At 38.4% G+C, this 1,038,523-nt stretch overlaps 22 protein-coding genes, 3 long non-coding RNA genes and 1 other non-coding gene across 50 annotated transcripts; 12 read left to right on the top strand and 14 right to left on the bottom strand.

Moving 5' to 3' along the window:
- Positions 1 to 58,389: 58,389 nt before the first annotated feature.
- Positions 58,390 to 110,073, bottom strand: LOC124168966. 3 transcript variants are annotated; one of them, XM_046547388.1, is made up of 20 exons: positions 109,876 to 110,073; positions 109,651 to 109,703; positions 108,815 to 109,031; positions 107,103 to 108,122; positions 94,829 to 95,120; positions 89,211 to 89,522; positions 88,726 to 88,959; positions 87,503 to 87,813; positions 83,793 to 83,951; positions 83,602 to 83,672; positions 82,127 to 82,307; positions 79,361 to 79,585; positions 76,859 to 77,027; positions 75,399 to 75,549; positions 71,424 to 71,628; positions 64,774 to 64,896; positions 62,270 to 62,391; positions 61,464 to 61,593; positions 60,404 to 60,490; positions 58,390 to 58,762 (listed from the first exon to the last, which is right to left on the bottom strand). In XM_046547388.1, the coding sequence occupies exons 1-19, from the start codon at positions 109,918 to 109,920 to the stop codon at positions 60,443 to 60,445; spliced, it is 4,068 nt and encodes a 1,355-aa protein (XP_046403344.1). In that variant the 5' UTR covers positions 109,921 to 110,073; the 3' UTR covers positions 58,390 to 58,762; positions 60,404 to 60,442. The 3 variants fall into 3 exon arrangements, with proteins under 3 accessions (XP_046403344.1, XP_046403343.1, XP_046403345.1); XM_046547387.1 differs by having other exon boundaries at positions 61,446 to 61,593; positions 109,876 to 110,071; XM_046547389.1 differs by lacking the exons at positions 109,651 to 109,703; positions 109,876 to 110,073 and adding an exon at positions 109,141 to 109,241 and having other exon boundaries at positions 61,446 to 61,593.
- A 21,574-nt stretch (positions 110,074 to 131,647) lies between these two features.
- Positions 131,648 to 177,167, bottom strand: LOC124168880 (protein outspread). 3 transcript variants are annotated; one of them, XM_046547248.1, is made up of 26 exons: positions 176,634 to 177,135; positions 175,801 to 175,881; positions 173,302 to 173,367; positions 171,202 to 171,441; positions 170,676 to 170,748; positions 169,622 to 170,009; positions 165,310 to 165,499; positions 163,858 to 164,094; positions 163,386 to 163,547; positions 161,477 to 162,384; positions 157,994 to 158,165; positions 153,333 to 153,505; positions 152,128 to 152,206; positions 151,271 to 151,365; positions 150,993 to 151,125; positions 146,077 to 146,261; positions 145,427 to 145,661; positions 144,159 to 144,621; positions 142,535 to 142,962; positions 140,846 to 140,937; positions 139,443 to 139,512; positions 137,787 to 137,840; positions 136,789 to 136,936; positions 136,204 to 136,318; positions 135,541 to 135,726; positions 131,648 to 133,494 (listed from the first exon to the last, which is right to left on the bottom strand). In XM_046547248.1, exons 1-25 carry the CDS (start codon positions 176,754 to 176,756, stop codon positions 135,546 to 135,548), a joined length of 5,091 nt encoding a protein of 1,696 aa, XP_046403204.1. In that variant the 5' UTR covers positions 176,757 to 177,135; the 3' UTR covers positions 131,648 to 133,494; positions 135,541 to 135,545. The 3 variants fall into 3 exon arrangements, with proteins under 3 accessions (XP_046403204.1, XP_046403205.1, XP_046403206.1); XM_046547249.1 differs by having other exon boundaries at positions 169,622 to 170,000; XM_046547250.1 differs by lacking the exons at positions 131,648 to 133,494; positions 135,541 to 135,726; positions 136,204 to 136,318; positions 139,443 to 139,512 and having other exon boundaries at positions 136,849 to 136,936; positions 176,634 to 177,167.
- Positions 177,168 to 181,002: 3,835 nt separating this feature from the next.
- On the bottom strand, positions 181,003 to 191,930 carry LOC124169380 (E3 ubiquitin-protein ligase RNF113A). Its single transcript, XM_046547970.1, has 7 exons — positions 191,741 to 191,930; positions 191,533 to 191,606; positions 191,220 to 191,432; positions 189,519 to 189,623; positions 186,072 to 186,183; positions 182,561 to 182,747; positions 181,003 to 181,898 (listed from the first exon to the last, which is right to left on the bottom strand). The coding sequence occupies exons 1-7, from the start codon at positions 191,829 to 191,831 to the stop codon at positions 181,712 to 181,714; spliced, it is 969 nt and encodes a 322-aa protein (XP_046403926.1). The 5' UTR covers positions 191,832 to 191,930; the 3' UTR covers positions 181,003 to 181,711.
- A 121,988-nt stretch (positions 191,931 to 313,918) lies between these two features.
- Positions 313,919 to 431,559, top strand: LOC124168740. Its single transcript, XM_046547008.1, has 12 exons — positions 313,919 to 313,924; positions 314,292 to 314,477; positions 348,471 to 348,786; positions 363,621 to 363,704; positions 367,559 to 367,692; positions 415,692 to 415,828; positions 419,980 to 420,134; positions 423,168 to 423,246; positions 425,583 to 425,745; positions 427,963 to 428,284; positions 429,757 to 429,819; positions 430,496 to 431,559. Exons 1-12 carry the CDS (start codon positions 313,919 to 313,921, stop codon positions 430,612 to 430,614), a joined length of 1,764 nt encoding a protein of 587 aa, XP_046402964.1. The 3' UTR covers positions 430,615 to 431,559.
- A 3,632-nt stretch (positions 431,560 to 435,191) lies between these two features.
- Positions 435,192 to 437,065, top strand: LOC124169288. The gene is made up of 2 exons (XR_006867077.1): positions 435,192 to 435,272; positions 436,873 to 437,065. It is a non-coding gene; the product is annotated as an uncharacterized LOC124169288 (long non-coding RNA).
- A 7,311-nt stretch (positions 437,066 to 444,376) lies between these two features.
- Positions 444,377 to 641,084, bottom strand: LOC124169766 (protein daughterless). 10 transcript variants are annotated; one of them, XM_046548483.1, is made up of 17 exons: positions 640,954 to 641,084; positions 628,120 to 628,172; positions 626,942 to 627,101; positions 622,604 to 622,626; positions 622,353 to 622,400; positions 473,287 to 473,380; positions 470,415 to 470,596; positions 468,343 to 468,648; positions 466,557 to 466,796; positions 464,645 to 464,707; positions 462,041 to 462,424; positions 459,924 to 460,089; positions 458,592 to 458,826; positions 454,911 to 455,000; positions 453,592 to 453,737; positions 452,515 to 452,750; positions 444,377 to 448,566 (listed from the first exon to the last, which is right to left on the bottom strand). In XM_046548483.1, the coding sequence occupies exons 1-17, from the start codon at positions 641,033 to 641,035 to the stop codon at positions 448,561 to 448,563; spliced, it is 2,514 nt and encodes an 837-aa protein (XP_046404439.1). In that variant the 5' UTR covers positions 641,036 to 641,084; the 3' UTR covers positions 444,377 to 448,560. The 10 variants fall into 10 exon arrangements, with proteins under 10 accessions (XP_046404439.1, XP_046404433.1, XP_046404435.1 ...); XM_046548477.1 differs by having other exon boundaries at positions 444,377 to 448,560; XM_046548479.1 differs by having other exon boundaries at positions 444,377 to 448,560; positions 454,911 to 454,997.
- A 2,146-nt stretch (positions 641,085 to 643,230) lies between these two features.
- LOC124168904 (DNA (cytosine-5)-methyltransferase PliMCI-like) lies at positions 643,231 to 710,239 on the bottom strand. Of its 2 annotated transcripts, none has more exons than XM_046547283.1 (31): positions 710,079 to 710,239; positions 707,197 to 707,353; positions 706,754 to 707,048; positions 701,263 to 701,457; positions 700,965 to 701,156; positions 700,638 to 700,847; positions 697,432 to 697,696; positions 695,272 to 695,520; positions 694,857 to 694,975; positions 694,032 to 694,285; positions 685,151 to 685,359; positions 683,741 to 683,891; positions 682,869 to 682,999; positions 681,923 to 682,123; positions 680,559 to 680,714; positions 679,368 to 679,595; positions 676,188 to 676,262; positions 673,939 to 674,032; positions 665,343 to 665,483; positions 663,145 to 663,427; positions 661,488 to 661,699; positions 658,776 to 658,902; positions 658,328 to 658,479; positions 656,899 to 657,030; positions 656,051 to 656,253; positions 653,140 to 653,251; positions 650,940 to 651,089; positions 649,404 to 649,570; positions 648,915 to 649,158; positions 644,714 to 644,830; positions 643,231 to 643,763 (listed from the first exon to the last, which is right to left on the bottom strand). In XM_046547283.1, exons 1-31 carry the CDS (start codon positions 710,129 to 710,131, stop codon positions 643,647 to 643,649), a joined length of 5,391 nt encoding a protein of 1,796 aa, XP_046403239.1. In that variant the 5' UTR covers positions 710,132 to 710,239; the 3' UTR covers positions 643,231 to 643,646. The 2 variants fall into 2 exon arrangements, with proteins under 2 accessions (XP_046403239.1, XP_046403240.1); XM_046547284.1 differs by having other exon boundaries at positions 701,263 to 701,454.
- On the top strand, positions 646,651 to 647,963 carry LOC124168920 (DDB1- and CUL4-associated factor 7-like). Its single transcript, XM_046547312.1, has 2 exons — positions 646,651 to 647,269; positions 647,361 to 647,963. Exons 1-2 carry the CDS (start codon positions 647,021 to 647,023, stop codon positions 647,961 to 647,963), a joined length of 852 nt encoding a protein of 283 aa, XP_046403268.1. The 5' UTR covers positions 646,651 to 647,020.
- A 3,560-nt stretch (positions 710,240 to 713,799) lies between the features above and the next one.
- LOC124169294 (BRISC and BRCA1-A complex member 1-like) lies at positions 713,800 to 715,563 on the bottom strand. 4 transcript variants are annotated; one of them, XM_046547862.1, is made up of 3 exons: positions 715,342 to 715,563; positions 715,171 to 715,244; positions 713,800 to 715,085 (listed from the first exon to the last, which is right to left on the bottom strand). In XM_046547862.1, the coding sequence occupies exons 1-3, from the start codon at positions 715,428 to 715,430 to the stop codon at positions 714,058 to 714,060; spliced, it is 1,191 nt and encodes a 396-aa protein (XP_046403818.1). In that variant the 5' UTR covers positions 715,431 to 715,563; the 3' UTR covers positions 713,800 to 714,057. The 4 variants fall into 4 exon arrangements, with proteins under 4 accessions (XP_046403818.1, XP_046403819.1, XP_046403821.1 ...); XM_046547863.1 differs by having other exon boundaries at positions 715,171 to 715,260; positions 715,421 to 715,562; XM_046547865.1 differs by having other exon boundaries at positions 715,421 to 715,562.
- Positions 715,564 to 719,388: 3,825 nt separating this feature from the next.
- Positions 719,389 to 754,080, bottom strand: LOC124168943 (complex I assembly factor ACAD9, mitochondrial-like). Of its 2 annotated transcripts, XM_046547359.1 has the most exons (11): positions 753,987 to 754,080; positions 753,575 to 753,902; positions 753,265 to 753,473; positions 740,000 to 740,236; positions 739,150 to 739,275; positions 735,544 to 735,664; positions 735,037 to 735,248; positions 733,711 to 733,879; positions 731,579 to 731,745; positions 720,088 to 720,294; positions 719,389 to 719,654 (listed from the first exon to the last, which is right to left on the bottom strand). In XM_046547359.1, exons 1-11 carry the CDS (start codon positions 753,987 to 753,989, stop codon positions 719,481 to 719,483), a joined length of 1,953 nt encoding a protein of 650 aa, XP_046403315.1. In that variant the 5' UTR covers positions 753,990 to 754,080; the 3' UTR covers positions 719,389 to 719,480. The 2 variants fall into 2 exon arrangements, with proteins under 2 accessions (XP_046403315.1, XP_046403316.1); XM_046547360.1 differs by having other exon boundaries at positions 753,575 to 754,072.
- Positions 749,204 to 752,501, top strand: LOC124168944. The gene is made up of 5 exons (XM_046547361.1): positions 749,204 to 749,579; positions 750,130 to 750,212; positions 750,302 to 750,379; positions 750,579 to 750,816; positions 750,907 to 752,501. The coding sequence occupies exons 1-5, from the start codon at positions 749,204 to 749,206 to the stop codon at positions 751,038 to 751,040; spliced, it is 909 nt and encodes a 302-aa protein (XP_046403317.1). The 3' UTR covers positions 751,041 to 752,501.
- Positions 754,081 to 756,134: 2,054 nt separating the features above from the next.
- LOC124169588 lies at positions 756,135 to 762,009 on the bottom strand. The gene is made up of 3 exons (XR_006867158.1): positions 761,011 to 762,009; positions 759,869 to 759,963; positions 756,135 to 756,911 (listed from the first exon to the last, which is right to left on the bottom strand). It is a non-coding gene; the product is annotated as an uncharacterized LOC124169588 (long non-coding RNA).
- A 3,685-nt stretch (positions 762,010 to 765,694) lies between these two features.
- Positions 765,695 to 823,817, bottom strand: LOC124168834 (ras GTPase-activating-like protein IQGAP1). Its single transcript, XM_046547169.1, has 33 exons — positions 823,637 to 823,817; positions 822,517 to 822,619; positions 818,705 to 818,939; positions 818,483 to 818,627; positions 814,985 to 815,142; positions 814,004 to 814,138; positions 813,134 to 813,218; positions 812,957 to 813,051; positions 805,354 to 805,519; positions 805,105 to 805,265; positions 798,546 to 798,680; positions 798,286 to 798,442; positions 791,539 to 791,678; positions 791,357 to 791,462; positions 789,581 to 789,735; positions 788,695 to 788,841; positions 788,011 to 788,181; positions 787,809 to 787,898; positions 787,560 to 787,724; positions 787,250 to 787,363; positions 786,695 to 787,041; positions 781,997 to 782,126; positions 781,166 to 781,260; positions 776,900 to 777,125; positions 776,632 to 776,796; positions 776,349 to 776,528; positions 773,877 to 774,003; positions 773,075 to 773,177; positions 772,335 to 772,505; positions 771,423 to 771,579; positions 771,208 to 771,332; positions 769,445 to 769,685; positions 765,695 to 766,065 (listed from the first exon to the last, which is right to left on the bottom strand). Exons 1-33 carry the CDS (start codon positions 823,671 to 823,673, stop codon positions 765,949 to 765,951), a joined length of 4,884 nt encoding a protein of 1,627 aa, XP_046403125.1. The 5' UTR covers positions 823,674 to 823,817; the 3' UTR covers positions 765,695 to 765,948.
- Positions 792,779 to 794,170, top strand: LOC124168836. The gene is made up of 2 exons (XM_046547171.1): positions 792,779 to 793,567; positions 793,653 to 794,170. The coding sequence occupies exons 1-2, from the start codon at positions 793,390 to 793,392 to the stop codon at positions 793,997 to 793,999; spliced, it is 525 nt and encodes a 174-aa protein (XP_046403127.1). The 5' UTR covers positions 792,779 to 793,389; the 3' UTR covers positions 794,000 to 794,170.
- Positions 823,818 to 824,427: 610 nt separating the features above from the next.
- Positions 824,428 to 832,390, top strand: LOC124168835 (GPI ethanolamine phosphate transferase 3). Its single transcript, XM_046547170.1, has 5 exons — positions 824,428 to 825,546; positions 825,623 to 825,693; positions 825,803 to 827,539; positions 830,285 to 830,676; positions 831,139 to 832,390. Exons 1-5 carry the CDS (start codon positions 824,717 to 824,719, stop codon positions 831,322 to 831,324), a joined length of 3,216 nt encoding a protein of 1,071 aa, XP_046403126.1. The 5' UTR covers positions 824,428 to 824,716; the 3' UTR covers positions 831,325 to 832,390.
- Positions 832,391 to 842,006: 9,616 nt separating this feature from the next.
- LOC124169730 lies at positions 842,007 to 871,528 on the top strand. The gene is made up of 7 exons (XM_046548420.1): positions 842,007 to 842,237; positions 847,979 to 848,182; positions 851,510 to 851,622; positions 855,252 to 855,494; positions 855,967 to 856,212; positions 859,028 to 859,225; positions 870,757 to 871,528. The coding sequence occupies exons 1-7, from the start codon at positions 842,171 to 842,173 to the stop codon at positions 871,096 to 871,098; spliced, it is 1,413 nt and encodes a 470-aa protein (XP_046404376.1). The 5' UTR covers positions 842,007 to 842,170; the 3' UTR covers positions 871,099 to 871,528.
- On the top strand, positions 861,424 to 865,385 carry LOC124169731. Of its 3 annotated transcripts, XR_006867218.1 has the most exons (7): positions 861,424 to 861,672; positions 862,121 to 862,331; positions 862,595 to 862,795; positions 862,882 to 863,311; positions 863,566 to 863,772; positions 863,912 to 864,152; positions 865,241 to 865,385. It is a non-coding gene; the product is annotated as an uncharacterized LOC124169731 (long non-coding RNA). The 3 variants fall into 3 exon arrangements; XR_006867217.1 differs by lacking the exon at positions 865,241 to 865,385 and having other exon boundaries at positions 863,912 to 865,231; XR_006867219.1 differs by lacking the exons at positions 862,121 to 862,331; positions 865,241 to 865,385 and having other exon boundaries at positions 863,912 to 865,231.
- Positions 871,529 to 872,262: 734 nt separating the features above from the next.
- LOC124169729 lies at positions 872,263 to 905,157 on the top strand. The gene is made up of 6 exons (XM_046548419.1): positions 872,263 to 872,488; positions 897,667 to 897,983; positions 898,219 to 898,461; positions 898,939 to 899,184; positions 901,330 to 901,527; positions 904,386 to 905,157. The coding sequence occupies exons 1-6, from the start codon at positions 872,422 to 872,424 to the stop codon at positions 904,758 to 904,760; spliced, it is 1,446 nt and encodes a 481-aa protein (XP_046404375.1). The 5' UTR covers positions 872,263 to 872,421; the 3' UTR covers positions 904,761 to 905,157.
- LOC124169864 lies at positions 903,666 to 903,770 on the top strand. The gene has a single exon (XR_006867261.1). It is a non-coding gene; the product is annotated as a U6 spliceosomal RNA (small nuclear RNA).
- A 9,319-nt stretch (positions 905,158 to 914,476) lies between the features above and the next one.
- LOC124168972 (ATP-dependent RNA helicase vasa-like) lies at positions 914,477 to 929,129 on the bottom strand. The gene is made up of 13 exons (XM_046547394.1): positions 929,006 to 929,129; positions 928,717 to 928,769; positions 928,316 to 928,631; positions 928,071 to 928,193; positions 924,120 to 924,238; positions 923,829 to 924,014; positions 923,091 to 923,324; positions 922,358 to 922,534; positions 921,871 to 922,069; positions 920,502 to 920,699; positions 917,305 to 917,477; positions 916,470 to 916,574; positions 914,477 to 915,675 (listed from the first exon to the last, which is right to left on the bottom strand). The coding sequence occupies exons 2-13, from the start codon at positions 928,765 to 928,767 to the stop codon at positions 915,613 to 915,615; spliced, it is 1,944 nt and encodes a 647-aa protein (XP_046403350.1). The 5' UTR covers positions 928,768 to 928,769; positions 929,006 to 929,129; the 3' UTR covers positions 914,477 to 915,612.
- A 39,121-nt stretch (positions 929,130 to 968,250) lies between these two features.
- On the top strand, positions 968,251 to 969,397 carry LOC124169763. Its single transcript, XM_046548476.1, has 3 exons — positions 968,251 to 968,448; positions 968,532 to 968,712; positions 968,891 to 969,397. Exons 1-3 carry the CDS (start codon positions 968,272 to 968,274, stop codon positions 969,241 to 969,243), a joined length of 711 nt encoding a protein of 236 aa, XP_046404432.1. The 5' UTR covers positions 968,251 to 968,271; the 3' UTR covers positions 969,244 to 969,397.
- A 12,845-nt stretch (positions 969,398 to 982,242) lies between these two features.
- LOC124168855 (ATP synthase subunit alpha, mitochondrial) lies at positions 982,243 to 999,512 on the bottom strand. The gene is made up of 11 exons (XM_046547210.1): positions 999,399 to 999,512; positions 998,957 to 999,079; positions 998,748 to 998,861; positions 998,476 to 998,672; positions 998,221 to 998,364; positions 989,833 to 989,981; positions 987,382 to 987,551; positions 986,237 to 986,551; positions 984,906 to 985,050; positions 983,247 to 983,364; positions 982,243 to 982,641 (listed from the first exon to the last, which is right to left on the bottom strand). Exons 1-11 carry the CDS (start codon positions 999,462 to 999,464, stop codon positions 982,521 to 982,523), a joined length of 1,662 nt encoding a protein of 553 aa, XP_046403166.1. The 5' UTR covers positions 999,465 to 999,512; the 3' UTR covers positions 982,243 to 982,520.
- Positions 999,513 to 1,002,612: 3,100 nt separating this feature from the next.
- On the bottom strand, positions 1,002,613 to 1,009,251 carry LOC124169317 (ankyrin repeat family A protein 2-like). The gene is made up of 5 exons (XM_046547899.1): positions 1,008,745 to 1,009,251; positions 1,008,534 to 1,008,666; positions 1,007,721 to 1,007,950; positions 1,004,425 to 1,004,572; positions 1,002,613 to 1,003,389 (listed from the first exon to the last, which is right to left on the bottom strand). Exons 1-5 carry the CDS (start codon positions 1,008,958 to 1,008,960, stop codon positions 1,003,346 to 1,003,348), a joined length of 771 nt encoding a protein of 256 aa, XP_046403855.1. The 5' UTR covers positions 1,008,961 to 1,009,251; the 3' UTR covers positions 1,002,613 to 1,003,345.
- A 1,848-nt stretch (positions 1,009,252 to 1,011,099) lies between these two features.
- Positions 1,011,100 to 1,023,144, bottom strand: LOC124169811 (sequestosome-1). 5 transcript variants are annotated; one of them, XM_046548582.1, is made up of 9 exons: positions 1,022,995 to 1,023,144; positions 1,022,785 to 1,022,837; positions 1,022,514 to 1,022,698; positions 1,022,273 to 1,022,410; positions 1,022,019 to 1,022,185; positions 1,017,825 to 1,018,185; positions 1,014,765 to 1,015,178; positions 1,011,997 to 1,012,046; positions 1,011,100 to 1,011,516 (listed from the first exon to the last, which is right to left on the bottom strand). In XM_046548582.1, exons 1-9 carry the CDS (start codon positions 1,022,995 to 1,022,997, stop codon positions 1,011,505 to 1,011,507), a joined length of 1,383 nt encoding a protein of 460 aa, XP_046404538.1. In that variant the 5' UTR covers positions 1,022,998 to 1,023,144; the 3' UTR covers positions 1,011,100 to 1,011,504. The 5 variants fall into 5 exon arrangements, with proteins under 5 accessions (XP_046404538.1, XP_046404535.1, XP_046404534.1 ...); XM_046548579.1 differs by having other exon boundaries at positions 1,011,609 to 1,012,046; positions 1,022,785 to 1,022,916; positions 1,022,995 to 1,023,143; XM_046548578.1 differs by having other exon boundaries at positions 1,011,609 to 1,012,046; positions 1,022,995 to 1,023,143.
- Positions 1,023,145 to 1,023,415: 271 nt separating this feature from the next.
- LOC124169813 (elongation factor Tu) lies at positions 1,023,416 to 1,025,051 on the top strand. Its single transcript, XM_046548584.1, has one exon. The coding sequence runs from the start codon at positions 1,023,479 to 1,023,481 to the stop codon at positions 1,024,892 to 1,024,894; it is 1,416 nt and encodes a 471-aa protein (XP_046404540.1). The 5' UTR covers positions 1,023,416 to 1,023,478; the 3' UTR covers positions 1,024,895 to 1,025,051.
- A 3,407-nt stretch (positions 1,025,052 to 1,028,458) lies between these two features.
- LOC124169370 (proline-rich protein PRCC) lies at positions 1,028,459 to 1,034,183 on the bottom strand. The gene is made up of 5 exons (XM_046547960.1): positions 1,033,520 to 1,034,183; positions 1,033,347 to 1,033,400; positions 1,032,748 to 1,033,233; positions 1,030,699 to 1,030,911; positions 1,028,459 to 1,028,718 (listed from the first exon to the last, which is right to left on the bottom strand). The coding sequence occupies exons 1-5, from the start codon at positions 1,033,943 to 1,033,945 to the stop codon at positions 1,028,632 to 1,028,634; spliced, it is 1,266 nt and encodes a 421-aa protein (XP_046403916.1). The 5' UTR covers positions 1,033,946 to 1,034,183; the 3' UTR covers positions 1,028,459 to 1,028,631.
- Between the last annotated feature and the right edge of the window lie 4,340 nt (positions 1,034,184 to 1,038,523).

The following is a 1,038,523-nucleotide window of genomic DNA, read 5'->3' as shown; positions in this document are numbered from 1 at the left end:
GATATCGTCATTTTAAAAATCTAAAAGCGTGAAATACGTACTCCAGGAGTAATAATCTTTCGATTTAGGCAAAAAAAAAATAATAGGAAACCACCCTATTGGTGAACGGATTACAGATGGATTAAGAGATTACATAGATTTCAAATACAAATACACTCACACACACAACATAAAATCAAGATATTAATGGATTCGAGCCCCTTATGGGTAGATATTAGAATGGATTCCATATTTTCATTGACCGTAGAATCATATGAGTTTCAAAAATCTGATGGATACATGGTTTAAATAGTTTGTATATCCATATGAATTCGAGATAATATGGATTAATGATTCATTTGGGTAACATATACAGATGAATTTAGAGGTCACATGCATTTTAAAGACAATTACACTCACCACACAACCTGGAATGAAGATTATAATGGATTCGAGACCCTTATAGATGGATATTGGAATAGATTCCATATTCTCACTGATCTTAGATACATATGAATTCAAGATTCAGATGGATACAGGGTTGGATATATTTTATATATCCATATGTATTCGAGATAATTATGGATTAATGATTCATTTGGGTAACATATACAGATGAATTTAGAGGTCACATGCATTTTAAAGACAATTACACTCCCACACAACCTGGAATGAAAATATTAATGGATTCGAGCCCCTTATGGGTAGATATTAGAATGGATTCCATATTCTCACTGACCCTAGATTTCATATGAATTCAAGATTCAGATGGATACAGGGTTTGAATATTTTTTATATATCCATATGTATTCGAGATAATTATGGATTAATGATTCATTTGGGTAACATATACAGATGGATTGAGGGATCACATTGATTTCAAATACGAATGCACTCACCAACCAACCTAGAATCAAGATATTAATGGATTCGAGACCATTATGGGTAGATATTAGAATGGATTCCATATTCTCACCGAACCTAGATTCATATGAATTCAAGATTCAGATGGATACAGGGTTTGAATATTTTTTATATATCCATATGTATTCGAGATAATTATGGATTAATAATTCATTTGGGTAACATATACAGATGAATTTAGAGGTCACATGCATTTTAAAGACAATTACACTCACCACACAATCTGGAATGAAGATATTAATGGATTCGAGACCCTTATGGATGGATATTGGAATAGATTCCATATCCTCACTGATCTTAGATTCATATGTATTCAAGATCAGATGGATACATTGTATAAATCGATTGGTATATCCATATGAATTCCAGATAATTATGGATTAATGATCCACTTGGATTATGGATTCAGATGGTTTGAGGAATGACATGGATTTCTAATACATATTCTTTCACAACACAACCCGGAATTGAGATATAATGGATTCGAACCCTTTTTGATAAGATTAGAATGGTTCCCATATTCACAATTAGCCTAGATTCATATGAATTCAAGATTCAGATGGATACAGGGTTTTAAAAAGATTATATATCCATAGGTATTCCAGATAATTATGTGTTAAGGATTCAATAGGGTAGTTTCCTTCATCGAAGAAAACGAAACACATTGATTGCGATTCGTTACCCACCATTAGTGTATTCATAATACACAAATTATTTGGTTTTAGAAATACCGGTTTAGACGAATGGCAAGGGCCAAATTTTATCCTCATTGAAAAGAGGCCAGATTGGCGCCCATGCGATGCCACTCCAAGTGACGTCACAGGGGACCTAGTTTCTACACGAGAGAATGGGAGTTTTACATCGTCTGAGGTTACCAATGCATGCAAGAGGCACAGAGCTCAGGGGAACATGTCTTAATAATAACCTATTAAAACTGGCTTAGGTCGGAAAGTTTTCTTCATTTGATAAGGTATTAAGAAACCTTTTTTAAGCCAAGCGCTACCAGATAGCATGGCACTCAGCTAGCCACTAGCATCCTGCGTCGTATCAGCGCTCAGAGCCTCTCCAAGGTCACCTCACAAGGCGGGAGGGGGAACCAGAAATGCGTCACACGGACTTTTTTCCCATTATTCCTACTTACGTGTCGCGTTTTCGCACGCTTGAAAATTTTCAATTTTCATTTAATTGCGAAAAATAGATACCGTCATTTAAAATCTAAAAGCGTGAAATACGTACTCCAGGAGTAATAATCTTTTGATATAGGCAAAAAAAAATAATAGGAAACCACCCTATTGGTGAACGGATACAGATGGATTAAGAGATCACATAGATTTCAAATACAAATACACTCACCACACAACTTAAAATCAAGATATTAATGGATTCGAGACCATTATGGGTAGATATTAGAATGGATTCCATATTTTCATTGCCCGTAGATTCATATGAGTTCAAGATTCTGATGGATACATGGTTTAAATAGTTTGTATATCCATATGTATTCGAGATAATTATGGATTAATGATTCATTTGGGTAACGGATACAGATGAATTTAGAGGTCACAAGCATTTTAAAGACAATTACACTCACCACACAACCTGGAATGAAGATATTAATGGATTCGAGACCCTTATGGATGGATATTGGAATAGATTCCATATTCTCACTGATCTAAGATTCATATGAATTCAAGATTCAGATGGATACAGCGTATAAATCGATTGTATATCCATATGAATTCCAGATAATTATGGATTAATGATCCACTTGGATTATGGATTCAGTTGGTTTGAGGGATGACATGGATTTCTAATACATATTCTTTCACAACACAACCCGAAATTGAGATATTAATGGATTCGAACCCTTTTTGATAAAGATTAGAATGGTTCCCATATTCACAATTAGCCTAGATTCATATGAATTCGAGATTCAGATGGATACAGTGTATAAATCGATTGTATATCCATATGAATTCCAGATAATTATGGATTAATGATCCACTTGGATTATGGATTCAGATGGTTTGAGGGATGACATGGATTTCTAATACATATTCTTTCACAACACAACCCGGATTTGAGATATTAATGGATTCGAACCCTTTTTGATGAAGATTAGAATGGTTCCCATATTCACAATTAGCCTAGATTCATATGAATTCAAGATTCAGATGGATACAGGGTTTAAAAAGATTATATATCCATAGGTATTCCAGATAATTATGTGTTAAGGATTCAATAGGGTAGTTTCCTTCATCGAAGAAAACGAAACACATTGATTGCGATTCGTTACCCACCATTAGTGTATTCATAATACACGAATTATTTGGTTTTAGAAATACCGGTTTAGACGAATGGCAAGGGCCAAGTTTTATCCTCATTTGAAAAAGGCCAGATTGGCGCCCATGCGATGCCACTCCACGTGACGTCACAGGGACCTAGTTTCTACACGAGAGAATGGGAGTTATACATCGTCTGAGGTTACCAATGCATGCAAGAGGCACAGAGCTCAGGGGAACATGTCTTAATAATAACCTATTAAAACTGGCTAAGGTCGGAAAGTTTTCTTCATTTGATAAGGTAATAATAAACCTTTTTTAAGCCAAGCGCTACCAGATAGCATGGCACTCAGCTAGCCGCTAGCATCCTGCGTCGTATCAGCGCTCAGAGCCTCTCCAAGGTCACCTCACAAGGCGGGAGGGTGAACCAGAAAATCGTCACACGGACTTTTTTCCCATCATTCCTACTTACGTGTCGCGTTTTTGAGCGCTTGAAAATTTTCAATTTTCATTTAATTGCGGAAAATAGATATCGTCATTTAAAAATCTAAAAGTGTGAAATACGTACTCCAGGAGTAATAATCTTTCGATTTAGGCAAAAAAAAAATAATAGGAAACCACCCTATTGGTGAACGGATACAGATGGATTAAGAGATTACATAGATTTCAAATACAAATACACTCACCACACAACATAAAATCAAGATATTAATGGATTCGAGCCCCTTATGGGTAGATATTAGAATGGATTCCATATTTTCATTGACCGTAGAATCATATGAGTTCAAAATTCTGATGGATACATGGTTTAAATAGTTTGTATATCCATATGAATTCGAGATAATTATGGATTAATGATTCATTTGGGTAACATATACAGATGAATTTAGAGGTCACATGCATTTTAAAGACAATTACACTCACCACACAACCTGGAATGAAGAAATTAATGGATTCGAGACCCTTATAGATGGATATTGGAATAGATTCCATATTCTCACTGATCTTAGATTCATATGAATTCAAGATTCAGATGGATACAGGGTTGGATATATTTTATATATCCATATGTATTCGAGATAATTATGGATTAATGATTCATTTGGGTAACATATACAGATGAATTTAGAGGTCACATGCATTTTAAAGACAATTACACTCACCACACAACCTGGAATGAAAATATTAATGGATTCGAGCCCCTTATGGGTAGATATTAGAATGGATTCCATATTCTCACTGACCCTAGATTCATATGAATTCAAGATTCAGATGGATACAGGGTTTGAATATTTTTTATATATCCATATGTATTCGAGATAATTATGGATTAATGATTCATTTGGGTAACATATACAGATGGATTGAGGGATCACATTGATTTCAAATACGAATGCACTCACCAACCAACCTAGAATCAAGATATTAATGGATTCGAGACCATTATGGGTAGATATTAGAATGGATTCCATATTCTCACCGACCCTAGATTCATATGAATTCAAGATTCAGATGGATACAGGGTTTGAATATTTTTTATATATCCATATGTATTCGAGATAATTATGGATTAATGATTCATTTGGGTAACATATACAGATGAATTTAGAGGTCACATGCATTTTAAAGACAATTACACTCACCACACAACCTGGAATGAAGATATTAATGGATTCGAGACCCTTATAGATGGATATTGGAATAGATTCCATATTCTCACTGACCCTAGATTCATATGAATTCAAGATTCAGATGGATACAGGGTTTGAATATTTTTTATATATCCATATGTATTCGAGATAATTATGGATTAATGATTCATTTGGGTAACATATACAGATGAATTAAGAGGTCACATGCATTTTAAAGACAATTACACTCACCACACAACCTGGAATGAAGATATTAATGGATTCGAGACCCTTATAGATGGATATTGGAATAGATTCCATATTCTCACTGATCTTAGATTCATATGAATTCAAGATTCAGATGGATACAGTGTATAAATCGATTGTATATCCATATGAATTCCAGATAATTATGGATTAATGATCCACTTGGATTATGGATTAATTTGGTTTGAGGGATGACATGGATTTCTAATACATATTCTTTCACAACACAACCCGGAATTGAGATATTAATGGATTCGAACCCTTTTTGATAAAGATTAGAATGTTTCCCATATTCACAAATAGCCTAGATTCATATGAATTCAAGATTCAGATGGATACAGGGTTTAAAAAGATTATATATCCATTGGTATTCCAGATAATTATGTGTTAAGGATTCAATAGGGTAGATTCCTTCATCGAAGAAAACGAAAGGCATTGATAGCGATTCGTTACCCACCATTAGTGTATTCATAATACAAAAATTATTTGGTTTTAGAAATAACGGTTTAGACGAATGGCAAGGGCCAAATTTTATCCTCATTTGAAAAAGGCCAGATTGGCGCCCATGCGATGCCACTCCACGTGACGTCACAGGGACCTAGTTTCTACACGAGAGGATAGGAGTTATACATCGTCTGAGGTTACCAATGCATGCAAGAGGCACAGAGCTCAGGGGAACATGTCTTAATAATAACCTATTTAAAACTGGCTAAGGTCGGAAAATTTTCTTCATTTGATAAGGTATTAATAAACCTTTTTTAAGCCAAGCGCTACCAGATAGCATGGCACTCAGCTAGCCGCTAGTATCCTGCGTCGTATCAGCGCTCAGAGCCTCTCCAAGGTCACCTCACAAGGCGGGAGGGTGAACCAGAAAATCGTCACACGGACTTTTTTCCCATCATTCCTACTTACGTGTCGCGTTTTCGCGCGCTTGAAAATTTTCAATTTTCATTTAATTGCGAAAAATAGATATCGTCATTTAAAAATCTAAAAGTGTGAAATACGTACTCCAGGAGTAATAATCTTTCGATTTAGGCAAAAAAAAAATAATAGGAAACCACCCTATTGGTGAACGGATACAGATGGATTAAGAGATCACATAGATTTCAAATACAAATGCACTCACCACACATAATAAAATCAAGATATTAATGGATTCGAGCCCCTTATGGGTAGATATTAGAATGGATTCCAATATTTCATTGACCGTAGATTCATATGAGTTCAAGATTCTGATGGATACATGGTTTAAATAGTTTGTATATCCATATGTATTCGAGATAATTATGGATTAATGATTCATTTGGGTAACGGATACAGATGGATTGAGGGATCACATTGATTTCAAATACAAATGCACTCACCACACAACCTAGAATCAAGATATTAATGGATTCGAGACCATTATGGGTAGATATTAGAATGGATTCCATATTCTCACTGACCCTAGATTCATATAAATTCAAGATTCAGATGGATACAGGGTTTGAATATTTTTTATATATCCATATGTATTCGAGATAATTATGGATTAATGATTCATTTGGGTAACATATACAGATGAATTTAGAGGTCACAAGCATTTTAAAGACAATTACACTCACCACACAACCTGGAATGAAGATATTAATGGATTCGAGACCCTTATGGATGGATATTGGAATAGATTCCATATTCTCACTGATCTTAGATTCATATGAATTCAAGATTCAGATGGATACAGTGTATAAATCGATTGTATATCCATATGAATTCCAGATAATTATGGATTAATGATCCACTTGGATTATGGATTCAGTTGGTTTGAGGGATGACATGAATTTCTAATACATATTCTTTCACAACACAACCCGAAATTGAGATATTAATGGATTCGAACCCTTTTTGATAAAGATTAGAATGGTTCCCATATTCACAATTAGCCTAGATTCATATGAATTCGAGATTCAGATGGATACAGTGTATGAATCGATTGTATATCCATATGAATTCCAGATAATTATGGATTAATGATCCACTTGGATTATGGATTCAGTTGGTTTTAGGGATGACATGAATTTCTAATACATATTCTTTCACAACACAACCCGAAATTGAGATAATAATGGATTCGAACCCTTTTTGATAAAGATTAGAATGGTTCCCATATACACAATTAGCCTAGATTCATATGAATTCAAGATTCAGATGGATACAGGGTTTAAAAAGATTATATATCCATAGGTATTCCAGATAATTATGTGTTAAGGATTCAATAGGGTAGTTTCCTTCATCGAAGAAAACGAAAGGCATTGATGCGATTCGTTACCCACCATTAGTGTATTCATAATACACAAATTATTTGGTTTTAGAAATACCGGTATAGACGAATGGCAAGGGCCAAATTTTATCCTCATTTGAAAAAGGCCAGATTGGCGCCCATGCGATGCCACTCCACGTGACGTCACAGGGACCTAGTTTCTACACGAGAGGATAGGAGTTATACATCGTCTGAGGTTACCAATGCATGCAAGAGGCACAGAGCTCAGGGGAACACGTCTTAATAATAACCTATTAAAACTGGCTAAGGTCGGAAAGTTTTCTTCATTTGATAAGGTATTAATAAACCTATTTTAAGCCAAGCGCTACCAGATAGCATGGCACTCAGCTAGCCGCTAGCATCCTGCGTCGTATCAGCGCTCAGAGCCTCTCCAAGGTCACCTCACAAGGCGGGAGGGTGAACCAGAAAATCGTCACACGGACTTTTTTCCCATCATTCCTACTTACGTGTCGCGTTTTCGAGCGCTTGAAAATTTTCAATTTTCATTTGATTGCGAAAATAGATATCGTCATTTAAAAATCTAAAAGCGTGAAATACGTACTCCAGGAGTAATAATCTTTCGATTTAGGCAAAAAAAAAATAATAGGAAACCACCCTATTGGTGAACGGATATAGATGGATTAAGAGATCACATAGATTTCAAATACAAATGCACTCACCACACAACATAAAATCAAGATATTAATGGATTCGAGCCCCTTATGGGTATATATTAGAATGGATTCCATATTTTCATTGACTGTAGATTCATATGAGTTCAAGATTCTGATGGATACATGGTTTAAATAGTTTGTATATCCATATGTATTCGAGATAATTATGGATTAATGATTCATTTGGGTAACATATACAGATGAATTTAGAGGTCACATGTATTTTAAAGACAATTACACTCACCACACAACCTGGAATGAAGATATTAATGGATTCGAGACCCTTATAGATGGATATTGGAATAGATTCCATATTCTCACTGATCTTAGATTCATATGAATTCAAGATTCAGATGGATACAGGGTTGGATATTTTTTATATATCCATATGTAATTAGATAATTATGGATTAATGATTCATTTGGGTAACATATACAGATGAATTTAGAGGTCACATGCATTTTAAAGACAATTACACTCACCACACAACCTGGAATGAAAATATTAATGGATTCGAGCCCCTTATGGGTAGATATTAGAATGGATTCCATATTCTCACTGACCCTAGATTCATATGAATTCAAGATTCAGATGGATACAGGGTTTGAATATTTTTTATATATCCATATGTATTCGAGATAATTATGGATTAATGATTCATTTGGGTAACATATACAGATGAATTTAGAGGTCACATGCTTTTTAAAGACAATTACACTCACCACACAACCTGGAATGAAAATATTAATGGATTCGAGCCCCTTATGGGTAGATATTAGAATGGATTCCATATTCTCACTGACCCTAGATTCATATGAATTCAAGATTCAGATGGATACAGGGTTTGAATATTTTTTATATATCCATATGTATTCGAGATAATTATGGATTAATGATTCATTTGGGTAACATATACAGATGAATTTAGAGGTCACATGCATTTTAAAGACAATTACACTCACCACACAACCTGGAATGAAGATATTAATGGATTCGAGACCCTTATAGATGGATATTGGAATAGATTCCATATTCTCACTGATCTTAGATTCATATGAATTCAAGATTCAGATGGATACAGTGTATAAATCGATTGTATATCCATATGAATTCCAGATAATTATGGATTAATGATCCACTTGGATTATGGATTCAGATGGTTTGAGGGATGACATGGATTTCTAATACATATTCTTTCACAACACAACCCGGAATTGAGATATTAATGGATTCGAACCCTTTTTGATAAAGATTAGAATGTTTCCCATATTCACAAATAGCCTAGATTCATATGAATTCAAGATTCAGATGGATACAGGGTTTAAAATGATTATATATCCATAGGTATTCCAGATAATTATGTGTTAAGGATTCAATAGGGTAGTTTCCTTCATCGAAGAAAACGAAAGGCATTGATAGCGATTCGTTACCCACTATTAGTGTATTCATAATACAAAAATTATTTGGTTTTAGAAATAACGGTTTAGACGAATGGCAAGGGCCAAATTTTATCCTCATTTGAAAAAGGCCAGATTGGCGCCCATGCGATGCCACTCCACGTGACGTAACAGGGACCTAGTTTCTACACGAGAGAATGGGAGTTATACATCGTCTGAGGTTACCAATGCATGCAAGAGGCACAGAGCTCAGGGGAACATGTCTTAATAATAACCTATTAAAACTGGCTAAGGTCGGAAAGTTTTCTTCATTTGATAAGGTATTAATAAACCTTTTTTAAGCCAAGCGCTACCAGATAGCATGGCACTCAGCTAGCCGCTAGCATCCTGCGTCGTATCAGCGCTCAGAGCCTCTCCAAGGTCACCTCACACGGCGGGAGGGTGAACCAGAAAATCGTCACACGGACTTTTTTCCCATCATTCCTACTTACGTGTCGCGTTTTCGCGCGCTTGAAAATTTTCAATTTTCATTTAATTGCGAAAAATGGATATCGTCATTTAAAAATCTAAAAGCGTGAAATACGTACTCCAGGAGTAATAATCTTTCGATTTAGGCAAAAAAAAAATAATAGGAAACCACCCTATTGGTGAACGGATACAGATGGATTAAGAGATCACATAGATTTCAAATACAAATGCACTCACCACACAACATAAAATCAAGATATTAATGGATTCGAGCCCCTTATGGGTAGATATTAGAATGGATTCCATATTTTCATTGACCGTAGATTCATATGAGTTCAAGATTCTGATGGATACAGTGTAAAAATCGATTGTATATCCATATGAATTCCAGATAATTATGGATTAATGATCCACTTGTAATATGGATTCAGTTGGTTTGAGGGATGACATGGATTTCTAATACATATTCTTTCACAACACAACCCGGAATTGAGATATTAATGGATTCGAACCCTTTTTGATAAAGATTAGAATGTTTCCCATATTCACAAATAGCCTAGATTCATATGAATTCAAGATTCAGATGGATACAGGGTTTAAAAAGATTATATATCCATTGGTATTCCAGATAATTATGTGTTAAGGATTCAATAGGGTAGTTTCCTTCATCGAAGAAAACGAAAGGCATTGATAGCGATTCGTTACCCACTATTAGTGTATTCATAATACAAAAATTATTTGGTTTGAGAAATAACGGTTTAGACGAATGGCAAGGGCCAAATTTTATCCTCATTTGAAAAAGGCCAGATTGGCGCCCATGCGATGCCACTCCACGTGACGTAACAGGGACCTAGTTTCTACACGAGAGAATGGGAGTTATACATCGTCTGAGGTTACCAATGCATGCAAGAGGCACAGAGCTCAGGGGAACATGTCTTAATAATAACCTATTAAAACTGGCTAAGGTCGGAAAGTTTTCTTCATTTGATAAGGTATTAATAAACCTTTTTTAAGCCAAGCGCTACCAGATAGCATGGCACTCAGCTAGCCGCTAGCATCCTGCGTCGTATCAGCGCTCAGAGCCTCTCCAAGGTCACCTCACAAGGCGGGAGGGTGAACCAGAAAATCGTCACACGGACTTTTTTCCCATCATTCCTACTTACGTGTCGCGTTTTCGCGCGCTTGAAAATTTTCAATTTTCATTTAATTGCGAAAAATAGATATCGTCATTTAAAAATCTAAAAGTGTGAAATACGTACTCCAGGAGTAATAATCTTTAGATTTAGGCAAAAAAAAAATAATAGGAAACCACCCTATTGGTGAACGGATACAGATGGGTTAAGAGATCACATAGATTTCAAACACAAATGCACTCACCACACATCATAAAATCAAGATATTAATGGATTCGAGCCCCTTATGGGTAGATATTAGAATGGATTCCATATTTTCATTGACTGTAGATTCATATGAGTTCAAGATTCTGATGGATACATGGTTTAAATAGTTTGTATATCCATATGTATTCGAGATAATTATGGATTAATGATTCATTTGGGTAACGGATACAGATGGATTGAGGGATCACATTGAATTCAAATACAAATGCACTCACCACACAACCTAGAATCAAGATATTAATGGATTCGAGACCATTATGGGTAGATATTAGAATGGATTCCATATTCTCACTGACCCTAGATTCATATGAATTCAAGATTCAGATGGATACAGGGTTTGAATATTTTTTATATATCCATATGTATTCGAGATAATTATGGATTAATGATTCATTTGGGTAACATATACAGATGAATTTAGAGGTCACATGCATTTTAAAGACAATTACACTCACCACACAACCTGGAATGAAGATATTAATGGATTCGAGACCCTTATGGATGGATATTGGAATAGATTCCATATTCTCACTGATCTTAGATTCATATGAATTCAAGATTCAGATGGATACAGTGTATAAATCGATTGTATATCAATATGAATTCCAGATAATTATGGATTAATGATCCACTTGGATTATGGATTCAGTTGGTTTGAGGGATGACATGAATTTCTAATACATATTCTTTCACAACACAACCCGAAATTGAGATATTAATGGATTCGAACCCTTTTTGATAAAGATTAGAATGGTTCCCATATTCACAATTAGCCTAGATTCATATGAATTCGAGATTCAGATGGATACAGTGTATAAATCGATTGTATATCCATATGAATTCCAGATAATTATGGATTAATGATCCACTTGGATTATGGATTCAGATGGTTTTAGGGATGACATGAATTTCTAATACATATTCTTTCACAACACAACCCGAAATTGAGATAATAATGGATTCGAACCCTTTTTGATAAAGATTAGAATGGTTCCCATATTCACAATTAGCCTAGATTCATATGAATTCGAGATTCAGATGGATACAGTGTATAAATCGATTGTATATCCATATGAATTCCAGATAATTATGGATTAATGATCCACTTGGATTATGGATTCAGATGGTTTGAGGGATGACATGGATTTCTAATACATATTCTTTCACAACACAACCCGGAATTGAGATATTAATGGATTCGTACCCTTTTTGATAAAGATTAGAATGGTTCCCATATTCACAATTAGCCTAGATTCATATGAATTCAAGATTCAGATGGATACAGGGTTTAAAAAGATTATATATCCATAGGTATTCCAGATAATTATTTGTTAAGGATTCAATAGGGTAGTTTCCTTCATCGAAGAAAACGAAAGGCATTGATTGTGATTCGTTACCCACCATTAGTGTATTCATAATACACAAATTATTTGGTTTTAGAAATACCGGTTTAGACGAATGGCAAGGGCCAAATTTTATCCTCATTTGAAAAAGGCCAAATTGGTGCCCATGCGATGCCACTCTATGTGACGTCACAGGGACCTAGTTTCTACACGAGAGGATAGGAGTTATACATCGTCTGAGGTTACCAATGCATGCAAGAGGCACAGAGCTCAGGGGAACACGTCTTAATAATAACCTATTAAAACTGGCTAAGGTCGGAAAGTTTTCTTCATTTGATAAGGTATTAATAAACCTTTTTTAAGCCAAGCGCTACCAGATAGCATGGCACTCAGCTAGCCGCTAGCATCCTGCGTCGTATCAGCGCTCAGAGCCTCTCCAAGGTCACCTCACACGGCGGGAGGGTGAACCAGAAAATCGTCACACGGACTTTTTTCCCATCATTCCTACTTACGTGTCGCGTTTTCGCGCGCTTGAAAATTTTCAATTTTCATTTAATTGCGAAAAATGGATATCGTCATTTAAAAATCTAAAAGCGTGAAATACGTACTCCAGGAGTAATAATCTTTCGATTTAGGCAAAAAAAAAATAATAGGAAACCACCCTATTGGTGAACGGATACAGATGGATTAAGAGATCACATAGATTTCAAATACAAATGCACTCATCACACAACATAAAATCAAGATATTAATGGATTCGAGCCCCTTATGGGTAGATATTAGAATGGATTCCATATTTTCATTGACCGTAGATTCATATGAGTTCAAGATTCTGATGGATACAGTGTATAAATCGATTGTATATCCATATGAATTCCAGATAATTATGGATTAATGATCCACTTGGATTATGGATTCATTTGGTTTGAGGGATGACATGGATTTCTAATACATATTCTTTCACAACACAACCCGGAATTGAGATATTAATGGATTCGAACCCTTTTTGATAAAGATTAGAATGGTTCCCATATTCACAATTAGCCTAGATTCATATGACTTCAAGATTCAGATGGATACAGGGTTTAAAAAGATTATATATCCATAGGTATTCCAGATAATTATGTGTTAAGGATTCAATAGGGTAGTTTCCTTCATCGAAGAAAACGAAAGGCATTGATGCGATTCGTTACCCACCATTAGTGTATTCATTATACACAAATTATTTGGTTTTAGAAATACCGGTTTAGACGAATGGCAAGGGCCAAATTTTATCCTCATTTGAAAAAGGCCAGATTGGCGCCCATGCGATGCCACTCCACGTGACGTCTCAGGGACCTAGTTTCTACACGAGAGGATAGGAGTTATACATCGTCTGAGGTTACCAATGCATGCAAGAGGCACAGAGCTCAGGGGAACATGTCTTAATAATAACCTATTTAAAACTGGCTAAGGTCGGAAAGTTTTCTTCATTTGATAAGGTATTAATAAACCTTTTTTAAGCCAAGCGCTACCAGATAGCATGGCACTCAGCTAGCCGCTAGCATCCTGCGTCGTATCAGCGCTCAGAGCCTCTCCAAGGTCACCTCACAAGGCGGGAGGGTGAACCAGAAAATCGTCACACGGACTTTTTTCCCATCATTCCTACTTACGTGTCGCGTTTTCGCGCGCTTGAAAATTTTCAATTTTCATTTAATTGCGAAAAATAGATATCGTCATTTAAAAATCTAAAAGTGTGAAATACGTACTCCAGGAGTAATAATCTTTCGATTTAGGCAAAAAAAAAATAATAGGAAACCACCCTATTGGTGAACGGATACAGATGGATTAAGAGATCACATAGATTTCAAATACAAATGCACTCACCACACATAATAAAATCAAGATATTAATGGATTCGAGCCCCTTATGGGTAGATATTAGAATGGATTCCAATATTTCATTGACCGTAGATTCATATGAGTTCAAGATTCTGATGGATACATGGTTTAAATAGTTTGTATATCCATATGTATTCGAGATAATTATGGATTAATGATTCATTTGGGTAACGGATACAGATGGATTGAGGGATCACATTGATTTCAAATACAAATGCACTCACCACACAACCTAGAATCAAGATATTAATGGATTCGAGACCATTATGGGTAGATATTAGAATGGATTCCATATTCTCACTGACCCTAGATTCATATAAATTCAAGATTCAGATGGATACAGGGTTTGAATATTTTTTATATATCCATATGTATTCGAGATAATTATGGATTAATGATTCATTTGGGTAACATATACAGATGAATTTAGAGGTCACAAGCATTTTAAAGACAATTACACTCACCACACAACCTGGAATGAAGATATTAATGGATTCGAGACCCTTATGGATGGATATTGGAATAGATTCCATATTCTCACTGATCTTAGATTCATATGAATTCAAGATTCAGATGGATACAGTGTATAAATCGATTGTATATCCATATGAATTCCAGATAATTATGGATTAATGATCCATTTGGATTATGGATTCAGTTGGTTTGAGGGATGACATGAATTTCTAATACAAATTTTTCACAACACAACCCGAAATTGAGATATTAATGGATTCGAACCCTTTTTGATAAAGATAAGAATGGTTCCCATATTCACAATTAGCCTAGATTCATATGAATTCGAGATTCAGATGGATACAGTGTATAAATCGATTGTATATCCATATGAATTCCAGATAATTATGGATTAATGATCCACTTGGATTATGGATTCAGTTGGTTTTAGGGATGACATGAATTTCTAATACATATTCTTTCACAACACAACCCGAAATTGAGATAATAATGGATTCGAACCCTTTTTGATAAAGATTAGAATGGTTCCCATATACACAATTAGCCTAGATTCATATGAATTCAAGATTCAGATGGATACAGGGTTTAAAAAGATTATATATCCATAGGTATTCCAGATAATTATGTGTTAAGGATTCAATAGGGTAGTTTCCTTCATCGAAGAAAACGAAAGGCATTGATGCGATTCGTTACCCACCATTAGTGTATTCATAATACACAAATTATTTGGTTTTAGAAATACCGGTATAGACGAATGGCAAGGGCCAAATTTTATCCTCATTTGAAAAAGGCCAGATTGGCGCCCATGCGATGCCACTCCACGTGACGTCACAGGGACCTAGTTTCTACACGAGAGGATAGGAGTTATACATCGTCTGAGGTTACCAATGCATGCAAGAGGCACAGAGCTCAGGGGAACATGTCTTAATAATAACCTATTAAAACTGGTTAAGGTCGGAAAGTTTTCTTCATTTGATAAGGTATTAATAAACCTTATTTAAGCCAAGCGCTACCAGATAGCATGGCACTCAGCTAGCCGCTAGCATCCTGCGTCGTATCAGCGCTCAGAGCCTCTCCAAGGTCACCTCACAAGGCGGGAGGGTGAACCAGAAAATCGTCACACGGACTTTTTTCCCATCATTCCTACTTACGTGTCGCGTTTTCGCGCGCTTGAAAATTTTCAATTTTCATTTAATTGCGAAAAATAGATATCGTCATTTAAAAATCTAAAAGTGTGAAATACGTACTCCAGGAGTAATAATCTTTAGATTTAGGCAAAAAAAAAATAATAGGAAACCACCCTATTGGTGAACGGATACAGATGGATTAAGAGATCACATAGATTTCAAACACAAATGCACTCACCACACATCATAAAATCAAGATATTAATGGATTCGAGCCCCTTATGGGTAGATATTAGAATGGATTCCATATTTTCATTGACTGTAGATTCATATGAGTTCAAGATTCTGATGGATACATGGTTTAAATAGTTTGTATATCCATATGTATTCGAGATAATTATGGATTAATGATTCATTTGGGTAACGGATACAGATGGATTGAGGGATCACATTGAATTCAAATACAAATGCACTCACCACACAACCTAGAATCAAGATATTAATGGATTCGAGACCATTATGGGTAGATATTAGAATGGATTCCATATTCTCACTGACCCTAGATTCATATGAATTCAAGATTCAGATGGATACAGGGTTTGAATATTTTTTATATATCCATATGTATTCGAGATAATTATGGATTAATGATTCATTTGGGTAACATATACAGATGAATTTAGAGGTCACATGCATTTTAAAGACAATTACACTCACCACACAACCTGGAATGAAGATATTAATGGATTCGAGACCCTTATGGATGGATATTGGAATAGATTCCATATTCTCACTGATCTTAGATTCATATGAATTCAAGATTCAGATGGATACAGTGTATAAATCGATTGTATATCAATATGAATTCCAGATAATTATGGATTAATGATCCACTTGGATTATGGATTCAGTTGGTTTGAGGGATGACATGAATTTCTAATACATATTCTTTCACAACACAACCCGAAATTGAGATATTAATGGATTCGAACCCTTTTTGATAAAGATTAGAATGGTTCCCATTTTCACAATTAGCCTAGATTCATATGAATTCGAGATTCAGATGGATACAGTGTATAAATCGATTGTATATCCATATGAATTCCAGATAATTATGGATTAATGATCCACTTGGATTATGGATTCAGTTGGTTTTAGGGATGACATGAATTTCTAATACATATTCTTTCACAACACAACCCGAAATTGAGATAATAATGGATTCGAACCCTTTTTGATAAAGATTAGAATGGTTCCCATATTCACAATTAGCCTAGATTCATATGAATTCGAGATTCAGATGGATACAGTGTATAAATCGATTGTATATCCATATGAATTCCAGATAATTATGGATTAATGATCCACTTGGATTATGGATTCAGATGGTTTGAGGGATGACATGGATTTCTAATACATATTCTTTCACAACACAACCCGGAATTGAGATATTAATGGATTCGTACCCTTTTTGATAAAGATTAGAATGGTTCCCATATTCACAATTAGCCTAGATTCATATGAATTCAAGATTCAGATGGATACAGGGTTTAAAAAGATTATATATCCATAGGTATTCCAGATAATTATTTGTTAAGGATTCAATAGGGTAGTTTCCTTCATCGAAGAAAACGAAAGGCATTGATTGTGATTCGTTACCCACCATTAGTGTATTCATAATACACAAATTATTTGGTTTTAGAAATACCGGTTTAGACGAATGGCAAGGGCCAAATTTTATCCTCATTTGAAAAAGGCCAAATTGGTGCCCATGCGATGCCACTCTATGTGACGTCACAGGGACCTAGTTTCTACACGAGAGGATAGGAGTTATACATCGTCTGAGGTTACCAATGCATGCAAGAGGCACAGAGCTCAGGGGAACACGTCTTAATAATAACCTATTAAAACTGGCTAAGGTCGGAAAGTTTTCTTCATTTGATAAGGTATTAATAAACCTTTTTTAAGCCAAGCGCTACCAGATAGCATGGCACTCAGCTAGCCGCTAGCATCCTGCGTCGTATCAGCGCTCAGAGCCTCTCCAAGGTCACCTCACACGGCGGGAGGGTGAACCAGAAAATCGTCACACGGACTTTTTTCCCATCATTCCTACTTACGTGTCGCGTTTTCGCGCGCTTGAAAATTTTCAATTTTCATTTAATTGCGAAAAATGGATATCGTCATTTAAAAATCTAAAAGCGTGAAATACGTACTCCAGGAGTAATAATCTTTCGATTTAGGCAAAAAAAAAATAATAGGAAACCACCCTATTGGTGAACGGATACAGATGGATTAAGAGATCACATAGATTTCAAATACAAATGCACTCATCACACAACATAAAATCAAGATATTAATGGATTCGAGCCCCTTATGGGTAGATATTAGAATGGATTCCATATTTTCATTGACCGTAGATTCATATGAGTTCAAGATTCTGATGGATACAGTGTATAAATCGATTGTATATCCATATGAATTCCAGATAATTATGGATTAATGATCCACTTGGATTATGGATTCATTTGGTTTGAGGGATGACATGGATTTCTAATACATATTCTTTCACAACACAACCCGGAATTGAGATATTAATGGATTCGAACCCTTTTTGATAAAGATTAGAATGGTTCCCATATTCACAATTAGCCTAGATTCATATGACTTCAAGATTCAGATGGATACAGGGTTTAAAAAGATTATATATCCATAGGTATTCCAGATAATTATGTGTTAAGGATTCAATAGGGTAGTTTCCTTCATCGAAGAAAACGAAAGGCATTGATGCGATTCGTTACCCACCATTAGTGTATTCATTATACACAAATTATTTGGTTTTAGAAATACCGGTTTAGACGAATGGCAAGGGCCAAATTTTATCCTCATTTGAAAAAGGCCAGATTGGCGCCCATGCGATGCCACTCCACGTGACGTCTCAGGGACCTAGTTTCTACACGAGAGGATAGGAGTTATACATCGTCTGAGGTTACCAATGCATGCAAGAGGCACAGAGCTCAGGGGAACATGTCTTAATAATAACCTATTTAAAACTGGCTAAGGTCGGAAAGTTTTCTTCATTTGATAAGGTATTAATAAACCTTTTTTAAGCCAAGCGCTACCAGATAGCATGGCACTCAGCTAGCCGCTAGCATCCTGCGTCGTATCAGCGCTCAGAGCCTCTCCAAGGTCACCTCACAAGGCGGGAGGGTGAACCAGAAAATCGTCACACGGACTTTTTTCCCATCATTCCTACTTACGTGTCGCGTTTTCGCGCGCTTGAAAATTTTCAATTTTCATTTAATTGCGAAAAATAGATATCGTCATTTAAAAATCTAAAAGTGTGAAATACGTACTCCAGGAGTAATAATCTTTCGATTTAGGCAAAAAAAAAATAATAGGAAACCACCCTATTGGTGAACGGATACAGATGGATTAAGAGATCACATAGATTTCAAATACAAATGCACTCACCACACATAATAAAATCAAGATATTAATGGATTCGAGCCCCTTATGGGTAGATATTAGAATGGATTCCAATATTTCATTGACCGTAGATTCATATGAGTTCAAGATTCTGATGGATACATGGTTTAAATAGTTTGTATATCCATATGTATTCGAGATAATTATGGATTAATGATTCATTTGGGTAACGGATACAGATGGATTGAGGGATCACATTGATTTCAAATACAAATGCACTCACCACACAACCTAGAATCAAGATATTAATGGATTCGAGACCATTATGGGTAGATATTAGAATGGATTCCATATTCTCACTGACCCTAGATTCATATAAATTCAAGATTCAGATGGATACAGGGTTTGAATATTTTTTATATATCCATATGTATTCGAGATAATTATGGATTAATGATTCATTTGGGTAACATATACAGATGAATTTAGAGGTCACAAGCATTTTAAAGACAATTACACTCACCACACAACCTGGAATGAAGATATTAATGGATTCGAGACCCTTATGGATGGATATTGGAATAGATTCCATATTCTCACTGATCTTAGATTCATATGAATTCAAGATTCAGATGGATACAGTGTATAAATCGATTGTATATCCATATGAATTCCAGATAATTATGGATTAATGATCCATTTGGATTATGGATTCAGTTGGTTTGAGGGATGACATGAATTTCTAATACAAATTTTTCACAACACAACCCGAAATTGAGATATTAATGGATTCGAACCCTTTTTGATAAAGATAAGAATGGTTCCCATATTCACAATTAGCCTAGATTCATATGAATTCGAGATTCAGATGGATACAGTGTATAAATCGATTGTATATCCATATGAATTCCAGATAATTATGGATTAATGATCCACTTGGATTATGGATTCAGTTGGTTTTAGGGATGACATGAATTTCTAATACATATTCTTTCACAACACAACCCGAAATTGAGATAATAATGGATTCGAACCCTTTTTGATAAAGATTAGAATGGTTCCCATATACACAATTAGCCTAGATTCATATGAATTCAAGATTCAGATGGATACAGGGTTTAAAAAGATTATATATCCATAGGTATTCCAGATAATTATGTGTTAAGGATTCAATAGGGTAGTTTCCTTCATCGAAGAAAACGAAAGGCATTGATGCGATTCGTTACCCACCATTAGTGTATTCATAATACACAAATTATTTGGTTTTAGAAATACCGGTATAGACGAATGGCAAGGGCCAAATTTTATCCTCATTTGAAAAAGGCCAGATTGGCGCCCATGCGATGCCACTCCACGTGACGTCACAGGGACCTAGTTTCTACACGAGAGGATAGGAGTTATACATCGTCTGAGGTTACCAATGCATGCAAGAGGCACAGAGCTCAGGGGAACATGTCTTAATAATAACCTATTAAAACTGGTTAAGGTCGGAAAGTTTTCTTCATTTGATAAGGTATTAATAAACCTTATTTAAGCCAAGCGCTACCAGATAGCATGGCACTCAGCTAGCCGCTAGCATCCTGCGTCGTATCAGCGCTCAGAGCCTCTCCAAGGTCACCTCACAAGGCGGGAGGGTGAACCAGAAAATCGTCACACGGACTTTTTTCCCATCATTCCTACTTACGTGTCGCGTTTTCGCGCGCTTGAAAATTTTCAATTTTCATTTAATTGCGAAAAATAGATATCGTCATTTAAAAATCTAAAAGTGTGAAATACGTACTCCAGGAGTAATAATCTTTAGATTTAGGCAAAAAAAAAATAATAGGAAACCACCCTATTGGTGAACGGATACAGATGGATTAAGAGATCACATAGATTTCAAACACAAATGCACTCACCACACATCATAAAATCAAGATATTAATGGATTCGAGCCCCTTATGGGTAGATATTAGAATGGATTCCATATTTTCATTGACTGTAGATTCATATGAGTTCAAGATTCTGATGGATACATGGTTTAAATAGTTTGTATATCCATATGTATTCGAGATAATTATGGATTAATGATTCATTTGGGTAACGGATACAGATGGATTGAGGGATCACATTGAATTCAAATACAAATGCACTCACCACACAACCTAGAATCAAGATATTAATGGATTCGAGACCATTATGGGTAGATATTAGAATGGATTCCATATTCTCACTGACCCTAGATTCATATGAATTCAAGATTCAGATGGATACAGGGTTTGAATATTTTTTATATATCCATATGTATTCGAGATAATTATGGATTAATGATTCATTTGGGTAACATATACAGATGAATTTAGAGGTCACATGCATTTTAAAGACAATTACACTCACCACACAACCTGGAATGAAGATATTAATGGATTCGAGACCCTTATGGATGGATATTGGAATAGATTCCATATTCTCACTGATCTTAGATTCATATGAATTCAAGATTCAGATGGATACAGTGTATAAATCGATTGTATATCAATATGAATTCCAGATAATTATGGATTAATGATCCACTTGGATTATGGATTCAGTTGGTTTGAGGGATGACATGAATTTCTAATACATATTCTTTCACAACACAACCCGAAATTGAGATATTAATGGATTCGAACCCTTTTTGATAAAGATTAGAATGGTTCCCATTTTCACAATTAGCCTAGATTCATATGAATTCGAGATTCAGATGGATACAGTGTATAAATCGATTGTATATCCATATGAATTCCAGATAATTATGGATTAATGATCCACTTGGATTATGGATTCAGTTGGTTTTAGGGATGACATGAATTTCTAATACATATTCTTTCACAACACAACCCGAAATTGAGATAATAATGGATTCGAACCCTTTTTGATAAAGATTAGAATGGTTCCCATATTCACAATTAGCCTAGATTCATATGAATTCGAGATTCAGATGGATACAGTGTATAAATCGATTGTATATCCATATGAATTCCAGATAATTATGGATTAATGATCCACTTGGATTATGGATTCAGATGGTTTGAGGGATGACATGGATTTCTAATACATATTCTTTCACAACACAACCCGGAATTGAGATATTAATGGATTCGTACCCTTTTTGATAAAGATTAGAATGGTTCCCATATTCACAATTAGCCTAGATTCATATGAATTCAAGATTCAGATGGATACAGGGTTTAAAAAGATTATATATCCATAGGTATTCCAGATAATTATTTGTTAAGGATTCAATAGGGTAGTTTCCTTCATCGAAGAAAACGAAAGGCATTGATTGTGATTCGTTACCCACCATTAGTGTATTCATAATACACAAATTATTTGGTTTTAGAAATACCGGTTTAGACGAATGGCAAGGGCCAAATTTTATCCTCATTTGAAAAAGGCCAAATTGGTGCCCATGCGATGCCACTCTATGTGACGTCACAGGGACCTAGTTTCTACACGAGAGGATAGGAGTTATACATCGTCTGAGGTTACCAATGCATGCAAGAGGCACAGAGCTCAGGGGAACACGTCTTAATAATAACCTATTAAAACTGGCTAAGGTCGGAAAGTTTTCTTCATTTGATAAGGTATTAATAAACCTATTTTAAGCCAAGCGCTACCAGATAGCATGGCACTCAGCTAGCCGCTAGCATCCTGCGTCGTATCAGCGCTCAGAGCCTCTCCAAGGTCACCTCACAAGGCGGGAGGGTGAACCAGAAAATCGTCACACGGACTTTTTTCCCATCATTCCTACTTACGTGTCGCGTTTTCGAGCGCTTGAAAATTTTCAATTTTCATTTGATTGCGAAAATAGATATCGTCATTTAAAAATCTAAAAGCGTGAAATACGTACTCCAGGAGTAATAATCTTTCGATTTAGGCAAAAAAAAAATAATAGGAAACCACCCTATTGGTGAACGGATATAGATGGATTAAGAGATCACATAGATTTCAAATACAAATGCACTCACCACACAACATAAAATCAAGATATTAATGGATTCGAGCCCCTTATGGGTAGATATTAGAATGGATTCCATATTTTCATTGACTGTAGATTCATATGAGTTCAAGATTCTGATGGATACATGGTTTAAATAGTTTGTATATCCATATGTATTCGAGATAATTATGGATTAATGATTCATTTGGGTAACATATACAGATGAATTTAGAGGTCACATGCATTTTAAAGACAATTACACTCACCACACAACCTGGAATGAAGATATTAATGGATTCGAGACCCTTATAGATGGATATACGAATAGATTCCATATTCTCACTGATCTTAGATTCATATGAATTCAAGATTCAGATGGATACAGGGTTGGATATTTTTTATATATCCATATGTATTCGAGATAATTATGGATTAATGATTCATTTGGGTAACATATACAGATGAATTTAGAGGTCACATGCATTTTAAAGACAATTACACTCACCACACAACCTGGAATGAAGATATTAATGGATTCGAGCCCCTTATGGGTAGATATTAGAATGGATTCCATATTCTCACTGACCCTAGATTCATATGAATTCAAGATTCAGATGGATACAGGGTTTGAATATTTTTTATATATCCATATGTATTCGAGATAATTATGGATTAATGATTCATTTGGGTAACATATACAGATGAATTTGGAGGTCACATGCATTTTAAAGACAATTACACTCACCACACAACCTGGAATGAAAATATTAATGGATTCGAGCCCCTTATGGGTAGATATTAGAATGGATTCCATATTCTCACTGACCCTAGATTCATATGAATTCAAGATTCAGATGGATACAGGGTTTGAATATTTTTTATATATCCATATGTATTCGAGATAATTATGGATTAATGATTCATTTGGGTAACATATACAGATGAATTTAGAGGTCACATGCATTTTAAAGACAATTACACTCACCACACAACCTGGAATGAAGATATTAATGGATTCGAGACCCTTATAGATGGATATTGGAATAGATTCCATATTCTCACTGATCTTAGATTCATATGAATTCAAGATTCAGATGGATACAGTGTATAAATCGATTGTATATCCATATGAATTCCAGATAATTATGGATTAATGATCCACTTGGATTATGGATTCAGATGGTTTGAGGGATGACATGGATTTCTAATACATATTCTTTCACAACACAACCCGGAATTGAGATATTAATGGATTCGAACCCTTTTTGATAAAGATTAGAATGTTTCCCATATTCACAAATAGCCTAGATTCATATGAATTCAAGATTCAGATGGATACAGGGTTTAAAAAGATTATATATCCATTGGTATTCCAGATAATTATGTGTTAAGGATTCAATAGGGTAGTTTCCTTCATCGAAGAAAACGAAAGGCATTGATAGCGATTCGTTACCCACTATTAGTGTATTCATAATACAAAAATTATTTGGTTTTAGAAATAACGGTTTAGACGAATGGCAAGGGCCAAATTTTATCCTCATTTGAAAAAGGCCAGATTGGCGCCCATGCGATGCCACTCCACGTGACGTAACAGGGACCTAGTTTCTACACGAGAGAATGGGAGTTATACATCGTCTGAGGTTACCAATGCATGCAAGAGGCACAGAGCTCAGGGGAACATGTCTTAATAATAACCTATTAAAACTGGCTAAGGTCGGAAAGTTTTCTTCATTTGATAAGGTATTAATAAACCTTTTTTAAGCCAAGCGCTACCAGATAGCATGGCACTCAGCTAGCCGCTAGCATCCTGCGTCGTATCAGCGCTCAGAGCCTCTCCAAGGTCACCTCACACGGCGGGAGGGTGAACCAGAAAATCGTCGCACGGACTTTTTTCCCATCATTCCTACTTACGTGTCGCGTTTTCGCGCGCTTGAAAATTTTCAATTTTCATTTAATTGCGAAAAATGGATATCGTCATTTAAAAATCTAAAAGCGTGAAATACGTACTCCAGGAGTAATAATCTTTCGATTTAGGCAAAAAAAAAATAATAGGAAACCACCCTATTGGTGAACGGATACAGATGGATTAAGAGATCACATAGATTTCAAATACAAATGCACTCATCACACAACATAAAATCAAGATATTAATGGATTCGAGCCCCTTATGGGTAGATATTAGAATGGATTCCATATTTTCATTGACCGTAGATTCATATGAGTTCAAGATTCTGATGGATACAGTGTATAAATCGATTGTATATCCATATGAATTCCAGATAATTATGGATTAATGATCCACTTGGATTATGGATTCATTTGGTTTGAGGGATGACATGGATTTCTAATACATATTCTTTCACAACACAACCCGGAATTGAGATATTAATGGATTCGAACCCTTTTTGATAAAGATTAGAATGGTTCCCATATTCACAATTAGCCTAGATTCATATGACTTCAAGATTCAGATGGATATAGGGTTTAAAAAGATTATATATCCATAGGTATTCCAGATAATTATGTGTTAAGGATTCAATAGGGTAGTTTCCTTCATCGAAGAAAACGAAAGGCATTGATGCGATTAGTTACCCACCATTAGTGTATTCATTATACACAAATTATTTGGTTTTAGAAATACCGGTTTAGACGAATGGCAAGGGCCAAATTTTATCCTCATTTGAAAAAGGCCAGATTGGCGCCCATGCGATGCCACTCCACGTGACGTCACAGGGACCTAGTTTCTACACGAGAGGATAGGAGTTATACATCGTCTGAGGTTACCAATGCATGCAAGAGTCACAGAGCTCAGGGGAACATGTCTTAATAATAACCTATTTAAAACTGGCTAAGGTCGGAAAGTTTTCTTCATTTGATAAGGTATATATAAACCTTTTTTAAGCCAAGCGCTACCAGATAGCATGGCACTCAGCTAGCCGCTAGCATCCTGCGTCGTATCAGCGCTCAGAGCCTCTCCAAGGTCACCTCACAAGGCGGGAGGGTGAACCAAAAAATCGTCACACTGACTTTTTTCCCATCATTCCTACTTACGTGTCGCGTTTTCGCGCGCTTGAAAATTTTCAATTTTCATTTAATTGCGAAAAATGGATATCGTCATTTAAAAATCTAAAAGCGTGAAATACGTACTCCAGGAGTAATAATCTTTCGATTTAGGCAAAAAAAAAATAATAGGAAACCACCCTATTGGTGAACGGATACAGATGGATTAAGAGATCACATAGATTTCAAATACAAATGCACTCACCACACAACATAAAATCAAGATATTAATGGATTCGAGCCCCTTATGGGTAGATATTAGAATGGATTCCATATTTTCATTGACCGTAGATTCATATGAGTTCAAGATTCTGATGGATACAGTGTATAAATCGATTGTATATCCATATGAATTCCAGATAATTATGGATTAATGATCCACTTGGATTATGGATTCAGTTGGTTTGAGGGATGACATGAATTTCTAATACATATTCTTTCACAACACAACCCGAAATTGAGATATTAATGGATTCGAACCCTTTTTGATAAAGATTAGAATGGTTCCCATATTCACAATTAGCCTAGATTCATATGAATTCGAGATTCAGATGGATACAGTGTATAAATCGATTGTATATCCATATGAATTCCAGATAATTATGGATTAATGATCCACTTGGATTATGGATTCAGTTGGTTTGAGGGATGACATGAATTTCTAATACATATTCTTTCACAACACAACCCGAAATTGAGATATTAATGGATTCGAACCCTTTTTGATAAAGATTAGAATGGTTCCCATATTCACAATTAGCCTAGATTCATATGAATTCGAGATTCAGATGGATACAGTGTATAAAACGATTGTATATCCATATGAATTCCAGATAATTATGGATTAATGATCCACTTGGATTATGGATTCAGTTGGTTTTAGGGATGACATGAATTTCTAATACATATTCTTTCACAACACAACCCGAAATTGAGATAATAATGGATTCGAACCCTTTTTGATAAAGATTAGAATGGTTCCCATATACACAATTAGCCTAGATTCATATGAATTCAAGATTCAGATGGATACAGGGTTTAAAAAGATTATATATCCATAGGTATTCCAGATAATTATGTGTTAAGGATTCAATAGGGTAGTTTCCTTCATCGAAGAAAACGAAAGGCATTGATGCGATTCGTTACCCACCATTAGTGTATTCATAATACTTAAATTATTTGGTTTTAGAAATACCGGTTTAGACGAATGGCAAGGGCCAAATTTTATCCTCATTTGAAAAAGGCCAGATTGGCGCCCATGCGATGCCACTCCACGTGACGTCACAGGGACCTAGTTTCTACACGAGAGGATAGGAGTTATACATCGTCTGAGGTTACCAATGCATGCAAGAGGCACAGAGCTCAGGGGAACACGTCTTAATAATAACCTATTAAAACTGGCTAAGGTCGGAAAGTTTTCTTCATTTGATAAGGTATTAATAAACCTATTTTAAGCCAAGCGCTACCAGATAGCATGGCACTCAGCTAGCCGCTAGCATCCTGCGTCGTATCAGCGCTCAGAGCCTCTCCAAGGTCACCTCACAAGGCGGGAGGGTGAACCAGAAAATCGTCACACGGACGTTTTTCCCATCATTCCTACTTACGTGTCGCGTTTTCGAGCACTTGAAAATTTTCAATTTTCATTTGATTGCGAAAATAGATATCGTCATTTAAAAATCTAAAAGCGTGAAATACGTACTCCAGGAGTAATAATCTTTCGATTTAGGCAAAAAAAAAATAATACGAAACCACCCTATTGGTGAACGGATATAGATGGATTAAGAGATCACATAGATTTCAAATACAAATGCACTCACCACACAACATAAAATCAAGATATTAATGGATTCGAGCCCCTTATGGGTAGATATTAGAATGGATTCCATATTTTCATTGACTGTAGATTGATATGAGTTCAAGATTCTGATGGATACATGGTTTAAATAGTTTGTATATCCATATGTATTCGAGATAATTATGGATTAATGATTCATTTGGGTAACATATACAGATGAATTTAGAGGTCACATGCATTTTAAAGACAATTACACTCACCACACAACCTGGAATGAAGATATTAATGGATTCGAGACCCTTATAGATGGATATTGGAATAGATTCCATATTCTCACTGATCTTAGATTCATATGAATTCAAGATTCAGATGGATACAGGGTTGGATATTTTTTATATATCCATATGTATTCGAGATAATTATGGATTAATGATTCATTTGGGTAACATATACAGATGAATTTAGAGGTCACATGCATTTTAAAGACAATTACACTCACCACACAACCTGGAATGAAAATATTAATGGATTTGAGCCCCTTATGGGTAGATATTAGAATGGATTCCATATTCTCACTGACCCTAGATTCATATGAATTCAAGATTCAGATGGATACAGGGTTTGAATATTTTTTATATATCCATATGTATTCGAGATAATTATGAATTAATGATTCATTTGGGTAACATATACAGATGAATTTAGAGGTCACATGCATTTTAAAGACAATTACACTCACCACACAACCTGGAATGAAAATATTAATGGATTCGAGCCCCTTATGGGTAGATATTAGAATGGATTCCATATTCTCACTGACCCTAGATTCATATGAATTCAAGATTCAGATGGATACAGGGTTTGAATATTTTTTATATATCCATATGTATTCGAGATAATTATGGATTAATGATTCATTTGGGTAACATATACAGATGAATTTAGAGGTCACATGCATTTTAAAGACAATTACACTCACCACACAACCTGGAATGAAGATATTAATGGATTCGAGACCCTTATAGATGGATATTGGAATAGATTCCATATTCTCACTGATCTTAGATTCATATGAATTCAAGATTCAGATGGATACAGCGTATAAATCGATTGTATATCCATATGAATTCCAGATAATTATGGATTAATGATCCACTTGGATTATGGATTCAGATGGTTTGAGGGATGACATGGATTTCTAATACATATTCTTTCACAACACAACCCGGAATTGAGATATTAATGGATTCGAACCCTTTTTGATAAAGATTAGAATGTTTCCCATATTCACAAATAGCCTAGATTCATATGAATTCAAGATTCAGATGGATACAGGGTTTAAAAAGATTATATATCCATTGGTATTCCAGATAATTATGTGTTAAGGATTCAATAGGGTAGTTTCCTTCATCGAAGAAAACGAAAGGCATTGATAGCGATTCGTTACCCACTATTAGTGTATTCATAATACAAAAATTATTTGGTTTTAGAAATAACGGTTTAGACGAATGGCAAGGGCCAAATTTTATCCTCATTTGAAAAAGGCCAGATTGGCGCCCATGCGATGCCACTCCACGTGACGTAACAGGGACCTAGTTTCTACACGAGAGAATGGGAGTTATACATCGTCTGAGGTTACCAATGCATGCAAGAGGCACAGAGCTCAGGGGAACATGTCTTAATAATAACCTATTAAAACTGGCTAAGGTCGGAAAGTTTTCTTCATTTGATAAGGTATTAATAAACCTTTTTTAAGCCAAGCGCTACCAGATAGCATGGCACTCAGCTAGCCGCTAGCATCCTGCGTCGTATCAGCGCTCAGAGCCTCTCCAATGGATTATGGATTAATGATTCATTTGGGTAACGGATACAGATGGATTGAGGGATCACATTGATTTCAAATACAAATGCACTCACCATACAACCTAGAATCAAGATATTAATGGATTCGAGACCATTATGGGTAGATATTAGAATGGATTCCATATTCTCACTGACCCTAGATTCATATAAATTCAAGATTCAGATGGATACAGGGTTTGAATATTTTTTATATATCCATATGTATTCGAGATAATTATGGATTAATGATTCATTTGGGTAACATATACAGATGAATTTAGAGGTCACAAGCATTTTAAAGACAATTACACTCACCACACAACCTGGAATGAAGATATTAATGGATTCGAGACCCTTATGGATGGATATTGGAATAGATTCCATATTCTCACTGATCTTAGATTCATATGAATTCAAGATTCAGATGGATACAGTGTATAAATCGATTGTATATCCATATGAATTCCAGATAATTATGGATTAATGATCCACTTGGATTATGGATTCAGTTGGTTTGAGGGATGACATGAATTTCTAATACATATTCTTTCACAACACAACCCGAAATTGAGATATTAATGGATTCGAACCCTTTTTGATAAAGATTAGAATGGTTCCCATATTCACAATTAGCCTAGATTCATATGAATTCGAGATTCAGATGGATACAGTGTATAAATCGATTGTATATCCATATGAATTCCAGATAATTATGGATTAATGATCCACTTGGATTATGGATTCAGTTGGTTTGAGGGATGACATGAATTTCTAATACATATTCTTTCACAACACAACCCGAAATTGAGATATTAATGGATTCGAACCCTTTTTGATAAAGATTAGAATGGTTCCCATATTCACAATTAGCCTAGATTCATATGAATTCGAGATTCAGATGGATACAGTGTATAAATCGATTGTATATCCATATGAATTCCAGATAATTATGGATTAATGATCCACTTGGATTATGGATTCAGTTGGTTTTAGGGATGACATGAATTTCTAATACATATTCTTTCACAACACAACCCGAAATTGAGATAATAATGGATTCGAACCCTTTTTGATAAAGATTAGAATGGTTCCCATATACACAATTAGCCTAGATTCATATGAATTCAAGATTCAGATGGATACAGGGTTTAAAAAGATTATATATCCATAGGTATTCCAGATAATTATGTGTTAAGGATTCAATAGGGTAGTTTCCTTCATCGAAGAAAACGAAAGGCATTGATGCGATTCGTTACCCACCATTAGTGTATTCATAATACTTAAATTATTTGGTTTTAGAAATACCGGTTTAGACGAATGGCAAGGGCCAAATTTTATCCTCATTTGAAAAAGGCCAGATTGGCGCCCATGCGATGCCACTCCACGTGACGTCACAGGGACCTAGTTTCTACACGAGAGGATAGGAGTTATACATCGTCTGAGGTTACCAATGCATGCAAGAGGCACAGAGCTCAGGGGAACATGTCTTAATAATAACCTATTAAAACTGGCTAAGGTCGGAAAGTTTTCTTCATTTGATAAGGTATTAATAAACCTTTTTTAAGCCAAGCGCTACCAGGTAGCATGGCACTCAGCTAGCCGCTAGCATCCTGCGTCGTATCAGCGCTCAGAGCCTCTCCAAGGTCACCTCACAAGGCGGGAGGGTGAACCAGAAAATCGTCACACGGACTTTTTTCCCATCATTCCTACTTACGTGTCGCGTTTTCGCGCGCTTGAAAATTTTCAATTTTCATTTAATTGCGAAAAATAGATATCGTCATTTAAAAATCTAAAAGTGTGAAATACGTACTCCAGGAGTAATAATCTTTAGATTTAGGCAAAAAAAAATAATAGGAAACCACCCTATTGGTGAACGGATACAGATGGATTAAGAGATCACATAGATTTCAAATACAAATGCACTCACCACACATCATAAAATCAAAATATTAATGGATTCGAGCCCCTTATGGGTAGATATTAGAATGGATTCCATATTTTCATTGACTGTAGATTCATATGAGTTCAAGATTCTGATGGATACATGGTTTAAATAGTTTGTATATCCATATGTATTCGAGATAATTATGGATTAATGATTCATTTGGGTAACGGATACAGATGGATTGAGGGATCACATTGAATTCAAATACAAATGCACTCACCACACAAACTAGAATCAAGATATTAATGGATTCGAGACCATTATGGGTAGATATTAGAATGGATTCCATATTCTCACTGACCCTAGATTCATATGAATTCAAGATTCAGATGGATACAGGGTTTGAATATTTTTTATATATCCATATGTATTCGAGATAATTATGGATTAATGATTCATTTGGGTAACATATACAGATGAATTTAGAGGTCACATGCATTTTAAAGACAATTACACTCACCACACAACCTGGAATGAAGATATTAATGGATTCGAGACCCTTATGGATGGATATTGGAATAGATTCCATATTCTCACTGATCTTAGATTCATATGAATTCAAGATTCAAATGGATACAGTGTATAAATCGATTGTATATCAATATGAATTCCAGATAATTATGGATTAATGATCCACTTGGATTATGGATTCAGTTGGTTTGAGGGATGACATGAATTTCTAATACATATTCTTTCACAACACAACCCGAAATTGAGATATTAATGGATTCGAACCCTTTTTGATAAAGATTAGAATGGTTCCCATATTCACAATTAGCCTAGATTCATATGAATTCGAGATTCAGATGGATACAGTGTATAAATCGATTGTATATCCATATGAATTCCAGATAATTATGGATTAATGATCCACTTGGATTATGGATTCAGTTGGTTTTAGGGATGACATGAATTTCTAATACATATTCTTTCACAACACAACCCGAAATTGAGATAATAATGGATTCGAACCCTTTTTGATAAAGATTAGAATGGTTCCCATATTCACAATTAGCCTAGATTCATATGAATTCGAGATTCAGATGGATACAGTGTATAAATCGATTGTATATCCATATGAATTCCAGATAATTATGGATTAATGATCCACTTGGATTATGGATTCAGATGGTTTGAGGGATGACATGGATTTCTAATACATATTCTTTCACAACACAACCCGGAATTGAGATATTAATGGATTCGTACCCTTTTTGATAAAGATTAGAATGGTTCCCATATTCACAATTAGCCTAGATTCATATGAATTCAAGATTCAGATGGATACAGGGTTTAAAAAGATTATATATCCATAGGTATTCCAGATAATTATTTGTTAAGGATTCAATAGGGTAGTTTCCTTCATCGAAGAAAACGAAAGGCATTGATTGTGATTCGTTACCCACCATTAGTGTATTCATAATACACAAATTATTTGGTTTTAGAAATACCGGTTTAGACGAATGGCAAGGGCCAAATTTTATCCTCATTTGAAAAAGGCCAGATTGGTGCCCATGCGATGCCACTCTATGTGACGTCACAGGGACCTAGTTTCTACACGAGAGGATAGGAGTTATACATCGTCTGAGGTTACCAATGCATGCAAGAGGCACAGAGCTCAGGGGAACACGTCTTAATAATAACCTATTAAAACTGGCTAAGGTCGGAAAGTTTTCTTCATTTGATAAGGTATTAATAAACCTATTTTAAGCCAAGCGCTACCAGATAGCATGGCACTCAGCTAGCCGCTAGCATCCTGCGTCGTATCAGCGCTCAGAGCCTCTCCAAGGTCACCTCACAAGGCGGGAGGGTGAACCAGAAAATCGTCACACGGACTTTTTTCCCATCATTCCTACTTACGTGTCGCGTTTTCGAGCGCTTGAAAATTTTCAATTTTCATTTGATTGCGAAAATGGATATCGTCATTTAAAAATCTAAAAGCGTGAAATACGTACTCCAGGAGTAATAATCTTTCGATTTAGGCAAAAAAAAAATAATAGGAAACCACCCTATTGGTGAACGGATATAGATGGATTAAGAGATCACATAGATTTCAAATACAAATGCACTCACCACACAACATAAAATCAAGATATTAATGGATTCGAGCCCCTTATGGGTAGATATTAGAATGGATTCCATATTTTCATTGACTGTAGATTCATATGAGTTCAAGATTCTGATGGATACATGGTTTAAATAGTTTGTATATCCATATGTATTCGAGATAATTATGGATTAATGATTCATTTGGGTAACATATACAGATGAATTTAGAGGTCACATGCATTTTAAAGCAATTACACTCACCACACAACCTGGAATGAAGATATTAATGGATTCGAGACCCTTATAGATGGATATTGGAATAGATTCCATATTCTCACTGATCTTAGATTCATATGAATTCAAGATTCAGATGGATACAGGGTTGGATATTTTTTATATATCCATATGTATTCGAGATAATTATGGATTAATGATTCATTTGGGTAACATATACAGATGAATTTAGAGGTCACATGCATTTTAAAGACAATTACACTCACCACACAACCTGGAATGAAAATATTAATGGATTGGAGCCCCTTATGGGTAGATATTAGAATGGATTCCATATTCTCACTGACCCTAGATTCATATGAATTCAAGATTCAGATGGATACAGGGTTTGAATATTTTTTATATATCCATATGTATTCGAGATAATTATGGATTAATGATTCATTTGGGTAACATATACAGATGAATTTAGAGGTCACATGCATTTTAAAGACAATTACACTCACCACACAACCTGGAATGAAAATATTAATGGATTCGAGCCCCTTATGGGTAGATATTAGAATGGATTCCATATTCTCACTGACCCTAGATTCATATGAATTCAAGATTCAGATGGATACATGGTTTGAATATTTTTTATATATCCATATGTATTCGAGATAATTATGGATTAATGATTCATTTGGGTAACATATACAGATGAATTTAGAGGTCACATGCATTTTAAAGACAATTACACTCACCACACAACCTGGAATGAAGATATTAATGGATTCGAGACCCTTATAGATGGATATTGGAATAGATTCCATATTCTCACTGATCTTAGATTCATATGAATTCAAGATTCAGATGGATACAGTGTATAAATCGATTGTATATCCATATGAAATCCAGATAATTATGGATTAATGATCCACTTGGATTATGGATTCAGATGGTTTGAGGGATGACATGGATTTCTAATACATATTCTTTCACAACACAACCCGGAATTGAGATATTAATGGATTCGAACCCTTTTTGATAAAGATTAGAATGTTTCCCATATTCACAAATAGCCTAGATTCATATGAATTCAAGATTCAGATGGATACAGGGTTTAAAAAGATTATATATCCATTGGTATTCCAGATAATTATGTGTTAAGGATTCAATAGGGTAGTTTCCTTCATCGAAGAAAACGAAAGGCATTGATAGCGATTCGTTACCCACTATTAGTGTATTCATAATACAAAAATTATTTGGTTTTAGAAATAACGGTTTAGACGAATGGCAAGGGCCAAATTTTATCCTCATTTGAAAAAGGCCAGATTGGCGCCCATGCGATGCCACTCCACGTGACGTAACAGGGACCTAGTTTCTACACGAGAGAATGGGAGTTATACATCGTCTGAGGTTACCAATGCATGCAAGAGGCACAGAGCTCAGGGGAACATGTCTTAATAATAACCTATTAAAACTGGCTAAGGTCGGAAAGTTTTCTTCATTTGATAAGGTATTAATAAACCTTTTTTAAGCCAAGCGCTACCAGATAGCATGGCACTCAGCTAGCCGCTAGCATCCTGCGTCGTATCAGCGCTCAGAGCCTCTCCAAGGTCACCTCACACGGCGGGAGGGTGAACCAGAAAATCGTCACACGGACTTTTTTCCCATCATTCCTACTTACGTGTCGCGTTTTCGCGCGCTTGAAAATTTTCAATTTTCATTTAATTGCGAAAAATGGATATCGTCATTTAAAAATCTAAAAGCGTGAAATACGTACTCCAGGAGTAATAATCTTTCGATTTAGGCAAAAAAAAAATAATAGGAAACCACCCTATTGGTGAACGGATACAGATGGATTAAGAGATCACATAGATTTCAAATACAAATGCACTCACCACACAACATAAAATCAAGATATTAATGGATTCGAGCCCCTTATGGGTAGATATTAGAATGGATTCCATATTTTCATTGACCGTAGATTCATATGAGTTCAAGATTCTGATGGATACAGTGTATAAATCGATTGTATATCCATATGAATTCCAGATAATTATGGATTAATGATCCACTTGGATTATGGATTCAGTTGGTTTGAGGGATGACATGGATTTCTAATACATATTCTTTCACAACACAACACGGAATTGAGATATTAATGGATTCGAACCCTTTTTGATAAAGATTAGAATGGTTCCCATATTCACAATTAGCCTAGATTCATATGAATTCAAGATTCAGATGGATACAGGGTTTAAAAAGATTATATATCCATAGGTATTCCAGATAATTATGTGTTAAGGATTCAATAGGGTAGTTTCCTTCATCGAAGAAAACGAAAGGCATTGATAGCGATTCGTTACCCACTATTAGTGTATTCATAATACAAAAATTAGTTGGTTTTAGAAATAACGGTTTAGACGAATGGCAAGGGCCAAATTTTATCCTCATTTGAAAAAGGCCAGATTGGCGCCCATGCGATGCCACTCCACGTGACGTAACAGGGACCTAGTTTCTACACGAGAGAATGGGAGTTATACATCGTCTGAGGTTACCAATGCATGCAAGAGGCACAGAGCTCAGGGGAACATGTCTTAATAATAACCTATTAAAACTGGCTAAGGTCGGAAAGTTTTCTTCATTTGATAAGGTATTAATAAACCTTTTTTAAGCCAAGCGCTACCAGATAGCATGGCACTCAGCTAGCCGCTAGCATCCTGCGTCGTATCAGCGCTCAGAGCCTCTCCAAGGTCACCTCACACGGCGGGAGGGTGAACCAGAAAATCGTCCCACGGACTTTTTTCCCATCATTCCTACTTACGTGTCGCGTTTTCGCGCGCTTGAAAATTTTCAATTTTCATTTAATTGCGAAAAATGGATATCGTCATTTAAAAATCTAAAAGCGTGAAATACGTACTCCAGGAGTAATAATCTTTCGATTTAGGCAAAAAAAAAATAATAGGAAACCACCCTATTGGTGAACGGATACAGATGGATTAAGAGATCACATAGATTTCAAATACAAATGCACTCACCACACAACATAAAATCAAGATATTAATGGATTCGAGCCCCTTATGGGTAGATATTAGAATGGATTCCATATTTTCATTGACCGTAGATTCATATGAGTTCAAGATTCTGATGGATACAGTGTATAAATCGATTGTATATCCATATGAATTCCAGATAATTATGGATTAATGATCCACTTGGATTATGGATTCAGTTGGTTTGAGGGATGACATGGATTTCTAATACATATTCTTTCACAACACAACCCGGAATTGAGATATTAATGGATTCGAACCCTTTTTGATAAAGATTAGAATGGTTCCCATATTCACAATTAGCCTAGATTCATATGAATTCAAGATTCAGATGGATGCAGGGTTTAAAAAGATTATATATCCATAGGTATTCCAGATAATTATGTGTTAAGGATTCAATAGGGTAGTTTCCTTCATCGAAGAAAACGAAAGGCATTGATGCGATTCGTTACCCACCATTAGTGTATTCATGATACACAAATTATTTGGTTTTAGAAATACCGGTTTAGACGAATGGCAAGGGCCAAATTTTATCCTCATTTGAAAAAGGCCAGATTGGCGCCCATGCGATGCCACTCCACGTGACGTCACAGGGACCTAGTTTCTACACGAGAGGATAGGAGTTATACATCGTCTGAGGTTACCAATGCATGCAAGAGGCACAGAGCTCAGGGGAACATGTCTTAATAATAACCTATTAAAACTGGCTAAGGTCGGAAAGTTTTCTTCATTTGATAAGGTATTAATAAACCTTTTTTAAGCCAAGCGCTACCAGGTAGCATGGCACTCAGCTAGCCGCTAGCATCCTGCGTCGTATCAGCGCTCAGAGCCTCTCCAATGGATTATGGATTAATGATTCATTTGGGTAACGGATACAGATGGATTGAGGGATCACATTGATTTCAAATACAAATGCACTCACCACACAACCTAGAATCAAGATATTAATGGATTCGAGACCATTATGGGTAGATATTAGAATGGATTCCATATTCTCACTGACCCTAGATTCATATAAATTCAAGATTCAGATGGATACAGGGTTTGAATATTTTTTATATATCCATATGTATTCGAGATAATTATGGATTAATGATTCATTTGGGTAACATATACAGATGAATTTAGAGGTCACAAGCATTTTAAAGACAATTACACTCACCACACAACCTGGAATGAAGATATTAATGGATTCGAGACCCTTATGGATGGATATTGGAATAGATTCCATATTCTCACTGATCTTAGATTCATATGAATTCAAGATTCAGATGGATACAGTGTATAAATCGATTGTATATCCATATGAATTCCAGATAATTATGGATTAATGATCCACTTGGATTATGGATTCAGTTGGTTTGAAGGATGACATGAATTTCTAATACATATTCTTTCACAACACAACCCGAAATTGAGATATTAATGGATTCGAACCCTTTTTGATAAAGATTAGAATGGTTCCCATATTCACAATTAGCCTAGATTCATATGAATTCGAGATTCAGATGGATACAGTGTATAAATCGATTGTATATCCATATGAATTCCAGATAATTATGGATTAATGATCCACTTGGATTATGGATTCAGTTGGTTTGAGGGATGACATGAATTTCTAATACATATTCTTTCACAACACAACCCGAAATTGAGATATTAATGGATTCGAACCCTTTTTGATAAAGATTAGAATGGTTCCCATATTCACAATTAGCCTAGATTCATATGAATTCGAGATTCAGATGGATACAGTGTATAAATCGATTGTATATCCTTATGAATTCCAGATAATTATGGATTAATGATCCACTTGGATTATGGATTCAGTTGGTTTTAGGGATGACATGAATTTCTAATACATATTCTTTCACAACACAACCCGAAATTGAGATAATAATGGATTCGAACCCTTTTTGATAAAGATTAGAATGGTTCCCATATACACAATTAGCATAGATTCATATGAATTCAAGATTCAGATGGATACAGGGTTTAAAAAGATTATATATCCATAGGTATTCCAGATAATTATGTGTTAAGGATTCAATAGGGTAGTTTCCTTCATCGAAGAAAACGAAAGGCATTGATGCGATTCGTTACCCACCATTAGTGTATTCATAATACACAAATTATTTGGTTTTAGAAATACCGGTTTAGACGAATGGCAAGGGCCAAATTTTATCCTCATTTGAAAAAGGCCAGATTGGCGCCCATGCGATGCCACTCCACGTGACGTCACAGGGACCTAGTTTCTACACGAGAGGATAGGAGTTATACATAGTCTGAGGTTACCAATGCATGCAAGAGGCACAGAGCTCAGGGGAACATGTCTTAATAATAACCTATTAAAACTGGTTAAGGTCGGAAAGTTTTCTTCATTTGATAAGGTATTAATAAACCTTATATTAGCCAAGCGCTACCAGATAGCATGGCACTCAGCTAGCCGCTAGCATCCTGCGTCGTATCAGCGCTCAGAGCCTCTCCAAGGTCACCTCACAAGGCGGGAGGGTGAACCAGAAAATCGTCACACGGACTTTTTTCCCATCATTCCTACTTACGTGTCGCGTTTTCGAGCGCTTGAAAATTTTCAATTTTCATTTGATTGCGAAAATAGATATCGTCATTTAAAAATCTAAAAGCGTGAAATACGTACTCCAGGAGTAATAATCTTTCGATTTAGGCAAAAAAAAAATAATAGGAAACCACCCTATTGGTGAACGGATATAGATGGATTAAGAGATCACATAGATTTCAAATACAAATGCACTCACCACACAACATAAAATCAAGATATTAATGGATTCGAGCCCCTTATGGGTAGATATTAGAATGGATTCCATATTTTCATTGACTGTAGATTCATATGAGTTCAAGATTCTGATGGATACATGGTTTAAATAGTTTGTATATCCATATGTATTCGAGATAATTATGGATTAATGATTCATTTGGGTAAACATATACAGATGAATTTAGAGGTCACATGCATTTTAAAGACAATTACACTCACCACACAACCTGGAATGAAGATATTAATGGATTCGAGACCCTTATAGATGGATATTGGATTAGATTCCATATTCTCACTGATCTTAGATTCATATGAATTCAAGATTCAGATGGATACAGGGTTGGATATTTTTTATATATCCATATGTATTCGAGATAATTATGGATTAATGATTCATTTGGGTAACATATACAGATGAATTTAGAGGTCACATGCATTTTAAAGACAATTACACTCACCACACAACCTGGAATGAAAATATTAATGGATTTGAGCCCCTTATGGGTAGATATTAGAATGGATTCCATATTCTCACTGACCCTAGATTCATATGAATTCAAGATTCAGATGGATACAGGGTTTGAATATTTTTTATATATCCATATGTATTCGAGATAATTATGGATTAATGATTCATTTGGGTAACATATACAGATGAATTTAGAGGTCACATGCATTTTAAAGACAATTACACTCACCACACAACCTGGAATGAAAATATTAATGGATTCGAGCCCCTTATGGGTAGATATTAGAATGGATTCCATATTCTCACTGACCCTAGATTCATATGAATTCAAGATTCAGATGGATACAGGGTTTGAATATTTTTTATATATCCATATGTATTCGAGATAATTATGGATTAATGATTCATTTGGGTAACATATACAGATGAAATTTAGAGGTCACATGCATTTTAAAGACAATTACACTCACCACACAACCTGGAATGAAGATATTAATGGATTCGAGACCCTTATAGATGGATATTGGAATAGATTCCATATTCTCACTGATCTTAGATTCATATGAATTCAAGATTCAGATGGATACAGTGTATAAATCGATTGTATATCCATATGAATTCCAGATAATTATGGATTAATGATCCACTTGGATTATGGATTCAGATGGTTTCGAGGGATGACATGGATTTCTAATACATATTCTTTCACAACACAACCCGGAATTGAGATATTAATGGATTCGAACCCTTTTTGATAAAGATTAGAATGTTTCCCATATTCACAAATAGCCTAGATTCATATGAATTCAAGATTCAGATGGATACAGGGTTTAAATTGATTATATATCCATTGGTATTCCAGATAATTATGTGTTAAGGATTCAATAGGGTAGTTTCCTTCATCGAAGAAAACGAAAGGCATTGATAGCGATTCGTTACCCACTATTAGTGTATTCATAATACAAAAATTATTTGGTTTTAGAAATAACGGTTTAGACGAATGGCAAGGGCCAAATTTTATCCTCATTTGAAAAAGGCCAGATTGGCGCCCATGCGATGCCACTCCACGTGACGTAACAGGGACCTAGTTTCTACACGAGAGAATGGGAGTTATACATCGTCTGAGGTTACCAATGCATGCAAGAGGCACAGAGCTCAGGGGAACATGTCTTAATAATAACCTATTAAAACTGGCTAAGGTCGGAAAGTTTTCTTCATTTGATAAGGTATTAATAAACCTTTTTTAAGCCAAGCGCTACCAGATAGCATGGCACTCAGCTAGCCGCTAGCATCCTGCGTCGTATCAGCGCTCAGAGCCTCTCCAAGGTCAACTCACACGGCGGGAGGGTGAACCAGAAAATCGTCACACGGACTTTTTTCCCATCATTCCTACTTACGTGTCGCGTTTTCGCGCGCTTGAAAATTTTCAATTTTCATTTAATTGCGAAAAATGGATATCGTCATTTAAAAATCTAAAAGCGTGAAATACGTACTCCAGGAGTAATAATCTTTCGATTTAGGCAAAAAAAAAATAATAGGAAACCACCCTATTGGTGAACGGATACAGATGGATTAAGAGATCACATAGATTTCAAATACAAATGCACTCACCACACAACATAAAATCAAGATATTAATGGATTCGAGCCCCTTATGGGTAGATATTAGAATGGATTCCATATTTTCATTGACCGTAGATTCATATGAGTTCAAGGATTCTGATGGATACAGTGTATAAATCGATTGTATATCCCATATGAATTCCAGATAATTATGGATTAATGATCCACTTGGATTATGGATTCAGTTGGTTTGAGGGATGACATGGATTTCTAATACATATTCTTTCACAACACAACCCGGAATTGAGATATTAATGGATTCGAACCCTTTTGATAAAGATTAGAATGGTTCCCATATTCACAATTAGCCTAGATTCATATGAATTCAAGATTCAGATGGATACAGGGTTTAAAAAGATTATATATCCATAGGTATTCCAGATAATTATGTGTTAAGGATTCAATAGGGTAGTTTCCTTCATCGAAGAAAACGAAAGGCATTGATAGCGATTCGTTACCCACTATTAGTGTATTCATAATACAAAAATTATTTGGTTTTAGAAATAACGGTTTAGACGAATGGCAAGGGCCAAATTTTATCCTCATTTGAAAAAGGCCAGATTGGCGCCCATGCGATGCCACTCCACGTGACGTAACAGGGACCTAGTTTCTACACGAGAGAATGGGAGTTATACATCGTCTGAGGTTACCAATGCATGCAAGAGGCACAGAGCTCAGGGGAACATGTCTTAATAATAACCTATTAAAACTGGCTAAGGTCGGAAAGTTTTCTTCATTTGATAAGGTATTAATAAACCTTTTTTAAGCCAAGCGCTACCAGATAGCATGGCACTCAGCTAGCCGCTAGCATCCTGCGTCGTATCAGCGCTCAGAGCCTCTCCAAGGTCACCTCACACGGCGGGAGGGGTGAACCAGAAAATCGTCACACGGACTTTTTTCCCATCATTCCTACTTACGTGTCGCGTTTTCGCGCGCTTGAAAATTTTCAATTTTCATTTGATTGCGAAAATAGATATCGTCATTTAAAAATCTAAAAGCGTGAAATACGTACTCCAGGAGTAATAATCTTTCGATTTAGGCAAAAAAAAAATAATAGGAAACCACCCTATTGGTGAACGGGATATAGATGGATTAAGAGATCACATAGATTTCAAATACAAATGCACTCACCACACAACATAAAATCAAGATATTAATGGATTCGAGCCCCTTATGGGTAGATATTAGAATGGATTCCATATTTTCATTGACTCATATGAGTTCAAGATTCTGATGGATACAGTGTATAAATCGATTGTATATCCATATGAATTCCAGATAATTATGGATTAATGATCCACTTGGATTATGGATTCAGTTGGTTTGAGGGATGACATGGATTTCTAATACATATTCTTTCACAACACAACCCGGAATTGAGATATTAATGGATTCGAACCCTTTTTGATAAAGATTAGAATGGTTCCCATATTCACAATTAGCCTAGATTCATATGAATTCAAGATTCAGATGGATGCAGGGTTTAAAAAGATTATATATCCATAGGTATTCCAGATAATTATGTGTTAAGGATTCAATAGGGTAGTTTCCTTCATCGAAGAAAACGAAAGGCATTGATGCGATTCGTTACCCACCATTAGTGTATTCATGATACACAAATTATTTGGTTTTAGAAATACCGGTTTAGACGAATGGCAAGGGCCAAATTTTATCCTCATTTGAAAAAGGCCAGATTGGCGCCCATGCGATGCCACTCCACGTGACGTCACAGGGACCTATTTTCTACACGAGAGGATAGGAGTTATACATCGTCTGAGGTTACCAATGCATGCAAGAGGCACAGAGCTCAGGGGAACATGTCTTAATAATAACCTATTAAAACTGGCTAAGGTCGGAAAGTTTTCTTCATTTGATAAGGTATTAATAAACCTTTTTTAAGCCAAGCGCTACCAGATAGCATGGCACTCAGCTAGCCGCTAGCATCCTGCGTCGTATCAGCGCTCAGAGCCTCTCCAAGGTCACCTCACAAGGCGGGAGGGTGAACCAGAAAATCGTCACACGGACTTTTTTCCCATCATTCCTACTTACATGTCCCATTTTCGCGCGCTTGAAAATTTTCAATTTTCATTTAATTGCCAAAAATAGATATCGTCATTTAAAAATCTAAAAGCGTGAAATACGTACTCCAGGAGTAAAAATCTTTCGATTTAGGGAAAAAAAAAATTATAGGAAACCACCCTATTGGTGAACGGATACAAATGGATTAAGAGATCACATAGATTTCAAATACAAATGCACTCACCACACATAATAAAATCAAGATATTAATGGATTCGAGCCCCTTATGGGTAGATATTAGAATGGATTCCATATTTTCATTGACCGTAGAATCATATGAGTTCAAGATTCTGATGGATACATGGTTTAAATAGTTTGTATATCCATATGTATTCGAGATAATTATGGATTAATGATTCATTTGGGTAACGGATACAGATGGATTGAGGGATCACATTGATTTCAAATACAAATGCACTCACCTCACAACCTAGAATCAAGATATTAATGGATTCGAGACCATTATGGGCAGATATTAGAATGGATTCCATATTCTCACTGACCCTAGATTCATATGAATTCAAGATTCAGATGGATACAGGGTTTGAATATTTTTTATATATCCATATGTATTCGAGATAATTATGGATTAATGATTCATTTGGGTAACATATACAGATGAATTTAGAGGTCACATGCATTTTAAAGACAATTACACTCACCACACAACCTGGAATGAAGATATTAATGGATTCGAGACCCTTATGGATGGATATTGGAATAGATTCCATATTCTCACTGATCTTAGATTCATAGGAATTCAAGATTCAGATGGATACTGTGTATAAATCGATTGTATATCCATATGAATTCCAGATAATTATGGATTAATGATCCACTTGGATTATGGCTTCAGATGGTTTGAGGGATGACATGGATTTCTAATACATATTCTTTCACAACACAACCCGGAATAGAGATATTAATGGATTCGAACCCTTTTTGATAAAGATTAGAATGGTTCCCATATTCACAATTAGCCTAGATTCATATGAATTCAAGATTCAGATGGATACAGGGTTTAAAAAGATTATATATCCATAGGTATTCCAGATAATTATGTGTTAAGGATTCAATAGGGTAGTTTCCTTCATCGAAGAAAACGAAAGGCATTGATAGCGATTCGTTACCCACCATTAGTGTATTCATAATACACAAATTATTTGGTTTTAGAAATACCGGTTTAGACGAATGGCAAGGGCCAAATTTTATACTCATTTGAAAAAGGCCAGATTAGCGCCCATGTGATGCCATTCCACGTGACGTCACAGGGACCTATTTTCTACACGAGAGGATAGGAATTATACGTCGTCTGAGGTTACCAATGCATGCAAGAGGCACAGAGCTCAGGGGAACATGTCTTAATAATAACCTATTAAAACTGGCTAAGGTCGGAAAGTTTTCTTCATTTGATAAGGTATTAATAAACCTTTTTTAAGCCAAGCGCTACCAGATAGCATGGCACTCAGCTAGCCGCTAGCATCCTGCGTCGTATCAGCGCTCAGAGCCTCTCCAAGGTCACCTCACAAGGCGGGAGGGTGAACCAGAAAATCGTCACACGGACTTTTTTCCCATCATTCCTACTTACGTGTCGCGTTTTCGCACGCTTGAAAATTTTCAATTTTCATTTAATTGCGAAAAATAGATATCGTCATTTAAAAATCTAAAAGCGTGAAATACGTACTCCAGGAGTAATAATCTTTCGATTTAGGCAAAAAAAAATAATAGGAAACCACCCTATTGGTGAACGGATACAAATGGATTGAGTGATCACATGCATTTCAAATACATATTCTCTCTCAACACAACCTGGAATCGAGATATTAATGGATATGAACCCTTATGGATAGAGATTAGAATGGTTTCCATATTCACATTGAGCCTAGATTCATATGAATTCAAGATTCAGATGGATACATGGTGTATTATAATGGTTCACTTGGATTAATGATACAGATGTATTGTTAGATCACATGCATTTCAAATACATATACACTCACCACACAACCTGGAATTAAGATATTAATGGATTCGAGACCCTAATGGATGGATATAAGAATGGATTTCATATTCTCACTGACCTTAGATTCATATGAATTCAAGATTCAGATGGATACAGGGTTTAAATAGATTGTATATCCATAAGTGTTCCAGATAATTATGGATTAAGGATTCACTTGGATAACGGATACTGATGGATTGAGAGAATACATGGATTTCAAATACATATTCTTTCACAACACAACCTGGAATCCAGATATAATGGATTCAACCGCTTATGGATAGAGATTAGATTGGTTTCCATATTCACATTGAGCCTAGGTAGATTAATATGAATTCAGGATTCAGATGAATACAGGGTACAAATAGATTGTATATTTATATGTATTCCAGACAATTATGGATTAATGATTCAATTGGATAACTGATGCAGATGGATTGAGGGGTCACATGGATTTCAAATGCATATGTACTCGACACACTACCTGGAGTCGAGATATTAATGGATTCGATCTCTTACGGATTAAATTAGAATGGTTTCCATATTCCCATTGAGCCTAGATTCATATGAATTCAAGATTCAGATGGGTACATTGTGTAAATAGATTGTATATCCGTATCTATTCCAGATAATTATGGATAAAGGTAACACTTGGATTACGGATACAGATGGATTGAGAGATCACATGGATTTCAAATACATATGCCATCGCAACACAACCTGGAGTAAAGATTAATTAATCATTACAGATATTAATGGATTCAGGTCACTAATGTAAAAACATTAAAATGGATTCCATATTCACATTGAGCCTATAGATTCATTTGAAGTGAGGATTCAAATGGATACACAGTTTAAATAGATTGGACAACCATATGGATTCAAGATAATTATGGATTAATGACTCAATTGGATAACTAATTCAGATGGGTTGAGGGATCACATTGATTTCAAATACAAATGCACTCACCACACAACCTAGAATCAAGATATTAATGGATTCGAGACCCTTATGGATGGATGTTGGAATGGATTCCATATTCACATTGAGCCTAGATTCATATGAATTCAAGATTCAGGCGGATAGAGGGTTTTAATAGATTGTATATCCATATGTATACGAGATAATTATGGATTAATGATTCACTTGGGTTATGGATACAGATGGATTGACAGATCACATTGATTTCAAATACGAATGCACTCACCACACAACCTAGAATAAAGATATTAATGGATTCGAGACCCTTATGGGTAGATATTAGAATGGATTCCATATTCTCATTTTTCCTACATTCATATGAGTTCAAGATTCAGATTTATACAGGGTTTAAATAGATTGGATACCCATATGTATTAGATATAATTATGATTTAATGATTCAATTGGATTACAAACACAGATGAAATGAGATCTCACATGGATTTTAAAGACATATACACTCACCACACAACCTGGAATAAAGATATTAATGGATTGGAGACCCTTATAGATGGATATTGGAATGGATTCGATATTGTCACTGGCCCTAGATGCATATGAATTCAAGATTCAGATGGATACAGGGTTTAAATAGATTGTATATCCATATGTATTCCAGATAAATATGGACTAATGATTCACTTTTATTATCGATTCAGATAGATTGAGGGATCACTTGGATTTCAAATACATATGCAATCACAACACAAGCTGGAGTAAAGATAGTAATGGATTAGAGTCACTACGGTCTGTCACTTTATCTTTGCGGGTGAGCTGGTGTGGCTTAACCGAGTTGGGGTGAGAGGAGGGAAAGTTTATCTACACGTGACTTTCCCTCTGCCAATCAGCAGACAGTAGGCGTGGCCTAGCACTTCGGAATTTCAGTCGCTCTCAGACCTCCGTCGTGTCAACTTTGTGAATATGCTAGCTGTGTTGCCAAATCTCGCGCGTTCTCTTGGTGCTCTTTGATTCGAAATTTTTATTAACCTTTTGCATTCCAATCAGCACCGACTCCCTCCCTCCACCTATTCCCTCTCAGTACTTTTCCGATCCCTTTATTAACAAACCCTAACCCTTTTCCTCAACTCCGTATTTACTTTTGGGTATTACAACCTATATAGTTTTGTATACCTCTGATTTAAAAGATTAACATCCAAGCGTGTTTATTGAAGGCTCCGAAAGTGACTCCGAAAATTAAGACACTGACGGGAGGGTAGACGAGGAGGTTGATTTATTAGCCACACCACTCCAGCAATAAGTTCAAAATAAATTATGTAATAAAATACCCGTCGTGCTACTTTTCTCCATTCTTTTTGCATCCTCATCCTCAAGAATTCCCTTGCAATCCCCGTTTATCAGAATGTTACGCTTATGTATGCCTTTCACCAGCGGTCTCGCATTTAGCGGACAATATCCTGGCTTCTGAGATGGGATTATCCTCAATCCCCTCTAAATAAGTAGCTATACATTGTATGCATTGTTTCGCCGCCGGGCCCAAAATATCTGTGGCCACGTGTGAGTCACACCTTTTCAGTGGGACACTAGGGTGCCTGTGTACATTTGGCAACGTTAAGGTCGCTCATGCTCTCTCTCTCTCGGTACTACCCCTTCCCCTTCAGCGAGGCCCCTCCCCCTTCAGCGAGGCCCTCCGATAGTGTCCGGGATCTCACGAAAGCTGACCTGCAGAGATAAAATGAACAGATAACAATGTAAAGACATTAAAATGGATTCCATATTCACATTGAGCCTATAGATTCATTTGAAGTGAGGATTCAGATGGATACACGGTTTAAATAGATTGGACAACCATATGGATTCAAGATAATTATGGATTAATGATTCAATTGGACAACGGATTCAGATGGATTGAGGGATCACATTGATTTCAAATACAAATGCACTCACCACACAACCTAGAATCAAGATATTAATGGATTCGAGACCATTATGGGTAGATATTAGAATGGATTCCATATTCACATTGAGCCTAGATTCATATGAATTCAAGAATCAGGGGGATACAGGGTTTAAATAGATTGTATATCCATATGTATTTGAGATAATTATGGATTGCCTTTTCGAGGGTTTGGGGGACTCGCTAAGGCTGCTTCCAGTGAGTAATCACACACACACACACTTAACACTTACCTCGTGGGCTATAGTCTGGGAAAATTGCTCTAAGGCGAGAGATGAATGAAAATGCCACCTGGATGGGAGAAGTGCACCGGTTTCGGAATCCAAGATTCTCTTCTCAACGAAATTGACGATCTGATCTTCATTTTAGCCTAAAGTTGAGTGATGCAAAAAGAATAGACACCCCTGAAATATACAGACTGTCCCAATGGCCGTGTGTCAAGCCACTTATTCTAGTAACTTCCCCTTGAGCAATATTCTTGAAAGTTGGCATATTAATGAGGAAAGGTCCTAAGTTTTGTTGAGTGTGAGGAAAATTTCACAATTTTGACCATATGACCTTACCATGTGGGCCCAAACCAAAATTTTGAATTAGCCTTATGGGGTTTCAATGTTAAAAAATTCGATATGGAAGAAAAGTCTGCATTTCATTGACCATGATGTCGATTCTTTGGTTAGCGGACACGAGGAAACCGAAAATAACACTTTTATTGAAACATTAAAATGTTGGCAAGAGCGACAAACCGACAGACCCTGATATGGCACGTGTTCATGAGCAACTCTTAGAGAAAAAAATTGGAAACCGCGGGATCGGGAAGCAATGCATGCGTTTTTCGTTCTTTTAGTAACTGCTGGTCACGGCGAATCAAGTTATTGCGATTATGAATCACCATCGGAGAATTCATCTGGACCACCAATTTTAACGTATAATAGATCGAAATATATATTTTTTATTTTCGAATGATATTTGAAGCCTGATGATAATAAAAACGTGCAGAGAGCAAGTTTTCCTGTGAAAAAAAGTTTCTTATAAATATACACAGAGAGCGGGTTTTTTTAAATAGCTTTTTTCATAGACTAACACTCATCTGTGTCAATAATAAAAATTTAGACACATTAGCATTTGTACAGCTCAGTTTCATCAATGCAACCCTTGAGAAAGTTGGTACTTGCTTGGCATAAACAGCCGTGGCCTCCGGGAGGACTCAACAGGTTGCGTTCGGCCGCCACCGCGGACCCACCAGGCTGATCTGGTATGTATGGGTGCAATGAACGCTACATTATTGTTTAGCCACCGCGGCCAAACGACAATGTAGCCACCGCGGCTATAGTTATTTTATTTCATTCAATTCTTAAATTTTAATGACAGCAATGCTACAGATAAATCAACATCCCACCTGTTAGAAGGAATAAGAATCGCTGGAATCGGAATCGAGAATTGGGAATCGATTTGAAGGAATCGGAATTGGAATCGAAAAAAAGCGGAATCGACTCATCCCTAGTTAAAACCATGGTAGTGTTTTAATACAAATTCTAGAAAAACGAAGTTTAAATCAATTTTTTCATCCAAAATGCTACTAATCTGAGCTTTTCCCGGTGAATAGCATGGATGAAAGTTTCTCGGGTTTTCAACCAGGTCATAGTGTGCATGGTGTAGGGCGACGTTTCGTTGAGAGACTTTCCCAGCATCCTCAGGGATGATGATACTGATGTCGCTGCGTTCCGATATACAGCAGACTCCCGATTATCCGGCTGCGGTTTATCCGGGTTGAGGATTATGCGTGCGTGATTATCACTCTAGCTCATTTTTTTCCGTGATTTTCAGTTTTAAAAATAAAACGCACGCAAAATCATCGGCATTACTGCATTAATGATAGGATACACCGGGGGCTTATTATTTCCGTTAGAATCCCCTTCGTAAACGGAAGCAATGGCACGCTTGCTGCATTCTTGGGTGTACCGTGTTCATGTTTTCCATGCTTCACAGTGTGCGACCGTGCTCCGTGATCAGGCTGATGATGCCGATGTCACTGCGTTTCGATAGTTATACCCTCCTCCTTCACCTAGGTGGTCTCTATTTGCTTCGGGATTTTTCCTCCATTCTCGTCCTATTTATTACCGGGTTCCAAGCACTGCTTAGTTGTAGTCCCTGATCTCTGTTGATGTTATTTGGATGAAGACGGATCTCTACAGCTTCTTTAGTGATACGGTCCCAATGACGTCTAGTCCTACCGAGTTGGGTAGTTACTTCCCAGTGGATGTTGGGGTTTTCCTAGGCACAGTGTTCTGCAATGCCCGGTTTTCCAAATTGACGGAGTCAGAGGTGGCGTCGATGCGCTCTCACCCTCGTCTCAATGGTCCTCTCCGTCTCTCCAATACACACCTTACCACATGCACATGGAATGCGGTAAATACCGACTGTTTTGAGACCGATAGGGTCCTTGGCTTTGACTAACTTATCCTGGAGTTTACCAGGAGAAAGGCAAATGGTACGAATATGGTATTTAGAAAGAATCCTTGCTATCTTTCCTGAGACCGATGCTGTGTTAAGATATACACACCCTCCTCCCAAGACTTGGTCAATTTGAAAAATCGGGCATTGCAGAACAATGTGCCCAGGAAAACCAAAATATCCACTGGGAAGAAATTACCCAACTCGGTAGGAGTAGAGGTTGTAGGGACCGCATTACAAAAGAAGCCGTAGAGATCTGTCTTCACCCAAATAACTTAAGCAGAGATCGAGGACTAGGACTGCAGTTGACACATTAAGGACCGGATATTTTTTTTTAATCAAACTTACCCCAGTGGAGGAAAAGTTCCGGACCAATCAGAGACCACGTAGGTGAGGGAGGAGGAAATATATATCAAAAGATAAGATAATATTTATTTGCCTAGCGATCAAAAATACAAAATGAAAGCAGTATGAACAGTCACTTTCAAAAGTCGGTCCACATACCTGGCGCAGCCGTCTCCGTTATTCTCCGAAGTCGACCTTCGCGTATTGCTTACGCGTTCCTTGTCTACTGGGGATCGATTTGACTTGATCGGTTTGTGCAAATGGTGCAAATTGACTACTTTAACCCTCGCCAAGAGGCTCAAGCACGATTTCATAGGTAAGAAGGCCCCGTGAACCCTCCCTCCCCCACAGCCAAACACTTCCACCGTCGAAGAAAGAGGAGAAGAATTTAAGGTTTTTTTCCGGCCAGTGATCCATCGTGCGAGGAAGAGAGTGGATCATATGAGTCATTTGGTTAAACTTAAACTGTACATTTAGTTCAAATAAAATATTCGGAACATTTCGAGCATAATACTCTATTATTTTTTCTTCTTATCGTTTTCTGAGAGAAAAGTAAATGGTGTATATGCCAATTTTAATATTGTCGTTTGCGTCACCATGCTACCGTTCACCCGTGTCGGCGGCGAAGGACTTTCAGTAGTTTTTCAATATTTATAAGTGAAATAGCAATTACTCCCTAAGTTAAAGTCTATTCCAAATACAAGTGGTGCCTACATTTTGAATACCGTAACTTATTCCCATCCTATAAATAGAAAATAGGAAGTATTTTAATTTTTTACGTGGTAAAAACTACTAATAATGCAATTTTTTTATGAGGGAAGATTATTTTTGCATCATATTTTTCAGATGAGCAATCGGATTGCCTTGTATGCCTTTTAAGATAATGGTCGAAATATGATCGAAAGTCGGATATTTCGGCCTGTACATTAGTGATGGGCAAAGTCGATCATTTTAGTGATTCAATCATTTTGACTCGAGTCACATAAGTGATTCAATCAATTGATTCAATCACTATGATCGAAAAGACTCAAATCAAGATTCAATCACTATGATTGAAAAGACTCAAATCAATCAAGATCGAAAAGACTCAAAGGAGTCATGATTGAAAAGACTCAAAAGGAATCATGATCGAAAAGACTCAAAAGGAATCAAGATCGAAAAGACTCAATCAATGGATGTAATAAATCACTTTGAATATTCGAATAAATACTGCCTCATCTGCGAAGAGCATTGTTAACGCTGATTGCTATTCATATTATCATTTCATATACTATTTTAATTGTGAATTCCTAGATGAGTATATTAGATTGCAAAAATGTAGGAAGCAGTGTCATGAAAATATTTGGGAAGGCGAAACTGCCACAGTTTCTTAACACTAATAAAATAATTTCTCACTATAGTTGATCAAAATATAACACAAAATACACCACACACGTACTATGCATGAATCTGATCTGCAGGATAATTTTATGAACGGCACAATAAAATATGACCAGCTTTAACTTCTACTTCTTAACGTTCTCCTACAGGAGTCATCTTAATATTTTCCTTTTACGTGTATTGGTGTTATTAATACTGATAACTGCTGGAAAACATTTAAGAAAAAGATTACACAAGTATTCAGTTCTTCATAATATAGTATTTAATTTTCTCACAACTATTTCTGCCCTGACGAAAAGAGATTAAGCATCGGTCGTTCCAAATTTTGAATCAAACCGGAAACCGAGATGATTGATATGAAACCGGAAGTCGGAGTGATTGATGATCGACTTGTTTAACGAAATGAATCATGAGTCATTTGATTCACCTAGTGATTCAATCTTTTTGATCGAATCGTTCATGATCGACCCATCACTACTGTACATACATGTCGGAGGCCACGGTCGAAACATCACCAAAATCGCTACTTGTGATTGTAATTTGCCTCTTTGGTCCCAACACCTGTCAAATGCCGAACTCTCTTGGGTGGCTGCTATGTTCGAAATCGTGAATATATAAAGGATGAGAATATTTGTTCAATTAATTGCCTCTTCATCGTTCAATAATTTTAAGTTTCCTTTAATTAATGCTTTCCATGTTTCCTTAATTATGGAAAATATATTTATGATGACTATAAAGACATTCGAACTTTTGATGAACTTGAAGATGTGGGTTAATTACTTACTGATACCTGGAATATATTAAGCATTATTTAAATATTTGCTTGGGGAAATATTAGTAACGACTGGAATAAAAATCATACCGAAGTAAACATAATAATTTAGTGCTTATTAGGATTTTTGATTTCTCGTGTGATGAGACACGTAGAAAAATGTAGGATAATATATATCCCAAGAAAATGCTAATGAATTATGAATGTGCCAATCAGAGTGTCTAATTTACTTAAAAATAGAGCAATATGCATCGATGGTGTTTGGTAATAATATGTTAAAGCGATAATCTATAAGTTTATTTTGTAGGCAACTTTTAGAATACTCATTCAAAATTGAATCCCCATTTCTTTTCTTCTTTATAAGTGCATTGTGGTGCAGATACATCTCGGTATTTTTTAGTACAAGGCGGACTACTCAGACCATTTATCTCACAATACAATCAGGGTGAGAATTGTGTGACTGAGAACGTATGCTTCGCCTTGTGTTCTGGCATTGAGAGTCAGGGAAGTCGGGAAGAATTTCGGAATAGTGAAGAATGCCTCGGTAGGACTTATGCGGGCACTGAGTGTAAATCAAACTGGCCCTTTCAAGGCACAGAAGGCATAGGCAACACCCAAAGTTCGAGCTAGGCAGAAAACAAGGCTGCTCGCGCTGGCCGTGGGGACCGACTTTTGAAAGTGACTGTACAATGATACAAGGCATGTCAAAAACAGGAAAAAAAACAATAAAAATACCCGTGCAAAGATAAATTCAATTGAAAAAAATAAAAGCCATTAATTTAATTATGAGCGTACAAAAGGAGAAATTTAAGAAAAAAGGAGTCATCCAAGAATTCATTCACTGAGTAATACATTTAATTCAAAAGAAACGTTTTTAGGCTACTTTTGAATTTTATTATTGCTTACTGTTTGTTTAAGCTCACGAGGAAGTTTGTTAAACAGATGGAGACCCATGTTAGATGGCCCCATTGTCGATTTTTTAGTCCTTACATAGGGAACATGAATATCATGACATCTTCTAGTGGGGTAGCAGTGGATATCAGAGTTGAGAGTAAAATCTTTTAAGTAACCTTTGACATAGAGAGTGGCATACATAATATAAACACAGGGTAGGGGCAAAATGCAGCGACATCATCAGCTCTGAGGGAGAATTGCTATGGCCCTGGATGCATCGTTTAATTTAACTGTGTATTTCAAACAGGTCAATCCACAATAAAAGGTCCGTGATTAGTCTAAGTCTGTCATAAAAGCCTTCGAAGTACATAAGTCTAAAATACTGTACAGCAGGGGCGCAGCTAGGAATCAAGGCTAGGGGGGGGTTTTAGGCGCAACTAATACTTTGGGGTGTGGGGTATTGCATACCCGCCAGGGTAAGTGGGAGTTACGGGGGCCCTCCATCGGAAAAATTTTAAGATTAATTGTTCAAAATTACTAGTTTTCCCGCTTTATAAGAGATATTTGATTAATCCTAACACTATTCTATAAGTAATACTAATCCATTAAGTAAAATGGATTAAACTTAAAAATTTCTCTGAGCTCTGGGGGAGGTTTTATCCCCCTAACCCCCCCCCCCTCTCGCTGCACCTCTGTAGCAGGGACCAATGTTTCTTAAAAATCATTTGAAATGAAGCAGAGGTTTTGATCTAAAATTCATTAAAGAATCTGCACAAATAAAATTATGTTTAATTTATGAATTACATGTTATAATTTACACGGTTAGATGATTTCCAAAACTAAAGAAAAATACAAAATCCTAAAATATATTTCTGCTTTATAACGACGCGGAAATATTGAAACCGGTGGAGGTTGTACCAAAAAGAATGCGTGGAATAGAATAGAATATGCCCTCTCGCTGCACCACTGGTGTACAGACCAATGCAGCGTGTAAGTCCCTCAACGAAACGTCGGTCTACACCATGTTCCCTAGTAGCACCAAAAGGATTATACATATCTAGATTTAATATGTATCATAGTATACACTGCATACATATTATATCTGTATAAAATACATGCAAATGTCCTCCACCACGCAGATTATATCTAGATATTATACATATTATATCTGCTGCCATTATATAGATTTTATATAGATTAAATATGTATAACTCGTCGTAATTCTGTATATTATACACATGTTATACATTTCTGATGATCCCCGGTTACGCCGTAAGGATATTATTGTACATTTTAAAGATTCTGGTATGCATCAAGGACCATGGATCATCAGACATGTATAAAATATGTAAAATATACAGATTTTCAAATCTGATTACCGATGTATTTCGAAATTTTACAAATATACAGATATAATCCGTTTGGTGCTACTAGGGCTATCACCGCTAAAAAGGTCGCAAACTGGCGAAGAAAGTCTCAATGAGTCCGGGAATCACTCTAAAATAACAGAATACCTGCATAAATAATAATATATAGTTTGTTTTTGGTAAACTATCAACTCTGAACTATGTGAAAGTTTGGGTTATCCGTGTTTTCCCATTATTCGTGCCATCTCTCCCCTTCATTAGCCCCGATAATCAGGAGTGTACTGGACATAAGTCTAAAATAGTGCATGGACCAACGCAGCATATAGGTAAGTCCTGATGCATGTGTCCTTATGACCAATGTCACTTTTGCATATGTTTAGTTTATTTTCTGTTTTTAAGTTCATTTGTTGTTTGTTTTGTTTACTTGTGAGCATGTTTGTTTTTATTTTGATTTCTTTTTTTGAGGCGATGCTATGGTGATAAAAGATAAATAATGGATTGTTAAGGAGAGAGCCATCTTGAAGTGGAGGTAAAATAGGATTGAGAATAAAACAGTGTCAAGTGATATTTACATTGAATTTAATCGCTGTGACATGTTAGCCCCTCAACGAAACCTGGCCTACCCCATGCACACCCTAACCCAGTTGGAAACCCGTGAAGCTTTCATTCAAAATTTTAAATAACCAAATCAGGGTCACTTAAATCAATTAACAGTTGTAATAAAAAAAGAGACATAGAAAACCTTAGTAAAATTTATTTTATTTAATTAATCAAAATTAATGGTATCTAGGTTTTGTAATAGCTTAGTAACGTAATATCAATAAATACGTACAAAGCTAAGGTATGTCTAAATTTTTTGTGTATTCTGTTCTTATTTATTGTAAAAAAAACTCTCTATCGTAACATTAATTTATGTAAAATTATTGTATATCATTGTATTTTATATTGTTCTCATGTTTTCATTCTTAGCCCTGATGATAGTTTAAAATAAACTGAAACGTTGGCTAAAACATTTTTGCATCACGTACTTTGACCTATACTCCGAGAACTATTTTACCATGAATTAAACGAGGTCAAGATAAGGAAAGGGAAGAAAAGAAATCAGGGTGTTGAAAGAGAGAAACATGTCGGGAAGAAGAATGGATGGAATGGAAATACAAATTTACGAGCGTGATGCACCCGCTCCCAGCGGGCTTCCCCCGCTTTTTTAAATGCAGGTCCACAGAGGGATAGGCGCGTTTCTAATTTTAAAATGTAGACAAAAAAGGCAGGGTCTTATGTACAAATTTAATTGGAATGTTCATGTACAAATTGAGGTCAGAGGAACTCTTTAAACACAACATTGGAAGTAATTACACAATCCTCTGTCATTACTTGTTTCGCGTTTTCCTTAATATTTACAAAAATATTTTGAAAAGATCTTACCCTAGAGAATGCTACATAAAGTTGGCCTGAGAGAATACAGGGTCAGGCAGGAATAAGCCAGCTCTTTGCAAAGTCTGACCCTGAGCCTTGTTAATAGTCATCGCATAGGAAACCTTAATGGGAAATTGTCTGCGAGTCAAATTGAAAGGCATGGTGGGATCCGACGGCGTTAACTGTATTCTTGGGATGAGGACAATCTTGCCGGAATCGATTATTGTTTTTTTTTAATTTTTTTACAACCAATTTTAGGAAACAATTGCAATATTTAGGAACTAAGATATGCCATCGCATGTTCTCTGATAAATTCTGTGCATTTTGGTACCTCATTTGTAGAGTTTGGTTGCGTATAAGTTGAGAAAAAGGTATCTATACAGTAGAAATAATATAGAGGATAAGTACATTCCAGAGATTTATTACAGACAATCTTTCAAATGATGGCTATCAAATGCCAAAAGTTGTCACAAATATAAGAAGTTCAGAAATACTGTTACACTTATACCTCATATATACACCATATTGTAATAACGAGATTCAGAAATATTACACAGAACTATGAGGAGTCAACACATCAAAATATCATATTTTTGTTTCTCATTTTCCAGAAGGATTAAAGTTATATAAAAGTTAAAAATACAGCAGTTCATCAAGAAAAGAAAGTCAAAGAAGTAAATAATAACATTTCACCTCCATTGAAGATTTCCATGGTCCGAACAGCACATTCATGTTTTGCAAGTGTAAGGGGAACCATACAAGAAGCATTCACCAAAACCTAAACAACATAACCATACTCAGAATTATAATATCAAATTTGTGCACTTTGATTAGCAGATTTGAGGGTAATATAAGTATACATTTGAATTCGTGAAACTTTTGTTGAACTTTTGAAAAATGCTTATTTCCCTTAACCATAGAAGAAATGATTCAGTAAATTCATGTGTAACACTATTAGAAAAAATGTGGTTAGGAAAAAGATGGATATTGGAAAAAAGTAGAACTAGAAGAGATTTCACAAGTAAATACTGAACAGACAAGTAAGATCCTCTATGAATCTGTAATGAACAGCAATTGAAGAATCAAAAATGCTAGAGGAAAGAGAATCAGAGATACTGATGAACCTATGTATTTAACCCAATTTCACTTTCTATTTTAAGACCAGAGAATTCAGTATTCTTCATGAAATTTCCAATTCATTAAAATATACCTTTAATGGCAGTTAAATAAAATGGAATATGCCTTGTTAAACTAATAGCGGCTCACATGATTCATGCTTATGAACAAACATATGACTGAATTTAAACTTGTATTTGTAGATGCCATGTTCAAAGGACTACAAATACCATTGAAAGCTGGTAACCACAATTCCTCAAACAATTGCCTTTGGAATTCCAAGTCCTTGGTTGGTCTGCTTATTGGCCCTGGAAAGCTAAAAGTCCATGGTGCAATCCCTGATCCAGGAAACTCCTTTCCCATAAGCAATTTTCAGCTGGGGAAATTTGAGCGAGCACACCTTTCACCGGAGCTTTCACAAAGATGCCACATTAACAGCTAGGCACAAGTACAATAGGGAGTTTTAATTGACTGCTGAAAGACAGCTCATACCACTCGATATCATTATTTTATGAGAACAGTAATTTTCAAATTTTAATTACTGAAATAAAAAAGGGCACTCTTTTAATGTATATCAAATTATACCTAACTATTGATGTATTAATGGGTTATCTACTACAGGGGTGCAGCTAGGAATTAAGACTAGGGCGGTTTAAGGCACAACTAATACCGGGAGGTCTGGGGGGGTATGAAATACCCACCAAGGTAAGCGAGAGTTGCAGGGGCCCTCCCCCAGAAAACTTTTAAGATAAATGGTTTAAAATGATGAGTTTTACAGCAGTGTGAATAGCTTATGTTGTATGTTACTGAGTCATCCGTCCTCCAAATATTAGTTACAAAATTGTCACATTAAAATATTTTTCTAAAAAATGAGCTCTCGGGGGGGGAGGGGTTTCATCCCCCAAAACCCCCCACTTGCTGTGCCACTGATCTAGTAATTACTCTTAGTTTCTCACTTTCCTTCGAAATGCTACTTGCTGAAGAAAAAGAAATATGTATTGACCAACACACAAACTTCAGTACTTGCAAAAGCAGTTTTTTCAGATTTTTTTCTCTGTCATGTTTTATCTTAAACTCTTTTAACTATCCCAATTGGTTCCTACTGAAAAAATTCTAAAACAATAAAAATTTCCTCAGCCAAGCAAGGACCACACAAAATCCAAGAATGAATACTTAGTAGCCTTGTAAAATCAGGAGATAATTTGGCAAAAAAATATATACAAGTTAGAAAAGAGAGCATTACAAAATCAGAGGATACAACAAAAATTGAAATTATGAACAATTCCCTTCAGTACATACTTACATTTTATCCCAAAGAAACACTCAAGGCACTGCCATTCATTTATTCTCGACTGGAACCTTCTCTCCCTCTAGAGCTTTCTCCGATAGCCTGAAAACATAAAATTAGGGAGACGATAAAATTCAAATTGAAATTATGACCCTGCAATTAAATACTATACTCTGTTCATTTTATCTCTGCGGGTGAGCTGGTGTGGCCAAAGCAAGTGGGGGTGAGGGGAGGGAAAGTTTCTAGACATGTGACTTTGCCTTTGCCAATCAGCAAACAGTAGGCGTTGCATCAGTGAGTCGCTCTCCGACCTCCGCCGAGTGAAATTTGTGAATCTGCTCGTGGAGCAGTGTTGCTAAACCTCATGCGACCGCCTTATATGTGGCTAAGTATGCCTTCCACCAACGGTACCTCATTCAGCGCAGTAGCTGACAATGTCATGGGCTTCTGCGAAAGGATTATCCCCAATGCCTTCCAAATGAGTACGTATGTCTCGGCGCCGGGGCCAAAATACCTGTGGCCACCCATGACTTACACCTTTTCAGTGACAAAGTGAGGCGGCTATGTACATTTGGCAACGTTATGTTCGCTCCTCCTCTCTCTCTCTCTCTCTCTCTCGGTAATACCCCTTCCCTATCAGCGAAGCCATCCGAGAGTGTCCTGGCTCTCACGAAAGCTCACCCGCAAACATAAAGTGAATAGACTATAGAAAGACTAGAAAATTTCTATCTTGGATTTTATTTCTCAGCAGTGACGTCATGGCAAAATTAGCAGTGCCGGAACACACTTCAACTTCTTTTTAGAAGTGAAGTATTATTCTGTATAGTTTTTATTACAAATTATGATTTACAATTTATTAAAAAATGTTTTGTTCTGGTTTCTAAAGTACCTGTATGTTATAAATTTTGGGTCAACAAAATCGATTAAAGTGTTATTTCACTATTGTGTCGTTTGTCAACCAGTGCCGGAATGGCATTCTGGCACATTCCGGCACCATGACACCACTGTTTCTCAGGCAAAACCTTATTCATATTTAAAAAGAGCAACACCAACGCACATGATGTTCAGTACCCACAGCTGATTCTCCATGAGGAGTGTGCTCGTGCAATGGATTAGTGAAGCTTAGTCCCGATTTTCTTTCACAATCAGCATCATCATCCTCCTCTTCTGGTGTGGATAACAGCCATTCAGTTGTTTGGGATTTACTACATGGGAAAAAGAGAACCGTTCGACAATTAAATGATAATTTATGATAAAATTTGAGGAATCCAGATTAGAGGGCCGGCCAATGTGAATTATTTATCCTCTCATTAATTTTCACACCTCAATTGGCAGAGCAGCCACAGTTCTACACGGTGTTTCAAAAAGGTCTTGGCTACTTGCTTGCAAGTGTGCTTGAACGAACTGATGATGACTTTACTGAAGTTGCCGTTTCTACAAAACATTTATGCCACTCATAAATTGTAGACCTAGTGGGAGGATCTTTAGCGTACTTTATGCTTAAAAAATTACACTGAACTGTTGTTAGCAACTTTGATTCCTCAAACCAAAAACACACAGCTAGCACGCTTGGGTCCAGTGAAGGCAGTTATCTTTAACATTACTGTCGCTGGCGCTTGTTGCATAGCAATTCTGCAGTATTAAACTACACAAGTTAAAACTTGACATGTTCCCTTTTAAAACAGCACTAAAACCAGTACTGTAATTTAAAAAAAAATAAATTTATATGAATTTTCCAAGTTGTAAAGTCCTTTTCGAAACACCATGCATATACTCCTCATTCACACATTTGTACATACATATATATCTTCTAGAAAGGGACAATTCCAATTTTGCCAGAATAGTACATAAATTTAAGCGAATGAGTCTTTTTCAACCTACCGTGGTCTACTCCAAATAAGCCTGTCATAAACTTCAGATTGTAAGCTAGAGGGAAGTTCTTCAAACAGCTCAGACTCCACCACATCAGTTGGATTGCAAGAAATGTGCTGCAGACATGCACTCTGAAAAAATAAAAATCTTCAAGATAGTAAATTGTAATTCAGCTGATTTAAACTAATGGGAACATTTATCATTCCCAATGGGGTAGTTTCCTTCATTAAAGAAAACGAAATGCATTGATTGTGATTCGTTACCCACCAATAGTGTATTCATAATATACAAACTCGCTTTTGCCCCCTAAAAAGGCCAGAGGCCTGTTATTGTCACTATGTTAGGTCATATACTTTTTGTCTGCCATTTTTTACTTGAGGGTCGTTTACTTTTCAGTTGGCTAGATTAGATATAAGTAATATTTCCACTTTCAAGTAAACCGAGCGTATGGTATGTACGTTACCATATGAAAATAACTTTTTATATAATAGAAACATTTTTCTGAGGGACTTAAAAAATAAAATAAATTTCTACCTGTCAGACAGTCTCTCTTCGTTATTCCATTCAATTACAAAAAAACGCTGAGAGCATATTCCACTGCAATACTCAGTTGATACTTAATATCTTAACATAACGACTTTACGAAATACAATGAACAGCAATTAACTAGATTTTAGTTGATAAAGCACTACATAAAGCAAGGAAACGCTGCAAAAAGTATGTATTAAAACACCAGTTTCTGATCAAACTCATCACAATTTGGATTCATATGGAGAATAGCCTACCTTATCTTTATCATCCTTTTGTTTACTTATTTTATTTTATTCTCAAACCACTGGATACAGCTCTCATTGGCCATTTTACACCGGGGTGTTCAACAAATGTAACAAGTTAACGTACACAAACGACCATGCCCTGGACCGGGGAAACCTACCCAGGCGGGACTCGAACCCGCGACCTCTTGTTTGGCAGGCGAGAACGTTACCCCGCCGCCACCGAGGCCAGCATTCCTTAAATTAAATTGGGGTTTAAATTCCTTTATCTTCTTTTCCAATTTAGCTCCTCTTGTATGCATAAACAAATACATATGTTGCTATGATTGTTTGTTTGTATGATTGCTGAACTGCCATTGGATTTTGGTGGCCATTTTTTTAACTAAACCCCATACTTAATTTTAATTGAATAGACAGATAAATAATTGGAAATTTAGTGTTTTCATAATTTTTCCTGGGGTTTCAGACAATTTTAGAGGGGGTCTTCCCAAGACTTTTCGTTGTATCTCGTCTCGTTCACCCCAAACATTTGTATGAGTGAGTGAATGAATGAATGAGTGAGTGAGTGGTCGTTAAGGGGCTTTATAGTGTATAGATTATTTGGTTTTAGAAATCCCACTTTAGACGGGTATTAATGGTCATTTGAAAAAGGCCAGATTGGCGCCCATGCAATGACACTCCACGTGACATCACAGAAACCTAGATTCTATACAAGTAGTCAGGAGTTTTACATCATCTGAGATTACCAATGCATGCATGAGGCGCAGAGCTCAGGGAAACATTTCTTATTAATCACCTATTAAAATTGCCTAAGGTCGGAAAGTTTCTTTCGTTTGATGAGATATTAATAATCCTTATTTAGGCCAAGCACTTGCCAGCAGTCTGCATCGTATCGGCACTCATAGCCTCGTGCCAAGGTGGCCTCACATGGTGGCAGCCGGAACCAGAATGACGTCATACGGGCTTTTCCCAGCATTCATATATAGCCGTAGCATTTTCGCGCGCTTGGAAATTTTCACTTTTCACTTAATCGTGAAAAATAGATATCGTCATTTAAAATCTAAAAGCATGAAATACGTACTCTAGGAGTACTAATCTTTTGCTTAAGGCAATTAAAAAAAAAATAGGAAACCACCCTCTTAAAATAAAGCACCATACATCTGTTGTTCAATCGACCATTTCTTGGATTGTCTGCCGATCATTTCTCTAGGAAATTTACCAAAACACTCTACCTTTTCCCCTATTTCTCTCTTTCCCGCCTCCAAATAAAAAAATTACTGTCTCTGACACTTTTCACTCCTATGAAACCAGGAGGAACAGAGAAATTGATGTGGAATCAAGAAACCTAGCCTTTATATCTACAATTCCACGTTCAATGTGTAAGAAACTGTACAATAATTTACCTGCTACTATAAAGAGTGATGTCTCCATGCTTCTGGGTTTCACTGCGTGGATTTTCTAGATCACCGCAGTGAAACCCAGAAGCATGGAGACATCATCTAGACAATGCCGTGGAAAACTACGCATCTACTATGAAGAGTATCGAAAAATTAACAGATTTTAAAAGGGTGTCTCATAGTATTAAGTGCATAAGCGTTTTTCTTTTTCTTAAATTAAGCAAATCAGTTTAGACAATTTTTTCATCTGTCCCAAGGATCCATTTAAGCATTTACTCACAATTAAGAGAAAATAAAAGGGGAAGGAATTACTTTAGGAACTATCTCGATAGCTCTGACTTACCCTCATAGCTCTAGCATTGACTTGATCAGCCAGGGACAGGCATGCAAGGGTTGCTTCTGGATCTGCTAGGTGGCATCCTCCACTCAATAACATGTGCTCACAGGCATTTTTGAGATCATCCACCTACAATATGCCAACATCAATGAACCACAAGCAGTGTAACAACAATATAAGACTAAATACTTTCTTGGCAAATTATGCTTAATATGCAATCCACACAAAAGGTTAGCACTTCCACACTATCAGGGAATAAGTATGTTAATACATAATAAGGAAATGGTGTAATTAGATATTAAATAGAGAAGAAGTTGTATCATAAAGAACTTTCTTCATTATTCATAAAACAATTTCATAATAAACTCTCACCCTTATACATAACAATTTTATACCATTCACCCATGTACAGTCACTATGAGCATTTCACACTGTTTTCATTTTTTGTAGTCAGTTTCCATTGATAATAATACTTTCAACATGATATTTTTATTTATTCGTGATACACATTATCTTTTAAGTTGCTTTCTCACAATGCCTCTTTTAGAGAACGTTAAACATTCTTCATACTTTGTAGATTTTATTTTCAATACTTTTGCCTGCTTATTGTACGTTTCTTTGGTTTAGTTATGGATTTAACGGATTTTTAAACCTTTTCTTGAACTTCGTAATAAAAAAATGCGTGGAATCGACATACCTCGAGCGAGTACATAATCGACATTGGGAAAAACGTGACTTTTAAGTCATATTAATGGGTAAAGAGTGAAATTTGAGATTCAGATAATATTTTTCTGTCAGAAACCGTTGATTCAACGTTTAAAATGATACCTCATTTATCACTGTAGGTGCAGTAATAAAGAAGCATATCGATGGCTAAGTTCTAACAACACGTATCTCAAAAATAGCAACTTTTCAAGATAGCCAAAAAAACCGATTAATTTCCTTCACTTGCACACTGAAATTAAAAACCAAAAGTTCATAAAACTAAAAAAGAAGTATTCATTTCCAAATAAAGAGTTGTTCTTTGCTTGTATTTTAAATATTATTACACTTTGTTTAAGAAACCTGTCTCAAACCAGCCGAATTTCAGATATGTGTAGTTCGAACTTAGCCATTGATATACAGATTGACAGAAAAAGACCTTTCTGTAATAATATATGTGATAACCAACTCTAGGAATTCTAATAAAGAAAGAATTTACGGCCAACGCTCAGGTCCTGAGCATCATCTCCTTCGATGAGGCTTAAGTGGTTCAATGTGTGTATTAAGGTCATCTCCATGGGTTCCCAGACCTTTTTCGTAAGTTGAAAAACGTAAGCAAGTCATCGAAAAGTGTAGTTATCCTGAAGAATGCAATACAGAATTACAATTTACATTAAAATAAGTGTAATCATTCTTCGTTAAAACTTTCGCAGGTACTCGTCATGTTAAATATAAACTTTTGGGCTATGTCGCCAAGTCAAATTTTGGGTGGCCTGTATGTTTCCCAACTGATGCTGGTCGCTTTCTCAAGGGATTCTGATGAGGTGGGAAATTATATCCAAATATAAAGGAATCCATGTCAGGGCGTGGGGAAGGGGAGCGGGAGGTTGGAGGAGTAGATTGTTGATATTTTTCCGATTTATGGGTTGCCGAGGGTGACTTTAAGGCCGGTGTCTCGTGCTCCTCTTAAAAGAGCAATTTGACTGGGGCAGACAACAAAGTCTGCAGCAGCCGAACGCGCAGCGATGGGCCACACAATCGACCTTAAGGAAGTAAAAATTGTTGCCAAAGTGAAAGGTTTCAAATAGAGACTAGTCATAGAAGCCATAGAAATAACTTAAGAGGAGAAGAATAATTTCAACTGGGACACCGGCCTTAAAATAAGTCACCCTCGGCAACCCATAAATCGGAAAAAACTATCAACAATCTACTCCTCCAACGTCCCGCTCCCCTCCCCCACACCCTGACACAGATACCTCTATACTTGAATTTTAAATTCCCACCTCATCAGAATCCCTTGAGAAAGCAACCAACATCGGTCGCGAAATGTACGGGTCACCCAAAAATTGACGCAGTGACAGAGCCGAAAAGTTTTTATTTAACAGTGTAATCATTTTTCATCAAGCATTTTTTTTAATCATAAGTGTGTACAATATAAGTAATGATGTCAGTGTTATTAGACCGCTATAGTTTCTCTTGAGAATTGACTTGTCCTATACTTGTACCATACAAGTCTTAGGACCAATAAAAATTATTAAGTATACCTAATTATTATTTTGCAGTAACTCACAACAGTGACGAACTGATCTAGCTGAGCATTGATGCAGCTGGAGCCAAAACAATTTAGCTGCCCACGGGAAATAAGAATGGGCAAAATGGTCAACAGTTCCAGGCTTCATATGGGTATAATTAATACTTCGTTCAGGCTATGCCCAAAATGCCTCCTCTATGTTCCTCTACGTCATACCGCACTGCATCGGCCAACTCAAAGGCACCAAATTTAAAATTTCAGGCACACTTCAAATTTTGAAATGTTCCTATCTCTGAAAGTTTGTAAGCAGAGGACTTACTGTATATCCTCAGGAGCAAATGGAAATCATTGATTTAAAAATTAATACCGAAAAAAAGGAGAGAAAACTGGCCATTAGTCCCATTGATTACGTGGCTATATAAGTGAAGAAAGAAAGCTCTGAAAGTATTATTGCCCTGAGGACACTGGAAGAGTGTTCCATTTAAACATTAGCTGGAAATTTTTTTTGCTAGAATCAGAGAGGTATGTATTTGAGGCATGCATGGAAATAATGGATGCATTGAGAAAGTTTTTGAGGGGAAGGAGAGGGATTAGTGGGGCATTCAATATTTTTCCAAGAAGCACATTACAGTGGAACCTCGATCTATCGTTTTTCAGGGGGATTGACGATAAAAAGATGAATGCGGGAAAACGATCGATGCGGGAATGTTTGGCTAGGTTGCCTATGTCCCAGGAAAAGCAGGATTTTGGCGCATAATTATGATATTCATTAAAGGATTCAAATAAGGTTTTAGCCAATTACAGGAATACTAGCACTTTATCGAGACACTTAAGTCATATTGTTGATTCGAATAATTTCTCTTTCAAATATCCTAAAGGAACACGCCACCTCGCTAAAAAATGTTTGCTCTCCACTCGGCATTTACCCTGCTATTATGGATTTCTCTCTGATGTAAAAATCCATGAAACACCATTTCCAGTACATGTATTCACGAGAGCAATGTGCATGTTATGCCTAAAACAACCGCTTAGCTGGCGCAGTGATTGGTTGTGAGATGGATCAAATAGGCTAAAAATAGTCAATTATTTGTAATGTTCCTGTCTAATAAATATATTTTTCATGTAATTTAGGCATTGTGTACAATTTTGCGTTAATCGTCAGCGGCACGCCCGCCTGAGCCTTGGCTTCATCCCACTTCTTGTTTTCAAGAGGTAGCTCACTCTACCCCAACCCCTACCGTCATTTGCCAGCGGACAGCCTGAGGCATTCTCCAATATTCACGCGCTTCTATCCCGGATGCTTTTCTTCATATTCAATCATTTTCAGTCCATCTTTTAAAGTACTCACTTGTTTCTTCGGAAGGGCGATGGTACAAAGACGGATAAAAATAAAACTAAAAAAAATGAAACCTTACTTTATTAAACCCACACGGAAAACACTTGCTAGTTTGAAGTCAACCCACCCTGGAAAGTACGGAACCACTTGTACGAGGTGAAGTTCGGAAGTGATGCTATCCCGTGCGTATTATGCAGAACATACTGCAGAGGGTGAAGCATAAACATATGACTGCACCATGAAATTTTTGTCCCAAAGAGAAGGCAACTTACACATTCTTTTCTAATTAGCGTAGCGCCAGATGAGTAGATGAATTCGGATTGTTGGTAGGGAGAAACAAAATATCCTGAGAAGATATCCCTTCCTCAGTAATTCTTACAACTGAGAGTAATAGTGTAACTCATAAATTGATAATAACCTGATATCCTGTTTTAGGAAAAATGGGGATAGCAGATCTTGGAAAATGTGCTAATGTAACTATCCCACGGCACTCAGCTTCTCCCTATAGTAATTCAATCTCCTCGGGGTGACTGCCTTCATTAGCCACAAATAACACGTTGTAAACACTTCCTTTCATTTTCGTCAAATGATGGATGTGGGAAAATTATACGACGGGACCGCGATCTTCAAACGATCAATGTGGGAAAACGATACTTTGGGGAACGATGGATGCAGGAAAAAATTACATTGCCTTTATGGAACTTTATTTGGGAACAGGAACGGCGAACGATGAATGCACGAAAACAATAAATGAGGGGAATGATAGATCGGGGTTCCACTGTATATCGGCTGCATAGAAGCGATATTCCTAATCTGCGGCAGAATCTTGAGTTAATGGAAAAGATTTGCTATAATTTTGTCGTTGGGGTTGCATATACCTACAGGATTTTAGGGTAACACGTCGAAGTTCAGGTAAACAGACTTGTTTCCTTGGATTCCAGGCATTTACATAAAAAGCACATCAAACTTAGCACTAATCCCTGTATCCAAATAATTGATAAGGTTATGATTCTCCGACTACTCTAGATGTTAGAGACAGTTGACCACAGGCGTGGATGGAAAAACTGGAATTTTGAATTTTTTCTGGGGAAACGAACAATAAATCGGGCTTTTTGTAATACCCCAACAGATCATTTCTGGTTTATAACCTCGTGTAAAATTTCAGCACTCCAGCTCTTCTGGAAGAGGTCAGCATTTTACAACCACCAGGGAGTGAGAGATTCATTCACGCAAGGGGCTTTTTATATCGCGGACATGATTATTTCTAACTGTGGACAGAATCCCTCGCAACTACAACAAACGTCCCAACCAGAGTCCACTGTGGCAGTTTTATTTTTCCTATTTCTTCAACTTAAGTTGTCTTTGTTCATCCTGTGACAACGTGACCCCCATACCACCCCTGTATGTATGCCAATGAAGTCGCCATTTCCACATTTGTCGAATAGGTTACATGGAAGTTTCACTGTACTTGCTATAATCTTTCTGATTTACCCACATTACCTGCTGATTTTCAACTCCATTCACTTGGACTGTTTGAAATTTTGATATTCTGAATGAAGAGGGTTTCAATAAATGCTGCTATACCACATTGATATCTCAACATAAACCCATTCCACTACAATTTATTTTCTGAATATTCATTCTCCTATCCTCCATTTATTTTTTTGTTTTTTTTTTTAATTGAATGGCAGATAATGAAATTATATTTTTCAGTTTGCAATCAATGAAGAACAGTGAAATAAAAAGTGATTATTATTTCAAATTGTTCACGAACTCTCTTCCTGTAAGAACATTGAGAACACGGCAATCAATACTCTTAATAAATCATTTCATTCCTTCCAATGCATCATATTTCATGAAATATGAGTTCTTCATGTACATTATGGATGTGTTAACACTGTTAAGTTCTGTTTACACAATACATTAACATGTACGAGTTAATGTCTGTTTGCATGAACGATTTTTGCGGACCTGAATGGAACATGTACAAATGCATGAACCAAATTAGAACATGGTTCTATTTTCCGTGCATGCATTCAAGCAAGTTTGGAGGTTACGCGGTGCATTTTGGCGTTCATTCTCGCCTTCGTACATTTAGACATCAACTCGTACGTGTTAATGTACCGTGTAAACAGGCCTTTAAACTTTCCAAATATGTATTTTTAACGTTCCCCTGGACAATATAAATATTTGTCCCCAAAATTATGAAGATCTGATGACGAGCTACACTTGTCATTGTGCATACCAGGGGCGCAGCTAGGAATTAAGGCTGGGAGGGGATTTAGGCGCAACTAATACTGGGGTGTTTGGGGGTATGGCATACCCACTAGGGTAATTGGGAGGTGCGGGGGCCCTCCCCAGAAAAATTTTAGGATAAATAGTGAGTTTTACAGCTTTCTCAGGGATATTTTATAAATCCTTACACTATTCTATAAGTAATATTAATGGAATTAAGTAAAATAGATTTAACTTAAAAATTTTCTCCGAGCTCTGGGGGGGGTTTTATCCCCCAAAATCCCCCACCATCTCGCTGCGCCACTGGTGCATATTGGCATTGAAAGTTCATGACGAGTTAGACTCGTTATTTCAGTGCAAAGGGGTTAAGCCAACAAAATTTGTTAAGGGAATTCTTTTGCAGAAAATCCAAAAAGCTGAAGTATTGTTAGAGCGTAGGTTTCCGCGGCGATGGTCTGATCTCTGCATTTCTCCAGGGTTTTCTTCCGCGTCAGGTTGTTGGTTGATTGACAACAGTTTCGCTGGCTGTCCTGCCAGCGTCTTCAGGTCGAAGGTGTCGGCTGTTGGTTTCTGCCTCGCTTATATACTGTAGGCTGGATGGGAGCTGCACTGTGATTGGCTGTCAGAGAAGCTTGTGCAGAGAAGCACCCAGTCAGACAGCCAATCACAGTGCAGCTCCCATCCAGCCTACAGTATATAAGCGAGGCAGAAACCAACAGCCGACACCTTCGACCTGAAGACACTGGCAGGACAGCCAGCGAAACTGTTGTCAATCAACCAACAACCTGACGCGGAAGAAAACCCTGGAGAAATGCAGAGATCAAGCTGAAGTATTGTTCAAAATGTACATACCTCCAACTGATCAGCCAGTACAAGAAGAGCCCACAGTTGCTCTGCCCCGAGCACTCCATGGGGATACTGCCCACACTCTTTCCTCCCATCCGGCACCATGTTTCCATCTTGATAAATATTCCATTCCAATTTTAGTTGCCCACCATATATCCACTGTAGAAATAACAACAGCTGCTGTGGAGTAGTATCGTGCACAACAATTTGCCTGCAAGTATCCAAAACATTAAGAAGACTCTGTATTGTCCGTCATTATTAACAAAATTTGCTCTAAAAAAAATGTTGGCTCAACTCTTCCAGTTAAAATCATGTGTGACTGACATTTCTCCAGTTATCAATGAGTTTTTTTTCCGTCATTTTAACAGCCCTTAACTTTGATAATCAGAAAAAATTAGAAAGCTACACCTTACAGTGGTTGATTCACGGAAAAGAGAATCTTTTCTTTTTCCTGGCAAGAAAAGAGAAATTAGGGCACACAAAATCCAAGCATACATACAAATATATCGCCTAATTTTTAATTTTCTGTAATCAAACCATTCAACTATTGAACATACACTCGAAACTTAAATTTTTGAAGAGGGAATGAATGGAATGAGGGGAATGTATGAGAACCCATGTTAATGCTTCACCGAGACAAAACCAAGGTGTTGGTAAAAGTAAAATAGGAATTACGAAAATTTAATTTAATATTCAGCCTTGTTTTGGCAATACAGTAAAACCTCTTCACATCGTAATGGAGGGGACCAAAATTTGGGCAATTTGATGTATGGAGGTTCACTATAGAGAGGTTTCAGTGATAGGCACAATTTTTTCATATCCTTCGGAAATGAAAGACACTACTGTCTTTTAAACCATTATATTTATGTGTTTAAACACACATGCATATAATAGTGAACATATATTTATTATTTAATAATACCAAAATGAGCACAATTGCGAGATTTTTACCATGATTTGAGAGAAAACGATGTGAGCTCTCTTAATTCAACAGTCACTTAAAATTATTAGGATAGTTGGATGCCTTTTTTCTTATTTACTGTTAGGTATGCTTTCATTTGGAACAAAATGGCCACAACTAATGATAAATATGAAAATGACAGCATATTAGAGGTGCAATAAGAAAAAAAGGGTGAAACATTTATCGCTGAAAATGTCATTCCATGTACGTAATCGCGGCTGCATTAATGGTCTCTAGTTGTCTCGGTACGATTTGCGGAGGTAGTTAGGCTGTCTCGGGGGTATCTCCTAAGTGGAGGTTTAACGAGATAAAGAGGTTTGCCTATAAATTTACATGTAAATCTGACGGGGCCGTTGGGGCCCAGCCGGCACAAACCATCAAATTTCTTTTTGGCAGCTGGATGTCATCCAGATGCAAAGAGTATGAGTGCATCCTTTTATACAGATGCCATCCATATGCCGGTCCACCGCCGAGGGGATGAACCGCCGCACTTAGAGAGATGCCGTGAGGATGAGGATGCACGAAAGTGCTGCCATCTAACGGCGGAAAATTGAACTCGGTCATACTAGTATTCCTATATTGCTTGTCTGGTTCTCTTTATCTCGTGATTGTTTTACACTACTCGGGATAAATCAGAGCACGTTTTATTTCATGAATATAACTTTAATGACTCAGCATAAAACAAGAGGCAGGCGAACACAGGAATACAGGCGTACACAAGACAACATATGAGAACTTCAGTACAACATTGCTATCCATCGGAGTCCAAAACAAACGCAAGAGTTCAAATCCAGGAAAGTAGAGGCCAATGAGTGCGCGAGGGTCGATACCGGGAGATTAGACAAAATTGCTGCAATGGTCAGAATAAAAAAATATCACTATAAAACACGCCCAACACAACACTCAATCTACGAGGTACAACATCGCTATCCATCGCAGTACAAAACAAACGCAGATTTCAAATCCAGGAGAGTACAGGCCTATGAGTGAGCGAGGGTCGACACCGGGAGATTAGTCAAAATTGCTGCAATGGTCAGAATTAAAAAATATCACTATAAAACATACCCAACACAACACTCTATCTACGAGGCTCCAACACGTCGAGATAGGGATAGATGGCTACAAGACGACAAGTCCATACCTACTGCTGTAGTCATTGGTAGTTCCGTATGTCCGTGAAAATCTTGAATACAATGAATAATTATAATAATAATAGTTCTTGAAATTTTATAATAATTAATGCGAGGACTTGCAGATATTTTTAAGTATTAAACCACATCATGAAAAATATGGCATTCATAGGCGCAACTAGCAAAGGATGGCAGAAGGATATTTGGTACCTAGCGCATTCTGTCACGCATTGCATCCACTTCACATATAGATGCGGTATGGGCTGTGCCGGCTGGGGGGTGTATGAAGTATGGAGATTTATGATATAAAGAGGTTAAGTACATAGAGGTTTCACTGTATTTCTACTCTCAATACAAGAAAACTGTACACAGCAATTACCAAAGTCCCATAACAAAACACTAATTTATTTTTATCCATTTTCCCTAGTAGCACCAAAAGGATTATATCTAGATTTAATACATATCATAGTATACACTGTTTACATATTTTATCCGTATAAAATACATGCAAATGTCCTCTACCACGCAGATAATATCTTGATATTATATGTATTATATCTGCTGCCATAATATGGATTTTATATAGATTAAATACGTATAACTCGTCGTAAATCTGTATATTATACATATCTTATACACGTGTGATGATCCCTGGTTACGCCGTAAGGATATAATTTGTATATTTTAAAGATTCTAGTATACATCAAGGACCATGGATGATCAGACATGCATTAAATATGTACAATCCTTTTGGTGCTACTAGGGTTCTTACCCCTGCCTCAAGTCAATCTAAACACAGAACACCCTTTAACACTAGAATGTCCGACCAATCCTTACACCCTATTATGCCCGAGTGGGTCAATTTGACCCAATATGATCAGGTTTGCACATTTTACTCAAAATACTTAATTCTTCCCAGTTTCTTTGTTAATATTGCTTAGAAAGTATTTGGGAGGGTGGTAGAAAATTTAATTGGATGAAAATTATTAAAATAGTAGTTGTTCAACAATTTCTATGGTATTATAGGAAACTAGCTTCCACAAATTTGTGAATACCCATCACTTTTCCCCGGATGGGTTTGGAAAGTACAATGAATTTCAATGCTATCAGGTTAAAAAAAAGTACTGTAACATTTTGACGAAAAATCAGTATAAAACACACACCATTACATTGAATACAAAGGAACGGTAGAAAGACTTAAAATGGATTTGATAGTACTGGGTAAAAAGTGATCCATCCAGGCATGGCGGGTATAAGTGATGAGAAAAAATAATAATATCAGGCCTAACATTTGCGCAGTGGTAAACCAAACGGAATAAATAAATGTACTCTAATGTAGCTAGCTTTAACTGCATTTAATAATTTTAGGTGGTGCCAACAAATCATCAAAGTAGACAAAGTATTATTCTGAGTACTTTTGTAATTGTTTGACATATTACTTACCAAATATTTATACCTTGACATATCTTTGCTTCATCATATGGCTTCCACATATTAAATTATTTAACAATAAATTATCTGTATCGGGATGCAGTTATTAATTTTATCAAAGAGAAATGTGATTTTTAGTTTACTATACTTGAATTAAAATTTGTGCAGAGCACATTTGTGTGATAGCTGTAGACTTTTTTTCTAGTAGCCGAAAGCATTGAAGCTGTTTGAAAACCTTTAATATCGCTACGTCTGAGTTTACCAATCCAGATGAAAATCCATTCAGGCTAAAATCAAATTGAAATGAATCCACTGATAAGTAAGTGATGAAATATGAGTCAAATTGTTCTTCGTTTCAAAATAATCAACATAAATATTCTCTTTTGGGTCAAATTGGCCCAGCCGGGCATTCTAATGTTAAAAAATTTTCCAATTCATTACAAAAAACTAGCCCTTTACCTCTTTATTGCTTCCTTCATTCCAGAGAGAAGAGCTCTACGGAACCAATCACAACGGGCTGCAACTATGGCTCGATGGGCACCAATCCTCCACACCCAACGACCACCATTCACTGCATCACTATCCTCATCCCACTCCAAAAATCCTAACCCTGAAATCATAACATGATTACGTAAACAAAAGTCAAATGGAATCAAATATATGAATTCATTTCATCTAAACAGAAAAATGTAGTGAGAAACGTTGATGGTAACTGTGCCACAATTAGGAGATGAATGAAAATTTATGTGTCTTAAACAGTTCCATACGCACTATTGAAATAAATTCACCCCTAGTAATATGACATCAATTTAATTAATGTATGCATCCAAACTGCTTATAAGAGCCCTCCATACAGGCATTTTTACAATTGTAATAAAGATTATAAACGTAAATAAATCATGTAATATTTGATATTAATGTACGCCACCGGTTCGGAAGACTGTAGGCCACCACGGCTGGCGAAAAGGTATTAGGTGCCCATGTTGATTACTATAGTGCTTGACTGCTACGTATAAAAAAGCTGAAACTCCTAAGCCAAGGCATTAGAATGACTTATTGACTTTAAAAACGATAGTCTTAAATGAGTTTCATGATAGCGCCTCCTGTCGACAGATTTCTGAACTAACTGGCTGCGACAGCTCTGTAACCAAAACTACTCAACTTGACATTCAAATTACTACTCAAAGCACTCGACTCGAGTTTTTGAGTACTCGCACATCCCTAATCATTTCAAATGAAGAGTATACAGAAGAACATTTGAACTACAGAATAAAAGTGACAGCAATCAACTATGTAATAGCAAAAACTTGCCATACAAATTGTGTAATCGCATGACAGATGGAGTAAGTGTGCATACCATGATGAACAGTCAAGTTTATTTTATTTATTTATTATAGGTTTCCCCAATAACCCGAGGGAAAACGTTTTCAATAAACTTATCACAAAAATACTTCACAAAAGATATACCAAACAAACATAAAAATAAGTTATAAACACACTCTTATTTTCAACTATTACCATAGTCTTCCAAAGAAAATATTAAATAAAATTCAACAATGCATACATTGCATGTCACAATGACACATTCTTAATTATGATGCTCATCTGAGATATAAATACATTTTTATACCATGATAAATCTGTTTACATACAGTGGTATATTCCCAACGCATTCTTATGAGCGGTGAGTTGCAACGATATCATGATTTTGCAAGTGGAATGAAGTTTCTCCACTAGGGTCTGATATGAGAAACATATGAAAGTGTACTTATTTAATTACAAATCAAGTAAGACATCACTTAAATAAAAAATGGAACACAATACAGCCAGTCTGATATGAAATTTCACCCAAAGAAAATGTGAATAGACAGTGAAACATTGAGAAAAAAAACATTATGTGAATTACAATAAGAACTTACTAGTGTCAGCTATAGGTGGGTTGTTTACATCAGAACTCGAAATTGAAGTTAGAGCAACTTGGAAGACCATGTCTGCTTTATTGCCAGTTCTAAGGAGTTTCAGTGCTCTTCTACACAAATGACTCCGCCTTGCAGGAGGAGGTGTTATCAATGATCCCACCAAACTCAACTAGAGGGAAGAGATAAAAGCATTCATGCAAGCAATTCTAAATTAATTTTATGCTTCGTTTAATAATAATGTATACACCAGAATGAATAAGAAGTAAGTACAATACCCATACTAAATACCTCAACCGTCCTGTAACATTAAATGAACAAGCAAATATTTTTATTTATTTATTTCCATACCACCAAAAACAGCTCTATAGGACCTTTTACATTGGGGTTATTAACACAATAAACTAACTAATACAAACTACCATGCCCTGGATAGAGGCGGGACTCGAACCCGCGACCTCCTATTTGGCAGGCGAGGACTTTACCCCGCCGCCACCGAGGCCGGCAGCCTTTGTTGGCAGTTACAGGTACATATGCAAAAATATTAACTCCAAGATAGACTATTAACATTAAAAAGAGCGCCGCGAAAAAATCACTGGACTAGTTTTCAAATTCAGATATTTCAATTATCCAAGAGGAAATCTGCAATTGCATCACCAAGTCATCATTCTTTGAAGAAAATTCACTTCAAAGAATGAATTAATTGGGGATCTACCAAGAAAATTGAAGAGAGGAAGCATCACTCCGTCTTGACTGGTCATATTTTGCCATATTTTGCACTGAATCACTTGTTAAAAACTAAGGTTTAAAAAGATGCAACCCCAGGGAATCATTTAGGCCCTTATTCAAGGAAATAAAAATGTTAACATTACCTTCAGTATACATTTATGAAATAATAAAGTATGTTCTTGAACATCAAGATTCATTCATCATGAATGCAACTGAACAGCAGCATAACACTATGAGGAAACATTTGTAAGACATACCTATGTACCCTTTGAAAGTAGTGGCAAGCTCTGCATACCAATGGGAGTAAAAATATAAAACTGTTTGATGGTTCAGCAGAGAAGTTTATGGGATACGGACCATGTGTAGCCATTTTGTAAACGACAGTTTCTCTCGCATTTTTGTTGAAAACCACAAATGGTCACTATCAGTGCATATCCCGATAACCTCTCCCTTTGAATCTCCACCACGAAAGCCTACACTAGAACTGTTTGAGTGTTTAAATAAGTTTAAGTGATGATGCATTGAGTAAACAAAAATAGCCATTGGAAAAATGTTAATATTCAGTGGCTGAGTTTTTAAATGAGGGTTTATAACTTATGAAATATTTACATTTGCAATCAATGTTTTTGTAAGGAAACGTAATGAATGGCTCATTCTGTGATGTATGCAATTTTTTTCTTGACTAGACACCAACTTAAATAGCTGTAAGATGATGCTATGAGCTATAAATGCCTTGTGTCAATAAATTTTTATTGAATTAGAATCAAAAGTAATTTGACCCGTAACTAGATAAAATCAATGATTACAGCTCCTTGATTTTTGGATATGCATCTTTTCACAATCTCATCATTGCTAACAGTTTGCAAATGAGAAAGTAATGCCCGAAGACCATCCGAAATTGTACGAAAAATCATATTTATCGTGTAAAAATGCAAAAAAAATATGAAGCCACAATCATTCTTTTCACGAAAATCAAGGAGCCTTACTGATGTATCATATCTCTTTTCAAAGTATCCATTATCACGTTGGAAACCACATTAACTGATGCATTCCCCATCCATCTCAAATATACGAACATGCCCAAGGATGTTATTTTATCTCACGACAATTTTCCTCATCAATTCCAAGAATCCCAGAAACATTCTCAGCTGCGTCCCTAATATGGTGGCTGTCACCCTTGAGTCAGCAGCTTCCTTCCATTGTAAGCAATGTAAAAATTCTCTTAGACGACGGGAGAAAACAATGAGAATCAAAGAATGGTAAACAACAATTCTCTTTGACAACATGGAAATAAAGAGGAAAGGAGTCATATAATGGAAATAGAGGCGTTCGGCCTTCTACGTTGTTGCTCCGGACTTTTTGCCCTGAATACTAATCGATTGTGTAAGCAAATTGGGTTAATTTGATTTTTAGAGGTAATGGCACTTGTTGTCACCATTGAATTTTCTTTGTGATTAATTACCCGGGAAAATTGCATAAGTAATTTGAGTTAATTCCACCCGTGTAATGAGGATAAACTTTTCAGCTATCTTTTTAGTACTCAATTAGGGCCAATTTTTGACTCAAAACAACTCAAAGGAAGAAGAAGACTCAATAGAGTTTGGGAGACATGTAGTCCACCTTCGATTATGCTATTAGAGGAATGATTCTACACTCTTTAATTACATCAATTCATTTGAATATATACTCTCACACCCGTTCTCATTTCAAACCAAACACTTAAAAGAAATACAGAGAACAAATACAACATATATTTCCTTAAAAAAAAGTGTTGACCTTGTAAGATGAAGCGTCGCACTCAGGTGGAAATGTAGAAGGAGGCGGTGGGCCCTTGGTTGGTGAGTCAACACGGCAAGCATCGTCCTCATCAGATGAACAATTTAAAAGTTTCAGCCGCTGAAGAGACACCAAAAATGCCTCTCTCTGGACTAGCTCTGATATCATGAGAAGTAATGGCTGTAGGATGGACCGATGGGTGGAGAGCAGATTCAACAAACTGTTCTGAAATTAACAAAGGAAATCACAAACATTAGATACATCCAGATTCGAAATAATGACGGAACTAAGAGGTGAATGAAATGTCATTTGAATGCCATTTTAGGCATTTCTCAAATTCTATTGAGAACTTAACATTATTAAATTTGAGGAGCCCAAAAGGTTAAAAATGTGTTACAATGACTGAATTCAATGACTCCTACAATAGCAAGCACTTTTCAACAGTGATAGATATGATATCATAATCATAAATAACTTCCGCTATAAATCGTACCAAACTTATGTCAGAACTTTAAGGCATGCTGCAATAGGATCAAAAAATATAGGTCTTAAACTCCACAATTAACTGCCAATTGTAATAAATACTAAATAAGAATTGATCGATGAATGCAAATGTGAACTGGTTTGATATTTAAAAAGGAATGTTTTCTACTCTTTAGACAAATTATGCAGCTACAAGTACTTACATGTATAAACATAGTGTTGATGTGTCTTATACTCATATGTTAAACAAATGGCTGGACAAATAAATGATTATCATTATAAAAAGTTTGTTAGTATTGCTTTCAGTTAATTGATTCTTGAACTGCATTCAAATGCATCCAGACAGGTGGCAAAAAATGAATGGCTAGGAGGTAGGATTAGCCAAACATAAGACACCCTTGAGGAAGATTTGGCTGTTTCTATCTATCTGCGCCTTTTCCATATTCTTAACAAGATGATATTAGGAAATATAAGATACAGAATGTTGGGAGCAATTTTTAGTGTGGCATCAGACCAAAAAATTGTTTTGCCGTAGCAATATGTCTTAACATCTGGGCTATGCAACAAAATCTCACGAGGATTTTCTGAAGGACACATTCCCTTATGCGAATATACATAATATGTTTTTATTAAAAAAATCATACGCTCTATTGAATGCTATGATTGAGGCTGCATAATTATTTCTCTGTTCATTGGGTAAGACTACATTTTAGCATACATTGAGCTCAGAATTTCAACAAAGGTGTGATGATGACCACCAATGATGTAAAAACAAATAAGGTACTCATTGGTTATCGCTGAACATTTTAAAAAGATACTTTAGATAAGAAATTTCAGTAAAAAATTATTAAGCATAATATTTGGTCTCCATGGGAATGGTACTGAAAGTAAATCATGCTTGTAGCCACATTGGACATTGAAGCATGAACCTTTTTGACTTGCAGAGAAAATCAAATTGCTGCAGGAGAAAGGACTACTACCAGAGAAACGAAATTGTAAGAATGGCCATGAGAAGAAGATGTACATCGGACGTCGAGGTCAACCACTCATACAACTTCCTTAATCCCAATGACCTGGAAGTGCACACCAAAAGCATGGAGAGAACGTGCGACTCGGCAAAGTGGCACGACAAGAAGCAGTATGGAACAGAGCTCGAGTTCTTGGACTCATGCCTCGCGGAGTTTATGGTGCGCTAGGGATGGAAGGGTGACAATCCATTACCCCTTTCACTGCTGTGAACCCACCTAGTACGTTCGCAAGGCAGACTGCTGTGAACGTACTTTTTCTTCCTCCCTGCCATACACTTTTGCAAAAGCACTTTGAAGGGACCCACTAATCCAGGACCCTTTCCTCGACGAGTTCACCCACAGGACCGTCTCATCGACCCTACTAGCGGGGGGCCTCCCTCCCGAAAAGTGACCACTCTGACTGCTATTTGAAAATCAATCAATCAATCCGATCATCAAAAAATGATTGTTTTCATCGCACTCCTGCCAATCAAGCTATCAAGTATGTCTTTGAACCGTGTTTCTGCGATGAAAAATAACGATTTTGTTAACTTTGCTAAAATGGCCATTTTCTGGTGGTCCGCAGCTACGTTTTTACCAAATTTAACAAAATCGTTATTTTTCATCGTAGAAACACGGTTCAAAGACGCACTTGATTGCTTGATTGGCAGGAGTGCGATGCAAACAATCATTTTTTATGATCGGATTGATTGGTTGATTTTCAAATTGCAGTCAGAGTAGTCACTTTTCGGGATGGAGGCCCCCTCGCTTGGAGGGTCGAGGAGAGGGGTAGGGTCGTTTGCGACGGTCCTGCGTGAGTGAGCTCATCGAGGATAGGGTCCCGGATTAGCGGACCCTTTGGAGGGTGTACCACGCCCATTATTGAAGTACCTGCTCCACAAGATGTGGTCACTAGTTATGAATCTTTGAGTTTGAATTTGATAAATGAATTAATTTCCCTCATTTTTGAATTGTTTGATGGAAAATGAATTGAAAAAAATGTTGGCGAAAACAGACAAGTACCTAAAATACAAATATAATTTACTAGGAAGGACTAATACAAACATATTATGTCAATCAGTACAATTAAAAAAAAATTGTTTCTTAACAGAGCCAAAAAGGATTTATAATATTCAATATTTCCATTAAATTTGTATCCTTCCCATTCATTCTTGCATGGATTGCTCACATCTATGTCAAAGAGACAAGGAGGATGTAAGTATTTAACACCTAAAAAAACAAGCAGGGGCTCATAGAAATCTTTCTTTCCACTCACAACTTTCGAAGTCCACTCAGCAAGTGGCTGAGAGAGATGTTCGGGAGCCAGCTGCTCATCAATTGTGGCAAGAGCATCTCGCAAGCGTAACAGAAAAATTGGCAGTTCTTCCGATAGTTGCTCCAGAGTTTGACATATGACTCTAAAACGACCTCCATTTCCAAGGTCACTAAAACTTTCCCTGAAAAAAAAAACATAAACATATAATCACATACGATTGAAGAGAGAAATCACTAAACACAGCCATCAACCTTTAAATCATAACTCACAATGGTCAAGATTGAAAAAAAAATATTACAGAGTGCAGGCTATAAAACAACAATACGGTGGTTTTCTTCATCAAAGAAAAGGCATTGATTGCGATTCGTTACCCACCATTAGTGTATTCATAATATACAAATTATTTGGTTGTAGAAATCCCAGTTTAAATGAATGTTAATGGTCAATTTTAACCTCATTTGAAAAAGGCCAGATTGGCACCCATGCGATTCCACTTTACGTGATGTCACAGGGACCCAGTTTCTATATGAGTAGATAGGAGTTTTACATCATCTGAGATTACCAATGCACGCATGAGGCACATAGCTCAGGGAAACATCTCTTAATAATCACCCATTAACATTGCCTAAGGTCGGAAAGTTTCCTTCGTTTGATAGGCTAATAATAATCCTTATTTAAGCCAAGCGCTACCTGCTAACAGGGTACTCTGCTACCTGGTAGCAGCCTGCATCGTATCAGTGCTCAAAGACTCGCTCCAAGGTTACCTCACACGGCGACAGTTGGATCCAGAAATACGTCGCACGGGCTTTTCCCAGCATTCCTACTTAGCCATCACATTTTTGCATGCAAAATTTTCACTTTTCGTTTAATTGCGAAAAATAGATATCGTCATTTAAAAATCTAAGACGGTGAAATGCGTACTCCAGGAGTAATAATCTTTCGATTTAGCCAATAAAAAAATAATAGGAAGCCACCCTATTATCCATAAGTCTTAAGTAATCTTTATTTCATCTAACCATTATCATTTCATGGTCAAAATGATAGCAGTAAACATATCGAAAGCCAATTACTGTAAGACTTAGTAATATAAAGCTCCAAAATCATTAATGCTCAATATTCTGGAAAACTAAAATCAAATGCATAAATGTAAAAATGTATATGCTTAAAAAAGCAACCACCACCACCATATCCTAAGGCTAATGTACGTTTTGCCACATTTCTTCAGCTAAAGAAGCAAATCACTGAGACTAGAAATCAACACCAAGGTCTTCGACCAAATGATTTAAAATATGTACATGAAAATTGAAAATGTACAATTTGTGGAATCCACATAATCAAAAGCAAGGAGTAAAGATGTATTAATATACATGTAGATAACCAAAATACATGAAAAACACAAGTCAAAGGAATGCTTCTTAAAGAAAATAAGCGAGTACAAAAACAACTAACTTTCACAAGGCACCAGATCCACTTACTTCTTTTGCATCAAATGGAAGAGGTAAAAGGCAATTCTTTGGTGGATGCAGTTGAGCATTCCTTCGTCGTCCTGAAAGATGACAATCATAGATATGCGCGATGAAAATAATTGAGTAAAACATGAGAATACGGTCAATAAATTGTGCTCGAAATTATGGCAATAATGCATAAATATATGAAAAGCAATTACCAATTGGACTTGAGAGTCATCATTTTCAGAAGCAGATGAAGGAGATGACTTCCTTTCTTCTTTTGATGCCCCTTTTGATTTCATGGCTACCAGGATCTCTTCTATGTCCTCCTTTAGGCACATTGTCAAAGTAGAAAGAACCTCAAGGGCTGACTCCATCTTCAAAGGATTTGATAAAAACCAAAAATAAAAAGTAGAAAAATTCATGATTTCAACAATAAAATTATTTTTATCAGTTGAACGGATTATTTTTTAAATTCAAATACATACTAAAAGGAAAACAAAGGAATATGTGACGTGACAGTATCAGATAAGCTGATCGTATACACATCAAAACATTCATCACAATAATTAGAGATACGTGAAAATCGCACTTTCAACAACAGTTTATCGCATTTTGTAGCGTCTATTTTTTATTTTCATTATGAGGTAGATGACGATAAAATGCAGTGAAACAAAGTTAAACGACAAAATACAGAATATTTTAAATAATTATGTTGCAGAACAATAAAAATTAAGGAATAAGACATATAGTGGCGGAGGTGTAGCTTTCCCGCGCCCACTTGTAGTTCGCAGCCACGTAGAGTCCCAGCCAACTAGCAGCTGGCCAGTCCCTCACATTCCCAATGGTCATTTGAAAAATATGACCAAGTGGTCTTACCGCTAAGACACAATATTTTCCAAAAACATAGCAGGCAGTACAATAAAATTACCCTGGAGTCAATGACCCAAAGTACAGTGATGCTCTAAGCCTTCGCTAAATTCAATCCAAAAACTTGTTTAGGATAATTGAAGATAGAGCTCATCCCAAAATAAGCCAAAGATCAGAGAATTTGACACTTTCTAAGAATATAGTTACAACTTTAATTGAGAGAGAAATATATCCATTATGGCAGCACATTAAAGAAAATGGACATAGCAGTAAGAATCAACGCCACGCCACTGTAATGAACTGTTTCCTTAATTCTATGTAAAGCTGTTCTATACTGTTTCCTTACTCAGGGTTCCCACTCTACCTGAATAATGAAATTCACGGCTTTTTCCAGGTTTTCACGGTTATTTTTCAGGTTTTCACGGTTTTTTTCAGGTTTTCACGGTCTCAATTTCGCTAAATTCACGGTGCGTTAATAAGCCAATAATAAGAAAATCACTGGCCGTATATCAACAGAAAATTAACGTACGCGACAAACGCCGTGAATGTTAACGCCGCGATGAAACGTGATATCTGTTATGACGTGATCTATCGTTTGCAAAATTCAGGGCCGACTAAAGGACCAGCCCAACCGCGCTTTGGTATGGACGCCGAATACCCTTCGGACCTTCCTCCGTCCGGACACCCGAGGTCCTTTTTTAATTCCTCGCCGAGAGATTGTATTTTGTGCACGTTGTTATTACTGCACAGTAACCGAATTTCCCCCACCCCAATCTGTCTTACTTAACGGAAAATTTTATTTAAATTGTTTATAGAACATAATAAATCGAAAAACAATTTCATACACCGTATTAGCACGAATCTAAGACGAACACGATTCTAAAACTACCCTCCTTTTTTGGAACTCCACTAGGGGAAATTTTTTTTTTCCTAATAACGATACGATTATAAAATGAATGCAGAAAAACGATCAATGCTTTATTTTTTTGCTAGGTTGCCTATGTCCCAGGAAACGCAGGATTTTTGCGAGTAATTAAGATATTCATAAAAGGTTTCAAACAATATTTTAGATAATAACAGGAATATGTAGTAGTACTTTATCAAGACACATAGGTCATATTGTTGATTCGACCCATATCTCTTTCAAAATTCTGAAGGAAAACGCCACCTCACTAAAAAAATGTTTGCTCTCCACTCGGCATTTACACTGCTATTATGGATTTCAGTCTGATGTAAAAATTCTAATCCATCAAACACCATTTCCAGTACACGTATTCACGAGAGCAATGTGCATGTTGTGCCTAAAACAACCGCATTCGCCGGCGCAGTGACTGGTTGTGAGATGGATCACGAAGGCCAAAAATAGTCTATTATGTACTTGAATTATTCCTGTCTAATGAATATATTTTTGGTAGCTCACTCTACCCCCACCCCTACCGTCATGTGCTAGCGGACAACCCAAGGCGCTCTGCAATATTCAGGCGCATCTAGCCCGGATTCTTTTCTTCATGTTCAATTATTTTCAGTCCATCTCTCTAAGTTCCCAATGGTTTCTTCGGAGGGGCCATGGTCCGAAGACGAATAAAATTAAACTAGTGAAAATGAAACCTGACTTTATTAAACCCACATGGAAAACACTCGGTGGTTCGAAGTCCAGCCACCCTGGAAAGTAGGGAACCACTCGTAGGAGGTGAAGTTCGGAACTAATGCTATCGCGTACGGGGGTACGCAGAGCATACTGCAGAGGGCGAAGCGTGACTATATGACTGCGCCATGAAATTTTTTACCCTAAAGATACCCACTCTTTTCTAATTAGCGTAGCGCCAGATGAGCAGATGAATTCGGATTGTTAGTAGGGAGAAACAAAAATCCTTAGAAGATATCCCGTCGTCAGTAACTCTGACAAGTGAGACTTAAAGTACAGCTCGTAAATTGATAACTGATAACAACCTGATATCATGTTTTCCGAACAGAATGCCGAATTAACTGCCGAGAAGCTCAGTTACGAGGATATCGCGTTTCGCCAAAAATCACTATCATATTTTTCCATCTATTTCCTCGCTTAAAATACGTCGTGTTTGGTCTCGTTTTTTTAAATTACGTGCAAATTAGTAACATTTCAATCTAATAAAAGCATAATAGCAATTGCTGAATATCATTGTTAGATACTTTTTGGGCTAATAGGTGACTCATGCAGCAGTTGACCTCCAGGAACTGGGAACTTTGAAGGAGTTAGGCTGAAAAAGGTCAGTGGGTGAGAAGAGGGAGGAGAGCGAAACACGTTTCTATTGTTCTCGTGTAACTCGATATTTTTTTCGAAGCTAAGGTCTTTGTAATACGATCCCTGCGCGAGCTGGGACCTTTTTTTTTATTTTGAAGAAGAGGAAAGCGTCAGAAGGGGGGAGGCGAATGCTGAATGGAGGGGGATAACGGACCTTGGGAAATGGTTCAAACGCAGGGAGTGTAGTGTCCACAGCGCATAGCAGGTTGTTAAGGCTAGCGGTCTTCCAATCACAGGATTGAAGGTGTTGAATAAACGTTCAAATTTTTCGACACAAAGGCCATCTAGATTTGGTTTCGAAAGTGGTCGCTGCAGCCAGTGGGAAGCCTAATTGGGTGGAAGGGGGACTAAGCAGTGACCTAGGGAGGGGAAACCAAGGCAGTCGAGGAAAGTAAACAAGCTGATGAGAAGTGGTGTCATATTTCAGGAGGGGGAGAGAAAAGGCCTGCGCTGGGGAAAGATGTTTTTTTCCTTCAGGCAACATTCGTTCCCACGCTTTTCTGACTCATGCGACGATGCTCGCCACAATGAATAGAAGTACGCTCACTACGAACGAAGTTGAAAATTTCTGGGTAGGTATTATTACCAAGATTGAGAGATTTCTAAGGTTTTAGGACGAAATTCACGGCTTTTTCCAGGTTTTTTTCACGGTAGACGAAATTCACGGCTAATTCACGGTTTTAAGGTTTTCACGGTTGAGTGGGAACCCTGTTACTGTCGTTAAAAATACTTACACAAAAATAAACTAGAGGAGAAAGGAAATAGTAGTGGTCTCACCTCCGGCACCAAATGAGAAGCCAGCCTGTCCCGCAGCGTCGACCCATCGCCGTGAGGCAGCTGGTGATGGTGATCGTGTCCATTACGCCGTTGGTTGTCATTCAAGGGGGGGGAATGGCGAGCTCCCGCGACAACGGGGGATATAGCTGGAGGAATGGATCTAAGAACAGCAGACAGCACAGCATCCAGCTGAGATGCCAAAGGAGCTAAGCGTGACGCAGCAAACTGAGCTACTTCCCGAACTTCCCTCTTTCCCAGGTGACACTGATTTTTTGCATAAACTTGACAAAGCTCCAGTGCCAGTACCATTGCTATTAAATAGAAAAAAAAATAAGCATGAAATGTTTAAAATTAGTGTTCAAACAGATGTAACAGCTTTTTGTTTCCTAACAAGAACCAAGGACCTACAACATCATACCAGCCGATATGATGATAACTATTGAAATGCAATTGTAAAGTGTCTGTAAATGTATTGTGAATATTACGCTTAACTTCATATCTGTTGTACATTCTGCAATGTCATTCGTTTTAAAGTCACAACAGCTTTGATTTTTTTTACACACAAAATTCCTTCAATTTTTTTCTTTAGGTACCTAATGAGTATTATTGGTTTCATGTTTTTTTTTTTTTCTTTTCAGCATTTAAGAATTTTGAAGTTTGCCTCATTACAGGCTACCTTACTTTCCTGAATGGATATAATTACCTGTACGTACATATGTATGGGAGAAATATATATTATTATTATATTCAAGATGTTCCTCGATGAGGTGTATGTCTCGAAAATATCCCACGTTTGGTACACACAGTAAAATACATAATAAAGAAAAAAACTAACCGGACTAAATTTTCTGTGGAACCTTCCCCCTTCCTCAGAGTTAGGAAAAGGACTAAAACTAGAGTCCTTTTCCTAACTCTGAGGAAGGTGGAAGGTTCCACAGAAAATTTAGTCTTGTGAGTTTTTTTCTTTAATATGTATTTTATGGTGTGTACCCAACCTGGGACATTTCCGTGATATTTTATTGTATTATATCCTTGACTATACAACACAGATGAAAAACTGCCTACAACACTTCACAATTAAAAATTCCAGCAAAGTTTCAGCGGTGAGAAATCCCAACAAAAAAAATACAAGTTGCGCCTCCGACAGTGCTATATGGAACCTTACTCTGTTTGCTATGATAAGTTTTGAGAAACTTTTCAATTTAAATGGTCAAAATTCTCACCGAGTGAGGCCTCTCTTGCTGCCTGCTTCAGAGCAGAGCACAGCCTGCTGGGAGTGGGATGAGGGAGACCTTTGTCTCGACGTCTATGTGCCACCGTTCCATCGGCCCTTCTTCCAATGTCATCCTCTTCCTCATCTTCCTCTGAACTAACCATTCCAAAATAATCCCCCATTGTTAGGTGTTCCTCCATCTTAGACAGACATCCATGAATCCCAGCAGTCAGAGTCACTATATCTGGTCATTTGCAACACGAGAAAGAAATAGAAGTACACATAATAACAGATACACCAAATAATAAGTAAGTAACTTTGACATGAATTTTTTTAAAGCCATTAATAACTTCTCAGCTGAGGAATTTTTTTTTTTGCTTTTCTGTCAGCACTAGCAGAGCATATCCTATGATTGCCAAGGAATTCGGACCAGTATTTTCATTTTATTTTACAATTCAAAATATTTACATTTTTTTACACAGGGAAAAAACTCACCTTGCCTTAAAGCATTATTCCTTAAGTATGATGTACACATATTCCTGAATGCAACAGTGTCCACTGCAAGAGGACTCGGAGGAGAAAGGAGCTTGAGGCATTGCTCGGCAGTATCTGGAGAAAGGGATGGCGGAAGGCTCTCGGAATAAGCGTAATGCAACAGAGCCCCGAGAACATCTTCAGGAAGGATAGGGAGCTTCACTTTCGAGCTGTCCTCTCTTTGCTTCACTTTCGTTGGGGGAAAGCTATTTTCAGACGAATATCTCTTCTGAGACGAGAAGCTTTCTTTCCACCCCTTGTCCTTCTCATGACCTAAAATGATGGAAGAAAATTATCAATAATAAATATAATAATAATATTCTTTATTCTGTTAAAGAGTCAATAGAAAAACAAAATACAAACGTACATAGGCGGATTAAGGGAGGAGCACGTGCCCCCCCGAGATGCTTTAAAATAGACAAGATTTTTAATACGCTTATCATTACATTCAGGGGAGGATCCAGGATTCCTTTCTGGGGGGCGGGGCACAAGAAAGGCGTATACAAGATTTTGTTCTGGGGGGGCACAAGGATACCTCATAATACAAAACAAACACAATAATAATGGGACCGTATTAAAAATCTTGCATATTTTTTTAAAGGGTCTGGGGGAGCACATGCCCCTCCCCCCCCCTAGATCTGCCTATGATTACGTTCGTTTTATATTGTGTATTCCTGAGCCTCATCATTTAATTTAATACTAATAACTTTAATAACAAAATAAAAATATATTTTCTACCATAATTGTTGTATTTTGTTTTTAATCTCAAAAATTAGAAGAACTGTCAGAACCTAGTGCCCCCCCCCCCCCGCCAGAAAAAATCCTGGATCCGCCCCAGAGCAAACGTATAGCAAAAAATAAAATACACATAGTATTTCTTTTAAATGAATGAGAAATTAGTTCCCACTGTAATTAAAGCTATCTCCTACATTGCCTGTTTATTAAAGTTTTCTCCTAAAATGCATGTTTGAGTTCAAGCCTTGACAAGTTTCTTAAACTTACTACATAATTATAATAACCTCTTCTAATTCCTGGGGTAGGTGATCTTAAAACTTTGCACAAGCAAAGTGTAGGCCATTTTTAGTGGGACTTCAATTAAACTCAAACAAGTAGCAAGAGAGTGGAGGGAACTATTCAGTGGGAACACATCTGGATTTTCTTTCAAAAAAGGATGAGCACTGGAAAATATAAATACATACAAGAGAGTGTTAATATGTATATATTTTATATGATCTAAAATAGAGTTTAACACATTCTCTCATAGAAAATCCAGCAATTGCTTTGATAGCCTGTTTTTGCGAACTGAGGAAGCTCTTACAGCCGGAAAAAGACTATTTAATGCATATAATTCATTCCAAAAATCTGAACATTATAAACTCTTTTAAGGCCTGAGCAAACTAATTTTCCGATGTCTACCTGCTTCTGTAATTTTTCTAAGGATTATGCAAGCTACACCATTCTGCCCAATCATTTGCCACCAGACATTTACATACACACTAAGCTTTCTGCACAGGAGAATGCAGGTTAGAGGGAATTTTTTTTTAATTTTTATTTATTTCCATCGCCCCGAAAACAGCTCACAAGGCCTTTTACATCGGAGGGTATAACATGAAACAACAACTACCACACACAACCATGCCCTGGATAGGGGCAACCTACCCAGGCGGGACTCGAACCCGCGACCTTTGGTTTGGCAGGCGAGGACTTTACCCCGCCGCCACCGAGGCCGGCGAATCCCATAATTCAATGAGTTGATCAGTGCGGGGAGGTCTGGTCAATTTCATGAGGAGGTGCCGCAAGAAACAGCGTAAAATTGCCATAAAACAGATTTAATACAGATAAAACACATTTCTACACTAAAATATGGCAAAATATTACACAATAATACAGTAAAACCTCTATGCAGTGAACCTCTTTACATCATAAACCTCCATACTTCATACCACCCCTACGGTCCCGTCAGATTTACATGTACCTAAATTTATAGGGAAACCTCTTTGTAGTGAACCTCTTTATCTCATAAAACCTCCACTTATCATACCAACGAGACACCCCCAAGACTGCCCAACTACCTCTGCAAATCATACTGAGACAACTAGAGACCACTAATGCAGCTGCGATTACGTACATGGAATGACATTTTCAGCGATAAATGTTTCTCCTGTATTGTTTTTTTCTTATACACCTTTATTATGTTGTAATTTTCACATTAATCATTAGTTGTGGCCATTTTGTTCAATATGAGAGCATACCTAACAGTAAATAAGAAAAAAGGTACTCAAATATCATAATCATTTTAAGTGACTGTTGAATTAAGAGAGATCACATCATTTTCTCTCGAATCCTGGCAAAAATCATGTGATAGCGCTTGCTTTCTATAAGTATTAAATAATAAATACATGTTCACTAATGCATGCATGTTTGTCTAAACACATAAATATAATGGTTTAAAAGACAGTGGTGCCTTCATTTCCGAAGGATATGAAAAAATGGTGCCTATCACTGAAACCTCTATACATCAATTTGCCCAAATTTTGGTCCCCTTAATTACAATGTAAAGAGGTTTTACTGTATGTATGTCATGATTGAGCAAATGCCAGGGCGCATGAGCCCCTCAATTCATTATCACCTGAAAACTAAATAAAGCAGCATACAAACTGGGTAAATAAAAATAATTGAGTGAATATTTTTTGTTTAAAAATCCAATTCAATAAAGCACAAACAAACATATTTACATATAATATGTGCATTTTGAAAAACCTCACTTGAAATTTGGAGGGGTAAGAGGGTTGAGACAAAGCTCCCATCATCTTAGATGTGAGGTGTCGAAAAATTGCCAAAATCGCATCATCATCAGTTACACCACACTCCACTTACCTGCGTGTGCTTGCTATTCCACCACCAGAAAATACAGGGTGGAGGAAAATTGTGCCAACAAATTTTAAACCTGGATAGCTGATGCCAGTAGGAACCAAAATTACTTGTGATGTTTCGGTCGAAGCGCACCAGTTTGTAACAACATAAACTTTGAGCCAAGCGCTCCGATTGGCAGAGAGTTTGCCCTGTTGCCGGTTGCCTTGGATACGTCGCAATCCCCAGCAGGCAAAGCATTTCAATTCAAGAATTGTTCAGTGCATCCGGCAACAAGGCAAACTCATGGCCAATCAAGGTGCTTGGCTCAAAGTTTCTATAGTTTAAAAATCGTGCGTTTTCGACCGAAACATCATTGGTAATTTTGGTCCCATAGGAATCCCTATGGAATCGGCTATTGTGGGCCCTGGTCGCTTTCACCCTATCCCTAACCTGGAGGCATCATTGGGCTCCTTATCACGGCGGCGCCTCCATCCTTTTTCTTTCCCTTTCCACTCCCCTCCCCAGGTGCGAGGGCATATTAGTTGAAGTACGTACCTGAATGTGCTGGTTATTCTACCACCAGAAAATACAGGGTGGAGGAAAATTGTGCCAACAAATTTTAAACCTGGATAGCTGAAGCCAGTGGTCATCACGAGACTCCAGGGCGGGCTCACGTGGTTACAATCCTGGGGTCAGATTTTAAGCTTTCGCTTTTTACTCCTGCAGCACGGAAGGGGGAGGACAAGGAAGGAGAGAGGAAGAAGGCACCACCACGATAGGAGCCTGATGATGAGTGGATAGGAGTGGAAGGGATGAGGAATCCCGCACCATCACAGAGGCAGGCAGGTCCTACTGCTAACGAAACCATAACTTACTGTTTCTACAGATTAGAAAAATTCCCTATGAGGAAGGAAATTTCTACGATTTTCTGTCGATAATAGCTGATGCCAGTAAGAACCAAAATTACGGATAATATTTAGGTCGAAAACGCACCATTTTTAAACCACAGATACTTCACTACAGAAGAGCTCTAACTGGCCGTGAGTTTGCCCTGATGCTGGATAGTAGTTAACAGCAGTCCGCAACCAGTTGTAAACGGTATAGGTGACTAATCTTAACTATCCTTTGAATGCGGCAATCAAATTTTCCAAGACCCTTAAAGGTTCAGATTCAGGATGCCCATGTGTCCTTACTTGAAGAGTTAGTGTTTTGACAATTATTTCAAAACTAGTTCACCCTTAAACGTAATACACGAATCACTGATTAATTTTTACGAATTCAACTCATAGGTGCCCAAAAAATTGATTTCAATTTCCATTCAGACTTAAAATCTCTCTGATGAGGAAAATTTGTCGTTTAATATCTTCCTAAGTTGAACAGATACAAATATGTTACAAACGGCATAGGTGACTACTTTTAACTATCCCTCAAATTCCAAAACCAAGGTTAGTTACAATAACTATGCGAAGAATTTTACAAATCCCAGCTGCAGTGAAAATATATCAACATTGTTACGTACATGATACCCCTCATTCACGAGATGCCTCCAAATCAGTAATATGAAAAATAGATCTTCGGCTGGCAAAGCATTTGAAGTCATGAGCTGTCCTGAGTACATATTCGGCAAAAGGGAATACTCTCGGCCAATGGGAGCATTCGGCTCAAAGTTTCAGTAGTTTAAAAGTACATAGTGTGTTTTCGACCTAAACATCTTGAGTAGTATAAGTGGTTGAACAACCTACGGCCGTTAAACAGTTGAAAGAAAATTAATTCCCCAAGGCCGTACTCTTTGGTGGGCAGAGTGGGGGGTGAGAAGTTACAATGCCAACAAGGGGAGTAATACACGGAAACAAGATAAAACACTAAGAGATTAAACAAACGCACAGCTCACTCACGCACCTCGCGGATTTGCTCAAAGGAAAAAATGTCCGCGTAGGACACACGCACACAGGTTTGTGAAGCTCTCGCTTACGACAGTGACCCACTCACGCACAAGAATAGACAAAATTAACAAATTTAAGAAAAACACACTCTCACTCATACACCTTGCGGATTTGCTCCAAGGAACAAATGCCCGCACAGGACACACCCACACAGGTTAGTGAAGCTCTCGTTTACGACAGTGACCCACTCACACATTATTATTAGGGGAGTTAATTTTCTTTCAATCATGAGTAAGTTTGGATCTCACTGGCACCAGCTATACAGCATTAAAACTTCCTCACAGAATTTTTCTCCACCTTGCATATACCGAGCAGGTGGTAAAGAGAACACCATCTTCCAGAACATGCTGATCGATCGGCCACATATTCTCATAGGGTTAATGTACATTCAACTCTCTATTATCCATGCTAATGAACGCAAGGTGAGACCCGAGCAATCCAAAAATGCAGATAACCAATAAAATTATAAGTGTGGACAGAAATGGACGTGCTACATCTTAATGAGGAAAATACTAAAGTTATGTAAATTTACAAACGTATTCTATTGATATACATCAAACTTTTTTAAAGTTTCACTATTGTAGCCTTCAGAATATTCTTCAAAATTGTACCTGTAGAGAGAAAAAATATCCCAGATAATCCATAAACAAGATAATTGGGAGCTGGATAACCAAGAGTTGACCGTAGATGAAGGCAGGAATTGTGTGAGCCAGACTTTGGCCATGAAGTTGAAGGAAGCTCTGCTAAGGAGCTTGACTCAAGTTAGCATAACAGGTTGCTTACCAGAAGACAACACTGAGTTCTGAATTTTTGGACATTTCCGCTCCGTATGATGACTATTCTGTGAGCTGGAGCAAGTCTTTGTTTTCCTGGCTTGTGATCCAACTTCTCTGTTACTAGGGCATTTGCAAGTGTTGGACACAGTTTCCTTCAGGCTGTTGACAGAAGAACATTCAGAAGATTCACATTTCCTTTCACAGTTATTCAATGGACTCCTCAACCCATCTTCCTCAGCTGCAGCAGCCCAATCAATGTTTGGAAAACTTAGACCAAGAATAGTGGAATGGACTTCAAACTAACATGCAAAAAAAGTAAAAATATGACAAATTTGCATTAAAATCCATTTAAGACGTCCCAAAAATCTATTATTAAAATTAACATAAGTCCACCATAAACATTCTCTCCAAAATAATTATTTAGGACACTTAAAGAGAAAAACGCTGATGTTTCCAATTCTCACCACGCAGAAAACAAAAGGTATTACATATTGATGGCTAAGTTGTAACAACATGTATCTCAAAATTTGGCTGGTCTGAGTTAATACTGCTAATATGTACTGTTAATACAAGCAAATTCAAGCAAAAAAACAACTCTTTGTTTGCAAATGCATGCTTCTTTTTCAGATTTATGTATTTTTTGGTTTTAAATTTCAATTAAAATTATATAAATTAAAAATGTTTTTTTTTGCTCTCCCGAAAAGTTGCTATTTTTGAGATAGGTGTTGTTAGAACTTAGCCATCGATATATTTACGTAAACATGAGGTGGTGACACTAAGAGCATTGCTTTATGAAATATTATATTGCTGGGCCAAAATTAGAGTGAGAAAAACCGGTCATGTGAAACATAATCAATCATTCAAATTTTCAAACAAAAGCACAACCTTCAATGAAACTACTTTCAGTACTGGTACCATCAGAAAAACATTAAGGCAACACTAACTGCACCGAGAATTGAAAAATACCTAAGTTTTCATTTCTGTCAAAAGTAAGCCAATGGACTAGGTCTGTAAATGCAGCAGATAAACTTAATTCATTTCGTCCACCCTTGGACCATAAAACAGGCAGCAAAATAATTTTTTATAACTTTATTATGATACAAACAAAAACAAACCATAAATGGGTATCACACCAAAATTTAGAGGGTATAATTTCCATTATTTTCAGTATGAATCCTGAATACAATGACGGTCTTTCTTCGGAGAAAGGCTCCGATAACACAATCTGTTTGAATATCCATGAACGCTGACAATTTGTAGAAAAACAAAGAATCTTTCTGGTTGCTAGTTTATGACTCAAACATTGTCTGAAATGTTTATATTCATAAAGGATACATAAAGAAAAACTGGTCGCTTACATCAGTGGTTCCAAAACTTTTTTTTCCTACAGTACCCTTCTATAAGTCTACAGCTAATACTGTACCCCCAAAAACGTAATGTGCACATTTTATCACATAATTTCACAACAGGTAGGTGACACTTTTAGTTATAAATAATCGTATAAATATCTCATATAATATGTATACATATTTCCTGGTTAAGAGATACATAATTCCTGTAATCCGCCAGTACCAATTTTTTTCAGCGCACCCCCGACTAGTTCGTCGTGTACCCCTAAGGGGTACACATTCCACCGGTTGATAACTGTTGATTTACATAAAGAAATGAAATTAAAAGGCTTCTCCAAAAATATGGTGACGAGACCAGGGGCACAGCTAGAAATTAAGGCTGGGGGGGTTTAGGTGCAACTAATACCGGGGTGTGTGGTGGTATAGAATACCCACCAGGATAAGCGGTAGGTGCGAGATTAATAAATTGCGGAATTTTAAGATAAACTGTTTAAAATGGTGAGTTTTACGGCTTTCTGAGGGATGTTTTATTTATCCTTACACTATTATATTAGTAATATCAGTCCAATTGAGTAAAATGGATTTAACTTCAAAATTTCTCTGAGCTCAGGGGGGGGGGACGCATAGCATTGTCTTTTAAAAAAGTGGTTCTTAACCTTTGGCCTCCTCTACCTCTAGAAAGACAAGAGGTGTTCTCTGATTTTTTACATTTTATAACAGATCAGTAAGCATTCACTATCGATGACTCTGAATTCCAAAAGACAACCTTTTTATGGGTGGCACTCTATCTTTCTAGGGGATCAAACTCTGCACCCCCAGGGGGGGCACTCCTTCAGTTTGCATTATGAAGCCCAATCCTCAGGAATCAGAAGAATTCCTGCTGGTGTTATGGGGCCATTCTCTCAAACACAAAATTGCAGATAGAAGGGAAAGATAGGAGGAAAATGATTTTCCATTTTTCACTCATTCTTTCATAATTTTCTAATTAAAAAAATTCGAGATTTTCTGCCCCCTTTCCAATAGAATGTGACATCATTACATTTAAGTCTCATTTAATCATTCTGATAGAACCACTCATTGTCATAAATAATTCCTCCCAAGATTGCAAAAAAAACACGTGACTCCAAAATATTAGCCAGAGGAGTAACAGAGAAGCTGTGAGCCTCTCATCATAAGTTTCTGAAGCCACCAACTTTATCAGCGAAAGGATTAAGGCTGTCAATTTTTCCACCATGAATAGCTTGAGAAGTCAGTGCTGGATCAAGAAATGGAAAATTACAAGTCTCCTTATTTTTTCAACTCTACCACGATCGACAATAAAGATGAATGAGCCTTTTTGTACTTTGAGGTGAAACACTAAATTCTGCCACACATCTTGGAGACAATTTGATATGAAATTCGTTGGATGGAATTGTGCACCAAGCAACTGATTAAATACAAACCCAGATGTGAAGAAGCAAGAATAAATCAAGGAGTGAGACAAGGGTATGCACCAACCCTAAAAAAAAAACAGGACAACTTCACCTATCCTTCCAGCAATCATGCTTTTTCTCATGGATTCCACCATCATCATATGCTATTTTAGGAGGAAAACACTTTTCTCACCATTATACAGGGAAAAAGATAGTACGTACAGTATCCACCAGCATACAAATCAATAATGACCATTCCCCACTGGCAAGCAATCTTACCACTATGGGGCATAATGATCAAATTGATCAACCAAGTGCTGAAAAACTAAGTCTGCTATATACCTGCTGAAAATGGGACCTCATTAGCCACATCATAAGTAACATGTCTTGATGTGGACATTAGTCAAAGCAAGTGGATGGGAAGGACGCCATTCAACTAACTATGTAAGACTATTTAAGCAGGAGATTGAAGACAAGAAATAAGTAAATCGAAAAGACAAGCTGATAGGAAAACGACATCAAAACAACCTCAGGATTGTTCGACCCAAGACGATGATCATTTTATAATGAAGCATAACTAAGACTCCATTCATTCCCTATCACTGAGTCACCAATTACACCCTTGGTCATCATTACCAGCCTTTTTTCATTCCCATTGGACCCCTTCCTCTCCAAAAAATGTTCTCTCTTCTTCATAGAGTAAATAGCTATGTATAATTAATGTACATATTAAGTATCTTTCGAGGAAAAATCATATTATTCCATGGTTTATTAGAAAAATCTCATTGCAAGGATATTTAAAGCTTGGGAATATAGTACAGTAGATTCCGTTTAATGGGTCCACCGGTTACTTGGGGCAGACCTTGAAGAACAGAACCCAATAGAGGAATATCCCAGAGTATTCTCCGCTTCATTGGGACAGCAAGCAGCTTTATTAGGCCATGAGTCGGCAACATAGACTCTATACTCGCGGCAAAATTAAATTTTTTTGTTTTCAGAATACTATTTTTATATATTCCTGGTTTGATTTGCTCTTATTTTTCACAAATGTTCCTATTCTTGTCCTATTTTGAAAGCTCTTGTTGTTAAACTATCCGCAAGAAGATAGGACTTCTCTTTAATAGGACTTAGTAAAAGACATTCATTCAGCATCGCCAGAGGCTGTGAAAAATATTTTTAACCAAATTGCTATAATTCTTAAAAATGATAACAAATTAACTAAACTTGCTGATTTATTAATCAAATTAATAGTTCAATAAACTTATGTTGCATTGTAAACATTCTTTAGTTTTCTTTCTATCATTTCAACATTTGTTTATGGCCATATACAGGACAGTTCGCCTAATTAGGGCAAAGTGCACAAGTCCCGATATGTCCCAATTAACCGGAATCTACTGTATTATTAATACTATACATGATAAGGATTGGGCATGTTGCGATGAAGTAATAAAATGATTGACAGTAAAAATATTTTTAGCAATCTTAGTCACAAGCATCACCATTCCTTACATCATGTGAGATAAGCCTGTGCACCAAACCACTTGGCAAAAATACTCCTCAATAAATATGTACACTGCAAAGAATCATTTTGAATATGATCATAAGAAAATGTTTCTCTCAAAAACTAAGTAAGGGAAATAAGAGATAGCATTATACTTTCCATATTTCCTTTCTAATTTCCAGATATAACTGCCTCATTCAAATTTTTGGTGTTAAATATTAATCTTTCTATGCCTACCCACAAGAAAAATGTAGTATTTAGAGACTCCATAGCTTCATGTAAAAAATTATCTTTTCATAAGGATTAGTTAATACCATGGGCTAAGATGGATAAATAACAAGGGTAAGAACACCGATTGGACAAATTAGGTTTGAAAATATGGCTAGTAGAAATAGTAAACACAATGGAGGTGTGAGGGTAACAAAATTTCTGAGGCCCAAATCTACACCTGTTGCTATTTGATTGGTTTAAGGGAAGTAGCATACCAAGAAACTTACCCTCCACTTCTCCACTAGTTCTATCCTTGCCCCCTCACTCAGGAAAGATATTGGGAACCTATAATAGGTATTAGACCCTAATGTCATCCCCTATGATGAGTAACTGAAACTCTCAGTATAAATAAAATCATTCCCAACGTAACAATTTTAAGGGCTGAGGCTAAACTTATCCATATTATCCTCTCTGCTACAAATGAAATTTCATGCTCATGAAATCTAAGGGTGAAATGCACTTTAACTGTACCTCACCTTACAAATTCCTATTGTAACATTAGATTCCAACAGTCCACCTTACCTGCTATGAACCATAATTTTGGATAAGCACCATGATTAAATAAAAACAATTTTAAAGCAATTGCAAATGAGGATAAATATACTTTTAAAAATAGAAGTAATTTTGGAAAAAGCATCTTCAAGACTAAGGCAATGGTTTAGATGGTGAAATACTAAGATCTAAATCATACACAAATACAGGAAACGGAAATGCAGGTCAAAGGGTTTTTCTTTATTTCAACACAAAGATTACAGTAAGCTTTGATTCATGCTTTTTACAAATCAAAAGCTTAAAAATATAAAAATCATAATAAAAAATAAACAGTATGCCAAAACAATTCAAAAGGACCACATAAAAATAAAATAAAGATGAGTTACAAAAAAAATAAAAAAATATTATTCCTCAGAATCAAAACTGATATTTTGCTTTTCCTCCAACTTCAAATATGAATGAACTGTGTACTTCAAATTCTTGAACCATAGGCACACAGGTATTGGAGAAAAGCCTAACAGAGTACCTCATTTCTACAATAACTTCTCTGAAATATACTATGTAGCAGAGGTTGCAAGCTTAGCAATGCTAAAAAAGATATGATTTAAAAAAAATATATCTGTTGACATACTTTATGAGAATAACTCCCACAAAATACCAAAAAGTCATTCATATATTTTTCCCAGGTAAGCATATTATTTGGTGAAGAATGCCAATCATCACGAAATGTGGTAATAACACCCCAACAGTGGTAACTACAAGGCGAGATGTTGTGGAAAAAATTGTGATTACATGAAATAATGAAAAGGTTATTCCAAACATCCACTTTTTGTTAACTTTTCTAGTACAACTAGCTTCAGCCTCATGGTGTCATCTTCAGGTCTTTACAAAAGCTATTACAGTACACTGCCGATTATCCTAATGGTCTAATGATGGGGAGAGACGGCACGAATAATCAGAAAACACGGATAACCCAAACTTTCACTTAAATGTCTTGCAATGTTCTTAATTTACGTAAAACAAACAATATATTAATATTTATGCAGGTATTCTGTAGAGTGCTTCCCGGACTCATTGAGAGCTTTTCTTGCCAGTTCGCGATATTTTTAGTGGCGATAACAAGGTTGTACTCGTATTATTAATGCTCCATTTAAGGCCTGGTTTCAAAAACCACACATCTGTGGCTGTGCAATCACGGATACAGCAAAGTGGTTTGCACGAATGCTTCAAAATCATTGCTCGACGTCAGAAACTACACTGTCAGGCACCACGCCACGTAGTCGCGTCTCGCACAAGTTGCAACTGCTGCGGGGCGTGTATCCACAATCACGGAGAGCGGTTGTGCACTGCGAGGCTTGGAAAACAGGAACACGGTACTCCCGTGAATGCAGCTAGCGAGTGATCACTTCTGTTTTACGAAGGGGATTCTAACGGAAATAATAAGCCTGGTGTATCCTAGCATTAATGCAGTAATTCTGATGATTTTGCGACCGATTTTTTTTTTTTAAAGATGGCAGAAAAAAATGAGCAAGAGTGAAAATCATGCATGGATAATCCGCAACCTGGATAAACCGCAGTGGATAACTATGAGTCTGCTGCATTTGCATTGAAACTGGGAGTAGTATTGAAGTTAATGAAAGTAGATACCTAAATTGATCTTTTTATTATTATATGCAACAATCTCATCATCGATTAATTGATTCTTACCCCCCCCCCCTCATCTTTTCCATTAGTCCTTGAAATTTTTGGACCAGTCATAGCAAAATAAAATGACAGAAGTGATAAACAGGGACAAACATATGAAATCATGAGGTGAGTCCCTTTGGTCGCTCAAAATAAGCTGCCTTCCTTTGAAGATTGATTAGGCAGATGCTTAATTTCATTCTCAATATCCTGGGACAAAGCAAACAATGGGTGTTATAAATGTATAAAATCGTTTCTGGCTTGATTTTGTGGAAGTTCGATATATCCATGATAAATGGGTGTAAAGTTTCCACAAGGCTGTATCAATAAAAATCCAATGTACTGGTACATTTTGGTTCAATACTTCATATCCACCATAAGCAGCTAAAAAGTATGGTCTCTTGAAGTGTAATTTATTAAACAACAAGGCTGATAATAATGATAACTTCAGGCTTTACTTTGTGAAACCTCTCCATATTGGAAATGAAGAAATAAAAACTTTGGAAAACTCAATGTACCCCGCTAATCCTCTTCTTCTTCCCCAACACCGCTACCTTCCTTAGCTCTCGTCTCCTCACCCACTTTATCCCCGCCCTCCCCTCGCTGGTCAGATACCTATCCTCACCAGAAAAAACCCTCGTCCCAAATCAAGGCTGCTCCTTCCCCCCCCCAATTCCATTCCGTGCTTAACCCTCACCCCCGCCTTCTCAACCAGTCCTTTCCCTTTCTGATAGATGTCCTCACTGTCTGTAAGTGTATAAGATGCATGCAAGATCAGTCACCTGACGATGTAACCCAGGTCAAAGTTACGAAACCCGGGTCGTGCCCATAATTAAATAACAGTGAACCTTGCAAAAAGTCAGAAGGAGTATGATAAGAGAATTTCAGAAATTAAATCTGCTTGTCTCTGATTTTGAAGATTTTAAGACAAATAAGTCTCCCAGTCTCAATGCACAACAACTGGGTAATACACAATCATCACGGTTTCCCTGTGTGATGATTTCAATTGATTCTAACACCTCCAGTAAAATTATGTGGAAATGATTTAAAATTTGTTGAAAACCTCAATTTTCTTGGAGTAAACATTGAATCAACAATGAAATGGTCTATGCATATAGAAACCCTTACCTCTAAGCTAAATAAAACTCTTTTTCAATTAAGATATCTAAAAACAAGTACAGTGGAACCTCGTTAAAGCGAGTACGGGCTATAGCGAGACCCCCGCTATTACGATATATAGCCGATGCACCGTCAATTGACCCTATAATGAGCGTGTTAAAAAATTCGTTTTTACGAGACCCTTTCGGTGTTGGCTCTCGCCTTAGCGAGGGTTTCACCGCCGGAAGACTTTCATCAAGACTCCTTAACCTCTGTAATTGCTAGCGATCTGTTAGAAATGAAGTTACTGGAGTGCTCAGTCTCAAATTTATGTGGTAAACTGTCGTTCGATAAATATAATGATTGACGAAACAATGCTTTGCATGATTTTTATTCAGTGCGGCGCTTATAAATTGTTTGAATAGTTAGTCGTTATTTGAGTAAGGAAATTTAGTGATGCAAAAAAACATCACCTTTTGTCTGGATTTATGCTTATGTTTATCGGATAGATGTTTATCTGTCGCCGCACCACTCCTGTTCCTGTATATCTGTTCGCAACAGGTATATTGGCTATTATTTGCTCCACCTCCGGTAAAGCGACAATTCGCTTTAGCGAGTGTTTATTAGTGCACCGTGGGGTGTCGTTATATCGAGGTTTCACTGTACCAGTATCGATATTCGAAAATGCCTCTATTATGCAAATTTTCAGTCACATCTGTCACATGGAATTATTTTCTGGGGGGGCTCACATCAATCTCATAAAATCTTTAAATTACAAAAACAGGCAATCAGGGCTTCTGAAATACAAAAACAGGCAATTCTCAATCTACCCTATAGGGAGTCATGCAGGGCACATTTTCAATCCTTACAAATTATGCCTCTTACTGCCTTGTATGTATTTAATTTAATAATGTATGTCAAAAAAAATCTGAACTCAATTGATCTAAACTGTCAAATACACCAAATAAACACCCGACAAAAACATGATATACATATTGAACCGAGGTCATCTAAACTTGCTAGTGAAGGACCATATCATAAAGGGGCCAAACTTTTTAACTTACTACCACCAGATATTAAAGCAATCCAAAATAGCAACTCATTCAAGCACAAATTAAAAACGCTTATATATCAAAATTCAATTTATTCACTAGATGAGTACTATGACTTGTGTAAAAAATATGTTAACAAAAAAAACTCGAAACCTTGCAAGCCATAACATGTATACAAAAAATCACTGCGATCTATCATGTATATCTAATATGTTCTTATTCTGGAAGCTAAAATATGTACCACCGTCATCTGTCTTTTATGTTTTTATCTCATGTGTTGTTTGTCCACTATATGACGTTTTCTATGTTACATTGTAACCGAACAGAAATAAAATTATTATTATTCTATAGTGGCTTGAAATCCCATATTTTGTTTTTTTTATTTCTTTATTTCCAACAAGGCTGATGCTTAAGCCAAAAATTATCAAAATATAAAATTGATTTAAAAAAAGCATGTGTTATGCATATTATAAGATAGGATTTAGATGGGAAACTTTTCTTGAGAATACACTACTCTACGAGACATGAGGCATCCTATTTCCCGAGAGGTTTCCATTTAATTTGGTAGAGTGCTCTACACTCTCACAAATTGCATGCCATTATCAATCTAATCATCTGCTTTCTATCAGTAGATCGTTATTTATGTTGTAAAAACCTCCACTAAGGTGACCTTTATGACCCACTGTGATATCCTTGTAGGTACTTCTTTTAGCATTAAGTAAACTACATGAGTAGCAGTTGAAAGATGCAATTTGGGTCCCATTTCTCCTCATACAACATTACCAGCCACCCATCAGTAACTTCCTAGAACTGGAATTTGGGTTTTCTTGTTCATCATTATCATCCCCAGTCAATAATCATGAGATTGGTGTAATGCAGATCACCACTCAATACTTCCATTGGATAATCTTTTCATATCAAACAATAAATTTTCCTTCGCATCAATAATATCTGCCAAATGAGGTTTTCCTTTCTCATTCTTAGCTTTCACTTGTCCTTCAGTCATTGTTTTTCACAAGCCAATAAGAATCATGATGTGGCAGGTTAAGTTTTGCCATCTTCTCACTAGTTTTTCAGAAGAATTCTCTTCCCTCCAACTCTTCCCCATACTAGCTAGACTTATTTTTTTCATCTCATTCATTCTTTGGTAGCACTTCACATCTGAATGCTTTCCTCTTTGACTTCTCTACAAACATTCATGCCACAAAGGTAGGTACTCAAATCATATATAGATTGCATTCAGAGAAATATTTATATACATATGTATATTGATTGTGCTCCTAATCGGGATCTTCAGCATTATGGACTTCAAACGCTAGCAGGAAGGCTAACAATGTTGTGGTCTTTCGCACACCTATTTATACAGATTCAATATCAAAGAATCTCCACCATTACAGAAACATAAGACTATTTTTATCTTCAACAAATAATGATTGAAGACTACAAAATTGCATTAAACTGCGAACTATATACTAATTGCATTAGAGTTGAACAATGAAGTGGGTGAGACTACTCATTGATCGTTATTTAATGCGTTCAAGTGCAAAATTGCCCAGTACAGGAAAAATATTGGAAACTTGAACATTTTGCACAAACTAGGATTCATTGAACCTCATTGAAAAATAGACTTATAAGTGATATATTCACAAAAAATTGCAATTGTCATAATTCCCTTTGGCCGTGAATTGCCTGAACGCATGTGAAATTCATGAACACAAGGAGGCAAAATAGCCCCTGCTCTATTTTAAAATAAATGCAAGTCCAATGGAGAAAAACACACAGCTTGAAAATATACGACTTCAAAGCAAGAGTAATGATGGTTCATTTTCCGTGAAACCTACAATCCCCTGTCTACAATGAATTGCTTAGAGTTAAGTCTGACAGCATGTTCAATCTGAGAGCTGGTTTACCACATACCACTATTAGCATTATGACAGAAAAAAAATGTAGAACGGTTACAGTAGATTAAGTTAATAGTAAATGCCAGGGATACTAGACAATTCAATAAAGATGATAGCATACAATATACAGGGCGGAGAAAAATTATGTCACAAAATTTTAACCCTGGGATTCGGCGAGCAGGAACCAAAATTACTAATTATGTTTAGGTCGAAAACGCACCATTTTTAAACCAAAGAAACTTAGAGCTCAGCACTCTGATTGGCTGCGAGTTTGCCCTGTTTCCGGATGCTCTGGACAACTCCTGACATGGAATGCTTTTTCTGCCGGAGATTGCGACGTATAAAAGGCATCCGGTAACAGGGCAAACTCGCAGCCAATCGGAGCCCTTGACTCAAAGTTTCTGCAGTTTAAAAATGGTGCATTCTCAAGCTAAACATCATTGGCAATTTTGATTTCTATTTGTATCAGCTATCCAAGGCTAAAATTTCATGACATAATTTTTCTCCACTCTATAGATACACAGCTATAAATATACAGCTTCTAAATTTTACTCAAGAAAAGCTGACGATAAATTCTAGTCCAATATTGATATTACCCAACCCCTACCCTTGTCTCTTAATAGGGATGAACAAGTAGGTCACATTTCACATGGAATTCTTGGTAAAATAAATAGCATTCACTATGAAAACCAAACAATGCGTCAATGAAATTGAAGAATTAGATATAACTAAAAATTATCTACTTACAAAAGGATTTAAAAACCAAAAAAACTAGAAATTTTGGGAGGAGCAAGGTCATTACCAATAAGTATATTCAGGAAAAAGTAAAACAAATATATGTACTCAGAAATGAACTCTGAGTGGGGTAAGAATAAAACTAGACTTACAATTTCATCATCATCTATCAAAAGCATTAAATGCAAGGGTAATAATATTGCACAATGGTATATCCACATCCCCAAAATTAAGAAAGAAATAGCATTATCATATAACAATTACGTTCAGTCTTTTTGGAGTTTTGAAAGAATTTTTTTTATTCAGATAAAAGCTGACATAATGACACATATATTGTTTACGTATGTTTCAATAATTACATAGTTATCCTCACTTCATCTACAAGATTTTTAAAATGGTATGCAAAGCTAACTTCTTAAACAGATTCTCTGCATGGTCACAGCAAATCTATGATTTTACTAATAAGAGTAAAAGAGTATGGTAAGAAGAATTGAACACACTTTCAAGTTATGATTTCCAAATTGAGAGTATTTTTTATTATTTTAATCATCTTCATTTCTATTTGGGAATGAAATGGGTAATATTTTGTAAAATTATATTTCCTATGGTTTTATTTTGTTTAGTGTAGTTATCCTTGAGGATGACAAATTTGCCAAAATTTCAGCTTCGCTCTTCATAAAAACTATTTTTCCTACACCAAAACCCAAAAAAGACTCAACATAATAGTTAATAAAAAGTTTCTGATAAGAATACTGTAAATCTTATCATTTAAATCACCTGATACTAACTTTCACTCCATTTTCAGCAACTAGCACAAGGTCGGAGAAGTATCCCTCCTGAAGAGCACGTAGTAGTGAGAAAGCGGAATCCTGGCATTTGTGACTAGAAGAAGACATTGCCATGGATGAAGTAGAACTAGACGAAGACGTCGACGGAGTCTCTGGATCCTCTAACGAGCTTCTACTTTTATCAGCATCTTTACTCATATCGTGAGACTTATCAGCTATCGAACTGAAGTTTTGGAATGCATTTCTTCTCACCTCTGACTGAGAAGTTCCGTCGCACAAGTCTTGGGAATTTGTTGGGATACACTCGAATTGACTAGATTGGAAAGGATTAGGACTTAAATGTGGAGGGGACCGAATTGAACACGAGGCATGGGGATATGGTGGGGGAGGTGGGGGAGGGACAGGAGGGGTTGGTGCTAGGGACGACGATGGACAGGACTGAGGACTAGAAACAACGGAATGATCAGACATATCACCACACTTATGACTAATCCCCTCTTTCGCCACCTTCTTCGAACTAGATGCACCCGGAACGCTGACACTATGCGGACCAGTATTTGGCAAACCATGGACTGTGCTTCCATGCAAAGGAGGAATTTCCAATGCTGTGGCGTTTGGAATGGAATCACAGCGTGACACGTCTTTGGGTTTGATGTTTGCTGAAAAACTCGGTTGATTCTCAAGAGTTTCCGGGCATTCATCTGAATGATAACTTTCTAACTTTGCCTCAGACTTCCTCTCGGCAACTTTGAGGCACAGACCAGGTGTGTTGGCACTTGATACGCTGGCCTTATGTTTAATGTCACAAGGTACATTGGCACTATTTTGAGCACTGCTCTTAGTCTCAGAGCAACCAGTCTTCTCCTTAAATGGCAAAGAATAGGGGCCTAACTCAATATTTTCGGCAAAATCCATAGCTTGGGCTGTATCACTTCTAAAATCTTTAGACAACCTACTGAAGTGCATAAGGCACTGCCCTGGGAACTGAAGTACCATGGTGTTTCCAAAGTTTACAGTTACCTGCAATGAGAAAAAAATACTTAACTCTTCACTGCTACTAATAGAAAGGAAGAAAATTTCCCTGCTGACTAATAATAATAGTGAAGACAATAACTCAGTACAGGAATTAAAAACCTACCCAAGTACTGAAATTAACAAATATGACAAAATGGTGTTGATGAAATGTACACTGAAATCCTTACTGGAAACTTTTAAAGTAATGTACGTAAAGAAGTAAGAAAGCATGCATGTGGAAATGCTATATGGATTCATTCCAATGGCTAATACTTGGAATTTTTGCTGGACAATGGCCTGCAAATTAGGCTTAATTCCAATTTCTAAAACTACAAGAGAACTGAACAAGAGTCAGAAGGAGTATGACAAGAGAATTTCAGAAATTAAATCTGCTTATCTCTGATTTTGAAGATAAATAAGTCTCCCAGTCTCAATGCACAACAACTGGTTAATAGAATCATCACATTGTCCATGTGTGATGATTTCAATGGATTCTATATTGTGGATTGAAATCCCATATTGAAAGCATGGCTGGTTTGGAATATAAATCCAAGATTTGGAAATCTAGCAAATGATAGCCTCCACACGTGAGAATATAGGCCATTGCCCCAGCACATTCTTAAAGCAACCATGTCACAGACAAAATTCCTCAAAAGAAATATTTTAAGGAAATCAACCAGGTACATATATGGAATTACCTCACAGCATAATGGTTGGTTGTGGATTGATTCACGTCCACTTTCAAATAAGATGGATATGGATGGATGGCTGACATTGGTGCCACAAACTGCAGCAGGGTTGCTCATTGGTTTCCCAATGATCTTATAGGCACAAAATTTATTTAGCTCAAGGATATCTCCGGTTCGTGGTCCAAACCAACTAAAACTTCCATCAGGCCTAAGCACCAGCGACGCACTGTAAGCAAATATTTGCGATCAAAGGTACACACAATATGTGACATAGCTCAACAATCCAAAAAATCATAAAAATTAAAGTGAAGTTAGATTCTTTCGACATAAGGTACCATTCGAAATATTTAGATAAAAGCTTCATATGGTAAAATGATAATGACAGAAGGGGAACACATCATACGGGGACGATTATGATAGTGCGATCATCAATATAAGCACTTGCAATAAATATAACGATCACAAAAAAGCTGCCGAAAAATGTGAGACAAAAGTGGCGCAACAAACAAAACATTGCAGTACAAAACGTCATGAGAATAATAATTCATTTTTATTCTAAGCGAGTGCTATACTTGTACCACAAACAAATGTGAGAAAAGGCATCCAAATTGAACACATTTTCAAGGCAGAAATATCCCCAAACGACACAATTCATGGAACTGTTCGAAGATAATTACAAACAATATCTGTCATTTCCTGAACATTCTCTTCAATCTTCCAAATTCATTTAAACAGGTAAAACCCAATGTATATCCAATGTTTTAGCCATAAATTCCACGGTGAACTACGTGCACTGCCACTGACGAAAAGGGAACAATACAATTGAATAATTAAGTTTTACGTACCCATTGCAGTTGGTTACGTCTGAGTTTTTTCCCAGGACAACACAACCAATAACCTGAAACCCGTTAATTTATAAATGAAACAGAAACATTACGTGAGATAACACAAGAGAATAAATTAAACTAAGAACAACGGAAGCTACACCAATCTTATTATTTCAACACACTGGATCCTGACAACTATCGGACTACTTATCACGAAAACACTGAACAGCCGAAGAATAGTACCTTCCAAATCCCAATAAAATCAACTCCGTCCGTATTTACATCCATTTTAACATTAAACTCAATGAAATATACCAAAAAAAACCTGGAAAACCTCACGAAACATTAACCCCCCAACACAACCTTAATTTTTCTTGCTGCATGCAGCACCACCTATAATTGAGAAGCGCTGGACAGGATCGGGATGGGAGGGGATCGTAGGGTTTCTACTAGGAGGGGGGAGAGGGATTACGAGACGCAAGGAGGAGGGGGTTCAAGGTAGGAGACAGCAGATGACGGATATGACGTGAAGGTGCGAAGCGAAGCTCGCTCGATGAAAAATACTTTCTCACTCCCATATGATAAAACAAAATTAATCCGTAAACTATTAGAGCTGCCCGAAATTGCCTCAAAATACGCGACATGCACAAAACCCCCCCCGGACCTCAGAGAAATTTTAAAATTTAATCCATTTTATCTAATTGGATAAACATTACTTATATAATAGTGCAAGGATTAATAAAATATCCCTCAGAAAGCCATAACCCCTATGAAAAAATTGTATAAACCTGTGTAAAATTTGTATACATTCTTATACATTGTCATGACAATTGTATAAGAATATATACAAATTTTTTACATGTTTATAAATTTTTTTCATAAGGAAAAACTCACCATTTTAAACCATTTGACTCAAAAATTGTCTGGGGGAGGGCACTGCAACTCCCGTATTCTATATCCACCAGTGTTAGTTACTCCTAAAACCCCCCTAGCCCTAATTCCTAGCTGTGCCCCTGGACCCCAGTAAAAGTGAGACTTGGATTCTGTTGAAGAAGGTCACAGAAAACGTTTATAAAGAATCCTACAGAGAGATATGCAATCCATTTACGAGTGTAATAGGAAGGACAGTGAGCAGTAGGAGTCTGCTATTTCTAGCGCTGGTCCAACAACTGAAAGAGGATCAACATATTTTTTTAGTAATTGGAGTCTTTTCATTAGCACTTGAAAAATGTGTTTAAAAAATTCTCTTATGGTGAGGCTGTAGGTGATTTCACTATACTTTTTTATAATGAGGGCTATTGACTGTATTTGCTATTCGTCAAATAATCCATGACCGTTTAAGTATTGACCTGAGTTTTCCTTACTTCTGTACTGTCCTTATGCGTCACCCTGAGCAGAAGGATGCCTATAAACTCTCTCATTTTACAAGTACATTCAGTCAAGTCAGCTACTTGTATCAACACTTCTTTTGGAAGGGTCTCCAAATTTGAACAATATGGAAGGGTGGAACAGATACAAATATTTCAGGGAATTTGTAAATGAAGAGATGCTAACTTATGTCTGATTATTGAAGTTGGAGTAGTTCTGACTCCTTGGGATACAAATGTGGTGGTTTAACCTAGCCTTCCACATCCCAGTACCACAGTCGTTAATGGAAATGTTACCATACCTGCAGTGAAATGAGTGTCGCTGTTCTGACCACTATAGTCTCCACTTACACTCATATGAAGAGGAGCTGCTGCCCTCTCCTGCAGGTTGTGGCATTTTTTAGTGTCCCCCCCCCCCCAAAATTTCTGGTACCCCCCCCCCCAGAAATTCCTCGAACTTCCTCGAACTTCCTCCGAACTTATCCGCAGAACTTCTCCCGCCAAGAACTTTTCGCGCTAAGGTTTTTTCGCGCAAAGGATTTTTTGCGCAAAGGGTCCCTGTAGCAAAGTGCCCTGTCTCGCAAAATCCTGTCTCTGGAAAATCCTGTCTCTGGAAACAGTCTCTGAAACAGCCTCCGAAGCAGCCTCCGAACCAGCCTCCGAACCAGCCTACCTGCAATGCAAGACTTATATAGGACTACTGCGGAGAAATACTTCTCCTTGGCAAGCAAGGGGAAATCGGTGCTAAGGCCTTAGTATTGCACTTGGAGTGAGAAGTTTTACCATTGTCCTATCACAAACTCTCTCTCCCTCCAACACCTCACCCCAGTATCTCCTTCCCCTCCATGTGTTCCAATGAACGATTCCTCTGAGGTCTCCAACCCAGATGTTGAGGGGAAAATTCTGGGTGCTGGCTTTGTCTCAAAACCAGGGAATGGTGTTTTGCGGAGCGGCCGTTTCTGCAGGGGCAGTGACGCATCAGTGGGCGGTTGTTGAATTCGCCTGGCTACCCCTCCACTCCCTGGAAGAAGCCCTCCCCTCAAATGCTGTCTCGCCTTGCATAGGCAAGCCCTCTTTCTGGTCGAGACCTGCTGGGAGTCACATGTCTTGTGAGCCATGAGATTTTTAGAGCAATTTTCTGCTGGTAATGTTTCCTTTGGGATCATGAATTTACTATCATTGTTTTCTGTAATACTTCTGATTTTTTGAATACTCTACTTTGAATAGATATCGTACGGTAATAACTCGTAAATTGTTTTTGGCTACCTTTTTCTTGTGAGCTGTTTTTCTGTTTGTGGAGTCTTACCCTGATCCAGCATGTGACCGACGGTTGGAGTATTTCCCTTGTCTGGACTTACGTGAAAAATCAACCAGATTTTACGACGTAACGTCACATATTGGTAGCAGAGCGTGGTTCGATTTCCTGTCCTTTCGTCGAGGTCTCCGAGTACTGGACAATGGTGACAATTCTCCACTATTTCTCCACTTTTTGCAGTTTCTGGTTGTTTCTCCTCTTAAAAGTGAGTTATTTTATGTTCCATTAAGTGCTTTTTGGTTCGTGTGGGATTACGTGACTAGTGTTGCCGACTTTTCCTCGTGGTCCTATGCCATTTGACATTAATGTTCGTAATGCTCGTAATGTTCTTGATAATTTGGATAGCAGCTAGTTATTCTCGCACCCCTCTTTTCTTATTGGATTCTTCCAGTAATGAGAGATAGTTTTATTTCTCGCTTTTTCTCTCTCTTTTTCTCGTTGTCGTCACTTCACTTTTCAAAATGCCTGGAGGTACTGAAAACCCGTACGAGAAAACTTATTTAACCACGGGCGAGGATCGTAAGGCCAGGGGTACGGCTAATGTGTCCGTAGGAAGTGAAGTTTCTAATAATGAACGGGAATCTTCTTTAGAAGTGGTTCCACCTCGCCCAACGCACGAGGAAAGTAGTGATGTTCTCGTCTCTCACGAAATGTCTGCTTCTCAGACATTGCCAGTTTCTGAAGGGTTAGTAATTGTCAAACAATTACTCAGTGATTTTCCGCCATTTGAAGTGTCAAACAGTGAGAATTGGTTTAATTTCATGTTAAAAGTTAATGAAATCGTTTCTTTGTCTTTGGTTCCTCTGTCAACGTTATTGTACCTTGTAGTATCTAAACTTCCTGCCAGCTCTCGTCATTTTTGGTTGTCTATGTTAAACTTGAATCTCGCATGGTCTGAAATCACTGAAAAAGTTTGGGCTAGAATTGTTAGTGACAGAGAGTTTGATCGTTTGATCACTACGAAAGTTAAAAGATTTCAGTTCCCTCGCGAAACGCCCCACGATTTCGTGTGTTCTGTGCGTAATGCCACTCAGGTGCTGGGTTTGCAGTATTCCGAGTCTTCTATTGTGCGACTCATTATTCAAGGGTTAAATCCTTTAACAAAATCTGCAATTATGTTCTCAAATCAGCCTAACACATTTGTAGAATTGGACTCTGTTATCACGCAGGCTTCTAAACATTTAATGGACTGTGCTGAATATTCCAACACTTTCCATCGTATCTCTAGGAATCCGTCTTCTGTTGCCTCTTCCAGTGCGCCTAGGGAAGTTTCTTTTCCTATTAATTGTTCTTACTGTCATAAACCTGGGCACAAAGTGAACGAGTGTCGCAAAAGACGACGCTTTACTCAGCCTGCCGTGAGTTTGATGAGCGTCCGTGACAAGTGTTCGACTCGATTGCCAATATTATCTATTAATCTTCATTCTATGCCATGCCAGGCTTTAATTGACACTGGGTGTTCAGTTTCACTGTGTGATGAAGATTTCTTTGCTTCTCTGAAATGTTGCCGGAGAAAGGTTATTCGTAAGAATGTTGACGTCGATTTAATCACTGTGTCGGGGCAGCCTTTTCATATTAATTCCTCTGTCTCACTCAAGGTTCAAATAGGCAAGTTTTCTTGGAACCACGTGTTTTATCTAGCTAAAATCCCGTTTCCCGTGTTACTGGGTGTGGATTTCATTTGTAATTCAAAGATGATTATTCGTCCGGCGAACGTCAGTTTTGAAATTGCCCCGAATTCTCTTTTTTCTTTTGCGGACATTTGCGAAGCGTTTAAATCGGCGCCAGTTAGTAACTCATCCGAATCACATGTTCTGTCGTCCACTGAATTCACGCTGTGTGATAAGTTGAAGGGTTTATTGTCAAAGTATCCTGATGTGATTTCTCAAGAATTGGGGGTCACATCTGTTATGACCTACGAAATTGAACTGCTAGATTCTACTCCGATTCGATCCCATCCTTATTCATTGTCACCTCCAAAGGCAAATTTAATGAAGAAGCACATCCAATCTTTACTTGATAAGAAAGTGATTGAGGTTTCCAATTCAAACTGGTGTTCGCCAGCTTTTCTAGTGCCTAAAAAGGATGGATCTGAAAGATTAGTGGTTGATTACCGTAAGTTGAACAAAGTTGTTAAATCGGACGGTTATCCTACACCTTCTGTTGAACATGCATTCCAATATCTTGCTGATGCAAAATATTTTACTGTTCTTGATCTCAATTCTGCCTTTCATCAAATACCATTATCTGAGAATTCTAAGAAATTAACTGCTTTTGTGACGCCGTTCGGAGTGTACCAGTATAATAGATTGCCATTTGGTTTTGTAAATTCTCCTCAAATATTCACTCGTCTCATTAATGAAGTATTGGGCGATTTGAAATATTCATGTGTTTACCCATATATTGATGACTTGTGTATCTATTCCAAGTCTGCTGAAGACCATGTATCTCATGTTAATGCTGTCCTCAACAAACTACGCAGTGCCGGTTTGACGGTGTGCGAGGACAAGGTTAAGCTTGGTGTGGAATCACTCACTTTTCTGGGCCATCTCATCACAAATGGAACCTTGCAAGTTGATCCTGAGAGAGTGAGACCAATTGAACAATTCCCAGTTCCCAGAAATGTGAAGGAAGTGGCCAGATTCATTGGACTTTGTGGGTTTTACTGCAAGTTTATTCCAAGGTATTCTGAAATCTCTATGCCACTGAATCGCTTGAAACGTAAAAATGTTCCTTTTCAATGGACAGCCGTTGAAAATGAGGCTTTCTGCCAGTTGAAGAAAGCTCTCACCAATCCACCAGTGTTATCTTTCCCTCGATTTGACGAGGAATTTCATTTATTTGTCGATGCCAGTAATTTGGCGGTTGGTGCCGTTTTGAATCACAAAGTAAATGGTGATTTTGTCCCTGTGGCTTTCGCTAGTAAGGCACTCTTGGAACATGAACGTAAATTTTCTTCTTATGAATTGGAGTGTCACGCAATTCATTTTGGAATTCAAAAATTCAGTGTTTACTTACAAGTAAAACCATTTCACTTGTACACTGATAATGGTGCCTTGACATGGCTTTTCTCTCATCCTAAGCAGTTGGGCAAATTAGGCCGGATGGTTCTTAAATTATCCTCTTATAAATTCACTGTGCATCATGTTCGAGGATCAGCTAATTCTGTCGCAGATTGTCTTTCTCGCATTGAGCCATCCTCATCTACAAATAGTCATTTAGATGTGGAATCAATCACTCATAAGGAGTCAGCTGTTCCTTATTCTTGTGTGTTACATAAATTGCCTTTGTCATTCGTTGACATTCGAAAACACCAAGAAACTGATCTCGTTCTAAAGGATATTTTCAATCAGATTAATAATAATTCCTTGAACGACAAAAACTATTTTCTGAAGGGACAGCTATTATGTTATGGGAATTCTAAAATTAAGCGAGGAAGAGCTGTTCTGCCTACGGTCTTGAGGCCTATGATTTTTCAATATTTTCACTGCTCTAGTATGTCTGCTCACTTGGGCATGGCTAAAACTTATGATAAGATTAGCAGACACTTTTGGTGGAAGGATATGAAAAGAGAGGTTTATGACATGGTCAGAAAATGCCATCTGTGTCAAACTTGTAAACCCAGAAATGCTCCACCTCCTGGCATGCTATCATCGAAAAATCCTTCTGAGGTTTGGGAAAGACTTTATATTGACTTTGTGGGTCCTTTACCTTTGACTAAAGGTGGACACCAATATATACTTTCTCTTATTGATGGTTTTTCTAAATTCTGTTTTCTTGAGCCAGTTCGTAAGGCTACTGCTGGTTCAGTTGTTTCAATACTCACTCAAAGAGTATTCCCGAAATTCGGTTTTCCTAAATATTTGGTGTCTGATAATGCACAAGTTTTCAAATCTCATGCCGTTAAGGAGATGTGTTTGCAACTGGGGGTTAAGCAAATTTTTGTTTCTCCATACTATCCCTGTTCTAATCAGGTAGAGAGATTGCATAGAAATCTAAAATCTGCACTTGCTATTTTGTGCAATAATGCTCACCATATGTGGGACTCTATGCTTGCTGACTTAAATTTTGCCCTGAACACTGCCTCTCATGAGAGCAGTGGATTTTCTCCTGCCAAAATAATTTTCGGCAGAGAACTTAAGCATCCTTTAATTAATCAGTGGGACATTCCAAAATCTTTATTCGAGAATGATCTCAGCGATAATGACAGACAAGCCTGCCTGAATCATGTTATTGCTAATTTAAAAAAGGCCAGAAACAGGTATAAAGAATCCTATAATAAATCTCACTCCCAAATCACTTTCTGTGTGGGAGATCTTGTTCTCTGCAAAAACCATCCTGTCAGTTCTAAAGGTGAACAGAAAATGGCAAAACTGGAACCTCTGTGGAAAGGACCTTTCGTCCTTAAAAAGTATCTCTCTCCTGTAACAGTTATTCTGGAAGTTTCTCCTGGGAAAGAGAAAATTTGTCATGTTTCTCATTTAAAGGCATATCATGGTGGCATTGCTAATTCCAGTAATTAAAAGGAGAGAAATATCATTGATTTTTTTTTTATTTTTTTTTTAATGAATGCTAATGTTTGCTCTCTCAAATACTATTTGATGCTTGATTTCGGTGTTGTATTTCTATTGATTCCTATTAATATTGTTTTGATTAATGAATAATAAGTCTATTTCTATGCTTGTAATTGAAATTGTTCTGAAATATTGTATTGTACTTGCTTATTCTCATCTGCTTAATTCACTCATGTAATTTAGTGTTGGTCTACTGTGATTGTGAGATGGGGTAAGGTGGAGGAATTATGGGTGCTTGGAGGGAGAGGACGGGAGATTAACTTGGGGGGAAATCCCCGAGATGGCTCGTTTCCAGATAAGCTGTGGAGGTGGCCCCAGTTATTAAGATTCAATTGTGTTTTGTGTCACCTTTTCTCCACCAAGACTTTATGGACATTCTCACAATTCTGGACAGTGATAAGTGTCGTGATTTTGCAGTGTTCAATATTCTATCGATGGCTGAGTGATTGAATTGATCAGCTGATTTTAAGACTGCCTACTGTGTTTTAGTGTGGCTTTTGGCGTTGAGTTGCGACCTTCATCGCCCGACAAGTATGAACTTTCATCTTGTCGCAACCAGCATGTAGCTCTCATTTCTATTGTTAATTGAAGAGTGAAATTTAGAGTGATTTCTTTTGTTGATGCAATATGCAGTTCTCATTTTGTTAGCATCGCCTATGATTCTTTTTTGACTTGTTTAATTAATACTGAGAGATATATATACACATCTTGATTAAATTTAGTCAGTACTTGTTCAATAGCTGACATGAATACCATATGCCTTGTAAATATTAATAATTATTGGAAAATCGAGGAATTTAGTGCAATCTATTGTCATTTACGTAATCTTGTTGAATTTTGGAGGATTCTTTATTGATAATTAATTATGGACTGATAATATTTACAAACATGGAGGGTTTAAATGGGAGAAATACTAATGCCAATGTATATTAATTAAGTGAGACACATATTATGCTGAATATTTTTGCTGGTATTTTGATAACTAATAATTATTTAGTGAATAACCGTATTTTTGAATAAACTTGTACTTAATGATTATATAATATGGGGTATATATTTTGTTGGTCGACCCTAACTTTCTCTTGGGTTGCAATATGAATTTTGGGTAGAAGTTAAAACCCATTTTTGTGAATCGTTGTTTTTTGATAAGGTGGTTGAACCCAACTAATGGGACAACCCAGGGTTCCCATGAACCCAACTGCTTCACCAACCCAATCTTGCCCATTTACTAAGTGGTTGGTTATTGTATTGCTTTACTTGGTTTTAAAAAAAAAAAAAAACCCACAAAATATCTCTGATGAGAGAAGGAACATTTGAGTTTGGTAAAGATATCCTGGTGTTATACCAATAAAAATCTTCCCAGTTCCTTCTAGTTGCTGATGGTAATTATTTGTAATTTTGATTCACTGTTCACCGAAACAAGCATCACTTTATGACATATTGATTATTAATTTTATTTTCTTGCTATGTAATACTAAATAATTTACTCTATATCTATCAGCAATATTTCTTGTCTCACTCTTGTAATTATGTCATGTTACTCACTTAAGAATTCTGTTGAATTCCAAACATCACTCCTGAGGTTATTATTTACAGAGTGATAAAAATGTATGTTCTTGTCAAAACTATTTTTGAGTGATATTTCTTGAATACTATTGTCTCAATCAATAAACTTTTTATATTCAGTTCAATTCTAACCACTGAATAATGGTTTTTGTGAAATTCATGGGGGTTAAACAGTGGGGGTTCATCCAGTGAAAACCAGTGGACCTGTGATGCCTCGATAAGTTTTCTAGGCATTAATCAGTTCTTGGTGGACGTGTCTTGGTCCCCAAGTTCAAGCAATTTTTGTGGTCATTTTCCTACAGAGGATGTGGCATTTTTTAGTGTCCCCCCCCCCCCAAAATTTCTGGTACCCCCCCCCCCAGAAATTCCTCGAACTTCCTCGAACTTCCTCCGAACTTATCCGCAGAACTTCTCCCGCCAAGAACTTTTCGCGCTAAGGTTTTTTCGCGCAAAGGATTTTTTGCGCAAAGGGTCCCTGTAGCAAAGTGCCCTGTCTCGCAAAATCCTGTCTCTGGAAAATCCTGTCTCTGGAAACAGTCTCTGAAACAGCCTCCGAAGCAGCCTCCGAACCAGCCTCCGAACCAGCCTACCTGCAATGCAAGACTTATATAGGACTACTGCGGAGAAATACTTCTCCTTGGCAAGCAAGGGGAAATCGGTGCTAAGGCCTTAGTATTGCACTTGGAGTGAGAAGTTTTACCATTGTCCTATCACAAACTCTCTCTCCCTCCAACACCTCACCCCAGTATCTCCTTCCCCTCCATGTGTTCCAATGAACGATTCCTCTGAGGTCTCCAACCCAGATGTTGAGGGGAAAATTCTGGGTGCTGGCTTTGTCTCAAAACCAGGGAATGGTGTTTTGCGGAGCGGCCGTTTCTGCAGGGGCAGTGACGCATCAGTGGGCGGTTGTTGAATTCGCCTGGCTACCCCTCCACTCCCTGGAAGAAGCCCTCCCCTCAAATGCTGTCTCGCCTTGCATAGGCAAGCCCTCTTTCTGGTCGAGACCTGCTGGGAGTCACATGTCTTGTGAGCCATGAGATTTTTAGAGCAATTTTCTGCTGGTAATGTTTCCTTTGGGATCATGAATTTACTATCATTGTTTTCTGTAATACTTCTGATTTTTTGAATACTCTACTTTGAATAGATATCGTACGGTAATAACTCGTAAATTGTTTTTGGCTACCTTTTTCTTGTGAGCTGTTTTTCTGTTTGTGGAGTCTTACCCTGATCCAGCATGTGACCGACGGTTGGAGTATTTCCCTTGTCTGGACTTACGTGAAAAATCAACCAGATTTTACGACGTAACGTCACATATTGGTAGCAGAGCGTGGTTCGATTTCCTGTCCTTTCGTCGAGGTCTCCGAGTACTGGACAATGGTGACAATTCTCCACTATTTCTCCACTTTTTGCAGTTTCTGGTTGTTTCTCCTCTTAAAAGTGAGTTATTTTATGTTCCATTAAGTGCTTTTTGGTTCGTGTGGGATTACGTGACTAGTGTTGCCGACTTTTCCTCGTGGTCCTATGCCATTTGACATTAATGTTCGTAATGCTCGTAATGTTCTTGATAATTTGGATAGCAGCTAGTTATTCTCGCACCCCTCTTTTCTTATTGGATTCTTCCAGTAATGAGAGATAGTTTTATTTCTCGCTTTTTCTCTCTCTTTTTCTCGTTGTCGTCACTTCACTTTTCAAAATGCCTGGAGGTACTGAAAACCCGTACGAGAAAACTTATTTAACCACGGGCGAGGATCGTAAGGCCAGGGGTACGGCTAATGTGTCCGTAGGAAGTGAAGTTTCTAATAATGAACGGGAATCTTCTTTAGAAGTGGTTCCACCTCGCCCAACGCACGAGGAAAGTAGTGATGTTCTCGTCTCTCACGAAATGTCTGCTTCTCAGACATTGCCAGTTTCTGAAGGGTTAGTAATTGTCAAACAATTACTCAGTGATTTTCCGCCATTTGAAGTGTCAAACAGTGAGAATTGGTTTAATTTCATGTTAAAAGTTAATGAAATCGTTTCTTTGTCTTTGGTTCCTCTGTCAACGTTATTGTACCTTGTAGTATCTAAACTTCCTGCCAGCTCTCGTCATTTTTGGTTGTCTATGTTAAACTTGAATCTCGCATGGTCTGAAATCACTGAAAAAGTTTGGGCTAGAATTGTTAGTGACAGAGAGTTTGATCGTTTGATCACTACGAAAGTTAAAAGATTTCAGTTCCCTCGCGAAACGCCCCACGATTTCGTGTGTTCTGTGCGTAATGCCACTCAGGTGCTGGGTTTGCAGTATTCCGAGTCTTCTATTGTGCGACTCATTATTCAAGGGTTAAATCCTTTAACAAAATCTGCAATTATGTTCTCAAATCAGCCTAACACATTTGTAGAATTGGACTCTGTTATCACGCAGGCTTCTAAACATTTAATGGACTGTGCTGAATATTCCAACACTTTCCATCGTATCTCTAGGAATCCGTCTTCTGTTGCCTCTTCCAGTGCGCCTAGGGAAGTTTCTTTTCCTATTAATTGTTCTTACTGTCATAAACCTGGGCACAAAGTGAACGAGTGTCGCAAAAGACGACGCTTTACTCAGCCTGCCGTGAGTTTGATGAGCGTCCGTGACAAGTGTTCGACTCGATTGCCAATATTATCTATTAATCTTCATTCTATGCCATGCCAGGCTTTAATTGACACTGGGTGTTCAGTTTCACTGTGTGATGAAGATTTCTTTGCTTCTCTGAAATGTTGCCGGAGAAAGGTTATTCGTAAGAATGTTGACGTCGATTTAATCACTGTGTCGGGGCAGCCTTTTCATATTAATTCCTCTGTCTCACTCAAGGTTCAAATAGGCAAGTTTTCTTGGAACCACGTGTTTTATCTAGCTAAAATCCCGTTTCCCGTGTTACTGGGTGTGGATTTCATTTGTAATTCAAAGATGATTATTCGTCCGGCGAACGTCAGTTTTGAAATTGCCCCGAATTCTCTTTTTTCTTTTGCGGACATTTGCGAAGCGTTTAAATCGGCGCCAGTTAGTAACTCATCCGAATCACATGTTCTGTCGTCCACTGAATTCACGCTGTGTGATAAGTTGAAGGGTTTATTGTCAAAGTATCCTGATGTGATTTCTCAAGAATTGGGGGTCACATCTGTTATGACCTACGAAATTGAACTGCTAGATTCTACTCCGATTCGATCCCATCCTTATTCATTGTCACCTCCAAAGGCAAATTTAATGAAGAAGCACATCCAATCTTTACTTGATAAGAAAGTGATTGAGGTTTCCAATTCAAACTGGTGTTCGCCAGCTTTTCTAGTGCCTAAAAAGGATGGATCTGAAAGATTAGTGGTTGATTACCGTAAGTTGAACAAAGTTGTTAAATCGGACGGTTATCCTACACCTTCTGTTGAACATGCATTCCAATATCTTGCTGATGCAAAATATTTTACTGTTCTTGATCTCAATTCTGCCTTTCATCAAATACCATTATCTGAGAATTCTAAGAAATTAACTGCTTTTGTGACGCCGTTCGGAGTGTACCAGTATAATAGATTGCCATTTGGTTTTGTAAATTCTCCTCAAATATTCACTCGTCTCATTAATGAAGTATTGGGCGATTTGAAATATTCATGTGTTTACCCATATATTGATGACTTGTGTATCTATTCCAAGTCTGCTGAAGACCATGTATCTCATGTTAATGCTGTCCTCAACAAACTACGCAGTGCCGGTTTGACGGTGTGCGAGGACAAGGTTAAGCTTGGTGTGGAATCACTCACTTTTCTGGGCCATCTCATCACAAATGGAACCTTGCAAGTTGATCCTGAGAGAGTGAGACCAATTGAACAATTCCCAGTTCCCAGAAATGTGAAGGAAGTGGCCAGATTCATTGGACTTTGTGGGTTTTACTGCAAGTTTATTCCAAGGTATTCTGAAATCTCTATGCCACTGAATCGCTTGAAACGTAAAAATGTTCCTTTTCAATGGACAGCCGTTGAAAATGAGGCTTTCTGCCAGTTGAAGAAAGCTCTCACCAATCCACCAGTGTTATCTTTCCCTCGATTTGACGAGGAATTTCATTTATTTGTCGATGCCAGTAATTTGGCGGTTGGTGCCGTTTTGAATCACAAAGTAAATGGTGATTTTGTCCCTGTGGCTTTCGCTAGTAAGGCACTCTTGGAACATGAACGTAAATTTTCTTCTTATGAATTGGAGTGTCACGCAATTCATTTTGGAATTCAAAAATTCAGTGTTTACTTACAAGTAAAACCATTTCACTTGTACACTGATAATGGTGCCTTGACATGGCTTTTCTCTCATCCTAAGCAGTTGGGCAAATTAGGCCGGATGGTTCTTAAATTATCCTCTTATAAATTCACTGTGCATCATGTTCGAGGATCAGCTAATTCTGTCGCAGATTGTCTTTCTCGCATTGAGCCATCCTCATCTACAAATAGTCATTTAGATGTGGAATCAATCACTCATAAGGAGTCAGCTGTTCCTTATTCTTGTGTGTTACATAAATTGCCTTTGTCATTCGTTGACATTCGAAAACACCAAGAAACTGATCTCGTTCTAAAGGATATTTTCAATCAGATTAATAATAATTCCTTGAACGACAAAAACTATTTTCTGAAGGGACAGCTATTATGTTATGGGAATTCTAAAATTAAGCGAGGAAGAGCTGTTCTGCCTACGGTCTTGAGGCCTATGATTTTTCAATATTTTCACTGCTCTAGTATGTCTGCTCACTTGGGCATGGCTAAAACTTATGATAAGATTAGCAGACACTTTTGGTGGAAGGATATGAAAAGAGAGGTTTATGACATGGTCAGAAAATGCCATCTGTGTCAAACTTGTAAACCCAGAAATGCTCCACCTCCTGGCATGCTATCATCGAAAAATCCTTCTGAGGTTTGGGAAAGACTTTATATTGACTTTGTGGGTCCTTTACCTTTGACTAAAGGTGGACACCAATATATACTTTCTCTTATTGATGGTTTTTCTAAATTCTGTTTTCTTGAGCCAGTTCGTAAGGCTACTGCTGGTTCAGTTGTTTCAATACTCACTCAAAGAGTATTCCCGAAATTCGGTTTTCCTAAATATTTGGTGTCTGATAATGCACAAGTTTTCAAATCTCATGCCGTTAAGGAGATGTGTTTGCAACTGGGGGTTAAGCAAATTTTTGTTTCTCCATACTATCCCTGTTCTAATCAGGTAGAGAGATTGCATAGAAATCTAAAATCTGCACTTGCTATTTTGTGCAATAATGCTCACCATATGTGGGACTCTATGCTTGCTGACTTAAATTTTGCCTTGAACACTGCCTCTCATGAGAGCAGTGGTTATTCTCCTGCCAAAATAATTTTCGGCAGAGAACTTAAGCATCCTTTAATTAATCAGTGGGACATTCCAAAATCTTTATTCGAGAATGATCTCAGCGATAATGACAGACAAGCCTGCCTGAATCATGTTATTGCTAATTTAAAAAAGGCCAGAAACAGGTATAAAGAATCCTATAATAAATCTCACTCCCAAATCACTTTCTGTGTGGGAGATCTTGTTCTCTGCAAAAACCATCCTGTCAGTTCTAAAGGTGAACAGAAAATGGCAAAACTGGAACCTCTGTGGAAAGGACCTTTCGTCCTTAAAAAGTATCTCTCTCCTGTAACAGTTATTCTGGAAGTTTCTCCTGGGAAAGAGAAAATTTGTCATGTTTCTCATTTAAAGGCATATCATGGTGGCATTGCTAATTCCAGTAATTAAAAGGAGAGAAATATCATTGATTTTTTTTTTATTTTTTTTTTAATGAATGCTAATGTTTGCTCTCTCAAATACTATTTGATGCTTGATTTCGGTGTTGTATTTCTATTGATTCCTATTAATATTGTTTTGATTAATGAATAATAAGTCTATTTCTATGCTTGTAATTGAAATTGTTCTGAAATATTGTATTGTACTTGCTTATTCTCATCTGCTTAATTCACTCATGTAATTTAGTGTTGGTCTACTGTGATTGTGAGATGGGGTAAGGTGGAGGAATTATGGGTGCTTGGAGGGAGAGGACGGGAGATTAACTTGGGGGGAAATCCCCGAGATGGCTCGTTTCCAGATAAGCTGTGGAGGTGGCCCCAGTTATTAAGATTCAATTGTGTTTTGTGTCACCTTTTCTCCACCAAGACTTTATGGACATTCTCACAATTCTGGACAGTGATAAGTGTCGTGATTTTGCAGTGTTCAATATTCTATCGATGGCTGAGTGATTGAATTGATCAGCTGATTTTAAGACTGCCTACTGTGTTTTAGTGTGGCTTTTGGCGTTGAGTTGCGACCTTCATCGCCCGACAAGTATGAACTTTCATCTTGTCGCAACCAGCATGTAGCTCTCATTTCTATTGTTAATTGAAGAGTGAAATTTAGAGTGATTTCTTTTGTTGATGCAATATGCAGTTCTCATTTTGTTAGCATCGCCTATGATTCTTTTTTGACTTGTTTAATTAATACTGAGAGATATATATACACATCTTGATTAAATTTAGTCAGTACTTGTTCAATAGCTGACATGAATACCATATGCCTTGTAAATATTAATAATTATTGGAAAATCGAGGAATTTAGTGCAATCTATTGTCATTTACGTAATCTTGTTGAATTTTGGAGGATTCTTTATTGATAATTAATTATGGACTGATAATATTTACAAACATGGAGGGTTTAAATGGGAGAAATACTAATGCCAATGTATATTAATTAAGTGAGACACATATTATGCTGAATATTTTTGCTGGTATTTTGATAACTAATAATTATTTAGTGAATAACCGTATTTTTGAATAAACTTGTACTTAATGATTATATAATATGGGGTATATATTTTGTTGGTCGACCCTAACTTTCTCTTGGGTTGCAATATGAATTTTGGGTAGAAGTTAAAACCCATTTTTGTGAATCGTTGTTTTTTGATAAGGTGGTTGAACCCAACTAATGGGACAACCCAGGGTTCCCATGAACCCAACTGCTTCACCAACCCAATCTTGCCCATTTACTAAGTGGTTGGTTATTGTATTGCTTTACTTGGTTTTAAAAAAAAAAAAAAACCCACAAAATATCTCTGATGAGAGAAGGAACATTTGAGTTTGGTAAAGATATCCTGGTGTTATACCAATAAAAATCTTCCCAGTTCCTTCTAGTTGCTGATGGTAATTATTTGTAATTTTGATTCACTGTTCACCGAAACAAGCATCACTTTATGACATATTGATTATTAATTTTATTTTCTTGCTATGTAATACTAAATAATTTACTCTATATCTATCAGCAATATTTCTTGTCTCACTCTTGTAATTATGTCATGTTACTCACTTAAGAATTCTGTTGAATTCCAAACATCACTCCTGAGGTTATTATTTACAGAGTGATAAAAATGTATGTTCTTGTCAAAACTATTTTTGAGTGATATTTCTTGAATACTATTGTCTCAATCAATAAACTTTTTATATTCAGTTCAATTCTAACCACTGAATAATGGTTTTTGTGAAATTCATGGGGGTTAAACAGTGGGGGTTCATCCAGTGAAAACCAGTGGACCTGTGATGCCTCGATAAGTTTTCTAGGCATTAATCAGTTCTTGGTGGACGTGTCTTGGTCCCCAAGTTCAAGCAATTTTTGTGGTCATTTTCCTACAGAGGATGTGGCATTTTTTAGTGTCCCCCCCCCCCAAAATTTCTGGTACCCCCCCCCCCAGAAATTCCTCGAACTTCCTCGAACTTCCTCCGAACTTATCCGCAGAACTTCTCCCGCCAAGAACTTTTCGCGCTAAGGTTTTTTCGCGCAAAGGATTTTTTGCGCAAAGGGTCCCTGTAGCAAAGTGCCCTGTCTCGCAAAATCCTGTCTCTGGAAAATCCTGTCTCTGGAAACAGTCTCTGAAACAGCCTCCGAAGCAGCCTCCGAACCAGCCTCCGAACCAGCCTACCTGCAATGCAAGACTTATATAGGACTACTGCGGAGAAATACTTCTCCTTGGCAAGCAAGGGGAAATCGGTGCTAAGGCCTTAGTATTGCACTTGGAGTGAGAAGTTTTACCATTGTCCTATCACAAACTCTCTCTCCCTCCAACACCTCACCCCAGTATCTCCTTCCCCTCCATGTGTTCCAATGAACGATTCCTCTGAGGTCTCCAACCCAGATGTTGAGGGGAAAATTCTGGGTGCTGGCTTTGTCTCAAAACCAGGGAATGGTGTTTTGCGGAGCGGCCGTTTCTGCAGGGGCAGTGACGCATCAGTGGGCGGTTGTTGAATTCGCCTGGCTACCCCTCCACTCCCTGGAAGAAGCCCTCCCCTCAAATGCTGTCTCGCCTTGCATAGGCAAGCCCTCTTTCTGGTCGAGACCTGCTGGGAGTCACATGTCTTGTGAGCCATGAGATTTTTAGAGCAATTTTCTGCTGGTAATGTTTCCTTTGGGATCATGAATTTACTATCATTGTTTTCTGTAATACTTCTGATTTTTTGAATACTCTACTTTGAATAGATATCGTACGGTAATAACTCGTAAATTGTTTTTGGCTACCTTTTTCTTGTGAGCTGTTTTTCTGTTTGTGGAGTCTTACCCTGATCCAGCATGTGACCGACGGTTGGAGTATTTCCCTTGTCTGGACTTACGTGAAAAATCAACCAGATTTTACGACGTAACGTCACAAGGTGATGGAAGGCATGATTGTTGGCGGCCTCTCATCGCCATGTCACGGCATCTTCACAGGCTCGTTATATCATTTAGATGGCCTATCCGGTCTAGGGATAGACCCATACCACCTCGGAATGTTGTCACTCATAATCCACGACTGCTTATTCAACAAGTAAACTCTCTTACTTATAACGCAGCATTTTAAGGATGTATTCGTTCATAAAGGACTTATTTGACCTCACAAAATTAAGGAAACACCTCCCTAACCTTTGACAAGGTTGAGCATGAGAAATATCCAAGCCCTGGGTGGCAAAAAATCCACCCAAGTAGGATACATAGAGGCAACCTCTAGGGTGAAATAAGAGATCTTGACCCAGCCACCATTTAAACCAGCACCACTCAGCTGTTTCAGGAAACTGCCGAGATGTAATTATTTGGTAATCCTCGACTGCTTCCACCGTTGAAATAATGTTTCTTAATGGTGGTTTACTGCTCCTTTTTGAACATTTTATGATATCTCAAGATATGTCGAAGACATACTAGGTGGACAACTGTAACAAAGATGGCCTGAGCGAAAATGATGCCAAGTCATTCTATCCGGAGAAAGGATGACTAAAGCCCAACGAGGAATTTCTTTCCACTTGTATTAGACTTCGTGCCTAGCCTTCTTGTTTTTCTTCCAATTCACAATATTCACAATCTAGAGAAGTCTTATTGCTCATGCTTTCATGCACTTATATTCATATGCATAGAATTTCTTCTTCATCACCTTATCAGTAAATTAGATCTCCAGGAATTACCTACTAAACAAGGCTTCAAACATTTGTTTTTAGTAATTATCTTATGATCAATCTTCCTCATGGCCCATGACAATGACTTGTAGTGTGGAATGGATACTTTCATGCTTTCCTTACAATAAATAATAGCGAAAAAATAAAAGTCATTCTTGATGAACTTAACAATGAGTATATTTTGTTTATATACAAAACAAAGTTAGACAATAAAATACTTTTAAGCATCACATACATATTTGGTGAAGACTTGAAAATAACATTTCCATTTCCAATAAAATAAAAATGAGATTCACATCATACCTCCTAGATTGATATAACTTGCTTAAATGGTTTCTCCATAAAAACTATACAAAATTAAATACAAAGTAGTGAAAGATAAGTGCATATGGCTGAGACTGAAACATGAAAACAACAGCAGAAAATCAAAATATTTTCAGAATCCTATGGATCCCTTTCCATCACAACAATGATAATCCATAATGTAAATAATTTTCTAATACTCGATGCAAATGCAGGATATTTGTAAAATTTTAAATGAATTTGGAAACCAACAATGACAAGTCTAATACTGGCCAAAACATATCAAGTTCGGGTGTGATATTTAAGTTAAATAAAAAATTTATGAGAAACTTCATTTTATAAATGGACTATAAAAGTATCTTATAGATCATACAAAAGGTATTAGTATTTCAATAAACACATAACCAAGACTTAGACAAAACCTTCAATGTGACATAAATTAAAGTGTGAACCACCAAAAGAAATTCTACATAATTACTACACAGGTACTCTTGAATATATTCAATATATATCAATTGGATTTGAAAATGAACATTTATGGAAAAACAATGGTATCACCAATGAAAATATGAATGGTAAAAATATATTTATGAAAAATGGACTAAAAATGATTGTGTTCAGTTTGCACAAAATAAGAAGGTAAAGAGCATTCTAGGTCCAAATACCTTCAAACGTACACACCAATAAATGCACCTCAAATGTAATTGATAAATTTTCAGCTACAAAATTGAAAATAAAAATGCTTGCAATGGAGGCTGCATGCGTTACATCATGCCGTAACCTTTGCTTAAGACAGTTTTCACTGAGAGATACATGGGAGTGCACGGCTTAATAAAAATGCTTGAAGAGGGAATGAATCGTTGTGTGTACCATAAGACTAAACGAGAGACTAGCATTTAGCCTGTTCCTTAAAGATTTATTTCATGAAAATATGAACTGCTGGCCAAGCATTAATCTTTTACCCATTAAAAAAAATCTTTAATGGGAAGCTGCCTAGTAGGTTATCTTTAATTTTTTTCATGCAAAAGAGAAGAAATACGTAGCTATGAAAAGGCTAGAGGACAGGAGAGAGGAACGAAGAGCTGCATTAAACCTATCTTGGGATTGTTGACTCATGATGATGAATTTTTTTCAGCCAGGAAATTAGTTCCCGACGCATCTCTAAGCCTTCACTTTATACCCTTTTTCGCGACTCATGGTGGGTGACCCTGAACGTGCTTGTGTTCCTTTAACTCTTTTAGCAAATCACAGAAGCGTCACAAGTGAAAGTGTGGAGGAGGACTCAGCATATCTCGGAATTCCGAGCAGTAAGCGTAGCTCTCCAGCCAACAGTGTTGCCAAATGTACTTTGTGGAGATTTGTTTATTTGGTTTGATTTCGAGCGAGCATATATTAACTGACCTCCACAAGCCCTTTTGCTATGGGCTCAAAAGTGCAAAACCTACTCCCCCACAAACAAAGACGTATCACCTCAGTGAAAAGATTTACAGCCGACCTTGAAAGGTGTTCGTGGATAAATGTTTCTACAGACTAAAAGAGTACTAAAACAGTCCTTAACTTTGCATAAATATGTGAGTACACCCATGTCTCGTATAGCGCAATTTCGATTAGAGCAATTTCGATATAGCACAAATTCGTTCCTCGGGGAAACATTGCAACGCAGTGTAGCCTAATCAAAAATTTTAAACGCTCTCGTGATAAAACGTGAACTTGCGCTAAGTACACACGAAATTTCTATCAATTTACGCATACTAATGTTATTTCTTGCCTCAAATCATCTTTTTTGTTTACATGTTAATGGAAATCCATTGCTGTGCAATGGCCAAAAGTATTACTCGTCATTGGGTCCAGATAGCCGGCCTACCGAAGTAATTTATCTCGTCTCCTTAACAGAACGATAATAAATAATTTAGATCGTTAATTAAGCGTGGGGCTAGTGGAAATGAGTTTTTTTTCAGCAATACGGTTTGAGACGTATTTTTGCCGTCACAGGTTATCGGGCGATTGACTTCCAGGTAGAGGGTCGACGCTAAAGCCTTCAAGGTCATCGGTATTCACGGGGGAGAAATGGAGCGGTGGCCGAGTTGCGCATGAATAGCATCAACACATAAAAGGGTCCGCTATAGTGTCTCAAACACAATGGCTTCGTTCCCTCCCCACAGTCGTAGGCCTTCTGCGTCTCAGGAATACAGTTCAGCAGTAAAAGGTGATTTAGATAGAGCCATGCAGAGTAAAAACCAAGAGAATATGGCAAAAAATAGGAATGCGTGTGGAAAAATCAAGAATTTATCAAGGAAAACCATAAACCTAGAAGAGGATTTGAAAGAGATCAATTGCTTTGAAAATGGAGAGCGTCAAAGCGATATTGCGCGGAAGTTTAAACTCACGATGCCTTATTCTGAATAAAGACGAAGTCTTAATGTTGACGATGTTTTAATCAGTGACCTCAGCCGCACCAACTTCAACCAAGCGGTCTACACATACGGAAATTTCATGGTGAATCAGTACAAAAAGACGAGAGTGGTAATCACTCTGAGACATTTAGTGAAAGCTCCGGTTGGTTCCAGAATTTAAACGGCAAGCAGGTATTTTCAGTGCGGCGAAATAAGGTGAATCTGCAAGTGTTGATAGCGCAGCCACCACAACATTTTCTGATGAACTCCAAGATGTAATTGAAAGTGGCTCCTTTTCCCCTCAACTAGTTATTAGTGTTGACGAGACGATATTCTATTGGAAAAGAATGCATTCTCGTTCATTCATTTTCAGGGAAGGAAAACCTGGGTCAGGTTGCAAGGCATTTAAAGACTGTTTCACGTAGCTGCTAATGACTCGAAGGACTTCAAATTAAAATGATTTATCATTCATAAACTCCGCTAGCTATGAAATGGCATTCAAAGTAGCATTTTCCTGTCATTTCGATGGGCGACAAAAGGGCCCGAGTGACACAATAGTTGTTTTTAGACAAGTTTGAAAAATCGTCAACTGCCGGCAACGCATTAAGATGCCCTGAGATAGCAGATGTTAGCCCACCCGCACGACAGGAGGGAATTTCAAAAGCACGTAAGAATTTTTTTTAACATGATTAAAAGTCTTTGAATGCGTGCATACTATCTTTAAAGATGTTTTAAACTATAAACACTTATATAAATAATGTTTTCTAAGGCTTATTATGGGAATATAGATGTTTTAGAGGAAATTCAATACCCAAGACCTATGCTACCAGGAACGCATCCCTATCTTCCCAATGCTAAAACGCTCTCGTATAACGCAAATTCGTATAGCGCAAAGACCCCAAGGAACGCATCCCTTGCGCTATACGAGACATGGGTGTACATCACTTTGCTCTATTTGGTGTTAAGTTCATTGTTTGGTGTTGTGTTCATTGTTCATTATGGTACGTACATTGTTTGGAATTATACATTTTGCGTGCCTAACTTCTGTGACATGTCCTCTATGTTTTGTGCCACACTAACATATGATCTTCTGGACAAATAAAAATATTATAATTATTAACTTTCAAGGACTGGCAATGATGGTCGGCCGTATAAAGGGGAAAAAAATAAGATGGTGGGGAGAGTGCCTCTGATTGGCAACTAGCTTATCCTCCATCCAACAGCCAAGAGTTGGGAAAAAGGGTATAGTATCTATAAGTAGCACCAAAATAGGTAAACGAAGAGATTGAGAATTGAAATTTACTTTGAACTTTTACTGGCTTATTTACTGGTGCATTTCCATAAAATGGACAGTCTATTTCCATCCCTCGACTATCACCTGTTCGATGACTAATGCATGGAATTTTTCCACAAAGGCATGAAGGTGTATCATGATTTGAAGACAATGAATAGGGGAAAATTATAAATATGCCTGCCTTCGGTATGCATAGGGGATGGAATAACACTAAGTGCACTAAATTAATGATTCAATGGTGAAATAAGATGATGAACGTAGAGGAGCACATACTGGATTTACATAAATGCTACCAAAGCCAAAAATACTTCTGAAAACGCTACTGCTAGTTTTAACTTCATCTTTTCTATAATTTCCATAGAAAATTAAGTTGGCAGTGGCCATATTTTTCGGCTGTTAATCATTTGAAAAAAAAAGACTAACTGTGTGAGATTAACCCACATATGGTATAATTGGTTCCTGATTCACATAAGCCAACAGGTATGCATGCCCCATATAACGCAAGAGATAGATACATTTATTATGGCAGCTATTCATCAAAGAAACAAATATGTAGCTTTGAACCCATATGAAATTCTTTTTTGACTTCACCTATTTCATTGTATTATTTAAATACTGAATCGAAAATATTTTCACCTCACTAAGATCAATATTTTCTACAATGATTAAACCACAGAGGTATGTTGTAGAATAAAAATTACAACATGGAATCAACATTAATGTTGTTGTAATAAGCCCAGCAAGAAATTTCTGAGAAAAGTTAATTTCAGGTAAAAACATGAATTCAATTCAATGAATATAGAATCCAATCACCCATGATAAGTACTACTTTGTATAAAGCAGAAAAGTAAAGAGCTCCAAATCGTTTCCATGATAACTTGCAGAGAAATTATTACTAAAAAGCTGAGACTGAAACTCTAATAGGCCAGCAGTTTCACTCCATCCTAACCATGACTGAGCTCACAACAAACACGTACGAATGAATGCCATAATCTAAGTAGCAAAGAAGTACTTGCTTTCAGTGCTATCAATATTTTGACCTACATTGAACGCATGCAAGTATTGAGAATAATAAACTAAAGGTGGCAGCAGTCATATAAATATGAGATTAAAGCCATTAAGACCACTGAAACTTTCAACAAGCCAGTTTTAAGTGCTACAAAAAGACCTCTTCAATCTTGCATTACAACGCTTAGCAAATCATTCTATCCTACCAAAGATACAAAGGCATATTCAAACCAATCAGCATTGTTAATGATGAGAGACACACTTATGCTGAATAGACTACTGTACCCCTTACATTGGCAATACTGAGATATAAGGCGTTGTGAAGAATTTTTTCCTCTCATTCCGCTGATTTTGAGGATGATCAAATGTCCCTCAATGCCACCAATGAAATAACATTAATGTACGATGCTTCTAATAATGCATATGAGGCCATTCCTGCTAAGTAATACACTATCTTATATACAACCCGTCTTCATAGCCAAGCCATTTTTGGCTATGATTGCCTAACGTAGATGCCACCATTGACTATATATGTTTTCCAACTAGTGGATTATTTTACTCAGGCTCATCCTTTTTAAGGGCACTGGAAAAAGAGAAAATTAGGAAAATTAGCTTAACAAATAGGATGCTCAGAATGATTTTAGTAAACCATACAAAAAATGTTACATTGCATTAAAAATGCAAACTTCCATCCCACTGACCAACAAAATTCATTCCCTCATAAAAAAATTGTTTTTAACGATTCAAGCCATCATATAAAGTAATCGCTCATAAGTTACCCTCCTTATTGATACTTAATTTGAAGTAAGAATACACGGAAATTATAATTCCTAGATCAATCCAAGGTACACTACACCATTTTTCTGAACTGACGCCGGCTGACCTTGAGCGTGCTCGAAACCCACCCACTCTTCAAGCCAATCACAGAAGAGCGACAGGAGAAAGTGAGGAAGAGCCCGCAGTCTCTCTCCGAACTCCGAGCACTGCACATCGCTCTCCAGCTAGCAGTGTTGCCAAGCCGAATCTTTGGAGATCGCATAGCACTCGTTCTGCCGCCCCCGAAAGTACCGTTATTCCCAAGGATGGCAACGCCAGTCGGCCGGATGGAGGGGAGCGGAGGGGAAAAGGGAAGGGGATGGAGGGGAACGGAGACGTGGAAGGGGCAGCGCTTCTCATTGGCTAGTTTCTATTTTCCACCCAGCCGCCGTCAGTTCGGAAAAATGGTATAAATAGCTCCTTTCACTAAATATTGAATACAAGCCAAACCCTGTATTTTCCACAATTCCTCTCAACCACTTTCAATGTATTTGGGGTATAATAAAGAGATATCCTCTTATTAAAATAAAAGATGGTAGCACTTTCCCGCAACATTACTTACAAATGTTGTTAAAAAGTGCTACATACCATCTTTTATTTTAATATGTCGAACTTCCGCCATATAACGGCTGAATCTGTTGAACTTATTCAGATAACCTCATGATAATTTGCTAAAGAATTGAAACTGGTCAAGGTTAATAAGAAATGAGGGAAACTGTTCATTCAATACTCACACTTCAACGTTAAATCACCATTAAAGTCAATATCCACAAAGCAAAAAAGTTAATACTGTGGAGTCATGCTAATTCGATTAGCTCTTGAGAAGAAATGTTTTTACCCACTGTAACAAGAGATGACACTAATGGGAAGCGGAGGGTGCCCAAGGTGACAGACATGCTTATGAGTCAGCTTGAGTGTGGCGTATCAAAGAAGGGGTAGGGCAAGTATAGTCTTGCCCAGTTGCGCAGTTCTATGTTCCCTTGTTCCTATGTCCTATCGTTCCCTGTGTCCTATCGTCCCTTGTTCAAGAAACTGGACATATTACCACTACCATGTGTGAATATTTTTCATCTACTTGCTTACACAAAAAGAAATCTATTTCATTACATTAAGAACCGTGATGTCCACCATCATTCTACGAGGCAAATTGACCAGCTGCATGTTTCGTATGTGCGCACCAAGAATACCAGTGCTGGTCCAAATTGTATGGGCCTTCAATTCTACAATAAATTGCCACCTGAACTTAAGGCACCATTAAGTCTCACTACTTTTAAGACCAACCTACTTAAATATTTGAAATTAAGAATGTATTATTCTGTAGATGAATTCTTAAACAAAGTTTGACGTATCCTGCATCATTGTATATTTGTATTTATTGTATATATATATTTTTTTAACCTGACGTGTCCTATATCAGTGTACCCCTTGTACTTCTAGATCTCTGGACAAATAAACATTATTATTATTATTATGCACTACGTACACTTGTGTTTTGTTCTTGCGTTTCAAACCAGTTTTTTTAACCATTCTTTCCACTAATCCGAACAATCAAGTAATTTGATCAGGCTTTGGTCACAATTAGTTCAGATTAGCGCAACTGCACTGTATCTGTCCTCATTCTCCGGTTATTCAAGCTAAATTAAAATTTTCATGGTGAAGCAAAACCCAGTACTGTTCCACAAGCTTTTTATTATTAGCTGTCAACTAGTTTCGACGTCTATACCGTCATTATCAAGACTAACAGTTTTGTTTCACCATGAACATTTCATCGTTCCACCAAGTAACGTCCAAATCACTTGAAAATTTAAATTACCTCCACTACGACTGTCCAGGTCTCAACTCTCCAAAAGCTGCCAAGTTTCCTGCTAATGCCATATCTCCACTTTTCATACCACTAGCAATTCGAAGCTGCTCCCTTAGAGATGCACACTCTAGACACTTTGAAGAATACCTCTGGGAGAGAGAGAGAATCTCCTGGCGTATACCTTCCATCTCAGCCCTGCAAACAGGGTCGTAAAAAAATGGCATTAGATTACAAGAGCAAAAGTTGAAATTAGAGGTACAGAGGTCCGGTTAAAATAAAATTCAACAGCATCAGGGGTTTTGCAAGAAGGGATTAAATTAGTCAAGCAAGATTGAGCCAGAACTTGAAAAAAATGATTGAATCTCAAGCAAGATTCCACATTTTTTTTGTTCAAATTCTGGCTTCACCGAGATCCAAACTCCAGATCCAAAATTTTGCCATTTATTGGTGGTATTGACAGGGCATAGAAGTTTTACTATTTCAATTTGATGTCAAAGAAATAATATGGTACATTTTTAAGCATATAAAGGGTTAGAAATTTTTTCAGCTCAGGGCTGTGCATCTTATTTTTTACTGAAGAGGATATAAAAAACATTTGGACAACGAACATCTCAAGAATTCAAGAAATACCTCCACCGTCATTAAATTTCCGGCACATTTGCATAAACTTACTTATGTTGTGAACTTAACTCCTGCTTGGCAGACATCCTTCTAGTGAACTCTTCCTTGAATTTAGCCACTTCACGCTGCACTTCTGTCTCGTGTGCCTTCCGCATAGCATCAAGAGCTGAAAAGAATCAAAGGAAATTATTAAGAAATGAAATTAAAACTTAGCACACAAAAATGCTGAGAGCAACGTCTACTGAAAGTTACAGCTACATTACTCTGAATGATTGATTTAATGGAAAAAATGTTGAAATGCAAGTAAAAATTGTCATACATCATGAATTTTTACAATCAAAATAACTTCCCTCATGAGAAATACAAAAAGAAAACTGTGAGGAAAATTTTGTACAAAATGAACTTCTAAATCAAAATAATGCTGTACAAGACCAGTCTGACTCTATTATATAGAATTTGTATTTATTTTTGTTTTAACCATTCATCCTTTGATTGAATTTATAAGTTGGATGTACACTAAAAACAATAAATAAATAAATAAAAATCTATTTTTTATCCATCCACAAGAGTCTTAGTACCAAAACTATCCTGAAGATGTCATGGAAAAAGAAATTGAGCAAAACTGTCGCAACTAACCTGCAAGAGTAGCTTTTGTCTCCTCTCTCAGTGCTTGCTCCTTCTCACGATGCACTCTCAGCACCTCCTCCTTGTGTTTCTCCTCCATTTCACGAATCACTCGCTGGTGTGAAGCATCCATAGCTCTCATTCCCTTCTCACACAGGGCCTGCATGCCGAGATACAACAAATTAATGATTTGGAAACATTAAAACCAAAACAAGCATGGGTGGAGTATTGGGGGGGAAGAGAGGGTGAGCCTGGCCGACCCAACTTAAATGGTGATTTGTCCGAAAAATGTACGAAACCTGCACATTCAAGTACAATGAAAACAAAAACATCAAAATTTCAAATAAATTTTAGTCTAAGTTAATGGTTAAAATGCTGTTTTCAGAGGCTCGTTTAAACAAAGGGCATAGCCGGATAAAGAGGGTGAAAAGTCCCCCCTCTTGGATTTTTCCCGTACTTTGGGTATGCAATTTGGGATCAAATAGGACAAATCTCCCCACATTTCCAGCCCGCTAGAGGCCCACCAGGGCCGGCTAGATCGAAAATATGATTTTCACTCTTTTTTTAATATCTCGGTCAAGAAGGCATATTTTTTAATGCGGTTTGCGGCATTTGAAACCTTATTTACTGGAGCAGATTTCCAATTGTTTTCAAGAACTTTGAGCAAGACAAGAAGATATGGCGTTGATTTGAAAATTTCTAACGCATGTTTTTATAAAATATGTTTGAGAGGGCCAAAAAGAAAAAACGTTTTCTGGAGGTGTTTTTTAATACCTTTCGGCTGGCGTATTGAAAAAATAATTTTTAGGTGGTGGAAAATCGCGAAAAATTCTATTAAAAATATGCGATTTTGGCCATTTGGCTCTATGCTCTGGCCCTCCATAACACCCCTTTTTATTTATTATAGTATTCTAGCGATTAAGGTGCCCACCACAGGGACAGAATTCATCAAAACAGTCTTCTCCAAGAAAAAAGTAAGAGCCCATGTTACTATTAAAATTGAGACTCACCCTTAACTGCTCTATTTCCTCCCTGTACCTCTCAACCATGCCTGGGTCACCATCCTAAAACGGAAAGAATGAAATTATCTCAATGCTTTAAATGACAAATGATTGGATATCACAATTTTAAAATTGCACACAGATAAATGCTCCCGATAGCTTCTTCTCCCATGATAGCAGACAGTTTTTTCTGGCAAAACTTGAGATTTGGCAGTTTTAAATAGAAGAAAAAATTAAATATTGTAAGTCTCTAGATCAGCAGGGTCCGTCGAGGGGTCATCAGGGAACCATTAAGATGCCAACACAAGGTTCACAACTCTCGCTTTATTCAACCATTCAAATACACTCTCCGCACCTACAGTCCGGCCGCCGAGAGTTGTCCGATGACAGGCAAAAGGAGTAGGGGGCAAGGTTGCCAGGTAAGAAAGGGAAACGCCCACTTCACATGTAAACAAAAGGCTTCCCTTAAGAAAGGAACCAGATAGGACGACGAGCTTGAAGGACCCAATGGCAGAATCCTTTGTTTTGGCGATTCGAAGAAAGGGCTTGCTTTGGTGGTTCAGGCTTTTTTCGGTGCTTCATATGCACGTGACAACGTTGTATGACTAGGCGAGGGTGTGAGGTGCATTTGGGAGACAGCGATTGGCTGCAAACCGTGCAGGCGCAGGGTCCTCCGCCCCTCCTTTTGAACTGTCATCGGACAACTCTCGCCGGCTGGACTGTAGACTCTCCACTCGTTCCCGAGCGCGCTCTACAGCCGCTCGGCGTCACCACGTGACTCCTCATTGGCCATTCCCTATTCGTTGCCTCCTATTCACCTCATGCATAGGCGACCAGGAGACAATGTTGCGTTTCACTGCTGCGTATGCGTTCGCAATTCCTCGGCGGCTAGGTAGAAGGGTTGGGGGAAGAGCTGATACAGCAGTATGGGCAAGCAAGGAATGGGGTAGGCGGAATGTGGAGTGGGAGGAAAGGTGCCGAGTCATCGGGCGCACTTACAATATTTGAACATTTCATCAATTCAGAGACCACGTTCGGTACTTTTTCTACAGCATTATGTTTCAATAGGGTTTTATGCCATGGCCACTATTTCCTCTACAAACATTTGTGCAGGAACAAGAGCCATCCTCAGGACATAATGCCCACTAATTCAAGTTTTACACTAAGATCAATTAAGAAAGATTAATTATGGTGCAGCACTTTCACAAAACAAATTATGATCGTAGTGAGACTCAGAACCTAACTCAACTAGAGTTGACCCTTTTCTGAGTAATATATTAGAGGATGCAAATATAGCCCTGAAATAGTTTTAAGATAAAATCCTCAAATTCAGATTATGTGACACAAAAAACATAAAAAGAGAGAGAAAGTATGCTGACTAGGAACAGTGGAATGGAATGGAAGCATTCTCATTCTCTGGGATATAAAATCAAATCAAAGTGATTAAATCTGAAAGCATTCACAATCCTGTATCTTTATCATAATAAAAATCTACTGCTTAAAGCAAAATTAAAGTAAATCCATACTTTTAATAAACAAATAACAGGACACTACCCATTTGAAACTATGCTTCATGCTTTCTATGACAATCCTGGAAATAACACCTTAACCATCATATTAAGATATTAACATGCTATATCAATTCATAACACTACAGTCTATTACCTGAACAGAACTTATGCTGTCAACAGGAATACCAATAGCATGCTTTTCTAGTAAAAGTTCTTTCTTCATTCTGAAAGCAAATTAAAATACATTCCAAAATAAGACAAAATGGTTTACAACACAACAAAATTATATAAAATAATATGAATGAAAAAAATTAATTTATATATTTAATTTAAAATATACAAATATAAAAATAAAATCAAGTTTAACAAGAAAATACAGTAAATAATACACACAAAGTAATAGAAACAATTACTGCTCCATTACAGCAGCACTAATCATACAATATTTGCTTATCCTAACTTCAAGATACTATTTGAGCCTCAACTTTATCGGGAGACATTGATATATCCCCTTCCCAACTTCAGTTTCCGACCACTATTTCCGACTACCTCATAGTCTACATACAGTGACTGTAGAATAATCTTAAAACTCAGTCACAACCTCCATTGAGAAATTTCTCTTGGTTTAGTGGCAGAGTTTCTTCACGAAAATCGTCAAAATAAAGCTACAGGTATATGAGAAATAAAACTATCATGTCAGTTAAAAAAAAATGTTTTTATACGGTTTTAATCTGTTTTCCTCATATGAAAAGATAATATGATGCCTGCATAAAAAAGTCTGTCCTTGGCAAAATCTAGTTATATTGCCGACCCTTTGGAAGGTTTTTTAAGAATCTTTATTCAAGAGATCAGGAAAATCAACACCTATAATTCAGCCTCCATCACTAATTCACACATTCTAATTCTTCTAATAATTCTAAGTATGAGTCAAATACATCATAATCATGGAATAACTGTAATAACATAATAACCATGGCAGTCATTTTCTGGTTGGGTCGCATTCATCAAAATTTCATTAAACTGACAAACATCAAAGATGACAAGAAAAACATTAGATTATACATTCATAAGTTTATTTATTTGTTCTATTGAATAACTTGAGATCTTCAGCATACAATTGAACACTTAGTGAAGTAAAAAATGCTGTTTCTTATTCTTGCTTCACATTTTCATACATGATTATATTGCCCTTGACAACTGCATTTTTTAAAATATGAAACTACACATTTTCCTGAAATTCCTACCAGACCTTTCTTACTTAGAAACCACAGCCAGGATTTGAATATGGGGACCTGATATAATGAAATTATTCTTAGGAAAATTACATTATTTGTCTATATACTGAGTCAATAAAAATAATCAAACAAGAGAAGTTTCCAACCAATTAAGGTATCGAATCAAAGGCATCAACAGGTAAAATTTACTACAAATTATTTTGTTTTTTAAATGAGATGCACTTCATTGGCTGTAATGAATACTAAACATAAAAAATAATGATAAAAATGTAAAAAAGTAATGAATACACAATAAAAACTAAAAATGAAACCAGAATATTACCTTTCCATTGCAAGGTTCATTTTTTCACAGTTGGGACAAAGGTTTTTCATGGTTTCTGACGAGCTGCTACTGCTTACTGGGCAATTAACAACCTAGAAAACAAAAAAAATCTCTTGCAAAACCTTATTTTGAATTCATATCAACAATAAAAGATACACTGGGTGATTTTCAATACACACACAACATTTCCTGTGCTGTTCAAAGCAAGGTTTGACAGATTACAGAAGATAAGATTCCATTCAGAGTAGTAATTCATTGGTTAACTTAAATTACTTCTCAGATTACTACTCTACATCAAATCTCACCTCTGTCTGAAAACTCATTGAAGTTCAGCTTGAAAATCTTTTATAAACAGGGCTCTTTAACGTGACTAAAAGTTACAAGCTGAGTACAGATACTTTACCACATATGGATTAAAAAACTGATGGCAACTACTGTATTTAAATCAGAAAAAAAAATTATAAAGGAAATCACAGATGTAGCACAAGAAGAACATTGGATGTTTTTAGAGAGATGTGAATGCAAAATATTTTCATAGCACAGCATTTCACTTACATGGCTTACAGGCAAAACAAAAAAAAATCCTCAGATGTTACATATGGAACATGTTTCTCCATAGAAGCGAGGCTTGGACATTGACAGCAACGGATAAGTCAAGAGTGTAAGCATTATAAATGTGGTGCCACCAAAGAATGATGGAGATAAGATGGATTGACCGAGTAAGTATTCTAAAAAGCTTAATGAGAAGACGGGACAACTTAGGTGGCCACATTATGAGGCATTATGGCCTGTTCTGTTAACTCCTGTTCACTCTATTAATGTAGATATCTTACTTACTGTATACTATGATGCTTTTTATTCCCTGATGTCGTATAACCTAATGTTTTGGGGCTCATCACCTCACGCATCCATAATATTTACAATACAAAAAAGGGCAATTAGAGTTATAATAAAAAAACCTTATGATGTTCCCTCTAGCCTCATCTTTAAAACTTCGAAGATCCTCCCATTACCATGTCAATTTATTATCTCTGCTAATATTTACGCGTAAAAATCTGGACATGTTTGAAATGAACTCCAGTTTTCATAATTCTGAAACCAGAAATAGGCAAAGCCTTCACTGTAATACAGTGAGGACAAATAGAACTAAATTAGGTGCAAGAGAAATGGGACTCCGAACATATAATAAACTCACACTTCACTTTAAAAAATCAATGTGAGTCATTGGTATCTTTTAAAAGGAAGTTGAAGGCATTCCTGCTTGAAAAGAATTATTATTCTGTTATGGAATACCTGATGGACTCCACAATCTAGTGCTTCATTTTCATGTTTTGAAAATATATTATATGTGAAAATACATACTTGTACATAACATTTCAACTATATGTTTCTAATCTACTTAATTGTATGTATCTCCTACTCCCTTTTTTTGACGTGTCTCATATCTTCTTGTAGATCCTTGGACAAAATAAATTTCTATTATTATTATTATTATTGGCACAGTCATAGAAGGACAAGTGGAAGGAGAAAAAGGGCAAGGGACGGCCCCAAATAGAACAGGTTGTAGAGGATGTATAAGAGAAGAAATACGTCGCTATGAAAAGGACAGTAGATAGGAGAGAGGATGGAGAGCTGTATCAAACCAATCTTAGGATTGTTGACTAATGATGATGATAACGGTTTACTTACAGGAGATTTCTCTGATGGGACTTCTGTCTTCAAGTAGTCTGCAACATGCCCTTCCAGGGTACTGAGCCTCACAAGTATCCGTAGGGGATCACATCCTTTGGATGAATCATCCTCAACGCCAAGCACTTCTTCCACCTCTTCATCAACGCTAGGCTCACCATACTGCTTGTCCAAGTCTCCTTCTGATCCTCTCCTGATAAGCCTCGAACTGAGCCGCAGCTTTCTCCTTCCCTGTGCCCTGGCTCTCCTCTCCTCACTTGTACTTGTGCTGCTAGCTGCCTTGGTGCCACTCTCAGATTGTGAGGATACTACCAGTCCCTTTTTGCTGCCACTTTTGCCCACCTCAGCTGCTTTCGTTTGACTTTTACCACCTTCTGGTGATGAGAGTTGGGCTTTCGAATCCTGAGATTTTGTAGTTGGCACACCTCCTGATAAGAAACAAAAACTGGCTAAAAATAGTAGGATTGACCAAGCTAACAGATAACAAACTACGATTTCGATTGATTTAGAACAAATTTCAGGTTAGCAACAAATAACACCTCTTCAAATCCCCAACAAGTTAACCCTAATAGTGGCAGCAGGCTGACCTATTGCCCCACGGGTATGCGCAAAGCAGGCCAATCTACGGCCAGGATTTTTACACTTGCGCTATCATTTTTTGTACTTATGTAGCATTTGTTACTTTTCTATCTATCATGAATTAACACATTCAATGTGGGCCCGATTTTCATTAAAGTTGTCAAAATCGGTCGATAAAATAAGAAATAAAAATATAGAGGTTTTCGCACCATAACTTCTGTTCAAATACTGCTATTTACAAATGGTGCACACAGGTCAAAAGAGGGAAGCTTGCTGAAGGCACAGAGCACACGATCATCGCATGACTCGGAAGTGGATGTTAGTCACGTACGGAGGCGGAGAAAGGCCGACTGGTAGAGCACGTCAATTGACGTGCTCCGCACTGAATGTTTTAACATACCAGTAAGTACTAAGAGCACATGAAAAAAATAGCTTCAGAAAATGCTTATTACGCATTATATAAATTCTTAAGTGCAAGCCTACAAATTTTCCAAAAAAAAAAGTCCTAGCATTCTTCAGTAGACCAGGCAAAATAAGCTATTTATACTTCCTCATATGGCCTAAAATTGAAATCAATCTACAAAAATATTGAGCACAATTCATTTGATAACGAGAATACATAACAGAGGTTGATGCTACACATGATTTTCTGTTTTCTAGGGCCTATTCTCTTGGCCTTAGGAGGCATTTTCTTAGCTCAAGACATAATATCCTGTTCCACTGCTTTGACTCAAGATGGAGTGTTCCAAGGAAAGTAATGCACAAAATGATGCCATTACAATCATTTGCCAATACATGATATTTTTGTAAGATTGCCCTTTGACCATACTCCTGGCTTCAATACCACTGGCAATTTTCCGAATTCAAATGAGTTAATTTGCAATGTACACTTCTAAGGATCCCTTTCGTAATGACATAGTTCCCAAAACTCACGCGAATTCCCTATTCCTAGTAATCTCATTACATTTCATCATGGTATATCTTCAATAGCATTATGCAATCAAAACCATATATAAGAAATAATAGATGATAGAAAAATACTAACCACTTGAAGCTGGGCCTCCATTTCCTGAAGTAATGCCGACATTAGCTGCCGCATAATTTTTTGCATTATCCTTCTCCTTTGAGCTAGGGTGTGAGACTTTATGCCGAACATCTTCTTTATCATCTACCACTTCTGAGAGCACAATAATCTTCCCATCAGTAGGTACTTGATCTCGGACTTTGTGCCTTTCATCCTTATCTTTGGTAGCAGCCTGATTTTCAGCCACTGAAGACAAACTAGGAGACTTCACAAGGACAGGCTCCGTAGGAGCACTTCCCCTGATTGCCCCAAGCGTTGCTTCCAGGCGAGCCAACCGATCAGAGATCTCTTTAGGTAGCCTTCCAGCAGTTCCGAGAGATGGGTCAGTGCCACTTCTGCCACCATCCCTGGCACCTCGAAGAGAAAGAGATCTCCTCTTCTCCCTCGACTCCACTCGTGAAGTCTTCTGCTTCAGTTGACGCACCTACAAAGTACGCCACAAAACATTAAAAAGATAATATTTTACGCACCACTTAAACTAAAGCAATAAAATAATTAATAAATAGCAAAAGCTAACACTTATCAAAAAATTATCAACCGATAACATTACTTTAAAATCAGGCACAATAGCAATAGAGGGAAGCTGCAGCATTAAACATAAAAGTGAGAGGCCATTTGAATCAATCACAAGCTTATTTAACCCTTATACTGCCAGCCCATTTCACGTGGGATGTACGAAGACTGCCAAGGCTATTTTCCGGAATTAGCAACTTTTCAGATTTAAAAATTTTTCAGCTACTTAATTTTATTTAATACGTCTAAATTTTTTTCCCAATTCTTAAGATATACTTACATCTTATAACCATAGATAGATTATGGGGGTTTACATAAATTATAGCCGTTGAAAAGGCCACAATCATGAAAAAAAAAGTGAAATAATTCGGGCCAATAAATCGGCCCCTGGCAGTTTTCGCTCAACCAGCGAAGGCCGATATATCGGCCCGGTGGCAGTAAAAGGGTTAACATGAAAAAACTGTTGAAGCAATAAAAAAATGTAAACTCAAGAAACAGGAATCTCCACTGAAACTGCAAGGAACTTTTTTGGCAGTAAAATTTTGCTAGCACACATGCATTCAGAGAAGCCCTGCAAGGCTATGCTCAAAACAATAAATTGACGCAGAAAAAAATATTTATGAGCGAGAGAATAATTACATAGCCCTTCATTACCATTATTTTATAAGCAAATTAGGAACTTCGTTAAAAATGTCAGGCCCATTCTAATATTTTACCTGTTTTTCGGCAGCACTCAACTTCACTGTTAAGTCCTGGACACGATTAACCATAAGAGACATGTCCGCTTCTGCCCTCCTCCTTTCCCGCTCCAAGCACATAGAGGTAGCACTGCTTTCCAATTCAAGGGCATCGACTTTACCCTGGCAGGCACGAAGTTCTTTCTTCAGGGCATGGATCTCACGGACAGCCTTTTCAAAGCGAGCTCTGAGACTACACCATTCTTCGATCAACCTATAAAAGTTGTTTAGTACTCAAGGGCATGCTAAAAACCATTCAAAAAAAATACCTGTAAAATATCCACTGATATTAAACATAACAGCCCTCAAACTATCATCCACATTTCAAATTTACATTTACTTCAGATATTAATTAGCTATGGATCAACATTTAGATAAAATGTAAATGTCATAAAATAATTACTTCAGTAGTTATAATTATGCTAAAAAAAATATCCTTCACTCACATTCTCACACAAATAAAATTCTTCATTTTAAGTTTTAAATTATTAAAGTAAATTTACATCATGTAATGTATTATTTTTGCAAATACAGCTTTGAAACAGCATAAAAATTTAGCCAAACATTTCCTCAAACAAGTTACAAGCTGATTAGAAAATACATAATCCCTAAAAATGCTCTCAAAATACCTTTCTTGGTCCATTGAAGACACATCTAGGTCAAGATCTACATTGGTAAGATCCGAGAGTGAGCCCATCCTTGGTAATGCATGCGAAGTACTCCCAGCAGAGGATGACAGCCTTCTCATAGACACTGCCACTGGAGTCTGAGCCCCTTCTTCAAATTCACCAAACTTTGAGGAACTTTGAAGCCCCTGAAAAAAGAAAGTTCCTCATAAAACCCTGCTAGTAGTGATGGGCCAAATCTTTGAGTCAAAGATTCAATCAATACTACAAATTCCATCCCCATCTCTAAACATAGGGTTTAAGGACTAACAACATTTATATTGCTGTAGAGAAGGGAGGGAATGCCTTGATGAGGTAGTACAGCAGACTCCCGATTATTCGGCTGCGGTTTATCTGGGTTTCAAAGTATCCATGCATGATTTTCACTATCGCTCAATTTTTTCAGCGATCTTAATTTAAAAAATAAATTCTGACACATCGGAATTACCGTATAAGCTTGTGTAAGAGGCGCACACGTGTAAGAGGCGCACCCCTATTTTGAGGAAGGAAGCTATGAAGAAAAAAAATTTTACGGTATTTTTTTATCCTATCGTGCGGTGTTGCAGACGTATGCCTTGAATTTCGACAGTTATCGAAATTTCCTCTTTCAGTACTATTTGAAAGAGGAAATTTTGATAACTGCGGCGGTAATAGCGGCATAAGAGGGAGTAGAAAGAGTTCCGATCCTCTCTTCGCATACGTCATCGCTCTACGTTGCTTGTCCTACTCACGAACAATTTTGTTTAAAAGCTCTCGCAGGAGTACTGCAATAGAATTGCATCCGTGAAAAATTTTAAGGCAAAACACGACAGGCACATAGCATGAACCTTCCCAAGAGATAGGACAACAATCGGGGCAATCTCAGCGCCTTAGGATAATAACCACGTCGTAGATTTAAGGCCCCTTGCACACACACCGATTTTGGACGGCAGGTAAAATATCGGCCGTCCACATTCCAATAGTGAACAATGGGAGAGCATTGGAGCTTGCACACGTACCGAACACGCGCCGGCACCGGCTAAATGCCGGTTAGCTGCCGGCCATTGTCACTGTGGATCGCCGTCGCCGGCTCAAAAACATAGCAACTTATCGTTTGACCGGTAAAAATCCGGTGTGTGTGCAAGCATCGCTTCGCCGGTAAAATATCGGCCGATATTTTACTGGCCGTCCAAATTCGGTGTGTGTGCAAGGGGCCGTTTTTTTCCTTTCCGGGACTCCATAGGAAAATAGGAAATTATCAAGTTACAGGGGATCAATGGAAACGCGTTTCATCCCTACCCCATCTCACCAACTGACCTTTTTCGGTCTACCAGGTTCAATTCTCCGAGTTTCTGGAGGTCAAATGCTAGGTGAGTCACCTTCTGAGATATGTCAATATCTTTCAGCAATTGCAAGACACGCACGAGGTTCTAAAAAGAATTAGACCAAACGCGATGTATATCTTACAGCATTTAAGTTTTTTGAGCTCTAATTGATTGACACAAAGATTTATAGCTAAATCAAGGCTACTAATATTCAACATAGTCCAAACAGCACAATTTCGGAAGAAACAAGCGTAGCATAAGCGCATTCAAACAAGACGAGACGGACTGGAAACTTCAAGCAACGCAAACTGCGTATATCATATTGCTGTGCCTTCGCCTCTTCACTTTAAAGGCAACGACGTCACATGCAAGATCGGACGTGTTCTTCCCTTGCTCCTTCGCTCATAGCCTCGTAGCTTGAAATATGGAGCGCGCTCCTTCCCCTCGACCTCTCCTTCAGCGCTAGTCCAACAATGAACACACTCGTTCGAATTTTTTAAACCGCAGGTTTTGACACCAATATAATTTTCAGTTGAAAAAGCCTCATATTAGCGTCTGAAGATAACTTTTGAAAAATCAGGTGCTCAGCGTAATGGAAATTGCTCGGCAAGACAGATGTTGACGAATCAGGTATGTCCTTCAAAACTACGCGTTTCTATACGTTTGATAAGCGATTACTATATGCAGTATAAATGCCGCGGGATACCCACTCAGGCAGTAAATTTAGCGCGCGCTCAGGAGTGAATCACCCCGCGCGATCTTTTCAATGTTCACCTCTGGGGTACCGACGTGACGGCGCGATGCTTACAAGAAATTCAAACAGGAGCATTTTAAAAATACGTCACTAAGGGAGAAACTCCCCTACCTGCCGTTTGATTTTGACCCAGGGTTTCAGATGACTGACTCACGCTGTAAACCAAGGCCCCTCAGTTCCCCTTGGACTTGCGACCGGGTAGGGGAGGGGGGGAAGATAAGAAGTTTGTGTAAGAGGCGCACCCCCATTTTCGGCTGCAATGTTTGGGAAAAAAGGTGTGCCTCTTACACGCGCTTATACGGTACTGCATTAATGCTGGGATACACCAGGCTTATTATTTCCGTTAGAATCCCCTTCGTAAAAGGGAAGTGATCACTCGCTAGCTGCATTCACAGGAGTACCATGTTCCTGTTTTCCAAGCCTCGCAGTGCACAACCGTGCTCCTTGATCACAGATACACGTCCCGCAGCAGTTGCAACCCGGGCAACTTGTGCGAGACACGACTACATGGCGTGGTGCCTGACAGTGTAGTTTCCAACGTTGAGCAGTGGTTTTGAAGCATTCGTGAAAACCAATTTTCTGTATCCGTGATTACACAGCCACGGATGTGTGGTTTTTGAAACCAGGCCTTGCATGGAGCATTAATAGTACGAGTACAACCATGTTATCGCCGCTAAAAAGATCGCGAACTGATGAAGAAAGCTCTCATTGAGTCCGGGAAGCACTCTAAAGTAACAGAATAACTGCATAAATATTAATATATTGTTTGTTTTAGGTGAATTATGAACACTGCAAGACATTTAAGTGAAAGTTTGGGTTATCCGTATTTTCTGATTATTCGCGCCGTTTCTCCCCATCATTAGCCCATTAGGATAATCGGAAGTGTACTGTACGCGGGCAAATAAAATAACCTCTTTCACCACTAAGTACTTTCACCTGCAGGTTGACAATAGACAAGATAGAGACTGTGGTTCATTCCATAGTAAGTTAGGACTGAAAATTTCACGTACATTAAGTCTTCTAATTACTGACATTCGACTTACGAACTTTCGGAGATACGAATATTCAAAAAATTCTAATGTGCCCAAAATTTCAAATTTGATGCTTTTGCGGTTGGCCATTGCAACTCGGTGTGGCGTAGAGGGACTTGCACTTGGGGCAAAGTCCAATCAAAGTATCAATTAAACTGTTGTGAAGTCAGGAACTGTCCAGCGCTTCTCCTCATCTTCCTTACCATGAGCAGTGAAATTTTTTCGACTCCAGTACCGTCGCGGAAGCAGCTAGATCATTTCATCACAATCGTAAGTTAGAGCAAAAATGCACTGCAGTGTTGACTTCTGCAGGATAACTACACGCTTCATTGCGTTGCTTAGGCTTTTCAAGTTACAAACAAGGTCTCGGAACGATTCTGTTTTGTAAGGGCCACTTCCTTTCCTGAGGCCACTTCACACCAAAGGCCACTTCACACCAAATCCCTTCTCAGGGGGTGTCCAAAGGCTTCAAATGGGATATGAACCCGGACCCATTGATTATTACTCTAATGCCCCACCCACAGTGCCACTATGCTCTACTTGCTCTCTTAATGTAAACAGATCTACAAACACTCCCCTAAAAAATATTATTCTCTATTAGGGATGGACGGATCCAGGATCTTTTTCGGTATCCGAATTCTGATCGGATCCTTGATTTTCGGAGCCGGATCTTTTGGATCGGATATTTTCGGATCCAAATGCATTTTCAAATTCCTGACGCTGAGATTCCTCTGATGATTGTTCAATCTCTTGGGAAGAGTCACACTATGTGCCAGTCGTATTTTGCCATTTTTATTTTCCACGGCTGAAATTCTCCTACGTAACCTCTGTGAGAGCTTTCAAACAAAACAGTTTGTGAGTAGGACAAGATTTGCAATGCGACAGCGCATTCGGAGAGAGAATCGGAACTCTTTCCACCCTTATGGGGAGTTGCATTCACTGAATCTATTATTCAAAATTTCAGATCCAGATGCGATGTCTTCCGCGACTCTGGATCCGATGTATCCGATGAAGGGCAATATCCGCAGATATTTGGATCCGACCATCCCTATTCTTTAGTCAAATATAAAAAAGGACGGCTGAAAATAAGATACACAATAAGTGTTGCAGATTCTCATTTGTTAGAACACCAACAGAAAAAAATGGTTAAATGAAATTTTTGACCCCACAAAATTATGAAAAAGAAACACCTAATCCCATAAGTCCTAAAAATACACATTATGAAGTTTTAATGAGCGGAAAATGCAAATGAAAATGTCTGCTGTTCAAAAAAACCATTAAGCTCCACATCTTCAGTGCTGCCTAGGAAACAATGGATACTTCATGCATGCCAGGCAGAGGGTTCCCAATGGTTTAGCAAACCTAAAAGGCAACTGGAAATTTGTGAGGTCAGAGAAAGGCAAATTTCAAGAAAATAATTTACAGATCTTAACTGTTGCTGGTGTATTTGAGTGGCCTTAAAGCTGGGTAAGGGTGACATGGCAAAGGACACTTCTTTGATTATAGTAATCATCTCTTTCTCTCGATATGACTCAAACGCAGATGAATCTAACTTTTTCGGGAATGGTCTACAGGAATAATTTTTTCTTGAGGGTGAAGGATCATCCAATAAAACCTACCATGCCTACCTAACAAGAGTACAGTTATAATCAGAGAATCAGCAGTAATGTCATCAACCTGTTTAGAGATGGTATGACCTCACATTTTCTTAAATTGATAGTGCACAAGCATTACTTGGAATTAAGATAAAAAGACTGATATTTCCAGAAAATAGTCACTAATGAAAAATACCTGTGAGTTCATGGACAATGTTGTTATTTCTTCTTCAGAATTTTGCCTTAGTACAGAAACACATTCACACTTCCTGTCACCTGACGCCTGAGTGGAAGCTTCAGCTTTCAAAACACTCATTCCATTCATTGTTCTGGAACAAAGAGAGACAAGCATGAGGCAGAGACGAAAGAGAAAATACAAACAATGAAAACAACCAAAATATTTAACATAATCAAATGAAACAATTTTTTAAGAACAGATATTTCAAGAATGGCTTAATAGGGAGAAATTCAAACCTTTCTTTTGCAGCTAAGGCTAAAGATTCTTCTGACTTTTCCTTCAGCCTCAATTCTGCTTCCTTGGCAGCAAGGGCTGCCACTAGCTCTTTCACCTAGAGAGAAACGGTTGTTCAAAAATTAGAGCTACAGAATGTAGAAGCAGAATATTAGCAAACAACATCAGTGAACAATATAAAAGAGACACAAGAGTATTTTCAACATAAAGAGCAATTAAATTGAAAGAAATACTTGATTCGCAAGGTCAAATGATGTTGACTTTAGGAGTTATTTTTTCAAGATCTCCAAGTAAGCTTCTTTTGTGCAACAATTTTCCCAAATTAAATCCTAATTCTGGTGTTGCTTAAAATTCTAGAGGACATAAGTGGGGAATTTGAGTGCAATTCATTCTTGCATGCATCAACAATTCTGAATTAAATAACAAAAAAATTGGCATCTTTCTACCGATATAAATTTAATGACACTGATTTTGAAACATTGAAACCAATCGTATTAAATTTTTATTTGTGGGAAATTCCAAGTTTTATTATTATTTAATTATGTTATTTCTCCAAATTAAGTCTGAAATGACTGCCTTCAACAATTCTGAAGGCTAACCTTGATCACGTTTCCCTTACTGAACAATAAGGATAATGATGGCAGGAAAACTAATTTTTACAAAGGTCAAAGGCAACATTACAATAGTTTAAAATTTGACCAAATGTTTAAGGACTTCACAACTTGAAAACTGATAGCAATTAATACATGGGAATTTTAGGAATCTGGGAATAACTGTCACTTTATTCCGCTGGTAAAGATGAAAATGTAATCAGACCAAAGGATATTGTCAAAGCACAAAGAAGCCATTCTGAACTTACCTTTTTAGATAATGACTCGATCTTCATAGACTGGATATTTTCTTCAGGAGGTGTTTTGGATCTCCTTACTACTCGACATCTAAAATGAAAAAGGTAAGAGACCATTAATGGATCGAATTAACAAACAATACATTTCATTAACTTTAATAAAGATATAAAAACTGTATAAATTGACTAGTCCTAGATGAAGGATGGATCTTTGAAAGAAATAAACAAAATCCAAAATCAACTTTCATGAGAAAGAGAGCAAGAAAATGCAGATTTTTTATTTAAAAGCAGCAAATATTATTTATGCTCAAGCCATATAATAAAGAAAAAATAGAATAATTATTATGAAACTAGCAACTAGAAACTATAAGGCAGTAAAATAACAAAGAAAGAGAAGTAAAATTACAAAGGCCTCAACTAAATTACCATATAAAGATAATAATATTGATTTCTCTGAATTTACTCTCCCGACATCACGGGATACAGAGCACTTCATCCACCGTAACAAGAAAAAATAAACTTAAAACTATGATATTTTAGGCCCATTTGGCAGAATCTGTCAAGTTACAAACAACTAATTGACTGCATCTTTTCTAATGGGATTTTTCCGAAAATAAAGATGAAAGGTGCAAGTAAATCTGGACAATTATTAATGATACCCAAAATACAATATTCCATCTTATTAAAAAAGACATAATGAAAAAAATGAGGAAACAATATCTAAAAAAGAAAAAATATCCTTTTGCCAGACTGAAAAAGTTATCATTTTAGACTAAAAACAACATCTTAGGCCATAATCATATGAACTTATTTTGGACAGATGAAAATGTGGTATGCATACTTTAGGGAATTAAATTCTATTCTGGGTGCAGATATTCCAACACCAAAACAAAAAGAAGTCTTGCACAAGCAAGATTTTCATTAAATTATTTATTTTCATGGACTAATGCTTAGTGAGTAAAATACAAGAAAGAAAACAATGCACCACAGAATTGTAAACAGACTTACATCACCAACGAAACAAAAATGTGTTTCATTATCTCCAAATTATTCAAAATTAACAAATAATCAATTTGATGAATTGTTGGTAAAAACAAAAAAAAAGGAAAATCACTAGGGTAGTTATTGTTCCACGAAATATTCATGCATTTATTCTGAAGTTTGAAGATTCAGTGCACTGCAACGAAGTATACTAACTACAAGTGTGGTATCCTCACCTTGCTCTCTCTTTGACACGTGAGATTGGGGTCCTGTTTAGCGGTGGTGAAGGAGGAAGCATTGAACCCAGATCATTAGCAATGTCACCAGCCATCTGGGTACTAGATGTTTCTCCTTTTGTTTGATCACTCTTGGACCACGCGATGGAATTACAATTGTTGTCAACGATTAGCTGAAAAATGAAAGACCATCAAGTTGTACGACAATAATTTAGCATAATGATATTTTTGCACCATTTTTCGACAAAATAACACATGATGTATACAGTATTACTTTTTATTAACAGGTAAGCCGATAAATTATGATAGTTTTGATAAAATGGCTTTCAAAGTGGCTATTTAATTTTCTTTGCTCAAAAAATCATGCTTTTATATGCAAAGCTTTATTCAAACGTTTTAATGTATTGATCAAGTTTCAAAAATAGTTTTCACCAATATTTTAAATAACATTGGTTACACTAATCCTTTGATTAGTTATGACAAGGTTCTCCAAACAGTTTCATAAATGATAAGCCACCAAATGCTTTACAACAACAATCACTTCACTATCCTTTACTAGAAACCCCTATCTTCTAGCAGAGAAATAAGAGCACTGTAAGAATAAAATTCAAGAGTTACATGGCATAAAAGCATGTTAGAAAGATATTTATGAAATATTACCACAGAATGAACTTGAAACTCATCAAATGAATACCACACAAATGCAGACAATAATGAGAATCTAATGTGGTTCAACATCCTTAAAATGTAACAGAAGTTCCTCCCATACAATATAAAATATTAGCGATAACAAGGAAAGTACTATTTGACCTTATACAGTGCAACCTCGATATAACGACACCCCACGGTGCACTAATAAACACTCGCTATAGCGAATTGTCGCTTTACCGGAGGTGGAGCAAATAATAGCCAATATACCTGTTGCGGACAGATATACAGGAACAGGAGTGGTGCGGCGACAGATAAACATCTATCCGATAAACGTAATCATAAATCCAGACGAAAGGCGATGTTTTTTTGCATCACTAAATTTCCTTACTCAAATAACGACTAACTATTCAAACAATTTATAAGCGCCGCACTGAATAAAAATCATGCAAAGCATTGTTTCGTCAATCATTATATTTATCGAACGACAGTTTACCACATAAATTTGAGACTGAGCACTCCATTAACTTCATTTCTAACAGATCGCTAGCAATTACAGAGGTTAAGGAGTCTTGATGAAAGTCTTCCGGCGGTGAAACCCTCGCTAAGGCGAGAGCCAACACCGAAAGGGTCTCGTAAAAACGAATTTTTTAACACGCTTATTACAGTAAACTCTTGATTTTACGAAGCAGGATTTTACGAAGTTTTCGATTATACGAAGTGATATTGCGGTCCCGGTGAAAAGCCTATGCTAAATACATGGCGCTATTCGATTATACGAAGTTTCGATTATACGAAATTTTTTGAATTTAAGAACCTCGGCTCGGTCCCTAGGAGCAAATGGCATTCGTTTATACGAACTACGGCGAAAAATTTGTCAACAAAACTAGTTACGCCGGCGTAAGTAGCTAAAAAATCAGCGCTTCCAACTGTGGTCCATCAAAAGTGCGAAATCGTAAATGATAATGCAACTTTGGAGGGAAATGGGTCGCCAAAAACCTCACTGTGGGAATTTAGGGGGAGTAGGAGTTAAGTTAAAATATCGCGGCTGACATTATGCCCCTATTTACGTGCCTGTTCGTAAACATAGCATCGACAATAATTCGTAGTTTAACATGTCAGGAAGGTCGCGCGGAGTATTTCGTACACCCCTAATTAACCCTTTGCACTGCTGTGACTGTACTTTGAAGACTACTTGACTACTTTTCGCCGAAGCACTTCGAAGGGTCCCTAATCCGGGACCCTTTCCTCGACGAGCTCACCCTCGCTGGCCCCTGAAACTGGGCTATTTTTTAATGCATTACCTGACGCAACCCTGGGTTTCAAAGGGCAAAGGTGCTATGGGGGGAAAAAGAGTAAAGTGCGTGTTACTGTAGGGCTGTGCGTCAACCAAACGGGCACGGACAAAATAAGCCCGTTGTCATTGGGAAATTTGAAAGGCCACGGTGCTTAAAACATGTAAAATTGGAAGCCCTCCCCGTTTTATACCATGAAAATAAAAACAGCTGGATGACCCGAGAAATTTTCCAGCAAACGGTTATACGTCTACAGAGAAAAATTGCTTGAGAGAACAGCAAAATTGTTTTAATGATGGATAACGCCACCGTTCATAAATACGTGGAAGATCTAAAATTGGCTAATGTTCGAGTCCTCTTTATACCCCAGAACTCGACTAGCAAGTCCCAGCCCTTGGACCAAGGCATTAACCAGAATTTTAAAGTCCTATACCGGAAGAAGCTTGAGCGGTATTACTTACGATGGATCGATATGTATACATTCATCTATTTTGCTCATGTGCGTTTGGATATCAATTTAGATATTTTTATTCATGATTATCATTCTTTCAAATCTATTTGCTACTTTTATAAATGGGAACAGAAATTAATAACATCCCGAAATGGACGTTGATACATGCAATCCACGCCATAATATCTTTTCGTGTATATATTGGCCTTTGTGAATGAACAACTTAAATATCTTAAGTACTGGGCTCTATTTACCGCCAATTTATATTTCAGGCTTCTCGTAATGAAGACGCACTTCCAAGTCTAACTATGAACTTTCTTCTCAGGCGCTTCCCCGTTCTCCCATGCTAGGGTTCTGTCTTTTCAAAGCCGTCCCTTCCCTCCTGCCGCCTTTGGCTGATCTTGCTGACACCCACCTTACGCATCCCAAACCCCTCCTTCCCCAGCATTTCCCATTCACTCCCTCCCTAAGGAGACAGCTTGTGTGCGTCGCAAAAAAATACGGCCCCCAAAAGTAGACTGAGGCAGAGCTGAAGGCCATTTCCCCACCCTTCTTTGTCCTGCCCCCTTCACCAGTCCTTGTGCTGACCACACTACTTCCCTCAGGCAATCCCCATCCCACTCTTATTCACCCCACCCACTGGGAACGTTCCCCGATTGTGGAGAAGGGCATGGTTCATCTTTACCTGCAACAGGGGGAAGTTATTAACCGGAGAGAGGCGGAAGAAGTATCTTCCACTATCGGGAAAATGGTGCTGCGCTTATAATTGTCTCTCTTCTTCTCAGCTGACTTTTCAATTGAAATTAATTTCTTTGCTCTTTCCACACTATATTTATTTACGATTATGGCGCGACTATTTTTTAGTGCTAAAACTAAGAAAATCTTTTCTCTGTGTCAATGATACTTTGCCTAACTTTCAATACGGCGGAAAGGAACACGAAAACTAAATGAGGTGACGGTACAGATTTTGCGTGTCATTTTCTGGGAATTCACGCTAGCGAACCAATACTTAACCACGTTGAGAAATGATAAAACGTCTCTTGTGGGAAAACAATCAATGTGGATAATATCTATATTTCTCCGATACTGTAAGATGTTTCTCCTGTCGTTTTCCGGTTGGATCCTTGCTCCTGTCGGCATAAAAGGAGAGAAACATACTATATGAACAGGTCACCTCACACCCGGTATGAAAAATACAGTCCTGATGAAGAATTAAGTCTTTTATGGCAACGTCTGCGAAGATGATGGAACACAGTAGTCGGACGGAGAACTCAAACAGAATTTACTTCAAATATTCGCCAGAAGATAATCACATCCTACGTTATTTATGATCGTAATTGAATCTCAGTGAAAATAGAGCACATTCTGCTGAAAATACGAAGTAACTCGAAATATTAACTTACGAAGGTTATTTTGGAAACGGGCTAAGACCCTTGTTTTTCTTTTTTTCTCGTCACTGAGCGATAGAGGGCGACATAAATGGCGGTTAGGCCGGCTGCCGCTAAAATTCCGTGGGTGTCAGAAACAAATATCTATCTTTTGCATACTTAATAGTAGCTATTGGCTCCTAACCATGGTCGTATAATTATTTAACGATTTTTCACATCATAAATCGATAGCAAAAAGCCTTTTCTATGAATTATACCGAGAATAACCACCGAAAACATTTAAATAAGACCACTAAAGACAAAAAACGGCGGAAGAAACAAAAGCGAACATTTTTTTCGTGACTTATGAAAAAGGTTTGAATTTACGAAACTCGATTTTACGAAGTGCCAATTTTCCGGTCCCACTGACTTCGTAAAATCAAGAGTTTACTGTATAGGGTCAATTGACGGTGCATCGGCTATCTCTCGTAATAGCGGGGGTGTCGCTATAGCCCGTACTCGCTTTAACGAGGTTCCACTGTACTAATTAGGTCATTGTGATAATTAAGGTCTCTAAATAATTACTGGAGATATCTTCCTTGCCTCTGAAGAAAAATCTGTAATTTTTAGCAAAAGACCAAGGTAAAATTAGAGCCCATTTCAAACTGAAGCCACTTAAGTAGTTTCCATCATTTTCCTCCACTAAACAAAAATATTTTGAAGCTTAATAAGCATGAGATTCGACAGTCATTCATTTAAAAGCTAATGACGGATACATTGTCAAGAGATTGATGTGATTTCAGAATGGAACGACTAGATTTCAGGACATCAACAAATTAACACCTAAAAAACTTAAAGATTACTACAAAAAATCATTTTAAAAATTTGCAAATTCTTTACCTCAGACATAGGTGTTGAGTGCAGGGATGCCTCTGATGCTGTTCGGAAGTCCTCATCGGAAAGAGAACATGATGACGCAGACGACGATATGTAAGACACTGGTGCATAACCTGTGGACCCTCTAACCTTGGACTCGGAACTTGGTGGTGACTTGAGAGGCAAGAAATTTGGCCTGATACAAAGGAAAGGAAAGAAATTACAGAGATATACAACCGTAAAGGCATTTCAAAATTTATCAATGTTTAAATCTACTAAAAAGAATAATTACAGGTGAGCGGAACCCCATTAGATTGGGAATTAATAATAGCAGAGATTTTATTGCCATTAAGCCCAAGGGTGGATACAGGATTTTTTCTGGGGGGAGGGTACGACAGGCAAACGGTCTTCTCATATTTGAAATTAAAAACTACATGCAAAAATACTCAACAAAATATATAATTAATGTACACAATGAAAGTTATTAAAATTTAAATTTTTTTAACTTTTAAAATACCAAATTCATTAGTGACAAATAAACTAATAAATATTTGTATTAAAAATCTCTCCAATTTTTAAAGTGCCTATTTTTCAAGGTATAATTTTAATATATCAATATAAGTATGATTAGACTTCTTAGATATTAAAACTTGAGATAAGAAAGGAGTAGGCTCATAGTTTAGTGTGGCATTCTGGATACATGCATCTCCCCACCTTCCAGGTTTTCGCTGCATTGGCTGCCAGAGGTTGACGACAGTTTTGGCAGGATTGCACCAGGCATCTTCAGGGCAATGTGAAGATGCCTGATAGAATCCCTGTGAAACTGTTGCCAACATCTGGCAACCAACGCGGCAAAAACATGGATAATGGAGAGACCACCAATTGAGATAACAAAGTTTTATTCCTAATTTATTATGTCTCACAATAATTTTTATGATCCGACAACCAACCTGGAAATCTGAAGTAGAAATTCCAGATTCTTTTAATCTGAGATTACTAAGTTTTATGTATTTAGTTCTGTTTTGCTCCGTGAGCCTTACATATCCTTTGAACAAATGTCCTACATTCCCTTCACCTCAACACATTGGCACAAAAGTTTAAGGATGTTTTGTATTAACTTATCTCATTCATTTTACAAGATTAATTTCCGAAATATATCTCTGTTGCGTAGCAGCAGGAGAGTTCCAATTTCAGCTGATCACGAATGCACATATAATTTTTACCCATTATCTTATCCATGTATCTTCAATATGTAGTTGATGCACTGCTGCATATTACTACGTGGCTAAAATGAATAACTTCTATTCTAAACAATACATTTTTTAATGTGAAAATTTCACTTAGGTTTTTGCTTAAGTATCCTTTGATTTCATTTATTTGTGAATATGGTTTGAATAAACATATTTTCTATGCACTGCAAACATTTGGCTAGGTGTCAGTATTATCTCTTCCTCCACTCAGAATTACCATCCTCTAGGTCTTCAGGACATTTCCTTAAGCATAATAGCATCTTCACTGGCAAAAGTATCTGCTATGCGCAGTTTCATTATTGGCATACCTTTACTTATTGCATTTCAGAAAGTAAAAAATGAATACTCATCAGGTGTTAAACATATGATGAAAGACAGGACCAAGAGAAAAAGATACATAGACTTCATTCAAGTACTCCATCCAGACATTCATAGGTAAGTAATTCAAATGCAGTTGATGCTATGGATAGAGAATGTTCACCAATTATTAAGGCTAATGCATCACATTAGTCTTATTAATGACCAACAAGTTTTTATCACACTTATTGGTCACAATATACAACAATAACAACAAAACAATACAATAATTGGTCACAATATTTAACAATAAGTTTTTATCGAAAAAGAAACTCCAGCTAGATCTGAACTACTGACCTTGTTGAGAAACTTCAACATTTCAAGAATATTATTTGCTGGGAAAGAGTCCAATAATAATCCTGGTTAATTAAAAAGCATGGGAGATTCAGATCCATGATGTTTAGTAATTCAGAATATCACGATAGATGAAAAACAATGTAATTCCACGTGAATTTATTAACGCACAACCAAGGTTTCGACATGGCACATTAGAGGTCGTACTTCAATAAATTCATGTAGAATTACAAAGTTTCCACTTTTCACTATGCTTCGTCAATTTCACGAGACAACAAATTTAAAATATGTATCTATACAATTATTGCATTCATTACACAACAATTGCATAAATATGCATTCTCTTCATCATATCACTGACTCAAAAATTAGATATAATAATTGAACGTGACAGATGGCCAAATGAAATACAAGTTATTATGATTCATCCAAATAAAATGGCTTGGCAGGATGGATATAAATGAAGAGACTGCAAAACAGCAGCCTGATTAAGTGCATTTTCTCAAGAATAAATAAATACCAAGAAACTAGGGATGAGTCGATTCCAAATGTCAATTCTCGATTCCACCGATTCTCGGGCACCGAATTGGAATCGATCATCTTACGTCGATTCCGATTTCATCGTTTCCATGTTTTGAGCATATACTATAAGCTTGGGGCATAAAGGCTGCCACACACCTAAGCGGCCGCAGTGTCAGCCTTGCCCACCCAGAGGATACGCCCGGCACGCGGGAGCTGTGATGAACACACCTAAGTGGCCTCGGAAACATGAAAATGTCGGCAAGAGCGACAAACCGACGAACCCTGAAATGGCGCGTGTTCATGAGCAACTCTCAGACAAAAAAATGGAAACCACAGGATCGGGAAGCAATGCATGCGTTTTTCGTTCTTTTATTAACCGCTGGTCGCGGCAAATCAAATTATTGCGACTATGAATCACCATCAGAGAATTCATCTGGACCACCGATTTTAACGTAAAATAGATTGAAATATATATTTTTTATTTTTGAATGATATCTGAAGTCTGATGATAGTAAAAACGTGTAGAGAGCAAGTTTTCCTGTGAAAAAAGTTTCATATAAATATGCGAAGAGAGCGTGGAAAAATTATTTATATAACTTTTTTTCATAGACTAACACGCGTCTGCGTCAATAATAAAAATTTAGACACATTCGCATTTGTATAGCCCAGTTTCATCAATGCAACCCTTGAGAAAGTTGATACTTGCTTGGCATAAGCCGCCGCGGCCTCCGGGTGGACTCGACAGGTTGCGTTCGCCCGCAAGGCTGCTCTGGTATAGTATATGGACGCAATGAACGCTACATTATTGTTTAGCCACCGTGGCCAAATGACGATGTAGCCACCGTGGCTATTGTTATCTTATTCCATTCAATTCTTACATTTTAATGACAGCAATGCTACAGATAAATCAATATCCCACCTGTTAGAAGGAATAAGAATCGATGGAATCGGAATCGAGAATTGGGAATCTATTTGAAGGAATCGGAATCGAAAAAAAGTGGAATCGACTCATCCCTACAAGAAACCATAACTTTATTTTAAGGAAACCAACAGAGAGGACTTAAGAGCAAAAATGAAGACTTACCTTTCAGGCTTCGAAGAGTCAGATAAATTTCTCTCCAGTGTGATATGGTCCAAATTAACTCTGTCAGGAATGGCACTTCCAGACAGGCGAGCACAAAGAGATGTGGAATGTCTCCTGGCAGAACGAAATGACGTTGAACTGACAGCAGGGGAAACGGGAGGTTTGTGAGCATTTGTTCTTGAACTAGAGACAGGGGAAGACACATTTAAGGCAGATGGACTTGAAGGCACAAGGGTACTAAGGCTGGAATCAGCTGAGGAATTGACTGTGTTGTAGAGAGACCCAGACACATTTACAGCACCTTGATCTTCATACCCTCTATCTTCCGCTGAAAACTTTGGTGTACTCGCCAAACTAGTACTGGAGAAACTAGGCGACTTGATATCTTCCAATAAACTACTCCCAAGATCTGAAGTGTCTGATGGCGTAGCAGTCGCCGCTACCAGACTAATGTTCTCAGTGACTAACGGAGTATTAATTGCACTAGATTTAATTCCATCTACATTTGAAACTGCAGCTGAATCTCTGACAAGTCCCTTGTGATCATTGTTATTTGGTGATGAGATTAGTGATTGTTCCAAAGGACTTGTGTAACTAGATGAGATCTTATCCTTGATCCCGTGGTGATGAGTTGGAGAAAACATCAACTGGATTGGTGAAGACATTAAATTTAAAAGACTACTGGATCCGTGATGCGACTGGTCACTGGTTTTGGAATAAGAGTCCACATTGCTCTGGGATGATATCGAACCACTGCCACCGCCTTCGCTAGGGAGTCTTGACTGCTCAGATTGCACGTTTTTCAGTGGCAAAGAAGGCAAATTGGCTGCTCTTCTCAAGGCAGCAATCCACCCAGCTCTGATACCAGGAGTAACGGCAGACAACAGACACTGCTTCCCATCCCAAGTCTGTGAAGGGCAACAAAGAGAGAAGCATATTGACCAAATTCATATGAATCTTCATAAAAAGTGAATAACGTCTTCACTTGTACCTATTTCATAGTAATTGGAAACAATAACTACAGTCCAGCCGGCGAGAGTTGTTCGATGGCAATTTAAAAGGAGGGGCCGAGAACCCTGCGCCAACATGGTTTTCAGCCAATCGCTGTCCCCCAAATGCACCTCACACCCTTGCCTTCTCATACAACGTTGTCACATGTGCAAGAAGCACTGAAACAAGCCTGAGCCACCAAAACAAGCCCTTTCTGGGAATCGCCAAAACAAAGGATTCTTCACGCTCGTCGTCCCTTCTGGCTGCTTTCTTCACAAAACCCTTTAGTTTACATGTGATGCGGGCGTTTCCCTTTCTTACCTGGCAACCTTGCCCCCTACCCCTTCTAGCTGTCAACGGACAACTCTCAGCGGCCGGACTGTATGTGTCTCTCACTTTCAAAGTAAAAATAATAAATGAGAATATAACAATGCCCGTGTGAAAATACTTACTTCTATCAAAGTTCACCTTACGCTTAATAAATTAATGGACTAAGATGTGACTTGTGAAATGTAAAGACCATCACTACATTTACTGATTGAACTTGAATAGATATGACAACCTTTGTTCCCTTTGGCATAGACAACAGCCTAGTTAGACCAATCTGAAAAGTGTTGAGACAGACAACTTTCCCACACCAGCCTGAGATCTTATATAATTTTGATGTAGCCAGATTGTGGCAAGTTTAACCACACAAAATATTTAGCGCAAGAAGCTTCATTTTCTACAAATCATAATATATATTCTGAGGCATATGTCACAAGTGTTTCTAATAGAATTAAGGAAAATTGTCAAAAACTATAAAAAAATTATGTATCACCACCCATTTCTTAAGACCAAAAAAAGTCAGGAAATTAAACTAACACTTCTAAAATTACACACAAGTTCTAAACTTAAAACTAAGAATTAAGGCACTCACCATCAGCTGAATGCCATGATTGCGCTCAACTGTTGTTTCTCTGACATCACTTATAAGTCCCAGGTCAATAACACCATCCAATATACCCTTCCCTTCAGCACTGGAATCACGATAGTACAACAATCCACTGCCATTCAAAACGAACCAGTGTTTACTCCATTCCTTTAAAAGAGAATCAACAAAAATAATGTTAAAATGCTAACTTAACCCAATAGTAATCCCACAAGACCTACAAAACATTTTAGATGCATTACAATTAAAATAAGATGTAAAAAATGAAGTCATTGATATTAGAATTTAACATAGAATCTACAGAATCCTTCAGAGTACTGTTACAATCCTCAAAATCATTGCACAGTAGTATGCGCATTCATATTAAATAGAATACATGTTCTTTGACTCATCCCAAATGTTATTTCTTTTTTTAAGTGCTTGAAATCATCAAAACGTATACAATATACAAGAGAGCTACCTTGGAAGGGCCAAGTTTCATTAGCCAACCATGTTTGACCAACAGCTCATGAGGCACTTCTTTTGAATCATCTGCTGCCTCCACATTTCTTCCGTCAATTTCATCTTTCACACCACTCTGCCTGGAAATTGCTTGGTCAGCACTGGTCAAAACATCTGTGCGCTCTGCAGTTTCAACAGAACAGCATGACGATGAAGACATTGAATCTAGCACACAACCATCTGGATCACCTCTCACCTGAGAGAAAATCAATCAGTTCATTAGAATAAGTACTCCAAAGCAAAGCACTTTCAATATAATAAAATTCATTCACGAACATATTGTACTGTGGCCGAATTTGGTAAGCATTTAATCAACAGCCTGAAAAAAATTGCTTGTAAAGATTACTGCTAACGCCATTTATTTGACATGTGAACGGACAAAATAATCTATACGATACAACAGGATTTTGTGACATAAAATTATTTGTACCTGTGAACTAATTTAGCAACATATAGTTGATTTTATAAAGCATTCACCATCATATTTTCAACATTTTAAATTTGAAAATACACTTTAAGTTGCTAGTTTAATGCATAAGATGCCATTTGGTTGATGGTAAGTAGACTTTCTAATGGAGTTATTTAAAGTAGAGAAATTTCCCTATCATGAGAAGTGATTAGAAGAAATAAAAAAAAAAGAAATTAAGTCTTAACACGCTGCGTACCGGGGTATTTAAATTCCTAGAAATGCCGATTCTCGGTGGAGGTGTTGAGATTGGAAATATGTGCCTATTAGGGCGTAATGCCTTTGGTTTAAACATGGTTAAAAAGCTAATGTTTAGAATACAACTTTACCCAATCAAACGTTATGATGCATCAATTCATTATGAATAATGAACAACAACTGAAAACGTACTATCGAATATGTATTGTACGCTTTAAAATTGTTTAGATTTATGCGCCTAAATGACGAGAATCTTCGTCATCTGTCCGGAACGTTCGGGAAAAAAATGACGAGAATTCTCGCCATCTGTACGCAACGTGTTAAAAGAAGGTGAAGTTGCCACCCATTAGCCAACAAAAAGATGTACAGTGTAACACACAGTAGCTGTTAAAAACTTCATAGACTCCGAATGTTTGTTTACAATTCTTGCCAATTCATATTTTGGGCAATGGTCTGTCTCAGTAACTCATTTCATTTAAAGGTGGATTATTACAAGAAGAAATTTACTATGGATCATCATTGATACACCTTTCAAATTCTTAAAATTAAAATGTTTCCTACAGCACACCTTTTTACTAACAAAACACTTTTGATTATGATACATATTTATTTCATTTTACCCTAAAGCAACCTGAATGGATTCTCTTTTCAGTAAATGCATCATTTAGCCTCAATTATATTGTTACTAGTTCATAAAAATCTAATAGACACAGCACTTCAAAGTCCCTGCTTAATGACAATACTTACAGTTTTTTCAACTGGGGAGGTTGTCTTTACAGCAGTGCTTTTCTCTTCAGCAGCAGAATTATATTTCCTCCAAGACCCAGGAGAGGAAATCTTCGATGTTTCATATCCATAGCCAGATACGTCATTTCTGTAAGACCTAGATGATGACGATATTTTGACTTCTGGCTCAACACTGATTATTGATGACAACCTAAAGAGTGTAAGACATGGCATTATATTCTAAATCCATTCATACAGTCATAGCAGCATGAAAGAGATGAAATATCCTATGCATTAAGAAATCCACATAAAATCGTTAATATCCACACTGATATCACATTTTTCTGACTCGTAGACTAACTCAATGGCATATTAATACATAAAGCAATAGATAGCGTTCAGCTTCGTTGAAAAATGCCCCATGTTCAAAAGAAAATAGCGAATGCAAGCATATTAAAAGCATGTTAATAATGGTATTCAGTACTCTTAAATATGCATTTATAACTGGACAGTGCAAGAGCCAAGGACTTTGCCTTAAGTGACCGTACAAACCGACTTTTCCTTCACAGTCAAGAGGGGCATTAAATTTATCAAAAGTTCAATATTTAATGCATTAAAAAGATTACACACACAATGAAAAGGGAATGAGCACTAGCAACGGTAACCCTCAACACACATTTGATTTCGCCAAGGTCTAAACTTGAGACAATCTCACGAGGTTTGCGGCCTTATCACATTATTGCCGCAAGTAATCTCCTATCGCTCCAAAACCTTTCTCCCCCTATTGGGCCATCCTCTCGCCAGGTAAAGGCCTGGAATGTCCATAGGTCGACAGTTGTTTTCCAAATGTTAATTATTATAAAGAAGCTTGGCATGGCTACTTTGTAACATTGGTATCCACTCAAGACTCGATTCTAGACTTCAGGATGGTAAATGTTTTGGTAGAACTTTATTTTTAAGTAAGAAATTTTCAAAAAGTATCCCTCCCAAAGTAAAGAAACAGAATTTAAAAAACAGCTGTAGTATTTGAATATTAGTATTTTCTTCTCTTCCAAAAGTCAAACAAGCCAGAATTACTCTATACTTATTCTTAACCCTAAAGGGGTGGTGCCAATATTATCGGCTTCTGCATCTCCCACAAAAAGTGCAGAGGGCTTATATATGAGTATTCATCAACCTGCCACTGTACACATATGGTAAAATGTTTTGACACTGGAATACAGTGGAAGCTCAGTTCAACATGTGCAACATAAAAATACCCGGAAAATCCATCGATATGTTGAGCACTTGTTATATCCCCAGATGAAGAATGAAGCCCCTAAACTCCAATATTAACCTTACCTGTCTGCTTTTTTTAGTGTATAGGAACTATTTCAAAGATGAATAAGACTGATTTTGTCTAAAATTGAATATTTGTTGATAATTTTTCACATAAAATATCAAAAAACTAAGGATGAGTTGGTTCTAAAATTTTTTCGGTTCTCGGTACCAGTCTGGTTCTCCCCAATCGGTTCTCGATACTTCGTTCCAAGAATGAACTCTTATTATCTGAATTAATGGCAAATTTAAATGAACAACTGCAAGAAGTGAATGAAAATAATTTCACTAAAGATGTAAATTAGCAGGAAAGATCTGTACAAAAAACTTAAGATTGCCTCTATTATTTTATATGCCAAGTGAAATAGTTTGAATACCACATTGTTGAAGAATACATGATTGACCGATATGTCACATTACATCAGGCAGCTACTGGTTCTTTCTCCAGGTTTTGATTTTAAAAAATCTAGATTTTTACCCCATCGGTAGAGTTCCGTGAATTTCGCGAGACGCGATATCGCGAAATAACACGAAATAACGCGAAATCGGTAAGTTAAAACGAAATTTCGCGTTATTTGCAATTTTAGGTGGATTAGCGAAAAAATCATATCTAATGAGTCGTAATCTATTAAAACATAAGCCTTCATTGTTTAACGCTGCCGACGTTTATTTGCTCTATCTCATTACGATTTCCAGGTCAATAGGCTCGTTTAGTCTCGCGCATAACGCATCCGCGTAATATCACGCACTGTGGTGATTTATCCGCCAGAATTTGCCGTTAAATTTATCACTGCCTCTTTCTTATCTGAAGAATTAGATATTATGAATTAAAAATGCGCGGAAAGAAATTTAGCGCGGCCGCGGAGGAGCGGAAATACAAGCTCACGCGCCCGATACGCGTCAATGCCAAGCAGTAATTCCGGCGACTCACCGCGGTGCATTAGACTGCGTTGTTGGATAACTTGTTGCAGGAATACCTTGAGTATGGGACTAATGTAACAATTTCTTGACTTAAACACGGCCGCTGGCAAGCACGGCCCACAGCGTGGCAGAGAGTCGTCTCGTCTGAAAGCGGCCTGAATTTCACGGCGTCGTGACGTGAGCAGCGGCCGGCAAAAAGTCGTTTCGTCAGAAAGCGGCCTCAATGTAGCACTGCCTTATTTCACGGCGCACCGCCGGGCCGGATTGAAATGGGCGCCGTGGTGACCACGGCGGCCGTCAACGGCACCGTGCGTCAACTGCGCGATTTGATTCGTTTTAAGACATCCATAGACACGTAAGGTTATTTGAAAGCACGAAGCGCTAGCAGTTGGGAGAAGGTAAGGAAGGAACAGAAAGGATAAGAGGATAGAGGATTCTCCTTATTTGCAGATGGATCGTCGAATATTCAGCTCTCCACTGAGCTACAATGCAAAAACATCATTTGGACATTGGCCAAATCTAATACCTAATTCTTCAGGTGAGAAAGCATCTAATTCTAGATGCTTCAGGATCGATAAATGGGAAACAATTTCTCAAGTTTCTTTGAATCCGATTATGTTTTGTTATGTGCGCTTCTTTCCCTGCCTTTCCTGACCGATTGGCAACAGCTGTAATCAAAACTAAGCGACTTTGTTGTATCTAGCTGCTGTCCCACCTTCCCTCAGCACCTGGGTGAGGGGTATCGAAAGGGAACCCACGACATGAAACATTTCAGACAATTTGTAAGTTATACGGTACTGCAGCTACCCAGCACTCAGTTTGAAAACACCACCGTGATAGGTTGTGTTTTGGGGTTAGACTGTTTTTTTATCGTAGTTCTAGCTTTAAATATTGAACGAAGGATAGGAATTTTAAAATGCCAAAAGCTAGTGATACTCTTCACACCTTCTCAACTAAATTCACTGACCCTGCAGGGTTGAGAAGGATTTTATGTGAAAGACAGAGTATTACTGCGCAAAGTTTGTGATAAAACGATTTTAATTCAAAAGATGTGACACTTTGTTAAAGCACATCAGTAGCGATACACATAAACGTGCGAAAGAAAGGGGACCCACAAAACGACAGCTATCCTTTGAACACACAGTCAGTCACTCAAATAAAGGAAAGGAGGAGCTTGTTGTTACTACTACAGAAGCATTTTTAAAGGCTTTATTTAGTGTACAGACACATATAAGGTAGTGGGGATTTTGCCGTTTGCTGATCGTATTAGCCAAGACTACATACTTGAACCATTCATATACCTTGAACCAATATAAATTGAACCACTTCTTTCATGTTGTTTTATCAGAAATTTTGTGCTATCGAAATTGTGTTAAATGTTAAGTAAAATGCTTAATAAAAGTATAGGTATTAATGAAACGTGTACCATAAAATAAGAAAACGCCTATATACCGGGAAAAATGTAACATTATAATAACACCGCCAAGATTTTCTATAACACCGAAATCATATGGTTTTAAAACAAATTTTAGCAAAAAATAAAACCACTTTCACGGACCTCTACCCATCGGGTCTATTCTATTCCTTTTTTTGGCAGAATATTGCCATAAACAGGCGTTCACTAAAAACAGTTGTGGTCGATGTTGATTTAGAATGGCCATATAGAATATGCGTAGAGCAGAGTTTACATACTGCATATTATCAGCATCAATAGGGAAACTCCTGACAACATTATCCATTAATTTGTTGTAACTAGTGAGTCAGTTTAAAATATATTCCGTATTCTGCAATGTAGCTTAAATTGTCACTGAAATTGACAACTTATTCACATGCTTCACTGTCACAGTTCTTATAACCTCGACAATAAACTGCTCAACATGCCGGTAGAGCAACACCATGGATAAACTGGGTGGCCGTGAGTCAACGAAAAATTGTAATGCGGTGTTGCATTCTGCAGGATAAACATACTTTTTGATGCCTTGCATAAGTATATCAACTTACGAATAAGCTCATAATGGGGCGGAGATTGGGTGAGAGTGGGTCATGCCACTGGGTGCTTGTTCAAAGAGAGTAATTAATGATCATAAATACTAACCTCTCGGTAGGAGTGGTCGAGTAAACACTGGATCTTGAGTTCACCTCGATGCCATCATTACTCTTGCTGTTCAGAGGGGACAAGTCAGCCAAGTACGACCTTGAAGCCACCTCTCCACTGACTTGGATCCGAGGCATTGCATGACAATCAGTCGCAGTAGTTTCACTGGTTCCTTCCGTTACGAACACATCCGAGGACTCAGCAGGCAGGGACGCGGATGACAATGCATTTGACTGGCTGGAAACTGGACTGGAAGGATGGACTCCAATCCTGGATTCCTTATCACTTTCTGAAGGGTAAGCATGATGCAGAGGTGATATGCAGCTGTTGAAACGCTGCCGGAGGATAGGTGAAGCCTGCCTGCTGAATGATGTTGCCCCTGAAATGGCTTCGAGATAGAAAATTATGTTTGAAAAATTACATCATTAACACAATAATTACTTCAAAGACTCAATTAAAATGACCATGATATCAAACATAGGTAAGAGACTACGAAATTTCATGAATTAATGCAGATGTGAGCTACAGTAAGTACGTCAAAGGCATTCCAAAGATCAAACAACGACTGGAGTAGAAAAAGATTCAATTATAAGTATATTTAATATCCTTTAGATAAAAAATGCATGAATTAATCATACCTCAAAAGAAAATTTATAAAGGCCGCTACACACGGTGAATGATCATGCAAATGATCACGCTGACTGATCGCGTGATCTTTAACAGGATTATGCAAGCAAAATAGAACATGTTCTAATTTTCACTGAATGATCATGTGCATGACGGATCATTTGCGAATTTTTTCCGTTATACACGGAGAATGATTTCTTTTGCACGACCATTCAGCATGATCATTCACCGTGTATAGCGGCCTTAAGAGTGGATAGTTGAAAGCCACTTTAAAGTTCTACGTTCAAATACATTCTTTTAATTACACAGACAGCTTCCGCAGTCACTTTAGAAGTGCAGAACTGCTTGGGCAATAAAATCATAGCAGTATACACAATTTTCTAAGTGATATTCTTTTCAATAACAATACATCAAGAAATTAACATACCTCTCTGGGAGACTCCCATGGAAATTGAATTGGATCGACCACCAGGAAAGGTAGCATTCCGCTTGTGCCGTGCCTTAAGAAAAACATCAAGTATTCATTACAAAAACTTTTTATAATTGTTAACTGTGTTATATTCCTGAAATTACGAAATTGGCGAAAAATAGATATCGTCATTAAAAAATCTAAAAGGGTGAAATACATACTCCAGGAGTAATAATCTTTCGATTTAGGCAATAAAAAAATAATAGGAAACCACCCTATTATTGCTGCTGCCAAATCATATTTGATATGTTTAACTCAGGAAAAAAATGAAGCACTGAGATTGGGATAAGAGCTGATCTTACCCAGATGCAGAATATTTTAACCTATGAGATGATGATGACTACTTCCACAACAAGTGCAAAATTTAAACCTTCAGTACGATTTGGGCACCATTTCTACTGTTATAGATGACAAAGAAACGCAAACTGGTACCAGAACAGATCCGTCTCAAATCACTCGACATTTCTTCCATTCACTGACGTACCTGTCGGAGTCTTGAGCCTCCCTGAGAAGTGACAGGAGAGACAACGGCCAGAAGGGCAGCGAGCCATGCTTTTGTCTCCTCAGGGGTGTCACCTCGAACAAAGTGCACCCTGTCGGGGGCAGCAACGGCTAGGCTGTGAGGATGGCCAGTTTCTGACTCCGGCGCTTCCCATACTATGCTGCCTACTCCCTGGCCGGATGTGCCAATTAGGGAGATGGCCGCCTGAGGAACTGTTTCTGGCTGTAACAATAAAATAGATATTTAGCCAACAAGATCATCATGTGAGAGCATTGGATGTTTGAAGGCATATGGGGACATCCATTAATTACGTTAGGCATTTATGGGGTGGGGTGGGTCAAGCCGATTCTCAAGTAATCTCACGTCTGGGAATAATAATAATAAAATGCCAGACAAATGTTTACAATACCAGGGATATACAATATAGACTATTTGCGAAATGACAAAAATATGAACAACTGCATGTGAAAATTTTGTGAAAAAAAGATTTCTGTTTGTGGGGAAAAAAAACATGAGGATAAGGGTGTAGACCACGACATAAGTAATCTTAAATACTAGTCTTAATTAATCTTAAATGAAAATACATAAACAAAATATTTTCATTTACCACGTCCAGCTCCTGACTACCTGCTCCATCGCCCCAGAAAACGCATCTTAACGGTTCTAATTCCCCCCACCAAAACATTTGGTAGATACAGTCAAAGTTGTACCCTCTCCAAATAAACCCATCGCAATGCATAACCCCTCCTGTGATATGGAATCATCCACACGCAAACACCGAAAAAGATTGAAAGAAATAAATTCCCCAAGGCCATACTCTTTACTGGGGAAAGAAGGGGGACAGGAAGGGGAAGGATAAGGGGCTTTATGGTAAAGGGTCATCTATTAATTATATGAGGGATTTAGGGAAGATGGGGTCGAGCCGATTCTCACCCATTCTCACGCGAGGTCCTGGCAAGTATCACGTAATTAAAGAAAGAGCGTAAAATTGCGAGAAAACTGGGTGGAATTGAGCACGCAGTTAGTAATCTTAAATACTAGGCTTAACTTATCACCAATAAAAATAATTAAACAAAATATTTTTTAACAAATACAATTCATTGAAGCATAGATTAACCTATTTACACTGAAAATACGCATTACACGACTTACAGGAACAATATAAGTATTTAAACAGTTAAATGGAAAGTTTAACAGTGTATAAAATCTATAATGTACATGAAGAACTAATATTTCATGAAATATGATGCATTGGAAGGAATAAAATGATTTTATATGGGTAGCAATAGTTGTGTCCCCAATGTTCTTAAGGGAAGAGGGTTCGTTTGTGAACAATATGAAATAATAATCACTTTGTATTTCACTGTTCTTCAATGATTACGAACTACAAAATATCATGTCATTAATAGAGATGTGTGAAAATCGCAAATGCGATAAATGCGATGTGCACAAATAAATGCAACATAGATGCGATGACTAGACTTTTATGATATTTCTACGCAAATTTGCCTTTTCGATGGCAAAATTCGTACATTTTGAGCCGAGTGCAGTTCAAATGCTCTGCCGACACTCACCGCTTAAAGCTTGTGAGCGACTGGCCAGCTGCTAGTTGGCTGGGACTCTACGTGGCCACAAACTACAAGTGGGCGCGGGCAAGCTACACCTTCCCCACTATATGTCTTATTCCTTAATTTATTATTGTTCTACAACATTGTTATTTAAAATATTCTGTATTTTTTCATATAACTTTGTTTCACTATATTTTATCATCATCAACCTCATTATGAAAATAAAAAATAGACGCTACAAAATGTGATAAACTGTTATTGAAAGTGCGATAAAAATGAATGTGATTTTCACGTATCTCTAGTCATTAACTACCATTCTATTTAAAAAGAACCACAGAAGAAATAAATATTGGATAGGAGTATGATGTTCAGAAAATAAATTGAAAGAAAAGGGGTTCTACAAACTTCACAAAACATGGTTGAAATACATGTATCATCGCTCATCTGAAAAAAATGGCAATTACAACATATAATAGGATGATAAAAGGGGAAAAAATTATATAGAACTACTTACATGTTCATCAACTGAATATGTAAGCTCTCCATCATCGTAGAGCACAAACCATCGCCTTTGCCATCTCTGAAAAGAAATTCATAATTATTAGTGTTTCCTTCTAGTCCATAAATTTGTAAATAAAAAATTGGTCATTAGCAACCGAGGGAATTGCATGGATATTAGAAATTAAGGGGTGCCCACAATTTGGGAATAGACAACCTAGTCCCATGAAAGCTATTCACTGCAGCTGAAATTTTGTCAGAATCCTTTCACAGGGGTAGCTTTTTATTTAGCCCTTAAGATGCTCTAGGTGCCGATTCATCAGCCAAGTATACAATTCCACGTAAAAATATTTATTTAAAACATTTTCAGTTAGTTCCACTTTTATACTAAAGAGTATATAAATGTTCATCACTCATGATGGAATGGTACTATTTCTATACTAATTATTGCTCTATATAAACAAAATACAGTAAAACCTGTATGTAGTGAACCTCTTTACATCATAAACCTCCATACTTCATACCGCCCCTTCGGTCCCGTCAGTTTTACATGTAAATTTATAGGGAAATCTCTATGCAATGAACCTCTTTGTCTCATTAAACCTCCACTTATCATACCAAGGAGACACCCCCGTGACGGCCTAACTACCTCCGCAAATCGTACCGAGACAACTAGAGACCATTAACACAGCCACGATTACATACATGGGATGACATATTCAGCGATAAATGTTTCATGCTTATTTTTTTTCTTATACACCTTTAATATGCAGTAAATTTCACGTTAACCATTAGTTTTGGCCATTTTGTTCCATATGAGAGCATACCTAACAGTAAATAAGAAAAAAGGTATCCAACTATTCTAATCATTTTAAGTGACCGTTGAATTAAGAGAGCTCACATTGTTTTCTCTCGAATCATGGTAAAAATCACGCAACAGCGCTTGTTTTCTGTCATTATTAAATAATAAATATATATTCACTAATGCACGCATGTGTTTTTAAACACATAAATATAATGGTTTAAAAGACAGTAGTGTCTTTCATTTCCGAAGGATATGAAAAAATGGTGTCTATCACTGAAACCTCTCTTTAGTGAACCTCCATGCATCTAATTGCCCAAATTTTGGTCCCCTCCATTATGATGTAAAGAGGTTTTACTGTAATTTGCTTACGTGGAACACTAAATTGAACTAAACACACAGCATTCTTGAGTTGGGCTTGACCTTTCTGGGAATGACAATGGAAATTGCAGAGAGAGCAAAAGGGTTACGGAGTAGAATCATGTCACTTGGTGCCACGGCACTCCCTATGCATAGCTAGGATAACAAAGAGTAAACCACAGCGAATGCAGTAAACAAACTTTAACTCCAAAATTAAATATTTGGAAGACCAGAGGTCCAGGCCTTCAAACTCATCCACTACTGTTCAATGATTTATAGTGACTGCTGAAATCCAAAAAGTAACTCGTACATTTCAGATTTTAATGTCACTATTTTGGATTCATGCCAAAAATTGACAAATTAACAAAAAATTTCAAAAATTAATTAAATTATATTGATGCATAGCTAAGATTCAAATAAAATACTGAAAATTTATTCATTATCCCATGAATTTTATCAGTGCTTCAAAAATAAGTAAGCATAAGAAACTGATCATAAGACGAAAAACTATATCCCTGATATATTCTACGGTTTAATCAAAATTACTGATATAAAAAATACCTATTCTGATATTTCAGTGATTCCAATGATCAGAATATTGTCACCATAAATGCATAACATACTTGGAGATTATATGGTATGAACCAAGCAAACTAGCACAAATTTATTTTCACCTGTGAAAGGATATAGCACCTTCATTTACTGTCTGAAAAAAGTGCCAATTCGACCATGAGGAAAAATAAAGGATTGATGTTTGAAGGAATAATAAAAAGGATGAATTAATGTCTAAAGGCTTGTTTACACAATACATTAACACATTTGAGTTATTTTCTGTTTGTATGAATGATTTTTGTGGACTGGAATGGAAAATGTATGTATAAATGCACCAAATTAGAACAGGTTCTACTTTCCGTTCATGCATTCACACAAATTGGGTGGTTAGAGGTGCATTTTTGTGTTCATTAACACATTCATATATTTTGACATTAACTCGTACTGGTTGATGCACCATGTAAATAGGCCGTAAAATGCAATTAACATACACAATCACATGAACGACCCTTTTTGGGCACACAAATCTCATGAGCAGAATTGATGAAATTGATTAACAATGAATGACACTTCGATTGGCTGTCAGAAATGTGAATTCCATGAAGTGCCATTACCATTACTTGCGTTGTTACAACACTATTGATACATATGGTGAATGAAAATATACTAATTTCATACAAATAGAAGCTATTTTGGGAATACGGAAAAAATTACGCAATAAAAACATATAATAATGGCAATAACCGTTCTAGTTAGGAGACTTAACTCCGGTGTTTATAGTGTAAAAAGCATAATACACACCTTTGTCCTGTTAATTGGATTTGAGAAGTCCCAATCGGGTGCCACGAATAGATATCCACATTTGCAGGCCTTTCTGGTAGCCTAGGAAATGAACAGGAATTATTTTATTAATAAGTAAAATTGAACTCCAATCCACAAGATAACATAATAAAAGTGAAAACTACTGATCATATCATTGCGAGACGCGATGCGTTGGTAACATAACCGCAAGTTGTCATTTCTACTAAATCCTGCTAAGTGTCAAAGAAACGGCGCTAAATATAAATAATGAACTAATAAACCAAATACATCGTAACAAAAATACGCATTCATGTAAAGACACAAAATTATTCCGGTTAACTGCACCTTAACTGTTACTTAATTAGGAGGCAAATGTCGCAATCCTGATATAACCTACTTAACCCTAAAAGGGAAGTGAAAACATCTTGCCTTAATTTCAATGCAAAGTGATGAACTACGAATACCATCGACGACAAGAATAGTGGAGCACTGGAAAAAGTCGATGACTTTGACAAAAATTAACACTCATTTGGTCTACATTTAGAATATGCCCCACCCCTGATGAAAGGGGTAGGACGATTCTTTCTGTTTGTCCCCTTGTTATGACTCGAATAAAAACCTTCTTAGAATGACATCATCACGTTCAAATTCTTAAAAACAAAATTCAGGATGCTATAATACATTTGAAAACATCGACACAATCGGCATAAATTCATCTTGGTCATTGCTTCAATGATATTTAGTCAATTGTACACACCATATAATAATCAAACCATCATTAATGTGACACGGGAATATACTTATTTACGTTTAAAACACAATAATGAACTCACCCTATTACTTTCTAATGCTTCGGCACTATGTTCTTCTTTCTGGCGAAAGCAATTGGAACACTTGGTCTTATTGAAAATGTTGGGAGAAAATTTTCTACACTCCGACCTCATCAATGGAGACATTTTTTGCACTCAATAACACATTTTCATGAGCATGCAACAATTTTAAGGCAAAACACGAATTCAAACTATCAACAACAAGTTTTTCCAACAACATTTCTAACAGGTATGTGATTTTAGACACACACGGTGGGAGCTGACCGTCACATCCAGCAAGGTAAAACACAACGTGGCCATATATCTTTGATTCACAACAACAATTCTCAAATGCCACAAACACGGTTGTAATCACAACAGCAGTACGTCCTAAATCTCACAGTAATGTTCTAATCCACAGTAGCCATCGTAGCCATTATACATGCTACGTCAACTCATTTCATTAGTATCCCCCGAAGGAAAACAGTAAGCGCAAGATTTCTCTTTGGGAGACTTCCGCGAAAAAAAATAGGTCAAAATTATGGTTTATCAGAAGTTATCAACGATCGATGTTTATTATGTCCTTCATGTTACATAAAATTGAAGATGAAAATTTAATTATAGAGTTTTAAAGTAAATTAGACTTCATTTTGCTCAACTAGCACAATTAAATGTCTCATCGACACGAAATTGATGGAGTGGTAGGGAGAGGAGGTTCAATTCAAAGAAATATGGAAATATCATGGAATTGCCGGAACTTGACACACCTTGATAATCGGAAATGTAACCTGTTGCTTTGAAATAATTATTTGTAGCGAAAATTACCAGTGAATGCAAAGGTATATGTGCTTGTTGAGGTTGCGAATCCTATCAGGTTCATCGAAGTGAATGTGGGAGAGTATTCCTCCGTGAAGGCAAATGCTTGGGTAATGATTATTTATAAATTTCAAATTATCGATATTAAATATTTTTTGTGTATTGGTTTATTCTCTGCTATATTCAGTTAAGTTACTAGACTATTTTTTTTCCATCGTCCAATTAAATGTTTCTCAATTAAATGATCAATGAATCGCTTCCGTTTACCCACCATCGACAGGGCTCAAAGCAATTTTATTGGCAATAAATTAAGCTGGAGCCGTATTTTCGGAAGTGAACCACCAATTAACTGCCCTTGGAGATAATCGGCCGTCGCCCTCCAGCATCCCTAGGCTCTGCGGCATTTGGATTGACGGTAGTGATGAACAATAGTCATATAAAAACACCGCAGGCAACCAGCGATTGGAAAGATATAACTTAGAGTACTTATTAGAGTATAAGTTAGAGTACTTGTTCTCTTCGCTGCCTGCTGTTCAATGGTGTAAATGAGAGTACCGATACCAAATGCATTTTTTTAGGGGGGGCTTGGGAGAGGTTAAACCCCTTTAACCAGGAGAGGTGTTAAAGCTCTTAAGGGCCAATTCTGGCTACAGCCCCGGATGGCAGAGACTCATAGTACCATCCAACATAATTAGAGGCAATGCATGGCCAATCACTGTGAATTATTGGAGATTCCATGAAATTACCTGAGATTGTTGAAATGCTGCATATTTGGGGCAGATGGGAAGGGTCCCTAGGACAAGAGCGGAGTAGCATAAGAGGTGCTACTTTAATGATGACACAAGATCACTAATTGCCAAGCACCTCATAGAGGAAGGCCACCAGAGCGACTTTACCCCAAAGATCCTGGGATTCAAAGGGAAAAGGACACTGTCTTGATGCCCTGGAAAAATGGGAAGTCATAAAAAGAAGAAAATGGGGAGTTAAACTAATGAACGCCACTGAATATTTCAGTCACTCCCCATTCTCTCCCTCCAGACCTTAAAACACTGGACAACACAATCCCTCCTCCTCCATTCCCCACAAAGCTTATTCTGCAACTCCCTCTCAGACCCCTTCCTCGATCCACCTCACCTCACACCCACCTGATGACTACGCTGTTACATTGAAATATGTATGTAGTACTCAACTAAACGTCTAAGTGGACATTGCTAAATCATTTCTTTAATAATCCTCATAACATGTTCCACAACAGCTCGTCCGACACTGTTGAATTACTCCTTGACTAATTTAAAGGAGGGATTACTACTCCTATAACGGACAAGTTATCCATCAAATAAATACTGTAGCATTACAAAATACAAACATCCCTTACTTAACACAGGACTTATGCTCCAAAAAATTGTCTTGCTGATAAAATTTCATGTTAAGCGAGATGCATATCGCAGGTAGTATACTTACCAATTTCTGCCTTATCTGGGGAATTGTGATGCTGCCTGAATCACACGATCAGTTTATCATCACCTTTGCGACACGGAGCCTTTTTACATTTTCAATTTGTATAATTTTATGTCTATGCACTTCAATGCAGTTGGTACAGAATTCTGATAAATCAATCCAAAGATTGCAAACTATCCCTTATTGGTTGAGTCAATTCATTAATGAATATATTATTATAATTGATGTTTTATCTTTCATATTTTTTATATTGAGGTGATATTAGAGCTTTGACTGTTTCTGTAGTTGGGGTAATGCAGGAAGATTGCTTGTACTAAGTGAGAGTAACCTTAAAGACCCAGTCGTGCTATCAGAGAGAACCTCACTCTTTAGGACAATAGTCTTACTTAGATGATAATCAACAAAGGAATTACTATGAGCTGGAGTTTTTCAAAATAAACAAATCATACTCCCTCCATGATAACCAAAGATATTTTTGCAGATAAAATTGAAAATAAAACTATTTATTCCACTCTCATTATCAAAATTTCATATTTACTATAAGCCTCAAAAACAGAGGAATGCAAAAAATTAGTAAATACCTCCATATTATTTCCCCCATTAGCAGCTTATCTGAATCTCATAAGCCAGCAATGTATTTAATGAGGGAGAAACAAGTAGAACCATTGAAACAAAGATAAAGGTGCACCAGCAGCATGTCTGACTAGGTAAGCTCAATAAATCGGCACTCGCAGGGCATTTCATCAACCTTGACCATGGCATTCAATGGTAGGAAACGGCACTTTTGGATCATCTACAAAGGAAGCAATCTTAACCCTTTCCTGCCAGTGCCTATGATTGGAAAACGTTTTCCATGCTACAAGTAGCATGAGAATATTTTAAACCTCTCTGTATGAAGCTCTTTTTTAGGGTGGAGTTAGTTACCCTGGTATTTTCGTCCTTCAGCTTTGGGACCCAGCGCAACAGGAAGTGTAGCCAGGAAATTCGTTTGGGGGGGGGGGGGGGGGGAAAGGTCCAAAACCAGGGAAGAAAATTTTTTTAAAAAGAGGGTACTATGTAACTAATTTTAACACTTTTCATAATCAAAAAAACTTCATTTGTTAAAAAAAAATGTTCTGTAAATTCATGATTTTTCAATACTTTGTTTTCTTTCATGAAGGATAATAATTGTTTTCATATTTCGGGGGGGGGGGGGGGGGAGCGGACCCTCTTGAACCTCCCTGTGGCTATGCCACTATCGACGGGGCTGGGACCCGTCCCTTACTCTGGCCACAAGACTATATCCTCTAACCCCATCATGGCAGGAATCCACGGTCAACTTATTGCATTACCAGTGTTTTTTTCAACCAAACATTGTATTTGATTTTCAATAATTTACTCTTCTAAAAGAATTCATAACATTTTTTAATCATTGACGAATTTTAAACAGGTTTCTAGCGTTAATAACAACATAGTTAGTAAATACAAGGTAATAAGGCTCTAAGTCTGGAATTTAGTTATTTTTAATGCTAAAATTTCATTTAAAAATTGCCTACACACGGAACAAAATGAAGAATTCATTTCAAAGTATAACAAGATTGTAGTATGCAAAAAAATACATAATTGAAAAAACCATCGACAGTGAAACGACCTCGCAAGGGATTCCTGCGGTGAGGATGATCATAAATGAGAGGGAGGACCAGGCTTAATTGCCGAGGAGTGGCCCTAAGGTCTCGCTAAGCTGAGTCTCAGGCCAGGTCTGAATACATCCAACAATTGCTACATCAGCGTTCACTTCCCTTCCCTCATGTCAGCTAGAGACGTCAGGTCTTCTACTTATGAAAATGCCCGTCGGCTCGACCCAGCATCCGGTACTAAAGGGTTAAGTAGGACCTGGACCCCTACCCTAGTAATGATGGGAAAAAACAAAAATGCATCCACCAATAGGAGTTGACCTCACCTGAGAGGGAGACACTATATAAACCTGGCCACTCAAGAACCAATATCAATGGCCCTGATAATGATGGATGAGTCACTCGTCGAAACGTCACCAAGGATGGAGATAGAGGATATAATCTATTTGTGATGAAATTTGGGATCGAAAAAATTTCTTTCATTCATGCAAGAAAGCCAACGAGACTGAATGCATAGACTTTCTGATTTATTTCTCTTGGTGAATTAATCACAGCAAACAGTTCCACAGATACACACAAACTGAAAGCGACATCAGGGATAAAAAAATAACAGTATGTACGGTGAAATTAAAACAGTAACAATTGACAAATGACAACTATCTTAAAGTTGTGACTGTAAGGAGTATAAAAGAATATTTACTCATTTCAAAATAGTTCATTATAATCAGTAGAAATTATAAGGGGGAAAAATAAAGTTAAAGAGCTGTCCCTATTTTCATGTAGATCTGATTTTACATTGCTGCAGGCTGCCTAGCCAATCCAAAATTTTGAATGGATCAGCATTGCCAATGATGAAAAACCATTTGTCCATTTTCACTGCTAACCACATGCATAAGAAACCTAAAGGCATGGTTTTCAAAAGTCATTGGTCAATCACCAACAGTAATTCAATGGCACCAATATTTTCTGTTATCCTTCAGTACTGAGGACTTTTATAAAATGGCAGTATGAGTAAGTTATGGCAGAAGTACGGCAATGCAAAACTGGATACATAAAAAACTTTGATAAAGGTTTCGATATCAACCTTAAAATGACCAGCCAAAAATTCATACAAAAATAAGATAAACAGATGGTAAACATTTAACAATCTCCTCCAAAATAAATACTCCACCGCCACATTCAATGGTAGGGCTCCAGAAAACCAGAAACGCACTATTAATCTGACTCCTCTGAATCATCTCCACTATCACTTTCGACGGCAGTGGGCTTTGCACCACCGAGTTTATTGATGAGTTCTTTTGCAGGATTGAACACACCTCCTGTCTGCATGTTACATAAGAAACACCTGGTCGACTTCTTATATCTCTCCAAGGCACACTTCTCGCAAAAGTAATGCTTGCACCTGAAAAATTAAATTAGTATGAGGCAGAGAATTAAAAGTATTATCTCCAGGAACTACCCCAGCAGATCTAATCCTCTACGTCTTTCTGTCGTAACATTAATTAACCCTAGATGCACAGGCAGGGTAGTCACAATTGTTTGACTAAGATGAAGTTATTTAATGTGGTGGTTGTGCTTTGGTGCATAATTCAATGGCCAACTTAAAATATTAGGAATACACAGCATTTATAAAATATGTATAGTAAATTGCTGAAATAATTCAATAGATCAAACAAGCGACTTTGTATGCAGTCACGCACACAGGTATAAAGTTATATACACCAAGGATGAAGTTCGGCGTGAAAAAATATTTGGCCTAATCAAGATTCGGACCCTAATCTCCCAATTGCCGGTCAGACGTGTTAGCCAACTACATCATGAAGCCATCTTCTAAGAGCAAACTTCAGGATAGCGATTTTGCATATTATATTGAAATAATTTTAAATATGGAAAAAAGTAACAACATGGACTAAAATGGTAGTCCAAGCACCTCAATCAGCGTTGGTACCTAATGACACTGTATCCCAGGCAAGGGCACACACCAATTAAATTCAATGACAATAAAAAATGCTTTGAAAAAGTGTTTTGAAAACAGCCTTTAAGTGTGGAATAAATGCTACTCACTTGGTAATAATGGGATCCACAAAAGATGACCTACATATTGAACACTTAAATGGTAGGTTCGCTTCAGAGTCGGAGTCTATTTCATATTGGCCTTCACGCTCCTCTTCCTCCCCTGCGACTCTAGCCTCTCGCTCCAACTGCCAGCCAAACTTATAGTCTGACCGATCGTGAAGGAATTTACAGCTATCTGAAAGAAGCAAAATAAAATATGAAACCAAGTATTCCATCAACACATCATCACAAATAATTATAATAATAATGTGTACAGGCCCCGTTGGTTTGTGTTACAAACATAGGGCAAGTCAAACTATAAATAGCGATACATACTTCACATGTAATATATCAAACATATTCTTACATAAAACTACAGTAGAGCAAAAGAGATAAAATGGGTTATGTACAATGGCTAAAAAAGATGGTTCACTAACAATAAATATTCTTCTAATGAATAGTAGGGGTGTTGCAGACGGTATTTTTTACTCTTACTTTGAAGACATTTAAATTGTCAATATTTTTTAAATCAGACGGTAAATTATTGTAAATAGACATGATAGTATGGTATGGACTGTGATCAGTGAGACAAAGGTTATTTCTTTTGTTGTGTGTATAGATATGATGACGTGTGTAAAGATTATGTTCCTGATTGTTTAGGGTAAACAATTTGGGACGGGATTTGGCAAATGTGACAGATTCTAAGATTAGTATACAGGAAAAAGCCAATAGGTTAAATTTCTTAAAGTAGGGTTTGCAGGAAATTTTGTTTGAGATTCTGGCAATTCTTCTAACTGCCCTTTTCTGTAGTTCAAAAATTCTATCAATGGTCAACAATCCTAAAATTGGTTAGAGGCAGCTGATTTTTTCACACCTACGTATGTATTTCTCATCTGTCACATCTTTCTTCACCTGTTCCATATATTTCATTTGAGGTTTTCCTCGTCCATAATTGTCATCAATTTGCCCCTCAAGGTTTGTCTTCATCAGGCCATCATGTCTCAAAATATTGCCGATTACGTTGTTCCATCTTCTCATCAAGGTTTTCATGAGGCATCTCTTCTCCCCCACTCTTATTCTCATTTGTAACTCGGTCCATCCATTTGATCCTCATCATTATTCTGTGGCACCACATTTCAAAGGCCGCCACCCAGGGGTGCCGACTTGCAAAAAATATTGGGGGGGCCCAAATCGGGGACCTTGCCCTGGTAAATTTTATAAGTAGTGAATTTTAAGTTTTTTAAGCATTTTAGAAGAGTCATATGATCAACATGAGAACCCTGATCACTCGATTCTCGATATCTGGACATTCCGGGGAAAATTGACTAGCCTGACACATTTTTTCCTCACATCTGCAACGAATTTTTGGGGGGGCTCGGGCCCCCTCAGGCCCCATGGAGTCGGTGCCACTGCCGCCAACCTTTATTGCTCCGCAGCTGTCATTGTCCATGCCTCACTTCCGTAGAGAAGCATATTCCAGATGTAAGTTCCGATAAACTTTTTCCTTACTCCTGTTTAAATTTCAGATCTTTCTTTTGGTGGAATGCTCTCTTTGCCTCGGCTATTCTGATGATAATTCCTTTCTTGCTTCTCTTAACACTAGTTATCCTGCATCCCATATGACAGAATTTATCCACCTCTTCTCGTTTTTTACACATTTGCTCTTTATTGCCCTTTACAAATATGTACAGTATAGCCTCAATCATTCGTCGTCAGCTAAAAACCATTGGATTATCCAAACATCATTTCCCTTGAGCCTACAAAACAATATTAATTCCTTTGCTACCCTACTCTTTTATTCCTCTCCTAAAGGTTTTCACACCAAAAGAACTTGTTTTTTTTATGGAAATGGCACAAAGATGCAGGAAAAAGCACGAAACAAGTGCTTAACCCTTACGCACTCCCAGCAATTTCCATTGTCACGCCAAAAAAATTCAAGCCTGATTAGAGAATACCATTTAATCAGGAGTGATAAACATTTAAATAATCTCCTGTGTGAAAGTGAAACAAACTTGAATATAATGAAAAAAACATTTTCACAAGGGATTAAACACCGGGCCAGTAGATGGATAGACGGCACCTTGAGCATTTTAACGCTAAAACTGAAAGTCAATACATTGGCAGCTTGAGCAAGCAGGGATAAAACAAAAATTGCAAAATAATGATAATGAATGGATTACAAAACCCCTTTCAATTTAACTTTGTAAGCAATTTCTCCTCTAAGAGGGTGCACAATACACATTCTACGGTAACATGACTGGTGGGGTGTCAAGGCTGACTGGAATAACATTCATCCCCATGTAGCCTCGATGAAATCAGGCGATACAGAGCTTTCTTTTATTGCGACAAATGTCTATGTTTGGAGTATGAGACTAGTCCTTAGTCAGAAGAATTTTTCCAAGGAGGAGAGACGGTGCATTTTGAAATAGGTTCATTTTGAGGGGGTAACACTTAAAACCAAAGGATTTGGTTTGAGCTTTTGCCTCACCATTCTGGATATGACCATGACATAAGTACATATTTGGGTTATGCATAATCATGATGTAGTGTCATTACATATTTGACCACTGACGACTAGAAAAATGAGGAATGGACCCAAAAATAGAAAAATGATGATGAATAGATACATTGAAAAATGATTTTGTTTACTTTTAAACTCTAGTTCAATAATCCCCAGTCCAGCAATCCAAACAATTTAAAATGAATTTTAAATCTTAAGGGCTGAGATCAGCTTAGCAAGAACCATCTTTGTAACACACAAATTTAATAAGTAGCATGTACCAAATGTCTTGCACACAAGGAAGATTAATCAGAGACTGCACATCCGCAAACAGATTGAAAGAGTTAAACAGTTAACCCTCTTAGTGCTATCCTGGGGTACTGGCAAGAAATGTGGTGGGTATTTTCATAAAATGTAGCAACTAGGAAAAAAAACAATACAAAGCTACATATTTTATCAAATATCCATATGAGTTTTTTTTTGATTGATGAGGTTAAACTGACTAATACTGACAAAATATTTTGTTTACCGAAATAAGTTATAGCAATGTCATAAGTTATAACAAATTAAATGATGGACAATGTAAGAGCCGATATAACGGCCTGCCACACTTTTTGGCCGAGTGGCAAAAGCCGATATATTGGCCCGCTGCTCTAAATGGGTTAAGCAGAAGGCAAATGTACTTTCCTCAAAAATCTCACACGATTTTCAATTCATACTACTAAAAAAATAACAAGAGTACATACCATAAAGTTCAAATTAAATAAACAGTGATATTAATGAGTAAGCATGCTCATTAAACCTCAAATCTTCCATTTTACTGTGAAAAATCCCATGGAAACAATGTTTAATTTATCCTTCATGCATGAACAAAATATATGGTCAAAAGGAACTAGTTTACACCTGCAAGATGCTTCAAGAGCATTGGTTGAGAGGTATTATTTTTTCTGTTGTAATGAATTCCACACAGTAAAAGATAACGATGAACGCCAACAAAGGATGAACTACAAGTGAGCATACCTCCAAATCCACAAAATCCAGTTTCCTTGTAGTCCTTGCATAGATCTGGCTGGTAATCCCACCGCACAGTCGATCTCAAGTTAGAGGGAGCCCTTATTGGTCCTTTCCTCACCTGGCGAAGGATTTTTATATTGGTCCAAATAGTTTTTCATTCAAAGTCACTCACGTATGCAATGCATTGAGATAAGATTCAATAAAAATACATAATTGCATCATAAGGCTGAATAATTAAGAATTCAAGTAGTTAAATTCTATCAATAAAGTAATTCAGTTAGTTTAATAAAGATATTTTTTAGCAATCATAGCAAATGAGACTACATATATTTATGATTATTTTTCAAAGATGAAAATATAAATATAACATCCACTATGACCTATCAACTCACATTAGCATGAATACCATTTAATGCAGAATAAATTATTTTCCAATACAAGAATAAATAAAAATGTTGGAATTATCTGTGACCGAGGTACCCACTTGAACCCATTAAATATGGCATAGATTAGTGTAATGAAATTTATTAAAATGTTTTGAGGTCATTGTTAGTAATAATACACTCATAATATCACTTGATGGGAATATATCTACTAATGATTACTATCTCCAATCTCCCCTAGGCACTTAAATACAGTGAAATGTCTTTTTCAGTGGCGCCAACTCCATGGGGCCTGAGGGGGCCCGAGCCCCCTCAAAAATTCGTTATACCTGCGAGGAAAAAATGTGTCAGGCTTGTCGATTTTCCCCGGAGTGTCCACATATCGATATTCGAGTTATCAGAGTTCTAATGTTGATCATATGACTCTTCTAAAATGCTTAAAAAACTTAAAACTCACTACTTATAAAATTTCCCGTGGCTAGACCCCCGGTTTGGGCCCCCCAATATTTTTTTTAAGTCGGCATCCCTGGTCTTTTTAACAAACATCAGTGTAACGAATTATTCAGAATAATGAAATTATTTTCTGTCCCCTTGACATTTCCCACATTGTTTAATGTGAAAGGGTACCAGTTTAATGGAAAGATTGTTTTGAATGAAATTCAGTATAACGAAGCCATAAATTACAGTGATGAATGGAAAAATTCCAAATTTTGGTCATTCATTTCATATATGTAATAACCAGTATAGGCTTTATTCCCGTGCACTGAAAGCATGGCCTGTTCGTTATCTTCCTTGTGGAACCAACTCTGACTGCGAACAATAAACGCAGTGGTGATTGTTTGTTCTGTGAGCAGCAGGGAGAAAGCAGCCAATAAGCGGCTAGAATTCTAAGTTGCCAAAAAATAAGAGCCTCTCTTCGATTGGCCTGTTTATGCGAGACTCTGGCTGCAACAGTAATCACAGTGGTAATTGGTTGTTTTGTGAGCCGCAGGATGTGAGCAGCCAATAAGGGGCCACAATTGGCCAGTTTACGTGAGCGAAGGTGGTTTGACTTGGATAAGCAACGTTACGTGCCTCCATGATTCATATTGTGTTTGATAGTGAAGTGTGTTAGATGTGTTGCATATTTGGAAATGGATGGTTGCAGCGAAAACAGTTTTCTTTTGAAAGAACAATAAGAAATTTTTCAAGATGTGGATTAGGGGATAAAGAAAGGCCATGTGGCAAGGAAGTATGGGATAAGCACTTTAACGCTTTCAACTTTTTGAAGCAGCATCCGAGGATAGAAGACAGTGCTGGGGAAGATTCTACGGGACATCAGCAAAAGAAGATTCGAACAGCCAATTATGAAGAAGTGGAGAAAGCAGTTTACACTTGGTTCGTGACATGCCACAACAACAATATTCCCGGAAGTGGTCCACTGCTGAGCGAAGGTGCACGATCTGTTGCTTATTTGCTTGGTTACCAAGACTTTAAATGCAGCACTGGGTGGCTACAATGGTTCAAAGATCGGCATGGCATAAGGCATAAAATTATTTGTGGGGAATCGAAAGATTCTTCAAGAAAGTCTTCAAGAAAGTAAGAAATCAGGGATGGTTAGATCGGATACCTCCGATCCAAATATCCGTGGATATTGCCCTTCATCGGATACATCGGATCCAAAGTTGTGGAAGACATCGGATCTGGATCCGATATTTTAAATAATGGCTTCAGTGAATGCTACATAAGGGTGGAAAGAGTTCCGATTCCCTCTTCGAATGCGCTGTCGCATGCGATTCTTGTCCTACTCATGAACCGTTTTGTTTGAAATCTCTCGCAGAGGTTACGTAGGAGAATTTCAGCCGTGGAAAATAAAAAGGCAAATTACGACTGGCACATAGTGTGACTCTTACCAATAGATTGAGCAATCATCGGGGGAATCTCAGTGTCAAGAATTTGAAAATGCATTTGGATTCGAAAATATCCAATCCAAAAGATCCGGCTCCGAAAATCAAGGATCCGATCCGAATCAGAGAAAAATCCTGGATCCGTCCATCCCTAGAAGAAATAGGGTAGTTTCCTTCATCAAAGAAAACAAAAGGCAATAATTGCGATTCGTTACCCACCATTAGTGTATTCATAATATACAAATTATTTCGTTTTATAAATGCCGGTGTAGACGAATGGCAATGGTCCATTTTTATCCTCATTTGAAAAGGGCCAGATTGGCGCCCATGCGATGCCACTCCACGTGACGTCACAGGGACCTAGTTTCTATAGGAGAAGATAGGAGTTATACGTCGTCTGAGGTTACCAATGCATGCATGAGGCACAGAGCTCAGGGAAACATGTCTTAATAATCACTTATTAAAACTGGCTAAGGTCGGAAAGTTTTCCTCGTTTGATAAGGTATTAATAATCCTTATTTAAGCCAAGCGCTACCAGTCAGCAGGGCACTAGGCTACCCGCTGGCAGCCTGCGACGTATCAGCGCTAAGCCTCGCCTCAAGGTCACCTCACCGGGTGGAGGGGGAACCAGAAATACGACGTACGGAGAGATTTCCCATCATTCCTACTAACGCGTCGCGTTTTCGCGCGCTTGAAAATTTTCACTTTTCATTTAATCGCGAAAAATAGATATTATCATTTAAAAATCTAAAAGCGTGAAATACGTACTCCAGGAGTAATAATCTTTCGATTTAGGCAATAAAAAAATAATAGGAAACCACCCTATTGCATCTTCGTGGAGAGAAGAATGCTTGAAAGAAGCTCTTTGAGATATGATCCAGAGAACGTCTACCAACTGCATTATTTTACAAACTGCTTCCCAACAAAAGCCTGGCATTTAACAGGGAGCGCTGCTCTGGCAATATTTTTCCCACATTTCAAATGAAATTTCACTTTAACATACATATTTCAGCAGTCCATAGGATTATGTTATAAAGCCATTTCACTGTACTATATATGCCGATACCTTCTGTCAGGAACTTCTCTTCATGAGAAATAAAACTGAAAATATTTTCCTCATTCCATACTTCTGCACTGAGAGCAAAAGTAAAAATTGAACCCACAAAATGAAAAACATTGATTACCATTCCACTGGAGGCATTCCCTTGCGCAGTGTCTCTCTTCTCGTAGTACTGCATGTAATTATTCAAGCCTCGGTATATTTTGTCATCTTCCTTCCCTTTTAATTCCTATAAAAGAAACAATGATACCATGAAAACAAGCATTATACTAAAAGATTTATGGACATGAAATTGTAATGACAGAATAAGAGAATTCAAAAATCCACCACAACAAGGAGTATGGAAAATTTAATTTGACTTCAAAGGTCCGGTTACACAGTACCTTAACATGTACGAGTTAATGTCTGTTTGCATGAATGATTTTTGCGAACAGGAAAGGAACATGTACGAATGCATGAACCAAGTTAGATCAGGTTCTCTTTTCCAGGGGCGCAGCCAGGAATTAAGGCTGGGAGAGGTTTAGGTGCAACTAATACGGGGTGTGTGGGGGGTATGGAATACCCACCAGGATAAGCGGTAGGTGCGAGATTAATAAATTGTGGAATTTTAAGATGAATGGTTCAAAATAGTGGGTTTTATGGCTTTCTGAGGGATATTTTATTAATCCTTACGCTATTCTATTACTAATATCAATCCAATTAAGTAAAATGGATTAAACTTAAAAATATCTCTGAGCTCTGGGGGGGTTGTATCACCCAAAACCACCCCCCCCCAATCTGCGCCACTGCTATTCATGCATTTGCAGAAGTTGGGTGACTACACACTGAATTTTAGTGTTTATTCCTGTGTTCATACATTTAGACATTACCGTGTAAGTGTTAATGTATCGTTTAACCAGGACTTAGCATATTCATAATTTAAGAAAAATAGGTTCCATTTCAGCACCAAGGGAAATAAAATTGATCGTTAGCACTTTTGGCAATAACTGCTAAATATTTCAACATGGGGGTTTCGTGTTCCTTCTTTAGCCTTCGTCCTAAAAGATCAAGGTATTGAAAGGTAAGTGCCATGGCACCTTACAATCGACCAATATACTCAGCCTCCTTTCATTGCTTGATATCTAAGAAAATTTGTATGATTTAGAAGAAATGATGATGACTGGGGCGGAGCTACCCACATAGCAACAAAACTCTCAGAGACGTCTCACTATGGTCTCGAATATCGTGTAAGTCTCAGAGATGTAATCATGAGACGTTCCGGAATTTTTGAAAAAAAATGTATGTAAACGCCATCAATGCCTTCCATATATATTTTTCCTTACAATTCTGCAGTTTTGATTATTAAAATCACGACATTTAACATGGGTTTCTTATTTACAAAAGGTCATTCATCACAAAATTTGTCGCTAAAAATGATCGAGAAAAGTAGGCAATAGCTGTATAATTTACAATTAATTATTTTTTGCCTAAATTTAAAGCATACCATAGAACAAAGTCTCATGAGACATCTCAGAGACAATTTTTTTTGGACATATTGACATCTCAGAGAAGTCTCTGAAGTTCTCAGAATGTCTCTGAAGTTCTCAGAATGTCTCTGAGACGTAACATGTTATATTCGAGACGTCTCAGAGACGTATTGCTGCTATGTGGGTACGACCCTACGAGAGATGAGGGAAAGACATGTATCTACAACATACGTTACGAAATTTAAAAAGATATAACTTTTGTCTTAGAGGCTTTGTCAATTGGCAACATTTAATAATGATTGGTGCCCCTCAAGAACTCACGATGTAATTCAGCAGAATCAAATGAATAGAAGTGAAACCTTGTTTATCTTTTGAGCTTGCTCAAAAATAGCTTGTGCATCTCGATCGGCTTCAGTTTCTGTTTCCAGTATGGCTGTAGCTCCCATATCGCTCGGTCCCTCTCGAATCGCAGTCCTCTTGGATCGGTAAGACACCATGACTGAATCCGCATCATCTTCCTCTTCATCCTTGACTTCATCTTCCTTTTTGTTTTTCGTGGATTTCCCGGCCGTCTACAAAGAAAAAAGTATGCATAAAGAAAATCACGACAAATTTAGATTAAGAGAATTAAATCAGAGCAACACAAGACTTGTGACACAAGAGGCAACTTACACTCTGAAAAAGTGGATTATTCTCTTTGGATTTCTTCTCCTTTTTCACAACAGTTGTTTCATCTTCGCTGCTGTCTGAAAATTAAAACGTTCCTTAGTGTACTGCTGCAGCCCATGCAGCCAGATTTATCCCAAAAAGCATGGACTAACCAAGAAATAATATCAAATTCGATGAAGGAGATAATGGGAACAAAAAGATTTTCACTGACTTGAATCATCTTCCGTCCTTCTTTTTCGAGTAGCTTGATTTTTAATTGGGCGTCTCTTGAAGGTGAATACACACGTTTTCTTCTCAGACATATTCGGCTGAAATATTTTTTAAAAAGCTGTTTTCTGCTCTTGTTTACGTTTTCGAAATTTCCTTCTACTGTTTTTGCCGAATTACTTAGACCATATAAGAACTAGACCCGCCATTCCCCACCCCTACCCATGTCTCGCCGTGTGGCCAACATCTCCCCTCCGCTCCCTTCCTTCCCCACCCACTTTTAAAGCGGCGTGACGTCACGGTTGGGACGCTCATCGTCGTAGCGCATGGCTACGAATGGGGATTCACTGTATCACTGCGGTATTTTGACCATTTTCTTCGCGATTTTTCAATTAAAAGTACTAATATTTATTGCGTTATGTACGAGAAGTATTCTCTCAGCCATGGTTGGATTGGTGAACTTACAATTAATGAACATTGGCATTTTTCGGCATTGGCAGCGACGAAAAAATATTGTGGCAGTAAAATGAAGACAAAGCCCTTTGTAAACTTCCGCAGATTTTTTTCTTATCTCGTTAGCGATCTAGCATCATTCGGAACATCGTTATAAAAACATGAAATCTTGTACAAAAGTTGTAAACGGGGGGAATTTTAGAGAGGAAAAGGGTCATGGTGTAAAGAATTTGCCGGTCATCCACGAAGTAACGCGGCAACGCCTTCGCATATAGTAATTTTTAAACGGTCAATTATGCGATGCAAATTGAGCTGCGCGCTAGCGCTACTAAAAAGGGATGTAAACAATTCAGCATTCATATTATTTAGGTAAGTAATTTAGTTATTTCATAAATGCATAATTTTTTACTTAGCAGACAGCTCTCGTGTTATATATATTTTGCGATGGTGGAAAAAGGTCTAGCGCCGGCTTTGCAAGTGACACCTACGATTTACGTACGCTACGGAAAATTCTGGGAATAAATAATACCTATTAACATATTTATAATTAGAAAGAAAGAGAGGATTGGATTAAAATAAATTTGCTTTATAACAATCAATTATATTTAATATATTGAATAACTTATTAAATATTTTTATGTAATTTTGTACGTATGTACTTACAGAGTTTTCAATTAAATTTTTTTAAACAATTTACGACATAATTTAATTTTTTATATTCTTGTCACAATACGTAAGAAAAGAGAATGTGGATTCAAAGATCATCTAAGAAGTGAATCTCATTTTATTAAAAAAATCCAGACGCGATTACTCTGCCAAATGTGTGAAATGTAACGGATAAATTTCTATTTTTCACGGCAGTATGATATTTCGAAGCACTTGGAGACGCAAGACCATAAAAGATATTTAAATACTGCTCTATCTTCCTCCAAAATACAGAAATTTTAAGTAAAAACAATTTATGAAAACGAAGAAAAGAAACTAGCATTAGCAGAAGGATGTATTTCCATTCTATTTTTTATAGTCATTCCTTCAGATCTAAGCTCTGTACATCACAAGTTATCAAATCGGTTTTGCAGCGCACATGATACATAAGGCCGTTCAAACTGCTGCTGTTTTGTTGCCCGCAGATGTGGAAAATATTGTCATTAAAATATATTTCTATTTCTACATTACACTGTGCGTCTTCAAATGCTGAACGAATTTTGTGAAAATACGGAAGTCGCATGTATAAGAAAATACTTGGTTACAGTAAAACGCGCTAGTTACCTCTTTCGTCAGCTGTAGATAGAATTTTTAAATTATACCACACCATGAATTTTACCTTCTATAACAGGCTTAATGGCCTAGAATTGTAGAAGAGAGTTTTGAAAAAGAATCCTCAAATTTAGCTAGAGTAAAAACAAACAATCACCTTTTTTTAAATGCTATTGAAGTTATTGAGGGAGATAAAATTTTGGTAATCGAAGTAGCGAATGAAGTTTAAAATAACTGAATCAAAAGCGGTCAGAAAGTCAAAGCGGTCGACTAAAATCTCTATGACCTTTGACCCCCATTATGACTTTCGGAGGTCAAAATAAATTGTTGTACGGATGAATGAACTGCGTAACCGACTTTGGGACCCTCCAAAACCTATGGTTTGACACGTTGGTTGTCATGATGGCCAGACATTTAACTCTATGACCTTTGACCCCCATTGAGACCTCGGTGGTCAACAAATCAACAATACGGATCTATTAACTGAAAAATCGACTTTGGCACCCTTCAAAACATATGGTTCGAAACCTGGGTGTCACGATGACCGGACGTTTACCTCTACGGCCTTTGACCTCCGTATTAACCTTGGAGGTCAATTAGTGAATAATACGGGTATTTGGACAATATCAATGACTTGGGTGCCCTATAAAATCCATGGATCGACACCTTTGTTGGTATGCTATTCTTTTTGCCACCCTTATGACCTTGACGGTAACCTTACTGGGTCAACGGTTGAATTTTCGTAAATTAAAGTGTTTTTTTTTCGGGTTTCTTGTGTCCGAAAACCCAAGAATTGACATTTTTGGTCAATGAAATTAAGACATTTTTCAATCTCGATTTTTTACTTTAAAACCACATAAGGCAAATTAAAATTTTTGGTTTGGACCCACATTGCGAGGTCAAAAGGTCAAAATTGTAAAAATTTTCCTTAAACTCAACAAAACTTAGGACCTTTCCCCATAAGTGTACCAATTTTTATGAATATTGCTCGATGCAAAGTTACTAAAATTACGGGTCAAAAATGACACACGACCGTTGGGACAGTCTTAATATTCATTTTCTAGGAATGTCACCGTTAGGTTAATCTACTAGTAATAAGGAATATTTCTAAAATAATTTTGCCTTTTTATGGACCCCTCCCTTCATCCTTTGTGAGATATCGTGGGATTTTGCCTTCTTTCTAAACTCACGTAGGATTTTTCAAAATGCGTATTTTCAGTGTAAATACGTTAATCTAGGCTTCATTGTACTGGGCTAATAAATAAAACGATTTAATTATTTTTATTGAAGATTACCGAGATCGCAATAAACTGGTTTTTGCGGAAAAAATTACGAGATACTTGCCAGGACCCCTTCTTTTTACCTAGAGGGGGTGAAAAGGTATGGTCTAGGGGGAGGAAAGCCATGGTCTAGGGGGAGGAAAGCCATGGTCTAGGGGGGGAAGCCATGTTCTAGGAGGGGGGGGGGGCAAGCCAAGTTGAGACATTTTAGCATGGAAAAGATGAATGAAGAACATTATAACAGCGCTTTATTAGTTTATGAGATCATTTCCTTGAAAAAATAGTTTTATTTCAGTTACTTAACTTATACTAATACATATCATTTTTCGTTGGTTTGAAGAAAATTTGTTGAATACTTTCGTTCCAATTCAGTACTGATTTTGCTTAAAGAATTTTGCGATTTTTGCTTCTAGGGGGACAGCTGCTCCCCCTGGCCTTCGCTGGGTACGCCCATGTTTACATATGACATTCTTAATCAATTTATTTAATACGATCGCTTCTAGCTTTATCTTGATTTATTTAGCTTTTTGCGCACAGTCAAGGCTATAAAATGCCTTAGTTCATCGTAAAAATATATTTATTAAGTGTATAATCATTTTGCGTGCCCAATATCGTCACTTTTCGGCGACTTTGCAGCGAATGAGCGTTAAAATATCTCAAGCGCGCATACGGAATATCGTCTGCAGTCCCAACCGTGACGTCACGCTCCCTCATCCCACTCACTTCCCCGCCGTGCGATGTTGGCCACAGCGTTCCGCCCGAATGGCACGTCTACTTACTTAAATGGTCTAAGCCGAATTATTATTACTAGAGTCCTCTGCAGTGTCAAAAATTTACTACACGAAATGTTAAAGTTATTGGCTCATAGAGGACTCTGCCCCTCTTACGCTTAGAGTCCTCTATTTCCAACGTGACAACTGCGAAGACTTGCCAAAAAGGTCATGTGCTCAATGGCGGCAATTCAAAGAGCATCTTTAACCCTCCGTGAGTGGCGTCACATTTTGGAACAGTATTTGTAGCGCGGCGTCTCACATAAACCATTTTGGAATGGTTAAACAACATACATAAAAGTAGAAATAACTGTTTTAACTACAATAAATCATTCATTGATTACTAAATTTCATGAATGGACAGCAAATTCATGCATAACAATTACCTATGGAGATATTTGTATTAACAAAAGACTGAATACTACTTATTTTGATGTTTCTTACAGTTTCTTCACAATAATAGTTTTATTCAGGTGTTAAATTACTTACAAAAAAATCGTAGCCATAGGATGCATATCCAAAATTTAATGATTTCAATAATGTTTAGTTTAACATTAAAATTTAAATTATGAACGTATTTACAAAATTTGTGATGAATATCACGAAGATATATGTATGTAAGGTATTGTAACTCGAGTTGTTACGTGGCGTCTAGCAGACTCCGAAAACAACAAAATATCAGAATTTATTCCATAGATGTCACAAAATATAGATAAAAATTATATATGATGATGGTTTAAAATGAATCGAAACGTTGGCTATAACTTGTTTTCATAAAATACGTTGACCTAAACTCTAGGAAATATTATAACATGTATTAAACGAGGTCAAGATAAGAAGAGGAAAAAAATAAAAATATAGAACCACATTGCCGACTATTTCAGCATCATAAAATAATAAGATTCAAGGAATATAAATTTCCCAACTACGAAAATACGATGTGGGCAAAGAAAAGAAAATATCCTGGCTTCTGGTAGACGCCAAACGACCAACGGAAGGTTAATATACGGCTGATTCTTGATTGTTTTACAAAAAAAACATGTAATGGAATACATTACCAAAAACCTTAAAAAATGAAGCGAACGAAAGAAGGCTTTATTCCAGTTAAGCTACTGAGACTGTAGCAAGAGTGTTGATCCTATATAAAAATTTTCCTCATAACAACCGTGACGATGAGAAATCCATGCAACCCCCCGAAATAAAAAATACAACTAATTTCCTTCACAAAAGAAAACAACATATTGAAAAATCATAAACTTTCAAAAGATTTCATTGACAAATGAAGTTTTTCTCGGTAACGGAAATTTTTTAAATTATTTTAAACCCCTCCACTTCGTCCCCTGTTTTTAAAAAATTTTCTCCCTCGTTCTGGAATCCCCTTCGAACGAAATTCCTAGCTACCCCACTGATAGTTTAAAATGGAATGCAGATTTTATCATGCCCGAATTATTATCGAAAGGCTTCGAGCACTGCAGCAATAATGATATTGCACTTCTTACGTATGCGTTTAGCAATTAAAGAAAAGCGAAAATGATAGGAGGCGCTGACCGCATACTGTTCCCCTACTATAAACAGCAGTCCAAAATCATACATACACAACAGTCATTTCATAAAATTTCCGCCCCACTAATTAATTGAATGGCAACATGTCCAATTAAAACTATTCAAGTCGCAATCGTAAATATAAATGCCATCTGTGCCGATTTCAAGAATCTCTTCACGGTTCAAACCATGAATATAACATAAGAGTCCGGAGGGAATACCCGCGCGTGTCTTCAAGGAGTTAGCTCCACAGATCGCATCTTACTTAGAGATACTATTCAAGAAGTCACTATCAGAAGAAAAGTTACCGCTATACTGGAAAATTGCAAGCGTTACACCCATATTTAAAGAGGGAAACAGACATGACCCAGGCAACTACCGTCCAATTTCATTAACATCGATCATAGGCAAGATACTTGCGCATATCGTCGTTAGCAATATCATGACTTTCTTGGGCAGACTCCATGACTGTCAGAACGGATTCAGAAAAGGCGGATCATGCGAAACACAGCTCGCGCTCTTTCTTCACGAAGTTCTAAAATCTGGTGAATCGGAAATACAAGTTGACGCATTATTTCTAGATTTTAAGAAAGCTTTCGACACGGTACCTCACAACAAACTTTTATACAAATTACAGTCATGCGGATTAAACGAAACAGTTGTAAACTGGATACGCGACTTTCTGAGTGATCTTACACAAAAAGTAGTTCTTGACGGAATTAGCTCTGATGTTGTAAAAATTAAATCAGGTGTTCCACAAGGAAGCGTAACCGGCCCCCTGTTGTTCATTACATACATTAACGATCTCTGATCCTACATTAGCAGTAAAATACGTTTATTTGCTGAAGACGCTGTCATCTATCGCGAAATTACTGATCACTCTGACTATGAAATTCTATCATCGGACTTAAACAACGTTCATTTGTGGAGCCAAGAGTGGGGACTCGAACTTAATATGGGCAGATGCATGTCGGTACATTTATTGCGGAATTCGTCCAACTATAACCATGTTTATTCTTTGGGTGGTATTGACATAAAGACAACAGACGAAGTGAAGTACCTGGGAGTTACGATAACCTCGAACCTCTCGTGAGGAACACATATAAGGAATATATGTGGCATGGCCATGAAGAAATTAGGATTCGTCAAGCGTATTGTGGGAAGAAGAAGAAGTGAAAGAAAGGTGCTATTTCGCACTCGTCCGACGGCACCTTGAATATGCAGCGAGCGTATGGGATCCAGTATAGAAAGACTTAATCCGCGAATTGAATAAAATACAAAGGAAGGCTGCGTGTTTCGTCAAAAACTGCAACGGGCGCACAGACTGCATTACCCATATGTTAATCGAATTAGGCTGGGAGCCGCTGGAGACTCGGAGGCTGCGCGCTAGGCTTAGCTTGGTTGAACAATGGAGAATGGATATCTTAAAGAGCGACACAGAGAACATAATATTAGAGCCACACTATATATCCAGGTCGATACAAGCGATAAATTGGGAGAGATTTTTTGCCGAACGGATATATGTGGGAATTCGTTTTTCCCCCGAACCATAAAGGGCTTTAATAAATGCTAGTCCCAACTTCGTAGAGCACTTCATTTTTTATGCGTAGACGGCTGGTGTCCTAACACCCCCTGCCACACGCCTTTTAGGCGGCTTGCGGGGTAATGTGTAGATGTAGATGAAGAGGATTCTCAAGTCGGCCTCTAAATGTGTTGCAAACATCGCTCATTTAAATGGGTTTACTATAGTCGCCACTGGCGTAGCTGACGGACTAATTGATCCGAGTTTCACAGGGAAATAAGGTTAAGAAAGTTTAGAAAAATTAGGGATAAAGCCGAAATTTATATTCATAATGATTTGATCTATCAAATTCATGACTTTTCGATGCTATTCCTTGCATTTACTAACATTTTACTGCGAAATATTGGAAAAAGGTGGATCGATTTGCTCTCATCACCGCGCCGCGGACATTTTTAAAAGCCGATTGAAATGCGACCGAGGTGGCTGCAGAAAACGGCCTTACCTTGATGTACTCCACTGAAAATGGATGATTATGCGATAAAAAAATATCCTTCACGCTGAAAATTACAGTGAAAGCAGTTCTTCTCAAACCTGCGTATTATTCGTAAAATTCCAATTTGAAAATTGTCTTTGAATCTTGCGCTCAAAACATAATCTGTCAAAACATCGCCATGCTGGCTGAGCGTGACGTCAGAGTCCAGTAAACAATAGGTTTGCGTGGTGCCAGTAGACCATTTGTCCCAGTTTTAGAAAAACCTATGTATCTCTCTATACAATTAATCTTTTTATACGTTAATTCCATCATCAGTCATGTGAAATATTTATCCTCCCCCCCTCTGGGTACGCCACCGTACAACTTGAACAACCGTGGCTTTCTCCCCCTAGTTTTGACCCTGGGTACGCCCTCGCCTTAAAGAGTTAGCGATCGAACTAACTTACAGACTGATTTTTATTATTTTTTTGCACATCCTATTTATTTTAAAAATAATTAAGAGATATTGCGAAAGAAATCCCGAAAAAAATTTAAATGCGTTTTTAAGCATGTACCTGAACGGGAACACGCCACAAAAATTTGCTATTGCTTGGAAAATACATATACGTACATGACCAAAATAATAAGTTTAACAACGTAATACATACTAATCTTTTGAACAAATGAGCATCTGTTGCAGGAGAGTGAGTGTTGCAGTGCATTTCTCCTCTTAACTCAGGCAATAACAAATATTCTATATTTTCGTACGTATTCACTTTTATATCCTTGACTACTTGTCCTTAGGGTTGTTCCACTTCAATTCAACAAAGGTTAGTCCTTTTGGGTCTCAAATTTTCATGATAATTTGTGGATCGATTCATATTCACCTCAAACTAAATAATTCGATACCGTTAAAAAAATGTTGTGCGTTATATTTTAATTTTTGAGCATTTTTGCCTCGACTCATATAATTACTACTCATCATCTTCCTAACTGTCTCAAAGCCGTGATTAATGTCTTCTGCCAAAGCAAAGACTTAGCGTAAGATATTCACTGCGTGAAAATTGATAAAATGCCATTCTCTATTATTTTTATATTTAAAATTTCAAAAAATTGATGCCTGACTTTCCTCCTATTTTAAATCTCAGAATAGACCTTGAATGTAAAATTAATTTAACTATCCTTAAAAATAATTTAATAAACAACAAAAATTGTTAACGTAGTACCTAATCTTGCGTCGGTCTCTCCGAGTTAATACAGATCTTAATCCCAGATTACTGTACTGTGTGGCTCTCAGACTCGTAAAGACACTCAGAATAGTTAATATAAGTTTAATTTTCATTGCCGATATTTGATTTAAGAAATAAATAGTTTGATGACCGCCTCTATGATTACTCTAAAACATTTAATGGGTATCCTAATTTGAAATGAAAAAATAGGAGAAAATTGAAGACCGATGATTATTATATTCTTATTTCTATTTGAAATTAAGTATACATTATGCATTGAATACAATGTTGGTCAGGTTTGCCACTGAATTTTCGATGCACACAGAAAATTAAATAGCCAAAATTAGAAGTAACGAAAAGAAAAAAAACGCGTATTAATTGCTGAATTAATTAAGTAATACCTTCCCTCTTCACATAGAGCGAGCACTCCCCTCTAAAAGAGTGTAATTAATTTAAATTTTTTCATCGCAGATTACTGTATGCATGACTCTAAGACACTTTATTAAGAGGCGTTAAAAAATCGTTATAATCAGTTTACTTTTGATTTCCAATATTTGATTTAAGGAAAAAGCTTGATGGCCGCATCTAGGACTACTCTAACAGTTCTTTTTAATAACAGTTAATTTTATTATCTTTCACATCAAATTAATAAACAACAAAAATTGTTAATTTAAGTATACCATGACTAGCCACGGTGTTAACATAGTCATCTAATCCCCCTAATTAATGCAGTTATTCATCCCAGATGACTATACGCGTGATTCTCAGACACCTTGTTAAGAGAAATTATCAGTTAGAATCGTTATTATCAGTTTATTTTATTTATTTAAGGAGTTGCTCACATAGAGCATTTCTGCCAATTTATAGTGACGCAGTAACAAACATGAAATTTTAACATAAAAAAATCTGAACAAAGAGTACAGGCATAAGATAGTGAAGAACATAATAGAAGGCACGAGGAAAGGGAGGTGGAGAGGGAGGTTTATTTATTAGCCGAGGAATGGGACATGGCGAGATTGACAAATGAGTTTAAGGGCAGAAAAAAACGGATCAATATTGTCTTGTAATGAATTGAGCAGGGAGCAAAGGCGGTGCTGGAGTGAGCGCTTAACGAGGGATAGTCTAGGGATAGGCGTATGGAGTAAGGAATGTGTACGAGTGGGTCGGCAAGGCACTCTGAAATTAATGGATGAAAGCAAATCAGGACAATCAATGTGTGAATTTAGAATATTGTAAATAAGTTTTAAATCTGTTTTAATCCTTGGTTGGCAGAGGTCAGTGATTGATAGAGAAGATAGGAGTGACCTGGTGGACATGTCACGTAAGTGGGGAACTCTGTGTCTTACGATTCTGGCAAAGAAGCCGGTTATACTGTCAAGAGAGGTGAGGTTAGAGGGAGCTGCGATGGACCATATGGGAGAGCAATATCCAGTGACTGGAAGGATAAATGCCGAGAAATATGATTTTAGAGCTGTGGAATCGGTTATTTCTGTTTGATTTCCAATATTTGATTTGAGAAAAATATGTTTGATGACCACACCAAAATGCGTTGATGGCTATCCTGATTTGAAACTAAAAAAAAAGAATAAAATTAAAGACTGATTATTAATACCGGTGATTCCCACGGGATATTGGCGTTAAATAGACATGAAATTCTTCTGGATTCTCAAACTTGTGGACTGTTGGAGGATGCCGCGGCTGCTGACCGTGGGATTTCGCTCGCCCAATAGGTCCGTATAGGCGATCGTGTCGGAATGCGAACGGTACCATCGAAGCGAAAAGCACAGTAAGACCAATTGTCGTCTCTGCGCAAAAATAAGAAAAACACTTCACCCCTCGGTGAGCCGAAAAATCAGAATTTGTATTTTTTAATATTTATTTCTCCCCCAAAAAAATTGAGACAAAACATCATTTTGGAAACCGCTGGGAAATTTCGATATTTGAGAATGTTCAGTCATTCAGAACAGGTCGCTGAATCATTCAATACTGCAGTAAAGAAATATACATTTTTACTTTCCGTTATTTATAATTCTGACTTAATTCAATTTTTTGTTCGCCATAAAAATTCAGGAGCCCACTTGACTCACGTTCTCTCCAATACGAGTTGTAGATACTTTATTTCAAATCCGAAGCAAATTAAAAATTGCATCACAGAAAATATCAAATTCAGATCAGCTCTAAATATCATCAACCGGTAAAAAGTAGGAATGGTCGGATGGGATACCTCGGATCCAAATATCCGCGGATATTGCCCTTCTTCGGATACATCGGATCCAAAGTCGCGGAAGACATCGGATCTGGATCCGTCATTTTAATTAATATCTTCAGTGAATGCAACGCCCCATAAGGGTGGAAAGAGTTCCGATTCTATCTTCGAATGCGCCGTCGCATGCGATTCTTGTCCTTCTCATGAACCGCTTTGTTTGAAAGCTCTCGCAGAGGTTACGTTGGAGAATTTCAGCCGTGGAAAATAAAAAAGGCAAAATACGACTGGCACATAGTGCGAATCTTCGCAAGAGATTGAACAATCATCGGAGGAATCTCAGCGTCAGGAATTTGAAAATACATTTGGATCCGAAAATATCCGATCCGAAAGATCCGGCTCCGAAAATTAAGGATCCGATCCGAATCCGGATCCGAAAAAAATCCTGGATCCGTCCATCCCTAGGATAGAGGAAAAATATATTCCTATACTAGCGTTTCAAGTATAGATAGGTGCGAAAATGAAAGGATGAATATTCAGGGAAAATTTAAAAAAGTTAAAAGAGTTGCAAATAGTGAAATGGTACGCTTGAGAGTAATAATTGAGGACTTTTTATGCCCATCGTGAGTTTGTGAATAATAAAGATGAATTAATTAATGCATAAAATAGTTATTATCCCTATTCACTTCAAGGTAGCACTCTCGCGCGGAGGAGAGTAATTAATTCAGTTCTTCATCGCATATTACTGTGCTTAAGACTCTCAGACTCGTTTTTAGGAAAACAATCAGAATCGTTATTATAAGTTTAATCTTGACAAATTCCAATCGTATTTAGGCTTGAAATATATTTTCAACAACTTTTTTTCCCACAAAAAATGTTTGAATGAAGTCATATTACATTAAGAACATCACATAAGGAAAGGAACAGCAATGGCCAAATCAAGTACATTTAATCGAATTACAGATTTTGCCATTTCTTTTCCCGATACTATTACGTTTTAGGCAATTTTTTCATCGTAAAACTTAAATTTACTTGCCATTCATACTCCTCGACTAAGGGTTATTTCGAAAGCGTAATCTTGACTACTTTAAAAATAACTTATGAGGTTTTTCTGGAGATTTTTTTCAGCCTACACAAACAAAAAACACCCTCTGCTAACTTTTTCGCTCATTCGTTTCCGAAACCTCACGAATTCAGGGGAATTTAAAAATGATCAAATGAATATTAAAATATCGTAACGTAACAAATCAGTTATTGGACAACACAAGACTGTATTCGAGAAACCAACATGGCGAATAATCTTCAACTGTGGCAGATTGTGCCATCAAAATCAGCATTGAATATATTTTAAAAAATTCACTAACTCTTGATTTACTTTGTGGAATTCCATTATGTGTTTTCCTGGATATTACACAATTACTTTTACCACTTATTTTTTTTACAGAGCGCGACCCAAGTTTCAATAAATTATCATCATCTTATAATTTGCACCTGAAGCATAATTCATTGAAACCCGGGTCGCGCTCTGTAAAAAAAAGTGGTAAAAGTAACTGTGTAATATCCAGGAAAACATTGAATATATTGCTTTTTGTTAAGTGACTAACCAGAGGTGTTAATGACATTTTGCCCTAAGGAAATTATTCGTGTCCAATTACTTTCAAATAGTTGTCGAGTCATCACTAGCAAGAATATTCTTTTAAAATAATGCGTTGATTTGCAAAATCGAAATATATATGGCGACGCCATTGGTACTGTGTTGGTACTTTATTAAAGTGTGGGGAATTACCGGTGTAAAAACGAAGAGATAGACTTAACTGATGATAGTTCAACTGTATTCGGTGAGATGAAGTTTTTGTCCCACCCACTCTTTTAATTATCGTAGGGTATTGTTAAGCAATTTTACGCATAGCGCCATTATCAGGTCAAATTAAATTGACCGTTGTTGTGTAGCCTTCGACAATAGAAAGTGTGGACAGAAGAGAAAGTTTTACTTTAGTTCAACTCACTACGAGTATTGCGAAATTTGTTTTACGAAGGCATAGTTTTTTATATTTTTTCAGCCACCTAAAAAAGCAAAATATTGTCCTTCTAAATCGGAGTTTTTCACTACGGTAACGTAAACGAACAATTGGGGCAACCTACAAAGGCGGGACTCGAACCCACGACCTCTCGTTTGGTAGAGGAACGCTTAATACCGCCGCCACCGAGGCCGACATCATATTATAACATTAATAAATTTGAGTTAGATTAAGTATGATGCTTATTGCATAAATTATTATGTAAATACTTATACGCAACAATCAAACCGCCAGTAGGAAGAAATAAAATCGGCTAGTGAGTATTCTTCACAAAACTCCCAGATATGCTGATTTTAAAATGTTTTCTTCAATCTTATATTCCTCTGTCGGGTCTTAATTACTTCGCATCACTGTGGAGAATGGTTCCTGATGAAATTGAGTAGGAGAGGGGAGGGGGGGAGGTCAAAATCAGGGGTTTGATGAACAGGCCACGCGGAACAAACAACTGAATTGGGGGATTAAACGATATTTGTTCGTGGAAGATAACTGTGATGGCGTTCATTCCGCGAACGAAGGCATTATCGATGGTGTTGGCGTCAATATGGCGCGCTTCTGTGGACTCATCTGTTTCGGTCGGAGTCACGATGTGGGAAAAGTGTGGGAATATAAGCCTCCGGGGGGGTCAGTTTTTGGCGCTAACGCGATGTAATGCGACGCGAATCTTTCAATTCTCTCTCCTCCCCGCCTCCGGCGATAGACCGTTAAAATTTGAGGCAACTCCTCTGGGTATGAACGTGCTGCGGCCTGGAGGGGAAGGGTTGGAGGTGGAGGAATGGGGGGGGGGGGGGGAGGGAAGATGAGACAGGGGTCAGAAAGGCCGCTCAGAAAGGGGATGGGGTGTGGTTGCAGTGGAGGGGACAAGGACGTAAAGATATAGTGAATATCTGCGACGATGAAACGAAGTCATAAACGTCATAGCCGCGATTTTTTTAAATCATAAAATTAGCAGTGCTAACTAACCAATTCAGTGGCGTAGCCAGGGGGAGGGTCCGAACCCCCCCCCCCCCCCCCCCCCGAAATATAGAAACACAATAATTTTCCTTCATAAAAGAAAACAAAATATCGAAAATTCATGAATTTAAAAAATATTTCTTTAACGAATAAAGTTTTTTTTTTCGAGATTGAGAAGTGTTAAAATTAGTTTTAAATGCATTACTTAGTACCCTATTTTTCAAAAATTTCCCCCCTGGTTTTGGACCCCCCCCCCCCCCCGAACGAAATTTCTGGCTACAATACTGAACCCATTCAAGGAGGTTGTAAATTTCTGGGGGGGGGGTCACCACTGGTTTCGAGCGTGGAGCGAAGTGTGGCCGGAATGGGGGTGCTTGGCTAGGAAAAGCCACGCCCACTTTCACCAAAACATTGGCATTCCCATAAGGGTCAATGCTTACTATTTGGTGGAATTATTGGTCATAGCTCGTTAAAACATGGAGGCTATGAACATAAGCTATGGAACGCACAATGTAAACATTTTTTTCTTACTTCATGAGTAGGCTTCACGAAGTTATGACTCAAACATCTTTTACCAGGGAATAATAATTATCAATCACCATGGTTACGTTCCAAAACCAGCTCAGCTGAAAATAAAATTTGACGAGAGTAAACTAGTCATTTAACTGCACTTATACTGGAATTCAATATAATTGTAGCCAATGGAAATTAACAAATACATAAATAAAGTATATTTTCAAGGATATCCCCAGCAGATAAGTGGGTAACAGACGCGGAGTTTATACATTAACAGAAGTATCGCGAATGATGGGAAAAATCCTATGACAATCACCAACGAAATACTAATGATTATGGCAGCATTTTTCAAATAATGTAGTTCATTTTCAGAACAAAACTTAGCCACCTCAAAATATCAGTCGGACACTAAGACTAAAAATTGTCAAACTAAGATGGCGGAAGTTTGACCACGCCAAAAACTCGGAAACAGCGCCTTCAGATATTCACAACCTCCTTGGGGTAAATACATTATTTCAAATAGGAAATCTTGAGAGGTCATTTTTGAGCGCATATTTATTGAGTAAATCCGTATTTCAATCATCGCATCATCTCAATTTCCTAAAAAAAAGATAAGAGATTTTTTTATCAATCACGATAACATTTAAAAATTACTGAAGCAACTTGAGCCAAATATCTTACCCATATTGTTCGGCATGCACGAGATAGTTTGCAGAAAGGTTTCGTATCACATGGACATAATAATTTCATTCAAAAGACAATGATATTTCTCACTGGTAAAGCATAGTGTTGTATCACTTTAACTTACGCTATAGGGTAGAGCCGCCGGAGGCTCGGAGGCTGCGCGCTAAGTTTTGATTGCTTGAGCAATTGAGAATAAATATCTTTCATAACGACGCGGAGAACGTCATGTGAGAACCTCATTACATTTCCAGGACCAACAGAAGCGATAAATTAAAAGACACTACGCACGTTCCAATCCGATCACCCGACACGACCCAACTCCCGGGCCATTTCTGTAGGGGCCAGCTCGACAGACGTCGAAACCAATTCGGCCGACCAACTTACCAAATATGTCTCAGTACACAACGTGATCACATGGAGTGAATTTGGCACCGGCTTGTGTTGGCAATGGCTCAGCATTTTTCGAAAAAAAAAATGGCGATTGAAAATTGAACTTTGCTTTTCCACATCCATCCTCGGTGGCTGCGCGTTAAGTTTAGATAGCTTGGGCAATTGAGAATAAATGTTTTTCATAACGACGCGGAGAACGTCATATGAGAACCATCCTCAGGACCTGAGGATGACGCAGTGTGTCGAAACCGCGGTCGTGATCGAATAAATATTTATGTGGAAAAAAATGTGCAATTTTCTTTCATTATGAGTAAATTCCACAAAGTAACGCCTCAAACCATCAACTCGTCTGAAAAAAATGGGTTCTCATTGATGATATCAAAAAAGAGAATAGAATAGAATTCACAAACTCGTGATTAACTTTGTGGTATTCCATTACAAGTTCTCTTGGATTTTACACAATTACATATACCACTTATTATATTTTTACAGAGCGCGACCCGGGTTTCAATGAATTATCATCATCTTCAGGCGCAAATTATGATTTTATTATCTAATTATTGTTACCTAGTTACTTGATGAATTTTAAAAGGACGCCAGAATAGGAGAAAAGGATGGGTAAAGATCATAATTTGCGCCTGAAGGTGTCTGACTAAGTTTTCCTGGATATCAGACAATTACTTACACCACTTATTTTTTACAGAGCGCGACCCGGGTTTTGATGAATTATCATCATCTTCAGGCGCAAATTATGATTTTTTTACCTTACTACTGTTACCTAGTTACTACATGAATTTTAAAACGGACGCCAGAATAGGGGAAAAGGATGGGTACCAATTTCCCCTTTCTGGCGTCTGTTTTAAAATTCATCAAGTAACTAGGTAACAATTATAAGAATATCATATCATAATTTGCGTCTGAAGATAATGATAATTCATCGAAACCCGGGTCGCACTCTGTAAAAAATAAGTGGTGTAAGTAATTGTCTGATATCCAGAAAAACTTAGAATTGAATAAAAAATGAAATTTATTATTCCAGGACAAGTGAGTCCCTTAGGAACATACATGATTGTAAATATAATGGAGTCAGAGATATTTCAAAAACATGTAGATTTAAATTAAACATCGGTGTCACAGAATGCGACTTAATATATGACAAAATATAACAAAAAATACATAATATGTATGTATATAATAAGCATGACAAACGTATGAATACTCATAAATACATCTGATTTTCTTAACTTTAGCACAATGGAGAGTATAGACGAAAGTTTCATTCGCATGAATTTAAATCGAGAGTTGGATGGAAATGATTACTGAAATTATTTAACGATGGACGAAGTGTGTTTCATGGAGTTGGTTGGCAAGATAAAAGCTCAAATTGATTGAAAAAAAATAGCCCATAATGGTACACAGGTAGCGACACCACAGAAATCGGGGTAGGAACATAGATCTTTCATTCAAATACGTCTTTGAACCCTGTTTCTGCGATGAAAAATAACGATTAACGTTAACATAGCTAAAAATGTGGCTGCGGGCCACAGGAAAATGGCAACAATGGCACTTTATCGCACGGCTGGCAGGAGTACGATGCAAAAAATCAATTTTTGACGATTGAATTGATTGATTGATTTTAAAGTTGCAGTCAGAGCGGTCACTTTTCGGGAGGGAGGCCCCCCGCTAGGAGGGTCGAGGAGAGGGGTCAGGGAGGGTGAGCGAGTCGAGGAAAGGGTTGCGGATTAGCGACCCTTCGGAGGGTGTACCGCGCCCAACTCCAGACTATCTGCTCCATGGCTCCAAAAAAAGCATCTTAATCCAAAAATCATTTGAACCAAAGGTTGAGTTGCGTATCAGTCAAATCATTATAGCTTACTCAGAACTTACTTCCATACTACTATCAAGCTCCCTTTTTTGCGTGTTCTCAGTTTTAATAAAAGAACAAAATGGTATTAAGATGAAGCCACCGTCAGCTACGGTGAAACATCCCTTTCGGGGAAGGACATGTAGTAAATGTGTGCAGAAACTCAGTTTCTTTTTTTCTCTAAGCAAGTGGTGATAAGGGGATGACGGCTCAACGTCACATTCAACGGACCGATTTTATGTGCTTAGAATTCAGGGTGATTCCTTTGAAAATCACCGCCGCAGCTGGGATTTGAGCCCGAGCCTTTTCTGGCGGACTGCCTAATGCTCTCTAACTCAAGTAATATACTTATTATGACCCAATTTAGAACGTTTAACATTCTGTCCGCGAATAAAATAGGGTGCGAGACAAAGCTGCTTTCTCTTAAGCCGAAATATCATCTTACCCGCATTTTTAGTCTGAGGCACTTAAAGATGGTATTTATAATAGCAATATTTTTGGACTATATAGTCTCTTCTCGCTTGGCGGTGAGAAAAATTTATGGATGTGGGGAGAAAGAAAGATTTTCTTTTCAAAACTCTTCTTATCTTTTCAAAAAGTTTCCCTTCCAAACTGCTCTGTTGAAAAATATATCTACGATTATCGCATGCATGATATGTTTAAATACGAATACATTGCATGATTTACAATCTTTTACATTGCGTTTGAGTTTTTCGGCCAAATACTGTATGCATAGCCACAATCAAGGAGCGTGAAAAGGTTCGTTTTTATTTTTTACTGGCCCAAAATCTAGTCAGTGCTGATGAAAGTGGATAATTTGGCAGGTTAGTGAGAAGATACGGTGAAAAACTCAATTGTAACAAATCAGTGCGCGAAAGAAAAAATCCCGAGCGCGAATTTTCGACTCCGCATCCTGTGTGTGCGGCTCAGAACTCTCGTTTTCTTTGGAAATGGACAAAAAGCGAATGGAATGAACTTAGGAGTTGTGCAATTCATTTCACGGGTTCATGGGCCTTGCGTCCGACGAGAGAGCGACAAGCTGACAAGACTCTTGTGTTGTCAAGTAAACAGAACTCGCTCGGAGCTCCCTCCCCATCCTCTACTGAACCGTGCCCGCTCTTAAAAGAGGCATTTGCTAATCTTTAGTGGATACTATTCACCACAGTACCGTTTTTTCATTCCGGAGAGAGGAGCTGCCTTTCAAAAATGAGGGACGCTCACTTCCGCTGCTAACCGCAAGTGGCAGCACCGTTAAACTTAAAGTGGCGCCACCACTGCGCAACCAAGCTCCTTGCGCTTTCATTGCTTTTAGCGCAGGATTCTCAAATCCGCCGCTAGAATTGTTGTCGCTCGGCGCACATAAAATTAGATTTAAAAATCAAAGCACTGCAGGAACAAGTGACTTTGTGCGCAGTCACGCGCACGGGTGCAATGTTAAAGCTGTGTCCCAACTCGTTAGCCATTAGGCATCATGTATTTAGCCAGCCAGATTCTGGGCAGCCAACCACAAGGGAGCATGAATTGGGACATCCTTACGCAGGTGCTGCCATCTACTGGGCACTAGGCCAATACAAAACAAGAGATAATCGGATTGATTTGAACAAATGATGAACAAAACCCACCCTAAATTGTTAAAATGTGATGTGTCTAGTGATTTTGAGTATTAGATGTCGGAGAAGAGTATCTAATCATAATTTTAGTAAGTCAGACAAACTTTTTGTAATAGTAAAGTAGGGGTTTACTTTCAAATTCGTATTTTTAGTTCCGTATGGTTTTGTTAAAGAGGTTTTAGCAAAGTTTGTGGCGAAATGTTAGCGTATATTCCAATTAATTGGTTTGTAATATTTCAATCGTCTCTCAACCAAGTACTTTTTCGAATACCTTATATTTTAGCAATTTAATTTCTAGTTTTGTATTATTAAGAACAGGTCTATAATTTAGTCTATTGAAACGGTTACCGTCTGACTTTGGAATTATTTTCAAAATTTATTTTAAGTATGGTTTACGTACATAAATCAGGTTTCGGTATCATATCTTATAATCACTATAGATTTTAAATGTTGTTAATTATTCCGATTCCAATTTCGGAACTTTGTCCAATAACATATAATAATAATTGTTTATTCTTACGGGTGTTAACCTAATATACAAAAAGTGTTAAATAAGAATTTAGACATAGTGTTACATAATTTAGCATTATTTAACACGTTAAAAAAGTAAACGGTAGCAAAAGATAGCATGTGATCGGTATAAAAAGTTATAAAATAACATATACATATATATGAAGCATACAAACATTAATTATGGCATTAACATTAACGCCGCCTTCTTATTAACTAATTTCTCCGTAATTCTTACACTTCCATTAACGCAATTTCATTATTATAAAAAAAAATACAAATTAATAATTATTCGAACAAGTCTCAAAATATCAACACTACTTACAAACAAGTACTATCCCTTGTTGACAGCCATGATGCCCTTTCTCCTGAAGACGCTTTGCACGCTTTGAATCATGGGAAAAGTCGGGCGAAGGATGCACTCCTCGATGCCTAAATCTGGCGGCCGCGTTAGCTGCCTAAATTCCCTCCCTTATGCTGGCTAACGAGTTGGGACATCCTTCCAAGATGGCGTCATGGCTAAATCCTGGAATTGGCATAGCCAAATGGCCAATTGGGACACGGCTTAAATACACCAAAGGATGAAGTTCGCCATGAAAAAATATTTGACTTAGCCGGGATTCGAACCCGGATCTCCCAATTGCCGGTCTAGCGTGTTAACCAGTTCCACCACCAAGCCATTTTCTCAGAGGGAACTTCGGAATGGGTTTTACCGAACAAGATGTTGACGTCACAAAATCACGCTGTGGCACAGTGGCGAGGGTCGTGCTTACTAACCCACTGTCAGGGTGAAAAACCCTTATTTTATCGCTGGTCTGCGACGACGAATTTCAAAGCACTGCAGGAACAAGTACGCAGTGTAGTGACTTTGTACGCAATCACGCGCACGGGTGCAAAGTGAAATACACCAAAGGATGAAATTCGTCATGAAAAAATATTTGACTTAGCCGGGATTCGAACCCGGATCTCCCGATTGCCGGTCAGGCGTTGTTAACACGCCTGACCGGCATATTTAAGTGAAATAAGTGATACATCCTAAAATTGGTGGCCATCCGAGAAAAACTGGCGATTCGATAAAACCCTACGGTAACCCTGATTCAAGAGTGTACTTCCTTTGAGAAATATCCCGTTGATAAGGTAGATAAAACATTTAACTCCATTCTGCAGGTCATCAACCACTTTCTTCTCTTATTTTTGTCCATTGGGACACAAGCAAAAACCTTCTCCGGCGAGAAAATAGAGACACTTGAGCTACAGGGCACAGTACACGATTTTTATGGTTTTCTTACGCTTTTATATTGAGTATCCATGCTGCAATACACTTGTTGCATTTAAGAAAATGATGTAGGTGTGTAACGAGGACCACAATCTGCAATCAACTTATTTTCATTTTATTTTTCCAAATCTCCCCTAACAATCCCCTGTATTTATTTCAACAACGCCTTGGCAACCCAAAACATTCACAATTTGCCGTTAGACGTTAAAACAGCAATTATTTTCTCCAAATTTGCGTTTGAGCCCTTGCACAGACCGATTTTTCTATCCACTTCCTCAGTCTGTCATCAGTGGATACCGTCCCGTGACGTCACGGTCCGACGACGTCGTGTTTTCAAGCAGCCGATGAAGATTTATATTTGAAGGCTCATAACTCAGCTAAAAAACATTACACATCCGCGAAATTTTTGGCGAGTACACTTGAGGTAGGGACCTTTTTATTCTAAAGGCCGTTTTACACGGTACACGGAATTGCGCAGGTTAGAGCTGCATTAATTTCTAAAATGGCTTGGAATTGCGCGAATGCATGAACGAAATTATAACATGGGCTATTTTTCCGTCTCGCGTCCACGCATTCTCGCATGTGTTCTAGCAATTCACCGCTTTACACGACGCAATTTTGATTGCGCCTTCGCACGTACGTCAGATTGCGCAATTCCGTGTACCGTGTAAAACGGCCTTAATACTTTAAAAAATTGTGCATGTTCCCCATTGAATAAAATGAGCGCAATAATGAAGCGGTGTTACGGTTCGGCCCGAATGGAGTAGAGAGGGGTCGAATTATCTCTTTCTTAAAATCGAATTAATACATTGATGCGATCCACTCCATGTCGTTTCCACGTTTGTCAAACGTTGCGCTGCAATCGCTCCACACGGGCATGCGTTCCGATTGGCTAATATGGGGTTTTAGGGACGGTTTTAGCGACGGAAAAAGCGACAATACGAGTGATGAAAAAAGTGATGTGAATCCTCATCATTGGAGCGATCGCGAAAAACAATTGCCGACGGCGATCATTTGCGAGTGATCACTCTAGTGATCGCGATAGTGATCACTTTTCGCGACGAAAGAAATGATCGCGTGATTCAGGCTTTAAAGTCTTGTGGGTACGTACAATATCTTAGACATCATGTTTACGAAAATTTCTTCTCGGAACACAAAAAAAATTGAAAAACACACATCTTTACAAAGTTAGCGCATCCATCGAAATAAAAAACAAGGGTAGACGGAAGGGAAATGGCAAGTCACCGCGATTACGTCGTTGGCGGCTGGCGCACACGTGCAGTCGAACATAAGGTTCGAAGTGAGCGAAATCGGAATCGAATTCTCGGAAATTAAGGTCTCAAGGCGGAGTCTCTTGAAACCGGGCGATATATAGAGAGAGAAAAGGTTGAATTACACCCCGCGCATTGAATTTCGAGCGAGGATAAAGCATTGGTTGCATCCACGCGTCCGTCGTGGAGAGAAACAAAACACTCCCTGCGTCCGTGACGAGGGCGTTGACGTCTTTGTTAACCCTTTGACCAATTTATTTTACCACATTTTGGATAAGAGAAGGAAATAAAATATTTTGTCAAAAATGGTGCGGGGAGCCGATATAAAAAAATATATTTTTACGATTTGTAATTGGTAGATTTTTTCTCTCGACCGATCTATTTGGGTGATTTTTTTTCTCGCTGAAAACCTTTGCTTCTATCAAATATTTCCACCGATTAAGGTAGGATTACACGGAGTATTTTATATTATTCTGTGGGTATCCCCTATTTTCGTGGGATTCATTCTTCAATTCACAACGAGGCCTAAAAAAATGATGCCTCAAAGGTCAAATGTGGGATAGATCATTGTATGGACTCGTCCTCCCCGGAGAAAAATAACACAGGTCTTATCTCTGACTCGGGGGCCTTTGTTTACCATTGATAATTTTTTATTCTACTTAGCGTTATAAAATATATCACCCATTATCAGAGGCGGTCTGGCCAGAGCGACTGGTCGGCGATCGCCGAGGGTCCCGAGCTTAGGGGGCCCCCACAACGCTCGTATTTATCGTGAAGCGTACATGAAAGAAGTAGTATAATAAACTCTTCTTGAACAAAAGTTTTTTTGCCATTATAAAATTCTATGTTTTCCAAAGCTGCTTTATTTACAAAATACTCATTGCAAAAAGATCATTAAAAAATAAATAAAACAAAGCTGTGAGAATAAAAAAGAGAACCTGATGCTTTTTTGAAAGGGTTATTCGAAAAGGATATTTTAGAGGTTTCATAGATTTCAGTGCAGTTTCAAGGAACAAATTACCTAAATAGAGAATTGACCCATAGAACATAATTAAATTTGTAAAAGCTGTGATAATCTCACTTTACTTAGTATTTTTTCTTACCAAATTGCTATTTTTATTACCGTTTATCTAGCTTTTAAGAGCTAAAAGCGCGTCAAAATCCATTTCCGGACATGGAATTTCCTAATATTGTGGGGGAGCCCCCGGTTAGGCGAAATCGGAGGTGTTCCCCCCGGCTGAGGCCCCCAATCACCCTAGACCGCCCCTGCCCATCATTACTGTCAAAGAACTGGTGCAACAATTTTATTGCACTTGCTAGTAGCCAATTTAGGTAAATACTTAACTATCATTACCAACCTTAAAAGTGAGTGGGTAATAAGCCTTCAAAAATGTGTAGGCACAATAAGTCACTCAATAATATCATATTTCGCTCATATTTCATTACTAACTTCCATAAATTTTAGTAAAACTTTAATCGCGCGATTATTTTTTCCAATCCTTCAGAGTGATAGCTCTAGCGATATGTTTTCAGGGAGTTCCAAAAGAGCAATCGCTCGACCCATAATAGGGTAGTTTCCTTCATCAAAGAAAACGAAATGCATTGATTGCGATTACTTACCCACCATTAGTGTATTTATAATATATAAACTATTTGGTTTTAGAAATCCCAGTTTAGATGAATGGCAATGGTCAATTTTAACCTCATTTGAAAAAGGCCAGATTGGCGACCATGCGATGCTACTCCAAGTGACGTCACAGGGACCTAGTTTCTATACGAGTAGATAGGAGTTTTACATCGTCTGAGATTACGAAATCATGCATGAGGCACAGAGATCATGGAAACATCTCTTAATAATCACCCATTAAAATTTACCTAAGTTCGGAAAGTTTCCTTCATTTGATGGGGTAATAATAATCCTTATTTAAGCTAAGCGCGACCTGCTAGCAGGGTACTCTGCTACATGCTAGCAGCCTGCGTATCAGCGCTCAAAGCCTCGTCCCAAGGTCACCACACACGGCCACAGCTGGAACCAGAAATACGTCACACGGACTTTTCCCAGCATTCCCACTTAGCCGTCGCGTTTTCGCGCGCTTGAAAATTTTCACTTTTCGTTTAATCGCGAAAAATAGATTTCGTCATTCAAAAATTTAATAGCGTGAAATACGTACTCCAGGAGTAATACTCTTTCGATGTAGCGAATAAAAAAATTATATGAAACCACCCTATTCTCTGAATCACACGGTCTTTCCAACCGTCCCTATTGCCATCGCTTATTCCGTCATTTTTCGTATTTACAACTGTCGTTCAATTAAGAGCCAAGCGTGGCGTTACAACAGCTGCTAGCAATGGTTTCAAAGTGGAACTGAGGACGTTTCGAGTGATGTAAAAAAGGATGGGATTCCCATCCCTGGAGCCATCGTGGAATGATAGCGTGAAACGATCATTTTTCCGCTATCATTGGAGCGATCGCTGAAGCTAATGTTCGAAAGGGAAAGAAAAAAATTATTCCGTGATTCGGTCTTAAGACTGCTGTGTCGCCTATTTAATGATATAATGCCCTTCAGTTTTCAGAAGACCTTTCCCATTGAATTGAATCCCGATTTGACCCAATGCATTGGGCGACTTTTAATGACTTTTCTCCTTAGCCTTGCTTTAATTATCCTAAAAAATGGAAAATATGTACTCTTTGCACGCGTATATGTTCTTCAACCTAATCCCTGAACGAAATCCTTCCCAAGTTACATGTTTTACTAAATGCTAGATGCGCAGGGGATCGGGCAAAAATGTACACTTCTGTTTATTCTCCGAATTATCTCTTTGCTTACTCATTGTTAAATCGGAATTTCAGTAAAAATTCATGTGTTTGAGAGAGAAAATCATCAAGAATATAAATTTTGGTTAACATCCCTGACCACGCCTCATTCACCGTTAAATTCTAATTTCAAATTTCATCGATGCGAGTGGCGACTTTATGATACATACAAAAAAAATATTATTTATTCATAATTAAGTACAGCATTTCCGTATTTCATCGAGCTGCGATATTCAACGCTCCTAAATTAGCAAGGAATCATAATATTATAAATAAACTCAGTTTTCCTCTACGTAGAATACCAAAAAAATTCACACAGTCCTTCGTTGGAAATGTATGGATACACCATGAACAATGGGTAATAATAATAGCAGGGTTTTGTTGATTTACAAGAAAAATAAACTTTTTATATGGTTAATACTGCAGTAACACTCTCACATGACATCGAAAAGACAATAGCCGGAAAAATAAACAAGTACCAAGAATTGGTAACAGAAATGAACGAATATGGAACAGGTCTTTGCAGCATCCATCGTCATCTGACGTCCAGCTATCGTCCCATAACAAATATGTAACAGTTTTATACAATACTCAGTCTTCACCCAAATAAATATATTATCAAACTGCTATTATAATCTCAACTTATCGCATCACGAGAAAATTTCTCAATTAAGCTCAACGGTAGAGAGTTACTTTGGTTAAAACCCGTAGTATTTGTATGAAGCTCTATGAAAACCGAAGAAAATTTTTCGAAAAAGACAATGAAAATATTTATTTCTCTTTACAAATCAATTTAAAAGTACCAGATAGGAGCTTTAGTTGACCCCTGAGGCTTTTTCTTGTTTGCAATACATCAGTTGTCGTTATGAAACCCTATTTTACCTTCAGTAGAAAGTGATCCCTGAACGGTAAACCTTGAGAAACCGATCGAGATGAAGGTTTGAATTACACCCCGTGTACACTCGAGCGAGGATAAAGCATTGGTTGCATCCACTCGTCCTTCCCGCAGCAACGCAACACGCCAACCCTCCGTGACAAGGGGGCATCGACGCCTTTGTTTACCATGGGGTTATATCCCTCTCCACTTCCTTCTATTACCTTGTCCACGCCTTTCCTATGCTATCCACTCATCCCCTGCGCGGCTACTCCATCTTTCTCTCTCTCTCTCCCCGGTATTCAGCGGCGGTTTGATGGCCTAAACCGGTGCGGGGTCGTCCTTTTGAAAAGAAAAAAGAAAAAAAAATAGCATCGGACTCACGACAATTCCTCCGCAATCCGGAAGTCGAGCGAAAGGGGCAATAGAGTGTGGGAAGTTCTCAAAAAGCAAGGAAAATTTCGATCGCAAGGGATAAAGGATGGCTTGGGTTGGGTTGGCGGGAAGAGAGTGAAATTGGCGGGAAAGGTCGCGTGTCACGTGACGTGGGTGAGGCGTGTATGAAATATGGGGTTGGACATGGTCTATGGGTTGGAAGTCGGGGATGAAAGTGAACCTTAAGGGTATATATTAGCGTGGGGATCGGTACCACTTTATGATCATTGTTTGTCCGTCCCTTCGATAACAAAAGATGAATAGAACCGAGAGACAGTTATTTCCAGAGGTCACCGGCGCGGCGCCGCGGTCGCATTTCCAGCAGAGTCCTCTGGATAGCAGTTATCTACACTACTCCCTCATTGGATTGTTTGTAGTGTAACTATGTACTCTTTATTGACAATCCGAAGATTGATATCCAGTTGACTATAGCGATGAGTCACAATCAAAGGAACTACATAGTCGAGGCTCCAGGCAGGGGCGGATTTAGGGAGGTCACAGGGGTCGTAATCCCCCCAATTTTATAAATAAATTTGAATTTTTGTTATTTTAATGGTTTTTGAATATTTTTGAGGGAGTAAAGGGAGTTTACATGCAAATTCATGGATACAAGTCCCAAATGTGAGAGAAGTTTGAGTTGTATTCATAGTAGAGCGTAAATCACTCCCTACTGTAAAAGCGCCCTTTTCTTCCTGGGGGTCATTCATCCTCCTCGGACCCAGGTCATAACCCTCCCCCCCAAATTCGATGCTCAATCCGCCCCTTATCTGCATAAAGTCCTTCCTGTTTAAACTTGACTTATGCAGCCATTTTTAATCGCTATTCAAAAATGTCCGCAACGAGGCAATGAGCCAATCGCGGTCCAATTTTTTTCTAAATATTTGCAATAGAAAATTTGATCTTTGAGCTTTAAAAAATTATGTTTTTGTGTTAGATTATCATCAAAAATATAGGTAAATGTTGGTTAGTAGCACTGATTACCCCTCATTTTTCCGCGAAATATTGATCTCTGCGATCAGCATCGCGATTGGCGACTTTTTAAACTCATTTAATTGCGCAGTGGGAGACAACACATCCAGAGGCCAACTGCAGAATCCTCTGTTGCATTATTCGTGAAATTCAAGCATAGGGGTTAGGAAGCAATTTATCAGAACTTAAAATAGGAACCATCTTGGGTTTACATGGCCACAGGAGTGAAAACGTAAGTAATCAATATCGAAACTGTTAGCTCCTAGAAGTATTGAGTGGAGGTCTACTTCAAATCCATCTCTGGCTCGCTGGCCAATGATTACCTCGACTGTCACCGACGAATAATAAATACTGAGTGAAATCATAGAAGTCAGGAAACAGTTCATCAGAACTGTTTTCGGGATTCCCACCAAGAACAGTTTACCCACATAATTCGCCGGGAAAGCATGAAATCATATTTCAGTTCATAAAAACTTATACTTGGAGTATGCTACTTCTACATGGAAGTGAGGCATGGATAATGACTGTAGCGGATAAATAAAGGATTGAGGCCTTCAAAATGTGGTGCTACAGAAGAAAGATGAGGATCAAATGGATCGACCGAGTAAGTGATGAGGAAGAATGAATTGTTATCCGCATGGGTCTACATGAGAGTTTAATAACATTCACTATCTACATTGATGAGCGTAAACAAACGCACCGCAACAAGTCAAACAGTACCATCGAACGTAGCTTTACTTTCCTTGTTCAGCATAAATATGGTAGACGGTACGCAAGATTTGGATTAAATGCCTGAGCTGAGCTATACCATCAGTGGAGCACCGAATAATGTAATATTAAAACACTTCGTCCAGGTTCTCCGCTTTGTCTCTTAGTGCCAGTCAATTCTGGTCATATTCAGCGCAATTCACTAGAATTGCATATTTGTAGTTACTGTCATTGTTGACACTGACTGTTACACATTACTGTCATGAGTTTTCCAAATTCTTGTAATTAATCTGTTGAATCTAAGTACATTTTTTTTTTTTTAAATATTGTTTTGCTGAATTTTTTTCATGCTCTTGGCGATCTGCACTGGTTACATTTGTCTGTAATGCTATTTATTTACTTCTTTTCTTCTATTTATCTACCAACGCTAAAAATGTAGAAAGCTGTACATTTATTATCTCATGGGCCTTGGTCTCCACGAAAATAAACGAAATTATTATTATTATTTTAGTGAAATCTCAATCCATATCTCGTCCAGCTGAGACAAATTAATGCTCGACTTAGCCGGTCGAAAGAAATAAAACTTATAATACTTACCTGGTTAGATACATAAAGGTGATTTTTTGATTAAAATCCTCATTTCTTGAAGTGCTCCCACTTTTTTTATTTTACTATGAAGGTTACTTAAATACTAGGGATGGTAGGATCGGATACCTCGGATCCAAGTATCCGAGGATATTGCCCTTCATCGGATCCAAAGTCGCGCAAGACATCGGATCTGGATCCGAAGTTACGTAGCAGAATTTCAGCCGTGGAAAATAAAAAAAGGCAAAATACGACTGGCACATTGTGTGACTCTTCCCAAGAGATTGAACAATCATCGGGGAAATCTCAGCATCAGGAATTTGAAAATGCATTTGGATCCCAAAATATCCGATTCGAAAGATCCGGCTCCGAAAATAAAGGATCCGATCCGAATTCGGATCCGAAAAAATCCTGGATCCGTCTATCCCTATTAAATACCATAATTTAAGTCCTGATATCCTGAAATAAATGGAGATAGGCATCCTGCCGGACGAGGTTATATTCCACAGGCAATGAAGCGTATCCAGTCGGTTATGCAACCCACAAATCACACCGGCCTCTCGGTTATTTATTATCGCTGGAACGCTCAATTTTCCGTGCTCTGCGTCCAACGAGCTCCAGGAATTGGGGGCACGTGAATGGTCAATCATATTTATGTCAAATTAATGGAGACTCCTGGTCTTAAAAACCTAATAAGAATGGGTAATCACTGTAATTGCGCATCGTATGAAAGGCATACTTATCTCAAATTTATCCATAGTGGCTATTCATTCTTACCCTGCCATGCGTCCATACATAACCCATCCCATGTTTAGCATAAATGAAACGGCACGCAGGTTTTGATATACGATGCTTGCGCTGAGCTAGACCATTCTTGGGGCACCGAACAACGTAAAATTCGCAATTTTTTGCGTCAAAGCTGTTCTCTTTACGTAAAATCTTAATGAAACCATTTTCAGGGTTTGAGCGAGGTTTTCAATGTAAATTACAGGGACTGAGGTCAAAATGTGATTGCCAGTTTTACGTGTTGCTACTCAGGACACTATATTTCTTAATAAATTAACGAGGTATAATAACCTCATGTAAGAAAATTAGTGCATTCAACTGTAGCCTATTCATCTGTCTAGTACAAATATCTCGTAGATCCGTCTTGCATATATTAAAGTCGTTTATTGTTCGGGGATAAAAAACAAATTCCTATACATATCCGTTTGGCAAAATATTGGCAAGAAATCTAAGCCTAGCGCGCAGCCTCCGAGCGGCTCCTAGCGTGGTTAGCTTAACATCTGCGTAACGCTTTCTGTGCACTCGAAGCAGTTTTTAACGAATCGCGCGGCTTTCATTTGAATTTGATCAAGTTAACGAATTAAGTCTTTCTGTTGCGGATGCCATATGCTCGCTCGCCACATTCAAGGTGCAGCCGGATGAGTGCGAATCAGTACTTCTATTTCACACTTTACATTGTTTTTTCATGAACTCGCTTTGTTTCTCTTCTTGTTCGGGTCAAATCTTTCAAATCAATTTTTATCCACTTTCCGATTCGATCTATCGAGGTGAAATTTCAGAGTAGCTCAAAAACAGATGGCAATGCAATATTCTAACACTTATGTCATAATTGGAACTACATCTAGATTTTTAATTCAGAATTTAAAATTAAATAAGTAGATTAGTTCAAAACATGGCCATCAAAATCCGATGTCAGCGCTGCAATCATTAAAAAGAAGGAGAACGATAGCAATGTCATAAAATGTCATAGCAACAAATGGCATAAAATGTCATAGCAACAAATTTGTTTAAATCTAAGTTTATTAAAATATGGTGGCGATAAAAAAGTTTTTTTACAAAAATTTATTTTTATATTCTACTATAATTACATTTGCATCCGAAAATCTTCCCGCACCAATCTTGAAGAATCCATGCTCCTTTAGCCGTAGATATCAACTAAAGGATTAGAAGATTGGTAGGAACATTTTTTTTCAGGGAAAGTTTGTGGGGGCAACGAGGTGAGGATGAATATCCGCAGTCAGACAACGCGAAGGGGAGAGGCCGTTGAGAATACGGTGAATAACGGGACCCACAGCTCCATCACAGTCGCCGCCGGCAAGGCCCTTTCGTGCAACACGTGAACGCCCCATCCTGTTCGCTAATTTCAGATCAAGCCTCATCTGAAAACCAAGGTAGGAAACACGCGAATGCAAATCATAATCCGATGCATATGAAGGCAGGGGCGCAGCTAGGAATTAAGCCTAGGGGAGTTTTAGACGCAAGTAATACTGGAGGAAAAGGGGTACGGAATACCCGCCAGGATTAGCGGGAGGTGCTGGGGCCTTCTCCACAAAAAGTTTAGGATAAATGGTTCAAAATGGTGAGTTTTACGGATTTCTGAGGGATATTTCATTAATCCTTATACTAGTCTATAAGTAGTAACAATTCAATTAACTGAAATGGATTAAACAATGTATTCTATAATAATAGTAGTGACAATAATAATATAAAATCGGAAAGTTTAAAGAGGTTTGGCTCTGTGAATATTTTGATGCTTTATTTGTGAGTCATCCGTCCCCCTAATAATTAGTTACCAACAAAGTTCGCCAGATTAATATATATTTATAAAAAAAATCTCTGAGCTCTGGGGGGGGGGGGGGTGGGGGTTGTCCCCCAAAACCCCCACGCGGCGCCACTATATGAAGGAGATTGATATATTTAATTATTGCACAATATTTTACAAATTATTTTCGCTAACAACACTTAAAAAGACAGATAAATTTAAAAAATTCATTTATTACTGAGAAATTACCAGGAATTAAATTTAAGTGGTGATATTATTTTGCTTAAAAATGAATACTATTGTCGCTTGCATGATGCATTATTTGATAATATTTGATTAGACTTATTTGACTTCGAAGAAGGAGAGAAATGTGCATGCAATATTAATTTACCGTTTTCAAATGTCAGGAATATGAGCCATATTCATAACTTGACTTGAGTTGGATCAAATAAGGAGAAATTGAGCTCTCCAGTCTTTAAGCAATAAAAAACAAAATTCTCCAATGTCCGTAAAATTTGACACCACTTGACAAATCAAAGAACTACTCTACCCCAATAACCTCCAATGACTGTGAATCATATTGTGTATTAATTTTTTGTAATGTGTAAGACGAAATGTCAGATATTTTCAATGTGCATGGTATGTTTTTGTCCCAAGGTTGCGAGACGATCCTTTGAACACATTTCTGTCGTCTCGTATCATATTTTCGAAGGCAAATTCCCGCTTATAAATTTGGGTCATCGGTCGTCGAGGCATATGTAGTCAGCGTCTCCTCGACCAGTTATAAACGTCTAAATTTTCTGGACACATGGTCATTGTCTCGCTGACGAAGATGAGTTGCTCATTACCTAGGGTGGGTCGAGTCAAGCCACCCTTCCCCTGGTCTTGGAGGTGTTGACCTGTGCCCTGACGACACGAGCGCGGGAATTCGGGGCAGTCTGTGGGTAGACACGAGAGCGACGGGGTGTGCCTGCCTGTCGCAGTTACATTTGTAAAATCACCACCAACCTCAGTCATAAAACTTCTCTGAGATCTGATTCGCGTGGATTTCAATTCTTTGGTGCCCTAAACCTTATTCCGGGAGACGCACCCACTCGAGTCTCCCTCCTTGATCGTGTCGATCACGACAAACCCGCCTGTGGAAGTTTACGGGAGTTTTACTTCTTTGCCAGGGACTGCAACAGTCGCAGACACACCACCCGAATAAAACCTTTGCAAAGCTGTAGGGACCTCGCTAAGGTAACCTTGGATTGTAACCTAGGAGCCTTCGTGGGGCTAATGGGACCCCGCTAAGGATGCCGGATTAATAACCACAAAGACACTACCTGTGATCCTTCGCAGAGTTAATGGGACCCTGATAAAGATGTCAAGTATTCACACAATCACACTAACAAGCACTAAAAAAATTCACTCACACAAACAGTGGGGCACAAATTCCGGGCCAAAAAAACAGCGTAGTCAGAAAAGAACAAACACAAAGGAACGAGGGTGATCGTCGGATACGCGTATTTCGAGCACAAAGTGCCCCTCTTCGACGAGCTGAAGGGAGATATTCACTTGCAACACGAGGTTGTATGTGGAATAAGTCGAGGACATTTTGAAATAAATAGGGAAGAGGCAGTCGGGGGCGGAGGAGGAGGGGAACCAATGGGTGAATAAGATGAACGGGCATTGGTCGACCACCATGTTCTTTTCACCCTCGTTCCTTTATTGTTATCTACTAACTATAAGTGTTGGAGGATTCATCCCAACATGAAGTATCAATAATGTCGCAACAAAGTCTACTGTAATTATTGCCTTTAAAGTTGTATCCATTTTGTTAAATAAGCTCACGTGTACCCTAATATGATTCTCTCAATATGCCCTTAATTCATTAATTTCCGAAGAGTTTGCAGAGAGTGATTTTTAACAATCCATTGTGACAACATTCGCTAAATGTTTTGAAATTACCACGAAGACAAATGCCCTCAACGCCGGGAATGTTGATTTTACCCAGCACGAGTACGTTTACTCGGGACATCGAGATGTGAAGTCAATACTCAAGCCGCGAGCAACTTATCCGATCCACGTCTTCTCACATGGTTCTCCAGATCATGTGCGTGAATGAATGACATCGGCCATTATCGAATCATTCTTCCGCAAAAGAGAGGAGAGTGGAAACGCACCGTTTGGGGAAAGTTTCTAGCAGGCATTGGAGTGCGAATAAATATCCGCAGTCAGGCAACGCAAAGGAGGAAGGTGACACAGCATAACAAACACGAGGGCGCATAACGGATTCTTCTGAATGCATTGCGTGCAGAAAGTGAATGGCAGTATCATTTCGTGCCGCAATCACGGATCGAAGGGACATTTCACCTGAATTGCTTGAATACACAAATCACTATGAACGGTTAACTAGCCAAGAACTGAACGATTGCCCTCATCATCATCACTAGTCAACAATCCTCAGATTGTTTTTGACGCAGCTCTCCACTCAATTCTCCAATCAGCTAATATTTTCACACCCACGTATTTCTTCTCTTTCACATCCTTCTTTACCTGTTCCATGTATTTTGTTCGAGGTCTTCCTTTTCCGTTCTTGCCATCCACTTGTCCCTCGACAACTGTCTTTTTCAGTCCATCATATCTCAAGGCATGGCCTTTAAGGTCGTTCCCTCCCTTTTCTTACCAAGGTTTTCTTGAGCCTTCTCTTCTTACCCTCGCTACAAACTTGATCGATTCATTTCATCCTCATCATTCTTATGTAATACTAGATTTTGAAGGCCTCCATAATAGATTTCTCCCCGGATGTCATTGTCCACGCCTCACTTTCGTAGAGGATCATAATCCAAATATAAGTCCTGATAAACTATTTCGTTACTACTATGATTGCACCCAGTATTTATTCGACGATAATAGTCGAGTTCATCATTGGCCAGAGATCCTGAGATGGATTTGACGCAGACATTCAATCAATACTTCTATAAGCTAATCGCATCGATATTTATTACTTACCTTATCACTCTGATGGTCATGTAAACCCAAGATTATTTTTAGCCAAAGTCTCCGCTCTTTTACGTCTTCCGTCATTTCGTGCGAAAAATCCACAGGGAAAAAATCATTCGCCTTGACCGGGATTCGAACCCGAATCCCGCCGATTTACTGGCGTGTGCTTCAGAGATGTTGTAATACTCGATGCCCACTGTTGGACATCGCTTTTTTGGTGAATTCTTCTGATATTTGACAGATATCCATACGACGTTAAGTGGATGAACATGGACATTGCACGGATGTCATATTTTAACGCCAGCAATGTTGTCTGGATCTTGTTGGGATATTGATAACTTCTTGGGTACCGGTACGATCTTAAGCCTGAATCCCACGATCATTTTTTTCGTCGCTAAAAGTGACAACTCGAGCGATCGTTTTTCGCGATCGAAAAAGTGATCGCTCGAGTGATCATTTTTCTGAATCACACGGTCCCTCCCGCCGTCGCCTTTCGCATCATTTCCGATATCACAGCTCGTTGTCATGCGACCCGCTTCACGAAAATGAATAGCGTGTTAATATTTACCTATGTCGTTCCCGCGATAGTCAAACGTTGCGCTGCAATCGCTCCATACGGGCATGCGTTCCGATTGGCTGATATGGGGTTTCAGTGACGGTTTTAGCGACGGAAAAAGCGACCAGACGAGTGATGGGAATCCTCATCATTGGAGTGATCGCGAGAAGCAATTGCCGGCGACGTTCATTTGCGAGTGATCGCCGGAGTGATCACTCGAAAATGACGAAAAAAATGATCGTGTGATTCAGGCAATCCTTGCATGGGCAGTTAAGATTTGCATAGGGAATTATGACTATGAAACAGTACTGTATGGAAGAAAGTACTGGAAAAAAATGATGCCAGTTCCAATCTTATAGCGTGATGCAGTCCAGAGATAATCAATTTAACGCAAACGTCTTCAAAGGGGAAAAAAACGCTACGTGATTCAAAACAAAAATGGCCTCCACATGTAAACGGTGTAAGATATGTTTAAAAAAATCTGTTTCGAACTTCCCGTTTGTGTATTAAAAACATATTTAAAAAATAAAAAATCTTAAAAATAGTCCAACAACCAACTTATTTTTTTAAATCACTTCATATGGATTGACCCGCTTTTACTAGTGATTAGGGATGGTCGGATTGGATACCTCGGATCCAAATATCCGCGGATATTGCCCTTCATCGGAGACATCGGATCCAAAGTCGCGGAAGACAACGGATCTGGATCCGAAATTTTAAATAATAGCTTCAGTGAATGCAACGCCCCATAAGGGTGGAAAGAGTTCCGATTCTCTCTTCGAACGCTCCGTCGCATTGCGGTTCTTGTCCTACTCATGAACCGTTTTGTTTAAAATATCTCGCAGAGGTTACGGAGGAGAATTTCAGCCGTGGAAAATGAAAAAGTCAAAATACGACCGGCACATAGTGCGACTCTTCCTAAGAGATTGAACAATCATCGGGGGAATCTCAGCGTCAGTAATTTGAAAATGCATTTGGATCCGAAAATACGCGATCTGAATGATCCGGCTCCAAAAATCAAGGATCCGATCCGAATCCGGATCCCAAAAAAATCCTGGATCCGTCCATCCCTACTAGTGATGGTGATTTTAATACTCGCAATTATACCAGGGTAATCCAATACGCGCGTAAAGCGAGGGTAATAGGGTAGTTTCCTTCATGAAAGAAAACGAAACGCTTTGATTGCGATTCGTTACCCACCATTAGTGTATTCATAATACACAAATTATTTGGTTTTAGAAATCCCAGTTTAGACGAATGGGAATGGTCAATTTCAATCGCATTTGAAAAAGACCAGATTTGCGCCCATGCGATGTCACTCCACGTGACATCACAGGGACCTTATTTCTATAGAGTAGATAGAGTTTTACATCGTCTGAGATTACCAATGCATGCATGAGGCAAAGAGCTCAGGAAAACATGTCATAATAATCACCCCTTAAAATTACCTAAGTTCGGAAAGTTTCCTTCGTTTGATAGGGGAATAATAATCCTTATTTAAGTCAAGCGCTACCTGCTAGGAGGGTACTTTACTACCTGCTAACAGCCTGCGTCGTATCAGCGCTCAAAGCGTCGCCCCAAGGTCACCTCACACTGCGGCAGCTGGAACCAGAAATACGTCACACGGACCTTTCCCAGCATTCCTACTTAGCCGTCGCGTTTTCGCGCGCCTGAAAATTTTCACTTTTCCTTTAATCGCGAATAATAGATATCGCCATTCAAAAATCTAAAAGCATGAAATGCGTACTCCAGGAGGAGTAATCTTTCGATTTAGGCAATAAAAAATAATAGTAAACCACCCTATTACCAATACCCGGATATACTGCGTGAAATGTTCCGGATGGGATTCGAGTGGCGTGCGCCCGTTAAGAGGGACGGCATGGGTGCGCGTGCGGCGATGAAATTAAGTGACGGAAATGCGAATCGAATACACGCGCGGGGACGGGGAAGGACGTTGACTTTGCTCGCGTGGCGTGCTGTGCGGATAATGGGGGAAAGAAAGAGGAAGAGAAATGAAGAGAGGCGTGCGCTTAAATGGGGATGAAAAGGAAATTTGAGGAAAAGTGCAGGCAGGGGGAAGGTCGGAGATACCGTAAACCACTGGATGATACGATGCGACATTTCCTCTCCGACATTCCCAAGAGAAAGGGTGCTGGAGAGATATAAATTAAAAAGGCATATAAGGGTTCTTACGAGAGTTCTTAAGGTAAATACAGCAGAATCGGCTGAAGTCAAAAGATGCACTCGAGCTTACCTATTATTTACGCAAAAGTGTCGCAAAAAAAATAAACAAAAGAAAACTTAATTAAGAATGAAATTTGGGCGTAATTTTCCACCTCGCTACTATACAATCGTCAAAAATTATTTTTGAAGGTATTTGCATTTGTCAACTTGACTAGTTTCAACACTGCTTCGAACCTTTGCACACTGAAATCTTGACATTACTTTTGACTAAATATTCACAATCTAAGTAGTAAATCCTAAATAAATATATTTATTTATAAACAAAAGATATGAAAGACGTATTTAAAAGCCTGGAAACTAAATATATTTTCGTTATTTAGGCGAAGTCGGTGTAGTGGTTTTCTTTTTGCGATGTTGGTACCAGATACTCCCGGCCACATTGCTAGTTTCTAGCAGTTTTCGAAAAAATCTATTTTATTTTATCATGATCTTATACTTTCTCTTACTCATTTATATTTGTCACAAAAATTTTCTTGTAATTACAATGAACCCAATAGTTTCGAAGTTAGCAGAGGTTTGCGTTATTTACAACAAATCCATCAATTTTAGTGGTAAAAACACTTCGTTTCCAACACTTTGTTAATCCTATATTTAGCTTTCTTATATCAAAATTTAAAGTTATTTGAACGAAAAATACAGGAATACCAAGCACTCAAAGTTGGGCAATTTGATTTTACTCGCATAAAAACGGATACTCTTTTGAGAAAAAATTAAGTAAAGGAAGTACTGTGAATCCAAAGATTTTTAAAAAAGTGGATGATCCAACGTAAAAATAAACTCTTTTTCGTGTGCTTTTTGTTGCATTAAAATTGATTGCTGCATTTAGAGCAATAGAGTTCTTCAAATTCGGGTGTCCTGATTTTTACAGACAGGTGACGACGTCATGCAGACAGATCTTATTTAGTCTTCGCCTTCTCTTTACACATGAACCATTCCTCTTTCTGAACCATTTCTCTCTCGAGAAGAATTCTGAAGGAAACCTTGCGCACACTGTTTAAAAGTATCATTCGTGAAGATTAATTTACTGACTTCCAAAATATCTTACACTTTCATATTTAATAGTTAGGTGACACATCTTATTTGGTCTTCGACTTCTCTTTACACACGAACGACTCCTCATTTGCAAATCGGTATCACTGATGACTAGAGATACGTGAAAGTAGCACTTTCATTTTTATTTTATCGCACTTTCAATAACAGTTTATCGTATTTTTTAGCGTCTATTTTTTATTTTCATAATTTGGTAGATGACGATAAAATGTAGTGAAACACAGTTATATGACAAAATACAGAGTATTTTAAATATTTATGTTGTAATACAATAATAAATTAAGGAATAAGACATATAGTGGCGGAGGTGTAGCTTGCCCGCGCCCACTTGTAGTTCGCGGCCACGTGGAGTCCCAGCCAACTAGCAGCTGGCCAGCCGCTAAGATGCTTTAAGCGATGAGTGTCGGCGGAGCATATAAACTGCGCTCTGCACAAAATGTACGAATTTTGCCGTCGAAAAGGCAAATTTGCGTAAAAATATCACAAAAGTTCAGTCATCGCATCTATGTCGCATTTATTCGCGCACATCGCATCATTAACGCATTTATCGCATTTGCGATTTTCACGCATCTCTACTGATGACTAATGTATTGGCATGGACGATGAGAGAGTTGGTTACCTTGCACAAATACTGTTTTGGTGAGTCTTGAGTTACGAAATATTAAAGTGATAATTAGGTCAAGGCCGGTAACACGGATGAGGGAATCGTTGAAATGGGAACGAATGGGCTTTCCACATGCTTTCATGATATAATTAAGGCAAAATTAGAGCCACACACACATGCACGGTTTCATTAATGAGTTTTTCTCCCTGACGTTGAAGATAGTAAAGCAAGCTTCCGTGACGTGACTTATTCTATACTTCCGAGGAAAGTAAGCCTCGTACTTAATGGCAGCGTGGAACGTACATCATTGCAGAAATAAGATTTCTTCCGGGTACCGAACACGAGCTTTCATACATGCGATGGGAATTGTTTTACTATTCCTAAGCGCCTTGGAGTGTAGGTCTTTAAGAATTAAATCCAAAATTTCAAATCCAATGATTCAAAGCTCCTAAAACTTTTTGTGCCATGTTATTGTTTATTTTGTATATGAAGTTGTAACTTGCAATGTGATATAAATGCTATGCTTTCTATGTTTCCACTGTGTAGGATAAATGGAACCTTCCGACAAGCCATAACGCTTATAAGGACCAAGTTTGTATATGCTAATAAAGGCAATCTATAATTAAGTCATCCATTTAAAAAAATGACAATATGACATACCTCAGAAATGTTGTATATATTGTAAAATTTTAAATTTTGCGACAATTACTTTATTATATGTTACAAATGGCTATTTTTTACACTTATGTTAAACTATTTTTTGAAAATATAACTATCAAATGTATTATTAAAAAATTTGGCCAAAGCTTCGGCATATTTTTATAACTTCATCAGCGCTTATTTTCAATGAATATGATTTGTTTATGGATTCAAATGAAAATGAAAATGTTCCTCATGGAACAGCTATATGGATAGTGGTGGCATTAACAAATCATATTCAGCGAAAATTCCACAGAGAAAAAAATTATTCGCCTTAACCAGGCAGTCAAGGCGAATGATTTTTTTCTCTGTGGATTTTTATCACAATTAGTGCATTGCGGGTGACTCCGTTAAGTTTTCACCTTGGTTATTCCCGCTATACTTACATCATATTCATCGAAAAAAAGCCCGTTTTGATGTTACGAAAGGTTCGTAACACCAAAAATGTGTACATTTTCATCTCTATTCAGGAAAGAATTAAGCTACGTATTCGAATGCGGAAATATTTAGCTGCCACAATAATTATGATTGAGTGGACATTTTTTTTTGTTTGTTTACTTGGAGTTCCAGAACACGTGGACGCTCGAGCGAGTAAGGCTGGAATGCATTTGATATCTTTACATTTCGTGTTCATAGTCCCAATAACCCGCGTAACATTCGAATTGACATTTAAAAGTGGAGGTAAGAAATTAGCCATGATCTCATGTTTAGTATTACAACAAATCCAACAGCAATTTAATTAGTCAGCACACATTCAGATGATCATAGCGTCATCAATTTTCTTTTCCCGCAATTCCAATAGGATGGCATTCAAGGTGGGAAAAAGAGTACATGTAAGTATTAATGCACTTGGCTCCAACTTTGAGGACACAAGCAAGGCCAATACAATGAGTGACTTTCGATATTTTGGAATGAAATGGATATCTGCAGCAGACGATGAATGATTTCCAAAGTTAAACGTCGGTTAGAAGAATATTGAATCAGGTTTGTTCCCACGCAGTGTTCTGTGAGGAGAGGGAGATAAAACACTATACGTATATTTGAACACTTCATTAACCTATATCCAAGGATAAATTCAATGACGGAGTGTCGTAGAAACCAAGAAATACTCGAATGTAATATTGTTGCCCACAAGACAAATTGCAGTGTTTTAGTCCTAATTATTGTTAGACATAGCGGAACCAGTGAAAAAAGAAACACGCAAAATAATTACTTAGGCAACAAGTGCCTTTTAAGGAGAGAAAAATGAATGTTCTTCTAAAAAAATAGACCTTAGCACAAGGAAAATACTATTGAAGACGTATGTTTGGAGTGTGGCTTTTTGGGAAATTGAACCATGGACAATCAGGAAGATGAAAGAGGAAAAGTTAACGACCTTTCAGGTTTGATAGTGGAGGAAAATGCATTAAAACAGTTGGTTAGAACCTGTAACAAACTATTAAGTGTTCAGAAGAGCTGGTGAACAGAGAATTAATAAATCCTACTTTGTCGCCATTCCGTGACGGACGTTTTCCAAAGTACTGCATGATAAAAGTAACTTCATACGCATGGGTGCAAAGTTGTAAATACCAAACATTTTTTTGTCGTTTTAATGAAGTTTATTGACACTTGAAATTTCGCATAAAATAAAATCAAATAATTCGTGACCACTGCAGTATAAAATATTTCAAAGTTAATGTATAAACAAAAAACATTTCTCCCATTACACAATTATTATGACATTTATTGACATTTGACATTTAACATAAAATTATACATTATTATTGCAGTATAACATACTACAAAGTTAATGTGTAATCAAAAGATTTTCTTATATTGATTAATTATGTATCTTATACAAACAACCGTAAAAATTTTGGCCCCGCTAAGTCCGTTAGGACTTGTCAGAGGTAGCCAGTTTTTTCGAAGTGCATCTGCTTTGCTGAATTATCATTTTGAAGTCATCGATTAAATTGATAACGTTTATTATAATATTATTTTTAGACACATAATATCATTTTTTATGATAACAAAATGAAATTCAAGAATGAAAAAAGATGGGTTTATTTCTCCCTAAGTGAGCACGATTTCCGTGTCCTCTGCCACAGTGTGAACTGGTAGTATACCTGACAGGCATTCGGGAGTTCCGGATTCGAATTCCGGAGAAGCCAAAAGATATTTTCATGGTGAATGTTATCGTTAGTTTAAATAACTTTGCAGCCGCGCGCGTGACTGCGAATAAAGTTACTTGTTTCATGCTCTGATTGCTCTGATATTTCTTAATTCAAGAGGAGCTCTACCCTCATTTTTTTCAATACCATCTTCGAGTTGAATTTATTACGTCACCTACAATTGTTTCAAAGAATACAACTTCTCAGCGGACAAAACGAAGATCCTACCGATTGCCGCTCAGAAAACGTGCCCTGATAAGCCCAATGGAGCAATATGCAAAGGATTCGAAATCATCTGAGTTATATGAAGTCTGTAATAGAAAAATCAAGGACTAACGGAGAGAAAAACATTCCACATTGGTACCTCCAAACGTACTCCTAACGAAACAAAGGAATATCATCCAGTACTGCTTTTGATCTCATTATTAATTGGCCTTAAGCCAGAGCAAGATAAAAGTGGCCCATAAAAATATCGAAAGGCTGCTTTACGGCGCGGAAACGTGGACACTTGGGAAGGAAGACTGGAGACGTTCGAGATGTGGGTGTGGAGAAGAAAGGAGAAAGTGAACAGGACGGAAAGGATGAGGAAGAAATAAGTAGAGTACAGTGTTTATTTAAGTGCTGGACATGGTGGGTGAGGAGAGGCGGCTTCAAGATGAGATATCGAGGAGACAGAAGTTATGGGTAGAGGGAGTACTTAGCGGGGAGAGGATGTTGAAAACAGTGTTAGAGGGTAGAGTGCTTAAGCCTAAATCACTCGATCATTTTTTTTTCGTCGCGAATAATGATCACTCTAGCGATCGCTTTTCGCGACCGGAAAAGTGATCTCTCGAGTGATCATTTTTCTGAATCACACGCTCCCTCCCGCCGTCGCCTTTCGCATCATTTCCGATATCACAGCTCGTTGTCATAGGACCCGCATAACAAAAATGTATAGCGTGTTTATGTTTACCTATGTCGTTCCCACGATTGTCAAACGTGGCGCTGCAATCGCTCCATACGGACATGCGTTCTGATTGGCTGATATGGTGTTTCAGAGACGGTTTTAGCGACGGAAAAAGCGACCGGACGAGTGATGAAAAATAGTGATGGGAATCCTCATCATTGGAGTGATCGCGAGAAACAATTGCGCGCGACGATAGCGAGAAACAATTGCGAGTGATCACTCGAAAATAAATAAAAAAAAAATTATCGCGTGCTTCAGGCTTAAGTGAGTGGGGAAGAGAGGAAGAAGATAAAATGGTTTATAGACAGAATGAGAAATGGAGAGGTAGGTCTAATTTGAGGATGGGGAGTAAGCTGGAATGATGCGAATAAAATACATGCAAACTTATCTTCTACGGTAAACTAACTAAACTCTCGCCGGCGCAATACGATGCAAACTTTCTGCCGTGAACTGATTGGCTGTAAATGTTTTACGAACGTTTTCAGGAACAGAAAACGTTCAATAATGGGGAAAGAGAATATGATCATTATCATTGCCGTTATGGCTGAAAATGATGGCCTACAAAAGTCATTATTTGAGCTGTCATTGCCTATAGGAAAGGAAAAAAACTGAGTCTGATTCAGACTAAATCGTTAAAATACCTTGGATAATAACGAACTTTGTACCTTCTGAGCCCTTCAACTATTCGGGAAGCACAGGGGAAAAAGAATGCAGCAGTAACGGTATTTGGAAAAGAATTGCGTTAGTAAAGGTAGCGTTCATGAACAAGATAGCATTAATTAGAAAATCGTTATGTTAGAGCTTAAAGATAAGGATAGCCAAGAGTCTCATCTGGAGTGTAGCGCTTTACGGTGCAGAAACGTGGACACTTAGGAAGGAGGACGAGAGAAGACTCGAGGCATTCGTGATTTGGGTGTGGAGAAGGTGCAGTGGTCGGAGAGGAGGAGGAACGACGAAGTGCAGGACATAATAATAATAATAAGTTGTCTTTATTAGGGCGAGGTTGAGACTAAGAAATCCCCTCTTCCACCTAATCCCTCGATAGCGTCAATTCAAACATACTTAAAAACGGTAAATGAAAGTTTAAAATACTAAAAGTAAACAATATGCACTATTGGTGAAATGTCAAACAAGATAAACAAGTGTATCGATGTCAAGTGTTTTTCACGTGACACCATCACGTGGACTACCTTTCGTCTGGCTCCTACCCTTCGACCTATCTGGCATGGGTGGCCCTACCGGGAATAACTTAGAATTAATCCCGCCAGTGCAGCTCTAGGGGTCATGGGAACGCGCAAGCCTTTCCACCGCGACAAGGTTGTAGCCCAAGGAAAAGGCAATGTGTAATAACATTAAAAAATGAAACACAAACAAAAAACAACTATTTGTTTGCAAATGAATGGTTCTTTTTCAGTTTTATGAACTTTTGGCTTTTAATTTCAGTGCATAAGTAATACAAATGAATCATTTTTTGTTCTCCTGAAAAATTGCTATTTTTTTAGATACGTGTTGTTAGAACTTAGCCATCGATATGTGGAAATTTGTGAGTAAAAAAAGATTTCTGTTTGTGGGAAAAACATGAAAATATAAGGGAGTGGTGTCCTTGAGCGAAAAAGCCCACTGCAGGAAAATGCCCACACAACTAGGGGGCGTGAAAAACTAGCGAAAACTTAATAATTGTAAGTGAAAAATAATGTCATGTTACATCCAAAATACAACATAACTAATGAGGTACATAGTATACACAAATATTACACATGCAAGTAAGACAAAATATAACATAAAAATATATAAACATTCAGTGATACATATCACTTGGACGTAGGCGCTGCTCAGTGTGGTGTACATTATCAAGCTAGTTGTGTAGAGAGAAGTACTTCAACACATGGAGGGTGAGGAGAGGCAGCTTCTACACAAGATACGTCGGAGACAGAAGGTATGTATGGAGAGAGTACTGAGCGGGGAGGGGATGTTGAAAACAGTGTTCTACTCCTACATCTACACACTACCTCAAAAGCCGCCTAAAAAGGCGTGGAAGGGGGTTTTCGGACAACAGCCATTTACATATAAAAAGGAATTGTTGAAACGAAATAGCGCCTAGCATTTATAAAATTCATTTATGGTTCGGGGGAAAAACGATTTCCCACACCTATCCATTCGGTAAAATACCTTTCTCAATTTATCGCTTCTGTCGGACTAAAAATATAATGAGGCTCCAAAATTATTTTCTCCTCGTTGTACTTAAAGATATCTATTCTCAATTGCTAAATCAATCTAAGCTTAGCGCTGAGTCTCCGAGTCTCTAGTGGCCCCCGGCCTAATAAGCATACCATCTGAGTAACGCTGTCTGTACGCCCGTAGAAATTTTTGACGAATCGCAGAGCTTTCCTTTGTATTTCATTCAGTTCACGGATTAAGTCTTTCTGCACCGGATCCCATACGCCCGCTGCATATTCAAGGTGTGGCAGGACGAGTGCGAAGTAGCACCTTTCTTTTACCTTTTCAGCAGAAAATCTTCCCACAATTTGCAAGACGAATCCTAAGGTAGTTGGAGGGTAGAATGTAGGGTAAACGAGGAAGTGGAAGGAGAAAAATAGGATTTTTAATTAGAATAAAAGGGAGTGTGCCTTCTTGTGAAATGAAGAGTGAAGTCCATGAAGGGAGAGAGACTCTCAGAATACTTCGTAAATACACTATGGAAACGTACCTTTATCACTGCAGGAACAAGTGACTGCGTACAAAGTCACTTGCTCCTGCAGTGCTTTGAAATTCGTCGTCGCAGACCAGCGACAAAATAAGGGTTTTTCACCCCGACGCGACAGTGGATTAGTAAACACGACCATCGCCACATTTTCCACAGTGTGGACTTGTGACGTCAACATCTTTTTCGGTAAAGCCTATCCCGAAGTTCGCTCTGAGAAAATAAAATATTACTGATATCTTCAGGCTATACTTTGTGAAACCTCTTCATATTGGAAATAAAGAAATAAAAACTTTGTAAGGTTCACTCTTATTTAATTATGGACACGACCCGGGTTTCGTAACGTAGTTACATCGTCAGGTGACTGATCTCGCATGCATCTGTATAAATATAAGACGCATGAAAGATAAGTCAACTGGCGATGTTACCAAGTTACGAAACCCGGGTCGTGTCCATAATTAAATAACAGTGAACCTTAAAAAGTTTTTATTTCTTTATTTCCAAATAAAATATTTTTTCATGGCGAACTTCATTCGTAGGTGTATTTACCTTAATCGGTAGAATACTTCAATGATTGTACTTTCGAACAGTATTTTCGGGCCTTTCCCATCGTCCAGCGTCTCCTGTTCCGTGGGATTCTTGAATGAGGGGGTGGGGGTGGGGTGGCAAGATGGCGGCGGGGCGATAGAGCCCCGGGAGGCAGTGCAAACGAGCAGCCCTCCAACTCTAGAGGACGGGACCGTTGCGCGTCGCGGCTATGTAGAGCGTGGAGGCCGCTATCCAAATCTGTTGTTGGGGCGAAGGAGAAAGAAGTTCGCGGGAAAAGTGCTAAAAAGTGCATTCGCGGTGGCAAAAGGTTGCGAGGAGGAGGAAGAAAAAAAATGACTGGCGAGCAGAACGAGGAAGAAGGAGGGGGATGTTTGGAGAGAGACTGCCGAGGAGGAAGGAGAAGACTTTTTCTCGTTATTTTTTTTTCTGCGCTGCTTAAAGGTGTAGGAGGAGGTAGACAGCGGAAGCAAGGAAGACGAGGAAACGTCCGGTGGACGTAGATGCCCCTTGGAAGAGTTGGACGGAGCGTTTCTTTGCTGATCTTCGGGGCCTGATACGTGCGGGGCACTGTCGTAAAAAGAAAAGACATCCAAGCGGCGAATTCTTTCGGAGAACATGGGCTCCAATCAGTTACAAAGCTTAGGCAGTGGATGAGGGAATTTTATCATACTTAAAGAAGAGCGGGAGAAAAGAGAAGTACTGTAAAAACCTTAAGGAGAAGACACGACAACTTAGTCGGTCATATAATGAGACATGATGGTCTTATGAAAACAATCGTGGAAGGACAGGTGGAAGGGAAGAAGGGCAAGAGACGGCCACGAAAGAGTTACATTGGACAGGTAAAATAGTTTTTTTAATGACAACTGATGCAATATAAACGGGAAAAAGATTCTGGGGTTAACTAATCTAATCCAAACTGGTTTTGTATATATGCTATTTAAAAAAAAATTAAGGAGTAATAAATATTATTGTATTTCTCTATGGAAGCGAGGCTTGCACTTTCACAGGTTCAGAGAAGTCAAGAGTGGAAGCATTAAAAATGTGATGCTACCGAAGAATGATGAAGATAAAATGGATCGACCGATTAAGTAATGAGGAAGTGCTAAAAAGAGTGGGAGGAAGACGTCTTCTAAAGCCTTAAGAAAAAGAGGCGACAACTTAGTTGGCCACATTATGAGGCATGCAGGCTCAATGGAAACAATCGCGGAAGGACAGGTGGAAGGGAAGAAGGGCAAGAGACGGTCCCGAATGAGTTACGTAGGACAGGCTATAAAGGATGTGACAGAGAAGAAATATGTCACTATAAAAAGGGTAAAGGATAGGAGAGAGGAATGGAGAGCTGCGTCAAACCAATCTTAGGATTGTTGACTAATTGATGATTATGATGAGGTCCCTTGTCAACAAACCGCATACTCGGTGCTTAAAATACTTAAAATTCGGATGGAAATTATCAGAAAGCTGTTGAACAAAAGCTCTTGTATGGCCAAATGAATTTTCGCGCCCAAAACTTGAACTGTTGAAAGACTAATAGCTGTTTAAGCTTTTAAGTTTTAAATATACACTGCCTCAACAAATCATTCTTCTATAAGTTCATCCTATTGTGAAACCTCCTTATAATCTCAGGGATGTGAATATTTTTTTAATTTGGATAAAAGAGGAAAGAGAAAAAAAAATATTTACACGTAAATATCTTGACAGACGGAGGTAGACAGCTGAAGCAAGGAAAACGAGGAAACGTCCGGTGAAGGGATATGCCCTTTGGAAGAGTTGGACAGAGCGTTTCTTTGCTGATCTTCGGGGCCTGATACGTGCGGGGTACAGTCGTAATAAAAAAAAAGAGATTGAGGTGGCGAATTCTTTAGGAGAACATGGACTTCAATCAGAGACGAATCTAAGGCAGTGGAAAACGGTATTATTTTATCATTCATGCCCCTAGTCATCAAACCACATACTAAGAGCATAAAAAGCTTAAAATTATGAATGGGCATTAAAAGAAAGCACTACCACAACAAATCACTTTTCTATGAATTTATCCTATTTAGAAACCCTATTCTTTGTCTTCTTAACTTTCAATTTAATGTATGTGAATATATTGTTCATATTGGAAAAAAGTAGAAAAAGTATGAATAACGCATTTACGAATGCATCTAAAAAAAGGAAGAGAAAAATGAAAAACACCAGTTTTACATTAAAAATTATAATAAAGACATCGAAAAAAATTAATTAACGATTATAAATAAAAATGATCAATTGATTTAATTTTATAAAAATCATCAAACTGCAATTTACTAATTTCCCTACATTCAATGAAAATATGTAGTTAGGTATAAGGTTATATTTAAGTTTCCTTTTTCGTATGAATCGCATTTAAAAACCACAACTTAAACAAATGCGCTAAAAATCATTGTTTTATGTCAGATTGCTGGTTCAGGCGAATCACTGGACTCTCTTGTATGGCAATTACAAACGCGCCTTCGTTGGGACTATGAAATCATGAATGAATAGGATGGTTTCCTATTATTATCTTTATTGCGTAAATCGAAAGATTCCTGGAGTACGTATTCCACGCATTTAGATTTTTAAATGACGATATCTATTTTTCGCGATTAAATGAAAAGTGAAAATTTTCAAGCGCGCGAAAACGTGACGGCTAAGCATGAATGCTGGGAAAACCCCGTGTGACGACATTCTGGTTCCCGCTACCGCAAGTGAGGTGACCTTGGGGCGAGGCTTTGAGCGCTGATACGACGCAGGATGCTAGCATGTAGCAGAGTACCCTGCTAGCAAGTAGCGCTTGGCTTAAATAAGGATTATTAATACCTTATCAAACAAGGAAAACTTTCCGACCTTAAGGCAGTTTTAATAGGTGATTATTAAGACATGTTTCCCTGAGCTCTGTGCCTCATGCATGCATTGGTAACCTCAGACGATGTATAACTCCGATCCTCTCGTGTAGAAACTAGGTCCCTGTGACGTCACGTGGAGTGGAATCGCATGGGCGCCAATCTGGCCTTTTTCAAATGAGGATAAAATTGACCATTGTCATTCGTCTAAACTGGGATTTCTAAAACCAAATAATTTGTGTATTATGAATACAGTAATGGTGGGTAACGAATCGCAATCAATGCCTTTCGTTTTCTTTGATGAAGGAAACTACCCTATTACTCTTTAATCAGTTCATCTTCAGAGATTCATCCTTTATTCAACTTCCGCACTTCTTCTTACCCTATCCATCTATCGCATCCTATGTCTATCGCAGAGTCTGCAGAACTCCAAGTCTCTCGCCGGTAAAGGATCAAGCTGATGCGGATGTAAACTCGCAGGTGGCAGATAGACGTTTGCGCGCGAGCTATTCCATCATTTGAGAGACAACCAGTGGAAAAAGTTTCCTAAAAAAGCAACAAAAATGCTTCGTGGTTGGTTACACAAAATGTTGCTTTGCTCTGCTTTATGGAAACATAAAATGAATGAATTAAGTTTATATGCGCAATGCAATCGTTTTGGGAATAGGATAGTTTCCTTCATCAAAGAAAACGAAAGGCATTGATAGCGATTCGTTACCCACCATTAATGTATTCATAATATACAAATTATTTGGTTATAGAAATACCGGTTTAGACGAATGGCAAAGATCAATTTTAACCGCATTTGAAAAAGGCCAGATTGGCGCCCATGCGATGCCACTGCACGTGACGTCACAGGGACCTAGTTTCTATACGAGTGGATAGGAGTTTTACATCGTCTGAGATTACCAATGCATGCATGAGGCAGAGCTCAGGGAAACATCTCTTAATAATCACCTATTAAAACTCCCCATGGTCGGAAAGTTTCCTTCGTTTGATATGGTGTTAATAATCCTTATTTAAGCCAAGCAATACCAGCTAGCAGGGTACTCTGCTACCTGCTAGCATCCTGCGTCGTATCAGCGATCAAAGCCTCGTCCCAAGGTCACCTCACTAGCGGCAGCGGGAACCAGAACGGAGTTTTCCCGGCATTCATACTTAGCCGTCGCGTTTTCGCGCGCTTGAAAATTTTCATTTTTCGTTTAATCGCGAAAAATAGAAATCGTCATTAAAAAATCTGAAGGCGTGAAATACGTACTTCAGGAGTAATAATCTTTCGATTTAGGCAATAAAAAAATAATATGATACTACCCTATTAAGCCAAGCGCTACCTACTAGCAGGGTACTCTGCTACCTGCTAGCAGCCTGCATCAGCAGCCTGCGCCTAGCGGTGCACATGTCCAATAGGTCACCTCACTTGCGGCAGTGGGAACCAGAATGACGTCACACGGGATTTTATCGGCATTCATACTTAGTCGTCGCGTTTTCGCGCGCTTGAAAATTTTCACTTTTTATTTAATCGCGAAAAATAGATATCGTCATTTAAAAATCTAAAATTTTGAAATGCGTACACCAGGAGGAATAATCTTTTGATTTAGGCAATAAAAAAATAAAAGGAAACCACCCCTTTGTGGAATAGTTTTGGGGCTACCACCATACACTGTTTAGAACATGACTGGTGCTAACATACATTTAAAAAATCATTTATTTCGTTTAATTCATTGATTTGTTTTCTTAACAATTGCATTCGATTGTGAATTTACAGTAATTTACCCATGGATAACTAACCTTCTCGCATAACGCATAAGAATTACATACTCACAATATACCTTTATTTGAAAACGTTTTATACCAACTTTCTTAGCAGAAACTCTACTTCCTCATACTGCATAAGCCATTTTTTAACGGCGGATTAAAAACCCCATCTCTTCTCCTTTTTTGCCACATTTTTTGGCAACATACTATATAAATTTGGCCCCAAGTATTGATATGACTGTCTATATATTTCAATCTAACGATTTGATCGTTGGATTATTCTTCCTCATAGGATAATCCTCCAAAATTGTAAAAATAGCAATGGCTCTTGCCTGGTCTCGCTAGTGGTAGGACCCGCCTTTGTGACGGTGCGGGATTCCTCGTCCCATCCCTTCCTTCCCTATCCCGTCCCAGGAGGCGTCGTCGGGCTCCTATTGCGGCGGCGCCTCCTTCCTTTCTCCTTCCTGTCCTCACCCTTCTGGGTGCAGAGGTGAAAAGCTCGCGCTTACAGACGCTGCCCTAGGAGTGTATCCTTGCGAGCCCGCCCTAGGAGTCTCGTTCCAACTGTCTATATATTTCAGTCGTCGGCCTGGGTATATTAAAGTTTCTCCAAGATCTGATGTAATGTGTTTCACTTTGACCATATAAAGTTGTTTGACCAACCGCAGAATTTGTATGACGTCACTTAACACACGGTAATTAGAAAACGACGCAAAGGACGAGTCGGAAACAACAAGAAGTAGCGCTACGGGCTTTAGTAGCATGGTATTCACCTACGCACTAACTTTGGTTGCAATCCGTATAGCCGTATGAAAACGCATAGCGGACAAACAAACAGACATTCTCTATTATAAATATAGATGCATGAGTCTTATTTCTCAGTTTTTCTCCAACCGACAGAACAATCATAACATTGTTTATATATATGAAGTTTTCGCTGTTAACTGGCAAGTAACTGTTCGCCGGATATTATATTATAAGTAGATATTTTCGTATAAATAAATGAATTTGATACCTTCTATATATTGGTCACAGTAATGCATTACATGAATTGGAAAATACGCATATCAGTATTATTTCCAGTGAATTACGTAAGGGTAGAAATTATAAAAAAAATGACGAGCAGCAGGCTCATATTTATCGCTAAAATATAATTGCAATAATTTTTTCAATAAATTGGCTATTTTAAATTGACTCATACAAACACAGGAGAGTACTAGGAAACGATGACAGTATTTATATTTCCCAGATGACAGAGTAGAATATGTTGCCGGAAGGCACGAAGAGTTTGTGTTCGTTTATCGTAGTTGATAACGTACCAGTAACATGCCTTAAATTTGGGTCAATTTCTCACTCCTATCTGCCATACATTTTTCTATTGTCTAAGGTCCTCACTCATAAATAGTATACCGAGGCAATGAAAGTAATGCTCCATTATTATTAGCGGAGAACAAACTGAAAATGAGTAATTTTGGCCGTCTAAACGCGATAAGGAGGTAAGAAAAACACTGTGATCGATGAAAATAGAATTCTTGAATTAGATACATCATTCAGTCATTTATCTAGCTGTGAAACCTCATTTGTCTCAGTTCATTTACTTGGATATTTGATACTTTTCGATATATTTAAACATATCAGCAGAGTTGTCAATCCCAATCCCATTTATAAGAGTTAGTTTTCTCAAGTGTTAAGTCATAAAACTAATAGTGACGTAGCTTATACTTATGGCTTGCTCACACTCCGATCTTAAAATCCAACGCTTTAACTTGGAACTGTTTGAATAAGTATTTATGCGTATGCTTTTTGTATATCAAAGTAGACATTCGGTTTTACCTACCGCCATCCATCCTTCCCGTAAATACAACCCTTTTGATGAGTTAAAAATAAATTAAATTTTTGACAAAGCACCTAATTTTGTTGCATATCGTAGCCATCAATGAAATCAACCCTTATTATTATTACGCAATTTGATATATTATACATTTCACCTCCACATACAACCTAAGGGACATAAGGTTTAAAGTCATTGATGTCTCCATGCTTCTGGGTTTTACCATTTTTAAAGAAAATCCACGCGGTAAAACCAGAAGCATGGAGACATCACCTAGACAACGCCGTGGAACACTACGAATCAACTATAAAGAAATTATTACAATATTGGAAAAAAATAAATCTGACGAGTAGGCCATCAATTTAGCATCTAAATTATTGATAATAATATTCCGAATGGCTGCGTAACATCCAATATACGGGCGTCAGCACTTGAGATAAAGGATAAAAGTATTTTCTTTCAGTGGATGCCGGAGGAAAAAAAAGGCCGCAAGTGATGAGATGGTTGTGGAGGCAAGCTCCATGACGGAGAGCGTCAATACATGTGGCGAGGCCTATCCCATTGAATTAGGTCCCTCCCTCTGCTGGTATGCCATGCCTTCGGCCTGAGCGCCTGCCTCAAATATTCCCTGGACCGAAACGGAATCCTTGGTAAATTTGCATGACAACCTCTTTACCCCAAAATATACGGTTGTCTGAGGGAAAACATTCTACGCTAAACAAAGAAACCATGGAAACATGGAAATGGGTGTACCAAGTCTCTTCACATGCAAGCTTATTACCCAATTTAGGATCCAGAACTTTCACGGCGTTTGCTGACGGAATTTTTCCTCGGGTCCTCCAAAAGCCAAGTTACTCGCACTGAAAATTAAAAGCCACCAGTATATATGTACTGGGGGGAAAATGTAGCGCGGAAAATACCGATCAACAAACAGACATGGCATAGTGATGTTATAGGGAAGATTTAAATATTCATCCGATGCTATTAATATTAACTCGGATCCGACAATACGTATTTTCGTAGGTAAATGTACAAATTAAAAAATTATCTCTAAAATTGACAACGAATATAGTTTGATCACCGATTGTGATACAAAAAATACATTTAATTCATCACAAATTCTGATAATGTTTTAATATTTTTTTCAAATCTCTATTTAATTGTCCCATTCCAATTAGCCATCACACCAACTTTTTGGAATGCAGTAATGTTCCTAGTGTAACGCATTCCCAACAGACAGATATGGTACATATTAACATATGGTTTCTTTGTTTAGCGTAGAATGTTTTCCCTCAGACAGATATGGTACATATTAACGGAAAAGAAATAGATGTTATATCTCGCCCAGGAATAATCATCCACCAGGTTTGTTTTCCAATCATATCAACATTAGAATATGGATCTCCGGCAGTTATTTGAGACAAATAGGTGACAGTCGGTAGACATGAATCTTAATTAAAATGATTTATTTACATTTAAGTTAGGAAGTAAAAAATTTAGGAAATTGCGAAACAGAATACAAGAATTTGTCATTTCACCCTCAATTCCGATAATTGTATATTAATCGAATTAAATGAGAGAAATTTGTCAGCATACATTTGGCGGTATGGAAATACAAATGTCATCAAAAGAATGATTTCTAGTAATGGACTAAGGAACGATTGCGAGGCGTAAGAGACTTGTGGTAAATTAGGACTTAGCTCCTAATTGATCGATGCGGAGGCATATTGCAAGGTTGCTTAGATACACATATAGGCATTTTCCTTTTAAGAGTGAATAGCAGTACTTTTATACAGTGTGGACAGATTGTCTACGACTATTTTAATTATAAAAGAACCGTTTGATAACGTGGGGACAGAAACCAACCGATAGCAGAACCGCCAAGATAAATTTTGGATGGCTTTGTAAGCGCAATGCAAGGGCTATCCACTACCCACCACCAAAATCAAGGTATGCTTCAAATTTAAAATAAATTTTAATCAATTAGAAAATAGTCCTTCGTAATAATACGCTTTTTAACTTTAATTCTTTAAGAAAGCAAATCCTATCTATATACAGCCCTCGTGGTGACTGACTCACTGATGGATACAAATTCCCGACCACTTCCAGACGTGCTGGAGAGCTGAAATTTGGCACACGTGCGGGGAATCCGAAATGATCCGGAGGAAAAATCCGAAAACCGGAAGTTTCCGCCACGTGCCGTCGCTAGGACGACAAAATGGCCGAAATCGCGCTTTTTTCGGGGACGTTCTTCCGGTTTTTAATTTGCTGCGCGCGAATCGTGCATGATACACGGGTCGTTGTTGTACATTTAGAAAGCCAATAAATGCTGCCACGTACCTATGTATTTTTTAAAGTTATATTTTAAGTTCAACGCCACAAAAATGGCGTCCAAAAAATGATTTTTCGGAAATATCTACATACTTTCGGCTGCCATCGACCTCATTTTGAGTGTTGCACAACGAAAATGATTATTATATATGCTTACATGATTAGTCATTTAACCTAGGCAATAATTTGTTTTTGTCACCATTGGTTGCCGAGAAAAAAATTAAATAATGCCGAGAATCGCCAAAAAGTACAATTTCCAAAAGATTAACACAGGATTTCGTCCAGTTTAACACGACCGATTTCAATTAGACTTAGTATATACGTTTAAGTATTTCTTTTGTTTTAGAAAATATAAACGTTTTTAAAATTTTGCCATTGATAAACCAGCAAAAAATTAAAAATGGCGGGTACTTCCCATTTTTTCCCGGGAGTCCGTTTACTAGTTATCGTTATACAGGCGATACATTTCCGTCACACGGACCGTTGTTGTATATTATGAAAGCCAATAGATGTCGCCACTTACTTATGTAATTTTTAAAGTTAATTTCTGTGCTAAAATCTTTCAAAATGGCGTCCAAAAATTGATTTCTCGGAAAATATTTCATATTTTCAACTGCCGTCGGCCTAATTTTGTGAGTTTGACAACGAGAATGATTATTATATATGTTCATAACATTGTCTACGAAATGTAGGTAACAATTTTCTTTCATCGTGCTTGGATACTCAGAAAAATATTAAAGTATTCCGAAAATCACCGAAAATTACGAATTCCAAAAGATTAACACAAGGTTTTGTCAATTTTAACCCGACCGATTTCTTTCAAACTTTGTAGTTACATACAGCTATGCACTTTCTTTTAGAAAACATAAATATTTAATAAATGATGTAATCGATATAACCGCGAAAAAATAAAAATGGCGGGCACCACTAATTTTTTCCGGAGAGAGATTTACTTTTTATTGTATTACTCTCGAAATGTCATGGATGTCATAGGACTATGGATGTCATAGAGCCTCTTCTTTTAGATATGACAGTAAATGAATGTGACCATATAGTATCGTCATCTTTAAGCCCCCCGAAACCGAAAAAAAAATTAAAATTTGCATATAAGTAGCCTTTTCGGGTACTTTTCGTCAAAATTCCGCCGCTTTTCCAATCCTTACCACTCATCGCTACGGAATTGATGTGGACGATTGATGACCGCTGGCAGTAAAAATCTATAAACCCCCGGTAAACCCACATACACCCCCCCAAAATATAAAATTTTGCATATAAGTCTATTTTTGGGTACTTTTCGTGCCTATTCCACCGCCCCCAACGACGCATCCCCACGGAATTTATGTGAATGGATGATGACCGCCAGGAGTACACACATTTAAACCCCCGGTATACCCCTGAAATCCCCCCCAAATGTACAATGTGTCTCCTATTTGGGAACTTCTCGCAAACATTACGCCGCACTACCCGTGCCCTCTGAGCTCTACATCCGGAATATTTGGTGAGGGCGAGCCACCGTAAACCATACGGGAAAAAAAACCAGAAAACCCCCGATCACCTCCTGGAACATCGCCGAAAAAATAATTTTAAAGTTGCCTTTCCGAATAGTTTTCGTCACACTTAAACCGGTGCCCCTACCACTCATTAAAACCCCCGATAACCCTGTGAAACCTCCCAAAAACATTCTAATAAATCGTCACTCCAGGTAAAAGAATTGTCAGACCACTGTTCCGGACCCCTAGGACTTATCGGCACGGAATTTATGAGAACGATTTGTGACCACTGGTTTAACACAAGGATAAAACCCCCGGTATTCCGTTGGAACCCCCCGCAAAAAAATGAAAAACTTGCCATTAAGTCTTCTTTTATGGGTACTTGTCGCCACTATTACTCCGCATTGCACTACCCTTTACAATCATCGCTACGTTATCACTGTGGACGATTGGTGACAGCATGCGTAACACATTAAAAACCCCGAATCCCCCTGAGCATCCCTCTCGGTGAAGAAGAGCATTAATGAGGACTAAGTGGAGCAGCCGCGGGGGGGCTCCTCGACGAAGCCGTTCCGAGGAGTAGCTGGCGTAGGCGAGGGGGAGCAGCAGTAACCCTCGGGCGGCGAAGCCGCCCCGTTGTCCAAGCGGCGCAGCCGCTGTAGACTCCCCCATCTCAACTCACGCTCAACCCCTGGGCGGCGAAGCCGCCCTTCAGCGAGGAACGGCGAAGCCGTTTCGAGGAATGAGTGGGGCGCCCCCCTACCCCCTGGCCGGCGAAGCCGGCCCCTACCTGAGAACCCTTGGGTGGCGAAGCCGCCCACAGACGAGGAACGGCGAAGCCGTTCCGAGGAGACGACGGCTCGGGGGGACACAGTAAACCTTGGGCGGCGAAGCCGCCCTATCACGTGGAAGGGCGACGCCGTTCCCAGGAGTCGACGCCTCGGGGGAACACGGGTAAACCCTGGGCGGCAAACCCGCCCCATTACGAGGAAGCTTACGAGGGAGGGCGCCGATAACCCTTGGGCGGTGAAGGCGCCCTCACGCGAGGAACGGCGCAGCCGTTCCGAGGAGGCGATGGCTCGGGGAAATAGGTAAACCTTGGGAGGCGAAACCGCCCCATTACGACGAGATAACCCTTGGGCGGTGAAGCCGCCCACAGGCGAGGAACGGCGCAGCCGTTCCGAGTAGTCGAAGGCGCGGGGGAACACCGGTAAACCTTGGGCGACGAAGCCGCCTCGCCACGAGGAAGGGCGATGCCGTTCCCAGGAGTCCACGCCTCGGGGGGACTCGGGTAACCCTTGGGCGGCGAAGCCGCCCTAACACGATGAACGGCGAAGCCGTTCCGAGGTACTAGCTGCTGTCTGTTGGAGGGCTGCCTCAATATATGGGCGGCGAAGCCGACCCACAACGAGAAACGGCGAAGCCGTTCCGAGGAGTCCCGGGTGTGACGGCGAAGCCGTCCGGTGTGGGCGGCGAGGAATGGCGCTGCCGTTCCGAGTTGTCGCAGTCTCGGGGGAACACCGGTAAACCTTGGGCGGCGAAGCCGCCCCGGCACGAGGAAGGGCGATGCCGTTCCCAGGAGTCCACGCCTAGGGGGGACTCGGGTAACCCTTGTGCGGCGAAGCCGCCCTCACACGATGAACGGCGAACGGCTGCTGTCTGTCGGAGGGCTGCCCAAATATATGGGCGGCGAAGACGACCCCACGGCGAGGAACGGCGAAGCCGTTCCGAGTAGTCGCGGGGTGGACGGCGAAGCCGTCCGGCGGGGGCAGCCGGCGAAGCCGGATGCGGGGGGTTTTAGGGGGCGTAGCCCCCTAACGAGCGCGCGCAGCGCGGCGAGTTATATTACTAAACACACTTATCGAAAAATATAGCAATGACACTATGCCTGGGATGTAAGCCACGACTCCACAAAATACGGCGCTCAAGGAAACTTCTTCTCTTTATCCTCCATAATGGCAATAGTCAGTAACTTATGAGTGTCGTGGATTTATCGTGAAGAACTGAAACAGGACAACTATTCCTGCTAATTTCCGTGACATACTCAACTTTTTCTCGTTATTCAATATTATAGTTTTATGAGAGACTTAGAATACTAATATGAAATACATCAGATAATTTTCCGTAAGGACAAACATGAAAGTGTATATATTAAAACGTGGTAAAAATTGAACACCATATGACGCTCAAGGCTTCTATTTGACAGATTCCTTCACACTTCAACTGTGATAGGTGTAATCAATCAATTTATAAATGAGGTGAGTGCTCAATTTTACCTTCACAAAAAATTCAAGTAATTACTCTCTTCATCAAGAGCTCTCTTATTCTCTTATTTCCAAAAGAAATCGATAGATAACTTCGACGCAAATCAAATAATTGATCGATATACAGTCGATAATCCATCATCTCCTTCTCGTGATGTAATAAAGATAGTTTATCGATGAAAGTTGTTTCATTTGATCGCATAAATGATTAATATTTCGTTCAAAGATACGCAACAGTGTTTAAATTAGAAATTTTCGCTCAAAGTTTTTAAGGACGACAAGTAGAAAATATTTGCCTACCATAGTAACCTTGGAGTTGATAACTGGCTCGGTGAAAATCACGCATTGTTTTCAAGGACATCTCCGGGCACGCCACTAGGATATCCTGACTTAATTCCAAAAAACTTGATTTATTATGAGTTGCGTAACGTCAGTCCAATCGCAAGCCATAATTTTCACGCTTAACTTATCCTTGATGAGGTCATTGTGAGAAGAGGTATCGCCTTTGTCGGATTTATGTTTCAAAGCCTTGATACCGCTACAATCGACTCCTTTCACGGTCTTCCGATTTATGTATTTTCAAAGAAATTCCATTCCTAAATCAGCAGAAAGTGTAGGAGTTTGTATTCAGGCCATGGAGAAAAATTATCTCATTAGTGCAGAACAAATGTTTGTATAAACAAAATATTTCCTGCATTAATTTGGTGTTAGTCAAAGTCACCGGCATATTTTTTCATGAAAATACTTTCAAATATAATATTGACAAAAATATCGAGGGTTTTCATTAAGAAAATATCCATATATATCAAACTTGAGGCAATTTTACTACCATTAATGTAAAGAGTTCCGACCAACAGAATTACAAAATAATGAAACACTGACTTGCAATTTTCCACAAAAATAAAATTAAATTCGACTCGAGTTTCGATGTTACTACATCATTTTCAAGGTACAACTGTACCTTGGTACAACTGGTACAACTTGGAATAAGGTACAAGTTGTACCAAGGTACAACTGTAAGGTAACAAGGTACAACTCGAGTTTCGATGTTACTACATCATTTTCAAGGTACAGTTGTACCTTGTTCAAGGTACAGTTGTACCTTGAAAATGATGTAGTAACATCGAAACTCGAGTCGAATTAAATTTTATTTTTGTGGAAAATTGCAAGTCAGTGTTTCATTATCAATCAATTCCACTCCATCTCGCTTGATTCCTCGAATTTTATACTACAGAATTACCATCAGTTTCACAGCCTGTCTGCCCAAATTTTAATAAAGGAAATGAAATAAAAGTGCTTAAAGTGTTACGATTATTTGAAGTACTCTAGATACGCCAAAAAATATGGACGGTTTTTTAGAAATCGTTCATTCAATATCAAAAAACTGTATCATGAAGTAGTTCAAAGCCTGACGAGCAGGTTGGTCAGGAGCATTTTGCTGGGCTTTCAAAGACTTCGCGGTTGATTTCATCACATTTAAACATGGTATTATTCAATTTGAAATTTTATCGGGAACCATTTTTATTGGGTTTCATATTTGCTACAAGAGAAAACTTTTTTCAGATTGCCAAATTCAACCTCGATATGTATATATACAAAAATATCTAGGGTTTTCCTTAAGAAAATAGCCATACATATAAAACTTGAGGCAATTTTTTCTCCCATTAATGTAAAGAGTTCCAACCAACAGAGTTACCATCAGTCCCTCAGCCTGTCTGCCAAAATTTTAATAAAGAAAATGAAATAAAAGTGCTTAAAGTGTTACGATTATTTGAAGTACTCCAGATATGCCAAAATATATGGACGGTTGTTCAGAAATCATTCATTCAATGTCAAAAAAATGTATCATGAAGTAGTTCAAAGCTTGACGAGCAGGTTGATCAATAACATTTTGCTGGCCTTATAAAGATTTTACAGTTGATTGCATTACATTAAAAAAATGGTATCATTCGATTGGAAATTTCATCGGGAATCACTTTTGTTAGGAATCATATTTGCTGCAAGAGATATTTTTTTCAGGTTGCCAAATTTAACCTCGCTCTTACCCACTTCAATATCATATTTGCCGACCTTGGTGGCGGCTTGTCAAACAAGAGGTCGCGGGTTCGAGTCCCGCCATTGGTTGGTAGCCCCTATCCACGGTATGGTTGTTCGTACACGTGTAATTGTTAAATATGTTGAACACCCCGATGTAAAATGGCCAATATGTGCTGTATTCGGTGGTATGGGACTAAATAAAATAAACACAATTAAATGAAATTATTGTATAAGTCAGTTTGGGATAATTGACTCTCAAATTAATTATCCTCGGGAAAAGAATAAAGCAAGGGAAAGGTATCAAATGAAAGGGAAACGTATCGCACAATCTAGGTTTGTACACGCGATTCTGTGACAATGATGCAATATGAAGAGGTAACACAGGTGTATTTGGGCCCAACACATTGTTTAGCAGCCAAATGCTTCCTGGCGCCTTCCTCTTCGGTTTCCTTAGTGTTATTTGGCACGTAATAGACATAATTAATAACGTCTCTTTAAGGTGTCCAGGTGAATGTCGAGACAAAAGCGGTGGAAGTCATCCACGTCGAAGCCTTTTCACCCCTTGTCTTTTCGCTCAATGACAACAGTAATACATGCTCATTCCTTGTGCGGCGTGTGTGTGTGTGCGTATACATATATTCCGCTTCCCCTCCTTTGTGTCATTGTGTTGGCGACCTCACATTGACCTCCCCTCAGCACCCCACACCACACTACCGCAGCAATAGCGTTCCTTTCCCCACCCCCTCGCCTTTCCCCCTCCCGAAGGCACACCCCCATCTTGCCCCTCCTCGTCCTTCAGTATAAGAGAGCGCATCTTCACTCGCACGGAAACACTTTGTTCTCTACTTTCGCGCCGTGTGGTCCCAGCTCGCTCTCACTCTGAGTATATCCCTCCTCCCTCGCGATTCCCCTCCCTCCAGACCCCGTTCGCCGCCGCTACGGGTACACGGATACGATCCTGCACCGGGAGAACGACCTCGCCGCCGGGAGATTTCAACGGCCGAAGAGAAACACTCCCTCGCCCCGGAGACTTCAACGCGCGGGATCTCTCCCTCACCTCGGCGGCGAAGATTGCTGATTCACCCAGCAGTCATGACACCGGGACCTGTACGCTGGTAAGTCCAATTCACGTTGAACTGCTCCACCATGGGTGAAAATGTGACTCTTCCCGTATACTTAGAACGGAAGGATATCTATGAATTTTTGGTAGGATCTCTGTTTCGCATTCAATCCCGAAGAGACTACCAAAGATGGAGCCGTTTGTAAGCGCCTACTTCACGTTGAAATTCTCTTCATTTGCCACCAGGAGTGAAAAGTGACTGATCCCGTATAATTAGCACGGAAGACCATCCAGGTTTAGTAGGGCCCCCGTTCCGTATTCAATCACTAGGAGAACCTCAATAATGCAGCTGTTTATAACTTAAAAACAGATCTTATTATTTTTCCATTCTATAAACAGATCTGCCACTTTTAATAAAATCTCTGGTAGAATTATTCACCTTGCGATTATTTGAGGTGGTCCACAATTAGATAATGCATTTTTCAAATTTTGTTTAAACATTATTTTTTTCTACAGGTTAAAGTTCCGAAATTTCAGTCTTTAGAGAGGACATTTTGAAATATATTATCTCCCTGCCTTGGATCTATTTTTTAGGAAACGTAAGGAAATACATTAAGTACGAACCAAACAGGCGAGTTGCTTAAACGTACATCCTACAGATAGTTTAAACCACTTATAGCACCTATTTTACAATATTCGCGCAGTTTTTGTGAACGGATAAATTAAAGATTACTTTTCCCATTCAGATTGATGGGTACATTGGAGTGGGAAGGATAGGAACCGTTTTGCACCTTCAATATATCTTTTGAATATTACTTGAATTTTCAAATATCAAGTCTATTCAACTGTTTTTCGCTATAAATAATATCAAAACCGTTACTTTATCTCGTTATTAGTTTTATAGAAGGCGTGGGTTTATTTATTGCACCGTCAGAGGGTACTATCAATCTCGGACAAAAAAATATGACAAAGATGCGACAATTTTATGTAATACATGTAAATTTACGAAAAACAGCTTTCTTTATCCATAATGGTTTTGCATATTAAACCTAATACATCGCTTGAAGCTCGCTTTCAAGAAGAGAGGAAACTTTCCTGGTTCCTAATTATACAAAGTGATTACGCTAAGGAAGAATGAACTGGATTATCCTGAAGAAAATGAAGTTTCATGTGAAAAACTTAAACGGAAGTGAAAAAAACGTAAGCTGACAAACACATGTAACAACTCTGGATCCACTGGAGATTCTCTTGATAAGTGTGTACCACAGTGAGTATTCAACGATTGAGGAATACCATTTGAATGAGATATGAAACAGACTGCACATTGCATTATCAAAAAAGTGCTGCAACCCGAGAGGAATTGTGACGTGAAAAACATGAAAATGCTACTGGAAGAAAATGTGATTTGTACCGACGACTATAAGGAAAAGTGATCCTGAAACATGGAGTGACAAGTTTTATAACAAAATATTTTCCATTGTAGTGATGTGTAAACGATGACATGTGAAAAGTCAAGCAGGGAAATAGCAAAATCTAAAACGCTTTCAGTATATTCAGATTGTAACATATTATCGAAAGAAACATCTTTGAGGAGTCAAGGGCAGTTTAATAAGGAGGAAAAACTATGTCGAGGAAAATGTTTGAGGGAAGAACGCTGAAAAAATGACTGAGACAAGACTGAAATCGAACGTATAACAGTGGTGTCCAAAGAGCCAATGATCCGAGAAATGAGCGCGAAGTGTTGCATAGATTCACGGCGCGAAGCAAACTGCTACAACCAAGTGTCACTGTATCGCGCAAAGGAAACAAACGCGAGAAAAAATGAGTGAGTGAAAATAGTGATTGAAGCTAAGTCATTGATTTGCAATATTCCATTCGAAAACGGGGTATTTCAAGATAAAAATAATGATCGGGGAAGTGAATGACAACAATGTCTAGTTGCCTTTGGCAAGTTAGCTTTGCTAATAAGTTTTTCGTGTTAATGCCGCATTGAATCATATGGGTGGACGACAGATTCGGGTGCATTCCAGTTCCCGTCTTCGGGTCCTAATGAACTGCAGAGACTCACATTTTTTATATTATAGAGTTAGCCAAGGGCTCGCTGAGTTCATTCTTTCCTGGTGTAATCAGTTTATTAGTTCAGAATCAGGAAAGTTTTCTGCTCTTTCCGAAAGTAGTACCTAGTATCAAGCGTGATTTGATGGAATATACTAACCATTCTGAGGAGTCATTAGGACCCAAAGATAGGAGGTGTAATGCAGGAGAAACTGTCGCCCACCAATATGAGTCAACACGGCATTAAACCGAAAAACAATTTTACATTTAATCACCGCGGAAGAATCCGTACCATTATGTTTTCCTGTTTCCTGTCAAAGATTTTAATGCCGCGTAGATATTAATGAATAGATGTACTGCCATAGAAAACGTTATTGCCTAGTGGGTTGAGAGCTGATTTGCTGATAAAGGGGTTCAATCACGCGTGAACTCTTCGGATGGCTGAAAAAATTTTCTCAAAGTGCGATGCGTTCCAAAAAGAGGAATATCACATGATTGCTGCTTATTAGGTATGGGAAGAATTCTATCTTCACTCTAAAAACCAACCTAATCCATCACTGAACCGTTGATAATACCACAAAGGTGCATAATAATATATTGTGAAGGCTTTGAAAATTTTCCAGTAATCAAGCGTAAAATATTTGCCGGAGAAAATATATAAAGAAGTATGTGAACTTGTTTGATAACAACTAAAATGTGGAAACTGGTGAACCTAACATAGTTTATTCTTTAATTTTCCATAATTTTTTTTCCGATCAGTCAGCGGTTCAAAATATTATATGTCGCCGACATATCCAATAACCTAATTACTAAAACTACTTTTGCGTATATTATCTAGGTAAGTCACGACATAAATTTCGCAACACAGTAGTTCAGATCAACCGTAAACGTTCATTCAATACTGTATGAACTTTTAAGGGTATTTCCACACACAAAAACAACCTTAGAGTGGAGAAAAGAGTGAAAAATTGCCATAATATGTGAAGCATCCTATAATCTCAATACTAATTTTACAACTCGTGTATGTTTTATCTAAGTAATTCACGAAATAAATTTCACATCACAGTAGTTTAAACCAACCGTAAACGTTCATTCAATGTTGTAGGGACTGTAACGCGTGTTTCCACACACAAAAAACTAACCTTTGAATGGAGAGAAAAGGGTGGGAGAAATGAAACCAACGTAAAAAAGTTTTCATATCTTAACAGGACGATTGATTATTGGAACGGAATCCCTGCAGGACTGTTTCAGCTCTTTCCTAGTTGCATAAATATTTTTGAAAATACACAGCTGCAAAAAATAACCTTCGGAAAAATTCAATGCCAATTTTTAAATTTTCGATTTAACTGATCTAGTATTATTTCGGTTAGCCAATTTTTTTGCCAGAAATTTGTGTAAAATAATAAGAATATAATGCTAAATAATATGCCAAAAGCATATAACATTTAAACATAGTTTTAGGGACTTTTACGCGTGTTTCCACACACAAAAAAACTAACCTTTGAATGGAGAGAGAAGAGTGGGGGAAATGAAACCGATCGCAAGAAAAGGCAAGGTTATCGGACGGACGGGGAAGACAATGATTTGGGTGAACGTGAAGAATGAGAGGGTGCTTGGTGGCAATTAGATGGGGAGGCAAAGGATTGAAGGCAGGCTTGAATAGAAGAATAAAGGGAAGAATGGAAGGCTGGCTGGCGAGCAGGTGAGCGATGGCTGACAGCTGCTAAGGGGAGACTACGGCGGAGGAAGGAGTGGTGGTCAAGGAAGCAGTAGTACGATCCGGGTAAATACCCAGTAAACAGGATAATAACTATGATAAAATTAAAGATGAAAAGAGAATTAAAGATTAAGAATGAAAAACGTTTTTATCGCGAGCTGAAAAGATTGCAAGCAATTTTTGTTCAATAAATTTTTCGAAAAAGTTCAACAGATTCAAGCTTCAATTGGTGGAAGTTAGACATAATTAAATAAATAAAAGATCGTAGCACTTTTTCGCAAGATTTTTTAATGCGTAAAACGCGTTTCGGCTCACTGAGCCATCATCTGGTACAAGACCTTGTACCGACCTAGATCCGAAACGCGTTGTACACATTAAAAAATCTTGTGGAAAAGTGCTACGATCTTTTATTTAAATAAGTTCTTCAGTGAACTCTGGTGAAAAACAAATTTGTTGGCATGGGCCGAGTAAATACAAGTAAATAGGGTGCTAATAATAATACGAAATAAAAATAAGTTTTTATAAAAAACAACGTTTTTATCGCTACGACGAAAACATACAAGTAAATTTTTGCACAATCAATTCTTCAATGAGCTTTGATGAAAAATAAATTTTTTTGTGTAGACTCTCATCATTCTCGTTCTTGTAAATGATCGCAGCGCCGCCATCGAATATCGGTGGCAATTAAAAAAAAATAATTTTCACATTTAATGATCAATTCTGAATAAAAATCAAAATACAGTTAAAATATCAATAAAAGTGTTAGAAAATTGTATTGTAATCTAGTTCTAAGTTGTCCTGAAAATTAAAGCTTGATAGCTAATCAAAAACTGGGTTAAGTTGCAAGATTTGAATCGGACAATATGACAACCAATAGAGCGAGTTTATCAAAACGTTAGAAGAAATGAGAGGAATACAGAATGTGAGGAGTAATAGCTGCAGTAGAGAACTATTGATAACTAGTGATAATATTGTTGCTAATCTATACCAATAACACTTGTAACGTTCTTCTCGCCCGATGACCTTGCCTTGTCTTGCAATCGGGGTTTCATTTCCCAACCTCTCTCGTCCATTCAAAGGCTACTTCTTGGGTGGAAACTTGCTTAAAGTAATACCAAGCCGAAAGCATGCTTAAGAATTAGTATTTAGCCATGCCTTAGGAAAATACCAAAATAGAACGCTGCAATAAGTAAGTTACCTTCTGCGCTGATCAGTTTTTTAATTATTCATTAAGCCCAGTGACAATTATTACAGTCCTCTTAAAAGCATTCGTATTGATGGGCCATAGATGGACTTCTTAAGAACTCTATTAATACTTTTTTGAAGTGAAATAAGACAAAATCTCTGTCTTAAATATATACTTCATTAAAAGTGCTTCCGTTAATAATTTATCTAATAAACTAAAAAAAAACAAGTCAGGTTCAAAAATCATAAAATAAAGAAAACATTCTTTTGGGTAATTTCATACGGACAGCGGTAAATCACCGGTAAATGGATATTAATTGATACTTATCCGACAATTTCTTTACCCAGCCCAATTCACTAGTCGCGAGGTACATGGAATAAAAGAGTGGGATACCACATTACTTATTTACAAGCCTCTTTATACGTTTAGTTGTAAGGAGATTAATAATAATAAGGTTAATAATATTAACACTCCAAGAGTGAGAAAATTCGCTTTTGCAGAGCAGGAGTTGTTTAAAAAAACTGTGGTCAAGTAGCCAAGTTTTATTTCCAAATTTTTATTATTTATACATGGCATGAAACTAAAACCGTATGTTACTTAAGCTACGAAATTTTGGTTAGTAACATTTTTTTTTATCCAAAGATTCTTTAAGTTTACCTCATGAAAAAAATATTTGCAATAGAATGACAATAAGTTTCAAAAGTACATATATAAGATACATACATATTTGATTCAGAAGCAGAGTTAGGGGTCGGTTGTGAATTGAACATTATAAGTTGCTTAATAATTCAACATTATACGACCGAAAAAGAAGAAAATGCTTTCTCACCGATTACGATTATTCCCTGAAACGGATTTTTATAACATCCTGCTCCAAAGTTTCTTCAGGAAGGAAAAGGAAGCTGCAACGTTCTCATGATGTTACGTGTCATGAGAGTAGGGTCCTAAAAAGATTTCGGCACCAAATGAAGTAATAGCCATAAATGGATTCACCGTTGCATTGCTGACGAGACTGATAATTTTTGGGAAAACGGCTGACTAATAAATCTCCAAACAAAGCGAAGACCTTGAATAAAGCACATATATTGAGGTAACTCAATGAGTTGTAGTCTATGAATTCAGCATTAACCGGTTACAAAGGACCAACGCAAGCAAGTTTTCATATCTTAACATATTGACTATTGGAATGGAATGAATTGGAATCCCTACAGAACTGTCATTCCTAGTTGCATAAAGATTTTTAAGAATAGCTGAAAAAAATAAGTATCGGAAAACTAATGTCAATGCTAATTTTTAAATTTTAGATTTCGCTGATCTAGTTTTATTTCGGTTAGTCAACTTGTAACGTTTTATATGAATACTATGTAAAATTGTAAAAATATAATGCTAAAGAATCTGCCAAGAGCATATAACAATAAACCATAGATCCTAACCACGGATGAGAACTCCCTACGTGTAATTTAACCATGGTTAATGATTTTAAAACAAAGGATAAAATAAAAATACACAACTAGTGGCATTTTCTATATAGTAACCACTCAGTATTCAGCTTATTATTTTTAACCACTTCAAACACTACCAGGGATGCCCAAGTTTTCTATCTTAAGCCTTCTTCTATTTTCTCCCAATATACGCTATTTGTACTCCATAAATCTGTGAAAATTGATATGTGACACAGTGTGCATAAATATGTTGGTCCACGTAGCTAGGGACATTATTATCATGCACAGAAAACTAAATCAAATACTACCATATAAATGGATGAAAGTTAGATAAAGGTGACATTGTAAATAATAATGAAGTTCATTTTTATTTTTTGGGCAAAAGTTATGGGAAACAAAACTCCCCAAATAATGTTACTTCACACATATATATACACTTAGAGAAAAGAATTGCCTTATTTCAAAAGGATTTATAATGCTTTGAACCACGCCATAAAAATCGTTTGCATAAGGAGGAGTGATATAAAAATGTCGCAAGAAAGACGTTTATTGCCCGTAACCTTCATAAAGTTAAATGAAGCAACAGGAAGGTTATAAAAAAACGTTTTTCTTCCGCGGAATTCTCCGCCTGAAAAATGAAAACCTTTGCCAAGCCGGAAATTTTCTTCTGGCAGGCAGTCGGTCGTGTCCACCGGTTCGGGTTATGCGAATGGAATGGGGTCCGCATTGATTTATGTACAGTTAATAGGGATGAGAGGGGAAAAATATAGGAGGTATTCTCAAATATAGGAATTATATCCCTATTTCTACATAAGTGTTACTAGGTAAACCACCAGTTGATCCTATTCAGGATCTGAAAGCTTGATTACTAGTCATATAAGGAATACATCTTTTTTTAAGAAACCTAATTCATGAATTTCGCCAGTGATGTGGCATTTCAACTCAGTAAAAAACTCATGTTGAGCGAAAAATCCACAGAGAAAAAAATCATTCGCCTTGGCTGGAATTCAAACCCCGATCCCTCGATTTCCGGTCAAGGCGAATGACTTTTTCTCTGAGGATTTTTCGCAAAATTTGTGCATTGACTACCGTAAAGTTATCACCGTGGCTAGTCGCGGTATACTTCAATTTAGTTTAGGGTGTAAATTTTTAAAACAAGAAACTCCTCTTCAAGCAATACAATCTTTAACCACACCCTACGTATAGCATTCATTCTACAGAAAGCACAGAGAAACCTGAAGTGCACTTTCAAAATGGGGAATATACGTTTATATTTTATTTGAAACAAATGGACATACAAACACAACAAACGTACTTATGTCATTATTGGACATTTTCTCATGGATGCCGTAATCGCTAGAGTTACTTCGGCGATAATAATCTTCCGCGCAGTCAGTGTTTTGATTGTTGGCGGGGATTCTTTGAACGGGAAGATGTTTCCACTATTTTCTTCGCTTTGAGTCTCCTATCGCATTGTTTTAACACAATGCGGATTCATCCTTTTAAAGACACCTTTATCCCCCACCCTAACCTTCCACCTCGGACCCATCTGTGACCACGCGTCGTACCAAATTAACCAAAAAAATGGCTAAAAAAAGGTTGCAAATGAAATAAAATTACCAAAGTCAATTCGTATGCAAGGACAGTTTCCTCTTTAAATTTTCTGAATTTATATTAAAAAGGAGACTATTTTCCATCAAATTTATCTCGTATCAAATGCACTGTTAATATCAAATGCATTTAGATTTAATCTTAAGCTTAGTTCTAATTATGGTTGAGTAAAATGTTATTTCTATTACAATAAATGAATACGATCGAAATCCCGTAAGTTCAGAATAAAATGATCGAATTACAAAAAACATGTAAGTAATTAGCTCTCGAATCAGCAACGTTATTTCTATACTCCGTATTAAAAATTCACACCACAGCAGGAGTACATCTCTCCTGCATCGGATGCTTCATCAAAAGAAAGAAATAGCCATTATCTTTCGGACAGCGATGCAGTTCGCTTTCGTTTAGAATGCAAAATGAAGCGAAGACACAATGAAGGGTGGGCGGGTGTTGTTTCCTGGGAAAAACACGGAATGAAACGAATTTCACGGGCATAAAATGTTAACACCGCGGTTATTTGAGATGTAGGTCGCCAGACTAGCGGCCATTCTGGTCAAGAAGATCACAAGGACGCGCAGCGGCGATTTTATGTCGAAATAGAAAGCGTCACTTCCCATTCGAACCCTTCATATTTCCCCTCCTTCCCCAAACGCAAATCGCCCAAACATGGCCTCTGCTTTGACTCCGCTACACCCAAAACCAAGGGGACTGTGTAGAGAAGGCCCAATTGTGGCCAACGCTTCACTTACCCATAATTAGAACTTGGCGTGAGATTTACTCTAAATTCATTCAGTACATTTGTTTTGAAATACATTTGATGGTAACATTGAATTACGTAATGTAAATTCAGAGGCTAAAATACGAAATATCGGCTATATTTCACAAGTTCATGCGTCATTAATTTTATATTTCTCTCATTTACGTAAATATTCAATTCAAAACGTTCTCTCAACGCTTATATCATCGTGGTTACTAAGACGACCTTTATTATTATTACGGAGGCTTCCGCGGTGAGTTGATTGGCGATTGTTTTTCGGGTTCTTTCCGCGTTGACTCATATTTTGTCCGCAAAATGAGTCAACGCGGAATGAACCCGAAAAACAATCACCTTAAGTATTGTTGGAGGCGCATGAGCGTGTTGTCCGTCTATTCCGCCCATTTAAACGACATTGTGACTGTTTTTTTTTTCGCTTTATAAGCAACTTATGGACCCAATACTCGAACACGCGTGACACAAATATGTTCCCACCCCCCTCCCAAACCCGCCTGATGAATTCAAGCGACAATATACTCGTTTAATATAAATTCAGAGGACAACCACCGGAGGTTTACTTCTGTTGCCGCTCTGGTCGCATTTAATTCGGCTTTTAAAAATGTCCACGGCGCGCTGATGAGTGCAATACGATCCACTTTTTCCCATTATTTTGCAGCATAATGTTATTTATTCAAGGATTAGCATTGAAATGCCATATATTTGATGAATCACATAATCATGAACCGATTCTGCAGTGTACATTTTGTGCTAAGTTAGAGCCGCGGTATTCGATTGATTCAGAAAGAATCTACAAAAATAACAAGAAAAAAAAACGAGAAAAGCAGAATAATTTCCTCGGTAATAAAAGAAAGGGGAGGTCATACAGGAGGACCAATTATATCCCATAGTAGGCATATTACTGTTGTCACTTCGATTGCATTTTCATCGGTTTTTTTTTTAAATGTCCGCGGCGCGCTGATGAGTGGAATGCGATCCACTTTTTTCCAGTATTTTGCAGTATAACGTTTGTAATTGTAAGGAATAGCATTGAAAAGTCATGAATTTTATAGATCACATAAATTTCGGTTTTTACCCCCTAATTATACCTAATTTCCCCGTGAAACTCGGATCTAATTGTCCGTCAGCGATGCCAGTGGCGACTTTAGTAAGCCCATTTAAATGCGCGGTTGGTGACAACAAATGTAGAGGCCGACTTGAAGATCCTTTTTGTAAAATTCGTGGACACACCTTTGGCGTATGGGCGGTGAGGAATGATTGAAATCCCTCTGGCCTGGGGCTCACATTGAGGCCATTCTTACCGGGAGGTCATTCGAAATTGCATAAAAATTCCATGCCCAGAAATAGGTTTCAACGCTATTCTGGCTCTTAAAAACTAGAAAAAGTTAATAACAATTATTATTATTAAACATCGCTGCAAGTAGACTATTGCCTGGTGGCAGCATTAGATGCACATGAATAACAAATGTGTACATACAAAGTTTCTATCTATATTATACAAAGTTTAGAAACAGATTAGACACCCATGGTAAAAATAATACACTAATTCTAATCTCATACCACTAAGAATTTAACATTGTCCCAATAAACCAATTTCAAACAATCCATTAAACACATTAATTCTAATATAACACAACTAATAAATGAACATTAACCCAATTTCACACTCTCCCTTTTAAACCACTATGTAATTAATCAATAAGTGAATAACACTTCTTCTTAAAAATTTTTCGCATTTGCAGTGAAGATCTTAAAAATAACTTCAGGTAGGTCGTTTCACTCCTTTATTCCTCTATGTAGGAAGGATTTTTTCAAAATGTCTGTTTTCTGTGTTTTTTACTTAATTTTGAATTTATGATCTTTCCTTCCTATGTAGCACGAGCAGCTTTGAAAGAGAATATACTATTAAAAGTGGTATATTTTTCACCGCTTATATAATTTCATAATATATTATGGTTCTATTTTCTATTTAGAGAATATTTTCCTTGAAATTACACTGAAATCTTTAAAAAAATCTGAAATAACCTTTTCCAATTACCCTTTAAAAAAGTCATCAAGTTCTCTTTTACCTTTTGACATCTATATTTTATTTATTTTTTTCATATAATCTTCTTACATTGAGTATGTTTGCAAATAAATCAACTAAAGAAAACGTAGAATTTTATAATTGCAAAAATTGTTTGGTTCAAGTAATTTGAGCCTTTTTTATTACGCCTTACATATGCCTACGCTTCGCGATTGACACGCGTGTTGTGGGAGCCCCCTAAATTCGGGGCCCTCGCCGATTACGGAACAGCCCACCTGGCCAGATCGCCCCTGCTGAAGCGCCTTAAGTTTCACATAACATATGCAACAGGGTGGTTTCCTATTATTTTTTTATTGCCTAAATCGAAAGATTATTACTCCTGGAGTACGTAACTCACGCTTTTAGATTTTTAATTACGATATCTATTTTTCGCGATTAAATGAAAAGTGAAAATTTCAAGCGCGCGAAAACGCGACGGCTAAGTATGAATGCTGGGAAAAGCCCGTGTGACATCATTCTGGTTCCCGCTGTCGCCCTGTGAGGTGACCTTGGAGCGAGGCTTTGAGCGCTGATACGACGCAGGATTCTTGCAGGTAGCAGAGTACCCTGCTTGCAGGTAGCGCTTGGCTTAAATAAGGACTATTAATACCTTATCAAACAAGGAAAACTTTCCGACCTTAGCCAGTTTTTATAGGTGATTATTATGAGATGTTTCCCTGAGCTCTGTGCCTCATGCATGCATTGGTAACCTCAGACGATGTAAACCTCCTATCTACTCGTATAGAAACTAGGTCCCTGTGACGTCACGTTGAGTGGCATCGCATGGGCGCCAATCTGGCCTTTTTCAAATGAGGATAAAATTGACCCTTGCTATTCGTCTAAACCGGTATTTCTAAAACCAAATAATCTTTATATTATGAATACACTAATGGTGGGTAAAGAATCGCAATCAATACATTTCGTTTTATTTGATGAAGGAAACTACCCTATTACGTCTCCAGAATTGATGTCAACGACGTGTACTGCCTAAATGCTTATTTTGTCTCACCGATCACTTATTTCATTTCAAACTCTACAGAGCTTCGACACTTAAAATGCAAGAAAACGATTCTTTCTTAATTTATTCTCATCTTAAACCTGTAGCATACATAATTTTCACGAGTGCGAGAACTTAATAGACATTCATTTTCCTTATTTACTGCTGGTATTTCAAATGCAATGCGAGCATAATTAAAATGCAAAGTATATCACGAACCTGAATGCATCGGAAACAGGCGTACACTTTCACTCATACACATGAGTCTTCATTATTAAGATACGATCACGTAACTAATTACAACATTAGCTTTAGACCCACTGCGGTAACTTGTTTAAGCAATATGTAGGAAAAATATTACGTTAACTGTTACATTTGGAGTAAGAATGGCATATCATTCAAATTATACTAACTTGATATTCTCTGCTGCTCTAAAATATGAGGTGCCATTTACAAGTCATTCCCTACTTAGGCACCTTAAAATTTTCATTTTAAATTTAAGAAACGCTCTTTATTTTTGTCATTCGCACAGGTTTGTGATAATGCTAATATATTTTTAAATTAAACTTCAGCTCTTTACGTTCAGGACGAATTTATGCTGAAGGCAATAAACGTTGCCCAAAGGTCGAAATAATAAAAGTGAAGTGACATCTGTGAGCCAAAATACAAACTACCAATGATCTGGTTTTACCATCGTCCGCCTCGATTTTACTTCGAAGAGTATGCACTTGCAAGAAATAAAATAAATTCGATGGTGTCATAGGAAATATGACAGAACTCCTTATGATAGTGCAGAAAAATAAGACAATGGAAGGTTCAACAATTATTTATTTATGATAATAAGTGCCTGATGATTACACATACTACGTATTAACCCTGGAGCGGGCGCGCCAGATATTTTTACACGACCGGGCGCGTGGCGTACTTCGTCCACAATACATGCATTAAATGAAAACACTCGATTAAAAAAATGTATCTTTAATTATAGAAATTAGTTCAAGCTTGTAAATTTATAGGCGATACCGACATAAAGGCACACCGGTGGTACACGACCGTTCGCGCGGCGTAATTTATGCGCCACGGCTGTCGGGTTCCTCTTGCGGATTAAAAAAAAAAAATTCCTACAATGTTATGCTTTAAAAACTCACGCTATAAACAGTCAAAATGACATTGTAGATTACACAAGGTCATTCAAGAAAAGCTAAGCAGAGATACACGGCCGGTCGCACGGCGTACTTTGTACTCCACGGGTGTCGGTTCCTCTTGCCGAGCTAACAACAATTTGCTACAATACTTTGTGCTTTAAAAACTTTAAACAGTAAAGGTACATTGTAAGAATACACGAGGCTATTCTAGACCAAAATGTACGTAAAATGTTGAAATCCTTGGTTTTCGAAGATTAACGTACTTTATACCCAGCGCGCCCGCTCGAGGGTTAAAAGCGGTCGCAGCAATTGTGGAACCTTTCATTGCCTTACCTTTCTGCACTAGCCATAAAATATTTAAAAACATCACCCCAGCAATCTTACGGGTTCGGTCTTTAATGGGATGCATGGCTCCACCTTGACCGTTCGTATTTTCGTGACGTAGTACTCGTTTAAACGCCACGATGTCATGTAATGTTTTCAGGGTGTAGAGACCAAATCACAATTCGCCTTAATCTCAAATGCCCAAATTTTACCTCAGTGTAAATGGTGAGGTTAAGCCCCTTGATGATCCTTGACAGTTTCTCGATCGTGACATACTTATTTTGCATATTTATTACTCACCAAAACGTTATGTACTATGTTATATACTCATAATATTTAAATTTCGCGTTGAATGCCACTAACTCTTTAAAAGATTAAAAACTCCATTAATATATTTTGACCATTAATTTCCATTGATACGTTATTTTATAGTATTCGTAAGGTTTCGTTCTTAATATAGGGGCATATGTCAGTAAGAATTTTTTCTATACACCCTGAAAATTTATAGGTGATAGTGTAACTTTCAAACAACTATCGATTTTGGGGGAACTAGTTATGCACTCAACAGCAAGGCTTATTTAGATGGGTGTGGATAGAGCTCATCACGGACTAAGCCACAGGTATATTTAAAAAAAACGAATAAACGGTATAAAAAAACTGATTCGGCGTAGGTGGACCACTCCCTTTCCCTGAGTGCCTTCCTTTGGTAAAGGTTGCTTTGCTCCTAGGAGGTGTTTCGCGAACATAATTAGTAATTAGATAACACTTTTATTACCCTTAATTCTTTTTCTATTGCTGCCAGAGTCGAGTTGTATATTAAAGTATGTTTGTCCGGTTTTTCTATTAAAATATTATTATGTATAATGAAATATCCCCATATCAGGAGAGCAGTGCATGCTAAAACCTCTTTGTACCCTAACAGCTCGCCTTTTGCCTAGAAGGGGACCCAATTTCCAAATATGTTTATTAATATGGCGTGAAATCATTTGTTATTTTGGAAGGATAAATTATTATAATTTTTTCACAGAATTTTTTCTGGTTCTAGGCGAGGTACGGGTTCTGCAAAGCACTCTCATATTCTTATTTCCATTTTAAAAATTTTCCCACTATCCGACTTTTATTAAAAATTGCCGCTTTGTGTATGGTAAGAAACATGTTTTTCGGTATTCCGATATTGTTGAGACCCTGATGTATTGAGTGAGGTGCTACGCCTCTGTTAGGGATAATAATTGGTGTCATGTGTTCTTTCTTTGCTTTCCATAATCTCTTAATTTCCTCTTAAAATTTTTCATATTTTTCCATTTTGGTGGTGTCGGTTTTTGTGATGTTTTGCGTATTAGTTTCAGCAATATCTATCACGTATGTTGTATTGTGGTTTTTATCATGCATCACCAGATCAGGTGTATTGCTATGGATTTATTTAACGGTGATAATTCATCGGTCGTAATAAATCTTACATTAATTATTTTCAAGGATGGTGTGACTTTATGGCAGGGTACTGCATTTTCTATAACTTTATATTTTAGAGCTGATTTCTGGTGGATGATGTTACAGATTTGATTGCGTCTGTGCAAATGATCTTCCTGGGATAAGGTATTGCATCCTTGTACTTGGTGTAATCCGCATTATTCTAATTATTCGAGGATATAAGACAGGAAGACTTCACCCGCGATTTGAACCCAGAACCCTTAAGCCCGTATGACACTTTCCAATTTATTGACCTATAAATCGGCGCGTAATATTGTTTAAAATATTGGGCGTTACGTACCGTATGACACGTGTCAATAGTTACACGAATATAGGCCACAATAGTGTACTAATTTTCCGCTAGAGAACGCCATTTTATTTTGATGATTTTACTTTGTATAAGCATTCGTTTGATTTGCACACTTCAATAAATAGTGAAATAACTTCTTTCGTCCACGTTTCAGAATATTCAAGCGAATTCTCAGAGCAAAACCAATATTTTTTAGCCAAACCGGATGTTTTGCAAAGAGCTTCTCGTTTTGGCCACTGGGAGTCAACAAAACTGACTCCTGATTGGAGATTAGCCGCGAGAAAATAGAACTTGTTCTGAATTCCAGATTGGGTGAGAAATTGTGTCCAATATAGTGGAAAGAATATTGGACTAGAAATTGGTGTGTCAGTTGGACCACACAATCCAATATCCGATGGATTGGCCAATGAATTGGGAGATGTCATACGGGCTTTAGCACAGTTACCAAGCGTTTACCCAATATCTTCTATATTATTTCTACTGTATAGATACCTTTTTCTCAACTTATACGCAACCAAACTCTACAAATGAGAGATAAAAAGGTGAGCTCTACGGCCTCAAGGTCAACTTGGGAAAGAAATGAGGTAATAAATTCCCAGAATTTATCAGAGAACATGCGACGGCATATCTTACTTCCTAAATATTGCTATTGTTTCCTAAAATTGGTTTTTAAATAATTAAAAAAAAACAAAAATCGGTAAATATTCCTGACGTTAACGGCGCACAAACTGATACATTTGTTCATTTGCAACAATATCTCGCATTCTTTAAATAACTTTTATCAAAATGCGGCTGATTCCGCATTCAAGTCTCCTGTTGATACGTAAGTATGAGTCATCATGTGAGTTTAACAGAGGATAGTGTAATTACTTCCAATTGTTGTGTTTAAAGAGGTCCTCTGACCTTAATGTGTACACGAACATTCCAATTAAATTTGTACATAAGACCCTGCCTTTATTTCTACATTTTAAAATTAGAGACGCGCCCATCCCTCTGTGGACCTGCATTGAAAGGAGGGGGGAAGCCCGCCGGGAGCGGGCGCAGCACGCTCGTGCTACTATATTTCGCTCTTCCTTCATCAGTTTTCTCAGGCTTACAAGAGGCGTTGTTAGAGGAGCATCAAACCGCGAGTCTGCATGGTCAAGAACCTCCGTTGAGTTCTCCCTAGGTAACTAGTCCCCCTCCCCTCCCGTGCATCCTATTCCCATCCCCCTCCCCTCTCTTCCTTCCCCTCAAACCCCTTCCCTCAACACACACATGCACTGACGCGAACAGATAACGCTTTGTCGAGAGAGGAAACCTTGACCCAATAAAAATGGCCGCTGGAAAAAGTCTCGCGGAAGCGCTATTTTGCACCTAAATCATATTGGTTACCGCGCAGCGCTTCTGGTTATCAAAGAAACTGATCCTCTGGTTCAAAACATTGGGCATCTTCTTCTTCTGGTCGACCGCAGCCTCCTGTTATAGTGGGGACCGAGTGGTAATGACGCCATCACCGTGCAGTATGGAATATATCCTGGCAACGGCAGTGACCACGAAATCGATTTCAGATGGTTTATTCACCGTTCTCTTATTTTCAATTTTTTTGGGGGGTTTTAACAGGTCGAATGAATGCAGCCGCATAAGGCGAGGTGTAGTGATATAAAATATGTTAGGATAAAAATTAGCACCAACGCACTGCATGAAACAAGTGAACTAGTACGCCTTCGCGCGCACGAAAGCAAACTTATATACACCAAAGATGAACCAACTTAAGAGTGGATGGAGATATTAAGTGGGACTGTGTAACATGAAACATAATCACAGATACACTAATATCGTATGTTCCACAATTTTTTAAAAAAGATTTCTCCCTTGAGAATGAGATAGAATGTAAATTGTAGGTAATGTGCATGTAAACTGTCTAAACTTGGGTCAGAATATTTAAAAAATGTGGAACGTGCAATACTAGTGTATCTGTGATTATGTTTCAAACTAAAGATGAAATCCACCTTGAAAAATCATTTGGCTTAGCTGGTTCGAACCCAGACGTTCACATTGGCGGTTAGGTATGCTAACCAATTACACCACAAATCATAGGAGGATTTAGGGGGTGCAAGGGGACACGTGCCCCCCCCCCCAAACGCTTGAAATAAAGATTTTTGATACAGTTATCATCATTATGTTCGCATTATTTAATGTATAACGGAGCCTCAGCCATTTCAATTCATATTAATAACTTTCATATCAAAATTAAGAGAATATTTTCTACAGCAAATATTGCATTTTGTTTTTAATATTAAATATGGGAAGACCTGTCAGACCTTTGTGCCCCCCCCCCAGAAAAAATCCTGGATCCGCCCCTGCCACAAAGCCATCTTCTTCCGTCTGTGATTCGGTTCGGAAGAAGATAGCGTGGTTGTAACGTCAGGGATGCCGACTTACGAAAAATTTTGGGGGGCCCAAACCGGGGATCTTGCCCCGGGAAATTTTATAAGTAGTGAGTTTTAAGTTTTTTAAGCATTTAAGAAGAGACATATGATCAAAATTAGAACCCTGATAACTCGAATCTCGATATCTGGGCACTCCGGGGAAAATCGATAAGCCTGACACTTTTTTCCCTCGCACCCATAACGAATTTTTGAGGGGGCTCGGGCACCCTCAGGCCCCATGGAGTCGGTGCCACTGGGTAACGTACCTGACTTGCAATCGGATTAGAATGGTCTAGGTTAAAATTCCGGCTAAGACAGGTGATTTTATCGAGATGCATTTCATCCTTGGTGTATATAAACAATAGCTCGTTAAATAACCTTGTATTGGGATTATTATGATTTTGAGTCAAAGCTAGTAGTACGAAAATTATAATGGTGATCATCCTTCTATTACGACCAATATACATACACATAGATGGAGAAACCACTGGAGAAGAAACACAATTTTTGAATATACACAACCACCAGTGACACTTTTTCTAGTCTCCAAACATAAGAAGCGGCGGGATTAATTTTGCAAGCAAGGCACGACCCACCCCAAGATTGGTAGTAAGGAGTTTTTCCAAGGCCCCTTAAGCCTTATGAAAGGCGTGGGAAAAATTACACAGGTAAATCATGAAGAAAATTATAAAATGAAAAACCAAAAGCGCTTTTGAGACATCAATAAAAATTGAGATCATTCTAAGTAAACTCTCAGTTAGCAATAAATTTTTGACACATTCACCGATAGACGGAGTAGTAGATGGAGGCTCCTACAGCATTTTTGCTTACTGGGAGCAATTTTTCCAAAGTGTCATTCCCAAAAAACGACCATTAGAAAGTATAAGGGAAAAAAACAATGAAATTCCAATAGTAATATCCATTTCATCCACCAAGATCAATTTAGGTGCGCTAAAAGTTGAGAATAACGAATTAGATTTCAATGTAACCAATTGGTAAAAGGGGTGGGATTCCCATCCCTGGATTCATCGCAGAAAATGATTGCCTAAAACGTTAATTTTTCGCCTTAATTGAACCGCGATCGCTATAGTCATCACTCCGAAGAGACGGAAAGAAAGATCGTGTGATTCAGGCATAAGTAAATGTAAATTTTCCTAAGCTATATTCCTGGATAACGATCAACAGAAAAAAAGAAAGAAACTAAAAAACAACGAAATTCCCGCGGCAATAACTATTTTATTCAACAAAAGCGCTATTTAAAAGCACAAAATGTCGAGAATAATCAATTTCATTTAATCTGAAGTTGACTCCGAGAAAAAAAACTGAGAAAAGAAGACGTAAGCAAGCATTTAAAGTACCTTTCATCGGTGAACTCAATATCAATATAGCATTACCATACAGCCACAATAAACTGCAAATCCTATGTAACATTACCCATGCGACTTACAATAATGTCCAAAAAAATAGCTATTAAAAATCTTACGGGGCTTGTTTTTATCGTCTATTACGACCTATGAATTCATTATAACAAAATGAACAACAATCCAAATAAAGTTATAGTTGATTAAATTTTTCTTAGAAATATTTGAACGATAAGCATTAGCAAATTTGATTAAGGTTATATCTCTATGAAATAATTTTAACGGTCCTAAACATAATTAGTCACTCTCAAAACTATTAATTATTTAAAAAAATATAAATTGGCCTAAAGTTTCAATATAATAATGCTTTCAGTTATTAATTAATTTTTAGCGACTTATGCAGACTTAATATTCATTTATTGCAACTTAAACCAATGAAGTCTCAACGAACTACGGAAATTCATTGTTTAATGGGAACAGTTCCTTTTGATTTTACGTCCCAATGACACGTTATACGAAGTGACTTTATGAAGTACAATTATTCCGATTTCATACAAGGATATATTACGGCAGGAAAAATTTCTTTATTTCCTCGGAAATAAACTCTGAGAGAGAAATCTACGAGAAAAAATTATGAAAGCAATTAGCAGCGGTAATAGATGGTGCTTTGACGTGATTATGAGCCTTTCTGTACATTAATTAGGATTATTCTTGTTCCATATAGTGTAAGAACTATAATTAACTGATAAATCATTTAGTATGCTGACAAACACATTTCCTTGATCAGAGGTGATCACAATGAATATTTCGCAAATTCTTCGTAGAGAAATTATAAAAGGAGAAAATATCAACCGCCATACATTCATACAAAAAATTCCAAGTTTAAAAAAAGGCTTCAATGGCAACCCTTTTGTATGCGATGGGTAGAAGCGAAAGCAACGCTTGCGGCGGTGTTTGCAAGCATCAGCAAGTCACTGCTCGAAACTTCGGTAAACATGGGCGACATCAACCGGCGGAAAACCAGGGAAACTTTTCTGCACCTGATACGCTGGGAAAACCTAAGATCATGTGATTTTTCCGTGTTTTTTTTTAATTACGTATTTTAAATACATTTTTTCTTTGCACCGCCAATCATATTGGGAAAATAACTTCGTACCACAAAAGTATAGACATTTTATTATCATAAAATCTGAATATCAATTTCATGATGAAGTTAATGATTGCTGTAGGACGCAGCAACGTTTTTTTCCGTTTCTCACTTCACACACGGGTGACAGCAGCAACACTCCCGCGAGAAAAGATCTCGCCTACGTCAACGGTGGGCAGCGTATTGGCTCCATAGCAGTCCACCGACCTCCAATCTCGAAGCGACCTTCAATTTAGAGAACCACGAGCAGATGGATCCGCGGATAAGATTTGGTGGGGCCGCGATTATACGGCCACCACGTCCAACCTTTCTAAAATAACGGTTATTGCCTCATAACCTGGGAAATACCTTCATTCGTTTAATATTCCAAAAGCGGCAAACATCTCCCGACATTGTTCAGGGCCATGGAGTGAAATTGGCATCGATTCATCAACAAATTGGGAAAAGTGTTTTTTAAGGGAATTTAAACTTTCCACTGAAATCTTTAATAGTAGGCGTCTAAGAATTAATACTTTGTGAGGCAAGTATTTTAAACTATAAATGCGACAATTTCTGTCCAAATAAAACAACTCTAAATGAATTGTACTGTCTTAACATTTTGGGTGTCGGTCGCTAATTTTTAAGCCCTACTGAAAAATCCAGCCATTTTTACTAAATTCGCAATTTTTTTTAAATATTAGCATCAAAAATATATTTATATCGATGTGTATATCAATAAAAATGCATTTTTTCTCTTTTTTATGAATGAGTTGAGTAATATTCATTGCTAACTTTTAAATATATTTTTTAATAATGAAAACCTACTGTTTTTGAAAAATAAAAAAGTTGCAACAAATGATGTACCGCCATAAAATGCATAATATTTTATAACACGCTCAATTTGAGCTATTTAAACCATAGAAATCATACAAAATAATTGTTGCAAGCAAATCATTCAAAATCCTGGATGACAAAAAGGGTCACTGCACCCTCAACGAACGGTTCTTTCATCTAAAGAATTTTCTCACAAAGTAGGCTGAGATAAGGGTGCCGGTAGCTACAGAGGACTTTTCGTCTTCAAGACATTAAAAGAACTCGTTTTCCATCGAGCAGTGGATTTTTGAAATAACAGAACCACTAAGCAGTAAACTGAATAAGTACCACGGACGAATTATTACAGCTTCACGCAAACAAAGTCATATAATAGACGTAAAATTACGTCCATGGCAATCCTCACAAGGATTAGAAGGACGTAATATTACGCCCATGGCACGAAAAGTGTTAAAACGAGGCAAATATTCACTTAGAATTCAAAGCTAGAGAGTTTTTACCACGCGCGGTCGTTCGCGTGAAACTGGCCTCGATTTACCAAATAAATTAAAAATTGTTTTTAAGAAAAGACCAGCTCTTCATGAAAGTCTTGAAAATTGAAAAATATCTCGTTCCAGAATACCAAGACGGTTTTCCAAGGGCTCTTCCCGAGAAATAAACCCTCTACATAAAGAACTGACTGAAGTAGCTCGTTAGCACTCTTATTAACACTCTTAAGATGATAACTAAATTGCGATATATATGCCTCAATGGGCTACAGCGCCAATTATTGGCCTTATTTTTAAGTCTATAAATGATCTCAAAAGAACTTTAAATAGACCAGAGAATAAAATATTTTTTTCTTATTTTTAGGAAGTAAGATATAAGAAGTAATATAGGAATCACTTCCGCGCCTCGTTTAACCCCAACTTATTTAACCCATTATGGTTTATCTGTTGCCGCAACTTTTCAGAGATTAGTAAACTTCGGTGACGTGAATTTCGATCCCGAATCATCAGTAAATTACGTTTGTCTATACCTTATGTATGTACCTTGTCGTCTATCGCGAATATACTGATTCTTACGTCAAAGTTCTATCATCGGATTTAAACAACGTTCATGCGTGGAATAAAATGTTAAAACTTGACTCAGGTGTTCCACAAGGTAGCGAAATCGGCCACCTTTTGTTCATTACATACATTAATGACCTCTGCTCCCGAATTAGCAGGAAAATGTGTTTATTTGATGACGATGCTGTCATCGGTCGCGAATATACTGATCGCTCTTTGAAATTCTATCATCGGTTTTAAACAACGTTCATGTTTGGAGCCCATAGTGGGGACGCGAGCTTAATATGAGCAAATACACGGCGGTACATTTCTTGGGTGGGTCGTCCAGCTATCCCCATGTAGGTACGTGTTGTAGATGGCGTAAATATAAAGGCGACAGATGAAGTGAAGTTTCTGTGAGTTCCGATATCTTCGAACCTATCGTGGGGAACACATAAGAAATATCTGTGCCAGAGCCCTTAAGAAGCTAGGATTGAGGGAAGATTTTTGAATGAGACAGTAAAGGAAAGGTGCCATTTCGCACTCGTCCGACCACACCTAAAATATGAAGCGAGCAATTGAGATTCGATGCAGAAATACTTAATCCGTGAACTTAATAAAATACAAAGGAAGGCGGCGCGATTCGTCAGAAATGCTGCTAGCGCACACACAAAGCGTTACACAGACGCTAAACGAATTAGGCTGGGTGCCGCTGGAGTCTTGGAGGCTGCGCGCTAGGCTTAGATTGCTTGAGCAATTGATAATGGATATCTTTAAGGACGACACGGAGAACATAATATAAGAACCTCACTACATTTCCTGTTCCGACAGAATTGTCAAGTTAAGAGAGATATTTTCCCGAAAAGATAGGTATGGGAATCCGTTTTTTCCAATAAAGGACTTTAAAACTTCTAGCCGTAATTTCGTCAAGGCATTTCCTTTTTATTTGTTCCAGGCTGGCCTAACTCCCTTCCATAAGCTTATTGAGGCGGCTCTCGGGATAGAATTTAAATGTATATGTACATGTCACAATCACAATTTTATTAATAGTGTACCCATTAATAATATTTGGAATTGAAAACGAGTCATAACTTCCCTGTTTATTTAAGCCTGAATCACACGATCATTTTTCTGAATCACACGGTCCTTCCCGCCGTCGTTTTCCGCATCGCTTTTGTTATCACACCTCGTTGTCATAGGACCCGCATCACGAAAATGCATAGCTTGTTTATGTTTACCTAAGTCGTTCCCACGATTGTCAAACGTTGCGATGCAATCAGTCAATACGGGCATACGTTCCGATTGGCTGATATGGTGTTTTAGTGACGGTTTTAGCGACGGAAAAAGCGACCGAATGAGTGATGAAAAAAGTGATGGAAATCCTCATCATTGGGGCGATCGCGAAAAACAATTGCGCACGACGATCATGTCCAAGTGATCACTCGAGTGATCCCTCGGAAGTAGTATATACTTGAGGTTCATTCACATTTGGTGGTGAATACAAGGATAGGCTGGCAGTAACAATCATTCACACGATCATTTTTGAATGATCACTCTAGCGATCACTCGGAAATGATGGTGTGATTCATGATTAACATTGTTACTGCCAGCCTATCCTTGATTTCACCACCGAATGTGAATGAACCTCAAGTATATACTAGGATGCCACCAGGCAAGCAATTCTACTGAAGAATATATTTCAGGACGGCTTTGTTGTCGAAATATGGAAATCAAGTATATCGTCTCTTCACATCTATGGGGCGCTGAAATCCATGGTTAGGTTCAACTTTGGACTGAAAACATGACATCGACCTGATAAACCGACCCAAAAAATTGTCTCTTCTTTTCCGGATGGCCGTGAACTCAAGAATAGGGTGTCCTTCACCTGAATAGCGATTTTCGCTTGAACTCTACTTCGTTCAAATCAAAGGTTGTCCCTGTACCTCAAAATATCGCGATAATCGTGAAAAAATGTCACCTTTTCCGATACTTATCATTATCAGCTAAAAGCTCAGGACGAAAAGAGGAAAACTCGTTTCCATAAAAATCTCTGGAGCTAGGGGACATACCAGTACGTTGTCTACGGTACCGTCATGGGGTTCAAGAGCTCTAATCTGACTGATTGTGAGTAAAGTTACAATACCGAAGTGAACCCGATTTCAAAAATAGCGCAAACCTTCTTCTTCATACATATCCCTAAGCTTTCTCCGTAACACATTGAACATCCCATCCCAGAGCCGAAATGTGATTCCCATCGAGGCTATATTAAATTAAGACTGTATCTTCACTCAAATTGAATATTGTTATGCCAAAATATTGATTGTTATGTTGAAATTAATATGTCTCGAAGATTCATTTGATATTATTTATTTTTATTATATATATAGCAGTTTTCATATTACAAGTTTCCTTCAGTGTGCAGTTCACAAGATATCACTCTTTCAAACATTAAGAGCACGCGTAAGGTAGAGGAGCTATTTGGACGATTTATGTTGTGGAGTGGGTCATAAGCTGTAATATCCCGTAAGCAAGATATGGAAATCATTTTTCCATTCTTTGCTTTCATCATAGGGTTTAGGCCTTCATTATCATCACTGGTCAACAATCCTAGGATTGGTTTGACGCAGCTCTTGTCAGTTCTCCTATCAGCTAATCTTTTCACACCTACGTATTTCTTCTCTTTCAAATCCTTCTTTACTTGTTCCTTATATTTTGCTCGAGGTATTCCTTTTCCGTTCTTGCCTTCCACTTGTCCTTCGACGATTGTCTTCATCAGGCCATCATGTCTCAAGATACCTTCATCATACCTGCTTTTTTTCCTCTGCCTAACAATCCTGCCATGTGACAATGAAATCCAAGTTTCTCACTTCTCTGGTTTATTTAAGTATACCGGGACTAGCCGCGGTGATAACTTTTACGTAGCCACCCGCAATGCACAAATTGTGCGAAAAATCCACAGAGGAAAAAGGCATTCGCCTTGAACGGGATGGAGAAGGCGAATGATTTTTCCACTGTGGATTTTTCGCACAATTTGTGCATTGCGGGTGGCTACGTAAAAGTTATCACCGTGGCCAGTGCCGGAATACTTAAATAAGTCTAGATCGAACACCTCTTCGTGTTCAAAGTTCGGGCTTTGCTCTCCGGCTGTGGTGCCATACGCACGACCTGGACTGCTGGTCGCATAATATGCTTGGCAGTCCATACCACCTTGTCCGGTATAGTCCACAAATTTCCGCAGGGGAGAATGACGCCTCGGTAGCTTAACTGGCTGAAGCACTCGGCCGGAAATCGAGGGATCCGGGTTCGAATCCCGGTCAAGGCGAATGATTTTTTCCTCTGTGGATTTTTCGCACTTCTCTGGTTATTATCCTTACAGAGCAACGTCGGGTGACCTGCTAGTGATGGATAAACTTGTATCCACACACAAACCAAGTATAATGGTGCACTCATTAGATACAAGACCTTGAAAAAAGACCCAAATGCCAAAGGGAACGAAATGAGAGTGCCGACATCCGTGGCACAGTCTCTTTCAAATATCTAGCGTCACATTTCCTCGGTCTCATAACTCGAAAAATGTCGAATGCAGAATGGAATGAAACAGACGATTATTGTCTCCGCTCTCTCGCAAGGACGAGACGTCGAGGCTCAGCGGTCCATTTGATAAGGAAACGAGTTGAAAGTTGAAAGAGAAGTCGGGGCGAAATGGGTTCACTCTCAACTCGCCTCCAGTCTCCGTGTCGAATGTCGTGACCACGATCATTACAAAAGAGGATCATCAAGTCGGCCTCTAAATGTAGATACTGTCACACACTGCGCATTTTAATGGGTTTACAGAAGTCGCCACTCGCGTCGCTGACGAACGAATCGATCCGAGTTTCACGGGTAAATGACGTAGAATTAGCGGTTTCAACCGAAATTTATATAAATGCTGATTGCGTTCCCCCAATCCTCGAGTACTGCTCCGTTATTTACTCCACTTCCTGTCCCTCCGACCTTAAAATTCTTGAACGCCCAGTTAATTTCTTAATTTCAGTAGTCCGTCACCGTGTTCCTCACCTCCGTAATTCTTCTCAGTCTGAAGTAATGTCTGCCCTATCACTATCGAGGTCCCACTATCCTCCCGTAGGAATTTTCATGATATTTCCTTCATTTACAATGCCTTAAATGGCAAGTTCCGATTCTCAGAAATGCTACCTTTCTTTTCACTCCACATTCCCACCCGCTCCTTCCGTAATAACCACCTACTACACCAATCTAAACTCCGTCTTTCTCTCTCTCAGAGATCACTTTTTTACAGTCTCCCTACCTCTTTTAATATCATTTCGACTTCTCACCCTTCCCTGGATCTTTCAATGCACATAAGATTATTCAAGAGGCAGCTATGGAAAGCCATCTTCTGAATCCCTCTTTTTTATTTTTTATATCATTTTTATAGTTTCTATTCGTTAAAGCTGCTGATTATATGTTGCCTATTCAATGTAAATGCCATTTTGGCTGTTTTTGAATAATTCAATAAGTAAATAAATTCATAAAAGTGCAATGGTATTCCTCAGAAGTACAACCTTTGCACTGCAAAATATTGGAAAAAAGCGGATCGCATTGCACTCATCACCGTGCCGTGGACATTTTGGAAAACCGATTTAAACGCAACCAAAGGGGCAACAGAATTCAGCCATTTATGGACTGGAATTGGGCCTCCTCCGTGCAGTCCCCTTGGCCGTGACCTTTCCGTTCGTAGTTGGGATTTTCAGAAACACTTCGCATCGCTCTCAATTCCCTCAAGACGACGCCAATATGGAGGGTGCATTTATGCTGGCATTGAGAGGAGGTTGAGTCTATCACACAGGCCACGTAAAACTTCCGAAAATCATAACTCAAAGTAAGTGTTGCAATTCTTAATTGAATTCTTACTTATCAATTAATTTCTTGTGGAGCACAGCGTGAGAAAAGGAGCATATAATACGTTTATTTGTCACCGACTTTTATTAGACGCGAAAAATATAGTTACACTTGAATACATACTAGGGATTGACGGATCCAGGATTTTTTTTCGGATCCGGATTCGGATCGGATCCTTGATTTATGGAGCCGGATCTTTCGGATCGGATATTTTCGGATCCAAATGAATTTTCAAATTACTGCAATTAAACTTCGTAAACTGCAGGAATACAAGTTTACTCTGGGTACGTACAATCGAAGGAATGCTTTTTAGATTTTCATACACATTTAAATATTTTTATAAAATTAAAATAATTTTTTAGCCTTTCAAGTTGTGTTTTAAAGATCTTTACATGCTCAGGACCTTAACTATTACGCTTGGATTTGGAAATGAAGATACGAAAAATCTTCGGATAAACCCCTGACCAATGGCGTACGACAAGAATCGCATGCGATGACACATTCGAAGATAGAATCGGAACTCTTTCCACCCTTATGGGACGTTGCATTCACTGAAGCTATTATTTAAAATTTCCGATCCAGATCCGATGTCTTCCGCGACTTTGGATCCGATGTATCCGATGAAGGGCAATATTCGCGTCCGATATCCGATGTCAATATCCGATCCGACCATCCCTAATATATACATAACATAAACAACCAAATAAGCACACAAAGCGATGTGTATTGGCAACTTTACTTTTCAAACAATGGACGACGGTAATCCTAACAGACGACTTACGTGATATCAATACGAATTCAGCAACAATAAAAATCACAAACTCTAGCAGTAAGTACTTACAGAAATTTAATACTCGAGTAGATTCCCGTAACCCATTAACATCGTGCATAAGTAACTTACAACGTAACCATACCCAATAATGGATTACAATTTACCCTCCTCTTTTTTACTACCGGGTCGGTTACTATGAGATCGGTTGCTACCAGGTCGGTTGCTATGAGATGACAACAGTTTTGCTGACAGCAGTGCCAGCGCAACGGTTGTCATCTCATAGCAACCGACGCGGTAGTAAGCGTAAGATAGAGAAATTGCATTCTGAACACCGCGGAAACCTTCAGTAATGGATCCTTTTATATGTAATTGATATCTCCACTGCAAAAACGCTCAACAATCGCTCGCCGAATCAAATCCGCTCATCCAGTACTACTAGGGTTACTGAATGAGCAGATTTGATTCAATGGGCGATTGTTGAGCGTTTGTGCAGTGGAGGTACCGTAATGGTTAGGGGTTAAATTATTTTTCAGATGCATAAGAAGGGATTCAGAGTGGCGGAAGTCGTTCATGGATGATAGTTCTCATAATCAATAAAGCACAGAAACATTTTGAAGACAATATAACGCCATATAAACATCTACTATTCATTTTTATTAAAACGTGGAACTCCAGTTGCAAAAAAGTTTTTATTGCTCAAACTTATTTGGAAATCGACTCATAGAATCCGATATTTTGAAAACGACTGGTCGAGAACAATGTGTTCCAAAAAAACTTGGTTTTCTTTCAAAACAAATTAATATCAAAAACCACCATCGGCAAACGCTCAAATCAAGGAGAAAAACAAAAAAATAATCAAAACATTTAATGAATGACTAAATAAACAAATGACAAACAATATTTGCTCATTCCCACGCATTTTAACTAAAATATATCACTCAGTAATAAATTTATTTTTGCTATTTAATATGGATGGTGCTGTAAAGCCATTAGTAAATACCCTACCCGTGAATATACAACCACATGTAAAATACGTTTTCAACTGGGTATTTATGTAACCCAAATTACGACTCTTTTCTTACGTTCGAAACCCCGTGTCAAATGTCGTGACCATTTCATACGACGCAAGGATATGCATGAGATGGATGCCTTGCCCTCATTCTCCTCATACCACACAATGATGCTTTATTTTCCTCTTATATTTATCTTGATATTGAGAGCAGACAGTCTGAGCCCCTATTCCCAGATGCGTGTTGAACTATTCTCCATATCGAAACACAGGAGTTTGCAAAATAGACCTGAGATGGTCCAGCACACACGGTTCTTAATATAAAAGGCGGAGAATAATGGTGTCACGATATTTTAACCCTAGATAGCTGATACCTGTAGGAACCAAAACTATTGATGATTTTTGGACCGAAAACGCACCATTTTTAAACAACAAAAACTTTGAGTCAAGCGCTCCGATTTGCCACGAGTTTGCCCTGTTGCCGGATGTTCTGGACAACTAACGACTTCGAATGCTTTTCCTGCCGGTGATCGCGATGTAACCAAGGCATTTGGCAACAGGGCAAACTCGCGGCCAATCGGAGCGCTTGACTCAAAGTTTCTGAAGTTTAAAAAATGGTGCGTTTTCGAACGAAATATCATCAGTAATTTTGGTTCCTACCGGAATCAACCATCCATGGTTAAAATTTCGTGACAATATTTTTCTCTGCTCCGTATGTCTCACATTAAAAAAGTATGAATCGAGTACCAAAAAAGAGGTCAATATCTTCAAGTAGGACACAAATATTTTTTTATCGGGATAGCATTTCCAAATCAGCTCATCATTATCATAGGTCAACAATTCCAAGATTCAAAGGCAGTGTTACCAAGATGTTTAGCGAATTAGGCTGGGAGCCGCTGGAGATTCGGAGGCTTCGCGCTAGGCCTAGATTGCTTGAATAGTTGAGAATGGATATATTTAAGAGCGACACAGAGAACATAATATTAGAGCAACACTATATTTCCAGGTCCGACAGATGCGATCAATTAATAGAGATTTTTAGCCGACCGGATAGATATGTGAATTCGTTTTTCCTCTGAATCATTAAGGACTTTAATGAATGCTAGTCTTAACTTCGTTAGAGCACTTCATTTTTTTAATCTATAAACTGCTGGTGTCCTAACATCCCCTGCCACACGCCTTTTAGGCGACTTGTGGGGTATTATGTAGATGTAGAATAATATTGGTATTTGACATATCTCTACACTCCGCTCTCTTATTAGCCAACCTTTTCATATTTATAATTTCTTTGGGTGTAAAGGAAGACTTTTCATTTTTTTACGAATGTCTACTCTTTTACATCTCTTTTCAGTTCACATTCATATTAACATGTTCACCGAGGAATAACATTCGACACAAAAATTGAATTTCACAGAGATTACAGGAAATTCAAATGATACGTTCACGACATTAACACCTCTTCGATCGATATAACTTTATACATTTGCATGTGACCGCGTAAAAAGTCATTTTATGAAGTGATCCTTTAAAAATTCGTGCCTACGTGTAAAATACAATTTTTATCTGATGGAAGTGCCAGAATAGAGAAAACGAAAACGATAGATGCATGGGGATATCGAAGCGTTCACGTGCAATACTTTGAGAGCCCCGCGCGCTAAAATCAATTATAGTTTATAAAATACGAGACCGGATTCATAAATGCTAATGTGACGTCGTTCCAAGCATTCGGAAATGTGACTCGCAAATTATACTCATGTAGTATGATCTAAGTAAATTTTCATCTATCACTTCATCACCATTAGTTTTGTTTTTTAGCAGTTCGTTGGGTTGATAAATATCTCCTAACAGTAATGCTAATTGTTACAGTTTTTGTCTCACAAGATTTTCTTAGCCAAGTATAATTAAGAAAAGGACCTATTTCGTCTCCTAAATCAAATCCTTGGTCCTAAAAGCTTCAAAATTAAGTAATCACACCGCCTGTGACCTTCTTTCTCCACCCTCTCCCAAACACAACAGTCTGTACGGTCATTCTTCACCTCTTGATAATGACATTTACACTTTGAAACCGATCGATAGCCTATAAACCTGGAAAAGGCAGAGGTATTACTTCTTCATTATCGTTGCTACTACCTAGAATAAATATGAAATAGTCATTTATGAATAAGGCGTATAGGAGTTCCTAAATAGTTAAGGATATGAGAAATCTATTCGGATTAAACAGATAAGAAAATCGCTATATTTTTGCCTACTCCGAGTGCGCCTTAAACGAGACACACTGTTATGAGCCCCGCATGATCTCACAATAAACACTGTACGCAATTTTTCCTTCCAGGACCAGTAATGATGAATTGCGGGAAAAATACTAAGGGAGTTAGATACCCGTGGGAGGTTTGCGCCAGTATATACTTGGCATTAGTGATTTTAAGAGCTTCATCAAAATATGTATAGTATTTTTTAGACAATTGGATTAACTCGGAAAATTTGAAATAGGGTTTTGTGCCTGCTCTTAAGAAGAAAAAAACCGTTATTTAAATCCATCATGGTAACTATTGAAGCCTGTCATAGTAATTAACGAATGTTATAAATCAGTGGTGCAGCGAGGGGGGGTGTTGGGGGATAAAACCCCCCTCCCCAGAGCTGAGAGAAACTTTTAAGTTTAATCCATTTTACTTAATTTGATTGATACATTTGTAGAAGAGTGTAAGGATTAATAAAATATCCCACAGAAAACCATAAAACTCTCCATTTTGAATGACTTATCTTAAAATTTATCTTGGGAGGGCCCCCACACCTCCAGCTTATTCTGGCGGGTATACCACACATCCAAGATCTAGTTACGCCTAAAACCCCCCTAGCCTTGATTCCTAGCTGCGCCCCTGTTATAAATGACTGGATACTTAACCTTGAAACGCACAATTTTTTGTATCGGCCTTAGTAAATTGATCCCAAAAGGTTTTAAAACAGACAAAATATTGTCTATTTCATAAAGTAATTATGTAAAAAGTATTGTCATCAAAGACTTTTTTCCCTACATTTTTAAATAAAAATATCTTTCATGAATAACACCCAAAACTCGGATAAATCCCCTTAAACGTAACCCACATTGCTGTGACTTCAGACACTTCCTTGAATAATTAGGTCAATTACATGGGCGTGTAGTTCGCCAATGCCACAGTAATTACTGGATGGTATTTACCCTGGTAAGATTACTCTATTTTTATATCTATTATCACTTTTTAGGAGGTATTATTAACGTTAAATCAGTGTTTTGTGCTAAAATACTTCTGCTTTCTTCTTAAAACTCTTTTATAGTGTAAACCCAATTTTTCCATGGCATCTATTAATATTTCCCCTCGTTGAACCCAAAGCAATACATCGACATGTGTACGAATCTATCCGGGCTAACTAATATTGTAGGTGATAATAATTTTCTCCGAAAAACATAAATGGAGAAAAAAATACGAAAATAAGATATTTAGACATTTTGGTTACCTGTAATGCGGTCCTGTGAATATGTTACCACCTTCCTATCTGAAAAACTATCCGTGCACAACGGAATAAAAAGGAAGGAGTACAAAATAATTTTTTTCATTTTAGTATATAAACAGAAATAATTATTTTTAAATATATATCTATCTAGTTATGTCTCAGATTTTGTGCAAGCAAATTATCAATTTTTAATTTTTTAACGAAGCAAGTTGGAGAGCAACATTGTGCACAGAAGGTAATATGCAATGACTTAAGAGTCTGCACAGAGACAATTAGCACCTCAGTAAAGATGCCAAAACACTGCGAAAATTGAATTACCCTGGACCATTTGAAACAGGGTTTTTTGCACTGCTGTTCAGTTAAATTAAAGTTACCATGGTTACAATTTTTTCCTGTTATTGTAATTACCAAATGCCATAAATAGCTGTTTACTTTATATTGCAATGGAAAATCACGATATTTTTGTCTCGGTGTGTATCTCTAATATTTAATTTAATCTCGCTACAAATTCTAATCCCTTTATCATTGCTTATTTTAGGTAATTCAAAGGTTGCTATCACTTGATTCTTTTTTTCCTCACAACTAACATTCACATTAAGAACTAAAGTAAACAAGGTAACTAACAAAAGAGAAATGATAAACAAACCTACTAGAAAGGAAAAATAAAACAAAGATAATTTAGTTTTAAAATGAAAATTTTACATCTTTAATGTTTCAATGTTTCTGTCCGCAGGTTCAGGCGGAGTCCTCGTGGGGCGCTGGTGTTGCTGATCTTCGCGGTCATTCAGGTGAGCGAACATGATCTCCGTTATCGAAATCGCGTTGTTAAATGCGTGGGAATGCGCTGGACACAAAATAGTTGGCCTTTTTCTTGCTACTGCTATGAGACAACTCCCCGCAACCACAGCCGTTAAATTCGACGGCAACAGAAACCGTTCCGCTGAGCCGAAAAAAATATAAACGCGGGCAAGCAGAGGACGCGGCTATAGGAAGTGAAGCAGGCAGAAAAAAGTGAAGGCTGCGAGCGTGGCCAAAGGTGAAGAAAGGAAAGGGGACGGGGGAATGGATTGAGGCGGTGGAATGAGCTGGAAGAAGGAAGAAGTCTCTTCCTATTCGGATGTACACGCCGCTGGGGTCTTCCAAGTTCAACGCAAGGAAGACAACGCTTGAGGTAGTTAAAACAGCCGCGGTAAAAGTTACAAGAATTTGATGAAAATTTGGTCACATATTCTTTGAAAGCCGTTATTTCAATGATCCAAAGAAAAAGGGATTCACTTGTGCCGTTTTTGAGATATATGACGGTAAAATGAGGATAATTTACCTTGGGCTCTTGCGGAGAAATACAGTTTTTTCGAGCTAGCGAAGCCGTTTAGAACAAAAAATTGTTGAAATGGCACTCATTTTAAGCAAAATTTTGTGAAAAATCAAATTATGCACGGAAAAGTATACGTTCATGATGAAATAAGAAAGATGTTTGCGAAAAACTGCCAGAAACTGGCAAGATGGCCGCCAGTATCTACGGTACCAACATCGAAAAACGAAAGCCACTACACCGACCATGCTTTAATTACGTAAATATATTGTTTTTTGGCTTTTAAATCCGTCATTCCGGGTCTTGCATATCTTTTGTTCATAAATAAATAAATTTATTTAAGGATTTACCACTTAGATGATTGTGAGTAATAAGTCAAGGTGTGTCATCAACAGTTCAGTGTGCAAAGGTTGGCAGCAGTGTTGAGACTAGGCAAGTTGACTAATGTAAATACATTGTTTTAAATTTGTATTTAACAGAGCGGAAAATAAAATCATTGAATTTTTGGTGCAAAAATGTTAATGCACTGATTTCAGAGTTACGAGAAAGAAAGTTGCTATTCTGTGGAAAATAGACAGGCAAAAGATTTTGTTTGACACCAAAAATTTATTCATCAAAATAAATATTATACTTGGATCTAGAACTTTTTTTTATCTTCTATTTCAAAATGATGATTTTTCCGAAGTGTATCGACGTATTTCTTTGCTTAACCTTGTCTGCTTAGCATCCTCGACGCACATACATGTGAATAGGCTCTTTTAAAACATTAAGCATCAAATATGACTAGAGCTGCGGCCAATTAATTATCCATAATAAATAAATTTGTACCTGCTATCTAATCCAACTAACAAAATAAAATCAATTCGCCATGGTAATATCAACGAACTTTTTAATAGGATTGACAGTACGCCCAAACCCACGTCATGAAAGATTTTTTCTGAGATCATGGGGTCAGCTTACTCAATTTCGGCAAGTTTAAGAATTCCAATATGCATTATAACTTAAGAAAATGCTCGATTTTTCTGCATAGTTGCAAATTATCTATTGCTCCGCAGACTGGTATAGATCACCTACTTGAAGTGAATATGTGTATGGAAAACCAGTGAAAATCATGACTTTTCTGGGATTCGTTTTAGAATTCCGACCAATTTACTTTATACAACAATAAACTACGACAGTTTTTTTGTCATTCGCAATGTAAAGGCAGTATGACGATTTTCGAGATATGTTGCCGGAGGCTTGTCCACACACTTTCGTGGTAAGAAAAGTTTCCACGAGATGCTTTTCTCTTCGCATTCTCGAACGTCAAATGTTTATCACACTAAATTATGCCTAGGATAGACATACACATTTATTCCTCCGAAGATACCATCTAAAGCCATAAATCTGGTTGTTTAAATAAAAAATAATTTCATTACTGTCTAGTGCCTTGCAACATACTAATTGCATGCGAACTAAAACCATGCCATGGAAGTAATGAGACAAAGTGTCGCGGTAAAATATTTTTTCGAATGTAACTTATTACAGTTATCATTTTTTAATCCAGATTATGCAAGTTTACCGACAAGTAGTTGTCACAAAAAATGTATAACAATTGCCTATCATAATTTCCATGAGGAATCATTTTTTACACAAAAAAAAACACATAGGAAAATAATTACAGGATTATTACTTACTTAAATTATGACAGTGCGAAGAAAGCCCCTGAAGAAGATAGCGATCGAAACGTTGAAACCTATGACCCAAATCTACACCCGGTGGAAAACCCGGGAACTATTCCTGCAAATCATGACAGTGCTAATTTCGATCTAAAATATTATCATTTAAAATGCCAGTTTACCAATTTCAATCTACTAAAACTAAACTTAACTTAATCATGCAAGGAAACACGAATTCTTAACACATTTTAACACGGCTTACATTTTGTTTCGGAAATATCGCACAGAAGTCTCTTTAATTCCGGGCCGAGAGGCGTTGGAGTCGGTGGATGGCCCGAAAAGATATGCGAAAGGGATAGCGATCTCTAAAAGTCCACAGCATCGCCATCTCGTCCTAATCTATCTCCTGACTTCCCCCGCTGCCAGCCGTCCTCGTGCGACTGCCACAGCCGTCCACCCCTCCCACGCCTCCCCCCTAGCAACCCCCACGCCTCTTTTCAAAGGGGGGAGAGGAAAGGGAAGGTGAGATAGGATTCACAGAATCACCAACATCATCGCCCAGCGGGTGGCTCTAATCTCCGCCTTTCGGCTTCGCGGTGCGACGGCCTTGTGGTGCGCGCAGATGGTGGTAGGCCTGCTCAATGGTGCGACTAATCGAAATCACCATGCCATGGTGAATTTCGATGTCAATGTCAGACATCGACTCCGAAAGACAAGATACTTCTGTGTGGAAAATGTGCTGGTTTGGAAGACCGTGATAAAACGGAGACGGACAGAGCGCGATTAAAAGTTATATCGTTTTCACGGTAAACAAATCATATTCATTGCAAATAAGCCCTGGCGAAGGCATACCAATTCAAATCGCAATAGAGGGTAAAAGTGAGCGTTGGACGGTACATTAGTAATGACAAGTAATGAGTAAAGGCAAAATGTATTTCAATAAATTCCATTTATTTTATTTCAATGATCGCCAATTACTTCGAAAAGGTTTCAATTCAGAGTTTTAAGTCAAAATTTTTCTGAGATTCGGTTAGATTCGGAGAGTAAAAAACCGAAATGTTGTGCTACCGAGGAATGATCACGATAAAATAGATCGGCAGCGTAAGTAATGAGGAAGTACTAAGAAGAGTGCATGCAGGAAGAACATAGAAGTCACTAATAAAAGATTAAAATTTCCGTAGAGAGTAAAAAGTGGGCGTTGGACGGTAAATAAATAATTGGTAATTGCAAAATGTATTTCAATCAATTTCATTTATTTTACTTCAATGATCGCCAATTAATTCCAATAGGGCCTAATTCAGAGGTTGAAGCCAAAATTTTAGGTTCGGTTCGATTCGGAGAGAAAAAAACCAACCGTTCGAAATGAGGTGCTACTGAAGAATGATGAAGATAAAATACATCGGCAGTGTAAGTAATGAGGAAGTGTTAAGAAGAGTGGGAGAAAGGAGAAGTCTCCTAAAAATCTCAAGGAGAAAACGGGAAGACTTAGTTGTCCACATTAAGAGGCATGTGGCCTACATCAATATCTACATAATACCCCGCAAGCCGCCTAAAAGGCGTGTGCCAGGGGGTGTTAGGACACCAGCCGTCTACGCATAAAAAATGAAGTGCTCTACGAAGTTGGGACTAGCAGTTATTAAAGTCCTCTATGATTTGGGGGAAAAACGAATTCCCATATCTATCCGTTCGGCAAAGCATCTCTCTTAATTTATCGCTTCTATCGGACCTGGAAATATAGTGTACCTCTAATATTATGTTCTCCGTGTCGCTCTTAAATATATCCATTCTCAATTGTTGAAACAATCTAATGCCTAGCGCGCAGCCTCCGAGTCTCCAGCGGTTCCCAGCCTAATTCGCTTAACATCTGCGTAACGCTGTCTGTTCGCCCGTAGCAGTTTTTGGCCTGATGAAGACAATCGTAGAAGGACAGGTGGACGGGAAGAAGGGCAAGGGACGGCCCCGAATGAGTTACATTGGACAGGTTATAAAGGATGTGCAAGGGAAGAAATGCGTCGCTATGAAAAGGCTAGCGGATAGGTGAGCTCCAGCGATCGCCGCAATGATGGGCGAAATACGACCATTTCACGCTGCTGATATATGTACTAATATCTTCAAGACACTGTACTATCTTGTCACCAATATACATATCTGCGCAAATTGACGAATTTTTCGTATACTTCAACGTTTTCGCGAGTTTTTGCGAAAAACAATTTCTCATCACATAACCGTACAGCAATCATCAGCATTACTGAAAGGTTGATATCTAGATTTTATAAAAGTATGATGACTACAATATTACAGTGAGAAGCAAGTTTTCCAATATGCCATGCAAAGCCAATAATAAATCTAAAATACGTAACTTTCGAAAAAAACGGAACAATGGACGTTTCCGTTAGAAATAGCGCTACACTGACGCAATACATTTTGAGTACGAACTTCTTCATGGTTACTTTCCGTGGTACATGGTAGGTTTCATCAAGCCTTCAGAACTTGGTTCTCGGCCCTCGTGGTCGTAACCTCCAGGGTCCCTCCATGGGCGTCCATTCTACTACGTTAACAGTCGAATGTGCGGCGACCGTAAGTGGTGCCATCTGCATGTTTTGTATCGTTGCCAAGGAGGCCGGGATGTTTGTTTATGTTTCTAAGCCAGACGGCTGTGATTGTAAAGGGCATTTGCTTATGCCTCATTCAAATTACGATTGTTCCAGCGATTGTCGGAACTATCGTGCATTCACACGACGATGGTTAAAACCTGTGCTGCCCTCTAGTGCTGACATCTAAAGTGAACGGAATATTGACGGTTAGCAAAGCTGTTGAGGAATGGTGGGACAAGATATTACTGTGTCCAACGTGTATTTACCGAATAATTTTTCTTCCGCCCATATTCTTCCTTCTTAGGACAAATCCATGAAAAAATGGAGCTTCGCTTCCGTTTCCGGTCTCCCAGCGCCTGACCATCTTAAAGTGGCAACGTTCGGAACTATGTCAACTATTGTCAGGACATGCATTCACGCGGCCAACTATCGTTGGGACGATCGCTCGGAGAGTCACAATGTGAACGAGGCATAAATGAGCACCTATGAATTAATTGCATAAACGTGGATATATTCTGATGTACCCATCTCCGCAAGAGTGATGCATCGAAAAGTTGACGGCAAAAATCTCTCATCAAAGGATCCACAGGGGTGAACGACTGAAGAGGTGGGGGTTGGTGGTCCCTGCGGTTTAGGGTCTTCCGTGACCCGATCGGGGGGAGGGGCGCGCGTGCAGCAAAGAGGGGAAAAACCCCAAAGGGTATCGGATGCGCTCGCTGGTTGGTGCACACGAGTGGGCACGAGTGGCAGATGGAAGGGTCGTGTGAGGTGGGGAGGGTAGCTAATCAAGGGTGAACGGAAGCTGTTGCATCGAAAGGCTCCTGCGGTCGGAGAATTAACCTTCCGGATGACCTTTCCGGATCAAATACACTAGCAGTGTCAACTTGCCTGTTCCACAGCCAAGTTGAATCTACTGCCTAGAGTTTTTCTGCCTTAATCACATTGCCTGGAGTTTTTGTCTTGAAATTTTCTGAATTATGATGAAAAATTTCTCGGGATTCCCACCGGGTGTGGTATTGGGTTAATTCTCCCAACGTTTCAATGGGTGAGTCTGCCATCGTCTTCAGGGGTTTACTCTTAATGGTACTTTTTACGGTACTTATTTATTTATTTATTCTTATCCCTGGTTGCCGTTATTGTTGTGTGCGGATGTAGCGATTAATTATGGCATTCTAGCACACAACAATAACGGCAACCAAGGATATGAATAAATAAATAAACAAGTACCGTAGTCATTCCTGCGGTCCCTCAGAGGGATGACTCCATCGATAGGTTTTCAAGGACCAAAAAAATGATCGCTCAAGCCATAATTTTTTTTACTCACACGGTCATTCCCACCGTCTCTTTTCCCATCTTGATAGTTTCCCGCCTTTCAAGTAGATTTTGGCATCTGCGTTGGAACTATTCTAATGACAACAATTATTATTAAAGAATTCTACCGGTTATAACAGGTTTGATTGAATCATTAACAATCACTCCATCCAATAACCTTCAGATGTTGTACTTTTCTCTCCATTTAATAATAAGGCCAACTCCCATTTATTCCATCTAAAATATCCTATTCTATTCTCTTCCTTCCTCTCCCTCGTTACTTAACACACTACCCTCTAACATTGTTTTCAACATCCCCTCCCCGCTAAGTACTCGCTCCATCCATACCATCTGTCTCCTTCGTATCTTATCTAAAAGCTGCCTCTCCTCACCCACCATGTCCAGCATTTCGTCGTTCCTCCTCCTCTCCGTCCACTTCACCTTCTCCATTCTTCGCCACACCCACTTCTCGAATGCCTCCAGTCTTCTCTCATCCTCCTTCCTAAGTGTCCGCGATTCTGCACCGTAATGAGCTACACTCCATATCAGACTCTTGACTAGACTAATACTCTTGTAACTCTAACATAATAATCCCCTTATCAACGCTTTCTTGTTTGTGAGCTAACGCAATTCTCTTCCTTACTGCTATATTCGTTTTCCCTTAATAATCTTCGTAAATAGTTGAACCTATTAAAAAATTGGTTACCAGTGACCACCTACTTATACCTTAAGGCTCATATTGTTATCTCGTGATACTTAACAAAACTTAATACAGTTGATCTTCTTATGAATAATCTTCGTATCACATTCATCGCACCTCTTACCGTTTTTCTAACGAATCCACTAATGCCCGCAACCTATTCGCCGATGGGCAAATCAATTCATTATTATTCACAAACCTCGAAAAAATAAGTTTAATATGGGCATAAAATCGAGATAAAAATCCCAATACTTAATATCGCCAATAAAATAACATATAGGCACGTCAATACACGGTCAGCTAGAGTAAATTTGGCTCTTTCCAGGTGACTATGGACAAGAGATCGAAATAATTCATAGTTCTGTATATGGCCATTTGCATTGAGTTATCGACTTAGTTCTTGCATCAGTCGACTGGTGAATGTTATGATTCTTATTCTAATGATGGTTATTTATCATTCTTATGAAGATTTGAAAGGAATTTTGAGCATTAATTGTTTATATACACATTGATACATTGCAATATAATATGATTTACCCTAGCAGAATGTCGTTTTTTTTTTACTTTTCATTTTTACCCGAATAAAATAAATTTACAGGTTATAATCAAGGAACATTTGAAAATAGTATCTATACTCAGAGATATTTTGTGTGGGGTATACTTGCCCCAACTCATATTTTAGAATTATATTAGCATGTTTTTATGAGATTGGATCAAAGTTACCCCAATTCAAGGTAAATTTACCTCAATTTTTTTTAAATCCTGGTTGTTAGAATTGTTAGAAATTTAGAAACAGTCTAAATTGAAGGTGCATGATTTGTCAATAATTTGAACCTTTTATACATTGTTAAATAATTAAAAAAAAGGAAAGTGTGTTTGTTTCAAATATATAATGAAAAGTTGGGGCAAAGTTATCCCAGTTGACGGATTTTACGTATTTGAAAATTAATACCGAATCAAATATGTCAGTGAATATACACCTCGGCGGCGCTGAAGCTTGAAAAGTATTCTGATATGTGGTAGGGGATCAATTTTTCCGACGATTTTGCACCCTGACTGAAATAACGAGGAATAAATTCTTGAATAATTATTAGATCTGTATACTCACAGACAGCAACTACAAAATCTCCCGCAGTCCATAAGAATTCTAACAATCTTAAAATTCGCCAAAACTTTGAAAATTATCTCCTGACCACAGACTCAAAAGTGTTGGTATTTTATTGGAAAGCACTGGTAGTTGTAAATGAATTAAATGCAATAACTCTTCATATTTTAAAAGTTTTAGTAGTACCGTATTTTAACTTCACACACATAAGGATTGTTAACAAATACAGATCAATAAACAATCTTGGTAACCAACCAACAGAGACAAAACACAACTGAAAATTACAAATGTCAACACCCCCCCGTAATTGAAGATGTGCTGAAACAGCTCTTTAGCATTTCCATCAAATGAATTACAAATTTTTTTTTTTTAAATTATTTTTAAACCATGCCTAAACCTCTCATACATTTTTCATGTTTTATACGATTTAAGCCCTTGGTAAGTATGTCAGCTGTCATTTCCTCAGTGGAGAGAAAATCTACGTTTATATTACCGTTTTCTACTTGTTCTCTAACAAAATGGTATTTCACATCTACATGCTTCATTCTATCATGGAAAACAGGATTTTCTGCTAACTTGAGAGCGCTCTGATTGTCCTCAAAAATAGTAATAATTTCTTGTTCCTGAAATAATTCGGAAATAAGATGTTTTAGATGAATAGCCTCTCTAGTAGCCTCGGAAAGAGCAATATATTCTGCCTCACAAGACGATTGGGCAACACATTTTTGTTTTCTACTACTCCAGGAGACTGGTCCACCTGCACAAGTGAAAACATATCCAGAGTATGAATGCCTATCATTTAGATCATTTGCAAAATCTGCATCAGAAAAACCAAAAATAGGCTTCCCAGTGCATTTGTATGTGAGTCCCATTTCCATAGTACCTTTTAGATAACGAAGTACCCGCTTGGCCATCTTCCAGTGTATATCTGTATGCTTCTTATTAAACTGGGAGAGATAGCTAGTAATGAAGGAAATATCTGGCCGCGTGTTGACGGAGAGATACATGAGAGTTCCAATTAATGACTGGTACGGGACATCTATGATATCCTTACCCTTCTCTTTCATTTGACTAACGTCAACTGGGGTCGAAACAATCTTACAATCTTCCATGCCAAAACTCTTTAAAGCATCTTTAATGTATTGTTTCTGGTCTATCTTGAATACTCCCCTCTTCTCATCTCTTGTAAAATTCATTCCCAGGGCATGTTTGATCTTGCCAAGATCCTTAATGACAAATCTCTTCTTCAATTCTTCCTTCAATTTCTTCTTTTCTTTCTCATCATTGGAGAATATAAAGAAATCATCAACATATAATGTAATAATAACTATTTTAGTTCCAATATGTTTAAAGTAGACACAGGGTTCATGTTTTGATTTAATATACCCTATCTCATACAATAACTTGTGAACTGTTTTGTTCCAAGCACGACTAGCCTGCTTGAGTCCATAAATAGACTTCTGTAATAGACAAACCTTCTTCTCTTCACCTACAGCTATGAAACCTTCTGGTTGTGTCATATAGATGGTTTCATCTAAAGTGGCATTTAAAAAAGCAGTTTCGACATCCAGATGTTCAACATCAAGATTCAGTTCTGCTGCCATAGCCAACAGCAAACGGATAGTTGAACCTCTGACTACCGGAGAAAAAGTTTCTTCAAAGTCTATACCATGAGTTTGAGCAAAACCTTTAGCAACTAAACGAGCTTTGTACTTGATGATCTTACCACCATTGTCTCTTTTCAATTTGTAAACCCATTTACATGGTATTACACTTTTATTTGCAACTCGCACTAGCTTCCAAGTTTCATTTTTTCTAAGACACTCTAATTCCTCCATCATTGCTTTCATCCAATGCTCTTTGTCTTCACTTTGCATAGCCTCTTCAAATGTGGTAGGTTCTTTGTCAAAGAAATTTTTTGCTTGTAAAACAACATGATCAGGAAATTGTTTCTTGTTACGTACCCTTTGAGGATATCTAGGACTCTTAGCAGTTTCTTGAACATTAGTCCCAGCTTTATCTTCTGTTGAGTCTGCATTTTCACAAGGAGAATCCAAAAGAATTTTAACAGCAGCCGCAGCTTCATCATTTGTTGAATCTGCATTTTCATTGTAAGAATCCAAAGGAATTTGAGCATCAGTACTGCTCTCACCGGAAAAATTATTTTCTAAAAACACAACATCTCTAGCATGGACTACCTTCATATAATTAGAAAGATCCCTAAATTTGTAAGCTTTCTTATTCTCACTATATCCTACAAATATATGTTCCTTGCTTTTGCTATCCCACTTCTTGCGTTCCTCCTTTGGAATATGTACAAAAGCTCGGCAGCCAAATACTCTTAAGTGTGTCAAGTTGGGACGCTCACCTGTCCATTTTTCTTCTGGAGTCATTCCTGTAACGGATCTATGAGGTGATTTATTCTTGAGATACGTAGCAGTTCTCACAGCTTCTTCCCAAAATGACTTAGGTAGTCTGGCACTATGCAACATGGAACGAGCCTTCTCCACAATGCTTCTGTTTCCCCTTTCAGCAACACCATTTTGCTGAGGAGTACGGGGTATGGAAGTCTGGTGAATAATTCCTTCTGACTTAAGATAATCTGAGAATTCCCTATTAACATACTCAGAACCATTATCTGATCGTAAAATTTTAATTTTCTGGCCAGTTTGCTTTTCCATGAGGTTTTTAAACTCTTGAAACTTTACTCTAACTTGATCTTTTGTTTTAATGAAATAGGTAAATATCATTCTAGAGTAATCGTCTATAAATACAAGTAAATACTTATTTCCTTCTAATGATTTTACACTGAATGGTCCACAGAGATCAGAATGAATCAACTCTAGGCATTTAGTCGCCCTTTTACTTTTGATTTTAAGAAAAGGTTCTCGACTCTGTTTCCCTTCTAGACATGCAGTACATACAGTTCTATTTTCCTCAGGGGCGTAATCAACTCCATCAGCTAATCCATTTCTCAGTAGATTCATACCATAGCGGCAGAGATGTCCCAACCTCCAATGCCAAAGAGTTTGCTGAGAAGGGTTAGTTGTAGCAGCCAGGGACTTTTCTGATACCTGTGACTCTATCTTATATAACCCGTTACTGGGAAGAGCAGTCATTAAAACATTCCCTGAAATACTACAATCATTATCATGAAAAAATTTAGCACCTTCTTTCGTAAATACTACAACAAAACCTTTTGAAACACATTTTGACACAGATATAAGATTTGTAGCAAGATTAGGCACATGAACAACTTCAGAAATACTACTAATACTGTTGTTGTTATTACTTTTGTGAATCATGACATCACCTATACTGTCACTCTGCAACTTACGTTTATCAGCACACACAATCTCCAAACCAGAGTTACTTTTAACATTGAACAGAATATCTTTATGAGGAGTCATATGGGCAGTTGCCCCGGAATCCACAAACCAATCATTTTTATTGCTTTGAGCACAACCACCAACACCTAAATCCGAGAATAAAGTGTATTGTTTCTTGTGTAGCTGCTTGTGGGTTGAACTCGATGTCTGTGCCGTTTTCTTGGTCTTGTTTGGACAGTCTGGTTTTTTATGGCCGGGTTGGTTGCATCCATAGCAGACGATACCATCTTGAGAGTTGTTGCGTTTCGGGAACTTCTTTTTCTTCGGAATAGTTCGAGACGCATTGGATGCAAATGCAGTCTCAGTTGCACCATCATTTTTGGACATTTCATTTAAGAGTTTAGTTTTCACCATGTTCACCGTTACTTCAACTCCTGAATTCTCGAGTGCCATTACTAGGGGGTCGTAATGTGAAGGAAGACCTCCAAGCAAAATAGCAACTAAATCCTCATCAGGAATCTCCTTCCCAATATCAGCAAGCTTCTGAGCGGTATCCATTACGGCAGTTAGATACTCTTCAATGGACGTATAATCTCCGAGGGATAACCGGTACAAAGTCTTTTGAAGGTTAAGTCTCCGGGCAAAACCCTTATCTTCATATGCATCGGCAAGAACTTTCCATGCTTCAGCAGCTGTTTTGCATCTTCTTACATGTATGATAGCGGAATCGTCCACGCACAAACAAATCTTAGCTAGGGCACGCTCATCCTTCCTGGACTTTGAAGCAGCATCAGTATGATCATCATTTGGGTATCCATCAACAGCATGCCACAAGTTTTGATCTATTAAATACGCCTTCAGCTTAAATTTCCAAGTTGGATATCCTTCACGCCCACACAACGGCTTAATGTGAGACGATATACCGGATGCGTCAGACGACATTATGAAGACTTCACTTACTTCTTATAATTTACCAGTCCTGGGCCCATAACCTCTGTTGGTATTTTATTGGAAAGCACTGGTAGTTGTAAATGAATTAAATGCAATAACTCTTCATATTTTAAAAGTTTTAGTAGTACCGTATTTTAACTTCACACACATAAGGATTGTTAACAAATACAGATCAATAAACAATCTTGGTAACCAACCAACAGAGACAAAACACAACTGAAAATTACAAATGTCAACAAAAAGAAGACTTCTGGAAATATTGTGAAAGCAATTCATTCTGTTCGCAATTTTGTAATTGCAAGCATTAAATCCTCATAAAAAAATGCAAGTTTAAGAACAGATACAAAGTCGCGCAATCGCCGTTTTATTAAAAGGAATTTTAAAGCCAATTTTCAACAACGATTTTCGTAAAAGTATATCGAGTAAAAAGCGGTCGGCGCATTTTTCTCCAGACATTAAGAGGCTCGGGCACAATCTTTAAAACCTTCAGTTGAACATTTAAGAGCTTCAGTTAAGATAGATGGGAGACGCCGTAGTAAGCGAAGCAGTGAAAAAAAGTGTTCTGTCGATGGGGGGAATTCGATGGGTGTTATCTTAGATGGCTGGGTTGGGTAGAAATGGGCTTGGATGGAGGCTGAGCTCAGACCGTTGAGAGATAGACAATTACTGACGGGGAAAGACTTACAACCCCCTCTCCACTATGAGTGGTAATTGTTGGTTCGGCCACAGACCGAAGTCGGCGAGTCTTGAGACTCGTCAAATGGGCCTGCCCCGCGAGGGGAGCCATTTGACCGTGGCGGATTCCAACGAGGGGAGGGCGGCCAGACACCCCCACGCTTTCAACCCCAAAGAGGAAGATATCCTCCCCCGCAGAGAAAGACGGAGGCGAAGAACGCATTCCGCGAGGGAGTAAACGTGTAAAACGGAACCAAAAAAATATGAAGAGCGTTACCCACCCAGCACGCCGACTGTTTCAGAAATTAGCTTCATGACCTATCGACCGTGTCAAAGGAAAACGTCAATAGTTTGATGGATATGAGCGCTCGCGAAGATGAATACTCTTGGAAATGAGTAGCAGGAGATCTTATTGGGGTCCTTCGAGTCGGAAGTATCCTCAGCTCATGCCGTGGAGGAGCGGGAAAGCTTTTAAAATCGTTTTTCTCGTTTTAAAACGAATGAATTTAAGAACAACCGTGAAAGAGCTTGCGTCCTTCCCTGTATTTATGAAGGGAAGTTGCTTATGAGCGTTTCTTCTTCTTTTTAGAGGAGTTAAAGTTTTACGGTTTCTGCTTCAGAGATATCTGTCCACCCTGGACACGGTGACTTCTTTTCTCAATCTTTGGTGACTACAGATGGAGTACCGTCAAAGGAAATTGGAAAAAACTCATTTAGGACATAAAAACTGACGGAGGGTGTCTGAGAGAATAAATTGGTGAGATTCGACGGAAAAAATAAATTGAGATTTCCCAGAAAAATTCCCGAAGAGATTTTATGTTTCACAGAAGTGTTTCCGAAGTACCAAGATTAAACCGCTAATTAACAACAACGCAATCAATATTTACTCAACCATATTCACTCTCATTCCAGTCAAATTTGATCCAAATGTTCTCAACTGTACAAATACCTATATAACTGATAAGTAAAATACGAATAGGTACTAATTATATCAATATGGTAATGTATTTCGTCCCTCAAATACGGTAAACTATGCAAGTACTTTTCTTAGCTGAGAATTGAAGTGAAACATGGCCTACACGAGACATATTCAACTTTCAACCTATACATACAATAATTGATCAATTTTCTCGCATCACTGACACAAATAAAAATGTTCTAGGTTCTATCCCATACCGAATCATGTATTACGCTGAGTTTTGGTAATGTAAGTAAAACATAAAAGGGTTCATTTGTTTTTCATACATGAATAGTGTTATCAATAATATGCTATGATATTTACTTTACGTTAAAGAGATTACAGCATCACCTCAAAGAGCGTGTTTCCTGGCACAAATGTTTTGGTCACAAGCTATTTAGGGATTTTTCGCTGTTAGTATAATAGGAAAATCAAGTACTTTCAATCGTAAATGGTGCTTAGAATTGAATTCGCATGTATTTTTAAAATAATCAAGTTAGACCAAATCCACACAAAATTCATAATCACCTGTTTCATATTGCATGAAAAAAAAACTTAGTAAAAAACTTTGTATTTTCCAAACTTCCAAATTACTTGACCCTGTGTAATTTCAATGTCTTTGCGTCATTTGCGAGAGGTTGAAAATGATATAAAGGTGCCAAGTAATAAAACGTGTGCCTGAGTTTCTTTAATTATGAAATTAATTTGCAAAGCAACAACTTTTCAACAAATAAATACTCATATTTCGTACTTACAGTAAAAATCATTCTCGATATTGAGAACTTTAATTTACTAATAAAAAATGGCATTGAAACGAAAAATTCCTCTCACTTATATATACTACATGTATTTTCCGAGCTATTAAATAGAAAAATGAATTTATTTAACCAGTAATTAGGTGAAATTTTGATCTCTTCCGCTAAATGGGCACATAGTTAGGATAAGATACATATTTTAATTTGTGTCTGTGATAGAATTCGGAGGAGGCTCTTTCAGCGCACTCATGAGGAAACAAATGTCCATGAGTCACTCCCCACTCCTTGATATCCCATTTTCCAACTATCAATTTACACTACTCTTCCGTAACTTATGCTTCCATATCCAATTTTCCACTCCATACAATAATATATAAGGAAACCCACCTAAACATTATTGCATCACAGTGTACTTCATAATGGCCAAACGGCTGAAACGCGTCGTACGGATTAACAAGTTTGAGGAAACTTGTTTCATTGACATCGAGTTCTTTTCTCATTACAGTAAACTCCCGATTATCCGGGATATTGATATGGAGAGGCGACATGGATAATAAGAAAGCACTGATAATCAAAACTTGCACTTAATTTTTTTTAAATGTACGTAAATCAAACAATATACAATCATGTGTAATTGACATCGAGTTCTTTTCTCATTCAGTAAACTCCCGATTATCCGGGATATTGATATGGAGAGGCGACACGGATAATAGGAAAGCACGGATAATCCAAAATTGTACATATTTCTTTATAATGTACGTAAATCAAATAATATACCATAATATAAGTACCATTTCCGCTATAAATACAAAAGGACCAACGATTCATGATCTTAGGTTTTCCCGGCGTATCAGCTGCAGAAAAGTTTCTCGAGTTTTCCACCGGTTGATGTCTTCCATATCCCCCGAAGTTTCGAGCAGCGACTTGCTGTTTAAAGAAAAGTTTAGTTTCGTAAGATCTTCGTACGCCTTACGAAGGCCTGAGGATGAATAGCAAGTCGCTGCTCGAAACGTCGGGAGACATGGAAGACATCAACCGGTGGAAAACCCGAGAAACTTTTCTGCGGACCAACGATTCGTTTCCACTGAAATATATAGGTCTAAAAAGATCATCTTACTTTGGAAATATTATCATCGTGGAGGGTACCTCGAAAAAAACAACGCAACCACAAGTAGCTATCATCCGACTCTCGAGAAAACTCGAGGAGGAATGCTCTGATTCACGGAAACGAAATATATATACGATCAATGTGTACGTGCCGCTTTATTAATATCTCGTCCCCACCGTACATTTCGCAATATCGAACGTTTTCCTCGAATAATAAAAAAAAATCTTGATGGGAAACAATTTCGCTCAAGGGCCGTGAAGTGGAAATCCACAGGTGACGTTGGAAGAAAGAAAACAAAGAATAAATCGCGGCTCACGTCTACGGGTTAAAAGTGCTGACCGTGGACGTATCGGGCGATGAGGATGACAAAAGTGGCGGAGTGTGGAAGCGACGGATGATCTCACGAGCGCAATGGTATAGAAGGGGGAAGGAATGATTCACGCGTGGGAAAAGACAGGTGACGAGCGGTTTGCGAGTGATTTCGGACCGCTGGGGAGGAACGATCTCTTGGTCGCAAACCCTTTCGTGCACGGAGAAGTGAGGAGGAAAATGTGCACGACAAAGGAGTGGGAACCACAGCGACTCCTTAGAGAAAACTCAGAAATAAACTAATTACGAAATGAACTTTCAAAAAGTCCACTCGCCAACGAACAAATACTTCATTTTCGTACCTAAAGCAAAGATCGTGCTGCATATCCCAGCGAACGAAAAAAGGCACTATTTCCGAGATCTCTTGTACTTGCTAAGGGGACTAAATAAAAGAGGAAAAGGGGTTAAAGGTGGAATTTGTCTTTCGAAATTGATTTGTCGAACAACTAATATTTAAACGGAATAAAAAGCTTGTTTTTTCAACAAAAATCGAAATTCGAACAAAAAAATCCATTAATCGAAAAAACTGTTGACTGTTGTTTTCAGAAAAGGTTTATCTAAAAAATGTTTAGTTTTCGTTCGAAAAACACACAAAATATGCATTATAGTTTTCGATATAAATCTGCTTAAAATATATACTTACTAGAATCATTTGCAGTAGATAAAACTATATAAGTGCACGCACATTATATATTTGGGATCACCGCTTAGAACCATTCGGCTGCTCTAAAATTTTTAAGAAAGAACAACTAAATCCTAAATGAGATGCTTTTCTGTTGATTGAGGGCGTGCCTTTACAATTTTACCGACATCAGAGAAAAATATCTCACACGAATCGGATGACTTAATCGTAGGCGGTAGTGACACTGCAGAGATCAAACGAAATGGACAAGATCGAAGTTGAAAAATCGAGTTTGGATCGAAATTCGAAGATCATTCTCGATCTCGATTTCCTCGACGAATAATTGAAGAGGAATACGAGCATCACAAAGAAATGGGAACCACATTGACTCCTGAACGAGAACTCATGTCACAAACTCATTAATTACGAAATGAACTTCGAAATGTTCATCTTGTCAACGAATAACTACATTTATTTCGTACTCACAGCAGAGATCATGCCGTATATCGATGGCTACGTTTTAACAACACGATCTCAAAACTTGGCCAGTCTGAGTTGATATTGCTAATACTATTAATAAAAAATAAAATTCAAGCAGCAAACAACTCTTTGTTCGCAAATGTATGCTTTTTTCAGTTTTATGTAGTTTTGGTTTTTAATTTCAATTAAAATTATATAAAATTTAAAAAATTAATCGTTTTTTTTTTGCTCTCCTGAAAAGTTGCTATTTTTGAGGTGCGTGCTGTTAGAACTAAGCCATCGATATAGGGATCTATAATTTTGTGATAAGAAATAGTATTGAAACGAAAATTCCGCTAACTCTCAGCAACAGATCTACTACTACCCTCCCCCCCCACCACAATAGACGTGTGCCGAGGGGTGTTACGACACAAAGTGGTTAAAAAAAACTAAACGGCTTAAGTTATATATGCAATAGGTATTTTCCCAGTTGTTGAATAGAAAAATGATTTTACCTTTAACAAGTATTAAGATGAAATTATAATGTTGTCCGATAGAAAGTCGTAGCATTACCGCTACAAATCCTAACGGATTAATGATTCTTTTCAACAGAAATATCTGGAAAAAAAACAATCTTAACTTGGGAATATTTGAATCGCTAAGGGTAGCTCTAAAAAAATAATCCTAATATAATAATAATCGTCACGACATGTTTCGAGGTTTTCCTATCATTTATATCATCAAACATTTTCATTTTGTATTTTCATATCATCAAATAAATAAATAAATTTTCAAGGGCGTGAAAATGATGTGTCTTTTTCCATACGCGTCGTATCTACAGCCTTTTTACATTATACTTTAATGATGTTTTCATACAATTTTGATGCAAGTTTAATCTCAATTTCAAGTGAGTGAAAACTATGTAACTACTTAGATAAGCGGTATATTGTGTGGTTAGAGTTTTTTAATGTTATTCCAATACCACCGAAAACAGCTCTACGTTGACCCTTTACATCAATATTTTGCAACGAGTTAGCAATTAAATGTTTCCAAACATCCATGCCCAGGATAGGGTTAAGCTACCGAGGCGGGATTCGTACCCGCGATCTCAGATTTGGATAAAATTATTTAAACAATTTATCATAGATAATTATGACTATAATTTGTCTGCTCCTAAGGTGTGCCATTTGTGTAACTATTCCACTATTTTCCACAGACAAAACTTGAAATATTCGTTAAACTATAGTCCGTTAAAGGTTACATATATAATTTTATAAAAATGGCCCAAAATGAAACTTTAATTTCAAGTTCATTTTACGATTGAAACATATATCTAATTATAGCCACAGCCAGGAGATGATTTCGGTTTGCATGTGTGATTTCAGACTGTTGGGGAGGAAAGACATAGCGGCTGAGTTAATGCTAATTGATCACACTTATAAAAAAAACTTCCATAAAAGCCCTCTATAAAAGAGATAGGGAAACCAAGTGAAGCTAACGGATATTGGTCTCGAAAAGCGAGATCGACATCAGCTGTTTATTTCTTCGATATCTACCTCAAAAAAGTTGATCAAGACATAGTTTTTAGCCGCTATTGGATACACTATTTTTCTTCCACGAAAAGTTTTTCAAAGTCAAAATAATAATTGAAATTAACAACCAATAATGATTTTTTCCTTGGGGAAAGTTATTAAGCTAATACTTATCTTCAAAAATGATCACTACAAAATATTTCAATTTCTGAGGAACAACAGGTAGAAAATTATTTGCAAACACATATCTTTATGATTACAAAATGAGGATATTTCATCTTTCGTAAATTTAATTACTTAGATTCCATCCGTAAAATTCATAGCTTAGGATTACGCAGATATCAATAGAAGCGAATCGCTTTTGCAGTTTTCGCGAACTCCTGAAGGTCATACCGATAAGGGATTTGCAAGAATGTTGGGGTAGCAAATCCATATAGTTACTACTGGAACTTTTCCCTTAAGCATGGAATTGAATGACATTGTGCATTAATTACCCTCTTTTCATATAATATTTGTCGCTATGCTCAAAGGAGCAGTTGACTGACTGCTCATCGGCTGTCTGGGACTCCCCAAATGTATCCTCCTCGATAAAATACACGAGTTGAAATGTTTTCGATACGCATAATTCGTCGAGTTCGGACAGCACAGTTATCATTTACAAAGAGCTTTGATTACGCTTTGCAAAATTATGGAATTTTTGGTTAATAGTTTCAGATTCCAGAAAAATATGTCGTTATTTCAAACACATGAAACGAACTGAGCGAAAAATTATTTGCCTTGACCGGGATGATGGATGGAACGGTGGAGCGGCGAATAACTTTTTTCACTGTTGATTTTTCGCACAAAAATACAATCGAATGTCGGTAATCCCTAGTAGGCCATCCCTGGCAAAGCCGAACAACTCTGCAGATACGGCCTTCTAAGGAAGGACCTCCGATAATTACCCTCCAATTATATGATTTAAAACTTCCAGCAGCTCTGAAATGCACTTCAGCCCATATCATGCAATTTGGATGTTAGATTTTTGGGCAATACTGGAGTGTCTATAGGTAGTGGTGGCCCACATGTTAGAACTTTGGGCTGCAGATTGGACGGTCCTGAGATCACATTCCGGGAAAATATTTCGGGTACTCTCAAGCGAAAAATCACTGAGCGCGATGAGATCCAGGAAAAGGAACTGATTCCTATTGTGAAATGTGCGAAATTTTCTAAACAAACCATCTGGTTTAAGCGCTGAGGGAGTAAATGGTGGGAACCATCCCAATATGGTCCGAAGCGCAATGAAGTTCCGATCGGGGAAGGGGTATAATAATTCGATTGTGTTGAGTTCCCTGAATGGGCACACTGAACTCTAAACAGTGAAATACTGATAGTCCCTCCCCAATTAAAGCAAAAAATGCGCATTTCGCCATCTTGAGAAAGATCTTTAGAATTGCCCTCCATTTGAACACCCCTCGCCACCCGCCTATTAAAGGGGGCTTGCAGGGTTGTATGTAAGAGTAGTTGAATAGTTTTAGCACCTCAAAAAACACTATTTTTTAAATTAAATTTCTCGCGTTAAAAACACATTGGGGTCGGCCTGTGTTTGGAAGGCCTGAACGTGCTTCAACCGCTCCCGTTCGCAATGCATAGCAACCGTGATTCCATTGTTTTCAGTTATAAGGATAGACCACGGCTTCGATCGATCTATCCAAGGAGCCCGACCAATATCGATCGGTGTGATATATTACATCGGAGCGGGTTGAATAATATCCGTTCATGAATATGGATGGCCTTCTTGGGAGGCTTGCGGGAGGTTAGGTGGGGGTGAGGGGAGGCTCCTTTCCGGCCGATCGCCTTTTTCTTCGTCACCTGCGGAGACCTCGCATCCCTCGGAGGAACTCATGCGTGGAAGCGCGCGGTCAACCCCCTGCCCTCCCCCCCCCCCCCTACCTAATCGCCCGCATCCACTCAACCCAGACACTTCTGTCTTCTCGCCACTACCCCCCCACCCCCATCACTCACTCATTATCGCCACGCCCCAGCGTATATGAATCAAAACACCTTTGATCCCAAGCGACAACCGGGTAGAAGTTAAAAATTATATTCAGGTCGTTTCAAGAGGAATCTACAATACTTTAGGACGTGTTAGGGGAGACAATTTTAAGCATTTCTTGTCTTATAAACATGGGATCGCGATTCCTTAGTACCTGAGCTATGGCAACGCAAACATTTTTTGGATGAACTTTACAGTTAAAATGAAAACTGTTTTTATTGCGTGTTACATATCCATTACGACATATCATTTAATGCTCTACATTTTAGGGACATTAAATAATTGAGGTTGGGCGAAAAAGTGCGATTATAATTGTCTGAAGCAATTAATATTTTAGATTAATTAAACGAGAGCTTTGATCGAGTATCAACAATACGATTGTGCAAACTCACCCATTTTGAGATGACCCTCCTGTTCATGTGACCGACATATCTTATCTTCTCCTTTCTTAATTTGGGAAATTACCTCGGGAACTTGGTGTCTTTATGTCTCCGTTGGTCCGTATCCTTCATGTGCCTCGTCACACACTGGGCCAATAATAGAGCGGTGATATTTTGTTTTCAAATAATGCAAGCTTCTCCACTGATTATTATTTGCCTGGTGCCCAGATCCATAAAATATAATAGGTAATATCATACTCTTGTAGAGCCTTACTTTTGTGGTTTTTGAGAGAAATTTACACTCACATTTGTTTAGCTTATAAGCTATTATATATATATATACTTAGATGAATGATAATAATAATATCAGACTGGATTTCTCAGTAGAATGATTGCCTCTGGTTAGGAAGTCCGTTTTCAAGTTAGCACCCCACGGCAAACCCCACTGAATGAGGATAGCCACCGATCGGAGATCCCCTTGCTACTAAGAGGTGCCTTGCGCATCACATTTCAAAATGTACCAGTCACGATCATTGGCATCCGAAGGGCGGCTAATTCCAACGAAAGAATAGATAGCAGGTAACGCTCGATTTCAGTTAACCGTGGGGGCCAGGAGCAAATAAGGAAAATAACTGAATGTCATTGCCAGTGGCATAAATTGTACGTGGAACAATTGCATCTCCTAAACGCATTGGCCGCGGGGAGTATTGACTACACCATGATCTGAATCGGTGTCTCACTGCAGCGAGAGGAGCGGAACAAAGGAAGAACGATATGCGCCGTTCTTAATCGAAAGCGCACATGCCGAACAGGCACGTATCTCCCGGTGAAACCGAAGGCTTCGTTTGCGATCTTTCACGTGGGTTCAAGTTCATATCGATTGGTAAACGTGAGTGATCATCCCGGTATAATTTTCCGATTGTTAGAACTCGTAATTCCATGCGAGTGCGCAGGTGGTCCTGCGAAGGGTACCATCCACAGCCTTTCATTCCAGAGTGGCCGATGGTTTAACGAACACTGAGATCATCCCAGCCCCATCGAACAAACCACCGGTTAAAACACTGAAAGAGGGAGTTTGAAATCCTCTGAAACAAGGAAAATGTTTGCAGAGGGCATCATTTCGTCGCTCAAACGTTTTTTTTTCCTCTTTCCTAGGGATGGACGGATCCAGGATTTTCTTCGGATCCGGATTCGGATCGGATCCTTGATTTTCGGAGCCGGATCTTTCGGATCGGATATTTTCTGATCCAAATGCATTTTCAAATTCCTGACGCTGAGATTACCCCCGATGATTGTTCAATCTCTTGGGAAGAGTCACACTATGTGCCAGTCGTATTTTGCTATACTATTTTCCACAGCTGAAATTCTCCAACGTAACCTCTGCGAGAGCTTTCAAACAAAACGGTTCATGAGTAGGACAAGAATCGCATGCGACGGCGCATTCGAAGATAGAATCGGACCTCTTTCCACCCTTATCCGTTGCATTCACTGAAGCTATTATTTAAAATTTCGGATCCAGATCCGATGTCTTCCGCGGCTTTGGATCCGATGAAGGGCAATATCCGCGGATATTTGGATCAGAGGTATCCGATCCGACCATCCCTACTCTTTCGTGAACAATGCAGGCAAATTTTGCTGTGTTTATGATATCAGCTTGAGCCGGTCGAGTAATCAAACGACTGATAATATTATTAGCATATTATAACGAACCTTATTTCACTCATTTAGGCAATATAAGCATACAATAAGCATCAACTATAATAGAATGAAAGTATTACGAAGTTACCGCATTCCATATTAATTTAAACTTAGGATTTTAAGCATGGGATCATAAGAGAGCATTCCGAAGTTTTTTCCCTATAGTCACGAGAAAAAAGCTAATTTGATGTTTGTATCTTTTGAGTTGAGTCACAATCCCACTACCGTTATTCCTACCTACTGGTTATAGCTGATTTCAATAACGGATGACTAATTTCAATACGAATGAGGAAAAATGTAGCTGACACAATAAGAAAAACAGAATGCCATACCAAAGGATAAATCGTCGGAAAATTCTGCTTAATTGCATTGCAAGTGTTATAAATTTGCTAGCCAATTGCATCTTTCTTTAGAACTCCAACACTTTCGATACGACGTCGTTCACAGCCTGAATTAAGTCTTTCATCAAAACGAAATACCCGCCATGGTATTTAAGGGATTTATCGTGTTTAAGTTTTCGTGTTTTAATCGATTTATTTAAGTTCTTAGGTTTCACACGAGGCGGACTTTTTGATAAGTGAATGAAATAAGCAGATATGGTAAAATACACCATATACATACTATGTGAATAAAGCAAAGAACTTCATTCCAGAATAAAGACATTTCTTGATCGCGAATAAAACCAAACGAGGGACCAAAATCGTAATAAGGATAAATATCGATAAAAGTTAGATATTAGATTCCGACTACCGAAGTACTAAACCGATGAAGAATACATGTTTTTCATTCCCCTATAGGCCCTGATCATTTCACTTCCATTAAAATTTAGAGAACCGTCATGTTACCACGCAACAGTTATAATTTTGTGGGTAAATTACGTAAATGTTAAAAGCGTCAATGTTGTAAAGACGCGGTCGTCAAATAATTGACGATAGATCACAAAAATGTTACGGCCCCCTAATAACGATTGACGTCTACGACATTTATATTGTTGAAAAGCTGCCGTTTCATAATTCAGGTTGCATACATGTGAGTTCTTATTGCTGATTTCTAATTTGATGGGAAGAAGAATTAATTTTCCATCTCACTTTTAACAACCGCGAAAATTTGGGAGGGTTTAATGACACCAATAGAGCATCAGTTTTCCATTCTTGCCAAATTTCAACGACTATTCCTTAAAAAAATGTCTTGCTGCCTATATAACTTCGGCTTTTCTGGGCTAAGACTGGACTATAGCAGCATATAGCAGCGTTACACAAAAATTGATGTCATTGCGAAGCTCATATCATCACATACTCTCTCTTTTCGTTGCTCAACTTCTTGAACCGAAATTTCCTATCTATTTTATATTAACTGGCCCAAATCCCAGTTAGCATGTATATTGAGGGTGTGGGAAACTTCATGGGTCCCTCATTTTTTATTACCAGCCGAAGAGTAATTTTCAGTGAGATTTTGAGGCAAATTAGCTGACCTCCTTCCAGAGATATGCATGGCTTGGAATTACGCCAGAGATATAGGTAATTAATGAGGGCCCAATAGGAAAAGGAATAGCCTACCAAACATTCATTTAAAGAATAACCCACTAGACGCTTCCTAATAGTTATCATTTCTTAGTGCTGTAAAAACATGTATTAAATTTTACTTATCACTAAGTTTTATGGAAAATCATTTACTTTCGTCATTAGATTGTATACAATAGATGGCGATGGTCGATGTTATCAATTATATAAATTAGGGATGGTCGGATCGGATACTCGGATCCAAATATCCGCGGATATTGCCATTCATCGGATACATCGGATCCAAAGTCGCGGAAGACATCGGATCTGGATCCGAAATTTTAAATAATAACTTCAGTGAATGCAACGCCCCATAAGGGTGGAAAGAGTTCCGACCCTCTCTTCGAATGCGCCGTCGCATGCGATTCTTGTCCTACTCATGAACCGTTTTGTTTGAAATCTCTCGCAGAGGTTACGTAGGAGAATTTCAGCCGTGGAAAATAAAAAAGGCAAAACACGACTGGCAGATAGTGTGACTCTTCCCAAGAGATTGAACAATCATCGGGGGAATCTCAGCGTCAGGATGGATCCGAAAATATCCGATCCGAAAGATCCGGAAAAATCCGGATTTCGAAAATCAACGATCCGATCCGAATCCGGATCCGAAAAAAATCCTGGATCCGTCCATCCCTAATATAAATACAGTTAGGCAAATAACCACATACGCGTCCCATTTATCCAATAATTTCCGTTTTATGAATACTTATCGGAATTCCACGTTCAAATCATCCACAAATTACTATTAATTCGTTGCACTGACCGAAGAGCTCTCAGTCTGGGAGTTTGAGAAGTCTGTCGGCTTCTCAGCGGCGTCGCGCGAATAATTTTTTCGACTTTGGCTGTAAGGTAATCAGAGTACCGCGTAACCACACATCCGGTTGGCGGCCCCTTAAGAACTCTCCCCGCAATTACAAACTGTTGACTACGCCCACCGCAAATGCTTAATGCCCTGGCCCTTCACTTTCACTCTCGACACCTCACAGAAGACAGGGGAAATAAATAAGTCTCCTTACTCTACTCTCCTCCGGCCATTCATCTACCAGGCAATATCTCCGGTTTTGAAAGAAACACTTTCAATTTTCCACGATAGTTAACTTTTAAACTTTGGGCCCCCCAATACTTTTACAAAAAATATTGGGGGGCCCAAACCGGGGATCTTGCCCCGGGAAATTTTATAAGTAGTTAGTTCAAAGTTTTTTTAAAGCATTTTAGAAGAGTCATATGATCAAAATTAGAACCCTGATAACTCGAATCTCGATAACTGAACACTCCGCGGAAAATCGACAAGCCTGACACATTTTTTCCTCACAGCCATAAGGAATTTTTGAGGGGGCTCGGGCCCCCTCAAGCCCCATGGAGTCGGCGCCACTGGTTTTGATGTCACTACATCATCTTCAAGGTACAAAAAATATTGTAATAACATCGAAATCAAGGTCGGTAGCAGAAGTTTATAATCGTTAAAAATTGCAAGTGTTTCTTTAAATATGGAAAATTTTCACTCCACGCTTATTTCTTCTGATTTTAAACAATATCTAAGGCTTTACCTTCACTAAAAATACACTGCCTTCCTTTCCCTACATTTTATGAATATGCGACTCTGGTTTCGTATCTTGGTGCCATCCTGAAGACCAGAATTATTAGATTATACCTATATCTATAGCGTTGAAAAGAGTTGGCATCATTCAATTCATCTTCATAATACCCAGCAAGCAGCCTAAAAAAGGCACGTGGCAGGGGATGTTACTACACTAGCCTTCAACAAATAGAAAGGAAATGCTCCAACGAAGTACCACCTAGCAACTCCATTATTGTTGGGGGGGAAAATATATTCCCATACCTTTCCGTTCGTATAAATATAGATGGGTAGCAGGGGGTGTTAGCCGTTAACAAATAAAAAGGAAATTCTGCAATAAAGTTCCATCTAACATTTATTAAAGTACTATATTTTTCGGGGGAAAAACAGACTCCTATACCAATCCGTTCGAAAAATATCTCTTATTGTTCATAGTTTCTGTCGGACCTGGAATTTGATTAGGCCAAGAAGGGTCTGATAAGTTGTTCTCCGTGTCGCTCCGAAAGATCTATTCTCATTTGCTCAAACAATCTCAGTCTAGTGCGCATCCATCGAGTCTCTAGCGGCTCCCAGACTAATTCGTTCAAAAGCTAATTGGCACTTTTCCCTTCGTTTAACACTTTGAGTGCCGGCCGCTAAGTTCAAAGCCCTACTGAAAAATCCAGCCATTTTTACTAAATTCGCAATTTTTTAAAAAACATTAGCATCAAAAATATATTTATATCGATGTGTATTTCAATAAAAATGCATTTTTTCTCTTTTTTATGAATGAGTCGAGTCACATTTATTGCTAACTTTTAAATATATATTATACTAATGAAAACCTACTGATTTTGAAAAATAAAAAGGTTGCAACAAATGATATACCGCCATAAAATGCATAATATTTTTTATTACTCTCAATTTGAACTATTTAAAACATGGAAATCATGCAAAAGCTTTGTTCCAAGCAAATCATTCAAAATCCCGGATGACAAAAAGGGTCACTGCACCCTCAACGAACGGTTCTTTCCTCCAAAGAATTTTCACAGAAAGTAGGCTGAGAAAAGGGTGCCGGTAGCTACAGAGGACTTTTATTCCTCAAGACATCAAAAGAACTCTTTTTCCATCGAGCAGTTGATTTTTGAAATAACAGAACCACGAAGCAGTAAACTGGAAAAGTACCATGAGCGAAATATTACGGCTTCACGCAAACAAAGTCAATAAAATAGAAAGACGTAACATTACGTCCATGGCAATCCACAGAAGGATTAGCAGGACGTAATATTACGCCCATGGCACGCAAAGTGTTAACAACTGTGTAATTTAAAGAAAAACCTCGCGAAACATGAGACTTACATTGGCATACTATATTTAATATATATTTTTTCAACAACAGACACTAATATAAGGCGTACAGCGGAGTCTCACAGAAAACCTCACTTCACACATATAAGGCCCAGTTTTTCAGAAAAATTTAGCCCTTACTAACTAGCATAGGATAAACCGAATATATCCTATGATAGATATCTGTCTTAATGAAATCTTTTAGAAGAGTAAATACTCGAAAGTTTAAATATGATCCTTGAAAACAATTTCCTGCGTTTATGGATGAAAAAAGGAAAGACGTAGTAATCTGGAAGCGATGGGCAATTCAGAACGAATAAAGGGGGAATTGCCGATGCTCAAAGATAGATATCTGTCTTAATGAAAGCTTTTAGAAGAGTAAATACTCGAAAGTTTAAATATGATCCTTGAAAAATAAATTCCCGCATTTATAGATGAAAAAACTGAAGACGTAGCAAAGTGGTAGCGATGAGCGATTCAGAACGAATCAAGGGAGAATTACCGGTGCTCAATTCCGGCAGTTTTCCGCTCCTGCACCCCTGTCCCTAGAATTATTTGCGAAAAAGGGGTCAACATCCGTGAATTATGGTCGCCGAGATTACGTAAGTATCCATATTTCACGCGGCCCTCGTCACGTGATGGTGGGACATCCTCCGAAAGAGCGCTAATCGTGCAGAAAGAATGCGTCCATGGAAACGAGAAGACAATGACATCAACGTGCCAGCTTGCAGTCCGCTTCGGCGGAGCAGGGAACAGAGGTAGGACGCTCCATTAGCCGTCGGCAGACCATATAGACGGAGAAATTCAACAGATGATGGAACAGAAAGTGAGGATGAGACATCGAAAGTGACGCCAGGGGTCAAACTCACACCCCCCCATTACGAACACCTTTCTAATATCTCAAGGACGAGAGATGACAGAATAGGGTGGTTTCCAATTATATTTTATTGCCTAAATCGAGAGATTTTAGCATAGAGTTGTGCTATTTAAAATAGAGTGTGGAATAGAACCAAGTAATTTATTTTATTTTATGATGAAGCAGTTCCACAAAGTAACGCCTGAGACCGTGTCTGATAATTTTATTTATGTTCTCGGTAACAATACTTTCTTATGTGATGCACTTAGGCCCCCTTGCACACACATCGATTTTGGACGGCCGGTAAAATATCGTCCGTCCACATTCCAATAGTGAACAATGGGAGAGCATTGGAGCTTGCACACGTACCGACCTGGCGCCGGCACCGGCAAAATGCCGGTTAGCTGCCGTCCATTGCCACTGTGGATCGCCGGGCCGGTGCCGGATATACAGAGGCGTACGTGGCCAAATGGGAGCTTGCACACTCGCCGGATTGTTAGGACGTACGGTAAAATATCGGAGAAATTCGGACGATATTTTACCGTACGTCCAAAATCGGTGTGTGTGCAAGGGGCCTTATAATGAGGTGTTAATTGATCTCTGTTGAAGTCATATCATTCACTCACATCTATAACTAGTGTCTCCCAATGAAAACATAATTTGACGTCAAGGAACTAAGAATTTCCCCTATCTGTACCATATTTTCTCTTTCTGTGTATATTGAATTCTAGGGTCTAATTTCTCTTTCCTGTCTTTTTCGTTCCAGTGCACGGATGCCTCAGTGGATTTGCCCACAACGACATCGAGTCTAGATGTCGGAGAGACGAGCGTGGCGCCACCGCCCTCGGCGGGCGGTGTCGCAACCATCCTGGAGATGGAGTACGGCGAGGGCGATCGGTACAATGCCACGGGAGAGGAATCCCTCGCAAGCGACGGCAGTGAACACAATGCGGTGAGTACAAGAAGCGAAAAAGATCCTTCCTCCCTCCCCCCCCCCCCCATTGCAACGCCAACTCCTCTCAGGAAATTCTTACCCAAAGACCTCCGAAATGCCGAGTCAGATTTGCTACCTGATGTGGATTACAGTTCAGAAGCTGATAATTAGAGATGCGTGAAAATTGCAAATGCGACATAGATGCGATGACTAGACTTTTATGATATTTTACGCGAATTTACCTTTCCGACGGCAAAATTCGTACATTTTGTGCCGAGCGCAGTTTAAATGCTCCGCCGACACTAACCGCTTGAAGCATGTGAGCGACTGGCCAGCTGCTAGTTGGCTGGGACTCTACGTGGCCGCGAACTACAAGTGGGCGCGGACAAGCTACACCTCCGCCGCTATATGTCTTATTCCTTAATTTATTATTGTTCGACAACATAAGTATTTAAAATACTCTGTATTTTGTGTTATAACTGTGTTTCAATACATTTTATCGTCATCTACCTCATTATGAAAATAAAAAATAGACGCTAAAAAAATACGATTAACTGTTATTGAAAAGGCGATAAAATAAAAATGAAAGTGCGATTTTCACGTATCTCCATTGATAATGCGTCTCGTTATTTCCTCTAGTAATGGCAAACCAATATCATCTCTTTAGCCTAAATTATTATGATGTTCCTTTAACCACTCACTGCATTTTGAATCATATACGATACACTACACTCAGTGCGGGATATTTCTGAAGGGCTCAATTCTTCCTCTATAACGCACGGTGTGTCAGATATGATACACCCCGCCGCTGCAGTCACTACTACTACTACCACAAATTGAAAAGCGTTTTTATCATATTTATTTTTTATTTCGGGGTAAACTGTAGGACTAGATAATTTTGAAATATTCTCAATAATTAACGACAAAAAATGCGTTCTATAAATACGCAAAAGCCATTTTATTAATCTAAATTAATGTTTGCAACTAATCGTGGAAGATGAATGTTGTAGACGTAGTAGTTTTCCCAAGGTTGAGTTACAAAGTTCATGAAATTGACAAAACGCCTTATTTTACGGTGCGCGGTGTCACTTATTGCACTCGTATGTCTACATTTTTAATGTTTTCACTAAAAAATAGATTGGAATTAAAAATAAAACTTTACTTAAAGCGACGATTTATTCATTACTTTAGCATGCGCACAAGCCCAAATATGAATTTGAAAAGTACAGCGGCATATCATTTTGACGCAGACAGTACGTGGTTCTCGAAGCAGCCAGTAGTTGTTATAGGTGATCAGCTTCTCATTATGTCAAAGGGATTCCGATCTCCGCATGACAACCTGAAGACTTTTCAAATCCATCTCGAGAGTAATCAGCACAATTATTTAACCATTATAAGAAAGTAATTAGTAAAGGTAAGGGCGTCAATGAGAATTTTTCAATGAGTATTTGCACTATATGTGATACATATACATTTATTGTAAAATATGTCTATAACCATTATGTATTGTGCTTGACACGTACTCAAATTTTCCTTGAAAATTAAAAAATAGCAGAAAAAGTTAATAAGCTGTGGTGATTGAAGCGTTTCTGGATATACTTTATGAGGAACTTTTTTTGGTACGCATTTAGAAATTCATGTAGTTAAGGGCTGAATCACCATCGATGGATATGATGTAGTATCATTGTTAAATTTGTTGAACACCCCGATGTAACATGGCTAATATGCGCTCTATTCGGCGGTCTCGGAATGCATACATAAATAAATATCATCATCACGCGTCAACAATCCTAATATTAATATCATGGTGAAGATAAAATAGTTGTTTTATTTCCATTGATTTTAATGTTTAATTTAATGTTTTCAGCATTGCAAACAATTGCAATTTCGATAACATAAAATGCAAGCGAGAATTTTTTCTTGGGACCGTAACATTTAAATATCTCTCCACCTCCCGGGTTTCGTCGCGGTGTTTGTCATAGGTTGATGACGGTTTACATTTACAGAATCGTTACATTTAAAGCTGACGTTCACTGCCAAGGCATATCTGATTTTCTCTCCTTGAGCATGATATAGCAATGTCGTTCGAAGAACTAGGGACACCTACTACGCTATTCCAATCATTTCATCGGACAAACTGCTTGGCTAACGGACGTTGTCTTGGGGATTTTGCAAGTGACATTCCAGGTAATTGTATTAATAAAAACTTTATGACGTATATTTTTGCTGGTATTGCATTTTCTCAAGCTGAAATTTATTTCAATCGCTAAAACATAAAACGTAAGAGAGAATTTTTTCTTACAAAATTTACATGTAAATAAAAGGTCCACAACCACGGCATGCCTGTTTTTTTAACCTTGAACCTGGTCCAGCAATGTCGTTCGAAGAACTCGTCACGCAAATGAGAAAATAATGTAGGAAATAGGTTTCCGTGGAAACCTATTATGCTATCCAATCATTTCATCGTAGAAACTGCTTGGCTAACGGACCGTTGTCCCGAGGATTTTGCAAGTGCAAGATAATCCCGGAAGTAATGACGAATTGTTTTGACCCGTGGACCGACCGCAGGAGAAGATGGCGGCGGCTATTATCCACAGATCCACGCAATCCCCTCCGGCCGTCTCTTCAACCAGCCTTCGACGGAGGCTTTCTCTCCCTCTTTTGTTTCTCCCTCCCGCTGACCACACCCCACTCCATCCCTAACAACCAGTAAGGGTCACGCGTTTACGATCCCATAACATTCATATTAACACGCACGCCTACCCGTCATTATTCCCTTTTGTAATACGCTCAGAGGTGGAATACTGATATTCCACGATTAAGGTGTTAAGTCCTTTCCATAACAAGTTAGATTGGCGTAACTGGCTGAATCAATTATTTTTCTCCGTGTTGGGGCTCTTTCGGTAAGGAAAGGCAATGCTAGGTTCCACAATTACTTATGTTCCACGCTGTTAACATTTTTGGCCTGCCAAGAAAATACATTGTAGGGAGTGTCAAAGTATAATATCTAAAATTAAACATTTATAAAAAAATAAACGAACATAAATTAAGATTTCCATCACGGAAATAAGATAGGAATGATTTTTTCCCGTCTCTATTGAGTTAGAGGCTCCAGCGATAGGTTTTCACGGACCAAAACAGTAATCGCTCGACTTATTTCTATTTCATCTATTCTAAATTCACAGGAGTACATACTCAGTTTTCGTCGTTAAAGGGTGCTGTGTGTGAGCGGCTAATTCCGCAAACTCATGCCTCCTGTCTCCAAGGTCACCAAGCTCTCGTAGCCTAGAAAGGAAAAACAAAACATACATGAGGCGTAAGTTCGGCTGTCCAGAAGTTCATTCTAAAGTATTCATTCACCGTATTCAAATGTTAATTCAAACCCGAATCGCTCGATCATTTTTTTCCGTCTCTATTGAGTTAGAGGCTCCAGCGAAAGATTTTCATGGACCAAAACAGTAATCGCTCGACTTATATCATTTACGGAACCATTATTCCAACCGTATCTTCTTCCGTCGCTCATTGCATAAATTTTCGTATGTGCAACTCTCATTCAATTAAAAGCCAATGGTGACGTTAAAATCGTTATTATAGCAACCGTGCGTTACGATTGTCTGACCGAAGGTACCAGCGATGGTTTCAGCGGCGGAGAAATGGACTTGCAGAGTGATGGAATAAGGGATTGGGATTCCTATCCGTGAAGTCATAGCGGAAAGTGATCGCGTGAGACGGTTGTTTTCTGCCATCATTCCAGCGATCGCTGGAACTATCATTCTGAGGAACGGATAAAATGATCGTGTGATTCAGGCTTTACGATACGGCGTCTAGTTTTTGTAGATCCTCGAACCTCACAGTCAGTATGAACAGGAGCGATTTTCAAATTTTTTCTAATGAATTGGATACTTAAGAAGGATTATCGTGATTTTCATAAAATCTATTTCATCATTACCATCATTAGTCAACAATCCTAAGATTGGTTTGACGCAGCTCTCCATTCGTCTCTTCATTCCGCTAACCTTTTCATAGCGACGTATTTCTTCTCTTTTACATCCTTTATAACCCTTTGTCCTATGTAACTCATTCGGGGCCGTCCCTTGCCCTTCTTCCCTTCCACCTGTCCTTATACGATTGATTTCTTCAGGCCACCGTGTCTTATAATGCGGCCAAATACGTTTAATTTTTTAGAAGACTTCTCTTTTCTCCCACTTTTCTTAGCACTCCTTCGTTACTTACACGGTCGATTCATTTTATCTTCATCATCCTTCGGTAGCACCACATTTCGAATGCTTCCACTCTTGACTTCTCTGCTGCTGTCAACGTCCAAGCCTCGCTTAGAGAAACATATTTCATCTGATGATTTTTTTCCTTACTTCTATGCTTGTATTCTCAGCTGTAAGAAGATTCTTCGTTTTGTAGAAAGCTCTCTTCGTCTGCGTTATCCTACTAACTATTTCTTTCTTTCTTCGTCCATCGTCGGCAATTCGGCTTCCCAGGTAAGAGAACTTCACCTCTTCAAGCTTATTCTTTCCTAGGCCAATGTCTGCGCTAGACTCCTCTTTTCCGCCACATACTAATATCTTATTCTTCCTCTTTTTGATTTTCGGCTCACATCTAGCCATTGTCCTTTCCATATTTGTCAAATTCTTCTTTTAATCCTTCTCTGTCTCGGGTATGACTGCTGGCGTAGCGAGAAAGGGGGGGGGGGGGGTTTGGGGGATAAAACCCCCACAGAACTAAGAGAATATTTCAAATTTAATCCATTTTACATAATTGTATAAATTTTAATTATAGAATAGTGCAAGGATTAATAAAATATCCCTCAGAGAGCCGTAAAACTCACCATTTTGAACCATTTATCATAAAAACTTTCTGGGGGAAGGCACCCGCTCCTCCCGTATTCCCAACCATCCAGTATTAGTTACTCCTAAAACCCTCCCTAGCATTAATTCCTAGCTACGCGCCTGGCTGTATATACTTATTAAGCATACTTATTTTTTCTCTGTGGATATTGGCACCCGAAGCCTTCTCCTAAAAATATTTATCTTTTTATAATTATTTTATTTGGTAACAACTTCTAAGTCGATGAAGTCTTCACGGGAAATCAGCCGGGTCAAAATGACATTGCTGCCAACATTTCAATGGCCTTCTCTGCCATCGTCTTCAGGGCGAATGATGGACATAGTTCGTGGCGGGCTTATATACCCAATTGGGGTGGTCAAGTCGTCTGTGATTGGTCAGTTTTAGGTTGTTTCCTCCTCTTAGCTTTCTCATTCTTTTGATCATGGGATTTCATGTTTTGCTGAGGTTGAAACCCTCGTGAGGGTAAAAGCCAAATGGGTATATAAGCCCGCCACTAACCATGTCCATCAACAAGATACGCCGGGAAAGTACCAGATCCTTCTAAGTCCCACTAAATTACTGTAGCTTGGGTTTCAATATTTCCATTCTGTATTTCCCTTACTTCCACGGCGTTCTCGCTTCCAAACCGTGTCTCCTTATATTTCTCCGCAACAGTTTCCACCCCTTCACTTTCCTTTGCCCTTTATACTGGCATCTCTCTTACTCTGCCTCCCGCCAACCTCGACCCCTCCTTCCTTTTCCTACGCTCGTAAACCCAAAGTGGCCGTCATTTCCCAGCCCTTCGCCATTCTTCCTTCCCCGCGCTCCGTGCCGGACGGCTTGGCCCGCTGACTGGCTCGTCGTTCCTCCCCAGACCTCGAAATGTCAGTGATCGGACGGTCAAAGGGTTTCGCTTTGCCGTGCATCGTGCCCGCAACCCCTCGCTTTATTACAGCGACCTAATAATCGGGACGAAAGCAGCGGCGAGCGATCTTCGATTGGTTGGAATCGGTAAGAGATTTCCGCGAGGGAAAAATGTACGTACAGACAATTGAGGAATGCCTTTTGTGTGTGAGAGTTCTCCCTTCTCACTGTACATACCTGACCTTGGTGAACATTTCGCGGCGATTTACGGCGGGTGGAAATGCTGCTGGGCGATCTTTTTCGCATTGCAATGCGCATCGCAGAACGCCACGCCATAAATCATTTCATTTCACTCACTTCACATTCACTTACCCAAAACGTGACCCCAGACCCTCAAGCTCGACTTCTTGTGCCCCAAAACGTGGTGTCTCACTTTGATACAATGACGAACATCACTTTTGTATTTATATATTTCTATCTTACGTTTCCATTCCTTTTAAGTGTATCATTTTCTGAAGTTCATTTGTTGTTTGTTGAGTTTGCTTTTAGAATTTTTACTGTTTTGTGTTGAGTTGGCGCCTTGGTTACAGAGATAAACAGTGGATTGATGTGAGAGAAGCCAAATTGACATGATTGATAAAGAAAGATAAAATAGTGCCAAGTGATATTAAAGTTTTTCTTTTATATGATCGCTTTCATACATCACGTTCTCTCTGAACATATTCCGTGTGAAGATTCTGTAATTTGGCGCACTACTACATAGTATATGCGTCAAAAATAAATATAAACCTAATGTTAGTAAACACAACACAATTAAAAAATTGGAAAAATTGAATTATTTTTTCCAGTGAAAATAATAATACAAATTAAATATCACTATATTTAATTTGTACTGTTTTAACACATGTTCAATTTTTAATTTAAGTTGGTATTTTTTTCTTTGCAAAAAGCTGTTGCATAAATGATGCATTATGAGGTGCTTGCAGCGGTAAAATTGATTTATTATTATTATTTGCCTTGTCCTGGAAAATACGAGGGATTGGGACCCGACCTAGTGGACACAGAAGAAACTGTGGGACAGTCAAAGGTCAAATAATTCACATTTTAAGTGATTTGTTTTTAAAAAGAACAAACAAAAAGGATTCCGAAAGTTGCTCTAAGCATGACTTGACTGTAGGCCTTCTTAGTTATTTATAATATGGCGTTACGTGGACGTCCCCACCAAAGATCAGGCCTAAAGGAAAGAATTTAAGGTCCTGTGAAGATTAAGATTATCTTCGCTTCGTTTAGGTTATTAAAAAAAATACTTAAGTAATCTATTACATATAAAATAAGCAAAGAAATGTAATTAAGATTACTTACAGCCGAAATCAGTCATTTCTTTAACCACTATGACCAGTGGATTTTGCTAAGATTTTATTTATCGCAATCGGGATTTTACGTGTTTCTAAATCTTTGTGTCTAAACTTTCGCAATTAAAAACCAATACTCGCTGAAGTAATCGCAAACTTAAAAAGGCCGTTGAATTAGCCAAGACCCAGTTATATCAACATATCCAGGTTTAATGTAGTACATGATATCCATAAATAGAAATCTAGTAGCACTTGTAAAGGATATTTTAGAACAACACTAAAAGTTTCAATCCATATTGTGATAAACGTCTCTAAAGCTAGGTTTACACCTGCGAGAAAAGTTGCGACATAAGTTGCGCGAGTGGTGTCGCATAGTGTAAACTCACAGATGCAATTTTTCCCGAGAGTTGGACGCGAGTTGTTTTGCGAGCTCTCGCGCGAGCCAGTGTCACTGTTAGTTGCGACAGTTGGTATGAAATCCGTTTACATGTGACAGCATTCGGTGCAATTTCAACTCGCGGAAGTGGTCCCTCCCGTACCGTGGTCAGTAGCTTTTTACAATGCCACGAAGTAGACGTGCGCAAACTGCCGCTACAATAGTGTTACTTTATTACTGGCATAGAGTACATAAACAGAAAAAAAGGAAGAGGAGTATCTGGGTTAAGGAATGGATTGATAGAAGGCAACATTTGAGAGCTTTCACGACTTTAAGTAAATGAGTTACAAATAGACGACTCTCTAGGAATTTCATCAGGATGTCTGCTACAGAGCTGGAGAATCTGCTCTACTTTGTTGGGCCATAAGTCCAAAAACAGGACATAGTTTTGAGGGAATCGATATCAGCGAGTCAGCGGCTGATAGTTATAACCCCACGTTTTCTTGCCTCTGATAAGTATAATCGTTTTAATTCGTTATATTGGCCTGTTTACGTATGTGCAAATATCCACAGTAACCAAACGGATGGCACAGTGGTTCCAATTGCGAATCTAGCGGGACAAAATTATTTTTCTCAAAAAACTTAGATCTTTTGTCGTGAAAACATTCAGAAATGCCAAATTATAGACAAAAACACAAAATATCACTATCACAGGTCTTTAAAAGGTGGTTTTTATGAAAAAATTAATTTAATTTGCAAAATAATTTCATGTTACTTAACAATTGAGAAATATGAAGAAAATCATAAAAAAATTGTACAGTAATGCGCTTTTCTTAATTTAATGAACTAATTAAGTTAAAAATATGCTCTTAAACACAGGATTTAAACGTAAAAGCGTTTTTCACAGAAAGTGAACTGCGAAACGTTAGTCACCTTCATAATTATTATTCTCCCAACTCTCCTCATCTCCGACATTTACCGACTCCACGTCCTCCAACTCTTTAACATTACTCATTTCATTGGGCGTAGGTAATATTGGTTCCCTGAGAAGCTGCCTGGCATCCATCGAGAGGGAATAACAATGCCTTGGGTGCAACGAACTAATACTGAAAACATAAGGTCGGATGTGACTAATTGTAGGTTGAAAACATCTCTCATTGTGTCCTTTCTGGAGTATTTTAGCGCGTGATTTTCTTTGAATTTCCGAATATGCTTATTCCTTGCTTCTTGGGCCTCTTCGGAAAGCAATGCAATGGGGGCAATCAATCACTTTTGTCCCATGAATTATATTTTAAGTATCGTGAAAGGCATGTAATACCATGAGTATGACGCATGTACATTTCTTCTGTTTTTTAGCATACTTCTCATATTCACTTGTACTTATGGAGAAACCACAGGAAAGTGCGCTAAGAATTGTTCCAAACCAATGAAATAATTCCACCTCTACTCAACTAATGCCTGTTGAAATGTCAGTATTCTTTTAACGTCAAAATTGTGATACTTTGTACAATTTCTTCCCGTTTATTTCGATGACCAAGGGCATCAGTGGAGATATCTGTGCCTTTATCTTTTTCACTTCTTTCCCAGTTACCTCATAACTTTCATCTTCCAGAAATAATTTAATGGGTCTACAATACCTGATCGAAGACGGCCTGGTATTCTGCCATAAGATGTTGTTTTTATCATTTGATTTTAGCGGAAGAGGTAACATAGAAATGGAAAACATAGGAATCATCCACTGAACCTGATTTCTTCCGAAATACAAATCTCAGCTTATACTGCTTGTGGCCACTACTTCCATGTTAACTCCACTTAATTATCATCGTATATTTGAATTCATTACCAGACCGAAGGAAGTTATGAATGTTTAATTATAATTTTCTTCAAATTTTATAAGAATAGCTAATACTAGTAAAGTAGTAAAATTGTCCATCCCAATCTACTTGAGAGAAAATTTGTGCCACTGAAGTGATACCATGCATAGCTATATGTTTGGCGCTGTACTATCTATGCACTATCTTCGTCATACAATCTCTATTTTTAGGTGACTCTTATCATTCTCTGATGTATTCATTCTTCTTGCTAATGTCACGCAAAGATTCCTGATTTTTCACTCGGTTTCTGTAATCTTTCAGGGTCACATTCCACCATATTTCGCTTTCTTCATATCGTAATAAGTTTTTTTGTCTCCAAGTCCGACCATTTGTAACTACTTTGCAAAAGGGGATTTTCCATCCTTTTCCCTTCATCCATCAACAAAACAACATGACACAAAAAACAAACAAAAAACAACAAATTACAGGAGACTCGAGAGACAACACAACTGCACTTCAGCCCAACTTCCGCAAAAGTGTCGGGAAATATCTCCCGCGGTTTGATCAGGCGACAGTGCGAGCGCGAGAAATTGCTAGAGCTAAGTTTCATGTTTAGACCTGCGAGTCGAAGTGTCAGACACTCCGCCGCCCAGCTCGCGACACTGCTCGCGACAACTGTCGCGACACTGCTCGCCGACCCGTTTACACTTGCAATTTTGACTGTCAGACAGTAAACTCGCGCAATTTCTCGCAGGTGTAAACCTAGCTTAAAGCCACCAATTTCTGCTCTTGGGTAACGAATATCCCGGGTTACCTTAAACTTTATCTTTCTATTTTGAGAAGAAGATTTACCAATGTATTTTTCTATTCCTTGGAAACACTCTGAACTCAGCAAAGGATACCAATTGCATACAACCAAAAGGCTTGTTCCAGCACTGGCCGTATCGCAGCAAGTGCGAACAATCACCCCGTTTTGCACGAACTGCATAGTTGTTCTGGTATCATGCAATGGTGTAGTCCGCATTTTATGCTGAGAGGAGCATTTATTGAGTCAATGTGTGCTCGTAAAGAGATATGTGGAACATACAGGAAAGAGGATAGGCGGTAGAGTTGATTCGGCTACGGTAGCTGCGTAAGCTTTCCTCGGGACGTAATCCCTGTGATGTCAGCTCAAAATTAGTTCGGTAAATCACTGGTTTGGCGGATTCCTGAAATTCGCGACATAATCGGTAGCTTCCTCTCCTCAACCGCTACTTCCGCCGGTTCTACGCTTCTTCCCATTCCCACTATGCCAAAGACCCGACTCCTATCGAGTCCTTTATTTTCTATTTTTTTCCCAGAAGACAACTAAAACCTCCACAAGAAGGCGTTCAAACCTATCTCTTCCGTATTTCCCCAGATGTCAGTTGTACTCCGTCCGGTTTCTACAAATTCTAAAAACCTGTACTCAACTAATCGTTGAAACAACTCACGTTGCTTGAATGGCTAACGGAGGCCTCCTTATGACACCTATTTTGGTAGCTTCTATTCCTCTGGCAAGAGGCCATCGTTAAAATTTTACAGGCGCCAATTGAACAGGCCCATTTCGCGGAAGAATATTAATTTTCACGGTTCCCAGAAGCTCCCACGATAACGCGTAGTTTTTTCTTCTGCCCAACTTAGAGGTCGGGACATTGTCTTTCGAAGTGACCGAGGTCGAGAGCGAATGTTCCTGAACGGTTTAACTTCCACAGCGTGCGAAAAAGTTAATTAGGGAGACTTATAAATATTCCACTCTGCAAGGGCTCATGGTTTTTTAAAACGGAGTGTCGAACGCCTATTAGTAAATATTTTCCCGCAATATTTTAAGGGTGTTAGCACGAAGTTTCTTGACCTTCCGTTCTGCTAAGCCAGAGATCGGTGGAAGGAAAGTAAACCGCCATTGCGAATGAGAACCGAGGAATGTTGTGCGAAAAAGAGGTAATGTGGTAATTTTCGTGGTTTCCTGGCACCAGTGAGGCACTCCAGTCTTTTATGGTTGAATTATGGCGTTTTCATCGCCCAATCTCATTACGAGCTTCGTTGCATTGCAGGAATTAAAGTCTCCTTCGGTGGATTTGTGGCAGAATACGGCAGAAGCTATCTATAATGAAAATTCTATCCTTCATCCATGACCATCTTTGAATGTCTTGTATGGTATGTGTCACAATGTGGTAAAAGATAATAATATTAGATAAATAATAAGTTTTCCTGGATATACACAATTACTTATACCACTTATTTTTTATATCAGAGCGCGACCCAGGTTTCAATGAATTATCATCATCTTCAGGCGCAAATATTGATTTGTTTATCTTATTATTGTTACCTAGTTACTTGATGAATTTTAGAACGGACGCCAGAATATGGGAAAAGGATGGGAAGAGATATTCATTTATAAGAGTACTGTCCTGACTTAATAAATAAGTGGTATAAGTAATTGTGTATATCCAGGAAAACATATAATGGAATACCACGAAGTAAAGCAAAAGTTAGTGAAATTAAGCTAAATAATACATTGCACTGTACGAATCGCCTCGTACGAAATTAAATTCAATGGATGCATTTCAATACCTTATTTAGGTAATACCTTCAAATGGTATTCATTTCCACTAAAAGCTGCAGAAAGATAGTTGCGCTCGATAGGCAAAGCATCGAGTATCAATTGGGTCCCAAAAATACTTCATGTAACTTGATATCAGAACAATTTGGAAAGAACAATGAACGAAGTCCAAGATATTATTCCCAAATGTAATGTACTCGAAAATTCCTACGAAAAGTGTATCACTCTGGATTATGAGAAATTCGCCCATAGCTGAGACGGTAACAATTGAGTAAAATTATTATTTAGGCACACTAAAGAAGACATTTATTCACATGAAATGGAGTCATTTACTTTAAATTTTGAATCTCGATCGACAGAGAAGTCAAAACCTTGGGCAACCTTCGTCAAAAGTTTTTTTAATTATTTACAAATTATTTACATTTATTTAACCATTCAAAATAGAAACTATTACTTGACTTCAATGATATTGTCTTAATGACCTCAGATTTGCCGGGTCTACACTAGTAACTTAAGTGACTACTTAAGTTGGCTCTGTACTTAAGTTGATAGTGTAGGTGTCACCAGCTTCATTTAAGTACACCTCCACTTAAGTCATCTTAGAACCCAACTTAAATTGCGTTGGCAACTGTTTCCGCACGGTTGAAGCTCTTCAAGTGTTGTAAATGGCACATAATACCCATCTCACTTCTGAATCATCCCGTTGATTATGTTCTAAGTTGTGCTGTATTCTATGATGTGGTTATTGAGCGTTCTATTTCGTTAGTTAATTTCTAGTGTTGGGGTTATTAATTCGACGAATTTATTTTGTAGTGTTTTTCATCTTATTGTTGGTTTTATTTCCGTGAAAACTAATTGCTATGCCTGTTGTTCACGGTGAAACTCGATTTATAAAACTTAGAAACGTTTTAAGGAATTTTAAGACTGACAATGAGACGACGGCAGAGGATCCGGTAAAACAGTTTATTTTCCATGGTGTCATAATCGAAAATAACGTAAACGAATGCACTCAGTAACTTCCCACACACTGTTATTGAAACTATTGCATAGGGCTTTAATTTTAGTCCTAGGAATGCCGAGGGAGATAAGATGTGGCGATTTCATTGAACGTGGGAGGAATTAATGGTTGAAATTTAACATCAATGGTTTTAATCAGTTTTAATAAAGCAGAGGAATTTGACTAGCAACAAGTTTTTTGTTTACGTTATGAATATGTCATTCCACGAAATCACGCCAGTCATGCTTAGTAATTCTAAATTCCTCTGGCTCCATCACCTCTCGCCATTTAGCGTTCCCTTAGGAACTGAAATCGGTCTTTCCTTTTCACCTTCTAAATCCAAAATGGTTAATTCACGGAGTTTGGAAGTTTATTTCAAATAACAGTCGCTTTGGATCAAAGAATCACTAGTTGCTCTCCTAGACCTTCATCTGTCAACATAACTGTTTCCCGATATAGACAATCACGGTGCTGAAGTCGACTTAAAGCTCAAGTGTAGCTACCGCACCGCATTTAAGATTATATTTAAGTGAAGTCACTTAAGTTAAGTCTGTAGTGTAGACAAGGCAATTGAATCACGAGAAAAGCTGCTAAAAAAAGATACAATCAAAATGAAAAAGTTAACCAAACAGTAAGCATTACAATTAATGTCATTATTTATACATGTCATTGACCATTACTGAATTTTACCATACCTCGCCAAGAAAGTACCTTCTGTGTTACAGAACTTGATTCATTGTATAAAAATCATATCACGGCATTAAACTTCTAATTATTCAGTGCTTAAAACACGGAGTAATACCTTCACACGTATCCTTGAAATTCAACACGTCTTATTTCAGCCAATCTCGTAAAAGCGGTCACGAAAGAGTGAATGAAAAATAAATTTTTCTTTTATACTCTTTAACCTCTTTCCCTTACCTTTCTTGCTTAATGCAAGGAGTTTGATAGTCAAGGCAATTATAAAAAATTACAAGCTTATCGCTGAATATTGAGGAGTCATTTACGCAAGCTTATTCTTTATCCCGCTATAAATTTCATAAAATTTCTAATGAAACATTAAGTTCCAATTTTCAATATTTAAAGTATTAATAAATTGAGAGAGACATAGATTTCTCACGTCTCAGGTGTGTCTCAGCTATGGCTGCCTTTTGATACTCTTTCCACAATTGCTTTTGTCCAATAAACCGCTGTGGTTTTTAACAGCCTATGTTACAATTAATGGAGTTTGAAAATGCAATTAATGACGCAGATGAGAAAGACTCCACAAGAATCCGAATCCTCGAAAGAAAAATTTTGGAATAGATACAAGAGGATAAGAAAATGGAATCGTGGAAAAAGTGGAAAAAGAATATACTTCAGTAGCCCTAGGGCCAACGGAATAGGCAAAAAATCACGTTCACGGAGGTATTTTTTTTCAGCTATTGTGCCGTCACGGCTCCTGCACCATCTGGTAGAGGGCAGATCGATCAAGCACAAATTTCCTGAAGATGACGAGTGGGTGGCTTCAAAAATCACGGCCAAGGTTTACCGCCATGCAATTTTACCGATCTTTTTTCATTCAATTTATATAAGAAAGAATTTATGGCGCGGAGCGATGAAAGGGAACGAATCTTATTCTCTTTCGACCTTGGAAGATGGACAGCAGTGATCTCGCCAACTTTTTTTTTTACGGGACGACTTAAAGTGAAATTTATTGTTTCTGTTGCCTCAAGGGAAGATGTTGAACTGGCAACGGTTACGTGCTGAATTAGCAGGCGGCAAATAAAACGTCAATTTCGAGAGTATGCAATTACTGCATTTAGGAGACATTCATCACAAAAATCATTTCAGTTCTACAATCCGAAGATTCAAGCGAGATGGAATAGAATTTTTCCATAATGAAATAAGTAGTTACATCTTTCCGTGATAATAAAATTTATTACGGCTTAGGTTTCAATGTCACTACATCATATTCAAGGTGTTCACAACTACATCATCTTCACCTTGAAGATTATGTAGTAATATTGAAATCTAGGTCGTAAAAAAAATCATAATCGTGGAAAATAGCGAGTATTTATTTCAATGCAAGATTTTAGTTATGGCCACTTTTATTTATGAAATTTAATTAGCAGTTGCATTAAAGGTGGAATATCTGAATAATTATATGACAATTAAATGGAGGTTGTGGATTCACGAAAAGTCAATTATTTTCAGATCACAGTTCAGAAGCTTCCACAAAATTAAAGTTATTTATCAAAAATGTATTTAAAATAATAATAATGTAACTGGATAATGCAACAACATCCACCAGAAATTAGGTCTAAAGTATAAACTCATAGACAATGCAATTACTTATCATAAATACAAACCTAAAACCAACCTTGAAAACGATCACGGTAAGCCTTATTATGACCGATTAATTATCACCGATAAAACAGTCCATAGCAATAGACCTTATTTTGTTGTGTAAGATAAAATTCACCATGAAACGTACTTGATACACATCGCCGTACCTATAACAAAATGGAAAATTATGAAGAACTTAAAGATGAAATTAAGAGATTATGGAAATCAGATAAAGTACACATAATACCAATAATTATCTCTGCCACAGGAGTAGTGCCTCATTCAATCCATCAAGGTCTTAAAACTATTGGACTGCCGAAAAACTTGTTCATTACAATAAGAAAAGCAGCAATTTTAAACACATTTCAAATTGTCAGAAAATTTTTCAACTCAGAGTAAAAAGTCGAGAGTGCTGGGTGATACCCGTACCTCGCCTAAAATCAGCAAAAATGCTGTGAAAAAATTTAAAAAAATTAAATAATAATAATATCGCATATTTCATTAAATTACATCGTTCATAGTATACATTAGCATCAGATATAATAAAATGGGAATTGATACCCCAGGAGAGCACTCTTGGTTGGATTACCATCTAACACATATGGCAGCAGAGGCAAATGAAAATATCTGCGCATCAAGGCAAGTTTACACACAGAAAGGTGCTCATTATGAAAAAATACCAGAATTGGTGCACAGTAACAAAAATAAATTGAAACCAATATTGTGCGAAAAATCCACGGAGAAAAAAATCATTCACCTTGACCAAATTTGTGCATCGCGGGTGATTACGTAAAGATATCACCGTCGCAACTCCCGGTATTCTTAAATTAGAAAACTATTATCACAAAAATATCTCATGGATACTTAAATTTCTCATCAATAACGGAAATGAAACACATCATCAAAATTCTAAATATAAATCAAAAGGTCGATAAGGAATACACTGCATGATGCTTTAGTCAATCGGTATCGGAAATAAACTAAAATTTCATTATAAAAAAAAGATTTCGGAGTGTCACTCTTAAGACTTACATTTTCGTGGAAATTCTCAGGCTGGGCCCAAAACGGAAGAGCAAGTGGAAGACTGTAATTTGGCACGATCGGCGGGAACCAAAAAGAAAGAGGAAGTTCCGGCGGTAGAGGGGGGGGTATTACATCGAAGCTCCACCCTCACAAAAGAGAGACAGGAAAAGAAGGAAGAAAGAGAGGAAAAAAAAGACTGTGTGGAGTGGATACACGTAAGACGTTGCGTGCCAGTGTGCAAGACACGCAAGACACGCTGCGAGGGAAACGAAAACAGATGGCGCGCGGATCGCACGGGCTCACCAACGATTGGGTATAGAAGCGTCGGACACATTGGGTTCGAAATGAGAAAAAAGGCTGGGGAAGGACCGAAAAAAAACGTAATTATCTCAGTGCAAACGCTTGGACTAGTGAGTTCGATTTGGTATTCCTTGCTGTTACCAGACATCCGTCCTTCCGTACAATTCATTTCACGACTCCACGAATATCGAGAATCCAGACAAGCAATAGGCCAACTCTTGGCCGAATTCGGAAGTAGTGCTTCGAGGATAACAACCAATTCCTTAAGGAAACCACGTTGACAAATCATTGGTATTTCTGGGAATTAACTAATTTTCCTTATTATATTTTTGGTATTAAGCTATCATAACGTCGTAAGTAATATATTTTATGCATTTATATACATACAACATGCCTTGTAGTTGCCATTAATTGCTAAAATTCATAATTTACTGGGACGGTGGTTTTTTTGTTTAATGCACCTGGGGTAACCGACGTATTGCACTTTTCTTTTCTATTTTGCTAAGAATAATGTTTCTTTTTATCGTAGTCACGCATTAATTGTGATTAGGAACCCTTTGAGTAATCGCCGTGAGATAGTAGAGGATATTTCAGCTAAAATTTATTAATGCCTTAATCTTAAATGCTATATGTCGTTGCCCCAAGGAATCGAAATACCTCCTCAAAGCCAAGAAAAATCTTTCTTGATATTTTCTACTTTTTCTAATTTTCGCAGTGGCACGACGATTCATCCTATTACACCTATGTTATCATCACAACGCTATCATCGATGCGTCGGCCATGTTGGTATTACGTCATTGCCTTCAGTGCCGCCATCGGTGATTTGAGTCGCGGAATTCGACTTTCGAGGGCTAAACTTTTCGCGACATTAGAGAGATTTCATCAGAATTCAAGGATAAAAGTACCCCGTGTTCGCGAGTTCATCAAGACTGAAGCTGTGAGCCTCCAAGAGTCCCTTCAACACAACACACTATCAGAGAAATTAAGGGATTACTTACCCAGTTCATCATTAACGCTCTGTAAGCTATAGATATCCAAAAGAAATATAAATTCGGCAATGCCTCATTTTTCCTTATGTCTTTCATATCAAAATTATTATTAATATTTTTCAGATTGAATTTCATTTCTTTTTTTATATTTTTCACACTGGATATTGTGATGTTTCATTTCCTTGGCGGCTGGCCCTTAGCTTAAACTGACAATCATTAGAAAAAATATTACAACAAAAGAGATACAATTGCCAAAAGAAAGGCAAAAATAATTAAAAACAAAAATATATGCAAAATATAAAAAAAACTGAGCAAAACATGTAAAATAAAGTAATTCAAAACTCAAAAATATCACAAAAAACTGGAAGAAAACAATGAAATATAAAATAGAATATGTTTTTAATTTACTGTTTGCTGTTCGTTTTACGACGACGTATTTCACGCACTCATTAGAAGCCTGTCTTTCATTTTATCCCTCCATCACAAAGGCAAGGTAACACTCGTATCTTAACACTTGTTTAAGCCATTTGTTCCCCTGCGTGAATTTTATTCTACAATCTGAAGATGTGGAAACTTATCACCAGCAGCTGAACCATTGCCCGCTATTTAAGCGGAGAGATTAGGAGAACTAGTCTGGACTAGAATTCAAAGATAAATGGTGATTCTATTAACATGGAAGTTAATTCAGGGCGTTCTAGTTAGCGGGAACGGTCAGAGAAGAGATTAGCCAATCTCGCTTTGGATGTTATATTATCCTTTTGTGGATAGTTAATGATATTTTACTGCAAGAACAGGGTATAAATGCTCAAGTCAGCTCAAGAAAAAAATCCGTCTCCGTCGAATGATGGCATCGAATACTTATGTGTCCATCTTAATTAAACAAAAATTGAAATCAACTGGTTATGGCGTGACTTGGTGAAACGAGGAGATATTCAAGGTACAACAAAATATATGGAACAAGTAAAGAGAGATGTGAAAGAGAAGAAATACGTAGGTGTGAAAAGATTAGCTGATAGGAGAACTGAGTGGAGAGCTGCGTCAAACCAATCCTAGGATTGTTGACCAGTGATGAACAAAAAAAAAACAGTACAGTACCGCAAACGTTACGGTTCCATACCATAAACATTACCGTACGTTTGTGGAACTGTACTGTTTTATTGTTCTACCATGAACAAAAATTAATGCAACAATGAGGATGAGTGGCAGCCTGGTGGGTAGAGCGATTGGCTGATTGTCATGGAGGGGTACAGGGTTCAAATTCCGGGAGAATCCTTTTGATCATCCCCAAACAAGATCCTGGAAGAGCGTGAGGGCCGATGGAAAGGAACTAAGCCCATTACCTTGAATGTCTGAGCTGAAGTCTGTGTCGTAGTTCGGTGTGAGCTCTACCCCCACCGCTCTAAACCAACCTTCGGGTCGAATCACTGGGAGAATGAATATAGTATACGATACGTTAGTATAGTAAAGAAGAGTGCCAAAAACTCTTTGTGTGAGCTTAAATCTAGTATGAGAGCCCATTATAATGAATTTATTTTATACTAACCAGGTTTCTCGCGTAATATTAATAAAATATTTCCCAAGCCTTTAAAATTAATGCTAATATTTTAATGCAACTGAATAATGTTTTCTGGTGACCATCATTGATGTTAAAGCTCACTGTTAATCTTTAAACATGAACATAATTCTTCCGTCTTACGCCTTTCATTAGCTGATACATACATCGTATCCTCACTTTCTCTTCTTCCCTTCCTTTTGTCCTTTAACAATTGTTTCATTATGCCATCGCGTCTCATAATGTAGCCAATCGAGGTCATTTAAAATATATTTATTTACGGAGCATCCTCTTGGCTACGCTATTTTTAGGATCGTCAGTGCTCGTCGAGGATTGGAGATAAGCGCTTGACACCTTTAGATCCGAAGTAAGAAAAGGGAGGGAGTGATTTAAGGGTCGAAAGGTCATTACGCCCGTGCGGACGGTTAGACCTCCGAGATAAAACGGCCATTTGGAAGGAAGATCGATTTGGAAGAGAGGAACGGCTCACGCTATTACCCTTCAACCAATTCCCCACCAATCTCAGTTCACGAAATTTTAGATGAGAGTTTTCACGGTGCATGTTACCCCGCAAGTCGCGTGGCGTAGGCGTGTGGCAGGGGATGTTAGGACTTCAGCCGTGAAGAATAAAAAGGAAATTCTACAACGAAGTTTCACTTAGCATTTATTAAACTCCTTTATCGTTCGGCGGAAAAAGGAATTCCCATACCTATCCCTTCGGCACAATATCTCTCTTTAATTTATCGCTTCTGTCCGACCTGGAAATAGTGTGGGGCTCTAATATTATGTCCTCCGTGTCGCTCTGAAAGATATCCATTCTCAATTATTCAACAACTATAAGCCTAGTGCGTAGGCTCCAAGAATCTAGCAGCTCCTAGCTTAATTCGTTCAGCATCTGTGTAACGCTTTCCGTTTGCCAATAGCCGTTTGTGACGAATCCTTTGTATTCCATTTAATTTACGGATTAACCATTCCGTGACTGTGCGGGGTAACTCAGTTACCCCAAACTATGTTAATGTAATATAGTTGTTTTATTTTTTATTTTGTCCCTTTGATATTTTTTGTATATGAGCTAAACGCTGTTTGTCATTATTTAGGTGACGAATGATTTTTTTACATTGAAATTGTTTTAGAAAGTTTCAACTTTTATTGGTGGGGTGACTGAGATACCTTGCACAGCTGTTTGTTACAAATATGTTTGTTATAAACTTGTTTGTTATATGAGTGCAGGAATAAAAGTTGAATTCAATAAATTTTATTACATTATAACTTCAATAATGGCAGGATTCTACATGATGGCACCTTTTTTACTTGTTTTTTACAGCAGTTTAGTCAATGCACAGTTACAATAGCAAAATATGAAAGATTCATGTCATTTCGCGTGTAATCAATGTACACACCTAAATGTGGCCTAAAATATATCTATAAATTATATAAAACAACATATTGTAACAATGAAAAAAGAGCCATCGTGTTGAATTACAGGAAGGACTAAAATGCAACATATAGTTGATGATTTATAAATTGGGTACCTCCCATGCAGTTAAGTGAACATACCTTCCAATTAAACCTTTCTGAGCTCTCCCCTGTTGAAAATTATACAGGCGTACTCCGAGGAAACCATCTTTTTTCAGAAAGGTAATGACGTAGAGTATATATTTACTTAATCTGCGACTATAATGTTTGACTTATTTCTAATCTGGAGCAAAATGAACTCATTTTCAAGATGACCGCCATGCGAAATACTCATGATTAATATAACAATGGTGTAATATTATAGTGTCCTCTCTGTATATCCTTACTCTGTGGTACTACTTTGGAAGTGAAATTTGCAGCTACATTACTTAAAATCCCCATTAATGGATTACAAAGGTGTATTGCCATAGTGTCCTTTCTTCATACACTCACTTACATTAGTGGTACTGTTTTGGATGTCAAGTTTGCAGCTACGTGTGTATCCAAATTACTCAGAAGGAACACAAAATAAACATTTTCCAAGTTTCGCAGGAGTCCTTGCGTGGAAATAAAATCACCACTTTAATAGTTGGGACGGGAGGAATGGGAGGTGGGGGACTGGGGAGGTTTTTTGGAGAAAAACAAAGGAAAGGCGAACCACGTCTCGCTCCATAGAGACGCTCACAATAAACCGTTTTGGCGGAGGGATACGTAACGGGTGTTCCCAACGCTAACACGTCTCTTTCTCTCTCCTCTCGGGTTGGGAGAAGAAGATTTTGTTGGTGCCCTTCCCAGCGTTCGGGGTCTTTAGGGTCTTGGGCTCGCTCGCGTGTGTAATGAGCCACTCTTCTCTCTCTCTCTGTGCGAGGATAGTCCTCAAACGGATCTGCAAGGTGGGGAGTGACTTCCACGGCGGAAGCGATTCTTGGGAAACTTGTAACGGCGACCCGAGATCTGGAAATCAAGAGGGCGCCCACTCGTGGAGACAAGTGCCATTCCAAAGCGAGCGGCGGAAATAATAAAAAATTCTTCTTGCACAAAAAGAAATTCACAGTTTCGGCACAAGCGGATCGCGACAGGATTTTATTCGAATGATTCGTAAATCACCCAGGGATGAACTGAAGGGATGTCATAAGGCCGCTATGACTTTCTTTTGCATGACCATTCACCGTGCATTAAGACCGTTTCACACGGGGCACGGAATTGCGCAGGTTAGAGCTGCATTAATTTCTAAAATGGCGCGGAATTGCGCGAATGCATGACCGAAATTAGAACAGGGGCTATTTTGCCGTTTCACTTCCACGCATTCTCGCATTTGTTCTAGCAATTCACCGCTTTACACGATGCAGTTTTGATCGCGCCTTCGCACGTACGTCAGATTGCGCAATTCCGTGTACCGTGTAAAACGGCCTTTACGGAAACATTCGCGAATGAACCGTCACGAGCATGACGGTACAGTGAAAATTTGAACGCGTTATATTTTTGCTCACGTGATCCCGTGAATGATGGCAGTGGGAATGATTTCATTCGCATGATCAGTCAGCATGATCGTTCACCGTGTTTAGAGGCCTTTATATGCCGACAGCATCGTATCCACCTCAACATCATGGGTGGATGAAATGTTAAATCATCATCATAAGTAAAAACTCCTAAAATTAGTTTGATGCAATCATGCCTTCCTCTCTCCTATCCACTAGCCTTTTCATAATGATGTATCTCTTCTCTTTTACATCCTTTATAACCTGACATATGTAACTCATTGATGGCCATTCCATGCCCTTCTTCCCTTCCACCTGTCCTTCAACGATTGTCTTCATTAGGAACCACATTTCGAATGCTTCCACTCTTGACTTCTCTGCTGCTGTCAACGTCCAAGCCTTGCTTTCATTGAGAATCATACACCATATGTTGCATCTGACTAATTTTTTCCTCTCTTCTATTCCAGTATTTTCAGCTGTAAGTAGATTATTCTTCTTATAGATAGCCTTCTTCGCCTGTTATATTCTGCTATACCATTTTTGCTGCGTCCATTCGGCTTACTAGTTAGCAAAGTTCTTAAGGCAATTTTACACTTTGCAAAAACGTTAAATAGCTGGCGGAATGAATCTGACGCCATGAAAAGAATTAATATAAGCCACGTTAATGGCACCGGCATCATTCCCTGATGACGAGGAACGTGTCGGACTTCGAAAATTTAGAGAAAATAGACACTCTCACATGGTTGGAAACCCAAGAAACCCTTCTATTCATTCTATTTTCCGGAAAAGCACCAGATCTTTCTTTATAGTAAAGTGCTTATTGCAGTAACAAGTGTAGCTTTACATGATGGTTTCGAAAATAAGGAAACACGTCCGACGGGAAAGTTTTAGCACTGAGTGAGTTATATAAGAGCCATCCATTTTAGAGCATCAGTAGATCCCAGGACAGTAATCAAATTATTTGGATTTATTCCTATTTGGGATGGTCGGATCGGATACCTCGGATCCAAATATCCGCGGATATTGCCCTTCATCGGATACTTCGGATCCAAACTCGCGGAAGATATCGGATCTGGTTCCGAAATTTTAAATGATAGCTTCATTGAATGCAACGCTCCATAAGGGATGACGGAGTTCCGATTCCCTCTCAGAATTCACCGTCGCATGCGATTCTTGTCCTACTCATGAACCGTTTTGTTAGAAAGCTCTCGCAGAGGTTACTTAGGAGAATTTCAGCCGAGGAAAATAAAAAAGGCAAAATACGACTGGAACATAGTGTGACTTTTCCCAAGAGATTGAACAATCATCGGGGGAATCTCAGCGTCAGGAATTTGAAAATTCATTTGGATCCGAAAATATACGATCCGAAAGATCTGGCTCCGAAAATCAAGGATCCGATCCGAATCCGGATCTAAAAAAAATCCTGGATCTGTCCAACCCTAAAATTACCTGGATAATAAGAGTAATAAGAGTAATAATCGGATACCTCGAATCCAAATATCCGCGGATATTGCCCTTCATCGGATACATCGGATTCAGAGTCGCGGAAGACATCGGATCTGGAAGAGAAATTTTCAATAATAGCTTCAGTGAATGCATTGCCCCATAAGGGTGGAAAGTGTTCCGATTCTATCTCCGAATGCGCCGTCGCATGCGATTCTTGTCCTACTCATGAACTGTTTTGTTTGAAAGCTCTCGCAGAGATTACGTAGGAGAATTTCAGCCGTGGAAAATAAAAATGGCAAAATACGACTGGCACATAGTGCGACTCTTCCCAAGAGATTGAACAATCATCGGGGGAATCTCATCGTCAGGAATTGGAAAATGCATTTGGATCCGAAAATATCCGATCCGAGAAATCCGGCTCCGAAAATCAAGGATCCGATCCGAATCCGGACCCGAGAAAAATCCTGGATCCGTCCATCCCTAATTCCTATTATTATTAATTCCTATTGTTATTTATTCCTATTATTTTTTTCCAGCGGCTGGAAACCAAAAAAACCTAAGTCAGCATCTTACTATGTTGAGCGCGGAATGTCCAAACTTGCATCGTGCAATATCAACCTTGCGGCGTCTGCACCCAAAATGATCGCGTAAAATAATCCAAAGTATGCTATCAAGTGCTCGAACAGAACTGAAAATTTTAGAAAAAAAATGATATTTCTGAGGATAGTTGGGATAATAAAGTTAGCACTCACCCTGTACTAAATCAAATGAGGGTGAAATCTCACGTTCAGGTTGGAGGCGTCAGCTCCTTCCCTGGGGTAAACCCTTTCCCTCACCGCGAGGGTAATCCCACTTTCATTTTTCCAAAGTATTTTCGGCGAATCCAGAACTCATTTGATTAAGACTGGAAACAGTATTTTAAAGTGACTGCGTCTTATTTACGGCACGACGGTGACACTAAACAGAATGATTCCCTGGTAAAGGTGAGCTGACGTTGAAATCTCTTGGGGTATTTCAGTGGGATTGAAACAGGTATTTGTTTGTTCATTCGAGTAAATTTTAACATACAGCCGTGACGCCAATTTCCAGCGAAAATTATTAACAATAATAATTGATTTCAATAATTGACAGCGAGTTCTAACTTCTGAGAAACATATTGTAGCGCAATTTCACGACCATTTAAGATAACGAGAAGAAGTGTTAAATGTTTTACAGGTGCTCAAATCTGTAAATTATATTGCAATTTACATTTCAAGAACAAAGTCGAAAGCTTATTTATTTGTGTGACGCCAAGAGTGGATGCTATTTTAGAAATCACTAGAAGCAAGGAACTCGTCGAAATCGAGCGATTTTGTAAAAACTTGCATGCAAAAACATCAATAGGTTTGGAATAGCGACAGTTGTTCCGCCTCATTAAATAAGCTGAATTTTTTCACTAGAGATTTATGATGCCTCAGCAAACCTTGTTCCTTTCGTCTCAACTATTTAAAGCCATATAAATACAAGTGTTTAATGCAAAGCAAAGGAGGTTACAAGTACCCTTAAGAATACTCGATACAACTTACTTTTAATTATTTTCAAGATAGATAAAAAAAACTATTTCCTCAAAACTCCATGAAAAAATTAATCCAGGATTAAATTTTTCCCATTAAATTCATGCATTGATATTAATCCAGCATAATCTAATACTTATACGGAGTTTTTCAAGGGGAATCTGCAATATTTCAGTAGGGGGCCAATCTAAGCACTTTTTGTTCATTCATTCAAGGGTCGCAATTCTTTAGTTGCTGGGCTATGGCATCGCAAACATTTTTTTGGATGTACCATCAAAACGGGTTTTCTTGGGTATCCAACCTTTTCGACATTGTATCTAATACTATGGATTTTTGATACATTAAATAGCCAAGTTTGGACGAAAATGTGCGATAATAATTGATTTAAACAATTTATCCTACATGACACAAAAGCCGTTAAAATGAAAAGTAAATGCTCCATCCAAGTTCCACCTACCATGTATTAAAGTATTTTATTGATCGATTAAAGGAAAGACGAATTCTCATTTCTATCCGTTCGGCAAAATATCCCTCTTAATTTATTGTATCTGTTGGACCTAGAAATATAGAGGGGTTCTGATATAATTACACTATGTGATATCAAAACACGTCGTGCCTTTTTTCAAAATATTAAACGGAAACTGTAAAGGAGTCGGAAACTTATTCCACAATAATAAATTTTCCTCCGTGTAACGTTCAGGCGTAAATGTCGCTTTTACTTCATTCACATAACAGCAGAGGAAAGTTGAGAAACGTGAGACAAAATACGAATTCTCCCTTTCTGAACTAAAGACATGAACAATTATGGCAACATGTCCTAGATACGACGTAAACGATCACAAGTCGCAGGAGGGGAATCTTGTCGGCAGGAAATAAACGTTTTGTGATGCTCCGCTATTCTTTTTCAAGGAAGCCCGAGAAAGTCGTACAAGGCCAGAGATAAAGAATCGCTTTCGGATTAATAACAACTTAAGTGCAACCCTTACTGCAACAGAAGCATAATTTTCCAACGCTGGATAAAACGTCGAATAATTGGGGGGGAATATTAAAATGACTCAGAAAGTAAGAATTCAAGCGGTTATCTTCAGCAGCCCGCGAGGCAGACGATGGAGAAAAGGAAAGACGACGAAAGGCGCTAACCGGAAGAGGGTCATTCACCACATTGCTCAATCGAAATCTGACGACACTTTCGATTAATATATCGGAGATATGGTAAAGCCCGGTTTACACGTGGTACGGACTGTTATTCCGCTAACAGTACCTCGAATCTCATCGCGACTTTCAGAACTAGAACTGCTCACGCGGTATTTCCGGCTTATTTGTAAACAAATGAGGAGCGGAATAAAGGATTCGTATTCCTATCGATTTCTCCACGCATAAATAATATGTTTATTGCATATTTTATCGTTGGATTTTACCTTGAAGGGCTCTGGTAACAGAGATAATCTTTTATTATGAATAATATTTGTCTCAGAAGGCTACGTTTACGATTTTTTACAATACAGTAAGCATAATGCAAAAACGCTGCAAAGTTGTATGGGTTTCCATTTATTATAATCAATTCTAGTGTCTTCATTCGATGAATTTCATAAATTATTCCAATAGTTTTGAACACTTCATTAAAATGCTTTTCTCTATTTACGCTATCATCGCACCAATTTCACAATATTAGACAAAGACTCACGTATCGGTAGAATTTACTCTTATGCCTGCTGCTCACGGGAAAAATTACATGAAAAGGTTCCGTTAAAGATATTCATTTTATAAATATGGGATGGATTACCACCGTTAATGGTATCTTATGTACCGGAGCGCCACGTTAGCATTATCTTGGAAAGAGTGCAGTATTATTTTTAAAATCATTAATAGTGTGCATCCTAATACGTGAAAAAGAGAATTCAATGCTTACGCTGGAAGACCCAAAATCTACAAATAAACGAGGAGTATTATAAATTAAAAATAAATTAAATTAGAAAGCTTAGCGAGGTAATGTTTTACCGTGTGTCATTTTGTGATTAAAAGAGAAAGATCGATAGAATTTGAAAACTGTATCGCTTTTAAACGCTTTAAAATAATTTACCAGTGAATAACGGAAATTGAAGTAAAAAGTCACTCGTATAGACATGGTTCATGTGGCACCGTTGTGCGTAATCCCTTTACAATTCCTGAACTCATATACTGTTACAATTTTGACCATGAATTCACTAGTGGAAAACGTGAAAAGATTATATCCACGTCGCCTTAAAATAGGCCGGTAAATTCATAAAACGGGACCTATAAAAGCGTACTCACGCAGAAAGTTATTTCAATGGAAAACTGAACACCATAACGCATGAATATTTAACATTATCTGTAGTGGAAAGAATATTTATCTCTCTAAAAGAGTATAATGAGATCGGGTAATGAATTTAGATTATAAGAGGAATAAATAATTTATCGATAGGCCTACACAGAGATGACGGATGATAGAGGTATAAAATTGTATTAATAATAAAATAAGAAAGCAAAATTAAATAATCTATTTGAATAAAATGACTAAATGATATTTTGAAAAGACGAACACATCGCACTTATATAGTAAAGCCTCGAGCCGCAACATTCAGGAGAATATTAGCAATTGAAGACACTTTGTTACTTCCACAATATATATTTTTTTTATTCATCCACCACGTTCAAGCTTCAAGTTTAAATTTAATTCAGGAGCATGGTTGGACTGGTTTCTTATCTCTTTCGACCAATGGTAAAAAAATATCACAGCCTGAATATATAATGAATATTAGCACGAATAAAACTGTAATAGAGTGTTTCCCATTTTTTTATTGCCTAATTCGAAAGATTATTACTCCTGGAGTACGTATTTCACGCTTTTAGATTTTTAAATGGCAATATCAATTTTTCGCGATTTAATGAAAAGTGAAAATTTTCAAGCGCGCGAAAACGCGACGGCTAAGTATGAATGCTGGTAAAAGCCCGTGTGACGTCAGGCATGAGGTTAAAATAGACCATTAACATTCGTCTAAACTGGGATTTCTAAAACCAAATAATTTGTATATTATGAATACACTAATGTTGGGAAACGAATCGCAATCAATGCTTTTGTTTTCTTAGAAGAAGGAAACTACCCTAATATGATTCGTCCATTTTTCCTAGGGTTTTGGAACATTCTAGAGGGGACCAATTCAATAACTTTTTGTCGTACCTCGTCTCGTTTACCCCAAACATTCGTATGGATCAGTCAGTCAGTGTTTGGCCGTAGGTTTTATAGGATATAGGTACTATAAGTGGATGCTCTTTATATTTCCAATATTCTAAGTAATTCTATGGATACTTTTGTGAAGCTGGTGACTTTCACGGTCAAAAGCGGACAGGTCGTCATGGCATCCCTAGTAGCACCAAAAGATATCTAGATTTAATACGTATCATAGTATACACTGTATACATATTATATCTGTATTAAATACATGCAAATGTCCTCTGACATGCAGATAATATCTAGATATTATACGTATTATATTTGCTGCCATAATATGGATTTTACATAGATTAAATACGTATAACTCGTCGTAAATCTGTTTATTATACATATCTTATGCATGTCTGATGATCCCTGGTTACGCCGTAAGAATATTATTTGCATATTTTAAAGATTCTGGTATACATCAAGGACCATGGATCATCAGACATGTATAAAATATGTATAAAATACAGATTTGCAAATCTGTATACCGATGTATTTCGAAATCTTACAAATATACTGTTATAATCCGTTTGGTGCTACTAAGGAATTCGACTTGGAAAACGCTGAGGTGCACTAGAATCTATCCCGTTACCATGAGAAAAACCAAGTAGCTTTATAGAAATTGGAAAAAAATGAATTTTCTCAAGACACAATCGCAATTTCTTCACAATTATCGTGATTCATTCTCAAATTTTCACGCACCACGATTTGAACGCGCAAAATGCATTTCAGCAAAGGTCAAGAGAAAGTTCCCTTGCATATAGCAGCATCATGATATAACGGACGGCGATGACACTCTCTCAGATGTTATCGAAACGACTTCGCATGCAACTTTATGCGACACGTAACTCACCGAGCTTAACTTCCGTTGATAATTAAATAGTAAACTGCCGAATAATGAGATCAGTATCAAGCCAAAGGGTCTCTGGCTCTAGGAAAAAGAGTCGTTTAAGTACCTATTATATAACAATTCTGTTGTCTAGGACGAGACTTCGAATAATTTACTTATCATTTTAAACTAATAAGAATACGTAGTCACATGATAAGAATAACTATTTTTTTACCGAATAGAATATTTTAATAATAGTAATAATAATTTCGTTTATTTTCGTGGGCACTTGGGCCCATGAGAAAATAAATGTACAGCTTTCTACATTTTCAGCATTGGCAGATAAATAGAAGAAAAGAAGTAAACAAATAGAATTACAGATAAATTCAACCATTGCAGATCACCAAGAGCATGAAAACAATTCAGCAAAACAATATTTTCAAATAAATAAATAATCACACTTAGATATAACAGACTATTTACAAGAATTTAAGGTGATAATTCGTTATGATTATGTTATAATTATGTCAAACAAACATTTTTTTAAAGAAACCATAACATTAGGAGAACACTGTGATTTAGCTCAATTCTAAATTTAGTTAACCTTTTGTTCACATGTAAATTCACAATGATGAAGTAAACTGCCGAATAATGAGATCAGTATAAAGCCAAAGGGTCTCTGGCTCTAGGAAAAGACTCGTTTAAGTATTATATAAAAATTCTGTTGTCTAGGGCGAGACTTCGAATAATTTACTTATCATTTTAAAATACTAAGAATACGAAGTCACATAATGAGAATAACTATGTTTTTATCGAATAGAATATTTCACAACACCCTTGGTTACAAAGAGGGTCGTGAAATTATCTACCTAAGAATAAAAGTGCAGTGATTAAAAAAAGAAACAGTTTCAATGAAAGCATTATCATAAAATATTAAACAAATTGGATAATCTATTGCAACGGTGAGGCCATTAATGAAGCTAGGGTTCAGGTTACCTTTGCAACAATAAGCTATGAGGTTGATATCAGCCTCAGTCATTTAACCAGCCGGAAACTAATGAATTATTGAATGATTTACTTACAAGCAACATACCAAAACACCGATACTTCTTTTGGTTACCTTCTATAAATGATTCCATTTTATGTGTGCATATATATAATTAGGGAATGTGACAGAGAATTTATGAGTAGCTCGTACTTAAGGCTTGGGTCATAAAATCATGCAGTACAATAATTAAGATTAACTTAAATATGAAAACTGAGTTAATATATCTCTTTCAATCTTTAGCATGAGTTCCAAAAATGCTGTAACCATAATGAGGTAGTCGTAAAGTAAAGTAAGTAGTAATAGGTAGTAATAAACGTAATTAGGAGTTGTCACAGGAGTCATTTGATAAATAGTTCTGACGGATACATCAAGAAATATTTTAACGATAAAGATTCGTAATTATTGCGATTATTAGTGTTTTAATCGTGGAAATATATCGTTTCTCCACATCCTCTAAAACTGCCGTTGCAGTCTAGCACTTAATACGGCGTGATATGCCTTGAAAGCCAAAGAGGCTTTGATACCGCTATATAATTAGTCAACACATTAGCATGCTTGAATGAAAGATGGTCCACTGAAAACACTTTCGACCTCATCGGAAGGAAAATTATGGCTATTATGAAAGGCGATGAACGTCCTTCGCCGAAGGCCATTGGCGTAATAATCCAGCCACGAATAACCTTGCCTTTTCCACTTTTTTCCTAAACAGTATACGGCTAGACTTGAGCAGTCTCACTTAACGAATACGAGAAAACAGAAATTAACCCTTAACCGGTGACGTTCGGTCTGAGAGACCGCTGCGTTTCTAAAATTAAGAATATTTTCTAAATCGCCATTTCAAAATATCTATTATCCTCGTGAGCGTCATAATTTTGTATAACAAGGACAAGGTACTCTTAAAATTTAACGTTCTTATTATTTATTTCTGAAAATTTACAGCTGAATTTGAGTAGCGGTCTGTGAGACCTCACTACATTGCAAATCCAACAACCGTAATGCTGATGGAAATGATTCAATAAGTTGTTAAAACAATTCCTAGTGATTTTTCAAGAATAATTATAATAATTAACAATTTACAAGGAAGCATTTCTAGTTGCATAACGTGGATAATTAAGTACTTAATTTAAAAAAGTACCATAATTAAAATATTAACTTAAGTGCTTTTGATATCAGGTTTTTGATCCTGTTTTAAAAACAATTTTTACTGAAAAAGTTGGTTCGTATTTAGAATGCATAATATTAAACATAAGTTTTATAATAGTTGAGAAGCCAAATAAACAGTAAACTAAGCAATAAAAATGAGTTTGCAACGTTTTAAGGATTTTTGTTTTATTGCGGTCTCCCAGACCATCAAATATTTCACGTCTCTGGTTAAGGGTTAATAAATGAGATTACGACATGCCTGAAATATTATAGAAAACCACAGAATGTACATAATTCTGTCATAGTCTGACCAAGATATTTATTCATACGGGTTTTGGCAACATGTAATGACTACGGCTCTCATGATTCAAGTTGGCCCTGCGTTGAAAAAAATGTAGTAATATCATGCAAACTTCGATGATTTCTTGCCTGTCGCGTAGACATCGATAAATTTAAATGAATTGTCGCAAAAATAAAATTAAGTGATCCAAAATGCTGTCATGTTCAACGGATTTACGCTAGGGGTGTGCAGTACTCGAAAATTCGAGTCGAGTCGACTAGTTGGTGCTTCGAGTAGTAATACGAATGTCGAGTGAAGTCGAGTAGTTTAAGTTATATCGCTGTCGACGTCAGTAGGTTCAGAAATCTGGCGACAGGGGGCGCTATCTGCATCTAGATAATACCCTGCAAGCCACCTCTATGGTGTTTGGCAGGGGGTGATCAATCACAAGCTTTCAGAATGCAATTAGGACATGCACACCACACAGTACAAAATACGTCACGCATGCTAACAAATTATACTACTATATGCTGTTAGAAATAATAATTTAATTAAGAAACATGCATTAAGTTTTACATAGGTTAGTAGGCTACACCACAAGTCATGCAATCTATTTATGAGTTCTATCGCAGCCGTTATAATCTCTTATCGATCTTGGAAAAAATGAAATTCTAAATCTGTCTGTTCTACAATCTATCTCTCTTATTTTATTTATATGATCTGATCTTCCATAGTATGTTGGCGTCCGTAAGATATGGTTGACTTCTCCAGAAAAGACACTGCTCTTGAATTTATCTAAAAGGTTTAGTCTATTTTTCAATCTACGGTCCGACAGAGATTCCCATCCTAGTTTATCTAAGAGGTCAGTTACACTAACAAGACTATCGTAACGGCCTTTCACATACCTGGCAGCTCTTCTTTGCCCGCTATCGTGAATCTCATGCGATCAAATCGTTTTTTAAGTCGATAAGTCGTTCTAATGTCCAGCTAAACAAGGGAGACGTCCAAACCTGGTGTCTGAGCATGTAGGACAATTGGTTTACCGAGAATTTGAGAGGATATAATATTACATGATTCATTTTCGTATGTAATATTTATTACAATTATGCAAATGCATACACTCAGGCCTCTTCCTAACTGTTTGGATACATATATTAATTAAATTGACGACATATTACTAGAGGTTAATTAATATCAATTATGCTAATGTAACTGTTAAAGACGCATTTTTTTCATTCATCTCTGAATCCTGACACAATTACCGTCGATGTTCCCTATTATCCTTCGAAAAAATGGGAATATATTGGTGCATACATATGCTGCTCGCGAGTAGTTTTTAACTCGACTCGAGATCAAAAAGTACGACTCGCAAATCTTTGATTTTCCCATCGAAATCTGTTACATTGGTCATGTAATGAGACACAGAGGTTTCGCCGGATACAAAATAGGAGAAAAAATTGATGGAAAAGTCCGCATAGGAAGAGAAAGGGCAAGTAGGGGCGGATTTAGGGGGGGAGGATCACAGGCGTCATGAATCCCCCTCAAATTTTATCAAAATATTTTAATTTTTCATTAGTTTGATAGTTTTTCAACATAAATGTCTAAAATTGTTCAATTTCATCTGTTGTTAAGACAAAAATGAAATTTAAATGCGTGTAAAATGGTTATTTTAAAAATTATAACACGGGAGAATGCCCCTCTCTCTCGGAGGATATTTCACAATCCCCGGTTCTTGGTTATGACCCCCTCCCCCAAAATTTGATGCTGAATCCACCTCTGGGGGTAAATATCTGGGATATATAAGTAAGAATACGTAATGGGACAGATAGGGAGAAATGTACGGGCGGCTGTGGCACACCAAAACATTTCAAATAAACTAAGAAGTTTTTCATCAACTTTATTTTTTCTTTCGGAGTAAACTGTGGGACTAGATAGTGTTGAAATATTTTCGTTATTTTACAGCAAAACATGCGTTTTAAAAATAATCAAAAGCCACTTAATCAATTTACATTAATGCTTGCAACATAATGTGGAAGATGATTGTTGTAGACGTAGTAGTTTTCCTTAGGTTGAGTTACAAAGTTCATGAAGTTGACAAAACGGCTAATTTTACGGTGCGCGGAGTCATTTATTGCAGTCGCGTGTCTACATTTTTGAATTTTTCATGAAACAAAAAATAAATCAAAATGAGAATAAAATTTCCTTTAAAATGACGCATTATTCATAATTATGGCATGAGCTAAAGTCCAGATATAAATTTGCAAAATACAGTGGCACAACATTTTGCGCCGACAGTATAAGCCCTATTAGTACTAAATGAGCGGATTTGATCTTCGGTGGGCGATTGTTGAGCGTTTGTGCAGTGGAGGTATTGGCATAGTTGGGGACTGCTAGTTCGCCTCATTAAGTCCTGTTAAAAAGTGGAAAATTGCATTTATTTCAACAGTACACGCTGTAAAAATTCCATCGCATGACCTAAGTCATGAGAATGAGAGGTGTTGAGCCTGCTTCTGTTTCGCATTGCAGGTGGTGTTCCTGGCGGAGAACACTGGCGCCACCTACAACGAAGGTCCGCAGGCGGCGTCTTCGCGGGTCCACCCTCACCACCAGGTTCGCTCGCGTCGCCCCCAGCGCCATCCGCCAATCATCGAGGACCACGACGATGACGAGGAAGATGACGAGGAGGTGGACAGCCTCGAGGGAGAGGATATTGAGGATGACGACGACGAGGAGGGGGGCGAGGGGGATGAGGATGGCGCCGACTGGCGCCTCGGACACAGCGCCTCCCTCAACTCGTGGGACCGAGGCAACCGGAGACGATTCAACAACACCCGAGTCCAGCGTAAGTACACCGACTATATTGTATTTCCATCATCTTTTTCATTAAATTCTCACTGAGTTTTTTGTAAAGAGAACTGGTTCTCACTCTCTCTACTGACATCTAACGATTTGATCGTTGGATTATTCTTCCTCATAGAATGATCCTTCAAGATCGTTAAAACATTAATGGCTTTGCCGGGTTTCGCTTATAGTATGGCCCTCTTCGCTTCTATAGCGTTGAGGTGTTTTTCCCCGTCCCGTTCCTTCCAACCCTTTCCCTACCCCAGAAGCGTCGTTGGGCTCCTATCGCGGCGGCGCCTCTTTCCTTTTCCCTTCCTCTCCAGCCCCTCCCCGGGTGATAGGGCGTATAAGCCACGTGCTTGGTTCCCGGCCCCGGTGTGTTGTATCCTTCGAAGGGTTCACCTTGAACCCTCATACTCTCTCTTTACTGTCATGTTGATTTGAGATATTTTCTCCGGATGTGGCAAGTTGAAAATCATGGACATCCTTCTTCAATTCACAATAGGGCCTACTCCCTTTCACTCTATCTAATAATCCTATTCTCTTCCTTCCTCTCCCTCGTTTACCCAACATTCTTCCCTAATCTAACACATTTTTCAACATCCCCTCCCCGCTCAGTACTCGCTCTATCCATACCTTCTACCTCTTCCTTATGTAATATTATATATGTTATGAATAAATTGGTCTAAAGCTCAATTCCAGAACCATGAAAGGTATCAAATCAACTTATTTCGGCGTTACTTGGTGGTACTGAGTAATTTCTTTGGTAGAAAAAAAACAAAGTGCTGTTCCACAAATAATTCAATTCTCTTCACTTTTCTCAAAAGCTTAGTGTCATTATCAAGACAAAAAGAAAGATTACATGCAATATCCACCCCTATATATACAACAATGGAAGGAGGCTAAGATTAAGAAGGCTGGATGTTGCATGTGACCTTTATATTTGTCTTGGTAATAACGCTAAGCCGTTGAAACCAGTAGGCAGTATTAAATTATTTGTAGGAAATTACTTTGTTTTCCCTTAATTGTACCGCAAACCATGAAATGCTTTAGCATGAATTATCACCCATCCAACCTTTGTCTCGGCGTTAAACTAACAAATTTCGGTGATCTAACGGAAACAGGGGTGTTACAGAGGATAGAATCTGGCCCTTTAACAAAGGTTCAGTCTATATATTCTTACAATGACAGAGAATCTATCATGAATGTATTCAATCATAGATTCATTGTTCACACCATGGAAGTGTTGACTTAAAAATTCATCCCCAAACAATATCATCATCATTAGTCAACAATCCTAAGATTGGTTTGACGCAGCTCTCCATTTCTCTCTCCTATCCGCTAATCTTTATATATATCGCCAAACAATATATGTATATTGTTAAAGTATTCTACCGATTAAGGTAGGTTTACATGTAGTAATTAAGAAGCATTCCGGGAGCCTCTTTTTCCAACAAGCAATTCCCTCTTCAGTTCACTAACAGGCATACTCCCTTTCATTCTATCTAAAAATGCCATTCTCTTCCTTTCTCTCCCTTGTTTACCTAATACTTTGCCCTCTAGCACTGTTTTCAACATCCCCTCCCGCTAAGTACTTGCTCCACCCATACCTTCTGTCTCCTCCGTATCTCATCTAAAAGCTCCCTCTCCTCACCCACCGTGTCCAGCACTTATTAGTTCCTCCTCCTCTCCGTCGACTTCACCTTCCCCTTTCTTCGCCACACCCACATCTCGAATCCCTCCAGTCTTCTCACTTCCTCCTTCCCAAGTGTCCGCATTTCTGCACCGTAAAGCGCTACACTTCATATAAGACTCTTCACTTAACCTTTTCTTTAAATTCTTACGTAGCGAACGTCTCATATGCTCCTTCCTTACCAATTAAAATTACACAGAGGAAAAATAATATATCCAAGGATAACATTGAAAAGGAAAGGACGCATAGCCAATCGATTATATGAATTTCACGGTAAAAATAATTGGCCTTGGTACATAGTGTACATTATGTCGTTTACGCCTTATCGCGGAGGTCGTTAATTACTGGTTTAGCATGCTTTTCTTGGCCATAGGGGTTGGCGGCAAGCAGATAAGACCTGATGACCATGGATTGAGAATAATGACATGTGGGAAAAGTGACCACACTCTGAAACTTGAAATGATACGCGCTAGGTGGAGTGGGGTCATTTACCAAAGGACGTGATTTCACCAGAGACTGATTTCTCAAAAATAATCATGCATAGATCAAAGGCCATAATTAATGAAATGGCAGAGGTGAAATAAAGAAATGATTTTTTTATGATAATGTCTTTTACTTACGCCGAATGCTTGCACTTGCCGATCATGAGGGAGAACCAGGTTGCGGTTAGATCTTATTATAGAGGTCGAGAAGGGTGGCCAACGGCCTTGTCTCTCACTTCTCCGTTGAAAATGAAAATGCCCAAGACAGCTGCCCGATCGAGTGATGTAGCGAAGACAACGTACTAAAAAACATAACAATAAGAAATAACTTTTTCATAAGATTTCAACAACAACACTTGACTACAATTTTACATATCGATGGCTAAGTTCTAAGAACACGCATCTCAAAAATACAACTTTTCAGGTGAGCAAAAAACCGATTAATTTTCTTTACTTGCCGCCAGAAATTAAAAACCAAGAGTGCATAAAACTAAAAAAAGAAGCATTCGTTTGTAAAAAAAAAACAGTTGTTTTTTGCTTTTATTTTATTTTTTAAATGTCATTACACTTTGTTTAAGATACCTGTCTCAAACCGGCCGAATTTGAGATACGTGTTGTAAGAACTTAGCCATCGATATGCATTATTACGAATTAGGCACGCTAGTCTAAATACTTACGAAGGTTTTCGTTTATGGTACCAAAATTTTCCTAGTAAGCTTATAGGCTATATAAGGCTATATAATATAATATGCGTACATAGCTAATAACCAATCTCCAATGAAACCTCCACTCTAGGCTCATTAACCCATTATAAACCCAATATTGCCTTTAAGTAACACCAAAAAGTTTTACATTTTCAGCAATATTCAGGAAAGATTTAAACTACGAATTATTTTACGCTGTAGATTTTAAGTGCTAAATATGTAGCTGCCACAATTTTATGATCGAGTAGAAAATTATCACATTTTTAAAATGAGTCTTGAAATTTAATTTTCCCCAGAAGCAACTAATAATAATAACTGGTTTAAAAAGGGTTAATCCAAATTATCTGTTGACGCGATGAATAAATAATAGAAAAAGAGGCATAACCGAAAGCCGATTCGAATAGGAAATAAGAATCTCTCGGATTAACCAACAAACTGGTCCCGAAATTAATTTTTCTTTGCTTTGCATTCAGATTTCCTCGAGGAAATATACTCGTTCAGGCGGTGAATTATAATTCCAATTTATCCAATATGTTGTTAATGCCAAATATCCATTTAGATTGCAGCGGATATTCGTTATAAGAAATTTTCAACCGTATTTTACGAGGACTTGTGTTGAGAAGGATATTTAAATCTGGAAAAGCAACATGTGTATCCAAAATGATATCTTACCTCCTTCCGCCACTCCTCTGATTTAACACTTTTACTATCTATTTTACGATACGGATACGTAGCTCATGGACAAAAAACTCTCGCATTAGCGCCATGATAGCAATCAAAATAAAAATAGGTGTAAATAGGTAAAAAAAAAACTGCTACGAAGCAGCTATTTTGAAGGAATAATGATATGATTTCATAGAGAAGGAAAATTTCATTGAGTTGGAACAGCAATTCACCAAGAAAAGTATCATAGCCGTTTAAAAAATCATAATGAGATGATTTATTGGCATTTTTTTTGCCTGGATTAAAAAACAGCATAAAGTGAGAGTAGGAAATGGAGATTACATGATGAAATACCCAAAATTTACATAGGCGCCAGAACGGAAGCGAAACATCCATGAAATGACGACCGAAAACTACCTTCAGTGATTACTTCAATTTCACGCCATTTCCCCTCGCTGAGCAAATTTCTTGATTGGCGGAGATACAGCTGACCATACACTAATCAAGGCCACGCGCATTGGGGAATATCAAGGATTTCACGGAAGGAATTGAATTAAGAGACAAAATTAAAGAAATTCCCTGGATATAATAAGAAGGAATAGGTAGTGATGCCAAATTAATATCATCATAAATTATACAATAAGTGTTATTTATACTCCAGGGTATTTTCCCAGGGAAATTTATTTTCCAAAAAAATTCATTTAATTTTTTAACAAAATAAAGAGTCAATATAATATTATTTTACTAGCGGCCAATACCAACTCAGCAAATAGTATCTAAATGCGCATAATATACAAACAATTCATTTTTTAATTCTGTCATTCTAAATTTTTTATGTCCGATTATCTAGCGCCATCCATTTGGATTATATTAAGGTTAAAACTGTACGCCTGCATTTTATTCGTTAACGCTTTGCATACATTATTCCCACTTAATTTTATTGCCTTGAGATATCTCAGCAAAAACCGCTCAGCTGTTATGAGCCATAAAGGAAACTCCATAGCCAACACGGCGACTTAATAGATTTGGATTCATCACTGGGATTTTTTTATCAAAATCTTCACGAAAAATTAAGCAAATGGCCTGATTCGGAGAGCGGGAATTGGGAAGGAAGTCTGGATAATCGAAATTATCACCGCGAGGACAACTTAAAAGTATGTTTGCGTAAAGCCTTTTTGGGATTTCCACCGGTTTAATTCGTTGTATATGACTAACGTTCCAACAGACGACTCGGTCATCGTCATCAGCGTGAATGAATAAGTTTGACAGAACAAAAGAAGGTTGAGACATAACTGTAAAAGTCACAACAATCAGGTATCCGAGAAAAACTCTCACAAATATTTTGCAAAAAACATTATGTGTATTCCCCTACTCCGCTACGCACTTCGAGTATTTTTGTGGGAGGGTATCTGAAATTTCTTCCGATATTTGAATCCTGGAACCTTCAATCAGCAGTCAAGCCCTCTATTTCTAAGGCTCTATTTTAAAAAATTACGAGTAATAAATGATTTTCTATTTTCCATAGTCGAGATAGGTGAATTTTCAATTTCGGATTTCAGACTTGATACTTTTGCATATAAATATTTGGAATCAGCAAAAAAAAAGCGTTGAGGGTACTCCGTACCCAGACGATCTACCTTGTTTTCCCCGTAACCCTCTCGGTAAAATAGAAATTAATTTTTCTCTCTTCCCGATAACACCATTGGGCAACATTTATAAGGAAAATCGATTGAATGGAATCAGTTCACAGCAGAAAAGAAGGTACAAAGTCAAGCAATAATAGCGCCACGATAGAGATTTCTACAACTAAGAATGAAGAAGAGTATTATTCAATAGAGATACTTTACCCGAAATAGTGCACTAATCACAAAAATTTTCGCGCCAATCCTTTGAGCCACGAAGAAAGTTGCTTTGTAGCCAAAACAGAGACGATAAACTCGTTAAAGCATGCTGCGATCAGCTCAGTTCGAAATAAATGCTGAGCGCGACTTATGCTCCGGGTTGAGAAAGCCCTTCTGGTAATTAAAAATGTTGCTTTAGTCGGCACATGACGATTAAGTTCACTGCGAATCGCTCCAAGTAAGACCCATCCACATCAAGAATGAAAGCCATGCATTCACTGGCTATCGCAGACGTTGGCTAGCTTCGAGTATGTGCAATGTCTACCTCGCTTACAATTATCTATTTTTATGATGATAAACGAAGATATGGTATTGTTCACAGTTTATTAACCGAGTGGTACACGTGTTTTGCTATACGATCATCCATAGTTTCTATTCGTTCCTTCGGATGATTGTATAACAATTGAAACACGTGTAGTTATCGGTTAATAAGTTGTGGACAATAAGATATCTTCGTTTATCATTATCATTAGTTATGTTCCACGACATCTCCCCCAAATAAAGTTGACCTTATCTATTTTTATCTTCATTCCATAATTTTTATTCTCTACGTCTTGTGATTAAACACCATACTTTTAACATACATTATTTAGGCTCAGTCAATTTACTCTAATTTTAAGCTGAGAGTGTTCAATAAAATTAAACCTATTTTTAAGTTTTTGCCACATGACCTAAGATAGTCGTGGAATTGAATAAATGCATGGACCAATATGTACGACCATTCTTCAACGCAATAGACTATATGCAATATAGTAAATCACCCAATGATTGGCAATTTACCTCACAGGGAAGCTATCAATATTCTAAGCCGAGTTCTAGGAAACGACTGCGGAATATCCGGCGGTGAGTTTGTTAGTGCACTGAAATGAAAAACTTTCGGTAGAAAATTCATTCCCTTTTACCTAGACTTGAACCAAGAACCTCAAAATCTGCGCAGAGTGACTTAACCAAGCATTAGTGCCCAACTCCAATAAAGATTTTTGTAGAATGAAAGGAAAAGGTATAATACAGACTTAATTACTTGGGGAACCACCTCGCGGTGATTAACATTAAGCAAAAAAAATTTATAGAGCTTTGTTCAGGTAATAAATTACCCAGACGGCACAGAATCCTCCGTATTTATCCGTATCATTTTAATATGTTTGGACAATAGTTTTAATAACATCCATACACAAGCGGGACTCGAACCCGGTCAGGCAGGCGAGAACTCAATCCCGCAGCCACCGAGACCGGCTCCAGAATCAGGGCGATATTCCAGATAAAAGGCGGTGGAACTCTCTTCCGCATACGATTTGCATATTTGCAAGCGTAGCTACTTAGAAACGAGATTCCGCAGCAAAAAGGAAACTTCCGTCAACTTCATAGTGTGCCGGAACGCCGTTCCAACACGTCCCTCCAGAAAAATGCCACGCCAGAGCACTGAACGCTAATGGAACACTGAATACTATAGGCAACATCGGGAAAAAGGAGATAATACAAGAAAGGTTGAACAGAGAGTATGGAAATCACAGGGACTCTATAGAGGAGACCCAATAGGGTAGTTTAATATTTTTTAAATTACCTAAATCGAAAGATTATTACTTCTGGAGTACGCATTTCACGCTTTTAGATTTTTAAATGAAGATATCTATTTTTTTGCTATTAAATGAAAAGTGAACATTTTCTAGCGCGCGAAAACGCGATGGCCAAGTATGAATCCTGGGAAAAGACCGTGTTACGTCATTCTGGTTCCGGCTGCCGCCGTGTGAGGCCACCTTGGTGCGAAGCTATGAACGCCGCTAAGATGCTGGGTGTTAGTAGGTATCAGAGTACCCTGCTAGCAGGAAGCGCTTCTCTTATATAAGGATTATTAATACCCTATCAAACGAAGGAAACTGCTACCATAGGCAATTTTAATAGGTGATTATTAAGAGATGTTTCCCTGAGCTCTGTGCCTCATGCATGCGTTGGTAATCTCTGACGATGTAAAACTCCTGAATCATAGTCATCGAAACGCTAAAACTTCATACAGCAAAAAACCATTAACCTTAGCAAGGACCACGATCCCTTACGCGTGGGAACCACCATGGAACCACAAAATAAGTAACCGACAAAATTTGAAAAAAAAAGAGTAACGAATTTTGATACAAAAAGACTCATCAAAAACGTCGTATTTGAGTAAGAATTTAAGTGTGTTTCGCATGGTGAAAGCAGTCCATATAAAATATAACAACAATAAATGAAATGCCAGAATTTATTCGTATTAACACTCCCTTTGTGCCAACACAAATTTTGCCTAACACCTTTAGCCATACGCCTATCGTAGCGGTTTTAGGAGGCAGGACGTAAAGGCGGATAAAAAAATATATTTCTGAGTACACATACTAAAAATCCCAAGTCGGTAAAATCTAAGTTTGAAAATTTCCTGCTTGGTAATGAATTTCCAACAAGTGAATGGTAAAACTGTACTAAAGGAAGGTCATTAGCAAAACAGTTAATAAAGGTCATCGGTAGCGTGAAGGAGGTAAGAGAAATATCCAGGTCTCGTGACCTTGGACAAACTGTAAAGCTATTCAAAAAATTTTGAGACAGCCACAAATTGTCTAGAGATAAACCTTTACGCAGTCTTAGCTAAATGAGACATTGCAATGTATAAACTGAATTGATTTTACCACGACGTGTTTCGTTGTTCCCAAAGTTTGGTTGAAATTTCGTTGCTACGAGACTTGAGAATGTTGTTGTAGCAACGAAAAGAAGATTCAGTGGAAATATTGCAATTATTTTACTTATATTAACGTCCACCACATGAAACACAAGACGCAAAAACACGTATTGTGCCTCGCATAACTCAACACTTAACGTAGTTCTTTTTCCGAGTGCTTTCAGAATAAGAAAAAATCACGAGAAAAACTCAAAAACCTCACGTTTTGGGGCAGTCATGTTCCATTACCTGACGGTAAAACCAAGACGAGAGCTTTTATCTCACCGTTATTTAAATTTAGCGAGTTACTACCTAGGTCAACACAATCGCCTCGCCACAATGGCTCGTTACTTGAAGCTTCCGCAGTCCTATATTTATCCCACAATAGCTATTGAAGGGCGCGTACCGCTCACAGCACTGCTTCGTCAGTTTTCTTCATTCGTAACTGTATCTCTTAATTGCTCCCTTTAAAGAGCCAAGAGCTTACCTCTTTTGCCATTCCACGATTTCTGTGTTTATTTTTTCGAAAAAAAGCATCTAAATCACGAATTGGGACATTATTTTGCATGCACGACGTGATGGGAGTTATTACTATTTATTAAATCAGGCATTGAAATATTTCGACAATTTATTTTCACTTGAAAATTCAGTAAAAATCAAACGCGTCGTGTGAAGATAGATTCAATTAAATTATTTCCATGTCTTAATTAACTATATTTGGGTTATTAAAATATTTTTGCTTCGTGCTTTGAGTTTAAGTTCTAAACATTCTTAGAATACCTATTCATAAATTTACTATGAATATCCCTAGAAGGAACTATTATAACAGATTTTTTATGCTTATACTTTTTATGTGTTCCTAATTATGTCTAAATACAAATTCATTTGTTTTATTTTCCTAGAAGTACATTAATTACCAATGGAATGCGACCTTTTCCCACTTAAGAACATTTTCTATAATATTGATTAAAATTTATTTAATTTTAAATTATCGTAAATATGCCACCGTTTCATGTTTACAGGAATGCATTTATAAAATGAGAATTGAACCATTGATAGATTATAAGCAAATTTGCGCATAGAAAAAGATAAAAAAACGTAATTTAATGCAAGATTCGATATCGGGTGTATATGAGTATGCGTGTTTATTACGAACGTAACAATGTGTAGAAGTAAGCTGTCTTTTCTGAAACCTAATAACAATTCACCTTAAAAACATAATCCACGAGGTCTTATGTGACGTAGACTTCCGCTGGGTTTCTTACGCACTGCATCCAGACAAAGTGCTTCTGCTAACAATGGAAGTGTTCAAGAAAATATTCTTTTCTTTGTAACTCATCGAGCTCGACTTATAATGGTGCATGAAAATAGAAACGTCCTCCAAACGGCTCCAATTATAAAAACGAAAAGTTGTACGAATACACAAAATGTTTATTGAAACGATCCAGGCTTCAACTCTCAGTTAGACATTATCAAGGACAAAAAACAATTAACAAAATAAGTTCATTAACATATATATACTTAACTTAGCAATCATTAATTGGCATACCGAAGAAAAAGTAATGGAGATAAAATGATCGAATGATTCTAGCCGTTTCTGTAGAATTACATCGGTAATTAATTGATCAATATCCACCATTCACGGGATAAATAGATTCATGCCAGTCACCAATGCAGCCGATGTGGTGGTACAAAACCTGACCCGACGGGAAACCCGGGAGAATTCACCTCATTAGTTCCAAGGGAAGGAACTAAATCCCATATCACCGATCATATTTCATCACTGACTCGTAAAATGTAAAATAACTGCAGCTCCTTTCCAGTAACTTATCAATTATTTCATAATTTACTGACAAGTTTTTGAAATATTTTACCACATCTGACGATATTCTTAAAGTTTTCATCAACAGTTTTCCTAAGAGAATAATCAGACTAAGAAACCGATGAGTATTCGTTGTCCATAGACAACTGTTGTTTTATTATTTTCGTTGTCCTGATGACGGCTTTCGTAAACTTTTTGGGCAAGGTTTGCAACATATTCGAGGGATCGCGCAACGAAATGAGTACTATGAGTGACTTTGGCATGAGTAGTAATGAGTATAAAAGTAATTTTGGATGACAACAAAATTTTAGCATTCTATGTTTATTTTCTGCATGTAAATTAAATACGTAATGTATGCAGTATATGTCCACTTTAATGTACACACGCACAACTAGTATCGACCCATTCTTGCGTCCTCTTCGAGTACACGAAACTATTTGTACGTGAAAATATTAAAGTGGACATATACTGCATGCATTACGTATTTCTTTAACATTATGTTCCACAATATCTCGCCTCTCACCATAGATTTTATTTATTTCCTAAATTAATGGCGTAATAGTTGATTAAATAATAATAATAGTAAATAATGGTTACTATATAAAATGTTACGATTGTTGATACTACGTTTCCTAAGCGACGTAGCTTCTTCCCAGCTGCCCTTAATCGTTTTACAAGCCGCCAGCTGACTGACTGAGAGGAAGTTGCGTGGTAATATCATAATTTGGAAGAGCGGCCGCCGCCGCGAGATAAGACACTGAAAAACAATGCACCATTGTTCTTCTATTTCCCGATTCACCCAGCTGAGTTATCACGCCCTCAAGGGATTACACTGAAACTGCGGCCGCTACATATCTAAAATATGTATACTATTGCTAATACATGTCTCAATCGGAAAATTTCTCAACCATTAGTAACAATGCATTGTAACCAACGCGTAACAGAATTTTACAAAGATGAATTCTGGGTAGCGTTTCATGCGATGAGACGAAAATGACTATTGAATCCTACGAAATCCAACAAGAATGCTGCCATTAAAAATATTTGTACGTGAAATATATACATGTACGAGGTATATTCAGAAAATAACGGAAATATTTAAATTCCATTGGTTTAAATAGTACTATTGTCATTTTTTTATTATATTGGTGAATATGAACCTGAAGCATGATTAAATTTTCAGCTTTATTCATTGTTTACATTGTCAACCAGTACCTGGTGATTATTTCATTTGTCATTTATGCAGATACTCATTGGGTATCAGTAGATAGCTATAAACAGCACATTTATTCGAATATAAGCTCATGCATAAATACATATCTTAGGATGACTAGACTGTGGAATATCGCCGTGAAGTCTCCCGTACCGCGAGTCCCACAAGCGTGAAGAAGTCCCTCAGGGCAATGTCTTTCCCCCATGGATTTTTCGCATTAAAATCCAGCAAAACAGAGTCTTCACTAATTTTAAATGACCTCCATAAAGTCATCATCACTAGTAAATAATCCTAAGATTGGTTTATGCAGCTCTCCACTCAATTCTCCCATCAGCTTATCTTTTCACACCTACGTATTTCTTCTCTTTCACATCCATCTTTATCTGTTCTGTAAATTTCATTCGAGGTCTTCCTTTTCCGTTCTTGCCATCCACTAGTCCCTCGACGATTGTCTTCATCAGGCCATCATGTCTCAATATGTGGCCCATAAGGTCGTGCCGTCCTCTTATCCATTTTTATGAGGCTTCTCTTCTATCCTACTATTCTTCTACATCAGCTAATGAGGATAAAGAAATAAAGGACATACAGTCAATTATGGAAAAAGAGACATAGAAGTACGGTTTTCGATCAACAAAGAAAATTATAAGTTAACAAAGTTTTCATTTACCGAGCGTAAAAAGATGCGAGCAAACGTGGGAAAAACATATGGAAGTTGAATTTCGACCTTACTGGAAAAAACCTAATGCATGAAAACGCTCACACAAGAAGGGGGGCGTGAAAACCCTGCGAACCTACTGAGAAAGAGCTTATTCAAACATGGGTGTATACAAATACAAGAAAATGTCAACCAGTACATGGTGATTACTTCATTTGTCATTTATGCAGATACTCATTGGGTATCAGGAGATAGTTATAAATAGCACATTTATTCGAATATAAGCTCATGCATAAATACATATCTTAGGATGACTAGACTGTGGAATATCCCCATGAAGTCTCCCGTACCTCGAGTCCCACAAGCGTGAAGAAGTCCCTCAGGGCAATGTCTTTCCCCCATGGGTTTTTCGCATTAAAATCCAGCAAAACTGAGTCTTCACTAATTTTAAATGACCTCCATAAAGTCATCATCACTAGTGAATAATCCTTAGATTGGTTTCTGCAGTGAAATGAGGAGTGAGATTCTAACGCTTCTTCCCTTTATTCGTGCCAGCCAATTTGAATTCCTGCGCTGGGATGAAACACGGAATTATGTTCCCGTAACTCTCCACTACTATATTTTGCCGTGCCTCAGAGGAATACCGCGAAATACGGAGCAATGCCCATCTATCGGGAAATGCAAGACTTTTTTTTCACTGGAATCATGACTCTCTCTCTTCTGTTTCCGCGAACAAAAAAAGGAACTGACCCATCGTAATGTTCCACTGATCGTCTAATGTCCTTTACAGCCAGCGTATAGTTCGTAATGGGCTCTGAAATACAAGCGCGAAAGTAATCCCATTTCTTCGCCTCTAGCGCGTTCCCGGAAACCAATTGTTATCGCATTGGAAGTGGCAATAAACTGTTTTACAGATGATCCGCAGTCCTGACCTTCTGAACCGGTGCCAACGCATCGTGGGAGTGGGAAAAAATTTACTTTTCTTCTTCTTCGCGAGATGGGCCAGGAGATGGTGAAAGCGATTTCTACATTTGGCCATAAAATTCTGCTCCGACAATGCGCCGAAGGCACACGACACTAAAAGAGTTTCCTTACAACTGAGAATTTAAACGGCCTTGAGATATATCTCAACAATATTAAACAGTTACTTAATCTTTTGTTTCTCTATCGGACGTTGAATGCAGCAGAGAAGTCTAGAGTGGAAGCATTCGATACGTGGAGTTACCAAAGAATGATGAAGATAAAATGGATCGAAGTAGAAAGTAATCACAAGAACTCGAAAGAGAGTTTAAACGGAGAGAAATTTGCGCAATAAAATTCTATAAAATAGGGTGGTTTCCTATTATTTTGTTATTACCTAAATCGAAAGATTATTACTCCTGAAGTACGAATTTCACGCTTTTAGATTTTTTAATGACGATATCTGTTTTTCGCGATTAAAAGAAACGCGAAAATTTTCAAGCGCGCGAAAACGCGACTACTGAGTATGAATTCTGGGAAAACCCCGTGTGACGTCATTCCGGTTTTCACTATTGTTGACTACTGAAGCAAAATCAGTACTTAATTGAAACGAAAGTCTTCAACAAATTTTCTTTAAACCCACGAAAAATTATACATACTAGTATAAAATATGTAACTAAAATAAAACTATTTTTTCAAGGAAATAATCTCAAAAATCCCATGGCTTGCCTCCCCCCCCCCCAAGTTATGATCCTGGGTACGCCCTAGATAGGATAGGTTATGCAGTACGTGAAAGAGAAGAAATACGTCTCTATGAAAAGGTTAGCGGATGAGAGAGAGAGGAATGGAGAGCTGCGTCAAACCAATCCTAGGATTGTTGACTTATGATGACGACATTATCTTTATGAAAACTTATAAAATCTCAAATTGATTGCGCAGGAAAAGTTACCAAGAATGTAAAAGAGAATATTTACGTAAATATGATAATATTTGGTGATTGGAAATTAGAGTGGAGGGCTGCTACCAACAAACTCTAGCGGAGTTGACCTATGATAATGGATATTAAGCAAAGTCCTTTTTAAAGATTTAACCAGTATCTAGAAAGTCAAGACATAAGAATTTAAAACCATAGAGAAATCCAAAACCCTTAACATTTTTTTACATTTAGTGTAGCAAAAAATTTATATTAGTAGTTCATAATTTCCTTAACATTTTGAGTCCTTCTGAGCCAAATGTGGCTCATGCCCTGCCTTTTACTTTTCGGATTGTTGCAATTGAAATTAACATTTGAAAAGTAATAATATGCAAATTATTTACAAATTATTGAATTATTATATTTGTTTTTCTATTATTAAAAGCTATTTTATGCATACTTTAATAAATTAACACAATTACTTCTGTAATCAAAATAAAATTTCACTATTGAAAAAAATATTTTTATAATTATCGAATATTTAAAGATAACTCTCGTAAATTTATAAATTCATAATATCTTATAAATAATAAATCCGTCAAATAGCGGTTTCATGATGTAGCATGCATTTGCGTGTAATTGTAAAATAATTTACAGTGTCATATTTCCAATGCATCTTTAATTAGCAGTATTTTGACCTAATTAAATGTTCCACTAGCTAAAAATTTGTTACATTTGAAATTAAAATCCACAAAATGAATCCCATTGTTTCATGGCATAGTTTACCAATGAAAAATTCATTTCTTGCCGCAAAGCTATTGAGACAAATATTTCATAATAGTAGTCTAATAATAGTGAAACAGTCTCCACTCTTTGAGCTTCTACTGATATATTTATTTTCTCATACTTGCAAAGTCATGCCTATCTACTGATGCACTAATATTGAGAGCCGTTTTTAAAAATTAATCAAACTACTCAATAATTTGCGATGTTATATCCACCGTGTTATCACAAACTAAACAGATATAGTAATTACTCAGACAAGATAATACAAACTCCAAAATATGCTACATGTGTACGTGGGAGCTACTCAATGAGTAATGTGCATAAGTATACCTGCAATTACCATGAACTTTTTCATCCTTTCAGATATCGAAGCAGAGTGCCAAGATGACTACATGAAGATCCGCATAGGCTTCAATGGATCGTTCACTGGACTCCTTTATTCCTCAGGTAAAATCTACTACTACTCATTACTATTCTAAATGCCTACTTCTCGTGCGTGTTAGCACGGTAGAAGAGCTATTATTCAGCCCTTAGGAAGTGGTAGCTGAAGCAAGATAACTTACACGACCATTTGATGATATACTAATGATGTATGACAAATACCAAAGAAAAATGTGTAAAACTGCTCGTAATCTTTGAAATTTCATGCATAAATCAGCAGTATTTTTTCTAAAGTTTCCAAGTTCATGATGGTGCCCGTTAAGTATAATTTGTGAAAATTGAAACTGTGTTATGTTTTTCGATAGGTCTCGCTGATTTTTGCCTAATTTTGAGTTTTAATAAGGCGTTATATGAGCTGATAAAGCTGGTGTTATAATTGCTCTGGGTGGCACTTACTATCGACCTACCTCCACCCGTTATTAAGGATATGAGAAAAGCCAAAGCATTGCTGTTCATACCTAAGTAGTAGCATAACTTCATTTAATTTCATCTACATCTACATACTACAACGAAAGCCGCCTGAATGGTCGCATGGCACGGGTTGTTATGACACCAGCTGTTTAGAAATAAAAACGGAATGCTCCAACGAAATTATGCCTACACGAAATTATCCAAATCCCTCCCGAAAAAAATATTACTCTTAATTTCTGGTTTCGATTGGTCACGGAAACGTAATGGGGTTCCAGTATTATATTCTTTGTATCGTCCTAAAAGATATCTATTCACTATTGTTCAAGCAAAAACCTAACGCGTCGCCTCCGAGTCACTAGCGGCACCCAGCCTAATTCCATCAACATCTGTGTGATGTGTTATCTTTCCGTATGAGTCCATTCAAGCGATCTGTACATGCACAGCGGTTAAGGAAAGATTTGAAAGGAATACAGAGGTTTTATTATTGTACGCGCCAAGTTTGACTGACTTCTATTCGTTGTTCAGTCAAACTTTAAGCTGCGTTGGGCAGTCGAAGTAAAAACTTGTCGAATTCTGCTAAGAGATATCGTTCATCCCAAAATACATGTATTCTTTCACGGGAGATTGCCAAAAAACAGCTGGGGAAACGAATTTGGCTAAAACAACGAACGCAGACTTAATACAAAATGATGTTTATCTCGACTGCGACGCCATCAAGATATCTCAGCGATGGAAAGGTAACTAGGGCGTGAAAATCAGGGGACTATAATAGGTAGAGCTGTTAAAGGCTTCTGCGTGTCTCATCAGCGCAGCTTTGGTTATAAATTTTTTTGTGCGCGCGAAAATGGTTTCTTTCCCGTAAGAAGAAAAATTTAGTTTATTTTTTGGAAATAAGAAAATGATGACAGGAGAGTAGAGGTAGGTAATTTTTCCATTATTGCCAAATTATTTTAGTTTTCCTAAAAAAATGATCGCTAGGTAACTCGGGTGCTTTAATTGTTTACAAGTGTTTATTCGTGATTCGCATAAAGCGGAAAAACCTCAAAAGTCATAAGATACCGCAGACTCCGGATTTGCGATGCGTTCGTCAAACGACGAATTCAGCATACGAACTCAGCTGATTTTAACGGGCGCTTTTTCAAAATATCGAATTTCGCCGTCTTTGTTTCCACTCGCAGAATATCTCATCATTTATAAAATTTAACAATTATCAGGTTAACGAAGCTTGTTTTATCAAAGTAGAATTTTCATGCGCTGAATCTCATTCAACTGATTCCACGCACGGAAATCGTAAGAGTAAAAATACAGTGGAATTCACAATACGATCGGCCCTTTGTAACAGATTAATATTGTAAAGCGAAGTTCTCCTGCATCACGCTACGACAAAGCTAGTCTATGTTCTTCGCCCATTACTCCATGACTAAAAGTAAGACTCAGATCATCTCTGAAAAATGGGAGCATAAGAATACATATTTTTACTAATAATTATGAACTCAATCATCCTCTCTGAGCCTTTACCGGAAGGTTGTTTGGATATATGAATACGTAGAGCTCTCGCCGGAGTAAAATAAAGCAATATAGCTGTCGAAATCTCTCATGCTCTGTGCATAAGGGGCTATGTTTTTGCCCCGGGCCACCTCACTACCAGGATTTTTTTCAATTGGCCAAAGACATTGCCTTTATGTGATCCTGGAACCTTTTGCTAAAGCCAGAATCACAAGATCATATTTTCGTCCCTTCCGAACGATAGCTGCAGCGATCGCTCCAATGATGGCGGATAAATGACAGTTTCACACAATCATTTTCCGCGATGACTCCAGGGATAGAAATCCCATCCCTTTTTACATCACTCGGAACGTCCCTTATGACGTCGCTGAAATCATCACTGGTACTGTCTGCCAATCAAAACGCACAGCCGATCAGTGGCGGCTTGTCCACAAGGACTCTCGGACGCCGCCCCTCCCAAATATTTGAAAAAGGAAAAAAATTAAATACCATTCACTTATAACTATACATCTAATGGACCAAAGTGTTTTTTTTTCAATCGCATACATCGAAAATGAGGAAAAACACGCAAAAACAACGCGAGAAGTTCGCATTGTAGCCGCGGGCGCTTGCCAAAACGTCCCAATCCATCACCATGCAGTTATATGAAGAGTGGTAGTGGTGGGGGCTGCTGGTGCTATGACGCGTCTAAGCTTGTGCCTTATGGAAGTCTTGGGACGCCGCCCGAGCATGCGCAGAGCGACGTATCTAGTGAGATGACATCGCCGCTACGGCTCGCGGCATTATAATCTGGCGTCTACTTGGTGCTGCAGTGTTGCAGAATACCTTGTTTTGGTTTACATTTTATTATTATAAATATTACATTATATAATTTTAAATTAAACAAATTTAATACCTAAATAGCCTTAAAAACTCACTAAAATACACAAAATATAAAAAAAAAATTTGACCCCCCGGTGAAGTGTGCCCCCCGAGCATTTGACTCACGAGCCGCCACTGCAGCCGACAACAGCGATTGTAACGCCACGCTTGGTTAGTAATGGAACAACAGTTGAAAATGCGGACATTGACGATTCATCTATGAAATAAGCTCTTATAAAAAAAATTTTTTTTTAAAACCAGCCTTTATATTTAGATTACAGGGGATGAGCAACGTTTATATATGACACAAAGCAAAAAAACTCAGTGACCCCGAAAAACCAAAAGTGACGTATTAAAAAAGTCACTATATTTATTAAATTTTCAGTGAATGGTAAGCCCCCTATGTTTCAAAATGCCACCCCTATGCTTTTAAATGCCTACCCCTATGCTGAAAATGCCACCCCCCTATGTTAAAAATGCCACCCCGTACGTTTTATGTAACGGTAAAACAATATTCAAACATTTACAAAACCTTACAATTGTTAATAAATATATGAAGATCATAATTAGCTGTTGTACAGTTTTCACAAATTAAATGTATATGTGAATAAATGAGAAAATTGTAAAGATTCGTGTAGTGTGTACAAAAATAAATATAAATGTTTTGAGGGGCTATAGGTTGACTGGGGGTGGTTAAAGGGGGTGGTTGGAGAGAAAAAGTTATATTTTCATGTATTGTCATCGGAAATGAAGAAGTGTGCAAAATTTCAGCGTTTTTGCTTCGCAGGAAGTGAGTCAAAATTCAGTTACAAGATTTGTACCAGACAAACAAACAGACAAACAGACAGGTTGGTGAGTTGATATAAAGGCTGGAAAAAGGGACGGTGGGAATGACCGTGTGATTCAGAAAATGATGGGTCGAGAGATCACTCTTTTGGTAAAACTATCGCTTTAACTATCACTGTGAGGGATGGAAATAAATGATTGTGTGATTAAGGCTACAGCATCAAACACTCCATCCTATATGACACCATGCTCCTTTATTACTGATGAATAATTTGACACTTTCGTATTGATTCCAGGGTATTCCTATGATCCGGACTGCGTTTATATCAACGGGACCGGAAGGGACTATTACGAGTTCTTCATTCAGCTGAATCGATGCGGCACACTCGGCAAGAATAACCACAACCAAGACAGCCGCAAGAACCCAACGGTGAGTCAAGTCACTGCCTCTTATTCGCTATCAATACGGGAAACAGTGGCTCTCTTTTGGGGAGGAAGCGAATTAATGTTGAAGACCATCAAACTATATCTTTCATTATGTTTAGAGGACGCATAACTCCCGCGTGACCGATGTGTTTTGTTTTTCCAATTCACATTATTCGACAGTTAATGTTGACGACAAAAGACAACAATGAGTCAAGCGATATTTGACAACAACTCTGGTTGACGACGCGGAATAAACAAAATGGGAGTGATACATGGGCATACCCAGGGAGGGGCAGCTGCCCCCCACCCCCAGAAGCAAAAATCGCAAATGCCTTGAAGGAAAATAATATTTTTTCAAGCAAATAAATTTAAAACCTAATAAAGAGTTGTTACAGTTTCCTTAAAATGTTGATTTCGTTCATCTTTTCCATGCTTGAATCTTGCCTACAACTTGAACAACCTTGCCCCCCCCCCCAGTTTTGATCCTGGGTACGCCCTTGGAGTGATGGAATAGAAAAATGGTGGAGTGCAGTCGTATGCGTCGTCGCTCCCGATTTTTCGTCCTGAATAATTATCAGTCGTGTGTTGGAATTTGTCTGTGTGGTTTTTGAAGATGCAGTACGTGCCATCGCTCATGGGTCTCTTCATGAGGACGTATAACGTATTCAGGGCAAGTGTTTAATATTTTGGTGTCTATTTGTAATGTGATATCAAAATAACCGTTACAATTACTTACTTAAATCCGAAGATATCATACTAGAACCACACTCACTCAACCAGTGGATAGGTGACTGTAGAGCTCTTCCCGGACAAGGTCAGGAGCGTGTGACAACTTCACACATTCAGCTTAGCATCCCAGAAGTGCAGGCACTTAATTTGATTCCACCGAAAGACAAAGGAAATGTGGTTCCCTTTTAAACTCTTAAATAATAATTAAATATTGAGGAACCATTCTCGGGCTCTTCGCCTGGATAATTCAGTCGCGTTGGCCGAGGTTTAGGAAAACGACTTGTCTTCCATTCTCAAGGCATGTTGAATGTCCAAATGCACACTGAATCGAATTGACCGTTGTGCGAGTACAACAATAAGGCTCGGGTATAACAATACGAATCCAATCTTGAGTACAACAATTAGTGTCGTCCGATTGCCTGATGGCCTTTTGAAGTTTTTTATATATTTTCCTCATGCTTTTTATGCAACTGATTACAGGTCTCATTGCATTGCTAACATGAAAGCTTGTATCACGATTGAAATTTTTTTGGTAGAGGCAGATCTCGATGGCTTCCTTAATTATACGGTCTCAACAGCGTTCTGAGTGACAAATAATATTTGCATCTCCCCATCCAATGGCATGATCTTCATTTATACTGTATTCCGCCACAGCCGACTTCTCTTGTTGCACTAATCTAACCCGTTTTAAAGCCAGAGAAGAATATTGTTCTTCAGGAAAATTTAAATCGTTTGAAAGTTAAATAGTAAATAAGTTGTGGCCTTTCTGTGGGCCACCTCATACTTCGGGGATTTTTATTTTGTGGCTCTCCGAAGGCCTCACCCGGTGTTCGAACCCGAGACCCCTCCACCAACAACCAAATTCTCCATCCACTAAGCTGCTACGTCTAATATTTCAATTCTGCCGCGTGTAACGGCAGTGAAATTTACTTGAATTGCCATGAATCAAAATTCTCCTGGAATCCGGGAGTCGAACCACGGGCCTTTGGCTTTCCGGGCCACTTCGCTGACCACCTCAATGTCCAGGTTTCTTATTCACCATGGCAACGGTTTTGCATTTTAGTTATAAACAACATTTTCCCTCTGCTTGGATCAATATCGCCATGAAAGCTTGCGTCAAAATCCTGTCTTTTAAATGCTATCTACCGAGAGCTTAGCGCGGAAGCCTGGCTTTAACATTACCTTTCGAAGATCGGTTAGAAAAGCACACTTTAGAATTTTAAAGGCAACGACAATGGGGAATTCCACTGAAATGAATGATTATGCGATAAAAAATATCCTTCATGCTGAAAGTCACAGTGAAAGCAGTTCATCTGCGTATTATTCCTAAAATTCCACTTTGAAAATTGTATAGTAATCTTGCGCTCCAAACGACCAGTCGCCTATGCACGTCGCAGTCGCCTAAAACCTATGCATCTCTCAGTACAATTTATTTTTTTCATAGCATTACATGTTAATTTCATCATCAGCCATGTGAAATATTTATCCTGAATAATTGACAAGTTTATTCAATTTATGGATACTGGAAGATGCAGCAGTCTTGAGAAATAGCGCTTAATACTTTTTCATCCAACTCATCTGCGGCGATTTCCACAGAACATAGTTATTAGTCTCACTTTACGTTCCGATGTCACCTTATCCCCAACAGTGCAAACGCTCAAATTCATTAACAGTTGAAGCTATCAAACAACTGCGACTCACGGAAAGCCTTTCTTCCAGACCTCAGGAATGCTCAGTAAATCGCCGTCAAATATGTTCCGTTTTATTCCTCCGAAACATTGACTTCACACATTCCAATATTGCACCAAGTACACATTAAAAGCAGTGACAGTAATTAAATGAGATACAAACCAAGCTTATAGTACTAGCGAACGAGATTGTTGATTCAATTTATGTTACATTTCAATTTTGCGGCTTCTAAACTCCGCGCCAAGAAATCTTCATTACTGGAGAATAGATAATTGACCATGAATTAATCTACCTTCAGATTGTTCCCAGAATGCGTCTTTACGAAGTCGGAGACAGCCCTTACGCAATACGCGCACCGTAAAAACTTTTAAAGTATTCACAACTATTTTTACACACCCTTCAAGTTATAAACGGTATCGTCGTAGAAGTTTGTTATTGTCGCTGTTGTTTTGTTATTGCCATGGAGCGAATCTGCTTACTTGCATTCTGACGTCACAGGGCGTTCTTGTCGCACGATAGAATTTAGTAATTTTTGCGAACTTTGAAGCTCTGTAGCAACAAGAATATTGAGAATAATGAACTCATATTTTGCATGCGTTAATAACTTTAACTTATTTATCTAGAAATGTAAAAAAATACCATTTTAGTTTTATGAGAGCACCCCATTCCTTTGTCTCCCGCCGGAACCAACTCAAGTGGCTGCATTTCTGGGATGGGAGCGAATTAAGTGATGTGACTCGAAATCAGCAGACACCTTTTCCTCGAAAGGATCCACTTTGAACGGGGAAAGATGGAGCTGGTTCCCAGAGAAGAGCTTAATAAGTCTGTGTAATTTGGAAAGCGTTGAGTCGGCTCGTTTCGTCTTAAGGAGACCACACGTTTGATCCGTTATAATCTTTTATCGGCCATTAAAGGGGTTCGTGGTCGGCTTCATTTTGGGGTGCGGATTAGTCCCGCAACAATGGGAGGGCCTGAATGTTTCCACGGGGACAGATAAGGATCCTTTAGAGGCAACGAATCACTCCAGTTGGGAGAAGTATTAACGGTCCAAGCACGCGATTGCACCATGGAGTGATCCCACAGACTCCCTCCTGGGCCCCGAATTTGCTGTCACGGGTCAGCGGTTCTTCATTACGGATGACGCTGGAGGTTCGCTCTGATGACCTTGCAAACAGTCGGGAGACTCGAGATACAATTACAATGAAGTTCTTTTCTCTTCCCGGCATATACAGGGTGTACCATTTATATTGACCACCCAAAATAACTTTTTGTCCTGATGCAAATTCAAAAATGTGTCAAGCAAATATCCATTAGCCGTCAGGGGGACATTAATCAGCATGATTGCCTTCCTTGTAGCTTAGTTATTTACAAAAATATGAACAGCGGTATGTCTTTTTTAAATGGCCTCCAACATTTTTTATTCGGCAATTCATTTCATCTCCTAAAGACTTATTCAAAAATGTAGCACAATGGACCATGTTTTGACTTGGTTGTCATTTGTTTACTGTAGGTTTCCAGTACGTGGATGCGGTTGTGGTTCCGGGCTCAAAGTGACTTTTGTGTTATGTATTGACTTGCTTGTCATTTTTTTGCCGCTAACTCCGGTAAGTGGACGAGTTTCTTATGTTTTCATAACGTTGTGTTTATGTAAATGGTCCACTGTGCTACATTTTTGAATAAGTTTTTAGGAGATGAAATGAATTGCCGAATAAAAAATTTCGGGTGCCATTTAAAAAAGACATACCACTGTTCATATCTTTGTAAATAAAAAAGCTACAAGGAAGGCAATCATGCTGATTAATGTCCCCGTGACGGCTAATGGACATTTGCTTGACACATTTTTGAATTTGCATCTGGACAAAAAGTTATTTCGGGTGGTCAAGATAAATGGGACACCCTGTATAAGAGTGCGTTCCTTCAACAAATGCAACCTCGGGCCAATGAATAGAGATGTTCTTGAAAAAAAATAGCCTCCACAGTGCAGCTTTCTGCTAAAAAAACATTCAGAGCACTGAGAAAACTCCCAAAATCGTGGTAATTCTTGAAAGCATGTCCAATGCTCAATTCTCAACGATTTCCGTTATGGTATTAGGTTCCGTTATGGCTAGGAATTAAGCCTACAGGGGGTTTAGGAGCAACTTATACTGGGGAGTATGGAATGCTGGAGGTGTGAGAGCCCTCCCCCATAAAATTTTTATGATAAATGGTTCAAAATGGTGAGTTTTACGGCTTTCTGGGGGAGATTTTATTAATCCTTACACTATTCTATAAATAATATTTATCCACCTAAGTAAAATGGATCAAATTTTAAAATTTCTCTGAGTTCTGGGGGAGGTTCATCCCCCAAAACCTCCCCTCGCTGCGCCACTGATTATAAATACTTATAATAATGTAATGCATCAAATTGTCCTAAAGAAATCGGTTACAGATTCGCACTCTTTGAATGATTTGTGGAATTATGTAATATGAATGATACAAAAAGATGATGAAAGAGACAAAGATCATTAAGAAAGCTGATAGTAATAAAAAAGTAAAATAAATACATAAGAACAGGGGTTAGATCCGTAGGAATAATATTTTGCTGCATAGTGATTCTCGAACATACAATGACCATGATCAACTCAAATGACATCCGGCCTGATATTCACGCAACTTTTCCGTGATACAAAAAATTGTGTGCTCCACATTTTGTAATTGAGCGAAGGAAAGTGACTTTACTGAATGACATTTAAGATTGTATATGGATCAAAAAGGTACATAACGATGTTTCCGGCCACACTATCTTTCATCAAATTTCTTTTTGACCAGCTAGCTATGCTGGAAAGGTAGTTGACAGTTATCCGGAAAGTCTGTTCCCTCGGTGATTGCAATCTGGATGTTACACATGGAAACACAACAGTCTCATGTTTTGACTAGGTACCACCCTCGTAGCGTTCGCAGCTTAGAAGCGAGAGAGCCGTGCCGTTTTAAGATGAAAAGATTATTTCTGTCTAGAAAGTTCGCATAACCTTTATGTCAGGGAAAAGTGTAACAAGAGGTGTGCCTACCTTTGCAGGATGTCCAACCACAGAAGTTGTGTGACGGTACGTTACAAACGGTATTGGAAAAACGACGCGTCGTAAAGGTCGCTTCGGACACAACAAAAAGTCGCACTAAAGGCTTTAAGAGCATGAGATGCACCTATTTATTAGCTTTGGGTACAATCCGTGCTGCCGTTTGGAAATGCATAGCGGATAGACATACAGACATCCTCTTATTTTCCTGTCTCTTTGTTTCAACTTCTATCTGTAAATATGATTATATGCAAAAGAATATAGATAAATATTCTACATAAGTTGGAACCAAAAGTCACCAGACTCAGCATTTAAATCTGATACGTGGTTTATTTCTCAAACCCATGTCCTGTTTTTAATAGTATTGAGCAAGCTCGATGTTACAAGTCAAACAGTACAAATTACATGGCTTTCTTCTCAGTTACTAGTAGACAGGGTGGGAGCTATGGAGTAAAAGATTCCCACAGACTGATTTACCACCAATTTCGTTGCTTCGGCGATAACGGAAAATGATGGAATTAAATTATAAGACATACATGTTCACAGTAAAGAGAGGAAGTTTGAGGATGTTATGAAAGGAGGTAGAATTATAGAGGCTTACAGAGGGCCAAAAATAGCCCTGAACAATATCGCCTGCGGCAGGAGGATTAGCTGACAGAATTAAACATAAATTCGTATCAATTCCACACAAGGACAGATTCACCCGTCATTTTCAAAGCATGTTTCTTATAATGCTATTTTGACTTGCTTCCATAAAATTAAGCTAATCTCGGAGTCTTTTTTTTCAATAATGTATTAAAAAATTCGTTCTCTGTACTCTCATACGATGCTAATATACGCGGAGACAGAAATATAAATTAAATTGAAGTATAAATGTCCTTTGTCCAAATTCTTGTTCAATATGTGGCATAAGATAAAAACCACCAAATAATGGAAATGAAGACACAGTAATTCTAATGTTTCATTCATTATAAAAACAATCTGTAAAAGAATATAATATACATCAGTTGAATAAAAAATGCACTTAATTAAACTATTAAGGGTAATATTTTAAGTTTACTGAAAAAGGATGAATTTTCTGAATGCAATGACGACTAATTTGGCTATGCCACATTTTTTTAAGCAGAATTTCTCGATATCGAATTAAAATGGCGCTCAATTCAACTACAAAGGATAAAATCAAAGAAAATTGAAAAGGGAGGAATTTTCTTAATCTAATGAGGACTAATTTGACAACATCACACTTATGAATCAATATTTCTCGACGAAAATTACGAAAATTTGGATTCGCACATTCGCTTAAAATCGCGTAGTCAAGGAGAAGGGGTCCGTTGATAAAAAGAACTACTTACTAACTTCGGCTCATTCATAGAGCATCCCTTATGTAATTTCCCGGCTGATCGCCCTTCCAGTTTGAGTGGCAGATACCCCTTTACTGACCAGATGTTCTCGGACGGCCGGCCCAGTTCTTCGGAGCAGTCTTTTGTATGGAAATGGCTCTTAGCAAACGCCGTCATACTCCACGCGTTCCTCAGTTTTATTGGTTCTTTCGCAGAGATCGCGTAGCAGACTCCATAATCTCGCGAGGATTTGCCGTTAGTCATACGTCCGCTCGGCTCCGGTTGTTTTCAAGGGAAACCGCTCACTGCTACTTAGTGGAACAAGCACTTTAAACCGTTCAGCGCTATCTTTAATCAATTTTATACCCGGAGAACCCGCGAAGGGCTGTTTATTTTGGCAGCTTTGTCTTAATCGCCCAACAGGAATTAACACCTTTGAAACCCAATTGCGGAGGAATGCTGAAGCCAGAAGCTCCAAATTTCATTTTATTCAATCAGTATGAGATTATGTGAAGAACGATTGTCGCCAGCAGGCAAAATCTATTTTTTTAATAGCGAATTTTGTAAAAATCTTCTATAGAATTTTTTTTCGTTCGACCTGAAAAATTAAAAAAAAACAAACCCAGAGAAGTGGGGAACTTGGAATTCATGGTCACATTACACTATTTTTCGGTAAAGGAACAAAGCAGGAATGGTGACGGAATTTTGGCATTTTTTTTCATTCATGTGATAGACAGCACATTTTACTGTATAAATTTTAGCCAGTAGCCAATTTCTAGATTTCTCAATTTCTAGAGGACTTCGAAATGTGGTGCTACAGAAGAATGATGAAAATCAAATGGATCGACCGAGTTAGTAACGAGGAAGTCCTAAGAAGAGTAGGAGAGAAGAGAAGCCTAATGAAAACCTTAATAAGAAGACGGAACAACCTTATAGGCCACATCTTGAGACATGATGGCCTGATGAAGACAATCGTCGAAGGACAAGTGGAAGGCAAGAATGGAAAAGGAAGACCTCGAACAAAATATATGGAACAAGTAAAGAAAGATGTGAAAGAGAAGAAATACGTAGGTGTGAAAAGATTAGCTGATAGGAGAATAGAGTGGAGAGCTGCGTCAAACCAATCCTAGGATTGTTGACCAATGATGATGATCATGAGCCAATTTCTAAATTGTATACATGTCATTGTAAACAGTGTAGGAGGTAAAGCCTTTCTACCACTAACATCGACAATAAAGTTCTATTAATGCAAGAAATAAGGAAAGTGGTAGTTCTTTGTGAACGTCAGAAGATTTTGATTATAAATTGACTTTGTTCATCTAAAATCTGGGAAATTTTTCTTTGTCGCTTCCTTCGTCGTCTTTTTTGAGATTTCAAACTCGAAGTGACAGCATTTTCACCTTGCAGAGAGAGCATCCTTTCATAGCTTCGTTTATGAAAGCCTTCAGCAGAAATGTATCACCTGTATAAAGTCAAGGGTACCTACGAAAATTAATTCCTCTTGGTCAAAAACAATCGGAAAATATTGGGAAATTTCAATATTATCTATTTTTCGGCGTGAAATGAAAACCAGACCAAGAATCGACTTACAAATTCTTTATCCCTTAAAGTAGAACGAATACATAGTCGCTGGATACTCTACGAAGTTAGCAAAAGTATATCTTATTCACTATTATAATCGACAATAAAGCTCGATTAACGCAATAAATAACAGATGGGGAAGTTAATTATGTTCCTTTAATGATAAATAATTTGAATCATTTTTATATACATCATGAATTGCAGGCTTTTTTTTTTGCTATATACAAGTTCTCTAAATAATCAAATTGTGGCCTACCCTGCACTTAATACATACCATGTGGACGTTAGGCTCTAGACCTTTGGGTACCGTAAAAATACTCTTACACAAGTCTTTACAAAACTAAAAGAATCTAAGTTGGGATATGTTCCCTACAGTTTCGCATTTATCCTCAAATTAATTAATAGGGGAAATATATGCCTACACCGAGAATCTAACCAAGGACTGCGGATTTCCGAGCCAGTACGAGGATCATGACGCTAATCACGACCCTTAATTCATTGGCAATTTAACCGCGATTGTTTTTACTAGGTGCCAAGCCTGGTAAACCAAAGAACCTCGGTTCTATCCCTAGTCTAAAGGCCGTTTTACACGGTACACGGAATTGCTCAATCGAAATTGCGTCTGTAAAGCGGTGAATTGATAGAACACATGCGAGAATGCGTGGATGCGAGACGGCAAAATAGCCCCTGTTCTAATTTCGTTCATGCATTCGCGCAATTCCCAGCCATTTTAGAAATTAATGCAGCTCTAACCTGCGCAATTCCGTGCCCCGTGTAAAACGGCCTTAAGAATTGCAACTTGCCACGGAAATCAACGCGAATTGCACGCAGCAGATTAGATCTATATGTATAAAAGAGGATGTCTGTTCGTCTTCCCGCAACGCATTTCCATAAGGATTCACGGATTGCAACCAACGTTAGTACATATGTGCATCTCATGCCTTCAAATCCTAAAGTGTTACTTTCGGTTGCGTCACTTCATACAACTTCTGCGTTTGGACGTCCTGCCGGGTATGAACGCCTCTTGACAATCTCACAGGGGAAAAAAACTCAAAGGGTATTACACTTACCTATTAATCATCTCGGTGATAACCTTTTTAGTGGGGTATGCGTCCACACGACATTTTTGGCCAACGCGCGTACTTACACACATGACGATCAATGTTGAGGAGCGAGGTAAAAGGTGACTTCATGCGAAGATATACGGAAATTTATGCCAAAATACCGTCACCATACCTGCTTTGTTCCTTTACCTAAAAATCGTGTTATGTGACCATGAATTCCAAGTTCCCCACTTCTCTGCGTAATATCCTCCCTGGGAAAGACCGGGTAGCCTGCCAGTATATTATATTTAGAGATACGTGAAAATAGCACTATCATTTTTATTTTATCGCACTTTCAATTACAGTTTATAGCATTTTGTAGTGTCTATTTTTTATTTTCATAGTGAGGTAGATGACGATGAAATGTAGTGAAACACAGTTACATATATGACAAAATGCAAAATATTCTAAATAATTATGTCCTAGAACAATAATAAAATAAGGAATGAGACATACATTGGCGGAGGTGCAGCTTGCCCGCGTCCACTTGTAGTTCGCGGTCACGTGGAGTCCCAGCCAACTAGCAGCTGGCCAGTCGCTCACATGCTTTAAGCGGTGAGTGTCGGCGGGGCATTTAAACTGCGCTCGGCACAAAATGTACGAATTTGGCCGTCGAAAAGGCAAATTTTCGAAAAAAATATCATAAAAGTCCAGTCATCGCATCTATGTCGCATTCATTTGCGCACATCGCATCTATATCACATTTATCGCATTTGCGATTTTCACTCATCTCTAATTATATTACCTCCGCCACAAGATCCGTTAGTGTACGTCCAAAAATGCTGAGAAGACACGTCCTTAGCGGTAGCGCCAAATCACCGCGAAGATGAGGAGATTAGCCGTGGTCAAGGAAGGAAGGAAGGAAAGAAAGAAGGAATTAGGAAGTAGAAATGCGAGGAAGTGGAGGAAATAGAGCGAAATGAAGGAAGAAGAAAGGGATGAGGAGGAGGTCAAAAGAGGTGAAATGGAGGGGTCATGCATAATGCATTCGCAACATCACAATGGACGTGGAGTAAAAAACCACGCGGTTGGAAAACTCATGCATAAACGTCAAGAGGGATGGACCCACTGCCCCAGGGATTTATATACGTCCCTAACTGTTTCAACTCGGGAACAATTAGTCTCAAGAACGCCCGATAACCCATATTGAGCGGCAGGGTAGCCCAAGGGCGGACTTCACTGGAACTCAACTCTTTCCCGCAACACATTCCCGTCAATGCACTATAAGACTAATATGCGCTAAAAAAATTATATAAAATTTTAATCTATAAATCCTTAACCTAATCTTTTAACTTTAACCTAATACTTTAATTCTTTAATCTTTTTTATTTTAATCTCATTTTATTTAAATTTATAATTATTAAATATTAAATTATAATCTATTTTTAAAATATTCATTGTCCTGGGGAACAAAATTCCTCCTTCTAATGGAGTAAATTTAATAAATTAATATTAAATATTTAAAACTTGTAGTAAGAAGAAAATTTACTCCATTAGAAGGAGGAATTTTGTTCCTCAGGACGATAAAACTTGGAGTATCCACCTCTGCAGTGCCAGAAATGCTTGTTAATCGAAATTAAAAATAAATAAAACTCATACATGACGTCGAGAGGGAAGGACCCACTGTTCCCGCGATTACTACTTGCCGCCTAGCCACTATTTTCCGTTTTGGCTGATGCATATTGCGCGCAATCTTGATAAGAAGAACATTAAAATAATTTAAAAAAAATACTCCCCAATCCCTATGCATTGAAAAAAGGTTTACTGATGCTGTTCTATTCCAGTCAATTCTGATAATTTTGAAGCAAACACTGGTAAATCAATACTGAAAATTATCCATTGAGAGAATACATAATCTTATTTCAACCAAGCATACTAGTTTAAAAGAAGAAAAGTTAACTAAAGGGAAAAACAAAGTGTTACTTTATTCATACAACTTGTAAAATGGTTATTACACAGGTTTTTTGTTGAAATCAAAAATATTATGAAGTTTTATATAAACTTCTATTTAATCAGTCATTTTTTTAAAGCCAAAGAATTAATTTTCCGATTTAAAGTGAGTACAACGATATTTTCGGAAACTTGTCTGGCGTATGGAAAGTTAATCACAGAGGCTTTGAATTTCGATAATTTTAGCTAATTTACTAAAGACTGCAAAAATAATATTATGAACGGTATTACGGTGCGAACTAATATTAATTGCTTCAACCGCATTAGGCCGACTACAATCCGAAACTTTTTTACATCGCATTCCTCATTCAAATGCTATCTAATTTTGCAACAGCCTTCTCGGTGCAATAACCTCGTAAGCATTCGCAAAACTAAAATCGCATTATCGACTCAAAATCTTGTAAACGTTTGGTACTTTAAAATGAACTAGGATATCAGTTCATTTTAAAGTACTTTTTTCAAGATTTCTATTTTGTATTTCTAAAATATCTCTACATTATAATACGGTGTAAATTTCTTGAGTTACATATTTCGTAAACGAAAGATAATGTCTACTCTATGTGAAATTACGCGTGGAAAACGGATACGCCTTTTTACGTTGCAAAACCATACGGATGCGAGCAATAATATTCAAAATTAATGAATAATGTAGGCAAAGCATAAGGTCCAAGGAATATTGTGATTTTTATTCCATAACAATCATATCAACTTAACACCAGCAGCTTCAATCCAAATAATTTGGAAGAAAAAAGAGATTGTGCGTGTTCTTAAAAAAATTGTCATATTTTGGCTTACATTTATGAGTTAAGGGTTGCATACTTACTTAAAACGGCTTATAAATCCGTAATTAGTAATCATTAATGAGGATTTCAGCTAATTTTCGAGTCTCTTTATCACGTAAAATCATTTTAGACTTTTGTCCGTCTTTTTCCGAAATCGGGTCACTATCTGACAGTCGCGTTAAACGCCAGAAGCTACCAAATAATTCAATAAGCGGGGAAATATAGTGTCAACCGCAGTGAAAGTGGATGATAGAATAATAATACCGTTAAGAACGATCCAATCAATAAACCGTTGCCGAGATAATCTAGGTCAACCAACTGCCTCTAGGCTAGTCACCCACGATAAGCTCTTGTAGGCCACATAGTTAAAATTTTCTCACGTAAATATTTCGTTTCTAGTAAAAAAAAGTCTTGGGCCAACGGAATGATTCCCGTTGCTCCCAACGCAAAGCCATTGGACCGGAAATGGTCAAAGATTCAAGAGGCTGCGGTTCCTATCAGCAGCCAGTCAATTGTTTTCTTCCCATGCGGAACAAAGCCAAAATGATTTTCAACTGACGCCAAGATAACAAGGTTGTGTCCAAATCTGGATGTATTTCGATAAAAGAAATGGCAGAGAATATAAACCTTAGCTCCACACCATTATTTAATATCTGTAGTAATTTGAAAATAATAACAATATAATTTATTTTGAAATTATATTAATATCATTCATTTTAAAATAATACTAATGTTATTATTTTTTTAAACAAATTTTTACGAGTCGACTAATATGGTGGGGTGGTAATATACAGCTCGAATACATATAATGTCAAAATTACAAAGTATAAAATGCTAAATACAAAAGTTATGATGTCGGAAAGAAAATTTAAGAATATTTGGTATCTGCATCGGAGGCTCTATCTTCAGTAATGCCATCCTTCCTCGCCAAATAACTAGGTCCTGTTTGATAGTCCCTCCACGCAAATTCACCAATGTATTCTTATTGGATACACTTAATTCATGCTTTTCTCTTCCTTTACGCTAATGATCTTCGCCACAACATTTTTTAACATCTCTATAACTCTCGACTTCTTTTGAAAATTTCCCATCAATTCTTGACGATGAAATTTTCAGCGTTCTCTAAAATAGTGTCATGATCGCCGGGAGTAACCATTTTTCATCTCCTTCGTTAACAAATATGCTGATTTCATATCGATGAAACAGCCACTATGAAATTATTTCGGCTATTGGAAGAAAAACCATATTGACGTCACTGTGACATCATTCTGACCCTTCATTATAGCTGGAGTTGGCCCCAAATTAACGCCAGTGCAGGAGAGCAATATAATATGTAACCAGTGCCATCTCTATTACGATTTTCAGTCGGATGTGGACAATCCCACTTTTCCCTGATGTAACGGTGGCACATGTCATTCAGCGATTCAGCCATAAGGTTGGTTGGGATAGGTGAGGGTAGAGTTTGCCACGGACTAAGCCGCAGGCGTGAGAAGTTTTTACAAATTCAGAGTAGGGGAGCCAATTCCTTCTCCTGGGTCACATCGAACTACCTTAATATTTGTTTTGGAGTATCCTCAGGTTTCAACCAGAATTCAAACCCGGAATTTCCATTTAGAAACCAAGTGATCCACCCACTAGTCTACCACGCTCGTTCGTTTGTGGCACATGTGGGAGTTTTTAATTTTTTTCGCCGAAATTAACGATCTACACTCAATATAATAATAATATAATATAATATAATAATTTTATTACTCCACACACAAATTACATGGCAATAGCAAAATTGAGTAATTTTAGGTAGCCGCGATGGATAACCTGTTTGAGGCTACCGTCCAAAATAATAATACATTATGCTTTACATTGAGTGTAGCTCATTTTGTGTTACCTATATAATCTCTACTAACAAAGCTTAAAGGCATACATGAAAAAAACTAAGGTAGTATTTGTAATATATGTTTCTTTTTATATTCAATTGATGTCGGTCATTCAAAGTATATGCATCAACTATCACCATGACAACTCTTTCAATCAACAACATAAACTGAGGTGAGCTGAGGGCTAAATTCGACGAGACTTTATAAAAACCAGGCCTTACTTCAACGGCGCTTGCTCCGGCAGTTACGGGAAGTTTATTTTATTTTTACTGTATAAAAATCCCGCCGCTGATAAGAGCAGGGAAAGGTGTACGGGGCGGAAAAGAGGAGAGGAGGGGAAGGAGGGTGGGGGAGGGGGGTGGTCACGCCCCCTTGGGTCCCCCTCTCACCATTCGTATCGAGGCAGATGGGGTCGGGGTCAGCGGATAGCTTCCGCCTCCGGTCGTCGTAGCGAGAAACAGGGACTCAGATGAACGCGGGGCTGTGGAGGCAAGCGGGTTAAAAAGGTAGGGATAACCCTCTCCTCCGCAAACTATGTCCTGGTGGTGGAGTGACCTTGGTCCTCCCACACGCCGCATCACACAAGAGACGAGCCCGGACGATTGTTATAAGGGATGCAAATAGTGGGCGTCCTCTACTGGGGACCCCGACCCAGCGCATAGATTTTTCCTTTATTCTCCCGATTTATTTCGTTGTCGGCGCCGTCCTTTCGGTTCGTTATGTCCGAGCCAAGGGTGTGTTCCGGGTCGCGCTACAGGGTGTGTTTCTATGGGAGGTGTGGGGGAGGTGGTAGCAGATCTGGCGGAACATCCATCGTGGTCCTATCTAGCATATCTCCCTCACTGCATTGTAATTCGCTAACCCCCCAGGGACGAATGGACACACGTGACGTGTGAAAAGGAGACAAGAATGCCAAGGGAGACGGGTGCATACGATTGTTGCCCTCGGCAAAGTGTGAAGGATTGTCGCTCCGAAAACCATCTTCACTCGACAGCAGGGATGGCAAGTGAAACGAAACGAAAATGTTTCATTTCGACCGGGAGGGAAACGAAAATTAAAGGCCTGGGTTTAGTTTCTTTCCTGCACGAAATTAAAATCACCAAGGAGTTTAGTTTCGACCTGGGACGAAACTTTACTCCCTGGAATGAAACTAAATTAATCGAAATTCCGCTGCTAATAGTTCAGTTTCGATCCCAGAAGTTGAGTGGAGGGGAATAAGAGGGAATATTTCAATGCTTTCAACCTTCTCAAAAGTCTTGGAAAAGTTAGTTAAGCACCGGCTGCTTACCTTTCTTAATTCGGGCAACTATTTTAGTATTAATCAGTACGGGTTTAGACGTAATATGGGAACTGAAGATGCCTTGACAAAATTTATGACTAATATATATAACGAATTAAATGAAAATAGACGCACTGGAGGATTATTTATTGATATAAAGAAAGCCTTTGATACGCTAGACCATGGCATTCTATTACAAAAGATGCACGATGCTGGTATCCGTGGTGTAACATCAAATTGGTTTAAATCTTATTTGTCTGAACGTACTCAGTGTGTTAGAGTGGGCCTAAAGTATAGTGAATTTAAAATAGTGGACACTGGTGTGCCTCAGGGTTCTGTACTAGGACCAATATTATTTCTAATGTATATAAATGATTTATGTAGTTTTAAATTTAATGGTCTTTTGACAGCTTTTGCTGACGATGTCGCCTTAAGTTACAGTGGTTACGACCAAATAAGCATTGCAAATGACGTTCAAAATGACTTGTACTTCATACGTAAATGGTTTGATTATAATGGGCTTGAACTAAGAGAAAAAACCAAATTTATGTTTTTTGATCCTAGCAACTGCTATGCATTCAATCCTAAATTATATTACCATAATGTAGACTGCCTAAAGCAGAACTGTAGTTGTCTAGTAATTGAGCAGGTCAGCAGCATAAAATATTTAGGAGTTACATTTGATAAATACTTGAAATGGTATCACCATATAAATGATTTAGTGAGAGTCTTACGATATTATGTATCGAAGCTGTATTTTATTCGACATAAGTGTCCTTACCATTTTCAAGTAATATTGTACAACGCTTTGGTTGGCACTAAGTTAAGTTACGGTTTGATATGTTGGGGTGGTGCCCACAAAACGGCATTGAACCCTGCAATGATACTTCAAAAAAAGTTAATTAGAATAATTGCCAACAAAAATCGTTTTGAGCCTTCTTACCCCCTATTTGTTAGTCTTAAGTTATTGCCATTAAGGTACATGTTTGTTTATAAAACTTTAAAGTTATTTTTTTTGAGAAGTGGTAGTTTTCCAGCAATTTCTGGAACCGAGCATGGTTATAACTTACGTAGGAATGTAAATTTTCTAGTTCCCAAGCCTAATCTTTCTTTATTTAAAAGATCATTTCTTTATTTGGGGCCGAAGATTTCTAATAAATTACCTTGTTTGATCAAAGAGTTAAAGAGTATAAATAAGTTTTGTAAAAAGGCCAAAGATTGGTTGTTGTCCCATGGTGATATGGATGATCTTTTTGATGTTTGTGAATAATATAAATATTATTATATATTATTTTTACATTTTTGTGAAAGGAGGAAAAAAAAGAAATTAATTTTGTTCTGTCCACATATTATACTTTATTCTTACTTATTGTAAGAGATTGTATCACATGTATGTTTCATAGTGATAATGTTTCAAAAAAATTACATATACTTTCTTTTTGTTTCTGGTCTGCCGTGAAATTAATTTTTTTAAGATGGTAGCTCCCATGCTGGTTTTTTAACCATTGGAGCTACCTAAAGCTCCATTTGTGTTGTCCTGTTAAAAAAAAGTTTACATTCAAGCTTGGAGTATTAAAATTCAATTCAATTCAATTCAATAGTTACAACACATTACGTTTGACATACGTATAGAGAGGCTAAATCATCGAGCTTGAAAATCGAATGGCCAGTTTGCGTTCATCGTTCTCTCGTGAGTGGTAAAAAATATGAGTGCCTCATGCATCTAATGGCGGTAGGTCGAACCTCTACTTTATTCAACCATACTTCGTACTCGATGAGTGGGCCGAAACTAAACTGTTCGAAGGTGAAACACGTGGTCCCTCCGAAACATTATCTGCGTCTCGTTTTGTCCCAGAATTTTAGTTTAGTTTCGACCCGAAGTAGTTTTGACTCTGATTTCGTTTCGACCCTGAGTTTAGCTCCCCGAGTCAAAACCCATTTCATTTCGTTTCTACATTTCACTCCCGGGAACGAAACTATTGAAATTTTACTGGTTTTGACTTTCGTTTATAGTTTCTGTTGTCATCCCTGCTCGGCAGATGAATCGCGAAGTTATTACTCCTGATCGTATTTTGACCCAGAACACGGAGAATATGATAATAAGAAGGATAGCGGGAGCACCTTGGTTTATCCGAAATAAAGACATAAGGAAAGATCTAAAAATCATCCCGATTCTTACCGACTTAAAATCTCAACTGCCCAAGTTTGAAAACTCTCTGGCTGAGACGGAAAATGTTTTGATTTTTAATCTTTGGAACTACTCCCCCGATAAAAATAACACATGCCAACAATGAAAAAACTTTTCTACTGAAAATACCTTATTCTTACGTTTTTAAAGTTGCTGAATGCAAATATGATGGTTGTAAAGTTGTATCACCCACCATTTATTCACATTTTACAGTTAAATTTATGAAATCAAGCAATATTTTTAGAATTTAACAGCTTTTTTATAGTTTAATAAAATTGAAAAAGTAGGTCTAATGAACGAAGATAATGGGGGATTACTGTTGGTACTTCACCGAGAAGTTCAGAAAGCGATTCATCGCAGAAAAAGCTACACAAGAAGCTTCAAGGAAAAAAGGGAAAGGAAATGCTTTTCCCATTATTGTTTTAAACACACAAGCAAAGGAAATATGGATCAGTACAATTCAAGAGTGAAAATAGAGAGGCATAGATAAGTCCTCGCCTACCATACCGAAGGACGCGCGTTCGAGTCCCGCCTGTATAGGTTTCCCCTTCCAGAACATGGGTATGTGTGATCGTCTGTTGTTGATTGTTTAAACTCCCGATGTAAAGGCCACATAGTGCTGTTTTCGGGAGTAAATGAGATAAATGAATTAATAAATCTAATTTTAAACATTCATCACTAATAGCTCAACTTATTTCCATGTAAATATGCAATGTGTCAGGAAACAGGTGTGATAAAAAGGCCAAAATGCGTGCTCATCTTGAGTGAGATATATAGGCGCCATAGAATAAATTTGAATAAAAAATTGAATTAGAAATAATACCGTGAGCGCATCGCAGGGTTTATGGCCACTAATTATCATAATCCGTTCCACGAAGGTTAGAGGGCAGCCCGAATGAAAGAAAACACTGCCCCAGGGCTCCTCCGAATATAGTTCTTATCCCGTTCGGTGATCATTGCGAAAGGCTGTATGAAGAGTCCTTGTGGAACTCCACCCACTCGACATTCGAACTGTGAAACACCGAATTTAGGGTAAAATTTTAACGACTCCGGAAGCGTGACCGACGAACTTCAACTTGTCTGCAAAATATACGCGCACTGCCTTCCCCTGCCTCCCCCCCCCCTCCGTTTTTCCCATTCTGTCCCTCCGCCGAAAAAATGAGCATTAATTACGGAGTCTGCGCGTATCCGCAGTGACGCTCAAGAATGAGGATTTGGGAGGAGGTCAGCTGTGACCGAGAGGCTTTCTTGGTAGCGAGGCAAGAAAAGGTTAAAATTAGTAACTGACAAAGGGAACTACAATTCACATTTGAGGAGCATAAATAAATTTCTGCCACAATTTTAAAAAATCATGACGTTTACGTAGTATCTTTTTCAAAAATTCATTATTAACTTTTTCTTGAGTCATCCGCATAGAATATGTTGATGTTAAGATTGTCTCTTTTAAAAAAATGAAATAATTAGAGGGACTGATGCAAATGTGGAAGCGTGCTGGTAATGTGGAAGGGGTTTTAGGGCTTTAGGGTTAGGACTGCAGGCTGGCGGTGACCGCATCAACTTCTTGGCCTGCTTCTTTAGTAAGCCTCTAGGAACGCTGACAGTCAACTCATGGTTTATTGTCTGTGTTGTTCCAACTTATACTTATACTTGTTCCAAGTTTCTCTTCACTCGAAAAACTTTTGAGGTAAGTTTTTAAGTTTAATTTAATCACCTAGTCCAGCAAGCTATTTCTTAGTGCTATGTAAGTTATTGTTAAGCATAAAAATGCTACTATCTGGTGTAATTAAGTAATCTACTAGCTGAAAAATGTAGCATAGTTTTAGCTTCATAGTTCAATGTGCCGATGCTGGTAATGTGGAGGCACAACACTGGGGTAAATGTGGAAACGTTCCGCATTTCCCTCACCTAAATGTGTTCTGTCTACTGCATCACCTTTTCGACAGTTTCAGAAGCCAATGAAGATTATTGGCCCCAAGCCCAAGAGTAAATGGGAAAATATGGATGTCCAATCTATGATAAAAGCGATTGTTTCCGTAAGAGTAAAAATGAACATACTTAATAATCTCTATCGTAACAGGCTCAACTTTGTGGAGGTTCATTCTAATAAATAAAAGCGAACAAACTATGTATAAAAATAAATCCACCAATTTATTTATGTGATACTACTAGTTTCGACGCAGCGGCACCTGATGATGACGCCGCTGCGTCGAAACTAGTAGTACCACATAAATAAATTGGTGGATTTATACATAGTTTGTTCGCTTTTATTTATGAACATACTTTTTGCTCCAGTTTTGAGAATGAGAACTACATTTGTTGCTTTTTATTGAAAAATTTTTTTTAAACATTTTTTTGAAAATTGCTATTTCTTAAGCCTTTGCGTTGATTTTTCAATGATTAATAAGTAGATGATCTGATATTTCACTTTTCTATAGTAGCCAGAATACAAAGGTTTCCACATTACCAACACATTTTGAAAATCTAATCAAAATGTCAATTTATAATTTACTATTATCTTTACGAAGTAAACGATAAATTTAGCATAAAACCAAAAGCGATTATAAAGGATAGTATCTTTCTGAGTTTGTTTTCATGAATTTAGAAAAATTCCATTGGAAAACAAGCTAGTTATGACATAATTTATAACAGGGTTTCCACTTTTGCAACACTCCCTCCATGATTACTTCGGATTCGAACCCTCCCAGAACTTCATCTGAACCTCCGCGCACAGAATAGACCTACCCGGCTACGGAGCCACGTATTTGTTAGATACAAACGGTGAGCCCAAATGAGAATCTAAATAGAGGGAAAACCACGCCATGGAAACAGAAAAAAAAACACTCCGACGGCCCAACGTGTGCGTGAACCTGAGTTTCCTCTGTGCATTTCACATGCTTATCCGAATTACCGAGAGGCATTTCCCAGACGTAATCCCACCCACGGAAAATAAGGCAAATCCAACTAGGAAGTGTGCTGTGTGCTCCCGAAAGCGAGATGCGTGTGGAAATATAGTGAGGAGTTAGAGTCGCTATTTTTGTCCTGACTGTTATGCGGGTCTTTGTGTTGCCCCTTGCTTCAAAGTGTACCGCACAAAAATAGACTTTAGGTTTATATAATATTTCACTGTGTTTCAAATTTGGAGTTTATATTAATATTTTTCTAACATCATCGTCTGTTTTTATAGTGAGTAATTTTAGTGACTATAATAATTGTGAAATATTTGACTTGATTTGTATGCAGAAATACACGAAAATTTTAAAAAATTGATATAATAAGAGTAAATTTTAAAATAAATAACTTCGTAAAACACTTAAATGAATGTATTTTATTTAATATCTACCTGTAAATAATTAAAAACGTGATAAAATAATATGACATTTTTGTGACATCTGTAGAGAAATATCCGTCATTGAAAGGTTTAATCTCGCTGGGTCATTTTCCCCTGGAGTTTGACTCCAGCTCAGTAGCCCCATCGCGTCCGCATCCGTCCTCGTCGGCTCCTGGTGCCGTGAAGGCAAAGGATGCAGGTTGCTTCACGTGCCAACCTTCCAAGTTTACACGGAGTGGGTCTCGTGGGTGTCTACATATTATTGAATCGATAGTACATCACGAAAGTAATGAGAACTTCAGTGGTATGGTATGGTATTTGGAGGAGGCGACCGACAGCTGAGGTCATTTGCGCCATGAGGGAAGGGTATGGTAAGAAGGGTGGAGAGAAACCCGGCGTCGGCGTTAGCCTGCTCTTAACGAAAGGCGCCAAGGGGACCACGGCCGACGGACGGAGTGCTTGAGTTGCCCTCCTCAAAGCTCCCAAGCTGGGATTGAAAAATCTCTGCCACCGCCGGGATTTGAACTCGAACCGTCTGGGTGTGAAGCTCTCTAACCACTACACGAACCCGATCCTCATGAGAACTTCACTGCCCAACGAATTTCGTTATTAATGAAACGAAAAAAAAGAACCCAATAATACTAAGAACGCAAAGTACCCAACAAGTACTAATAACCCAGGTACCGTTTAAAGTCATTACCTTAAATAATACCGATTTTAAGTCATTAACATGGTATGATATTAATATCGAGTGGAGAACAGTTGAAATCTGGGTCTTGATTTTTTAAATCTGTAAAAATCTACTCATTGGATTATTTTTCTCACCAGAAATTTTCCGTGAAAAAAAATACTTTGAGTTAGCCGGGATTCGAACCCGTGACGAGTAATCTACCCTTGTGTAACCACAAAGCTTCTGATACATTCGTCACATCAGTACCAGCTGAGCCGCGTAAGACTTAAGAACTCATTACAAGCAAACTCTATCTATCTATCGTAATTACCTATTGTCCAAACAAAGCAGCGTCCAAAAAAGCGTAAAGGCGTTATTTAATATCATTAAAAGCGTAAGTTTATCAATGCGCTGGTTCATAATATGTATTAATATTCTGCCCTGCAGTATTTCTTGCACTAGATTTCAAAAAAAGTAGGAATTCTAGTTATAATCACATCTCCTAACTTAGAGGTCATAATATTTCCATATTTGTAGTTTAAAGAACTTGAATTTTTAATATTAAAAAGGCTATATCTTTTCCTGTTCCGAGGAAACAAATTATTATTCACGCCATGAAAGAAGTTGTTAAATTGATTTGAACCTTGATTCTAAAAACGCGGTGAAATGATTCCATAACAAGCAGCTTCCTTGGACGTACTACTGGAAATTTGAGCAAAAGATATAGCGGAGAAACACCGAACCATGAATGGACTTAATGCTACCCGGAACGTGGATTTGCGCGGGACAGTATCACCATGGAACCTCACCCCCACTTCCGGGCAATCTTCACTGTATTTGGAAATATTCACGTACACGAAGCGGGGTCGCTTTATCAACTAGGCACAGTAGGCACTGTGCCTAGCGCCTACGGACTTTTCAAGGGTCTACGAAAGCCAGAACATACAGTGAAAAGAAGTTAAGAATGCCAGTAAAATTTAATAGTGTTTGTATTAAAGTCACTACGTATAACCGTGTGAGATGAGCACCTGAGCAAGTCAAGCTGCAGTGCTGTAGATCCGTAAATTACAGTATGTTAACTTTTCGGCTCTTTGTCTTAGCAAAGTCATATATGACGTCCTCAAATGTCATTTCCCTCATCAAATCCTTTTCAATTTAAAGTAATGCCAAGTAGGATAGTCGTGATTGTCCCATCGTTGACCGAAGATACGTTTTTATCAATTTGAGTTTAGAAAAGGAACGTTCCCCTTCAGCACTTGTCCCAAAAATTGAAAGATAGACCCGGAAAGCAATATTTACATTTGCAACCAACCAATTCTGTAGTACACGATCAACGATAAACAACGAATGCGAAGCGCATGATGCAACACAGGAATGACTACATCATCACTGCATAGAGTCTGCATAGAATAATTAACAATGTGGAAAGTTTATTTAGATTCCAAATCGCAAAGAAGTGCGGGTGCATTCTTGAAAAATATTAAAAATGAAGTCGGGGAGGGCCTACGACTTTGAGAGTGCCTAGGGCATGCGATGACCTTAAAACGGCCCTGACACGAAGGCGACGTTTTCCTCGGTGAAATTTCACTCAAATCCATCAATCATTCAATCCCTCTCGATTAGTTATTTTCGCGACGAATAATCCTTTAAAATTTAAGTTAAAATTTAGTTTTAAGCAAGGAATTCGTCACGTTAAAAGAAAACTTGCAAACGGGTGAGGGGATGCGATGAGTTCTCTGTACTCTAAGATTCGGAAATTTGAATAGGATTGAGTTTTTGTGTGTTGAGGTAAAAAAAAGCAGGAAGCAATCAAAAGTTTTTTTTCTCAAATGCAAAATTTTTATATTTTAGGCATAGGAAAATGTTTAGAAAGCTCTACTCTACGTTCCATTAAAGTTTTAAGACGATTACGTAAGATAATTATGATATCTTCAAAGATTTCATATTCGTTCTTCTTGTCATGATAACGTTGTTTATTTAAGTGCAAGCCGTCGCGAAAAAAACGACAGGTCGAGAAAAGGTGAAAAAAAAACAAAAAATGAAACTTATATTTTAAAAAAATAAAAATTCTAAAAACAAAATCTTTCCTTTCAAAAACAAAGCCTCAATCACACGATCATTTTTTCCATCCCTTTTGAGGGACAGATCCAGCGATCCCTCCAATTATGGCGGAAAAATGACCGTTTCACGCAATCATTTTCCACGATGACTCCAGGGATGAAAATCCCATCCCTTTTTCCGTCGCTGAAACCATCGCTGGCGCTGTCTTTCAGCCAATCAGAACGCAAGCTTGACTTTTAAATGAAAGACGCTAAATACGGAAAGTGACGCAATAAGCGGTGGAAAAAGTGACGGTGGGAATGACCGTGTGATTCAGAAAATGATGGATCAATGAGCGATCACTCTATTTTCGTCCCTGAAAACCTATCGCTCGAGCTATTACTCTGAGGGATAGAAAAAATGATTGCGTGATTCAGGCTTGACGATATTAACCCTTTGAGTGCGGATGGCATAGCATTGATGCCCAGCGTAGGTCCTGCCAACGGGCGGGTGGCATCACATTGATGCCACGCTGACCTATGTCCTTCAATCGCTCCCTACGCTCCTCCGCTCTGTTCTGTCTACTCTCAAGATAGTTTCCCGCACTCGCAATGGATTAGGCTACCTGGATATGCCTTCCGTTTTTGAAAAAAAGTTCATATTTGTTGAGTAATTTTTTAAAACATTTATGGAGTACTTTTCAATTTGCAAGATTTTTCGCCATTACAAAAAAATTTAAATGTGATATTTTCTTTACAGTTCTGAATATTTGTACTAAATGTAGCCACATTTGAAGGTTATTATTCTCGTTTTAGTCCTATTAAAATTTCTGTAAACAATATTTTGACATAATCTTCCTTCCATCTCATCGACGAAAAATATTTTCGTGTTTCAAAATACGGTCACTTTATACACGCTAAACACAGTTGAATAATCTGTTGCTGGTTTTATTATTGTTTAAACTTAATATTTACATAATGCCGTTATAACTCATAACATTCTTCCATAACATATTTGCAACTCATTTTCTGAACGATCCTTTCAATAGGGGTTTCATTACATTGGTTACGGAAAAAGAAATAGATTTTTTCGACTTTTTCTCATTTATTTCGTATGAGTTTGTTAAAGTTACTAGGTGGGAATAATAACGACCACCAATTCGTTATTCACGGGAAATAATTGAGGTTCTAGGAAAACTTTTATATTTTTTTTCATTTTGAATGAGAAATTAGAATTGGGGAAATCCTCGGGGAAAAAATGATCTAATTTCGGGGCTCAAATAAAAAGAGTCGTTTTACGTCACCGCGGAATAGACTACAAGTCGCTCTGAGTCGCCTGTTATATCTATTTTTAGAAGCATTTTGGCCATTCTTATTAGAAATGCATGCAAGTGTTCTGTTGTGTGCATGCCATGGAGAAGGTCAGCTCTTCCTTCTCAGATTTTGCGACTCTCGACATTAGTACAGTCTCTCTTTCGGACATCTTTCGATTGCGTGCATTTTCACTCCTCTACAGAGATTTTATTTTTTCTAATATTACCGTATGGCCTTTTTCTATTGGACATTTCAGTATTTACATATATTTAGCCACTTAGTGGAATATGGGAGAAACCTTTATTTTTAATTTTATTCCTATTTTCAAACCCCAGGGACCGTTTATGTATCAGCCTTTGGTGAAATAGGCTTAGAATATCTCCTCGTAATAAAAGTACCTCTGGCACAATTTACTCAAGTGTATACATGGAACACTGCATTGGGTCTTCACCGCGAAGGTTTTTTTTTTAACTTTGAAGCAATTTACATATTTTACTTTGACCAAATAGAGCTATTATAATCAGAAAAAAAAGTCAGCAAAATTTCTATGCTCAAAGAAACAATTATTTTTGCATTATTATACGTTGTCGTTTTATCTGGAACATACACGTTTAGACAGATACAAATTTCTTGTACGTCGGTTGTAAATGTTGACGCTCACATCTCTTTCTGACTGCAAAAGAGCAACCTCATCATTCTTGTGTATTTTGTAGGTGTAATGTATTTTATTGAAGTATATGTTATAGGTTACTGCAAATTCGGCTCTTTTGAATTTCTTCACTCGAAGAATGAAAGAAATTTACTATCCGGGTAAAGAACCCTGCTTCATGAGTCCATGTTGCTTTGGCGTCACAAACACTGTATAACATTATATATGCTTTCTGAGCCTAATGGCCTCGCACAAGATGCTATAATTTACACTGGGCCGAAGGATCCTGATGGTGGAGGCAGGCGACATGCAAACAAAGTCGTGCGAAAATTAATCGATAGATTTCTTCTTTGTGCGCACAGTTTATACAGTCATGTAGCCACGATTTTGAAATGGGGGGTCTTTGCCGGAGATTTTGGTGCCCTTCCAGAGGGTGCGGGAGTCAATTTACCCATTTTTGGCGCCTCAACGGGGGTTGTAACACATAACTCCCTCCCGTGGCTACCCTACTGAGAAAATTGTAATAATCTGTTCAAATATCTATTGAGTTACTCAAAAAAGACACTTACACCACTGAAACTCTAAGGAAAAACAGAAGATATAATCCTCCTCACGGCCTAAGAACGACTAAAAAGTGGCGAACCAGTATACCTCTGATGGTGTACGATGTGCAGAAGTTCCAGGGCTGTGTTTGAAACCTTTCAGAATTATTAGTTAATTTTTGAAGCATTTACGCAAAATTAAATGTCAAAAAGATAAAATAACTTTCATATGCTTGAATGCAAATCTAAGTTACTAGTAAATTTAAAAATTTAGAAATGTAAAAATTAAAATTCGAAAACTTTTATTTACCCAAAATATGATGCACGGACATCTGAAAAAATATTTATCCTATTTATAATTCAATTCCGCCACCATTTCAGAAATTATTTCATGCTTCTTAGTTGCTATGTAAAAATATGTTGTCCGTCGTTCCTTATGTTTGTGTAACGGGTTGCATAAGTATCCGGAGTTTATATCACATGGGTGCGGATGGCATCACTGTGATGCCAATAACAAATTGTTTAATAAATACTCAAATGAATATAAAAATCCTTTTTTTATTGAAATTGTATTCATATTTTCGAAAAACAAAGTGAATGCAGTGAAAAAAAATTCTCCGCCAATGTGAAACAACTCTGAGAAAATGCTACGCAATGAAAGGGTTAAGGAGAAAGATCCAATGGGATGAGGAACAGCGGGGAGAAGACACGTTGGAGGGTCGAACATATCGGAATGAGAAAGTAATGACGCCATTCCCTCCTGAAATGAGAAGGTCGGCGAAGAAACAAAAGAAGGGGCGAGGTGCGCGCACGGTTCCGACTCCTGCTTCCCGCCTGAGTCATTCGTTTGGATGTGTAACGGTCGCACCGTTATACTTCCCCGCCCGCCCCTCACCAGCGCCACCAAACAAACGAAACCACGGAAACGTACTCATAATAGGAATCTTTTATGTAGTACATCTTTATACTATTAAAAAGTAATCTACCGGTTAAAAGCTAGGAATACATAGGATGTTTTGCGAGTTAGCTGAGTTGGAGAAGATTGAACCTCTTTCTTCAGTAGACCATATACCTAAATAAATACGAGAGCGCTCAAGGTGGCTACGCAGTAGCCAAAAGTTGCATTACATTGTTACAATAAAAGTTACGTTGAGACAGCAACTGCAGTATATTATGGGAAATGGAACAAATGAGCCAATGAAGTATTTACAAGTAGGTATTATTAGAAACCTTATACTTTTCCTTCTTCGTGAGGATAAGATATGTGGAAATACATTTCCAATCGATACACACAAAGCATAAAAACAAGAAAACTATCACACGTTGCCGTTGTCAGGCCAATAGACACATCACGTGACCTGCCATTTGCCTATTAAATCTTGTTAGCAAGCGCAGGAGCTAAAAATCGATCATGTTTACACACTTTACTTTGACATATCCAAACTCTTCACTCGAACTCCAAGCATACCCATGAACAATCGAACTCTTCCGCAGGTTTGCCGATGATCGATATTTTTTCAGAAATTTCGATGGCATAGATTCCGAAGGAGATCATCATGGAATTAATGACCGATGATCGCCCGCCATGTTTTTTAATTGAATATGTGGTAAATATTTTCCAAATATTCAGTCGAGATTTCAACATGGAACTTGAAATTTATTTTAATTATAAGAGCTCATTAATGCCAACATTAAACTTCGCTATTTAGGACTTGAGTATACATATTGTCTTTATCCAGCGCAGAAGATTATTTGGTGCCGGGGAAAATGTGGCAATGGCTATTTAAATAGTTAATGCTACGCTAAAAACGCGTCGTGCAATGTAAATAATGATCAATGATAATCATAGCGATTGATTGATTACGTATACTCGACGATCATCGAAGGTCGAAATTTTTTTAAGGATAGCTGATTGACGTTATACCATGTCGCTAGAGATTACTTTCCTGTGAGAGTTGCTTTCCTTAATAACCAAATTGCAAGAACTCATGTTGCATACGAATGCGATCGACGGACAAACCTATCGATCACAAATACTCTGTTTCAAGCTTTAGGAACAATTGAATCGCACTGCGATAATCACCTCGCTGTACACACTGTAAACAAAACAGGATAAAAAGCGACCAAAATTGGATTATCGATCAGGCTACCACAAGATCGACTTGCGTCGTCTCTTCTGGTCAGGGACGCAGCTAGGAAGTAAGACTGGGGGGGGGGTTATGTGCAACTAATACCGGAGTGTGTGGGGGTAACGAATACCCATCAGGATAAGTGGTAGGTGCGACATTGATAAATTGCGGAATTTTAAGATAAACGGTTTAAAATGGTGAGTTTTACGGCTTTCTGAGGGATATTTTATTAGTCCTAACACTATTCTATCAGTAAAAACAATCCAATTAAGTAAAATGGATTAAACTTAAAAATTTCTCTGAGCTCTTAGGGGGGTTTTAACCCCCAAAACCCCCCTCGCTGCGCCACTGCTTCTGGTTACTCCCGTACAGGGGCGCAGCTAGGAATTTAGGCTAGTGGGGGTTTTAGGCGCAACTAATACTTACAGGTGTGGAGGTATTGCATACCTACCAGGGTACGCAGGAGTTGCGGAGGCCCTCCTCCAGAAAAATATTTGAAGAATAATGGTTCAAAATGGCGAGTTTTACGGCTTTCTGAGGTATATTTGATAAATCCTAACACTATTCTATAATTAATACTACTTCAAATAAGTAAAATGGATTAAACTCAAAAATTTCTCTGAGCTCTTGGGGGGGTTTTAACCCCCAAAGCCACCGCCACTGCTTCTGGTTACTCCCGTATACGCGGACTTGACCACCTTCACCTTGGCAAGGCTCCCTCTCTTCGCCATCCCAAACCAGTTGCCCAACAACTCCGGATGTATTTGATGGGAAAGTTATGACGGATCGCGACCTGTGCTTTGAGATTTTTCTTTTTTTTTGGAAAGCGAAAACGAACTTGAGAATGCTGAAGGTCTTTTCTTCCGACTGGGCACAGGTCTAATATTCCATACGCCTGAATATCGTAAACCAATCCATAGGCCAATCGACAATAGAGATCATGGAACATTACTCGGGAATTCCACCGGGTAAGGTTCTCAAACTCCATCTCGGGCGACGTTTCGATGTACGAGTTGTCCATCGTGATCAGGGCACCATGCCCCGGGAACCTGACCCGGTGGAATAGGGTAGTTTCCTTCATCAAAGAAAACGTAATGTATTAATTGCGATTCGTCGCCCACCATTAGTGTATTCGTAACATACAAATTATTTGGTTTTAGAAATCCCAGTGTAGACGAATGGCAATGGTCAATTTTAACCTCATTTGAAAAAGGCCAGATTTGCGCCCATGCGATGACACTCAACGTGACGTCATACGGACCTAGTTTCTATACGAGTAGATAGGAGTTTTACATCGTCTGAGATTACCAATGCATGAATGAGGCATAGAGCTCAGGGAAACATCTCTTAAAAATCACCTATTAAAACTCCCTATGGTCGGAAAGTTTCCTTCGTTTGATAAGGTATTAATAAGTCTTATTTAAGGCAAGGGCTACCTGCTAGCAGGGTACTCTACTACCTGTTAGCAGCCTGCATCGTAGCGGCGCGCAAAGCCTCGCCCCAAGGTCACCTCACACGGCGACAGCAGGAACCAGAATTACGTCACACGGGGTTTTCCCATCATTCATACTTAGCCGTCGCGTTTTCGCGCGCTTGAAAATTTTCACTCTTCAATCTAAAAGCGTTAAATGCGTACTCCAGGAGTAATAATCTTTCGATTTAGGCAATAAAAAAATAATAGGAAACCACCCTATTCCCGAATAACGTTTCACGATTCGATACGCCGCCGAGGCGAGCCGGGAAAGCCAGCGATCATTCTTGACGATAGAGATTATTGCTATTAAAGTATTCTACCGATTATGGTTGGTTTCCATGGATTACTTCAGAGGTAATCTTGGAGCCACCCCTTCCTTCAAGCACTTCCATCTTCAATTTACAATAAGACCCGTTCCCTTTTAATCTATCTAAAAACCCTATTCTTTTCCTTCCCCTCCCTCGTTTACACAACATTCTACCCAAACACCATTTTCAACATCCCCTCCCCGCTAAGTAATCCCTCCATCCATACCTTCTGTCTCCTACGTATCTCATCTAAAACCTGCCTCTCCTCACATACTATATCAACACACACAAACGTAAATAGGGCTTTACAATAGATTATAAAGGTGTATCTATTGTATACAAGGACCGCATAATAGCACGGAATCTGGTCGCTGGTGGTATCATACTTCACACACGGAACATTGGACCTTGAATTCCTCCGAAAGAAAAGTGAAAACGAATGGACTGTCGATAAAGTGACGTTTTCGTTACCCGAAGACTCTCCCGTTTCCAACAAAATAATATTGTTTCCCATTAATTTTCATGGAAATTCTAAACTTCTGGAATTAACTGTGATAAAATAGCATAATTATTCCTATTACCATTATATCCTTCATTTTTAGGTACAAAATATTTATATTGGCAAACATAACATTTGTAATATTGTCTACGATTACGGTTCCTTCGTCCTCATCATTGAGTCCTCATAAAATCTTTTCAGAATTGATTTGGTGAAAGTGCGATATATCCATGATAAAACACAAATGGTAATTTCCACAATTTAAATCCAAACTCGACTACCGACCATGGTTTCAATATACTATGTCATTTTCAAGGTATGGAATTACATTTTTCACCTTGAATATGACATAGCATGTCGAAATAATAGTCGGAAATCGGGTTTAAAATTGAAGTGTTGAAATTACCATTAGTATTTTTGTCATGCATTGCTATTGAGTTGTTGTTGCTGATGAGTTGCTAAGGGGAGTTGTGTTGATTCCAATTCTATAAATAAACGTTGCAAAGAAAGAATAATAATATTTATATTTATTTATGAAGTGAAGTATGATATCACCAGCGACCAGATTCCGTGCAGTTATGCGGTCCTTGTATACAATGGATACACCTTTATAATCTATTGTAAAGACCTATTTACGTTTGTGTGAGTCAGACGATGTATTTCATTGAAATATCTTCAGGCATTAGCGCCTGTAGTCGTATTTGCATTGATTATAGCTAATTCGTCCTTAATTCTCACTTGTGCTTAATCACATACAATTTTAACCACGTGTTTAGATGTAATTTATTTATTTCTCTTTTAGATTTAAAAGAGAAAATCTTCGCACATTAATTTTATTGATTTCATCACAAAAATCTCTGCCATCATTTTTCTCAGACCTCTTGATCACCGTCCCAACTTCTATATTCACAGACAACTTTCGTGTAAAATAATGCATGTTACATTGTTACGAACTTCGGAGGAATTTGGGATAAAATAATGGGATTCCTAAAAGGTTTAGTAAGTATATTCCTGCGCAATGGAATTGAGGACCAAGGCACGATCTTTCACAAAATAAACTTTTTTATATTCCTTTAAATAGACCTTGGGGCGATATTTAGGTAAGGAAATTTGAAAAATCTCTCCGATGAAATTCAGGTGATTACAAACCTGGATATCAGAAGTCAATTTCTCAAAGATTAAAAATGTGTGCTCGCGGAACCACGAGTTTCATCGTCATAATAGACTCATACAGTTTTGAAAACAGAGACCTCTAGACGGAGAATTGTACACGCTAATAACCGCTTCGGAGATCCCTATTGGCAGAATCACTAGCAAATATTTAGCGTGCGAAAGACAATTGATTCCTACGACTTCCGCCGAATACCTTCCAAGGCTGCCGGCTGATAGTCGCAATTCCCCAAAATGAGAGAAGCCATTGTCTCTCTTCACTCTATGAATATGCCGCTACGGGCACACTCATTTTCGGCCTTTGTTTAATCTATTATTCTCTTTTGACCGTCAATTTGGGCACCTGTTGCCGGCGCCAATACCGCAGGAATATATCAATTGTTATCATGGAAACGTAACACGCTGCTACAAGGAAGTATTGTTTATTATTCAAGCTTCCTTACAAATTTAACCGGGAGATCACCTTTATGAAGAACCCATTACTCTCTCACCGTAATTAACACAGCTCTATAATTATTTTTATCTCTATAGCCAGCTTTTATTTCGCAGAACAGGCACCCTTCTACACCGAAATAATATCCTACGAGCTACCTCGAAAGTGTTTGGCAGGGGTTGACCAATCACCGGCATGAAGATTGACAATACCTTTGTTTACTCACTGACTTAAGGGACTAACCTACAAACTTACCCTCATAGTAACCTCTCCATTTTTTTGCTCGTACATCCTTGGAACACAATTCGCACCATTAATTTTCCCTTCGCAAACTATTGATAATCGATAGGGATGGTCGGATCGGATACCTCGGATCCAGATATCCGCGGATATTGCCCTTCATCGGATACATCGGATCCAAAGTCGCGGAAGACATCGGATCTGGATCCGAAATTTTAAATAATAGCTTCAGTGAACGCAACGCCCCATAAGGGTGGAAAGAGTTCCGATTCCCCCTTCGAATGCGGCGTCGCATGCGATTCTTGTCCTACTCATGAACCGTTTTGTTTGAAAGCTCTCGCAGAGGTTACGTGGGAGAATTTCAGCCGTGGAAAATAAAAAAGGCAAAATACGACTGGCACAGTGTGACTCTTCCCAAGAGATTGAACAATCATCGGGGGAATCTCAGCGTCAGGAATTTGAAAATGCATTTGGATCCGAAAATATCCGATCCGAAAGTTCCGGCTCTGAAAATCAAGGATCCGATCCGATTCCGAAAAAAATCCTGGATCCGTCCATCCCTGATAAACGAACAATATTTAGGTTTATTTTTGGACGGAAAATCAAACCTAATGGCTGCCAGCATCACCATGATTAAAGGTTAAGGCATGAATTATGTTAAATATTCTTCGGAAAAAGAACTTTTTTCAAAATTATGATGCCAGTTTTACAAGAGCACCTATTCGAAAACAGGAGATCATTATCATAGTAAAAAATCTCGGAATTTGATTGCTCTTCCCCTCCGTTGTTTAAAATGAATACCAACTTCCTCTAATTAGTTCACCGGTCATTAACCTAATTTTAGCCCAAATCCAATCTGAGAAAGTTGATATCTAATGATCGAAATAATTAAAATAACCGAAACACGTGGACATGTGCTACCTTTATTTAGAGATCCAGAAATCCTATGTTCTAATTTCCCAAAGATGAATGCACATTAAAAAAAGAATGTTAAGTATTGAATGGAAACTTTCGCATCGCAATTAAATATCCATCATCGGAGTTGAGGGTGAAATCGTGCTAAAAGTTAATAGTAATCACCAGCAAGGGGTTGTTTCACGATCTATTTCACCGAAGAAAAGAATCGAGGAAGCTCATGCAAAATCATTTGTTCAATCCAAGGGGAAAACATTCCCATCTCATGACAGGAACGGAGGAATGTAAAATATAAATAAGTACATGTCTTTTATTTTCATAACGCACTTGACATGATCATTTATTATCCTACCCCCTATGATATCAAGCCTGTGCATGAAATTCAAATATTTAAGTTGATTCGCACATATTTCCATTGAAATTATTCTTTGCTAATGTATAGTGCTTACAATAATTTTCATTGTCTGTTATTTCATTTTAAAAATGTTCTCCTTAATGAATTCTATTCTACTTAATCATAGGTAATAGTAATTTAACTAAGGTCGAGATTATAAGCGAGTTTACATACCAGAGCTAGGCTCTTATTATTATTATTTTGATTTATTTACGCGATAGTTACGTAAAATATAAGGTTTTGCTATTCCCTTTTTGGTCATTAACATTCGTCTAAACTGGGATATGTAAAACCAAATAATTTTTAATGAATACACTAATGGTGGGTAACGAATCGCAATCAATGCCTTTCGTTTTCTTTGATGTAGGAAACTACCCTATTCCGGACACGGGATTTTATCCAAGCCCACCGTTTTCCTAGCCATACTGCGATTACTCTCTACTGAAAACATGAACAAAGGATAAATGCTTTATTATTATCTCTAGAAACAGTGGATACATCTTCTTGAAGGCCACCAAAAAATCACGACGCAATTCTCTTAAACGTGCGTACACGAAAAACCTCTAAGTGAACTCGAGAAAATAATTTCATCGGCAAAAAAGCCCAGTAACGAAATATGAATAAACATGAAAGGTTACAGTTGGAACGAATCGCTTTAGGAAAACATATATTAGGGTAGGCGGTCTCCAGATCTTTATCGAATGGGTGCTCCTTCGAGCGAGCAAAGACGCATAAACTTTCCATTAATGACCCCAGTGTTGCACACAGTTATCCTGAGTAATATGAGTAGGGAAAAAAAAACACCAATGTTCTCCTTTCCCGGATGGCGTCAAAAAAATTGTGTGACCAAAAGCTGAAATTAATTCGAGATTCTTCGGTTATTAATACCAAAAACATTGGATAAATAATCAATACTATTTAATGCTCGGGCACCAATGGCTAACACGAAAATAGTGATCCATGATGTACAAGTTCCTTAAAAATGAGAGAAAAAGTAAGACTGGATTGGCGATTTAAAACGGGTAGATTGTAATTCATGAATCAAATTTTCAAAAAAGTAGGAGAAGATACCTTTTGAAGACAATAAATCTTTTCAGTACTTTTACTTACAAGTACTTTTGTAACTAATATTCACCACGTTCCGAAAAAAATTATGCTCTAAGCAAGAGCTAAAAGATCTCATAAAATCATAAATACCATCATTTTACATACTTAAAAAATGTTAAAATAGTTCTTGGAGTGTAGGTCAATGTATGTTATGCAAAAAAAAATTGGCCAACGTTTCTGTTAATTTTAAACTATCAATAAACATTTTTTTGAATATTTTTTTTGAATAAATTTGTGCTAAGCTAAGCCCTGATGATAGTTTAAAATAAACATAAACGTTGGCTAAAACGTTTTTGCATAACATACATTGACCTACACTCCAAGAACTATTTTAACATGAATTAAACGAGGTCAAGATAAGGAAAAAAATAATAATAACTTAAAAAATGTCATCTTCATAAGTGGCTGACTCACTTACTGAAACATACACCACGAAAAGTCTAGCCCAGTTCCAAACACAATAGATTTTACTCATAGGAAGCTTTTGGCCTATCGTGATTTTTCTATCCCATTTATTTCAGGATAATAATGCTGAACTCCCATTCATACGTACACAATTCAATTAGGTGTTAACATTGTGGTGAATTATTTCGTCTGCATAAAACATAGAGCGATGGTAAACGATTATATAACTCAATTTCCCATTATTTCCTCTTTGGACGGTGTTATTGCATACTAAGTTAAGGAAAATGGACCCATTCGGCGTGAATAATTATTCACGCCGATAATTATCGCTCACACCTCTGGAGAGAAGAGAAACAATATTCGTTTCACGTTTGAAGGTTAGAAACTGGAAGTGGCGCCCTTGTGCATTATTTGGGAGAAATAGCAAGAAAATGAGAGGGAGACGGCAGTGGCGCCTCTAGCGGAGATATCCCGTAGCGGAGTGATTGTCGATTCTCATGGCCAAATCACTCCGCGTGGACGTCACATAACTTTTCTGTTCTAGAGAATTTAGCTTTCACTCTAAACACTGTTTGTGTATTTTTATTTACACATTAATTTTGCCGACTTTATGCATCAAATATGCCAAAGTGATAAGTATGAGAATTCGTTTTTCCCGAGCAATACAAGACTTTAACTCTTTATACTCCAATGCTGCTTCTAATTAACACTAAAAATTTATACATTCTCGGCTCCAATCAGGAAAGATTTAAACTACGTGTTCTTGTGTGCTGTAAATTTAATGGCGAAATAATATGTAGCTGCCACAATAATTGCGATTGAGAAGAAAATGTTCACTTTTTATGAAATGAGAATTCATGAAATTTAATTTATCCCAGAAGCAGCTCTGGGTTAGAAAAGGTTAATTTGATGCGGAACTTCTTTAGAGCATCTCCTTTTTAATTTTTTACCGGCTGGTGTCCTGGCACCCCCTACCACGGGCCTATCGAGGCGGGTCGCGGATCAGTATGCAGATGTAGATTTAATTTTGGGAACGTACCATTTATGGAGAAAAATTGATGCACGTCACCCAACTAATAAAACTCTTGGAGGAAATCGCATGTTTTGGGGCAAGGGAGTCCCGGGCAAGAACTAATTCGGCTGCATTGCGGATGACTTGTTATGATGAACCTCAATTTAACATTCTCTGAAGGATGGTATCGGAAGACTTTTTTTTCCGGTTATCTTGAAACGCTACCAGCAAAGTTCACGAAGCAAACAAAAACAGCTGCTGCAGAGCAGCACCCCTTAGCATATCTTTTGCTACGGATCATTGGTATTAGTTGAGGCCACCTAGAAACCTTCTCACAGAAAGCTAAGAAATGTGATTTGATCTTTTCGTGGCATTAAAATAAGATACGATTGCACTCTTCCACGAATAGCGCGTCGTACGCATTATTCGTATAGTCGTGGAAAAGTCGCATAGTCGTGGAAAAGTGTTGCTGAATTTTGTTTTAATACGTCAAATTTCTACTAACAATAAGTCTCGTCTTATCGGTTGAAATTTTCGTTGTGAAATTAGCTCAATTCTAGGTCAAAATCTTTCAAATGATTTTCATAGCTAAAGAATATTTAATTATGAGGATTATGAAGAAACGCCTTAACAATTTATCCAAAAAAAGTCCACTGTTTATCGTTCAGGCTTGCGAAAAATGTTTGCCGGAAATTGAGCCAATCATACGAGATTTCTTGAAATTTACTCTGATATAACAAGGACAAAATGGCGAAGATAAACAGGGACAGAAAATTCAATAAAAATACAGCTCATACTCAAGTCGAGCAAAACTGCAAATAGCTATTCATAGTATTTTTTATCGAAGCGAAATGATGAACCATAGTTTGATTGATACGTAGTTGCCACAGTGTGGGTCTCTGATAGGCATACTGAGAGACAGTGACTCTCAACATGATATCGACTATTAAATATACAAATCGATACCCAAATTTCCTACGCACCCCAATCAAAATCTCTTCCCGCATTAATGAATATTTTTACCACACTTCCAGTCACATTGAACTCGGTATTCAAAAAAATTTTTGCAATGCGATAGTTTCCTTCATCAAAGAAAACGAAATGCATTGATTGCGATTCCTTACCCACCATTAGTGTATCCATAATATACAAATCACTTGGTTTTATAAATCCCAGTTTAGACGAATGGCAATGGTCAATTTTAACCGCATTTGAAAAAGGCCAGATTGGCGCCCATGCGATTCCACTCCACGTGACGTCACAGGAACCTAGTTTCTATACGAGTAGATAGGAGTTTTACATCGTCTGAGATTACCAATGCATGCATGAGGCAAAGAGCTCAGGAAAACATCTTTTAATAATCACCCATTAAAATTACCTAAGTTCTGAAAGTTTCCTTCGTTTGATAGGGTAATAATAAGGGCCAAGCGCTACCTGCTAGCAAGGTACTCTGCTACCTGCAAGCAGCCTGCGTCGTATCAGCGCTCGAAGCCTCGCCCCAAGGTCACCTCACACGCCGACAGCTGGAACCAGAAATACGTCACTCGGACTTTTCCCAGCATTCCTACTTAGCCGTCGCGTTTTCGCGCGCTTGAAAATTTTCACTTTTCGTTTAATCGCGAAAAATAGATGTCGTCCTTCGAAAATCTAATAACGTGAAATGCATACTCCAGGAGTAATAATCTTTAGATTTAGGTAATAAAAAAATAAATGGAAAAAACCCTATTAGGAACTTACTGTCTATCACGCAGTACTTAGGTGAATTATAAAATAAAATTTTTACCCGCTTTCCTTTAATTTACCGATAACATTACGCCCTCAACCACCACTTATTGTCTGTAATTATTGTGACACTTTATCTCAATAAAAATCGCTAAAAACTTATCATGAATATTGGAACTTTGAACTTCAAGAAAGTTTTTGTTACATTTTTGTGACTTTCTTTCACGAATACAATCATTTACTACCCTCCATTCCGAGATCGTCATATCATAATGGCTGCATGGCACCAAAATTTTCTAAACTAACTCTATGCTCATTTTAAAAGTATATTTTTCATATTTTTGAGAGTTTAAGGTGCAGTTAAACATTGTAAAATGAAAATAAATTGAATATAAACAAATAAAACATGATTCAATATAATACAACTTGGAAATTTTCTGTGGATATAGTACGAGAGACTAGGTGTAGTTTATAAAATGGTATTTTCCGTGATGGTAAAATTCACAGAAATTTATCAGAAATAGATTTAAAAAAAAGAAAAGGCCCGTGAAAGTAATTTTGAATGAAAATATTGAGCCAAAGACGACGTGAAACAAATGGATATAATGTTATCTTAGATATTTACAGCGTTCAACTGGTTGGTAGGTAGCAACCTGAATAAATACATCTGTTTCTTTTGTTTCTGAAGTACATAGGATGGATGGAAACTTCCTATTTGAGATTTTTATGACGAGGGACTGGGACTTTTTGAGATTTTTATGGCAAGGGACTAACTGGACTATTTCATTACAATACCCAAACGTCATCTCAGACATATATTTCCGCAGTTCTGCAACATCAACTCCGCGTCCAAAATCAACAATGAAAGTACTTTCGCGAGTAAGGTCTGAACCTTGACGAACACTTCGACGAATGTAGTCCAACGGAGAATGGCTCTTTATCCTACATCTCCAGATGTCGAAGGTAAAAAAAGGAACGCGCGATACAGTAGCCCTCACATCTCAAGCGTGTCGTCCGTTATAGCGGAGAAAATGATTCACTCACCGCCACCAGCATTGCTTCCACTACTATACGCCCTATAAGGGTGGGGAAAACCCCACCCTTCACTTCTCCAACCCCAGGTTCGCCAACGAGGTGGACGTTCCTCAATTTCGCTCCCCGCGTGAAGATTGTTTCTTCTGGCAACCGGAGGAATTCGTGTATCCGGGGCAGAGGAGGTTATGTCGAATTCTTCACGTTCCGGCAAGTGATGCGGAAAGCAGCTGACGAAACGCGAAAAGACAAATGAGTCAGTCTCAATGAAGGGAGAAAATTATACTAGAGGGCGCACGATCACTGCGCAGTGACCATTTGCAAAATCCAACAATGAAATTCCAACTTCCTCATTATAACGAGACATGGAAACAAGAAAGTGACCGAAAAACAAAGACAACTTTGAAATGAAAAATTAACCAATCATATGCCTTGACCGGGTTAAAATACAAAACCTGTAATGGTCGCTAAAAACAAAAAATTCTAACATTTTTCACATTCCTATTCTCGAATGACTATTGGAAATATGCTCCAAATATATCGCCTTTTATATATTCCCCAGATAGGTATCACTTACGTGCAGTTTTATTTCGTTCCAACATGTCTTCTGAACTACGTTACAAAATATTCTGCTCTACTAGAAGATATCTGTTTTCATGTTTAATTCCTTCTTTGTATTCCCCTTATTTACGACCTAACACCTTACCAGAAAACATATATTTTTATTTAATTAGACGGAAGATAAATTTAGCTATTCCAACTTTATCTTTCGTTGCCCCTAGTTTTTATTTTCCGGTGATATTAATTCAACGATGTCCTTTGTTTTCTTTAAAGATCAATCAATTGTTTATTCATTAAGTTATTATTGCGAGTTTGAATGCTGTGCCCGGATCCCCTTAGCCGTTTTCCTTTGAAACCTAAACCCTCCTTTGAAAAACACTTGTTCCCTAATAAAATGGATATAGGTATTCATTGCAAAGTAAAGGGACAAAATACGAACCGAAATACGACATATCCCTAAGTAAATGCAATGTGATGGTTACTATGGTAATGAGATGTTATTGAATGACGGATGAGTTTTATTTCTATCAATGGTGCGTTGAATATGTGGTCAATATTTAATACCAATCGATCTTTATCAATTGAAATTTACAATGTAATAAGATATAAGTTATCTCCACTACGGCTAAAATTTACTCTTTCCAATGTAAGAAAAACGATGACCAGGTAGGCCAACTTATGTCGTCGTAAAATTTTCACTCGAACGGTTAATTTGCGAAAAATTTTGATTCGATTTTTCTCAGTTACCAGTCCATTTTTCATCCAATCACTCGAGTCGCCGTGACTCCCAAAGTATTTTTCGGATCTTACGCCTCTGTCGTAGTTGCCGAAAGAAAATCACTCATTGCTATAAAGTGGGAATGATCTTCTCCTTCTACGCAACTGTCTCGTCGGCACTAAAGGGGATATTTTTTCTCTCTCTTTCTCTTTCACCTCTCACTCACGCGAACATCTCCATCAGGCCGTTATTTTTGTCCATCGATCCACGAACAGGAGGAATAACAAAAAAAACTCGGTCTTGCACGAAAACGTCGATGGTGGTGTTGGCGGTTTGCATCCAAAAACAATAGGACGTAAAAACAAACAAGCGGCTCGCGGAGCCTGACAACGGTCTCGGGTCGTCCGGTGAATGAATAGAATGCGACGCGAAGAAAAGAAATAACAGCAGCGGGAGGCGCAACAACAATGAGGGCGATAGTGTTCGCCGGTGGTCACCTCGGCACCGAACCAAGGACGCAGGCGAAGGAGGAATAAGATATGCCGCCGCTCCGGCTGGTTAGCGTATGCGCGAGGCAGGGCCGCTGCTGTCTTTCTTTTGTTTTGAGGGAGTAGGGGGTGGATAAAGCAAAAGATACGTTGCTCAGAGAGCGTTGCATGAAACATGTAAATTTGTACGCAACCACGCACACGGGTACAAAGTTACATACGCCAACGACAAAATTCGACGCGAAAAAATCACCTGGCTCAAGATTATATCAAAGTAATTTTAAAACCAAGTAAACTAAAATTTAGCTATGTTTTTTTCAGTTTTTACTATTTTTTTCACTAAATACTGTTTGCATACCTTAAAATTCGAATTCTAAGACTCTTGAGGTTTACGAGGTAGGTATTGATCGCGTTGTTACATCGAAAATATCAGCTAATCAATCAAAATTTAATGGTGCCTGGAGATTAAGTATACATCGGACTCTTGAATCCGCATCTTGAGGTTTGTTATCACAATTTCGTGACAAAAAATTGCAAAAACTGGAAAAACATTGTTAAATTGAAGTTTATTTGTTCATTCCTAAGATCCAATCTCCCAATTCTCGAGAAATTATTTCTCAGATTCGGAATCAGGTCGACAAAAGGCGTAAAGAGAGGAAGGTAACAAAACTACCCTAAAATTTCCTACCTTTTCTGAGGACATCCTGACCTGACAAAGCCTTTTCAGTACAAGGTTGGCTAGGGCCAAATAAGTATGACGACTGTTGTTAGATTCCTAATGCTCTCACTCTGTGTTTTGATTATAAGTAGAGTTACGTGAAAATCGCAATTTCATTTTTATTTTATCGCACTTTCAATAACAGTTTATCGCATTTTGTAGCGTCTATTTTTTTATTTTCATAATGAGATAGATGATGATAAAATGTAGTGAAACTCAGTTATATGACAAAATACAGAATATTTTAAATAATTATGTTGTAGAACAATAATAAATTAAGGAATAAGACATATAGTTGCGGAGGTGTAGCTTGCCCGCGCCCACTTGTAGTTCGCGGCCACGTAGAGTCCCAGCCAGCTAGCAGCTGGCCAGTCGCTCACATGCTTTAAGCGGTGAGTGTCGGCGGAGCATTTAAACTGCGTTCGGCACAAAATGTACGAATTTTGCCGTCGAAAAGGCAAATTTGCGTAAAAATATCATAAAAGTCCATTCATCGCATTTATGTCGCATTTATTCGCGCACATTGTATCTATATCGCATTTATCGCATTTGCGATGTTCACGCATCTCTAATCATAAGTCTGTATCTTAGGTTGGGTAACCCGGTCTTACAAATGTCAAATATTTCAGCGCGGAAATACGTCATACGCTTACGGCCGGTAGCATCGGATTCAGCGATACAAAAATGAGGACTCATCAGAGCCTAAAAATAGAAATTCTCCAGTAGATTTCATGAAATTATAGAAAGATATTTTCGCATTTAAATGGAAATGATTATTCATAAAGATTATAATGCGATGCAAAAATTACGACACTGCCCAAATATCTGAGTGGCGAAGAGACGTCATTCGCTGAGGCTGAAAATGGGACAAATATTACTGTAGTAAGGCTGCATTTTTGCAGAAACTTCCTAATTTAGGCAAAAAATTGCTATCCTAATTTGGTATAAAGAAAGAGAGTACTAATAATGCCATGCTCAACAATGATATTTCAGCGAAAATCAAGATGTCTCTTTGTCGAGGAAGAATATTTTAGCATTCAGTGATTTGGTAGTATAGTGGCATCTTAGGAGATTTGGTCCTCATAAATTCTCTTTTACTAGATTTTTCCTAAATTGAGGGAGGTAAATATAGCAAACGCACACTTCGCGGAAGAATGCTTAGGGTCGCATCTGTTTTTAAGTATCTGCATAATCGAAAAGTCCGACTCTTGGCATAAAGCAAAGCCCCAGGCTGGAAAACAATAAGGCCCGATACGAGTAATGTTCACCTCGACACAGACCCAAGGACGCAAAGGAAGGTGGAGGAATAAAATATGCCGGCTGATTAATGTATGCGCGAGGCGGGCCGCTTTTGTTTTGTTAAACAAGGGAGGAGGATGGACGCGGGTGGGGAGTGCGCGGCGTAGCCATCTTGATGATGATGAGTTGACGACGATGACGCGAAGGGAGGTTAGATACCTATAGGGGTTAAGGAAGACGTGGTGTAGTGCTCTTCAAGGGAAACAGCATGCATCCGGAATTGCGCAACTCCGAAATAAGTTCGGGATCCGGCCGCGAGACGTCACGTCTGAGGGGCCACGCCTACCATAAACAAACGCCCATGGCAACCCATAGGATCATATATACATACACGCCTCTCTCTTTCTTTCTCTTCATCTTGTCAGACTGCGGGGGAATGGGAGAGACTGTCCGCTCCGCTGGTTATTGAATCGCACTTTCACTCTCATTAAAACGACTTCGGCGGACCCGTTTAGATTCGCGGAAGGCCCGCCCCACCCGCGGCGCTGCGATCGTCTTCTCTTGTTAGGCACGGCAGGGTGGGGTCAACACATTCAGTTTGAAACCTTCGATTTCACGCCTGTCCGTTGAAAAATCTTTCTCTCGAAAGAAATACGCCCTGGAGTGACACAACTTGGACCGGAATTGATTTTTAACAGTCTCCCATCCTTGCATGGGTCAGTAACTCTTGAACCGTTGCACATAAGATTTCGTCACGAGATACCGTTCGTACCGAAATTTGGGCCAAAACTGTTAATGTCGCCACATTTTCACAATTAGGTCAGTGGGGTTTAATATCACCCAGTTACCCTCATACTATTGGCTCAGCTGTGACTGTCGTCTTCGGGTGGATTATTATTAAAGTTTTCTACCAATTAAGGTAGATTTGAACGGAGTGTTTACGAAGTATTCGGAGAGTATCCCATTCACAATAAGGCCTATTCTCTTTTATTCTATCCAAAAATACCTATCCCTTCCTTCCTCTCCCTCGTTTACCTAATACTCCACCTTCCAAAGGCCGTTCTGGAGGGGGCACGATATTGACCAGGTTAGCACTGAAAACATTCGTTGAAATTACAAGAATGCGAGCTAGGAATTTGGGCAGGGGCGGATCTAGGATTTCTTCCTGGTGGAGCAGGGGGGGGGCACAAGCAAGGCTGTATCCAGGATTTTGTTCTGCAGGGACACAAGCATACCTCATAATACAAAACGAACGCAATGATAATGGGACTGTATTAAAAATCTTGGGTACTTTTTAAGGGTCTGGGGGGGAGGGGAGCACGTGCCCCCTCCCCTAGATCCGCCTTTGAATTTGAGCAGGGGCTATTTTGCCGACTCGCATCCACGCATTCTCGCATGTGTTCTAGCAATTCACCACTTTACACGACGCAATTTTGACTGCGCCTTCGTACATACGTCAGACTGCGCAATGACGTGCCAAGTGTAAACAGCCTAAACACCGTTTTCAACATCCCCTCCCCGCTAAGTACTCCCACCATCCGTACATTCTGTCTCCTCCGTAACTCATCCATAAGCTGTCTCTCATCACCCACCATGTCCAGCACTTCGTCGTTCCTCCTCCTCTCCGTCCACTTCACCTTCTCAATTCTTCTCCACACCCACATTTACAGCGCTTCTGGTCTTCTCTCGTCCTCCTTCCTCAAAGTCTACTTTTCCACACCGTAAAGCACTACATTCACGATCGGACCCTTCAATAGCCTTTTCTTTAAATCCTTACGTAACGTAATACTCTCATAAGCTCCTTCCTGTTCATGAACGCCTCCTTTGCCAACGCAGCAGTATTGCCAAAACACCCATGTGTCCCATTTGACCCGATACAAATCTGAGTCCACGCTTTCGAGAAAATTAGGAGCTAATGCAATGGGGCGCTTTTCATTACAAACTCAAACCATAGCCTTTTAGATTGTTAGCACATCCGCCGCGGTCATTCCACATTTCCCGAAAAAAAGCATCGCTAGACAGAGTCCAAAATTTTATTAGCCTCGCGTCAAACTGGGCGGTCGCCATTGTTGGCCAACACTACCAAGCCGGAGTCGAGGGAACAGTATTCAAGGACCTTGCTCAAATACTTTGATTTCACCTCTCCTTGGCGAATCTTTTTTTCCTCAAAAACCTCGACCTGGAGTGACCCCACTTGGGCCGGATTTGATTTGTCATAAACAGTTGCATGGCACCACCCGAAGATATTTGTCGAAAGAGTTAGGCAACGCTGGAAAAACCTTTCAAGTTTAATCGGATACTTGATTAATTCATTCTTGAAGCCGCCATTTCACCAGGAAAAAATGACGGATCCCCATTAAATTAAAACTTTCATCAAATGATGATTCAATCATATATGTATACCAATTATCCACTCCTATTACGGAAGCTTTCACGTTGTTAGAAGCGCGTATCCGGATAATTTTTCTCCCCGAAAATAAATTTTCTAGCCATACTCTGGCCTCTAACTGCTCTATTAAAAGAATCCAAGGAATAATCCAGGATCAGTTGATGTGATTTAATATTATGCACGCAACTGTTTTACATTACATATAATTCAGTAACGAATGCCATCTACTGGAGGTATTCCTTGCAATTTAACTTCCTTTGAATAATATTGAAATCAGAGTTTATCTGCAAGAAAAGGGGTGCAAAAGTAATATGTACAAAATATACCGATTAATTTATATAGTCATTAACTTAAGCAGAGGAAATACAATGATTTTTCCAAAATCTTAACAAATATTTTTATTCCAGGAATGCATTCTCCACGTGAATGTAATCACAAAAGTAGTATCTACGCTATTTGAAATCAATACATTATTAAAGATAGTAACAACTATTGTTATGGGAAGAGTTATAATGTTTTTAAAAATTGCTTGTATCATTTCAGTATGCTATTCTCCCTGTATCTCCTCAGTTAAACTAATCGATAAAACATTAGGAGGTGCAATCATATTTTTTCTTTAATGGAACTCCTCTCATTATCAAGTAAAACTCTACCGCGTTCATTATCGCACACATAATGATCATTAGGTTTGGTGAAAGTGCTGAGAAAGAGGAACTGGGCTCAATTACAAATGCTTCGTAAAAAAAATTAATCAATAAGAGTGCAATTTACTGATTTTAAAGAGTAATCAATGAAAAAACCCTTACAATCAATGCTTGTAAGATTGTTCAGTCATTTGCGGTACATACATTATTACTGTTGGAACAGCACAAGGGTTGTCATATTTTGTACCCATCACAAGAAGGCCACAAGATAAGAATGGCTGAACCTTGATAAGCAAATTATGGTACTAATGGACTCGAAGCCTTCTGTAGGCCTAGGTAAATCAGTGAAATCAGAAAATAAATCGTCGATTACGAGCGAGGAACCATTATAACGAAAGAGGCAATTATTCTCTAACCACAAGCAGTAAATTACAAATAAAACTAAAATTCAGTAAAAAGTTATCGTTACAAGAACTAGTAACCAGGGCCCCAGCTAGGAATTAAGGCTGGGGGGGGGGGGGGTTTAGATGCAACTAATACCGAGGTGTGTGGGGGTATGGAATACCCACCAGGATAAACGGTAGGTGCGAGATCAATAAATTGCGGAATTTTAATACAAATGCTTCTAAATGGTGAGTTTTACGGCTTTCTGAGGGATGATTTATTAAACCTTACACTATTCTATTAGTAATATCAATCCAATAAAGTAAAATGAACTTAAAAAAAATTATTATCTCGGGGGGGGGGGATTTAACCCCCAAAACTACCCCCCCCCCCTCGCTGGGCCACTGTTAGTAACTGCTAAACTAATCGTTAAAAGTATTTCGATTACTTTTTCTCGATTACTTACCGACGCTGCTAATCATCACGAGACAGATATCCCAACACTTTTAGCGGAATGCTCCCCATTCTTCGTGCGAAAAAAGAACTCTGTTGTTATAGGTACTTGCTTTGGGTAGTTACTCAGTTGCCATGGGCACGCGATGTTATGGAGGGCTATGAAACTAGTAGACCCCCATATTCGTCGTCACTCAGGCAGAGCCGAACCAGCTGAGTGGGACAGCGAAATAGCACCTTGGAAATGGGTTGCGCTTAACGACATCTTTTGTCTCTCCACTGAAGCGAATGCCGATCAAAGGGTGATCAAAGGCATGCCGTTTTAAGCCACACGCCTTGCGGCCAAGCTGACATTATTGCACCCCCACATTCCCACATCCTTGATACCCTCATTGAGCGATTTTTTGTTGTCTTTTTAAACGCGCTTTGACAAGTGAGAAACTTCGCAGAAACATTCCATTTCGTTATATTCCATGAAAAAATGGAAAACAATTCAATACCTAGATTATGACCGAAAAGAATTTACCCTAATGAAGAAGTGTGATTTTAATGGAATTTCACGTATTTACATTAAATGGCAACACTGCGCCACATTTTATAATTCTTATAATAATTTTCAACCTGTGTGACATTAAAAAATGTGTGATAATTGAATATATTCATTCATTTTTATGTATTTCTTTATATTTACATTTTTTGCTATTTTAGGATTTACATTGGTGTTCATAATAATATATAAGAAGTTAAATATCGTTTGCATGTTGACTCGTAGATACCCCTTTTGGTGGTTCCCATAGACACCATGCTAATGTTTATTTTAAGCTCTTTTTTCATACTTACTTAACTAAAGGAATAAGTGCTGGAGGAATCATTCAAATATGAAGTAGCAATAAGGACATACCCATATCAAAAATTAATTATCCCTATTAACATTGTATCTCTTTTGAGAAATAAGCCATGAGGTGTCGGTTGTTGTACCTTCATATGATTCTTTCTTCGTAGCCCTGAAGAAGGAATTCATTTAATTCCGAAGCGTTGGTTAAGAATAATTTTTATCACCCAAACTAACAGCCCACACTCAGATATTTTAATAGATAAATTAATTTTTTATGAAATGGAATTCCACAAAGTAACGGCTGCAAAAATCAATTGTTCACAGATAAGGCATTTGATAGACATAATCATCAGAATGCATACTTATATAGATAATTAACCAGATATTCTTCCTAGTATGTCTGAATACGTGGAATTCCGTGTGAATAAAGGAGAATAGTTCTCAGAAACTACCACTCCAAACTCCTGTTCGCGAAAGGAAGCTGCAATTCACATTCAAGCCCAGTAGGTCAACATGACCCATTATTCTAGCCTATACCGCGAATATATTTTGCATTCGCATTATAAAGATCCCATTTTCCTCTTTTCTCCATGGAAACTAATCGACATTATTTTCCTTGTGCAGAAAAACTACATGTGGAACACGGTGACCGTACAGTACAACTCAGTGATTGAAGAAGAATGGGACGAACACTTCAAGGTCACCTGCGAGTACGGATACGACTTCTGGAAGACGGTTACATTCCCTTTCCTGGACGTGGAGTAAGTATACAGCATTCTTCTACTCTATACCATTTCCCCATCGAATTGACAGGAAGCCTATAATAACTCCACCTATGTAATGCTAAGTCATAATCCTCAATGGTATTCACGATGTTTGTCCAGTAAAAAAATGAGAATTTTTAAATTTTTCGGATTTGGAGGGTTCTGTAGTCAAAATGTTAGTTTAATATTTTTAATACATATTTTACAATACAAATTTTCAGCAGTATTAATATTTCACTTTATTTATGGCAGCCACTACCTCTATGAAAAAATTGTATAAACCTGTATAAAAATTGTATACATTCTTATACATTTCCATGGCAATTGTATAAGATTGCATAAAAATGTTATACAGGTTAATACAATTTTTTCATAGGGGTAAGGTTAGAAGTGTTTTTATGAGCTCGGCAATATCCGGCTCAAACTTCATAGCTTGTTCACGAATTTTTAGCCAAAAACAACGCTGCAACGATGTCCCAGCCTCCATTTTCGGCAGACATAGCTCCGTGTGACTTTTTCCTGTTTCCAAAAGTAAAGAGAACCTCTAAGGGGCGACGTTCTCCAAGAATAGATGACATCAAAAGAAATCACTGAGAGAGCTAAAGTCTATCGCAAAAATTGAGCATGATAAGTGTTTCGAGGATTGGCAGAAGCGGCGGCACAAGTGCATAATACACAATGGGGACTATTTTGAAAGTTAAAACATTAATTTAGACGAATGAAATAATATATTTTATATTGAAAAAACAAAATTTCCCGTCATTTTTTGAACACGCTTTGAATGCAGGAACTACTTGAAGTTTAAAAACATGTCTACAGCCACCTATTGTAATGGAATTCATAAAATGACAGTTCCACTATTTCTCAAAGGAGAGAGACGGTGAAAGTTTCTATAACAACTGATAAACAAGGAAAATTTCCCATTTTAAATTCAACGACCGGTTTATTTATCTCAGATAATGAATCATGAAAGGCCATGGATTCAATTTGAGAAGCATTGCATGAAAAAAGTATCTTTGTACGCAGTCACGCAATGCTTTATACAGCAATGATGAAATTAGCCGGTCAAAAAATATTTGACTCGGCCGGGACCCGAACCCTGCCTAGTAACCTGACAGGCAACCTGGAGATCCTGGTTCGAATCCCGGCTAAGCAAAATGAGTTTTTTAAGGCGAATCACATTTATGGATTCTGAGCTTGAGCATTATGCAATGACTTCGATACAGGCCGTAATATGAAATAAAAAGAGAATATTGATTGCTTTTTTATTTAATGTTTCCAAATTTAAATTTACTTTGTATAATATGAGATACCCTTTATCAAGCGTGTAAAGTGTTTTTATTTACTATTTTCCTATGATAACAAGTAATTAGACTCGAATTCCCAATGGGAAAATGATGTGAATCACAAAAAACATAGATCATCATCAAAAAATATAGATTATAAATAAAATATGAACAACGTGCGTTGCATAAGCTACGAGGCATTTCATTATAAATTAATAAACATTCCAAATAAATGATGCGTTAAACTTTCAAACAGAACTTACCATTTTAATCACTGGAGGAAAATTCTTCCTCAGAGGCGTTTAGAAGCAATGAGTCGTAGAATTAAATTAAAACCTGAGTTATTATTAAGTCACCCAAAATCAAAGTTTGAATCAAATAAAAAAATTATAAGTTGTTGATCCTTCTCATACGAGAAAATGTATATGATAAAAGTCCTCCAACAAGGGAAATGTAAATTCGGAAATGTCAATTACCGAATAAAAGAAGAAAAGTTTAATCTGAGATAAAATCAGCCAATGGAATACAGTCACTGACCAAGTTGATATCCTCTCCCAGATTTTCCGCTGAACTTAAAACTTCCAATCATCGATCATTCAATGACTATCATACCTTTTCCCGTCAGTTTATGTCGGAAAATGATAAAGGGGAAAGGCGTAACAATATATTTTCTAGTACAAACGATAAACCAAACGAGATTATCAAATATTACCGATTACGACCTCATGGTTTAAAATGCATGTCATAATTAGTTAGATATCAACCAATGATTCTTGTTGGATTGATTAGAAGGAGAAAAGAGTACAAAAAATATTTTCAACATAAGGGATCAACCTTTAAAGTCACGGATCCCAAGACATCAACAGCAAAAAAAAAACAAAGGGAAATTTTAATCGGTCGCTTTTTAATTGGCAAGAGTCAATCCCTCACGTTTTTGCTTTCTCCACGCCACGGAATATTCCTTTTCCGGGTGCTAAACCCATTTCCCATTCTGGATGACAAGTGAAATTTTTGCGAAACCGAGGGCAATAGAACAACGTCAATGTAGTGTTCTGGCTGTAGCGCGAGATAACTGGGGCGGTTCAAAACTGCAGTTTTCATGAACCTACCTGACGCCACGCCAAAGGCTAATTCTTGAATTTCGACATCGAATAGGGAATAGGAAAACTTTCTATCCGAGATTGGATGGAAAATCTAAAAAACGTGCTCATTTCCCGAAACTCAAAATATATAATTATTAGATAAAGTTAGGTGAAGATTTCGTATGCACTATTTCATTCCGTATACAAAGACAAATACAAATGCTCACTTTACCTAATAATTTCATAGATATTAGTGGTATGATTAATGATCATTAATTTCCCAATTAGGTTTAACGAAAAGCCACCTAACTTTATCTAATAATAGGGTAGTTTCCTTCATCAAAGAAAACAAAAGGCAATAATTGCGATTCGTTACCCACCATTAGTGTATTCATAATATACAAATTATTTCGTTTTATAAATGCCGGTGTAGACGAATGGCAATGGTCCATTTTTATCCTCATTTGAAAAGGGCCAGATTGGCGCCCATGCGATGCCACTCCACGTGACGTCACAGGGACCTAGTTTCTACAGGAGAAGATAGGAGTTATACGTCGTCTGAGGTTACCAATGCATGCATGAGGCGCAGAGCTCAGGGAAACATCTCTTAATAATCACTTATTAAAACTGGCTAAGGTCGGAAAGTTTTCCTCGTTTGATAAGGTATTAATAATCCTTATTTAAGCCAAGCGCTACCAGGCGGCAGGGCACTAGGCTACCCGCTGGCAGCCTGCGACGTATCAGCGCTAAGCCTCGCCTCAAGGTCACCTCACCGGGCGGAGGGGGAACCAGAAATACGACGTACGGAGAGATTTCCCATCATTCCTACTAACGCGTCGCGTTTTCGCGCGCTTGAAAATTTTCACTTTTCATTTAATCGCGAAAAATAGATATTATCATTTAAAAATCTAAAAGCGTGAGATACGTACTCCAGGAGTAATAATCTTTCGATTAAGGCAATAAAAAAATAATAGGAAACCACCCTATTCATAGATATCAGTGGTGTGATTAATGGTCATTAATATCCCAATTAGGTTAACTTACTTTTCAACTCATATTTGACTTTACTTTTCTACGTAGTTAAAATTAAAAATGAATCGCTTTCACAAAGTTACGCCTCAAACAATCAATTTTTTTCTACATAGAGCCATATTAATGCATATTTTAAATTATTAATGGATATTTTATTGAAATACAGCTATGGTTATCAACATTAACTGGCTGTATTAATCCATAAATTGTCACACACACACGTTTTACTTGAACATTTCTTCGAGATAAACCTACTAATTTTACATAGCGTTTTAGCATATTTATTTGATATCTTTAAAATTCTATTTCCAAAAAATATATGAGGTATGGTATTACATATTTCCAAGGATAGTCGATTAAGGCTATTGATAAAATTGGCGTAGCACATTTTGAAGTCACCACCAGTCAGCGCCTTCAGGTCAAAGGACCCGAAGACGCTGAATGCAATGTCAGAGAAACTGTAGTCGCCAAAACACAACGAACGCGGTGAAAACCCGAAGAGAATGCAGAGATCTTCTAATCAACGCCGCGAAAATCTTCGAACCTACACCAAACTCTCTTGTCTGTATTGTATATTTTGGGCAAGAAAACAATTATTGTTTTTTTATGATACACATTCTCCTCTTTTTTAACTCCCAATTACACCGTTTCTTTAACATATTTATTCCTTGATAGCGTGAAAGTGCAACAATTTCGCACGAGTTACCTAGTTTCTAGAGGGCACTTCTAAACGATTTTCGTCTCGCAGGGTGGCGACGGGGAATCCGGTGGTGTTCACCCTCTCGCCGCCAGAGTGCTACATGGAGATCCGACATGGCTACGGGACGTCAGGGGCCCGCGTGGGAGGGCCCGTCCGCGTCGGGGACCCCCTCACGCTCCTCATCTACATGCGCAGCAAATACGGTGAGGAAACTATATCGCGTAACTTATTTTTTATCATTCAAATTTCTCGAAACAAATAATTCTCACACTCATCGTCCTGACATTAGACTGCAGATCTGTACCCCAGTGCTGGGCTATTTTCAACGCTTTTGTGTTATTTCTTAGCATTCAACCTTTCGTGTTAGGAATAGTTGTTTGGTATAATTTACAAGAATGAATTTTGCTCTTGTTATTTTTATTTTTTTATTTAGAATTGTATTATTTTGTTACAAAATTTTAATACGATTTTTCAAAATACGGATGGTGTAATATTGCACCCATTATAATAATCAAAGGATTTCACGCGGCGTGATATTACGCCCGCAGCACGTAATTGAGAAAATTAACCATCCCATCGTAAATCCACTACGATGCAATGCACATTGCTTTGTCCCGCCATGCAAAAATAATGGCATGAAGCACTACCTTTTATGGATATCGAGTAAATTATGTAACACTCAAGTATCCATTACCAACCTTCAAAGGGATCTTCATTCTAATTCTTTTAAAAATGTTGCGAGAATTTATTTTTGCTATGTGAAAAATTAATTACTGCTATATAATCCACAACAATGCCTCTTCACGAGAACTACATAATTCTACTTTATACATTTCCACAGTGGAGGTAATTTCATTAAAGGTTATGAAAATCATAGTAATATTAAGGGTACTATGACTCCTCCGGTGCCTATTTTCGACAAGTTTTTCTGGATTAACGCTTACAGACTCATTTTGAAAACTTCTGAGCATGCATAATATTTAAAATCTGTCTCTATCAAAAATAAAAATATTTTTACCTCAAAATTACTCACATGAGTTTTTTTTGTATTCGATATACAGGTAAATAACAACAAAGATCTTTGTACTGTATATACTGAGGAAATTTTAAGTTGATAGCTTAAGTTTTTACCAAGAAATTCGTCTTTAAATAAGACAGAACACAGGGGAATGATGCATCCTTTTAATTAATAGTCCTATTTATTTTTTAATTTTGGGTATTAACCTGTTTATTTTCCCTCGGTACTTACTTTTAGCTACTAGCCACAAACATAAGGACATGAAATTTACGTCACCACTTCCTGACATACCCCACCCTGGTTCTCAGAACGTCATCCCCCTGGAAACTATGCTATCTCTCGCGTTTCCAAGCACAAAATATGTCTTAAGCCAGCTTACAACATCTGTAAAACCCTTCAGAAAGGAAATATTACAAGTACAGAAAGTAAATAATATTAAATAAAGAGTCATCGAGTCATTTTTGTATCAATATCAAGACCACTGACATCTTTCGCTATATAATCCCGGCCTCAGTGGCGGTGGGGTAACGTTCTCGCCCGCCAAACATGAGGTCGCGGGTTCGAGTCCCGCCTGGGTAGGTTTCCCCTGTCCAGGGCATGGTTGTTCGAGTACGTTTACTTATTAAATCTGTTGAATACCCCGATGTAAAATGGCCAATATGAGCTGTATTCGGTGGTTGGAGAAAAAAAAATAAAGAATAAAATAAAAGTTAACCTCCCGATATTTTTGTTGAGAAAATATCTTTCGGAGAACTTGCATCAGAATTCAAATTAAGGGGAAAATTTTCAGAAATTGATACTCTTATGTGTTTGCATAATGGCAACATACAACTCTCTTTCACAAAGGCCACGTAAAAAAATCATTAAAATTTCAGCAATTAACGTTGGAAGTTGTTAAAAAAATGGACCTTTCTAAAAAAATCAACAGCATAAAATCTGCTTTAAAGCCTCGGAGCCGAAAATAGGCGATAATTGATTAACTGTGAAAAATAATAAGCTCAACGATAATCATATGCTTTTCACCATTATCAGTTGTGTACAGTCTATCTAATAATCTATTGGCGCCACATATAAAAATATAATTTAATACCAATTATAATATTAGAACGGAGTAAATACGGTTAAATATCTCTCTTATTACTATTTAGATTGCATTTATACGGGCATTATTTATTTTAAAATATTCAATAACATTATTAACAGTAACTTTATAATTTATATATTGAGAGACAGTAACATTATATAGAGATTTGCTCCTTATTTTTTAAATAATCTCATTACTTTTATAATTTCATTATTTTAATACCATTCATATTTTTCACATTCGACTCTCAAAGTTATCGACAGATTTTTTTGTTGAAAAGGTAAGAGGAATAATAATTAAATTTGAGGGAAAATGCTGGTAACCAGTGGTTAAATTCACGCGTGTACATACACCAAGGATGAAGTCTGCCATGAAAACATATTTGGGTTTTAGCTCACCGCAATATCTTCAAAAAATTCACTATTGGTTGCTCATTGAAAGAGATATGAAAAACGCGTAGAAGTGCGCCTAATAAAAGGGCCTGTACTTGCTCATTGAGGGTATTTCATATTATCCTAGGACAAATTAATTATTACTCTTATTTTCAAGGTAATTTTAGGGATGGAAGGATACAGGATTTTTTTCGGATTCGGATCGGATCCTTGATTTTCGGAGCCGGATCTTTCGGATCGTATATTTTCGGATCCAAATGGATTTTCAAATTCCTGACGCTGAGATTCCCCCGATGAGTGTTCAATATCTTGGGCAGAGTCACGCTATGTGCCAGTCGTATTTTGCCTTTTTTTATTTTCCACGGCTGAAATTCTCCTACATAGCCTCTGCGAAAGCTTTCAAACAAAATCGGTTCATGAGTAGGACAAGAATCGCATGCGACGGCGCATTCGAAGAGAGAATCGGAACTCTTTCCACCCTTATGGGGCGTTGCATTCACTGAAGCTATTATTCAAAATTTCGGATCCAGATTCGATGTCTTCCGCGACTTTGGATTGGATGTATCCGATGAAGGGCAATATCCGCGGGTATTTGGATCCGAGGTATCTGATCCGACCATCCCCAGGTAATTTTAAAAGTTTTTGTTCGTTCAAGCGTCGTGGGCAATAAATCTTTAACGATATGCTTAACTCCGACTTATTCCCATTTCTAATTGATTTCATTCTGCCTTTCTTTTTCAAGATGGATTCGACCTCGTGGTCAACGACTGCTTTGCACACAATGGGGCCAATAAGAAAATACAACTGATCGACCAGTACGGGTGAGTATTAACCGCTCGTAAAATTCAGTTTCGCCATTATCTTCTGCTTTTCTCGCATATTTGAAAAATCGAACTGAAGTTGGTCAACCACTTGAATATTAAATGATCTAAATTTTAATACATAAAGTGTAATAAGATAGATAAAAGTGCGCAAATCGAATAGTAGGAGAAACATTAGTCTAATATAAGGTGAGATTAAGAATTCAACGATATCGCAATGTGCATGGATGCATGGAATTTATGATTTTTTTAAATTCAGAAATATTAAAAGCCCACAGAGTCACAAAATGAAAAAATGTATCTAGGTCGTACTTATGATTTTTTTCAATTTCCACTGTTAAACTTCAAATTTCCATTAGTTATTGATAAATATACTGTAAACATACTTCCGGGAAAAATCCATGATTAGTTGATCCCCCGGGAGATAGATGCCTCTGCCAATTGTTGGTGCTATTGCAAGCCTTTAATTACATTACGATGACGGTATTCATTGTAGGTGTTACGCCTTGACGCAGTTATTGCTCCAATTAAAACGGGCAACATGAAGTTCAGTGAAGCTTGGATTGGGTTGGGTTAAGGAAGTCCAGAATGAGGGATTTCGACACACTCAATTATGAAGCAAAATTAACCAACATCACTTCCTTCCCACGGGCAAATACATAAACCATATAGTCTGTATAATGGACCTTTTTATCCTAAAATGATAAAAAAGCAAAAGAATTCAATAACACCGTCACAGAGAGAAAGTTTAAATAAGCAAGGTGACTGCAATGATGATGCTAGAATCGCGGAAAAAACGTATTAATAAGACGAATTGACCATACCCGTAACCATTAATCATAAACCTCAGTCAATCCCGTAATTCTGAACGAACCATCAGCGAGTGGTAAAGAATGCGGGTTGCCATAGCTGTGAGCTTTCAATTTGGCCGTTGACATGGTGATAAATAACGTCTTTAAAGTCAGGAAAAAGTCACTCTGAAAATAAATATGGCCTATTCAAAGTCCTTCTGTGGTCAATTAATCATGTTAACCTTTAAAACATATAAATGTTAGTCATGAAGGTATTGAAAACCTAAAAATCACTAATTTGAGTGTATTTATTTATTTATTTACTGTCAACGGATCCACCATTTACAAAACAACATACTAATATAAGAATCATTTAAACAAATGCAAAGCATATCCATTTACTTTAGGAAGAACACAAAAAATAAAAATCCGGACTCAACAAGCAGTAAATAGTAAATATATTATAAACAACACTCATATATATGGCAATGCTAAAATAATTAAATCGTTTAAATACACTTGCATCTTAGTCTCACGGCACGAACAAATACCAGAGTGCATAGCCAAGAAGAAATACAATAACTACCCGCTACGTACCCTGCCCAGGTCACTAGGTGTCTGGATAAGTGGGTTAATAAGAGGGTAGAATAAAAAAATTAACGCAATTCCACATATCCCACACAATACACCATATAATCTTCTATTTTTGAATCTATCATGTTCGCGAAGTGAACTCGCGGACGATTGATTTGCTACTTACCCAGCCCTCGTCACTACTACTAAGAAGTGTTTTTATCAATTTTATTTTTTCTTTCGGGGTAAACTGTGGGACTAGATAGAGTTTAAACATTTTCTTCATTTTACAACAAAATATGCGTTCTAAAAATACTCAAAAGCCATTTTATTAATCTACATTAATATTCGCTACTTATTGGGGAAGATGAATGCTGTAGACGTAGTAGTTTTCCCTTGGTTGAGTTACAAAGTTCATGAAGTTGACAAAACGGTTAATTATATGGTGCGCGGAGTTATTTATTGCACTTACGTATCTATATTTTTGAATGTTTCATAAAACAAAAAACAAACAGAATTGAAAATAAAATTCCCTTTAAAATGACGTATTATTCATTGTTATGGCATGCACTGAAGTCCAGATATAAATTTGCAAAGTACAGCGGCACATCATTTTGACGCCGACAGTAGGTGTCTGGATAAGTGGGTTACGCGTAATTTCAACGAGGGATGGTCAGACTGTATGTATGTATGTATACGTCGAAATATAGATCAATTAGAGATAAGCTAAGTCCATCACAATGAACGGTAGAAGTGAGGCTTCAAAAATATCCTTGCTGTAGACACGCCGCGAAGGAATTCGCCGTGATTTTCCCGATCGTGCCTCTAATGATCGCTTTTCGTCGCTCCAATTCATCCCCGATATTCCATCAATGTGGTCAGCCGGGCGTGACTTCCGCAGTCATCAACGGCCGCTGTCCTCATGGAATTGCTCACGTAGAGAATTGATAACGTCGGCTCAATTTGTTGCAGGTGCCCTGTTGACGAGAAGCTCATCAGTCGCTTCCGGGGGTCGTGGTCCGAAGGCGGCGTCTTCGAGACGCAAGTGTTTGCCTACATGAAGACGTTCCGCTTCACCGGAAGTCCAGCGCTGTACATCGAGTGCGACGTCAGGATGTGCCACGGAAGGTGTCCGGTAAGAACACTTATTGTAAATCAAGGTTTACGAGGAAGATTAATAGCAATGAATTATTATCCATGCGGATAAAATCCGAATATTCAAGCGTGATGGGGTGGAATTTTTCCATACTGAAATACATACTTGTAATTTTCCATGTGCATAAAATTAATTACCACCTAGTGCGGAAAGGATTCTCGAGTTTTCCATCGGGTAACTTGCTCAATTTCTCTATACTACGAATATACTACGATTGGTTTGACGCAGCTCTCCACTTCTCTCTCTTACAAACTAGCCTTTTCATAGCGACGTATTCTCTTTTACATCCTTTATAACCTCTTCTATGTAACTCATCGCTTACCCGCCATGTTCTTGGTCCTCCTCTCATTGAGTCCCCTTGTACTGGAAACTATTGTTAAAATATCTTAAGTGAAATTTTAGTTTTTCCCGGCGTATAGATTGATGAAAAATTTCTCGAGTTTTCCATCGGGTAACTTGCTCAATTTCTCCCTGGATTATAGTTTCAATGTAACTACTATGTTACCTTGAAGACAATGTAGTAACATTGAAACCTGGGTCGCAAAGTAATATAATAATTATAATCGCGGAAAATTGCAAGTATTTATTATTTTTTCTTAGTATTTATTAATTATTACAATATCCATGCGGTGCATTTTGCTTGAGATTTCAGTACTCTTACGTCAACAGAAAAACGTCCATAGAAAAATTTAGCGCGGAACCTGATGAAATGCTTATGCATCAAAAGTTCATCTAGAAGACATTTTCGTTGTGCAATATTACACACAGTATAACGATTGTGGGTAAACGTTTCTCGGGATTCCCACCCAGTTAAAAACTCCCATTTTAGCTCCGACTCGGGGCTCATCCTCATGACTGATGAACGTCGTTTTATTTGTTATCTTTCGGTTGCTAAGTCTGATTCTTACAATTGATTTGGTGCATTAAACTATAATAAATTTACTTTCAGTTCTTATATCGCAGCCATTTGTGTTTTTAAATATAATCTATTTCCTTAACTTTACTAATATTGTCTTATGTATCTGGCATTACGAGGAAATAAAATATTACTTCGGTATTACAACTGTTTTCTGAAGGCGTTCCCACCAAAGCAAAGGCCTATGGGGTCACCTAAATATCCAATCTGATTTTGATTATTTTAAATGCTTTATCATTAAAGTATTCTACCGAGTAAGATATTTTTAATGGAGTGTTTAAGAAATATTCTACCAGTCTACCCTCCCCTTTTGGACTTTCCTCTTACTGTGTCCGTTTACTTCACAGAATTCGAAGCGAAACACATGTATTTGGATTTCCGAGTGAAATTATGATTCAAATTATCTATTATTAAAGTATTCTAACGATTAAGATGATAGGTTAAATTGTTTGAGGAGCAATAAATATTACTTTTATATTATATTATAAATAATAGTGAAAATTGTCGTGGAGTTTGGTCATGCTGAAATCATAATCATCCTTAGTCAAATATACTAAGATTGGTTTGACGAAGCTCTCCACTCCTCTCTCTTATAAGCTAGCCTTTTCATAGCGACGTATTCTCTTTTACATCCTTTATAACCTGTTCCATGTAACTCATCGCTTACCCGCCATGTTCTTGGGCCTCCTCTCATGGAGTCCCCTTGTACTGGAAACTATTGTTAAAATATCTGAAGTGAAATTTTAGTTTTTCACGGCGTGTAGATTGATGAAAAATTTCTCTGGATTCCCACCGGGTGTGGTGTTGGGTTAATTCTCCTAACGTTTCAATGGCTGAGTCTGCCATCGTCTTCAGGGGTTTACTAATTAATGGTACTTTTTTACGGTACTTGTTTATTTATTTATTTATTTATTTATTTATTCATATCCCTGGTTGCCTTTATTTTTATGCCATAATTAACCGCTACATCCGCACACAACAATAACGGCAACCAGGGATATGAATAAATAAATAAGTACCGTCAAAAAGTACCATTAAGAGTAAACCCCTGAAGACGATGGCCGACTCAGCCATTGAAACGTTGGGAGAATTAACCCAATACCACACCCGGTGGAAATCCCGAGAAATTTTTCATGTATCTGAAGTGAAGTCTACTGAACCAGTTTCAACCGTTTTCTTTTTTTATAATTTCCTGAACCGCATAGCCCAACCAATCGCATGAAACGTGGTTGATCCCTGTTCGTTATAACAATTCTTTCTCTCGACCAATTGCGTTACAGAGCCAGCCGTGTCACTGGAGGAACGCCAAGGGGTCTCGCAGGAGGCGGAGGAGGTCCTCGGGAGCCCACACTCTCACTGCCGTCGTGTCCTCGTCCACCCAGACGTCTTCTCCCGCGATCATCGCGCCCACAACTCAAGGCGAGTCCACTGCCGTCTCTTCGGCGCTGGCGTCGACCGCGTCGCCGTCTCTTTCGAGCACTGCTCCTCCCGAGGGAGCCCTCTCCGAGAACCTCAGCCTCTTCCAGTCGCTCAGGGTGTTGCAGGAGGGCGAGGACGGAGACGATGGACCGGTGGGCGGCGGAGGAAAGAGAGACAACGGCCGTAAGTCAGGGGAACAGTCAGTCGGGGGAAGAAGTTTCCCCGGCGCACCAAGTTGTGAAATGGGGTGGTTTCTTATTATTTTTTTACTGCCTATATCGAAAGATTGTTACTCCTGGAGTACGCATTTCACGCTTTTAGATTTTTAAATGACGATATCTATTTTTCGCGATTAAATGAAAAGTGAAAAATTTCAAGCGCGCGGAAACGCGATGGCTAAGTATGAATGCTGGGAAAAGCCCGTGTGACGTCATTCTGGTTCCCGCTGTCGCCGTGTGAGGTGACCTTGGGGCGAGAGTATGCGCGCCGCTGAGATGCAGGCTGTTAGCAGGTAGCTGAGTACCCTGCTAGCAGGTAGCGCTTGGCTAAAATAAGGATTATTATTACCACATCAAACGAAGGACACTTTCCGACCATAGGCAATATTAATAGGTGATTATTAGGACATGCTTCCCTGAGCTATGTGCCTTAGATTTTCCCTGAGCTATATGCATGCATTGGTAATCTCAGACGATGTAAAACTCCTATCTACTCGTATAGAAACTAGGTCCCTGTGACGTCACGTGGAGTGGAATCGCATGGGCGCCAATCTGGCCTTTTTCGAATGCGGTTAAAATTGACCATTGCCATTCGTCTGAACTGGAATTTCTAAAACCAAATAATTTGTATATTATGAATCCACTAATGCTGGGTAACGCATCGCAATCAATGCCTTTCGTTGTCTTTGATGAAGGAACCTACCCTATGGCTGCCGGGTCGGGCTCCTATAGGGTAGTTGCTGCTGGGTCAGGCTCCGATCCAACAAAATGAACGACGGATTCTTCTAATTCTAGAATAATCTTCTAATTTCGTTGGCAAATTAAGTAATGGTTTCGCTAGTCGTGGGCCCCCGCTGTCCTCATTGCGGCGTGTATTTGTACTAAGGAGATCGCTGGTCGACCTCGACCCGGTATCGATAAATAGTCGGTTGATCACGACAATCAAGCAAGTGATCGTTTGACCGGTTAAAGTTCGGCGTATATGCAAGCAGCACTCCACCGACAGAATTTAGCTCAATAGTTTAGCTTAATTTAAGGTCAATAAAAGCTCGTACCTTTTCAAAATGGGTGAGATTAGCAATCGTATTGTTGACACTCGCTCAAAGCTCTCATTTAATTGAGCTCAATGTTTAATTGTTTCAGACAATTACTATCGCACATTTTCGTCCAACCTTAATCATTTAATATTCTTATAAATCGAGAGTATAAAGTAAAATGTCGGAAAGGCTGGAAACCGTTTTCATGGTAACTGAAAAGTTCACCCAAAAAATTGTTTTCGTCGCCATAGCTCAGTAACTAAGGAGTTGCGACCCCATGTTTATGGACAAAAAAATGCTTAAAATTAATATTAATCTTCACTTAATTGTAACGTTTCATTTCTTAATTTAATTATTTATTTAATAATAATTTATTTAATTGTAACGTACTCTTTTTCAGGACTTTCCCCGGCAGATCCCAACAATGTATGCCTCAAAACTGGAGCATTTACAGCAGTATTAGGTAAGTCGTTCAGGAAAAAATCGGGATCCGTTAATTTTTAAGAGGGTATATAGACGGAATAAATAGATTGCATGCCCCGCATAAACATTTTTCTTCGTTATAAATTTCATTGGAATAAACCCAAATACAAACAGTTTCTGGTATTTTTACTTACAAACTGTCAAGCTACAACAGTTCCCAATCGGCAGAAAAAAATCTGGATTAAAGGATTTCATTGAGTTTCGTACAGCTAATTTTATAAATGTCGAGTTATTTTTTACAGCAAGAACAAGATTAATTACTTAAATCCTGTCAATTAATTTTACTTTCATTTTAAGATTCTTTAAATGCCAGTAGTAAATTATTTTCAATTTTTATGCACTAAAATTTGTATGTTCACCAACAAGGACCAAAAATCCAAGCTGCATCACTAAATTCTTGATAAAGATAATCACGGCGCTACTCTCTTCGTATAGCGAGATTTCGCTATTCTCTACTAGTATTTCGATAAATAGAATAAAAGTGCTGGCACAGTCTGTGGTGCTGGCCAGTGAGCACACTAAGTCCTCTATTGCCGCTCTTAATCTTTTCGCACTCAAATCCCGTGATAAAATTTATAAACCATCTCAATCGAGTTATTTACCCTCTACACTATGATCTAATTACTTTTTTTTCTATTTCCCACTCTTTTCTCTAGGTTTCGCATCTTTATTCACTGCCGTCCTATGCGTGGCAGTGGCCATCTTGGCGTGTCGTCTGAGGCGCATGCGCAGACGGCCATCGCACTGCGTGGACCACTCCCAGCGGATCGACTGAACGAGTAAAAACAAGAGCTATAGGATAGCCGCCAAAACATAAAAACGAGGACGGGAAGAAAATTTTTGGGCGGAGTGTGGATTTGAAGAGCCTGGGACGTCGGCTAATTACAAGATTAGCCGAAAATCATTACAGTCTCACCCTCACTAAACCACTAAGAAATCCGCCATTTTCTTCCTGGAGTCGACAATACGCATTCCCGCGTCAATAGCTCCGTAGCAACAGTCGGCGAGTTCGTATGGAAATACGACGCCCTCTTTCGGAGACAAAGCTGCGAGAACAATTCGTGTGTTGTGATTAGGCAGTTCAGTGAAAAAGAGCAGTGATAGTTACGCTTAAACAGTAGGACGATTTCCCCACCCCGGAGTAATATTTAGAGAGAAGAGTTCATCAGCGTCGACAAGATGCCCCGGCGCACGGAATGGGATATTGTGTCATTTAGGATCAGAATTTTGCTGGGAAATATGCTGATCTCCACTGAAACGAAAATACACGTGCTTTGTGGTTTGGCGTGGACACCAATATTTGTACAAGAACACTAGTGGATTAGAACTGTGAACAGTGATTTGGCAGTGCCTTCAACCCAACGCTGTACATTACATGGCTGGTTGAATACGCTGCCAGAACTCTGGTCGACTCCGATGATAAGAAACTCAGACATCGAACAATTTTTGGTCGCCAGAGAGTGTTCTCATTTGGATGTGGTATATATTAAGTGCTGGACTAAATAGTTTCAATTATATTATGAACACCAAATAGTAATAGTTTGTGAGACATTTTTTTCCGACGCTTGACGTAAAAAGGAAAATATTTTTTTGGTTCTCGCTTCGAATTTTGCAGAGTGATCAAGATTTGTGTCCTAAATCATGCCGAAATCCTGTCATTTAATTGTACACTCATTTTAAGATTCTTTTAATGAATATAATAAATTATTTTCAATTTTTATGCACTGAAACTTTTATGTTCACCCACGAGCATCAATAAACCAAGCTGCTTGGTAAAATTCTTGATGAAGACAATCACGACGCTGCTTTCAAGTATGATAACTTTCCAGTATTTCGATAAATAGAACAAAGGTGGTGGTAAGTGAGCATAATATTATCTATCAATGTGACTTAGCCCATCATTTCCACGGTGGTGGAGGTACTTGATTGCTTGGTAGCTTCCAGTAGAGTCGTTGACCATTCATGTCATATCCCAAGCCGCAATCAATATCCCTACAACATCCAGACAACATTTTTGGCGATAACATATGACACCTGTGCAATATCCACGTTAACTAATTAATGTTGCATGGATATCATTCAGATATCCTAACGCCCCCCAAACAACGTTACAGCGATGTGTAGCAGTGGACATGGAGGTCCATATTATATCTCTTAGATATTTTCACAACATCTTATCAGTAGATGATGGGTGTTGTTCGTTTGGTTAGTATTAATCCCCAGAAATACAAACAATGCATTTGTGCTCTTCAATTCTAATCAGAATATGGATACTGCTATGTATACTGTACAGTACCGAACATTCGGAATAACATTTTTTTATATCACGGATATTACAACTTGGATATCTATTTAACATTATTTTTACAACTCGTCGTGGCAGGGGCGCAGCTAGGAATTAAGGCTAGGGGGGATACAGGCGCAACTAATACTGGGGGGGTCTGGAATATCCCCAAGGGTAAGCGGGAGGTGCGGGGGCCCTGCCCCAGAAATTTTTCAAATGGTACAAATGGTGTGTTTTACCGCCTTCTGAGAGATATTTTATTAATCTTTACATTAGTCTATAAGTAATATTAATCCAATTAAGTAAAACGGATTAAACTTCTAAAATGGAAAAAAATTCTCTGAGCTCAGGGGGAGTTTTATCCCCCTCCACCCTCGCTGCGCCACTGCGTCGTGGATGTTACAAATATGATTTCTATGTCACGTTGTAAAAATGTTCATAGTATAATAACAACGTGTTTTAGATATATCAACCGTATGTAGATAAAAGTCTGATGCATGGGATGTCATAATGAAAAGGGATAGACCAAATGGCGAATTAAAGAGGTTATATTTCAGAGTGGGAAGATGTGTAGGAGGTATGATTCTAACTAAGATCCTCGTAAATCTATCCTTAACGGTAGAATACCTGCAATGACTCCGGAATCGAAGCTTAACCCCTTAATGGTGAGCCGACATAGCCCCATGGAAGAACCAAAATGCACTATTCGAGAGATATCAACGCCAGTCAAGTGTGGCATTTTTTTAAAAGTAGCCCAGGCGTTGGCGTATCATGGGTTTTTACTGGTGTTATTAAAGATAGGAAGGAAGTAAAAGCAAAAATAAAGACTATAGTCATCACATCACAAAGAGCATATTATTATAAGAACCTTTTCACGGAAAATTTAATCCGTAGAATTCTCAAAAGCTGCCCATAGATATTAAAAAAGGTATGACCAACTTCCCAGGGGCGCAGCTAAGAATTAAGGTTAGGGGGGGTTTTAGGCGCAACTAATACTTGGGGGTGTGGGGGTATTGCATACCCGCCAGGGTAAGCAGGAGTTGCGGGGGCCCTCCTCCAGAAATTTTTTAAGAATAATGGTTCAAACGGGAAATTGACGGTTAGCAAAGCTGTTGACTGTTGAGGTATCCAGGGACAAGATATTACTGTGTTCAACGTGTATTAAGTGCTGAATAATTTTTCTTCCGCTCATATTCTTCCTTCCTAGGACAAACCCATGAATACAAATAGAGCTTCACGAGCTTTTCGTATTTCTCTTGTCGCTTCCCTTTCCGGTCTCTCAGCGCCTAACCATCGTAAAGTGGCAACGTTCGGAATTACGTCAACTATTGTCAGGACGTGCATTCACACGGCTAGTTCAACTATCGTTAGGACGATCGCTCGGACAATCGTAATCTGAATGAGGCATCACCAAAAGAAAGGATTCTTCCTATGGGCCATTCACACTCGTCGTCCCTACTGGCTCCTTTCTTCATGGAACCCTTATGTTTGCATGCGACGTGGGCGTTTCCCTTTCTTACCTGGCAACCTTGCCCACTACCCCGTACTAGACCCTTCTTACTGTCATCGGACAACTCTCGTCGGCCGGACTGTAATCGAAAACACCACGCATATTACACTAACCAGTGGCGGTTTGGGGGATAAACCCCCAAAGTGGGGGTTTTGGGGGATAAACCCCCCCCCCCAAAAGCTCAGAGAAATTTTTAAGTTTAATCCATTTCACTTAATGTATTAGTATTACTTATAGAATTGTGTTAGGATAAATCAAATATCTCCCATAAAGCGGTAAAACTAGTAGTCATTTTGAACCATAAATCTTAAAATTTTCTGGAGGAGGGCCCCCGCAACTACCACTTACCCTGGCGGGTATGCAGTACCCCCACACCCCAAGTAATTAGTTGCGCCTAACCCCCCCCCCTAGCCTTAATTCTTAAGCCGATGTCCCACGGTCAAATTTGCACCAAAATATTTGCATCAAAATTTGATGCAACTCACGCAAATGGATAGGACAGGTTCTAAATTTTCATCCAATTGGATGAAACCAACCTATAACAGGGCCTTTGACTAAAAAGCATCGCCAAGCGCTGACACACAGGTTAGACTTATTTATCATCTGGATGAGCATTTTAATTAATAAATATATACATTATGGACACAAAAATAAACTTTGTTGTATTCGACACAGTATGCATTAAAAACCCAACTGGTTCCCACCTTTTCAGGTCATTATCATAACCGTAAACCTCGAGATAAAGACCTGAAAAGATCGAAACCGGTTGAGTTTTTTCATTAGTACTGAATGGAATACTAAAACGTTTGGTTTTGAATTTATAATGTCACCATACCGCGAAGTGGATTCACTTCGCCCTGAATGACTTGATATTTAATAAGAAGGAAGCGATCTTTAGAATCGCACGGGTTAGCTTTGTGGAGGGCATGCAATCCGAGCGAGCGAGCAGCTGGAGAAATGACTAATATGAAATGACGATTATACCCTAGTAGCACAAGAAATGTTGAGCATATGCTCAGATTATGTCAGGGAAATATGTTTTGCACACAACATTAGCATATGCTGAAAATATGTTCAGCAGATGTTTAAAACCACATGTTTTCAACATATGCTCGAAATATTTCCAGCATATGTTCAGACGATGTGTTGAGCATATTTTCATAGAAATATGCTGCACATGTGTTAAACAAAATATGTTGAGCATATATACGTAGACATATGCTCCACATGTGTTCAACGAAATATGTTGAGCATATATACGTAGACATATGCTCCACATGTGTTCAACGAAATATGTTGATCATATTTTCAAGAAAATATCTATGCGTTCTGAGAAATATTTCGTCGACAAATCAGCGATCAGGATTCGAATACTGCATGCTAGTTTTATAATTAATGTAAAGGAATATATCTAGTTCTAGTTTATTCTAATTCAAGTATATCAATTCATAATTTTAACCAAGGCCCTGATTTTAACACTTTAAAAATAATTGAAGAGCGAGACGCATGCGTCGACGTTGTTGTGTGTGTTCATCATTCATGTTGCTATGATTTCATTGCTCAAATCGCACGTTGTTTACGTTACTTTATACAAGAGGAGAGAGCCCAGTTACCTCGGAATCATCTAGAAGCATGAAATGTAAGTACATTGGTAGATAAATTTATGAAATTACTATTTTACAATTAGTACTAACTGTTCTTGTGTGATATCGTAAAAGTTCTCAATCGCTGTTTATGAACGGATGAATGTATGATATTACTATTTTAGTTCTGACTGGTTCTGACTGTTCTTGTGTGGTATGGTAAAAGTTCTCAATGGCTATTTATGAACTGAATTGTGGTCGTAAATGCCGTATTAAGTTATTCCTGCCCAATGTAAATACTTGGATCGAATATGATGCATGTAACCGAGTGAGTGCGAAAATGTTCGATCAAAATCAATCATAGCCACAATAAAATGTGAAGGAAGTAATAAATTCTTGGTCAAGGCTTAGAGCCTGTTCTAATTTCGTTTGTGAATCTATTCATAAACTCTTTTTTTGTTCATGCTAATATTGTAACAAGGCCATAAAATTATGATAACAGCACCATTTCATGAATGCTAAACTAATCGCTGGATGATGAATTAGCCCTCTCTTTCATGGTATCATTTTGAGGCATAATTAACTAATTTGTAACCAAGTATCATTAACGAACTTATTTTGTGAATAACTGTCGCAGCGAAGTGCTAACAGTAAATATGAGTAGTCTCGACTAGGAATCATGTTAACACAGTTGCACTCTGATATGAGGGAACGAAACAAAGAATTGGCATGGGTAACCCATGGGGATGGCTCAAAAGGAGTGCATGATACGTACTATCGTTAGTTTTTCCATCAGATTACTAAAAATTTACTTTAGCACTTTATGCGATTCACTCAGAAGTAAGGGGACAAAAATAATCGAGTTTATTTGCAGTATCTACAGTATTCCTGTGGTTCGTGCCTCAAATACTAGCCAAATCTGGCATATATATTGCTTGGGTTTCACGGATTTCAAGACGTACACCATATGCGCATTGGTATTTATAATTTCATGGACAATTAGAGACCAAAGTCACATAATGTGTATCTTAAGCGATTTTTTATGGAATATAAGCCTCCACATTATAGTGGAATTAAAGTTAATGTTGTCAATTGAACCGTTTGTTCTGTTAAACATGATACTCTCAGGTTCATCATAATTTTGTTGCTTTCCATATTTCATTACATATTTTAAGCAATGCAAAATCTGTTAATGAGAAATGTCTGTTTAGTCATGCAAAAAAATGACATTTTTATTTTTCGAAGAACTTCACCCTCTTGCATGGAAATGAATCGGTGTCTTAAAATGTTCATGACCTCACTAATCTATTATAGTATTATCTTCATCTAGCTCTCAATAATTGTATTATGTTGATGGACTTACATGGAAATGTATTGTAGGATTATTGATATTTAAGACCAATGTATATACACTAGCTGACATGAATAACTTTTACATTACATATTGTGTGAACTTATGATGCAATACTTCCCTTACTGCTACTTCCTCTCCTTAGTCTGTCTCATGCAAATTTTAAATTTTGCAACTTAATGTTAATTTACCATTCATGAAAGATGTCAATATTCACCATTTTCAGGTTAAAGAAGTAATAATTTTTTGCTGTTTAGTGCTTGTTTAGTGGATAAATATTGATTTCTGTTTATTTTAATCTACAGATGCTCTCCACTCTTGTCTTATGTTTAGCAGTGCTGATAAATGTGCCTTTCTTGAGTTAACTGGGGAGTGGCTACGATGGTCATGCTGCCTGAAGAAGACTGAGAGAAATCAAGGAAAAGAATAGGATTGAAGTATTTGTTGATAATGTTAAATGCTTATGTTTTTTTATTAGAATAAATCTACTTCATTATCAAATTGCAGAACTATGTCATACTTGATTCTCCTATTATATCCTATGTAATCCATTATCTACCAATTGATTACATATTCCGTAGGAGCTCCATCAAAGGATAAAGTGGCAGTAGACTTTAATAATTACAAATAATTTGGGCTAAAGCATTATAGTGGCTCATGATACCACCTATGTATCAATATTCTTATTAATGTTACTAAAACATGCCTTAGCCCTTTTCCTTGTTCGTTCAATCTTTCGTACGTTGTAATCTAGCAGTGTGGAGTGTAATGCTTTCAGATGCACATGTGCAGTGGAGCTGGTGAGAGCTGTACGATGACAGGGCTAAAGAGGATGTTGAAGGGTTAGACAACATGATAATCAGTACCATCAATGCTTTATTCTGTCGAATGCTTATCATTTATAAATTTTAAATTAACATTGGCGATTTCAAATCCTTGACCAAATTTAGTTGTATTAATGATTAAACATTTTCAATTTAAAGTGCTAATCTGATAACTTGAGTGAATGCAATGTGTAGGTCTGACATCATGCCCTAAGTCCACAGTGAAAGGCAGGAGCGGTAAAAAGGAGAGAATTTGTGCATCTATAGGTATTGCAAGGTTGTAAGGGAATACTTTTCATAAGGGGGATAAATGGATGCAACCTCACCCTAGTGAAAATCTCCATAGGATTTCTTTTTCCTTTAGTAATTTGACAATGGGAAATGATTGTTCCTATAGGAAAATTTTAGGTTCCTATGGGAAAATAAAATTTTCCTGTAGGAACATAAAAATTTCCTATAGAAACAAATGTTTCCCATTGTCAAATTACTATTGGAAAAAAAATCCTGTAGATATTTTCACTAGGGTATGCTGAGCATATTTTGGGAGAATGATGGGCATATGTTAAAAACATATGTTGGGCATAATTGGATACCATGCTGAGCATATGTTAAAAACATAAGTTGAGCATAAGTGGGTAATATGCTGAGCATATGTTAAAAACATATGTTGAGCATGTGTGGAAACCATGCTGAGCATATGTTGAAAACTTGTGTTGAACATATGTTGAGCATATGCCTTGCCGGACATTTACATATGCTCAGCATGTGCTCAAATTATGTTGAACACATCTTACATATGTGTTGAAAATGCCCTGAGCATACTCTGAACACAAATTGTGCTACTAGGGTACCTGCGAAACACTACAGCTGCCCGTTTCTATCACTATGATTATAGGATAAGCACCTTATTTTAGCAACTGCTAGATTAGGAGAGAAAAAATGTTATTTAAATGCACATTTACAGCACTATTCATAACATCTTCTCAACCGCAATGTCCCTCATTTATTAATAACATTATCCTCGTGGGAATAAACTGGCTCGCGTTTGTCCTTCACATCCACAAGATTCCAAATTTGTTTACATAAATATCGTCTTTCGTTTGTTTTTCGTCCAAATTAGATGCATCGTGGAACACCCCCGTCCCGTTGCATACAAATTTGACCGTGGGACACCGGTACCCCTGACACTAACAGAACATAAACGTTTGTAAATTACTGCAAACATTACCTCTATATGAATGGACTAAGGCACTCACCAGATTAGTTGGATGTACGTAGGTTCTGCAGTACCATCAAGAAAAGAAAGCCAATTCTCAGAGGGTCATCAAACAAACAAGTTATCCCACGAACATTACCTCTATATGACCCACTATATAGAATAACACCTCGCTGACACTCATCCCAAATTTATGGGATACACAATAGTTTGCAACAACGAATACCACTCAACCACGACAATTTCATGTGTAATAAGAGGGTAAATAGGTACCTCATGTTTACTTCGCCAGTTACTGCATTAAGTATATGCTATCGAAAAATATATCGACGATAACAATGTATGGATTATCATAGTTCATTTGTTTCTAGCGCGCGTCGAACGAACGTTGTTTAGATCGCGGCGTCGAATGGGGTTCCTTGAAAAGACTCACAGGAAATACTTTTCGAGGGATTTCAACGACAGTCAAGCTCCATTGGCTCCAACCGCGGATCACCACGTAGAAATATGTATTAGGCACTAACACAAGAGTGAGAAAAAGAACCGCGCTCACGGATAGAATGAAAATCAATAGGCCTGGAGGAGAATTAAAGAGGGTAAAGCAGTAGCGGATAAAGAGAAAACTCAATGGGGGGCGCAAAATATATCTTGGGTTACCTTTACTTTTATCGTAATAAAAATAATCAAGTCACATTCAAAGCTTCAGAAGTTTTTAACTAAAGTGATTACACACATATTCAAGACAGAAAGTATGAGGGTTTTGGGCGAACCCTTCGAGGGTACAACGCACCGGGGCCAGGAACCAAGCCAGTGGCTTATACGCCCGATCACCCGGGGAGGGGAAGGAAAAAGGATAGAGGCGCCGCCCCGATGCATATTCAAGACATTGCCATCTTATGATATAAAAAAGTCACAATTGTGGTTCTGCTGTTTGACAATACGAGTGGACCCGCAAAAGCGGTGGGCACGCCCTCTACACGCCCCATCTGTATCCGCCTCTTAGGTAAAGTTCACAATGGAAAGGGGAGCAGGCATGGATGATTCATAATGAGTTCCTTGTAAACCTACCTTAACCATAAGAATACTTTCAGCGACACCGGATTTGGAACATGGGTTTTGAGCCTGAGGTGGTGTGCTGGAATACGCCCATGAAAAGGCAGAAAAATACTGCAAGAGAGATTAGTGCTATGCACGTACGCTGGAAGCGAATCGTGAAACACCACATAGAAGTGAAACCAAACATAGCCTATGGATTTTGGTATTCTCATAGAGGACAACTCAATACTCCCAATATATCTGATTCCCCATAAAATAATTAACCTGAGCTACTAATAAGCGAAGTGAATATTTCCAGTGGCTATCCAAATGCTAATTAAATTTGCCAATGCCAACTTCTCCTTCCAACTTAAATTGGCATCCGGATTTCCTGTGTGGACACAGGATTGTTGATGACAAGATTCCTTCCCCCAAATTTTCACAACGAAAAGTATTATGGTGTCAGAACAGTACAGGAAATTTCTCCCTCCCTTTTCTCCAGAAGAAGTTTAAATGGGACAAGTAGGCAGGGGTGGATTTAGTATGTGGGAGGCCCACAGTTTCAAGGTGTTGCAATTTGTAAAGTAACAACAGGAAATGCAAGTAACACAACTTCCAGGAATGTTTTTTACCAGCAGCGTTAATCATTTATCAACCTCAATGTAGACGACTACATGCTAGCCAAAAAAGAACCCATTTTCACTTCAAATCCCTTCAAACATGTTGGCTTTTTCTTTTCTTCTGATTTCGTGAGATTTAGGTCTATACAGGTGGAAGGCTCATGCTTGTTGGGTGGCCTAGGGCCCAGACTCTTTACACCTTTTGATCTGGCCCTGCTAGTAAGCAGTCGCGAGGTTAAGTTTTGATGAGTTAAAAAAAATTGACCAAATCAATCAGATCACATAGGATGGTAAGCACAAGTTGGTGCCCCCTTTTGTCAATTATTACAAATACTTTTATTAAACAATTTATTTAAAAAGTATAAGGAAGAAAATGAACACAATAGTTATTTAAAATTGCAGTGCAGGAGGTGATAAATAAAATGAAGAGGTTAGGTGGTGGAAAGACAGGTCATATTTCTGACAAAATATGCAACCCAGGTTTGCATTTTGCTGCAATTCTTGAGAAAACCTTTTTGAATAGTAAAAATAATTCACAACACAGACAGCATATGGAATATCTTTATCTGCATTCCAAAGGAAAACTTCAAGATACTTAAATTTACACTGAAGGTGAACCTTAAATGACTTATCGGAAATATGTTACTAAAATGTTTGCGTAATAGAAAACCATGGTTGATCCACGGACCAGTTTTCTTTCATTGATTGCCTGTACTGTGAGAAGATAATTTTTAAAAAAACCATATGAATATGGTGCGATGGATCTGCAAAACATGAATCTTTTTGTTTGGACCTCATTGGTAAAGAGAAAATAATACTCTGTTAAAATTCCTTAGTGTACAGTCTGAATAACTTCGCGGTAAAGTGATCCGATGTGAGTAGATGTTGGGTGTAAGTCCTATAACCAAAATACTGTGTGTGCCCATGAGTGGAATTCTATAACTTGGAGCGCCAAAGAAAAGCCCTTTGTGGACCTTTTTCTCCAACATGTATTTTCCTTCACAGATGAAAGAGCAAGGGTGATCATATATATGAACTCCTTCAGTTGAGTTGACAGGAGATAATTCAATGAGAAAAATGGAGCACATTTCTCCAGCCAGTGGTGAAGCGAGGGGGGTTTTGGGGGTTAAACCCCCCCCCCCAGAGCTCAGAGAAATTTTTAAGTTTAATTAACCCTCCGGAAATCGCGCTGAGCCTGACAGGCTCACATTGTTGATATTTTCTAAATAGTTCTTGACCAATTCTCAATAATGCGCTTAGATTTTCTCTACCTTTTCCTTACTCTTTTGGCTACGTTTTACATTCGCAGAATATCCCGATCAACCGATCATAAGGTTGGAATATGATACTTTTGCTTCATATGCACACAGTGTGAGCCCCTCAGGCTCAACGCGAGTGCTCGCGTTACATTTTTGATTCTCACCCTTAGCCTATTCTTTTTCTCTGATTGCCTGTATATACACTATGTAGGCTGTTATCGATAACCTCTAACACTATACTCCTAGTAAAGGTTCTTTTTCTGCCAAATCGGCTTGATATTTTGAAAGTCAAAACTATTTACATGTGAGTATGTCTGAGAAGCCATTGTTGCTCTTCCTACTGTAATTACAAGCGAGCTATAGTTGACACAAAGTAAGCTACTTGTATTGATTTCACAAAATGTTATTAGTTACGGTTCGTTATAATTACACCTCTTTTCGAAAAGTGTATTCACATCGCCACTCGTCGGCCATAAAATTCGGAGGACACGGTCATTCTGACTAGAGAGTGCACAGATATTGGAGGTGCTCTTCTCGCTGAAGTTTCAACTGCGCCAGTTCCGCCACAAAACCGTGAGTATTCTATTTCAGCATGCTGGCAGTGATTTTTTGCTGGCGTAAATTATAGAAAACGCAAAGAATAAGAGTAAAGAAGATAAAAAAATTTATAGGATAGCTGCAATTTCATGATATATTTGAAAAATTTGACAGTCAATCGTAGAAGTTCTTACATTATTGGTGAATACACAACCATTTATGAGAAAATTGTGAATTTTCGAGGTCTTTTCGCATTCCAGCAATAAATCCCAAGTATGCCCAACAAACACAGGATAAAAAACTTTGCTTTGGTAGGTAGATGCTAGAATATTTTATACTGAGAACTTTGAAGTGTATGCTGGTAAAACACCTGATAAATCGTTTTCGGTCAACAACAGCCCTTTTGATATCGTGAAGAGTTTATGCTCCCCATCAGCAGTACTGGTAAAAATATTTTGATTGACAATTTATTTGCCAGTTTTTGTTTGGTAAATGAACTCTTGAAATTCCGACTTGCCGTGACTGGAACAATTCGGAAAAACAAGCGGAAATTGCCTCCTTTTTTTTGTTGAAACAAAAAAAATAAGAAATCCAGTTCATTTGATTTCTGCAAGACCTGTTTTTTTGCGTCATACACTCCAAGAAAGAATAAATATGTGTTTATGATATCAACCATGAACTATAACAAAAGAATGATTGATGTAGTGGAGATGAAAGAAAGCCAGAAATGATACCTTTTTTATGACATAACAAAATCGGGAGTAGATAGGTACACTAGATCAGTTATGCACGGCATGCAATGTATCAAGAAATGCACGGCGTTGTCCTATGCCAAGTATTTACGTAATGATAAATATTGCTGTGGTAAATTCCTACATTTTTTACCTTGGAAACAAAAACATAGAAGTGAAATCTCGGAGAGCGTTATTTAGGCAATTGTCAGCTGGGCTCGTAGATGAACACGCGTAAAGAAGGGGAACCATAAAATCGCTCCCCAAAGAGTTAGGGCTAATTATAAGACGAGCCTATCAAAACTAACAGAACAGATTAAGCAAAGGCAACTAAAAAATAGAGAACCCTAAGTTCATTGAAATTTGAAAATGTGTGCAGACTGTGGATACACGAAAAATATATTTACCGGGTATGTCTGCGAAAATGGTGGAAAGTGTATTTGTCTCGAGCATACACATTTATTGTATAGTGCATACTTGCAGAATAATGATCATAGCTAATTTTGCCTTATAATATTCATTCTGTCCTAATATCAACACTGTGTAGTGGTTTTACGAGTCAATAAATCAATAACAAGTAATGGTAATTTATCTTATATCACACTCGATATGAAGAAATAATAACATATTTTATCAGACGTAAATGGACTTGATTTTCATGAATTGGACCATTTCAGCATTATTAGTTAGATTTAAACAAAAGAAGAGTAAAAAAAAGCGACTTTAACATGTGAGGACTTGAAAAAGAAAATTGAGCCTGACAGGCTCAGCGCGAGTACTCGCGTTCCAAAAAGGGGCGCGAGTCCTGCAGGGTTAATAGTGTATGGATTAATAAAAAATCCCTCAGAAAGCCATAAAACTCACCATTTATCTTAAATTTCAGCAACTTATTAATTCTGCACCTATCGCTCACCCAGGTGGGTATTCCATACCCTCACACACACCGGTATTAGTTGCACCTAAACCCCCTCCCCCCCAGCCTTAATTCCTAGCTGCACCCCTGTCTCCAGCACTCCAAGCTACAGAATTCCACTCTGTGTATGTATACTGGTGTATATTTTCACATGAGTGAGCTGGCACACACCTGAGTGCAACTCACCATCATCACCGGTTGGGCCACTTAACCAGGGGCGCAGCCAGGAATTAAGGCTGGGGGAGGTTTAAGTGCAACTAATACCGGGGTGTGTGGGGGTATGGAATACCCACCAGGATAAGCGGTAGGTGCGAGATTAGTAAATTGTGGAATTTTAAGATAAATGGTTTAAAATGGTGAGTTTTACGGCTTTCTGAGGGATATTCTATTAATCCTTACGCTATTCTATTAGTAATATCAATCTAATCAAGTAAAATGGATTAAACTTAAAAATTTCCCTGAGCTCTGGGGGGGGGGGGGGGGGGGGGGGGTTATCCCCCAAACCCCCCCCCCCCTAGCTGTGCCACTGCACTTAACTACATATTCACACTGAGCACAGTGATTGCTGGCAGTGAGGCTCATATGTAGAACAGAATACAACATACAGAATTCGAATATACATTAAGGGGTAGATTTTGCGTTCCAAGCTTATCATTGTAAAAATAAACACACACTTATGGAAAAATGGCACATTTATTATCTTTCATTCGGATCTTCCATTAAAAGAACTGGGTATTGACCCACTCTTAACTCTTTTTGATATAACAATATGTGAAAAAGAGTAATGTGGCATTTCAAACATAGCAATGTTATCCCCACGATTACACTATAGATTTACATAATAGTTGTTGTTGTAAGGGTTTTTTTTCCTCGCAATGCAGTCCTGATTGCCATTGTGAATACTTGAACACATTGTTTGCTTGCTGTGAGAGGCTCTTGCATGTGATAGGGTGGGGCTGTAGTGATAAAATCCTACAGAGCAGGTGAAGTCTCTCAGGTGTAGAGGGCTATTACTGTACTTAGTATCTCAATAAGGATCCATTACAGCTTAAAGAAAAATACATTATATATATGATACATGTTACAGGAATCATTTACAATGCCTGGCATCAGGTCATGATTTTTCATTTTTTTTTACGAACGGTGTCCAATAAAATTATCTCATCTCACTTTATGACTCAGTGCAACACTGACTTATGTTTTCACAAGGGACATACAGCTTGCTAGACACACGATTAGCCCACAATTTGCATCTCACTAGCTGTAAATATTTGCAACCAACTTATCTTCTTGCACACAAATTCACTGTCAGTTGTTAGGTAAAAATGCATTCCTACAAATATTTAAATAATGTAACTCAAAACTCACGTACTAACAATGGATATTAGTGAAATAACCATGATTGGTCAAACTGTCTTGTATCCCACTTCAACATATATTCAGCTAGAACAAAATAATTACATTAAAAAAAAACAATGTAATTTTCATTATAATTCATGATAAATCATTCGATATTTCTCCATATCTAATGTAACAAGTTTTTGACAATTACACATGCATAAAATTGCCCAGGAAAAACATCAAGGCAACTGATCTTCAAATAATGCAGCCACATAATTCATATAAACAATTACAGTGAAACACAAGATATACTTAAAAATTTTCTCAAAAATTGATTCCAATGTAAGTAGGAGCCTAAACAGTTGAAAAAGTGTTTCACAAATCTTATAAACACAATCATTGCTATCCATTATGATTTAAAAAAATGACATGAGATACTCATAACACATAATGGTTGAACTTTAAACAAGGCATAGCATTTTTTATGCACTGTGATCATAGAAAAGAGAGTCATTTTAAGTAGCAAAGCTAATCATGATTCCATTTCATGGCATTTTCAAACCTAAAGTACCTAGGTAGAATGTTCGTTTAAATTATCAAATAATATCTGATCAGAACCACATTTGTCAGCTTAATATCCATTAATAAAATAAATATTCAGAAAAAATCTGTAAAATATAGAAGAAATTAATGCATAAAACATGGCATTGATTAATAGAGTAAAAATAAATTAAGTGGAAAGAAAAAAACTTGAAAATGTTCACTCAATTTTCTTAGATGAATATAATAAAATATACCAAAAAACGATATTAAGTAACGAAAATCTTCTCTGAAAAAAATTTGAGCGTGTTCATAAAGTCTTAAAAATGTAATTTTTCCATATCAATAAGATGATTGTTGCCATATCAATGGAACATAAAAGCTTTCTGGTTTTTATGGAGTGAACAACCAATATGACAATCTTAAACAGACATAATTTGGTGTACGAAAAAAGACAATAAGTCTCTCAAAATATCAGTAATAAAAAATCATTCCATGATATTTCGAATATGACATATAGGCTCACACAGAACCAATTGAAACAGATGAAACAATATTTGTAAAAGTAAGTTTTAAAGAATTTCCTCATTCAAGAGGTTTCAATCTGAAAGAGAGCAAATGATTTTACCAAAGCATTGAGTTCGTTATACATATTTGCTGACATTTTCAATAGACTATCCTGCATTGTAGAGACAAACAAATAGTTTTGGCTAACTTTCTTGTAGCAAAATGATATTCAGGTAGAAAACGGAGATTTACGGACATGGTAGAAATATAATCGTTTGAACCACAATACCACCCGCTATGTCTTGCATTCAATTCACAAGTCAATAAGACAGAAAATTCATTCAAGTAAAAGTACGAGAGCTTTCACATAAAACAATATGAATATGCATCACTGAATTCAATTTTTTTCACAAGCATGCCACCTACATTGTCTTTGAAATTTATCGAAAACACACACTTAAATCATTCTTTCACTCAACTCATGTTGTTCATACATTCAACATAACACATTTAAAAGAAATTTAAACATTTGTTCCTCCGCTTTGTTCTTTCCAGCTAATGGCATAGAAAAATCTGACATGCATAAAATATCTAATGCTGGATAAAACCAAACAAGACACAAAATGCAACCTCTATAAAGTTAAAACCTGATAATGGAAAAGTGATAAAATAGTTTACGATACAGCAGAATTAAAATAGCCTATGAGAAATGATATCTACACAAAACTTATAAAATGTAAAATAAAATTAAGCTACCATGAAAAACAAAACATTGATTGCTAAAATAATGAAATTGAAGTCAATTATTGAAATTCAAATAAGAATTTCAAGAAAGTAATTCTTTATACATGGAGTTGATTCTATATATATATATTTATATATTGATTTATTTATAATAAAATTAAAGTATCTGCCTGAGGTGAAAAAAAAACTTGCAAGATCAATTGACAAAATCTAAGATATATTCAAGAAGTGTCCAATTTTTTTCATCAAAGAAAAGGGCTCACGGTAAACAAAGACTCCATTTGACTGCAGCAAAATATTGGAGTTCAAAAAACAAAGAGTTTTGGTAACTGTCAGTCAGGCATTGATTTCCCATTCGTTAAAACTGGATTTTAATCAACAATTATTTGAAAAGTGCATAAAAAAAGATATTTTCCAAATAAATAAGGACCTAATGTAATCAATAAAATCTGAGCTGCACTTATTAGTTTTTCCACTCAATATGTTCGAATCTGCTGCCTCAAAGAGCTCTCCCTAGCCCCATTTATAATGAGAAAAATTGTGGGAAGACAATTATAAAAAAGTACGGAAATTTTATGGCATGCAAACAATAATAAACTCTTTTATATTAAAATTTCAATGATAAAACTCAATGACCTTTACTTTAAGAGAATATATAATGGCCCACAGCACCATGAAAACTGAACGATTACCAAGTGGGAGTTCAATTAATCGCAACAACTGACTCTTTCTGTAAGTTTTCACACACCTCAGGCTCTGGGTAAAGCAACAAGAATAAATAATGCTTTCTCCCTTTGTTTCCGCCCATCAATAAGTACTCAAGCAATTGGGAATGCTTATTGCCTTGACAAAGCTGAAGGTTGGCCAATATGAAAGCAATTTCACCAAATAAGTGGTCACACTGAGTGTATCATGACAAGGGAATCAAGGAAACACCCTCAAAATAAGCTGCCCAAGTGAAATAACAACTCTTTTTCTTCATGTCTTCAAAACACCACGCAGCTCTCCACTCACGTGAAGCAAACCGTGAAGTGAAAATATGTCCACAGGCATCACACTGACATCTGCGCACAGAAACACATGCGATACTCTCTCAAGAAAATTTTTTATCATTTGCGCATGCAGACCATCCGAACGATGCACAGACGCACGGCCATTCTTGTCTACTCCTCTTGCTACTGCCAATCACAACAGACCCCACTCCTCAGTACCAGCAAACATACAACTCTTTCCAATGCGCGGGTAATCAAATCCTTAGGCTAACGAATCAGGACGCACTACTGTTCCACTTTACAGATCTTCCGCACAGTCTCACTTCTGGATGTGAAAGGCAGAAAGGGCGCGCAGGTGTCTAGTCCTTCAAGACACTGAAAGCATTGTGCCTGCACCTGGCAACCATTAGCGCAGCACATCACCCTCGTGACAACGCGGCTACATAATTACGCATGAGCGAGAGTGGCTCCGGGCTGCCTGCGAGTGGGCAAGATGAAAGGGCAATCACTTCATATAATACAACGCCAGCCGGAAGGGGGCTATCTTACGTTAGTAGCGCAAGCCCCTTTGTGGACTCCTGGCCCCTTATACCTTCTTCCATTTGGGAGCTAGCCCTGACGCTCCACTCTCCTCTTCTTGCTTTGTGCTAGCTATAGGTTCTGTCTCTTCACCTGGACCATGCCTCCTGCTACTGTGCCGGCGACTGACCATGCGACAAAGGGGGCTGCTGGCCCTAGATCAGTAAGTTTAAAGAAAATAAGCATGTGAAAAGTCATGAACACACCCTCACCTCACTTACAATACATTCCAGTGAATTAAGTCACATTGAGAATAATACATTAACCACTGTAGTTGAACCTTTGCCTCATTTATGCAAAATACCCCATACTCGTCTATACACAAACATTACACAAAACGATAAATGAGTAAAATAATTTTTAAAAAATGAAAACAATTTTATCATCTAAGTTAACCCGTCAACACCCACGAGTGCCATATGGCACCCAGTGCAGTGTTGAGCCAATACTCCTGCAATACAGTTAATATGTGAATTTTAGCGTACATTTCGGTGCACATACTCAGTAGAAGGTTTCCTCTATTATTCAGCCAGTTTGAATTGTGTTCATTGTGTTGAGCTCATACGTGTCACATTTTTTAAAAGAGAAATATGTGTGAATTTAAAGAAAATCTGGGTGCTGACGGGTTAAGAATAAGAAACAACCACTGAATCCATAATTTTCTCTAGAATTTTACCGGATTTAAGTAGAAATAACACTAAAGAGTATTCTTCTAGGCATCATGAAAATTTGAAAGTTTTTTTAAAATTGGAACTGTGTCAAAGAAGAGTCTGTGGTATGTTTTGAATTTACAAGGGAATATAATACAGGAAAAATTGAATGGAATTCCAACACTAGCATCCACACCTTAACAAGTACAAAAAATCAAATTCACCTATAAAAAATTATTTGATCCAATGCAATTGAGTGAATAAAACTTCTGTTTCCAGGATTGGAAAAATATACTCTTCTGGAGATTAGTATGTACATAAATAATCCCAATAACTGACCTCTTAACAATGCCATACTGTTCCAACTAACCAGAGAAAACTCTACACCATTTTTCAATAGTTTTCTGATCTCATATTTGTCCCAAAATAGAGGAAATGCTAAAAATAGTAGGTGACCCTAATAATTGGCCCACTCAGGGACGCCAACTTACAAAAAATATTCGGGGGGCCCAAACCAGGGATCTTGCCCCAAGAAGTTTTATAATTAGTGAGTTTTAAGTTTTTTAAGCATTTTATAAGAGTCATATGATCAACATTAGAACCCTCTTAACTCGAATATCGAGATCTGCACACTCCGTGGAAAATCGACACATTTTTTCCTCACATCTATAACGAATTTTTGAGGGGGCTCGAGCCCCCTTAACCCCAATGGAGTCGGCGCCACTGGGCCCACTCATTAGCATTCCAAAGTCTTAAGCCTGAATCACACAATCATTTTATCCGTTATTTTCCGAGTGATCACTCACAAATGATCGTCGCCAGCAACTGTTTATTGTGATCACCCCAATGATGAGGATTCCCATCACTTTTTTCATTACTAGTCTGGTCGCTTTTTCCGTCGCTAAAACCCCATATCAGCCAATCAGAGCGCATGCCTGCATGGAGCGATTGCAGCGCAACGTTTGACAATTGTGGGAACGAAATAGGTACACATGAACACGCTATATATTTTCATGATGCAGGGCCTGTGACAATGAGCTGTGACATTGGAAATGATGCAAAGAGCCACGGCTGGAGGGAACGAGTGATTCAGAAAATGATCACTCGAGCGATCACTTTTCCAGTCGCCAAAAGCGATTGCTCCAGTGATCACTTTTCGTGACAAAAGCAAATGATAGTGTGATTCAGGCTTTACATACCAACCCTCAGTGACCCCAAGCCAAAACCCCATCTAAATTCCTTCCCCCATACTCCAATACCCTTCAGCCCTCTTCCCTACATGAATTCACACGAAAAAGGTGTGCAAATGTATCAAGCTGGGAAATAAAATTTTCAGCATTTCACTTGAAAGAAATTTATGGAAATCGGGCCGAGCACTCTATAACTTTTCCTCAGCTTTAATGAAAACGGTTACTTTCGAATCTGATCAAGCAAGCTCATGTGCATGTACCACATGCTGATATTAACCCATAGTGCATAGCATCCGATATATCGGACGTGTGCCATGTCTCACATAAATACTTCTTTAGTCGATAAATTCAATGAGTAAACTAAAATATTAGTGGGGGGGGAGGGAGGGGGCGTGAAGACAGACATCCATTTGAACTTAATACAGTATTAAAATGTAGCGCAAGTCAACTGGAGCCCATAACAAAATAAAATACATACGTCCGATATATCGGACGCCATGCACTAATGGGTTAAACATAAAAACCCAGTTCATCACGACCAAACTGTGGAGTTCTCCAAAGTGTTTTTCATAAATTCATACAAAGTACAGCTGAATAAGCACGAAGCACAGTGGTAAAAAAAATTCATTGAAGACAAATTTACGAGGAGAATAATTTTTCCCACTGTTTTGAAAAATTGTAGAAACACTCCATACCAGTCAGGTAGACAACATGATAAATTTTATGGGAGATGTTGGTCAAGTTTGGAGAACCGTTAGTAGCCCGCGGCAAAAGCAACTGTGTACAGTAAACCCTTAGTTTACGATGGGTTTACTAAATTATGGATTCATCACTTCACCATCTGCCCAGACTTTGCCTAACCATTTTCAAATTTCAAACTACACAGATTTTGACTTTGCAAACACAATGCCATTCATTGCACATGCTATGCTTTGTCTGCTAACAAATCGCATTTCTTATCATATTAGTATGTGTGAAATATGCAATGATACAGGTAATTTGGAGCCTTAGACAAGACCAAAATGAATGTTGCCTTGCTCTAACACAAATCATCTTCAGCTAAACAATGTATCACTTATTCTATAGCCAGTGTCAAATATGTTACAAAGAAGACTATAGAATTCATTAATATATACAGGTACAAAATATTTCCTTTGTCAGCTTGAGTAAAATGAATGCTTACTGTTTTGATGTTTGACCAAATAACCTATTCGAACGAAGAAATATGATGACATTTTCCGAAAAATGTACCTTTGCAGAATATCAGATCAATCAAATTGTAATGATTAATAAAATAACATTTTAAATAATTAAAAAATAAACAATCAGGTTTCTCATAAGTATAATCAGTCATGCACAATGAATGGACTGGCACTGGCCTTGTTTAAACTTGTTCCTATCATGGAATAGTGCTGACTCACCTTACCATGATTAAAATCGTAAAGCAAGGCTTTTCTGAATTTGGCTGTTGTAACGTCATGCTTAGTCAAGCTCCATTTTTATTTATCTTCATTTATTTAATTTCGTTCAATGTAGGGGTTTTTTATTTTAATAATTCATAAGCTAATGTATGCATTGCTAGGCTGATTTTTTAGATTGTTTATTTTTTGTTAAAAGAAACATTGCTATATTGTGCAAAAAATCCACAGAGAAAAAATCATCCTGGTCAAGGCAAATGATTTCTTCTCTGCAGATTATTTGCAATGTGTGCATTGCGGGTGACTGTAAAGATTTCACCGTGGCTAATCCCCATATTCTTAAAAAAAATTAACGTTGCTATACATTGTTGATGAAAAAGAAGGAGATTGTTAAAAAGGAAGTTTAAGAGAGGAGACATGTAATAAGGAGGGGCAATACCAAATTGAGGTTTCAAGGAAGTTTATAATATTTGAGGGATTTTAACATCACAACGTGAGAGCCGTAAGACAGTTAGTACATCAATGAGTAGAGTGAATATGATTCTCCAGTAAGCCGTGAAGGCCGTTTTACACAGGGCACGGAATTGCACAGGTTAGAGCTGCATTTATTTCTAAAATGGCGAGGAATTGCGCGAATGCATGAACGACATTAGAACAGGGGCTATTTTACCATCTCGCATCCACGCATTCTCGCATGTGTTCTAGCAATTCACTGCTTTACACGACGCAATTTTGACTGTGCCTTCGTACACACGTCAGATTGTGCAAATACGTGCCCCGTGTAAAACGGCCTTGAGAGAGGCAGTAAGTACACCAATGTGTGAATGTGATTCTCCAGTTCCCTGACCTACCTGGATGCCACTTCCAAAAGGTGCAGGTCCCATGTGCGTTGGCGGGGGTTGCTGGTGGTGGTGTAGGTGCGTCGCCTGAGGCCCCCCAGGTCCCATCACGCCGCCTCCCCCTCCTCCACCTAAGTGGTGATGCGGAGGCGGGGGAGGGACCCCGCCTCCCAATTTGGGACCACCATCCTCCGCCTTCTCCTCCTCTCTGCGCTTCAAGCATGCAGCTTTCGGATTCAGGTTCCTCTCTGAAGAAATAAAATACCAACGATGAGCAGGCAGCCACACAAAAAATATATAGAATGCAAATATGATTTTATGAACATGACCAGCTTATAGAATCAATGAAAATGCACAGGTGCATATGAGAGCAGAGCACAAAAATACTACATAAAAATGAATAATGATAAAAAGACTGCCTAATGAAAACAATCGTTGAAGGACAGGTGGAAGGGAAAAAGGGCAAGGGACGGCCCCGAATGACTTATATCGGACAGGTTATAAAGGATGTAAAAGAGAAAAAATACGTTGCTATGATAAGGTCAACGGATAGGAGAGACGAATAGAGAGCTGCGTCAAAACAATCTTAGGATTGTTGACTAATGATGATGATAAAAGGCCAATTTCTATTATGGTATTTCAGCAATAATATCGTCCTCCGATGTACAACAAATATATGGTAAAATTTTGAGGAATTGATTGATACTGGTTCACCAGCAAACATTCCAATAATTTCTATCAGCTAACCTTGGTTTTAGCAAACACAATAAAACCTTAGCCAACACTACTTAGTGGAATGTATCTGTTTCTATACTATATGAAAATTGTTTTACACAGGCTCTTATTTTTAATTAAAAATAGTTAAGATATTCTAGAACATTAGAATTTAGCTAAAAACTTCTAAAGGCTTGGCACTCACTCTATAATTATTAGAAATTTAGGCAAAAACTCAATGTTCATTGTTTAATTTGAAGGCCAGAATGACAACATTTGGAGTTATAGGAAAGAACAAAAGATTAAAACTCTGACAGACCAAAATTCCATGATATTATCCACAAAACCCACTATGTGTAAAATGCAATGACTCACCTCTGACTTGCTGTTCCAGTTGCATTATCACCTCCACAGCCATGTTAAGAATCCCAAGCTTCGTCTGTGGTTTGTCTGTCTTTAAGTGCTGCATACACATTCGACCCAACTCCTTCAATGCTTCATTAATGTCTCGGATTCTTATCCTAGGATTTAAAATAATAAAAATACACACATATAGATATTGAACATATTTCATTGATGATAATACCATCTAAATACACTAAAACTTACGAACTCCGGTATAATGAAGAGCTCTCAAAGAACAAACATATGTCATGCTCACCCCAAAAATTGCATTTAAATACATTAGTAAATACCACCAATGAGCACACTCCAGCTTAAGGAAAACTTTTGATGAGCATTATAAAAAGTTGGCCTTGTCTCATGAAATTACTTCTTTTCAAGGAATTTTGCAAAAAAAATTGTATACTTTACAATAATCTTACTTTTTGTCAGTTTTTTGGTGATTTCAAAAGTAAATATGGCCAATCAGCAGCTCCATATGAATCAGTCATTGAGAAAGCTAGTTATTTTTCATACACTCGCAATTCGAATGGTCAGTAGTGGCAGCACAATAGCCAATTGATAGCCTTATGAAGTACAGTAGAAGCCCAGTTTAACGAGTGCTCATAATCTCAAGGAAATCACTCCCTAAACTGAGCACTTGTTGTATCCAAAGGTTTTGAATATACCCAACAAAGTCTCATAATCGTTCATATTTACAGTTTTTCTTTCGTTTCCGTGGTATTTTACGAAGTTAAACAGGTAAATAGTCATTATCAGGCACAATCTAGTTGAGTATCAACATATTTAATACATCCGATTTATTTTAGATGTAAAACTTAGGACTGTAAAACGCGATTCTCGTAAAATGCCAAACTCACTAAACCGGGCTTCCACTGTATGTATTAGCAACTACTGTTCATTTATTTAAATTTGGCGATTTCTTCAATAATTGAAGCAATTTAGCTTCTAGCATATATTGATGCTCGACTACAACCTCTAACTGAAAGCACGAAACAATTTGATCAATTACGATTTAATTTCATTTTGATGGTGAAATCAATTACTAGTTGTAAAAGTGGATCATCTGTATGAAGTGGTATAAGTGGTTTATCTGTATCTGCTGATGGGTATGAGCTCCAGATATGTACAATCAATAGGAAAACTAATGAGGTCAAACTTATGATCTAATATGCAAAGAATATTTGTTTCGATAATACATCCATCGTAATTTGAGGTCATAGGCTTTTCTCCCTCATAGAGAATACTTCATGACCTGGAAAATGTATGATTATCAATGGAAGTTTAATTACCTTTCTCTCGCATTGTTGGCTTGCCTCCTCTCTTTCTCTCGTTGCGCCTTCGTATCTGGGTCCTCCTCCTCATCGGCACTCGAGCAACTACAGTAAGGGGCACAACGGCTACTGGTGAGTATGGACTATCACTCACTCAAATGCACACATACACAATTATAAACCAATGTGCCAGAAAATCCAACTGATATATATATATCACTCCATAATGCAAGGTACAGAATCCACACAAATTTCTTCCAATGACTTTAATAAAATGAAAGCATTTTCAATAAGACTGAGGGCGTCCAACTCCACCAATAATTAAAAATGTAAATGAATGGGTATGAGTAGAGGAAAACATTGACATGAAATGAATTATGATCATAAAACATAGCTTTTAAATGAATTTTTTGAGGTAGAATTAAAATTATCACAACAGTAACGAAAAGTGCAGCCATTACTTAATTACATCAGAGACTACACAAAATCCATAGATCAATATTTAAAAGGCCAATTTTTAGTATTTGAGCACCTATTAAAAATTCTACTAGCTTTTCATAATAATTAACATAAAAGACATGATCAGTTATTCCAACGTGCTACTAAACACAAGCTATCACATACGAAAAAATGAATTAAGCACATCAGAAAAAGCTTGCAGTCGAGGGTAGAATGAAGACTAACAGTTAGCACCCACATACCACCTTTTATACTTAAATAATCAAATAGAAAATCTAGGAAATTTGAAGAAAAGGGAAATAAAGAACTGCACAAAAGATTGGAGAGACAGCTTGACCAACTACTTTCTCTGTAATGCAAACAGATAGCAAGCCTTTAAGAAATGCGCCCTTCTCATTTGAAAATACAGTGTAACCTCGATCTGTCGTTTTTCAGGGGGATGGATGAAAAAAACGATGAATACGGGAATGGTTGTCCGGGTTGCCTATGTCCCAGGATCCGCTGGATTTTTTCGAATTATGATATTCATTAATGGATTCAAATGAGATTATAGCTGATTACAGGAATATTATTACTTTATCAAAACACTTAGGTCATATTGTTGATTCGACTTATTTCTCTTTCTAATATCCTAAAGGAACAAGCCGCCTTGCTACAAATTGTTTGCACTCCACTCGGAATTTTCACTGCTATTATGCATTTCTGTCTGATGTAAAAATTCTTATCCATCAAATGCCATTTCAAGTACACGTATTTACGAGAGAAATGTGCGTGTTATGCCTCAAACAACTGATTTCGCCGTCGCAGTGATTGGTTATGAGATGGATCATGAAGGCCAAAAATAGTTAATTATTTGAAAAAAATCCGCATCGACTGCCTTGAAGCTCACTATCAGCTGCGAGGATATTGATATTCGCCAGAAATCACCATCCTATTATTCCAACTATTTCCTTGCTTAAAATGGTAAAATAACGTTAGAAATACGCTGTGTTTGGTATCATTCTTTTTTAAATTACGTGCACATCACTAATATCTCAATCTATTAAAAGTATAATACCAATTGCCGAAATTAATTTTTACACACCTTTTGGGCTAATCGGTGATTCATGCAGCAGTTGACCTCCAGAGGTGGGGATCTTTGAAGCGAGTCAGCTAAAAAAAAGTCAGCGGTCGAGAAAGGGGGAGGCGTGGAAAAGGTTTCTTTTGTTCTCGAGTAACTTGATATTTTCTTTCGAAGCTAAGGTCGTCGTAATATGATCCCTGTTCGAGCTGGGACCTTTTTTTATTTCGGAGAAGAACAAAGCTTCAACCGGGGGGAGGCGAGTGCAGAAAGGAGGGGGATACCGAATCTTGGGAAATGCGCTAATGTAACTATCCCACGGCACTCTGCTTCTCCCTATCGCATTTCAATCTCCTGGGGAAGATTCAAACTATGTGCCTGTTGTTATTAGCCATAAATAACACGTTGTAAACACTTCGTCTCATTTTTATCAAACGATGAATGCGGGAAAATTATTTGACGGGACCGCGATCTTCAAACGATCAATGCGGGAAAACGATACTTCGGGGAACGATAGATGCGGGAAAAAATTACATTGTCTTTATGGAACTTAATTTGGGACCAGGAGCGGCGAACGATGAATGCGGGAAAACGATGAATGCGGGAACGATAAATCGGGGTTTCACTGTACAGTGGGTCCTCGTTTAACGTCACTTACCGTTCCTGAAAAATGTGACGATAAACGAAATGACGTTAATCGAAGCACAATATATCCCATAAGAAACAATGTAGAAAGTGAATATCGGCTCCTAGACCTCACAATGCCTACGCGAAAAAATTTTAGCGTATCATATTTGGGCCATTTCTTACGATGGGAATGCCAAACTATGGCATAAACACGAGTCCCTGTCTTCATTGACGGCAATACCAGCAGCGACGTACATCCTTCTCCATTTTTTGTATCTTCCCGCGTTTGTTTTTTCGGCTTCGCTATGGTGGTCACCTGGGCATCATCATCGCTGAAACATCGTCGCAGTTACAGGAACCAAGATTATTGAGAACACGGCGAAAAAGTGACGACAAATACTCCGAGTTCTACCCGGAAAAATTGCTAGAAATCACTTTTCAGGTTCCAGAAAACCGTTATGTCAAGTAAAATTTGCTAAAACTTTACTTGACATTTACGCACTTAACATTTGCGCACCTACCTAAGAATTCATTTTGCATAAAATTTGCTTTAAACGTAATCGAAATTGACAATAAACACACCGTTTTACACTTTGTTTAGACTGACTGTATTACCACCCACAAAACGAACAACCTGCAACGCCCGCCGCTTCGCATTTTTTCTCGCGCGAAATTTAAAAGACCTGACGTTATCGCGAAACAAAGGTGCGATAAACGAATGACGGTCTCAAAATTTTCGTGACGTTATCGCGAAATGACATTAAACGGGGTGACGTAGAACGAGGACTCACTGTATAGGCTTTCTTATTTGGGCAAAATAATGTACATAAGTAAGAAGGGACAAAATAATAACATGCACTAATAATTGAACAGTAGCCATGTGGTTTGAAAATGACAGTACTACTTTCTGTACAAGTGACCAGCAATTTTGAGCACAAAACAGGAATACCATTTAAGACAGTGACTGGCAGCTTTCCTTAATGATATCATTTGGCTCCGTGAATACAACTCATGTCTTACAAAATACAAAAACAGACTTTCCCTTGGTTAAAAAAGCTTTCTTTAGCCTCAAAGGAACTTTAAAACCCATTAGAAAAAATTAACTGACATCTCTTAGAGGCCTTAGCATTGACAAACCACTTCCAGATTTTGACACCACTCCTTAGGACAAGAGGTTTCAAAGAAGCAAAGTAAAATTTAACAAGTATTTTATAAGATACACCAAATGCTTGTTTAACACCTTCTTAGTACCCAGCTAAACAGGATTTCACATAATTTAAAATTTTACTCAGTGAGATGACATTCCGATTATTGGAAGAGAGCTTATTTGATGATGAACAGTAGCATAACTGGCTCCTTGAGGAGAATACAATAAAACTGTCAGCAATCATATTTCATCAATAAAATAAAGCTGCAACTCTCTACATGAATAATATTCCTGTGTTTGATTTATATGTAAATGCGTACCGACACCAATAATCCCAGGCTGAGTCACTACTTTGTCTTCTACAATGATCAGCACAACCAATGCCCAAGAAGGCATTGATACTTACTACCTCCTAGAACGTTTGCTGCCCTTATGGCCACCGGCTGCCACCCCAAGGTTTCCAGAAGCATTTGATGACGACGAGGATGATGTAGTTGTGGCAACAGCAGAGCCAGAAATCATTCCAACGCCAGATGAGGCCACAGCTGCCAAGTCTCCAGACGCACTACCAGCCACACCAGCAATCGCAACCTTGCTGTCCAAAGTACCACTACTTCCTTCCGACGGCTCCTTTCGCTTTTCTGTCAAAAAAAAAAATGCAAATATGGGTGTTAACTACGAAAAGAATAACAGCCCACAATATCAATGGAATGAAATCATTCATTCACTAGTATTACAATGTTCTCACAAACTATTGAGGAACACAACAAGGTAGAAATTCCGCATGAAAAAAAGTGATTTGCCTTAGCTGGGATTCAAACCCAGATCTCCTTGCCTGCCTGCCACTTGCAGACAGCAGACAAGAGCACCATGGTTAAGATATTGAATTATCATCCACACCACCCTTATGTGGGCCCAACTTTGGTGACCTTAAGGGAACCAGCGGGTCAAAATGATAGGTGCTTGTTATAACTTAATCATTTAGTGACATCTAACACAGAAATATAAGACAGCATAGCTCAATAGAATATTTAACATATTTAGAATATGGCATTGCAATTTGGTACATAGGCTACCAAGCTTAAGGTGAAAGAAAGGTTCTCCACGTCTGAAAAAGCAATTAATGCCTTAGTGGAGGACAGCTATTCACATCTGGAATAATTACACTCATGATATTTTCGATGATTACCCTAACATCATGAAAAAGTTTCCAGAGAGGATCAATTTATGCCACATGAAATCATAGCACATTACGTACACATAAATTACTAAAGTTGCCTTACTTCTCCTGATAAAATGCCCCTTAAGAATATGATATACCTTAATCAACTCCCTTTTCAACCAAAAAGGTAATATTCCTACTGAAAAGGTAAAATAATTTTACAACCTACCATCCTTCCAAAACAGAACACACATCACAGCATCAATTAATTTAGAAGTTTACATATAATCCAAAATATTCATGGGTCAGAGGTATTTGAGGTAACAAACATTAAACATATTGACGTGAAATTCCACTCTACTTTGATGCAAAAGAAAGGAATGAAGTTTTTCATAGACGGTGGATAGTGGAATAACAACCCTTTAAATACTTTTTAAAAGTATCTTTCTTAGAAGGGAGGTTTTTGCCTCATTAAAAGTGTCAGTTTATCCAACCATTGACGAATTTAATACCACAATTACTGAAAATAAAGATAAAAATTATTAAGTACAGAAAGAATTTTAAGCAAAAACTTACTGGAAGCTGGTGCTCCAGGAATCCTTTCAACTTTGACGGTTACATCAGGGTCTATGACAGCAGCAGGTGTAGAACCTGTTGGTGTCATTGCTGTGCTCAGTGTGGCATATGTTGCTCCGGCATTTCCTCCACTAACCCCTGCTGATCCTCCATGGTGAGGACTCGCCTAAGATATTAAGACAAAGCAAATATTACAGCCACTTCAATTTTTCTCTGCAAATTTTTCATGGACTAGAAGGTGAAACAAGCATTTTCCTTGTTAATATCACTATTCAACCAAAGAGAAAATTCTTTTGATACGAGTTTTCAACTGAGCTTGAAAAGAAATCAAATGATCATCTCGGAATGCAACTTCCAACCAACCCACAGTGTCATTTGGGCAATGTAAGCTAACACTAGCTAAGCTGATTGCTTTGGATTACAAAGAAAAAAGGCACGTTAGCTCCTTTTAATAATTGGTTTAATTCGTTAAGAAGTGTAAGCGAAGCGGACGAGACGTCGCAGACTACAAACGCGAGAGAAGCATCCTTGTTAGAAGGCCGTTCAAGAGAGAGAGAGAGAGCGAACAAATGCTCAGAGAAGTTACTGGCAAACTGCGCAAACAAGTTGCACAGTAGTTTCCCTAGCAGCAAGAGCTGGGACCAGAAAATACGCAAGGGCGCACATTTGAATTCAATGAAGAGAATGATCTAGAGATTAAACTCTCTTATTTCAAGACTGGCATGCGAAAAGAAATCAAATAACCATCTTGAAATTAAAATTAAAAAGAAGAACTTTGTGCATTCACATGAATATTTATTCACACATTTACACGACCGTGGTTTCAACGTCAGACATCATCATCCGCTGAACTCTTGAAATCAATTAGCTGTTCGTTTATATCGGTAACAATTACGAAAACAAAAAGTGGGAGAAATTAATGGATCCCAAACGCAACAAGAATCCACAGCCAAGTGGCGTAGAATCCTTTATTTAAAGAACATCGGGCCGAAGATTTATAAAAAGGTGCCCAAGGATAAAATTAAAGCTGCGTTTTACAATAAATCCAACCTCAGGAACATTCTGTCCCTCACAAAAGATCCCATCCCAAGAGAGGAAAGGAGTGGGGTGTATAGGTTAAAATGTGAATGCAACGCGCCGTATGTTGGGTAAACGGGGCAACCATTTCAATAACGGGTGAAAGAACACCAAACCCGCACGTGAAAAATAATAATACCACTTCACAATTTGCAAAACATTTGCTAGATAACAGCCATCAAAGTAATTTTGTTTTTGAAGTGCTTCATTTTGAACCCTAAGGACCTAGATTAGATGCTTTGGAACAAATGGAAATTTTGCAGCATTTAGGTTCCAATGACAACATTGTAAACGACTTTTTATATGACTCCCACTCCCCTCTTTTAAGCCTCCCACTCCTAAATTCCTGGGCTAATGACAACAGTGGCGCAGCGAGTGGAGGTTTCGGGGAATAAACCCTCCCCCCCCAGAGCTCAGAGAATTTTTTTATTTTAATCCATTTCACTTATTTGTATCAGTATTACTTAAAGAATAGTGTTAGGATTAATCAAATATCCCTCATAAAGCCGTAAAACTTGCCATTTTGAACCATTATTCTTAAAAATTTGTGGAGGAGGGCCCCCGCAACTCCTGCTTACCCTGGTGGGTATGCAATACCTCCACACCCGTAAGTAATAGTTACCCTAAAACCCCCCTAGCCTTAATTCTTAGCTCCACCCCTGAATGACATGACGAACCCTTCGGCCTCTCTCTCACCCGAATCCCCCCTCCACCTGCTGTACCCTCCCTAAAGGGAGCCTCCTCCCCCTAACTTCTTTCTACCGTATGACCAAGTCCTTTTCCCCTCCTTCATCCCTGTAGACCAATCCGTTCAACCTAGCTACCTTCCACCCTCCCCCTCCTTGCCTGGTATAAAAGGATGTGATGGATTCACCTGATGATGACATCTAACGTTGAAACCATGGTCGTAAATTTGTGAATAAATATTCATGTGAAAGCACAAAGTTCTTCTTTTTAATTTTAATAATGAATCGCTCTCACAAAGGTACGCCTCAAACAATCAATTTTACCACCATCTTGGAATGTGACGAATGGCTTACCAGGTGTGGAGGGTCCATCCCAGCATGGTGGTAGCCAAGGATCCCGTTGGAATGTGAGTGGTGGTGATGGTGGTGGTGATGGTGCTGCGATGGGTGGTGTGGAGGGGGTGGGGGGTGGTGCGGATGACGGGCCAGCGCTATGTTCGGCCCGTTTGGATCCGAGGGTGGGGCTCCCCCACCCACCACGTTGTTGGCTGACGAGGATGCCGACGAGGGAGTGGTCGACGACGGCGATGACGAGGAAGACGAAGACGTGGCCGCCACGGCAGCAGCAGCCGCAACCACCGCTGCGGCCGACGCAATCGCCTGAGCGTGCGCCTGACTCTCGGCGTGGTTTCTCAGGACGTTGATGGCATCGTCCAATCGCTCCTCCATTCGAGTGCCCTGGAAAACATCAAAAGAAGTTGACGTGAGACATGAAGGAATGAGTCAGGAGGGGGATCCCACTCTTAACTACTCCTGATATAAAAATAATTATCTTCTTAGAGAGAAAGGACAACAAGAAGTAGTTCTGTAAAGAATTTTACATTGGTTGATTAAAGCTTTCACTGCTCAAGATGACATTCAGGTGTATGCTTAGGGCTATATCAAATTTTGCCCCGACAAAGCACTGCAGGAACAAGTGACTTTGTACGCAGTCACGTGCACGGAAGCAAAGTTAAATACACCAAAGGATGGAGTTTGCATTGAAAAAATGTTTGATGTATCCTGGCTAAGTCAAACATTTTTTCATGGCAAACTTCATCCTTTGGTACATTTAACATTACCCCGACAATTCGTGACCGACTGCAGGTCACTTCATCAATGGAATGGTGGTGGTGTTTGGCACTGCTGACTTTTTATTTCAAGTGGGAGAGGTGGGCTATCTGAGCAAAATCTGATATAATATACATCCGTATGTCACTCTATAACCGATTTTACATAGGTTTTTTTTTTAATCTTACAGCTGAATGAAGATAAAAATTAGTCAAGAATTTAAACTTGAGATATTAATTTCTTCGTCCATTTTCGATTCAGGTGACGTGGGTGATTTATCTAACCATACAACACAATATTACCAGTAAATATCCTATTTTGCCAATCAATAATTCATTTCACTATTTTAATTTCCGCTTTTATGATAAGCAGCCATCAAGTAGATTCTTTCAATGTGTGACATAACAGAACTGTGAAATTGGCTGTAAAACAAAAAAAAAGTTACTTAAATTAAGGAATTCAAATGACAAGAAAATATTGACTGGACCAGTATAAATTACATACAGGAACTGATGGCAAATTTACAAACCAAGCAACAAGTATTTGATAACTTTTTGGAAGAGTAGACAATACAAGTAACCAATTAAAACTAAATGAACTGGAGACTGAATATCCCCTTCAACTGATGTGATTGATAAAATCACGTGAAATCCCAAAAATATATATTACAGTAAAAATTTATGCATGTAAAATTATACGGCAAGGATTTAATTCAAACTTAAAATGATTACTGCTCAGCAATCACATCTTTTGCATATAATTCAAAAATCTATAGCATGTAAAATTTAACAGTAATAAAGGCCTTTTTTAATTACACATGTATTTCATAGAACTAAAATGACTATAATAAGGTCAATTTATATTGGAGAAATAAAGTCCAATAACTTAACCCATGAAATATTTAAAGCATCTGCATCTTGAGAATATTTTAAAACAGTTAACCTGAAATAGTGAGCCACAAATCAACATACTCATAAAAATTACTCACAATTAAGATATGTTTAGTTTCGGGCAGTTTTCATTTACGTACTGTGAAAAACATTGATTTCAAATATGGCACAAAAATATCTATAAGATTTCAAACTACAAATTAGACATCCTCAAAATGACAAACGAAACAGAACTGGTGAAATCTTCTCGGATTTTCTACTCGCAGAGTTGCTTGTAGGGCGACATTTCGATGGCAGCTTCTGCCATCGTTCTCAGGCAGAGGCAGGTTGGCCTACAAGCAACTCACCCGGTGGAAAACCTGAGAAGATTTCACCAGTATCATACGCCGGGAAAGAACAAAATCATATTCGAAACATCACTGGTTTGGAGATGCGACAGTTCAAACAAAAAATTGACTTCTATCATTAAAAAAAATTGGAATTACGTCCTAGAGCTATGCTAGCAAGCTAGCTACCAATAAGATTTGAAACAGAGAACTCAAAATTGTTAAGTTCCACACAAATACACACGCACACACAAACAAACAATTATTTGTCTTTGGAGCAAAAGTCATAAAACAATTAAAACCGTGCAAAAACTTAAGATCACTCTCTTCAGCAAAGAATTCCAAAACAGACAATTGGCAATGATTTAGCACACACAAATGCTATTATGAACTGTAATTGATCATGCCTAAAAATGTGATTTTAACAGAAGAGAGGACAATCAGACTCAATACTTACTTCCTAAGAACTTCAAAGTAATCTATGCAAATTATAACCCTCATTCAAGTAATGGAACTACAGCAATTCATTTGGTGAAATGAGAAATGGATGAGTGCATAGTGAACATTTTTCTCTGTGCTTTACATTCAAGAAAATTATAATGAAAAAATAATAAATTTACAAGCCGTATTACCTCTGCATGGTCCCTGAGAAATCCTATTGCATCATCTAACCTTTGCTGTTCTGGTGCTGTCTGCTGGATCAAATGCATAACCAGAAAGGACAAAAATACAGTAAAATAAAATATATATATACAAAATGCAAAAAAATTAGTAGCAATAACAATAATAAAACCATGCAAAAAGAGAGAGAATGAAAAAAAAGAACTGCCTGTGAATGTAATCATAACTATAGTGAAAGGCGACAAATAAAGGAAACTATAGTGCTTGACAATATACTTGTATTGCAAACAAATGAAGTTTATCTCAAATTACCAACAAAAATGCAATTATTACAAATACGAATACATACTTAAAAGTAAAATAATTTTTAATGTTATAATATCTTTCATTTCCTTTCGATGGCTAAGAATGCTCATCATAAAAAAAGAGTAGGAAAACAATATAGCTTTTTAAAATGAATATCCCAATGCAAATACGTATCAACTGATTAGTGTTACATTCCCAAAGCAAAAAATTCAATTCTATCCCTCACCCATAAAAAAGGCTCTTTTTCTCAATTTTTCATATTGTATCATTTAAAAAATTGGTGAATATGTAAAATATGATTAAAAGTTTTTTCCTTCGACAAATTCCCAGTCAAAATAACGTTCACAAATAAAGTAGCTTTAAGACAAGGGAAATAGCAACCCAATGTTCAAGTGCAAAGATGAATTAATTGCATACAAGGTGAGATATAATAAAGCAATAATAAATCTTTCTGAGGTGGAAATATACCATACAATTACTAGGAGTTACTAGCAAATAAATTAAGGAGAAGTAAAATGCATTTGTGGAAATTTTGAAAGGGAATCAAAATTAACTATGCATTATGCACAATGTACATATGTACAGGAATGTCAGCAGATGACTTAAAATTGATGGAGAGATACAAAATAATAATTGGGAATGAAAAATGCAACTCCTCAATAAAGAATAGTGACAGAATATTCGTGCAAATTTCAACGGATAAAATAGACCACACACAACACACAAACTGATGCTGAATGACAAAAGTATTTTACCACAGGAACGAACGAGCAACCACAAGCCACAAAGCCAAGTACAGCTCAACTCGAGTGCAGCTGATAAGGCAAAAGACACTAACCTCGTACCATCAAGTTCAGAGAGAGTGAGAGAGCAAGAGAAAGTCATGTCGTTCCTCACAGCAAGTACAGTTAACCAGAGAGCTCCATCTTTCAAACCAGAGATTCAAAAGACCAACAAAACCAAATCGCTAGATAAACAAAGCCAAAGCTTATTTTCATGAGGGGAAAACTGCCTGTAAGAAAAGCCCTGGTTTCCAAGAATCATTCATCCATTTCCATAATATGCATAAAATGTCATTATTGCATGCTAGTTGCCTTTTCAGGAGTTGCACGTTTTCATTTTCCAAGTATTTGGGCAATTGAAAAGACCAAAACCTGCTTTGATATCATGGAAATACATCAAAACCAACAGTTGCCTCTTGGGAAAATTGTGAACGATGTGACTGTCTGACGAATCATCTAGGAACATGGTTCCCTACTGCGATCTTTTCCATTACTGATTCTTTTTCAGGTAATTTCATCATGAACAGTCCCCGGCGAGAACAATTTATCAATATCTGTTACACCACATGTGACTCTGAGAAAGACTACAGTATGGTAGGGAGAGCATCTGCAATTCATTGAGGAGGGCATAAAATGCCCAAAAACACTAATTAAAAACAATTTCAAAGCCCGCAAAACCTTCAACAAATCTTCAACAGCTTGCTGATCTGATGAATCCGTGCATATCACTATCCTGGGATCCATGATCAGACTAGTACTCCAATGGATGAATGATTGTTGGAAACCAGTGGCTTTTGAGCGTGCTCAAGACTTCCATGAGGCAAGGGACAATTACCATGTGCAGGCCCCTTTCGGAATAGTGTGGCGAGGTGGGGTCGGGAGTCGAGGAGGCCACCTGAGCGCCTCCACCCGATGAAGACTGAGGCGGCTGAACGACCGTCGAGGCAGAGCTGCCTGAGGGGCCGGTCAGGGGCCACGGGGGCTGCGTGATCACCGTGAGTGGGGGGGGTGGAGAGCTGACGGGGGTCGATGGGCTTGAACTGTAGCTGCTGGCACTTTGATCCGTTGGATAGATCTAGAGGGGCAATTTGCGTTCTCAAATCAATCATCATTGTGGAGAGAGAGAGAATATTACATCAAGTAACGTGATACATATTGGCACAATTCATGCTCAATTTAACAGGCAAAAAAATGTTGGCTTCAAATGAATGGTGTGTAGTATGACTTAGTGAAATCATACTGAAACGAACCTGTTTGCAATTTGAATGAGAGAAAATACATTGAGCAACGTGATACATATCGCCATAATTCATGCTCAATTTAACAGCAAAAAAAAATGCTGGCTTGAAATAAATGGTATGTGGTATGACTTAGAGAAATTACTTCATATTGAAATGAACATGTTTGCAAAATTGACATAAATGACTTTAATACAACAACTTTCATCGCTAAGTAGCATCATCGGTTACCTTATAGGACTTGACCGCATTTTATCTTTTGCAATGAATTTGCATTCTCAAATAAATCATCACTATGGAGAGAGTAAATACATCAAACAGCGTGATACATAATGGCAAAATTCATGCTCAATTTAACAGTAAAAAAATGCTGCCTTCAAACAAAATGGCATATGCTATGACTCGAAATGAACAGTGTGCCCAGAACAAAGGGTAAATTGCAATGTCACTACTTCCAATCTTTTGATTATTTCTTGGAACAAAACACAGGATTAAAAGACCAAGTGGAAAATCACTGGCTGGAGCTCTCTGTCTCGTCAAATCAGAAATAGAGCATGATTAATGGAAAGTATATTAAGCATTACAGAAGACATCCACTCTATGAAAGTTCCACTTCACAAACTTCACACAAGTAGTCTGATAGGGTGCTGAAAACACCTGACCATTTAATAAAACCAGATCTGTGCATTAAAATCAATTCACTTTGAATCAAGTGTTACTTGATTTCAAATAGAATCAAGGACCTTCAATTTCCCCAAATTTGCAGTAACAGTCTCCAAATCATAACATCAAATTGATATTTCATGTTCAAGTGAAACTGTGGCAATAGTAATGAAAACTTCCCTTTTCTTAAATGCAACTCTTTGAACACTGGTTAAATTTAAATTAATCAAGCTATCTGAAAGCAGTGGTTCAAGGAGTAGATTTAATTTTATCTGAGAGCAAATACTTTCTCTATTTATCAACTTCGATAGTTCCACAGCATTCACTTTCCTTCAAGTTGAAATTTTTAAAGATTTCATTAGGTTTTTTTCCAGAATGCAAGTCGCTCATTCATACAGCAGTGAAAATAATAAACATAGATATGGATTCAATATTTTCCATGCCTCTACCTCCACTGACATTTTCAATGAAATCAAAAAAATATCCTTCATCCAACATCATCACTGCTCATTCTACTTGATAATTTGACCCCCATTATAAATGGATGAACATCATAAGAGTGGATTTCTACACTGCATGGAAAGTTTTAGCTGAAACCAATTATTCCCTCCATTTCGCAATGAAACAGAAGCCCAATCCTTTCACCAGATTATGTCAAAGTTAAAAAAAAAAAAAGAGTGAGAGAAGGAAATTGAGGGTTAGATTGGCACGAGAACTCACCGAGGCCAAGGCCTTTCCCAAAGTATCTCCGGGAGTTTGGGCGGGATGGGGCGCAGAGGCGGAGGACGAGGAGGCAGGGCTGTGGCCTGGGCCGTAGAGGGCTTGCGCCGGGCTGGCAGTGGGGACGGAGGCGGCAGTGGCGGCGGCAGAGGGGGCGGGGGGAGGGGGCCCTTGGGGGACGACGGGGACTGCCACCGGGCCCGGAGGTGCACCCGACCCACTCCCTCCCCGGAACGTGGACATGGGTGGAAGACCAGGGGCAAGGAGGGAGGGGTCATGCCCAGTCGGAGACATAGCACCGTACCCCTACGGAGTGAAAACAAACGTTAAAAAAAAAAACATTATCAAAGATGCACTCAACCCACATAGCAATCAATTTGCCGTATGAAGCATAGTGCCATACATCTGGACAAAAAACAAGCAATCAAATAATAACAATAGTATTTATTTGCCCAAAGATCAATTACAACATTGTGCATCGATATAAGGCAAGTCAATAAATTGCACAAAATACAAATACAAGATTATATAAAATACAAACTTATAAAATAGTAAAATATAAATAAAAATAATTACTCATTCCTCTCCCAGGTATTCATTTACTGAGTTAAAGAGGTTTTCAAGTAGAAAATCCCTTATTTTTCTCTTAAAAATAATATTAGATTTGATTTCCTTCAATGCAGAGGGCAATCTATTGTAATAATAATAATAATAATAAATCTAATGGATACAATAAATATCAGATTTAAAAATTTGAATCAAAGAATTCTTTTAAAGAATAAAACATTTTGAACGAAAAAAATTCAACACCTTTTTCCTAAATACTTCAGTACTTATCTTGGTTTTAAGGTCCAGGGGTAAATGACTATAAATACTTAACCCCATGGACATTGGTCCATGCTTTACAATGGTAGTCCTAACAAAATTTAGGTGAAAGGTGAAAATATATTTAGGAATTCTTTTCGGGCTTTACACCAGGTTAATTCAATCGTATTGGCCAGAATATAAAACTCCACCTCCCCTCAGCTCTCCTTCATCCTTTTCCAACAGTCTTTTACCTAACTCCGAGGAAGGTGGAAGTGCCACCAAAAATTTAGCCGTGTGAGTCTTTTGTGTCCTTCCTTATGCTCTACTGTGCTGTGTGCACACAACCTGGATTATATTTTTGAGAAATATTAAAATAATATATAAATAGTCAACTGAATTAACCTGGTGTAAAACCCAAGAGGAATCCAGAATATTATTCACCATGAAATATTGTAATCAAAAAAATAATCGGGGTTACACCCACCTACATTGAAAAGACAAGACTTCAATGGTAATCAAGGAACATACGCAGGTTATGGTGCACCTTGAGCTAATGGCCTCTAGATGCAACAGAGCCTGAAGACCTATGAAGACATGACTAGTGGCCAAAGCCTGCCATTGAATTATCACACACAAAAATTATTTCACAGCTTTGATAAAGCAAACAAACGTTGTCTCTACATCTTATTCCACTGAATACATGCATGCTTTCCTCTTCTTTTGAAAATTTGCAAAAAATATTAATATTCAAGAAATTTATTCATAGTACTTATCCATAATCAAATTAACTGTATAATTAACATGATTTAATGATGTGAACCATGATTCAGATTGAACCAATAAAAATTTAAAATAGTATTCCACAGAATATTTGCATTTCTCCAGATTGTTTTGAAAGTATAACCCATTTTTTTTTCCAAAAATGTATTCCATACACTATTAGCAAGAACAAACTCATTAAAACCTAAAATAATTGTTTTGATATTTAAGTGTCGCCAACAAACTACATAAGTAATTCCTAAAACAATATTCAGTTGCATTTCGACCTGTTTCCCAGCTTGTTTAAAAAATTTGGACATATCATTTTTGTGAATCACGTGCAACACCATTTCAGTACACATTTACATGAGCCATAAAATGTATCAAAGCTAAATTTAGAAAGCATAAATTCAGAATTCATTATTTATGCTCTAATTATTTGTCAGGACTACACTTAAAATTAAAAGCATTTCACAGTTCTTATACATATTATGACACGGACGTACCATGGGATCGTGGGTAAGATGCATAGAGGGATGGTATCCACCGGTGGCGCCCATTCCGGCCACGGGAGAGGCATATCCTCCGTAGGAAGCCCCCGGAGGAGGATGAGGGGGGATGGGTGGGGGACCTGCTGGGTGAAGCTGCCCACCTCCACCAGACCACGGGTCATTCCCCCCTCCACCTTCTGCTCAAAAGAAGAGAAGCATATCAATTAAACTCCAGCAAAACCAACACTTCTGCAGCCACTGCGCTTGCTTACTCAATCACTCAACCGGGAAGATTGGTATTTACAGTAAAACCTCTTTACATCGTAATTGAGGGGACCAAAATTTGGGCAATTTGATGCATGGAGGTTCACTATAGAGAGGTTTCAGTGATAGGCACAATTTTTTCATATCCTTTGGAAATGAAGGCACTACTGTCTTTTAAACCATTATATTTATGTGTTTAAACAAGTTTAAAGAACATGTATTTATTACAGTGGAACCTCGTTAAAGCGAGTACGGGCTATAGCGACACCCCCGTTATTACGAGAGATAGCCGATGCACCGTCAATTGACCCTATAATAAGCGTGTTAAAAAATTCGTTTTTACGAGACCCTTTCGGTGTTGGCTCTCGCCATAGCGAGGGTTTCACCGCCGGAAGACTTTCATCAAGACTCCTTAACCTCTGTAACTGCTAGCGATCTGTTAGAAATGAAGTTAATGGAGTGCTCAGTCTCAAATTTATGTGGTAAACTGTCGTTCGATAAATATAATGATTGACGAAACAATGCTTCGCATGATTTTTATTCAGTGCGGCGCTTATAAATTGTTTGAATAGTTAGTCGTTATTTGAGTAAGGAAATTAAGTGATGCAAAAAAACATTGCCTTTCATCTGGATTTATGCTTACGTTTATCGGATAGATGTTTATCTGTCGCCGCACCACTCCTGTTCCTGTATATCTGCTCGCAACAGGTATATAGGCTTTTATTTGCTCCACCTCCGGTAAAGCGACAATTCGCTATAGCGAGTGTTTATTAGTGCACCGTGGGGTGTCGTTATATCGAGGTTGCACTGTATTTAATAACTAAATAAAATTCACTAATTCTTGGTTAACCTTGTAGTATTCCATTATAAGTTTTACCTGGATGTACACAATTACTTATACCACTTTTTTATATATCAGAGCGCAACCCGGGTTTCAATGAATAATCATCATCATCAGGCACTAATTATGGACCTTTGACCACGAACTAAGTGCTCTACCAACTAGGCCACCATGCTCCCCTGTTATCTTTGATGAAAGAGATTTTGCAGGCTCAACTTAAAAAGTTCATCGAGTAGAACTAGCAACATTCATTCCTTTCTGATGGAGCAGTTCCAACATTTCTAGCCTGAAAAAAAGTTTTACTCCCCTATTGTTGCCTATGTCCTTAATTAACTCATGTCCATACATATTTTTTACCTTACTACAAAAGCTTTTCAATTGAAAGGCTTAATGGAACATTGGGGTACTCGCACAAAATATTTATTTTAAGATACTAACTTTGAAACTTCCCCAAAGATAACAGCTACTTCTTCTGGTCATAAATAATCCTAATTTACCACAATTTGGATCATGCTTCACTATTATACATTCCGTGTAGGAGTAGTAATGATAATTTAGGTGATAGATGAGGAAAAATGTACACTGTGAATCACACTTCTAAAAACGTGGTTTCTAGCTACCCATCATCACCGCGGTATGCAACACAGTGTTTAGGAAAGTTAACTGCACATAGAAAATTCAGAAAATTTTCTGATACATAACACAAGCCAGTGTGACATAATCTCATTGTTCAAAAAGAAACAAATATACACAAAAAAGCAATGATTTTGTAAAAAGATCATTTTGAAATGGATATCCACGGGCATACCCATTTTTTCCACTATGCACTCAATAATATACTGTCAAAATCTCATGAACTTAACTACAGAACTCATGGAATTGTTTCACTGTATTATTATTACAAGTAAACAAGCTTTTCTTTACATAAAAGTTCACTTCCACACAGCAAACAGCACAAAACAACGCAGCTGGAAATTTCAAGGACATTTCTTGATTTAAAACTAAATCACGATGAGAACTTCATTACTTTGAATGAGGCAACTCAAAAATAGTTAACACTACCACAGGTATAATTACATTAATTCCAGCAAATAACCTAAATACGGATACACCGGAATATAATCCGTAAATAGTCCACTCCTTTACATATAGGGTATATATACTATTATACTATATATTATTACTATATACACTATTTTATAAAAAGGGTAGATGTGATTCACTAATGACTACACACAACCAAAACACTGTTAGTCTTTTTAACAAAAATGCTTACTATGACTGTGAAATTTCCACCCTATGAAATTTGAAAAAGTTAAATAGCTCTGTAGTGAATTCCTGTAACTAAAACATTTATGCTAAAATGCAACAACTACTAGGCAAATCAAGTTCAATTGGGCTAAGAAAAGGAGATTACAGAGAAAGAAATTACCATTTTGCAATCTTTTTAAGTCATTGACATTGATCACAGTTGCAGAGATAATAAGAACTAAACTATTATTTAAATTAAGTTTATTAATTCTTTAAAAACATTCTTTTACATGGGAAGTTTGGAGAATAAAAAATTATGAAAATAAAATAATCAAAGTTGAAAATGAATAAAATCACTGACGGGACAATATGAGAATGAATATGCAGAAAAGGCTAAGGAATTCTCCCAAAACTTGAGAAGCCTGTGGAGTCACATTAAGAGTAACTATTTTGCAATAATGAACAAGGTTGGAGTTTTCACTATAATAGTCCAAGTCAAAGAATACACCAAATTCATAATTAATTACATACCTATGAAATACCCAGAGTCTGCATACAAGCCGGAGGTTGCTTTTGGTGAAGGGTAAGCCCTCGGAGAGTCCTGGCCGAACTCATCGGATCCATACTAAAAAGAAATAAAAAACAAAATTAGCATAAAAAATATACTGACTTAATTAATAAATTAACAACTATTAATTAATTTAAAGAAACGGAAACATATTTAAATTTCCACCAAGAATTTGATATTAAATTACATCACTACCATAAGAAATTCTACACGTTGCATTTGTGATATAATTGTATAAATTGCACAATAACAGTTTTAATTGAAACAAAAATATTAAAAACAAATTAAGACGAGCACACACATTCGTCATTTCTTCGCAACAACAAAATTTCCAGTCGAAAAACATATTCGCATCAAAATCAGCAGCCACAGGCAGCATCCCTAATATTTTCGCCGATCTATGGTCCTCCTGCGAATGTATTATCTCCATATGATGTTCGTGTGACAGGGACTACGCACAGTATAACGTGGACTGCTCAGTTTCGCCGATTGATTACGGCCAATTTCCCACCACGGTTGAGAAATGCATTGCAATAGTATCCTTCACTCCATTCCCAAGTCTATGTTTACCAATTCCGCGGTTGTAATGCGCATGGATGTCGCAAGCGATTTTGATCGGAGGGGGAAATTTCTGCAAAACCGTAACCTACACAAAAAAAACGTAAACAAAGAGGGGAGAAAAACGCGCTGTAAGACTATTACGTGATGAATGGCCTTCGTAACATCTCCAAAATGCAACCGACTACCGGTAAAGCGCTGGTGAAACTGGTACAACTTGCATTATACCCAACCCCCTCCAAGATCTTTTACCATAACGTCGGCACGCTTGCATAAGAATACGAAATAGACAACGCTCAAAGAATACCGCTTGCTCAGGGATTCGCGTTGGTGTTGTCCACGCCGTAAAAGAGAAGCAGAGCTGCCAATACGAGCGCGTTTACCTTCACTCTATCGACGGAAACGACCTATTCACTTTTTTACGGCCCAGACACTAACTAAAATATGCAACAGCCGTCCGCCTTGAAGGAGTTCATCACAAGAGTCATTCTAGAGAATGCAAAGTGTGGTGGACAAAATATTGTGCCGAGTAGTTTCATTAAGTATGCAAACAAAACATATTTATAAATAACGGTCAGTAATTAGGTTAGAGTTTCCTGAGCAGGGAGGCCGACTTACAAAAAATATTGGGGGGCCCAAATCTTGCCCCGGGAAATTTTATAAGTAGCGAGTTTGAAGTTTTTTAAGCATTTTAGAAGAGTCATATGATCAACATTAGAACCCTGATAAATCGAATCTCGATATCTGGACACTCCGGGGAGAATCGACAAGGCTGACACATTTTTTCCTCACACCCGAAACGAATTTTTGAGGGGGCTCGGGCCCCCTCAGGCCCCATGGAGTCGGCGCCATTGTTCGTGAGGAGTCCATCCATTGCATAAAAAGTAATATCCTTAGATAATGGAATGATATCAGCATTACTGGAGATCACTGTGATTGCACCCGAAGTTGGAGATACGCATTTACTCCCATCATGCTGGCAACTATTCCTAAGTTAATTTGGACACTTCAATTCCGCCTCTCTTACGTTAAATGTACCCTTCGGACAATTATGACGCATACTGGAAAATATCAAAGTTTTTACTGCACTCAACTGTTAAATCATACAGGCTTAAAAAAGCCTCTTAATAATAAATTTAAAGCTTCAAATCAAAGTTTTTGAAAGCTTGAAATCGAATCCAATATAAGATAAACGATTATACTTAAAACTGCTTTTAAAGGGAGGATGGAATGGTGCAGTGTTGCAAACGGAGAAGCTAATACCATAGATGCTCATCAGTATTGAAGAGAGAAGGACGAATTTAGATAGGTGATGGGGGATACAAGCAATCTTGGGGGCAGCGAGATGGTGAACTTTCCAAATATTGGGTACATTCTGCACGAAGACGTCACGGTCCGGTGCAAAATCAAGCATAAGCATTGTGTAAGGGTATGCATAGATAACTCAGACGAGCAAGAACACGAGAAATATTTTATACTAACCGGTCACCCTGCGTATCTCGGGAAGGATAGTACCTAGAGAAGGGGAAATTTAGAACTTGTAATTCATGGTGATATTGAGCTCTCCAAATGTAGAATAAAAATGACCTTGGAAAGTATGAAAGAGCCTAAAAATAAACACGATTTGTGGGAATGCACGGTTAAAAGGACAGCAAGGATATTTATTCGTGGGCCATTTATCTGTGAACGGTGAAGTTGCGAGAAAAGCAGTATTGGAACTGGAAGTATGGGTGCTAGGTGGCACTAAGCGTACTTGCAGGACTCGGTAATGAGAAAAGGACGCGACCGAAAGTTACGGAAAGCGCTACGGGGTTCGCGAGTATGTAATACTCTCAGCAAACGTATGAGGTACGTTTACCACTATCAGTACCCCGATATTATGGTTTTTATCCCTTATCTCGATGGTTATTACAAATATTTATAGATTTAATTCTTGAATGTTATTCATGTTTAGCGCTACCAACGGTAAATAGGTATGTTTTTATTTCAAGTTCGCAATACATTTCTTCACACTTTTTGCAAGCAGTGAATAGCAGGTTCTCTCAATTTGAATAATAATTTGACGAAATAAGGAGAGCAAATAAGCTTTAAAAAGTTTCCTACGACCTTTCATCCTTTAAGATTCAAACAAAATCCAGGGTGAAATGATAAGATAATGCATAGACAATTGTAGGCGAGGTGGGCCAGATTGATATAAGGTTCTCAGGAAAAGCTCTCCGATTGGGCATACGGCAACAGGTGCAAACTCGAGGCCAATCAGATCGCTCGGCTCAAAGTTTCTGTAGTTATAAAATGGTGCGATTTCGACCTAATTGTTCGCAGAATAGCCGACGCTCCGTGGCTCATCGACAAAAAAAACCTCCGCGAAGATCTAAAAATTGTCCCCCTACTGCACTGTCTGAAGAGCTCTCTTCCCAAATTCGCAAAATTACTGCCTCTCACAGCCAACGAACTTTTCTCACACTTATGGGATTACAACCTGCCTGCAAAAACGAAACACAGAGTCCTCAAAACCGCTTTCCTTCCATCCCATATTCCCTCCCCATAAAATCTCACTACCAGATATGACACACGACTCAACGTTTGCCTGAAGCGATAAAAAGTGAAATAAGTAGTAGCACAGTAGAAGTAAATAGTAGTAGACAGCCATGGGATGGGAAGTACTGACAACAAAAAGAAGTGAAATACGTTGCGTTGCTAAACAGAATTGATTATATACACCAAAGGATGAAATTCGCCATGAAAAAGTATTTGACTTACCCGGGATTCGAACCCGGATCTCCCGATTGTCGGGTTAACACGCCCGACCGGCGATCGGAAGATTCGGGTTCAAATCCCGGTTAAGTCAAATATTTTTTCATGGCGAACTCCATCCTTTGGTGTATTTAACTTTGCACCCGTGCGCGTGACTGCGTACAAAGTCACTTGTTCCTGCAGTGCTTCAGAATTGATTATGATAAAATCATCTCGAGCCGGTGTCGAACCCGAGAAGATTTTATCAGTAGTATTCGCTGGGAAAGCTCACAATCTTTTATAGAATTGTTAACTTTAGTTCATAATGGCATCAGCTACCAAGGGTCAAAATTTCGTGACATAATTTTCCTCCACCCTGTATATGAGACCCCTGAGGCCATGACCGCAAACGACACAGCAGTGCAGTGGGGCAAACCATCGCCCACGACTTTTTGTCCGCCATTGCAAAGGCTCGCCACCCACACTGCCCCGTGCCACGACAACAGGTGGCGGGAGCGCACTCTGCACTGGGGAGGAAGAGGGAAGGGGGAGGAGGAGGAGCACAGGTGACTCCTCCGGAGGTGATGGAGCGACGCCCCGAAACAAATGAGCAGAGGAGCGCAGCGGCCGATCGAGGCCGTCGTCCTTGGGAGGGCCTCCATTCATCCGATCCGGCCGCGTGGGATTAAACTGCCCTCGCCACGGCCTCGAGAGGCGCCGGCGCCAACGTCCACACTCCCACGCGCTGAGTCTCACCGTGGAGTGGGGCTGTCCCACTCGAGAAAAAGCAACGTCTCTTTCCCCGCACGCAGTTCACTTCGATTTCCTGGCGAATCACTCCAGCTTAAAAATGGGGTCTTTTGCTCTTTGTGGTGTGGAGGGTATACATTTCATAACGATGTCTCGACGACGACGATATAAGTATTCTCTTTTACATATCACTAGGGATGGTCCGATCGGATACCTCGGATTCAAATATCCGCGGACATATTGCCCTTCATCGGATACATCGGATCCAAAGTCGCGGAAGTCATCGGATCTGGATCCGAAATTTTAAATAATAGCTTCAGTGAATGCAACGCCCCATAAGGGTGGAAAGAGTTCCGATTCTCTCTTCGAATGCGCCGTCGCAAGCGATTCTTGTCCTACTCATGAACCGTTTTGTTTGAAAGCTCTCGCAGAGGTTACGTAGGAGAATTTCAGCCGTGGAGAATAAAAAAGGCAAAATACGACTGGCACATAGTGTGACTCTTCCCAAGAGATTGAAAAATCATCGGAGGAATCTCAGCGTCAGGGATATGAAAATGCATTTTGATTCGAAAATATCCGATCCGAAAGATCTGGCTCCGAAAATCAAGGATCCGATCCGAATCCGAAAAAATCCTGGATCCGTCCATCCCTACATATCACATTATTTATTTCCATTACCCCATAAACAGCACATTTTCGGTCTTTAAAGTGGGGAGTTAACGATTAACAATGAAGGACATTGACATACGCCCATGCCCTGGATAAGGGTAACTTACCCAAGCGGGACTCGAACCCGCGACCTTCGGTTTGGCAAGCGAGGACTTTACCCCGCCGCCACCGAGGCCAGCATTAGTTAACATTCCCATATACATCTTCACTGAGGAATAAAGTTAGACTCAAAAATTTTGATTTTACAGATATCCCGGGAAATTCAAATAACACTTCACAGCGATAAATTCAAATACCTTCGCACCTTTCCGAGTGACAGCGTACGAAGTGATTTTATGCATTGATTCTTTGAAAATTCGAGCCCGCATTTAAAATTCAATTTTTATCTCACGAAAGAGGTCGGATAGGGACACCGATCACGTAGAAACAGAAATATCGGAACTTTAGCATACAATTCCGAGAGAGCTCGACGCGTTAAATTTGAATTATAATATTTATAATAAAATAATTATTATTTAAGTATTCTACCGATTAAGGTAGGTTTCCATGGAGTATTTACGAAGAATTCTGAGTCTTCCCTTCCTTCATGGACTTCACTCTTCATTTCACAAGAAGGCATACTCCCTTTTAATTTATCTAAAAATTCAATCCTTTTTCCTCCTCTCCCTCGTTTACCCAACATCTACTCTCAAACACTGTTTTCAACATCCCATCCCCGCTCAGTACTCACACCATCCGTTATTCTGCTCCTCCGTATCTCATCGATAAGCTACCTCTCCTAACCCACCATGCCTAGCACTTCGTCGTTCCTCCTCCTCTCCGTCCACTTCACCTCCTCCGTTCTTCTCCACACCCAAATCTCGAACGCCTCCAGTCTTCTCTCGTCCTCCTTCCTGAGTATCCAAGTTTCCTCATCGTGAAGAGCTACACTCCAGATCAGACTCTTCACTAGACTTTTCTTTAAACTCTTACGTAAGGAACCTATCATAAGCGATCCTTCCAGTTCATGAGCGCCTCCTTCGATAAACCAATTCTCTTCCTTATGTCCTTATTGCTGCATCCATTTTCCTCTCATGTGCTGCCCTAATATTTGAATTACTCTACCTGCTCAAGTTTTTGGCATTCATATAACCGCGATAAATAATATAATTGTGCAGCATTTCGACAAACTTAGAGCAAAAACTTGATTTACTAAATTTAATCCACCGTTCTCGCAATTTTACACTGTTTCTTACGGGAAAAATGACGTAATATTGAAATAAGAGGTGGTGGCACCTTTCCACAATTGTGAAAAAGTGCAATTACCTTTCGAATAAGTAGAACTTCCACCAGTGGCGGATCTATGGGTGACGCAAGGGGGCAATAGCCCCCCCTTGAACATCCAATTTACACTAGATATAATGGTAATTTTTGTTCGGACCCGCAATATTTCTTGGAGCTAACCCCATACTTAGGCCCCCCCCCCCCTCCTCCCTTGTCCCTATCCTGAATCCGCTACTGACTTCCACTATATCACGCCTGAATCGGTTGAATATGACGTGATATTATACGAGACATCCCTTCGCCCCCACATGAGATCCAATGACATTCGGCAAGGCACTCAGCACTTCTTAACCCCTCACTAAAATAACAAACACCCCGTAATGTAATCAAGAAAAAATAAAATGCTAATACGTTAGGCACTACGCAAAAAAAAACACCCTAAGGTCTCACCTTCAGGAATCACGTATAAGAATCTAAAAATGTGGTAACAATGAGTGGTTAGTGCTAATCTGATTAGTGCTCAAAGATAAATTTCGATCAGATTAAAAGAGCACGACACTAACAGGCCCACACTTTCGCATCACGAACTAAAATCTTTCGTCTTCAACTGAAGCTCCGAAATTCAAGATGACAGACCCCAATTTCTCAGTACATACAAAGGATTATAAGGGGAGGTTAATACGTTAAATAAGGAATTATATAAATTTACCTCAGACATTATGTACGGTATATCCAGAAGTGTTAACATTCACGATGTTCAAGGAGCTCTCTAAGTACAGGTATACATTCCTTTAGCCCTATTCGTAATGTGCCGAAATGGCAATTCCTCATGGGCAAAATCTAAGAAAATTTGCGTGATGATGGACTGATTCGTTAACAAAAGGAAGTTGATAAGTGAAAAATATGCTTGTGATAACAAGAAAAGACAAAGGGATATCGTCTATCTATGGCCACTACGTAAACCATTGTCAAATTAAAAAAACAATGCTTGCCATAAAAGTCCACCTAAATCTCAGCCAATAAAAATCCTCGCACAATATCTGAGTTCACCGTGGGATATAAGCGAAGATATGATTCAGGGTCAGGTAGTTTATCGAGGGAAGTGACCTGGCATTTGCCCACCGAACGCTTCCCTTTGAAAAATACCACGAGTCCACAATTAAGATTTCTTATTCCATCCATTCCGGCCTAGAGGCGATTGGGTAAAGCCATGCCTCCTGAACTGTAGGTCGTGGGTTTGAATCCCGTCTGGGTGGATGGTCCCTATCCAGGGCCTGGTTGTGCTTTATTAATGTTGAAACCCCCGTTGTAAAAGGCCTTCATGAGCTGTAAACACGGAAATTGTAAATAAATAAACAAAAAAATCTCCAAACTTGGAAAGTGTAGTCATTTAGCTAATTTCCTTAAATTTCGATGTCATCGCCTCACAGAGACTCTATATTTTATACTCGCTATTGTCGACAAGAGTTGAATTTCAGAAGTATTAAATCGTTACATAGGTTAACTTCCCCAAACCCTCGCTTAATAAACATGTAATCAATGGAGGACGTATTTGCAGGAGACTATTTTTTCAAGATTGCACCGCGGTTTACGATCGATCGACTTCCAGGCATCGTCTGAAACAATTTATTATTGAGCTTAATTAAACGAGAGTGGTGAGCGAGTATCAACAATACGATAGTGCAGTCTCACCCATTTTGAGATTAATTGTTTCAAACAATTATATTTGCGAATTTTCGCATAACCTTAATTATTAAATGCTCTTCAACATCCAGAGTATGAAATAAAATGTTGAAAAGGCTGGATACTCAAGAAAAACCGTTTCCATGGCAACTGCAAAGTACATCCAAAACAATGTTTGCGTTGCCATAGCTCCGTAACTAAGGAGTTGCGAACTCATATTTATAGGACAAATAATGCTTAAAATTGTCTTCCCTACCACCTCCTGAAGTATTGCAGATTCCTCCCGGAACACCTTGTATATATCCATTTCAAAAAAAAAAGCTTCCCAAAATTCATTTCATCCTAGTCAATGATAACCAAACAACGTGCTAGGTAGTACCAAGAGGTTCGATTCGCAGTTACAACGTTTCAACATGTCCCATGTTATGAGAGGCGGAGCGAGGCAACCAAGTGGATGGAGTTAGTCCACACATTTAAGAGTCCGGGGTTCGAATTTGGGTGAAATCTTTGAAGTCCCCCCCCCCCCCTAATACCCTGGCTCTGATATTCAAACGCCTACAGATTTAACTGGTCTGAGCGCTCTCGGCTCCATCCTCATCAATCCAAACCAATTTTCGCCGGCCGGCCTCGGTGGCGTTGGGCGGCTGCCCAACCGTAGGTCGCGGGTTCGAATCCCGCCTAGGCAGGTGGTCCCTGGCATAGATGTTTGTGTTGTACTTTGTTAACCCTCCGTTGAAAAGGCCTCTATGTGCTGTTAACGGGGAAGTTTGAAATAAATAAATAAATTTTGGGTTTGTAGCACTGACCCAGTGAATTATGGAGTGCGTGAGGGATTAGGTGCTTTGCGGAGAACAGAATACATGAAATCTTCGCGGGATGATAGCTGGTTAAGATACAAACTACAATGTTTCGATCGATCATCATATCATTTCCTTGATAACGATGGCAGAGCAGGCAATCAATACGTTCTAGTTAAATACTCTTATCCGGCTGCCATTCAATGAAGATTTCATTCATGAATGGGACTATTTTCAAAATAGCTATGATTAACGGAGAGGAGCTAACCTCTGCCATACACACGCACGCGTTATCGTGGTAGCAGCTTAAACAATGAAATAAGTAGCGCCAACGTAAATCATTTTTGGAAGCACCAAATATGCCTTTGTCTCTCGGGGTTCTAAGCCTGGAGGTAAAGACTTTCCACATGACGGCGGTACCTGCTGTGGTGTTGTGTGGTAGGTACAAGTACATTAAGTAAAAAACTCAGTTCGGTAGATTGGGTGTAAAACAGTGGTCTCCGGGGCGATGTTATTTTTATTTATTTTTATTTGAATAAGATAAACCAAGATACGTAAAAATAATACAACATTTTTATACCCGAAATTGGAGATTATAAGCCTAACTTCCATCGAAATTAATCTCATATAACGTGATTCACGCCAACATTCCTAGTCCGCAACGTTTTCATTTTTTTCTAATTTAACTCCGTCTGAAGGAACCACACATATATAGTTTTACAAAATTCGCACTCGAACGAAGATCTGGCGATCGAGCCATTGTTCTACGGGTTTCTATTAGTAGTTAAAAATGAAGGCCGACCAGCTATCGGGTGAATCACAAGAAACGTTCCTCGATTTCGAAATCATATCCGTTAAATTTCATCGCTAGAGGCGTCGGGATATCCGCCACAACTTCCCGGGAATTTGATTTGAAAGACCGAGGCAAGACATAATGGTCCAGACCTTTCACTCACTTGTCGAACAATTACTTCAGCTGAGCACACCTGTTTCGAGGTAACGATCACAATCTGGACATAACACATACGCGTATATTAATGAAAGGGATGAAAGGGACACAAAGAAAATTTGACTTACGCATACCGATACATATCCCATAAATAAAAGAAATTCTATAGAAACTTTGGTCGATTTTACTGGGACACTTCATCCTTTAGGAAAAACTTCGTCGAATTACACACATAATACAGGATAAATAGAGATTCCTAAACTATCAATATTAATTTATGACCTTAAAAATGGCAAGAGCTGAAACCTGTTTAGGTCGTTTACTTTGGTTGATACAATGTGGAATCCAACAATTTTACTTCCATTTCGGAGACATACCCATCACCATCATGGGGTTCTGCCACGAATATTTCAGTGCATACTGAAACCTTTAAGATCCATTATTATGTAACGTAAAAATTTCCTCTAAACTGTAACAAATCCTTTACACAGTTCAAAATAAAAGAAAAATTCTACAGTCTACAGCTGTACCTTTGGGGAAATGCTACGATTCATTTTCCACAACATATAGATAAAAGATAATTTATTAAGACAGCTATAGATAAACGAAGCTGCGAAAAACCTTAAAGCATTAAAAAAATCCATAGATTAAACGCTATTACAAAACAACTGTCATCAAGTTCCGGCACTTTATACCATTATTAAGACCATGATTGCCTTGCCAGTAGTTTGATTACGATTGCTTTATTAATGGCATAAATTACCAAAACCTAGTGCGGTTCATATTCGAATAAAATATGGAATCTACCATAATTTTGTCATCTTTATGAAGGATACAACACTATAATTATTAAATATAAGTTTACATTTATTTCTCCCGTTCATTATCAGCGGGACACGAAGGTGGTACAGAGGGGAGGGAGGAGAAATACATGAAAAGGGGCCCGCTGCATAAGCTCACCCAGCTAATACACACAGCTGCGATATCCCTAATACTTGATAAAAGACGATCGCCACAAGCTCGTGGGCACGTGCAGTTGTGAAAGGCCGTCGACGAACACGCACGTGACCCGAGGACACTTATCAATCTTATCGGAGATTAATCGCTGAAATTTCGCCGTTCTTGACGGAGATGATAGAAACAACAACGGCGAGGGTCGACTCCTTTGGCATTTTTTCCCCCTTCGGAATCCTCCGCCATTAAATTCCTCGCGATTATCTCGTCGCGGCCGAAAAAAAATGCCGCACTGCCGGCGCCACCAAATGAAGTGATCCCAGGTTTCCTAAACCCGTAATAATGAACGGGAAGAGATCAACACCGATGCCTGATGTGGGGGCTTGAATGTCAAGGGTCGTGGGTCAAGCGAAGTTCAAAGCCGCAAACTGGCACACAGCGATTGTTCATGGGAGACGGTAGGGTCGGAACGATTACTGCAATTCGGAAAATAAACAGAACCGATGGACCAATGAAATTAAAGCTGAGAGGGTTGATAGAAGAGATTCTTGTATGAAATGTGGCATGATGAGGTGGAAGTTAATATTAGTTAAATGAGACATTGTAATATTGCCTTTATTCTAACACAACGCGTTTCGTAGTCACAACCAGGGGCGCAGCTAGGAATTAAGGCTGGGGGCCGGGGGGTTTTAGGTGCAGCTGATGCCGTGGTGTGTGGGGGTGTGGAATACGCATAAGGATAAGCGGTAGGCGAGATATTAATAAATTGCGGAATTTTAAAGATAAATGGTTCAAAATAGTGAGTTTTACGGATTTCTGAGGGATATTTTAATAACCCTTACACTAAATGCGATGGTGGTTGGCGTAACATGGTGAAACTCCTTCATGATGCACAAAGGTTAAGAAAAAGACTTCGCTGTTCCACAAAATAATTTAATAATAAAAAGTATTTTGTGGAACAGCGAAGTCTTTTTCTTAACCTTTGTGCACCCTTACACTATTCTATTAGTAATATCAATCCAATTGAGTAAAATGGATTAAACTTTAAAATTTCTCTGATCTGTGGGGTGGGTTTTATCCCCCCCTCGCTGCGTCACTGGTCACAACAACATTATCAAGTGCCTTAGAGTTCTTCCTCATGCTATCTAAGTACTTAAGGAGAGCACCACAACGCTATATAAAGACAGTGAAGGCGTACGTTGTACCCTCACCTTCGAACAATCTCCCTCCCCCGCTCCTCTCCCAATACCCTACAAAACGATCCTTTCTCCAATAACCTTCAATATACTCACTTTCCGACACCCAAACCCCATCCTCCTTCTCACCCCCTTAAGCACTAAAGCATACATAAGGAATAACTCTAAGACACATGATGCTCTTGATTATGTTGTTGGAACAACGAAACCCGTCGTGTTAAAATAAATCCTGTGGAAATATTGCGATGTTTCATTTAACTAATACGAAGAAAGTCTGTCGCGACAGAGCATTCAAATATAAAATACTCCTAGTTTTGCGTAAACATTCTACAAAAATACCCAACGAAAGAAACAGCGTCCTTGGATGTAAGGAAATAAAATAAGATTACGCTGCATTCGACGAGTAAATTTTCCATTGGCACGCTTTCCGATAGTTTTAGCCAACTTTGGCGCCATTTCCATTCAACTGTCGTATAATAACTTCAATAAAAAACTTCATTATACCAGCAACTCATGATATAGTATAGTGTGACGGGTACTTCAAATACAAAACTCAATCCATCAAATAAGTCGTTAGAGAGTCGTCACCACAATTAAAATGATAAAAAACAAGATCGGCGGAATTTAAATCGACATTTTATCTACTAGCAGACAAACATCGCATTAATAATGTAAAGAAATGCTCCAATTTAAAAAAAAAAACGTTACCCGAAAATACATCAAATGGAGGACCATTTTTTATTGACGATCGAAGTACTGAATGGATAACGCATAATAAAGTACTGGACAATAGAATAACGCAGTGCTGCGCTGTGTTTAATTAGCATCAGAGTTTCGATCACTCAAATAATCGACTTTGCTAACTTGTGTGACTAAAATGAATGAAGCATAGTTTCCCTCAAGAAACTTTTGTATTGACCTTCCAGTGAAAGATTTGATTTTCTTAATTTAAAATATTGTCATTCTTAATTTTAAGAAGTTTCTATAAAAATGGAAGCTAGAAAAAACAGAGCATTGGAATGTACAAAAATTGTGAATTCAACTGGTGGTTTCAGGTGTGATGTGGTGTAAACGATCAACTGTAAATAAAAACAAAACCTTCGATTAGATACGGGTGGCGCTGTAAATAAATTTTTTCGTTGGAACTTGCAAGATTTCCATTATTTACATAAATCATTACTTGAAAAAAGATATCTTTCCAATTCTTTTACTCTTTTTTGCCCTATAAAAATATTTGTCGATGACCAGTAACGGAGTGTTTCAACGACTCCACGGTATTCCAACGTCAAAAATAAAACACGAGTTTCCTCATGATGATTGCTGGAGTCGATAGCGATAAATGGGTAATTATTTACAGTCCTTCCTTTACAACTTATCCAATTCACCTTCATCGTCCGCTTCAACCAGGAGTAGAGTTAATTAGCCGGAGCCTGAAGCCTTTGATTGCCGATGACAAAAATGAGGGGCATAATAAGACTGCAGTGAACATTATGTTCAACGAAACAAGGCAGGCATAAGAAAATGTAAGAAGCGTATAGGTGGTGAAGTTTTCTCCATCTGACATTTTTAAGGCGTGGTTACACGGTACAATAACACGTACGAGTTAATGTACATTTGAATGATTGATTTTGGTGGACCGGAACGGAACATGTGCGAATGCATGAACCAAACTAGAACAGGTTCTATTTTCTGTTCACGCGTTCATGCATTTGTACACGTTGGTAACATGCACACGGTGAATTTTCCCGTCCTTTTCTCGCGTTCGTACATTCATACATCAACTTGTAAGTGTTAATGTACCGTGTAACCAGGCCTTAAGATCCGAACAAATGAAAAGATTCCGATCGAACTGAATGGGAACGTCTTAAGATATTTTTTTCCTCAATTTGATTCTTGCTGGTAAACATTAGATATCAGTCATTACCTACAACCAAAGGTGAGCTCTCAACTAAACCACCTGCCAACCATTTTCTAGCCAATCACTATTTCGTAATGCTAGTGCAATCTGTATCACCCAAACAGTATCTTCATGCGCTAACAAATAATTAACTTAATACAATGATCACTATGATGGCAAAGTAAATAATTAAAAGACAAAAGTATTGTACATATAAATGTACGATCAATATTTCAACAGGCTACCTTTGTGAATTCAAAAAGAAGGTAATCTGCGAACTTCAACACTAGCGAATAAAAGCAGAGAAAATTCTGATAAAACTGAAATAGGACATTTTGATCGTATAAACATTGTATGCAAGGAGACCGATCTTATAAGTGACGCCAGAGCAACATACGTGTCCACAAACACGGAAACGAAGCGTTTTCCTCTTTCAGGCACATTGGAAGCGGCACATGGCCTTGGGCGAAATCGTAGTGTTCTTCTATGTCCATGGAAGCCATATTCGGGGATTGACATCCCGGCATACGTATCGGCCCGGGGGCACGATAATTTCACCGAATTTCCACGCATTTGAGGCACAAACGATCGCATTTTTAAACAGCTGCACGCTCAAATACGGAAGGGGAAGGCCATGGAATGAATACGACCTTCAGATCGCGGTGACATGAGCGGAAAGGACTATCCCAGGCCGAGGAGGAGTGATCGTGGTTCCGAAGCGCTCATGTCCAGCTCGCGTAATGTCTGGACCATAAGACAGACATACCACGGTCAGCAGCGATGCGAGGAAAGACGAAAACGTTGCGTGAACTCACGCCCTTATCCGCAAAATCAGTAGTCCCGAAAGCCGACATAAAAGAAGTACGACAAAAGAAGAACAAGAAGGCATAGGAATGCAAAAAAAATGTGCATGAAAAGTCTGAATTTTAGCAGAGCAGAGAGAAAACTTCCTGAGGATGAGAAACAAGATATCCCGGCCAAGTATCATACTTCCTGATATTTCCCTACTTTCCTTGATTTGTAACATCCCCATACTCTAAACCCATCATCTTGAATCCGTTTTCAGCCTTACATTAGATCAACAGGTACTAAACATCAAAGCTCTTCCCAGGACGCCATATTCCAGGCGCCTTCTTTTGTTTTCGGACAACTCCTCGCTTCACTTCATCTGCCACCTTGAAGCTTTCTTCACCCTCTTATCCTGTCTCCCTACACTGCTCCTTCCAAGACAATCCCAACACCTCTAAAAAGATCCATCCAACTCACAAAATACTTTATTTGAATAATTTGAATGCTACGTTCTTCTTATCAACACCGAAGGATGTTACACACGGAAGCAGTATTACAGTAGAACTAATAAAGACGTAGTAAATATAGGAGAAGTATTTTCGAGGAATATTTAAGTTAAGTTCGACACGCGAGGTGTTTTTTAATTCGCATAGTCTTCCTATAGTGTTATATATAAAAAAAAAACCTTGGAATGACTTCCTGTCCTGTGAGAAGAGCGTGATCCCGAACGTCAAAGAAATAACTTTAAAGACTATTTACAATATTTTGAATTGAGTATTCCTTCTGAATCGTGAAGACCTAAGAATGGTGATATGATAAAACCCGTGGCAGAGCAGTCCCGTAAGAGGGAAGCAAACCCGAACGTGAAAACAATACCATTAAATAATATTTTGCATCAATATTTACGAAAATTTGAAATCAAGAAGTCAATTATGTTGAATCGCGTGTTGTTCTAATTGTGTTGAAGAGCCTTGCTAAAGAGATTTTAAAAAAAGGGCAGGGCGAGAGTCCCGTATCAAGGCGAAGGCAATCCCGAGCGTGAAATAAATGTTACTGAAATAAATATTTAAGAAAATTTCGAATAAATTGATTTTACCGAATCGCGTAGATATCCGGCAGGGATGATAAGTTTGCCGCGGCCGGCCGTCCCGTGGAAGTGAAGCAATTCTGAACGTGAAAGCGATATTTATAGTAATATTTTCAGATCAATGATCACGAAATTTTTCAATTGAGTATCCATTTGATTTTAATTGCCCAGTCCTCCCTAACGCGGCACGAAAAAAACCCGTGGGTTGACCGGGTCGTCCCGCGCAAAGAAAGCAATCCCTCCCCTCCCCGTAAAGGCTATCATCCCCCACCCCCCTCTCCGCTCCCACATGGCGACACACGGGGCGTATAAATAAATTTTATAAGGTATTTTTAAGTGGAAGTGGGAGAGGGAGGGAGGGGCCGGCCATGGGTGGAGGGCGTTGAGTCTCGGCCGCGATCGGTGAAAGTGGCTGACGATTAGCGGCTAGGAGGAGAGGGGATAGTTCCAAGCCACAGGGGGATCCATCCGAGAGGGGCCATAATGACGACGATAAAACCCCATCCCCCAACGAGAAGCAATGGGAATAAATTAGGTTTCTCCTCACGCTGATTCCTAGCCTCTTCTCTCTCCTTTCGGGACCATGCGTGTTCTCCCGACGCAAGGCAACGCGCTGGCAACACGTTTCATTCACTCCCGCCCGTTGACGACTATTTTGACATCAACTGATGTCGTACTTTCCATCAAAACTCCCTGGGTCGGCGATCGTGCACATCGAAGACTGCAGAACGGACAAGACTTGACTTCGCTGTTTATTTTACCAGGCTCAGGTGAGGTCACAATCCGGCCCCCTCTTCCCCAGGGCCTGGGCTCTTTTACATGGTACTTGTTATGGTATTGAACTTAAATAATGAAATTGATACTAATGCATTCTTTCGTCTAGTTGTCCATCGAGATTTTATAGAATTTCTCCTTCCTGGCATCTTGTTGAGCCGTTCAAGTCTTTGAGTGGCCTCCTGTAGCTGTCACCGCTCAGGAAGTCATGATACATGGCAGGAATAAATTATAGATTGAATTTATGCCATTAGAAGTTGGTCAGGACGAAACATTAGGGAAGAAGGGTCAGGACGGAAACATTTGCAACGTTTATAGCAAGTCTTAAGGCCGTTTTACACGGTACACGGAATTGCGCAATCTGACGTACGTGCGAAGGCGCAATCAAAATTGCGTCGTGTAAAGCGGTGAATTGCTAGAACACATGCAAGAATGCGTGGATGCGAGACGGCAAAATAGCCCATGCTCTAATTTCGTTCATGCATTCGCGCAATTCCACGCCATTTTAGAAATTAATGCAGCTCTAACCTGCGCAATTCCGGGTACCGTGTAAAACGGCCTTTAAGGCTCAAACCAAAGGAAGTGAAGAAAAATAGTGTTTATAGCTCATTCGAGGGAAACTACACGGGATATTAATCCCGACGTGAGGGGTAAATACCAGAATGAATACCCGTACTACAGTATTTATGACATTCGCGACAGTCAAAACCCCCATTGGACTAGCACCTCAAATTAATAGGCTTGAGATTAATAAAAATGATTAGCAAGAAATATTTTCAAGCGACTATGCAATTCTAGCATGACAATATTTATCAAAGGAAGGAAAGAAGACCTCATGAAGACTATCTTATTGAGATTCAAGTCCTTTTTCTTAACAAGGTATCAAGTAAACTTTAAAAAAACACTACTTAGAGATAAATATTATCAGACATTGACCCCTCAAGCTAAGAGTAAATATCCAATTCCAAATGCCCTACCCGCAGGGTTAGGCCCACATCACTAATCAGACGAGACGGACGAGACTTACTCTTGCTTCGAGGGTGCTGACAAGGGTAAGATATCTCCTATAAGAAAATTCCATAGGAAAAACCACAACACCTGGAACTTGTGCAAGCCCGGTTAGTATTTTTGGCTGGTATGCATTATTTACCACCGGAGATAAAAGAGACATCAATGCAAAAAAACGATTACATAACAAGGAGCAAACTTAATTGTTCAGATACTGAGCCCTATTATGGCAAAATATCAGAAAAATACCTTACCAATAATGAGAGGTATGCGAGACAGAACGCCATAGGTGGCGCAGGATTTCTAGCTCATTAGTTCTGTAACGAAAGATACTAGACCAAACACAGCCTTGGGATCATAAAGAGTATCTTCTTACTAATAGAAGATCAAGCAACAAGTGATCCAGATTTAAAGGTTTATAGGTACCATTTTTTAAAATTATTTTTATTTCAAGGAGACGGCACAAATTAAGTCCAAGCTCTAGAGGGGAAGTCATTAATGTGATAATTGAAAGAAGTAAATAAATATTAATTTAAGTATTTAAAAAATGTAGGTTTTTATCCTTTTGGGATGTTAACTAAACGCCTCCTCTCGGGAAAAACCACGCGTACGGACAGGCTTCCCTAGAAAAAAGATTCCCGATGCAGAATTGACACCTTCCACGAGATGTGACATTACTCCTAGGACATGCTTCTAAACAACACAATGTTCACCAAGATTCGCGTGGGCCCACTTTACAAGAGGTAACTTGCTGAGGGAAATCAAAAAGACCCACGACGAATGCTCAAAAGAAAAACGCTTGTTGCAGAGCTAAAATATTCCAAGGGTAAATAATATAGACAGGCATTAATCCTCGAGTAAACATTGCCACTGCTCTTAAAACGCATGGTTAACTCGAAGCCACTTGAAGACAATTGTATTTCGGAAGTTAACCTTTATCAGAATCGTATGAGATAACATTTTCGCAACAGCTGCGACATACGCGGAATATGGCGGAAAACCACATTCCGCATTATTTCCGTGCGTGGGAGGCGAAACGCTTGGACCAGAGTAGCAAGGGAGACCAGCAAGCGACCTCGCACCGCACACCAACGTCGGAATCTTGGGTACGCACGAGGGTATCTTGAGGGCAGTCGTGGACCGGGCGAATTTTCAACAGTACTCGACACAGCGGAAAAACAGCACAATCGGGAAAAGTCAAAAACTGGATGAATGATTGAAGAAATTTTCCTAGAGTAATTAGGGGGCATCCGTTTAAGCATTTGGGGGAGGGGAGTCAAGGCGATTTTCACCTAATCTCACGTGGGGGGAAAGGAGGATCATGGCAAGTATCACATAATTTTTTTCCGCAAGAAACAGTGCAAAATGTGATTCTAGACTACGATATTAGCAATCACAAATATACAAGTCTTAACTAATCTACGATAAAAATAATTACGCAAATTGTTTTTTTTATAAATTCAACGCAATGAAGCCTAGATTAACGCTGAACGCATTTACACTGAAAATACGCATTTTCTCGCGTGAGATTAGGAGGGGGAGGGGGTCGAGCCAAATCCCACGATATCTTACTAAGGGGGTTAGGGGTGTCCAAAAATAGCCAAAATTACCTCGCGTAATTAATGGACGCCCCCCTTACGGACAGTCTCTGTCTCCAAACACAATGAATGAAAGTTTGTTCGCAGGTTTCTGCGGCGATGAATTGATGACGACGACATTTTCTGGCTGCGTCCGCGAATGTTGTTCAATAATCCACAACAGTTTGGCCGGCTAACCTGCTGAGGTCCTCAAATGAAGGATACCAAAAATATCGCGTTATTCTCTTACATAGGGAATTTTGATGCCAAAACCGGGAATTTTCTTCGACCAATCGGGGAACGTCCTCAAATTTACGCGGAATATTTCTTTTCCATGCACTGAGGAGAGGTGTTAAGTTGTCTCGTCTTTTCACGATCTCAATGGCCTTATCTTATTATTCATTCTTATGGATCTTATTATTCATTCATTTCCAGACAGTTTGGTGACAAGCATTAAACTGAAATTTCATCATTACAGGAGATAAATGTGTGAATAAGTGCACTTAAATTTTAATGCATTAAATTAAACCTTGAATCAAATTAGATGAACGGTATAAAAATAAATTTTACCTGTTACGGAGTATCGCCCGTGTGTCATGCTGGGAATGGGATGTTCAAACTTCGAAGATGTAATGCGTATTAAGAGAAGGAAAAACAGACCGACTTCAACGGCGTCTATGATTTATTGGCTCCTTTTCCCCAAACATTCCAAGCCTTTTGAGACACTGAATTTTCCGGAATTAACATATTTTCCAAAAGATGAGCCACTCTGAACACGCAAAACCGTAGCAGATACTTTCCATTCCAACCAAATCGCAAAGCAAAGTCAATATGCAGACAACTCTCATGAATTGAGTCAAGATGTTCCCACTTCTAACAGTACGGCCGTTGTCGACAGCAATGATTGCGTAATAAATGCTTCAGACACAGACATATGTTGCTGTTTTCCCTTCTTGTTTCTTTTTTATAATATTTATTTCCGCAAGTGGAATTACTCCATGCCTTCCGATGACGTAATGCTCTCGGAGCTAACTTTCTCTCCACGCGAACGGAATTGTAAAATTACTTTTGTCTTTCCCCGGTGCGAAGGAACAAATTCGATTCAATCGACGAGGAAAAAGTCCCTCAATGACCGGACTAGATTGAATCGTCCATGATGCCAGGGATGTGGGACATGACTTTCCGGTTCGTCATGATATAACATACAAGTTGAACAGCATTAGCGAAGTCATCGAGACTGAAGCCGATTTCCAAGTATAAGAGGATATAGACATTCTATATCTGAGGAGATATAGAATGCTTCGAGAAAGATACATTCATAAAGAACTGCTAGAATCTAAATTATATATAAAATCTATATGCTATCAATTTTCGTTCGAAGTGAAAACTTGGTTACCGTTCATCAATTCCATATTCAATTAATCATTTAATTCATAAATGTTTCGTTCATTTATGAAGTGCTATAAGTTTCCAGAACTATCAACAGGTAAATTCCTTCAGTTTTCGGCAGCACAATACTATCAAAGTAAGACGTTCAAAAAGTCAGATGGATAAAAAGCAAAAATGGAAATAAAACGGATAATAAGCAAAAAAAACTTATACATTTACATGACTTACGACTAAAATAATGATGGAACCGTTTTTGGAATACGCTTGTTATTTTTTTCTCAAAAGTCGCAATAAATCCGCTATTTTGGTCGAATATGCATGTTTTGGGGAAACTCAAGGTACCCTATATTTACCAAGCTCTCCTTCCTAGAAAGCAGTACATACGTACACGCTGCGTCAGTCAACTCCCAACGGAAATTTCACCTGATACGTCTCGTCTCGCTTCCAAAAATATGGTCTTCAGTATCAATTTATCTAGAAAGGCAGATGTATTTTCGTGGACGAAAACGCAGGTGACAAACGGTCCCCGAGTCAAACGGGAGGTGGGACAGGAGGGTGCGGGGACAAGGGAGTAAAATGCGCAGGGTTAAAAATAGAGACGGGTGAAAAAATCGCATCAAAACGTTCGCATTCAAGTGGTGACGTTGTGCCCGTAAATAACGTGGACGAGACAACCTCCATCCGAACGAGACGAGTCTTCGCATCCCGACACAGCCTCTCCGCAGACAGTGGACCATTATTCCCAGCAGTTTCGCACAGGGAAGTCAAGCAGGACGGAGACATGTGAACCGTACGAAGGACCGATACTTAGCGCAGAAGACTTTGTACTGGATGCGCAATACGTACAGCCGGGACGGGAAGTATAGGCTTAATTTACTTAGGAAATTCGGAGAAGATCTTTTCTCAGACGACGTGAATCACATCCTTCGTTTACCATCGTACTATAGTAGACGTGATCATGAGAATAAAATAAAAGAAATAGACTGCAAAACAGAGACATTTAAAATGTCATTCTTCCCTCGTACTATTAAGGATAGCAACGTTGTCTCAATTGATAGGATTAATGGCGTCGCTCGCTAGGATCACTCATTGCATATTTTTTTTCATAGTTCTAACCTTGCATGTATTTGCTCTAGGAATTACTAACCATTAGCAAGTTTTTTTTTCTTATGAATAAGCATGTATGTTTTGCTAGTATGCGTAATATTTCTATGACCGTGCGGTGTGCATGTGGCGGTCCTCTTGCATGCTGCATGTGGTGATTTGTCACCCCCTGCCAAACACCGAAGAGGTGGCTCGCAAGGTATTATGTAGATGTAGACATTTTCTTTCAGCCCATAGCAAATAAAGGTCAAGCACTCCGAAACATAATCACAGATACACTAATATTGTATGTTACACAAATTTTTTATTAGTCTGAACCAGGTTTCGGCGCAGTACACTACTTCATTCCCAGAGTGCGTACACCTTTGAGAATGACATAGTGTACAGTGTCGAAACCTGCGTCACACTAATAAAAAAATTGCGGAACATGCAATATTAGTGTCTCTGTGATCATGTTTCCTGTTACACATTTACACCAAACATCGCCATGTACCCTTTAGTTGGTCAGAAATACACTGAGGTTGATTAGCTTAAATAGCTAAACGGAGTTTATAGCATTAACTGTGGTTGCAAATTCAACCAATTCAGGTGTGATATGGTGGGGGGCGTTCGGTATATTAAAATAAGATACAATAGCACATTTCCACATTTTGTTTACAAGATCAATCTTGCACTAAATGACAGCCCTGTTAATCGAAAGAATTGTGGACAAGTGGTATTACATTTATTTACATACAATTTCGGTGTGTATCTACCTGAAGTATAATATGAAAATGACTTGGCAAAACGAACGAATTCGTGTCTATCACATTTCTCACTAAATAGGTATGTACGTCAAGTCTAAACTTTGTTTATTAAGTCGATTTAATGAATATTAAGTCTCCAAAGACAGCGAATCAGCAATTTAGGAAAGATATCCACAATAGGACGGAGACGCGAACTAACTGAATGGCCAATACGTAGCGGCGAAAACTATTAAGGGAATGCAAAAATTTACCCCATCCGAAACGTAAAAAAAATTGCATAGCTCATTGTCGCCAGGGGAAAATCCACTGATATATAGGGGCTTAAATACCGACACTTAATTTATGCAATGAAGACTCTCAAAGTTTTATCACAGAAAAATGGGAACGTGAGTAACTCTCCTTCCCCGAGGAGAGGTCATTCAGACGGCGAGCGACTGTCAGGAGGGAAAGGGTTAATGGGATCCAATGGAGAGCCGCAACCATAATATCCAACACGATCACAATTTCCGCCACGTCTCTCGAGCCAATCTCAAACATACCAGTCCGATTAAACACACGACAGGTTGCTTCCTTAAAGGGCTTAAGTTTAAAGACTCATGAAGAAGGCAGCGTCAAATAAATCACGGATTGCCTCATTGACTTCTGCAGACGACGCCGAGTGATAGTTCCAGGAATACGAGAACGATATACAAAAATTTATCGTCGATCAAACTGAGATCTTAGGATTTATTAAACTAAGATCCATTATCTTAATATAGTAAGTAGATTGACGATAATGTGGATAAATTGGGACTTTCTCCTGGGGTGTCACGTTGTCTGGGTTTTTGAAACGATCGAATAAATGCGTTGGCCGTCTTTCAATTAGAAAACTAAATAAATCGCCCAATACTTTAAGTTCATAGCGCACATGTAGACACTGAATAGGATTTTTCCAACAGAATCGAATCCGGATGATCAAAGGACCGAATTTTATACGCCAGAATTCCTACCGTCTCAGACTCAAAAAAATTTCAAATTATTTGTTTCCCATAAAGAAAAATCCAAGAGAAATTTCGATGCATTGAAGAAAATTTCAACACTTTTCGCGGCAGTATTTAAAAATATAACATAATTTGAAAATGAATTCGTGAATGCACAAAACATTACACAGTGGATTTTCTATAAACAATCAAGATATAAAATCATCTTAACCAAAATAAAGTGGACATCTCTTTAACCGAAAATTATGAACTACAACGCACAAACGGCATATCACGTTCCCAAGCGCGGAAGGAGGGAACATGGATAATTTCCTTTAGGGTCATTTCAAAGTCTTCAATGAACTACTTCTACAAGATAAAAAATAGCATTTTGGCAGTATCATTGCATTAGATTACCACTATCACTTCAGCATGGCATCGCGACCTAGATATGAAGTTGCACTGATCATAAAACTATGAGAAGTTCCTCATCACAAGGTGTGAATGACGTTTATGCAGGGTTATCCGAGATATAAATGATGCACTTCACAGTGTCGGTAAGACTTTAAGACACCTGACTTTCTCTTCAATCTCGCGAAAAACAACTTCGAAGGCACTTATGTTTGCCACACGCTATCTCGCATCAAAGGACATCGCTTTAGAAAGCACAGCCACCTACGCTCCATACAGAACACTGGAACTTCTCGCATGTTAGAAGCACGCCGACGCATTACTTCAGAAACAATTTTCACCATCCACATCAGGGACAACTGGAGAGATGCGTATTGTCTAGGGGTCACAGAACAACATTTTAATATAAGACACGGTCTCAGGCGTCATTTTGTGCATTTGCTTCATTATAGGATAAAATAAAATAACATTGTTTTATTTTATTCTAGAACAACATTTATTATAACCTAAGAAAATAACAGATAAGGGCTAAACACCGAAGTGTATAAGCCTAGAAGTTGCATGAAGTAACGCTTGCTTAAAAAATGATACAATGTAGCGTAGTCAGAGGTTACAGGTGAACATCTACTTAATACCCTGCGAGCCACCTCCAGGGTGTTTGGTAGAGGGTGATCAATCACCAGCACACAGTATGCAAAAGGATAACTGAAGCCACATTCCTCAAAAATCCCCATCCTGTTATACCACCGTAGTAAGAGAATGTTGACCCTTCAGAACTAAGAAATACAGCTGTACAGACATTCCCGAAGAAACCAACACCATTGAGTTCCGAGGTTATGCAGAGAAAAAAAAGACTATAGGAATAAATTTGTTTCATTTTCTTTCCTACACATTGACTTTTGTTAATGCAGCGAGCTAGCTTCAACCATGCTAGTTCCAAGAATGGACTGAGCCATAAATTCAATCTGGATGTTCCCAGCCAATCGTGGAGGTCCATCCTTCGCAAAATTAGTGAATCCACCAACACCAGCCAATCAGGGGCCCCTGACTCGGAACTGACGGTTCGGAATCATGAATAAAGGCGAGAAAGTCCAACTCGGCATCAACGCCCTGAGGACGATGGCCGAGTTAGCCATTGCAACGTCGACAGAAGAAGAAGTGACCCGGTTGTAAACCCTTCAATCCAAAAATTTAGACGTGGTCTCGAGGCATTATATTCATGGCTTTAGTCCGTGAAAATGCTGGCTGGTTTTCGAGGGAGTAGATCGTTTAGCTACTAATCAAATCCGGGTGAAGAATTCCGACACGCTAAACAAAAATGGCCGCGGTACAAAGAGGCTCAGAGAAAGGAACAGGATGCTAATCCAAAATATGTGAGAAAAATCACACAACTGTAGCTTAGTCCGCGATATGCTCTAACCCTCAATATCCAAACCAACCTCATGTCTGAGGTAATATGAGAGATTCCAGCATGTATTCATTTCATATCATGATTAAGGTAAAAATACTCCGACTGTGGTATGCATGTGGCGGTCCTCTTGCATGCTGCATGTTGGTGATTGATCACTCCCCGCCAAGCACCTTAGAGGTTGCTCGCAGGGTATTATGTAGATGTAGATTCTAAAACCCCTGCCAAACACCCTAGAGGTGGCTGGCAAGGTAACTCATAGATGATTTCCGGGACGAAGCGTAAACGTATACACCAACACGGGAACCTGTCATTTATACACAGCAAAGGCACAATATGATTATTCAATTCGAATTTCGGCACCAAACCGTTCCCGTGAGAGGTAAAAGCAGACCGCATACACGGGTCGCAGGGGAACCACAAAAATAAATACCAACCCCATTTCCCCTAAAATTCCTTCCACCCAAAGCAACGGAGCGAGGAGTCCACTCCCGCAAACATTTGGCATAAACCGAAATAGTTCCGGGAACTCGAGCAAGCCAACAACGAGTCCGGACGGGATCGAATGGAAATACACCGTCCCCGCGAATCTTATTCAATGACGCAATAATGGCGAGGCTCACGGAAAACCAGAGGAGAGGGAAAATGGAGGCAAAGCGCTCGACGGATGGGTGTTATTGTTGGAAGCCTGCGGGAGAGGGTAGAGGCAGGAGAGAAGGAGAAGTAAGTAACGGCCGTTCTCTCAGAGAAGTGCGCTGCGGAGAGAAAAAGAGAGAGAGAGAGGCTAGGTGGCGAGGCCAGAGGCTATAGCTGGCGTCAAGCAGTCTGGCCGGCTCGGTCGGCGGCGGCGGCGGAGGCCAGGGGGGGGGGGTCGAGGAGGAAGGGGGGGACCAGTGGGAAGGGGTACCCGAGAGAGGAGATGACGCCGAAGAGCAGCAACATAGATAGCGGAAGGGGTCGCCACCTTACCTCCCCACACCACCACCACAACCATTTGACTGCCGGCGACGGCGAGCGAACCTTAACCTCCGAGACAGGAGGATGGGAGAAATGATGACGACTCGAGTCGCTCATCTCGAGCTGCTTAAACCAAACCGTGGTTGATTTCTTAAGCAAACGATAGTTTTATCTAACAGTGGCTCGACAGCTGAAATTCCTTCACAGCCTGATTGGCCACAGGGGCGAACTACATATTAGTATATTCACCATGATTTAGAGGTCGGCGTTTGTTCTGATCATGATTTAAGCTCCAAACTCAAGTTAGCGAATATATTTCCAACATACGCAACGATGACTATCTTCTTGACAGCTAATGCTAGCAATCGTAACCTTTAACGACAAAAGAAGCAGAGTAAACTCGTAGTTCTTTCACCGGGTAGAGACGTGGTTACGTAGGTCGATGATCAAGAAGTGTTTACAAGTCTTTAGCTTATGGATGTTGGCATGCATGTGGTGCAACTACTTTGAAATGGAGATGACAACGCTTGATTAGAAAGAGCTTGTCACATATATCCAAGTGCATTGCAGTGACACCTACTAGCGACGCTAAATGTACCGTAAATAAATTATTTAAGATAAATGTTCATACTAAAAACGAATCAAATGGTGGCTTATAGAGTATGTACCGTTTAGATATATTCACATGATACTGTTCACCACGCCCGCATAAGGAGGTTTGGCAGGGGGTATTTTTACCCCCTGCCTAAGGTGTCTCATGGTACATGACATAGTTTCAGGCGCCCGTTAACTAGTAGCAGTTTATCAATACCCAATAACATCACAAATTTTACCCTAGGGCTGATGCTTCCGCCGTTCTTTACAAATATCTCCGTAGAGGAAAAGAAGGCGTAGCCAGCGCGTTCAAACTTTACGTACACCAAACAAGCATCATTAATTCCGTAATATAGCGGTTACCTAACAGATACCCCTCAACTAAGGCGTACTACGTTGGAACACCAGCGCATCTGTATGCGCATAAGGTGGCTGGCTGCTTATCTATCACCCAGAACGCCAGTTAGGTCAGGAATCATCACCTACCAATGTGATACTATCGTAGTGGGAACAAGGCAGCAGAGAGCTACCGAGAAACTTAAGGGATCTGTGTTGCACCCGTGGGAAGTCGAAAATTATACGTCGGCAGAGCGGGGGCTCGTGCTGACCACGCGCTCTCCTCACACCGGATGAAGGCCCTTTCGGATTCATCGGACGGGAGACGGTCACGGGAGGGGTCCGACGAAACTGAGACCAGTCTTTTATCACCAATCCAAGCCCACGTCTCATGACTCTGCACACAAACGACGTCGCCACGCCATCACCCTTTCTATAATCCTAGATTTAACTATCGTTGCACTTCTAGATCGACATCCAGTTGGGCAAGGTTATCAAATAACGTTCCGGATTGAGACAACCTCGTGTACTTTAATGGCCTTTTTCGCGACTGGGGAATGAGCTGGAAAACATTTCGATAAAAACTGAGATCTTAATTCCAGGGGGGAGTTTTGGTGTTGAACGCCAAATGAAATTACAATCAAGGAACCACAGGGGTGCCGACTTATAAAAAATATTGGGGGGGCCCATATCGGGGTCTTATTCAGGGAAGTTTTATAAATAGTGATTTTTAAAGTTTTAAAAGCATTTTAGTCAAATGATCAACATTAGAACTCTAAAAACTCGACTCTCCATAACTGGACACTCCGGGGAAAATCGACAAGCCTGACACATTGTTTCCTACCCCCCAAACATAACTAATTTTTGACGCCGACTCCATGGGGCCCCCTCAGGCCCCATGGAGTCGGCGCCACTGAGGAGGCATTAAGTTCAGGCTCGACCGAATGTAACATCGCCGTCCTCGCGAGATAATTATATTGGGAACGATTTCGTAAAAATTCCACATATAACTAACTCTATTCAAAACAGCTTTAGTGAAAGAGCTTTTCTTGGAGCACAATAAACGAGATGACTTTTTTACGAGATTCGTTACTATGTAAGGCTCAAACATGAATGATCCAAGCCAATGCAAGAAAATCTCAGCTTAACGTAAAAAAAAACAAACTCGAGCTGAATTCCGTAAAATTTCAAAAGCCGATCCTAATGAATTATCAGTGAAATCAGAAAATATAAAATCACTGCGTCATAAACACGCATATCAACTAATAGTATTTAATTAGCATCACACAAATCCCATAAACATATCATCGAATTCTCAAGATCGTCATTACGACAACTATACCGAAGAACAAAGGGCAAGAGTGGCTTGTTATGCGGCTACTCATGACCAAATGTAAGATACAGTGATTATTTTGGGGAACAAATCCGAGTCCATCAGGAGAAGATTATCAAAGGAGACACTGAAATGCTAGTTCCACAAAAGATATGCGACTTTGAATTTCACTTAAGGCCGAAATACACGAGTCACGGAATCGCGCAGGTAAGAGCTGCATTAATTTCTAAAATGGCGTGGAATTGGGCGAATTCAAGATCGAAATTAGAACAGGGGCCATTTTTCCATCTCATGTCCACGCATTCTCGCATGTGCTATAGCAATTCACCGCTTTACACGACGCAATTTTGACTGCGCCTTCGTACACACGTCAGATTGTGCAAGTACGTGCCCCGTGTAAAACGGCCTTTAGCGCTGAAGCTCGACATTGAGTGAAGTAGCGGACCAAAAGCAGCCTGTCCACAAAACAGGAGACAACAGTGTCAAGCCACTATAAATTCCCGTCTCCCCACTGGAGTGGTTCTATTTTGCAAAACTCTAGCAACGAGCAACAGGTACAACACTATGACCGGTAGAGCAGAGTCAAGCTGGCTTTGGACAGGCAGGTTGGCACTGCCAGTCCCCTAAATTAGGACTGAAACGACAGCAATAAATACTGAATTTTTCGAAACTCGAGCAACAGGTGCAGCAATATGAGAGGCAACAGCGCCACAACAACAGGCGACAAGGCAACGACAGGTAGCTCAGCAGAGTCAACCTGGCTGTGGAACAGACAGGTTGGCACTGCTAGTCCACTTTATTACGACTGAAAAGACCACAATTAATACTGAATGTTTCGAATACGACAAGAGAAGAGCTAAAAAAATTCCGCCGAAGGTCACCGTGGGGGTGGTTCGGATGGGGAGGGCATCAAAGAGGTGTGTCGTGAAGACGTTATTCAAGCGGTGTTTCGGATCGCGTATACATTGTGGATGTCGAGTCGGCGGTGGCTGTCTGTGGCGCAACACTTTAGCCGAACGCAACGCGGACCGGATGATAAGTGCTGCGTGGGTGTGGAGGGAGGGGGTTGGGGGGGGGGGGGCGGACTGAAAGGTCTCCGATCGCACATTCGCGTGGGCACACACACACACACGCATGAGGCAAAAGTGGCCTTTCATTGGTGGATCCACGTCACAAGATGATCGCCATTTCTCAGCCTCATCCTCCTCCTCCCGACAATTCGAAGGACGATCGAGGCGGCATGGGGGAGGGGGAGAAGATGTACAGCTCGGTAGCGCATTACTTTCTTCGCTCCATACCGATCCCGTTTGAGCCCGTTTCGTTTTTTCATCTTTTCCGGAGAAGACACGGAGGAATCTCGCCCAGCTTCACAACGAATTGATCCCCGCTTTATTCAACTCCGGGTAACTCCACTCATTACGATCTATCGACGAAGTCGAAGCCGTTCGACTTTGAAAACAGCGAGACACTGAAAGGAGCCGACGGTTATGGATACATGGCAAGCGGCAATTAACGATTTTACCACACAAGCAAAGAAACTAATCAAAGATTTATTTAAGTAAACAATAATAGCACTTTTCCACAACTGCTTTAATACGTACGACGTGTTTCAGCTCACAGAACCATCATTAAGTCAAAGACTGGTCTTGTACCAGATAATGTATCCTTGAGCCGAAATGCGTCGTACGCATTGAAGTAATTGTGGAAAAGTGCAATAACAGTTAATTTTAATAAGTCGCACTTCCACTACTTCACGCCTCAATCAGTTTAATTTATAATTACAGATGGATGTTTTTTTTCATTTACTACTGATAAGGATTGAATATCCATGGATAAAAAAATAGCATGCTAAGATTTGCCGATGATATAGCCGTCATAGCAGAAACAGAGAAGGATTTGAAAAACTTTTCTGGCTAATGTGGGCAGGGTAATGGGTAAATATAAACTGGAAATAAAAACAAATAAAAGGAAGATATTAGTATCCAGCAGAAGAGAAGAAGCCAAAACTAACATTAAAATAGGGAAGCAAACACTAGTGGATGTGGATGAATTCTGTTATTTGGGAAGCAGGATCACTAGCGATGGGAGAAGCAAGAAAGGAATTATCAGCAGAATATCCCAAGCGGAGAGAGCATTACACCAAAAGAGAGACCGGCTTACAGAGGGAAACTTACATACATATGGAAGCAAGGAAACGATTTATAAGAACCTAAATTTGGAGTACGCTCCTATATGGGAATGAGGGATGGACAATGACATCACCGGAGAAAGCAAGGATAGAGGCCTTCGAAATTCGGTGCTACAGAAGAATGATGAAGATCAAATGGATCGAGCAAGTAAGTAATGAGGAAGTCCTAAGAAGAGTAGGGGAGAAGAGAAGCCTCATGAAAACCTAAATAAGAAGACGGAACAACCTTATAGGCCACTTTGAGGCATGATGGCCTGATGAAGACAATCGTCGAAGGACAAGTGGATGGCAGGAACGGAAAAGGAAGACCTCGAACAAAATATATGGAACATAGAAAGTAAAGAAATATTTCAAAGAGAAGAAATGCGACGGTTTAGTATGCCTAGAGACTAGGGATGGTCGGATCGGATACCTCGGATCCAAATATCCGCGGATATTGCCCTTCATCGGATCCAAAGTCGCGGAAGACATCGGATCTGGATCCGAAATTTTAAATAATAGCTTCAGTGAATGCAACACCCCATGAGGGTGGAAAGAGTTACGATTCTCTCTCCGAATGCGCCGTCGCATGCGATTCTTGTCCTACTCATGAACCGTTTTGTTTGAAAGCTCTCGCAGAGGTTACGTAGGAGAATTTCAGCCGTGGAAAATAAAAAAGGCAAAATACGACTGGCACATAGTGTGACTCTTCCCAAGAGATTGAACAATCATCGGGGGAATCTCAGCGTCAGGAATTTGAAAATGCATTTGGATCCGAAAATATCCGATCCGAAAGATCCGGCTCCGAAAATCAAGGATCCGATCCGAATCCGGACCCGAGAAAAATCCTGGATCCGTCAATCCCTACTAGAGGCATAAAGATTATCGCAAGCACACTAAATTAGTTTTCACGATAGATGCGCAGATAGCGCTGTGATTGAAGGAATGTGCCGTTTGTTGATCTGGTTCATAATAAGTAATGCTATGTATATGTACGGTTATTATGCCTTTAACAGGACTTCAAGCCTCGCTCGCAAGGCACAAAAAACTTGGCATAAGAAAATTCCATCGACTAAATAACTAAAACAATTACTTTGTTAAAATGAAGGCTAGGTTTTCAGACCTGAAATCCGTTTATGTTAAAAATCAAAATAAACAGTAAACACAATGCTAACAACTCAAAAAGCAGTATGGCGACGGACCCAAGTTTTTACCATCATTCTTATAAAATAGCGGACTCTATACAGGTTTTTTTGACACAACGATGTTTAAAGTTATGTTTATAATAACAACATTCTTGTAATTTGACAAGAATCACCATAAAAATGCAAATCACAGTAAATAAATGATGGTAAGGTATATGTTAAGTTGTATCAGCAAATTTAAATTAATTTAAATCATGAAGTACTTTCAGAAGAGCGCATTTTCGAATTTCCATTGAAGTAATACTACCTTATTTTCTGTCTCTATAATGCGACATAGGAAAGTTTCCGTTTTAGATTAACCCAGAAAAACCAGCGCGTAAAATTTCCCACAAATCACCGCTAATCTGGTAGGTTAATCTTATATCCATTTTCGATAGCTACTCATTGTTTTTGCAATTATCGATCCCCACAACTATCTTTCTGAACATTGAGCTAGAATTAAGATAAAATTGCGGATAGCCAAACTTAATGCTTCTCCAAGTAAATTTACGCCGCTTCGTCTTTTCGACCTAGTAAATACTTATCTATTCTCAAATCTTAAGTCACGTTAGGCCGAGCAAAACTACGTCGAGTTAAGCTGATTTGAACGAGGCTTTAGACTGACTGAGGCCGTCAACGATAGGCCAACACGGGCTCGTAACTCATCATCACATACGCCAAGGTCACACTGACAGCTTTATCAACTCACTTCCGAGTATAAGCGCAACCTTAGAGATAAATGATTACACAAAAATGTGAGAAAATGACGCTAACGTCCCAAACTAACAACCACTAGCCAAAAATATGTGATAAAGAATAGCAAGATAACACTGTCAAACTATGAAAAAATTCTCTAACTACTAGGCAATAAAAAAAGAGAATAGGAGTGGTCTACCACGTCCTTTCGAGAAATTTAATATCCACCCACAAATGCTTCATATATGCAAGAAATGCAGTCCTTATCGTTTACTCAAGGGTTTTCGCGTAAGTGCGATATACAGTGGCAATGTATTTCAGATGCAATTCAATGACTCACGATGAATAGTTAAGTCATGACTTGCATTCGAAAACCCATACCTGCGCGCAAGTTGAGTAGACGGCCTTAGGAAGCAAATTTCTTTCAAGTCTTTCGCTATGCGAACGTTTTACGTATGTAATAGACGACGGCACTTCAAAGGAATTCCTTTTCCTTCTTCATGATAATTAACTGCGTAGCATCAAACAGAATGAAATGGCGGGCACGATACGATGGAATATACAGACCGATAGACGAAGACTTCAGCAGTATTTAGGTAAACGAATATGATAGCCAAAACAACCGCTCTGTTGCGTGAAAGGGGGGGAGGTTGGCCGAAATCCACCAATTATAATCCGAGAACGAACACAAATCCGTTTACAAACTGTGTTTTAAGACACGACGTTATTTTACGGATATGAATATATTTACTTTCTTCTATTTATTAAAATCTTCACATTCGGACCATTGGTGCTGCTGCCGAGCTCTTCAGACGTTCTCAAGTCCGACCAAGCAAGGAGTGCAGAGGACCAAAAATGGAAGCCTAACATTTTTCGCAGAGCATATTTCAACAGCTAGACGTTTCGCGCACACAGAAGCCTATAAGAACTTGCGTCTAGTGTTTGAGAAATGATGGACATCTTAAAGGTACCATCCACTGAACCACCCCATTGGAGCTGAGGATAAATAACGCCGAGAAGAGGGAAATACTTCCCGCCGCTTTTCCCCCATTGGATGGCGACACCTTCTACTCGGCAGGCCTACAATAAACAAGAGACCAAGCTCTCCATATTTACGCAGGTCAGCGCACACAATAGAACGACAACGCCGGAACAAAAACACTGGAATCAATTCTTTTTATAAAACCATCTCGTGAACGCCTTTTAAAGTCCAGAGGGCTCTTTTGTTGCGTGGGCAGAGCATATAAGAATGCGCCCCTCCGAGCAGCACCTGCTTCCAAACAGCAAACGCGCTTCGTCGCCGCTGAAAGATTCGGAAAACCATAATGGCACGCACACACTACACACCCTGACGAGACTCGAGACCGGGATTCGAAAAAAGGGGTGTGGGGGGGTCCGCTTTTTTTCACTTCGCGCTAGCAGGGGAGACAGGCACCTGTCGCACGTCCCCTGTGGTACATACACACGGTTGGAGGGGAGGGGGGGGAAACTGAGGAATCCGGCACCACCCCCCAAACCCCCGCCTACATACCCCACTCTCGCCGCTGCACCTCCAACGGGAGACAGCCGCCGCGGCCGCAGCCGGGTGCCGTCCCGCGCCCAAGTGTCTCTGGTGGTGGAGCGGAGGGTAGTCCCGATGGGCGATCGGCTGCTGGTGCACTCGCGTTGGCCCAACCTGCTGGCTCCTCTGATAATAGTATTCCTGCGGCGCACTGTACTGATTGTATTGGTGCTGCTGGTGCTGGTGGTGCGGCTCGCACCTGAACGCGTATCCGTCGGCGTCCATCGAGTTCATGTCGGCGGGGAGGAGCGGTCGCGGGGCGCAGTCGGCCGCGGTTCTCCGCGGAGAGCGAATGTGCGGAGGAGCCGGGGGAAGGAGTGGGAGGAGGAGGAGGAGAAGGAGGGAGGGGGAATAAGAAGAGAAGAAGGGAAAAGGAATGACGAGAGAGAGAGAGGAGAGGACGACGACGGGCAGTCTACCGGCGGCGGAGAGCAGCTCCCTCACCCCACCCCAGAGGGACAAAGGGAGAGAGGAGGCCTAGCGGCGGCGTGGTGGCAGTGCTGCTGCTGCTGCTGGTGGTGGTCTTGGCAACGCCGCCTTCTTCGACTCACGCGGGACTCGCTGCGTGCCGAGTGACGACGGTCCCGGGGGGGGGATTGAGGGAGGAGGGGGAGGGACGAAGGAATTGGTCGGGGAGGGAGAGAAAGGGTTCCAGGACGGGAGGAAGTGGGGGTGAGGCCCAAGACAGTATGACTTCGGGAAGGGGTTCGTCGTCAAGACTTTAGCGGGCTCTCCTAGCGCCAACAGGAGCTTTCGGACGAAATTACGTAAAATCAACGAATGCAGATTTGTTAAGAAGTTTTCACAGGTTAAAAATAACAGTAGCGGGTGTGACTTGGTGGAAATCCCTTATCGTAGGAGTCGAAGGAATAAAAACTCTGCTGTGCGAAAAATCCACAGAGAAAAAAATCATTCGCCTTGACCGGGATTCGAACCCGGATCCCTCGATTTCCGGCCGAGTGCTTTAGCCAGTTAAGCTACCGAGGCGTCATTCGTCGATGTGGAAATTTGTGGACTATAGCGGACAAAACTCTGCTTTCTCCACATGATGATTACATTTCGTAATGAAGCATGGGTGGACAAATAAATCACTTTGTGGAAAAGCAAAGCTTTTATTCCTTCAACTTCTTTCCACATGTTGTCAGCCGGGTGAAGGTGTTGATGGCCACCAAAGAAGAGTCCGTCTTCATAGCCAGCAGCCAATAACTAACTCCATCATTCCATGTTTCAACCGGATGATGGACTTACATAGGTAGTACCTTACACCGATTTACGTGGTGTATTCTATCCTGATTATGGCGATAGATAAGTAAGAGCATTAATCACCATCATAACAGGCCAACAATCCTGAGATTGATTTGACGCAGCTCACCACTCAATTCTGCTATCAGATTATCTTTTCACACCTACGTATTTCTTCTCTTTCAAATCCTTCTTTACCTATTCCATATATTTTCTTCGAGGTCTTCCTTTTCCGTTCTTGCCATCCACTAGTCCCTCAACGATTGTCTTCATTAGGCCATCACACCTCAAGATATGGCCCATAAGCTTGTTCCGTCTTCTTGTCAAGGTTTTCATGAGACCTCTTCTCTCTCACTATTCTTAGGATTTCAGTGAATACGGATTAATAACGAAGTTTCCACATGTTGCCAGCCGGGTGAAGACATTGATGGCCACCAATGGAAAATTCTACCTTAATAGCCATGAGACAACGCACGCTATTTTGGTTTAAAGTTCCAAGCACTTAGATCGCATGGAAAACAGTAATTTGAGGGGTAAATAACGCATTTACATGGTGGGAAGGTAATTTGAATGGTAATATTCCAAAAAATTATTTTCAGCGGAATCCTTAAGTTTGCTGAAAAACACCTGCAAGGGGAAAATAGTCAATAGCCATCAGCCAGGAACTAACTCCATCACTCAACGTTTCAACCAGAATAGTAGACTTCCATAGGTCGTATCTGCGTGCCTTCCTCTTCCTCAAACGAATCGTGAATTACACCGACTTAGGTGGTATACAGGGATGCCGACTTTCAAAAAATATTGTGGGGGTCCAAGCCGGGGATCTTGCTCCGGGAAATTTTATAAGTAGTGAGTTCTAAGTTTTTAAGCATTTTAGAATAGTCGTATGATCATTAGAACGTCGTAGATCATGATCATGTAGAACCCTGATAACTCGAATCTTGATATCTGGACACTCTGGGGAAAACAAGCCAGACACATTTTTCCTCACACCCATTACGAATTTTTGTGGGGGCTCGGGCCCCCTCAGGCCCCATGAAGTCGGCGCCACTGGTGGTATAGCATATCCTTCTAACGTGAAACAAGGCGGGCATTGATAATAAAATCAATCTGGTTTCCCCGAATTTAAACAATTTCCACTTTTACTCTTGAGGGTGGATGACGAAAATTCGAAGGTTTACCCGACGTATTCAGATGAAGTTCCGTTCGGTGTCCACCTGGGTCAAAGTACAGAAGGGAATCATGCAGAGAGTGAAAGGAACCTTTAGACGACGTAAGTCAACGACATTGATGCGTCGGTTCTCACGCCTGGACCATCCTATGAGTACCCCACTGCCAAACACCTCTATTGGTGGCTTGAAGGGTAATATGTACATGCAGAAGAGTAACGCGGTGGAAATCGCAAAAGCTGCTACAAACAATTGGAGAGCGATGGAACTGGGGATGGATTCAAGGACACGGATGCTACGAAATTACAGAGCTATGATTCTTGGTTCTGCAACCAGGTGAATCGATGCGCACCGACGTCCTTGATGGCGAAACCTGTCCTCGAGGTAAAAGGGATTTTAGGGCACGAGAAAGAGGCAAAGATCAAAGACTTTGGGAAGTCTCGTCGCTACCAATTCCGCTACGGTTGATACTGGCGATGTTGATACGAACTTCTGGGTTTGTCACCGAGCCACGGCCAGGATGGCCACAGCATCCACCAACCCATCAAGAAGTTATCAGTGGTTTCCTAACGATTGAAGGTACAGATCGGCATCGACGATTCAATAGCGTAGCCCGTCATCATATTTCGGGTAAATTATCAAAATTTGTGCGAAATCTTTAGCAAATGTTGATTGAGAAGTAATCTTGGGCTATCCAACGGGTGAAAGTGTTGATGGGAAAAGGATAGACATCAAGCTTTATTTAAAATTATCCCCGATATGTATTCCCTTAATTCCCTAACACTTGCCGGCGTCAGGGTTGGTGAAGTCCTTTCATACCAAACCTGACGTTGCGGGTTCGAGTCCCGTCCGGTAGCGTCGTACGTGCGTTCTTAATTGTTGGAAACTTCGATATAAATGCCACTATGTCCTGTTTTCGGAGATGTGGGCCAAAAGTAAATAAAAATGAGTTAATAACTGAAGAAATATGTGGTGATTTCCCCGCGAATTGACGGAATAAGATTTTCTCGGGGTTTACGCCCGGGTTAGATTGCCCATCAATCCCCGATGATGAGGAACGTGTCGGACCTGGAAACGTTGGAGAAAATGGACACACTCACACGGATGGAAACCCGAGAAACCCTTACTGAAGTTAATAACTCTTTCCCTGACACCGCAGGCTCTCCACTGGAGAGGCCATCCTGTTATACTTATGTAGGATGGATGTGGAATGCACAGAATGAAGGGCAATGAGAAGGGGGAAGGGGGATAGATAAGGTGGTGGAAGAGGAGGGGAGTTCTCAAAGACAAGGGGGAGGGGGGTGAAGGGGTGGTGGGGGTAGGGCAGGTGACGTGCTGAAGGGGAAGGCGGGGGAGGGGGCACAAAAATGCGATTCCTAAACATACACACGCACGCACTGCCGACCACGCAATTCCAACAGTGGTGAAAATATAAGCGCTCTCGTCACTATCGCGCGGGTCGCCAACTTGTAAACAGTTGAGCAGAGACAATGCACGCTTAGGTTTCTTGGATGGGTAACTGATACTTACACCACTTTTTAAAAAATAAAGCGACCCCGTTCTCGATGAATAATCATCATCATCACGAGCCGTAAATTATTGCCTATTTATTAATTAAATTACTATTTACTAGTGATTTTAGTAGAGGGAAAATTCGTCTTCGGAAAAATAATTCAGCTTTAACATGACTTGGACCAGTGATCCCCATAATCCGCCCAAATAACGATATAACCCAACGGCGAATACTTGCCAGTTTTCTTTACTCACTACTTATACCGACTCCCCTGCAGAAAAAATCTCCATCATCACTGAACACTCGTGGATTCCACTTACCTGAAAATAGAAAGACAATGTGTTAATTAATAAATGGCATTGAAAATGAAAAACACTAAATCTATCAGTCACTATGTAAAGTGAATGGGAAGCGAACTTGTCCAACTATTCTCGCAGAAGCGCTAAAAATACTTACATCAGCTAAGATAAATAATTCAAATGACCACTATTTCATTACACATTATTCAAGACACGTTATTAATTTCAATTCCCCACGCATTATCGTTACTGTTAGAAATAACTTCCAGTTTAATCGCTATTTGAATATGGAAATTAAAAGGCATTGTAATTATTTTACAAAGCCCAAAAACAATAATTCTCCTGAATGGCTCTCAGTTGTCCTTACGACATAGAATATCGTTGGCGATCTTATAAACTTCTCAACACGCTATGGCTAACCTGAGTTCAATTTTCCCCAGGGTTATGCTTTAAGAGTGAACCTTCCGGACTAGTCCGTATTTTTTCCCGAAATACATCGGATTTGATATTTTTAGGATTTCCAACTTAAATATTATGATATGACACAGAGGAATGACACTTAATCTCAATAAAAGTAGGAGCTATGGAATTAGTAAATGAAAATGTTAACTTGGAGATTGCGTATAAAATTATCGACCCCAATATCGCCTCATGAGGTATGTTCAGAAAAAGGTGACTTTGTAAGTCGACACTTCAGTCATTAACAGCAGCGGATCCAGGATAGGGACAAGGGGGTAGGGTAGGGGACTATTCCTGTACATAGTCGACAACTGAACAAAATTACCATTTTATCAAGTCTAAGTAGGACACCCAAGGGTGGGGGGTGGCTATAGTCCCTCTCTGGATCATCAATAATTTTTTTGAGGGATCACCACGTCACTGTTCTGATTACAAGTTACAGGTTTAGTTATAACCATTTAGTCTCACATTACGAAGGGAGTTCAAATAGTTCCAATGTTTGAGATGTATTCTCTCTCCAATCATCATTCTAATTCTCAATTTTATTAAATATAACCGTCGACTTTCAGTTCATTTACCACTGCCCTATTACTTTTTTCTCTCCAACAGATCAATTTCTGTGAACAATATACAAAATCGTCATGATATGAATATCCTTGCTTTAATTAGCACCCTCAAAACCCCTTTCACTATACTATTACTCCCTAATCCTAATAGTTTATTCCCCCATCAAAATTTGGCATCGAAGGTTCTATGGGGCCTAATGATGCTGAAGAAAAGGTTAGTTAATAAATATAATATATAAAATCATAACATATACATAATATATAACATATAAAATCACGATTTTCTGGAGTTACATGATTCTAAACATCCTACTGAAACTCGGGAACAACACAAGTCATTTTATTCCTCGTCTACAATCATATTCAAAATTTCCGATCTCGTAGACCAGTGATACATAAATATTTCTAGAGAGAATATTTGATAACGATTGCAAGCAAAATTTCATAACGAATTACGCACGCAAATCATGTTATCAATGTCCTCCACGGAAGTAGGGCGGTAAGTCGCGAGTCGAGAAGAGAGATTTAAGCGTACTCGTATTTCCGCAGAGATAAACGTGAAGTGGGGAAGTATTTAGTTCTGTACTGAAAGAACCATGTTACACCCGATAAAAACTGATTCACTTACCATTGAACACATTTTTGCCATGCTTATTTTCCTTGGAAAGTCACCACTTCGGCATTCTTATGCCTCACGAAAATAGGAGTTGTCACGCCTATAAATTGGTGCATTAGTCGCGGAAATTTAACATTGCGCCGTTAAAAGTTTTCATGAAGTCAATAAATTGACAGTAGCTCGATTGGAACTCCCAAGATAGCCGTTTCTGTTTGTTTTGCAAAACTAACGAGGTCTTGAATTCCAAATGTAACGTGAGGAAGGGGAGTCGGTAGTGTCGGCACACATTTTGCAACGGAAGAAAGCATTGTGATGCTAAATGCCTCAGAGAAGACAAAAAAATAAAACTGACAAAGCAACAGCAACGATGGCCCAGATACGGGAGGGGTGGTATTTCAAACGGTAACATTTAGTAGTCTGCAGAATAAAATCCGTAATTAACTTTCAAACGGCTCTTATTGGCCATTTTAAACAGGGGTATTAAAAAAATGTAACAAGTAAACGCACACAAACAACCACGCCCTGGACCAGGGAAACCTGTCCAGGAGGGCCTCGATCCCGCGACCTCTTGTTTGGCAGGCGAAGATCCGCACCCCGCCGCCACCGAGGCCGGCATATCCTAAATATGTATTGCTAAAAACTGTCTCTAAAGTTTCAGGTTTGTATTTTTCTCTAAATCCACAAGTATTCAACATGATCATCAATATTTCAACTCTTAACGAGAGAAAAGGGTCCAATTACCCCGCGATGCTGGCAACAATCAGTCAAGGCCAATTTATTTCCTTGGCTCAAGACAAACCCCTGGCGGTATTGCACCCCATAAATAAATGATATATATTTGAAATTTCGAATCTTTTGAAGTGTTTCTACAAAAATGAATGGGATGAGCAAAATTGCTTGAAATACTACTTATAATTTTGTACCTTCATTCACTATCAAAAGCGGTCTATTCATTAATTTACTATGGAACCCAAGGAAATATCTAAACGATTAGTTTCGACCTTCCTCAATACTATTGCATCAACCCCTTACATGTATAATTAATAGTAGCTGGCGTAACTTAGTGGAAATCCTTTATCGTAAGAATTGAAGAAATAAAAACTTGGCTATTTCCACATTATGATTAAGTCACAATAAATTACCAAATAGCCAAGCAAAGAAATAGGCAAGTTTTTATTTCTTCTATTCCTATACAATTATTTCCATGAAAAACCGTGAAAAAAGATCCCTCATATACTTCGTAGCTTGTGTATCCGTGGCCACTAATTGCAAGGGAGCGCACCGCCGAACACCCCATCGAGGTCGGATACACTTCCCCAAGTGGAAAAGCACGCAAAGATAAGTGGCAATCGAAGAGGATGGCGGTGGTTTGACGCAAGATTGCGAATCCGAATGCAGATCACGCGTGTTTGGTCGAGGATGAGCAGAGCAATTGGGCCCCAGGGGCCAAGACACAATTGCCAGTGATGACGACAAGCGCGAGCCTCGTCAGCTGGGCTCTCATTTGCCAACTAAAATAAAACAATTCACCACGAAGATACCACCGGTTCTATTTTATGCACACAGAATACCGTCCATCGCAGTTAATAAACACCACGAACCCGAAGTTTTCGACTAGTATCCAGGCGAATAATTAAAAGCGCTTTTAAAGTGTGCTTGAGACAAACACAATGAAACTTGTCTAACTTAGAAATAAAGCGTCAAGAGAATTTTGATAAAACTGACAACACTACTGCTGCCATTCAGCTGAAATCATTTCAAACTGGCTTTTTCTTGTAAACTTCCTGTAGCGGACTAATAGATATTTGATAACATGAAAAAGGGCAATATATCGGTTAAGAATGAAATAATTAAACTAATGGTTGATAATAATATTCCAGATCTTATACCGGCATTAATTGAGAATAGAGACCAATAAATTGTCAGTACATGTAAGATTAAAGTAAAATTTTGAGTGTAAGTGACCCTTTAACTTGATTTGCAACTATTCTTACTTTCCGCAAGGAGAAGTTATTTTCACGATCCCTCGCGGACTTCTGAAAGGTCTTATTGAAAATAAACGGCAAAAGTAAGGAGGATTCACGGAAGTCTTACACCTTTTAAACGCATTTTGCAAGGAATGGACGATGCACGGAACGTATCCTATGAGAATTAAAAAGAAAATTTGAGGCCTCTGAAAGGGTTCCCGATTCCGGGCACAAAGTCGTAATCTAGAAAGAGAGTCTCGATATGAAACAATCCAAATACAAAAGAGACATAACCTTGAGGCCTAGCAAACACATGGGAATTGGACTAATGTTTTCCTTTACATCAACAAAACAGCTTTCGAAATACACAATTTTATTTCTTGTATTATGACTGAAGTCCCTAAGTTAGCACATGACATCAACACATGTCCAAGGCTGATACTTCTTACTGTTTTCCTTGAAATATACCGCAATCAGATTAATGACGATATTGGCCTGAAAACTTTCGTGATGTGCTAAAATGGATTGACGTCCATCAGCCTAAACTTAAAAGCGAAAGACATGGACTGATAAGAAGCAGTATTAAGAAACAACATCGCCTATAACCAGCATATTTATCATATTATCCTTTCAGCATCATGTGTAAAACCGCAATTACCGAGCAGTAGGATGTAGATTGGTGAAGATGGTCCACGGAATAGTTAAAAAAAAATACTTCTACCTTGAGCTCAAGCAAACAGATGGGAAATTACCTTAATTCCTTTTAAGGGACGCAGATAATTTACTGTTTATGACACCGCTATTCACAAGTAGTTCACCTTCGATTCCGTAAAAAAAAATAAGTGAAAATGTACGAAAAAATCCACGAGCACACAAAGAATGACTGACATCTGCGCGAGAAAAAAGCATCTTGTTCCTTTTGCTACGGATGGCACCTTGATACACAAACAGATACTACATAAATACGAAGCGCAGAATAAATGAGACTGTTAAAAAAATAAATGACAGGAAAAGTTAGGTTTACACTAGGTAAACGTTGACGTTGATTTGGAAAATTGCATTTTAATAACGGTAATTACAAGAGAGGTCGTGACATTTCAAAATTTACAAAATACAACAATCAATGTTTACACTGATGGACGGACATAATCGACGTATTCATGATGCTTATACGATAATTAAATTGATAAAAAAGTGGAAGCTACCAAGCTGAACCTATAATCAACCCAAGGACTGTTTTGATTAAACTTTGATTGCATTCGAGGACAGAATAAATCGATACGATACTGATGCACCTGCATGCGATATAACGATAATATGGCCTGGAAAGGAAAATTTTACTACTTTTCAAAAGCTTCGAGGTACCTATCTAGAAGACGAACACGAACAGGAGCCATCTGTGCATGAAAAGGGCTCGATAAAATTTGTCCATTACGGTGATAAGGGCTTTAATATTTACTGCACTTAACCATATCGAAAATTAGCTTACATCACCCTCGTCTACAGGAAATAAAACATCACTTTGCTAAATATCGTCTTTAGAGGAGGATCCTGGCACGAAATACGTGGAATTACAGACTAACAGAAAATAGACAATGTACAGACCATAATGAGGAGACATGAAGAACTTAAGGTCCTTCGGGAGTGAAATTTTGTATTTTATGTTTAACTTTACATATTTTCAACTGGACGACCTCTACCTAAGTGTAAATTCAGCGCATTGCCTGCAAGTATCGGTTTGTTCCACGGAGTTACATCATTAACCTCAACAAAAGTCTTTCCCCGTATTTGCATGGAGAAATTTCCCCTTTCTCCCTGCATCCACCATAACTCGTCTTGATCAAACGCAACATCGGAAGTCGGAAAAAAAATATCCTTCGTAAACCAATAATTCACGAAACTTCGAACTTTACGAAGGCAAAAAAAGTAATACGCCACGAATTTGAATTCCAAGCGGCGGTAATGAGTTTTGCCCAGATAATAACGTTCCACGTATCGCCTTTCCACTCGGATCCGATGAAATTAGGAACAAAAGCGGAAACGCGTAATTATATCCGTCGACCCCCCCGTGGAAACGAGGCGTGGGAAAGCGGGCTATTTGGGCACGGATGACATTGCCACGGACGGACCCCTGCAGCTGACACAACAACGGCCGAGGCTAACTGGCGAGCCAGGACAAATCGATGATTGCGAGAGGGAAGCGGTGGTAAGCGCGCGTGCGAAAATGTCATGCGATGCACTCGGGGAGAGCGATCGAGAAAATTATAGATAAGTTGCGGATTTAAGGAGTTACCATGGCTACCACATCATATGACAAATATTACATTCAAAACATATTGAAATATTTTTCTTCGATTTAATTTTTTTTAAACGATTTTTAAGATGATATTCTTACACGTATAAAAATTATACTTTATAATTCCACTTTTTTTACTGTGAAATAGAACATTGAATACAGCGAAGTGACAAAATAATTTGCCGCCAAACAGTGGATTAACACAAAGTAATAGCCAACTCAATCAACAACCTGCCATTCTTCAAGGAAAACAATGAAGCGATGAAAGCGATGAAGTCGAAACGTAAAATCTGTCACCACCTAAGACGGATATCTACAAAGCAATGACTCCTTCAATCCACGACACGGCATAGAAGACAAAAAGATAAATCTATCTCCACACCAAAGGTGCAAGTGAATAAATGGTATCAACCGCGCCTGCGATTTTCTAAAAATTCAAGCATCAAAAATAATTCAAAATCCAAATATCAGTGAATATTTAAAACAAAAAAAAAACCTGCTTTGATATATGAATGGGTTGGAAGCCAAGTGGTACAAGTAATTTTTTTTCTCAATATAGTTAGGTAAAGTTAACAATCTGACGCGGAAGAAAACCCTGGAGAAATGCAGAGATCAAACCATCGCCGCGGAAACCTACGCTCTAACACATAACGGTATTCATAGGTACTCACAGGAGACGATAGATAAACAGTTAAGGATATTTGCGCCATGAGAGAAGGGTACGGAAGGAATGGTGGAGGGAAACCTGGTGACGGCATTAACTGTTGTAATGCCTGAATCGCACGATCAATCTTTCCGTCCATCAGAGTGATAGCTATAACGATAGGTTTTCAGGGACCAATTGAATGATCGCTCGACTTATCATTTCCTGAATTACACTATCATTCCCAACGTCTCTTTTTCCATTACTCATCCCATCACTTAACGTTTTCAAAACTATCAATAAATTTAAAGTCAAGCGTAGCGTTGCGATCGTTGTTAACAGCCGTGCGTTCTGATTGGCGGCAAGAAGTTCCAGCGATGATTTGAACGATGGAAAAAGGGAGGGGTCGAGTAACGGAAAAAAGGAATGGGAATTTCATCCCTCTAGCTATCGCGGAAAACGATTGCGTGAAAGGGTCACTTTACCAGCATCATTAGAGCGTTCACTGGCGCTATCGCTCGGATGGAGCCGGAAAAAATGATCATGTAATTCTGTTTCAACGAAAACCGCCTGTGGGAAATTGGATAAGTGCCCCATTCAACAGACGGGAGTGCTGCAATTAAATTGCCCTACCTAGTCAACACAAAACTCAATTAGAGAGCGGCGGAGATAAAAAATTTACAGAAAAATTCAAGCAGAGTTCGGAATGGCCTAGAATATTTTCTTACACCTCTGGGATTAGAACCGGAGACCTCGGAATGGGAATCAATCACTCCCTCTATGCTAAGGCGACAATGCCGCGATATGATACTTTAGATACGTGGCTATGTCTGTGATGTCGATTATTCATATCGTATCGATAGTGTATAGTAGCGATTATCTTCTTATCACGCAATTCCGCGCCCGATAGAGTTACGTGATACATATTTAACCGGATAAAAAATTCTCAATACAACCTTTCTATCAAAGAATTACCTCTGATAAAATATCGCATCATCGCTGATGATAAAATACCGCACCTATCCAATATCACCCCATAAAATTAGACTTTTGAATACCTAGGGATATCATACTGCGAACTCAACCGGTTTTATGAAAACGGTTATTGTCGAACTACTATTTATCGCAATTATAGAACACCCAAACACAATTAGCGATCTTTTTATAGTTACAATACGACCTTGCTCCGACCACCTCACCAATCTGACAACTATTAGACTATAAAAAATGACAAATTTGGTATAGTGTAAGATGTCAATCTACCATTTATCGCAATAGGGTGGTTTCCTATTATTTTTTTATTGCCTAAATCGAAAGATTATTACTCCTGGAGTACGTATTTCGCGCTTTTAGATTTTTAAATGACGATATATATTTTTCGCGATTAAATGAAAAGTGAAAAATTTCAAGCGCGCAAAAACGCGACGCTTAAGTAGGAAAGTCCGTGCGACGCATTTCTGGTTCCCCCTCTCTCCTTGTGAAGTGACCTTGATCGAGACTCTGAGCGCTGATAGGACGCAGGATGCTAGTGGATAGCTGAGTACCTTGCTGAATGGTAGCGCGTGGCTTAAAAAAGGTTTATTTATACCTTATCAAACGAAGAAAACTTATGACCTTAGCCAGTTTTATTAGGTGATTATTAAGACATGTTTCCCTGAGCTCTGTGCCTCATGCATGCATTGGTAACCTCAGACGATGTATAACTCCTATCCTCTCGTGTAGAAACTAGGTCCCTGTGACGTCACGCGGAGTGGAATCGCATGGGCGCCAATCTGGCCTTTTTCAAATGAGGATAAAATTTGACCCTTGCCATTCGTCTAAACCGGTATTTCAAAAACCAAATAATTTGTGTATTATGAATACACTAATGGTGGGTAACGAATCGCAATCAATGCCTATCGTTTTCTTTGATGAAGGAAACTACCCTATTGTAGAACTTTAAAAAAATGCAATTATTTTATAGCTACGATACGACCTATTTCCAACCAACACACCGATATGATAACCTTCGCTTATAAAAATTGGCGAATTTGAAAAAAATATACTGCTTCAAACGAAACAGTTTGTAACCGATGCGTAATGTAAATGAAAAACTCGACGTTAAAAGTTTCTATTCGCACGGTATTCGTCAAGAGTATTGTGGGAAGATTTTCGGATAAAAAAATAAAAGAAAGGTATTCTTTCGTGTTCGAACCGACCACACCTTGAATAAGCTGCGAGCATATAAGATCCGGTGCAGAAAGACTTACTCCGTGAACTTAAGAAAATACATAGGAAAGATGCACGATTCGTCAAAAACCGCTACTGGCGTACAGACAGCGTAATCCATATGTTAAGTGATTTAGGCTGGAAGCCGCTTTACAGACTCGGAGGCTTAGATTGCGGAGAACATAATATTAGAGCCCCAATATATTTCCAGGTCCGATAGAAGCAATAAATTAAGAAGGATACTTTGCCGAACGGATAGATATAGGAATACCTTTTTCTCCATAACCATAGAGGGCCTAAATAAATGCTAATCGTATTTTTGTTTGAGCATTTGCTTTTTATGTGCAAACGGCTTGAGTCCTCACACCTCCTGCCACACGCCTGTTTGGGCGGCTTGCGGGGTTTTATTTAGAGGCCGACTGGAGGATCCTCTTTTGTAATATTCGTGATGTAGATGAAAATCGGCGTCAAGTAGGCATTTGTTTTGAATCGCAGAGTCATGGCGAATCATCCTTCAGGCGAAACGCATAACTGAGCAGATGAGTAGGGAAGGTAGAGCTAGAGGGATAAAAGGGTTTAGCGGAAAGAGGGGGAGAGACGGGGTGGGGGTATGTAGATGGGGAGGAGGGGAGGGGGCATGGGGGAATCCACGAATAGCTTTTTCGCACCGCGTGACGTCAGGGGCTAGCGGATTCGAAGCCTCGCGGGTAGGCCTATTCTTACCCATAGGCACGAGGAGGAGGTAAGGGCATCGAATGCCACCAAATGGACGGAGTTACGACTCAGCCGCGGCCCGGAGAAGAGGAGGGGGAGGAATGCAGGGGGATGGTAGGGAGATAATAGCCGAGAAAGAAGAGGATTAGCCAAAACGCGCATTCCGATTTGCAATGCAAAGTTACACACATTGACATCAGTCGGCTAAATTCCGAACGCTGTCCTGCGGTGTATTTCCTCATTGGACAAAGCAAAGGAATGTTTTTCAAGGCTCCCTAAGGTTAGCGTAATCGCACGAAGATATTTTTTATAGGCTCCTCGACTTCTGAACAGCGTTGAAAGATTGCATGCAATAGTCCAAGACCTCAATAGGCTACTAGTACCTGAATATATAGCGAATAGTAAAGAAAATTAAAAACAGAATACCCAGATACACTCACATTTTATGCTAAACAAAAATCCATTTCACAACGAGTATTTACTTTTACGTACAGGACCATCTGTTACAACTAATATTTTCGCTACGAATTATTTCGACTTTTGCTTTCAGTCGGAACTAGAATTTAATGAGTGCCAAAATGATTATGACCGCGTCGCACTGGACAGCTCGAAACCTTCTGCAGATCACTATTTTCTCCAATACTATTTCCGTAATTAATATGATTCTTTTCTCTCACTCCTAGTTTACTATTCTTTATAATTTTCAAAATAACCATCGATAATAGTGCTTCAATTCAAATAGTATGAAATTTTTCAAGAAAGATAAGATTTGTTATGATTTTTATGCTAATATAAGGTTTTGATGAGAATTGAACACATTTTTATTAGTGCGATAATCTTTTTACTTTGCCGAGAAGATTGCAGATTTTATGCACTTTATTTCCTTCAGTCCCGGTTTCTCTTTATCCATGGATTCTTTAAATTTAAACGTACAATCGTACACATCCCTCGTAGCATCATTTTCTATGATTTTAATTATTAAAACAAATGTACAATACCCTTAAGTTATATTTGAAAGAGACCGTCTCAGCCTGATATTGATGCTATGATACTTTCCAATAATCCAATAAACTCTTCATCGCCTCACGTCATTTTTAGACGTCTTATTGTCAGTCGAGCGAGAGAGAAAAAAATGGCGGTCATTTGAATGATAAGAAAAAGCGAGAAATCGGTATGAGCTTCTCCTGATCAGTCGGACGAGGAAAAATAAAGAGTTCAAGAGACCACTAACATGGGAAGAGAAGTCGGAAAATTGATATGGACGTCTTTTACTCGGTGTAGTGGGTGAAAATAACTAATGTTAAAGAGCATTAACATGATGTGACGAATCTATGAAACTGTATGGGTGTTCCATAATATAGCTTGAATGGCTGAAAAATAATAAAATCTGAAGATCCAAGCGTGATGGAGTGGAATGTTTAACTATTGAAATAAACACTTGCGCTTTACCACAATGATAAAATTTATTCCGACCTATTTTTCGATGTTACAGCATCATTTTCGAAGTACAAAATGAGGAATTGGACCTTGTAGATTACGTAGTAACATTGAAACCTAGGCGGGAATAAATTTTATCATCGCGATAAATCGCAAGTGCCAATTTCAATGCAGGCTGAAAAATAATCAACGACAGTAACATTGAGTTGATCTTGGACAAATCGCTAACTCCCAGAGACATGAGAACCCTTTTCAATTGTGAAACTTACGAAGTACTTCCTAATCGCCGTACAGTTTACGCCGCTGAATTTCCAACGATGAGACCTAAAGGAGCAAATTTCCACGCTTATGAATTGGGCAATGGAGATGTGATGGGAGTGGGGGGGTTTGTGGTGGTGGAGAGGGGAAATGAGAAGCTAGGAGAGGGGAAGGGAGGGGAGGGGATCGCAGCGGCGGTCGAAGTGAGCTTCGGAAAGGAGAGAGAGTGAGAGGATGTCCCGGCAAATCAAAATGCGAGGGGATATCGCCCCCCTTAACAGCTATGCTACCTGTTGCTGCCCACTAACGAGGTCCATCCATTCACACGGCTCGACCAAAAAGAGTCCACACGAGAAGCACCACCTACTCGACCCATGACAAAGCTCTGTTTACCCTTCAAAAGCCACCGAGGCATGCAAGCATAGCTATAGCCCTCCGGACGGCAAAACGGTCCACGGACACGCCATGCGATGCGGGTTCAAATGGGAGAAAATACAAAGAGTCACTTCACTATTAATATAAATCCATTTCTTCATCATGACCTCAATTTTTATAGTTATTAATATAGTCTTGGAGTATGGGTCAGAGAAATAAAATTAAAAATGTTTGCTGACGTTTCGATATTTTATTATACCTTTACCAGAGCTATGAATATTGGTAAAAATAAACTGATACATGAAGAGATAAATAATTTTACAAAGATAAATTTATAATAATAAAATAAAAAATGAATAAAAAATCATAATAACCATTATTCATAGACCTGATGAGGATATATGAAAATATCGAAACGTCGGCAAACATTTCGCATTTCTTTCACTCAAATATACTCCAAAACTATATTTTCCCATCTAACTCTGAGGAAGGTGGATGTATACCACCGAAAAGTTAGTTCAGCGATTGCTTTTTTATCTTTTTGTGTCCTATGTTCCTGCCAAACCTACGATATTTTAATGTTAATTACTATTAATATATTTAATTTGTTATTTAATAATAGTAATAATTTTATTACTCCACACACAAATTACAAGACAATGGCAAAATTGAGTAATTTTAGGTAGCCTCGACGGATAACCTGTTCGAGGCTCCCAGTCAAAATAATAATACATTATGCTTTACATATAGTGAAGCGCATTTTTTTGTTACCTTGGTAATTTATGCTAACAAAGCGTAAGTGCGTACATGAAAAATAACAACTAAAATAGTATTTATAATTCATTTACAGCAATATTATATAGCAATATTTGTTCCACACTTTCTTTATTTACTTCATTGTTAATTTTGCTGAGAATATCTCTTCTCTTTTCACAATGATTAACCAGAATATAGACCTCCGGACTCTCCACGGATACGACACGGGACGCAGGTTCATATTGGAGAGAAAAATAGAAGTAACCATTTCACAAATAATACACTTAACTTGAGAACTACTCAATGGTTAATTTTTGGGAATATTTCTTCTCTTCACTACGCTTGCCCTGAAATTACAAGGTGTATACATAACAGTCATTTCGGAAACAATACAAAGAGTTCTTTATAAACTAATTGGTTAATTTCTTTAGGTATCTATCTACGATCCTCAAGCTGCGGATGAGAGGTAATTCTACGGAAGCAGCCCATAACTGATACGCTAAATTCGTAATTAACCATTAGTAATTTTTGTATTAAGTCTCTTTACAATGACTACCAAAGCACTCAAGCGAAAAAGAAAAATCCTAATTTTTTAATAATAACGAAAGGTCAACTTTAAATCCACAGAGAACTTCGATGAAAATACGTAATACAAGCAGATGTGCTGAGCCTTTAGCTGGTCACATTATTTCAGCGTAATCATCGAGATCACAGTCTCTTCCGAGGAAAAACATTTTCGCAAAACAAAATCAAGAGCTGAACTTTGCTCCCAAGAACATAAATCATAATGAGATGCTACATAAATAATTGTAACATCAAAGGATGAGTGAATGAGGAAATAAAATTCACACCACAAGATAAAGAAGATCATGTGCGTTGTATTTTAATCAAATTTCCGAGAACTTGGAAATCCACTTCCAGGTCAGAAGATATCCAACCATAGCAAGCTCAACACTGACCTTGGTGAGAAAAAAACTTCATATCCGAACTTCGAATAAACTTTTTAAACTAAATTCAAGAAGAGTTGCTGGCTTAACTTGAGCAGTTTCTTTACTCACGAGAGAGAATGAACGCGAGTAAATAACGGATCAGAAAAGCTGAATACAACTCTATAGTGTGTATGAGTCATCCTTAGAGATATAAGAGGAAGGGCGTGGAGGAAAACTGACTATAGCCAGAAGTGCAGAAGTACTTGCAAATGAGAGCGACCCAAGAACCCATTTCCCGAGAAGAGAGAAATATTTCAGAGTGTAAGACACATTATCCCGGCGCAGTTCGAGATGGGAGGAAGATAGGTAATAGGTGTTCAACTGATGCAACGCGCTGGGCTTCCACATTGCGCCACATGCAACACCCACAGGGTCATTCACTTCAAAGCACATTTTAAAGAGTGAGCAAAACTATTTTTGAATAATATTTATAATTTTGATATCTTCATTCACGTTTTCTTCTTCACTTTTACCGCTATTAACTTTTCGACTAATTTATCTTTTGAAAATCCAAGAACATTATTATAAACTTCAAATAATTCCACGATGTGACACCTTTCGCGATGGCACTCCTGCATATTAAGGAAATTTCCTCAGTACTTACAAATAGTTATGAACTTATAGAAAAAAAAGAGTAAGTACGGAACTTAATGATTAAACCTTGCACTTTTCCACAAAATTTTTGATAATCAAAGAATATTATTGTGAACTTTAAGATACCTCCACGATAAGACGTGTAACATTCGAATGAAATTCGGTCGGACCGAACCGAACTTAAATCAATGGTTTGCAAGGTTACTGTATGGAATCTTTACATGATATATCAAAAAGTAAATTTTGTTGTGTTCCCCAAAGAGATCTTGATAATGACCTGTAAAAGTCGAAACCGGTCGAGTTTTCTAAATAAATACTGTGCAGAATAGAACAAAGTTTACTTTTTAATCTTTCAGACCGAAATCCCAAAGAAAGAAGGGCCGCTCCGATATCGCTCAATATTTAAGGGCTGTTCCTTATTTGTGGAGAGGATTCGATTTGAGAACGAGATTGGTTTTCGATTAACAGCCCTCTTAAAACCCTTCTCTCTCGCGAATGCACGTCCACTCCCCCGATCGCAACCACCCCAACAATGGCCACCAATACACCTGCATCCGCTCACGGGAGGGGGGAAGGTACATGTAAAAGGGAGGGCGCAAAAGAGAGCGGGGATGAGAGAGGTCTTCCTGCCCCCCTTTGGCTGCCACCAACCACACTAGAACCCCCCCAAGACACGTGCGGGCAGTGACGCCTTCCTTACATCCTCCTCGCGCCACAACATCAAGAGTTCAAAAATTTACGAAATGAGCCAAGGCTCTCCCGTTTTTTACTTTTAACTTGTGGCCCCCGTCTTTTCCCTTCTACGGAATGGCAGTTCGGATTCCCACACCGATTAAATATTTGCAGACCGCAACCAGAGGCGGTCAAACAATGGCTATTGCTCCGTCCAGGGATGTGCTTGGAATAATAACGAGAGATTTTATAATTGAAAGCAAGTGGATAAAATTTATCTTTTGTTCTTGATCTCTTGTTTTGTTTTTTAAAAATTCAATCTAGTGGTTTAGGTCCTCTTCATTTAAAAAAAACCTATTCCGAACCGACTTCATGTCTTAGACCTTATTTAAAAAAAATAGATTCACTAATTCATCACATCGCAAAGAATATATACATGTGTCACATTAACTTTATTAATTAGTTTTCCTATTTTATGATAAAATAATTCTTGGAGTATAGGTCAAAATACCTATACTCCAAGAAATATTTTATCATTACTTAAATGGGGTCAAGGTTAGAGGAAAAAATCTAATTATCTATTTTAAATCTATTAGTTAAAATGAGAAGGAATGAGACAGTGGGGAGCCCTCGCAAGAGATGGAAGGATACATTAGAGAAAACTTTCAACAGCTAGAAACCTGGCCGAATTGGCGGAACATAGCGGAATAGGATGGAAAGCCTCAGTTGCATCATCGCACGATCGATCCTCTGGGCCAGATCGCGTGAAGTCGGTAAGTTAGTTTTAATGTTTTATTGGACATTTTAGCACTTCAAAATCAATTTTTAATGTTTGAACAGCTGTATTCGTTGCACCTTTCATCATTTCACACAGTGACCCTTGAAAATGAACAATAAATTTCCGCAACGTCCACACATGTGGATAACCTATTCGGCGGTCAGAGAAACCGTATTCGCGGCCATTTAAATGGAAAAAGATGAGTTTGCCACCAATGGCCAATTGGAAATGGCATTAATATGCGTCGAAAAATTTATCAGTTCCCAATAGGCCAATGAGATAACGTAAAGGAAGAAAATGCCAATATAAGTCACCACCACAATCACGCACTGCGATTCATTTAAGTTTAAAACTGTTTTCAATTTCAATTTATTACTACAATCATTTACATTTTTTAATTTCTAATGCTTTTTCTGTGAAAATGTAATTCAATGAAAGCCAAATGATAATTGCTTTAGTAAAGCATAAAAATGGTGTTTAATATGCATCAATAATTTATATCTTTCGAGCAGTTGAAATGAAAAACAAGGTTACCACGAACGACTTCAAACCATACATGGATTCAAAAGTGCATTCCATCGTCAAGAATATAGAATCCTCTCAAATGATATTGAGAAATTGTTAATGGTGCAATGAATTGAAATTGATAGCATATAAAACAGAAATGCTAGCAATGAATCTCCGTAACAATACATGTGAATATGTTGGATAGATATAACGACAAGGAAGCCTCACATGGCAGGCCAAGAAGTCAACATGTGTGGAGAAGTGAATTTTTATTCACGCGGAAGATAAGTCCCGATGAACCACTGACCTCCACAAGATAAGGTGCTCAGCTGCCATTACGAATCATGCATACGACAACCGCCGATAGTGCATTTCGACGAACATACGTATACGTAGTACATTTGTTCAACTCGAAAAGAAATCCTTATTACTCTGGGTGATATGTCTCACCAACCATTCGCATTTCTTAACTATTCACTTAATGGACTCAAATGAATCGCACTAATGTACTCTGTTCTCAGACTCAATATCATTTTTTAGCAGATTCCGACCTTATTACTGCGATCGATTCGAAAAGGAGAGCGGTAATGAAAAAAAAAACTTTTAATGAGACAATAGTTAACTTTTTGAGATAGCGCCTCCAAAATTTGGCGATTTAAATATATTAAATACAGAAACAACCATAAGCATAATTCAATGCACTAAAATTACGGCGGCATTTTACAGGTCAGAGGTCAATCATTCTATCCCATTATAAAATTCCGTTGTAAATATCGCTGTAACTATTGCATCACGAGTTATTTTACAAATCCAAATGATAAATAAACAACACATGGAGATCGAGAAGACAGAAGAGAAACGAGTCCCTTATGGTTTCCGATATGAGTCGTCCATGCGTGTCACTCGTCACTGCCTTACAGCAACACGATGCACTGAAGCGGCTTTGCGGCACAATTTTGATAACTCGCGGTTTCCAGTTCACAGGGCGATGCATTACCAATATAACGATCGGGGAAGATTGTTATCTCGAATTATATACTTATAAATCGCAACTTGTATTCGTAATTCGATCCAATAGAAGGGCTCTGTAATCAACCCTCATTTAAAAGTAGACAATAAAATCCGCTTCCACAGCATTTTCGTAAAATAAAATGATGCAAAAATATATTAAAGAAAGTAAAAAATCATTGTATTTAAAACTGCCATGAACGGTTAACTATCTCAACTATAATGTTTAACCTCATTACTACATATATGTGTATAGGCTCTTAAAAGCGAGCAGAATACAACAACGAGTCAAATCGTACAGCCCTCAAGTACGAGAATAACACTTCTCACACCCCAGAATCGGACGAGAAACTCGGTCGAGAAATCGGTCAGAATTGGTCGAGAAACAACACCGCATTATATAACATAAAACAGCTGTTGGTCGCTTTCTGAAATGGCCCGGTATTAATGATATATAATTAAATTAATTTTAACTGTTGCTGTGGGTGCAACGTTACTTAATGTGCCACCAAATAAACAAGGAATCCATTGATAGCAATAAATTCATGAATTAGGAGAACAATTTGGTTACCATTACTGGTAAAAGTTTGTAACGCCGAGAGCATTTTACAACATATGTAATTGAGCTAACTTGAACAAAAAATTCTTGTGATAGACCTTATTAACGAAAGTCAACGAACAATAAACAAGTAGAGACAATGGCATCCACATTTACACCAACAACATTCACACAAGATAAACCTGATTATTCGGCCGCAAAAACATGAAGTATCTACCTACAGACAATAAAAAATGCGATTATGATCAAAATGAGATATGCGATTAAGATACAGATTATCGGAGAAATAACAAAACATCAGCCAAACAATGATTACATGCGCAACTCATGCCGAGAAAAAGATATTTAAAATACGCACGACACGAGAACCAGAAAACGAAAAAGGAGGAGGGCATAGTGAAAGTTATCACATCAAACTACACGTTTTCCACCTAATGGGTCACCACTCTCCAATTGAAAAGCGAACTAGAAAATTTAGGAGAATAAAATGCCGCTCCAGGAGCCAGAAGAAAGGAATATGATCTAGAGATGGGGAGAAAGTCTGTTTCTTTCTTTACGAACGCCGGATATGAGCAATGGGCCGGAGATGACGGGAAAAGAGCGCCTCTGTTGAAGCAAGCCCAAAATAGGAGAGCCCAGAGATTGTAACCCGAAGTAAATGTGTGTCATCCTTTCTCTACCTATCGCACCATGAATGCATCCTCTAATGTGACTGACCCCTTGCCCATGAGTCGTGTCATAAGCCACATAGAGTCACGCCCAGTGCAATCAAGACGGACAGATGAGATACAGCCAAATAGTAAAAAGGTTTGCCTCAGATCAAATATAAACTGATAATGAGTATTCAACATGGTTCCACAGAAGCCGAAAGCAGCAGTCAGGACCGCACGACTTTTTAAAAATCCGCAATAAACATTGGGAAATGGAAAACGATAGCGAAAAGAAGTTCTTCATCTCCGGTTACTACCGCGTCGGTTCCAGTGGCCATGACAAATGTTTCACTGGCACTACTGCCAGCATCTTCAGGTCATCTTCGACCTGAAGATGCTGGTGAAACTGGAGCAAAGAATCTGTTGTCATTGCCACAGCAACCAACGCGTAAGAAAGCGAAAATGAAGAACTTTATTGCACACCGCGGAAATATCCGTCCTTGAAGATAGCACAAAGCCCTGCAGTGAGATCCAATGACAATCCTGAAATATCTCCTCCTCCGTGATTGCTAAATCGATTTGATTTCATTTTTTTACTTGAAAAAATAAACTCACAGCTATAATTTAAACTTTGTCCAAACCAAAGGAACTAACCAACTAGCAGTTCTTCGTTTGTCACGAAAAGTTGGCTGATGCTTCCTTCTTTTCTATCCCACGCTTTTAAGAATTTGCAACATTCCATTCTCCTCCTAACTAACGGATCGTACAATAAAATGTTAACAATAAATAAATTCAAAAAATATGAATGCCTGAACTCGGTAAAAATTAAAAAGTCCAAGAAAAAAATCAAAACGGTGTAGGAACGACTCAGCCCCATTTGTATGTACTTCGAATGAGTGATAGATTTTTTTCCAATAGAATTACTAGAATTTTATACAAAATCTAGAAAGGGCGATACATGGCGTCCAGTACAAGTTAGATTAGTTAAATCTCCCAGATCCGCGAAGATAAGATTTCTTAAAGAAAGAAATCCATATATGTTCTTTGATCATGATTTATCACAAATTGGAAATTAAATTTGGACTCAGTTCATGTCAATTAGAGTAATTAAAAATCCTTCAACATGGGATTTCGAATCTGGGCCCCAGAAAGGTAAGAACAGAGGGTACTCCAAAACATCAAGGCAATTAATTATAAAACACCAGCAGACAAATAAATAATAAAACCAAGCAAACGATAAGACTAGTCAAGATCATTCCTTCAGTTACCCTGAATGCATCGAATTCTCCAAAAAGCTACTTTCTACAGGAGGTTAATAGCGCGACAAACAACGGCATGTTATCCTTGATTCTAGACACTGGCAAAGTAACGCCAACAACTAGAAGTAAAAATACATACATTGAAGTTACTCCCACATAGGAAAGCAATTTTAAAATTTGATAATAAAATAAATTAAAAGACTCAAGGTACGTGAGCAGGCACTTGGCCAACGCAATAAGCTAGTTTAAATTACTCACCTTGAATAAAAACAAAAGAGGGTTTTGGATTGTCAATCGCGTGATATCCAGCAAATGGATAACAGAGAAAACCCGGAAGTTCTGGCATGTAGATACAATCGCCAACACGAGGCAAAGCTAAAGATGAGTCACAACACGAGGAAAAGTGAGCTCATTGGAACCAAAGCGCAAAAAAGAAGATCGTCGCGTCGGCGCGAAAAGGTTTGGGAGCAGCAGCCGAAAATTATGGCGCCACTGAGAATGCTCAGAACGTGGATTGATTAGAACTTCACACGCCAGAGCTCAGAGACGCATTCTTTTAAAGAGTAAAAGTTAATGGGGACACATAAAAAAATTAAAATAACATAATCTCAACATATGAGTATAAATATTTTAAAACAAAAATGCCACCTAGCTACATGAACTTCAATGGAAATCAACTTTTTCGGTTGCCCTCATGACGGTGGATTTTCATCGAATCGTCGGCCGAAATGGAGAACCTCACCCGGTGGAAATCCCGAGTAACCTTCCAAGTTCACTTTACCGTCCCCGCCTACCTAAGACTTTATTTCCAAAATTTATTTTCCCTCTCCCTCACACGCTCGCATTAAATTCCAAACAAATCTTCAATGGCTCACCGGAATAGAGACAAAACAAACTGCCCACGCAACGCGAGCTCGTTCCGGAAAAATAAAAACATAAGAGCAACATTTTGCGGGAATCACATCGGGGAAGGGGGTGGGCAATTCAGAGGGGAGAGGGGTCAAAGGCGATCGGATCAGGAAAGCGATTTCTAAATGATGACTCGGCACACAAAGACCGCATATAGCGATTTTGGAAGTAAAAGGTGGAAGGAGGTATAGAGAGATTTGGGGGGGAGTAAGGAAGAGTGGAGGGAGAGGAGAGAAACAGGAAGGCGAAATTCCACAGGAAGAAGAGGTGGGAGGGGGAGGCGAGGAGGTGGGCAGGTGGGATTTGGGAGAAAAGAAAGTGGAAGGAACTTTAGTGGCGCGGAGAGTAGGAGTGAAAGGATATGTGTGGCAAGGGAATGTGTTGTGAGGGCGTAATAAATAGGAGGAGGCCATTTTAAGGGAAAGGAATGGCCAGGGCGGATGTGAGATACGACGCCGAGGAAGAAGGGACGCGCGGAGGGGGGAGGCGGAAGCCAGGGCGGAGGGGGGGGGGGGCGAGGGAGGGGCGAGCGAATTCACTTTTAAAGTTTCTCTCTGCCGCTGTAAAGAAAGGGCAGCGGACAACACCTCTCGATACCACGCAAAGAGAGCGCGCGCACATGGAATCAATTACCCCACGCAATGAGTCTCTCAACCGGTACTTCTTGATGCAAAATAAACGCTTGATTCCACCTTTACGTAAATATTATTTATTTATTTAATCCAGTCCAAAAACAGCACGAGGCCAATTACAGAGGACCCACAACAACAGGAGAAAAAATTTAATAATATTATGCAACGTAACCAATAATGACAAAAAATATTCAACAGTATTTACAAATAAATAACAAAGAATTGTAAATTTCATCGGGTGGTGCGAGGAATTTTGGGAAAATTACGATAGTGATGGTGCAAGATGGATGAGGGATGAAAAAAAGGATCAAAATTTGGAACACATTTGGCATAGGAGTTAATGGAAGAAGGAAGTCTGAATAGAAAAGAACGTTTAGAGACAGAAAGGCGGGGGGTGAGACAATGAAATAGGCCTCTCGACCTCGTCGTGCGCGAAGGAACACGAAGCGGAAAAAAAAGGTCAGATGATCTGCATTTGCCATTAATGATATTTAAGAAGAGTACTTATAAAATACTATTCGTTAAAATAAAACATTGCAGTACTTCCACTGACTTAATTTCGCACGGCACGCTTCGTTATAACCACGACATTCTCAAGTGCTGTTGCTGCAACAAATGAAACACGTCGAGCGAAAATAATTTCAGTGGAAATATTGCAATGCCTTATGTAACTATTAATGTTAACGTCCACCACACAGACCACCAAAGTTAATTTTGCACAGTCGAAAAACGATTTGAAACGGAAAGAACTACCCACTGCAAAATCACTTACTGCATCGTTTTTTAAATACCAACCACATTTTACCCGCCGTTTACGCGGAATACATTTTCGAAGGTAAAATTAAAGTTTATCCGTCTAACATGGTACTCACAGGATTCAAACAAAAGACCACTAGATTACCAGGCGAGGACTTGATATCATGCTATGGTTTTAGTGATCCTTCACTAAATTTATGTGATTACGAGGAAATCAAATTTATGATCTTAGATACATCAGCTACAATTTGCACACCATAGAGCTACAGATTCACTCGCCTTTTTCATTCCACATACTTAAAAGTACAAGCGAATAACAACCGCTGCACTCAAACAGACCGCCAACGTGAAAAGAAATCGCACGGTAGTAGGAGGAGAATCTCCTACTACTCACGGTAAGATGTTTAACCTTTACCGCGATCTCTTCTTATTCCTTTTAATCTACTACGACTATAGCGAATCAAATCTAATAGGTTATTCAAGCTTTTTATAAATATGACTAATTCAACAACTTGAGGACAACTTCTTTTTAAAATTGTACATTTTGCTCTGGACAAATTCTATCTTTTAGTTTATGTATTAAGAAAAACAAAAAGGCCCTACAAAAAACATTTTTGTAAATATTGTTTAGAGCCACATGTATTCCTCGATTGACTACAAATCTTCGAAAATATAAATTAGAAAATACATCAATTACAGCACTGATTAAAAATTTCTGAAAATATTAATCAAGAATAAATAATGATTTCTCAATTGCTCGAAATGATTTGCAAGCTTTACTTAATTATACACATTATGTCCTTGAACTTTTAAAAAAACATACGTCGCTCCGATAGACCTACGTTCGATTCAGTAACAGTTCCACTCAAATTAATAACAAATGCGAAAATTCATACACGAACGAAGCTCAGTAATTAATGAAATCTTTGCAATCCGTACAAACTTTGATTACATGCGAATAGGGATACTCAGCTGTGGTGTTGTTTGCCACCCAAAGTTTTCTTAAGAACCTAATTATTGCTGACTCAACAATCAGAAGAAATTGAATCGTGCTTAATTATTCACAATACTTCTGGCTGATCTAATTTAACATTCCCACATTGCTCCCTTATGAAGCTCCGGTAAGTTCCGTATCTTTTTTAATTAGTTCAATTAGAATTAAGAACGCTAACAAAAAAAACAAGGGAAAAATAAATCGAAAAATAATCCCATACCTAGTACCAACCTAGATTGGAGGCATTCGAGATGTGGGTATGGAGAAGAATGGATTAGGGGAAACGAACAGTGAGGAGGAGAAACGACGCAGTGCTGGATATGGTGGGTGAGGAGAGGCAACTTTTAGATGAGATACGGAGGAGACAGAATGTATGAAAGGAGGGAGTACTTAGCGGGGAGGGGATGTTGAAAATGGTGTTAGAGGGTAGAATGTTAGGGAAACGAGGGAGGGGAAGGAAAAGAATAAGAATTTTTAGATAGATTGAAGGGGAGTAGGCCTTACAGTGAATTAAAGAAGGCAGTGCTGGAAGGAAAGGGAGGCTCCCAGATTACTTCTTTAGTACTCCATGGAAACCTACCTTAATCGGTAGAATACTACAATAATGACAGTACTAATCTGAAAAGTCAAACTCTCAGCAGAGTACCTCACGAGACTTTGCTGTCCTGAACTTTGTTTAGCTATTGAAGTAGCAGAAAGAAATTTCAATTATTAAGAAACCAAGGCAATCGTTAAATATCTACGCAAAATGAACACTATTTAACGTAAACAAACCATAAAAGTTTACGTACTTTAATCGGAGCTTCTTCACAGTCGACCACCACGACCAGGAAGTATAAGCAAACAGTTGCACTGAACTACTTTCACCAGTTGTACTGAAAATTCCACTACGGTACGACAATTCTACAGTGCCAAGCAAAGATTCTGCGTGACTTACAGATAATGAGCAATCTAACTCCCGCAGAAAAAAAATAAAACCATAGATACTGGGAAATGGCGCAGTTCTCCTTATATGGGTCACTCTACACAAAAACCCATGCCACTGGAGATTGCGAGTAGCGGGCAAAGAAAAGACGCTACCGGAGCGAAATATTTCAGTTCACGCCTTAACGCCGGCGGCAAGGACGAAGATTGGAGAAAGTGTGGATGTAGACATCACAGCTTCCAAAAGGATAAAATCGAATTATCTACAGCTTCATTTTCTCAATGAAACAATATTAAGAAGTCATTGCCGCCGTAAAAGATATTGAGAGTATACTTTCACTTCAGCTGACATGCATTAGTTAATTTCTGCAAGATACAGAGAAATACTATTGCCTTTTTAATGGCACTACTTGAAAGCGAATGACCATATGCTACCAACGGCAACCTTTGAATATAGCAGGCATTGATATTGACAACTTGAGTACGTGCACACAATACCTGTCCAAATAGAGTTACTAATTCCCTGAACTAAACTGTTAACGCTAAGTTTTCCAATTGATAACCACCAATAAAATTTCTTGAACCAAAAATTTGATTCGACACGTAACATCACACATGAAGACGATTTCAAGTGCGAATACATGGCACTTTTTGCGGTTCTTTAAATTTACAAATAATATTCCTCACGGAGTTGGTAGGCTTAAAAAATTATATATGAAAAACAAAAGCAGAGAAAGCGGGCATTACGAAGGGTAAAAAATTGGAAAGAATGCCATTCTCAAAGGAGAGGCGATCGTTTCCTGGAATTTTAAATATGGAGAATGATTTATGATACGTTTTAGCAACTTACTATACGCCAGATAGTATTTATTTCAGTCTAGATTCGAAGATTTTTTTAATGGCGAATTTCTGTCATTACCTACCGCGTACACCGTACAGGTATGAATATATTTTATTCAATCGGTTGTAATATCGTCGCTGGCATTGCTGCCACGTACTTCTAAAAACGGTGTATCGATGCGAGGTCGATACATCGTCGTTTGCAAAATTTGCCAGCACATAATCTCAAAGGCTTAGAACGCAAAGAACTCCAGTTACGCCAGTTTTTGCCATTTTCATCGGCGAATATTTTTTCTATACGTCCCATTTCTGGATTTCTGCATACTTTTTTTTTGCCGCAACTTCATCCGAGCAAAGATCCTTGAGGGAGAAAGCACACAGCTCATGATCGACACGCGCACAGAATCGACTAACGCGGTAAATCTCTGAACAAAGCCGAAGGAATGAGCTTGAAGTAGAGGGGAAGGGGTGAAGGAACGCATGCTTGAAGGGCGATATACGTAACGTGGAGCAACTAGAACAGCAAAAGCGCATAAATTACGCACAGCGTAGGAATCGAGAAAAGAAAACTTTCCTTATAAAATGAAAGCTGACGGAGTCACTACTCGAGATCAGCGGGAAACGGGTAAGGCCGAACCGAGTGTGTGGAAACTTGACGTAGAGACACATTACGAGCAACCCTTTGAGGAAATGACGAATAAACCCTATTAAAGATCACGACATTAGTCACAGCTATCTAAGTACATTACAAGGTGGGGTTGCATTAGTATTGATTCACCAATGCGAATGTCAAACGCCCTAAATCATGTTGGTGACACGTATCCGAGAATAACATGCACAGAATTCCTTCTCGTTGACTTTAAAACAGTGTTCGAAAATATTTAGACTTTGTTTCACATAAAGAAGAAATATTTCCCCTCTTTCAACATCATTAGATCAAAATACGCCATCACTACATGTGACAAAAGCGATCAAAATTTTATGAGCGTGTCGAATTCGCGACTAAAAATATGGCGGGTTCAAATTTTAGTGAAGCTTTTGGAGACATCACCTTAAACAAAATCCTGACGCAGCTCAGTCAAGAGACTTGGTCCTTCCACCCTTTTTTCCAGCTTCGGTGGCTTTGTCCGCGGAGAGCTCGACGGATCGACCACAACACTCGACCCTCACCTACCGACCAATCTTCGAGATAAATTACTAAGTGAGGATGAAAGAATCATTCCGCAATAAAGCCATTAAATTTCCATCAACGGTAACAGACCTCAATCACTTCCCAACGTAACAGTTTGAAACAAAATAAGAAAGACAATGCATCGCACCAATATTACCTAAAGACGTCCGACCAGTGGAAAATCCTATGCTTCACCCTCTTTCAACATCATCAGACCACAATGACCCCTCACTACCTCGAACAATAGCGACCAAGATTTTGTGAGCAGGGCAACCAAAACTTTCGGCCTATCGTTTCACCACAAAACTTCCATTCGCAGGAATCAAATTTCACTTTTTGATATCATAGTTGTTGTCTGCAACGATGAGTGTTTTATAGCAAACGATGTATCGCGTTCTTCCGACTCCGTGACTAAAATTCTTGACCAACCACATACTTTAAGAGATCATTGATTGATATGATTCCAATTTCCGATTTACAACCGCATTTTCCTATCTTCAACGTTTCCATGATTGGAAATTATCGCGAAATTGTATCGTAAGTAACTCAACGGTAATCTATCATGGTAGTGTGAGGAAAGAAAACATAATTGATAAGTTACGCTCAAGGGAAGACATGCTGGATTCAAGAATTTTCATGGAAGTAACTGGAGTATTAGGTGAGGAAGTCCTAAGAGCAGGAGAAAATATTACCTACTGAAACCCTAGGGAAGACGAAAGAAAATAGTAGTCGGAAATATCATGAGGTATGGATTGTAGGAATATGAACGTCGCCAAGGACAAGTAGACGGGAAGAATGTCAACGAAAGCCCTCGAATTAATTTCTCAGGACAACGGTTGAAGGACACAAAAGAGGGTACGCCGTAATATAAACACACTGGCCGATTTAGGTAGAAACTATAAAATTTATGGAGCCCCTTTAAACCTAGGCGAAATTCTAGCGATACGCTTAAGGTTTGAAATGGATTAAAGAAAGAAGCATAAGGGTAGACAATAGTAGTACACAACCATAATGATAAATATAACTTTGTAACTTTCTACAGTAATTTTATTAAAACGACAGCATCAGTTGAGTGCATAGAATAGTGTTCTTCGAGAAAGAACAATGAGCCTCAATAAGGTCACTCGACTACTGTAGCCTAAATAAATTGTTTCTCTAAGCTTACTATGTTTTTTAACTGATAATTATAGTCAATCGCTTCCACAAATTGTCGCCTGATAAGTAAAAAACTACTGTGAAATTTTCATCATAAATGACGAACCCTGCAGGGTCGTGAGCTTGCTAATATGGAGCTAATGGGTACATTCATCGTCACCCCCGCGTCGATTCGCAACGGAGCTATTTATACATCGATCAAGAATCTTGATGTGTCACATTTACTCAAGCAACACCGGAACCGATGTTCTCCCCAGTCCGCTGAGAGTCAGTCTATCAAGAGAGGAGCAGAGAAGGCGAACCCAGCTTACCCCTCTCCCAACCACCTCTCCTTCCCCCCCGCTGCAACCCAAGTCGAGAGAATGCCGGGACGTGTGTGCGCGCGCGCCCATCGAGTCAGCGAGGAGTGTTGGAGAGGGCACATAACTGCAGCATCCCGACCACCCCTCGCATTTGCCCAATAATGCAGAGTTCAACAACCAACACACAGGAGCAGAGAGAGACGAGGGAACAGTGGTATCCATGCCGAAAGTCGGGGGGGAAGCGAACCTTTTTGTTGACAGAGGGTTTCCAGGCCGCTCCCTTGTCCACTAAAGGTTGTTGTTACAATAATTGTTGCGCTGGATTTGGTATTTGGAGGAGGCGACCGACAGTTGAGGTAATCTGCACCATGACGGATGGATAGGGAAGGAAGCGTAGAGAGAAACCCGGCGTCGGCATTAGCCTACTCTTAACGAAAGGCTCAAAGGGGACCACGGCATAACGTCCCATCCGACGGACGGAGTGTTGTATCTCTAAGTTAAAATGTTGCATTGGTTGTTTTTGCGTAAAATTAATTTTTAATATATTTAAAAAATTTAGAATGCAGTACATTCCGCAATCCATAAACGTGACGTAGACCGTGTGGGGCGGGACCTGAGAGGTTTTTGCCGGCCAGTCCTTCGCGAGCGAAAATAAAGTCATGGCCGTTCGCCCACCTAAACCCTCGGGTAACTTAAACGGGAGGGGCAGTTCATTCATTCGAGTTTGCGTGAGCCTTGAACAACTGCTACATCTCTGTCTCCCTTCCGCATAACCTATGGCCTCTGAAGATAAAAAAACAGTACATAGACTAAGGCAACATTAAGGCAATCAATGTAAATATATGAAATTTTCAACAAATTAAGGTTATTCTTTAATTTGAGTATTTATTTTGTCAATTTGATTTATAGTTCTTAACATTTTTACAAATATCAACATAATTTTTAACCCCGAGGGATTGCTATTAAGTTAACAAATGACTGGATTACAACGCTGAGACAATTGATTATGAAAATGCGTATTAAAAAGTAAATCATTCTAAATAAAAATCACTGGTGAAGGCCCAGTAATAGAAAACTGGCCCCCGTATCCGAAACGTGTGATATCATACGCCTCCGGCTTAGTCAGGTTTGAACTTTTTCTTCACCTATCCAAGCTAATCATTAGGTTGGATCACTCGAAAAGGGTGTGATACAAAATCGAGCAAATCTCACAGCTATTTTAAGTTAATTTACCTACGGTCCGCACTAGCATATTCTACTGGCCCAGGAAGATTGGACTACAGCGCTTACTTTCCTCTGTGGTTTAGTCTGCGGTGATTACTAATGGTTAAAAAAACCTGTTAAAAAAAATTAAATATTAAAAAAATTCACTAAAGCTAGACTCTAAAATGACAATAGGTTAGTTTCCTGTTATTTTTTTATTGCCTAAATTGAAAGATTATTACTCCCGGAGTACGCATTTCACCCTTTTAGATTTTTAAATGGCGATATCTATTTTTCGCGATAAAATTAAAAATGAAGTGTGAGGTGACCTTGGGGCGAGGGTATGTACTTTGCTGCGATGCAGGCTGCTAACAGGTACAAGAGTACCCTGCTAGCGGGTAGCGCTTGGCTTAAATAAGATTATTAATACCTTATCAAACGAAGGAAACTTTCCGACCATAGGTGATTATTAAGACATGTTTCCCTAAGCTCTGTGCCTCATGTATGCATTGGTAATCTCAGACGACGTAAAACTCCTATCTACTCGTATAGAAACTAGGTCCCTGTGACGTCACGTGGAGTGGTATCGCATGGGCTCCGATTTGCCTTTTTTAAATGCGGTTAAAATTGACCATTGCGATTCGTCTAAACTGGGATTTGTAAAACCAAATAATTTTTATATTATGAGTACACTAATGGTAGGTAACGAATCGCAATCAATGCCTTTGGTTTTCTTTGATGAAGGAAACTACCCTATTACAACTGTAAAGTACGATCATCCATCCCCGGGATGGAGGTACCTTACCTGGGCGGGACTCGAACCCGCGACCTTCGGATTAGCGGGCCAACGCTGGACCCCTGCCGCCACTTAGGGATTTTCCTCTGACATCTAAGAGACTGGTATATCACGCTTAAATCCTACTAAAAATGAGGTGTATACTACAGGATGGTAATGAAAATTACTACATTTCGTTTAAAAAGGATAACTCCGATTTTTTTTATTCTATAAATAGCCTGAAAGGTTTTTTTTGCCACATTCAAGTCCCTCTAGTACAATATCGCAATCATTCATGTCTTTCTGACTTTATAAAACTCGTAACTAAAGCCTGAATCACACAATCATTTTCTTTCGTCGCGAACAGTGATCACTAAAGCGATCGCTTTTCGCGACGGGAAAAGTGATCGCTCCAGTGATCATTCTTCTGAATCACACGGTCCCTCCCGCCGTCGCTTTTCGCATCACTTTCGATATCACAGCTCGTTGTCATAGGACCCGCATAACGAAAATATATAGCGTGCTTGTTTATATATGTCGTTCCCGTCATTCCCACGTTTGTCAAACGTTGCGCTGCACTCGGTCCATACGGGAATGCGTTCTGATTGGCTGATATGGAGTTTTAGTGACGGTTTCAGCGACGGAAAAAGCGACCGGACGATTGATGAAAAATAGTGATGGGAATCCTCATCGCGATCGCGAAAAACAATTGCCGGCGACGATCATTTGCGAGTGATCACTCTAGTGATAACTAGGAAATGACGGATAAAATGATCGTGTAATTCAGGCTTAAGGTAAATTAAACGTCAATTATTTTTTAATGTAATCAGGGAATGCATAATATTGCCCCGAGGGCAACACGGACTTGGAAGTGGGTGTGTCGTGGAGCCTCCGGTTCATTCATTCGTGTTTGTCTCCTGTCCCTCTTTTCCATCCACTGCATCACACTTCGCCTCCCCTAAGAGCACCTCCCCCCTTCATTCCTACATCCACGGGAGAGAGGCCATCAAAGCGACGGCAAGGGAGCGAGCAGCACCACGACACACACACGCACACGAGTCAACAAACACACAGGCCGAGCCTCGCTCTCTTTCCTTCCCTGCCTCCAGAGTACACACATCCAGCGAGCGACGTCCCACCCTCCTCTAACTCTATCACGCCCTCCCTCCTCCCAGCCACACCAACTTCCTCCACACTCACCGCCCTTTCCCCCCACCTCCTTCCACACCCTCCGAATCGGTCGTGAACGAACCGTTCTTAAAGAACCACTCATAATAACGAACGGTTCATGGGTATGATCTGGAAAAACCAGGGGTTCAGAAATTCAATGTCAATGAATAATTCCAGGTTTTCCGGGGAAATTTAAAAACAATTCCAGGTTTTCCATGAAATTTTTTAATCATTCCAGGTTTTCCGGGAAAATTTAACAAAATTCCAGGCTAATTTTACGTATTAACTATGATTAAAACTTTAAAACACCCAACAATTTTAAATAATCTAATATTCTTATATTATTTTACGTTCCTAATTCGAATAGTTAATTTATTCTCTATTTTTCATCTACGATTCAATGCAATCCAGACCCTCCTTCCACACTTTCCGAATCGGTCGTGAATGAACCGCTGTTAAAGAACCACTCAAATAGAACGGTTCGCATGGGCTTGAACTAAATCGTTGTGCCATTAGAAGATAGCGTACATTGGGTCTGTGCTGTTCAGGATATCCTGAACCGCTTCACGGTTCTGAAAATAAAAAACTTTTCGACTTCGGCGCACCGGTTCATTAGATATATTAAAGAACCATTCAAATAGGACGGCTCATGGGCATGAACTGAATAACTAAGTTTTCGCGGCGTTTAAGTTCGTAGTAGGGTAGATTTCTTAGTCCGTCCGCGTTGTAATTTTTATGGCGACGTTTCATCTGCTGTGCGGTAGGCATTCTCAGGCCAGGCCGAAGTCACCTGACCTGCCCTGAGGACGCCTAAAGCAAAGTATGAAAAACGTCACCATCAAAATCACAACGCGGACGGAACCCTAATATTTATCCTTCTGTGAATTAAAAAAAAATCATCGTTGCTTTATGAGATACTTTAGATTGGATCTGTGCGGTTCTGGATATCCTGAACCGGTTCACGGTTCTAAAAATAAAAAACAAACTTTTTCAACTTCGGTGAACCGGTTCAGTAGATCTGACCGTTTCTTATTCCCTACTTGTCCGGTTTTTTTTAATTGAACTGGTTTTCTTGTTAAACCGGCAAGGTTTTAAGAGATATTTCGGACTAACGAGAAAACCTAGCGCATATTCCTTTAGAAATAATTTGTACTGGGTCCGTGAAGAAGGTATTTTTATGTATTTAGGTTTAGAAGGTATTTTACTGGAAATTTGGAGTCGTTTCTTAACCCATTAAGTTATGCATATAATTTATTCAAAATGCGAAATCATGGTTAAACCTTTAAAAGCGTAACATCGAATATCATAATAAACCTCATGAAGGGAGGATTTTTTTCAAGCAATATTTCCCGCGGTGGAAGTTACCCTGTTATTATTAATGAAAGTGGGAAAAGCTAACTACTAGCGATACAAAAATGAAAATTTCATCACATATCCCAAATAGTGTTCAGAACCTTTTTGGGAAAGACACCGCAGCGATGGTTCAGAAACTTTTAGGGGGGAAACCGGTACACAGGTTCGAACCGGTGCACCGGTTTTTATATCGGCCTGCCGGTTCCGGTGAAAGCCGAACCTCTCTACGATATTAATCCGTTCCGGAGGCCCGGTTACAAAGCGAATTCCATAGCATATTGAATCCGCATTATTTCCGGACGAGAAATCAGTCTCAATAAAATAAGCGCACGTTAAAAAAAAACACGATAAAAATAATCTGCTGAAATATAAATCATATAAATGCATAATTGATGACATACTGTGCGAGAGGAAAAAATTGTGGAAATTTTTTATTTTCACCAGCGCACGAAAAATCAGCTGAGATCGTGCACCGAATGCATTTTAAAGGCTACATCACAGTGTTATTTTTTCCGTCCCTCAGTGAGATAGCCCCAGCGATATGTTTTTACGGACGAAAAGGGTGATCGCTACTTGACCCATCATTTTCCGAATCGCACGGCCATTCCCACCATCCCTTTTCCCACCCGCTTCTTCAGCCACTTTTCGTATTTTAAACTGTCAATCAATGCAAAGCTAAGAGTGGCATTACAATCGCTGTCGGCGACCGTGTTTCGTGATGGGCTGGGAGACCGCGTGAAACGGTCATTTTTCCGCAATCATCGGAGCCATCGCTTGTAAAGGCCGTTTTACAAGGGGCACGGAATTGCGCAGGTTAGAGCTGCATTAATTTCTAAAATGGCGTAGAATTGCGCGAATGCAGGAACGAAATTAGAACAGGGGCTATTTTGCCGTCTCGCATCCACGCATTTGTTCTAGCAATTCACCGCTTTACACGACGCAATTTTTATTGCGCCTTCGCACGTACGTCAGATTGCGCAATTCCGTGTACCGTGTAAAACGGCCTTAACAGCAGTAATTGAAGCAAGAAAAAAAAGAGAGAATTTCTCACGCAAACAGATTAGTTCGCGGTGAGCTCCCCACTCAACAATCAACCGAACTTTCAGGTTGAAAAACATAATGAGTGAGGACAATGCAGTACAGTAAATTATGCGAGGCAAACGAAATTTCGTATGCTTACAAGCATAATTATGTCCACAAAAATACTTACAATCATTCTTTTAAAAGTCTTCGGCAGTTTACAATATAACTTCACACCAGTAAGTTCCAACACAAATCTCACAAGCGATGTGAAAAATTAAGGAATATGAGATGCAGGGATATAGCTAAGGAATACTGAGCCTTCAGCAAGATAATTTCTCGCAGTCAGGAAAGGGAGGCCAATTCCTATCAAGGGAATTAGAGGAGTGTATATTGGATGGGGTAAGATACTGGGCTGTGAAGTAAACCAAGCATAAGATTGTAAAGGCCGTTTTACACGGTACACGGAATTGCGCAGGTTAGAGCTACATTAATTTCTAAAATGGCGTGGAATTGCGCGAATGCATGAACGAGATTAGAACAGGGGCTATTTTGCCGTCTCGCATACACATTCTCGCATGTGTTCTAGCAATTCACCGCTTTACACAACGCAATTTTGATTGCGCAATTCCATGTACCGTGTAAAACGGCCTTAAAGGACAGAAAAAAAGATTGCGTGATTCAGACTTAATCAGGGTCAACTGTACGTAACTTTCCCGACTTAAATTAGCACGTGCACTTTCCTGCCTAGGGGCAATGTCACTTCAGCCAATTATAAACTCGACTTCATAGATATGAATTACAGAAAGATATCGGGCTTTCCCGGAGGATAATTTTCGTATACTTTAATCGGACTGGAGGAGGTCCACCACGGAGACGATGACTTGGTAAAAACTCCGAGAAGAACTCGCCCAAAAAATATCATTGAAGTCTATTCGAACCACTCCTATTTAGTAGTTTCAACGCCGCAGAAGGCGGAAGCCTATTACCGTTACAGATTTAAGCGAACGCCCCAAGAAATTCTTGGTAAGGTAAGGAAATGGTGATCACATTAACGTGACTATCGAACATACTTTTCTTATTTTACCAGTTCAATAATGCTGCGTTTCCCGTTTAACTGCTCCGAGAGCATAGGACCATATCGGTCACATATACTCGACGTAAAATTCATATTGACAAACCGGTGAGTAATCCATGCAGCGTATAGAAGAAAATTTGCACCGGTTCCTGTCGCATAAAGTCGATTTAATACCTGCGAGTTTCACTCACGTGGTTTATACCCAATAATATTTCTTAATCAGTTTTTAGAAAGGAAATCAGCAATAAATAGCAGATATTCCATACCCTCCTAGCGTCAATAATAATAGTGAACCCACAGGGTAACTCCCCTATAGTCACGAGATTTATATTGGAAATATTTTCTATTGACGTTTCCTTTACCTCACATACCATAGTAATATGCGACCCACATGGGATATTAAATTACTATACATCCATCTAAAAAAATCAAAATGAACGATTTGTTGGCAGGTGTCCGAGAAAGATGAGCGCTGATTTTACGATTTACTAATATTAGAGTCTATTGAATAATTGATGCTATGCTTATATTACGGAGGATAGAGGTACGGAAAATATTGAATCGTAATAAAAAAGAATGATAAGCATTGGATGAATAATTACAAGCATCACGTAAATAAGACCGAAATTGGAAGCATTATACGTGTATTTTATAGGGAAAATAGGACGCAATTACAACTCCAGATTTTTCCTAAATTTCAGGTCGCAAAACAAGAAAAATTTAATTTATTTCACGAATTTCACAAGAAAGTATAAAATGAAGTTAATACACTTCAACTTCATTAAGGAGGCCTTGGAGTATGCCTCCAGCTCCTGACCGGAACGGACGCATCCCTTGCGCGCTCCCCAGGGCCACCTGACTACCTGCTCTTGCTACCTGCGCTTGCTGCTGCTTGCTTGGGTCTTGCTGCTTGTGCAATATAGTGCAGTGACATATATTGTCGTAGCTTATTTGTTTATTAGCGTAGGATATTTAAATTAGTCTTAGTTTTTATATAGGGGTGCAATATTAATTGTTAGTTGGTGTGGGTTTTGTGTGTGGTGTGTGCGAGTGAGTGAATATCCTGATTTTGTTTGATCCCGGTTCCTGCGACGTGTGATTATCGAGTATCTGCTAGTAGTGATAAGTAGAAAACTTACGTATATCTCAAAATTTTCTCTTCCCTTTAGTATTATTTATTGCATAGTTATTTGCACGTTATCTTTATTTGTGTCGCTGCGCCTTTACTAATCTGGTGTTACGGTCGTTAAGTAGAATATATATTTGGCTGCTTTAGATTTAATTTTTCTATCGGAATAGTGTCTTAATATTATTTAAGTAATTTTGTGATAGTTGCCCTCTTTCTTTTACATCAGGTGTGTAATCCTCTAAAAAAACTCTTAATTCTTATTATAGGCTAACGATATATATACATATTGTTTTAATATATTTTTTTCTGTTATAAAGCTCTTCATATATTATTTGTTTTACCGTTGTTTTGAGGTCTATTTTGACTGTTAGGATTTTTATTGTAATTTTCGTAGCGCAGCACTCTCATTGTGATCTTGAAAACTCTCGTTCCGTTCTCCAGTAGTGGTCGTTTTAGCACATATCTCCCCTTGAAACACAGGTAGTTTCTTCCGTCCCTCTTGTTGTTAGTCATTGACTCACCCCTTCACTCCTAGCCCTCTCAAAACAACACCTGCGTCCTTGAAGAGCTAGGCACACCTCCCCCCTTGCTATCAATCCCTTTTGCTAATCCGTTTCTTCCACTTTCGGTTAACTCGAGTGACTATTTAGAGGGTAGGAGTTGACCTTTCTCTTCTTCAGTTATTTTCCATTGCATTTTCGAGTGCGGTTTTGATATTTTTGCCTTGTTAGCGTTTTTCATGTGTTAGGATATACTTTCACCAAACGCATTGCAACTGATCACACTTTTATCTCAAGGACTCATATACTCTTTTTTACTTATTTATCCAAAGTCTATTTATACTTATTTATTTAAAGTCTATTTACGCGTATTTATATATTATTGTTAGTACTTTTATTACTTATTTACCCTTATTTATACATTTTTGTTAGTCTATCACCCTTTTTATAGCTTTGCTCTTTCGTGGGGATCATATTGCGGGGAATTTATATTTTAGCTAGTTAGTTTCGTCTTTGCTCTCTTGTTGATTATTATCGTTAATCTATTTGTCCCACGTTAAGTTATATCTTAATTTCGTTAATTAGTCTTCTTTGGAACTATATAGTTTTCTAGTTTTAAACCCGTTAATCGTCTTAATCCATATCTAGGTAACTACATTCCCTTATTTACGTTTAAAAAGAGACAAGTTAGTAAGTTTATCGGTTTGTTTTACTCTCTCTCAAATATCTATTAAGCGTAAATATCTATTAAAAAGAGACAAGCTAGTAAGTTTATCGGTTTGTTTTACTCTCTCAAATATCTATTAAGCGTATCTCCCGTCAGGTAAGCTTTTCTGAAATCCAAAGTTGCGATAGTGATAGGATGCCTTCGAATAGGTCACCCGTTGCCGGAGTTGAAAACGCCGGTGAATGCGAGGCTCTCGGAGACCGCATTACCGCGTTGGAGACGATGGTGCGGGAACTTCGGGCCCAGTTTGAAAGGGTGGCTGATACCGCTGAGGGGAATGGTCCGAGGGGTGGTTCTTCGAAAGGTCGCCGTGCCACAGGGGCTGCACGGGTTCGCCCGATTGCAAATAGCGGCTGGTCGATCGAGAGCCTTCCTCGAGGTTCATCTCTCGATGACGGGGTCACGTCACCCCGTAAATCTGAGTTTTGGAGGGTCGTGTCTCGGAGGGACGGTGGTAGTGTCACTCTAAGACGGGGTTTGGGGGATGCTGAGGCAAATCCCGTCCCCGTCTCGAACAGGTACCAGTTGCTGTCGGATGGAAACTCTGTGCCTGACGTGCCTACTCCTACCCCGAAACCGGCACCTAGGAAGGGGCGTCAGAGTGGGAAGGGGGGGATCATAGTGTTAGGGAGTAGCAATGTCCGTCGTGTGATGGTCCCGTTACGGGAGAGGGCAGACCGCGAGGGTGTAAGCGACCGTGTAACGTCATGGTGCATCCCTGGTGGCGGTGTTCCTCAGGTGACGCAGGCGGTTGGTGCGGCGGTACGGGGCACGAAGTGCTCCAGGCTACGGGTCGTGGCTCATGTCGGCGTCAATGATGCCACCTTCCGTGGATCTGAGGAAATTCTAGATTCCCTCCGGGATCTGAATTCTGAAGTGAAGCGGGTGGGTGGGACCATTGGAGTCGGCATTGAGCTTTCGATTTGTAGTCTTGTCCCGAGGATCGATCGTGGTTCTCTGGTTTGGAGCCGAGTGGAAGGCATAAACCAGAGGCTGCGTCGTTTCTGCACGGACATCGGAGCCTCCTTCGTGGACCTTAGGCCGGCAATCCGATCGTGTCGGATCCCTCTGAACCGTTCGGGAGTCCATTACACGGCCGAGTCGGCTAGTCGTGTAGCGAGTAGCATATTTGAGCACTGTAGGTCTTTTTTAGAGTAGAGAGTAGGGCAGAGTGTAGATATATTAGTGGGTTGAAAAATAAAGGGGTAAGTTCAAAACTTTTCACAGACAAAGATTCTTCCAGAAATGAGAATAGAGAAGTAGAGAGAAAAATCAGCGTTTCAGGTATTACATCTACATCTACAAATTACCCTGCGAGCCACCTCAAGGGTGTTTGGCAGGGGGTGATCAATCACCAGCATGCAGCATGCATTAGGACTCCCACATGCACACCACACCGTCCAAGAAACGTCCCGTATAATAACAAACTATACTACTATATGCTGTTAGAAATAGAATATAGAATAGAAATTCAGAAACATGCAGTAAGTTTTACATAGGTTAGTAGGCTACACTACAAGTCATGCAATCTATTTACGCGTTCTATTGCTGCCGTTATAATCTCTTATTGATCGTGGAAAAAATGACATTCGGAATCTGTCTGTTCTGCAATCTATCTCTCTTATTTTATTTATATGATCTGATCTTCCGTAGTACGTTGGCGTCCGCAAGATATGGTTAACTTCGTCAGAAAAGACACTGCTCTTGAATTTATCCAAAAGGTTTAGTCTATTTTTCAATCTACGGTCCGACAGAGATTCCCATCCGAGTTTATGTAAGAGGTCAGTTACACTAACAAGACTATCGTAACGACCTTTCACATACCTGGCAGCTCTTCTTTGCACGCGTTCTAACTCTGTTATTAAGCCTTTTTCATGAGGGTCCCAAACACTGGCAGCGTATTCCAAATGTGGTCTAACGAGGGAAAAGTAGCTAATTTCTCTCACTTTGTCGTCGCACTTTCCTAATATTCTTTTGACAAAACCCATTTTACGATTAGCTTGACCGGTTATTTCTCGAATATGTTTATTCCACGATAGATCATTATTGAGTCTAACCCCTAGATATTTCACAGATTCAACTGCCTTTAACTGCGCGCCCCGAATGACATAGTTACGCTGTAGGGAGTTATTCTTCTTCCAGAAATTCATTACGACGCATTTTTCCAAATTTAATTCTAACTGCCAAGCATCGCACCAAGCTTGGATAGCAGCAAGGTCATTCGTTAGTTCATCTATATCTTTGCTGGAACGAATTTCTCTGTAAACTACAGCGTCGTCTGCAAATAATCGTAACTTACTCTGCACTACTTCGCCAATGTCGTTTATATAAAGAAGGAATAGGAGTGGGCCAATGACACTACCCTGAGGAACGCCAGAAGTCACTCTAACCTCATTGGAGACTGCACCGTCTAATACTACTCTTTGGACGCGGTCGCTCAAAAATTCTCTAATCCAGGAAATGACATCTTCGTCTAGACCATAAGATTTCAGTTTTAATATTAACTTTCCGTGGGGTACTTTATCAAATGCCTTTTTGAAATCAAGAAAAATCGCGTCTACTGGAATGTTGTCTTCCCCGGAGACTAAAATATCGTGGGCGAAAAGCGCTAACTGAGTTTCGCACGATCTGCTTTTCCTGAATCCATGTTGATTTCCCATTAATAAGTTTTGCGCGTCTAGGTGTTTCATTACCGAGCTGACTACGATGTGTTCAAGGACTTTGCAAGAGATGGACGTTAAAGATATCGGCCTGTAATTAGATGGCTGTTCCTTGTCTCCACTTTTAAATATAGGCGTTACATTAGCGATTTTCCAGTCATTAGGTACTTCGTGTTGCTTGATGGATTTACTGAATATTAACTGCAAGTAGGGGGCAAGTTCTGAGGCTAGTTCTTTATATACGCGAGAAGGGATTTCGTCTGGACCAGGTGATTTATTTGGACTAAGCGATTTCAATATATTTTCTATTCCGAGCGTACTAATGTCAATAGCTGGCATCTTATGTAGACAGGGATTGTCATCGGTCTCGGGTGAGTTTTCGGAAGGCTCCGTGAACACGCTCTTAAAGTAGGAATTTAATAAATTGGCTTTATCGTAACTGCTTGTCAACACATCTCCATTGTCGTTTCTCAGCGAACATACGGTAGATCGTTTACCTTGAACTTCCCTAACATATGACCAAAATGCTTTTGGGTTATCCTGTAACTGCTCTACTAGTGTTTTTCTTTTAAAATTCGTGAACGCATTCCTGAACGCTTCCTTCGTGGCGGCTTTAGTCATCCTATATTTTTTAATTATTAGCTCGCGTTCATTAGCGGATAAATCCGTGCTGACTTTTTTCATTTTAGCATGACACGCTCTCTGTCGCCTCAATGATTTTCTCACTTCCGCGTCGTACCATCTCGGTTCGCTGCCTTCTTTTACTATTTTACTGGGGATGTAGCTATTTATTCCCGAAGTTACGAGCGAAAGAAAAGCTTTACATTTAAGCACGAGAAGCGTCAGTCGAGCAACACGTTCAAAGGCAGTCAAGGCTCAAGTCATTTTGATAGTGTGACAATAAGACATGCATTTCCATTTATCAGCGGTATAGAGCCTGTGAATAGCCTATTCGACAAAAGCAAATCAGAATTATTCCCGAATCGCAATATTACTACTTCCGAAGTTTTAATCGTGGCTGTGGTTAATTGCCGTAGTTTAAGAAATAAGATTCCCGAATTCCACCATTTAATTCATAGTACGAAGTGTAACGTCATTTTTGGAACAGAAAGTTGGCTAACAGATGATGATTCAGACAATGAGATCTTCCCAAAATCGTTCACTGTTTATCGGAAAGATAGAATTAATCGAGTTGGGGGCGGAGTTTTTATAGCTGTAAAGAATTCAATCGTCAGCCAAGCGATAACCGTAACTGAGACCAGCGTTGAATCTGTGTGGTGTTTAATTAAATGTCCAAAATTCAAAACTATTTTATTATGTTCGTATTACAGACCACCTAACTCAGATATAACGTCAATGTTGGATTTTCAAAATCAAATAAACACCGTAGCATCCAAGTATCCGGAAAGAAACTTGATTGTGGGTGGAGATTTCAACGTACCTTCTATAGATTGGGAGACTTATAGCTTCATTCCTGGTGGGAGGGATAAAGTGATCTGCGAGGCTTTATTACACACTTTCACATCTAATTCATTGTTTCAAATAGCATCCGCACCAAACAGAGGAGAAAATATTCTTGATTTATTAGCGACAAATATACCACATCAGGTAATAAACGTTGGCACTGTCGAAGGAATAAGTGACCATAGGGTAGTAACTGCAAAGTTTTCTCTAAATACCGCTGTAAACTTTAAAAAAGAGCGTAAAGTTTTCATTTTTAAAAGAGCTAATTTTGATGGGTTTAAGAGTCATATGAAAAATGCTTTCCCCGAGTTTCAAGAATCAGTATTAAAGTTAAATGTAGAGAATACTTGGAAAGCTTTTCTTTCGCTCGTAACTTCGGGAATAAATAGCTACATCCCTAGTAAAATAGTAAAAGAAGGCAGCGAACCGAGATGGTACGACGCGGAAGTGAGAAAATCATTGAGGCGACAGAGAGCGTGTCATGCTAAAATGAAAAAAGTCAGCACGGATTTATCCGCTAATGAACGCGAGCTAATAATTAAAAAATATAGGATGACTAAAGCCGCCACGAAGGAAGCGTTCAGGAATGCGTTCACGAATTTTAAAAGAAAAACACTAGTAGAGCAGTTACAGGATAACCCAAAAGCATTTTGGTCATATGTTAGGGAAGTTCAAGGTAAACGATCTACCGTATGTTCGCTGAGAAACGACAATGGAGATGTGTTGACAAGCAGTTACGATAAAGCCAATTTATTAAATTCCTACTTTAAGAGCGTGTTCACGGAGCCTTCCGAAAACTCACCCGAGACCGATGACAATCCCTGTCTACATAAGATGCCAGCTATTGACATTAGTACGCTCGGAATAGAAAATATATTGAAATCGCTTAGTCCAAATAAATCACCTGGTCCAGACGAAATCCCTTCTCGCGTATATAAAGAACTAGCCTCAGAACTTGCCCCCTACTTGCAGTTAATATTCAGTAAATCCATCAAGCAACACGAAGTACCTAATGACTGGAAAATCGCTAATGTAACGCCTATATTTAAAAGTGGAGACAAGGAACAGCCATCTAATTACAGGCCGATATCTTTAACGTCCATCTCTTGCAAAGTCCTTGAACACATCGTAGTCAGCTCGGTAATGAAACACCTAGACGCGCAAAACTTATTAATGGGAAATCAACATGGATTCAGGAAAAGCAGATCGTGCGAAACTCAGTTAGCGCTTTTCGCCCACGATATTTTAGTCTCCGGGGAAGACAACATTCCAGTAGACGCGATTTTTCTTGATTTCAAAAAGGCATTTGATAAAGTACCCCACGGAAAGTTAATAATAAAACTGAAATCTTATGGTATAGACGAAGATGTCATTTCCTGGATTAGAGAATTTTTGAGCGACCGCGTCCAAAGAGTAGTATTAGACGGTGCAGTCTCCAATGAGGTTAGAGTCACTTCTGGCGTTCCTCAGGGTAGTGTCATTGGCCCACTCCTATTCCTTCTTTATATAAACGACATTGGCGAAGTAGTGCAGAGTAAGTTACGATTATTTGCAGACGACGCTGTAGTTTACAGAGAAATCCGTTCCAGCAAAGATATAGATGAACTAACGAATGACCTTGCTGCTATCCAAGCTTGGTGCGATGCTTGGCAGTTAGAATTAAATTTGGAAAAATGCGTCGTATTGAATTTCTGGAAGAAGAATAACTCCCTACAGCGTAACTATGCCATTCGGGGCACGCAGTTAAAGGCAGTTGAATCTGTGAAATATCTAGGGGTTAGACTCAATAATGATCTATCGTGGAATAAACATATTCGAGAAATAACCGGTCAAGCTAATCGTAAAATGGGTTTTGTTAAAAGAATATTAGGAAAGTGCGACGACAAAGTGAGAGAAATTAGCTACTTTTCCCTCGTTAGACCACATTTGGAATACGCTGCCAGTGTTTGGGACCCTCATGAAAAAGGCTTAATAACAGAGTTAGAACGCGTGCAAAGAAGAGCTGCCAGGTACGTGAAAGGTCGTTACGATAGTCTTGTTAGTGTAACTGACCTCTTAGATAAACTCGGATGTGAATCTCTGTCGGACCGTAGATTGAAAAATAGACTAAACCTTTTAGATAAATTCAAGAGCAGTGTCTTTTCTGACGAAGTTAACCATATCTTGCGGACGCCAACGTACTACGGAAGATCAGATCATATAAATAAAATAAGAGAGATAGATTGCAGAACAGACAGATTACGAATGTCATTTTTTCCACGATCAATAAGAGATTATAACGGCAGCAATAGAACGCGTAAATAGATTGCATGACTTGTAGTGTAGCCTACTAACCTATGTAAAACTTAAAGCATGTTTCTGAATTTCTATTCTATATTCTATTTCTAACTGCATATAGTAGTATAGTTTGTTATTATACGGGACGTTTTTTGGACGGTGTGGTGTGCATGTGGGAGTCCAAATGCATGCTGCATGCTGGTGATTGATCACCCCCTGCCAAACACCCTAGAGGTGGCTCGCAGGGTAATTTGTAGATGTAGATTCTGGAAGAAAATTATTTCAAGTCCCACCACGCGCAAAAATAATTTCCTTTAAGAGATGCAGAAAATGTTGCAAGTGATACTTAGGAAAAACATTATTTGACGAAGCACGGTGTACCTTGAGAAATAGCTGACGACCGTCTATTTCGATAGACGTAATTCTGTTAAGGTATTCTTGGGTGTAACCAGCAGCGGATACAGAAAAGACTCGAGAGGGGGGGCGCAAAAGATATCTTGGCTACCTTTACTTTTGTTGAAATGACAAATAATTAAGTTATATGCAAGGTTTAATTAAGATTGATTTAAACTGATAATACTCATAAACAATACAATGCACTCTTATGATATAAAAAAGTTACAACTGTGGTTCTGCAACGTTAGGCAATGCGGGCTGCCCCGCAGGAGGGGGGTGTGCCCCCTGCACCCTCCATATGTATCCGCCACTGGGTAAAACACCGGTCCATTCTCACCACGTAAACCGATATAGGTTTCGTTGGAACACTTATAAATCATCTTCAAATCAGAGGTATTGGGCTGATCTTACCTCAACACTGTTGATGCAGGAATAGTATACCAACGAACGTCAGCCGAGTTGGACACCCTGACCCGGTGTAAAACTCGAGAAGATGCTTAATTGCAGCATCTTCTGGGGTTTCCAAGCGTCTTCTTTATTTAATATGACAACTATTTGGCCAGCTTTCTTCAAACCGTTCTTAATTTCCTCAAGTGAAGTCGGTAGTTTCTAGCGATACTTTTTCGAATTTGCTGAACATTTTTCATGAAAAAATTAGACTTTTTCCACGGAATTTTTTTTTATACAAAGCCTAATTTTTTTCATGAAAAATTCCAAAAAGTGAGACAAATCACGATTCAGAGATGAAATTTTCCACGCTTTGCTGAGCGAAACTGCAGAACGCACGCAAAACCGTTGTAACCCTACACAACGAACGCGGTCGGGGAACATGCTGCCATTCAGTACACAACACAGTGGAAGTCTTCGCACCGAGAAGAAGTTGATAAAACTATACCCATCCGCCGATTAAGCGAGGAAATGTCATCACCGAATCGAGATTTTTCACACTTTAGAAAATTAAGAACGGAATCACCGGTAGGACCTGTCATCGTAACGAACCGAATCACAGCAATGAATCGACTCATCAAACTGACCCCAAAATCCCACCCCTACCATACGCAATTTGCATCACATCAGTAAATTACGAACGGTTTAAAGAACCGAATCACAGAAAGTGACCCAGTCATCAAAAACGAACCGAATCACAGCAATGAGCCGAATCGTCGAAATGAACCGACTCATCAAACTGAACCCAAACTTCCACCCTTACCACAGGAAATTTGCCTCACTTTAGTAAATTACGAACGTTTTGAAGAACCGAATCACAGAAAGTGATCCAGTCATCAAAACGAACCGAATCACACCAATGAGCCGAATCGTCGAAATGAACCGACTCTTCAAACTGAACCGATCCAAAACTTCCACCCCTACCACACGCAACCCCCCACCCCATTGCCCTCCACACAGCTCCTCCTCCATCGCCCTCCCCTCCTCTCCAACCGAGGCATTTACTCGTGGCTTGAATTTACATCGCACAGCTGTGGGTTATGGGAGAGATATAACAGCGACATGGGGAGATGGGGAAGGGGGGGAGGGTTTAAAGATGAAAGGGTGGGGGAATATGGAGAGTAGGGCTAGGATGGGAGTGGGGAGGGGGAGCAAAGGGGAACGCGAAGAAGAGAAAGAGAGGTTCGAGGCGGGAGAATGACGGAAATAGTGATAGATTGAGGAGGGGATATGTGACTGTATTAGAGGGAAGGAGAGGATAGGGAGAGTTGTGGGGAGAAAGCTAGGAAGGGGGTGTGGGAGGGACACCACCAACACGCTGTCGCCGCCTCCGTGCCGATGCTCTGAAAAACATCGGAGCTTTTCAGACATGAGCATTCGAAGAAGGCTTTGAGACGGTCCACGATGCTACAGGGCGATATTTAATTCGAAGAAAAAATCTCACGATATGGCAGCAACGCTGACTAAATGACGTAAGCTGAGTTACTAAGACGACGTATCACTCTAGCTGGATAGGCCGCCTGTTCCTTGATTTGCTGACTTCTTACGCGTTAAAAACTAACGGCATCATCTTGAGTTTTCAATAGTATATCGTAGGCCCTTAGGAATTTCCACCTTGATCTTATACATGGGGTTTTACTCACCGAAAGTAATTCCGACATGGCGCTGCATTGTCTCTGAATTTCAATGTGACAGCGTGAAATTTAAAATAATAATAATAAGACAAGGAATTAATAAAATCTGTACAGGCAAATCATCCACCCCCACAAGGACAAACTTCTTCACGCAACCCGTGACTCCGCTTGCTCTTATTTACGTTTCCTCTTAACTTATCTCTCCACTAGGTCAAATAATATATAACTCCGCCACTACGTCCGATAAGGTAAATTCAATAATAATTTTTCGCGTGTAAGTAAAGGATAATAATGTAAAGAAAGCTATTTCTCAAAAGCAGAACATCGAGCGGACAACGGAAAAAATGAAGGTTTTTTGAAAGATACGGTGATATTACAACTAAAAATCCCACATCCGCCATGTCTTAGGAACAAATTCTGCAATGATTCTAAACAAAACACGCTCGCCAAGCGTAATTCAACCAAAGGAGGCCCCAAGAATTAGCCATAGGGTGGACTAGCAGAGGAAAGGAAGATAAAGATGTAAGCATGAAAGGTCCAGCAAATTATTCATTTGAAACTAAGAGTGGTGTTAATTTTATTTGTAAAAAAAATTGGCGAATGTGCATAAAATTAAAACTTACTCTAAACACTGAAACAATAAAAAACATGAATGTTTTCGAAACCAATTAAACTAGCATTATACGAGTCTATACTACAGTATTTCTACATTTCGCGACCCCACATCAGCTACAATTGAATAGCCAGGGATATGGACTTTTTTCATAGGAAGAGAGGTGCTGGGATACTGCCAATCAATCGATATTACGATACTCTCACAATTACCTACCAAAACTATGAGAGAGTACATAAAATTATCGCAAAATACATTGCTAAAGAGCTAAAATTATAAATAATGGGTGAGAGTTTATAATAGGATGCTAAAGATTATACATGCAGGCCGTTCATTCTTTTATTCTTCCTACTTATTCATACTTGGCTTAGGAGAAACATCAGAATCCTAACTCCCCAATCATCCATCCCACGACCCTGCCTGGACTAGAGCCAGGATCCCCCATTGCTTGGTAAGAGCTACAACCAATATATTTAATTATGTTAACCTCCAAAAAGAATTTCATTCTCAAACTTTTCAGGCTGCCACGCATTTAATCTCACGAATTAGCAAAATGCAATTGAACAGACACATTTCTAAAAGGGGGATCTTGGCTAAGGTTTCCCTTCCACGGTCTTTTCTTACTCTACCGCGCTTAAAAATGCCTTTGCTTAGATCCGCGGTCGGTGCATCAAATTAACATGACCTTTTGCTTAAAATGAGCATAGATAAATGATGAATGCATTAAAAAAACTTTTGGATTGCGATTGCTATGAGATGCTTCTAAAATTAAAACTAGACCCGAGTTTAAAAATTTTTAACTGGGAGTGATGAAACTCGACACGTCTCTGACCTTAGTTTTTCTAATTACAATTTTAATCTAGGAGATATCATAGATTTTTCATGCTTTATTTTTTTGTTTTTTTCCCATACCGACGAAAACAGCACATATTGGCCTTTTCATCGGGGTTATACAACAAATTTAACAATTGCATGTGCACGAATAACCATGCCCTGGATAGGGGCAGCCTAACCAGGCGGGACACAAACCCGTGACCTCATATTTGGCAGGCGAGGACTTCACCCCGCTGCCACCAAGGCTGGCTTCTGCACTCCCAGATCTCTTTCGGTGATTCAACCCAAAGGCTATCATGGATTGGTGATGGTAGAGCTCACCCCCGACTAAGCCGCAGGCGTGTGAATAACATGCGTTCAGGATAGGGGGTCAATTCATTTCCCTGGGCCACCTCACACTTTAAGAATTTTATTTGAGAATGTTCGATGGTTTCACCCAGGATTTCAACCCGGGACCATTAACTCGGCAACCAAGCGAACTACCCAATAGGTTGCCACGATCCCCCTCATATACGTCACACATAATAAACGTGAAAAAGGGAATTATAATAATACAATGTAATAAACACACATAAATGACGTGTAAAATGGAAGTAAAAACCAAACAGCCACAAGACGTGTTTATGGATTCATTCGTAAAATCCCACCTGAAACACGCGGTGATTATTCCTTCTCCAGGGTAAATTCTAGCGATATTATTGACTAGAATATCGTTCGATTATCGATTAACCAAAATAGATACTTATATTTTTTCTTTATAACTCTTGCCCTTAAATTTTTAACGTTGATTAGCCTCTTGGGGTGAAGGTCTTTAAGTAAAAGACGCTAAAAAATTTCCACTCTCTACTGAATAACTCACCATATTTTACAAAAATAATTACAGTTAGCTAACTTTACGATAATATTGTGCTCTGACACCAACTCATGAAAATACCCTATATTGCATTCCCTACGCCCTCCGGTCGATTTTCTCCCTAAGTTTAAGGAAGGGTGAGGTAAGAGGGTCGTATATCACAATCTGTCTCAAGGAAGACTCAGTTAAAAAAGGAAACTTCGCTGAATTTTCACTTTCTTCGGTAGTGTTCTTGTATAATAAATCACCAAGAAGTTCGTGGTTCATTCAACGCACTGGGAGATTTAATAAATGTATCGTAATAAGTGTTTCGAGCGCAAGTAAAAAAAGAAAAGTAGACTGGTAAAACAAACATTATGAAAAGACTGGTGTCTTGAAGAGCTGAAAACGTCCCCTTAAAATGCTGTTAGGCCACATTGCAATAATTTATCTTCCAAGGGAATACTTCACAAGTTAAAATGGACATGTACTTCGCTCGAACTTTAGCGCACGTTAATAGAAGGTCAAAATACGTGTGTGAATCAGAATTCACTGCAATGATCACGTAGCAAGCCGAATCGTTAACATTATCAAATTTGCTGAGTAGAAATGTCATATAACAAAATAGTGAAACCTCATTTATTTTGGAAAATATTGAACTTATAATTATTTATATAAAGAAGCATTCAATTATAATATTGCATAAATTAGCAAAGAACAAGATTTAAATAACTTACTTACGTAAATGAGAATAATACGTTTTTCTTAGAGCATCAATTAAGAGCTTAATCAGTTTTTCCACTGATGTCGACGTTAGCTTTCGATCAATCAACTCATTATCAGGAGCGCGGTATATGCTGAAATTTTAGAATGGTAAGCCTAACAGTAGCCCTCTTTAAGTTCTTAACGTTATCTTACTCAAGTTTCCCTCAAATCCTTATGCCAAAGAATCGAATGGAAATTTTTAATTTATTTATATTGCCCAGAACATAAATCGCGCATGATATTAAAGATTTCACTGAGGAAATAAATTGATAGAAAAACAGATAAATATTTAAATCATTATCAAGGAGCCATGGCCTTAATAAGAATTCAGCAACTTAATTGGTAATGTGTATTTCCCTAGCTCCCCCTGGTTTCCCTCAAGACAATCATGAACGAGCCATCTTCGGTTAGAAGGGAATAGTTACGGAAATGCGCGATTCTTGCATACACTATTCCGGATGATTTCTCCCGTTTCACACATTGCATTCGACTTCAATGATGTAGCGCCCTGGGCGAGGAAATGAGCACATATCGTTTATGGCCCCTAATTCACGCTGAACGGATGGGAAACCCGAATTCTCCCCAGGCAGAAAAGGAAGGGACGTGGGAAAATACGCAGGAAACATCGAACGCGATCGTGCGAGTCGATTAACCAAGCCAAAAAGCAACTTAGTCATCGAATAGGAGTTTACTTGTAGCAGCACATATTTTCTCCACGGGGATATAATAATTTTAAGCTTTCATCGATTAGTAATAACCATCTTGAGGTTGAAAGGGTAATCACAAATAAATTAATCTTAACTGAAAGGAATGCAGACAAATTGTTGGTGCGTTTGGCAGGGTAACAATCAAGATGCCAATCGGATGGATATTGAAACGTTAACACTTAACCGGTAACGTGCGGTCTGAGAGACCGCTGCGTTTCTAAAATTATGAATATTTTCAAAATTAAGATTTCAAAATATCTATAATTCTCGTAAGCTTCATATTTTTGCATAACAAGGACATCCCACTCTTAAAATTTAACGTTCCTCTTATTAATTTCTGTAAATTTGCAATTGAACTCGAATAGCGGTCTGTGAGACGCACGTCACTTACTAATAATTAATCAAGAAAAGGAATAAGCGGGATAAATTTCATGGCTACTTACTACTTAGCCTTCCAACTTTAACATTGAAGGCCTTTTTTGAATCTGGCGAAATATTGATACATAAATATAATAATTATAACTCAAGTGTTTTTGGCATCAGTTTTTTTATCCTGCTTCAAATCACAATTTATTATGACAAATTGGTTCGTATTGGGAGTGTAAAAATTTTAATATAAGTTTTAAAATAGTTAAGCATTCAAAGAAAAATTAAACAAAACAATAAAAATGGCGTAGCAATATTTTATGAATTTTTGATTTATTGCGGTCTCCCAGACCGCACGTCACCGGTAGTATAACAAGAATTGCACGTCACTGGTTAACAAGAAACCGCAAATGTGACGGTTCCAATCTTTTAACTTATCGCGAGAGAGCAGCACTGAATTGCGCAATCAATACAGATTGTGCGAACGCACCATTGAGGTCGCATTACAATAGACACATGCACACAATAACCTTTACTGCCACTCGCGTACTCCCACATGTTTATAAAAAATTAGACCACGCTGTAAATCCAGTTCGAACTCATGTAGTACAGTCGTTTTTGCATCAAGTTACTTCATGGGAAGCAATAGGGTGGTTTCCTATTATTTTTTTATTGCCTAAATCGAAAGATTATTACTCCTGGAGTACGTATTTCACGCTTTTAGATTTTTAAATGACGATATCTATTTTTCGCGATCAAATGAAAAGTGAAAAATTTCAAGCGCGCGAAAACGCGACGCGTAAGTAGGAATGAGGGGAAAAAGTCCGTACGACGCATTTCTGGTTCCCCCTCCCGCCTGGTAGGTGACCTTGATCGAGGCTCTGAGCGCTGATAGGACGCAGGATGCTAACGGGTAGCTGAGTACCTTCCTGTCTGGTAGCGCATGGCTTAAAAAAGGTTTATTAATACCTTATCAATCGAAGAAAACTTTCCGACCTTAGCCAGTTTTAATAGGTGATTATTAAGACATGTTTCCCTGAGCTCTGTGACTCATGCATGCATTGGTAGCCTCTGACGATGCATAACTCCTATCCTCTCGTGTAGAAACTAGGTCCCTGTGACGTCACGTGGAGTGGAATCGCATGGGCGCCAATCTGGCCTTTTTCAAATGAGGATAAAATTTGACCCTTGCCATTCGTCTAAACCGGTATTTCAAAAACCAAATAATTTGTGTATTATGAATACACTAATGGTGGGTAACGAATCGCCATCAATGCCTTTTGTTTTCTTTGATGAAGGAAACTACCCTATTTTCACATCACCTACACACGTACCAACATCCGAGTTAATTTTGGTAACGATTCGTGCAAATCAACCTCATCATTAATGATATTATAGGGTAGTAAGTGAATTCCACGAATGCTACAAAGACTGATAATTCTCGAGTCACGTCACCTGACTCCATCCCCATATTTACGAAGTACCTACGTAGGTATTTTTTTACTTTCTTTCAGTGAGTTCAGCTATTCCTAGTGGAAATTAAGTAAAACAGAGGCTGATTTGGGGGTGACCATGGATATCCATATAAAACCAGGGATAAGTTTCACAAGTTTACATACACGAACGCAACTAACTCGTTTCGCCATCTTGCGGCGTTGCCATGCGTCAATAAAACAAAACTTCAAGGAAACTATCAAGTTCGTCATTTCATTTACGAAACTATCCAGGGTAGGTGACTGGCTCTAGACTCTTATTATGAAGGATTATAGAATTAATTACAAAAGCATTCCTAACTAGTAAATTAATGCTTTTTTGAGGGGCAAACCCTTACGAGTGTCCATTAATTTCTAATTGGAAGTCATAGATAGTCGGTAATTAGACAACTCCAAAGATGAGACTGAAATAATTTAAGGACTATGAACTAATCTATGACTGTTGACAAGGCACAGAGGGACTCTTGATGTCATACCAGGGTGTTCACGAAATTTTGTTTTGGACGCGGGAAAATACGCCCTGAGTCTTATATCCCTAATCTTCCCTTATCCCTTATCTTATACCCTGGACGGATCCAGGATTTTTGTCGGATCCGGATTCGGATCGGATCCTTGATTTTCGGAGCCGGATCTTTCGGATCGGATATTTTCGGATCCAAATGCATTTTCAAATTCCTGACGCTGAGATTCCACCGATGATTGTTCAATCTCTGGGAAGAGTCACACTATATGCCAGTCATATTTTGCTATTTTTATTTTCCACGGCTGAAATTCTTCCACGTAACCTCTGCGAGAGCTTTCAAACAAAACGGTTCATGAGTAGGACAAGAATCGCATGCGACGGCGCATTCGAAGAGAGAATCGGAACTCTTTCCACCCTTATGAAGTTGCATTCACTGAAGCTATTATTTAAAATTTCGGATCCAGATCTGATGTCTTCCGCGACTTTGGATCCGATGTATATCCGATGAAGGGCAATATCCGCGGATATTTGGATCCGAGGTATCCGATCCGACTATCCCTAGTCTTATATAATCGGATAATGTAAACCACAACCCTAAGGTCTCCGGAGTCGCAAGAAACAGACTCTTTCTGGATTATCTTTCCCTCTGTAGTACTTCCGACTTCTAACATACGATTATTCTTGGGTAGGTTAGGAGGTGTTATACGGGGAGGATCGGCAACGCAGGAAACACACTGATTATGCTCAAGGCATCCCGCGACAGCCAATGACGACCTCGTCCGGGCCGCTGCACAGTACATGCGCCCTTGAACAACTCCAACCCCACGCGTACAACATCGCTTCGATGAGGTAACCCTTCTGTTCCTAAACAGTTTCCATTCTACGCCGACGCAAACGCTTTCGACGCAAATCTTGTGCTCGTTCCATAGCGGACAAACGGAAATAGCGCAAACGACAAATTTACAACCAAACCAATCAAAAACTTATAAGAATCTCATTACCCTTTTTCCACGAAAGGGTGGTTTCCTATTATTTTTTTATTGCCTAAATCGAAATATTATTACTCCTGGAGTACATATTTCACGCTTTTTCATTGAGTAAATTATTCGTCTATGTCCATAATAATGGACCACTTTCGAAGTCGGAATAGTGTCGATTTTAATGAACGTTATAACTGAAAGTAGATAATATAATCATTGGATTTATGAATTTTGACTTCCGAAGTAATCGTGTCTGGCAGTAAATGCAAATGAGAGATTTCTAGTGATTATAGGAGTTATTGGCGGTACTTTTCTGACTACTAAGCAAGCCTGCAAATATTATTCCGTCAAGAAATAAACAGCAGCATTTTGAGGGAGGATAATTACCGAAGCATTATTTAAAAACATCTTTAAACCAATTGACCCTGGCTGCATCCCGAAAGTAAATCTTGGAAATACAAAAATTCCTTATTCAGAAACTAATAATGGTATTGCTAGGAGCAAAATTCTCATTAGCATGAAATTATTTCCAATAAGATTATCCAAGCTTAGTTTAAAAAAAATTAAATAGAACTTAACTTCGTATAAATATTAGTAAGAATAGTATCTCTACTTTAGAATTTCCTACCATTGATTATTGTTCTTTATCATATGATTGAACAATACTGTATTACAGAGATCTTTCAATTCACGGGCAGAATTCAATCTCTAGCAGGATGAACAGACGATCTGCAGTCAGCATTTATTGAAAATCGGATGACTTTCAATAGATTACCGCCTACACTGTCCACTGTTCAATTACCCTTACTCCCTTTTCCGCCATAAGCAACGCGAACAATACCTAAATCTCTTCCAAATTACACCATATTCTCTGACAATAGGGACATGATCCTCATCTACATATCTATTCCACCTGAACACTGCACATCCGATAAGTCGTTACAAGTTTTCTAGAGCTTAACACAGAAATTTTCCACCTATCGTATAAAGGAAGGTCAGCCTTGTCCAAAACTAAAAAATGCCTACATAAATTTCAATAAATAAAAAGAAATTTATTTCTCGGTGCATTGTCAGATAAATTTTCAAATGTTTATATGTTCACTTTTTTATGGTTTACTGCTGCTGTTGATTATTGTGTTAATTCTATTGCAACTTCTGTTGGTTCAGCGTTGATTTTCTTTAGCTGAGTGGCACTTTCCAAAAACAAACACACAATATTTCTATCTATCAAAGAAATCTGTATTTAGACAGCAAAGAAAGAACCAAAATGTAATATCTAATTCTTTCCCCTGATAAGGAAAATTAATAGGATATTCGCTTATAAAAAGATCAAATGTAATCATCACGAATACAGATTAACACATGCTAATTAATTCATTATGCTTATTCAGAAAAGATATTCAGGAGTAGAAAGGATAAAAGTTTTCTAAGTTAGGATTAATATCACCGAGATGGTTTGATGAGCACATGGCGCGAAAATAGAATAAATGGCCAACTAATCTCCGAGTTAACTTCGACTAATCTCCTAGTTTGTCACGGTCAAAAATAATAGAAATCATTACACTTTCATAGCTTCATAATCATTCATTAGCTTCGATGCACACGTGACATTGCGAGAAGATAAAGATACAGACTGCCAATTTATCTTATCGTCCCTGGCCAAAAGATTCCAAATGCTGCACCTGCAAGTCAGATTGACCACGATTTGGGAACTGCCAAATAGTTTTTTTTTTCCTGTAAGTCATTCAGAATAAAATATGATGAAGTTGTAGTTCAATATAGTTAAATTATAGACAATTTCCTAATAAACGAATATGCACTTGCAGGAAGAGTAATACTTGGCGCGGAAAAAAAATTATCAAAGCAACATCTTTCCCGCGAGCTTCACAAAGTAGTAAGAGCAAAGACATTCCAAAAATATCGAGAAAAGAAGTATAATTGTTGCTTCGCATTTAGACCCCTCTTATCACTTATAATCTAGAAAAACAGAGCGGACATAAGTCCCGTGAATATCTAACTTTACGATAATTAAATTAAAATCATTCAGAAACTTCCACAGAGGGTAAAATATATTTCGAAATAAAATGACCCTACCATCATTTTCAGTTACTAAGACCAAATTATCAGATGTAGAGGAACAAAAGACAGTATAAAACCATTAGAATAACTCACCAATGGTAAAAATATCCACAGCTTCCATTACAGCATCTCCACGTACACTCACTCACGATTTTCACTAGCGGATTATTCCACAGGACAGAACTTAGCTACTCACACACAGATGATTAAAAATTTTCGGCACACCCACTGAATGTAGACATTTATCTAGACCAACCCGAACTTTCACCCCCTTTTTTCAACACATTGGTAAGTGATCCAACTGAAAACTAACAAGATATCATAAGTCTTAATCACAACACTTTAAAGTCCGCATTCTCCTCAAAATCGACAAACACCCACGAGCAAGAAAGAAAACTCGATCTCAATGCAACTAAATAGGCCCATCATGATGATCTAATGCACTTCGTAAGTGCAAGCAGGTAGCACTATCCCTTTCCACTGGTTAAAGACACCATTGTGGACAGGTGCTGATTAAGCGACAAAATGCTCTCCAATACAAATGATCTTGACAGCAGCCCATAAGGAAAAATAGCACAGTCTCGCAGTGATAACAATTAAAGATTTCAGGGGAGAGTACAAGCTGACACGTTGGAAGCATTTATACATGAATTTAGCACATTCAAGGCCGAGGGTCAATTATTTTCCTTGGTCCACCCGCATTTTTACGAATGTCTGATTTGAAAAAGCACAGCAAATCTTTAAAATTTAAATTTGTGCCATTCAAAATTTTCACCTGCACATAAACCCAAAACTTCCTGATCCATAACGTCTTAATCACGTCTAAGGTATTCGCTTACGATACTGCCAACCTAGGGCATTATCCTAGCCCATTATTACTTTCGTTTTGTGTTTTTAACAGGTAAGTATAAGTGATCACGATCGCCAACCAATTCCCTCGGCAATAACAAATGAAACCCCACGGAAGCCCCAAACTAAATAGGTGACGGTTCATAAAAATTTCCACAAACATAACCTAAAAGAACTCCAAATTCTTTCGCAATATGAAGTAACCAACAAATACGCACCACACCGATTATATTGACAGCGCCATGTATTGTTAAATAAGCTCAAATCTGTTCCAGAACGAAGGCAAAACTGTAAAATACAATTACCTGGTTAAAATAACTTAATTATGACGTAAATTTTAGCATAACGGGTGGAATGAATACCAAAACTATGAGAGCATAATTGGGATACTTGGGGACACTTTCCTCGCCCTAATTTCTGTGGATGGAAACTATGCATGGGAATTATTCATAGAAAAAAAAAGATCTATAAAAGTAAGACGATTATATTGAAATATGAACACAACGCAAATGCGAAATTAAATCAGCTAATTGGAAGAATTTTCCTGAAAATAATGCCAGAATAAAATAACGAATTCCTTCGCTGGCGATAATTATCTTTTTTAAGGACTGCTTTTGAAAACACTAGTTCCCTTGGATCCAAAATTATTTATAACGATTAATTTTCAAATAACCTTTTATTTCGATAGATAATTCTTTCTTTTTGTCACTATCCTCGATGAATAGCATGAAATCCATGAATATACTATACATGAGTAGAGTTATTTTCAGGAGAATCCATGTATCACTTATTCTTTCACTATTATCCATGTTTTCTGTCGATGTCCTCAATGAATAGCATGAAATTCATAATTATACTCTACCGTCACATGAAGCTACATTGAAGGATATTAAAGATCGCTATTACTTGACGACCCAAATCGAACTGCAAATGAACAGAAAACTTGATCTTACTATGTCTGAATAAAATAATAGTTATCTCGCTGGCGAAAGTAATATTTTCAAGGATTTCTTCGCGAAGCCAATGGTTTCATTCGTTCCAATTCATTCAACCTGTCAATTTTTCGTACTATAATACCACCTACAATTTTTACTATAAATTATAATTCATACTTTCAGTCGATTTCCTCAATGAATAGCATGGAATTCAGGCATACACTTGCATTTCATGAGATGCCACGCTCTTATACCACTATTCAGAAAAATGAAACTGTAATTGATCGGAAAACTTTCCTTGATAATAATGCCTGAATAAAATAACTCTTCACTTAGCTGTTGATCGTGATCTTTTTCATCAATTGCAGGGGGGACACTGGGGTCACTCGATCGAAATCATTCAACCCGTCACTTTGCCTTCCAATTCAACCTCGTAGCCTTTTCACAATGCCTTGTCATCCACTCTCCCTACCAACGCGGGAGAACCACATCACTCAACTCCCCTCACGTAACTTAAAAGCGAACCGGCGAGTCCGCGAAACGTTATTTCACATCACAAATATCACAATCACATCCCCGAGTGGTTTATTCCGTCAGTGGGAGCGATGACTTACCTGTAAGCAAAAGAAAAACTAAATAAATTAAACAGCACTCGATTTCATGCTACTTAATCTTAACACAGAAGAAATAAAACACGTAACTACACCAGTATTCTAAAAATTTAAGAGTATCAAGAATGAATTTTCTGGAATTAGCAGCTGAAGTTCAATACGCAAGCCACTACGTCAATAAAATATACAATAAAAGAATATATATCACGACTCTTCATCAAGAGAATGAAGCATTCAGTATGGCACCTTCAGTCTGATACCAAGCATCGGCGCATCACCAGCTCCAAGGAAACGTTTCACCTCAGGTTAATAGATCAACATTTAAAATTTACAAAAGAAAACCAAGAGACCCACTGCGCTGAATTAATTTTTAGGGCATGAACATCTTCCGTTATAAATTCATTGACTTCAGTTTCTCCTCAGACTCCAATAGAAATGTATCAGCTAAAGCTACTAGATACATAAAAATAGGTTACACAAGAATATCAATCGAATCAAGGTTCAAACGAATTCTGACACGATAACAAAGCCAATTTGATTCTACTTTACGGCATTCATCAAACTATTTACCCCACATAATAGCACGTAACGAATAATTGAAAAAAATCAAAATTTGCTAAATCATAAGAGGCAATAAGCATTAACTACGACATCCCCACGTCCAATGCAATAAGTTGTTCCTCGTACATTTTAAACGGGGCACACTGGAAAAACGCCATCGGAAGGGTTATTTCATCGCCAAAGTGACCTTAACTTTGGCTAGTAATTTCTTTATCATGGCCAAGAATGTAATTCCTTGCGCAATTGGCTGTAAGCGCGGAGTTAAGGGGAGGAATGGAACTTGCCCTAGCCCCTGCATTGATTGTTTGCGCAACGGCTCGCTTGTAGAACAGGAAATGAAACTGTCGATTGCGAGATATCAGGCTGCTTGGCCGCTCAAAACAGAGTTCGACGTGAATAGAAATCCAATTCCGGTCGATTTTTTTATTCTAATTAAATTTTCCGCATTTTGTGAACCTCCAACCATTTTTCAGTCGAGAATCTATTCCTTAGATTTTCCTAATGGCATTCCCAATTGAAAATTGGACCGTTCAAACACAACCTATTACAATATTACTGAAACATAAACTATATTTTTTATAAAATTACTAAAACTATATGTAGTTTAATTTTCATTCAATTTGATCATGCCAAATTGTACCAAGGTACTAGTGATGGGCAAAGTCGATCATTTTAGTGATTCAATCATTTTGACTCGAGTCACATAAATGATTCAATCAATTGATTCAATCATTATGACCGAAAATACTCAAATGAATCAAGATCGAAAAGACTCAAAGGAATCAAGATCGAAAACACTCAATAAATGGATGTAATAAGTCACTTTGAATAATCGAATAAATACTGCCTCATCTGCGAAGAGCATTGGTAACGCTGATTGCTACCCATATTATCATTTTTTATACTATTTTGATTGTGAATTCCTAGATGAGTAAATTAGATTTCAAAAATGAAGGAAGTAGTGTCATGAAAATATTTGGGAAGGAAAAACTGCCACAGTTTCTTAACACTAATAGAATAATTTCTAACTATATATCTCAAAATATAACACAAAATACACCACACACTATGCATGAATCTGATCTGCAGGATAATTTTATTAACGGCACAAAAAATGTTAACAGCTTTAACTTCTACTTCTTAACGTTCTCCTACAAGAGTCATCTTAATATTCTCCTTGTACGCGTATTTGTGTTATTAATACTGAAAACTGCTGGAAAACATATAAGAAAAAGATTACACAAGTATTCAGTTCTTTATTAACTTTCTCACAGCTATTTCTGCCCTATCGAAAAGAGATCTAGCATCGATCGTTCCAAATTTTGAAATAAACCGGAAACCGGGATGATTGATATGAAACCGGAAGTCGGAGTGATTGATGATCGACTTGTTTAACGAAATGAATCATGAGTCATTTGATTCACCTAGTGATTCAATCTTTTTGATCGAATCGTTCATGATCGACCCATCACTACAAGGTACTGCTGCCTCAATAAAAGTTAAATGAACAAATCAGTAGGCAACACCGGGATACGAACTCCGATCATCCATTCACTGGTCATTGATAACGACGATTTTTCTCACTCAGATTACCTATACAAAACAGTGTTGGTGCGTTTACCTGCATAAACACTTGCTTAATTCCAATCTGTGGTTTCATTTTACGTCTCAGTATATTTTTCTCATCGCAATTTATGCTAATATTTACATATGCCTTCTTCGCAGCATATTTGAAATTATCACACTCATTTAAACTCATTTCCACACCACCACCATTCCATGGCCCCGTCCTTTCCCCAATCTCCATTGGCGAAGAGAAAAACGTCTGCATGTTCTCATACCCTCACCTGGATATGGTACTCGAATCGGAATCGAGTTCCAAAACATCGGCCACTATGCCACCCGGTGGGAAACCAGGAAAGCCTTTAATGGGGAAATCTACCGCATTTTGTCGCGAAACGTGATGAACTAACGTGAGACTGTGGGTGGTCGCGCGCCGGCGCACGGCTGGCTGGCGATGACTATCACGAAACTACTTAGCGATGGATGGGGGCACGAAGTTTCGGACAACGCCATTGTTGAGACGTCACAGATGTCTACCCAAGAAACACGCTGGGTAGGGGGGAAAGAAATACGCTAGCTGGCTCGACGGAGGAAGAACAGCGAAGCCTACGCATGGAGTGCAAAATGAAATTAAAATATGTAAACTCCCTTTTGCCTATTGCTCCTGGAAAAATATGTGATGGCCTAATGTTACAACAGAACTAAATAATCCAATAAGTGCACACTTTATATTAAAATAATGAGTGCACCTTTAACACTTAATACTATTAATAGTAATATATCGAAGTTAAGTATAATATCGACGACTGATTTCTGCACACACTTATATAAACGAAATTATTACAATTTCATGAATTGTGAGTAGAAATTAATAACTTGTAAAACTATTGATAAAACCAAAATAACTTACGAAAATGAGGCGTTTTTCAAACTCTCAAGAATAATAAAAAGACTCCTTCATGGGCTACGCAATGCATACTGTTTATTGCCTTACGATGCTCTTAATGTAAGGATGAGGCTTTCTCCACTTTTATTTCCTTTTTTGTTTCCAACAATTCTCTAACAATAGTTATGTGACCCCATTGACGAGTGGCTCTACTAATTCACGGCTGCGAAACACATTTTCACGGACATTGGACCGGTGCAATTTCGCAATACAATACTTTCCATTTTTGATAAACTTGAGCTAATTGCCATAAAATTTATTGATTTTATAAAACGTTAAATCGCAATTTCTACCACGAGCATAGGCATTAGTGATAAAATAAGGCTCTGGGCCTAGTGGGTGAGACGCTTGTCTACGCAATACAAGACCCTGGGTTGAAAGCAGAGGGCCTAGTAAACTTAAGCCCCTGGACACCTCCACCCCAAAAAAATCATCGCGCAGCCGTGTTCTACTTGCCAGAACTCCCGTTTGAAATCGCAGGTGGCCCAAGGAGAAAAATCGGTCCTCCTCTCCCCGAAAGAGAGAATTTCTCACGCAAACAGATTAGTTCGCGGTGAGCTCCCCACTCAACAATCAAACGAACTTTCAGGTTGAAAAACATAATGAGGACAATGCAGTACAGTAAATTATGCGAGGCAAACGAAATTTCATATGCTTACAAGCATAATTATGTCCACAAAAATACTTACTATCATTCTTTTAAAAGTCTTCGGCAGTTTACATCATAACTTCATACCAGTAAGTTCCAACACAAATCTCACAAGCGATGTGAAAAGGAATATGAGATGCAGGGATATAGCCAAAGGAATGCTGAGCCTTCAACAAGATAATTTCTCGCAGTCAGGAAAGGGAGGCCAATTCCTATCAAGGGAATTAGAGGAGTGTACATTGAATGGGGTAAGATAGTGGGCTGTGAAGTAAACCTACCCTAAGATAGTAATAGCAATAATTGAAGCTATAAATTCCGAGACAGCATCAGTCAATTCAGCAAAAAAATTCCGAGAGAAACCACTTTTACTGTACATTGCAAAAGATACCAATGCAATCGCTTGAGCATATCCCCGTGAACAGATACGTTAATTGGGGTAGAAAAAATACGCAAGACCTACTCATAGAAAAAATCCAAGCAAAGGCTGCAGCCCTATAAATATGCATCAAAACTGTTTATCCAATATTTCTGGTAGGTTTTTTCCTTCAGGAATCCATGGCTTCAATTAGAACGTCACTCATTTATCAAACTTGAAACCCTGACTCCTCCCCAATTTCCAAACAACCTCCACAGTTTTACAGACTATTTATACTGAGTACCTAAATAATCACGCGTCTGCATGAGATAACAATGTAAATTCAAATTGAATATAATCATGATATAAAATGACTTCCTTTGATTTTGAAGCTTCACCAAAACGACATGATGGTATAGGGATTCTCACCCACCAAAGATGCATACAAGGATGACGAATGATAACATAATGATTTCTCCAACAAATATGATTTCTACAACTAATATTTTTTTTCATTTTCGCTAGATTTCATGACAGTTAGAGTAAAACGAAATTACTGGTGAAATCTTCTCGGGTTTTCCACCAAGTGAGTTGCTTGTAGGTCGCCTTTTCGATAGCTACCTCTGCCATCGTCCTCAGGGCATGAAAATCCGAAAAACGAAGACGATGGCAGAGGTAGCTATCGAAAAGGCGACCTACAAGCAACTCACTTTATGAAATAATAATAATGTCGTCTTTATTTCACAAGCCAATTTAGGACTAGATAGTCCTCTTACAATTAACTTGTTTGAAAATCATATACATCCATGCCCTGGTTGGTGGTCAAACCACCCAGGCGGGATTCGAACCCGCGACCTCTAGGTTAGCAGTCGGGGACTTACCCCGGCGCCACCGACGACAAATCATGTGTAAAACGAAATTAATCGACTCCCCAGTTTTTGCAGGTGAGTGGCCACCCTGAATAATTACTAAATTCACCCCAAGCCAGGAGAAAACAAAGGACATAGCGCAGCGGGTGAGGTTAATGGAAGAGGATGGTGCAAGCATTTGCGGAAGTGACGCAACGCGAGGGAGCGGGCGGGCATTTCAAATAAGAGGGCACGTCACGAGATAGAGAGAGAGGAGGTGCAACGAAACGCAGGGTAGAGCTCGTCCACGCACAGGTCGAGCAGTAGTGCGTCGCGGGAAGCTGGCTGTCTAGGCACAAGCGGCAAGGCCGACGCCACCGCCATCACACCGCCGCGGCGAAGTCTCTTCCGTGAGCTGGCCTTCGAGAAGGTGGAGTCGTCGGTTCACTTGGCAACGCAGGCCGTCCGCACCTTGCCACTGTCCAGAGCAACAGCTGTTGACCGTGAATTGGGGAGGGGGGGAGTCGTGAAAGGGGCGGGGGTGGAGGGGGAGTCGTTATAGATAGAGGGGAGGGGTCAGAGTGGAAAGGGCGAGAACGGGGTTTGTGGGGCGGAAGTATGAGAAGACTTTCGTCAAAACAAATGACAAATACCAACTTATCATACGTGACCATGACGACTATGTTGTGGCACCGGATAACAAGGGTCATCTACTTAAGGAAAGTGGGTACGAAGTCATATAATTGCCGATTACGTTATTTATTGAATATGTTTACCAGTTAAGAGGAGGAATTACCCCTTCAAAAGCTTCCGTATTTTGTCTTTTCTCATTCAATTGGGGTGATTTTAACTCGCTCCCAAATAATGTTCCCATGTCGAAATTTTCAGGGCGTATAGAGTTAGGACTTTCTCAGGATTTCTCTGTACCTCAAATGTAAAAAAATTGAATTTGAGAAAATACCTAGGTTAACTTTTCACATTTGAGGCACAAGTAAACCTTGACAAAAACCCACTCCAAAACCCCAGATGATAGAAATAATCTCAAGCGACCATTACACAACGAAAAATGATAAGCAGAGCGCTCCTGATGCTTCCACTAAAGATAGATTACCGGGGAATATTTGCTTATAACCCCAGACTGCACCGCATCTAACTTGAATTTCCCGTTTCAATTCACACTTGAGCCGATTCCCTTTTATTCTACCCACAAATTCTATTCTATTCTTCCTACAACGCCGCTGGCTTACCAAACCTTCTTCCTTCCAACACGGTTTCTAGCATCCTCTCCCCAAAAGGGAATCAAATATAAGGGAAGCTTTAATAAATACGGTCAAGTGAAAGGCAGATAACAATTAATACCCCATTTCTTACTTTTATTTTGGAGTATATCTCATCAACTCTTCTTCAACATGCGTCACTGACAATGAGACTACCACTTTACCACCGCAATATCTAATCTTAAGTTGCCGGTTCCAAATCCAAAGTTGTGTACCTACCTACACTATGAATAATCAACGTGAAAATGTAAGGAATTAAATTGCTCCAAATTTATTTTACCGAGGGCTAAAAGTTTGCCAACTTTTCCGCTGATGATCACCTATGCGGTAGGACAGCAAAACGTCGGTAAAAATGAGCCCATCAATCCCGTTGGAAACCCGAGAACAGTTGTAGCCTCTGACAAATGGAATACTATCACAGATACGGTAAAAATATAAACACCTAAACTTCCTCACTCTTTGAGAGTCAAAGGTGTCATACACAAAACTGCCACCTCGTGAAATAGCTGTTAAAATTTCAAGTGTCTTTCCTATACCATGATATACTACGTGAAATCATCGTGTATGGAGTTATCATTACCACTATCTGTCCTAAATGACTCATAAAATAAGTCTTCCCCGACAAGACGAATAAACTTTTCCGTCTGATTTGCGTATTTTGCGAAAACTGCGGGCAGCAGGTATTCCCCGGACAACCTAATTATAAAACACCTCAAGCAACTACGGGCAATGGTCTCTGGCACAATGGCTCACGGGGGTGGAAATTCGGAGTTATTAAATGACTAAGAGGGGTTGGGTGGTCTCAGTAGCTTAGAGATACATAGGTTACGAGGATGGCATTAAAGCAATAAAAAAGAGCATGGAAGATAAATCATAGGGATGGAGGAGGAAGCCAAGTTGTAGATGGACATGGTGGACCGAGGAAAAAGAGGCGATTACCGACAGAAAAAGGAATGAACAAGACCATCATAAAATCATATTTACTACGCTTCCCATTTATTTTTACCCATTTTCCCGCACTAATTAATTATTTCTGTCAAAATTCACTCTATTCCTAATCCCTAAGGCAATACTTACACTGCTCACGTACTCTGAGGGATATGAGAAAAATTGCCACGTTAATGATACGAAAGGTAGCTCTGAAAAAAGAATTATAATATCAATGCCACACAGCAAACCTTTGTCCCTACAAATGAAGCGAAAAATCCTCCGAAACTATCCATCCACGAAGGTGTCATATTTCCATATAGCTACCCTATTTTTCCACCTGTTGACACAGCGTATTCTCACTGACGGATCGGCACTTACAGCGTACACGGTAGACGTCGTGATGATTGTATGGACAATATAAGCCAGCGGTCAGGTTAATGTGCTGCGTCCCAGGGGAAAACCGAAAGAGAATTCCAATGCATCATACAGCGGGAATGCCTCATACCTTGGTCTTATTTATAAACTTCACATGCCAATCTTTAACGTGAGAATTGTCGAAAAAAATATCCATTTAGCATTGAAGAGCACTTAAGTGCATGAGTGCTTTTTAATTACGATTTAAGATTATTCCAAATACAAGGGCTCGCAGCACGGCCCGAACAAAACATGAACAGAGTACAATAGCCTCATAAAAGCAGGGCAGAAAAATAAAATTTATGAGAGCAGAAACCAAGATGGCAAGCATTTGGTGAAAACGATGGAGAACCGGAAGCTGAAAAAGGCTGAGAGGAATGACGGAAAATTAAGAAGCGGTGACGAGAAGAAGAAAGCGAATTATTAGTACATCCCTAAAGAAACATTTTACCACGCACGAGCAAAGCAATTCTAAAATTTTTTAAGCAAAACTGAAGATTTTGCAAGAGGAAAAAAATAATCCCCGAAGGACACTATACAGCCTTGTACAAATGAGGATTTAACCGGTACAAGAAGCTGCATGTATAATTGAACAGTTTGTATAATTGACTTTTTTTTAATAGAGTGAAATATAATACGGATTTCCTCGGGTATACATTCGCGAAGGTGTCCACGCTATTCGCTACTTTCCGGCTCAACACCTTATTTTTTTCCCACACAAGCATTGAAATAAGAAATAGAAAAAGACCCCAAGTACAACGCCCTTTTAAAAGATGTGACGGATGAACTTTTACGAGCGCAGAAAACAGGAGAACGTGCAAAAAAAAAACCTTCCGACGCCGCTGTCGAAAAAGACGTAGGGGCACGAGCAAGGTGAAGAATCGAGACGGAGGAGGTAAAATTAAGAAGTGGGAAAACGGCGAAAGGCGAGTGCAAGGGAAGAGGGGACCCAGAGAGGGAGGGGGCGAGGGAGGGGGCGAGGGTGTGGGGGCAGCTGCTACGGCCGATGGGTGGGGTGGGGCATCCCCTCACGGAATGCGGTGGCCTCCGACGTCGCAGAGGAGGCAGGCGGGGGCAGATAAAAGCGAGCGGGCGGGCGGGCAACCGTCCCAATGGATCACTCCCCGAGATTTGAATCGACGGAAAAAGATGAGCAGCGCTCCCTTTGACAGTACTGCAATCAAATAGTACTTACTCGCTCGTCAAATCAACACTAAAGGCCTGTTTACACGGTGCATTAACACGTACGGGTTAATGTCTAAATGTATGAACGCGAGAATGAACGCCAAAATGCACTGTGTAACCACCCAACTTGTGCGAATGCATGCACAGATAACGGAACCTGTTCTAAATTGGTTCATGCATTCGTACATGTTACGTTCCGGTCCACAAAAATCATTCATGCAAACGGAAATTAACTCGTACGTGTTAATGTATCGTGTAAACAGGCCTTAACACCATGCAAGGGTAATCCGAAAGAATTTTTTTCCTAGAAGTTACAAGTGCGGATGAATTTATTTAATTAAAAAACAAACCACAGGAAAAATTCAATTTGATCGCACAACACCTGGTTACGCACGACTTAATGTCTGTTTGTGTGAACGATTTTTGTGGACCGGAACGGAACATGTACGAATGAATGAACCAAATTAGAACAGGTTCGATTTTCCCAACATGAATTCGCACAAGTTGCATTTTAGTTTTCATTCACGCGTTTATACAGTTAGACATTAACTCGTACCGTGTAAACAGGCCTTTAGATCCCGACGAATCGTGCTCAAAATTTTCGGCTGAATAATATCGAAAAACACCTCCTTAGGTGTCCCAATAAATCTTAAACTTAATTTTTTTTTATTTTTTGTAGTAGCTTTAACCTAACCTCAACCACAATATACCCATTTATGTGAACATTTTCCCTACTATTGAGTCACTACTGTCTTTCCCGTTCATTACCAGCAAACGTTGTCTTCAGAATATAGTCACTGATAGGATAAATTCAAAGCGATTCGTAACATTTTTCAGTTTCATGATATCATCAATCTTACAAGTTGACCTCACCTTCAATTGTATGAAAACTTCTTAGAATCTTACGGCAAAAGGCTAGACTAGTGCCCGAAATGCCGAGGAATGATTAAGGATAATTTATCGCTTAGTAAGGAGAGAGCTGTTTGTAAGAATTTTTTGAACCACCTAACCCAATACTTTTCACTTGTTTAAGGGCTCTGGCATCAAAGTTAATTACTAACATCAGATTCAGGGCAACGCGAAGGATGTGCTCTGAAAGAGTATTTCACGAAATAACCATCTAATCCCTCATATTCAATAACCCTGGATGGATTAAAAATCAAATATTTCTCAGAAACATGAGTTGGTGCCCATTGCTCCAAAATCCTAAGCACCAGAAGATTAAATTATACACATTGAAGTTTAGAACAGTTTTTCGTACTTCGGGAAACAATAACTCATGAAATTTACGTCGGGAAGAGCAATGAGGTTACCAAGGTCCGTGGGGCTGCTACTGGGCGGTGAGATGTGACATTAGGATTTAACTAAAGCATAACCACCAGATTTCATCCCCACGCAATCGGGTAAAAACCGACTCTTATTACTCCAAACTAATCTTAGGCGAAAAAAAATAAGAGGGGGTTTCAATTATAAAGATAGCTCTGATGCTAATTAATTCAATACTAGTCGAAAGCAATTGTTTCCAATGAATGAATGAAATGAGATATGGAAATTTATGATTTAAAAGTACGGATTTAAAAGGAGCAAACGCCGACACTGAAGTATAAGGCAAGAGACAAAACATTTCAGAACGAAAATTGTAATATAGAAAGCTGGGAAAAAAGACGATGCCAACCTGCCTTAAGATGAGGTTTCACTAAGATCCTTGGAAACAGTATGTGTGTTTAGATCTATCAGGACAAATATCTCACATTTAATTGTAATGAGGGAAGTATATTTTAACGTAAACATCACACAAATTCAAAAATAACCGATCCACGCCGAGACTATCTCAGGGTATCGACATTCTCAGGGTGGTAGATTACGTGTTCGAAACTCATGCTCCAATCAAAATATGAGAATAATACCAAGCAATTCATTTCGCATGAGCAATGCCAATGTTTTCTTTAAGACCAACTCTTTAAAGTACAAAAAATGTGACACAGAATGAAATTAAATTGCCAATTTCAATACATCAATTTCCTTAAATAGAGAGGAGGTAGAAAAAGACCGCAGAACGTAGCTCAGGTAGGACTATTGAGGAAAACGAGTAGAAGAAAACGAGGACCAACGGATAATACGCCCCGGGAATGCAATTTCGGGACAGATCCCCCACCAGCGAGCCGATCAGGTCCTGCGAGAGGTCATGTCAACACCGATGTTTTTCTCTCGCCAGAGCGAGCGAGCAGGACAAAAAAGTTGGAAAAACAACCGCGGTGATCCCCCACCAAGAACACCCCCGGAGTAAAAATGCTCCCCACACTCAAAAAAAAATCTCTCCCATGAAAGTCCCCCTCCGTATCTGGGTCCGCGAGTACGACCCCTACTCCGCGGCCACGCGTCTCCCTCCCCTCTCCTGACGCCTCCCTGGCGCTTAACCCCTCCCTCCACCGATGGGGGAGGAGGAGTTTGAGGAAGGCGCGCGCTAGTCTCCCAACACCTGCCCCCCCTACCCTGATCCACGGCCTGCAGCCGAGAACATAAGTGCCCCGAGAGGTCTTCTTGAGCCAGGAGAGATTCCCGCGTAGTCTCTCCTACTTCCAAACACCACAATTCCTCCAAGTCGTCCCACAAAAAGGGGCCAACTATTAACGATGCGTTTTTGATCCGTATTTCATGAAATTTCTCACAATAATCCAGATCCCACGGCGTGTCCTCCAGGACAAATTTTTTAAACAGGGTTCGCACTGAATCTAAATTATAAAATTCACGGTTTTTTCCAGGTTTTCTCGGCCTAAATGTCTTCAAAATCACGGTTTGTAGATGAACCATTAAGGTAGAAATATTGATCACGTAGCAATCATCGGCCGCACGGTAAATACAAATTTAACAAACGCGACAGACACAGTGAATGTGAAACGCAGCAATGAAAGTGCTCTCTCTCCTGACGTCACATATAGTTTGGAAAATTCAGCTCCGGCTAAAGGGTGTGAGTGGGAAAATGGAGGGACCAGGGTGCCAGGGAAGTTAAGAATTTTCGCAAGTGTTAATGACTACCAGTATCCAGTCTTCCGGCTTTAGTACAGCCTTAAGTTCAATGTGTCATCATGGCACACGGACCAATAATTGCCCTTCAAATATACGTGTCCAGATGAATCCGTGGCTGCGCGTGACTGACCTTGTAATATGATCGAAATATCCATTTTTCTTTCAATCTATCTATCGCAGTTCTACGATCGAAAAATCAAGATTGAGAGATTTTTACGGTTTTAGGACGAAATTCACGGCTTTTTCCACGATTATTCACGGTATACGAAATTCACGGCTCATTCACGGTTTTCACCCTGGCATTCAAGGTTGAGTGGGAACCCTGTTAAAATACTCATCCATGGTTCCCACCCAAACTGAAATATAAAATTCACGGTTTTTTCCAGGTTTTCACGGTCTAGATGTCGTCAAATTCACGGTTTGTAGATGAACAATTTACGCAGAAATATTGATCGCGTAACGATCATCGGCCGTAGGTTAACTAAAAATTTTACAAACACGACAAACGCCGTGAATGCAAACGCAGCAATGAAAGTGCTACCTCTCCTGACGTCGCTGGCAAAATTCAGCTCCGGCTTAAGTTTGTGAGTGGGAAAATGGAGTGACCATGGTGCCAGGGAAATTAAGAAGTGTCTGAATTTTCGCCAGGGTTAATGAACACTTTGGTTACCAGTCTTCCAGCTTTGGTACAGGCTTAGGGTCAATGTTCATCACGACACACGGACCAACAATAGCGCTTAGAACATACACGTGCAGATAAATGGGTGGACAGTGTCTGCGCATGACTGACCTTGAAACATGATCGACATTTCAATTTATCTTTTTCTCTTTCAATCGTAGTTCTAAAATCAATTTTGAGAGATTTTTAAGGTTAAATGACGAAAGTCACGGTTTTTTCCAGGTTTTTTCACGGTAGAAGAAATTCACGGTTTATTCACGGTTTTAAGGTTTTCACGGTTGAGTGGGAATCCTGTCATTGTGGTGCCTAAAATGTAATTTTCATTCGTGCGAAAAATCCACAGAGGAAAAATCATTCGCCTTGACCGGGATTCGAACCCGGATCCCTCGATTTCCGGCCGAGTGCTTTAGCCAGTTAAGCTTCCGAGGCGTCATTCTCCCCTGTGGAAATTCGTGGACTATACCGGACAAGGTGGTATGGACTGCTGAGCATATGATGCGACAAGCAGTCCAGGTCGTGCGCATGGCGCCACAGCTTAACGACCGATGAAATTGAAGGATTTTAGACATTTAAGGATATAAAAACTAATACAATTTAAAAATTTGTGTTGAAATTTTGGGGTGGTCATAACCCCTATGATTCCTCCATAAATCCACCTCTGTATCTCACTTTCCTATCCATCTCCTCCGAAAGTAACCTCTCCTCACCCACCTAGTGATAGAAAACTCGATTTCGATTTGAATCGAAAATCGAGTTTTAATTGTCCAAGATCGACGAAATCGATGAAGAGCCATGGTCTTCCGAGTTTCGTTCGAAACTCGAATTTTCAACTTTTATCTTGACCATTTCGTTTAATCCTAATTCGTCGCGATCCCCCTTCGATAACGCCATCCGTCCCATGAGATAAGATTTTTATCAAAGGCTGGTAAAATGGAAAAGGCACTCCGCCAATCATCAAAAAGGCATCTCATTCAACTGATCTTCTTCAAAAATGTTAGTGCAGCCGAACGGTTCGAAGCAGTAATCCCAAAACTTAAATGTACGTGCATTTTTTAAATTTTAAAACTTATAATTCAATCATGTGTACGGATTAGGTTACTTGGGATTTTTTTCGGAAGTGTATATTGATTGTTTTTCCAATGAATAATAAACATGTTTTTGAACGAAATGAATTTTTTTTAATGACCATTGAATTATTCGACTGGTCGATATTTTGGTTCAAATTTCGATTTTTGTTGAAAAGTCGAGATTTTTAATTTCGATTAAAATTCGATTGCACGAAATATCGATTGTGAATGACATCACTGCACCCACCATGTCTATCTCTTCTCCGTTCCTTTCCCACCCCTTCCACCACAACTTCACCATTATCCTCCTCACTCACATCTTGAACGCCTCCAGTGTCCTCCAAGTTTCCACACCGTAAAGCAGACCACAACAGCTAGGACCAGTCACTACCATTTTCTTTTCAATTTTAAACCACGATCCACTCATCAGCTCCCTCATATGCAAAAACTTCTCCGAAAATCTGCGGTATACTCCCAACAATAGTCATGACCTGTTTCTTTTCAAACAGTAAACACCAGCAGGTCATGCGGGTAAACTCTTCTCGGGATTCCCACAGGGTTAATTCATCCAGAACGGCCCTGAGGATGAGCCCGGAGTTGGAGCTTGAAACGTAAGTTAATATGGATAATTAACCCGGTGGGAATCCCGAGAAGAGTTATCCACATTATTAGCCTAAAGCATCAAATGATATTACACCAGCAGGTCATGTCAAACTCGGAAAAACAATAAAAAATAAAACTATATATAATGATAACAAGTTACTCAAGGTAAGCACAACGATATGTTGCTGAAATTCCATGACTTTTTAGACTGATGCCACAATTTTCCAGACTTGTGTAATACACGGAAAGACATCTTCACAGGTGGTTAAATATAAACCCAACAAACTATGACAAATTATTAACATATGAATGTTTATACACTTGATTAATATATTTACATTTTAAAAACAGTCAATTTCTAACTGAATTCGGAATTTTTTACAAATTACGCGGCAAAACTGTTCTATTATAAGTTTAGAATGTGCAGCAAAATTAAATAAGTTAATTGAATCAACTTGATTACAGTCACGGCCTTAATATACCACTGTTATTATCTTCAGCTCCGGAAAATGAGGGATGCCGGTGAATTCAAAGCCACAAAACGAGCGAGTTACGACAGTTGAACGAACTTAGTAACATAGGCTGGAAGTAAGAGCGTGTCCTACCACGACTCTATGTAGAACAAGACATAGGCGTGGGGGCGTTCGAAAGAGCACTCAATGCTGGTTATGACCCTCCGGGAGAATCCATCCCTCGTCACCTACACTCGAAGGGAGGAACAATACCGTGAACTCCTGACTCGGTGCGTGCCCTACGCACGGCTGCGTTTCGTGAAGGAGTGGAAATCTGTCACGTACCGAGGAGGAAATGCAACGGGAAGGAATACGTTTCTTTTACAACTTCTCCCACAAAATCTTCCAGATGCAATATATATTTTTGTTCAGCCTCCGCAGAACAGTCCCAGCAGATGGTACAAACGGAGGGGCGAGCGTATATTGCACACGCTTCTAAAATTCGTGACACACGAACAAAAACCAAACGTTAAAATTAGAATCAGGATTAGGATTAAATTTCAATTTCTACTAGAACTTAATTTCAAGATTTAGCAAAAAGAAGACAAGCTGATATAAAAATCATAAATAACGCGATTTATTACAACGATATGGCAAATTCACTCTTCAAAACATTTATGAATTATTCTTATAAAAAGAATAACAGAATCAATATCAATACGTGAAGTTACCATTTATCCAGGTGTCAAATGTTCATAAATGTGTATCGCATAATATATTATTAACTAAAATATTAACTATTTATCCAAACTAATAAAAATTTTAGCATCTCGTTATTCGACTAACTCGTTCACCAAACATTGAGTTATAACGTTAAAGCATTTCGAGAAACAATTAATAGAAAATTAAATTCGATTTAGTTTTACTTTCAAATGCAGAAAATTCGTACATCGTGTTCAGCGATTTTCCAGGTACTGCTCGATGAGAGCGGGATTTAATCATCGGAAGGTCGGAAAGTTTTCTTCGTTTGATAGGGTATTAATAATCCTTAATTAAGCCAAGACCTACCAGCTAGCAGGGTACTCTGCTACCTGCTAGCATCCTGCGTCGTATCAGCGCTCAAAGCCTCGCCCCAAGGTCACCTCACACGGCGACAGCGGGAACCAGAATAACGTCACACGGTGTTTTCCAAGCATTTATACTTAGCCGTCGCGTTTTCGCGCGCTTAAAAATGTTCACTTTTCATTTAATCGCGAAAAATAGATATCGTCATTAAAAAATCTAAATCGTGAATTACGTACTCCAGGAGTAATAATCTTTCGATTTAAGGAATAAAATAATAATAAGAAACCACCCTATTTCGGTTCAAGTCTAAAAATCACCGACTTACTCATAAATCGCCTCCATCGAATCACAAATATTTACGTAAAAATGATCTTTTTATGAATAGGTCTAAAAGCACTAACAGGACAAAATTTAGTCAAAATTACTTCTAATAAATATTTTTCGTGCTTTCTACAACTCAAACGTCACATTCATTTATAACGTCACTTCATCGACTCTTCGTGGTCACAATGCCCCAGAGTGCTCCGGATTAGTGTCACGGATTAAGATTCTTTTTCCCCGATCCTAAAATCACAGATTCGTAACAAACAGCGTCGGAATCAAAGTGATGAATAAGTAGATTAGCTCTAAAAATATATTAAGCAAACGGTAGAAGTCTCAACAGTATAAAGCACAGTGTTTCATTGCAATATCTAAATAAGCTTCCCTCCTAAATGATGCTCTCAACAAGGTAACGTGCACGTAATCAGGTAAAATTGCCCACCTTTAATCAAAATTATGACTTAAGTGTAAAAACCTCAAGACCATCACGAAATTGGAACAAAATTGATTTCATTCATTTCCCCTAATGCCTACGAGGCCATGGCAGCATTTAATTTCACAGAAAAGCGGTAGCGATAGTAAAATACCGGCAAAGGAGTTCAACTTTTTCCTCAAGGATTTAACTCGGAAATAAACGAACGAATGCTTAACTTATACTACGAAAATAAATGCTCTTTGTATCACCACACCTGCCGAAGGGGCAATTCAACTTTTATGACAGTCTTATTATCAAGAAGCAGCCGTATGGATTGGGTCCACAGAAGTAAATTATTACGGTTTGGTTTTTTTTCACCCAACGAGTGGAGCGTGTCTCGCAGAGAACGAGAAAGTGGTGCGGCAACTAGATCCACTGAGAATTCCTCTCGCTGAACATTCTGAGAAACTATTCACGACAGCCGCAGGCTTACTCCACGGCATCGTTTGCGTGCCACCTGCTACGAGAGTCGATTTCAATCCATCAATCTACTTCCTTACTAAAGTAAAATAAAAACTTTGGTTACAAACAATTAAAGTTTACGCGTTAAACACTGAAAACGATCAAGGATTTTGAAGCGAATAAATAGATTAATGAGAAAAGAGAAGGTGATAATAATTCTAAGGCATAAGACCCAACTAAGCATTGCCGACTACTTGTAATATGGTAAATGTAGGTCCAAAGTAAAAACTGACATGAGAATCGAGTGGTAAGCTGCGTCCAACCAATCCCGGAATTGACAATGGATAAAATTAACTGAGGCAGACGAGATGCAGTGGAATGGAATCCTGATTTAATGAAAAAGAAAGATGGCAATTGTACTTGAGAATGACCATACTGTACTTGAGAATGAAACAGGTCGTACGTTTTTAAATAAATTTGAGGAAAAATTGCCATCTCTCTTTTCCGAGTAATTGATAATTAAGTTCGGAATTATTTTCAAAGTAGAATCTATTCATTTCGCATGAGAAGCAGAGGTGGAAAGTCATCAAACATCCGAGAAGAAGGCTTGGGCATAGCGACTCAGAGTAATCACACCTCCACATGTCACCATCCTTACGCAGTGCTCCACACGCGACGCCTGTGGGGAAAACTTTCGTCCCAACGGGAACGAAATAGCGTGACAAGTGCCCAAGGGTCCCGGACTGCAAGTCGAAGGGAAAATCAAGGGGCTTCCATGGGAGCATCGCCAATGGACCGGTTGCTGGGCATTGCCATCCGCTCACGGGAAGAACAGCTGAGGGCTCGAAATATTTTTGTCGCATGCAATAAATAATGGCACAGACATAGCAGTCACAGCCGGTATGGAGAATAATTAGAAGAAGACTTTGAAAAATAAGGAAAGGACAATGTCCACAAATCAGCGGAAAATCAACATAAAGAATACGGAGACATTAGTTTACAGTAAGAGAGAGAAGGCTAGGACAAAATTACACTAGGAAAATATAAGCTTGAAGAGGCGTAGGAGCTTTGTTACCTAGGAAGCCGAAAAATCAACGATGGACGAAGTAAGAAAGAAATCGAATAATAGCGCAGGCAAAGAGGGCTAATAAAGTGTGGAATAGAACAAAGTATTTTTATTTGATTTTACCAAGAGAAATTCGCGGAATCTCAAGTACGATACACAAAATAGAGCTTTCGGAAAGCCTAATTTGCCTTTAAAAAAGAAGTTGACATAGCTTAATTCCAAGACAATATTTAGACGTATCCACGGTAAGATCTTGGATTTACTTTCGATTTATCGATGTAGACTATTAAGTCCTCGTACGAGTTACCGTTGCAGCGGATGGTTCACGATTGAGTTGTCCCCCCTTAAACACCGATGGACGGCAAGCATCAGAAACGTCGGAAAAAACTGTGGGAGAAACCGAATAGACTTCAATGACAGCATTTTCCTCATGTTTCGCAGAACCAGGGGTGCCGACTTATATAAATATTGGGGGGGGGGGGGGCGGGAAGAGGTTAAATTCAAAGTGTGTCGCAGCACCGAAACACTACCATGATTCACACCACTTGATTCAGTTAACCTGCTTAACCTTATGATTATTTGTTTCAACACGCATTGTTGACTTTATTTTAAAAGGCAACTATCGTCAAACATGGGAAATAAAAATAACAAATATATTTATGTGATTTCACAAAGCATAATATAACTTAATTATTTTCTTGAATTATTGAGGGGGCTCCGCCCCCCCAAACGAATCTTTGAGGGGGCTCGGCCCCCCTCAGGCCGCATGGAGTCGGCGCCACTGCGTAGAAGCCACCTAATTTCATACATGAAGAGGAAAAGACCTCTATACAGTTAGACGTGGAATAGGAATTAAAGTTTTGACTCGAGTTGAAATAACTTAGCAGAAACTGAACGCATATGAGGGCAAGGCAGCAATGAGTACTACTTCTTCAGGAAATCACATCGTTCTTGCCATCAGAAGAACACACGATATTTGGGGTAAAACCCTCGCCCTTGGCGACGAAATAGCGTGACAGTGTCCCAGCGTACCGCACCTCGACGGGAAATACAAGGGACTTGTACGGGTGCATCGCGCTTATGGACCAGTTGCCGGCCATAGGTTTCACCACTCTCATTCTTTGTGGAGGTACAGCCACTGAGGATACTGATTTTTCAAACTTATCAACGATAGCATTGCTTTTATATTTTTTTAATCAAACGATATCAACTTTCCCAACTCCAAATGGGATCTAACGAGGGAGAAACATCCAATTTCTCTCATTTCATCGTCGCACTTTCCTAGTAATCTTTTAACAAAACCCAATTTACGATTAGGTTGACCTGCTATTTCCCGAATATGTTTATTGCACGATAGATAATTATTGAGTCTAACTAGCATATATTTGACAGATTCTACAGTCTCTAACTGGGTACCCTGAATGATATAGCTCTGTTTTGTGGAGTTAATTTTCGATAAATTCATTACTGCGTTTTTTTTCAAATTTAACTCTAACCGCCACGCATCGCTCAATACTTGGCTTGCAATAGTATAGTAATATAGTAAATAATATATTGAATGAAATTCTGGCGTAGGTTTCCGCGGCGTTGCTCATGGTCAGTGCTGATTTTCGGGTTCCTCAGCCGCGTTGGTTGTTTTTGGATGACAAGTTTCGGGAGCCATCCTGCTCCCGTCTTCAGGTCGAAGGTGAGAAGTTCTCTTCGACCTGAAGACGGGAGCAGGATGGCTCCCGAAACTGTTGTCATCCAAAAACAACCAACGCGGCTGAGGAACCCGAAAATCAGCACTGACCAATATATTGAATGAATAATAACATATTTAAGAATTGACAGTAATTTGATTCGCTAATTACATAAATAAAGTGATAAAGAACGTAAAACTAAACATGATAATAGTAGCGGACGTGGGAATCGCATCTGAAAATTGTGGATTAACGAACTTCTGTCTTTTTCCTCACTGGATTCTCGTGATTCAGAAAGAGAAACTTCCTCACACAACTTTCGGCATTTCAACATGGTTAGGGCAAGGAACACGGCAGGGTATAAAATCCTCCCTGCATGCACGAAACATTGAAGAAGACCCGCAGACGAAATAGCGTGACAAGTGCCTCAGGGTTCCGCACTGCGTCTCACCTATATTCAAGGGGCTTGTATGGGTGAATCGCCGGTAAACCAGCCATTGTCATCCCTTGGTCCGATTCCTTTGCCTATGCAGAGATGAACCAGCTGAGGGTTCGGATTTTTCAATATTCTTTATTAGGTATAGTCTCTATTGGTCTTTATTTAACCAAACGATATTTACATTCTAAAGAAATGTACATTCTTCCACGCTAGCGCCGAGGGCAAAGAGGAATTTGCGAGGACGATATCAAGGACGTTTTCCAAAATGTACTCCGTAAAATACCCGATGCTTACACAAAACTCTTTTAAAGTCTTAAAATCATATCTGATAAAGGCAGGGGCCAAAGTTGTAAAATGTTAACATGATATAAATAAACGCGTTAGTAGAGCGGGTGTGACTTAGTGGAAATCCTTTATCGCAGAAGTTGAAGGATTAAAAGCTTTTCTTTTTCCACTTGTGGATTTATTTTGCCCGACCATGGTTTCGTTCCAGCGTAACATAATATGCTAGCCAAACACCCTAGAGGTGGCTCGCAGGGTATTATGTAGATGAACATAATAAAAGTAAAAACGAGGATGAACGAACGGAGTGCCGCCATGTGTCCTAAGTAATTAAGAGTTGAAGGAGTAAAACCTTGAAAATGTTACGCTGAAACGATACCATGGTCGGAAGAAATGAATCACCATGTGCAAAAAGCCAAGTTTTTACTCCTTCAACTCCTACGACATAAACAGCCGATGTGAGGCTAGAGTGAAGACCTAAGTCAAACCTACATCAACATTGCCGATTGATGGAACTTCAAATTCCTTCATAGTTGAATCCTTCTGAGGAAACAGCCTGGCAGAATGTTGACGTCTTCGGCTAGGAGCAATGCTCCCTCCATACACGACAACTCGGGGAAAACCCACGCCCAGGGCGACGAAATAGCGTGACAAGTGGCTCAGGGTTGCCTCGGTGCAGCTCAGGGGCTTGCTTGCATGGGTGCATCGCGGGCAGACCGGTGGGCGAGCGTTGGCATCCCTGGGTCTCGGAGGTGGAAGGAACAGCTGAGGGTTCGGCAAGAGAAGAAGAGGAGGAGGGGGGAAGGAAGGCAGAATTGACCCGAGGATGAACGAACGGAGTGCCGCCATGTGTCTTAAGGGAAGGAGGAGGCCTTTTACATTTGGCAACAGCGGAGGGCCCTCCAGGCAATGTGGCAGGTCGGAGGTATATACACCAGAGGGGGGAGGGGAGGGGGTGGGTGGGGGAAGCGTAGACTGGGGCCGGGTCAGTGGGTTGGGGAAGACAATGCAGATGAGGGGAGGCGAGGGTGGGGGGAGCCCAGAGTGGAATATGGCAGCTGGGCGACGCGGAGGGACCAGCGGGGAAGAAGGGTGGATGTGTGGCAGGGAGTGCGACCGAGACCTGGCCGATATTCCGAACTCACGATATCATCATTTCAATGCATCGCGATACTGGCTCAACGAATCGAGCGCGAGATAAAACCGCGATACTCAAATGGAGTGCGACCGATACTTGTCCAATATTCCGAACTCACGATATCATCATTTCAATGCATCGCGATACTGGCTCAACGAATCGAGCGCGAGATAAAACCGCGATACTCAAATGGAGTGCGACCGATACCTGTCCAATATTCCGAACTCACGATATCATCATTTCAATGCATCGCGATACTAGCTCAACGAATGAGCGCGAGATAAAACCGCGATACTCAAATGGAGTGCGACGGATACCTGGCCGATATTTCCAAGAGACGATATCGCATTATGATCATTACAATGCATCGCGATAGTGGTACGGGCGTGAGTTAAAATCGCGATATTCTAATAATCACGATACTCAAAGGGAGTGCGACGGAGACCTGGCCGATATTCCAAACTGACAATATCGCAATATGGTCATTTCAATGCATCGCGATAGTAGTCGAATGTATCGGACGCTAGATAAAATTGCGATGCACAGATAATCACGATAATCTCGTTGGCGGCGAAGTAAATTCCTCTCCTGTCAAACCGAATGTCGTGGGTTCGAGTCCTGCCCCTTTTTAATTTAAAGGTAAATTTCCCCTATCCAGGGCACGGGAGTTTGTGATCGTTCAGCATTTATTGTTCGCGGAATTTTCCCGCGGTTAAGGGCCTTAAATGCGCTTTTTTCGGGGTGGTTTGGATAAATAAAAAAATAAATGAACAAAGGTATCCCGTGGTGTGCAATTACAATGCATCGCGATAGTGGATCGGGTGTGAGATAAAATAGCGATATTCAAATAATCACGATACTAACAGGGAAAGCGAAGGAGACCTGTTCGCTAGAACTCCCTGTATGAGAAAAAATTGACAGTGATTGCCTCATGTTCAGGCATTAAATTGAAAATAATTGTAATCCTACTGATTAATTTTTCAAGGAGCAATTTGTAAAAGTAATGAATTACTATTTTTGAATGAGTAATCGTAATGTAGCCCAATTTAATTTCATCAATACTTTTGTTCCATCGCTGGTGATCGCTAACCTTCCTTAGCGCTTAAAAGCTGACTGATAGTGTAGTCAACTATTATACCCACGACATTATATACTCGACGAGTATTTTTTCAGGCAAATACGAAGAGAGCGGGAATAGATAAGAGGATGTGGCCAAAAATGATCGATATTCCAGGAATTGTTATCCGGTTCTCCACCGGGTTAGATTTTCCACATCCGAAGTCTAATGCGCGAGTCGAGAAGTCTACAGAAAGCAGGCCAAGCGGAGAACTCGATAAGAATTCCTGCAACTAGTTCGCTGGGAAAGTCTAAGATCCTAATCTAATTCGATTACTTGGGAAACCATAATCGAACAACGATACGCGTAACGATACTATATTAATAGTTATATTCATGATACGTTGCGATAACAGTGTACTTGATCTAGAAATATCTTCAAAATTTTATAACTCAAAATCATAGCAGCGATAATATAAAAATATCGCGAAAGTGAACGATACTACGCACAACCCTGCTGGGAAGGGGTTTCACAGTGGAGAAACGGTTAGGCTGGTCGTCAACAACGAGGGACAAACATACACAAGTGACTAAACAATCACCGCTTCGCACACACAGATCCCAGCTCCTAAGTGACTGGCTTCTGCCCATTAGGGGTAGGCCGAGGGACGCTTTAGGACAAACAGCGGCCGGATGGGACCCCCATAATAGTTTCAAACGGGATGCACAACTCGTGGGTGTAATTATTTCAATTACCATAGCAGTTATTGAGTGTTTTGGATAAATTTAGAACATAATTCTAATAATAACAACAATATATATATATATATATAATTCCAGCTTCGGAGTGTTTCAAACTAATTAATATTTATCACCATAATAATGGTATTGAAACAATTAAATCTATTCATGAAATTCTAAGGTAAATATAATTTATTTCAAATATTCATGTCGATAAAACCCCATAATTATCGCTCAATAAAAATAAAAGCCATGGGTAATCAAATTAAATAAATAGAATTGCGAAGACTTCATTCGATAATGCCGAAATTATTCACGAAGATAGCAATGAAGAGAGTCTACCGGTCGCATATACAACTCATTTCAGTGCCGTAACAAGCATTCAGAAGATTGCATTTAATAAGAATCATAGTCATTGGTATCGCATGCACATCACTAACCATTGAGAGAGATACAAAAGGCGTCATTAACACCACAAATATATTAACAATACATGAATGAAGGATAATTTTTAGCAATAAAATTAAACGCACTTAAGTACGAGGACACGGATACTCACTTTCAAGAAGACCGAGCCAGCTAATGAGCTCTGCCAATCTCCTTCCGATTCTAATTTAATTAACAAAGTTCAACTACTGCGACTTCTACTATTATTTTCCGAGAAAAACCTCCTAAACATTTCAGTATTATTAAGTCTACAGAACATATCGATTCCCAACAGTCTATCAACGAGATGATCTAATGAAATTCAGAACTCCGGGTTATGCAATTCCTCAATATGGACTTCAAGTTACATGCCATCCTTCTGTTCAACGTTGTTTTCTCGAATATGGGAAATGAAACATAAATACTAAATATACCACCTAATTCATTGTTTCAAACTTCGAGAAATAACAATACGACTGTAAAGAAAGCCGTGATGTAAATACATTCCTCCCTTTGTCCTGTGAGCGGCAAGGCAGGTATTTGATCATATTAATAACGAAAAAATATTATCAATATATTTATTTTGACAATGAAAGTTTTATACAGTGGATTAAGTCCAAATGCTCACAGGCTCCCAAAACATCAGCTATTCTCAACTTCTCTTATCATCTAACGGCATTCGATATAAAAAAACAGGTGTTTGGGTTGACAGGTACTCATTCAACTACAAAGTTGAACAAGTGTTTAAATACCCAATTTAATGTTCCAGTCGTTAGGGAAGGGCTACTCAATAATGTGAGTAGTCCGGGGTTCGAACTGGATGATGAAAATATAGGCACCAGAGGGGGATCGAACCGACGACCTTCAGATCACTAGCCCAGCGCGTTACCGACTAAGCCAAACGACCCTTACCTCAAATGCGGAGAAAATTCGAATATTATACCCAGATCCATAACCAAAGAAGTTATTAAATTACGTAATTTGGAGGATGAAAATCAATACTGAAAAATGACATGAAAACCTAGTAGATCAAAGAAAATTGATTGCCTCGAGATAAAAACAGGCAGAAAAGTATGACATCTCCGAAAAGAATATTTCGTACATAAAATATGACAACCGTCAGTAAACCATAAGGTGACTCACTCACAAGGTTCCTCTCACCACTTTACCAGGTAAACCACGACATTTGAAAAACAATTGCACAATCAAATGGGCTACTTAACAGAAAGAATTTGCCGAGAGTAGGGAAAATATCATTTTTTTAAGGGAATAGTGCTTTAATCACACAAGAAAATGGAGATGGAACCTTAATAAAAATTAAAATTAAGTTTCTAAGTCAATAGATTACTTTTTATTGCATAATATTTTTCCGAGGAAGTCAACGGATAAATTTTTTCGCCATGCCAACCGGGTGAGTTGAACAATGATACTCGACATTCCCATATCCGACTTATTCTTTATCATCCCTGGGGTATATATATATATATATATTTCTACGCCAAAACTAAACATGGCCTCATTGCAAAAGAGAGGACCTGCAAATTGTAGTAAGCTTGGGCCATCTCATTTAATTAACATCCTTAGAAAAATGAATCTAATTCATACGGCTGATTACAAAGATTAAGCTAACTAATTCATCCATGAGAGGAAACGGATTTTACTTTCCGATTTCTCAATGCATTAGTCGAAGAAATGAAAATCCAGGTATTAAGCAACGATTTTCATTTAACGCAATCTCCAAATAATTGCTCTAATTACTTCCTTGAATAACGAGGCCAAATTAGCGAGAGGATCCAGCGAAAAAATAACAAGTTCGATTACAAAGAAAAGGACTCAACAAAAGACATGCACAGAGTAAAAACAACTAGGAAGGCGATTGGGCAATTACGCGATCCACGGATTCCGACGAAACAACGGTGTCGGCACGATACGGAATTCGAGTCCAGTCCAAACATTGCGCTCTTAAGTTTAGCTTACTAATCTCTCACGATTTCTTAAGGAGAGTCTCGTGGTGCGATATCATTCGAGGGAGGGAATTCAAAATGCCAATAAAACGGCTCAACGACACTGGTACGACCAAACCTATATTCCGATACCTATACGAGAAAGCTCCATTCAAATAAACATCATATAATACTCACGATAGCATTCAGGTTCATCTTAGACGTCAATTAGATTCATTCGAAGGAGAATATTTTCAACATTGTAGTGCATCGATAGAAATTCGTCGACCATCATCATGACAAAATACAAAATCACTCAGTGATTCATCCCGAGGGTTGGTTTTCATAGGTGAGGGTAGAACTCACCTCGAACTTAGCCACTGGCAAGCGAATTCTACAAATTAAGGGTAGAGGGGCAGTTCCTTCCCCAGGGCCACCTCGCAAAATACAAAATCAAAGCTGGCATCCATCTCTACCGCATGTGACGAGAGAATGGATGCAAGAAGGTATGGAAACTATCGTTAGTATACAGGGTGTTCCAAGAGTAATCTGCTATACTTCAGGATGTGGTAGGGGAGACAATATAAAGCATTTTTGTCCATAAACATGGCAAATCCTTGGTTACTGAGTTATGACAACGCAATTTTTTTGTGGATGCACTTCGCAGTTAGTTATGAAAACGGTTTATCATGGATATCCAGCCTACTCGACAATTTCTTTCACACTCTCGATTTTTAAGGACAAAAAAGTGATAAATAAGACGAAAATGTGTGATTATAATTGTCTGAAACAAATAATTTCAAAATGGATGAGATTGCGCAATCGAATATTTGGTACTAGCTCAAAGCTCCCGTTAAATTAAATTCAAAACATTCATTATTTCAGACACCCCCTTGAATTTGGTGTCCGGTGTCATAACACCACCCTGCCACACTCCTATTGAGGTGACCCGAGGCGTAGTACGTAGATAATAAACCCATAGACGATTGGGCGCCTGATGAAGACCTAAAATCAGGTGTTCTTAGAATAACACTTGAACTGCCCGATTATCGTCCATATTGTATTCTCATGACCACAAATATTGCAAATGAGGATCCTCAAGTCGGCCTCTAAATGTGTTGTCACCTACCGCGCATTTAAATTGGTTTGCAGAGGTCGCCACCCGCGTCGCTAACGGACAGATTGATCCGAGTTTCACGGGGAAATAAGGAATAATTAGGCGTGTCAACCCAAATTTACATTCATGATGATTAAGATGCATGAAATTCATAATTTTTCAATGCTATTTCTCTCGATGACAAACATTATACTGCAAAATGTTGGAAAAAGTGGATCGCATTGCACTCAATACCGCGCCGCGGACATTTTTGAAAACCGATTAAAATGCGACCGAAGTGGCAACAGAAATCGGCCTTCTATGGGATGGAATTGGGCCTCCTCTATGCAATCCCCTTGCTCATGGCTCTAATCAGTACCGCCACCTGAAGGACGGGGACGGTAACCTCAAAAACCCGCGACCCGGCGTGGACTGGAAAATTCAACAACAGCAGGGGCTAATCAGGCGATGTGATCGGCGAGTGAACGAGGTCACTCATCCCGATACCACAAATATTTCAATCCGCGCTTGCTTCACGGCAGACATCAGCTGCCGTCGGACCGACCCCTCGGAGATCCCTCGAGAAATCACACCACACCGGCGGGCCCGCAGCAGAAATAATCTCGCGATTATTTTAGGTCCCTCCCTCAAGGTGCACGCACTGACTTTCCACTCTTGGAATCGCGCTGCTCTCGCGAGCGGTCCGCCCGAGGCGAGACCCAATGGGCGGGAGGCGAGAGCAGCAGCAGCAGCCGCCGCCGCGGCTAAGAGAGCAGGTGGCCAGCCCCGCAGACCATCCAACCCACCCCGGACACAGCCATCCTGCCCCGCGCGTAACGGTACACGCGCAGCCGTCGCGCTCCGCCAGAGTAGGTCCTCCAACGCAGGATAACCTCAGAGCAAAGATAAACAGGAGGGCCCACCAAGGCGGCTGCGCGGTGGCCACAATGATGAGGGCAGCACTGAAAATTTACCTATTCTCACCATCCCGATAACAGCACATTTGAGGCCATTACAGCGGAGTTACTTCAGTCGATACATCTACATTCCTCTACATCTACATAATACCCTGCGAGCTACCTCTAGGGTGTTTGGCAGGGGCTGATCAATCACCAGCATGAAGCATGCAATTGCACTCCCAAATGCACACCATACAGTCCAAAGACGTCACGCATGCTAACAAATTAGACTACCATATGCTGTTAGAAATAATAATAAAATTGAGAAACATGCATTAAGTTTTACATAGGTTAGTAGGCTACACTACAAGTCATCTAATCTATTTATGAGTTCTATAGCACCACTCGTTGCATTTTTTGTTCCATTGTTCTAATCCTACATGGATATGCCATAGGAGGACCTGACCGTTGGCAGCTTTTGTTTTCGAATGAACATGCACCTATTTTTGCTATTATGCGTCGTATTTCTATGACCGGTCCTCTTGCAATCTGCATGTTGGTGATTGATCACCCCCTGCCAAACACCCTAGAGGTGGCTCGCAGGATATTGTATAGGTGCAGATGAATCCAAGGAACAAGGTAGGGCAATCACAAACATCCCCTTCCAGGATAGGGGTAACTTACCCAGGCCGGACTCGAACCCACGACCCGGGCGAGGACTTCACCCCACAGCCGACGAGAGCGACGTCATTATTTGAGTATCGCGATTTTATCTCGCGCTCGATACAACCTTCCCAACTATCATACCATATTAAGTTCCACCGATTCAGGCGTGATAGAGTGGTATTTCAACATATTGAAATGAAAGGTTGTTGCACCATTCTGGAAAATTGCAACTACCCTTCATTTCAATATACCATATCATATTGGTAAAGATGGTAAATGAAACACTTACAAACAGATTTTATTTAAAAAACGAAACCACTCTTTCTTCTTGAGCATTAAATTTAATAGAAATAAAATTTCCGAACGAAATTATACACCACGCAAATATATAGATTAACGCAACTGTAGAAGGATATGCGGACTGGATGAATGGCAAAGCAAAACCTCGAATGAGTTATACGGGACAATTTATCGGGGATGCAAAAGCGAGCACACGTGAGAATGTAAAAAGATGAACCGATTGGAGAGTTATAAGGAGAGGTGTGTTAGAACAAACCCAGGATTTTATCTATACTGATGATATCTATACTGATAAGTTTCTGGGCTAACTCAACCAGAACGAAAGGAACCCCACTGCATTTGCCGGCATGACTCATTGTCAGTGCAGTGGAATTTCGACTCATTCCTACACACAATTTGAGAATATAATTAAGAGGCAATTTTGCCTCACGCGCAGAGAGCTTCAACCATAAGGTAGGTTCGGATTATTAAGTGTGAAGCTCGCGCCGGAATAAGCCGCTGACGGAAGAATATCACACATTCCAGGAAGAGGGGCCAGGTGGTAATCCGCCATCGAGATGAGAGGCCCCTGAAACTCCAAAGAGTTTCTCCATCGAATTTTAGGAAGGGAATCGACTCATGTCGGGTCTCTGAAATCCATTCACAATGGCAAACATAGCGGCAGGTCTAACGACTCTTGTTAGTGTAGCTTACCTCTTAGATAAACTCGGATGGGAATCTCTGTCGGACCGTAGATTGAAAAATAGACTAAACCTTTCAGATAAATTCAAGAGCAGTGTCTTTTCTGACGAAGTTAACCATATCTTACGGACGCCAACAAACTACGGAAGATCAGATCATATAAATAAAAAAGTGAGATAGATTGTAGAATAGACAGATTCAGAATGTCTTTTTTTCCACGATCAATAAGAGATTATAACGGCAGCGATAAAACTCATAAAAGATTAGATGACCTGTAGTGTAGCCTACTAACCTATGTAAAAATGAATGCATGCTTCTTAATTTTATTATTATTTCTAACAGCATATGGTACTATAATTTGTTAGTGTACGTGACGTTTTTTGGACGGTGTGGTGTGCGTGTGGGAGTCCAATTGCATGCTGCAGATTTATCACCCCCTGCCAAACACCCTGAAGGTGGCTCACAGGGTATTATGTAGATGTGGATGAGACCCATCTGAAGGGAAAGTTTTGCGGGTTCGATTACCGCCTGAGGAGAATCCACCAATGAATGAACTAATGAGCTAAACGCCAGAGAGTAGTACCCCGAGCCATTGGAAGTTCTCTGGTGATTGAATCGTAAAATGCCATCACGAGGCTTTCTGGAGGCCACTGGTACTACCAACGGAGGTCGGGAATCAATAGGTGGAGAGGTATGGGAACGGAGGTAATTGGAGGAACTGGAGAAATATATTCAGAAAAATAATTAAAACATTTATTTACAATGAAAGTATTTTTAAAGACAAGTTCAAAATCAACCATTCATGTATTTAAAATTTACAGCAACATTTTACTCTCACCAATACAATTATTATAAATCATTATTGCTTTAAATACGTTTTTTTTATTAATCGTTGGTTTACAACCCGGAAATCTCAGTTATCATCGCGTCAGTTCGTTTTTACCATTTAGGTTTCAGAATCGAAAACAGCCGTCTGATAACTGTTTCTTATATATTATCATGTAGGTTTTTATTGTTTTTTTTCTTTTGTTATACAAAGATCGGGCGATGTAAATCAATGGCTCTTTAAGCGCCATGTTGCGGGGGTCGCGAAGCTGTCGCACGCCGAGAAATTGTATTTTGACATTTGGATGACAGAGGGTGTTAAGGTAAACTGGTTCGCAAATGCACACAATCACTCAAGCTTACGAAATTGTAACTGGTGCCAGTAACTCACTAATACTAATACAAAAAAATAATGAAAAACCTGATCAAAACACAATTGATAGCGCAGGCGCACGCTCGCTCACATTCCTAGTGGATAATGTGTTACTTTACGATACAGGTAGTAAATAGGATAATAATTATCATAAATAACAGACACTTAGTTACTTCCACAAAATATTTATAAAATTTCTATGACCGGTTTCGGCATATTGCACCATTATCAAATACAGAAAATATATAATAAGTGACAATGAGGTCAGAATTGGGATAGTTAAGTTCATACGTGAGTAGATTGATCTCCGTGTTCATGACCACATCCGTCCTACGCACCCAGTAAATCTAATAATACTCAATAATGATTTATGAAAACTTAATACCATCTGTAATATCTTCCTTTTTTCACTTAACATACATCTACATCTACATAATACCCTGCGAGCCACCTCTAGGGTGTTTGGCAGGGGGTGATCAATCACCAGCATGCAGCATGCATTTGGACTCCCACATGCACACCACACCATCCAAAAATACATAAAATGCGTCCAATACATAAAAACCACACGTCCAAACATACATAAAATACAAAATCAATAAAGAAATCTTACGCCTTTCTTTTATTTCAATTTTCACCACACATCTTCCTATTACGACAGCACTCGTTCATTTGATATTTGTTCCTTAGAACTGAATGGCACACTATTCATTCGATCCCAATCGTAGACGATGGCAATTTTTAGGCTATAAGTTGACACTTATTGCCTAAAAATTGCCATCCTCTTAACTTAAGCATTACTGATCCAAAGAGAACGATGCTTCCACTGGATCATTCGTGACATGGTAAGAATGAAGGTCGCAACGAAAATCCCGCGTCATTCATTAATAACAATCGGTAACTCTGATTGAAAGTGTAGCAATCACTCCTCCGGAAATCCGCTCCGAGCCCAGCACTACAAGGGAGCACGTCGTGAAGACTCAAAAAGATTATCGTTTCTCAGCATACCCAAAAAATATTAACGTTTCCTACATCCACGAATACAAACATTCTTAAAAGGAAGCTTGACTTCCTAATTGGTAGTTTTTGCCTCCTGAACGAAGAGCAAAGGACTCAATCCTGACCGATGCCTTCAAATTCCGCGATTGCAATTAACCACTATCGAAAATAACAAGAATAACTAACCCTAGCATTATGGGTGCGCATCTTATCATGGAAAATTGTCAATATCGTCAATACCCTACCTAACACGTCACTACCCTAGCAAGCCTACTTGAAAAAGCGCACCTCTAGATTACCACTTGTTTCGCCCTTCTGTCAATGCATCGAAGATCAGTGCCTCGGGAGGAAGATGCTAACCGTCAACAATCAAAAAATATCGAAAAAGCCTTCGATTAATCGAATAATCCTACTTAAACACAAAGCGCACCTCCAGATTACCACTTGGTTCACCCTTCTGTCAATGTATCGAAGATCAGTGCCTCGGGAGGAAGTTGATAACCGTCAATAATTGAAAAAAAATCAAAAAAGCCGGCGATTAATCGAATAATCCTACTCAAATACAAAGCGCGCCTCTTGATTACCACTTGGTTCGCACTTCCGCCGGTGCACCGCGCGTGGAGCCACCGTTGAAGGCATAGCAAGGGGGGAAGAGAGAGGGTTTTCCGCGCCCCTACCCTCCCCCTGTTACTCCCGGCTTTTCTGGCACCCACGCTCGCTCCCTCTCTCTGGTTCAGCTCCCCTACCAGAACCCCCTCCCCCACCCAAAACATTAGCCTCTCCCCCGCCCCGGGCGCTCCCGCCACACTGAGGGAGGGAGGCGCGACCACCACCATGAGCCACTGCCTCTCTCCCCCAACCCCACTGCCAACAAGTCCCTGCAGTCTCTCTTCTCCTCGGCCGCGATCCGGACAAAGCGATTCCATTAGAGACGAACGCAAGAGCATGGCTAGCGCCTCACTTTCACCAAATTGGCGAGGCGCGCGCGCGCGAGCGAGGATAACTCCCGCCTAATTGCCACAAGGGACAGGGATGATGTCAGCACCCGGCTCTCTCAATAACCGTGGATATAGGCACGAATATAACAAAAGAGGACCCTCAAGTTGTCCACTAAATGTGTAGTCATTGGGCGCGTATTGAATGGGTTTACAGAAGTCGCCACTCGCTTAGCGGACGGACATGACGATCTGAGTTTCACGGGGAAATAACATATAATTAGGGGTGTTTATCGATATTTACATACATAAGATCTTACTTACATACATACGTATGATCTATAAAATGAATAACTTTACGATATTACTCCCCGCCTTTGGTGGCGGCGGGGTAAAGACCTCGCCTACCAAACCGAAGGTCGCCTGGCTAGATTGTTCATACCCAGGGCAGGGTTGTTTGTGATAGTAGGTGTGTGGGTTATTTCCCCCGATGTCAGAGGTATGAATGAGCTTTTTTCGGGGCGATAAGAATAAATAAATATAAGTGGATCACATTGAACTCATCGCCGCGACGCGGACACTTATAAAAAAAGATTAAAATGCGAAGCAACATAAATCACCCTTCTTGGGGATGGAATTAAACATCACTATGCAGTCCCCTTGGATATCGATATAACCCTGGGCGTCAATTGCTTGCGTTTAATAACCTAAATTTTATAAATGCCTTATACTTCTCACTAAGGAAATAATTAAGGTCGGCATGGTATTTGGAGGACGCAACCAACAGCAGAGGGAATTTGCGCCATGAAAAAAGGGTAGGTAAGGAAGAGTGGAGAGAAACCCGGCGTCGCCATTTGCCTGCTCTAAACGAAAGGCGCCAAGGGGACCACGGCTTAACATCCCATCCGACGGACGGAGTGTTGCGCTTAAAACGTCCTCCACACATCATTCAAGCTGGGATCGGGCAGTCTCTGCAAATTCTCTGTCACTGCCGGGATCTGAACCCGAGCCCTCAGTGTGGGAAGCTAACGCCGCCACACCAACCCAAGGAAATTATTAACAAACTGCCTGATAAGTTTTGGGAAGTTTCCATTCCTCCTCTTTTCATGTTACCAGGGGAGCAGAGGACGATTCTGACGTTTTCCGAAAAACTTTAGCAATGCAGCTTTACAAACATGTAAAACATGCAAGAAAGTTGTTTTAATTTAAACATGATTTTCGTTTAAAACGCGAAAATTTATGCTAATTTTTTTCACAATAGACATTTATAAATAAACTTAAATAAACTTTTAAATTCTCGCTTCAAAATTAGAGTAAAAAATCCTAAAAGTATCATACAACAATTTTTTTCTACAGCGACAACTTTTCCAACGAAGACAGAGGATTTAGAAAAACCAATAAGAGGTATAAAACTGCAACTCTACAAAAAAATTACACCTGATAAAATCTAGCTTCCTAGGTAAGAATGCAGAGGTAATGGAGAGAAATATTTCGTCTCTCATTTCTGTTCGTAAATACCCAAACTTTTGGCTGAACGAAAGGCTGGTAAGGCTAACATCTATAATTATCACATGGCATGAGAAAATACGAAAGTACATATGTGAGTAATGGATACGATTTCATACGGAATTATCCTATAACTTCTCTTGAGGAAGAGGAGATATTTAAAAATAGGTATTCAAGTCATCACCCGAAAACAACTGCGAAATAAGATGCCGAAAAGTCGCAATGGAACAAAGCAACCTGGTGTAATTTCGAGACAAAGTACCGAGTTATAAAGGAAAAAACAGACGAAATTTAGTTTTTTATACCAGTCCGAAGATAAAATTTCCTCCCAGACATGCTACGAGCACGTTGATTGATATTTTATCACTGAAAGAGGCCATTTTCAAACTATTCTCTGCGCGACCGGTCTATCTGACCTAATTTGAAGATTAACCTAAATTTGAAGAAAAAATATTCTTCAGCGCATAAATAAGTATCCTCCCATTTACACCACAATTGAACAATAGAGATTCATGCACGATAGCGAAACGTACGAAACCGAAAAAATGTACCCGTCTCGAGTTTGTTCCACCCGGCACATGAAAAATTTGTATTCGCTTAAAGATATATCGTGACGTGCGAATCGTGGGTTTCAAATAACAAGAGTCACCACCCCCGACGAGACATACATTCATCATAAAAACGTCGGGTAAAGAGGAACCACCCTTTCCCAGGCAATGCAGCCGACGAGAGAAACCAAAAACTGGATTGTCATTTGATCCTCGGATCACAGAGTGCAGATTTTTCAGTTCTCGGCGAGCATGAGCAACCATAAAGTCATGCAAAAATTTCACTTCGAAAAACCAGCCATGAATGAAAAACCTGGGCCTACCTGACGAGATTTTATGTGAAATCAAGAATATCACCATTTCTACGATACTTTCATTTCTCCCTGATCTACGATTTGCGGGATGTTCGCAGTAAGCAGAGAATCGAAATTCGGAGGACAATTTATCAAATATAAGTACCTCAAATATATTTTTACTGAAGCGTAATATTATACTATTATACCGCTAGAACGGAGGATTCTCACCAAGGTGTAACAATCCTTAAGGAAGCGGTTAGCATATTTTTCAAATATGTATCAAATGATTAATGATTGCTGCAATATGATATCGCAAAAACTAAACAAATTTTGACTGTCCCAAATTTTCTCAGCTCAACACCTGTTTTCATTTTTTAAATAATCATTACAATTATTTATCATTTACGGCCACCCTCGGTGGCAGCGGGGTAAAGTCTTTTCCTGGCACAGCAGGTTCGAGCCCCGCTTAGGTAGGCTGCCCCTATCCAGGACATGGATGTTCCTGTACGTCTGATTGTGTAGTTAAAACCTCGATGTAAAAAGCCAATGGTTCTCTTTTTGGTGGTACATGAACAAATAAATACATTCAAACCGTAAAAAATTAACAAATATAATAATATTAATTGCAAAACACACAGATTCTCTAGATCAATGTAAACCTTTTTATTATAAATTATCAGCACGGGCTGATGACTTAATACATTTTTGGGCTAATTTCGCAATTGGTCTTTTCAAAATAACCTCAATAAGAATATTAATTTTTCAAACCCTAAAAAATTGAATAAATGTGGTAATATTACTGGCAAAACAGCGATTTTCTACCAATTTCAAACATTTAATTAAAATATCAGTGACTTGATAAAATTGATTGTTTGAGGCGTAAAAGCACAAAGTTCTTCTTTTTTAATTTAATTAAAATATCAGCTCATAAAACGTGAATTTTCGGTAAAAATTATAATTTGGGCTTTTAAATAACCTTCATATGAGTAATCATTATTTAAACCGAACCAAATAGAAAAATAATATACTAATATTAATGACCATATCTTGAGAAATGATGGCCTGATGAAGACAATCGTCTGGAGGCAATTGGATCGCAAGAACGGAAAAGGAATGCCTCGAATGAAATATATGGAACAGGCAAAGAAGGATGTGAAAGAGAAGAAACACGTAGGTGTGTAACGATTCGCAGACAAGAGAACTGAGTGAAGAGCTGCGTCAAACAAGTCTTAAGATTGTTGACTAGTGATGGAGATGAATATTAATGACCAAGGACAGAGATGTATGATTTAACACTTTCCTGGCGAATAGAATGAATGAATTTTTCACAAGTTTCCGCGCGGGTAAGAAAAATAGAGAAAAGTTAATCCAAAAGACAGAGTTACCCCACCAATACCAATCGGTAAAATAAATTATCAGCACGTATAACGTGAATTTTTGGTCTAAATTCAATTCACCCTTCATGATCAGACAGACACCAGGTAGCCCACACAAATATCCTTGGATGATGCCACCGTGCTGAGCTGAGGTGAACTTGAAGACCGCCAGGGAGGAGTGCATATAAGTCTGCGGGCCGCGGATACCTTAAACCCCGGCCCAATATCCCTTCCCGCCCACTTCCTGCCCCCATTCCCTTCGCCCAGCATCGAATAGCCACCCGACGACCCCCATCGAAAAACCTCGCTCTCTCTCTCTCTGGCCAATGCGACCTCTTCCGCCCACTTGCACCAGTCACAGCCCCTCCCCACGCCTCCTCACCCTGAAAACGCTCCGCGACGTAACCCGAGATCGCACCCTGCCCCCTAGAAGACCCCCTTCTCCCCCCCCCCCCAATGGGGAAAAGAGAGCGGGACCACCTTCCTCGGCAAGTCCATATAAGTGAAAAGGCCCACCCGACACTACTACTCCCTGCTCACGATAAAGAAGAGGTTTCTCCACGGCGCGGCGGCCGCAGTCTGGGGGGATAGAGACGCAGGAGGAAGTGCCGACCCGCGAAGCTTACTACGAGGTGGAGGGGAGGAAGGATTTTAAAAGATATCCCACCAAGAGAGACGAGGGAACACACATTAGTTAAATATGAATTTTTTATTAAAATATCATTTAATTAGGGTGCAGTTAAGGCGGTTTTGGGAGACGTTTTATAAAAGATATCCCTCAGAGAGAAACGAAAGAACACATGTCATTTATCTAAAAATATTAGTTAAATAAGATTTTTTATTAAAATATTATTTAATATGATGAAGTTTAGGCGGTGGAGGAGAAGTTTTTGAAACATATCATTTACCTGAAAATATTATTAAATAGGACATTGTAATATTTCCACTGAATTTATCCTCGCACCACCCGTGTCTTTGTTACAACAACATGAAACAAGGCGACGGGGAAATATTGCAACGTCTTATTTAGCTAACATTAAAAACTTCCAAAACGTCGTATCGCATATCATACAAGATTAACTTATGCGTTCACCATATTGTGTTCACTACAATAGCGTTTCTCCGACACATTTTTCAAAACTTTTTTTGAAAATAAGCTAATTTCTGAAAAAAAATCTAAGAGATATCTTCAAATTAGCTTCCAAATTAAAGAAATATGTAATGCAGGAGTGTCGAAAAATTATTAAATAATCGACATCCCTGTAAAAAATTAATCAAAGTAATTAAGTTTGCATGCATGAACTGAGCTGGAGGAAGTCAAATCAGGAGGCATGGGAGGGGGAGAAAGGTGAGGATTTTCAGGATAATCCAAGTAAAAAAAAGCAGGAAGAAAGGAATAGCATAAAAAAGTGCCTTCGTGGCATGTAAACCTCGAGGTGTCATTGTCTTTCGCATGTTTGTGCGAACTCACGCGCCGGCAAAGAACACAAACCGCCTTTGTCCACCAAAACTCACAAGAAAGAAACTTTGAAATGCGGAATCTTATAATTTAATTAATAACCAGATGTTAATTAAGGTATCATAAAGACCCCTAGGGGGACGAAGCTGTGATGAGAAAACAACGGATGACTGAGATCAAACGAAAAGGATGCAGAATGCAAAGATCAGATATTACCCAATGCAGGGCTAGGCAAACAATACGGATTTGAGATTAAATAATTATTTAATGCCAGTTTCCTGCATGCAAAACAAAAATACAAAACCACTGGATCCCTAACCTTACCTATCAAGTCCCTGTCCCTGAACGGATGTACCACTAAAGCGATGAATATGACATGTTCACAAACCTTCGATAGCCAATGCACAGAACACCCATAAGGAGGATTCGACGAAGGAGAAATAATTAGCCGAGGCGCTGACATGGCGTAAATTGAAGAGCACTGAGGTGATGAAAGTGAAATGCCATGAAGGATTTTCGTAAGATTGCGTGGTCATCACCGACGAAATGAAATGCAAGCAAGAATGCGAATCTAGCTTATTTGATCCCAAGGGAGGGGATTTCACAACGTATCAGAGTGAAATAGGGGAGGATATATTGGAGATGGTATTCCGAAATACACGCACTTTTATTGACATCGAACACCATATCTATGCTCAATGCAACAACCACATAACGATGGCTAAGTTCTAACAACACGCACCTCAAATTTTGGCCGTTCTGAGTTAATACTGCTAATACTGCTAATAAACTACGAACTTCAATCAAAAAAACAACTATTTGCTTGCAAATGTATGCTTCTTTCTTAGTTTTGTGTATTTTTGGTTTTTAATTTCAATTAAAATTATTTACAATAAAATAAAAAATTGCTTTTTTGATCTCCTGAAAATTTGCTATTTTTGAGATACGTGTTCTTGGAACTTGACCATCGATATTTCCGTTTGTAAACAAAACCAAAGAGAAAAGAAGTGACCGGAGATCTTCAAAATACACATACAACTGTTACGGATACTCTTTAAGTCCAACGAAGCCACTTTAAAAATATATTCATGCAACAGTAACTCATCACTTCCGTCACCAAAGAGAATAATATCGCTCCTCGATACGTAATATTGCAAATAATATGAAGATATTTTGAGGAAATTATAACATCGAATTACAGTCACGATGTACAATCACGGTTAATAACTTACTAATGAGATAAGTTTAAGTTCTTCATACCCTCAATGCATCATGTTAGCTTCAGCTAGCACGTTGCTCTCTCCGATATTGATGAGAGGATTAATGGGAGAGGAGAATAATAGATGGGATGGTGATGACCTTTAATTCACTACTGGAAATAAATGCCCATGGATATTTGTACGTTTTCAACACATGAACACTTTGAGTTAAAGCAGTAATAAAGAAGATCTAGGTTTTTATAGTTAATTACCATTAGTCTTAGCGAGCGGGGTTCAACGCCCACCTCCCTCCGCAATTTAAGGGAGAAAAGGTCTTCACCGTACCCCCTTACCCTGAACCCCCGATATTAACCTTCCCCTGCAAATGAAACCCCCCCTCAAATTTTTTCCGGTCACGGCCTTGCATATACGTGCACCCTTCTAACGAGAGATTGTTGCGGGTAGCAACAAGGGAATTCACCACGGAAAAGCTAGTCGTGAAATAATAATCACAACAACAGATCTTCCCTTTGCGACCATAGCGATGACTTCCTCCTCAATCACCAAGAGAGCGGTTACCATGTAACACCATAATGTTTATAATACATTGGAACTATATTTTAGAAAACTATAATAAATTTTATTTTATAATTTCATCAACAATCATCATGACAATTGGGGATAATTGAGTTCAGAACTAACGATGCTTCGATATAAATATAAAATTACAGAATTAGAGGGAAGCCTCACTCCAAACATCGGAGAGAACGATAATACAGCGCAGGGCTCTTTGAGGCCTACCTCGATCATTTGCAACAAACTGGATACACCTATTCGGCGAATAAAGACGGGTGTTATTTTCGCGCAGGTATATGAAGCATGGAAGAATGGGCGATGAAGAAACAGCAAGTGAGAAAAAGAGCTACAAAAGTAACAAATGAGCCATTATTTGACACAAAGAGGGGCTGACAACGAACATTAGACTAGGGCACGGCCCTATAAGACCACTGGTATTTTTTAAGTTTTTCGAAAACCTTTACTATTGTAGTATTCTATCGATTAAGGTAGGCTTCCATGGAGTACTTAAGCAGGATTCCGGGAGCCTCTCTTTTCTTCAAGCACTTTCCTCTTCAAATTCACTATAAGGCATACTCCCTTTCATTCTATCTAAAAAAATCCTATTTCCTATTCTAATCTTTCCCCTCCCTCGTTTATCTAACATTCTACCCCCTAACACCGCTTTTGTCTCCTCCGTATCTCATCCAAAAGCTGTCTCTCCTCACCCTCCATCTCCAGAACTTCGACGAAAGTATTTTTTTCAAAAATCGTTTATTTCACGAGCAAACACGTACATAATGTAATTCCTGAATTATATATACCGTCTTTTCTACGTCTGGTTGGGGTGATTGAAGAGTTCTGGGCCGCCATGCTTCGATAATCTGGCCTTTAACCACATTAAAATGGTCAAAACTGATTGGGGAGGTTGTTGTTGCGTAACCCTGACCGAAATTGGATAGAATAATGAGAAAACGCTGGAGTCCTAAGCCTATCTAGAGAGCATTACCAGCTATAACGGAGATACCCCAGCGAATAAGGACTGTGCTTGGATGTGAATCATGGACGGATGAAGAGGCGAGGGGCCTTTTGTGCCCCTTAGGAACAGGATCGTTGGGGCCCTCGGGAAGAGGGGAAGGGATGGGAGAGAGAGGGGCCTCTTCAAAGGAGACAAGCTACCTTCTGTCGGGTGCCTTTTTTCCGGCGCGGCAGGGACCAGTGGAAGGGTGCTTACTGAGGGAGCCAACCGCTTATTATAGGCTTGTTATGCGTACGAAATAAAGGGGGAATGGAGTCGCACAGCTCGGCTCGACCGCCGGAAGAGTGTGCAGAGAGAGAGAGAAAGGGTGGGCTGTAACCGCCTCTTCGCTACCCCTCATTCCAGCACCTACAACGCCCGCTATCTTGATTGCACCTCGAAAACAGCGAGTAACACCTCACGGTGAGGCTAGTAACACTCAGAAAACGATAATAGTAGCGATGTGGGCCATATAAACATCATCGCACACGGTATTTATTATTTTTATTTAGTCCTATACCACCGATAACAGCAAAATTGGCTTTTACGTAGGCGTTTTTAATTAACAATTAAACATACACGCACATCTGTGCCCTCGGTAGGGACAACCTACCCAGTCGGGACTCGAATCCGCAACCTCTTGTATGGCAGGCTAGGATTTTACCCCGCCGTCACCGAAGCCAGCATGAATGAATGGGTATTTTTCCATTATTTCACGAAATTTGTATGTATCTTTTTCAAAAACAGCAACAGATCGGGCGGTGAAGTTCTACAGACCTAGCACAAGAAAAAAGCAGCATTGTTGACCATACCAAAGACATACGATATTTATTATTGAGCTTCAGAATTTTTTTTATTAATATATTTCAATACCTCTGATGTTTGTAGCAATCGACACACGCTAAAATTAACAACTTGAGTCGGGATGAGTCCAGTGGGACAGGTTTTTAATAAATGGGTATAAATCGGGATATTCATACTCACCAATTTTTCAGCCGAATGTATTTAATGACTTTTGCGGTATATTGATAAAAGACTTCATCGTTGTCATAAGACTCCGGAAAAGAAATTCCCAGACAAAAATTGCCCCCAAGCATACCAAACGCATATTTGTATTATGTTTATATACTTTCTATCAATTGTGTTTTTCCAGTAATGATGTTGTTGGGAAAACAATAAAAAGCCAATAAATAAAAAAAACGAGAAAGAACGTTCTGAGACGAAAGTAAAATATAAGCGCGGAGGAGGGCTGAGGAAACACACCCATGCCACATTTAATCACTCAATTTATTGACAAATTCATGAATGAAGACTGACTTCCCTCATCACCCATATTTTCCTTTTCATTTCCCCGAAGCATTACCAATTCGCTGAAATTTTCCTGGTATTCCTGAGTTGTACAATTGATGGCTAGAAATGGATGGCAAGTTGGGCTCCAAAATGGATCAATGACGCTTTATTTAAGTAAAAAAAAACATGCCTCAGTGAGAAATGTCACCCAAAAAATCAAAGCCTCAGCTAAATTAAAGGGATTAGTTTATAAAGGCTTATATTGCATTATAAGCGGCATGATGTGGTGGAAGTTCTTAATATTGTTTAAATGAAACAGGATTTATTCGAATAAGGAAACACGCCGAGTTCGAATAAATTCTGTGGAAATATTGAAAATAATCATTTAATTAACATTAAAGCTTATGTTTGTCTTATGCACACATAGCTATAGTAATGACGAATTGATAATGTTTGTAGTGGTATCCAAGGAACACAACCTACCCGCCTGGACCGTCCATATCAAACGATAATATTCCACGCGCAAGTCTAGGAATTTCAAAAGGATGTTAGAGATGAAGCAGCCATTTAACCACACTATTCTGTCGTTTAACATATAATTGCATAATTAATTTCTCGACCTGAAAATAAGTGATAATTACTCAAAAACGAGAGGAAACAAAAATTTGATTCTGTGCACTGGTTGTGGCGAATACTCCGCGCGCTTGTATTACACGGGACGAAAAACACGACGGTCATGTGTGTCATATCTGTGAACGGAAAAATGAACACTTATCTCCATTATTGATGCAATCCCTGACTTAGCTAGCGAAAAGCAAGGGACTGATTCACGAGTTAGGTCATTGGTTTCCAAGCAACGCCCTCAACTAAAGTGGAATGGGGATCATCTTCTATCAGCGCACCCCCAACCAAATTCCAAGGAGAGAATGCGGCATAGTTTAAACAAAATACTTCGGTATTGTCTGATATCTATTATACCCCGTCCTCCTTCAAGAGCATGCGAAAAGGCAATATTTCACCATGCCGGCAGCCTGAAAGGGGTGTGAGGGAATCAAGACGTTCAAACGCTAACTCGGAAGAAATGTTTGGGTGTACCGCATTAAATGTACCCCATCCCAGCCTCCCCAAAATGCATTGTATATTCAAATAAACTCCACGAAAATTTTTCTCCCAAAACCCTTGATTTTACCTAGTAGCCAGAAAAGAAATTACCAAATAATTTACAATTTTAAATTTAAAAAAAACATTAAAATTGGATCTTTTTTACGGCATATAACATGAATTATAAAATGTCACTCATTCCATACCGACCTCTGAAGAATTATTGGGAAGAGTAACCAACGATATAAAATGTAAAAATAACTGCATTGTCGGAAAAAAATTGTCATCGTAAAATTATTTAGCTAATGAATATGTGTTTACCAAGTATTTAGGAGTCACTTCCTTAAATTCACTTAAATTCATAGCATTATAGGGTACTTTAAGACAAGCTTTCGAGTAAAATTACAAAATACTACATGAATGAGGTGAAACTTGTAAAAATAAGGGCCCTGCGGCGGTCAATTCCTTTATTAATGGCATCACGATTATGCTCAAAAACAATTAGAACAAAAGAAGGCCATCCATATGTTCCGGGTTAAAATCCCGGCGGTGGCTTTTTGCATTGACCTACACTCCGAGAACTATTTTACCATGAATTAAACGAGGTCAAAATAAGAAGAAAAAAAGCTTAATCATCTCTGGTATGGTATTGGGAGTAGGCGACAGGTTATTAACGCCAATACAAATCGGTAGTTAAGAAAAGGTGGTAAGAAACTCGGCGGAAATTGTCTGCTCTTAACGGAAGGCGAAAAAGGGGACCGCAGCTTCATCGCCCCCCCCCCCACCCAGAACAAAATCCTGGATACGGCCTTGCTTGTGCCCCCCAGAAAGAAATCCTGGATGCGCCCCTGATCCTTGGTACGCCCTAGTGCCACACACTGATACAGAAGATTTTATTTACACATCCCAGAATTATGCATGCGTGTTGAGGGAGGGGGACGGCGTCCACGTGGTCGTGCATCCCGCGGAGGACGCGAGCGGCGCGGATCACGTGGCGTGGCCAGGGCGGGAAAAACGGAGAGGAGGAGGGGGAGGAGAGGGGACGGTTCGATTTAAAAAGTGCGCGCGGTGAGGACGCAACCGGTGGCTATCGATCTGTTTGCGACCGCGGCGGCGATGGGGCGGTTGGAAGGACAAAGGGGGTGCCACCAATTCCGAGAGGAATATATTTAAGCCCCTCGTACATTCGGGAGGAGGACTGGACGAGGAATATCACCTCCCCCTCCACCTCTGGAGCCCCACGCGAAGCATGCCCAAGAGAGGTTTGGAAGAATTAATTCCCACCATACAATTTAAATTACAGTCAAATGGGGTAACTTTGGCCCAATTTTCACGATTTCTTATAAACAAACAAACTTCTCTGATTATAAAATTAACCCTTTCCACTTCTTTTTATTTTCTGCATATCGAGCTCCTATCATCTATTTTTCTATTGTTTTTTATGGAATGGTAGTTAATGTAATGATATTGTGTATTTTCTAAACAAAGCATAACAGAGAAATAAAGTGATTATTAAATATCGAGCTATCGTTACTGGTGTGAAATCATTTATTCCCTCCAATGCATCATATTTCATGAAATATAAATTCTTCACGTAAATTGTGGATATTTACACATTGTTAAACTTATTTAATATTTATTTGCACAAAATAATTATATAGTTCCACAAAGTAGTGATAAAATTATGACAATATGATGACGAGCTACACTTGTTATAGCGCGATTTGGCATCGGAAGTTCACGCCCAGCTAGACTAGTCATTGCAGCGCAAGGGGTAAAAAATACAACAATTTCCCATATTTTTACCAATACTATTGCGTAATTTTTTACATATCATTTTACAATAAAAATTTTTAAATGAACAGAAAGTTTACATTGAATACTTCATAATGACTATCAAAATACTTGCACGTCTATTTAATGTTACAAACTAGAAATAAAATACGTATAAATCGGATTTAATTATGTTAAAAAAATTAACTTTTAGATACGGGTATTAAATAAAGTTACATTCGGACAAAGTTGAAAACCTCTCCACAGATGACAAACGTAAAATTTTCCAGCTGTTCCAAGAAAAAAAAATCATATGGCATTAAATGATTAGAGAAAATTCGACGAAATTTGAGGCCATAAACCTTATAAAAGGGAAGACGCAGAAATTATAATCGACTTTAAAGACTTTTATTTAAAAAAAAAAAAAACGAACCATGAATCTTGAAAGATTTTTTTCAGAAAGAAGGATAAAAATGTTTTAAAAGTATAATGATTAAATTATTATTATTTTCGACTGTAAAGCTTTTTTTCGATTACTCTGAACTCGATGTGGCGAAATTCCTTCAGTTAGCAACACAGAAATTTCACGCAATGGAAAATTATCTCGAACTTTCATCTAGTAATAGAAAAATCGAGTGAATGACTTGTAACTCTTGTAAATATTCAACGAATCAAACCACCAAAACCGTGCGTTAAGAGAAGCGACCAAAATAAAAAAAAACCTAGAATGGTAATGAAAAAACATACAGAACGGGAAAATAGAAAAACATACCGTACCAATGAAGAAAAAAACACGAGAGTGCACCGGAAGTTAGTGAATGGGATGGCATGTCCCACGAGCACGCATCAAGTCATGAGGGGAGCAGGGTAGGAATACACAAGGAGTGAAATCCGAGACGTTATGTAGTGCACAAGGAGAGGAGATAATAGAGAGAGAGACCGGAGATGAGTAGGAAGGCTGGAAACGCTATGGACAGGACGTAGGGCCAAACTGGAATACTGAGCCCGAAGGAGAGATACAGGGAGAAGTAAGCCAAGGAAGGGAGCAGGGATGATGTTCTGTAAACTGGAGAAAATGACTATCCAGAAGCTTGGGGGGACTGGATTTCATTCAGAGAGCAAAGGAAAAATATCGGACAATATCTATTTCTTCGAGCTAACGATTTTTAATCGACATGAAAATCTCGACTTTCCAACAAAACCGAACTTTGAACCAAAAGGAAATCGATCGATTAATCGAAGAAATCTAAATTATTTTTTTTAATACAATGGGTAAAAAACATGTATTTTTGTAAAAAATTCAAAATACACATTTGAAGAGTAGAAAAAAGACCCTAAATTCTCCTTCCAATACACTCATGAATAAGACACACAAATAACAACCACCAATAACTATTCCCTACGTATAGATAATACACAGACTGATATTAGTTTTTTTTTATTACTTCCTTGACCATTTAAATAAGTAAATGAAAACCATCGATTAAATCAGTTCAATAAAGAAATATCTCAGAAAGAACCTAACACCTTTAAAAAATACCGAAGGTGAAAATAAAAGGATGTAAATATAAAATCAGATACCTGTTGCACAATGAGCAAGTGGTAATATTCATTGAATTGGAAAAGACAAAGCTGGGTAAGAGATTTAATAAAATAAATCATGAATCAAATCACAGTCAATCACGACTGAATTATGAGCCAGAGCACAGCGAAGCCATGAAATGCAGCCGATCTGACGGAAATCACGTCTTAAGGCCTGTTTACACGATATATTAACACGTACGAGTTAATGTCTGTTTGCATGAATGATTTTTGTAGACCGGAACGGAACATATGCGAATGCATGAACCAAATTAGAACAGGTTCTATTTTCTGTACATATATTCGCACAAGTTGGGTGGTTACACGGTGCATTTTCGTGTTTATTCACGCCTTCATACATTAGACATTAACTCGTAAGGGGTTAATTAACCGTGTGAACAGGATTTTAGAGAGGTAGCTACAAACTAAATCCAGATAAGAAACTTAACAAACGTAAACACTGCTACGCTCCATAATCAAGGGATAGAAATCGTTCGCACAATCGATTAATGAGAATTTTAAAATGAAAATATGTCAGCAATGACTGTAAATAACAGCAAGTGAAATTCACGCGTATATATATATATATATTATATTCCTTGACTCTCACTCAAAACAGTAGGGAGAGTTGTCGTCACTATATTAATACATATAATGTCAAAATTATACCTTAAAAAGTTTTGTGTACATTCTGTTTGCTTCCAGTACGTTTAAATAATCCGCCGTTTTCTATCATCCGGTATTTCGATAATTCGCTATGCCACGGCTGCATACATATCGGATTATCGAGATAACCCTGTAAACTTAAAACCCCAATTTCGGCACGTAAATTACACTACCCAAACACGCGGGAAGCTTACCGCGAAACATAAAGAGCATGATAGAGGAAGATGAATTCAAACCCTTACATAGAGTACCAGAACCTCAAGGGAATTTAAATCAGTATTGGCGCAGGGTCGGATAATGCGGAAATCCGAACGTGATGCACAAGAGAGAGGACTGTTGCATTGACAACTCCCGAGGGGATAATACCATTGGCCGACGGAAACGTAACGCATCACACACAACACTTCTTGAGCTATACACAAGAATCACGATGAATGTTAATCACAATGCGGGACCCCTGCCAAGTTAGCGCAACAGCTGATCCGCGCTTTGGAAAAGCCGCCGCCGGCTCCCGAAAGAGGACCGCGAAAAGGGAAAAGATGAGGGGGAAGGGGTTGAGGGATTGTCGGAGATGCGGAGGAGGAGTGGGAGGGGTGGATCTGTCCCCTCCCCTCCCGCGGCTGAGAGAGGAGGGAGGGGAAGGTTGAGTAGAACGCCGAGTGACACGTGTTGTGCAGAGAGATGGGGAGGGAGTCCATGGGCTGCCGTCGACCAGGAGGAGGAGAGAAAGAGAGAATGACTAACCAACACGCTTCCGAGGGCATACCACCTCATTGACGCTTCTTTAAAATCCTCATTCAAGAGGTTGATCCGAGAGATAAACAATAATTCCTATGATGCAGGCCCCCCAAATTACTAGCAATACTTTCAAATAATAATATATTTATGTATTTACAAGGAATAAGTCCGTTAGCACACATTGTATTTAAAATTAAAATTTATTCAATGCAAGCCAAGATGGTGCTTCAACATCATCATTAGGTGTTGACTTCACCTGGCATTATATTCAAATAAAATGGGGGACACTAAGGGTTTCCGGCCAATCAAAGCAGAAAATTTCAATCACAATTCCAGGTTTTCCGGGGAAATTTTACAAAATTCTAGGTTAATCTGATTCGTGATTACTCTGCGATAGATAGGAATTTTAAAACACCAAAATTACTTCAATATTATTTAATAATACCATATTTGTGTAATATTTTACGTTCCTGATATCATTCAAGTATCTTATTCTTAATCGATTATCACTCACACTTACAATTAGTAATAGAAAGTATACACTTAATTGATGAATATCTCACTTGGCACCTCAAGACAGACATTTCGATTCTGTTGTCTCGTCTGAAATTCCATGTTTCTATGCGGCGGTAGAGAATTCTCCTAACATACTGAGCTTAAAATTACGACAAACGCGTTTTAGGCCAGGTAATGGGTGTTGAACTGGAAAAATTGTATGTGAAACAAAGTTGAAATAAAAGATTCTGGAATTCCCGGCTGGAACAAAAATGCATGGATAAATTTTGGTATTCTAAAAACTCCTACTTCTACTAAGGATATACTAATTTCAAGATAGGTTCCAAATCATGCTATGCATCTCGCGTAAATAGATCAACAGCAGATCGAATGTACTCAGAAAATTATTAACTCAACCGCTATTCCAGGTCTATCCTAGGACTTCAATTCTGTTTCATTACTTTATAAAACTGTAATAATGTTTTACTTTTTATATTTACTATGGACTAAAAATTCACGCAGTTTTCTGGACCGACTTTCTCGGTTTTAGCCTGTCGATGGACACCCTCAATAAACACTTTCAAGTTTCCACGACTATAAACTTTATTCCGACCTAGGTTTCTATCTTCCTACATCATCTTCAAGATACAAATGGTGTATAGAGCATTCAATTCATACGGTTTTTAACTGGCGAGGGGGAAAGTAAGGGGAGAGTGGATGAGAAGATGGGAAAACCTGGAGAAGAAAGTGACAAAAACCCCGTTAAAGAGGTTGGTCCGAGGGATAAAATAATAATTATTCTACTGCACCATACCCAGCAATTAAATAATAAGGACGGCACATATATAACCACCCATGCCATGGATACTCACACAGGACTCGAACCCACGACCTTGGGTTAGGAAGACGGACACTTACTAACGGACAGCCCATCCACCAGCCTCCGGGCCGGCAAAATTGTCATTAATGTCATTACCGTCATGTCATGCCCTCATTAATGTCATCATCAAGAAAATTAAGAAATATGTTCTTATAATTCTACTCCATCGATTGACTAGTAAAAGAAAAAAAAGTTTCGATTTATATTTTCCACTGCGCTCCAGGGATTATCAGACACAAAACCCTGATACCACCACCATGAGTACATGTTTTTGTCGTCTTTCATGGTGAAAAAGCCCAGTACCTGAGATGACCTTGTGATCAGAATAAAGTAGTGTTCTCGTAACTTTTCTACGTTTCACCTAAAACGTCTAAAGAAATTTACCAGTTCTATCTATTAATAGCTTGATAAAAATTTGCAAAAGTGTTTCAAGTATTTAATTTACCAAAGGTATCGAAATATACATTCGATAGTGAGTTCACAAATAAAATTTGGAAACGGGCATAATAATGCGGTCGGTAGCAGTTGAGGTAGGTTTGCATGCAACATTCTACGAATTATTGCTTTATCCCCATCCCTTCACTGAATTTCTTTATCCAATACAGCTTGAGGTCAAATATTCTCCTTTCTAAGAATAAGGACCCTATCCTCCACAACCCCCCTCCATCGCTCACTCTTCTTGCTTCCCTCTAACACGAATTCCATCATACGTGCGTAGGTGCACAAGGGCACACGTTCCTGCTACAGTCTCGGATCGACTTCCATTCAAAGTATACCACCTTAGTATATTCCATGTACCAACACATGTACATCTTCAGGGCGTATTAGCAAACCGGATCGTGCCTACGCACGTCCGAATCGCTCGTACACTGATGCGGTCGTCTACGAACTAATCACCAAAACAAATCGCCAAGGGGTGCGTTGTGCAGAGGGATAGGGAAAAAATTATTGGATAAAAATGGTTATTTTTATGCATCTAACCGTCTTTATATATTAAAGCATTGATTATTATAGGTCTAGTGTAAAGTTCGAGGAATTGCTTAGGCAGCAGGACGGAGGACGAAAGGACGAGAATGTCGAGGAAAAGCATAAACCATAATGCATTAGGTCACGTTACACGTTATCTATGCATGAAAAACAAAAAATGGCTATCCTCATTTTAATTTTTAAGCGCTACTAAAAATAATCGGCTACGTGTGGATGAAAAAATGCATGAATATCAATTAAAACACCATTACCTTAGTCAACATTAGGAAGCTCAAGCATACACCAATTAATAATACGAGTCAAAAATAAGGAGAATAGTTTTCAACATTCAGGGCGTGGATGTTTTAGATCGTCCTACGTCGTCACTCGTTACATACCCCCTTGTAAGGACCTTGTAATAAGCTGTTTTCGGGGCGGTGAAGTGGAGTAAAAATAACTTTTCTCAGAAGCCATTGACGAGGTTCCCTGACTTCTCCCTGAGTTAACCGACCCATTTCGCATCCAAAGACTCTTCCCCGAACGTGTAATAACCCTGAGTGTGGATCAGCCCAGTGTCTCCACGGACCCTAGACCAGTGGTTCCCAAAGTGGGCGCTACTGCCCCCTGGGGGGGGGGGGCGGTGTTCTAGTCCTTAGGGGCGAAAAGAGCTAAGGAGGCGGCAGGGGGGCAATTTATTTTTATGTTAAAAGTATATTCTTACTTAAGTTCCTTTTATTTTGCATTAAGCCTTTAGCATAAATGTGCTATGAAAACTATACACACATTGAATTCTAAATAAACATCATTTATTCACTGTTTTTAATTTAACTATTGCAATGTCACTCATTTGGTTATTTAGTCCATGCTTCTAATTATTATTTTTAAGTTACCGATTAGGGGGGCGTTGAGTATAGGTTTATAGATCCAAGGGGGCGGTTGCTCGAGGAAGTTCGGGAAACACTGCCCTAGACGATCGAGGATCAGTCGAGCACCCACCAGCGGCGAAGGACCTTTCTTTCCGCGGCGAACCCTTGAGGTTCGGCAAAGGACGAGGGGCAAATGGGAGGGAAGACAGGCGGGAATGGAGAATGGGAGAGGGTTAAGAGGTGAAGGGGAAGAGCATAACGGGGGGTGCGGGGTGGGATGTTGAATGATGTGCTGGATGGAGCACAGCGGGGGAAAAATGGGACGGGCAAAAAATATGAGGACGGGAAAAGAGACGAGACGGGGAGAAGGATGGGGGAAGGGAAATGAGGCGAGACAAGATGGAGGAGAAGCGCAAGGCAGAGATGGGGGCAGCCCCTCGGCCACACCGAACGAATGGGGTTCAAAAACCCGTCTCCCAACGCAAGAGAGCTAGGTTCGTGAAACGGAACGTTTAGATAATTAGTTGTTTCAAGCGTGACTTAATGTAAACTACTGAAAATAATGAAAAGTTATGAAAAATTTGTAATTCCAAATTAAGTATTTGTTTCACGACCAAATTTTCGACGTGGCAAGTCATCATCTAGTACAAATGCATAGAAACCAGAGAAACATTTGAACTCGACAACTGACACTTATCGGAAACTTGTACTTTCACATAATTATGGTCATGGTCACGAGGGCTGGGAGAAAAACTCACGGGAGTGAGATCAGTGCCGCCCCTGGAGCGTATTGTTGCCAGGGGCGGCGATGAAGCTTTCGTTTAAACAGTGAAACAACAGCAGCTTTGGAAACGAGGACTATTTTAGTTATTCTCACTCATTCTAATACAGAGGGTGGATAAAAATTGCGTCACGAAATTTCAACAACGCACCATTTTTAAACTGCAGATACTTTGAGCCAAGCTCCAAGATTGGTCGCGAGTTTGCCCCGTTGCCGGATACTCTTGACAAAGGCAGAGACAAATTGAGGCAAAGCATGAGTTGTTCAGAGGTAAGACAGCAGGTTAAATTCGCAGCCAATCGGAGGGCTTGGCTCAAAGTTTCTACACATTAAAAATGGTGGGTTTCCGACCCAGAAATCATTATTAATTTTGGTTCCTACTGACATCAGCTAGCCAGGGTTAAAATTTCGTGACATAATTTTTCTCCACCCTGTTTAAAGAGACGATCCCGTAGTGAGTGAGCATTGGCTGTTCCTCGGCCTTCCAATCGGGCTTAAAACTCCATCATCGCCAACGTTTCTAAAGGCCGTTTTACACGGGGCACGGAACTGCGCAGGTTTAAACTGCATTAATTTCCAAGATGGCGTGGAATTGCGCGCATGCATGAATGAAATTAGAACATGGGCTATTTTGCCATCTCACGTCCACGCATTCTCGCATGTGTTGTAGCAATTCACCGCTTTACACGACGCAATTTTGACTGCGCCTTCGTCGTACACACGTCAGATTGTGTAAGTACATGCCCCGTGTAAAACGGCCTTAAGAGCGCGTAGCTCATTTTCTTCAGGACAGTCTGATGCAGGGATCGAACAACCGGGTTTAAATACGACTGCCCAGGGATCAAGCCGGATGTAATTGGTAGATGCGGCTAATGATTGTATCCCATGATTGGCTGAGGTGGAAACCTCTGTGTCTGCAACCAATATTTGAATGTAAAATAATCCAATAATATAACGAAATCGATGTGACTCGGAAGTCCGAACCCGGTCACCAGCGCTCTCTCAACGTTCAAAACACAACGAGGTCACGACGAACTCTGCAAGTAACCGCCCGCGTGCACTTCCAATTCATCAGGAGTAAAATATAAATAATATAATTTAATGCAGAAAAGACGAATTAAACTGACACATTAAAAACTTCCAACAACTTTTCACTTCCTTCACTCAACAAAATTGAATATATATTCGAAAAACATCAGTAAGTACTCCAGGCACTCCACACATATTGGAAGTTTAAAAGAGCCCATAAAAATGCGTGCTGGTTCTACGACGGCGTGGTACCACAATCAATAAAAAAAATGCCCAGAATTACAGCGATTTACTAACGAGAATGTCATAAAACGTGTTAAAATCCCCTCATTACGACGCCCTAAGAGCTTAAATAACCCCTTTCACGAAGAAAATTTTCCGTCCTATTCAATCACTGTCCCACGTTTAAAGATAGAACGCCGCTAACGAACCAAGATACTATTTACCTCGAAATAAAGAAATGCGACAAAGTAAACAAAAAAACCGATTAAAAAAGAAGGTTCAGGGGAAATACGAGCCACTAATCCAGTTTAAGAGTTGGACACAAAAGAACCCTATACAGAGGGGACGGAATAAGTATATTAATACACGATTGAATGAATAGGAAAGGAAGGGAACACCTGCTGTCTGCCACCATAAAATTACGACAGGATCGGACGAAAATAGCGATCTCTCAACTTCAAGAACGGTGGTTGGATGAGGAATGATTCCGATAGATAGCACACACGGAAGCGTAAGTTGCCACGCCAGAGTGGCCCCGATAATTTAAACACTGATTTTTATAAGCAATAGGGAAAATAATCATCCCCACAGAAGATAAAACTGTTAGGATTGGATTTAAAAATTTACTTCAACTAATCGAGTAAAATTAGGCATTAAATCTGTGGCTAAGTGCTAAAAGGGACATTTTCAGAAAATTAATAGCCAAGGGCTATTAATTTTCTGAAATTTCCGATTAGATAACTTTTTTAGCTTCCGTTTAAAATGAAGTTGAATTTAACATTGTAACTACAGAATGCTCTCCCGAAAAGTAAGCGATTTTGACGTTGGCCCTTTTAAAACCAATCCACATAAATATTTATGCAGGTAGGGAGGATAATCTTAATGCCATCATGGGAACGGGACGTTCAAATACTACAGCTACGTAGCTATGCGTGGGAGGGTGGGGAAACCTCACGATTTGACTTTTACAGCAAGGACCATTCCTACACAATTATTTTCATTTTTGCAGAAATTCGCGGGTTTTCGGTGAATTCCAGAAGAGAATCTACCTTGCAGCCGTCTTTTCACCAAGCGCATCACACATCCGAGAGGAAAAGGCACGAGACAAAAAGAGGATTCCTCAGAAATGAGTCAGGAACAGTTTCCGCTTCCAACAATTCGTCATCGGGACCAAGTGGCGGAAAGAGAGCGTGCAAAATAATCCATCTAACCAGGCACGCAATGAATTCATTCGGCACCGAGAACAAAGGATCCAGGAATCAGTCGCAACGAAAACTGCGGACTATGTTCTTTCCGTAAGTTGATTTCAATTCCTTTACTCGTTATCTCCAACTAAGAGAGAGGGAGGTGCCGCGTAGATTTTATATTATTATACAAGATTAAGAAGTGCACATAGCGTTAGGCTCATGTCAGATGGGTACTCGGTTCAAATCAAGAATATATATAGGATACTCAAAATAAATCTTCGCAGAGCGAATCCGCCAAATGAAAGAAAATTGGTCCAGCCCACCCCGAATTTGCGCATCTGAAACACCTTTAAACTAAGATGAATCCACCTATATCCATCCAAACTTAACGTTAAACCATAAAACACCGAGTAAAGGGAAAGGAAGAAAGTTGTATTTTTACAAATAATGTCTCCCAATTCCACAGTTTCAAAAGTTTAAAATTATTGTAATACGTGGAAAAAATCTGTTACTACCCGTAACTCGAACGAAATGAGATTATCTAACGCACAATGAAAGCAAATTCAAAATATGTTAGATAAATACTTAAAACAGGCAAAAATTAAACCACGAAACCACTGAGTATTTTCACTTTTTTATCATAAACATATTCCCTTTGCGTAACTAAATTCCTCTTTAACGCTTACCGCAAGCACAACACACCTATATGACCGAATCCTTCAGGAAATAATATCTTTCTTCAATCTAAGGCAAAAAACGGCCCATGTTTCCCGAACTCTAAACCATTTTTCACAACGGAAAATTATTGGGCTCCACAGGTACCCGATAAGACGTCGCACGCAGTGTCACATAGATTACGCCGACGAAAAAAATGATGACGAATGTCAGTTCAAGAACCCCAAAGGTATCGTAAATATAAATTTCAGGGTCACCTATGCATCACTGCATCGGCGAAGTTTCCTGAATGCTTCCAACACAACGAATAAGTAATCACTAAAGGTATGAAAATGAAGTTTGGCACTTACCCAAGTTTGCTGCTGACCGATTTCCGTCGTGTCCGCGGGATCCATTGGCTAAACACCGAGAAAAAGATAATAGAGTGATTAGAATAACAAAATATGATATAATTTACAATGAAAAAATGCCAAAAACCGTTAACCATTAAGAGCGATAACTAAAAAAACACATAGGTCAAAACATTATATTCGTAAAATATAAAATAAATTTAAATGTATGTATCTAATCCTTAAATATTTTATAAAGAAGAGACACTCACCTCCTTCTTCCTTTTGACCGGCCCTGGTAACATGAAACGAGAAAAAGAAAGATTTGAGTTACACGACATGACTTGCAGCTAATCTAAATGGGACTTACACCGCTTTAAATCTCTACAAGATACTATAAAAGTGAGCTACCAATACACACGAAGAAACTCTAAATAGCAACGTGACACTCGAGGCTACTAAAAATGTAATAAAATTTTATAATTATTTTGGATATGCTTGAGACGCATATTATCACATTTTAAAGAAATCAAAATAATTTTTAAATCAAAATAAATGAAACTACTCTTTTTCCGGTTAGACGCTAACTCAAAACGCTTGGAGAAAAATAAAATGATTTTCAAAAAAATAAACAATCACATACAAAATCGCATACGAGGGAGAGGCACTTCCTATGCCTAGCCTGAGTGAGGCAAGCTTATAAATCTTCAGGGAGCAATCTCAAGTAACGAAATAAGCTTTAACTTAACGAAACATACAGTACGGAGTAGCGGGGAATCTATCCATAAAATTTAATTAATAAACTCTATAAAAAGACATCTTTACCATTTCCAAGAGCAAAGTAAAAATTTGATCGATTAAACAAATTGTGTACGTGAAATGATCGTCCTCCAATAAGGCTAGCCGGAGTATTTACTATCGTTAGTCGACTGAATGATGGATGGCCTAACTTGGTGAAAAATGAAAATAAATCAACGCAATAACGATGCACACAGTCACTCATTCAGTAATTCATGAGGTGCCTGAAATGGTGAGGTAATATCTCACCCCAAACTAAGCTTAAGGCATTTGATACCACAATTTCAGGGCAAAGAAGCTACTTCCTTTCTCAAAGCACCTAGTACCTTTTCTTATTTTTGTTCGGGAGTGTCCAAAGGCTTCACGCGCTATATAAACCTGGATCCGTCGATCAGTAGACGAGAGCTCTACCAACAACACTACCAATTTTTCAGTGCAATCAAGAAATACATGATAAAATATAAATAATTGATAGTTACTTCCACACTTTAATATAAAATTCTACTACCGAACATGGTTTCGACACCCTTATATCATTCTCAAGGTAGAGAGTGTGTAAACCATGGTCGGTAGAGGAAAAGTATATTAGTATGGAAATTAACCTTTTTTTGTTAATTTTTATCATGGATACATCGCATTTCCACCACTTCGAGCCAGAAACGATATCATACAATCAAGATAATCTAGGTAATAACGATAGAGTCAGGAAAAACCAGGGGTGGAGTCATAAAAAAATCGGAAAAACGTTCATTGGTTGAATTAATTTTAGTTCACACTTCTGTTAATTCAATTCCGCTTTACCGAGTAAAAAATTAAATAACTTCTCATTGTTTATTTATCCGTAAAAAATTGTCACGAGGGCCACGGATGGCGGAAACCTACAGTACACCCGTCCAAAAAATAAATGCTCAATTCATTCCGGGGCAAACCGAATGAATTTCCCACCGCACGCATTCCTCCGAGTAGGAATAGAGGGTGCATAGCGAACCACACGGATGCAGGGGGATGCGACCCCCGGACTCACTCTTACGAGAAACCCGCATGAATTACGAGGGGTCCGCTTTGGGACACACCTTCCGTCACCCACACACGCGCGCGCGCGGGGACAAACAAGGCCTCAGGGGTGCGCGGACTCAAACGACGGGAGGATTCCATGCGATCACGCGGTGGCACGGCGCCAATAAAAACGCCCCCATCAAACAAACGCCACGGGGCGACGGCGGCCGATGCATGCTCCTGTCTTCGGCACGCTCCTCCGCCGCGACCTTTGCCTCCAGGAGGCGGGGAAACTAGCCAACAGTTGGACCACCCACCCCTCTCCGAGGTGCAAATGGAATTATCGCACCCTCGGGGCACCATTGACGTACCCTCAACCCTTTGCGTCTGCTTTTCGCATCCATCCCTCCCTCTCCATATTCAACAACACTGAGGAAAGACGCATAAAACTGGAGAAGATAAAATGTTTTATTCAGAATAAATTTATTAAAAAATCCATATTTATTAGAGATGGACCTATCCGGATCTATCCTATATTTATATAGGATGGATCCGGATCGGATCCTTGATTTTCGGAGCCGGATCTTCGGATATTTTCGGATCCTATTGCATTTTCAATTGTCTGCTATAAAATAAGTAATTATTCAAGTTTCCTTTGGGTAAATACGATCAAAGTAATGCTATTTACATTTACATACACGTCTAAAAAAATTTACTGACTAATAATCGTTTATATAAGTTTTCAAATTATTTTTTAAAAACGATAAAATCTTTACACGCTCAGGATGTAAACTGTTACGCTTGCGTTTGGAAATGAAAATAGGTTTCAATCTTCGGATAAATAATTGACTGATATTTGATATTCCCCAGATAAGTTTCCCCAGAATGTTATCACTTTCTCATCGCATACTGACTTGTGTTTCGCCCGCAAATGCTTCAGTTGGGGTGAGGTGGATTTTCCACTTCCTCGCGATAGTTTCACCTCACAGTCCTCGCACATTATGTCAATATCCCTTTATGCCAATAAAAATGTGTACCTTTCTTAAAAAACCAATGAGTAGGCCAAGAATCGCAGTGCAACGGCGCATGCGAAGGTAGAATCGAAAGTCTTTCCACTCCCTCGAATGGGACGCTGCATTCACTGAATCATAAATTTAAAATTTAGGATCCAGATCCGATGTCTTCCGCGATTTTGGATCCGAAGTATCCGATCAGACCATCCTAATATTTATACACTTATGCTTGCTAAATATTTTTTCCTAGGCTTATGTTCTTCCTAACGGAAAGATTGGGGTGGAATTATTTTTTTTCTACAGAATACGGATGGAGGATATTTTCAACTCACAATCAGATAAATTTTAAGTGTTTAAGGCAAGTTCCGAAAAGTGCTTACCGCAGCCGCAGTGACACGACTAGAATGTTTGACACTAATAAAATATAAGAAAAATTATAAATATTCGGCTAAAATTGAACTATATTGCGCTTTCATTTAAATTTTTGCACATCGCATCATTAATTTTACTTCAGAAATGTCTTCATTGAACTTTCGAAGCTCTTTCAAACGAACAGCAATAATAATATTCAAAATTTTAAAAAATAAACACACTGAATATAGAAATCCCAAGAAATTCGATTTCTGATTAGTACAAATTAACACAAATCGAAACCATAAAAAGGCACGAAGAAATATGAATATATATTACTCTCCATGAAATTGTAACTATTTTCCTATGACATTCACGACATCTCCTGAACTTGTTCATGAACATCGAGGTTCAACAACTGCGAGAGGAAATACAATCGAAGTACCACACTACAACAGATAGGTTTTAAAGGTAAAAGGAAGATATTTGTGGAAGGACAGAGACTACAGCGTCTACCATACGATGCGATGTAGTTCCTCTGCTGGACGTATTCCTCCAATAAATACTGCATATTCACCACCATCCCGCTCAAGTAATTTCTCTTGTAACGCAAATAATAGAAATATAATTAATGACTATATTTCATGCATTTGCATAATCCATACCCATCGTTTCTATAAGCGAGTCTGGCATCGAAACGACGTCCATCCGACCAGCAGAAAACCGGAGAACTCCTACAGCTAGTTCACCCGGAAAGCTTACGTTCCCTCTTTAATAACTCCTTCCCTTTAGCAGTCCTACACAAGTATTCTGTAACGTAACATCTTCCACATTCAAAAGCCAACTGATCAGGTGCGAATTTTTCCTGAAATGTTCACAAAAGCATTTATTTAAGCTTCCTTTTCCCTAATAATGCAAGTGATTACCAACTAAGTAAACAAATACCCGTCTCATGTACAACAGTACAAGTTTAGTCTACAGGCATAATGCGATTAAAAACACCACGTTCAGTAAAATCCTCCCTGAAAATAAACTCAAAAGGCGATTTAGGAGCAGACAAGAATCCAAGATCCTAGTTTTCATTCCTGAAACAGAATACACTTCTTTTCAACGAATGGTATCCTTAGCCAAACACGCCTTTGCAACTGAAGTGAATTCCAGCTTAGTCTCCCGTTTCATGCATCAGAATTTGATTAGTCAACATATAAAATACGAGTAAAGCACCTCGTTCAGTCAAATCCCCCTGAAAAATCATCCCAAAGAAAAATATTAAGGCCCTAGTTTCCGTTCCATCAAAAGAACAATACTGCGGATGTTTCGATAAAGGACTCGAATATCGAATACGTTTTTTTCGAACCTTTGCAACTGACCACGCAATAAAAGTCACGAGTTACTTCGCTTTGAACTTGGTCAAAAGTGGGATTTGTTGTCTACTAGTCGTCGGGAACTCACCTTGGTTGGGGGTGGCTCTCCTGGGGGCGTTGCCGAAGGGGAAGTAGGGCGAGTCCGGTCCAAAGGTGGCGTCGCCCCCGCCGCCCCCTCCTCCCCCTCCACCCGGACCCGCGCCTCCACCCCCGCCAGGGCCCGCCATGCCGTAGCTGTTGCCGTAGGCCTACACCACAAAGAGAGAAAACACAAATGAACGTCAAACACTGCGGAGAACACACGTAAACATACACGAAAACACACGACACACATTTCTAAAGTCTGAATCACATGATCATTTTTTTCCATCCCTTATGAGGGACAAATCCAGCGACCGATTCAAAGAAAAAATTGACCGTTTCGCGCGGTCATTTTCCGCGATGTCTCCAGGGATGGAAATTTCATCCCTTTTTCCATAACTCGGCAAGTACCTTTTTCCGTCGCTGGAATCATCGCTGATACCGTCCTTGAGCTAATCAGAAAGCATAGCCGATAACGGCGATTGTAACGCCACACTTAGCTCTTAATTTAATTAGAGTTTTAAACAAGGAAAGTGACGCAGTAAACGGTAGGTAAAGGGATGGTAGGAATGACCGTGTGAATCAGAAAATGATAGGTCGAGTCACCATTTTTTTGTTCCTAAAAAAGCTATCGTTGTAGCTATCACTTAGACGGACGGCAAAAATGATCATGCGATTCAGGTTTAACCTGTCGCGTGAAATTCTCAATAGCTGGCACAGAAAAAACATTCCTATAACGGGAATGGAACTCAGGACCGTAAAGTCCACGGTTCGATTCCTGGTAGAGTGAAAATTTTTCTCGAGACAAATATTACAAACAGGAAGAAATGATTAAAAAATCATATAACGATACAACATGAATTTAACCGAATAGAGTAGGTAGGAACAGTGAATAATATCCTTTGAATTTGAAGAAGCTATACAAGTCTTCCACCAAGGTAATGCCTACGACACTGCGTACGTTTTGATAAAGGACTCGCCTATTAAAAAAGGGCAGAAACGGCAAAAATAGACCGATGGAACACCCGCACAGAATTCACCATTACGTAGGTCGGAAAAGCACAGGATTTCATTCTATACTTTCCAGTATTCCATTAGAAATACACAAGTGGGGCTGACTTTGGCAAAAAAATATGAAAAATAATTGTCATTGGGCAGTTAGGAAAAAACAGATTAATGCCTTACCATGCCATTGTCTATGTTGTTTCCATAGCCTGATGATGTGTAACCGGGTTTCTCTGAAATTAAAAAGAGATTTCAATTAGAATCACAAAGAATTCAACCTTAAGAAAATACTTTAAAAATCCATAATATCAAATATAAATAAGGAGTTTAAATATTATGTCGACCGTAGACACTTATCGTCCAACTTCTAAGTCAAGGAATATCAGATCGTCACAAAGATAATGGGCTTAGCATTCTGTTTATTGTTAAGAACACTTAAAAATATACACCTTTTCCTTGATAGGAGAAAATTATTAAGAGCCACAATCCTTGAATGAAGACTTTCATAGCAATCACACCATCTGGATGCACTTAAAAAAATCGAAAATATCATATATAGGCCTGGTTACACGATACATTAACACGTACGGATTAATGTCTAAATGTATGAACGCGTGAATGAACACGAAAATGTACCGTGTAACCACCCAACTTGTGCGAATGCATTAACAGAAAATAGAGCCTGTTCTAATTTGGTTCATGCATTCGTACATGTTCCGTTCCGTTCCACCAAAATCATTCACGCAAACGTACATTAAATTGTAGGTGTTAAAGTACCGTGTAACCAGGCCTTAAGTCCTTTAATATAACATTAATGCATGCATCTGGTATTCTATTCCAGGAGCACGCTAAAAACACGACAGAGAATAGCTTTGATACTAATGGCAACGCAATGGGCTAGTACACCATTTTTTATTAATGTCGATTGCGATACAGTTAGAAAAATTCTTCTCGACCTATCCGCAGGGAAATGTCGTCGGGCTTACGCCATTCGCTGAAAAGTTCATGACGTCACTGACTTTTTCCGAGAGGCTCACCGCTTCTCCGCCACTTCGCGTCTGTAAGAAAGTTTAGCGTCTAAACTTGAGGCAAATAGAACTGGCCGACCGCAAGTGCACTTCCGGCAAATCATATTTGGAAACGCCCAGCAAGGTGCACGCGGAGAAACAACGATAACCTTTCTTTTTATATTGCATTGCAGCGAGTGAGGAAAACAAGGCCGGTGGACGGGTCGAAACAATACTGGAAGGAGTTTTTCGGGGCAAGAGAAATCCGTTGCATCGGGGCTGTGGGGGGGGGGGGGCGGAGAGGACCCCCCGAAGGCGGACAGGTGGGCGACCAAAAGAAGAGCGTGCCAGCGAGAGTGCAAAAGCCCACTCACTCCAACAGCAAACAAAACACGTGCTTAGGACGCACCACAGTGACAACTAAACAAGGGCTCATACCAACATTTCGATTTCCCTGCACTTTTGTTAAATTTTTATTTCATTTATTTCCACACCAGCGAAATCAGCACAGCTACATCACGCCCCGCAAGCCACCTAAAAGGCGTGTGGCAGGGGGGTTAGGACACCAGCAATTTACAAATAAAAAGAAAGTGCTCTAAGGAAATTACGACTAGCATTTATTGAAATCATTTATGATTTATATTGGCCTTTTACATAGGGGTTGACGTAGAGGTAAGCACAAGCATGCCACCGATTTATAGTACATGGCCATACGGGATTATTCCGAGCCAAAATAAATATCGAAAAATGTAAACACACCCACCGAACGGGTGAATAAAACTAAGATTACGCGAAGAAATTTTTCGACTATGCTCTCTTTTCTCATGCTGGAAAAATTTTACACGAGAACCTCTGATACAAATATACGTCTCGCCAATACGCAGAATAATTGCCCCGTGTCTCCAAGGAGTACGCAGGCAAACCGAAAAAAAGCCTTATTACCTTAATTGAGAACTTGGGGGAAGGAGGAATAGATAGCGAGTGAAGGGGGAGAGTGAGATGGATGGACAAACCTTCGTGTCTCCAGGGGCGATCTCCTCCCCCGATAGCCTCGCAGAGGACCGGACGAGGGAGGACGAAGAATGACCAGCGCTCACGAGACCAATGGGGCAATTAAGGGTGGCGACCCCTTTACGACCTCCGACGAACACTTTCGTCTCTCCCCACCCACCCTTGGGGAGGTCCAATCGCACAGACATAAAACAAATAATATTTGCCTCTAATCAAAATAGAGTTTTACTCTCATAGCCGATACGTACCGATGTTAAACATCAAAATTCGGCGACTAAGTACAATGATCATTTAATGTTCACATTTTTACAGAATTAATTTCTCAAAATATAGCGTATGCCAATAATTAAGCATTATGAGCTGCCCGTAACGTCATTTCCATGAAAACTTGGAGATTTGACTTCATAAAAATCATTCACCGTTTCAAATTCATAAGATGATGAGGAGACTGCTTTATTTTGGCAATATTCTAATGGAGTACGACCTGTAAATTAGATTTTGAAACAGTGGCGTAACCATGGAGGGATGAGGGGATAGATTCCCCCAAAACCTCATGTAAATAGAAAAATTATTAAAAACTTGCATAGTTTTGAAATTTTAACACTGCATCTATTTAAAGTTGAATACTTGGTGCCAAAATGATATGAAATGCATATCCAGGCATGTCATTTTTCAGAAATTTTCCCACCGCCCGTTGCCAGGGGTGGGAGGATCGCCACCCCATACCATCTCATCCCCCCAAAGCATATTCCTAGTTACTCCTCCGTTTTGAAACTTAAGACAATTAAATTCTCATCGCAAACAGCAACTATAACAAGGTCCTCGTTAGAGACGACGTTCAAAATCCCTATTTAATAAAGAAAACTATCAGCAATAATTGACATTTAACTTTGGTATACATACTCGATAAATTCCTTCAATAACGAATAGTAAGTTACAGTTTGAAACATACGACACGATGAAAATATTACTGCTGAAAAAATTCTGAGGAAATATTTACAAGCCCGAGACACAGGAAAACGTTTTGCACTCTATACCCTGAAATTTTGAATGAAATACCGTTAAAGTTTTAATGCGTAATAAGGCAGGAAGAAAATCGGCCGTATTGCAGAGATGCACCTCTTGATGGGCTAAGATACCCTTCTACCCCCACGGGAGCACAGGGAAACACGGCGACGGGGTCGAAGAGGCTGGGGGAGTCTGAACGAAGGAAAGGACCTCCCGTTTGATAGATCGGAGGCGAGCCGGCGAAGTAAATGAACGATAAAATAAACCGACGCAATGGGCCAAACGTAGCGGATACTTTTTCTTCGGCAACAAGTAAGGTCGCAGCTAAAGTGAAGCACCCACAGTGCGACAAACACTGCCAGTGTATTAAGCAAGTTAGATCTCGTAAGTAATTATGATTCGCACGAAAATGTGCAAGTATCGCCCACCCATAGCCACTAAGTAGTAGACCAAAAAAAATCATTCCATTCTGGCGTATAATGAGTTTATAGCCCAGAAAATCGTATAAGTAAAATTGGAGCCATAGAATCAATCGTGTCTGAATTTTGTCTAAAATTTCAGATACAATAAGACGGCTCAAATTTTTCTCATACGATTTTCTGGACTGGACATTTAAGATACGACTGAATGCAATGAATTTTTGAGATACACACTACTTTTCGGCTAGGAGCGGTCGATATGTAAAACCTAAACGGCGATATCATTAGGCATGACGGTGTGATTAATACAGTCGTCGAAGGATTGGTGAAAGGGAGGATCATAAAGAAAATACCTCGAGTTATTAAACACGACAAGTAAGCAAAGATCTAAAAGACAAGATATTCGCAAATATAAAAACGGGCAACTTTACAGATTAGAGCACATAACTTCGTCTTACAATTGTTGATCGATCATGCTGTAGGATCCCGTTTACTCAGCTCAAACGACTACCACGTTTGAAAAAAGCTCTCCGCGATTTATTTCCAGGATAGAGAATCTCTACAATTAACTGTTTTGATGAACAAATATTGATATTCCATTCTGAGCGTAAAAACCACTTGAAATTCCATTCACTCCAAATAACGGCGGATTTCAATTTGAAATAGAAATGAAACCACGCAATAAAATAGGCATATTATGAATAGTTCTTAGATTCAGAGAAAATAAGGTAAAAGACAAACACTAAAACATGAATATTTACACTGGAAATGCAATACTGAGAAACACTTATTGTTAGCTACTGAAGACATTTGGCATTGGCCAGAAGGACCAGGCACGGGTAATTTCCGCAAGCTTGAGATGAAGCGCTCTCGGAAAAGCAACAAGTAGGCAACGGGATGCTTATGTAAAATTATGCACCATGAAAGGGACGTAATCCAATGCCCCTTTGGAATTCTCCTCAAGGACATGACGTGGATAATGTGAAACGAACAATAACAAAAGGAGTAAAAAAGATGAATCTTCTAACAGCTTAGGAGGAAAAAGTAGACCGCCACCAGGTCTACGGCTCAAAAACAGGCTCAAACGAATAAGAGATTGGATTTCATCATCATTTTTCTACGCCTATCTGTTTCATCCCAAAGGCGCAGTTATGAGGTATAGGGAAAAAAAGTTAGGAATTTAATGCGAACAATTCCATTCCATCGAACCTGTGAAAGCAAGTGCCTAATCTCATCAAGCCATCAACAAAGGGATGACGTAGCAAAAATGGCGATACGGGCAAACAAGCATACATATATATACCCATACAGATCAATTGCGTTAGGACATTACAATCCGAATTAAAGAAAGGATCTAGTTTGCGACGGATATCATTTGGAGGAGTGAAAGGGTTCGGGCAGTTACCTAGTTGGTAGGGTTTTGACATATGGAAACTTAAACGGATATTTACGCAGGCCCACGTTAAGTATCCAGTCAAATGAAGGGTAATCCTGATATATCAACCTTAGCTCTATGAGAAGGTTTTGATATCACGCCGATCACAAATTATTTACAGGTACCCAATAAATTTACCTTAAAAGAAATATATTTTTTTCGAGATGAAAAAAATGTTATACCAAGGTATTTCTCCTGAAGAAATAAATACACGGTTAACTACCCTCAAATGGACAGGGCGCTTGACAACTGTACGGAGAGTACCGGGTTCAAATCCCGGGCGAGCCATAGGAAACTCCAAAAAAAAAACTTTGACAAGGCGAGATAATTGTATTTGCGAGGTGACCAAGGGAAATAAATGTCCCCCCTACCCTTAATAATTAAGTACACAAAGCAGTGGCTTCTTTTAGGATGAAGTCTCATCCGTCCACACCTAACCTTAGGGTAAAAATAAGGAGAGAGTGAATACGTGGGTTTGACGATCGTCTGCCTCCGATAAAGAGGATTGCTTAATCACCACGTTCAACCGCAACGTCGTCAACAAAGAATATTACAATATTAAAAATATGAATTTATAACCCACTTTTTACTCGAGCTAAAAAGAAGAAACTAAACCATCTCGCCTTGGCCCAACGTCCAATGCTTAAATTTTACACATAAAAGACTAGATGCTCATAAACAGAAACGTGGTGCGCACTCAATTCACATTTGACTCGGGAGTGATGTGACTTTATCATCATCACACTTGAGATTATAGTGATTTATGGAGTTCAAAATGGTTCGTACCACATTTCTGGTTATGAAAATGCAGTCTTCTTTTGGTAAAATTTAAGTGCGGAACCTTAAGCTACGGCAGGTTTGTTTATTTCTTCTTTTCAATTCGAATAAAAAAGTGGTTTTCGAATTATATTTTTAACACGTTGTAACATTTTCTTCTTACAGTTTAAATAAAAACGTTACATTTGGATTAAACTTGCTATATATATATATATATATTGCTGGTATTATCTCATTCATTTTATTTTACAAAAATTAGGCCTTTCTGGCAACCAAAATGTTCCACATTTAAAAAATATCCGAAATAGGAAGCCTAAAACGATAGAAGACGCGGAATGCCAATTTGAACAACTATATTAAAAAATGAAGGAAAAAAGCGGAAAGAGTGTAACGACCTTGACAGGATTCGAGCCTAGAATCTTCTGATAAGTAGTCAGACGTGTTCGCCAGAGGGGAACTTCTTGAGCAGCGAAGAATTTAATGTTAAAATTTATGCCGCAGCAGGGCGATCAATACAAATGATAATAGTTAAAAGTGGTAACCCATACTGTCTTTGAATAACCAAAATTATCGCAAAAAGGCATCGACAACTGGTTCTGATCTATACTTTTTTTAGAAATGTTAGACCGATAGGTTACCGGGCAGAAGAATATATTTTTTTAACTATGCAATAGAAGCTTGAAAATACCTTCTACACCCTGAAAACGCTATTTTGGCACATTCATTATATATCAAGTATTATAAATTAATTATTTGATTTGATTAATATTACAATATTCTATAATTTTATACACATTTTTTCAACTGTAACTTTTAATGTGATGACAGGCACTCTGGTGTATTTTATTAAATTATGTTTAAACATGCGTTAAAAAATAGAAAAAGAAAAATAATAATGTAATACTTTATTTATAATGTTATGCATATTATTACTTGTTTAACGTATAGCTTAAATTGAAGAAATAGGAGATGTAAAAGGCAGATGACTAATTCTATATTTTTTGGTAACAAACATTGTAAAAATGTTTTACAAAAATGATACCTACTGGTGAAAATATTATTGCAATTTGGTTTTAAAACAATAAAACAGTTCTTCTGTACAAAAAAGTAAATTATAATTACATATCATATTTTTAAGACTTCCCAGGAATCTTAAAATATATGGTGCCAAAAAAACACTGCAAATTACTAAAAAAAATACGGCAAAGAAACAACAATGGAAGTAAATATCGTTGTATTTCATGTGCAATTTTACAGAAACCGTGAGAGAAACGACGTCACCGAAATATTAGACAATTTTCGAGCTGGCCAGTAAATTTCTACCATGAGAAAAGTCAAATTAATGACTTAATTCAAAGTAAAAAGTCAAATTACTGAGCACGCAGTATTGCCTCGTATAAAAATTCTCATTGGCGAAACCTTCTCGGGGTTTCAACCGGGTGAGTATCTCGTAGGGCGATGGTTCGATGGCTGCTCCTCATGACATCATTGAAGGCAGAAGTAACGATCGAAACGTCGCCCTACAAACAACTCACCCGGTGGAAAACTCGAAAAGAATTCACCAATGAGAAGTTTTATCCGGGACAATGTCAAGTTGCCGTAAAAGTCAATAGCTCAACTTTTAAAAAGTAGAAATTCAGTAGCAGAAAGTCCTCGCCTGCCCAATCGAATGTCGTGGGTTCGAATCCCGCCTGTGTAGGTGGTCCCTATCTAGGGCATGGATGTTTGTGAAGTCATTTGTAAAACATCTGTTATAAAGGCCTTTATGTTCTGTTTACGGGGACGTTGGAAACAAATAAACATTTTAGGGATGTTATTTCTCTTGAGGATGCCCTGCGGATGAAGGCAGCGGAAGCCATCGAAACGTCGGCCTTGAAGCAGCTAAACCGATGGAAAACCCGTGTAGATTTCTTCAGCATAATACGCTGGGAAAGAACGAAGTCATAACAATTGTGTGGGTGAGAATCCAAAGGGTACAAGTGATTTTTGTTTTTTAAACGGAGCTAGGTACAGAAATCAGGTAAAGAAAACAAAGGAGATCAATTAGATATTTAGTGGTGCATTTTCATTCCACTCGATGTCAGTACAAAACAGAGACTCACGTTTATCCCTTGGCAACCATGTTTTTACATATTACTTTTAACAATTAACTCTACCTAACTCTGTTTAGAAAAAAATCGCTTATACCCCTTGGCTACGTAACCCCTCCAATCTCATTATCGACGACACAAAACGACGCAACATTTTTAAAAAGTGTAACCCACAAAGAGTTTAACTTTAAACAACAGAGATCTGGTAATCACCGCGTTGTTAGTTCGAGTGGTACCTATGTAAACTTGTGCGATGTGACCGAGGGGCATCGACGATGTCCGGGGGCAGGGATGGCTGGTTTAGGGGGCGGAGGGGAGTGGGGCGGCTGCAGCACGGAGGGGAGGGGAGCAGGTGGAGAGAAACGCCGAAGGAAACGGCCTCCGCACGGCGGAGCGCCACGGAGAATTGGAAACGACGACTAGGGCGAACTTAAAAACTCACCGCGGACACACACACGCGTGGAGTGCTCAATTCAAATGAACCGGAAGCATTTCAAAATATATTTTTAAAAATATGAAAAAGAAAAAAATTCGTGAGAATTGAGGGCCAACTTTTAAAAGTTAATTGTACAATAGTTTAAAAACAATAAAACAGTTCTGAACAAATAAAAGAACAAGTATTTATTATTATATTTACTAGTATTTTTATAATTATCAGGAATATTTAAATACATGATGCCAACAAAAACACTATAATGCCAAAAAAACTACTGCAAATAAATAAATATAAGCGGAGAAACAGGTTTGTGGAGACAATGGAAACAAATGTGGTGATTTCCCTCATTCGCCCTCACGCAGACTCTTCAAGACTCGAACCAGCATCGTTAGGATCCACAAGGTGCAATTTAATCCAATAAACCAACCACAAAATCGGTAGACTGTGTGCGTATCTATGCGGTGGAGCCAAATTCTCAAGTAAATAAATTTAAAATAATTTCAATAACCATTGGTTAGTCAACGGGGAAATAAGCCCCAAAGAGAATCTTCAGGAATAAAGAAAAATTTCGGACGTAAACCACAAATACAGAGAAAATGCGAAATTTATATAATGAACGAGAAAAATTATTTCCCTCGACTCCACAGAAATTGTGAATTTCTGCTGACCATTTGTACCAAAATTAAAAATATATAAGCCCCTAAGGTTTTTACTCATTTAAACGAAGGTTAATAAGAAATCAAATGAAATATCACCGAAGAGGTACGCGGACAAGGGAAATACCTGCCCCTACCCCCAAACTGAATGTGTAAAACTTACACGCCGGTGGCATTGTTTTGAACGAGCTCAACCCACACCTGTATGAACCCAAGTTATGGTTGAAACAGTGGGGGAGAGAAATAAATATTCTCTTTATAAACGTGAACACCACCTCTTCATAATACCATGACGAGAGCCATCACAAAGCTGAATTTTTTCCCAAATCGTTACAATATATGTGTGAAAAGATAAAGCGTTCGAAGTGGTTTTTACGCAAAAAATTAAGATATCTTAAGTTTCCCGCAGGTTCATCATTTAACTCGGCAAAATGTTTACCTAAAATTGCTTGTTTAATCGGTTACAGCACTGATGACATGGTTCCCATTCCGGGATCATGGTTCGAGTCTAGGTCAATGCGAATGATATTTTCTCCTTTGGGAATTTAGGCACTGAACGCGCACCTGCTATTGGCTGTGTAACGGTTCACATGTGGCTAGTCTTTACAATCCAGCATAGGACCTCTAAACTGGAAAGCTCGGAACCGAAAAATATCATGAGTTTGGAATTCTATCGCCTTTGGATTCTCATGATTTTGGGCAGCGAGCGAGAAAACAAGAGCACGCGATAAACCGCACCATGGACTTGACGATAGGACCCAATCCTAGTTCGACAATCAAACAACTTGTAACAACCAACAATTGAATACACAACGTAAACCATTGCGGGAACTCACATCAGGGCATGGACACAATAGACCGGAAGGTAGACTTATAAATTCAAAATGGAACGGAAAATAATAAGGAAGTGACAAGTTTTCGAATAATCAAGCAACTTTAGAACCGATTCCGAGCAAAATTGCCCCTACGACTAAATTGAGGCGTGTGGCAGAGGGAGCAAGAAAGAAACCAGACTCAACAGCAGTCCGAGGCATAAGTATTAAGGTCCACTCCTATCTCTCCCCGAATAACACAACAGAGATTTGACTCCTGGAGAATTCCTGACGACGATACTTTCTTTGCGACTTGAATTCAAGTTTAACGGTGCAATGGTAACATATTTACAGATAAATTTAAATACACCTGGCGAAGTCACAAAATATTTTACTTTTCTTCGACTGCATTTAATCTGGAGGTTCCAAAATAAAATCCTTTTATTCTGATGGCAGTTGATATTTGTTTCCGCAAGGGAGAATCGAAAAAAAATCTTATCTATCATACTATTACTCAGTACGAGCTATACATTACATAGGCCATTCGAATAATTACAAAAGAGAAAAACAAATATCGCACAGACAATACGCTGCCAATGCCAAATAGAACAAACTTAGGGTGTTGACTCAGAATGAATACAGAATATTCTCTGCAATGAAAAAAGGCACATCAATAGGGCAGATAAACTCAAATTAAGGAATAATTATAATATAAATATCTATGCACACTACAGGTGAATTTGCACAAGTTTACCATTGGGCGAAAAAAGATATTTCCATGATTCCATGGTTTGAAAAGATGATTAAATGATATTCGCGCTAGTCTGTAGTTTCACAGCGATTTGATTAATGAGTGAGCTTTTAATACTATGATCACAATTCAAAGTTAGCACTACAACATGAAAATTTAATAGGCCTAATCGGATACAGGAGGACAAAAGAGAGCTGTAATAATTCTTGTTTTAATCCTGCAGGTACAGGTATGATATCACTGGCTTGATGAAGGGTTGCTAAGGAAATTGTCCAACTGTGATGAAAAATAACCGAAAATATCTTTAGGATGAAAATATAAGGCGATTGAGAATTCGATTGGAAGAACACACAGTCTTCCAGCAAGAAATCCACAAAATGAGCCAGCAATCACTGATCTAGTACTTCTCTACAGAGACCAATAAAGATCCCAACCAATCAACAAGGAATCACACATAATGTTTTACTATACACAACACTCACTGATATTGGTAAATATAATTCCATCGACATACATATTCCGGTGACTGGAAAAATCAAAATTCTATTAAACAAAAAATGCTATAGTACATATGATTTGGATCGACTGATCTTGGTGGAAATCAACAAGTGGTAACAACATTTAATATGAAAAATTAAACGCACATACGATTTGAAGTGGGTGGATTATGGCAAAGAAATACCGCACCACAATACACTTCCACTGCAACAACAGCAATCAACGAACTTTTTTCTAAATTGGAGCACTGAATAATAACTACTGTGTTCAATTAATATTTAGTGTTTTTCATTGCACCTTACATACACATATGATTCATTCTGGGGTTAACTATAGAACCCAAAGCCCTTTGGTAAGAACTCGCTGCAAAACTATAAAATCAAGGAATGTATGAAATGTACTGCTACCGAAAGAAAAATTGAACACCTTATACTTACTCAAGGGCCTACCAATGTACACAAACGGAAAACAAATAACCCATATGGAATTATGAAAAAATCAAAATCTATAATCAAATATTCAATCTAAAATGACGACGATTACATGTTGCTTTCTGCATGTGCATTATCGAACAAATAGGAACCCATGATTTTCAGAAACGTATTCTTTCATAAAAATAACCAATTGTTTCCAAACGCAATATCAATGACAAGACATCACGGTAATAACCTCAATTCCTCGAGAAAGGCGCAAGAAATCAACACAAGCAAAGTTTGCTATTTCACTTATTCTTACCTATGATAAAAAAAAACTATAAAACAATAGCTCAATGGCGTAAAAACACTGGCAGCTTCTTTAAATTTCATGAACTAAACATTTTAAGATGCATTCCTTGCTAAATTACAACTATACAATGGTAAGTTGAAATTCCTTCCCGATTTATTGCGCTATCGGATGTAAAATCAAAATACCCTTACCAAAAACATATGTATAACGAGCAAAAATAAATATCAACCAAGTGTTGTATGATAGGATATAAAACGCGAGCCTCGTCATAAAATAAGTGGTTCGGTGAAAACATACGGAATAATTTTTAGTACGACAAAAATTCAGGAACTTGACCACGATCAACACGGCGTAGAAGTATAATAAGTAATTATATTTAATAAGTAATTCATTGAAGAGAAATGATAGATAAGAGCATACATTGCAAATACAGACAAAACTCGCTAAAAAAAAATATCCCAGAAAAGAGATAATTAAAGTAAACAAACAAAAAGAAGTTTTTACATTCACACCATTAAATAACACTTTTAAGTGCTACATTCAATTTTCATGTAATTAATATAAAAACCTAAGGGGAATTTTAAGAGCAATAACAAAACTTAAAGCGAAAAATATTAAAATTGCGTTATAAATTGTAATCACAACATGTTAAGGAAAAACTGCTTAACTATCTCGTCAAAATGCAGAAAACCCTCAACACCCAAACAAAAGTCAATACGCTGCATGCAGAGTGAAAAATCTCATAAACAAGTCATCCGTATGATTCTGACACACATTAAGTGAAATGTTAGCAGGTAAGTACATTCCATATAAAAACATTTGGGATGAAATACACTTCCACCACTTGAATGAGACAGTTGATACTTCGGCATTACACCAAATGCATCCGCGCACAACGTCAATGTAAACAAGCAGCAACAAGGATGTGCAATACAGTGGGCTAATTTCAACCCATTGATGCATAAAAGTGCACAGTTGAATACTGCAGATCCATCAAGACCACTAATAGTAGGCAATGTCCCAATATTTGTTTACACATAACGCGGAAACGTCACACTGAATGGGCATGGAGACCTAAAACTTCGCAGAAATACAGCACAATGCTCTTGCGATGACCTTCTACATAACAGACTATTTCAGTTATAACGCTGTTGTCTTTGCTCATATGAACACAACACATCATTTTGGAGTCGATCACAACGAAAAATCGTATGCTTATCGATGATAAACGGCCTGCTGCTCCAAAAGCAATATTACACAATTCGCTGCTAGCTCGAGCACAGCAACATAGACACATACTTCAATTTCACAACAAACAACCCAAACGTATGGTAGGCAGTCGCAAAAATGAATATTATGAAAATATGATAAGTAAAGACAAAACTCACCTGGCTGTTTATTCGCTATCTTATTGAAACAATTTTGAAACACTTCATAAAGATGCATAGGCTCATCGTCGCTAGTTGCCATCTTGAATTTCACAGCCAAAGACAGCTTCCTGCCTCCACCATCGAAGAGAAACTGCTAGTAAATTGCTCACGCCGCCAAAACTCACGCCTGGCGCTGCATTCGCTCCTTTCGCCCTGTTTGGTTTGGCAGACTCAATTTGGAAACTCAACTACGGCTATACCACCGAGAGTCAGGAATTTAAAAGTAAATTGCATATTTGTTAATGCATTGATACTCATTAAATATTGACTTTGATCTTTGAATTTGTTTCTAGGTGATGTCATTGGTATATATTTGGGTTTTGCCCATTGTTTTTGTCATTAGTCGATCAATCTGAAAGCAATTTTTAAATAAACTTATTTATAATTGCAGCTATAATGATACCCGTTTGGTCTACATTCTTATATGTTGAGAAGTACTTTGACTTAAAGCGTAACTTTCTATTTTATTGTGTACCAGTCAACAGACAATTTAAGAAAACCGTCATTATATTCGTGGTATAAATAATTTTACTTCGTTGCTCCTGTCTTTAAACATAGATGAATTCTTTGCACTATTGATTTACTCTTCTATATGCAGGACTGAATGCAAGCTAGTGGTTGGGTTCGTATTTTGTGGTTGCAGCTTTTAGGCTGGAGGTACCTCATTTCAGCAATTTATGGGTGTATAATACCTCATATAATTTAGCAGTACTGGGTTTTTCATCTCAGGGTAGTTTCTTTCCCTTCCCCATTGGATCCACCTCTGACGTCCACTTGAATATAACCCGAAATTTGGTGGTAATACTACTGACCTAATTCAAAAATTATTATATCATTAATTCATAAATTAATTTTGTCCAGCCATGGGGGAGTTGAAAATTAAGTATGACAGCAATTTTGACAGACATGAGACTTCCCTACAGAACCACTGGAAATACTCAACAAGACAATCTCATAAATAGCAATATAGTTAAGCTCACCACAGAATCATCTGCTAGAGAAATTTTTTGCATTCACCCAAATCTACTGGAATGGCCAGACCCAAGAGGTCGTACCCTTCGGTGCATCTAGATTCATAGAAACCCTGGTGCATTTAAAAATAAGTAGCGGCCTTCACCATGACTTTAAACACTCCATTTATCTCACCAGGAGGCAAGGCTACAGCAAGTAAATGATTCCATTTTCAGAGGTAGCAGTCTGAAGTGGACCCCTTCCCAGATTAGACTGCACAAAATGATCCTCTGTAATAATTAATTCCCGTTAAAGATTCCCGTTCCTCGATCAGATGAACACAGCTTAATACTGAAAAGATAAGACTGACAAAATACCTATGGTCCAATGCATGGGTTTGGAGAAGAAAACAGTGTGAAAAAGACTAAGAGGAAAGGACACAAATGTGTTCCGAAAATGGTGAGCAAGAAGGGATTTTAGCATGGAAAAAGAAGATGGAGTCAAGTTTTTGAATGGTGGATGAACATGATCTGTGCAGTAAGGCAAATGTTTATTTTTTATCCATGCCTCTGCTTTTTCTAAAAGCAAATTCGTTGGATCAGATGAAGTTATGTGCCACCAGTTAGTTGTATGTCACCATCTAGGAGAAATAGAAGCTGGATATATAACACAACATTTGGTGGCTAGGGTCTGCAGCTTCATCATGGCGTAGGGGATAAAAAAGAGGGGCAATAGTAGCCACGAAGGCTAGAGAAGTTAAGTCAAACCAGAAGTAAATATACAGACTTTGAATCATAGAACACTTCAAAAGAAACTGTAAACAGCTAACATTGAATGAACACGGCATATGAATATCCACTAAATACATTTGAAAGTTTTTACATACTTTCACTGAAATGTGTATGAATTCGTTGTTTCTGCAACATTGAAACAGAAACTTAAGCATGCTATGCATGTTGTTATCTCTACAAAATATTTTTGAGTAAAGTTAAAATGTTTCATTTTAGTAAAAAATAGCATTTTCAAATTAGGAACTCATATTTTGGTGCACCACTTCAAAAACTGAATGGCCTCAGTACTTGAAGTGGTTTAATAGCACTTAAGATATACTGTTGTCCAATATCAAATAATATTACAAAGCCAACATAATTCACAATGCATAGCTTTCTATGGCCATCAAATCATTACGGCGAAGTAAATGATAATTATTTTTTTAAATTTGAGAGCAAATTCATGAAGAAGGTCAATACAACAAGAAATATTCAGAGTCAATAAAACACAATATTAAGAAACATGAGGACAATTAATCTTTAATCCACATGAGCCACATTATAAAAATAAATCCATTGACAACATGGAGAGTAACTGGTAGTTAAAGATTTTTACACAGATGCTTCTAAACATACACTGAGAAATTGGAATGATAATTAGTAAAATTGTTACCTAACAAGGAAATGTGGACAGATATGTGCATGTATAAAAGTGACAAACATAAATAATGCATAGTTTTGATAGGTAATGCCTGTAAGCCCACCAAAAATATGACATTAGGGGGTAAAATTATGAACGGCCACTAAGTAAAAAAAATCACATAATTAAAATCTATAACTAATAAAATCTTGTGTCTTTACAGTCTAAAACCTGTTGATATTATTTTACAACATATCACTGGAACAAGAAGCGGCAAGGTAATAAATTAATCAATTCCTGTCATTTTCTTTGGCTTTCTCATTGTTTTTCTGTTCCTTGAGACTCACGCACTTCCTAATCTCATAACCAATTGCAGCACCCACTGGCGGAGGCACAGCATTTCCCACCTGAAAATGACAAAATCATCACTACACCAAATACATGTACTAAGGATGTGAAATGAATGACACACATTCTTTTACAATAATCCATTAATTACACACAATAAGAATAATTATCTCTCCCGAAAAATCATACATTCAACTATGCAAAATAATTTATTCCAGGATATCTCCTGGATTTTTTTGTTTGTTATTTAGAAGGTTTATTTTATTAACCTCTCTAGATTGATTAACAATGCTGCCAATAGCAGGCTGCACTTATAAAATTTTTACAAAATCCTTTCATATTAATATTGTAAGAAAAATATTTATGCTGCAATACATGTATCATCAAACTACAATCATTTTCAAGAATTAATAATTATAGTGCTATTATTGATTTATGCTATTTTAAGGAGTTAAAATTTCCAGCTTGCATCCGAGTAGTTCATAGAAAGGACTCTTCAGATAACATTGGAAATATCATGTTGAAATCAAGCATCAGACATGTGGATATCAAACTTGCATCCGAGAGCTCCATTTTTTTATTTTTTTGGTTTATTTTTTTTACTTTGGGTGTTTTTGTACGCCCATCCCAGGGTAACAAGTTATTAGAATATATTATTGTATATTATTACATAAAGTATTCCCCAACTGTTCATCAAGACCAGATACATACATATGTAGAACTGTTCTTTCCACTAAAGATAATGAAAATCAAAGAACGGTTCATCAAAACGGTATGACCTATAAAAAATACCGCTATTTAATACAGATATTTTGGTTGAGGATCATATCCCAGGTACTAAGCATGTACAAAACTCTTAGTTCAAGACCTATTCTACAACTACACAAGTAATACAACTGACTGCATGATTTCCTTAACCTGTGCATAATTCAAACTCAGACATGCAGCCATGGTCTCCCAATGGAAGAAATAGCACATGAGAAGAGAATATTAAAATGCTTCCACTAACCTGACGGTGTTTGTCAAGAATGTTGCCATAAAAGCGGTAAGAATCAGGAAATCCCTGAGAGCGAGCACATTCCCGCACTGAAACAACACGAGTCTGTTCTGGATGCAGCACACGCCCCTGGAACACAAAGATGAACAAAGGATGAATTTACAACAGAATGAATTGGAAAGCATCTTACCATTGGCTAAATTCATACAAAGTTACCGCACAATATGGTGGAAATTATAAATATACATTAAAAGAGACATTGCTCAGTTTTCCACATAACATATTTGCGCATGATGGGTTTTGTTGTACACAACAACATAATCAATGCATAGTACTGAGATTCACCAAGATTGTCCTTATCCCTTCCACTTTCATTTGTTTTCTGAATATTGTGCTCCTATTTATTTTTTCTGTGGTTCTTTTTAAATCGAATAGTAGGTATTGAAATGATATTTTGTATAACTAATAACTTCAGGCTTTACTTTGTGAAACCTCTCCATATTGGAAGTAAGGAAATAAAACTTTGTAAGGTTCACTGTTATTTAATTATGGGCACGACCCGGGTTTCGTAACTTGGTTACATCGTCAGGTGACTGATCTTGCATGCATCATACATTTATACAGAAAGTACACAAGTGACAGTGAGGACATCTATCGGAAAGGAACCTTTCAACCAGTACTTTTCCTTTCCGATAGATGTCCTCACTGTCACTTGTGTACTTTCTGTATAAATGTATGATGCATGCAAGATCAGTCACCTGACGATGTAACCAAGTTACGAAACCCGGGTCGTGCCCATAATTAAATAACAGTGAACCTTACAAAGTTTTATTTCCTTACTTCTGATATTTTGTAGTTTGTAATCAACGTATAACAGTGAAATATAAAGTGATTATTATTTCATATTGTTCACAAACAAACCCTCTTTCTGTAAGAACATCGAGAACACAGCTATTGCTACTCGTATAAAATCATTGTATTCCTTCCAATGCATTATATTTCATGAAATATGAGTTCTTCATGTACATTATGGATGAAGAAAAAATCTGATGCTTTCCTGGCAAATATATTCGAAAAAGGCTACTCGGGCTTCCAGCCGGGTGGTCTCCCTCCATTCTGCCGACGTTTCGGAACATGAGTCGGGTTCCATCCTCAGGGCTAATGGTGAGTGGATGAAGTTTGCCAGCCTTTATAGTCTTCAATTGGTTGTAAGGTCTAACGTGATTGGCCGGGAGGCCGCCGATCTTATTTTCCTAAGTGCCAGTTTCCATACATTACTTAGTGAATACCCGGCGTCACGGTTGAGGGTGTTACTTGTCAGCCGGATCTCGATGGATTCCTTTACCAGTCTTTCCCAGAATTTAGTCTCACGACATAGAATTTTCATGTGGTTCCACTTCACCCAATGGTCGCATTCAATGGCGTGTTCTACAACCGCAGATTTTTCACGTTGGCAGAGCCTAAGGTGTCTCTTACGTTCTTTGATCCTGGTATTAATGGTTCTCCCCGTTTCCCCACCTGCCCACATTCGCAAGGAATTTAGTAGACCCCTGGAGTTTCAAAACCACAAGGATCCTTAGCTTTAACAAGTTTGAAGCATGGTTGGAAAACGGTGTCAATACTGTTTTTGGAGGATCCTTGAAATTTTCCCGGACACCATAGACACACAGGGAATTTTGACTATAGCGATGGGCTTCAGTCTTTCTTCCTCCTTTGAAGAGCCTTGGTCTTTAATGCTCCTTTTTAGGGCCAAGTGTATCTCCTCATTACTGTAGCCCTTTTTCCTGAAAGTGGTCTTCAGATGTCTTATTTCTTTTGGCAGGCTTTCTTGGTCCACTATGGCTTTGGCCCGATAAAGGAAGGACCACCCTGCTGGAAGCCCGAATAGCCTTTTTCGAAGAGTGTGCTCGCCGCGCACGCTACCTCCATTGACTATACATATCGGTGTTGAAAGGAAATGTAACTGGAAGGACTGATACCATTGATACATTGAGATATTAAATTGTACATTTGACCAGTATGTATAGTCAATGCTACCTCTGATAGTCTAAAATTCTTGAAATACTACTCATCTTGAAACGTCTTTGAGCGTCGTAATGAGACAATAGCAGCATTAATGTGTGTGGTGTAAAGTCGTTTTGTGAAGTGATGGATGGAAGAATTGATCATTTTATTTAGCCGTTCTCCGCCCCATGAAATGAATATTGATGCAGCAAAAACCTTGAAATCCAAGCGAATCACCATACTTCACCTTTTTAAATTGAAGAATGCTGATTTGACTGAACTGATAAACTAACTGTGTGGCGTAAATTATTTGAAATGGCTGTTCATGGTGCTCCACCCAAGCGCAAAGAAATATACAAATATGAAGCACCATGGCCATTGTACAGTATGAACTGGTCAGTTCGGCCAGATAAAAGGTTTCGGCTTGCCCTCGGAAGTTTTGTAGAAGAGTACAACAATAAAGTACAAATTGTTTCCCTCGATGAAGATACATCTGAATTCAGTGCAAAAAGCACTTTTGATCATCCTTACCCCACCACTAAAATTATGTGGATTCCAGACAGTGTGAGTGGTGTAGAGTAGTCAGCATGTATTGTGTTGATGAAACAGGTGGATATCAGCCTGTGCTAAAACCAGTAAAATTTTCTCACCGCAGAAAGGTGTCTTTCCTGACCTGTTAGCCACGAGTGGGGATTATCTAAGGGTGTGGCGAGCTGGTGAGCCAGATACAAGACTGGAGTGTGTTTTGAACAATAATAAAAATTCTGACTTTTGTGCCCCATTAACTTCATTTGATTGGAATGAAGTTGATCCAAATTTGATTGGTACCTCAAGTATTGACACGACTTGTACAATATGGGGTTTGGAGACTGGGCAGGCATTAGGTCGAGTAACTTTAGTCACAGGCCATGTCAAAACACAACTCATTGCCCACGACAAGGAAGTGTATGACATTGCATTTAGTCGAGCGGGGGGAGGTAGAGATATGTTTGCATCTGTTGGTGCTGATGGATCCGTTCGGATGTTTGATCTGAGACATTTAGAGCATTCCACAATTATTTATGAAGATCCTCAGCATACTCCATTGCTGCGGCTAGCATGGAATAAGCAAGACCCTAATTATTTAGCTACCGTTGCTATGGATGCATGTGAAGTTATCATCCTTGATGTTCGGGTTCCTTGCACGCCTGTTGCAAGGCTGAATAATCACAGAGCCTGTGTGAATGGATGGTTTAACATTGTTAAACTTTCAAAATAGAGGTAAAATTTGTTCCCCTAAATAGAGGTAAAATTATGAAAATCTGATAACAAACTACACTCGTCACAGCACGATTTGGCATCGGAAGTTCATGATGAGCAAGACTCGTTAATTATTTCAGCGCAAGGCCTTAAATGGGCTCTTTTACCATTGGGGAGGGGAAAGAGTGGTGAATGGGTGTGTCATAGATAATGAAATTTAAGGCTGTGGTAGAAAGGGTAGCTTTTGTCAGAGTAATTGAAAGGCTGAGGGATTAAAAGTACCAGGGTCAGGATATCAAAGACATCTCAAATGTCCACTGCTGTCTTGGGGTGTTGCGATAGGACATAAGGAAAGAGTCCACATTCAGGAAGTTATTTAGGAACAGAAAATTGTGCAATGTCACATACAGTAAAACCTCTTCACATCGTAATGGAGGGGACCAAATTTTGGGCAATATTATGTACGGAGAAAAGGGCTGGAAAAGAGCCAGAGAGAGGTGTTCATGAGGGAGGGAAAAAGGTAAAATAAGGATAGTAGGGAAATTGATAGAGAGAATTTATGTTGGTGCTAAGTCTCTATACTGCAGGTAAAGCGGGATAGAATGTGCAGTGAGAAAGAAAAGAGTTCAGAGCAGTGGAATGATCCATTGATAGGGGAATCGGTTGACCAGATCAGAGGGCAATACTCAAAGACAGGTTGAACACATTCAACGAAAACAGATTTTAGGTCACGAGCCTGTGAATTAGTGCCGGGGTAGATACATGAAATAACACATTGTTAAATCACACCCACAAATTCAAATGACAGGTGTTACTTTCCTTGCATATAAGGTACAGTGATGCTCTTGGTGGTATATCATATTTCGATCTACATAACACAATATGAGGAAGAGAGATATTCTGATAAAATCACCCTTATCATAAAGCAACGAAGTTCATGGGATAAGGAATGTCCCAGATATTTACTCACCTGTTTCCCCATTGGCTCTGGGTTAGTAATGGTAGTACTAAAGAATCCATCCCATTCAAGCCGCCCGTAGAGACCAGCCCAATTGTTGTGCCTGTTCCCAGTATGAGGCAAACACCATGGGATCAGCGTGTTGAACTGGCGGTCCATGGGGTCACACGAACTCTTACCAGTGGCACACGAGCAAACACCTCTCAGAGATCCATTTGCACTACGTCCATTTTTCTTATCATGATGAGTATAAAGTCTACAAATCAATTCCAAAAAAGAAAAACAAAAAAATATTAATCTCATAATCATTACAACATTTGATAAATATTCATGATATGTTTTTAAAATTAGGGCATTTTTCATATTTAGACGTGTGAATTTCAGCGGGGTACTCATTTAAAATGGCAAGTGGAACTCCTAAGAAAAATCCACTCTCATACTTAGTTATTTCGAAATGCTGCTACAAAATCAAGATTACTTATTGACTAGCATAGCACTTACAGTTTTTTAGTGTATGAACCATCACTAAGACGGACAACAATATTCGGCAGGTCTCTCCAATCGGATCCTGATGCTGTTGGAATGTGAGCCATTCTGGCTTCCACCAGCGGAGCCATTTCCTTGCAAATATGGTCCCTCAAGACTGGGAAATCTTGATTTCCACGCATCTAAAAATGTTCAATAAAAGATATCAGCATGTATAGTGAGTAAAGGCCAAAGCTTGGAAGGGTAAAGATAAAGAAAACCTATGCAATTAATAATCATTAATGACTGCACAGATTTTTTTCAGCCATAAACCCACGAGCACAGAATTATAAATTTCATGTCTTAAAGCATATTAGAATGTGGAAAGAAACATATTGATGATAGGCGTGAATAAAAATTTCATGTCTGGTTTGGGAACTTCTTTAAATACTTTTATTAAAACACCTCATTAGCATTAAAGTATTATTTTCAAAAATAAAGAATTAACTACAACAGCACTGTATTCTGAGAGGCAAGGAGTTGCCTCACAGATAAGAGTGCAGAAGCTGGCAATCTCTCAGAATAAACTGCACTCCTAAATGTTGTGCCTGTTAAAATTACGAAATGAGAAAAAACAAGGATGAAAAAGGTATATAGTTGATCTACTGTTTTAAAATCTGACTTCTTCCTTGACAATCCTTCCTCCTCCCCTTCTCATTAACCTCGTTACCACCTGACTTTTATCTGCCTGCCCCCACCCCACCTCCCCAAGCTTTTATACTTTTTGTTTTGAACCTCCAATCCAACCAACAATGCTCAATGCTCCTCCTCATTTAGTTCCCCCCCCCCTCCTCCTTCCCTCACACTATTGTTGGATAAATAAGGCTGGATGCTGTATGCGTTTCTCAGTTAGTCTTGATAATGACGGTGTAAACGTTGAAACTAGTAGACTGCAAAAATATAAGGTTGAGGAATAGTACTGTGTTTTTATTTCACCATGAAGGTATATAGTTATTTACACAATGACTCAACTTAAGAGGGAGCCACTAGAAACTTTAAGGCTGATCACAAGGCTGAGATTGATTCAGCAATTGAGAGTCTATCTTCAACCTATCTTCCAGAGCGATATATAGAACATTATATTAGAACCCCACTATACATATTTACAATTCCAACAGAAATGATAAATTAAGAGGGATAACTTTCCAAATGGATAGGCATGGAAATTCATTTTTCCCCCGAAAAGAAAAGGACTTGAACAAATGCTGGGCAGAACTTTGAGAAAGGATTCCCTATTTATTTGTTAACAGCCGATGTCCTCCCATCCCCCACACATCAAGGAGGCTTGTGCAGTGGCATGTAGATGTGTGAACATAGAAATTAATTTGACATAGAACCATCCCATAACGCTAAATTAGAATTTTAAAGTAAGCTTTTCCAGTTGATTTGATCACTTTTCTAGCATCAAAAAATCACTCATAAAGCAGTCCTGAATTCGTTGAAATGTTCTAAAATATCTATGAAATAGCTTCACATTTGGTCAAATAGATAGGGCAAATGGGTAACAAGTACCTGTCTTTGAAAGTGCGAGAATGGTTCTCCCCCATAGGACAGCTCTTCCTTCTTTGAGCCGTTTCGAATTTCTGGAAGATCAGACATTGCATCGCGAACTGTAATGGTTCGCAATGGAGCCGAATTATTCCAGCTGAAATCGGGATCATACTAAAAATAAAAAAAGGAAAATATTGACATCATGTCAAGTGTATGGAATATCTCATAAAAAAAAGAGGAGTTGATGAGAACAGATGTAATATCCCATAAAATGTAACTAAAGCAAAATGAGAGCATAAGGTGAAATTTTCAGAAAGATTTTCACTTTTTCCTTAATGCCAAGCAACCAAAAAATATTTGAGCCAAGTGGTAAATACAAATTCTTTAGATGGAATTCATAACTACAAGAAAAAGTATCAACAAGAAATCATTGATATTATCAATATAAGGACAAAATTCAAGTAATTTATGATCGAAAATTTAGTCATTGCATCTACAGCTTATATGGCTCAACTGATAAATATACATAAATTGCTTTAGGTCACTATACATTAGGCAAACAGAGAATTACTGCCATATAGATTTGTGCAATCAGTGTTTGAAGAAAAAACATCCGATAAAAGGTCACCGTATTAGATAAAAGATTATTATGTATGATATTAGTTACTAGAGAAATTATTAAGATACTACATCGGAAAAAGTCATCTTTAATTGGGTTTTTTCACACCATACGGCTTAGTATTCATGAATGCATGTATCTCTGAAATGGAATTACATTTCTTTAAAAAATACACATGAATACAAAATTTGAATCAACTGAAACTAACCAAAATCATTGAAAATACATTCTCAAGAATACCAGAAGCAAATGAGAACAGAAGTAACTGATACAAAAATAAGCAGAAAAACTATTGCTCTTTAAGGTGGGGAAACAGAGATCTCTGTGATTGGTCCTCAGAGGGCAAATACACCTATGGAATAAAAAGTGTCAAAAGAAGCCCATCGATGGAATAAGATATTTCAGATATTAGACTCTACCCCCAGAATCAAAGAAAAGGCTTTGTTCTTATAACTGCTAACTTCAGGCTTTACCCCGCCCTTACCTCGCTGGTCAGATACCTATCCTCACCAGAAAAAACCCTCGTCCCAAATTAAGGCTGCCCCTTCCCCCACCCTCCCCCATTCGATTCCATGCTTAACCCCCACCCTCAACCAGTCCTTTACCTTTCCGATAGATGTCCTCACTGTCATAAGAAGCAGTCACCTGACAATGTAACCAAGTTACGAAACCCGGGTCGTGCCCATAATTAAATAATAGTGAACCTTACAAAGTTTTATTTCTTTATTGGTTCAAATTATTAAAATTTGACTTAAAACAGAGATATTTTAAAAACCTTGGGTGATGTGAAGGTCATTTCACCCCCACATATTTAGGTCACCAGTCGCCACTGGTAAGGAGGAAAACAAACCAATATAGGCATGTATAAGTGAAATGCCTCTTTATAACCAAATCTCAACACACTAATATTTTCCCTTCACAGGGACACTTGGTTAAACTGAAATGGTATAACCTAGCATAGAATTAATGACTTTTGATTTTTTACTACAGTAGATTCCTGACATATCGGGACTTGTGCACTTTGCCCCAATTAGGCGAACTATCCTGTATATGGACATAAAAAACTTTGAAATGGTAGAATGAATGTTTGTAATGCAACATAAGTTTATTGAACTATTAATTTCATTAATAAATCCGCGAGCTTAGTTAATTTATTATCATTTTAAAGAATTACAACAATTTAGCTAAAAATATTTTCACAGCCTCGGGTGACGCTGAATGAATGTCTTTTACTAAGTTCTATTAAAGAAAAGTCCTATCCTCTTGCGGATAGTATAAAAACAAGGGCTTTCAAAATAGGGCAAGAATAGGAAAATTTGTGAAAAATAAAGAGTAAATCAAAGGAAGAAAATATAAAAAAATATTATTCTGAAATTTTAATTTCGTCGCGAGTATAGAGTCTATGTTGCCCACTCATGGCCCAATAAAGCGGCATGCTGTCCCAATTAAGCGGAGAATACTCTGGCATATTCCTCTATTGCGTTCTGTTCTTCAAGATCTGCCCCAATTAAGTGGCTGATTTCAAAATAGTGCAAAACTGATTTAAAACAATAAATGAGGACATATGGCAACTACATTTCAACATTTGAAATTATTACATACCCTTTTCTCATCGACCATTATAGAGAGCTGACAGGCTCGGGGACTAAACACATGGGTGGGGGAAGGATGTTTGGGTAATATCTCTCCTGGAGCAGCAGCCAAAATAATCGCTCTACAAATGAAAGAAAAAGTACAATTATAAATCATGATACAAATAGATGGATGTTCACTATAAAGACTTACTTCAGAGAAAAATTTTTCAATAAAGCTGGAATTATGGGAAAAATTGGTCCATGCCTCCAGTATTAGGCATTATCATTTGTGGCATGCTGTCAGACAGTGAATCATCAAAGAATTATTACTGAACCTTTGTTTTTTCAATGACCATTTATTTTATCTTGAGAAGGTAAACTAACTAAATTTTTTAAATCCTGAGTGAGTATCTACTGAATCGTACTCTAAGTTTCCAAAACCTGGAACGTATTTCTTTTCTGATGTTAAATAGCAGCAATAAATAATCCTTAGATAAATGAAATATCTGATAGCACGACACAAACCATAACATAAAATCTGTGTTTTCAACAACAAAATATAGAGTATTTTTTCTGTTCATTCTGTTTTTCTGCAGAAACTAAATCTTTTCTGTGAAGGCCACAGGTCAGTAACTATTGGTTGTGAAGCTTTAACTCCATCCAAGATTGAAAAAGCTTTTAACCTTCATTCAAAGTAAGAGAGGACGTGATGATAACAGATATATACAATAGCTTACAAGAGAAAATGCCCCCCTGCCACAACACCATGGCAATGCAAGAACAACCTTGAAAAACAGCTCTGAGATGGCATTCTGTAACTCAGAGCACTGGAGAAAGGTGCTCAAGACTTTCTCCCAGATTAATCTCCAGCAAACTCATGCCAGTATTTTCTTGCTCAATGGAGATTTCTGAAGGATCCAAATGCATGAGGAGCTAATGCAGAGTATGAGAAGCATTTCCAGCAAACCATCTAAATTTGTTTATCACCCTGAGTCCATGAAATTGTTTTTTAAGAAGTTTTTCTCAGGATTGTATGGTATATACCTGTAGAAGCCGCGCACCTTTTTTTCTGGAAATACCGGTGAAAAAAAGGGGTTGTGCTGCTTACATGAATCCCCCAAATTTTAATGTATGCTGCGTACCATTTTCCCACTTTTCATTTATTTCTCCAGTTTGGCATTGAAACTAGAAAACCTTTGCAGGAATTACATTTCTAATATTTAACCTTATTAATAGGGATGGTCGGATCGGATACCTCGGATCCAAATATCCGCGGATATTGCCCTTCATTTGATACATCGGATCCAAAGTCGCGGAAGACATCGGATCTGGATCTGAAGTTACGTGGCAGAATTTCAGCCGTGGAAAATAAAAAAGGCAAAATACGACTGGTACATGGTGTGACTCTTCCCAAGAGATTGAACAATCATCGGGGGAATCTCAGCGTCGTAGGATAATAACTACATCAAAAGTAACTACGTCGCAGATTTCAGAAAACCACCCGCAGCCGTCCATCAGCCCATGCCTCTGTTGTTTTTTTCCGAAATCACACGGACCATAAATCATTGTCTTCATTATAGGGGGTCCCAAACCAGGGGGGAAAATTTTTAAACAACAGGGTACAAAGTAGAGAGTTTCAAACTTATTTTTACACCCTTCATAATTGAAAAAAAAACTATTTTTCAAAGAAATCTATTGTAAATTCATGATTTTTCGATATTTTGTTTCCTTTTATGAAGATAAGTACTTGACTAATTACATTGTTTAATAGCAGAAATATGAAAATGCATTTGAATCCGAAAATAACCGATCCGAAAGATCCGGCTCTGAAAATCAAGGGTCCGATCCGAATCCGGATCCGAAAAAAAATCCTGGATCCATCCATCCCTACTCATAATCATGGTCACGTAAATTTATCGATTTAGCAACGAATCACGAGTACCTATATTAGACAGCACCCAAAAAGCATTAGGAAGTTTTTTTTCCTCACAAGCCGGCCCAAAAATGGGGGTGCGCGGGATACACAAGGGTGCGGCTCACACGTGTAAATACGGTATGAGTCATTTTGGATGCATTTTAATTAGGGATGGACGGATCCAGGATTTTCATAGGATCCGGGATTCGGATCGGATCCTTGATTTTCAGAGCCGTATCTTTTGGATCGGATATTTTCGGATTCAAATGCATTTTCAAATTCCTGACGCTGATATTCCCCGGATGATTGTTCAATCTCTCGGGAAGAGTCACGCTATGTGCCAGTTGTATTTTGCCAAGTTTTTATTTTACACGTCTGAAATTCTCCTACGCAACCACTGCAAGAGTTTTCAAACAAAACGGTTCATGAGTAGGACAAGAATTGCATGCGACGGCGCATTCAAAGAGGGAATCGGAACTCTTTCCACCCTTATGGGACGTTGCATTCACTGAAACTATTATTTAAAATTTCGGATCCAGATCAGATTTCTTCCGCTACTTTGGATTCGATGTATCCGATGAAGGGCAATATCCAGGTATATTTGGATCCGAGGTATCCGATCCGACCATCCCCAATTTTAAATGATTTCCAAGTTCAATATTAAAATGCAGTGACTTAGAATGAATATAGTGCAACAACGTACGCCGTTAAATATATTAATTAAATAAGTCCAAGCTGGCATTTCTTAAATCTCCTCTTATAGAAAGCTGGAATGCAGTGGGCAGAGAATTAAAGAATACTGATTGGAGGTAGAGGAGCTTGCACAAGCACCATTAGATCTTTCTCCAGCGATAGAGAATGCTAGTCTCAGAAAACAGCTTCGCGAAGCACAGGCATTAAAACTGAGAATTAAAACAATATACAAGCAAGTAGACTGAGGAATTTCTGAGGCAGAACCTTAAAAAAGAAGGTAGGTAAAGAGGATGAAAAATCACAGTAAAATGAAATACAAATTTCCACTCACCTTCTCCTAGTTTGAGGAACTCCGTAATTTCCTGCTTGAAGAATTCCAAATGAGCACTGATATCCCATTCGAAGTAAACACCTAAGGGTAAGTTTAAGAACCATGCTCTTCTTGAAAGATACAAAATTCCTCACGTTCTCCAAAATGAAGAAGCGTGGACGGTAGTAATCACAGTAGCTCAGATAGGATGCAATCAAAGAATTCTGGAAGACAAGCAATAATATTATTAATGGTTCCATTATAATGGATCAGAATTTAAAATTCTAGATACAGAGAACATTACACAAAAATAGCTGTACGTTTAATAAAACAAAAACTTGTTTATGAAGATTCTTTAAGCTCCTTTTATCATAACAAATTTGAGGGTTGGACTTGCGTTTTATTTATGAGTAATTGCCACTTTATGGCGTAAGTTAGAGCATCAGTTATAGTCAACATGATGTGTTTGGCAATAGCTAATATTTTTCCTATGCTTAGACAAGTAATATCAAAAAAACTTGGTTTTCAAATAAAATTTGCACAAAATATAGCATAGAAAGTTCATTTTTCAGCTGCAATTTAATATATGATATTTTTCACTTTCATTTAATTTTATTTTAACTTCAGCTGCAATATACTTATATGAGAATACTCTGAATTTTTCATGAAAATGACATGCACCTTATTTCTTGGGGCAGCCTTCTAAGATGCTCAGACACACAATTATTCCTCATGCACACGTAAGTTTAGTTTTTTCTTTATTCAAAACCCTGTATTGCCCCTAGAGAATCAGGACTTTAATTTCATCTTACACATTGCAGCAAAGATATATAAATTTCACTGCAACAATTCACTAAACATTAAATTACCTTGAAAAGAGAGTACTGGCGAGAGTTGAATCGATTCATGCCACTAAATCCTTGGCAAGGAGGACCTCCACAAAGCAATTCAACCTCTCCTTTCTGCGGTAAACTCTGTCCAGAATCGTTTGTTTCCTTTCCCTGAAAATGGAATCAATTCTGATCAATAAAAAATTCATACTGTCACCATCAAAAATATTTACGATTGCTGCAATTGATTAGCAAATCTATTTAAAGAAAAACAGTACATTTCAACTCAACAGGAAAGCATATTTTTTATTTCAGAATTTTAGAGGAGGTAAATATTAAAAAGATACGGCAAAACTACACTCACGGAAATAGTAATATGTATTGTAAAAGAAAAAAAGTATGAACATGTGAAAGATATAACTGATAATGAAGAATACGCACCAAGATACTTAGCAAAGGTAGTTCAACATAATGCTTCACCAAACCTAAATTATAATCACACCATCGCCATGCATACATAAATAGAGATAAAATAGTTTCTTTAACAGAAAGATAAATGGTAAATTCAGTCACTTCATCATACCAATTTTTATTCATTTATTGAAGGAGAGTCTTAAGAAAGTCTCTATATAAAATCTAGTACGTTTTTTATATGAACTGATGTATGATAATAAATAAAAAATAAAAAACATACATCTCAGAATCTAGGATTATCGCAACAAAATATATTAGATTCCAAAAAATATTTTTCTCCTCCAGAGGAAGAAGAACAATTTATTAAGAATAGCAAAACAACACCTCCCACCATACTAGCTAACGGAGTGTTCCATGGACTTGAAACACATTAGATGCAGCTAAATAGATATATAACTATGAGGGCGAATCAATAAATAATTCGCAGAACTGAATTGAGGCGAAATAATGGGAGTAACTTTCTGACATTAATTTCACTTTTCCACAAATTCACCCTGTACGTTCAGGCATTTATCTCATCTCTGTAAAAGTCCTCAAAAGCCAGCAGCAAAGAAGTCCTTTGGGTTGCTGTTGCATCCAACTTGTAACTTCATACATAACGGCATCATCTGTATCAAAATTACGGCCACCCAAACGATTTTTTATGGGCCCAAACAGATGAAAATCACTGGAGGCTAAGTCAGGACTGTACGCTGGATGTTCCAACCGTTCCCAATGAAATGTTCGCAACAGCTCCTGCATTTGTCTTGCTGTGTGAGGATGGGCATTCTCATGCAGTAGAATAACACCCTCTGACAGAATTCTAGGTCGCTTGCGGAGAATGGCCTGTCCGAGTTCCCACAGAATGGTGCAGTACGGCTTTCACAGTTTCACCATAAGATGCATGAGCAATTTCAAACGGTAAACGGTACGCACACGTTTGCTACTTATTTATTGAATCACTCTCGCATTATAAATATTATAACTCTTAATTTAATCTCAGCATATTACTTACATCCATGACTAGCCTCAGAAGATCATTGCAGTCATCTGAGAAAACAATGCAACCAGGATTGTTAAGGCGGAAAGCGTGTGCAGCAGATTCCTCCTTCTCGATGGCCCACTTAGAGACTGCCACTCCGGATTGGTGCAGACCTTCAGAGAGACCTAGTACGCCAACCAAATAACAGAATTATGTACCCCTTGACAGCCATTCAACACAACAATCAATGCTAAAGCTAACTATGAAAAAGACCCTGTTAAATTTTGCTCCAATACCCATATTAATGAAAATTTGATGCATTAATTAAATTGCATCATGGCAAACAGCCTCATTGCGATAGCAGAAAAATGGTACAACTAATTGATAAAAAAAAATTTCACAGGATATCACTAGTGCTTATTAAGGGATGAAATACATATGACATATCTATGTCAATTATAAAATTACAATAAGTCCTCACCTCCACACCCAGCAAAGACATCCAAGGACTGCAATGGATTAGAGATTGGTGACCACTCTGCAGATCTGTCTTCGTTTGACTCCTCACGAGCTTCTTTTTTACCCTTCCCTTTTCCTTTCCCTTTACCCTGTCATAAACCAAAGTTGAAATTTCATAAATGAGAGAAACAAGAGAAGGGGATTTATTGAAAGAAAAAGAAATTATCTCTCATGGTGCCACAAGCCAAAATATCGCCTTGAGCATAGAATGGATTTAAAATCATAATAAGTTAACACATTTTGCTTTATTCTTTATCAAATGACTTAGTATACTTTAACCAACAAATAATTATCGCTCATTATTAAATTAAAATAAAACATTGCATTGATATCTAAACAAGCAACTTCATATTGTTTTTTTTTTCCAAAAAGTGCTATACAATTCTTAATTTTAACCCTTTCACTGCCACTGGGCAGATATATCGGCCCTCGCTGGTTGAGTGAAAACTGCCAGGCGCCGATTAATCGGCCCAACTTATTTGACTTTTTTTGAGATTGTGGTCTTTCCAACGTCTGTAATTTAAGTAAACCCTCATAATCTATGCATGGTTATAAGATAAAAATATATCTGAAGTATTGGGAAAAAATCTAGATATATTATATAAAATTAAATAGCTGAAAATTTTAAAAAATCTGAAATGTTTCAAATACCAGAAATTAGCCTTGGCAGTCTTCGCACATCCCACCTGAAATGGGCTGGCAGTAAAAGCGTTAAGTCAGAACTTTTCACTAGTGGCACAGAGAGGGTAAAACAAACCAAATATGTATGTATTTACAGTGAAACCTCTCACTCACAGTCATTGATCGTCTTAGATAATGTGTCCAAAAGCGAGAGGTAAGTTGGAAGTGACCCCAAGAAAACCTCATTTCATCAAACCAATGCTTTGTCTAGTACTAGGATATTTTTCATTTCCCATTACTACTTGCATATTTTATAGATTTAATTTGATGCATTTTTTTGACTAAAAATATTGCAAATTCAATTTGTTAAATGCTCAATAAAGATTATTATTATTTTTTTTACAAGCAAATATTGTACGGTAGGTATTTCAAGCAGCTGAAAGAAATTCCTTTATTTCAAATACAGTATTCTTTTGTGTAAGCAAACAACTTTATTGTGAAGTTTTCATTATTACATGGAATAAAAGGCTAAAGCATGCAAAAGCTGCAGACAATTCCTACAGTGAATAACAAATGATCGATTAAATAGTTTCTATTCTGACCACAGTGGTCAATACCATATTAGGTTGAGAGTTGTCACATCTATAGATTCAGTAGACTCTCGTTAATACGAACAACGTTATTACAAAGTTCTCGTTATTACGAAGCAAATCATTGGTCCCGATGAAAAGGCCTATCCAAGCTATAGTAAAAGAAATGTTATTAGGAAATTATCGTTTTTACAAAATTACGAACCTCAGTCCCGGTCCTGGCAGTTACAAAATGAACTTTATTACAAAGTTCAGGGTTCCCACTCCACCTAAATAATGAAATTCACGGTTTTTCCAGGTTTTCAAGGCTTTTTTTCCAAGTTTTCACGGTTTTTTCAGGTTTTCACGGTCTCAATGTCCAAATTCATGGTCCATTTATAAGTCAACAATAGGAAAATCACCAGCCGTATATTAACTAAAAATTAACGCACGCGACATACGCCGTGAATGTAAATGCAGCAATGAAAAGTGATATCTGTTATGACGTCAACGTTTGGAAAATTCAGGGTCAACTAAAGGCCCAACCCAACTGCGCTCTTGCCCAGACTCCGAATACCATGGCCTCCTTTAATATGCGAATGCCCATAGGACCTCCTTCCGTCTCAACACCGTAAGTCCTTTTTTAATTCCTCGCCGAGAGAATGTTATTTTGCGCACGTTGTTATTACCGCACAGTGACCAAATTTCCCTTACCCAATCTTTCTGAGATCACGGATAATATTCATTAAAAATGTTTATAGAATGTAATAAATCAATTTCATATAATTACAGTGGAACCTCGATCTATCATTTTTCAGGGGGAAAAAAACGATGAATGCGGGAAAACGATCGATGCGGGAATGTTTGGATAGGTTGCCTATGTCCCAGGAAACACAGGATTTTGGTGCGTAACTATGATATTTGTTAAAGGATTCAAAGAAGATTTTAGCCAATTACAGAAATAGTAGTACTTTATCGAGACACTTAGGTCATATTGTTGATTCGAATAATATCTCTTTCAAATATCCTGCCATATAAATAGCCACGAAATTTTTTGTTCTAAAGAGAAGGCAACTTACACATTCTTTTCTAATTTTCATAGCGCCAGATGAGTAGATGAATCTGGATTGTTAGTAGGGAGAAACAAAATATCTTGAGAAGATATCCCTTCCTCAGTAACTCTTATGCAACTGAGACTTATAGTATAACTCGTAAATTGATAACTGATAATAACCTGATATCCTGTTTTCGGAAAAACACCACATAAACTGCCGAGAAGCTCAGCTACGAGGATATCGAGTTTCGCCAGAAATCATCATTGTATTTTTCAGCTGCATAAATAACAATTTATTATTTGTTTTACGTAAATTATGAATATTACAATTCATTTAAGTGATAAGTTTGGATTATCCGTGTTTCCCAATTATTCGTGCCGTCTCTCCCCATCATTAGCATCGGGTTAATCGTGAGTGTACTGTACTAACCTTTGATTGCTTCCCAATGCATCTGGCTTCAGCGGGGGGCTCAATAAATGACTGCGTCTCAAAGTCATACTCCTTCATGAAATAAAACCGGTTTGGTCCACACACTGTCCACTTCTGGGGCCCACTTGTTTCAGCGCAGCCAGAACTTTCAACATTTTCACCATACACAACTTGACACTTTCCAGCAACACTCTTGAAGCCCACCCTCTGCTCTGCAAGTGCACATGATAAAAATATTGGTATTAGGTCCAAAGCGCATTCATGAACAAATGTCTACACACATCACCCATTAGTTGTTTTTGTACAGCATAACTTATAGCAGAACTATACATATTTTGTAGCTTTTTTGATGAAACAGTTGGAAATATCCTCATAGGTATGGTTTCAAACCATTGGTACTCATAAGGACATGTACATAAATACTTAATTTGAAATTACATACATCATTATCCAGCCAATGCAAACTCTCTTTTACAACTAATATCTCTAAAGGGAGATAACTACAAGGATGATAGAATATACCGTATTTCTCCGAATATAGTCCCCCCCCCCCTAATTTTGAGGCATGAATTTCGGGGAAAAATAAAAAAAAAATGGGTTTGATTATAGTCCCCCATTAACATTTATCACGGGCATTTTTGGAAAAAAAGGGGGACTATATTCAGACAAATACAGTACATGAAAATGTACAAAGTGATAAATTTCTGTCATTAATATGATAAAAGGTTATTAAGAAAATTTCTACAACGCAAAGTACTCATGCTCCAGACTAAAAGTGTACGCAGACATATGATAAAATTAATGAAATGAATAATGAAATTTTCCATGTTACAAAATTACAAACCTAATTTGCAGTCCCACACAGCAGTGAAAAAATGTTATTACAGCATTAAATGAGTCCTAAATGATATACCAAAGTTCTTATGTTGAGCAAGTCATAAAGCCTTTCTGTACATTCTTTGTCCTACAATTTTTTTTGCTTCCAATGGATTTTTTGCAAAAGCAATTAAGCTAGGTTAAGAGTACAGATTCGGTTTCCTTTGCCTTAGCAAACCTTCAAGGGCAATGGAAGTGCACAGGGTAAGGAAGTTGTGACTTTAAAGAAAATATGTTGAGGTCATAGCTTTTCCAGGTGTATTTGGGCCTAGGCAATAAGGCAAAGACTAGGTTCATTACTTTTCCCAGAATAAGATCCACGAGTAATACCAAGGTATTCTTACACATTTCCGCACTATTATGCATGGTAGATCAGTGTGTGTAAAGGATATACAATTCTTAACCGGAGGAAATAAGGTCCTCCATGAATATAAATTTGTTCAAGAAGCAGCTAATTAGTCACTTGATGTAATTTAAAAAATCATAAATTAATTCATTCCAAAAGTCACGCACTTGCTAATGTGTGCAAGTAAATTATTTCATCAGTCACCTGTATAAACTTGCAAATATTTTTCTATACTAAGCACAAGAATTTTGTGAATGTATTCATTTTAAATACTGATTTTGATATTTTCCTTTCTATTCTACAATGAAAACGATCCAAGGGTCATCGTGACCTAGAACTTAAGTATGTATATTTCTATCTATAAAATATATGACACTGAAAATGTTGAATATTTATGACTGTCATCATGCACAATACAAACTACTGATCACTTACTTTCCTTCGTCCAATACAGCAGATTAAGATCAGACTGGTGAGTGGCTATTGGTCCACGGAAGGTGTTTTCGGGGCGGTAGAAGAGTGTCACATCAAGCCAAATATCCGAGGCAGAAACAAATCGAGGGTCACCACTGAAGAGTGTTTGCTTTGCTCCAATCTCAGAGATCATACCAATTATGAAAGGCGGAGGAGTTTCCAAATTTGATCCTTTAACGTTCATCTCACTGTCACCAGAGCTGGAGCACTTCCTGTAGTACTCAGGATACATCTCTTCGTCCACCTGTAGATAATTATGATATCATACTGTATTTGATGGCATACAAGATGCATCCTCATTTCCGTACGGCACAAGAAAAAAAGATACAGTGTCCAGCGTGATACGGTAGAAATCTCTGATATTCAGCTTAGTAAAACCATTTGTCTGTTTCCACACACTTTTATTTAAACCGACCATGGTTTCGGCAAATATTGCCATTATCAAGGTACATAGCCTCGGGTGACAGCCTTTTTATAATAAATTTTATAATAAAAAGACTGTCACCCAAGGATATGTACCTTGATAATGGCACAAGTTGCAGAAACCATGGTCGGTTTAAATAAAAGTGTGTGGAAACAGACAAGTGGTTTTACTAAGCTGAACAAGAAAAAAACTCTGCACCAACGCTCGGCATACCAGCAACTTAACCCTTCCATGCCGAATGCCACACATTTGCAGCAAGGATTTTCTTCGCAAACAAAACAAAAGCCACACTGGTGCATCGTCAATATCCCAACGCAAACGAATGAAAGCCGCACATGTGAGGTGCAGGGTAGAGGAAAGTGACCACTGCAGACACAATAGACCCAACAACTTGGTCGCCCCTAGAGACCCAGCTTAGTGGGGGCCCACACCCTTCCTTGGCCCATCAGATCCACCCTTTCCCATCCCCCATGCTATTTGCAGTACTTTTTTCCAAAAAACATATGTATTTGTTGCTAATCTTATAAATCTTAAGTTATAAATAAATTCTTCACTCACTTACTACATGGAAATTTCAAACAGAGTTCAGGTGTAATTATCAACAGAGTCCCATTCATTTTCAAATCAGTCAATGTGGAAAATAAATACACTAAATCCATCAATAAGAATGTTGTAACTTCGTTTAAAATTTCTTCATGCTTAGAAAAACAAAGGGAATTCATTTTATATATAAAAAAAAATCTGTGAAAACAACAAATATTAGTTCATGTAAAAACTGTTTCAGTCAGTTACCCTTGGACTGGCATTGTGGAGGAGTCTTTTAATCCGTCTACTGTCTCGGACAGCAGACAAGGAAAAGGATCAGCATGATGCTGAGTTGGGTGTGAACCTCTGCTTTCCATCAATGCAAGGGAGCTTCATTCAAGGGAGTGCAAAAAAATTTCAACGGACTCGTAACATGAGAGAATTTCCCTCCACAAGGCCCCAGAATGGAAGGGCTAAGTTAATTCCTATTAGATCTTACATGATCACATAAATCAAAGCAAAGATATCAAATGAGTATGATCGTTCAAACACTATCAAGCTCGTTTGATATATCACTCCCAACTCCTTCGATATCGCAGAAGCAAACAAAACGATAGTTGTACATAATATAATATATAAACAATAAATAGCATCACATAATATCAATGAGTTTAATAATAGCTAGAACAATTACTACATTCTTTATTTTAATATTAAATATATACCGTATTTCTCCGAATATAGTCCCCTCTGAATATCCCCCCCCCCCAATTTTGAGGATTCAGTTTCGGGAAAAGATAAAAAAAATGAGTTTGAATATAGCCCCCGTTTACTTTTACCACAGGCATATTTGGAAAAAAAGGGGGGACAATATTCAGACATATACGGTATTAGTAAATATATTGGAGTCAGAATTGAACATTAACCCATGGAGGTCAAACCTTCACAAGTAAAACGCTAAGATGTTTTGAGTAATTATTTTGGAAAAAAAGGCATGTCTTCAATGCCATCAAATCAGGTATTTAAAAAGAGATGAATATTTCATAGGAACAACTGATAAAGAGGAATTCAACGAAACTAGAAAATTTCAATTCATAAATTTTAATTTTTCATTTGAGTTAAAATTTAAATTTATTAAAATTATGTATAAATATATCATGTGGTTGAAATGAACAAGGTTACAACAATGTTGAACAGTCACCTTCCTTACCTGATTTTCTTTTGGTTTAGATTTCTTTTTGTCCTGCTTGCAGCAAAAGTCGGACTTCAATTTCACTTTAGTTGGATTAAGGAACACGAAGTGACCACGCCGATATTCCTCACCCTTGTGATGCACCACACCAAAGAGCATCTAAAAAATATTAAAATTAATTCAATAAAACTTAAGGAAATCATTGATATTAATTAATTTAAAAAGTAATAGAGAAGTGACAAATTGAAAATTAAGCGAATTAATATAAATTACAGTCAGTTATCAATGTCTTTCACATAAATGAAAATTGGATAAAAAATTTTGTAAAAAGACATTTCAATGGCATGCCTATTAGTCCTATATACTCAATTCACATGAATACTTTGAACATTTTTAGTTGAGGTTGTTAGTGCTTACAATGTAAAGCTATAGTTGCTACACCTGCGCCCGAATAAATCCAGATTTTTAAGGCTATTTGACTTTCGGTCAATTACGAAACCCTGCTAACTAACTGGTTAATGAAACTCTTAATAAAATAAAAGTCCATTTTAAATTTTTTTAATTATGCGAATGCATGTGCTCTGTCATGTGAAAGAACCTAAATTTCACTGTTGAATAAATAAAATTGACATTGTAAATTTCACACTTTAATGGTACTCCCTATTTATTTATTGGTACCCTGACCAATATGCTACATGGTCTATGTGTTAAAGACATTCAATGCTTCTAAAATTAACTATCTATTACATAAAAATACAGACACAATTCGTAGTTCTGCTGGTCTGAATTACTTTGAAAACCATAACAACTGACTTACTAATTCCCAAAAGGAGCCCAAATGTATAATGATCAATTAAGAAATTAAAATTATTCCTTTTAGAATAAAAAAATGCAGCAGAGTAAGAAAATTTGAAAATATAGGTGCCCAAATACTTAATCTAATCCTTAACATACCACTAACATATCCACTACCAACTGCTTCTGAGACCCATAACATTACTTGATCAAAATTTTCCAGAACAGATCTCTGGTCTCATAAAATTTCTTGCATCATTAAGGTAGGAGGAACAGCATTGACTGAAGTCAAGTGATGCACTCGGGCTACCTAATACTACTCAGACTACCGTGGGCAAAAGAGTCGCCAAAAAAAATTTGAACAAAAGAGAACATAATTAAGAATGAAATGTGAGCCCCATTTTCCACCTCAGCAAAATGCAAACATCAAATATGATTTGTAAAAGGTATTTACAGTGGTCAACTTGACTAGTTTCAACACTCACTACTTACAACCATATTCTATTCACTTCAGAGTTCTCTCAGTACTGAAGTATTTAGGAAAAATGTGTTGAATTTTTTTCATTCCAAAATGTTTTATTCTTTAAAAGAATTCTTCGATTCAAATTTTTAAATCTGATATTTATTGTATTCCTTAGATTTATTATTATCATTATTATTATTACAATAGATTGCCCTCTGCATTGAAGGAAATCCAATCTAATATTATTTTTAAGAGAAAAATAAAGGATTTTCTACTTGAAAACCTCTTTTACTCAGTAAATGAGTACTTGGGAGTGGAATGAGTAATTAATTTTATTTATATTTTACTATTTCATAAGTTTGTATTTTATATTATCTTGTATTTGTATTTTGTGCAATTTATTGACGTGCCTTATATCGATGCACAATGCTGCAATTCATCTTTGGGCAAATAAATACTATTATTATTATTTATTACACTTTATGCTAGCGGGTGAGCTATCGTGAGAGCCCGAACCCTCTCAGAAGGCTCCGCTGATAGGGGAGGGGTAGTAATGAGAGAAAGAGCGAACATAACATTGCCAAATGTACATGGCCCCCCAACTTTGTCACTGAAAACGTGTGAGTCATATGTGGCCACAGGTATTTTGGCCCAAGTGCAGAGACAGTATACCCACTAATTTGGAAGATATTGAGGTTAATGCTTTCATAAGATTGTCAGCTACCATGCTGAATGAGGCACAGTCAAGAAGGTAGAAAATATCAGGAGGCGCTGTTTCCGTGGTTTTAGCATGGTCAAAGTTACACCATCTCGGTTTCACAATTGTTGGACTCAGTCTCCGACTGATATTTTGAGGTGGCTAAGTTTAGTTCTGAAAATGAACTAAATTTTGTGAAAAATGCTACCATAATCATTAGTATTTCGTTGGTGATTGTCATTGCATTTTCCCCATCACTCGCGACACTTCTATTAATGTATAAACTCTGTGTCCTGTTAGCCAATTTACTCGTGGGAATATCCTTGAAAATATTTTTTATTACTGCAATTGTCCAATTTCTGTTGGCTATAATAAAATAACATACCAGTGTAAGTACAGGTTAATTACTAGTTCACTCTCGTAAAATTTTATTTTCAGCTGAGCTGATTGTAGAACGTAAAAGTGGTGATTGACATTAATTTTCCCAGGGAAAAGATGCTTGAGTCATAACTTCGCGAAGCCTACCTTAGAAGTAAGAAAAAAAGATTTACATTGAGCTTTCCATAGCTTATTTTAATGTAATAACAAGTTATGGCCAAGAATTTCACCAAATAGTAAGCATTGGCCCTTACGGGATTGTCGATGTTTTGGTGAAAGTGGGCGTGGCTTGTCCTACCCAAGCACCCCCATTCCGGCCACAGTGCATTCCACACTCGAAACCAGTGGTGCCCCCTCCAGATATTTACAACTTCCGTGGTGGGTAGACAGGAGAGCAATTATGAGTCAATTAAACCTTCTCTGAGATCTTATTCGCGTGAATTTCAATAGGATGGTTTCCTATTATTTTTTTATTGCCAAAATCAAAGATCTACTCCTGGAGTACGCATTTCACGCTTTTAGACTTCTAAATGACGATATGTGACGATACGATTAAATGAAAAGTGAAAATTTTCAAGCGCACGAAACCGCGATGGTCAAGTATAAATGCTGGGAAAAGGCCGTGTGACGTCATTCTAGTTCCCGCTACCTGAAATCCCCGGTTTCCCCCACAACGAGAACCTCAGTGCCGTGGATTAGTATCTACATAGCACAATTCCCAAAATCAGCTACCCCCTCCATCCATCAGCCCTCGGCCCCTCCTCCAACGCTTTCCTCCTCTCCAAAATCAAACAGAAGGCCCCAGCTCACGCATGCTCCTTGCGCACCGTTGGTGAAAGACATACTTAAAGACATATGAGTAGAACGCAAGCGGTTTGGCAATGCTGCTTGGTGAGCAAATTCACGATATTAACCCGACGGAGGTCTGAGAGCGACTGAGGCCATGCCTACTGTTTGCAGATTGGCAAAGGCAAAGTCACACGTCAAGAAATTTTCCCTCCCCTCACCCCCACTTGCTTTGGTCACATCCTCTCACCCACAGAAGATAGAATGAACAGAGTACAACTGTTTTTGACACTTTCGATTAAATATTCACAATGTAAGAGGTAAATCTTAAATAATATGTATTTATTTATAAACGAAAGGTGTGTAAGACACATGTAAAATCCGGGAAACTAAATATATTTGCGTGATTTTGGCAAAGTTAGTAGAGTGGTTTTCGTTTTGCAATGTTGGTACCAGGGCTTCCGGTGGCCATCTTGCCAGTTTCAGGCAGTTTTTTGCAACTATGTATCTTTCTTGTTTCATCATAAAATTATACTTTCCCATGCATATTAAGATTTGCCACAAAATTTTCCTTCTAATGAATGCCGCCTCAACGTCGTCTTGATACAAACAGCTTCGCTAGATCAAAAAAACGTACTTCTCCATGAGAGCCCATGTTAAATTACCCTTATTTTACTGTAAATTATATCAAAAACATCACGTAGGATTTCTTTTTTCTTTGGAATATTGAAAGTGAGCCTTTCAAAGAATATGTGACCAAATTTTCATCAAATTCTTGTCACTTTTAACCTTTTCCCTACTAAAGACGTAAATATATGTGAGGACATTTCTTGACACGGAAGGCAAAAGCCGTATATTTTCATCAGAGATTTTCTTACAATAGTGAACGAAAGCCATATATATACACTTCCTAGCTCTCCCCCTTTTATGATGGTAGCGGGTGTACGACATCTTTGTTTCAGGACCCAACACTGCAGGGTTTATTTACCCTCGGAATCCGGGAGCAGGTACCCTGACCCCTCATCTTTTATTACCCCTCTTAGGGTCATGCAATTGTTTATCCAGTCAGTTTTCGAAATAAATATTTAATCTTTTCTCAAGAAATATAAACTAAGAACTGAATTCTTTGTCTTTTGAGCTTCATTTACAATATGTAAACGAAATTCTACGATAAATATTAACTTATATCTCGAGTTCTGTACAAACATCAACATATAAATTGTTGCTGCATTAAATGCGTTAATATTGACCTTCGACCTTCGTTTAAAATTTGACAATGCTCAGAAAAAAATGAGGAATTCAATTCAAAGTCTGCAATTTACATGCAAGCAACAATTATCCATGTGCTAAATACATAAAAGCAATACATACTGAGGGGGTATTGGGCTACCCTTGGGTAAGGTAGGCCATTTAAAATATACCAAAACCTGTGAAGATACCGTGACTTGGCGACTGGGGGCCGCCAATAATTATGCCTCTCATCACCCGGGGGAGAGGGCAGCAGCTCTTCTTCAAATGTGCGGAGGTGGAGACCATACTGGTCGGTACAGCGACACACATTCCACTACGGGCGTGGTAACATTTACTTTAACGGCTGTAGTACTGCGATGTGGAAGGCAAGGGGAAACCACCACATTATCATCCCGAGGAGTCACAGCTACTCCACTCAATTTATATAATGACAATATGGAATTCTCTCGGGTAAAATATTCCGGAGGTAAACTAGTCCCCCATTCGGATCTCCGGGCGGGGACTACTCGAGAGGGTACATCGGTCAAACGAGATAGAATGTTACGGATAGGAACATGGAACGTCAGATCACTTCGTACCTGCGGTATGCTAGAGAACTTGAAGGTGGAGATGCGAAGAATGAACCTCGATGTATAAGGCATCAGCGAAATGAAGTGGTCCCAGGAAGGAGACTTTTGGAGTGGAAGCTACAGAATGATACACACGGGATCACTAAATGGTAATGCTGGAGTAGGCATAATGCTTAGAAAGAGCGCCGGGATGCGTGTTAAAAGCTACCTGCAGTTTAATGAAAGGATAGTAATGGTGAAGATAGATACTAAACCCGTAGCTACTGTAGTGGTACAGGTTTACATGCCTACGTCAGATTATGAAGACGAAGAAGTAGAAGATGTCTACCAAGATATAGCGGAAGTTATCAAGCAGGTAAGAGGGGAAGAAAATCTTATTATTTTAGGTGACTAGAACGCCGTCGTCGGTGAAGGTCAAGACGGAATAATAACTGGGAAATATGGGTTGGGTAACCGAAATGAAAGAGGAGAAAGGCTACTTGAATTCTGCACAGAGCACAGGCTAGTGTTTGCCAACACTTTATTCAAAAATCCCCTGCGAAGAAGATACACGTGGAAGATGCCAGGAGACCGTAGAAGATTCCAAATCGACTACATTCTAGTGAAACAAAGATTCAGGAACCAGGTGAAGGACTGCAAAAGCTATCCAGGGGCAGATATCGATAGTGACCATAACCTAGTTATGATGAAATGCCACCTTAAATTTAAAAAGTTGAAGAAAGCTGTGAAAAACATATGGCAGGTTGAAAAATTGAGGGAGGTCCAGCATCAACTGGCTTTTACAGAGGCTGTAGAAAATAAAATAGGGGAGGATCCGACCAACAAACCAATGGAAGAGAGTTGGAAAACCATTAGAAGTGGTCTGCAGGCGGCAGCTGAGGAAGTTCTTGGTAAAAGAAGAGTCGTTATGAAAAAACCATGGATCACGCAGGAAGTATTAGATCTCATTGAAGAAAGAAGAAAATACAAGGCTGCGAAAACAGAGGAAGGACAGAATCGTTACAAGAGGATAAGGAATGAAATATGTCGTAAAGCGCGGAAGGCTAGAGAAATGTGGATGAAAAGTATTTGTGAAGACGTGCAAAACAATCTTAAACATGGAAAAGTAGAGGCCACTTATAGGAAAGTGAGGAACCACTTTAAGGAAAGGGGCGTAAGATGTAATACCCTTAGGGACAAAATCGGAGAACTATTGATTGAAAACGAAGAAAAAGGGAAGAGATAATAATAATAATAATTTATTTGTCCGGCGATTTGTTCTCACAAATATAGGACACGTCAATTATGGTACAAAAATACATAGATACAAAAAACTACAAGGTATTACCATACATCATGTAAAAAGCAAGGTGTTATGGATGAAGAAAATCATCCACAGAATAAAATAACTTTTTCAAAAGAAACTCATGAAGCTTTGATTTGAAGAGATATATGTTTTTGACTCCCTTCACTTCTGGTGGGAGTTTGTTAAATAGCAGTAGGCCCATGTGCCAAGGTGCATAACTTGAGTTCTTGGTTCTTGTAAATGTAATGGAAGATGGAAGACATAGATGGAAGACATATCTGGAAGATTTGTAAAAAGGAAGTCGCCTCAGAACGAATGCTATCGAAAACGAGAGGGAAGTGGATGCCGATTACATGGGAGCCCCAATTTTAAGATCGGAATTTGATGCGGCTGTAAGAGACCTCAGGATAAATAAAGCGTCTGGCATTGATGACATTCCTGCAGAACTAATCAAAAATTCAGGAGAGAAGACGTTGAACCAGCTATACAAAATCATTAGTGAAATGAATACGACAGGTGAGATACCAAAGGATTTCGAGAGGAACATTATAATCCCTATTCCTAAGAAGAAATGAGCGGAGAAGTGCGAAGATTTTAGGACCATAAGCCTTACTACACATGCATCAAAGATACTGACAAGGATCATCTATAGAAGAATAGAACGAAAAGCAGAAGAGTACTTGGATGAGGACCAATTTGGATTCAGAAAAAACAAAGGCACAAGGGAAGCAATATTGGCCCTAAGACTGCTCATAGAAAAGAGGATGGAAAAGAACAAGCCAACATTCGTTGCGTTTGTGGACTTAGAGAAAGCATTTGATAACGTGGATTGGAGCACAATGCTTGGAATCCTAAAGGAAATTGGGGTTCTTTATAATGACAGAAGAATCATCCACAGTTTATACAAAAACCAAGTAGCCGTGATAAAGTCAGGGCCCAGCTGTGAAGAAGCAAGAATTAAGAAAGGAGTGCGACAAGGCTGTACATTGTCACCCCTAATTTTCGACGTTTACATTGACAAAGCCATTAAGGAAATCAAAGAAAAGGAATTGGGAGTGAATATCCATGGAGAAAAAATTAGCATGCTAAGATTTGCCGATGACATAGCCGTTATAGCAGAAACAGAGAAGGATTTGAAAAATATTCTGGCTAATATGGGTAGGGTAATGAGTAGATATCAACTGAAAATAAACACGAAGAAAACCAAGATCTTAGTATGCAGCAGAAGAGAAGAAGTCAAGACCAACATTAAAATAGGGAGGCAAAAACTGATAGAAGTGGATGAATTCTGTTATTTGGGAAGCAAGATAACTAGTGACGGGAGAAGCAAGAAAGAAATAATCAGCAGAATAGCCCAGGCGAAGAGAGCATTCCACCAAAAGAGAGACCTGCTTACAGCGGGAAACTTAAATATGGATGTAAAGAAACAATTTATAAGAACCTACATCTGGAGTATGCTCCTATACGGAAGTGAGGCATGGACAATGACCGCAGCGGAGAAAGCAAGGATAGAGGCCTTTGAAATGTGGTGCTACAGAAGATTGATGAAAATCAAATGGATCGACCGAGTTAGTAACGATGAAGTCCTAAGAAGGGTAGGAGAGAAGAGAAGCCTCATGAAAACCTTAATAAGAAGACGGAACAACCTTATAGGCCACATCTTGAGACATGATGGCCTGATGAAGACAATCGTCGAAGGACAGGTGGAAGGCAAGAATGGAAAAGGAAGACCTCGAACAAAATATATGGAACAAGTAAAGAGAGATGTGAAAGAGAAGAAATACGTAGGAGTGAAAAGATTAGCTGATAGGAGAACTGAGTGGAGAGCTGCGTCAAACCAATCCTAGGATTGTTGACCAGTGATGATGATGATGAAGTTGACCGCAAACCAATGCTGCAGGTATGGTCGTAAACCCGGAAAGGAGGGAGCACAATTACTCTCGGAGTCCGAGATAATGCGGAGTCCCAGCAGGGAGGGGTCGAAAAACGTTCCGCGAGACCCTTCATAACGAATGTCCTCCAAAAATGCTCCATACGACGAGAAAGAAGAGTCTCTTGGGGCTCAGTACAGCAGTCACGCTAAGACGAAAACTCTGCCATATCGAAAGGGTTAACATGTCGCTCTACCTACCTTAATATTTCAAAGAAAAAATGAAGCTAAAACTATAAATTTATGATGGCTATTCAAATTAAAAGAACTACAATATATAATTCAGCTCACCAGGAAAATAAATAATAAATACCATCTTCTCACTCAAAAAGAGAAGGGGGAATCAGGGTGGGAAAGACATTTTCACTTTAACATAGTCCCCCATATATTTTTCTACAGGATATATTGGGAATAACAGTAGGGAAAATGTAGCACCTGCTACAGAAAAGGAATAACTTACCTCCTTTTTCTCATTTTCACCATCAAGCTTTTCATCAATTTTCGGAATATCCTTGTTCTCTGATAAGTACTGCCGCTCACAAGATGTGCAGAACCTACAAGAAGACACAAATAGTACAGCATCCCACTTGAAAAGAAAAAACTAGATAAAATCTAGCATTCAATGCCAATTACACATAAAAGATCAAATTCTTATATTGAGAATGACATCATATTATTAATATTGAATCAGCTTGTATGTAAGAGAAGAAGTTTTAAAACACTACTAGCTTTAAAAAATTTCTCACAATATTACTGGATGTTACATTTAATATTTAGGTCTACCAACACATGGTCAAAAACTAAAGCCGTACATGAATCACCATGGTATACACACAAAATAGACCATTCAAATTACTTTCATTCAAAACTACCATTATTTTTCTGGCTCTGAACAGATCAAATTGTGCCAGGAACGATTCAATGATCCCTAATCTAAGACTCATTAAAATACCCCTCACATAGAAAAGAATATTTGCAACCAAATTACATGAAATGACAAGTTGGATTCAGTGGAAGAGAAGAATAAAGGATAAGAAATGACAGTAGAACCTTGATATAATGAAACTCAAGACATAAAATATTCACCCATTTCATTAATGTGAAAATTCAATTTTTTCACCTAACCCTTCATGGCATACAATTTATGTTTTCATGAATCCATGATAATTCATTAACATCCAAAGCCTTATCCTTATTGAATTGTTAATTAATATTTAAATACATATTGCTAAGATATCACATATTCACAGTGAAAACATTCTAACTAAGTTTGAAAAGGTTTGTACTCTGCTTTTACGTACAGTGAGTCCTCGTTTAATGTTACTTACCGTTCCTGAAAAATGTGACGATAAACGAAATGACGATAATCGAAACATAATATCCCATAAGAAACAATGTAAAAAGTGAATATCGGCTCCTAGACCTCACAATTCCTACGCGAAAAAATTAAGCGGATCCTATCTGGGGCATTTTTTACGATGGGAATGCCAAACTATGGCATAAATACGAGTTCCTGTCTTCATCAACGACAACAACAGCAGTGACGTAAATCCTTCTCCATTTTTGTATCTTCCCGCATTTGCTTTCCGGCTTCGCTATGGTCACAGAGTACTCTGTGCTATGGTGGTCGCCCGAGCGCATTTTTTCTCGCGCGCAATTTAAAAGACTTGACGTTATCGCGAAGCGAAGGAGCGATAAACGAATGACGATCTCAAAATTTTCGATACGTTATCGCGAAATGACGTTAAACCGGGTGATGTAGAACGAGGACTCACTGTACTACAACATGAAAAAAGTTATTTCTATGTAAGAAGCTAGTGTATTGGATGTATTATTTTTTGGAGACGCCATCCACGCATTATTTTTTGCTGTGTCAAGCAGTGCACAGGGATAAACTCATTTGGTTTATACATTGCCATTTTGCAACAACTGAAAATTTAGTCCTGAGAAATCAAAAGTGCAAAGCAGTGATTAACTATTTATAAAAAATTCTTGCCAAAAAATCTTCCAAAAATTGTTTAAAAAAAAAAAGTCTCTTTGAGAAGTGCCTATTCTGACTAGTTGCTATTGACGCAAGTGAAATGCCGCCTCATGCCTCGGAGAGTGTTCTTGGCACAACTGGAATCGACTCCCCATACTGAGCACATTTAGGGATTTTCACCATCTTTGGCACTAGTTTCCGAGAACCACACACCAGTGGCTGCATGATGTATGGGAGCATGATGACAGATCTGGGAAGGTGGTATGCAAGGATGTGTCTAACCACTGCGAGACGTCAGAAAATAATTTGTCACGCACACAGGTTATTAAATGATGAGATTCGAAGTATGAAAATCACTAAAAAAAAGGAAACTATAAAAACTGGAAGAAAAATTAGTCCTAACAGTATGCATACAATATGATTCAAAGGATTTGTTAACAGAAGAAATTTTTATCAAACCACAAAATGTGGCTGAAAAAAAAAACAAAAGAACTTACTGAAATTATTTGAAATTCTTGGAGCTTAAAACCTAAATACGTAGACATTGAAAAATGAGATAGTGCTTAGCTACATATTTACGTCATACTGATATGACAAGGAATGATGACAACAGCTTAGACTGAATTTCTTGGATGCAAAACTAGATTGTTACTTTTGTGACAACAAAAACAGTTATGCATACACACCATCATTGCTGACAAGGATTTAAACAACATATCTCAACTAACCTGTACTCAGTTCCTTTCTTTGGGCATGGTGGATCTTCAGGCAAGTCTAAAAATCTTCCATAAAGTTTATCATAGCTGTCGAGAGAATTGAAAAAGACATTAGTTAAAAAGAATACTTTTACCTAATTGATAGCATTGCAAAAAATCAGCTAAATGTAAATACACCCATGTCTCGTATAGCGCAAGGGATGCGTTCCTTGGGGTCTTTGTGCTATACGAATTTGCGTTATACGAGAGCGTTTTAACATAGGGAAGATAGGGATGCGTTCCTGGTAGCACAGGTCTTGGGTATTGAATTTCCTCTAAAACATATATATTCTCATAAATAACCTTAGAAAACATTATTTATATAAATGTTTATAGTTTAAAATATCTTTAAAGATAGTATGCAAGCTTTCAAATACTTTTATTCACGTTAAAAAAATTCTTACGTGCTTTTGAAATTCGCTCCTGTCGTGCGGGTGGGCTAACATCTGCTATCTCAGGGGTTCGTAATGCATTGCCGGCAGTTGACGATTTTTCAAACCAGTCTAAAAACAACTTTAGTGTCACCCAGGCCCTTTTTTCGCTCATTGAAATGACAAGAAAATGCTACTTTGAAAGCCATTTCATAGATAGCGGAGTTTATGAATGTTAAATCATTTTAATTTGAAGTCCTCCGAGTCATAAGCAGCTACGTGAAACAGTCTTTAAACACCTTGAAACCTGAACCAGGTTTTCCTTCCCTGAAAATGAATGAACGAGAGTGCATTCTTTTCCAAAAGAATATCGTCTCGTCAACACAAAACTAATTGTTTGAGGCGTAACTTGGTGAAAGCGATTCATAATTAAATTAAGAAAGAAGAACTTTGTACTTTCACATTAATATTTAATCACGACCATGGTTTCAACGTTAGACGTTAGACGTTACACCTGATGATGACGTCTAACGTTGAAACCATGGTCGTGATTAAATATTAATGTGAAAGTACAAAGTTCTTCTTTCTTAATTTAACACAAAACTAGTCGAGGGGGAAAGAAGCCACTTTCAATCACAGCTTGGAGTTCATCAGAAAATGTTGCGGTGACTGCGCTATCAACACTTGCAGATTCACCTGATATCGCCGCACTGAAAATACCTGCTTGCCGCTTAAATTCTGGAACCATCCGGAGCTTTCACTAAATGTCTCGGAGCGATTACAGGTGGTCCCCGACTTTCGTACACAATGCGTTCCCGAAAACTTGTACGAAAGTCGAATTGTACGAAAGTCGAACCATTGACTTCCATACTAATTAGGGGTTACGTTCCAAAAGAGCGGAATTTACGTACAAACACCTTTTTTTTCACGGAATTCATTTCAATTGACTTAATTTTAATAATATATTAATGAAACTCCTCAAATCATATAATTTATTACGAAAATACGCAGAAAATGCAAATATAAGTTTAAAAAACAAGAACTCCGTTGGCTATCGAGTGAAACTTCCTCTTGGCGTTTAAGTTGACATTCCACTTATTACGTCCACTATAAATAAAAGGACATATCAAGTAGCATAAAAAAATGTATTCGTTGAACCCGCACTCTGGATAACTTTTAATTTTTACACCAAAATTCGATGTTTGGCAGATGACATTCGTGATCGCGTATATTCCGCATGTTATTCAAAAAAGACAAAAGACAAACGGAATTCGGGTGATTTGTCGTGCAATATCGTTGCTGAAGGTTTACATGAATTAAACAGCACTCAAACGAAAAAACACAATTAGAAAGAAGGTCTTACTAGTTTTATTGAAAGCTATTCGATGATGTCTAGTCAACTTCTTTTGAAAAATATCTTCAATGAAGGCTTTCCTCTTCTCTTGATAAAGGAGCCTATAGCAGGCAGTCTCTCTCCCAAATAAATCACCTAGATCAGAGTCAATTACCAACAATTCCCTTCATTATATACGTTCATATTGTTCGCATATACTGCCGATACTGCAATTTGAAACAATTGAATGTTGGGATGCGCAATAAACATAGCGGGAATTTAAAAAAAATTACAGACCAGCGTCCGAAAGTCCGAATTTAGCGTACGAAAGTCGAGTAAAAGGTGTCAATTTTGAACGTACGAAAGTGCGAATTGTACGAAAGTCGAGTGTACGAAAGTCGAGGACCGCCTGTACCACTCTCGTCTTTTTGTACTGATTCACTATGAACTTTCCGTACGTGTAGACCGCTTGGCTGAAGTTGGTGCGGCTGAGGTCACTGATGTTTTAACTTCGTCTTTATTCAGAATAAGGCATCGTGCGTTTAAACGTCCGAGCAATATCGCTTTGACGTTCTCCATTTTCAAAGCAATTGACCTCTTTCAATTCCTCTTCTAGGTTTATAGTTTTTCTTGATAAATTCTTGATTTTCTACACGCATTCCTATTTTTTTGTCATATTCTCTTGGTTTTTACTCTGTATGGCTCTATCTATATCACCTTCCACTGCTGAACTGTATTCCTGAGACGTAGAAGGCATACTACTGCGGGGAGGGAACGAAGCCATTGTGTTTGAGACTCTATAGCCGACCCTTTCATGTGTTGATGCCATTCATACGCAACTCGGCCACCGCTCCATTTCTCCCCCGTGAAAATCCGATGACCTTGACGGCTTTAGCTTAGACCCTCTACCTGGAAGTCAATCGCCCGATAACCTATGACGGCAAAAATTACGTCTCAAACAGTATTGCTTAAAAAAAAACTCATTTCCACTAGCCCCACGCTTAATTAATGATTTAAATTAACTATTATCACTTTGCTAAGGAGACGACATAAATTACTTCGGTATGCCGGCTATCTGGACCTAATGACGAGTAATACTTTTGGCCATTGCACAGCAACGGATTTCGATTAATAATAAACAAAAAAGAATATTTGGGGCAAGCAATATTATTAATATGCGTAAAATGATAGCAATTTCGTGTGTACTTAGCGCAAGTTTACGTTTTATCATGAGAGCGTTTAAGATTTGTGATTAGGCTACACTGCGTTGCAACGTTTCCCCGAGGAACGAATTTGCGCTATATCGAAATTGCGCTATTCGAAATTGCGCTATACGAGACATGGGTGTAGTAGGAGGTGGAAGTAAAGATACACTATGTTTTTTATCATAAAAACAAAATTTGCTGAATGAAGATACAAAATATTTTAGGTATATTGAAAAGTACTCACTGTTTCTGGAACCAAAGTGTTTCTCCACTGTTTGATTCATGCTTTACGTCTTTGAATACATCTGGACCATCCACTGTTCCACCCTGAGTAGCCCAATCTTCAGGATGCACGTATTTGATGACAGTGGTCTTCTTGGCAATCGCTCTGAGGGAAACGTCTTCACATTCATCAATGGAGAAGAGTTCACATGGGTCTGCCGTCTCACCTAAAACTGTTTCAGAGCCTCGGCTGAAATGCAAAAGGATCCATAATTAATGAGTGCAGAAAGTTGAAGTACTAAGAAACAAATAAAACGAAGAAAAAATTAATTGAAAAAAACTTTCCACAGCACAGTGAATAATGTAGCAGTATAACAGCTAAATTCTGAAAAATTTTACATTTTTTCCAAACGCTTACTTCTCTCACAAAAGCAACATTAATAGCTATGTTTGTTCACTCTGAAAGGTAAATAATAATAATAATACCTAATAAGCTCACGTCAACCAAGGTAAATTACAGCATCCCCTATTCTCTAGCCCTTGAAAAAGTCAACCCAAGAGAGAATTATGAACATAGTTTTGTTACGAAGTCCCCCCTACCCGTGGTAATTGTCTGATAATAAAAAACAACTCAAGAACTCAGTTGCAATACTCAGTGCCGTCTTCCCTTACTTCTCTGTAGCTATACACTCCACACACCGAAAACGATGGAGCATTTTTGGTCAACTTATTTTACATATGAGAAAACTACTAGGATTCAATTTCCAGAAAACTATTAACTATTATTTCAAACTATTCAAGATAACAATATAAGGCAGAAAATTTCTACCAATGTAATATCCTAAATAATCACATTTAGATTTTTTATTCTAGTACGCAATCATGAACCATCCAGAAGTGAATCTCCAAGCAAGTCACCTTCAAATACAACAAAGTGTGAAAATCATAAAGAGAGTTTCCCGGGTTGAAGCCCAGGCCTATGCCAACGAGGATTTTCTTGGGAATTCTCACATGAAGACAATATTGATGACTAGGGATTAGGCATAAAAATTAGCCGCAATCCTTGTTAATATTTAACAGCAGTTTAATCTTATAAGACTAAAAACATGATTGATGAGAACATTATGGCGCATGGAAAAAAATAATGATGAATGAAATTATCAATTAAAGTAACCGTAAAAATCAAACCAGCACATGGGTAATTAATACTTACCAATACCAAACAGCATGAAACATTTTCCGGCCATTCTTATCCTCCCACATAGAGTTCACTCTGGCCACAAAATATGGAGTGGATGGATTGCTGGGCTGGACAAGAACATAGCAACCCAACTCTATCTCTCCTTCAACACCTTCCACGACAGCTTTTCTGAAAGTGACAGCATCAAATGATCATCAATATTTTCACCAACATGTAACCATGCTCAGACCAATTTATGGCTGATCGCAATAGGGTGGTTTCCTATTATTTTTATTGCCTAAATCGAAAGATTATTACTCCTGGAGTATGTATTTAACGCTTTTAGATTTTTAAATGACGATATCTATTTTTCTCGATTAAATGAAAAGTGAAAAAAGGGCTAAGTATGAATGCTGGGAAAACCACGTGTTATGTCATTCTGGTTCCCACTGTCGCCGTGTGAGGCGACCTTGGGGCGAGGCTTTGAGCGCTGATACGATGCTGACTGCTAGCAGGTAGCGCTTGGCTTAAATAAGGATTATTAATACCCTATCAAACGAAGGAAACTTTCCGGCCTTAGGCAGTTTTAATAGGTGATTATTAAGACATGTTTCCCTGAGCTCTGTGCATCATGCATGCATTGGTAATCTCAGACGATGTAAAACTCCTATCTACTCCTATAGAAACTAGGTCCCTGTGACGTCACGTGGAGCGGCATCGCATGGGCGCCAATCTGGACTTTTTCAAATGTGGTTAAAATCAACCATTGCCATTCGTCTGAACTGGGATTTCTAAAATCAAATTATTTGTATATTATGAATACACTAACGTTGGGTAACGAATTGCAATCAATGCCTTTCGTTTTCTTTGATGAAGGAAACTACCCTATTGAAGGCAAACCATGGTTATAACCTTCATTCCCAAGTTTGTCTATGTAGCTCTTATATTGGAAAAATTTTACGAATTTTATCACATGCTTACTCAATGCCTTTTCAGAAGTCGTGTCATCTATTTCCTTGCTTGTAAATTGGTTGTAATCTAGGTATGAGAGCATAACCAAATGCAGGTTACAAAGCAGGAAATAACTAATGTAACGGCATCAGACTTAGATGAGATATTATTATACAGAAATTCAATATATTTTGATAAATTAAAATGAAAAACTTTCACAAACCGCTATATGCGAGGTAAAATTGGGAGAAGTCTAAAAGGATATCAAAGGTGAAGTTCTTAAAGACAAATCACCAGAAATGTACTTTGGGAAGTCAAGAAGGACATGGGAAAGATTAACCACAGAGATATAGTGGTTCATAGAAATTTTGAAAATTATCACACTATCAAATTATCAATGTAGAATTCTATGTCGTTTATCAAAAAAATTTATTAAAAACACTCACTTGTAATATGTTTTCATTTCATTTTTGAAAATGTGATTTCCCATCCATACAACTGATTTCTTGATTTCTGAGAGATGACTCCTCTTTGTTTTCTCAAGAGGCAAAGTTTCATCCCTGCTATTCTTCTCAGCCATATCTTGATACTTCTCTTCATCTTCTGGTTCTGAATCATCTGCTTCCTGAATTGCCATGTTTGGACACCTAACAATGTCCAAAAAAAGATAATTAAAATTAGAAAATAGATGTACCACATGCCTTTCTATTCTAAAACAGTTAAAAGTAAAACTATGTAAACGATGTCCACGACCTTAAGATACACAGTAAAAAAAAAATAACTGTGACATGCATTATCACTGCCTTCTGGCTGAAAAAAAAAACGTCAAGCCATATTCATGGGGTGTTCTGGAATTTTCTTTCAAAACCATCAAATTCCACAAAATAACCGTAATTCATGATATTCAATTTGCAAAAAATGATGAAAGACCGTAAATTGCAAACAATTTTTGAAGTAACGGTAAAGGCTGTCGCTCCCGATTTTTATTCATGAGTACTTATCCCAGACAATTGTGTTTATGATTCATAATTTGATTTTTGACTTAAAAGTGAACATTTCAATGGTTAAAACTGACAAAAGACGGTTGCAAAGGCATGAAAAAATTGAATACGACACTGAACATTGCATTCCAAAGGGTCGCGCTAATTTCCCCGTCATTTCAAAATTGACCAATTCAACCCTCCATGCTAATCTTCATGTCAATTTCTTATTTTTTCTACGAATGCTACCATTGACATAGAGGAACTGGAATCTCATGTTCAGGGTCCCATACAAATAATTTATTGCCAATTGTTTCTAAAACCCGGCCCTTTTGTACTTGGAGCTTTACCTTCAAGTATTCACTACCACTTAAAATGTATAATGAAGTACATGAGAGTATACTAGACTCACTTCCTGGCAATACAAGCCTGCTTGCTTCTGCCAGATCCACCAAATTTCACCATGTCCTTGCATGAGATACACTGCCCACAATCAGGCTGCTGACAAGCCTCACAAATTCCACACCGACGCTTCTTGCAAACCTGTCAAAAAATTACCATAATTAATCGAGAAGGACACAAATACAGGCCCACTTAACCAAAACAACATTGTGAGTTTAACACGAAAATATCCATGAAGTAGTATTAATTTGGTAAAAACAGCATGGCAAAAGGACAGAAATTACGAGGCGGGAAATTGTAGGTAGATATCATGAACAATCACTGCAGCCAACATGACTCTTCTATTTTTCCAAACCTTCCTTAAGTTTCCAGACAACAAAATTCCCTAACCCATCCAGTTTTCCAGCAGAGCGCCATCTTGATAATATTTAAGGGGAGTAGCTAGTCTGGAAGATGAATATGATGAATTATGTGCATATTTTATATGCGAGGAGAGGTGGTTAGGAAATAAGCTAATAAAGGAAAAGCCAAGTATGAACCGTTAAAAATGCATACATGTACTTTTACAAATGAAATAATGTAAATTTGTCAGCAGAGGATACCAAATACAAATCGATTTCTGAAGAGTTATTGATAGGTTTTTATATGAAATGGGATGTGTCTCAACTAATGATAAAACATGATAAGTGTTAATGATATCAAACATTAGAAAGAATGGTCATTAACACCTATCAAAAGGGGACAGAAACAGAATAGAAGCATCATCTCATTTAAAAGTCTCAATATTGACTGCCAGGAACATAAAATTGACTGCTACTCCCGCAAGTACGAATGATTCTGCTAAACCAGTATCAGCTGAAATGAAAAACCTTCAAATCTTACCAGATTTTCCTTTCCTTCTGCCTTCAAATCTATCTGTTCTCGGAAAAACATCTCAAACACCTCTTTCACAAGAGGGGTGGTAGTTGCTTTGGTCCACTGTGCTTGCTTTTTCACGCAAACATCCCTTCGTTCACTCCTCCTCATGGCTCGCCTAAAAATAAATGACAATCATTGATAACAGTAATTTCACCAGTAACATCAACTACATACGTATAATCATAATTAAAAGAGAAAAAAATTATAGAGAGTTGTTGTGATGATGCAAGTAAAACAGTATTACAACCACATTGAGGGTGCCATGTATGTATGGCATTGAACTTGGCAGCACAGGCAGATTTGGGGGGGGGGGGGGGGGGGTTGAGACGCTTAAAAATAAGACAAGATTTTTAATACAGTTATCATTACGTTCGTTTTATTTCGCGTATTGCGGAACCTCAATCATTTAATATCATATTACTAACATTCAAATTAAAATAAAGAGAGTATTTCGTACAGTAATTGTTATATGTTGTATTTAAATAAAAGCTGGTAACATTTTCCCCATAGTATTACAATAAATATTGTGGAAAAGTACTACCAGCTTTTATTTAAAAATGTCGAACTTCCACCATAAAACGTCTGAATCTGTTGAATTTGTCGTTTGTTGTATTTAATCTCAAATATGAGAAGGCCATTTGCCAGTTAGACCCTTGTGCCCCCCCAGAAAAAAAACCCTGGATCCACCCTTGTTTGGCAGGAATTTATGCATTGAATGAATGAAGTTAAAAAATGCTACTAGCTTTCTCAATGGTATTTCGACTTGTTTGGTTACTCAGCAATTAGTTAGGGTCCACAAAAACTATTACAGTTCCATTTACAACCAAAATAATGGGTCCGAAATAACTTTCCAACATCTCTCCTCAAGACAAACATCAAGCAATTTACAGTCACATAACTGATTACATTATTGAAAAAATAACATTTCTCAAGACACTGGCTGCGATTGGTCAGCAAAACTGCTCAGTGGCGTAAGCCAAATCCCCAGAGAAATAAAAATAATATTCAAAACTATTATCTAGTTTTGACCTATAGTAAATTTTAACGTAACCTTTTAATGAAACCCAAATTTTTTAGAGCTAAAATTATGTAAAATGTATTTGCAAGCATGTCATTTTTACAAATATTTTCCCAAATGGTGGGGGAGGGGTGGTAGGAGGTCGCCCTTTCCCATCCCCATTCATCCCCCCGAAAGCATATTCCTAGTTATGCCACTGAAACAGCTGATTATTTAGTACTCTAAACTTTAATGAATAGGTACTGAAAAAATAATTGAGACAATTCACAGTTTTATATCTCGTAATCATTAAATTATGAAGAGGAGAGACTAGGCATAAATAGGTTAAAGAGCCATAAAAATACTTCAATACTAACCGCTTGCCAAATGTGACTCCAGCCAGCTTAATAAGTGACCGTACACAAGGTGCAGTGAGAAGAGACTCTTGCATGCCCGAGGACCCTTCACCTTCTGACGAGCTCATATCAACACTGTCAAAACTGTGCACCTGCTCACAAATGAATTGTGCATGCCGGAGCAGAGAATCTTCTGTCAGGGGAGGCAAGTTTCCAGGTGGCACAGTGGTCTAGAACCAAAATGATGAACACATTAGATAATCAACTCTTTCGCTGCTGTTCAATCTACGAAAACCTTCTCCTCACATGTGGCCAAAAGGTTAAAATGCATTTCATGGGCCAATGCAGCAGGTACTTCAATAATGGGCGTGGTACACCCTCCAAAGGGACCCTAATCATGGACCCTATCCTCGACGAGCTCACCCTTGCTGGCCCCTCTCTCCGACCCTCCAAAAGGGGGGCCTCCCTCCCCAAAAGTGACTGCTCTGACTGCAATTTGAAAATCCATCGATTGTTTGCATCGCACACCTTCTAATAAGCAATCAAGTACGTCTTTGAACCGTGTTTCTGCAATGAAAAATAACGATTTTGTTAACTTTGCTAAAAATGTGGCTGCGGACCACCAGAAAATGGCCATTTCAGCAAAGTTAACAAAATCGTTATTTTTCATCGCAGAAACACAGTTATAAGACGTACTTGATTGGCAGGAGTGCAATTTTGATGATCGGATTGATTGATTGATTTTCAAATGCAGTCAGAGCTGTCACTTTTCCGGAGGGAGGCTGGTAGGGTCGATGAGACGGTCCTGCATGGGTGAGCTTGTCGAGGAAAAAGTCCCGGATTAGGGACCCTTCGAAGTGCTTTTGCGAAAGTGCATGGCAGGGAGGAAGAAAAAGTACGTTCACAGCAGTCTGCCGTGCGAACGTACTAGGTAAGACATACACATATAAGATAATTACAGTTGACCATCCCAAATCTGGAAAGCTTGGGACCAAAGGGTTTCTAGATTTCTGGTCTTCAGAACATGGAAAAAGTGGTGCACTTCTTTTTCGAGAATTTTAATGCAATAAACCCATAACTCAGAAATCACACATGAAAGGGATTTTAACATTAATTAACATAACCCATAGCAAAAAGTACACTACTTCGAAGGAGGAAAAAAACTTGCCGAATATGTCGTCAAATCACGACTGTAGCTTCCGCAGCATAAACTATATGTGATTAATCCTGGATAAGATCGAGCAATAAATATATCTTTTTATTCATGCTCAATAGCTTTTATTGATAGCATCCATCAGCAGATGCTGCAATATCTATCGATACCTTCCTTAGTCGGACAGTAAATCTCTGCAAACACTTCTATATTTTGCTAATTAATTAATTTATAAATGCGTTAAGGGCCGTATTCATAGTCGACCCTAGATATCCGTCCCTACATAATAAAAGGCCCCTACATGCGTTTCTCAGTCGACCCTACATAAGTGGTGGGGGGTGATTCCGTCATCAAGTTCTCTGAGATGACGTAGATGATGGCACAGCGCCAATTTTCCACTCTGGTGGCGTAATGGGAACTAACTATGAAACTAAGAAAAGACGTCCAATAATTTTCGGGCGTATTGTTAGGGTATTGGCTCAAGGTAAATAAACGATACGTGTTGCCTGCCAGGTCGTGTCGGTACCATAATTATTGCTACAAATACTCTCATATCGAGCCAAAAGTAGAACCTTATTGTCTTTAACCCTCATATGGATTTACAAATTAGTTACGTCGTTGGATTTACGGCGCCGCAGCATCATTTGTTGTTATTATCTTTCAAAGTTAGCCTGAATTTACAAGTTTTCTGATTGATAATGGTAAATACATCTATTATCTTTATTTCTCACCGTGTTTTGCTAGATTTAACACATTATCATGGAAGTAATAATAAAAAATCTTCAACGCTGCAATCTTTTCTAATTGTGGCCGTAGTGCTATTTCTGTTCCATTTGTCTGTTCTTTTCAAATGAAAGTTTTAATTTTGTGTGTAATGGTTGTTTGAAATATTTTTTCTGAAATGCAGTGCTGGACAAACTCCACTTTATAATGTTTATATTGTTTATATTTTTATGTATCTAAATACTAAAAATGAGGACCAAATAAAATTCTTTTATGCCCCTGCATTCTGCTTATTCTTTTATGTATGACATAATTTTGCTTCACTGTGTTCATCCATACGTTATATCTTTGCAGTGTATATAGGATAAGTTATTAAACTTTAATAATCGAACAGCTGTAGGTGAAGTGAGAAGAGACGAGTGTTACTTTCGTGATTTTTACAGGATTCTGGTGATCAAGACAAATCTTACAAATATTCTGGGAGCTTATATCCTGCAATTAAATATTTCAAGTCTTATGGGTTTTCAAATACAAAGATTATGGGATAATAAACGACATGTCAAAGAACCCAACGCCGCTGTGGAGGTGGAGCTTGAAGAGCCGGTATTTTTTTCCTACTGCGGGGCCCCATTCCCTCACTGAGGACGTTTCCTTAAAGATGGACGGGTAAATGTGATGCGTGTGAGTGCACCAGATGAGGTTTTACTCCTGGATTGGTGGGGAATCCAAAAAAATACCTTCTTAGAAGTACGGGATATAGGTAGTAGGGAAGAAGGAACAGGCGCCTATTTTCTTTCGTCTGGCTCTGCTTGAGGGACTGATGGAAGAAATGTTCTGGGGTGACAGAAATACCCTCACGCTGGGAGGACTTCCCTCACCTTTTCCTTCCGTGGCCTTTCACTGACCCAAACATTGAAACTATCCATACCTTCCCACTGAGCTTCCTTATTCATCATTCACCATCTTCTTCCCCCCTCCCCAAAACTTGGTTGAACTTCTCTCCACCCTAATGACCCACCCCAGCTGGACCTTCTTGGAATGAAGGGAGCGCGTTTGTTCCGCGTTCCTCATGCAGCGATGGAAGGATAAAGAAAAAGCAGGCTTTTGTATCTAACTGCCTCCTTGCACTCCCAACCTTTTTCGCGACAAGGGTTTTCTATGCTTACTTGGCCTAACGATCTGGGTATTCCCTGATCCTTGGCAGTCGACACACTACCACCCCTTCACCTCAAACAACCTACCTGGCATTCCTTCTCTTTTCTACTCCTCACTCACCCCTTCACGTTAGTAAAAAATCCAATGAATAAAATATCAGTGCATTTGAGTACACAAAGAAACAAGAAATATATTTTCAAATTTTCACTTCACGGTAAACTGTGTATTCTCCTATTCATCATGAAACGATTTTTACCATGTAAATACTGAACTAATTGTCAGGAAAAAGAAATTATTTTCTATCACACAATTAGTTGTGTAGTTACCTTCATTTCACCCCAATGGTAAACTGTCACGTCATCGGTAATTATACAAACGCCAGCAATTTTGTGTAGACTATCGTAGCCGCAAAGGAATATTTTCGAATGAGAGGTACAAGACATATAACAGTAACCGTGCGATGTGCTCTTCATGGTAGTCGGTGAACCCTCTGAATCTCCCGGCAATTTACAGTTACTCATTCAACGAGAAATATTCACACGACGGTGAGGAAGCATTATTCTAGGAATTCGGATAATGCGTTGTGTTAAAATTTTCTTAGAATTGCTGCTTGTTGTAATTCAAACATAGAAACCCTGGGATTTGCCCAAAGGTGACTATCACCACAGCAGGTACTTGGACGCGGAGCGGAGAAGGTGCCCAAGCAAAACTAAGTCGGAAGCTACGGAAAAAACAACCTTGGCTAGCCATGAGTTTCTATGAATAATTCTTGCAAAAAGATGAAGTTTTGTCAATGAACATTATAACGAGGCAAAAAATGATTCTTAGCTAAAAGAGAAAGCACAATTGGTATTGTAATATTTTCCTTTTGTTAAACAATTTCATTTGGTTAATAAGGTTTAAAAAATTAAATAATATGATTATCAAAAGATTGTAGCATTCCATTCGAAACATAAATGATTTGACATTAACATTGAGAGTGCTGTCCCAGAAGTAGCGACGAGGAAATACTGAGCGCCGCAGCGGCGCCGTAAATCCAACGACGTAACTTTTTTCATTAGAGGCCAATAAAATGTAAACTATCAACACTATGCTAACAAAATTTTATATGTAGATGAAGAAAGCAGAAGAAATAGACTACTGAAAATTTCAAAATGATCCATTGGAATGGAAATTTTTTAACCACTTTTAAAACCACGAGCGCCGCTAATGCGCAGTGAATCCATATGAGGGTTAAATTTATTCAAAAACGGTCAGTACAAGATAGTAACAAGAACAAAGCAATGATGATCATTGACATGGGAACTTACGTAGCATCATCAAGGTTCGTCATTCGCTTTCAACTTCCGTAGTTAAAAGCACTGAAGGAACAAGTGACTTTGTACGCAGTCACGCGCACGGGTGCAAAGTTAAATACACCAAAGGATGAAGTTCGCCATGAAAAAATATTTGACTTAGCCGGGATTCGAACCCGGATCTCCCGATTGCCGGTCAGGCGTGCTACCAGTTACACCACCAAGCCATCTTCTCAATCCCGAAGTTCGCTCTGAGAAGATGGCTTGGTGGTGTAACTGGTAGCACGCCTGACCGGCAATCGGGAGATCCGGGTTCGAATCCCGGCTAAGTCAAATATTTTTTCATGGCGAACTTCATCCTTTGGTGTATTTAACTTTGCACCCGTGCGCGTGACTGCGTACAAAGTCACTTGTTCCTTCAGTGCTTTGAAAATCGTCGCCGCAGACCAGCGGAAAATAGGGTTTTTCTCCCCGACAGTAGCTTAGTAAGCACGACCCTCGCCACATGTGCCACAGTGTGGACTTGTGACGTCAACATCTTGTTCGGTAAAACCCATCCCGAAGTTCGCTCTGAGAAGATGGCTTGGTGGTGTAACTGGTAGCACGCCTGACCGGCAATCGGGAGATCCGGGTTCGAATCCCGGCTAAGTCAAATATTTTTTCATGGCGAACTTCATCCTTTGGTGTATTTAACTTTGCACCCATGCGCGTGACTGCGTACAAAGTCACTTGTTCCTTCAGTGCTTTGAAAATCGTCGCCGCAGACCAGCGGAAAATAGGGTTTTTCTCCCCGACAGTGGCTTAGTAAGCACGACCCTCGCCACATGTGCCACAGTGTGGACTTGTGACGTCAACATCTTGTTCGGTAAAACCCATCCCGAAGTTCGCTCTGAGAAGATGGCTTGGTGGTGTAACTGGTAGCACGCCTGACCGGCAATTGGGAGATCCGGGTTCGAATCCCGGCTAAGTCAAATATTTTTTCATGGCGAACTTCATCCTTTGGTGTATTTCCGTAGTTAAGTTTATTATGTGGCAAATGGCGGCATGAAAATACGTTTTCTATGGTTATACGTAAACGAAGTATTTTTTCCCAAAAGTACACCAAGTGCCAAACTTGAAAAATATTACTATATATATTCATAGAAACAAGGTGATGTATACCGCTATATTGTTCTTATTAGTTCAGTCAATTTTATAATTTATTTAACTTCGTGGCTATAATGTGGTAGTATTATTACCTTTCTGCTGTGTTACTGTACATTTTAAAATGGTTCGTGTGAGCTCGTCTCCCTTAACATCCATTGTAACATAGATTCTTTAATCGAAGTGATCAGCAGTGTAGGTCTGGTTCGGGTACCCTACATCAAGTAGGGCCCGTTTAGTTCCAAAAACAGCCATATGTAGGGCTTGATGTGGCGTATGTAGGGCAAGATCGGTTCATGTAGGGGCTGATGACGTATCTAGGGTTGGTTGGCCCTACAGGGTCGACTAAGAATACGGGCCACGGACTCTTGTGCTCAATACAGTCCGATCCGGATTTAACGTCTTCGCATTTAACGTTTTTCCGCATTTAAGGTCGTCAAAATTTTTCCCGCACAAGATTTTTTTGCCCGATTTAACGTTTGTTCATGACGGTTCATCCAAATGATTACCCAAATCTTCGAATATCTGCTCATCAACAAGAGGGGTCTCATGAAATTTTACCAAGAGTCGATAGAATCTACCGGGGAACGCTTCTTCAACTGCTTTCTTCCGCAAACGCAGCGCTGGGACCTTCAACTCGCAAGCTGGGTGGTTTATCTTCTCGTAATGTTTTACTCCCCTTCTGATCCAAACACCAGGCACTTTTTGTATCAGATCCGATCTAATGAAGCAAAGTCATCAATTAATAACCTCAAACTACCTTATCCTTCACTTCTTGAACTTTACTTCGATGATACGTGATGACCGATGACACGAGTTATCCTCCGAGGGCCGCTACAATAATGGTTTTCTCGTAATGTTTTCAATTGATGGCTTAGGCCCCCTTCAACTCTATTTCCTACGGGCAGTCCATTGTTAGCCCAATATTTTTCCAGTCGGCTACTTTCTCTTTTCAAAAGAGGAGGCCCAATATCATTTACGCAGTTCACGAGAAGATTCTTTCTGTAATCCATTCCAAGGTCAGTTTCCACGGAGGAACAGCGAAAGAACCGAGGAAGTGTTTCCCCTGTCATGATCGTGAGTGAGAGCATTCTTTCCCTACGGCGCAATATTATTTTACACCGTAATTTAGATATCACGGAGCCCATTTACCGGCATGCAGCTGGTTGATATCGCTGTCGATCGAAAGATATTTATCTGGTGCTAATTTATGTCAAAAGAGAATGACAATCGGAGTTTTGACGAACTATCACGGTCCATGACTCTAAATAAATCGCTCATGCTGGAAAAAAAATCACTGCATACTCACGGTAAAATAGATGAGTGCGGAAAAATACAAAAATCCGGCAGGTATCCCTTGACTTCGACATCATAGCCCTGAGGAAATTGCCAAACTCCAGAGGCACTGACAATTTTTAAAGATGAAATCCAGTTCTGTTGAAGATTAAACCTTTTAAAACTTAACTGACTTTAGCTAATCGTTATTCAAGGTCTAACCAAATTTCATTAAAACCTGCCGAGAAACAAGGTGAGTCGGAGTCAAGGTGATCAGCGCGCCGCATGAACAACTTCTCCCAGTTCCATTCGACCTGCATGAGGCCGCGGATATATGACAACGAATCTGGTGTCTTCATCGAGTTGAATCACCATCGACTTGTACGCATACTAGAAATAAGATTCTCCTTTTTTTTGGATGACCTCGAAATCCAAAATGTGCGCACAGGAGGCTTTTTAAAGGCTCATTAATCCCACGTTTTGCTGAGGCAACAGAAAACGTTTAGTTGGCAAAATTCCAGAAAACCTCCCTTTTACTAGACATTCGGTAGTTTAGATTTCGGAATTTGCGATCTTCTGCTGTCCCTTTATTTCTCTCATCTTTATTGATGCAATGACGATTTTTCGAGTACCTACTTACACCTTTTCTTATTATATTAGAAATGCTATAGTCACCTACCTGTCACTTTCACAGAAAAAAATTTAAAAGCTCATCGAGACCATTGAAATATGCGTAAAATTGGAATCACTAATGTGCATAATAATATTTGTTATATTTCCTGGAGTTTATGTTAGTTTAGTTTAGTTTTCCTGGTTTTGACCTAAACTCCAGGAAATATTATAACATGTATTAAACAAGGTCAAGATAAGAAGAGAAAAAAAATAATTACATAATAATATTCCGTGTGGGAATCCTTCAAGTTGATGCATATTATAATTTTCTTAAAATATTTCATGAAAACAATTGTCATCCTCTCATTACCTATTTTTACTACCCATTTTTTTAGCTGATTCCTGAAAAGGATTATCCAACCTTCATTGGGCAGAGAACACTTAATCAATGAATTTTTTCTGCATGCAGCACCTTTTAGTTACTTAAAATAATCTTTTTTATTCATAAAAACCCATTCCAATCATTACAGACCCTAAAACCTGAAAAAAATGGCAGGTCCTCATTTAGTGTTTTTCCGCATTTAGTGTTTTAAATTTTGTCCCCCCTGAAAAACCTTAAATCAGGATTCTACTGTATTAGGTATCCCTATGTGTACCTGCCTAGGTTGTTAGCATATGTGCATAGAGTGTGATAAATAAGAACAAGGCCTGGAGAGTGGTGCCATGAGATGGCAAGTCGAAACACTACTCAGAGGAATTTTCAAACGTTCTTGATTTTTGGTTTTCTAGAATCTGGATTTGAGGCCCTCAACTGTATTACAGTAAAACCTCTTTACATCGTAATGGAAGGGACCAAAATTTGGGCAATTTGATGTATGGAGGTTCACTATAGAGAGGTTTCAGTGGTAGGCACCATTTTTTCATATCCTTCGGAAAGAAGGCACTACTGTCTTTTAAACCATTATATTTTTTGTGTTTGAATAAACATGCATGCATAAGTGAGCATTTATTTATTTTTTAATAATTACTTAAAGCGAGTGCTATTGTATGATTTTTGCCATGATTCGAGAGAAAATTATGTGATCTCTCTTAATTCAACAGTCACTTAAAATGATTAGAATAGTTGGATACCTTTTTTCTTATTTACTGTTAAATATGCTCTCATATGGATCAAAATGACCACAACTAATGACTAACGTGAAAAATACAACATAATAAAGGTGTAAAAGAAAAAAAATACGGGTGAAACATTTATTGCTGAAAATGTCATTCCATGCACGTAATCACGGCTGCATTAATGGCCTCTAGCTGTCTCGGTTCGGTTTGCGGAGGTAGTTAGGCTGTCTCGGGGTATCTCCTTGGTACGATAAGTGGAGGTTTTATGAGATAAAGAGGTTTACTACAAAGAGGTTTGCCTATAAATTTACATGTAAATCTGATGGGGCCATAGGGTTTGTATGAAGTATGAAGGTTTATGATGTAAAGAGGTTCACTACATACAGGTTTTACTGTAATTAGCAAATTAAAAATTGAGAAATTAAATTACCCGCAAGGTGTTGAGGAGGTCTTCATACGTATCACCACCATTCCCTCTAGTCCCACAAAGAAATTCGATCACAATTTTGCTCATGAAAATCTTCTCCTGGACCACAGCCATGAATGGTGCATACTCTGGGCTGGGACGCATCAGGATATACTCTCCAAAGGCAGTGGAAAATCCAATAAGGGCAGACTCACCCCCATCGTAACCTGACACCCACCACTCATTTATTGGCCCAATATCCTTTGCAGGAATACCACCTGAAAATAATTAGATATATCCCTTAACAGAGACTGAAGAGGCCACTAAGATGGTACGTGAAAATAAAACTATCTGAAACTATCAATACCTCCACTGCATAAACGCTCAACAATCGCCCACCAAATCAAATCCGCTTATCTAGTACTATAAGGGCTATCTAGATGAGCGGATTTGATTCGGTGGGCGATTGTTGAGATTTATGCAGTGGAGGTATCACTATGTCTCCCACAGTTCTTTACATCCCATACACTATAAAAAAAGTTGATACGCCTACCCCTAGTATTATACATAATTTCATTTTGAATTCATAGGATTGTGTTCTAATTACAAACATGCCAACCAATTTCCCACATAATTATTCTTAATGTTTCTTCGCAGCTGACGAAGTCTTCTCAGGAGATCAGCCTGATCCATTTATGCAATTGAAATATTGGCAGCAATGGCCATCTTGACCCGACTCATCTTCCGGGAAGACTTCAACAGCATTATTTGCCCGCCATGCACCAAATCCTTCACCATTTCCTCAAAAGTACACTAGAAGAAAAACTATGTCTTAAGCATGGAACTCACCTTCTATGTCACTGTTTTCTTCGTAAATTGCTTTAATGTATCCAGAAAAATAAAGCAAGGCATTTCTTTCAATAAGCCCACTATCAAATGGGCACAGGTGACCTTCTTGATCGAAAACACTGTAAAGAATTAATACGATGAAAAGATCCGTAGCAGCTATTTGGAGGAGACAAGTACAAAATAAAATTTAATGAGGAAGCCTACTATCAAATGGGCACAGGTGACCTTCTTGAACAAAAACACTAAAAAGAATTAATACGATGAAAACATCCATAGCATCTATTTGGAGGAGACAAGTACAAAATAAAATTTACTGAGGAAAAACTTGACCATACAATTAATACACCAAAAAAATTAATTAAAGAAAACTTGCCATCAAGTATTTATAATAATGGAATAAATATTAAAAACTTACGAGAAACATGTGATTTTATTCTGAGGTCGCTCATCTGCGGAGTCAATATCACCCACTTCATCTCCAGTGAACAGAGATAACCGTGGGTCAACGAGAGCAATTTCTTCGTCCACAGCATCCTTAGGGTGACCTCCATACAACACCAAATCTGGATTGTCCTTCAACGTCTGTTTACAGACGGAACATCTCAGAGGAGGTTCTTTCATCGACACATCTCCAACTTTGGGAGAAGCACGATGTTCAGTGCAGCTGCAATTGTACAAATGAAACATCAAAATAGATATTTGTCATAGGAAAAAATCCTGTCCATATAGATACAAATCTGCCATCTTCAAAATGTCACATAATTGCATGTTTTGTGAACTTAAATAAGAAAAAACATCCAGGAAAAACTGAAATAAGCTTAAAAGAAAGGTTTAAAAGTAGAAAATTTAAAATCTAAATGTAAAAAAAAGTGATTTTCCTATAATTATAAGTACTAGGGTAGTAGCCCACACACTTAAATACCTGCTTAAGAGATAAAAAGCCATCTGATCACGTTCACACTACCAAGGAGCAAAATACATATGTACAGCAGACTCCCGATTATCCAGCTGTGATTTACCCGTGTTGTGGCCTATCCACGCATGAGTTTCACACTCTTTTGATGTTTTCCATGTTCTTTGTAAAAAAATAAGATCTGATGCAAACACACCACTATCATTGTGTTTAAATGACAAACTACACAGGGCTCATTATTCCCATTAGGATTCCCATCGTAAAACTGAATTATTTTATTTACTTGCTGACAAGGAATGTTTCACGTTCACTTGGACATGCGTTCAAGCACTGCATAACACAATGAGCGGCTTGAAAAAAAAAAAACTTGATTAATTTAAGAGGATTTCTTCAATAGACAACAATTGTAAATTAAGAAAAATGTAATCTACAATCTTAAAATGTATTTTTAATACTACAAAAGTGCAATTACTTCGGCATGCAGTTGAATACAGCGGAAAGGAACTGGAGATTCCTCCGCACTCAGGCATGTTTATGCTGTGACCAGTCGAGGTCGAACTGGAGAGGAGGAGTACAGTATAAGGCAGGGGGGGGAAGTGGAAAGGGAGATGAAGGGAGTAGAGATTGCACGAGAGACAGCCAAGCACTCACCCACATTGTTTGCTGCTGTGTAAAAGGCACGTGGGAATGGGAATAAGAGAGGAAAGGAAAGATGGAATACAACAATCATGTCATTGCCGCTAAATACACCACGGTCAGGTGAGGAAAGCCCTCAGTACAGGAAGCAATCTAAAATAACGACGACACACACTACGTGCATCAATAATACTATGTTGTTTGATTTATGTAAATGATTAACATTACAACATATTAAAGTGAAAGTTCAGATTATCAGTGTTTACCAATAGGGTGGTTTCCTATAATTTTTTATTTGCCTGAACCAAAAGATTATTACTCCAGGAGTACAAATTTAACGCTTTTAGATTTTTAAATGACGATATCTACTTTTTGCGATTAAATGAAAAGTGAAAATTTTCAAGCGCACAAAAACGTGACGGCTAAGTTTGAATGCTGGGAAAACCCCGTGTGACGTCATTCTGGTTCCTGCTGTCACAAAGTGAGGTGACCTTGAGGCGAGGCTTTCACCGCTGATACGATGAAGGCTGCTTGCAGGTAGCGCTTGGCTTAAATAAGGATTATTAATACCTTATCAAATGAAGAAAACTTTCCGACCTTAGCCAGTTTTAATAGGCGATTATTAAGGCATGTTTCCCTGAGCTCTGTGCCTCATGCATGCATTGGTAATCTCAGACGATGTAAAACACCTATCTACTCGTATAGAAACTAGGTCCCTGTGACGTCATGTGGAGTGACATCGCATGGGTGCCAATCTGGCCTTTTTCAAATGAGGTTAAAAAGTGAACTTTAAGTTTCGTCTAAACTAATATTTCTAAAACCAAACAATTTGTATATTATGAATACACTAATGGTGGGTAAGGAATCACAATCAATGCCTTTTGTTTTCTTTGATGAAGGAAACTACCCTATTTGTGGTGCTCCTCCCCATCATTAGCCCAGATAACCGGGAGTTTGCTGTAGTTCATTTCCAGTAGGTCCATCGAATTAGATTCAATTTTGATGGAAATTCAGAAATTAACTCACCTTTCATCTTTTAACTTTGGCTTCTTCTCGATTGACTCCTCCATTTCACTTATATCCTTCTCATCATCTGCATCAAATTTTGCACCAGACTCACTCGTATCCATTGCATTATTGTCAAGGCTTTCCTTACTTTCTTCATTTTTCTCAATTTTAATTGCTGCCCCTGGCTTGGCAGGATTCTTGGCAAACATTGATGTTATGGTGGCCTGATCTTTCTTCAATGGAGGTGATTTAACTTTTTTTAAACTTCTTCTAGGTGACTTGCCTGGTATAATGAAATCATCAATAAATCAGTAATTGAAAGACTACCACAGCATTTCACAATTGCATGCACTCACTGCAAAGGCTAGAAATCAAAAATTTGGTACTGTGTGAGCCCACTAACTAACTACTTTAAGTTTCCACAAGCATAGTTGATATGTACTGAGAGCTAGCACTAAACATTCATCCTCCATTCCCAGCCTCCTCACCATGAAGCATTGCAACACAAATGGGATATCCTGGCATCACACAAAGCACAAATGCTCACCCAGCATTGTTAAAAGATTCCTTTAATCAAGCATCATTGCTTGGCTCATCCACCTACAGTCCGGCCGCCGAGAGTTGTCCGATGACAGCTAGGAGTAGGGGGCAAGGTTGCCAGGTAAGAAATGGAAACGCCCACACCACACGTAAACAAAAGGGTTCCCTTAAGAAAGGAACCAGAAGGGACGACGAGCGTGAAGGACCCAAAGGAAGATTCCTTTGTTTTGGCGATTCGCAGAAAGGGCTTGTTTTGGTGGCTCAGTCTTGTTTCAGTGCTTCATATCCATGAGACAACGTTGTATGAATGGGCGAGGGTATGAGGTGCGTTTGGTGGACAGCAATTGGCTGCAAACCGTGCAGGCGCAGGGTTCTCCGCCCCTCCTTTTGAACTGTCATCGGACAACTCTCGACGGCCGGACTGTACAGCTAGCTTCACTGTGATTCAATTTTCCCCAGAAAATACTCATTGAAGTTTGTGTGGGTTACTCAGAGTAGCTCACATTGACTTTGTCTTCTTTCTCCATGGTCAAATGGTCCATGCAGGCCGACAATTGGCCAGAATACTTTTGTAGCATCATCAGGGCCAAGGTAAGATACCATACTTCTGACTTACCTCAGCCCTGAGGATACTAGAAGAGATTTCTAGCAAAACACAGCCCAACATGCCCTACCATCTGCCCTGGAGAAGAATTCATCCTAATTTTTAATTTATTTTATTTATTTGTATTATTATGTATTATTGTTTATATTAACAAACAGAATATTTTAGGATTTAATACCCTAGAAGAATCCATCCACACCATCTGCCTGTAAAACCTGAAATCTTTCTTCAGCTTACACTGTTGTCAAATTTTCCTCAAGAAGAATATAGCGATGCTGAACTAAGAGGAGAGAAAATTTCTTTCCAAATAAAAGAGGCAAGAAAAAAAAATTAACATTAGGCCATTAAGTACATACAATCCCATGCAAAGTGATGTTGCCGAGAACCTTAATTTTGCTTTAACTATAAGTTAAGGGGGATAAGGTAAGTCATTTGTGGCCAGAGTATTGGCAAGAATGTTGAGGGTTCAGGTTCAAATCCTGGCAGTGGTGTAGATTCTCCAGAGACTGCCCAATCCCACCCTGAGTGCTTTGAGGAGAGCAAATTAAGTACAGCACTCTGTCCATCAACAGGACATTAAGATGTGTTACCTTGGAACCTTCCATTAAGAGCAGGCTAATGTTAGCGACGGGTTTCCCTTCACCTTTCTTTCTCTACGGTGCGAATGACCCTATCTCTTGATCACCTCCTCCAATTACCATGCCATCGACAAGTAAAATGGTTGTAATTGAAAATTGTCCTTTTCCAAAGAAAAACTTTCCATTTGTTTCCATGTCAAAGACAAAAATCATCATTAGGTCAAAAGTGTGAATAGAATATTCTGAAGAGGAAATAAATTTTGATTGACGAAACGCAGGTGTTAGCCAAAGAAAATTTTTTATCACAGACAGCTAATTTGGGAAGCAATTGAAATTAAGAAATGCCCCCAGAATTTCAACCGAGTTGACGGCGTTAAACTCAGCCAGACGTGGAAGAGAATCTTCCGAAAGAAACAACGACGACGATGTTTCCAGCATGGTTTCAGCCATGATTCACCTGCCCACCACACCACAATGGGGGATAGTGCACTCGGCTGAAGAGTTCTTCTGACATCAGTGTCACCCTCACCCCTCCACTAACCCTGTGGAGTGAGGAGGGTTGACGAGTATATAATTGAAAACTTTTCCAAATTTCTCACACATCGCCTGATGATGCGAGCTGCAATGGCCGCGAAAGCTAGCATGACAACGCGCAATATGCAGCTGCACCCAAAAGTCGTCGACATCAACGAATCTCACTGCGAAAGCCTACAATACGTTTTAAGTGTTAAGGTTGTTTTGATTTGCATGTCAGAACAAACATTTTCTCTCTTTCTCATGCCACAGGCAAAATTCCCTGTCTTTTCTCTGGTTCCCCTGCCCCATTTCAAATTCTCAGACTTTTCCCTGATTCTCTGACCTATAACAACCCCATCATCTCCACCCCCACATCTGGGCAGAAGTGAGGACTTGTGCTTTGCCTATCGCCAGCTCAGAACATTTGTACTACATGGCTCCATGGTGAGCGGATGTTATTATTATTATTATTATACACCAGGGGAATTTTAAGCACTTGCTCACATGAGGTATCAAAATATGAAGTAACTTCACGATCAAGATGTTTAACCCTGTAAGCTTCAACGTAGCTCACAGTGACATGGGTAAATAACCATTGAAGTGCTGGGATTGGCCTGAGCAAGTCTACTTAAAACTACTGCCATGGTCTATAAATTTTACCATACAATTTTTTTATGCTTCATTTGTTAAACAAAGGCTCCTTAATAAAGAAGAGAATGTTATCTCTACGCAGTAAAATTTTCTGAAAGTTGCATGGAATATCAATGTTTTTACACACCATTTACATTGGGTTCCATTTCTCTTCAAAATGAGCAACTAATTTACGCACAAAATTAGGGAATTCTGCATTCAAAGAGTTAAAATGAGCAAATTAATTGACGGAAGGAATCACACCCATCACTTTTATAAATGCAGCAAAAATAATTTCTTCACCGCTTAATGAATAGGCACAACATCCCTTAGATAATATCAGAAAATTTCCTCACCAATCGAATCCTCTTTTTCCTTCACATCAGCTGATTTTGGTGAATCTTTCGGAGTTGAAAACCTTGACTGTCTCCGGCTAGGTACTCTTGGTGAGGAGCAATCATCATCATTCTGTTCGTCTAAGTTGCTCATCTCCACATCTGCATCATCAACAGTTTCAGACTGATTCTTCTTCACGCTTGCAGGAGAGCTGACTGCATTCATTGATCCTGCAAGAGTACACTTCAAATTAGGATACTTATATTTTCATTGTTGTTTCCATATAGTTCAAATCTTCAACCCACATGCAAGTAACTTTACAGCAAATGAGCTAAGTCAAAACTTGCCATTCAAATCCTTTTTCTTGCTGTCATTAGAACTGGACGTTTCCTTAGAGGATGATAGTCTAGGCCTACCACGTGATCTTTTAGGTGGAACCTCGTCACTATCAGTTACATCAGAATCTTTTGTTTCCATAACATTTGAATCATTGTCTCCTTGAGTAGCTTTTTCTTTGAGACTTTGTGTGTCAGTGCTCCCTACAATGAAGTTTATGATTATTGAATGTTTTCAAGAGAAATAACCCAGCGATAGCCAGTATATATACATAATGAAGTGAAAAGATAAAGAATACACAAAAAATACCATTAGATTCTTCTTTCTTGCCACTATCAGAAGAGATAGATGTCTCCTTGGCAGATGATGATCGTGCCCTACCACGCAGCTTTTTAGCTTCATTTGCATTGCTGGTAGTCGATTCAGAATCTTTCATTGCTACATCATTTGCATCAGTATCTGATTTTAGATCTTTTTTGTCAGAACTCTGATCACTGGCTCCTGCTAGAGAAAAATCATAAATTCGTTAAAACAAAATGCAGGAAATACGCAATAATACTGAAATCCAATAATGTGAGCTGAGTGTTCCATGTATTTCAGAACGATCTCATAAGGGACTGTTAAAGACTTTGATGCAACAGGCAAAGCAACAGCTGCTGATTAAATTCAGAAAAGTCATGATTCAATGTAACACAAAATATTTCCACCCAACTTCATAACTAGAACATATTACAAGATTGATGTTCACGTTTCAAACAATGTTAATTTGTTCAGAAACTAGAGAGATGATATGGAAATGGTCACAGATTTATCTACCACAGGAATTGGATTGAGAGATAAAATAAAGTTGCATATAAATCCTTCAACGTGCTCTAGTCCCATTAATAAAATATTTTGGGTTATTTTCACTTTCATGCAGGAGATTATATAAATGTTTATCACTCCTGATGAAATGGTCCGTGAAGTAAGGACTCTTGCATGCCACCCCTCCCAAAGATTTGAAAAAGGAAAAAAATAAATAAATACCCATTCAATTGTAATTATACATCTATTTAACCTAAGCGTTTTTTTTTCAATCACATACATCGAACATGTAGGAAAAACACACAAAAATAGTGCAAGAAGTTCATATTTGTAGCCGTGGAGCGCTGGCCAGAACGTCCCAATACATTAACATGCAGTTATATGAAGAATGGTAGTGGTGGGGGCTGTTGGTGCTATGACGCATCTACAGTCCAGCCGGCGAGAGTTGTCCGATGGCACTTTAAAAGGAGGGGCCGAGAACCCTGCGCCAACATGGTTTGCAACCAATCGCTGTCTCCCAAATGCATCTCACACCCTTGCCTAGTCATACAACGTTGTCACATGCGCAAGAAGCACTGAAACAAGCTTGAACCACCAACACAAGCCCTTCCCGCGAATCGCCAATACAAAGGATTCTTTCTTTGGACCCTGCACGCTCATTGTCCCTTCTGGCTGCTTTCTTCACGGAAACATTTTGTTTACATGTGATGTGGGCGTTTCCCTTTCTTACTTGGCAACCCAGCCCCCTACCCCTTCTAGCTGTCAACGGACAACTCTCGGCGGCCGAACTGTAAGCTTGTGTCTAATGGAAGTCTTGGGATGCCGCCCGAGCATACGCAGAACGACTTATCTAGTGAGTTGACATCGCCGTGCTGCCCGGCAGCCGAATAATCTTGGTATTGCAGTGTTGCAGAATACCTTGTTTTGGTGACCAGTTGACTTATTACGTGTAAATTGTTTTAATGTAAATAGGCCTAGTTGTAGTTGAGCTAATCGAGTTAGTGATTGTTAGTGTTAGTGATTGTTTTGTGTATTAGTGAGCCATCATAGTCTCTAGATTGCCTTAAAAACTCACTAAAATACATTAACTATTAAAAAATCTTGACCCCCCCGGTGGAGTGTGCCCCTCCCAGCATTTGACTCACTAGCCGCCACTGGAAATGGTATTTCTTCCACAGTACTCAGTGCTCTCTGTAAAAAAAAGAATTTGTCTCCGTTTCAAACGCCTTACACATTCTTGAATCGAGCTTGAGCTTTCCGGGAAAGAAAGCTGAAATTGCTGTGAAAGCGAAAAGCTGGAGGTGAAAGGTGAAATAATAATAATGACAAAAACACGACCCACTGGAGGGCATCGCCAGCGGCGAGATGGGGGAACTAGAACCATTCATCTGCTCAGCAAGAGGAAGGGGGAGATGTGAAAGCATGGGAGGGTAGGGGCTGTGGTGGGGATGGTGAGTGTTCTCTGGGTGTTAGGGAATTCTGCCTTCCTAGCAACTAGGCACTGAAGTGAATATGGACGGGGGCCAGGGATGAGCATATAAGATCATGAAATTTTATGAAGGCTTTTTTCATAGGCAGAAACGTGCGAGCTAAGTGATTTGCACAGTTTGAGTTTCCAGTCTGTCTCGTCTTGTTTGGGTCTAATACTAATAACACAGTTCTGTCTTTTTACGATTCTACCATATTTTTCAAATTCTGTTAATGCAGTACCATATATTTTTGTGTGCTGAATCCGGAAACTGTCTTATTGAGTCAGAAATTTCTTTTAATTCGCCATCTGTCAATTTCTAAACTGTCAAATGCGTAAGAAAATCGAAAATATAAGACTCACGATTATATGGGTAGTAACGTGTAAAACACAACGTAATGCGCACATACCTACTTTTCTAATTATTAGATGTAATCCTTCTTAGTTTCATCATTGGGTATATCAGTGGAAAGTATATTCATACTCTGGTATATTAATAATTATTATATTGTCACTAGTGGTAGGGGTTGTATTGTTTTCTATAACTTGGCCCTAGTGCTCAGGGTACACTCAATTCAATGATGTCCATCACATATAGTTTTGTACAGCATGGTTGCCCAGTAGGTAGAGCATTTGGCAGCTAATCAAAGGATACCTGGTGAAACCTTTTGACATCCATTCGCTGAAGGATACTACACCCTTATCCTCATGTTTTTTCCCACAAACAGAAATCTTTTTTACACAAAATTTTCACATATAGTTGTTTATATTTTTGACATTTCACAAATAGTGTATATTGTATATATTTTGTATAGTAAATATTTATCTAACATTTTTTAATATGTTTGCATTGACGCTATCAAGGGGTTATGTGGAAGAGGGGACTTCTTAGTCTCAACCTCGCCTGAATAAAGGCATTTTATTACTATTATTTATCCCCAAACAATCTTGAAAGTGCGAGGTGCCGCAGGGAAAGGAACTGCCCCTCTATCATGAATGCGATAAATTAAGAAGGAAGTACACCTTAACCTTTGGATAAGTACACAAAATATACAAATAATATGCATATATCTAGCCTCAGCTATCCCTCCCACTTCATACATTATGTACCCATGCCAGGTGGACTGCAAACAGCTTCTGCACCGGTATGCATGCCTCTAGCAGCAGCCTGACAGTGAGAGGGCAATTTGCCTACACATGCACATGAAATGAAGAGGCACATCTAAAGGCAACTGACTGAATTGGATTTTTTGACATGGAAGTACCCTGATTCTCGATACTGCTTCGTCACTTCCACCAGACAAAATGCTGGTGTTCTTGGCAAGCGTGCCATGAAGCCGGTTGCTTAGCAGGAAAGCTGTCACATAGCAAGCGGTCATTAAGCAAAGTTACATTCAAAGAGTTGTGACTCCCCCTCTGCACACAGCACGCCTCCATGCACCTCTAGTATTGTGTGTTGTAAGGAGTTCGATTCACATACAACACATTTTTCCAATAAGTATTACACGAATAGAGAGATGGCACTTTCCCACAGGTTTGTCGGGAGTACGACGCATTTCGACCATTAGGTCATTATCAAGTGCAATGGCCATGTCAGGATGTCATTCCACTATATTCGCCTGCTTCTCTTACTTTTATACATTTTTCTAAACCTTATCAGAGAGATATGAAATAAACATTCCCAAAATAAAGTATTTCAACTTTTGTTTTTGAATAATAATTTTTTATACCCTTTTTCCGAACTGACAGCAGCAAACCTTGAGCATGCTCGTGACCCACCCACTCTTCTAGCCAATCACAGGACAGTGACAAGAGAATGTGTGTAGGAGCCTGCAGTCTCTCTCCGACTTCCATGCAGTGCATATCGCTCTCGAGATTGCAGTGCTGCCAAACAGAATCTGTGGAGATTGCGCGGCGTTAGTCTGCCACCCCTGAAAATACAGTTATTTCCAAGGGCTGGCACCGCTGGTCAGCCGGATGGAGGGGAAAGGGAAGGGGGTGGAGGGGTACGGTGAGGTAGAAGGGGAAGCGCTTCTGATTGGCTACTAGCTCCACTTTAGCTATTTTAACTATTGGCTACTCTATACCACCCAGCCGCCGTCCGTTCTAAAAAAGGGTATAATAGAGATCTGAAAAGCATTATTAAACAGAAAAACTATCCAAGTATTCCACGTAAATTGTTTGTTCAGAGCTCTTTCCTCTACCTCTAACTCCCACTCCCTCGTAGCCTCTATCCATTACCCCTCCCTCAACCCCCAAAACCTCCTCTCCTTCCCCTAATCCCCAAGAACTTAATGACTTTGAGGAGACACACATCAAAGTGATCTAGGTGTGGTGAGACATCTCACACGGAACTGCCATCACTAGTCCTGGCTATGAAGTAACCAGATTATCTGCCTGCTTGAACCACTCAAGTCTCTCTCGCACAACTTGTCCCAAACAAAGACGTAACTCTAAGTACCCACGTCAACCCCCTTCGCCTGGTCGCCTCCTCCGCCCTCGTCTTACCCCCCACCCCACCTCACATTGACATTCCATACCTGCTAGCCGGTGGACCAATTTCCTCCCCAGCATCAACACCTCCCTTGTCGCCATTCCCCCTCTCTTGTCCCATCCACCTTTTCCAGCACATGAGTGCAGGGGATGGCAAAATTCCATGAAAAACTGGCTTACGAGAGAAAAGGCAGAGAGAGGGAAGCAGTTGGCAGCCAAGGAGGGGGGATTATCATGTGATGAAGAGCAAATAAAGATCACTTTACAAACATCTCTGGCCTATACTCTCCCAAATCCCAGCCAAATCTGCATAATCAAACACAACAGACTAACAACTTCTCACTAAAATAAAAATCACACGCTCATGATGGGTTCCAATGTCTTCACCTAGACTCACTCTTTGACTCAACCTAAACGTTGGTTTTAATATGTGAGGGTGAAGTTCCCCAAGACTCCCCTACAGGTGTATGAATATCCCACATTAAAGGTACTGAGACAAGTTCCTTCCCCTGGACCATTTTGTACTGGAAGGATCTTGTTTGGGGGAATAAAAACGCTTCTTCCAGGATTAGCAACCAGGACCCTTCAGTAAGCAGCCAAACGCTCAACACACTCGCCTACCATGCTCCCCCTGTCTTTACCTCGACCACAGACATTTATCGCCACATTCTATCAAGCAGAAAACCACATCGCAAGTATTTTATGGTAGGAATGTCTACCAGCTACACAAGGCACTCAAGCTCACAACCACCAAAGCCTAATGCAGCAACCAATAACCCATAATGGCCCAGCTAGGCACTATCTTCACACATATACCGTATTTCTCCAAATATAATCCCCCCCCCATTTTGAGGCTTCAGTTTCGGGAAAAGTTTTAAAAAAGCGTTTGAATATAATCCCCCCCTTTTACTTTTACCACAGGCATTTTTGGAAAAAAGGGGGGACTATATTTAGACATATACACATAATGAGACTAGGACAGGAATTTCTCAAGGCTTCCACAAATGAGGATCTCTGAAGAGGGAAAATACTAACTGTTTGACTCTTCTTTTGAACTGCTGTCATTAGAAACAGATGGCTCCTTAACAGATGAAGATCTGGGCCTACCCCGTGATCTTCTTGGTGCACTTTCATTGCTAATAGGTTCATCGGTATCTTTTACTCCCACATCGCTAGAATTTCCAGTGATTCCTTCCGATGACTGATTATTACTATCCACCGGCAAACTATCTTGGCTGCTCTTATCACCATTCAAAGCAGAGGCAGCGGCAGGAGCTGGTGTAGAACAGGCTTCATCCAGTATTTGCAGCACTTGGTCATAGTATTGATCCTACAAGGTTGAAAATTAATTACGTTAACTTAAAAAAAAGTATCACTTGGTCATAGTATTGATCCTACAAGGTTGAAAATTAATTACGTTAACTTAAAAAAAAGTATGTAACATAGAATATGTAAGTACATAAAGGGAAAATACTTACACCAGGGACTTCTCCAGCATCAAACCTCTTAGTTATTTCATCAACTTTCTCACATAACTGCTTCGAAATTATATCTTTGAGAAGAACCCATTTCTTCTTGAAATACCCTTTCTTTGTGAGATCGCCTTCCAAGAAGTCATTATGAACTTGTTCCAACCTAAAAAAAACATAGAAATAATTAATAATAATGTTCCCTATTTCTATGAAAACGTGGCAAATTTGTATTTCTTTTGGAAAGACATTTCATTTCACCAAAATTCAAACTGGTGATATTAACAGCCCAGTCAGTATCATCGGTGGCTTTTTTTGCAAAATCTACTTTTTCTATATCTGTGGTAAATTTTTATTCATTTAATTATTCAAAAACAGCAGATACGGCCTTAATATTTGGTAGAAAACTTATAATCGAAAGCTTTAATAAATATTAACTAAAAAAACTATAAAAAATAGTTTCAGGAGAAGAGATCCAGGGAAGAGTAGGTAGACGAAATGGTGTTGAAAAAGGTAGCAAGTGTGCAAGAAAGTGATCTCTGAGAGAGAGAAAGACAGAATTTAGGTTGGCGTAGTACTTAGGTGGTTATTATGAAAGGTGTGGGTTAGAATATGAAGTGAAAAGAATTGGAGTAAATTTCAATTTGTTTTAGACATTTCTTCTCCATGACCATATTTTATTTACTCTAATCTCTTCTCATGGCTGAGTTTTTTTTTGCACTCACCTTATTTCTGACAGAGGGCAACAGAGTGAGAAATTCCAATTTTTAAAAAACATTTCGTCTACAAAACTATATTTTATTTACTGCAATGCAACTCCATCATCCAAGATGGGAGGCAGGACAAGGGAAATAATTTGCAAATTCTCAATAAAAACTGACCTCAGTTGTAACCAGAAGCTGGTGTTCTTACAATGATCTGTGATAGGACTGTTTAACCTGTTGTCTCACTTCAAGAAATAGCCCAAGCCATACATAATTACTTTATTAAATAGAATATTCCAGTGGTTGAGGTTGTTTTTTTTATGGAGCATTTGCAAATTACTGCTAGGAATTAAGACTGGGGGGGAGGGGGGGGTTAGGTGCAACTAATACCGGGGTGTGTGGGGGTATGGAATACCCACCAGGATAAGCGGAAGGTGCGAGATTAATACATTCTGGAATTTTAAGATAAATTGTTCTAAATGGTGAATTTTTCAGCTTTCTGAGGGATATTTTATTAATCCTTACACTAATATATTAGTAGTATCAATCCAATTAAGTAAAATAGATTTAACTTAAAAATTTCTTTGAGCTCTGAGGGGGGGTTATATCCCCCAAAACCTCCCTTGCTGCACAACTGACTCACACAGTCCTGCCTCTAATCTTGGACTTTGGAGCTGGATAGGAGCAAATAAAATATAGTTATGTACACAACATGTCTTTAAAAAACTGAAATTTCTCACTTCACGGCCCTTTGAAGAGACTTAGCTGTTTCACAAAATAAAATATATTTGCGACCGGTTTCGATACAGCGTATCATCATCTGGCAATTACAAGTATCAGTACATAGAATTTATACCCTTGAAGGCGTTGGAGGGGTGGTAGAGTGGATGTGGGGAAAGGGGGGAACTTCGGAGTACCCATTATTGGATGCAATTAGTTAATTGTGTTAAGCTCCTTCATCCTGTTGTAATTCGACAATGGAATCAATCATAATCTGTGAAGCATACAATGTATTGCTGATATTTTGTGAGAGAAGCGGTGTCGTGAATTGCTGTGTATTACTTGGTGGAGGGGGTAAGGGAAATAATAATCACTATTTATGAGTTGTACAACACTGAAAAACAGCATCAAAGATGCCAATCACACATACATTTTCATATTAAAATGCATTCAGTATGCCCAGTCATAAAAATCTAAGACAGTGTCACAAAGAAGCAGAGGAATATTGGAACAAATATTACTTCTAAGAAAAGTTTCAGGTGGTAGAAAGAGCTACGCTCAAATTCCATGAAGAATCATCAATATAATTTATACATGGACCACTCGAAATGACATATCTCATAAGAAATGCATCTTGACCACTTGAAATGGTTAAACACATTAAAAATGAACTACCAAAAAAATATAAAACAATATTTCCAAATTCGGATGCAAATTAGCTTCAGTTCAGGGATAAATCAAAACACTTATCACACATGGCTTTGTTTCCTCATGAGAATACAGCCCATTACTGTCCTACCATATTTCAATTTATTACTTCCTCATATTTTGCATGAAAGCATGTCTAGGGTATATCTTAACTAATACTTGTTGTGTATACCATAAAAAACAAGTGTGATGTATCAATCTTTCCTATTAATAACAATAGAAATTCGACCTAAACCATACTATATTGACCTATCTTATTTCCACTAAATGAAAAAATGTCGTTTTGAGCTTAGTAGCCTAGAGATAACAATTTTGAATGAAAAATATCAGAGCGATCTAACTCGGGAGAAAGCCAACAGACATATGTTCATGATGTGCCTAGCTTCAAAACAACATCCACAACTGTCATATGCACCGGTCAGGTCATCCACGAATACTTCGATTCCGACACTATCAGATAACGAGCAATAATTGAAATACCATTCTCCTAGTTTAATAAAATCATAACATATCTTAGTTCATTCATACCAATAAAGGTTCGTTGTTTACTTTCACTCGACGCACTGTCACCTAAAGGACATTAGCCATTCATCGTAGAATGGAGAGGAAAAATTCCTACAAACAACAAAGAAATTTATAGGGTAGAGTAATTTTAGCTAAAGGTAGAAGCCTCTATAAAAGCACACAACAAGATCAACACATGTCTTGATGACAGATAGTAAATTTATCTTCTACCCCGGAAGAAAAAAAATATATTACCTCTTTGCAATATCCGCCGGAATATCGGCGCTTTTAACAGTTCGAGTAGGCATTCTTCGCCAATTTCTTCCCCAATTCACGAATTGCTTATTCTCCAACGCAATCAGATCAACACCAACCAACACAGCTCCTTCCCGCGCAATGCCCAGAGCGACGGTGCCAATTTTCTTTTCTAGCATAAAAAGATGGACCGTGGATGGACCAATAGTATTTGATCAGGGCTACCACCATGGATTTTCTTAAAAATATTGCAGCTGTGGCCATCGCATCAATTCGTGAAATAAAAACAATAGAAACAGTCCAGTTTTATCTTGTATTTAGAAAAATGGGCTCGAATATATGATATATCATTAAATTTTAATGACGTTGCTTGCGCAAGTCGATGAAAAATGATCATGGAAACGATGGTTATTTCTTTGGCGGGATTTTAACCGCTCTTGAAAAATTACATACAAATAGGACAGCGCATTCGGATAATTCGCTTACATGAATACGCCCATAAGTACGTTCAGCCTTACTTAGAGGCCTTACTCAAAAGAATTATTTTTATTTGTGCTTTTATTGCTCTATGCATAACCATTTCTTCTCATAAACAACACTAACGAAAGCTCCAGAGAACTTACCTGAATTCAAGCAACTTTTGACTAGTAGGTCAGCTTGCCAAAGCAAACAAATATTCCCAGCCTCAAGATTTTTTAAAACTCCCCCTATTACTAATATCTCTCTTATTCTGTTTCCATACTTTCAATTGACTTTCGACTGACAACAGCTATAATTTGGAGAATGGTTTCTCGTGTTTTCCACCGATTAATGGGCTCCATGTCTCCCGACGCTTCCAAGAGTGACTTGCTCTTCATCCTCAGGGGATCTTCTAAATTTTAGGGGGATTTGCAGAATAGTTTGTTGCATGGGTTTCCCATCAGTGAATAGGCACCATGTCTCCCGAAGTTTCAAGAGCGACTTGAAAAAACCTTTATGCCTTTATTATCAGCCAATACCTCATTATCTCCTAAGCCCTCAGCTAATTATTCCAAGGAAACAGCCCCTTTGGGCGGGGGAGAATACGGGGTAGCCAGATTTTCTGGGGGAAAGTAGAAGTTGGGGTCAAAATATTATAAAGGTCACATTCCTTCCCACCCCATAAACCTCCATTAATCCCCCCTAGCAATAGGGCAGAGCACAATACGTTTGATCACTCCATCATGACTGTTCAATATCTCAACCAAGTTACTCCAAAAGCAATCAATTTCAAAATATTATAAATAAATGCCTTAAATTAACAGAGCCTGAGAATTTTCTTCCAACGTTTCCATTCATTTCTCTTCTCCCTAGAGTCAAGTTCACTCCTTAACTTGCTTTGAAGCCATCAACTTACCTGCCTCCCCACCAGAAGATACATGTCACATTGCAGATATTGGTACCCAGATTCACATTAAGAGCAATAAGTAACCACACATATGGATTTAGATATATATCATGTGTCAAGATTTTTAACACTTAAATTAATCTCAAAGTAATTCACATACATAAAGAGAAGAATCAAAGTCTACTGCTGCACAGGTAAAAAAAATTTGTACCCTCTATGGCTTGTACATACAGTGGTATGGAGACAGTGATGAACTAGAGGGAGCAAGGAATATCTACAACAGAAGGACTTCATGGGGTCCTCCCATAGGTATGCAAGATTTTTTTATGCGTGTTCCAAGATATGAGTGCCAATAATATTTATAAATATAATAAAAATTAATAAAAACCCTAAAAATTTAGTTCATTGCATGATGATTACATAGTATAAGTAAAACATCCTAATGAAAATATTGTTTCTTTAATTCATGTATTATAGCTTTTACCAATTCCTTATCTTGATTTTCTGAGATTAAAACTGACACTTTACACAATTCTATTCTCTATTTTATACTCCAGTACCCCAGCCCACCCCTGGCTTTTCAGATTACTGATAAATAATTAATTTTCCATGCCATATTTGGAGATGACTTTCCTATGAGAAGACAAATAATTAATTGAACTTTGTATGGAAACCACTGCTAGATAGTTTCAGACCAGCAATGTTATTAAATTCTACACTCAATGACCATTAATAAATCACTTAGATAGGAACCATTAATTCATTAATATGCAAAATTATTTACCATCATATTAATTTTTTACTGACGACTTTATTCCTTCATTTCCGTGTCTATAATCTTGTAAAGACAGCCCTAGTCAAGAGGAAGAGAGGATCGGATTGTGGCCTCATCTGGGCCAGGCAAAAGAAATAAATCAAATCAGAGAATACTCAGGGAATTTATTGCTGACCTTGGGATTAACCCTTTCACTGCTGTGGACGTACCTAGTACGCCCGCACGGCAGACTGCTGTGGACGTACTTTTTCTTCCTCCCTACCATGCGGTCAGCACTTTTGCCAAAGGACTCCGAAAGGTTGCTAATCCGGGACCCTATCCTCGACGAGCTCACCCACGCAGGACCGTCTCATGGACCCTACCAGCGGGGGCCTACCTCCCGAAAAGTGACCGCTCTGACTGCAATTTGAAAATCAATCAATCAATCCGATCGTCAAAAAATGATTGTTTTCTTCGCACTCCCGCCAATGAAGCAATCAAGTACGTCTTTCAGCCATGTTTCTGCGATGAAAAATAACGATTTTGTTAACTTTGCTAAAATCGTTGCTACGGACAACCGGGAAATGGCCATTTTAGCAAAGTTAACAAAATCGTTATTTTTCATCGCAGAAACACGGTTCAAAGACGTACATGATTGCTTGATTGATAGGAGTGCAATGACATCAATCAATTTCTGATGATCGGATTGATTGATATAATTTCAAAACGAAGTCAGAACGGTCACTTTTCGGGAAGTCAGCCCCCCGCTGGTAGGGTCGAGGAGACGGTCCTGCGTGGGTGAGCTCGTCGAGGGTCGTGGATTAGCGACCCTTTGGAGGGTGTACCACACCCATCCTAAAAGTACCTGCTCCATGGGCCCACGAAACGCATTTTAACCTTTTCGCCGCATGTGAAGAGTAGGTTTTCGGAGATTGAACAGCAGCGAAAGAGTTAAATGAAAAGAAATTTTTATGAGATTTCCTGTTTCTCTGCCAATGTGTAATTAAAAGACAAGATCTTCACTGAGCAATAACAAAGGCTCGACAGAGAATTCAGCACAGCAAGATGATGCATTAGGATGCATAAACGACTATGGTTGAATTATAACCAGACTTCGTCAAGACATATTTTCAATGACGGAATGAATTATGTATTTGCAATCATAATAAATGTGGAATGAAGGATGACTTTCTCTGCAATCATCACAATTGTCCAGCCATAAAAGTCAAATGTGGCACTAAATAAGCTGTTAGTGACAACGCTTTTTGGCTGAAAGACAGTGGAAGCAGTCATTTCAGCGATGGAAAAATGGTTGCGCTGAGTGATGAAAAAAGGGATGGGGTTCCCAACCCTTGATCCATTGCCGAATATGATCATGTTGAAGTCATCGGAGCTATTGCTCGGAATGGATGGAAAAAATGATAGTGTGACTTGGGCTTTGTATAAGATTTGCATCTGTGAGAGTTCTAGGTGATCACAATAAGACACCCACAATATATAAATGAATAATATTTAAGCCACTATAAAATGGCAACTGCATGTGGTTCTCTTTCTTTTAAATAAAAAACAAGGGTTCTCCAGCATTCATTAACACTCAGAGCAATGAAAATATACATGTATTTTACTTTATACACAGACAGGATCACAAATTATACACTAATTACCGAGGTTATTTTAGCATAACCATAATCCGTTCTTTAAAATTACTGAACTGAACAATACAATGCTTAGGAATGTTTGTCCCTCATATAGCTACACTGAATCCAGCCTCATGAGCATGATGGTAATCCTCATGAGTAAATCTGATGTAAAACATGGTAAAGATACAGCTCACCAATACAAATATATATTGAACTTTATCAACGTAACCCATTAGATACAATAGAGGAATACATTTCCTCCATAATTTTAATTTCACTACTCCTTTCTCTCTGCAGAGGATGACTAAGCAATTTTGCCATTGAATCGAGTACTTTGGTTGCACTTCTGGACACAATAAACTTTAGAGACCAAGGCTTCGTACACATTTCGGAGAAAATGTTAGCTATTTCATCACTTTCAGGAGACAAGGATTCATGAATTACAATGTAATCAAAACCAAAATACTTTGAGGACATTAAGGCGTGGAAACTCTCTTGGCCATCGGTGAATTTTGGAACACACTCGCACCTGCTATACACGATTATTGGTCTTATGACATACGGTGGTGGCACGATAAACGGATTCTCCGTACACGGAAGGGTGACATTTTCCTTAATAACGTCAAACAAGGACGACAAGCAAAAAGAATCACAAGGTGGAGTTTCTGTCAACTCAGAGAGAACAGCTAAAATGTCCTTTGGTTTATTAGTGAAATCTTGCAGCCACACTGCCTTTTTATGAACGACTACTAATGCAAACTCATGCCTTTTATCAATCATATGCTTACTGTGAATGAACATTTCAATAGCCTGTTTAATGACATTAAGAGTGGAGAGATCATTTACCTCGTTAAACTTGGTAGAAAGGTAAAACTGGTCTTCTGACAGATCGAAGCAAAGAATAATCTTTTCAGGGACGTTTACAGAAGGTAGACGCTCCATTTTATCTATAGAATTGTTCTCGTCTTTAGATCTCACAGGATCAGGGCTTGATCTAGAAGTGTCTCCCAAATCAGCATTTAGAATAGGGCAGATGGCGGTTTCAACGCTCGCCGCAACACCAGTTTCAATGGTATTTTCGAAATTGTTCGTAGTTGGTGTCATTGATTCCTTACTTGAACCTCCTTTAGCCGACACACTTGTTACGTCACCACTGATTAAATTGTCATCACTTGACCCACAAGCGGAATTCCTGTGGTCTTTCACTGTATCCATCGAGTCCATGGCTACTGGTTCACTAATGATGGCTGTAGGGTAAAAAGGTAAAGATTTATTAAAAATTTTGCGCAGTAAAATATTATATTGACAAACCCATACGATTCAGATCTTTACCTGTCCCTGTCTCCCTTCCAGTCACGACCCAATGCCCTTCCAGGCCCTCAGCATTTTCTCCTTCAGATTCCATTCTGAAAGCCGGTATGACTGTAATTAATTATGACTCAAATTTATTTTCAAACTCTGCCAAACAGTGAATCGCCAATCATCAAGAACATTCTTGCCCACATTTGCCAAGTTAATACTGAGTTTTCCGTTGCTGTCAGGCACCGTTTGGATTCTGCAGCAGCGACACAGAGTGACTTACAAGAAATCATACGCAGTTAATGAATAATTCCCAGCATAATCACGAACCACACGCACTTAAAACGTTTAACACACTTGTATCAACAAATAAGTCCCGATTGCACTGATGACTGCACAACACGAAAATGTAAAGAAAAACAAATGACGCACGGAAACCGAAGGCTCAGAGGCGCATTGTAGTCGCGCGCGTTGTGAAATGTAATTATCGACTCAAAATATTCATTTACCCTTATACGCGAATGCAAATTAAATCATGTATTTGTTCCTAGCTTTATGATGAAAATCTGATTTTATATGTCCTTCTATCTTTGATAAGTAAACATATGAATTCATTATTATGCACCGCAATGCCTTTTGGGTCTAGTAATGTGCTTGAGAAATGAATATAGTGGCTAGAGATGTAAATTTTTATGATTGGAATTGTCTAGAGGTGAGTCATTTATAAGTTTAGTGAAAATTATGAGACTAGTAAATACTTGCCGATGACATAGCGGTGATAGGATTTGATGAAGATTCTATAGTAACTACATATAGTCATTGGCGGATTTAAGGGGGCACGAGCCCTCCCCAGACGCTTTAAAATAATATAATAGATTTTTAATATGGTTATCAGTATGTTCGTTTTGTTTTTTGTATTGCGGAGCTTCAATCATCTGATTTAATAATATTCATATCTAATTAAAGATAATATATTCTCCACAGTAATTGTTGTATCTTATTTTTAACCTTAAGTATGAGAAGACCTGTCAGACCCTTATGCCCTCCCAGAAAAATATCCTGGATCCACCCCTGTACATACACCTCTGCACATGTTGGAGTCGTGAGTGGTAGAAGTCGACTCCATGCGCACGCAACTCCCTTCGCACACAATGTTGTAGTCTCATGCGGTGGGAGTCAGACTCCATGCGCACACGACTCCTTTCACAAACATTTTGCATAAGAGGCTCATCGCATGTTTGGCAGGTCAAAGGGAACACATGGCACTTTTCACAGGTAGCTCACTGCCAACCTTTTCACACCACTTGAAAGATTCTCCTTATTCATTTTCTGGGTATTATTCTAATTAGAAGAAGAATCTTTAAAGAATCTCATATGATCCTTATGGTAATTCTCTCTCCTGCATGTTCCATGCATCGTGAAAGAAAAATGGTGGAAGATGCTCATGCTAAAGTTCTAGGCAACAGCAAATTTATGGAAATAATATGAGACAAAAATTGAAATTTGTTCTAATACAAATAACCAACAATAAGATTAACTGAGGAAATTAATTACGAATTATTAACATGATAATGTAGTTTCGGAGAGAATAATTTGTTACAACAGAATTTTTTAAATTGTCATCATCTCTAAGCTCAGGAGACTGAACACATTTCAGTCTTCCATAAAAGATATAACGTATCTGCAGAAATGGTTCCTCAATTATATCACCTGTTAAACATTGTGACTATACAACACATGACTGATCGGAAATCAAAATTTCAAATTCTGATCTAGGAAATGTAGCATTTTAATTGTTCGTTCAGAAATCCTACACTCCCCTCAACCCAGAAGCATTTTGCTGAGTCGCATTGTGCGAGTGGCTCTCTGGTGTGTGCTGTGAGCGGAGAGGCAGCTCTACAAAAAGAGTCGTTTATGCCATCACAACACCCAATTGCACAAGGCAGAGGCACTAAGCAAATACGTGCATTGATGGTAGGCAAGAATTGAAATCATCTATTTCCAAGACCTACCCATAAAACTAGGGAAGAATTTCAGGCCGTGGGCCATTGCCATTCTAAATCTACATTATTCCCCGCAAGCCACCTAAAAGGTGTGTGGCAGGGGGTGTTAGGACACTAGTCAACAGATAAAAAAAAGAAGTGCTCTAACGAAGTTGGGATTAGCGTTTATTAGTCCTTTATGGTTTGGGGAAAAACAAATTCCCATATCTATCCGTTCGGCAAAACATCTCTCTTAATTTATCGCTTCTATCGGACTAGGAAATATAGTATGGCTTTAATATTATGTTCTCTGTGTTGCTCTTAAAGATATCTATTATCAATTGCTCAAGCAGTCTAAGCCTAGCGTGCAGCCTTCGAGTCGTCAGCAGCTCCCAGCCTAATTCACTTAACATCTGGGTAACACTGTCTGTACACCCGTAGCAGTTTATGATGAAATGCACTGCCTTCCTTTGAGTTCGCGGATGAAGTCTTTCTGCACTGGATCCCATGCGCTCGCTGCATAATCAAGGTGCGGTCAGACGAGAGCGAAAGAGCACCTTTCTTTTACTTTCTCATCCGAAAATCCTCCCACAATACGCTTGATGAATCCTAATTTCTTTAGGGCTATACCGCAAATATTCTATTAGACGGAGTTAGAAGGCAGGAGGTGGTGATTCACCCCTTTCTCATAGTGGGAGTGTTGGCAGCAATTGGGAAGAGTTTATCATTAATGCTCCACACAAAACCTTCCTCTCCCATTCATAAGCATTTTGAGAATCCATGGCCTAAACCCCAGCAATACCCATTGCGCAGCAACATGACCTTTTGCGAGAGATATGTCAACAGCCGGATGCGTTAGACGAGCGGTGCGAGGAGTGTGGGATGAGGATTAATCACAAGAAGACTAAGGTAATGCGGTTTTGTAAAGTATCGCGAGCAAGGAATGTGAGACCCAAGATAAAAGTAGGTTGGGAAAAACTTGAGCAGGTAGAGCAATTTAACTATCTGGGCAGCACATTACAGGAAAACAGACACAGTAGCAAGGACATCAGGAATCGAATTGCACTAGCAAAGGAGGCATTTATGAACAGAAAGGAACTTCTGAGAGGATCGTTAAGTAAGAGTTTAAAGAAAAGGTTAGTGAAGAGTTTGATCTGGAGTGTAGCTCTCTACGGTGCGGAAACGTGGACACTGAGGAAAGAAGATGAGAGAAGATTGGAGGTATTCGAGATGTGTGTATGGAGAAGAATGGAGAGGGTGAAATGGACAGAAAGGAAAAGGAATGACGAAGTGCTGGATATGGTTGGCGAGGAGAGGCAGCTTTTTGATAAGATACGGAGGAGACAGAAGGTATGGATGGAGTGAGTACTTATCGGGGAGGGGATGTTGAAAAGGGTGTTAGAAGGTAGAATGTTAGGGAAACGAGGGAGGGGAAGGAAAAGAATAGGATTTTTAGATAGATTGAAAGGGAATAGGCCCTAGAATTGAAGAAGGCAGTGCTGGAAGGGAATGGAGGCTCCCAGATCACTCTTTGGTACTCCATGGAAACCTACCTTAATCGGTAGAATATATAATAATAATAATATCAGCAGTCAGCAGCTACCGCAAGGGATTAAGTCTGAAGCAAAGAGGAGCAGCCAGAAAATCAAGCGATCACCAAGTTTACATCTTTTACAGGACGGATCCCAGACATCAACTAACTGTGGACATTACACCCACTTGTTAGGAAAAAGGACGGATACATTAGGTATATCTACAGATTCTTTTCACGGCCTCTATCATGGGATTTTCAAACACAATTATTTATACATAATATTAGCACACTTCCCCATCATGGCCTCTCTTCCATCTCCATTGGTTAATGACTGATTCATTGGTCTTATAAGTCTCAAATGGACACAAACTTCCTTTTGCCATAGGTGAAGATTTCTACAATGAACAATTTATGTACCCTTTACAGCCCTCCTACAGTCAAAAATTTTGCTTCATACGAGCCACCAAGGAGATAAAGCAGTCCTCTGGATTTAGCTTGCCATCTTCTTGCAAGAATTATTGTGAGCAAGTAACTTACAATAAAATATTTTTAAGTACACACTGACACACACGTACAAATGGAATACATGCCAATGCCAATCCAGCTTTCATGTAGCTTAGAGCAAATTACAATTCATGAGAAAAATGAAGAAAATATTTCATACACTACGATGGTACCTCAATGAATACCAAAAGAAAAGAGATGAGGCAATATGTTAAAGAGAATATCATAACAGAAAAATAGAAAATCAATTTATTTTAAACACATACACATAACAATATTGATTAGAAAATACTCGATTTCAGTCATGTCTCCCACAGCAAAAATCAAAAATTTCTGGTCAAAGGATGCTCGGCAAAATATCCATGGCTCTCAAATATTTTTTCCGCTATTTTTTTGTAATTATAGTCACTTGAATAATAATCACCCCTCTCAATTTCCAAAATGGTATCTTTCACTCGCCTAGAAGCATCTTGACAGATTGTTGTAGCCAATATAATCTGAAAGAAAAAATATTTAAAATAGCAAATTCTAATACCAGAAAAGTCTACTAAGCAATTAAAAAGCAAGACAAAACTTGTGAAACATCATAATTAGAACCTTGATTTGAAATACATTATGAAAGTTCACTAATTTTTCCTAGTAGATCAACTATAATACCAACAGAGTCATTTTCAAAAGAAAACCAGTCTGATTTGAAAAGAATGCTTTAAACATCAAAATTGGTGACAGCAGTAAATTTAATGGTTACGAAGTACAGTAAGCATTATCTCCTTGTACTGTTACTTCCTGAAGGCGAGTGCCAAGTGCCATGCTCTTGCAGTAAATGGTATATTGGCGAAGCAAGCAAGGCACTGAACACACCGGTGAGTGAAGAAAATGAGGTAAATTTAACAGAAGACTTACGCTACCTCTACAATTTATATTACAAACCTCATAATCAGCATTTCTCAAGCCTATGCAATATGCTCTGGATGCCCTGCTGAGAACAGCAGCCATTGAATACACATCTATTGCAACATTTGCTAGTCTTTGAAGGATCATTTGTTCATTGCTGATATCACGGCCATGTTTTTCCAACGCAACTTCAACACCATACTTCAATCTTGCCAGACAGTATTCAAGCTGCTTTGATGGTCCCTAAAAAATTAATTCAAATGAATCTGGGAGAAAAATACTTACTTGAATACTCTTTTTTTTTTAATGTAGAAGTAAATGGACTTCATCATTCCATCCAAATAATAAATTTTTTTTAATGGTTTGGGCATTATTGGAAAAATAATAATTTCCTTTGAAAGGTTACACCCTCTGGTTGAGTTCCTATGAACTGACAGACCCATAAGATTGAGAGTACATTTCAGAGCACGGAAATAGGAATTTTATGATAACCACAAGAGATACTTTTGAGTGTCTCATGCGATGCATATAATGCTTTTTTCATTCTGCTGGTTTAAGTATGAATCATTTAACAAATCACCAAGGTTTGACCCCCTCCCACATATAAGTTCCATCTTCAATTCACAATATTCTCTTTAACTCCATCCAGTCACTACTTAGTTTTTATTTGTCCTGCAACACTTCTTTGGGATCTATTTTTTATCACGAAAGGGTTTAGCAGACAAGTATTTTGGGCTTAGAATGAAAATCCATAACAGGTAGGCGCCATTGATTAGGTACATCTAACAGAATATTTGTTTAAAAATTTAAAATTTGTTTAAAAGGTGAAACAAAATGACTTTGTTTGATGTGAAAACACCCGCTAAATGCGCTTAATGAAGAATACTTAAGGGATCCAATCAATTTCAGTCAGAATTCGGTTTTCTGAGGTAAAAAAAAAAAACAATGAAACTTCCTTCAGTGCAAATAATTAACTGTGCATAAATATTTTAAATTTTCACACTAGGCCCAAAATTCCCATCTTAATCTGCAATAACCTATTCCATTGGGTAATACAGACCTCCATGAAATAAAATCAGTCATACAAAGCTAATGACTTTTACAAAATTCAATTATTAGCACAAATTATTTTCTGAACACCAGTTTAACGAAAAATGCACTTCGTATGAGCAGAGTAAATGGAATGAATGTTTAAAAAATAACCTGTGTTAAGTGACAAATACAGAAAATAGATCATGTCTCAATCATATTGAACAATAGTAAGCTGAGGTTAACTTACTCATATAAAAGATACTCAGATATTGTATTATTGTATAATACCCTATCTAGATAACAATAATTGCTGTTTTCCACTAAGATTTATTCCAGGACAACCTAGGTTTGGAGGAGGCTTTATGTAAATTTTGCTGTTCTTATTATTTAATATGATAAGTTAATTCTACGAATTCATGGTTGAGACAACAGAAAATTCTCTTCCATTCACTCACACAGTCCTTCAAACCAAAGTTGGTTGAAATAAGTGATGGCAGAGCTCACTCTAAACCAAGTCACTAGCATGTGAATTTCACCCATTCAGGGAAAAGAGATGATTTGCAGTTGAAGGATTTTTATAAGTGGAGAGTACAATGGCTTCCTCCAGCAAGGCCGTAGCCAGAAAATATTTTCGGGAGGGGGTTTATGGAATAGTAGACAAACATAAAATCACTTTTATAGGATAAATAAAATAGCGTATACGGTGAAATATACATATATATATATATTGTGACGGGTGGTCACGATATTTTTTCTTTTCGTCCCATGTCAGCGCGCCTCACGCGGCTACGATCTTCCCCGTGGAAGATTACGTGGATCGGGCGAAGTGACTCTGACCTTCATGTAGTATAAGACGGTAAAATACCATGGTTTTAGTTCCCATTCAATTGTACCCATAGGATGTAAGGCGATCACGCCACTTGTGCAGTGACGTGATTGGCTAAAGTTCAAAGTGAGTGACGTGTGTCAGCTTTCCGTAACGGAAAAATCGGGAATAGCGAGGTTACGTGGTAGGAGGAGAAGTGGGGATGAAGTCAGTGGGTGAACGGACACGGTACTGGTCTGTTGGTCGAGAGGGAGACAAGCCTGTCTCGAGGTACCAGCAGAGAGAGAGCACATAATTGGGAGCTGGCAGTCAATGCTCAGCTGTGAGAGGGAAGGAGACCCAAGAAAGGCAACGGCTGTGATTGCAGAGGTGTGACGGAGAGCGACCGGGGGAAGTGGAGCAGTTTCTGATTCCGGAGCACGGATAAAGGTGCTGGCCCAGGCGTTTGAGAAGGCGACATCTGTGCCGAAAGTGAGGCCGTCGCTGCGCTTGTGGGCCGTTTTCATCCGGAGCAGCCAAAAGGCTCCCCGAATCGCTGGCGACGGAGTCGTCGGGAACCACAGACTGCCATGCCTATAAGTATCAATCTCCAGTAATTATTCCCGTATTATCACATTCCCAAGTGCTTCAAGCAGTACCAAGAGGGTAAAGATTACCACTCTAAAGTCCGTCTACTTCATCCAAATACCGGTGATTCATGTAAAGACCAATCAAGTCACTTTCGCAAGAGTTCATGCGAGACTGCAAAAAGTCAATAACTGCACCGAGTTTTTAAATAGTTAATTGAACAGAAAAGGACTATTGATTGCACGTCTTACGCCCGTAAATAAGGGCAATTTAATGTATCATAATTTCCCGTCTTTCCAGGAGGCAGACGAGGAACATGTAATGGCTTTTCAATTCTTATTTCTTTGTGTCATCAAGGGTATTTCATCTTTTTGCTTGTGTTCATTCATCCATCATTAGTTTGTAGATTAGGCTTAGTATTGTTCAAGGGTGATTTTCATCAGTGCGTTGATGGTTTTTCGTTGTTTTCGCCAAAGTCTCAATAATAAATGGTGATTTTTGTGCATAATGTAAAAGGTCAGTGTTCATTCGTCGGATCCTCAAACCCTTGTCCGTGCGTGAGTCAAACAACCAGTGTCCGCATTGTCATATTGTCCACCCGTATTAACAATTATTTAATCCTGGGAGTTTGGAACGTCCTTGCTTCTACCGGCAAAGCTAGTTCGTGGGCCGCGGTTTTGGGTGGCGCCCTAATAAACGATCTAAGATCGTATTCTTCTGCAATATTTTTCCCAAAATCACATTCTACCGAAACCAGATTTCGGAGTGGCGAGCTGTCGGGGAAGGAAAGAAGGAGGGGGTAACACTCGGGAGCGTGAAGGCTGAGACGGGTCGACGGGCTGGCAGGGAAACGGGCCTGTTCCGTCACAGTTTAATTGGCGCCCAACGCGGTGGGCCCGATCCGCCATAGATTTTGGCGATCACGACAATTTTTGGCATTCAACTAGGTGGAGAGTTTGGCCACAGTTTTTGACGCGGATGGTGAGATTGACGGGGTAGAGGCAGTGACACATGCCTTTAGAGGAGAGTCAGTTGTGTTTTGCGAAAGATACGGAATGGCGGACGAGAAAAAGGGGTCAGCTTTTACCCAGTATAGGGAGAGTGGGGTGATTCAAGACGAGGAATCGGAAGAGCGAAGTGAGAATTCAGACACCGATGATTTAGCGAATTGTATACAGGGAATGGTTTTGGATAAATCGGAGTATCGGGAAGAGGAACAGCGTGCCGATCATAAGGACGAATCCTTAGAAGTGATACAGCCGCAGGTTAGATCATGTAATAATGATATATTGATGTCCATAATGCAGGCAATACAAAAAAACCATGAAACTACACAAAAAGGCCAAATTAGTTTAGAAAGTAAAATACAAAATAACCATGAAACTATGCAAAAAGGCCAAGAAGCTATCCAAATTAGTTTTGAGCGTAAACTACAGTGTTTTGAAGATAGGATGCGCGATACCGTCGGTGAAATGCGATCAGAATGTCGGTTAGCGTTCAATCAATGTAGTGAGAAGATAGGAACTATGTCCCGCGATATTGCCAACCTACAACGAGAGGCAAAAACTGATAATGGTCGTCTCAGGAGAGAGATAGCCCAAGTCAATGATAGAGTGGGAACCGTCGAAGTAAAATTGAAAGATGTTCATGATGAGTGTCATAAAATAATTGAGGCAGAAGTAAGGCAGATTAACGCGCGTACGGACGCATTAGAGCATGTTCGTCGCGAACCCGACGAAAGGAATGATGAGAGGGTCAGTGCGATTGAGGCTAAGATCGCGGCCATAGAGGGAAGGGGGGCTATTTCCACAGAGTTCTCGAATCATATTCTAGCTGTGAACAAACCCCGCTTCTCCGCGCGAGATAATGAACATCCCATAGCATTTTTGCGAGACGTAAAAAATTATTTCTCGTTAGCAGCAGTTCCGGAGGCATTAAAGCCACAATTGTTTTACCAAATGCTATCTGGTAACGCGAAAGTTTGGGGAAACGCGCTATTTCCATTGCCTCAAACCTATCAAGAATTTGAACAGAAGTTTTTGTCAAATTTCTGGGATGCGGACACGCAGTATAATTACCGTGCCAGAGTAATGACTGGTAGATACAGTCGAGAGGGTGCAGTAACGATGAAGCAATTTGCCACAGATAAATTGGCACAAGCTCGTTTGTGTTCTCCTCCGTTAAGTAATGGTGAAATTCTTCACGCGTTAGTTAGACAATTTCCATTACCAATACAAAACCATTTAAAATCGGTAGAGCAGTTGACCGTGGAAAGGTTAATAGTTTTACTTGGTTTATACGATCAATCTATCGAATCAGTAGCATTCGGGAACAGGGGAAATCCACCGCGGACGGCTACGGGTGATTCGAGGCCTCGGGACACAAATTACAACCCAAGGATAAATACGGCGAGTTTTGGGCGTGGGTCACAATGCCGTCCCGAACGACCAAAAGGTAGTACGTTTGCTAGTCAAGATTCTAATGAATCCGCGAGCCACGCCATCGCGGAAAATGGCGAGTGTAGTGAAGGAAGGAGTCCGTTAAACTCCAAACGTCTGGGATGAATAACCTCCACAAGCCAGGCGAGGAACTCCGCATGGAGGTACTAGGTCATTTCGTATCCACTTGCGAAATCACTCAAGCAGACTGGGAGGGGTATAACAGAGAATGGGTGAAATCAGAAAGACGCTTGTGTCCTGAAGTTAGTATAATAACACACGGCGTGCCAATCATGGCACTATTGGACACGGGAAGCGAGATATCAGCGATTTCCGAAGCGCTTTACAATAAGCTCAAAGCCAAGACTGATATACCGTCGTTCCCAATAAGTCGTTCGTGTATAATTTGCGCTGACAAGAAAAAATCGTCACCCATAACCCGACAAGTATTGTTGAACATGTGCATAGAAGGGAGGGAATTTGAAGCAGTTTGTCTCGTGGTTAAAAATTTAATTAAACCCGTGATTCTTGGCGTCGATTTCCTTACTGATAACAAGATGATAATTAATTTTGATCGAAAGACAGTGGAGATAAAAAGCTCAGACTCCGCGCTAATAGCACTGCCCATAAAAACCAGCCACTCAATCGACCATGCGCAGGTATTGTCTATCGAAAGCTCGTCACACGCGGAAGAGGTAGAGAGTGTCGTCAGGAGCGCAAGTCATTTAAGCAGTGGAGACAGAGATGAGTTACGCCATCTGTTAATGAAATATCAACCACTGTTTTCACCTATTCCCAGTCGAATTCTAGGTTTTCAACATAGGATTAGATTGTCGAATGATCAACCTTTTGTGCAGAAAACATATCCCGTTCCCTACGCATACCGGGAACAAGTCCAGGAGAAAATAAATGAGATGTTGACCCAGGGTATTATCAGGAAACAAACCACAGCCTACATTAATCCATTATTGGTTGTGAAGAAAAAAGATGGAACCATTCGCCTATGCCTGGATGCTAGGCGATTGAATAGCCTCACTATTCCGGAGAATGACATACCTCCGAAAATAGACGAGATTTTAATGAGCTTTCATGGGGCCAAATATTTTTCATGCGTCGACTTCACGGCATCGTACTGGCAGATTGAGTTACATCCTGAAGACCAGAAGTACACTGGCTTCATATTCAATTCCTGCAGTTACGTATTTCAGCGCGTAGCTTTCGGTTTAAAGAACAGTGGTGCCGCGTTGATTCGATGTTTAGACACCATACTTGGCTCGGAACTCGGTCACTGTTTGACCGTGTATGTGGATGACATACTAGTTTCTTCATCAACTTTCCATGAGCATTTAGAACAATTAGATGTCCTATTTCAGAAGTTGTTGAGGGCAAATATTTCGTTAAATTTATCGAAGTCCCACTTTGGTCGAAAAGAAATTAAATTCGTAGGGCACATTATATCTGAGAAAGGCGTTAGGCCAGATCCCGAAAAAATCAAGATGATTGAAACGGCCCTACCCCCCACAAATTTAAAACGATTAAGAGGTTTCTTAGGATTGTGTAATTATTATACCAAGTTTCTTAAAAAGTATGCTCAGCGTACGATCCCGTTGCTACGCCTGCTTAAGAAAGGAAATTCATGGAAATGGGGTGAAGAGCAACGCGATGCATTTGAGAGCATAAAACGAGGGTTCTTAGATACGGTTATGCTCAAATTTCCCGATTTTTCCAGGACGATTTACGTGCAGACTGATAGCAGCGATATAGGTTTAGGGGCCGTGATCTTTCAGAAGGACGACTACGGATCTGATCAAGTCATTTCGTTCGCAAGCCGTTCATTGAAGGGGCCGGAATTAGCCTATTCCACGACAGAAAAGGAAGCCCTCGCTATTGTCTGGACGTTGATAAAGTTCAGAACTTTGTTATTAGGGAGAGAAATAGTGATAGTTACCGATCACAAAGCACTCACGTTTTTAACAAAATGTCACTTTAATAATTGCCGATTAACTCGGTGGGCTTTACTTATTCAGGAATACCACTTTAGGGTCGAGTTTTGCCCAGGGAATGAGAATCCTGTAGCCGATTGGTTGAGTAGATACCCACCAGAACAATCCTCATCGAAAGCGCAGATTCCAGGGCATTACTCCATGGCAGAGATCGATTTTAAGTTCGCGCCGTTTCGCACAGACGAATTCAGGGATATCGGACGGAAGCAACGCGAAGACCCGTCATTACGTTTAGTAGTGGAATACTTACAGGGAAACCATGCTGAGGAGAATCCGGTACGTAGCGAGAGAGTAAGGAGATTGGCAGAATATGCCGTAATGCGCGGTGGAATCTTATTTAAGAAACTCCCGACACCTGACGGAAGGTTTAATTATAGAGTATGGCTCCCCGAAGAACTTAGGAAGAGTATCATAGAATATGCTCACTCACAATTCGCGCACTTTGGCAGTGCAAAAACAATCGCAGCAATCAAAGATAGATATTTTTGGTCCAATATGGATCGGGAAATCAGGCAGCAGATAGCTAAATGCGACATATGTCAACGGACGAAATATCCGTCGAAAAATTTTCAAGGGCCCATGGCCAATATAATCCCGGATGCACCAAGTCGACTCGTCGCGGTCGACGTCTATGGGCCGCTTCCAAAGGCAAGGGGGGGCAATAGATACGTATTCGTATGCATTGACGTATTTTCCAAATACGTAGAAGTGTATCCCCTTAACAGACCCAAAGCGAAAACGTGCCTGGGTTGCTTAAAAAAATATTTTCAAAAATGTGGCACACCCACAAGTGTATTGTCGGATCATGGTACCATGTTCACCAGTGGTCTCTGGAAGGACGAGTTGAATCGCTGGGGGATCAGGGTAATATATTCGTCCATACGACACCCACAGTCGAATCCCAGTGAACGGACAATGAAAGAATTATCTAGGGTTTTCCGCTTGTATTGCAATCAGGATCATCGAAGTTGGATAGAGGCTATACCGTATATAAACCAATGGTTTAACGAGGTGGTTCACGAATCTATTCAAATGACCCCAATTGAAGCCCATTTCGGTAAAAAACCCCCAAATCGCTTCCCCGATGGCTTACTATTCCCGAAGGATAAAATAATGGGTCGTAGATCAATTGTGAAGTTAATCACAAGAAACTTAAAGAAGTCCGCGAAACGGCGGGTAAAGCATCAGCAATCCCAATCCCAAATTTCAAAAAGAAATCTTCTCCTTTCTTAAAAATTTTGGCCCCGCAGAAGGACTAAGCCCCTCCGATATTAATCTTCTATCACCTGCCGATTTCAACACTCCACAATTCTATCTTCTCCCCAAAATACACAAACCCAATAACCCTGGCCGTCCCATTGTGTCTAGCCGCAATTCCCCAACCGAAAGAATATCAGCCCTTCTAGATCACTACTTGCAACCTCTTGTCACCACTCTCCCATCTTTCATAAAAGACTCCTATCATTTCCTAAGCATACTTAACTCAACCCCTATCCCTACCGGTACCAATCTCCTAATGGCGACAATTGACGTCGTTTCACTTTATACTTCCATTCCCCACCACGAAGGCCTCAATGCCCTCAACTACTTTCTTGCCCAACGCCCTCAGCCTCACTCTCCCTCCACCAACTTCATCACCCAATTAGCTGAACTGATTCTAAACAAAAACGCCTTCAACTTCAACGACACCATCTACCTACAGAAGCGAGGAGTCCCGATGGGAACCAGAATGGCCCCAGCCTACGCAAACCTCTACATGGGTCACCTGGAAAACTCTTATTTAAATTCCCAAACCCTTAAGCCTCTCCTGTGGGTCCGCTTCATCGATGATATTTTTTTACTATGGGCCCATGGGCGTGACTCGCTAGACACTTTCATTGCATCCCTCAACTCCACCTCATCCGTTTCTTTCACTTCATCAATTTCTGCTTCCTCCCTTACCTTCCTTGACATAAACATCCGCCTTGAAAACAATACCTTCAGCACCTCCATCCACAAAAAACCCACCAACCATGAACAATACTTGCACTACACCAGTTGCCATCCACCTCACACCAAACACGCAATCCCCTACTCCCTATCAGTCCGTGCCCATCGCATCTGCAACAATTCACCATCTCTTCAAAGAGCCACACAGAACCTCCATCATGCTCTCCTCAAACGAAAGTATCCAGAACCCCTGCTTAAAAAGAAAATACTCTCTCCCTCCGAACAGTACACCCCACGCACCAAAAAAGAACAAACCAGGAAACTGAATCTCACCACCACATTCTTCCCGGGCTCTCAAAAAATTAAAAAAATATTAAAAGATCTGTACCCTATCATCAGAAAAAACAAAATCACGGCTGCTCTTCTTCCATCCTGCCCCTCCATTGCCTACAGAAGAGCACCTAACTTAGGTAATATTTTAAAATCCACCCGCCCCCTCCTACGGCACGCTCTGCCCCCACCTTCCTCCCTGACTCCATGCAACCGCCCCCGTTGCAAATGCTGCCCCCTGCTACGCCCCACCACTTCACCTGTCATCAATAGATCCTCCTCCACACCGTCTTGCACTTCCTTCAACGTTGTATACAGGCTATTTTGTAATTTTTGCCCCGCGTACTACATAGGAGAATGTACCACACCCATATCCATCCGTATGAATAACCACAGGCACTCCTGCAAAACTCCCCCCTTTCATGAACCCATCCCCATTCACACTTCCTCACACAACAGTACCTTCGACCAATGTTTTTCCCTAACCTTCATTGAAGTTTTGCCAGAGAGGGCAACTGTCATCGAGGTGAGGACGAGGGAGATGGCCCACATCTGGGTTGAAAAGGCGTTTGAAACGCCCGGGCTAAACATCGCCCACTAAAAAGCCAAAACAAACCCTACCCTCCCTTTTCCCCCCCCTCTCCCCTTCCCCTTCTTCCACCCCCACTACCTCACCAAGGAGGGCGACTGGAGGAACTTACCCTGCCTGCAGCAGTTCACCTTCAGCATTGAGGATAGCGGATCAATCCGCTGAAACGTCTGAACGTTTATTTGTGAGTGTCCCCTTTTTTTACGTGTGTCTATGTTTTAGTAGTACAATTTTTGTTCGTTCGCCTCGATCAGCCACATATTTATATTATCGCTTAGTGCGCTTTCATCAAGATTTTATATATATATATATATATAGATTTCAAATTCACATTCACACAGGTCGCCACAGGCGAATATACAATCATAATAACACATAATAGAAATTGAAAGAAAGAGATAGAAACATAAATGCAGGACGATGACACACTGTGGCGTGGAGTTGGAATGAAGGCCGAAAACACATGGAAAAAAGTTCACCTGAACCGGGAATCGAACCACGGACCTTCTGCTTTCCGGGCAGATGCTCAGACCACCGAGCTATCCAGGCTAATCTAATCTCCAGTGTTTTCGGCGGGGGTTTATACACCAAATCTTTACTGCTGTGTGGGTGATTGTGACCATCTTTAATTCCATTTCTTCTTCTGTCCGCGTTGAATTCTTCGTTCGTGGCGGGACCTACGCCCAGAGCCATCTCTTGGCCAAATGATAGGGCTAGACCTCGGGGGATTTGGTGTATAAACCCCCGCCGAAAACACTGGAGATTAGATTAGCCTGGATAGCTCGGTGGTCTGAGCATCTGCTCGGAAAGCAGAAGGTCCGTGGTTCGATTCCCGGTTCAGGTGAACTTTTTTCCATGTGTTTTCGGCCTTCATTCCAACTCCACGCCACAGTGTGTCATCGTCCTGCATTTATGTTTCTATCTCTTTCTTTCAATTTCTATTATGTGTTATTATGATTGTATATATATATAGATATATATATATATATATATATATATATATATATATATATATATATTATAAACCCTTAAAGGAAAATATAAAAATATTATTATAAAATTGAATTTAGCCTTCTAGCTTTCTTTGCAGCGAACAAATGAATTAACTCCTCGGTGTCGATGTCAATTCTGCGGTCCCTCTGGAGGTTCATAAGTCACTCACCTCTCTACTAATTCACAGCACTATTATTTCACACACTGTACTACAGCTACACACACTGCACCTACAAATTTGCTCAGATAATTATTGACTTAAGTCGCATTGGACTACTAGATGTCCCTGCGCCGCTATATAATATCGTCGTGTGAGCACCAAGCAAGCATAAAATATTTAATTTTTTCATTTCGGGGGGGGGGGGATCAATCCCCCCTTGATCCCTCCCCCCCCCCATGGCTACGGCCTTGTCCTCCAGGATTAGAGCCTGAGACCTTTTGACCAGCATCCAAATCCTAAATGCACATCAGGACACCACAATCCTAAAATAGTATTTAGAATATCTAAATTAATAAAAACACGTACAAAAGGAACACTCACAAAAAAACGTTCAGACGTTTCAGCGGATTGATCCGCTATCCTCAGTGCTGAAGGTGAACTGCTCACCTGTGAACTGCTGCAGCTCACCTTCAGCACTGAGGATAGCGGATCAATCCGCTGAAATGTCTGAACGTTTTTTTGTGAGTGTTCCTTTTTTACGTGTGTCTATGTTTTTATTAGTACAATTTTTGTTCGTTCGCCTTGATCGGCCACATACTTATATTTTCGCTTAGTGCGCTTTCATCAAGATTTTATAAATTATTAAAAATATATACCTACCAGTAACGATGGGTGTAATTCATGACCTAAGTTAAGATTCAGGGGAGGATCATCTTTGGCATTCAATCTTCTTTCCCACATCTTTTTCAATACATAACCAGGGTTCATAGTAGGATTCCTTAACTTCTGTACAACTTCCTTCAATTCAGTTCCTGCATGCTGCAAGCCTTAAAAATCCAACAATATAAACATAAGTAAAAAAAACACTAAAGAGATGTACAGTAGACTCTTGTTAATACGAACAACGTTATTACTAAGTTCTCATTTATACGAAGCAAATCGATGGTCCTGACGAAAAGGCTTATCTAATCTGTAGTAAAAGAAACGTTATTGAAAAATTTTCATTACGAGGGGGAACCCAAAAATAACTGCACGCAATTTATCAAAAATTCAAAAATTAAATTTTTGTGTTACAAGCATTAGTCACCTTCGAAGTACTCTTCATTTACTCTGATACAATAGTTGAAACGTTTTTTTCCACAGCACGAAGGTACTCATCGTTTCCGATGTCTTTCCGTGCCGCCTTAGGTTCTCTTTTTACCTCCGAAAAGTAACCAAAACATTTTCCCTTTCATAACCATTTTCATCCAGTTGAACAAAAAGAACTCAAAAGGTGGGAGATCTGGTGACTAGCGTGGGTGAGGAAGAAGTGTCATACAGTTTTCCTACCAAAAACTCGCTGCGGCAAGCAGCCACACGTGCCGCTTTATAATCAGGAGTCAACAAGCATGAATTTTGCTGCAATGAACTCCATGAAAAACCAGATTGTTCAGCTAGTTCGTCAATAGTATGCCTCTTATGCTGATACACAAGAGCCCGATTTTTTTTCCACATTTTCTAGACCTGAAAGGCAGGCCCAGGGATTGAATGTCTTAAATCAAACATCACCAAGTTTAAATTCCGAATACCACTCGTGCACTTCAGTTCTTTTTAAGGCGTGTTCTTTATAAGCTGTAGACAAACAGATTAACAGTGTCCGACTAAATTTTACCGAGCAGAGGACAAATTTTCAATGCTGAATTCTGTTCTTGAATATCAGCCATTTAAAAAATCAAAGAGATCATAAAACTCTTCGAATGTATACTGTCAATGGGACTCGCTACAACAGTCTAAAGCCATGCCGTTTTTCATACTGACTCATAAATGATGAAATAACACCAACTAGTGGGAGAAGCCCAAACTATATGAGCGACGTATGCAGCAATTTCCGTCCAGTTATTTTTGGGTCCCCCACTCATATTACAAAATTACGAATCTCAGTTCCGATCCTAGGTGTTATCAAGTGAACTTTATTACGAAGTTCCACCAATAAGTATACACCAATAATGGCATTTCATAACACACTAACGCACCTTCCTTTTATGTGAAAGACTTAATGTATTTGCACAGAATTTAATCGTGCATCATACTCTGAAGATATTCTGCAGTGCGAGTATAAGTCCAGAAGATTGAAGAGACAAGGAATTTTGGCTTGAAAGTACATTTTTTTTGAGATGATTCCAAATAAAAAGTTCTAACTTAGAAGTCGTGAACTTCGTAATAACGAGTTTGCTGTAATAGCTTCAGTATATACCCAACAACATTCCCTTCCCTTTTTTGTACAATATTTGTAAATTTTTTGTTGACACTCAACACCACCCAAGCAATTTGAAAAATAAAAAAGAATATTATGCACGGTGATTTGAGAAAAATGGAAATGAAAATGATTGAAAAAAAAAAAGGCTGACCACATCTTAAATGTATTTCCAAACCATGAAAGAATTTAGCTTGTAGATCCTTCCCAATGAGTGAACAACAAAAATTTCGCACCATGCCATCCAACAAATGCTAACGACCAGGAGTGGCTCTCCCTGCAACTGATTGTGGCTCAAAGGGATGGTCAACAAGACAAATTTTCACCACCACTATATTTTGACTCATGGGCAGGCAAAATTTCACAGAATTTTCCTGCAGTAATCTAACAGCCTTCATTGCAATTGGGCTGTTACACTTTGTTAACGTCCCTTCCAGTGCCATCAGTACCATAAGATACCACATTTTACTTGCTTTTTAGATGAAATTCTTATTCCATCATGCATTTTAAGAGTATTTTACAAACTACGAACTTGATGTGACATCAATGGCATACCTACCCATCAAAGCAATAAATAATCGTAAAATTTCATTGGTTCCTTCAAAAATCATGGTTATTCTCGAATCACGTAAATATCTTTCACATGGGATGCTTTTCATGTAGCCCAATCCTCCCCAAATCTGGAGCAATTCACTGATTGCAATCCAAGAATTTTCAGAGCTGAAAACCTAGAAATAAATGAAGCATACTGTTTCAACATGGCTAACAATACATAGAAAATATAGAAAACTAATGTAATTTAAAACTTCACAGCAATTTCACACCAAAACAATATTGAGTTCAAGGCAACATAATACATATAATAAACTTGATGTAATTTTTATAAATTAATATAAAAATCTACCTACAAGAAAAATAAGCAATAAATATGTAGCACGTATATAAAGCACAAGTCTAAATCTCATTATGAATGTTGACATGAAATGAAGACATTCCCTCATTCAAGACCGTTATAAACATGAGATGCAGGATAAAAAATAAATAACTGTAAGAAGTTCGACTTCTTTATATACTCAGCACAATAACCACAAATAATAACCAATGTAAGAAAGTAAAATAACATCTACAATCATTTTAAATTTTACTTTATGTCTGAGCATCTCTAGGACAAATTTTAATTTATTCATCAAGATCAATAAGTAAATTATGAGAATTTGGTTAGAAAATGTCACAGGAGAGAGTTACCTTGAGCTTCTAGGCATATGTTAAGGCCATCTTGCTGCTGACAAACACTATCTCAATCATAAAATCATTCTTTTTTTCCTCATAACAGGCATAGCTCAAATATTGGTTCAGACTCTCACCTGACTGCATGCATTCAGACTGCCAATGGCATTGTTGCATTTGAACAAACCACATAAGCAACTTTTCTTTCAATGAAATACTTACCATAAATATTATTCACAACATTTTACTGCATGAATATTGAGAACCAGTATCCAAAGTTGATGCAATGCAGTCGATTTTTGAAATGCAACCAATCATGTCAATATGATTACATAAACTTTTACAGATACGAATTCACCTCATTGACCAAAACATCCTTATTATTCATTATATCATTCATGTAATGCCGAGTAGGCTGACGTCCCTAGCAGTCTGTTCTGGCCTAAGTTATACATGAGATGATGTCACAACTATCACCTTACCATGTGAGATGTTTTTGTAAGGCTCCCCAAAGCATATCCATTCACTTTTTTAACCATATTCACGGATATCAATGACCAGTTCTCTTTGTCAATTTTAGATTTACATTCCATAAAGTTTGGTTTAGAAGGCAACAGTGAAATTATATCACACCATGTATCGTGTCACTTTTATTTACCTTGACTATTGCTGCCTCAGCAGCAATATCAGAGTCTTCATAGTTATCAATCATGCCGGCAGTTAAATATGCCATACTTTCCATTGCATAAATCTTGCATGCTATCTTAGCAAACTTTTCTTGTATAATGCCAAAGTCTTTTAAGTGGAATCCAAACTGCTTGCGACTAATGGCATGTTCAGCAGTTATTTGCATTAATTTTTTCAGCACACCTGAAAGTAATTCCAACTTGGATTGCTTCTATTTTCACAATGAACGGCATAAGAATGTTCATTGCGAGTATGCAGTAGTTATAAAATGGAATTGTCTGTACACTGACAGCTTAAATTCAACACTGATAGAACACTTAATGAGGTCAAATGGACTGTGAATAAGTAAATACACACTCTGTAATTATGGCAAAAATTACAGGAGAAATGCTACACAAAAAAGAAAAGAACAATACTTTTTTAACCGGATAAATCCAACTCTCGCCACAAGAATGACTACATAAAATGTTAAACTTACCAGCAGATGAGCTTCCCATGCTGAACCTGCCACTGTTAAGGATGTTCATGGCAAGCTTAAATCCTTCGCCTGGTTTACCCAACACGTTTTCTGCTGGAACTGGGGTGTTATCAAAATTTACCTGAAATACATAAATATGGATTCCATGATTAGATAATACATGTTTCCTCCAAATTCATGCTTCACAACACAAATTAGCATTAAAAAATATACTAGGTAACCCGTGCAAAAATTTTGCACTTTCATGCCATCGAGGAATAAGTAAGTTAAGAAAATGGAGTAATTAGTAGTGGCGGCTTGCCCATAAAGACTCTCGGACGCCACCCCTCCCAAAGATTTGAAAAAGGAAAAAAAAATAAATACCCATTCAATTGTAATTATATGTACATCTAATTAGTCAAAGTGTTTTTTTCAAATGCATACATTGAAAATGTATGGAAAGCACGCAAAAATAGAGTGATAAGTTCGCATTTGTAGCCGCAGGGCACTGGCCAGAACGTCCCAATCCATCGCCATGCAGTTACATGTAGAGTGGTAGTGGTGGGGGCTGCTGGTGCTATGACGCGTCTAAGCTTGTGCCTTATGGAAGTCTTGGGACGCCGCCTGAGCATGCGCAGAGCGACGTATCTAGTGAGTTGACATACCGCGCCGGCTGGCAGCATTATAATCTGGCATCTACTTGGTGATGCAGCATTGCAGAATACCTTATTTTGGTTTAAATTTTATTATTACAGGCCGGCTGCCGCTAAAATTCCGTGGGTGTTGGAAACAAATATCTATCTCACGCGTACTTTAGTTGCATTCCTAGTTAAGGAATCCTACCAATAGTTGCTATTCGCTCCTAACCACAAATGTATAACATTAAATTCTTATAATAAACTTTGCTATTCATTATTTGATTACGTTTTCTAAACTGGTCGGGAATTTCTTAAGCGATCGTTGATATTGAAGTATGTACTACAAATGGGAACATTATGGTGGTACATATAAATATTTAAATTATATTATTTTAAATTAAAAAGTTTAATACCTAGATAGCCTTTAAAACTCAGTAAAATACACAAATTATTCAAAAAGTTTTGACCCCACCGTGAAGAGTGCCCACCCGAGCATTTGACTCACGAGCCACCACTGGTAATTAGGTTTTAAAAAGAGAAGAGGGAGTATCATAAAGTACCTACTTTCTTTATACTTGTTTTCTTGAAAAAATACACAAAACATATGAATACAATACAGTCAAGAGAGTTCGGCACTTATAATAATGCAATAAAAATAAACTATTCTTGATAGTTATACACTTATCAATCATTAAATGGTGAAGAAAATAAGCCATAACAAGTTTAGGATAACAAACATTCTTATGGGTCACAAGTCAACCCATATACCTTTCAGTATTACTCAATTACAAGATACTTCTTGGGATAGGTTCACTTAACCATGGATTCACAATGTAAACAATTGCAGGCCAGGAATTTTTAAGGACTTTCATTCAGCAAGCAACCAGAACCACGTCAAACCTCAGGATACTTTAATAAATTCTGTGAAAACATGATACTGAATGAACAAACTAAAGCAGTGGTTCTTTGTTGCAAGTGGAATGAGTGTTGGGATACATTATATGTACTGCCAAATGAGTTAATCATCTGATGTTGCATCTTAAACATTTTCCAACTGAGCTAAGGTCTATACACTTCAAATCTCCTACTCCCAACTAACTTCTCAGTTTCAAGCTTCACTATATTGAGATTTCAGAGAACAGAATCAACCCCCTCCACCTCTTTCCCGATTCAAGTTGGGCATCTTACTAAGTGCTGTGCTTAAAAACTCTTCAATGACGAGAGACAATTCACCCTCGGCACACTAGACCCCAACAGGCAGGTGTAAAACCCAGTCATTCCTCCACATGGACCCATGAACAACAAAGGGCAGCATCCAGAAACCCCGCTGAACTTCCAGCATAGGCTCTGCTGTAGAGGGGCGCAGCTAGGAATTAAGGCTGGGGGGGTTTAGGTGCAACAAATACCGGGGTATGTGGGGGGTGGGTATGGTATACCCACCAGGGTAACCAGTAGGTGCGAGATTAATAAATTGCGGAATTTTAAAGATAAATGGTTCAAAATGGTGAGTTTTACGCCTTTCTGAGGGATATTTTATTTATCCTTACACCATTCTATTGGTAATATCATTCCAATTAAGTAAAATGGATTAAACTTAAAAATTTCTCTGAGCTCTGGGGTTTTTTTTTATCCCCCAAAACCTCCCCCCCCTCACTGTGCCACTGCTGCTGCATGCTATACCCAGAAACCCCACCACTCCAAATTGCAGTGTAGTGAGGCAGTGTTGCCACATGTATTTTTGGGTTAGATTGATGACGCGTGCTAATGTAGCAACATTATTTACACCTAGATGCTGAAATCGGGAGGAATTAAGGGTGATATATGAATAACGAATGCCTCAATGTGACTATGTTAGTAAACAAAATGGAAACAGGGGATGAAGCAGAATTTTGGTGCAAGAGAAGAATTTGATTTTAAAATGAGTTGTCAAAAGAAAAGCTGTATTGGAGTGCAAGAAAACTGATGCTGCGAGTCTTTCTTCAAAGACTATGACATGGAAGAAGGTGGAAGTCAAATTTAATCAGCCCAAGGGTGTGACAAAGATAAGCACATTAATATGCCATGATTTGTAAAATTTGTGCAGAAGCATTTTTTGTCTTAAGCTTCAAATGCGAATGGAAATAATAAATAAAATTTCTCTTTCTCGATAGCATTCATGGAAACATGATGTCTTTGGAGAAGCGGCATCTCTCATGGAATTTCTTCTCCATTCCATGGCATTTTGGCAAAGTTATCACTGAGCACCTGTTGATGCAAGCTGACGAATCTGCGTACTCACAAAACTTTCAATGTGTACCAAGTGTCTCGACTAGTGCTGGCAGTGCCGATCGCCGATGATTGCCAGCTGACCTGAGCCCAGTTACAGCCAAATTTACACACAATGAGGACTGTGAAATAATGTACTCCACTTCCGCGACTTTAGGCTTTCCCTCTATGTATTTCAGAGAATTCGGCTGGAACTTGAGCATTTCCTTAGCTTTAATTTGGTTTCCCTCTTCCATTGCAAGGACCCCATTTCAAACACAGCTAGCCAGAGGGTCAGGAACTCCATAACTGCCGACGTTTCAATGTCCGACTCGGTCATGACAGAGTCGGACATCGAAACGTCGGCAGATATGGAGTTCCTGACCCGCTGGCGATCCCGACAACTCTTCACTAAATCTATTCGCCGGGAAAGCATGAAATCTTTCTTCACAACTAGCCAGAATTTGAAGACCATTTTTTTCAGCTCAACCTGTACTTAGGATGAGATAAAAAACCTTGCCCACAAATAAGGACGTTAAATAGGAGAGTGGCTACATCCACTAGCCACATATTCGCCTTCCTACAGAGTGATCTGCATCTCAGAATGCTCACAAGATGATGGGAGTTGCATTGCTTCCCATGATTTGCCACAGTACCCAGCATATGCTCTGTTACAAAATATGACTTTGCCAGTCAGGACACTTCAGAAATATTTTGAAAATTTGGCAATACTGCATTCACTTACCTCACACGTATTTGACCCTCTTATGCCAAGCTTATCTTCTGGCCTTCCATTTGTCACACCACCAAATTTTCTTTCAACAAGAAATGCGGTGATTTTATCCTGTTTTTTACCATGGACGTCTTCTATCTGAGAATATAAGAAATATGGCCATAAGCCAAGGAAAAAGTGATGAATAGTGGAAGCACGACTCTAATAGCAATCTCAGATTTCTACTAGAAAAATGCAGCCTTTCAATCATAGGACATTTCAAACAGTAAATATCACTAAATACATATTATATCCTCAGGAATGGAATCCATCAATATTTTTGTACATTCAATTTACCAAAATCAGGTAGATGCTTCATACATTTATAGATAAAAAGTAGGGATGGACGGATCCAGGATTTTTTTCGGATCCGGATTCGGATCCTTGATTTTCGAAGCCGGATCTTTCGGATCGGGTATTTTCGGATCCAAATGCATTTTCGAATTCCTGACGCTTAGATTCCCCATGATGATTGTTCAATCTCTTGGGAAGAGTCACACTATATGCCAGTCGTATTTTGCCTTTTTTATTTTCCACGGCTGAAATTCTCCTACGTAACCTCTGCGACAGCTTACAAACAAAACAGTTCATGAGTAGGACAAGAATCGCATGCGACGGTGCCTTTGAAGAGGGAATCGGAACTCTTTCCACCCTTATGGGGAGTTGCATTCACTGAAGCTATTATTTTAAATTTCAGATCCCGATCCGATGTCTTCCGCAACTTTGGATCCGATGAAGGGCAATATCCACGGATATTTGGATCCGAGGTATCCGATCCGACCATCCCCAATAAAAAGTATACAAAATGCTTAAAATACCTTACCTCAGTCTTAGCAAATACAGTGAACACATCAGCAATGCCACCATTTGTTATCCAAATCTTGTTACCATTCAGGTGCCACGTTTTTCCATCAGGAGAGAGTGTTGCTCTGGTTTTAATCGAAGCAGCATCAGAACCACTTCCGGGCTCAGTTAAGCAGTATGCAGCAATTAGCTCACCAGTGGCTAATCTAGGCAAATATTTCTCCTTTTGCGCTTTATTTCCAGCAATTAAAATTCCCTGAAAAATTATATGTACAATGTTAGCACACGCAGGAAAAACCTTTTATTTATAAGAGGTTATAACGTACACATCCACTGCGAACAAGAGAAACAGTTACATCCAAACATAAACATAACCTTAGCAATGCCTTTTCGAATTCCACCCAGGCGCTGCTTATTTTGTTAATAACGTACTCCAACACCTCCCCTCGGGATTGACAAAGTAAGAATTTGAAATATAAATCTCTTAGCACTCCTCAAGATTTAACATCTTACAAAATTCTTTTGTCTTAGTTCCTGACAGTGGCTTTGGCAACATATCAGTGACATTATCATTTAATCTGACATACTGGAATGAAACCTCCCCTGTTTTTACCATCTCCCTGATATAATGATACTTGATAACCACTTCTCCGCATCTGGTCCACTCAGTGCCTCCTCTGCATCCTCCAGGATGTTGCTATCTGGGCCTTCTGCAGCAGGTACAGGTCTTGGGATTCCTCTGAGACCTATGTGGTAGACCACCTTCTGCTACTCCTTCATAGGCAGGCCCATTTTCACAGGCGATGATTACCTCCCCTGGCCCCTGGATGGGTGTCACCTCCTCTGGCTCTCCATCTCTCGCCTCGAGCTCCTCCCAAGTCATCGTCTTCTCCTGCTTTCGTTTTTCCATCTCCAATTGTTTCAAAGCGTAGTCTGTCTGTGATTGCTCTTCCTTCAGGCGTTTATTCAATACAGCCACCAATTCCATTAATCTGATCTTTTCAGCCTCAGCAGCCTGCATCATGGCTCTTAAAGCATACTCCGAGGACTTGAAATTTCCGGATCTCATTGCGGCAATTACCAGTGAGTTATCATTTGAGCCTGGAGAAACATTCATGCTATGGAGGGCTTCTTGTAACTTTTCTACCATCATATTTTTCTTCTCCGGTGTATCTTCCAAATGATTGACTTTTGCCTGCTCTTTCATCAGCTGCATTGTTAAATTTTTCTTTTCTTTCCTATGTTCTTCTGTCATTGCCTTCATTTCTAATTCTTTCTCCTTAATAGTACATACTATCTTTGTTCTTCAAGCACTCATTGAGGAATAGTATTAGCTGGTCACCATGCTCTCCCTTGGCCATTACTGGGGACAAACGACTTTTGAAGGCATCCATTTCAGCCTGCTTAGCCGCTTTTATTTCCCTACTAACTTCTGCTTTCTTTTTCCAATCGCTGGCCTGTTTCTCTGCCTCCTGAAGCGATGTCTCCAGCTTTTCTACTTCAGCCAACCTCTTCTCCCGGTCCATTGGTTCAAGGTGTGTGTGCCTCTGTGCAAAAGAAACTCTGGAAGCCTTCTTCCCCATATTGTTAAATTCTTCACTAATCTCCTGTATACTGATGCCTCCCACAGTCGACAAATAGTAAAGTCGAGCGACTCTTACTGCTCTGAGAATTAGTTTCTCGCTAAGATAGATATTTGCTACGCCGTTGAAGGTCTCTATCTTGCAACCTTTCTCCTCGATTTGCCCGAGCGAAATTAGGCTATCTTGTAGTGCTGGTATATAGAGAACTTCCTTAAGTTCCACATCTTTACCTCCGCATTCGTCCGATATGTTCAGCATCACACTTCCCTTGCCTTCAATTCTTAAAGGGGCGCCGTCACCAACCTCTACTTCTCCTTCCATTGGTTCAAGGTGGTGAAATAGTTCTCTTCGCGGGCACATGTGATCTGAAGCACCACAGTCCAATAACCACACTCCCTGGCCGTCAGGTACTTTCCTCTTCGCGCAGAGCGACACGAATTCCCTGGACACGATGGCTGTTGACGCCTTCTTCTGCTCGACTACGATTCTTTCCCCTTCATGTCCCTTCTTCCTAGGGCAATTCTTTGAAATATGTCCCTCCTTCCCATAGGCAAAGCACCAAAACCTTTTATCGTTCGAGTAACTTCTGAATCTGTTTGTTTCATCTCCCTTTCCATTCTTCACCTTACTTCCCTTCTTCTTCTGAGCAGTTCGGAATGCGTGATGATTATTTTCCTTGATTTCTCCCATTAACTGCAATTTCTTCTCCGCCGTAATGAGCTTTGATTTTAGTAAAGTTGTGGACAACTTACTTGAATCTATCTCCCAGGACTGAATAAAGCCTTGGTATTCTTTCGGTAAATTTCCAAGAATAATTCCCGCGACTTGTTTATCGGACAATTCAAATCCACCTTTTGCTGCTCTCTTCTGCAAATTGTGCATTTTTGCAAAGTATTCCTGAATGGGCATCTCCGGTGTTTTGGTGCAGTGTGTAAGCTCCTTCAGTACCATTGCACCATTAACTAGCCCTTCACTATTGCATAAATCATCTAAAATCCTCCATGCTTCTCTTGCAGTCGTACAGTCAGCAATATCTCCCAAAAATTCATCACCTACCGTTTTATAAAGAATGGATAGTGCGATGGTATTGCTTTTGGCTCGCCTCCGAACTTCGTCTTGAGTGAGTGATGCGTCCAATGCGTCATCGTAACCGACGATAGCCTCCCATGCATCACGTAAAAGTAACTCCGCCTTTACTCGTAATGACCATGCGAAATGATTATTTGAGTTCAGCACTGGAACCTTCGTAGTTGCTTCGCCCTGATTGTATAATGATGCCATTTCGCCCGACTGCACCTACTCACGTTTCATAAACTCCGTGACCTCTTTTATAGGCTCGTAATACGCCCTGGGCCCAAAACCTGTTAGCACACGCAGGAAAAACCTTTTATTTATAAGAGGTTATAACGTACACATCCACTGCGAACAAGAGAAACAGTTACATCCAAACATAAACATAACCTTAGCAACGCCTTTTCGAATTCCACCCAGGCGCTGCTTATTTTGTTAATAACGTACTCCAACATACAACACCTTTTATCAAATGAGAGCACTCGTGGGAGCAATCAAATGAATGAAAACACAAATAATCAGCATGTACAAGTCATATTCATAAAGTTCGGCTTCTGATGATTTCTACTTCCAACAAAGGTGATCAGTCTGAACTTGAGAGAATTAAAATCAGTCGTTAAAGTCCTTTGGCAGTTCACCAACAACATTATCATTGGTAAATGTGCAGAAAAAAAGTTTTTGTGATCATTTGAAATGCGTAAGATAATTGTCGAACTAAGAAACTATGACTGCATTTACAGCCTCTGGTTATGCCAATATAGCTATCTAATTATTCTTGCAGTTTGGGATGGTATCTCATTAACTTACTCCACTTGAAACAGTATTATTTCCTTGCATCCTTAGATATTTAGGGTGCCCATCGACCTTCACTCGTTTACTTGGATATGAGGCTGAGAAAAAAAATCATCATTTAATGCACACTGTGGCACTGCATGAGTCATTCCTAAATTTCAATTGCCCATATTTTATAAAGTATTTACGAGTGGATGCTTAAGTTTTACATAATATCTATTCATACCAAATGTCCATTGCTATTTTCATGAAAATCTGAGCTGTTGAGTCTCAGGGCCTGGTTTACTTGACCTGGAAAGACCCCTTGCCTATTTATAAATTGGGGTAACCATTGACTTTGACATATTTACTTGGTTGAGTACAGTGGCATAACTATGGGGAGGGGGGATGAGGGGATAGATCCCCCCCAAAGCCTAAGAGAACTAAAATAATTATTGAAATCTATTGTTTAGTTTTGACATATAATAACTGTATCTGCTTTAAGTTATATTTCAGTGCCAAAATTATGCAAAATGTGTTTCCATGCATGCCATTTTCCAAAATTTTTCTGGATGCCCATTTGCCTAGGGGAGGGGGGTCACCCACCCCAGACCCCTCCCCGAAGCATATTCCTAGTTACGCCACTGGTTGAGTAAATTGGGTAAGATAAGAGGGCCTTGTCATGGTGGTGGTGGTGGTACCCACACCCTGGGGGTATGGCGCAATTGAAATGCACCACATTTGCCACAGCTTTTGTACAGGATAAGGCTTACCACTAGTACTGGTTTCTTGGAATCCCATATTCCTTAGCATTGCCATCCTAGATGGACCAGAGCCTAACATCCAGGACCATGAGCCTTGGAAAATTGCAATGGAAATCAAGCGCTCACCTTCACCTCTCTTCCCTTCTAAATTTGCTCTCACATTCCATCGATCCTTTTTACCTGTCATGCAAGAAATTCACCACAAAGCTCTGTCCCAGCTGTCTGCCAATTCAATGTTTAATTTCCCTACAGGTTAATTCTTTGTTAGTTTTTATATTGTTATTGTATTGTGTCTAATTCATGTTATTGTTAAAAATAAAAATTCCACTGTAAAATGGCACCACGGCTGTATGTGAAAGCTTACTTAAATAAAATCTGGATACCATTGTGGTCTACACAGTGGCCTGGAAATGTGAAGGTCTATGGTCCGATTCCTTCACCAGGGTATTTTTTCCCATGGCAATGCCATCGGACATGACTGCATTGTCATACTTTGGCACCCTGGGGTCTCAGTATACAGGGTATAGTGTACACTCCCATGGGTAAAAGTCCACTTCAAATTTTAGTGGATATCCACTAAATATTGTGGATATCCACTACTATTTGAGGATATCCACATGGCTTATAGTGCATGTCCACAATACAAATGTGGATCCACTTGAAGTGAATGTGGATGTCTGCTATACATTTGTGGATCCACTTGAAGTGAATGTGGATGTCCACCATACATTTGTGGATCCACTTACACAGAATGTGGATGTTGACCTTTGTAAGTGGATGATTAGACACATCCTCTAACTCAAGCAGTAGATATTAACATTTTTAGTGGATGATTGGCTTATGAACCAGCGAAAAACAATGGATAACCACATTTTAGTGATTATCCACAACAAGATTGTGGATATCCACATTTTTTTGTTGGAGGTCCACTACCAAGAGAGGAATGTGGAGATCTACTATCAAAAATGCAGATATCTGCATTGAATAATTATTAACTTTAAGGAAAACAGCATTTTAAATTCAATAAAAAGGCAACAGAAGTAAGAGGAAAAATTGGTCAATAAGAGATTTAATGGTCTAAATGGAATGTTCTATGTTGTGTGAATGGCACAATCAGTTAGTATCAAACACTAATCATTCTCATAAACGTTAGGAACATCACACACATAGGTGCCTTTTTCCAAATTTATAATAACACATTTTTTACAAATAGAATCAAAAGGCAATACAATCAGTGGGTCATACATGTTTGCAGCGCAAGTTTTTATATGGGGAGCCAAATGTCCACTTAGAGAAATTCTTAAAGGTCGCACAAGAGCACAAAGAGTATCTGCTCCATGTATTACTAATTTCTCAATTAATCCATAGCCATTATTTCTCAACGAAACACATGTGTCATTGAATTTCTTTGGCTTTTTATATGCTTTGCTGTAATAAACAACATTTTTATGTACAACTCGATTAAAATAAGTTATTTTGCCATTGTTTAGAGGCATCAGAGCATTTATGAAAGCCTTCTCTTCCTCAGTTGTAGCATTTCCAATAACCTCATTACCAAGAGCTGTAATATCACCGAACTTCTTGCTCATTTTCAGAGGAGCAAATTCAAAGGTATCATTGCAGAACTTGAGGATTCTCTCACTCACTGAGTGCTGGGTAATTAAAGTGGATGCAAATTTAAAGGTAGCGTATTTTTGACATATCTGTGTGGTAACACCCCTGGTTCCCTTCACAAGTTTCAGAAGATGGCCATTAGAAGATTCGAAAGGAAATGCTGAATACACCCAAAGCGGTCCCCACTGGGACACCATATGCGTTAGATGAGAGCATAAATGAATGTTGTATGTCATGTTTTCATCCCCATATAGTTTATTGAATCCCAGAATGAAGGCACTAAGCAAAGATTCAGCATTGGAAAGCTCTTCCTGTGAAATAGTATCTTTGAGAAGAATGTGAATGCCAGCAACAAGCAACTTAAGATTATTAAAATATTTTTGGGCCAGAAGACCATCCAAACAGGGCAAGCAGTAATAAAGAAGGAAACTCCTCCACTCTTTGCATTTCCAGTGAGTCCGCTGCTCCACTGACTGTGGTCGTCTCGAAATACACCGAGGAGGAGTAATTGCCATGAGGCGAGAGTCAAACGATGAACTATCCTTAATGTAATATTCTTTACCATGCGAAGAAGAATTGAAAAATATATCTGTGATCTTGGATATAACTCCTGCCAATATAGCGTGCATATAATCAATTACAAACCCATCCACTATTTGAAATGCTGGAACACTGAGTAGAGGACTTATGCCTTTCAAACCATGAGTTAAATCAAATGATTTATTTGGACCCACATTAGATGTCTTTTCCTGCATTTCATGGGCTTTCAACATATCCTCCAACATACTCTCATGGGTGCGGTAGGGATAGGTTTTAAATGCTGTGTACCTCCCTTTGCCGGCAGAGTCTTTGGTTGGATTATTAGGATGTAGACAGTACCCACAACCAAAACGTCCGTTAAACTGCTTGATGGATTGCAGCTTAGGTTTGGCTACAGAGTCAACTGAGCAATTTATAGCAAATATTGGACATTCTACAATATTCCCATTGGGGTTCTTTCGTCTTATGCCTCTCACTGCCAGATCCTGCAGTTCCTTTATGAAAGGACTCAAAAAAAGTGACATTGGAGGAGCTGATTTACCAAACCAGAGACCGGCTAGCAAAATATTTTTAAGCTTAAACCTTTCATCCGGAACAATTTCATTAACATAATACTGAAGGGGCCAAATAGCACCTCTACCAGAATTCCACATCGGGGCACCATCAACATTGAATGTTATAGATAAACTGTTCTCATCCTCCATAGGATTTCCTTTTCGGCATAGCCACTGATACAAATTGCCATCAGCGATATCCATAATTTTATCAGAAACCTTATTCTTTCTAGGCACTAAATTAATGTCATCAGTGCCAAAAAGTTCCTCAAGTTGTTGCCTAATAGGAATGGTAACAAAAAAATTCCCTAGTTCTAAATTAATATCATAAACTTTTTCACATTCGTCACACTTCACTTGCTCACCAACACACATACTTCTTTCACCTAAGTACTCATTACATAACGGACAATAAAAATGAAATACCAAATGAGCACGAGGAGAAAACAACTTGTTGAAGTAGTATTTGGATGTTGGTATGACATTCTCCCCAAGGAGAGTGTTTATAAACTTGAGTAAGTCCTCAACTAAAGGGCCTGTCATACCATGACGCATAACAATGTGTAACACCATTAAAAAAGCCTCAAATTTAGTCGTTTTCAAAGATGGTAGCAAAGGTTCATCCCAGATATCAAAACCTGTTTCTTTTATATTGCCAGATAACCTGTCAGCTGGCACAGATTTATCTTGCGGGAGACATGTGCCAGCATTTGGTGATGCATTTTCATTCAAACTACATTTAGAGCAAATGCATAGTCCAAAGCATGACGAATCATTGTCATTCATGGAGGAGCACTGCTCATTATTTTCTAATGATGCTATTGGTGGAACTTCTTCAACAGCATTTATGCTCCCTTCAACTCTCCGATTTTGACATGGACCTGGAGGTAAACCACAGTAATCAATGAACATACGTATATTTTTTACACCAAAGCTAATAGTGTGGCAGCTACTCAATCTCAATTTTTCTTTCACTTAAATGAAAATGCAAGAGATAACTTGGTCACCTATTTAGACCTCTGTTAAACATTTAAATTCCTCCTCAGGTCCTCTTTATTTCCCTACCCTCAGTTCACTCCCGCCTCCCATGATGAAGTGAGTAAGTGGCCATATTATTTGCTTTGATAAAATAACAGAAATATATGTTCCAACCTAAAGATTTTACTTCTACAAATGATAACATTAAAAAGAAATTTATTTACGCTTACTCACTTATTTGAACAGTAGAGCTACAATTCTGCTGTAGTTGTGACTGCTTCGTCTGCCGCGGAATTTTATATGGTTGACTTGGCTCTAAATAAGCCCCATATCGACCCCTTTTCTTTCCTTTCTTCTTCGGGAGCAATTGATACTCGTCCTCCATCACTAATGCTACAGTGATCGGCGGCGATTATTTTTCGACGACGACGACGAATCTCGATGGATATTTTTCCAATAATTGGAGTTTGGTAATTATTCACCAAGTTTTAATCGTATTGTATTGTATCCAACTATCAAATTCGCGATGGCGCGCGTAAATGTGTATATCACGTGACGTACGACTGCAACGGCCGCCTGGATGCAAAGGTAACCAATGAACTATAAGCCTCGGCACAAAGACCAATCACATTTAACAGAATTCTGGCGGTACAAATAAAACGTTGATCCAGTGGTCATGACAACGGGTAGCATCGAGTACTTGTTTGTGAACGTTTAATCTAGTGCAATGGCGTCCTTCGCTTATATTACCTTTCGCAAAGATAACAAGAAATCCATAGTGCCTATTTCTTTCATTAAAGATTTCGACCTTGGAAAATGGAGTACCAAAACAATGTATAGAGTTTTTCGAAGCAACATCGAAGAAGATACCCCAGAGAGAATGCTGGAACGAGAATCGAAAATTCCGGAGTACGACAACGATTGCGCCTTGCAATGCGCGAGTGCTCCAGGTTATTTCTACGCGACTGTTGCCGTCGTTGAAGGTAAATTTTCTATTTGCTAGCTCTTTACCTATCATGTAATTTAAATTGATTAAATGCCGAGTTCTGCTTGTAACGTTTATACGGAAAGTAAGATAAAAACGAGTTTTTTTCTGAGTCTTCATGCTATGCGTATTTATTGCGACAGACTCTATTTCGGCTGTGAAGAAGTCCGTGGAGGAAAAAAGAATCAAGAAACCGACAGTTAAGGTAATTGAAGTAGCCTCAGACAAGAAAAAAAATAAGGTTCGTATGCCATCGGCTCATATTAAAATAATGTCAGCATTGACACAGCTCTATTCATACTACAATAATATTGAATTTAATTATTCCATATTAAATTTGTGTCTAACTTTCGTTAATAACTTATGTATATGGAACAACAGCAGGCACCTATAGTGGAACCAAAAGGAAACTCTGGTCCAACAAAAAAAGGTTTCAGCAGAAAATTAAAAGATGAGACCATAAGAGACTTAAAAAAAAACATATTTAATAAAGGTGCCAAAAGGGCCCTACCATCCAGCTCAGAAACGGATGCATGCTCGGATGATGAGGACGGCTATGTCTGTATACTAAAATACAGAATTCTTCAGCGGAAGTTGAGAGAGAGGGAGAGAGAGTTGGAGCAGTGCAGAAGGCTCAATTTCCATCTCCAAGAGAAATTAATTGAAGCTGAAAGTCGTAAGCAGAACCAAGCATATGAGATACCAACAACTTCGTCCATGAAAATCTCCACTACAAGCAGTGAGTGATATCCATGGAATGGATAGATTTCATAAGCTCTTGAAAAATACTTTATCAATTCTGAAAACTAGGTATATTATTTATTTTTGCACTGAATACCCACCATTGATAGAAATAAAGATGATCATGCCTCATGATTGATCACTAAAGTTTCAGTTAATTTCCCAATTCTTTATAGGGAAATGAGATTTAAATCTGCATTATTTTGATGTAGATGACCAAAGTCTTACCTTGAAATTAGATGGGGAGGTTGTATGGGGGGTCTACGTTTTCCTTTAATATTCACGAGTTCCTAACCACAAAAGAGATCTGCCTCTTGGGGTACGCCCTTGGGATTGGGCAATGTTTACTGAGAAAGAGTTTGAACAACGTGCAATGTTTGTGAAGTTCAATTAGCATTCTACACAATGCTGTTGTATTAGTTGTTCAATGGTGAAACTGTGATCACCACCAAACAACCAATGCAAAGGTACCCCATAACATTCTCACTGAGCTCAAAGATCATTTGCTCAAATCCGATGGTAGCAATAAATATTTGCTATGATTTCAGATTCTGCCACCACACCTAAAAAAATAGAGCCGGTGCCGAGTACAAGCAATAGCCCTCCATTATCCCATGTAATGGAAGTTGAGGTAACATGCCCATTTTTTTCATAATATGTGTAGAAGTATTTACGACATTGCATCATAATGTACTGAGGCCTAAATTTGTTCCATTGTAGGAAGAGCTCGAAAACATGCCTCCTAAAGAAAATTCACAAGAAATGCAACCATCCATGAATACAGATAACAATAATGAGGTGAGTTACAATTTCCATTTTCTGAAATTACTAGACATATGAATCTATAATGCAACAATGTTTATTGCAAAAATAGTTGGGGAAAACTAAAAGTGCATAGTGTCATGCATTTAGGTTTTCCTCAAAACTTACCAATCGAGCCCTTTGACTCAAAGAGATGAAACATCTTTCTAAAAACAAGCCATTTCCATTTATTTAGGGCTACTGTTTCTATGAAGGCAGAATACTATCTGCAGATGTTATGAGAGACTTGCAGGAAATGAGGAAGGGCCCACAAGGGGACTCCTTGTTTGTCAAAAAAGTTGCAGTTCTAGCCTGGGGGTCTGAGTATCTAATGAGACACTCAGTAAGTGGAAGGGCAGACCCTAAAAGAGGAAATAAGGCAATGTCGGAAAAGAGACCTAGCCTAGATAAATCCAGGTTGGAGGCAGTTAGAAGTGAGTACCTCCTTCCATTTACATCGTTATTGCTCAAACATTTTAGTCGTGTAGGCAAACATTCTCACTAAATTGTTTCTCCCCTTTCAGATATTTTCATAGAAAGACTTAGGAAAGAGGGAATAACATCGCCAGAGGAGAATGAAAGGGCAAGATATTCCAAAATAAATCGTTACATCGGGGAAAAAATTAAAACATTGAGAGTGAATACTAATGGCAAATAAAGTTAAGCAATGGATATTTTAAATCTTTAATTCGACTACTTCCTTTTAAGAAAGTATCTGTCTTACCCTTTATATGGCTACGTTCGTTGGAATGCGGATGAACAATTTAGTTTACAATAATGAAATCACGATGCACAGACGACGAATTGACTTAAATGTCTCTATGGCAAGGTAAGTACTGAAATTAACAACAAATACCTATTACCTACGCAATTACTGCATGCGAAAAAATTATCCGCACATTTGTTATTTCGTAGTCACGTAAAAAGTGCCTACAAAATGGCAGTTATAAAGATAAAGCATTATTGCAGTCTATTTACCGCTGAATTTGGCACTTAAGCGATTACTTTCACTTTTACCAAATACCTGTTAGAATGGCCAGAGCTATTGGGCAAAAGAAAAACAAACCGAAAAAGGTCTTCAATTGCAACGAATCAACTTAGGCTAATTAGGATATAGCCATATAGCGATCTAAACAGCCATTTCACAAGCAACGCATATGGAATGAGTGTAGGTTGTTCGAGAAACAAGTTCTCAAGTAATCCAGTACAATTTCCGACGACAAAACACACAGAGGTCGTATCTTTTTCAAGAAGCTATTGATATTATTCACTAAGGTTATTGTGAAGATTGAGAACGTAGTCCGTAGCCGAATGCGCAACTGTGAGGCCTGTATTCACGGCTGTGGTGGGTCTGTCGCTTTGAGCTACTGTTACCAACTCCACCAATTTGTTACCCGTCGCAGAATTTTATTTATGACGAGGATTTTAATTATTCAATGTTTTTCCTGTACAGATCTGCGAATCAGCGACGGAATATTCACGCAAATGAAAAGATATTTTTTTAACCTGACTAATATTGGCCGTACTAATAGTAGTTCTAGCAATGCTAGATCATGCTAGATGATTACCAGACAATTGGCCATTGTGAAAAAACTGAGATCTGCATTGTGCATAATTGAACGCATCAGCAACCTTATTGAAAACATCGGAGAATTACCATTACCCGTTGGTTATAATAGTCTCCGTTTTGCTCCGAATCGCCCAATATTAGAGCAAGTACGGCGCATCCATATTATTATTGAAAGTTTCTCTCAAATTAATATTACTAGCATGCTCATTAGGCACGTCTTGGTGTTTCCTGTTGCATACGCATCAACAGGTGGTTCCGCGCCATCCACAATAATTTCATTGATTCCCTAAAAATACATGGATCCACAAGTATTTTAGTGGATCCACTAAAAAAAGATCTAGAAGCGAATATATATGTGGATCCACATATTTTAGTGGATCCACTAAAATATGTGGATCTAGAAGCGACAATGTGGATCCACAAAATTATTAGTGGATGCCGAAATCGCCACTATTTGTGGATCCACTAATTGCGGATCCACATAATTCAAGTGGATCCACTAAACTTTAAGTGGATGCCGAAATCGCCACTATTTGTGGATCCACTTATTGTGGATATTTACACATGGGCTATTATAGGGTACCAGTTCCCTATAATATAAACCTAGCCTTCCATTGTGAAATGGTCTATCATGTATTTGGATATTAAATAACAATGTAAGAGAAGCAATAACATGCAAGTGTCAACACAATGTGCAAAGCACAAGAAAGACGTTAGACAAAAGCATCGGGACTTTCAGTTTCTCGATTGCGATTCTCATCATCCCCATAATATTAACAGAGGCTTAACGCCGACAATATATGCACAACCAGACAATGGACACCAGTGGCGTAGCCAGGGAGGGGGGCCCGGACCCCCCCCCCCCCCCCCCCCCTTGAATATAAAAACAAAATTATCTTCCTTCATAAATGGAAACAAAATATTGAGAAGTCATTAATTTTACAAAATATTTCTTCAACAAATGAAGTTTTTTCGATTGTGAAAAGTGTTAAAATTAGTTTAAAACTCTCTACTTAGTACCCTGTTTATCAAAAACTTTCCTTCCTGGTTTTGGACCCTCCCAAACGAAATTCCTGGCTACGCCACTGATGGACACTGACCAGCACATAATCCGAAAACTGTGGGTCACAGACAATGAAAATAAATATGATCGTGAGCATACATAGTGTAGCATGAACCCTGTTACATGATGCTGTTATGTATGCACTGCTATCTTCAATAATTTCTACGTTGCTACCAATACAGTCCAGTGAATCAGGGATTCGAGGGCCGAGTCATTGCGTAGGTAAACCGATAAATTATGAGCAAGTACCTTTAACCCAATAGCTTGATGAGCGGCTAAGGTGACGGCAATAGAACCATCCAGTGCTGTTATTTCAGCAAATCTAGCATACTCGGTTGCATTCAGGCCGAGTCCACCGTATTCTGTAGGTATCTGCTGTCCAAACAATCCCAACTCCTTCACCGCTGATAGTGTTTCATCCGGTATATTCGAGGTTTTATCTATCTCTAGGGAATTGACTAAGGAAAAAAGGAACTGATTGAGGTAATTAAGAAACAAATTTCATCCCGAACAGCAATTAGAGACGACCGCCAGTCACGAGAAAAACGCGGGTACTTACCTTGGCTGAAAAATTTCTCCAAAGGACTGATCATTTCACTTAAGTTCTGAAGTCCTTCGCCATTCAAAACCTCAGGATACGCCAAATATTCTGTGTCAAACCTTCCCAGAAAGAAGTTTTTAACAAATGGACTTCGCCTTGGTTTTTTCCCCTTAACGGATACATCACTGTCGTGTTTAGCCGTGGCAACTTCAGCTTTTTGATTTCGTGACCCCAGGGAACTATTAAATAATCTATATTCGCAGCGATTGAACTGCTTTAAACCTCCTAACTTGAGGAACACCCTCGGGCTTAGTAAGAGGCTCATTTTCACTTTGCAACTCACAATCTAAGAACACAGACAAATAATCAACGATCATATACCGCAAATAATAACTACATCCGACAAAGCCACATCATCCAAAACTGATACCATAGAGACAGGACCATGGATAGAGATATCAGCCCAGTAGCAGTTTCTCCCCTCTTGGATCTTCGAAATTTTACATAAAAACAAGTTAGTTACGCAATACGCTATGCCACTGGAAAAAATTGTCATCGGACAATAGAAAGACGAAATCTTACCGTGAGGCAGCGGTTTTTTTTTACAGCAGATTGAAATCTTGGTAAGATAGTTTTGCGCCTATTAATCTGATTTGCATCTTTCACCTCTGGACCCACAATTTTCTCTCAACGTAAGATTTCGTGCATACCGTCACTTCTGCTTTAAGTCTCCTGGCATATATTCGTCTGAATTATCACATTATACCAATCAGCATTTTGGGCGACGACAGGACTGGTTTTTAGCGGTACGCAGAGTGCACAGCCGCGTTGGGCCATGGCTTCCTTTAATACGCATTAAAGGAGGTCATAGCAGGGCCCATAAGCCCTCAGTTCAATATATGTTTTTATGCATTCAGTATATAAAAATCAAGTAAGCAATAGGCTCACGCTGATATTTAGTGTGGACACTTATTCCCAGAGTAATTGTCTTCACTTTCAAAAATGTACCCAGAGATAATCCCTACTTCATCATCAATCATTCTTCTTCGGCTGCAGGAAATTGATTTGTTCCCTTACTCTAGAAAAATGTCTAGAACTCCCTGGGTGATGAGACCTGCCTGTAAAGCTGATTTAAGGTAAGAGGATTTGTCATCAAGGGGTCGAAGTGGCTCACCCTGAAGTTTTTGCTCCATACCAATACCTAAATTAGATACAAACTGCGGACAAGGCCACAAAATGTTTTTTCTGGGCGATGCAGACTTTGCGGAACTGTTTTTAAGGCTGTGTCCTTGAGTGTCAGTCTACCTTTCTAAATAGAGGGAACATCATTGCCTCAAGTCAAAATTGCATTGAATTATGAAGTAACTTGCACCAATTGTTCATCGATTTTAACATCTAAATATACGTATAATGGAACTAGACTTGCATGAACATTGCTTGCACCAGATTATCAGATGAATCCCAGAGATACTCCCTCAGCAAATCTCCCTTATTGGCTCAAGGCAAAATACTTAACGGCAAATAGCTGTTGTGACCCCCCCCCCCCCCCCCACTTAAATGGGGAAGGCGGGTCCAGGCATTTGGTTGCCTGGCCGTGATCACTGCTTGCAGTCCGCTTTAGACCCAATATTACCCAAAATTTGGATAATTATAGACATGAAAATTAGACGTATTTATTGGAGGAAGTAAATTGCCAAGGGGAGGTGGAAGGGTCACCCTCCCCCAAAGCATATTCCTAGTTAAGCCACTGGTTGAATAAATTGGGTAAGATAAGAGGGCCTTGTCAAGGCGGTGGTGGTATCCACACAATGGGGTTATGGCAGAATTGAAATGCACCACATTTGCCACAAAGTACAGCTTTTGAGTAAATTATTAACGGTGATATTTGTGGAATCATTGATGATACATAATGGAATGAGGATGCACACTTTGAGGAGTGAGAACCCATGCACACTCCATAATTTCAAGTCTGTTAGCTGGATAGGATAAGTAACCATCAACTCGCCCTGTATAAAGAATGATGGCCTTGCATGTTAGGTACTTAAACTGTGGTTATGCACAAATTTTATCTTTTCAAACCAGCAATTTACATGACCGATTTCTACTGGTACATGTAATGTCAAAGTAACTGGAAAATCGCCAAGATTCGGTAAGGTAGAAACTGAACAGTAATGCAAACTATCAATAGACCCTAAAACTTCAACAGCATTACACAAAAAGTAATGCCAAAAAAATTATTGGGTATGCAGAAATCTTAGCAATGCTATAAAAGATATTATTTCTGGAGTCCACACTTTCAATACAATCAATATCATGCTGTAGCTCTACATTCTGCTTCGAGGTATTTCCCAATACAATGAAAATTAACTTTCTGACCCTACCGTAGGTTTTTCCTGACATACTACACTCCATTAGCTCCAAAAGAGGATACTTACCACAAAAAAATGAGTAAGTTTTTATCCGAAGGACAAGTCTGCAATTTCACATTTTAAACACTCCACAATCAAAAATGTTCTTCCACCGCATGGTGTATACAAGAAGAAACCGGAAGGGGCAGTCATCTACCGACAATAAGTAACACATCAACAAGACAGGTTTTCCGAGAAGTCTTTATTACAGCTAACAATTACATTAGAACACATAAAAAATAGAAAATATTTCTAATTTTAAACTTTCTATGCTACCAACTGATGAAATTGTGTGTGGTACACAGGTAGAGAAGACAAATATAGAAGAGGCCACAGGCTGTCCAGCAGCTGGACCTTTGAAAATTCCCCAAATGTCCACATATAATTTTTACTTTTCCATAGAAATAATTTTTTATTTTAAATAATAAGAGAATGTTTTGTACAACCGTACATTTACGGACGATTGAAATAAGATTTTTAACTTGCACATTGGCTGGAAAATAACAAAAGGATGAATGCAGTCATAAATTTAAAATGGGAGATCTGAGATAACATTCCAACCTGAATCTATGAGCCTAATATAAGTAAGCATATACATAGTCACAAATTTTCAGAGGAATAGGATAGAAAATGAGTTAATTTGAGTTTGAACTTAACAAATGGGTCAAAATGACCCTTCCCAACGTCCTAGTGATCAAAACAATACGATTTTACGATAAAATGATAGGGCAATTAGTTTAGTACTAAAATATTTAAGTGACTTTTACCCTCTAATTTTACAAGTATAGCATGAAAAGATATATACATACCTACCTCCTTCAAATAAGGGAAAGGTAGAACAGTTGTCCCAAAAATGAAAGCCTTGACATTCATATTTCCAGACATTAACCTTCAGGCAGGCTCGCCCGTTTACAAAGTAAACTGTTTTCAGTTAGCAGTCGATAAGTCTGTAAAAAACAATGTTATCTTTTTGAACCTTTATTCATTATTGTATTCCTCTAGCAGTCTTTTCCCGTCATATATATCAGTGTCGGCAGAATATTCAGTCCCAGCTCATAGTGAATTGAGTTTGTTACGAAGAAGGTCGCCAGTTGTAAATTGAGTAAACAGCATGTTCACTCGTGGACATGGAGAAGGAAGCAATGTAAGATCTTTTTTCTAAAACTAGGTGGTAGGATATTTTTATGCAATTGTCTCCTATCAAATTTCTTTGTCATTACTATAGAGTTAGCATAAAAATTTGCGATTCCTGTTTGCAGTTCCTGTGCTTTAGGCGAAAGTTTGTTATGAGTGCTTATAATCATATGGAATCATTTAATTGTAAGGATACTTTTATGTTTTTGTGATTTAAAATACATATTATTCCTTTACTGATACCAAACTAATTATTTTGACCAAAAACTAACATTAAATCATTTAAGAAATGTTTACTTTGTAAACAGCGCACCCGCTCATGTTAAGAAAGTTAGCGTGCCCGCTGGAAGGTTAATCGCAAATCCCATGCTATACAGTGGAACCTCGTTAAAGCGAGTACGGGCTATAGCGACACCCCCGCTATTACGAGAGATAGCCGATGCACCGTCAATTGACCCTATAATAAGCGTGTTAAAAAATTCGTTTTTACGAGACCCTTTCGGCGTTGGCTCTCGCCATAGCGAGGGTTTCACCGCCGGAAGACTTTCATCAAGACTCCTTAATCTCTGTAACTGCTAGCGATCTGTTAGAAATGAAGTTAATGGAGTGCTTAGTCTCAAATTTATGTGGTAAACTCTCGTTCGATAAATATAATGATTGACGAAACAATGCTTTAAATGATTTTTTATTCAGTGCGGCGCTTATAAATTGTTTGAATATTTAGTCGTTATTTGAGTAAGGAAATTTAGTGATGCAAAAAAAACATCGCCTTTCGTCTGGATTTATGCTTACGTTTATCGGATAGATGTTTATATGTCGCCGCACCACTCCTGTTCCTGTATATCTGTTCGCAACAGGTATATTGGCTATTATTTGCTCCACCTCCGGTAAAGCGACAATTCGCTATAGCGAGTCTCTTTTAGTGCACCGTGGGGTGTCGTTATATCGAGGTTGCACTGTACTTAGTTCCCTCTTTTCTATTCATATTGCCTAAAACTCAAATGTACAGTCACTTTCAAAAGTATATGGACAAAGTTTGCAGTGCCACTTCTGCTTCTCAAGAAAATTTTACATATGTCCATCACTCCTATTGCAGTGCTTGGCAAAGCACATTGAATAGTTCATTTTTGGGTGAATATATATGCACTCAAAGGTAGAAGTCACTTCATTATTGCAAATTTATTTTTCTTTTTTGACTTCTTGATATTTATCAAGTTGCCATCATACAGCATATTTGCCAGTTTACAGTGGCACAATATCACAAACATAAAAAGTACAAACACAATTTATCATAATAAATTTAAATAAATAACAATGCATTGGATGTAATCTCATTGTCCTTAAGAGTTTCTATTAAGGAAGGAAAAAGTGCAGCTAATAAAAGTGTGGTAAGGAAAAGAGAAAGGGTAAATGTGGTCTGGATAAGAGTATGTGGGAAGAGAGTCGGAGGAGGATGGAACGTTTGGTCAGTGACAATCTGGGAATGGGCGAATATATGGAGTAGCGAATGCGTGCAAATGGGTCTGCGTGGAACTTTTAAGGTTAAATTGGAGATGAGATCGGGAGTCAATGGCAGAGTTAAGAATTATTTGTATTAGTTTTAAATCGGATTTGAGAATTAAATTTGGCATATTAGATGTAGAGTGCAGGCAACCGGCACATTATTAAGATAAGGGACTCCCCCTATGAAAAAAAAACTCCCCCTTGCCATTACCATGGCAATGTATAAGAATGTATAAAAATTTGAAACAGGTTTATACAATTTTTTCATAGGGGTCCTGCACTCAACTATTTTAGTAAAAAAAAATTGTCAGACTATTTTGAGCCAAAATATTGGATGGGGCTGAGATGGTCCAAATGGGAGAGCAATACATTATAACAGGAATGACAATAGTTGCAAAAATATGCACGTACAGCAATCAGGTCTGCGATTTCCGAGAAGCAGTAGAGGCGGCCAAGAAGAGACATAGCTTTGTTTTTAATTTTTGTATATGCTCAAGAGTAATTTAATTTTTTATCCATTAACCATAAGTCTTTAACGGTGAAGACTCAACTAACAAAAAGGGAGTTTAAACTGTAACTGGTAAGGGGACTTTTTTCAGCAAAATGGGAATTATGTTGCCCATAAATATGGAAAATGTGTGTGACGCATTGGCACCAGTCTCAAACCAGTACGTTAACACCAATGCATAGGTTTTTATCCACACTTTACTATAGGGTTACCTCAGTAGTCATTCTTAAAAAGTAGCCCTAGCCAATCCCTGACATGTAATCGACTCATCACAATTTAAAAAAGTATATGCATACTTAAATCGACTGTGGAAAATTTTACAACGAGAAGAAAACTGTAAATAAATAAAAAATGATTGAATGACTTGAAAAAGATATCTAAATTCAAATATCTAAGCAAAGGACCCTCATTCCGAACCTTTCACCTTCTCAGCAGCATTTATTGCCAACTAGGCCACTGGATTTCAATTAAGCTAATGTCTTAAAATATCTAAAATATAAACCAACATTGAAAGCCAGGGCAATCACACAGTAACTGCACACAATAGTCACTAGATCCAAAGAAATCAAATAAGAATGACAACTTATATGAGGTAATAATAATGAGGTAACTTCTTTCCTTGAGCTCACATATAAATTTACGCACAAACCATATACTTTCGGAACGTTACCAAGAACTGCTAAAGATGTAATAGAAACTAAATTGAAAGTAGGAGTGGCACCACAAACTTTGTCCGGAATCTTTTGAAAGTGACTTTACCTAAACATTCACTGCCTTGCTGCAGTCCTAGGATGACAACTGCGTCTGCGATGAAAATGCATTTGCCTTGGACACAATTCTCCACTGGTATGCCCCTGAAAATTAAAAAAAAAAAGAATGAAGTAAACAGCAAACAGAGCATAAGGAGTACAGAAATCTAGCCTACACTTTAACTTCAGATTACTAAAGAAGAATCATTACACCTCAGAATGGCTCAGCTTGGTACCTGTAAGCCACATTGATAGGAATATAGGTATCAAGGAAGAGGATTTAGAAATGGGTTGTACAAACTGCGACACATTAGCAACCTTAAAAACTTCACAGGTTGCCACCACAGGCCACAGAATATTACTTTCCCCAATATTTTACAGTGCTACTTTATAGTGGAAGGAAATTCCCTCCATCAAGTATCACCAAGATTTACTGGGGTAGTGGCGAACAGATAACTGAATAAGCGAGCACACTCAATGAGTTGAATCATACTGTATTTCTCATCATTAGCCAGAGGTAGTAAAGTTAAGACACCAAGACTTCTCAGGCCACAGCCCAGCTCATTGCAATATTCATAAGAGTAGCTTTATAGCTCCCGCTGGCAGTGATAGCCAATATACCATGCGATTTTCCTGAGGCTACCATGTTGTATTTTTCACTGCTATGAGTATATTAGAAGGAATAAATCGCATAAAGACACGTGTCCAGACACTGCAAAATTATCGGAATTATTGCAATAGAATAATAGCACCCATTTTATTCGTAATTGCGCCGAGGATGATTTTACTGTGTTGCGCTTAAGGTTTCTAGTACCGATTGAAGTATTACCTGCGTGAAATGTGCCACAAGAGCGATTCACAGATGACGTTATGCTTAACACCATATTTTTTTACTGCACTTTGACGAAATCCGACACTTAGCTTCCATTCTCACGCAGTGACAGTCATATTATATAAATTAAGACTAGCTCAGCGCGGGTGAATCCACCCGCTAAACTACTATAACAAGAAAAGCCTACCAGAGTTAATACATCGTATGTATTGGAAAGTTTAACCGCAGTTTCCTTCATATATTAGTTTGTAATACTGTTATAAAACAAGGAAATTTCCTCTAAGCCACGTGGTTACACAACAATTTCCCACACCACTTACCCGTCGCGATTCCAAAAGTGGACGCTCTTCTTTAGCACATACCACAGAAAATCGACGATGTGATATGCACCCACTGACACCCATACAGTGTACAGAATTTAATACGGTTAACAGGCATTTCCAATAACTACTCTGTCCACGGATATTACATTACGCCGTCACGAACCCTCCCGGAGCAAATGAAATTGAAATGGCGCCGACAAGGCGGGAAGCGGAAGGAATCGAATCGATTGGTACCATCGATGGATCGCCATCGCTCAATTCGATGTCGACTCTGACTATTCCTGGAATGACCGCTCAATTTAAATAAGGTCGTAGAAAAATCAATACATATATTCGAAACACTCGTTGGTCACCTCTATTTCTTCCTGCAAGAGTTTTGTTTATCAGTCTGGTGTACTAACCTTGTACCCGAGGCTTCCCTCCAGTCAATTTAGTTATCATTTTTCTCTCTGCTCTCCTATGACTTCAACATACTACCATCCATACTTAAAAATTTTTGGCATTGCAATTCCCGTTTTTCCTCTCAATAACGCATTTAACATGGCATAGAGCATTTTCCTTCTTACCGCCACAATCTAATGTTTATTTCTCCTTACATTTCTATCTTTTCATGGGACAATGTACTCCCACTATCTTCTCCCCTCTATTTCCTCTGTGTTCGTAATTTTCTAATCTATTTTCCTCCATGAATCAAATCAATTTCTCCGCTAATAGGGTTTTAACCGTCTGCTACGCTTCCTTGTCTCCAATAACCTGGTTATGTGCTATGGTCACCATTTTCTAGCATAGAAATCTTTTGCTTCCCATGAGTGCTGTTATGCTCTACTCCCTTACCCTGCTACTACTTTGCCTGTGCCTTTTTAAACATATGCTAGGTATATTCCATTAGAATTACCTAGTGGTCCAAATCCATGTCTGCCATAGGGATCAGTTCTTAATCCTTTCTCTCCAAACAGCTTATATACTTATTGGTAAGTTTCCTGAGCAAGAAAATGAACTAAGTATATATATACATATATAGTGACATACCGACCATATGTCACGTATTTTCTTTCGCTGAGTAATGACCCGAGTAGGGGATGATCACATATGTGTGGATGAGCGTGCGTATGACTGAGTGTGTGCGTGGATAGATTGTCATGCCCCAGGCATGAAGTACAAGTGACTCACAAGTGTTTTGTGTTGGTCAGCACGGACCGGTGGTTGCCCCACTCAACAGTGAGGCACGAGTGAAACCCCTCTTGTCCCAAAAAAACCCCATCCCCTGTGTATCATCCCCCTCCAGATCAGTATAAATCCACAGGGAGAGAGAGCCTAAGGGCGAGAAATGCTAGCTTGGTCGACGGGACGAGAAATGCTAGCCTGATCGACGGAGAGAGAGCGGGATTGGTGACGTGCCTGATGGTCATCATTTTTCTGGGTGTAACCAGAGAGTGCTGTTTAGCGGGATGAGATTGTTCTACGGAGGTAGCCAGCAGCGGAAAGCAAGATTGCAGACGAGCGACAGACAGGACCAACGCCAAGAGGTCGGGAGGAAGATAGCCCTCGATCCCGCGGACATTATGGGTCCAACGCGTCGCATCATCAGTGGCTCCTACTGCTCAAGCCTCCGACGAAACCGTAAGAGCGTCGCAGTTAGCGACCCGTCCCCGTGCTTGTTCGCCCAGACACAATTTAATCCCCAAACTGTGTAGCCAAAATATTAGGGTTCTTTCTCTCTATCCCGGTGCGCCGTATCTAAACACCAAACTGTTGACTCCTTGTCAGAAATCTGATTCAGTGTTACCACGAAAGCAGCCTAAAAACTTAATTTGGGCAAATTTTAAACTCAGCCCACGAATTCTACAAATCACAAATTGTTTCTTTTTGTATTCTTTTGGAGGGGGGGCAATTGAATCATATCATATTGTGCATTTTTCGTTCACCTCATCTTCATCAGGGTATTTAATTTTGATAAATGTGTGTATGCTATGTCTGAAGTGGAAAATATATTTTTTGTGTCTCAAAGTACTCAATAATGGTTCGATCATTCCGTACTCGGGACTATTGATGCCCTCCCCACCCAATAAAATATGTGGCGTTTTCATGCTCCGTCACAATATATATATACCCATAGGAGGCTTTCCAAGGCAAGTGTACACATTGATACCAATGCACATGCCACTTTGTTTTTCCATCCCGAATGTGAACATTTCTAGGTTTCAGAACCTAAAACTATAGGGCTCAGGTAAAGGAGGCCATGGCTCACATCATCAACGATAATTGTTACAATTTTCGGAGTGAAAGGAGAAATTTTACCAATATTTTATAATTCATATCAAATAAATTATTTCCATCTATCAATCTAATATTTTTTTAAATTCTCTCGTATACTCTTTTGATTGGTTATTTTTTTTTCATTTCACCTTGGCCATTTATTTATATTGTAATAATTTTATCATCTGTGGCAAGGCCAGTGGCGGATACAGATGGGGGGCGCGCGCCCCTCCCTTGCGGGTCCAGCCGTATTGGCAAACATGGCAGAACCACGATTGTGACTTTTTTATATCATAAGATGGCATTGTCTTATATATGTGTATAATTACATTAATTACAATTTTATTTTACTCTGCCTGTGACTTGATTATTTTTTATTGCGATATCGCGATAAAAAGTAAAGGCAACTCAATATATCTTTTGCGCCCCCCCCTTGAGTGTTTTCTGTATCCGCCCCTGGGCAAGGCACAGGTTATAATCACTATCAACTCTGAGTCAATAACTCCAAAATATTGTAAACAAACCACTATGTTGTTTTCTTAAATAAATAAATTAAAATTAACAATCGTGAGGAGGCAACAATGGTAGTGAGGGACGCGGAAAGAAAAACTAAGAGAGTCGTGTATGGAGAGAACTAAGAGATAGATGTGTTCTAAAAAGATCGGGAGAAAAGGTAACAAAGTGGTGTGTTGAGAGAACTAAAAGAGAGACGTGTTCTAAAAAGATCAGCGGAAAGAAGAAAAGGAGGCAAAGGAAAAGGAGGCGCCAACGAGAGAGAAAGATGCAATATATTTGTATGATATCAGATTGTAAATTGGGCCCAATTAGTCTTCCTTACGACATCTAGAATATAATTTGTAAAAAATGATTTTGGTGCATGTTATTTCTTAATTAAATGTATTTCTGTACAGTGGTGTCAGAATACTTTTAGTGCTGAGAAAGAGGTATTCAAGCACAAACATCAACCGCAATGATGTCTAAAACAAGTATGTATGTACTTACCAAATTATACAAAAAATGTATTGGATCCAAGCTTTTCTCAGAATCCATCTGCATAATGGTACCAATCAGGGGTGCAGCCAGGATGATGTGTTGAGGGGGCATAACCCAGTAGGTCAGGGGTAGAAGAAGATGTGAAAATTTTTCTCTAGAAATCACATTTAATGCTATTTTGGCAATTAAAATTACAAAATTGATGGGTCATCAGGAAGTTGTTTCACTAAAAGATAATGGTGGAGTAGAATAAATTTGTTCCATAGGTTAATATTTTTCTGCTAAAATTAAATGGTTTGAGGGGACAAGTGCCCCCTTTCCCCCCTAGCTATACCACTGGTACCAATTACATATGATTAGCAATTTTCTTAATACATGGCTAGAAATTTGTTCCAAGAATTTCCAACATTCAGGGGGACTATGTCAATGCCAATATGCATTTTACCAAAAACATATTTTTCCTAAATGCATTATTAGTGCTTGGTGTTCACTTTCACAGTCCTTATTTCTTCTTACTAGTCCACTGCTTCTCTTCTTACAAAGCCAATAATTTGCATAGACACCTACAGAAATACAGGGATTACACACAAATCACATTGAAAAATAATAATATTAAATCACACGCAACTATATACAGTGGAACCTAGTTAAAGCGAGTACGGGCTATAGCGAGACCCCCGCTATTACGAGAGATAGCCGATGCACCGTCGATCGACCCTATAATAAACATGTTTAAAAAATTCGTTTTTACGAGGCCCTTTTGGTGTTGGCTCTCGCCATAGCGAGGGTTTCACGGCCGGAAAAACTTACATCAAGACTCCTTAATCTCTATAATTGCTAGCGATTTGTTAGAAATGAAGTTAATGGAGTGCTCTGTCTCAAATTTATGTGGTAAACTGTCGTTTGATAAATAAGTAGTTAATTTTGGTGAAAATATTGTGGCATTAGCATTCGCGAATATTTGATCTTTTGTTCCTCGGGCGGCAGAAAGCAGTCGTCTGCATACCTGCATGTCCATGAGCTGCATGAATAGAAAGCATTTGATGGCAGACACCATGGCCAAGAAAACACCAAACAATTAGTCGTTGTTTGAGTAAGGAAATTTAATGATGCAAAAAAAACATCACCTTTCTAATGGATTTATGCTTACGTTTATCAGATAGAAATTTATCTGTCGCCGCACCACTCTTTTCCTGTATAACTGTTCGCAACAGGTCACCTCCGGTAAAGCGACAATTCTATATAACGAGTGTTTATTGGTGCACCGTGGGGTGTCGTTTTATCGAGGTTGCACTGTATAGAGTAATCTAACAACGCAAGCAAATAAAAGAAAGGAAGAAGCTGCAAAGAGAAACATTTTTGTGAGAGGGAAGGGTACTGAGCACCCATGTGATGGTTAACATCTTTCATGTTAAATAAAATAATGGACTTAAAATGTGCAAATATTTTATTATGAAACATGATTATAATATTCTTTTCAACGCTACACTATACAATTCATCAAAAAATATATACATCTACTCCATTTCCATTATGCAGCAAAAATATTACAAAAACATATGTACAATTCTTATTTTATAAAAACTGAATAGTGCAATATAAAAATATAATTTTAGGTAAATATGTGATACGTTAAAAATTAATAAAGCCTATAAAATATGGAATCAACTACATTGCTTGTACAAATCATGACTTCCCATAAAACTTTTTGTTAAGCAAAAATAGTAAGAGGTTAATGTTTACTTTTGCTTTTCCAAATATGTCCATAATGGAAACACCATCAAATTGCAGCTGAAGTAAATCCTATAAAGAAAAAGGAAGGTACATTTGGAATATTCTTCTTTCATAATGATAAAATTAAAACCAGAATTGAAGATGAACAATAGAATGGGACATACATTGAATGGAGGAAGAGATACTATTTTGGATGATGTTATCCAAATTTCTAAGGGTACTATGTGAGTATATGCATTATTTTCTTAAGGTAAAACACTCTCACATATGTACTGACAGCAGATGGAGAAACCAAGAGGAAAATCATTAGCACATACACTGCTCATCATGCATGAACACCAAAGGCGACATAACAGCATACTATGTATGTATTTTGCATTGCTCAGAGCCCTGCCACGCATTACTTAAACGCCTGCTAATGAAAGTCAGTCAGCCTGTACAACTGATAACACATTTTACTATAAAATGAACACTTTTTGACAACTTTAAGTGACTTGCTGGAAAAAATGCAAAGCAGGCAATGTGAATTTTCTTCTTATGTTGGAGGAATCAAAAGAAGGGCATCCGCAAGAATCAAACTGCCAACCTTCACAACCATTACTCACCACCATCACCACTTCATATGAGAGTAGAGGGTGTACATAGTTACCAATTTTCATAGAAATGATATAATCATAACTTAAATGTTTTGTTCATGAAAGAAGCTTACTTCATTGAAGGTCCAAACAATGACATTTTATTTTTTCCCAATTAACTCAACAACTACAGTAGTCATAATATAGTTTTCTTTCTGATATATCTATAGCCTGCACCGCAATTCACATGAAAACATGTTTACTTCTTAAGTCCGTGGTTTCTATATCCATCTTCATACATGTGAACGCTTTTCAAATTATGGTCTCATGAAATCTCCTCCAAAATTAAAAGTGCCATGAATGGAAATATGCATAATTCTTACACATAAATACCTAAATGAATTTTCTAAAATAATACATTAAGAACACATAAAGAGGAGCTGAAAGTTAGGCCTCCATCTTCTATATTATTTCTACTGTATAGATACCTTTTTCTCAACTTATACGCAACCAAACTCTACAAATGAGGTACCAAAATGCACAGAATTTATCAGAGAACATGCGACGGCATATCTTACTTCCTAAATATTGCCATTGTTTCCTAAAATTGGTTTTTAAATAATAATAATTAAAAAAAAAACCGGTAAATATTCCTGACGTTAACGGCGCACAAAATGATACATTTGTTCATTTGCAACAATATCCGGCATTCTTTAAATAACTTTTATCAAAATGCGGCTGATTCCACATTCAAGTCTCCTGTTGATACGTAAGTATGAGTCATCATGTACGTTTAACAGAGGATAGTGTAATTACTTCCAATGTTGTGTTTAAAGAGATCCTCTGACCTCAAATTGTACATGAACATTCCAATTAAATTTGTACATAAGACCCGGCTTATTTTTCTACATTTTAAAATTAGAAACGTGCCTATCCCTCTGTGGACCTGCATTGAAAAGAGCGGGGGAAGCCCGCTGGGAGAGGGCGCAGCACGCTCGTTTTGTCATTATTCTGGATGTGAAACCCATACGAAAAGGTTTAGCTCCTTACCACTAAGCACCATCCTTATTTCTTCCTTCCAGCTTACCTCAATGATGTAAAACACGCTGGAGGCAGTGGCATAGCCAGGATATTGAAATGGGGCAGGGTGGATTTTAGTGGAGATTTCAAGGCCCTTCTGGAGTGTATTGCAAACACCCCAGGTCAAAGGGGGGTCCTCTTTTGAAGACTCATGGGGGGGGAGGGTGAATTTTTTTTTGCAATTTACGACAAAAACGAAAAATTTCACTTCAATGTTTAAAGTGCATTAATGCTCGAGTTTCAGTTCACCATCAGCTATATATACTAAACTATATACAACTAAGAATAATTTCTCATAAGTCTAGATGAAGCCTCATTCAAGGCTATAGCCCCCATTAGTCCCTCTATAGATCCGCCACTGCCCTCAAAAGATTTTCGTAACAATGCAGAAGGTAATTTTTAAATTTATTGGCTATAAATTCAATTATTTACTATGTCAGTAGAATAATTAGCATGCTGCAAAAAGTGATTTGCATGAATAAGATCATGATAGCCAATTGTAAGTCAACATACAAATAGCAAAGCCTGATTGTCAGGACCAGTGTGTAGAAAAATTAGAAATATGTTACATAAATTAGAATTAAAGATAAATTAACATGGACCGGATGTCATCTATCACTCTCCTACAGAACAATAACATCAAATTGGCAAAAATGAGGCATTGAAATTGATTTTAGCTGTTTCTAACCAGGTAAATTTCCTTTTTGGAGTTTATATCATTGTCAATTCCATGTTATGTCTACATTAGTTTTCGTTTCATGGAGTCTCCTTCTACGATACACAGTTGGAACTAACAGCACACGGGAGCAATGTGGATGAAAAAAATTGAATTTGGCTCAGCTTGTTCAGAAATTTCACTCTCATTTTAGCAGGTCCCGAGCTGATATACACTATGACAAAACATGATATGCATGTGATGTCGTTTTGCTCCACTAAGCATCTAAGGAGTCCTAGAAATAAGTGCATAAAACTGTATCACAACTTACCAGCTAATATAAAACAAGAGGACTGACTTAATATATTTAAGAGAAAGTTATTAAACTTCCTGGTCATGAGGTGTTTTTATAGTATTATTGAATATCTCATGATGATGCAAATAATACACCTTTTATTGTATTCCTCATTCTTTTTTCTGAAGTGTCCTATACGGTTACTTAAAGCTTTATTTTGTACAGTGTCTTGATTATTATTATTGTTGTTTTTAATGAATGCCGTCATCGAGGTATGGGTACTGCAATCTCATGCCAAGTACAGCTAAGTTTGCCGGCCTTGGTAGCGGCGGGGTAACGTCCTCGCCTATCAAACAAGAGGTCGGGGGTTCGAGTCCCACCTGGGTAGCTTTCCCCTGTCCAGGGCATGGTTATTAATTAATTTGTGTACTTGTTTATGTGTTAAATTTGTTGAATACCCCTACATTAAATGACCAATATGAGCTGTAATCGGTAGTTTGAGGATTAAAAAAAAAAACTCTGTATGAATGATTTATTGCTTTTTTAAACCGCCCATAAAATGAAATATGTATGTACTATGATATGAAATGCTACCACACAGAAATTTCTGGAGCCAGCATAAGTTAGAAATAGTTTCAAAATTTGCCTATGTCATCAACTGACATCAGCCAAACACAAAAAGTCTCTATTTTACCACATACTTACATCATGGCTGACTTCCGGGATCGACTTTCAACGATGATACGGTTATGCCATAGAATTTTGGCTGATGCGGAAATTTCTGAGTGGGCTAAAATCTAATTAATATGTATGTACTATAAATCAATTAAAACTGTAACTTACTTGAATATTCAGTTCCATCCTCTCCATCTCCACACCCATAAACTTGCCTTTAACTTCAAATATGCCATTTTCTTCAAGAGGAGATATCTCAAACAAAACGTTTTTAAATTGAGATTTAGGCAGCCCTTCTATTTCTAGTACAATTCCTTTGGCACAAAGCTTGTCAGCTGAATATTTTATGCTCATCTTTGACTTTACTTTAGCAGTATGCTTATGCGCTGCCTTCAGGGCATGGACATTCCTATGAAAATAAAGAAGGTTTATAGACACAGTTTGACTCAGTGATTCAACCGGAACATTAGTTTGGAATGACAAGGGTAGATCTCATCCCATACTAAGCCACAGGCATGTGAATTTTACACATTGAGAATAGGGGGGCCAAAAAACCTTCAAAAAATTAGTCCACTCTGTGAAAGAGGAAATAATTTACATGAATACAAAATCAACTTCACAAATGCATGTTAAATGTTCTTTAAACATGAGATTTAGTCCACCACAACATAACAGCAATTATAGAGGATATTTAATTAGGAAAGGATACTTTTCACACTAATTTTAAAATATGTGCAGTGCAAACATTAGGAAAGTCATTAATTTTGAAGAAAAAGAATTTTTCGTTATTTTTGTCATGGCAAAGAAAACATGGCTAGCTGAAAAACAGATATTGTGGTCATGATAGTCATACATCACTTAATAGAATGGAAAATATTACTACATAAATTCTCTGATCCATGCTCGCATTCCAGTTTATTGCAAGGGGATAATGAAATATCCCTACTTGGAGCTATTAGGAGGTTGACTAATTATTAGAGTCATACTCATTGATAGATGTCATTTTCATCATTTGGTGCTCTGTTATTCATGCCCCTTTAGAATTCCCTTTCCATAACTTTCTCCCCAAAGCCAGTCTCTTCCAGGTATCAAGATCTCTTCCTCCGGGCCATCAAAAATTCTTGTACATATGTCACAATTCCATTCTGATCTTTCCCTCTACTGCCACTGTTAACCTTCCTCTTCAATCACGATCTTCAACTTTTCCATATGCCTAGCTGTTGATACTATGTAGTCATCAGAAGTCAGCAAAGCTAGATTGGTTTGAGCAGCTCTCCCTCTACTATCCTCGACGCTAATTTCTTCATATTTACATGTCTTTTCTTATGATATCCTCAATAGTTTGTACTTTATAAGCCATTTAACGCCTTTGTACAACATGCTTCCTTTGTATGCATTCTTCGATGAATGCCTTCATCAGACCACCATGCCTTTCGATGTGATCACAGAAGTTGCAGCCCGTGAATGCAGCTAGCGGATGGGGATTCTTACAGAAATAATAGTCCCGGTGTAGCCTAGCATTAATGGAGTGATTCCGGTGATTTTGCATCCGATTCTATTTCTTTATAAAGATCGCAGAAAATATTGAGTGAGAGTAAAAATCATGCATGGATAATCCGCAATACGGATAGACCGCTGCCGGATAATCGGGAGTCTGCTGTATTACGTTTTTAACTAGATAGCCATAATCCATCAACAGATACAAGATAGAATTGACTTAAGTGAGTACCCTGCTTATCCATGAAAACATTATATTCACTAATGCATAATCATTATTATAAAATTATTGGCCATGCAAGTTATTTAAAAATCTTTCAACGAATTTATTTGATATGGTCAGATATTTCTGCAAAACTTTCTCCAAGAGAATAATACACTGCATGATCACAAAAACAACCTAGACATAAAATACAGAGAAACAAATTACTAACCTCTTTCCAGCATTCAAATTTTCCAAGCACTTCCGAATATACTGATTATAGAAAGCAACTTGGTCCTCATAGAATTTACTCTTTGTGTCTAGTGTAGCCTTAGTGGCTCTTAAAGTCTGCAATTCCTGTAAATCATTAAATTGTATAAGCATATTTACTTTGCATGTTAAACATACACATTTCCAATATTGGCTATCTAAATTTACAGCTAGTACCTTTTGACGAATTTGCCTGTATTTTCCTCGGTTGCATATGTCTTTAGCGATGGCAGTTAAGACTGTTTGATAGTGATTATCTTGGGATACAAACCCTTCAAGTTCCAATTTATTCAAATTTCTTCTTATGTGACGCTTATATTCATCCAAACTCATTCTGGAAAAGATACATAATACTTGGTGAAAACTACATACACAATAATCTCCAATCAGCATTCTCATACTACTCTCACCAAGCTATCACTTTCAATTCATTACATTAACATAAATAACCATAAAACATTGGATAAGTATTTCCAATAGTCAAATACTTGAATAATATGTATGATGAAGTATTCATGATATATATGTATTCGGTTTCATCAGAAAAGTGTATCATTGAATAAATGGCTTTGAAATTTTGATAATAACAAACATTACTTGCCTAGGCTGAATCCATGATATTTTTTAAATTTACCCTAAAATTTAATCAAATCATGTAGTAAGTTAAAAGTATTCAAACTCATCAGAGTACACAATGTTACCATGAATATATTCAATAGTTTTAGTTCATTTCATTTGTCTAGGCAATCCAGATGTCATACTTAATCTACTAAATAGACGGAAATGTGAAATGAAATGATTAAATATGTAGCTAGAAAAATGGGAAAAATATTTTTATCAATAGTTTTGAGATGTTACGAGACGTTAAATCATAGCATATTTCAGATATTCAAAGTAAAATTTAGAATTAGAACTCCTTCCTAAATAAGGAAATAAACAGATTTTTGACCCTTCTTAAAAATGTAACCTATTTATAAAATAAATACAGCTATATTGATTGAGTTGGGTAGATGCATGGCAGAGGTAATGATTTAAGATGTAAAAGTCTGAATGTATAAGCTTGGAGGCATCACCAATTTTGAAAATTACCTGGATTTTTCAGATGACAATGATCGAGGCATTAAAATTTTTTGTGATGATATGTACTCCTGGAATTCTTCGAATTGCGCAATCATGCGCTCATCGGATGGTATTGATAAGGCTTCTGATAAGTTACTTCCAAAAAGAAAAGGCAAGGTTATGACCAACAGTTCTTTTGTCCTGCAAGTTAGAAGAAGTAAAGGAAGGAAATTAAAACACCAAAATATACTGCTACATACACTCTGATTTAAAATCAAATTGACAGTCTTAATAAAATAAGTCTGGTCACCTTTGAAGCAAAAATTACAAAAGCTAAGTTATTACAGCCAATTCCTACTACAGATAGTTGAGGGCAAATTTCAGCATGGACCAATTAGGATGGATTTTTTTCTGGGGGGAGAGCGCAAGGGCCTGAGAGGATAACGATCTTCTCGTATTTAGGGTTAAGAACAACATACAACAATTACTGCATGAAATATTATACTTATTTTGATATGGAAGTTATTAATATGAAATTAAATGATTGAGGCTCCGTAATACATAAAGCAAAATGAATGTAATGATAACTGTATTCAAAATCTTGTCTATTTTTTAAGAGTCTGGGGGGGGGGTGCCCCTTCCTCCCCACCCCCCTGAATCCGACTAAGCACAGATCCATATGTGGGTACCTCAATAACAAGAGTATGTGACTATGTCACCAGAGGAAAGCCAGTACATATTAAATTATAGCAAACAAAATTATTACTCACTCAACAAAAAGTTTGCTAGCATCAGCAACATTATCTTCAGGTACTTCAAATTTGTTTATTAATGTTAACTGGAAAGTTGTTTTTGCAGCTTTTTCAGTTGATCCTGGAAGAATTAATATGATAACTTGCATAAACAAACACTACTAAATTCTGAAAAGATTAAAAAAAAAACCACTAGATATTTATCTGACTGAACCATCTAAAGGGTCTAGGTGAAAATTTAAAGAAATCGAGTAATATTGCAAGGTACAATTTAAATTTGATGCATATGCAGTATTTCTTAATTCAATAAATGTATAGATAATCATTTTTAATGTTGAGGCCCTAGGTTATCAAAACATGCAATATCCCAACCACAACCTAGGTAATACAGAATGTTAATTTCAAGTTCCCATATGAAGTAAAAAAGATTATATTCCAAGGTCTAGAAAAAAATTTAAAACTCATTTTAAATGCACATCACACGATAAAAAAATGTAAGGTGAAGAAAGCTAATGGTTGGACATAATACTCTTAAGGATGATTAACTTCAAGGACAAAAAGAGCCTTCAGAGGCATTTTAATGGCACCAGGACTGGGAGAAACGCAGACGAAATAATTTTTCTGGAGATAAAACAGGAAAAAATGAAATATCCAACCAATGAGATGATTTTTATCTTGACGTAGAGGTATAGATAATGAACATGAAACACACACACCCAAAACTAACAGATGAAATCATAACTATGACCCATTTTGTACACATTTTCCTAATGCACATTCAAGTTTGATACACCTATACTTTACGGCATCTACATCTTACCTCCAACCAACTCACTGACACAAGGCTTTGTACCAAGATCTTCCAAAATGTCATGGATGGGATCCATTGGGTCGGGAGCTATTTGATCTTGATATTCCATCAGCAGCGAGTGGGTGTCACATATTTCCTAAAATTTATACATAAGTGCAATTTATTGAAGGAAAAGACGAGACATGACAATTACTGAAAGAGAAGGCGTTTTAAAAATAATGTTATAAAAATAAAAATCTAAGTATGTACATATATCATCTATTCCTCACCTACTTGACAGGACTTTTATAAATAAGCTACGTATTTACAAACTATTTAATTAATAAAAAATGGTTGAAAAAAATCAAAGAATGCAAACGAAACCAAATTTAAATTGATTAGAAAATTATCACTACTGTCCCTCTATTGGGATCTATGATTGAAACTCTTCTGTTCACTGGACTAATATGGTAAATTACATACCTATTAATTGAAATTTTCAAACAAAAAAAAAACAGATAAAAAATTAAACACTTTTTAATTATAAATGCAATTATGTATAAGGCACTAGGATTGAATGAGATACCTCTCACCAAAGAACCAAAGTCAGGATATTTAGCTGAAAGCAAATGGGAATGAACTTCTGAGTAAACATTGCCAAGCCATGCTACCTACATAAACAAGTTAAAAAAACGTTTTAGTAAAGAAATACTTTTGTTCGGAAAATTCTGAACAAAATCTTCCGCTTCTTCACTCGTAATAATTTATCAATCTGATTCAACAGATGCATCCTAGGTAGATATGAAGTACGCCAGAATATTAATAGAAGGAAGGAGACAAACCAATATCATGGCACCATGAGGTGGGGTTAGAGAAGTTTGGGTGGTGAGAGACCCCATCATATGCATTAGCCTGCTCTTAATGAAAGAAGGAAAGGGGACCATGGTTTAGTGCCACATTTGACTGATGGAGTGTGGTATTTGAAATACCCTCCATACAACACCTAAGCAGGAATCGAGATACTTCAAAAATCTTTGCAACTATATGGATAGAGCCTGTGCGAACAGGGTGGGATGCTAGTGGGGTGGTTTCCTATTATTTTTTTATTGCCTAAATCGAAAGATTATTACTCCTGGAGTATGTATTTCACGCTTTCAGATTTTTAAATGACGATATCTATTTTTCGCAATTAAATGAAAAGTGAAAATTTTCAAGCGCGCGAAAACACGACGGGTAAGTATGAATGCCGGGAAAAACTCCGTTTGACATCGTTCTGGTTCCCGCTGCCGCAACTGAGGTGACCTTGGGGCGAGGCCGAGCGCTGATACAACACAGGATGCTAGCACGTAGCAAAGTACCATGCTAGCTGGTAGCGCTTGGCTTAAATAAGGATTATTAATACCTTATCAAACGAGGAAAACTTACTGACCTTAGCCAGTTTTAATAAGTGATTATTAAGACATGTTTCCCTGAGCTCTGTGCCTCATGCATGCATTGGTAATCTCAGACAATGTAAAACTCCTATCTACTCGTATATAAACTAGGTCCCTTTGACGTCACGTGGAGTGGCATCACATGGGTGCCAATCTGGCCTTTTCAAATGAGGTTAAAATTGACCCTTGCAATTCATCTAAATCGGTATTTCTAAAACCAAATAATTTGTATACTATGAATACACTAATGGTGGGTAACAAATCGCAATCAATGCCTTTCGTTTTCTTTGATGAAGGAAACTACCCTATTCCCTAGCCATCACAACAACGCAATCCCCATTTCCAGGTAGAACTTGGCTAACCTATTATTTGCACAGCTGGCGGCATTTATTTTACTTGCTTCAGTTTTCTCACCAAATTTCCCTTGCCGATTAACCCACTGCACTGAAATGACGAGTCTAGCTCGTCATGAACTTCAGATGCCAAATCTCACAATGACGTGTCCAGCTCGTCATCAGAATTTCATAACTTTGGCACAATTTTGCGGAAAGAATACAAATATTTTGAAAGTTTAACAATGTTAAAGCATCTACAAAGTACATAAAGAACTCATATTTCATGAAATATAATGCATTGGAAGTAACAAAATGATTTTATATGAGTAACGAAAGCTATGTCCTCAATGTATTAAACTAGACAATTTACAATATGAAATAATAATCATTTTTTATTTCACTGTTCTATGCTCAATACAAACAACAAAATATCATTTCATTACCTACCATACCACTTAAAAAATAGATAGAGGATAGGAGCACAATATTCACAAAATAAATTGAAATGGTGGGGTTAAAGGCTAAAAATTATAAAAAAAATTATAATCCATAGTACAACATGTTCAGAATATCAAATAAAAGACACTTTCATGTTTAGAATCTCAAAAACTTTGCCCAGCTAGACATTTAGGAAAAATAACACATTTAAATTTTGATCACATTTTCTTGCTATTCCTAACTAAAAAGACAAATATTTTTCATAAATGTAATTACATATATGAACATGCTCTCACCTGGAATGTGATGTATATAACAGGTCTTGATAGGAGAGTTGCTTCTGAAAATTCATGGACACTAAAATGATCTTCTGGTTCCTCAATTTCACAACAAGACCTAAAGAATTTCTTGAATTTTTCATGGCAGTCTATGATAAAAGGGTTTAAGCAGGTAAGGTGCTTTGATTCCTCTCCAAACTATCAGGGAGTGGTTTAAAAAGAAATATAATTAGTACCTGAATGAGTGATTATCGAGTGCAACTAAAGTACATACTGGGAATAATAAAGCATGTGAACTTACTCCTTTCTTTGCCGCTGCAAATTGGAGGATTTTGGCAATACTGGCCAAATTACGTCTCCGGTGATTCGAAAGACGTTCATCAGCAGTTAGGGTTACTATTTCAAAAGCATCGGGAGCAACAATTGCAGAATTAATGAATTGGTAATATATAAAATTTCCAATGACCTGAAAAAAAATGAATTATCAGCAATTTTGAGCAAGGAAAGTTGGAAAAAAAAGGTATAAATATACTTTTTGTAGTCAGCACAATACAAGTAAAAATACATACCTTAAGTAATTCTTTTTCTGGAGCAGAAGGGAATTTGGCAGCTAAAGAGTTTCGCAGAATCTTTGAAATGTACAATAAACCATAAGGTAGTTTGTCTTTGGATTCGACAATTCTGTTTAAAAATAATAATGTGGTGTTCAACAGGGTCTGGATTCCATTGTTCAATTTTTTCTGTACCTCATCATATGAGAGAGCCTCTTGTTGAGTTACTTTGTATGGAAGCCCACTGAAAAGGTATCAATTAATTAATGTATTTAATTGAAAATTTCCATAACACAGCACTTTCCATAGTAAACCAACAAAAAAATATACAAAATTAGTAATGAAAGACACTTTTTTAATTCCACAATTTATTTTAAAAGTAAAACTGGTTTCGCTTTTTACTCAATTATCAAGTACATGACCGTGCGAAAGATCCACAGAGAAAAAATCATCCGCCTAGAGGCGTCATTCTTCCCTGTGGATATTTTTGGACACTACCGGACAACGTGTTGTTGGACTGCTGAGCATATGATGCCACAAGCAGTCCAAATCGTGCCGGCGCCACAGCCGCCAAACAGCGCCACAGCCGGAGCAGGCCTGGACATAGAACACATAGAGGTGTTCATTCTTGACTAGTTTTAAGTGTACCAGGACTAGCCACAGTGATAACTTACACGGGAGTTGCCCGCAAGGCACAATCGTGCGAATGATCCACAGAGAAAAAGAGGAGGATGATTTTTTCTCTCTGGATCTTTCGCAAGATTGTGCATTGCGGGTGACTCCCGTAAAAGTTATCACCGCGGCTAGTCCCGCTATACTTAAAACAAGTACATGACCAAAGAATGAGCCTTTCTTTTGGCCACTCATAGCACGCCTTCGGTGACAGCCAATTCGGCGACACGTATATGACGTGACTGACACGGCATGCATAGCCGAATGCACACAAAAACTCAAATGGAAAGGATCCGAGTATTAAAACCAAAGAAAAAAGAAAAACACATTGGCGCAATGGGCGAATTTGTCTAAAAGTCCATGTCAGGGAATGTGTTAAATAAATTGTGGAAGGAATCTCAACGTAAACTGTCTTTCATTGCTAATATGGAGCCTTTCCACCACGTAAAAGCTTCAAGTTTCGATTTGAATATACAAAACAAATACATACAACATTAGAAAGAAAACTGAAAAGATTAAAAATAAACTAGGTACATAGGCAATGGTGGCTATTTTCAGGGAAATGAGGTCAAGCCAGCCTTGCAGGATTAGAGGAAAGGGATACAAATTCTGAAAAAGCCTGATTGAGAAGAGATGGGACATGGGAAAAAAAATGGTGAGTGTGGATTGAGCAGTAATCTGGGAACTTATAAATGGAGGAAGGAGTAGGTGCACATAGACCAGGAGGGCACTTGGAAATAAAATTAAGGGAATTAAGGATAGTCTGTGATGGAGTTGAGAATGCTTTAAATAAATCTTAGTTCACATTTTAGGCAGCGGCGTAACTATGGGGGGATGAGGCGATAGATATCCCCCCCCCCCCCCAAAGCCTTAGAATAGAATAAAACATAAATATTTAAAGCTATTGTCTAGTTTTGACATGTAATGACTGCACCTGCTTAAAGTTAAATATTTAGTGCCAAAATGATGTAAAATGTATTTCCAGGCATGTTAGTTTTCAAAAGTTTGCAGTTGATCCCCCCCCAGGCCACTCCAACCCCCCTCCCAAAGCATATTCCTAGTTATGCCACTGATTTTAGGAGAAAACAAAGTAAGATTATCAATGGATAAAATAATGGCATTTCAGCAGACATATTGTGCATGTGGAGGACACTACTTCTTTACACCAGCAAAGAAATATGTAACAGATTTAAGGGCTGTAAGATTACATGGAACTCATATCGCCCAAATAGGAGAGCAATATGAGATCATGGGAGGAACAATCATTGAAAAATTATATTAAAGAGCTTTAAGGCCATTAATTTGTGTTACCATACCAAAAGTGTCACAAGAGCAGCAGAGCAAATAATATTATATGCATTCATTCATCAAAAGCCAACCTTCTTGAGAGCTTAGCAACTGATAACAGATTTTCCCGTAAATAGAAAAAAAATTAACAGCTGCAAGCAACCCGGCTGGTGAGGATATAAATCATAATACAAGTACTTTATCCTTGCAGCGGAAAGGAAAAAAAATAACATTAGGGAGATCCGAACGTATGACCTATGAATCCGAAGATCTGTACGTCACCTACTTAACCACGGCAACTGATGAGTTCAAGGGGCGTAGTTACCACTTTAAAATCCAATTATGTATGTAGAAAAACTTGACTGGTATGTACATGAAAAACTGAAATTATTCAAGGTCCACACAATATGACATTTATGAATTTTCATTTATGGCCAGATAACGCGATGAATACAATGTGTATATTAGATATTCCTTCTGGCATTTTTATATTATTCTACGTTGCTATTCGTGTGAAATTATGTGTTTTTCTTACGACTGTCGTCTCGCCATCAGTTCATAAATGAGTATGATTTTCAGATTATGGCCGTATGATGTAATTTCTACTCATATTATAGAAGTGCCAAGAATGGAAAAAATATTCTTACACATGAATCCCTCAATGAATACTCTAAAACGATGGAATAAAAACATCTACGGAAGCACTAAAAGTTTGGCATCCATTTTGTCATTTCTCTGGATGTTTGTCGACCTGGCCGTAAGAAAACCATAACAAACTTACTTAATAAGCGCCTTCCTTATTTCTTCCTTTCATCTTATCTCAATGGCTTATAATGTGCTAGCTGGGTTCAGCATAAATACGTTGGTCGCTAACATAAAAATTGGTCGTTGCCTCGTAAGACTCTGTGTTATAGCGGGGCCTGGCATCATGGCTAAATGCGCAATTTGGCCACACCCCCCTTGCTTCACTTCCCACTATTGGAGAGGATAAGGCGCACCCCCTCCAGTAACCTCTATGGTTAGGGCCGTTAGGGCAACGGCTCAAGGTAAATACCCAATCGGTGTCGTCCACCAGGTCGTGTCGGTACCTTAATTATCACTACAAATACTCTCATATTGAGCCAAAAGTAGAACCTTAGGGCCGTATTCTTAGTCGACCCTACATAAGTGGTGGGGGTGATTCCATCATCAAGTTCTCTGAGATGACGTAGATCATGGTGCAGTGCCAATTTTCCACTCTGGTGGCGTAATGGGAACTAGCTATGATACTAAGAAAAGACGTCCGATAATTTTCGGACGTATTATTAGGGCAACGGCTCAAGGTAAATAAACAATCGGTGTCGTCCGCCAGGTCGTGTTGGCACCTTAATTATCGCTACAAATACTCTCATATCGAGCCAAAAGTAGAACCTAATTGTCTTTAAATTACCTCAAAAGCGGTATGTACAAGATAGTTATAATTACGGAGCAAATATGATCATTGACGAGGGAACTTACGTTGCATCGTCAAGGTTAGTCATTTGCTTTCACCTTCCGCAGTTAAGTTTAACATGTGGCAATTAGTGGCATGAAAATACGTTTTCTATGGTTATACGTAAACGAAGAATTGGTTTCCCAAAAGTATACCAAGTGCCAAACGTGAAAAATATTACTATATACATATTCGTAGAAACAAGGTGCATGTATACCACTATATTGTTCTTATTAGTTCAGTCAATTTTATAATTTATTTAACTTGGTGGCTATAATGTGGTAGTATTATTACCTTTCTGTTTACTGTATATTTTAAAATGGTTTGTACGAGCTCATCTCCCTTAAAATCCATTGTAACGTAGATTCTTTAATCGAAGTGATCAGCAGACGATATTTGGCCGCCATGTTTTCGTAGGGTGTAGAGCTGGTTCGGGTACCCTACATCAAGTAGGGCCCGTTTAGTTCCAAAAAATGGCCATATGTAGGGCTTGATGTGGTGTATGTGGGGCGAGATCGGTTTATGTAGGGGCTGATGACGTATCCCGGGTCGATTGGCCCTGCAGGGTCGACTAAGAATACGGGCCTAAGGCTCACCCTAGACTATATGTGAATATCACACATTCAAGGTACGAGGGCCAGTTCCTTTCCCTCAGCCAACTCGCACCTCCAAGATTTTGTTTGAGAGAGTCCTAAGGCTTCACCAGAGATTTGAACCCAGGACCCTTAAGTCAGCAGCCAAGTGCTCTATGCACTCAGCTACCACACTCCACATCACAGTTGGCAAAGAAGAGTGGTGCACATATAGAGACAAAAATTTATAAGGATACAAACAGAGTACATAAATAGACTTACCTTGGCTTCCCTGTTTCTTTTTCAATTTCATTTATCCAAGTATTGTATATTTCCACAGGGTTTGTGTCCATCACCAAATTCCCATCGTACATCACCTGAAATTAAAAGAAAGCAATAACATATATCTCATGGTTTTCAAAAAATTTGTAACATAGTTCAGGGGTGCAGCTAGGAATTAAGGCTGGGGGGGTTTAGATGCAACTAATATTGGGGTGTGTGGGGGTATGGAATACCCACCAGGATAATTGGTAGAAGAGAGAATAATAAATTGTGGAATTTTAAGATAAATGGTTCAAAATGGGGGGTTCAAAATGGGGGTTCAAAATTCTTACTTTCAGTTTTACGGCTTTCTGAGGGATATTTTATTAATCCTTACACTATTCTATTAGTACATAATATCAATCCAATTAAGTAAAATGGATTGAACTTAAAAATTTCTCTGAGCTCTGGGGGGGGGTTTATCCCCCAAACCACCCCACCCTCGCTGCACCACTGGCATGGACATAGTTAGCCATTAAGCTCAGCAACAGCCACCAACAAACCAGATTTTAAAAAGGAATGAAAACATTATTTTTGCTGAAATTGTGTGTAATCTAAATGAAATTTTAATCACTTCTCTTATTTTCAATACATCAATTGATATTTTGGCTTGACATCACCGTTGAAACATAACTAGGTGATTAATTCATCCTAAATAAAATATTTAAAATGTTCCAAAGCACAAGGGCTACACATTGGAGCTATGATTATATTTCATGGGAAATGGTTGATGGTAAGCTGGGATAGGATGACTGTGAGCATTTTTTAAGATGAAAATGAGTCATTCATTACCTGTTCCACAAGTGGGCCAATAATACTTTGCAAGCAGTTTTGACCACTATGCTGACGAGCATACTTAATGACCAATTTTAACACCAGTGGGTTTCCCATGAATGTGTCAGAAACCTTTTCAATTTTCCACCTGCAAAGTATTTAAAAGATAAAATGTAATTAATGAAACTAAATGTTGATGGATTGATAATTGAGCATTTATATCAGCACATATGACTGGTAGCTTTCATGATAGCATAAGAGTGATAGTGAATCATAGGAATACCAAAGATACTCTTTTAAATTAGAAATGGAAATGCCAGTCCAGTAGGAAAATATACCTCAGTGCTGAAGTCAATGGACACAGACCCTTTTTCAATACCCAGTGTCACCATGGTTCTCGATCAAAATTTTTGGGAACTTCAGAGAGCCATACTTAAGGTCATAGTTAGAATATACACTATACCAACATTCAGGAGAGGATCCAGGATTTCTTTTTGGGGGGGGGGGGGGGGGGCACAAGATAGGCTGTATCCAGGATTTTGTTTTGGGGGGGAGGGGGGGGAGGGCACGAGGATACCTTGTAATACAAAATGAATGCAATGATAATGGGACCGTATTAAAAATATTGCATATTTTTAAATGTCTGGGGGGGGGGGGGGTACGTACTCCCATGCCCCTCCCCCCATAGATCCGCCTATGCCAACATTGGCATCAACTGATGTTTTTGATTAGTTAATATGTCCATAGATAAACCTATAATATCTACCATAGAATTTGGCAGCAAAGACGTGAAAAAAATTTCTGGACCTAATATTTTGAAATTTGTTTGAATAACCAATTGATCAAATAATATAACCAATATGGCAAAGGAGATATTGATTTCCAGAACATCAACTTCAGTCAGAATAAATAAAATGCCTCAAGTTATACAATGTCTTTCAAAAAGTAAACAGAAAATGTAAATTAAAGTTTAAAAAAAAACAAGAATTCCATTGCAGGTACCAAGTGAAACTTTCTCGCAATGTTTAAGTTGACATTCCACTTATTATGACCATTATAAATAAATAGACATGTCGAAAAGCATAACAAAATGCAATGGTTGAACCCTCACTCTTGGTACCTTTAGTGTGTTTTTGCAGTGTTTTTCTAAAAAAAATCACCTTGATTACAGTCAAGACTTCCCTTGATTGTATACGTTCGTACTGTCCACATATACTTCCGTACAAAACAGCTGAATGTTGGGATGTGCAGTAAACATAGCGGGAAGTTAAAAAAATTACAGACAAACGATCGAAAGTCCAAATTTAGCATACAAAAATCAAGTACAAGGTGTAAATTTGGAACGTACGAAAGCGTGAATTGTACAAAAATCAAGGACTGCCTGTATACATAACTAAATCTTGTAATAACTTCACTATGGAATTTAATGAGTGAGAAATGAGAATGAGGAAATACTTTTGAGAAAATGGCTAAATGGGGAAGAGTTTTTGTCCAATAATTTATCTTTCCCCTGCACCGATCAAATCCTTTTAAAGAATTGTGATTTAGGGTCTTAGTGTATGGCTCTTCCCCCATTTGTCCTTCCCCATTTTCACCTCTTCTTACAACCTTACTCAGCTCATTAAGATGCTGACTATTACCTTGAAAACAACTGACAAATACACAAAACTAGCATCAGAAAATATAGGTTATGAGGAATACTATGAAGTGGTTTCATTCCCAAGTCATTTTAATTACTCATAACTAGGGACATGCAAAAGGTGGGGTTATTTTATAGCCAAAAGTGGTGTTATTTTTCTACAAAAGCGATGTTATTTTGCCCTGAAATCGGTGTTATTTTAACGGCAAAATAATTTATGTTGATTGAGAGCCATCCTTCCAGTGGCCCACCCATTGCCCTAAATTTAGGATATTATTGATCGGGAATAATTAAAGCAATAATATACATGGAGTATTGACTGAATTAACATATTTTACATATTTATCCTTCGCATACACATATATGTAGCTTACATAGTGAGAAATTACTTTTAAATGTCTGTAATTTCAAATAAAATATTGCTATTGTGATCAAGTTGTCATCTTTTACATTTGTTCTCTTATCTGTTAACACAGTGCTATAGCAGGAAAGAAATCTTTCTCAGTCCATGTTTGCAGAAGGGATCCAAATTGCTTAAAGGCACTTAGATGCAAACGATGTCTCAGACATTTGAGCTCCTGGATTGCTTTAATTACATCCACTGAACCCTGGGAATTTTGCTTTTGTAGTAATTTCTGTAATTCTCCCAACCCCAACATCAACTTCTATGTCTCCATTGATTCCAGGCCATGATTTTTTTGTTTTTAAGTCAGGGTTCATGTCTGTAGACGGAACTTCTTGGGGATCAAAAACTGAGATCTTTTCAAATACCTATTTTTCTGCTTAGGTCTTCTACCATAAGAGAACTAAGTTTGGTTGACACTTTTTCAGCCATCTGCATAGGTATTGACTTTACAGAAGCTGCTTTAGAGGTTTTCATGTTTTGCAGATGTAATAAGTGGTTTTATCTAAAAAAAAAGTACTCTTATGAATTTTCTCGAGGCTTATTTTTAACTTCCTTAACTCTTTCAAAATGGTGGAGTTCTCTCCTTGACATGAATGCGGGACTGCGCTCCATGAGACTCTTCGGTCCCCTCTGTATGGAGCATTTATGTTGGACATCTGTTAAGAAAGGTCTTGCAGATAATCAAACACTCTCAACACCAACCTTTCCTGATCCTTCCTAGTGGGCATTTTGCATTATCTTGGACTCTGAGGGTAGTTGGTCTCCCTCCTTTCGTGGTTTACAACCCTACCAGCAGCATTGGTTCGCTGTCAACTCATGCTTTGTTTATGTGAATTAGCTATATGGATGATTGTTGCTTGCATGTAAATTGCAGACTTTCAATTGAATTCCTCGATTTATTCTGAGAATTTTAAAATTTTGAATGAAGCTCTACCGTCAGCATTAACGAATTTAATGCATTAACAATTTCCATGTTGATTTTATACTGAAATCGAGATATAAGTTAATATTTATGGTAGAATTTCGTTTTAAAAATTGTAAACACTACCAAAAGACAAAGAATTCAATTCTTCATTTATATTTTTTGAGAAAGAACCATATATTTATTTCGCATACTAACTGAATGAACAATTGTATGACTGCGGTCCCTTGCCACAAAGAGAGGTAATAAGAGACGAGGGTCTAGGTTCATGCTTCCGGATTTCGGAAGTTACAGATTTTGCCAGTCCATGGTGTTGGCCTGTGTTGGGTCCCGAAACTAAGACTTTGCGAACCCACGAATGTCATAAAAGGAGGAGAGCAAGGAAACGTATTTTCGGCATTAGGCCTGCATAGGAAAATCTCAGACGAAAATTTTTGCCTTTCGTCTCCCGGGTCAAGAAACGTCCTGCCGCATATTTTCGTCATTAGTAGCGAAAGGGTTAACTCTTTATAGAATGTGAGTATTTGGATAGTTTGAACCCTCCAGTAATTTTATTAAGTCAACCATCAGATTCCCATGGCATTTTGGTTACTTTGTAGACATCGTGAATGCGGTTTAGACATCCTCCGGACAAACAAGTCGCCTTATTTCCTCGAGGGTGTTTCTTTGTGGAAACCATGAATTCATGGGCGATTTTCACCAACTTAGACGCGAATTTCATCATTTTTTTCCTTCAGCTCTGCATGGAATTGTTTTTTGATGCGTAAATTTGAGCCGTAATTTTTTCACTGCATTGGCCGCTCACCGACGCGACTAATTTCCGCGGGCCGCCGTTCCCTCAACAGCGCCGTGAAATCCAGAGAGTCGTCTTGTCGGAAAGTGGCCTGAATTTTACAGCGCTGAGCCGGGAACGGCGGCCGGCGATAAGTCGTTTTAGCACAAAGCTGCCACAATGTAGCTCCGTGTGTATTTCACGGAATAGACGGCTCACGGCCACTTTTTGCCGCTTTCAGACTTTTGCTTTGCTCCGCCCGTCGTCAACGGCACGGCACTGTGCTTTTAAATAACCATTGGTCTCAATGCATGTCTTCAAGCAAGTCGAATCGCGCAGTTGACGGTACGGCGTTGTTGGCGGTACGGCGTTGTTGACGGTCAGCAAGGCAAGGTTCAATCCGGCCCGGCGGTGCGCCGTTTATGGCGTGAAATACACATCGTGCTACCTTGAGGCTACTTTCAAACGCGACGACTTTTCGCCGGCCGCCGTTCACGGCACGGTTCCGTGAAATTCAGGCCACTTTCAAACGAGACATCTCACTGCGCTGTGCCGTGAACGGCGGCCCAAGGAAATTCGTCGCGTCGGAAAGCGGCCAATGCAGTGAAAAAATTATGGCTTAAATGTACGTCTCGAAAAATAATTTCGTGGGAGGAGCATGAGCAGAAGAAAAAAATGGTGAAAATCGCGTCTGGGTTAGTGAAAATCGCCCATGAATTGGAGAAAATCGCAATTAACACGAAATTCGCGCATTCGCGGGAAAACCCCGGAAATCGCGTATTTCGCGGTATAATCCCGGAATTCGTGTTAAAATTCGCGTTATCGCATTTGCGACTTTTGCATGTCCCTACTCATAGCTCATTCATGAATTAAAATTTCAGGAGCATTATACTGACAATTAAGAGCTTGTAGAGTAAAAATGACCCTGACCATTAAGTACAATGAGATGCCACATCTTTTTGACATGTTTAGCTTACCTGACCTCTTCTTCCAAGGCGCTCTTGAATAACTTAAGAAGCAAGTAATCTTCTCTAGCATTCGAACCAAAGTTGTAAAGTGTCAATATGACAGTTTGCAAAAATTTTGTAGTTTTACTATCAGGCAGACAGAAAATAAGTTTAGCCAGGTAATTTGGTTGAGTTTGGAGCAAGTAAAAAAGATGCTGATAGCCTTCCAGTAATTTTCTGCTATCTTTGGTAAGAGACTTCAATCCCTTGGTGGCACCAACGGTGTTCAATTCATCTGGACCATTCTTGTTTGGTCCATCTCTTTTCTTTCCAACTTTTGCCAATTCATTCAGTGTAGTGCCATGAGCAATCACATCCTTCACGACAAAAAAAAAAAGATTTTTTTTTAATTCTAAACTAAGCACAGGACTTTAAACAGACCACCTTAACATAACATGTTCTACTGATTACAGGCTGAAATTACACAGGAAATGTCACAAATTAATATACCTTACTTTTTTTCAAAACACAATGAAGTACATATACATGGTGTGGATTAAAAACTAGTAACGTATCTAATAATACCTGAAGCGTAATTCTATTCTGCACAAGCAATCCAATTTGTATATCCATGTTGTCTAATTGCTGAGATAATTTCTGATTATGGCGTATCTTCTGAACTACGACACCTCTTAAGGCCTAGAAAATATGGATAAAAATGACAAGTAAAAATAATATAGCTACTACTAGAAGTAAAAATCATATATATCAAGAAGATACAAGCCAGAATCAAAAAGACGTTTATTTCATTATTCACTGACACCTATATCAACCATTAGTGCTCAAAAGCTTTCCATTTGAAAATGGTATCAAAGTATCATGGCTGAAAGCTTACCTGAAGCTCTATTTCTTTTTCATAATCATCTGCGTTCCACAAGAGAAGTCTTGCAAAGTAGCGGACAACTTTCATAGGTGGATTTGATTGATGAACTAATGCATTAAAAGCTTGCCTAGCTTGGTGACCTCTCCATAAAGCTTGAATCTTAGTAACTTTTCTTTCCTATAAGAGAAATAAATGCAAATGTGCTCAATCAAGAACAAATATTCAACAACACACAATAAGCTTCTCATATGATCAAATTACCAAATCCATCTGACTGTAGTCAGGTGCCCTTTTCATCAGGCTAGACTGCTTTTCATTTTTCTTTTTCAGCAGTGTTCTCCTCCACCAAGCCTAATGACAACATAGATCACAAGAGAAACAATTAATACTTTTAATTAGCAAAATCATAATTAAAATAATCACCTCAGAGATAAGTGTATTCTATGACAGCACAAGTCCAAACCTGAATTTTGGCAGCTTCTTCATTTTTTCTCCTCAATTCCATTACTCTTCTACTCAACATTCTTCTGACCAAAAATCCACGAGCATGAGCTTGAAACTGTACAAATACTTCCAGGCTGAACTTGCTTCCGAAAGATGAACCATACTTTTGATTTACATAAGAGATGACATCCTGAAATTATAAAAATGTACAATAAAAAATGTATGCCTTGGAACACTAGTTTAACAAAATTGTAAAAAACTTAATGAATCTTATCCACGGACAAAACAAAGCTGAAAGTTAACTCAATGGCTTAAAAAACCAGCATAAATGTACACATCTGTGTGTATTCAGATTTTCAAAAATAAACAATGACCACAGCTTCAGGGAGACCATAGTTTTAGTGGCAACTTTCACCTAAAAGAATGATTCAACATTAAATCAACAAGTAAATCCAATGCCGAGCCAAGAGAAATATAACGACATTCTTGCACACACCGCTTATTCCTCAATGAAAGCTTCTTCAAGGTAACGACTTTTCATATTCAAAATGTATTTTCTTAACCACTTTTTATTAAGTTTAATTCCTATTCTATTGAGTTTTGCTTTAGTGATGATTACCTGTTTAGCTCATGTACTATCCCTGGAACAAAACTTAAAAGGTATTAAGGACTGTACTCATAATGATTAAATTCACTTTCTTACCTCAATTTCATTCAAATTCAAATAGGTGGATCCACATTTAAATCCATCAGGAGCATCCCAGCGAATATCCAAGGTGCGCATGTTGATGTATGCAGTATTTCCTTTCCCAGAGTGCTGAATTATCCATGGCGAGGCATACTGGCTTTCCTGATTGAATTTTGAACATTTACTATTAACAAAAGCTAAGTTTGGAAACACTATGTTTTATTGAGAGGAACATCCAATTCCTAGAGCACAAACAATTTCACGAAACAAGAATAAAAACAAAACCATGAATGATATTGGAACCATTTGTAATGTAGCCAGCACAATGTACAGTGATTTTTGGCTGTTTTTTTCATTTAGTTTCACATGATACCCGAGTGTCATAATATATGCTGTGCCCACATACATCACTCTCTTATAGTCATAGATACAGTTATGTTCCTTATTATCATACCTGCACCCCTTACAAAAGAGGGTAACTGTAAGGAAGAGTCACCACCTGATTGCTTTCAAACTTTCAAACAAACAGTTATCAGTTATAATAGGAAGGTGTTGAGAACATGATTTAAAAATGATTTAGCAGCCGCTGTCATTATTCATTTCTGACAGAGCCAAAGTTCAGGAAAATATTGAAGAGAGAGTGAAAAGCACAAGAGCCGTTGGGACGTTGATGCTGTAATCAGCATCTCTTGCTAGTACTCCTAACGAAACTGAATGTGAGTCAAGTGTCAAGAGGTGCAATGTTCAGCAAAAAATGATAATGATTAGAAAGGTATGTGATAAGAATCCACATTATGAAAAGTCTAAGATAGGGACATTTCAATATAACTAATAGAACATTAGTTTCAAATTTCTCTTGCACAGAAATTCCAAAAGAAAAAACACATTAAAATATGCTTACCCTTTTCTTCTTGCTGTCTTGCAGATGTCGTGTGTACACAGGAATCAATTTATCATTAACTTTTTCTGAAGAGAAGTAATTTGACAGTTCTTTGATTGAATATTCCACTTTGCCTTGCTCTAGACCAAGGTTTACATCCCTCAATGTGTTGCACACTGGAAAACATAAAGCAAATAGGAAGCCATCAAAACAAGAGTCATAAAAGATGTATCACTGAGATGGAAATCTATTAACAACAAGGCTACACCAATATTAAACATAGTCCAAAATGCACAATTTTCAAAGAAACAAGCATAGTATGAGCACACTCGACAAGATGAGAGGGACTGGAAACGCAAACTGTATACATCACATAGCTCAGCCGCCTTCACTTTGAAGGCAACGACGTCACATGCAAGATCAGACGTCTTTGTCCTTTGACTCCCATGTTTGTAGCCTCGTCACTTGAAAGATGAAAGGATGGCATTCCTTCCCCCAACCTCTGCATTAAGAGCTTTGGCTGCCCACCCCTTCCTCTCGCTGAGCGGTCAATCATTCTGTTCCCTCACCTTGCTGCATGTGACGTCAATGTTGTTCTAAACATTGTTAATTATGTTGAAGATTGTGCAGTTACAATTTAAAGATATATGTACTAATAAATATGTTTTTCATATTGTGGAAAATTTTTTAGGGAGGCAAAGAGAACTCAATGTATGCCATGTGCGTGCACTGTGGAATTCCTGTTCCGATTGAATATTGACACATATTCTTGAAACAAAAAATGAATCAAAAACTATCCAATTCCTCATTCTAACCAAACACGATGGCTTACATACACTTCAATATAACTTTTGTGGCAAAAGCATGAGCAGAAGAATGAAAGATGATGAAAATCACATTAAAATTGTTGAAATGCTGAGTTTCTCCTGCTCCATAGGTAACCATGTCAAACTTCCCCGCATTCATTGTTTTTTTTTTTCATCCATTCATTGATAGAGAGAGAGGTTTCATTGTACATTGTGTTGTGTGGTGAGGCGTAAGTAATGTATGCATACACTTTGTTTTGCCCAACAAATCATTTGAAAATTAGCTTTAAAAAAATCCCAGCCAAAGTAAATGATTTTTTACATTTAAAAAATTTTTAGAAGATTAAAAATTTTGTTAATGATAAAATTCTTACTATCCTTTGCCCAATTTAACTCAATTGAATAATGCTTATACTATAGCCTTGTTCAAATTTAAAATGAAGTGTTAAAGGTGAGTGTTCAAGACCAGAACAAAATACTCTAAACTGTACAAGAATATTATATTATACATGTATTTACAAGAATCCTGTTATGCAATAAAAAGTTTACGCAAATAAAAAAGTTGTAGAATAGTAAACATATGATCACATCCACACCAGTTTACTCTCAGAATTTCAGCATATCTCTGCAGAATTTCTCATTTCAGCATATGACTTGTGTGTGGGACTTGATAATAGCTGAACGCTCACTACATTTTTAATGTAGTAATCATGCAAAAATGGAGATTTTTTCAAAGGAATTAAATTGGAACCTTGACATGAGCAGAAAGTATAAGATGCAATATGACATATGCAAAGTATATTGTGTGGTTAAAATTTTTGCTGACTTTTTTCTTTTACAATTTACATTTGAAAATGAAATAGACTCATGCTAGACTGAATATGCTGATCAGGATACCCTTTCATGGAACTATAATATAAATAGCAATTTTATTATATTGAAGGATAAAAAAATAATTTTAAGTCCTGTGGGATCTAAGAGTAAACCATACCTTTTTCCATTTCTTTCAGCTCATAATTGGCCATGGTTACAGCTACATAAACATCATCCAGCCATAGTTCAGAACTTTCTTTCAGCTGCTTGTGGACCGCAATGTCCTTCAAACAAAAATAGTCACCTTATTTGCTCAATGATAAATTAAAACAAAAATGATAATGAGAGAAGATGGTTTACCTTTAAAAGTTTCATATACAATGGCCCTGATGATGAATGAATTTCCATTGCTCCCAGGGATGGATTTTGTAATAATTTCAGAAGACATTCTAGGTCATTAGTAGTAACGGCATCATTAATTCTCTTTAATGTATCAATCCCTGAAAACATAAATTGCATAAATGAATGTTAACTAATTACTAAAAATAACAACTAAGGAACTGGAGCAATAGGTTGGTTTCCTATTATTTTTTTTTGCCTAAATCGTAAGATTATTAGTCCTGGAGTACGCATTTCACGCTCTTGGATTTTTTAATGACAATATATATTTTTCACGATTAAATAAAAAGTGAAAAATTTCAAGGGCGTGAAAACGCGACGGCTAAGTAGGGATGCTGGGAAAAGTGCATGTGACGTCATGCTGGTTGCCGCTGTTGCCATGTGAGGTGACCTTGGGGCGAGGCTCTGAGCGCTGATACGATGCAGGATGCTAGCAGGTAGCTGAGTACCATGCTAGCTGGTAGCGCTTGGCTTAAATAAGGATTATTAATACCTTATCAAACGAAGAAAACTTTCCGACCTAAGTCAGTTTTAATTGGTGATTATTAAGACATGTTTCCCTGAGCCCTGTGCCTCATGCATGCATTGGTAACCTGAGACGATGTAAAACTCCTATCTACTTGTATAAAAACTAGGTCCCTGTGACGTCACGTGGAGTGGCATCGCATGGGCGCCAATCTGGCCTTTTTCAAATGGGGATTAAATTGACCCTTGCCATTCGTCTAAACCGGTATTTCTAAAACCAAATAATTTGTATATTATGAATACACTAATGGTGGGGAACGAATTGCAATAAATGCCTATCGTTTCCTTTGATGAAGGAAACTACCCTATTATCAGTCACCACAGACTAAAGCGTCTCAGCATATACACAGTAAATATTAGACATGTGTATGTATGTATATTCTAATTCACATCACAAGAATTCGATTGGAAATTTATGATTCAAAACCATTTCAAAATTTTGACCCAGATTAAAACAATGAGTCCTTGCATGAATTGACCTGTGAGTACCAAAATATTTAGGACAAATATCAAGGGTGGTTTCATGAATTGTCGATGTGTTTGTCATGGAGGCTAATGATGAGGTCACGGGTGACAATTACGAATGAACAATAGATGTAGAATAATTCAAAGTACATTTAACACTAGAACCGCGGAGGGGGTCAAATTGACCCCTTACGATTTTCAACATGTATGTTTCACACTTAATTTTTTTTTCACAAACCTGACATTTTCTGACTTTTAATGAATTTTAGAAAGGCGTATTCGTGCAAAATCCCGACGCTCTAGGACTATTTTTGTGAACACTAGACAACAATATACCTAGAACCGCGGTAGGGGTCATTTTGACCCCTGCTCTGTTGTCGTTCCCGAACTTTATATTTTCGCAGCAGAAATTCACCGCAAGCGTTATTTTCGAAGGTCGAATGTATGGGAATGGCATGGATTACCTCTGTCGTTTCTTATTAGGCCGCAGATAAAGGCAACCTGCCCAGTGGACGCCTGAAAGAATGTGAGAGTCGAGCCGCGTAGAAATTGATCTACGGGAAAATTTCCGGGCACCCCCGTTTCCTCGGCTACCCCCACTCAAGGCTCCTTCCTTCTCCTACCGTGCCTCCCCTACCAGTGTGGCGTCATTGTAGTCGCCAGCTCAATTACATGAATTACAATGTAATACTTCGGAATTCACCCGAATTCATCAGTTTGCGCGGTGGTTCGTCTCGCCCGTTCGATTGTTGCGCTGCATCGCTCAGCGCTGAACGAAGGGCAATACCGTTTCAAGGGTGATACTCCATTCAACGCCCAGCGATGCGTCGGTCAAAGGGATACACCGCAGACAAGGTCGTTCGTATTCTCGAGCAACTTCAGGATGTGCCTGAGGATTGCTCTGAGGCGGAGGATGATCCTGTTGCAGTGTATGACGGCGGCGTTGACGCCGAAGAAGACAGTGAAGAGTCCTTGACTGAAGATTCAAGCGAAGACACTGGTAAGTTTCCTATTTTTATTTTACTCGCATTCTTTGATAATTGTTACAAATCTATTTCATAAAGCATTTATTTTGTTTGGTACAGGTAATGAAGGTGAGGAGTACGTTCCCTATCAGCCGCCAACCACCCGCACTCTACGACGTGGACGTGGTCCCCAAATACAGCCTCCCGTGGACCAAGTCGCGTCCACAGTTCCTGCTCGAGGGACGGGGTCGCCCTGGAACTGCCCAGGGCCTCTGACCAGGGGCCATCGAGGACGTGGGGGTGGCGATGCTGTAGTCGCACCTGCTGAAGACGACGAGCCGCTTGAGTCTGCTGCTGCCGCTCCTCGTGGCCAGGTACGAGGACGAGGTGGTTCTCGCCGGGGGCGTGCTAGTCTTCAATCTTCTTCTTCACTGAGGGTGATGTTCGCTCAGCATGGGATTTGGTGATAACTCCAACTATGCTGAAGCACATGAAGATGTGTACGGAAAATCGGGCTCGTGAAGAAAGTGGGGAGAAGGACTGGTCGGTATCTATGGATGAACTGGAAGCTTTCATTGCAGTTTTGTATGCACGTACGGAGCAAGGAACTTGGAGCTTGACTAGACATTCTTCATTACTGTATGTTTCTCTGCACCAATAAAAGTGTTTCTTTTTTCTTAAATAAATTTACATTTTTCCCCCATCCTCAGCCGAACATATAGTAAAAATGTGAAAAACGCATTATTTGTGCAAGGCGGGTATCCTATCTAGCGCTTATACCGCCCACATATCATTCAAATTTCATTGTAAATCTCAGATAATTCATTTCACATAGTGCAGTATCCAAAAGAAACCCAAAATACTAAAAATATGGCAAGAAAAGACGAGGGGTCAAAATGACCCCCTCCGCGGTTCTAGGTATACGAAAAAGTCCGCGGTTCTAGTGTTAAGGATAATTTTTCTTTTAAAAATATGTAAAATCATAAGAACAAATACAATGGATTTCAATGTTCAAAATCACCCGAAACTATTTTTTCAAAAATTTAAACTCGAGAGCTTCGACTATCTATCATAATGGAAATGTAACTCTAAACAGACAATAAAAAAAAAATGATCCATTCATTAGAAAAACAGGTTGTTTGGATAGAACAGGGAAGGCGAGCTTGGTAGCCTCAATTTTGATATGAAAAGACGATGGCCATAACTTTTAAAATCTAGTCAAACATAATGGTCATTTATTATGCTAATTTTCGGGGAAGGTGCAGATTCATAGCAGTGACCAACCACAGCCACTCAACCAGAAACCCTTCAAAAATACACAAAAACATGTTCTTACCTGGTAAGGACCTTAGGCAAAGGTTGATGGGACACCACTAACGTTCTCCGGGTTGAGTTCCTACTAACACTCACAGGACTTGAGTCCCTACTCAAACTCACAAAACAGGGATATGTATATGGACTGGTTTTGCTTACAGTGTTAGGCTCCTCAGAACAGCAAAGAGTTAGGTCTTCACATCAACACATTTCGAATCGATGACCTTTATTTACTTGGAAGTGGGGAAGTGTAGGAAAGGGAGAAAAGAGGAGAGAGGGAAAGGAAGGATAGGGGAGGATCACTAGGGAAGGGCAGACATGCAATCCAACAAATAGGTAGCTAACCAAATGATGGATAATTCTCCCCCGTGAATACCGAGGACCTTGAAGGCTTTATCGTGGACCCTCTACCTGGAAGTCAACCGCCCACTAACCTATGATGGCAAAAATTACGTCTCACACCGTACTGCTTAAAGAAAACTCATTTTCACCTGCTCCATGCTTAATTAATGATCTAAATTAACTATTGTCATTCTGTTAAGGAGATGAGGTATATTACTTTGGTGGGCCGGCTATCTGGACTCAATGACAAGTAACGCTTTTGGCCATTGCACAGCAATGGATTTCGATTAATATATAAACAAAAAAGAAGATTTGAGGCAAGCAATCCTATTAATATGCGTAAAATGATAGCAATTTCATGTGTACTTAATGCAGTTCACATTTTATCATGAGAGCGTTAAAGTTTTTTGATTAGGCTACACTGCATTGCTATGTTTCCCTGAGGAACGAATTTGCACCATGTCGAAATTGTGCTATACGAGGCATGGGTGTATACAAATTTTTTTGTTTCAGCAATCCCAGTTTAGACGAATGTTAATGGTCAATTTCAACCTCATTTGAAAAAGGCCAGATTGGCGCCCATGCGATGCCACTCTACGAGACGTCACAGGGACCTAGATGCTATTTGAGTAGATTGGAGTTTTACATCGTCTGAGATTACCGATGCATGCATGAGGCACAAGAGCTCAGGGAAACATTTCTTAATAATCACTCATTAAAATTGCCTATGATCCGAAAGTTTCCTTCGTTTGATAGGGTATTAATTAGAGATGTGGGAACAGTATCCGCGAATACTCGAATACCTCGAATACTAGAAAGTATTCGATATTCGAGGTCTCAAATAACTATGCTAAAGGTACGCTCTCGAATACTTTGAATTTCGTGCCGTACACTGTCTCACAAGGTTGTAGGTAGTTGACTCGGAAAATTGTAAAGAACTCTAGTCGTTTCATCTCCAATAATCATGCTAAAGGTACAAACTCGAATACTTTGAATTTCACGCCATACACTGTCGCACGCACGTCGTTGTTATTTGACTAGGAAAAATGTACAGAACTCAGAACAGAAGTCTTTTATTGCATGCATCGCCGTTTTAGGCAAGTTGACGAACTGCATCAAATTCGCGGGTTAGAGCGGTGAAAAGAGTTCGACGTGAAGAACCGAAAGCAATTGGGTGAAAAAATCCGAAAATCCCCGGTGTCCCCCATCAGGAGAACCTCAGTGCCGTGGGATACTAACTACGTAGCACAATTCCCAAAATCCGCTACCCCCTCCATCCATCAACCCTCGGCCTCCGACGCTTTCCTCCTCTTCGAAATCAAACAAAAGGTGAAGAGGTCCCAGCTCGCGCAGGGTTCTTATTACGAAGACCATAAATGAAAAGCTTCAAAAGAAAATATCAAGTTACAGGAGAATAATAGAATCGTGTTTCACCCTTCCCTCTTTCTCCCCCACTGACCTTTTTCTGCATACCTGCTTCAAAGTTCCCCATTTCTGGAGGTCAACTTCTGCATGAGTACCGTGGGATAGTTACATTAGCGCATTTCCCAAGATCAGCTATCCCCCTCCATTCAGCACTAGTCCCCCCCCCTCTGAGGCTTACCTCTTCTCTGAAATAAAAAAAAGATCCCAGCTCGCGCAGGGATCATATTATGAAGACCTTAGCTTCGAAGAAAAAATCAAGTTCAGGAGAACAATATAAATGTGTTTCGTGCCCCCCCCTTCTCTCCCCCACTGACCTTTTTCAGCCTACCTGCTTCAAAGTTCCCAGTTTCTGGAGGTCAACTGCTGCATGAATCACCTATTACCCCAAAAGGTGTCTAACAATGACTTTCGGCAATTGATATTACACCTTTATTGGATTGAAATATTAGTAATGTGCACGTCTTTAAAAAAAGAATAAGACCAAACGCGATGCATTTCTGACTTTGTTTAAGCATTTTACGCTAGGAAATAAATGTCAAAATACGACGGAGACTTAGCATTCTGGCGAGACTCGATATGAGCAGCAGAGCTTCTCAGAGAGCAGAGTTGATGCGGTATTTTTTTCCGAAAACATATATCAAGTTACAATTTATGAGTTGTGCTATAAATCTCTATTGTTACAGTCACAGACGAAGGGATATTTTCTCAGGATATTTGGTTTCTCCCCGATAGCAATTCGAATTCATTTTCTTATCTCGTGAGAACTTCCAAAGATGGACTGAAAATAATTGAAGAAAATCCGGTGGAGAAGCGCGTGTATTTTGCAAAACGCCTCAGATTGTCTGCTAGCACTTGACAGCAGGAGTAGGGGTAAAGCATGGCGTTTGGTAGATAAGAATGTATACATCGGACAGAAATCCATCGTAGCAATGTAAATGCCGAGACGGCATGCAATCATTTTTCGCGAGGTGGTGTGTCCCCTTAAGAGTATTTGTAAGAGATGTTAGTTGAATCAACTATATGCCCAATTGTTTCCATAAAATTAAAATATTCCATTAATCAGCTAAATTCCTGTTCAAATTCCTTTAAAGGAAATCAAAATTACTCCCCAAAATCTTGTGTTTCCTGCTGCATAGGCAACCAAGTCAAACATTTCCGCATTCATTGTTTAGTATTCGTGGTATTCGAGCAATGATTTAATATTCAAATTCGATATTAGAGTTTGAGAAATCTGCTATTTGACCCATCTCTAGTATTAATAATACTTATTTAAGCTAAGCGCTACCTGCTATCAAGGTACTTTGTTACCTACTAGCAGCCTGCATCTTAGCGGCGTTCATAGCCTCGCACCATGGTGGCCTCACCCAGCAGGAGCCGGAATTAGAATGATGTCACATGCGCTTTTCCCAGAATTCAAACTTAGCCGTCGCATTTTTGCATCCTTCAAAATTTTTACATTTCATTTAATCAAAAAATAGATATCGTAATTTAAAAATTTAAAAGCTTGAAATACGAAATCCAGGAGAAATAATCTTTTGATTTAGGCAATAAAAAAATAGGAAACCACCCTATTACGGCACTGTGCCAGATATTATCTTCTCAAGACCTCCAGTAGATAATAGTGTGCTGACCACAGCGTAATTTTTTAAATTAAAAGGAAATAATCACTTACTAAGGCTATTTTTCTCAAACTGGAGATTAACTGTGTACACACAATCTTGTACATCTAGATAAGTCAACAACGGGCATTCTGAGTCATTGGCCATTTTGATTCTGCGGTTCTCATAGAGAGCTTTCCAATATTCATTCTTCATGAGAGGGTCAAGGTCCTGAAATAAATATAATTTATAGATAGAGTCATTTATGCAATAGAACCAAAACAGCTAATATTCTAATTTTAAATTAGCATCTTAATTTCCATTGCAAAGTTACCCTTATATGTAAAGCCGGCTGGCTTAATGCAATCCAAGTATCATTTGGATTTTTAGTGTCAACCATTTTAGTGATATTTGCAACTAGAGTGAGCACTTTCACACATGCTTGTATATCAGCTTCAGAAATATCTGTCTGAAATTAAAAATAGACACATGAAGAAAGAAGAACACAAAATAATGAGACAAAATTCCTCTAATATAGGCATAAAGATAAATAAAATATAAATTTTAAGATTAATAAGAAGGGATTGTATTACAGCATACATGCAATATGTATATTTTAGATAAATTTAGCTCCATATTGAAGCATACAATTATAGAAACATACCAAAAATACCCACCTCCACTTGTGTGATACAATGACATATTAACTATCACGTAAACTCAAAAAATAAAATTGTTGAACGAATTGTAATTCAAACAACTGTTGTAAATAGAAATACTTGCAGTGAAAATAATTAGTGTACATCTCTTGTTTCAAATCCAAGGCAAGGAGAGCAACTTGATGGCAAATTTCACATTTAATCATCACTCAATTACGTACTGAAAAGAGTGAAAAAATATTTGTCTGTTATGTTACTGAAATATAATAATACCCCGAGATAACATCTCATCTCCAAATGAAACTATCCTTACTGCATCATCACAAAATAACAAGATTCCGTTAGGGTTGTATACACACTCAAAATCGACATAACTTCATTATTCTTCCATGAGCTTAAAATATACCCCAAAGCACAAGGCCCTTCTTGTCTTCAAGTATGTACAGTAAAACTTTGATTTTACGCAGTTGGAGGGACCGAAATATGGGCACTGTGTAAAATCAAAGTGTGTAAAATCAAGAGTTGGTATTGAGGAGGAGTATAGATTTCAGGATAACATTAGCTCATTATTTTTAGAACACTCAGTCATACACTTTGTATAGGTCTGATTTAAGCCAGAACCGGAACCAGAAAAAGTCTCATATGTGAGGTTTTACGGTAAAAGAGAATGAAATCCTTTTCAATTGCGTCAAATACGTTTCCCGGATTTTATTACTCATTTGGAGGCAAGAAAATGAAGCCTAATAATCTTATTTACTCACAAGCAACACCACAGATGACATGTTACCTTTAGAGAAACAACGTTGCATTCCTGAACAATTTTTCCCGTGGTTGAACAACATGGTTGAATTGCTAGCATTTCTGGTGCTAAGATTACTTCTTTTACCCAGGAGAAATTCCAGAATGGTGTTACTAAATGCTCGCAGAGAAGCTAATTTTGGAAAATATTCTCATTAAAAGCAGTTTACAGGAAATCCGTTTAACCACCTGCAGACAAACAAAGATTGGAGATTGAAGAAATGAGATATCTGAGGATAGTCATCCAAATTAACTCCATTAACAGGGAGCAAAATTTCGCTAATACATCACAAAAGCTTTACACCCTGTGGGCCTAGGTTCAAGTCCTGGCAGTAGCAGAAACTTATCAGAGATGGCCCTATCCCTACTTGAGTGTAATGTGGAGGGCACTTCCAGTGCACCACTCTGTCCAGCAGATGGGACGTTAAGTCCTGGTCCCTTTGGAGTCTGTCATTACAACCTGGCTAATGCCAACATAGGGTTCCTATCCCCCCAGCCCTTACTTCATGGCGCTAATGACCCCAGCTGTCGGTCACCTCCTTCCAAATAGCATACCATAGATAATACGGAGCACACAGGACCCGGGATATTCGGAAATTCAGATTTTTCCTGTGTTTAGATCACTTTTTTTTAAGTGAGCTATTTAAATAACCGCGCAACTACGTCATGCCGCCAGTGATGAGTAAAAAAATTATTAATAGTTCGGAACAATTTTCCCACTTTATAATTTTTACGCATTAAAAAAGCATTTTCCCGCGAAATTTTAGCATTAGTAGATTCAATCTACCGGGTATAGCTTCTCTGTCGGCATTCTTCCGCGAATTCAGCGCCGGGACCTTTGACTCAAAAGCCGTGTGACTCATCTTCACGTAATATTTTGCTTCCCCATATCTGATAACAACACCGGACACTTTTTGTATTTCAATTTAATGGTGTTAAGCCATTCTTGAGTTTAAAGGGACTGCCTTATCACTCACGTCTTGAATTTGACTTCAATGATTACGTGACGATTGACGACGCGAGTTATTCTCCGAGGGCATTAACTCCCGATCCGTTAAAAATAAACGCTTGTCTCCTAGCGGAGTTTAGCTTATAGCTATTCAAGTTCCAACCATGTTTCATTTAAAAACCCACTGACAATGAGATACAAGTTGAGTCGGTTCTGATAAGCGCGCCGCGCAAGTAACTTTCCCTCGCCTCCATTCGTCCTGTAGATGCGGGGTTAGCCCGCGGAATGAGAAAACACATGCTGCTTTTACCATCGTGTTGAATTACCATCGACTTACGTCCGTACTAGAAGTACGACTATCTTTTTTGATTCACCTTGGAAGCCAAAATTTTGGCACGGAAGGATTTTTAACGGCTCATTTTGCCGTTATATTTCGCTGGGGCTACGAAAAGCGTAGCGTTGGCAAAATTCTAGAAAACCTTCCGTTAGAGATAGATATTCCGTTGTACATAATTCCGTATCAACGACCATCTACTGTAATTACAATAAAGATGTTATAAACAGCGTCGATCAATAAGTCGAATAATAAACGAAATGTGATAATGTTAATAACTCCGGCGATCATCTGTCTTAATCAAAAGTAGCAACGCATACACGGCGATTGCCGTATGTTTTAAGTTTCGACATTTCCTCCTTCGGCAAATTTGAACTTAGAGCAATATTCGCATTCGTAAAGGAGCCTGAAATACTACTGAGAGGGCGTAGGGGCCCCAGCAATAATAAGATTCGCGATGTTTTTAGTTTCACGCTCAACAGCGTGACGTCATTTCAACCGTTCCTGTATTCATTTTTGCAACTCATTGAGACGAATAAATAACCTAACTTCATATTGCTCCAGTCGGGATTTTCAAAACAAGTCGAAGGAAAACTGCGTAAAATCAAGATTAGCGGCCTCTTTGGGGCTGGGGTTATGCTGCGCAAAATCGAAAAACTGCGTAAAATCAAGAAAAGATGTAAACTCGAAGTTTCACCATTGCAATTCCCTATGCTTTCCGGCCGGACTTGAGTGTCGCTGCGTAAAAACGAGACTTGATGTAAAATCAAAGTGCGTAAAATCGAAGTTTTACTGTACACATATTGCTTCGAGATGCGACATCCAGAGGATAGCAAAGACATCCACACCGATTGACCACTACCAGATTAGGGCAAGCACAAAAAGGAATTGAGAAATACAGTAGATTCCGGTTAATGGGTCCACCGGTTACTTGGGGCAGCCGCTTAATTGGGGCAAATATTGAAGAACCGAATCCAATTGAAGAATATCCCAGAGTTTTCTCCGCTTAATTGGGACAGTATGCCGCTTTATTGGGCCATGAGTCGGCGACATTGACTCTATGCTCGCGACAAAATTAAAATTTTTTCGTATCAGAATACTGTTTTTTATATTTTCCTTCTTTAATTTAGTCTTATTCTTCTCAAGTGTACCTATTCTGCCTTAATCTTAAAACTCTTGTTCTTATATCATCCGTGTGAGGAATCGGATTCCGTTTCCCGACCATGAGACCTCATTCAACGTAGTGATGTGTTCAAGAGGGGAGGACTCCTGTGGCAGGCTATAGGTGGTAGAATGAGCCCGGGATAGTTAGAAAGAACTGATGACACCCGTGGTGAGGGTGTAAGAGCGAGTACGGGCCAATTTCTAGGAATTACAGGCTGATTTTGAACAGAGGAGACGGTACGAGGCGAACAATTTCGCTTGCAAAGAGATTTTTTTTGCAGCATGTTGAACAAAATTCAACTTACTCATGAAATCTATCCTTTTAATTCCTTTTCCTCTACACAACTGAGTAGTCACTATTGGAGAATTAAGTTTCTTCGTTCCTTTCTCTTTTCCCCATCACTCTCCCAGTAGTCTATGCATGCACAAAAGACATTTTTCTCTTCACTTGTACCTAGTCATCTGTCAACTAGCAGTCTAAAACCAGTTTAAATGGTGCGCATATTTGGTGGGATTTATCTCGTGCTCTACGATCTAAGTGAACCTAGGATAAGTGATATTGTTTTAGTTCTGAGATTCAGTGACGCTCCATTTCTTGAATAATATGCCGCTTTAAGACCTTTTACTCACTAAAATTTGCTATACTCGACAAAAATAAAGATTATCCTCAATCCAGTCATCTCCGTTTGGCTGAGATTACCGGGATGCCGAAATTGACGATAGCTCATTTATTGAAGCAACAGGATAAACTAAGAGAGGAATGGAGTCAAAAAGGAAAGCAAGCATCGTCTATGAAACGCAAGCGTCAACGCAAGGATCCAGATGTTGAGGACGATTTAAATCAATGGTATTCCATTGTAAACGATCGAGGGATTTGTGTAAGCGGTCCAATGTTAAATAAGAAGTCGGAGGAACTAGCTTTGAAACTTAGTCATGACCATTTTAAGGCAACAGATGGTTGGCATCTCGATGGAAGACCAGAAACGAAATAAAATTCAAGAGAGCTAACGGAGAAAAAAGTGCTGATGCTGTGAGTGCAGACGATTGGAAATTGAACAAACTGCCCAAGTTACTCGTGAATTTTTGCGCTGATGGCATTTACAATGCCAATGAAACGGGACTGTAATACCGAGCAACACCAAATGACTTTTTATTGCAGTCATGTAAGACCAACGGGCTTAAAAAAATCGTTGGATCGCATCACTGTTTAATATTGTTTAAATGTTTCGGGAACTGACGAAAAACTCTTTTGGCAATTCTGGAAAGTGCTATTGCTTTATAAGCAGTTAACCATCAGAGTACCAAGCCAATAGCAAGGTAGCGATGACAGTGAGCCTCTTTACGCAATGATTGACCAGTGGGGATATAGAATTAGCATGGAAATCAGAAAGGTTCTTCTTGTACTTGACAATTGTATGGCACATGCTAATTGCCAAAATGTGTGTTAAAAAATTACCAGTTGGAATTTCTGCTTGGAAACATAACGTCCTTGGAGCAACCAATGGATATGGGGATCATTAAAAATTTGTGAACACTTTACCGTGGGAAATAAGTAGATAATATTCTAGAATCTATAGAAGATAACCTTCTGATATCATCATCCACCGCCAACGTGCTAAGCTCAAAGGTGAACATTCAGCAAGCAATATTGTTTCTGGCTAAAAGCTGGCCTGATGTCAAATGTCAAAAAAATTCAAAATTGTTTTTTCATTGCGATTTCTAAAGTGTCAGTGCAGTGTACAACATTACAGCAGAATCTGAAAATGTATTCAACTCCAAACTGTGCCACATAACAAGCCATGAAGAGCTCGATAATATTCACTGCAATTTGGACCAATGAAAACTGTGAACTTGATATTGCTGAAACCATATTACACAGGCAACAGTGAAGCTGAAGGTGAGGATGGTGATGGAGATGAAATCGCACCTGAACGTAGCTAAGTGATACCTCTGGATGCAAGGAGGTTCATTGAGGGTTTACGACTCTTCTTCATGTGAAAGGCAATGAAGATAGCCCAAGGTCGTCATTGGATTTCTGTGCCGACTTGGGTCGTACGACAAGGATGACGAGAATGCTGCAGAGAACATTAGAAAAAATTCCTTGGACGAGGAGATACGATTTGAAATGAAAGTACTTGCATGTTTAGGAATTTAAGGAATCACATATTATTATCTAATTAATCGTGAATTTTTCTTCAATAGGAGTTAGTAAATGACATTCATCCAGCATCGCCTGAGACTGTGATAAATGTTTTCAACTAAGATTACTATCATTCTTAAAAATGCTAATAAATTAACTAATCTCGCTGATATATTAAACAAATTAATAGTTTAATAAACATTGTTTGCATTATAACCATTCTTTAGTCTTCTTTCTATCATTTCAAAGTTTGTTTATGTACATGTATGGGATAGTTCGCTTAATTGGGGCAGCCGCTTAATTGGGGCAAAGTGTGCCTGTCCCGATGTGTCCCAATTAACCGGAATCTACTGTATCACTTAAAGTTTAAGAATTTACCTGTTTTTGTCAAATTATCCAGGAATATTTCTACCACTGCTGTAAATTGCACCCAACCATTTCTTTGAACAAATTAAGTTTAAGTTTATGTTTGCGCATGAAAAATATACCGTATTCCTCTGAATATAGTCCCCCTCTGAATATAGTCCCCCCCCCCTAATTTTGAGGCTTGAGTTCCGGGAAAAAATTTAAAAAATGGGTTTGAATATAGTCCCCCCCCTTAACTTTTATCACGGGCATTTTTGGAAAAAAGGGGGGACTATATTCAGACATATACGGTAATCAGAGTTTGTTTTTTGAATTGAAATATCTTACTCATGATTCATGTGTGTCATCATTGTCTGATTGCTAATATGATAAGACTAATTTACATTTTTGGTGGAAGGGTCACAACCTATGATAGACAAGATTTAAAAATAGACAAGACACATTCACCAATGCAAAATATATTTTTACATTAAAAAAACTTACCCCTGAATCTGCTCGATCATTCTTCATCTCTTCAAAGTATAGAGGAGCAGCAAAGTCATCAATTCCCTTGATGCTGAGAAAAGGACTTTTCAAAGCCTTCAGGGTTTCCCAGCAATCACCTTTGTCCAGCAGGTCGTTTATTAATTTCACAGCAGATTCACCTTCATTGAAAACAAAATTAAAATTTTAATGTTACATGAAATAATGATGCCCAAAATTGTAAAAATAATATTAGTTCAAGTCACTTACGATTTCCCTTTAATTCATAAATTTTATTACAGTGCCGGACAACATTTTGAAGAAGAGAAGTGCCTTCAGAGACATTTACATCATTCTTCATGCATCGGAAATTCTTGGTATTGAGTATTTCATTGAAGTAATTACAATACTGTTCCATAAAATCATTTTTAATTTCCTGGAAAATAAAAAAATATATTGTCACATGCTTAGATGTTTCAAAGAAATGATGTTTTTCGTATTCATAAAAGTATTTTCTAACAGCAATTTGATGAAACCAGTAACGAGAAAAGTCTACATTACAACTACAGATATAAGGACAAACAGGGCAAAGTTTGGCCCACATGAAAAGGGTCTCTGCATCTATAATAAACCATTGACTCAAAAATTTCATTTAAAATAATGTGTAAAATTTCCTCAGAAAATGTTATTTTCAATCTATGATTACAGTGGAACCCCGATCTATTGTTCCCGCATTGATCGTTTTCCCGCATTCATCATTCGCCGCTCCTCGTCCCAAATTAAGTTTCATTAAGACAAAGTAATTTTTTCCCGCATCCATCGTTCCCCGAAGTATCGTTTTCCTGCATTGATCGTCTGAAGATCGCGGTCCCGTCATATGATTTTCCCGCATCCACCGTTTTACAAAAATGAGACGAAGTGTTTACAACGTGTTATTTGTGGCTAATAATGACAGACACAGTTTAAATCTTCCCCAGGAGATTGAAATACTATATGGAGAAGCTGAGAGCCGTGGGATAGTTACATTAGCGCATTTCCCAAGATCCTCTATCCCCCTCCATTCAGCACTCGCCTCCCCCCCCTCTGAAGCTTTCCTCTTCTCCGAAACAAAAAAAAAAGGTCCCAGCACGTGCAGGGATCGTATTACGAAGACCTTCCAATTAGCTTAAAAAAATAAAGTTACACGAGAAAAATAGAATCGTGTTTCACGCCTCTCCAATTCTCGCCCACTGAATTTTTTCAGCCTATGAATCACCTACTAGCCCAAAAGGTGTCGAACAATGAATTTCAGCAATTGGTATTATACTTTCATTAGATTGAAATATTAGTAATTTGCACGTAATTCAAAAAAGAATGATACCAAACACGACGTATTTCGTGATAATGTTATTTAAGCATTTTAAGAAAGGAAATAGTTGGAATAATAAGATGGTGATTTCTGGCGGATCTCGATATCCTCACAACTGATTGTGAGCTTCTCGGCATTTTTTTTCGAAAACAGGGCATCAGGTTACAATTTATGAGTTATGCTACAAGTCTCAATAGTCAGAGTTGCTAACAAAGCGATGTCTTCTCAGGATATTTTGTTTATTCCTACTAGCAATCCGAATTCATCTGCTCATCTGGTGCTACGCTCATTAGAAAAGAATGGGTAAGTTGCCTTATCTTTAGAACAAAAAATTTCATGGTGCAGTCATATGGTCATGCTTCATCCTCTGCAGTAAGCTCTGCTTATGCCGTACGTGATAGCATTAGTGCCGAACTTCACCTCGTACGAGTGGTTCCATACTTTCCAGGGTGAGTTGACTTAAAACCAGCGAGTGTTTTCCGTGTGGGTTCAATAAAGTCCGTTTTCATTTTTATTAGTTTTATTTTTATTCGTCTTCGGACCATGGCCCTTCTGAAGAAACAAGCGAGAACTTTAAAATATGGACTGAAAATAATTGAAGACAAAGAAAAGAATCCGGGCTAGAAGTGCGTGACTATTGCAGAGCGCTTTGGGTTGTCCGCTAGCACATGATGGCAGGGGTGGGGGTAAAGCAAGATACCTGGTGAAAATAAAAGTGAGATGAAGGGCGTGCCACTGACGATTAACGCAACATTGTTAATGCTTTACACATTGCCTCAATCATATTAAAAATTTAATTGCTAGAAAGGAACATTTCAAATAATAAACTATTTTTGGCCTTTTTGATCCATCTCTCAACCAATCACTGTGTCGGCGAAAGCGGCTGTTTTAGGCATAACATGCACATTGCTCTCGTAAATATGTGTACTTGAAATGGCGTTTGATGGTTAAGAATTTTGAAATCAGACAGAAATCCATAACAGCAGTGACAATGCTGAGTGGAGTGCAAACATTTTTTAGCAAGGTGGCGTGTTCCTTTAGTATATTTGAAAGAGATATAAGTCAAATCAATAATATGACCTAAGTGGTTTGATAAAGTAATAATAATCCTGTAATCAGCTAAAATCATGTTTGAATCCATTAATAAATACAGTGAGTCCTCGTTTAACGTCACTTACCGTTCCTGAAAAATGTGACGATAAACGAAATGACGTTAATCGAAGCATAATATCCCATAAGAAACAATGTAAAAAGTGAATATCGGCTCCTAGACCTCACAATTTCCACGTGAAAAAAAATGTTAGCGTATCACATCTGGGGCATTTTTTACGATAGGAATGCCAAACTATGGCATAAATACGTGTTCCTGCCTTCATCGAAGACAATAGCAGCATTGACGTAAATCCTTCTCCATTTTTGTATCTTCCAGCATTTGCTTTTCGGCTTCGCTATGGTGGTCGCCCGGGCGAGCGTCGCCTGGGCATCATCATCGCTGAAACATCGTCGCAGTTACGGGAACCAAAATTATTGTGAACACGGCGAAAAAAGTGACGACAAAAACTCCGAGTTCTACACGGAAAAATGCCTCGAAATCACTTTTTAGGTTCCTGAAAACCATTATGTCAAGTAAAACCTTGCGCACCTACGCAAGAATTCATTTTGCAGAAATTTTTGCTAAAACCGTAATCGCAATTAAGAATAAACACACCGTTTTACACTTCGTTTAGACTGACTGTATTACCGCCCACAAAACAAACAACCTGCAACGCCCGCCGCTTCGCCTTTTTTTCGCGCGAAATTTAAAAGACTTGACGTTATCGCGAAGCGTAGGTGCGATAAACGAGTGACGCTCTCAAAATTTTCGTGACGTTATCGCGAAATGACATTAAACGGGGTGACGTAGAACGAGGACTCACTGTATCATAATGCGCAAGTTTCCTGGGACATAGGCAACCTTGTCAAACATTCCTGCATTGATCATTTTCCCGCATTCATCGTTTTTTTCATCTATCCTCCTGATAAAACGATAGATCGAGGTTCCACTGTATTTATCTGTTAGACACAACTGAAATAGGTATCTAAATTTTGTCACTCCCTTATTCAAGTATTGATTATGCCCAGCAATAGAACTCTCTTTTTCAATAATGTACATGCTTGTTTAAGTATTTTATATTCCATCATGTATGTACTATTTTGCCTCAATAATGAGGTATGTATTATGTAAGGAATCTCATACACTTTTAATACTGAATCTTGTACCTTTTGATGAATCTTATGTTATCTTCACTTTAAGATCAATAGACAAAATAAATTGTTATTATGTATTGCTATTCTTTATACGAGACAGGTTGAATATAAGAATAAAAATACGGAATTAAATCATAAAATTGAGGGGCAATAAACAGGCATCACTAAAATACTCATCAATTGAGTAAAACATCTTTGTTTATACAGGCATCCCCCGAGTTACGTATGTCTCGACTTACGTAAATCCATACTTACGTAAGCGATAACCGTATTTCAAATGATTACGTTAATTTTCGAATGCGAGCGCGAAGAAGTATATATTCGCTTGTACAACCTATGGTAGAAAAAATATCGAATAGTTATAGATTTTTTTACGTGCTAAAAATAACAAAGTGACCCATTTTTGTCATTCCTCAAAGGAAATTTCATTAATTTCTGTAGAAAAATTGCTTATAAATCCCAAGTCAATAATCAACGTGAAAATTTGCAGTTCTAGCGATGGATGTGGTGGCGTATGTGGTTGCGCTCATTCCTATACGATACAACTTGTTATACAGCAATCTCTGAAGCGCCAACGCAGAGGTTCGACTTACGTAAATTTCGACTTACGCATAGTCTGCCGGAACGCATCTCTTACGTAACTCGGGGGATGCCTGTAATAGTTACGAAGGTCAACCTTAAACGAAACCATATTTTTAAGAGTTAAGATATGTAATTGGGAGTTTGTTATAGTGCTGAAGGCTGACAGAATGTGGTCCAGCACCGACACTCCAAGTGAATACATAAGAAACACAGCTGATCATTCCATCCTATTGAGCCTTTATGAAAATCATTGTTTGAAACAGAATCAGATGAAGTACAGAACGAAACAAGTAACTTTATACATTATAACCCGCATGAGTGCTAAGTCATATCCATGGCCATTAGGCCGGCCCTTATTTTTCAGAATTGTGAAAAGTTATGTTTTCCTGGTCTCAAAATGATCCAAATGAGGTCTATATTCACATGTTAAAATTTGGTTACTTTAAAATAACGGCAACCCGTGCCCCAAGGGCCCTAAGTACTAAGGACCCTCAATTGAGTTTTTTGGGGTCAAAAAGTGCTATTCCTATGTAAAACGTTAAAGTAAAGCCCTTTAGGGCCAATTTTCTGTTTGTTTTGATCTATCTTTAAGGGTTTAGGAGATATCGTCCGTTGTAATGTAATCCCCCCAGGGCGCCTCCCCGCACCGCGGCACCACTGAGGTACGGCCCGCACCACTTACTATAGACTTCCCCTCAACCCCCTCCCCTCCCTCGGCAAAGAGTTTGCTCACACTGGCAAGATCTAGCCTCTGAAGAAATTTGCTTACCTTAGAAAGAATTTAATTGCAATAACAATACTTCCAATCCAAGAGATCAATTTATTTTCACTCTGTCCATGAATTTCGGTACATTAACCAAAATAAAATACATTTTCATTGTATTTCTTATTCTTATGACACTGTTAGGAGCGGACAACCACACCTTTTACTTTCTTCTTGAATATATTGAAATCTATTCCACCACTAACTGCATTTCGTTCTCCTCTCTTTATTTGCGTAAGAACTTATTTCTTCAGCCCAAGTACATTTACCCGAGAGATTAACTGCTTTTTCCCCGTCGTGCGTCAAAAATTCAATGGTACCGCTCCTTGCAATTTCAAACAAATCATCAATTTTTCTTACGAAAGATTCTCTTCTCTTCATCTCTACTGTAGTTCGCGGTCTCTTTATGTCGTTGCACGTTCATCCATTCTTTGCGTCATTTTTCTTACTTTTAAATCGCCTTATTTACCGTAATAACAGGAATTCTAGTTTTGTACCATGGTTGAGACGCATTTCTCACGGTTTTTCTCGCACTACGTCTTACAAATTTCGAACCCATTAGGTGATAGAAAAAACACACAGTACTTCTCTCACTGTAGGTAAATTTGAGCCGAGTATTTCTTCACTTTCTTTTCCTACCAGTTCAATGCCTGGATTTAGTCTTGATTACACTCTTTCCTTGTTGGTCTATTCTTAAAATGAACATCACGTTCATGATAAAATATATATTTCACCACTTTTCTCCTTACATCCTAAAAAACTTAGCACCTTCTGTCCCTTGCACACTATACACAAGAACTATCTCTCTACAGTGATCTGCATCCGTGAATTGACTATCTCTTTTCGTCTTCCTTGAATATTTCTATCTACTATTGGAGCTCATTCCCTTCATTCCTTTATAATTCATAGATACAATAGGGTGGTTTCCTATTATTTTTTTATTGCCTTAATCGAAAGATTATTACTCCTGGAGTACGTATTTCACGCTTTTAGATTTTTAAATGACAATATCTATTTTTCGCGATTAAATGAAAAGTGAAAATTTTCAAGCGCGCGAAAACGCGACGCTCAAGTATGAATGCCGGGAAATATCTCCGTACGTCGTATTTCTGGTTCCCCCTCCCGCCCGTTGAGGTGACCTTGAGGCGAGGCTTAGCGCTGATACGTCGCAGGCTGCCAGCGGGTAGCTGAGTACCTTGCTGAATGGTAGCGCTTGGCTTAAAAAAGGTTTATTAATGCCTTATCAAACGAAGAAAACTTTCCGACCTTAGCCAGTTTTAGTAGGTGATTATTAAGACATGTTTCCCTGAGCTCTGTGCCTCATGCATGCATTGGTAACCTCAGACGATGTATAACTCCTATCCTCTCGTGTAGAAACTAGGTCCCTGTGACGTCACGTGGAGTGGAATCGCATGGGCGCCAATCTGGCCTTTTTCAAATGAGGATAAAATTTGACCCTTGCCATTCGTCTAAACCGGTATTTCAAAAACCAAATAATTTGTGTATTATGAATACACTAATGGTGGGTAACGAAACGCAATCAATGCCTTTCGTTTTCTTTGATGAAGGAAACTACCCTATTGTATCACATGCTTATAATATTTTGTACATAACAGAGCACTTTGGAACAAAGCCTGCTGGAATGGTTCGCGGCCGTATGGCGGCAAAAAATCAAGGTTTAAGGGGTCGGTACCTAGTATATAGGATGGCGTTGAAGGGTTAAAATTGACATTATAGGCTTTAACAAAATTAATCATGACACCAGAGGAACAACCTATTCAATACTGCACCACTAGCATGTAAATCTTGTCATCAGGAGCAAAGTCTTTTCCGAGGGAGGGGAGGGGGTTGAGGGGAAGTCTGTAGTAAGTGGTGTGGGCCATACCTCAGTGGTGCCGCGGTGCGGGGAGGCGCCCTGGGGGGATTACATTACAACGGACGATATCTCCTAAACCCTTAAAGATAGATCAAAACAAACAGAAAATTGGCCCTAAAGGGCTTTACTTTAACGTTTTACATAGGAATAGCACTTTTTGACCCCAAAAAACTCAATTGAGGGTCCTTAGTACTTAGGGCCCTTGGGGCACGGGTTGCCGTTATTTTAAAGTAACCAAATTTTAACATGTGAATATAGACCTCATTTGGATCATTTTGAGACCAGGAAAACATAATTTTTCGCAATTCTGAAAAATAAGGGCCGGCCTAATGGCCATGGTCATATCTACCAAGGATGAAAGTCGTCCTAATTTTTCTCAGACAGTGGTAAAGTAAGCATGACCTTTGTCTCCTGTGCTACTGTGGACTCAAGACGACAATGCTGAGTTCAGTAAACGCAGCCCAAGATTCTTCAAAGAAGAGGATGGTTTGGTGGTGTAACTGGTAGCATACCTAACTGGCAATCGGGAGATTGAGGTTCAAATTCCAACTGAGCCAAATGGTCTTTTCATGACAAATTTCATCCTTGGTTTACACATATAATTAGGTAAGTTTATTTTTGCATATACAAGAAGATCAAAAATGTAAACAGAAGACACCAGCAATTTGTCCAATTAAAAAAAAAAAGAAATCACAAGAGGTATAAAACATAGGTAAAAAACAAGACAATACCAAAGTTGCTGTTCACTATTCATGAGTTGGTTGGTTTCATTTCACATTTTGGCTCATTAACTAATAAAAGAGAGCCACTTACTAGGGAAACAAGTGGCTCACAATAATGTAAACAAAAAAGAACCACTCCAAACCCAAGCACAAGGAAGAAGAGCAGCTGAGAAGCGTTTACCTACCCAATGATTACATATTCCCCAGTACAAATTTTGTCCATAGCATGCACTTGAAGTATACTCAGTAATGGTTCACCATTGACTAGTTAGCAGATGTTTCCTAAAATCTGTACATGACACTCTTACCCAACCTGGAATTTAAAAAAAACTCACCTTAAGCTGCAATTGAGAAGACCCCAAAAGATTTTTGAACAAAGCAACTTGATTTTTCTCTGCTGATACCACCAATTTATCCCAGGTCCAAGAGACTGAAAATATGAAATAAGCTGCATTAGTAAATGAATGGGCAGTCATATTTCTCCCAGAATAAGAAGAGAGATGAAATCTTACAATTAACTGAGCATATGTGTCCTTGAATTTCAGCATGGGTGAGCAGCTCATCGTATGCATCAGGTACGTAACTTTCATTCAAAGACTGAAAAATAAATTTGATTCAATTGACATACAATTATTAGTGAAGAACACAAATTTCACCAAAAGATTACATCAGAGTAAAACGTGGGAAATAAATTACACACACAGCTTTCAAACATTTATAATTTGATAATTTTTTGAGATACCTCTTTGCAAAGGTACAACCAACCCAAAAGCAACATTCCTGACTAATTCCAAGCTATAAAATTCAATCTGGCATCACAATCATCAAGTGAGAACCATAATATACGTACATGGCTTGTTTTCTTAGGTGTAGAGTAATGGGTTAGCTACACTACAAATTCATAGGAAGAAGGGATTCCCAAAAAAAAACTACTACACTCTTGAAATGAGATGGACGGTTTGGGCCTACCTCAAGGTAATGAAACAACAACGATATGCCCGGTGACATTTGGCCTTATGCCTAAACAGATACACCCTTAAATTCACTTCACCATAGAGGCAATATGTCCCAACAACCACTCATGTCTCACAGCTTGCATTTTCACCACAGGAGACTATTCATAGCAAGGTTTCAGCTCCATTCCTTTGAGTGTCACATGCACAACTCTATTAACAAGGCATGTAAGACCAGTGGTGCAGAGCAAACTCCTCATGAAAAAATTGTGAGTTCAGGACCAATAGTTTGCCCTAGCAACATATCTGATGTTTAAATATGATCAAAAACATGTGAAACTTCATACTTTTTAAAAGCATAGCATTACTAACTAGAAGAGCATAAGTCATACAATTTGATAAATAATTTCAGTAAAAATATGGGCTTACTCTATTGAGGGCATTAGCAGTTTTTATTCTTTTGGCCTCATACAGAGAATCTTGATATTCTGCCTTCAAATGCTGGTTTAAATGTCGAAATTCAACTATGGGATTAAGTAGCGTTCCCCAAGTCTCATTTGGATCCTGGAAAGAAATAAAAGCAATTACTCAACTAAGTAATTTACGCCTGATTGAAACATGTGTGAGGTAGAGAAGAGTGAAGGAAGGATTGGCAATCAATGAAAATTAAACCAATCACTGTAGACAAGAAACTGTTAAAAACCATAGGTAAAAGACACATGAGGTACGTACTTAGAGAATACACCAAGTGGTAAAAGGATGCTGAATCTCACATGAGCTGACTCAGTAAAGGATAGAAATAGAATGTAATGATGGGATTACGAGATACAGAACATATTCTAACCTAAAAAATTTAATATGAGACGGACCAATAACTTGATGCCAGTGGTGTAACTAGGAATATGCTTTGGGGGAGTATGGGAGGCTTGGGAGAGGGCGACCCCCACTCAGGAATTCAGAAAATGTTAAAAACCAGAGGTAAAAGACACATGAGGTACTTAGAGAATTTTTTTGAAAAATGATTTGCCTGGAAATACATTTTACATCATTTTAACATTTTAAATTTGGGTTTCATTTGTACTTCTGTGGGAAATCATAACGACAGGGATAACATTAGTATACTAAAAAATTCTCAGAGGCCTTGGGAGGGGATATATCCACTTTCTTCCCCCCCCCCCCCCCATAGTTATACCACTGCTTGATACAGTATTTGGTATTACACATATTTTATTTTGATTTGCAGCACCTATCAATAATCATTAAAATAATGGAAATACTAGTTGACTACTTTTGTTTGAAGATTTTTTCAGCACCATCTACATTGTAAGTTCCTTTCAAAACGTTGTGCGAAAAATGTTTTCAATTCAGCATTTCCTGAAAGGAACTAACAAGATTAGTTTGCAACATTACCTGCTTCTCAATGGCTTCATTGATAGCTATTACTGCAGCATGCAAAGAAGCTTCATCACCAGCCAAATCGTTTGCGAGGATGCCACTAATTTTTTGAAAAGGTGGCATCTTTATGCCATACTTTTTCAGCTCCTTACAAACAGCATTTATTTCATCATCTGAAAGATAAACCACAGAATCACTATCAGATGCATCCATAAAATATGAAAATATGATCATTGAAAAGACATTAATTATGAAAGAACAGATATTTGCTGAAAATAATATACCGGAGAGACTTGATCAACCATTTTTTGGGTCATTTGCATATCACTTCCCAAGTCATAATCTCTAACACTCTCACATTTTTATCTAGGTCCAACTGAAAGCAACTAGTTTTTCAATGCAATGGACCCAACAACTGCAGTATGCAAGAATGGCAAAAATCGAAGCAAAAATGGCAAAGAAAATGATCATGAATTGATTGCCTACTTTAAGAGGGGCAGGCCTTCATTAGGACAGATGATGGAAGCCTGACTGTTTTATGATAATCTCATTTCCTAACAAATGTTACTTATGCATTTATACTTATTAAAATTAAGAGAAACATTTATGCAATTTTCATAAAATATTAAATTCTTTTCCTAATGCTGATAATTACAATTAATATGGTATTATTCATCAAGCTTACACATCCAAACACGTAACAGACATCTAGCAATTTCCATAAGTTATTTAAAAAAAAACTATATCGGTAATCGGTTGAGAGATGTTGAAGCCTTCTCTTTCACTTTCAGCAACGATTCACAAGGACTCTTTATGCATTATGTAGCATACAAGACATTTAGGTATTCTGCATAACACTTATTTTTGAGGGAAATATTTTTACTGATGCTTTCTACTTTTTTGTTCAACTAATTGTGAATAGAATTCTTAAAAATTAAAGTTTTAAGTCTGTACTAGTATATTTGAGTTTGATAATATGGTTAATAAATATAAAAACAAGTATATAAATGCCGAAAAGTCAACAGTAAACCCTATCGAGTGACCCATAAGAGCATTACATAGCAACCAGCTAATTAAAAATTACAGGTAATTTTCCACATATACTAAAATTTCAATCCACGACCAGTATCAATACATTTTGTAATATCTTCAGATTTTGAAAATGTATTGAATTCAAAAGTGAAAATAAATTTAAAAACTTTCAAATTACTATTGCGTTAGAATTCTACCTGATTAACTCCTAAGCATCACTCTATATTTGATTAGCAATATTTCAAAGGGGAAGTTCATTCGCTTTGACATAGAATTAAACAAGTATCCACCAATTTTATATCGAAAGCACAGCTGATGAAATAATGTACCAAATCAAACCTTCCCAGTGTATTTAAGTGATCAACATTAACTTGGTTATTGCCCTTTACAAGGCTATTTAAAGAATTAAAAGCTACTCAGGCACCCTTGTTTTACTTCTATCAGGATAGTAAATTTTTCCTCCATTTTCATTTTAATTTTATTTTCACTTTTATCAATTTGAGTTTAGGCTGTAATAGCCATGGAAATGGCAAGGATAAAAGAAATCACGCAACCCAACTAACACCAGTGTCTTTCAGGTCACAGCAAAAAAAGAAAACAATGAAAACATGGATTGGAATTCAATCTTCCATGCAAACTCAATTTTAAAGAAAAATTTACCACATATTATTACTGGTTAAGGAAGCGGAAAATTCAGCTGCTCTTGTCAGCTCTCACTGACTTGCACAAGAAAGAAATATTTGTGGCATCAGGCAGATTATTATAACAGCAATGGGATCGTTTACTAAGACCCAAAATAGTGTTTCATGAAAATAAATTAATAGATGGAAGGGAAAGACAGGCTATGTCAAAAAAAAATCTTTCAAACTCAGCCATTCCCTTGAAAATTCAAAATAAAAAAAACGTAAAGTGAACTATAACAAGCAATGCAAGTCCCATGAAAAAAGGCTGAGGAACAGCTGAGAAGCAGTGATGCTACCAAAAACACAGCATGAGTGTATGACATCATCAATTCATCAGGGAAAGGGCTGACACTGCCCATTTTACAGCACAAATACCTCAAGAAGTAAGCAATAGATCTAAAAATGGAAAAATATAGCCTCTTCATATTTACACTCTTTTGCAACCAACAAGGATTAAAAAATGATGAATGAGTCTATTGTCATCCTGAAATTTCTCTTTCTGCACATAAATGTATAACAAAGACCAAATTCTCAGCTGCCAAATAATTCCAAATGACCTACAGCAGAATCACCAATAGCGTAGTTTCCTTCATCAAAGAAAATGAAAGGCATTGATTGCGATTCGTTACCCACCATCAGTGTATTCATAATATACAAATTATTTGGTTTTAGAAATCCCAGTTTAGATGAATTTTAATGGTCAATTTTAACCTCATTTGAAAAAGGCCAGATTGGCGCCCATGCGATGCCACTCCACGTGACGTCTCAGGGATCTAGTTTCTATACGTGTAGATAGGAGTTTTACATTGTCTGAGATTACCAATGAATGCATGGGGCACAGAGCTCAGGGAAACATTTCTTAATAATCACCAATTAAAACTGCCTAAGATCGGCAAGTTTTCTTCGTTTGATAGGGTATTAATAATCCTTATTTAAGCCAATCGCTACCTGCTAGCATCCTGTGTCGTATCAGTGCTCAAAGCCTTGCCCCAAGGTCAACTCACACAGCGACAGTGGGAGCCAGAATGACGTCACACGGGGTTTTCCCAGCATTCATACTTAGCCGTCGCATTTTTGCATGATTGAAAATTTTCACTTTTCATTTATTTGTGAAAAAAATATATCTTCATTAAAAATTATAAAAGCGTGAAATATGTACTCTAAGAGTAATAATCCTTTGGTTTAGGCAATAAAAATAATAGGAAACCACCCTATTCCCAGCTTCCAAATAATTCCAAATGACCTACAGCAGAATCACCAATTGCTGGCTTCACCATTTTTTGGATTATCAGCTTAAAACTTCCCTACCCAGTCACGAAAATGCTACCCTCCTCAAATACTCTCCCATACCTCCCTCCTTTTTCCCTATCATCACCAAAGTCAAACCAGTTTTCAAAGGAACAAGGGCAAAAGATGTTGAGGAAGCATGACACACAAAACCTTAGTACAAATTAAGATGAAAACTTATTATGAATCGATTATATTTTTCTTCTGATAATCCATTTTAGATCTTTCCTTAAATCAACGGTAAATAAACGGTTTATCAAAGCCTAACTACATAAGCAAACTACAATTCACAGACTATCTGGTGGTTTCTAGAACGCCTTTAACATGTCAAACTGAATTAGAATATGTATAAAGTAAAATCACACTTGACTACACTTGAGTACTAAGTAATAAATAGGAATAATGCATGCATTAATATTTTTTCAATTCACAGTTAGAGACTTAGAAGTATGATTGAACAGTGTGCAGGTACAAGCAATGACAAAGACTTATTAATCCCAATCAATATTACCTGTAAAGTTAACTTTTCCATAAAGATCTTGCATGAGAGGTGCTTTTCCAAGTTTGAAAAGGTGAGTACTTAATGCATGAAGGCAATATATGAGTTTTGGCAAATTTTTCTTATCATAAACATCTGTTGTTTCAGGATGAAAAGTCTAGAAAAAAGGTTGACGAAACGTTAGACATACACATCAAGACATTTAAATCATAACAGTGGCAATATTCTCTGTACCTTTGGAAGACCTATTGAGCATAAGGCAGACATAAAACATGTGATGTTATCGGTATGTCTAAACTGCAGCCCAGCAATTTTGTACCTTTTCTGCTCTAGGTCATAAACCTTACTCAAATTCACTGTTTCGGGTGAAATAAAATGTCCAAGTTTTGCAAGATAAACACCGTTCCTAAAGTTTTCTTCCAATTCAGTGGTAGGGGGCAGTGTCTCCTTAAGGCAAACTTCCATCCACCTGTGGAATAAAAAGAAAGTCTAGAACATATAGGAAAATTAACCTCACAAACCTATCCTTAACCTAGAATCTCCTTGAGTTTGATACAAGTTATATACTCCCCTGTGTGTCAGCATTAGTGATTTATATATTACCAGAAATAAACATGGAAAAAAGGCTGTTGAACTAACAGTTTCTCATTGTTCTCAGGTTATAAAATAGGTTCTCTAGATATTTTTCATTTGCAAAGAAAAAATATTGTAATAACCACAATAATAAAAAATTGGATCACTTTCAATCTCACCACAAATGGAGAAAATAAACAAGGATCACAAAGGAAACTTTTATCAATTAAAAAAAAACATAGACATCCCTAAAACTCAGCACTGAAAGAAAAATATCTTATCCATGCACACTATTATGAGTACCATCACGACTCTGCATTTCCAGGCAGGACCTGGGATGCACACATAATCATTCATTCACTATCATTCACCTCTTTTTCCCATGTGTTGGGCAAAACAAATACAAAAATTTCACTACGCAGAAAATACTGCACCATAGCATAACTCATTGGTGCAAGGCAAAGTCACAGAAAAAACCTGATGGACTCAGGGTGAGCAGACAATAAAAACAGAAAAAATTATGGATAATTCCTGGGTTTCCGCGGAAATTTTACAAAATACCAGTTTAATTGCAATACCCGATTACAGCAATATGTAATAATATTTTTATTTGTCCAGAGATCTGAAGGTTGTGCACAAAATACAAATATAGGACACGTCAATTTAGATACACAATCAATAAAAATTAAATTAGAATACATAAATTATGTGTAACAAATGCAGAAGATCATTAACCGAATAAAATAGATATTTTTTACAGAAACTTCAGTAGTGTCTTCTTTAAGACCGAAGTCCTACTCTCATGTTTCACCTCTGGAGGCAACCCATTAAAAATCTTCAGGCCCATAGGTTTAGGACTTAGGGCAGTATTTTCAGCCCTGATAAAGTTTCGATGAAGGTCTTTACAAGTTCTAGTGTTGTGGCCGTGGTATAGGTCATTTCATGAATACTGAAGAATGTTACTTTTTACATGTATACTAATGACATAGATGCACTGAATTGTTGAGGCCTTTACTTTGTAGAATTCCATTATATGGTTGGAAGAAAATTACTTTGCTTTTCTACAAAACACACAATTTATTGCCGTCTAGTTTCGGTACACTGTACCATTTTCAAGACTAGTGATACACATAAGATTTTGCCGGGATATATACTCTGTGGTCGGGCGATTGGAGGGGAAAGGGAGGGGGGAGGTAAGTGATGGGAAGGGTGAAGGTGGGAAGGGATAGGGGAAAACCAGAGGTAGTTACAGAGGGGAGCGTGGGTTGGCCTCATGGGGATTTTTTGGGTGTAATAGTGGAATGTCTAGGAGGGGGGAGTGGAAAGGGAAAAGGTGGTCATTAGCAATGGGTTCTTTCCTCTTTACAATTTTTAAAATTTCCAACTGTTCCCTGATGTCCAGCTGTGTTCCTTTCTTGACTCGGTGCAGCAATTCCGGGGTAAAATCCGCTTGGTGGCCTTCCTCCCGAAGATGGGTAGCGAATTGGGACATCCCGGTGTTGTTGCAGTAATCGCACCGGTGTTCCTCTGCTCGTACGGTCAGACTCCTTCCTGTTTGTCCTATGTATTTGGAGTCACAATCACCACACCTTAATTGGTAGACCCCGCTCTTGAGGGTTGAGTCAATGGGGTCCTCGACTGAAGGTAGCATGCTCTTCAGGTTAGAATTATTGTAAAAGGCCGGTTTTATGTTGATTACTTTGGGTAATTTTTCCAATTTAATAGAAGGTTGGCCTAAATATTTTATGTGTCGCCATGACTGTTGATCCGTGGGGGTGGTAGAGTAAATACCTCTGAGTGAGAATTTTTTCTTTTTGCTTTCAAACAAATCGTTGATCAATTTTTCGGTGTAACCATTGGCTACCGCGATTTTTACCGCGAAAAAAAAAACCTTCTTATTGTCCAAGGCCAGTTTTATGTTGATTACTTTGAGTAATTTTTCCAATTGGCAATTGGGGGCAATAGATGAGAATTTAAAACACCCAAAATTAAGTTCAACAGATTGAGGCTTCAATTGGTGGAAGTTAGACATATTTAAATAAATTATAGATCGTAGCACTTTTCCACATGATTTTTTAATGCGTACAACGCGTTTTGGCTCACTGAACCATCATTTGGTACAAGACACAGCAAAAAATTTGAAAATCACCTTTATACCCTTGAGAAAGGGGGTTGGGGAGGATTTGACATGTTTGAAGAAGGGGGTGGGAACGGGCGTACAGAGTAAAGACAGTGGGAAAAGATACAACTACGGGATGTGGGGAACCCACGTTGGAAGGAGGACTCTAGTCACAACTGTAAAATGACGACAGGTGGGGAAGAACCATAGAAAAATGGGAGGGGGGTTGAGGAGGGTGAAAAAAATGGGGGGGTTAGGGTGAAAAGAGACTGCGTGTCTTTAGAAAGGGAGAGGAGTAAGTAGCGAAGCAGGAAAAGAGGCGGGGGTTAGGAGTCCCTTTAGGTTAGCTGAGAAGGAGTGAGAATTAGCGAGGGAGGCGGGAGGGCATTGCCAGCAAAAGAAAATGGTCAACACATTACGGAGAGAGGGTGGGCAGACGGGAAACACTATGTGCATGTTGGGGTCAGTTAAGGCATTGGTGAAGAAAGAATTTGACCATTTGTTTTCGGGAAGGGTATCTTAAGGAGAGGAAAGTGGGTGACAAACACTTGTTCATTCATGAGCACATTCATATCACTCTGTACAATTTTGAATTGCTCTCAAACATCAAGTCTTGTGCCCTTACTTTCGAAGTGTGAATGTTTTGCAGTGTCTTGTACCAGATGATGGCTCAGTGAGCCGAAACGCATTGTGTGGATCAAAAAATCTTGTGGAAAAGTGCTACGATCTTTTATTTACTTAAACACCCAAAATTACTTCAATAATTTTAAATAATATTATATTTATGTATTTACAAGGGCATGGAATAGGTTAATTAGCACAAGTTTTATTTAAAATTTAAATTTATTCAATGCAAGCCAAGATGCTGCTTCAACCTCATAAGTCGATGTTGACGTCATTTGGCACTCTATTCATTATGTTTTTTAATTTTACTTGACTCAAGAGTGCTAGACATTTTGATTCCAATGTCTTGTCTGACATTCCACGTTTCGAAGCAGCTGTAAAAATTCTACTAAGACACTGCACTTGAAATTACAACAAACACATTTCTGGCCAGGAAATGGGTGTTGAACTGGCCAAGTTTTATGTGAAATAAAAGATTTTGAATTCCAGGTCAGAGAAAAAATTCATGAATAATTCATGCTTAATAACACGGACTAAAAATTAACAATTCCCGATTTTCCCTGTTGCTGGACACCCTGTAACTAACAACCACTCATTGAAACAATTTCTGAGTGTACCACATCTGCCATTAAGGGAAAAAAATCTTTCAGCTACGATCGTTAATTATATCTATTACAGCATGTACATTGATTTTATTTTAGTTCAATACCAAGGATAACATTTGACTAACTTTTTGGCTTCCTCCAAGTGACACAAGTATTGGTATGCAACATTCTTTTGGCGAATTTCATCCATTTCTTCCGCTGAATGTCGAAGGTCTCCATTAGCAGTACCTAAAATGATATTAAATTACATATTTTTTAATGAAACAGGTTGAACTTGTTGGAAATAACATAATCACAGAAGCAACATGGGAAGAATGTTCACCTAATAAAAAAAAAATTTCAAGGGCTTACATCTGATGATGAGAACAGAGGCCTTTTCACTTCTTACCATAAGGATATCCAAACGATCTGGATTCCGCTAAAAGGGTTCATTTCCCTAATTATTATTTCTGCTTCCAGGAAAAGAGCTAGATGTAGAAGGAACATATACCAAACAATACTGTGCCCCAATGAAATAACTCATGAGTTTCAACCTCAAGTTTTTTTTGTATAATACTATAGTTCACCACTGAAATAGCCACAGGTAAACGAATATAACAAATATTCAGAGAATAGGGGCGGTTCTCTGGACCAATTGTTATTTATAAGCTCTAAGTATTCACCAGAAGAAATAAACATCCTGCGGTTTTACGACTGTGGAATACAAAGGCTTCACCAATATTAGTAGGAACATGGGACCCTAGATTCTGGTGGCCTTTGCCCAAAAATTACTCCCATAAGGCTTCAATGATTCTGACCCAATGCTAGAGGTGGAAATATACACATGCCGGTACGTGTTGGCGATGACCAACATTGACGATGATAAAAAATGAAAAGAGTAAAAAAAAACAACTTTATCTGCATACTGCTTAACAGTCAAATACATATCAGACGCCAAAACACTGACACATGCAACAAGAAATACGTTAAGTATTCTTAAGAGCTCGGAGGGTAGTTACTTGAAATATTAGGTACGAGAAATTCACGTTTACCATCCGTCCAACGGACTGGTTAGCAAACATTTTCCAGCGACAGTAAACTGATGGACCTCCATCAGCAAATAGAGAAAGAAAACTACCTCTCACATAATAAGACTTTCCTTAACCCGTCCATGACAGGTCATTAAAAATGGGACCTGCTTTACTAGCAATCGACGGACAGAAGGACACCAATACTGAATCTGACAGTTCACTTAAAAAGTCTCACCATTATGATACGCCAGGGATGGATATGTTTCCTCCATTTCCTCTGTTTAAAAGAAGAACATCACCCGTTTCAGAAGTAAATTCGATACATTATTCGTATCCGAAGGTAAACACCAAATCCGCCTCTGTTCAACACAACAAACGCCCGATGTTTCGAAAACTTACGTCACTTTAACCGCCAAAACTCGAATCACCTTGACCAACATGACCAACATCCAAAACTACAGCGCATGGTACGATCAGTACGATCGCATGCACCTGCCAAATAGATTACAGGTGATCAATGATGTCTCCGGAGGGATCGTTTCGGAAGGTTGACCCGTCTGATCGATGATGATTTTCATTTAAATACTGAGGAACAGGAGTTATACTCTGCTATATTATTTAATATCTATGATTGAGCGATCATCATCGAAAGAGTGCATGCATTCCAATTTTTATGATAATCTAGAACGGCCCTGGCCTACCGTCGATCCGTTTTGAGATATTTTATCAATATTGACTGCCCATAAGGCTCAATCCTCTTCTGTATGTATGCTCGGTCCAAAACTTCATTTATTCATCCTTTATCCCGAAAATACGCAATTTCCAAATGTGGGTAACGACCATGATAAAGACTCTTAAGGAGAACTTAAACAGTATTATAATAATTAATGGCATTTTTGACAAATTTATGCATTGATTACAATATATCAGTGAAATAATTCAATATATTTCACAGATTTTTACATAGCTAATTTTTACAGTTGGTATTATTAGTGTTATTAGCTTCCTGCGCGTAGCGACTGTCATGAGTTCAATCCGCCGCCTTTGGGCGCTCAATTATTTTCACAGCGGTAGCAGACAGTGGTAGTAAATATTTAACATTTGTGTTATTTATATTTGGATTTCTGTAGGAATAAACGGTAGGGATTTGTTTTTTCATTGGTTTACTTGAAATATGGGAACTTGAATGGGACGCAATCATTTCGAAGCCTTCTTCATGGTCATTTTCTGTGATCTCATTCACTGGGGTCGACATGCTTTTCGTTTGAAGTAAATATTCAAAATCTGTAAAAGAAAAGCGCAGGGTAACATCGCTATGGCTCGAGCCTGGAAGTATATTCTTGTTACACTCTGGTTGTATTTTTTCATATTTTCCTGTGTTTATTTGTTTTCGCGCGGATTTCTTTTGAAGAGGGATGTTTTCACTAATAGAACACAATGTCTCCCTTGGGAGGATTCGGGTGAAGATGGAACTTTGCACTCGGGAAAGCCTATCTCTAGCTCTAATGTGAAAAATGGTACGGTACGCAAAGGAGGTTCCCTGACAGAAAATTTATCTACTTGTTTACCAACAAGGTATAAAGTTGTTCTTATTGTAGTGGATGCTCTTAGATACGATTTTATTCAATTTAACGAGAGCCTCAACGATTCTGATGCAAATGCGTTTCAAAATAAGATTCCAATAATACACGAAACACTGCTAAATCAGCCGTGGAACTCTCGGATGTATAAATTTGTTGCAGACCCTCCCACAACAACTATGCAGAGGCTCAAAGGAATTACAACGGGTAGTTTGCCCACTTTTATAGATGTAGGATCAAATTTTGCTACTCCAGAAATTAACGAAGATAATATAATAGATCAATTGGTGTCTCGGAACTTAAGTGTTATTTTTATGGGTGATGATACTTGGACTGGTCTCTACCCTAAAAGATTCCTGAGAGAGTTCCCTTACCCATCATTTAACGTGTGGGATTTGGACACAGTTGATAATGGAATAATGCATCATCTATTGCCTGAAGTCAAAAAGAAGGACTGGAAACTGCTTATAGGCCATTTCTTAGGAGTAGATCATTGTGGGCATAAGTATGGACCTTATCACCCTGAAATGACTAGAAAATTAAAAGAAGTCAACACAACTATTAGGTAATTCTTTCTCTTAATATTTCAGGTCTCAAATATATATTAGCAGTGTATTCATCATACGTTTTTTTTCTTTCAGGCAACTTCTGGATGTTATCGATGAAGATACCGTGTTGTTAGTCATCGGAGACCATGGAATGACATCCACTGGTAAGAATGAATTTATTAGTGTTCTTAACCCGGTGTGAAATTCGTTTCACTGGCAAACTTTTCAGTTAAAATGTTCCCATTCTCATTGAAGACCAACTATTATTTTCAGGCGATCATGGAGGAGATAGTATGGATGAAGTGATGTCTGCTTTGTTTGTGTACTCTCGATCAACACTTTTCCCATTGGATACATTGGATAAAGTCGTCTCAGTCAGCCAGATAGATTTGGTGCCAACTCTTTCCTTCATCCTGGGAGTCCCTATTCCTTTTGCCAATTTGGGAAATATTATCATTGAAACACTGCCTATGACAAACAATGGAAATTCTGATGTTGATTGGAAGTATGCTCTTGCTGCTTTATGGAGCAATGCTCTCCAAGTGAATAATTACTTAATGTACTATTCTAATGAATCCCGACAATTTTCTGAAGAAAAACTTCAAATAATCTTAAAGAAATTTGATACGCTTTCCCAGCAAGTAGATGACGTATCAAATCTAGAAGAATTTAAGATGTTTCATAAGCAGATTACTGAATATTTTACTCTTGCCAGGAACTTGTGTTCCGAAGTATGGGTGCAATTTGATGAAGTTCTTATGCTTTCAGGTCTTATTTTTATGTTCACATTTATATTTTCTTCACTCTTTATCTTAGAAGGCGCACAAATAGATAAAATTGAGCAGTTTATTAATAGTAGTTACATGTTTTTTGGAATCGTATTTGGAATTTCATTGTGTGCCAGTTATGGTTTGAAACATTTTCATTTTGTTTCTAACTTGGATGTAACTTATTGCTTCTTTATTTGTTTTCTATCATTGATTTGTATTTTAGTCATTAACATGAAGGTTTCTGTCAGTCAAGTTTTAGCTAAATTGAAAGCAAAAGATAATTCTACTCTTGCTGCTAGAATTATATTCCTTACATCAGTAGCAGGATTCTTTTCAAATAGTTACGTGGTTGAGGATTCAACTATATTGTCATTTTATCTTGTATCACTATCATTAATTTGTCTATATTTCTCAAGCAATATTAAAGACTTGACGAAACAGAGATCTGATAAAAATAGATTGCTTTATAAGGGGACACCAATAAAACCTAGAGTTATTCTTTTAACTTTTCTCTTTGGGTTTATGATAAGACTGTCTCATTATTACTGGAGGTGCAGAGAAGAACAGAAATGGTGTGTCAATTCAGAATGGTTGAAATTTTCTGCTTCTATGTTGTTCAGTGTACATGGCTTGCAATTCCTTTACACATTAGTGTATTTGGCATTGTTAGTGACTGTTTTCCGCATGTGGCTCAGAAGTAGTGGAAATCTTGTGGGATTCTCATTTACAGTTTCAATTGTGCGTTATGTTCCAACTGTGATCGTCATCTGTATATCTGCATTTTGGATACTCCAAGGCCTTCCCAAGAACACCAAATACAGCTTGAAGCCGTGGCAAATACAAATTTGGCCATCAGTTATATTTTTCCTGATGGGAATCAGTATTTTTCGATTATATATTAATCCACTAAGTGTTTACATGCTTCCACGGACAAAGGTTACTATGGATGGGGTTTATGGCCAAGAAAATATCATCCCTCACCTTTTCAACCAATTGAAGGAATCTCTGGATAGAAGGAACAGAGAGAAAGCTGCAAATTCATCCAAATATTTTCCAGTCGTTTATGGACTTGCAACAGTGTATAGTGCCGCTGTGATTATTTTCGGCCTCTTCATCTTGTTATTCATCAGTTTGCTGCTTGGGGACATCTTAGCTCCATCCACAGCTGTAATGCTCACTGCCAGTATTCTTCTCCTTGCAGTACAGGCAGTCTACCAGCATGAAAGAATAATGATGCCCAGTAAGTGGTATTATATCCATACTGAAATTCTTTTTTAAAAAGAGAGCTGTGCCAGAAATTGTGCTGTAGTTTCGCATCTGAAAGCAGAATTTCTTTTAAATATCTGCTGTGGTTGATGCAGAGACTAAAAAATAAACTAAAGAAGAGAGGAAATTTTTTCCATTGATTACGTGAGGTTAATATGACAATATTTGACCCCCACTTCATGAAATATTGTGAGATTTGGTGCGACCCCCTACCCCACACGGTAATCTCATGTAAGATTGTTCAAAATGCTTATTTTAGTGTAAATACGTTAACATATGCTTCATTGAGTTGGATTTATATAAATTTTGATTAAATGATTGCCAAGACTACAGTTTTACTTTGTTTCCTGCGGGAAAAAAACCTGATATTTGCCAGGATAGTCTTCCATGTGAGATTAGGTGAGAATTGGCTTGTATGCCTTCCCCTCTCCCCTAAATGCCTCACATAATCAATGGTTGTCCCCTTATGGCACATTGTGAACCTTTGTGCAGCTCTCATTTTTGAACAGGGACAACCTGTATTGGCATGGTATGCATTGACAAGGGTCTTTTAAACATTTATCAATGATTGCGTAGGTTTCCGCGGTGTCGAGGTTCCTAAATCTCCATTCTTCCGGTGCTACCGCATCTGGTTGTTTGTTGATGACAACAGTTTTGCTAGCACTTCTGCTAGTGTCTTCAGGTCGAAGAATGCTAGCCAGGTCAGTTTTGCTAGCAGAGGTGCTAGCGAAACTGTTGTCATCAACAAGCAACCGGATGTGGTAGCACCAGAGGAATGGAGATTTTGGTTTACCAATGATTGTTAAAAATTGTTTGTTGATCTGGTGAAAAAAAACTATCATTGGGGAGCAATCACAAAGATTACCATATTTTTAATTTTTCTAAAAATTTGGGGGGGAAATGAAACTTCCTTTGCATTTCTTTATTTTAAACGCATGAAACAATGGCTGAATGAGAATTCCTTTTTCCTTAACTTCCCCTTCCATGGACGTAATTCTTAAATTTAAACCCAACTATTGTAGCAGGGGTGCTTATTAGTTCCACACAGCTCACCCACCATCCTTCTTAAGTCCAATGGCTAAAATCCTCCCTAAACTTTTTATGTGGATAGCATCAGTGAATTTGATAAACCACCTTTTCAAATTTAAGTTTACTGGGACTATGTATGGTGATAAATTCTTTATTTAAATTATCACTGTAGCAGGTCCCGGCAGGGGTACAGCTAGGAATTACGGCTGGGGGGAGTTAGGTACAACTAACACCGGGGTGCGTGGGGGTATGGTATACCCACCAGGATAAGCGGTAGGTGCGAGATTAATAAATTGTGGAGTTTTAAAATTGTGAGTTTTACGGCTTTCTGAGTGATATTTTTATTCATCCTCACACTATTCTATTAGTAATATCAATCCAATTAAGTAAAATGTATTAAACTTAAAAATTTGTCTGAGTTCTGGGGGGCTTTTATCACATTAAACCCCCCCTCGCTGCGCCACTGAGTCCCAGTATACGGAAATTAGTCAAGAGCAAACACCTCTAGTGTTCAAAGTGTGGGCTTTGCTCTCTGACTATGGTGCAGTATGCACAACCTGGACTTCTAGTCACATAATAGCTCAGCAGTCCCAACCATATTGTCAAGTATAGTCCGCATATTTCCACTGAGGGGAATGGTGCCTTGGCAGCTTAACTGGCTAAAACACACGACAGGAAATCCATGTTCGAATCCTGGTCAAGGCAAATGATTTTTTTCTGTGGAATTTTCACATCAGCTTTTCAGACGTCCATAACTGCATCATCATCACTGGTCAACAATCCTAGGATTGGTTTGACGTAGCTCTCCACTCAGTTCTCCTATCAGCTGATCTTTTCACACCTATGTATTTCTTCTCTTTCACATCTCTCTTTACTTGTTCCATATATTTTGTTCGGGCCATAACTGCATAGGATTTTAATAATCAAATTTTCACTTTGAATAAATGGGCATTTATTTGATGAATTCTTCTCAGGTTCTCAGCCAGGTCAATTCTTTCGTGTAAGCCGACGTTTCGAGAGACGACTTGTCTCCCATCTTCAAGGCCGTGTTACTCTCTGTAAGTCCAATTTCACACTTATAAAGAAACAGCGGCTTATACAAAGAATTAACATGGCTGAGAGCCCGAAAAGAATTAATCAATAGTATTCACCGGGAGAAATTAAAATCGTATATTAAGCATTTATTTGGTTTGATAAGCAATTTTCAGGTAAGTTATTAATCATTATTTTGATTATTAAAAAACAATACAATGCCAGGCACATTTTCATTCTGACTTTAATTTATTAAGCAATACATGTGTTCTATTTTAGTACCCTTGAAAACATTTCATGACCTCCCTACCAATTCATTTTAATGGGACACACTGACGCATGGAGAAGTCACCCCTGAGTGGTTGATAATGACCATGATTGGAATAATCCTGAGAGGTTTTCATTCTGATGATGATATAAGGCCTCGGGAGTGAGTTGGATTAGAAATATTGAAAAACAACTAATTTTGGTTGTATGCAACCAAGTGAAATCAACTGTTCAGAATGATAACCAATTGAAATAACTCAAGCACACTCCCTCCTGATATAACTCTAAGGTGCTAGGTATACATGTGTAACATACTTATGTTTTAATGTGCATTTTTGTACATTCTTTTTTTTCAAGGGCATTGAACTGAACTAATGTTTCTTTCTTTCAGGCCAGCTTTTCAACGTTCCGTGGTCGTCTATCCTTTGTTGGGCACTTTTGAGCTCTTACTTTTTTTACGCCACAGGGCACCAGCCTACTTTCTCATCCATCCAGTGGGATGCGGCATTTGTGGGAACTGGTGGCCAAGTGGGCAGTCACATTGTGCCAGCCGTTTTCATTTTAATGAACACATTTGCTTCCCAATTCTGGTTTGCCTTAATACTGCCATTGCTAATAATTTCCCCCTTTACCCTCGTCGTGATGTTCCCAAATTTCATTAAGAAAGATGGGCTTCGGGGCGAGATGAAGAGGGGGGAGCTGGTTTTGTATGAGAAAGAAAGCCAATTCCACCATGGAGTGTTCATTTTGTGTTCCAAGTATGTTCTCTTCCATGCACTACGGGTGAGTTGCATTTGTTGTGTTTTTAAAAAAGAAAACGTTTATCAAGAATGCATAATAGGTAGTATTGTAGTACACAGAAATTTTTTAAATCAATTTCATTTTTATTTTGTATATTTTTTTCTAAACCCCAGAAATTTTAAAATGGAGTAACATTGTTTGTCATTTGATTTTATCTTGAAGTTGTGGTAAATAGACTTTCTAAAGTAAAACTTCTCCATTGCGTATGATGATCTCCCTGGTACAACATTCTTTTCTTTGGATCTAGAGCACCACGCATCTAAGTTCCTCTATAGTTAAATTGAGATTTAGAAATGCATTTCTCCCTGAATTTACTCTAGATGAATGATATTTTGTCCTGTTAAGATGATAATTAGGTCAAAGTCACATTTAGTAATAGTTGGCGACTATTAAGCAATGTTTTTTTGCGACAGTGTTTAATAACTTCCCCTCTCCCATTCACAGGTTGTGTCATGCATGGCAGCTGCTGCCCTGCACCGCCGTCATTTAATGGTGTGGAAGATATTCGCTCCAAAATTCATATTCGAGGGCATAAGTCTGTTGATAACAATGCTGGGAGTTTTCCTTGGATATACTCTAGTCTTGCGGGTGACAAAAGTGTTGAAAGTGATGATGAAGAAGCTGGAATAGAAAGTAACTTTCTCTCATGAACATACTGAACTTCAGGATTGCTGTTTTGAAGAGATCTAATAGTATTAAAACAGTGAATTCTTCTTATGAAGAAACAGGCTTCCATTAACTGCTTAGGTGAGAAGTGTCTTTGTTGACCATCAATTCTTCATCTACTTTTATAAGGTATGCATCATTAAGGCATCATTTATTAGACAATAGTCATCTAGTGAAGTTCATCAGTGACTAGTGTTTTTTTTATATTTGCAAGGAAAATATGTAAGTAGTTATGTACTTCTGTTATGATGAAAAGGTGATGATGGGGGCAAAGAAAGTTGTGAAGAAGGTTACAGCTGGTTTTTATGTGTCAAACCAACACCAGAAGAAATAAAGTCTGACCTTAAAGTTAGAAACAAACCCTGCCACTTCAGTGGCAATTTTAATTTTTGAACTAATACAAAATTTTTTAATGTTGTAACTGGACAGTTTTTAATGCTTGTAAGTTCGATTACCTGTAGTAATATTAGAAAAACGCTATTCGGCCTAAGTGCCTGGACTCAGGTAACATCATGTATCATCTATACTACCTTTGTTCTCAATTCACATGGCTTGAAGGTTCTTGATTAAATTTTTTTTCTGTTATGGATATGACAAATTATGTGAATTCCACATAAGAGTGTTTTTATGCCCTAAGTGGATCTCAAATAGTTCTTTGCTGAAATTTGTTTGTTCACGCTACTTTGTTGACGATTCTCATCCGCTAGACTGGTGTCATTGTATGATTTCCATGAAAAGTTTTTTCTCTAGCATAACTCAAAAATTGGGGCTGCTAAATTCTTTTATTGGGAATTTGATCTGCATACGGCCCCTCCATAAGCATGTGGCAAGGGGGGAAGGAGTGAGGGGTGGGTTAGAAGGCCCGACGTTAACAAATAAAAAGTAAATGCTCATAATTCCAGCGTAGCATTTATTAAAGGCCTTTATTGTTCTGGGGAAAATGAAATCCTATTCGCATCCGTTCAGAAAAATATCTCTCTTATTTTATCGTTTCTGTTGGACCTGAAAATAAATTGGGATTCTAATATGATGCTCTCTGTGTCGATCTGAAAGATATCTTTTCTCAATTGCTCTAGCAATGTAAGCCTAGTGAGCAGACTCCAAGAGTGTAGTGGATCTGGGCCGAATTTGTTTAAACTTCTGTACATCCTTGGTAGTTTTTGATGAATCACGTGGCTTTCCTTTGCACTTCATTAAGTTCTCAGATTAAGGCCCAAATTCATAGGAGTTGTTATAGGGATTAGCAAGGTCTCCCCTGGCTGGAGGACAGCTTCCATTCTCCAGTCCTCTTTGATATGTGATTCGAAATCCCCACCTGGATGACAGGGGTGGTTTTAGAGGGGGTTTACAGAGGTCATAACACACCCCCACCCAATATTTATCAAAATTTCTTAATTATTATTAGTTTAATAGTTTTCATATCCTTGTAAAGGGAGTGTATATTCAAATGCAAGTCCCAAATGTGAAAGAAGTTTAAGTTGTATTTATCATAGAGCGGAGCACTCCCTACAAAAAATGGTGGATGGGAGAAGGGCCCTCTCTCCTGGGGTGGGGGTATTCCTTACTCCTGGACCCAGGGAATGACATCCCTCCCCCAAATTTGATGCCTAATGCACCCCTGCTGAGTCAGCTCTGAGGGAGGGAGGTCTAGGAGAGCAATTCAAGGAAAAGATCGGGTTAATCCAATAGTTAACGCTTCAGTAGGTATTTTTTCCGATGTTCTGATGTCACATTAATCCCTTGTCTCTATGAACCACACATCTGAGGCAGCGTGATCACGGAAAGTGGTTTGCATGGATGCATCAAAACTACCACGCTACATCGGAAACTACATTGTCGGGCACCTCACCTTGCATTCGCATTGCACACAAGTGGCTCGTGGCCAAGGAGGTTGTGAATATCTGGAGGTGCTGTATTCGAGTTTTAAGCGTGGTCAGAATTCCTCCATCTTGGTTTCACTATTTTTGGACTTAGTCTCAAACAGTGTACGTATATAATCAAGTATTCTATTCATTATATCGCCTCTGATTTGTAAAATGAAAATGCAACAATTACTTCTTGATTGTCGTCGGAGTTTTCCGATCGTTCGTTATACCATCGCGTGTATTAAAGTATCCATATAGTAGTCATATCGTGGTGATAATATATTGTCGTGAACTTACTTTTGTACTATTATTGCGGCCGGTCTGCTGTCGTAAGATTTCCATTGACTGTAATCTTATTAATAACCAGTAGAAGTGCAGGGGAATTAATATTTTATACTTTTAAAATGTTTTTTTTTCGGCTAAGCTAGTTGCACAGCGGAACCGTGGTGATCGACAATAATTTTTCCTTGGGAAAAGATATTTGAGGCATATTTTCACAAAGCCTTCCCAAAGTGAGAGAGAGAAAAGGTTTACTTTGTTCGTTTGTGATACTTTATTTTAAGGAACAACGATCACGACCAATATTTCATCAAATAGTTAGCATTGACTGTTATGGGATTATCAATGTTTTGGTGAAAGTAGGCACCAAGCACCCAGGGCCGGATTTACCCAAAGTTACGCAATAGGCACCTCTCCATTGAGCGCCCCTCCTCACTTGAGCCCGCTGCTCTCCGCGATTTTTATGATAAGGCGTGGCCACTCGCATGAGGTGACAGAAGGCGCTCCTTGGATTGCGACGACCCTATACTCCGTTCCTTTTATCTCTGTGGGTGAGATAGTGTGGCCAAAGCAAGTGGAGATGAGGGGAGGGAAAGTTTCGCGACATTTGACTTTGCTTTTGCCAATCAACAAAGAGTAGGCGTGGCCTCAGTCAGTCGCTCTCAGACCTCCGTCGAGTGAACATCGCGAATCTGCTCGTGGAGCAGTGTTGCCAAATCTCACGCGACCTCCTTATATGTGACTAAATATGCCTTCCACTAACGGTGCCTCATTCAGCGCGGTAGCTGAAAATGTCATAGGCTTCTGTGAGAGGATTATCCCCAATGCCTTCCAAATGAGGAGGTATATTGTCTCGGTGTCGGGGCCAAAATACCTGTGGCCACCTATGACTCACACGTTTTCAGTGACAAAATAGGGCGGCTATGTACATTTGGCAACGTTATGTTCGCTCCTCCTCTCTCTCAGTACTACCCCTCCCCTATCAGCGAAGCCATCCGAGAGTGCCCGAGCTCTCACTAAAGCTCACCCGCAGACATAAAGTGAACAGACTATAAGCACGTGCCTGTTTTGCCTTGCGGTAAATCCGGCCCTGCAAGCACCCCCTGCCACACTGCGCTCAACGCTCGGAACCAGTGGTGCCCCCTCCAGTATATTTACAACCTCCTTTCCCGGGACGCTAATGCTACGAGACGCGAATATGTGATCACGGAGCGTGATCGAGCACCTCGTAGCCAGGAAACCAGGTACAGTCACTGGCGCATCCGTCTCTGTTATTCTCCGAAGTCGACCTTCGCGTATTTCTTACGCGTTCCTTTTCCGCTGGAGACCGATTTGATTTGATCGGGTAGTGCAAATGGTGCAAGTTGACCAGAGGAAGTGAGAGGGACATCCGAATAGCGTGGTAAACTTATACAGCACATATAGTATAAATAAAAGTTTCGGAACATTCCGAGCATAATACTCCAATATTTTTTTCTCACCATGATCTTGATAAAAATACTAAAATATATACGCCAATGTTAATATTGTCGTTTACGTCACGGCTACCATCCATGCTCGCGTTCACCCATGTCGGGGGCGAAGGATTTTCAGACATTTTACAATGTTTACAAGTGAAATATCAGTTACTTCCCAAGTTTAAGTTTATTCGGAGCACAAGTGGTGCCTACATTTTCATTACTGCAACTTATTTGCATTCTCAAAATAGAAAATGAGATTAAGTATTTTATTTTTTAACCTGGCCGAAGCTTACGGCAAGGAAATTGTTTTATGAGAGAATTTATAACTCGTGCATTGTATTTTTCATATTATAAATAGGATTGGTTTGAATTGCTTGTAAGATAGGTAACCATAATGTTTCAATGAAAGAAGTAGCGAGATATTTATGGGCATTGAATAAAATGACAGGCTTTTACCTCACAACGTAGGAAGTGTTGTCCTTTCTTTCTGGGGAATACTCATACATTAGCATAGTTCAGTGTTTTTTAAGAGAAATAGAGCAAACAACATCAGCGTGGAATTATAATTGTATGTTGACCGTTTATGGTGGTCATAGAAAAACATAATTTACCTGCCCTTCTGAAATTAAAAAGGGAGCCTATTTAAGTATTATTAAAGGTATCGTGGTTATGTTTGAGTACATGGAAGGTTTTACGAATCACCCCGCCTGCGCCTCTCCCGATTTGAACTTGCCACTTAATTTAACTGTAACACCCAAGGCCCTTTCATTATATCCATATCCTTACCTTCATCCTTCTCCTTCCCCCGTGCCTTCTCTCCTCTATGGATAGCACTTCTTCATTTCTTTTCCTATCCGTGCATCTCACCTTTTCCGTTGTTTTTATACTCACATCTCGGATGCCTTTATCCATTTCTTGTCCATCTTTCGTCGTCGTCTAAATTTCCGCGTACCGTAAAATCGCTACGTAAAAATCGCTACACCACAAGCTTTATATTTGGTAGCTAATACATATCGTTTTTATTAATTGCACAGAAATAGTCATCAGGTACCCGACACGGTGTATTTTTATCGGATGAAAACTATGCATGCTTAGTTTTTTGCTTGTAGCATAATGATCAGCATTTGTTCACCCGTAAGACTGCCACAAGGTTTTCATTACGTGAGTGTAAGTTCTATTATTGGTGCGAAACCACCTATACATAATAATGTGGAGGACATGCATGATATCACCAGGCGCCAATTACGACTGATTCTAGCAGAAAAAAAGAAACAAAAATCGAGAAAGACTTAGTTTGACCTCTCAGTGAAAGATAAAACATATACTAAATGTGCCTTAAAAAGGTAAGAAAGGTGCAAACAAGTCATGTAATTAATATGTCCGAAGGTTTTTTTATCTATAGAAAATATATTTATGATAACTATTTAGACATTCCAATTTTCGATGAACACGAAGAAATGTGTTAATTACTTATTGATACCTGGAATAAATTAAGCATTATTTAAACATTTTCTTAGGGAAATGTTAGTAACGACTGGAATAAATATCATAACGAAGTAAACGTAGTAATTTGGCGCAAATTAATATTTTTTATTTCTCGTATGATGAGACGCGTAGAAATCTGTAGGATATTATCATAGAGTGAGTATATTCTTACTCTATGATATTATATATCCCAAGAAAATACTTAGAAATGATGAATACGCCTATCAGTGTGTCTAAAATATTAATATATAGAACAATATGTATTGATCGATTTTGGTAATAATGTAGAATGTTATTTTGGAGGCAACTTTTAGAATACTCTTTCAGACGTAAATTCCGATTTTCGTTTCTTCCTTATATGGGCGTTGCGACGCAGATACGTCTCGGTATTTTTTAGTACAAGCCAGACTACTCTTACCATGTCTCAGAATATTATCACGGTGAGAATCGCGTGACTGAGACCTTATGCTTCGCCTGTGTTCTGGCACCGGGAGTCGGGGAGGTCGCGAAGAATCTAGGAATAGAGAAGAATGCCTTGGTATGATTTTGCAGATGGTGAGAGTACATCAAACTGGCCCATTCAACGGACAGAAGGTATAAGCAATACCCGAAGTTCGAGGGCAGCGGAAAACGTAGTTGCTCGCGCTGGCCGTGGGGACCGACTTGAAAGGGATTCTGTAAAGGCAACTGGCGCACGATCTAACCGTCGCGGATCGCACGGCGGTTCTAGGAATTGGGTAGTTTCCTTGATCAAAGAGAACGAAAGACATTGATTGCGATTCGTTACCCACCATTAGTGTAATCATAATATACAAATTATTTGGTTTTAGGAATCCCAGTTCAGACGAATGGCAATGGTCAATTTTAACCTCATTTAAAAAAGGCCAGATTGGCGCCCATGCGATGCCACTACACGTGACGTCATAGGGACCTAATATCTGTACGAGTAGATAGGAGTTTTACATCGTCTGAGGTTACCAATGTATGCATGAGGCACAGAGCATGGGGAAACATGTCTTTATAATCACCTATTAAAACCGCTTAGGGTCGGAAAGTTTCCTTCGTTTGATAGGGTAATAATAATCCTTATTTAAGCCTAGCTCTACCTGCTAGAAGGGTACTCTGCTACCTGCTAGTAGCCTGCATCGTATCAGCGCTCAAAGCCTCGCCCCAAGGTCACCTCATACGGCGACAGCGGGAACCAGAATGACGTAACACGGGGTTTTCCCAGCATTCATACTTAGCCGTCGCGTTTTCGCGCGCTTGTAAATTTTCACTTTTCATTTAATCGCGAAAAATAGATATCGTCAATAAAAAAAATCTACAAGCGTGAAATACGTACTCCAGCAGTAATAATCTCTCGATTTAAGTGATAAAAAAATAATAGGAAACTACCCTGTGTTAAAAATTGGCCAACGTTTCTTCTCTGATACCGGTGACCTCCGCAGGATTAGTGATCACACCTATGTTGCGCGTGAATAATGTATACGATCACGGGAGTGGGTTTGGAATATTCCGGATGGTGTTTCTTCTAGGAATTAGGCAGACAGGTGTCTCTAATCCTTTGTTTAAAATTGTTTTTATGTTTCCTTATCCCCAAAGCTTTTCGGAAAACTTGCGTTTTGTAGTACTAATCTGCTGCGAGGATAAGGGTTCTCAGTATGTTTTTTTTTCTGAATATTTCGAAAAATTAACTTTCCCCTGTAAAATAAACACAAAGGCACGCGTATCAACTGTTTTCCTCGCTACGGCAATCAAACCCTCTGCCCTTTTCTCTTTTGATCCCATTCATCTTCTTTAAATGGCCATTTTCATCATTGGCTTTACCGTTGATTTTTTGACGTGATTTGATCTCTTCATTCCTCTCGACCTGTAGGTCGGACAAGGTTGGGGCGGCGCCCCCTATAATCTATCTTCTACATATACATACATAAAAAAGAGGATGTCTGTTTATCTGCCCCTGCGATCAGTCGTATTATGTTTTGATTTTTTGTTTGAAACTTAAGCTATTATTATCATGAAAACTTCATTGTGCACATTCAATCACCGGTACCTCAAGTATGACCCTCATCTGTGCGCGGTGGTAAAATTTTCGTAAGATACAGGTGGTTGAAGTAACTCGATACGTACACACGTAGCTTACTGTGTACTCGGTGGCGGCGGGTTTAAGACACTTGAGGAGACACAAGAGGTCGCGGGTTCGAGTCTCGTCTGGGTAGGTTGCCCCTATCCAGGGCATGGATGTTCGAGTATGTTTCATTGTTAAGGTAAAAACCCCGATGTATAAGACCAACGGTTCTGTTTTCGGTGGTACAGGAATAAGTAAATATTTATCGAATATTTCAGGACTAAATCGTGAGTTTTAAACTAGAATATTCAGTAATTTTTATCTAACTAGTAATATGTCAGGAAATCAAGGCACAATTCGACCGGTCGATCGGGAATGAAGTGTACACATAAAATCCCACCTTACGCAAAATACGCTACTGACGCGAGCGAATTGCACCCTTTGTTTTCACTATGATACGCAGCATCGCGGATAATTTGACCCTGGGTGCGACTCGGAGCGCAGACCACGGAACTAGCCGGATAGACAATCAGTGGCGCCGACTCCATGGGGCTTGAGGGGGCCGGAGCCCCCTCAAAAATTCATTATGGGTGTGAGGAAAAAATGTTTCAGGCTTGTTGATTTTCCCCGGAGTGTCCAAATATCGAGATTCTAGTTATCAGGGTTCTAATTTTGATCATATGACTCTTCTAAAATGCTTTTAAAAAAACATTAAACTAACTACGTATAAAATTTCTCAGGGCAAGATCCCCGGTTTGGGCCCCCCCAATATTTTTTGTAAGTCGGCGTCCCTGTAGACAATTGGCGTGAGAAAATATCTCTATCAATGCGTAGAAGAGTTCGAGTTCGTCCTCGATTCCGCGGTTTCAATGACGATGCTGAAGAGAGTATAGAATCTTGATTTTTATGGCAGTCCGGTAGGGTGTTGCGTATTTTTTATTTTTTCTCGGATTTTTCATTTCTACCTCTTAAAATATGCTATGGGGTGCAGAATGGATATCCTAAAAATTTCAGATCAATTGTTTAACATTTAGAGGTCGCTCAAGGAGCATAAATGCAATAGCATTATGTTTTCCCGATTTTTTTAAGTAACATCATTTTCAGGGGTAACGCACGATTTCGGAGACCTTGCGGAACAAAATTCGCTCCATTTTAACGTCCGCTTAACAGTTTTCCAGGAATACAATACTTTTCCGCGAGCTACAGCAGCGCGTCACACCCCTGACATCGAGCTGGCCGCTCGCAGGCCGCATTCACAGTCAGCGACCGTCAGTGCCTTACGCCCCTCGCGCCTTTGCAAGCGAAAGTCGGCTTAAGAAAGGAGGAGTCGAATACTATGTTGGCGTTTTTCATACCGGAGGGTTTTATTATGTTCGCTAATCTCCACCATTCAACGCAGTCATGAATAATGTCAGCAGTGGCACGGCCACTGGCAGTTCCGGTGAGTTATGGAATCTTTAATGTTGTTTTTATTTCATCAATCAGCCATGAGATTTATAGAACCATGTAATGACGAAATATGCAAAATAATATCTACTTACTTGATTCAACGAATTAGTAAATATTTCCTTTAGTAGACAGTAACCCCTGTTACCACAACTAGTAGCAACAAGAACCGTTGCCGCTCCTCTCGCGCTAATGCCCAAGTCATCAAAGGTCAGTGAAAATTGGGGTGTAATTAGGATTTTCCTACCCATCTATCTTCTCTTCTATCTAGTCGTCATATCTTCTCTTCCTCTCCACTCGACGCGCTGACTTCTCTGACTCCTCACTCTCTATTAAGTGCTAGATAAGGATCTCATTATTTGGCAAGCCAAAGGCGCGTTTTAGCTGTCCCGGTAAACCAAGTCCACCCCAATCAGCCAGTTTGCAACGCATTTCATATAATGTGCATTTGTCTACGTTGTGGGAGATTAGTTTTTTGGTGCTAGCAGAAACTTGAAAGTAATAATTGCAAGGAAGTTTTTCAGAAAGAAAAATATTTTTAAAACTCTGTGAGTGCTAACTTAGTAGGTATCTTTTGAAGCAGGTAGGTATCCTGGTCGCCTCTGTATTTTCAAGAGCACTTTATCCACATCATTTTGAATAACTTCCAGAGCATTTACCGCGGCAATATCAAACAACCGATCCAATGTTTCATTCAATATCATGTCATTCTTTAGCTGTTGCATAGGTCGCCGTCAAAAACAAATCTTGAATTATTACAGCTCACTGCACAGTGACTCTATTTTATACATTCCACGTATTTCTTGAATAATTTGAATTCTCGACATCATAGTCCGGAATGGTACCACGAACCTCATCGTTAGTCTCGTATTTGCACACACTCCCTGTTTCAGGTTAAGTGGTGGGGATAGAACACCTGCAGCACTTCGCGAATATCAAAGGCAGCTTATTTTTCGCGAAACAATCCGATTAGGAATACTCCAATAGACTTGCGCGCGATAAACGACATTGTTTTTATCAATAGCGTCTCGACTCCGAAAATTTACTCCACGCCATTCAAAATCCAACTGCGATGAGGTTAAAGGGGGTGTGAAACACGCAAACTCGGGTAAGAAAACATGCACATAGTTGTCTCTAAACATAATTCTCCATGGTTCCATCTATTCTGCTTAATCTCAGCGAAAGTCTCAAGAATTTATAACAATGTAAAACAATACAGCTAACTCCTCCCTTCTTCCACCGACTCTCGTTAGGGAAGGTGCAGGGGGGCGTAAGGCAGTGAGGGGCGCAGGACTTATCAGTTGACCGTGTTGCGAGCAACCTCGCCGTCAGGGGTGTGACGCGCTGCTGTAGCTCGCGGAAAAGTATTGTATTCCTGGAAAACTGTTAAGCGGACGTTAAAATGGAGCGAATTTGTTCCGCAAGGACTGCGAAATCGTGCGTTACCCCTGATAATGATGTTACTTTAAAAAATCGGGAAAACATAATGCTATTGCATTTATGCTCCTTGAGCGACCTCTAAATGTTAAACAATTCAGCTGAAATTTTTAGGTTATCCATTCTGAAACCCATAGCATATTTTAAGAGGTAGAAATCAAAAATCCGAGAAAAAATAAAAAATAAGCAACACCCTACTGTCCGGGCGATTCAGACTTACGGAAGCAAACAGCCGATAACCCAGTGGCGGATACAGATGGGGGGCGCAGGGGGCGCGCGCCCCCCCTTTGCGGGGCCACCCGTATTGCCAAACATAGCAGAACCATAATTTTAACTTTTTTATATCATAAGATGGCATTGTCTTGAATGGGTGTTAAATCACTTTAGTTAAAATTTCTGAAGCTCTGCATGTGACTTGATTATTTTTTATTGCGATAAAAGTAAAGGTAACTCAAGATGTCTTTTGCGCCCCCCCCTTGAATTTTCTCTGTATCCGCCACTGCGATAACCCCTATGTGATCTCTGGTCACGCAAGGCTGTCGTAGGAGGCGCCACTGTTGTTGCCCTTTGACCCCATTACTGAAGGGCAAAAAGGAATCCAGAGTCGGGATGGATAGTATAGTGCGTCGGGTGCCCCAACGCTCAGTAAGTGTTCGAGTGAGTTGGGAAGAGACCGATCTTGCTGCCACCAAGCGCCAAAGGGTCAAGTAAGAGGGATCCCCACAATCTCTGTGCCTATAATCATCGAAAATTGAGCCAACGGCATCGACATGGGGACGTGGTGCTTGCTGCCTGTGTCGTGTTTACTGATTGTGATACACGGACTTATGTGGTGCGGTGAGTTTCATTTGTTTGGTCGCTTGGTCATTTGTTGATCTTTGCTAGGATGATAACGTTTATTAATATAGCATGCGCTAAGGAATCAGTGACGTGACGAGTTAATATAATATCATTAATGAGTCAAGATCAGTGTACGGTAAAGTGAAGAAATTTTGAATGAGGACACCCATAGAGATAGTAATAATGAAAAACACTTTGTTACTTCCACAAAATTCACAGTATCTATTTTATTACCGGTTTCGGCTATTACACCATTTTCAAATACATACAATATATGGTGGGGGCAGGTATATATATATAGTGGTTGTTAATGTGGGAGTGGGGGAAAAGGTTTGGATTCAAGCTGGGATTGGTAATTCGAGGAAAAAAATAGGGGGGGGACACAGTTTGTCAGGTGGGTTGTTGGGGTGGAGGATTTGGGAGGGTTATGAGTAATAAGGGGGATGGGTTGGGAAAGGTTATGTCGTTAACAAGGTTTCCATTTATGACTATTTCTCGAATTTCCAAGGCGTCCATCCTTCTTCATTTACTGGTAAAATGGGGTATTTCGCGGTCGAAATCACTTCCGTGCCCCATTTCCAGGAGGTGCCGGGCGAAAGCTGACGTATCGTCCTTGTTTTTCCAACATGCCCTGTGTTCCTTTACCCTTGTGTTGAAGTCTCGTCCCGTTTGGCCGATGTAGCATGAATCACAATCATTACATTTTAATTTATAAATGCCAGATTATTATTTTGGTTCAATAACATCTTTAGCATTATTTAACAGTCTACCCAAGGTGTTATTATTATAAAAAGCAACTTTGTATTTGTTTTTGGGGATAGCTTGGGATACAGCATTAGACAAAGGGCCTATAAAAGGTATTTTACACCATTTGTTAGTTGAAGTTCTGTGTTCGACGGGTAGCAAGAAACTTGACTTGGTGTGAGCAATATGTTTTAATTTCCTAGTTAAAATTCTTGTGATCAAAGATTGCTCATATCCGTTATTATGAGCAATTTGTCGTATGGTATTTAATTCCTCTTTAAAATCAGTTTCCCGAAGGGAAACGTTAATAAGGCGATAAACCATGGCGTGAAAGGATGCGTGTTTATGGGAGTGAGGATGGCAGGAACTGTTGGGTATTATGGCATGGGTATGGGTGGGTTTTCTGTAAATGGAAAACCTGTGCCTATTATTCTCAATAGAGATGGTCAAATCTAGAAAATTTAAAGAAGATGTGATGGTACCCTTCAATGCGACCATCTCTTTCAAAAGAAGATTTATACCTCTAATTCTTCGGAAGCAGCGCCGTAATCAACGCAGTGTTAAATGCGAGGGAATTATATTGAAATAGTCACTTAATTTTAACGTAATGGCTCATTATTTTATGATAAATACATTATGATCGGGGATTAGAAAGAGCCACTTCCTTGTTAGCTTGATATGAAACTGGGTACACTACGCTCCCTCTTGAGTTCATGATTTTTTCACTGAGGTCATAGAGGCGGTGCAACGCATTCATAGGTTAATACGAGGAAATGACCTTCAGCGACGCACGAACCAACGCGATTATATGTAACAGTGATGTTTGACTTTATTCCATTTAGAAATATCTTACAAATTGTTGCGTACTTTTTTTCTCTTTCGAAATACCATGTTTTTCTGCTCATCGCCGCTTAAATGTGATTTGATAATTGAAGATACGTTGGAGACATTGCGCAGCTTTATTTCGGCCTTTGATGAAGCCGAGAAATTCAAGGCAACATCGTGCTTTTGCCACCCTTGCATCTACGATTGTTCTAAGTGGTCTTATATTATCTATTTTATGCCCTTAAGAAATAATTTCAAGGTTCTAAGCTTTAATGATCTATAGTGCCGAGACAAAAACCAAATAGCGTTGATAAAATCAGGGCCCAGCTGTGAAGAAGCAAGAATTAGGAGAGGAGTGCGACAAGGCTGTACATTGTCACCCGTAATTTTCAACGTTTACATTGAGAAAGCCATTAATGAAATCAAAGAAAAGGCATTGCGAGTGAATATCCATTGAGAAAAAATTAGCATGCTAAGATTTGCCGATGACATAGCTGTTATAGCAGAAACAGAGAAGGATTTGAAAAATATTATAATTAATATGGGTAGGGTAATGAGTAAATATCAACTGAAAATAAGCACGAAGAAAACCAAGATATTAGTATGCAGCAGAAGAGAAGAAGTCAAGACTAACATTAAAATAGGGAAGTAAACACTGATAGAGGTTGATGAATTCAGTTATTTGGGAAGCAAGATAACTAGTGACGGGAGAAATAAGAAAGAAATTATCAGGAGAATAGCTCAGACGAAGAAAGCATTCCACCAAAAGAGAGACCTGCTTACAGCGGGAAACTTAAATATGGAAGTAAAGAAACAATTTATAAGAACCTACATCTGGAGTATGCTCCTATACGGAAGTGAGGCATGGACAACGACCGCAGCGGAGAAAGCAAGGATAGAGGCCTTCGAAATGTGGTGCTACAGAAGAATGTTGAAGATCAAATGGATCGACCGAGTTAGTAACGAGGAAGTCCTAAGAAGAGTAGGAAAGAAGAGAAGCCTCATGAAAACCTTAACAAGAAGACGGGACAACCTTATAGGCCACATCTTGAGAAATGATGGCCTGATGAAGGCAATCGTCGAGGGACAAGTGGAAGGCAAGAACGGAAAAGGAAGACCTCGAACAAAATATATGGAACAAGAAAAGAAGGATGTGAAAGAGAAGAAATACGTAGGTGTGAAAATATTAGCTGATAGGAGAACTGAGAGATAGAGAGAATACAATTGAAATACATAATTTTATTTTTACTTACAGCAAAAACAAATAATTAATAATAAATTTATAATTCTACAGAAAAAACAATTAATTTGACTTCGATTTTGGACGATGACACCTTCTTTCATACACCAATCTAACACATACTTTTGACAGTATACAGGCAACAATGCAAAATATCCGCTAGAATATTTCACCTCTTTCAAAAATCATTCATCAAAATTCTTCTTATAATCCACAGATTCCATCGAAATCATGCACGAACGTTTTATAAATGGGTCACTTCGATAATAAATCCGGGATTTGTTAAAAAAAAATGAAGTAACCATAACGCGCGGCGCCAATTGGCGAATAAGGGGTTCCAACTCCGGTTCACTCTCTTTTTTCTCGAGAATAGGTTTTTGAACATAGCTTTGAGAGACGATCGTCAACGAAAATTCATCTTCTAACCATAATTGAATTTCTTCTAACCATAATTGAATTATGGTTAGAAGATGAATTTTCGTTCTTATAGGCTTCGTATTATTATACAAGCTGAGAAGTACGCCATACAATTTTTTTCTAAGTATGGGATCGGTTGTAATTCCTCTTTTGACCCCCAAGTACGTACATATCGCGATTTCACGGAATATACCCTTGCCTAGATTCGTAACCACGCATTGATCAGAATCTCCAGGCTAGCTATTCACTTTTTTCCACTTTATGTCAAAAAAAAGTTTAAAAAACAATGCACTTTTGAATGTTTAATTATTATGTGAAAATTTGATAAAGTAAGTAAACTATCCCGTATAATTCTTAGCAAAGGTTTACTCTTTAAGAAAATATGCGTTGAAAATTATGGAAAACTATATTAACGGCTCACTAGCGAAAGTAAATACTCGGTTCTTTGTCGTTGACAGTCTTGTGAACAAATCCTTTCCTCAATGAGTACTCAGAGAATGAATTGAATAAGGGATTATTCTCTCCCTAACAATTCCACGGCTCTCTTCCTAATAATTCCACGGTGCAATGCTATAAATACCCCACCCTCACGGGCACCATAGGAAGTAAGTGCAATAAGTTTAGAAAGCTTATAGAGGAAACTTAAAATAAAGTAAAAAAAATCCAAATATCACGTTAAAAATCTATAAACTAAAATTGTGAAGTTCAGTGCAAAATCCACACGACCTAAACACCATGAATTTTTCTAAATTGGGTGAACTTTTGTTGGTTTAAGAAATATAAATTTCGGATACTTAAGTGCATCAAGTGTTAAAGTAAGTATTTAGACCTCCTAACAACAATTTAAAAAAAAGAACTCATTTGCAAAATTTCAGAGCCCCAACCAAGTTATAGATAGCTAAAGCATAATTGTGACCATGAATTGATTAGACAATAGACAGAAAGCTCAAAGGTACTGTGACGGTTGCGGCCGTCCCAACCCTGGCCTTCATTCCCTCCTTCACCGTCCTCACCCGTTTCCCATCCTCCCCCTCCCCTTTTTCCTACCCAAGTATGCAAGGTGGAGTGGATGCGAGTGAGTCGGTGTGAGTGGAGGGCAGCTATGTTGAATGGCCCAAGGTATCCCCCTATTTTTTTTGTGTGTGTTGCATGTGCATCGGAACCCCCTCACTCCCCTTTGGGAGTGTATAAAAGCCGAACGCACAGCAAGAAAAAAGGAGAATTGTAAATTGTGTTGCTAACGGTGCGCTACGAGAAAAAGTGAGAACACGAGGCAGGAGGCGAAGGCAGCGAGCGGCGTAAAGACGGGAAGCCAAGTCGGAGGATCCACTCCGGAGTCCAAAGGTGGTCACCAAGGAGGTTCCACGGGCAGCCAGGCTGCGCAAATTGCCATCTCCGAGAAAATAGGAGGCCGCACATAAATAGACGAGCCTGCTTCCAGCCCGAACCACGGCACCAAGGAACGGAGTCATCCGGTGGTCATCCAGGTCACGTAAAGTTATATTGCCCTGACCCCAGTGATACCACCCCTGTGTCCGTGCACTTGTCCCTGTATGCAGCAATACGCCACTGTTAAGGCACCTTGTGAGATTCATCGACGCCTCAGTGATTTTTCTCATTATTCTCAAACTTAGTCAGCAACGGAACTTAAATGTGCAATTGGGACAGACTTTATTACTTCCCAGATATACAAAGTGTAACGAAGTCTAATAATTGAAAGAAGTCCGCTTAATGGCATACATTTTGACTTTTGTTAAATATTGTTTTTTTTATATTACTTCATGGTAATTTCAAATGCCAATTGCATAAATCATTTGTTATTTCATCCATTCATCACTAACCCAATCATTTTCACTCATCTGGTGAAATATTTCATGTAAGATGTTTCTTATTTTTGAATATATTTGTGTGAATGCTGAATGAAAGGGTCCTTGCATTTCTTTGGGTATTCCTACGAAACCTATTTTCCTTCACCTGCCGCCGATTCGTCACGCGCCTTACCCCGATTTGGATCTCTTCACCACGAAATAAGCTGCGAACAGGAATCCCCCGCATTTATTGTAATGCGAAATTAAATCTTTCGATAAATCGTCCTGACTGGCAACTTAAGGAGGTTTACATTTATGGGTGGTTTTCGCGGTTTTTCATCCAGGCAACCGACGTTGAACCATTACAGTACTGGTAGATGAATAAGTGAACCGTGTAAGAGTTACTGTAATAAGATCAATAAGAAACCTTAAGTTTTGTAGAGTTGGGAGAGGAAATAACAATAAGGCTTGATAGAAAGGTAACAGATACTAATATTGTCTCATGCTTTTGCAGCTGCAACTGCAATTTAACTAATAACACATTGCATTAGAGGTACTCCTCAATACTATATTCAAACTGAAAAACTATTATCCTTAATATCATCAAATGAAGTGATTGCGTACAAAATCAAAAATCTCTCTACTTCATTTTCACAATGATATATGTATATTGAAAGAAATTTTGTGACTCACCACAATTTCAGGAGAAGCAGCTCCTGGAGTATCAACACTAGAGTTTGAGGCGCCAGAAGATGAAGATCTGCTATCGATGGAAATATACAGCCGGACGAAACGTGGAGATAAAGAGGCCGAGTTGAGCCAACAAGTCCGAGCCATCTTGGAGCATTACAAGCAAGACGACCCCGTTGGTATTCCTGGAGCAAAAGTCCCAGACCCAATGGATATACCCCACACAGCACACTCAAAATTTATACCGTATAAAAGTTGCATAAATGGATAGGTATAATATGCAAATAATATTCCGTCGATTATGCACATATTATGCGAATAATATGCACATAATATTTAAATATTATGCCGCCGTAAACTATTACTATAATATTGACATAATATGTATATTATTTCGTTGTTAGTAACATTTTATCATTAATTATGATTCATATAAGAATCATAAATCAACAGCCACCCAGCAAACTCAAAAATCCTATTCAGTATAAAAGTTGCATAAATGGATAGGCATAATATGCAAATAATATTCCGTCGATTATGCACATAATATGCGAATAATATGCACATTATATTTAAATATTATGCCGCCGTAAACTATTAATAATATTGACATTGTATGTATATTATTTCGTTGTTAGTAACATTTTATCATTAATTATGATTCATATAAGAATCATAAATCAACAGCCACCCAGCAAACTCAAAAATCCTATTCAGTATAAAAGTTGCATAAATGGATAGGCATAATATGCAAATAATATTCCGTCGATTATGCACATAATATGCGAATAATATGCACATTATATTTAAATATTATGCCGCCGTAAACTATTAATAATATTGACATTGTATGTATATTATTTCGTTGTTAGTAACATTTTATCATTAATTATGATTCTTATAAGAATCATTAATTAACGGCCACCCAGCAAACTCAAAAATCCTATTCAGTATAAAAGTTGCATAAATGGATAGGCATAATATGCAAATAATATTCCGTCGATTATGCACATAATATGCGAATAATATGCACATTATATTTAAATATTATGCCGCCGTAAACTATTAATAATATTGACATTGTATGTATATTATTTCGTTGTTAGTAACATTTTATCATTAATTATGATTCTTATAAGAATCATTAATTAACGGCCACCCAGCAAACTCAAAAATCCTATTCAGTATAAAAGTTGCATAAATGGATAGGCATAATATGCAAATAATATTCCGTCGATTATGCACATAATATGCGAATAATATGCACATTATATTTAAATATTATGCCGCCGTAAACTGTGATTGTATCCGTAAAAATCGATGATCATACATCCTCTGTATAAAAAAATGTGAAAACTTATGTTTTAATATATCACTAACAATTTCGTATCGTTCGCAGAATACTCCACAATTATTATTATTTTTTTATTTTACACACCGGCATATTCCGGTCTGGCGAGGTACGCAGCTTGGTAGCCATATTGCCGTTGTCCATGGCCGTTGTGTTGTTGTTCATTGTTGTTAGTTGTTGCCGTAGCCATATTGCCGTAGTTGGGAAAATTGAACGTCTATTGAAAAATCTAATATTAAAGAGGAAAAGATGGGTTTACGGAACTATTTTATGTCACAGTACTATTCTGGTAACGCATATACGATAAGGAATAATAAGCTTCATGGTATGAAGAACAGGACTTTATTTAAAATCAAAGTAAGTACACGTACGTGAGTCGTTGTCGTTTGTCATAGGGTAGAAAGCAAATCTGAAATTATCAGCTCCTAATTTTGAGTGTTATTCCCAGTACTTTAATTAATTTTTTTAATTACCTAAATGTATATCTTATGACGGTACTTTTTCAGTCAAGAGTCCCAGCTTGAAAAGTGAAGGGAGGCTATTCCAAGGAAAGACGAAGTTTTGGCACTTAAGTACTGAACCAGGTTGTGAGCTGCACTTTCGCCCTGAAGATATCACGTACTTGATCATATATGCATATAATTATTTTAGTTTGTGATTATTAATGACAATATTATCTTTATTGTTTCGGAGTGCATTTTCATGAACGGCTTGCTTACATCGTTTGCGTGATTGCTCGCCACAACTCTATGACTAACACAGAGATAATTATGCGATTAGAAGACCTCTTTGTGGCTTGGAATCACATTTTGGACCATTTTTAATACATTCGCTAAGAAAAGACCGTAGATGTTCAACCATGCGGATGTCATGGAAGGAATCATCGCGAGTGTTGTGATTGTGAATTCGTGTGACATACTTTGTACTTTCTAATCGCAATTTCATGAGTAACGATTATGGAAGGGCGAATGTTTGTCTTTAGATGTCATTCACATGATATTTAAACCAAATTTGCGATGATATAGGACTCCTAACTGAATATTTGTATATTTGTGATACAACGATGAAGGATTGTGCCTTGTTTTAGTGCAATGTACCTATGCTGTGTCTACATGAATGATTCATTAAATTTCTCCTCGTTTCCAGAAATCAATTTTTATTCATGTAATTTTCGAATATTATGCAACTGCATGTTATCACGCATCAACGGTATAAAATATGCATAAAAGGTTCGTAGATATGGTATAAAATGTGCATAACATGTACCTAAAGGTGCATACTAATGGTATATATGGGTATAATATGTGCGTATATTTAGCCACATCAATGGTATAAATCGTGCCTAAAAGGAGCATATAAATGGTATAATATGCGCATATATTTTTTAGGCCACATCCATGGTATAAATTGTGCATAATATGTACATAAAAGGTGCATATATATATGGGTATAATATGTGCATATATATAGCCACATCAATGGTATAAATCGTGCATAATATGTACATAAAAGGAGCATATAAATGGTATATATGGGCATAATATGCGCATATATTTTAGGCCACATCCATGGTATAAATTGTGCATAATATGTACATAAAAGGTGCATATAAATGGCATATATGGGTATAATATGTGCATATATATAGCCACATCAATGGTATAACTTGTGCATATTATGTACATAATATGTGCATATAAATGGCATAATGTCCTCATAAATTGCGATATTATGCGCATAATATGCGGAATATATGCACTGATGGAATGGCATAATGTTTGCATATATACGGAATATATGAGGACATTATACCATTTATATATATTCCGTATATATGCAAATATTATGCCATTCCATCACTGCATATATTCCGCATATTATGCGCATAATACCGCAATTTATGAGGACATTATACCATTTATATGCACATATTATGTACATAATATGCGCGTTTTATACCATTGTGGTGGCATAATATTCGCATAATATTTGAATATTATGTGCATATTATGCCATTCCATCACTGCATATATTCCGCATATTATGCGCATAATACCGCAATTTATGAGGACATTATACCATTTATATGCACATATTATGTACATAATATGCGCGTTTTATACCATTGTGGTGGCATAATATTCGCATAATATTTGAATATTATGTGCATATTATTCACTTTGTGCTGTGTGGTCAGACATGAAGCAATCCCTATCACTAGGAACCATGCATTTCAAAAATGCTAGCGTAATCGGACTCTCAAAATTTAGAATCCAGCACGTTCATACGGATCTCGCAGAAATGCAGGTTAGTGTACAATTCTAAATCATTCTCGGCATACTACAGTTAATTCTAACAATTTCCTATTATCTCTTTCCCTACTAATGACGAAAATATGTGGCGTGACGCTTCTTGACCCGGGAGACAAAAGCCTAAATATTTGTTGGAGATTTTTCTGTGCTGGAGAACGAATGTCAAAAATAAACGTTTCCTTACTCTCCCCGTTTAATGATGGTTGCGGGTTCGTGAAGCCTTAGTGTCGGGACCTAACAAAGCGGACTTAGGCTGTACCCTCAAAATCCGGGAGCAAAAACCCGGACCCCTTGTCTTATATTACCTTTCTTTGTGGTAAGGGACCGCATTCATTCAATTGTTAATTCAGCCAGTTTTCAAAATAAATACAGTGGAACTTGGTTATAACGGCATCGGCTGTAACGTCAACTCGGGTTTAACGTCACATTTTATACAGACCAGCCAAAATTGAACGTTTTATGTTGTACAAAAACCTGTTTATATCGTCAACAAATATTGCAACGCTTGGGTATTGCGTAAAAAATTTTGCGATTCTGAGGTTGCAAAAGTGGTAGTGTGATTGTATTATGTCCCAAAGTTCATAGAAACCGTGTGTAGAAACATTTTATTTGGCTATAAAATATTTAATTGTGAATATCATTTTTTTATTAACGTTTTTTTATTATACATATTCCAATGTACGAGTAGATTTCAATAAACAGTGTTGCATATAGCAGAACATTTGTGTTTTTACTTTGTCCTTTCACTCAGATTTTAAACGTCATTCGGATATAACGTTAAAAATCTTCTGGTCCCTTTGATGACTTTATAACCAAGTTCCACTGTATTTGTTCCTTTCTCAAAAAATAAAAACTAAGAATTGCATTCCTTGTCTTTTGAGCAGTGTTTACAATTTTGAAATGAAATTCTGGGATAAAATTAATTTATATCTAGATTTCAATATAAACATCAGCATGGAAATTGTTGCTGCATTATATATGTTAATATTGATGGTAGAGTTTCGTTCAAAACTTGACAATTCTCAGAATAAAATGAGGAATTCAATTCAAAGTCTGCAATTTACGTGCAAGTTACAATTATCCAAAACTAATTTATATAAACAAAGCATGGTTGATAGCGAACCAATGCTGCTGGTAGGGTTACAAAACCCAAAAGGAGGGAGCACAACTAACCTCGGAGTCCGAGACAATGTTGGGTCCCCACTTGGAAGGGTCGAAAAAAGGTAGGTGCTGAGAGTATTTGATTACCCTCGACACCCTTCTAAACGAATGTCCTGCAAAAATGCTCCATACTGACAGGATGGAAAAAAATCTCTCGGGGCTCTGTACAGCAGTCACGCTAAGGCGAGAACCATCTCAAAAGGATTAACTTCAAATATGCAAGTACAAAAGTGGTTTCCAACACATTTATAGTCTGCAAACTATATGTAGCTTCTCCTCCGTCATGTCCATAGCCAAACTAAAAGTTGATTAAGGCATAATGAAAGATAAAACTTGTTCATGGCACCCTTAATTAAGACCGATACTTGGCCCATCTTATTCAGCACACATCAATTTCAAGAGACCCATGTACTTGAAACTTGATAACATCCTCAAGACCACTATAGGCTTTCACAGATGCACTCCAGTTGGTGGATCACCAGTTGGAGACCACTGCTTACATGAATGCACCAAAAGAAAAGACTGTTTTGCTGATCACATCAGATAAAATATCATTGTCCCATCCATTATCATATTCAACACTGAATAATCAAAACTAAAAAAATTAAATACAGATGCTATTCTCAAGTATTACTGTTTTCTTGGCAGATAATGTTTACACAGATCTTTGTGATTTTCTAACAACGAAGATATTGGCTGTTGTCATTGTCATTTATGCATCCCTGATCATTTTCTCAAAAATTCTTATGTCGCATTCTCAATCATGCTTTCTCTGCAGTAGTAAATATGGTCAGAAAATTCAAAAACCAAATTAAGGAGGAGCACAAACTAGGTGTGGACTATAGTGATTGGGAATCATATTTTTCTAAACACCTTATCCAGAGCATTCAGAATTCAGCATCAAATTCAGCCATATATGTATATATGTTTTCTACTTCTCCCCCTTTTATGACAGTCGCGTGTGTACGACGTATTTATTTTAGGACCCAATACTGCGGGGTTTAGGCTTTACCCTCGGAATCCGGGAGCATGTACCCTGACCCCTCGTCTTTTATTACCCCTCTTAGTGCTAAGGGACCACAGTCATGCAACTGTTTATCCAGTCAGTTTTCGACATAAATAGTTGTTCTCACCTCAAGAAATATAAACTTAGAATTGAATTCTTTGTCTTTTGAGCAGCTTTTATAATTTTTAAACTAAATTCTATGATCAATATGAACTTATATCTCGAGTTCTGTATAAACATCAGCATGGAAATTGTTGCTGCATTAAATTTGTTAATATTGACCTTAGAACTTCGGTTACAATTTGACAATGCTCAGTAATAAATGAGGAATTCAATTCAAAGTCTGCAATTTACGTGCAAGCAACAATTATCCATATGCCAAATACATATACATAAGCAGTCCATAAGTTGACTGTTAACCAAAGCCACAGGTAAGGCCGTAAACCCGGAAAGGATGGAGCACAACTACCCTCGGAGTCTGCGATAATGCGGAGTCCTCGCTGGGAGGGGTCGAAAAAGGTTGGAGCTGAAAGCGTGAGATTATCCGCGAGACCCTTCTAAACGAATGTCCTCCAAAAATGCTCCGTACCATGTACCGCGAGAAAGAAGAGTCTCTTGGGGCTCAGTGTGTACAGCAGCCATGCTAAGACGAAAACTCCGCCTTCTCAAAAGGGTTATATTATTTGAGAAATTTTAAATCCAATCAGATAATTGTTTAAAAACAGACCTGTGTCCAAATGCCAATTGTGCCCTCACTGTTGACCTTGATATAACCCTTCTCCTCTCTCTCCCCCGCATCACCCCACTCCCTTGCTCATAACCCAAACGCTCCCTAAATCTCGGCCGGGGCCCTTCGCCCACTCGCCATGGAAATATATGCCAGCCCTAGAAAAGTGAAATATTTTAGATAGTTGAATTCCCCCCCTTGAAAATGATTCTTCACTATTGAGTACCTTCCTGTGTGAAATTACGAAGTTGTTTCATTAACCATGCTTTATTATGCAATCGCTAATTTCTTTCCACTAACAGCTCAGATATGTTAATACTCACTGCAAATTAAAATTCCTCTGTGTTTTTCGACTTGCCACCTCATGGCACCAGTCTCCAAGCCTTGTTCTGGGACGAGTAGGAAGTTTATAGTACATGCTATGAACATACGCTAACAACCTAGGCAGGGACACATAGGGATCTCAAATATTGAGCAAAAGAGCCTGAACACATTTATTAATTGATTGATTACCAAAATATAACATGAAGACCAGAAATCCAGAAACACTTTGGTCCCAAGCTTTCCAGGTTTGAGGTCCTCAACTGTATTGCAAATCATTGGAATTTCTTGCTTCTCAATTAATCATTATTTCTTATAAATTACTTCAGGTTTATGCATATTTTGCACATCAGATATGCCTCTCATTTTTTTCATTCAATTAATTATCTTCCATACCCTTATTCAACAGCTTACTGTGTGGCTGACCTTGGACACGCTTGATATTGTGGGGTTATACACTCTATCAACATTTTTCAGCAGAACAAGAGGAAATTTCACTACAACTTTGATAGATGTCAGTGTCACAGGTCATGCACAACTTGAAGTCGACGAAGAAGGGCATCTTCAAGCTCAAGAAATCATCATGGATATCACCTTTGATGATATTAATATGGATTTTGAAAATCTAGGAACGCTGGGAAGTGTTTTCCAGGTAATCTTGATCACAATAAGATTATACATTCCAGCTTAGAGCTTAAATCCATTACAATTTGATCAGCAATAGACAATACTAAGCAGCATCAAAGTGGCTACAGATACAACTGAAAGATTTTTCCAACGTGGTATACAAAAACATCTAAAAGTATTGGAAAACTTACATTGAATTTCAGATAGATTACGTCAAAAAATGATATGTTAAAGTTATTCCTAGTTGTAACAATGAAAAATTAATGCACTTATAATGTTTTCATTCGGAAAATCCTGGTATGTGGTCATCATTATTTTCAACTCCATACTATTTCAACTGGATAAAAGAAATAAAGGCACAATGGCTTTATGATTGAAAATTTCTAAGAAGCATGTTGAATCAAAGATCCCAGTCATCACCTTAATTTAGATTTTGTAGCTACTGTTGATCTTTTGCCCTTTCAAGCTATATGAAAATAATGTATTTTCTCTTTCAGAGCATTGTCAATTCAGTGGGTAGCTTCCTGTTTGACAGCATCAAGCCATTCATCTTAGCAGAAGTGAATTCAAACATCCGTGGTGACATAAACAAGCAGCTTCTCCTCCTTCCCCAACGCTTTCCTAATAACATTGCTCCATTAGACATGGCAGTGGCCGAAGGCAGACGATGGGTGAGGGAGCAGGGATGGGACCCTTTGAGACTTCCTGACCGTGCTTTTGAGTATGCCGGCATTAGAGTTGAGGTAAGTCACATGCATAGTATGTGCAAGGGTCTACTGTAATCAGTGTCGGAAGTAATCGAGTAAATGTAATCGGATTACTTGCAACGACTACTGTTACTGTGATGTGTACAAATGAAATTTTAAGTTGTAATTTTTTCCTTACCATGAAAAAGAAGTCGTTAATTTCATTGTAATCATTACTTGCTCGTAATAGGGTGGTTTCCTATTATTTTTTTTATTGCCTAAATTGAAAGCTTATTACTCCTGGAGTGCACATTTCACGCTCTTAGATTTTTGAATGACGATATCTATTTCTCACGATTAAATGAAAAGTGAAAAATTTCAATGGCGTGAAAACGCGACGGCTAAGTATGAATGCTGGGGAAAGCCCATGTGATGTCATGCTTGGTTCCTGATGCCGCAGTGTGAGGTGACCTTCGGGCGAGGCTTTGAGCTCTGATATGACTCAGGCTGCTAGCAGGTAGCGCTTTGCTTAAATAAGGATTATTATTACCCTATCAAACGAAGGAAACTTTCTGAGCTTAGGTAATTTTAATGGGTGATATTTAAGAAAGTTTCCCTGAGCCCTATACCCCATGCTTGCATTGGTTATCTCAGACAATGAAAAACTCCTATCTACTCGTATTGAAACTAGGTCCCTGTGACGTCACGTGGAGTGGCTTCGCATGGGCGCCAATCTGGCCTTTTTCAAATGAGGTTAAAATTGACCATTGCCATTCGTCTAAACTGGGATTTCTAAAACCAAATAATGTGTACATTATGAATACAATAATGGTGGGTACGGAATCGCAATCAATGCCTTTCGTTTTCTTTGATTAAGGAAACTACCCTATTCAAGCACAGAAAGCTATTCACGATTACTTTACTGATTTCGCCATGCCTGCAGATAACTTGAGAGCCCCTAAGTGCCATAATTTGTTCGTTAAGGTCCAGCCACTCTTGTGCTGGAGCCTACTATTATGATGGGTACAAAATATGACACCAGTTGTCACAGCAGCTCTAATTGAATGTAACGTAGGTGAAATTGCAACTCTAGTTATTTCCATGACTCAATTATTCCACATTTTTACCTTAATATTCGGCAGTTGCAAGGTGGCCTTTAGATCGCTAGGACAATCTTACAAGAAGTTATTGTAATTTTACTGCTTATTTGTTAAAACCAGTAATTTGCTCTCATAATTGATGAATTTTTTTATGAAGTAACAGTAGTTCATCCCAGTTACTTTTTCTCATCACTTTTACCAGTATAAGGTTTTACAGTAAACCCTTGCTTTACAAGATTACTCTGCAGAGGACTTATCAGATATGTGAGAAGCAATGTTTCTTGACTGCTTTGCCTTTTTTATTTTATGTAATATCTATATGTTCTCATTTAAAATTTGTCTTATTTCAGTTGTTACTATTGCCATGATATTTTTATTCTTGAAGTTTGTCCTCTATACCCAATATGTGTCTCTTTTTCATTTTACTTTGAATACTTGTAATCAATGAACAACGATATAAAGGGTTTTCCATTGACCCGTTACATAAATATATTTTTTTTATTATTATAATTATAATAATAATAAAAAATGCTTAAGCATATGCTGAATCTGCATTATTTCCAGATAAGGAATAAATTCAAAGAGCATCGGTGGATGTAAATTCCAAAATGCATGCAAATAAATTAAAAAATCATAACTTGAAATTTCAAAAATCGCTAGCAAAATCAGTTAAGATAGAATGTGAATTCCATCATAAGTTCAACCCATTTTAAAATTAGGGTAATTGTGAAGGAGAGGATTACTGGTGAATGCAGATGATTTTTGCCATCTGAAATTTTCACCCTTTTAAGTTGTTGCAATAAATAATATTATTTCTTGGAAACTATAATAAAAATATTTCTCATGAATATTAATCTGGGACTATTCATGCATTAACTCTGTAATCACATATACATTTTGAATGCAACAGTGAATTAAGCTTGATTGCCTTGTTTTGCCACTTTGCTAATCAACTTCTAATGAGCAATGAAAGTCAACCACTTTTCAACCACTGAAATATTAGTCGAGGAAAGATACGCAAAAATAAAGAAATTTTTGCGTCCTGGATGGATCGGAATGCAGTTTTTTGCATTCGCTTGCAAAAATTATTTGTAAAAAAGTTACCATATTTTCATTTGGGAGAAACCTTTAGTTGCACTAGGTGTTCGGAGGGTCGTTTTCGATGTGGAATTGTGATTTAGCGCCTCAAAAAACACGCCTCCGATAATTTTCGGGTTGTTTTTGTCGATATTGTCAAGAAAGTTCTTGGGGATGACGTCCAGGTCCTGGTTCTGGTGCACCAGGTGTCCGGGGGAGGTTCGCCGATGCCATATTTGAATTCAGCGACCCAAAAAACCCCCGGATGCCACTTGTTTTTCCTTTCCCACATGAACTCTGGGACAGTTCCACGGAGATGACGTTCGACGGTGTTCCTGAGCCTCAGGTGGTCCGGGTGTCAATTTGAACATCATAATCGTGATCAGCGACCTCAAAAACCCCTGAGTACCCGTTCCGGGCCAGTTCTGACTCTTTTCTACAAAGTTATTACGTTTTCCAAAGGGCGTCTCAGAAATTGCATTTTCCGAGTGCATTTTGGCCTGCAGCAATGCAACTAAAGGTTTCTCCCAAATGAAAATATGGTAACTTTTTTACAAATAATTTTTGCAAGCGAATGCAAAAAACCGCATTCCGATCCGTCCAGGATGCAAAAATTTCTTTATTATGGCCTTTTTTCGCGTATCTCTCCTCGACTATATGTATGTATAAAGCCTAATAATTATAATTTTCCGCAGGTCACTAAGGCATGGGCAACAGGAGCGTCTACTTTCCATAGAGTTGGAAATGCAACAGTCACAATGGAAGACAATATAATCAGTGCTGGAATGCATGTTGGGACGAAAAGAATCGAAGGATTTTGCCGTTGGCAGTTTTCCGCTTTGGGACTCTTAACAAAGCCAGGAAGGGCAAGGTTTGCTCTGGATTCTCTTCAGGTACTTCTATCAATACATCAAATCAATAGAAAATATTCAAATCAATATCAAAAGAAAAGTCTCACCGTGAATCTTAAAGCATCCTGGGAACGCCCTTGAAACACCTTCCAAATGAGGAACTTGCATGGGTCGTAGATTGCTCTAAAAACTATTTGGAATAAGTCAAATGGATACATTAGCTCGCAAAAATACCTTCAGTTTCTCCATTCAACATCAAAAGAAATAAAAAAATTGCATTTAAAATCGAGAAAAATTTCTCTGAGCCGACCACTGCGCGAAGACACCCGAGCGTTTCCGAGGCCAGGCGTGACGTCATAGGTGCCTAAACAACCGTAGGGAGTAGGGAAATACGCTGAGCGCATGGTGTAAAATTTGTTTTGAGGGAGTATTTAGCCGCTCATCGTCACTTTATTTTGTTCTGTTATTCTTGGGCAAGTTTTCCTATTGCTATTGTGCCTAGATTATTACTTGGGATATTAATAATGCGGCATCGGGATGATGAAGTGCAAGCGTTTCACTTCGTATGTTTTAGTGATCAGAAAAATGGATGATAACGTTGCCACTCGTTCGAATAGTACACCTGAAATTCATCTACATCTACATAATACCCCGCAAGCCGCCTAAAAGGCGTATGGCATGGGGTGTTAGGACACCAGCCTTTTTTTAGGACACCAAAAATTGATGCCACGACCCTCATGGAATTTGTTAAGACAAATTATTGCTATACGTCGGCGGCAAATCGAGTTGTAAAAGAAACTTTTAATACTGGAGGATAACGATCGTAAGCTGTGCTGTTGACATTAGAGTAAGCTGTGCTGTTGAATTTGGCAACACCGAATTAACGGAGAAGGTAGTCCTATCCGTCCTACGGTAAGAATTCACAGCAAAACAGTCTGCACACAATCCACATGTGAGATCGCGAATCGGTTCCGCTGCCCACACACACACAAGCTATAACCTATTTCAATAATATAGGTAAATCCATAAACAATATACTAGCATATACCATAATAATATAGTGGGAAATAGGCAAATACTCTTATCAAAAACTGGATGTCACTGTCACATTCTTATATTCATCACGTACAACTTACAATAACAGAACTCGTTATGATGAAAACAACTATTTATTCACTGATTTAAACCCTTAAATTAGCCCACACAAGTGACACCGGTGACTTTTCTCACTACTATTCGTTGAAATAATGGAATAACAAACTTCACCCACAGTTTTTATTTCAATAGCGTGAAATGTCATATCTACGGTTAACAACGGAGATTAGCACGCCACTGACAATTTTTACACTACTGTTAGACATTTATCGATAGCGTAATAGCACTTTTTACAATTCAATCACGATGGAACACTGATAACTCTTGGCCGATATTGTTCACCCAGCCAGCACACTCGCCGACGTTTATGTAAACGTCCAAGACAACGAAGCGGCAACAGTTTATCCTTTGACGTTGCGCCGTGGATGACATCAACATGACGGCAACGCGTTGCCGTGAAGTTGCTCAGTTTGGACGGCTGCTTCATGTCTCATTTTATGTGAATGCATTCGCTCTAATTAACGATCTGCTAGAAATAAAAGGTTTCACGACTTACGCAATTAACTTTGCATAATGTGTTTTATGGGATAAGTGGTATTTATTCGACGATTTTGTGGATTTATTAATTAATATGTCTCCAAGTCACTCGGTGGCGATGGAAAAAGATTGAGATAATATAATAAGCGTCTCTCAAGGTTGACGATTCTCTGGATATTTATTATCGGCAAAGTGAAATTAATAAAATACCATTGATAATTAAAGGCTGTACCATTACGATTTCCTCCTTCGCATGAAATTTTACGCTCGATCATATCGTCTGCTCACGACAGCGAGGCCATGCGAAACCATCGTGCGCGCAATGCGAAATGCACTTTGGGAAGAACAAGAACCCGTTATCCGCCGTTGCCGGTAGCCATAGCGCCATAGTAACTTTGGTACATAACTTTGTTGATATATGGCTTTGTGTTCGTCGTGATGCTTTTCTCCTTTTTGAATGGTCGAGGGACGGTTTTCGTTCACCAAACCTTTAGTAAATAGATTTTTTCAAGACTTTTAATTTTACATAAATTGTTCATTTACTTCATCCGTCAAACTTAACGTGGTTTCAGCTTCTCCATTATCACTTTTCATTTCATTTTACCTTCATATCCGATTATCATGTCCACCCGTCGTACTCTGACCTTATTGTATTCCTAATTTTCACTGACGTGAATTTTCGTTTGTAATTTTCACTAGCGTAAGTTTTCGCGAGTGATTTTAACTCTTGTTAAATCGTGTTCTTAGTGAGAAAAAGTGTTCAGTGGTTACAAGTTTTTTTGGCTTTGGCTAGGGCAGTGCAAGTTAGAAGCCTCTTCGAGAGTTCAACCACCGTATTCCGCCAGGATTCGTGAAAGGTAAGTCTAGACTCTGTTTACCGTCGTTCATTATGAAATTCATTAACAGTACACTTAAGTTTTCATTACCATTGAGTTAGTTCTGTTGTGTTTCTATTGTATGGATCGATGTATGTCTGGTGGGTGTTCATACTGCGAGTTTATGGGTGCACAATGGAACGCTTAAGTTTTTCATTCAATGGAGTGCAACTGTTCAGTACTGCACGTTGGTGAGAACTCACCCCCTACCAAACACTCTTGAAATATTGAGTTGAGCAGTAAAATTTAGCAGAATCGCAGAGATTTTTCCTCAATTGCTGGAGTGTGCAATAATTTAATGCATCACTATTAACTAGTCTTCATATACAATAATTAACTTTACTTTCAATGGAATTTTATGATTTCATGTTTTTAAGTAACTGGAGAGTGAACGCCTCATAGTCATGATTTTTTTTCCCTCTTTTTTCAGGATGCCTTGGCAAGTGTTAATATTTCTTCCACATAAAAAAATTTACTGGCCTCTCAGTGCAGGCTTTTGCATAGTCATGGGTGAAATTGGATGGAGATAAGATTATTGAATATTACTCTAGGCTATAACTGGTCTTCAGTGTCACAGGTCATAAAATGGCTCTCGACTCAGTGAGGTATCTTGGGCGTGAAGTTCTGCATGCCTCCATTTGGTGAGTTTGCAACAATATTTGTGAACATTTGTTTAGATTAAAGGTAGGATTAACATCTTTGACTTGCAAGGGCAGGGTGCCTTTTAAATGTATTCAAAGGGGTTGTTTCATGGTGTGTGTGTGTGAGAGCACTGGCTTGTTTGTACATGTTACTAGTTCTCTAAGCCAAGTATTTAATATTTTTATTTTAGTTAATTTTGACATTGACTGCATGCTTTGAAATGTGTGGCTAATGGTGACATTTTATCATAATTATCTTCCAGAGACTGTAGTGGCAGCCATCGCTATTGAACAGAGATGGCTACTTGTGAAGATGGAGAACAGACATGGAGGCATTTTAGTCGCTGAAATTAAAAAATACTGGGAAAGGAAAAGGACAAAAAAGAATTAAAAGTATCCTGATGTAAGTAATTCTTCATCCATGGAGACTGATGATGACAGAATACTGAAACCACCATCACCTGGTAAATGTTGACATATAAGAATTTGCTTTTTTGAGTGCTTTATCATGTGCAAATATAAGTGTAAAGCTTATCTATTCTGTTTTCAGTTGCATGAGTGCCTCCTAAGAAGGAAATATTGCACTTAAAGATTCCTCAAACAATGTTGGAGTAAAGGAGCCTGAAACTTTTCTATAGAATTGCAGTGTTATTTCTGAAGAATAAGTGAAGTCCAATTGTTAGCACCTGACGTACCCAATGAGGTCAGGGGTATCGGGGAAGATTTCTCGGGATTTGCACCGGGTAAGGTCCTCCATTTCTCCCTCCAATGTTTCCGCAAGCAACTCACCAATCGTCTTCGGGGATTCTGGAATCCAAGGTTGGATTCCTAAATTGTGTGATTCCTGAATCCCTGAAGACGATGGGTAAGTTGCTTGTCGAAACGTTTGAATGAGATCTGGAGGACCTCATCCGGTGCAAATCATAAGAAATCTTCACTGCTATTGTTAGCTGGGAAAGAACCTGAAAGAGGAGTATTTGGTTGGTATTTCATTTACATTGTCAACTGTTTGACTTCATAGCCTCCTAAGTGTTAATATGCTCATGGTACTTTATATAGATTATCACTTTGAGTCTTAAACTTAAGTTATGATACCATCATTACCTCCTTGTTGATATTTAATTTTATGATAACTCTGGGATATACTTAGAAATTAAAAATGGTGTGCCACTATGTTCAATGGTACTCAGCAATTACCATAGATAATTAATTATCTGGTTATCTCATTTTTCAGATTTTATTTCATGAAGGAAAGATCTTCGAACATCATGTTTAAGAGCAGTCAGAATTATCAAATGAGGACTGGGCTTAACAAAAGTCAACAACAAGTGTTCTAACCTAATACAGAATGAGTTAGCTGTGTCTTTCTGTTTGAAGGGCCACTCAGAAAACAAGATAGCCTTAGAAGTGAATTTTAGCTCCATTATAAATGTCACATTTGGTAAGTACTTTGTAATCATTGGTGCTTTCGATTTACTCTTCCCTTATCTTGGAATACAGTTGAATGAATAGAGCTTTTCAGCATATGTGCATATTTCATTTTCAGCATAATATCTAATCCAATTATGAATACTTTGCAGGCAGTGTAAAAGCCAAAATAAGCCTGATTTGATACTATCAGTATGAAAAGAAGCATCAGGGAATGATTCCAGGCCTTGAAATACAGAGCAGAGAAAGGGAATAAGAAACGAGAAAGTGTTCTGAAAGGCAATTCAAAGGGAGTCTCGAAGAAACATGATTCTTCCAATTTGCCTATCTCAGAAACTGCTAGTGTGGAAGGGCAGTTTTGCTTGTAGTCTCATAACATGATTGTTGGATAAGGTGAGGTCAGCGACTGATCACTGTAACGACAGACACAGCTAGAAATGTCATTAATGCTGCTTGATTTTTGTCTCACAAGGGAGTAGGAATGATTCTTTGCCTTCTTGAATGCCCTATTTTTTATTATTTTCAGAATGCCAAGCGCTGCTAGGAATAGGTCCAAGTTTGGTTGAATAGCCTTTCGTATAGCTGAAATAAATTAATTTTAGTTCATTTCTTTCCTATGAACCTAACTCAAATGCTATAGAATGCCCTACCCTTAAACAGCTCCATTGGTGAAGTGGTGAAGATTACGGCTTATTCCATATATGGAGACATAGAATGCTGCAGGAACGCTAGGGTGTGTTTGCTTGTGGTGATCAGCTTCCTTATCATCATAGAACACAGCAATTTCATAATAGGGCATTCATAATCGTGCTTGCTATGGCAGTGAACAACTGAATGTGTAAATTGTATGAAGAAAACTTCTTTAAAAATAACATTTCCTAATTACCATATGCTGATGTTCCCTGTCACCACAAGCTTGAATGCGTATGTCCTCGTATGAAATGGCTGTGTTCCTTGGCGATTAAGGAGTTGACCACTAAAAGGAGAGGCCACATTAAATAGTGTACACTAGTGTTGCTATTGCATTTCATGCCTCCGTGTTCGGAATTAGGCTTCAATATATTATGTCAAATATAACTTTTTAAAAATATCCCCCTGCCTGTTAGGATCTGCTGCAACAGAAAATTTGAAAATGAATTCAATCTAGACTCCAAAAAATTGAATGCAAGTTTATGTTAAGACCTCAACCCTAACTATAATTAATGATGTAAAACTATAATTTTTTAATTCTCCTATTTTGATATTGGAGTCATGTGTGAGACTAATATTTTTCATACAGTTCCTCGTGGGTGATCCATTGTGCTTGAGGCTTTTACATAAGTATTGCTGTAATTCTATAATTTCCACTTGAAAATGATCATGCTATCTGCTGGTTAGCATTATCTTTTGTTTTGTATTGATGGAGACCTGTCTATTTCTTTCCATTTTGGGTTATGAACTACCTTGTAGCTCATTGTTTTTTCCTACTTTCATTTCCCCAGGTGGGGCTTTTCTGATTACAAAATCAGTTGCTCTGTGGTGTTTGGTGCTTGTGATATCATTGCTGTTGTGACCTCTAAATACCGTTTGCTTGAATATATAATGGATTTTAATGCTTGCAGCGAAAATAAAAGTTTATTTTCAAAATTCTGTCAATGGTTGATTTCTCTATAAACCCAGACCTAGAAATTATTATTTGAATTTAATGGAATACCCCGCCATGGTAGCAGTATCAACATGATATCAAAAAATCCCGATAGATGGCGCCACTGCCGCGATGTTGCTCAGTTAGTTCTCGATAGTGCCGGCAGGTGTCCCTTGCGTCTGTGACGTCACCGAAAAGAAACTGTTGCCTTATCGTTGGCGACATTTAACGGTGTTTTTGCCCCTTCGTTGCTGGCTCGTTGCCGTCATGTTTATAGCAACGTATTCGGCCGTTTCTTTATCGTTGATAGAAAGTTGCCGTAATTTACGGGGCAACGTCCTGTTCTGTGCTGGCTGGGCAACCTTGTCAAACTTTGTGCATTACAACCACTGGCACTGTGAATATTAGCAGTAGCTTAACGGGAGATGTGACGTTGAAAATAACACTATTTTGGCACAAAAATGTTCCTAGATGTCTCCAATCAGCGAGCAAAAGTTGCATTGACTGGAATTCACCCCATAATACAAGCACATACAGTCCTAAACGAAGAATTCTCCGGTACCTACGAATAAACGGATGAATTTATTGTATATAAAAGCTAAGCGGACATTAGCAAACATCAAAATCGTTCTAATTACATACTTAAGTGAATGATATACCGTCGATAACATCAAATTACAATTAACGTATCCCCCTTCCAACGGCCGTGGTCAGACTGCTACAACGATGTTACTTACAATTAGATATTATAAAATATTTGGTTTCACTTCTTCAGTTTTATATTTTATGTCCTTACTCAGATATTAATATTATAAATAATACAAAATATGAGGCTTTCGAGCCTCTATTGTCGGATATTTATCTTTAAATAGAAAACAATCAACACGTCTCACAAACGGAGCTCTCACAATGGCAGGCGACTATTACAAACAATCACAACAATAGCTTCGCGTGATGTTTAGGCACCTTTGACGTCATCGAGGCTTCGTCGGCAGTGGCTTGGGGGGTGAGGGAGTTTTTCCCGCGCTTTAAAATTCGTTATATTTATCATTAAATATCTCGCGAAGGAAAACTCAGATTTACATGCGGTTTTCTTTGTTGTATTCAGAAAATAATTTTCTGTCCGCCTGTGAAATAAAAAAAATTCATGCAAGTTCCCCATTGTACGCATGGATTTTGATCAAGACATACATTCCACATAGTTCACATCAGTCCTAATGGACTCTATCAAACACCTTATTGACACCCACATCTGTTCTCTACGGCCATGTCAACATTGGCTGTATGGAATTTTGATATGGATGGCCGCATGCATTTTGACCAGGGTGCCATAGGCGGATCTAGGGCGGGGGCACGTGCCCCCCCCCCCCCAGACCCTTACAAATATGCAAGACTTTTAATACGGTCCCATTATCATTGCGTTCGTTTTGTATTATGAGGTATCCTTGTGCACCCCCAGAACAAAATCCTGGATACAGCCTTGGTTATGCCCCCCCAGAATGAAATCCTGGATCCGCCCCTGCAGGGTGTCTAAATATCCATGGGACAACATAACTGAAAACACTTGAGGATCAGTAAATGTCAGATCAGGAATGGCAAATATGCATAAATTGTATCTTTAGGGGTGACTAAGGTCATGTAACATTAGATTAAGCAATTTTAAGTAAGATCATCTCATGATATTTAAATTTGTACTCATTCCAACATTACTATAGATCATCGCTTCATGCAATTACCATGTCAAGATTATATAATATTCTAAATTATTTGATTGAATCTCACATGATTCAATCAAATAATTTAGATTATGGCACCTGATTTTTTTTTCATTTCCTCCATTTCAAGGGTGTTTAGCCCTCCTTCCGCTTCACTCTAGCTCCTGATTGTGAGAATAAGTTACAGTCTGGAGTACTTAACATGAGCCATGACTTAACATTTGCCAATGACCACATACAATTGGGGAGGAATTAAAAAAATACATATTATATACCAGTGGAGGGCGTTCTTGATTTTGTGGGAAATGCATCATTAGCATTGGGGAATTACGGACCCCTAGTGCATGTATTTACTCAAGTTAGAAAGTTACAAATAACATTAAGACGAGCTTGAAATCAGATCAAATACATAAAACTGTTCCAATGTACACTATGCAAGAATTCTGATATTGCTCTTCCATTAGGAAGTTGGAGACAAATTTGCTATGAGATAAAAACACAGGAAGAAAGAAAATATTTCTGCCTTGACTAGGCATATTTCTTGTTGTAAAACCTTAATTTTCATTGTAGAATCGACCATAAGATACTCATTCTTGTTACAAGATGACTGATTTGGTGGTATGCAAAAAAAGTTGATTATGTAAAAAAGTTAATAAATGTACATAATGGACAGCATATGGAGTCAGGTAGCAGCATTTCCCAACCTGCCATTGAATAACACTTACAAAGGTTGCAGAAAAGAGCATGCCAGAAGAGTCTAATAAGGTTCTGCTTTGGACTGCCAGGCCAGCCAATGATGGCCCCTCTCATTCAACATTAACCTTAACTAATCCCCATTTTATCTTCCTCCTAGTCATCGAAATAGTCTACAACTGACAAAAGCTAAGCAACGGAAATAGTGAAATGTTAATTTGGCATTGTAGACCTCATTCTATTTTTATTTCTAAATTGCAGATTCTGAAATTGCTGGAAACAGAAAAAGCACACAAACCTCCTCTTTTTATCTACAACCTAGCTTTTCCTCAAGCAATCCCTGGCAAATACCTGCATTAAAAAAATCATTGATTCCACTAGGTTTTCCAAAACTACTTTTTCTTGATTAGGCATATTCCATCTTTAAAGACATTAATTTTCATTGTATCCATCAAAAGACACTCGTTGTTCAATTCACTTCTCCTGAGTGGTTTAGTTACGATAGGACGTCTGGCACTGATTGGCAGTCTTCCAGGGGTTACCGCAAGCCCATTAGACATATAATACAGTCGGATCCGGATTTAACGTCTTCGCATTTAACGTTTTTCCGCATTTAGCGTTAATTTTTTGGTCCCGATTCGTTCCCTATTAGGACAATGTAAAAATTATCCGTATGTACTGTTTCCGCATTTATGGTCGTAAAGATTTTTCCCGCACAAGATTTTTTTGCCCGATTTAACGTTTTTTCATGACGGTTCATGCAAATGATTATCCAAATCTTCGAATTTCTGTTCATCAACAAGAAGAATCTCATGAAAGTTTACCAAGAGTCGATAGAGTCTACCGGGGAACGCTTCTTCAACGCAGCGCTGGGACCTTTAACTCGCAACCTGGGTGATTTGTCTTCTCGTAATGTTTCGCTCCCCTTCTGATCCAAACACCAGGCACTTTTTGTATCAGATCCGATCTAATGGAGCAAATTCATCCCTTAATAACCTCAAACTACCTCATCCTTCACTTCTTGAACTTGACTTGACTTCTTGAACTTCGATGGTACGTGACGACTGATGACACAAGTTATCCTCCGAGGGCCGCTACAATAATGGTTTTCTCGTAATGTTTTCAATTGATGGCTTATGCCCCTTTCAACTCTACTTCCTACGGGTAGCCCATTGTTAGCCCAATATTCTTCTAGTGGCTACTTTCCCTTTTCAAAAGAGGAGGCCCAATATCATTTACGCAGTTCACGAGAAGATTCTTTCTGTAATCCATACCAAGGTCAGTTTCCACGGAGGAACAGCGAAAGAACCGAGGAAGTGTTTCCCCTGTCATGATCGTGAGTGAGAGCATTCTTTCCCTACGGAACAACATTATTTTACATCGTGATTTAGATATACCGGAGCCAATTTACCGACATGCGGCCGGTTGATATCGCTGTCGATTCAAAGATATTTATCTGGTGCTAATTTATGTCAAAAGGGTATCACAATCGGAGTTTCGACGAACTATTACGGTCCATGGCTCTAAATAAATCGCTCGTGCCGGAAAATAATCACCGCATTCTCTCGGTAAAATAGATGAGCGCGGAAAAATACGAAAATCCGGCAGGTATCCCTTGACTTCGACCCGTGGTTGACTTCGACATTATAGCCCTGACGCAATTGCCAAACTCCAGAGGCACTGACAATTTTTTAAGATGAAATCTAGTTCTGTTGAAGATTAAACCTTTCAAAACTTAACTGAATTTAGCTAATCGTTATTCAAGGTCTAACCAAATTTCATTAAAACCTGCCGCGAAACAAGGTGAGTCGGAGTCAAGGTGATCAGCGCGCCGCGTTAGCAACTTCTCCCGGCTCCATTCGACCTGCATGAGGCCGCGGATATATGACAACGAATCTGGTGTCATCATCGAGTTGAATCACCATCGCTTTGTACGCATACTAGAAATAAGATTCTCCTTTTTTGGATGACCTCGAAATCCAAAATGTACGCACAGGAGGCTTTTTAAAGGCTCATAAATCCCTCGTTTCACCTAGGCAACAGAAAACGTTAAGTTGACAAAATTCCAGAAAACCTCCCTTTTACTAGATATTCGGTAGTTTAGATTTCGGGGTTAGCGAACTTCTGCCGTCCATTTATTTCACTCATCTTTATTAATGCAATGACGATTTTTCGAGTACCTACTTACACCTTTTCTTATAATATTAGAAATGCCACAGTCACCTTAATGTCACTTTTACAGAGAAGATTTTATAAGCTCATCGAGACCACTGAAATATGCGTAAAAATGGAATCACTAATGTCCATAATAATATTCCGTGTGGGAATGCTTTTAAGTTGATGGATATTATAATGTTCTTAAAATATTTCATTAAAACAATTGTCATACTCTCATTACTTATTTTTACTAGGTACCCATTTTTTTAGCTGTTTCCTGAAAAGTGTTATCCAACCTTCATTGGGCAGAGAAGTCTTAATCAATGAATTTTTTGCTGCGTGCAGCACCTTTTAGTTACTTAAAATAATATTTTTATTTATAAAACGCCATTCCATTCATTACACACCCTAAAACCTGAAAAAAATGGCAGGTCCTCATTTAGTGTTTTAAATTTTGTCCCCCCTGAAAAACGTTAAGTTAGGATTCTACTGTATTAGAAAAATAAGCTATGGGTTGAATTGTGATGAGATTGGAGATTGATTACATGAAATGATCTTGAAAGCGTGAATGAAAGGATACAAGAAAACTCTCAAAATTTGGATCATGACAGAATATCATAAACTTTTCACACTGAGAAGCTTCTCATACAGTTATTTTTTAACTAATTGAACATTAAATGAACATTAATGGAAGAAGTTTTCTGTGTCAGTTTTATCTCATATTTATGAATTGTATTGTAATATTGGGTCCAAGGAATTTATAAAAGTGCATATTTTCCTGATTGCATTCCTCTTGTATTTTAAACAGGTACGCATGGTAGTGAGTCAACCCTTAAATGTGAAGAAAAAGGCGGTGTTAGAAGAGTTGGACATTGAATTGGGAAATATCCAAGTTCGTATGGATGGAGCTGGGACACTTGACTACGTTGTTGAATATGTAGTCAATGTTCTTCCTAACATGTTGCGGTTCCAGATAGTCGATGCATTGGAAGAACCACTGAAGCAAAAAGCTCAGGAAGTGTTGGATACTATAGATCTAGAAAAAATTATCGAAGAAAAACTTAACGAACTTGAGAGTTCCGACATAGTTTCCACTTCTGCTTCTCCATCTGAAGAGCCTCCCTCCCCAGAGGCAGTGAGTGAATCATAGGCAGCTGAGCCTCAAGAGGAATCAGAATCATGACCTGAAAAAAATATTCAGACTTTTTCAACAAACATTTGTGATCATTAGAAATGCGTCTTCTACAAGATCAAATGCTCATTATTCGAACACAGTTATCCAGTAGGTTAGAATGAATGAGAGATTTAGCCGTAATTTTATTTATGAATACATTTTAAGACGAGATAATCAATTCCTCTGAATTTCAAGTGGCCTAAAACAAGAACATCAACAAACACGAGGCCTCACACATCTTCAGCCATCGTACAAAATGTATTTTACCTTTTAGTTTTATGTAAATAAACAAGAAAACAATTTCGAGCTTGTCCATCGAATAAAAAAATTCATATGTGTAATTTAAATATGTACTTATTTAATATAGTTAGATAAACTCAATAAATGGTAATAATTTTTTATAAAATTCCTAAGTGTAGTTATTACTGCAATGTGAAAGGGAAATACACACGTAACTTACAGGATACTCGGTGGTAGCGGGGTTAATACCTTGAGGAGACACAAGAGGTCGCGGGTTCGAGTCTTGTCTGGGTAAGTTGCCCCTATCCACGGCATGGATGTTCGAGTATGTTTCATTGTTAAGGTAAAAACCTCGATGTATAAGACCAACGGTTCTGTTTTCGGTGGTACAGGAATAAGTAAATATTCCTCGAATATTTCAAGACGAAATCGTGAGTTTTAAACTAGTAATACGTCAGGAAATCGAGGCTTAATTGGACCGGTCGATCGGGAATGAAGTGTCCACATAAAATCCCAGCTTACGTAGGATACTCTAATGACGCGAGCGAATTACACCCTCTGTTTTCACTGAGATACGCAGCATCGCGGATAATTTGACCCTGGGTGCGACTCGGAGCGCAGACCACGGAACTAGCCGGATAGACAATCGGCGTGAGAAAATATCTCTATCAATGCGTAGAAGAGTTTAAGTTCGTCCTCGATTCCGCGGTCACAATGACGATGCTGAGGAGAGTATGGAATCTTGATTTTTATGACTGCCCGGGCGATTCAGACTTACGCTAGCAAACAGCCGATAACCCCTATGTGATCTCTGGTCACGCAAGGCTGTCGTAGGAGGCGCCACTGTTGTTGCCCTTTGACCCCATTACTGAAGGGCAAAAAGGAATCCAGAGTCGGGATGGATAGTATAGTGCGTCGGGTGCCCCAACGCTCAGTAAGTGTTCGAGTGAGTTGGGAAGAGACCGATCTTGCTGCCACCAAGCGCCAAAGGGTCAAGTAAGAGGGATCCCCACAATCTCTGTGCCTATAATCATCGAAAATTGAGCCAACGGCATCGACATGGGGACGTGGTGCTTGCTGCCTGTGTCGTGTTTACTGATTGTGATACACGGACTTATGTGGTGCGGTGAGTTTCATTTGTTTGTTCGCTTGGTCATTTGTTTATCTTTGCCAGGATGATAACGTTTATTAATATAGCATGCGCTAAGGACTCAGTGACGTGACGAGTTAATATAATATCATGAATGAGTCAAGATCAGTGTAAGGTAAAGTGAAGAAATTTTGAATGAGGCCACCCAAAGAGATACTTTATATTTCAAATAAATGTAGTAATAAATTAATTTGAAAGTACGGTAGTATTTGTGGATGGATAGGAAGTACTACGATAGATATTAGCGGCGGACGATAACGCAAAAAATCCTCGTTTCGTGGGTGCCCCCTGGCCTCGCCTTATATCCTTTCCGAGTTGAAGCATCATTAGGAGTGAATGCGAAAAATTAATTGTAGAATTTAAACCGTTTCAGAGCTACTCAGACTGCAAGATTGCGAGTCTAACCTAATCAAATGTTATATTCCCCAATTCCTTTTCATGGGAGTATCATCCGAGTGAGCATTACTGAAATAATCTTCCGTATTCGTACATTAGCTACTATAGAAGATTGAAAGAAGATGTGATGGTATCCTTCAATGCGACCATCTCTTTCAAAAGAAGATTTCTACCTCTAATTCTTCGGAAGCACCGCCGTAATCAGCGCAGTGTTAAATGCGAGGGAATTATATTGAAATAGTCACTTAATTTTAACGCAATGGCTCATTATTTTATGATAAATACATTATGATCGGGGATTAGAAAGAGCCATTTCCTTGTTAGCTTGATATGAAATTGGGTCCACTTCGCTCCCACTTGAGTTCATGATTTTTCCACTGATGGGTCCACTGAGGCGGTGCAACGCATTCATAGGTTAATACGAGGAAATGACCTTCAGCGACGCACGAACCAACGCGATTATATGTAACAGTGATGTTTGACTTAATTCAATTTATCAATATCTTACAAATTGTTACGCACTTTTTTCCTCTTTCGAAATATCATGTTTTTCTGCTCATCGCCGCGTAAATGTGATTTGATAATTGAAGATACGTTGGAGACATTCCGCAGTTTCATTTCGGCCTTTGATGAAGACGAGAAATTTAAAGCAACATCCTGTTTTGGCCAAGTGGTCTTATATTATCTATTTTATGAACTTAAGAAATTATTTCACGGTTATAAGCTTTAATGATCTATAGTGCCGAGTTGAATATCATGGTGGTATCCATCTAATAATTTCAAGGCGTTTTGAATCAGCTGCCCACTTCACGACCTACGTTCTTCTTTTATCCAAGGATGTCGGTAAAGGATTTATTGAAATATGTGGATGAAATGTGGATGTAAACTCAATAAATGGTACTGCTATGCGAAGAAACGAAACGGGCGATTAATTCGCTGTTTAAGAAGTATCGCGAAATGTTTATTTGGGTTAGTAACTAAAGCTAAAGTTATTTTCTTTTTTCGGCGCGACCGTAGTTGGACCATGGAAGAAGATGGTTGGACCCCGTGGATAACCTTTTTAAAAAATATGTAAAATTACTGCAAAATACAATTCAAATTCGTAATTTTATTTGTACTTACACCAAAAAGAAGTAAACAATAAGAAATTTATAATTTTACAGAAAAAACAATTAATTTGACTTCGAATTTGGACGATGAAACCTTCTTTCATACACCAATCTAACACATACTTTTGACCGTATACTGGCAACAATTCGAAATATCTGCTAGAATAGTTCACCTCTTTCAAAAAACTCAAAATTCTTCTTATAATCCACAGATTCCATCTAAATCATGCTCAAACGTTTTATAAATGGGTCACTTCGATAATAAATCCGGGATTTGTTGAAAAAAATGAAGTAAACATAACGCGCGGCGCCAATTGGCGAATAAGGGGTTCCAACTCCGGTTCACTCTCTTTTTTCTCGAGAATAGGTTTTTGAACATAGCTTTGAGAGACGAATTATGATTAGAAGATGAATTTTCGTTCTTATAGGCTTCGTATTATTATACAAGCTGAGAAGTACGCCATACAATTTATTTCTAAGTATGGGATCGGTAGTAATTCGAATTGAGGATCCTCATTTGACCCCCAGGTATGTATCGCGACTACACGGAATATACCTATTCTTAGATTCGTAACCACGCATTGATCAGAATATCCAGGCAAGCTATTCACGTAGGTATCATTAAATCAGTTGTATTAGACGCAAAAATGATTATTCACCCCTTTTTATCTCAAATCAAAATTATTAAATCCACTACTTCACGTATGAAAACTTAAATATTTACCTTGTTCTTATCTCTTCCCTTGTGTACAAGCGACAAGTTGACCGACCATTATTGTTTCATTCATTTGAGTCTTCAATATCGCCACTCAATTGTACCGTAATGACATACGTCCGCTGAATATTTATTTTCAACGTAAATTTGTCAGAGCCCTCAACAAGTGCACCCGTATCGCTCTTATTTACAATTATTGTCTATTAATTGCCATGACGCTACGAAGAAATACCGTTGTCCCCTCGGACGAAATAACTATGCATTTCCTCTGAGATAGGGCCACTTTCATTGCCTGCAATCAAGGTCCGTAAAGGTCCTTTACCGACCTTGCCTGCAATTTGTTATTTACATCGTAGTTAATAAGATAAATAATATTTCATTGCAAATCTCGAGGCTCGATATGTTAAAAACTCTAATCTTCAATATCATATTATCTAAGTTTTGTATCATCGCATCGGAGTTAAATTACTTCCATTTAAATTTAAATTACTATTACTTTTTTATATAGGTGCTTTACGCAATGCATGTTAGTATACTGTGCAGAATTCCATACATTGCAGGAAGATATTAATTTCGCTTTTTTTATTGAAAATTGATTAAGCTCATAGGAATTCCCCTCCCAGCTCAAAATTCATGTTTAGATCCGCCTTTCTGTGCTTTGCTTTCTTATACAATTATAGAGATCTTCTTATTCATTTACCCAAGATAACCCACTAAGAAAAAAAGTGGAATTAGCTTTATTGCAATACAAGCGCGCATTAATTATTAACTAGTAGAAAATTCATTCGTATTTGGAACAGCTGCCAATTGTCAAGTTTTTAGCCGTGACCTTTCTGGGATTTGGATGTCTGCAAATAGGTATTATCGCTATTCTATCCCGTCCAACGCTTTAATAATCAATTGGGGTGTCATCGGAATTTTGATGTGGTTTTTGGATATTTGCTGCTACAGATCCCAAAACTCAACATCATGAATTGTCCCTGAAACCCGAAATCCTGAATCATTATTGCGTATGATTATTAAATTGATAATTTATTTTGGGAGTCATAGCGTGGGTAAAGCCTGAAACACACGATCATTTTTTCCATCCTTCAGAGTGATAGTTAAAGCGATAGGTTTTCAGGGGCCAAAATATTGATCGTCCATAGACCCATCGATTTATGAATCACACGGTCATTCCCACCGTTCTTTTTCCATCGCTTATTCCGTCAATTTCCGCATTTACGTAAGTAAGTGAAAAATGAATCACAACGTATCGGACTGCCCCTCACTCGAAGGTATCGCATTAATGTGAGCTTGCTTTTGTTTTGATTACGTCGCATGGCGAAGAGAATTTAGGACTGCAGCAACAGTTCAGCGAATAAACTGAAGAAAAATCCTGAGAGGACGCTGAGCGTTTGTGAGAGCTTTATTGTGCTTTTAAGTTGATGAGCTGAGACTTAATATTCGAACCGATAAAGGCATTTTATTCATCAATGGGGTAGGAAAGAAAGCTTAAATCGATCCGATATCGTTGTGTACGGATCACGGCCGTAAGCTAAATGTGTCTGTCAATCTCCGTCTAGGACAACAAAGATATGATAATTGTGCTTGATGAATGGACCTTACGAGCACCCAAACAAAAATCTCTTCCTTCTTATCTCTTGTTGACGTGGAGCCATGTGGGTGGATAAGAAATTCGAACGCAGCCTTCAACATTAGATGCGCTATGGAAGAAGGATTGGACATATTACTCGAGAAATGCAGCGCTTATTGTACGTTATCTGGTGACAGTATAGTTTTATAGAATCGCCAATTTTCGTCGGATTTTCACCAAAATTAGTACACCTACATAGCTTATTTCACATTTTAAACAATCCTAGGGGTTGGCGAAAGCGCTTTGATTACAAATAAAAATTTACTAATGAGGAACTTGCATGGGTCGTAGATTGCTCTAAAAACTATTTTGAATAAGTCAAATGGATACATTAGCTCGCAAAAATACCTTCAGTTTCTCCATTCAACATCAAAAGAAATAAAAAAATTGCATTTAAAATCGAGAAAAATTTCTCTGAGCCGACCACTGCGCGAAGACACCCGAGCGTTGCCGAGGCCAGGCGTGACGTCATAGGTGCCTAAACAACCGTAGGGAGTAGGGAAATACGCTGAGCGCATGGTGTAAAATTTGTTTTGCGGGAGTATTTAGCCGCTCATCGTCACTTTATTTTGTTCTGTTATTCTTGGGCAAGTTTTCCTATTGCCATTGTGCCTAGATTATTACTTGGGATATTAATAATGCGGCATCGGGATGATGAAGTACAAGCGTTTCACTTCGTATGTTTTAGTGATCAGAAAAATGGATGATAACGTTGCCACTCGTTCGAATAGTACACCTGAAATCTACATCATCTACATCTACATAATACCCCGCAAGCCGCCTAAAAGGCGTGTGGCATGGGGTGTTAGGACACCAGCCTTTTTTTCGGACACCAAAAATTGATACCACGACCCTCATGGAATTTGTTAAGACAAATTATTGCTATACGTCGGCGGCAAATCGAGTTGTAAAAGAAACTATTAATACTGGAGGATAACGATCGTAAGATGTGCTGTTGACATTAGAGTAAGCTGTGCTGTTGAATTTGGCAACACCGAATTAACGGAGAAGGTAGTCCTAACCGTCCTACGGTACGAATTCACAGCAAAACAGTCCGCACACAATCCACATGTGAGATCGCGAATCGGTTTCGCTGCCAACACACACACAAGCTATAACCTATTTCAATAATATAGGTAAATCCAGAAACAATATACTAGCATATACCATAAAAATATAGTGGGAAATAGGCAAATACTCTTATCAAAAACTGGATGTCACTGTCACATTCTTATATTCATCACGTACAACTTACAATAACAGAACTCGTTATGATGAAAACAACTATTTATTCACTGATTTAAACCCTTAAATTAGCCCACACAAGTGACACAGGTGACTTTTCTCACTACTATTCGTTGAAATAATGGAATAACAAACTTCACTCACAGTTTTTATTTCAATAGCGTGATCGTGAAATGTCATATCTACGGTGAACAACGGAGATTAGCAAGCCACTGACAATTTTTACACTACTGTTAGACATTTATCGATAGCGTAATAGCACTTTTTACAATTCAATCACGATGGAACACTGATAACTCTTGGCCGATATTTTTCAACCTTGTCAAACTTTGTGCATTACAACCACTGGCACTGTGATTATTAGTAGTAGCTTAACGGGAGATGTCACGTTGAAAATAACACTATTTTGGCACAAAAATGTTCCTAGATGTCTCCAATCAGCGATCAAAAGTTGCATTGACTGGAATTCACCCCATAATACAAGCACATACAGTCCTAAACGACGAATTCTCCGGTACCTACGAATAAACGGAAGAAGTTATTGTATATAAAAGCTAAGCGGACATTAGTAAACATCAAAATCGTTCTAATTACATACTTAAATGAATGATATGCCGTCGATAACATCAACTTACAATTAACGTATCCCCCTTCCAACGGCCGTGGCTCAGACTGCTACAACGATGTTACTTACAATTAGATATTATAAAATATTTGGTTTCACTTCTTCAGTTTTATATTTTATGTCCTTACTCAATTATTAATATTATAAATAATACAAAATATGAGGCTTTCGAGCCTCTATTGTCGGATATTTATCCTTAAATAGAAAACAATCAACACGTCTCACAAACGGAGCTCTCACAACGGCAGGCAACTATTACAAGCAATCACAACAATAGCTTGGTGTGATGTTTAGGCACCTTTGACGTCATCGAGGCTTCGTCGGCAGTGGCTTGGGGGGTGAGGGAGTTTTTCCCGCGCTTTAAAATTCGTTATATTTATCATTTAATATCTCGCGAAGGAAAACTCAGATTTACATGCGGTTTTCTTTGTTGTATTCAGAAAATAATTTTCTGTCCGCCTGTTAAATAAAAAAAATTCATGCAAGTTCCCCATTCATTAATTATCTTGGTGTCGGATGGGTAACTTGTACTTCGGAGGAGCAATCATAGATGAGAAAAGACGATCGAAAACTAAACTGTTGATTAGGTGAACAAATTAGTTTGAATCGATTCGGGTGACTAGGAGGAATTTGACATCATTTCGAGGGACGAATTAATGTTCTTAATAATACGAAAACCATGCCCCGACCCACACTAGCAAAATCCGACCCGCCCACATAATTTCGCTAATGCCGTCGTAAGCCCGTCTGTCGGAGTCACTCTTCAAATAAATAAGAAAGAAGCCGCCGTGCGCTACCCAACCCACCCCTCAGGTCGTACGACCGTACACTGGGAATAAGTCATTCATTCGCTCGGATTTTACAAAATTGAGAATGAAATATTTGCATCCTTTACAAGACACATCATGCCCCGTCTGTACCCAAACCCAACGGACCCCGCCAAAATCTGGCATTGTTTTCGATCGAATAAACAAATACAAAAAACTGATCTAATACAAACTAATTTGTTCACCTAAGCAAGAGTTTTTTACGATCGTCTTTTCTCGACTATCATGGCTGCTGCTGCATTTAAGTTACCCATCCGACACCAAGATAAGTACCGTATTAGTAAATTTTTATTTGTACTCAAAGCGCTTTCGCCCACCCCTAGGATTGTTTAGAATGTGAAATAATTTACATATACTAATTTTGGTGAAGATCCGACGAAAATTGGCTATACGATAAAACTATACCGTTGCCCGTCATCTTATGGGAATATGGAACTTTAAACGAATTACTTCGATGCCGTATTTTTTAACGATGCCAGAAATTCATTTATAAGGGTTTAATGCAAGTCCTCTTCATGAGCCGAAATCGAACTGATTCAATCGATGAATAGACCTCTCGATCGATTTATCCAAAAGTGTACAAAAATGTTTTTATAAAATAGATGATTCGCTCGCCAGCATCGTGAAATCAGCCGTTAAGTAATGGGGAAGCTGAAAAAATTTCAGGGGTTGCTTCAGCCCCTACCTGGCTAAGGAAGGATACCAATAGACTGGAAAATTGTCAACGTTACACCGATATTCAAAAGGGGATATAGACGAGACCCAGGGAAATATCGATTAATTTCGATCATTAACATCGACAATAGGCAAGTACTCGAAAATATCGTTGTCTGCGACTTTCCTGGATTGTCGTAGCTTCCTACATGGTTATCAGCACGGCTTCAGGAAAGGTAGATCATGCGAAAAACAGTTCGCGCTCTTCCTTCGCGACTTTCTCAAATCTGGTGAATTGAAAAGACAAGTTGACGCGAGACAGATTTTAACACAGTATAACAGTGGCACAGCATGTACATGAATTGCTATGAGAAAAAAATTTCCCTCGAACCGGGAAGCGAACCACAGTGGCTTCCAGACCACTGCGCAGACCACTACACTATCCAATAGTGAGACACTATCCGAAAGGATATGTGGGAAATTATTTTTTCCTCACACTATAAAGGAATTTTATGAATACTAGGGTAATTTCGTTAGAGAACTTCCTTTTTATTTTCCCCGCCTCACGCCTATTGAGGTGGCCTACGGGGTGGTATGTAATTGTAATAAGTTGATGACTTCACGTGCTCCAGCCGAGCGAATCACCGCGTCCAAACTATTCTTCTCGTCGCATCTTCGTGATCGCTTGGTCATGACGTCATAAGATCACTCGGTGATAAGGTACCGAATGCGACAATACGCATCGCAACCCTTTTTATTCCACTCCCGTTTGCTCAGTGCCGTGACGTCACTCTGCTCAGTTCCATGACGTCAGAGCGTCCACTTGCTCAGTAAGCAAAGGTGAAGCGCTCAGTGAGGCCGAATGTACCCAAATGAACCGAAACTCTGATGACGTCACCACCTACAGTAAAGTGAGCTGCAACTTCCGAGTTTGTTTATTTCAAACTCATGCAATAATGGCTGGACGAGGAAAAATTTTTTTCGTCGTAATACATTAATTGAAGCGTTTACCTTCATAACTCAAATCAAATAAGCACAAATCACAAAAACAATTGATAAGTGTTCAGGACGAAAAATCAGGAGCCACGACGCCTACGACCGAATGCCACTGTTTCCATTTCATGACTTTCTTTTTGTTTATTTTCGCGTCGTCAACGGCAATTATTTTTATTTGCTTTATTTGACTCCCATAGTTTTCTCCCTTTCATCAAGGTGAATTTTTACAACATCTCTCCCTAAAATCTAAATGACTTGCGATCCTGGGCGTGAGTGAATGTCGCCATTTCTGTCAGAAAGGATAAATCGACTGTAGGCTACAGTGAGGACTCTCAGTCGTTTCGCAACACACCATTGGTCAGGGGCGCAGCTATGAAGTAAGGCTGGGGGGGGGGGGTGTTTAGGTGCAACTTATACCGAGGTGCGTGGGGGTATGGAATACCCAACAGGATAAGCGGTAGGTGCGAGATTAATAAATTGCGGAATTTTAAGATAAATGATTCAAAATGGTGAGTTTTTACGGCTTTCTGAGGGATATTTCATTAATCCTTACACTACTCTATTAGTTATATCAATCCAATTAAGTAAAATGGATTAAACTTAAAAATTTCACTGATCTCTCTGGAAGGGGGGGCTTAAACCCCCCCCCCCCCCTCGCTGCTCCCAAGCCATTGGTCACCTACCAAGACTTCTTAGCTCCTGAAGGGTTATAAATGATACAGCTGGCAAAAAGACCGCTCAGAAAAAAAAGACTCGGAGCTCAAACTGAACACCTACATAGCTCAGTCAGAAGTCCATGCAGAATATTTTTTCGTGGGGATAATTATTTAAATGTAATTTTCGGTTAAATCTACGTGTAAGTGAGCACACCACACGATCTATTTTATAGATATGAAATTTAAAAATAAATAAATATTATTATCCATTAGATGGACAGGAAATACTACGATAGCTCGGTAGCGGTTGGCGGTAGACAGCTTAAGTGGTAAAATAATTTTCTCATTTCGGAGGGGGGTTGGCCCCCTTACATACAACCCCGCAGCAAAATATTTTTAGGTAATAGAAGAATACCCGCGGGTTTATTGAAGAAAATTATTCTCGCGAATAATGAGTAACAAATAATACGAATATGCAACTAAGTCATCTGTTTGTGACTTCAACTTACCCTTAAAATTTAAATGAACGTAACCAAAATCAAAGACAAATTACAACGATGCCTAACAATTATGCTATAAATATCTTTAAAAGGCCAAGTTATATTGGAATCAAACCAAGTACAAGCGTAAAAGTAAAAAGACAAATATAAGGGACTACGTTAATATGGCCACGAATGAAGTCCAGCTAAGGAGTTAAAAGGTTCAAATGTTCACGCCACTAGCTTCACGGATGTGGTGAAAGAGCGCATAGTCTTATACTTTTAGTATGATGTTAATATATGCTAAGAGCGCGAGAAATCCAGCCTTTTGTCACCTTTGAGTTCTAGAGCAGAGTAGTGAAAGCAGTTACAACGGAGGGATTTCTCCTCGGTCAAAGCGCTATGAAAACAATATAGTGAATATTAGGAACGACGAATGCACCTGCCAAAGATCTGCCTTATTATGTTTTATCTTCATACGCTCTGACCCAGAACATTATGATCGCCATAATATGGCCCAATGTAATAATTATATAAATTGGCTTTTAAGTCCTTCGTTATGATTCTAGCGAATGTGTTCATTTTAATAGCATTGACTTATCCCATACATATTTTCACAAGTCTTGAGGTTAATAAAGTATTACTCGCTGCGCTGCGCGCGCTCGTTAAGGGGCTCCGCCCCTTAAAAACCCCGGTTCCGGCTTCGCCGTCTACATTTGTGGTCGTTCGAAGAATTTTATTTCGAATAATCTCACCTAAGCTAGGGCCGGCTTCGCCGGCCAGGGGGTAGGAAAGCGCCGCACTCCTTCCTCGGAACGGCTTCACCGTTCCTCGTCTGGGGTCGGCATAGCCGTCCAGAGGGCGAGGGCATTTCGGAACTGTTTCACCGTTATTCGTTTAAGGGCAGCTTCGCTGCCAAGAGGTGGGGGGAGCCCACAGCGCCGCTTGAACGTCGGGGCGGCTTCGCCGCCCGGGGGTTATTGAAGCTCCCCCTCGCCTGCGCCAGTTACTCCTCGGAACGGCTTCGCCGTTCCTTGTTGTGGGACGGCTTCGCCGCCTTGGGGTTGAGGAGCCCCCCCCCCCCCGCGGCTGCTCCGCTTATTCTTCATAAATGGTCTTATTCACCGAGAGGGGTGCCCAGGGGGATTAGGGGGTTTTAATGTGTTATGCATGCGGTCACCAATCGTCCACAGTGATAACGTAGCGATGATTGTAAAGGGTAGTGCAATGCGGAATAATATAAGCGACAAGAACCCATAAAAGAAGACTTAATGGCATGTTTTTCATTTTTTTGCGGGAGGTTCCCACCGGAATACCGGGGGTTTTTACTTTTGTCAAACCAGTGTTCACAAATCGTTCTGATAAATTCTGTGACGACAAGTCCTAGGGATCCGGAACAGTGGTCTGACGATTCTTTTACCTGGAGAGGCGATTTATTAGAAATTGTTTTGGGAGGTTTCACGGGGTTACCGAGGTTTTAATAAGTGGTAGGGGCATCGGTTAAATTGTGACGAAAACTACTCGGAAAGGCGACTTTAAAATTTTTTTTCGGCGATGTTCAAGTAGGTTTCATAAGTTTTCTGGTATTTTTCCCGTATGGTTTACGGTGGCTCGCCCTCACCAAATATTCCGGATCAAGATCTCAGAGGGGACGGGTAGTGCGGCGTAATGCTCGCGAGAAGTTCTCAAATAGTAGACTTAATGGCATTTCAGGGATGGGATTTCAGGGGGATACCGGGGGTTTATATGTGTGTACTCCTGGCGCTCACCATTCGTTCACATGAACTCCGTGGGGATGAGTCGTTGGGGTAAGAACCAGCGGTGGAATAGTCACGAAAATTACCCAAAAAGTTCTTCGCCGTTCATCGTCTGGCGTCTGCATAGCCGCCCAGAGGGCAAGGGAATTTCAGAACTGTTTCACCGTTATTCGATTAAGGGGCGGCTTCGCCGCCAAAGGGCGGAGGGAGCCCACAGCGGCTGCGCCGTTTCAAACATCGGGGCGGCTTCGCCGCCCGGGGGTTACTGAAGCTCCCCCTCGCCTACGCCAGTTACTCCTCGGAACGGTTTCGCCGCCTTGGGGATGAAGAGCCCCCCGCGGTTGCTCCGCTTAGTCCTCATAAATGGTCTTATCCACCGAGAGGGGTGCCCCGGGGGATTCGGGGTTTTAATGTGTTATGCACGCGGTCACCAATACTCCACAGTGATTATGCAGCGATGATTGCAAAGGGTAGGGCAATGCGGCGTAATAGTGGTGACAAGTACCCATAAATGAAGACTTAATAGCAACTTTTTCATTTTTTTGCGGGGGGTTCCAACGGAATACCGGGGGTTTTATACTGGTGTTAAACCAATGGTCACAAATCGTTCTCATAAATTCTGTGCCGATAAGCCCTAGGGGTCTAAAATAGAATTCTGACGATTCTTTTACCTGGAGAGGCGATTTAATAGTATTTTTTGGGAGGTTTCACGGGGTTATCGGGGGTTTTAATAAGTAGTAGTGGCACCGGCTAAAGTGGGACGAAAACTATTCGGAATGGCGACTTAAAAAATTTTATTTTTTTCGGCGAGGTTCCAGGAGGTGATCGGGGGTTTTCTGGTATTTTTTCCCGTATGGTTTACGGTGGCCCGCCTTCACCAAACATTCTGGATCTAGAGCTCAGAGGGGACGGGTAGTGCGGCGTAATCTTTGCGAAAAGTTCCCAAATAGGAGATTTAATGGCACATTTTACATTTGGGGGGATTTTAGGGGGATACCGGGGGTTTATATGAGTGTACTCCTGGCGGTCACTATCCGTTCACATAAATTCCGTAGGGATTAGTCGTTGGGGTAAGAACCAGCGGTGGAATAGTCACGGAAAGTACCCAAAAAGCAGACTTATATGAAAAAGTTTATTTTTTGCGGGGTGTATGTGGGTTTACTGGGGGTTTATAGGTTTGTACAGCCAGGGGTCATCAATCGTCTACATCCATTCCGTAGCGATGAGTGGTAAGGCTTGGAAATGCGGCGGAATTCTGACGAAAAGTACCCGAAAAGGCTACTTATATGCAAATTTTAATTTTTTAGGGGTTTTCAGGGGTTTTAAAGATGACAACATTATATGGTCACATTCATTTACTATCATATCTAAGAGAAGTTGCCCCTATGACATCCATATTTCGAGAATAATACAATAAAAAGTAAATCTCTCCCCGGAAAAAAATGGTAGTGACCGCCATTTCTATCTTTTCGCGGTTATATTAATGAAATCATTTATTAAATTTTTATGCTTTCTAAAAGATAATGCATAGGTGTATGTAACTATTAAGTTTCAAAGAAATCAGAGAGGTAATAGTTGACAAATCCTGTGTTCATCTTTTGGAAATCGTAATTTTTGGTGATTTTCGGAATATTTTAATTTTTTTCTGAGTAACCAAGAACGACGAAAGAATATTGTTACCTTTATTTCGTCGAGGATGTAATGAACACACATAATAATCATTTTCGTTGCCCAACTCACAAAATAAGGCCGACGGCAGTGGAAAGTATGAAATATTTTCCGAGAAATCAATTTTTGGACGCCATTTTGAAAGCGTTTTACTTGGAAATTAACTTAAAAAATTACATAAGTAGAAGTCAACATTAATTGGCTTTCATAATATGCACCAACGGTTCGTGTGACAGAAATGCATCGCCTGTATAACGATAAATAGTAAACGGACTCCCGGGAAAAAATGGGAAGTGTCCGCCATTTTTAATTTTCTGCTGATTTATCGATGGCAAAATTGTAAAAATGTTTAAATTTTCTAAAACAAAATGAATATTTTTATGCATATACTAAGTCTAAACGAAATCGGTCGTGTGAAACTGGACGAAATGTTGTGTTAATCTTTTGGAAATTGTACTTTTTGGCGATTTTCGGCATATTTTAATTTTTTCCTCGGCAGCCAATGGTGACCAAAAAAAATTGTTGCCTAAGTTAAATGGAGAATCAAGTGAGCATATATAATAATCATTTTTGTTATCATACACTTGAAATTAAGTCGAGGGGAGCAGAAGGGATGAAATTATTTTCGAAAAACTAATTTTTGGGCGCCATTTTGGCTGCAATTTTCTTCTATTGAAACTAAAAACATTACATATTTACGTGCCCACGTTTATCAGCTTTCAAAAAATGTATTAAACATCCATGTGGCACGCACGGTTCGCGCGCAGTAAAATTAAAACCGAAAGACGGTACCCGGAAAAAGCCCGGTTTATATAAAAACCAAGTTTATGTTATAAAATCGGGACCCCTGCTGTGAAAAAGCGGGAATTAGGAAAGGAGTGCGACAAGGCCGTGCTTTGTTACCCGTAATTTTCAACGTTTACATCGAAAAATCCATCAATTAAATCTATGAAAAGGCGACAGGAGTGAATATCCATGTAGAAAAAATTAACAAGCTATATCATTTTGCATAAAGGTTTTGCCGACGGCATTGCCGTCAAAGTAGAATCAGAGAAGGATTTGAAGAAGGTTCTGGTAAATAAGGATGGGATAATGGGTACATATCCACTGAAAAGAAGCACCAATAAAACTAACATGTTATTTTGCAGGAGAAGAGAAAAAGTAGACAGAAAGATTAAAATCGAGGAATATAAAATGGAAGAGGTGGACAAAATCTACTATGTGAGAAGCAGGATAACTAGCGAAGGGAGAAGTAAGACAGAAATTATCAGCATAATAGCCGAGGCGAAGAGAGCATTCCACCAAAAGAAAGATGTGCTCACAGTGGTTAACTTAAACAGAGAAGCGCGGAACGGAAATCTATGCGCGGAAGCCTTCGCACCAAGTAAGGAAACAGGTTATCACAACTTACGTTTGAAGTATTCTTCTCTACGGTACTGAGGCGTGGACGATAACTGCTGCGGAGAAATCAAGGGTAGAGGCCCATGAAATGTGGTTCCACAGAAGAATGATGGGGATCAAATGGATCGACCGAAAGAAGTCCTAAGAAGGGTAGGAGAGAATTGAAAACCTTGATGAGAAGACAAAACAGTTGAGAGTTAAGTTTTATCGAATGGCCAATATTTGTCAGATTTTTACGAAATTTAGAGTTTTTCGCTCATTTTGAATCCTAAACAATTTTAGATATTCCTAAATTTTACGAATATCCAAAAATATAGGCCATTTGAAAAAAAATCGAATGTATCCGACGGAAAGTCCGATACGGTCATATCTTGAGACTTGATGGCCTGCAGATGAAGGCAATCGTCAAGGTAGATAGCACAAATGGAGAAAGAGGACCTACAGTTGTTTCATGTGTTTTATTCAAGATCTTCCAAATTAAAGAAGGATGTGAGAGAGAAATACGTGGGCGTGAAGAGAGTAGTTGATTGGAGAATTTAGTGGAGAGCTAAGTAACCAATCTTATTGTCGACCAATAACGATGATGCTGTTCGCTTATAAGCTAAATAAAATTATTTCATTCATGACGCTGTATACACAATGTAAAAATATTTTATACGGTCAACTATTCAGTCACTGAAATAAGGAAATGAGGAGCGACGTGATGTGGAGTACCGATAACCAAAGTAAATGTCATCTAGTGTTGAAAAAATAGCTGGCAAACTCTGCGGTAAATATGAATATATGTGGGTGTAATAAAATTGGGTTAGCCGTGATATTTTTACTGTATCGCGTTTATTTGAACGGAGAAACGACAACACTGTCAACTAGTGATGGGTCGATCATGAACGATTCGATCAAAAAGATTGAATCACTAGGTGAATCAAATGACTCATGATTCATTTCGTTAAACAAGTCGATCATCAATCATCAATCACTCCGACTTCCGGTTTCATATCAATCATCTCGGTTTCCGGTTTGTTTCAAAGTTTGGAACGATAGATGCTTGATCTCTTTTCCTCAGGGCAGAAAAGGTTGTGAGAAAATTAAATACTATGTTATGAAGAACTGAATACTTGTGTAATCTTTTTCTTAAATGTTTTCCAGCAGTTATCATCATTAATAACACCAATGCACGTAAAAGGAAAATATTAAGATGACTCCTGTAGGAGAACGTTAAGAAGTAGAAGTTAAAGCTGGTTACATTTTATTGTGCCGTTCATAAAATTATCCTGCAGATCAGATTTATGCATAGTGTGTGGTGTATTTTGTGTTATATTTTCATCAACTATAGTAAGAAATTATTTTATTAGTGTTAAGAAACTGTGGCAGTTTTGCCCTCCCAAATATTTTCATGACACTACTTCCTTCATTTTTGAAATCTAATTTACTCATCTAGGAATTCACAATCAAAATAGTATATGAATGATAATATTGATAGCAATCAGCGTTAGGGTAGACCGGGGGAATTGCGCCACCTTAAGGGAAATTGAAATTTCATGCATAATTGTGTTAGAATTAATGTAAATTGTAATAAATATAGCATACTACAGTTCATTTCCTATCTTGTAGTGATTTTTTAAAATTTAAATCTTTAATAGAAACTGAAAAAAAAAATTTTTTCTAAAAGCTTGCACAGTGGCGGAATTACCCCGGTGGCTGGGGTAATTCCGCCACACCACTGGGGTTATGCCACCACACCATCAAAACACAGCAAATCATCTATAATAATGGAAAAGGACGTAATAAAGCACAACATATAGCACTAAATTAGATTTAATTAAATTAAGAAATTAATTAAGAAGTTTAACAAAAATCATACATGTAGTTAATGGCTATTATTTAGCCTCTGCCATAGTCTTACTATTCTTAACAAAGTAAAATGTGTAGTAAATGACTATTAGTTAGTCTATGCCATACTATTCTTAAAAAAACATATGTAGGCCTAGTAACTGGCTATGAGGCCTAGTCTGTCATTCTAATCTGAGCAAAAATCACATGTATAGTTTTCTGGGGAATCGTAACCACTGCACTCTGAGTGTGCCCATTTTCCACATATTACACACCGATACCACATTTCAGAAGTAGGACCATACTCCCCACACACTAAACAGTTTTCAACGTCATCGTGAAACAAATCAAAAGTATCGTCGTCTTCATTGTCGTCACATATTTTGTTTAATGGCACATCTTCCTCTGAAGAAGAGTCAAAGTCTATTTGACGTTTACAGGTGCCACGTTTTGTGTTCGTTTTCCTCCCAGGTTTTCTTGTTTCTTCTTTCTTAATTCGTAGTTTCTTTTTAGGCTGAAGGCCTATGTCGAACTTGCTTGTAGAAATTTTCAATAGTTTTGCTGCTGCCCTTTTGGCAGCATTTGATTTTTTCAAGTCTTTTTGTTTCCTTTTTTCTAAAGCTACTTCAAGAGTTGCTTTCATTGGAGTTGATGTCAGAATTGATGACTGCCCTTTCCTCCTATCATTGCCCTTTAGCTGTTCAGCTGCCAAAGCTGGGAGTGGAGAAAACTTATTTATAACTGATGTAATATTTCCACTGCTGTCAGAGGCTGTTTCTGAAGGGATTTTCTTTGACATTCCCGATGGACCTGGCAGGCCTAAGTAACCATCCTGCTTATTGATAGCAACTGTTGGTTCTCCAGCGACTTCATTTTGCTCTATCGTAGGTTCGTTGTTAACAGGTGTCTGAGATAGGTTGTTGTTAGACTTGGTTGGAGATTCTTCTTGAAGATTTTCCTCGCCATCTGGTTCCTCAATGACAGGTGCTCTTAAAAGGCGTTCAGACACGAAATCTTCTTCTTTAAACTTGTCTCGATTTACTGGATGAATGCCTGTGCTTTCAAAGCCTGATATGGCTTTTTCTATGGTTGCCACATTCCTATAAGCTTGGTTGAAATTGTGAGCAATGTCGTAGGGTGTAATTTTCTGATAAGCATTAGCCCTCATAAACTTGTCGCACTCCTTATTGAAAGCGCTTTTCAGTGGAGCATAAAAGGACACATCTAGTGGCTGGATCTTGTGTGATGTGTGAGGAGGTATCGACAGAATGTGAATGTGATTCTTGCGGCAGAATGTGTAGCTGTCCAAGGAAATGTGGCTCCCATGGTTGTCCAGAATTAGGAGAACCGGTTCGTCTTCAGTTGGTTTGCAAAACCGCTTAAAATGTTGTAACCAGTCCAAAAAAAGATGCTCATTAGACCAGCCGTTGTGAGAGCAACCATAAATCGAACCGGGTGGTCCACCGTGTTCAAGAAGTGGCGTCATTCTTTTGCGAGGAAAAATAAACATCGAGGGTACATACTGGCCGGATGCACTGAAGGCACAGACTACGGTGATGTTTCGTCCTCTTTCCCAACTAGTTACCCCACCTTGTTTCTGGCCCTTTGGCGCTAGAATGTGGCCAGGCTTCTGAACTGATGAAATCCCCGTTTCATCCATGTTGAAGACTCGACTGGCTGGGAATTTGTATTTGTCCATTAGATTTTCAAGGTTCTTAAAAAATAATTCTACTTCAGATTTGTTGAAGCCTATTACTCTGCTAAGACTTGTAGCAGATGGTTTCCGCAAACTGATCTGAGGATTTCTTTTTCGAAATCCTGCAACCCAATCCTCACCAGCCATCTGGGTTTCCTTATTAAATCTGTGGCTGATATTTAGCTCTTCTGCTACAGAAAACACCAACCGCCGCAAGTCTGTTATGGTAATTCCATAGAACATGTTAGCTAAATCGATAACTCTGGCTGTTAACTTCTTTTCCTGCTCTTCATTAAACACAGGCTTTCTCCCCATACAAGGCTTGCACGTTTTTTTCTGATTTTAGTCAGTCCCGTAACGTTGACCTTGGAATGGCAAACTGTACAGCTACACTTTTTACTGATTTCCCCTCTGAAACCAGCCGGACAGCTTGTTTTAATGTTTCTTCTGTCCATTTGGCCTTATCACTTATTCTTTTCCGGATACGTGGCATCTGGAAAGAAAACAGATAGGTTGTAGGACCAATATATGAAATCTTGATTTTATGGGGTTATGCCGCCACCCAGCCAAGGATGGTGGCATAACCCCAGAGTGATGTGGCGGCATAACCCCGGTAAGACAAAATGGCGTAGATGGCTTGTTTAGGGGAAGGTAGCAAGCCTAGCGTCCAAACTAACAACTTCAAAACATAGCCAAATAGTTGCTCTTTTCAACTATATATAACTGATTTATCTAACTTAAGGATGACAGTCACTTACCTCTTAGTTTCAGAAGACGCAAAATTAGATGACACTCACTGAAAATCGTATTTTTTGTTATAACTGTACACCAACACAACGCACGGCCATAAGCGTCTCTACTACTGATTGTTGTGTTTCCCGCTAGGGGTCAGCACTCACAGCCCCCCTCCACACTCAACCGCTGGCGAGATACAAGGGATACAACCTATCTGTTTTCTTTCCAGATGCCACGTATCCGGAAAAGAATAAGTGATAAGGCCAAATGGACAGAAGAAACATTAAAACAAGCTGTCCGGCTGGTTTCAGAGGGGAAATCAGTAAAAAGTGTAGCTGTACAGTTTGCCATTCCAAGGTCAACAGATTGCCCAGTGTGGCGCGATTCCCCCGGTCTCCCCTACCAATGCTCTTCGCAGATGAGGCAGTATTTATTCGATTATTCAAAGTGATTTATTACATCCATTGATTGAGTCTTTTCGATCTTGATTCCTTTTGAGTCTTTTCGATCATGAATCCTTTTGAGTCTTTTCAATCATATGACTCCTTTGAGTCTTTTCGATCTTGATTCCTTTGAGTCTTTTCGATCTTGATTCATTTGAGTCTTTTCGATCATAGTGATTGAATCACTTATGTGACTCGAGTCAAAATGATTGAATCACTAAAATGATCGACTTTGCCCATCACTACTGTCAACTAGGAATGGGTGGAGTTCTTTGGCCTGAAAAGAACCCTGAAGGGCGAAACGTCTTCCTTTGTTGGAACAATCAAATAAACAGAAATTACAAACAAATTTATCCTGGGTAATTACTCACTAGCAAAATCCAGAAGCGACAGCACGTACCATTACTTCATAAATAAAATTAACACCATTCATAAGCATTCAGGAAAAAAAATCGGGAGCGTCGACGCTTACTACAGAACACCAATATTCTCATTACATGACTACCTCTTTGTTGATTTTCGCGTCGTCAACATGACTTGTTCCCTATTATTGACTCCCATTGTTTCTGTTTATTTATTTTTGCGTATTCAAGATTAATTTGTAAAGGGGTCGAGGAAGAAATATTTAAAGCTTACGAAGATGTTCCGATGAAACTGAGAGTTTCAGCGTGGAAGAGTAAAAAGTCCAGCATGATATAATTTGAAAATACACCGTCAATAATTATTGAAGCAGGAATCGAGAACGTTTAAAAAAATATGGGCGTATTCCTCAGGTTAATCCAAGCGGTCACTATTACATTAAATAAAGACAAATATTTTCGTAGTTAAAAGAACAACATTTCACCTGGATATCACTCTTGACTCGTTGCTCTTCACCACCATTCCGTGAGAGATACACCAAAAATCAGTTTATTTCAATTGCCATAAAGTACCGAAATAAAAGAAATACTAGGTAACTAAAATACTAAAAACTGTATTATCGGGCGAACTTCCCAATTCCCGCCGAAAATACGTTTTGTTGTAATCTCTATCGCAAGTTTCCGCAGCGAGTCGAAACATTTTCAAATATATTCCAAAGGAAGAGTTCGTAAGCAAACGCGATACTAACAGCAACTTTAACGAAAAGAATATTGCGTCAGTACACCAAACCAATAACGTGAGAAAGGAGCGTTAAAAGTAAATAAAATAAAAATTAATCTTTGAAGTTATTTAAACGAGAGCTATGAGTGAGTATCAGATTAATAGTAAATAAAATGTCGTAAAGGCTGGATACCCAAGAAAAATCGTTTTCATGGTAACAGCAAAGTGCATCTAAAAATGTTAGCGTTGCCATAGCTGAGTAACTATAAGGAATAGGGTGGTTTCCTATTATTTTTTTATTGCCTAAATCGAAAGATTATTACTCCTGGAGTACGTATTTCACGCTTTTAGATTTTTAAATGACGATATCTATTTTTCGCGATCAAATGAAAAGTGAAAATTTTCTAACGCGCGAAAATGCGACGCGTAAGTATGAATGCCGGGAAATCTCTCCGTGTGACGTATTTCTGGATCCCGCTGCCGCCCTGTGAGGTGACCTTGAGGCGAGTTGAGCGCTAATACGACGCAGGCTGCTAGCGGGTAGCTGAGTACCCTGCTGGCTGGTAGCGCTTGGCTTAAATAAGGATTATTAATACCTTATCAAATTAAGAAAACTTTCCGACCTTAGCCAGTTTTAATAGTTGATTATTAAGACATGTTTCCCTGAGCTCTGCGCCTCATGCATGCATTGGTAACCTCAGACGACGTATAACTCCTATCTTCTCGTATAGAAACTAGGTCCCTGTGACGTCACGTGGAGTGGCATCGCATGGGCGCCAATCTGGCCCTTTTCAAATGAGGATAAAAATTGACCATTGCCATTCGTCTAAACCGGTATTTCTAAAACGAAATAATTTGTATATTATGAATACACTAATGGTGGGTAACGAATCGCAATCAATAACTTTCGTTTTCTTTGACGAAGGAAACTACCCTATTGCGACCACATTTATATATGACAAAAATGCATAAAATTGTCTCCCAACCACAAGTATTGCAGATTCCTCTTGAAACAACCTGTATTTCTCAGTAAATGGTATATTGATTCAATGTTTTTGCGTCGATATTTACTCATTAAAGGAATCCATTTATTCTAAAATGCTTTTAAAAATCTTCAAAACTCACTATTTATAAAATTTCCCGAAGGTCACCCCCAATATTTTTTATAAGTCGGCACCCCTGCTGGTGCATGTAACCCTTCTCAATAAATTAAAATAGTAAAATAAAATAATACTTTGTTCTATTCCACCCTTTATTTTTAAATAGTGCGACCCGGGTTTCTGCATATCATGCTATCATCAGGTGAGGTGTCTGTATCATCATCTGATGATATAGCATGATATGCATAAACCCGGATCGTACTATTTTAAAATAAACTGTGGAATTGAACTAAGTATTTTTATTTTATGATGAAGCAGTTCCAAAAAGTAACGCCGGAGACCGTGTCTTATATTAAATTCAAATAGCTCTCAAAGAAAATAAAATGCTGAGTCGATTGACGTTTCGACATAACGAGTGAAAGAATATGATGAGAGAATACAGGCGATGGAAAAACACGGGACTGGGAGGAAAAAATGGAGTATAAATTCGATTTACGAGAGGGCAGGAAAGAAACTGAAAATATAATGTTGAGGAAATAGCCTACATTAAAAGATAAGGAAAATAACATGCAATTAAATTAGAAAGGGAGAATTTTCTGCGGACAAATAAGGAAATACAGTGCCGCTGTCAAATACGTTAACGCCGACGTTGTTCTTGGAAGGGGGGTGAATTTGTACCAACCCCCTCGCAGCGGCGAGGGGGTTTCTCTAACTCGATAGCTAGTCTTATCGACGTTGCAGCGTCGTTAGCTTATCGAAAATCTTAACTAACGACAATTGGTTTTCTCTACGCTCGCTTGATATTTTCTCGATAGCACTAACGGAAAATGTCGATAGCTTGAGAGCACATCTTAATGCTTATCTACGCCTGCCATAATGTTTTTCGGTATCGGTTGATCAGTGGGTGGTAAAGTTTTAATTCTGCTACAACAAAGCGATAAAGGTATTTTTTCTTGAAAAATTATACGAACACTTTTGCAAAGGAAGTGGAAAGCATTAAAACGTTTTGCAGTAATCAATGATTATAAAAAGTGGCAACAGAGACATTGGTATCGACGAGCCGTGGTCTTGTTTTGCAACGACGAGCTGTCGTTAAGGTGAGATACAGAAACTCACTTTCGATAAGAGGGTGTCGTTGTAAGAGAGGACTTTCGTTAACAACCCGTAAACAATAATTCGTTAACGAGTTAGAGAAAGCCCCTACAGCTCATCCCTGATAACACGACGACAAAACCACACCAAAAACCTTATTCACCCCTCTGCGCCAAATTTGTTAACATTTTATTGGCTAATATTTGTATTGAATTCCACTCTTCAGGGCCTCAACCTAAAGTTTGCTTCGGGGGAAATTTCATGATGTGCGGGTTGCCCACACTGATATTTTTTATCAATTCATACGCATCGAAAAGCCATTCATTTAATTAAATCAGCCATAGAGGGAGAGAAAAACTGCGTCACTAAATTTTAATTCTATGCAGCGGACGCCAGTATGAATCAAAATTACTGATGATTTTTAGGTCAGAAACGTACCATTTTTAAACTACAGAAACTTTGAGCCAAGTGCTCCGATTGGCTGCGAGTTTGCCCTGTTGCCGCATGCCTTGGATACATTGCGATCTCTAGCAGGCAAAGCCATAGAGTTACTAAAAGACAAACAACAGGGCAAACTGGCGGCCAATCAAGGCGCTTGGCAGTTTCTGTAGTTTAAAAATGGTCCGTTTTCCACCTAAACGTCATTAGTAACTATGGGGAATCAGGGCTGTCGACTTATAAAACATATTGGGGGAGGGGGGGCATACAGGTGTCTTGCCCAGGGAAATTTTTTAAATAGTGAGTTCTAAAGTTTTTTTTTAAGCATTTTAGAATTCATACGATCAACATTAGGACCCTGAAAATTCGACTCTCGATAACTCAACACCCCGGGGAAAATCGAAAAGCCTGACACTTCTTTTCCTCCCCACACAACGAATTTTTGAGGGGGCTCCGGCCCCTGGGTTAAAATTTCGTGACACAATAATTCTCCACCCTGTATCTACCGTTTACGTAACACTGGAAGGTAAATTCATCGTTGGCTTTTCCCCGACATAATAAATGGTATACATCGAATAATGAATGAGTCATAAGATAGATCCCCATGTGGCAGTGGTCTCCCGAGCAGATGTATCACCGGTCGTCACCACAAGGGAAACCATTTCTGGGGGGCTGAAACCCCCAAATCCCGCCCCCACTCATCGTATCTTTTCACTTGCATGCTAGGTCTCGTTCACCATTTATTGCCGACTGTGGTCATCATAATCATCATCGCAAGTCAAGTTAGATGCAGCTCTTCATTCTGCTCTCCTATTTAATATCCTTTCCATAGCGACGTATTTCTTCTTTTTTTCATCCTTTATAACCAGTACTATGTAACTCATTCTGGGACATCCCCTCCCTTTCTTCCTGTACAACTGTCCCTTGAAACTATTCCTGATATGGACGACTACGTTGTCCCGTCTTCTCCTCAGGATTATTAGATGACTTCCCATTTCACACACCCTTCTTAGCACTTCGTCATTACATACTCGGTCGATCCATTCAGCAACACTGAAGAGTGATGAAGACAAATAGATCTTATCTTGATTGTGGTAGTGTTTGAAAAATGAAGAGAATTATATTTTTTCAATGCTTTGCCACCTTCACCAGCTATATTCACCAGGAGAAGTCAACGGCCCTGGCCCCTTCGCAGATATGTTAAAGACATCATGTACCTTTGCCAAGCAGCAGATCACCACATCTCAATTACTCCTCGCCCTTAATTGTGCTGTTCTTTGTTGCCGACAATCTTGTGAGCAAATCCTTTCCTCAATGAGTAGGTAGCTCATTGTAGGAAGGAAACACTATTGACTTCAGAAACTAATGAAAAAAGGGTGATAACTTCCTCTCTTCATTTTATTTCAAACTTATGAGAGAATGAAATGAACAAGGGATAATTTTTCATCATAACTTAATTTTCCCAACTGAATTATATGAATGAAATATGATACTCTGTCTGACATAATGATCACATTATTATAGATTACTCTAATTTTTGTGATCCCCTCCCCCAAATATAGTTTTACAAGGCCCTCTTCCTAACAATTCAACGGTGCAGTGCTGTAAATATCCTACCCTCACAAGCACCACACTAACAGATGTGATGGAGAAGTAAGGTCAACATCCTTCAAGTTCATCCATTGCAAAAGACATAAAAGTCATGGATAGAGAGATTTCAGTGTTCAGAAAAGCAGATGGATATGATATTGTTCACACATAGCTTACAACCTTTTAACCATGACTGCAATGGCGATTCATGCCTCTGAGATGCTGGGTTCTAACAACTAATCATTTTCTTGATATTATTAATAACTGCATCATATTAAGAGTACAAAAATTGAAACAAAGGAAGTAAGTGCAATAAGTTTAGAAAGCTTATAGAGGAAACTTAAAATAAAGTTAAAAAAATCCAAATATCATGTTGAAAATCTATAAACTAAGATTGTGAAATTTAGTGCAAAATCCACACGACCTAAACACCATGAATTTTTCTAAATTTGGTGAACTTTTGTTGGTTTAAGAAATATAAACTTCGGATACTTAGGTGCATCAAGTGTTAAAGCAAGCATTCAGACCTCCTAACAACAATTTAAAAAAAGAACTCATTTGCAAAATTTCAGAGCCCCAACCAAGTTATAGATAGCTAAAGCATAATTGTGACCATGAATTGATTAGACAATATACAGAAAGCTCAAAGGTACTGGTAGATGAATATGTGAACCGTGTAAGAGTTACTGTAATAAGATCAATAAGAAACCTTAAGTTTTGTAGAGTTGGGAGAGGAAATAACAATAAGGCTTGATAGAAAGGTAACAGATACTAATATTGTCTCATGCTTTTGCAGCTGCAACTGCAATTTAACTAATAACACATTGCATTAGAGGTACTCCTCAACACTATATTCAAACTGAAAAACTATTATCCTTAATATCAGCAAATGAAGTGATTGCGTACAAAATGAAAACTCTCTCTACTTCATTTTCACAATGATATATGTATATTGAAAGAAATTTTGTGACTCACCACAATTTCAGGAGAAGCAGCTCCTGGAGTATCAACACTAGAGTTTGAGGCACCAGAAGATGAAGATCTGCTATCGATGGAAATATACAGCCGGACGAAACGTGGAGATAAAGAGGCCGAGTTGAGCCAACAAGTCCGAGCCATCTTGGAGCATTACAAGCAGGACGACCCCGTTGGTATTCCTGGAGCAAAAGTCCCAGACCCAATGGATATACCAGACATGAAGCAATCCCTATCACTAGGAACCATGCAGTTCAAAAATGCTAGCGTAATCGGACTCTCAAAATTTAGAGTCCAGCACGTTCATACGGATCTTGCAGAAATGCAGGTAAGTGCACCATGCTAAATAATTCTCGGCATACTACAGTTAATTCTTACAATTTCCCAAGCTTTACAGGTTTGAGGTCCTCAACTGTATTGCAAATCATTGGACTTTCTTGCTTCTCAATTAATCATTATTTCTTATAAATTACTTCAGGTTTATGCATATATTTTGCAAATCAGATATATGCCTCACATTTTTTTTCATTCAATTAACTATCTTCCATACCCTTACTCAACAGCTTACTGTGTGGCTGACCTTGGACACGCTTGATATTGTGGGGTTATACACTCTATCAACATTTTTCAGCAGAACAAGAGGAAATTTCACTACAACTTTGATAGATGTCAGTGTCACAGGTCATGCACAACTTGAAGTCGACGAAGAAGGGCATCTTCAAGCTCAAGAAATCATCATGGATATCACCTTTGATGATATTAAGATGGATTTTGAAAATCTGGGAATGCTGGGAAGTGTTTTCCAGGTAACCTTGATCACAATAAGATTATACATTCCAGCTTAGAGCTTAAATCCATTACATTTTGATCAGAAAAAGCCAATACTAAGCAGCATCAAAGTGGCTACAGATACAACTGAAAGATTTATTCCAACGTGGTATCCATACACCTCTAAAAGTATTGGAAAACTTACATTGAATTTCAGATAGATTACGTCAAAAATGATATGTTAAAGTTATTCCTAGTTGTAACAATGAAAAATTAATGCACTTATAATGCTTTCATTCGGAAAATCCTGGTATGTGGTCATGATTATTTTCAACTCCATATGTACTATTTCAACTGGATAAAAGAAATAAAGGCACAATGGCTTTATGATTGAAAATTTCTAAGAAGGATCTAGAATCATAAGATCCCAGTCATCACCTTAATTTAGATTTTGTAGCTACAGTTGATCTTTTGTCCTTTCAAGCTATATGAAAATAATGTATTTTCTCTTTCAGAGCATTGTCAATTCAGTGGGTAGCTTTCTGTTTGACAGCATCAAGCCATTCATCTTAGCAGAAGTGAATTCAAACATCCGAGGTGACATAAACAAGCAGCTTCTCCTCCTTCCCCAACGCTTTCCTAATAACATTGCTCCATTAGACATGGCAGTGGCCGAAGGCAGACGATGGGTGAGGGAGCAGGGATGGGACCCTTTGAGACTTCCTGACCGTGCTTTTGAGTATGCTGGCATTAGAGTTGAGGTAAGTCATATATGCATAGTATGTGCAAGGGTCTAATGTAATCAGTGTTTGCAAGTAATCGAGTAAATGTAATCGGATTACTTGTAACGACTACTGTTACTGTACTTACAAATGCAATTTTAATTTTTAATTAACTCCTTACGGTGAAAGAGAAGTCATTATGCAATTTCATTGTATATGAGTCTTGGCTTTTGAGCATTCCTCCATGCTGAGATGTCCATAAGTGACCACAGTTTCTTCAGCCATCCTGCTGGCGACTTTAGATTAGTAATGACCGACACCAGCACTTCTGACCTGAAGACGCCTGAAAGTCAAGACTCATATGGAGAAATGCCGCAGATACCTTCGAGTCCATAAGTTCCATAATAGGGTAGTTTCCTTCATCTAAGAAAGCGAAAGGCATTGATTGCAATTCGTTACCCACCATTAGTATATTCATAGTATACAAAGTGTTTGGTTTTAGAAATCCCAGTTTAAACGAATGGCAATGGTCAATTTTAACCGCATTTGAAAAAGGCCAGATTGGCGCCCATGGGATGCCACTCCACGTGACGTCATAGGGACCTATTCGCTATACGAGTAGATAGGAGTTTTCCATTGTCTGAGATTACCAAAGCATGCATGAGGCACAGAGCTCAGGGAAACATGTCTTAATAATCACCTATTAAAACTATCTAAGGTAGGAAAGTTTCCTTCGTTTGATAAGATATTAATAATCCTTATTTAAGCCAAGCGCTACCAGCTAGCACGGTACTCTGCTACCTGCTAGCAGCCTCTATCTCACCGGCGCACATATTCTAGTCCCAAGGTCACCTCACACTGCGGCATCAGGAACCAAGCATGACATCACATGGGCTTTCCCCAGCATTCATACTTTGCCGTCGCGTTTTCACGCCATTGAAATTTTTCACTTTTCGTTTAATCGTGAGAAATAGATATCGTCATTTAAAAATCTAAAAGCTTGTAATGCGTACTCCAGCAGTAATAATCATTCAATTTAGGCAATAAAAAAATAATAGGAAACCACCCTATTTGTTTGTTAAGGTTCAGCCACTCTCGTGCTTGAGCCTACTATTATGATGGGTACAAAATACCTATGACTCCCGCTGTTACAGCAGTTATAATTCTAAGCATGCAAAGTGAAATTGCAATGGTAGCAATTTCTATGACTCAATTATTCCACATTTTTACCTCAATATTCGGCATTTGCAAGGTGTTCTCTAGATTGCTAGGACAACCTTTCAGGAAGTAATTGTAATTTTACACATTAATGTTACACAATAATTATGTCTTAAAACCAGTAATTTGCACTCATAATTAATTAATGTTTTGACAAAGTAAATGTAATTCATCCCAGATACTTCTCTCAGCACTTTTACCAATATGTATGCGGTTTTACAGTAAACCCTTGGTTTATGAGATTACTCCCTGAGGACTAATCATTATAAGCATATGCTGAATCTGTATTATATGCAGATGAGGAATAAATTCAAGAGCATCAGTGCATGCAAATTCCACAATGAGTGCAAATAAATTAAAACCAAATTGAAGAATTGCAAAATCATTACATATTGTGCGAGTGAAAGCAAAATCATCGAAATTTGAAATTTCAAAAAACTCAAGCAAAATCAGGTCAGATAGAATGCGAATTTCATCATAAGTTCAACCCATTTTGAAAAGAGGGTCATTGTGAAGGAGTGTGTTCATTCATGCAAAGCTATACGGGCAAACATACACTGATGCTAATCCACAGAATGGGAAAGAAAAGGAAAATAAGTACATATAACTTGGAAATTACGGTTGCCATAGACCACTAAATTAGTAGCCTAAATGTTGCTACAAAAGGATAGGATTATTGGTGAATTCAGAATTTTTTTGTAACAATTTTTATTTCTTGGAAACTATCTAATAAAATTAAGTATATATTACATTTGAAATAATAAATTACTTCAAATATAATATATATCTGGGACCTTAAGTGAATAAACTTTCTGTGATCTCACATAGATTTCGAATGCAACAGTGAATTAAGTTTGATTGCCTTGTTTTGCCACTTTGCTAATCAAAATCTAATGAGCAATGAAAGTATCATTTCAACCACTGAAATATGTATGCATAAAGCCTAATAATTATAATTTTCCGCAGGTCACCAAGGCTTGGGCAACAGGAGCGTCTACTTTCCATAGAGTTGGAAATGCAACAGTCACAATGGAAGACAATATAATCAGTGCTGGAATGCATGTTGGGACGAAAAGAATCGAAGGATTTTGCCGTTGGCAGTTTTCCGCTTTGGGACTCTTAACAAAGCCAGGAAGGGCAAGGTTTGCTCTGGATTCTCTTCAGGTACTTCTATCAATACATCAAATCAACAGAAAATATTCAAATCAAATAGAATCATACCAATAGAAAAGTCTCATCATGAATCTCAAAAGCATTTGCAGAAATATTTTAGCATTGTTTCCATTACTAACTGCCACCATAAATGTTCCATATGTGTCTCAGTGTGGGATCCTCATTGTAAAAATGATACAATCAAGCTTGAAAAAATTCAAAGGAAGGCAGCCAGGTATATTCTAGGGTCAGTGCCACAGCTATGCTAGGTAGTTTGGGAAAGATCCATATATAGGTTATGTCAACAAATCTTTTGCAAAAGAGTGGGGTTGGAAGGAAATAGGTCTAAAGCTGGACTCACCCTGCTACATAGGAAGGAACGATCATAAATTCAAAATTAAGTTAAAGAAGCAGAAACCAGACATTTTGAAAAAATCCTCCCTACATAGAGGAATAAAAGAGTGGAACGACCTACCTGAAGATGTTTTTAAGATCTTCCCCACAAATTTTTAAGAATAAATGTTCATCTATTCTTGGTTTATATCATTGTGGTGTATGTTATGAAGAGTTGAAAATTGGGTTATATGGGTCAATCTTCGTTTGTTAGTTGTATGACATCAGAATTAATGTACATATAATATTTTCTTACAACAGGTGTATTTTCTGTTCTTAACTTCGTTATTAGATAGGTACCAGCAGGGGGCAGCTGCCCCCCTATGAGCAAAAATCGCAAAAATAAAGTCTTTATGCAATATCGGGACTGGATTGAAACGGAAGATTTGAGGTTTCTTTAAACCCACAAAAATAATAATACATAGTGTAAGAGACATAACTAAAATAATTCTTTTCAAGCTAATAATTTTAAAAACCAATGAAGCAGTGTTATGATTTTTCTAAAATGCTGTTTTCAATCACCATTTCTGTGCTAACACGTTACAATTTGAACGACCATGGCTTGCCCCTCACTTCCTTGTTTTGATCCTGGGAACGCCCTTGAAACACCTTCCACATTGACCACATGGATTTTGATCAATACATACATTCCACATTGTTCTCATCAGTCCTTATGGACTGGGTCAAACACCTTATCAATACCCACATTTGTTCCTCATGGCCATGTCCACATTGGCTGTATGGAATTTTGATGTGGATGACCACATGCATTTTGACCAGGGCACCTAAATATCCATGGGACAACATAACTGAAAACACTTGCAGATCAGTCGAGAGGAATGGAAAATATAGCTAAAATATAGAGTCTGGAGAGATGACTAAGGTCAATGTAAGATTAGATTAAGCAATTTTAAATAAGAGCATCTCATGATATATATATTTAATTCTAACGTTACTACAGAGAATTCATTCCATTCCATTCATTGGTCCTATAGGAACCATTGTGATTCCTATATGAAATTCTATTTCCTATAGGGTTTTAAGAAATATTATATAGGAATTATGTAAGTTCCTATAGGAACCTATATTGGTCCTATATGAATAATAAATTTCCTATAGGTACAAGAAAGTATGCAATAGGAATGAGAAATTTTCCCTATTCTCGTAGGGACCTCGGAGGGAGCGTTCCCGCATGCTGTCATTGATGGTGGACAAATACGAAATGCAGACGGCGACTATCAGAGTGGAAGAAATGATTTGCTCGAGGTCAAATTGGCACACCGCATGTATCTCATAGGGAGCGAAATCATCTGGCATTTCAACTAAAGCAGTATAGGACACACGACCAAGTGATACGAAAAAGTGACTCCGCCCACTGTTTATAGGAAATGGGATCAGATACGATCATATACATGAGATCTAGAGGTTTGGGAATTCATTATATGTACATGCGAGGCAATATTCCAGTAGAACTACTCGCATTTGCAGGTAGCTTTCTAGTTGGATGGGTTTTGACTAACTAGCATCGCGTCTCGAATACAAAACAACAAATATAATGCAAAACCTCAGTTAATTACCAAAATAAGAGAAAGAAGTGTATTTAAATTTGTTCTTGAAATGGTTACATAATATAGTATAAAATACTTATTTTCTCTCGAATCAATCGACCAAAGTTAGCTATCAATGACACTTAAATCCCGGTTTTGCGATTATAAATATCGGTGCATTATCACTCAGCATTGTATTCGCCTCCGCAGTACTTGAACTTAAATTGGAACACTGATATCAGAACAATACTGAAAAGCTATGTAAGGCCCCTGCTCAAGGATGACACACAAAATCCTTAAGCGGTCTACATTTTTGCATTTTGTGTAGGAATTTATTTCCTATAGGAAAATATTTTTCCTATAGGAAATTTTTTCCTACACAAAATCAATTTTCCTATAAGAATTTTTTTTTCTAGAGAAAAACGGTTGAGTTCCCATTGTCAAATTACCATAGGAAAACAAATTCCTATAGGGAATTTTCAATAGGGTTCTTTTAAACATTAATTTTCACTGTAGAGTCGATCAAAATACGTTAATTGCTCAATAACCACCTGAAAGGTTCAGTTATAATTGGATGTCTGGCAGTCCCCCGGGGGTAACCAGGCCATTAGAGACATGATATTACAAAAATAAGCTATGGGTTGAATTGTGATGAGATTGGAGATTTATTACATGAAACGATCTTGAAAGCACGAATGAAAGGATACAAGAAAAATCTCAAAATTTGGATCATGACAGAATATCATAAACTTTTCACACTGAGAAGCTTCTCATACAGTTATTTTTTAACTAATTACTGATGGAAATTGATGGAAGAAGTTTTCTGTGTCGGCTTTATCTCATATTCATGAATTGTATTGTAATATTGGGTCCAAGGAATTTATAAAAGTGCATATTTTCCTGATTGCATTCCTCTTGTATTTTAAACAGGTACGCATGGTAGTGAGTCAACCCTTAAATGTGAAGAAAAAGGCGGTGTTAGAAGAGTTAGACATTGAATTGGGAAATATCCAAGTTCGTATGGATGGAGCTGGGACACTCGACTACGTTGTTGAATATGTAGTCAACGTTCTTCCTAATATGTTGCGGTTCCAGATAGTCGATGCATTGGAAGAACCACTGAAGCAAAAAGCTCAGGAAGTGTTGGATACTATAGATCTAGAAAAAATTATCGAAGAAAAACTTAACGAACTTGAAAATTCCGACATAGTTTCCACTTCTGCTTCTCCATCTGAAGAGCCTCCCTCCCCAGAGACAGTGAGTGAATCACAGGCAGCTGAGCCTCAAGAGGAATCAGAATCATGACCTGAAAAAAATATTCAGACTTTTTCAACAAACATTTGTGATCATTAGAAATGCGTCTTCTACAAGATCAAATGCTCATTATTTGAACACAGTTATCCAGTAGGTTAGAATGAATGAGAGATTTAGCCGTAATTTTATTTATGAATACATTTTAAGACGAGATAATCAATTCCTCTGAATTTCAAGTGGCCTAAAACAAGAACATCAACAAACATGAGGCCTCACACAGCTTCAGCCATCGTACAAAATGTATTTTATCTTTTAGTTTTATGTACATAAACAAGAAAATAATTGCGAGCGTATCCATTGAAAAAAAATTTCATACGAGTAATTTAAATATGTACTTATTTAATGTAGTTAGATTAACTCAATAAATGGTAACAAATTTTTACAAAAATCCTAAGTGTAGTTATTACTGCAATGAGAAAGGAAATGTCACCAAAACGAAGTATTTTTTTCACATTACAACAGCAGCACTCAACTCCTTTAACTTGACAGAAGCAGACACCAACAAGAAGAAAATTTAACATAATGAAAGCACTAGCCTATTTCCTCATTCCTTTGTTTCTACCAACCCAGATTTCGGCAATTAATGCCATTTTCAAGGTAATAATGCTGATAAAAGAAATGTGGAAATAGATAAGTGTTTTCATTATGTTGAAAATCAAAGATTTCTACTGAATTGCGCCAGAAATTGTATCTTCTAAACTACAAGAAGATTTTACGCACCTATTGAAAATGAATGTTGATAGCCTCAATTATTCCCAACACATTTTCTCTGAGGCAATTTATCTCTTTCCTGGTTCAAACACTGGTTGGACCCACCAGCAATTCATTGGTGTGCTTCATTCTGTGTGGTATTACCCACGGGATAGACCTAGGTTCATCATCCAACGGCAGCCGAGGTGGCAAAACAAAACATTCACCTAATTCAATAGCTTTTTAATTTCTATATAATCCAATCACAAATTCCACTCCTTTCTTATCAGATACATCCTTAAAATGCCATCAATGGAAACTGGGTCTTAAAACAAGACACTGAAATGAGAGAGAGAATCTAGAAGTCTCAAGCCAATTATGGGGTACCTATATTGAGCAACAGCCATCAAAAAATTGAATTGAATAGATATTAGGAACAGAAGTGGTCCTGAATGTGACCCTTGCAGTACACCAGAGTTGGCAGTAAATACTGGACAGAACTCCATTCACTTTAACATAATGTTCCTATCATGTAAGTAACTCTCAACCCAGGCCAAGTTTAATGCTAGACAAAAAATGAGTACGTGCATAAGGTGGTCAAATGCAGAGGCAGAGAATATAAGAGTGGTTGAATTTAAAGCAGGGGGCAAATAATGCTAACAAGCATTCAATGGGGATTAAAGAGTGCACCCTCATCAATCTGCACCGGATTAATTCTGGGGTTTTTAAAATTATAGAAATTTCACTTGGGACATTAGGTAAACAGCTTCAGGGATACAAATGACTCTGGGAGACAGTGGTGGCTTGCCCATAATGACTCTCCGACACCACCCCTCCCAAAGATTTGAAAAAGGAAAAAAAATTAAACACCCACTCAATTGTAATCATACATCTATTGACCAAGGTGTTTTTTTCAATCGCATACATCAAAATGTAGGAAAAACACGCAAAAATAGTGCGAGAAGTTCGTATTTGTAGCCGCAGGGCGCTGGCCAGAACGTCCCAATCCATCGTCATGCAGTTATACGAAGAGTGGTAGTGGTGGGGGCTGCTGGTGCTAAAGCTTGTGCCTTATGGACGTCTTGGGATGCCGCCTGAGCATGCGCAGAACAACTTATCTAGTGAGTTGACATTGCTGCGCTGCCTGGCAGCTGTATAACCTTGGTGCTGCAGTGTTGCAGAATACCATGTTTTGGTGACCAGTTCACTTATTATGTGTAAATTGCTTTAATGTAAATAGGCATAGTTATAGTTGAGGTAATCGAGTTAGTGATTGTTAGTGTTAGTGATTGTTTTGTGTATTAGTGGTTGCAAGATTCCCTGAAAAACTCACTAAAATACGCAGAACATTCAAAAATTTTGACCCCCGGTGGAGTATGACCCTCCCAGCATTTGACTCATGAGCTGCCACTGCTGGGAGGCTTCACCAAGCACCAATTCTTTCAGGGATTTTTTAGGGCGTGTGTAATTAGATAGTTGGGTGAAGATGGACGTGACGGCGGTTCTTGACAGCATCATCTCCCAGATGCCTTGCAGTATTTGCCTCTCTGACTGACACATTGGTCTGAAATTAATCTTATTTTCACAGTGTCCAGCGATATCTGGTGGAAATGTTTTATATCCATGAAAATAAAATAAAATGGTAAATTTCCACACAATTTTATTTACAAAATACCGACCCGGTTTTCCTTGATAATGACACTGCGCGTCGAAACCGGGTCGGTATTTTGTAAATAAAATTGTGTGGAAATTTACCATTTCATATTATTCTCATGGATAATCTTATTTTGATTTTATCCACTGGCTCTGTGCACATAAATTTATCCTACCCTCTATCTGTCTCCTTCCATGCACCAATGCTATCTCCATTCTGCTCATTGTGTGATCACAATCTCATCTCTGCTTCTTTATGCTCACCAAAAACAACATCTGCTTCTTTCATGCGTACCTTTCTGTCATTATCCTCTCTGGGTACGGTGACGGTGATGCCTGGGGCAATTAAAGAGCTTGGAACACCTTCACATGCCGCATAGGTGTTAGTCCACTTGCCTTCAGCGACTCCTTTGCAGGTTGAGGTGAAGCAGTGAGACAAAAGATGCCATTTCAACACTTAGTTGCACTCACAGTTGAGTAGTGTGGTCATGCATCACTAGTTGTTGCACAGGGGTATAGGGATGGGAAGAAGAAATGATGAGGGAGGGAAATGCAGTCACAACACTCACTCCAACTGTAACTGTTCATATGACTCTCTCAACCACATCTGTCCTAACACCTCACTAATATCGAACGGTGATAATGGCTAATATGAACAAACTTTTCTCCAGATCACCACCGGATAGAAAAATTAAAAGCAGCCAACATGTTGGGTTGAGACTGCAAAAAATCCACTGAAAAAAAAAATCATTCACCTTGACTGGGTAACGAACCCGGATCCCTTGATTTCCGACCAAGTGCTTTCGCCAGTTAAGCTACTGAGTGTTCATTCTTCCCTGTGGAAATTTGTGGACTGTAGCACACTAGGTGATATGGACTGATGAGCATATGATGCCATAAGCAGTCCACTAGATGTGCACATTGTGCCACAGCCAGAGAGCTAAGTCCGAACTTAGACCACATAGAGATGTTTGCTCTAGATCAGTGTTTCCCAAACTTTTTCGAGCCACCTTGGATCCGTAAACCTATACTCAACGCCCCCCTAATCGGTATCTTTAAAATAATAATCAGAATCACATACTAATTAACCAAATGAGGAACATTCTAATAATTAAATTAAAAACAATGACTAATTAAATGACTAATAAATAATCCAGTTCTCTGTGTCGTGAAGTTGTACCAACGATTGACCAAATGAAACTAAACCTCTTCAAACGTTTCCCTTGCGCAAGAAAGGCTTGGAAATATTTTTCAACAGGTCTTACTTTAAAATGTAAGAAAACGCATGGTTTGAATTACTTCCATACGTGGGAAACAAAGTAAACTTTAGAAGCGAAGCTTGAAAACGAAGACAAAAGGAAGGTTACGGAAACTTCGCATTTGTCACCTTGTCAGGACCCTCCGGCGCCCCCCTGCTGTCCCCTTGGCACTTTTCGCCCCCATAGACCACAGCATCGAAGGGGGCGGTAGCGCCCACTTCGAGAACCACTGCTCTAGAGTAATTGGGTTAAGACTTTTCATCCATTCTCAATTCTCATTGATTGCCATGGGAACTTCCTCGCTTTTCTCGATTCCTGTGGCAATTTCATTTCCTCTTATTTTTTATTTATCTTACCATGCACCGAAATTCATGAACCTCGATAAAATAGCCTTGGGAATAAAGAAAGAGTGATAGCCGAGAGGCCAGGAAAGCCAAAGGTTTGCAGTTTGATTTACAGTCAAGGGGAATTTTTGGTCACGGCAATTATGGATTTCCCATGGCATGAGAATTTCAACGCCATTGACGTGACACTACTAGAATATACCATACCCATTCTCAAGGCGATAACAGAAGAAAAGTTTGCGATTATGTTAAATCATACAAAAATATATGTACATACTCTTGAACATTCTACATCTACATAATACCCTGCGAGCCACCTCTAGGGTGTTTGGCATGGGGTGATCAATCACCAGGATGCAGCATGCAATTGGACTCCCACATGCACACCACACGGTCCATAAAACATCACGTATACTAACAAATTATATTACTATATGCTGTTAGAAATAGTAATAAAATTAAGAAACATGCATTAAGTTTTACATAGGTTAGTTGGCTACACGTCATACAATCTTTTTATGAGTTCTATCGCTTCCATTATAATTTCTTATTGATCGTGGAAAAAATGACATTCTGAATCTGTCTGTTCTACAATCTATCTCTTATTTTATTTATATGATCTGATCTTCCGTAGTGTGTTAGAGTCTGTAAGATATGGTTAACTTCATTAGAAAAGACACTGCTCTTGAATCTATCTAAAAGGTTTAGTCTATTTTTCAATCTCCGGTCCGACAAATGCGCGATAGGAGCACGGTGGACTAGTGGGCAGAACAACACAAAAACAAAATAATCCATGTGAGGTGGCCCATGGAAAGGAACTGGCATACAACCCCCAATGAAAAAAATCACATCTGAAGAGAGCTGTGACTTAACCCGACCTAAAAAACTAACACATGGGATTGATCACTCAGATTTAGGATTCGCTAAGCGTATTGTGGGAAGATTTTCTGGTGAGAAAGTAAAAGAAATGTGCTATTTCGCGCTCGTCCGACCGCACCTGGCGAGTGCATGGGATATGGCGCAGAAAGACTTAATCCACGAACTGAATAAAATACAAAGGAAGGCTGCACGTTTCATCAAAAACTGCTACAGGCATACAGACAACGTTACCCAGATGTTAAGCAAATTAGGCTGGGAGCCGCTGGAGACTCGGGGGCTGCACACTAGGCTTACATTGCTTGAACAATTGAGAATGGATATCTTTAGGAGCGACACAACAAAATACTGGAGCCACACTATACTTCCAGGTCCGACAGAAGCGATAATTTAAGAGAAATGTTTTGCCGAACAGCTAGATATGGGAATTCATTTTTCCCCCGAACCATAAAGGACTTTAATAAATGCTTGTCCCAACTTTGCTAGAGCACTTCTTTTTTTTATCTGTAAATGGCTAGTGTCCTAACACCCCCCGCCATATGCCTTTTAGGCGGCTTGTGGGGTATAATGTAGATGTAGATTAGTAGCAATTATTGAGGGCGTGATTCCTCCTGATAACAACAAAAGCACACATCTTCAAGTGGGAGGAAGCCAATCAGATGTGAAGTCAAGCAACAGAATAATAAGTATAAGGACAAGTAATGAGATACAGTGATTGGTGAAGTAAGACCACCTTAGTTAGAGCTAATAAAGACTGTGCCATCGTGACAGACAAAAAATACAAATTTACTCCAACCTCAATTCAGCTAGTAAAAAAAGCTTTCTCCCTCCTAGACATGCTTCACTGCTTAATAGAAATTAAAGATCCCATTGCACGCCATTCCTCCTTTGCCTTCCTATAGCATCATTTAGCTACCCAGCATGGTCCATTTCAGCCCCAACAGATCAATAATCCCTAGATATCATCCTCCAAATCTTCAACAAAATAATCCCAGTTCAGCGCTCAAATATTGTGCTGTCTTCTCTAAGAGTTAAATTCACGAAAACAAAAAGGAGACTTCATTGCTTTCCACAGATTTATTTCGTCCGTACGACATGTTTCGACCATAGAGGTCATTATTAAGTACCTATCAGGTAATTATAGATCTTTAAGGTAATTAAAGAATTTCCTGATAGGTACTTGATAATGACCTCTATGGTCGAAACATGTCGTACGGACGAAATAAATCTGTGGAAAGCAACGAAGTCTCCTTTTTGTTTTCGTGTATTAATTTCCACAAAGTTGAACCGAAAACCATTGAATTTTTTAAGAGTTAAATTCTTTAAATTATAGAACAAATTGACAATATCCTTAACTCCCCACCCCATGACCTGCTTTTGTTAAATTTTCAATGCAAATTGATGCTGTACATGAAAAATATTTGACTCCAAGTTAAATAAAACCACCACATACTCTATAAAACGTAAGCTCAAATACTAGCATGTAAGGCAAAAAAGCAATATTATCACAGTACCCTGATTTTAAGAAATAACACCATAGGAGGGTCTCTTAACTACCTCCTCCAAAAAATATTTACCCTACTTGTTCTCATCAAGATAGCAAATTTAACACCATGAAATACTGCAGTGACCTAAGACTGAATGAAAAAGCCATTCAGCAAAGTTCCTTAAAAATGAATTGTATGTGTATAAGAGAAGAATATGAAGCAAGCAATTACCCTCATAGAGAACTATTTTCATGTAAAGTATTTAGAAGAAGACCTCCCATTCACAATCCTTTAGAAGGGATTTAGGTTTAAGGGAAAATAAGAAAATATCTAATAAAAGTATTACATTTTGGTGCAACCCGAGAATTTATCCATCAGGATAATTTTCCCAGATGCTGTGCACATAAATAACCAAATTTTCCAGGACAGATTCTCAGAATTCAATGACCATCCCGGGTTTGTAGACAACCTGTCAGATTACATTTTCTCAAATCACCTTCCCAAGCTATTTTGAAAACACTACAATAAACCTTAACACAAAATTAAGTAGCTTGTTCCATTTGGAGCATTAATAAAGAAGTTTATCAAGAATGAAATTTATGAAATAAGTGTAATTTTCCATACACATTAACCCTTTCGCTGTTGTTCAATCTCCGAAAACCTTCTCCTCACATGCAGCGAAATACTTCAATAATGACCCTCCAAAGGGTCGCTAATTCGGGACCCTATCCTCGACGAGATCACCCACGCAGGAGCATCTCATTGACCCTACCAGCACCAAAATGGCCATTTTCTGGTGGTCTGCAGCCATGTTTTTAGTAACAAAATCGTAATTTTTCATTGCAGAAACACAGTTCAAAGACGAACTTGAATTCTTGATTTGCAGGAGTGCGATGAAAACAATCACTTTTTGATGATCGGATTGATTGATTAATTTTCAAATGGCAGTCTGAGTGGTCACTTTTTGGGAGGGAGTCTGGTAGGGTCGATGAGATGGTCCTGCGTGGGTGAGCTCGTCGAGGAAAGGGTCCTGGAATAGGGACGCTTCGAAGTGCTTTTGCGAAAGTGCATAGCAGAGAGGAAGAAAAAGCACGTTCACAGCAGTCTGCCGTGCGAACATACTAGGTACATTCACAGCAGTGAAAGGGTTAAATGTGGCTTTGTAGCTCTTACTCAAATGTTTAACTCACATTAGAAATTGGACGTTTCTAGAGCTCAAATTTTAGTATGAAGTAATCCCAGATACATGAGAAGTCACTCCAGGGAGTAACGCACATATGGTATAAGGAATGAAGGAGTAACTCACTACAGTGGATGAAGGAGGAAAAGAAGGTCTGTCCCATTGAGCCGCTCTCTTCAGAGTTTAAAAAAGAAAAATGCAATATTTGTTGCCTCCTCCTCAAGAACTGGCGACGTCATTGTAGTTCAGGTTCATTTAGTCAAAGGAGAACATTTCATTTCAAGGAAACAATCGCCCACAAGTGCTAAAACCAATTCACCATGAGAGTACGACGCAATAGGATGAAGAGTAACTGACGTTGTTTTACAATGGGTAAGTTCTTTCACAAACTGTTGTACACAATTTAAAATTGCAATGAATAGGGTGGTTTCAGATTATTTTTTATTGCCTAAAACGACAGATTATTACTCCTGGATTACATCTTTCACGCTTTTTAATTTTTTGATGACGATATCTATTTTTTGCAATTAAATGAAAAGTGAAAATTTTCAAGCACGCGAAAATGCGACGGCTAAGTATGAATGCTGGGAAAAGCCTATGTGACATCAATCTGGTTCCGGCTGCTGTGTGAGGCCACCTTGGTGCGAGGCTATGAATGCCTCTACCATGCAGGCTGCTGGCAGTTAGCGCTTGGCTTTAATAAGGATTATTAATAACATTCAAACGAAGGAAACTTTCCGACCGTAGGCAATTTTGATAAGTGATTGGTAAGAGATGTTTCCCTGAGCTCTGTGCCACCTACATGCATTGGTAATCTCTGATGATGTTAAACTCCTGACTATTCGTATAATCTAGGTCCCTTTGACGTCACAGCAGCATCGCATGGGCGCCAATCTGACATTTTTCAAATGAAGTTAAAATTGACAATTAACATTCGTCTAAACTGGCATTTCTAAAACCAAATAATTTGTATATTATGAATATACTACTGGTGGGTAATGAATCACAATCAATGCCTTTTGTTTTCTTTCATGAAGGAAACTACCCTATTAGTGGAAAGCATACTGTCATACAAACCAGTACTAATTTTAACCATCCAGTCGCACAATTTCCCACAACATTGAGAAAAAAATGCAGTCCTGAACTGTGCATTCACATTCCCAGAGTAAATAAGCTTTATATAGTAACGTTACATTATATCCTTCGAATACATTCTGGTTACTAAATATACAAGGGTTTTTATGATATTTATTGGAAAGCTTCCATATCATGTGTACTAGTTCCATCAATATGTACCATTTATAATGCACATAACATTACTACTTTAACAATAAGACTATCAGAAATTTTGAAAAAAAAAAAAAAAAAAAGGACTTCATTAGTGAATGCTTTCATGTTAACCTTTTCGTGCCGAACATCAGGTGGAGCAGAGGTGCATTACCATATGCAGAAGACCATTGGTTGAGTTTCACTGTCCTGGATTTCCCAATGCAAACGACCAGACTTCCACTCTATCTGATGTGAGGGATACAGCAAGCCCATCCCTCCCATTTATTTATGATCATATTCACCACAGGAATCTGTAGCAAAGTGGTTATATTGCCAACGGTTTTTGCAATAACTTTTAGTTGCATACTACAATTTTTTTATACTTGAATATGCATTGTTTTTTTCTGAAAAATTCTTTAAATGATATTGTAGCATTAAATATAACGTACTTCTGGACTTCTCCTGGTCTTACTACCCTGAGTTCACTAACTCAATTGTTGTCAACACTAAATGTTTCAAATTCCAAAATGCCTAAAATTCTATTAAAAAAATAATACTTCATGCAATAAGTTGACTACGGATTTATGCCAAAATAGGGTTAGATGGTCTAGTCCAGTGGCCAGGGTACAGGACTATTACCCCAATGAGATGGGTCCCAAATCAAAAGGGCAAAAGTAACAGGGTAACTACAACAAAAAAAAGAGCTCTCATCACCAGTTCTATTCACTTGCTACCCTTAGCACGGAAAACTTTTTCAAATTGTAGGTGCCGTCAGGAAAGATTAAAGTCCCAATTTTCAAATAAGCTCTCTTATTTGGATTAGCCATTGATTCCATGCCACACAACAGCAGTGCTTTTGATAGGCAACCCATACCACACAACAGACTTATCCTATATATTTGCAATTAATCATTAGGATAGGTCAGGTAGAGTAAGTAGCAGGCCATTGTTGGCTTGTCATTTTTTATTTAAATTCTTTTGATTTCAGGAACAAGAGCATTTATAATTTTAAAGAGTACATTTATTGAAGAGCAATAAGAATAATTTTGGGCATTAAATACCATTGTGCTATGTGAATTTAATGATAATGTACAGGAAATTTTAGACTCTTGAATGGAAAACTGTACCTTTAACTCTAAAATATAATCAATAAAAACATCAAAACTGAACGATAATCTCATCGCTAAACTTTCATACTTCGTGAACACAACAAGGTAAAATTACTGAAGTACTTATTAAAACACACATGTAGAAATACACTATAATCGTATCGTACAAATAGCACCCATTACGGTGACCACTTCCGTTGTGCACTTCGACTAGAAGATGTGTTTTAGACTATGTCAGCTGTTGGCTCAACATAAAAAATTATGCAGCTCAGTTATAAACAGCATCCCACATAGCACAAAAAATTAAATTGTCTTTGGCCACAGTAGGGCAAAAATAAATATTCACTTTGAGAGAGTAGGATAGGAATTGACTCCCTAAATGAACTAATTAGAACAATGACAATTTTAGGGTGATGTCATCAAGATGTAAAGGAACGTAGGAAAAACATTGCTAAGCTTCCCAAGCCTTCAGATCACTGCTTCGCCTTGACCTACTCTGGTCATAAGACAGAAGTTACATTCAAGATGATCATGAAATACAAAAATACATTTATCCTCCGAGACACATTAGAATAAAACCATTTCACGACAAACGCAGAAGGATATTCCTTGTCAATGTTGTGTAGCTCTTACATTACAAGTTTGCTTTAAATGTAAACATTACAAAGGGTAATCTATGCAAACACACACAGGCAAAACGAACTGAATAAACCACTGGCATATATTTCCCCTCTACACAGATTGCTCAAGAAGCCACAATGTCCCTACCATCATGTCATCCAGTGAATGCACATTACTAAAAAAATGCAGTCATATAAAATGCACAGCCTGAGATTGTGATGACAAATGTCACATTTACGTCAAATATGATGGGAATGTGTAAGCATAGTGAATCTAAGTCTGGAATGTCTTTTCTTTCAGAGGACAGGAACAAAGTCCAAAAGTAGCCCACATGCTCCATTACCACAAGTCCAACTCATTCCCAACTTTCTCCATCTTCAGCCGCTGGCTGGAAATCAGAAGATCCTTGGTCATCAAACTGGAATAAAATTAAGAAAAATTTTAGGCATGCGCACAACTGAAATTTATATACATTCGTGAAGTGATGAGTTACTAAGAAGATGAATGCCACTACTTCAGTAGCCCTTAATTTGAACCATCCCAATATATTCATGCCTGTGGTCCTTTGGACTGGCAGCCCCAGTTCGTTATCATGCACACGATGAGAACAAATAAAAAAAATCATTGATTTACTGTATTATATTAGATAACTTGGCTGAAATTTTGAAATGTGAGCCATTAATGAAACCATATAGACAGGACATCACAGCATTACTATTTGAAAAAAAACTTGTGTTAAAAAAATCCTGTGAATATAACTTCGTGTATCTGCCTTAACTCGCATACTTCAAATTTAAAAAAATTGAAAGGCAGTTCACAGGTTATGAGGCTCCATTAAGTAGCATTTCCTACATTTATATCACCTTGAAAACACTAAACCAACTAACATAACACACATCATATTCAATCTTACATCCGTGTACCCAAAAACTGTTCCCACTACTTCGATAAATATGTATTAGCACCAGAAAGGCTTAACTAAAATTTGGGATCAGATAAGATTTTTCCCAAATTTAGTTTAGTCCAAATTCAAAGGAGAATGAACAATTTTTGACAAACATGGCATCAAAAAACATTTCAGTCATTGTACAAGAAAATACTTGGTATTTACAGCAATCTCACAGAAAAAAATGTCAAAATAACAAATAGCCACCAATTGAAGCATGATGCATTGATTGAATGCAGTGATGATGATAACAATGTCATACATACCCGACGGACATCTCTGCCACCATATCTTCCACCACCAGAATATCCAGATGAAAATCCACCAGCAGATGCAGCAGACTCTAGGAACGGAGGTATATCTTGATTGGCCTAAAGAAATTAAATGCATCATTGATGGACTGGGAACCATATTAACTTGAACCAATTTATTTTTTATCAATATAGGCTCTTACAAAAAGCACAAAGGTAATTCTGTCAATAAAATTCATTTTTTTATCAAGATACATTTAGATCTACAGAAGAAAGTCCGGTATCACATATTCCATAACGCCAAATTCAACATGCAAAATTAATAATTGGACAAGCATACCACCAGTCTCTTTGAATTATCACAAAAATAGGAGCTTCATTAGCTAGAATGAATTTTTGATAGAATCTACACTCACTTTCTGAAGAACAATGGATACCAGAGGAAATAAAGAAAAAGCCCTTCTATGCAATTTCATTGACCAAGTTTATCTATGACTTTATTGTTGTTGTGGTGGGACCTTACCAAACCCCACACTATGATGCACAAACTTTAAGAGATACTTTTCGATACTTTACGGAAGATATTTTTTTCCAGAGTGTGTTAAACAGGGATATTATGAATACCCTGCTATTCATGGTATTAATTTAATCAACTTAATTTGACAGCCTGGCACATAAGAAGGGATGACAGAGTAAGTATAAAGAGAAATAAGGATTGAATGAAGGTTAATATTAAAATGTACCAAATGCTTATCGTTTCTCTAAGTAGACCAAAACCTATTCGCAGCAACATCACTCATTTACAAAACCCTTGGCCGAGATGCAAACCAAAACTAACTTAAACACTAACCTGTTTGAGAATTTTGACCAAATCTTTGGCCAAAGCTCCATCCTGGTCTGGGTCATAGAAACTTGTAGCTTTACCTCTGTTCCCCACTCTTCCAGTTCTACCGATTCGATGAACATATTCATCAATTGACTTAGGCAAGTCAAAGTTAACAACATGAGCCACATCCTTAATATCTGGAAAAAAATGGAGAACCATGAAGTCTGTCACTTCTAGCTGGGAACACAACAAAGAAATATCTACTCCAGAAATTGCAAGTACCTACAGAATACCCAATACGCAAGTACCTACAAGAATAGCCATTAGAAACTCATCAATTGCCTCTAAGGGTCATGATGATAATCTTAATCAATGTCTGCTGTGACAATACACGTACAAATCATTTAATGCATTTTATTTTTCTCTCAAAAATACTGAGAAAAACCAGAACATAAAAATGAACCTCTATGAACATGGAAGAGCACCTGATTCATACGTTTGAAATGGCATGTAGCACTAGGGGACAATAAACTAATCTGTATGATAAGAAATCTCCATTTTACTACTTAAGTAAATACGATTTCCCCAGAAATTTTATCAGACCAAAGATTAAAAAAGGTTTTTCATAAAACCGCATAAAATGCACAAAAGAATAAGCTTTTCAACACTCACATAAGAGAGTAAAGCAATCAATCCATATTGATTGAAGAAATTTCTGCAAAATAAATTATGTGGAAGAAATTCTAGAATTTTCTGTCTCATATCTACACTCATTTGAACATTTTCAGATTAACATAATTCAAACACTGTTTAAAAAAAAAAATGCCATCTACTGAGAAAATTCAAAATGATCTCTCCACATGAAAACGCTGTAATTTAATTAGAGCAACAACAAAATTTCTAATGCCTGATTATTGAATAACTTCCATGCCTAAATACCATTTCAGCAAACTTTACCCTGCAGATGGCAAGACAGGAATAATGACTCAATGCTTCAAGATAGGCTGATAGGTTTGTTTGGAAAACTAAGTGACTAGCAACCTGTTATGTCCCAACTTTTCCAGTCATCACATGCAGCAACAAAATCAGTTGGAGCTGGATCAGAAACTTTTGGCAATTGTGTGATTAGTCGTGATAAGTAGACCAAGCATAAATTAACCCATTCAAATACAGCCCACATACATTAGAGTAAATATTCTGCATTAGGTCCCCCTCCTATTTTCAACATATTCTATCAAGAATATTAACCCATAAAGTGAGGAGTTGACAGTAGTTTCTCCTTCGAATACCTCAAGTTCAATACTATCAAATCGTTTAGGACTCATAAGCAACCACACACATTACCGAGCATTTCTAACTTTCCTTGTGAAACTATAACTTATACAACCTCCTCATATCCTAGTTTTTATCTGACCCGATAGTATGACTTATCTCTCTTAATTGACAGTGGTTAAAAGTTGAAATTAGAGCACAATTTACTTCTTGCAGACTCTTGTCAGGGAATATTTTATGCATCACATTTTTACATGCCCCAATAACATAAAGGCAAGGCAAAAATACTGATGCAATTCCTCAGTTTTAGCTAAGGACTGGAATTCCAAAAGTCTACCCCACGAGCATGTATGTCATTCAAAATGCACTGGCATGCATCCACAAAATACCGTAATAAGGTTGAAGGGGAACTAAAATTGTATTGAAATTTAAAAATAGATCAGTCCAGAATAAAGCTTTAAAATGGGAAATTATTTATGTTCTGTAATTCTCAGCAAACTCCTTTGATTTCATACGAAGTTACCCTTGCTATTCCTCTAACTATGCCACGATATACTTTATGCCATTGAATATTATGCTCTGAATGAAAATAGTACCATTTCAACAGCATAAATTCACCAACTTGAGAGTATAGCAAGACCATATTAGAAAACCACTCAGTCTTGAATGGCATGCAAAAAATTATCACGCTTGTATAACAAGGCCATTCAGGGCTCCCACTAAATTATAAAATTCACAGTTTTTTCCAGGTTTTCACAGTCTAAATTACGTCAAAGTCATGGTCGGTTGATAGGCCATTTTAGGAAGAAATATTGATCACATAAAAATCACATGCCGCACGCTAACTAAAAAGTTTAGCAAACGCAATAAACTCCAGGAATGCAAACGCAGCAATGTAAGTGCTCTCATGACGTTGCCCATCGTTAGCAAAATTTACCACCGGCTAAAGGTTGTGATTGGGAAAATGGAGGGTGACAGGGAAGTGAAGAGGTGTGCCAGATTTCTCGCCAGGGTTAATGATCACTTTGGTAACAGTCTTCCAATCACAGCCTTCAGGTCTGTGTCTCAACATGACACACAGATCAATATTTGCACTTCGAATATACGTGTGCAGATAAATTCGCGGACAGTGACTGCGAGTGACTGACCTTAACCCTTAACCAGTGACGTGCAATTCTAGTTACACTACCAGTGACGTACGGTCTGGGAGACCGCAATAAATCAAAAATTCATAAATTGTTGCTATGCCATTTTTATTGTTTTGTTTAATTTTTCTTTGAATGCTTTATGCTTATTTTAAAACTTATATTAAAATTTTTACACTCCCAATACGAACCAATTTGTCATAATAAATTGTGATTTGAAGCAGGATCAAAAAACTGATGCCAAAAACACTTGAGTTATAATTATTATATTTATGTATCAATATTTCACCAGATTCAAACAAGGCCTTAAATGTTAAAGTTGGAAGGCTAAGTAGTAAGTAGCCATGAAATTTATCCCGCTAATTCCTTTTCTTGATGCATTCTTATCCAGTTCAATTGCAAATTTACAGAAATTAATAAAAAGAACGTTAAATTTTAAGTGGGATGTCCTTGTTATGCAAAAATATGAAGCTAACGAGAATTATAGATATTTTGAAATCTTAATTTTGAAAATATTCATAATTTTAGAAACGCAGGGGTCTCTCAGATGTCTCCGGTTAAGGGTTAAATATGATCAACATATCGATTTTCCTTTTGATCTGCCAATTGTAGGTCTACAATCAAGTTCGAGAGGTTTTTAAGGTTTTACGATGAAATTTACAGCTTTTTCCAATTTCGTTATAGACTAAATTCACGGCTTATTCACGGTTTTAAGGCTTTCATGGTTGAGTGGAAACCCTGCCATTGTAAGATGGCAGAGAGACCGGAGAAACCAGATTTAATTTTTTAAAAAGTGACACTTACCAAGGCCTCGGGCTGCAACTGCAGTGGCTACAAGGATTGGCATGGTGCCCCTCTTGAAGTCAGCGAGAGCTCCTTCACGCTGACTCTGCAATCTATCACCGTGAATGCTGGTGGTGGGAAATTGTTGCTCAGAAAGAAATGCAGCAATGAAATCTGCAAGCCTTTTTTGTTCTACAAAGACCAGTGTCCTCTCCAAATCTGTAAATTAATATACTCATAAGAAACTTTCTATGCTTATACAAAAGGTAAAAAAAAGCTGAAGGAGGCATTTAATAAAATTCAGTGTTCACAACATTTATGGGGAAATAGTTGGCATGGCATCCATCCCAAATTCTCACTAAAATTTGCCAATCAGCCGATAAATGAGATAATTAAGGTTTCACACAACATATAAGTAACCAGAGCACAATTTAAGTTAACTGAAAACATTATTTGGTTACGGTACAAACATTTGTTGACAATTATCAACTTATTAGACATGTGAATGATCCCAAAACTCATAGACTTTTCCATATTCCTTCTACCTTACATCCACATTCACATAAACTAACACTTACCACTAAGGTGGTTTAAGAGTCCCACTATTTAGGATTAAATGCAAGCCACGGGGACAATACATGGAAATAAAGAAATTCTAAATGCCTCTAACATATATAAACTTAAAAATAGAAAATATTTTCAAATGCCTTAAACTCCACTTCTCTGAGATACATGAAAAAATAAGATGGACAGCAAATTCTGGAAACTACTCTCAATTAAATTTGAGATTTTTTAGGTCAGGATTGGAAGGATAGCCACCACAACCTGTCATGGAAAATGAGTATGCTGCTCCATCTGTCCTTAGGAAAATAAAGATAATTTCCCTCCTACGTATGACAACCATATACACGTGCAACAACTAACTTCATTATGTGAGAATATTTCTTTCTTAAGTGCTAAAATCATATTTTATCCAAACTCAAATCTACAGAGGGCAAAGGATTGTTGGCCTGAAACTTCATTTTTTTTAAAATAGCATTCAGTAATGGTAAATTAATACTCCTATTAAGTATGATGTTAAGAACTATCAACCAGGAAATTATAACAGCTAAACCTTCCTAGCTGATATTATGCACACATCCCAACCCCATCCTAACATCCATTGCTTGATATGAATAAGTTATTATCATATTCCTATTCATATCAAGCAATAAACCAATTTGAAGTAAAAAAAATAGCCAGTACAAGAAGTCTCCACTCAATACTATTGCAAAAACCACACAAATTTCACTTGAGAAAAATTCCTCTAACATTAAAGTATCTATAACATCAGAAAAGAAACAAAAAAATCCCTGCTTTTAGAACACAAACTAACAGTAAACAAAAATACCTGCAGATTCTTGCAGCAAACTGACAAGCTTCTTCCGTTTTTCGAACTTTGTCACCTCATAAATCCTCTGCTCCACATCTGAGCATGCCCCACCAACAATACCAACGGCTAAGAAAATGTAGTCATGCAAGAACTTCCCAGCCAATTTTTGTATCTCTTCGGGAAATGTGGCGGAAAACATGAGAGTCTGCCTGCGACCCTGCAACAGGACATAATCAACATGAAAAATTCAGCCCCATAGACTTTTAATGACACAAGTGAAGGCTTTCTTATAAACATTTTACATATTTCATTAGTTCAAAACAATTACTTAAAACAAGCAGTTCAATAAGCTCCTTTGGAAAATGACATGCAAAAATGAACTCCAGCACCCACAAAATTGTGGTAGAAAAGGTATTCTGGACTTAAAGAAAGAAAAGGCAAAACAAGACAAGATGACAATCAGGAAATGCATAAATTGATGTAACTCATAGCAAAGTTAACTTACGGTCTCAACCATTGTTGAGTGTTCCAATAATTTCTCAACAGCCGGCATGAATCCCATGTCCAACATACGATCAGCTTCATCCAAGACGAAAAACCTAACAGAATTAAAAGCTATGACTCCTTTATCAACCATGTCCTGCAGTCTTCCTGGAGTTGCAACCAAAACATGGCATCCTTTCTGCAAAGAGGAAAATCAAAAATGATAGTAAATAAAGATAAAATGATTGATACAAATATGAACCAATAAATTTACAAAAACTATTTTCAAAACAGGGAAATTTAACTGCAAGTCCAATCCTGAAGTAAATCGGGCTTTCAAAGTACAAGCTTGCTCAACTTTTAGGAACTTAAGACCCTTTTTGAGCACACAAATGCCTACTATCAAAAAGTGAAGAACATTAATTATGTGGTTTTGATAATTATTTAAGATCAACAAAAAATATGGAATCAAAAGTGGAATTAAAAGTGAAGGCAATAAATTTTTAGCTTAAATAGTTTTTTATCCATTCATACCATTTCATTTCCTACGGCACCCATGCAATGCCTACCCGTAATGTTTTTATTCAGGGAAGCTCTCCAAAGCACTTTCCTTCCCAAACCTAGCTCTATGGTAGAAAGCTGTCTCTACATTCCCTCCCTAATTTAAGAATACATCATTACATACTCCATGCAGACTAGCTGTGGTTCTTAGCACATCACACAAAGAAAAACCACATTATAAAAGAGTAACTTACCCTGACTTGGCCCATTTGATGCACAGTGGAAGTTCCTCCATAGACAACACATGACCTAATGACCGAGGAATGAGCAAATTTTCTAGATTCATTAAATATTTGAATCGCAAGCTCCCTAGTTGGTGACACAATTACAGCTAATGGTTTCACACTAGAATTGTAGCCACCATCATCACCGTCATCTCCCGTTGGATTTTCCAAAATATTGTGAATGATGGGTAGAAGGAAGGCAGCCTGTAAAGGATCAAAGGGAAGGTTAGTTTCTCATAAAATGCCAGGCAAATAGGTATAAAGTCATTTCATGCATGCTATTACGAAAAGTAACATTTTCTTTAATATTCATAACATTAAAACAAAGGCAACTTAAATAAGACATCAAAATTAGCCCCGCTAATTAGGATGTTAATAGCCAGGTAGCATTATTTGTAGTAATGGGTCGATTTGATTCCATGATTCTAATCTTATCTAGAATAACTATTTACCTATGTGAAAAATCAATTCTGACTCCAGTGGTACTTCATACCATAAATTTATACATGACCATTTATAAGTCATTCGAAATCTCACACCAAGTAATTGTAAAAACACAACATTCTATTCAGCCTAATGACAGTTTCTGTCATGCCATACTGTTGTCAACAAATTCTATTACCTCCAGAATCAGTATAAATTAAATTAAGGAATTGACCCATCTCTAATTACATGGTATTCCACATTCTCCCAAAGACAAATACTCACCGTTTTCCCAGATCCTGTTTGGGCACATGCCATCAAATCGCGACCACCCATGATAATAGGGATGGCATTTTTCTGGACTGGGGTTGGCTTACTATAATGACATCTCTCTATGTTTTCTACTAAAATAGGCCTTAGACCACTCCCCCTGAAGCTTTCAATACTCCTAGGTGGTTGGTTTCCAGAGACCTAGCAATGAAAAATGAGCAACAAGCATTTGATACGTTAGCATGGGTATCTAAAAATGTGACACTTGATGTAATGGAGTCAACTTTTCAGTGAAAATTTACTCACTTTAATTTGAATGTCATCATATTTGCTGAAGTTAATACCAGAGGATATTCCACTGCCAAAGATTTCTTCAGGCATATCAGAAGGTTCAGGTGGTATGTAGTGTTCCCTAGGCTTTTCATCTGAAAGGAAAAAATAAAACCATTGATTTGATTGAGCAGGTAAGTTAACTGATATTTATCAAGAAAAATCCTAACTAATTAAAAGTTTTGCTTTTAGACAATTGTCAACCTCTTTTCTCCTGCACAGTTAAATATGCGATGAAAGAAATAAGAAAATAATGAATACTGTCACATGATTTACTGCCTTCCCAGCAAATTGACTACCCGAAGAGTTCCAGATCGCTACAAGGTCACGAACTGCATTACTGCCAACATTTTGATATCCAAATCTGAAAGCAGAGTCCAACACCAAAACATCTGCAGTGATGCAATTTCCTGAACCTGAGACAATCCAGAGAGCTCACGCACGCGAACCTTTTTTGACCCTTCCTAGCAGGGACTCTGCATTATCTCTGACTCCGAGGGTAGTTGGGCTCCTTCCTTTCGGGGTTCATAACCCTACCAGTGGCATTGGTTTACGGCATGCTTTGTTCATATGAATTAGCTTCATGGATAATTGTTGCTTGAACGTAAATTGTAGATTTCGAATTGAAATCTGAGTTCTATTCTGAGAATAGTCAAATTTGGAACGAAGCTCTACCATCAATATTAATGCATTAAATGCAGCAACAATTTCCACGTTGATGTTTATACTGAAATCAATATATAAGTTAATATTTATCGTAGAATTTTGTTTAAAAATTGGAAGCACCACACAAAAGATTAATAATTCAATTCTTAGTTTATATTATTTGAGAAAGGAACAAATATATATTTTGCAAAATGTCTGGATAAACAATTATAATACTGTGGTTCCTTACAGCTAATAGGAGTAATATAAGACAAGGGATCTGGGCACCTGCTCCCAGATTTCGAGGGTAAAGCCTCAGCCCAGCAGCGTTGGGTCCCAAAACAAAGACAGCACACCCGTAACCATCGTAAAAGGGGGAGATCTAGAAAACATATTCGGCATTCCTTCACCTGCGTAGGAAAATCTCCAACAAAAATTTGCTGCCTTCATCTCCCGGGTCAAGAAACATCCAGATGCATATTTTCATCTTTAGTATGGAAAAGGTTGAGGACAGGTGATGCTAGAGCAAGGGTGGGAATAAATAAATCATACTAACAGCATAAATCGAATTGCTGGGAACATCCTTGAGAGAAGTATAGAAATTGGAGAAGATCACTGCTATGAAGGTGCAGATGGAATACTTTGAGGATGATAACGGTCGGGCATCTTGAAAATATTACAAAAAAGGTAAAAACAATTGTATGTGTATTGTGCCTACCAGAAGTGACATGTATGTGAGTGGGGACTCACGGATAGACACTAAGGTGATATAAAAGCATTGGGGATGAATGTCAAGGATGGATAACTTGGACATTGAATAGGAAACTGGCTAAGTTAAACTGGATACGGTATACAAGCAGCCTTTGTACTAAGTTGTCCCAAGATAATTAAATGCCTACAATGATGGGTAGGGGGCAATGTTGCCAGGTGGTTAAGGCTAAGACAAATTATTAAAAAATTTGACACTAATTTTGGGGTTGAATCAAAACCGCAATTTGATATTGAAATTTCAGTGCTTTCAGATAGAGTGGGGTAATTCAACATACCAGCCAATAAAGGAAAGCAACATACAGGAAGAACTAAGAACACATTGCCATATACATTAGGTATTTAATGATAAAAACTATCAGCAGTCCTAATAAGCTAAACAAAGAGGCATTTGATGTCAGTCCATTCAGGCATGATAACCAATGATTCTGATCATAACCCAGGGCACACGTCCCCGCACGCACATCTTCTGAGCCACCACGGGCCGGATTGCACAAACAGAAATATTACGAAAGACAACATGCAGATGTAATTACCTTAAGTTGCATAGAGAGACAAAATGCTAGTCAGAATAATTCCTCTCCACAAAAAATTTTGATGTAATAACCTTTTACTCTAAAAATTTCAAAGAAAATAAATAATATTGACCAGTTTTGCTAATGCTATGCAGTAGGCATTTTGATTTTACGGATACTTTAGCCACCTTCCATCAACAAGGCTGAACCTTACAAAGTCCATTAGACTAGCAATGACAACTAGGTCACTTAAATGGCGACAAAACCTTAAGTGATTTTCATTGACTAAATGTAATGACTTGGAGAGGTCCTAACTCGCTAATTCTGTTTTGTTTGTTCCTCCCAACTAGAAATATAAATGCCAGAGAAAAGCAATCACCACTCTCCTTGAACTCATGACTGTATCATAACCCCATATAGGGTTTGAGTCTCACATAGGACTGTCACATTGGTTTAAACATATGTACATAGAGCATATCAAATGGCTTGAGTGCTTTAGTACATACCATGTGCCATTCACATGACTAAGATGCATCAAACCACAAAAATTCAGAAGTCTGAAGAAAAAACTATGAATCCACAAGATTAAAATATCTCTGATAAGAAATAGTTTAGAACACCCTATACAGAAATAATGAAAAATGGTATTCCCAGGTATTTCTGAAGATTCATATGCAAGTGACACCATAGCTTCAGAAGGCTAGCGTGCGAGATGTAAACAAGAGAGGTGGATTGGCCAGGTGGCACATGCAATCACCACAGTTCTCCCTGTCCCATCCTATTCTTATATTTTGACACTTGACAAGGCTCCAGTCAAGAGGCATAAATCAGGTGAGCAAAGATTTCCTGGTGGTAGAATTAAGGTGCATCCCACAACCGTAGTTTGTCAAAAATGAAAAATACTGGATACAAAAATGAATAACTTTGAAGGAAAATGTCGAGCAATATAAATATTATTTAAAAAACATTTAACAATGCCCAGGTGTGCCACAATGCTCAATGTCAAAGTAATTAGGGAAAACTAATATTTTATGAAAGGCATTTTATCATATAACCTATTAAACATTAAAACTAAACACAAAAAATGGAATATGCAGCGCCTGCAATAGAGAAGTGCACACTCGACAACCATAGGTTGATTATTGATAGTAAGCCTCTGAGCATTAATTCTGCTCACACCTACTACCAAAATCTTACTACAAAAGAAGCCCTATCCACCCTAATGTAACTATGCTTCGCCGTGCTAATTCTACCTACAATGCTAAACTTGGTCATTAACACTACAAAATTCTCGAGAATTCTCTTATCATGAGTTGTAAACAGAGGGCACGATCACCATGACAATATGCGGCTTGTCACTGCACCTCAAGTTTATTGAAAGCATTGCGATAAAATGACGGTGGTGACATCAAAATTGATGCATTGATTACTGATGAAGACTACAAGGCTGATGATTTTACCTCCATAACACATTAGGACGGATTGATGTGATGCACAAAGTAACATTTTCCCCGACTATGCTACACCAAGTCTTCGTCGAGGATTTCGTGGTCCATGCTCTTCGATCTTGCGAGGGAAGGGGACAGGTCGAGAATGATAGTTTACATCTACATAATACCCTGCGAGCCATCTCTAAGGGTGTTTGGCAGGGGGGGAGCAACCACCTTAAGTTATTCTCACAACAGGCATCCAGGAAACGCTCTATTGGAGGCCACCATCCACGTTGAAATTGTATTTCTGTTCACGAATTTCTATAGCCTCTAGAAACAGCCGAGGTTTAAATTTGTTGAACCTGGCGCGAACTTTATTTTTTCACAATCAATCTCGTACCCTTCCTAGGGATAACACCTAAACCACGCGGTAAGACCCGAATAAGTTTATCATTTCTAAGTTACAACTAAGTTTCAATGACTTCAATAGAAATTCGAGATATGAGAAACAAAGGAGGTGTAAGTAAAGATTATTAAGTTATCAACGAAATCATTAAAACGGTACATACCTCCGCCATCTCCAGACCCCGGCCGCCCATCTTCGCGATCACCACGGTCTCCTCGTCCACGACCACCACCTCTTCCTCCCCTCCCACGGTATCCGTCCCCGCCGCCGCCACCGTAACCATTATCTGTAAGGGCACGATTATTTGGAAACAATCATACTATGTAACCAGCGATAGACTACTTCAATTGACTGGTGAAATGCATTGTCAATCTACTACTTAGAATGCATTGTCAACCGAATACTCACCACCATTTTGCCTGTCATCGTTGTCATCGTCGCTATCACGTCCACGACCACCTCTGAATCCACCGCCGCCGCCTCTTCTACCTCTGCCGCCTCTATCTCCCCCGCCTCTGTCACCGCCACGAAAACCACCGCGAGATCCTCTTGACCCAAACGAACTACGTCCGAAATTATCATTTCCGTGGTCCCCATAACCATTATTCTCTCCACCTCCAAACGATGAGAATCCTGGAGAATGGTCATCATTGTCTGCGGGTATTTTCAGGCCTCGACCCCTGCCATAACCGGTACCTCTATCTACTGCCGACGAAAAGGCATCCTGGAATTCAATTAAAATATATTTTCAACCATATCGTTCACCTCTCCTCAACTGTCACGCGAGTAATATTAAAATTTGGTTTTACCTCACTAGGTTGCTGTGGCGCGGAGTAGTCATCATTCCAATCGTCATCCATATCTTCCAGCCGACATAAAAACAAACGAAACCAATGATAACAAGTAGATAGCTAACACCTGCTTTCACACAAGGAATTGTCGCGAGGTAACATTGGAACAAAGTTTCACATTACGCACGTGGTCCGAATACACAGATACACCAGCATGTAAAAACCCTTACCAACAAACCGATACATACAAAAACCTAGGTCTATCATTCTTTCTAGTTTCACTAATAACAAATTACAGGAAACTTACCTGAAATCTTCCAAAACAGGCAATCAAAGGCTGTGACGGCTTCTTCCTCAACTTCACTACCCGAGTTCCTTCACGGAGATGAAATAGGCGAACTGATGTTTCCCGAGGATTCCCTTGCAACCCGAAAGGAATCGATGTATCGTTTTGAATTCGATATATCATATTTCGATAGCTGCTACCGATTCGAAGAAATCTTATGAAAATTACCGTTTTTCATTGCTACTTAAATGTCCAATTCAATTATTTACAATATGGTAAATAAAAAAATAATGAATAAATGAATAATTTAATATCCTTTCTCAAAACTTTCCTAATCAAAGGGAAGAAAGTGACATCGATTACGTTATTTTTTCCCGCCAGAATGTATATGGATACCAGCACTACCTACTGTTAAAATCTGTTAAAATTTACCTTGCAAGATCATATAATTACACGCGGGAAGTTTTAAATTACTTATTTTCCAGTCAAATATATATGTGTTTCCATTTTACGATTCATGATGAAGAGATGATGAGCAAAGTGATCAAAATAGCCGAGGAGTAATTATGTCAATATTATTTGTCATTTCTTAAAAATTTCAGACGCTAATTTTGAAAAATATTTTCATAAATATTTTTCATGGGCTACTATAAGCAAATGTGCGTAAATTTTCTACTTCCACATATTACATAATTTTTATTATTCATTTTGCAAATTTGTAAACATATGTTGATTTCTGTAAAATAAGATACTCTGGCAAAAATTACACGGATTATCCGATGAATGCAGAGGCGCCGACACCATGGGGCCTGAGGGGGCTCGAGCCCCCTCAAAGATTCGTTTGGGGGGGGGGGCGGAGCCCCCTCAATAAAGAAAGAAAATAATTAAGTTATATTATGCTTTGTGAAATCACAAAAATATATTGGTAATTTTTATTTCCCATGTTTGACGATAGTTACCTTTTAAATAAATTCAACAATGTGTGTTGAAACAAATAATTATAAGGTTAAGCAGGTTAACTGAATCAAGTGGTGTGAATCATGGTAGTGTTTCGGTGCTGCAACACACTTTGAATTTAACCTCTTCCCGGGGCAAGACCTCCGATATGGCCCCCCCCCCAATATTTTTTATAAGTCGGCGCCCCTGGATGAATGATGGTTGGGAATGTCTTTATTGTCAAAGCTAGAGTGGGCTAGAGTTTCAAAAAAATTCCAGGCGACCCATTGATAAAACTATAAATGTCCGTAACGAGAATTTCTCAAGTGAAAGTGGGATAAAATTTTAACCATCCATACCATGTACCCAAAACTTCTTTGCAAACAGGAAGAGGCGAGAAGCTATTTTGCGGTGAAATTAAGGTGAAGACTTTTATGTAGTGAATAAAATTTTTAGCATATTTTTATGACTTCTCCTCATTAATTATAGCAGCAAATACTTCTCTTTTTCTTCATTGAAGTAAAATTTATCATAAAAGATAAAAGTCACAATTTTCAATAGAAGTTGCTGGTGAGATACATAGAGTTTTCCGTCTTGTATTTATTTTTAAAATACAATAAATAACCTCAATCTCTATATTGTCCATGAATCATTGGAGTAAGATCGCACCTTCGAGATATTTTTGTGAGATCAAAAATCTTCTGTATTGTTTCACAACGAAACTAAACGTAGAATTACATTGAGATTCTGTGCTTCAAAAAGTTAATATTTTAAACTACTAGAATCACAGAAGAAAGAGTATGCTAACATGTAGTAGGATACGAATGAAATAGTATCCTTCGAGCTGATTTGAAAGCTATAATGCATGTAGCTTCTTTATTTTTGGGAGAGTTAAAATGTGTTACTTACGCGCCCGGCTATTGAAACACCTAACGGTGACCTTACGTCTTTAATTGAGTCTCTATCGCAGTCCAAATTAATTTTCCCATGCGCTACGTCAGTGCAATTTTATAAATTCATCTGTGATGCAGTGTGACCCAACCCATCAATAAAAACTCAGCCACTCTTTCAGCATGACTTGGGTCCAGCAAGTCAGCGAACAATTCATTCCCAATTAAATGTTATTGAACTTCTATTGCCATCAACTTTAGTTGATACTCTGACATTCATTGCTGGTAACATTTACAGAGTGTAGCAGTTTTGCAGGGGATGTGGGCAGTTGGATGTTGATTTATAGTTGTCAACACCGGTGCGAGTTCATTTTGTAGAGGTCTTCCATTGTATGTGGGTGCGATTGAAACGGTGGATACTTATTAATTTCCATACCGCCGAAAACAGCACTATTCGACCTTTAAATCGGGTTAACTTACTTCTTACGAATAAGGCTCTCGACGGGATTAGCCTTTTACCTTACATACAAGGGCATACCCAGGATCATAACTGGGGGGGTCAAGCCATGATCTAGGGGAGGGGGGCAAGCCAAGTTGTGACATTAGTTCATAAGACTATTTCCTTGAAAAAATAGTTTCATTTAGTTTCTTATCTTATACCAATACATATCATTTGCCATGGGTTTAAAGAAAATTTGTTGAATATTCCGTTTCAATTCAGTACTGATTTTTCTTAAAGACTTTCGCACTTTTTGCTTCTAGGGTGGTGCAGCTGCCCCCCCAAACTCCCGCCCCACCCCGGGTGCGCCCATGCTTACATTATCTACATCGACATAATACCCTGCGAGCCTCCTCTAGGGTGTTTGGCAGGGGGTGATCAGTCACCAGCATGCAGATTGCAATTGGACTCCCACATGCACACCACCCCGTCCAAAAAACGTCACGTATACCAACAAATTATGCTACCATATGCTGTTAGAAATAAAAATAAAATTAAGAAACATGCCATAAGTTTTGCATAGGTTAGTAGGCTACATCTACATAATACTCTACGAGCCACCTCTAGGGTGTTTGGCAGGGGGTGATCCTTCACCAGCATGCATTTGGACTCCCACATGCCGACCACACCGTCCAAAAAACGTCCCGTATATTAGCAAACTATACTACTATATTCTGTTAGAAATAATAATTGAATTAAGACACATGCATTAATTTTACATTGGTTAGTAGGCTACACTACAAGTCATGCAATCTATTTACGAGTTCTTTTGCTGCCGTTATAATCTCTTATTGATCGTGGAAAAAATGACATTCGGAATCTGTCAGTTCTACAATCTATCTCTCTTATTTTATTTATATGATCTGATCTTCCGTAGTATGTTGGCGTCCGTAAGATATGGTTAACTTCGTCAGAAAAGACACTGCTCTTGAATTTATTTAAAAGGTTTAGTCTACTTTTCAATCTACGGTCCGACAGAGATTCCCATCCGAGTTTATGTAAGAGGTCAGTTACACTAACAAGACTATCGTAACGACCTTTCACATACCTGGCAGCTCTTCTTTGCACGCGTTCTAACTCTGTTATTAAGCCTTTTTCATGAGGGTCCCAAACACTGGCAGCGTATTCCAAATGTGGTCTAACGAGGGAAAAGTAGCTAATTTCTCTCACTTTGTCGTCGCACTTTCCTAATATTCTTTTAACAAAACCCATTTTACGATTAGCTTGACCGGTTATTTCTCGAATATGTTTATTCCACGATAAATCATTATTGAGTCTAACTCCTAGATATTTCACGGATTGAACAGTCTCTAATAGGGAACTTGCATATATTTCAGATATAATCAATAGCCCCAAAATTATATAAAAATATATGTTTGCATACCTCGGTGAAAGTTTTTTATTATTTTATGACGTGGTTTGCGATATTTAATGCATCAAAGTTCACGACAATTTTCAAATGCAAGTGAGAATCGAAAACGCCCGATGATTGGCTGGTAGAAAAATGATGTCATAGTTCAGTACGAGAAGGCACGGCGGCACGGCCATAGTAGAGGTTGCATACATCTACATCTACAAATTACCCTGCGAGCCACCTCTAGGGTGTTTGGCAGGGGGTGATCAATCACCAGCATGCAGCATGCATTTGGACTCCCACATGCACACCACACCGTCCAAGAAACGTCCCGTATAATAACAAACTATACTACTATATGCTGTTAGAAATAGAATATAGAATAGAAATTCAGAAACATGCAGTAAATTTTACATAGGTTAGTAGGCTACACTACAAGTCATGCAATCTATTTACGCGTTCTATTGCTGCCGTTATAATCTCTTATTGATCGTGGAAAAAATGACATTCGGAATCTGTCTGTTCTGCAAACTATCTCTCTTATTTTATTTATATGATATAATCTTCCGTAGTACGTTGGCGTCCGCAAGATATGGTTAACTTCGTCAGAAAAGACACTGCTCTTGAATTTATCTAAAAGGTTTAGTCTATTTTTCAATCTACGGTCCGACAGAGATTCCCATCCGAGTTTATGTAAGAGGTCAGTTACACTAACTAAGACTATCGTAACGACCTTTCACATACCTGGCAGCTCTTCTTTGCACGCGTTCTAACTCTGTTATTAAGCCTTTTTCATGAGGGTCCCAAACACTGGCAGCGTATTCCAAATGTGGTCTAACGAGGGAAAAGTAGCTAATTTCTCTCACTTTGTCGTCGCACTTTCCTAATATTCTTTTAACAAAACCCATTTTACGATTAGCTTGACCGGTTATTTTTCGAATATGTTTATTCCACGATAGATCATTATTGAGTCTAACCCCTAGTATACTTGAGCATACTTGAATACCAGCGACGGCGTGGTTATGATTAATTTATTGAAGTGCAGACGTATCGGAGTTGTTCATTGTGACTTCAGGGCTATTATTTGATCTATTTCTCCTCCATTGAAAGCGATAGATTGCGTAAAGATGAAGGAAAATGTTTATTCCTAGGCTGATCCTAGCAAGCTTCCTGTTACTGATTCCATCATGATAACAGGGTATTTTAGTGAAACTGTAGACTTCGTCGGCGCCAAAAGTCGATGCCGTGAAATGGAAAGGTAGCTACTGTGCATCTGAAATGTTTTATAGTTCATAACAAAGTGAGACTTGCGTATAATATTGGCGAAAGCGTATACTCATGTGAAATGTGTATTCTTTTGGCAGTCCGGTAGAGTCTTATGGTGAACTTATTTCCACCTCGAAGCTGTCGATGACACTTTCAACTTAAAAATACCTTGCCTGGAGGGCGACAGGAAGCTCTGAGGAAGCCAGACTATTAATGTTTCAATTTAGTAGCGATAATATAGACGAACTTCCAACACAATCTACCATCTTGTGACTCAAAACCCCGAAGCCACTTCCTATTCTGCAGAAAGAACCGGTCAATCGCACTTCGATCAATATAATAAACGCAACGTCTTCAGGTGTTAATAAGTTACTTTTGTAATGAAATCCTTCCTAAATTAGGATTAAAATGTTTTCCAAACAGAGTCTTTAATACATTTTGGGAGCTTTTCTCACGATATATCTGAAGCCTAATCTAAAGGCGAGCTCATCGTCATTGCGATCGGTTGTCACTTAAAAATTCCGTATCGGAAATCCTAGAGGGATGACCTTCGACGATGACCATGATCACCTGCACTCTCACTATCACTGGAACCCGTGGTGAAAATATCATCCCAATCCAATTTCTATTTGGTTTTAACTGGGGAAAGAGCAACATAGAACTGCACATTCTTTGGGCAACTTTGGGTTTGACTTTCCCTCAAACACCTCATTTAAACTTTTTCTGAAAAGCAAGCAACGGCGTAGAATAAAATCAATGAATGATGCGATTCATTTTTTGTGACCACCTCTGGATTCCATTCTTTTTCCATCTACAACTTCCTTTATCTTTCGGGGTAAACTATGGGACAAGATAATGTTTAAATATTTTCATTAATTTATAACAAAATATAAGTTATAAAAATACCCAAAAGCCATTTTATTAATCCGCACTGATGAGTGTAAATTAATGTGGAAGATGAATGCTGTAGACGTAGTAGTTTTCCTTGGGTTGAGTTGCAAAGTTCATGAAGTTGACAAAACGGCTAATTTTTCGGTGCGCGGAGTCATTTATTGCACTGGCCGTGTCTACATTTTTGAATTTTTTGTAATAAAATAAATCAGAATTTAGGATAAAATTTCCTTTAAAATGACGTATATTTCATTATTATAGCATGCAGTGAAGCCAGGATATAAATTTGCAAAGTACAGCGGCACATCATTTTGACGCCGACAGTAGAAGAAAACGCTGTCTTGTTGGCTGGCACTCGAATGCAAGAGGATCAGCGTTGCTCTATATTTTCATATTTCCTCCCTTGATTTTAAACATCATGGAATTTTCTATGTCCTTCCGTAAATGAAATTGAACAAGTGCCATAAATAATTTGAGTCCATCGTAACCATCGAGAAACACCTATCTCGATTTTTGTTTTGAAGTTGAGTTTTTATTCTACGGCGGCCGAATTATCGAAAAATCTCAGTTTCAAGTTATTCAGTCAATGAAATATGGAAATATTATTTATATTAAAGTTATCTTCGCTCACATAGCACACGGGTTTATCATTCCGTTTATTATACTCTTATTTTTCCGTAACGCTCATCCCGACAGACGGCATGCATCGAGGCTTTTCTTCTAATTTCCTCCGTGGGAATGCAGACGAAAATTTTTTCTGGGGTGTTATTGCACAGAGGAACAATGCACCTTACTTTACCCATGTTCTCCTTTAAACGCAACGTGGCTCTTCCAAACCTGCAGTTTGGGCTTGGATCTTGGACTCCTACTGAACTATGACGTCACGGCCAAAGATTAGTGGGGGCGGTATTTTTTAGCCCGCGAAACTCGGGAGACTTTTGGGAGTCAATTTCTAGTGTATAAACTGAATTTTAAGCGGAAAAAAGTATATTGCGGTACTAAGTGTTTACTGTAGTATATTAGCATACTGTTTATAAAAAGTATGCAATTTCCCCATTGGGTACCCCGAATTATATAGCTACGTTGTAGGGAGTTGTTCTTCTTCCAGAAATTCATTACGACGCATTTTTTCAAATTTAATTCTAACTGCCAAGCATCGCACCAAGCTTGGATAGCAGCAAGGTCATTCGTTAGTTCATCTATATCTTTGCTGGAACGGATTTCTCTGTAAACTACAGCGTCGTCTGCAAAATAATCTTAACTTACTGTGTACTACTTCGCCAATTTCGTTTATATAAAGATGGAATAGGAGTGGGCCAATGACACTACCCTGAGGGACGCCATTATCAAAAGGAGCTAGAATTAGCTAACGAAACCTACTTAGTACGTGCATAAAAACATGGTTGTTATAATGAGATGGTTTATATCAAATTTTTATAACCGCAATAATAATGAATTTCTGGAAAAAGGAAAACTACCCACAACATCGCTATATCATTCGGGGCACCCAATTAGAGACAGTTGAATCCGTGAAATATCTTGAAATTGGACTCCATTATGATCTATCATGAAATAAACTTATTAGGGAAATAACAGGTCAAGCATCGAGTCTGGAATGTTGTCCTCTCCGGAGACTGGGTTTCGCATGATCTACTTTTCCTGAATTCATGTTGAGTTCTCATTTACAAGTTTTGCGCGTCTAGATGTTTCATTACTGACCTGACTACGATCTGTTCAAGGACTTTGCAAGAGATGGATGTGAATCATATCCTTCGTTTACGGTCGTCTCATCTACATCTACATAATACCCTGCGAGCCACCTCTAGGGTTACGCTGTAGTTTACAGAGAAATTCGTTCCAGCAAAGATATAGATGAACTAACGAATGACCTTGCTGCTATCCAAGCTTGGTGCGATGCTTGGCAGTTAGAATTAAATTTGGAAAAATGCGTCGTAATGAATTTCTGGAAGAAGAATAACTCCCTACAGCGTAACTATGTCATTCGGGGCGCGCAGTTAAAGGCAGTTGAATCTGTGAAATATCTAGGGGTTAGACTCAATAATGATCTATCGTGGAATAAACATATTCGAGAAATAACCGGTCAAGCTAATCGTAAAATGGGTTTTGTCAAAAGAATATTAGGAAAGTGCGACGACAAAGTGAGAGAAATTAGCTACTTTTCCCTCGTTAGACCACATTTGGAATACGCTGCCAGTGTTTGGGACCCTCATGAAAAAGGCTTAATAACAGAGTTAGAACGCGTGCAAAGAAGAGCTGCCAGGTATGTGAAAGGTCGTTACGATAGTCTTGTTAGTGTAACTGACCTCTTAGATAAACTCGGATGGGAATCTCTGTCGGACCGTAGATTGAAAAATAGACTAAACCTTTTAGATAAATTCAAGAGCAGTGTCTTTTCTGACGAAGTTAACCATATCTTGCGGACGCCAACGTACTACGGAAGATCAGATCATATAAATAAAATAAGAGAGATAGATTGCAGAACAGACAGATTCCGAATGTCATTTTTTCCACGATCAATAAGAGATTATAACGGCAGCAATAGAACGCGTAAATAGATTGCATGACTTGTAGTGTAGCCTACTAACCTATGTAAAACTTACTGCATGTTTCTGAATTTCTATTCTATATTCTATTTCTAACAGCATATAGTAGTATAGTTTGTTATTATACGGGACGTTTCTTGGACGATGTGGTGTGCATGTGGGAGTCCAAATGCATGCTGCATGCTGGTGATTGATCACCCCCTGCCAAACACCCTAGAGGTGGCTCGCAGGGTAATTTGTAGATGTAGATGTAGATGTAGGGTGTTTGGCAGGGGGTGATCAATCACCAGCATGCAGCATGCATGTCGTACTATGGTAGACGTGATCGTGAGAAGAAAATAACAGAAATAGACTGCAAAACAGATAGATTTAACATGTCATTCCTCCCTCGTGGTTACTCGTGGTGCGGTGTGCTTGTTGCGGTCCTCTTGCATGCTGCATGTTGGTGATTGGTCACCCCCTGCCAAACACCTAGAGGTGGAGGATGTAGATGTATATACATATTTATGAAAGTAGGCTATTGCCTGGTGGCTGTATTAGATTTACACATATTAATAACAAATCTACCTATCTAATAACAAAATAAGAAACAGAAAAACCACCTATAGCAATATATAATACATTAATTCTAATATCATACAACTAAAAATTGAACATTGACCCAGATAACACTTATCCCCAAAAACTTTCGCATTTGCGGGATGCAGTATGTAAATGTACAAGAAAAATAATAGGTACCCAACCATAGATATTTTAAAAGATTCAATTCAATTTAATAAAAAGTTAGACGGCAATGGCTAGAAATAGATAGAGTAAAAAAATACACGCATGTAACGGAAATTTGAGGTCATGTTTTTTATAGGCTTTACAATAATTTTTACGTAAAAACTATTAACACCAATGAATGCAGCGTCAGTACACTGTTATTCAGAGCATAGCGCAATATTAATTTTTATGCTGCTACTGACAACACCGCTCTCCAGGCCTTACGGAGATATAAATATGAAACGAATCTCCATGAGAACCCATACTATCAACCATGGGCGTTCCCAGCGAGGGGTAGTAGCCCCCTATAAGCAAAAATTGCAAAAGTCTTTAAGAAAAATCGGTACTGAATTGAAACATCTTCATCTACATCTACATAATACCCTGCGAGCCACCTCTAGGGTGTTTGGCAGGGGGAATTTTTGAAACGTTGTGGGTCGTTGAAACGAAAGTGTTTAACTAATTTTTTTTTACCCACGAAAAATGATATGTATTAGTATAAGATATGCAACCAAAATGAAACTACTTTTTCAAGGAAATAATCTCATAAACTAATGTCACAACTTGGCTTTCCCCCTCCTAGTTATGATCCTGTACGTACGCCCTTGCTATCAACTGGATGTGGAACGCACTACACCCCGGTCTCACTACCATTTAAAATCCACCTATGTTCGTCCTTGGGAATAACCAAGGTTCGTCATTGAACACTTTACTCATGGGAACATCACGGATATAATTAACGAGGAGAAAAAGAGGCTCACGTGCATTCCTCCATCCATAGCCCGAGGGAAAGGACATCCATTCTCACACACAATGCCAGTTATAGTCTCTGCTTTTTACCCATGTACACGGCTTAGGCTTATGAATAAAGAATAGGGTGGCGAATGTTTCTCTGAGCGAGGGTCAAGGTTTTATGATATCCTAAAGCCTTGGGTTTCCCCCAAAATGAACTGCCCCAGCGTATTTTTACGCACCCAAGACGATATATTCCCATAGACCCTAAGCTCTTCACAATATCCCTCGCTAAGCTTCTCCATTTCCTCAGAACAGGGGGAGGAGAAGAGTCTGTAGGAGGTCCTCCTCGCCACCCGTGGCTACATTCCATTTGGCTCAGGGCTGATAACCTGATTCCTGGAACTCGGACAGAGAACATGTCGCTCGGGTTCCTTCCTGGAATTTAGAGACGAGAAGAGGAACCAGAGGTGGATTCGCCAAGGTCAGCTTGCGCCTAGAATACGAGGTTAATGCATCCTATGGAATAAATTCATGGAATATGACGGTGACATAAGTATGTAGTTGCGGCCATAATGGTATGTGCGCGAGTCTAGGAACAGAAAATTTTTACAAAAAATGGGTTTTTACAAAAAAATTTCACAACGTAATTTATTAAACAATAATATGGTGGTTCCAGGCTTAACTTCGAGCAGTGACATCTACATCTACAATCTACATCTACAAATTACCCTGCGAGCCACCTCTAGGGTGTTTGGCAGGGGGTGATCAATCACCAGCATGCAGCATGCATTTGGACTCCCACATGCACACCACACCGTCCAAGAAACGTCCCGTATAATAACAAACTATACTACTATATGCTGTTAGAAATAGAATATAGAATAGAAATTCAGAAACATGCAGTAGGTTTTACATAGGTTAGTAGGCTACACTACAAGTCATGCAATCTATTTACGCGTTCTATTGCTGCCGTTATAATCTCTTACAAAAAAATTTCACAACGTAATTTATTAAACAATAATATGGTGGTTCCAGGCTTAACTTCGAGCAGTGACATCTACATCTACAATCTACATCTACAATCTACATCTACAAATTACCCTGCGAGCCACCTCTAGGGTGTTTGGCAGGGAATTTGGCAATTGATCGTGGAAAAAATGACATTCGGAATCTGTCTGTTCTGCAATCTATCTCTCTTATTTTATTTATATGATCTGATCTTCCGTAGTACGTTGGCGTCCGCAAGATATGGTTAACTTCGTCAGAAAAGACACTGCTCTTGAATTTATCTAAAAGGTTTAGTCTATTTTTCAATCTACGGTCCGACAGAGATTCCCATCCGAGTTTATGTAAGAGGTCAGTTACACTAACAAGACTATCGTAACGACCTTTCACATACCTGGCAGCTCTTCTTTGCACGCGTTCTAACTCTGTTATTAAGCCTTTTTCATGAGGGTCCCAAACACTGGCAGCGTATTCCAAATGTGGTCTAACGAGGGAAAAGTAGCTAATTTCTCTCACTTTGTCGTCGCACTTTCCTAATATTCTTTTAACAAAACCCATTTTACGATTAGCTTGACCGGTTATTTCTCGAATATGTTTATTCCACGATAGATCATTATTGAGTCTAACCCCTAGATATTTCACAGATTCAACTGCCTTTAACTGCGCGCCCCGAATGACATAGTCAAGCTGTAGGGAGTTATTCTTCTTCCAGAAATTCATTACGACGCATTTTTCCAAATTTAATTCTAACTGCCAAGCATCGGATCGGATATCAGTGACGGATACAGATGGGGCGAACCTCCTCCCCCCCCCCTTGCGGGCCCGCCCGTATTGTCTAACATTGCAGAACCACAATTATAACTTTTTTATATCATAAGATGGCATTGTCTTGTATATGTGTGAAATGAATTAAGCTAAAATTTTCCTAAACTCTGCATGTGTCCATTACACGGCCGAGTCGGCTAGTCGTGTAGCGAGTAGCATATTTGAGCACTGTAGGTCTTTTTTAGATTAGAGAGTAGGGCAGAGTGTAGATATAATAGTGGGTTGAAAAATAAAGGGGTAAAATCAAAAAGTTTCACTGGCAAAAATTCTTCTAGAAATGAGAATAGAGTATTAGAAAGAAAAATCAGCGTTTCAGAATCAGCACTACCGATTTACAATAATACAGGTAATACATTTAAGCATGAGAAGCGTTAGTCGGGCAATAACTTCAAAGGCAATAATAGTCTAATCGACAAGAGCAAATCATAATTAGTCCCGAATCGCAATAATACTAGTTCCGAAGCTTTAATCGTGTCTGTGGTTAATTGTCGTAGTTTAAGAAATAGGATCCCCGAATTCCACCATTTAATTCATAGTACCTACGAAGTGTAACGTTATTTTTGGAACAGAAAGTTGGCTAACAGATGATGATTCAGACAATGAGATCTTCCCAAAATCGTTCACTGTTTATAGGAAAGAAAGAAAAAAAAAGAAAATTAAGAAACAGGCATTAAGTTTTACATAGGTTAGTTGGCTACACCACAAGTCATGCAATCTATTTATGAGTTCTATCGCTGCCGTTATTATCTCTTATCGATAGTGAAAAAAATGACATTCAGAATCTGTCTGTTCTACAATCTATCTCTCTTATTTTATTTATATGATCTGATCTTCCTTAGTATGTTGGCGTCCGTAAGATATGGTTAACTTCGTCAGAAAAGACACTGCTCTTGAATTTATCTAAAAGGTTTAGTCTACTTTTCAATCTACAGTCCGACAGAGATTCCCATCCGAGTTTAACTAAGAGGTCAGTTACACTAACAAGACTATCGTAACGACCTTTCACATACCTGGCAGCTCTTCTTTGCACGCGTTCTAACTCTGTTACTAAGCCTTTTTCATGAGGGTCCCAAACACTGGCGCCGTATTCCAAATGTGGTCTAACGAGGGAAAAGTAGCTAATTTCTCTCACTTTGTCGTCACGCTTTCCTAATATTGTTTTAACAAAACCCATTTTACGATTAGCTTGACCGACTATTTCTCGAATATGTTTATTCCACGACCGTGTGGTGTACATGCTGCATGCTGGTGATTGATCACCTCCTGCCAAACACCCAAGAGGTGGCTCGCAGGGTATTATGTAGATGTAGGCATCATCTGCGAAGAGGCGGATTTTGCACGTGATTACGGTGGTAATACCATTACTGTAAAAAGGAACAAATGAGGACCGATAGCACTTCCTTGGGGTACTGATAATAACCTTAAAAATACTTATCCAGAGGGGAAAGAGCGAAGTTGATAAAAGTATTCCTTGTGGGAAAAATTTCTCTGAGGAAGGAGATTAGAGGTTCCTTGGCTACATAACATTTTTGTTTGATTGGCGCATTTCAAGCTGAATTACCGCTCAAAAATGGTAACAAGTGCTTTGGTTATGGTGACTGAACAAAATGCTCGTAAAGAAAAACAATTGTTGTACCCTTCTCGATTCAATTACCTGATATTAGTGGCGAATACAGAAAAAAACTCGAGGGAGGGGGACGCAATGATATCTTGAAGCTATTTTTATCGTAATTAAGAGAATAAACAAGTCACATGCAAAGTATAAGAAAGCATTATTTTAACTGATTATATACATACACAAGAAAATGCCATCTCATGGCATTAAAAAATTACAATTGTGGCTCTGCTATGTTCGGCAATGCGGGCGGACTATCAGGAGGCATGTATCCGCACTGCTGTTGAAGTATAATTTGTTAGTTTTTAACATTTAATACCCTGCGAGCCACCTCTAGGGTGTTTTGCAGGGGGTGATCAATCACCAGCATGCAGCATGCATTTGGACTCCCACATGCACACCACACGGTCCAAAACGAAATGAAAATGGGTGGCCCATAAAAAATTCATCCACCCTCCATTCATCCATCCTCCGGATTTATCCGCTAATGAACGCGAGCTAATAATTAAAAAATATAGGGTGACTAAAGCCGCCACGAAGGAAGCGTTCAGGAATGCGTTCACGAATTTTAAAAGAAAAACACTAGTAGAGCAGTTACAGGATAACCCAAAAGCATTTTGGTCATATGTTAGGGAAGTTCAAGGTAAACGATCTACCGTATGTTCGCTGAGAAACGACAATGGAGATGTGTTGACAAGCAGTTACGATAAAGCCAATTTATTAAATTCCTACTTTAAGAGCGTGTTCACGGAGCCTTCCGAAAACTCACCCGAGACCGATGACAATCCCTGTCTACATAAGATGCCAGCTATTGACATTAGTACGCTCGGAATAGAAAATATATTGAAATCGCTTAGTCCAAATAAATCACCTGGTCCAGACGAAATCCCTTCTCGCGTATATAAAGAACTAGCCTCAGAACTTGCCCCCTACTTGCAGTTAATATTCAGTAAATCCATCAAGCAACACGAAGTACCTAATGACTGGAAAATCGCTAATGTAACGCCTATATTTAAAAGTGGAGACAAGGAACAGCCATCTAATTACAGGCCGATATCTTTAACGTCCATCTCTTGCAAAGTCCTTGAACACATCATAGTCAGCTCGGTAATGAAACACCTAGACGCGCAAAACTTATTAATGGGAAATCAACATGGATTCAGGAAAAGCAGATCGTGCGAAACTCAGTTAGCGCTTTTCGCCCACGATATTTTAGTCTCCGGGGAAGACAACATTCCAGTAGACGCGATTTTTCTTGATTTCAAAAAGGCATTTGATAAAGTACCCCACGGAAAGTTAATAATAAAACTGAAATCTTATGGTCTAGACGAAGATGTCATTTCCTGGATTAGAGAATTTTTGAGCGACCGCGTCCAAAGAGTAGTATTAGACGGTGCAGTCTCCAATGAGGTTAGAGTGACTTCTGGCGTTCCTCAGGGTAGTGTCATTGGCCCACTCCTATTCCTTCTTTATATAAACGACATTGGCGAAGTAGTGCAGAGTAAGTTACGATTATTTGCAGACGACGCTGTAGTTTACAGAGAAATTCGTTCCAGCAAAGATATAGATGAACTAACGAATGACCTTGCTGCTATCCAAGCTTGGTGCGATGCTTGGCAGTTAGAATTAAATTTGGAAAAATGCGTCGTAATGAATTTCTGGAAGAAGAATAACTCCCTACAGCGTAACTATGTCATTCGGGGCGCGCAGTTAAAGGCAGTTGAATCTGTGAAATATCTAGGGGTAAGACTCAATAATGATCTATCGTGGAATAAACATATTCGAGAAATAACCGGTCAAGCTAATCGTAAAATGGGTTTTGTTAAAAGAATATTAGGAAAGTGCGACGACAAAGTGAGAGAAATTAGCTACTTTTCCCTCGTTAGACCACATTTGGAATACGCTGCCAGTGTTTGGGACCCTCATGAAAAAGGCTTAATAACAGAGTTAGAACGCGTGCAAAGAAGAGCTGCCAGGTATGTGAAAGGTCGTTACGATAGTCTTGTTAGTGTAACTGACCTCTTACATAAACTCGGATGGGAATCTCTGTCGGACCGTAGATTGAAAAATAGACTAAACCTTTTAGATAAATTCAAGAGCAGTGTCTTTTCTGACGAAGTTAACCATATCTTGCGGACGCCAACGTACTACGGAAGATCAGATCATATAAATAAAATAAGAGAGATAGATTGCAGAACAGACAGATTCCGAATGTCATTTTTTCCACGATCAATAAGAGATTATAACGGCAGCAATAGAACGCGTAAATAGATTGCATGACTTGTAGTGCAGCCTACTAACCTATGTAAAACTTACTGCATGTTTCTGAATTTCTATTCTATATTCTATTTCTAACAGCATATAGTAGTATAGTTTGTTATTATACGGGAAGTTTCTTGGACGGTGTGGTGTGCATGTGGGAGTCCAAATGCATGCTGCATGCTGGTGATTGATCACCCCCTGCCAAACACCCTAGAGGTGGCTCGCAGGGTAATTTGTAGATGTAGATGTAGATGTAGATGTAGGTTGATAGTTATTTTGACATTTCGTAAAATCGTAGCGCTCTAAATTGGCTTCTTCCGCCCTGCATAAATACACTGATGTCGAATGAGTGCTTTGTAATCCATACGCATGCTTTTGATGTATTGGCTCGAATAGTATCTACTTAGCAAATCAACACAGGAACGATTAGGAACATTGAAAAATTCTATATTCTGAAGAATGGCAGGTGGGCCAACAGAGGTAATGTGTCTTCGCTTGATACCAGCACATTGAAATGAATTCTTAATCCCGAAATCCTGTTTCAAACACGGCAATTACCTTGCTGATTAACGTATTGACGTCAAGAAGCTTTGACTACTTTGTAGTGAGGAGTACCACAGCTGTAAACGAATATTGCTATGGGTACACCACGCCGGGACAAGGTCACGACAAGGTCACATTAAAGCATTTCAATGAAAGGAAATGGTTCGCAGGCTCGTGAAACTATCTGGAAGTAAAAGCAGCGGCCAAACGAGGGGTTGAGGTACGTGGAGGATCATTTGAAAAACGACTCGGTAGTTTACAGGGAAATCCGTTCCAGTAGTGATAGGGATGATCTAACGCATGACCTTGCTGCTATACAAGTATGGTGCAATGCATGACAATTAGAGTTAAATTTGCAAAGAAATGGGTAGTAATGAATTTTTGGAAAAATAATAACTCCCCACAACACAGCTAACTCATTCGAGGCACCCAATTAAAGACAGTTGAATCGATGAAATATGTAATTGTACATCTACATAATACCTTCAATTATTATTTCTAATAGCATATAATAGTATAGTTTGTTATTATACGGGACGTTTTTGGACGGTGTGGTGTGCATTTGGGAGTCCAAATGCATGCTAGTGATTCATCACCCCCTGCCAAACACCCTAGAGGTGGCTCGCAGGGTATTATGTAGATATAGATCAGTAAGAGATTATACCGGCAGCGATAGAACTCATAAATAGATTGCATGACTTGTGGTGTAGCCTACTAACCTATGTAAAAATTAATACATGTTTCTTAATTCAATTATTATTTTTAACAGCATATAGTAGTATAGTTTGTTAGTATACGGGACGTGTTTTGGACGGTGTGGTGTGCATGCGGGAGTCCAAATGCATGCTGCATGCTGGTGATTGATCACCCCCTGCCAAACACCCTAGAGGTGGCTCGCAGGGTATTATGTAGATGTAGATGTAGATACCCTGCGAGCCACCTCTAGGGTGTTCGGCAGGGGGTGATGAATCACCAGCATGCATTTGGACTCCCAAATGCACACCACACCGTCCAAAAACGTCCCGTATAATAACAAACTATACTATTATATGCTGTTAGAAATAATAATTGAATTAAGAAACATGCATTAAGTTTTACATAGGTTATTAGGCCACACTACAAGTCATGCAATCTATGTACGAGTTCTATTGCTGCCGTTATAATCTCTTATTGATCGTGGAAAAAATGACATTCGGAATCTGTCTGTTCTACAATCTATCTCTCTTATTTTATTTATATGATCTGATCTTCCGTAGTATGTTGACGTCCGTAAGATATGGTTAACTTCGCCAGAAAAGACACTACTCTTGAATTTATCTAAAAGGTTTAGTCTACTTTTCAATCTACGGTCCGACAGAGATTCCCAGCCGAGTTTATCTAAGAGGTCAGTTACACTAACAAGACTGAAGGATGTAGGAGTTAGATTCAATAGTGATATATCGTAGAAAAACGTATTCGGCAAGTAACAGGTCAATCTAATCGTAAAATGGTTTACATCTAGTTTACACATCTACATAATACCCTGCGAGCCATCTCTAAGGGTGTTTGGCAGGGAAGGAGCAACCACCTTAAGTTATTCTCACAACAGGCATCCAGGAAACGCTCTATTGGAGGCCGCCATCCACGTTGAAATTGTATTTCTGTTCACGAATTTCTATAGCCTCTAGAAACAGCCGAGGTTTAAATTTGTTGAACCTGGCGCGAACTTTATTTTTTCACAATCAATCTCGTACCCTTCCTACAGATAACACCTAAACCACGCGGTAAGACCCGAATAATTTACAACATCATTTTTAAGTTACAACTAAGTTTCAAAGACTTAAATGGAAATTCGAGACATGAGAAACCAAGGTGGTGTAAGTAAAGATTATTAAGTTATGGTTTTTTTAAAGAATATTAGGAAAATGCAACAACAAAGTGAGAGGAATTATCTACTTTTCCCTTGTTAGACCCCCTTTTGGAATACGCTTAGACGGCGTAGATGTTGAAGAGAAATGTGAAATGTTTGAATTATGTGCGGCTATGCGTACAAGCGGTGGATCTGCAATACAATCCATTCAAATCTACATCTACATAATACCCTACGAGCCACCTCTAGCGTGTTTGGCAGGGGGTGACAAATCACCTTCATGCAGCATGCAAGAGGACCGCCACAAGTACACCGCACGGTCATAGAAATATTACGCATGCTAGAAAAATAGACATGCTTATTCATAAAAAAACTTGCTAATGGTTAGTAATTCCTAGAGCAAATACATGCAACGTTAGAAATATGATAAAAACATGCAATCTACATCTACATCTACATAATACCCTGCGAGCCACCTATAGGGTGTTTGGCAGGGGGTGACCAATCACCAACATGCAGCATGCAAGAGGACCGCCACATGCACACCACACAGTCAAAGAAACATTACGCACACTAGAAAAATGTACATGCTTATTCATAAAAAAATTGCTAATGGTTAGTAATTCCTAGAGCAAATACATGCAAGGTTAGAACTACGAAAAAACATGCAATGGGTGTTCCTAGCGAGCGTTGCCATTAATCCTTTCAATTGAGACAACATTGCTATCCTTAATAGTACGAGGGAAGAATGACATTTTAAATCTCTCTGTTTTGCAGTCTATTTCTTTTATTTTTTTCTCATGATCGCGTCTACTATAGTACGATGGTAAACGAAGGATATGATTCACGTCGTCTGAGAAAATATCTTCTTCGAGTTTCCTAAGTAAGTTAAGCCTATACTTCGATCTACGCTCCTGTAAAGATTCCCATCCTAACTCGTTTAACATACTTGAAACGCTGCACTTTTTGTCGTAACAACTCATCACAAATCTGGCCGCCCTGCGCTGTACTCGATTAATTTCACCTATTAGTCCTACCTCGTAAGGATCCCACACGCTAGCAGCATATTCCAAGTGAGGCCTCACTAGAGTCAGGTAGCTTATTTCTTTCACCTTTTTTGGGCATTTACCGAGAATTCTTTTTACAAATCCAAGTTTACGGTTAGCTTTCCCGCATACTTCACGTATGTGCTTACTCCACGAAAGATCCCGGGTAATGGTGACCCCCAAGTATTTAACGAATTCGGTATTTGGTAGTGGAATCCCGTTAGCGGTGTAGCTCCTTCTTGAAGATATATCCTTTTCCCAAAAATTCATCACCATACTCTTTTCAAGATTTAATTCTAACTCCCAAGTACTGCACCAGTCATTTACGGCAACGAGGTCCTTTTGTAATGCTAATCTATCGCTAAGGTCGTAAATTTCACGGTACCCCACTACATCATCTGCGAAGAGGCGGATTTTGCTCGTGACCACGGTGGTTATATCGTTAATGTAAAGAAGGAACAAAAGAGGGCCGATAACACTTCCTTGGGGTACGCCTGAGGTAACTTGAATTGTATCCGAGCTAACTCCATCCAAAACAACTCTCTGTTCGCGATCCTTTAGGAAATCTTTTATCCAACCAATAACGTGTGTATCTATGCCGTATGCTTCCAACTTTTGAATCAGCTTTAAATGCGGAACCTTATCGAATGCTTTTCTGAAGTCTAAAAATATGGCGTCGACTTGAACATATCTGTCACCCGCGGATAAGATATCGTGAACGAAGAGAGCAAGTTGAGTTTCACAAGATCGCAATGAGTGATCCTAGCTAGCGACGCCATTAATCCTATCAATTGAGACAACGTTACTATCCTTAATAGAACTAGCCTCAGAAATTGCCCATTACTTGCAGTTAATATTCAGTAAATCCATCAAGCAACACGAAGTACCTAATGACTGGAAAATCGCTAATGTAACGCCAATATTTAAAGTGGAGACAAGGAACAGCCATCTAATTACAGGCCGATATCTTTAACGTCCATCTCTTGCAAAGTCCTTGAACACATCGTAGTCAGCTCGGTAATGAAACACCTAGACGCGCAAAACTTAATATTGGGAACTCAACATGGATTCAGGAAAAGCAGATCGTGCGAAACTCAGTTAGCGCTTTTCGCCCACGATATTTTAGCCTCCGGGGAAGACAACATTCCAGTAGACGCGATTTTTATTGATTTCAAAAAGGCATTTGATAAAGTATCCCACGGAAAGTTAATGATAAAACTGAAATCTTATGGTCTAGACGAAAATGTCATTTCCTGGATTAGAGAATTTTTGAGCGACCGCGTCCAAAGAGTAGTTTTAGACGGTGCAGTCTCCAATGAGGTTAGAGTCACTTCTGGCGTTCCTCAGGGTAGTGTCATTGGCCCACTCCTATTCCTTCTTTATATAAACGACATTGGCGAAGTAGTGCAGAGTAAGTTACGATTATTTGTAGACGACGCTGTAGTTTACAGAGAAATCCGTTCCAGCAAAGATATAGATGAACTAACGAATGACCTTGCTGCTATCCAAGCTTGGTGCGATGCTTGGCAGTTAGAATTAAATTTGGAAAAATGCGTCGTAATGAATTTCTGGAAGAAGAATAACTCCCCACAGCGTAACTATATCATTCGGGGCACCCAGTTAAAGGCAGTTGAATCCGTGAAATATCTAGGGGTTAGACTCAATAATGATCTATCGTGGAATAAACATATTCGAGAAATAACCGGTCAAGCTAATCGTAAAATGGGTTTTGTTAAAAGAATATTAGGAAAGTGCGACGACAAAGTGAGAGAAATTAGCTACTTTTCCCTCGTTAGGCCACATCTGGAATACGCTGCCGGTGTTTGGGACCCTCATGAAAAAGGCTTAATTACAGAGTTAGAACGCGTGCAAAGAAGAGATGCCAGGTATGTGAAAGGCCGTTACGATAGTCTTGTTAGTGTAACTGACCTCTTAGTTAAACTCGGCTGGGAATCTCTGTCGGACCGTAGATTGAAAAATAGACTAAACCTTTTAGATAAATTCAAGAGCAGTGTCTTTTCTGACGAAGTTAACCATATCTTGCGGACGCCAACGTACTACGGAAAATCAGATCATATAAATAAAATAAGAGAGATATATTGCAGAACAGACAGATTCCGAATGTCATTTTTTCCATCTACATCTACATCTACAAATTACCCTGCGAGCCACCTCTAGGGTGTTTGGCAGGGGGTGATCAATCACCAGCATGCAGCATGCATTTGGACTCCCACATGCACACCACACCGTCCAAGAAACGTCCCGCATAATAACAAACTATACTACTATATGCTGTTAGAAATAGAATATAGAATAGAAATTCAGAAACATGCAGTAAGTGATTCCATGATCGATAAGAGATTATAACGGTAGCAATAGAACTCGTAAATATATTGCATGACTTGTAGAGTAGCCTACTAACCTATGTAAAACTTAATGCATGTTTCTGAATTTCTATTCTATATTCTATTTCTAACAGCATATAGTAGTATAGTTTGTTATTATACGGGACGTTTCTTGGACGGTGTGGTGTGCATGTGGGAGTCCAAATGCATGCTGCATGCTGGTGATTGATCACCCCCTGCCAAACACCCTAGAGGTGGCTCGCAGGGTATTATGTAGATGTAGATGTAGAATAGTACGAGGGACGAATGACATTTTAAATCTCTCTGTTTTCCAGTCTATTTCTTTTATTTTATTCTCGTGATCACGTCTACTACAGCACGATGGTAAACGAAGGATGTGATTCACGTTGTCTGAGAAAATATATTTTTCGAGTTTCCTAAGTAATTTAAGCCTATACTTCGATCTACGCTCCTGTAAAGATTCCCATCATAACTCGTGTAACATACTTGAAACGCTGCACTTTTTGTCGTAACAACTCATCACAAATCTGGCCGCCCTGCGCTGTACTCGATTGATTTCAGCTATTAGTCCTACTTCGTAAGGGTCCCATACGCTAAGTGAGGCCTCACTAGAGTCAGGTAGCATATTTCCTTCACCTTTTTTGGGCATTTAACGAGAATTCTTTTTACAAATCCCAGTTTACGGTTAGCTTTCCCGCATACTTAACGGATCCTCAGTGGAAGTGTCTACAGCCGAAATGATTGGCAAATTTTACGATGAAGTTGTGAGAGATATACGAATAAAAGTTTTGCTATACAGGTAAGTCACAGGCATATCGCAATATACGATTGTTTTAATTTTTTACGAAAATTTGGGTGTGAAAAAAAATTCGGTACGATCGCTGCCGCGTTTGCTCACTGTGGAGAATAAACGCAATCGCGTGGTAAACTCAGAGGCTGGTATGGCGCTTACACTGAATATAAGTAGTGGCAAACACAAAATCAGTTGTGCAATTAACTTTATGTGACTCAGCATTGGTTTCCTTCAGCGTTAACCCTTTCAAAAACAATTGTTTGATCACCGCACGAAACCCCTTTTTATCCATTTTTATAAACCAATGAAAGTTTTTCATTACAATCGGTAACAAAAATGAAACTATGGGATGTATGCAGCTGAAAATTTAATAGCTGACTTGTCACGAGTTCTGCTTACTGGTTAATATTATTCTTTTACACTAAGAGATCAATTTCTCCGAGATTCTAAGGACTTATTGAACTTCCTTCGTAAATAAAATATTTAAAATAGCATAATTCTTTTTTTTCAATGCTTGTCGATATGCACGGCGCTTATAATTCGTTGCTATTCGCTTACTTATGGACGATAGAATGAAGTTAGTTTACCATTTTATAAATGGCGACGTAAAGCGAATTGGTCACCCCCTGCCAAACACCCTATAGGTGGCTCGCAGGGTATTATGTAGATGTAGACGTAGAAAGCCAACAATAAATCTAAAATACGTAATTTTCGAAAAAAAGTAAAAAGCACGTTTCCGCTGGTAATAGCGGTGGATTGAAGCAACATCTCCAATCTAAAATATAGCTTTTTTTATAAAAAGTAAGCGGTAAGTTTGATATCCCCTAATACATTACTGCATATGTTACATAGCGAGTGTCTAAGCGAGTGTCAAGAAAATCGAAGAAATGATTTTTGTCCGCCTTTTTCTGGATACGGACAACTGGGACGTCACGTCTCCAAATTTAGAATACACTGCCAGTGTTTGGGACCCTCATAAAAAGGCTTAATTACAGAGTTAGAACGCGTGCAAAGAAAAGCTGCCGGGTATTTGAAAGGTCGTTAGATAGTCTTGTTAGTGTAACTGACCTCTTAGATAAACTCGGATGGGAATCTCTGTCGGACCGTAGATTGAAAAGTAGACTAAACCTTTTAGATAAATTCAAGAGCAGTGTCTTTTCTGACGAAGTTAACCATATTTTGCGGACGCCAACGTTCTACGGAAAATCAGATAATATAAATAAAATAAGAGAGATAGAATGTAGAACAGACAGATTCCGAATGTCATTTTTTCCACGATCGATAAGAGATTATAACGGCAGCAACAGAACTCGTAAATACATTGCATGACTTGTAGTGTAGCCTAATAACCTATGTATAAATTAATGCATGTTTCTTAATTCAATTATTATTTCTAACAGCATATAGTAGTATAGTTTGTTAGTATACGCGACGTTTTCTGTACTATGTGGTGTGCATGTGGGAGTCCAAATGCATGCTGCATGCTGGTGATTGATCACCCCCTGCCAAACACCCTAGAGGTGGCTCGCAGGGTAATATGTAGACGTAGATGTAGATTTATGGGTAGCTTTAATTTGTTTCTTGAGATTTGGCATCCTAGAGGTTGCTCGCAGGGTATTATGTTGATGTAGTAGACGTTAAAACTCGAAGCCTCTCGTCTTATGGCACCCCTTGCTATTATTTCAGTGACTCTAACTCAGAATATCCGTCATCACTTCAAAGCTCAAAGAATTCTTGGTTCCAAACATTTTTTTCCAATGGGTTCGAAAGTCACGCATGCACGGTCATACAATTTAAGGCGTGATGAATGATTTTCATCGTCTAGTGGGAGGGCTCTGTTTCATACCTACAGGATGTGAGATAAGAGAGCTGCTGGCGAAGAAGAAAAACGTTCCCGAAGAAGATAAGGTTTTCGATTTGGGACGAAAGATAATGTTGAGCTTACGAAGCAAATGAGTCATTGTTGCTTACGCGAGGAGAAAGTGTTAGCCCAAGTGGAAAATGCACAGTGAAGGCTTGAAAATTTCGGAGATAGATTTTCTCTCCATCCACACATCTACATACTAAACCGCAAGCCGCCTAAATACGGTTTAGGACACCAACCGTTAAATATAAAAGGAAATGCTCCAGCGAAGCTGTACCTAGCATTTATTAATTCGGAATTACTAATCATTAGCAAGTTTTTTTTAATGAATAAGCATGTATAATCCGCTAGTGAGCGTAATATTCCTATGACCGTGCGGTGTACTTGTGGCGGTCCTCTTGCATGCTGCAGGTTGGTGATTTGTGACCCCCTGCCAAACGCCCCAGAGGTGGCTCGCAGGGTATTATGCAGATGTAAATTAAAATCTTTTATTATTCGGAGGGGGGGGGGGGAACATTTCCTAAAACCAAACAGTATAACGAAATACTGAACTTTAAGTTTAAGTGAGTCACAATCTGCTATGTACGTATAACAAGACAAATTTTGGGCAAAAAGTTAGTATTCTTTAAAATTTAAAATCTAGTCGCCTGCAAACTTACGTCTTACTTACGATTTAAGTCCACACACGTTTTACAACAACATCAAAATAATTTACGGTTTGTAACGAGGCTCCTAGCCAGAGAATGTTTTCAAAGGGTAGCTTCGTAAACTTGTGAGTGTCCGTGCGTGTTTCACACGCGGAAATTTTTTCCGAAAGGCCGATTCACACGTTAGACGTTACATTAACGAGCACGAGTTAATATCTGTTTGCATTAATGATTTTTGTGGACCGGAACGGAACATGTACGAATGCAGAAACCAAAATGGAAGAGATTATATTTTCTGTGCATTCATTTTCGTGTAAATACGCGCGTTCATATATTAGAGCTGCCAGGTACGTGAGGGGTCGTGACGTCTTGATAGTGTAACTGACCTCTTAGATAAACTCGGATAGGAATCTCTGTCATACCATAGATTGAAAAATAGACTATACCTTTTAGATAAATTCAAGAGCAGTGTCTTTTATAACGAAGTTAACCATATCTTACGGACGCTAACATGCTACGGAAGATCAGATTATAGATATAAAAAAAATAAGAGAGATAGACTGTGGAACAGACAGATTCGGAATGTCATTTTTTCCACGATCAATAAGAGATTATAACGGCAGCAATAGAACTCGTACATAGATTGCATGACTTGTAGTGTGGCCTACTAACCTATGTAAAACTTAATGCATGTTTCTTAATTCAATTGTTATTTCAAACAGCATATAGTAGTATAGTTTGTTATTATACGGGACGTTTTTTGGACGGTGTGGTGTGCATGTGGGAGTCCAAATGCATGCTGGTGATTGATCACCCCCTGCCAAACATCCTAGAGGTGGCTCGCAGGGTATTATGTAGATATAGATGTAGAGGTGGGTCGCAGGGTATTATGTAGATATAGATGTAGAGGTGGGTCGCAGGGTATTATGTAGATGCAGATGAAATTGGACTCCCACATGCACACCACACGGTCCAAAAAACGTCACGCATAATATAAAAAATTATACTACCATATGCTGTTAGAAAAAATAATAAAATTAATTAACATGCATTGAGTGTTTTATTTTTTGAGAATTTGAAAGTATGAAAAATTAATAACGCCGATGTGAAAGGGCGTATAGACCTGTTTTCGGTGGTGTGGAAACAAATCAATAGTGTGATGGGCAGAAGCGGATACAGAATTTTTTTCTGAGGGGGGGGGGGGGTGGTTCACAACGGTCTGACAGGCAACGATCTTCTCATACTTCTACATCTACATAATACCCTGCGAGCCACGTCTAGGGTGTTTGGCAGGGGGTGATCAATCACCAGCATGCAATTGGACTCCCACATGCACACCACACAGTCCAAAAAACGTCACCCATACTAACAAATTATACTACCATATGCTGTTACAAATAATAATGAAATTAAGAAACAAGCATTAAGTTTTACATAGGTTAGTAGGCTACACCACAAGTCATGCAATCCATTTATGAGTTCTATCGTTGCCGTTATGATCTCTTATTGATCGTGGAAAAAAAGACATTCTGAACCTGTCTGTTCTACAATCTAAAGTACCTACATAGTAATCTACATAGTACCCTGCGAGCCACCTCTCGTGTGTTTGGCAGGGGGTGATCAATCACCAGAATGCAGCATTCAAATGCCACATGCACACTACACGGTCTAAAAAACGTTACGCACATTTAGAAATTATACTACCACATGCTGTTAGAAATGATAATAAAATTCGGGAACATGTATTTAAGTATACATGATTGAGGTTCTGTAATGCACAATACAGAACGAACGTAATGATAAAAATATGAATTTTTTTTTAAAGCTTCTGGGGAGGGGGGTGGAAACGTGCCCCTCCCCCCTAAATCCGCCTATGGTGAGTGAGTCCCTGGCGTAAGCGATAGTTTTGTGAACCTGAGTGATCGGCAATTGAGACATCCGCGGATTCTTTTTCCCGAGGTCAAATCTGTAAGGTGTGCGAGTGAGTGAGTTTGCACGTTAGCGTGTGTTATTGTGTTTTCAGTTTAAATCGTTCCATTTCACCCCATCGACGTCCATTATAACTAAAAGAGGCATCCATCAATTACTTGCGGTGTTTTTGGAGATTTTTATATTATATTTTCCCTTCAAAACCCAGGTAAGATTTTTCAAAATCCGCATTTTCAGAGTAAATGCGTAAAACTATGCTTCAATGCGTTGAATTTAATCTTTAAAAAATAATTTGTTTAATTATTTTTATGTAAGATTAATAATCACGTGCTCAATTACATCTAGTCTTCTCGCATTTTTACACTGTTAAAAAATTGCGTGATACTTCCAAGGAACCCAGCTTTACTTCACGTGAGATAGGGCGAGAATAGTCTCGACGTCCACCGTCTCCTAAACGCCTCACGTATTTAATGGATACCTGCTTTCCAAAGCCCCTTATCCTTCCCATTCCTGTCCCCTCTTCTTCGCACAGCAAAGAGTACGGTCAGTGCGGCCTCGGGGAATTTATTCCCACTCTTTTAGAGTGGTGTTTGCGTGAGGTGGGAGGGTACATTTCGCACTGGTTACGGGGAGGGGGTATCCATTACGGAGGTTTATTTGGAAAGGAAACAACTTTCAATGCAACTCCCAAACTTATCGGAGGGCACATGCACCCCTTAACATCGTAGTCGGCACAGCAATGAAACACCTAGACTCGCAAAACTTCTTAATGAGAATTCGATATGGATTCAGGAAGAAGTAGATAGTGCGAAACTCAGTATGCGCTTTTCACCCACGATATTTTTGTCTCCGGAGAGGACAACATTCCAGTAGAAGCTATTTTTTTAAGGCTTTCATAAAGTACCCCACGAAAGTTAATATTAAAACTGAAATCTTACGGCGTAGATGAAGATATCATTTCCTGGATAACAGAATTTTTGAGCGACCGCGTCCAAAGAGTAGTATTAGACGGTGTAGTCTCCAATGAGGTTAGAGTGACTTCTGGCGTTCCTCAGGGTAGTGTCATTGGCCCACTCCTATTCCTTCTTTATATAAACGACATTGGTGAAGTAGTGCATAGTAAGCTACGATTATTTGCAGACGACGCTTTAGTTTACAGGGAAATCCGTTCCAGTAAAGATAGGGATAAACTAACGAAGGACATTGCGGCCATCCAAGCGTGGTGCTATGCTTGTTAGGTTGAGTCACTCTCAACCTTGGGGTAAACGATGCATGGAACAAGTTCATTAGTATTATGCAAGAGGCCGTGGATAAAACGATACCCAGTAAGTTAAAATGTTTGAATACTGAACGGAGATGGTACAATGCCTAAGCCCGTAAAGCTCAAATGCGAAAGAGAGCAATTCACGCTAAAATGAAGAAGACACATGCGGGTCCTACTAGTGAGAAAATACAGGAAATTCGTGAAAATTATACAAAAATTGAAAAAAAGAGACGAAGAAAACACATAGGGAAATGTTGATCAATTGATCAGTGAAAACAAAACAAAAATATTTGGCGAATATTTAGACGACAACTCAAAAGGCCGTTTTACACGGGGCATGGAATTGCGCAGGATAGAACTGCATTAATTTCTGAAATGGCGTGGAATGCGCGAATGCATGAACGAAATTAGAAAAGGGGCTATTTTGCCATCTCACTTTCACGCATTCTCGCATGTGTTCTAGCAATTCACCGCTTTACAAGCCTCAATTTTGACTGCGCCTTTGTACACACGTCAGATTTTGCAAGTACGTGCCCCGCTTAAAACGGCCTGAAGGCTTTTGGTCACACGCAAGGGAGGTACAGGGATGTAACGCTACAGTCTCTCCACTCATAAATAAACGTGGCGATAGAGTGACGAACAATAGAGATAAAGCTAATCTCTTAAATAAGCATTTCCATAGTGTCTTCTATAATTTCACGATGAATGTATAACACCTTTACCTCGACTCTACCAAGAACAAATGCCGTCTATCTATATTTCTAGCAGTGGTATATAAAAACGACTAAGCTCAACTAATCCAAAGAAATCGACAGGCATTGATCTCATTCCAGCTCGAGTGTACAAGGAACCAGCATTAGAGATAGCGCCTTACTTGAAGATAGTGTTCGAAAAATCTCTAGCAGAACACACAGTCCCTAAACATCGGAAAACAGCGAACGTCAAGCCTATATTTAAAGGTGGGGATAGGGAAAAGCCTATAAATTACCGTCCGATTTCACTTACTTCCATTTCTTGCAAAATATTAGAGCGTATTATTTTCAGTTCGATAATGGGTCATCCAGATTGCCAAAATCTGTTAGCAAAAGAACAGAACGGATTTGGAAAAGGGAGGTCTTGTGAAACTCAACTTGCTCTCTTCCTTCACGATATCTTAGCCGCGGGTGACAGACATGTTCAAGTCGACGCCATATTTTTAGATTTCAGAAAGGCATTTGATAGGGTTCCGCATTTAAAACTGATTCAAAAGTTGGAAGCGTTGGAAGCATACGGCGCAGAGACACACCGCTAACGGGATTCCATTATCAAATGACGAATTCGTAAAATACTTAGGAGTCACCATTACCCGGTATCTTTCTTGGGGTAAATACATACGTGAAGTATGCGAGAAAGCCAACCGTAAACTGGGATTTGTAAAAATAATATTCGGTAAATGCCCAAAAAAGGTGAAAGACATAATCTACCTGACTCAAGTGAGGCCTCACTTGGAATATGCTGCTTGCGTATAGATGAACTAAGGAATGACCTTGCTGCTATCCAAGCTTGGTACGATGCTTGGCAGTTAGAATTAAATTTGGAAAAATGCGTCGCAATGAATTTCTGGAAGAAGAATTACTCCCTACAGCGTAACTATATCATTCGGGGCACCCAGTTAAAGGCAGTTGAATCCGTAAAATATCTAGGGGTTAGACTCAATAATGATCTATCGTGGAATAAACATATTCGAGAAATAACCGGTCAAGCTAATCGTAAAATGGGTTTTGTTAAAAGAATATTAGGAAAGTGCGACGACAAAGTGAGAGAAATTAGCTACTTTTCCCTCGTTAGGCCACATCTGGAATACGCTGCCAGTGTTTGGGACCCTCATGAAAAAGGCTTAATAACAGAGCTAGAACGCGTGCAAAGAAGAGCTGCCAGGTATGTGAAAGGTCGTTACGATAGTCTTGTTAGTGTGACCATAGAATAAGTATATACTTACTCTATAAAAAAAGAGAGATAGATTGTAGAACAGACAGATTCCGAATGTCATTTTTTCCACGATCAATAAGAGATTATAACGGCAGCAATAGAACTCGTAAATAGATAGCATGACTTGTAGTGTAGCCTACTAATCTATGTAAAACTTAATGCATGTTTCTGAATTTCTATTCTGTATTCTATTTCTAACAGCATATAGTAGTATAGTTTGTTATTATAGGGGACGTTTTTTGGACGGTGTGGTGTGCATGTGGGAGTCCAAATGCATGCTGAATGCTGGTGATTGATCACCCCCTGCCAAACAATCTAGAGGTGGCTCGCAGGGTATTATGTAGATGTAGATGTAGAAATCAGGAAATTCTGCGGCTTATTATCGGGCCGGGCGTCTGCCAATACATATCCCATCCCAGGAAATGGATCAAGATTTTTCCTCTGAAACATATACATCTACATAATACCCTGTTAGCCACCTCCAGGGTTTTTGGCAGGGGGTGACAAATCGCCAACATGCAGCATGCAAGAGGACCGCCACATGCACACCGCACGGTCATAGAAATATTACCCATACTAGCAAAATATACATGCTTATTCATAAAAGAAACTTGCTAATGGTTAGTAATTCCTAGAGCAATACATGCAAGGTTAGAACTATGGAAAAAAACATTCAATGTGTCATCCTAGCGAGTGACGCCATTAATCCTATCAATTGAGACAACTTGCTATCCTTAATGGTACCAGGGAAGAATGACATTTTATATCTCTCTGTTTTGCAATCTATTTCTTTTACTTTTTTGCCATGATAACGTCTACCATAGTGCGATGGTAAAAGATGCATATCATTCACGTCGTCGTCGTCTCCATCGAATTTCATAAGTAAGTTTGGCCTATACTTCGATCTACGCTCCTGTAAAGATTCCCATCTTAAGTCGTGTAACATACTGGAAACGCTGCCTTTTTGCCGTAAGAACATGATCACATATAGTAAATGCTATGGTTTTTCTTGTCAAAAACATTTTTCGATCGCGTCTCGTCGCCCTTATAAAGATTTTTTCCACTTAATGAAAAAATAGTAAAAAATTGATCAACTTTAGAATGTTTCATTACTACGATATGTAAAATTTATAACAATTAATATGATTCCCGTATAATTATAAGGAAACGTTCATTATTTAAAAAAAATTGCTTTGAAATTTTTAGAAAACAAGCTTATCGACTCACGAGCGAAAAAAAACTCGATTACCTATAGCGAAAATTCCGAATTGAAATTTTTAATATTTTTCCTGTTTTTTTAACGGCGTCTGGCGAATTTGTGGATGAACCATATATTTAAATAGGCATAGTTTCTTAATCCTCCGTCATTATATTATCAGAATGTTCCATTTTTGCTTCCCCAAAAAATAGTGAAAATTTATGGTTTTGTCACGGTTTTTTTTTCTGCCCACTGTGCGACGTGAATAATATCCTATGATTTCGTTTCCTACTATTTTAGACGTGATCACGAGAAGAATATCAGAGACATAGACTGCAGAAAATAAGAGATTTTGGGATAGCAACGGTTTCACTATTAATAAAATTGGGAAAACGGATGGCAATCTCTGTCAGAACGTAGATTGAAAAATAGACTAAACCTTTTAGATAAAATATCTTTTCTAACTAAGTTAGCCATATCTTACGGACGCCAACATAATAGATTGTATAGAACAGACAGATTCAGAATGTCTTTTTTTTCCACGATCCATAAGAGATTGTAACGGCAGCGTTAGAGCTCATAAATAGATCAGATAACTTGTAGTGTAGCCTACTGACTTATGTAAAACTTAATGCATGTTTCTATATTTTATTAGACTTCTAACAGCATATGGTAGTATAATATGTTAGTGTGCGTGACGTTTTTTGGACTATGAGGTGTGTATGTGGGAGTCAAATTGCATGCTACATGCTAGTGATTGATCACCCCCTGCCAAACACCTCATCTACATCCAAACATCAAACACTACATCTACATCTACATAATACCCTGCGAGCCACCACTAGGGTGTTTGGCAGGGGGTGATCAATCACCAGTACTATTATCTATCCGTCTGGTCCGTACTATATGCTGTTAAATAATATAAATAATAATAGAATTAAGAAACATGCATTAAGTTTTACACAGGTTAGTAGGCTACACTACGAGTCATGCAATCTTTCAGATTTCATTGACATTCGGAATCTGTCTGTTCTACAATCTATCTCTCTTATTTTATTTATATGATCTGCTCTTCCGTAGTACGTTGGCGTCCGCAAGATGTGGTTAACTTCGTCAGAAAAGACACTGCTCTTGAATTTATCTAAAAGGTTTAGTCTATTTTTCAATCTACGGTCCGACAGAGATTCCCATCCGAGTTTATCTAAGAGGTCAGTTACACTAACAAGACTATCGTAACGGACTAGAGGTGTCTCGCAGTGTATTTTGTTGATGTAGATGAAAATTAATGGTGTTACTCGCTAGGACGACTCCTTGCATGTTTATCTTTTTCCATTGCTCTATCGTTGCATGGATTTATTTTAGGAATTACCAAATGTTGGCAATTTTTTCCTATGCATCCATGTGAACGTATCTTTTTGCTACGGGTAATATTTTCATGACGGTGTGGTGGGCCTCTTGCATGTTTAAAATTGGTCACCTCCTGCCAAATTAACTTACTTAGGAAACTCGAAGAAGATATTTTCTCAGACGACGTGAATCACATCCTTCGTTTACCATCGTACTATAGTAGATGCGATCACGAGAATAAAATAAAAGAAATAGACTGCAAAAACAGAGATTTAAAATGCCATTCTTCCCTCGAACTATTAAGGATAGCAACGTTGTCCCAATTGATAGGATTAATGGCGTCGCTGGCTAGGATCACTCATTGCATGTTTTTTTTTCATAGTTCTAACCTTGCATGTATTTGCTCTAGGAATTACTAACAGTAAGTAAGTTTTTTAAAATGAATATGCATGATGCTAGCATGCGTAATATTTCTATTGCCGTGGGGTGTGCATGTGGCGGTCCTCTTGCATGCTGCATGTTGGTGATTGGTCACCCCCTGCCAAACACCCTAGAGGTGGCTCGCAGGGTATTATGTAGATGTAGATGAAATGCCCTAATGGTGGCACGAAGGGTATTATTTAGATGTAGAAATGTAAATTTTACAGCACCCATTTTTTATTACATCTACTAATTTTCTGCCACTCACAGCTACGCAGGCACACTTGGGTTTCCATGATATATATTAATTGTTCCACTTAATTAATCCTCCTGTGCGTTATCTCCGTTGAGGACTTGAGAAAATTTCACTTCGTATTTGGAGTATGCAATTTGCTGTGCGATAACAGCGATACCATCCGATTATTATCAGTCAGACATCAGCGTTATCTCACTTTTTGAAATGCCAATTCATCACTTATAAAAATGTTTCTTATTCACGAGTTTTTACCATTTTGTCATCAATGTTAGCGTGATTAAAGCTCTAAAGCATCATAAAGAACGCTTAAAACATATAAAATTTTGAAAATTAACACAAGCAGTCGAATGATGCCTGGCTTTCCGTTTGCCAATGGACCGGTGAAGGCTGACGTCACTGCAGCCGGTTGCCACGGAAATCGCGTATTTTCATCCAGACAAATTCGAGTAACAGAAGTTGTGCCAAAGGCAATTTTCGAGCTTAGAATTTCTGATTTCTGCGGTACTTTTTAATCATATAATCACCACTGAAAGTTGCCGTAGGTTACCCTCAACTCACACAATTTTTATTCTGAGCCTGATGTTTACTTTCAACTCATGAATATTGATTACAGTAGATGATTCTGCACCTTCAGTATCACCAATGTCATCAAATACCAAGTTGATCAAATGAACAACTGTTTATCAGGAGCAGCGATATATATCATACCGACAATAGTAACCCCCTTAGACTCGATATAGGCATGATCTTTCGAAGCATGAACAAATTAAAGAGAAGAAATGTTTTTATTTTGCGTTGATTTGAATAATCAATCAATTTTCAATAAATGCGAGCTAAAATTAAGAAGTAATATTTCAATTATATTATTTATTCGTACTATTTGTCTGTATTTTGCCTGGAATGGAATTCCACAGGTTAACCGGTAAAACACCTAGAATCATCAATGGCCACACTAAATCCTTCAAAATAAATATTAATTTTTAGTTTTTATTTGTATTTGTAGGTGTATATTAATCGCAGTGGAATTATTCCTGAAGTATTTATTTTTTGTAATTAATTACATTAACTTAAAATGCTTTCCCAAATGCATTATTAAAAATTTGTTATTTTTATCGGAATGTTGAAGCATACAAACTGATCACTCTATGCCAACATTATTTTATTTGACGAATAAAAATCATCAAAAAAATTTTATTTTCGTTAATTCGAGTCATTCTAGCCTTACCATATCAAAACAGAGAAGGTTTAAGTAACTTATACTTATGATTTTAAAATGCACAAATTAATAATCCATCATCGCCATCCAAGAAATTGACATTGGTAATCACTAATTCACACCTCGCATTCGTTACACAACCACAGCACTTTCGATTATTCTTTCTAGAATATCCACGTAATACGGGATGTTTTGCTTTATATTCATATCTATCCTATCACGTCTGTCCCCACTGGCGTAGCCGAAATAAAACCGATGGACAAAACGACGATGGTTTGGTAGGTGGCATTATTAATATAAATATTACTGCATAGACAAAAACATCTACGGTTTTTATTCACAAGCACCACCACAGAGCACCACAATAAAGGATTTCCATGGGTAAACACGAAGCCACTGTCGTTAACGGTAACGGAGGAAGTCAGCACCGCTATGCGGCCGACTTTTGCGATATGGTACTGTGACAATCCCTCCTCAAGAGCTTAAAATTTATTTATTTATTTAATGCAGTCCAAAAACAGCAAGAGGCCAATTACAGAGGACTCACAATAACAGGAGAAACAATTTAATAATATCGAGCAACGTAATCAATGATGAGCAAAAAATATTCAACAGGACTTACAAATAAATAACAAAGAATAGTAATTTTCATCGAGTGGTGCGAGGAATAGGGGGAAAATTACGGTAATATTGGTGCAAGATGGATGAGGGATGAAAAAAAGGATCAAAATTTAGAACACATTTGGCATAGGGGTTAATGGAAGAAGGAAGTCTGAATAGAAAAGAACGTTTAGAGATAGAAAGGCGGGGGGTGAAACAATGAAATAGGCCACTCGACCTCGTCGTGCGCGAAGGAACAGGAAGCGATCGTGGAATAAAAGAATACGAGCGTGCTGCGCCCGCTCCCCGCGGGCTTCCCCCGCTCTTTGCAATGCAGGTCCACAGAGGGATAGGCGCGTTTCTAATTTTAAAATGTAGAAAAAAGGCAGGGTCTTATGTACAAATTTAATTGGAATGTTCATGTACAAATTGAGCTCAGAGGACCTCTTTAAACACAACATTGGAAGTAATTACACTATCCTCTGATAAACGCATATGATTACTCATACTTGCGTATCAACAGGAGACTTGAATGTGGAATCAGCCGCATTTTGATAAAAGTTATTTAAAGAATGCGAGATATTGTTGCAAATGAACAGATGTATCAGTTTGTGCGCCGTTAACGTCAGGAATATTTACCGGTTTTTGTTTTTTTGATTTTTTTTATTATTTAAAAACCAATTTTAGGAAACAATAGCATTATTTATGTAGTAAGATATGCCGTCGCATGTTCTCTGATAAATTCTGTGCATTTTGGTACCTCATTTGTAGAGTTTTGTTGCGTATAAGTTGAGAAAAAGGTATCTATACAGTAGAAATAATATAGAAGATTGAACGCGGAGGATAAGCCTATCCCTAAAATATCTGATTTATCCGAGGAGAAGGTCAAATCTCTGCTAGCAGCAGCTTGGTTACCGCCCTGCCTCGCCCTCCGCCAGGGTTTACAAACAGTGTTTTTGGGGAGGCAGGGCCACGAGCAACGGCCACCAGCGCAGAGTTGCATTTGCTCCAGGTGTTGATAGGTTTATGAGCGCACTCATTAGTCTTGAGGAGCAAACGAACACATGCTGGCCTGGCATACAAGAGGCTCGAAAAACCGACCACTCAAGAGATTAATCGCAGCTGGACCCTGACCTAACGAAGAATGCGGCTGATGGGAAGGGTAGGGAACCCTCGGTGCTACTTTCCCTGAGCAAATGTCTTTGCGACAAAGACTAAAGATCGAAAGATCCATGTCGATCCCAACAACCCGCTTCACTTCAAAATATACATCTACATTATACCCTGCGAGCCACCTCTAGGGTGTTTGGCAGGGGGTGACAAATCACCAACATGCAGCTTTCAAGAGGACCGCCACGTGCACACCGCACGGTCATAGAAATATTACGCATACTAGAAAAATATACATGCTTATTCATAAAAAAAACTTGCTAATGGTTAGTAATTCCTAGAACAAATACATGCAACGTAAGAAATATGATAAAAAACATGCAATGAGTGATCCTAGCTAGCGTCGCCATTAATCCTATCAATTGAGACAACGTTGCTATCCTTAATAGTAGGAGGGAAGAATGACATTTTAAATCTCTCTGTTTTGCAGTCTATTTCTTTTATTTTATTCTCATGATCACGTCTACTATAGTACGATGGTAAACGAAGGATGTGAACTTTATATAAACGACATTGACGAAATAGTACACAGTAAGTTACGATTATTTGCAGACGACGCTGTAGTTTACAGAGAAATCCGTTACAGCAAAGATATAGATGAACTAACGAATGACCTTGATGCTATCCAAGCGTTGTGCGATGCATGGCAGTTAGAATTAAATTTGAAAAAATGCGTCGTAATGAATTTATGGAAGAATGGGGTGTGTGGGGGTATGGAATACCCACCAGGATAAGCGGTAAATTTTAAGATAAATCGTTCAAAATGGTGAATTTTACGGGTTTCTGAGGGATATTTTATTAATCCGTACACTATTATAGTAGTAATATCAATCCAATTAAGTTAAATGGATTAAACTTAAAAATTTCTCTGAGCTCTGGGGGGGGGGTTATCCCCCAAAACCCCCCCTCACTGCGCCTCTGCAACTCTCCGCGCCTCACGGGCTGCATGGGTTCGACCGATTGCAAACGGCGGCTGATCGATCGCAACCCTTCTTCGAGGTCCATCTCTCTATGTGGTAGCCACGCCACCCCGTAATTCTGAGGTTAGGTGTCTCGGAGGGACGGCGCACAGTGGTTCAAAATCGGAAAAAGCTGGTCGAAAGTCATTTTTTCAACTTTTTTGGAGGAATTTTTGAAAGTGCTATTCGTATTCTACACTATATGATCTATGATATAGGCTAGTATTGCGTCTATTTCGTGACTCATTGTAGTTTGTGGAACTGGAAAAAGCATGAGTCCTCCGGGATAAAAACGCCTGACGCGTAAAATCACTCATTTTTTGAGAAGTTCACCTTCATATAAAGGCTTCAGAAAATTTATGAACTTTAAAAATATTCAGAGCATAAATTGGTACCTTCGCGTTTAACTACTGGTGATTTCTTTTATTTCCATAGTTTTATAGTTGGAAATAAAAATGTTTAAACTTTACGCTATTTGTACTTGAATTTTTAAATATAAATAGCAAAATCGTTTTGGGCACCTCCGATCCCCCCGGAAATTTTGACGCTAATTGAAAGCATATAGTCTATAGATTCTATAGGAATGGAAAATCTTGCTATTATTTGCGACTTTGGCCTAAAGATGGTTTTATGTTGAACGGTGCAATGCGCTGCGGCGACAGCAGCCAGGCCGACCGGGCGGCGCGCCGCCCGGTGGCGGTATTGCTAGCGCGAGATGTTTTCCGCGGAAAGGTTACAATGCCAGGTTTTTTTCATGTTATAGTACTACTTGGTTTTCAATACGGGATCTATTTATAATAGATTTTTCATTCCTTTAGTGCGTTTAGGGCTTTCCAGTAGCCCCAGCGTATGATATTTAGTGAGGCTCGACATTCATCAGAAGTAATCTTTAGAACAGCAATAGTGACGAATGTAATCGAACTTAGGGCCTGTGCAACATATGTTTCAAGAATTTATGGATTTTTAACTTTCACAATATCCAGAATACCCTTTCGTCGTCACCCGTTGGGAAAGCGGACTCTTCAAATGCACGCTAATTCACTGGAAGCCGCCGCACGGTCGAAAAGGATTATTGCAGTAAAAAAAGGTAGCGCCCGGCCGCAGTGTTATTGATCTTCAACGATGTTTACCCGATCTCATCATTGTCCTTTAAGTTTATAGTATGCTAGGAATGAATTGCTGATTGCTCTCTGACTACCCTCAATGTCGCCGCATATCATCTAGAAATATGGCATGGTCAACTAAGGAGGAATTCAGATACGGAAGGGACCCAAGGCCGAAAAAAGAAAACCACCAAAGGGACGTAGGCGTGAAAAAACCAAGAGTCAAACGCCGTAAATAAGATACCAGATCCTGGCAGGTCTTCGAGGTCCCAGAAAGCAATGAGTGACAATGCCTGGACGGTCCATGCCTTCACTATCATTGCCACGATGAAAGAGAAAGGAAACGATGAGCCAGAAAAGCAGATAATAATGATACACAGAGGAAACCATTCAGCGTCCCCCACACAGAACACACAATCGCTAAGACAGTACATAAATCGGAGCGTTGAGAAAAAGAGAAGGACCACGGGCTTCTAAAGTCTCGCTTGTGGGGTTATCAATTGCATTTGCTATAGTCACAGACTCATGAGTGTGGATAACGTTTGCGTGTGTACGAGTTATTTTGAGATATCCTTCGTGTATTTTTCACTTCGAGTGATATTCAGTACAGTCGATATTATTTAGTGTGGACACTCCGAGTACAAGCAAATATGGGAGCAAGGTGGACATACCGGTGGAAGTTTATTCGCCAGTTTCTTGGTACCCCTGAGATTAATGGAAACCGCTACAGGTGAGATATAAAATCTTCTTTCTATTTAATACTTTGGTTATCTTACATTCGTTTTGGCAAGCCATCTGATACGTATTTTTGGTTGCAGGAATAATTTTATGGTCAAATCCTCGCCCATCATCCACTCGATACTGCCGTCCAATACGTTTACATTCGGTTCATGAAAGTAAATCCGTCATAAAAAATGAAGAAGAATATACTAAGAGGCAAATCGATAGTCTTCAACCGCTTCAATCAGGGAAAATCACTGTGAAATTTCAATTGATACCTACTATGATTGATGGAAAGGTAAAAATTTATGTTAGGATTGAAATCGCTTATTTTTTGTGTATGAATAGCACTCCCTTAACTTTTTCTTTCCTTGTCCTTATCATTTTTTCAGGTATGCAGCGCTCTCACAGAAACCAGTAGTATGAAGTGCTACATTTGTGGGGCGGAGATTTCCGACATGAATAATTTAAATGCAATGAAAAACCGACCCGTAGATGAGTCAAGATATCCCTTTGGGTTATCCCTTCTCCACTGTTATATCAGATGTTTTGAATGTCTTTTGCATAAATCTTATCGCTTGCAACTTAAGACGTGGAAGGTAAATAAATCCCATTCTTCGATAAAAAAATTTCCTTCTATTAGGTTTCATGAATTTGATGACATATAATGTTTTTTTTTTAGGTTAGATCTAGAGACGGAAGCAAACAGGCGATGGAACTAAAGAAGAAAGAAATTCAGGCCTTATTTAGAACGAGAATGGATCTCAACGTTGACTTCCCTAAACAAGGCTACGGGACAAGCAATGACGGAAATACGGCAAGACGTTTTTTTGCCGATGCAAAGTTGTCAGCTGAAATCACTGGTAAGCATCATCATCATCATCATTTCATTATGACAATGCCTTTCTTTTGTCTGTCACTTTCATTAAGGAGTGAAGTTTCACGAGTAACGCTAAAAACTCCATGATATGTAGCAGAGTATTTTATGATATATTAACGATAGGATGAAACCTAACTGATATTTATATATTTCTATTGAAGGAATCAATCAGAATCTTATTCATCGGTTTTCTGTGATTTTGAAGGCATTGGCCAGTGGTTTCCAAATCAATGTGGCTCCATTCACAGAATACTGCTTATCAACAGCAAGTTTGTTCGAGAAACTTTACGCATGGTATTACATGCCGCCCGTGGTTCATAAACTACTAATTCACGGGGCAGCCATTGTCAAGGAAGCCATCCTTCCTATTGGAATCCTGTCGGAAGAGGCGATGGAAGCCAGAAACAAAGATATTCGACGTTTTCGGGAGCAGCACACAAGAAAATCGTCGAGAAAGGCAGCTAATGAGGACCTTTTCAGAAGGCTGCTGCTAACGTCTGATCCTTTTATTTAAAATATTGTAGGCATACATAGAAAAAAAATTACGCCCTTGTCAGCAGAAGTAAGATGTATCCTCAATGTGGATGATTTACCGAGTGATACTGATGAACTCACATACAGTGACTTGGAGGGCCTGTAACAGTTTCTTTAATAATAGATGATACAGCCATAAATATATATCCTTATTTATTTGATATCCCATAGTCTCAATCACAATAATCAGTAATTTAATTCAATCGAAAAAAAAATATTTAGAGAAAATGTTAGCATGCCTAAATGATGCTTCCAGTCCTTGTAGTCACCTCACGAAATAACTTGAAGGTCACAGATGCGAATTTCATCTACGCCTAGAGGGTATTGACCATATTGTGCTATAATTTTTAATTGTTAAGCAAATTAATTAAAAAATGGAAGCATCATTAATTATGCATAAAAACTTTAACTTTAGGCTCAACAGATAAAAATTATACACGAACACGAATTACCGTTGTTTTAAAAACGATCAACTTTAATTGTTTACATAATTTATCATTTATATTGAATTAAAAAAATTACAGTTACAGATATGAAAAATACCTCAATATATTTTATGCGCATCAATCAACAACTTGAATGAAACATTGAATACAATTTCTATTTTTAACAATTAATTGTTTAAATGATTGGCCATATAAAAACAATATTATCAAAGATACAGCAAAAATAACTTCAAATTCGAATTTAGCAGGCAAAAATATTATTAAAAACTTCTTCATAATACAACAGCGACTATGAATAAAAGCGGTAACAATTTCGACCAACTTTTTTGATTGTGAACCACTGTGCGGCGGTAGAGTCACTCTAATAGGGTGGTTTTCTATGTTTTTATTATTGCCTCAATCGAAAGATTATTACTCCTGGAGCATGCATTTCACGCTTTTAGACTTTTTAAATGACGATATCTATTTTTCGCGATCGAATGAAAAGCGAAAAATTTCAAGCGCGCGAAAACGCGAAGGCTAAGTATGAATACTGGGAAAACCCCGTGTGACGTCATTCTGGTGCCGGCTGCCGCCGTATGAGGCCACCGTGGTGCGAGGCTATGAGCGCCGCTACGATACAGGCTGCTAGCAGGTAGCGCTTGGCTTAAATAAGGATTATTATAACCCTATAAAACGACGGAAACTTTCCTACATTAGACAATTTTAATAGGTGATTATTAAGAGATGTTTCCCTGGGCTCTGTGCCTCATGCATGCATTGGTAATGTCAGACGATGTAAAACTCCTATCTACTCGTATAGAAACTAGGTCCCTGTGACGTCATGTGGAGTGGCATCGCATGGGCGCCAATCTGGCCTTTTCCAAATGAGGTTAAAATTGAACATTAACATTCGTCTAAACTGGGGTTTCTAAAACCAACTAATTTGTATATTATGAATACACTAATGGTGGGTCGAATCGCAATCAATGCCTTTCGTTTTCTATGATGAAGGAAACTACCCTATTCAAGCACAGAAAGCTTCCCATTTATCGGCATTTTCGACTCCGGCAATGGGCGACCTAGTTTAAGAGTACCTAAAGGAAACATATGAATACAACGGAAGAGGGCTACGCTCTATAGATATAAGTGCTTGATTAATCAAAACCATTAAACAAACCAGCTCTCTCACTTACCGAACGTTAACAAGAAATTTCACTAAGAACTCCGAGATTCTCGGTAATTATAAACAAGGCACACTCCCTCATTAAAAGAAAAATAATTAATGAAATACTTGCGAATCATAATTTTACTACGCGCAAACGTTTTTCTGTAAAAGAAGTCGCATTGAAAACGATCTTTTGATCGAGATACGCGAGCAGTGATTCCGCAGAATAATCAAAGATCAACAAGAATGAGAGAAGCAAACTTGCTTACGGCAGGAAAAACTTACGTTGGTGCCTGGTGGAACAACTTTGCATGCTTGAACTCCCAACATTTGGTATCCGACTTACGCAATAGAATGCTGATATTAGCGGTGGAAGGTATTTGGAGAAAGGAGATTGTGCATTTTACACAGAGCTCGTTATTCAGTCATTCAGACAGTCGAATAACCGCTCATTCAATTTGCCGTCATGTGAATGACTACGCAACGTGTAAATACACGGCGCGTGGAAGCATTAGCCAATATTTATGTCAGGGTCACCGGGAAGAGGTCCTATGGCGATCACCCTAAGACATACATATTCGGAGTTAAAGACACAACATCTTATCAAGGCCTTCCTCAACAGTGGTGTCATGATGCTGGAACGCCGCACCGGCACCGATCAAGAAAAGACATTATAGTCAAATAACACTTCAGCACCTCAAAATTTCTAATATATAGTATATATATTCGTAACCGAAAACAAATATTTTTAATGAAATGCAAATAATAACTCGTAATAAAAAACACAGAGTAATTTTTCACATGTAAAAACTTTTAGGGAAATGCGTTCCAGCACTGATAATTTTGCCATGCATCACTGCTCATCAATGATTTCCAATGGAATCACCCAGTGATTCAACCTGTAAATTAGTTTGGGCAAGCGAGGATAGAGCACAACCAAGATCAAGGGGGCACTAACATAAGAATTTTCATTATTTACGTTACCTAGGGGATTTTGGCGATATTTCAATTTTTCTCTAACTTCCATGCGAGGACATTCAAATACGTATTTTTGGTTAGCGTGCGTCGATATGAGACGGGTTTCGTAGTATTGATTGATTACAAAAAAATCAATTTACTTATTACGTTAATTATTTTTATTTACCCAGTTCGTACTCTACAGCAGTGTTCTCCGGCTCGCAGTAGCGGATACAGAAGAAACTCAAGGGAGGAGGGGCGTAAAATTTATCTCGAGTTGTCTTTACTTTTATCGTAATAAAAAATGATCAAGTCACAGGCAGAGTATAAGAAAATTTAATTTAAAGTGATTATAAACATGTAAAAGACAATGCCATCTTATGATTTAAAAAAGTTACAATTGTGGTTTTGCAATGTTCGGCAATGCGGGCGGACCCGCAAGGGGGGGCGCGCGTCCCCTGCGCCCCAATCTGTAGGTATCCGTCACTGCCGGCTCGTGAGTTTGGCTGGTCGGTGGCGGCTGAACAATCGAGGGATTACTTCGCGGCGCTCTCTTAACCGCGATAAATACAGGGAGCGTATTTTGAGAGATGAAAATAAATTCATTTAAGGAAATGTAATAGGGAGATCAAGACAAAATTTCATTAGTGTCCAAAGTATGCATCGGACACTTCTGCTGGCGAATTTCCCACGCTCTGTACGCTCCCTCAGGGCCGCAACTAGGAGTTTTGTCAGGTGGGGAAAAGATCAGTTTGCCGCTCCCCCACCACTATAACATGATGCATACGTAAGCTATTTTCTTGATTTGCGGTAGCTAAAATGACACCTCGTATATTTGCTACCTATTAAGATATTTTATAATATTATTGGTTGATGATTTATAAATTAATATAATTATTGTCAAATAATTTAATCGGGAAAGTTGTATAACTTTTTTAAATAATGTTTTAAAATGTTGCCGGCCCCTGAAACGTATCTCGATCTCTCTGATAAATTTCCTTATTTACATTTATTTTCATTATTCAAAATACGCATACTGTATTTATCGCGGTCAAGAGAACGCCATTAACCCCTCGATTGTTATTAACCGCCACCGACCACCTTCCGCTCGGGGCACGCTCGCACCCCCTCTGCCCCGCCCCTGTAATTCCGGCCTTAAGTTGAGGGAGCATTTTAAATGTTATCACGGTAGTACACTAAAAACAGCTACGGCTTTACGCAGTGCAATTTATGGTAGTGAGGAGGATGGACGTGCCGCCATAGATTCCCACCGCCACCAGCGAGGGTCGCAGCTGTTATAGTGCCTTAGAGTTACCATGTTAATATCTAAGAGCGGTAGACAGGTGATCACCGAGTTGTTCTCGCAGGTCTAAAGTTCGATTCTTGGACATGGCAATTTTTTTTCAGAATTTGTTTCCACCTTTCATTTTACAAAAACCTGCTGTTCATTACTATTTCCATGATTTACAATTAAAATTTTATTTTTCTATGTGGAAATCTTTTTCTGCAATGTAGCAGCGTCAGGTGTCGGATGGACATTTTCTGAACGCTTCCGGAGGCGTTCCAAGTGGGCCATAATCTGCCTCCCGGACACTTCCGCGACCCCTCCTCAACGCTTCCGCGACACTTGACCGCTACTTCCAGAACATTCCGTCCGACGCTTCCTCAACGCTTCCGTTTCGCCTGAGTTGCGCTCCCTGAAGGTGAAAAACCAAAACATCCTTCATAGCACGTGTGCAAGGCACTTTGACGGCATCAGGTGTCCCATATGTTGGCGTTCCTCGAGGACGGTTTTGAAATTGGGGAAGAGAAAAGTCTTCCGAGTCAAAATCACGGCGGCGCGGAGTCTTGGGATTCGCTGCGACGCACAGTGGTCTGAAATCGGAAAAAGCTGGACAAAAGTCCAAAATTGCGTTTTTTGAGGTAGAGACTTGAAACTTGGCGTATATACTCACAATTAGTTGGTGATCACGGTATAATAAGTTATTTCTCCTATATCTAATCCGTTACTGAGATACAGGGGATCAAACATGACCAAATTTCCAAAAACACGCCCGATCTCGTTTTTCTCCGAAAAACTTCGGAGTTAAACTGCTGGTAGAGTTTTTGAAGGATTTTAATGCAGTAAAAAACGTTATATTCCAAAAATATGGTACTTTATCTACATTTTCCATTATTTTTTAACTTTTTGGTTAGTATTGGTGCAGTATAATGTCGCAAAATGGCGGACCCTTTTTTCTGGCCAAATTTGACATAAAGTAGACAATATCTTTAGTTTAAGAAAAAACATATCTCCAATTTTTCCTCAGAGTATTTAATAGACATCATTTAAGAGAATGGAGCAAAAATCTTTGAAAAAAGTTTGCCCCTTCATTAATGAACGCGATTTTTCGATCGCGCTGCACGTCCCGGCTCCGCGACACGGGGGCCTAGAGACTCGGGGACACCGTTGGATATTTCACTTTGTTTGGAACTTAATTATTTAAAATCGTAATTTTAAGCACACTATACAGTCTCTATTGACCCAAAATACTTAACTGAAGACATTACTAGAATATTGGATCGATATACTTGGTTACTGAACGCCGTAACTCTGGTAAACATGCTTTGGTTTCGAAACCTAACTGAATCATTACACTTTTTCTTTCACTACGGAAGCACATTAGGAACACCCTTTGGGTAGGATTTAAGTTTTCTCGCGAGGCTTGCCATGCACAGTAACCAGGAAAGGCTGCAGCCCGGATTCTTTCACTAATTCTTTCCCTTTTCACCCACGCCGAGGAGGAGCGTGCGAAAAGGGACATTTTATGATACCGCGCGGCCGTTGAGGGAATTTCCGAAGGGGTTTTTCCAAAGGGGTATTTTTCTTTCCCCTTCAGAAATGCATCTTACAAAATAGTCTTCAGAAGGCGTTTAGAGAAAGGATGGGGCTAATTGTGGATGTGCCAAGGCCTGGCTCAGGAAACACCAACGATGGCAATACGGCAAGACGTTTTTTCGATTCTCCAGAGCTGGCCGCTGATATTACAGGTAATTGTATTAAGTGAACATCACTTCAGAGTAATAGCCACGCATAGGAGAAGTTACGTTTGTTTATACGCACGAACTGTGATAAAAATATCAATTTCTTATGTTTTTCGAATATTCTATTGTGGTTAATGCGAATTTATTCATATTTTCATTACAGGAGTTAATATTGACCTTATAAAAAAATTTTCAATAATTCTAAGGGCAATATCTAGTGGAATTAGTCTCAATCATGCAGTATTCTCGGATTACTGCCGGAGAACAGCGGAACTGTACGTGGACCTGTACCCATGGTATTATATGCCAACCACGGTCCATAAAGTGCTGATGCATGGAGGAGAAATTGCGAAGGAGGCAATTCTCCCACTAGGGCAACTATCGGAAGAGGCATTGGAAGCTAGAAATAAGGACTCCCGAAAATTTCGTCAAAGGTTCACTAGAAAGCACTCAAGAGTGGCCACTAATCAGGATCTCATTCAAAGACTGTTGATTACGTCGGATCCATTTATTTCATCAACCCTAACAGTAAAACAGAAAATATCAAGGAAAATGCATAAAGAATTGAGGGAACTACTAGATTTAGATGAAAGTGAAGGAGAAGAGTCAGATAGTGGTGATGACCAAGATTCTTCGGAGGACTGAAGTATTGAATTGATTGAAGTTTCAAACAATAATCATAATTACTAACACCCAGGGTGGTATTAGGCAACATCAAAATTGTACATTTTCTTATTCCTAGGTGTTTAAAATTAATTTTATTTCATTCGTAAGATTTATAGTTAGCATGTTTTCCTTATTTCATTGTACACATGTTTATTATGATTTCAAATTATTCCCTTCAGGAGTGTATATCCTGCTTTTTCTTCATCAAATTTGAAAAATATTTTTATTGGTCTGTCTTTTGATTTAGTATTAATTGAGGTATATTCTCTAAATAATTTACATTGGATGGGATGTTCAATAGTTAAACATGCAATGGAAGAATAAAAATGCTATTTCATAATTTCCATCTTTATATATAATACGCCATTTTATTAAAAAATAAGGTAAAAAAATCTATTTAACCATTTCAATCCCATCATTACTAAAACTTCCTCGTGGTAATATTGCATGGTTAAAAAGGAAAGGGAGCGGAAAAAACCCTTTGGAAAAACCCCTTCGGAAATTCCCTCAACGGCCGCGCGGTATCATAAAATGTCCCTTTTCGCACGCTCCTCCTCGGCGTGGGTGAAAAGGGAAAGAATTAGTGAAAGAATCCGGGCTGCAGCCTTTCCTGGTTACTGTGCATGGCAAGCCTCGCGAGAAAACTTAAATCCTACCCAAAGGGTGTTCCTAATGTGCTTCCGTAGTGAAAGAAAAAGTGTAATGATTCAGTTAGGTTTCGAAACCAAAGCATGTTTACCAGAGTTACGGCGTTCAGTAACCAAGTATATCGATCCAATATTCTAGTAATGTCTTCAGTTAAGTATTTTGGGTCAATAGAGACTGTATAGTGTGCTTAAAATTACGATTTTAAATAATTAAGTTCCAAACAAAGTGAAATATCCAACGGTGTCCCCGAGTCTCTAGGCCCCCGTGTCGCGGAGCCGGGACGTGCAGCGCGATCGAAAAATCGCGTTCATTAATGAAGGGGCAAACTTTTTTCAAAGATTTTTGCTCCATTCTCTTAAATGATGTCTATTAAATACTCTGAGGAAAAATTGGAGATATGTTTTTTCTTAAACTAAAGATATTGTCTACTTTATGTCAAATTTGGCCAGAAAAAAGGGTCCGCCATTTTGCGACATTATACTGCACCAATACTAACCAAAAAGTTAAAAAATAATGGAAAATGTAGATAAAGTACCATATTTTTGGAATATAACGTTTTTTACTGCATTAAAATCCTTCAAAAACTCTACCAGCAGTTTAACTCCGAAGTTTTTCGGAGAAAAACGAGATCGGGCGTGTTTTTGGAAATTTGGTCATGTTTGATCCCCTGTATCTCAGTAACGGATTAGATATAGGAGAAATAACTTATTATACCGTGATCACCAACTATTTGTGAGTATATACGCCGAGTTTCAAGTCTCTACCTCAAAAAACGCAATTTTGGACTTTTGTCCAGCTTTTTCCGATTTCAGACCACTGTGCGACGCCAGTTTTTGCTAGACTTTCGGTAACCGCATGCAGTAAAAGCGGCATACTATGGAGACTACTACAGCTTCGCAGCGATTTCTCTATTATACTTCTAAGAATCGAATAATTCTCACTGCTTACACTACACATTCCGTCAGTGGCGAAGCCAGGAATTTCGTTCGGGGGGAGGGAAGGGGGGGTGGTCCAAAACCAGGGGGGATTTTTTTTTTAAACAGGATACTAAGAAAGGGGTTTTAAACTAATCTTAACACTTTTCAAAATCGAAAAAACTTCATTTGTTAAAGAAATATTTTGTAAATTCATGATTTTCAATACTTTGTTTTCTTTTATGAAGGAAAATAACTATATTTTAATATTTCAGGGGGAGGGGATCGGACCCCCCTGACTCCCAAATATTGTATAGGATTTAACCATAATTTAGAGCAGTAGCAGATCCAGGATTGGGACAAGGGGGGTTAGGTGTAGGGACCTGGGGAGTAACCTCCCAGCAGTGCAGGGGGTCCGAAAAAATTACCATCTTATCTAGGGTAAATTGAATAGCCAAGGGGGGAGGGGCTATAGCCCTCCCCAACTGCTCTCTGAATCTGCCACTGATTTAGAGTGGGAACAGTTTTTTTGCAATTTTTCACTGTTTCATGAGGAAAAAAATTGTGATATATACTGAAACCCCTCCCCTCTCCACCACCTGAGATTGGTTGAGGTTTGACTCGATCCCCCACACCCCCTAAATGCCTCACCTAATCATAAATATTGGATCAATTTATATCCAATAATTATTTTAAACGCATGAGGCATCCAGTAATTTATTTCAGGGGGCACTTTGGTGGTATGTCAGTTGTCTATACAGATATTTTGTCGTCAATTCGCACGCATCAGAAATACATTCATTTCATTAAATCTGCTATACAGCGAGGAGAAAAATTGTCACCAAATGTTAACTGTGGATAGCTGATGCCAGTAGGAACCAAAATTAATAATAGGGTTTGGGTCAAAAATGCACAATGTTTTAGCTGCAGAAACTTTGAGCCAAGCCCTCAGTTTGGTTGCAAGTGTGCCCTGTTGCCTTGGATACATTGCAATTTCCACCACGCAAACAATTCAAAGTAATGAGTTAGTCAGAGCATATGGCAAAAGGGAAAACTTGTGATAGGTAATTTTGGTTCATACTGGCAGCAGCTATCAAGGGTTAAAATTATGTGTATATACTGTTTACATAATGCTGCAACGTAAATTGGTTAAGATGCGTTTTGTGGGGCCATGGAGCAGGTAGTCCCAGGATGGGCATGGAACACCCTCCAAATGGTCGCTAATGCGGAACCCTTTCCTCGATGCGCTCACCCTCGCTGGCCCGTCTCGTCGATCCTCCAAGCGGGGGGCCTCCCTCCCCAAAAGTGACCGCTCAGACTGCAATTTGAAAATCAATCAATCAATCCAATCATCAAAAAATTATTGTTTGCATCGTACTCCTACCTTTCGGGCGATCAAGTGCGTCTTTGAACCGTGTTTCTGCTATGAAAAATAAAGATTTTGTCAACATTGCTAAAAACGTGACTGAAGACCACCGGAAAATGGCCAGCGAGGGTGAGCGCGTCCAGGGAACGGTTCAGGATTAGCGACCGTTTCGGAGGGTGTACCACGCCCATCCTGAGACTACCTGCTCCATGGCCCCACCAAACGCACCTTAACCCGTAAATTCGTTATTGGCTAGGTTCCCCTGTGCTAGCGGTAGTGTGCTATTATCAGTGCTAGTGGCAACAACCCACAATACATCTACTGTGGCCACAGTGGATGTATTGTAGGTTGTTGCCACAAGGGAAAGCAATTTGAGGGGACTAAAACCCCCAAAGCCCACATTGGCTACGTGCCTGTTATAAAGGGAAGGAGAGCTCTTTACCTTCGCATTCTTTTGAGGAATTTTTTTGTTCACGCGAAAAAGACCTCACCCAGTGTAATATTTCGAAGGCTGCCGTGTGAACGGAGATGAAATATGTATATACATGAATTGACATGAGAAAGAATTCCCCTGAATTGGGAATCAAACCACAGACTTGTGGCTTTCCAGGCCACTGAGCAGATCACCACACCATTAAACATTAAAATTCCCCGGAAATCCAAAGGTTTGTGGTTCGATTCTCAGTTCAGGAAAACTTCACCACAGCAATTCATGTATATCTTCACCTTGGATTTAAACCAGGGACAGGCTTAATGCTCCACTCCCAGAGCCACCATACTCTCTTCAGGGGGATCCAGGTATCTGAATCCATGGTAGCTAGAAATTCAGTTTTGCTAGAGTGACTTCCGCACTTAAAACGGAAGGAAATGAGATTATGGAAAGCAAAAAGGCAAAGGACAATGCAAGGGTTGAAGGTGAAGAAATACATGAAATCATTTACATATCAATCGAGCATTTTCAAGGAACAGATTCAGGACATGCTTAGAGCACGTGATGAAGGATATAAAGTAGGAGTATTAATTTAGGGGTTAAAAGATAGTACAACTGAGTGGAGAGCTGTATCAAACTAATCTAAGGATTGATGAATATTTCTGCTTTCCAAAGACCTATTGGAATATCATGGGAACATCTCACCCCAGTCTAGTGGGTAGAGCCAAAGAAATGCATGTGCTACATTGGCAGAAAAACCCTATCGCTGAATATATTTGAACTTTTAAAAATGAAAATACAATCTTTATTTAAATTTGAAAGATGCATTTCATACTTCTCATCCCTCGATAGCCTACTCTTTGGTATCAAGAAACCTTTTTCAGGGATGTTCAAATGCCTTTAATATTTTACTCTCGTGGTTTCCAGTTTCCCAATTTTAATTGTAGATTTGAATACATATGGCACTAAAAAAAGCCTTTCATTCTCATCTTCTCATAAATTGTCTTTGATTAAAGCTACCAAAATATTACGAACATACTCACAGTAGGATTTTGTTTTCAAAATGACTGCCAGTATCAGGTCTACTTTTTGTCTTGCTGTAGCATGTGCATTCATCAAATTATGATAGTTTTTGATCATCAAATGATGATCAAAATCTATCAAATCATCAAATGATGATTACTTTTATGATAGGAATGTTATAAGTATTTTCCATAAAATTGATGTGGTATGCTTACTATGTAGTAGGAGTGAATTTGGTGCATCCACTGGAGGTTGACGCATAGAAATGCAACGACAAAAAATTATTGTGCTCCACCTCAACCATTTCATGCTTTCATCCTGAATTAAATAATTAATTCTTGTGTAGTTAACAGGATCTGGTGGTCAAGGGTAGATCCAAATGGAATTGGCAATATGAACTCCCTTCCCTCCTTATCATATCCAAGTAGCCTCAGAAAAGGCAGACAGCAATGTTTATCATAGATGATGTTGGCTATGCAAGAAATATTCATCCACTAACACACTTTAGCTCCATAAATACATACTGAGCATAAGCAGGAAGATTAAATTCTTATGGAATCAAAAATCAAGCATGTGAAGCCCAGAAGAAATGAACCTTTCTATGTCAGCACGTCCATGAATACAGCTGTCCATAACGCATCTATCCAATCAGAGAACCACAGAGAGACTATAGAACAACAGAAGAAAAAAAGATTATGATAAGCAAAAAGGCAATACAAGGGTTGAAAGTGAAGAAATACCTACATGAAATCATTTACATATCAATCAAGCATTTTCAAGGAATGGATTCAAGAATGCAGATATCTCATAGAAAAAGCAGAGGTGGAGGAAACAGCTCAAAAAAATGAATGGCTCTAAGAGCAATAAAAGGTAGGCTCAAATTAAGAGAGATTTGAAGCTATGTAAATCAGATCAACTAGACATCAAGTGTCAGTTTAAATGAAATTCAATGATAAGTGTGGGAATTACCCTTGCGATATCCCATAAAAGTTTCCCACAGCAATAAGTAGCTGTCCATGTGAGAAAGGTGGACTTATGCGAGCTACATCGCTCGATTTGATAAGGTTATAAAGAGTTATAAAGGTCTTGATTGCCTTTAGCCTTTACATCTCGTAATATGTTCTTGCATACCAGATAAAAACAAATTGTTTGACATAAAGGTAAATTAAAAATCACTATCAACTTCTTAAAGCAGAAAAAGTTTGAGCTTTGTAGAGTGACTATTCTTAAATCATTTCCTTTATTAGTCAATTAAAAATTTACCTACAAACAGTCAGATTCTTATATACCTAATCTTCAAGGGGGAGGTTCAGTGTCATAACGATTATGGTGCATTAAGAGCAATGAAACAACTTTCAAAATGAAGTTAACTAGCCTAAATCATTCCTTTCTATCTGCATTCTATAGAGTACCGTATTTACCCATAGAAATCGCACACCTTTTTTCCGGAAATGCCGGAGTAAAAATGGGGGTAAGTGGCTTACTCGAATCTCCCAAATTTTAATGCAAGCAAAGTTCCATTTTCCCTAAAATTCTTACTGTTTATTTCTCCTGAGTTTACCATTGAAACTAGAAAACCTTTGCAGGAATTATATTTCTAACATTACTTAACCTTATTGATCATGGAAACTTAAATTTATCGATTTAGCAACGAATCAAGAGTACCTATATTAGACCGCACCCAAAAAGCATTAAGAAGAAGTTTTTTTTCCCCTCACGAGCCGGCCTAAAAATGGGGGTACGCAGGATACACATGGGTGCAGCTCACACGTGTAAATACAGAATGTCAATTATATACTTAAGTGAAGCAAAACCACACAACTATCATTCATTGGTCCACCTGGATTCTAGCAAGAGCCCATGGCCACTACAGTCTGCTTTCAAGAGCAGTGGTATGAAGAACAAGTTCAAATCTCCAGAAAGCACCCAAGATACTTACTTGCCCATCCAAATAATGACATTATTTCCGAAGACCAACATTGAGGGAATGAAAGCATTTACATGTAGTTAATACATGAATTAACCAATGAAGATGAGCAACGGATGAACTCAAATGATTCATATTTTGCCAATGAAGGATAGAAAACTGGGAAGTTTCTAACATAAACAGTATGTTACCAGGAGGAAGCCAAACATAAGTACTATGAGGTATGTATTTCTGTTCTAAGAATTTTTCTTTGAAGAAGCTCCTCATTCATAGAATGTGAAACTGACAACAGCTTTTATACCAACTGGGCCACGAAGTGAAAAAATTCACCAGATAGGATATGCTCGACAGTTCACTCAAACCAGAATAAATGGAGGCAGAAGGGTAGAAATAGAAATCAATTAGAAGAAGCATTTGTGCAGAACAAAGTCTTAGGGTCTATATAGATTTTATTATTAACAGAGTACACTCATAGCTCTACAAAAGACACCAGTTGGACCATTTCCACACTTTCCCTCGAAAGGAACCTGACAGCATCTCTTCATTCAGCACGTTTTTAAAAGGAAATTATATACAGATGCCCCAGCTTTGGACTCCACACTTTCAGTAGAAAAGTCTTTGACTTTCTATCATTTACACTGTCGAAGGACAAAAAAAATTGCACTCCAACATCTCACGGCACAAAACTACAAGGGTTACGAGTTTGATTTTACTTTGTTGGATTGAAAGATGAAATAAAGTCTGTCACCACTTTCTTCAACTTAGCATCTGAATCATCAGTGATCTTTCCATCCTTGGCGATGGCAGCCAAAAGTGCTTGCTCGTTGGTCCTGAAATTGAATAAGTAAAAAAACACTGAAGAAAATCTGCATACAAGAGAAGAGAGAGCTCTCAAAAATATGATAATTTTTTTCCCTAAACATTTGTACCAAAGCAGAATTTCCATTGAACAATACACTTATAAAATCAAAATCCTCGTAGAAATAACCCCACAATAACACTCAAGTTTATCGAAGTACACATTCAAGATAATGAAAGTTGAATTGATGAGAGATGCTACGCAGTTTAATGTGTAACTATAATTTGAATTCCTGTTTCCCATGAAAGATGTTCCTTCTACAATCAAAATATAATAAAAAATCCACAAACTTAGGAAAATAGAGATTTAATTAAATCAGATGAACAAGAAGAAAATCCCATAAGTTAAGACGAATAGTTCCAATGAAACGCTATCGCTCACCAACTCCACTGGAATCATTCAAGGAAAGCTTCATGGGCTCATAACATACTATTCCTGAATCAACATTTATTCACAGGCATATTGGTTTTACTTGAATATCCTCAACTAATAAAAACTAACACTACTTGAAATGAACTTCACAAAAAGGCAAATTACAACATGAAACAACAATGAAAATCAAAGTGATGCACTTACTTGATGTGCTGCAAGAATTCCTTCTCAAAAGCTGTAATTTTGGATGGGTCCATTTTGTCGAGGTACCCCCTGACACCACAGTAAATGACAGCAACCTGCTCCTCAATGGCCATGGGCACTAAGAAAGAAATTTAAATGCAGTGATACAATCATTAACCTGAATCAAAGTACATAATGACAATCTGCTAAAACAAAAAAAATCATCCAGGTATTTTTATTACAATCATGCATGTGAGATTCATGAAAAGTAGTTTAAGAAATCATATTTTGATATTTAAATGACTTTCATTCCATTGATACTTCAGCATAAATTTGTTAAACACATGACTGGAAGTAAAGCATTCTTAACATGTTAACATATCTATTTCGGTATATCATTATAAATTTTCATTCACCAAAGATTGACTTGATCAGTAGGGCAGCAATTAACTGCCCCCCTGCGGTGGACCCAAACTAATAATCAAACAGTGCGTTTGAGGTAACATTTTAACAACAGTAGACTCTCGTTACTATGAAGAACCTCATTAAAAAGTTCTCGTTATTACACAGAAAATCTTTGGTCCTGACAAAAAGGCCTATCCAATCTTAAGTAAAAGAAACATTTTCACGAAATTTTTGTTATTACGAAATTAAGAACCTCAGTCCTGATCCCAGCAGTAACAAAATAAACTTCATTACGAAGTTCCACGAATAAGTGACAGCATTAAGGAGGATATACACTATGCTACATTATAATCATTGTGCTACGCTAAGTTCTCCTCGTGCATCGTGCCAAAGAGCATCAATTATGGTTCTTTCTTCAGTAGGAGATACTTCAGTATACACACAACTTGTAATAAAGCGTCCTTCCTGTGGAATCATGGTGACTGACACATTACCGCTCCTAAATTGGACATACAGTAAGTCCCTTTCCTGCGCACATTTGATTCACAAACTTTTAAACATAAGAACATTTGAAAAATTCAAGTGTGCCCAAAAGTTTAATTTTGATGCCTATCAAGTAAGCTGATGCGACGCTGTGTAGCAAAATAAGGCTCCATTTCATATGAAAGCCAGTCCTAAGGCCACAATCGGCTACATCACACACATCTGCATGTGCCTCTAGGGCAGTGATTAGATAATTTCTTAGGCTTTCAGATGTCCCAACCCCACAATCAGCATTCTAAGTTAACTAGCCAAGACTGACTGACCAAAAGACAAATTTATTTTTGACCTAACTAATTGCCTTAACATGATAAATGACCACAGCAGCAATAAAACATCACTCTCCATTATATTAATGACCATGGGGCACATAAAAAGTGTGTCTTTCAAGAGATTCAATACACAATTGGTACTTTCAATTTCGAATGCTATTTATGAACTATTGATAGCAATTGAGCACACTCCTATTCATTTGACTGAATTGTCCTATAGACAGATCAAGGGCACCTAACAGAGCCATGCACTGAATTCAATGTGGTAGTTCACTTTGACCTGAACACCCAACCCATTGAAACAATAGGGGATTTTCCTCAAGTTAGGATCAAACAGATTAGTGGTCTAGTGAAGAAAGCTCTCAAAGAGTCCTTGAATATTTTCTATTTATTTGTGTTGCCTACTCCCATCATTAGCCTGGATGATAAGGAGTACTATAAAAATATTTCATAGTAATCTTACCATACTGTCCCTGCTTCAACAATTCTGTCAGCCGGACACCACGGTTCAACAGCTGTTGAGTGGCAGCATCCAAATCTGAACCGAACTGAGCGAAGGCAGCCACCTCACGGTACTGAGCCAACTCCAGCTTCATGGAGCCAGCAACCTATTCCAATTAAGAATGATAAAAGATGTAATTAATTAACATAATTAATTACAACAGCAAATAATATCATGACAAAGAACCAATATTTTCTTTCAGCATTTTAAATATGCTGAGTATGTAGGAATACATGAGCCAAATATTTAGCTTAACCAGTACAAAATGCAGTCACTCAAGCGTCAGGGTTTTTACTGATAGTTGCAGATTAAATATTGGGTGTCTTTCATTGCATACTCGATCCAACTATTTCTTCTAGTACCTACAACATAAAAATCTTAACATCCACCCATGCAATATGATTGATGAAGACTAAAATAAACAAGAAAACTAAATTTTGCCAGCCCCACTAATTTCCAATGCAAAACCTCTCCTGCCAAAACAAGGAGGAATTTCATACACCTTAACACTAGAACCGCTGAACCCCACCAAAACCACGGCATAGGACTTTTTTGTCCCATTGACAAAATACGTTGATCCTGTCATGTTTAAGTATAATTGACGGTTTTTTTGTGGTTTGTGTGAACAAAACACTTGCTTAAAACGTATAATAGTATAACTAGGAAAACAGTAAACTTATTTTGACAGCAAAAGTGTTGTTTGTCAAGAGGGGCGCAGCGCCGGGCAGAGGTGACACTGCGTTAGTAGGTGACCGGCGCAGTGCACAGATTATTCCCTACTGCGCTTCTAACTGGCAGAATAACGGTATCTGTGCATTGATCCCCTTCGTAATAAACTGTTATTATGCTAAATACAAAATAAGTGTACAAAAAAAAACTGAAATTGTATGTTTTCCCCATATGGGACAAAAAAGTCCCATCCCGCGGTTCTAGGTAAATCGTCGTTTTTCTCGCAAACCAAACACCGTACAATATTTTCGATATGACCATTCGAAAGAGCATAAAAAATGAGTAACAGTCAATAAATTTCAAAGGGATCAAACCACTAGTACATGAATGGCAAACATTTGCAAAGGGGGATGGGACAAAAAAGTCCCGTCCGTGGTTCTAGTGTTAAGCAAATTTAACAAATTATATGAAACTTCTGCTCAAGTTGACAGCAAGACTAAGGTTAAACCCTTGGATTTTGTCTTCTATCAAGTTGGCTTATTATCGTCTGACCTTATTACTGTCAAACTATCTGATGCAATGTCTTGTTTAGTTTGGATAAAAGAAAGGAATCACAACGTTACCTGCTTCATAGCTCTTGTCTGGGCAGCAGATCCTACACGTGACACAGACAAACCCACGTTGATGGCTGGACGAATACCCTTGTAGAACAACTCAGTTTCCAAGAAGATCTGTCCATCAGTGATAGAGATGACATTGGTTGGAATGTAAGCTGATACGTCACCAGCCTGAGTTTCAATGACGGGGAGAGCAGTGAGGGAGCCACCACCGTTCGTGTCATTCATCTTGGCTGCTCTTTCCAGCAGACGGGAGTGAAGGTAGAATACATCACCAGGATAAGCCTCTCGGCCTGGTGGTCGCCTCAGCAGCAGAGACATCTGTAACAACATGTCCCATTATGAACTACACACATTCCTTGCCAATGCATGTAGTACCACCAATTATATACATAACCTATCCACCCACACAAAAGTTAATTGTAGTAATTATAAGGAAAACTTAAATTCAAAAGTCCACAAAACAATTCTGACTTTACACTGTCATTGATATTCAAAGTAGTATACGAGACAAAGCAATAAAATTACATAATATTACATTTAAACTGGTGTTTAATTTTAAGAAACACCCTAGATTTCAATGAATTTTATACCTATTTGGGAGGTTACTAGATTGCTTTTAAGATGGGTTACAAATAGACTCATGCTGGCCAAGGGGAAATGCTTTAACAAGCCATGACAATTTCTGGTTTCCATCCAGTGACACCTCTCTTAAATCGAGAAAAAGGCACAAAGATATAAATGAATTGACAAATGACGCAAAAGGTTATAAAATTGCTTCAATAAAGGAATAATTGTCATGGCACATTTAATTCAGTTTCTTAGATTTCAGTGGTCAAGGCTGCCCACATTTAAGGATTTCTATCATTACATTACACAAGGTTATGTAATGTCGTATAATTTTCAACATATTAGGGTAAGCATACTGCAATTATTACTAATAGTGTAAGATAACATACACTATCTTTGACTTGAACAGTCTCACAATACTTGTAGATAGAATACCAAAACCTAGGAGCACTCTATTCCAGAAAATTCCAACCAAATATTACTGCAGCTCTTGAAGAGATCTAACTTTAAATCCCTGAATCGTCATCACAGCAGATTATTATTCAATACACTCACGAGGTAAAACATAGAATAAAAATTACCTGTCGGTAGGCCACAGCCTGCTTTGACAAGTCATCATAGATGATGAGGGCGTGCTTGCCGTTGTCACGGAAAAATTCACCCATGGCACAGCCAGAGTAAGGTGCCAAATACTGCAGTGGGGCGGCATCGGAAGCAGTGGCAGACACAATGATGGTGTACTGCATAGCTCCTGTGAAGTGAGAACATGAGAATGAGAAATAACAGGAGGATGATACATAAGAGAGAGGAAGATAAAACCAATGCGTCATGATTGCTGTGAGAAGCAACATCTCTGACAGCTATATAGTTCCTACCAACAGAGAGCTTACATAGTGTTCTACAAGACCATTATTGTAAATTAATATTGCAGGATGAAATATTTTCAGAAGATGCCAAGGATGTTTTGTGAGTGAAAGCAAGAATTAGATGTCTACTTATTCCGGCATTGAAAATTTTACATTTTTAATCCCGGCAAGTTCATGAAAAGGAGTGTAGGCAGTCCTCGACTTTTGTGTGATAGAGGAGAGAGAAGTCACTGAAATTGTAGATTGCTATCAGCATCAAAAGTGACGCAGTTCCGAGCCTAGGAATAGTTCAAGCTAATGAAGCCAACCTTTTCCAGAGAGATATCGTGGAACAGCAAATTATAATTAAGTGGACAGTACAATATCTTTGTATAACATTTAATTCAAAATAAATCCATAGTACCACTAATAAAAGGTTGGTTTCAGTGCATTTAGAGGTGATATACATTAGGGTATATCGTAAATCAACAGCTTGGTATCCATGAAGTGCTGGTTATTTTATTGTTATTACCATATTTATACCTGCTCAAGAAAATTTTGGATAAATAAATGAAAAAAATTACAATTTCAAAAATCACCAATAAACCAGCCTTTGCTGCTTCAAATACCATAAAATTGAAACTTGTAAGGCTAATCAGACTAACAAAAATGTCTACACAACATGAATGTGTATTAACACAAAAGAAAAGTTCAATTTTATCAAGGCATCTTTTATTCTTTCTTAGTTTATATCAGCGGTTCCCAAAGTGGGGGTCGCGACCCCCAAGGGGGTCTTAGGCCGTTCGGAAAGGGGTCGCGAGATACTAATAATATGGTGAACAACGTACTTAAACTTGGACGACCATTTTTAGGGGGTCGCGGCTAAAAAGAATGAGCTAAAATGGGTCGCGGAAAGAAAAAGTTTGGGAACCGCTGGTTTATATTATAACCACAGGGAATGATAGTTTAAATTATGCAAGTGCACGTCAATTGATGAACAAGGAGTTTACCAAGGTCTCAATGAACTTCACAAGTAATTTTTTTCATTATCATAAAAAATGAAACCACTAAATCATGGATCCTGTAAGAAGCAACATCTCTGTCAACTTAATACTTCCACCTACACAAGAGCTCATGCAGTGTGGTAGATGACAGACTGTAAATTAATATGCTCACTTATAATAAGAGTGCATTAAACTAATAAAAAGTTACACGATGAGATATTTTAAGATGATATTAAGGATCTTTTGAGGGACCACTTTTACAAGAGGACAGATCATAAATACAAATTCTGTGAAATAGATTAGAAGGCAGGGAGGTTCAAACACTCATTCTCCTTCAAGACTACTGAAAATCACAACATGTAAATAATTCCAAAATCTGGCCTTTTTTTTTTAACAGGAGAGCATGTTTCTCTCTTTTCATCAGGGGTCCCGACTTACAAAAAATATTGGGGGGGCCCAAACCGGGGACCTTGTCCCCGGTAAATTTTATTAGTAAGTTTTAAGTTTTTTAAGCATTTTAGAAGAGTCATATGATCAGCATTAGAATCCTTAAAACTGGAATGTCGATGTCTGGACACACTGGGGAAAATTGACAAGCCTGATACATTTTTTCCTCACATCTGTAACGAATATTTGGGGGGGCTCGGGCCCTCTCAGGCCCCATGGAGTCGGCGCCACTGCTTTTCATCCTCAATAACACGGACAGGTTAACATTAGAATCAAAGAGTCAGCCAGTGAAATTCATTCCTTCACTCTCTTCACCAATTTCTTTTGATGAAATTAGCTTTTCGTGACTTTTCATCCACTTTAAAGATATTTAGGTTGGCGGAGTCTGGTAACTGCTGTGCGAATGTTTATAGGAAACAAGTGATATTTTGCCTAGAACGACGGCATACCAGAGCCAAAATGACTCACTAAATCGTTCTAGTGTTAATGTATATGTAGCTTATCTTTCATGCCCTTAGTTTGATGTGCATGAAGATCTGGGTGGCTTCACTACGACTGAAGCAGAATGAATGGTGCAAGGTTAGAAATAGCTGACCCCTGCCACATATATGCACATGCTGTTTTTTAAGAAAGCAACTCCATGTAGCTCGCTGCATACTGGGGCTAAATACTCACTCTCTGCAAAACACCATAGCGGTGAATAATGTGATATCACATGGATGTAATTGCCACTTACCACTGTCAGTGAGCCTCTTCACAATCTGGGCAACAGTGGAACGCTTCTGTCCAATAGCCACGTAAATACAGTACAACTTCTTCTTCTCATCAGTTCCCTCATTGAAACGCTTCTGGTTGATGATGGTATCGATAGCCAGGGCAGTTTTTCTGAAATGAAAAATTGAGAACTCTCACATATATACTCAGGATAACATGTTCAATCTCAGAGTAAATACCAATATGACCAATTTTCAACTTCTGCACAAGTGACACTTTCATAGGTTGGACATGAGCTATGAGGGCTAAGGAGGCCTTCTCTATTTCTTCTGGGTGTATAGCGAGAAAATGTTGAAATTCTTGGGTGTGGATTCATTGCCATGAATGAGGGACTGAGTGATGTGGTGTCCCCCGAACCCCCAATGAGAGTGGTCTAACTCGTCACATGGAGTTTTGAACACCGAGTTGACCAAAACAGCAGTGAGTAATAACAGCTATGAAAAACCTCCACCACCCTAGTAAGAAGTTTCGATGCCCCATTTCTTTTCCCAGTCTTCTTCCCCCCCATGTATATAAATATATACAATAGAACCTCAACGGTGAAAATTTCAGCAGAGAACCTAGGTAAGTTTCATAGCAGAGGTTTTACAAAAAAGGAGCTTCCAACTAGGTCTGCTTTGTTTCCCGGTTGCAGTTACTCATTTGGAGGCAGGACAATGAAGCCTAATAATGGTGTGTACTTACAAGTAACACCACATATGATCATTTTACCAAAATGGAAAGCTAAATTTGCATTCTCGAAAAATCTTTCTTAGGATGAATTTCTTGTCCTAATTGTTCGCATTTCTAGCACTATGCCTTAGGGCTGTAGTTTTGATTCACCCCAGAGAAATTCCGTAGGGCAGTTCACTGATAAGTCGCATAAGTGAAAAGTTTCAAAGCAGAGCTTGGAAAGTCATGGGTTCATATGGGGGTTCTTCATGGGACATAAAAAAATAATCCATGTACGAGTGAGTTCATGGTATAACTGAGGTTAAACCATAACAATTATATAAAAAGGTGGTGCCTTTAGGATATTAGGCTAGAACATCAATATTCCTCGCAGTAGTGGGCAGACAGGGCGAAGATACTAACGAGAAAGACATTTCTTTGAGGATTGCAAGAAGGCAATTGAAGGAAATGAAGAAGAGAAAATGGCCCAAACTCTGCCATCCAAAGAAATGGATCACTGCAAGAAATCCTGCAAGCAGCCACTATCAGATGATGCAACAACACACCAAAAGGAAGCTAAAAAAGACATATGTATTGTCTTTTGCCTTACTCTCACCTTGTGCATTAGCCATTAAGGCGGATCGCAAAAATCGATTTTTTTCAAATCCATCTGGCCCAATGAAAAAAAGTTGTGGGACCGATCAAAAATAAGGCCTGAAAAATTTGAGACCTCTACGTGAACCCCTGACCCTCGCTCAAATGCAATTTAGGGGGGGAGGGTCAAAATTCGAAAAATATAATATTTTATGGTCGTTTCCTATAGATTTTGCCGAGTTACTGCCCTTCTAGGGCAAATATTTCGTGCATTTTGACGTATCTGTCACCGTTTAGCCACAAATGCCTAAATTGAGTCTGCGCCCGTGAAGAAAATATTCCAACGCCCACGCAGCATCGCGGATACAAGAGCAGCAAGCCGATCCCGTCCCCTCCCCGCTCGCTTCTCCCCCTCCCACGCCTCGAATGCAGCAAAATTCATCCCGCGTGTGCTGCTGGGAGGGCGTTCATCTTTGATAATATAAATCAGAAGATGGTAGAAGGTACAAAAGGATGCGTAGTGAGACGACTTGTCCCTTATTTGGTGCCTAGTCGGCGTAAAACAAATCGATGTTACCAACTTTTAGAGACGTGATGAAATATTTTTAGATCTGCGAACGCAGGAAAGGAGCCTACGGTCTATGAAGACGCCTCTCGAGTGGCTATGAAGGTGTGGGAACTTAGCGTATCAAGAGGTGTGCTTGGCTGGCAGGATGTCCAATTGCATAAGTTGTATGTGTCGTAACAAACTAATGAGAAAACTATGCAAAGAACGCAACCGAAAGAAGCACTTCAGGGTTTGAGAGCATGAGATGTGCCTTTATACTAACTTTGGTCGTGCAGTTGTTTGCAAACACACAGCAGAAAGACAAACAGACATCCTCTTCTGTATACAGGCATCCCCCGAGTTACGTACGTCTCGACTTACGTAAATCCGTACTTACGCAAGTGATAACCGTATTTCAAGTGATTACGTTAATTTTTGAATGCGAGCGTGATGAAGTAGATATTCGCTCGTATACCCAATGGCAGAAAAAATATCGAATAGTTATAGAGTTTTTCACGTGCTAAACAAAACAAAGTGACCCATTTTTATCATTCCGCAACGGAATTTTCATTAATTTCTGTAAAAAAAAAAAAATCGCTTACAAATCCCAGGTCACCAGTCAATGTGAAAATCTGCAATTCTAGCGATGGAAGTGGTTGCTCTCACTTCTATACGATAGAGCTAGTTACAAAGCATACACACCCTGACTCTGACTTTCAACTATTTAAAAATTGTATCTTTAAGTTTGGAAATTTCCATCTGTGGAATTTAAAGGAAATAAAGTTCTAGCAGAAATCTTTATTGCGGAAAAGAATTGGTTAGTACCCACGAAAAGGCATTGAAATTTGTAGTGTTGGCAATGAACGCTGCAAAAAAGTTGACACACTATATTAATTGCGTACTTGTTTACATGTTTCTGGTGACTGGGTTACCATGTTGTATTTTAAAAAAGATTATATTTAGCTGCATTTTCTCGTTCTCTCATATTGTGTGCCAATGTAAATGAATACTGCGTTATTGAAAGCTTTTCCCCACTAACTTTGTTGTAAGTTAATACGGAGTTGGCTGAATAAAAGCTCACTTCTAATTACCTTCATGCATTGGAAATACTCTTCGATGTTTCCAGCGAAGTAAATATTCAAATGATGATATTTTCACGTCATTTTATTGAGATATGAGAGAATGAAAGTATGTTTGCGTGCATGAAAGATTGAGTGCATGTGCGTGTGATGTATATAAGAATATAGTGATTTACTGATATTTTCTGTGTGTTATTTGCTCGTAATCCTCGACACCCCTCCTACGTGTATTAACTGTGACAGTGAAACCACCAGATTCATCAATCAACGTAATATATATAAAAGGCAGAAGATATAATGATTAAAGGTAAGTAGACAATGCAAACTGTGGGCCCTTGGATCGCAGTATAACATAATGAATCAATTTATATCAATTATTAATCAATTTGAAGTATTCAGTTTAGCAATGTAGCATTGAGGTACCATACTTTCCCGAATCCACGTGACTGGTCAATGCGGGGAATAATATTACACATTTTGATTGGCAATGCTCGAGATGCAACTCTCTGACTATATTAATGTTTTGTGTCTAATAACGTAAGAATATGCGTAAGAGTTCATGAATATCGCAGTGAATTGAATGAAACTTCACCGAGAATTTACCGCGCATTACTCCACTGAGAATTTACCCCACACATCGAAATCTCTGAAGCACCAACGCAGAATGTTCGACTTACGCAGAGTCTGCCAGAATGCATCTCTTATGTAACTCTGGGGATGCCTGTAGATAGATTTGCCACGGGTCAAATTTTAACCAAATGAAACACGATAAAATATAAAATGAAATTTCAGAACCCATTGTAAGGGACAAAAAAAAAACTAATATTGGTGCAATAAAGGTCCACTCCTGTCCCTGTTTAAAGTTAATAACCTGGAGACTAAAGTTAATGCCGAGATGATGGCACAGCCAAGCCCCACCTCTATACCAGGACCATAAAAACGTGCACGCTCGGTGCTGACCAAAGGCCCTGAGCAAGAAAAAACCAGGAAGGACTAAAGTTTTTGCCTTGCAAGAATTATATCAAAGTGAAGGGGATAGCACTTTTAGTTAGGAAGGGCAAATAAGATTGCCCGTCTTCCTGTATTATTTCAACCTTCCAATCTTACCAAGGTTTCATTGTCAAAATACACACAAACTGTCACCAATTTGATATCAAGTTTCATGCCCTTTTTTGTAAAAATGAAGACCACTTCTTCCCGAGGACCATGGTCAACATTCACAATTACAAAGAATTTCATATTTTCAAAACTTCATTCTTTCGAACGCACTGTGCATTTGGCATTACTTTGATAATTAAATTTAATAATTTGCAATGTTTTATTCGCACTGGCAATGGCCTCCCCCTCCTGTTTAAGTCATTTCCACTACTCTCACAGTATGAATCTGTAGTTTTGTTCATGTGTGGTGGCATTTATTTCTTTCCTTCAATAATTGCACCCCTTTCTTGGTTTCACCCTTAGTCCAATCTGCAAGCTTAAACAAATTGGAAGACTTCATTGAAGTTCATTTAAACATAATATTCAATTCATTCGCCCATAACTTAGTGGTACTTATATTCTTTTTGTCCAGAACAAAAGTTCCACTTCCTGCTATAAAAACTTCATAAAATCCTGCTTCCAAAATTGAGAAAAACTATATCAACTGATTTGAAGAACATATCTGTAATATGTATACAGGTCGATTGGCTCATTGACAGATTGATTTGGCTCATTTTGCAGGGAGCTTCTCCCTAACCTATCAACATCAACCTTCAGGTTTAATCATTGAGTGCATTTTCAACGGATGCTTTCTGCACATTACCATATATCTGGCTTTCACAGGATTTGATAGACTCACAGTCAAAAATCAATATTGGAGGACAATATTTGGATATTTGAACCTCCCTGGCCCTAACAGAGGTGGAAGGAGGTTTCTCGAGTCCATTTTATCAATTTTATCCTCTAGGATCCTATGAGTGGATTCTTTTCTCCTTCACAATGAGCTCAGCACAGATATTTTCCCTTCACACCACAGATTAGACATGAATCTGTAGTTCTGTTCATGTGTGGTGGCATTTTCTTTCTTTCCTTCAATAATTGCTCTCCTTTCCTGGTTTCACCCTTATCCAATCTGCAAGCTTTAACAGATTGGCAGACTTCATTGAAGCTCATTTAAACATACTATCCAATTCATTCGCCCGTAACTTTGTGGTGCTTAAATTCTTTCACTGACAGAGTTTTTAAGAAACAGACAAAAATGAGGCCTTGGTTGGTAAAATTAAAAGTTGTGAAACTTAACCTTGTGAATTCAATTTCACAAGCATGGCTTAAGTCATTTTGCACATGTACTATCCTCGGAGAACTTATTCTTCTTCTGTAGCAATGATTTAATTTCCACTACTCTCACACTCCAGCAGGTTTCAAATCTCTTATTTCTGGAAACATTATAACACAACTGTAGCATAAAATTAATTGGTGACAACTCTCTCCTCAACACTCAATGTGAATTAACAAGTATGTCAAGCCCCATTCCTGGTAAACCATCTTATCCAGAAATAAATATTTAAAAAAATGAAATGAGAAACTACTTGAAAAATAGAGGGCCTTTAACACTTCCACACACAATATGAACAGCAGGGCATAGATGGAGTCAGGAGGAGGGGGGAGGCCATTGCCAGTGCGATTAAAACATTGCGGCATTATTAAATTAAATTAATAATCAAAGTAACTTTACTTATTAAAGCAATGTTACCAAGCAATGCCTGAAACTATTGATGATAAAATTAGTCTCATGATTATGCAGTAGCTCCCAGCCTCCCTTCATAAATTTGCTTAGCTATACTCATGCAACCAGGCCAATATCTGAAAAAATATGGCAATTAATGGAACAAGCCATAATTGGATGCAAATATTAAGCTTCACCAAGGACTTGTTTTTATGCAGAAAAAATAGAGAAACAAGACGCTGAATTAATGGAGAGAAAGGTCAATCAGAAATTTAAAAGAACACCTCCATAGAATTCCACCCTAATACAACATACACCCTAGGAGACGACACCCATAAAAGGTGACTACACACAAGATATCAATATGAAAGTGTATAAATATCAGCTATTATAAAATCGAATATAGAATACTCGACTACGACGAAATCAAAAATTAATACACAATTAATTTCTTGGGCACCATTTCCACTGTTACTACACCTGCATACTTGGGATAGATTGAAAACAAAATCAGCTGATAACACATTTACATCTCAACCACTTATTATGAGCCATAAGTGAACTTCATCAGAAAAGGTCAAATGTAAGAATGGACAAGCCTATTTATGCCAAGAAAAACTGACATAATATACATAGGTTTTAACTTGAACATAAATTGCTCACAGCGTCGAGGTAATGGAAATATTAGAGCAGTCCCAAGTAACATTGACCGTTGGGCCTCGGTTGGGGAACCGTAGTCACGGTTGGCTCATTGTGGGTGGATATGCCTACCAAATTCCGCTGTTGGCCCAACGCAGATATTGTTCGTCGGCCCAACGAAACGGTTTATGCTGTTGGCCCAACGGAAATCCCCAACGATGGCCCTACGAAATGGATTATCATTGGGCCACCGTTGGGACATCATACCATTTCCTCAATTTCCGCCATAAGAGCTGTAAACAAAATTCCGACAAGATCTTCAACGTAGAGATGGGCGAAATTCCATTGTAATCGATTTATCGTGTCAAATGGTTATCGGATCGGTAGCATCTATTCATTAAAAAATAGGGATGGCATAATCGCTTGCTTTGACAGTCAGTGCTACCGACTACTGGAAGGCAGAATAATTATTTTAAGTTAATTTTTTAAGAACATATTATAAGATAATTTTGGAAATTATGTATAACTCTTTTTTAAGTAATTTTCTGGTGTTTTCAGCATGGTATTTGACATAAATGGTTCCAAGAAGTGGAGGCTTCTTTAATGCGACTTGTTAGTATATATATCCCGGAGGGCACATGAAAAATTGTAGACTTATAAGATCTGTCTGTTTCGAGTCTAACTTAACCGATGGAAGTTCGATATGGGCCGTGAATAAGCACGATGTATACCTCGATTGCATACGTTGCAGGATACGGTTCACATGTTTCCCTAGCAACCTAACAACCAAGACTTGTTTGGTTGTAAGGGCTTTGTCTTTGTGATAGCAGTTAAATAAAATAAGTCGAGTGCTTCTAACAAAAATAAGGCATTGACCTCATTTGGTAAGTCTTACAAAACTGGCATTCCTAAAATCATGTTACCTTAAACAGATAGTTTCGTGGAATTTTAAACTTTTCATCATTAATTTAGAGAGATCGATATGTATATTTTTTCAGATTGTGGCATATCTAGTATAAGTGGAAGTTTTAATGAAAACAGTGTTTCAATGGACAAAGTGAGTGATTTAGTCCTCTCTGAAGAGAATGAGATTGAATTTGTATGAGTAAACCTAAATAACAACTGCACAATTATTATTTTATGGAAAATACATCAACTATTATACTCAATCAGTGTTTCTGTGATTCCTATTAATATCCCTAAATCGCACTTGTTAATCCAATTAAGTAAAATGGACTAAACTTAACAATTTCGTTACCGAAGACCAGAGAATAGGAATTGTGAAGGCAATTGAATCAAATAACTCAGGGGTGTACATCTTGCAGTGTGACATGTTTGAAATTAAGGAGGATTTCTTTGAATTACCTCTTAGAAGTGGTACCATTGGTATATTTGTAGTAAAAAAATTAGTACATGGATGCAAATTGCAGTCCACCCAGATTTTATCTAAGTGTGTTTTGTTGCCCTACAAAGAAGATGGACAGTTTTTGTGTGTGCCATATTGTAATATGGAAAGGTGCTGTTGAAATTTTCCTAATTTTGTCCTAATAAAAATTGTCCTAATTCGTGAAAATAAAAGTTGGGGATCTTCTGAACTGATATTGATTTTTTGTTTTCCACTTTTAACCACTGTAACCTAACTTTGTCCAATAGCATTGATTGTTTATGTATTTAATTTCATTTTGATTTATAGGGAGTTAAAGGTAAAGATTCTATCTACCGGTATCGTATCAAGTGAGAAGGTAAATTAATTTAACTTTCATTCTATAAAAATGAGAAATGCCAGTAAAATATAGCTTTTGTTGGGAAACGGATGGCAAAATGTAAAAGGGCCAACGGTATATCGTTGGAGATTTGTTGGCCTTGGGTTGGGAATACGAAGGCCCAACTGTAATGCTCTGTTGGCCCATCCTTGGGGAATCGTTGGTTGGGATACGGTTGGCGAGGTGGCCAAATCATACCATGGGCCAACCGCTGTGTCCCACCATCTGCCAACAGAGGGCCAACCAAAAATGTTACTTGGGGTGCCACAACTGACTACGGTAGGTGTGCAACTCACAATGCTAATATCACCCATACGTATATAGAAATGTTAATGACATACTGCAAAATACGTCAAGATTAGCACAAATTTACCCTGTCTGTCTGTCTCCAATGATGAGTTCTCGCTGGCCTCGTCCAATTGGCACCAAGGAATCTACGGCCTTAATACCAGTCTGCATGGGTTCCCTCACAGATATGCGAGGAATGATACCAGGGGCCTTGATTCCAACCCTCAACCTGGAAAACAAAGGTATTCCACCGATGAATAACACAGTTAAGATGCAAATGTAAACTATAGGAAAATCACGTTAGCTTACTTCGTACTGCTAAGTGGTCATAAATACATACCTCTGCTTGGTATTCACGGGTCCTTTTCCATCGATGGTATTACCCAGGGCATCCACAACTCTACCAAGAAGATCTTCGCCCACAGGTACATCTACGATGGCACCGGTTCTCTTCACAATATCACCTTCCTTGATCAACTTGTCGTTACCAAATACTACAACACCTACGTTATCAGGTTCCAAGTTCAAGGCCATACCCTAAAAATTAAATTACTTAATGCATTTAAGTGTCAAGAACACTGCAACGAGACGAACTTAACGGGTTCCACTCACCTTGAGACCAGATGAAAATTCCACCATTTCATCGGCCTGGATATTCTTCAACCCATATACTCGAGCAATACCGTCACCAATGCTAAGTACACGGCCAGTTTCTTCCAAATCGGCCTGGAGGAAGAATTAATAGTGAGTAAAATAATAAGCTGCATGAGTGAATGTTTACCTTACTGCATGTTTTACTTCTGCAGCTGCAGAATTATCACCTTTGGGGCTGCGCCCATGATCCTCTCCTCCAGAATTGATGAAATTTCAGCCCCCCTTCTTTCTTGAGAAATATGAATATTTCGACTGGCGACCTGGAGGGCTGGCCATGCCAACTTCGCAACCTAATGATAGTACAAATTACAATGATAAAAATAATTTTTAATGAGACCACCATTAAAATAAGTTATGCGTATAACACAATTGGAAATATTTTTAAAAATTGGACGTTGATACAAGATTCTATTTCAATTTCATTAAGCAATCACACGACAGATTAACAATTAACAATGATAAACCCGTATCGATCACACACTAATATGGTAGGTCATACGTAAGTCGCCGCCGGTAACATAATAATTTTTCATCTAACCACGAGATTCAGTTTCACAAAAACATAGTTCAGCTTATTATACGTGAGTTACTAACTATAATAACAACTACCTTATTTCCTGAAGATGGAAAATGTCTGGCCACAGAAGTGGCTAATCTTACGGAGAGGAGAGCCATCGCGACAAGCCCAACCAGGAACCCAAGATGGAGAATGGACTGTTGTCTTGAACCCGGGGTCCTCCGGAAATGTCTCCAACTCAGATGCGCCCCGTTTTTCTATTATCAAGTCAGCTATGAAATGACTTTTATTGACAATTCTTTCGATGAAATGACTATCTAAACTCTATATTTTCAAGTTTTGTGATATTTAGGCCTAATTTAGTCCTCAAGTTGAGCTTAATACAATTATTAATTATGTATTTAAACTCTAATACGTCTGGTTCGATTTTTCTTTTCTAAGATCACTACTCCAAAATTTAATAAATATTGACACACGTACATGAGATAAAAGCATATTAATTATTATGTACCCACAAATTTAGGAGATTCCATAAACGTGAATCGAGATTTTCTACGACCGCGGTCGCGAGGTATCGCTTTAAAAGCGCGTTTTCAAACCTGTCCTCATTAGAATCCCTTGATTCACAATTACTCTATTTGCATCAGTAGTCGTATTTAGAATTATTTTAGTGTGTTCCTACCTACTCTTTGTAATGTATTGTATTATTAAGAGTTGATGGTGGCAATCAAAATTTTCAAGAAGATTTAATCGCATCGCTTCATATGCAGAGAAAAAACAGTATGAAATTCAATTTGAATAAATTTGACAAAAAAATTGGAATTAAATTTTACTAACTTAAATTATTACTTCCAACTTATTTTCAGCATTAAATATGGAGGTATTAGAGGCAGTGGTGGCGTTAGGGCTTCGTACCCCCCCTGCAAAAACATTTGTGCCCTTATTTAAGCTATATGTTTGAATAAAAGGAAATGAATTAGAGGCTTCTTATTGTATTTAAATACCTACATATAATTTTATGATTAAGAGAGAGTAGTTTACGGCATTATTTACTGGTTATTATTTTTTCCCTGCTCGTCACAAGGTGACCCGCCACACCGCTGAATCTGCAGGGCCCTTATCCTCACCACTGATTGCAGGAGTACCTACATAAACCACTATAGTTTCCAGTTATCAACAGAGCATCTCACTCAGGGCTTTTCTCGTATTACATTAAAAAATGTGACAATAATATATTTTAATCATCTTCATCTTTAATTATTACTTCGCCTCTCAGTGAATACGTTTTTATCAGACACATATACAAGTTTTCAATCCAAGAAGTAGCATGTTTTGAGAGGAAAGGGATGAGTAGGATTCATCTCAGCGAGAGGGTAAGGTTGACATGGGTGTGAAATATAGAGGACTGGAAAACAGTGTGCAAATTGATGTTTTTATTTTGCTCTCTTCTTCAGCTGCACCCATCTGTTCACTTAAAGAATAGCAAGGTAAAGGGGAGCAGTAAAATATCACTCATTGAATGACCCTCTGACTTGATAACTACATGATTCAAAGGTCCTGAAATTACTATAAAATAAATAAAAACATGTTGGCTAATTGGTAATAAACCTTGATAAATTTAAATAAAAGTTATTATTATAAGACACAGTCTCAGGCGTTACTTTGTGGAATTGCTTCATCATAGTATAAAATAAAATTACTTTGTTTTATTCCACACTTTATTTTAAATAGCATGACGCGGGTTTCAGCATCTAGTGCTATCATCAGGTACAATTCGATGGGTGGCTTGCTCTTAAATAGGTAACCGTGGGTGGAGAGAGGGGGTAACATTAAAAAGGGGGTGGGAAGGAACATTGATGACGGCTAAAGCTGTTTTTGAAGAAAGGGGTGGGGGAAGGCCTTGGGCTGGCTTGCATAGGCTAAACGACAAGAAAAAAAGGATAAAGGGGGGGGGGGGTTCTCAAAAGGTTTAAAAAACATGAGGAAATCAAGGTTGTGGGTCTTAGGGGGATGGTAGTGTGACGTAAAGTAATGGTGACTGGGATGGGAAAATATGGTCATTACAAAGTTTAGCGGGGCAATTCACAATCTCAAACTGTTCTAAGAAGTCCATTTTTCTCCCCTTGTCAATACAATGTAAAATCCTGGGTTAAAATTACACCAATGGTTTTCATCACATAAATGTTTGGCTATTCCAGAGGATTCCTTATTATTTAAACTCTAGATAACTGTTCCACAATACCAATAAAAAATTTTTGTAATTCCTTAAGAGGAGTGTAATTATTGAAAATCAAATGCAATGCTTGGTTGAATAAAATACTGGTAATGCAATTAGTTGACCGTGGTTTCGTGCTCTGATAGGGTTAGAGGGTGTAGTCCAGTGGTTGGGGTAAGGGATGGGGTCCCGAATCTGAGGGATGGAAAATACCACGGTAACTCCACCCCAAAAAAGAGCTCCATACTTAGGAGGGGTTTATAATATTCTCATGCTACTCATAGCACGGAAAACGTTTCCCATTGTAGGTGCCGGCAGGAAAGGGTTAATTTTAGAATGAAAAATGTGAAAGTTGCTGCCCATTTTTCATACACTGTCAAGCCACCTGGTGTTGCTCGGGAAGGATAGTACACAGAGAAGAAGGAAACTTGGACCTCCTGATCATATAGGATTTTTATTATTTCCTCTTTAATGGTGTCAAGAGGTGTGCCTACCCGGCAGGATGTCCAATCCCAGAAGTTGTATAATGTGACATAACAAAGGGTTATGAGAAAATGACACATGGACATAACCAGAAGTAGCACTACGGAGTTTGAGAGCATGAGATGCACCTACACATTAATTTTGGTCACCATATGGAAATGTATAGTGTACAGACAAACAGACATCCTCTTTTCTAAATGTACGCATATAGATTAATGACATCATCGGAGTTACAGCCCATTATCTTATGTAGGGAAAATAACATATTGAGGGTGAGATTCTATCACGAGAATGAAAACAATAAAGAACCATTGAGGTCTAAGAGTAGTAGAGATTGTCTCACCATGAGTTTGTGATATCAACTCGTCTTCAAAAGGGTTAAAGCTGTCAATTTGGGGATTGTTTAAACAATGTGGAGAGTATTGTGAAGAAAATAAAACAAATTTTTAGTGTGATTAAGATTAGATTATGGCAAAAAAGTTTTCATCAACGGTGATGGAAAATAAGTAACAGCTACAAAACCTTGTCACGAATCAACTCAAGGGCAACTGAATGTCTTTCTGACACTACTGCAAGACGCATAAATGTTACTATCAATAAACACAAGATTTATGTCCAACACACAACGGTTTAATCACAGAAAACAATCACAGACAATGACAATTAAACCTACAGTTTCACACATAACAATACAGGTACAAATGGCATTCAAGAAAGAAGAAAGCTCCTTCATTGGTCATTCTCACATCGACATCCAAAACTGTTCCACATAATGCCATCAGCTGGAGCCAACATTAGAAGATAAAAAGATACAAATCCTAAAAGGTAATGGTCAGAATAATTCTACTGACTCAGACTGAGCCCATTAATTCATAAATCACATAAATCTGAGTACATATTTAAGTCACATATTTCTACAACCACTTGATTTGACTCATTTATTAATACATATATTAAGATGCCTTCATATATAGTATCCACAACTAACAATGGCTTAAAAACTTCGTGAATTAAATTCCACAATAACTTATTTTTTGATTGGTACACAGTGACAGTAAAAAACAACTGATTGCCTTCCAAACATCAGATAGATCCAAATTCAACAATTTTTTTGGTTATTTTTACCCAATTACACTTTCAGAGGGCCATGAAGTCTGTCGAAGTCAAAAAACATGTGTATATAGTTAAATGCTCAAGGCACATCTAGCTCAATTCCACTATTTTGGCAACAATATCTTCATTAACTCCATACAAGCTGCTCTCCGCATAACCAGACACCATCAGATGTTCATAAAAAACTTGATGCACAGTCTAAGTTCATGGCCACATGCTCATACATATTCAAGTCAATAGCATTATGAGGTATTTTTCGATGACGGATTGAGCTGAAAATAAAAAATTATTCAAAATTACATATCTAAGGTAATCAATTTGGATGAGATATTATTACTTCATATAACTCTAAGGTGAGGACATATTAACATAGAAAAAAATGTATAGTTTCTACACTTAGAGGAGAGCATGAAATAGGTACATAGCTCATGAATCAATCTAAACCTTCCATTGCATAATATGAGTATATGTCATCATGAGTTGCCTACATATTATTTCTCGGTGTCAGAGAGACAAACATGTCTTGTCATAGTATCACACTCTCTCCACCTCTCCAAAAAGTCTGGACCCAGAAGCAAAAAAGTAGGTATAAGAAAACTTAGATGATATTTTTTACTTTTTGACCACCTAGAATTCAACTGGTTTCAACTGGTATGACTTCTATACCCAGTAAATAACTAATGAGGCATCAAGTGTATGTAGAGGTAACAAGGTGAAAGAAGCAATCTTCAAATATGCATAACACAAGCAAATATGTATAACGCTCAGCAGGGGGCAGTAATACAAAGATCCTTGCATCTCCTATGAATATATGGTAGGGGTTTGTTTCACCTAGTTCCCCCTTAAATACACGCAACACACCATGCACCAAATGCTTTCCACGTGTTAGGTGGAAGGTGATCAGAAGATTTCTCCGAAACCTCATCTCTGTGACCATAATTACCTCACAAAGGTTGCAGTAATCAGGCCACTTCTGGTTGCACATGCATGTTGCCTTGCAAATCAGGTTAATTTACATGTATGAATTATTTTCATACTTCCAATTAGTATTTATTACCAAAGTATCACAAATAAAAAAATATCGGATACTTACCACCATAACACAAGAGAGGGGTTGAACTAAAATGTATTTGGGTAAGAGTATATAGTGAGACATACCCGTATAATGAGTAAAAAATATTGGAAAATTTGTTAAACCCCTGTCCGCATGAAGAATAAAATAAAATTATAAACATCTAAACTCTAACCATTTAAATTAAAAGCTTTAGCATTTAATAGCTGGGATATATCAGGTAAATTAAACTTACCTAACTTACTACCTCTCCCAACAGCAACACCAAAAGCAGTGTCACCATTCTCATTAACCATTGTCAGATCTGCTCCCCTTAGCAAAAGTTCATTCACACAATGAGGGTGGTCACCATATGCAGCATACATAAGGGCTGTATTCCCATCCTGAAAATAAAAGGGATTTCAAATTAAGAACAGGGAGAGCAACGTCAGATGGAAATGTGAATTTAAGGTTATGTGGATGAAAGGGAGGATTGAAGTAACGCTATAAATGTGGGATAAGTGAGTATGGCCAAGCTTTTTATCAGTCAGTTTGCAAGACTCTAGATATAGCTTCAAGCCCGGGAGATCCTGGGAAATATATGAGAGTTGGTCACCCTAGCCATGAATGCTTGCTCAACATTAATTGGCTGGAATACACCAACAACATTGTAACGTTTAATATTTATGTTCAATTAATACTGTTATTGAGGTTTATGTTGAATTTGATGTTTGTGTGTAATGAGGACGGATGGAAGGTTGACAAGGGGTTGTTGTGATTTGAGAGGGGGATTGCTGAGAGAGAAGAAAAGATCTTGAAGGATAAGATGAGAAAAGAAATTGTATTTTTAAAGAAATAAATTATAGATTTTGGAAGAAATAATATTCTGATGTTACAACATGCATGATAATGATTAAAAACCCTCAACTTAGGAATATGGCAAAATAATAAATTACAACATCTTTCTTAACTTTATAAATACCATCAAGGATCAGGTTGGCACAGTGACTAGATGGCTTGCTTTGCACCCGACAGGACAGGGTTCAAATAACTTCAGTGGTGGAGATTTAAAAAAAAAAAAAGACTGCCTAATCCCTACTAGGGTGCTTTGGGGAGCCAGAGTATCCACCCAATCAAAACAGAACAATTCATGCATAATTCCTCATTTTCTGGGGAAATCTGAAATTTCCAGGTTAATCTCAAGTGATTACTGCGATAGATAAGAATTTTAAAACAACGAAAAATAATTCAATACTTTTCAATAATATTATATTTATGACTTTACAAGGACAAGTGGAATACATTAGTTAGCACAAATTGTACTTAAAATTAAAATTTATTCAATGCAAGCCAAGATGATGCTTTGACCTCAAAAGTATAAAATGTTGACCTCACCTGGCATTCTACACTTTGTGTTTTTTAACCTTTTCCCTACTGAAGACGTAAATATGTGGACGTTTCTTGACCCGAGAGACAAAAGTCGTATAATTTCGTCTGAGATTTTCTTACGCAAGCGAACAAATGCCGAATATATACGTTTCACAGCTCTCCCCCTTTTATGACGGTCGGGGGTGTAAGACGTCTTTGTTTTGGGACCCCAACAGTGTGGGGTATAGGCTTTATCCTCTAAATCCCAGAGCAGGTACCCGGACCCTTCGTCCTATTTTACCCGTCTTAGCGGTAAGGGACCGCAGTCTAGTTTATCCAATTGTTTATCCAGTCACGTTTCGAAATAAATATTTCTTCTTTTCTCAAAAATTTTAAACTAAAAATTTAATTCTTTGTCTTTTGAGCAGCGTTTACTATTTTTAAACGAAATTCTACAATAGATATTAACTTATATCTCAAGTTCTGTATAAACATCAACACGGCAATTGTTGCTTCATTTAAAATTTGACAATGCTCAGAAATGAAAGAGGAATTCAATTCAAAGTCTGCAATTTACGTGCAAGCAACAATCATCCATGTGCAAAATACATATAAGCAATCCATAAGTTGGCCGCGAACCTATGCTGCAGGTAGAGTCATAAACCCGGAAAGGAGGGAGCACAACTACTCTCGGAGTCCGAGATAATGCGGAGTCCCTGCTGGGAGGGGTCGAAAAAGGTTGGAGCTGAGAGAATGTGATTATCCACGAGACCCTTCTTAACCAATGTCCTCCAAAAATGCTCCATACCACAAGAAAGAGGAGTCCCTCGGGGCTCAGTACAGCAGTCATGCTAAGACGAAAACTCCGACGTCTCGAAAGGGTTAATCTTACTTGACTCAAGAGTGCTATACGTTTCTTTTCTGTTGTCTTGTCTGACATTCCATGTTTCGATGCAGCTGTAAAAATTCTACTAAGACACTGCACTTGAAATTGCGACAAACACACACATTTTAGGCCAGGAAATGGATGTTGAACTGGCTAAATTTTATGTTAAATGAACTAGGAATAAAATATATTGAAATTCCACATTGGAGCAAAAATTCATGAATAATTCTTTAATAATTCCAGGGACTGAAAATTTAAGCATAATTCCTGATTTTCCCGGTCGCTGGACACCGTGACATCTTGCCTAGCAATGCATCCTTTGGACAGAATATTTAGCCATGGAACACTTGGTGGTTTCCATTAAGAGTAGGGTAATACTGATGCCATGATTCTCCGCCCCCTAACCCTCATGACACAAATGACCTCAGCTATCCGTCATATCCTCCAAAAACCATATCAAAGTACAGCAGACTCCCAATTATCCGGCTGCGGTTTATCCGGGTTGTGGATTATCCATGCGCGATTTTCACTCTCGCTCAATTCTTTCCATGATCTTTATTTTTTTAAATCGGACGCAAAATCATCGGAATTACAGCATTAATGCTAGGATGCTAATTATTTCTGTTATAATCCCCTTCATAAAACGGAAGCGATCACGCACTAGCTGCATTCATGGAAACAACGTGCTCCTGTTTTCCAAGCCTCGAGGTGCGCGACCACGCTCCTTGATCACAGATGCACGTTGTGCAGCAGTTGCGACCGAGGCAACTTGTGCGAGACGCGACTATGTGGTGTGGTGCCTGACAGTGTAGTTTCCCATGTCGAGCAGTGGTTTTGAAGCATTTGTGCAAACCACTTTTCTTTATCCTCGATCACACAGCCACGGATGTGTGGTTTTTGAAACCAGGCCTTACATGGAGCATTAATAATATGAGTACAACCATGTTATCGTCGCTAAAAAGATCGCGAACTGGCAAGAAAAGCTCTCAGTGAGTCCAGGAAGCACTCTAAAGTAACAGAATAACTGCATAGATAATAACATATTGTTTGTTTTACATAAATTATGAATAATACAAGACACATAAGTGAAAGTTTGGATTATCTGTGTTTTCCGATTACTCGTGCCGCCTCTCCCCATCATTAGCCATTAGGATAATCGGGAGTGTGCAGTAGTACCATATCAATTTAGTATTACCACCTTCTCCAAATCACAGAGAGATTGTATAGTTAGCTCAGACTGCATAAAGTCATACAAAATTTTGATCTCCAGTCTTATCCTCACCCCTACTGAAACTTACTTTATCAGCCTGATTGACTGTGGCTCCTTCTGAGAGAAGTAAACGAAGGACGTCATGGTGACCCCCAGCCGCAGCCAAGTGAAGGGGACTCTCTCCGTCAGGACCAGAGCACCCTATGTCTGCACCATGCTTCAACAGCAGTTGCACAGTTGGCATTTGGCCGTACGCTGCAGCCCACATTAGAGGTGTCAATCCATTGTCGTCAGGAGCATCTATCTCTGTTTCTGAAACTTTAATCAAATGCACATTTATCACTGCCACTGAACTGAAAGGTGAGACAAAAAAAATACGAGATGCATACTTTTGTGTGTTACTGAAATAAAACCCCAAAAAACCAAACATGGGTCAGTTCCAAAGGTTTCTGGAGCCTTTCGATACAAATATGGTGAGTTTTTGCCTCTGAAAACTGGTTTTAGAGGATATCTCAAAAAGAAAACAAAAATGACGTTAATACATACCATTATAAATGTAGAAAAGAACGTTAAGGCAGTTAACAGCAATTTGTTTATTTCCAAGAGGAATTTTTGTTGATATATTAGGGAAGAATTTTCCATGTTGAGGTCGATGAGATAACAGAGAACTCAGGAATTACTCTACTGCATGCAATTTGGGATTGTATTCTTTCTTGTAGCTACATGTATACATACACGTATTTCTTGTAAATTAAGCCTGTTTTCAGATAGTGGCTTTTAAACACTTTGTGCTGGTCCAAAAGAACCGTAAAAACACTTGGAGTGAAGACATTTAACTTTTTAGCCGAAAGAATAGTTATAAAATATACCTAACACCTACTTTTCTACGCGTCATACTCACCTTCCTTCAGATCATCATTCGTTACTTCACCTTGTCCAGCTCGATGATGAAGACTGACATCAATAGGCTCACACACTGGCGTCTGGGTTTGGACATTGCCTCGTTGCAGGTTTGTGAGTACAGTTGTAGTCGGCTACGAATAAATAAGCCAACACATCAGGATAAACATGTAATTAATACACGTTTTTCACTTCCAAAGGCATATTCTTACCCTATAAGGTTGAAAAGCACTCTTTCGCGTTCCATCTTGCCATGAACCTGGCCATCTGATACCAGATGTGCTGCCGATGTTGGTGGCCGTCTCTGGTATATCAGTCCCAGGTAAATTAGGTTTTACATCTACAGGACTACATGAGTTCGCGGACAAATCTTCGCTGATGTGAAGTTCTGGATTAGTCTCTTGCGAAGAATCTTCATCGTTCATCATAAAATACTTGTATTTTGTCACAATATACTGGGATTTATCGGGTTATGTAGAAGCAGCTTGTGGAGTGTCGATCAATATGCTACACTAGAGTTCATTACAAGCTCAGCCTTTACGAACCCGAACCCAGCGCTGATTTCACTAAGTGATAATTAACTGTAGCATGATTAAGGGTAGATATCGATGGTCTTGGTGCACAATTACCTTCACACATGAAGGATGTAAACATTACAAAAACACACAACCAAGAACGTAAACAAACACAAACAACAGCTGACTCCGCTAATGCGAATGTAATAGATTAAAAGCGGGAAAACAGTTGCATTCAAAACATGCCTGCCCAGATAATAATAGAAACAAGCAAATAATAATGCATTTTTAGGACTTACTATGACATTTTTACGTGTAAATAGTAATAAAAATTATATGTATCTTTAAAAATTTACTTGTATGACGGAGAAAATGTTTATGTAATAATCACCTACGCAATGGTATTATTCTGAGATTATGAAATCAATCATACCTTTTACGTTATTATACTATGAATATCAACCTTCCATGATTAAACATTAAAAATGCCCATTCATCGGGCCACTGGACTAATTTCATTTTTAACCCTTAGGCTGCGGGAGTTCACCAGCTGCCAGCCTGTGCAGATGGCATCTCCTGCCATAAGGGCTGGTGTGGTAGGGTTAAGCTCCTTTATGATCCTTATGGTGAGAGAAAGTGTCCAAGTTCAAAATATCCTGACAGCAATAAAAATTTGTGTTAATGCCACAGCCAGCGTGCAAAACGTTCCCACACTAAGTCCAACATACATACTGCAATATATTTGTGTCATATGTGCTGCTTACACTGCTGTAAGATCTCGAGAATTAGCAGAATTTTGCAAGAGAATTAGTAAAAATTATGTAGACCGTTGAAATCTGCCACCCAGGGAACATTCCCCATCTGCCCCGCCCTGGGTTTTGTAAAACAGATATAGAAAGAACATAAATTACTTGTTCAATGGAGTAGAAATTTCTCTTACTAAACTTTCATGTACTCCAGAGAAGAGTAATTCAGTGTCTTCTAAAACAAGATCACCGCAGGGAAAAATTCATAATGAAAGCAACTGCAGATATCTTGTATGTTATCCAGCAAACTACGAGTTGACCTACTGCTGATTAGTCACACACAGCAGACTATAAGGGCTAATAAGAAAGCAATAATAGGTTTATTCTGCAATATCTCCCTAACTTTTTCCTATAAGTATGTTCAAATGTAAAGACATCAACTAATACAACAAAAGATATACATACATGCTTGCCAAAAGTAGACATTGGGTGGTATAATTCATAATTTAATCATGGGTAGATTAAAGATTTTTTCTGGGGATGGCACAGAGGTCTGACAGGTCACCTTATATTTGATATTAAAAACTAAGTACAACAATTACAGAATTAAATATTCTCTTTGATTTGAAAGTTATTAATATTAAATTAAATGAGTGAGGCTCCATAATATACAAAATAAAATTAATGTAATGATAAAATATTAAAAGTCTTGTCTATCTTTTAAGCATCAGGGGGGAAGAGGGGTGTGCCCTCCCCTAAATCCGCCTAGGAATATAATAATTGTCAAGTAGGTTTGTGGCATGAAAATAAAAAATGCTTAAGTTCAAGGGAATTTTCTCCAACAGAACTGTTAGAGCACCCTTTTCTAATTCAGATGCAAGTTACAAAAAATGAAAATGGAGCAAATTAGAGAACTTGGTGCAGAAGAAAAATCTGCCAGGGAAATATAAGCCTCAGTGATTTTCATTAAGCACACTTTGTTGTCAATTTACATGCATCAAAAAACCATGTACTTCAAAACTCGGCTATACCTGAACCTTGCACAAAACTGAAATTTAGTCAATATCGATTATAAGAAGATATCATGAAATGTAAATATGTATATAATAAATGGAGCTTCAGAGGAAAGACGACTTTTAGTCCCCTCAGCAGATGTATGTATCACAGTTAGTCCACATAAGGGAAAACACAAAAACAATTCCACAGTAAATTGCTGCAAACAATCATGAAGGGAAGGAGTGTTATATTAAGTTTTTGCACTTATGTACTTATTTGTAAGGAAATCTTTATTAATAAGAAACAAAACTTCCATAATTTTTTTTATTGTTTTTACAACAGCTACATCTGTTGTTTGCAACAGTTGGATACATAAAATTTTCACAGACACAACAAGAAAGCATGTAGCATCCACATTAATGCTACAATAGATAATACTCGTACGTCACAATGAATATAAATCATAATTGCACCCTAAAAAATAAAACTTCTGTTCTTTTGACAGACTTAGTCATTACAGCACAGGTGCATTAATAAAATTCTTTAAAAAGAGATTAAAGCCGTAGGTGCACTCCAGAAAGTAATATCTATTTCTTGACTGGTGAGAGAATATCTAGGGCCTTGCCAACATCGCCATTCACAGCTTCCAGAAGAGTAGTTAGCCAACCTCCTTCATTGTTGAATCCCATTGACGTCATTTGAGCCAATGCCTGGTTTATGACGGGCCCTGAAAGAAAAACAAGCAAGCGGTAAATAAGAAATCTTAGCCGAATTACTTAATGAAGCAAGCAAAAAGATGAGATAGTTAGTCATGCTTACGAGGGTGATTCACTTGTTGAAACACAGATCTAGGAGGGTGATGGGGGTGCAACATGTTTCCAGTCACTTGTCCAGGGTGTGACGGTGTAATAGGGTGTGACACTGGGGGTGGGATAGGGTGTGGAATTGGAGAAGGGATAGGAACTGGAATGGGAGGTACCGCCGGAGGTGCAACAATGTTATTAACAGCAACACCAGTGTAGGGATCAATGATTGGTAGAGCAGTTCGCCTAGGACTAGGTGCGGTGGGACAAGGATTATATTGGAACATTTGGGGATTGGGAGGCATGGGTAGATTATGCATGGCATATGGATAGCTTAGCTCATCCCTGAGGTTGGGATATCGTGGCCCAATCGCAGGTGTTGGCTCCGTCACTCCTGAATTTACCTTTACTGGAGAGCTTCCAGAATTAGGGTTGGTTGGTTTGCTTTCGGCACCTTAGAGGAGACAATCATAAGCAATGAAAGTCATATGGTATAACATTGAAAAATAAAAAGCTAAGCAATGATCATAAAATGCAAATGCTTGTAAACACTGTGAAATAAAAATAAAAATCTTAACACTGCAGGCACACATGACTAGTTTTTGGACAATCAATATCAATTTCTTGTGCAAAATAACAGGTTAAGAAACCATGATGATTGTTGAAGAGGGAAATGAGTTTTAAACACCTGCATTCCCACAGTTCATGATTCAAAACCCATAATGCAAATAGATGTTACTGAGTTGTGCAGTTAAGTTCCTCTGAGAGGCATATACTCTGCTGACAATCCTTAACTTTCATATGTACCAGTTTTTGAAGTTGAGAATTTTAATATCATTATGTCCTTAATGTGTGCTTCTCACAGTTTAAATGGATGGTCCATAGCTGGACCAGTAACAGACGTTCAAAAAACAGGGGGATTGTTTTGAAATTGCCTTTCCTTCTGAAACTTTTCTGTTTCCTCACAATGTCTTATCCATCCTCACCTAAGCCTCCCTCTTCCTATTGGTTTTATAGCAGTAATCGATCATTGATTTCCCTACGAATAACATTGCCTAGCTCTGCGTCCACATTTTTCCACTTCCATCTCTTCTCCAAATCTTTTATCATTATCTCCATTATCCAAGAAATTTCATTGCTTGACCCTAAACATAGTAAATTAACTCCTACCCCACTCTTGACTATTCTTTTTTAATCTTATCCCAACCTTCCTCTACAGTCTGCCTATCTCCAATCTCCCAAATACTATTCTCCACTAGTTCCTGCTATTTCCTCCCCATAGTCCCTTCAGAGCTTCAAATCATGCCTTTCTGATTTTCCTCAGGTTTTGAATGTTACGTTGCGTTCCGTAAGAACAATATTGTGATCATGTCCATCCACCACGCAGAAGCTGCTCTACTTTTTCACACTATTCCTTAACATCTGTCCGACTCTGACGAGGTGTTGTCTATCTGGTATCTCCTCATATCCCCTGGACTTTTCCACGAGTGATTCTGCCCTTAATGATGATTGAATCACATGTTTATGATGAATAACTTGCTTCTCTTGCAGAATTCTGCTGCTTTGTCACCCCGATCATTTCCCATTCCCAAACTCAATTCTTTCATTAGGTTACATCTCTCCCTTCCCCAAATGATATGTTTCCGTCCCCAAACACCACTACATTTTTCTTGCGCAGGTTTTCCCAGATTATTTCCTCAAGTGTGTTTCGTATGAAATCATATGTCTAACAGTGTTTTTACGTGACACCATCGCATGGACTACCTTTTGTCTGGCTTCTCCACTTCCACCTATCTGTCTTGGGAGATCCTACCAGGAGTAATTGAGAATTATTCCTGCCAGTGCAGCTATAGGGTCATAGAAATGAGCAAGCCTTTCCACTGTGACAAGGTTGTAGATGAGGAAAAGTTTTCCTCATTAATATTTGTGAAATTCTGCAGATTGGTATTTTTTCATGTGCTACAAAGGCCACAAATAATGCCAAGTTTGAAATCAATTGGGGATGGTTGGATTGAGAGGTATGCTGAATTTACTTGGAATATTCGGAGCAAAGAGAGAAATTCCTCATTTAGAAGAAATTACTGTTCCACTCTCTTTTCCTATTCATTATGTTATAGCCTCATCTAAACATCAATCAATGCCTATTTGCCATAAAATTTGAAGATATATTATTTGAACCAGTCATCTTGTGCACTTTCCCTTTACATTGCAATCAACAGTTGTCACATTGCCAGTAAAAACAAACACAGTTGCAATAAGACTGAAACATTGGGCTCCCAACTGACTTAATTATGAGTAAATAAAAGCATCCTCAGAATAATTGAGTTTAAACATGAAGTTTTTCATGTCATTGAACAGAGCTAAAATAATAAAGAAAATGCACAGCAAAAATAAATATGCAATAACAAATAATAACCTAAATAAGTAGCGAGTGAAGTATCACACAAACTGGTACCTCGATTGATAGATGAAACAGTCCCATAACTACATATTCTTATTACGTGGAGACTAGATACAGGAACTGGTTGGGAACAAGCATTTATGCCGATTGAAACTAATTTTAAGCAACAATACATGCTTTTAATAGATATTGGGCTTTTTCTTGACAACTGGTATCTGTAATTATTTCACTTATCAGATGTAACCCAAACCAATAGTGTACATCTCATTTGACTTCTTCAACTTATAGTTATCTACCACAGTTATGTACTATTTACTGTCATTATCATTAGCATTGAAGGACCTACTCATTTACCTCCAAGGAGAAAGGTGATAGGAAATGAATTTAATTTGGAGGAATCTCAAAAAAAAAAATAATAACATGGACGGCAAAGTCCTCTGCATGGGACACCATGGGAAAACCATTGGAAGACTTCCTGGTACTCTTCAGAAATTTTAACGAAAGAAAAGAAATTTTCAAAGGTGAAGGAGGAGAATTTTTCATGAATTACTTTGGATCACCTTTGCAGGCAGAGCCAATATGATACTTCCATAGATCGAGAAAAGTCTATGCAAGATGGTTTGATGATTGGATGGGTAGTCAAATAGCTTTGATGATTTGGAGGATATCTCCAAGAAACTACAACGTAACATAGTGGGTAATTAAACAAAATAAAAAATGTCACATCATATAAAAAGAAAGCAAGGAAAACCTCTTTAAAATTCTACTAACCTTTTGGACTCTTATCCTTGATCACGACCTCTATAGAGTCAATTAAAGCATCTGCATTAATCACATCCCATTGATCAGCATCTCCATCTGCCTCCGAACTCTTGGATGATCCAGTTGACTTGGGTTGTTTCTCTTCAGAAGCACTCGCCTTAGCCTCTGCTTCGGTTGAGCATGCAGCATTCACCAGTGTATTTTCAGCAGTTTTTTCATCATCCTTGGATTTCTTTTCGTCATCCTTGGATTTCTTTTTGTCATCCTTGGATTTCTTTCCATCATCCTTGGATTTCTTTTTGCCATCGTCTGATTTCTTTTCAGCATCCTTGGATGTCTTTTCAGCGTTAGATGACTCCTCTTTGGCCTTGCTTTTGGCATCCTTGTCCTTCTTAGTCTCCACTTCGATGTTGACATCAATTCCTACATTCAGAGACAATTAAAATTAGCATTTGTAGATAATAATAATTATGATAATATCCAACAGATTGGATGCCAAAACAAGATATTTACGTCAATTATTCATAATGCAAGTAAATTAGAAATGTGTGAGAGCCAAGATTGCAATTCATGGAGATGATGTTGAAACTCAAAGTGAATTATTGATACTTAATAGGTCAAACACAAATTCCTGTTCTCTCAATAAAAAAAGGAATGTTAACAGTGAAACTTTACCAAAATTTTCATGTTATTGTCATCAAATTTTGTACGTTAATCGGCAATGCAATGTCATTACAAAGTCTGATTTGAATTCTGGCCTGAGACCATATATTTAAATCAGAAAAGCTCTCACATAAATTAAGTCATTGAACTTAGCACTCCAATCCATCCGAAATATCAACACAAATAATTGAAAATAAAAATAATTCAGAAAAGAAAGAAAGAAAGTTAGTATCACAAATTTTTGTAAGTTGATACATGTATGAATTATTATTTGAGATAATGGAAGGAATTATAGCCAGAAGGCCTCATTTGGGCTTAAAAAATGTGATCAAATAATAACTGAATAGTTTGACCAGGAATGGAGTTGCAGAGGACCAATAAATTTCTCTCTCCCTAAACACTTTTGTAACATTAATTTGAACTTTTGGTATGCAATGCAATTCAATTTGCTATAATTTTACATTTTCGGCAATAAGACTTCAATTCTACAGCAGAAATAACTTTGAATGGCTTGACTGTAGCCAACAGGCATGGCCCAGAAAGCATCCGGCCTGAGCATACTGAATACGTAAATATTATATTTAACCCTTGGGCTGCCATTAAGTTAGTGATTTCAGCTACCAGCCAGTGCGGGAGAGAAGCAAGGAGTATTTTTCCCTTCTAATCAGGCCGAATATCTCACAGGGAGTGAACCCCTATAATATGGGGAAACCCTTGCTTCTTCCTTACGTGGGATGGGCCTACATTTGAGCAGTTGTCGTGGGTGCATTAACAGCATGGAGCGGGTAGGAAACAACACGAAATGGTCAGTACGATAGGGAATTCCAGGGGGCTCCCCCTGCCATTGGGCCTAGCCCGGGAGATTTAAGACCCTCAGTGAACCTTACAGAGAGTTCAAGTGACCAAGTGCAAGACATTCAGACAGCAATACAGATTTTTGGAAACTCCTGCAGGCAGTCGAGCAATGCTCAAACATTTAAAAATGTTTTTCCCGCAGTTAGAGTGCATAACGTATGAAAACGTTCTCACAGCCTAAGCGCTAAGATACTCAGGTTAAGGTACGCGTTACATTTATTTTTTATTTTATTCTCAAACCACCGAATACAGCTCATATTGGCCATTTTACATTGGGGTATTTGACAAATTTAACAAGTAAACGTACACGAACAACCATGCCCTGGAAAGCGATAGCCTAACCAGGCGGGACTCAAACCCATGACCTCTCGTTTGGCAGGCAAGGACATTACCCCACCACCACGGGGCCGACAAACCACTGGCCGGGTCTGTTGACATGAAAAAAATTAAGAATCACTTTCCCTCTTCCCAAATTAAGATTCTGTCAACTGTGAAATTGCAATAAGTCTTTTCCATTTTATACTCTCCTGGAACCAAGTTCTACCTGCCCAACAAGCTTCTCTATGACATTCTCAAACGGATCTGCTGCTGACTTGATACTCGTTTCATCTCGTTCACATCTACTCTCACCCACCATGTCTAGCACTTCCTCAATCTATTCTCTCTTTGTCCATCTCACCTCCTACAATTTTCCACCATATCCACACCTGAAGCATCTTTCGTCTTTTTATCATCTCTTTCCCGCGTGTTTCCACTTGCTAAGTGCCATGATCTAGACGAGACTGTTAGCTAACCTTTTATTCGAACTTCAACACAATAGGGTAGTTTCCTTCATCAAAGAAAATGAAAGTCATTGATTGCGATTCGTTACCCACTATTAGTGTATTCATAATGTACAAATTATTTGGTTTTAGAAATCCCAGTTTAGACGAATGGCAATGGTCAATTTTAACCGCATTTGAAAAATGCCAGATTGGTGCCCATGCGATGCCACTCCACGCGACGTCACAGGGACCTAGTTTCTATAAGAGTAGATACGAGTTTTACATTGTCTGAGATTACCAATGCATGCATGAGGCACAGAGCTCAGGGAAACGTGTCTTAATAATCACCTATTAAAACTGCCTATGGTCGGAAAGTTTCCTTCGTTTGATAAGGTATTAATAATCGTTATTTAAGCCAAGCACTACCTGCTAGCAACCTGCATCGCAGCGGCGCACACATACTCGCCCCAAGGTCACCTCACTTTGCAGCAGCGGGAACCAGAATGACGTCACATGGGCTTTTCCCAGCTTTCATACCTAGCCGTCGCGTTTTCGTGCGCTTGAAAATTTTCACTTTTTATTTAATTGAGAAAAATGGATATCGCCATTAAAAAACCTAAAGGCGTGAAATGCGTACTCCAGGAGTAATAATCTTTCGATTTATGCAATAAAAAAATAATAAGAAACCACCCTATGATACCCTCATCATCTCTTTACAGTTTATATGTGAATGCCTCCATTGCAATACTATAAAATGAAAATATCCATGGGAATTGTAATTACTTACCCAATGGATCAAGAAGGTAAGCAACAGTTTCACCAATAGATTTCAAGTACGTAACATGCCCATCTTCTTGCTCACCGGTTTTCTTCTCTGCACTGGTGGAAGGCGTTGGGGCAGCAGCCTCTTCTTGTTGCTGTTCCGGCTGGGGCCTTACGCTACTTGGGTCCCAAAAATTTTGGAACATTTGGTGAAACAACCCTGGGAAATGATATCGCTGGCCCTCGGCGCCATAGTCGTGGCTGTGACATGGGCGATGGTGGTATGCATTTCCTCTGCCCCTTCCTTCACCACAATGACTTGCACTCCTGTGTCTCTTGGCAGATTTTGACATTTGGTGCATCAAACGATGACCAAATTCAGGTCTCTGAAATGACCAACACCAAATTACAATTTAGCACATTAGTCAAAAGTGACATGTAGCCAATTGAATATTTAATGAAAAAACAGCATACGAAGCACGAATTGCATACAATACATTGTACTCAAACATTGATTATGGTGATCCTATTCCACGCTCTTAACATCTAGCAAAAACTCATGATGATTATGATTTCCTGATTGGATACTGCATAACATATTTTCTAACTTTGCAATTTTTATTATGCGCCAAAATATTTCAGTATATTTTCCCAAAAGGTCCTTAAAACTTGAAGAATGCCCTTATGGGCAAGTAGCCACAAATTTACTGCAGTAGTGCACGGTGGTATTTGGGTAACCCATACTGATGTTTTGTAGTGAATTCACACACCTAGGGAAACCATAAACTCCATTATGCCAGGTAAATATTTTCTTTGCATAGATATGAAAATTAAATTCATTGTTAGTTATTGGTAGGCATAAAGAAATCTAACAATGTATAGCAGAGGAAAAATATAATGCTTAGCTCATTGGTGTCCGAATGTGGCCAGCTTCAGAACTACTTGAAAATGCTGGGATCCAAAAATTTTGTCCTTTTAATACTCTCGTAAAACGCTGAATTTTCAAACTACACACCTCTTGCACCAAAGAAATTCAATCATATGCATTGCAGAATGACAATGTAGAAAAGACCTCACTACAAATTCTTCCACGGATTTTCCAAATCACCGTTTCATTCACGTCTCACGTATTTTAATCTCATTGGCTCATCTGTGAATGCTGCGGACATATAGGACAGAAACAGCAAGAAAGCACAATTACTCTGGTGTTATAGTAGGTAAGGTACCACACTAAGGGCCAGAGGTTCCACGGATCAACTCTTGATAGCGGATGATCGGTTGCTGAGCACACAATGCCAACATTTTACCTGAAATGCTGCTGATTGAAATCATACATACTTATTTACTAGTCAAATTTAAACCCCTACCTATCACATCCAGTAGGAACATAGACAAAAAGAGTGACATTTGACCACCTTTTCTGTCTCAGGAGTCCCACTTCAGTGCCTCTATTGATAAGTGCATTTGTGATATACTACAGTCTATGATTGCTCCCCCATTTTAAAGGAAAATTTCTACGAGTTTGTCAAAGAAAAGAGAAAGCATAATTTTAAGCCACCAAGAAACCTTGAAGATACCAGTTTCCTGTTTTGAATTTAGCTCCGCGATGCCCTCCACCATATTTTATTTCCAGTAATTTTTCCGTAGATTACGTCGAATCACTTGAAATACTGCTACTATAAACGCCTGGTTACACGATACATTAACACGTACAAGTTAATGTCTAAATGTATGGAAGCACGAATGAACATGAAAATGCACCGTGTAACCACCCAACTTGTGCAAACGGAAAATAGAACCTGTTCTAATTTGGTTGATAATAGTTCTGTTCCACGAAAGCCATTCACGCAAACAGACATCAACTCGTACATGCCAGTGTACCGCGTAACCAGGCCTTAAGAAATCGCAACACCAAAATGATTTATCCAAAGGAAAATGTGGATGCCCTGATTGAGCGTCACTTAGCTCTTTTATATTAGGTCCAAAGCAGTTCATCATGTGATAGATCTAGTAATATTTATACTGAAGTGTACGGTGTAAGTAAAACTTAGTGAAACTTATCCTTTAAGAAAACTTGATTTTCGAACACAAAGTATCCAAAAAATCTATGAATGAAAATAATTAAATTTAAGGATGGTAATAATACAAGTATCTGAGCTTAACTGAAAATGTCTTTTAAATTCTTCACCTTGACAAAAAGTGAGATTCGGGAAAGCGCTAACTATAATTATAATCTATTGCCATGAAAGTTAAATAAATTCAGCAATTAAAGTAATCTAATAATGTGGAAAGTCACTGTATGGAAATTGTATTCAAGATTAAAGAAATGGGAGAGGAATGATTTAATTTTTGTTTGTATCGAAACATTCTTAATATTTAGCTATGTAGCCATTAGATGGATATCATGGACTGGCTCTTATACTGTATTAATGCTAACCATAATCTCTTGATTCTTGGAACAATTTCATCCTATACATGTGGACTTTTTCCTGAATGAAATCCGATCGTTGATCAATCACCATCCTCCAACTCATGTTTTCTCAATTCTCAATACAACCTCCACTTGCGGATATCCAACCCAACACCTTCCCCTCCCCTCCTAACACACACTCCTACCACCCTATCCCCCTGTATATGTTTGCTTACCATTCAAATTTGTTGGGCTTCATAATGACCTATGTGGTTCAAAACATGTCGTACGGACAAAATAAATCAGAGGAAGTCAAAAAAGTCTCCTTTTCATTTTCGAATATTAACTTCCACAGAGTTGAGCCTAATATCATTGAACGAAGCTCCTTGATGATAAACTTCATGCTTTCCATCCAGCTGGTGAATTAATGCCTCCAAGCTTCCTTTAGTCGCAAAGATTCTCTCAGCAATGCTCAAATATATACTAAGACAATTATCTAAAAATCTCTCTGTATACCCCAAAGAGGTTGTAAATATCTGGAGGCCCTTTATCAGAGTTTTTGGCGTGGTCAAATTCCGCCATCTTAGTTTGACAATTTTTGGACTTAGTCTCCGACTGATATTTTGAGGTGGCTAAGTTTTGTACTGAAAATGAACTCCATTAAGTGAAAAATGCTACCATAATCATTAGTATTTTGCCAGTGATTGTCATCGGATTTTTCCCAACGTTCACGATACTTCCATTGATATATAAACTCTGTGTCTGTTAGCCACTTTTCTGGTGGGGATATCCTTGAAAATATACTTTATTTCTGTAATAGTTCATTTCTGTTGGCTATAATGAAATTCAACGCCAGTATAAGTGCAGGTAAATGACTAGTTTACCCTCGTAAAATTTTATTTTCAGCTGAGCTGGTTGCAGAACGTAAGCATTGTGATTGATAATAATTTTTCCCTAGGAAAAGATATTTGAAGCATAACTTCGCAAAACCTACCAATGAAGTAAGAAAAAAGGTTTACATTGAGCATCTCATAAATTATTTTAATGTAATATCAAGTTATGACCAAAAATTTCACCAAATAGTAAGCATTGACCCTTATGGGATTGTCGATTTTGTTGTCAAAGTGGGCGTGGCTTATCCTACCCAAGCACCCCCATTCCAGCCACAATGCACTCCACGCTCGAAACCACAGTGATGCCCCCTCCAGTACATTTACATCATCCTTGCAGTATACCCATAAAATGTACGCATATCCATCACCACAACGTAGTGCTACTTGATTTGTTTTAGTTTCTAGTTCGCAGACAATCACATTGACACACGAGTGATTTGGTCATACTTAGTTACATTTCTGCTTCCTAGTACACCCCACGGATGTACTTGCATTATTACACAGTTATTACTAAGGTGGTATATTTTGATTTGAATTCGGCCTCAAAAACCTCCAAAGAAACATGTTAAGGCATAGTCAGAGATTATCTATGCAAGCATTGCAATATGGCTTCCAAATTTTGCACCAAGTCCTTATAACCACCTTCAGTTAGTTTACAGGAATATTTCGATCAAAAATATTGTAATCCTCTTGAAAACCTGAAAGCGTCTTGTGACCACACGATTTTTTACCAGGCAGATTTATCTATGAAAAATGTTATCACAAATGACTCACCTGCCAGGCCATAGAAGCTGAAAAAATCTTTCATGATTAAAACAGTGACGACTATGTCAAATTAGGCGGAACTTCGTCGCAGTTCCTAATTCCTAGCAATACAATATTCACAAAAAGTACAAAAAACACACTCCTCACTTACCCAAACAATTGGTTCCGGGATCCTAATCATGAAGTGCTCTTTATGGCTCTGGATCCTCTCACACTGGCCACATAAATCGTAATTGGAACACTGAATACACTTGTATCTGAATCCTTTAATTTCTTCGGAGCAAACATCACACCAAACGCTTGCATGCAGAGGACCACCTTATATATAAGGACAAAAAAAATCGACATAAATAAAAACAAACAATCCAATGATACCGGAACTAAAATTGAAAAATGGTTTCTTACCGATTTCATCTCCATTTAAATCAGCGGGCTCTGGATCAGCAATGTCAATCCTTAGCCTATGCACGTCACCAATCATTTCTTGCATAGCAATCATAAGCTCCTCGTCGCTGGATATCAACACTCGATCACCGTCACCATCTGAAATTTCATAAATGTCAACGAACGAATTAGATCTTGCAAATTTGGGTTTTCATCATCCTATCCACAACATCGATCAGATTATTACCCCATAAAAACTTACCTTCCCAAGTCACTTCAAAAGGAATATTTTTTATGGATTGGAAAACCACTTGCAACTTGTCTCGAAGAATGCTATAGCTTGACAACGCACTCCGGGGTAAAATAAATCGCCGAATTTCCGCTTCACTCGAACCTTTACGATGCAAGGTCACTTTAAAAGATGCTGTTTGATCTGACATCTTGACACTATAATGCATTAAAATTAGTATTACAAATGATTAATGACGATTAAGACTGCCATGTAAGAAACGACTAAACATCAATAAACTCACCAGCTACGTCCCTCTGCTTGCGTTGCCAACGGAATCTCACTGTTCACTGGTAGCTGCGGAAGTAAAACCCGGGTTTATATAGAAAAGTCTATGGCGTAAGCGAGAGATAATTTCTCCTAAGGGAGCAGAATACTGTAGAATACAATGGAAGGTTACAGAACTGCAAAATCCAAAAAACGACAGTCAGACTCGATTTATACAATAACTTACCATGGGTATGTGTATTTTCTGTAAGCAATAAACCTCTCTCAATCAATGACATGCAATTTTCATCGACAGTTACCGTGACTCAGACACACGAGAAAATCCCTTTCACCAAAGAACATCCCGAATGATCACGAAAACAAAAATACTGACGTCACTGCATGACGTAATCGACGTAATGGCAGGCCGAGGTCTGCAACCCATTGAAAAATTGCGTATTTGAAAATTATGTCCATTTTAGAGACTAAAATTAAATTGAAATTCGATATTTAAATTTTTAATGCACTTTAAATTGTATTTTAAATTCTTGACGATCATCAATTAATACTTTTATATTAAGCTTAGCTTGTCGTCACGTAAGTTTGTCATATCATACATTCGTGTTTGTATGAAAAATTCATATTGATTTACAAAGATGCACAACGAAATGCGCAATGTTTTCTGCGGTCGGTAGCACGATTTTATTGATAATGGTATAATTTTAATTAAAATGAGGTTATTTCTCTCATTCGTGCGTTGCTACTCTCGTATTACAGCGAGGGACTCGGTGCAGTCTCTCCTCGCTACCTCGAAATATTTCGGTGCCGATAATGTACCGGGAACATGGTCTGTGCTTAAGAGAGTAAAATGTATTTCTCAGGAATGGGACCAAAGCATATCCTGGTTCGGAGGCAATTGCCGCTATATTAGTTCTGAAGTCTCGAAGCACTGCAATGTTGGAACGATTGGGCATATTGATCACGGAAAAACAACATTAACTGCTGCAATAACGAGGATTTCAGAAATTGATGGCTTAGGTAAATTCGTTTCTTATGAAGACATAGACAGGGCACCTGAAGAAAGAGCTAGAGGCATTACAATAAATGCGACCCATGTGGAATATTCCACCAGTTTCAGGCATTATGCTCATACCGACTGCCCGGGCCATGTCGATTTTATTAAGAACATGATATCAGGAACTTCACAAATGGATGCAGCTATTTTAGTCGTTGCTGCGACAGATGGGGTGATGCCACAAACTAGGGAACATATGCTGCTAGCAAAGCAGGTAGGAGTGGAAAAAATGATCGTCTTTATCAACAAGGCTGATCTCGTTGACGAAGAAGTTAGGGAACTTGTGGAAATAGAGATACGTGAACTCCTAACAGACTTTGGCTTTGACGGTATTTCGACGCCGGTCATTGTCGGGTCTGCTCTTCTGGCTCTGAAAGGTGACTCATCCGAGTTTGGAGTGCCATCGGTGAAGAAATTACTAAATGCATTAGACACCTACATCCCAAGCCCCTCTAGAGATTTCACATCACCTTTCGTACTGCCAGTTGATAATGCCTTTACAGTTCCTGGCAGAGGTACGGTGGTGACAGGTACTCTGCTCAAAGGAACTGTTAAAAAGAATGATGAAGCGGAACTAATGGGGTACGACGAAAAAATAAAAACATCAGTGGGTGATATCCAGGTGTTTAAGAAGTCAGTGCCGAAAGCTGTTGCTGGTGAAAACGTTGGTGCATTATTGAGGGGTGTTAAAATAAGTAGTGTTCATAAAGGCATGATGTTGTGTGCTTTCAACAGTGCTGTTATTAGTAACCGTTTCCTCGCGAAGATATATTTTCTTTCGCGTTCTGAAGGTGGTAGAAGGAAGCCAGTGACTAGCAATTACATACAGCAACTATTTAGCAAAACTTGGAGTGTTGCTTGTCGTGTTGACTTGATGGAGGGAGTTTCAATGATAATGCCCGGAGAGCATGCCACCGTTTATCTTACTCTTATTAAGAAAATGGTCTTCAACCCTGGGCAACCATTCACGCTGCGAGAGAATAATATAACAGTTGCCACTGGAATAGTGATTGAGGTGAAGCCTAGTGTACAAGTGCCAAAAGCTAACCTAAGTAAAGTAGCAATCGGGTGAACTTCATCGAGCAGCAAGTCTATCAAGGCGTATCATTTCAGAACTCTTTGTGTTGGAGTGAAAAGGCTGCCTGTTTTGTTTGTACCTTAAGCCACCTCATGTAATTGTGAATAATTTTGTTGATATGGAATGTTAATTAAATTTGTTATAAGTACGACACCTGTGGAGATATTTCTTCTCGAGTAAAAGTAGTTCATAGTTTTCACTTTTGAGCTTTTTTAAATATGCAGCAAACCAGCATTTTATTGACGTTTATAACAAGGCAGTAGTCAAGGGGTAGGGTTAGTGGGGTTTAAATCCTCACCCCCGGAAGGAGATTGTCTTGACATGGAGTGGTGATAGTGAAGATTCTTTTCCTTATTCCAAATTGCTTTTATTTTCAGAGTGATTTTGCTTTCAGGTATTTACCCTATAAGTGCCACATGGTCGATCTATCGACCCGCGAGGTATGTGTGAAAAGTGCAAGTCACTTTTTTTTCAACTCACCCCTTGTATTTTTTGTGCTTTATGTAGCCTTTGTAACTAATTTTTTTAGCCTCTGTTATGCTTTTACATACTGGTAAGTATTAAGGGTGCACGAAAAAACATTAGCTTCAGAAAAAGAGTATTGGGCCTCATTTATATTTTTAAGTGAAAATCTACAAATTTGCCAAAAATCCCTGGTATTCTTCAGTATACTGAAGTATACATACCAAGCAAAATAGGCTGTTGTACTATAAGGGTCAAGGCATAATTAAATATATTAATATTGAACAGAGAAACTATATGAGATTCTTTTAATGATGAAATACTATCACAAGTTTTTAGAGACCATGACACAGCATGCATCGCGGAAAATTATACCAGTATAAGAGGGTGGCTAAGTCATTTAGGATTTACCCATTCAATATAAACTGATAAAGCAGAAAATAATCAGAATTGGATTGATATTTTTCAATCAAAACTGGAGATGAAAAAAAAGATGGAACTCCACAAAGACTCGAGAGCACCTATCCAAATATGTTGTACGCCATACAAATGCTAGAACCCAACTGAAGGCAAAATTTACAGTTGGAAGCATGCTCTTACAAGAGAAATACTCTCATACAAGAGTGAAAAAAGGGCATGTTAATTCACGTGGTCTGTTGAGTGGCTTGGATGGAACTATGTCAACTGGTGTGCTCTGGGCCAGAGGTGCCGTGAGGGGGGGGGGAGTTTGTAGGATAAAACCCCTCCCCCAGAGCTCTCAGGAATTTTTAATTTAAATCTATTTTACTTAACTGGATTAATATTACTTATAGAATAGTGTGAGGATTAATAAAATATCCCTCAGAAGACCATAAAAATCACCATTTTGTACGATTTATCTTAATTTTTTTCCTGCAGAGGGCCTCCGCACCACCAGCTTACCACGGCGGGTATGCCATACCCCCAGTCCCCCAAGAATTAGTTGCGCCTGAAACCTAGCCTTAATTCCTAGCTGCATCCCTGCTCTGGGCTGAATATGTTTAGAGATGGTGCATTATAAAACATGGGACAACATTTAAATTTTTAGAAAAGGTAAATTATTAATTATTCTTAAGCCATTAGATTGCGTGAGGTGATATTGGCAATTTTTGTCCCCCCCCCCCCTTTAGTGGGATATCACGAGATTTGGCTCGATCCCCTTCCTCCAACCTCTCGTGAGATTATTCAAAATGCATATTTTCAGTGTAAATACGAAAATCTATACTTCATGGTGATTATACAAAAATATTGTTCAAATATTTTTATTTACGATAAGTTTAGATTAGTATTGAAGATTACTAAGATAGCAACTTTACTCTGCTTCTTGCAGAAAAAAAATATGTGATACTTGCCAGGACCCCCCACATGAGATTGTGTGAGAATCAGCTTTTCCCCCTCCCCGGTAAATGCTTCACGCAATTAATGGATTCTCTCTTACCCTTTAATTCTTGTAGCTAGAAACATTTAAAGGGGCTGGGACCTTAGGCTGGTTTATCCAATCCCAACAATCTTCGCAAACCTTAAAGCATAACATGGTATATCACCTTGAGATGGGAAACAGAGGTCTTCTTTTTGGGGAGAGGATGAGTCAGATGAGTTTGCACAATATAACATTGGTGGCAGAGCTTAATTTCAGCCAGAAAGCAATGGAATGGTACTCGGACACCTCTCAGGGAAAATTGGAGTAGAACAAAAAAAAGTCATCGTCTTTTTTGTGCTTGTTAAAACATGATTCCTCACTGTAAATTTTATTAAAAGTTAAAAAAATCAGAAATTTTACGGGGGCATCAGCTAATATTTGAAAATTATGCGTGGATTGTGCGTGTAGGTGAGTATGCGTTCCAGTGCCTAAAATTTTAGAAATTACGCACTCCTTGGTGGCATACAATAACTCTCAGTGGTAATGTGTCTGAGGCCAAATATTTGTAGACCAGTGGCTTATAACAGATTCACATAATTTGAACACTTCTCAAATCTGGGGAAATAAAAAATCATCGAGAGCAACCTTAAAGATTGCAATCTTTACCATCTTCCAGGAATTATGGGGTGGAGCACCCCCCTTAATCCACAACTAAGCGGATAAGTCAAATTTCTAAAATTGGAGTTGTGGGTTGTAGCAATGCCAGGACCAATGGGCTAGTGTTTCTGATTTTTGTTGCCAATTTGAAGTCGGTCATTTGCCTTCAATAAATTAACGTGTACGCCCTCTTCTATTTCATGTAGTGGGTTGAAGGTGTTGTCATTTGTCCAATAGTTGGCAAAGAGAGGGAGGGGATGGTTTGGCTGTGTATGGCAGGTGTTGAATTTTCCATGACCATTACGGCAAGAATTACTATGTCTATGTCATGACTGCCATTTTGGCTGCTGTGTGGTCTTTTCCCTCTGTTCCTTTCCCTCACACATCTCATGAATTTAAACTGCTCTTATCTATGACCATAGAAGCCTCTTATTATTAATCTATTCCTGGTTGCAAAACTTTATGATTCTAGGTAATAAAAGCTGCAAAGAGAAACTATTTTTCAAGCAATAAGCAACCAAAATTCAGTGATTTTCTCAATAATTTTAAGGCCCCTTAATGCACCACAGACACTGTCATTGACATTAAAACACCCAGAAATGTCAACAAATAGTATAAATAACACTCACTGCTTGGTGTTTGGCTATCTTTAGAAAAGGTCCATTTAAAAGTTTATCAAAAAAGTTATAAAAAACCTGGTTCAGCACAAGCAGTACAACAGCATCATTGATATCTATATCTTGGGCAATGAAACATTATTTCATTTACTGGGTTCATAACAACTCATCAACCAGAAATAAGGGGGTGTGAGGAGCCCTATCCTCACCCATCCCAACCAACTCTGAGTAGAATCACAGGGTGATCACGTTAGCTGATTTTTCATCTTGTTCTCATGAAATATATCCCAATAGATTGTGATTGATAATTACATCCATTAAAACTAATGACACTGAAAGGGGTGAAAATAAAACTATCCTTCACTTAAAAGTACCTTAAATTTTTTGCGTTTTACGTTGAACACTCTTCTCAGGAATCTTCTACAATAGATAACAGTAGAAAGATAAGTTTCAAAGCTCCTGTATTATCAACAATGCTATAAATTACTCATAGTACACAGAGAGCCATAATTGATACTTATTACAAAAGTCAACCCTTTTTACACTTACATAGTTCCAATACCTGTCTCAAAATACATATCTTTTCTACACATCACTTTCCACTGAGACAATACATTTTAAAATCCATATTTAGCTTGTGTTTGTTTGCGAGACATTTTATTTTGAGCCCACTGGTTCTTCAGCTCAAGCTCACGTTCCTTGGCCTAGAAAAGAAAAAAAATTGTTAATATAAAGATATTGATGATAAATTAATACTCACCTCAATGTCAATTTTTCATGAACCGAGCCATTTGAATGCTTTTTCAGAAAACCTTTTACTGTTTGGCACAAATATCCAAAAAGCCTAATGTAAATTTTAACCAAGAATTATGAACAGGAATATTTCAACTGCATTAAAACATTCAATTGCATTATCAAATGGTCATCTAACAACAAGAGGAAGCTGGAATTCTCCAGAGCAACAACAAAGGATCAGTTTTTAAGGCGATTACGTTGGCGAAGAGGAAAGTGTGCAAATAAAATTAAATCGAAACTTGAAGCTTGTATGAGGTGGAGGGGCTCCATATTATCAATAAAAGACAAATAGGAAGTGCGAAAGATCCACAGAGAAAAAATCATTCGCCTTTACTGGGATTCGAACCCGAACCTTGTCCGGTAGTGTCCGCAAATATCCACAGGGAAGAATGACGCCTCGGTAACTTAACTGGCTAAAGCACTCGACCGGAAATCGGGGGATCTGGGTTCGAATCCCGGTCAAGGCGAATGATTTTTTCTCTGTGGATCTTTCGCACGATTGTGCATTGCGGGTGACTCCCGTAAAAAGTTATCACCACGGCTAGTCCCGGTATACTTTAAACCCGACAAATAGGAAGTAACAAAGCGTGTTTTATTGATAATATGGCATGCAAATAGACATTCATAGGTAGATATCTTAAGTTTTTAATGCGCAAATGATATTGCCAATATAATTACTACAATGGAGAGGAGTCACAAATATGGAATACAATTTCCTCTTATAAAATTAACTTAGCAGAAAATGGGACTCCACCATTCGAGCGCAAAGAGTAAACAAAATGTGGAAGGAAAATGCTTCTCAATTGTCGCCCGATAACCACAGGGATTAGGGCATCCACATTTGAAATATCTCTCCATAAACTGAGCTAATTCCTATGACTTTAATTAGCTTCCTCCTATCAAATCAGCATCAGACAGAAACATTTTCATTTTTGATTTATGCAAAGTTCATTTATCCCAAGTATGTTCAATTCAAAATTATGTTCAAGTATCATTGATTATTTCCACAGGATACGAGTTAGCCAAATATTTTTCACGGACATTAATAGATCCAGTTTACACTAATAGGTAAAGAGAAATTGGGATGAGTACGTGGAATGATAATGATAATAGTCATTCATTTCTCAGCAGGTGGATGATTTTACCAATAACAACTTAGAGGAGCTTACTAGAAGGAGGAGAGGAGAACTTACTTGTGCTAGCTGAGAAGACTTTTCCCCAAACGTTGGCAAAGATCAATGAATGAATTAATATTTTTATTATGCTCTAGGTAACAGGGGCGCAGCTAGGGGGGGTTTTAGCTGCAACTAATACTTTGGGGTGTGGGGGCATTGCATACCCGCCAGGGTAAGTGTTGTGGGGGCCCTCCTCCAGAAAATTTTAAGATTAATGGTTCAAAATGGCGAGTTTTACGGCTTTCTGAGGGATATTTGATTAATCCTAACACTATTCTATAAGTAATACTAATCTATTTAGTAAAATGGATTAAACGTAAAAATTTCTGTGAGCTCTGGGGAGGTTTTATCCCCAAAAATCCACCCCTCGCTGCACCACTGTTAGGTAAAACCTATAAGAGCAAAAGAATAGAAAAATACACATAGTGTTCTACTCTTATTAAATAACAAGATGAGTGCAGGACTAACGTAAGTACAAATACTTAAATATCTATACATACACAAATAAAGCAGGTGTTAATGTTATCTTGAAGCCATATATCATTAAAGTATGAGTCTCACAAGAGAGCTAGAAGTGAGAGGCCCTTGATACTGTTAAACTACTCAGGGGATATGTATTTGACATTACCAAGCTACCACTGATGCTGACAACACAACTTATACATGAAATATATTTTAGGGCAGATAAAAAAGCTACTAAAACATTTAGATTACCTGAAAAGCGAGGTAGGTTATTTGATGCTTCCGACGCTGTTGCGTGGTTGGGCCATCTCTTTTTCGGTGACTGTGACTTCTTGTTTCCTGTTCCTCAGTAAACTGTTTTGTAAGCCATTCCTTGGGATCGGGTAAGTGCATTGCACCAGAAACATCAATGACTTGTGCCTCAATTATCTCCTCACGTCCACGGCGACCACAGAGTCGATTAATCTAAATTATATAAACTTAGCATTAACAAGAGTTCATATACATTAGTTAATACTAGGGATGGTCAGATCGTATACCTCGTATCCATATATCCGCAGATATTGCCCCTCATCGGATACATCAGATCCAAAGTCGCGGAAGACATCAGATCTGGATCCGAAATTTTAAATAATAGCTTAATAGTAAGGGTGGAAAGAGTTCCCATTCTATCTTTGAATGCGCCGCCGCATGCGATTCTTGTCCTACTCATGAACCGTTTTGTTTCAAAGCTCTCGCAGAGGTTACTTAGGAGAATTTCAGCCGTGTAAAATAAAAAAGGCAAAATACGACTGGCACATAGTGTGACTCTTCCCAAGAGATTGAACAATCATTGGGGGAATCTCATTGTCAGGAATTTGAAAATGCATTTGGATCCGAAAATATCCGATCCGAAAGATCCGGCCCAAAAAAATCAAGAATCCGATCCGAATCTGGGTCCGAAAAAAATCCTGGATCCGTACATCCCTAGTTAATATTAAACCAATTTCTACCAAATGTGGAGTGTAAACCACCATTGTCCTTTCCAGATGGGAAGGTGCAACAAGCCAGGGCCAAAATGATTGAAGATGGGTGAAAAGGTTCTTCACCTCCTCCTCCACATTTTTGCATGGGCAGTCTAAAGGGAACCTTCTATAAACAAAAAAAAAACCTTCTCAAATATAATTTTACTGAGGTAGTGTGTTACTTAGTAGTACTGAAAACCACACATGAATTGCCATGAAGAGAAGATGACCGTGACTCCATCACTTATGGCTAAGAGAAGATTCAACCATAAAGAGGATGTAATCCTGAAAAGGTAAATACACAAAGAATCGACGTTTTTTTCACATAAAACATGGGGAGAGTAGGGTACCCAAAATTGATTAAGGTATTCAGGTACATATTTGGAATGAACCAGGGAAAGGCATTTAATAAAAAAATATGGCTACAATTAAGCACCCAGGGTTATGTTGGGAAAATATATTTGGGTGGGCCCTATCCAAAAAAATCAGTAGCTGGAATAAGGGATGCAAAAAATCTTCGGATTAGCCACTGACCAGTGGTGTAGGACAAGAATCACATGCGACACATACGAAGAGAGAAACGGAACTCTTTCGGAATTTAAAATTTCGGATCCAGATCTGATGTCTTCCGCAACTTTGGATCCGATGAAGGGCAATTTCCGGGGATGTTTGGATCCGAAGTATCCGATCCGACCATCACTAACTTTAACGAATTTAAATACAAATTAGCTCTAAACTTAGGGCCTATTTTACATGCTTTTGGTATGCTAAAATCCTGTGGTAGATCCAGAGAGGTGCTTAGGGGGCTATAGCCCCCCTTGGGTATCCAATTTACACTAGACAGAACGGTAATTTTCTTCAGATCTCCACTACTGTTGGGAGGTTACCCCTCACTAAGCCCCCCCCCCCCCACCCTTGCCCCCTTCCTGGATCCACCACTGATAGCTACCAAAGGAAATACATTAAGAGCTCAGGCTTCACTTAGTGGAACCACATATCTATAGTACAAAATAAATCACTTACTTACCTTGAGTTTCAACTAATATACGTAAATACCCTTGATAGCGACTATATACATATTAGTTGAAACCCAGGATCGGAACAATAAAAGTTTTTGAGAAACATTACTATTTGTTAAGTGATTTATTTTGCACAATACTGAAGAAAAGTTGTCCATCAAATTAACAGTGTACAATGATTCTATTCACAGCTTTACGATCGCAGAATCAAACTTTATCAGCTTTGTATATCTAGGGGTAACAACACACAGGTAGGAAATTTTTAATGCTTCACTCACAGCATCGTCGTCCAACTGAAGGGCATTTTCTTCCTGAGGTTCTGGCAGCGCTTCAGGCAGAGGAGTGACAATATCATTTTCTGATGGACGCTGTGGGAAAATGGGAGCCGACGAAGACGTAGAAGCTTCACTGTAGTTAGAGGAAATACCGGCTTGATTCAATAGGTTTTCACCAGGATTTGCCGTTAGGGGGTCGTTCAATAGATCGATGGTAGGATTAGGGCATACAGGGATTTGGGTTGAACCCGTAAGAGAAAAGAAATCGGTCTCTTCATCGCCTTCTTCACCAGACTCATCGCCAGAGTCAGCATAGTTGATGAGAGATCCTGATTTACTCTTTTGAGGATTTCCTGGAGGTAAAGTGGGCTTCGAAGGGACTTTCGGAGGTGGAGGCTTGGAAACAACTCTTGGAATTAATTTACGATTGGTTTCTTTGACAATTAGATTTTTCGGGGCAGGCAGAAGGGAAAATAGGCCAGATCCTTTCTGAAATAGAATAAAAATATATATAAAATTCACACCTTCCTAGATCGATAGAGAGTGTAAAAAATATCTGTATACAAGCAGTGACAGAAAGCACAAGCTACAAGTGGACTCACAGCTGAAGGCTTCAACTTCTTGGGTTTAGATTCTCCATCTTCTTCTTCATCGAACTGTGAAAATAGCATCACAAAAAATAAAAATAATGAGTGACAAACGAAAGAGAATAACTACATTTAATTCCATAGGAGAAAAAGCACAGTCGCCTACACAAATAGCTGGCATAACTTACTTCCGATAATGAGGGAAGTGTAATTTTGACGGTTTTCTTTATAGCACTGTTGGCGCTAGCACCTTTCGATGAGTTACGAGGTTTCAGAGAATCATCGCTCTTGTTCGCACTCGAAGTTGTTGGACCAGACGAATTTTTGGGGAATGATGTCCGTGAAAACAATAGCCTGCTCGTTATGTCTTCCTCAGTATATGAGGTATGACATTCTTTCGGTTTAGGGAGAACATTGGCAAAGTTAGTGCTATCTTTTTCCACTATGTCTGCGGCATTGTCTAACCGATTCAGAGGTTTTTTCTCAGCAACACTGACACTTTTAATGACTTGTGCTTCTAAGGGTGGCTTTTCAGTTGACTTCGAGGCTTCATTGTCTTCTTCTCCTTCTTCATCAGAAGATATATCGCTGTTTTCATAGGCAACAAGGGACATAATGGGATTGGATTCAACCACGAAAGAGGGAATCGCACTAGCACCAAAGTTAGTAAATAAACAGGATAAACAGCTTTCACAAACAAGCACAAAATTGGCATAAATAAAGTTAGAACCAGGGATGCTAAAACGCGCGCTAAATATGGTATATCTCACAGGATACTACGATTTAGAAAAGAAACAACAACTATTATTAAAGACTATGTATCAAAATTTAAGGCATTGAACTGGATTATTTTTTATCAAAAATCTAATACAACTAAAAAGTATTACATCAAGACAAGACATGAACTAAATGCTACTTATTGTGATGAAGAATCACAATTTAACGCCTGAATGTATTCTATCTTGTACAAAATGCCAACTTAACGTCGATAATATCGATTCATCGAAAATCACAGTTTAGAGAGGCGCGTATTTTGAAAGCTCTGAACAAGGGGATTTAAATAGAGGAGGCCACATTCCATTCGGGTTGATTTCTGTCGGCAGTTTGGTTAAGATGTCTGCATCGCTGCGATGAGTGGAACGCGATCTACATTTTTCCATCATTTTTCTGTATAGTGTTTGCGATTGCAAGTGATAGTATTGAAAAGTAATGCATTTGATATATCATATCATCATGAACGTAAAATTCAGTAAACTCCCCAATTTATCCCTTACTTTTCCGCGAAACTCGGAACGCTCCGTCCTAAGGTGACGTGAGTGGCGAATTTTGTAAAACCATTAAAATGCTCGATAGGTGATAACCAAGGGCGGATCCAGGATTGCGTCACATGCCCCCATGCCCCCCCCCCCCCTAAATCCGCCTATGGTGATTACACATTTAGGGGGCTAGAGTTTAGGATCCTCTTTTGTATTGTTCGTGCACAAGGTTCGTTTTATATGTTCGATTCACAAACGATGATAAAAATGAAAGCCATTTTTTATGTATAACTTCCCTGCTTCATAAGACAAATCATGATGAATAAGAATAATACTGGTGGTGACAACCTAATAATTACTATTTCATGCATGTGTCATGTGAATATAATGCCTAAAAAAGATTTTCATAAGCCCTTTGAACAATAAGTTTTAACAGCACACAGATTGCAAATAACAAATCACACTTACTAGAGTATAATGCCTGCAAATACGTAAATTTTAGCTGCAGAGGTATCACCACCTTTCTCTTCAGAAAAAAAGTTATCTTCTTAAATAAAGGAAAAAACTGCATGGTTAAGCCAGTGGCGGATACAGATGGCGGGCGCAAGGGGCGCGCGCCCCCCCCTTGCGGGTCCGCCCGTATTGCCGAACATTGCAAAACCACAATAGGGTTGTTCACCATATTTTTTTTATTTAATAAATCGAAAGATCGTGCTTCAGAAGGAGCAATGACAATAATATTATGCTATTTTCTTCATTGTACATGTTTAGAGAAGGCTTTAAACAGTGACAAATTTTACGTTACGCCAAAAAGCCCTACTTCCATCTTGAATTGGTGTGTGACGTCACAAGCCTGTAGATGCCCTACTGCAGTGTTTGAAGTGGCTCAGCAGGGTTATTCTACTTTTTTTTAAAGATCTCCAGCGTCTGCCGCCAGATCAGTGTTTAAAGAAAATCCAAATTTATCCTTTAATAAGAGTAATAATAAGCAAAATTACCCTTACTTGTACATATTTATTGCTCATCATATCACAAATGGCACTACAACGCACACATTTCACGAGCTGTCTTTTTGATACGTATAATCAGTATATTCCAAATCAACTGATTCAATAAAAAACTTGGCTCACAATAAATATAAAACACTATTATGTAACACTAATAAAACATGACAATCGGTTTTCCAATCACTCTGCACACACAAAAGAATTTGCACTCCTTGAAGTTCGTAAGGATTGTCCACACCTCACTTACCACTCATCACTAACGACTTAGAATCAGTTTACGTTATTTTACATTGACATTACGAAGACAATGAAATGAATAGGCTGAAACAAATTATTAAACTAGCTAAACCAGTTACTGTAACATCAAAAAACTTCGAATTTCACTTTCACTATTACCGTAACCAAAATATGACCAAAACAAACAACAGCGCAACGAATTTCGTGAAATGTAAACACTGACGAATGCTCCAAATGAATTGGCAATAGGTAATAAAATCAAACAGAACTTAGAGGCGAACAAACGAATGAAAATTAATATACGTTCGATGTATCCTCTAAGTACAACTAGCTCAAATATGAAACATATCCTTCGCAATAGTTAGATACCTTAGATCGAAATGTATAGGGTTGATTGAACCAGCATGGAAAAAATAAATAATTTCGTCGAAGATGTTACATTCACAACTCACTTCACTTGTCGCTTCACTCTTTACTTCATCGTCTATATGCAATCAATTCACTCAGGGGTACATTAAGGGCACAAATTTTGTTCACTTGCACTAGCGGCAAAATGAAAGTTCACTGCACGTAGGTAGTTTCCTTGCAAATGCAGCTATACAAAACTTTCAATTCCTGTCAACAATTACATTACATACGTTGCCTGCCTAACTTGAATAATGGATTTTATGTCGCCTTGATCCATCCGGAAGCTTCATGCACAACATAGGCCATTTCAAAATAAGGAATAACCTTGGCAAATGTCCAGTCGGCATGCAGAGTGCTCAGCTTGGCATCGAGCGATCGAGGGTACAGGCCAGCCGTACAGGCTTGTTTCGTCATCACCTCTATTTCAAGATGGCCGACCGTTTTTGGCGGCGTTTAAAATTGTTCGAATTTTGATTGCTAATAATTCCATCATTACTTTTTCAACGCATCTGTCATTCATCCCAATCAAAATTAAATTACATCAGAAGTGATATACATTCGTTTTTTTAGACCGTTCTGATAGGCTTGAACAACCCTATTGTAACTTTTTTATATCATAAGATGGCATTGTCTTTTACATGTTTATAATCACTTTAAATAAAAATTTCTTATACTTTGGCTGACTTGACTGTGATCTTTTATTACGATAAAAGCAAAGACAACTCAAGATATGTTGCGCCCCCCCCTTGAGTTTTTTCTGTATCCGCCACTGGGTTAAGCACAGCCTTGATTTACAAGGAGCCCAGAGAAATTGTGTCCAAGGCAGAGGTTAAGGTCATAAGGTTCAAAACCCCTGGAAAACAGTGTTTAATTTTGGGCAGAACAACGTTCCAGCACCACTAAGGGAAAGGTGGGTAGTTACTAGAATTCGGCCCAGCGTTGGCAGTTTTAAAAATTCATCGTTTTTTTAACACCTTGCATACAGGGGTATTTTCATGCAGGGGAATGAGGTACCTGAATAGAGGTCTTCAGATTGAAAATATGTGTCAATTTGGGCGAACTGCCTTTGTTTTAAAAAGCTAATGTTTAAAATATAGCTTGACTCAATCAAACATTACGATACATCTGATACGGAGAGTGGTACGACGCCGGTATTATAAAGTTGGTTAAAAGGATGCAAAAAGTAATTGATAATCAAGGCATATATATAGAAAAATAGCAAAATGCTCAGCCTTTCCAATGATATATGCAAAGTTGAGAATATTTATTTTCTATTTTTTAAAAAAAAGGAGACCTTACTTTTCAATATCCCCTTGTAGTTTCATTTCATATATGATATATGTACCTACTATGTTTATGGACGGGCACAAAGAGACGGTTGGGTAACTTTTCAAAGCTAATCAATTCATTAAATTCAAGTATAAAAGTCACAATGGAGGTTCAAGAGGGTTATGCATTAAATTTTCGAGATCCAACCATTTCAATTAAAGATGGGAAACACAAATTTTCTCTTTGCCACAAACCAACTTGCACAGACCAGCTCTAAACATGCAATTGTAAGGCTGCAGAAACTGGCAGCCTTTCAATGCATGCTACATAGAGCATTATCCATACGATTAGAACCATCTGCTTTTCAGCTAGACAAATTTGCAATATTTAAAAAAATGCTGTTGCCAATGGTTACACCAAATAATCCATTTATGATCTGTTAATAAGCAAAAAAAATCTTTTATTTAGAGAAATAAACTCTCTCCACCCTTAGTGACCAACTTTCATGGTGACGAGTTAAACATTTAGGACAACCATCCAATGTACTTAAAGAAATTAAACTAAATAGGCAATGTACGGAAAGCAATTAAAATAAAGCCAGCATTTCACAACAGTAGAAACCTCTAGAGCATGCTATCTTCGGTCAAAGACCCCATGGAACCCGTCCTCCAGAGTGGTGTTTATCAAGTGTAATGTGGTGACTGTGTTGCCAAATACATCAGACAAACAGGGAGGAGCCTAATGATACGAGCACAACAACACCAGGATATCTCAGTTTGCAAACCATCTCCTAGAGCAGGGATCTTCAACCTTTTTTTAATGCAAGGGTCAAAAATCATAATAACATCGTCCGATGCTCCACATCACTTTACCACCATTTCAATAAAATAAAAAAAATATAATTTCAAAGTGCAACAATGTTTATTGGTTAAAAAGTTCAATCAATCAATGCAATTTTTGAAATTGTTAATTTTTTGACGAGTTAATTGTTAATTTTGTGTCTATATTTCATTTT

This window comes from Ischnura elegans, chromosome 12 (genome assembly GCF_921293095.1).
Source record: "Ischnura elegans chromosome 12, ioIscEleg1.1, whole genome shotgun sequence".
Taxonomy (NCBI): Eukaryota; Metazoa; Arthropoda; class Insecta; order Odonata; family Coenagrionidae; genus Ischnura; species Ischnura elegans.
This window is presented reverse-complemented; position numbering and strand designations above follow the sequence as displayed.

Coding starts and splice junctions, on each gene's coding strand:
- LOC124169730 (XM_046548420.1), top strand. CDS start 842,171: ATGGGGACGTGGTGCTTGCTGCCTGTGTCGTGTTTACTGATTGTGATA. Junction 855,495..855,966: donor CGCTGGGAAGTGTTTTCCAG/GTAATCTTGATC, acceptor TTTCTCTTTCAG/AGCATTGTCAATTCAGTGGG. Junction 856,213..859,027: donor ATGCCGGCATTAGAGTTGAG/GTAAGTCACATG, acceptor AATTTTCCGCAG/GTCACTAAGGCATGGGCAAC.
- LOC124169811 (XM_046548578.1), bottom strand. Junction 1,015,179..1,017,824: donor TTACCTTCTTGATCCATTGG/GTAAGTAATTAC, acceptor CTCTGAATGTAG/GAATTGATGTCAACATCGAA. Junction 1,012,047..1,014,764: donor CAAGGATAAGAGTCCAAAAG/GTTAGTAGAATT, acceptor GTCTCCTCTAAG/GTGCCGAAAGCAAACCAACC.
- LOC124168943 (XM_046547359.1), bottom strand. Junction 740,237..753,264: donor ATCAAGCTATTGGGTTAAAG/GTACTTGCTCAT, acceptor ATAATTTTTCAG/GGAATTTTAATTGCTGGAAA. Junction 735,249..735,543: donor CATGGGAAGCTCATCTGCTG/GTAAGTTTAACA, acceptor AATTACTTTCAG/GTGTGCTGAAAAAATTAATG.
- LOC124169766 (XM_046548477.1), bottom strand. CDS start 641,035: ATGGCAACTAGCGACGATGAGCCTATGCATCTTTATGAAGTGTTTCAA. Junction 455,001..458,591: donor AGCAAACGTTCTAGGAGGTA/GTAAGTATCAAT, acceptor TGCCCCTTACTG/TAGTTGCTCGAGTGCCGATG. Junction 448,561..452,514: donor CTTTTGGAAGTGGCATCCAG/GTAGGTCAGGGA, acceptor TTACTGATCTAG/GGCCAGCAGCCCCCTTTGTC.
- LOC124169729 (XM_046548419.1), top strand. CDS start 872,422: ATGGGGACGTGGTGCTTGCTGCCTGTGTCGTGTTTACTGATTGTGATA. Junction 898,462..898,938: donor TGCTGGGAAGTGTTTTCCAG/GTAACCTTGATC, acceptor TTTCTCTTTCAG/AGCATTGTCAATTCAGTGGG. Junction 901,528..904,385: donor TTGCTCTGGATTCTCTTCAG/GTACTTCTATCA, acceptor TATTTTAAACAG/GTACGCATGGTAGTGAGTCA.
- LOC124169813 (XM_046548584.1), top strand. CDS start 1,023,479: ATGAGGTTATTTCTCTCATTCGTGCGTTGCTACTCTCGTATTACAGCG.
- LOC124169294 (XM_046547862.1), bottom strand. CDS start 715,430: ATGATTTCTTGTAAGTCACTCTGTGTCGCTGCTGCAGAATCCAAACGG. Junction 715,245..715,341: donor TCAGTATTAACTTGGCAAAT/GTGGGCAAGAAT, acceptor ACCGGCTTTCAG/AATGGAATCTGAAGGAGAAA. Junction 715,086..715,170: donor TGGAAGGGAGACAGGGACAG/GTAAAGATCTGA, acceptor TTTACCCTACAG/CCATCATTAGTGAACCAGTA.
- LOC124168835 (XM_046547170.1), top strand. CDS start 824,717: ATGGCTCGAGCCTGGAAGTATATTCTTGTTACACTCTGGTTGTATTTT. Junction 827,540..830,284: donor TGAAAGAATAATGATGCCCA/GTAAGTGGTATT, acceptor TCTTTCTTTCAG/GCCAGCTTTTCAACGTTCCG. Junction 830,677..831,138: donor TTCTCTTCCATGCACTACGG/GTGAGTTGCATT, acceptor TCCCATTCACAG/GTTGTGTCATGCATGGCAGC.
- LOC124168972 (XM_046547394.1), bottom strand. CDS start 928,767: ATGGATGACGATTGGAATGATGACTACTCCGCGCCACAGCAACCTAGT. Junction 920,700..921,870: donor TTTGCTGCAAGAATCTGCAG/GTATTTTTGTTT, acceptor ATTAATTTACAG/ATTTGGAGAGGACACTGGTC. Junction 916,575..917,304: donor TGGTCAAAATTCTCAAACAG/GTTAGTGTTTAA, acceptor TAATTTCTTTAG/GCCAATCAAGATATACCTCC.
- LOC124168836 (XM_046547171.1), top strand. CDS start 793,390: ATGCGTCGGTCAAAGGGATACACCGCAGACAAGGTCGTTCGTATTCTC. Junction 793,568..793,652: donor AGATTCAAGCGAAGACACTG/GTAAGTTTCCTA, acceptor TGTTTGGTACAG/GTAATGAAGGTGAGGAGTAC.
- LOC124169380 (XM_046547970.1), bottom strand. CDS start 191,831: ATGTCTGAGAAGAAAACGTGTGTATTCACCTTCAAGAGACGCCCAATT. Junction 191,607..191,740: donor AAGGACGGAAGATGATTCAA/GTCAGTGAAAAT, acceptor TTTAATTTTCAG/ACAGCAGCGAAGATGAAACA. Junction 182,748..186,071: donor TGGATTTTGTGGATTTGGAG/GTATGCTCACTT, acceptor TGCTTCTTTCAG/ATAGCTGTAAATTCCTTCAC.
- LOC124168920 (XM_046547312.1), top strand. CDS start 647,021: ATGGCTGTTCATGGTGCTCCACCCAAGCGCAAAGAAATATACAAATAT. Junction 647,270..647,360: donor TTATGTGGATTCCAGACAGT/GTGAGTGGTGTA, acceptor TTCTCACCGCAG/AAAGGTGTCTTTCCTGACCT.
- LOC124169317 (XM_046547899.1), bottom strand. CDS start 1,008,960: ATGATGAACGATGAAGATTCTTCGCAAGAGACTAATCCAGAACTTCAC. Junction 1,007,951..1,008,533: donor GAATGATGATCTGAAGGAAG/GTGAGTATGACG, acceptor ATTTGATTAAAG/TTTCAGAAACAGAGATAGAT. Junction 1,003,390..1,004,424: donor TGGGAGAGGTAGTAAGTTAG/GTAAGTTTAATT, acceptor TTTTATTTTCAG/CTCAATCCGTCATCGAAAAA.
- LOC124168855 (XM_046547210.1), bottom strand. CDS start 999,464: ATGGCTCTCCTCTCCGTAAGATTAGCCACTTCTGTGGCCAGACATTTT. Junction 986,552..987,381: donor AGGCTGTGGCCTACCGACAG/GTAATTTTTATT, acceptor ATGTTGTTACAG/ATGTCTCTGCTGCTGAGGCG. Junction 983,365..984,905: donor GTTGAAGCAGGGACAGTATG/GTAAGATTACTA, acceptor TTTCTTTCTTAG/TGCCCATGGCCATTGAGGAG.
- LOC124168834 (XM_046547169.1), bottom strand. CDS start 823,673: ATGGAGGAAACATATCCATCCCTGGCGTATCATAATG. Junction 798,443..798,545: donor AGCCGGCTTTACATATAAGG/GTAACTTTGCAA, acceptor TATTTATTTCAG/GACCTTGACCCTCTCATGAA. Junction 789,736..791,356: donor GCTGAAAGAAATGGAAAAAG/GTATGGTTTACT, acceptor TATGTTTTCCAG/TGTGCAACACATTGAGGGAT.
- LOC124169763 (XM_046548476.1), top strand. CDS start 968,272: ATGAAGTGCTACATTTGTGGGGCGGAGATTTCCGACATGAATAATTTA. Junction 968,449..968,531: donor TGCAACTTAAGACGTGGAAG/GTAAATAAATCC, acceptor TTTTTTTTTTAG/GTTAGATCTAGAGACGGAAG. Junction 968,713..968,890: donor GTTGTCAGCTGAAATCACTG/GTAAGCATCATC, acceptor TTTCTATTGAAG/GAATCAATCAGAATCTTATT.
- LOC124168880 (XM_046547248.1), bottom strand. CDS start 176,756: ATGTCTCCATTGATGAGGTCGGAGTGTAGAAAATTTTCTCCCAACATT. Junction 164,095..165,309: donor CCTCCCCAGTTGAAAAAACT/GTAAGTATTGTC, acceptor ATTTTCTCTCAG/GTGAGAGGTGATCCAGATGG. Junction 146,262..150,992: donor CATTGTCCATGAACTCACAG/GTATTTTTCATT, acceptor TTCTTTTTTCAG/GGGCTTCAAAGTTCCTCAAA.
- LOC124168944 (XM_046547361.1), top strand. CDS start 749,204: ATGTATATGGAACAACAGCAGGCACCTATAGTGGAACCAAAAGGAAAC. Junction 750,213..750,301: donor CCCATGTAATGGAAGTTGAG/GTAACATGCCCA, acceptor GTTCCATTGTAG/GAAGAGCTCGAAAACATGCC. Junction 750,817..750,906: donor CAGGTTGGAGGCAGTTAGAA/GTGAGTACCTCC, acceptor CTCCCCTTTCAG/ATATTTTCATAGAAAGACTT.
- LOC124168904 (XM_046547283.1), bottom strand. CDS start 710,131: ATGCCTACTCGAACTGTTAAAAGCGCCGATATTCCGGCGGATATTGCA. Junction 701,458..706,753: donor TTCAAAAGAAGAGTCAAACA/GTTAGTATTTTC, acceptor ATTTTTCTCTAG/CAGGAGCCAGTGATCAGAGT. Junction 679,596..680,558: donor TTTCATGCTGTTTGGTATTG/GTAAGTATTAAT, acceptor TTTGCATTTCAG/CCGAGGCTCTGAAACAGTTT.
- LOC124168740 (XM_046547008.1), top strand. Junction 363,705..367,558: donor TGGACTCCTTTATTCCTCAG/GTAAAATCTACT, acceptor TATTGATTCCAG/GGTATTCCTATGATCCGGAC. Junction 367,693..415,691: donor ACAGCCGCAAGAACCCAACG/GTGAGTCAAGTC, acceptor TTCCTTGTGCAG/AAAAACTACATGTGGAACAC.
- LOC124169370 (XM_046547960.1), bottom strand. CDS start 1,033,945: ATGTCCCTTGTTGCCTATGAAAACAGCGATATATCTTCTGATGAAGAA. Junction 1,033,234..1,033,346: donor AGAAGTTGAAGCCTTCAGCT/GTGAGTCCACTT, acceptor ATTCTATTTCAG/AAAGGATCTGGCCTATTTTC. Junction 1,028,719..1,030,698: donor TAACCTACCTCGCTTTTCAG/GTAATCTAAATG, acceptor TTTCTTTTCTAG/GCCAAGGAACGTGAGCTTGA.
- LOC124168966 (XM_046547387.1), bottom strand. CDS start 109,920: ATGGATGTAAATACGGACGGAGTTGATTTTATTGGGATTTGGAAG. Junction 79,586..82,126: donor CTGAGTGGACTTCGAAAGTT/GTGAGTGGAAAG, acceptor TGTTAATTTCAG/AACAGTTTGTTGAATCTGCT. Junction 75,550..76,858: donor CCCACCTATAGCTGACACTA/GTAAGTTCTTAT, acceptor TTATGATTTCAG/GGTTAGGATTTTTGGAGTGG.